The sequence below is a fragment of the Manis javanica genome, chromosome 6 (genome assembly GCF_040802235.1).
Source record: "Manis javanica isolate MJ-LG chromosome 6, MJ_LKY, whole genome shotgun sequence".
NCBI lineage: Eukaryota > Metazoa > Chordata > Mammalia > Pholidota > Manidae > Manis > Manis javanica.
Genome location: NC_133161.1, coordinates 90,237,277 through 91,347,292, shown reverse-complemented (window position 1 = coordinate 91,347,292; position 1,110,016 = coordinate 90,237,277). Strand labels below are relative to the sequence as shown.

At 38.9% G+C, this 1,110,016-nt stretch overlaps 11 protein-coding genes, 1 long non-coding RNA gene, 2 other non-coding genes and 1 pseudogene across 62 annotated transcripts; 4 read left to right on the top strand and 11 right to left on the bottom strand.

The window, feature by feature from the left end:
* The first annotated feature begins 67,058 nt into the window (after positions 1-67,058).
* SLC26A3 (solute carrier family 26 member 3) lies at positions 67,059-102,339 on the top strand. 2 transcript variants are annotated; one of them, XM_017662073.3, is made up of 21 exons: positions 67,059-67,159; positions 74,620-74,837; positions 75,333-75,472; positions 76,364-76,474; positions 76,731-76,903; positions 80,937-81,101; positions 82,544-82,696; positions 83,145-83,227; positions 86,706-86,853; positions 86,962-87,075; positions 87,184-87,261; positions 90,468-90,563; positions 91,503-91,609; positions 92,706-92,775; positions 92,868-92,960; positions 94,617-94,712; positions 95,307-95,540; positions 96,994-97,048; positions 99,889-100,028; positions 100,135-100,200; positions 101,939-102,339. In XM_017662073.3, exons 2-21 carry the CDS (start codon positions 74,707-74,709, stop codon positions 101,960-101,962), a joined length of 2,277 nt encoding a protein of 758 aa, XP_017517562.3. In that variant the 5' UTR covers positions 67,059-67,159; positions 74,620-74,706; the 3' UTR covers positions 101,963-102,339. The 2 variants fall into 2 exon arrangements, with proteins under 2 accessions (XP_017517562.3, XP_017517563.3); XM_017662074.3 differs by lacking the exon at positions 82,544-82,696.
* Positions 102,340-106,095: 3,756 nt separating this feature from the next.
* On the bottom strand, positions 106,096-122,925 carry CBLL1 (Cbl proto-oncogene like 1). Of its 3 annotated transcripts, none has more exons than XM_073239023.1 (6): positions 122,787-122,925; positions 117,324-117,491; positions 113,774-113,874; positions 113,310-113,393; positions 112,075-112,148; positions 106,096-109,605 (listed from the first exon to the last, which is right to left on the bottom strand). In XM_073239023.1, the coding sequence occupies exons 1-6, from the start codon at positions 122,833-122,835 to the stop codon at positions 108,570-108,572; spliced, it is 1,512 nt and encodes a 503-aa protein (XP_073095124.1). In that variant the 5' UTR covers positions 122,836-122,925; the 3' UTR covers positions 106,096-108,569. The 3 variants fall into 3 exon arrangements, with proteins under 3 accessions (XP_073095124.1, XP_017517560.1, XP_017517561.1); XM_017662071.3 differs by lacking the exon at positions 122,787-122,925 and adding an exon at positions 121,751-122,367; XM_017662072.3 differs by lacking the exon at positions 122,787-122,925 and adding an exon at positions 121,091-121,744.
* A 35,362-nt stretch (positions 122,926-158,287) lies between these two features.
* On the bottom strand, positions 158,288-204,870 carry SLC26A4 (solute carrier family 26 member 4). 2 transcript variants are annotated; one of them, XM_017659556.3, is made up of 21 exons: positions 204,161-204,870; positions 203,385-203,551; positions 201,842-201,981; positions 195,286-195,396; positions 193,486-193,670; positions 192,711-192,875; positions 183,962-184,114; positions 183,760-183,842; positions 178,840-178,987; positions 177,852-177,965; positions 174,159-174,236; positions 173,923-174,018; positions 172,768-172,874; positions 170,737-170,806; positions 169,264-169,356; positions 168,211-168,306; positions 167,361-167,591; positions 165,901-165,955; positions 165,376-165,521; positions 162,961-163,044; positions 158,288-160,808 (listed from the first exon to the last, which is right to left on the bottom strand). In XM_017659556.3, exons 2-21 carry the CDS (start codon positions 203,546-203,548, stop codon positions 160,785-160,787), a joined length of 2,343 nt encoding a protein of 780 aa, XP_017515045.1. In that variant the 5' UTR covers positions 203,549-203,551; positions 204,161-204,870; the 3' UTR covers positions 158,288-160,784. The 2 variants fall into 2 exon arrangements, with proteins under 2 accessions (XP_017515045.1, XP_036866814.1); XM_037010919.2 differs by lacking the exon at positions 183,962-184,114.
* On the top strand, positions 203,547-216,622 carry LOC140849944 (uncharacterized). The gene is made up of 3 exons (XR_012132400.1): positions 203,547-204,127; positions 204,870-213,102; positions 216,503-216,622. It is a non-coding gene; the product is annotated as an uncharacterized lncRNA (long non-coding RNA).
* A 7,326-nt stretch (positions 216,623-223,948) lies between these two features.
* Positions 223,949-298,120, bottom strand: BCAP29 (B cell receptor associated protein 29). 6 transcript variants are annotated; one of them, XM_073239039.1, is made up of 8 exons: positions 297,931-298,103; positions 297,376-297,483; positions 294,186-294,286; positions 280,283-280,433; positions 279,050-279,185; positions 274,518-274,626; positions 241,566-241,666; positions 223,949-224,138 (listed from the first exon to the last, which is right to left on the bottom strand). In XM_073239039.1, exons 2-8 carry the CDS (start codon positions 297,465-297,467, stop codon positions 224,091-224,093), a joined length of 738 nt encoding a protein of 245 aa, XP_073095140.1. In that variant the 5' UTR covers positions 297,468-297,483; positions 297,931-298,103; the 3' UTR covers positions 223,949-224,090. The 6 variants fall into 6 exon arrangements, with proteins under 6 accessions (XP_073095140.1, XP_073095141.1, XP_073095137.1 ...); XM_073239040.1 differs by lacking the exon at positions 223,949-224,138 and adding an exon at positions 234,042-236,169 and having other exon boundaries at positions 297,931-298,090; XM_073239036.1 differs by lacking the exon at positions 223,949-224,138 and adding an exon at positions 239,996-240,088 and having other exon boundaries at positions 297,931-298,108.
* LOC118971046 (small nucleolar RNA U109) lies at positions 270,361-270,480 on the bottom strand. Its single transcript, XR_005059298.1, has one exon. It is a non-coding gene; the product is annotated as a small nucleolar RNA U109 (small nucleolar RNA).
* A 956-nt stretch (positions 298,121-299,076) lies between the features above and the next one.
* On the bottom strand, positions 299,077-314,691 carry DUS4L (dihydrouridine synthase 4 like). Of its 5 annotated transcripts, none has more exons than XM_017659567.3 (8): positions 314,527-314,691; positions 310,716-310,870; positions 310,137-310,273; positions 306,022-306,143; positions 303,321-303,438; positions 302,162-302,284; positions 301,169-301,395; positions 299,077-300,446 (listed from the first exon to the last, which is right to left on the bottom strand). In XM_017659567.3, the coding sequence occupies exons 3-8, from the start codon at positions 310,250-310,252 to the stop codon at positions 300,199-300,201; spliced, it is 954 nt and encodes a 317-aa protein (XP_017515056.3). In that variant the 5' UTR covers positions 310,253-310,273; positions 310,716-310,870; positions 314,527-314,691; the 3' UTR covers positions 299,077-300,198. The 5 variants fall into 5 exon arrangements, with proteins under 5 accessions (XP_017515056.3, XP_073095133.1, XP_073095135.1 ...); XM_073239032.1 differs by having other exon boundaries at positions 314,489-314,690; XM_073239034.1 differs by lacking the exon at positions 314,527-314,691 and adding an exon at positions 313,849-313,866.
* Positions 314,692-314,737: 46 nt separating this feature from the next.
* COG5 (component of oligomeric golgi complex 5) lies at positions 314,738-701,195 on the top strand. The gene is made up of 22 exons (XM_037010866.2): positions 314,738-314,877; positions 326,267-326,406; positions 347,358-347,415; positions 351,866-351,920; positions 352,020-352,089; positions 368,429-368,549; positions 508,536-508,666; positions 541,050-541,215; positions 554,923-555,035; positions 555,288-555,365; positions 591,489-591,570; positions 616,199-616,403; positions 628,562-628,723; positions 630,697-630,796; positions 658,134-658,244; positions 659,751-659,813; positions 668,608-668,711; positions 673,339-673,576; positions 678,982-679,058; positions 692,919-693,045; positions 693,483-693,562; positions 700,390-701,195. The coding sequence occupies exons 1-22, from the start codon at positions 314,784-314,786 to the stop codon at positions 700,502-700,504; spliced, it is 2,490 nt and encodes an 829-aa protein (XP_036866761.2). The 5' UTR covers positions 314,738-314,783; the 3' UTR covers positions 700,505-701,195.
* On the bottom strand, positions 359,524-359,629 carry LOC118971044 (U6 spliceosomal RNA). The gene has a single exon (XR_005059296.1). It is a non-coding gene; the product is annotated as a U6 spliceosomal RNA (small nuclear RNA).
* GPR22 (G protein-coupled receptor 22) lies at positions 417,525-428,009 on the bottom strand. 3 transcript variants are annotated; one of them, XM_073239022.1, is made up of 3 exons: positions 425,334-428,009; positions 424,933-425,182; positions 417,525-424,016 (listed from the first exon to the last, which is right to left on the bottom strand). In XM_073239022.1, exon 3 carries the CDS (start codon positions 421,358-421,360, stop codon positions 420,059-420,061), a length of 1,302 nt encoding a protein of 433 aa, XP_073095123.1. In that variant the 5' UTR covers positions 421,361-424,016; positions 424,933-425,182; positions 425,334-428,009; the 3' UTR covers positions 417,525-420,058. The 3 variants fall into 3 exon arrangements, with proteins under 3 accessions (XP_073095123.1, XP_017515060.1, XP_017515062.1); XM_017659571.3 differs by lacking the exon at positions 425,334-428,009 and having other exon boundaries at positions 417,525-421,385; positions 423,005-424,016; positions 424,933-425,325; XM_017659573.3 differs by lacking the exon at positions 425,334-428,009 and having other exon boundaries at positions 417,525-421,385; positions 423,753-424,016; positions 424,933-425,325.
* On the bottom strand, positions 471,512-485,129 carry LOC140849942 (transcription initiation factor TFIID subunit 2 pseudogene; annotated as a pseudogene).
* Positions 701,196-701,437: 242 nt separating the features above from the next.
* HBP1 (HMG-box transcription factor 1) lies at positions 701,438-726,972 on the bottom strand. 2 transcript variants are annotated; one of them, XM_037010867.2, is made up of 11 exons: positions 726,883-726,972; positions 719,715-719,898; positions 717,377-717,605; positions 714,402-714,540; positions 713,925-714,036; positions 713,727-713,839; positions 711,308-711,464; positions 710,514-710,658; positions 705,842-706,159; positions 703,569-703,710; positions 701,438-702,527 (listed from the first exon to the last, which is right to left on the bottom strand). In XM_037010867.2, the coding sequence occupies exons 1-11, from the start codon at positions 726,895-726,897 to the stop codon at positions 702,510-702,512; spliced, it is 1,572 nt and encodes a 523-aa protein (XP_036866762.1). In that variant the 5' UTR covers positions 726,898-726,972; the 3' UTR covers positions 701,438-702,509. The 2 variants fall into 2 exon arrangements, with proteins under 2 accessions (XP_036866762.1, XP_036866763.1); XM_037010868.2 differs by lacking the exon at positions 726,883-726,972 and adding an exon at positions 724,978-725,185.
* On the top strand, positions 725,192-750,163 carry LOC108404103 (uncharacterized). Of its 20 annotated transcripts, none has more exons than XR_012132393.1 (6): positions 725,192-726,556; positions 727,108-727,183; positions 727,418-727,908; positions 728,043-728,185; positions 730,149-730,269; positions 731,316-733,447. XR_012132393.1 is itself a non-coding variant. In XM_037010873.2 (4 exons), the coding sequence occupies exons 1-4, from the start codon at positions 726,215-726,217 to the stop codon at positions 728,120-728,122; spliced, it is 588 nt and encodes a 195-aa protein (XP_036866768.1). In that variant the 5' UTR covers positions 725,192-726,214; the 3' UTR covers positions 728,123-728,206. The 20 variants fall into 20 exon arrangements, 3 of the variants coding, with proteins under 3 accessions (XP_036866768.1, XP_073095143.1, XP_036866767.1); XR_012132392.1 differs by lacking the exon at positions 730,149-730,269 and adding an exon at positions 729,730-729,835; XR_012132390.1 differs by lacking the exons at positions 730,149-730,269; positions 731,316-733,447 and adding an exon at positions 748,574-749,087.
* Positions 733,316-848,819, bottom strand: PRKAR2B (protein kinase cAMP-dependent type II regulatory subunit beta). 2 transcript variants are annotated; one of them, XM_037010878.2, is made up of 11 exons: positions 848,308-848,816; positions 814,806-814,841; positions 767,260-767,312; positions 760,869-760,952; positions 751,046-751,152; positions 748,311-748,464; positions 740,615-740,716; positions 739,433-739,507; positions 737,370-737,435; positions 737,099-737,237; positions 733,316-735,155 (listed from the first exon to the last, which is right to left on the bottom strand). In XM_037010878.2, exons 1-11 carry the CDS (start codon positions 848,624-848,626, stop codon positions 735,022-735,024), a joined length of 1,269 nt encoding a protein of 422 aa, XP_036866773.2. In that variant the 5' UTR covers positions 848,627-848,816; the 3' UTR covers positions 733,316-735,021. The 2 variants fall into 2 exon arrangements, with proteins under 2 accessions (XP_036866773.2, XP_073095132.1); XM_073239031.1 differs by lacking the exon at positions 737,370-737,435 and having other exon boundaries at positions 848,308-848,819.
* Positions 848,820-1,012,513: 163,694 nt separating this feature from the next.
* Positions 1,012,514-1,050,589, bottom strand: PIK3CG (phosphatidylinositol-4,5-bisphosphate 3-kinase catalytic subunit gamma). Of its 13 annotated transcripts, none has more exons than XM_073239009.1 (13): positions 1,050,453-1,050,550; positions 1,050,079-1,050,308; positions 1,046,294-1,048,300; positions 1,043,367-1,043,432; positions 1,043,029-1,043,254; positions 1,041,522-1,041,625; positions 1,038,768-1,038,914; positions 1,037,123-1,037,213; positions 1,036,197-1,036,327; positions 1,035,094-1,035,205; positions 1,033,743-1,033,900; positions 1,018,546-1,018,614; positions 1,012,514-1,015,620 (listed from the first exon to the last, which is right to left on the bottom strand). In XM_073239009.1, exons 3-13 carry the CDS (start codon positions 1,048,286-1,048,288, stop codon positions 1,015,342-1,015,344), a joined length of 3,378 nt encoding a protein of 1,125 aa, XP_073095110.1. In that variant the 5' UTR covers positions 1,048,289-1,048,300; positions 1,050,079-1,050,308; positions 1,050,453-1,050,550; the 3' UTR covers positions 1,012,514-1,015,341. The 13 variants fall into 13 exon arrangements, with proteins under 13 accessions (XP_073095110.1, XP_073095112.1, XP_073095117.1 ...); XM_073239011.1 differs by having other exon boundaries at positions 1,050,526-1,050,545; XM_073239016.1 differs by having other exon boundaries at positions 1,050,259-1,050,308; positions 1,050,526-1,050,541.
* Between the last annotated feature and the right edge of the window lie 59,427 nt (positions 1,050,590-1,110,016).

Below are 1,110,016 nucleotides of genomic sequence, written 5' to 3'. Positions count from 1 at the left end.
CACCTTAACCATTTTCATGGCTTTAACACCCACATACATACACTGATAACTCCTAGATCCTTACCTCCAGTCTCTACTTCTCTCCTGATGTTTATAGTCTGTAAGCTCTCTTGCAGTATCTTATCTCCATTTACTTCTTCACTGATCCAATAATCACCAAGGGCCCACTATGTGCTGGCATTGTGCTAAGCTGGGGCCTTCATGGAGTTTATACCCTAATGGTAACATAGTGATGCCAGGATTCTTGTTTGCGGAGTCAAAGAATGAATTTAGCAAACACTTAAGGTAGGAGAGCCAGGGAGACGCTTTTATTTAAAGATAAAGTGAGAAGATAGAGCTCCTGGCCCAGGCAAGGAGGGGACAAGAGAGCTTGGGGTGGTGAGTTGTGTAGGGAATTTATAGGCAGTTGAGGATTTTTGGGAACATGATAAAGGGCTTAGGGGTGTGGACTTGCTAAGTGGTCCCTGAATATTTAAAATTAACACAAGAAATTTACTGCTCTCTGAGATAACTGCATCGGAGTCTTGATCTGGGAGTATACCAAACAAACTGCCTGCCCAGCCCCCAAGGTGGGCTGAGCTATTGTCTGTTTGCTAAAGAGTAAGTTAAGAATACCACTTCTTAACTTCCAGGGTATTAAAATGCAATCTTATTTTTAAGATGGAATCCTTCCTGCCTTTTACTATGCTGTTTACAGCTGGGCTTGCTTGCCATTATTAATTGCCCAGTGTAAGTCCAGGGAGAGGAAATCCCAGGGCAAAATACCTCTAAAAACCAAAATCAGTCTGTAAGTCCAGGGAAAGGAAATCCTGGGGCAAAATACCTCTAAAAACCGAAATCAGTCAAAGGGAGAAACAAAGTTTAAAACCCATTTATTTCTTACAGACTGCAGTCTAAGCCATCTCTCCTGCTCCATCAGAAGCAAAAACCCGCGGTCCCCTCACTTCTCAGGTACAGATAAGTCCTCCTTGCCCAGGTAATTACCCATTGATGTGGAGATGAACTTCTCTCCACCCCTGAGAAATTATGCAAATACACTGAAGCCATACTTCTTTCCCCCTCTGAACGCCTACTGATATGCAGATATACTAAAGCCAGGCGAGATATTCTGGAAATATTACAGTTTTACCCACACCCAGATTGCAAATCACCTCATCAGGTCTGAAGGAGGAAAGACAGCACATAGGCCTGGGCCTTTTAGCATGCTAAAGTGAATCTTACACATGATTACAAATGATTAGCATAATAAAAAAAACGTGGGCTACTTTCCTGTGTCTGGGGAATATTAACTGATCTCACTGAAGAATTACTCTAGAGCTTAATGTTTAACATGAAGTTTTGGTAGGGGGTTTCCTTGCATGTTGTTACACTACTCTGACTGTAATTATCTTGCCTTGCTTTTTCAGGAAGCCCTCACCCTACTCTGACTACACCCACAGTCCCTGTCTCAGTAGCATCAAACAAATACTTTTATAGTGAAACACAAAACTGTAATTATGGTAAGAGCTATGGCAATTTAAGACAGAATTTGGACTAGCTGGGGACAGAAGGCTCCCCTCAGGAAATGAAGCTTGAGCTAACACCCAAGCAATGAGGATTGTTCTAGACAGGAAGGATTATCATCATACTCATTTTCAGATGGGAAGGAATGTTGTGAGGAGATCTGGACTGACAATTAGGAAACCTAAATTCTGGACTTGACTGCTCTCCGTTCCTGTGCAATCTAGCATAAGGCATTTCATGGGAACTTGGTTTCCCAAACTTTGAAGTAAGGAGCTAAAAGCTCCCTTCTAGCTATAAAGCTATTTCACTGAGAACCACATAATAGTCACAGTAGCTCTCTGTAGTAGATGTGTGTTATTTTGGAGGCTGTCCTCCTTTGGAACCCCCTTTCCATATTTGAAGGATGCTACAATGTCAGCAATCCACTAGGAAGCTCAGGGGGCTGCCCCACACTGTTCCGCTCTCCCTGCCCCAGGTAGAACAGGCACAGAACCTGAACCAATCAGATGCTCCCACAGGAACCTGAGTGTGGGTAAAATTGTAATATTCCAGGATCTCTTGCCTGGCTTTAGTTCATCTCCATATGAACAGGAACAGGCGTTCCTAAGGGGTGGAGAGAAGCAGTTCATCTCCATATCAATGGGCAATTACTTGTCCACGGTGGGTTTATCTGAACCTGAGAGGTTGGGGGTAGGTTTCGCTTGCTTCTGCCAGTGCAGGAAAGAACTCCCGGACTGCAGTTTGTAAGCAATAAACGGGTTTTAAACTTTATTTCTCCCTTTGGCTGATTTCGGTTTTAGAGGTATTTTGCCCCAGGATTTCATCTCACCAGAGTTACACTGAGTCAAAAGGGATGGCACAAAGGAACTGACTATTTAGAATTCACTCGCCTGGCAGCTGTAGTGACCCCAGTGTTGGTTGCCAGTGGTGGCAATGGCAGTGTCCTATTCAGACCCTTCCTGTGGAAAATCTCGCTGTGGCCATGTAGCTTCCTGCCTGATTCTCAAAACTTCATGTTGATTCTGTGGCTATTAGCCTGCCAATTAATTCCTTTTTGCAAAAGTGAACCAGAGATTACTTCCCATCTTCCAATCCAGAATTCATGACTGCAACACTACCATTTATTGAGAAGCTACTGTGTACCAGACACTTTAAATGAATTTCTTTTTTAATTTTGTAATACTGCAAGAGATATTAACTCCATTTTCTTAGGGAAGGTAACAGAAGCTCAGAGAGTTTCAGTAACAGAGCTAAGATTATGCAGTCAATAAATGGCAAACCCCAGTGTGCCCCTGCTCTTTCCACAAGTCCACGCTACATTCATTCATTCTGAACATGTCACTAATTGGTAAGGAGTAGAGTTCCTTGGCTCTTTCTTCCTACCATCTCACATTCTTGTGTGGAAAATTTCATCTCTGGCATTGGCCTGCCTTAATTGCTTAAGGCAGGTTTATTGGGGTGGGGTTGAATTCCCCATCCATCATGAGGCAAACCAGCCCGCTATACTGGGGTACTACTCAGGCAGCCCTCTCCCTTGCATATTTTGTGGTTTTTATGGAGGGAATAACTGCACTTCATTTCCTAATGCTCTCCTTTGTTTCTGGGAAATTTCATTTTCTTAGATGATATTTAAATAACAACAACAGAATTGTATCAAAATGCTAACCTAAGTATTTGTTGTTTATTGAGTAGGTAATAACAAGTTAAATATAGTTTATAGTATATAGGTAAATGGAGAATAATTTTGTCAAAAGCCACTGGTACTACCTTCCCAGGAGGGAGCAGTGTCCTCTCATTGTCATTCCCTCAGTGATAACTTCTGAAAAAGTAGGCAACTCCAAAAGGGAAATGTGTGTGTTGGGATGGAGGGATTTACCATTCATGCTTCAAAATGATTCTAAATACAAAGATATCAGGCCACTGATGTGCAGAACCAATAAATAAACAACTACCAAGTGATGTTTGTTGACCACCTACTAGGTGCTCAACCTAGTAAGCTGAGCAGGGGAGACACTGAAAAGAATGCAAAACTGTTAGAGCAAATCTGCCTGATCTCAGAAAGCTCATGAGTTCATTGAGGAGGTGTTCAGGCCTACATGCAAGGAGTAAAGAAATACTCAACAACAGGCCAACTCAGGCTGGACCTTCTGTTCACACCCCCACCCCAACCCCGACCACCATGAGCCAGCGATCCACTCCTTGCCTCTTGCTTCACTAAAAGTCATTTTTTCACTGAAATCTATCCTGACCACCCTAACATCATCTCTGCCCTTCACTCTCATGCTCACTGATCCAACTTTATTTTTTCCACACTTACCATTTTCTAATGTACTGTATAATTATTTTGTTGTATTTATAGTTTTCTGCTGCCACAAGGATCTAAACTTGTGGGCTAAGATTTCTGGCTGTTTTGTACACTGATAGATTCCCCAAAGCCTAGAACAGTGCCTTGTACACAAGAGATCATGAAAAAAAAAAATGTTGAATGCATGAAAGTAAGTAGGAAAGATGATAAAGGTGCAGGAATTGGGAGATGAAGAGATCATAATGGGCTGGGGAAGTCTTCCTGCAAGATACAATTATATAAATTGGTCTTTGAAAGGGGAGTAAGATTTTGATGGAAAGGAGAGGAAAAATCAAGGAGAATAAGATTTCAGGGTGTGGAGACATCTGGGCAAAGAGGAATAAAATGCAAACACATGTAATGATTTACAGCATGATAAAGGCATTAGAAAACCATTAAGCTGGGAGGAACTGGACCTTGTTTTTCACACAATGTGGTAAGAAAAGGGACATGGGGCAAGTTTATGAATGAATTCAATGTAATGGGATTAGAAGAAGACTATATTCGAGGGCATAGGCTTCGGGGTCATGAATCTTTCTGCAATTCATTTGCTCACACCCTTGGACAAATTTGCTAATCTCTCTAAATTGTTTCCTTGTCTGTAAAATGGAAAGAATAATACTTACACTGGAGATTGTTACAAGGATTGTTAATACTTTAAATAATGCACCTGGCATATACTAGGGCTTTAGAAAGAGAAATTACTATTATACTGCTGTAACAAATGGGGCACTCAGCAAGTACTTGAGTTGAATTCACCTTCATTTTGAGTCACTTGACTTGAATCTCTTTAGGAGGCGAACTTTCCATAAAATGCATCAAGGTGGTAGTCATGAAGTGAATCTTTAAGGACCTTAAAAAATGAGTATGTGACTGGCATTTTACAGTTTATAAGATTCTGTCACACACACACCAGCACTAGTCTGCATAGTGACCCTGACATTGATAGTGCTAATATCATTTCTGATGACTAAAAAGAAATTCCCTCTTTAGTGTGATGAAATCACTTGTCTACTATGCTCACAAAACTATTTAGTGGTAAAGGCAGGACTCATAGCCAGGATTGCTGATTCCAAGTCCATTGCTCTTTTCGTTTGATGATTCTCTACTTTTAACCATTTTTATGAATTTGAGCCACACAATTATATCATTGATCTGTTCAATTAATTGAAAAATTCCTGATGCTTCTCAAATCCATAGTTGCCTAGACTGTCTGTCTGTCTCTCACTGGGACTTAGATAAGAGCAGCTGGTGAACTGGAGTGTATCTCTCAAGGCCTGTCTCTGCCAGTTTATGAAAGATTTCCTCCCCATAGCTTTTGTCCACAGAATTTAAACCCCTTCAGGTGGAGATGGTACTGGAGGAGCAGTGAGCTGGAAATACCCTTAACTTTGACTTATTCGACAAATTTCATTCTATGTTTCCGGTTGAGAAAGAATTCATCTTAGGCACTAAGAAATTGAAAGAAAAAAATCAAAATGACCAAAATACTTCTGATATGTGAATACATACATATCGAGAGGAGGGGGCTCTTGCTTTCTCCAAGGATTAATAGGGCACAATTTAGTCTTTGACCAGATTATTCTCTCTTGTCTCCTAAATAATGTAGAAGACAAGTGGTACAGTATTAGAAAACCATTAAGCTGTGAGGAACTGGACCTTGTTCTTAACACAATGGGGTGAGAAAAGGGATTACGAATGGGGCAGGTTTATGAATGAACTTAACGTAAGGGGATTAGATGAAGAAAATATTCGAGAGACCTAACTGTTGCAGGGATCTAGCCATCCCTATGATTAAGTGGGTCCTCTAATATGCTAACTATACTTAATCTGCACAAATCAGGTGTTTTTGATTCCTGTCCACAGGCCACACAGGTGTTCTATTTGTTTATTTACTGGAATCAGAAAGAAAGATGCTCAAAGAGTTCATCTCTACAACTTGTTCTTTCTGCATTTCTTAAAGAACTACAACTTGTTTCTTAAAGAACCAAAAATGCCTAAATTCTATCCTGTGGTTAGCAATGAATCAATCATGGTAGTACCTGCAGTATGTCTAGTACCATATACAGTGCTGCGAGAAATAAAAAAATTTGTCATTCTTTTCTTATTTAATTTTTATTGAAAATTTCCATCACACACAAAATAGACAAAATAGTATAATGAATCCCATATAGCCGTCACCCAGCTTCAACAATTATCAACCCATGGCCAATATGGTTTCATCAGTATCACCACCTATTTCCCTCCTCCTGTTTTATTTTAAAGCAAAACCTCAGTAGTCATATCATTTCATCCATACATATTTCATTATGTCTCTCTGAAATAAAAGGATTTTTCAAAGATAAGGATTTTAAAAGTAGAACATAAAAATTAAGTCTTTAATATCATCAAATATGCAGTGATCAAATTTCCATTAAAGATTTGTCACTGTGAAAATAATACCTAGAGTTGATCATATATGTCAGTCACTGTGCCAACCATTCCACAGATAGTATACAATTTAATTTCACAATGACTGTGAAGAAGCTAACATTATTATGCTATATTTCACAGCAGAAGGAGCTAAGCATTCGGGATGTTAAGAAACTTGCTCTGGCCACTGCCTTCAGAGAGCTACAAGAATAGGGAAAGAAACAAACAGCAGAAACAGAAAAGCAGGAACAATGGATTACTGACGTGTATGGATAATAATGGCTTAAAGCAGGGAGAAATCTGTGTGTGCTGTAGCAGACAGAAAAAAAACCCAGTTATCCTGGTAAATGTAGGTCTGAGAATCCATAATGCAAACTACTGAGATTTTCTGTGCTCTGGTATGAATGGGAATTCCAAAGGAAAGTCATCTCAAGTTAAGAGGAGGCTTCTTATCAGAAACATCAACAGCTCACAAATGACCAAAACCTTTTTGGCTGTTTATGTGGCTGCAATATGTGTTATGACCAACAGGAGGCAGCAACATGTAAGCAATACTAAATGTCACTAATTCCCTGAACTAATCAGTAAGAACCCTGCCTTCAATTCTCAATTGCTCAAGTGTATTTCAGCAGATCTTTTGGTTCTCCCATCACTATAAATGTGATCTGGGCAGCAGAAGTAATAAAAGAGCCTGTGGGACAGTGTCTCTCACACTGTTTCACAGGCCCTCCCCCCTTAAATTATCATCATTTGGAAGCCGTGTTAAAATGCCTATTTTGAAGACTTACTACAAGAAAGGTTTGAAAATATCTCATTCACAGTATTTTATACTGGTTAATGTTGAAATAATAATAGTTTGGATATATTGGGTTAAATAAAATATATCATTAGTTTCTTCTGTTTTTTTCTTTTTTTTAAATATGGCTACTAGACCATTTAAAATTACACATGGGGCTAATCCTATAGCTGACTTTCATGACTCCCATTGTATTTTTATTGGACATCTCTGCCCCAAAGGCTAGAAATAGAACATGTGACTCAAGCCTGGCCTGAGTGACACATTTCCATGGCCACAGTAATTGGTTCAGGGACTTAGGACACAATTAGAAAGTGAAACACACTCTTGTTCCCTCCAAATGTCCATCTAAGTGGATACAGGAACTGGAAGCATTGGAACTGTCTTGCTCCCATCCATGGCCCTAAGATGCAGCAAATACAAAGGACTTAGAGCCAATAAAATGAGAGAAATGACATCTTGGTGATATTTTTTGAGTCCCGGGTGTACTCAGTTCTATTCCTGGACCCCTGTTATAGGAACTAATACTTGTTCTATTTTGCTTAAACCAATTTGGGTTGGAATTTCTCTCATTGGCAATAGAAAGATTCCTGATTGTTACACCTTTGTATTTGACATTGATGATCTTTGAGAGCAAATTTTAGTCAAAAAGAGGTGGAAGCCATAATTCAAAGGTTGAAAACTGAGTGGTAAAAAAAACATAGGCAGAAAATGTAAGTATGATATTTTGCGGTAGAAAGGTCAGGTTCTACTCAAAGGAGGAACAGGAGAAGGGGAGTGGGTTTTCCACTCATCTGAGTACATTTTATTTGTTTTGGCTTACAAGAACCAGAATATCCTCACTGCCTGTTTCCCTGCGTTTGGGGTCAACAAGAACAGGGGGGCCTCTCTCTCACTCTCTCAGGAGTGTAGCCTTACAGTCTGGGCTTTCCTCACCCTAGAAGAGAGACCCTTTAAAGTAACCTGAGCAGCAGGTATTGAATGTTTGAGGTGGAGAGAAGAAAAGAGAGCAAGGAGATAGTAAAGACGCACAGCTACTGGGGTAGTGCTTGGTGAGAGGTAAGGGATAAAAGACAGAAAGATGCCGGTGACACTAGGTTTCCTAATTTGGAACACTTGGTGGTTTGTGGTGACGTCCCCCATCTACGAGGAAGCACAGGAGAGGGAGCAGATGTGAGGGGGGTGTTAGTAGGTTTTTAGATGTGCCAGCTCATTTCTGTGCTCTTTAAAAACCACCGACAGCACAGTAAGGATGCCCCCCAAGCAACGTCTGCTTCCAGTTGCATGACACTTCAATCCCTTCTTGCCCCGCCCAAAGGACTACTCCACAAAGGCCTCTGCCTCTAGAGATCTCTCTGGACAAGAATGAGACACAAGTCACCATGATCAGAAACTTCTCCCCCACAGAGGACATTCATCAAGCTCTGCTAAGAACTCTCAGCTGACTCTCCACCCACAGCAGCACCAGAGTGGACTGCACGTGTGGCTACCCCACCAGTGTCCAGCCAGCGATCAGGAAGCCAGTCTTCCCTTCTCCTGGGAACTCAAGTCTCTGTGAGCGATTCTCTGTCACACCTACAGCACACTGATTGGGAGTTAGATAGGGAAGAACCTTCCCCACAGGCAGAAGGGTAAACCACCACCACGAGGCCAAGAACTCTTGATCCCTGCTCCCCTACAAATGCTCCTCCCTCCCCAGTTCTCTCCTGTTTACAAGGGAGTCATATGGGGGTTTATTCAGTGGCAATATGACTGTTTAGGCTCCTCTGATCACACTTACATAAAAGCATACACGCATATATCTGTAAGAATATATTGACACATTGAAAGATACCAGAAAAGTTATTTATCAAAATGCTAACAGGGATAATACCCTTACATCACTGTTTTTAAAAAATTCCATTGGAACAAAGATTTAGATATAATAATGTAAAACAGAAGACATATTGACACAGGACATGAAAGTATTCTTATGCCTTGTATGATTAAAAAACTAAAATCACATAGAATAGCCTGAATATATAAACCTTTGAAATGCCCATATTGGATTAATGCCGGAAACACCATTGAAAGGCAAATGGAAAGCTGGGAAAAATACTTGCAATGCATGTGGCCAAAGTTTTAATATCATGATATTCAAAGAGTACTCAGAAAATGATTAAAAAACAAAACATTCCAACAGAAAAACTGGTGAATAACAATAAAAAAGACAATTCACAAAGGACAGCATACAATGCCTAGAAAAGACATGAAGTTCCTCCCGAACTACAAATCTCATGAAACACACCATCTCTTCAAAATGATTGATTGGAACTTTTTTTTAGTACATTCTTAAGTTGGCTCATTTTTAAATTAACTCATTTAATCCTCAGTAAAAGCCTATTGTTTTATGTTGTTACTTATTACTTTATTGCTATTTATATTTATTATATCATGATTATTTGTATTGTTTTAAATAATTAATAAGTGTGTTATTTTCCCCATTTTATAGACAAGGAAGAAGAGGGAGGCATAGAGAGGCTGACTAACTTGCCAGAGGTCACAAAGGTAGTAAGTGATGGAGCAGAGATTTTTGACTCTAGATAATCTGGTTCCAAAGTTCATCTCTTAACATCACTTTATATTTAAGTACAATCCACAAAGGAATATCTAATTATCACTCTCCATGCTCATCTCATTTCACTACTTCCCAGGTCCATCTCCTCCAGCCACACTGGCCTCCTTTCTGATCCACAAACATGCTAAGACCTTTCCTACTATGAGATCTTTTCACGGTTGGTCCTTCCATCTGAGATACTCTTTCTACAGCTCCATCTAGGTTGCTTGCTTCATCCATCCATTCATTCATTCTTTTTTTTTTTTTTTGGTATCATTAATCTACAATTACATGAAGGACATTATGTTTACTAGGCTCCTCCCTTCACCAAGTCATTCATTCATTCTTGTCTTCACTTATTATACATTCAAACTTTGTACCAGGCACTATTGAATGGACTGGAGATTCAACAGGAAACAAATCAGAAGAAAATCTTGGTTGTTTCCTGTCCAAATGTCATCTTTTAGAGAAGCGTCCCTTGGTCACCACTGTAACTGGATGCTATGGATGAAGTCATGTGGGTGGGGCCCTCGTAATGGGATTTGCGACCTTCTAAAAGGAGACAGCAGAGCGCCCCATACACATGCCTCTTCAGGGCTCCCTCTCCCTCCCCACCATGTGAGGACACAGAGAGAAGGTGGCCGCCTGCAAGTCAGGAGGAGAGCTCTCCCAGAACCCAAACGTGCTGAAACCTTAATCTTGGACTTTTAACTCTAGACCTATGAGAAAACAAATTTCTGTTGTTTAAGCCATCCAGGCTATGATATTTTATTATTGCAGCCTGAGCCTACTAAAACAGATTTTGGTATGAAGAGTTGGGTGCTATGGTAACAAACCAAAATATGTAGAAGCAGCTTTGAAATTGGGCCATGGGTAGAGGCTGGAAGAGTTTTGAGGGTCATGCTAGATATATGGACATTAAGGGCAAGTCTAGTGAGATCTCAGAAGTGAGGAACATTTTATTGGAAATTGGAGTAAAGGTGACCCTTGTTTAAAGTGGCAAAGGACTTTGATCAGTCCACACTAAGAGGACCAAGGTGTGGGTCAGCTTCATGGGGGTCTCATCTAAGGGGCTCACCAAGGGAAGGTCCTGGGCAGAGGTGGGAGAATGTTTGCCACAAGGTCACTGGGGGAGTCATATCAGGAACTCACACTGAGCTGTGACTACAGGCTATTATCTAGGGCACGGCTCAAGGGAGGGGCTGGTGTCAGTTCAAGGCCCCTGCAAGTGGGTAGGCCATGCAAAATAGGCCAAGGCAACAATATTGTGGGGTAGTTTAGCTAAACTCTGAACAATGCACCTGTTACGCAAGAAGGAACTAGAGTTTGAAGACTTGGAAAATTCTCAGCCTGTCCATATTGCAAAAAAGGAGAAAGCTTATTCTGAAGAGAACCCTAAGGGTGTGGCTGAACAACCACTTGATAAGATTAGCCTGAATGTGAACCCCAGATCTAATCACCCATCGCAGAAGAAGCTAGGAACAGATGTGGGATTAGACCTGCGGAGACTCTGCCAGCTGGGACTAAAGGAAACAGAGCCATAAAGTTGAGGAGAGCTGCAAACCTGTGTTATCCTTCAGGACAAGGGAAGAAGGGAACTGAAGGTGATTCAGAAATCATCCAAGCTACCACTTCCACCACGGGCTGAGGGGGCCAGGCTGCTTCCTCCTCTCAGAGAATGAGGTCCTGGAAGACAGGGGAGGGACCTGCTGGGCTGAGGGGACAGGGCAGCTGTACAGGCTGTTGGGGTGAGGACACCACCCTAGGGAGGCTAAGGGGAAGAGCATCCAACCAAGAGGATTGGTCCCCAGCCTCAGGGGCTGATGGAATTTGCTGGGCTTTGCACTTGCCTGGGACCAGTCACCCCTTCCTTCTCTCCTGTTTCTCCCTTTTGAATGTGAATGTCAATTCCGAGGCCTGCCCCACCATTGTGTTTCTGAAGCTCGTACCCTGCTTGGATTCGCAGGTTCACAGCTGGAGAGGAATTTTGCCTCAGTATGAATCCTACCTAGAGTCTCACCCATACCTGATTTAGCTAATCTTAAGATGAGACTTTGGCCTTTAGACTTCAGGGTTGACGATGGAACAAGGTAATTGTTGGGATGGAATGAATGTATTTTGCATGTGATAAGGACATGAATTTGGGGGGCCAGCAGTGGGATACTATGTATTGATTTGTGTCCCCCCAAAGTCATGCGTTGAAGCTTAAACCCCAATGTGATGGTGTTTGGAGATGGGCCCTTTGGGGGTGAGTAGGTATAGATGAGGTCATGCAGGTGGGGCCCTCATAATGGGGTGAATGCCCTTATAAAAAGAGACTCCAGATATCTTGCTCTCTCTCTCTCTCTTTCCCCACCATGTGAGGGCACAATGAGTAGGACGTTGTCTCCAGGCCAGAAAGGGGCACCCAGCCCTCCTGGCATCCTGATCTCAGACTTCCAGCTTCCAGAACTGAGAAGCAAATTTGTGCTGTGGAAGCCTCCCAGTTTATGGCATTTCACTGTGGCAGCCAGAGCCGACTACGACAAAAGGCCTCCTCTCTCTTTGTCACATCAACCCTGTCTTCCAAGTCACTTGGCACTGCCTGTTGATCATCTTGCTTATTTGTTTTTAGTTTTTCATTACCCAACTCCACTAGGATGGAACCTCTAAGAGGGCGGGGACCTGGTCTGCTCCCTCCCCAGAGCCTAGAACAGTACCTGCCATATAACAGACACCAAGTAAATATTTATTGAGTAAGTAAACCATGAGTAATATCTCTTGTATCTTTCATTTCTCAAAAATAATCCTTTCAGCTTTTCTTAAGTTGTAGACCACCTCGCCACCCCTGGCAAACCCTTCCACTCACTTCCCTTCTTCCCCCGCTTCCTTCTTCAAATGCTTTCAAGAAAATTATTTAAATCAGGTTAATTCATAGTGGTTCCAATGGGGAAGCAGAAAGAAGCAGAAGTGACATCCAGGATCATGTGTAACCCCTTACATCTATGTTTGACTTAACTTAATTAGAAAAAATGTTTCCAGTTCTGCAGAAAGAGAACAAAAGTCAAGAGGCAGGAAAGGTAAAAAATTGTTAAGTTACATAGGTACAGCAAAATGTAGTTTATGTTTACTACCAAGTTTAGGGTTTCTTAAAATAGGATCAATAAACATTCATCCAAAAGTGTAATTCTTCTGTGATTCTCCTGTTAGACACCTAAATATGCACGGGCTTGTAGAAAATACGGTGCTGCTTGTAAAGGAAGCAGGAGTCCTGGGCTTTTTTTTCTTCTGGTTATTCTTGGCTGAAGGGTACAAGAAAGTTCTGTACTTTTTCTACTGAAAGCTCAAGTGTGGGCTTAGAATACAACTGAGTAAACTGGCAGCCCTTGGGTTAGGCAAAAAGGAACCAGCACTTGGAGATCTGGAAAATTCTCAGCCTGTCCATATTGCAAAAAAGGAGAAAGCTTTTCCAGTCCATACAGTTGTTTTTCTAAAACTCTTAATTTTGAGATGCTTTTCCATCTGCATTTCCAAAGGTAACAGTCAGCTGGAACTAAGTAGATATCATCCCCTGTGGAGGATTGTTTTGTTTTGTTTTTTGGTATCATTAATGTACAATTACATGGGCAACATTATGGTTACTAGACTCCCCCCATTATCAAGTCCCCACCACATACCCCATTACAGTCACTGTCTGTCAGTGTAATAATATGCTATAGAATCACTACTTGTCATCTCTGTGTTGTACAGCCCTCCCTATGCCCCCTACATTATGTCTGCTAATAGTAATGCCCCCCTTTTCTTTTCCCCCTTATCCCTCCCTTCCCACCCATTCTCCCCAGTCCCTTTCCCTTTGGTAACTGTTAGTCCATTCTTGGGTCTGTGAGTCTGCTGCTGTTTTGTTTCTTCAGTTTTTTCTTTGTTCTTATATTCCACAGATGAGTGAAATCATCTGATACTTGTCTTTTTCTGTCTGGTTTATTTCACTGAGCATAATACCCTCTAGCTCCATCCATGTTGTTGCAAATGTTAGGATTTGTTTTCTTCTTATGGCTGAATAATATTCCATTGTGTATATGTACCACATCTTCTTTATCCATTCATCTACTGATGGACACTTAGGTTGCTTCCATTTCTTGGCTATTGTAAATAGTGCTGCAATAAACATAGGGGTGCATCTGTCTTTTTCAAACTGGGTTGCTGCATTCTTAGGGTAAATGCCTAGGAGTGGAATTCCTGCGTCAAATACTATTTCTATTTTGAGTTTTTTGAGGAACCTCCATACTGCTTTCCACAATGGTTGAACTAATTTACATTCCCACCAGCAGTGTAGGAGGGTTCCCCTTTCTGTACATCCTCACCAGCATTTGTTGTTGTTTGTCTTTTGGATGGTGGCCATCCTAACTGGTGTGAAGTGATATCTCATTGTGGTTTTAATTTGCATTTCTCTGATGATTAGCAATGTGGAGCATCTTTTCATGTGCCTGTTGGCCATCAGAATTTCTTCTTTGGAGAAGTGTCTGTTCAGATCCTCTGCGCATTTTTTAATTGGATTATTTGCTTTTTGTTTGTTGAGGTGCATGAACTCTCTGTATATTTTGGATGTCAACCCCTTATTGGATATGTCATTTATGAATATATTCTCCCATACCATAGGATGTCTTTTTGCTCTACTGATGGTGTCCTTTGCTGTACAGAAGCTTTTTAGTTTGATATAGTCCCACTTGTTCATTTTTGCTTTAGTTTCTCTTGCCCAGGGAGATATGTTCATGAAGAAGTTATTCATGTATATGTCCAAGAGATTTTTGCCTATGTTTTCTTATAAGAATTTTATGGTTTCATGCCTTACATTCATATCTTTGATCCATTTTGAGTTTACTTTTGTGTATGGAGTTAGACAATAATCCAGTTTCATTCTCTGACATGTAGCTTGTCCAGTTTTGCCAACATTAGCTGTTGAAGAGGCTGTCATTTACCCATTGTATATCCATGATTCCTTTATCATATATTAATTGACCATATATGCTTGGGTTAATATCTGGACTCTCTAGTCTGTTCCACTGGTCTATGGCTCTGTTCTCATGCCAGTACCAAATTGTCTTGATTACTGTGGCTTTGTAGTAGAGCTTGAAGTTGGGAAGTGAGATCCGCCCTCCTTTATTCTTCCTTCTCAGGATTGCTTTGGCTATTTGGGGTCTTTTGTGGTTCCTTATGATTTTTAGAACTATTTATTCCTGTTCATTGGAGAATGCTGTTGGTATTTTGATAGGGATTGGATCAAACCTGTAGATTGTTTTAGACAGGATGGCCATTTTAACAATATTTATTCTTTCTACCCAAGAGCATGGGATGAATTTCCATTTCTTAGTGTCCTCTTTAATTTCTCTTAAGAGTGTCTTGTAGTTTTCAAGGTATAGGTCTTCCACATCCTTGGTTAGGTTTATTCCTAGGTATTTTATTCTGTTCAATGTAATTGTGAATGGAATTGTTTTCCTGATTTCTCTTTCTGCTAGTTCATTGTTAGTCTGTAAGAATGCACAGGTTTCTGTGTATTAATTTTGTATCCCACAACTTTGCTGAATTCAGATATTAGATCTAGTAGTTTTGGAGTGGATTCTTTAGGGTTTGTTATGTACAATATCATGTCATCTGCAAACAGTGACAATTGGCTTCTTCCTTACCAATCTGAATGCCTTGTATTTCTTTGTGTTGTCTGATTGCTGTGGCTAGAACCTCCAGTACTATGTTGAATAAAAGTGGAAAGAGTGGGCATCCTTGTCTTTTTACCAATCTAAGGGGAAAAGCTTTCAGCTTCTTGCTCTTAAGTATGATGTTAGCTGTGGGTTTGTAGTATATGGCCTTTATTATGTTGAGGTACTTGCCCTCTATTCCCATTTTGTTGAGAGTTTTTATCATGAATGGATGTTGAATTTTGTTGAATGCTTTTTCAGCATCTATGGAGATGATCATGTGGTTTTTGTCCTTCTTTTTGTTGATGTGGTGGATGATGTTGATGGATTTTCAAATGTTGTACCATCCTTGCATCCCTGAGATGAATCCTACTTTATCATGGTGTATGATCCTCATAATATATTTTTGAATTCAGTTTGCTACTATTTTGTTGAGTATTTTTGCATCTCTGTTCATCAGGGACATTGGTCTGTAGTTTTCTTTTTTTGTGGGGTCTTTGCCTGTTTTTGGTTTTAGAGTGATGCTGGCTTCATAGAATGAGTTTGGAAGTATTCCCTCCTCTTCTGTTTTTGAAAACTTTAAGGAGAATGGGTATTATGTCTCCTCTAAATGTTTGATAAAATTCAGTGGTGAATTCATCTGGCCTGGGAGTTTTGTTCTTGGGTAGTTTTTTGACTACCAATTCAATTTCGTTGCTGGTAATTTGTCTGTTGAGACTTTTTGTTTCTTTCTGGGTCACTCTTCGAAGGTTGTATTTTTCTAGAAAGTTGTCCATTTCTTCTAGGTTATCCAGTTTGTTAGCATATTGATTTTTCATAGTATTCTCTAATAATTCTTTGTATTTCTGTGGGGTCTGTCATTATTTTTCCTTTCTCATTTCTGATTCTGTTTATGTGGGTCGATTCTCTTTTTCTCTAATAAGTCTGGCTAGGGGTTTATCTATTTTGTTTATTTTCTCAAAGAACCAGCTCTTGGTTTCATTGATTTTTTTCTATTGTTTCATTCTCAATTTTATTTACTTCTTCTCTGATGTTTACTATGTCCCTCCTTCTGTGGACTTTCAGCCTCATTTGTTCTTCCTTTTACAGTTTCAATAATTGTGAATTTAGACTATTAATTTGGAATTGTTCTTCCTTCTTTAAGTAGGTCTGGATTGCTATATACTTTCCTATTAGAATTGCCTTCTCTGTGTCCCACAGAAGTTGGGGTGTTGTGCTATTGTTTCCATTTGTCTCCATATATTGCTTAATCTCTGTTTTAATTTGGTCATTGACCCATCGATTATTTATGAGCATGTTGTTTAGCCTCCATGTGTTTGTGAGCCTTATTCTTTTCTTTGTACAATTTATTTCTAGCTTTATACCTCTGTGGTCTGAGAAGTTGGTTGGTAGAATCAATCTTTTTGAATTTACTGAGGCTCTTTTTGTGGCCTAGTATGTGGTCTACTCTGGAAAACGTTCCATGTGCACTTGAGAAGAATGTGTATCCTGCTGCTTTGGGGTGTAGAGTTCTGTAGATGTCTGTTATACCCATCTGTTCTAGTGTGTTGTTCAGCGCCTCTATGTCCTTACTTATTTTCTTTCTGGTTGATCTGTCCTTTGGAGTAAGTGGTATGTTGAAGTCTCCTAAACTGAATGCATTGCATTTTATTTCCTCCTTTAATTCTGTTAGTATTTGTTTCACATATGTAGGTGCTCCTGTGTTGGGTGCATAGATATTTATAATGGTTATATCCTCTTGTTGGACTGACCCCTTTATCATTATGTAATGTCCTTCTTTGTCTCTTGTTACTTTCTTTGTTTTGAAGTCTATTTTGTCTGGTACAAGTACTGCAACACCTACTTTTTTCTCCCTATTGTATTCATGAAGTATCTTTTTCCATCTCTTCACTTTTAGTCTGTGTGTGTCTTTGGGTTTGAGGTGAGTTTGTTGAAGGCAGCATATAGATGGGTCCTGCTTTTTTATCCATTCTATTATTCTGTGTCTTTTCATTGGTGCATTCAGGTCATTTACATTTAGGGTGATTATCGATAGATATGTACTTATTGCCATTACAGGATTTGGATTCGTGGTTACCAAAGGTTCAAGGGTAGCTTCTTTACTATCTAACTGTCTAACTTTAACTCACTTATTACACTATTATAAGCACAGTCTGATGATTCTTTATTTCTCTCCCTTCTTTTTCTTCCTCCTCCACTCTTTATATGTTAGGTGTTTTATTCTGTACTCTTTTGTGTTTCCCTTGACTGATTTTGTGGATAGCTGATTTTATTTTGCATCTATTTAGTATTTGGTTGGTCTACTTTTTTTGCTGTGTTTTTATTTTCTCTGGTGACATCTATTTAGCCTTAGGAGCACTTCCATCTAGAGAAGTCCCTTTAAAATACACTGCAGAGATGGTTTGTGGGAGGAAAATTCCCTCAACTTTTGCTTATCTGGGAATTGTTTAACTCCTCTTTCAAATTTAAATGATAATCTTACTGGATACAGTATTCTTGTTCAAAGCCCTTCTGTTTTATTGCATTGAATATATCATGACATTCTCTTTTGGCCTGTAAAGTTTCTGCTGAGAAGTCTGATGATAGCGTGATGCGTTTTCCTTTGTAGGTGATCTTTTTTCTCTCTCTGGCTGCTTTTAATACTCTGTCTTTGCCATTTTAATTATTATGTGTCTTGGTGTTGTCCTCCTTGGGTCCCTTGTGTTGGGAGATCTGTGGACTTCCATGGTCTGAGAGACTATTTCCTTCACCAACTTGGGGGAAGTTTACAGAAATTATTTCTTCAAAGACAGTTTTTATTCCTTTTTCTGTCTCTTCTTCTTCTGGTACCCCTATAATGTGAATATTGTTCCATTTGGATTGGGCACACAGTTCTCTTAAATTCTTTCAGTCCTAGAGATCCTTTTATCTCTCTCTGCCTCAGCTTCTCTGTATTCCTGTTCTCTGATTTCTATTCCTTTAACAGTCTCTTGTAGCCCATCCAGTCTGCTCTTAAATCCTTCCACTATTTGTTTCATTTCTGTTATCTCCCTCTGAGTATTCATCCCTTAGCTCTTGCACATTTCTCTGTAGCTCCATCAGCATGCTTATGACTTTTATTTTGAATTCTTTTTCAGGAAGATTGGTAATTTTGGTCTCACCAGGCCCTCTCTCTGGTGTTTGAGTGATTTTGGACTGAATAAGTTTCTTCTGCCTTTTCATGACGGTGGCAGTGAGTGACATGTGTGTCAGCTGGAAGAACAAAGTCCCTTCCTGCTTGCTCGTCCCCTTGCCTGTCTCTGCTGTCTGTGCACACAGGGAGCAGCCTCTGGGTTAATCTTGGAGGTGCCATGGGTGGGGCAGCCCTCAGGATGGCCTAGGGCACTGGCAGGGGTTGCAGGCGAACAGGGTGTGTTCACCATGGGAACAGAGCCCCTATGTACTTCCAGGACCCCGCACCGGTTTCCTCTGCCTGTGCCAGTCAAACAGGTGCAGGGGGTAGCCTCTGGATTGGTTCCCTGAGCTGCCATGGGCAGGGCAGCAATTGGGATGGATAGCCTAGGGCATTGGTGGTGGTTGCAGGCGAGTAGTGCATCTTCACGGTGAGAACAAAGCCCCTATATGCTTCCTGGATTCCACGCCAGTTTTCTCTGCCTATGCCAGTCAAGCAAGTGCAGGGGTCAGCCTCTGGGTTAATCCCCTGTGCTGCCATGGGCAGGTCGGCCCTCAGGATAGCCTAGGGCACTGCTGGGGGTCACAGGCGCATGGTGTGTGTTCTCCTGAGAGAACGACACCCCTTCGTGCCTTCTGAACTTTGCCCCGGCTTCCTCTGCCTGTGCCAGGCAGCTGCACACTGGCAGCATCCTCTGGGTCTGCCCAGTTAGCTGCATACTGGGAGGAGACTCTGTGCGGTTGCTATGGGTGGGGCTGCTCCCTGGCTGGTTGGCAGCAATGGTGAGTCAGCCGGTTTGCTTGCAGTGCCAGTGGGCAGCAGGGGAGAGCAAACAGCAGGCTGCATATCTCCATGAGGGGCTTTGGAGCTGTGTTGCCACCCAGGGGGTTAGAGCACCTGAAGTTCCTTAAAGTTCCCAGCCTGCTGGGTTGAGTGTACCAGGACAATTTTGTTTACCTGTTAAACTCTTGTCCCTTTCAGACTTTTAAAGTGCCTGCTTTTCTTTTGTCCCAGGGCAGCTGGTTATGGGAACCTGTTCACAGTCTTAGTCTTGGATTTTGCTTTTCTATTCCTCTAATATCCAGCACACCATGCAATGTGTGTCCGTGCTCCCCATGAAGATTACTATGGCTGGTTATTTAGCAGTTCTGTGCTTCCACTCCCTCCCCACTCTGATTCTTTTCCTCTCGCCGGTGAGCTGGGGTTGGGAAGTGCTCGGGTCAGGCTGGGTCATGGCTTTGTATCTTACCCTTTTCATGAGATGCTGAGTTCTCGCAGATGTAGATGTAGCCTGGCTGGTGTATTGTATCTTCTGGACACTCTTTTAGGAATAGTTGTATTTGCTATATTTTCAAAGTATATATGGTTTTGGGAGGAGATTTCTGCCACCTTACTCAGACCACCATCTTGAGAATCTCCTCCTGGAGAATTGTTGACCATTAAAAGTTCACTTATTTATATTTTTCTTTCAGCCTCAGCCCCCTCCCCATATTAAATCATTGACTTGCTTCTTATAATTTTTCAAGTTTGAAACCCCCATCTTAAACTAGAAATCAAAATGTGGAGTTTAAAAATATACTAAAGTCAAGGCAGTATTCAGCTAGGACAGAGTGGTGTGGTGGCCAATAACATGGATATCCAATGATCATTCTGCTTGGTTAGGGCCCATGTTGTGCCATTGTTAAATATTTTAAATATAATCGTTATCTAAAATTCTTCTGGGAAAAAAGTCTTAAGTTGGAAATATATTGTTTTTAAGTTGACAGGTGTTTGAGTTGGTATTATGGATATTCCAGTAAACCAAGAACTTTATTATATAGTGGAGGCAGAGACATTAAACTTATAGGCAAGGAGTTTAAGCCCTGTTAGACTTTGCCTTAAAAAAATCAAATTGTGGATGAGGAAAAAAATTCATTAAATGGAAGAAATCCAATAACACATAATTCCCTGGGTTAATCCTGTTCATGCTTATGAAAGTAAACATTGCAGGTTAGGGCACAACTGATAACTCCATATTGAAATTGGATGTCATAATCACAAGATACATAAATAGTGATACACAATAGTTTTGCCTGCTTGGCTGGGTCTCATTATTGTGACAAAACTCTTGATAATCAATAAATTTGTGCATATGGCAATTTTATAATGCAGAATATACTGTGTTTCAGAAAAGCTCTGTATTTTCTTTTAGATATTATTTCACTCTCCTACTAAGAAACTTGAAGGCATTTTTTATTACAGGAGTCTCATTAACACTGTGCTCAGCTTTAACAGAGTCAGGAGTTCTGGAGGAGATTTCAAAGAAATGTAAATATATGCACAGTATGATATGTGTGATATGAAGAGGAGAAAAGGGGACTGGTGGGTGGCTGACTCCAGAGGGGCAGCTGACAAAAGAAAGCCCTCTTTCCCCTCTGTTGAATTCTTCGTGTGTCTGACTTTCTCTGTTAGAGTTCATGCTCTGGCCTCTCTCCCAAGCTCCAGACTCAGCTCCTTTATCACTTTCTGGACATTTCTATCTTGCAAAATCACTTTAAAACACCAAAATGATCAGCAGTTCTCAAACCATATATATCATTCAAAGCATTTTCTACTACCTATTTAACAACTCCAGTTAGATGTCCCCAAAACACGTCATTCCAAATTTACATATAATAATGTTAGCATAGTACTTTTCAGTTTCCAAAGTATTTTTACATATATTATCTCATAAAGCCTTACTGAAGAATACATTAGCAGTGAGAGTATTAACTACATTTCATAAATAAAGAAAACATAATCAAAGGTAAACAATAAGTTGTGAGTTCAGAGCTCGAGCGAAATCTTTGAGCATCAAATGCTATATCTTTCCTCTAAACCTAACTTCTCTTCTGTTCACCAAATCATTGCAAATGGACAACTTTCTACCTCAACTTCAAATTATAACATAATTATTAAGGTGTTGGCTATCTCTTTAAAACACTATTATTAATACATGTTGTGTTTCTTGTTATCTATTAAATGGCCTGAATATGAATTACTGCATTGTTGATTGATATTTTATGAGGGAAAATATACAAGCAGATTAAGACTTTTCCCCATCTATTATGTATTGATCTATTATCAACATTTTATTTCATAGGCAGGGCTATGGTGTATGAACATGACATGGATCCCAGAAAACTTACACCCTGTGAGTTATAACCCTGCTGAGACAAAGTAGGAAGAATGAACACTTGACAGAATTCCAACCCTAATGATAAATTTTAGAAAGATAATTCTGGAAGCTCCAAAGAGGTAGATTTATTTACTTAATAAACACATACTGTACACCACTCACCATGGTCTGAGTGCTTACATAGACTAACTCATTTAATTCCTATAACAACTCTTGGAGGTAGGAACTATTATCATCCCCAATTTACACATGAGGAAACAGGCACACAGAGATTACACAACTTGATTGAGGTCTTACGGCTATTAAGGAACAAAGCCAAGATGGTCTGGCTCTAGAGCCCAAGCACAGAGCCCATATCACTGAGATACCCTGCCTTGGGGACAGGGACAGAGAGAGGAGGGGAGGCCAGCGGACCGGTTGTGAGGCTGGTGTAATAATAATCCAGGGGAAATGGATCACCTGTATTTAGGAAGTGAAAACAGGAAAAATAGACTGAAGCTACTCCCTCATTTCCAGCTTGGGGAACTAGGTAAATTATTAAGCTTTAGCTGAGTTTCGGAATGCTAGTACAAGTTTCAGAAATACAGGCCAAAAGGAAAAGGACAAAGGAATTAACATTCATAAAACAACATATATGTTCTAGGCACTCTAAATATTCATTAGATTAGCTGTTATGTGTAATTCTTATAATTCTAAGAGATAGGTATTAACTATGAGGAAACTGAGGTTCAGAGAGGTTAAGTAAGGTCACAAAATATAATGGACATTTGCTGTTTGGGGCTGTCTGGAATCCTATGAGCACCCTGGTCTTCTCTAGGGAAAACATGTCCCTCCCATCACATGTAGTCTTGGTGGAAGCATAAGTCCAGGTATCTGTTTCCCAGCAAGAGTCGAGGAGCTGACGTTCCTCTTCCTGGCTGTTGTCATTGTCATGGGTAGACAGACTGACCAGAGATAGTTTTGGTTGCTTGCAACTAAGAAATCCTAACTGAAATACACAGTAATTGTAGTGTTGTTTAGGCTAAGTCAAACTTCAAACCCTGGTCCATCTAATGTCCATCTAATACTTTCCCACTGCGCTATGCTGCTGCCCTCAAGGTTTCCACAAGCAGGAGATATATAGATAGATATAGATATAGAGGTAGAGATAGTGATTGTTCACTAAAGATTCAATATGAGAGACATTCTACAAATGATTAGATGTTTATCCCATGTAAAGTGGTACAGTCACTATGGAAAACAGTATGGAGGCTCCCCAAAAAATTACAAATTAAACTACCATATGATCCAGAAATTCCATTTCAGGGTATTTATACAAAGAAAATGAAAACAAAAATGTATGTTCTATAACTTGTAATGTTACATGCACCCACGTGTTCACTGCAGCATTATTTATAATAACCAAGATACAGAAACAACTTGTGTCCATCACTGGATGAATGGATAAAGAAGATTGGTACGTATATACAATGTATTTTGTAAACATGATTTTCATCCCCTTCACCTATTTCACTTGTGGCAGCATAGATGGATCTTAAGGGCATTATGCTAAGTGAAATAAGCCAGAGAAAGACAAACTTCATATGACCTCATTTATATGCAAAATCTAAAAACAACAACAAAGCAAACTCATAGACACAGAATGATTGGCAGTTGTTGCCAGAGGTTGGGAGTGGGCAAAATGGGTGAAGGGGGTCAGAAGGTACAAACTTCCAGTTATAAAAAGATAAGCTATGGGGATGTAAGGTACAGCATGGAGACTACAATTAACAATACTGACTGCATGTTTTAAAGTTGTTAATAGAACAAACCTTAAAAGATCTCTTCAAAAGAATAAAAATTTTTGTGACTATGTGTGGTGATGGATTTTATCTAGACTTACTGTGATGATCATTTTGCAATATATACAATTATTGAATAATTCTGTTGTGTTGTCCACCTGAAACCAATGTAATGTTATATGTCAATTATACCTACATAAAACTAATCATAATAAATAAGTAATTGAAAAATAAAAAGATGCTTATTCAGGCTGAGTAAATAGTTTTGTCAGGCAATTAAATAAAACCAGATGTATTGAAGTATAAAGTATTCATCCTGTTTGACTCAGAGACTCCAAGAATGAACTAGTGGTTTCCAAAGGGGAGGGGTGTGGGAGGGCAGGTGGGGAGGGAGGGAGAAGGGGATTGAGGGGCATTATGTATAGTACACATGGTGTGGGGAGTCACGGGGAGAACAGTGTAGCACAGAGAAGGCACATAGTGGATCTGTGGCATCTTACTACACTGACGGACAGTGACTGCATTGGGGTATGGGTGGGGACTTGATAATATGGGTAAATGTAGTAACTGCATTGTTTTCTCATGTGAAACCTTCATAAGAGTATGTATCAATAACACCTTAATAAAAAATTTAAAAAAATTCATCCTGTTTAAGTGACTAGGTCTATGATGCTAATAACATGTACAGTTGTGTAACCACCATCAAAATCAAGACACAGAGCTCCTTATGCCCCTTGAGAGTTAACCCCTACTGCCCTAACACCAATGTGTGCTCACTATCAAATTTTTTTTTAATCCCTATGGTTTTCCTTTTTCCAGAATGTCATGTAAGTGGCATTTTGCAGTACACAGCCTTTTGAGTCTACTTTCTTTCATTTGGCATAAAGCATTTGAGAGCCATCCATGTTGTTCCATGATCATTAGTTTATTCACCAGATACATTTTACTGAAGGCTAAATTTATTAAGTTGTCAGACAGTGAATAAATATTTGTTGGGTTGGGCACTGCTCCAGGTATTGGGAGGATAGCAGTGGATGAAAATCTGAGTCTTGGCCTTGAAGCAGCTGCCATAGTGTTGGGTAGGGAGGCAGACAAGCAATAAGTGCATAAGCAGATCTTTTAAAAACAACTTGATTTCAAGTACTTGTAAGTGCTACAATAGGATAAGGGGTAAAGTGGCAGAGGTGGGCAGGGGCTGCCATTTATCTGAGGTGGTTTTTTAAGGTGGCTCTGAGAGATGTGCACTGAGACCCACATTATGAGGGTGGGGCACATGCAAAGACCTGGGCAAAGAGCAAGTAGCAGAAAGAACAGCAAGTGCAAAGGCCCAGGAGGATCCCAGCTTGGTGTGTCCAGGGGATAGAAAGGAGGCTGACAGAACCGGAGTGTGGAGGACCAGGGGGTGAGCTGTGGGTTTGCTGGCAGGGCCAGGCAGGAACCCAGTCAGGCGGGTTTGTTGGGCCAAGGCTGGAGTATGGGTTTTGTTCGAGTTGTAAAGGGAAGCCTTGGAAGAGTTTTAAACCAGAGAGGGATGTGATTTGATTTACCCCTTATAAACGTGTCCCTCACTGCTGTTTGGTGGCTTGACCACGCTGGCAGGGCACAGGGGAGGGACAGAGGCAGTGAGAGCCTCAAGTTCGAGGGACAGCTGGCTGTGACTCACACCAGGCCTGGAGCAGCACAGATGGCGAGTGACTAGCGTTTTTGGCTTTGGTGGCATGGTAGGAAAAAAGAAATAAAAATACTCCGCAAGGCTGTTACACTTTAATATTTATTTTAAAAGCTTTGACCTTCAGTTTGTTAGTGCACATCTGGAAAAACACACACAAGTTTACAATACTCTATATAACATAAAACATGTTGGTGACTAATCTGTTCGGAGCAGGTGAACCAGTCTTGATCCTCAAGGTTGATATACCATACCCACTGGGGATGCCCTTGGTGGACTGTGTGCACCACACCAAGACACACCAAGACACACCAAGACAGGAAACATTATGAAGTTGCATCAGAGACATGGTGAGCCTCTTACCACGGTAAACGATGAAAAATATTCATGTTTCCCTATGGTCTTCAGTGTTCGACCTCTGCAATCTCCATTCTGTCAGGACATGAAGACACATGCAAAAGACACTTGGTGCTCTGTTCTGAGAGATTCATTTGTGGTTATCGTTTTAATCTACATCTAACCACCATTTTTCCAGCCAAGACCAGCCTCCCTGGTAAATAAAGATCTCAGTTTAGAGGAAATGAAGGAATGCATCTTAATGAGTGTTCTGTTCCTTTAGCTGTTCAAAGGATCTGAGAACATTGTTTGTTTCAAAACAAGTAACCAGCCTCCTCCAACCACATACTCCTCAGCTCACAGGGCAGCCTGGTGGGAAGCCCGACCTGAACTGTGGCTGACCAGGGTGATCCTCTGTTAGCCTTCCCATCCTTTCCTGTTTTCTGTTTGCTTGTTGCCTTTTGCTTTTAATGTGGGTTTAGACCTGACCTGGGGACCCTCTGTTCACCCTCAGACTTTCGGTTACGTTGAAATACACTGCACATGTTGAACAGAGAGGTGATCTAGAATACGGTTGGCAGCCTTTCAGGGATGGTGTGTCCATTCTCCATTCACTCAGCCAGGAGGTGGGGAAGTGAGGGATGGGAAGAGAAGCATTAACAGGATTGTCACAGGTTCCTCTCCTGTCCATGAGCCTGCTCCAGGGGAGATGGCTTGGCCCGGGCCCTGGAAAAACCTCTCTGGGGCTTAGGAAGACCCCAACAGAGAACTTCCCTAAAAAGAGATCAAATGGAAGGAAGTATTGACCTAAACAAAGAGGTAAACTGAGGCAAACACAGACCAGTTTATTCAGTAATAGCAGAGGAATTGCAATTCAGACACAGAGACTGCAGCAAGCTACAGACAAGTCTGCTGAGCATCTGGGGTCGGCTGTGTTCATGGGCAGGGACTGTAAAGAAGTGAGAGCTGTTAGAGTCTGTTAAAGTCAAAACAGAAGGAGACCACCTTTGGAAATCCCCCAGGCAGCGGAAACCAGTCCAGTCATACAAACAAAGTTCAATTCAGCTCATTTTATGAGACCAGCACAACCTGGGTCATTTTTTGTTCATACCTCTGGAAACCATAAGCCAAACCTTTCCAAATTTGATTCTAGGCAACCTCTGATTAAGTCCCTATCATTTAAGAAAATCCCGAAGTCAGTTTCCTAGAAAAGGATTCACGGGAAATCAGTCTCTCAGTCCTTCAGTTCTGTCTTCCTGAGGGAGTGTGCATGAGACTTCCCATTTCATCCTCCAGTTCCATTGCAGGCTGCAGCTCTTTCCCGGGAGGTGGGGCAGCTTGCCTGCTCCTTCACATGGCGGCATGGCTACGCTCGTCGTCGCCCCAGCTCCAGCACCCACACCATGAAAGCCAGTGGGGTCTACTATGAGCCACTCCACTATAAAGGCTGCATTCCTTCTGAAACCTGCTCACGCTGAGCTTCTCTTGAGAGGCAAAGGCACTTGGAACCAACATCAGCAACCACTACTGATTGTCTTCCCAGATATTAAACAGCAGCTAGTTGAGGACAAGAGCTACATGGGAGGAAGAAAGGAGGGAGGGAAGGGATACAGCTGGTGGCGTGGACAGTACCAACATCTCACTATGCAAAAATACCTTGCAAGCAACCCTTGGTGTATGTTCATTTATTCATTAAATGAACGTCCCTTTTTGTACCTGTCAAGATAACATAACCCTTGGCGCACAGTAGGTGCTCAGTACATGTTGGTTATCAGTGTTATTATTACTATTACTGCAGCTGCCACTGTTGCATGAATGTTAGGATTCTGAGGACAGAGAAGAGTAAACCTAGTCTCTGCAGGCAGGTGAGTGAGAGGCAGGTCATGAAACAGTGTCACTGAGCTGGGGCACCAGCCTTCTAAGGGAGTACAGAGGAGAAGCATGGGGTAAGGATGGGACAGGGATGAATGCTGCTTCTAGAGAAAGTTGTCACCTGGAGGGGTCTTGATGGACAGATTGAAGCTGGTCAGGCTCAGCGGTCAGGTAACAAAAACAGACTGTGGCCAGAATCTTTGGAGAAGACATCCACTGGCCCATTTCTGGGAAGACTACAGGGCAATTTGGAAAAGTGGGGCCAATGTGATGTGGATGCTCTTGGTGGCATGGCTCCGCAGGCATCCCTGGAAACTGGGACTTAGCCAGGAGGGAGTCTCCCTTGCCTGCTTCTTGGTAGCATTACATCTAGCTGCCACATTCCAGATAGATGCAGCTGATGGGCAAAGACAAGGCTACCTGTCCACCTCCCAGGCAGCAGAGAAACTGGCAAATTGAGTATCAGGCCTTTGCAACTTCTGTAAAGGAAGACAGGCGCTGTTTCTCAGCAAGAGTAGTAAGGTGAGGCATGTCCTTCTCGCACATGGGAACAGGGTTCAGAGGCTGTGAGCCAAAAAGTTCTCTGACGGATGAAGCAAAAAGGAAAAGATGTTGGCAGAGAGAGCCAGCGTCTGCAAAGTACTGACTGGGGCTGCGAGACAGCACGGTGCATTTGGACGAGGAAGATACTTCAGTTTGACTGGGGCAGGGAGTAGGGAGGGAGATATATAAAGAAGGAGTTGGAAAGGTAGATAGAGTCTAAGTCAAGGGAAAGCCTGTTATGCTCTGTGCCTGCTAGAGAGTTTGGTCTTTACTTTGTGAATGAAGGTATGACAAGGTTTTAAGTTTGGGGGTGGGGACAGGGTAACAGAGGTGGGACAGGGACTGGCAGTGATCAAATTTTTGATGTTTGAGCAGTGTACACAAGAGTTTTACTGGAGAATATCTTCCTTACGGTGTTAGATCAGAGATTTCTTTTTAGCTTTGGTGATCATTTTGCCAAACGCAGCTTTCCATTGTGCCTTTCTGTGTCATTAAGTTAGATCCACCTGTCCCAGATTGCCACTATCACAGAGGTCATTCTGGGCTGTAAATGTTTACATACGAAGGAAATGTAGCAAAGGCAGGGAGAAACTGGCCAGGATTGTCAGAATTGTATTTGTTGAGATCCAGTACACACTCTCAACTACACCTAATCTTCCCAAGGTTATAAACACTGTGCCTGAGAGACAAATCACTAAAAACAGACATCCTTTTAGCCTGTAAACACATAGGAGATGTTGTCTGCAGATTTTGCAGAGTAAATTGGAGGTCTGGTGACAGTGGTTACTGTGGGGCTGACATTCTGATGGAATTGTAGGCTAGGGTAGGCCTTCAGGAGTAGGAAAGGCATTCTCTGGCCAGGAGAAGCCATGAGAATGAATAATGTCCAGGGAAGGGCACGCTCCGGGTGAGGCGCCAGGAGTTGCCGAAGCCCCAGATACTGATGTCTGCGGCACTAGTGGCAAAAGACAAAGGGAAAATCCCACTTCCGCCCTTATGCGGAAAAAAAAGGAACAGTAACACAGACTTGGTTCAACTTGCCTTCGGTTCACCACCTCTCCCCTACATTCCCCTCCACGCCTGCCCATAGAGCAAACGGGGGCAGCAAGTCTGCCAGTCCCCTCCAGCCCCAGCTCAGGAGGAAGTGCTCTTCTAGGTACACGGTTGATGAGCACTGAGCTAAGAACCCAACCCACCAACACCTTTTCAGCCAGCCCCCAGCCTCCAACCGGCAGATCCTTCCCCACTGAGGGTGGTCACATTTGTTACTGTCCGGAATTCCTTGGATAGTAGATGACAAGGTTGCAATAAGCAAGGGGGCTTCTCACACAGTCCTTGGCAGCAAAGGATGCCAGGTGAGTGTGATTTTGAAACTAGAAAACCTTGTGATTTGTTTGTGAGGTCTCACAAAAGCTTACAGTGAGAGCACTTTGCATAGCTCCATAGCTATCTAAATAGCTATCTTTCTGTGTGATTTAAGGTTTATGAATTCAAAAGAAATCTTTTAAAAGTAAACCAGGATTTTCAAGCAGTGGGGAGAGTCTTCCCTGGGAGAATGTATTTAGGTCTGGCTGAATTATCTGGTTAACCTTTGAATCTAGCTAAGATTTCAAAATGTATTTTGTGGGGAGGTAGGGAGTAAGTCACTTGTTAGATGTCAGGTGGGCACTTAAATTTACGTGTTGAGGAGCACCTCAGACAACCACCATACACTGCTCCTCAGAGTCATGGTGGAGTGGGCTTGTGGGAATTTCAGTCCAACTGTCAGAACACATTACAGTGACCTTGAGGGAAACATGTCTGATGGCATATTTACTTGGAAAGTTTTGTAGACACAGGTACAGCCACACGAACAGAGCTGTTCCTTTTTTGTTGTTATTCCATCGGAGTATGAGACATCATTCTGGAATATGCCTCCTCCAGAAAATTCTGGCTGAGCTTTGGGGCAATTCAAAGACCAAATCATCTCTGGGTGTTTTTTTACATTATGCATAAAAATTTTTTTTTAGTTAAATACTTTACATTAAGCACTTCAAGAAAGAAAATAATTACAATGATTTCAAAATGCAGTCTCTGGACTCATAAGATATCTTTTACAATTACACCCAAATATTATCTAGAAATGAATTTTTATTCATTAATTGATGCTAAGTCAATTAATGAATAAAAGTAAGTAATATACCTATGCAAACTATAAACATACACTATAAGTAAAACTAATTTGCCACCATTTTTAGTTTTTTAACATGATTCACATGTGTTTCAATCACATATTCAGCCACTGCAAGAGTTAAATCTGACCACTGATGCCAACAACTTAAAACTGAGTCTCAACACCTACTTCATTGCAGCATTATTCACAATAGCCAAAAGGTGGAAACAACCCAAATGTCCAGCAGTAGGTGAATGGATGGAGATGGGGTACAGATAGCTAGTGGGATATTATTCAGCCTTCAAAAAGAAATTCTGACACATGTTATGACATGGATGAACCTTAAAAACATGGTAAGTGGAAAAACCCAGACTCAAAAGGAAAAACTAGTATGATTCCACTTATATGAGGTGCTTAGAGAAGTCAAATCCGCAGAGACAGAAAGTAAAAGGGCGAGTGCCAGGGGCTGGAGGGAGGGGAAAGGGAGTTATTGTTTAAGGGCTAGTTTCTGTTTGGGAAGATGAAAACGTTCTGGGGATGGATAGTAGAGATGGCTGCATAACGATGTGAATGTACTTAATGCCATTGAATTTTACACTCCAAAATCATTAAAATGGTAAATCTTGTTAGGTATATTTTACCACAGTTAAAAAAGAAAACGGAGTGTCCAGAGAAAGGTTCCCTGCCCAGTGACCCTTTTTCTGCTGCTAAAGAGCACCTGGCTCTTTCCTAGTCCAGGGTCTTTGCACTTGCTCTTCTCTCCTCCTGGAGTACTCTTCACCAACACTTCCATAATGGGTTCCTTCCTGACATTCAGATGTCACCCCAAATTTCTCCTTCTCCAGTCTGTATCATACTATCCTGTTATTTATTTATTTATGATCTGTCTGTGTCCCCCCTCGAATGTAAGCTTCCAAGAAATTCCATCTGTTTTGTTCCCTAGTACTTAGAATAGAGTCTGGTGCTCAATAAATATTTGTTGAATGACTGAATGACTGAACCAGTAACTCTGGCACTTAAAACATCAGCGTCATTTTCTATAAACATACCTTATTGAATCAAGCTCGCAGGCTGAAGGGCTGTGCCCTTATTTCCTGAAGTCTGCAGCTTTATACTCTCTCTTCTTTCCCATCCTCTCCCACCCCAATTTTCCAAACCCTAATCCCAGTTTAATATCATTTAAGTGAGTAATACTGAGCCTCTGGACACGGACCTCACCCATGTTAAAGTCCATGTGGTCCACACCCGCCGAGCTGCCCTGCCCATACTGGAGAGGTGGGGGCTTTGGAGGGGGAAGTGACTTAAAAGTTGGCAAAGTCAAACACCCCAGTACACGTGGCTCACAAGGCCCATAAGGCATGATTCTGGAATGAAATGAAGACACAAGTGTTCCTCCCAAGGCCACATTTTATTACAATTATCAGCTGGAGAAAAGCTCACTTCTAGCTATGATAGGCAAAGGAAGCTGCCAGGTAGGAAAAAATCAAGAGCCGTCTGAACTGGTCTCTGTCCTAGTTCTGTCCTCACATAATGCCTCCGACACTGCCAGGATGGCATCTCCAGAGCAGTGCATTACCAGGCATGGGGCACTACTGCAGGCAGGTTCACCTCAAAGCTGGGGGCTGGTTGTGGAAGATGTAGGGCTCAAAGAACTCTGTGTTACTGGGAAATGTTCTTGTTTAGTGAGTCCATGTTTAACCCTTCAAGTTTTGCTGGCAGAAGATTGTATTTATCTGCAGTGGCTATTAATCCAAATGATCACAGTCCCCAAGTATGAAGTTTAAAGATATAAATATGATCTGCCATTGGTGGTATGTAGTAGGCAAGGTGAGTGAAACATAGCATTTCTTTCTTACAGGATATCTTTTTCTAACATAGGGATTTTACTAGACCTAATTCTCTTTGCTTAGTTCTTTAACCACAGAGTATAAATCATCACTAGCCAGCCATGAAGCAAATACAGGCTCTTTGTTTCATGAAGTATTAGGGAGAATGTGAATTTCAATGTCTCACTCTTAGAACAATTATTCAAGGTACAGACTGGGAGAAGGAATTGACAGTAATGTCTCTATATCTTTATTAGACTAGTAAGAGAATGGTACATGAGGAAAATTACACGTTTCTGAATAATGTGGGATGATTTTGCTCTAAAATGCAGAGTACTGATGAGTTTACTCATATATTCCCTTCCCATGGCCACCTCACCTTCCTGCTTCTTCTGTTTTTCCCATGAATCCTGTAGCTGCAACTGTTCAAAGAAGTAGGAACTTGAAATTTTGCTAAAGCAGTTGAAGAGAGAAAAACAATCTAATATACTGAAAATAAGAGCAAGCATTGCTCACGCTCCCTCAACTACTCCAGCTGAGTCGGCTCTACTTCTGTCAGGTGGGAGATTACATTCCCCATCCGCAGCTACTGATCCCCAGCCCAGGTGCAATACCAGTGGGAACAGCACGCTGCTCCTTTCTCAGTTTTACAAAGTAGCCCAAGCCTGTGTGGAAGGATGTGTGTGTGTGTGAAGAAATTATACAAGTGAGTAGTTATGTCTACACATGTATCATGATGGGATATTCCACAACGAATGTTTCCACCTTCCTCTGGGGGGGCATACAGGAAACAAGACAACGTATCTTTAAGTTCAGCATAGTTTGACTTGAATGGTTGGTGAGTTTGCCTTTCAAGTATTATTTCAAGTGGATATACTTTAGTATTTCAGTGGTTGAGTTATTTAGATGTAAAAAAAATTTTTTTTCCTGTAATTGTTATTTTTTATTACCAAATGGACATCACAGTGGTTCAACAGTTCTGCTCCCCATTCCCCCACCCGCTCTCCTCCCCCTTGGTAAACACTAGTCACTTCTCAGTGTCTACCAGTCTAATGTTGTTTTGTTCCTTCTGTTTTACTTTGTTTTTATGTTCCACAAATAAGTGAAATCATATGATTTTTGTCTTTCTCCTCCTAGCTTATTTCACTGAGCATATACCCTCTAGGTACATCCACATTATTGCAAACGGCAGGGTTTCTTCTCTTTTTATGGCTGAGTAAAAAATTATTCTTATTTGAAATTTCTGTAATAAGAGTTGTTGAGTTAAATATATCAGTTAATTATGGATACTTGGTTACTATTCTGACTGTTGGACTAAGACACAGGCTGTAGATATGTGTGTGTGTGTGTGTGTGTGTAACACATGTATTATTATATCTTCTCACATTTAGTTTCATCTGAATGCTGTATTTTGAGTTTGCTGGTGTGGTAGGCAGAATAATGCCCCCAACTAAAGATGTCCACAGCTTAATCCCCAGAACCTTATATGACACAAGAACTTTGCAGGTGTGATCAAGGTTAAGGATCTTGAGAGGAGATGATCCTGGATTATCCAGTGGGGCCCAGTTTAATTGCATGAGGCTTTAAAAGTGGAAGAGGCAGAAAAGTAGGTCAGAGAGATGTGATATGAGGACTCAAGCCACCACTATTGGCTTTGATGATGGAGGAAGGGGCTGTAAGCCAAGGGATGTGGACAGCCTCTAGAAGCTAGAAAAGGCAAGAAAACAGATTCTCCTTTAGAGCCTCCAGAAAGGAACCCAACCCTATCAGTACTGTGATTTTTGTCCAGTGAGACCTATATGGGACTTTCGACCTACAGAACTGTAAGATAATAGATTTGTGTTGCTTTAAGCCCCTAAGTTTGTGGTCATTTGCACAACAGAAACAGAAAACTAATATAGCTGGCAGGTTCCAGACATCTTCAGCTGTCAAACTGTGGAACAAGTAGAAAATATAGACATTTTAATGGTATAAAAGAATTTCTCTGCCTCTTTGGCTTCTAAATCAGCCAGTCTTAAATTTCATGCTCCCTTCTCCTATATCTATAGAAGAGGGAAAATGATCATAATAATCACTGACTGAGCTCTTGCTATGTCATGCACTGTTCTCAGACTACAAATACCATCTCACTGAATGCTCATATTAACTCCCGTGTAGAAAACAAAACTTTAAAACTTGAGGAAGAATGTGCCCCATATCACACTATTAGAGAAAGGCAGAACCAGGTTTAGGATCCAAGTTCCTCTGACTTGAAAGCCTGTAAACACATGACTGTAACTCTGGAGTTTTGTCTATTTCCTCTGGCTCCATCATTGGTATGAAGGCAGCTGGACAAGTGACTCTAATGCTGGTCTGTAGGGCGAGCATTTGTTTTGGATTTTCCAGGACCATCTTGCTAATCTTAAATATTCTGTCTCCTTATCCTCAAAGATCACCAAGATATCCCAGAAATTCTATTGTTTCTACAAGAAGTAAGTAAATATTATAATAAAATACATGGGAGTCCCCCCAAAGCATTTATTGAATCATATTTCCTTATTTGTATTCAGAAAACATGATCCAGGTACCACTGCGTCACTTAGTCCCTCAGGCAAGTTATGGCAATTTGATGTCTATTGTACCCGTTAAATTCCACCCTGACCAAATAAGCTGGTTTATGAAGCACTAAGGGTAGGTTGGGCCACAATCCTGGTTATTTGATCAGCAGGGCACCTCAAACTGGATGGCACTGCAAATACATGATTTAGGAGCTAGGGAAGGACACTCCAAAGCATGGGCATCCCGGGTGTGTGTCTAGAGCCATAAGATTGTATTTTAGAGACTCTCAAACAGCACAGCTAGTTCTGAAGCTGTCAGGACCTGCTCCCTAGTCTCAGGTACTTATACAGAGTCTGTACTGTCAGATTCCCATCCCCTGGGGCTGTGCCACCCTCTGCATTGATCTGACCCTGGACCTGCAGTTGAAGCAGCCCAAGGCATCACCCGCCAGGCTGGTGCCCAGATCTACTGACAAACCAGGCCAGGACTTGAGGATGATCCAAAACAGAAGGGAGACCATGAACTCTTACCATCTGCTCTCATCTTGTGGTCCAGTTATAATTTTTTCTATGGTTATTCACTAAACATGGGCCTGGCATTCGCTACCTATACCCAAACAACATAGAATCCAATGGAGAAATGAATGTTGCAAATTTAATAAGAGAGATAAAAAGAAAGGAATCTTAAAGACCTTTAAAACAAAAGAAACAGGGAGATTTGGGCTGACTGGATTTGTTCCTGTGCTAACTGTAACGTCCATACATTGATGGGAGGCATGCAAAGTGATACAGCCACTTTAGAAAACAGTTTGGCACTTTCTTATAAAGTCAAATACTATCATATGGTCCAGCAATACCACTCCTAAGTATTTAGCCTAGAGAAATAAAAATGTGTTCACACACACCAGAGAACTGGATGGAAATATTGATAGAACTTTACTCATCATCCCCCCAAACCAGAAACAACCCAACAACCTTTGACTGAGGAACAGTACAAACTGTGGTACATCCACACTAAGGGATATTAGTTACTCAGCACCAAAAAGGAGCAATCCACTAATACCTGTGACATGGATAATGTCAGCTCTGTTACGCTAAGTAAAGAAGCCAGACTCAAAAGTATTATGTGATGCAGGATTTCATTTAGGCAAAAACTGTAGCAACAGGAAGCAAATCCTGGGGGCTGGGAGTGAAGGGAGGGATAACTGCAGAAGGGATTTTTCTGGATGATGGAACCATCCTGTATCTTGATTGTGGTAGTGGCTCTACAACAGTATGTGTTTGTCCAAACTCAAAAACATACACTAAGTAACATGAATTGTATTGTGTGTAAGTTACCTCCCAATCAACCTGACTTAAAAAATGAGTGATATCCCCTCTTGATAAAATAAAGGCAAACCCCATTCTTAGCTCCTGCAGGGTGGTTTTGGATCCATGTGATGCTGGCACCCAGGACTGCGGCTGTGGTGTGCTCATGAAACAGCTGACGGAGGCCAGCCAGGTCATTAACACTTAATCACCGCACTCCACTCACACTGGCCTGGTGCAATCCAGACACCACCCACTGCTGCCTTCCCCACACTGCCCCTCTGCTGGGGGTGCTCTCCCCATCCTACTCCTCTGAGTGGCTTCTTCTGACACTGTGAGTCTCTGCTTTCATGTCACCTCCTCAGAGAGACCTTCCTGGGTTTTTCAAGCTGGACAGGGTTCCCCCTGTTATTCTCTGTCACCGTGCCCCATTGGGTGGTGTCACTAGTCAGGATCTTTCACTTTTTATCATTTGCTAATTGATAAAGTTGTTTTTTGTCCACATTTCTTGTTTTTCACCCACATGCCCCTGGAGATGGAAGCCCTGTGAGAGCATGCTTCATTTCTGCCTTGTTCACTGTTGTATCCCTAATACCTCACAGGGTTCCTAACACAAAACAGGTGCTATAGACAGAATGTTTGTCCCCCTAAAGTCCATGTGTTGAGACCTAATCCCCATAGGGGGTGGGCCTTTGGGACGTGATTAAGTCATGAGGGTGGAGTGCTCATGGAGGAGTTGGTGTCTTCATAGAAGAAGCTCCCTCAGAGAGCTCCCTCACCCCTTCAGCCTTGTGAGGACAGAGGCACAAGAAGGCCGTCAATGAACCAGGAAGTGGGTCCTCAGAACCAGCTGTGCAGACGTCTTGATCTTGAACTTCCCTGCCTTCAGAACTGTCAGAAATTTCTGCCGTTTATAAGCCACCCCTTCTATGGCTTTAACCGCTAGAATGGACTGAGACGTTCAACATTGATGTTCAATAAATGTTTGTTGAACCCAGGACCCCAAAGGCCTTGCCTGGAGTGAGCAGGCCGAATCATCAGTCACAGGATTTGACCCGGTATCGTGATTTTCTTTAAAGCCCACAGCTGGAGCTTCTCCTCGTCTCAGTGGCATGGTGGTGTCTGTCCCGTGTTGAACTGCTGTGAACACCAAGCTGTGTAAGACAGAGCACCCACAGTACATTTCTTCTCCATGTTGAAAGACTTTGAAAGACTTCTGGGGTGGGTTCCATGGAGTTTGGGAGGAACCAAAAGTGCCTGTGGAGCATGGAACACAATGGTGATCTGCCCGTGCTTGCAACACTGTTGCCCTTTGCAGTACAGCAGACTAAACTCAAACACCTCCACATTATGAAAGAATTAGGTTTGATTGGTACATTATGCAAGAACTTCGCATAGTCAGTCAATTATTAATTAATAAGTTAAGGCTTTTCCTAATGAAGAGACAAGTTAAAATGTAATTTCTTACTTCAACCATAGTCCAAGATTCAAATATTAATTTCTTCTCTGTAAGTATAGACCAAATGTTTAAATTGTAGGCTTATATATTAACTAAGTGTTCATCCTCCTTAATCAAAAACTAGGTCTGCAGGAACCACCAAAAAGCATTTTTACCCAGGGGTTTCTTAACCATAGGTCATACATTTTTTGAGTGGCATCTTGGAACCCACTATTCCCTCTGCCTAGAATGCTTTTCTCCCATATCCTCGTGCTTTCCTCCTTTACCTTCCAAGAGACTTGACTCCAAACTCACCATGACAACAGGTTCACCCTGGACCACCCAGTTTAGCAATGCACCCACCATTCCCCCAGCTGTACTCTGCATTCCCCTTCCTCTGTAGCACTCACCTCCATCTGACATGCTGTAAATGTGACTTGTTTTTTTACAAGTCTCTCCTCCCTAGAAGCCCACTGAGAGCAGAAATATTCTTTTTTTTTACTCTTTCATTTACTATTATATCCCTAGGGCCTAAAACCATGCTTGGCACATAATAGGTGATCAATAAATACATATTCGCTATTAGATAGATTGATGTAATGTATAACATCAACCACTTCCCATTTCCCTTCTAGAAAGAAATTGTCTGTTTTCTCAAGTGGTGGTTACTGGCACGTGAGAGGTCATAGCTCAAGAGCTGCAGAGTACATGGGGCGACAACATTTCTTAGGTACTTGTGGCTCCTGAGGTATGCGCGCCCACAGGGTATGTCTCTGAAATTCTCTGCGCAAACTAAGTGAGGTTCAGCTGGCGGCAACAGGATAGAAAGACAGCTGTCCTGGGCCTTGGGACTCAGCGGTGTCAGGCAAGTTGCTTCTCTGAACCTCAACTGCCTCAACTGTAAACCAGAGACAGCGCTTGCCCTTGCCTGCCTCCTTCATCAAGCTGGAGTGTGGGTGGCATAAAAACTGCCCTCTTCCTCATGCCTTCCTGCTTATGGTACCCTCTGGGCCCTATTCCAGTGCAGAAATCTGATAAATGAATTGGAACTAGTGGGTGTTAATAGGTGTAAAAATTTTTTCTAAAGAGAGACTTTAGGAAGCCCTTGGCCTTAATTTGGAAGAACAGTATCAGAAAACAAAGAAAGGAGAAATTTTAGCTACGTGTGAGAGGGGTGCTTAATTGTTTTAGGACCAATGTTTCTTTTGGCATGGCCAAAATTAGACTTCAGCATAATCCAGGGAGCAATAGCTGCAGGCTCTGGATAATTATTTGTTGGATTCTGCAATCCAGCAGAATGTTCTGGGCACCTACTATGTACCTGGTGCTGTATGAACAAGAAGCTTTGCCCAAATAAGATACATACCTTAGCTACATACATGTGCTTTCTAATGGGCCACATCCCAAGGTTTATAATCCAGTATTGTCTGCTGCAAAGTAGCAAATCACAGGATAGCTAGGGAGAGGAACTCCTTCCCTGCCGTCAGTAACTCCTCAGTGTTGTCTCCAGATTGACAGGTGTTCTGTCTCCAGCTCAAAGGAATATCACTGCTGTCCTCATACATGGAAGATACAGTAGTTACTATTTACTTACAAGCTTCTACATTCCTGTCCTTTGTGTCATGTCAACATACCCCTTTCCTTCTGAGTGGTTTCCTTCTGCTCCTGTGTTTGACCTAGGTTGGGAGTTGAACCTAGGTTGATCTATGCTGGGAGGAGTGAAGTGGTGAGGGTGGTGGAGAGGGCACTTCAAATCTTCATACACTGCCTCACAGTGTGTCTATTAAAATCTCACAGAATCTTTGCATGGTGTTATGTTCAGGGTTGGGCTTATTGTGTTCTTGGCCAGCTCAGTCTGTGCTTCATGAGGAATGTACATGATGTAGGTCTGCGATATGCATCTTTTCCCTTTCTTAAGCCTTCACAGAATAGTTAGGGCCAAATCTCCTAAGACGTTCCCTGAGAGAAAGTCTTACAGGGAAAAAATGCATTACCTCCTCTCTGACCTCTAACACTTTGCTTATGGGAGAAAAAAAATTTTTCTTTTTTTTTTTTTGGCTGTAAACCTTACTCTCTCCAAACTTTCTGGCTGACACACACACACAAAATGTAACCTTAATGCACAGAGCCTCAAAACCCAAGTTCTTTCATTCATTCAACAACAATTAAGAGAGGTTGTTAATCTTCAATTAATTAAAGTCAGTTATTTAACCAGAAAAAAAAAATGTGTTAATCTGGGAATGGCAGAGAATTGCAATTCAGGAAACAGCAAGCTGTGGCAAAACCATAGGCAAGTCCAATAAACAAAGGAGAGGAACATTATTTTGTGGAAAAGAATGAGCAAGGTGGGAGGGGTTGTTTCAGGGTGATGACAGTTTCTCACTGGCTGAGTTGCAGGGGTAGACACTTTCTTGTAGGAGATGCAATGTACATCTATCTAGTTGGGGCCTGTAACTGATGATTTCTTTCCTGTTGAGGTTTCCTCCCTTGCAATTTATAATAACGATTTGTCCTGCAATTTACCTGGGGTGGAAGGCTCCCCTTTCTAGCCTCTCAACTCACTTGAATGAGGCTTCCTTTTATTAATGTTCACAAAGCCTTCCTGTGCACTGGCAGAGCAGAGTGGGTAAGACAGAATGGAGGCCAGGCAGCTGGGACAGGGTGGGGAGACTGGTAGCTGCCTAGGGCACAGCAGGGTCAGGCAAGCCCTCCCAAGTACTCACCCCCCTCACAAGCTACAATCACACCCAAATTCTTCCCAGGGCCTTTACTTGATAGCGAGTGCAGTGGGACACAAAAGTGCCCCTAACCCAACTTCTTTTTTAAGAGCAACAATTTTTTTTTTGGTATCATTAATCTACAGTTACATGAGGAACATTATGTTTACTAGACTCCCCCCTTCGCCAAGTCCCTTCACATACCCCATTAGTCACTGTCCATCAGCGTAGTAAGATGCTGTAGAATCACTACTTGTCTTCTCTGTGTTGTACAGCCCGCCCCATACACCCCCCCACATTATACATGCTAATCGTAAGGCCTCCTTTCTTCTTCCCCCTCCTTCTCCTTCCCTTCCCACCCATTCTCCCCAGTCCCTTTCCCTTTGGTAACTGTTAGTCCTTTCTCGGGTTCTGTGATCCTGCTGCTGTTTTGTTCCTTCAGTTTTTCCTTTGTTCTTATACTCCACAGAAGAGTGAGATCATTTGGTACTTGTCTTTCTCTGCCTGACTTCTTTCACTGAGCATAATACCCTCTAGCTCCATCCATGTTGTTGCAAATGGTAGGATTTGTTTTCTTCTTATGGCTGAATAATATTCCATTGTGTATATGTGCCACATCTTCTTTATCCATTCATCTACTGATGGACATTTAGGTTGCTTCCATTTCTTGGCTATTGTGAATAGTGCTGCGGTAAACATAGGGGTGCATCTGTCTCTTTTAAATTGGGCTGCTGCATTCTTAAGGTAAATGCCTAGAAGTGGGATTCTTGGGTCAAATGGTATTTCTATTTTGAGCTTTTTGAGGAACCTCCATACTGCTTTCCACAATGGTTGAACTAATTTACATTCCCACCAGCAGTGTAGGAGGGTTCCCCTTTCTCCACAATCTTGCCAACATTAGTTGTTGTTTGTCTTTTGGATGGTGGCCATCCTTACTGGTGTGAGGTGATATTTCATTGTGGTTTTAACTTGCATTTCTCTGATAACTAGCAATGTGGAACATCTTCTCATGTGTCTGTTGGCCATCTGAATTTCTTCTTTGGAGAACTGTCTGTTCAGCAGCTCTGCCCATTTTTTAATTGGATTATTTTCTTTTTGTTTGTTGAGGTGCATGAGCTCTTTATATATATTTTGGATGTCAACCCTTTATCGGATCTGTCATTTATGAATATATTCTCCCATACTGTAGGATGCCTTTTTGTTCTATTGATGGTGTCCCTTTGCTGTACAGAAGCTTTTCATCTTGATATAGTCCCACTTGTTCATTTTTGCTTTTGTTTCCCTTGCCCAGGGAGATATGTTCATGAAGAAGTCGCTCATGTTTATGTCCAAGAGATTTTTGCCTATGTTTTTTTCTAAGAGTTTTATGGTTTCATGATTTAAATTCAGGTCTTTGATCCATTTCTAATTTACTTTTGTGTATGGGGTTAGACAGTGATCCAGTTTCATTCTCTTACATGTAGCTGTCCAGTTTTGCCAACACCAGCTGTTAAAGAGGCTGTCATCTCCCCATTGTATGTCAATGGCTCCTTTATCATATATTGATTGACCATGTATGTTTGGGTTAATGTTTAGAACCTCTATTCTGTTCCACTGGTCTGTGGGTCTGTTCTTGTGACAGTACCAAATTGTCTAGATTACTGTGGCTTTGTAGTGGAACTTGAAGTTGGGGAGCGAGATCCCCCCCACTTTATTCTTCCTTCTCAGGATTGCTTTGGCTATTCGAGGTCTTTGGTGGTTCCATATGAATTTTAGAACTAAGAGCAACAATTTTTAAGAGCAATTTTTAAGGTCTTATTAACCTTAAAAATAAAAGGTATTTTACCAGCAAAAACAGGTTTATTCGTAAACGGCAGAGACTTGCAAGCTAGAACATGCAAGCTACAGCAGAACTCGGGGTAATTCCAAAGAACAAAGGAAAGGAACACTCCATTACAGAGGAAGGGGGAGTTAGAAGGGCTGTTTCTAAGCAAAAAGTCCATTGGAGTAAACTGGGAGTCCCACATATTGTAGCTTCTCATTGGTTGAGTTGTGACAGTCTCTCATTGAGTGGGCTGTAGCTGAGGCAGAAGATGAAAACCTTCTTCCTCCTGCTGGGTGGCAAAGTAGCTACAACAGTATGATGCCCATGTCTTCTGATAGGCTCTGAGATTTATGAGCAGTGGTAGGCATGAGAGCTTCTCCAGCAGGCTTCCCAAACCCATGTCAGTGAGGTTTCCCCTTATTTACTTTTCATAATCTCTTCCCTACAAATAAACATCCCACGCTGACTCTTTAATTTGGTGAGGCAGAGGAGGAGGACAAGGCACGGGGACCTGGCAGATGTGAAGAACCATTTTTGATGTATAAAGCTGCATCAACAGTTCAATTGCAATTTAACCCCACGTTTAAACCAAAAGCACAGACTAGCTCCAGGGAAGTGGTGATCTGTACCTGGTGCCACTGCAGATCACCTGAATATCTCCCTTTCTGCTTCCCCGGGCCCTTTCTCCACTTCCAACAAGTGTCTTTTTCTTTTACCTCCCCTATGAACATATCTTATCTCTGAATGTGGTGTCAGGAGTACATGTAGAGGTCAGTGTGTCTTTGCTGAGGTCAGAGCCCTAAAGATATGACAATCCTTACCCCCTTCTCCTCCACTCCCAAGTGACCTTGGGATCTCATCAGGAGGAAAGCTGAAGCCAACGTTTAGAGAGAGGAGATGCTCCCCTGGCTGAGACACCACTAGAGCAGCTGGGTGACAGAAACATGACTGACCTCTTAACACCCCACCGCCACCCCCCCATTTTCCACACCCTAGTTTGGACTTGGCAAATGCTAGCAATTCTCCACCCTCGAGTTTATCTCCAGAAAATGTTCATCAGGATTTCTCTGGGCAGCTCAGGTTTCCACATATAAGGTGGAAGAAGTAGATATTTAGTAATAACATTTAATCAGTAGTCCCGAGCCAATTGACGTGTGAGCTTGAAGGATAACCTAGCACAGAGTAAACACTGTAAAAAGCCATATCCTGATAAAGCCAATGTGATTAACACATTGTTGCATTTATGACAAACTCGATTTCTTCTGTACTTTGGGAAAAGTGTTCATCCATTCCACAATGGGCATAAGATTTTCTCGGTTTTTGGGCTAATATTTGACCTTAACCTTGAGCTATTGAAAACAAAAGCAACTACGTATGACTGCTAAACCTGAGCCAGAGCCCGGGCTGACCAGTTCATCTCATTTAATCATCTCGTTTGATTCCCACAGTGACCCTGTATGGTAGGTTCTGCCACCATTTGATTTCAGAGATGAGAAAAATGAGCAAGGAGAAGGCATAAAACGTGAGGTTTACACCCCCAGTAAGCCTGAGTGTGGGGATCGGACTCAGGCAGTTTGATGCTGGTTCCATTTGCTCATCCCCCCTTAAACTATTTATGCGGTGGCACCTCTATTTGCTGGCACCTGAGGGGATCTGTCACGGTCTCTTAAAGTTCCCTGAGCAGAGCAGTAGAAGGTAAGTGAGAAATCACAGGAGATCAGAGGTCATCTGGACGCTGGAGAACATGGAGGGGGATCTTTTGTGCTCCCTTCATTGCAGGAATGAAATCATCACACAGAGCTCTCCACATTCATTCATAGATGTTTCTCTGGTCAGGATTTATGCCCAATTCTCAATGTTTGGGTTGCAAGAAATATATTAAATATGGAAGGAGTGGCTTTTTTGTTTTTTAATTAAAAGGCTTGGTTTCATGCAGCTGATGAAACATGTGAAAGTGTGTGTGTGTGTGTGTGTGTGTGTGTGTGTGTGTGTGTGTGGTACATACCTCTATTCATTAGGAAAGGGACAAAAATACTTGCCTCACCTTTTACTCCATGTTCTCAAATCATACCCAAAGGGATGACCACTGCAGTGACTTTCCAGTTATTGAGCTTTACCAGCGGTGACTTTAATTTCTGTCTTCTTAATTCTCTTCTGGGTTATTGTTTTAATCAACCTACCATGCATACTGCCACATCCACGTTCCAAAAAGTCTTGAGCTTTCAGTGAAATAAGTCAGGCAGAGAAAGACAAATACCAAATGATTTCACTCATTTGTAGGGTATAAAAAAAACAAAGCAAAACTGAAGGAACAAAACAGCAGCAGACTCACAGACTCCAAGAAGGGACTAGTGGTTACCAAAGGGAAAGGGTTGGGGAGGGAGGGAGAAGGGGATTAAGGGGCACTATAATTAGCACACACAATATAGGTAGATCATGGGGAAGGCAGTACAGCACCGGGAAGACAATGACTCTATAGCATCTTACTACTCTGATGGACAGTGACTGCAGTTGGTGGGGCTTGATAATATGGAGGAATGTTGAAACTACAATGTTGCTCATGGGAGACCTTCATAAGATTGTATATCAATACTGCTTTTATTTAAGAAAAGAAGTCTTGAGTTTTGGAAGCTGTTGCAAAGTTAACTATGAATTTATTAGACCATTTGTAACTACTGGTAAGATCGCTTTGGAAAAAAGCAACCTATTAAAACCCTCCCAAGGTGTTCCAACTGTTTGGTCCAGAGAAAGTGACACCAGCCTATGGAGGGGGTTCCAAGGAGCCTGTTCCATGTGGGCTTGAATGTGCCCTGATGGAGAAAGAGGAATTAAGGAATGGTCACTTTTTTTACCATTGGCTCCTGAGGGGCATCTGAGGAGTTGGTTCAAGGGAAGGTGATTTGGTTTGAGGGCCTCCATAAACCAGGCACTGGGCTAGGTGTAAAAATTTTGCAATTATTTTACTACCTGTTACAATATTATAGGTAATGGCTAACCTTATCAAGCACATTCTTCCAAGTGCTTTACAAGTATTAACTCATTTAAGAGTCACACAACTACATCAAGCAGTTTCTATTACTATTCCTACTTTAAAACATCAGGAAACTGAGTCATTAAGAGATTAGGTGACTTGCCCAAAGTCATACAGCTGGTATATGTCAGAAGGATTTTAAACCCAGCTCCAGAAATACAGCTCTTTGCCTCTGCACCATACCATCTGCACTGAGGGAAATGAAGTTCAGAGAGGTTACCTAGCTCAAAGTCACACAACTAGAATGGCAGAGCCTGGGCTCAGAGCCCAGGTTTTTCTGGCATCGAATGCATGCTTGCTAGGACACCTCATGCTGCCTTGATCCTGTGATCGCTGGAAACATTTCATACTACCTGTTAGGAACAAACTGAGGTGAGCCTCTGTTCTGTTTCCCTCTTCTCCACTCGCCATTCTTTCTCTTGGCCTCCCTCTTCCTCTGCTGCTTCTTTCTTCTCCTTGTTTTCCCTCCTCTTTGACCCTCCCTCGCTTATGCCTCGGATTCACTAGTAATGCTCAGAAGTAATGCTCACCAGTAATGCCTCCTCCCTGTGGGTCTCCCCTTCTCATAGTGTCTAAGCTACTAAAGGGCACGAACTCTTATCTGTTCACCTTCCAATATAGTTACCAGCAGAACTGAGCTGGTCTTGCCTCCCTTTAGACATCATTCATATTGCTGCAGAACTTCAGTTTCTACAAATCAGTCATCTCTATATTTCTATTCGTTACCTGTCACATACAGAATAAAGGTTAAACACTCTAACCTGGCATGCAGGCCCTCTGAAAGTCTGGTCGCAGACTAATTCTCTACCTCTTGAATTCCCACCTTTCTTCTCCATCTACCTGACACTCTAGCTGAACGCTGATGCTCCAGTTCCCTGCATGCCACCTCTGTGTGTCCCCACACCTCCACACACGCTGCTGCTGCCACCAAGAGGGAGCCTCCCATGCACCAGCACTGGCACTGCCTGCGACCCGGCTGCTTATCTTTTAACTCCTACCTCCATGTGTCCTCCTCTGGGACACCTTTGCAGACACCTCCGAGGTGATGCTTTCCCCTGCAAACATACACCACACTGATTCTTGTCTCCATATATGACATTGTTTTTCAATGATTTATTTAATTGAATCAGTGTCTGACTTCATTTCCTGTGACTACCGCAACAAATTACCGCAGACTAGATGGCTGAAAACAGAAGAAAGTATTCTCACAGTCCTGGGGCCAGAGGTCCAAAGTCAGTAACACTGGGCTAAAATCAAGGTGTTGCCAGGGCCACACTCCCTCCAGGGGCTCCATGAAGAATCCCTTCTTTGCCTTTCCAGTTTCTGGTGGCTGCTGACATTTCTTAGCCTGTGGCTACACCATTGCAATCTCTGCCTATCTCTTCACATCGCTGTCTCCTCTGTGTGTATTGTAAAATTCCCCTTTGTCTGCCTCTTATAAGGATGCATGTAATGGCATTTAGGACCCACTGGAATGACCTAGGATAATATCCCCACCTCAAGGTCCATAATCATACCTGCAAAGACCCTTTTTCCCAATGGGGTAACATTTACAGATTCCAGGGATTTGGATCTGACAATTTTGAGGACAATATTCATCCCACTGCACTGTGCCAGTAGACTGGGACCTCTAAAAGGGAGAGCGACATGGTTTAGTCATTTTTTTATTCCCAGCCCTTAGCACTAACAGGCATTCAACAAACGTTTAATGGATGTTGGGGGAATAAATTAAGTTAAACTCTCTCATCCCACAGATTTGGCTGTTTATTCATTCAGTAAGTATTTATTAATGATTACTATGCACCAGACACTGCCCTAGGGACAAAGTAGTCACCACACGAAACAAATGCAGCTCTATCCTCATGAAGCCTACATTCTAACGGAGCAACAGGTGTCAAAAAGGGGAACCAGTAAATAAATATACAATTACATGGTGTGATAAGGGTTAGAAAAGAGAAAAACAAAGATCAATGAGAAAGGATAAAGGAGTGGAGATCAGTACAGGCCTTTTGGTGCAAATAACATTGTAAGCTGAGATCTGAAGGGTAAATAACCCAGAGGTGAAGTCTGGGAGACAGTTATTCCAAACAGAAGGAGCAATGTATGCACAGGGCTTAAGACAGTAAGGAGCTTGGTAAGTTCAAGAAACAGAAGGAAGTCCAGGAAACCAGAGCATGACATGGGGTTGGAGGAAAAAGAAGAGCCCTGTTTTCCATTTAGTAAAAGGACCTGTGTGAAATGTTTTGTTTGGGGGTGCCAAATTTCTACTTGTCCTGAGAAATAATGACATCATAAAACAATGACATCATGTGAATGATCTGAGAAGAGAATGAAAAGATTGAATATAGAGGCTGGTACATATAAATATTTATCTTTTTTGTTTTTTGTTTTTGTTTTTTTAATTGAATTTAATATAGTTTATATAGAATATTATATTGGTTTCAAGGATACAACAGAGTGATTTAACAGTTACACACATTATTAAATCCTCACCCCAAGTGGTGCAGTTATTATCTGCCAACATAGGAAGATGTTACAGAATCAATGACTATATTCTCCAAGCTGCACTTCCATCCCGTGACCAAGTTATATTATGATTGAGAATTTTTGTGCCCCTTTATTCCCCTCACCACCCACACATCCAAACCCCTCCCCCATGGTAACCACCAGTCACTTCTCAGTATCTGTGAGTCTACTGCTGTTTTGTTCATTTTGTTTTGTTTTTAGATTCCACAGATAAATAAAATCACATGGTATTTTATCTTTCTCCACCTGACTTATCTAACTTAGCATAACACCCTCTAGGTCCATCCATGTCATCACAAATGGAAGATTTCTTTCTTTTTTATGGCTGAGTAATATCCCATTGTGTATACATACCACCTCTTCTTTATCCATTCTTCTATTGATGGACACTTTGGTTGCTACCATATCTTGGCTATTGTAAATAATGTGGCAAAAACAGGGGTACATACATCTTTTTGAATCAGGGATTCTGTTTTCTTTGGGCAAAGTCCTAGAAGTGGATACAAATATTTGTTGACTGGACAAAGAAATGAGAGCACAATGTTCCAAACTGGCAGGAGTGGGGTGGCAGGAGAAGAAATGTCTGCTTCTGTTTCCAAATACCCTGAAGTTTTGTTGCTTAAGGGGGCTAAGGGGGCCACAGGAAAGGGGGGGGCTAGCTAAAGAGGGGGTTGGGCATTGAAGATGATGCTTGCTAGTTTTGAATTCTACAATTTTCTCAACTGCTCAAAATCAGAGCTACTTCTGCAAAATTTAATAAATAAAACTTAGAACAAATGCTCAGTTTGGTATTTACCAAAGGTATAAAGGAAGGCAGCAGAGCATAAGCAAGACGTGGAACCAATCTAAGCTATGAATTCCACCAATCCCTTAGTTTGTTATTTCTGGTTCAGTTCTGACAAATGAAGTCAATTACACTTTCAGGTATTTATCCTTAATGATGAAAATTATATAAATAACATTAACATAGATATAATAACAATAATAAAGCTTACGGGGCACTTACTATACACCCAGGCACTACACTAAACATTCTACATATGCTACCTGTTTAACCCTCTCAAATATCCTATTAGACGGATTTTTAAAAATTAAGATATCATTGATATACAGGCTTATGAAGGTTTCACATGTACAGCATTACGGTTTCAACATTCACCCATACTATCAAGTTCCCCTCCCAACCCCATTGTAGTCACTGTCCATTCATGTAGTAAGATACTATAGAGGCACTACTTGTCTTCTCTGTGTTGTACTGCCTTCCCCGTGACCTACCTATATTGTGAGTGTTAATTATAGTGCCCCTTCATCCCCTTCTCCCTCCCCACCCACCCTCCTCAAACCCTTGCCTTTGGTAACTGAAGAATCTTGTGATTTTGGACCAGGAAAAGGAATGCATGGAAGATTTCAAGCCAACAATAGCAGTAAGATCAGGAACTCAGTAGAAGCTGTTGCTGGATAAAGCTGTGAAAATGAAGCGGGAGCTGACCTCTAAGCGTCTCTGACCATTTCAGGAGCCAGGAGAAAAGGTGAGATGGCAGATCAAGGTTCAGGTGGCCACAGGGAATTTATTATAGTTATCCTGACACTTTTATTGTCATATGGCATTTTCTTACCTTTCCTTTGGAATGGTAAGTGATAAGTTTTGTAACTGGTTCATAATTTTATCTTAAGGCCCTTGCAGATAAGTGTGGGGACAATGTTAGCTTTCCATTATCTGATATAATAATAAAAGTTATAATAAATAGAGAAAGATAACAATACTCTTAGCCTGAATAATTTTTTATATCTAGATGAGGCCTTAGAGATCATCCAGTTCCATGCTCAGATTTTGAAGATTACAATAGGTGGCTTTACCCAAAGTCACAAAACAAGTAAGAGACAGAAAAGTAAAACCCAGGCCTTCAACTTCTTGCCCAGTACTTTTTCATCACACGCTGCTACCTGTCAGTTCAAAGTTTAGTTCAGTGCTGCCCCAAAGAAATACAATGCAAGTCACATGTGTAATTTTTAATTTTCTAATCACTGTACTTTAAAAAGTAACAAGTGAAATTAAGTTCAATAATGTTTTCTTTCACCAGTGCATCTACAGTATTATCATTTCAACATAAAATCCATGTTTTAAAATGATTAGTGAGGCATTTTATATTTTTTGGTATTAAGTCTTTAAATTCCAGTGTGTATTTTGTACCTAACAGCATTTTTCGAGATGAGCCACATTTCAAGTACTCCTAGCTTCCTGTGGCTAGCAGCTCCCAGGAAGAGAGGGCAACTCTATTTAAATAACTCATGGGTAAGTGCATCAGAGAACTGGGTCTGAGTACAAAGTCCTTCATTTGACCAACCGAGAAAGATAACCCTTACATTAAAACACAATGTCCAGGTGGTGAAAGTCAACTGGGAAGTTAGCACTGGCAATCATTGCCCAATATGTCTTTAGACTGGCTTCCTCAAAGCCCTGGTAGAAATTCATACTTACATTCCAGATTTTCTATCCAAACAATTCCTGTTAGTAACATTGCCCTTGGAGCTTCCATACTTGACCAATTCCTTTTCTAAAGTCTATCCAAGCAGCCATGATGCAGGCCAAATTTTGAACAAGAATTTGTCTTTCATGCCATCAGAAGTTTCCCACTAATCCAGCTTTTCCTCTTATCTACACTAATGTAACATCTCCTCCCTCCTAAGAGGACATAGATCCTCTTACTTTCTCCCTGTCAATATCTACTAAGAATTAGAAATTTAGTAAAATGCATCTGTAAAGGCTGGTGACAACTGAAGTATTACCTTCCCAGGAGAAATTTGTATCTTCTTTAAAAAGAAAAAAGCAACCCTAAGCTGATGGAATCAAACACCCACTGTGGAGTTACAGGTTTTTGAAAGAAGCAAGTAGAAAGATCCCTTAGTGTTTCTGAAATTACACTGTATAGATCAGGGGTCAGCAAACTATAGCCACAGGGGCTCCATATGGCCCACTACCATTTTGTTCAGCCCAAATTTCCAAATAGTTGGGAAAAAGATCAGAAAAAAATAATATTTTAAAACAAGTGAAAACTATATGAAATCCAAATGTTGGATTCATATGTAATTTTATTGGAACACAGCCATGCTCATTCATTTACATATGACCTGTGGCTACTTTCAGTTACAACAGCAGAGTTGAGCATTTGCAATAGAGCCCACAAACCCTAAAACATTTACTGTCTGTCCCTTTACAGAAAGTGTGCCAAACCCTGGCACAGGAAAATGTTCGTATCATCTCCTTATAGGTGTACAGTAGGGTATCTGAAGCACTTTGCTTAGAGCTACAAAACAGGTCTATATTAGTGCAGAATCATAATTTCATGCTGTTTTGCAGAGCCTGGGATATCTGTTAATTGAACAAATTGTATAGAGACCCAAATTGTCCATTCAAGACTCCCACAATTACCAAACTGCCTTCACATTGTGTAGAGAAGGATGTTTCTGTATAAGAATTACAGCAGCCTTCATATTTGTCAGCCAAACTAGTATCAATGCCTGTAATAGCTGGTGCTGCCAGGGCCTCCCTGCCCACCTCCCTCCTCCCCCTCTCTCCTCCCTCACTCCCTTCCTTCCTTCCTTCTTCTCTTCCTTCCTTTCCAGTCTAGCTTCTCCACAGCTGAAAGAGGGGAATGACCACCTCCACCTGATAAAGCTGTGACTGAAGATGCAGAGATCTTATTTTGCACAGTGTGTAAGAATTAGAAGGAGCTGTTAGGAAGCAAAATGCTGATAAAGTGGTTTAAGTAGCACTTTCTCACAGTACCAGTTTAGCTCAACTGAATCCTGAGCATAGACTAAATGGCTAATCCAAGAATAATATGTACAGACCTGTCAGCATGTCTGTGTCCAGGGCAAGTGTTTTATACCAGGTGACTGTGTGAATGGGATTGGCAGGCATGTAATAAACACACATATGTTAATAATATAAAAATTAACATTTATGGAACACCCCTACCAGGTGGCAGGAACTCTGCTAAGTGCTTTGTGTACTTTACCTCATTTTTCCCTCACAACACATCTATAAGGTGGATACAGTATTGTTTTCTCTGTGTAACACATGAGGAAGCCCAAACTTAGAGATGGTAATCTGCCCAGGGGCACACAATACATAACAGAGCTGGGATTCTGAGCTAGGCTTGTGCATGCCATGGGGGAACCTTATTAAGTATAAGATGTAATATGTCTTTTTCTTCTCCCACATATGTATTATCATGTTGTGTACTTTTCTCTTAGATGTATACAACCTTCCCCCTAGAACACCTAAGGCATTCCAGGGACATGAATGAGTAGGTAGCTGATGAGAGTGTTAGTTTGGGATTGTTTTAACAAGAATGCAAAAGAGAGAGAAAGTTAATATTTAGCTTCTAACATCCAAAATCAGATTTTCAATTCCTTAGAAAGACAGTAGGCTTGAAAGTCAGGTTTTGTCAATAGAAAAAAGGATTTTTTTCTAAATTCTCTTGTCTCCTCCCTTACTATATCAATAACCATGCCTGGAAGACTTGACCACAGACTTGCACGGAGGAGAGGTCTATTCACTGAGAGAAGGGCTGATTTAGTTAGAGATGCAGGGAGATGCGTGTGTCCTGTCTTCACACCAGTGCTATTGAGAGAAGAGCACTAGTGGGTAAGGGGAGGGGGAGCTACACTCGAGGGGTTTCTGCTCTGCTTTCTGTCCAGGCCTCTGGAAGGCACACCTGGGGCTGCCTGGCCCTGGAGGGAGGTAGCCGCATGCAGGTTAAAGTGCAGTGTGGCTCACAGGGGGAGGGGGTTGATCACCTCAGTTCCCCTAAGGACATCAGTTCCCACATGGGACATTTGGGGTTGGGCTCAAGGACGTGTGACATGGGCATAAATTTAGAAGCTGGCTGAGGAATTTGCCAAAAGCATTCATGTCCAAAGTGTCCTTGGGTCTAGTGAAGACTGAGGCATGCTCCAGGGGTTAGGGACCAGAAGGGGTGCCCTAACCAAGCCAAGAAAGAGGACTACCCCCACTGGAGCTTCAGATCCTGCAGTGCCCAGGGACTGCCTTGGCCCTCTCAGGTCTGGGATGGGCCCAGAGGATCCCCCGATCCTCCAGCACAGACTCTCACAATATACTCCTTTGCACCCAGTCCCCCAAAACACCACACCATCTGGAATAAGGGGAAGCCAGACATCTGTCAGACTAAGCATTGTCTCCAAAGAAACAGATTATCTAAGTCTAAAGAAAGAGACTATTTAAGATGTTGGCTTGAATTGCACTACTTAATTAGACTAACATATAATTTTCTTTCACCAGCAAATACCAGTGGGGTTTTAAAAGGATATCATACGTTACAGGAAAAAAAAATTAATTTTTCCCAGTCCAAATCTGAGCATACTGTGAGGAAATCTGTCCCTCCCGGAGCCTTTACTCTAAACCATTACATTCTACTGATAGAGGCTGTGTGTGTGTGTTTGGTGGAGGGGGGTCGGGGGGTGAGGGGGTGGGTTTACAGTTACTGTATTAGAAATTAAAGCAGAATTTTAAAAAGAACCTATTAATTTATTTGAAATAACATTAAAAAAGTAATCTCCCCATCTCAAGATTCTTAACTTAGTCACCTTTGCAAAGTCCCTTTTGGCATATAAAGTAACATATTCACTGTTTCCAAGAATGAGAATGTAGACATCTTTGGGGACCATTATTTAGCTTACCACAGAACATTATAAAAACAGACACCCTCAGGGATCCACCAAAAAGGCCCAGGGACTCACGAGGTCCTAGTTGGCTGCTCTAACAGAGATCCAAAGTAATAGTGGTTTAAACGAAATACAAGTATTTCTTTCCCATACTACAATTCAGGCAGAAATTCAAGGCTGTCATGGCAGTTCCACAGTGCCAGGGACTTAGAATCATCTCCTCTTGTTCTGCCTTAATCTGTAGGACTCAAGGTGACTTCGTCTTCAAAAGTGTTGTGTCCATCTGAACGATTCCAGCTGACTCATTTCCATATCTAAAATCTGCCCAATGGGAAGGAGAAAAGGGTGGAAAGAAGACACTCCCCATCTCTCATACATTCCTTCTGCTCATATCCCTTTGGCCAGATCCGGTCATATGGTCACACCCAGTTGCAAGGGTGCTTGGAAAGGCAGTTTTAACTGGACCATCACGGATCCAGCTATAAATTCAACTGGAATTGAGCAGTCTCTACTTCAGTCCTGATAAGGAGAATCTAATCTGATGCTGGAGATGACCAGAATCTGAAATCATCATCATTATTATTGTCTATGGTAACTATTACGGATATTGTCAGCTGGCTCTCCAGCATCCATATGTCCCTTTCTCCCACTGGGCAGCAGGCATACAGTATAAGTGGGACCCCAGAGCCAAGAAATTCTCAAGAAATGGAACAAGATTCAATCTTACCTGAAGCCTGCCTCTGAACTTTCAACTGCATGACTCATTAATTTTATTTAAGTTAAAACCTATTTGATTTGGGGTTTCAGTTACTTGCTGCCAAAAGCTATTTCACTAACTACATAGTATTTTCCCAACCAAAAAGTGGAATACAGGATTTTACCAGTTCATATGCATTAAAAGGACAATGAGACAGATCGTGTAAAATTGGAGCAATGACAAAAATGTTGAGGGGAAAATAGTCACTAGGTTTAGTACTAATTCTAGCTTTCACATAGATTCCTGAAAATCCAACTATAAATTTTTTTTTTTGAGAAGCCTTGAGCACAGTGGATTAATGAGTCTAACTTTTTATCTGTACAATCTTCAGGACCATAATGGAAGATGGTGTCATTCAACCATCCCATCTTCCTGGGACTGACACGGGACCTTCGTGGCATCAGGAGCCTTGGCCCCTCCCTTCTTGCTCTACTTCCCTGAGTGGTTGCCTGTCTCCACGTGATCCAAAGCAACTCACCACCACATCTGAGCTCTTCTCAGCAGGAAAAATGAAGAGAAGGTCATTCCCTGTCCCTCTAAGATGCATGAATTTTTACTGAGGAAAATCATCTATCACTATTCCTTTACGTTTCACTAAAAAAATAAGAATGATGGTAAGGGTAATTGTTTACATCATTTATTTTAAATTTTAAAACCATATTTTATTCCAAAAACTATAAAATAAAACATTGGATTGCCAGTGGGAGTTGGGAAAATGTTGAGGTGAAGGCACATTTTAGGCAGTCCGTTAATACTGGATGGATGAATGATAAGAAACGAATCACAGCAAAGTTGTTAGAAAGGTGCATCAGAAGAGGGAGATGCTGATTTCTGTTACATGGACCAGGGATCTTACAATTGGTGCCTCTGAAAATCACAATAGCTGCGGGAATGCCCAATATACACTTTTGAATGTCAAACGTTTCTCTTTATAGACTAAGAAAAAAAATGTCTAAGAACTCAAATATGAGAAAATGAGTTTTCTCAAGTTAACAGGAAAGAAAAGATAAGGATAAAAATCAACATTGCAGGCAGGAAAGGGTTAACAAAGGGTGAGCCTTCATTGCTGGTCTCACTTACTAGCTTAATCGCATGGTCTGGAAGAGGGAATGTGCAGCCAACCCCTTACTTGTGACAACATTGTCTGGGGGAGGGAAGGTAAGCCAAGGGGACCAAGCACAACTTGGGAATTTTCAAGGCTCTATAAATATTCAAAGCAGATGATTACATTTGGGGTTGGTAACTAATTTAAATGAAATGTAATGTAACGAATTTTTGAGCTGGTGTTTCTAAGGTCTGTAGAATTCACAATATCCTTGCTAGATCAAGACCAAGTCTTCTGATCTTGGTTGCCTTTCCTTGCTCAGAGGGCATGGGTCAGAAAGGTGTCCGGGGTAAAACATGTTTTGATATTACTGAAACAAAAGAGAAGCTTATGGGAATCCTGTTTCCTATTTGTTAAAATAAAGCAATGCAGCACTAAGGGAAAATACCTGAAAGTCCATTATTAATTTCATCAAGAAATCACCTTCCTTTTCAATAAAATAAGTCATTTTCCTTCCTTTTCTATTCAACAGTGCATGATTTATGGGTTCTTTCCCTGCGTCTAAAATTTGTATTATGTGGTAAGGCATATGTTATAGTTGGCAGAACTTGACCTATTTTCTTTTTACTTGACCTATTCAAGCTCTTCAAATGAATTCAACAAACACCCAATGATTACAGATTATTAAGAGTAATCCAATTATTAAGAGTAGTAGTATTAGAACAAGCAGTTCTTAAACTTCCAATGGGTTACATTACTCAAAAAGGTATAAATCAAAAGCCTGTGGCTCAGATCTTGCATCTCAGGTGATATTTCTCATAGGAACAATGCTGTAATAGCAGGGTTCTGATTGTAACCAAATGTGTGATGTTATATATATTTTTTTAGAAATGACCACAACATTACATCTAATCAGTTCTCAATGACATGCCTCTATACTATACAATAATATACATTTTAGTGTGTACATAAGTCAATGGCCAGTGCAGTCCAATATGCAGAATACAGGAACTCTACTGACTTAAGGGAGCTTATGGAGAAGTTTGGCAAGATGAGCAGTGAGGCTCTGAGGGCACAACTAAGCACCCTGAAAATGGCTGTGCCTGGGGCTCAGGAGACAGAGTGTTTCCTGAGCAATGGTCTGTGTCAGATGAGGTAAGGGAAGCCTGCCCTTTAACCTCACACACTAGAGTGGGGAGGGCCTGCAGGTGGGCCGTGAGAAAAGAAGAGAGAACGTGGTGGCTTAAAGACCTGGCTATTCCAGATGGCATCCCCTTCTACCCAAGCTTTCATTGGTTCTGGGAACCTCCCTACAAGGGTCATCTGCTTTGCTCATTTTAGGTACTACAGCTGACCTTTGAACAATTTGGACGCTGGGAGTGATGCCCCCTGTGTGGTTGAAAATCCAAGTGAAACTCTTGACTCCCAAAAACCTCACCGGTGATAGCCGCCTATTGACTGGAAGCCTTACCAACAACAAAAATGGTCAATTAGCTCGTATTTTGTGTATTATACATATTAGAGACTATGTTCTTATAATAAAGTGAGTTTGAGAAAAGAAAAGGTTTTTTCAACTTGTCCCGAATCTCCAAAAAAGTTTCCAACATATTTATTGAAAAAAAAATGTGGACCCACGCAATTCAAAGCTGTGTTGTTCAAGCAAAACAGAATGATCAAAACAACAGCAGACTCATAGACACTGAGAGGTGACTGATGGGAAAGGGGTTGGAGTATGTGACATTGCAGTAAGAATAGCAATGCCTGCCTATCCTGTGAAAACATCCAAAAGAAAATGAAATTTTTGCTTCACACCCACCAAGCCCTTTAAAAATCTTCAAAGGCAGTACTATTTAAACAGATGCAAAAGGTAAAAAGTTATTATAGTTTCTCTTCTTATCTAAATCTATTGACAAAACCAAAATTTCTATCTTAACCATCTCTTAATTAGCTTTGCTTGTTAACAAACTTTGGGTGGCAGAAAGGGACTTACACTTTTATTCTGTATATCTCCATAAAACGTGATACTTTTTTTTTTTACCATAAGCTTATGTAACTTTGGTACAAAGGAAGTAAAAACAGCAAATGAACATGGGGAGCACAGTATAGAAATGGATTGGCTTGAGTCAAATTAAGGGAAAGTAGAAAAGAATATGAAATAGTGATGATAGAGCAAGATCTTCATATGAGACAGTGAGTATTGAGGAGAGAATTTGGGGCTTCATCAACTTACCCATTAGTTTCTACTCAAATTAGACAATTTGCAGAAAGGTCTCAAGAGTGGGAAGGAAAGGGGTTTGACTGTGGGAAAACTTTGCTCCAGGTATAGCCCCCAATTCTGCTAGTAAAGCCCCATGGTGAGAGTAATAGCACCCCTTCTTCCTTCCAGAGGAAACTCCCCAAGAGCATCCTCAGTTTCCTAGCTGCAATGATGCTGACTACTTGTTCAAGCTGTGATTCTAGGTAAGGTCATAGCACAAAGGAAAGTTAACAAAGGGACTCAACAATGAACATGGTACTTTCAGAAAATTAATTTGGTGGCCGCATATAATATGAATTAGAAGATACAGCAGTAGTAAGTAAACATCTCTAGAGAGAAGGTGGAAAATAGCATTTGTTGAGCACATACTTTGTGCAGGAACTTAAATTTCCTACCTAATTTAATCCTAAAATGTCCCCTCCCCTCCAGTATCAGGGTTATTATTCCCACTTTATATATGAGAAAATTAAAGCTTGACTAAGTGGCTTGCCCAGATTCCCACAGGGAATAGGTGGCAGAATCAGGACCAGGGCAGAATCTTACTGGAGAGGGAAGGATGAAGCCAAAAGACCCTGAAGAGGAGGAGGGGGATTTGGAGAAGCTACAAGTTAAAAATCAAAGAGGCTGATAGGACAGTGGTGTGGACAAAGTTGGGGAAACCAGAGGTTGAATTGTGAAAAAGAAAGAAGCCAGGCTTTTAAAAAATGATATCAATTAACTGTAAATATTTTTAAAAATCAACCAATACAATATGGTTTACACTGAAAAGTGAAGCTCTGTTCCTCCTCTTCCCATTCCCACTCTCAAAACATAGTGACTGTTAACTGCTTCTTGAATATTCTTTCTTGAAATTTCCTTTTACACAAATATTATAGTCTACCAATTCTTACTAACATTGCCTTTAATAGTACATTTCCAAGATAGAGCTTTCCAGATGTGCCTTATTCTTTTTAAAATCTATTTAGTATTTCATTGTGTGGATGTACTATTATTTATTTTTATTGATGTATGGTTGGTATACAATCTTATGTTGGTTTCAAATAGACAACACAGTGGTTCAACAGCTGTCCATAATATTAAATCCTCACCACCTATAGTGTGGTTACCACCTATCAGCGTAGAAAGATGTTGCAGAATCATTGACTATATTCTCAATGCTGTACTACCATCCCCATGACCAACTTACATTGTGAATGTGAATTATTGTGCCTCTTTATCTCCCACCCCCTCCCCCTAACCTGCTCCAACCCCACCCCCTTGGTAACCACAAGTCCCTTGTCTATGCCTATGAGTCTACTGCTGTTTTGTTCCTTCAGCTTTGCTTTTTAATATTCCACAAGTAAGTGAAATCATATAGTATTTGTCTTTTTCTGCCTGGCATATTTCACTGAGTATAATACCTTCTAGATCCGTCCATGTTGTTGCAGATGGCAGGATTTCTTTTCTTTTTATGGCCAAATAGTATTCCATTGTGTATATGTACCACATCTTCTTCATCCATTCATTCTAATGACAGACACTTAGGTTACTATGGATATACTATATTTAACTAGTCTGTCCTGATTAGCATTTTGGCTGCATTTAATGGGACTGTTTTTATAGTGTTGTTCCTGCCATTAATGTCTGCAAATGCTTGCATGCAATTTTCAAAAACATACTTATGCATATGTATATCTAAAACAAATTACTAGGAGTGGAAGAGTTAGATCAAATAAAATGTGTTTTTAAATTTTCATAAATGTCTTTTATGTGTTGATAAATAACACCAAGTAAATAGTGTGTACTCACAGAACACAAGGGACCCTGATTCTCCACACCTCATTAGAGTGAATATTTTCAAACTTTTCTTTCTTTCTTGCCAGACCAACATATGAATAATGTTGCCATATTACAATTTAAGTCACTGCTTGAAATTCTAGGTATTCTGAGTTTGTGGGGCTTCAGGGTCACTTAGAGGGTTCATTCTTGTAGCAACTAGAAGTCTAGGATCTGCGTTTGAAAAAGGGGAAGAATAAAGATGCTGAGTCTGGAATCATGACTATAAAGAGAATAAATTTCTCTAACAGACTGAATCTAGAGTTAGAAAAGCAGAGGAATAAACTAAGTTCTGGGGCCCAGAGAGGCGAAGGCACAAAGACAATCCGGTTGTAAGGAGACTAGTAAGAGAGAGGAGAATTAAGAGAGTTTAAGACCACAGACAGCAAAGGAGAGGTCTGGAAAGACGGTGAAAAGTGTAACATGATTCATCGAGAACTAGGAAAATGGCACAAAAGGAGCCCTTTGATTTGTCAGAGAAATGAAAATATATTAATTCAGCCTTATTGTTATCCAGATTGTGACACTCTTGTGGATAACATCTATGTTACAAATCTTTACTGTTTACTAGAAAATTCTACCATGATGAGGCTGATCTAAAACTCAGCCAGATCTTTAAACTCTCCAAAGATGAAGTTGGCTCACTTCCAAAAATGTTAAATACTATTTGGCAATAAAGTGGAAGATAGCTTCAGAATGACTCGTCTGGCAATCCCATCCCATCCCAGTGTACTCTGTACACCCTTTATTTCACAGGGAGTCCCACCTCTAAAATGAAGACTAGCAGTGGGAAGGAGGCCTGGAATGATGAGGCTAACAGGTGATAATGTTCTATTTAAACATATAAAATTTAGTCCTTCACTTCAATACTGCTACAAGAAGTCTTATCATACCAGTATGCATAATAAAACAAATTGAAATAATAAGCAATAAAAGAAATGAGACTTCTACTTGGAATGAGAGTCATAAGCTCCAGGTGATTGTTTTCACATTTGAACGACATGTACTTCCTGCAACTGTTTCAGCATCAGCTCCACTCCCTTCCTCAACCCCCCACTCCCTATAAACACCTGAGGATGACTTTGACTCCAGTAGGTCACTCTAATTCCAACTCATCAAAAGGAAGGGCTCTATTGCATCGTATTCTGCAGGACTGCTGCTGCTTCTCCTTTTGTACTCTCTTCTAAATTAAGTCTCGACTTTGACCAAAACAAAAGACACCGGGAAGGTTAACTGCTTCTGACTGGCGATTCCTGATTTGTTTTACACTTTTCCCTCCATTCTGAAATTTGAGTCTCCATCTGAGGTCTGGTCTTATCTCGACACTGAAGAGAGATTCACAGAGCTTCATATTAAAGTGGGAATTATTTAATGGATTGGATCTTTTGGGGGTCAGTCTTTATAAAGTACAAAAGAATAACTGTCTGATTTCCTAATTCCCCAAGGAAAGAGAAAAAGATGCTCTGTGTGGCAAACTGGACCTTTGGAAAGGCAGCCTGCAGTCTATTAGAAAAATAAGTTATTCAAAGTTAAGACACAACAATAAATCTAGGGGGGGTGTGGTTTTCTTGTTCTCTCTCAGACCAAGAAATTTGCCTCCTGGTGTAATTTCTGCTCATTACACCTGCATTGTGCTAGGAAATGTGTTGTGATCTATTCAGCCAAGCATGTGAACAGTCAAATCAGAAAAAGAAAAATCAAGTTAATTATTTAAATGAGTTCACTAATTATTTACACTCAAATTCATATAACTGACAAGTCAATGTAGCCACGTGTTAAATCTGTTAACTCTGTTCTATAACTTTTCATATTTTTCGGCTTTTTGAGAATCTGATGAAAACTTTGGAAAAATTCGCACTTACACACTGGTTTTGCAGAGTCAAAAGAGAGTTCCTGAATTCTAACCACAGATTTGCTGGCAGTACCCAGGTAGATTCTTCTATTACATTTAAATCAAGTTTGATTCATAGAAACTTTATCCAGAGGCTCTTATTTTTCATAGAATTTGGTATAGTTGGGAAGCCACACCTGTAGTGTTGTAGAAGAGGGTGATACCAGGCTACTAAATATAAAAACACCCATCTCAAAAGTGTTATGAGTCAAATTATATCACATCTGAAACGACCTTGAGGATGGAAGATTTGATGGTCTGGGAGAACCTAAACATCAAAAATCCCTGGTTTTTGTTTTTTGTTCTTAAATTAAGCAGATTTTTTCCACCATAAATGAAGAACAGAATAAAAAGGGATTTTTATCTCAACCCCAAATTGTGACTGGTGTAAAATTAAGAGTTCAGCACAAATTTGAGACTATGTTTTTCTATTAAATGACAGGTAATTCTAATCTTTCATATTTATGCTTTCAACCAATATGCTTATTTATTTGTTCATTACTCAACAGCCTTTTAAAATACTGGCTATATTCCCAGCACTGTGTTAGGTAGCAGGGATAGAGACAAATAAGTAAAATATTACCCATCTCAAGGAAGTGGGAGAATGTTGAAATACCAAGAGAAGTATTAAATTCAATGTATCATGTCAACTGTGAGGATAAAATCTATAGGAAAGAAAAATATTTGTTTCCTAGGATATATGTGTAGATGAAGACATTTGTTATATTCAGGCTCAACCGTCATTAATTTTTTTAAGGGTGCTTCTAAGTTATAATCATAAAATGGCATGAAGGATAGCTTGCTAACAAACACCAACAAAGCTTTAATCCATGAGATGTGGGCTAACCTTTTGAAAAAATCCCTTATTTTGTTGTTAAAGGAGGAAAAAAAGTTGTTTTTTTTTTAAAGGAATAAAGCACCCACTTAAAGCTGAGAAGATCAATGATACAAAATGTTGGCAAAGATGAGGAATGACTAGAATTCTCATACAGTAATGATGGGAATAAATTGGTAAAACCTCCTTTGGAAAACAGTTTGGTGACTTCATATAATGTTAAACATATTTCTATCCCATGATCCATCAATTCTAAGTTTTTATCCTGTAGAAATGAAAACGTGTCCAGAAGAGCTTTGGACAAGAAATTTAACAATTACCCCAGACTGGAAACAATCCAAGTGCTCATCACCAGGAGTGTGTATGAACACATCTGGTATATTCATACAATGGAATACTATTTGACAATAAAAAAGAATAGGCAACAGATACACAAAACAACATAGGTGAATCTCAAAAATGTTATGCAGGGAGACAGAAGCTAGGCACAAAAGAGAACATACTGTGTGTCCCTTTTATATGAAGTTCCAGAACAGGCCAAACTAATTGAAGATGATAGAAATCAGAACAGTGTGTGCCTCTGGGGGTTGGCTGGGACTGACTGAGAAGAGGCTTGTAGGAATTTTCTGGGGGGCTGGAAATGATCTATATTTTGATGGGGTGAGTGCTACTTGGTGATATGCAGAAGACGGCCCCCAAAGGCATCCATATCCCAATGATCTAAACCTGTGATTATGTTATCTTACACGGTGAGGACTTTGGAGATGAATATGAGGTTAAAGGCCTTGAGCTGGGGAGATTATCTTGGTGAGCCTAGTACAACAAAATGAGCCCGTAAGAGCAGAGAGGCTTTCCCAGCTGCGGTCAGAAGAAAGCACAGAGGGATGTAACATTGCTGGCTTTGAAGATGGAGGAGAGGGTTATGAGCCAAGGAATGAGGCTGGTCTCCAGGAACTGGGAAAGGCAAGGAACAGATTCTCCTCTCCTTGATTTCAGTCCATGCCAGACTGCTGACCTACAGAAGTGAAAGATAATACATTTGTATTGTTTTAAGCTGCAGAATGTGTGGTAATTTGTTACAGCACCGACAGAAAACTAATACAAGTGGCTACGGCATTTGTCAAAACTAATTACAATCATACATTTAATATCTGCATATTTCACTGCGTGTAAATTACACCTTGATGTGGATTGAATTGTGTCCAGCCTCTGCCCCAAAGGGGAGTTAAAGTCCTAACTCCCATTACTTCCGAATGATCTTATGTGGTAATAGGATCACTGTAACTAGTGAAGATGAGGTCATACTGAAGGAGAATGGGCACTTAATCCAAAATGAGTCCTACTAGTGTCCTTATAAAAAGAGAGGAAGACAGAGACGCACAGAGAGAGCCCCATGTGACAACCAAGGCAGAGGCTGGAGTGATGCAGCTCCAAGACAAGGAGGCCATGGATTGCTGGCCCCACCAGAAGCCAGGAAGAGGAGAGAAAGGATCTGATCAGTGTCTCAAAGGGAACGTAGCCCTGTGACACCTTGATTTCGGAATGGTAGGCTCCAAAACAGTGGGAGAATAAATTTTAGTTGTTTAAAGCTACCCAATTTGTGATACTTTGTTATGGCAGCCCGAGGAAGCTAATACATACCTCAAATTTTAAAAAGAAAGAAATCTACAGTAAGAAAAAGAAATAAAGTATCACATATACAATGAAGCCTCATCATATCCTCCCCAGAAAATTTCTTTCCTCTCTCTACAGAGGTAACCACAATCCCTAATCTTATTTATCATTTCATTTGTAGTACATTGATGAATCATAAGCATTTTGTTGTGTTTTTAAACTTTGCCTAAACAGAATCATATTGTCTTTATTCCTTCATAATTTTTTCATTCCATTTGTACTTGTCAGGTGAGTTCACATTGTTACACACAGCTCTAATCCATTAACTTCTGTCATTGTATGGAATTCCATTTTGTGAACAATGAATAATTTCTTTATCCATTTCCTTGCAAATGGACATTTAAGATGTTCCCTTTTCTCCCCATCACAAACACTGTTGTTATGAACATTTTTGAACAGTATCGTTTCGTAAGGATGTATACTTAATAGTAGAATTATGGAGGCTTAGATGTACCTTCAGCTGGGCAAGACAGTGCCAAGCTGCTCTCTGCAATGATTGCAACTTAACACTCAGGACAGCAGTGTAAGAGTTCCTTTTGCTCCTGGTCTTTTGTGGCCCTTGGTATTTTCAGGCATTTCAGGAGAAAGAGCTTTACCATAAAGCAAATGAAGCTTAAGTTTCAGACCCTTCCTTTGTTTGGTCTCCTTCAAAAGCCCATAGCTAATTTTATATTTGTTATTTTGTGTTCTTTTTTCTTAAAATGAGCATCAGGAATTACATAAGCTTCAGTCTCTGCCAAATGTAGTTCTGTCCTTCCTGATGATAGGTGTCAAATGCATCTCACTGTGGTTTTAATTTACTTTTCTCTGATTACTCATGAAATTGATCTTCTCATGTATTAATTAGCACTTCAGGTTTTCTGTAAATTCACAGCTCATATTGAGTTTTTGCCTGTCCCATTGATTTGTAGGGGTTCTTTATATATTCTGGACATTAATCCTTTTTAAGACTTAATTGGGGCCAACAGCTTGTCCTTTTTGGAGCTTCTCTTCAATTTTGTGGTAGTCTTTTGTGTTTAAATTTAAATGCAGTAGGATTTACCAATTTTTTTCCATTATGATATACACATTTTTGTGACTTGTTTAAGAAGTGTTATCTCAAGTACATAATGGTGTTCTTTTCTCCTACAAGTTTAAAAACTTTGCTTTTTACATTTAGATCTTTAGTCAACTTGAAAAATTTTGTGTGTGTACGGTATGATACTGGGGTCCTAATTTCCTTAGTTCTGTGTGGCTAGCCAGCTGTCTCAGCACCAGTGACTGAAAAGTCTACCCATTCTCTGCTATAATGCAGCCTCAATCATATACTAAGTTTCAATATGTTTCTGGACTTGTGTTCTATTCCACCGGTATATTTTTCTCCTGTAACACAAACAGAGCACTGTGGTAATTACTAAGGTTTTGCCTTATATCTGGCAAAGAAAGTCTCCCTACTTGTCCTTCTTCAAAATTGTCATGACTTTCTTGGTCCTTTGCACTTCCATACAAATTTTAGGACAAGTTTTTCCAGGTCTGAAGTAAAAAACTTGTAGACTTTTACTGCAATAGCATTTAATGTCATAGACTAATTTGGGGAAAACATCTTTCTGATGCTGAGCCCTCACATCCACGAAGATGTATGGTTGTATATTTCTCTGAGGTTTTCTTTTCTCTCATTAATGATGTTTTGCAGTTTTCTCTATAAAGTTCTCATATGTCTTTAGATGAGATTTATTCTTACTTATTTTTGTAGCTTTTGTCACTATTACCAATGGTATATTTCTTTCTATTATGCTTTCCATTTGGTTATTGTTACTCTATAGGAATGCTTTTAATTTCTCTCTCTGTTCGAATGGTATCATTATCAGCCTTGCCAAACTTTCTTATTTGTTCTGAAATAAACATTTTTAATCTAATCAACAGGTCTGAGATTCTATAAGCATTATTTTCCAGTTCTTTCAGCAACCAAACCTAAAAACACAGTTTGGTCAATGTACAGTAGTTCTGAATAAATGTTGTTTATTGTTAAAACAATAGAAAGCAGCGGTACAGGCTTTGAAAGATGCCACAGCTAATTCATTTGCACAGTTAGTACACATTTGAGCTAAATTTAAAAATACAGGGAGGATTAATTTAGAACAAACACTAGCGACTTGTCCAAGTTCTTTTGCAGTTACGTTGTATCAAAGATAATTCATCCATTTAACTGTCATTCAACCAGTTCTGTGATAAATTCATGGTAGGTACTGGGAGTACAGAAGTGAATAAGGCAGTCAAGGTCTCTCCCTATACCGAGCTTTCCCTCTAGTGAGGGAGCCAACCATTTAACCAGTAGTCATAGAAACAACTGTTTTTTTTAAATTAGAATGCTATGTTAAAAACACACAGGAAGTTGTGAGAGGTACTAGTTTAAACCGGGGAACCCAAGGGGTTCTCTCTGAGGATGTGACATGGACGCTAAGTAACAGGCAAACAGAGAGGCAGGGAGAAGAGAATTTCAGCACAGGAGCAATGCCCGAAGGGAGCTGGCAAATTCAAGGGCCTAAAAGATGCCACTGCGGCTGCAGCGCAGACAGCAAACGGGAGAGCGGGGCCAGATGAGTTGGCAAGCTGGACAAGGAAAACCATGCAGGACTTTGGAGGCTGTTTATCCCAAGGATGATCACTGGCTCCATGAAGAGGACTAGTGTGAAAAGATCACCCTGACCGTTGAGGGTTAAGTGAGGAAGCACGAAGTACAGCAAGAAGCCCCATGAGAGATGGCAGTGGCTTAGGCTACGGAGGCGAGAGTGGAGGTGAAAACCCACAGCTTTGTGATATATTTTTGGAGGCAGATTCAACAGGACTTGGTGGCGATGGATTGGCTGGAGTGGGGAAAGAGCATGAGGCAGTGTCAGGGGGGACTCGAGGTTTTGGACATCAGTACAGGGGGTGTTCTTTGTTGGAATGGGCAAGACTAGAGATGAAGCAGATGTGGGAAGAAAGATAGAGAATTCTGACCTGTGTGTGTCAGCTTTGAGATGCCTGTGGGGCCTTCGAGCAGAGATACTGGGCAGGCAATTACTGCGGACCTAGAGGCTGGAGCTGGAAATCTGAAAGCCACTGGGAGTCATGGGACTCTTCCTGAGGGTTGAGAGGCAGAGAGAGAAAAGAGAAGGGAGTCTGGGGCAGAACCTTGGAGAATGCCAAAGAAGGAGTTGGACAGAGGAGGCGTTGGCAAGGAAGCATGAGGTAAAACATGAAACATGAAGCAAAACAACAAAAACATTTTTTTAAACACATCTTAAAAGGAGGGAATTTCCAGGACAAGTAGTCAGCAAGGTCAAATGCTAAGAGGTTCAGCAAAATGAGGAGTCAAAGTATTCATTGGCTTTGGCAACACTGGGTTTCCTACTCTTAGCAGGAGCAGAGGTGGGGGCAGAAATTAAGAGTGCAAAGCAGGTCTATTGCCTGGAATTGGGAAAGCTTCCTAACAAAGGCTTTTATCACACTGTGAGTTAACCTGTACACTACTGTGTTGAAGCTCAGGAGAGCTCCTTGGAGCAGCAGCCAAGAAACAACACCTCTGAGCTCCCATCTAAATTGTGGGTAAAATGTCAGGGAGATAATTAGTGCTGAGATTTTCTTTTACTTCCATGAGCACACAGTTGCTGTGCAAATCTCTACAAACCAATGACATACACACACACACACACACACACACACACACACACACACACACACACACACACAAGTGCAGTGAGTGGTATAATCTCACAGGGAACTTGAGGAAGCTGTTGTCATCATCCCTTCTGCTGATCAGAGTCTCAAAGGTCAAGACCACACTGGAGTCTCTCCATTGTTGTAAAAGTTAATGAAAGTTAATTATTAAAGCTGACAGAAAGGTAATTTCCTCACTGCCTTACATACCCTATATAAAGACATCCCTATACATATGGATGCATTCAGAGCCTATAGACCTAAGTGGATGGACACTGTCTATTAGAACTGGGCTATTTTATCTCAGAAATTTTCCACTGTTGCTGAAGTGCCTCACTGAGTATATATCAGGTAGGAACCAAATTTATAATCATTTTACTCAAACTGGTTTTCTGTTTCTTGCAAATGGTATATTGTCTGATCAAAACTTGTGTAGAAGTTAAGGTTACATTCTTGAATTCATTCCATAAGCATGAAAGTTTTGAATGATTCCACTAACAATAAGCTAAAAATGTATGTCAGGAGCCCAAGCAATGTGACGTAAATATTTGAGTAGACTTTGATTTGACCAAGTAAATAGTTATATGCATGGTTAAGGCTTAAACAGCCTTTTCAAAGATAGCAGAGATTTTTGCCTTAATTGTTCACATGATTCCTTTAATTCTGCACTCAGATCTGATTTTATAGGTAGACCATCTGTTCTGAAGTTTGGCAAATAAAGCACTCTTAGAAAACCTTTTTCCAGGAGATAGAATCATCAGTTACAATGTACTGATAAAGGTCTTTGGTCCATAAATGAGGGATTTATCTGCCAAAGACCCCAGAGCATCCAAGAAGGGAAAGGGGGAGAGGAGAAAAGGGAATAGAAGCAAGTAGGATAGAGAGTAAAAAAGGAGAGAGAGAAAAAAATGTAACTGGATAAGAGCAGACTGCCATATGCTGCAAGTTATATTATGGTGTAGGGGTGCTTATCCTACCAAATATCAGTCCTAAGAAGATAAAATTAATTTCATCCTTTAAAATGTCAGGAAAAGAGCACACAGCATTCTTTAAATATGCAAGTAAGAAACAACTTATTAATTGCTGGACTAAATAATTCTTCTTTCCAAAGTAAATTTGTCATTCAGGAAAAGCCTGTAGTAAAAGTTTGACCACATAATTGATTCCGACTGAGAAATTAGGAAACTACTTGATTTTAGAAACAAGGAATTTTCCTGTGGGTTAACATATACCTTGCCTCTGCCATCTGGATAAATGAAGAAGTATATAAATAAATGAACAAATGTATCAATATTTGCTAAATAGCTCATATTCAACTGAGCAACAAAACAGTTTGCAAAATGAGAATCAATATTTTTTAATTCCTAGATTAAATAAATAATAATAGTCCATCTTCTCTCCATAATGAAGGGATCAGGTTCTGCAAATAAGGAGAAGAAATGTTCATTTAGCCTCTGTTTTCACTTTGCTGGGGTGCAAAGGGGAGAGTAAACCAGCTCACCCCAGGGATGTTGTACTGTAGGCTCACATTCTGTGAAGTGCTGTGGGGGGAAAGAGTGTGGGATGAAGGACGCTCGTGCTCAAGGACAAGTGCACTGAGGGTGCCTCACTTGGAGCCTTGTTCCCAGTCTTTGTCTCTCCTGGGGATCAGAGCTAATGGGCACCCCACCCCAACAAGGCAGAAAGAGTGTGCACTGGGGACTATCACTCACCAGTCCTGGCTTCTCGTCCTGCTTTGTCACTTGCTAGCAGTGAGACCTGAAAAGTCATGGGTCTACTGATCTCAATTTCTTCATCTTAATTTGGGAGTAATAAGGCCTACCTTCTCTGCCTGCTTCACCGGATAACTTTTGAAGGAGAAAAGTGAACACGCTTAGAAAACCGTGAAGTCTTCTACAAAGTTGAGGGACTCTCTTTATTCTTTTGTAAGTAAGGCTGCTGGGTCTGAAACCACATTTGCTATTGGCACATCTTAATATTTCTCTAAAGATTTAGGTTTTTGGCCAACAGAGTCTTCTGTTCCAGTTTTTACATCACTACCCTTTGACCAGGCTTTGCCCATTCCCTGCTGCTTTCTCATCATCTCTCCCAACCTTACCTGTTTCTTCAATGCCTAACTCAAGACCCACAGTGCCTTAACGGAGCCTTTCTCAACTCCAGCCCACGTTCAGGTCCCTTCTCCCTACAATTTGTTGTCTGTACCAATCATCTGGAGCCTCCCCCATATATGTCCATAAGCTTTGGAGTTTGGGACTACATCATTTATCACTTATGTACCTTTTGTTCATAGTTCAGTTTATCTCAACAAACCTTTCTGAGCAACTACTATGCTGTAGGCACTATGTGAAAGGGGAAAATGGTTAATATTTAGATCTTGCCCTTGGGAAACTGAGTCTTATTGAGGAGAGAAACTTGTGATAAGTAACAGTACAGTATGCCATGGGGTAGAAATATATATAAGGTATGTACAACACAGAAAGGATTGACTCCTTAGGGGGATTCCATGAAGGCTTTGCAGCACCTTCTTATCTGCACAGCTATGTAGGGCGAGAGTTGCTGACAAACAATAGGCTGATAAATGCTTGTTGAAGGAACGAGGGAACACATCAATGGTCAGGGCCAGCTGAGTATTTTTAAGGATGAATTGGAATTTAGGAGGTGTTGAAGGACAAGAACACAGATAAAACAAACAATGTGTGCAGAGGCATGGCGATGTCAAACATTGTGGTGTGTCAGAAAGCTGTTCTAATGGGGAAGGGCAGGAGGGACGAAGAAGTTCATGAAACAGGCCAGAGCCAAATTAGGAAGGGCCACATGGGCCGTGCTAAGAAGCCTAGGTAGGTAGATGCTTTAAAATTCTGTTAAAATAAACTGGTGAGGACGGAAAACTGCTTATTCTAGACCAGCTCAGGGTAAACATAAAGTCATAGAAATGTTGGCAGCACTGACATTTCCAGACCTGTTTCAGTTGACTTTTGTCACATAGCCACAGTTGTAAATTGGGTCTCCACAGGCAATATTAAACTTAATATGACTTAAAGAATATTAAAGTCCTGAGGCCATTGCCTATGACATTAAAGCTAGGAAGTCTCCCTGACACACCTTACTTTCAGTCTTGACAGCAGCCCCACGAGGAGGTAATGCTGCCCCTTTCACCCCTGGAGGAGCTCGGGATTGAAGCACTTGCCCCCAGCAACACATTAAGCAATGGCAAAGCGAGGGCGGAAAGCAACGTCTGCTTAGCTGCCGGTTTCTCCAGCTCCGCTGCACATCCTGACTCAATTAGGTTTGACTTCATTTTTCAGCAGTATGACCAATAAGCAATTGCCTATAAAAGAATTGTCAATAACAATAATAAGTTTAGTGCTTGATCTAAGATTAAGCTGCAACTGAGCTAAGATCCTAGAAGATGTTGTAAGACCACTATAAATTAAATAAGTCACATAAACAGACTTCTTAAATGAGCCACGCCAGACTCGTTCTGTTCTTACCCACTACGGACCCTGAACTAGAGTTGTGTGAATTATCATTATTTTGGCAAAAAATAAAAGAAAACAAGAAAACCAAAACTGTGACCTTTGCCGGCTTGCCTTGGGGCTCTGTGAAGGAGCTGCCCCTCCACTCTCAGGATCCTCGGCTGAGCCCCGTCACCTCCAACTGCATTCTAGGTCAGCCCACTCCCTCTCTCCAGGGAAAGCCTCTGGCTTCAGAAATAGTCTGGATGGGTTTGTGAGATGACAGCTCTAAAAGGATCACCACTAAGGGATAGGGGAAAACAGGAGTGTTTTTCAAGTTCTGAATGATAATGGACCCATTTATTTCTCCCAAAGAAATAGCTACTAGGTCCAGATTCACATATATAAAACATAGCTTAATTAATTAATTACCTCCACTGTGTCTCAGAAAGGACTAAAGCACACAGGAATCCCAGCATTTAACTAGAAATTATTGCCTGCCCAGCCTCTGACCCCTTCTGACCTTTCTTCATTGACATCAGTATTGATCACTTCCGCCCCACCCCCCCTGCCATGCCCTGTTATTCCCAATCACCACTGAGCCCTCTCCCATTCTGATGCCCTCATCTCCCTGCTTCCATCCAGTTTGACACCAACCTGAATGCAGGGCTTCTGTGCCCTTGATTTCTGATTCCTCTTCAGCTGCTGATTGGGGTCCCTCTTAAGAGGTTCACTGGAGTAATTACCCTGCTCGTTCCCCACCTCTGCCTCCTCCCCTAAGTATAGCTACCAAGACACTGCTATATTTCCAACTGTCCATGGGCCAGTTCGCACAAAGGCTGGCTTACCTCTGGTTTTCTACTGAGTGGCACAGGGCCACTCTGAGATCCTACTGAGGGGTGGCATCACTGAGCACCCACTTTATGCAACAGTGGTGGAGATATCTACTAGGCATGGGAAGGGACTGGGAAACGCTTGGCACACATGCTGGCCTCCTGGTTTCCATAAACCACGAATTAATGAAAAATACTAGCATTGCTTATGAGCATCTTGTTTTAATTTAGTTTATTTCCTAGCAGAAAGGACAGAGCCCTGAAAGACTGAAACACTGAAGAGATAAATGTTGGGGATCAGAAAAGTTAGGGCCCCAAGGCACTTGTCAGTGGGGTGGAGTGGAGGTGCTGAGGCAACTGGAAGCAGGGTGGTGACACTCAGTGCTTGGCCGCAGGCTGGCGAAGGGTGGAACTAGGGTAGGGGTGGGTATGCACCTGACCATCCCTCATTAGTAGAAATATCACAAAGTTATTCATAAACCAGAATAGAATTTTTAAAAACTGAACTTCAGAATAATCTCAGGATTAAATTTCTGCTCAGAAGGAAAAAAAACAGAGAAGAACCAATGTGTATGACCAAGTCTCAGGACTAAGGAACGTAAGTATATGAATGCATGTGTGTGGGGGGGTGTATGTGTATATGAATATAATACCTGTATCATAAAGTCTAAAAATTTTAAAAGAACACATCATAGGAAAGGAAATAAAAGCAGAAAAGTATACAAACAAGGCTTTGAGTTTTTAAATTATTAGAAGGAAAGCTCCCCAAGAATGAATTTTAATCCCCTCAAAACCACTGATACCCTAAGGAACCCAAAGAGAAAACTGAAGCATGAAGATAATACAGAGCATGAAAAGGAATATGATAATATGGGTGTCAGTATTTGAAACTGGAATTATGATTCTAGGAACCAAGAAAAATTTTTCCAAGAATTTCTGGGGAAAGGTAAAAAAATAAGTGAAAAAAATTGCTTTTGAATTCCTAACTAAAGTAGGTCATACTAAAGTATACCAGAAATGATGAAATGGAGAATGACATTAATTTATGAGTATCTGGAACTTCTCTTGGCAAAAATTAACCATCGCGGTGGTTGATTCGGTGGCTCACATTGCTTGTTGCATATGGAATATGAGGCAGCAACTTGGGGGGCACAAATGGCAGCAAGGGAAGAAACCCCAAGACTGGGGTTTTGAGACACCTCAGGGTCTCTCTCTCTAAATTCTGGACAGATTTCTTAAGCTTCCCTGATTCCTGCCATTGAGCACTCCCCCTGTCATCAGCCCTTGGCGGCGAGGAGGAGGCATGTGCCGTTCTGCGGCAGGGTACCAGAAGCTCAAGCCCTTGATCCTGCTGAGCAGCTGGTGTGATGGAGCCCACCCCAGGGACAGCCATGCGCCCTCATGCAAGAAAGCAGACAGAAGTGAAGTTCGCTCGGCCATCATTGCGACTTGGCAAAAAATTAGACCGTGACTTAGGAGAGAGAAAAAGAAAAGAGCAAACAGAAGAAAAGTACTTTCAGGCTTTTTCTTAAGGAAGAGAGCTAATGTTTCCATGAACAGCTTGGTGAAAATATGAGTAAAGCAACAAAATGGTGGAATCATACTTTTTTCTGTCCACAGCAGCACCTGTCAGAGATATGATACACCCAGTACATGAGCTTTCTTCATCCTACACTTGGCTAGGCTGGATACCTCACAGGACTAAAGCTGTTCTTGAAAGACACCCCGGATAGCCTTTGCAAGAGATCTGAGGTGTCAAGAGTCACTCACATGGATTAGATGTTAACTGTTCGTGCCGCAGACATATTGTTAGTAATTGGCAATTAAGGACGAAAATCCAAGCTATGCACACCAATGAGTAAACTGACTTGCTCCATGTACAAATTCTGACAATTGAAAGTACTATGTTGTTAGTGATATCTGAGCCCCGGGACTTGGAGTGAAGGAATGGGAAAGGGGACAGAGGAAGAGAGAGCAAGGGGACAAGTAGTTTGGGTGGATGGAGGTTCAAAAAGAACAGCAGAGGGGGCCCAACAGAGGGGCCTCCAACAAATTCTGGAGGTCAAACCAGAAGATAAGGTAGAAACATTACACTGTAGTCAGAGGGAGTCGGGGGAGAGGATTTTAGAGGAGGCTAGGGAATGGGATGGGTAGAGAAATGGTTGGTCAAAGAGAGGTCAGGTGGGGCCAGAAGTTGCAGACAGCATCTGACTCCTGGTTATAACTTGAGCTTTGCAAACATGCTAAAAAATCCCTTGAGCTATGAGTGAGCACCATGTCACAAGGTACAATCTAGTTTGAGATCATTCACTGCTAGCTGTGACTGCGGGTGGGAAGAAACTCTGGGTATTACGGGTACTTACACAGAACCAAGATTAGAGGGAAAAAATGCCAACAGTTGGAATATTCTTCACTTATGTTCACATTGGACAATAGAGAAGCTGTGTGATATAGAAGAAGTAGCAAAGTCTGAAAAGAGAAGTCCCATTTTGACACTCTACTAGCCATATGACCTGAGGAAAAGTACTTAGGTTTATTGTGGAGAGAAGTGTGTTATTATTTTCTAATTTGTAAGAAGACAATAATAATAATAATAGACAATAATAGTAAGTGCCTCAAAGAATAGTGAGGGTTCAGTAAGTAATGTGCCTAAAAAGCTTTTGCAAAATTGATCTCATAAGAATAACAGAAACAGAATTGAGATAGGAACAAAAAATTTAAATGTCTTGTGCAGAAAATGCAGATAGAATAATAACTAGCATTTAGTGAATGCCTATAGTGTGCTAGGTGCAATGCTAGATGTTTGGAAAACATCGTCATTTAATCTTTCCAATCATCTTGAAACTTGAGTATTTTTATCCCAATTATGTAGAAGCAGCTCAGAGAAGTTAACTGCCCAAGATCTTTGCCCAAAAAGATCTCATCACTAGTGAACTAAGTAACCAAGTAATATTTACTTTGTGCTACAGCGTCCTCAACTATAAATTGTAAAACTCTATTTAACTCCCAGAAAGAGCAGGAAAAATAACTTAGGTGGGCGATAGCTTTGAATCTCACAAATTAAAAGCACTCTATAAGGTATTACAAAAATCCTGATGGGTAAAATGGAAGAGCCTTGACTGGATGTAGCAATGAATAGGCTTTAGTCTAATCTGTCCCAGTCTCTAATGCCATAACTTTGGAAACGATTCTAGGAAAGAAAACTTAAATTCCTTTGCTTGATGAGACCTCACTTTACAAGTAAAAACTGCACCCACAAATCAGTAAACTGAGGCAATTTCTATTCCTTTTTGGCGATCTTTTAAAAATAAACAAACGAAAGCCCTTGTTTACTTACCCAAAGGAGCCCTGTCCAGCTCATTGGACTAAAAAGTGATATCACTGTCACAAAACAATCTGGGTCCCTTAATCCTGCCTCTTTTGATCTCAAAAGGTGGTAACATTCAGTTCGGAGCTCACTCATCTGTAAATTGCATCACATTATCTCTGAGTTATTTAAGAAGCAAGCTCTGTTTGGTTTCAGGCATTTTAACCTGCTAAAGGCAAGAAGAAGCATTTACCACATAGTTCCAAAGGTCTTCCACTTTCCGCAGCCGTCAGAGAAGGCAAAATGATCGAACCCATTGGGAATCAGTACATTGTGGCCAGGCCAGTGTATTCTGCAAACGCTTTTGTGGAAGACCATAAGAAGAAACTGAGATATCATAAGACATTTCTGGATAACCTCAAAGTGTGTTGTAGGTAAGATATTTTTACTGGCGTTAGGAACAAATGAAGAAGCCCTTTTCTTCAGCTTTCAAACTTTCAAACTCTCCTTTCTGGCTCTAGCCCATAGCCTTCAGAATAGTTTTATCTTGAGTTCCCAAACCTCCTCCTGCCTGCCGGAGCTGGAAAGGTAGTCTCTAAAATGAACACCGTCTTAGCCCTCAACACAGTCTTCCCATTGCAGAAGATGAGACAGAGGAAAATTTTCTAGTGGAATGTTGTTCAGTCCAAGCTGAGAATGACAAATCAGCCCCATTACGGCTCAGAAGAAACAGCATTTTTCTTTAAAAAATTCCTTTTATGGTGGCCAGGGAGCCATTGATTTGGGAAAGGAGATGTGTTAAGAGGAAGTTAGTGAACTAGTTTTATTCCTTCACATATTATCATCTTTACTAATTTTCCACCCACCATTAGGTACTAACCTGAAATTTTGATATTAATTAACTGACCTGTGACTTTCAATGTTTTCAGCTGTTCCACACAAAAGGCCAAGAGAATTGCCCTCTCTTTGTTCCCCATAGCATCTTGGTTACCAGCTTACCGGATCAAGGAATGGCTGCTCAGTGACATTGTTTCTGGAATCAGCACAGGGCTGGTGGCTGTACTGCAAGGTAACATTTTTTTTAGATGTAATTTGTATATTATAAAATACATTCTTTTGAAACATTCAACTCAGTATTTTTTTATATATTCACAAGGTTGGACAACCATCACCACTATCTAATTCCAGAACATTTTCTCCATCACCACCACTCCAAAATCTCTTGCCCATTAGCAATCACTTTCCCTTCTCTCCTCCATCCCATGGCAACAACTTTCTCTCCCTACGGATTTGCTTATTCTGAGCATTTCATATAAATAGAATCAGAGAATATGTAGCCTTTCATGTATGGTTTCTTTCACTTAGCAAAATATTTTCAAGTTTCATCCATGTTGTAGCATGTATGGGTACTTCATTCCTTTTTGTGGATGCATAATATTCCATGTGTGACTATGCTACAGTTTGCTTACACATGCATCAGTTGATGAGCATCTGAGTATTGTTATGAATGCCTGTATACAAGTTTTCCTGCAAACGTGTTTTGATTCTCTTGGGTCTCTACCTAGGAGTGTAATTGCTGTGTCATATGATGATCCACTAGCAATGTATGAGGGTGTAAATTTCCCCACATCCTCATGAACAGTTGGTATTGTCAGCTTTTTAAAAATGTTAGAGTGGCAGTATCCTTTGAAGCACCCATTTTTAAATTTTAATAGAATTTATTTGTTTTTCATTTGGTTATTTATGCTGTAGATGTCATTTCTAAGAAACCATTGCCTAAGCCAAGACCACAAAGATTTATACCTATGTTTTCTTCTAAGAGTTTTAGCTCTTGTATCTTTGATACAGGAATAAACTAACTTATTTGTAAGTTATAATCTTAAATATTTGAAGAATTTAATGAGAACATCTATGATTCCCCTTGCTCAAAATAAGGACCCTGGTGCTTGTGTATTTACAGGTTTAGCATTTGCTCTGCTGGTCTCCATCCCCCCAAGCTATGGGTTGTATGCAGCTTTTTTCCCAGTCATAACCTACTTTTTCTTGGGCACTTCTAAACATATATCTGTGGGTAAGTGAATTATTGAACTAATTAATGCTTACATTGCTTTTTCTGTGTTCATTCTGTTAGCCACTCATTGTATCAGTTCCAAATCATGCATAATCCAGGTGAGAAGCCATAGCTTCTTGCAGGAATTAGCACTGGAGTTTGGGGAAGAAGGCCAGAGCTATGATGGCAGTCTTTATATGTATGCTACATTATGGTTGAAAGACAACTGCGCTTTAGGGAGGCATATATTGACTATAATTCATCCTCTCTTAACTAGGTCCATTTCCTGTTCTGAGCATGATGGTGGGAGCAGTAGTTTTGCGATTAGTTCCAACCACCAGTACAATGTCTCTGGACATCTTTAATAGCTCAATGAGCAATGACTCATCAACGGATGAGTATAAGGTGATGGTGGCTGCAACGGTCACAGTCCTTTCTGGAATCATTCAGGTGGGCACTTTCTCATGTAATCTATTCTCCCAACCTGCTTGCCCTGACTGATACACATCTTTCTGTCTTTTCTCTACTTGCCACCTCTCCTCCTCTTCCCTTTGGGTTGTACCCCTCCTTCAGTGGCCCACAGGAAATCATTTAAGGGTCACACATCACAACCAGAGGTGGAAAGGCAGATCCTTATGGCAAAGATGAGTGAATGTGGGTCTAGAGAGTAGAAAAAATGGGAACAGGGGGCACAAGTGGCAAGGAGTGAAACCTTGACTCCACAAAGTACCTGAATTGATATAATCACTACACATGCAAGGAATAGGGACACTGGCAACCTTGGAACTTCCTACTTTCTAATTCCCCAGTGGCTGTAATCCAGTTGGAAGGGATTTGGGTTTTTTGGGTTTAGCACTTTAAACTGTCCATACTAAAGATCTGAGGAAAGCTGGCTCTTCATGGTAGGGCCTAAAACCTCCATCCCAAGCCACACCTCTGACACCATTTCTAATGAATAGTACAAATGCCATGGGCTCCTCAATATTTTGTCTAAGTTCATGGTTAGTGATATTGTTGGCTCAGATCATTACAAAGCGAAAGTCAATTTACACAATTTATATTGCATTTAAAAAGTTAACTTCTATTGACAAACAGCATGGTCAGTTCTTTCAAATACATCTCTGATTCAAAGCCTTTGCATGGCTACCACTCTGGCCTCATTCTGGAGACGTACACATGCATGGAAAGGCAGCCCAGGTATACAAGGGAAGGAGAATCCATCCATACACTTCATTGCAAAATACTGGTGCTGTGGGGAATTAACCACTTATGCCCCCAGTTAAAACTGAGCACTTCTGATGTCCAATACATGGTTATGCACTTCTTACAGAGGCTGAACAACTTGTCTGAGGGACTATGAATGATGCTCATCCATGCATGCCACAGCAACTAGAAAGTGTAACTTAAAACTACATGGGAAAATTTGTGAGGGACAATGCTAGATAAACTTCTGCTGGGAAAGGTTTATGGATGAGCTTCTAAAAATATCACACCTAAAAAAGGAGTGGATAAGCCTGTTACTTCTTGGGTTGTACTAGACTTATATACTACGTGAATTCCATGTAGCACTGTACCACGACGAGTAGGATGGGGAGGACAGAGAGGGAGGGACCCTAAACAGGGCTGTGCCAGGAGACAGGGGCACCTGCTTCTTTAAGACCTTTACATTTTTTTTCTATTTACTTATTTATTTTATTGAAATACAGTTGATAGTCTTCTAGTTGTTTTTTTTTTTGAGAGGGCATCTCTCATATTTATTGATCATATGATTGTTAACAACAATAAAATTCTGTATAGGGGACTCAATGCACAATCATAAATCAACTCCAAGCCTAATTCTCAACAGTCTCCAATCTTATGAAGCATAACGAACAAGTTTTTACATGGTGAACAAGTTCTTACATAGTGAATAAGTTATTACATGGTGAACAGTGCAAAGGCAGTCATGACAGAAACTTTCGGTTTTGATCACGCATCATGAACTATAAACAATCAGGTCAATTATGATTATTCATTTGATTTTTATACTTGATTTATATGTGAATCCCACATTTCTCCCTTATTATTATTATTATTATTTTTTTTTTTTAATAAAGTGCTGAAGTGGTAGGTAGATGCAAGATAAAGGTAGAAAACATAGTTTAGTGCTGTAAGAGAGCAAATTTAGATGATCAGGTGTGTGCCTGTAGACTAAGTGTTAATCCAAGCTAGACAAGGACAATAAAACAACCACGGATGCAGAAGATTTCTCTCAAAACAGGAGGGGTAAGGTTCTAAGCCTCACCTCTGTTGATCCCCAATTTCTCACCTGATGGCCCCCCTGCAACTGTGCCTGTCTTAGGTTGTTCCTCCCTTGAGGAATCTTACCCATCTCTGGCTAACCAGTCATCTTCCGGGCCATATAGGGAAATGTAAAGTTGGTAAGTGAGAGAGAAGCAATATTGTTTGGAAAGGTTAGCTTTTTACTTCTTTGCAGATTTATGCCCTGTGGCTTCTATGCCCAGCATTTGTCTTGAGGTATCTATACCACTTGGAGGAATTATGATACTCAGTAATTTCGATATGAGGCACAAATTCTACTTAAGGGTTGTAATTAGGAAGGAAGAAGAAAAGCTATAGAAGTAGCAGATGGAAGAAAACATGGGAAGATTGATTATTTCTTTGACATATCTTCTTGTAGAGTAACATAAGCATGTATAGGTTTTAAACTACTAATTAAATTGCATGCACGCATTAACATAATAGGAATACAGCTACATAACCAAAGCAGACCTACAATTACCAACCATATCCAGTGAAACCAAAAAAACCAGTTAGACACCCTGGGCATTTGTGAAAACTTATCAATGATATGATGGATATTGTCTAACTGAATTTGAATAGTTTGAGAAAAATCAGACAAATTAAAACAACACATTCCTGGGAAGTGTTCATATCCCATATGTTCTTTTAACAGTAGATAGTCTATAGAATCAAGATTTTGGAGTGCTGCAACTTGCACTTCTCCTAATTCTTGGTTGAGTTCCAACAGTATAGATCCAGTCAAATTTGTTGCTTTACTGTATGCACAGGCCAGCTTAGATATTAGATATCTCCTTCTTCATTCCAATGGCAAGTCCAGGGACCAGTGGGATGAATGCAGCTACAACTGCAACAGCGCCAGGATCTTTGTTGCAGTGTTTTGATGATCATCTTCTGGAATGACTCTTCCAGAGAATGTTGATGTTGGAAGTTCTTCTTCATATTGTATCTTAATTTGTTTTCTGGGTAGCCAAATTAGGCTTTGATCCTCTGTATAAACACAAACAAACCCTTTGCCCACACTTTGTTATGCCCTTTATACCATTGTGAAGAACTTACTGGAGATCACCACACAGGAACTGCTTTTTCTTAAGAGAAAGGAATATTATCAGAAAAATGTACTTCCATAGCTGATCATCTGACACCCTTTAAATGAGCAAAATTAAGGATATTTAAAGCATGCATTAATTGGTGATTTGCAGTTAGTTTTATCCTATCAGGGAGTAATCCCCCTTTTCTTTTTTTTTTTTTGTTATCATTAATCTACAATTAGATGAGGAACATTATGTTTACTAGGCTCTCCCCTATACCAGGTCCCCCCCCACAAACTCCCTTACAGTCATTGTCCATCAGCTTAGCAAAATGTTGTAGAATCACTACTTGTCTTCTCTGTGTTGCACAGCCCTCCCCTTTCTCCCCCCCGCCATTATGCATGCTAATCATAATACCCCTTCTTCTTCTCCCCTCTTATCCCTCCCTACCCACCCATCCTCCCCAGTCCCTTTCCCTTTGGTACCTGTTAGTCCATTCTTGGATTCTGTGATTCTGCTGCTGTTTTGTTCCTTCAGTTTTTCCTTTGTTCTTATACTCCACAGATGAGTGAAATCATTTGGTATTTCTCTTTCTCCGCTTGGCTTATTTCACTGAGCATAATACCCTCTAGCTCCATCCATGTTGTTGCAAATGGTAGGATTTGTTTTCTTCTTATGGCTGAATAATATTCCATTGTGTATATGTACCACATCTTCTTGATCCATTCATCTACTGATGGACACTTAGGTTGCTTCCATATCTTGGCTATTGTAAATAGTGCTGCAATAAACATAGGGGTGCATCTGTCTTTTTCAAACTTGAGTGCTGCATTCTTAGGGTAAATTCCTAGGAGTGGTATTCCTGGGTCAAATGGTAAGTCTATTTTGAGCATTTTGAGGAACCTCCATACTGCTTTCCACAATGGTTGAACTAATTTACATTCCCACCAGCAGTGTAGTAGGGTTCCCCTGTCTCCACAACCTCACCAACATTTGTTGTTGTTTGTCTTTCGGATGGTAGCCATCCTTACTGGTGTAAGGTGATACCTCATTGTAAGACCTTTACATTTTGAATGACCATGATTGCTGATCCTGTGCTGAGAGGTACTCCTAGTCTTCACTAATAAAGCCTTTCTCCGTTGTCTTTACAGTTGGTCATGGGGGTTCTGCAGTTCGGGTTTGTGGTGATTTACCTGTCTGAATCCCTAATCAGTGGTTTCACCACAGCTGCTGCTATTCATGTTTTGGTTTCCCAGCTCAAATTTATTCTTCAGCTCAAAGTCCCAGCACACACTGATCCATTTTCAATTTTCAAAGTAAGTATTCCTTTTGCTTAGAAAATACTGAAATACATGAAATTCACTATCATGTTTCTGGGAGAACTTTCCTTTAATGCCTTTGCTATCAGCTTACCTACAACTTCCAAGAAATCAGTGGGTTGTGAAATGTATTCACATGAAGAAAAAGTAAGTGGCAAAAAGAACACCAACAAAATTGAACCACACACAGCTAAGGTAAACCACAGTGATTAAGTACCACTTCTCTTCATTTGGACTCTTAGGTATTATTAAAAAGGAAATAAAAGCTTTCATATTTTGTCCCAAGTTTGTAAAACATTCTCAAAAACTTATTTTGAAAGGCATGTGCTAGTTGAGTGATAATACTTCCCTGTTTCTAAGAAGCAGGTCTTGGTCTTTTGGAATTGAAGTCTTTCTGACTCTTTTATGCGTTCCTGTTTACAAAGCAAAAGCAAATCGGCTGATACGTCAATAGGGCAGTGATCGTCCCCACTGCCAGAGGATGTTCCGTAGAACAGTGTTCTTAGTGCTTCTGATTCTGAGTCCTCTTTTTTGACTAGTGAGTCTAGCTAAAGCTTTGTCTCCTTGGTTTATCTTTTCTAAAACCCTGCTCTTTGTTTCATTGATCTTTTCTATTAGCTTTTTACTTCATTTCATTTTTTTTTATTTCAGTATTTCATTCTCTATTTCATTTATTTCTACTCTGGTCTTTGTTATTTCCTACTTTTTATGAACTTTGGGCTGATTAGTGGCTCTGGCAAGATAGTCTTCAGGAGTCTGAGACAGAACTGGCTCCAAAGTGGGATCAACATTCTCTCACTCCCCTCCAGAGCTAGTCCAGAAGTGGAGTGTTCTAGAGGCAATCTAGGACCTAGTTGGGGCCTGCTGGAGCTGTCTAGATGCCATGGATATGGAATCCAACTGGCTTCAAAAATAAAGATCCTGCACAGCGCACAGTCAGCCAGGATACTAATTTCCAAAAGTGACACAGAGTCTAAACTAAGAAATGTGACAGGTCTTAACTTACAAAAGGCTGGGAACTAAAGGTCTACATGCTAAGAAAAACTCTCAGGGATCAGAAGGTACTTCCTGGACACAGCCACAGTGATGATCGTGAAATAAAAAATAATGGCCAAAGAGACATAAGATCAAGAAAGACTAGTTGTAGAAATGTGAAATGTACCCAAGACAATTTAACACTAGTGAGAGATTCCCAGCAAAACTTGCCAGAAGCACCCTTAAAACAGTGGGGTGCCCATCTGGCCTAACTTACCTTTCTCATAGCTCCATGCTAGTCGCTACAATTCTTCATTCGCAGTTCATGTGAGCAGAACAGAGAATCACTAACAATCTATGTCAGTCCATTTGCTTCAATATTTACTTTTATCCACTCAGAAATAATTAAGTATTGTATCCAAATTATACATTAATAACACTTGGGTGTTTTCTTATAATTTTAGGTACTAAATTCTATATTCTCACAAATTGAGAAAACTAACATTGCAGACCTTGTGACATCCTTGATTATCCTATTGATTGTATTTGTGGTTAAAGAAATAAATCAGCGCTACAAAGCCAAACTTCCAGTGCCCATCCCGATTGAGCTCATCATGGTAACTGATCATCTTAAGACTTTCTGTCCTAATTCATTAGTCTCATGTGTTTATGTCAAATGCCCCTCACTATCAGTAGATCAGGAGGTTTTAGTGGGGCTGATACCATCTCGGCAATCTGCAGGTATAATACTTGGTATGTCTTTCTATTTATTCAGAATTTAGTAACTTCCTTCTGTGATTTGGGGTTTATTCTTTCCAAGCAAGACAGGATGGGGCAGAGAGCAAGACCTCTGAAAAGCCGATAGACACATTCGAATTAGAGCAGCAGTTCTCACCTCTAGTGGCATGTTAGCACTGGCTCTGGCCTTTTTAAAAAATAGCTAAACCTGGGTTTGAGACTCTTATCTAATAGGTTAAGGGGCGGTTTTCAACAATGGTATTGTTTTCAAAGCAAGCCTCGTAGTTCTCTCACATTTCTAACTGCAAGCACTTTGCAACTTTGCAGACTGTGATCGCCACAGGTGTATCCTATGGTTTTGACTTCAAAAACAGGTTTAACGTGGCTGTGGTTGGGAAGATGCAAAATGGGTAAGTGTGTCTTTTATGATGCCATCTCCAAGCACTCACTAGAGAGTAAGCAGTAGTTTTGGAAGACTGGTATCCTATGGTTTTGACTTCAAAAAGAGGTTTAATGTGGCTGTGGTTGGGAAGATGCAAAATGGGTAAGTGTGTCTTTTATGATGCCACCTCCAAGCACTCACTAGAGAGTAAGCAGTAGTTTTGGAAGACTGCAAGCTGAAATGCATGCATCCATCCATCTGGCATCCATGAGAAAGGCTTGCTCCTCTCCTTCTAAGAGGATCCACAGAGGACAAAAGGGTTTGTAGTTCTTGACAGCAGAGCCTTTCTCCTTGTGGAAGGACTCACAAACCAGTTGCACAAGGACTCACATGCCAGCAGAAGCAAAGCAATAGAAGTAGAGAGGGAGGCACTTTAAACCTGCTTCTCTGAAAAGAAAGAACCAAATGAAACCAGATTTCCTTGTCCATAAATTACTATAAACAATACGTAGTGTTTTGTTTGAGGTTACTAGAGCCAAGTTCTGACAGTTCAAAACAGACCCTGGAGGAATCCCTACAGCATGCTGCTTGAGCAATCCGGATAGGCACACTCTGTCCTTTCTCAGGAGCAAATTCAAAACACGGCCAGAGTAACTCCTAACCATGGCAGAAGGATGGGAGGTCCAGTTTGCACAAGAACTTTGAAAATGTATGCCATTGCATTTACTGGATAGAGTAGAGAGATCAGTTTGGTGCTCTCTCTCCTCTCCCTGCCCTCTGACCAGAGCATCAGTTTCTTCTAAGGAAAGGGAATGTTGTTGTTGGGAAAAAAAAAAAGACCTCCCTCCCTCCCCATGCTTATGGAGTACTTGAGAATTCGAAGAATCAGCATTTATATGCACTGCTGACTTTAAAATAGCCAAATTCTCTTAAAAATAAATATATTTTTTAAAGCAACAACAGAAATTTAACACCGGTTATTCATGTGTGGCAGTGAATCTCAAACATAACATTTAATTTAAGGTTTTTAAGTAGGAATTAGGCTGCAAGACTCTTTCTAGGATTTCTCTCCATTCTGCAAATTTCAAGTGATTACATTTTATGGAATTCTGGGAGACATAAACCAGATAGATAGACAGACAGATAGACAAACAGACAAAAAAATTAAAGGGACCTTGTCAGACAGGTTTTGGAAATAAAAGATAAACTTCAGATCACTAAGTTACAATCTTAGAGACTTAGTAAATATATTTTAAATGCCAACAGACCTCTCTCTGCAGTGTGTGGCAGGGTAGAGGGAGGGAGTAACTCACATTTATTAATCACTACAGTCTATACAGAAAGACAGTGTAGCATCATATGGTAGGTAAGCTTATGTTTTCTAGAAGCAGTGTGCCTGGGATTTACTTGTGACTCATTTCTTGACCCTAGGTAAATAACTAAACTCTGTGCCTCAATGTTCTTGGCTGTAAAAATGGGGTTAAAAATAGTAATTATCACATAGGATTCTTGTAAGGGTTAAGTGAGTTAATACATGTGACATGCTTAAGTACCTGGCCTACAATAGTAGTTCATACTGCATTTCTACTATTATTAATTTAGCACCTAAATTAGGTACTAGGCTCTTTACACGCTTTTAGACTCTAATTTTTTTTCTGGGTAATGTCTGAGTGGACATTTTAAATTTCCAATGATTGCAAAGAAAATATAACTGGAAGATAATGATTATTAATTACTGTTAATCTGCTGTTGATGAGTACGATATCTTGGAAGTGATTTTGTGAAATCACGTATAGTGAATGCAAATAACATCACTAAAGGGAAGTGATTATTGAAACAGTAAAGGAAATTGGATATAATCAGATTCCAGAAGGATACTATAATAATGGCTGAGAGGCACTTTGTACTTTACGATATGTAAATAGTATTTATGCTCATTATTTTATTTGACCCTTCCACAAAAATTATGAAGAAAAAAGAGTAAGTGTTACTATATTCACTTTACAAATGAGGAAACTGGCCCAGGGAGGGTAAATAGCAGACGCAAGAAATGAATGCAAGTTTTCAGACTGTAAATCTGCAACACACCACTCTATGGTGTTTAGAGGCCAAGACAAAAGAACAGGAGCAGGCTTCTGGTTGTTTTTCTATAAAATGCAAAGTTTCATTGTACCACTGACTTCAGATGTATTTTTTAAAAAACAATATCCTAAGCTAACTTTGACTCATGGTAGCTGGAGAATATGAGATAAGAGTACTTCTGCAAAATTAGAGCTGAACTGTATTAACACAGACATTCACAAAACACGAACAGCAACTACGAAAGAGTTAGGCAGATCCAATTAACCCATTTCCAGTAAGTTTCAGGTCAGAAATAGATGTTGATAGGAGCTGAGCATTTTTGTAAATTGAAGTTGAGTTTGAGATATTTGTACTTTCTTTGATACACTTAGTAAATATCATTTAACTGCTCTAGCTCATGAGGCATGAATTCAGAAGAATGCCCTGTGAGTTGACTATCTCCCTGACACTACACCATTTTAAATGGAAGCCCACTCCATCAGGGTCACAGTTGGCTCTAGCAGTTCTGTGGAGCTCAGGGCAGAGTCCAAGGCCCTGCTATTTGCTAAGGGTTTTCCATGAAAGGTTATTGTTATCAATGGAGGGAAGACTTTCTTGCTTTCCTTGTCTCAGCATGGTGTTTGTTCAGAGTCTGCATCCATGGATAACTCTTGGAGGCATTGTGGGTGATGCTTGTTGATGCTTGACTGCTCAATGTAACAATACAAGTGGGATCTAAGATATTTTGCACAAAGCTTATGGGGATAGAAGAGTACATTATGATGTGGTTATACTAGCAAAATTGTATCAGATGTACCATTATCATTGGACTGGATTTACGATCTTGTACCAAATTCAGACAGCATTACTTTTCAACAATAAGATAACAGATTCAAAAGTTTTCACTAGTGCTCAGTTCTTGCTAGCCATAGTCCAAAGTGAGGCACAACTCAGTGTTGATCGCACTCACTCACTGATCTGCCCAACAGTTATTGACTACCAGGCACATGCTGTGAAGAGCGCTCGTCCTGGCCACAGAGCAGCGAACATCATGGCCCCTGCTCTGAGACTGAGCTCCTTGGGGGGAGGCTGGGGAATGGACGAGGCAGGAGCTGGGGAGCACAGAGTATCTCCTAACTGAGATGTTGCTGCTGAGGGAAGACTTCTTGGAAAGAAGGATGAGAATGAGGGGAATGGTTCAAGCAGAGGGAGTAGCAAATTAGAAGCTTCCAAGCTGAGAGAACAGGTGCTGCCTTTGAGAAGCCCAAACGATCTTGCTATGGCTGAAGTGTGAATTCTGGGAAATGATGGTGATTAAGCAGAAGGGGGTGGGTGTAGATCAAGGCCTTGCTAAGGAATTTGGACCTTTCCTGGGGGCAAACGGATGCCATGACAGATTTCTAAGCAGGTTGGTGACATTCAGACTTGTTTCATTTCAATTTCAGATTTCAGCCTCCTATCACGCCAGACATACAGATTTTCCAGGATACTATCGGAGACAGCTTTGGCATTGCCATCGTTGGCTTTGCAGTGGCCTTTTCCGTCGCCAGTGTCTATTCCCTGAAATATGATTACCCAATTGATGGCAACCAGGTGAGGTTACGACCTATGCTGGGTTGCATTAGGCAACTGTAAACAGGATTTTGCATAGATAATATCAGTGGTGCCACTTACAAAGACTTCTCCTTGCTCTCCCGTCAGGAGTTAATAGCCTTAGGAGTGAGTAACATATTCGGAGGATCCTTCAGAGGGTTTGCAGCAAGTACCTCCCTCTCCAGATCAGGAGTTCAGGAGAGCACCGGAGGCAAAACACAGGTAGGTATCTCAGGCTCTCGGCTGGGAGGGCCGCCCTAGCGCTAGGGATGGGGAGTCCAAGGCCGGGGGAAAGCTGAGTTGGTGGTGAGAGTGCCTTCCTCTCCACAGATTGCTGGGCTTCTCTCTGCCATCATCGTGCTGATTGTCATTGTAGCCATTGGATTTCTTCTGGAGCCACTGCAAAAGGTAGCAGCCTCTTTGTATACGTTCTCTCTCTCCTTTAGGTGATGAATCAAAGATCCAGGTTCTTAACCTCTGAAAGCACAAACTAAACTAAGGAAAATGAGGTAACTACAAATTCTCAAGCACTCTTCTTTGCTAATACTCTGTGGGCCAAAAATATTTATTTTTCCTCTGGCAGCATTTTTATGAACGTTAGGAATGCAGATGCCCAAACCACCTTATCTTCTCTACTCTTCGCATGTTCGTAGCTCTGAATATAATTAATACTTTGTCAGAAAGACATACTGGCACAGTAGCTTCAATATGGATTGACTGAAGTGCTGATTTCCTTAAAGGCTGAGGCAATCAGGGCCTCTATCTAATTCAGAGAATGGTGCTACCAGCCACACAATCTGTTCTGAGGTGTACACCCTGCAGCTCCCCAGTTTTGGTTTGACTCCAAGACCAATGCTGTCAGATTGCAGGAGGGGAGAACAGCCAGATGCAGACCTTGTGCCCTCACCCTCAGCTCCTCTGACCATCTCTCCTGCGCTGTGATTTTTGAGGATTTAGCTTAATGCTTGATAAACTGCTGCAGCCCCCAGATTAAAAAATAATGGCACACCCTGGAAAATGCAGACTCTCTAGGAAACCAGGCTATGGCAAATCCATTATTGTTTGTAGTGGTAATATGATTTTGAGGTGGTACACGGAGCACTGGCTCTCGAATCCTGTACAACTACTTCTAATCCTGTTTTTTTAATCTATACACTTTGGGGCAAATTACTTAACTTCTCCGAACCTCAAGTTCCCCAATTATAAAATAAGGAGAGAAATAGTACCCATTCCCCAGCATTGCTGCACAGAGTAAGTGAAATGATGCACACTAAGTACTTAGCCCAGGTCCTGGCACATGACAAGCACTTATTAAATGATGGCTAGTATTGTCAATATTCTGGCTATTGTTATTATTCTACAGCATGATATTACACCTCTGTTGACAAGAGACACAGAGATATCACAAAGCCCACCAGTGTTTATAGGTTGACATCTAGATCTTTCTCCTTGTTGGTTGGTAGCTGGAATGTGAATTTGGTTGCAGGTGTCCGGACTACCAGTGTGGTCATCCATCAGAGCTGCACTGGCAGAGTGTGTCTTCCAGCAGTGCAGAATACTGTTTGCCAAAAATATATGCTCTCCATAAGCTAACCTACTGATGTCCAAATGAGAGGCATGAAAGAAATCAAGAAGTCATGACCAAGAGACAGAAGAATGTAGATCTCAATAAAAACAAATGCAAGCCCAGTGCCCCTACACAGAGGGTTCCGCCCTATTGTGCTTCCTCCTGGGGGCACACTTGAGCTGTCCCCTTCACTCACATCAACTTAGAGAAACGGAAGAAATGACTACCATTCAAATCCTACCTCTCTCATGAATAAACCGCACCCCAGGACATTATCCAGGATGTTAACCAAAGCCCTTTCTCTAAAGGGGCCCTGTGACAAGTTCTTAGACCATTGTATATTAATGTCTGTTTGATTGGAATGGCCAGTTTGCCTCTTTTTGTCATATGACAGCAAAATAACCCATAATCATAGCTGAAAGTGAATGTTTCTGGAGTGCTTACTCAGCATCCGCTGAGTTCTAAGCATGTCATATGTATTTAATCCATTCTTTCTGCTGCACCATAGCTAACTGGTTCTTGGTAAAATTCCCCTTTTCCTTTCTGTGGCTTCTCAATGCTCTGTGTTCTTTATTTTTTAAAGGGCTCTATTGTGTATGCATTTCAATGTAAATTTTTTAAAATTGTTTTTCCATGGAATATCAACCAGGTAAGAAGAAATGCTCAGTGAAAAGAAAAATGCTGTGCTCTCTGCAGGTGGCATTTGATGTGTTTTATACTGAAGGCCCCCAAAGCAGGAGGCTCATTGTACAGAAGCCTATATAAAACCCTCGCCCAGCTATTACGGTGATGACATCTTTTATGACTACAGTACATTATCGAAACCAGTACATATCGGTACCCTACTGTTAACTAGATTACAGACTTTATTCAGTTTTTACCACATTTTAACTGGTGTTTATTTGTGTGCATTTCCTTTTTAAAGTCATTTAAGACCATATTTAGTCCTCTAAACAATGACCTCTATTCTCACAGTGAGTAAAATCAACTGGTTAGATATTAAATTATGTTACCTGTGAAAATCAAAACTGCCCAGATCAGGTAAACTATTGTTGAGATATGAAGACAAAAACTGTGTTTGGTTTTTCTTGGTACACTGGGCTTTTGTGGTAAGAAAATAGTGTGCACATCTCACAGTCCATTCAGAATGGACCAGCTTGAATTGGACTCAGGGGGATAGAGGGGCCATGTTCCTACCATAGTGTTAAAATCCAAGTAAGGAAGAGAGCACACTTGGCTGCTCCATGTTTTTCACCGTTAACTATCACCACTCCTGCAAGACAAATGGCCTCACTTGGCATGTGAAGAAACAGGAGCCCAGAGCGTTGCTGTGGCTGAGCTTACCATAAACCCAGACCAATCTTTGTGAATCTACTGTTCAGGGGTGTCAACATTCAAGGCCTCTTAAGAGAGGCTGTGTTACTAGGTAGTTAGGCCTGGCTCAGGAAATATTAATTAATTAGATCATCCCACTTGTTCACTGACTAGTATTAAGCCTGTCCCCTGTGCATATCCCATGGTAGGTTCTAAGGACAGCAGAGCAAAATGACTTTTTTGCTCGCCTCTGCATAATCTTCAGCTTCCTCTCACAAAATGGCAGGAGTGCTGGTCATCATGCAAGGTCTGAATTCTGATTCCAGAACCCTGAGCAAGCAACCAAGGCTCTTTTTTTTTTTTAAACAAAGAGCGACCCGCTCTCCACACCTCCAATAATTAAACATATGTTAGACTATCTCAGATTGGGAAGAATTTATTTCAGTCATAAGTCTTAAGATCCACCTTTCTTTGTCTCAAGATACAGGCTAGGAAGTGCCTCCAGATCAACTATAGCATGTCAGTGTCCCGCTGGTGGGGACAAAGTCATGCATGGGGACAGGTCAGAGTCCTAGGGCTGAAGTGTCTTGCATGGCACTGCACACCCGAGAAGGCTGGTCCTCTGATATTCTTTGAGGCCCTTAAAGGACTCACTTATCTACAACCTTCACCTTTGCTTCTATATGGTTTATTTGATTATCTTAAAGTACATCTGCTGTTTATGTTCTCACAGTCTGTCCTGGCAGCTTTAGCTCTTGGAAACTTAAAGGGAATGCTGATGCAGTTCACGGAGATAGGAAGATTGTGGCGAAAGGATAAGTATGATTGTGTAAGTAGACGTATTTAAAGGAGACAGAATTCAGGATGGCATTTTAATGTTGCTGTAAAATGCATACTTACATTGTAAACTAAGCAAAATTTTGTTTCTATACATCTGTTCAAATAACCTTAGTTTGCTTTTTCTGCTATCTTTAAACTGCATATTCTAAAGTTCCTTCTCTGGGATCTTCATTTAAAAGGATGAGCTACTTGCAAGTAGGAACTGCTCCACAATTCATTAGCAGAGAACTTCCTTAGATCTGTTGCAAAAATTCCCAAATGCCACGGAAACTCTGAATGTTAGGGAATGAGGTGCTTCTGTTCTTCATTACATCATATGGTAATTTCCAGCGAATCTGAACATTCTTTTTGGAAACACTCTATAAAGGCTCCCCTTGCTCTCAACATGCCATGCTATGAGAAGCAAAGCCCGTAATTTTATCAGGGTCAAAGTCCATGGTGTAAAAATACCTGTTAACATATGCTATGGTCCTTAACAAGAATAAAGTAATACACATACATTGCACCTGGTTTACTTTTACTCCTGAGAGATCATTGTTGGGGATTTTAATATCTTTCGGCATGCTAAAATTCTTGTAGAGAGAGTAGCCATTAACTAAATCAGCAGACCAAAAGTAAGAGATTAGTACAGTTGATTTGCTGACTTTAACCAACAGCAGCTGGTTCTGGAATTTTAGCTGTGACAGTCTCAATCATTTCCTTAAATGGTTCAGGGATGGGAATAGACATGGATACAGTCTCTCTAGATTTTTCTTTAATTTTTTGTTTGTGTTTCTGTAGCTCAGAACCAGGCTAGTTTCCTCTGTACACTTCCAACCTCTGCTTTTGGCCCTAGAAGGGCATGTGTGCTTTCTGACAGCTCTCGACCTAAGACATCCGTACTTAAATGAGAGTAAATTGTGCACCATGTGTTGCCTTCTTTCTGCAGCTGATCTGGATCATGACCTTCATCTTTGCCATCGTCCTGGGACTTGGTCTAGGCCTGGCAGCTAGTGTGGCATTTCAGCTCCTGACCATCGTGTTCAGGACCCAATTGTGAGTGTTCATTGTGCTCTACAGCCTGGTAGACGTTGACCTGCCTGTGTCTGTAGGGAAAACACCTTGTCACCGGTGAAGGCAAAGTAGCTTGGCTGACAAGCATGCATACCTATCAAGGCTGGCGGGTCTGTTCTTCCTCAGATTGCTCACTTCAAGATCTGAAGGGCAAAGGAGTGGCCTAACCTCGGAGCATCACCCGGGTCCTACTGCCCCCGGCTTTGACACCAATTCGAAGAAATATAAATCTCTTAGTCTGTTTGCCCAGTTGTAAAGAGGGACTAATTGTATTTCAAGCAAGCCTAATGTCTTTGCCGTGGATGTGTTAAACACAGGAATGTGTTACTGAGACGATTGTGAGATTCTCCGCTTCTGGTGGAGGCAATTCCTCTTTATAGGTTGTTAGATTGTACTCCCACCTGAATCAATGGAGCTGGGTTCAAGAATGTCTCAAAGGCCCCCTTATCCTAAAATTCCACAAAGCCAGTGAGAATTCTTGATGCTTAACAGCCATCTAGTCCAAACATTATTTTGATTCTGAAACCTCTGCCAGATGACGCCACCACGTGGTCACTCAGCCTGTACTGGCTTACATGGTGTCATGGAGGAATAAAGCTTTTCGGAAGCTTAGGAGTTCTCCAACCAAAGGTGTTCTCATAGTCAAAGTTAACCCTTCACTGACAGAACACATTTATATTGAGACGTTCCTTCATTCTTTTATTTTTTATATTTCCATTCACTTCTTGGGGACCCATCAAACACAGAGACAAACTGAGAGATCACAGGCAAATGATTGTCCTCCTCATGTCCTCATCTATACACGCAGGAATCATAGCTGCCTTATTTCACGGAATCACTTCAGAATCAAAGCTTTGTAAACTAGAATGTGGTAGATGGGAGGCTCTGTTCCAGGAGCTGGGGAGGATAAACTAAACAAAGGGTTTGCCCTTTGGGGTCTCTGATGGCATGAGGATTCCCCAACCTTGTAAATTTTGAAAAGTGAGCCTGCTTTGGTATGCTAGGAAAAAATCAGGGTTAGCCTTATAGGCCTAATAAATATGCACGAAGGATTCACTTGGTGTTGATTTTCCTGCAGTCCAAAATGCAGCATTCTGGCTAATGTTGGAAGGAGCAACATCTATAAGAATAAAAAAGACTACTCTGATGTAAGGAAGATTCATTTTTTTACTTTGACTTGCTAGATGATATTACTATCTATCTAATGGGCACCATCTAATATTACTTCTCTGCCTTACAGATGTATGAACCGGAAGGAGTGAAAATTTTCAGATGTCCATCTCCTATCTACTTTGCAAACATTCAGTTCTTTAAGCAGAAACTTACCGATGCTGTAAGGTTTGGGGTTATTAAAACTGTTTTTTTAATTCCACCGGATATCTATCTAGGGATGAACTTTTTTCTAAACAAGAATGGCATTGATTTCACATATGTTGATGCTGGATTGTGTTAGTTCTTGTATCCTATGCCCTAGAGCGGGTGAAACTATCTTATAAAGGGTCCATTAACCTATTGGGAAATAAGTCTCTTTGGATGAGGTCCTTTCATGAAATTCTTCTGTAGAGCACAAAGGCTTGCCACAGGATGTTGGGCGGCTGGTTTTTAGATGACAGTGTATTACAGATCTTCTTTGGGAATCAACTTCAGAAACAAGACAGTATTTAATATTTGATTACATCATGGAAGAGATTCAGGACAGCAAATACCTATTTATAATATAAATGATTATGAATAGACCTATTATAAATGAATATTTAACACTAAATAACAACTGAGTGTCCTTGGTGGACTGGAAAGAATGTAACAAAGCAGCAGTCTTTAAGAAACAAAAGCTCAGCACTTACTCTTGGACATTCCTTTGGGTTCACCTGTACACCTTGCATGGAACTTCTACCTTAAGCCCTATTATTATTAGTTTGGCATGCATCAATTTTTTTACCCATTTTTATTTTTACAAAAATGGAATCATTGTATATGTGGCTATACACACAGTCCTTTTCATTTAATCCAGTATCTTTACATCAAACCACATTTTTTGCCAAGGATTTTGTTACTACATAATTTGATTCTCCTTATTGAATACTCTAGAGCTAAATATTGCAACAACAAGAATACATGTGTTTAAGCAGCAGATTCAGACTCCAAGAAGGCACTAGCGGTTACTAAAGGGAAGGGTGGAGAGGATGGGTGGGGAGGGAGGGAGAAGGGATTAAGGGGCACTATAATTAGCACTCACAATTTTGGTAGGTCACGGGAAAGGCAGTATAGCACAGAGAAGACAAATAATGACTATATAGCAACTTACTACACTGATGGGTGATTGCAGTGGAGGGGGGGCACTTGATAATATGGGTGAATATTGAAACTACAATGTTGCTAATGTGAAACCTTCATAAGACTGTATATTAACGATACCTTAATTAAAAAAACAAAAAAGCAAAAAAAACCCCACAAAAACAAAATATTAGCATCATAAATTCAAAATCAAACTGAAAAAAGAACACGTTTTAAAAATGAGAAAAGAAAGGGTACCTTCAGATCTAATACTGAAAGTATACAATAAAGTCATATAATAGGTAATATAAAATATAATCACAAAGTTTAATAGAATAACAATTATATAGAAGCAGAACACTGATTAAATGCTAACATCTTCAACAAATAGAAAACAAATCAAATCCTCTAGGAGTTGTGTAGGCCAAAAACACCAACAGATTTAAATAGAGTTTAGTCTTATTCATGGATAATGTATAGATAAATCCTGGATGGTATGGCAGCTTTGGACATTGATAACTGCACACAGATTAAGCAGACCAGAAGTCTGACGCAATGTTGTCATTGATGTGGTTTGACCCAATTTAACTTTTATTACTAATATCTTTATTATGTGCCCCAATTCCTTAATCCATCCCACTTAAAGTTATTAGAAGTATGCTATGTAAGTAGCAGAACATGCGGTACTCTTATAACAAAGCAATGGGTTTTTCAGGTTGGCTTTAATCCACTACGAATTTTACGCAAGCGCAACAAAGCTCTGAAGAAAATCCGAAAACTGCAGAAGAAAGGCCTCCTACAAGTGACACCGGTAACTTTCTTATTTTTAATGGGAAATTGCGTATTCTAAATAGATTTCACACATCTGTTTAGCAAAAGATGTGTTGTAATTTCAACTATGCACTGATTCCTAGAACCAACAAAGCCGTAACCCAATGGTGACTGGGTATATATTAGACAATTTGACCAAATTACAGCATTTTAGCAAAAATCTTCTAGGCCTCCTTAGTTTTCCTAAAGGCCTCTTGAGCCCTGTGAGACTCAGGTCATTTCCTTTGGAATGAAACCAGTGTTTCTTAACCACATTTCTGTGTATTATAGCTAAAAGTGTAGTAAAACATAGTTCAAGGTATTGGTTCCATTCCTTTAACTGCAATGCCAGAAAAACAAAGTATTTCATGGGTCAGCTGATAGCATATTGTTACAACATTAATGGCAACTTTGAGTGTCTCCTTAAAATTTTTATTTTCCTGGGAAATTTTCCATTCTCTGAAAAGAAGAGTTTACAGTCCCATTACTTGACCCAACTTTGAATATGTGCTTCAGAAACTCATTGGTTATCTTTAATGTACACAATGTTTTTCCTGGCCAGAATTAACATGCAAATAATTATCCTGTTTTGCAGAAAGGATTTATATGTACCATTGATGGCTTTAAAGATTCTGAGGATGAGCTGGACAGCCATCAGATTGAAGAACTGGATCAGCCAATCAATCTTGCAGACCTGCCCTTCCAGATCGACTGGAATGCTGATCTTCCCGTCAACATTGTGGTCCCAAAAATCAGCCTGCACAGCCTCATTCTTGATTTTTCAGCAGTGTCATTTCTTGACATTTCTTCTATGAGGGGTCTCAAAAAGGTAATTTCCTTTCTTAATGGAAACTATCAATCAGTGAGAGAAGGTAAAATAATTGTATTTGTGGAAGGGTGCTTCCTTAGATGATACACACTTACGTAGAATTATAATCTTAGATCGTTCCACAGAGAGAGTGGGAATGGAGTGGGCATGTTCAGGGACCTCTTTGAAGGGGCATTTCCCATGCAACTGACATATATGCTGAAGACAACTAAGCCTACATTTCTAATATTTGTGGTGGACAACTGTGCTCACATGCCATGTTCCAACTCGGCAGTGCCTTCAAATTCAGTGGGCACTGGATCTAAACTCTCCTGAAATAGAGATTTACAAAGGTCTTGGGGAAAAGTGGAAGAGCGGATCCAGTATAAGCTGATGACATTTTGCTTGGCTAACTAACAATCTGGTTTTTCTTCAAAACTAAGTGCATTTAAGAAGAAGTAACTAACGTGTGATGTTGAAGCAGGACTGAAACAGTCAGGTGGCAGTCTGTTTTCTTTCCAGTTTTGTCAGCATTTCTAAAACAGATTAATCTCTAACAGCAGTAAAGAAACAGATGTAAAGAAAATTTAAGGAATTCTACGTTTTCCCCTCTTCTGCTTGGTTTTCCACAGAAACCTGCCTACCTGAGCTAAGATCTATTAAGAATGGACGAAGATACAAAATTAGAAAGTTGGATCAATTTAGTTTCCTTCAAGCTTATCTTTAGAAAAATTTTTTTCACATTACATAACTCTCAAGACTGCTTGCTTTTTTCTTTTGTCTTTGTGTTTGTTTTAGTGCTGGTGGGAAAACTATACACACACATAAAGTTTATCAACCTAGGAGTACAGCACAAAGGACAAGGCCTGTGCCTTGTTGCTTTAAAGCCCTAATTCTTAGTGCAGAGCATAGTGGAGGTTCAGTGTTTATTGATGATGAGAGTGGTATTAATGATCATTGAAATTCACCAACAATATAAGCTGTCTTTCTTACCTTATATGACCTTACTCATACCACTACTGGTATTTGTTCTTAGCCTAAAGATCAGGAAAATGGATAAAGATTCATTGGTGTCAGATACATCTCATCACTGTGGATAGGAATAATGAACAGTTTATGGATCATAGGTTTTTTCACATAGATAGAAAGCTCTAGTGAAGATCATCCCATAGGAGAAACTTTTAAAATTAAATTGGAGTTCATCTTCTGAGTTGAAGCAGAATATTTTCCCATCCTATTTTCCACAGGAATAATTATTTTTAACTTGCTCCTAAAGAGGAGAGTTCTTTCCTTTGGATTCCTTTCTGTCACAGAGCCTTGTTTTCTGCTTTAGTGTGTTTATGATATCATCCCTTTTCAGGATGTAAAAGGTTCTGAAAGCAGTGTATCACCCATCAGGCATAATTATGATTTTTATTTACGTTTCTGACAAGTGAAACTGTTCCCTAAGGAAGATCTACTTTCTTTTTACCAGATTTTGCAAGAATTTATGAGGATCAAAGTAGATGTGTATATTGTTGGAACTGATGGTAAGTTGTTTTACTTTTATGTTCTGACAATCACTTCAGGTTCATTGCCAATTCTCAATCTACATAGCCTCTCCAAAGAACAGGTGTTTTTACAATCACCAAGGAAATCTCATTTGTGGATGAACCAGTATGGAAATAGCATCTTTATATTTCAGTTGTGTCGATACATAATTGAATAAACTTTACAATTTGAGCCCTAGTTTAATAAACAGCAAAAGAGTGACTATGTAACCATCTTTTAACTCTCAGCTTCCTTATAAAGTAGGCTTGTTTTCTCTTCCTTGCGTCCTTTGATTCCTCAGCCCGTGATAGCTGGTTTCTGCTTCACCTCGCTGATGAGGCTGCCCTCACTGTGGTCCTCAGTGATTTCCAGCTTATCAAGATCAACTGCCTGCCTCGCAGGCTCATTGTCATGGAGGTTACTGTAGCACTGGATCCTTCCTTCAGCATCCGTCTTTGAAACGCTCTCTCCCTGACTTCTGCAAGCCTGTTCTTCTGACCCACCTCCCCCCACTCCATATCTCCTCCGTGTCTGACGTTGGCTCCTCCCCCATTCCTTGACATTCGGTCTCCCAAGTTCAACCCTAAACCCTATAGTTCTGATTCTAGTCTGTCTCCTACATGCTCATGACTGCTTGTATATATGCTCATGAGTCCCCAAAGTACATTCCAGCCCAGACCTTCCTTTGGAGCTGCAGACCCATGTATTCAACTGTCTGGATGTCCCCCAGGCACCTCAGATGCACATGTTCAAAACTAAATATATTTCCCTCCCACCCAAAACTACTACTTCTACGTTCCTCTGTCACTGCATCACCACTCAGCTAGTTGTCCAAAGTAGGAACCTGGGAGCCATCTTTCATTTCTCCTTCTCCTCTTCCCTCTACACTCAGTAAGCCACCTGTAACTCTTTCCTCTGGCATCAGTCTCTTCCTTTCCATTTCCACAGTCTTAATCCAGAAGACCCATATAATTTATCATCTAGATCTTCTGAAAAAACTAACTAGTGTCCTTATCTGTCCCTAGAATGCTCTCCCATCCTATTTTCTGACTAGAAACCTCCTTTAAAAATTTATCCTTCATAACTGTGAGAACGTCCTTGCTTCCCCGGACAGAACACTGAGGTCTTGAGCCTGGGGAACACTCCTTTCACACTACTCTGCCGTTCTGTGCTTGTGTCCCCACCAGGTGACACTTTCTTCTAGGGCAGGTATTGGTCTTATTTACCTTACTTCCTCTCTTCCCTAATTCTCAGGGCATGACATTGAGAAAAGACCTCCCGAGCACCTACTATTTGAAAGGCTCTGATCTGTGTGCTGGCGATATAGTCCTAAGACAAGCCCATGACCTCAGGAAGCTTACATTCTAGTGGGAGAGCCAGATAATTAGCAAACAAAAAACATATTTCAGGTAATGGTAAGTGCTGTGAAGAAAATCAGAATTAAGAGATGTGGAGTGACAGGGGTGGTGCTATTTTATACAGGTGATCAAGGATGTTCAATAATGTGCCATTTGAGTGGACACTGGAGTGAAGTGAGGGAGGCGATCTTGACAGTCCACTGGGGAAAGCACTCTAGGGAGAGGGGCATGAAATTCGCATCTTTAATGTTCCCTCTCTATCCCTAAAATCTCCAGAAATATTCTAATTTCAAGCCTTCCTTATAATTTAAATTACTCTCTTGATCTCAGTTGCCTTTTAATCTATTAAACAATTTTACTCCTTCTCCATCATCCCAGATATTTTTTGAAAGTGTCTTTTCCTGCTGCCTGGCATCCCTTTCAGTCCTTAACTAAGATCGCTGTCTTCCTTACCATTGTGTACCCCCACACCTACATCTCAGGTTCTGGGGACCACAGTGCCCTCCTCCTTCCCTCTCTCTGAGTCACTGCTAGGTCTTGTCAGCGTTGAAAGCTTGCCTGTGAACAAACTTTCCCACCTCCGTGCTTCCACACCTTCTCTTCCTCCATCTTTCTCCCAATCCTAGGCATTCTTCTCAATGGTATCTACTTAGTCGAGTTTCCCCAAGCACCCACCAAAAGGAAACCTTTACCCTGCTTTTTGTGAACTTCCGAGCATATGATCTGTACCTTTCTTACTCATTCAACAAAAATGTGATGACTTATTATGTGTTGGGTATTATTTTAAGAACTAAGAAAACATTAAAGAAAAAAAATCAGATTGTTTCCTGCCTTTATCATTCTATACTTTTCCCTTCATTACTATAGGTGAATAAATATAAATGTTCTATCTTCCTTGTGGGCAAGATTCATGTCAAACTTAGTTTTTGGTCCTTCATATTACCCAGCCAGGGCTTTGCACATAGTAGACATGAAGTAATATTTGGTTGAGTGACCTGTTGCAAATGAGTGCTGGCTAGTCCTTTAAGAATGGGATTCCTCAAAGATGACTTGGAGAGGTAATGTGGGGTGCCAAGGAAGATGTTTTCTCATGGAAGCCAGCAGCTTTGGGAAAGTGGACTGCAGTAACTAACTGGTAAATAATAGGTCTGGTGATTCAGAACCACACCAAATCACTGGTTTATGAGCATGTGTTCTGTTTTGGTAGGATCCCTATTTTTAATAATAAGCCTTGCTTGATGCACCAATCATTAACTAGGGAGATTAATTTACCAGGCTCATGCCTAAAGGAAAGTGGACTGATTTTCTTCCAGAAAACACTGTACTAATGGTACACTGGTATTGTACCATTGCAGTCCCCAAACACTTAACCAAACATCCAGAAATGTGCATTTGCAAATGGAAGTTCAAATCCTTGGTCTCAAGGAGAAACCTGTGGCCAATTACTTCTTGTTAACTGATATTTTCTTTTCTCTCTTCAGACGATTTCATTGATAAGCTTGTGCAGTGTGAATTTTTTGATGATGAAGTCAAGGACTCAATATTTTTCTTAACAATCCATGATGCCATTCTGCAAATTTTGATGAAGGATGATAGTACCTCCAAGTTTAATTCCAGTCAGGTACTGGCTCTTTGGTGACTTTCCTCCGTGCTTCTTAAATTTCCCTTTATTTTTCAGCCCTAAAAATAATTGTTCCTAACCCAAAAATCCATTCTGGTTTTCTCAGGGAAAAGATGCAAAATTTGATTTTACCATAAATACAAATGGAGGATTACGTAATCGGGAATGTCAGGTAAGATTCTCCCACAGGTTTATCATTATCTAGACAATGCAACAAAAATCTAAAGGTAGTAAGGCCTCTCCCAGCAGGATGCACAGGGCCCAGGACTTGATGGAGCCTCTATGCCTTGTCCCTGGAAAGCTGAAGGAAGCAGTGACAATCTCAGGGGGACTAGGGAAAACAAACTCAAGACCATTACAAAAAAGGATGGAAAATCACAATGCTAGGTCTCTATTACTGCAACATTGAGCATATAGAGAGAACTTGTTATGGTTTCCAAATACTTACAACCAAGATCTTATTCTGGTTTTACAATAATCCACGAGGCAGGAAATGTGCTTCTGTTTTCATTTGCAGATGAATTAGTGAAGAAGTGGAGAAGCTAATAAACACTTGACTCCCAGGTACAAGGGAAGTCAAGTCCCTAGCACAGTGCCTCACCCAGCAGTGAAAGTTAAAGTTCCTTTCCTTCCTTCGTAGGAAGAGTTGCCAAATCATCATTGAACTGGATAGTTCCATTTCATTGTAAGACATTCACTTCTAGAATATTCAGTCCTTAAAGGGAATGTCCTTAGTTTGGGAAAAACAAACTCACTAATAAGACAGGTATCTGCTGTAGGCCATGTGCATGGTAGATGCATTACATTCATAATTTCAGTCCTTACAACAATATGCAAAGAAGGTATCTTCATTTCACAAATAAAAAAATGAGGAAGGGCTCAGACAGCTTACAGATTTGCTTAAGCTCACACACCAACATAATGGCATCAAGATCTGAACCAAGATCTGTCTGATGCCAAGACGTGCTCTGTTCACCATACCATACCAGCTCTATCCTTTGGTGAGAGACTACTAGAATTGAGGGTCCTGAGATAGAGTCTAATGATTATCTTCAAGTATGGGAAGAGGCTGGTGGCATTTCTCTTATTTGAAGGAGGTTCTAAGAATAACTGAAAGGAATTTAGCTTAGATACAAAGAAGAAATGTATAACATAAGATAACCCTGGGCCATTACTAGGAATAGGAAATATATATTTCAAACAGGAAAAGGTTAGATGAAAAAGCCATTCCAGAAAGTTACACAGGCCTGAGGGGCAAAAGGGCAGCCTTGGAGAGCACATGATTGTTTCCCACTCACATATGGCAGCTTGCCTGTGCCCCACCTCCCCATAAGGAGACACTAACCAGAAATCCTCCCCTTAGTAGTTGGATTCAAAACTATCATCAAGTTTTAGAGGATAAAGTATAGAAACAAAATTTAAACCTGATGTCTGATTAAAACTTTAGAACCAACTGTCCAACAGAATATAGTCAGCAACATCCTCTACCTGTTTCATTAAAAAAGGAATATTTAACACCAGCATCTTGTATTAGAGGAAGATAAATCAGCACTCAAATAAAAGCTGAAAGTGGCTGACCAGTGCACACAGCCTTGGAGACTGTGAGGCCCCTGAAACAAATATGAAGAAATATATTGCTACAGTACATTGTATTGTTATTTTGATTAAAATAAATTAGACCTTTGAAGGATACTTATATTACATCATACTATCACATGGGGCTATGTTAACAAAGTAGCAATCGAAAGTATTTGATCATTAAGATTCAAGAAAAAACAATTGCTGATAACTCTGATAAATCCTAGCTCCTTAAACAGATTGAGCACAGACTCTTTTTAAATACAAGATATGACTGTTGATTCAGGATACAACTTAACAAGTCCTTTAAATCAATAACTTTCTTTTTCTAGGTACCAGTTGAAACGAAATTCTAATCAAAATATAATCCAGAAGGATTTTCATCTGACAGTCACATAAAAAAAACTTCGTACTCAGAAAGTTATTGATAAGTTCATACATTGTATGAAGAATATTTTTGACAGAATTATGTTTCAAACTTTGGAACAAGATTGTTCTGGTATTGTATATTTTTCACATATCTAGCATAAAATTATGTAAATACTCTTAATTTTATACCTTGTAGATTTACCAAAGGAAGAAAATTATTTTGTTTATATGTATTTTTATAGCACTAACAGATTTCCAACCAACTCACTATCTTTGTGCATGTTTTGCCGTGTCTTTATACCAATGCTTTGAATCTCATAACTTATACAGTTCATATTAATATATCCCCACTTAAAAAAATTCACTTGTGGTGTGTATGTGTCTTGTTATATTTCTTGTTAGCTTTCTGAAACGTGCTTGCTGTGTGTCCCCTTTAGAGTGCTCTGGCAGGAATCATTTAAACCCCCTCCAGTGACACTTCTTTGCCCAAATTTTATGATTATCACTATAGCTGTTGAAAGCATCCAGTCTAGATTTAGATACACTCCTCTTAATGCCCTGTCTATAACTATAACTAGCTTTTGAGGTAAATCCTTTTTATCCCCACGTCTTAGTATGAAAATTGTGTAAACTAATAGAAAACATAAAATGAAAAAGGCAAGAAGGTGAAAAATAAAGAGCCAACATGATGGGTAGCTGATTCTTCCTGGTATTCCTGGAAGGTGAGAAACGACAGGAGAAAGTATGACTCTTTCTTCACTGCTGGTCATTATTTGTAACTCACTGGGGCAGAATAACAGCTCTCAAGCTCAATTTAGCTGGAGAATGGCACTCAGCACACATGCTGTCTTTTTGGCTGGCACTGGTCTTGACACAAATTTTTACTTATTTTACATAATAGTTTGAAATTAATGGCGCCAACAGGAAAAGATTCAGTGCTCTCTGTTAAATATCAAACCACTTTGTCATGGGAAAAATTGTGCCAACTGATTTCTATCTCACCTCTAAATGTCTATTGTCGGTTGCCTTCACCCTTTATTAGTGTCTTTACTGAGAGGGCTAGTCTGTTGGACTTAAAACCCAATTACAGAAAGGTAAAACAAAAAATTTATTTACATAGCTACTCTTAATTAAAAACTAGAATATCAGCACTCTTTGAAGCAACATTTCTTAAACTTTTAGAGCCATGGACACTTTATTGAGCCTCATGCACCCTGTGGACTTTATGTGTTAGGAAAACACACACACACACACACACATTTCCACCTAACTCACTACCTTTGTGCATATGTTTTGCAGTCTATCTTATCTCAAGTCTCTTAATTTATACAGTTCACACTAGTATCTATCTATATACTAATACATCATATATATACTTATATATGATGCCCTATGAATATCAGGTTAAAAGCTTTTCCTTTGTTAAGGGCAGGGAGTAGAAACTGAAAACACAAGCCCATTCAATTCATCATTTGGCTTGGGAGTGAGGCAAAAGCCTTATATAGGATTGTCAGTGAAGACTTCATCTTCCCAAGTATAGGAGCCTTCTGTACTCTTCTCGCCAACCAAAATAAAGTAGCATAGGAACCAGCACGCCAATCACTGCCCGATCACCATCTACTCAACCTTAACATCTTAGGTCACCAACCCTCACCCTTAAATGTTTTTTTCTCCTAGGTCTCTAGATGGATATACTTTGGGTAATGGTAACATTTGGGGCTGGGCCTCTATTCACCTGCCTCAGGGCAAATATTGGAAGTTGTTTAAGAATCCGATCCCTGATTTAGGAAGAGGCCAGAATAGTGTTTTCCATCTCAGTTAATGCCAACTCCATCCTTCTAGCTATGCAGGCTGGAAATCCTGTTAGACTTTAAATATATCTATCTTTAATATATATCTAGAAGCAAATCCACTGAATTCTCAAAATAGCTCCCAAAAGGTGGGTACTACGCTTATCCCTATTTGTTAGAAAAGCAATATAAATCAAGGCTCAAAGGGGATACATAATTAGTCTAAATTATGCAGTTGCAGGTAGTAAAGCCAGAATTCAGTCTCAACAGTTCAACTCCAGAGCACAGGTTCTCCATCATTAGGAAATATTACCTCACAAAAGAAATTAAAACCTGTCTAAAAACTGATCTGGCACAAGGCAAGACTAAACTCAAGAACAATATCCAAATTATTCCACTCCTCTGCTCAGAACCCCACAATGCTTCCCATGCCAGTTGAGTCAGTCTTTACCATGGCCTGGGCAGCCCGTGATGCCCCATTCTGTTACCTCTGTCCTCCTCTGCCATCCTCTTCCTGTTTGTCTCTCATTCTACTCCAGCCTCCTTGCTCTTCTTCAAATGTCAGGTGAAACCCCCCTGTGAGGCCTTCACAAACCATGTTCGCTGCTTGGAAAGTTCTGCCTCATGTAGTCTACATGGTTATCTCCCACCTATTTCAAATCTTTGCTCAAATATCATCTCTTCAGTGAGTTCTACCCTGACCACTCTGTTTAAGATTGTAAACCTACCATCACTCATTTATCCTTACTTCTCCTTTATTCCATAGGGTTTTATCATACTTAAACATGTTATACAATTTAGTGTAATGTACTGGTCACCTGAGGACTTGTGCATCCCAAGTGTTTAGAATGTTGTCTGGCACATACGTATGAATGAATAAATCAATGTTTACATCCTACATGGTAGGTGCTCAGTTTATTTGAGTATTGGCTGTGAAAGACTGCCTTTACCATGGTTAACCAGAGTATGGAGCCTATTTAGTCATCAGCTCTGTACCTAAAATTATTAGATATACACACCAAAGCTCTAATGGCACTTCTCTAGTGTTCATGGTGGTAGTGGTCAAGGCAATCTTTAGCTTTATTTGCAGCATTTTATTTTTCCCCCGAGTTGTATCACTGTGTAATTCACATAAGTATGTTTTAAAAAAAGTAAATGTTTTAAAGTAAACCATAGGAAAAAAAGGGAGCAAGATGTTTCAATCTGAAGGCAAAGGGAGAACAATTAAAGGCAAATAGGAGATGGGCTTAAATGCAATATGAAAGCTGCTCACAACTACTTAGAATAGAAATTGGATATTCTGAGGTCACAGAATAAGTTAACATTTTATAATGCTAGCTTTTCAAAAAGACACAGTCCTGCCTAAGTGTCAGAGCTATAGCCATGCATGACCTGTCATTGTTCATTTCAATCTTGGGACTCTGTAATGCCTCAAAATTCACACTTCGTGAAGGAAGTGGGAAAAATTTAACTTTAAGGTGTTTGAGAATTTTCCCTTAACACATTTCCCCTCTATGAAAAACTGAAGGAGCACAAAAGAAAATAAAAAATGTTTAAAAATCCCAATGTTTTTACTAGTATCATTATCAAGTAGTTTAATTGGCTTACTTCTATTTCCCCTTTAAGGTTAGTGTAACCAGTATTGCTTTAAGTATGCATATATTGTAGTAAGTAAATCCTGCATGGTTTCTAGGCCACAACTGAACAGATTACAGTTATAAACCAGTGAAGAAAAATAAATCCACTTTTGATTATTTTATATTTCAGTAGGATATGTCAAATTTCAATTAACATCAGTATAACAATTGAGGGCTAATGTATTAATTAGAATAGATACATTTTTGTTTTAGGTACTTGTCAATTTTTTCCATGTACTTATTATAATATAGGACTTCTTCAAAAATTCTGAGATAGGACTACAGGGCTTTTCCAAAAAGATGTATGAAAGATACTCTTCCAGTATGTTAGTCAGAACAAAGCCTAAAGCAGCTCTGCATACTTCATAAAGTTACTTGGGAGTTTAAAAGTGTGTTCAAATAGCTTTTCATTTTATATTTCAGAAGTATCTAGTTAGTATTTATACAGTAATTTTGAGCAAATAGTTATTGCAGGACAAAATGTATAGTTTCACATGGTCTTTGGAACTGTATTTCCCCCAAATACTCTGCACAAGCATGCCAGTGAAGGAATGTTAACATTCAACTTTCTGGTTTTAATCTCCAAGAAAAAAGAAATCTAATTTTACTGTAAAAATCATACCAACGTAAACACAGAAAATTCTGCATCATCCCAAATGTATCAGCATCAGGTAAAAATTCATCTAGGCAAAATAGTATTTATGCTTCCATTTTATTGTTTTTAAGAATTAAACTGCCACCTCAGTAGTCTTAAGAGCAATATAATGAAACATACATACATTTAATTTAGACTTATGTCCATCATAGCTTCAAAGGCTTCCCTGAAATAAGGCTGGGGTTCACATCTTTTTCCTTAAGGAAAGAAAACACTAACAGTAATTTTGTTATCCTTCTACCCACCCACCCTCATTCAAACAACAACTGGATGAATTCAAATCTAACACCATTTAAAAATTTTGTCTGCTACAACACATTCATCTGATCTGCCTCTCCCTGTGTAACATATTTTTTAAACCTAACAGAAATCATTTTTTTAAAAAGCCTATGAGAATTCTCTTAAACATTTGGTATTTTATCATACTAATTTTTTGCCCAATGGGTAGACTAAGTGGTTTCATACCGCATTCAACTCTAGTGAATTTCAATAAAAACAGAAGAGCTCCTCATAAATAGCTGAGAAGCTCTGAAGTGAATTTGGCTATTTTCTTATTATATGAAACAAATAGTAGTATTGGATTTTGAGTAAAAATATTTTAAGAGCTCCTAAATAGGAGCATGAAGGGAAACAAGTTTACACCCGTCCAAGTACCTACAGTAATATGACAGAAGCAGTCACCACGACCATTTCACACTTTTTCACTCCCATGCTTCCAATAACAAGAATTTCTCACTATTCTCACTAGAAATATTACATGAACACTAGACTCTCAAATTGCTAGGTGTGGAAAAATCACTTCAGAAAAAGTGTATTAGTTATTTTCGACTGGTCAAGGTTGAAATGGTCATTTTTATCATTTCTAACTTCACCTGTAAGTTCATAGATGACTCTGCATCTGATTATCCAAGATGAGAAACTGTTTTGCCTATCTATACCTGACAGAATTAAATGGCAAATATGTAATCAGTTCACCCTCTGTCAAAAAGAAATATTCTAAGTTTATACACTACAAACTACTTAATAAATGATATCTGCATACTACACATTTCATGTTTATATTATGCACCATTTTAGTTAGGGGGGAGGAAATACTTCACAGGGGTTTTTTTCAAAGGATATATAGTAATATCCTAAGAATGTTGATTTATACATATGAGTTCTGTATAAACTGCAAGTGGTCATCTTAGCTGGACTGTAACAAGCCCCTATAATGCAAAAGCTGACTCTAAAGGCACCTTATAAAGCACTGAAATTCACAACTTAATCATTACTTTTCTCTTCTCCAATACAAAATCATCTGGTCTTCTTCACTGTTGACTCCATGTTAAAATGTTCCAAGTTTTAGACTACTCAATCAATAAAAGGAATAGAAAATAAAGGTTTCTAAATTTCAAGTTAAAGAAAAATACTGATTACACAGTAATGAAACCTGAACAATGCCAAGTTTGTGATTACAAGAATGTCCTTCATTAGTACAGTATTCAAATTCCTCCATGGCATTCAAATCGGAGTTTAAAACCCAATAAACAAGAACCTCCTTAAGCACAGGATCAAACTCTACCATGAAATGAGGAATTCTATAAAGCCTATTCAGCCCTAAATATTTAAAGACAGTGAGCAGAGTAGCACACACTTCATCTAAATAACACCATTTAAACTGTTCTATAAAATAATGTTACTTAAGATAATAAGTACGGTGCATCATGTGATTCTAACAATTCAGTAAAAAGCATTCATGAATAATAGCATCCCCCAACAGCTTGGATCAATTACTGTAGAATCAATTACTCTGACCATATCTTTCCAAATAATTAATAATGCTTTCCCATACTGCAAACATAAATGTATCTTAGTATTGGAATTCCAATGTATTTTGGTGCTCCTGAGGCTGCCTAGAAATGTAAAGCCATCCAAGTGCATTGCATACTTAACATACCTCAAAATTTCAGTGCCTAAAATGTGAAATAATTTTCTATCATTTAACAGTCTGCCTTACAGTAAATTCTAGATTTTATTGTAACTTTGGGAAATTAGTGGTAAAATATAGGAGTTTAAAAAACAGTATGTGGCTGCACTTAAATTCACATAAAAATAGCATTGTTACAACAATTAATGAAATTTAATCCTTCTACACAGGTTAACAAAATGTATCACAAGAAAAACTAAACATTGGGTTTAACAAAAGCAATTCTTAAAGTGGAACAATGAAAAATCTTTTCCAAATTTTTTACAAATGGTTGCCTCTGGGTCAATTCACCACACTAAGGGAACAAAACTGTTAAAATATAGCTGTGCTCAACAGAGCCACTTATCTGCACTACAGTATAGTACTTGAAATCAATCCTAAGGTCAAGATTTAAAACCATTTCAAGAAACAAGACCCTAAGTGTTTTACAGCCACCCCAATAAGGGGTGACTTTCTTTCCCCAAACAGTCAAAGCTTAATTAAAAGACTGACTATACATAAGTTTTTTTTTCCTCATCGTATCTTCAGTTCAAAATACTATCCTCATTGGTAATACGGTCTGTATCTTGTCTGATCTGGATGATGTGGTCCGGGAAGTGGGGTCTGAGAAGGTGGACCCTGCATTCGTGGAGGTGGCGGCGGCCCTCTTGGTGCAGACCATATGCCAGGGCTCATTCCCCCTGGTTGTGTAAAAGGAGGGCTCAGAGTTCCTTGATCTTCAGTGAACTGGGGTAAAGAGTTAGGATTGTAATGGTGAGGAGGGGGTGCAGTTACAGGCGGACCACCATGCTGAGGTGGGGGAGGTCCTGGAGGAGGATGATTCATGTAAGGTGGCAACTGGGCAATAATATGTCCAGGGGGCGGGGTTATTGGTGGTGGAGCAGAGGTCATTGGTGGAGGTGGAGCTTGGCTATACACCAAGTGAGGAGTACCTGCGGCCTGGGGAGGATGTGGCATTGGATGGCTTATGGGTGGAGGAGGAGGTGGGGGAGGTGCATAATGTTGCTGTGGAGGCATAATATGATGAGGGTGCGACACCACGGGTTGGCCCTGATATTCGGGATGATGGTGAGCAGGTGCTGGGGCAGGAGGTGGTGGTTCTCTAGCACCTGAATTTGAGTCATCCTGAATAGGGACGGTTATTAAATTGCTGTGTTTTCTTGTTGAAATACGAAAGGTTTCCTGACTGACCGAACGAGGTGGAGGTGGAGCCATAGACAATTCTGCTGGAGGAGCCCGAATTTCCTCATGTGGCTGATTATAGTGCTCATGTGGCACATGCTGCAAAGGAGGTGGTGGCATCATGATGTGCTGCTTTGGTGGAATATGGCTCATATGGTGCTTGTCTGGCGGCATTATAAAACGATCAGGGATTTCAGCTGGTGGTGGGGCAATAGGAGGATGTACATTCTCAAGTGAAGCACGGGTAACAGGTTTTCCAGCTCTCATATGGCGGTGGTTGATATGAGCCTGTAAGTCTCTCTGAGACAAATACGTTCTCTTGCACCCTTGAACAATGCTACACATGAAGAGAGAACCACGTGTACACTGTTCAATTCGCTGCACAGGATCACTACAGCTAAATTAGAAGGGCAAAAAGAATTTTGATTTACTAAAAACAGACTATTAAAAAAACAGAATTGTTTGAAAGACACATCTATTTTTAAAATTTGTTATGGAAAATATTGCAAAAACTCACAATTAAGTTATAGTAGTTACTATAAGTGAACCTCTAACCTTTTCCTCTTTGTTGTGTTAGCTACTAAGCATCAGCTTTTCTTTCACCCTCAAAACCCTTAATATAAGAAAAAATTTAAAGTGTCCATCAAATAGAGTATGTTTTCATTTTTATTCCATTTCTACCTTAGTGTTCTCAAGACCTACAATTGATCTGATTTTCTCGAACAAGTCAATGCTTTGTAAAAAAAATCCAGGAAGAACAAACCGAAAGATCTGTCACAATCATAGATCCTCCTAATCATCAGGGTTCTTAACTTTAAACAAACAATTTATAAACTCAAACCCTATCAGGAGTCCTGAAAGGAAGAGATCTTTCTGTTACTACTAAAAAGTACTACACACTCCAACCTTTCTAAAATCTAAGCACTAAATTTAACTCTGTATTTTCTTACTGAATTAGAGTCCAGATTCTAATTCTTCTTCATTCACCAATATTTAATCCACTCTTGCCTTTAGAGTTTTCTTGATACAGTGGAAGGAAGACTGAGCTAGGAATCAAAACTGGAATCTAGTTTGGCTCCATAATCTTGGAGAAGTCAATGAATCTTTTTGTTTTTTCACCTGTAAAATAGAGCTAAAATATCTACTCCACCTAACTCATAACTCGTACTGTTTTTACATTTACTTTGCCCTACTGAAGAATACCTTTAACATATGCCAATGAAAGTGACAGTATTTAATTACTATCATAATCAACTATAACTACTCATAGTTAAACAGTGTATACATATAGACAGAAGTTATTATCATTAAATATGTATGTCAGGTCATCTGAGATTGTATTAAATGGCTCTGTGTTCTTGATTATGAGTCATGTCTACACTTTCATCTTTGCTGTTAAGACTGGCACTCCTTGATACCAACAGGCTTTCCTTTAGTAGCCACCTGGCACACTTCTCATTTTTTGCTTCAAATTTTCTTTAAGCTCAGAAGTATCTCCAGTGTTAACAGAATATGAGGCACTTTCTTTTGGGTGATGCTTAAAGCAGTAGCAGAACATATACATTAACTTAGGCTGCTTTTTTTCACTTCCTGATCTCAGTTTGCTAATCCTAATAGGCTTATGTTCTAAAACAATGAGGTGCTTGGTGGAGTTACATTTAATACCTTGAAACTAAATTCCCTTTTAAATATTAACATACACAAAAAAGGAAACCTTTTAATATCCTCCTCATAATATTTCATAACATCTAAAATCCTTTATCCCAATGAAGTAATCAAATTTACTATAAAAAGTTAATGTACACCATGTTGGAAAATTAGACATTAGCAAAAATTAAGCAAACAAGTACTTTTAATTTCATAACTCCTCTGAATTATAATTCTAGGGAGGAAATATTCTTTAAAGCCTCACTACAGATTTTATAATCTGTTACTGTAAAGGACTAATAAAAATATGCCAAGAGAATTAGTTATTGGTTTGTTAATGAATCTTCCCTTCTCTCCAGTGATGCCAATCTTCCTAGACCATAAAAGGAAATCATCCCTTACGACTGTCCATAGCTTTGTTACCAGCCAATACTACAAAACTTGGGAAAGACAGCTTTGCCATAGGTTATAAGGAATCTAGGAAGCCTACAGTTGTTCTAAGGAAGTTTCTCTCAAAGCCTTCTCAAACTTTCTATCAGGGGTTCCAAACTGATATAAAAATTCCTAGTTTATTCTGGATTCTTCAAGACCATCCCAAAATGGATCAGTATCAACCATTACCTCTAGATCTTCATACCTGCTTTAAGTCTATGCATGATGGTGTTCTAAGATATACTCAAGACATAATAGATCTGGAGGTAATAAATAAGAGCTTATATTTACACAATACTACTATGCTAGGTACTATATATATATTAACTCATTCTAAAAATAACTCATGGAGGTAGATACTATTATTAGCTCCATTTTAGAGGTGAAGAAACAGCCTATACCATACAGCTTATATATAAATGGCAAAACAGGAATTTGAGCCCAGGAATTCTAATTCTGGAGTCTTTGCTTTCAGTCACTATGTGATACTATCTCTCCAATGTCCCATCAAAAAGAGAAAAAAATCTATTTTTGGTTTATAACATTAATTTTATGATGGTAAATATATTCTGTCATTTTGGCCAATTTGAACTGACTGATAACAGTTACTTAGTGCTATCTTAAGGAGAAGGAGGCTAAGGCCAACTCTGAGCTCACAGAGGAACATTAGCCATGTCTATACATCTGATATCCTTCCACTGGTTTCCATCACACCCTGACCTTTAACCTAGGTTATAAATCATTACATCACAAACTTCATTAGTTAAAAATGTAATAATAATCTTACCCTGGACACATCTTATCTCCCTTTTTTTCATGTAGAATAGCACAGTCATAGCAAAAAACATGCTTGCATGGAATCTGTAAACAGAGACATACTACAGTTAAGCACACCAGAACAACTTAAAATATTTCCATAAAAAAAAAGTAACCAAATGTAATAACCACAATGTTGCTCATGTGAAACCTTTATTAGATTGTTTATCAGTGATACCTTAATAAAAAATAAAATAAATGACAGTAACCACAGTAACCTGAAAGAGAAGGCATTTAAGAATTGTTTGTTAAAATGGACATTTATTAAGTACTAAATATAGAAAAGCAATAGTTAACCCTTGTTCAGTCACAAAGCCCTCTGAGAACGGAGTAAAAACTTTGGCCCTTTCTCCCATAATGCACATTTGCTTATATTTTTTGGAGGTATAAACCTTATGAATTTCATGATGGTTGTTACAGATTAAAAGCTCCTGCAGAAGAATACTATAGCCATGTTTTATATTACTCTGCTCCTCCTGAAACTATTATAAAGCAGTAAAATAACAAATACCTCCAACATTTAATGTAAATAGCATTTTTTCCTGTTAATGAATTTCAACAAATCTAAAAATAAATCAGAAGGATAGAGTAAAATGGTGCCAGACCATTTAAAAGCTCACAGCCCTGTTACTTAGCTATGTTATACAGCAAAGCAACAGTGTATAGTCCATGCTCTCTAGCATCACAGATATATTATTGAATTCAGGTTTTTTTCAAATGCAAATGTAAAACTACCTTTTTTTTCAAGGGAGGATATGTCAAAATTACTATAAAATTAGGGGTAGGATTGTAAATGTTTTTAATGATTAGGACTCAACTGTCAGAAATTACAAATACTATTAATTCAATTTTATATTAAAAATTATAGCCTTCAGAAATGAGTAATTTGTTTATTCTGTTAAACAAAAAAACTTTTTCCTTAATAAACCACTAATGTAAACTAAAAGGGATCAAACAATCCAAAAAAATTATTTAGTTTTCAGAGGTTAGTTTCCTTAATTAATAAATATTTTACAAGCAATTCAAGAATTTGTCAAGATAATTAAATGCATTATTATCTCAAAATTTCCCTTAGCTATTTCATACTTAAAATGTCACAAACTTGGTCATTAAACAATGATAAACCTATCTACTTCAATTTCAGGATCCTACCTCTATGCAAATATTCATACTTACAAAACGAGAAGTTACTTTACTTATACTTACCATTCGCCCATAGATTTTAATAGGCAGTCCACATTTGTCACAGAAGTGAACTGGTGTGTCATCCTTCTCACCTAAGATGTTTATCTGTTGAAATAACATAATCACAATTTTCTTTTCAAGCATTTTCTAGAATCATATCTATAATTTACACAAATTTAGAACTGGTAAGCAGTATTTTTTAAAGTTGTTAGACCTAGAAATAAAAGTTTCTTGGTATAATCACCATGTGTTCCACACTATTATTAGTTATGCCATTTTTTTTCTTAAATAGTGTTTATGGTTATTGGTTTTACTTGACTTTACCGAAAATAACTTAAAATTATTTTTGGAAACAGTGGAAATTGATTTGTGTATACTGAAAGGCATAGCTATAATGAGTTCGTACCATTCTTCATGTTTTCTGAATTATTCTAAAAAATATTATTTTATTGTTCTAATTGAGTTTTTAAAATTTTTAGTTATACCTGAAAGTCCCAAAAAAGATGTCCAGGGAATCTTCGCTGATTTCCAAACAGTTCACCCCCTTTACAGTCATACCGTTCTTCTTCATTATAATCAAATCCCTCTGAGAAAACAAAGTGTTAATTTATTAACCTTTTAATCTTCAATTGTACTTTGGAAGTACATATACATGGCAAAATAGACCCATTCACAGAAAAGCCCATCTGATGCTTTTCACAGCTCTTCTAAGAACAAAATCATCAAGGGTAGTTTAAAACATCCCTTTTAGAAATTATCTTGGTGATCATCTAGTCCAACTCTCTTGCTTATTTTACCTTATAATTGAAGACTACTGCAGTTTGGAGACCCACGAAGTAATACACAGATGATTGGTGGCAGAGCCAGGAAAAGACCTCACATACCTTCACTCCCATCCAAGTGCTCTTTTTAATTCACCAGACCATCTCTAGTATAAAACTTTATTACCATCATTACACTTACACAAACTTTTAAGATACTAGTCACCATTTATTCTATCTACAAAAATGGTATCATGATGCAAGAGGCTGCCAAAAGAATATAATGAAAACAAAGAATTCTGCAGATTTCTTTATGACTTAGTAAATTAGGTATCCCCTTTTTCAGCCTTAAACTGGGCCTGATTTTAAGAACAACTTATTTGCACTCTGTCCTTTCAATTAAAACCTCTCCCTGATTGCAAGGCACTACAGCACAGAAAAGACAAGTAATGACTATACCATCTTACTACGCTGATAGACAGTGACTGCAACGCAGGGTGAGGACTTGATAATATGGGTGAATGTTAAAACCACAATATTTTTCATGTGAAACCTTCATAAGATTGTATATCAATGATACTTTAATAAAAATAAATAAACCATTCCCCACTGAATTTTTAAAAAAAACCTCTCCCTGATTAATCAACCAAACAGCTGAAGTCACAAGCTGTTCTACAAGTATCCTCCCTTACACTGAATGTATCAATACCAACAAACCTAAGAAAATATGAAGATCAAATGGGCTCAATTTCTCTGACTCAATTAAAAAGTTGATGGTAATCCTTCCATCTCATACAAAAGAACAGAAAACCAATGAACAGTCTGATGGGGATTCTAGGTAGAATCCAATTACATAAAGTAAAGCTGAAAAGACATATCTGTCCTTCCAAGATGCCAGACTTCTCACAACTCCTTTGACCCTAGAACTGGTAAGCAGAGTAGCCAAAGCACACAAGTTTTAACTTTAGCCCCACGCTAAACTACAGTGACTGTATATGGATGGATGGATGGACATGCGCATGAGTGCACCTAAACGTATACACACACAGTAATGCAAAAACGTTTTGAAGCTGATACAGACACTCCAGTGTGCTATCTAGTTACTCCAAAATAAGTGTTCAAAGAATGTTCTTATCTTCTAAGTTACAAATGAGTGACCACAGGTTCTTCTATGGCCCATTTATACCTTATAAAGGCTGATGTCATCTAAAACATCAAAGAAAATCAATTTTTCTTATTTATCTACAACTCAGAAAATTAATGAGAACAACCAAAGAAATGAGGAGCACATCATCATTTTTCAAAGTTCAACCCATATTCCCACCATTAAACTATATATGTTTGTACCATATATAGTACCATAACAGCACCCAAACTCCTTATTTTGACCAATCCTTGGGAGGAAGAAAATCAATTATTATTTTTTACCCTAAATGGGTGAATTTAAAGTATTAAAAAATTATCTTCAGCCTCAGCTTGTTCTCTTAAGAGAGAGATTGGTATCGGCAGTTTCCTCTAGAAGAGGGTGTGGGCTTGGGAGAAGGGGAGAACTGAGAGGAAAAGGGTTGAAGGAAGACTTTACCTTTTCTGCATGGTTTGGATTATTATGAGAATTTACTTGTACATTACTGTGTAATTTTAAAAAATTATTTGAAAATGAAGAGGCCAAAGGGGAGGACCCTAGTTTATATAGTAGAGCAACAGCCCTAAGTTGCTACTACCATGATTAATAACATTTGATTTCAAATATACTTTACTAGAGGAGAGATACCCTACCATAAAAGGAACTATAAGGTATAATTAAAAGTTTGATTCTAAAAAAAGAAATGAATTGCTAAAAAAGAGTATCTAGAAATAGACACACATACTTTTAGAATTTTAATATATGATAATGGTGGGGTTCCTATAGCAAAGATTATTCAATGGTTGGGACAGCTAGCTATTTCAGAATGGTAAAAATAAAGCCAGCCAGACCCCACTTTTGTAAAACAAAATAACTAAGTACATATCCATAAATATTCCAAAGCAGGGTCAGCAAACTTTTTCTGTAAAAGGCCAGATAAGTAAACATTTTAGGCTGAGTAGACCATAGTCTCTTGCAATCACTCAACCATGCCATTATAGTGTGAAAGAGGACATAAATAATACTTAAGTGAATGGGTATGGCTGAGTTCCAATGAAACTTTACTTAGAAAAACAGGGCCAGACTTGGCGCATGGGCCATAGTTTGCTGAACCTGTACTAAGGGGTAAGATGGAAAATATTTTATACTTATGGACTAGAGGAAAGGCATTTCTAAGAATGTCATAAACAGAAAAGACGGTGTATCTGACTACATAGAATCTTCAAGCTTCACAACAAAATCTCATTAATAAAATTCAAAAGATAAATGGGGACTATACAAAACATATAACAAAGGGCCAATTTTACTACTTTACAAAGAACTCTCAAAAATCAAAAGACAGCCAAACAGGAAAAAAAATGGGAAAAGGGTCTGAATGGGTAGATCCTACGGGAAAAAAATGACTGATACTATGAAAAGATACATGACCTCCCTCCTAATTAAAGAAATGCCTATCACAACAAAAATTTTAAATGGTTAATAATCCCAATATCGGTGTGTGGGAGTATAAACTGATGTATATTTTTTGAAGAGACATTTGACAATATCTGCTAAATTCTGAAATGCACAGTATCCATCAAGTTCTAAAGTGACCAAATTTATACAAAGTATAAAGTCTACAGAGTATACATATTAGCTGTATGTATAAGGATACTTACTGCAACATTCATTTTAACAGCAGAAAAATTAGTGAAATTGACAAAAAAATGAGGTACAACCAAAAATGAAATACCGATTTTCTTAAATGAGGTACATCTGTGCATACTGATAAGGCAAAATGCCAAATGCATCTAACATGAAAAAAGGCCAATTACACATAAAAAATTAACAATAAAAAAGTAACAAATTATTTTGGAGTGGAAGGATTGTGGGGGTAGAGGGACAAATTTTCCTTTTAATATTAAGCTTTCTGCAATTGTTTAGTTATTTTTTAAACAATAGGTAGTGTTACTTTCAACAACAAAACTAAACCAAAAATATTAATAAAGGGAGAAAAACTTATAACATGCCAAAATAAGAAGCCAAATAAAAAAACTGAAAAATGTAGAGTATGTAAGATAAAGAGGTTGCTCTAAGTAAGATCACATGGATTATTTGGTGGAATCAGATAAAACAAAAAGACTTTGGACCCTGTTATTTAAAACAAATTACCTTCATCACCAGGTGCAGCCTTTGCAGGCATCCTGTTTATAGTCCTTGGAGTTCGAGGTGCAGTTTTGGCTTTGTTCCCTTGTTTGGAGATGAGCTTTATAGGAATTCGTCTTCGAACATCAAGACCACCCAATGATCCAGAACTATTAGTGCCTTGTAACTCATTGTCTATGTTAGGAAAAAAAGTTGTAATTTCTTTTAATTTCCTTTCTTTTAACTATTCTGTTACAAATATTAAAGCAACATAACACTGTCAAGGTTGACTATCTGGGTTCTGATTTTAAATATTTTATTATGTAAGTTTAAGTACTAATTTTCTCTATTTTGGTTAACCCTTAATGCTTTTTGAGACATAGAACCCTTTAAAAAGTTGACAAATTACCTCTCCCTAGTGGACAATAAAATTTTCTATGATTCCAGAGGGGCTCACAGAAACATAAAGCCCTTCATGAACCCAAGGCAAGAACCTCTGTCTTTAAGTAACTATTAAAGATTCTTTAAAGATAGAAAAGAACAGTAAGAGGGAGAATAAAGAGAAAAAAAACAAAATCATCCTATTTCCATAAAGCATTCAAAGTAGGCACTCATTAATTTAATAAACTTAATCTATATAAGGACAATCAATAAAAGTGGAAGCACAAAGCTAAGAATGACATCAGCAAAATTACATAAATAATACATTTGAAAATGAAGTAAGTTTTAAGGAAGGTGATTATTCCTTCAAGTGTAAAATAGTTTTTCTAAAAAGCATTCAGGAACATAGTAAAATTATCACACCATTTAGTAGTACAAACACGCAATAACATATTTGTGCCATCACGTTTCTAGATATACATGTGACTGCTATTCTTAGCATTATAACTGGAAAAGTACAGTTTAGGAGGATACAAAGTTTCTGTACTTCCAACTGGGTCTAAACAGACACTTTCTAAGTTCCTGCTTGTTATTATCTATGAAATAGATTAACCCATATCCCATGACTAATAGGAGCATTATTTGAACTAACATCCATTTGAAGTTTAAAAGTCTCCTTTTTTCAAGTTTATGACAAGATATTACAATACAGAAAATATTCACCTTTACCTACGAAAGACAGAGAAATGCCCTAAAATAGGAAATGAAAATAATTTTTTAAAATAGCGTTTTAAACATGACAGGTTACTGAACAAGGCTGTGCCACTGCCCTGCAGGAGATAGTACAAATAGAAATTGGTAGCTGAACTGCCTTCATTAAACTCTGTAAAGCCAAATTTACTAGTACTAGTTAGTAGTACTCTAGTACAAGTGACCCACAAGTTTACTGATTATAGACACATGTTAAGTTCACATCGATTTGTACCCTTTCTGAACAGTATGTAAAACAAATTTCAAAATGGATCCTTACTAATTAAATATCTTTCAGTCTACTTTCTACTGTTACTTTTTTAACAGCTAACCCTCAAAAAAAAATTCATGGGAAAGTTATTATATGAATAACTAAAATCTTGATTTAGGATAAATCCAACTTGATCAACTTTCAACACTTCACTCAATGTATTAACAAGCTGAACAATGTTATTTCATCTACTTTCACTGTAGCTGCATGCGTAAAAGTACCTACAAGCAATGTAATGGCCAAAACACAGATATGACGGAATGGATTATTTTTTTGCTCAGCGAGTATTCCTCATTTTCCAATAAACCAAAAAAGCAATTTGTTGTAGACAATTAACAGTTTAAGGCTGTCCTTCAGATATTAAAAGGACTCTTAACGGTTTTACCTTGGTGAACGATCAAAATACCAACACATCATGACAAGTCCTGTTCACACCCTGAACACGAGATCAGGGCCACTGCTTGCTTAGTCTACCACCACCTTCAAGGGCCTGCTGCCCCTTAATACCTCATCACCTGACTCACAGATTCCAAGTTCATAAACAACATAACGGCATTTAATATCATTATGGATTTGCTTGTTTTCTTTTTTAATTAAAATCAGAGCATACAAGACAATTTCCTTTTACATATGCCAACTAAACACACAAAGCCCATAACAATGTAAGTCCTTGGATATTACAAAGGAAGTGAGAACTAACAATGTAACTGGCCATTTAAGGTGAATCCACTTTTAAAAGGAGTAACATTTTTACATTACAGTATTTAAAAAGATTTAGAATTATATCTTGAATTAAGGGAAACAAGAAATATCTTCCAAAACCTAGGTTTACAGTTACAACTAAGTGCTAATTCTTACAATGCCCAAAGAATTAATCAGGTGTTACCTGGGAGCTTCTTGTAACTTTTTGGCAAAATTCTATCAGACCACCACAGGACAGCCTTCATTTTGTTTGACTTTTTCAGCATGACCATAATATTGGTCATTTTTGCATAATATTTTAGAATTTCATCAGTTTTCCCCAAGCTCAAATGAGAAAGAGTTTGCTGACATTTAATGTTTGCTGCTCTAACATTAAGATCCCAGAGTTTCAGATCTATATAACTCCCAGAGTTCTGGTTCTAAGCCTTCTGTTTTTCTGTATTCCCTTTCCTTAAGTGATCTCATCTACCCTCATTCCTAAGTATCAGCTATGTAGTACTAATTCCCAATACATATTTTTCAGCCCAGATCTTTCCTCTGATCTCCACCTGTATGTCTCAATACACATCTTATACTTAGCAATCCAAAATCTTACGCTCAGATTCCCAAGTCTCACCTCTGCCCCTTAAACAAATGTTTTTCTCCCCCAAGTTTTCCCCAACTCAGTAATGCACACTACGTAGCCGCTCAAACCAGAAACCTAGACATCTCTCCTTTCTCTCTCATACCTGCGAATCAATCCATCACCACGTATTTGAATGCTATCATCATATTTATTCAATCTGCCCACTCCCCTTTTCACTAACCCAACTCACCTTTACTATGCCAAAGCCTCTTTTCTGGTCTACCACAATCACCTCCTAAATTGTCTATTTCCTATTTTTCTTGACGCCTCTCTTACACCATTTGCCACAGGACAACCTATAATATTTTAAAAAGAGATTATATTCCTTCTCTAGTTCTGTTTAATGGTTTTATACTGCACCTAAAATAAAATCCAAATCTTTATGATGGTCTTCAAAGTCTTGCGTGACCTGACTTTGTCTTCCTTTCCAATCTCATCTTAGAGCTCTCTCCCTGTTAACTGAGCTGCAGCCGACTGGTCTTCTCTAAGTTTCTTATCTCAGGGTCTTTGTACTTGCTGCAAATGCCTTCCTTCTGATTCAGTCCATGGCTGGATTCTTCTCATCCATCAGATCTCAGCTTGTAAATGTTACCTTTCCAGAAAGACCTTCCCTGACCACTCACTCTCTCTGAGACTGCCTCCTCCTATTAGTCTTTCCCACAGCACCCGCTTATTTTCTTCAAAGCACTCACCATAATCTGTAAACATTTAGGCTTATTAAAAAACTTGCTTATTTTGTCTTCCCCAATAAAATGTAATCTCCGTGAGGACCCAGGGACTCTGTCTTGTTTACCATGCCATCACTCCATCTCCAAGCCTACAGATATTTGGCATATATTATATATAATATGTTGACTAGCAGTCACTACATATATATAAACATATAATTAAGCAGACATTTGATGATTGAGGACATCTTAACCAGTACTTCATACAAAACCTTTTTTCCCTACTTGTGACATGGTTGATCTGAGCACTAACTCTAGGTGCATCCATCCAATATCCAAAACCACAAGGGAGCAAAAACCAAAACAACACCATAACAAAAAGTGAGGCCATTCTTACTTGGTGAAAGGGATGAGAATACTTGACTTTAAACTCTTCTTTGTAAATGTCCCCAAATGATGAGTAAGGACCACAGCCGAAGCACGCGGCATGCTTTGGGCTCAGGTGTAATCCTGTTCAGGGTATGACTCCGAAAACCATATCCAACTTCTTTCACCCACCTCTAGTCCATGAAGGACCAGAGAGACAATAGCGAGAAGCAGTGACCACCGCAGCACCCGCCCAAAGCCGACTGAGACAGCACTAAGTCTCCAACCCTCTGTCCCGCAGCGACTCCCAGTGTAATGAAGCTTCCCCGACTCCGAGATTGGAATCTACCCGCCAGTCCCCACAACGTAGGGCAGAGCACCCGGGAGGAAGAAACAAACAGCCGGCGCGCTCTCCTCCCCACGCGGCTCGCGCCGCCCGGCTCGGAGCTTAGCAAAGTCAGAGAGGCAGCGGCTGTTGCCGGCATCCAGGCTGTAGGTACCTCACCGGATGGTAGGCCGGGAGGCAGCAGGCCCTTGCCGGGCACGGGGAGGAGGTCTGTGAGATTTCTTTCTCACCGCCACATCCCAGTGCTGTGGGGTGAGCGTAACCCCTCTATGCCCGCTGGGCAGCCAGTCCCAGGCCGACCAAGGGGGCATGGGACCGAGACCCCCACTGCCTCCGCCTCCTTACCAGTGTGATCCATGATTCGGCTCGCAGGGCACAGTGGGAGCGGAAGTCAACCGCGCCGGAGTCGCAGGGAGCGCGTGCGCGCTACCTTCCGGGGCCCGGGAGGCGGATGTGCGAGCAGGTCGCCCCTGTTTTGGCCTCCGAAGGCTTTCTTCAGTCGCGTCCACTGGCCAACTCCGGTGAGGGAGTCAGGCATAGTTTGCGCAGAGGGAGAAAGAGCGAATACGTGAAGAGCTTCCTTGTCGAGGCTGCTAAGGCTTTTCCTCACTTGCTTCAAGAGGAAGTAGCCTTTAACTGTGGAAGGGAGACCGACTGGAACGGGGTAGGGGTAGAGCGGTAGTAACCGGCGGAATAAGCTCACGGCAGGTGAGGCGGCTTCCCGCCCCCGCGCGGGGGTTGCCTTCTGGAACTTGTAGTGCGCCTGCGCCCTGGAGCCAGCTAGGCCCACTGCGCAGGCTCGGCGGTTGAGCTGGCCCCCCCCCCCAACCCCGGCGGGCGGAGTAACGGTTTGGAATCCTCCAGAGTGCGTGAGCCGCTGTCTCCTCCCCCCGGTCCCGGCAGGGTAAACAACGCGCGCTACGGAAGGCGGCCTCCGCTGGGAGGTTGCCCGGGGGATGGTGGAGCTGTGTGGAGCTCCCAGCTAGAGAGTAAGGCCCTCTGCTTACTGTCTAAATTTCGCCTTGTCGTGACGAGCTACATAGACCCACGCAGAGCCGAGTTGTTGCATGCGCCCGGTCCCAGCTCTGAAGTTTCTAACAGTTGAAACACATCTATAATGCTTGACTAGCACTTACTTTCTAAAGAAAACGCTGATGGCTCTAGGAACCCCCCGAACCCCTAAGGACAGGCCGCCGCGCCAGGTGGAGGGCGCGTGCAGCACGGCCGCCTCTCACTCGGACCGGCGCCAGTGAGGTGCAGGGCGGAGCTGAAGGAAGGGGCTAGACGCGGAGAGGGGGGAGAGCGTTAGGGCTGGCCGGAAGCGAGAGGTGAAGAAGGAAGGCCTCAAATGAGGAAGAGAGAGTGACCACAAAGGGCGTACCTAGTTCCAGTTCCTGCTCCAAGGGCTTTGTGGCTGCTGCGGCTTTCATCTTCTCCAGCCAAAACAAAAGGAGAGCGCCGGAGCGTGATGCCGGAGGATCTCGGCGCAGTCTCCACCTGGCTGACTTGGATCATTTGTGTCCGCTCTCTTCTCCAACCCTTTGCACTGGGTGCTCTCCGATGAGTAGAGAGGAGCACAATTTGTGGAAAACACAAGCTTTGGGCCCAAGGGATTTGGGTTCTATTCTGGTCGTCCCTCGGTGACGACATCGTTACCTTGGGTTATTCACGCTTTCAGTGCCAGAGTTTCTACATCAGTAACAGTTTTATTAGCCTCTTAAAGAAATGTTTTCATGGGTTCTGAATTCCAGCAATGTGATGTATCCGCGGAGTGACAGTAACAGCTTTGAATATGTTGCTCGATACTGTATGCGTTCTGTTATTTGACTGTAGCTGCAGCTTTATAAACAAGTTTTTTGTTACATTCACAGCTAAGGGCAGTTGTGAATCAAAGTTATCCCAGCTTCTGTTAAAATGTAAATTTCTGTGTCACTGAGTGGTTTTCAAAATTCTTTTTTCATTTGCTGGGCTTGTTTTTGTTTTGGAGGCTGGGGAAGCTTACTTTCTTCCATACCTCCCAATTTCACTAAATATGGTGCTGATAGGATTAGGCATTTTCCACCAATTTGGGGTATAGAAAAGGTCGTTTTCACCAAGGAAGTTGTTCTTTTTATTTTTTGTCATATTTAGCCTGTCCTACTGAGACAGGGACCATGGGTGTGGTCAGAGTAGGGTGAGGGCCTCCAGAAAACGCAAGGCAGGATGTAACTACATACAAGGAGAAACCCCCTACCAAAACTGTGTGTTAAACATTAAGCTCGAGTCATTCTTTAGTGAGATCAGTTAATATTCCCCAGATAAAAGTAGCATGTTTTTATTATGCTACTTTTGTAATCACATGTAAGATTCACTTTAAAATGCTAAAAGGCCCAGGCCTATATGCTGTCTTTCCTCCTTCAGACCTGATGAGGTGATTTGCAATCTGGGCAATTAATAATGACAGCCTTAAACAACATAGTAAAAGAATTCCATCTTAAAAATAAGATTGCATTTTAACACCCAGGAAGTTAAGAAGTAGCATTCTTAACTTACTCTTTAGCAAACAGACAATAGCTCAGCCCACCTTGGGGGCTGGGCAGGCAGTCTTGTTTGATATGCTCCCAGACCAAGATGCCGATGATGGTATCTCAGAGAGAAATCAGAGCAGTAAATTTCTTCTGTTAAATTAATTTTAAATATTCAGGAACCACTTAACAAGTCCACACCCCTAAGCCCTTATCATGTTCCCAAAAATCCTCAACTGCCTATTAATCCCTTAGACAACACACCACCCTAGGCTCTCTTGGAGCTCTGTCCTCTTACTTTATTTTTAAGTAAAAACTTCTCCCTGGCTCTCCTACCTTGAGTGTTTGCTAAGTTCATTCTTTGACTCCTCAAACAAGAACCCCGGAATCATACTTTGTATTATGCAAATCCAGATTAAGAATAATGATACTGCAAACAATATATCTGATAAGGGGCTGAGCTCCAAAATACATAAAGACCTCATACAACTCAACACCAAAAAAGCAAATAATCTGATTAAAACATGGCAGTGGACCTGGTAGACATTTTTCCAAAGGAAACATACAGATGGCCAACAAGACACATGAAAAGATGCTCAACATCACTAATCAGCAGGGAAATGCAAATCAAAACTGCAATGAGATATCACCATGCCAAACAGAATGGCTAGTATAAACAAGAAATAAGTGTTGGTGAGGATATGGGAAAGAGGGAAGCCTCATACACTGTTGGTGGGATTGCAAATTGGTGCAGCCACTATGGAAAGCAATATAGAGGTTTCTCAGTAAACCAAAAATAGGAATACCATAGGACCCAGCAATTCCACTCCTGGGAATCTACCTGAAGAAAATGAAACATTAATTGAAAGTTACATGCACCCCTATGTTTATTGCCTCATTATTTACAATAGTCAAAATAGGGAAGCAACCTGAGTGTCCATCAATAGGTGAATGGATAAAGAAGATGTGGTACATACATTTAATGGAATGTTATACAGCCATAGAAAAGAAATCTTGGCTATTTGCAACAACATGGATGGATCTAGAGGGTATTATGCTACATGAAATAAGTCAGAAAGAGGAATACCAAATGGCTTCACCTGTATGTGGAACCTGAAAAACAAAGTCAAACACAAAGAACAGATGGTTACTATGGCAGGGGACAGTGAAATAGGTGAAGGGGATAAAGAGGTAAAATCTTCAAATTATAAAGTAATCTAGTCAGAGGGATGGAAGTACAGTACTCATGGTATTGTAAAATATTTGGTGACAAATGGTAACTAGACTTGGAACCACAGCATTTAATGATGTATATAACTGATGGATCACTAAGTTGTTTCTCTGAAACAAATACTGTATATAAACTATTTGAATTTAAGATGTTTTAAAATAATACTGTTAGTGTCTGCTGATGCTAATATTTAAAGAATTAGAATTTAAAAGAGGCTTCAAACTATTTTATATAACTTAATCTGTAAGTCAAGTTTTGTCAGAATTTTATGGTGCATCATGTTCAAATTTGCCAAGGGAAAACACACATATTTTAGGTTTTCTATTGAAAAAATGTTAGATAAACACTTGCTGAATTATTTGACTTTGATATCTGTTGCTTCCATGCATTGCTTTACCAGCTGTGCTCTATTCATTTCTCCCTTAACTTTAGTTGCCTCACTTCAGAAGTGTGACAAAATAATCTCTTTATATACATGGATAAGTGAAACTGCACATAGACATATTTTACTACTGCCCCTGTTTTCATTTTTGGTGACCTATGTGCTGTAATCAGTCACAATTTCTTTATTGAAAGCTGACATTCATATTTATTTGATAGCATGATACTGTCCTAGGTTTATAAAAAACATCATCATAATGGATAATCTGAAACACTGAGGTGTGTATTTTCGTCTCACTGACACACCATCTACTAGCCTGTGAATTACAAGCTAATGGTCTGCAAGATGTTTTGAAAGCCTGCCATTTAAATATCACTGGTAATGCTACAAGGAAAACAGAATGGGTATCAGGGTGCTTGTTCCTCCCAAGAGCTTGAGACTCCTTAGTACCAGGTCCGGACAATATAACCTTCATCTCCTTAATGTTCTTTCAATTGTATCACACTGCTTAGCCTGAGACTGCAGAAGGCAAGAACTGTATAAATAATAGTCCCTACCTCAAGGACCATGCAGGATAGCATTTATAGAAATAATTAAACACATATATTTAAATTCTTAAGTGTTTTGAGGGATTGCAGTGCTACCTACATTCAGATAAAATGAGCAGTAGAATTGAGGGTAGTAAGGTAGACTTCATGGAGGCGTTTAAGTTGATTCTTGATGAACACACAGGATTTGGAGAGGAAGAGAGCAATGAAAGAGGCATATCAAACAGGAAAGAGCACAGCTGTGCGCATGTAAGAATTGTTAGAGCTTCTGTGGAGGACAGTAATCAGCTTGACTTGTACTGTTGATCCATGTTTGGGAGTACTAAGAAATAAAAGATACTGTAGAGAACCTTGGAGAGTAAGATTTCAGAGTAACATTTAAGAAAGCATCACATAAACAAAACAGCGTAACATTCTATATAAACAACACAGTTCAGCAAGATACATTAAAAAAACAATGAGCAAAACTTAAACAGAGGGGGAAAAAAGTGAATCATTGTTAAGCATAAGAACAATTCACCAAGAAGCTAGAGACCCCTATGATGTCCAAAATGCCAGTAAGTATGAATGAACTGTTAATAAGAAAAGAATTGGTGAGGTTAGTGTCCACCATACATTAACAAGTTTGATAAATAGAAATGGAAAGGAAAGGCAATGGACTATAGTGATTAGATATATGGACTTGGGAGTTGAAGGCTATGGGTTCCAAGCCCAGCACTACCATTTACCAGCTGTGAGATAGTACGTATTTTTAGGATTGTTGTGACTTAGGTGTCTGTCTAAAGTACTTAACACCCTCTGGCGCACAGTAAACCCTCACTAATGGTAGCTGTTACTACCAGGATCATTCTATACATTGCTTCTTGAGGTGACAGGATTAAATGAGAACCATACAGCAGCTGTGCATTATTAAATGAGTATTAAATGTTAGCTACAATTTCATTAGGACCTATAAAAATGGATTGGAAATAGGTTTTGAAGATAGGGTCAGTAGGGCCGCTTTGGACCTACTTGCGTACTGATGTGCACCCAAAGCAAGCCTGATATTTAGTCAAGACTCTGACTTCTGTATATTAGAGTTAGTTGAGGGGTCTGCCATCAACCTGGGGTAGCAGGAGTAACTCCAGCCCCAAACAGTCCCAGCTTTCTCTTGTCTACCAGCTCTTGAAATTGAGCCCTAACATACTAACCACAGCCAAGCCTTCCCAAGTATGGCAGCCAGCTTTCCAAACCATCAAAACTGGGTAAGAGACATTCAAGGAATAAGAAAAATCAAGACTACAAGGACGAGCATTGCTGATTGAAGGCATTTCCCCATTCTCATCCTTTGCGACCTAACAATATGCATGCATACTGCTGAGATGGGAGTGCTTTGATCCATAGAGGTTCTGTAGCCTTCCTTCTGAGAAGGAAAATTTTGAGTATCCTTTGAGCTGGATAGGCCAGCTCCTCCCTACAACTCCTCTTCAAAGAGATAATTGCCTTGTTTTTTCTCTATACATTTCTGTTCAGTGAGTTCACTCCTGAAAGAATGCTTAAGGTATTAAACTGCTTTCTAGTTTATGCTATGTTTGTAAGCAAGCACTCTGTGATACTGTTTCCTAAACTTGAGAAAGCTTTTGTCCAGGGGCTCCCCAAGCCTAACCCAAGTTGCCTGTCCATACCAGTTGGAAGGGGCTTTCAGACTTCCTTTGGTATACTTGGTTTGTAAATAGGCCCTGTTAATATTCAAATAAGTGTCTGTCACTATCAGAAATATATTTTACATCATAACCGAGTACATAAACAAACACACACATACACATACATATAAGTGCCATGAAACTATACTTACCCTATTTGCAATGCTCTCTGCTGTTTGTATTCAGTTCTGTCCCTGCAAAAAAAAAAAAAAATGCTGGTTATGACTCAACAAATGCCAAAGTGCACTAATGGCTTGGAATTTAAGTCTGAAACTACTGCTTTTTATCTCCTATGGTGTTTTGAAGAGTGTGTACTATTCTAAAAATGTCTGAGAAGAAGGATAAATCATTGTGTGGCCATGCAAAGGGGTGATGGGGAAAAAGCTATTCAAGACCAAAGAATGCCTGGAAATGCAAGAACAAGGCTACTTGGAGTTTCTTTCCTGTGACTGGTAATAGCTGTCTCCTTCAAACTGGGTCTCCAAATGAACAAAACAGTTTCTTGGCAGATTTAACACTCACCCAAGCCCTCAGTTGTGGAAAATACTTGGATTTGCACGGATGGATTCGCAGTTCTTACTCCTACCCATAAAATCTACCTACACATCAAGGCACCTGCTCATGTGCCACTTTCTCCATCAAGCCTACTCAGACTCATTCTTGCAACAGGAAAGACTTGTTAGTAGAGAAAGGATATGAGCTTTGAAGTCAGGGTTCAAATGTCAACTCTTCCTGTGTGATATTGGGCAATTAAATGCAATGTCTGTACCAGTAAAATGGGGATAATGATAACTTCCCTTGCACAGTTGTCCTGAAGATCAAAGGTGATAACTTCTGTCAAGGTTTTTTATTGCTTGCCAAATAACCAGCCTTCAATAAAAGTAATCTCAGTAATTACTGGCCTTTCAGAACACACAGGTATTGCATTTCTCTTAAAATATTACTCTACTTCATATTGTAGCAACATGCTTATTTTCTCTACCCTTTCAGACAAGCTCCTTGAGGACAGGCTCCATTGTCATCCATATTTATATAGTACGTAGAATTTAGCAGAGAGTTCTCACAAAATACTTGTTGACTTACTGAAGAATATCATCAAAGGTAGTATGTCCCTGTCAAAAAAAAAATCTTTTTAGCTTTTGTATATGGATATGCCAACAACTGGATAAAAGCTTATAATAAAAAATAATGATGATAGGAGTGCACTGACTACTAGGATTGTACAGAATCTGTGAGTTTATTTCACCGATATTCACAGTGCATTTGAATACAGTGGCCCATGTCTTCAGACGTGATGGGACTCAAGCAGCCCTGTGTGGCTGAACTTTTCTTGATGGAAAACAAAGCTCTATGTGTGTGTGTTCATTTATACATATACAACAATGGGAGCCAGTCAGTTAGGAAAGGAATTAAAATATAAAACTAAGAAACTGAGTAACAGTGGTAAATAACTTATTCCACAAGTATTTATTAGCACAAGACACTCTTCTCACTTTGAATATACCAGTGAGCAAAGCAAATATCCCACCTGTTATTTCCTGTGTGGAACTTACATTCAGTGAAATATAGCTGGTTTAAATAGGTTACCTTACTAATACCAAGCAGCTGTGGAAATTATGGTTTGTGGGTGAAATTGTAACATTTCCAGAATATCTCGCCTGCCTTTAGAATATCTGCATATCAAAAGGTGTATAGAGGTGGAAAGAAATGTGCATTTGCATACTTTGGTGCATTTGCATCCTTCCTCAGGGGTGGAGAGAAGTTCATCTCCATATCAGTGGGTAATTACCTGGGCAAGGAGGGCTTATCTGTACCTCAGAGGAGAGAGGAGGGTTGGGTTTTGCTTTTGCTGGAGCAGGAAAGAGAGAAAGGGCCCCAGACTGCACTTTGTAAGTAATAAACAGATTTTAAACTTAATTTCTCCCTTTGACTGATTTCAGTTTTTAGAGGTATTTTGCCCTGGGATTTCCTCTCTCCAGACTTAAAGTTACAGAATGTAAATATTATAAACCTGAACAAAATAAATGTAACTGAAAAATTGTGCAGAGGTGAAAGAAAGCCTGGGAATACTAATTTTTCATGTATCGTCTACCTTTGATGCCAGGGTTCTTGTTTGTGGAGTCAACGAATGAACTTAGCAAACAGTCAAGGCGAGAGAGCCAGGGAGACTTTTGAGAGATACAGTGAGAGGACAGAGCTCCTTGCTCACACCAGGAGGGGACGAGAGAGCCCATAGTGGTCCTTTGTCTAGAGGTTTTATAGGCAGTTGAGGATATTTGGGAACATGAAAAAATGCTTAGGGGTGTGGACTTGTTAAGTCACCCCTGAATGTTTAGAATTAACTTAACATAAGGAATTTCCTGCCTTGATTTTTCTCTGGGATACCAGCGTCTTGGTCTGGCAGCATATCAAAAGACCGCCTGCCCAGCTCGCAAGGTGGGCTGAGTTATTGTCTGTTTGCTAAAGAGTAAGTTAAGAATCTTACTTCTTAAACTTCCTGGGTGTTAAAATGCAATCTTATCTTTAAGGTGGAATCCTTCCTGCCTTTTACTGTGTTATTTATGGCTGGGCCTGCATGCTAAATTAGTTGCCCAGTTTGCAAAATCACTTCATCAGATCTGAAGGAGGAAAGACAGCACATAGGCCTGGGCCTTTAGCATGCTAAGGTGAATCTTACACATGATTACAAATGATCAGCATAATAAAAACATGCTACTCTTCTTTATCTGGGGAATATTAACTGATCTCACTGAAGAATGACTCTAGAGCTTAATGTTCAACACAGAGTTTTGGTAGGGGGTTTCCTTGCATGTAGTTACATTGCTCTGACTGTAAATATCCTGCCCTGCTTTTTCCAGAGGCCCCCACCCTATTCTGTCTAAGCCCATGGTCCCTGTTGCACCTTTACTGTCTAAAACGGAAAACTAGTTAAAAATACTAAGCATAACAACTCCAGCTTCTGAGGTTTTCACAGTTTCTTAACCTGAAAAGAACTTTTAGAAAGCAGTACTTCTCACACTAAAATTTTTTCTACTTCATGTTCTTTTGATGTATCAAATTCAAGTAAAATTAATAAAATTAGAATATTTCAATTAAAGATAACATCTATCATAGAGCAGTCAGGGTCTAACCAGAAACTACCTTGAGTATTTTCAGTGAGGGAATTTAATGCAGGGAATTGGTTATACAGGTAATGGAAGAGCTAAGAAACTAAATGTGACAATGAGATGACCCAGTGATTAGTATGACTCAGAAGCCACTTAACACTTAGGCTAAAGGGACAAACAGAAAATAGTGTTAATTTGAAACACACTGGATCAGAAAAAACACAACTGTGAAGAATGTATTCTTGGCCTCCCTTTCTCATACCTCCAATCTCCCATTAATCGACCCCAGCCAGATGTTTGCTGAATTGGGAGCCAGGGGAATGCAGCCAACTGGGATCAAACCCCTGCAGTGCTGATAGAGCAGAGGAAGGACAAGGAATGGGCACAGAGGCCATCTGTGGGTAAAACTGCAATATTTCCAGAATCTCTCCTGGTCTTAGTGCACCTCCATATCAATAGATGTTTCCAAGGGGTGGACAAAGGTAGTTATCTCCTCATCAACAGGTAATTACAAGGGGTAGTGAGGGCATATCTAGACAGGAGAGGTTGGGTAGGATCTCTTTTTGCAGCCAGATTGCAAGAGACACGGGCAAGCAGAAGTGGATGACTGTTTATAAGCAATAAGTGGGTTTCTCCCACTTTATTTCTCCCTTTGACAGATTTCAGTTTCAAAAATAATTTGCCCGGGCTGAGAACATATTTTCCACCAAGAGTTACACCATGCATTGAATGTAGAGCACCATATTATTTTTATAAAAGCATTGCTACCTGTCTACCCATATAAATATATATAGGGAGATAGCTGGACATGCTGTTCACCTGGTGTTATTTCTGGATAGACTGATTTTGAGTGCTTCTTGCAATTTTATCCTTGTATTTTTCTACATTGAGTGTTTTTTTTTTAAGTTGGATTTAAAATTTTTTTCATCCACATATTTTGATAAATTGAACCACTGAGGAGCATACATTTATAACTGGTAGATTTAGACAGAGTTCTATTATGAACATACACTGTTTTACAGTATTATCACCACAATGTTAATTTATGCAATTGATAAGCTTTGTGATTCCACTCAGACAAGAAGTTTAAATTAAATCTGAGGACAATTAATTAATTATGCATTATATTTTTGTAACAGCATTTCCCACATTTCATTGGTAAGTATTTTTGTATAAATTTCTAGGAGACAACCTCTAAATAGCTGTCACACCAGAGAAAATAAAACCACAGTAAAGGAAGTACACCAATTAATTACTAAGCAAATACAAAATTACATAAACTATTCACAAAGTTAGTCAAAGGATACACAAACAATACAGAATATGATACCTAATATATAAAGAGTAGAGGAGGAAGAAGGAAAAAAAGAACCTTTAGAGTGCGTCTGAAATAGCATAATAACTGTGTTAAGAGAGACTGTTAGATAGCAAGGAAGCTTCCCTTGAACCTTTGGTAACCACTAATCTAAAGCCTACCAAGGCAATAAGTACATATCTATTGATAATCACCCTAAATGTAAAGAGACTGAATTCATCAATTCAAAGACATAGAGTTACACAATGGATAAAAAACAAGACCCATCTATATGTTGACAACAAGAAACTCACTTCAAATCCAAAGACATACACAGACTAAAAGTGAAGGGATGGAAAAAGATATCTTGTGCAACTAATAGGGAGAAAAAAGCAGGAGTTGCAATACTTGTATCAGACAAAACAGACCTCAAAACAAAGAAAGTAACAAGAGACAAAGAAGAGCATTACATAATGATAAAGGGGTTAGTCCAACAAGAGGATATAGCCATTATAAATATCTATGCACCCAACATAGGAGCACCTACATATGTGAAACAAATACTAACACAATTAAAGGGAGAAAGAGAATGCAATGCATTCATTTTAGGAGACTTCAACACACCACTCATTCCAAGGACAGATCAACCAGACAGAAAATAAGTAAGGAGACAGAGGCACTGAACAACCCATTACAGCAGATGGACCTAATAGACATCTATAGAACTCTACACCCAAAAGCAGCAGGATACACATTCTTCTCAAGGGCACATGAAACATTTTCCACAATAGATTACATACTAGGACATGAAAAGAGCCTCAGTAAATTCAGAAGGATTGAAATTGTACCAACCAGCTTCTCAGACCACAGAGGAATGAAACTGGAAATAAATTATGCAAAGGAAACAAAAAAGCCCACAAACACATGGAGACTTAACAGCATGCTTCTAAATAATCAATGGATCAATGACCAAATAAAAACAGAGATCAAGCAATATATGGAGAAAAATTAAACAACAACTCAACACCCCAAAACCTGTGGGATGCAGCGAAAGTATATAGGAAAGTATATAGCAATACAGGCTTACCTCAAAAAAGAACAATTTAAATGAATAGTCTAAATTCACAATGGAACTAGAAAAAGAAGAACAAATGAGGTCCAACATCAGTAGAAAGAAGGACATAATAATGATCAGAGCAGAAATAAATAAAATTGAGAACAATAAAACAATAGAAAGAATCAATGAAACCAGGAGCTGGTTCTTCAAGAAAACAAACAAAATAGATAAACCCCTAGCCAGATTTATCAAGAAAAAAAAGTACACACATAAACAGATTCAGAAATGAGAAAGGAAAAACACTAGACACCACAGAAATACAAAGAATTATTTGAGAATACTGTGAAAAATTACATGCTAACAAATTGGATAAACTAGATGAAATGGATAACTTTCTAGAAAAATACAATTTCCAAGAATGACCCAGGAAGAAACAGAAAATCTGAACAGTTCAATTACCGGCAATAAAATTGAATTGGTAATCAAAAAACTAAGAACAAAATCTCCTGGATGTGATGGCTTCACTGCTGAATTTTATCAGACCTTTAGTGAAGACCTAATACCCATCCTCCTTAAAGTATTCCAAAAAGGAGAAGAGGAGGGAATATTCTTCCAAACTCATTTATAAGGCCAGCATCACTCTAATACCAAAACCAGACAAAGACACCACAAAAAAAGAAAATTACAGACCAATATCCCTGATGAGCATATATGCAAAAATACTCAGTAAAATATTAGCGAATTGAATTCAAAAATACATCAAAAATATCATGCATCATGATCAAGGGGGATTTATTCCAGGGATGCAAGGATGGAGCAATATTAGAAAACCCATCAACATCATATACTGGACAAAAATCACATGATTATCTCCACAGATTATGAAAAAGCATTTGACAAAATTCAACATGCATTCGTGATAAAAACTCTCAACATAATGAATATAGAGGGCAAGTACCTCAACATAATAAAGGCCATATATGTCAAACCCACAGCTGACATCATACTTAACAGCAAAAAGCTAAAAGCTTTTCCTCTACCATCGGGAACAAGACAAGGATGCCCACTCTCACCACTTTTATTCAACATAGTACTGGAGGTCCTACGATGGCAATCAGAAAATAAACAAAAAGCATCCAGATTGGTAAAGAAGTTAGGCTGTCACTGTTTGCCAATGACATGATGTTGTACATAAAAAACCCTAAAGAATCCACCCCAAAACTACTAGAACTAATAACTGAATTGAACAAAATTGCAGTATACAAAATTAATACACAGAAATCTGTTGCATTCCTATATACTAATGATGAACTAACAGAAAGAGAAATCAGGAAAACAACTCCATTTACAATTACATCAAAAAGAATAAAATACCTAGGAATAAACCTAATCAAGGAGGTGAAAGACCTATACCCTGAAAACTACAAAACACTCATGAGAGAATTTAAAGAAGACAAAAATAAATGGAATTCTATCCCACACTCATGGCTAGGAAGAATTAATATTGTCAAAATGGCCATCCTGTCTAAAATAATCTACAGATTCAATGCAATCCCTCTAAAAATACCAACAGCATTCTTCAATAAACTAGAACAAATAGTTATAAAATTCATATGGAACCATAAAAGACCCCAAATAGCCAAAGCTATCCTGAGAAGGAAGAACAAAGCTGGGAGGATTATGCTCCCTAACTTCAAGCTCTACTGCAAAGCCACAATAATCAAAACAAAACTATTTGGTACTGGCACAAGAACAAACCCATGAGTCAATGGAACAGAATAGAGAGTCCAGATATAAACCCACATATATATAGCCAATTAATATATGATAAAGGAGCCATGGATATACAATGGGGAAAAGACAGACTCTTCAACAAATGGTGTTGGCAGAACTGGACAGCTACATGTAAGAGAATGAAACTGGATTATTGTCTAACTATATACACAAAAGTAAACTCGGGTCAAAAACATGAATGTAAGTCATGAAACCATAAAATTCATGGAAGAAAACAAAGGCAAAGATCTCTTGAATATAAACATGAGCAACTTTTTCCTGAACACATTTCCTGAATACATTTCCTGAAACAAAAGCAAAAATAAGCAAATGGGCGTACATCAAACTAAAAAGCATCTGTACAACAAAGGACACCATCAGTAGAACAAAAAGGCATCCTACAGTATGGGAGAATATATTTGTAAATGACATATCTGATAAGGGATTAACATCCAAAATATATAAAGAACTCACACACCTCAACACCCAAAAAACAAGTAACCCAATAAAAAAATAGGAAGAGGATCTGAACAGACACTTCTCCAAAGAAGAAATTCAAATGGCTAAGAGGCACATGAAAAGATGCCACACATCACTAATCATCAGGGAAATGCAATTTAAAACCACAATGAGATATCACCTCACACCAGTTAGGATGGCCAACATCCAAAGACAAGAAACAACAAACACTGGCAAGGATGCAGGGAAGGGAACCCTCCTACACTGCTGGTGGGAATGTAAATTAGTTCAACTATTGTGGAAAGCAGTATGGAGGTTCCTCAAAAAATAGAAATACCATTTGACCCAGGAATTCCACTTCTAGGAATTCACCTGAAGAAAACAAGATTCCAAATTCAAAAAGACATATTCACCCCTATGTTTATCACAGCACTATTTACAATAGCTAAGATATGGAAGCAACCTAAGTGTCCATCAGTAGATGGATGGATAAAAAAAGAGGTGGTACCTATATACAATGGAATATTAGTCAACCATTAAAGGTGAAGAAATCCTACCATTTGCAACAACATGGATGGAGCTAGAGGGTATGATGCTCAGTGGAATAAGCCAGGTGGAGATAGACAAGTACCAAATAATTTCACTCATTTGTGGAGTATAACAACAAAGCAAAACTGAAGGAACAAAACAGCAGCAGACTCACAGACTCCAAGAAGGGATTAGTGGTTACCAAAGGGAAGGGGTGGGGAGGGAGGGAGAAGGGAATTAAGAGGCATTATGTTTGGCACACATGGTGTGGGGATGGTCCCAGGGAGGACAGTACAACATGGAGAACATAAGTAATGACTCTATAGTGTCTTACCACACTGATGGACAGTGACTGCAATGCAGGGGGGTGGGGGGCAAGGGGATTTGATAATATGGGTGAGTGTTGAAACCATAATGTTGTTCACATGAAACTTCATAAGATTGTATATCAATCATACCTTAATTAAAATAAAAAGAATAAAGCTAGATGCACTTGTACTGACAATCCAACAAAAAAGTTATTTTTTTAATAGAATGGCAATATTTACTAAATTTTCCTTTTTAAACTTTAATTTTTAGAAGGTCAAAAACTTATTCACACTCACACACACACAAAAATTCCTAGGATCTAAGATGGTCACAATGCCATTATCATACCTTAATGTCTTCAAAAGGTTAATGTCGTGAAGGAATGGCACTCCATATAACCACGGGGCAAAGAACTTGGCTGAACTGTGTTTTGGTGTTTTGTGGAAGGCAGAACTTGCAAGTGATGAAACTGGCTATTTAGCTTAGGAGATTTCTAAGCAAACTGTTGAAGAAGCAGCTTGGTTCCTTGGGACTGCTTATAATGAAATGAGAAAAGAAATAAATTGGAGAAGGAATTGTTAAGCAAAAAAACAGCCAGAACTGAAAGATTTGGAACATTCTCAGCCTATCTGTATTGCAAAAAATGAGAAAGCTAGTTCTGCAGAGAACACTAAGGATGTGGCTGAAGAATCATTTGATAAAAAGATTATGGGTATGATTCATGGATTTAAATAACCATCTCAACAGAAACCAGGTTTAGAAATGGGATTATACCAACAGAGATACTGCCAGTTTGAACTACAGGGGATAGAGAAGGTGCCATGGAATGAAGGAAGTCTGTCTGACTTCTTGGATTTTACAGGATGGGACCCTTGAACTAGTTGGCTGTGAATGTCTGTGCTATCCTTAAAGGAAAGGGAAGAACAACCCCAGGGGGGGATGTCAGCAATCATTAAGACTGTACCCCTGCACAGGCCCACAGTATGCAGGCAAGGCTGCCTCTACCTAGGTTTCAAAGGGCAGGACTTATGCTCAGCAGAACAGCAGGGACAGGGCCTTCACAGAGAGCCCATGGGCAGTGCTGCCCCACTGAGCTGTGGGGGTGACACTACCACCCCAGGGAGCCTGGGGGATGGAGCATCCAACCAAGAGGATTTGTCCCTAGCCTCAGGGGCTAATGGAATTTGCTAGGCTTTGCACTTGCCTGGACCATTCACCCCTTCCTTCTCTCCTGTTTCTCCCTTTTGAATGCAAATGTCAATCTGATGCCTGTCCCACCATTGTGTTTTGGAAGCATGTAACCTGCTTGGTTTCACAAGTTCACAGATGGAGAGGAATTTTGCCTCAGGATGAATCTTACCTAGAGTGTCACCCATACCTGATTTAGATGATCTTAAGATGAGACTTTGGCATTTAGACTTCAGGGTTGATGATGGAACAAGGTAATTGTTGGGATGGAATGAAAGTATTTTGCATGTGATAAGGACATGAATTTTGGTGGACCAGGGGCAGAATGCTATGTACTGAATATCTGCATCCTCCCAGAATTCATATACTGAAGTCCTCATCTCCATTGTGATGGCATTTGGAGGTAACTAGGATTAAATGAGGTCATGAGTGTAGGGTCCTCACCAAAAGATTAGTACCCTTATAAAAAGAAACATCAGAAACTTCCCCTCTCTGTCTTCTTGCACATGTACCCAAGAAGAGCCAAGTGAGACAGAGATAGAGCCCACCCCAGAGCCCAAGCACCCAGGCACCCAGATCTCGGGCTTCCAGCTTCTGGAGCTGTGAGGGAATAAATTTCTTAGTCTAAGCTCCTCAGGTTTTGGTTTTTTGTTATGGCAGCCAGAGCTAGTTGATACATGGGGGAACTTCTCACTGAGAGGCTAGGGAATGATATACTCCCTTCCTTTGTCAGGAATAAAGACTTCAGATTGTGAGGATAGAGTTTGAACTTTCTAATACAATGTAGGAGTCAGGAGTGAGGTGGGGTGGGGAATGTCAGTCTTCACCCTACTTCAGCTGCAGTCCAATTTATTGTGAATATTTGCTTATTTGTTGCAATAAAAAACTAATAATAATAATAATGGCCTGAGCCACCTGCATCCTTGTGTACGGCACCAGGGGAGTTGGGAATGAATCTTGCCTGCCCAGTGTAGGGCCTTTCTTTGGCCCCTTAAAGCTCCAAGGGACAACCAAGCTCTTGGTGGAACCTGTTAGTACTTAAATCTTTAGCCATTTCCCAGGTGCTAAATCACACCATCAACGTGCACTCACCGCCTGAAACAAACTCACTGAAGTGAATTCCGTTATTAATAGAGTTGACTCAGTGTTTTTAGCATAGTAGTTAAGGGCTTGGCCTCTGGAATTTGAGTCTGTCATTTATATCCTAAGGCAATTCATTTAAGCTTTCCTTGCCTCAGTTTCCATAGTTTGCAAAATAGGGATAGTTGTTCCCACCCTGTAGTTTTGTTTTGGAGATTAAGTTAGCCACTGAATTTAAATAGATTAGCATCGCATCTAACACAATGCCTAACAAATAACAAGCATTTAATGAATGTCAGACATCTTCATCTTCATCACCACCTTTGCCTGGTTAGACACAAATCCTAGACTCAAACATGTTTCAGGAGATCATTTCCACTAGGTGGCACCAGCCACTGGTCAGTAAAACCTTCCACATATATTGTATCTCACCAGAAATGTGGAGTCCTGTGAAGGGACAGAAATAAAACCGCCATGGTAGTAAGGCAATGTGCATATATAGATATAAATACATTGTGGCCGCCAAACTAAGCATTTTATCCATAATAATCACCTACAGCAATTATCTAAAACAATTCTAAGTTAACTATGTTCTGGTTTGATTCCCAGGCCCCCAGAGATTCTGACTCAGTGAACAAGCGAGAAAACTTTGAGAAACCCTCCTTTTTTGTGTCTGGATATGGTGGTGTGATGCTTGGTCAGGTTCAGCTGACAACTGGGGCTTTTGTTTTGCAGAAATCTGTCCCTCCCTGCTTTTGTTTTGCTGAGCAGGGTGCAATTTGGAGAAGGACCCAGCTGAAGGCTGGTGACTTTTGTGTGCTGTGGGAGGAAACTTCTGTGGGAACAGAGGAGGGAACAGACAGCGGACATGCGGACAGAAACATGGTTGGCTGTGCACAAGAGTTCAAACAGGGCTTTCAGCAAGTTTTTCTGTGTGAGAAGGAATACCAGCAGTGATTTCCTGATATCTGAGAAAATGATCTCAAGGTAGAGTGAGAACAAAATGAACTGGATGTTTTTATTACACACCTTTTTACTTTTCTTTCTTGTCAACCCTATTATCCCCAAGCCTTCAAATGAGAGCTTGTTAAAAATATCTCACGTATATTTTAGGGAATTAAGGGGGAGGTTTGTGTCCATCTTTGGGCTGAATTATTACACCAATTGGAATTGAGTTACAGACATAAGATGATAAAGTTTGTGAAATGTGAAAGGATGGGAATCCTCGTGAATATTTAGAAAATCTAGATAAAAAGCCTGGAATTCCTACAGTTTCACAGATGGAAGGTTTGTCATTTTGGTATCAAAGAGCAGGGTGAACCCAGAAGATGGGCCAATAATACACTAAACCAGCTTAAGATATAGGGGCTACAGGTAGGTCCAGAAGAGGGAAGAGTTAACAGACAAAGCTTAACAGGGCAAAAGTGCAGAGTGTAACTCCAGGGGGGAATCCTGGGGCAGCATACCTTTGAAACTGAAATCAGTCTAAGGGTGAAGTAAAGTGGGAGAAACCCGTTTATTGCTTACAAGCTGTCCTCCACTTCTGCTCTCCCATGTCTCTCGCAACCCAGGTGCAGAAGAAGGGAACCCACCTACCCTCTCCTGTCCAGATATGCCCTGCTCACCCTTATAATTACTTGTTGATATGGAGATGGCTACTTCTCTCCACCTCTTAGAAACACCTATTGATTTGGAGATGCACTAAAGCCAGGCAAGAGATTCTGGAAATATTGCGTTTTACCTACAAGGAGACACAAGCAAAGGTAGAACAGAATTAAACTGGTTAAGAGGAGAAATTGAAAAAGTGGTTTGGGAAGTCAAGTTTCTGAGCTTTATGTTTAGAAAGAAAATAGAGGCCAGTGGCAGGTGCATTCCTTTAGCTTTCTGACCCTAACCTCAACCCATACTTACCTATTTTCTATCCCAGGGGAAAGGAATTCTTTGTCCTTTATATGCTAAATCTCCTCTTGTCCACACATCATCATCTATCATTCCCATTCATACATCCTCAGTTCTTCATTACTGGCTCTATTCTCTAGACATATTAAAAAATGTGGAAACCTCTACCTTTTAAAACAAAACTCTCTTCATGTTCTGTCTTGTACTTACTAGCCTGTTCTTCCTTCCCTTTACAGCCATGCTTCTAGGAAGAGCAGTCTCCCAGTTCCTCTCTTCTCTATTTCCCCCCTGCAGTCTGGCCATTTTTCCAATACCAAATTGCAAAGGCCCCACTGAGGTTACCAGTGAATTCCATGTGAAAATCATTGGGTGGCTTTCAGCCCCAGTCTAAGCTGTCTGCGACATTTGCAACTGTTAACATTTATTCAATAATTATTGAGTACCTACAATGTATTTGACACTGCTCTAGTCACTATGATGTAGTGATGGATGGATGCTGTCCTCCCTCAAGGGGGAGATATCTGGCCTGGAACCAGGGCAGGGGGCATGGTGAGCCCCACAGCGTTAGTTGCTAGGACAGCAAGCACTTACAAGGGTGCGCGCCTTTGAGTTCTCTGCTGGCGCTGCAATCTGAGTTTGACTGTGTGCTCAAATGTAGTTTTCATCATGTTATTAATAACTCTTTTATCAACAAACTAAGCTTTCCTTGTATCCTCTTGTAGTTTGCTTTCTAGTGGGGAGAAACTCACACTGTATGTAAACAAACCACAGTTTCAGAGAACTGTAAATGCCATGAAGGAAGCAGCAGGACAATGTGACACAAGGTTCTGCCATGGTCTGAATTCACTTGTTGAAATCCTAATGCACCCAAGGTAAGAGGCGGTGGGGCCTTTGGAAGGTGACTGGGTGTTAAGGTGGCACCCTTATGAAAGGATTAGTGCCCCTATGAAACAATCCCACACTGCTCCATTGCTCCCTTCCACCTTGTGCAGACTGAAAAGGCGCCAGCCATGAACCGGGAAGTGGGCCTCAGCAGACTCCAAATACACCAGAGCCAGCATCTTTGACTTCCCCACCTCCAGAACTATGAGAAGTAAATGTTGGTTGTCCATAAGCCATGGTGTTTGGGATATTTTGTTGTAGCAGCCCAGTGGACTAACAGAAGCACCTGTGGCTGTGGGGGAGGGGAGGGGAACTGCTGTACATGGTGTAACTCCAGGGGAAATCCTGGGGCAAAATACCTTTGAAACCAAAATCAGTCAAAGGAAGAAATAAAGTGAGTGGGAGAAATTCGTTTATTGCTGACAAGCAGTTGTCCACTTCTGCTTGCCCGTGTCTCTCACGACCTGGCTGCAGGAAAGGGGTCCCCACCCAACCTCTCCAGTCCAGATACGCCCTCCCTTGCTCACCCTTTTAATTACCTACTGATATGTAGGTGACCGCTTCTCTCCACCCCTTAGAAACACCTACTGATATGGAGATACACTAAGGCCAGGCGAGAGATTCTGGAAATAATTGCAATTTTACCCACACATACTATGGTCAAAGGAGGCCTCTTGGGGAAGATGATATTTAAGCTGAGACCTAAAACTTAAAAAAGAGTTAAACTTTAGAAAGAGGTGGGGAAAAGCCTGCCAGACAGAGGAAAGAGTAAGTGCAGGGCACTGAAGGGCTGGGAATGTTGTGACGGGACAGCGGTTAGGCGGAGGAGAGGAGAGAGGGGCCTGGTTTCCTAAGATGGGAGTGTTGCTAGAGCACGTTCAAGTGCTGATAGATCTGATTCAGGAGAGAGGAACAGAGATGCCGAAGAGCGGATCCAGTAGACAGGGGCTTTGCTTTGGCAGGACTGGAACACACCCCTCGGAAAGTGCTTCGCCCTTAGTTTTGGCTCCTGCTCCTCCCTTTCCTCTCTTACTGTTCCTTCTCAGTCTCCTTTCCAGAGCCCCTCTAATTTTTGGTGGCCAGCAGGGCTCTGTCCACAGCTGTCTTCTAATTATCCTTTCTACATGTTCCTTAGGCGATCTTATCCCAACCACACAAGCCTAGCCCCCTCCCTCGGACAGCACCCTCTCATAGCCAGCTGTAGGTATATATATACTTCTAATCTCCATATCTCCAGCCCAGACCTGTCCTCCGACTGATTTTGCTGCTTGTTTGACACCTCCATTTGGATGGAGGCATCTTGAATTTAATGTCCCCAAAACTGGGATTCTTGAGCCCCTCCCAGCCAAAAACAACACTAAATGGGACTGAGTGATGCTCACAGATGCCACCAGTTTCAACCCTCTTCATAACCTCTACCCTAATCTTTTTTTTTTTTTTTGAGACGGCATCTCTCATATTTATTGATCAAATGGTTGTTAACAATAAAATTCTGTAAGGGGGGTCAATGCTCAATACACAATCATTAATCCATCTCAAGCCTAGTTCTCGTCAATCTCCAATCTTCTGAAGCATAACGAACAAGTTCTTACATGGTGAAGGAATTCTTACATAGTGAATAAGTTCTTACATGGTGAACAGTACAAGGGCAGTCATCACAGAAACTTTCGGTTTTGATCACACATTATGAACTAAAAACAATCAGGTCAAGTATGAATATTCGTTTGATTTTTATACTTGATTTATATGTGGATCCCACATTTCTCCCTTTATTATTATTATTTTTTTTATTTTTAATAAACTGCTGAAGTGGTAGGTAGATGCAAGATAAAGGTAGAAAACATAGTTTAGTGTTGTAAGAGAGCAATTGTAGATGATCAGGTGTGTGCCTGTAGACTATGTGCTAATCCGAGCTAGACAAGGGCAACAAAACATCCATGGATGCACAAGCTTTCTCTCAAAACAGGGGGGGTGAGGTTCTAAGCTTCACCACTGTTGTTCCCCAATTTCTCACCTGATGGCCCCCCTGCGACTTGCCTGTCTTAGGCTGTTCCTCCCTTGAGGAATCTTACCCGTCTCTGGCTAACCAGTCATCTTCCGGGGCCATACAGGGAAATGTAAAGTTGGTAAGTGAGAGAGAAGCCATATTGTTTGAAAAGGTTAGCTTTTTACTTCTTTGCAGATTTATGCCCTGTGGCTTCTATGCCCAGCACTTGTCTCGAGGTATCTTTACCACCTAGAGGAATTATGATACTCGTTAAATTCGATATGAGGCACGAATTCTATTTAAGAGTTGTAATTAGGAAGGAAGAAGAAAAGCTATAGAGGTAGCATATGGAAGAAAACATGGGAGGATTGATTATTTCTTTGACATATCTTCTTGTAAAGTACCTTAAGTATGTATAGGTTTTAAACTACTAACTAACTTGCGCACATATATTAACATAATAGGAATACGGTGACATAAACAAAGCAAATCTATAATTACCAGCCATCTCCAGTGAAGCCAAGAAAACCATTTAGGCACCCTAGGCATTTGTGAAAATTAGTCTATGATATGATGGATATTGTCGAACTGTACTTGAACAGTCTGAGAGAAATCAGACAAATTAAAGCAACCCATTTCTGGGATCTGTTCACATCCCATATGTTCTTTTAACTATAGATAGTCTATAGTCATAAGATTTTGGAGCGCTACAACTTGCACCCCTCCCAACTCCTGATTGAGTTCCAACAGTACAGATCCGGTCAAATTCGTTGTCTCACTGTATGCACATGCCAGCCTAGACATCTCCCTCCTCATTCCAATGGCAAGTCCAGGAAACGGTGGGGTGGACACAGCCACAACCGCAGCATCGCCCGGATCCCTGTGGAGGCTTTTTGATGATCATCCCCTGGCACGAGTCCTCCAGAGAGTGCTGATGCCGGAAGCTCCTCCTCATATCGTATCTTAGTTCATTTTCTGGGTAGCCAAGCTAGGCCTTGATCTTCTGCATAGAAACAAACAGAGCCTTTGCCCAGACTTTGACATGCCCTCTATACCACTGTGTAGAACTAACTAATTGGAGGTCAGCACACAGGAATTGCCTTTTTTTTATTTTTATTTTTATTTTTATTAAGAGAAAGGAATATTATCAGAAAAGAGTACCTCCATAGCTGATCATCTGACACCCTTTAAGTGATCAACATTAAGGATATTTAAAGCATGCGTTCATCTTTGATTTACCAATTGTTTTATCCTATCAAGAAGTAATCCCCCTTTTCTTTCTTTCTTTCTTTCTTGTTTTTTTTTAATCTTTAATCTACACTTACATGAAGAATACTATGTTTACTATGCTCTCCCCTATATCAGGTCCCCCCTAAAAACCACATTACGGTCACTGTCCAGCAGCATAGCAAAATGTAGAATCACTACTTGTCCTCTCTGTGTTGTACAGCCCTCCCTGCCCTTTCTCCCTCCCCCGCCCATGCATGCTAATCTTAATACCCCCTTCTTCTTCCCTACCCTTAACCCCCCCTACCCACCCATCCTCCCCAGTCCCTTTCCCTTTGGTACCTCTTAGTCCATTCTTGGATTCTGTAGTTCTGCTGCTGTTTTGTTCCTTCAGTTTTTCCTTTGTTCTTATACTCCACAGATGAGTGAAATCATTTGGTATTTCTCTTTCTCCGCTTGGCTTATTTCACTGAGCATAATACCCTCCAGCTCCATTCATGATGCTGCAAATGGTAGGATTTGCCTTCTTCTTATGGCTGAGTAGTATTCCATTGTGTATATGTAGCACATCTTCTTTATCCATTCGATGGACATTTAGGTTGCTTGCAATTCCTGGCTATTGTAAATAGTGCTGCGATAAACATAGGGGTGCATCTGTCTTTCTCAAACTTGATTGCTGCATTCTTAGGGTAAATTCCTAGGAGTGGAATTCCTGGGTCAAATGGTAACTCTGTTTTGAGCATTTTGATGAACCTCCATACTGCTTTCCACAATGGTTGAACTAATTTACATTCCCACCAGCAGTGTAGGAGGGTTCCCCTTTCTCCACAGCCTCGCCAATATTTGTTGTTGTTTGTCTTTTGGATGGCAGCTATCCTTACTGGTGTGAGGTGATACCTCATTGTAGTTTTAATTTGCATTTCTCTGATAATTAGCGATGTGGAGCATCTTTTCATGTGTCTGTTGGCCATCTGTATTTCTTTTTTAGAGAACTGTCTGTTCAGTTCCTCTGCCTATTTTTTAATTGGATTATTTGATTTTTGTTTGTTGAGGCGTGTGAGCTCTTTATATATTCTGGACGTCAAGCCTTTATCGGATCTGTCATTTTCAAATATATTCTCCCATACTGTAGGGTTCCTTTTTGTTCTATTGATGGTGTCTTTTGCTGTACAGAAGCTTTTCAGCTTAATGTAGTCCCACTTGCTCATTTTTGCTGTTGTTTTCCTTGCCCGGGGAGATATGTTCAAGAAGAGGTCACTCATGTTTATGTCTAAGAGGTTTTTGCCTATGTTTTTTTCCAAGAGTTTAATGGTTTCATGACTTACATTCAGGTCTTTGATCCATTTTGAGTTTACCTTTGTATATGGGATTAGACAAAGGTCCAGTTTCATTCTCCTACATGTAGCTGTCCAGTTTTGCCAGCACCATCTGTTGAAGAGACTGTCATTTTGCCATTGTATGTCCATGGCTCCTTTATCAAATATTAATTGACCATATATGTTTCAGTTAATTTCTGGAGTCTCTAATCTGTTCCACTGGTCTGTGGCTCTGTTCTTGTGCCAGTACCAAATTGTCTTGATTACTATGGCTTTGTAGTAGAGCTTGAAGTTGGGAGTGAGATCCCCTTACTTTATTCTTCTTTTTCAGGATTGCTTTGGCCATTCAGGGTCTTTGGTGTTTCCATATGAATTTTTGAATTATTTGTTCCAATTCATTGAAGAATGTTGCTGGTAATTTGATAGGGATTGCATCAAATCTGTATATTGCTTTGGGCAGGATGGCCATTTTGACGATATTAATTCTTCCTAGCCATGAGCATGGGATGAGTTTCCATTTGTTAGTGTCCCCTTTAATTTCTCTTAAGAGTGACTTGTAGTTTTCAGAGTATAAGTCTTTCACTTCTTTGGTTAGGTCTATTCCTAGGTATTTTATTCTTTTTGATGCAATTGTGAATGGAATTGTTTTCCTGATTTCTCTTTCTATTGGTTCATTGTTAGTGTATAGGAAAGCTACAGATTTCTGTGTGTTAATTTTGTATCCTGCAACTTTGCTGTATTCTGATATCAGTTCTAGTAGTTTTGGAGTGGAGTCTTTAGGGTTTTTTATGTACAGTATCATATCATCTGCAAATAGTGACAGTTTAACTTCTTCTTTACCAATATGGATTCCTTGTATTTCTTTGTTTTGTCTGATTGCCGTGGCTAGGACCTCCAGTACTATGTTAAATAACAGTGGGGAGAGTGGGCATCCCTGTCTGGTTCCCGATCTCAGAGGAAATGCTTTCATCTTCTCGCTGTTCAGTATAATGTTGGCTGTGGGTTTATCATATATGGCCTTTATTATGTTGAGGTACTTGCCCTCTATGCCCATTTTGTTGAGAGTTTTTATCATGAATGGATGTTGAATTTTGTCAAATGCTTTTTCAGCATCTATGGAGATGATTATGTGGTTTTTGTCTTTCCTTTTGTTGATGTGGTGGATGATGTTGATGGATTTTCGAATGTTGTACCATCCTTGCATCCCTGGGATGAATCCCACTTGGTCATGGTGTATGATCCTTTTGATATACTGTTGAATTCTGTTTGCTAATATTTTATTGAGTATTTTTGCATCTACATTCATCAGGGATATTGGTCTGTAATTTTCTTTTTTGGTGGGGTCTTTGCCTGGTTTTGGTATTAAGGTGATGTTGGCTTCATAGAATGAGTTTGGGAGTATTCCCTCTTCTTCTATTTTGTGGAACACTTTAAGGAGAATGGGTATTATGTCTTCTCTGTGTGTCTCATAAAATTCCGAGGTAAATCCATCCGGCCCCGGGGTTTTGTTCTTGGGTAGTTTTTTGATTACCGTTTCAATTTCTTTGCTCGTAATTGGTTTGTTTAACTTTTGTGTTTCTTCCTTGGTCAGTCTTGGGAGGTTGTATTTTTCTAGGAAGTTGTCCATTTCTTCTAGGTTTTCCAGCTTGTTGGCATATAGGTTTTCATAGTAGTCTTTAATAATTCTTTGTATTTCTGTGGGGTCTGTCGTGATTTTTCCATTCTCATTTCTGATTCTGTTGATTTGTGTTGATTCTCTTTTTCTCTTAATAAGTTTGGCTAGAGGCTTATCTATTTTGTTTATTTTCTCAAGGAACCAGCTCTTGGTTTCGTTGATTATTGTTATTGTTTTATTCTTCTCAATTTTGTTTATTTCTCCTCTGATCTTTATTATATCCCTCCTTCTGCTGACTTTAGGCCTCATTTGTTCTTCTTTTTCCAGTTTTGATAGTTGTGATGTTAAACTATTCATTTGGGATTGTTCTTCCTTCTTCAGGTGTGCCTGGATCGCTATATACTTTCCTCTTAAGACTGCTTTCGCTGCATCCCACAGAAGTTGGGACTTTGTGTTGTTGTTGTCATTTGTTTCTATATATTCCTTGATCTCTATTTTGATTTGTTCATTGATCCATTGATTATTTAGAAGCATGTTGTTAAGCCTCCATGTGTTTGTGAGCCTTTTGTTTTCTTTGTAGAATTTATTTCTAGTTTTATACCTTTGTGGTCTGAAAAATTGGTTGGTAGAATTTCAATATTTTGGATTTTGCTGAGGCTCTTTTTGTGAGGTAGTATGTGGTCTATTCTGGAGAATGTTCCATGTGCACTTGAGAAGAATGCATATCCTGTTGCTTTTGGATGTAGAGTTCTATAGATGTCTGTTAGGTCCATCTGTTCTAGTGTGTTGTTCAATGCCTGTGTGTCCTTACTTATTTTCTGCCAGGTGTATCTATCCTTTGGGGTGAGTGGTGTGTTGAAGTCTCCTAAGATGAATGCATTGCAGTGTATTTCCCTCTTTAGTTCTGTTAGTATTTGTTTCACAAATGCTGGTGCTCCTGTATTGGGTGCATATATATTTAGAATGGTTATATCCTCTTGTTGGACTGAGCCCTTTATCATTATGTAGTGTCCTTCTTTATCTCTTGTTCCTTTCTTTGGTTTGAAGTCTATTTTGTCTGATATTAGTACTGCAACCCCTGCTTTCTTCTCACTGTTGTTTGCCTGAAATATGTTTTTCCATCCTTTGACTTTTAGTCTGTGCTTGTCTTTGAGTTTGAGGTGAGTTTCTTGTAAGCAGCATATAGATGGGTCTTGCTTTTTTATCCATTCTATTACTCTGTGTCTTTTGATTGGTGCATTAAGTCCATTTACATTTAGGGTGACTATTGAGAGATTATGTACTTATTGTCATTGCAGGCTTTAGATTCGTGGTTACCAAAGGTTCAAGGTTAGCTTCTTTAGTATCTTACTGCCTACCTTAGCTCACTTATTGAGCTGTTATATACACTGTCTGGAGATTCTTTTCTTCTCTCCCTTCTTATTACTCCTCCTCCATTCTTCATATGTTGTATGTTTTGTTCTGTGCTCTTTTTAGGAGTGCTCCCATCTTGAGCAGTCCCTGTAAGATGCCCTGTAGAGGTGGTTTGTGGGAAGCAAATTCCCTCAGCTTTTGCTTCTCTGGAAATTGTTTAATCCCGCCATCATATTTAAATGATAGTCATGCTGGATACAGTATCCTTGGTTCAAGGCCCTTCTGTTTCATTGCATTAAATATATCATGCCATTCTCTTCTGGCCTGTAGGGTTTCTGTCGAGAAGTCTGATGTTAGCCTGATGGGTTTTCCTTTATAGGTGAACTTTTTCTCTCTAGCTGCCTTTAAAACTCTTTCCTTGTCCTTGATCCTTGCCATTTTAATTATTATGTGTCTTGGTGTTTTCCTCCTTGGATCCTTTCTGTTGGGAGTTCTGTGTATTTCCGTGGTCTGTTTGATTATTTCCCCCCCCAGTTTAGGAAGTTTTCAGCAATTATTTCTTCAAAGAGACTTTCTATCCCTTTTCCTCTTTCTTCTTCTTCTGGTACCCCTATAATAAGAATATTATTCCTTTTGGATTGGTCACATAGTTCTCTTAGTGTTGTTTCGTTCCTGGAGATCCTTTTATCTCTCTCTATGTCAGCTTCTATATGTTCCTGTTCTCTGGTTTCTATTCCTTCAATGGCCTCTTGCATCTTCTCCATTCTGCTTATAAATCCTTCCAGGGATTGTTTCACTTCTCTGATCTCCTTCCTGACATCTGTGATCTCCCTCCGGACTTCATCCCATTGCTCTTGCATTTTTCTCTGCATCTCATCCCATTGCTCTTGCATTTTTCTCTGCATCTCTGTCAGCATGTTCATGATTTTTATTTTGAATTCTTTTTCAGGAGGACTGGTTAGGTCTGTCTCCTTCTCAGGTGTTGTCTCTGTGATCTTTGTCTGCCTGTAGTTTTGCCTTTTCATGGTGATAGAGATAGTTTGCAGAGGTGGTACGAGTGACAGCTGGAAGAGCTTTCCTTCTTGTTGGTTTGTGGCCTTCCTCTCTTGGGAGAATAGCGACCTCTAGTGGCTTATGCTTGGCAGCTGTGCGCAGACAGGGCTTCTGCTACCTGCCCGGTTGCTATGGAGTTTATCTCCACTGTTGCTGTGGGCGTGGCCTGGCTGGGGCTGCTCCTCCAAAATGGTGGAGCCTTGTTGGAGGGGGAGCGGCCGGGAGGCTATTTATCTCCATAATGGGCCTCTGTGCTCCCTGTTGCCCAGGGGGTTAGAGTGCCCAGAGATCCCCAGATTCCCTGCCTCTGGGCTAAGTGTCCTGTCCTGCCCCTTTAAGACTTCCAAAAACCACTCTCCAAATCAAAACAGCAACAGCAACAACGAAAGAGGAAAAAAAAAAAAAGGAAAAAATGCGTGATATTGTTTGTCCTCAGGCGCTGGTCTCAGGCACCCGCTCACCGGTCTTGCTGCCTTGTTTCCCTGGTATTGGCGTCCCTGTCCCTTTAAGGCTTCCACAAAGCACTCGCCAAAAAAAAAAAGGGAAAAACATGCGATATTATTTGTCCTCAGGCGCTGGTCTCAGGTACTCGCTCACTGGTCTTGCTGCTCTGTTTCCCTAGTATTGGGGTCCCTGTCCCTTTAAGGCTTCCAAAAAGCACTCGCCAAAAATAAAAGGGAAAAATGCGTGATATTGTTTGTCCTCAGGCGCCAGTCTCAGGCACCCGCTCACCGGTCTTTCTGCCCTGTTTCCCTAGTATTGGGGTCCCTGTCCCTTTAAGGCTTCCAAAAAGCTTTCACCAAAAAAAAGGGAAAAACGCGTGATTTTCTTTGTCCTCAGGAGCCGGTCTCAGGCACCCGCTCTCCGGTGTTACTGCCCTGTTTCCCTGGTATTGGGGTCCCTGTCCCTTTAAAGCTTCCAAAAAGCACTCGCCAAAAAAAAGGGAAAAACACGTGATTTTCTTTGTCCTCAGGCGCCGGTCTCAGGCACCCACTCACCGGTCTTACTGCCCTGTTTCCCTGGTATTGGGGGTCCCTGTCCCTTTAAGGCTTCCAAAAAGCACTCGCCAAAAAAAAAAAGAGCTCCGGTTTCTTTCCACCCACCAGGAGCCGGGGGGAGGGGCGCTCGGGTCCTGTCAGGCCGGGGCTTGTATCTTACCCCCTTTGCGAGGCACTGGGTTCTCGCAGGTGTGGATGTGGTCTGGATGTTGTCCTGTGTCCTCTGGTCTCTATTTTAGGAAGAGTTGTCTTTGTTATATTTTCATAATTCTATGTGGCTTTGGGAGGAGAGTTCCGCTGCTCTACTCACTCTGCCATCCTGGCTCCGCACCCCCACCCTAAATCTTTGATACAGACTTTTGAAGCTTTTTCACTCTTACATAAAGTACCGTACTGAATATTACTAGAGCTCACTGATACTTCTAGCTCCCCTAGTTTTCCTAGACATTTGGGGTATTCTATTTATCCACCTCCTTGAAGTTAGGCTTGGCTGAGGCACTTACTTCGGCCATTGAAATGTGAGTGAAATTACACATACTGCTTCTGGGTGGAAATATGGGACAGCAGGTGCACAATTGTCCTTCCTGACTTTTTTCCCCCCATTTTCCTTGTTCCAAGTTTATCATTTGTTGAGCGGTAGATGTCTAAGATCAAAGCAGCCTGGAATGCTGAGCTGTCACATACAGAAAAATTGCCCATCACTTGGATCTGCAGCAAACTTTGAGTGAGAAGAAAAAAAGAAAAGCCTTGGTTGTCTAAGTCACCAAGGTTTTTGTTTTGGGGGGTTTTTGTAGTTCTGAGAGGTGTGTGTTTTAGGTTACTGCACTAAAATCGAACCTAACCTGACTGATACAAATGCCAAGCAAGTGCTTATTTAAGGCAAATTTCTTCCACCCCCTACTTCCAGCTAGCTGGCCACCCTCAAGCCTCCCCTAAATAGAAATGGTAGAGCTGCCACTACCTAAACTGTCCCTCTCCAGCTCTCCCCAATTTCAGTTATCATTGTCATCTGCTTAGTTGCTCAACCCTTAATCTGCAAATGAGGAGCATCTTAATTCCCCCCTCTTCTTACTCTCAGTCTGATCACCAAGATTTCCTAAGTATGTGTCAAATACTCCAAAGTGTCCTGTACATATGCAGTAGGCTTCTTCCTGTTCCCACTTGCAGTCTTGGAATACATGTAACAACTTCAAAGTTAGAAATTAACAAAGGGTCTGCAGTAAAACTTGTGCCTCCTGCTCCTGTCCTCTCTCCACCCAGTTCTTCCTTCTGTAGGCAACCAGAATGACTAGATCCTGTGCATCCCTTGAGAGATACTTTCTGCGCGCGCACACACACACACAGCTATAATGTCTTCTGAAAACAAAAAAAAAGTCTGAGTTTTTCCAGTTGAAAGCCTTTCAGTGCCTTCTCATTACAAACTGTTGAACCCTGTGTTGGCAGCCCCACCAGTCCTCCTGACCTTTCTGCTCCAGACAACCCCCTTCTCAATTGAAATCTTTCCTGCCACAGGGCTTTTGCCTATGCTGTTTCTTCTGCTTGGGTAATGTCCCCTCAGATCTGTACATTCTAATTCCTTCTTTAAATGTTACGCCCTCAGAGAGTGTAACACAGCTGTCCTACCCCTGTTACTCTGTAATGGAAGGCCCATCACGTAGTCATCGTATTTACTGGGCTGTTGACTCATTCGTTGACCATGTCCCACATTACACTCCAAGTCCCATGAGAATAGAGAGTGTGTCTGTTTTGTTTACCATTCACTGGACACCCAGATTCTAGTTCTGTGCCTGTCACAAACTAGATGCACAGTAAATACCTGATGACTGCAGGAATAAGGAACTCATGGGATAAAACTAGTCCTCTGAAAAGCAAAAGCAGATGAAACTGGAAAAAGAAACTAGCTTCCACTATTTAAACAGGCTAATTGGTCTCCCTATTGTTCTTCTCCCTGAGTATAGATTTTTATCCTGGGCTTCCTCACACTGAGTGGCTGGCTGTGTCTCTGGTTAGGCCAACCACCCAACGTAGAGAAGAGAAGGTGAGGAAAGAAAACAGAGCATCGCTCCCCAAGGCTCAAGGCTTTGCATGCTTTGGGAGGAGGCAGGGAGCACAGAGGCTTTGCTTGCTAGACCTTGTATTTTGTCACAGACATTTAATAACTGGTTTAAACAAAAATATTAAGCAACTACTTCTTCCATTGTTTTAGAGACCGAAAGTTCTTTTTATTTTTTACAGGCAAATAAAACCGGAAAAAACAGTGACTCCTACATAGAAACTGCAACATGTTTTTAAGGAAATATTAACTCCACAATCTCAAATCAGTATCTCCTTGTGCCTTAAGTGTTTTAATATAACATGTATTTTCCTAATCCTCATATCATTATAAATAACAGAACACTAAAGTTGTCTTAAAAGGATAAACTAGGGAAATAAAAACCCCATCTGTGGAACAAGTTTTTCTTTCTAAATCACAAAAGCTAATGTCTGCTTCCCTTTGTTACTCTCTCCTTGGAAACTAAGTAACAAAAGCTTCATTCATCTCTACTATTTCACCTTCTGAATTTCTGTCTGGGTATCCAGGTCAGCTGATTGGATTAGCTAGGTAATGTAACCCAGCCATTTTGCCTTTATCTCTTACCAGAGGAGAGGATAAAATCAAGCTCCTTACTGTATACAAGGCCCCTCATGATCTGGCCAGTCCACCCCCCAGCCTCATTTCTCACCACTTCCTTCCCTTATCCACTTAATTGGAAGCTTATCAGAGAAAGGTCCTGGGCTCACAAGTGGGTCCTAATGGTCCAGACCTCTCCTATTCACCTGAATACCTGTGCCAGGGTATAGAAGGACACCGTATGTACTCCTTTGTACACAGTATGGGCTTGGGGAATGGGTTAAAGGAGCCTGCTCTGCTAGACTCAACCACTGATGAACTAGGAAATGCACTCACCTGGGAGAGGTTGAATTGACTGCCTTGATCCACAGGCAGTGATCAGAACCTATCCTCCAGTGGGTGTCAGTGCCACTAGGGCCTGTGCACCTGGAAGAGAGCTGCCATGACCTGAATGTATCCCCACACATTTGTATGTTGAACCCATAATTCCATAGTGCTGGTACCCTTAGGAGGAAATTAAGTCAGGAGAGTGGAGCCCTCACGATGGGACTAGTGCCCTTACAAGATGAGGCCAGAGAGCTAGCAAGTCCCACCTCTACAGCAGGAAGACCACCCTCTGTCACCCCAGAAGAGGGCACTCACAGGAGCCCTACCAGCTAGCATGCTGGTCTCAGACTTCCAGCCTCCAGAACTGAGAAGTAAATGTTGCTCTGGTAGCATGTTACGGCAGCGTGAGCAGGCTGAGACAAGAGCCATACTGGGCTCCCTCCTGAAGAGTCTCTGCCGGCTCACAGCACTGGTTGCTCAAGGACTCATGCCCTTCTTTTATATGGAAAGATGCTCCTCCTGTGTGGCCTGGAGCTCTACTATGACAGAGACAGTCATGAGTAAAAATGGAAAAAATTGCTAACAAATGCTAAGATCGAATATTATGGTCTACTCATCCTGGTCGTAGGAGGTGTAATATCAGAGGTGCTCCTCTGAGCAAGGACGCAAAAAGTCCTAGTTGAGCCGTAGGTCTGGGGGTGGTGTAAGGTGTAAGCACTGGGAGTGCTTCCCAAAAAGGGCCCTCAGAAGGCCTGTAACTATGCTGATGGTACAGTTAAATATCTTGACTGTGGTGGTATGAACTGAGGATGGAATTGCATAGAGCAACGCGCACACACACACACACACACACACACACGAGCATATGTATAACTGGCACAATGTGAGCCAGCTCCGTGATTTGCGCCAGCGCCAAAGCAGAGGTTTTTATATTGTACTCTAGTTATGCAAGACAGTAACACTGGGGGAGGCCAGGGTGGAGTGCCTGTGAACCTGGCCGTATGTTTCTTTGAAAATTCCTGTGAATCTACAATTATTTCAAAATAAAAAGGTTTTTTTTTTTTTAAGGGGTTGAGGGGTCTCAGAACACTGGAGCCCTTGATCTAAAACAGTGCGTCAGGGATGGCGTTTAGACTGGGTCTTATGCAAAAGCAGTTTCTCCGTGTCCAGGCTGAAAGACGGTCCTGAAGAAAAGGATGAGGCAGGCTGTCCTAGCCAGCAGAGGCAACACGAGCACAGAGCCTCAGAGGGCCTTCTGCTGCCTAAAGCTCTGTGAGCAGCCAGGGGAGGCCCCCACGCCTTCCCTGGAGACCTGGCAGGTGAGGGTGGGAAATGGGTGACTAGGCCTCAAGCCCAGGGATCTCTGGACGTAACCACCGCGGCCCCTTTCCGTCCTCCGACTGTCCTCATTCCACGCCTATCACGCGCCTGGCCCTCTGCGCTCTCCCAGTGCTTGGGGTGGGGTGGGGGCACCGGGAGTCGGAGCAAGAACCCCGCCAAGCGATGCGTTCTGTCCCTGGGGAGGAGGCGGGGAGGGAGGCCAAACTGATGAGGGAATTGCGGAGCACACCGGAAGGTGACCGGCGATCATGGAGGGAAAGAGAACCAGGTAGGGAGGCCCAAGAACGGAAGAGACAGTGGTGGGTGGGAGGGGACGGTCGCTAAATTCTCCAGGTCCTCAAATGGTGTGATTCGATGACGACATTAACCCTCTATTTGAATTTCTTCTCCTGCTCCCAAAGCTGCTCCCTCATTCTTCCTTTCTCCTCCTCCCCACCGTTCATTCTGCCTCCGGTTCCCCTCCCTGCTGCCGCTCTCCTCGGAGGTGCGTCTTCCAGCTTTCTCTTTCTCCTTGCCCCCCCTTGGGCCCTCCCTTCCTTCCCCCATTTTTATTTTACTCTCTCTTCCATCTTTTTAAGCTATTTGTTATTATGGGGCATTTTTATGGAAACAAAGCTCACATGATTAAAGTTCATGTGGTTTTTGTTAGGTTGTTAATATTATTTGTGTGACACATGTTTTTCCGTTCTAAATGGAACCAAACTTTCTTCAGGAGCCCAGCCTGATGCCACTGGCGAGCATGCCTGATTTGTTGTCTCTCACCTCATCTCTGTGCATAGATTAAGCCCCAGATAGAGGACCCCTCAAACATGTCTGGAAGTGCCGAGAGCGCCTCCCATGTACTGATGAACAAGTCCACTCCGCCAAGGACCGCCTCCTCCTCGCACCCTTGGAGGGCACCATCGCAAAGACCCAAGGCGTCGCCAGAACTGCTCATGTGCCTGGAGCCCGGGGCAGAATCCTCTACCTTCGGAGTCATATTGTTACAGTGATTACTGGGAGTGTTGCAGGTAGAAGAAAAGATCCCCATTATTTTCTAGGGATCTCAGGAAAGCCTCTCTTTTGGATATTTATTCAGCTTCTTTTCTTCCTAGGACCCAAACAAGAATTCATGAATCTGGCTCCAGAACATACTCCAGAGTGACAAGCACTGTATTATCTCCAGTCTCCACTGTTCACCACCAACTACATCTTATTCCTGGGTCAGCTCTGGAAGCCTGCTCCTTCTTGCTTTAGGATGAATTGTGTCTCTTCCAGGAGGCTCTAGTTTGTTTAGCCTGGGCCAGCAGGGGCAGAGCCTGGGCAGCACCTCACAGTTCCAAGTAGACACAACTCCACTTCAACCCAGGAGTCCCACTGTGTAAGTTTATGAAGCCAATGAGTTCAAATTTGTATCTGTAACTTAAAACACGCACAAAACTCAAGTTGCTTTTGTATTTTGAATCATCTAATAAAACATAAGCATAATTTATTTTTGTGGGTTTCAACATGTCCTTTAATATAAAGTATTAATTTTTTGAGACTTGTTGGCCTTCATGAAAATTGTTGCTAAATCTACAAAATATATTAAGAATAATAGTTAGAAATTGATAGGTTATCCTAAAATATATATATATGGAAATGCAGAGGACTAGCATAAGTAAATTAGGAAAAGACCAAACTGGAAGAATTAGACTTCCAAATATCTAGAGCTGTTAAAGACCTAAGAAAAGTATTGGTACAAGGACAGAAAAATAGACTAATGGAACAGAGTGTCCAGAAACAGACACAAACATATACAGTCAGCTGATTCATGTTAAAGGTGACACTGCATTGAAGAAGAGAAAAGGATGGTATTTTCAGTGAAGGGTGTCAATATAATATTCATTTGGAAACAAAAGAAAATGTATCTTCACTCTTTGTGTCACACAGTACACAAAACTCAACTCCAGAAACATTGTATATCTAAATGTGATTAGTAAAACAAAGTTTTTAGAAGAAAACCTAGGGAGACAAAGATTTCTTATACTAGATATGCACCCCAACCCCCCCAAAAAATAAAAGGCTAACCATTAAGGAAAAAAATGATAACTTGAACTACATTAAAATGAACAATTTATGTTGCTCAAAAGGCAGGATTAAGAGGGACAAAGCAATCCACAGACTGAATACGATATTTACAGTATATATATCCAACAACGGGTTTTTATGCCTACTCTACAAACTTTCACAAGGCAATTAGAACAAGGCCATGACTAAACAGAAGAGTAGATGACCGGGGCAGATGATTACAAAAGAGGGCCTTTAAATGATAATAAACATCTGAGAAGTCACTCCACTTCTTGAGCATCAGTGTGATACTACTACAAACCCCTCAAATGAAAAGATACACAAGCCAGTGTTCGCAAATTGTGGAGCAACTGGAACTCTAACTCACAGCTGAGAAAGGGACAAATTGGTGATTGGCACAATGCTTTGGAAAAGTCTGCTGGTGATAGTAGATACCTACCGGAGTTTCCACTGAAGCATAACCTATGTATATGACCCAGCAACTCCACTCTAAGGTACATACTTCACAGAAAGGTGTGCATCCTTTCACCAAAAAAAAAAAAAAAATCGGATCAAGAATGTTCAGAGCAGCACTATTCATGAAAGCCGCAAACCAGAAACACTACCCATGTCCACAAACAGTAGGCTGGATGAGTAAGACAATGGAATACTTTCCAGCCGTGAAAATTAATGAATGATTGCTATATGCAATAACACGATGGATCTCATGATTGTCATGTTGAATGAAGACAGACACAAAAGTGAAGGGAAATAAGAATTAATCTGTTTTCTTCCATTTATGTGAAGTTCAAAAAAACAAGTGTTAGATGTCAAAATAGTAATTAGCCCTTGAGGCATTTACAGGGAAGCAGCATGAGAGGGCTTCTGGGTACTGGTCATGTTCTGCTTATTGATCTGGGTGCTGGCCACACTAGTGGGCTTGTTTTGTGAAAATTCCTCAAGCAAGACACTATGCTTTGTATCCTTTTGATATGTGTGTGGTACCAGCCTGACAACTTTGCTTAAAATAATGAAAATCATTGCATAAAATGACCTGGAAATGTTTGGGGAAGAAGATAAGATTTTACTGAGATACCTCTGAATAACATTGTTTATTGCACTGGTAAGTCTTTACAAAAAGAAAGTGCACACCAACAAATGAAAGTGGAGCTATAAAGAGTACATCAAAATGATGACTTGTAAGAGTAATAGCAAAGATAAAATGTAAACATTTTTATTATATTCAATAGTTATGTTCAGAAAGAACATATCAGAGTAGTTTAACAGGCAACTTTACATTTAATAAAAATTATGTGCAAATATTTCCAAATGTACATGGTTTGATTTAGTCACTTGTTGCTGACATTCATATACAACACTAGAATCTGATTCTATAGGTTAAAAACATAACAAGACAACTTTGATTTCAAGTAAAAGTTCCACTGACAATACAGAATTAAAAGTATGCTTACTACTCACAAAATGCATAGAAAAGACAGTATTTTAGAGCATGCTTGGGGAAATGAGTCAAATGGAGTGTGGTCCTACATAATCACAAATGGATCCAATCTTTTACAAAACTCTAGCCTTACTGTAAAATGTAACTTTGGTATTTCCTTCAACTAAAAAAAAAAAATCGGGTAGTGCAGATTTCCTCTATTGAACAGAGGTATTCATCCATTTTCTGAAAGACTATTATATTCACTATTTAGAGATATGATCTGTTGCCATTATAAGCAGGTATTACTGCAAAAATGAGATAACATTGTAATCCTGGTTAGGCTGTACCCAACATGGGGAGTAATCTGTTCTAGGTCAGTTAAAGACAGGATAACCCATGAGCATGAAAGAGTATCATAATATCCCAATCCATCACAACTCCCTCAGATTCTAACAAGTAGGATGCAGGGGGTGGGAAATGATGACGCCTTCAGTTCATCAGTTTAATATGATCACTGATGATATTCCTTCAGAAGTAGATACCTTGTTTCTGATTGTATTTAAGAAGAAAAATAGAGATAGGGCATGCTGTCTTTGGCTAGCCAAACACATTTGGAAATTTCACACATCTGTGCTAGATGTACAATATAGTTCTCAACCAAGCAAGACGTTGTCTCAGCTGGGGACCTGAGTACTTTCTCTAGAAATGAAGCACAACTTCATTAATTTCAGCATGAAATAATGGTAACAGTCCACAGGATCAAAGCCTATATATTATATATAATACCTAGAAAATTGTTGGCACTCAAAAAAGATCATGTAAAAATAAAAGACATAAAGTAATATTTTCTGGCCTAAAATATGTATTTTTAAAGACATATATATTCTCAATGTGTATATTCCAAACCAAAATTTTTATGGCTATTGAGTTCATCCAAAATATTTTGTCTTAAAAATTCCTTTTCAACAGATTTATATACAGGCTGTTGATTTTTAGATTTTTTTGAAAGATGGTCAGATTTCAATTAAAGATCACTTACTTTACATACTGCTAAAATTTTAGAGAAAAATATAAACTCATTTTAATCACCATAGTCTTATAAACATATCAAAATTATTTTTCAAAATAACAATTTTCATGTCAGATTTTAAATAGATTACTTATTTTCTGTCTGGTTGATCTGTCCTTGGAGTGAGTGGTGTGTTGAAGTCTCCTAAAATGAATGCATTGATTTCTATTTCCTCCTTTAATTCTGTTAGTATTTGTTTTACATATGTAGATGCTCCTATGTTGAGTACATAGATATACCCATAGAAATAATCATTTCTATTAACTAAGTAAATCAAAACTTCATTTTTAAGCTAGAGATAGTATGTCATATTTCTATTTGCTCTTAATTATCCATGATTATCATATCAAAAAATTATTTCTATAAACCACAATAAACTTACTGCTTCATTTCTCTGAATCAGTTTCTAAAATCTATCAGCCCAGTTCTGTAGCTTTTAAGTGAACCATTTCCTTGATTCTGAATTCTGATTACACATCTGGTGACATACAGTAACATTCATTAGTAAGTACTAACCAAAGTTGCATTCAAAAAATTTTTTTTATATATTTAATAAAAGTGATTTTTGAAAGCTGTTAAGGATAATGCATTAGTAATTATATTTCAGTATTCACTCAGTGTGACCTTACACAGTGATCATTGCAGCTCATGGGTGTCAAAGTCAGTCTGAAATGGATTTTTCTTTATGATATCATTTCTGATTTACCTGCCCACAGAAGCTGTTGGGTCTTAGACTGAGCAAGGGTACGTCACAGTCACAAGAACACTGTTACATCTGTCGCAGGGGCGGGAGCAGCTTAACATCTGCAGACGTTGCTAGATCCCCTGGACAGTCCTTCTCACCATTTTGCACATTTTAGAGGTCAGCTATTTATTTTATAAATAAAGCCCAGACACAATCTTAGTGCTTCAGTTTCAATGACTAAGAAGTTTAAAAAAAAATTAAAGATTTAAAAAAATCTAATGGAAAAAGAATGACTGTTTCAAGTGCAAAGAAAGTCAATGCAGAAAATATTTGCATAGAATTACATTGGGTGGCGGTAGGTTTTGCCTTGAAGACCTTGCTTATAGCGACCCCCTGAATCCACTTTCAGGAAGCAAGTGTGCGCATAGCCTGTGGAAGCAAGGGGGAAACAAAGTGTTGGTACAACTGAATTCTCCCTAAGTCAACATTATCTTTTTTTAATAAATATGTTTTGATAGTGTTGGTTGCTTACATTTACTCATCTTAGGTGGGTATCATCACATTCAAAGTAGAGTAAAAACTTAATTTTTTACCTTATCATTTTTTAATTGGACTTATTTAAAAGCAATAATTACTATTTATTGGGAACTTATTATGTACAAGACACGATTCTAATTATTTTACATGCATCCTTTAATTGTCACAATTCCGTGAACTATTATTTCTATTTTGATGATGAAACTAGAATAAAGACAGGATAAGTAACATGCCGTGGGCTACACACAGCTAGTAAGTAGTAGAATCAGGACTAGCACTCAAGTCTGTTTTGTTCTAAAGCCCATACCCTTAAAACCACTCTGCTGTATTCCTTCCCTATCTATAGAACACTACCTGGATGATCCTTTATCCATTTTCTGAATAATTATATCATTATTTTATGTGACATTCCAAAAATACTTCTGTAGTGTGGAAACTTCTTATGTTGCAATTTTGATATATGAGTTTTTACTTAACTAAGCCCCATAACTGTGGTCATATACTACTAAAGCTGGGAGGATGTCATAGCTCAATAATGGCATTCCTGGGCTCACTAAGCTGGTGGGCTAAGAAGCAGGGCCTCTGATTTTCACTCTAGCAGTGTACTTTCTCCACAAAAGAATCTCTGCCTGTCATCCTCACTCACTGCCTGATTTTACCATATGGGTGCAGAAGTTATTCTTTTCAACATGTTTATGAGGACCTGGAATATGGCAGAGAAGTAATGCTTATCAGATTTGCACATAACCCCAGTGGTGCTAGGTAATTAATGCATTGACTGATAGACTCAGAATTCAGAACTATGTCAAAAAAATGGAACCAACCATATGTAATCTAGCAGAAATATGTGCAGCCCTCATTAGGGCCAAAGCCCAATTACATAAATACAAATAGGGAGCTTAGCTGGACCATAGTTTGTGTGAAAATGCCCAAGTCTTTAGATGACCCCTGCTTGATAGAAGCCAAGATTTTGACAAATACATTTTTAAGTTATAATAACAGAAATCTGTTGATGAGATCAAGGTAGGTCATGATTCCATCATCTCTATGCTGGCCTGACTCCAGCTGGGGCTTTGTATCCCCTCTTGGTCAGAGCAGCGTCGACAAATTTTGTGACCATGAGGAACGGTGAAGGGAGCTGGAGAAGAGTCTGGTGGAGACCTGGGGGCTATTCCCAAATATTTAAGGGCTCTTCAGTGGGAGGGTTTGTGTTATTACCAAAAGCAGATCTCAGTTCACGGGGTGATTATTAGAGGCTGAGTCTAGTTTTGTAAGCACAATCAACACTTGGAGACTTCCAACTGTGTAACAGACTCCCTTGAACAACTCCCGGTTGCCAGTGTCTGGAAACGTTCACATAGAGGCTGAATGAACATCCATAGGGATGGTTTAGGAGAAATTTCTGCATGGGCTAGGATGTGGGACCACTTGATTTCTAAGACATCTTTCAACTTTAAAATCCTATGTTCTTCCTTTGTATGTCCGATTTTAGCCAGTGGTGGATCCACTAAGTTCATTCAGAAACTACAACTTTCAGGCAAGTTTCCTAGGAATAGTCTGGTACGCCCAAAGCATGAGAAAGACAGAGAGTGAGTCTCAAACGGAGGCAGTATCTTTTTTAAGCCTTTATCAGTCAGATGATAAAGGTCATGAGGTTCTTATTCCTCACGTACTATGCCTGAAGCTTGTGAAACTCCTGGGTTAGGAATTCCCTCTGTTCACCTTTCCCCTATTGCACTGGTCCTAGGTCTCTGGAAGAGAAAAGTATGCAGAAGCTTAGTATAAAATTAGGACCAATGGGCTGGCTGCTTCCAGTCACCGATCACATCTACATGCTTGGGGCGACAGGTCCCCAAGGACTCAATGCCTTCAAGGGAGAATCCTTGCTTTCCACCTTTCCCTTTCTATGAAGCCATCCTCTTGATATTTTTTAAAAATTATTTTCCCTGAATAGTTTTAATCAAACATAGTCATTATTTCTATTACTCTGTTTATTCAAGAGTTAATCCAAATCATTTTCTTTGAAAGAAAATAATGATCATACCTCATCCTGGACATCAAGTTCTTCTTCAACCAGCTCTACTTCCATTAAGTCAAGAGGGTCTTTACAGTCTTGGATTAGGGTGATCTTGACAGAGAGAACACAGAGAATATTTATTGGAAACCTAATAGCATCCACCCCCTCCAACCCTCCATTCTCCACTGAAAATTATTTGAAGCTTTGCTGGTGCTTCTCATCTATAATCTGCATACTTCAAAACCCTTTTCAGCTTTCTTGTTCTTTTATATTTCCCACCTTAGAATTTTTCTGTGTACTATTTTTTCACATTCAAGTGTGGACTGGCATAGTCTTCTATTGTCTAATCTCCTTTTCAGCTCTCTTCCCCAATCTCTGAAGTGTGATGCCTCTTAACAAGTCAGCCCATTTGCCTAAATAACTCAGCAGCCAGTTGTGTTTTTCTTTCAACAGCTAAACTAAGAGCAGTTAGAACAGCATTGAGGAGGCAGTGAATGCCCAGTGAAGAACTCCTGACTGAGGACAACAAACAGCCCCAGGTTGAATTGGATGGAAATTAATTTTATTGGAGATGGAAATCAACATCTGTGGACCAAGAGCAAAGTTCTGCTCTTCAGCAGTAGTATGTTATTTAATCATTCACACAGAGGAAACCAGGAACAATTTTGGTTTTGTCTTATGCATGAAGAAGGATATTTTTAGAGCAACTCCAAATGTATCTCAAGGCAAGAGTGATGTTTCAAAGTGCTTTTTAGCTACTTTTCATCTCAGAAATAAATAACCCAGTTGTCTGCTTTGTGGGACTTAAGTCCCTGTGCAGATGGCCATGAAATAATGGGCAAGTTAGAGGATAGGTATAACTACAAGTTGAGCTGTCCTGGGTCCTTTGTCATACTCAAATAAAGGGACCGGCAGAGGGTCATATCAAACATCCATTGTTACCATTCCTGAAGAAAAGGAAAGTACCACAGGTCATTTTCTATACCGCTACCATGGATAGGGCTTTGTGCTGGACATTGAGGGTACATAGAAGTATAAATTTCCTAAGCTGACAGGCCACCCATAGTGCTCAACCCACTGTCCAGTGAACTGGTAGGTATATAATACAAACACTAAGTTATACTCAGCCTAACATTCGTTCAGGGTCAAAAAAGTCCATCCCAGCCACACACAGTGCCTCCCTGGTAGCAAACAAGATTATGTCTAACCCTGGTAGGGGCTCTCTTTGTTAGTGGTTTCTGTGATAGTCATGGCCTGAGATCTTGGATCAGAATCTGGTGTAGACAAATAACAAAACAACTATTTTCATGTTGACATAGAACTTGACACCTCAGTTATTTTACTTTTAACGCAAGATCTTCTTTGGACACTTTATATGATCTTGCTTCTCTGTTGTTACCTGTGGTTATAGAATGTTAAGTTACATAGTAAGTGTATGAATTTTCCAAGATGAGTATCTTGCATGTAGCTTTTTTTTTTTTAAGACTTGTGGTTTTACTAATTTTCTTTTTTTCCTTTTTTGTATTTAAGATCCATACCTTGGTATTAAGTGCTAGTGTTTACCACAGCAATATTAAACTATCTTTCCACTAATAATAGCTGAAAAGAATAATGTACCATTGCTTTCTAAATTAGTTTTACTTCAAACATTAATATCCAATCTATAGTAAGGAACTACTCATTCTAACTTTAGGAAAAAAGGGAAGTGATTTAAAATATAGTAGATGTGCCACTGGAATAATAATTTTTGTTGTTAGTTTATAAGTATTTGTCTTATTCACCATAAGAGTGTCCATGAAAGATGAGGTTTTTGTACCAGAGCTACCAGTTGGCCAAATCCAGTAATCCAGCCTAAAAATGCTCAGCTCTCCTGGGAATTTGTCAGAAGAATCAACAAAATAAGGGGGCCTGTAGAAAATCAGGGTCTATTCTTTTTGGTGGGAAATAATTAACTCTGGGCTGACTCATGACTTTTAACATTTTGTTTACTTTTTCCAAAGATCACTTATGAACTAATGAACCCTACTTAAAGATATTTATAATCAAGAGTTTCCAGATTGCTGAGAATTTAAATTATGTATGTATGCATAAATCACCGAAGATCCAAGATTTAGTACCTATATTCTGAAAACAGCCAGATTAGGCATTATAGCTAGTGCCTACTTTTATTAGTAAACCCACACACTTTAGAATTAATATGGACTAGGTACTATCAAGTGCTTTCCTATAAACCATCATATTTAATCATCATATCTACCCAGCAAAGTAAATGTTTTTACTTCCATTTTACTGAAGAGAAAACTGAAAATCTGAGAAGTTGAGCAGATGGTCTAAAATCTCACAAACCTGGGACGCTAGAGTTGTGGAATTTTTGCCGTTTACAGAAATTGTGATAGTGTGATAGTTAGGTATGCTACATATGTAGAAAGGTTGAATGTTTACCGTATCTAAAATGGAATCTTGAACCTCTCGAGATTTAACCTGGTTCTGTAGGTGGAGGACAGCATCATGGACAGTCAAAAAGAATATGTCCTTCCTAATGTGATCGTTAAAGAAACCACATTTCTCCAGCTTCTCTATCACATGATCTTCAAAAGAAAGAGATAATGTTTAGTTAGTCTATTTGTGTAATATAACCAATACTAAATTTTTATGGCTCCTCCTTTCAATTTCTTTTCCAGCAGCACAGGGAATGGTTACACCACGAGTGTGGTTGTTGTAGAGGGCCTTGGTTCCTGAGCTTGTCCCTTTTGCTGGTGTACCATCCTCCTGCTGCTGTGAGCCTAGCTGCTGATGGTGAACGTGCTTGATGCCACTGACTTAATTGTACACTTTAACACGACTAAAATGGCAAATTTTATATTGTACGTATTTTACCATAATTTAAAAAAAGACCTTTGAACATCATGTACCTGCATTCCAAGGTAGGAGAAAGCCTTATATAGATAAGGTTGTATATGCATTTACCTTGAAGCGATGCAAAGTACACATTTACATCAATTCTTTGGAATTCTTTGACAATCTAAAAATTTAAAAAGGAGAATTTGTAATAGTGAATAATTTTATCTGCCCACATTTCAGTTGCATTCAATTATTTGCTCATGAGAAACTTCAACACTTTCAGGGTTAATAGGGACTTTGAGGAAAGCTCATTATTGGCAGAAAGTTCATTGTTGGCAAACCATAGAGGTTACCAACCTACAGTGATGGTACAACTAGGGATGAAAAGACCACCAGCAACAGTGCACACCAGTACAGCTCTCAAAAGCACAGAGGGGCTCAATAAAGTAAAGAAGGAAGTACAGGAGGCTTCATAATATAGCTCCAGAGAGACTAGAGACATGAGTATAAGTTTGTATCTTATATATATATATTACTATCATATGTACATCCTAGTGGCTCAACAGTCCCTCTCCCCCTTCCCCGTCCCCACCCACTCCCCTCCCCGTTGGTAACCACTGGTCCCTTCTCAGTGTCTATGACTTTGCTGCTGTTCTGTTCCTTCAGTTTTGTTTTCTTTTTATATTCCACAAATAAATGAAATCATATGGTATTTGTCTTTCTCCGCCTGGCTGATTTCACTGAGCATACTACCCTCTAGATCCATTCATGTTGTTGCAAATGGCAGGATTTATTTTCTTCTTATGGCTGAATAATATTCCATTGTGTATATGTACCACATCTTCATCCACTCATCTATTGATGGACACTTAGGTTGCTTCCATATCTTGGCTACTGCAAACAGTGCAGTGATAAACACAGCAGTGCATATATTTTTTTGAATCATGGATTCGGTTTTCTTCAGGTAAATTCCTAGGAGTGGAGTTACTGGGTCATGAATTTATATCTTTGAGTGGAATATATATGGGTATGGATATATGGCAACCAGATTCCAAATTTAAAAACTGACCTAAAAACCAAAGCCTACATAGTTTGACTGTGTAAGTGTCAATATACTGATTGTTATTTTGTACTGTAGTTACCACTGGGAGAAACTGGGTGAGGGGTACATAGGATCTCTCTGTACAATTTCTTAGACCTTCAGGTGAATCTACAATTATCTCAAACTATAAAGTTTAATTTTAAAAATCAAGATACAAAGCCTGTGGGCAATAATAATTAGAACTTGACATTTCTGGGGGGAAAATATCAAGATCTCTGCAAATATGAAGTTTGGAGAAATTGAGGCACTGATAGATTAAGCAACTTGTCCGTGGTCACACTGCCAGTAAGTGGCAGAGTCAGGATTCAACCCCCAATGGTTTGGCTCCACAGCCTATGCCTTATAAAGCTATACATTCTACTGCAAAAACGTTCCCCTAGGAAAACTGCAGAGCTTGTATAACCCTTTTGTGAGGCTGGGCAACCCTTATCATCTTCCTATAGCCAAAACTGCAAATCTGTAATTCAAGGTAGTCGAACCTTACCATTAGCAATGACCTCACTCCAACAACATCCAGGAAAGACACAGCTCCACAATCAAGCACGAGGCTGTGGATTGGCACTTTGGGAACATTCACTTTTACTGGAAGCTCTGAGTTCCAGTCCACTCGAATCTCTATTTCCTTGGTTGGGATATCAGGTTCTTCCAGATCTTCAATATCTTCATCAGGCTCAAAAGCATCATTTGATGAACCAGCACCACTTATAATGCCATTCTAAACGAAGAAAACACTGCCAACTTAATTGCCAGTGATTCAGGACGTCTTTCAACAGTTCATTTCCAATGAAGTACAAATCCTACACACTGTTACTTGGCAAGCACAATATTAAGGGGATGGATTCTTAAGGAATGAGGTTTACCTCAGTCCAAACTTTGACTTTCTCTAGGAAGGAAAATGGAAGAGCAGAGGAACTAGGAAACTTTGGATTTCTGGAAGATTGTGGAAGCTGGCCAAGGGATACATGGGCAGGAGAGTCTGAATAAAAGGTAGTAGCTCTAAAGTTTATGGCCTTACTGCCTTCTCTTGTGGATAATTTCCTGGTATCAAATTAGCATTTATTTTGTTCCTTTCAGCAAAAATTAGCTTTATTTCATAAGAGAAAAAAAATCACACCCTGTGTTTCCAGGGAGTTCTGCTGATGTTTTTTTCCCTCTCCCATCCCCACATGCATACAAGAACAACTCAGCTGTTATTTGACATTGGTTTGCCTGTCATCTGCTTGTACACATTTGGGTACCAAAGAGGGTAAATTTTATTTTAGACTATCTAATGGCTTTCATTTTCTTATGGAAAAAGAAATAGTTTAACAGGGAAAAGAAAGATGTTGACTCACCTTTGTTGCTCTTAAATGCCCTTTTTTGATGAGTTTCTGTATTTTCCGCAGTGCTTTCAGCCTCTTATTATACACTCTAATGGCATCAAATCCAACCTTGGAAAATAAATGTCAAGTTATTTAAAACGTCTGGTTCCTAATGCTCATTAATGGCAATTGTTATCTGGAAAGGTTATTTCTCAAGTGGCATTATTCCTTGAGACATGCTGCCAAAAAGGAAATTCTGAGGTCTGAAGCAGGTCTCCACTACCAGGCCCCACACTCCACCCACCCAGAGACTCAGGCAAGACAGGAACATATTAGAGACTCAAGACAGTAAAAAACAATACAGCAAAAAGTAAACCCTTTACCTATAAATCTGTGTTAACAAATTTCCTTGACATCACAGAGCCCTTTTGTTAATGCAAAATCTATGAGCATTCATCCGAACCAGTTTGCCTGGGAACTCATTTAGGAAACCACTGATCTACAGGAAAACCTCATCTTTGAAGCATTTCATGGCATTCAAGACCAGAATATCCTGCTTACACATTCCACTTGTACTTTCTACCCTTTATTTCAACTGGGTACCTTCCCTGAACCCCACCCTACACACATATTCCCACCTTTTACTCTCAGCTCATATACTTCCCAGACACGTGACATATCTCCTTCCTCTTGCCCAGCGACCACACAAAGTTTGATCAGTCCAACCTTTCTCTGATCTCTTAACGTTTACTATCTGAACTACTTATTTGGAACTCAAATTCTGTCTCAAGACATCTCAAGTGTTTTTGTCCAGCATAGTATTGTTACCTGGATTTTAATATATGTGGTGTTTTCCTCCTCTCCCCAAATATAAGTTACTTAAGAGCAAGGATGTTATAATTCTCAGTGCCCTACCCAAAGAGAATACAGCAAACATATATCACACAAATACAAAGGGAATATAGCCTTAGTTCAGCTTGTGCCAATAATTTTTTACTGAAGACTTAATGTAGAATTAATGTAACTATAGAATGAATGAAGTCTCAAAGGAGGTTAGAAATTGAGTTTCTGGGGATATGTACTTACAGCAGCCTTGATACATTTTTTAAAACCATCGACGTTGCCATAAAAGATAGGACTAGAAAACCTAAGAATTTTTACTCCTTCAGGTTCTTCAGTCTAGAGTTGAAAAGAAAATTTTCTCGGGTTAAATAATTTCAGACCTCATATATACCACCTCTGACCCTTCAGCTAGGAGCCAAGTTACGACTGCTCAAAGAAACTGGGTGGCTGCACTCAACTTCCCCTGAAAGGGGCCTCTCCCAGTTGGGAGGCAACAGTTGCCCAACCTCCTGGACCTCCACAGTCCCATAGAATGTCAGGTAGAAAGGGCCTTGGAAAGCTACTACTCAATCCTCTGATTTCCAAATGAAGAATCTGAGGCTCAGAGCAATGACATGATTTTTTGCCTCAAGTTCATCCCAGTGCCTACTCCCACCTTTTGGCAAAAATTCTTTAAAAATAGCAACAACAAAAAAGTGGCAAAATTGAGGGGATTTGCAGGAACTGAGGCCCCTGATGTCACTTGCTTTTTCTTACCCTGACAGTAACCAGAACCCACAGAATCATAGGCTTTTCTAGTTCTTAGGAATCACAGAAATCATAGTCTAGCCCCTTCCAGTGAGAAAGCTGAGGTCCTGAGAGGCTGAGTGACTCGGGCAAGGTGTCCCCCAGCGGGGCCTACAGCTCAGAACTTCCCGGCTCAGCTGAGGGTTCCCTGAGCCTAAAGAGTCTCTAGAATTGTTTCCAGCTCTGGATGGCACTTGGCTCCACATAACTGAGAAAGAGTGTGGAAATAAATGAAGTAGGAGCTTCTGGGATTACAGGTTCAGTGTCCAACATTTTTTTTAAATGTTAAAATTAGACTGTAACTTTTTAGGGTTTGCATTAATTTTTTTTGCTTTTAAACACTATTTTATGCTAAATTGTTTTTTTCTTAATTTTCTTTCCCTGCTTTTTCATCTTCATTTTCCCCTGGTGGTCACTGAGACATTTTATTTGTTGGGAACACAAGCCCAGCAGTGGGATGTCTTTTTTTGTGTGTTTATTTCCCTTATTAGATATTATTTCCTCCAATTTCAAGGACAGAACAAAAGGTCAAATTAAGGTACTTGGTGACAGGGAACTTGAAAGTCTCCTGTTAGAACTGAATGAAGAAAATCTTACAGGGATTTCAGACAAGTTCGTAGAATATAAGGATTACTTAGCAGAGAAAAAGAATTTTGATGCAATTTCTGGAGCTAATCAAATTGCTTATTTAAAAGAAGTCCTCTTACAATACTTTTAAATTAAAATGGCATTCAACTAGCATGGACAAAATTCATAGAAACCATGGATATCAGAGGGCACACTGGGTCAAAAGTTGTCATGACTTTCCCAGAGGATGCCTCCCCCTTCAGCTCGCTGCCTCGTACCTAATATGGGAAGAGAGAAACCTGTCATCCTGAGAATCCAGACTAGCAGAGCCACATCCTGCAAACATCTCACAGAGGCACTTACATTTTTGTAATTCTTGGTACTTTTGTAGATATCTGTGCTAGGGATGATTCCAAGGCCATTGCATGAGGGACTGAAAGAAGAAAAAATTAAGTTCAGGATTATTTGGATTAGGCATATTTTGGAATAAAAAAGAAGAAATAAGAGATACAAAAGAGCCCATGTTTCTGGTGTTTTTGGATTCTGTCTTTATTGCAGGCGACATTCTCCTTAGCTAGCTCTGAGATGACCAGCTGCTGTTTGTGTGGAATTGGGGCAGGAGGAGGAGAAACCGTGAACTCTTTTCTGATGCCTGAGAAGAAGCGAGCCCCATGCTTTCAGGTGTCTAACACTTTATAGGGCAAGCAAAGCACTTTCACGCACGTGAAATCTTACTGAAGCCTCACATAAGCCTGAAAGGTCAGCTGCGTTGTCCTATTGTCATTGCTGTGGTTCAGAGAAATTCAAAAAGGCCCCAGAGTTAAGGGGCAACTCCGCCTCTATCTTTGATCCACGGGTCTTCAGTGCCTGGCACAGAGCCTGAAACTAACTTACTGGGGAGTCGCCTCAGCTCTCCGGTGAAGCGTGGCCAGTCGGTGGTGATTAAGTTAGCCTCACTGTATAGAAATGGGAGCTGGAGGACCAGAAGAAAGTCCTTCCTAAGAAACAGACTGTTGATTTCCTGTACGTGATGGCAATTAAATCAATTACGTGAAATCTTCAAGTGTGACTAGGGACATATGCTAAACGTCATTCCTGAAGAAAGTTATCTGTTTGGGGTAATCTCGGCAATGCGCTCTCTGGATCAGCCTTGTAATTACTAGAAATTAAATACTCTGGTAGACACTGCTGTCTGTGGCTAAAAGCCTCGTTACCAAATAGGCAGCTAAAAATACCTGCCACCAGTTTCTCCTGGGCTTCCTGTGCTGTGCTGAATTTTAACTTAAAGCTCATGAGCTCTGTAGTCTAACTCTAGCAAATCCTTCTCTCCCAACCAGAGCCCACAAGAAAAAGGAGCCTGAGGCATACGGAGCTCAAGCAGGAGCATCTTCCAAGGACAGTTTCTGAGTCATTTCCCAACAGCAAATGCAGGGCACTTTGGGGGCCTGCGACCTCTTGGGGGCCCTGCGGCAACCAGCGCAGGACACTGAGGCAGCGAACGCCAACTTCCAGGGCAGGGAAAAGGGAGAGAAGGAGAAGTGGCTGGTGAAACAGGAAAGGTGGGCTTAGGCTAAGCTGAAGACGTCTGTGTTGATGTTTTTCCAGGTTTCTTACTGCTTTGTGGCCCCGGCACAGGCGGAGAAGGGGCCAGAAGTCTGCAACAATAACAGGGGTTCTGAGGAAGGAGACAGGCTCTCTGTCCAGACAATTCCACATAGCAAAGCCTCTCAGGAGTCACAACAAACAAACAACTGTACACCTGTGGGCTCCCACCCCGACTGTTTTCTGTTACTGCTCCCACTCTGCGTATGAGCCAGTTACATCTACTTCACACAACCACGTGGCTTATTCGGTTGACTCCTTATCTGGCGGGTGCGATTGAATTTTGATTACAGTCAACTGTTTTAAAGTCTCCTGTTTTGGGTAACAAACTATTGGGTTTCTAACTTCAAAAGAAAATGAAGTATATTTAGCAGCTGTCTTGTCCTAAGCCTTGGGTCCATGGCCTCACATATTTCATTTGCAGGAATAACTACAAAGCAGCCTCCGTCCTTTGCTGAATCATGTATCTTTTAGTCTTACCACAACTGAAAGGAAAGGGCAGCAGTACAGCTGACTAAGTGCAGATTTGGGGGTGAGAGACAGCTGGATTCAAATCCTGGCTCTGCCACTTACCAGCTGTGTGATCTTGGGGAAGGTTCAACTTTTCTGAGTTTTATTATTCTCATAATAGAACCTATTCACAAGATTTTTTTTTGAAGATTAAGTATGATAACATGGGTAAAGCACTGTGGGCTCAATTCACAGAAGCACTCAATGTATAGTAGCTATTATGAAAGGAGTAGTGTCACTATGTGTATCAAAGTGACACAATCGGAGTCTAATAATACTCACAACTGAACTCTCAGAACCACAGTCAGTAATCCAAACATAAGGCCAGCTAGTAAACCAAGGTCCAGCCCCAGAATGATGGACGCAATACATGTAAACACCCAGATAGCCTAGGAAAAAAATGGGAATGGAAAAGAATCACAGTAATTCATCAGGTACCATCAGGTGAGAGTCTGCCTGTAGAAATAATAAGATCAATTTTCCAAGAACAAATTATAGTTTTTAATATTCTGACTTTATTTCATATTTAAGTGGGAGTGGAAATTGATCTTCCCAGTAAAGACCAGCTGTCCCATTTAAATGTTTTTCTATTTAATTTTTGAATAGGTAATATATTAACAGGGGTCAAAATGGAATTAATATGTAAAGGTTGTACAATGGAAAATCTTCTTTCCAACCCCCTCCCTTCCCCACCCATTCCCAACTTCCCTCCCTAATTGTATCCTTTTATTTCTGTGTGTGTGTGTGTGTGTGTGTGTGTGTGCATGCACATGTGGACACTTCACCAGCATTTCTTTTTGCAAATACAGGCAAATATAAACACACAGCATATCTTATTTTCCTATCTTTTAGTGTATCATCCACACTATTCTATTCTGCACTGATCTCTTTTTTTTCTTAAAAGTTTGTCTGGAAGATATTTCAATATCAATATATAGGAAGTTTTCTCATTCTTTTTATCTGTCCTGGTTTAAATTAGAGCAGCACACAAAAGGACTTAACTTCTGGTTTTTACAGTTCCTCAGAATGGTTGTGAAGGTTAGTTTGATCAGAATTATAATCAAGGGTTTTGGACTTTTTGTTTTCTTTTTGCTCAGTGCTGTGTTTTGTTTCATTTGTGCTTGTAAACTAGAGTTCACAACTGAAATATGTAAACTAGAATGTGTTTAGCTGGTTTGTGGCCAAGGGTATATGAATGAGCTCATATGGGATTCTTCCTGGATGGCAATGGATCTCCCCAGGGACACAGTCTCTTCACAAAACTTGTCCACCTGGCAGACCTCACAGCTTTGGCTTACCCACACAATTTTAATTTCTGCTCTGGGGTTCCCAAAATGCGAGTATGACTTGAAAGATAAGGGGACACGATGATGTGGCAAGAAGCATTTAAGAACCAACTTTTATTTCAGAGAAAAAAATGGGTGGTAAGTGACTTACAGCATCAATCTTATTCTGCCTCCACAGACGAGGAATGTCACACACCTGCATAAACATCCCTTTCAGGTTGGCAATTACAACAGCTGCCAAGACTGACTGCCAAGAGAGACAGGGAAGGCTGCGTTATTTAGGGGAATGGTTTTCCATGGGATGCTTCAAAACCCTCCTGTTATTTCTCTGGTGGCAGAGCAATGAAGGGAAATTATACAATCAATGTGCCAAGGAGCAGGTTATACCTTCTGCAAGGGTTCCAGCAGCTTCCCCAGGGCAACAATGGCGACCATCACAATCCCAGCGGAGATAATGCCAGCAACCTGAAAGACATGCACCTCCTATGAACAGGGCCCGCCCTGCTCCCTGGGGTCTCCAGGCTCCCTGGGTGTACACAGGAGCCTGCCTGCCTGTGGGTGCCCCTGATGCTTCCCTACTGCCCATTCTGCTCAGGACTGTTAAGACAGATGAGAATTATTTACTAAAACTCTACACAATTGAGGAAAAATGGAAAACATATACACAGGAACTGTGACAGAGAGACTAAAGAAAATTCGGAGACTGAGCATGCTGAAATAAAGCCAGTTTGACCTGAATTTCATTTGGATGTATTACACACCTATAGCTTGAGTGTCAACTCAGAAGGCCAAACTTCTGATAATTTGCCCCACCAGGAAACATGCAGCTCCCCCCTTCCCTGGAATAGGCTGTTGTAGTGTTCTTGGGAAAGAAATCCTCAGGGCACATATCTGATTCGTTTGCATTATTGAAGCAGCAGCCATAATAGGAACACCCAGCACTTCGTTCTCGGAGCACATGGTTCCCATGGTAGTGTCAGAGAAAAAAATGTACCAGTCCTACTGCAAATTCAAAATGCTACATGAGCCTATGGAGAGGTGGGCCCGTGCCTCCCTTTCTCTCATGGTTCCCCAGGTGCGGCTCAGAGTTTGGCCCACAGCAGCCCAGCGGGTGACAGGCAATGGCAGGGGTGAAAGACCTTCAGAAACTTTACCTTCGCAGGCAAAAAAGCTCTCCTAAGATCCATAAATAGTTAGGAGAGAGCTGAGGGAGTGGGACTATTCTCTGATTAGATGACCACTGAATTATCTGCTGAGACAGCTGAGGCATGGCCAAGGTGGACTAGAAGCTCTGAAACAAAGGAGAGAAGGAGACAGGGAGCCAGAAGCAAAGTGATCAGAGAGGAAGCAGCAGGCAAGACTGGCGTGGGCCCGAATGCTGCCTAGTGCAGGATGCTGGAGCAGCAGGAGACAGACAGAGCCGATATGAACAGGCAAGCCACAGGCTTCAGGACATTTCACAGTCACTCTTTCACCCCACCTGGCAAAGTGGTGGCTCACGTTCAGGCTGTGGTCAGTCAGCCTGAGGCTATAGCATATAATGTTCTAAAAACTTGGCTTTGGGCATCCAGATTCCTTTTTCTAGGCTCCTTGTTACCAGCTGGGCCCACATGTCCAGGTTCCCAATACCTTGGTGGCTTTCTCCCCAGCTATGTAAGCAGAGAAGCCACCACCCTCCCTGTCTCCCTCCCTCCCTCGCTTCCTTTCTTCCATACCATTACTTGGTCAATATTTACTGTCTCACTGAGGGTGTAGGGCTCTGTGAATTGGTGAGAGTGATGGAGATTTGGGGGCAGGGACCACAGGCAGCTGCCCAACTCATGGTAGCCACCTACTTGCCAGATAATATGTAATATGTAATAATATGCCTCCAGTCACCAGGGCCAAGATGAGTTAGGGTCACTACATTCAGATCTGTGAGGGTCCATTACTTGTACTTACTTTACAAGGCTGGTTTGTGGGACATGCTAAAGATTTTATATCTGTGAGCAGATTCAGTTACTAGAAAATGGATTATTCTGTTGAGAGGGTAATCAGAGCCAGAAAACAGTTTGTAATCAGAAATAGTTTTTCACGAGTCTGCAGGAGTCAGGTGGGGCTGAGAGAAGGAACAGATTGCAATGTTGAACTCCACAATCTGCAGACATGCTGAAAACAGTTAATGATCACTAACGCTCACTCTGCCATTCACTCACTTGGCAAATATTTGCTGGGTGCGTCTTACATGTCAGGCACAATACGTGTATCATAGGTACTATGACGCTGGTCCTATCTTGAGGAGTTAATGACTGAAACAATGAGGATTTACAAACATGTGGCAAGACTTCACCAACATTTTCTTATTTAATCCTCACAACAGCCCTATGAGGCGGATATCATTATTCTTCCCATTATATAGAGACTGAAACTGAGGCTCCAGCCTAAGAGAAAACATGGGAAGCCACACAGCAAGGGAAGACCTGCCAGTTTATTTGGTCACGAGTCCCTGGATTTCAGTCCAGGTACTTAGACCTCTAACCCCAAAACTTAGTATACATTTCAGTAATTAAGTAGCACGCCATTTCTGTGCTTGTTTCATTCTTCAATACTGAAATCCTGGCATCTTTCATTCCTAACTATAATACACTCCAGTGTGGGGCAGGGGGTATTAGCTTACCGGAACACCATTATCCCCAAGCCCTCTGCCAAGGAGTCACCTTACACAGGCATTCTTACTGGGGTGGCTGGGCCTGTGCCTCACTTGAGCCTGGAGGTAACGGCGAGAGAGTGGACATGAGCAGCCGGGGATGGGCCTGCCCCCACCGTAGCCTTGTGTCCTGAGGGTGTCAAGGTCCTGTCTCACACAGAGGCAGCAGAAGCTCCTGCAGCTGACAGCTGCCACCGGACACCAGTATGCTTTTGGAAATCACCTCTGACCTCTCCCGCTTCATCGCAGATCTCTGGGTGGGCCTCCTGGAATGGACTGTATTATCTAACCACACAGGGAGAAATGTTTGCCCCCCACAGGGGAAACTCAATTTTAAAAAGAAAAATTCTGAAAATTAAAATTAAAAATTGTGTTCAATAGGACCCAAGATATTGGAAGAGGATCATTCCTCCAACCCCGTCACAAAGATCCATGATAAATCATGCACACCTAGGTGACAATTAAAGCCCTCCCTGGGCAATCCATGTTGGAGTCATTAGCAGTCTCAGTCTCTTTTATACTTATTTGCAAGTGTCTTCCTTATCGGAAGACAGTGTGTGTGTGTGTTACACTATTTATTTTGGGTTTGTTCTCATTTACAGTCTCAATGAACTTTTTACTCAAATAACAGCTCTTTCTGTGTTGAGAGGAAAACCCTCCATGCAAAACATAAACACAATTCCCAAGGCCAGCCCTGTTCCCATCTACTTGATTGGCATATCTGATTCCATGTACTCCTGTAAAGGATGGCCTTTGAGAAAAAATCCAGAGCTTTCCAGCCAATAAAAGGAGGGTTTATCCAGAGATTAACTGAGGTACTGGTTTTGGGGTTACCTTGAGAATTTTAGGGAAAAAAAAAACCTTACTCAAAAAGAAATGTCAAAATGTTATAATAAAAATATTCTTGGCTGGCAAACTGTTGCTCTGGGGACCAGAGGCCTCTGGAGGGAGACCTGATCCTTATAACATCTCTGATCCTTGTAAAGGAAATGTAAATAGATGCTTTTTCTTGTCCTGAGAATATCCTCACTCACTAAGCCTTCTCTTTCCCCAGATAACAAGTGGATACAAATCAGCATATTCTTCATCACAGATTCCCTCTCAGTCATTACTATCCCTGGAAAAGCAGGATAGCATAGCTCTCTGCCAGCTGGGCACTGCCCTTCCAATTCAAAGAGATTTGTTTGCTAATTGCTGCATAAATGTTGGTGGGGCGGGAGATCAAGGAGACAGATAGGCCCTGGTGGGACCAGATGAGGAAGTACGAGTCTCTCCCTTCCCAAAGGCTAAATGTCCTGCTCGGTTCTGGTGCAAGCCTCTCTGAGCCACCATTCCCCTTCCCCCGATCGTTCATTGAGGAAGAAGGTATTACCACGCCAGCCGCCGTCCTGTACCTGTGTCTTTCCCCCAGTGCTCTCCTGGACAGCAGTGCGGGACAGGGCAGTGGTGGCCACAAAACAAGAGAAGAATCCCGAGAAGATGTTGCTGATCCCAAAGGCAATGAATTCCTAAGGGAGAGACTGGATGACAGCAATGCCACAAACATAGGCTTTGCAAGCCCCTCACCAACTGTTTAAGAACATTAAGAATGCAAACTCCCAAACCCTAGCCCCGATTTGGTTTTTCCCATTCAAGGTGCTGGGCAGCCTTGAAAGACACTAGGAGTTTGTGCTCCACAGAGTCCTCTCTGCTGTCAGTCGTTTTGAAGGTTGTCAAGGTATGGTAACTGATCTCTGCAAAATGCTTATTTCACTTCCTGGTGCATGGCACATAGGTAGCGCTCATAGAAAGCATTTTTTTCTGCGGCTGTGTATTGGCCATGAAGTATATTATGACTAGGAGGGCTATTATTCTGCTTGATGATGAATCATTTAACTGCTGTAATTGCAATGCTGTGCTCTCGGAAACAAACTGTACTTGCATTTTTGTGAACAGAGCAGTGTAAAATCAGCTCACCTGGCAATGTATCATACGCCTACAGACACTGTCCTGCATTCCTGAATTGCACAATGAACCACCTCAATTTCAAGTGGTCACAACTATTATCAATGGTGTTCATTGCCCTATTTTGTCATCACAGCTGCCATTAAAGAAAATTTAACCAGGAGATACTTACTCTGGACTAAAATATTAACTTCTAATGTTATTTATGCACTGACAGAATTAACCTTTAAAATTAGGATTGCTTCAACTTATTTCTTAAAAAGGAAAGTATTGCAGCATGCATATTTCAAAATAAATGCCAAATAAGCATGTACATGAGGGAAACCAACTCACTAAGTTCTGGTGGAAGAAACCAAACCCTTCTCTAGCAGACAACACAATCTTTCCCATTTTATGTTTTTTTATTTTCAGCCCGATTTGGGAAAAGGGTGACCATACCTGGTTCCCATCGATGGTGTAATCATGCTTGATGGCATATACTTTTCCTACAGACACAGCAATAGCATAAGCCACCACAGCGATGGAAAATGATGCAGCCAGCATCTCAGAAAACAAGCTCACAGGTGGAAGTGCGGGAGGCAGAAACCTAGTGAGTTTTTTAATGACAAAATGCAGTGAAGACTTGACCACAATTCTCTTTTTCTACCTCATCAAATGCTGTATCAAACCAGCAACAAGTCAGACAGAAAACTACTTGATCCAGGAAGGCAAAAAGCACCTATGGGACATAAGCAGCTGTATCTGCTTTTATAACTTTTCATCAGAAGTTGGTGTTATCTCACTGGTGGTTTCCTTTGTCCTCCTACTTGAAAGCCTACAAGTGCCACCTTTCACCTTATCTGTACCTCTGAAATCAATAAATCTGTCACTACAGATTCTTTAATATCACACAATCCCATGCCCTGATGTTTCACACATTAGTGTTTCTCCTTACACTGTTTCATCTTGAAGGTTGTTAAATGTAAAAGATACCCTAGCCCATAAAATGCAATTTACCCTGTATGGAGAGATGTCAGGTCTGTGGGACTAGAAAATAGCATTATCCTAAGAGACAGAATATAAGATGCTAAAAGAGCTAAGTGGAAAATCCATCCATATCTTAAGAGCCATGATGTTTAAAATTTTCTTGAATCCAAAAATGATTAAATTTAGGTAAGTATCAGAATGCTCCATGGTCACAATAACTAAGACATCCCAATGAGTGTGGAGTCTAATGACTCTACAAACCAGATAAAGAAATAACATGCACACCTGAAACCAATATAGTATTTTATACCAACTACAGTAAAAAAACATTTTTAAAAAGAAATAAATCTACAAGTTAATAATCATGTGGTTGTCCCTAAAAATAAATATTTGGGGATGACTTTCATGTACCTATATCTTGATGACTATTCATATGGTCTAAATCTAGAGGTCTCTAGTCAAAACAAAAATCAAAAAACCAAACCAGTCTCTCCCACTTACCTTACTTACACCTGATGTTCCTTTAATAGGAAATTATATTTTGTTCCCTATAATTAAGGGAAAGTGGTAAAGTAGAAATAAGATTCTTACAACAAAACTGTAGACATTTAGAGTTAGATAATATCTTAGTATTATCCAAATTAATATCCTAACCTAATATCCTAGAAATTGTTGAATACACCTCTCTCATTTTGTTGAGAAGGGTACTGAAGCCCAGAAAAGTGAAGTGTCTTGTTTGGGGTCATTTAGTAGATCCAGATATGAATGGTAAATGTTCGGTGATTTCCTAGGTCCAGCTCTGCTGGTTCTCTGCCCTTTCAGCCTTTTTCTCCTCAAATGTGAGGTCAATTTTCAGACTCCAATTCTCCCACATCACATCCTAACCCACATGTAAGCTCAGGAATGGATCTTACCTGCAGGCAGGGGGACAGTGGGAACCCTAACCCAGAACTTGAGTGACTCAGCATCACAGCTCCACTAGTCTGGATGTGACCTTGGACCTCACTTCTCAACACCAGGCTTCTGACTTGTTCCTGAGACCCAATCAACCCCACTGCAGGTAATGGGGTCGGTCAGGATAATGGCTATTTTCCAGTCCCACAAAGAGGTTAGTTTTGATAGCAATCTAATGACTACTGCCTGGCTGGCTGCCTACTTCTCCAAATCCAGATCCTTCCAACAAATCCTTGATCTCCCAGCATTAAAAGTGGAAAATACGAACACTTGAAGTCAAAGGACCTGAAGACTGGCTCCATCACTCTGTAAGTAACTTTCTGACTTGGGCATATTATTTATTCCTTCCAAGTTCCAGTTTTTTCAGCTGTCAGATAGGGACTCTATACTCTTCTCAAGGGTTATTGGAAGGTTTAAATGAAGTATTAGATGTGTAAGCAACTAGTACCTACACACAGTAGGCACTCAGTAAATGATGGCCAAGAGCCTGCCATCCATCTGTATTGTGTTGCTGAATCTTAATGGTGCCAATTTTTTGCCCTGAGTCACTCAACTTGGGGCCCTGGCTCGACATCACCCTATGGCATCCGAGCAAGCCTTTCCCCTGGCTCCTGCCCTCCCTCAGTGGACATAACTCTTGGCAAATTGTGTGCTCCTCAGTGGCCCCATTTGGCTGCAGCCAGCCCTTCCCCATCTGGCCTGGCCATGAAAGAACGCACAAAGGGGAGCCAGAGTGTGACGCACACTTTCTGAAAAGATGAGGATGGGGAGTGGGGATCCCTGAAGGGCCAAGGGACCCACAGGGGGAGTCAGCCGATGAACATGACACCAACTGCACCCTTTTACTTCAGGCTGGCCCTAACATTCGGCACACACGCTGCCACTCCAGCTACAGTGGTTAAAGTGGCCCTCAGAAGGCAGCCTGGAGAATCCCCCTGTGCTGCACTTTCAAGTTCAAGTGCAAAGCGCATCACTTTGAAACAGTGGTGACAAACATGATGATGATGAGGACCACTGGTGAGGAGGGGGCCTGTCACTGTATGCGCAGAGATGAGGCAGAGAAGAAAGAGTAGGGACTAAAGTGTAGAGGAAAAGAAGTCTATCCTGTTGGTATGGGTTTAAAAAAAAAAGAAAAAATAGGACAGAAGAGGTCAAAGAGAAGCCTAGGTTCTAATGAGTAAGGAGCTGGACACATTAAGAGCTGCAGTATAAAGACCAGTTACATGAGAAGATGGGCATGTTGTGACCAGCCCTCTTAGCAGCAGCTGGTTAAGGAAAAGTCTTAGTGAATTTGAATGAGGCTGTTGCTTTGGGTGAATCCTAGTGGGATGCTCAGATACTGACTGGACATGGAACAGTTGTATGTTTGTCCAGGGAGAGAGAAGCAGAGTCTAGGTTTTGGCTCTCCAATGGGATAGTGCTGTTGGGACTGAGCTATCCTAACACATGGCATTGACCCTGAATGGGAGAAAAGGAAGCTGCCACCAGCAGCCTTGGTTTTATTGCCTTATTGGAGGATTGGAGCAGGAGGGGAGCCCAAGACGGTCTAGCACAGTCTTTCTCTTTATTCCTCTTCTTTTCATCATACGCATTCTATTTTCCTTTTCTTCAGTCTCTCCACTCCACCCTTCCTTTTCCAGGTTTGTTTAATGTCATTAGACTTGCTTCTGTGCTACCATGTGAGGTCAGACAATAAAGGCCAATCTTGTGGCTTGTTTACAATGGCATATGCTTGGGTATTTTACCCCTTCAACAACTGTTGCCTACTATGAGCTAGGTACTGTGCTGCGAAGATGGGGCCGAACAAGACAAATGGGCTCACAGCCCCCGATGAGGAGCATGTAGTCCTCCGGGCAGGCAGCTTAGGTTAGCCGCCCACTCACACCACGTGGTCTGTCAGAGGATTCAACTCACCTAAACCCAAGAACAAGTGGCTAGAGATCCATTCTCAGAGGAGAGCAAGGAAAGCTCTGGAGAGGGCCAGAAAGGAGAATGGAAGGCAGCAGAAATGAGTTCCCCAAATCTATTAATGGAACATAGATTGATGGACAGGACCACCTCCAAGGGGCCCATCTAAGGAAGCTTGACAGAATAGACCTATGAAATATATATTTTACGGGATAGTTGTTTGTTTGTCACTACTCAAACAATCCACTTGCTAGAGTGAAAATGCCAGAACAAGCAGCCACACACTGCATCTTTTATCAACAATTCCCTCCAGCATCAGAAATCACTATCAAAACGTTGATCCTGTAATGTAGAATTTCCTAACTTAATCTAATCATAAGAATCACTTGAAGTGCTTTTGAAAAATATACATTGGCAGGCCCCTTGTCTGAAAAGCCTGATTCAGTAGGTTTGGGGTGGGAACCAGGAATCTGTGTTAACAAGGATTTCATGTGACTCTAGATACACTAGAGTGGATAATATATAAGTTAATCCCCATGGAGCTGCTTGTAATTTTTCAGATGAACAGATATTAGAAGTAATCAGAAATCTTACGGTTGATCAAATGGAAAGGCAGCAGCTCCCTGCAGAACAGCGCTAGGATTTAGCTAGCCTGAGAAGTTTCTAGTAAGAGCGTGGAAATTAAAGACTAGTACAAGGTCCCTCAGCTAATATAAAGAGGAGAGACTAGTACTTACTGGTTATCTAACAGCAAGTCTAGTTGTAAATGCTACGAGTTAATATCACACGTCTAATAAACATCTGGACCACTTTTTTAATGCCATATGATAAAACTATAGTATAGGGCCCTTGGTCCACTCTGCATTTTATGAGAGATCTCAATGGCATCTCACAACAAACCTGAGTTGAGATCTCCACAGCTGTCATTACCCTAGTTTTATAGGAGCACCCCACCTCTACCCCTGGGGACACAGATCTAGACATGGACAGAGATGGACAAATGGCCTTAGTTCCTTGCTCTTCTAATTCACCAATTCACCAACATATGTAAAACCTCCCTTGAAGACAATGTATTTTACTTATAGGAACAAATGATACAATTATCACCAAAGACTGATTAAACCAAATGGTGACGAAATTAGGCCAGGGGTCCCTTATTCCTTAAACAGATTGTTCTAGGTACGATAAATGTTACTGACCATCATTTTATTTATATTATATTATAATTACATATATGACTTTAAATCAGGAGTCTGGTGTTAACTTTACACATTCTGCCACATTTTATGAAAATCAAGAAAGGAGAGAAAGCATATATGGGGGCTGCTTTTAAACAAATGGCTTGAACTTTATCTATACACACATTACTTATCTGATAGTTTGTACGAATGGGTGTTTCTTCAAGATCACACACAAATAAGACTATTGAAGGAACACCAACAAAATGAAGCTTTTAGTAATAAAAGGTTTCATTTTAATAGGAAGTACTGACAGTACATTAGTATTGCCTAAGAGGAATGCCACACTCACCCCCTTGGGATGGACTTGACAATGCCGGCATTGTAGTTTTTTTCCAGGTTGGTCCCATATGAAATGGCAGTAGCAATTATTGTCTAAAATAAAACAAAAGAGATTTAAGAAGAAAAGAGAAAAAATCTCTCCATTTGTTTTAACAATTCCTTTCTTGTCAAATAAATTAATGTTGAATTTTCTATTTACACATTCTACTTACCACAATTACTTCTATAGGAATAGGAACTGGGATTTTGTGTTTAAATCGGTCATTTAATTCCTTAACTGCCATACAGATGATAATGGTCAGTAATCCAGCAGTTAAATCAGCAAGATTGGTGTTACCAGCATTTTGAAAAATCTCAATCAGAGTCTGTAAAAAGAAAATGATTTTGTACACGTCCCATGTGAAAAATCATTTTCATTATCAAAGGGCTAATATAATGTGAAGAAGTCATCTGACTTTCATATGAAGTCATAAAAATGTATTGAATGTATTGACTAATACAGAGACCATTAAAGACATACAGTTTTGCAATATATATGCCAAGTTATTAATGGTGGTTCACTTGGAGTGGTAAAACTATGGGTGAAGTCTACTTTCTTAATTTTGCTTAACTGTGTTTTTTACAATAACAACGAGATCTCTTAAAAGAAATCATTATATACTATCTTTTACTTGCAGAAAAGCTTTGAAAGTTTACTTTCATCTTAAAGTGGTTTTACAATGACCTCATTTTCACCATATTGATATTTTATTATTGAGACTAATAAGCTAATAAACCAACAGGTCCCAGTTAGCCAGTATTTTAGATAAAGCTCTTCCCTAAACCTGAATGACAGGTTATAATAAAAATACCTAAAATACCTTATATGTAGATACATGTGGCCTGATCCATTCTTTTTGGCAAAGAAAAGCTACCAAATTGAGATATGGGTCAAGCACAAATTTCTGGAAATTAATTTGGTACTTAGTACAAACCTGAACTAAGAAGACTTAGTAAAAAGTAACTTAAATAATAATAATAAAAAGTGACTCATATAAAAGTAACTCCTTTCAGGTGTGTAGACAAGCCAGATCAAGAAAAATCCACTTTTGTTTTGTAAATAGGTTTCTGGGAATCAAGGGAGATTAGCAAGGGAGAATCCCAGGGAAGAACACTAATATCTTTGTTATAGCAACATCAGTCCGGCAGAAAGCATGACTTAAGGTATTCCTCAATTCTTTGAGACAACTGATTCCCCAGAGAAGGTTATTTTTCTTTGAATGAGTCCTTTATAGATATATTTTTACAGGCATACCTCAGAGATACTGCAATTTCAGACTACCGCAATAGATCGAATATTGCAATAAAGCAAGTCCAGTGAACTTTTTGGTGTTCCAGTTCATATGGAAGTTATGTTTACACTATACATAGTCTATTAAGTGTACAATAGCATTATGTCCAAGAAAAACAATTATATACCTTCATTTTTAAAATACTTCATTGCTAGAAAATGCTAATCACATGTATACACAGGTCAAAACAAATCCAGATTTTGTGCATTTTATTGTATGTACCTCAATAAAAATAAATTTCCTTTCATGCAAAAAAAAAAAAAGAATTGCAAAGCAGTAACCTATAAGGATACAGATTCTGATGGTCGTGAAACTCTTTAATCTCCTGTATGTGAGAGAAACAAATTCCTATCTTGATCTTTAAAAAAGAAGAAAAGGCTAACCGTCATGTGAACTTTCAGTGAGGCATAATCTTTTTGCTGGCGGATGGTCTTGCCTACATGTAAATAAATGGCTGACTGATCAGGAGGGAGGTTGCTAAAGACTGGGCAATTTCTTAAGATAAGACAATAAAAAAATGAAGTTTGCCACATAGATTGACTCTTCCTTTCATGAGTGACCTCTGCAGCATGCAGTGCTATTTGACAGCGTTTTCCCCACAGCAAAACTTAGTTCAAAATTGGAGTCAGTCCTCTCAAAGCCTTTTGCTGCTTTATCAACTGAGTTTATGGCATATTCTAAACCTTTGCTGTCATCTCAACAATCTACACAGCATCCTCACCAGGAGTAGATTCCACCTGAAGAAATCACTTGCTTTGCTCATCTTTTCATCTGTTTTATCATGAGATGCAGCAATTCAGCCACTTCTTAAGGTTCCACTTCTAACGCTAGTTCTCTTTGCTGTTCCCATCACATCTGCAGTTACTTCTTCCACTGAACTCTTGAACCCCTCAAAATCAATCACGTAGGGTGGAATTAACTTCTTCCAAACTCCTGTTCATGTTGATATTTTGACCTCTTTCCATGAATCACAAATGTTCTTCATGGCATCTAGAATGGTGAATCCTTTCCAGAAGGTTTTCAATTTCCTTTGCCCAGACCTATCAAAGGAACCACTGTCTATGGCAGCTATAGCCATACAAAATCTATTTCTTAAATAATTTCTAACCTTATTAAATTAATTTCTTGAAAGTTGAAATGGTACCTTGATCTGTCGGGCTGCAGCAGAATGGATACTGTGTTAGCAGACAAGGAAACACATTCATGTCATTGTACCTCTCCATCAGAGCTCTTGGGGGGCCAGGTGCATTTCTGATGAGAAGTCATATTTGAAAGGAATCTTTTTTTCTGAGCAGTAGATCTCACAGTGGGCTGAATATATTCAGTACACGATATTGTAAACAGATGTGCTGTCATTCAGGCTTTGTTGTTCCATTTATAGAGCACAGGCAGAGGAGATTAGCATGTCCCAGGATTTTTGGAATGCTAAATGAGCGTTGGCTTCAACTAAGTCACCAGCTACATTAGCCCCTAAATAAGAGAGTCAGCTTGTCCTTTGAAGTTTCGAAGCCAGTCATTAACTTCTCCTCTCTAACTATGAAAGTCCTAAATGGAATCTTCTTCCACTAGAAGGCTGTTCTGTCTACACGGAAAATCTGCTGTCTAGCATAGCCACCTTCATCAGTGAGCCAGATCTTCTGGATAACTTGCTGCAGCTTCCGCATCAGCACTTGCTGCTCTGCCTGCCCTTTTCGGTTAATGGAGACGCTTCATTCCTGAAACCTCACAAACCAACTGCTAGCTTCAAACTTTTCCTTCTGCAGCTTCCTCACCTTTCTCAGCCTTCCTAGAGTTGAAGGTATTGATGGCCTTGTTCTGAATTGGGCTTTGGCTTCAGGGAATGTTGTGGCTGGTTTGATCTTCTATCCAGACCACTCAAACTTCCTCCCTATCATCAATAAGGCTCTCTCACTTTCTTATCCTTTGTGGGTTCACTGGAGTAACACTTTAATTTCCTTCAAGAAATTTTTCCTTTGCATTCATGACATGGCTAACTGCCACAAGAAGCCTAGCTTTTGACCTATCTCAGCTTTCTACATGCCTTCCTTACTAAGCTTAATAATTTCTTAGCCATTTCTTTTGATTTAAAGTGAGAGACATGAGACACTTAGAGGTCATTGTAGGGTTATTAATTGGCCTAACTTCAATATTGTTGTGTCTCAGAGAATAGGGAAGCCAAGGAGAAGGAGAGAAATGGGGGAACAGACAGGTAGTGGAGCACACCAATATCTACCAATTAAGTTTACTGTCTTATGTGGGCGTGGTTCCTGATGCCCCCAAAACAATGATCATAATTACATAAAGGTCACTGACCACAGATTACCATAATATAATAATAATAATGAAAACATTTGAAGTATCACAAGAATTACCAAAATGTGACACAGAGACATAAAATGAGCAAAAAATGGTGATAGCAGATTTGCTCAACACATGGTTGCCACAAATCTTCAATTTGTAAAAGACACAGTATCCATAAACTGTAATACTGCAAAGTATGATAAAATGAGGTGTGCCTGTTTATGAAGATACAGATGGAACATCTTTTAGCTTATAACACATATCTTACTTATTTTTCTAAATGAAGTATAGCTAAAGTAATTATAATGAAAGTCTGGTAACAATTATGTACATTAAGTAATCTAGGAGTTATTTTGTCAGCAATCTCAACTCTCTGGAAAATATTCAAGAGTAAGGGAATTATTGTGCAAGCAAAATACATTCCTTTAAGTGCTTCAACTATGGCTCAAACATTTGACTTGTAGGAAGCATCTTGGTCTTACCTTCAGAGGGTATTTTTGTTCTGGCTTTAAACCCAACAAATGTACTTTGCCTGCTTTCCAGAGTCAATGAAAATTTCTTGAGGCAGATACAGTGATAGCAAAAGATGAAGCAGTGATAGCAGGGTGAAAAGGAGAAAATGGAGAAACTGCCGCAATAACACAAGCACAGTAACTCAATGGCTTAGCTCATTGACCATTGGAGCGAAGAGCCCTATATACCTCAAGGTCTTCAAAGTATTGCTGTCTGGCCCTTTACATCATCAATTTTCTGATGATGACTCTCATTAATTCATGAGCTAGATATAGTATTTCAATTAACTGTCTGTGCAATAAAGCCTTACTTTCAACTCAAGATGGAAAAATTCAAGCTTCAAAATAAACGAAGTAACTATCCCAATCTCAAAAACATTTTCACCTTACAAAAGAGATCACTATAGGATTTCCACTTAATTATGAGACTCACATAGACGTTTAAATAAAAAAACACATCTGGTGTTTTTAAAATGTAAAATGTGTTGCAAAAAACAGAATTAATTGATATTACACAACTGCATGAAATAAGGCACATGAATATACTAGTTGCCTATATATTAAGCAATCATTCAAGATGTTAAGAAAAGTTTTACAATAGGTTCATATGTTTTATGTGGAAATAAAACTCACTTATACAAACTGAAGTAGACAGATTGTCCTCAAAGATACAGAAATGCTAAGTACTGAAAAGTAATTCAAATTTAGCTTAGTGTTAAAATCCCTACTAAAATATGTTTAAAATATGGACACATAGCCTCATATCGAAGTTACCGAGTATCATAATTCCTCCAGGTGGTAAAGATACCTCGAGACAAGTGCTGGGCATAGAAGCCACAGGGCATAAATCTGCAAAGAAGTAAAAAGCTAACCTTTTCAAACAATATGGCTTCTCTCTCACTTACCAACTTTACATTTCCCTGTATGGCCCCGGAAGATGACTGGTTAGCCAGAGACGGGTAAGATTCCTCAAGGGAGGAACAACCTAAGACAGGCACAGTCGCAGGGGGGCCATCAGGTGAGAAATTGGGGATCAACAGAGGTGAGGCTCAGAACCTCATCCCCCCTGCTTTGAGAGAAATCTTCTGCATCTGTGGATGGTTTATTGCCCTTGTCTAGCTTGGATTAACACATAGTCTACAGGCACACACCTGATCATCTACAATTGCTCTCCTACAACACTAAACCATGTTTTCTACCTTTATCTTGCATCTACCTACCACTTCAGCATTTTATTAAAAATAAAAATAATAATAATAATAAAGGGAGAAATGTGGGATCCACATATAAATCAAGTATAAAAATCAAATGAATATTCATTTTTGACCTGATTGTTTTAGTTCATAATGCGTGATCAAAACTGAAAGTTTCTGTGATGAATGCCCTTGTACTGTTCACCATGTAAGAATTTATTCACTGTGTAAGAATTCGTTCACCATGTAAGAACTTGTTCGTTATGCTTCAGAAGATTGGAGACTGACGAGAGTTAGGCTTGAGATGGATTAATGATTGTACATTGAGCATTGACCCCCCTATACTGAATTATATTGTTGTTAACAACCATTTGATCAATAAATATGAGAGATGCCCTCTCAAAAAAAAAAAAAAATATGGACACATACATGACTCCATATTTCAGCCTACTATTCTGAATCATTCAAATTATGATACTGAGCCTTACAGTAATGGATACCATATTTCCTACCATGCTAGGAGAATATTAGGACCACTTCATTGACATAATTTCTTCTTGCCTAGTATTAGTCAGGAGTATGAAGCCATAAGGAAAAATTGTACCTCGTACTGTGTATGAGGAAATTTATCGGTTAACTTCTGTTGCCAAATTTCTTTTAATTCATCTTACCTCTAAGAATATAACTCTTCATAATTACCCCTTGCTATCAGGCATGTCCTCCTACCTGAAGTTATGCACATATAGATCAACACTTTAAGTGTTACTTAGATTGTTAATGGCTTAATTTTTACGTTCTGAAATTGATTCAAAGTAATGAATCTGATCATTACTTTGAAGCTTTGTGATGGCTTTCAAAACTCACCATCTGGGTAGAACTTTTCAGTGTAGTCTTCCTCCTCATTAGGGGAGGAAATGAGGAGGTCCCATCAATTTAGTGAACAAGTAGAAAGGCCTCCTTTGAGAAAAACTATTCCAAGTGAGTGGTAGGAAAACACAATCACTCTTAAATAGACTGTGTGATTTACTTACATAATTGAGTAGCTACATGGTAGCACGAAGAACATTACCAATTCTGAATTCTGCCAACACCCTGTCGTTTTCCCATCTGCATCCTATACCCAGCATCTCTGGCATTTGTAAAGTTTTTCTTCTCCTTTCTTTCCCAATATTTCCTCCTCCAATTCTTTGTATTCATTATTTCTTTCTTTGGGTGGGAAGGAGGGCAATCCAAAGCACAGCTTTCTAACAAAAGGGATTTTAAGTTAACTACATTCCAGAGAAAGCATCTTACAACAATCTTTCAGTCTTTCCTGGAGGAATCCATCGCTGCTCTGCATTTGTTGAAGGATTCTTTCATGAATGGCCGCGCTGGGAATGCTATGAACAAAATTCTCTGTTCAGATACTGAGTGGCTCATTCAATCCCTATGCAATCATTTCCACACCTGCTGATTCTTTCCTTTCAGAAAAGCAAGCTTACATTCACCATCGCACAGGGATGACTGAAGTATCTCCATCCAACTGGGGTGGCCTGAGGGCAACTTTTTGCAAATTCTAGGACACATTCTAACCTGGGTCCTCAAGACTAATGTTGAACATGACATGAGTCACGTAATCATTGTGCTGGCTTAACAACTATTTTTTACTTCGTTCTGGTGTTTCCTGGTTACTTTTGTCCCTGTTGAAAGTGGGATCATTTGCAGCAAGCTCCGTCTTAAACATAGTCCTAGGAGACCAGAAGAAATACTTCGGTCCTCTGTCTGCAGAGGTCCACCAGTGTCCAGGGACCCAGGTTAACTGCTCGCCTAGGCCTCCTGTAATCTGTGTGGATGCAGGCCCAGCAATGTTCACACACAGAGGTGAGTCCCCTCAGGAAGGCACATCTTGGTGGAGTCACGGGTTGGTGGGTTTGTATAGGGAGTAAAAAGTGCCTGGCATATGGTAGATCATTAACTAAAACTTACTGAAGAGATGGATTCAATGAACGACACTGTAAGAACACATGACTGAGCAGTTAACAGGGAAAGTATGAAAGCAAGAAAAAGCAAGATGTGTCCGGGACTGTGACAGCGAGCGAGCCTGTCACAAAGGACAGTGAGAGGGTTTCAAAGCACACCAAGGACTTGGCAGGAAGAAAAGAGCAACATTGACAAAAACAAGGCTAAATCAAACAACAGCCTGTGCTCATGTCTTCTAATGCGCTGGGTCTTTGGGAAGTGAATAGTCAGCCCCGTGAAGTCTATTTATCATGATAATGAAAATAATAATAAACTGAGTTCTTACAATGAGCCAGATATTGTGCTTAGTGCTTCACACAATTTTCTTTTTAATCCAGGCAATTCTAAGAGGCAGCTGCTATTGTTACCCCCATTTTATGATGGAGGACACTGAGGCTTAGAGAAGTTAAGTATAACATGCCCCAGATCACATGGATGGAAGGTGGTAGAACCAAGATTCCAACTCAAGTCTACTTTAGTGCAAAGTCCATGATCTTAATCACAGTGTTACAGTGCCTCCTCCACCTACTCCCACGGCTTAGCCTAGTCCCTGGACTGTAACAGGCACTCAGTAATATTTATTGAATGGATAGAGTAATGTAGGATTATGTGAAGGTGAGCAAATTCCTGACCACCTCACTGATTTTTAGACATGTATGCATGACCTTACACTGTTTTAGAATCTAATACATGGGTGATTAAAAGACCCCAACTCAATTCTTAATAGTGGCACATTATTTTTGCATAGTATCACTCCCCAAGATAGGGTGACATCATATTACCATTATCACCATTTTTCAAGCATCAAAACATGCTTTATATAGAACATACATTTAGATCCAAGAACTTCTTCCAATCTAATTAGTGTGATCTACATCTTTCTTTTGCATCTCTTTTGCATGGTGAATCATCTCTGAATCTAATCTTCCTTTTCATCTATAATTGCTGAGACATTTACATTATGCATTTTATGGACTCTCAGAGTTAGAAAGCCTTTAGAGATATATCTCTGATTATTTCATTTTACAAATAAAAAAGAAAGGAAGCTTGAGATGTGAGATCATGATTTGAAAATAACTTTTTCTGAGCACTTGTTATGTGCTCACCTCTGGGCCAAGTGATTTTCACATAGCTTCATTCAACTTCATTGGTGGATGTTATTGCCAATTCCATTTTGCAGAGCAGAGAACTAAGGCTTGGTGATTTGCTCATATGATTAATAAATAGGAGAGTCAGGATATGAACCCAGGTCACCCAGCTCCAAGCTTGGGCTTCCAGCCACCACCCTGCATGATGTGTGTCAGTCATTCAGCCTGTCAGAGGCCAAGTGGAGGCAAGAACTCAAGTCTGTGGCATTCCACAGCAGGCTTCACTAGACCACTTTGTTTTCATTAATATTTTTAAGCCCAGTGACTCTGCTGAAACCATTTTGACCGCTTGAGACAACGATTTGCAAACTCTGCTCTCTTCAGTGTTACTCCTGATTCTACTGCTTCTCTCAAAGATTGTTTTCAGTGGCTCCCGAAGTGTGGCACAGAGGCACATGTGCTCTCCAGACTCGGGCTGAGGAGGAAAAGAATTCAGTTTTCTCAGTGAGCCATCCCTGGAGTAAGAAGCAGTACTTACATAGATAATGGAGAGAACGCCGTTATAGTTTTTGGTTGAAACGTTGAGGATGATCTTTAGCTGCGAGACCAACACTTGGAAGGCAGCAGCTGTCGTGAATCCGCCAACCAGAGGATCTGCCAAGTACCTCACTATGAATCCAGCCTGCAAGGCTCCAAATGCCAACTAGAAGAAGGAGAAGGACGGGAAAATCAAATGTTTGCCTGGGAGAAGCACCAACTCTCCTGAACTATTAACAAATTTAACTTAACACCAATTAAAACTCTGGTAGCCTGCCAATGACACAAAAATACTTGGAGGAAAGAAATCTGAATTTCTTAATGTCTTCTCTCTCCCCTCCACCACTCTAAAATTCAAAAACCAGGCATAATATGAACCTTGAAGTATTTCTAGATACATAATAAGAAAAGCAAAAACCATGTAGCTTATTTCTGTGACTTGCAGGTCCCACAGCTCCGCTCACCGGAACACTTTTCTCTCCTCTGTGAGCTCTGTGCACTTCCCTTCCCTCATCCTCATTTGAATCACACCAGTTCTTCTGCTTTTTTTTTTTTTTTTTTGTCTCTGATATGGAGACTAAGCGAGCCTTAATAAGTAGGGTCTTGCTGACGAGTTTAGCATCTGACCTAAATGGATGTAATTTGGAAAATACTTTGGGGTGTCCAGTAAACGGCTTTGTTTCGCTTTTCAATGAATCTTTAAGTCCATATGGTTTGCAGTTAGTTATTTCAAATAAAAATCATGCCAATCTGTATTTTACCTAAAATCCCATTACCTGTATGATTCCAACCAAAAAAGTGAGGGTGCTCGCAATCAATACTCTTGCTGCATCTCTGGCAGTGAAGTCGATCATGGTAGCATTTAATGCAGTTCCATTACTGCTGGATATGAGAAAGTGTTCATCAGGGGCCAGGCTCAGAACAACAGATCCCACCATTAAACTGACCACTGGGAAAGGTCCTGGGGAAAAAAGACTTCATCAATTGATAATTATTAATAGCAAATGTTTAGGCTCAACATGTCTACATAGGCTTAGAAAGAAATGTGAAATAATTAGCCACGATTGGGAAAACACTGTTTGTTCATGAAAGAAGCTAAAAAGCAGGTATTTCAAGGGATTCTTGACCCAGAAGTGAGGGAGAGAGACATGTAGGTAGGTCATTATAATGAGGCATTCAGGATGCTTTGTAAGTACACAGGAAGGGTGTCTAGCCTGCGTTTGTGTGGATGGGATGCGGTGGGGGGCAGGCAGTGGTGGGTAGTTGCTAGGAAAGGTTTCCTGGTGGAGGAGGCAGGAGGTGGCATACCGGTTGCGTTCTTACTTGTTTTGTCTTATTCCATATAAGCTCATTTCCTAGAGAATTCAATGTCTTGATCTCCATAAGAGCTAAGTATCTTGATCAATAAATATCACATGGTCTAAATTAAGGGAAAGAAACAGCAAAGGGAGTGTTGAATTTCTCTTTTTCTCTTTCCAAAACAAAGGATTTTTTTCATATCAAATGCCACTCTATAAGAATCTATGTTTTCTAGCCACTACCCTATTCACTACTTATATTTATCTCCATGAAAATGATGATCCTATCCTTTGACCATAAAAGGCTTTGACAGTTTGGAGGACTCAGGACCAAAATCCAGTGACCTGGACTGTCTAAATGTGCAGACTATCAAAGAGGAAAATCAGCTTCTATGTTCCTCACCTTGTCAAACAAGTGATGCTAATTGATTCTCCAGGTGAGGGAGTTCTTTCAGTCAAGAACCTTTTCCTGATCTATTTTCACAGACAAGGCAATATGCCACATACTAGAAGAAATACAACTAAGGAAAGGATACAAGTGGACGATATAGTAAATGGTTATCTTTCTTTGAAGAGAATTGTCCAGGTAGACTGTCTAGCCAGCAAATGGAAGTAGGTGCAAAATTATCTCATGCATCAATGTCAAAGTCACGAAATAGGATTAGACATTCATTTACTAGACCATCCCAGCAAAAGAGAATTTAAATTTCAGGAACAACAGGAAATAAACCTATTTTGAGCCATACCAAGATGGAACACCAAGCTTAGTTTCTAAATTGTTTGGCATGATTTTGCCAGTGTTCCAATATTAGTCACTTAAGATAAGTATACTTTTTATGGAAATAATGAATATGTACTTGATGAACATAATTTAGTAAATGCTAAATTAATCTAGGAAAACAGCAGGTTTAAAGACCTATTTAAGATTTTTTTTCCCCTCTTTTCTTGCAGAAGAGAAGACTTTCTAGATATGGAGTCAAATGTATTACATTTTTTAAAAAGCAAAGCATGTTAGAATTTGAAGGTAGACTACAATTTTAACAATCTTCCCATTTTCTCCTCTTCATAAAAAGAAAGTTAAGTATAAGGCTAGCTAAAGGCATAATATTTCTTCTTGAAAGCTAAGAAGAACTACTGCATCACTGAATAGGAAAAGCAAAGCCCTGAAGTCCTATTTCCCTGGAAAACAATAACAAAGGCACATAACAAATACACAAAACACAGCCAAAACACATTGAACGTGAATAAATACAATTGGCAGTATATACTTATAATTACCAACTGAGATGTGTCTTGATGTTCCAAAGATAAAGTATGTCATAATAGGGAAAAAAGCAGAGTAGAGACCATATCCAACAGGAACCGCAGCTAGCAGAGCATACGCCATACCTGGAAGTACATCAGAATGATTAAATTCACAAATGAACTTATGGTATATTTCTACTGTACAAAGAAAGGCTTTTTCATAGATATCCCCAATTTGCCACTTGTCCAGAGGGGTCTCTTTAATCTGCATACAAACTGTGGCTGTGCTAGGATGCAGAACACGATCCAAATCAGCTGGGATAAAGCTTGCTTGACCTGCATCTCCTGTCAAATGGATCGACTCAACTTTCAGTAATTAAATCACCCACTGATCTGATGAAGGGAAAAAAGAAGCCAAGTCAGTTGTTGATAAAAAACTTTATCGGTTCAGTCCAAAGGCTCCATGCAGGTTTGCACATGGATGGTTTCTTCTGAATTTCATGTCTCTGTGCTCTGAGGGACCCAGGCATTGCCACCTGCCCTTGGCCCTTGCTTGTGGAGGAACGTAAGTTTCATCCAAACAAAGTAAAAAACATGACAACTGTACATAGCAGCAGCAAGACAACTCCACTAGGCTCTCTGCTGGGGGATGGACTCCTTTTATCAGCTATCCCAGGAAGCTTCTAGGCCCATGCATGGCACCCTGTCAGGAGAAGTCTCACCTTTCTGGGAGCACAGGGGTTGGGAGATAATGATGATGCATTTTCTTCTTTGGTTAAATACTTCTTAGGGAGCTAGCACATCTTACTCTACATTACCTCCCCACATTTCACTCATCATAATGAGAGAAAAATCAAGCCCTTTGATCCTTGGGACATTTGTAAAATTACATTGTAAAAGTTAAAAAAAAAAAAAGGCAATGACCTAAATATCCTGGCTCACAGGTGCCCTAAATTATTTACTGAATGAATGTCACCAAACAGGGAAGTGGTTCACTAAATGATACTTGAATTAGAATATAGAAATACATTTACTAACATGGAAATCTATGAAGTACAATGAAAAAGTGAGGAAAACAGGATTAAAAATTGCGATAAGTATGCATGCTCCCACATTTGTGAAAGTAAACATGTGTCTTGCATGCCTTAAAAAAATCCAGATTTTCAACATAATACAAAGTAATTCCATATATGCTATAATTTAATAAACACCCATGTAGCCACTGTCCAGCAAGAATTACATTATTGCCTGTATGGTTGAAACTCCATGTACTCTCCTTCAATGACATCCTCTTTCCTCCCTCCCCTCCTCAGAAGGCAAACACTATCCCAAACTTAGTGCTTATCATCCTCAGACATTTCTTTATACTTTTCTGTAGATATGCATTTATGTATCTAGTAGGATATTTACTTGGATATTCATGGGTATCTAGGTGGTAGAGTCAAAGGAGACTTTTAGTTTGTAGACGAGGATATATTTTCTAGTTCATTCCAATGAGCATTCATTCTTCCATGATTGATTGTGTACCTACCATGTACCAGGTTCCATTCTAGGTTTTGGAAAATATGGTGGACAGAATAAAATCTCTGCCCTTGCAGAGTTTGCATTCTAGAGAAATCTGCATTACCGATGCTATTGTTTTAATATATAAATTAAAAGAATCAGTTGTTCTAAGAACATGGCATAGAAAGATGACTCCACAGAAGGAAGACAAGAAAAGGAGGAAGAGAAAGAAAATAGCATAAGATTTCACTTATTTGTGAAATCTAAAACAAACAAAGAAACCAAAAAATAGACTTATAAAAACTGACAACAGACTGTTGGTTACCATGGGGTGGTGGTGAAGTAGGTGAATGGGATAAAGAGATACAAACTTCTAATTACAAAATAAATTAGTCATAAGAAATGGAAGTACAACATAGAGAGTAAAACCAATAATATTGTAATATCTTGGTATGGTACTTACACTTACCTGTGGCAAGCATCTACTAATGTATATAATTACTGAGTCACTATGCTGTATATCTGAAACCAATGTAATATTGTATGTCAACTATATTCCAATTAAAAGCAACAAAAAAGGAGGAGCAGGGAATGAAAACAATCTCATGTAGTTTTTTCATATCTTTCTCAAACTTCCACTTCCCTAACAGGGCTCTGCAGTTCCCTGGAAAATAGGAACTTTTCAATACTCAAAAAGTGTCCCACTTAGGGACAACTGCTACTCAAACATACTGTCATGATCCTTGTTATAAAGGAACTGGGCTCAACAATTCTGCAAGCATACAACTGGTAAAGAATCTAAGCCTTTCGTTTAAGCTAGGGAGTCTCTGGATTGGTACCCTTCATGTGTAGGATAGTGGCATATATTGATCGAGAGGGTGCTGGCAAACATTTGGAAGCATGTAGAAGACAAAAGTTGAAAGTGGAGAGCAAACTCCCCCTTAGCTAGGAATAAAGATGACACTAAAAAAGATGCATTGGTCATTTGCTGTCTGGGGGAGAATTTTTTTTTTTAAACAGAAGTCAAAAAGATTCCCTTATCCTTAGTAAAAACTGCCTTCTCTGTAATTTGAGCCTGACCTCTCTGATGAATCCTCATCCCCAGCCTTCAGCCGCCCAGCCAGTGGTTACGTCCCAGACCTTGTCATCACTAGAGACTGTCACCAACACATCTGAGATCTCAATCCGAGCCTTCCTCTCTCCAACAACAGCCTCCTAGCCTTTCAGATCACCTCCTCCTGAATCCTTACTGCGACATTTATCCTCATGAAGTTCCTGATCCATTAATTGGTCCGGTTTCTCCCTCGCCGTGGAGTGCCCCCTGTCACCATCTTCACTTGCCTCCTTGTCCATGGAATTCTGCAAATACTCCAAATTCCCTTGCATCACCCTCTTCCCCCTCTCTCAGGCAAAACCCCAATCTGGCAGAACCCAAACATCCACCTTTTCTACAACGAGCATTCGAGCCGCTAGATAAGTCGGACTAGAGACATCTGCACTGGGACAACAGTTTCATGCCAAATTCATGATCACATGCCCCACATGAACCCCAGGACCACCTGGCCATCAGCTACATTTCCTCAGGAAATGTGCTTTTTCCGTACAGCTACTCAAACCCCCCCTACTTTCTTTCAACTGCCCACCCTTCTCACACAGACCCCTTCAGAGATGCATCTGAGACTTCATTCAAAATATAGGATCCACAAGAGTTGCCCCAATTTGCCTTCCACCAAAATTTCAAATCTCTCTGCACGTGGACCAATCTGTCTGGCCTTCTCCCTTTGACAACAGAGGAGATTTCCCTCCTTTAAGGAGCGACCGTTCCCCACGCGTCCTTAAGTCCATCCACACTTGCCCCTTCTCGCACTCTAAGTTGTTTCTCCTCTACCTCTGGGGCTGCAGGTCTTTCCGCTTGGTCATTCTCACCAGCTCCCAGATATGTCCTAGTATTTCCTGTTTTAAGGAAAAATAAATCCCCCCTCCCTTCCCTTCATCCCTCCTACTCCTCCAAGTACAGCCGGGTCTCTCCTCTACTTCACAGCACACCTTCTGAAGAACATTATCTGTGTCTCCCACATCCTCCAATTGTTTTTTTTCTCTAAGCCCCTGCACCTATCCTCCTGGCCTCCCCTCCCAGAGCACCCACCCAGTCTTCCTGACTCTAAGTCCCCCAGCCTCTCCTCCCATCTGCCCTTTCTCCCTGGGTAGGCTCAGGCATTCCCACTCTTTTAAATACCGCCTCTAGAGAGATGTTTTCCTGACTTTTAGGTCTAGCCCAGGCCTCTTGGGAGCCCTTTATCTGCCTGAGTCCATATTTGGCATCTCTGCTGAGAGGTCTCACATGCATCTCCATCTTAGCATGTCCCAAAGGAAACTCTTAATTTCCCATACCAAACCTGCTCCTCAGCCAGTTTTTGCCATTTTAATAAAGGACATAATCATCTCTCCAGTTGACCAAATCAATAATCTTGGAGCCATCCAAGATTTTCATCTATACCCTTAATACATCAAGCAGAAAGATAGTAGATGACAGTGAGTCTTGCTCTAAAGCATATTTCAGATCTGTGCAGTTCTCTCCATCTCTTACTTCACTGGTTCAAGCTGACACATCTGCCCTCAGGGCTGGAACAAGGGTGAGGAAAGTGAGGTGCACAGGGCACAGTATTATTCGAGGAGGCCCCTGGGAGTGAGTGCCTCACTTGCCTCACCCTAATCCCAGCCCTGCGTACCCTTATCTCATTCTGCTCACCCACCCTCCCCTCTCTGCACTCCACCCCCACCAGAATTCCTCCTCTTCTGCCTTCGAAGATACTGAACTCTTTTTGGCCTCAGGGCCTTTGCACCTTTGGTATACTTTCCTTTCTGTTCATTACATGAGGTCTCCTCCTCATCCTCTGGTGTCTGCTTAGATTTCTCTTCTTCAGTAAATTTCACCTTTCTTGACCATTCTATCTAAAATAAATACTCCCTACTCAAATTAATCCATATTATAGCATATTTATCTACCACAATGAATAGCACAATCTGTAACTATTTTTCTATTTATCTATTTCTTTAATTCCTCTGTCAACCACTTGAAATGAGCTCCATGAGGTCACTACCTGTGCCTGTCAATAAACCACTGAATTTCTGTGGCTTAACAGCTGGCATACAGAGCTGTCTAGAAATATTAAGAGAATGAATGATAATGAATGATGAATGAATGCATGAATGAACCAGGTTTACCTCCCTGAGACTCATCTTACAAAGATAATTTACAGAGAATATTTCTGGAACACATATTGCTCATGAAGTAGGAACTGCACTGTGTATAAATTAAGATCTTAGAATTAGACTCTCAGGTAAAACCTCAGCTCTACCACCTACCAGCTCCATGACCTTGGGTAAGGTTTAGTGATTTCTCACCTAGAAAAAAGGAGTTAATAATAGTGTCATGAGGATGAAATAAGATACCTGGCCAACACTCCCAGCATAGTGTCTGATAGTCAATAAACAAATCTAAAATTAAAATTAATTTTTATAAGCTACTTATCTCTGAAAACTTGGGACACACAGAGCTTGAAATACCCTTTTTCACATATGAAGATGATTCATTATCAGGAATGCAATTCAGTCCTCTTCACTAAGTGCTGATGGGACCAGCTAGTTTGTTTTGGTCTCTGTTCTAGGCACTAGCTAAACAAACATGAATTTGTCCCCTAGGAGTCACACACTTTGCTACATCACAGCTATTAGAGTCCACTGTGCACCCGGGCATTTGGCATTATTTAACTTATGAATTGCACAGTCCCATCTGACTCTCACATCCACCTCTGTGATTGAAAACATGGTTGATCAGGCTGAGATTCTGCACTGGGGCCACAGAACATCTTCCTCTGTGGGCAGCTACCTGGCCAGATCTGAGTAATTTTGAGAGCTCTACAGGCAAATTTTGGCTCATGATATTGCTCAACAATTATTACTAACTTCTGAAATAGTCCATTTTCAAGCTATCTTTCTACATATATTCCTGCCCCACCCTGCTTCCCATAACTTGGCAAACTCAGACTTAACCTTCAGGGAAATTAGCTCTGACAACTCGCCCTCCAGGAAGCCATTCCCAACCCGCTAAGGCTGGGTTGAATGCCCCTGTGTGCACTCCCTTCCCAGGCAATGTTACCCCTGCCTCAGCCCTTACACTGAATTGTTAATTTCCCTCCCACTGGGCTAGGAGCTCCTTGAAAGCAGGTAGTGCATCTTATTTATGTCAGCATACCCAGTACCTGACACATACTAGATACTCCATAAAATTACAATAAATAAATGAATCTCTGTTTTCAAGCTCCAGGGGCTTTGTAGAGTTGGGAGGGTGGCAGAAGCAAGATGGTTGGGGCAACAGACAGAGGAGATTACCCATACTGCCATTTACAAACTATGCAACATTTCTAGGTGCTGTTTGAAATATGGAATAAAGCCAGTTAAGAAAAAATTAATGAGCACCTTTGTTGGGACATTTTACCAAAGATTAAAATAAGTAGATGGATAAAAAGGTGGGAGAGGGGAACAGAAAAAACACTAATATGTAGTCCAGGTCAAAATATTCCCATCCTTTTCCCTTAAAAGCCACTTTCAAAATGCAGGTCCAGACTCATGAATGAGATGTAAAATAATTTAACTGGCTGTAATCCTCCTTTTTAAAAATATAAACAGTCTAGAATAGGACAGAATAGAAAACAGCAGAGTGCATCCCTTGTCATGGGGGAAATACTATTTCACAAAACCCAAGCTAGGTGTGTACAAAACATGATGTAACAAATAGTTCTTTTTGTGAGTTGTGGACAACAAAAGTTGGAAAGCACCCTGCTTAGGTGCTAGGACTCCAGTTGGAGCCATACAGCTATAGAAGCAGCAGGGGTTCCCAGGAAGAGCCCTCTGAGGAAGGATTAAAGAGGCCAATCTCTCCAGTAAGGGGTTCCAGGGGAAGGTGAAGGTCTTGAAGGGTGAGCAAGCATTTGGCATAGACCCAGGGGAGCCAGGGGGCCGTTGTGAACCACTGCTGGAGACTGTGACTGTCAATCACTTGGGAGCCCACCCACCACCATCTTACCTTGCAGCGTACCCACCAGCCCGGTACTAACTCCCGAAATGATGTCACTAAGCAGCCACTCCTTGACTCGGTATTTGGGGAGCCAGTCAAAGATGGGCAGGAGAGTCTTCAGCACACCAAAGACTTTCTTTCTTGAACAACTGTCAAAAGGCAAGAAAAGGGGTTTTCTGTTCCAATCTGCCACAACCGACAGTAAATCACCAAGTTTTGAACTGAAGGCTGCTGATGCTTGCAATCATTTAGAGACAGAATGAGAATTTCATGGAAATACTAACACTGATGTGCTTACAACACTTTTGCTATGAACTCTATCTAGCCTTTTAAATGCACTGTATTAGAAAACACAGGATTAAGTGTTCCCTCCCCTCTCCCACCTTTTTAATCCTCTGAGAAAATATCCCTACACAAGGACCCATTTTCTGGTCCAGCCACAGATTGATCAATGTGGAGTCTCTAAATGGAGATTAATTTTCAAACTTCTAACCCAGGCGCCTTCTTCTACTTCTTCACTTTTTCTTTAAAGAAAAATAAACACATTCTGTATATTTTGGCAATATAAGCTTGGAGTCACTTTGTACAAATATTATTTGACTCGAGTCAAAATTTCTAAATTACATTTATGAGACAACTGGAAATTTTAACATTGACTCAATGTTTGATATTAAGGAATTATAATTTTTTTAAGTGTGAGTTTTGGCTACATTTTTAAAAAGAGCCCCTAGAGATATATACTGAGCTATATTCTGACAAAAAGAAACATTATATAGGATTTACTTCAAGAAAACAGTGGTGGGCGGGGACAAGTGGGTGGTGTGAAATGGAAGATCAACTTTGAGTTGATCATGTTGAAGCTGGATGATGGTAACAACAGGGAGAGGGAGTTCATTTATACCTTTACCATGTCTACTTCTGTACATATTTGAAATGTTCTATGACAAAAGGTGTTTTAAAAGAAAGAAAACCTGGCAGCAGCTGGCGGTTCTCCAGTTCCTTTTGTTGTGATGTCTAATTACAGGCTCCAGTTCGGGTTTGGAGACAGAGGAGGTCTCTACCTGCGCGGCCTGTGAAGACCTCGGAGCCCTGCGCTCTCCCCTATTCTGGCTTCCATTCTGTGTGGCTGCGTGGCATCCTGCCTGGACCGGCTCGGGCATTCAGCAACCCCGGGTCAGGTGATGGACCCATCATCTCCTTTCAATCGAGCCCCTTCCTTCCCCACTTTCCTCACTTGACCTGCACAAAAAGGCCGTAGGAACCCACAGTCCCCCACGGCGCGCTCCAGGTGTCCCCAAGAGGGGCAGAAGAGAGACGGGGCTCCCGGAGCACGCTCTTCCCGGGTTGCGCTTCGAACTAGCGTCAGTTCAGGCCCAGACGACCGGGCCACCCTCTGCCCGGGCGGGACAGCGCTGAGGACAGAGAGCCAGGGCGCCTCATTTGAGAACAGCCGCGGCAACCCGCGCGGCAAAGCAGCGCGGCTTTCTCGGCTTGGCCTCGGGGCGCCCGCCCGCCCGGTTCCCCGCGTCCGGCCCGCCTGCCACGCAGCTACCTGCAGCCCCCGGCCAGGCTCTCCCGCAGCGTCTTGCGCTCTTGCAGGCAACGCTCATACCGCTGCTGGAAGGCCAGCTCACTGTACACCGGCCGCGACACCACGTAGCTGCAGCTGTACTCGGGGAGCGGCGGCGGCTCCAACCTGCTGCCCGGCGCTGCCATGACCTGCGAGGCGGAGGACGACCAGGAGGGAGGCTATGCAGCGAGGGGGACAGGGAGATGAAGACGAAGCCACAGGAGGAGGCGACCGTCCGGGAGGAGCCTCGCGGCACCACCTGTTGCCGCAGATCCCGCAGAGGCTGCTGTCCGCGGCGCGCACCGCCAGCTTGCAGAGGGGCAGCTGAGGACGGGCGGTCCGGGCGCCTGCACCTACTGCCCGGCGCTCGGGACCTGAAGGGAGGAAGCCCCAGTTGGGGGCTTCCGGAGCTCCACCCAGTGCCTCCGGCTTGCAGCCAGGGCGCGGACAGCCCAAACCCGGGCGTGGGACCCTCAGGCCACGCTCCGCCGGCGCCCAGGCTGCGTGCACTGCAGGCACATTCCAGCAGCCTGTCGCAGCCCTCCTGGGGCCAGAAGTTTAAGCAAGTGGAGCAGATCTTGTGCCTGGGCCTGTTTACCTAAATTTCCTTCTCGCTCTCAGATTCTCAGAAAGAAGGCTGCACTGCCCCCTGCCCGCCCGCTCCACGCCCCACACTGGTCCCATCCCCAGCCAGCGAGGCCGCCCCGGGGGGTAAGGCGCACCAGGTGCGTACGCGGCCTCCTCCGCGGCCATCTCACCTGTCTCCGCTCAAGCCCCTCCTGGAAAGCCCTCGGGACAGCAGTTCCGCGGCCTTTATAACGCTCGCAGAAGGCTGTGAGACGTTTTATTTATAGAGCAACAGAGACACCTTAGTAGACGAGAAGGAAACACTGGCAGCGGTTTTTCCCCACCTATCCTGCCGGGAAAGAATCCCTCCCGCATCGTTCCCTTTCCCTAACCGGGAAGGACTAGAATCTTACCGGTTGTCACGCAGGGGCCACCCAGCCCAATTACTAACTAGGGCTGCGAGTTCAGGGGCGGGACAAGGACCCTGGGGAACTTGATACAGGAGAGCAGTCAGGCTGGAGGAAGAGGTCAGCGGATTGCCGGGAGAGCTGACCTTGACTCCCAAACTGTGTGTATCTGGAAGCTCCACAGTCTGGCATACAACTCTCAAGCTAGGTGCGGAGGGGGAAAGGAGCAGTGGCCAGTTTTGTATTTAATAAGGCAATGGATTTCTAGAAAGTGTTAATTTAGAAGTAACTGAGTGGCATGATGGTTACAGAGTTCATAATATATGCATGAATTTTAGATATGTATTCTCTGCACCCATCCCGTGTGTATGTGTGTGTGTGTACGTGTGTGTGTGTGTGTGTTATATTTCACAATCTAAATCAAGTGTCCAGGTGGTCTCATTTCTTACCTGACTGACTCTGGGTCTTTCTATCTCTCTTGCCATCCGCCCAGACAATCAAGGAGATCATAAACTGGACTAGACAAGAATCGTGATGAGAAGAGAGTGAGGGGAAGCCGGATCTCTCCTTCCTCATCAGGATTTTATCTTCTGCTGGGATGAATCTTGCTAAAACTGACTAATGCTGGTGAAGATAAGGGCAGGGAGAGTTTGGTAAATGGGAAGATTTTAGCCTAATCATCATTGTTCTGAGGTAAATTCAGAAGAATCTCCAAAATATGGACCTTCTTTCTGTACACCAGCCTCCAGTTGCCCACCCAGCTGGAAAATACAGACCATGACCATTCTGTAAGTCCTGGAAACAGAACTGCTCTCAGGAGTAAGTGTTTAAAAAAAAAAAGTGTAAACCCTAGTATAAATTTTCTGCGATTATATTCAACACAGTGTGAGCATGTGCATTTTTCTGAGGAATGAATGAGTCAACAGCTTTCAACAGGGCCTCAGAAACTTACTTGACCTGAATAAGGTTAAGAACCATTGAATAAGAAACTGAAAAAGGAAGAAAAAAAAATCAAGATCATGTACTTTAGAATTCTTATCTACCTGCAGAGGAGATTTTGTTTATATATGCCAGTGGTTCTTAACTAAGACTATTTTGCTTTCCAGGGGACATCTGACAATGTCTAGAGACATTTTTGGTTGTCACACCTTTTAGGGATGCTATTGAGACCTAGTAGCTAGAAGCCAGGGATGCTACAAACACCTACAATGGAGTGTACAGTCCCCTAAGGTTCTGTGTTTTTCACATGTACACTTATTAATAGATTGCTATGTGTACTAAACATATGCAGCTTTTGAATATATATATTGTGTATATCCCTTTTGTATAAGTGGCATATTTTGTTGGATGTGTAACTCACTACACTGAAACAGAGACAAGTATTTGTTTGAAAGCAGATTCTGAATGTACCCATTTGATATACCATCAAGCATGGCTTCAAGGTCCAGTTAAAACACTATCTGTTGCAGAAACATTCCTTGATGCTGTCAGTCCCTTTCTGGATTCTCTTGGCACCTTATCTGATCCTTTCTAAAGATGCTTCTCACTATCTACTCTAGTATCATAATTTTATTCACATACAGGTATTATCTCCCTCACTAAACAAAAACATCTCAAAGGCAAATGTTAAGCCTCCCTCCAACTGTAGTCCTCTTCTATGCTGCATTTTCTAAACAGATATATCTATAGCTCACATGTTTAGTTGCATGAAATATCTTTTTCCATCCCTTCACTTTTAGTCTATGTATGTCTTTGGGTTTGAAGTGAGTCTCTTGTAGGCAGCATATAGTTGGGTCTTTTTTTTATCCATTCAGTGACTCTATGTCTTTTGATTGTTGCATTCAGACCATTTACATTTAGGGTCATTATCGATAGGTATGTACTTATTGCCATGCAGTCTTTAGATTCATGGTTACCAAAGGTTCAAGGGTAACTTCTTTACTATCTAAGAGTCTAACTTAACTCACTTAGTATGCTATTACAAACACAATCTAAAGGTTCTCTTTTTTCTCCCTCCTTTTCTTCCTCCTCCATTTTTTATATATTAGGTATCATATTCTATACTGTTTGTCTATCCCTTTTTATTACCTCTGGTGACAGCTATTTAACCTTAGGCACACGTCCATCTATAGCAATCCCTCCAAAATACACTGTAAAGATGGCTTGTGGGAGCTAAATTTTCTCAGCTTTTGCTTATCTGGAAATTGTTTAATCCCTCCTTCAAATTTAAATTAAAATCTTGCCGGATAAAGTATTCTTGGTTTGAGGCCATTCTGTTTCATTGCATTAAGTATATCATGTCATTCTCTTCTGGCCTGTAAGGTTTCTGCTGAGAGGTCTGATGATAGCCTGATGGGTTTTCCTTTGTATGTGATCTTATTTCTCTCTCTGGCTGCTTTTAATACCCTGTCCTTACCCTTGATCTTTGCCATTTTAATTATTATATGTCTTGTTGTTGTCCTCCTTGGGTCCCTTGTGTTGGGAGATCTATGCAGCTCCCTGGCCTGAGAGACTATTTCCTTTCAGCAATTACTTCCTGAAAGACACTTTCTATCTCTTTTTCTCTCTCTTCTTGCGAATATTGTTCGGTTTAGATTGGTCACACAGTTCTCTCAATATTCTCTCTGTGCCTCAGCTTCTTTGTATTCCTCTTCCCTAATTTCTATTTCATTTATCATCTCTTCCACCATATCTAATCTGCTTTTAATACCCTCCATTGTGTTCTTCAATAATTGGATCTCCATCCTAAATTCATTCCTGAGTTCTTGAATGTTTTTCTGTACCTCCATGAGCTGTTAATGATTTTTATTTTGAAATCTCTTTCAGGAAGATTCATGAGGTCGATTTCATTTGAATCTTTCTCAGGTGTATTCATAATTTTGCTTTGAACCAGGTTCCTTTGACCTTTCACAACTTGTCTGTGGTGCTGTCTAGTGCCCAGAAGCTCTACTCTCCAGAGCTGCTCAGCCCCTGGAGCAATGTTGGGGTTGCAGGGGAGCAGTGTTGGTGCTTGGGGGGAGGAAAGAGCTGTTTTCTGCTTCCTGGCTGCTATGCCTGTCTCCACTGCCAGAACCAGTGGGCCAAACACACAGGTGTAAGCCTCTATGCTTTGTGTTTGTAGCTGCTGTAGACAGGGCTTCCCGCTGGCTGGCCTGATGCCAGGGCAGGGGTTGCCAGTTTGTGAGCCTGAGCCAGGTGCAGGCTAGCTGGGAGGAAGACACAGCAGGCTGCATATCATGGTGGGGCGCCTTGGAGCTGCATAGCCAGCCAGGGAGATGAAGCTCCTGAAGATCATTTAAGCTCCCAACCTGCTGGGTAGAGTACACCTGGACAATTTTGTCTACCTGTCCTTTCTCCTGAGCAGTAAGCTGTGCAATTCTCACCCCTTTAGCAGTCCTCTTGCTTTCAGGAAGTCTCTCAGACTGCCTGCCCAGATCAGCCAGACATGAATCCCTGTTCTCCACAAGCAGCTGGAATCTCTATCTCTCCATGTATTCCACCTGTCTTAACTTTCCAACACGAGAGCACCATGCAATGTAGGTTCGTGCTCCCAGAGCAGATCTCCAGGGCTAGGTGTTCAGCAGTCCCAGGCCTCCACTCCCTCCCCGCTCTGTTTCTCTTCCTCCCTTCAGTGAGCTGAGGTGGGAGAAGGGCTTGGGCCCCGCTGGGTCACAGCTTTGGTACGTTACCCTGTTCCATGAGGTCTGCTCTTTTCTCCAGGTGTATGCAGTCTTGTGCAGCCTTCTTTCCTGTTGCTCTTTCAGGATTAGTTGTATTAATTATATTTTCGTATTATATGTGGTTTTAGGAGGAGGTCTCTGTCTCACCTCTCATGCCGCCATCTTTAATCCAATCTGTCCCTAGCCCACATTTTTAAAGACAACTAAAAATTAGGTTATATATTGGTCTACAACATTTAAAAAAAATTATGGCTATATCATGGGTATCTTTCAGATGAATACATATGGATTTTGTCAATGGCTGCCTAGCATTCTGTAGCACCATACACTCATACACTTAACTCTGCAATAACTAACATAGATGACTGACAATTCTTTATCAAGTTAATTTGGAGGTAGTCTGTACAAATACACATAATCCCACATTCTATTCTGATAGGGATTTCTGCTCCCTGTTACTTCCTATTTTAAATACTTTTAGTCTGTCTGGTTCCATAAGCTCTGTGGAATGCTTTGTATCAGAAGTTGGCTCTGTTTGGTGGTGGGGTAGTGATTCAACAGAACAAGGATTTAGGGTAGAGGTGTTTGGAAGAACAGAGGAGAAAACAGACTATCAAGTAACACCTGGGGGCAAAGGTATAACTTCCCTTGAGGAATAGACAGAATTCTTTGAACTGCATTTCTTTCTATATAAGAATTTAGTTTAATAATCATCACAAAATAATAAGCCCCACATTTACCTAGATGAAGAAATTGCTTTCTTCTGTTAAATGCCTTTTCTACAGAAGAAATAAATGGTGCATGGACAGAATGGCATCTCCTTTGCAGATTTCTGCAAAGGAGTATACAGCTGCTTTTCTTATAGGTCTGAATTTGGCTGTCTTTTAAAAATAGAGAAGAGTAGGATGTGATAACAGCTTGCTCTCTTCACCCAATTTACTTGTTATTTTAAACACTTCACATTACTCACTTAGGTTTTACAAATCAGGCTCCACCTGTTTCACATAAAGGTGAGTGGTTCTTATTCATCAGATTTAATCATTTCCAGGACTTCTTTCTAAAGAGATAGCTGTGTCACTCCAAAATAAATATCAGACAATATTATTGTTACCTTCCAGCACTTACATAGCAGTTAATGTTGACGTAAAATGCATTTTCCTATTTATCATTTAGGTATTAGAAGTGCAAGGCCAACTCCACTGTTACATCTACACACTTCATTCATTCAATCAAGTATTTCTTAAAAAGGTATTAGTGCTGGCCATGGATACAGTGATGAACAAAAGAAGCAGGGAGACACACATCAAGTGTTCACAAAATGTACACTCTATTTCAGTGATTCTAAAATGCACATTTTCCACATTTCATCAGGACTCATGATTGATGTGTGCTATATAGTTCAACTGGCAGCATTTATTTTCTTAGTGGTTCATAAAATAATTGTGAGTTTTACAATTAATGGTATACTTGAATTGATGAAATATGTATATATATGTATGTGTGTATATATATATGTGTATACACACACACACACACACCATAAGTGTATCTATGCTTTTCAGTGACTATGTGTTACCAGAATGATTTGAATACCGTGTTGATATAAACTGAGAGCAGTCAGTCTTGCTACCTTTTTCTGTCTAGAGATGAATATTGTGGTGTAAATTTTTACTTTTTTTTAAATTAAAAATGCTGTCTAATCAGAAGAATTGCAAACAAGTGGAAAAATGCAAATAATGCCAAAACTTTTGTTTTCAAAAGCAACCTGGATTCTGGCTTTTTATCATTTTTTACCTTTGAATTATAACATCTGTAGCTTATTTGTTATTTTTTTAAATGTAGAATTGAATCAAACCACTTCTGTTGGAGGCAGCACTTGGAATCTGCTGTTAACCACATTTCAAACAGAAACATTGTTCACATTTCAGGTAGGCATTGGTCATAAACAGAAAGTCTGAAAAATCAGTTGCCAGGGAAAGTGGTCATTTTCCCTGGGAAACTCAACTCTAATCCTGAGCCTGTATTTTCATTATGCTTGTTAATTTTCTCAGGATAACAGATGTTAACTTTCTGTCATATTTATACGCAAACAGAACTTTAACTGTCTTACCTTTTCTGATCTGTCCTCTGAACAACTGATTGGACTTATAACCATATAGTTTTGTATTCAATGGTTCTCTTTTTGCTTTCAGTGTGTTACTTTGTTTTTCCCTCTAGATATAAAATATACTCTTTATAAACAGAAGTAATATATGTTTTTTATGGTATTAAGAAATAAGACATACCTATAGTGGACAAGTTAAAAAAATATGTTAAAATAGAAAATAGCAGTCACTTCTTATCTCATCACCCGGGTAATCATTGTTGTCTGCTTATTTCCTGCTTGTCTTTTCTTACCACTATGTATACATTTTATGTAAGACCATAATGCTAGTTTTCTTGTGGTATGTCTGTACAGTACCTTGGCAAATTATGACAATGTAATAGTACTGGAGAAGTACTTGTTGAATTATTGATTGTTCGATTGTTTAATAGAAGATCTTGAAAAATTATTGGGTAGAAATGAAACCAGTTTAAAAAGATGTGAATCCATCCTAAAAAAAAAAGGTAAGAAAAAAAAAGAATTCTCCCCAAACTTATGTGACAGTCCATTCCAATTTAAAGCAACTTTTGAACAAAATAACAGTAGACTCATAGATGCTGAGAAGTGACTGGTGAATTGTAGTGGGTGGATGGGAGGGAGGGAGACAAAAGGGCACAAAAATTCTCAGTCATAATAGAAGTTAGTCCCTGGGATGGCAGGACAGCATGGAGAATACAGCCAATGATTCTGTAACATCTTTCTGTGTTGACAGATAGTAACTGCTCTAGTGGGGGTGAGGAGTTAATCATACAGGTAACTGCTGAAACACTGTGTTGCATACCTGAAACCAATGTAAGATTGGATATCAACAATACTTTAATACAAAAAATTTTCACTGTCAATAAATTCATTTTTATATAATTTAATAAATATTTCAGTAAACACCACATTGTTTAATACAAATTTAAATTTGGTATGTAGTTTGGTAAATTTGTCTCTCACTAGCATGAAATACTAGCATAGTTTCCTAAGCAAAGAGTAATTTGAGGGTCAGCCCAAGTTTCTTATTTTTTAGATGAATTTAACTTTAAGGTTATCCTTGTGTACCTTACTCCCAGGAACTCTATGGTTTGTCAGCAGAGGGAAAAAAGGGAATCTTTAGGGATGTTGCAAGTAAATACTGATGTGCTATGTTGTCATGAGTGGTATGTTTAAATATCCATTCATTCGTTCAGCCATTCATCCATACATCTATTTATTCATTCAGTGCATATTTACAGAGCTCCCTACTCGTGTTGGATACCAGCAGTGAACAAGTTTTACAAAATTCCTTTCCTCAAAGGACTTACAGGCTCAATGGGCACAATGATTTTAAGCAAATGAAATAAACCAGACAATCTTCTGTTGTGATGAAATCTATGAGGGGAATGAACAGAATGACATCATGGAGAATTTCTGCTGGGGGTGCTCACAGCACAGGGTGGGAGGACGGCTTTCAATCAGGTGGCCAGGGCCGGCCTGTCTCCTTCAAGGAGGTGACCTTTGAAGAAGAGAGCTGAAGCCTGAGAAGGAGAGAGCCTTCTGGGAAAAGGAAACCACAAATGCAAAAATCCTGAGTAGGGGAAAGAGTTTGATGTGCTTGAGAAACAAAAAGGAAGGCAGGGTAGTTGCAATCCAGATAAGTCATATTTAGAGATAGCAAACTGGGAGTCCTCAGCATGTGTGTAGTAATTAAAACCAGGTATTTAGGGAGACAGAGTAGGCAGATAAAAAAGGCCAGCACCAAGCCCTGGAGAGGTCGTAGGAGGAGGATGAAGGGCCTCTTTTTTGTAAAATGCAGATAATCTTTGAACTCAGGTGGAGAGGGAAAAAAAATCTAAACTGCTTTAAATTCTTTGATGGACTAGTCTCTGAATAAACAAGTTTTGGGTGGCTATGATGTTTAATGATGTATGTAAAGTAAAGGAAGATATCTTTGTGTTTAGAATGTATTAAATTATTTCTAATTATTCCATGTGTGATTAATACCTTTACCTTTTTTGTACAGGTTGTGCCTTACACTCACTAAGTCCTTCTCAGCAGTCAAGGTAACTCATGTAGATCTGAGCAGAAGCTGATCTGCTGTAACAGGCATGAACACTAACTGTCTAATTTTGGTGAAAAACAAAACAGCGTGTCATCTGGGTTTATCATTCTCTTTTTGGCTGGCTGGCTGACAGCGGCTTTGCTTTCCAAAGAATTCTTTTTAGATTCATTCATAGCTCCTCTATTGAACTACAAAAGTAACAACACAATTAATCCTAGAATCTCCTGCCTAATTCTTCCTTTAAGAACAAATTTAAATATCAACAGAGAGAGCCTATCATGCATAAAGCCATGGATAAGTGTGATGAGCAGAGAAAAGGGAAGGAAAAAGCTGAGGAGGCTGAAAAGAAAGAACCCAAGACTGGGAACGGCAGAGAGACCAGGAGGGAAGCTCATGGCATTATTTCTGCTGGGTGTGCCCTACTGCCCAGTGTGGTCTGACTGGAAAGCTGATGTGAAAGCTAAACTGCTTTTGAGCATGTTTTACCCCTGAGATGGATATTGTTATTCCCACTTAAGAGATGAGGAAATACAGAAAAGGTAAGTAACTTGCCCAAGGACATACAGTTTGGCGAGCTGGAATATGTACCCAGGCATTTGGACTCCAAAGCCGGCTCTCTTGACTTCTGCAAACTACCTAGGGCATCAGCAACATCAGACCCCTCCCTTGCGTGCTATAGAATTTCTCATCCTATCTTATTACCTCACCCCAGACTTATGGTCCCTCCGCCAAGGTCTCAGCTTTTAATTCCCCTGGTTTGATATCATATTTTACAGTGTGATGTACACAGACAATGGCACACCATGGGATACTAACAAAATGGATCAACATGTGACACATGGGAAGAAGCCCTAAGTGTATTATAGATGAAAGAAAGGTAAGGTGCCAGGAGTGTGTGTAGTGTGTTCATATTGGTGTAAATGAACGGGCTGTACATTTGTATATGATATTGATCAGAGTTCCAGCAAGAAAGAGATGGCACACTGAGATAGAGTTGATTGAAGGGACTGTTTACAAAACTGTGTGCACAGGGTCAAGGAAAACCAATAAAACATGGAGAAGCACCTCAGGGATAACTGCAGGGAGCTGTTAGCTGTCTGCTGTCAGAGGAGAGCTGTCAGCGGTCCTAGCCTGAGGGAGAGGAGGAGAGCCCTTCCACCAGAACCCACAGGGCTGCCCAACAGCAACTGTTAATTCCAGGCACAGGGAGGAAGGACTTGGGGGGGAGATAGATACCCCAACTTCTCCCCTCTCTACCTCTGATCTGCTGATAGGAACTTCCCCACTTCTCTGTTCCTCTACTGCCCAACTTCTCCTGGAAGAAGCTAGAGTGCTGAGGATAACTTGGTAACATTGTCCACAACGTTGGTCTTCAGGGCTCAGAGCAGAGAAAGGTGGAAAGAGGATAGTGAGGGGTGAATTGAGAATGTATCTACAGGTAAACAGCATTTCTGGAAAGATTTGCAAGAAACTACACTCCAATGGATGCAAGAGATGTTTAAAAAAAAAACCACACTTTGTTTCTAGGACAGTTTTAGAGTTATAGAGAGATTGAGAATATAGTACAGAAGGTTCCCATACACCCCATACCCAGCTTCCCCTACAAATATCATCTTAAACGTGTATGGTGTATGTGGCCCAATTAAAAAAAAACAATATGGATACATTATATTTAACTAAACTCCATGGTTCAGAGTTCCTTAGTTTTCACCTAATGCCATTTTTCTGTTGCAGGAGGCCACATTACATTTCGCCACCATGTCTCCTCAGGCTCCACTTGTCTGTGACAGTTTCTCAGACTTCCCTTATTTTTGAGGACCTTGACAGTTTTGGAAACTACTGTCCAGGTGTTTTGTAGGATGCTCCTTATTGGAATTTACCTGTTTTTTCTCATACTTAGATTGGTGTTATAGTTTTGGGGGAGGAAACCACACAGGTGAAAAGCCATTTGCATCATGTCGAATCAAGGATGCATGGTATCAACATCATCGTCACTGTGGATGCAATGTTGACCTTGATCCCCCAGCTGAGGTGTTGTTTGTTAAGTTTCTCCACTGTAAAGTGACTCTTCCCCACCCCACCCACTTTTTATCCTGTACTGTTTGGAAGGAAGTCACTATATGCAGCCCACAAGGGAGTTTATCTCCCTACCTCCCACCATTTATTCATTTGTTCAATCATTTATTTGTGTCAGTATGGAATCATGAATATTTACTTTATATTTTGCATTGTACCCCAGTACTACTTCATTTTGTTGATCAGACTGTTCCAGTGTTGGCCATTAGGAGCTCTTTCAGGTGGCTCCTATATCTTTTTGACATGTCCCATCAATGTAGGGTTGTTTCGTTTTTGTTTTTGGGGCACTTCCTTACTTTTTGTCACTGCAAGATATCCAGGTGTATCTTGTCTATTTCCTCCTGTGCCAGTCCTTGAATCAGCCATTTCTTTAAGAAATCCTGGTACTTTTATTGAGCAATGATATTAGAAACCAAGACTTGGGCAATAGCTGTGCTCATTCCTACTGGGATGCCATTGCTTCTAGGTCTTCTGAGCTGATAGGACAAATAAATAATATGTGTATATTATGGAATAATATTATATAATACATTAGATATATAAACATATCTGTAGTATTTCTACATGAAACCATCTGTATGAAACTGAACATAAGTTCATACAAATAAAGAGTCTTATTTTTATTGTACACTATTTTGTACTTTTTATTTATTTTTGTTAGGTCTATATGCTAGTTTGTCAATCATTTAAAAAGAAATAATATGATGTGTGAAATGCCCTAGTGATAAGATACACTGTGTATATGTAGATTTGATTACATATGTACTTGCGGGTTACTAGATGCAAAAAAAAAGGCTCTATTGAAAAGGTGTCAATATATCAAAATCTTGTGACTCAAGCTTTTTAAAATATGTTAGGAGAACTAGGTGATTAAAATAACTCATGTGGGTAATTTTAATAAAGAATGACACCCCCTATCTTTCCCACCCAACACCATATTTGAATGTTGTGTGGGTACCTCAACATGGCCAAAATGGAGTTAATTACCTTCTTTCAACCCCTGTCTTGAACCTGCTCCTCTTTCTAGATTCCCCAACTTGGGGAATGGCTTTGCATCCATCCAGCTGCCCGAGGTAGAAACTTAGAAGTCATCCTTAATTCTGTTTTCTTTGTTGCTTTTGATGCCGTTCCACTGTCAAGCCTACTTTTTGAATAGCTCCCTGGCTCCTCTGCTTCTCTCCATCTCTACTGCTACTGCCTGGGTTTAGGACAGGACTATGCCTAAGGTGATAGCCTCCTAACAGGGCCCCCTGCTTCTCTTCTTGCTCTACTCACAAGTCATTATTCAAAGCAGCCAAAAAGAAAACACAAAAAACAAAAACTAGCTTTAGCAATGCAAATCTGGTCTGGTCCATCCTTAGCTTAGGATCTTTCAGGATGGCTCCCCCTTGCTGTTGGACCTCTCCTGTGCATCTCCGGGCTTGGAGATCTGCTTCCTCCTCTGCTTGGAACTCTTTCCCTTTTTGCCATTCCTAGCTTGTTTTGGTTTAGCTGTCCCTTTTATGGAGCCTTCCCTGAGAGCCACAGGCCAGGTCAAATGTTCTTCCTACAGAGTCTCATCTGTTTATACTTAGCACACTATCAGGCTATGAACCCACTATTAGGCTACAAACTCCTTGAAGGTAAAAACTTTATCAGGATTGAAGTGAGTCTGACTAGATTTTAGTGCTTGCTTGGTCATTTTCTATCTGTGTGACCTTGGGCAGTTACTGCGTTTCCCCTTGGTTTGATTTCATCATCTTTAAAATATGATTATATGAAAATAATACCTACTCATAATGTTGATGTGAGAATTAGATGCAATGCCTGGCACAGAGTGAGCCTTTGATGAATGTTAACTATTATAATTGAGTTTTGGAGGCCTAGGGAGCAGTTTGAGTTAGATCTTGGTATATTTTGAGCTTCATTTCAAAAAAAGGTACATGAGTGTATGTATATATGTTATTCGATGTTGCCAGGAATAGCTTGTTTTATCTGTCAAAAATTGCTTCCTCGCATGCTCTTTGAGTCACGGATTTGGCTTTTAAGTAAGCTAAAGGTTGTTAATTGGGAGAAGGGCCAAGAAAACTTATCCACGGCTTTTGAATCACATGTTGAACAAATCTGGCACCACCACATCAAGCTGCCTTCTGTTTCTAATCATTTTTCTTTCTAATTTAGTTTCTCCCACCAAAAGGGATTATAATTGATTTTCATTGCAGAGTCCATGGAAGATGTCACAAGATGTAAAGGCCATTACTTTCAAGTGGCTGGAACCTGCTTGCTGAACGCTGCCACTGGCTCCATCCCAGGTACTACATGGAAGCACCACTTATCTGGACTGAGACAATGTGTCACCGATCTGAAGGAAGTGGCACAAGTCTTGGCTGAGAGACTTTTCTTCTTTCTTTTCACCTACACCTCTGACATTCTTTAAAAAAACAAAAGGCAAGTGGCTTTACCTCCTTCGTGGAAACCTGTCCAAGAGCACAGCCGTCAGTGGGCTGGGCCACGAAAGCTGTGAATCCAAGTCCTATGTCCAAATAGTCTTCCTTCCGGGAATTCCTCTCTTTCCTAAACCCTACCTTTTCCTTCCTTGGAGACCTTACCATACTTTTATTTCTACCACACATTTGACAACATTTTGTAGTTGGGCCAGTTTCTTCTGCGTTTGTGTTGAACCCCAGCAGAAATGCTTCTTGGGGCAGAAGTTTATCCCCAGGACTCAGGGCAACTGCTCTCACAAGTGTAAGGAAGTGGTAATCATTTGTCCCATTGTTGTGATAACTAAATGCAATGACCGGACCTTCTGGACCCAGTAAAGTGCCCAGTAGTTGACTTCTTTCTCTTTCTTTGTGGGTTTTATAGTCTCCCTGGTTCTCCTCACTCTCTGGTGGGAGGTGATACGTCTTCTGATTCATAGTGTGGGCTTAGGGCTTGAGCCCCTGCCCAGCCATTCCCTAAGGAATTTAGGAAACATACTTCATCTTTTCATGCCTCATTTTCCTTGTCCGCAAACTGGGGATAATAATAGTATTACTTAATAAGGTTCCTGCCCTAATTAAATGATAAGGAGTAGGTAAAGCAATTAGAACGTAGCACATAAGTACTCAATCAATGTTGGCTATTATTATTATCATAATGCTCAGTGTAGAGTAGGTGTCTAAAAAATACTTAACTTGGAAAAAAATTCGTAGATCGGTTCTTTTAATAACGATCAGCTGAGGTAACCTTGGGACTGTGTCCTACCCAATACAGAGGAGGGTGGGGGCATCTTCTTTTCTATTTAGTTTGGCAATTTATCTTATACTTGGACCTTGTAAACCATTTGCTGGACCAGTTCAAACTGCAGTCAAGTCATAAAAATCAAAAATTGTTTGGAAGACAAAAGCCAGAAGGAATTATTAAGTGGAATTATAATCAAATAGGAAAGGTGTTTAACGAGGGTGAATGAAAGATTCCCACTGGTATACATCTTAGTTAACATCTTAATTAGAGTTCTGGAAAAGGCAAAGTCAAATGCGAATATAATGTTAATATAATTCTTTAGGGATGGATGGAAATGCTAATACGGCTGAGGAACAATATAAAGAAATCTAAATAAGGCTTTTTTTCTTTCCAAGCATTCTTTCTGTAATAAAAACATCTCGGTAAACTGAACAGCATTTCCAGAAAAGTAGGATAAGGTTCTTAATTCAGCAATATTACTTTCTTTTTAAATTTTATCAGTGTTACGATTTAAGGAATCAACTAGTTGTACGAGGGTGAATATACAAATGTAGCCCTAAGCCTCCCTCACCCCTACCCCGTTTCCCTTTCCCAGAAGCAACCACTTTCAAACCTTTGAGCTGATTTATATGGATGCCCGTATCTCTAAATAATATCCACCCATCTCCCCCCAGCTTTCTCACTGTGTGAGCTGAGGACTGAGCTCTCTTTCCCATGTTTCTACCATTGCCAAACCTCTGTGCACTCCCCATTTCTTCTTCTCCTACTACAGGCGCATACATTTAGTTGGATTAATATTGAGTATCCGTTTTGTTTTCTATTCAGAGTGGAGCTGTGTGGGAAGCCGCTCTTACTATTTGCTGCACCTTTTTATTGGCGTTCCCTTGAGTCTTAGTTTGTCTTGTTTGTTTCCTTACCTTGTGTTATTTGCCTTGTTTTCTATGACCACTAATACTCATCATTGGCTCAACCCTCCCCCAGCATAATTAGTCTCCTTTCAACAAGTTCATCACGGTCAAAACACTCATTCACATCAGGTATTTGATTAGCTTCATTTTCTTGAGAAAGCCTCTCCGCGTTGTCTGAGCTGTAGCTAACATCTCCCATTGCCCTCCGCCTGCAGACACCTGCTCTGTCCTGTGCCATCTCCCTTCTCGTGGTTCCTGCCTTCCCCTTTCTCGGTTTGCTCATCCTTTAGGTGGAGCACATCCTCTTGGCACTGGCTTTCCCAGAGGAGGGGCGTGTGGGAGGTAAAACTTCTGAGAACTTGCACACCTGAAAAGTCTTTATTCTTCATTCGTGCCAGATTTATAATTTGGTTGAGTTTAGAATAGTGGGTTGGAAATCATTTCCCCTCAGAATTTTGGAAGCATTGCTCCCTCATCTTCTCCTTGGAGTTTGAGGAGTATGCTTCACTGGCTCCCTTAGCCTTTGTGTGTTGTTTTCTCACTGGAAACTTGGAGAATGTTCTTTTTGAACCTGGTCAGTGATGTGGGTCTATTTTCAGGCACTGTGCTGGGGGCTTGGTGGGCCCACCTTCTGTGTTTCCCTAAGGGCTCTGCATTACGTTCTGGAAAGAAAGAGCAAGCTTCCAGTTCTGATGTCAAGGGTATACTGAAATGGAATCCATGACTTCTCTGAAGACATGAAGAGATTAGTTGTTAATTTTTAATGTAGTTTTCTTCTTGCACACATTTTTATTTTCACCTCTTCTTTCTGTTTCTTGATCTCTATTTTTTCACATTAGAGGCCCTTCCCTACTCTCTTTCTTGATTGACTGCCTCATATTTAAACATGGGGGCTTCAAGAGCTGCCTGGGAGCTCTGAGTAAGTGGCTGAGATATCCTGTAGGGTGAGCTGGCCTGGCTGTTTGTTGGGAACCCTTGCTGTCAACATCATGTCAGTGTGTTTGGGCTTTTCCTCTTGGGTGTGAGAGACTCTCATCTAGAAAAAGACTTGTTTGGTCTTCTGCCTGGAAGTACGGGACTGGCTGCTGTCATTCTGGGTTGGGTCAGTTCTGGCATTAGTATGTACACATTATTTACTTAACTCCTCTGATCTCTATTAAAAAGACCGTTTGCTTTCTCCTTTTCAAAAAGGAACACTGTTCTCTGATGGGCTAAGGGAGGGAACCACTCTGCAGTCTGCAGGAAGAGAGAGCATCGTCTAAGGATCTGCTTCTCAAACGGCTTTCAGCCAGCCCTCCTTATTTCAACACACACCTGCCCCCTTTCCCCAGAAGTAGCTGGTGCCATCAGTTTCCAAGTCTTGGTTATTTGGTGGTTTAAATTGGCTTTGTCCTTGACTTTCCCCACTGAGGAAATAGAATTTATTCTTCATCTGTCCCAGTAAGTCAGTACCACTTGTTTACCTGCTTTGCAGCTGCTAAAAAGTTAGTGCTGCTTGTTCTCAGGAAGAAGAAATGCACTTTATCCTTGTAGGTTTATGCCTTTAAAAACTCTCTTTACTATAGTTTCAATGCAGTTTAGCAGAGAGCCAAGTGTATTCAATCAGCTATCTTTTTGCAGTTCTGTTTTCTTTGGGTAAAAATCTTATTTTCACCTGTTTTCTTTAGGTGATATTTTCTAGTGCTGGGAGAGTTGTGCAGCTGCCTACACCAGAGGCGGTAGCCTCTGGGTATGCTGAGCTTGGAGGAGCAGCTCTCCTTCAGTTCTGGAATGTACAACTGTGCATTGGCTCTCCTCAGATACTCTAATTAAAAATAAAAATTCCCCAAATTGAGAACCAATAAAAAATGATGGGAATGTGATTGCAAGAAGCATTATGGCATTCAAATTATTTCCTCACTGTGGTAGACAGAATAATGGGTTCCCAAAGATGACCACAATCTAATACCTGGAAACTGTAGGTATGTTAAATTACATGGCAAAGAGGAATTTAGGTACCAAATCAACTGACTTTAAAATAAAGGGCTTATCCAGGATTGTCTCAGTGGCTGTGATGTAACCACAGGGTCTTTAAGTATGAAAGGGGGAAGCAGATTGGTGTCAGCACGATGTGATGCAGAGAAGACTCCCCTGACCGAGGCTGGCTCTGAAGATGGGATGGGCTCCAGGAGTGTTTTAGGTAGAATGAGGAAGCCAGGGAGCAACAAGGATATATTTTTGATAAATTGTCCAAATAGCTCTTAGAAGAAAGGGATCTGGAGTTTTCTGTTCTTATTCTGAATAAATTCTCATGTTCAAACTCATTTGCTTTGGTAATTGTGCATTCTTTTCCTCACAGAGCTCCCCAAATTGTACCTGCTCTAAGCTGCTGAAACTCGGGATCCACCCCTGCCCTTGCCTTTTCCTTTTTTAAAAAGTTAAGATCACACACACAGGCACACACACTTTAATCATTGGGAAAGGAAAAAAAGAGTTGTGGTTAAGGTTCAGATGGTTAATAAGACATCCCAGACCTGTGCTCCTCCACACATCAGACCTGCCAAAGGGATTTGAAGGGAAATACATTAGTGCCCAGGAGTAAGGACTTATTAATATTTTAAGGAAGTTGGTCAAATTGTAGTGGGCTCTGTTATACTCTTGGACAACAGGACACATTCTAAATGGAAAAAGTCACCTCAACAGAAGCTGATGTATTAGAATTGAACTGAACTCAACACAAATAAGTAAACATATTGCATTTCTGTTTTTGCCTTCACATACTAACCCTGGTTGTCTGGGTTAGTAATTTGCAATGGTGGTAGTGGTGGCCCAGTCATCTGAGTGTTACTATATGTAGTTTGAAAAAACCCTGACTCCCTCAGGTGATGTTTGTATGACCTATTGAAGGTCCTTTTGGAGAAGAATATTTACTGATGTGAGGGAAATTAAAGAAGGTCACAAAATAGAATATATGATATGATCTAATTTTTGTGACTATTTGTATGCATGTGTGTATGAGTATTAACCACATTCCCTTCTGTAATGTTTATATTTTGTACATTTGCCACATGTCAACTTTGTTTCAAGAGAAAAAAAAATTCACTAAACAAACTTAAAAAAAAAAAAAAACTTCAGGAAGTAAGTCCCCATAGAGGTTATTTCAGGAAGTCCTTAGCTGAGAAGTGGCGGTCTAGGAGCCATTTGTGCTCCAGGAAATTGGCAGTCCTTGGAAGAATGAGAAGGAAATTCTTTACCACGGGTGGTACTTCAGGGAGAACAGATTTCTGAAGGAGAAATACACTTTCTGGAGAAACCTGGGGAAGACATCTGGTTTAGCAGCGCCAAACCAAGACTTCAAACATGTTCTTTTGCTCAAGAGAAGAGGTGATCGCCAAGAACAAAACTTAAGTTTCCTAGTTTTGCCACGATTGCACCTCAAGCTCTTATGCCCTACGTTATATACATGATGTACCTGCAGGCTCCTGTGTTCGCTCTCCTTGTGGAGAGTCACAGTACAAATGGGAAGGAGAAGGGACCAGAGGCCTACTCTCCTTGTAAACTTACGTGTGCAACATGCAGACTGTGGGGGGCAGGGGGCATTGCATACTGCTGTTGGGCTAATTATATTTAAACGTTCAATATAAAAAATGGAATGTGCACAGAAAGTAGAGGGTATAGTTAAACTCATAATTCTAACATAATGGCAGGGTTGATGAGACCCACAAATAGGCAAGAAGGAGAAAAAAGGCTGATGGTTCTGTGGATAGGACATATTAAAAAATTTTAGGCTCTGTTAAGAGAGGGAATGCACTGAAAATATCCAATGGCATTCCTTTATTCATCTATTTATTGAGCAGCAATTTGGGAGAAGTTCTATGCTGTCAGGGACACAACACCCTTCTATTTTGCTGCTTTAGCGTGTGTCACCTCAATCTCATGATCTATGATGGCAGCATCTGTTTCAGGCAGCAGGACGGAGGAGGAAAAAAATTGCTACCATGTGACATTCTTTCTTATTTGTATCTAAAAGTAGACTGGAAAATACTGTCTTCGTGCTTGGCAGCTGTGTGTAGAAATACCAGGTATCTTTTACCACAGATGAACGGAAGAATAGATATTGGGCAACAACTAGTACCCCCTGCTAAGCATCTATTGCAGGGTGTCTCAACCTTGGGAATACTGACATTTTGGGTCAGATAATTTGTTTTTGTTGGGGGTGTAGGGGCAGGCTGCCCCAAGGCGTGCCACTGTGACATGCATATTATTTCAGAGTTGAAAATAATCAAGGTCCAAAGACTCTGAAAGGAACTTGGACCTCTACCCCACCCCCAACTGCCTGAAAATAATTTAGAGGACATGCTTCAGGAAGAGAGCCATCACCTTATATTATAATGTAAACTAGGGGTGGTAGACAGGGAGGGATGTGGCAAAGTCTGTTAAAATTCCTCTTTGTGCCCCCTCATTGTTTGTATGGCCCAGTGAATATTTGATTATCAAACATTTACTCTACATATTCCTGTGAGTTGCTTCCCTTTTCCTTTGAAGTTCCCTATGCCCTTCTCCTTGGTTCAGGATGACCATATATACCTAAATCTCCTTGACTGTTTTTGGAACCCATGCCTATGGCTTTCCCGTATGTGTAATAATTTTTTTTTTTCTCCTGTGAATCTGTCTCTTGTCAGTTTGGTTCTTAGATCAGCTAGAAGAACCTTGAAGGAAATCTCTTACTCCCGAACAGTGGCAATCCTGTGCCACCTGGAGTGGGTTGGGCAGCATCGCTGGCCTCTACTCACCAGTAGCATTCCCCTATTTGTGACAACCAAAAAATCTCTAGATGTTGCTAAATGTCCCTTGGTAACATTTGCCCCACTCCCTGTTGAGAAATATGTTTCTGCTGTGGGCAGGAACTATGTTAGTCACTGGGCAGAAAATAAAACCAGACCATAAATGAGACAATTAGAGACAGTGATAAGTGCTATGATGGAAATAAAATGAAGACAGCTTGGGACGCAGGATGTAACTGCGTATGCAAAGCCCTGAGGGGGTGAAGAACTTGGCTTGTTGGGAGAAGAGTCAGAATGGGGGTGGCTGGGACAATAGACTGAGATGAGGCTGGGGAGTAGCTGGGAGGCTGGTGAGGTCTTGAGAGTGTGATCTTAAGAGCAATGAGAAGTAACTGGAAGGCTTTAAGTGGGATATGGCATGATGCAAGAGTGTGTGCATAGGAAAGGAATGCGAGAGCATGCAGGGAGACCAGCAGGAAATTGTCAGTCGGCCAGGAAAGGATGATAGCTTCATTTGGCAATGGCAGTGGGAATAGAGAAATAAAACTGAAGGAGAGAAAGAACTAGACAGGAGATGGCTAATGCTATCTTTGATTTACCCAAACGGCTAATGCGAAGACCAAGTGATATGTATTAAGGGGCACCTCTTTCCCCCACATTGTGAAATGCAGTCCAGTCCATTACAAATTCATCCTGTATGTTCCCGCATTGACTTCTTGTGGCTGCTGCAACTACCACAAACTTGGTGGCTGATAACAATAAACTGTTCTCATAGTTCTGGAGGCCACAAGTGTAGAATCAGTTTCACTGGTATCTTCAGGGCCGTGCAACCTCAGGAGGCTCCAGGAGAGACGTAGTTCCTTGCCTCTTCCGCTCTGGCAGCTGCTGCACTCCAATCTCTGCCTCCCTGGTCACACTGCCTTCTCCTCTTCTGTGTGGCCAAGTCTTCCTCTGCCTTCCTATAAGGATACTTGTGATTGCATTTAGGATACACTCAGGATAATCTCTCCATCTCAAGGTCCTTACCTTAGTCACATCATTTGCCATATAAGGTAATACTCTTTTGCCATAGAAGAGAATATACCCAGATACCAGGGACTAGGACATGGTGATCTTTCTTTCAGTTCTGTAGTGCTGTAAATCACTTTTGGTTATAGGAAGACAAATAAAGGTCATATGTTTGTTTAGAGATAAAGGTAGAAAGCAACACTGTGAAATAATAAAATACCTTTTAGTAAATTGATTAGCAAAAGAAATGCCAAAGCAAGAAAATTCAGTGGAGTTTCAAGAATCCTAGTTAAAGTGGGCTGAGGATAAAAAACAATTCAGAAGAGCTTCACGGACTTTAGACCAATCGATCTAGGTATTAAAGTCAATGCTTACAAGGATCTGCTGTATGTACACAGTGTAGAGTGGGCAAATGCAAGGCGTATCCTATTTCAGTAGGGCTGGGCATGGGTCGTTCAGCTGTGGTGGACACAGATGGGAGAGACAGTGAGAAGGCTGTAGGCAACTGAGTGGGTGTGCAGAACCAGAACCACCACAGAGGTAGAGCAAGACTACAGGAACAGGTGCATCCAAGAAGTTGGGAGGTCCAAGGAGAAAGCAGGAGAGTCACTACAGGCAAGCAGAGACCTGCACCAAAGCTTCACGAATAGGTAGATATCCAGGCAGGCTGGAGGCATCAGGACAGCATCACAGAAAGTAGTTAAACTGTGTAGTCTAGACTGGTGTTCATGGTAATCTAGTCACAAGTACTGGGGTTCAAGATAGCGCCAGACAAGCAATGAGAATGACCAGCTAAACCTTCTTAAGTGTTAGCTACTTTCTGGAGTCCAGAACCTCAAGGTAGATTTGCAAGTAGGGACAATCTGACAAAAGTCCACTTAATTGGATGGATCTATAATATAGCTGAAGACATAAAGAAGTCATTACTGAAAACAGGAACAAAAACTGTGATGACTTATAAGAAATATATAATCATTCAGATGGCCAAAATGTATTTTCAGTATACTTGGTTTTCATCTAGTTTTCAAAAACACTTTAGAGCAATAAAGGTGAAATAAGTTTGTCACGAATAATTTTTGGACCCCAACCAAGGGCAAGTGCTGGTGGCCAGGTACACCAACCATGTGATTAAAAGGTTGAACTTTTCAGAGTCTTGGGGCAGAGCCAAGATGGCGGCGTGAGTAGAGCAGTGGAAATCTCCTCCCAAAACCACATATATCTATGAAAATATAACAAAGACAACTCTTCCTAAAATAGAGACCAGAGGACACAGGACAACATCCAGACCACATCAACACCTGCAAGAACCCAGCACCTTGCAAAGGGGGTAAGATATAAATCCCTGCCCGGTGGGTCCTGAGCACCCCTGCCCCTAGCTCCCAGCGGGAGGAGAGGTCTGAGCCGGAGGGAGGAGCCCAGGACAGCTGAACAGCCAGCACCCGCCATCCGGACCAGAACGCAGACACAGTGTATGCGGGGGCCCTGGATACTAGGGAAACAGGGCAGCAAGAATGGTGAGCGGGTACTGGAGGCCAGCGCTGGAAGACAAAAGAAAAGCGAGCAGCCATCTTTTTTTTTTTTTTCCTGTTGTTTTGTTGTGGCGAGTGCTTTTTGGAAGTCTTAAAGGGACAGGGACCCCAATACTAGGGAAACAGGGCAGCAACACCAGTGAGTGGGTGCCCGAGGCTGGCACCGGAGAATAAAGAAAAATGAGCGGTCATTTTTTTTTTTTTGTGCTCGTTGTTTTGTTTTGGCGGCTGCTTTTTGGAAGTCTTAAACGGGCAGAGAGGGACACTTAATCCAGAGGTAGGGAATCCGGGGATCTCTGGGCACTCTAATCTCTTGGGCTGCAGGGAACACAGAGGCCCCCTACGGAGATAAATAGCCTCCCGGCTGCTCCCCCTCCAATGCAACTCCACCACTTTGGAGCAGCTGCTGAGCAAGGTCAGGCCCACAGCTACAGCGGAGATAAACTCCATAGCAGCCGGGCAGGAAGCAGAAGCCCTGTCTGCGCGCAGCTACCCAGCACAAGCCACTAGAGGTCGCTATTCTCCCAGGAATGGAAGGCCACAAACCAACAAGAAGGGAAGTTCTTCCAGCCATCAGTAGTCCCAGCTCTGCAAACTATTCCTATCACCATGAAAAGACAAATTACAGGCAAACCAAGATCACAGAGACAGCAGAGAAGGAGACAGACCTAACCAGTCTTCCTGACAAAGAATTCAAAATAAAAATCATAAACATGCTGACAGAGATGCAGAAAAATACGCAAGAGAAATGGGATGAAGTCCGGAGGGAGATCACAGATGCCAGAAAGGAGATCACAGAAATGAAACAAACTCTGGAAGGATTTATAAGCAGAATGGATAAGACGCAAGAGGCCACTGATGGAATTGAAACCAGAGAACAGGAAGGCATAGAAGCTGACATAGAGAGAGATAAAATGATCTCCAGGAATGAAACAATATTAAGAGAACTGTGTCACCAATCCAAAAGGAACAATATGGGTATTATAGGGGCACCAGAAGAAGAAGAGAGGAAAAGGGAAAGAAAGTATCTTGGAAGAAATAATTGCTGAAAACTTACCCAAACTGGGGGACGAAATTGGGGGACGAAATAATCAAACAGACCATGGAAATACACAGAACTCCCAACAGAAAGGATCCAAGGAGGACACCAAGACACATAATAATTAAAATGGCAAAGATCAAGGACAAGGAAAGAGTTTTAAAGGCAGCTAGAGAGAAAAAGATCACCTATAAAGGAAAACCCATCAGGCTAACATCAGACTTCTCGACAGAAACCCTACAGGCCAGAAGAGAATGGCATGATATATTTAATGCAATGAAACAGAAGGGCCTTGAACCAAGGATACTGTATCCAGCATGACTATCATTTAAATATGATGGTGGGATTAAACAATTCCCAGAGAAGCAAAAGCTGAGGGAATTTGCTTCCCACAAACCACCTCTACAGGGCATCTTACAGGGACTGCTCTAGATGGGAGATTCCTAGAAAGAGCACAGAACAAAACACCCAACATATGAAGAATGGAGGAGGAGGAATAAGAAGGGAGAGGAGAAAAGAATCTCCAGACGGTGTATATAACAGCTAAATAAGTGAGCTAAGTTAGGCGGTAAGATACAAAGAGGCTAACCTTGAACCTTTGGTAACCACGAATTTAAAGCCTGCAATGGCAATAAGTATATATCTTTCAATAGTCACCCTAAATGTAAATGGACTGAATGCACCAATCAAAAGACACAGAGTAACAGAATGGATAAAAAAGTTGAGACCCATCCATATGCTGCTTACAAGAAACTCACCTCAAACCCAAAGACATGCACAGAATAAAAGTCAAGGGACGGAAAAACATATTTCAGGCAAACAACAGCGAGAAGAAAGCAGGGGTTGCAATACTAATATCAGACAAAATAGACTTCAAAACAAAGAAAGGAACAAGAGATAAAGAAGGACACTACATAATGATAAAGGGCTCAGTCCAACAAGAGGATATAACCATTCTAAATATATATGCACCCAACACAGGAGCACCAGCATATGTGAAACAAATACTAACAGAACTAAAGGGGGAAAAAGACTGCAATGCATTCATTTTAGGAGACTTCAACACACCACTCGCCCCAAAGGATAGATCCACTGGGCAGAAAATAAGTAAGGACACGGAAGCACTGAACAACACAGTAGAGCAGATGGATGTAATAGACATCTATAGAACTCTACATTCAAAAGCAACAGGATTTACATTCTTCTCAAGTGCACATGGGACATTCTCCAGAATAGACCACATACTAGCCCACAAAAAGAGCCTCAGCAAAATCCAAAATATTGAAATTCTACCAACCAATTTTTCAGACCACAAAGGTATAAAACTAGAAATAAATTCTACAAAGAAAACAAAAAGGCTCACAAACACACGGAGGCTTAACAACATGGTTCTAAATAATCAATGGATCAACGAACAAATTAAAATAGAGATCAAGGAATATATAGAAACAAATGACAACAACAACACAAAGTCCCAACTTCTGTGGGAAGCAGTGAAAGCAGTCCTAAGAGGAAAGTATATAGTGATCCAGGCACACTTGAAGAAGGAAGAACAATCCCAAATGAATAGTCTAACATCATAATTATCGAAATTGGAAAAAGAAGAACAAATGAGGCCTAAAGTCAGCAGAAGGAGGGACATAATAAAGATCAGAGAAGAAATAAACAAAATTGAGAAGAATAAAACAATAGCAAAAATCAACAAAACCAAGAGCTGGTTCTTTGAGGAAATAAACAAAATAGATAAGCCTCTAGCCAAACTTATTAAGAGAAAAAGAGAAACAACACAAATCAACAGAATCGGAAATGAGAATGGAAAAATCACAACAGACCCCACAGAAATACAAAGAATTATTAAAGACTACTATGAAAACCTATATGCCAACAAGCTGGAAAACCTAGAAGAAATGGACAACTTCCTAGAAAAATATAACCTTCCAAGACTGACAAGGAAGAAACACAAAAGTTAAACAAACCAATTACGAGCAAAGAAATTGAAACAGTAATCAAAAACTACCCAAGAACAAAGCACCTGGGTCGGACGGATTTACCTCAGAATTTTCTCAGACACATAGAGAAGACATAATACCCATTCTCCTTAAAGTTTTCCAAAAAATAGAAGAGGAGGGAATACTCCTAAACTCATTCTATGAAGCCAACATCACCCTAATACCAAAACCAGGCAAAGACCCCAACAAAAAAGAAAATTACAGACCAATATCCCTGATGAATGTAGATGAAAAAATACTTAATAAAATATTAGCAAACAGAATTCAAAAGTATATCAAAAGGATCATATACCACGACCAAGTGAGATTCATCCCAGGGATGCAAGGATGGTACATCATTCGAAAATCCATCAACATCATCCACCACATCAACAAAAAGAAAGACAAAAACCACATGATCATCTCCATAGATGCTGAAAAAGCATTTGACAAAATTCAACATCCATTCATGATAAAAACTCTCAGCAAAATGGGCATAGAGGGCAAGTACCTCAACATAATAAAGCCCATATATCATAAACCCACAGCCAACATTATACTGAACAGTGAGAAGCTGAAAGCTTTTCCTCTGAGATCGGGAACTAGACAGGGATGCCCACTCTCCCCACTGCTATTTAACATAGTACTGGAGGTGCTAGCCACGGCAATCAGACAAAACAAAGAAATTCAAGGAATCCAGATTGGTAAAGAAGAAGTTAAACTGTCACTATTTGCAGATGACATGATACTGTACATAAAAAACCCTAAAGACTCCACCCCAAAACTACTAGAACTGATATCGGAATACAGCAAAGTTGCAGGATACAAAATTAACACACAGAAATCTGTAGCTTTCCTATACACTAACATGAACCAATAGAAAGAGAAATCAGGAAAACAATTCCATTCACAATTGCATCAAAAAGAATAAAATACCTAGGAATAAATCTAACCAAAGAAGTGAATGACCTACACTCTGAAAACTACAAGTCACTTTTAAGAAAAATTAAAGGGGACACTAACAAATGGAAACTCATCTCATGCTTGTGGCTAGGAAGAATCAATATAATTAAAATGGCCATCCTGTCCAAAGCAATATACAGATTTGATGCAATCCCTATCAAATTACCAGCAACATTCTTCAATGAACTGGAACAAATAATTCAAAAATTCATATGGAAACACCAAAGACCCCAAATAGCCAAAGCAATCCTGAGAAAGGAGAATAAAGTACGGGGGATCTCACTCCCCAACTTCAAGCTCTACTACAAAGCCATAGTAATCAAGACAATTTGGTACTGGCACAAGAACAGAGCCACAGACCAGTGGAACAGATTAGAGACTGCAGACATTACCCCAAACATACATGGTCAATTAATATTTGATAAAGGAGCCATGGACATACAGTGGCAAAATGACAGTCTCTTCAACAGATGGTGCTGGCAAAACTGGACAGCTACATGTAGGAGAATGAAACTGGACCATTGTCTAACCCCATATACAAAAGAAAATTCAAAATGGATCAAAGACCTGAATCTAAGTCATGAAACCATTAAACTCGTGGAAAAAAACATAGGCAAAAACCTTTTAGACATAAACATGAGTGACCTCTTCTTGAACATATCTCCTCGGGCAAGGAAAACAACAGCAAAAATGAACAAGTGGGGCTATATTAAGCTGAAAAGCTTCTGTACAGCAAAAGACACCATCAATAGAACAAAAAGGAACCCTACAGTATGGGAGAATATATTTCTAAATGACAGATCTGATAAAGGCTTGACGTCCAAAATATATAAAGAGCTCACACGCCTCAACAAACAAAAATCAAATAATCCAATTAAAAAATGGGCAGAGGAACTGAACAGTTCTCCAAAAAAGAAATACAGATGGCCAACAGACACATGAAAAGATGCTCCACATCACTAATTATCAGAGACATGCAAATTAAAACTACAATGAGGTATCACCTCACACCAGTAAGGATGGCTGCCATCCAAAAGACAAACAACAACAAATGTTGGCAATGCTGGAGAAAGGGGAAGCCTCCTACACTGCTGGTGGGAATGTAAATTAGTTCAACCATTGTGGAAAGCAGTATGGAGGTTCATCAAAATGCTCAAAACAGACCTACCATTTGACCCAGGAATTCCACTCCTAGGAATTTACCCTAAGAATGCAGCAATCAAGTTTGAGAAAGACAGATGCACCCCTATGTTTATCGCAGCACTATTTACAATAGCCAAGAATTGGAAGCAACCTAAATGTCCATCGAATGGATAAAGAAGATGTGGTACATATACACAATGGAATACTACTCAGCCATAAGAAGAGGGCAAATCCTACCATTTGCAGCATCATGGATGGAGCTGGAGGGTATTATGCTCAGTGAAATAAGCCAAGCGGAGAAAGAGAAATACCAAATGATTTCACTCATCTGTGGAGTATAAGAACAAAGGAAAAACTGAAGGAACAAAACAGAAGCAGAATTATAGAATCCAAGAATGGACTAAGAGGTACCAAAGGAAAAGGGACTGGGGAGGATGGGTGGGTAGGGAGGGATAAGAGGGGAGAGAAGAAGTGGGGTATTAAGATTAGCATGCATAGGGGCAGTGGGAGAAAGGAGAGGGTTGTACAAGACACAGAAGACAAGTAGTGATTCTACGGCATTTTGCTGTGCTGATGGACAGTGACTGTAGGGGGGTTTATGGGGGGGACCTGGTATAGGGAAGAGCCTAGTAAACATAATATTCTTCATGTAAATATAGATTAAATATAACAAAAAAAAAAAGAATGAAAGAGAAGGGGGATTACTTCCTGATAGGATAAAACTAACTGTAAATCAACGATTAATGCATGCTTTAAATATCCTTAATTTTGATCACTTAAAGGGGGTGTCAGATGATTGGCTATGGAGGTAGACTTTTCTGATAATATTCCTTTCTCTTAAAAAAAAAAAAAGCAGTTCCTGTGTGGTGACCTCCAATGAGTTCTATACAGTGGTATAAAGGGCATATCAACGCATGGGCAAAGGGTCTGTTTGTGTTTCTACAGAGGATCAAAGCCTAATTTGGCTACCCAGAAAATGAACTAAGATATGATATGAAGAAGAACTTCCAACATCAGCACTCTCTGGAAGAGTCATACCAGAAGATGATCATCAAAAAACCTCAACAAAGATCCAGGCGATGCTGCAGTTGTAGCTGCATTCATCCTACCGGTTCCTGGACTTGCCATTGGAATGAAGAAGGAGATATCTAAGCTGGCCTGTGCATACAGTAAAACAACCAATTTGACTGGATCTATACTGTTGGAACTCAACCAAGAATTAGGAAAAGTGCAAGTTGTAGCGCTCCAAAATCTTACGACTACAGACTATCTACTGTTAAAAGAACATATGGGATGTGAACAGTCCCCAGGAATGGGTTGTTTTAATTTGTCTGATTTCTCTCAGACTGTTCAAGTACAGTTGGACAATATCCATCATATTATAGACAAATTTTCACAAATGCCTAGGGTGCCTAACTGGTTTTCTTGGCTTTACTGGAGATGGCTGGTAATTATAGATCTGCTTTGGTTATGTAACTGTATTCCTATTATGTTAATGTGTGTGTGCAATTTAATTAGTAGTTTAAAACCTACACATGCTTAAGTTACTCTACAAGAAGATATGTCAAAGAAATAATCAATCTTTCCATGTTTTCTTCCGTCTGCTACCTCTATAGCTTTTCTCTTCCTTCCTAATTACAACTCTTAAATAGAATTTGTGTCTCATATCGAATTCACCGAGTATCATAATTCCTCCAAGTGGTAAAGATACCTCAAGACAAATGCTGGGCATAGAAGCCACAGGGCATAAATCTGCAAAGAAGTAAAAAGCTAACCTTTTCAAACAATATGGCTTCTCTCTCACTTACCAACTTTGCATTTCCCTGTATGGCCCTGGAAGATGACTGGTTAGCCAGAGACGAGTAAGATTCCTCAAGGGAGGAACAACCTAAGACAGGCACAGTCGCAGGGGGGCCATCAGGTGAGAAATTGAGGATCAACAGAGGTGAGGCTTAGAACCTCACCCCCCCTATTTTGAGAGAAATCTTCTGCATCCGTGGATGTTTTATTGCCCTTGTCTAGCTCGGATTAACACTTAGTCTACAGGCACACACCTGATCATCTCCATCTGCTCTCTTACAACACTAAACTATGTTTTCTATCTTTATCTTGCATCTACCTACCACTTCAGCATTTTATTAAAAAAAAAATAATAATAAAGGGAGAAATGTGGGATTCACATATAAATCAAGTATAAAAATCAAATGAATATTCATATTTGACCCTATTGTTTATAGTTTATAATGCGTGATCAAACCCAAAGTTTCTGTGATGACTGCCCTTGTACTGTTCACCATGTAAGAACTTATTCACTATGTAAGAATTTGTTCACCATGTAAGAACTTGTTCGTTATGCTTCAGAATATTGGAGAGTGATGAGAATTAGGCTGGGGGTGGATTAATGATTGTACATTGAGCACTGACTCCCCTATACAGAATTTTATTGTTGTTAACAACCATTTGATCAAGAAATATGAGAGATGTGCTCTCAAAAAAAAAAAAAAGGTTGAACTTTTCATCTGTCCCCACTCTCACTTCTACTACTGACCTCCCTTAAGGAAAGAGGACCTAGAGGTTGAATCAATTGCCAATGGCCAATGACTTAGTTAATCATGACTATGTAATGAAGTCTTCATAAACACCCCGAGGAGAGATTTTTGTTCCTCTTCCCTTTTTGGAGGGCTTCCACTCTTGGGGAACCATAACGGATGTACAAGCCACCAAGCCAGGTCCGAAGCTCCACGAGGACAAAAGCTCCTTTGTTCAGGACCTTGATGTACATATCTCTTCATGTGCTTGTTGCCTTGTATCCTTTATCATATCCTTTGATAAACTGGTAAATATTAAGTGCTCCCTTGAGTTCCGTGAACTGCAGGAGCAAATCAATTGAAATTAAGGGGGAAGTTATTGGAACATCCAATCTGTAGCCAGTTGGTGAGAAGCACAGATAACAACAGGCAGGGGTTTGTGACGACTGGTGTCTGACGTAGGGGATGGAAGGGCAATCTTATGGGACTGAGCCCTCACCTGGGAAATAAAATGCTATCTCCAGCTGAGTAGCTTCAGAATTGATTGAATTCTTGCACACCAGTAGATGTTGTGTGTATGGGGCACCCCCAGCCCCTGCCACACACACGCTGGAATTAGGTCTTGGAGCCCTAAGTGAATAACTTGATATGCAGCAGAACTAAATCCACGGATACATGTTTATTTATAATAGGATTTGCTGAACACCATCATGGCAAGGGCAGTAGTAAGAACTAACAGACATAAGCTTGAGAGGCAGTTATAAGGTAGTAAAGAACACAGACTGGAGCCCAACTCTTTGGTTTAAACTCTGGCTAATACATCAATATTTTGTTTAGCAAATTATAGCTAATTTGACTATAAAGACTAGAGTAACATCTGGGGAACAAGGCTATCTGAATTCAAGACTCAGATGCTGTCCCTGAACCTAACCACATGTCACCTTGGCAAACTGCTCAAATTTCTAAGGCATCAGGTTGCAGATCTGTAAAATTGAGAGGGTTGAAGTCTGATTACCGTGCTTAAATGTATAAAGTACTTTCTGAGAATCTTTCAAATCCTCATGCTCTTCAAAGAGCAATCAGACTTTCCCCTTTCTGTATAGTCTGAACAAGGTTTGAGAATCTCAGTGTATAAAGTCATCCTGAACAAAATGTTATTATTTCCATTTTGGAGATGAGAAGATAGAAGTCTAGCAAGTTTGAGTAATTTGTTTAGAATCACATGGCTAAATGAGTGGTGAAGCTGGTCTGCCAATTCTAAAGCTATTTTCTACTTTCTGTAAGTTCTGTCATTAGACTTGATTTCTGTACAGCAGGCCCAGATCATAAACACTCTGCATCTATGTATGTACCCATGCAGCTCTCACTGATATTTCTAAGTTGATACTCCGAGCTGTCATTTGTTTAGCTCTTTCCCATTTCAGCACTCCATTTCCTCATTATTGATGGTGTTGTCAGCCCATATGGTCTCACTCCCATTTCTCACTCCTGTTAAATGTCTCCTACATGTCTGTTTTCTAGCAGTAACTCCTGACTTTTATCTAAAATAAAACTGTTATTGTACTTGCTCATTTCATCTACTTTACAATGAAAAATAAATAAATACATGTAAAGTTGGTACTAAAATGATAATAAACAACAAAGGATAAAACAAATTATCAGGAAAGTAAAAACTTGTCATTATTTTCCATTTTCTCTTAGGTCTTTATGAGACAAAAGATGACTTTCATGTCTAACCACTGCAACAACCTAAATCATGTTAACATCACATTATCATCTTCTAAAGGAATTCTACATGAGTATTTGAGTGGAAAAATAGTATTTAATAGTTTCAGAATACAGAAACAGCTCAAGAGAAACTGACACCAGTGTATGTATATTTGAGGTAATATTCATATAACTAGCAATTTTCAGTGATGGGAAACACTGCTTTTTTTGGATATGTTATACATTAACTTTCTAAGTCAACAATTCTACACTGTTGTAAAGTAATTTCAGTTCAGAGCTATAGCAGTTATGTAAATAGATGTAAACTTCATTCCTAGGTAAAATTTATAAAAAGGTAGAACTCTTACTAATTATGTATTATTAACACAAATGTCAACAAAAACAGTCCAACCGGTGCAGAAGCACAGTAACAAAAACATAATTATCAATATAGTTGCTCTCCGAGAGTAAATTATAGTACTATCAGGCCTAAAAAACCAACTTAGGTCATTGTTTTTGTTTTTTGCCTTTCTGATTCTTCCCTGTAAATACAGTGGTTAATTCTGACCATTTATCTTTATTTCATCACCTCATGAACAAATTTGCTGATACTGAATACTACTTTCAAATGCATTATCAGCACCATCTGATTAAATATATTACTATTATTATTATTGGAAACTCATCAAAGCTTTTGTCTTTAAATGGTTTCATGCAATTAAAGTCTAATTTTTGAACTAACTGGCTAATGAATTCTTCCTTTTATTGGTAAAGAGCCATCATACACCAGTGTGACTATCAATATCTAAGTAAGATATTTAACATGCTTATTATTTTACTACAGAGCTGAAATACAGACTTTACAATATGCATAAAGCATCAGATTTGTGATAATGTATTATGATAACAGCCTGTGTGTGGCATTAAGAAACTGTTGGCCAGTCATAGACAGTACATTTTCCTGAACTGAATTTCAAATTTTCTGGAGGCTAACATGGTAACAAATATACCATCCTGACACAGAGTATCACAGTCTTCTTTCATAGAGTTCACAGGGCTTTCTTAGAGCCTTTCCCTGAGTGATCCTGCAAGAAAAAAATATGACTTGGGTAATTCTAGCAAAGAGTGAGAAACAGAGTCATAGATGAGACAAGGAATTTTACAAAACATTCTCTTTTCTGTGTATAGTTACTAGTTATGAGAATAATCAAATGTTAAAATACAGGTTGAGAAGGTCTCAAATTTTAAAAACTACAAAATTTGTGGGTTTTACTTAAGAAAATTTCTGGAGGGAAACTATAACACTCTTAAGATGTTCATTTTTAAAAAAAATTAAGGTATCACTGATGTACAATCTTATGACGGTTTCACATGAGCAACATTGTAGTTACTGCATTCATTCATATTATCATGTCCCCCCCACCCATTGCAGCCACTGCCCATCAGCACAGTAAGATGCTACAGAGTCACTGCTTGTCTTCTCCGTGCTGGACTGCCTTCCCCGTGACCTACCTATATCGTGAGTGCTAATTATAGTGCTTCTTAAGAGGTTCAATTTTTTTCCTGCCTTAATCTGTTTTGCTTTTGTTTTACAGGTTATACCAGAGAAACAAAATTTCTAAAACTCCCCTCTTGCAAACCCAATTAAAATTTTTGGCAAAGAAAGAATGAAGGGAACCAAAAAGCCCAGATGGGGTGGTCTTTTTGTTGTTATTGTTCAGATACCTGCTAACAGAACTGGCTTCCTTCTCAAGTCATTCTTTGCTGATCACAACATGACTATATCATTTAAAACTGGAGGAAAATGAAGACATGCACAGTCGCAGGGGGGCCATCAGGTGAGAAATTGGGGATCAACAGAGGTGAGACTTAGAACCTCACCCCCCCTGTTTTGAGAGAAATCTTCTGCATCCGTGGGTGTTTTATTGCTCTTGTCTAGCTTGGATTAACACTTAGTCTACAGGCACACACCTCATCATCTACATTTGCTCTCTTACAACACTAAACTATGTTTTCTACCTTTATCTTGCATCTACCTACCACTTCAGCATTTTATTAAAAATAATAATAATAATAATAATAATACGGGAGAAATTTGGGATTCACATATAAATCAAGTATAAAAATCAAACGAATATTCATATTTGACCTGATTGTTTATAGTTCATAATGCGTGATCAAAACCGAAAGTTTCTGTGATGACTGCCCTTGTACTGTTCACCATGTAAGAACTTATTCACTATGTAAGAATTTGTTCTCCATGTAAGAACTTGTTCGTTACGCTTCAGAAGATTGGAGAGTGATGAGAATTAGGCTGGGGGTGGATTAATGATTGTGCATTGAGCATTGAGTCCCCTATACAGAATTTTATTGTTGTTAACAACCATTTGATCAATAAATATGAGAGTGCCCTCTCAAAAAAAAAAACTGGAGGAAAATGGGATAGAAATGGAACCTTTAGGGACCATCTGCACTAAAAAGTTAAAAGTCTACACTAAGGAAAAAAAGGCCCCTGAAGCAGCACCGTACAGGCTTGTTTGTATAGGGGCAGGTCATTAAGCTCTTGTTCAGGCTGAGCATTAATACTTTCAGAGAAACCTTAATAACATTCACTCTAAGCAACCAAATCCAGAAGTCAGGATTAAAGCAGGTATTTTTAATGATAAGGAACCACTTTCATGCATTTATATGTATCTTATCCTTCTAGATAAAAATCACAGCCTTAATGGAGGTGTTACTCTGGACAAGTCGTTTAAGTGAAGGGTGATTTTCCAAAATGAAATTTAAAATGTGGCAGCTACTCATGGGTATGTGCTGCCAATTACCCTTACTATAGTTCTGTTTTTTCTTTTCTAAGAGAGAGACAGCCAGGGCAAACAAGGAAAGGCAAAGACCACATTTTTCAAAGGGATTGTTTTCTAGTATTTATTTAGTGCCTATAACAGGGAGGGGACCAGATGGGGAAATCCAACAGATTTAAAAGATGCAAAGTGGGACTTTTTACAGTAAAGAAATCAGCTTTATCCTCTTCTACCTTTGTTTCCTTAATATTTTAACAGCATTTTGTAATTATTTTTATTTAAGTCAACTACTTAAAATTGAGAAAGCTAAGTTTCCCAAAGGACTTTTAGGATATAATTAAATTATTAAGGTTGGTTTGTCAATAGCAGTAAAATTCACGAAGGACAATTTTATCTAGCTTTTATTATAGATGATCTACCGCAATCTTTTGCATCTCAGGTAGAGTTCAGAAGATGAATACCCAAGTGTAAGAGTCACTTTTAAAGCAAATTTAAGAAAATGGCTCTCATTTAGTAACAACAAACTCTCAGAATCTTACACAGGTTCTCATATTGAACACTAGGGGGTGAGTAGGTGGATAGGAAAAAATGTCTGAGAAATAACTATAAGCATCTTCTGGTGGTATAGAGCTTCTCTGAGCTTTTCTTGTTTAACAACATTTAAAGTACTTTCTTGAACAGGATCTGGTTTAATGCTCCAGGCATTATAATCCTTATTTAAGTCATGAGGAAGACAAGGTGCACGGCTGTCAAATGATTCATCTGAAGTTTACAGAACTAGTAAACAATGGAGCTGAGAGTTTTGATTTCTTTAAACAGGTATTTATCAGCAGAATTGCCTTTATAGGTGATGAGAGAGTAGACACACCAAACAGTGTGGTAATGCACTTCAGGGATTAGCAAGAGCAAAAACCACCACCACTGGAGGGACAAGGGAAGAGATAGTGTTATGGGTCCCACGAGTGAGGGGCACTGGGTGGAAGCTGCCCAGGGGGCAGGGGGACCATGGAAAGAGACACAGCTGCTGTGTAGTTATCATCTAAAACCTGAAGCAGACAGAGTGAGAGGAATCTGTCTTTCCCCTCCTCCCCGCAGTCTGATGCTAGTGCCTCCCACTGGCTGAACCTGCCCAGAACTCAGAGAGCAAGGGATCCTGAGAAATGTAGCTCCTTGAGCTAGAACAGCAAAGTGGGAAGAGAACGGATCTGAGAACACAGTCAAATGACCAGCACAGGACAAAGAGCACAGTGGTTAATGATGGAGGTTCTGCAGAAAGATTTCCTGATTTGGATTCTAACTTTGCTGTCATTTTCTAGTTCAGTGATTTTGGGTACATTATATTATAACTCAGGGGCTTGTTTTCCTCATCCACATATTTGGGTATTAAAATATTTTCATTTAGTGGACTGTGATGGAAAATAAACAGGATGCATACATGAAGTCATTAGCTAAGTACTTGTCCAGAGCTACCTTCAATAAATGTCCATTAAATATTTCAAACACCTGGACACAAGCAAAAATTAGATCAAGGCCTAAATACACTATTGAACAAGATCCAACTCTAAGTATGGCACTTGTCACACCTGAGAAGGAGTCATTTTTAAAAGAAAGAGCTATAAAACAACTGCTTCTGTGGGAAGGCATCACTCATAAGTTTCTTTTTATCATCTTTTACCAAGAATTCTTGAGCTGCAAGCAGAAGTTTTTTTTGGAAAGGAAATGGGTGGAGGGATCTTACTGTCACATGTGTTCTTCAAGGACTAAGGACTAAGAGAATCGTTAGCTGTTACCATAATGGGGATATCAGCAATGGCTATGGACCAAAAAAAAAATGAGGAATGTTCCTGCTTCTCTTCTCCATGTTTACGACTCTAAATGTCTCTGACACCAAGGCACTGTCCACCGGTGTGAGTACTCATCCTTGTTGAGTATACACTGACCTCACAAATGGGAGGGAAAAGAAGTTTTATCTAGGTGAGAGGTTTCTAAAGTGTTTCTTCACTTCCCATGGTGGATCTTGAAGGAGGCCATGGAGTAAATCTCATCATGGTATGGTGAAGCTAGCAATTTCAGGACCTCTGTTTTAGAGATGGGGAAAGGATAGTCTCTCTGAAAATCTACCTACCTACTCCAGACCATGTGCACTGACCTCTTGGGGGTCTGGGTTTGGAGCACAAAGGGTACTTCTCTTCTCTCGGTTGCCCTATTGTTAAAGTAGGTTAGTTAAATCAAAATACAACTCAACTGGGAACCATATTATGCATGCACTTTGGACTTCCTGACTGGCTCTAATTCAAGGCTGGTTGAGAATAACTCATTCTTTCAGAAACACTTCTACAGATGAATACTGATGATGATAATTATGATAATAGTTATCATTTCTTGAGTGCTTACTATCAGCCAGGCATGAGGCTAAGTACCCTACACATTCTATTTAATACTTTCAACATGCCAGTGAGTCAGGAGTTATTCTGACTTTACAGATAAAGAGGGTAACATAACTGCTTGGGATCACAAAGCTACCAGGAGAGCTATAGCTATTCCAGGCCTGTCTGACTCTAAACCCTGTGAATATAGTGCTTGCTTGTCTTGTGCCAGGCACAGTGCTAGAACCTGGAGATACACTGCCCATGAAGATGCAGGGAAATAAATCCTGGGACTTGAGCTTCTAGTATAGGGAAAGAACTAGAGAGCTATAATTGCTAAAAAGCCCTGATTGAAAGCCACAAAGGCTGCCAAATTCTGAGGATAAGTCCAACCTGAAAGCAGAAGAGCATAGCCCCTTCATTAACTGGGAGGGCCAGGGCTTCCTCTGGAATGGTTTCTCCACTGAATTCTATCCACACTTGGTCGGAGTATGGTTATTCCCAGCTCAGATTAGGGGCTGGAAGTCCAAGAGGGAAGGGAAAGATAAGCCCATCATAGATGAATGTAGGGAACTGACTCTTGCAGGACTGGAGGGGAAGAGAAAGAATATCTATGGCCCTTGTCTTGATGACATTAACAATGAAAAGTCCATTTTTCCACCTCCACTGTTCAAACCAACTTTGGAGGTAAATTATGTATTTGAATGCCATTGGCTTTGTCATAAGATGTCTATAACAGTGGGACAGAAGCAGTGTGATACAGAGCTTCAATTTTTGGCCTTATTTTGGCATGATTAGGGGAGACATTGTAAATAGCAAAACCAGAAATGTCCAAAACCAGTCTGTTTTTAAATGTCACCATTTTTATGGCTAAATTCTTTTGCTTAAAATTTAACCCAAACTAGAATGCATGCCAGTAATTCTCTGTTATGATTGTGTTGTATTTTCATACAATATCCTAATACTTATTCTCTAGGTAAAAATCTGGCTCCCTTAATCATTTAACAAAGCCAAGATTAAGTATATCCTCTTGATTTGAGAAGGGCATATAACCCAAACAGTTGACTTAGGTAATTATATTTCTCTTTTTTTTTTGTCTTTCTCTACCTGCTTTATTTCACTTCACATCATGCCCTCTAGGTTTACCCATGTTGCTGCAAATGACAGGATTTCTTTAAGACCAAATAATATTCCACTGTGTGTGTGTGTGCATATACACATCTTCCTTCTCCTTTTATCTGTCCAGTCACTGAGGCTGTTTCCAAGGTAATTATATTTCAAGAACTTTAGGCCCACAAAGTGGACGTCACCCACCTGAAGTTCTGAGTGTTCTTTTAGGAGTCGGTCGTATTCTTTTGAAAGTCTCTCTGATTGCATCTTCATTATCATCACATCATTCTGTGCCTTAGAAAGGGCTAGAAAACAGTGAATAGAATTTTTTTAATGTTCATTTTGAAATAATTTCAAACTTACAGAAAAGCTGCAAGACTCTCTTGGAGCCGTTCCTCAAATTCACCAGCTGATGCAGTACACCTGTTATTGCATTCTCTCTCTCCACACACATACAACTATTTTCTTGAACCATTTGAGCCTGAGTTATAGAATCATGCCCCTTTACTCTTCAGTACTTCATTGTGTATTTCCTAAGAACAAAGGTATTTTAGTATATAACAATAGCAGAGCTACCAAATTTAGGAAATTTGACATCAATACGTTCATCTAATCTACCAGCCAAATTCCAGTCTTGGCAATTGTCCTAATTATGTTCTTTTTACAATTTTTTTTTTCACTTTGAGTCCAGGATCTAGTCCTAGATCAAAGATTAGTATTAGTTGTCATGTCTTTTTAGTTTCCTTCAATCTGAAACAGCTCCTCAGCCTTCTCCCTGCCCTCTATTCCTATTTCTTTTTTCAATGACATTCTGAATACAGGCTACGCTTCCCACTTACATATGACATAAATGGTGTTGAATGTTTCTCAAGGCATCACATCCAGAGGCCCATCTGCCTCTTACCAGTTTCTCCATTTCAGAGTTATTTTCCTCCTTATAATTAAGAAGCAGTATGTGGGAAGACAATTATGTCTATGTAAACATCCTGTTCCTTGTCAAAACTTCTCCCTTATATTTAGCATCCACTAATAATTCTTGCCCAAAGCAGTCTTTATTATGATGGTTGTAAAATGGTGATTCCAATTCACCATTCCATCCATTTTCAATCAGCATTCTAATATAAAAGCCTTCCTTTCTCCATGCATTCATCCATCCGTCTACCTGCCTATCAATCCATCAACATTATGAATTCATACCTTCTTATTTTTTCAGTGATTTGTAACTCATTACTGTACTTAATTTCCCCCAGATTTAGCAAGTGGTAATCCCCTTCAGGATGGCTCTTAGTCCTCTATGATCTTATCAGTTTTTGAGTACTTTATTTTCTGGCACAAGATGTTCCAGGCTAACTGTAACTCTTCCTTGGCTTAGCTTGGACTCAGCCAATATAGAACAGAATTTATTGGAAGGGTCTGCTTTTGAAAAAAACTGAATGAAGAAAAACATTTTACCAATCTTACTGAGAGATGGGAGGCCACATTTCCTTAAGAACAAAGACAATCACTTTCGTACACAAAGTTGACAAATATAGGGCCGTATTAAGTGGCACTTTAAGGCTTTACCTCAAGACGATACATAAAAATGGGTATATATTAGCCTTTGTTTCCCAAGGAGCTACAGTCTAAGTCAACAGATTAGATACAGGTTTAAAATAAGATATATGTCATAAACGTTTAAGTCAACATATTGTGGAGAAGCTAATGAGCAAATGTGCAGAAGAGAAGAGCACCACAAAATGGATTGGAGAAATTATGGGACTCCTGAACTAGCTTTACATATAATTCTGCACATTTAGCCTTTAGAAGTTTTGTGTTTGTAAATCTTTTAGGGTAGGAGTTTTAGGATTTCTAAATTTAGAAGTCACTTTTTTGGCACAATGAAATGAATTATAGCTTCGATTTATAGACAATCTGGTTGTCTTTGTTCTTATTCTTTATAAAAAAGCCATCACAGGGGCATTTATATATTAAAAAAAATAAATCACTATCAACTAAAGTGCCTTTTATATTAATACTTTCTAGACAATTTTGTCAAATTAAACTTTGCATAGTTCTACATCTATATTATCCAATAATACTCTACATCTGTGTTGTTCAACATGGTGGCCACATTAGTGCAACTGAAGAACTGAATTTTCAATTTTACTCAATTTTATTTAATTTTATACTAGCCATGTGTAGCTAGCTAGCAGCTAGCCATATTGGACAGCAAAGCTTTATACTTTCTTCCTTACTTCTTTAGACCCATAAATCTAAATTACGTATTAAAGGTTGAATTTGACAGACTTATTGTCACTTGGTCAAAGTAAGGGTTAGGTATGGAAGTGATTTTTGGTAGTGGTTAGATTTCACTGGGACCACAGCCACAGAGTAAAGACTTATATATTAGTTTTCAATTTAGGTTCTACAAGGCATTTCCTAGAGGCTACTTGAAAATATGAAACACGTTGTTATCTTCAGACCTTACTAAAGATCTTTAGAAGCCTGGATTTCTGGCATATAGAAAGCAAGGAAGATCCCACAGTCTAGTAATGTCTGACTAGCCTATAATGGTGATTTTAAGAATGTTAGTCAGGAGCAAGAGGGTCTAAGGTCGCAGCACAAGATTCTGAGCTCACTTCCTCCCACAGACACAACAAATGGAGTAATTTGTTATTCTTATGGAATAATTCCATACTATATATGGAATAGTTCCCCCTGAAGGAAACCTACAAGTAGGAAATCCCCACTGAAGGGGATGAACACAGGCTTCACAAGAAGGGATGGCACAGAGATGGGTAGAAAAGAGAGATACAGTATCAATAAAGGGGGAAAAACAAACATACCCAGGTGTACTGTTCCAGTCAGGAGGGATCTCAAAGGTACAGAACATTTCCCTGAGGAGCAGGAGATTCGAGCTCCACATTAGCACCCAACCCTTAGATCCTGCACAGGAAAGATGAGCCCCCAAAATACCTGTATTTGAAAACTAACAAGAATACATCTAGGAAACTTACTGAACTGTAGGGGAAGCAAAACCTACTCTTAAAAGGCTCATGCACAGACTAGCTTGACCTAGAAAAAGAAACAAACACATCAGATGGAAAAGTGCATAAACAGGGGAAGGATATCCACTGACTAATCTTGGAATGCCTGCTGGAGAGGCAGGAGGCAACTGGGCCTTTTCCTGGGGACTGAGATACTGGTGGCAGCCACTGTCACTAAAGCATTCTGCCACGCTGATCCTGATGCTGGCAGCTGCCATTTTGGAATTTTCCTTCTAGACTATTAACACCAGGGGTGTGCCCTGCTGAGAGCCCCACATAAAGCTGTGCCTTGACAGGCCCCATCTGCCAGCATGCCCATAGCAGTGTAGCCAGCCATGTTGCAACTGGGCCTCACATTCATTGTTGGGCTGGGAGCTAGACCTGACAGTGTGCTGCAGTAGTTCCAGTGTTCCCACAACAGGAGACATAGACAGCCCACATAGGGAATACCCCTGGAGAATCTGGCTCTGGTGGCCAGGGAGGGATTGCACTTCCAGGTGCCACAGGACATCTATATAGGCTGCTCCTTCCAGACTGGGAGATGTAGCTCAACTACCTAATACATAGGAACAACACAGACAGTTAGGTAAAATGGGGAGATAGAGTAATACATTTCAAATGAAAGAATGAGACAAAATCTCATAAAAAAACAAAGCAGATGAGTAATCTGATAAAAATTTCAAAGTAATGGTCAAAAGATGCTTATTGAACTTCGTAGGATGGATGAATACAATGAGAACTCAACAAAGTGAGAAAATAGTAGCATGCACAAATCAGAGCTGAAGAATATATTAACAGAAATGAAAAATACACTAGAGGGAATAAACAACAGATTAGATTATACAGAACAGATCAGTGACCTGGAAAACAGGGTAATGGAAATCACCTAAACTGAATGGCTAAAAGATAAAAGAATCTGAAAAAAAAAAAAAAAGTTTAAGGGACTACTGAAACAACATCAAATCTACTAACATTCACATTACAGGGGTCTCAGAAGGAGAAGAGAAAGACAGAGAGGGGCAGAAAACTTATTTAAAGAAATAATAGCTAAAAATTTCCCTGACCTAGGGAAAGAAAGAGACATCCAGGTTTAGGAAGCACAGAGAGCCCCAAACAAATGTACCCAAGGTGGTCTACACCAAGACTCATAATAATTACAAAACAACAATTAAAGATACAGAGAGAATCTTAAAAGTAGCAGGAAAAAAGCAATAAGTTAAGTAAAAGAGAACTCCCATACAACTATCAATTGATTTTGCAGCAGAAACTTTATAGGCCAGAAGGGAATGGCATGACATTTTTGAAGTGGTGAGAGGAAAAAGCTCAAGCTAGGAATGCTATATGAGCATGGTTATCATTCACAGTTGAAGGGGAGATAAAACAGTTTCCTAGACAAGTAAAAGGTAAAGGAGTTAATTATCACTAAACTGGCTTTATAAGAAGTAGTAGAGGTACTTCTTTAAGTGAAAAGAAAAGGCCATACTAGAAATAAATTGTAGGAAAGAAAAAACATCTCATTGGTGAAGGCAAACATATAGTAAAGGTAATGCAACCGGGTATAAAGCTAGTATGAAGGTTAAAAGACAAAAGCAGTAAAATCAAGTCATTGTATAACTCAATTGTATATCTATAATATTTACTAAATTTAATAAATTAAATATTGTATATCTACCATAATTAGTTAAGAGATACAAACACAAAAAGAGATATAAAATATGATGTCTGAAACATAAGGTGTTGGGGAAAGGAGTAATATGTAGTGTTGTTAGAATATGTTCAAATTTAAGTGACCACAAACTTAAACTGTTATATACATAGGGTGCTATATATGTACCTCATGATATCCAAAAACCAAAAACCTCTGAAGGATACACAAACATAAAGAGAAAAGAATCCAAACATAACACTAAAGTCCTCGAATAACAAGAAAGCAGAATACAAGATACCTTTGAAACCAAAATCAGTCAAAGGGAGAAATAAAGTTTAAAAGCCTGTTTATTTCTTATAAACAGTTGTCCCATCTCCTGACCAGGCTGTAGCAGAAGAGAGGGCTCCACCCAACCTCTCTGGTCCAGATAAACCCTCCCTTGCCCATGTAATTAACAATTGATATGGAGATTAACTTACTCTCTCCACCCCTTGGAAACACCTATTGATATGCAGATGCACTAAAGCCAGGTGGGAGATTTTGGAAATATTGCAATTTTACCCACACAACTCATGTGTAAATATTGAGTATTCATCTCTAGAAGTTGAAGCCTCATTTTTAACAAAGCCACAAAACCACTACATATCTAAAATAATGATTCCTAGTATCATCACTCAGTGTTCAAATTTCTAATTGTTCCATAAGCAGACATTATTTTTAATATCTGCAAGAGTTCTGTGGTCTTGAGAAAGGAAATATATGTAAGAATAAAGAAGTCAACTGAATTACCTCTTTAGAATCAAATCAATTCTCTTTTTATAGGTCATTTAGAATGTTTATACTTTCTACTATCATAAAGCTACAAGGAATATCTTTATATTTATATTTTTGCTTGTCTAATTATTTCCTTAAGAGTAACTTTACGAGTGAAGAAGACAAGAGGGCATGGGTAAGAGGCTGTTGTCAAATACTGTCAAATAGTCCTCCCAGCCACATTGTATGAAAGTGACCATGTTCCAATTTTCCATGCATATACAACCCAAATGGATTCATATCCATTTGCAAATGAGGAAATGGAGTTGGGGATCAGAAGCCCTTCTGAGATGAGTAGGGCTAGGATCTAAATGAAGGTTGAGGCTGCCCAACTTAAAGAACATGGTATATGGTGGGGCAGGGGCTGAGGCTGAGTCTGGCTGCACAAGCGTCTGCCATTTGCTGGATGTACAGCCTTCCCCAATGGCCATATGTAATTGTAGTGCATCAACACTCAATAAAAACAAAAATAAAAAACAAGAAAGCAGAATAAAGAAGGAACAAAGAACTACAGAGATAACCAGAACACAATCAACAAAATGGCAATAAATACATACCTATCGATAATTACTTTAAATGTAAATGAACTAGGTGTGCCAATCAAAAGACACAGTGTGAATGAATGGATAAAAAAACAAGACCCTCATGAACATATCTCCTTGGGCAAGGGAAACAAAAGGAAAAATGAACAAGTGGGACAGTGCCTGCATTGGGTTATGGGTGGGGACTTGATAATGTGGGTAAAATGTAGTAACCACATTGTTTTTTCATGTGAAACCTTCGTAAGAGTGTATATCAATAATACTTAAAAAAAATTAAACAGCAAGGGACACCATCAGTAGAACAAAAAGGCATCCCACAGTACAGGAAAATATATTCATAAATGACATATCTGATAAGGGGTTGACATCCAAAATAAATAAAGAGCTCACATGCCTTAACAACCAAAAAGCAAGTAACACGATTAAAAAATGGGCAGAGGATTTGAACACACACTTCTCCAAAGAATAAATTCAGATGGCCAATAGGCACATGAAAAGATGCTCCACATCACTAGTCATCAGGGAAATGCAAATTAAAACCACAGTCAGATATCACCTCACACCAGTAAGGATGGCTGCCATCCAAAAGACAAACAACAACAAATGTTGGCGAGGTTGTGGAGAAAGGGGAACCCTCCTACACTGCTGGTGGGAATGTAAATTAGTTCAACCATTGTGGAAAGCAGTATGGAGGTTCCTCAAAATGCTCAAAATAGACTTACCATTTGACCCAGGAATACCACTCCTAGGAATTTACCCTATGAACGCAGCACTCAAGTTTGAAAAAGACAGATGCACCCCTATGTTTATCGCAGCACTATTTACAATAGCCAAGAATTGGAAGCAACCTAAGTGTCCATCAGTTGATGAATGGATAAAGAAGATGTGGTACATATACACGATGGAATATTACTCAGCCATAAGAAGAAAACAAATCCTACCATTTGCAACAACATGGATGGAGCTAGAGGGTATTATGCTCGGTGAAATAAGCCAAGCGGAGAAAGACAAGTACCAAATGATTTCACTCATCTGTGGAGTATAAGAACAAAGGAAAAACTGAAGGAACAAAACAGCAGCAGACTCACAGAGCCCAAGAATGGACTAACAGTTACCAAAGAGAAAGGGACTGGGTGGGAAGGGAGGGATAAGAGGATTAAAGGGCATTGTGATTAGCACACATAATATAGGGGTGCACAGGGAAGGAAGTATAGCACAGAGAAGCTTACTATGCTGATGGACAGTGACTGATGGGATATATGGTGGGGACTTGAAAATAGGAGGAATGCAATAACCACAGTGTTGCTCATGTGAAATCTGAGCATAGGATTGTATATCAATAATACCTTAATAAAAAAGAAAAAAAAAAACAAGACCCACCTATATGCTATATACAAGAGACTCACTTCAGATCTGAACACACACACAGAAAGTAAAGGTATGGAAAAAGATATTCCATGCAAATGGAAATGAAAAGAAAGCTAGGGTAGAAATACTTGCACCAGACAAACTAGACTTTAAAACAAAGGCTGTAACAAGAGACAAAGAAGGTCACATTAAAATAAAATAAAAAAGGGATCAGTTTAACAAGGAGCTATAACACCTATAAAAATTTATGTACCCAACAGAGGCACACCTAAATATATAAAACAAATATTACCAAATGCAAAGGGGGAAATTCACAGTAACATAATAATACTAGGTACTTTAACACCCCACTTAGATCAAAGAATAGAACAACCAGATAGAAAATAAGAAAACATTGGCCTTAAATGACATATTAGATCAGATACAGACTTGGTAGGCCATAAAAAAGTCTCAATATATTAAAATGTCTGAAATCATATGAAGTATCTTTTCTGACCATAATTACATGAAACTAGAAATCAGTTATAAGAAAAAAACTGGAAAAAACACAAATGTGTGGAAGCTAAACAACATGCTACTAAACAACCAATGGATCAATGAAGAAATCAAAGAAGAAATTAAAAAATATCTTGCAAGACATGAAGATGTAAACACAACTTTCCAAAATCTATGGGAGACAGCAAAAGCAATTCTAAGAGGGAAGTTTATAGTGATACAAGGCCTACGAAGAAACAAGAAAAATCTCCAAAAAACTATATCACATTACACTTAATGGTTCTAGAGAAAGAAGAACAAACAAAGCCCAAAGTTAGCAGAAGAAAGGAAATAATAAAGATCAGAGTGGAAATAAATGAAAGAGAAACTAAAAGTACAATAGCAAAGACCAATGGAATCAAGAGCTGGTTCTTTGAAAAGACAAACAAAATTTATAAACCTTTAGCCAGGCACATCAAGTAAAAAAGAGAGAGGACTCAAATAAATAGAATCAGAAATGAAAGAGAATTACAACTGACACCACAGAAATACAAAGGGTTAAAGAGACTACTATAAACAATTACATGCCAACAAATTGGATAACATAGAAGAAATGGATAAATTCCTAGAAACATACAATCTTCAAAGATTGAAACAGGAAGAAACTGAAAATCTGAACAGACTGATTTCTAGTAATGAAACTGAATCAGTAATCAAAAAACTTCCAAAAAACAAAATGACAGAACCAGATGGCTTTACAGGTGAATTCTACCAAACTCTTAAAGAGCCAATACCTATCCTTTTCATGCTATTCAAAAAATAGGAGAGAAAGGAATCCTTCCAAATTCACTTTGCAGGGCCAGAATTAACAATACCAAAGTCAGAGACACTACAAAAAATGAGAATTACAGGATAATATCCCTGATGAATACAGATGCAAAAATTCTCAACAAAATATTACCAGATGGAATTCAACAATACATTTAAAGGATTACACACCATGATCAAGTGGAATTTATTCCCAGATGCAAGGATGGTTCAATATCCACACATCAATCATGTATGCAATGTGATATGCCACATTAGCAAAATGAAAAATAAAAATCACATGATCATCTCAATAGATACAGAATAAGCACTTGACAAAATACAATATCCATTTGTGATTAAAAACTGAACAAAGTGGGTATAGAGGAAAGATACCTCAACCAAATATTATTAATAAAGGCCATATATTATAAACCTAAAGCTAACATACTTGAAAACTTCTCCTCTAAGATCAGGAACAAGAGAAGGATGCTCACTCTTGCCACATGTACTGAACATATTATTGGAAGTCTTAGCCAGAGCAATTAGGCAAGCAAAAGAAATAAAAGGCATGCAAATTGGTAAGGAAGAAGTAAGCCTGTCACTCATTGCAGATGACATGATACTACATATAAAAAACTCTAAAGACTCATCAAAAAGCTAATAAATGAATTTAGTAAAGTCATAGGATACAATATCAATATACAGAGTCTGTTGCATTTCTATACACAACTAATGAACTAGGAGAAAGAAAAATTTTAGAAACAATCCCAATTACAGTTGCAACAGAAAGAATAAAAATACTTAGGAATGATTAACTAAAGAGATAAAAGACCTGTACTCTAAAAACTGTATGACACTGATGAAGGAAACTGAAGATGACATAAATAAATGGAAAGCTCTTCTATGCTAATGATTAGAATTAACATTGTTAAAACAATGACACTACCAAAAGCATCTACAGATTCAACCCCTATCAAAATCCCAATGGCAGTTTTCACAGAACTAGAGAAAAATAATCCTAAAATCTGTATGGAACTACAGAAGACCCTGAATAGCCAAAGAAACTTGAGAAAGAGGAACAAAGTTGGAGTACCATACCCTCAGACTTCAAACTATATTACAAAGCTATAGTAATCAAAAAAGTATGGTAGTGACTGGCACAAAAGACATATAGATCAATGGAACAGACTAGAGAGCCCAGAAATAAATCCATGCTTATATGGTCAATTAACATGACAATGTAAGCATGAATATGTAATGGATAGAAGAAAGACCCTTTAATAAACTGTGCCAGGAAAACTGGACAGCTATATGCAAAAGAATGAAACTGGACCTCTTTCTTACACTACAAACAAAAATCAACTCATAATGAATTACAGACTTAAATGCAAGACCTGAAAACAAAACTCCTAGAAGAAAATACAGGAGTAAGTGCTCTGACATCAGTCTTAATATTATTTTGAGCCTGTCTATTAGGCAAGGAGAACAGGAGTAAAAATAAACAAATGTGACTAAAGCAAACTAAAAAGCTTTTGCCCTGTGTAGGAAACTCCACAAAACAAAGAGCCAACCTACTGAATGAGAGAAGATATTCTTCACAGATAACATATCCTATAAGGGGTTAACTTTCAGTTGTATACAAATAATTCATACAATTCAATATCAAAAAGCAAACCATTTGATTTAAAAATGGGCAGAGTACTTGAACAGATGTCTTTGCAAAGAAGACATATAGATTGATTCAACAGACATAGGTAATGATGCTCAATGTCACTAACCAAAATCACAGTATCACCTCACACCTGTCAGTATTAAAAGGACAGGAAATAATAAGCATTGGTGAGGATATGGATAAAAGGCAATTTTCATGCATTGTTTGGGGAATGTAAATTTATGCCATTATCTATGAAAAACAGTATGGAGGTTCCTCAAAAATTAAAAGTAGACCTATTTATGACCCAGAAATTCCATTTCTAGGTATTTATCCAAAGAAAACAAGAATGTTAATAAAAAAGATATATGTACCCTATGTTCATCACAGCATTATTTACAATAGCCGAGATTTGGAAGCAACTTAAATGCCCACTGATAGATGAATGGATAAAGAAGATGAGGTACACACACACACAAAATGTATACAATGGAATATTATGCAGCCATAAAAAGAATGAAATCTTGCCATTTGTGACAGCACAGGTGCATGCTAAGTGGAGTAAGTTAGAGGAGGACACTGAATGATTTCATGTATAGGTGGAATCTAAAAAACAAATGTACAAACAAAACTAAACAAAAACATACTCATGGACACAGAGAACAAACTAATGGTTGCTAGAGGGGAAGCAGGTGTGGGGATGGATGACATGGGTAAAGGAGATTAAGGGTTACAATCTTCCAGTTGTAAAATAAATAAGACACAGGGATGTAATATACAGCATAGGGAATATAGTCAATAATATTTCAACAACTTTGTATAGTGACAGATGGTAACTAGACTTGTGAACATTTCATAATGTATATAAACATCAATTCACTGTTGTACACCTGAAACTAACAAAATATTGTACATCAATCATTCTTCAATAAAAAAGTATGTTGGTCAGGAGTTTGTATTGAACAGGAATTCGTCTTAATGTTAAAAATGATTTATACTTAAATTTCTGACATGAATAAATTACTTAGGAAATTCAGTAAATCTTGGATTATGACTTACTGGTTCCTCATTAAGAACTTATCCTCATTTTTCTCATGAATTGTTAAGAGAGGGAATGAGTAAGGTGGTCCAACAAATCTGTAAAAGAAGGCAGAAAACCACTTGTATAGCTTAACCAGAAATTTCTTCTGAAAACTACTGGTATGAAGTTATAAAAAAATAACTGCAGACAAATCCTGCTTTTCTGGCACTTTTCAAGTCCATGTATGAACTGTGTGTATTTTGTATTTCAATGGATACTCATAAAACTAATGATTATTATCTTATTGAATTCAGTCCAATTAAGAGAGGCTGTTATTGTCTAGGAACCTTTTGGGCCATTTCCCAGTTCTTTCTCTATCTCTTACTTTATAAAAATAACGATATTCTGTTTTGGATACCTTCTACCTCCTTCTGGAACTGCCTTTGTGACTAAGGGATTATATAAACTTATCATCTGACATTTGAATATGCTTGTTTAATTTTGAACCATATTATTTTGGAAACAACATATATAGGAAAGACATTATTAGACAAAGAGGCTTGAGGTGATACATCTAAGTCACTATTTCAATTTTCTCACCTGCAAAAATGAGTTTCTCTCACTTGCCCATGGCTTTATGGAAATGCTGAGATATTTCATGAGAATGTTGGCCAGATTCTATCAGAAATTAGATTATGTCCTAGTCACCAGGAACTTTCTGAGACACATGCATCATTTATTAATATAGAGAACACCACCCAACTAACGTTACAGTGACATGTAATAAGACAAAACGTTTGTGTAAAATGTTTGCGTAAATGGCATGTAAGCAGTCCAAAAATATTTGTGGTTTTCCAAGTGCCAAACTCACATTAATTGAGCTATTTGCACAGTAGGGGGAACTGGTGAGACTAATGCACTGTGGAAATGTAGTGTATCACTATGATTTCTACCAGAGATAACAGACACTACCAGCTAAGCTCTGCCAGGAAGTGCAAGAGAAAATTTTAGAGGCACTGACATGACATGAAAGTTGGCTGTCGTACAACAGCTATAAGGATTCCACTAGAGGAAAACAATTTTAATTTGAAAAATTTCCATATACCTAATGTGGGTTTCTTTTCAGTATATTTGGTTCTATTTTTGAGAACTGCAAAGTATGATACACTGGAGCTGTTCAGTACACAATCCTTATTTGTACTATTCCTTTACCTGTGATCAATTATTGGACTGTTAATCTACAATAATACCTCTATGATATTTGGAAAGTAGACACACAAACTTCTGTTCATAAGGAATATAAATTGTGGTTTTAATTGTATTATGGTTATTTTTGTACATGCCTATATTGTCAGATCTGGTCTGTTTTATTAATCACCTTCCCATCATTACCCATTGTCTTATAGCCTCCTATCCATATGTTGATAAGGTTTGTTGACTGTACTTCCTTTGTATCTCACCAATCCATCTGCTCCACTCCATCTGTTACCACTGTTATCATCGCTAATTTAGATTACTAAAATGGGTTCCTCACGTAGTTTCCTGGTTACTCTAACTCATTGTTCACAGTACTGTTAAAGTGATTCTTCTTCGTCCTAAAAGCCCTTCCAATGGTGCTCCCAAAATGTCAATGTATAAACAGGGCATGTGAGTCCCTGCAAGATGGATCCTAGGCCTCTGCTCAACTCTCATCACTGCCATCTTATTTTGTGTTCCAATTATATGGAGCTCCCTTGTTATACTTCAAAAATGCCACGCTCTGTTTCAGTTACATGCTGCTCATTTTGTTAAATATCCTCCTTTAATCTCCCTGTCTCACTCATTCTCTCCTATTTCATCTGGCTAATTGACATTCACCCTCCAAAATGTCAAGAAATTGTGCTTGATCTCCACTGCTGGCTCCTACTTCTTCTTGAGCTGACCTCTGTTTCAGCACTTACCATGCTGAAGGCTAACTATGTCCCCACGAGGCTGTGGGCTGCTCAAGAAAATGAGCTTTGCCTTGTTTCTGTTCTGAGCACCCAGCACAGTGCCTACCACATGGAAGGTGCTTAAATACATTCCTTGCAGGAAGGAAAGAACAGATAAATATAAAGTCTAAGCTTTAAGCATCTGAAAAATTCACTTGTGTGGAACCAATTCATTTCTTAAAAATATGATAAATGTTGGGTAAACATGAGGTACTACTTTAGCCACTTGATGGGAAGCCTGGTTGCAACTAAAAACAATTATATCTTTAATCAAAAAACAAAATATTCAGGATAGCTAGAGAGCCACAAAGCAAACAGACTATTCTTTAAATATCTTGATAAAAATATAGTCATGTTACAAATACCACATGCTAATCCAAAATTAAAAACAAAATCAAACAAACAGCATCACAGAAACCAGTTAACAAAAAAAACCTAAAACACTGATTCTAGGAATGGGGAAGGGTATACACAAGATAAGCACAGAACATCTTGCAGTATCAAAAAATAAGGAAGTACTCAAAAAATTAAGACAAAAAAATCCACAATGATGGGATGTGTCAAAGGGAGACAGCAGCTAGCTGAAAGACACCCAGTGGCCCACAGTGGAAAACCTGGGAAAGAAAAATAAAAGTGTTAAATTACAACCAAAGAATGTAAGCTAGTTCAACCATTGTGGAAAGCAATATGGAGGTTCCTCAAAAAATTAAAAATAGAAATACCATTTGACCCGGAAATCCCACTCCTTGGAATTTACCCAAAGAATACTTTTCAGATTCAAAAAGACATATGCAGCCCTATGTTTATCACAGCACTTTTTACAATAACCAAGATATGGAAGCAACCTAAGTGTCCATCAGTAGATGAATGGATAAAGAAGACGTGGTACATATACACAATGGAATATTATTCATCCATAAGAAAGAAACAAATCCCACCCTTTACAACAACATGGATGGAGCTGGAGGATATTATGCTCAGTGAAATAAGCCAGGTGGAGAAAGACAAGTGTCAAATGATTTCCCTCACTTGTGGAGTATAACAATGAAGCAAAACTGAAGGAACAAAACAGCAGCAGACTCAGAGACTCCAAGAAGGGACTAGTGGTTACAAAAGGGGAGGGGTATGGGAGGAGGGGTGGGGAGGGAGGGAGAAGGGGATTGAGGGGTATTATGCTTAGTATACATGGTGTGGAGGATCACAAGGAGAAGAGTGTAGCACAGAGAAGGCACATAGTGGATCTGTGGCATCTTACTACACTGACGGACAGTGACTGCATTGGGGTATGGGTGGGGACTTGATAATATGAGTAAATGTAGTGACCACATTGTTTTTTCATGTGAAACCTCCATAAGAGTGTATATCAATAATATCTTAATAACAAAAATTATAACCCAAAGAATAAATGAATGCCCATGAGCCGCAGTGATAAAAATAAATAAGTAAATAGGGGAGAACAGACAGTATGTAAGCGTTTCAATTAATTTACATAGATACTCCACCATAAAGGACATAGAGCATAATCCTATGGGTGGGCTGTGAATGGTGACTTCTTTCCAAAGAGTGCAGTATTGATAGAAGGAAAGAAACGGCATCTATCTTTACAGCTGAAAAATCTGACAAACACTGCCTCAGCCAGGTGATTATGGTCAACACCCACAGTGGTAGATCATGTTGGTATGTTGTATGTACTTGTTACATTCTGAAGAAAATGGCACTTCACCCATGGCTCTCAAATCTTATAACCCTTGTTTAGTTATGAGAAAAACATCAGATAAATTCCAGTAGGGAAACATTCTACAAAATATCTGACAAGTACTTCTCTGAATTGTCAAGATCATGAAAAATAAAGGTAAGTTCTAGAAATTACTATAGTTAAGAGGAGCCTCGGGAGGCATAACTACTAAGTGGAATGTGGTATCCTGAATGAGATCCTGGAAAAGAAAAATGGTATTAGGTGAAAACTAAGGTGATAGGAATTATGTATGGGCTTTAGTCAATAATAATGTATCAATACTGGTTAATTAATTGTATAAATGTACCCCATTAATGGAAGACCTTAATAATAAGGGAAACAGTGTGGGGTTGTGTGGGAATTCTATGGACTATCTTGCTAATTTTTCTCTAAATCTAAAATGTTCTAACATAAAATGTTTATTTAAAAAATAGACAATTGGTCAACAAACAAAAAACAAATAATCCAATTAAAAAATGGGCAGAGGAACTGAACAGACAGTTCTCCAAAAAAGAAATACAGATGGCCAACAGACACATGAAAAGATGCTCCACATTGCTAATTATCAGAGAAATGCAAATTAAAACCACAATGAGGTATCACCTCACACCAGTAAGGATGGCTGCCATCCAAAAGACAAACAACAACAAATGTTGGCGAGGTTGTGGAGAAAGGGGAACCCTCCTACACTGCTGGTGGGAATGTAAATTAGTTTAACCATTGTGGAAAGCAGTATGGAGGTTCCTCAAAATGCTCAAAATAGACTTACCATTTGACCCAGGAATACCACTCCTAGGAATTTACCCTAAGAACGCAGCACTCAAGTTTGAAAAAGACAGATGCACCCCTATGTTTATCGCAGCACTATTTACAATAGCCAAGAATTGGAAGCAACCTAAGTGTCCATCAGTTGATGAATGGATAAAGAAGATGTGGTACATATACACGATGGAATATTACTCAGCCATAAGAAGAAAACAAATCCTACCATTTGCAACAACATGGATGGAGCTAGAGGGTATTATGCTCGGTGAAATAAGCCAAGCAGAGAAAGACAAATACCAAATGATTTCACTCATCTGTGGAGTATAAGAACAAAGGAAAAACAGCAGCAGAATCACAGAACCCAAGAATGGACTAACAGTTACCAAAGGGAAAGGGACTGGGGAGGATGGGTGAGTAGGGAGGGATAAGGGGGGGGAAGAAGAAAGGGGGTATTATGATTAGCATGCATAATGGGGAGGGTGGGAGAAAGGGGAGGGCTGTACAACACAGAGAAGACAAGTAGTGATTCTACAACATTTTGCTATGCTGATGGACAGTGACTGTAAAGGGGTTTGTGGGGGTGACCTGGTATAGGGGAGAGCCTAGTAAACATAATATTCTTCATGTAAGTGTAGATTAATGATAACAAAAAAAAAAAGAAAAGGGGGATTACTTCCTGATAGGATAAAACTAACTGTAAATCAATGATTAATGCATGCTTTAAATATCCTTAATTTTGATCATTTAAAGGGTGACAGATGATCAACTATGGAAATACATTTTTCTCATAATATTCCTTTCTCTTAAAAAAAAAGCAGCTCCTGTGTGGTGATCTCCAATAAGTTCTTCACAATGGTATAAAGGGCATATCAAAGTGTGGGCAAAGGGTTTGTTTGTGTTTATACAGAGGATCAAAGCCTAATTTGGCTACCCAGAAAAAGAACTAAGATACGATATGAAGAAGAACTGCCAACATCAACATACTCTGGAAGAGTCATTCCAGAATATGATCATCAAAAAACTTCAACAACAATCCTGGCACTGTTGCAGTTGTAGCTGCATTCATCCCACCGGTTCCTGGACTTGCCATTGGAATGAAGAAGGAGATATCTAAGCTGGCCTGTGCATACAGTAAAACAACCAATTTGACTGGAGGTATACTGTCAGAACTCAGCCAAGAATTAGGAGAAGTGCAAGTTGCAGCGCACCAAAATCTTGAGACTATAGACTATCTACTGTTAAAAGAACATATGGGATGTGAACAGTTCCCAGGATGGGTTGTTTTAATTTGTCTGATTTCTCTCAGACTGTTCAAGTACAGTTGGACAATATCCATTATATCATAGACAAATTTTCACAAATGCCTAGAGTGCCTAACTGGTTTTCTTGGCTTTACTGGAGATGGCTGGTAATTATAGATCTGCTTTGGTTATGTAACTGTATTCCTATTATGTTAATGTGTGTGTGCAATTTAATTAGTAGTTTAAAACCTATACACGCTTAAGTTACTCTACAAGAAGATACGTCAAAGAAATAATCAATCTTCCCACGTTTTCTTCCGTCTGCTACCTCTATAGCTTTTCTCTTCCTTCCTAATTACAACTCTTAAATAGAATTTGTGTCTCATATCGAATTCACCGAGTATCATAATTCCTCCAAGTGGTAAAGATACCTCAAGACAAATGCTGGGCATAGAAGCCACAGGGCATAAATCTGCAAAGAAGTAAAAAGCTAACCTTTTCAAACAATATGGCTTCTCTCTCACTTACCAACTTTACATTTCCCTGTATGGCCCCAGAAGATGACTGGTTAGCCAGAGACGGGTATGATTCCTCAAGGGAGGAAGAACCTAAGACAGGCACAGTCGCAGGGGGGCCATCAGGTGAGAAATTGAGGATCAACAGAGGTGAGGCTTAGAACCTCACCCCCCCTATTTTGAGAGAAATCTGCATCCGTGGATGTTTTGTTGCCCTTGTCTAGCTTGGATTAATACTTACTCTAGAGGCACACACCCGATCATCTACATTTGCCCTCACACAGCACTAAACTATGTTTTCTACCTTTATCTTGCATCTACTTACCACTTCAGCATTTTATTAAAAATAAAAATAATAATAATAATAAAGGGAGAAATGTGGGATTCACATATAAATCAAGTATAAAAATCAAATGAATATTCATATTTGACCTGATTGTTTATAGTTCATAATGCATGATCAAAACCGAAAGTTTCTGTGATGACTGCCCTTGCACTGTTCACCATCTAAGAATTTATTCAATATGGAAGAATTTTTTCACCATGTAAGAACTTGTTCGTTATGTTTCAGAAAATTGGAGACTGTTGCGAACTAGGCTTGGGGTTGATTAATGATTGTGCATTGAGTCCCCTATACAGAATTTTACTGTTGTTAACAACCATTTGATCAATAAATATGAGAGATACCCTCTCTCAAAAAAAAAGAATGGACTAACAGTTACCAAAGGGAAAGGGACTGGGCAGGAGGAGTGTGAGGGGAGGGATAAAGGCAGGGAAAAGGAAGGGGGCCTTACGATTAGCATGTATAATGTGGGGGGGGTGCATAGAGAGGGATGTGCAACCCAGAGAAGACAAGGAGTGAGTCTACAACATATTACTATGCTGACAGACACTGACTGTAATGGGGTTTGGGCGGGGGGGGACTTGGTGGAGGGGGAAGTCTAGTAACCATAATGTTCTTCATGTAATTGTAGATTAATGATAATAAAATGAATTTTAAAAAAATAGACAATAGGAAAAAAACAAAACAAAATAAAGCACCATGTATATAGAACCAGACATGGTAATATTCACTAGGCTATGAGTACTATCTAAGCAAAAGCCTAAAATATGATACCCAAATTCCTTTGTTTTAAATAAATATTAAAATTTTCATCTTTATAAAATATTTTGATGCTTTAAAACTATATATTATAGTATGTATGAAAAAATAAACAAGAACCAAGTTGGTAATATTTAAAAAAGTCAGTGAGTAGGCTGTGAGAAAGTGGATAAAGGAAAAGCAAGCATTCTAGTAAAGGAGCATGAACTTCATAAAGCATTTAAAATTAGGGTTACTAATAATAGTGTTTTGAAATCATAATTAGGATCAATATGTGCAACAAATACAGAAAGAGCTGTGAGAAATAAGCTCTTTAACAGTAATGGCAAACTTTACTGTTTTCATCAAGGATATGAGGAAGGAAATTTTTCTGGTAGTCTCCAATGCTGAGAATCTGTGAAATGTTTTAAGAGTCCCTCCAAAGATTCCTGCTGCTCATGACTATGAAAGATGAAGCTGTTACACAGATGAAACATCCTAAGACAAGGAAGTTACCCACTCAGCCATCCATTCAGCAACTGATGGAATGCCTACTAGGCATTAGGCACTCTTCTCAGTGCTCAGGGTATGGTGAAAAGTCAGTGAGGGTCTTTGCTCTCCTAACACTGATTGTCAAGTGGGGAGGAAGACACACAATAAAGAGACCTACCAACAGTAAGTGGTAAGTTTCATGCACAAAGTTAAAATGGGGTGAAGGGACAGAGAATGACTGTATGGCTATAACAGACTGAGTGGTCAGAAGAGGTTTTTCTAAAGAGGTGACATTTAAGCTACTATCAGTTCTGTCTGCTTGGAAGGCCTAGAAACAATGACACTCCAGAAGCAATGTGCTGAACTAGGACCCAGATTTTATTTTCCAAATGCCATTCCCCACCTATAGGAACCAAGGTTTGTTGAAATGGTCGATTCAAGGGCTGGAGGAGGAAAAGTACAAGATGAGCTTAGAATACCTTGTTATACCAGAAAGTAAGTGCTCACAAAACGGGGGCATGGCAGAATGATTCAGGACCCAGACTGAAAAGATTCCCACTGGCCAAATCTGAGACAATCTGAATAATAAAATATAATGGACATAATGGATTATAAATTGAGCAAGTTAAACAAATACAAACACATAAATAACTGGGGCATAAAGGAAAGTTCATCCTTATAATAGAATGGCATCTAACAAATGTAGAAGGAATAAGAGAATTAGAAAATCATCATTTGGACAATATCAAAATAAGAAGTGAAAGAGTAGTACTAAGAGAGTGGGAGAAAAGGATAAAGTGAATGTAAAATGTTATCATTTGGGTTAACTAAGTGAAGGGTGCAGAGGAATTTTTAAAATATTATTTTTACATCTTTCCTGGGAGTGTGAAATTATGTCTGAATAAAAAGTTAAAAGGAAAAAAAGAAATTTTTCTCTGAAATAGAGACAGAGAAGTTAGGTAGTAACTGGAAAAATATGAGACAAAGGGACGTTTTTGCTTTTCTGTATAGGAGATCCCAGAAGACGTCTTAAGATGACAGGAAATGTGGGGGTTATTGTAGAAACAAAATTCCTGAGAAGAATAGTGGTGTTGGAATCCACAGCCCTAGAAAAGGGATTATTTAATCCACTGTAACCCAAGGACAGGCAGAGAGTTTGACCTATGCTGTGTGGAGGATGGTAGTTTTGCTGGTGAGAAGATGAAGTTTTTGCCTGATTAATTCTTTGTGACCAACTAAGTAGGGTAGACTTAGAATTCAGAAGTGACATAAAAAGATCCAACAGAATTTGGAGAGCAGAAAAGTGAAGATTTTAGAGATTTGCAAAAGGACTGTCACATAGTGTTGAGGGCCCATTTGAATTCAGTGACCATTTATTTAAAGCAAAAAGTCGGTCCCTTCAGGACTGTCACATAGTGTTGAGGGCCCATTTGAATTCAGTGACCATTTATTTAAAGGAAAAAGTCGGTCCCTTCAGAAATGCTGAGATGTTTTTGGGTGCAGATACCAAGTAATTGGACATTTGGCTGTTACCAGGGGTAGGTCCTTGAGTGCCATGGGAATGGAGGAGGAAGAGGGGAGGGAGAAGGGATAGGGCAGGGAGATGAAGGAGACATGTAGTTTGTAAGAACGTTAATCATGATGAACCATGCATGAACTGGGTGAGGAGGGAGATAGGGCACCAGAGTCAGTGTCAAGGTGTGGGACTTTTTCTTATCTATTATATACCAGGCTGGAACACCAGGTGCATGCTGGAGACACAGAGGTGATTTAGATGTGCCCCTTGCCTTCATAGCACTTACAATCTAGTAAGAAAGGTAAACAAAGATAACATTTCTACAGAGTACACTATGAAATAAGTGGCCATGCAGGAATAAGGAGGCCTGGAAGGTGGCCACTTAACCCCAACAGAAGGGAGAGCATTTTCAGGAAGTCTAGAGGTGACAACGTTGGAAGAGAAACTACTGAGAAAAGTGAAGGCAGAAGGGTGTTACAGGCAGATGGACCAGCAGGCCTGGGCAAAGGGGAGAAGTATGAAATACCACTGTAAGGAGAACTACAGACTGTGTATTTCATAAAGCTGCGCATAAAATTTGGATTGGACAAGGGTGGGTGACAAAGCTGGAGATGATGCTGGGGACAAGATCACAGAAGACTGTGTGTGCCATCCTGAAGACCATAAAGGTGACAGTAATGAGGTTTAAATAGTGCAGAGGTATGATCAGATCTGTGATGTTGACAAACTGCTCTGGTGGCGTTGTGTAGAAACGCCCCTAATGCTCTGCAAGAGGAAGATTACAATGTGTCTGCAATAGAAGCAAAGCTGCATTAAGTAATTATACTATAGAGTAAATGGTAATGAATAAAACCAAGTATAGTTTACTCTTCTCATGCAAAGAACATATGGGAAATGAATGATTTTTCTTCAGGTCTCAATTTCTCTACCTGCCACTAGGTATATTAATGCCTGCCCATCTCTTCCGGGGAACTGGGAATACGAATGAGGTTCATGGCTCAAGTATTTTGAGTTTTAGAGAAGAAATGGACTTAAGACATGATAATACTCTAAAGATTACTGGCCAGGGAGGGAATAGATAAACAGGGTTTCTGATTTAATAAATAAAATCAGCCCCATTGTATGTGCAGTTGGTGAAAGAAGTATCAATAATACATAAAGACTTCCTTTATTAATCTTAGGTTGCTAAGCAATATATTTAAGAAAACAATTTTGGCTCTTTTACTCAGCAAACAGTAATTACAAACTATAACTTAAAAATCAGGATCTACATTTCAGGCAAAGAACTAAGTACAGATTATATAAATTGCTTTGAAAAGGGTATGCTTTATAAAGCAATTTCATGTGTAAGCATAAGCAGCACATGGAATCTAGAAGAATTCCCAACCCATCATATACGAGAATTGAAGATGTAAATTTTTTTTGACTATAAACAAAGAACTAGTTTTACTATACAGTATTCAGTGATCAGTATTCAATAAGCACTTAGGTGCATAGCAAATTTTACAGCAGCATTAACAGCAGAACCAAATTATTTTCAGCATCATTTACTCTATAAAGGGTACTCTTTATTTGAAGATCCTAAATAATAAATACTTAAGTCTAGATAGCAAATATTTTTAGCTCTCTGTACCACTCAGACTCTGTCCAGTCTACTCAACTCTGGAGTCAACAGAAAATATGTAAACAAGTGCACCTCTGTTCTAATAAAATTTAATTTATAAAAGCAAGACAGGGAATATGGTCAATGATTCTGTAACACCTTTCTACATTGATAGACAGTAACCACTCTATAGGGGGTGAGGATTTAATAATATGGGTAACTGTTAAACCACTGTGTTGCACATTTGAAAAAACATAAGATTGTGTATTAATGACACTTCAATTTTAAAAAAAAAGTAGGCTGGATTTGGCCCATGGGCCATAGTTTGCTGGCCCTGTTCTAATATAACACTTTCAAGTTTCATCTGTTCCTTTTTTTTTTTTTTTTGAGAAGGCATCTCTCATATTTATTGATCAAATGGTTGTTAACAACAATAAAATTCAGTATAGGGGGGTCAATGCTCAATGTACAATCATTAATCCATCTCAAGCCTAATTCTCGTCAGTCTCCAATCTTCTGAAGCATAACGAACAAGTTCGTACATGGTGAACGAATTCTTACATACTGAATAAATTCTTACATGGTGAACAGTACAAGGGCATTTACCACAGAAACTTTCGGTTTTGATCACGCATTATGACCTATAAACAATCAGGTCAAATATGAATATTCTTTCATCTGTTTCTTTTAAGTTAGAAATTTACTAAGAACTATAAAATAAAGTACCAGAATCTAAGAGGAAGGTCCAAATTATACTGAAAGTTTTAAAAAGTTTCCCATTTTATCTCTACCAATTTTTCTTATAGAGGAAACAAAGGGATAGTGCAATGAAATTTAATTTTAGAAAGAACAGGTTTTTTTCTTTAATTTTCCAGCTCATTTTCTTAGCTGACTACTTTCGATTCATTTCAAAAGTGACTGAGTCAAGAAACAAAAGAGGTGATAATTTGGAGGAGACAAGTTTGATTTTGGAAAGCTGATTTGAGACTCTGGTTGAATTTTCACATGGAAATGCCCCCATCAGGCACCTCTAAAGCAAAAACTCATGCTTCAGCTTCTAAAGCAAATATGAATTCATCTCACTGGTGTGCTGAACTTTTAAACACCAGCCAAGTGAAACACCCTGGGCCCAACTAACGTCTTTCTAAGACACTCACAGAAAAGAACAGCGCTTGCTTACATTCATTCATATATATATATATATATATATATATATATATATATATTCCCATTGCTTATTGCCAATTCTACTTTTTGAGGGGTTTTATTTTAATTAATTAATTAATTAGCCTAATTTTTAAAGTATCATTGATATACAATGTCATGATGGTTTCACATAAACAACACAGTGGTTTCAACATTCACCCATTATTATCAAGTCCTCACCCCTTCTATTGTACTCACTGTCTATCAGCGCAGTAAGATGTTATAGAGTCATTGTCTTCTCCACGCTGTACTGTCTTCTCCGTGACCTACCTGTATTGTGATTGCAAATTATAGTGCCCCATAATCCCCTTCTCCCTCCACACCTATCTTCCCCAACCTCTTCCCTTTGGTAACCACTAGTCCCTTCTTGGTGTCTGTGAGTCTGCTGCTGTTCTGTTCCTTTTGTTATGAGAACAGCACTTTTATTATATTTTGCTTTTATAAACCAACCCCACATTTAATGAGCAAATGAACAATTCAAACATCCAACGCTGAATGTTTTACAACTGATCAGGCTGTGCTAAAGTCTTTATCTTTTTCAATTTAAAACCTTGTAAAGGATTTTACCTTAAATTTGATTATCTGTTCATTATGCTATATGAAAAAGGCAGTACTACATGCATTTGGAAAGTCAGTGTCAGAAAAATTATCCCTAAACTTAAGAAAGATGTTTTAAATTAGTTTTGACAATTTTTTTTAGCTTGAAAATTAAAGTCTAAACTTTATTTTGCTTCAGTCATTCCCTATTTAACATGGAAAGTTTTCTGATAGAAATAATAATAATAATTGTAATAATAATGTCTCACAATTTTTGAAGTTTTAACATAGCCCAGTCTCTGGGCCATGTGCTTTACATAGGCAACAACTTCATGAAGAAGTACAGCTTCTACTAAGTATCTTCCCCAGGGGCACACAGGGGCTAGTGAGTGAAAGCTTGTCTCAAACCAAGTTTGAGTAATTTTAAACTCCACATTCCCAAATACTAGATGTTTTCAACATCTTAAACAAAGAAATTGTGCAAAAGACTTCCTTAATAAAGAGATCTACGCATTTGAGTTATTTCATTCTTTTCTCTAAATTTCTGTCCACAAATTGGTAAAAGAGTGCTTCTTGCTCTCCATTTTCTTGCTAACAATTTGCTGCCACCTCTGCATTTATTTCAGAATACCTTCTGGATTTCTAAGCATGGTACCCATGGCCCCCAGATCTTGTCTCAGCTTTCTTGCCAGCCTCACTCCCACTCTACCCTGCTACAAACCACAAGCTTAGGCACAGTGGCTTTTTATCTGTGGTTTCTGTGCCTGAAGCTGGGGGAGGACACTCACTGTCCATCTCTGCTTCTGAAATCCCTTTCATCCCTGAGATGCAGCTCAAATGATACCTCCTCCATGAATTTTACCCCAACTCTGCCAGTAAGAATCAATCTCTCGAGACTCTGTGCTATCATAGCTATTTGTATTACACCTTTATTTTGGCTTTTATCATCTCTTGCCCTTACACTTTTGCCTCAGTAAATTTATCTATCTTTCTCATTAGGTATCTTTGAAGACTGGGATGGCAATGTGTTCATCTTGGTACCCCTCACAGCTTCCAGCACAATACTGTGTAGATAGCAGGTACAAGTAAAAGTTCATAAATCAAACTGAGCAGACTCCATGTTGCTAAAACCCTTCTAATATGTAACCCTGCAGGAAAATGCGGCCATTTGCAGAATCCCAAATCTTAGGAACTGAGCCTCCAAAAACTGTTTAGGAATACTTGGTCCATGAAGGTTGCAGGAACATTCTATATGGCAGAAGAATATGCTATTGATCCAGCATAAAGGACAAAGTGGGTTTTAGGAAAATCACTCTGTGTGAAAACTTATTGAAATGACATGCAAACCTTCAGAAGTGTTGGGTAAACAAAATTTACCTTTGACAACCTCTTGCCAAGAATTAAGAAGGTGAAACAAGAAGAGGGAGGAAGTGAAGGAAAATACTGTCTTCTGAAGAAAAGATGAAGCTGCAGACATTGGTGCAGTAGCCCTGGGAGAGGAGGGGCCTGGCTGAACTAGCATTTGCTCCCAAGTGTCACCTTCCTCATCCATCCTAACATCTTCTAACTACAGCAGCCTTAGGCTACTCATACCTTCTGCTCCTTTTTGCAACTTCGAAGTATCTTTCAAAGAGTAGAATTTCATAAGACAAGTTTATAATTATACATAGCACTTTTTTTAAAATTAAGGTATCGATATACAATTTTATGAAGGTTTCACTGAGCAACATTGTGATTTCAACATTCACCCATATTATCAAGTCTCCCTCAAACCCCACTGCAGTCATTGTCCATCAGCGTAATTACACATAGCATTTTATACTGTAACTATCTTCTAGATCATCAGTAGGCTTAATATTATTAATATATATTGAAAAGTAGCAGTACCTCCCTGTAATCCAGGGAGGTTTTACTAATTAAATGACTGAGAATTAAATGACTAGAGGTGAGTAGTTATCAGGTAAAACCTCTGCAGATTTTTCTCAGCCTCATCCACAAATAGTGGTATGCGCCAGAGTCCTATGTTGAGACCTCTTCTTTCCCACTCACTGGTCTTCGTTGATGTTCTCATCAACTCCTTGACTTAACTCTCAGTTACCTGTGTGCGTGGCAGTTGAGACTCCATCTTGAGACTACCTTTCTTCCAATATTCAAGCTCATATGTCCAACTATTCTTTCAGCATTTTCACTAGTATATCCTGAGGGTCCCTCAAACTCAGCATATTTATAACCAAACTTTTTATTTCTGCTTCCCCTCTCCCCAGAGAAAGCACCCCACTCCTCCTTTGGTCCTGATCTTGGTTAAAAGCATTATATACCTAGTCAACTAAATTAGAAATCTGGAGTCATCTTAAACTTCTACTTCTCCTCATTCCCGAAATCTTGTTGATTCTGCCTGCCTTCTAAAATCCCTCTGAAGATGAAATTTAATAACCCTGTGGACAAAGAAAGATTCCACAAGTTTCCAGAAGGCAAAATAAAACAGGCCATATACAAAAAGGATCAGGGGTGGAACTCTGGCCATGTCAACAGAAACAATAGAAGCTGGAAGATAATGGAGCCCTGCCTTCAAATTTCTGAGGTTGAACATTTATTTGTCAACCAAGGGTGAAGCTAAGATAATAACCATTTTCAGGAAAAAATCAGACATACATGCCTTCACAGCATTTCCCTTTCACATAATCTTTGTCAGGAAGCTACTGGGTAATATGTTGTACCAAAAGGACAGAGTAAATAGAAAGCATAAAACATGGGATCCAGGAAGAGGGCATCAACACAGGTAAGAGGCAAAGAGGTCCCCATAATGATGATGTGTTGAATATATAGTTATAATAATGTGATGTAATACAAATTATGATTATGTCCATATTGGAAGGATGGGGGATGGGAAGAGTGTGTGAGAAGTTGGGTTAGATGAGAGCACTAAGTCCTTCTCTTCCATATAAGAAAGTCAAAAATCATATTCCACATTCTTAAAGATAAAAAATAACTGTCTACACATAGCATTTAGAAATTTTGAGGTAAGTATCAGACAAGATATCTGAGTGAGTTGAATGTAGTTGCTTCTGGGGATGGGTCTCAGGGGACTGCTGTTTCATTATAAGCCTTGTAATATGATTTGAATTTTAAGTTTATGTATATAAGAAACTGATAAAAATAAAGAAATAAAAAACTAGATACTCTATTTAAGGATTACAGCAACTTTGTGTTAAAACCCCATAAGCAAAGACTCTCAGAGATGGAAAGAGCTCTAGAAACTTACTCTCATTTCTTATTTCCATAGCATAATATTTTTAATGAAAAGATGTTGATTTCTTTACTCAAATCATTTCTCCTTTCATGCAAAGTTGTATCATTCCGTATCAATAGCTGCAATAGATGTTCCACACAAAGCACCACACAGTGTAACACTAATGAGAAGTGGTTATGTTTGCTGGCATATATCCCTCTCCTCTTCTTCCCTGTGTCCCACCGAAGGGAGTTAAATGTTTAAGATTTGAGACTCCATTCCATATAACACACTTGGGTTATGAGCTAACAGATGGGTAAAACATGCCAGGTCCTGCCCTAATGATCCTAAGCCTGCATGAAACATTTTCCTACTGTGAGGAATATGGTTTAATTAACCACCTGCTGAACTTCAGTTGGGGAAAGAGGTAAGTTAATGTGAAGTTTTCTCTCATGAAAAATAAAATACAGTTTTTACAGGTCAGAAAGCCAGCAATGAAAGTAGTTCTTGATGGTCACTTTTGCTTCATTATATTATTCGGATATATATACAGACATTAAAGGTTACTCGCCTACTCCCTCATTTTACAGAAGAGAAAACTGTTACCTAAAATGGTCAGTGCCTGGACCAAGACTACCCAGTGTATTTTCAGACCCTGCAATGTAATTCATGTAACTCAGTAGAAGGTTAAACAACTTCTTATCTTTGGTAGAAAAAACTGAGAAAAGAATGACTTAGTTAGATAACTCTAGCCAAAAATCAAATGCCTTAGATTATCTGGGTATTTGGAAGACAGTGTTTTTGTTTCTTAACCCTTTTGTTTTTTTATTTCATTATACAGGTAAAAGATTCATTACAGAAAATAATTTAAACTCTAGAAAATAAAATCTTCATTGTACATGGCAAAAGTAACCATTGTTAATAGTTTGGTGTATTTCTTTTGCTGAAATAATTTGCAGAATCCCAAATCTTAGGAACTGAGCCTCCAAAAACTGTTTAGGAATACTTGGTCCATGAAGGTTGCAGGAACATTCTATATGGCAGAAGAATATGCTATTGATCCAGCATAAAGGACAAAGTGGGTTTTAGGAAAATCACATATTACCTAATTACCTATTAATTACATATTGCCTATTACCACATCAATCAAATAAATGATACTATTCTTTCTTAATAGGGATGTTTCTTCAGTTAATAAAAGAAGGGAGGGAGATAGCAATGAAGAATCTTCTAAATGTGTACATGTTTTTTCTTATTCAAATCATAAAAGTTCATTAAACAGTAATGAAGTAAAAAATGTATTATGACCAAACCAACAATTTTTTAAAGCATTAATAATTAAAAAAAAGATGGTGGCTTTGACATAACTATAAATTTAAAGACAGTTGAGTTTAGGAGAACTTACAACTGGAAAACATGCTCAGGTTGGACTTTGAGAATTTAAGACAGATGGCTCAACAATTCATTTGTAAGGAATTGGAAACATCTCAATTTTAAATTTGTAATGAAAAGTTTGTCTATTTTAATTATGTTCCCTGTTAAATGATGTTGCAATAAATAAATAATTTGAAAGTTCTTTAAAAAACTGCTAAGGGAATGAGAGAGAGAGACAGGGAGGGAAGGAGGGAGGGAAAGAAGGCAGGCAGGCAGGCTGGACACACAGGAAGGAAGGGATGAAGGACAGAAGGAAGAAAAAATAAGCCAGGGTCAAGGAATTTGCCTCAATGTTTTTTTTTTTGTATATTTTCTTTTCTCTTTCTGTAAGAGAAATATACTACTATTAAACTTCTAGTGTAAGACTGGCAGCTCTGAGAACTCCTTTAAAGATGTAACATGTTACAGATATATTCTTTTTTTTGTGTGTGTGTATATTCAATTTTTTCTAAAAGACAGTTTTTAATACAGTAATTACTATGATTAAAATGTATAAAAAATAATGAGGGAGTTATTTATTCAAAATTCAGAAGGGGGGAGATGATTGGGAAGGGACATTAGGCAAGACTTCCTAAGTACTACTAATAAACCTAGTAAGTGAATAAGGAGGTATTGGTACCACTGTTAACATTTTTAGTTATATGTGTGCTTTTCATGCAGTCTTTCATATGTCTGACATATTTTACAATAAAAAGTGAAAAGAAAGCTTATTGTTAGGACATAAAGGAATCTCACAGAACCCAGTTACAGGAAGCACAGTTGGACACTTTGGGAATTGGAAAGTGGCCAGATAGCCTCTGTCTCTTTTCCTCCTGAACCCCCCCATCCCATGTTTCTTCTCTTGCTCAAGTGTATTATTTTTCTGTCTCTGTCAGTTGTCTTTTCTGCTTAATTATCTGCATTTACCTGGCTTGTGACATCTCCACAATGGCAGGACTGATCAGTCCTTGACCTGACTGAGGCTCTTCCAGCTGTCTTGGTCTATGGTACCAGATTTTTGGCAAGAGAACTGGACTGACTTTTGGGCAGACCTTCACCCTGGACTGATGAGCTATAGCTAACATAGCGCACCTTGCTCACAGGGACTGCCCCTTTAAGCCTGTGGGCAGGGGAAGTTCTTAAAAGGTGGTAGACATCTGTAATAATAACATTATCTATAACAGTAAAAGGTTTGAAACAATCTCTAACAGTAGAGATGGGTATTGGTTAAAGAAATTGTGGTTTCTTTTTTTTTTCATTGAAAACCTGTTTCCTCTTTTTTTGTGTGTGTGTGTGTGTCCTTTCTTTTTCATTATTTTTTATTTTTCTATTTTGTTGTCATTAATCTATAATTACATGAAGAACATTATGTTTTACAGATATATTCTTGTTCCTAAAGGAATGAGGAGAAGACATTTCTACATGAAACACTCATTTAAGAAATCATATTGACTTTTACCATTGCCTGGATGAATGTAACGATTTATAAAAATAAATAACCAGTAGCTATCCTGGAAGAGTCCTGTGAAGTCAATCTCCTTGGACATCAGAAGGTTTTCCACTACATATAAGGTCTATTTTTACTATGAGAACTTGTGAATATTTTTATTATGAGAGCTTTGTAGATTTTTCAAGCTTAAGTTCTCATTTTTTTTTCATGTCATTGACTTTTCCCAATTACTCCACATACTGGGATATTAGACTTATTGTTAAACAGATCATTAAAAATGACAGATCAGACCCTTACACCTGACTAAGTTAGCCCTGACTATAAATTAGGTGCTTTGGGATATGCACACTCTCTTTTGGATCACTAGTGTCATATTACTGCACTGAAGCACAGGTAGTTTACTAACTCTGGTCAAAATCTGAGCTGGTGGTTAAAAATTGAAGGAGTTTGGCATCACTGTTAGTGTTCTTAATACCTGCCTTCAGAATGCCACTTTTCCAAATGGGGCTAACAAGCTTAAATAAACATTTGTACTCAGGCTTTATTTCCACTAATGTACTTTGGAGAAAATGTTTCACTTATATCTAAAGAAACACAAGGGTAAAAACTTTATATGCTGGGTAGTCTATTTGCCTCTATTAAAAAATAAACCACATTGTTTTTCTACTCAATGTTCAAATATAAAAGAACTTTCTGAAACATTTCTTGAGCACTGTCAGCTTTAATACCCTCAATTTTTAGAAATCAATGAATATATTTGAATAGTATTATGTACAAAGGACTGTGCTGCTGAATTCATCCAAATCTTGTACTTTCTGTAATTTATTAGTTCTTGCCTTAATTAATTTAATGTTATAAGAACATAGCCAAGGATATACCTCCTTTAGAAACAGAACTTTGATCTTCTCAAGGTCATTAATAATGTTATCTGAAATGATAACTTTGGGTAAATAAAATGTGTTCATAAAATATTACACACCTTGCAGGAACCAAACAGGACATACTCAGACAGTTAAAATCTGTTTTTACCTCAACACTGATTCTCTTTGAAAGTAGCTTTGCAGTCTACACTTCAAACATAGAAGCTGGTATCTCTTATTATTAGATTATAAACACAGCTTATATTATCAAAGAGTTCATCTACTCTGATGAAGTAAGCAATTCAGATGCTGAGTCTCAAGCCTCTGAATTGTGTGTTAAAGAAATACTGAATTTCTTTATATTTCTCTAACAATATCGAGTTAGTGTTATATCTCAAACTTATGAAGTCAAAATGTAGAATATCTCAGAGTTGGGATTTTTGGAAGGTAAAGGAAGAAGAAACTGAACTGGCCAGGGTTAAGAGAAGTATAGCATGGTACATAATGGATTGTCTGTCTTTAATTTTATACCACCCTACTTACAACATTTCTAGAAAAGGAATCCTTGACAGATATGAAAAAAAAAGCATGATTTTAAAACAATTTTTCTTTTTCTTACTAATTAAAGGTATTTTGGAAATAGTCCCTTGCATTATTCAAAAGGATTAGTAGCAATATTTTATGTTGGGTAAAAAAAGAAAACTGTGTCTCTTCTAAAGTGTCTAATGTACAGGGTAGATAAATTACTAATTTATCTTCATATAAATGTTAAAACTTCTTAATCATGTTCAAAATCTTTTGTAATTATAGAACAGACAATAGTACCAACTATGACAAGATTTTGAATTTTGGTGTATACTATACCAACTACATAGTATACCACCTTATCTAGAAGATTTACTTATTTTTTTAACTTACTGCCTCTAAACAATCTTCTTTCACTCTAAATAAGAAGTAGAAAAGTGACTACAGAATTTTGTATCACATGAAATATCATATGAATTTGTTTTTATTACAAGTAAATTATTATAATTTATAAATAAAATTAAATTTATAAATAAGGTTTTTATTATAAATTGAGGTTATTATGAATTAGCTTTTATCTTTGGGCTTTCCATCTCAAATTCAAGTATATTCTGATTAAGTAAACTCTATCCAAACTATTTAAATCGATAACCAATAATAGCAGGCTTTATTGCAGAGAACTTTCATTATACTGAGACCAATTTAAAAAAATCTAAACTTACAAATGGCATAAAACAGGTCCTTGAATCAGTCACTTTAACATTCTCCAATTTACCTCCAATATAAAGTAGTGGAAGAGATATGAAACTGGGAAAGTCTATGCACTGATGATACCTTAACTATGGCTGGTTGAAAGGTTCCCCAGTGTCTGGACAACATCAAGGAATATGTTATATTTAGGAATTTTTTATTTGCAGAAATGCTGCCTAGGGGTCAAGTCACAAACTTTACTCAGTGTTCCCTGGGATGACATTGGACTTGAGATACCTACTTTTTTGTGCTATGCACCTGCAGGCAATAAAAATTTGTTCTTTGACTAAGAATAAAAAATATTATCAGAACTATTTTTCAAAAAACAAAAAAAATGTAGGAGAAGCAGCTTCTTTCAGAGAAATGGAGTTAGGATATTCTATCCCAAGTCCTGACTGCAATGTATTTTTGAATGAGACTTTCAAATTCTCACCCCAGATTCTTGCTTACTCTGTGCTTATCCATCTCTTTCAAGGAATGCTTTCTTTATATCAGGCAGGTATAAGTATTAGGGCTTGAAATAAGCAATATATTTTCTTATAACCAAAACTGTCCCCCTGCTATTACTTTCTTTAAAGAAGCAATATGCCGTGATGGAAAAATGTGCTTCATTTTCCAAAAATGTGTTTACAAGTAATTTTCAGGAACATAGCTCTTTTGCTAAGGCAGGAACATCTCTATTTACAACACAGATCTGAAACACCTACCTGTTTTCTTATATAACAGAGCATGTTTCTTTTGGCTGAAACAATGTTTTATCTTCATATTTGGGCAGGAATTTATAAATAGGTCACCCCTGGCATTTTAGCCAGGAGAACATTTAGCCATTAGTTTTGTTTTAGGGAAAACAATGAAGTGTAACAGCATAAAATATCATGCTACTCTCTCTACTTTGGCACATGCACACAAAATTACCATCTGAAGTCTTCTTTAATTCAGTTTTCAATTTCTCCTGGTCTTCTATTAGTTTTTTATTTTCTGCTTCCAAAATGTGTTCCTCTTCCTTGCCATAGCTTTTCAGGAGCTATCAAAAAAGAAGAGTTATAGAAAGAAGTAAGATTGCAATAAGCCAGACATCCTTCCAGGAAAGTGGCTGAATAATGTATTTAAACTTATTGGTCTTTATTTTATTCTTTGTCCTTTTTAGTATTTTATACTTTTCCACACTGTCCTTTTGCTAACAGAAGCTTGCTACTTTGCAAACACACAAGAGATTTCTTCTTACTATGACTGAAATCTCTGAGATGAAAATAAGAGTTTTGTTGGGTTACAATTAAAATAATATTTTCAAAAGTATTTAGGTATATAACATGAATGTCTTTTCCTCAGTTAAGTGTGTGATGTAAATCTAAGGAAAACAAAACAATTTTGAGGATATTAATTGGAAAGCCGTTATGTTCCCACTGCAGAGATATCTACTCAGATATTTCTATATAGACTATTTAAATATAGATGAATTCATAAGAGAAGAATATAATGTTGTCAGGATGGAGATAGGTGAGTGGAAAATGACAGGGCCATCTTTATGCTTGGAAAATTCTACCTAATTTTCTCTGAATAGTCTCCAAACTACTTTTATTAATCCTTTATACAGATCTTTATATTTTAAAATCTACTTTGGCTTTGAAAACGGTCATTTTATATTTGCAGCGTATCTTGTCTAGGCAAGAAAAATTAAGATTTGAATAGTAAAATATTTGACTAAAATAAAAACAACATGGAGTAAAAATTTCATAGTCTGTATGTCTTGATGGAAACCATCATTGTTAACAGAATTAAGAAGCTGACTCATCCTAATGAAGTTATAAGGAATTTAAGTTACCAAGATGGGCAAATTAATGTTTGGAAAATAAAATACGTATATACCTGGGCACGGGTTTTCTGACTAAAAGGGTAAGAACTTGATAGTGGCAGCTTCCTGAGTCAGGTAAGAAAGCAACTCTGGACAATTTTAAACAGACTGACAGAGAAAAGACTTTCTACTGCAAGGTGGTTCCTCTTCTAATGTAAGCTGGTATATTCAACAAACGAAACTCACAAAGTTCTACAGAGCCTTGGCCATATGCAAATATGCTACAATGCTAGGTGTTATAAGGGATACAAATGTAAGAGAACATGGGCTCTGCTCTCAGGTAACTTCAGTCTAGTGGAAGGGATGAGACAAGAGCATAAAACTGTAGCACAAGATATAGTACTAGACAGTGCTCTTGGGTTATAACAAGACTAGACAGCTCAAGGAGGAATTAAAACACTAATGAATATATTATATAAACCCAGTGAGTTTTCTTTTCTTTTTTTAAGAGTAGAGGACTGAAGTACATAACTTAAATGGATGGAGCCTGATATCTTCAAAAAAGGTTTTAAGAGCAGAAAGAAAAAAATTCTTCAAATCCCTATAAACTTGTTGTGCATTTCAATTTCAAAACAATCCTAGTTGCTACTTCACTGAATTCAGTTTGCACAGTCTCCAGTGATTACCCAAATTGGAAGAGAAGCACTGAGTTGCAGGAATGTTTACACTGACTGCTTGAATTATTATGCCAATGACTTGGAAAAGTTGGATTTGTGTTGGCCTTGTAAGCTAGCTTTCATTACTGCACCTGTAAACTTGTCCAAATTTATTATGTGTAACTCCATGCTGGAGAAAGACCAAGATCCCTGGAATCTGAAATTCACTAGCTACCAGCTACAATAATGCGCATATTCACCATCCAACCACCCTATCTTACCTTGGTAAGTGGCTAGAAAAAAAACTAGTAAGAAGTAAAGCTCCATCACTGTTGTTATTTTAAAGCAGTTAAATTCAAAGTTAATTGGTCTTTCATTATTATTTCACTTCAGTGAAATCAGATAGAAAGGGGTCTCCGGTACCATCTACAAGTCATTTTATAGGACAGCATATGAGGCAAGGGCACAAAACAACATGGTTAAAAGTGTGTGGATCCAAGGGTCAGTCTGCTTGGATTAAAATCTTACTTCTGTCAGTTACTAGCTGAATAATTTTGTGCAAGCCACTTAACCTTTTTGTGTCTCCATTTCCTCATCTGTAAAATGCAGATAATAACAGTACTGACCTCATGGGGTTGTTGCAAAAATTAAGAGTTAATTTAATGCCTTACTTCAAATGAAGCATTTGAAGCAATACTGACATAGTGTTAGCTATGATTTATAATTTTGAAACCCAGGACAGATGAGGTGACTTGCCCCAGGTCTCAATGCTTATTATTGACAGAGTTGGGACTAACACTCAGGTCTTTTGTATTTCAGGGTAGTGTGCTTTAGATTAGATAATGTGCTTTCAATAGCAGATAAAGAGGTGTTTTAGCAATTTCATTTTTCCTTCATTAGTATTTCAAAACTTACATGAAGTATCTTGAAATAGAAGTCATTCCTGACATTCTAATGGCTTTTATTGGTCAATTACACTTTGGTACTGATGGTATTTATGTCCAGCTAATAGATTCTCTCCACTGTGTACTAGCTTTTGCCCAGCATATCTGTGTACCTCTGATGATCTAGGGCCACAGACTTGGTCACAGATAAGTAGAAAGCAGGGGACCAGAATAGCATGGAACCAAAGCAGAAGGAAACAAAAAAGGGATACATTTTGGGGATCAAAGAATCAGTACGCATGAAATAAATTTCCTTGCAAGGGTAACTAGTTTTGAAAATAATTCTAAAAGAAAAATTTAAAAAATGTTTTGAGAAAGACGTTTTTGAAGGATAAGACTAATGTAAGTATATTAATTATCATGTATACGAGAAAAATAATAGTACCAAGACTTTACAGAAACACTTTCCATTGCTTTTCGAGCTTAAGAGTAAGAGGAAAACAACCAAAGAATAAGAAGAAGAAAGCAGTGTTTTATTAGTAGTTACAATTCATTACTCTAACATGATATGGGCATGATTTTAAATCAAGATAGGTACACGCTAAGTCTACAAATGCAAGGCTATGTGCTTTTGAGTTCAGCCATAATATATTAATCAAAGCTTTGAAGGTTTCATTTTTACCATTGTGAAATGAGATCAAAGAAAGGACAGAAAATGAAGCCGATGATATTAAGGTACAAAATAAGGCTGCCTATTCTACTGAAACATTCCAAAAAAGGCATAATGACTTACTGCTTTCTTCTGAATACAGAAATACCAACAACTTGATTTCCCAGAACTGCAATTACTACACAGTTAATCTACCTGACATGTATGGATCAATGCCTTTTCAAAACACACCAAAAGAAAGTAAAAAATAAACTGATGCTTATTCTCCAAAAGTCTGTTTCAAAGATGGTGGTTATAGTCCATTTCCTCAAAGTTTTTGAATTCTGTTTCTATGAAAAAAGTTCTTTACTTTTTTGTTGTAGAAATAAGGCAGACATCATAAGTAGTAAAACATGGCTTTGAAAAGGTCACCATGACACTGTAGCATCAAACACAATTTTTTGCAGTTTTGCCTTATTTAATAGGTTTTAGAAAGTTTTATATTGTACTCTGTGATAGCTAGCTCATGTAGAACTGATGAAAGGTGGTGCTTACGGTTCTTTCTAAAGAGGCTGGCCTTTAGGACTCGAATAAGAATTTAATTCTCTACTATTGGATGCAGTACTTTTTACATAAATATAACTTGGTGTAATATACAACTGACTGCATTTCACTAACTTATAATAGGTAAATAATCCTTGTGCATTATTTTAGGAATGCTTTTGTCAAGAAAGTCTTTTACTCATGGTTCCGTTGATTCTTTTTTGTCATTAGCAAAACTTAGGCTTAATATGAACTGAAAACACTCAAGCTATGAGATCTGATTCCTAAATTTTAAACAGGGGAAAAAAAATACCCAAAATACTCTTGTATCTTTCATTTTTCCATTTGTTTTTAAATTTAAGAGGGAAAACAACATACCTGATTCATTCTTCCTGAATGGCAGGGAAGGACAGCACAAAGTTCTCAAAGAAGTATCAGGAGCATTGCCAAATTAAAGATTTTAAATATTACATGCAGTCAGCAATCTAGCATCAACTACTTTTTTCTCCTTCTTACATAACCATCATTTAAAAGAACATAAACAAACATGTTTAAAAAAGATAATTTAACTGACAAGGAAACAGAGCCACGGAGACTTACAAAGACTTGCTCTAAGTTATAAAATAAAATCAATGGTAGTGAACAAATTAAAATTCATAATCCCAGGACAGTTTTTTTCCTTGAATCATAGGTAGTAGGTCCAACAGGGTATTAATATTCTACGGCAGGAAACTGTGAGCACAAGCAAATCTCAAGTTTAATAAAATGCTTTCGAAACAATCATTCCATAGAACAATATTACAATTTATGGTCATTTTTTGCTTACTAATGTGAAAATATTCTTTTGGATGCTGAAAAATAATGTACTGTTCCTAGGAGATAACCAACAACATTTACACAAATTTTTAAGAAAATTTAAATACCTGTTTCAGTTTTTCATTCTCTTCCATGAATTTTTTGGCAGCCTCATTAGTACTTTCTGCTTCTGTTTTAAACACTCCTTTGATTGACAGTTCCTTTGCCAGCTGAGTAATAAGGCTAAGCAGACGTCTCAACACTCTAAACAAAAAAAATCAGAGTAAAGTGTAACTAGACTAGTCATTAGGCAGTGAGTTTCAGATAAAGATAACTTTGTTATCACTTTATCTTTGTTAGAATACTGGCTTTTGGAATACAGGTTCAATGGTACTTATTATTTTCTTTGTGGAGGCCTTTCACCAGGAGGAACAGAAACAGAATTTCAGACACTGTGGGAAAGCCAGTGAGGTGTTTTGTTTTTGTTTTTTTTTTTGGCCAGCTCAAGATTTGCTATCTAAAGAGCATTGTGTGAAGCTGGCCAAGCCTAAAAACTGCTCATTCACACCTGTTTATGAGTAACTTCCATTGTTAGACATAGTGATTAATATCTTCAAATATTGATTCAACAGTTAGTTACTCTGCTAAGCATTAGAAATTGTTAAATATTAAGCACTGTGGTAGGCACTGAGGACACAACAAGAAATGAGACAAAATCTCTGCTCTCAAGGAGTTTAAGTTCTAGTTGTTCAAGAAGGCAAGATTTAAACAGTATTTAATTACAACCATGAATAATACTAAGAAGGAAAGCATATATACATTCTATGGGAGCATATTATACACCTACCTACTTTTGGGGGTGATGGTCACAGATGGCTTCTCAGAAAGGGGCTGAGGAACAAGCATAAGTTAGCCAGATAAAGAGGGAAGAGAAAAATGTTCCGGTAGAAGGAAAAGCAGGCAAGAAGACCCGGACCCTGAAGCAGGAAGGAGCTAGGTATACAATAAGAACTCAATAAATACCTGTTGCAAGAATGAATGAATGAATGAATGAATGAGCAGTAAAGGTCAGTGTAGGTGGAATGTGGTGCACACATCAGAAAACGGTATGAGAAAAGACTCCAGAGAGACACATGAACCACATCATGCATGGCCTTACCAGATCATTCATGGCCTTACAGACCTATCAAACCTACAAGCCAAAACTAATGTTTTGTTATTTGAATACATCACCTGTGTTCTTTTATGAAGATGTTAGTATACTAAACAATATAGGAAAAAACCCTATAGTATAGGTTTTTTTGAGAAAAAATGAGAAAGGAAACCTCATGTTTTTAAACTGTGTTTTTTTTTTTACTTACAGCCAAAAAAATAATGAAAATCCAGAAATGTAAAGATTTCTTTGAGACCTAAAAAGTTTCATCTGTACATGTTCATAGGCACCAGGTCTGTTGGTTGAGCTTCTTTCAATGGCAGGAGTAGAGGAATATTTCCTTACTTCTCTCACAGCATCTATTCAAGAACAAAAGAAAACATTACTTTCGGCTTTTAAAATATACAATTATTAAAATGGGAAGCCGTTTTAGAATAACTGACCTAACTTTTAATTAATGAACTTCAGGTAGGGACTTTTTTTCTGTCTACAACACCTGGAAGGGTATCAGATGCTCTGTTAAGATACTGGTAGAAAACTTTTAATATAACAGCATTTTTGTTTTTTTACTATTCATCTGTTTTTTAAGTACCATCACTATTCTGTTTCTTATCTCTACTAGCCTTTACTCTTTCTATCCCTAATAGGTTGACAAAAAAAATCAACCTACTGACAGTAACATATAGGTGATATCCCATTACAATCAATTCCAAGAGATTGTCTTACTTCTCTTACTGCACTAGCAATTTATTATACCTATTATTACTTTTACTACTCCTACCTTCTAGAAACCACCATCTACTTTCTGTCTCTATAGAATTGCCGATTCTGGACATTTTATATAAATGGAGTCATATACTAAATGGTCTTTTGTGTCTGGCATCCTTCAATTCGTATAATGTTTTCAAGGTTCATCCATGTTATGACATGTATCAGTACTTCATTCCTTTTTGTGGCTGAATAATACTCCATTGTACAAATATACCAAATTTGGCTTATCCATTCATCAGTTGATGGACATCTGAATTGTTTCTACTTTTTGGCTATTGTGAATAATACTGCTATAAACATTCATATGTACAAGTTTTTGTATTGATGTATGTTTTCATCTCTCTTGGGTATGTATATACCTATGAGTGGAATTGCTGCGTCATCTAGTAACTATTATGTTTAACTTTCTGAGGAACTGCCAAGCTGTTTTTCAAAGCAGCCATCTTACATTTCCACAGTGCATGACGGTTCCCATTTCTTCTCATCCTCATGAACACTTGTTCTTATCTGTTGATTGGAGCCATCCTAGTGGGTGTGCATGGTATTTCATTGTGGTTGTGTTTTGCATTTCCCTATGGGTAATGATGGTGGATATCTTTTTCATGTGCCTATTGACCATTTGTATATCATCTTTGGAGAAACATCTATTTGGATCCATTACCATGTGTAAATTGGGTTCTCTTTTTATTTGTTCCCCAAATGTCCTTTACAGATTTTCTTTTAAAACTGGGAACTACTTAATGGACATTCACTGCATGTATTTATGTCTCTTTAGTCTTTTATATAGAATACTTTTTTTTTAAAGACATTAACTAAAGTGCCAGGCCAACTATTTTATAGAAAGTTCACACATTCTGGATTTATCTGATTGTGGTGTATGCTAATATGTTCTTCTAACTTCCATATTTACAAAAAACTGGAAGTCACGTATAAAGATTTGATTGGATCAAGGTTAACACTACACTTTTGGTAAGAATCCTACATAGCTGATGCCATGTAATGCTAGCTTATCCCACACTTTTTTTTTATTTTTAATTAAGGTATGATTGATATACACTCTTATGAAGGTTTCACATGAAAAAACAATGTGGTTACTACATTTACCCATATTACCAAGTCCCTGCCCATACCCCAATGCAGTCACTGTCCATCAGTGTAGTAAGATGCCACAGATCCACTATGTCCCTTCTCTGTGATACAATGTTCTCCCTGTGATCCCCCACACCATTGTGTATTAAACATAATACCCCTCAGTCCCCTTCTCCCTCCCTCCCCACCCGCCCTCCCACATTCCTCCCCTTTGGTAACCACTAGTTCATTCTTGGAGTCTCTAACTCTGCTGCCATTTTGTTTGTTCAGTTTTGTCTCATTGTTATACTCCACAAATGACAGAAATTATTTGCCATTTGTCTTTCTCCGCCTGGCTTATTTCACTGAGCATAATGTCCTCCAGTTCCATCCATGTTGTTGCAAATGGGAGGATTTGTTACTTTCTTATGGCTGAATAGTATTCCATTGTATATATGTACCACTTCTTCTTTATCCATTCATCTACAGATGGACACGTAGGTTGCTTCCATATCTTGGCTATTGTAAAAAGTGCTGCGATGAACATAGGGATGCATGTCTTTTTGAATCTGAGAAGTTGTATTCTTTGGGTATATTCCAAGGAGTGGGATTCCGGGGTCAAATGGTATTTTTATTTTTAGTTTTTTGAGGAACCTCCATATTGCTTTCCACAATGGCTGAACTAGCTTACATTTCCACCAGCAGTGTAGGAGGGTTCCCCTTTCTCCACATCCTCGCAAACATTTGTTGTTCTTAGTCTTTTTGATGCTGGCCATCCTTACTGGTGTGAGGTGATATCTCATTGTGGTTTTAAATTGCATTTCCCTGATGATTAGTGATGTGGAGCATCTTTTCATGTGTCTGTTGGCCATCTGAATTTCCTGTTTGGAGAACCATCTCTTCACATCCTCTGCCCATTTGTTAATTGGGTTATTTGCTTTTTGGGTGCCGAGGTGCATATATAAGTTCTTTATATATTTTGGATGTCAACCCCTTGTCAGATATGTCATTTGAAAATATATTCTCCCATACAATAAGATGCCTTTTTGCTTTGTTGATGGATGTCCTTTGCTGTACAAAAACTTTTTAGTTTGATGTAGTCCCATGAGTTCATTTTTGCTTTTGCTTCCCTTTCTCGAGGAGATGGGTTCAGGAAGAAGTTGCTCATGCTTATATTCAGGAGACATTTGCCTATGTTGTCTTCTAAGAGTTTTATGGTTTCATGACTTACATTTAAGTCTTTGATCCATTTCAAGTTTACTTTTGTGTATGGGTTAAACAATAATCCAGTTTCATTCTCTTGCATGTAGCTGTCCAGTTTTGCTAAGCCCAGTTGTTGAAGAGCCTGTCATTTCCCCTTTGTATGTCCATGGCTCCTTTATCATATATTAATTGACCATATATGGTTGGGTTTATATCAGGGCTCTCTAGTCTGTTCCATTGGTCTATGGGTCTGTTCTGGTGCCAGTACCAAATTGTCTTGATTTCTGTGGCTTTGTAGTAGAGCTTGAAGTTGGGGAGTGTAATTCCCCCTGCTTTATTCTTCCTTCTCAGGATTGCTTTGGCTATTCGAGGTCTTTTGTGGTTCCATATGAATTTTAGGACAATTTTCTCTATTTCTTTGAAGAATGCTGTTGGCATTTTGATAGGGATTGCATTGAATCTATAGATTGCTTTAGCCAGGATGGCCATTTTGACAATATTAATTCTTCCTATCCATGAGCATGGGATGTGTTTCCATTTATTGGTATCTTCTTTAATTTCTCTCATGAGTGTCTTGTAGTTTTCAGAGTATAGGTCTTTCACTTCCTTGGTTAGGTTTATTCCTAGGTATTTTATTCTTTTTGATGCAATTGTGAATGGAATTGTTTTCCTGATTTCTCTCTCTGCTAGTTCATTGTTAGTGTATAGGAATGCCACAGATTTCTGTGTATTAATTTTGTATGCTGCAACTTTGCTGAATTCAGATATTAGATCTAGTAGTTTCGGAGTGGATTCTTTAGGGTTTGTATGTACAATATCATGTCATCTGCAAACAGGGACAGTTTAACTTCTTCCTTGCCAATCTGGATGCCTTTTATTTCTTTGTGTTGTCTGATTGCCGTGACTTGGATCTCCAGTACTATGTTGAATAGAAGTGGGGAGAGTGGGCATCCTTGTCTTGTTCCTGATCTTAAAGGAAAAGCTTTCAGCTTCTCGCTGTTAAGTATAATGTTGGCTGTGGGTTTGTCAGATATGGCCTTTATTATGTTGAGGTACTTGTCCTCTTTACCCATTTTGTTGAGAGTTTTTATCATTAATGGATGTTGAATTTTTTCAAATGCTTTTTCAGCATCTATGGAGATGATGATGTGGTTTTTGTCCTTCTTTTTGTTTATGTGGTGGATGATGTTGATGGATTTTTCCAATGTTGTACCATCCTTGCATCCCTGGCATAAATCCAACTTGATCATGATGGATGATCTTTTTGATGTATTTTTGAATTCGGTTTGCTAATATTTTGTTGAGTAGTTTTGCATCTATATTCATGAGGGATATTGGTCTGTATTTTTCTTTTTTTGTGGTGTCTTTGCCTGGTTTTGATATTAGAGTGATGCTGGCCTTACAGAATGAGTTTGGAAGTATTCCCTTCTCTTCTATTTTTTGGAAAACTTTAAGGAGAATGGGTATTAGGTCTTCACTAAATGTTTGATAAAATTCAGGAGTGAAGCCATCTGGTACAGGAGTTTTGTTCTTAGGTAGGTTTTTGATTACCAGTTCAATTTCATTGCTGGTAATTGGTCTGTTTAGATTTTCTGTTTCTTCCTTGGTCAGTTTTGGAAGGTTGTATTTTTCTAGAAAGTTGTCCATTTCTTCTAGGTTTTCCAGTTTGTTAGCATATAATTTTTCATAGTATTCTCTAATAATTCTTTGTATTTCTGTGGTGTCCGTAGTGATTTTTCCTTTCTCATTTCTGATTCTGTTTATGTGTGTAGACTCTCTTTTATTCTTCATAAGTCTGTCTAGGGGTTTATCTATTTTGTTTATTTTCTTGAAGAACCAGCTCTTGCTTTCATTGATTCTTTCTATTGTTTTATTCTTCTCAATTTTATTTATTTCTGCTCTAATCTTTATTATGTCCCGCCTTCTACTGACTTTGGGCCTCATTTGTTATTCTTTTATAGTTTCAATAATTGTGAGTTTAGACTGCTCATATGGGATTGTTCTTCTTTCTTGAGGTAGGCCTGTATTGCAATATACTTTTTTCTTAGCACAGCCTTGGCTGCATCCCACAGATTTTGCAGTGTTGAATTACTGTTGTCATTTGTCTCCATATATTGCTTGATCTCTGTTTTTATTTTGTCATTGATCCATTGGTTATTTAGGAGCATGTTGTGAAGCCTCCATGTGTTTGTGGGATTTTTCATTTTCTTTGCGTAATTTATTTCTAGTTTCATAGCTTTGTGATCTGAGAAACTGGTTGGTACAATTTCAATATTTTTTAATTTACTGAGGCTTTTTGTGGCCTAGTATTTTTGAAAATGTTCCATGCGCACTTGAGAAGAATGTGTATTCTGTTGCTTTTGGGTGTAGAGTTCTGTAGATGTTTGTTAGGTCCATCTGTTCTATTGTGTTGTTCAGTGCCTTTGTCTCCTTACTTGTCTTCTGTCTGGTTGATCTGTCCTTCAGAGTGAGTGGAGTGTTGAAGTCTCCTAGAATGAATGCATTGCATTCTATTTCCCCATTTAATTCTGTTAGTATTTGTTTCAAATATGTGGGTGCTCCTGTGTTGGGAGTATAGATATTTGTAATGGTTATATCTTCTTGTTGGATTGACCCCTTTATCATTATACAATGTCCTTCTTTGTCTCTTGTTACTTTCTGTGTTTTGAAGTCTATTTTGTCTGATACAAGTACTGCAACTCCTGCTTTTTTCTCTGTTAGTTGCATGAAGTATCTTTTTCCATCCCTTCACTTTTAGTCTGTGTATATGTCTTTGGGTTTAAAGTGAGTCTCTTGCAGGCAGCATATAGATGGGTTTTGTTTTTTTATCCATTCAGTGACTCTATGTCTTTTGATTGGTGCATTCAGTCCATTTACATTTAGGGTGATTATCGATAGTTATGTACTTATTGCCATTGCAGGCTTTAGATCCGTGGTTACCAAAGGTTCAAGGTTAGTTTCCTAACTAAGAGTCTAACTTAACTCACTTAAGATGCTGTTACAAATACAATCTAAAGGTTCTTTCCTTTTTCTCCTCCTTTTTCTTCCTCCTCCATTCTTTATATATTAGGTATCATATTCTGTATTCTTTGTCTATCCCTTGATTGACTTTGGGGGTAGTTAATTTAATTATGTATTTGCTTAGTGATTAGCTGTTCTACTTTCTTTACTGTGGTTTTATTTTCTCTAGTGACAGTTATTAAACCTTACTCTTCCATCTATAGCAGTCCCTCCAAATAGACTGTAGAAATGGTTGTGGGAGGTAAATTCTCTCAGCTTTTGCTTATCTGGAAATTGTTTAATCCCTCCTTCAAATTTAAATGATTATCTTACCGGATAAAGTAATCTTGGTTCCAGGCCCTTCTGCTGCATTAAACAACACATCATGCCACTCCCTTCTGGCCTGTAAGGTTTCTGCTGAGAAGTCTGATGTTAGCTTGATGGGCTTTCCTTTGTATGTGATCTTATTTCTCTCTCTCTAGCTGCTTTTAACAGTCTGTCCTTATCCTTGATCTTTTCCAATTTTATTACTGTATGTCTTGGTGTTGTCTTTCTTGGGTCCCTTGGGTTGGGAGATCTGTGGATCTCCATGCCTGAGAGACTATCTCCCTTCCCAGACTGGGGAAGTTTTCAGCAACTACCTCTTCAAAGACACTTTCTGTCACTTTCTCTTCCTCTTCCTCTTCTGGTATCCCTATAATGTGAATATTGTTCTGTTTGGATTGGTCACACAGTTCTCTCATTATTCTTTCATTCTTAGAGATAGTTTTTTCTCTCTGTGCCTCAGCTTCTTTGTATTCCTCTTCTCTAGTTTCTACTTCATTTATTGTCTCTCCACTGTTTCCAACCTGCTTTTAATACCCTCCATCATGCTCTTCAGTGATTGGATCTCTGATCTGAATTCATTCGAGTTCTTGGATATCTTTCCTTACCTCCATTAGCATGTTGATGATTTTTATTTTGAACTCCCTTTGAGGAAGAGTCGTAAGCTCCATATCATTTAAATATTTCTCTGGAGTTATATTAATTTTACACTGGACCAGGTTCCTTTGGTGTTTCATATTTGTATATGGCGCCCTCTAGTGTCCAGAAGCTGTAGTCACTGGAGCTGCTCAGCCCCTGAAGCAATGTCGGGGGTCACAGGGGAGTGGTACTGGTGCTTGGGGGGAGCAAAGAGCTGTTCCCTGCTTCCCAGCTGCTGTGCCTGTCTCCACTGCCTGAGCCAGTGGGCTGAGCACACAGGTATAAGCTTTTGTCCTAGAGCAGCCAGATATGGATCCCTGCTTTCCACAAGCAGCTGGAATCTCAGTCTCTCCAGGAATTCTGCCTGTACTAGTTTTCCAACCCGGTAATCATGCGAGTATCATGAAAGCACCATGGAATGTAGGGTTGTGTTCCCACAGCAGATCTCCGGAGCTAGGTATTCTGCAGTCCCAGGCCTCCACTCCCTCCCTGCTCCATTTCTCTTCCTCCCACAGGTGAGCTGGGATGGGGGAAGGGTTTGGGTCCTGCCTGGCCACAGCTTTAGTACGTTACCCTGTTCCAGGAGGTCTGCTCTTTTCTCCAGGTGTGTGCAGTCTGGTATAGTCCTCTTTCCTGTTGCTCTCTCAGGATTAGTTGCGCTAATTATGTTTTCTAATTGTATACAGTTTTAGGAGGAAACCTCTGTTTCTCCTCTCATGCCGCCATCTTTAATCCAATTCCTATCCCACACTTTTTCATGCCAAAGTTTATTACTTGGTTAGGATGGTATATTAAGAGTACTCCAGAGAAAGAGAACCATACTCCAGAGAATGTATAAATACACACACACAAACACACACACACACATGTGTGTGTATATATATATTTATATACATATGAATATAAATATATATACAAAGTAAATCTATGTATATAAATAGATATGTACATACAAGCATACACATGTTTCTATGTATGTTTGTGTGCATGTGTGTATATATATACAGAGAAAGACAGGGAGAGAAAGGGAGAAAGAGTTATTATTTATTTTAAGGAACTAGGTCACATGCTTGAGATATTAATTCACATATTATCAAAGGCTTGGTAAGTCTAAAGCCCACAGAGTAGTTTGGAAGGCTAGAGATGGCAGGGAAGAGTTACAGTTGGAGTCCAAAGGCCATCTGCTGGCAGAACTTCTTCTTGCTCAGAAGAGGTCAGTTTTTATTATATTAAGACCAACTGATCTGATGAGACCTATCCACATTATGGAGAGTAATCTGTTTTACTTGAAGTCTACTTATTCAAATATTCATCTTACCAACAAAACAAAACAAAACACCTTCACAAAAACTGAATAACAATGATGTTTGATCAAGTATCTGGGCAATCATGACCCAGTTGAATTGACACATAATATTAACTACCAAAGAGTTTAATCAGTGGATTCTGGGTTTTTCCACCATAAAGGTTCTGTATTTCCCTTTGCAACTAGACAGCAATTTTTTTCCTTTTAGTCTAGAAATATGATAGTGTGAGTCCCTCAATTTTGTTCTTTTTTAAGATTGTCATGGCTGTCATGAATTCTCATCTTTCCACATAAATTTTAGAAGGAAGTTTGAAAATACTGGTTGGGATTTTTACTGAGAGTGTGTTGAATTCAGATTGTTTGAGGGAGAATAAAACATTGTAATAATTTTGAGTTTCCCAACTGATGAAAATACCTTAATTTATTTTTAACATACTCAATTTCTTCCAGCACTGTTTTTGTAGTTTCAGGAAGTTTCATATTTTATGCATTTTTTATAATGTTCACTTCTAAGGTTTTTATACTTCTTACTGAACTTATAAAAAGAATTTTAAAAATTTCATTTTTAGTTGCTCACTGCTTATAGCATAGAAATACAATCAATTTTTATATATTGACCTTGTATTTTGTGATGTCACTATATTCACTTCCTTGACATAGTAGCTTTCTTTTAGGTACTCTAGGATTTTCTACATAAACAATTATGTCATCTACAAATAAAGACTGTTTTACTTCATTACTTGTAATTTTTATGCTTTATTTTATCCTGGTTTGGAAATCTATTACTTAACTGAATAAAAATGTGAAAGTAAACATTTTTGCTTTGCTCCCAGTCTTATGGGAGAAACTTTCAATATTTAATCATATGACACTAGCTCTAATTTTTTTATTGATGCTTTTCATCAGAATGAGGAAGTTTCCTTTTATTCCTAATATGCTAACTTTAAAAAAAATCATGAATATTCTTAACATCATTGATTTTAACCTCTTTTCTTTTTCTTATAAAGTCAAACTAAATTGTCCTCTAAGTAATGATATACTGATATCCCAATTATCAATACATTTTTCACTGTATTTTTGATTTATTGTGTTTTCATTATTTTTCTATAAAAAAAAATTTCTAATTTCCCTTTGAGTTCCTTGACCCATGGGTTATTGACTTGGTTATGTGTCTTGTCTAATTTCTAACATGGCGTTTTTCCAGATATGTCCTAAATTTCTCATTTACATACTCTGCATGAGTTCAGTCCTTTGTAATTTAATGAGACTTGCTTTATGGCCCAGAATATATCTTGGTGACCACAGTATAGTGTATTCATGTGCCCAGAATCATGGCAAAGATTATGTATATTCTACAGCTGTTGGGGAAGACTTGATTTTTACAGTTTTTTTTTAGTGTGGGACTTCTTTTATTTTCAGTTACAGTAAATTCCTAACTACTGGGACACAGTTTCTATTCCCAAGGACTAGCCTTCGGTGATTTTAGTGGAAAGGCCAAGGACTTTCCCAAATTCCTTTAACATGATGGGACTTAAACTCCAAACCTTGTTTCTCCCTGGTGGGAACCAGCTAAAATTTCTGCTCAGCTCTTTCAGCATTCTAGCTGCTGCTTTACAGTGAGCCTCTTGAATCTTCCCTTAACACCTGACGTTCAAGACTCAACCAAGGATTTGAGAGGAATTTATATGCATATTTTGGAGTTCACTTTTTGGGGCTTTCTACTTTCTTGGCTATCGCCCCTTAATTTCCAGTATCTCTGACCTCTGACACCTAAAGGTAGTAAGACTGTGGCCTTCTGAGTTCTATCTGTCCATGTCACATGGTCTGAGAAGTGCCCTTAGAGGAACAGCTATGTGATCACACTCAGTGTGATTCTTTTCTTTCAAGGTTGACATCCTTCTAGTTTCTGTCTATTTTTGGTTGTTTTCCCAGGCCTTCAAATACTCTTCATATTTTGTCCAGAGTTCATAACTGTTACCACAGACAAGTCGGTCTAATGCAAGCTATATTGCCATTACCAAAACCAGAATACCTGTATCTTTTTAAAAATTATTACTTGTTAAAATTTATTGACATGAAATTTATATTTAAAAAAATTAACCATTGTAAAGCAAACAGTGGCATTTAGTATATTCATAATGTTGTGCAACGACCATCTCTATCTAGTCCCAAGAGATTTCCACTACTTCAAATTAAAAAAACAAATCATTCTAATAAAAAAATTCCTAATATTTTGACTTTGTTTTGTATCTTAGTTTCTAATATTAACGTATGTACTCATTTGCTTTATGATGCAATATACATAAAATAGTTTAAAAATTACTAATAATGAAACTAAGTGAAGTTTCAGATTTCCTGCAATCCCTTTTGTTCTTAGAATATATCCCAGCAAGGAGGTAGTTTGAGCACCAAATTCAAGTTACCTTAAACAATTCTTTTCTCTGTGTCATATATTACCAATTTTACATAATACTTGATTTACTTGTTCTGGTTTATTTTCAACTCCAGGGTTTGTTTTTTTCTAGCTTCACAAAATATGTTTCAAGTTTTCTTTCTTTAAATTCTGGAATAAGTCTAGCAGCGTTGGTCATATCTATTTTTTGAGAATGGTAGAATTTCTTTGAAAACTATCTGGTTTTATGCTTTTCTAAAGTGCAGGTAACCTTTTGATAACTTTCCATAATTCTATGGAAATGGTTTGCTTAAGTTCTACATCTTTATTAGGGTTCACTTGATAAGCTGTATTTCTCTATAAAATTATCCATTTCATCTACATTTCCAAATTTGTCTGCATAGAGGGTATACAGTCTCTTAAGTTATCTTTTTGAAATTTCCCTGATGTTAATGGCAATTTCCCCTTTGTCATTTCTCAGGTTGCCTCAATGACATAGCGAGCATGGCAACTACTACAAAGCAACTAAAAAACAAACAAAATGATATTTACGAGTAATCTGGAGCAGGCCAAAATAACCACACAGTACGATGAAGGATCACTATGCTTGTTATTCAGCTTCCTTGGCAATTAAATGGGACTAATATTCCTGGGCCCATTATGCAGAAATGCTAAAGATTAGCAAGTTATATCCAAGAAGTAAAGGTGACTATGAAAAATGGAATGGGGCAACAAAACGGCAGGGTATGACACGTGGTCAATTTCCTATAAACAATGTGGAGATAGATCCTCTTTTTATGGTTCACTTGTAGAAATTTTTAAATTCCTGAGATACATTTCTGTGGATTTTAAACATTTTCTTAGGTTTCTGCTTCCTTTCTGCCTAGTCCCACTCCTAAGACACAGATGCACATATACACTTCAGTTAGTATTGGCTCTAGGAGGAAACCTTGTAATGATTACATTATTAGAGAGACAACCAAGAAGAAAAATGAAATAAATCCTGAAGTAAAATACAAATCGAATTTAAGTAATCTACTGGTTTTGCATTATTTACATTGTCATTCTAGTGCATGAGAACCCTGGACTACGTACATTACATAAATTACTGCACTTAAACCTTCAGACATGTCAGTTAAGTAGGTGCTATTACCTTATTCTGAGATGGAAACACTGAGGCTTAAAAGGGTAAGTTCCCATCTGCCTGCCTTTATCAACCATGGTTAAAACGCCTACATTAACCATTCATGATATTCCTATTCTCTGGGAATTAACTGCCCATTCTGCCCAAAGATGTAGGCTCCAGCCAGTAGTCAATGGTTTTGTTTTGCGACTCTTGACTCCCAGCCATAGCTTACTAGGCAAGGGATGGATACCTGGTGTGAGGTGGTCTAATTTTTTCTCTTAGAATTGGAATTGAGATTGGGACTCAGAAATGGTTATCTTTGCTTCTGGCTGGGATGATAACTTGGCAGATGCCCATTTTCTGCTGTGGGAATAGAGTATCAGAGTCTGTAGAGATAAGCAATAATGAAGTAGCCCCTGGAAGAAATGCAGGGACTTGAAAAGGGCAGTTCCTAGGACTAGTTCCTTCCCTGGACTGCTCTAAAACAACCCATATTTTATTATAAATTCCCTGTTCTTGTTCAAGTTAGCTCAAGTTGGTTTCTGGTATACATAAGCAAATGAACCTTGACTATAATTCCCCTTATATGGATATGTAGTAGTTTTCAGTGGGAATTTTAGAGTTAGGGGGTCATAATACTCTTATAGAGCTAGTAGGATCTGCAGAGATTACTTCTACCTCTATTTTACAAATGGATAGACCAAACTCACAGAGATGAAATGCCATTGTAAAGGTCATTTAGTTGTAGCTGGTGGCAGAGTTGGGACCTGTTGTCCTTATTGTTCTTTACTTACTGTTATTTCTTATATGGCTGGAGATTCAATCAGTAACATTAACAATAATGTACCATGAGACAAATGATGACATTTTAAAATGAGGCATGAACCCATTCACAACCTGATACAATTACTTATATACCCCCTCACCCTAGTTGTTACCAGTTTTATAAAAAAGATTCCATTTCAGAGGTAGGTGGTATGGAAAATGGGATACATTTTCTCACAAAACAGTGGCATACAAGGTGATTATGGTCCCAGGTTGGCTTCTGTAAAATTACTCAACCCACAACACAACAACCCTGAGGGAATACAATGCATTATGTATCAAAATCTGAAGTGCCAAGGAACAGCTGGGTGATCTCAGACAAGTTACTTAGTCTCTCTGAGGTCAAACTCCTTTTCTAAAACACATGATAATTATTAAGACTCCCGGAATTTCTGACTTGATGAGAATGTTAAAGGTCTACTTCTAATTTCTAAGATACTTGCTGTAATGAAAATTTCAAACATGCTAAAAAACTAGTACAATAAATACCTGTATTTCCACCACCTAGATTCAAGAATTATTTAACATTTTTGCCATATTAGCTTCATCTTTCTCTTTTAGACATTTGAAAGTAAGTTTAAAGTATGACATTTTATCATGCAGCTCCTAAGAATAAGGACATATTCCTATGTAACAGGAAACCTATTCTGTAAAGAGGTAGGGAGCTTATGTTTTAGATTATACTGTGGGTTGCAATTACTCAACTCTGCAGTTGTCCAGGGAAACATGCATAGACAATACATTAAAAATGGGCATGGTTCCAATAAAACTTTGTGTACAAAAATAGGCATTTTGTCCACAGGCTATAGGCTGATGACTTCTGCTATACAGCATCACTTATCACGATTAAAGTTAACAAGAATTCTTAGTTATCACAACTGAAGTTGGCAAGAATTCTCTAATATCTAACAACTAGTCCATATTCAAATGTTTGTAATAGTCCCCAAACGTTTGTGTTGTAGTTCCTTTCTTAAGCAGAATTCAGTCAAGATTCAGACCCTGTATCTAAGACTACTTCTGAGGACTAATGATTCTATTCCTCTGTTTGCCTCCCTAACATCTAAGCCTATGCGTGCCTAGGACATCAAGGTTACAAAGGATTATATAACTGGTAACTCTGAAAAGTGGGCCATGCACTGCTGCATGTAAATCTTAAAACAACTTAAAAGAAATTAAGAACATCTACACTCTGAAATTTATGCTTCTACAGTAATATCTATCAATTGTTTATAAGATACTGTTTTTCAGATAGCCATTTGAAAGCAAGTTTGAAATACGACATTTAGCACAGTAATATCAGTAATTCTATCAACAGTAATATCATAAACTGTTTATCAATATTCTATTGAAAGCCAATTGTACGTCAACCAGAACATCAACTTAATTAAAAACCAATGAATTAATTAAAAAAAAAAAACTAGAGTTAAGCTTATTCAAAGGAGAAATCTACTACTTACCTAGAAACAGAACAATCAATAGGACTATAATGGTAAGAAAAGCCTTGTTCCAGAAGGTTGCAATTTTACCCCAGACGGTAAATGAAAAAATCTTCTGCCATCTGTAACGTAATACAATTATATTAGGTTAAACAAATAAAAAGAGTGTCTTGAAATAATTTCTCAATATTGAACGGAGATTTTGGTAGTTATATTGTGAGTAACGATTACAGAAATGATTTTTATGTCATATCAAAGAGTTATCAATTCTCTGATATGACATGTCTCATGAACTAAGAACAACTCTTTCAAATTTAGTAATAACCTGACATTTGATTGTTTTCTTTCTGGTGGCTTGAATATTCTAAAATGGAAATAAATCTTAAAGTAAAGATACATGATCAAAACTTTAAAGAAGTATTCTTATAGTAAAATGTTACATTGCTCATAGAAACTATCACTTTATATCTTTTCCTTAACCAGGGTAATAACTTAGAAATAACGGAGACCTGCTGGTCTAACAATTAGCCCTATTTCAGGAGTGGGGAGGGGACGGGTTCAAGTCTCTGCACTAGTTATTTTTATGTCGTACACTTTCAACAGCTACTATAAGTAAGAATTTCTCTACTTTTACCACAAGATAATTAAAATATAATATGCATATATATGGTAAAGTGCAAAAATCTTAAATATATAGGTTGATGAATTTCTAAATATGCATATAGCCATGTAATTACCACCCAGATCAATATTTGAACATAGAGTAAATGAAAGGGGGAAATGGTCAAGATGGTTGAACAGTATAAGCAAAGACAGAGAGGTAAGAAAGTATGGATTATAAACGGCAAAGAGTGACAAAGTAATCCCCTGCATACCTGGAAAGATAATAGACTTTTACATGGGTATTTTAAATGAATAACACATTAACTGAGTCCAAAGATGACATAAAGGTAATAAGCACTTAAACTTCAAATACAACTTTTAAAGAAAGTTTTAAGATTATGACAAATTAGTAATTTACAGGTATTGAAAACAACTCCAGTAAATTGAAGTTGGTGGGGAGAGGAAGACTGATATAGATGAAGCAACTACATGTCTCTATGCTTCCAGTTCTAAGGATGCTATTTAAATTTTACATTACAATTTTGTACTTTTAGAAAGAGTACATAAGTGGCAATATTTTGATCTAGGTCCAAGTGTAAATTCACATTTCAAGGGCCAGTATAAATGGGAACAAAGAAGAGGCCCTCTATAGGGCCTAATTAGCAGTTTATAATAAGATTCAATTCAAGGAGGAATTAGTAATAGCTATTATATATTGAGTTCCTACTATACTATGGTTTTAAGCACTTTTACATATTTCAGCTCATTCCATCAACCCAACCACACTATGTGAGGTGGGTATCAGTATTACCATTTTACAGATAGGGAAATTGGCCAGAGATGGTAGGTAACTTGCTCAGGGTCACACCCTAATGCCCACAGTTGAGATATAAACACAGTATTTCTAAACATGTGCCTTTAGCGGGTGGGAAGAAATCAAGGGCGCCAAATTAAATGAAGGCTGAAGACTTTTCTTTGAAGATTACACACACATAAAAGATGAAAAGATGGGTATAAGCACATATTGTAAGTGATTTTTGTGCATATATACCTTTCTAATGTATATGAGAGTTTATTTATATAATGTATGTACATATCCAAACTTTTATCAAATAGCCACTTGATCAGGACAGGAAAAAATTATATTTAGCAGGGAGAAAGGGATCCATAATTTATAGATAATTCTGATTGAGAAAAGATCAACTGACAAATGTTTTTTTTTGTAAATTCTTAAGCCTTATTTACATATCAAGATAGTTTATAAATAACATGTTGTTTTCTCTTGAATATAGAACTTTATTATTGCAAGTACTACCAAAAAAGCTAAAGAAGGTGTTGTTGAGGACTTATAAACAAAACCAACAGCATGACAGGTAGTGTTATTGTCTGAAATGAGGCCATGGATCAGCTAGATGACCTAAGGCCACGTTCCCTATTGAAACACTCATTTGTGTAAAATTATTTTGAATACTCCTTCTTATAGTATGATCCATTTTTTCCTTTAGTAAGGAAGAAAAAACTGATGGTATCTGATAGATGGGGAAAGGAGTAGAAACCAGGTAGGTAAGAGGCAAGTTAAGAGTTGTGAAAGACTATGTAGCCCCTGAGCCAAGGAAAAAATTTCCCACATTTCTTACTAAACTTCAGTGGGTCATCTGAAGGATCTCATTTATGAGACAAAAGGATGAATGATGTCTTGCTGCATTTTTATTGCAAGGTTATTTCACCATAGTACCAAGTTTCTGGATGTAAAATTGAACTCCTAATGAGTGGATTATTATAGGAGTAAAGTGAGCCAATGCTTTTAATTTTAATTTTATTAACTTAATCAATTTAACAGAATTTAGTATTAATTCTGTGTGAGGAAAACAGTAAAATTGCTATTAAACATTAATGAAACTACTTCTTGATCGCACAAGGCCATAACTAAGAATCATTTATTGTCTAAGTAACTAAATTGTAATTCCACTGCCCCAATGAAATATTTGTCTTCTCCATGCCATGGTGTAAACACCATTTATGTACATATATCTATTTACCTTTATTTAGTTCACTCTTCCAATTGAGGGCAATAAAACAAATGTAAACGTGAACACAGGATAGGTGTTAGAAATATAACCAGTGCTTTATTACATCTGTAATTAACAATCAAAAGGACTAAGCCCTAAAGGGAGGAAAATTTAATTCATTTGTACATATAATAAAAAGTTTTAAATAAAGTTATAATATTATTAGTATATATTACCCAACTTGTTAGTGAGTTTATTTTGAAAGAGCACCTTTTATATAATCAGGATTCAAAACTTTTTTTATTGTAGTTGGCAGACAATCTTATATTGGTTTCGAATATACAACACAGTGGTTCAAGAGTTACCCACATTATTAAATCCTGACCCCACTAGTGCAGTTACTGTCTGTCTACATAGGAAGATGTTATAGAATCATTGGCTATATTCTCCAGGCTGTACTATCATCCCCTTAATCAATTTATGATTGAGTTCAGCACTCAAAACTTTTTGATCTCAAGAAAACTTTTCCCATATCAGACTAAACAGTTTAAAGGAGCTAATCACATTTTCACTATTGTAACGGTTTGGAGGTTTCCTACCTCTGAGGAGGAATAAAAGGCAGGCAGAAGAGTAAAATGAGTCCTATTTCAGCATAAAGAAAGGCTGCAACTGCCGCCCACTGGAGTGTCATTTTTTTCTCTTCACACCTAAATAGAGAAACACTTACTTTACTTTGCTGCCTTTCAAAGAAAACTGGGTTAAAGGCCCGCGGGGCACAGTTTTGCCCAGGGGTGAGTGGAGTGCGGCCTTCCCCTCACCCAAGGCGTAGGCGTTAACCCCGGGCGGGAAGGGAAGCAAAGGGTCAAGGGTGCGCCTGGAGGCCCGCGTCCCCGCGTCCCCGGCGAGGCGAGCGGAACCTGCTGGGGGCCTGCGCGGCACCCGGTCCTGCTCTTGGGCCGCGGCGGCCTGACACCGCCCTCGGGCAACGCCCGCGCCCCCGGCTTTCCCACTCCGCGAACGCGCCGCGGCCCCCTGACCGACGCGCAGGGGCAGGGCCACTCCAGCGGGCCAGCCGCAGAGACAGCGGGCGGCCCGAGGCCCCGCGTTCGCGCCGCCTGGAGGACCTCGGCCCCTCGGCTCCCACCCGGCCTTACCCCGCCTGCGGCCGGCCCGGCTCCCTCCGCTACTCCGCAGCCGCCGACGCGCGGGACGTCAGACGCCGGGGCGGGGAGGGGGAGGGCCTCGTTGCACCCCAGCCGGCCGCCTCCCTCCGCCCGGGCTCCCAGTCCCGAAGGAGGTACGGCGGCGGGAACTCGACGATTAGTGCCAATTGTTTGCTAATTGCGGTGTAATTAGAGAGTGACTCGGACTTTCCCACCCGAAGCTTGGGGATCATAAGTGCAACTTCTTCAGTAGCGCCGCCTTAAAATTTCCAATAAGGTGTGGTTTGGGAGGGTGCGGTAGGCGACGCTTCCCGAACGAGCTCGCCGGGGTCCCGGGAGAAGGAGGGTTAGAGCGGTGCAAATTCAAACTGTTTGAAACTCACGCACTCCTTTCCTGTTCCGTCTGTCTAGTAGAGGTGGTTTCATTGTCGAGAACTGAGCTGTAGTTAAGAAAAGGGGTAGTGTGGTTTTGCAGGATTTTGTTTCGAGAATAGGGAAGACATGTGGCCTAAAAACTTTTTAACTTCTGCCCTAAGTGACTGGGAAGAGGCAGTAAACTTTAGGGAGATGTTTGCAGGCTGATAGGAGGGGAAAATAAGTAGGTATGGCATATTCTTTCAATTCATTATTCTCTAGGTTTTCAAATTGCATGAATACTCAAATTAACTTTTTCCAATATTGCCAATATATCAGGAATGCAAATGAGAGTATTCTCCTGGGGACAATTATTTGGAAATATTAAATGAAAATAAGTTATAAGATACGTTTTTCTTAGAAATATAGAACATAAAATATTTTCTTGTGCTTTTTCTTATCACAAATATTTTTGATCATATATATAAAAGAAAGAAGACTGAACAGAAATTAACCATAAACAAAGTAAAAAAAAAAATCAAATGCGTGTGGAACTCCTTGCCCTTCCATACTGGTTCCTTTGAAAGGCTGTGTGCCTTACTCCACGTTGCTGTGCTTACATTAGTGCATTTCACTTGTTAATTTTCCAACGTAAAGTGATTCCTTTGACAGTAATACCCTCCTATTTGCTTATATACTACTCACATCAAATGAAAAAAACCACTTATTTTAAAAAGTTAAAAATTTAAATCACAGATGTGCCTAAGAAAGATGGCAACACAGTGATTGTTAAAATTGATCCATTTAATATTCCCAAACTCTGGTATTAAGCAGTTTCAGATAGTTGTCTCAACAGTTTTCATGTTGGTAATACAGACCAATATCTTAATTATGGAATTACTTTATTTTAACCTGAGATACTTAATTCTTGCAGTGGTACATTCACCAATAACAAAATTCTATTAGTAACATTCCCAAACTATTAAAATTATTATCACCTGCTGGGAGGCATAAAAATAACATCACTAAAAACAGGGTATGAAAGTTCAGTTTGTAAGTCAAAAATAAAACCTGGTTACTATTCTCCAGGAAATAATATTTCAAATGTATAATCATCTCTAGATTAGCTACCAAATTTTTCATGCTTAAGATGTAGGAGACTGAAATTAACTTTTATCATTTTAGATACAGCTCTATTTGCCAAGCTATCACTCTTCTAAAGACCTAGAGCTTGAAATGTAATAAATTTAATGTAATTTAAAGAGTTTCATGGAATCTTGTTTTAAATTATAGAAAACATCACATCTAATTAAATTGTTACATAAAATAAAAAAACACCTTGTGGTATTTAATTCATACCAAAGTACCAGTTTGATTTCACAATTTGAATTTTTAATATAAGCCCTGAATGCAATTCTATACAGAATTTTTTGTTCCTTTTCATTTTATATAGGTATTGGCATTTGGTCTTTTCTCTGCACTTATTAAAAACATATTTCCTGTTAATTTACAGATATTACATGTCATACTGTTAGTATTAAAGAGTTTTATTTATTTAAAAATGTTAAACATTATTCCTTTTGGAGAAAAATCCTCACTTAAAAAAAAATCCATTAATAGGATTCAGCACAATGTTTGTCAATGTTTGGACCTAGGATGACCAGGATGTTTGGGTCACCGGGGTCTTCCTTAAAAGTGTAAATTTTGGTTCCACTCTAGAGAACTACTCAATCAGAATCTCTGAGGATGGCGTCTAGGACTGATTTTTAAAATGCTCTCAGGATATTGTTTTTAATACTAACATTTGAAAGCCACTAATTTAAAGTAAAAACCAACATATGACCTTGGGTGGTTTCACTGTAGACCGAAAATGCAGTATACATTAAACTTATTTAGGAAGTCCAGTCAAATCCCATAATGGTCTGTAAGGTAATCTAAGACTGCTGATGTGCTTGACAGAGCGTTAAATACTCTTTTTTCCTGTCTTGAGGTGATCTTTTCCATCATGTACATTAAATGTTGATGGAAACAAATGTAAGGCGTTCCAAGTTCAACAGCAATGTCAACCCAGTCCCAGATGCATTTTAATGGGGTTTCCTCATATCCAGCAAACATGGCCGGGTTTGCTAGTAGTCCTCTTGCAACCATCACTCCTACAAATTAAAGCACAGGACATTTGTCCACATATTAAGAATTTATGGTTATGAGGTCAAACACAATGAAACAAACAATATTAAAAAATAAAGTAGTATTCCAAGATTTTATAATGCCCTTATATTAGTCTTTTATCCAATTATAAAAATTTATTTTGATACTTCTTATAAACCAAGAAAATTTAATTACTTATAGGAATTCTTTTTTATTTCTTAAAAACTTCTACATTAAGCAACTAGGGTTTTTTTTTTTTAGAGTAAATCCAGATTGTTAAAAGTTGGGTTTACTGAAAGTTAAGTTTATCTGTATTCTCCCATTCAGCAATTGGTATCACAGGGGTTGGTATGCCAATAATTGAAGGGGATAATGAGACTGCATAGCTGTCTAGGATTCCTTTGGTTCCTGTGAACACTATTTTGTTCACTAACTCTCATTTCTATTCTAGGTGTTCTATTTCACTAACAAGTTATCTGAAAGATTTATAATTGTTCACTCACTGGTTATGATGGTGGCAAAAAAGTAACAATTAATTTACCCCCATTAAAATAATCTGTTGTTTCTAAGTAGAAGAGTTAACATCATTTTATTAAACTGCTTAGTTTAAATCAGTACAACAGATTAATATGATTCTGTTTAAAAAAAAAAATGAAAATCACATCAACATTCTCATACCTTTTTTTTTGCTAATTAAACGACAAAAACTCAAGTACTGATTTCTTACCATCTGTCCCAGTAATATGCCACACATTTTCTGCTTCTTGTAAGCTTCTGATGTCTCCATTAGCAATTACAGGTATAGACATACTTTCCTTAATTATTTTCATGGCGTCATAGTGAACTGGTTGATGTCTTTCTTCAACAGTTCTTCCATGGACTGTAATCCAGGAAACTCCTGTTGCTTCAGCCTTTCGACAAAGATCTACAGTCCTTGTAAGGTCATCATGGATCCTATAATTTCAAAGATATATCTGTCTTTTCACAGCACACAAATCTTAATGATTAAATAAATAAATAAATATTTCATCTAAGACCTTATAGTTAGCTTTGCTATAACCTATTATCACTACATGTTACTATCAGGTTTTGTTCAGGGATCAGTTCCCATTTAAGACTTCAAATTTAGCCATTTCATTATTCACTGGCAACTCAATAGAATAGCCAGTAAGTTTTATCTTACTCTGTGCTCCTCCTTTTTGGCTTTGGCAACTGAAAAAGCTATCAGTTCTGTCACAGATGAATTGAAAGATGCTATCCTAATATTTTCTGTGCATGCCCCAGTCTGCAAGTGGGAGAATATAATACCTTATCTTGAAATAAGGTAACAGGTTACCAAAAAACTGATTCCTGGTTTCTTTTCTTTTTCATTGTGAAATTTTGGTGCAAATATCATTCATATTTTCTAGTCTTGGTACAAGGAATGTTTCTCTAGTATTAATTAAATAGTACATGGAAAAAGTTGAGGGTTTCTTTTGGAGGAAAGTTTTTAATAATAGAGAGATGTTTTAATTTCTGTTAAAAAATGCAAAGAGGAAATCGTTCTAGATTACAAATAAAAAATATGGTATATACTGATTTACTAAATATTATGTTTCAACATTTCCATACACCAGCTACCAATTTATTAAGGATAGGCACCCCCACACCTCTGGACAAAAGGAATATCCTTTACTAAGTAATGGACAATCTTGTCAATAGATTAAAATATGGCCTTTACCTTATTTTAATAGATACTGAAAATCTGGGATTTTCCACTTGGTTTCTTACTTGTTTCACCATATCTTGAACAAGCTCTGGCTTGTTTATTAAGCAAGCTCCATAACCTTCTGCCATTGCCCACCTTTATAAAGCAAACACAACAACAGATAAATTGTAAATAGCTGGAAGAGAAGATACAATTCTAAAAGCACTGTAAGTGCATCTATTTCTCTATTGAGCAATCTGGAATGCAATCAGATTTTTACAATTCATAGATTCAACATTTCTAAGTGGATCAATATGAGATTAGGAAAGTATGTTCCCAGATTAAAAAGTACTTAGCGGAGATAGTTTTGTGAAAAAATTAAATTAAAATTCATTCGACCAAAAGATTTAAGTATGTGTAATTAATGGCAATTACTTAAGATTTTTTTAAATTCCACATTTGATGTTTATTGTACATAATAAGAGCTTTTATTAGTCCTAATACTAAGATATTTTTGGTTTACAGCATTCCAGTACCACTAAACAGCTTATTTAACTCTTCTAATGAGTACACAAATATGTCTAATCTGATTCGGATTATGCTGTACTTAAAACCTTGATTTTATCCTTTGGACACATTTTGAATTACTGACAGATAATCCAGTGTGGCACCAGGAAGGTAGGGATATTATTGTCAAATTAAGTAATCCTATCAGTACCCAGTTACTTAGAGTCAACCAAGTTACTGTGGTATAGAAATAAAACATAATTATAAGAAGGTGTTCTTATAAAGGAAATTAGGAGAAAACAAATTATTATCACCCAAATCAGAGAATCATAGATTCTAGAGTAAGTATGTCTGACCTGGCAGTTAAAACACCTTTTAGGTATTGCTATAAACATTAGAGTCTCATAATTACTTATGGATGAGGTTCAAGGCAGATCCCCACACATCAAAAAAAATCCTGTTGGTGAGGTAAGACAAAACTCACCTCAAAAGTCTATACATTGTTTTAGCCACCAGAACATACCTTTGCACGTATGTTCCTAAATAATCTTTCCTTATTTAGTGCAAGTACTTTAACTGTATTTTCCTTACTTTCTAATTCTTGGAAAACTAGAAAGATATTTTACCATGTTCACATAGTTTTTTCTAATCTTTTTGAAAAGTCTTCCAGCTTCTTGAGTTTTACCTCTGAGGGCAACCACAGTTAATGTCTATTCCATTCGCATAAGGACAGACTATACGAGCAGCATCAGATAAAAGTCTTGCATCATTAGCAGCAAATTGAACAATCAAGGGGCAATCACCTGATAAAATGAACAGCTCAACATTAAAATCCACAGAAACACACATACACACACACACACACACACACACACACACACACACACACACACACACACACACACACACACACACACACACAAGATACCAAACTCTTAATATTTGTATAGGATGTAACAGCAATAACTATTTTTAGCCTAAGAGGCACCTGTTCAAATAAGATAGCACTGAAATAATTCTAAATATTTTAAATTAAACACAAATGACATTTAGTGAAAATTAAAACAATATAAATTTTGATAAAATTTAAAGTATAGTACTCTTGACAACAGACCCCTTTCTTTTTAAAAAATTTTTTTAAAAGGAATTATTGATATATACTCTTATGAAGGTCTCACATGAAAAAACAATGTGGTTTTTTCACCCATATTATCGAGTCCCCCCCACAGGCCATTGCAGTCACTGCCCATCAGTGTATTAAGATGCCACAGAGTCACTATTTGTCTTCTCTGTGCTACACCATCTTCCCATGATCTCCCCCACACCATGTCAATCATAATACTCCTCAATCTCCTTCTCTCTCCCTCCCCACCCGCCCTCCCATACCTCTCCCCTTTGGTAACCGCTAGTCCCTTCTTGGAGTACAGACCCCTTTCTTAAAGGTGAGAATTAGCTTATTGTTTTCTAGAATAAGTTATGTATACCTGTTATTAAATTTAAACAAATGTGAAAATTTTATATACATTGCTATGCTACTTCTTTCTTCCCCTGGTGTACCTGGGAGCTCTGCTCAGACCAAAATTTTCTTTTTAGTGGTATATTCCACTGTATGATGGACCACACTTGTACTTCTAGACTGTTTTTCATTTTGGCTGTGGCTTACATGAATGCTTTTGTGAGTATATTCACAGGGTAAATGCCCAGGAATGTAACTGCTGGTTAAATATCCAACGTTTTGATACAAAATTTTCTGTCAAAAGAGCCTGCCAGTGTAAATACACACCAGTATGGATGGAAGTTCTTGTTTCCTCACAAGTTATCCTATAATCTATCTACATCAAATCATGTATAATTCTATTTATGGGCTTTCTCTCCATATTCTTTGAACATTTTGGTATGTACAATTTTTTAGTTGTTCCTTTTCTCATTATTTAAATTTCTAAAATAAAGTTACTAGCTCTGCTATCATAAATATCAAAAACATATTTTTTTCAGGTTTTGGTTTGTCTTTGAGGGTATTTCTTCTCTTTTCTTACAGACAAAAGTTACAAATTTGAATATAGTCAAATGTATCAGAGCTTTCCTAGGTTTTAAAGGACATATTTTTCTCACCTTTGGGTTAGTTTTATAAATCCTGGGTAGATGTATTGTAATTTTTCTAAGTTTTTTTGAGGATTACCTGTATGAGATTCACTGGGTGTTTGCCAAAATGCAGATTTCTGGGTATCACCCTAGTTCCACTGACTCATAATTTCTATGGCAATCCACTGATTTATAGAGTTATCATGGGATAGGAGAATTTGCTTGTTCCTGCAGATGTAGGATGCTTCCCCCTTTGTAACTCAAAGAGTCATAGAATTTCAACTTAACAACCACTTGTTGGTCTGAAATATTTTCAATACTGTGCTAGGAGCTGAGTATACAAATCAGTAAGAAATAGCTTCAGCCTCATGGAGCCCACACATAGTCTAGCGGGAGAGGCATTTAAAAAGCCTATGCTTAAGAGATAAGACACGAACAGAGGGTGATCAGGAAAGTTCCTTAGCCACAAACTTTTGAGAGCTGGATTAAGCATGAACTGCTGTCTGCCAGAGAGAGAGGGAGCTGGGGGACAGGCATGGCTGAGAAGGAAAATCTAGGTAGAAAAGTATGAGAGACTAGGCCATGTTCAGGGATTCAAAATGACTTAGTATTTTTGAAGAATAAAGTCAGTGGGCTGTGGAGAGAAACTAATAGAAGATAAATTGCAGATGTGTTCAGAGGCTAGATCATGAAGAATGATATTCTTATCCACAAGCACTGGAATTCTACTTTCTAGGCTAGTGGTTTTCCTCAGTAGTTTGCAAGCTCTGAATCACCTGGAGGGCTTTTTAAAACACAGATTGCTGGACCACTTCCCCAGAGTTTCTGATTCAGTAGGCCTCGGATGGAGCCTGGGGACCCATTTTTAACCTAACCAGTTTCCAGATGATGCCAATGCTACTCATCTGGGGAATCACACTTTGAGAACCATTTCTTTAGGCAATGAGAGGTCTAAGAAGAATTTTAAAGAGGAAGGCGATGTGATCAAATTTACATTTTAGAAAGGTCCCTTTGGGCTGTTTGGAGGGTAGTTTGGAATAATGGGACAAGATTGAATGCAATAAAATAGGAATATAAAAGTCCAGGTAAGAGGATGGGGGCCTTAAGGAAGGCTGAGCTTACACTTTGACATGTCATTCATAGTTTGAGGCACTAAATAAAACCATTAAAAAAGTTATTAAAAACATATAAAGAAATACATGATTTTAAAAATAAAACCTCTGAATTGTGTTGTTTCTGGTAGACAAGATAGTTGAATTTATTTTTAAGTTTTACAAAGTCACCAAATTCTGGGTTTCACATACCTTGGTTTGTGGTAAATTCACTGTCTCTGGCTTTTATAGATCTGACAAAATCAGCAGCAACTATCATTGGTGTGTAGCACAGATCACAACTGTATTTTCTTACTAGTGTTCTAAAAGCCAACCTGTGAGCATATAAAACCTTAATTAGGTACTTTGGAAACATCATAATCATATTTAGTTCTAAGTTTAATTTAGTCAATTTTTTAATAATTTAATTATTAAATATATATTAGCAGAAAGTCCTGTTTATGGGAAGATAGAGTAGGTATACTTTTTCCTATTCCTTCTGGCTAGTATAACTAAAAACCCTGGCATCATATATAAAATAAATATAAGAACTCTGAAAGGTGCAGAGAAGAGAGCAGACTAGACACTGACCTCCTTTAAGACCTGGGTATTGACAATGGTAAGTTCCTGGGTTTTTTTTTTTTTTTTTTTTTTTGCCTCAGATATCCCAGACTTGATGCTGAAGAAATAGCAACCTAGAAATACCAATGGGTGCAGACAAAAACAGCCCCAACAAGTCTACTCTCTATAACCAAAGGACCAGGAAAGAGGCAGCAGAACAAGACACAAAACTTTTAATTAACACTGGCTCTACTCCAGCCAAACACCAGAGGAAAAACTGTGGCCCTTCTTCAAAGACAAAGTTTGAGTGGGGAGCCAGAACTTCTATCTTCCTAAGTTTGTACTGAGGTTCCCCCACCTCTCTCCACAGGGTGTCAGAGAAGGCTAAGAAAGGAATGGGACTGTAATCCCTGCTGGCCAGTAATAAGGTCCCTCTCAGTGGTATCAGTGGAGACCACATGGGGAGCCTGGACTTCCACACCTACTCTGCATTAGCAAGGCTCCCTGTCCATGTCCACTGTGAGGAGTGTCACAGGATATTTAGTGAGGAGCCAGGACTTTCATCACTGCCCAGCAGTTACAAGGCCACCCCCTGCTTGGGGAGCTGAGACTCAAACCCTGCTCAGCAGTGATGTGGAGCCTCCTGCCACTAAAGCATCAAAGGAGACTAAGTGGGGAACCTGGACTTCTACCTCCACCTGAGAATAATGAGGTAGTGCCTGCTCATCCTTTCCCTGCTGTAGTGATATCAGAAAACACAGTTAAAGCAGAAGGCTCAATTTTCAGAATCAATCAACATAATTCACTGTAAAGAAGAAAAATCATATGGTTATGTCAATCAGTGTAGAAAAAGTATTTGACAAAACAATACTCATTCATTGAGAAAAACAGAATAGAGGGGAACTTTACTAACATAATAAAGAACATCCGTAAAGAAAAATCCTACAGCTAACATTATTCTTAAAGGTGAAAGACAGAACATTGCCTCCCAGATCAAGAACAAAGCAAGGATGTCTGCTTTCATCATTCTTACTCAACACAGTGCTAGAACTTCTATTCAGCGTCATAAGGCATGAAAAAGAAAGAAAAGGCAGATGATGGAAAGGAAGAAATAAAACTGTCCCTGTTTGCAGATGACATGATTATCTACATAGATGAACCCAAAGAATTTACCAAAAAAAGTCCTATATTCTGTAATTTCAGCAAGTTCACAGGACACAAGATGAACATAAAAAAAATCAAATTTACTTCTATAGAACCAGCAATGGACATTGAAATTAAAAGAATAATACTATTTACAATCACTAAAAAGAGAAGAGAAATAATTGGGTGTGTTACAAAAGATGTACAGTACTGGTATGCTGAAAACTATACAACAATGATGACAGAATATCAAAGAGGATCTAAATAAATGTAGAGACATACTGTGTTCATAACTTGGGAGATTCAGCACAGTAAGGTATGTGGGTCTCCCCAAATTGATATACATATTTGATATAATTCTGAGGGAAATTCCATCAAGATACTTTCTAGCTACAGACAAGGTCTAAAATTTATTTGGAAAGGCAAATGAACTGGGATAGCTGAAACAATTTTGAAAAAGAAAGAGTGACAAGTTACCCAAGCTATAGTAATCAAGACTGTGGTATTAATGGAGGGACAGATACATAGATCAGCAGAACGGAATAGAAAATCCAGACAGAGAGCCATACAATCTTGCCTAACTGATTTTTGAGAAAGATGCACAAGTAATTCAATCGTGGAAACACACCCATTTCAAGAAATGGTGCTGGAATAATCAGACATCCAAAAGCAAAAAAAAAAGGAACCTCAGCCTAAGCCTTACACTTATACAAAAAAATTAATTTGCTCATGTACTTAACCATAAGACATAGAACCAACAATAAGACTTTTAGAAAAGAAATAGGAAAAAATCTTTAGGATTAAGAGTTACACAGATTTCTTACACTTGACACAAGCACAATTTACAAAAGGAAAAACTGATAAATTAGATTTCATCACTAAATAAGAAACTCTTGCTCCACAAAAGACCTTGTCAAGAGGATGAAAAGACAAGCTACATATGGAAGGAAATATTTGCAAATCACATACCTGACAAAAGACCAGTGTCTAGAGTATACAGAGAACTCTCAAAAGCTACAGTGAACAAAAATTCAACAACCAAAATACAAACAACCTGATTCAAAAATGGGCAAAGGACTTGAATAGACACTTATCCAGAGAAGATACACAAATGGCCAATAAGCACATGAAAAGATGTTCAATATCACTAGGTAAACACAAAACTACTAGGGAAAACATAAAGACTAGGGAAATCAAAACTACAATGAGATACCTTTCACACACATTAGGCTGGCTATAATAAGAATAATGGAACAAACAAAATAACAAGTGTTGGTGAAAATGTTGAGAAACCAGAACTCTTGTGTCCTGCTAGTGGTAATATAAAAATGGTGTAGCTACTGTGGAAAACAACAGGGTGGTTCCTCCAGGAACTAAAAATAGAATTGCCATATGATCCAGTAATTCTACTTCCGGGCATATATCCAAAACATTGAAAGCAGGATCTCAAAGAGATATTTATACATCCACGTTCATATTCATAGCTGCATTGTTTACAATAGCTAAAAGGTGGAAACCATGCAAGCATGAATCACTGGGTGAATGGATAAGCAAAATGTGGTATACAGACACAACAGATTATCATTCAGCCTTAAAAGGGAAGGAAATTCTGATACAGCCTACAACATAGATGAACCGTAAGTGAAATAAGCCAGTCTCAAAAGGACAAAATTGTATATGGTTCCATTTACACGAGGTACCTAGACTAGTCAAATTAAAAGAGTGAGAAAGTAGAATGGTAGCTGCCATTATCTGGGTGGTAGGAGGGCATAGGATGCTATTGTTTTATGTGTATAGGGTTTCAGTTCTGTAAGATGAAAAGATTTTTAGCAATTAGATGTATAACAAGGTGAATGTACTTAAATGTAAATGTACTACTGAACCATACACTAAAAAATGTTTAAAATGGTAAATTTTAAGTTGTGTGTATTTTACCAATTGAAAAAAATTAAAAGCCAATTCAACAGTTAAAAAGAAGAAAACAATCCAATTAGAATGTTGACAAAAAACATAAAGACACATTTCCTCAACAATATACAGATGGCAAATAAACTCATGAAAAGATGTTCAACATCATTTGCTATAAAGGAAATGGAAATTAAAACTATAAGGAAATACCACTGCACACCTATCACAAAAAAAATGTCTTAAATTACAAACGGATATTATAAAAAGTTGGTGAGGATGAGAAGCAACTAAATCCCTTATACATTATGGGTGGGGGTGTGAAACAGTTACAGCCACTCTGGAAAAGTTTGATAGTTTCTTAAAAAACCATACAACTACTGTATGACCCTGTTACCTCAGTCCTGGCAATCTGTTTCAGACAAATGAAGACTCATGTTCACACAAAAACCATGCATAAATGCTTATATTTAATATCCATTGTATCTTTATAGATGGGAGTTATAAGTGCTATCATTTTTATAGAAAGGAAGTGGAGCTTGGAGAGATGTATTGTTTACTCAGGGCCACACACATACCAAGCAAGTGGTAACACCAGGACTCAAGCCTGGACCGTGATGCCAAAGCTAGGTGTGTGAAGATACTATGTCTTAATTTTAAGAAGTGGAGTATAAAAAGGAAATCACATCTTAGCTCATTAGCTATTTAACAATACTTACTTTGAATATCGAACCATTGGTGCACAGACTTTCACCAGCTGCCCAGAATGAAACATTTCTATTGGATCTTTTTTTCTTTCTTGGCATATTGTGGTTTGAATGCAGTCACTCTTCATGAATACAGACTTGTTTCAAATCTGAAAAAGACAATCAGTTTGCATAGAGAAAAGTTACTTTCATTAGATGAATTCCCATCATTCTAAGAATTTCAATGTTAAAAACATGTTCTCCATCAGGCTTGTGGGCTCAGGATCTTTTTTTCACAATATCAACTAGGATGCAACAGAACTCTGCCTTCATTTATAAGTCACATAGTTTTTAGCACATTAAAATCATGACATTTATATTCTTTACGAATTATGGTTGTGTCAAACACCAATAGTTTCAAATTCTACATTTAATGGCATGTAGTAACACTTTCTGCTCAAATTAACAAATGCTCAAGATGTGGGAAAGTAAAAGATTTTTTCCTGGTATATCATGTTATGATTTTTCATGTTACTTTTTAATTTTTCAATGTTACTTTGGCATTGATAAACCAGGAAATTTGATTTGAATCATTTCATACATAATACTTACTATATATGTCTGGTACTTTGAAACGCACTGTTTTATCCAGGAAAGTTAAATGGCATTATCTGAACAACAGTGTTGTTAGCTTTAAGTAGTTAGCATTCCAAAAAGTATATTGGTATGTGTAATGTTTGTTCTTGTTCTCAAGTCTTATTCTGTATCTGAATCAGAAGACAAACAAACCTTATATTATTTTAGAAAATGTAGATGTGGCATTATCTAGTGAAAATTTCACTTATAATCACATAATTGCATCATAAATAATTTTTATATCAAAGGTACAAGTGATTAAATTAGGTATTTTACAAGTGCTTTATAGTTGCTATACTTAAAATTCTATCATTTTATACTGCTGGCTTCTTTCCATATTCCAGTTTTTGGCCTTAGTAATTTAGAAGTAGATATGGGCCAATTTTACAAAGATCTAATTGCTCAACATGCAATTTTTTCATTTGGTTAATCTAAAAAGTGCTGATATAACCTAAATATAAATCAATAATTTCAATTTCCTTAGGAAGAAGGTACAGTTGGAATAAGATAAACTAGTTTTATTGATTGCTGTTCAGTCTGAGTTCATAAAAATTTAGACAGTTACTAGCTTATCTTTTTAAAAAAATAAGAATCCATGATTAGAACAATGTAAACCATATACATGAAGTATAACCAACAGAAAGCAAATGATAAATCCTTTTCATGAGTCAAATCTGTTTCTTCTCTTCTGCATTTCATATCCTGGTTGTGCCATCACCATACACACTGATGCATTAAAGTCTGAAACCTGGAGTTTGTTCTCCACTGCTTCATCTCCAAGTGTGTCAGCCAAGCTCAACCTTTAATTAAATCTTTAGTACATCTTCATTGCCCCAGTCTCTGTACTCATAACCCCCATCTTGATGTGTCAAGACAGTCTTCTCTGAATCCCAGATAGAGCTCATTTCCCCACTATACTCATAACACTCCTGTTTTGTGCATTTGCAATTAAGTATAGAGTATAATAATAACACGTGTGTCTTTTCTTCAGTGTTTGAGTGCACATTTATTCATTCAACAAACATTAAGTTCCTGCCACATCTTAGAAATAATGATTAAAATACATTTCCTGTGTCCTTAAAAATGTATTAGAGTTAAGACATACACAAAACAATAGCTTGAACACACATAATTCAACCATTGTGGAAGTACTTGTCTAGAGAAGGGGGGAAAGTCATAAACAACAGAGGAGGGAATGCTTGAGATGACATTACATGGCAGACAGGGGAAGGTCCAGTTACTGAGAACAACATATGTAAAGCCATGAAGATTTGAAAATACTTTTTCAATAAAACAGTAGTAGTTCAGTGTTGCTTGAGTTGTAACTAGAGTAGAGGTACTATCTAACTATAGTTATAACTAAATAGTAATAGGCCTTACATACCAGGTTAAAATTTTTTAGACTTTATACTGCAGGTCCTTAGTTCTTAACCATTTTTCCTCCTTTCCATGGGTGATTTTTACATATGCACTCAACATGCTAACATACATGTGGCATACTTCCATAAGCATACCAGGTATTTTTGTAGAGGCTGTGTATCTCTTTGCATGCGAGTTGTTAACTGAAAAATTTTAGCAGGGAAATGACATGATCAGATTTCTGATTCTGAAAGACTTCACTGGAGTGGGTAGGGCTGTTGGCAAAATATGAGTATGGAGGCCGTTGCGTAGACCAGGTTATGCATGAGTGTGTGACCTGGGACTCCAGGGTTAGAAGAGAAAAGAGAACACATTCAGGAGGTTTTTAGAAATAAAAATTAACTGGCAAGATAGGAGGTGGCACTCAATTCATGACAGTGTACAATCTGTATTAAGAATTGTAGGACAACCTATACACTTCTGGCTTAGAGGCTAGGTGGATGGCAACTCCAGTCAATGAGATAGAGAACCAGAAGGAGGAATATGTTTTTGCCAGGGAAATAATGAGTTCACATTTGGGTGTAATAAACTTGAGGTGTTCATGGGATTTCAAGACTGCAATGCCTCATAGTTGATTATATAGATGTGGTGCTCAGGAAAAAACTAGAGGAAGAGATTGAGAGTATTTAACGTTTAGGTATTAAACTGAAATGAAAAACTTAGACAAAGTACTTAAGGATGCCATATCTTGAAAGAAATCCTTAGAAGCACCAACACTGAAGTAAGAGACGAGGAAAAAAAATACAAATAAGACAGGGAGATTAACTCTGAAGCTGGGAAATAAACTTCAAAATTCAAAAACCAAGAGAGGGGAGAGTATTACTAAGGAGGGAGGGGATAAGTTTCTTAAACACCACAGAAAAGTTAAGTAAGGTAAAGACTTAAAAAGTCTAAGTCATTAGTGACTTTAGCAAGAAAAATGTCATTCTTATTCATTCTTGTATTCCAATATATGGCACTAAGGCTTCCCTCAATACTTATTTGCTGAATGAATATATCACTAGTTCGCAACCTTGGTTTACATTAGAATGATCTGCATAACTTTTAAGAATAAGGATGCTCAAACTATACCCCAGACCAATTAAATGTGAATCTCTGGGCTTAGGATGCAGGCATCAGTGTTTTCTAAAGCTCTCCAGGTGATTTCATTGTGCACCCAAGCTTGGGAATAAATCAATACATACACTCCAAAGCACCTGGTACAACTGTTTAACTATATTCCTACCTTACCTTATTAGCTCCTTTGGGATAAGATTAGGATTGAGTCTTATGTTTGCAAAATCATGCTGGTATAGGGCTCAAAAGTCTTCACTGAATGAAATATTAAATCTTTCCTAAATATTGCAATGTAAACACCAAGGAAGGAGAACCCATCATTCAAATATAGTGCCTATTCGTCAACATTCAAGAATTATTAAATATTTTGTGTATTATGGATAATGAATCCTAATTGAGTCTGTGCACAATGCCCTTGGCAATTTGTGTGACTTCCAGTCAGAACCATGGATTCTATTCACAACACGCTTGAGATCAAATAAATTAGACTAAGGAAAAGCCTCGGTGACAGTCAAGAGAAAGCATAATGCAGTAAGTATATCAGGAGACTTGCTCACCTGATTTGTTGCATTAAATGCGTTTAGATTTATTATTTAGAAAAACCTTTGACACAGGGTATGTTCTAATATACTACCTTCTCAAAATACTGTTAGCAGAATCAAGAGAACTACGTAGCTCTATAATTGGGAAAAATTGGTAACCTGTGAACATAAAGGAAAAGTTAGTTTTTATGAAGCAATGTTTAATCTTGCATACGTGGGGGTGGGCTGTTAATTTATCAGTGTTTATTTGGGCCGAAAGCTAGGTGAATAATACAGATGTATCAGCGGAGAAGATAAGAACTAACTCGATTTTATAGCTTAAATACTGTTAGATGAGGTACGGAAACTCCATCTATTTGTAATAGGAAGAAGTCTGGGATCACTCATTGCACATGGCTAAAACTCAGAGGAAGAGAGAAAAAGCGTAACGTCACGGTCTCCGGCGAGGGAGGGAAGAGACGGCCTCCACTTGTGTTTTCCTGGTTCAGTCTTCCTTCTTCACCGACTCTCGGCTCTCTAATTCTCCTCACCATTCATCCAGGGCAATTTTCCTTCCCAAACTTTTACTGCCTGCCTGTACCCCAGGACTGCGAGTCAAAGACGTGTAACAGATGAAGCCGGGTATTAACTTCCGCCAGCTGTGCCTGTGGAGTGCACACGAAGCTCCCAGAAACCTCCGCTCTCCCATCCTGCCTCCACCGAGAGACCCAAGTTCTTAGGTTCAATACTTGCTTTAGAGATAAGCACTGCAGCCACGTTGCGGCGCCCACCTTCTCTTCAGCTCGGGTACTACACCAAGGGCTTGGCGGAGCACTGCGGAAAGCGCCGGTCTGCGGCCTCGGCTTCCTGGGTGCGCTGCTCGGGGCCCCACGCTGCTCCCAGGAAGCCTTGGTCCAGCAGCAGCCTCTCGGGTCCGTTCCCCAGGCCGGCCGGGCCCTGGGAGGGCGGAATGAGCGGCCCCAACATTTTGCGTCACCGCCTGGGCGGAGCGGGTCCGACGTGACGTCATCATCCGGCCCCTGCCAACATGGAAGGTGGAGACAGCGGCGTCGCTGTTGCTGGCCCTGGAGCTCTGGTCTCTGGGGCGGCTGCAGCGACAGTCCGGGAGCTTCTGCAGGACGGTAAGGAGTCGGGGTCTGGCAGGCTGGTGGGGCTGGGGTTGCCCTGCTCCGCACCTGGGCCCGAGTGATGGACTGAACCCGACGCTCTGCAGAAAGTTTTCCGGTCTCGACGTGACCACTCCCCTCCGCCCGGCCCCCTGGCGTTTGGGTGCTGGTCTGCCTGTTTGCCCAAGAACTTGCTGTCACCTTCCCTTCCGGGTGTCCTGGGGACACCTGATTTCTGGTCGCTTCATTTCAACTCCACACTTCACACTTCTGGGGCTTCTCAGAAACCTGGGATCCCGCACCCTGTGACCCACGTTGGCAGCCGCTCGCTGCTGCCGCACTCGACGAAGGGGTTCAATCCCGTGGAAAGTACTAAGACCCAGAACAGATGACAGACTCTTAATGAAAGAGGTGCTCATTTTTAAGAAGAGTTGGAAACATACTCTCTGTTAAATTCTTGTACTACACAGGTGGCCCCGCTTCCACACTTTTTTTTTTAAACAAGGCGTTTATTCACAACCATCTATGGGGAGGATTCAGAGCATTTGTTCAGGCTAGGATTAATCTTACGTGTTGAATATAGCGGTAGGGTTTATTGGTAGTTTTGAACAGTAATTGCTAAAAATAAAAAGATAAGTTAAACATAGCAATTTGAGAAGCACATTAAATTGTATTACCCCAGTTAACACCCAAATCTCTTAACCTTAAGAAAAAAGTTCGTATTTTTAAGACGTTAATCATGTTTTTAATTTTCTTTCCTAATCGCCATCATGTTCTACTTTGTATTAAAATAATTTGTTTACTTAATCTTTTCTTACTGCGTTGTAAAACCACTTCTTATATGAGGTAGTGTTAATAGAACCGTGCTTACAGCGGCTGCAAAAATAAGCTTTTTTTAAATTGAGCATCACAGTAAGAAGCATATGCACACATTTGTAGACCAAAGTAGGTTATAAACGATTGAAATGCAATTCAAATTTTTCTCTGACTGTTGTACATTTTATTATTGCCCAAATTTCTTGCCTTCTGATAATTTACATACTTTTTATTGAAACTTACTAATGTTGTTTTCTGAACTAGACTGTGTTAGATTCCTAGGTTAGGATCTCTGATGCATCTTTGCATTCTGATTTAAATTCAGTTTATGCGAATTTTGAGTTCCTGATATGTGGGCAGTTCCCACCCTTAAGTAGCTTACCATTTTAGCAGAAGAAATAGTCTTAAAAAGCTATAATGGTATGCAGTGTCATATAGTGTTGTAAACGTAGTAGTAGAATTGTTTACAAAGTAAAACAATACAGAGGTGGATAACTGGAGTAGTTAGGGGAGTGTCAGAAAGGGCTTTCTAGATGGAATTGGTTTTGAAGTCTAAATAGAACATTCCCAGGTGAAGAAGTGGAAGAAATAACACATGGCGGACATGGTGTATGTTTTAGTAGGATGCATTCCAGGAATTGTAATCGGTTTTTGGAGTGTACATAGTCGTCAGGTAAGCATTGTATGTAAACTTCCTCCATTTCTTGCATCAAACCTATAAACTAACCTGAGTGTGCAACTCTCCTTTCTTCCTTTTCTCCCTTATATTTTCAATTTCACCAGAAGTGTAGTCTCTGCTCTTTCATAAGAACAGCCCCTCCTCTGGTGCCCTGTACTTTCTTCTTGTTTTCTCAAGGACCTAGCTACCTCATTATGCCATTGAAATTGCTTTACCAAGGTCTTCAATGACTTCCATGTGTGGTAAATCAAATGGATACTTTTTTGTTCCTTATTTTGCTTGAATTGATAGATGGGTTTGACAGGCAGGGATACTCACCACTGTACTAATGAAGAGGAACCCTAAAAGGGTTTGATTCCTTTCTGGAAATACTTTCCTCATGTGGCTTTTGAGTTCCATCCTTTTTTAAAAATTTAATTCCTAATTCTCTAAGTGCTTTTTTCTAGTTTCTTTTGGATGTTTGTCTTCAGTTTGCCCCTGATTCAGTGGTTCACTGCACCCATACCCTGAAATATTCCTGAGGAGTTGAACATTTCCATCAGGAACAGTAATTAACTATGTCCGGGATCTGCCAGTGATAGAGGATAGGATTGGTGAGCAGATGGTTAATTTGGAAAAATTTTTTTTTAATTTGGAAAATTTTTAGGGGTTTCTGAGTTGCCTTCTATAGAAATGAGAAGATTATTAAAGAGAAACATTATAGGACTTTTCTCTTTAAGGAGACAGTCAGTCCTCAAGTGCCAAATGCAGTGACTGGTACTCAGCCTTCATTGTGTTTGATTTTTGTTAAGATCTTTGGCACCACTGACCACGTATTTGCTTTAAACTGTCATCTTTTGATTTTTACCATTTCTCTTTCTTTCTCTCTGAACTCTCCTTAGTCTGATTGCTTTCATTTCTCTTGTCTAATCCCCAATTTTTGTTTTTTTCCTGGCTTTTGAACTCTGTCTTACCCATTTCCAACATTTAGTGCATTTTAAAATTTCTTCCTAAATCATCTGTTCTCTTTTTCATGGTTACAAAATTAATATCTATGCACACAAACACAGATATACATGGCCATTACCTTTCTTGTGAGCTATAGAACTGTTTACTGGACATTTCTATCTTGATAGTGAACAAGCTCTACTAGTTCTACATAGGAACAGAAAGTCCAGGTTCTACCTATGAAAAAATGAAATAAATTCCTTTCTTTGTTTTTTTTGAGGTGAATATGTTATTGTGATACAGTGGATATACACGAAAAATTTATTATGCTTCCTACAATCTCCCCCATCTGAACACAATACTATTCTTTTCTTTTTTTATTTTAGTATCATTAATATACAATTAATTACCTGAACAAAATTATGGTTATTAGACTCCTCCCATTATCAAGTCCCCACTACATACCCTATTACAGTCACCATCCATCTGCATAGTAAGATGCTATAGAATCACTACTTGTCTTCTGTGTTATACTGCGTTCCTCATGCCCACACCCCGCTACATTATATGTGCTAATAGTAATGCCCCCTTTTCCCCTTATCCCTCCCTTCCCACCCATCATCCCCAGTCCCTTTCCCTTTGGTAACTGTTAGTCCATTCTTGGGTTCTGCTATTTTTTTTCTTTGTTCTTATACTCCACAGATGAGTGAAATCATTTGATATTTGTCTTTCTCCACTTGGCTCATTTCACTGTGCATAATACCCTCTAGCTCCATCCATGTTGTTGCAAATGATAGGATTTGTTTTCTTCTTAAGGCTGAATAATATCCCATTGTGTATATGTACCACATCTTTATCCATTCATCTACTGATGGGCACTTAGGTTGCTTCCATTTCTTCACTATTGTAAATAGTGCTGTGATAAACATAGGGGTGCATATGTCAACTTTAAACTGGGCTCCTGCATTCTTAGGGTAAATTCCTAGGAGTAGAATTCCTGGGTCAAATGATATTTCTATTTTGAGTTTTTTGAGGAACCTCCATACTGCTTTTCACAATGGTTAAACTAATTTACATTCCCACCAGCAGTGTAGGAGGGTTCCCCTTTCTCCACATCCTAGCCAACATTTGTTGTTGTTTGTCTTTTGGATGTTGGCAATCCTCACTGGTGTGAGGTGATATCTCATTGTGGTTTTTATTTGCATTTCTCTGATGATTAGCGATCTTTTCATGTGCCTGTTGGCCATCTGAATTTCTTCTTTGGAGAAGTGTCTGTTCAGATCCTCTGCCCATTTTTTAATTGGATTATTTGCTTTTTGTTTGTTGAGGTGTGTGAGCTCTTTATGTATTTTGGATGTCAACCCCTTATTGGATATGTCATTTATGAATATGTTCTCCCATACTGTAGGATGCCTTTTTGTTCTACTGATAGTGTCCTTTGCTGTACAGAACCTTTTTAGTTTGATATAGTCCCACTTGTTCAGTTTTGCTTTTGTTTCCCTTGCCCAGGGAGATATGTTCATGAAGAAGTTGCTCATGTTTATATATCCAAGAGAGTTTTGCCTGTGTTTTCTTCTGTTAGTTTTATGGTTTCATGACTTACATTCAGGTCTTTGATCCATTTCGAGTTTATCTTTGTGTATGGAGTTAGGCAGTAATCAGTTTCATTCTCTTACATGTAGCTGTCCTGTTTTGCCAACGCCAGCTGTTAAAGAGGCTGTCATTTCTCCATTATAAATCCATGGCTTCTTTATTGTATATTAATTGACCATATATGCTTGGGTTAATATCCGGACTCTCTATTCTGTTCCACTGGTCTATGGGTCTGTTCTTGCGCCAGTACCAAATTGTCTTGATTACTGTGACTTTGTAGTAGAGCTTGAAGTTGGGAAGCGAGATCCCCCCTGCCTTATTCTTCCTTCTCATGATTGCTTTGGCTATTCGGGGTATTTTGTGGTTCCATATGAATTTTAAAACTATTTGTTCCAGTTTCAGTGAAGAATGCTGTTGATATTTTGATAGGGATTGCATTGAATCTGTAGATTGCTTTAGGCAGGATGGCCATTTTGACAAAATTAATTCTGCCTATTCAAGAGCATGGGATAAATTTCCATTTATTAGTGTCCTCTTTAATTTCTCTTAAGAGTGTCTTCTAGTTTTCAGGGTATAAGTCTTTCACTTCCTTGGTTAGGTTTATTCCTAGGTATTTTATTCTTTTTGATGCAATTGTGAATGGAATTGTTTTCCTGATTTCTCTTTCTGCTAGTTCATTGTTAGTGTATAGAATGCGACAGATTTCTGCCTATTAATTTTGTATCCTGCAACTTTGCTGAATTCAGATATTAGTTCTAGTAGTTTTGGAGTGGGTTCTTAAGGGTTTTTTAATGTACAATATTATGTCATCTGCACACAGTGACAGTTTAACTTCTGCCTTGCCAATCTGGATGCCTTTTGTTTCTTTGTGTTGCCTGATTGCCGTGCTAGGACCTCCAGTACTATGTTGAAGAAAAGTGGGGAGAGTGGGCATCCTTGTCTTGTTCCCAATCTTAGGGGAAAAGCTTTCAGCTTCTCGCTGCTAAGTATGATGTTGGCTGTGGGTTTGTCAGATATGGCGTTTATTATGTTGAGGTACTTGCCCTCTCTACCCATTTTGTTGAGAGTTTTTATCATGAATGGATGTTGAATTTTGTCAAATGCTTTTTCAGCATCTGTGGAGATGATCATGTGGTTTTTGGCCTTTTTATTGATATGGATGATGTTGATGGATTTTCAAATGTTGTACCATCCTTGCATCCCTGTAATGAATCCCACTTGTTCATGATGGATGATCCTCTTGATGTATTTTTGAATTCAGTTTGGTAATATTTTGTTGAGTATTTTTGCATCTATGTTCATCAGGGATATTTGTAGTTTTCTTTTTTTTGTGGTGTCTTTGCCTCATTTTGGTACTAGAGTGATGCTGGCTTCATAGAATGAGTTTGGGAGTATTCCCTCCTCTTCTATTTTTTGGAAACTTAAAGGAAAATGAGTATTATGTCTTCTCTAAATGTCTGATAAAATTCAGCAGTGAATCCATCTCTTCTGGGAGTTTTGTTCTTAGGTAGTTTTTTGATTACCAGTTCAATTTCTTTGCTGGTAATTGGTCTGTGTAGATTTTCTGTTTCTTCCTTGGTCAGTTTTGGAAGGTTGTATTTTTCTAGAAAGTTGTCCATTTCTTCTAGGTTGTCCAGTTTGTTAGCGTATAGATTTTCATAGTATTCTCTAATAAGTCTTTGTATTTCTGTGTTGTCCATAGTGATTTTTCCTTTCTCATTTCTGATTCTTTTGATGTGTGTAGATTCTCTTTTTCTCTTTTTAATAAGTCTGGCTAGGGGTTCATCTATTTTGTTAATTTTCTCAAAGAACAGGTTTTGGTTTCATTGATTTTTTTTCTTTGTTTTATTCTTCTCAATTTTATTTATTTCTTCTCTGATCTTTATTATGTCCCTCCTGCTGACTTTGGGCCTCATTTGTTCTTTTTTCAGTTTCAGTAATTGTGAATTTATGCTATTAATTTGGGATTGTTCCTCCTTTAAATAGGCCTGAATCGCTATGTACTTTCCTCTTAGAAGTGCCTTTGCTCCGTCCCACAGAAGTTGGGGCATTGTGCTGTTGTTTTCATTTGACTCCATATATTGCTTGATCTCTGTTTTAATTTGGTCATTAATCCATCGATTATTTAGGTGCATGTTGTTAAGCCTCCATGTGTTTGTGAGCCTTTTTGCTCTCTTTGTACAGTTATTTCTAGTTTTATACCTTTGTGGTCTGAGAAGTTTTTTGGTAGAATTTCAATTGTTTTGAATTTACTGAGGCTCTTTTTGTGACCTAGTATGTGGTCTATTCTGGAAAATGGTCCATGTGCACTTGAGAAGAATGTGTATCCTGCTGCTTTTGGGTGTAGAGTTCTGTAGATGTCTGTTAGGTCCATCTGTTCTAGTGTGTAATTCAGTGCCTCTGTGTCCTTACTTATTTTCTGTCTGGTGGATCTGTCCTTTGGAGTGAGTGATGTGTTGAAGTCTCCTAGAATGAATGCATTGCATTGTATTTCCTCCTTTAATTCTGTTAGTATTTGTTTTGCATATGTAGGTGCTCCTGTGTTCAGTGCCATAGATATTTATAATGGTCATATCCTTTTGTTGGACTGACCCCTTTATCATTATGTAATGCCCTCTTTGTCTCTTGTTACTTTCTTTGTTTTGAAGTCTATTTTTTCTGATACAAGTACTGCAACACCTGCTTTTTTCTCCCTATTGTTTGCATGAAATCTTTTCCATACCTTCACTTTTTCTCTGTGTATATCTTTGTGTTTGAGGTGAATCCCTTGTAGGCACTGCATAGATGGGTGTTGCTTTTTTATCCATTCTATTACTCCATGCCTTTTGATTGGTGCATTCAGTCCATTTACATTTAGGGTGATTATCGATAGATATGTACTTATTGCCATCGCAGGCTTTGGATTCATGTTTACCAAAGGTTCAAGGGTACCTTCTTTACTCTCTAACCATCTAACTTAACTCATTTATTATGCTATTATAAACACAGTCTGATGATTCTTTCTCTCTCTTCTTTTTCTTCCTCCTCCACTCCTTCTGTGTTAGGTGTTTTATGCTGTACTCTTTTGTGTTTCCCTTGAGTGAATTTGTGGATAGTTGATTTTATTTTGCATCTAGTTAGTATTTGGTTGGTCTACTTTTTTTGCTGTGTTTTTATTTTCTCTGGTGACATCTATTTAGCCTTAGGAGCACTTCCGTCTAGAGCAGTCCCTTTAGAATACATTGTAGAGATGGTTTGTGGGAGGAAAATTCCCTCAACTTTTGCTTATATGGGAATTGTTTAATTCCTCCTGCAAATTTAAATGATAATCTTGCTGGATACAGTGTTGTTGGTTCGAAGCCCTTCTGTTTCATCTCTTTGAATATATCATATCATTCTCTTCTGGCCTGTAAGGTTTCTGCTGAAAAGTCTACTGATAGCCTGATGGGTTTTCCTTTGTAGATGATCTTTTTTGTCTCTTTGGCTGCTTTTAATACCCTGTCCTTATCTTTGATCTTTGCCATTTTAATTGTTGCATGTCTTGGTGTTGTCTTCCTTGGGTCCCTTGTGTTGTGTTCTCCCAGATTGGGGAAGTTCAAAGACAGTTTCTATCCTTTTTTCTCTCTTCTTCTTGTGGTACCCCCATAAAGCGAATATTGTTCGGTTGGATTGATCACACAGTTTTCTTAAAAGTCGTTCATTCCTAGACGTCCTTTTATCTCTCTCTGCCTCAGCTTCTCTGTATTCCTGTTCTCTGAATTCTATTCCATTAACAGTGTCTTATGCATCATCCAGTCTGCTATTAAATCCTTCTCTTGTTTGTTTCATTTGTTATCTTCCCCTGGAATTCATCCCTTGACTCTTGCATATTTCTCTGTAGCTCCTTCAGCATTCTTATGACTTTTATTTTGAATTCTTTTTCAGGAAGATTGATGATTTCGGTCTCACCAGGCCCTCACTCTGGTGTTTCAGGTTATTTTGGACTGAAGAAGGTTCTTCTGCCTTTTCATGGTGATGGAAGGGCGTCTGTTTCAGCTGGGAGAACAAAGACCCTTTCTGCTTGCTTGTCACCTTGCCCATCTCTGCTGCCTGTGCTGGTCAGCCACACACCAGGAGCAGCCTCTGGGTTGATACCCTGAGCTTCCATAGGCAGGGCAGACTTCGGGATGGCCAGGGCAGTGGTGGGTTTGCAGGCAAGCGATGTGTGTTCTGCTGTGAGAACAGCACCCCTTCATGCTTCTTGAACTCTGTGCTGGTGTCTGCTGCCTGTGCTGGGCAACTGCACACAGGGATCAGCCTCTGGGTTAATCCCCTGAGCTGCCGTGGGTAGGGTGGCCCTCGGGTTGGCCTTGGGCACTGGCAGTGGTTGCAGGTGAGCAGTTCGCTGCGAGAGCAGAGCCCCTATGTGCTTCCCTGACTCTGCGCTGGTTTCCTTTGCCAGTGCTGGTCAACTGGGTGCATGGGGAAGCCCCTGGGTTAATCCCCTGAGTTGCCGTGGGCTGTGTGGCCCTTGGGATTGCCTAGGGCACTGGCGGTGGTTGCATTCTAGCAGCATGTGTTCGCTGAGAGAACAAAGCCCCTTTATCCCTTCTGGACCCTGTGCTGATCTCTGCTGTCTGTGCTGGTCAGCTGTGGGCAGGGGCAGCCTCTGGGTCTGGCCTGGTTAGCTGTGTGCTGGGAGAAGCCTCTGTGTGGTTGCTGTGGGCGTGGCTGCTCCCCAGCTGTTCTGCAGCAATGGCAAGTCAGTCGGTTTGCTTCCAGTGCCGATGGGGGGAAATGAACGGCAGCCTCTTTGTTGCCATGAGGGGCTTCAGATCTGCATTTGCCACCCAGGGGGTTATGGCGCCTGAAGTTCCTTAAAGTTCCCAGCGTGCTGGGCTGAGTGTGCCAGGATGATTTTGTCTACCTGTTAAACCCTTGTCCCTTTAAGACTTTTAATTCACCTGCTTTTCTTTTGTCCCAGGGAAGCTGGCTGTGAGAACCTGTTCTCAGTTTTAGTCTCGGATTTTGCATTTCTGTTCCTCTAATATCCAGTACACCATGCAATGTGTGTCTGTGCTCCTGGTGCAGAATACTAGGGCTGGTTATTTAGCAGTTCTGTGCTTCCACTCTCTCCCCACTCTGATTGTTTTCCTCCCACTGGTGAGCTGGGGTTGGGGGAGTGCTTGGGTCCCTCCGGGTCATGGCTTTGTATCTTACCCTTTACCGTGAGATGTTGAGTTCTCGCAGATGTAGATGTAGCCTGGCTGTTGTACTGTAACTTCTAGTCACTCTTTTAGGAATAGTTGTATTTACTGGATTTTCAAAATATCTATGGTTTTGGGAGGAGATTTCTGCCACCCTTCTCATGCCACCATCTTGAGAATCTCTCACCCTTTCTTTGTTTTTTTGATCTCTCTCCCCTAACCTTTTCTTCTGTAGTCTGTTACCATTAATTGTATGGATTATGAGTTTCTTGGAGGCAGGGGTAATTTCATATTCATCATTATACGAAGCCTGGTAGTCTAGCCTAATGTGAAGCTGAATTCCCCATGTTAGTTTATGAAGAATCATCCTTTTTGCTCTGCCTGATCACTCATTTTCAGCTTGTCTCTATGTCCTATAGATTATAGATCAGGTTAGTCTCTTCCTTAACATTCTTAGTTCCACTACTGTAGACTTTCATCTTGTTACTTGGGCTGTTAACATAGCACCTTTCTGGTCTCTGCAGTGCTCTTCCTTGGGTGGGCCGAAAAACCAGCCTTCTGGGGAAATAGGAAAATCCCTGATTTTGTAGTATATGCCAATTTCCATAATGTAAATACTCTCACAATTGTCAATATTAAGATACTTACCTGTGATGTCCTGAAAAATCTTACAACTGGCTCTCAGGTGCTAATACAAGCCAGCTCTGGAACACTGTGGTATGAGTAATCCCTTTTCAATCATCTTCCATACTGCTTCCAGAAACTGTCTAAAACACAAAGCTGACAGTGCTCTTTTTGGCCTTAAAATGATGAGATATAGTACTCTGAACATTGTGGGTGTCTTCCAGGCTCTTTTCAAAACTGCTCCCCTGACAACATGTCAGTCTTTACTCTTTCTGCCCCACATATGTACTCTGTGATTAGACACACTGAAGTCAGTATTCCCCTTATTTCTCAAAATATGCCATGATATTTGCTGCCCTAAGCCTTCCCACTTCTAGAATGGCATTCTCCACTTGTCTACTTGGTAGGATCCTTAATCCTGAGAACTACTTGGCAAACTGGAAGGAAATGTGGTTCTCATACTTAAGGTCCATGTAGCGGTTTTCATTTTTCATTCCCCTCCACTTTGCTAGTAGTCTAGAATGAATCTTGCTTTTAGCGGAATACTTCCAGCTGATACATAGATTAATTCATTCAACCAATATTGAGCACCTGCCATGTGTCAGACATTGTTAAGGCCTAGGGAGGTGGTAGTAAACAAAGACCATGCCTTCCTGGAGCCATTATGGTGCATATGAACAATTAAAGCTTTCTTATAAGTACTCTGTACTCTGTTTTGCTTGTTAGTTTCATAATCTCTGTCAAGGCAACGATATGTCTACCAGACGGGTAGCAGATAATGATTAATAGCTGCACTGAGCTTACTTCTACATATCTATTTTTAATTCATAATTCTGTCCATATTTCTTTGACCTGCAGATTGGTGGATTTCTATACAAAAAGATACCTTCTTAACATCTAGTATCACTTCTTTTTCCTGCCTATTAAGGGTGTATTTTGAACAGTTTCTGTTTCCATTTACTTATCATACTCACAGATCCTAAATGTCAGTAATACCTATACATTTTTTGGCCTATTTCTATTAAAATTCCACTTACTTTATTATAACATTTTGTGCATTGATCTAGAAATATCAGAGACCATAAATACCACATATAGTCAACTTTCCTGTTATCATTGTCAGTGATCTTGTTTTCTTGCATTAAAGGCTATGATTAGTAGTTAATTCTTAATCTTTCACTCAATATTTTCCTTCTGATTCACTGATAAAATTTAGCTTTTCACAGTATAGTATAGTGTTTCAGAGTATGAGTTCTGCAGGTAGACTGCCTGAATTGACAGTGAGGTTGGACAGGTTGCATGCCCTGTCAGTGCCTGTCTCTTCATCTGTTGAGTGGGGAAAATGACAGGTTGAACAGGTTATGTGGGGACTGAATGAATCAATATGAGTAAAGTGCTTAGATAGTGTCTGGTACAAAGTAAGTGCTCAGTGATGAACAGTATTACTTTGTTATGATACTACTTCCCCCTACTTCCCCCTCTTCTCATTCACAACAGTTCCTGCTTTGTAGAAAGACCTCAAAATATGTTATGATTGTTTAATATCTGTTTCTTTAGTGCAGTGTAATTAGTAACTGGTGATTTTTCCTTTTTTCCCCAGACTGTTACAGTGATTTTTTAAATGAAGACTTTGATGTGAAGAGTTACACTTCCCAATCTATTCATCAAGCTGTAATTGCTGAACAACTAGCAAAACTTGCCCAAGGAATTAGTCAGTTGGATAAAGAACTACACCTGCAGGTAATTCTAATCTTCTGAATTTTTGCAGGTTATTTCACCTAAAATGATAATTTATCATTTTTATAATCTTTTTATTATTTAGTCCAAATGCATATTTACATGAGCAAATGTACAACTAACTTACTAGGGTGGCTAATTTTTCAAAGTATACATATATATATATATTTTTTGAGAGGGCATCTCTCATATTTATTGATCAAATGGTTGTTAACAAAAATAAAATTCTGTATAGGGGACTCAATGCACAGTCATTAATCAACCCCAAGCCTATTTCTCAACAGTCTCCAATCTTCTGAAGCATAACGAACAAGTTCTTACATGGTGAACAAGTTCTTACATAGTGAATAAGTTTTACATGGTGAACAATGCGAGGGCAGTCATATGACAGAAACTTTGGGTTTTGATCACGCATCATGAACTATAAACAATCAAGTCAGATATGATTATTTGTTTGATTTTTATACTTGATTTATATGTGAATCCCACATTTCTCCCTTATTATTATTATTATAATTTTTTTTAAATAAAATGCTGAAGTGGTAGGTAGATGCAAGATAAAGGTAGAAAACATAATTTAGTGCTGTAAGAGGGCAAATGTGGATGATCAGGTCTGTGCCTATAGACTAAATATTAATCCAAGCTAGACAAGGGCAGCAAAACATCCACAGATGCAGAAGATTTCTCTCAAAACAAGGGGGATGAGGTTCTAAGCCTCCCCTCTGTTGATCCCCAATTTCTCTCCTGATGGCCCCCCTGCAACTGTGCCTGTCTTAGGTTGTTCCTCCCTTGAGGAATCTTACCTGTCTCTGGCTAACCAGTCATCTTCCGGGGCCATACAGGGAAATGTAAAGTTGGTAAGTGAGAGAGAAGCAATATTGTTTGAAAAGGTTAGTTTTTTTACTTCTTTGCAGATTTATGCCCTGTGGCTTCTATGCCCAGCATTTGTCTGGAGCTATCTTTACCACTTAGAAGAATTATGATACTCGGTAATTTTCGATATGAGGCACGAATTCTACTAAAGGGTTGTAATTAGGAAGGAAGAAGAAAAGCTATAGAAGTAGCAAACGGAAGAAAACATAGGAAGATTGATTATTTTTTTGACATATCTTCTTGTAGAGTAACATAAGCATGTATAGGTTTTAAACCAGTAATTAAATTACGCACACACATTAACATAAAGGAATACAGCTACATAACAAAACCAGACCTACAATTACCAGCCATATCCAGTGAAACCAAGAAAACCAGTTAGGTACCATAGGCATTTGTGAAAACTTATCAGTTATATGATGGATATTGTCTAACTGAATTTGAATAGTTTCAAAGTGTATTTTTGAAGTTTTCTCTTAAAAGACTTTCTGTTGAAAAACTAATATACCTCTTTTTCCCAAACCTTTTATTGATACTTTGTTTTCAACACCTTAACTGATATGCAGTGAATAATATAGGTGGGCAAAAAATAGAATGCCTTTGATAAAGATAATAGAAAATGGAATTTTGGAAGTAGAACAATGTGAATGAGAAAAATTGAGATGTTCACTTTGGCATAAGGTATATTAACATTTGCTGAAATTATAGAAAGTTGATGAGTTTTTGTTGGATTGAGCAAATATGGGGAGTTAGGAGATGGATTCTAATCTTAGCTGTGCTGTTATCATTCATATCATTTAATGTCTTTGAATCTTTAAAAAAAGTCTATCAAAATGGGTTGGAGTGAATAAGGGAGAAGAGGGGATTGTAGTAGAAAATCTTGAAGTGTCTTCCTCTTCTATAATTCTACAATTTATAAGGTGGTTTTATGGTATACTTACTGGTGTTGCCTTTTGTTTCTGAGTAAGCACTTAATAAATATTTAAATGATGAACAGATACAAGATTAGAGTTCAATATTTGTCAGTGAACATTTGTAAAACACTTTTAAACATTAAGCTGTAGGGATAGAAAAATAAACACATTTCTTGGCTCTCCAAGGATTCACAGACCAGTGCAGGTATAGAAATAATCAACGGAAAATGATGCCTAACTAAAACAGTACAAAGCGTTTATGGGAACAAGGGAGAATGTACTTGTCTCTGCCTAGGGTTCTCAAGGGACAGCTTTTAAAAAAATTTTTTTATTAAGGTATGATTGATATACACTCTTATGAAGGTTTCACATGAAAAAACAATGTGGTTACTACATTTACCCATATTATCAAGTCCCCACCCATACCCCAATGCAGTCACATCCATCAGTGCAGCAAGATGCCACAGATCCACTATGTGGCTTTTCTGTGCTACACTATTCTCCCTGTGATCCCCCACACCATGTGTACTAAACATAATACCCCTCAATCCCCTTCTCCCTCCCTCCCCACCTCTCTTCCCATTCCCATCCTCTTTGGTAACCACTAGTTCCTTCTTAGAGTCTCTGAGTCTGCTTCTATTTTTTTCCTTCAATTTTGCTTCATTGTTATTCTCCATAAATGAGGGAAATCAAATGGCATTGTCTTTCCCTGCCTGGCTTATTTTGCTGAGTATAATGTCCTCCAGTTCTATCCATGTTGTTGCAAATGGTAGGATTTGTATCTTTCTTATGGCCAAATAGTATTCTATTGTGTATATGTACCACATCTTCTTTGTTTTTTTTTTTTTGAGAGGGCATCTCTCATATTTATTGATCAAATGGTTGTTAACAACAATAAAATTCTGTATAGGGGAGTCAATGCTCAATGCACAGTCATTAATCCATCTCAAGCCTAATTCTCATCAGTCTCTATAATCTTCTGAAGCATAACGAACAAGTTCTTACATGGTGAACAAATTCTTACATAGTGAATAAGTTCTTACATGGTGAACAGTACAAGGGCAGTCATCACAGAAACTTTCGGTTTTGATCACGCATTATGAACTATAAACAATCAGGTCAAATATGAATATTCGTTTGATTTTTATACTTGATTTATATGTGGATCCCACATTTCTCCCTTTATTATTATTATTTTTTTTATTTTTCATAAAATGCTGAAGTGGTAGGTAGATGCAAGATAAAGGTAGAAAACATCGTTTAGTGTTGTAAGAGAGCAAATGTAGATGATCAGGTGTGTGCCTGTAGACTATGTGTTAATCCAAGCTAGACAGGGGCATTAAAACATCCACAGATGCAGAAGATTTCTCTCAAAACAGGGGGGGTGAGGTTCTAAGCCTCACCACTGTTGATCCCCAATTTCTCACCTGATGGCCCCCCTGGGACTGTGCCTGTCTTAGGTTGTTCCTCCCTTGAGGAATCTTACCTGTCTCTGGCTAACCAATCATCTTCTGGGGCCATACAGGGAAATGTAAAGTTGGTAAGTGAGAGAGAAGCCATATTGTTTGAAAAGGTTAGCTTTTTACTTCTTTGCAGATTTATGCCCTGTGGCTTCTATGCCCAGCATTTGTCTTGAGGTATCTTTATCACTTGGAGGAATTATGATACTTGGTGAATTCGATATGAGACACAAATTCTATTTAAGAGTTGTAATTAGGAAGGAAGAAGAAAAGCTATCGAGGTAGCAGACAGAAGAATACATGGGAGGATTGATTATTTCTTTGACATATCTTCTTGTAGATTAACTTAAGCATGTATAAGTTTTAAACTACTAATTAAATTGCGCCCACACATTAACATAATAGGAATACAGTTACATAACCAAAGCAGATCTATAATTACCAGCCATCTCCAGTGAAGCCAAGAAAACCAGTTAGGCACCCTAGGCATTTGTGAAAATTTGTCTATGATATGATGGATATTGTCCAACTGTACTTGAACAGTCTGAGAGAAATCAGACAAATTAAAACGACCCATTCCTGGGAACTGTTCACATCCCATATGTTCTTTTAACAGTAGATAGTCTGTAGTCGTAAGATTTTGGAGTGCTACAACTTGCACTTCTCCTAATTCTTGGTTGAGTTCAACAGTACAGATCCAGTCAAATTTGTTGTTTTACTGAAAGCACAGGCCAGCTTAGATATCTCCTTCTTCATTCCAATGGCAAGTCGAGGGAACCGGAGGTATGGATGCAGCTACAACTGCAGCATCGCCTGGATCTTTGTTGAGGTTTTTTGATGATCATCTTCTGGTATGAGTCTTCCAGAGAGTGCTGATGTTGGAAGTTCTTCTTCATATCGTATCTTAGTTCATTTTCTGGGTAGCCAAATTAGGCTTTGATCCTCTGTATAAACACAAACAGACCCTTTGCCCACACTTTGATTTGCCCTTTATTCCATTGTGTAGAACTCATTGGAGGTCACCACACAGGAACTGCTTTTTTTTTTTTAAGAGAAAGGAATATTATCAGAAAAGTGTACCTCCATAGCTGATCATCTGACACCCTTTAAGTGATCAAAATTAAGGATATTTAAAGCATGCATTAATTGTTGATTTACAGTTAGTTTTATCCTATCAAAGAGTAATCCCCCCCCTTTTTTTTTTATAATCTACACTTACATGAAGAATATTATGTTTACTAGGCTCTCCCTTATACCAGGTACCCCCTATAAACTACTTTACAGTTACTGTCCATCAGCATGACAAAATGTTGTAGAATCACTACTTGTCTTCTCTGTGTTGTACAGCCCTCCCCTTTCTCCCTCTGCCCCCCCACGCATGCTAATCTTAATACCCTCTTTCTTCTTCCCTCCCCTCTTATCCCTCCCTACCCACCCATCCTCCCCAGTCCCTTTCCCTTTGGTACCTGTCAGTCCATTTTTGGGTTCTGTAATTCTGCTGCTGTTTTGTTCCTTCAGTTTTTCCTTTGTTCTTATACTCCACAGATGAGTGAAATCATTTTGTATTTCTCTTTCTCCACTTGGCTTATTTCACCGAGCATAATACCCTCTAGCTCCATCCATGTTTTTGCAAATGGTAGGATTTGTTTTCTTCTTATGGCTGAGTAATATTCCATCATGTATATATACCACATCTTCTTTATCCATTCATCTACCGATGGACATTTAGGTTGCTTCCAATTCTTGGCTATTGTAAATAGTGCTGTGATAAACATAGGGGTGCATCTGTCTTTCTCAAACTTGATTGCTGCGTTCTTAGGGTAAATTCCTAGGAGTGGAATTCCTGTGTACCACATCTTCTTTATCCATTCATCTACTGATGGACACTTGGGTTGCTTCCATATCTTGGCTATTATAAATAGTGCTGCGATAAACATAGGGGTGCATATGTCTTTTTGAATCTGAGGACTTGTATTCTTTGGGTAAATTCCAAGGAGTGGGATTCCCGGGTCAAATGGTATTTCTATTTTTAGTGTTTTGAGGGACCTCCATATTGCTTTCCACAATGGTTGAACTAGCCAACATTCCCACCAGCAGTGTAGGAGGGTTCCCATTTCTCTGCATCCTCGCCAGTATTTGTTGTTCTTAGTCTTTTTGATGCTGGCCATCCTAACTGGTGGGAGGTGATATCTCATTGTGGTTTTAATTTGCATTTCCCTGATGATTAGTGATGTGGAGCATCTTTTCATGTGTCTGTTGGCCATCTGAATTTCTTTGGAGAACTGTCTGTTCATCTCCTCTGCCCATTTGTTAATGGAGTTATTTGCTTTTTGGGTGTTGAGGCATGCAAGTTCTTTATATATTTTGGATGAAAACCCTTTGTTGGATATATCATTTACAAATATATTCTCCCATACTGTAGGATGCCTTATTGTTCTGTTGATGGTGTCCTTTGGCGTACAGAAACTTTTTAGTTTGATGTAGTCCCAAGAGTTCATTTTATTGCTTTTGTTTCCCTTTCTCGAGGAAATGCGTTCAGGAAGAAGTTGCCCATTCTTATATTCAGGAGAGTTTTGCCTATGTTGTCTTCTAAGAGTTTTATGGTTTCATGACTTACATTCAAGTCTTTAATCCATTTCAAGTTTAGTTTGGTGTATAGGGTTCAGCAATATTCCAGTTTGATTCTCTTGCATGTAGCTGTTCAGTTTTGCCAACACCAGCTGTTGAAGAGGCTGTTATTTCCCCATTGTGTTTCAATGGCTCTTTTATTGTATATTAATTGACCATATATGACTGGGTTTATATCAGGGCTCTCTAGTCTGTTCCAGTGGTCTGTGGGTCTGTTCTTGTGCCAGTACCAAATTGTCTTGATTACTGTGGCTTTGTAGTACAGCTTGAAGTTGGGGGCATAACGCCCCCAGCTTTATTCTTCCTTCTCAGGATTGCTTTGACTATTCGGGGTCTTTTGTGGTTCCATGTGAATTTTAGAACGATTTTCTCTAGTTCATTGAAGAATGCTTTTGGTATTTTGATAGGGATTGCATTGAATCTGTAGATTGCTTTAGGCAGGATGGCCGTTTTGACAATATTAAGTCTTCCTAACCATGAGCACGGGATGTGTTTCCATTTATTGTTACCTTCTTTAATTTCTCTTAAGAGTGTCTTGTAGTTTTCAGGGTATAGGTCTTTCACTTCCTTGGTTAGGTTTATTCCTAGGTATTTTATTCTTTTTGATGGAATTGTGAATGGAAATGTTTTCCTGATTTCTCTCTCTGCTAGATCATTGTTAGTGTATAGGAATGTGACAGATTTCTGCCTATTAATTTTGTATCCTGCAACTTTGCTGAATTCAGATATTAGATCTAGTAGTTTTGGAATGGATTCTTTAGGGTTTTTATGTACAATATCATGTCATCTGCAAACAGTGACAGTTTAAATTCTGCCTTGCCAGTCTGGATGCCTTTTATTTCTTTGTGTTGTCTGATTGCCATGGCTAGGACCTCCAGTACTATGTTGAATAGAAGTGGGGAGAGTGGGCATCCTTGTCTTGTTCCCTATCTTAAAGGGAAAGCTTTCAGACTTCTCGCTGTTAAGTATGATATTGACTGTGGGTTTGTCATATATGACCTTTATTATATTGAGGTACTTACCCTCTATACCCATTTTGTTGAGAGTTTTTATTATGAATGGATGAATTCATGAAAGCCACAAACTTTGTAAAATGCTTTTTCAGCATCTATGGCGATGATCATGTGGTTTTTGTCCTTCTTTTTGTTTATGTGGTGGATGATGTTGATGGATTTTTCAATGTTTTACCAGGAATAAATCCTATTTGGTTATGATGGATGATCTTTTTGATGCATTTTTGAATTCAGTTTGGTAATATTTTGTTGAGTATTTTTGCATCTGTGTTCATCAGGGATATTGCTATGTATTTTTCTTTTTTTGTGGTGTCTTTGCTTAGTTTTGGTATTCGAGTGATGCTGGCCTCATAGAATGAGTTTGGAAGTATTCCCTCTTTTTCTACTCTTTGGAAAACTTTAAAGAGGATGGGTATTATGTCTTCTCTATATGTTTGTTAAAATTCAGCAGTGAAGCCATCTGGTCCAAGAGTTTTGTTCTTAGGTAGTTTTTTTGATTACCAGTTTGATTTTGTTTCTGGTAATTGGTCTGTTCAGATTTTCTGTTTCTGCCTTGGTCAGTCTTGGAAGGTTGTATTTTTGTAGAATGTTGTCCATTTCTTCTAGGTTATCCAGTTTGTTAGCATATAATTTTCCTAGTATTCCTAGTATTCTCTAATAATTCTTTGTGTTTCTGTGTTGTCCGTAGTGATTTTTCCTTTCTCATTTCTGATTCTGTTTATGTGTGTAGACTGTCTTTTTTTCTTGATAAGTCTGGCTAGGGATTTAGCTGTTTTGTTTGTTTTGTCAAAGAACCAGCTCTTGCTTTCATTGATTCTTTCAATTGTTTTATTCTTCTCAAATTCATTTATTTCTTCTCTAATCTTTGTTATGTCCCTCCTTCTATTGACTTTGGGCCTCATTTGTTCTTCTTTTTCTAGTTTCATTAATTGTGTGTTTAGACTGCTTCTACGGGATTGTTGTTCTTTCCTGAGGTACACTTGTATTGCAATATACTTTTCTCTTAGTACAGATTTTGGCTGCCTCCTACAGATTTTGTGGTGTTGAATTGTTGTCATTTGTCTCTATACATTGCTTGACTTCTTTTTTTATTTGGTCATTGATCCATTGGTTATTTAGGAGCATGATGTGAAGCCTCCATGTGTTTGTGGGATTTTTCATATTCTTTGTGTAATTTATTTCTACTTTCATACCTTGTATTCTGAGAAACTGGTTGGTACAATTTCAGTCTTTTTGAGTTTTCTGAGGCTCTTTTTTGTGGCCTAGTATATGATCTATTCTTGAAAATGTTCCATGTGCACTTGAGAAGAATGTGTATTCTGCTGCTTTTGGGTGTAGAGTTCTGTAGATGTCTGTTATGTCCATCTGTTCTAATGTGTTGTTCAGTGCCTCTGTGTCTTATTTTCTGTCTGGTTGATCTGTCCTTCAGAGTGAGTGGAGTGTTGAAGTCTCCTAGAATGAATGCATTGCGTTCTATTTCTCCTTTTAACTCAGTCCGTATTGTTTCACATATGTAGGTGCTCCTGTGTTGGGTGCATAGATATTTATAATGATTACATCTTCTTGTTGGATTGACCCCTTTATCATTATGTAATGTCCTTCTGTGTCTCTTGTGACTTTCTTTGTTTTGAAGTCTATTTTGTCCGATACAAGTACTGCAACTCCTGCTCTTTTCTCTCTATTAGTTGCATGAAATATCTTTTTCCATCCCTTCACTTTTTGTCTGTGTATGTCTTTGGGTTTAAAGTGAGTCTCATGTAGGCACCATATACATGGGTCTTGTTTTTTCATCCATTCAGTGACTCTATATCTTTTGATTGGTGCATTCAGTCCATTTACATTTAGGGTAATTACCCGTAGGTATGTACTTATTGCCATTGCAGTCTTTAGATTTGTGGTTACCAAAGGTTCAAGGTCAACTTCCTTACTATCTAAGAGTCTAACTTAACTTACTTAATATGTTATTACAAACACAATTTAAAGGTTCTTTCCTTTTTCTCCTTCTTTTTTTTCCTCCTCCATTCTTTTTTTTTTTTTTTTTTTTTTTTTTTGAGAGGGCATCTCTCATATTTATTGATCAAATGGTTGTTAACAACAATAAAATTCAGTATAGGGGGGTCAATGCTCAATGTACAATCATTAATCCATCTCAAGCCTAATTCTCGTCAGTCTCCAATCTTCTGAAGCATAACGAACAAGTTCTTACATGGTGAACGAATTCTTACAGAGTGAATAAATTCTTACATGGTGAACAGTACAAGGGCAGTCATCACAGAAACTTTCGGTTTTGATCATGCAATATGACCTATAAACCATCAGGTCAAATATGAATATTCATTTGATTTTTGTACTTGATTTATATGTTGATCCCACATTTCTCCTATTATTATTATTATTTTTATTTTTAATAAAATGCTGAAGTGGTAGGTAGATGCAAGATAAAGGTAGAAAACATAGTTTAGTGCTGTAAGAAGGCAAATGTAGATGATCAGATGATCAGGTGTGTGCCTATGGACTAAGTATTAATCCAGGCTAGACAAGGGCAGCAAGACATCCACGGATGCAGAAGATTTCTCTCAAAGCAGGGGGGGTGAGGTTCTGAGCCTCACCTCTGTTGATCCCCAAATTCTCACCTGATGGCCCCCCTGCGACTGTGCCTGTCTTAGGTTGTTCCTCCCTTGAGGAATCTTACCCGTCTCTGGCTAACCAGTCATCTTCCGGGGCCATACAGGGAAATGTAAAGTTGGTAAGTGAGAGAGAAGCCATATTGTTTGCAAAGGTTAGCTTTTTACTTCTTTGCAGATTTATGCCCTGTGGCTTCTATGCCCAGCACTTGTCTCGAGGTATCTTTACCACCTGGAGGAATTATGATACTCGGTAAATTCGATATGAGGCACGAATTCTATTTAAAGTTTGTAATTAGGAAGGAAGAAGAAAAGCTATAGATGTAGCATATGAAGGAAACTTGGGAGGATTGATTATTTCTTTGACATATCTTCTTGTATAGTACCTTAAGTATGTATAGGTTTTAAACTACTAACTAATTTGCACACACATATTGACATAATAGGAATACGGTGACATAAACAAAGCAAATCTATAATTACCAGCCATCTCCAGTGAAGCCAAGAAAACCATTTAGGCACCCTAGGCATTTGTGAAAATTTATCTATGATATGATGGATATTTTCCAACTGTACTTGAACCATCAGACAAATTAAAGCAGCCCATTTCTGGGATCTGTTCACATCCCATATGTTCTTTTAACCATAGATAGTCTATAGTCATGAGATTTTGGAGTGCTACAACTTGCACCCCTCCCAACTCCTGGTTGAGTTCCAACAGTACAGATCCAGTCAAATTCGTTGTCTCACTGTATGCACATGCCAGCCTAGACATCTCCCTCCTCCTTCTTATGGCAAGTCCAGGAGATGGTGGGCTGGATGCAGCCACAACCGCAGCATCGTCCGGATCCCTGTGGAGGCTTTTTGATGATCATCCCCCGGCACGAGTCCTCCAGAGAGTGCTGATGCCGGAAGCTCCTCCTCATATCGTATCTTAGTTCATTTTCTGGGTATCCAAGCTAGGCCTTGATCTTCTGCGTAGAAACAAACAGACCCTTTGCCCACACTTTGACATGCCCTCTATACCACTGTGCAGAACTCATTGGAGGTCAGCACACAGTAACTGCTTTTTTTTTTTTTTTTTAATTAAGTGAAAGGAATATTATCAGAAAAGAGTACCTCCATAGCTGATCATCTGACACCCTTTAAGTGATCAACATTAAGGATATTTAAAGCATGCGTTGATCTTTGATTTACCAATAGTTTTATCCTGTTAAGGAGTAATCCCCCTTTTCTTTCTTTCTTTCTTTTTTTTTTTTTTTTAATTTTTAATCTACACTTACCTGAAGAATACTATGTTTACTATGCTCTCCCCTATATCAGGTCCCCCCTAACAACCACATTACGGTTACTGTCCATCAGCTTAGCAAAATGTTGTAGAGTCACTACTTGTCCTCTCTGTGTTGTGCAGCCCACCCTCCCCTTTCTCCCTCCCCCCCATGCATGCTAATCTTAATACCCCCCTTCTTCTTCCCCCCCCTTATCCCTCCCTGCCCACCCATCCTCCCCAGTTCCTTTCCCTTTGGTACCTGTTAGTCCATTTTTGGGTTCTGTAATTCTGCTGCTGTTTTGTTCCTTCAGTTTTTCCTTTGTTCCTATACTCCTCAGATGAGTGAAATCATTTGGTATTTCTCTTTCTCCGCTTGGCTTATTTCACTGAGCATAATACTCTCCAGCTCCATCCATGTTGCTGCAAATGGTTGGATTTTTCCACTTCTTATGGCTGAGTAGTATTCCATTGTGTATATGTACCACATCTTCTTTATCCATTCATCTACAGATGGACATTTAGGTTGCTTCCAATTCTTGGCTATTGTAAATAGTGCTGCGATAAACATAGGAGTGCATCTGTCTTTCTCAAACTTGATTGCTGCGTTCTTAGGGTAAATTCCTAGGAGTGGAATTCCTGGGTCAAATGGTAGGTCTGTTTTGAGCATTTTGATGCACCTCCATACTGCTTTCCACAATGGTTGAACTAATTTACATTCCCACCAGCAGTGTAGGAGGGTTCCCCTTTCTCCACAGCCTCGCCAACATTTGTTGTTCTTTGTCTTTTGGATGGCAGCTATCCTTACTGGTGTGAGGTGATACCTCATTGTAGTTTTAATTTGCATTTCTCTGATAATTAGCGATGTGGAGCATCTTTTCATGTGTCTCTTGGCCATCTGTATTTCTTTTTTGGAGAACTGTCTGTTCAGTTCCTCTGCCCATTTTTTAATTGGGTTATTTGTTTTTTGTTTGTTGAGGCGTGTGAGCTCTTTATATATTCTGGACGTCAAGCCTTTATCAGATCTGTCATTTTCAAATATATTCTCCCATACTGTAGGGTTCCTTTTTGTTCTATTGATGGTGTCTTTCGCTGTACAGAAGCTTTTCAGCTTAATGTAGTCCCACTTGCTCATTTTTGCTGTTGTTTTCCTTGCCCGGGGAGATATGTTCAAGAAGAGATCACTCATGTTTATGTCTAAGAGGTTTTTGCCTATGTTTTTTTCCAAGAGTTTAATGGTTTCATGACTTACATTCAGGTCTTTGATCCATTTTGAGTTTACCTTTGTATATGGGGTTAGACAATGGTCCAGTTTCATTCTCCTACATGTAGCTGTCCAGTTTTGCCAGCACCATCTGTTGAAGAGACTGTCATTTTGCCATTGTATGTCCATGGCTCCTTTATCAAATATTAATTGACCATATATGTTTGGGTTAATTTCTGGGGTCTCTAATCTGTTCCACTGGTCTGTGGCTCTGTTCTTGTGCCAGTACCAAATTGTCTTGATTACTATGGCTTTGTAGTAGAGCTTGAAGTTGGGGAGTGAGATCCCCCCTACTTTATTCTTCTTTTTCAGGATTGCTTTGGCTATTCGGGGTCTTTGGTGTTTCCATATGAATTTTTGAATTATTTGTTCCAATTCATTGAAGAATGTTGCTGGTAATTTGAGAGGGATTGCATCAAATTTGTATATTGCTTTCGGCAGGATGGCCATTTTGACGATATTAATTCTTCCTAGCCATGAGCATGGGATGAGTTTCCATTTATTAGTGTCCCCTTTAATTTCTCTTAAGAGTGACTTGTAGTTTTCAGAGTATAAGTCTTTCACTTCCTTGGTTAGGTTTATTCCTAGGTATTTTATTCTTTTTGATGCAATGGTGAATGGAATTGTTTTCCTGATTTCTCTTTCTATTGATTCGTTGTTAGTGTATAGGAAAGCTACAGATTTCTGTGTGTTGATTTTGTATCCTGCAACTTTGCTGTATTCCGATATCAGTTCTAGTAGTTTTGGAGTGGAGTCTTTAGGGTTTTTTATGTACAGTATCATATCATCTGCAAATAGTGACAGTTTAACTTCTTCTTTACCAATCTGGATTCCTTGTATTTCTTTGTTTTGTCTGATTGCCGTGGCTAGGACCTCCAGTACTATGTTAAATAACAGTGGGGAGAGTGGGCATCCCTGTCTGGTTCCCGATCTCAGTGGAAATGCTTTCAGCTTCTCGCTGTTCAGTATAATGCTGGCTGTGGGTTTATCATATATGGCCTTTATTATGTTGAGGTACTTGCCCTCTATTCCCATTTTGCTGAGAGTTTTTATCATGAATGGATGTTGAATTTTGTCAAATGCTTTTTCAGCATCTATGGAGATGATCATGTGGTTTTTGTCTTTCTTTTTGTTGATTTGGTGGATGATGTTGATGGATTTTCGAATGTTGTACCATCCTTGCATCCCTGGGATGAACCCCACTTGGTCATGGTGTATGATCCTTTTGATATACTGTTGAATTCTGTTTGCTAATATTTTATTGAGTATTTTTGCATCTACGTTCATCAGGGATATTGGTCTGTAATTTTCTTTTTTGGTGGGGTCTTTGCCTGGTTTTGGTATTAGGGTGATGTTGGCTTCATAGAATGAGTTTGGGAGTATTCCCTCTTCTTCTATTTTGTGGAACACTTTAAGGAGAATGGGTATTATGTCTTCTCTGTGTGTCTGATAAAATTCCGAGGTAAATCCGTCCGGCCCCGGGGTTTTGTTCTTGGGTAGTTTTTTGATTACTGTTTCAATTTCTTTGCTTGTAATTGGTTTGTTTAACTTTTGTGTTTCTTCCTTGGTCAGTCTTGGGAGGTTGTATTTTTCTAGGAAGTTGTCCATTTCTTCTAGGTTTTCCAGCTTGTTGGCATATAGGTTTTCATAGTAGTCTTTAATAATTCTTTGTATTTCTGTGGAGTCTGTCGTGATTTTTCCATTCTCATTTCTGATTATGTTGATTTGTGTTGACTCTCTTTTTCTCTTAATAAGTTGGGCTAGAGGCTTATCTATTTTGTTTATTTTCTCAAAGAACCAGCTCTTGGTTTCGTTGATTTTTGCTATTGTTTTATTCTTCTCAATTTTGTTTATTTCTTCTCTGATCTTTATTATGTCCCTCCTTCTGCTGACTTTAGGCCTCATTTGTTCTTCTTTTTCCAGTTTTAATAATTGTGATGTTAGACTATTCATTTGGGATTGTTCTTCCTTCTTCAAGTGTGCCTGGATTGCTATATACTTTCCTCTTAAGACTGCTTTCGCTGCATCCCACAGAAGTTGGGGCTTAGTGTTGTTGTTGTCATTTGTTTCTATATATTCCTTGATCTCTATTTTGATTTGTTCATTGATCCATTGATTATTTAGTAGCATGTTGTTAAGCCTCCATGTGTTTGTGAGCCTTTTTGTTTTCTTTGTAGAATTTATTTCTACTTTCATACCTTTGTGGTCTGAAAAATTGGTTGGTAGAATTTCAATATTGTGGAATTTACTGAGGCTCTTTTTGTGAGCTGGTATGTGGTCTATTCTGGAGAATGTTCCATGTGCACTTGAGAAGAATGTATATCCTGTTGCTTTTGGATGTAAAGTTCTATAGATGTCTATTAGGTCCATCTGTTCTAGTGTGTTGTTCAGTGCCTGTGTGTCTTTACTTATTTTCTGCCCGGTGGATCTATCCTTTGGGGTGAGTGGTGTGTTGAAGTCTCCTACAATGAATGCATTGCAGTCTATTTCCCTCTTTAGTTCTGTTAGTATTTGCTTCACATATGCTGGTGCTCCTGTATTGGGTGCATATATATTTAGAATGGTTATATCCTCTTGTTGGACTAAGCCCTTTATCATTATGTAGTGGCCTTCTTTATCTCTTGTTACTTTCTTTGTTTTGAAGTCTATTTTGTCTGATATTAGTACTGCAACCCCTGCTTTCTTCTCACTGTTGTTTGCCTGAAATATGTTTTTCCATCCCTTGACTTTTAGTCTATGCTTATCTTTGGGTTTAAGGTGAGTTTCTTGTAAGCAGCATATAGATGGGTCTTGCTTTTTTATCCATTCTATTACTCTATGTCTTTTGATTGGTGCATTAAGTCCATTTACATTTAGGGTGACTATTGAAAGATATGTACTTATTGCCATTGCAGGCTTTAGATTCGTGGTTACCAAAGGTTCAAGGTTAGCTTCTTTAGTATCTTACTGCCTAACTTAGCTCGCTTATTGAGCTGTTATATACACTGTCTGGAGAGTCTTTTCTTCTCTCCCTTCTTATTCCTCCTCCTCCCTTCTTCATATGTTGTGTGTTTTGTTCTGTGCTCTTTTTAGGGGTGCTCCCATCTAGAGCAGTCCCTGTAGGATGCCCTGTAGAGGTGGTTTGTGGGAAGCAAATTCCCTCAGCTTTTGCTTGTCTGGGAATTGTTTGATCCCACCATCATATTTAAATGATAGTCGTGCTGGATACAGTATCCTTGGTTCAAGGCCCTTCTGTTTCATTGCATTAAGTATATCATGCCATTCTCTTCTGGCCTGTAGGGTTTCTGTTGAGAAGTCTGATGTTAGCCTGATTGGTTTTCCTTTATAGGTGACCTTTTTCTCTCTAGCTGCCTTTAAAACTCTTTCCTTGTCCTTGATCCTTGCCATTTTAATTATTATGTGTCTTGGTGTTGTCCTCCTTGGATCCTTTCTGTTGGGGGTTCTGTATAATTCCATGGTCTGTTCGATTATTTCCTCCCCCAGTTTGGGGAAGTTTTCAGCAATTATTTCTTCAAAGACACTTTCTATCCCTTTTCCTCTTTCTTCCTCTTCTGGTATCCCTATAATACGAATGTTTTTCCTTTTGTATTGGTCACATATTTCTCTTAGTGTTGTTTCATTCCTGGAGATCCTTTTATCTCTCTCTATGTCAGCTTCTATACGTTCCTGTTCTCTGGCTTCTATTCCTTCAATGGCCTCTTGCATCTTATCCATTCTGCTTATAAATCCTTCCAGGGATTGTTTCACTTCTGTGATCTCTTTCCTGACATCTGTGATCTCCTTCCGGACTTCATCCCACTGCTCTTGCATTTTTCTCTGCATCTCATCCCACTGCTCTTGCATTTTTCTCTGCATCTCATCCCATTGCTCTTGCATTTTTTTCTGCATCTCTGTCAGCATGTTCATGATTTTTATTTTGAATTCTTTTTCAGGAGGACTAGTTAGGTCTGTCTCCTTCTCAGGTGTTGTCTCTGTGATCTTTGTCTGCCTGTAGTTTTGCCTTTTCATGGTGATAGAGATAGTCTGCAGAGCTGGTACAAGTGACCGCTGGAAGAGCTTCCCTTCTTGTTGGTTTGTAGCCTTTTCCTGGGAGAATAGCGACCTCTAGTGGCTTGTGCTGGGCAGCTGTGCGCAGACAGGGCTTCTGCTTCCTGCCCAGTTGCTTTGGGGTTTATCTCCACTGTTGCTGTGGGCTTGGCCTGGCTGGGGCTGTTCCTCCAAAATGGTGGAGCCCCGTTAGAGGGGGAGCAGCCAGGAGACTATTTATCTCCGTAAGGGGCCTCTGTGCTCCCTGGTGCCCAGGGGGTTAGAGTGCCCAGAGATCCCCAGATTCCCTGCTTCTGGTCTAAGTGACCTGTCCTGCCCCTTTAAGATTTCCAAAAAGCACTCTCCAAACCAAAACAACAACAGCAACAATGAGAGAGGGAACAGAAAGGAAAAAAAAAAGAAAAAACACGCGATTTTTTTTTTTTTTCCTCAGGTGCCGGTCCCAGGCACCCGCGCACTGGTCCTGCTGCCCTGTCTCCCTAGCACCAGGGTCCCTGTCCTTTCAAGGCTTCCAAAAAGCACCCACCCACCGGTCCCGCAGGGAAGGAACGCTCAATATTCTTGGTCCTCAGGCACTGGTCCCACGCACCCGCTCACCAGTCCCGCCGCCCTGCCTCCCTAGCACCGGGGTCCCTGTCCCTTCAAGGCTTCCAAAAAGCACTTGGCAAAAAGAGAGAAAAAAAAGGGGAAAAACGCGCGATTTCTTCCGTCCTCAGGTGCTGGTCTCAGGCACCCACCCACCGGTCCCACAGGGAAAAATGCGGGATATTCTTTGTCCTCAGGTGCCGGTCCCAGGCACCCGCTCACCAGTCCCGCCGCCCTGCCTCCCTAGCACCGGGGTCCCTGTCCCTTTTAGGCTTCCAAAAAGCACTCGCAGAAAAGAGAAAAAAAAAAGGGGAAAAACGCGCGATTTCCTCTGTCCTCAAGTGCCGGTCTCAGGCACCCGCCCACCGGTCCCGCAGGGAAAAACGGGGGATATTCTTTGTCCTCAGGCGCCGGTCCCAGCCACCCGCTCACCAGTCCCGCCACCGTGCCTCCCTAGCACTGGGGTCCCCGTCCCTTCAAGGCTTCCAAAAAGCGCTTGCCAAAAAGAGAAAAAAAAAAAAAAGGGGAAAAACGCGCGACCTCCTCCGTCCTCAGGCACCGGTCTCAGGCACCCGCCCCCAGGTCTCGCAGGGAGAAACGCGGGATATTCTTTGTCCTCCGGCGCCGTTCCCAGGCACCTCCTCACCGGTCCCGCCACCCTGCCTCCCCAGCAACGGGGGCCCGTCCCTCTAAGGCTTCCAAAAAGCGCTCGCCAAAAAAAAAAACTGCTCCGGTTTCTCTCCACCCGCCGGGAGCCGGGGGGAGGGGCGCTCGGGTCCCGCCGGGCTGGGGCTTGTATCTTACCCCCTTCACAAGGCGCTGGGTTCTTGCAGGTGTGGATGTGGTCTGGATGTTGTCCTGTGTCCTGTGGTCTCTATTTTAGGAAGATTTTTCTTTGTTATATTTTCATAGCTCTATGTGTTTTTGGGAGGAGATTTCCACTGCTCTACTCACGCCGCCATCTTGGCTCCCGCCTCTCTCCTCCATTCTTTATATATTAGGTATCATTCTATATTCTTTGACTATCCATTGATTGACTTTGGGGATAGTTAATTTAATTTTGCATTTGCTTAGTAATTAGCTCTTCTGCTTTCTTTATGGTGGTTTTCTTACCTTTGGTGACAGCTATCCAACCCTAGGAACACTTCCATCTATAGCAGTCCCTCCAAAATACACTGTAGAGATGGTTTTTGGGAGGTAAATTCTCTCAGCTTTTGCTTATCTGGAAATTGTTTAATCCCTCCTTCAAATTTAAATTATAATCTTGCTGGATAAAGTAATCTTGGTTCCAGGCCCTTCTTCTTCATTGCATTAAATACGTCATGCCACTCCCTTCTGGCCTGTAAGGTTTCTGCTGAGAAGTCTTATGTTCACTTGATGGGCTTTCCTTTGTTTGTGATCTTATTTTTCTCTCTTGCTGCTTTTAATAGTATGTCCTTATCCTTGATCTTTGCCATTTTAATTACTGTATGTCTTGGTGTTGTCTTCCTTGTTTCCCTTGTGTTGGGAGATCTACGCACCTCCATGACTTGAGAGACTATCTACTTCCTCAGATTGGGGAAGTTTTCAACAATTACCTCCTCAAAGACACTTTCTATCCCTTTCGCTTTCTCTTTTTCTTCTGGTACCCCTGTAATGCGACTATTGTTCCCTTTGGATTGGTCACACAGTTCTCTCAATATTCTTTCATTCTTAAAGATCCTTTTTTCTCTCTGTGACTCATCTTCTTTGTATTCCTCTTCTCTAGTTTCTATTTCATTTATCATCTTTGCCACTGTATCCAGTCTGCTTTGTAATACAGTCTGATTGGATCTCCAACTGGAATTCATTCCTGAGTTCTTGAATATCTTTCTGTACCGCCATTAGCATGTTAATGATTTTTATTTTGAACTCCCTTTCAGGAAGAGTCATGAGGTCCATGTCATCTTTCTCAGCGGTTATATTAATTTTACTCTGTACCAGATTCCTTTGTGGTTTCATGTTTGTGTATGGCGCCCTCTAGTGTCCAGAAGCTCTACTCTCTGGATCTGCTCAGCGTCTGAGGCAATGTTGGGGGTCGCAGGGGAGCGGTATTGGTGCTGCTGGGGAGGAAATAGCTATTTCCTGCTTCCCGGCTGCTATCCCTGTCTCCCCACTGCCTGAACCAGTGGGCTCAGTACACATGTGTAAGCTTTTGTCCCAGAGCAGCTGGATATGTAGCCCTGCTTTCCACAACAGCTGGGATCTGAGTCTCTCCAGGAATTCTGCCTGTCTTAGCTTTCCAACCCCGTAATCACGAGAGTATCATGAGAGCACCATGAAATGTAGGTTTGTGGTCCTAGTGCAGATATTTGGAGTTAGGTATTCAGCAGTCCCAGGCCTCCACACACTCCCCGCTCCGTTTCTGCTCCTCCTGGCCTGTGAGCTGCGGTGCGGGAAGGGGTTGGTCCCGCCTGACCACAGCCTTGGTATAGTACCCCTTTCCGTGAGGTCTGCTCTTTTCTTCAGGTGTATGCAGTCTGGCGCAGTCCTCTCTCCTGTTGGTCTCTCAGGATTAGTTGTATTAGTTATATTTTTGTATTATTATATGTGGTTTTAGGAGGAAGCCTCTGTCTCACCTCTCACGCCATCATCTTTATCCTCCTCAGCAGGCGGCTTCTTACAAAAGCCATCTGAAATTCTTTCTGCCCTCTTACGGTTGATATTTTCCTTATTCTTTGAATGTAGTACGTTCTTTGCAGGAATCAATAGAAACAAAATTTCTAAGTTATATACTAGTAGTTTTGGATGTGAGATAGAGGAAGTCTCTTGAGTTGCAGTACGAGATCTGAACCTGCTATAATTGTTTTTCCGCTTAAGAAAAATTGGAATAAATGCTAACCAAACCCGTAAATTAAATAAAAGTAATTAAAAAATATGATTGTGATGATTAAAATTACGAAAGATGTACTGAGACATGTATTAGCTGAGGCTGAACTGGAAGCAGAAACAACTATAGGTGTTTAAAGCAAGAAAGATATTTAATACAGAATATTGGATATTCATGAAATTGTTGAGTGGGCAGCCAGTGGACTGAGTTGAAGGATCTACCATAGATACAACACACAGGCCTGGATACTACTGCTGTTACCTCCCATGCCACTGCTAGGTACTCTGCTGGTAGATACGTGGTAACTAAACTCTGGAATGATCCATATGGCTTTCTCAACTTTCTCTAAATCCTTGCTTACTAGTTGAAACAGTAGCAGGAAGATAACTTTCCTTTTTTCTTCTGTCTTCCAAATCTCTTAGAAATTCATGTAAGTGGCTGTGGGGAGCTGTAAAAGTGTAGTTTTTGGCTTACCAAAGTATCACAAAGAACAAAGAAGATTAGAGAATTAAAAGGAAATAAGGTTTGTTAGGACAGACACATTGATGATCATGTCAATGGACCAGGAAAAATTAAGACATCTTCTGGCAATTTTAAGTCTAAGAGACATAGGAGACCAAAAATATAGGACTTAATTTAGGTGGTATGAAAGAGACTTGACAGAATGACAGTGATATCTGATACAGGACAAAGTGGAGGATGTAGGGGTTCCATTGAATGAATCTTTGCTGATTAGAAGCTTCAGTTTATAGACAAGGCATGAAACTTTCATTCATTGGAATAAAGGATATACAGTGATATGGATTCTTGCAGTATTCTTAAGATTTGCATGATTTCTTGATGTTTCTAGGAATTTCTTGCATGTAGCCTTTAAATCTTAATCTTTTTGGTGTTTTAATATGACCATTTACATTTTATAACAATACCAGTCTTCTGCAGAGGAGAGGATTTGCTCTGATACTACAAAATGGAAGCAGAGAGATGTTCAGGGATAGGCAGGCACTGCCTCTGCTTTATTTTCTAGATTTGAAGGTGGTCATGATTTAAATTGAAAGGTGGTTCTTAAGTTCAATTCAGGAGCTAAGAGAACCTGATGTTTGAAAAATTTCTTTTTTAAAGGAAAACCATATAATAGCATGGCAAGAATTTTTTTTTTTTTTTTAATTTTGGCACAAATCCACCTGCACATCTCATTAGCAAAGCAAGGGGCTATTGAGAAGGCTGCATCTTCTTTGGCTCTGTATTGAACTGTTTGTTTGTGTCCCTGCTAGTATCATCTCAAACACACCTTTGTAACTTTATTTTTTTCTTTTGTGTTAGTATTTGCTCCCTTGCTATATGAATAGAGACCTTTAATTCTGCTTTGTGATTACAAAGAAAAATACCTAATACTTTGAGAGCAAATGCTGATTATTTATTCTTGATTTTCAGGTTGTTGCAAGACATGAAGATTTACTGGCACAGGCAACTGGTATTGAGTCTTTGGAAGGTATATTGCAGTTAACTATTAGACATTATATAGAGCAAGACCAGGGATTGGCATACTTTCTCTCTTAAGGGTTAAATAGTACATATTTTAGACTTTACAGGCCATATTCTACTATTGCAGAGTAAAAGGAGCCAGGTAATATGTAAATTAACATGTTTGGCTATGTTCCAACAAAAATTTAATACAACTTTGTTGACTCCTTAGTTAAACAATCTGGCTTCATATTCTTGCTTTGCCACTTACTAGACGTGTGACTTTGGATGAGTTACTTAACCTTTCTGTGCCTCAGTTTTATCTGTAAGGGAGAAATATAAATATGTACTAACATGGTGTTACTCTGAGGATTAAATGAGCAAAATGTGTGGAACAATTCTTGGCACGTATATAGTGCCTCTATAAGTGTTAGTTGAAAACAAAAACATCAACAATGTCAGAGTAGGTAATAGTAGAAGTAGGCTTGAATCTTTCCTTGGTTTTGGCTTTCTTTGAAATTCTTTCCACTGAAAGTATAGTAGAATAATACTTTGGATTTTTATTTTTATGAATCCTCTGATTTTTGATTGGCTAAATCTTTTTATGAATTTTTCATACTGTCTTGATTAAATTAAAGCACAGCTCATAAATATGAAGTCTTATATTGGTTTATATTATCACTTGTGGTTACTATTACTAATCATTGCACATTAAAAGAGAGCTAAGTGGTTTTTCTACATGTTGAGGAAGGGTGTTGCTTTGTGTGATGCAAAACTTTTTAATCCTTCCACCAGTATTCCTTATGCACTCAAAGGTATTAACATGTTCTCAGCATGTACACTGTAAGACTTCCTGATGAAGAACTTAGTATTTTCATTAATAATAGTTTGACTGTTATTTGAATATTCAGGATAGATATAAGCTGTATTCTTGTGAAAATTAAATAAGTATTGACTTACTATTGGAAATCACTAATGTTTTTTTATCTTGTAATGTTTTTATGTGTTTCTGGAGGCAAGTAAATAATATTCTGTTTTAATGGTAATTTTTTTAAGTAAGTGATAAATGATTTTTTGATTTATAAAGGCCCATAAGGATGGCATGGTTGTATGTTGATTCTGAGTGATATAGGTGTAGATGAATCATCGCAACAGAAATACATCTCATTGTGTTTTCTTTTTTATGCGCTTAGTTCTATAATGTGCTTGTTTTTCCCAGAATCCTTTCCAATTATTACAATATTTAAAATATATTGTTAGACTGAGTTAGAATGACTGTCCACTGGATGAGTGTATAGAGTACAAAGGCTGGCTTCACTGAATTCCTCTGATAATCTAAAAATCTTCTCCAGATTATTTGAACATAAGTAGTCAAGGTATGAATTGGTTAGTAGTCATTTTAGCATGATGTGTATTTCAAAGCCCTTACTAGAATGTTACTTTGAGATGCTGAAAAGGAAGTGTGGTATGTATTTAAAAACAAATATCCCAACTTCTACTATATCTGTTTTTTTCCTGATGAATTTAAAATTTTGAGTTTAAAATTTTAAAGTTTTGAGATATATTTATTAAGCCAGTTTTATTAAAAGTTGCCCCCTATTCATTTTTTGTTCATTTATTCTTTTAAATATTAATTGAGAATTCGCTAGGTTCCAGGCAACTATAACAATAGGCTGAGCTCCTACCCTTGTGGAATTTGGAGGTATATTTAATTAAGCCTATTTTATTGAAAACAGATATCCTCATTCATTCATACATTTGTTCAGTCAATCAAGTAGTAGTTGAAAATTTGTTAGGTATCAGGCACCTGTGAACAATAGACAACTCAGTGTTCTTATGGAACTAAAAGTTCTAGGTGGGGAAATAGACAAAAAAAAAAAGTACAAATAGGAAACTTTAGGTATTTGTAAGTCCTAAGAAAAATAAAATGCATAATGGGGTGGAGAAAGGGGAATGCCTTATTAGCTACGATGGTCGGGGGGATGACTTTTTGAGAAGATGACATTGAGCTGAGATCTGAATGATTAGAAAGAGCCACATGTGAAGATCTGGGGAGAACAGTGTCAGCTGAGAGACCAATAAATAGGAAGGCCGGAATTAGCTTGCCATGTGTAAAGTGCATAGAGAAGGCCACTATGACTGGACTTTAGTGAATGAGGGAGAGAATTATAGATGAGATTCTTGGAAAAGAATTTTGATTTTCATTCTAAGTGCAATGGTAAACCATTGGGGAGCTTTAACTAGGGGTATTTTCTGACAAGGTTAATTGTCTAAAAAGTTTTCTTTGGTGAACGGCTCTATAGGAAAGCAAGGGTGGAATCAGGGATATCATTTAAAAGCTATTAGAGTTGAAGAAGTTGATGGTGCTTTGGATTAGAGTGATGGATGTTAAGAAAGAGAGAGAAATGGATGGAATAAAACAGGGCAGAGCTGATAGGATTTGTTGATGGGAGATGAAAGGGCTGGGGAAAAAGTCACCAAGAGTGATTCCTAAGATTTTAGTCTGAAAAATTGGATAGATGATGGTATTAGTAACTGAGATGGATTAGACTGGAGAGTACTATGATTTTGATATGACAAGGATAGGGCAGAAATTATCTTGGGTATCTTAAATTTGACATAAGATAGTTCGGGGCTAGTGATTTGTATGTGTATGTGTGTGTGTATGTACATAGATAGGCAGATGTAAAGCAGATCAATGTACACCTATGTACATATGTATGTATAAGTAAATGTATATGTGTGTACAAGTCAGTATTTTATTGAACAGGTACTATTTAAAACATTGGGAGTGAATGAAATCCCTAAGTGAGATTGTAGATGGAGAAGAGAATATGACTGAGGATAAAATCTTGGAGTTCTTGGAGCATGCAGAGATTTAACAGAGAAGTAGGAAAAACTGAGATAGGAGAAATGCATGGAGTGTGATCACTTCAAAGCCTAGAGAAAATAATGTTTTGGGTAAGGATTATTGTAATTATGTCATGAATTTCTGAGAGAATGAATGAGGTAAACACAGAACTGAAAATAGAATTTGGCACCTTAGAGATTTCTGGTTACCTTAAGATCTGTTGAGGTGTTAGGTATAAAAATTTATGAGAGTGGATCATGGAGAGAATTAGATGTAAGGAAGTGATGATAACGAGTAAGGGCAGTTCAGTCTTGGAGGTTTAAAGACAATGAACCATAAAACCGGCAGAAAAATGGGAATCCTCAGACCCAGAGAGGTTTCCACTGGACTGAGCCATATTAAGGCAGATTTGTATGGTGATAGGAATATTTATTCTAAAATTACTTAATCTAATGTATGACAACATTCTATACTTAAATTTATTTAGAATACTGTTTCAAAAGTACAACTATGCCAGTTGAATATAGGAATTGTGGATTTTAAAGAATGGCTTTCAAAGTAAACAAATCTGTAATAATGGAAAGCCTATTTTTATGCATATAGAATAGTGTAATTTAAGATCTGTTGTCCTGAAAATATATTTACAATTTTGTAAAAAGTTCTTTATCATGTTGTGTATGTAGAGAGTAAAGGCAATAATATACTTGTTCATGTTTATTGTTTATTTAGCACATAATAAATTAATTCAACAAGTTTTTGTAGACTACTTGTCATGGGAAGTAGTCTGAATTAGGCCGTGGTCATACTGTATGAAAGGAAAATGTACTTACCCTACCTCCAGTAATTTATAGTCTAGTGAGAGAGTACAATGTTAAAACAGATACACAAGTACATATGTAACTACCTAATGTAATTAGTGCCATGTAGAAAATGTATGCTGTAAAAAAAACAACTAGAGAATCTAAGTTAGTTGAGGGATCTCTTAGTAATTGTTTATGTTAAGCAAGGCTTGAAATGAATAGTAGGGATTTGTCCCGTAGGAGCCTGGGGTGAGGGTGGGGACCGGGGAGAGTGTGGTAGGCAGAGTACACCATTTCCAGGTCAGGCAGGGCCTTGTAGACCAAGATGTGGACTTGAGTTTTAAAATAGGAGTGAAGAAGATACTGTGGAACGGTTTTTAGCAGAGGAATGTGGTGATAGAATTTTCACTTTTAAAGATCTCTCAGGCTTCCTTTTTTGTAATTGTAGTATAACACACATCAACATTAAATTTACCATTTTAAAGTATATAATTCAGGGGCATTAATTACATTTACAATGTTATGCAATAACAATATTGCATAACTATCTAGTTCCAGAACTTTTTTTTTATCATCCAGAAAGGAAACCCTATACCCATTAAGCAGTCACACATCTTTAGTGGATGAAGGATTAGAAGGGGAAACTAGTAGTTAGAGGCTTTTACAATAATAAAGTAAAAGGTATTGGTTGCTTAGATTACTATGGTGGCAGAAAATTTTCAAACTTTTCTATATATATGTTGTGTATGTATTAACATTTTTTTTTTTTTACCCAATTTGAGCCCTTGTAAATTTGTCAAGTAATGTAAGCTGTTGTTTTTTCCTAGGTGTTCTTCAGATGATGCAGACAAGAATTGGGGCTTTACAGGGAGCTGTTGATAGGTATTGTTGTCATTTTGTAAATAAGTGGAATGGAAAGATTTTTATCTATTGATATTTTGAAGATGATTTTATCGTCACTCCTCTTTATTTTTCCTTTAGGATGAAAGCAAAAATTGTTGAGCCATATAATAAAATAGTATCCCGTACCGCACAACTAGCAAGACTTCAGGTAGGTTCTCACTTCTCATTTCCTTATACTTTATTATTTATTTTGTTTATCACTTTTGTAAGTGGACAAATTTCAAGAGAATTTTGAGGAAAAAGGGGAATAGAGAGAAAAGGAAAAAAAATACTAATAAGCTTTAAAATAAGATACCTAGTTAGAAAATACAAATCTAAACTGCTATTCAAATGTATATTTTCACTGTTATCATTGCAATGTATGATCATTTACAAACTTTTTGAAACTCAGAATTATTTCTTTTATAGAGGAACAGGAAGAAACCTAACATTTATCAAATTCTTAACAGTTTGCTATGATCAAATGTAAGGAACCCAAACTTTTAACTTGTGCTATTAACAGTGCTTATGCATTAGGAAATTTAGTTTTTGCTACAGTTTAGTGATTCTGAAGCTCTATGAAATACACAAAATATTTTATTTTCCATATAATTTTCATGATTATTCAAAAACGATTTGCCCCTAGCTGGATGCCCCTAGATGTAGATTGTTTCAGACTGTCATAATTGTAGGTACCACTGCTGTGAATAATTTTATACCTATAGCTTTTCCCCACTTTGGATTATTTTCCAAGAAAATCTGGTAATTTTATAACTCCATTTTACAAAGGCAAAGTAAAATCCTCTTTTATTTTTTTATTTGTTAATTTTATTTTTTATTAAGGTATTATTGATACTCTTATGAAGATTTCACATGAAAAAACAATGTGGTTTTTAAGATCTCTCAGGCTTCCTATTTTGTAATTGTAGTATAACACACATTAACATTAAATTTACCATTTTAAAGTATATAATTCAGGGGCATTAATTACATTTACCCATATTATCAAGGCCCCACCCATACCCCAATGCAGGCACTGTCCATCAGTGTAGTAAGATGACACAGATCCACTATTTGCCTTCTCTGTGCTATACTGTTTTCCTCGTGATCCCCCACACCATGTGTACTAAACATAATACCCCTCAATCCCCTTCTCCCTCCCTCCCCACCCGCCCTCCCACACCCCTCCCCTTTGGAAACCGCTAGGTCCTTCTTGGAGTCTCTGAGTCTGCTACTATTTTTTTCCTTCAGTTTTGCTTCGTTGTTACACTCCACAGATGAGGGAAATTATTTGGCACTTGTCTTTCTCCACTTAGCTTATTTCACTGAGTATAATGTCCTCCAGTTCTATCCATGTTGTTGCAAATGGTAGGATTTGTATCTTTCTTATGGCCAAATAGTATTCTATTGTGTATATGTACCACATCTTCCTTATCCATTCATCTACTCATGGACACTTAGGTTGCTTCCAAATCTTGGCTATTGTAAATAGTGCTGCCATAAACATAAGTGTGCATATGTCTTTTTGAATCTGAGAAGTTGTAATCTTTAGGTAAATTCCAAGGAGTGGGATTCCCGGGTCAAATGGTATTTCTATTTTTAGTTTTTTGAGGAACCTCCATATTGCTTTCCACAATGGTTGAACTAGCCAACATTCTCACCAGCAGTGTAGGAGGGTTCCCATTTCTCCGCATCCTCACCAGCATTTGTTGTTCTTAGTCTTTTTGATGCTGGCCATCCTAACTGGTGGGAGGTGATATCTCATTGTGGTTTTAATTTGCATTTCCCTGATGACTAGTGATGTGGAGCATCTTTTCATGTGTCTATTGGCCATCTGAATTTCTTCTTTGGAGAACTGTCTGTTCATTTCCTCTGCCCATTTGTTAATGGGGTTATTTGCTTTTTGGATGCTGAGGCATGTAAGTTCTTTATGTATTTTGGATGATAACCCTTTGTTGGATATGTCATTTACAAATATATTCTCCCATATTGTAGGATGCCTTATTGTTCTGTTGATGGTGTCCTTTGGCGTACAGGAACTTTTTACTTTGATGTAGTCCCAAGAGTTCATTTTATTGCTTTTGTTTCCCTTTCTCGAGGAAATGCGTTCAGGAAGAAGTTGCCCATTCTTATTTTCAGGAGAGTTTTGCCTATGTTGTCTTCTAAGAGTTTTATGGTTTCATGACTTACATTCATGTCTTTGATCCATTTCGAGTTTTCTTTTGTGTATGGAGTTAGACAGTAATCCAGTTTCATTCTCTTGCATGTAGCTGTCCAGTTTTGCTAAGCCCAGTTGTTGAAGAGCCTGTCCCCTTTGTATGTCCATGGCTCCTTTATCGTATATTAATTGACCATATATGTTTGGGTTTATATCTGGGCTTTCTAGTCTGTTCCACTGGTCTATGGGTCTGTTCTTGTGCCAGTACCAAATTGTCTTGATTACTGTGGCTCTGTAGTAGAGCTTGAAGTGGCAGAGCATATCCCCCCAGCTTTATTTTTCCTTCTCAGGATTTCTTTGGCAATTCAGGGTCTTTTGTTGTTCTATATGTGTTTTAGAACTATTTGCTCTAATTTGTTGAGGAATGCTGTTGGTATTTTGATAGGGATTGTTTTGAATCTGTAGATTGCTGTAGGCAGGATTGCCACTTTGACAATTAATTCTTCTTATCCATGAGCATGGGCTGTATTTCCATTTATTGGTTTCTTTAATTTCTGTCATGAATATCTTGTAGTTTTAAGGGTATAGGTCTTACACTTCCTTGGTTAGGTTTTTTCCTAGGTATTTTATTCTTTTTGATGCAGTTGTGAATGGAATTGTTTTCCTGATTTCTCTTTCTACTAGTTCATTATTAGTGTATAGGAATGCAACAGATTTCTGTGTATTAATTTTGTATCCTGCAACTTTGCTGAATTCAGATGTTAGATGTAGTAGTATGTACAATATTGTATCATCTGCAAGCAGTGACAGTTTAACTTCTTTACCAGTCTGGATGTCTTGTGTTCCTTTGTGTTGTCTGATTGCTGTGGCTAGGACCTCCAGAACTATGTTGAACAAAAGTGGGGAGAGTGGGCATCCCTGTCTTGTTCCCTATCTTAGAGGAAAAGCTTTCAGCTTCTCGCTGTTAAGTATGATGTTGGCTGTGGGTTTGTCAAATATGGCCTTTATTATGTTGAGGTACTTGCCCTCTAAATCCATTATGTTGAGAGTTTTTATCATGAATGGATGTTGAATTTTATCGAATGCTTTTTCAGCATCTATGGAGATGATCATGTAGTTTTTGTCCTTCTTTTTTTTGATGTGGTAAATGGTGTTAATAGATTTCCTAATATTGTATCATCCTTGCATCCCTGGAATAAATCCTACTTGATCATGATGGATGATCTTTTTGTTGTATTTTTGAATTTGGTTTGCTAATATTTTTTCAGTATTTTTGCATCTATGTTCATCAGGGATATTGGTCTGTAATTTTCTTTTTTTGTGGTGTCTTTGCCTGGTTTTGGTATTAGTGTGATACTGGCCTTGTAGTGTGAGTTTGGAAGTATTCCCTCTTCTACTTTTTGGAAATGCCTGGTTTTGGTATTAGTGTGATACTGGCCTTGTAGTGTGAGTTTGGAAGTATTCCCTCTTCTACTTTTTGGAAAACTTTAATGAGGATGAGTATTAGGTCTTCACTAAATGTTTGATAAAATTCAGCAGTGAAGCTGTCCGGTCCAGGAGTTTTGTCTTAGGTAGTTTTTTGATTACCAGTTCAATTTCCTTGTTGGTAACTGGCCTGTCTGTTTCTTCATGGGTCAGCCTTGTTAATTTGTGTTTTTCTAAAAAATCCATTTCTTCTAGGTTATCCAATTTGTTAGCATATAATTTTTCTTAGTATTCTCTCATAATTCTTTGTATTTCTGTGGTGTCCATAGTGATTTTTCCTTTCTCATTTCTGATTCTGTTTATGTGTTTAGACTTTCTTTTTTTCTTGATAAGTCTGGCTAGGGGTTTGTCTATTTTGTCTATTTTCTCGAAAAACAAGCTCCTGCTTTCATTGATTCTTTCTATTTTATTTTTCTCGATTTCATTTATTTCTGCTGTGATTTTTATTATATCCCTTCTTCTACTGACTTTTTGAGTCTCATTTGTTCTTCTTTTTCTAGTTTCATTAATTGTGAGTTTAGACTATTCTTATGGGATTATTCTTCTTTACTGAGGTAGGTAGTCCTGTATTGCAATATGCTTCCCTCTTATCATCACCTTTGCTGCATCTCACAGATTTTGCGGTGTTGAGTTATTGTTGTGATTTGTTTCCATATATTGCTTTATCTCTATTTTTATTTGGTCATTGATTCATTGATTATTTTGGAGCATGTTGTTAATCCTCCATGTGTTTGTAGGCTTTTTTGTTCTCTTTGTGTAATTTTTTTCTAGTTTCATCTTTTTTTGGTGTGAGAAGCTGGTTGGTACAAATTCAATCTTTTTGAATTCACTCAGGCTCTTTTTGTGCCCTAGTATATGATCTATTCTGGAAAATGTTCCACGTGCACTTGAGAAGAATGTGTATCTGACTGGTTTTGGGTGTAGAGTTCTGTAGATGTCTGTTAGGTCCATCTGTTCTAATGTGTTGTTCAGTTCCTCTGTCTTTTATTTTCTGTCTTGTTGATCTGTCCTTTTAGTGAGTGTTGTGTTGAAGTCTACTAAAATGAATGCATTGCATTCTATTACCCCCTTTAATTCTGTTAGTATTTGTTTCACATCTTGGGTGCTCCTGTGTTGGGTGCATATATATTTATAATGGTTATATCCTTTATATCCTCTTTTTGAATTGATCCCTTTATCATTATATAATGTCCTTCTTTGTCTCTTGTGATTTTCTTTGTTTTAAAGTGTATTTTGTCGGATACAAGTACTGCATCATCTGCTTTTTTTCTACCTATTAGTTGCATGGAATATCTTTTTCCATCCCTTCACATTTAGTCTGTGTATGTCTTTGGGTTTGAAGTGAGTCTATTTTAGGCAGCACTTAGACAGGTCTTTTTTTTTTACGCATTCAGTGACTATGTCTTTTGACTGGTGCATTCAGACCATTTACATTTAGGGTAATTATAGATAGGTATGTGCTTATTGCCATTGCAGGCTTTAGATTTGTGGTTACCAAAGGTTCAACGGTACCTTCCTTACTATCTTTCAGTCTAATTTAACTCAGTATGGTGTTACAAACCCAATCTAAAGGTTACTTTTTTTTCCCCTCCTATTTCTTCCTCCTCCATTCTTTATATATTTGGTATCATATTCTGTACTCTTTATCTATCCTTGGACTGACTTTTTGGGTAGTTGATTTAATTTTGCACTGCCTTAGTAATTAATTGTTTTACTTTCTTTACTGTGGTTTTATTTCTTCTGTTTATAGGTATTTAGCATTAGGAACACTTCCATCTACAGTAGTCCCTCCAAAATTCACTGTAGAGATGGGCTGTGGGCTGTATATTCCCTCAGCTTTTGCTTATCTGGAAGTTTTTTAATTGCTCTTTCAAATCTGAATGGTAATCTTGCCAGATAGAGTATTCTTGGTTCAAGGTCCTTCTGCTTCATTGAATTAAATATATTATGCCATTCCCTTCTGGCCTTTAAGGTTTCTGTTGAGAGGTCTGATGATAGCCTGATGGGTTTTCCTTTGTATGTGATCTTTTCTCTCTCTCTGGCTGCTTTTAAAATTCTACCCTATCGTTGATCCTTGTCATTTTAATTTTTATATGTCTTGGTGTTGTTTTCCTTGGGTCATTTGTGTTGGGAGATCTGTGCACCTTCATGGCTTGAGAGACTATCTCCTTCCCCAGATTGGGGAAGTTCTCAACCACTACCTCCTCAAAGACACTTTCTGTACCTTTTTCTCCTTTTTCTTCTTCTGGTACCGCTATAATGCAAATATTGTTCCTTTTGGATTTGTCCCACAATTCTCTCAACACTCTTTTGTTCCTAGAGATACTTTTTTCTCTCTGTGCCTTAGCTTCTTTGTATTCCTCTTCTCTAATTTCTATTCTATTTAACGTCTGTTCTCCTACATCTAATCTGCTTTTAAATCCCTTCATTGTATTTTTCATTTCAGATATTGAATTCCTTAATGATTGAATCACAGTCCTGAATTCATCCCTGAGTTCTTGAATATTTTTTCTGTACCTCCATGAGCATGTTCATGATTTTTATTTTGAAATCTCTTTTAGGAAGATTGATGAGTTCAGTTTTACTTTGTCATTTTTCCAGTGTTTGTGGGATTTTGGTTTGAACCTGTTTCATTTGACGCTTTATATTTGTATGTGCTGCTGTTTTGTGCCAAGAAGCTCTGCTATCTGGAGCTGCTGTGTCTCTGGAGGGGTGTTCGTGGTTGCGGGGGAACTGCGCTGTTGCCTTAGGGGCGGAAAGAGCTTTTTCCTGCTTCCCTGCTGTGTTGCCTGTCTCCACTGCCAGAACCAGTGGGCCCAGTGAGTGCACAGGTATAAGCCTCTTTCCTTTGCATTTGTAGCAGCTGTAGGTGCAGCTTCCTTCTGCCTGGCCTCACACCCGGACAGGGCCTGCCAGTTTGTGCACCATTGCCGGTGGTAGGAAGGTTTAGCAGGCTGTATATCATGGTGGTGGGCGTTGGAGCTGAGTAGCCAGCCAGGGGGATGGAGTGCCTGAAGCTCCTGAAAGCTCCCAAGCTTGTTGGCTGTGTGCGCCTGGACAGTTTTGTCCACCTGTCCTTTCTCCTGAGCAGCATGCTATGTGCAATCCTTGCCCCTCTAGCAGCCCTCTTGTTAGGAATCTCTCAAAGTGCCCACCTTTCTTTTGTCCCAGAGCAGCCTGATGTGGATCCCTGTTTTCACAAGCAGCTTGAATCTCAGTCTCTCTAAGTATTTTGTCTGTCTTAGCTTACTCAACCCACTAATCTCCAGAGCACCATTCAATATAGGTTTGTGCTCCCAGAATGGATCTCGAGAGCTGGGTGTTCACTAGTCTTAGGCCTCCATCCCCTCTCTGCTCTGTTTCTCTTCTCCTCCTGCTGGTGACCTGGGTTGGGGGAAGGGCCTGGGTCCTGCTGAATCATGGTTTTGGCACATTACCCTGTTCTGTGAGGTCTATTCTTTTCTTCAGGTGTATGCAGTCTTGTGCAGCCTTCTTTCCTGTTGTTCTTTCAGAATTAGTTGTATTAACTATATTTTTGTATTATATGTTCATTTTGGGAGGAGGCCTCTCTCACCTCTCACACTGCTGTTTTTAATCTGTTGGATCCTTTGTTTTTCAGTGTGCCTCTGCCATTTTTGAAGGTATATTTGTTTTCCTGCTGCGATGGAATGTTCTAGTCAAATGGTGATGCTTCCTGCTGGAAGAAATGGCATTAACTGTCCTCTAAGGCATCTTGCTTCCTTTTAGTGAATAATAATGTTATAAAGCAAAATTGGGCCACAAAATCGATCATGTGCAGAAGTGATTTTGTTGTTAGCAACTTTTTGTGGCATAACTAGGAGAAGTTATTTTTTTTAATACTCACTAATTCGCATTAGTGTTTGTTATTATGGTGAAAAAAACTTAATACTAAGCTTATCATCTTAAAAATAAAAATATATGAAAATATATAAAAATGAAGATAATTATGAATGCTTTATGAATTTGCATGTCATCCTGTGCAGGGGCATTGTTAATATTTTCTCTATCATTTTAATTTTAGTGTATGTGCTGCCAAAGTGAGCACATTGTTGTCATTTTTAAGTATAGTGTTAATTCTTTGCACACTGTTGTACATCTGCTCTCTAGAACTTTTTCATCTTGTAAAACTGAAACTCTGTATCTCCCTAACACTTAATTTCCCTTCCTCCTCCTTTTTCCCTCTTGATAACCAGCATTCTACTTTCAGTTCCTATGATTTTGAGTAGATATTTCATATGAGTGGAATCATACAGTATTTGTCCTTTTGTGCTGGCTGATTTCATGTAGCATAATGTCCTTGAGGTTCACCCATGTTTTAGCATGTGATAGGCTTTCCTCCTTTAAAACTGTATAATATTTAACTGTATGTATATACCACATTTTCCTTATCCATTCATCTATTGATGGACATTAGGATTGCTTCCACTTCTTGGCTATTGTGCATAATGCTGGAATGAATGTGGATGTACAATATCTTTTGAGGTCCATCCTGCTTTAAATCCTTTCAGATATATACCCTGTTCATATGGTAACGATTTTTAATTCTTTTGTGGAACCTCCATACTATTTTCAATAGTGGCTGTACCCTTTTACATTCCCACCAATAGTGCATAGGAGTTCCAACTTCTTTGCATCTTCGTCAACATTTGTTATTTTCTGTTTTTCTGATTCTGACTATCTTAATAGGTGTGACATAATATCTTAGTGGTTTTGATTGCACTTCCCTTATAATGTTAAGCATCTTTTCATATGCTTGTTGACCATTTGTATAATTTTATTTGAAGAATTTTTACTCAAGTCTTTCACACATTTTTTTTTCCAGTCTGGGAAATACATTTTTTTAAATTAAGTATCATTGATAAACAATCTTATGAAGGTTTCACATGAGTAACATTGATTTCAACATTCACCCGTATTATCATGTCTCCTTCCACCACATTGCGGTCATTGTCTGTCAGTGTAGTAAGATGCTGTAGAGTCATTACTTGTCTTCTTCATGCTCTACTACCTTCCCCTGTCCTTTACACATTTCTAAATTGAATTATTCATTTTTTCTTGTGATTGAGTGTAAGAGATCTTCATATATTCTGGACATCAGTCCCTTATCAGATATGTGGCATGGAAGTATTTTCTCCCATTCTCTACTTTTCCTCCCATTCTGTACTTTGCCTTTCCACACTGTTGTTTCCTTTGTCACAAATAAGTATTGATATTTCATGTAGTCCCACTTGCCTATTTTTGCCTTTGTTGCCAGGGATTTGATGTCGTGTACATGAAATCAGTGCCATATCCAATATCATAAAGCTTTTCCTCTGTTTTCCTTAAGGAGTTTCATAATTTTAGGTTTTACATTTAGGGCTTTAATTAATTTTGAACTAATTTTTGTTTATGGTGTAAGATAAGGGTCCAGTTTCTTTACTGGAATTCTTTTTCTTACAGAAGAATAGAGTAACATGTAAGGATGGTATGGTTAACTAAGAATATGGAATTTAACTTTTAGCAAACTTTAAAAGATTTTATATGTGAAGACACAGGAGTGTTTTTATTATCAGAACTATCTAGGACCATTAGTCTTCATGTGCATCATGCAACGTTGTTTTGACTATAAATTATTATTTGTCTTTTGGCAATGAATTAAAATATAATTTATTAAATTAAAATTTTAATTTCAGTTCACTTTGCTTTCAACTCCAGATCTTAAACATGTCAGAAGCACGCATTTCTTTTCTTCCCCTTTGTTCAGTGCAATCTTTTAACAGTACATTTCAAGAATTTTATTTATTTTTGCCACCTAACTAGCTAGCTATTAATGATTGAAAAAACATCATGTTTATGCAGGACTTTATAATGGATGAGAAATTTCTAGTAGTCTGTGTCATTCACTTTTTATAATAATTATGTTTAGAAGTTACACATTTGATCATTTTATGGGTGAGAAAACCAAGGTTCTGAAAGTTACCTGCTGAAAGCATACTGCCAGTGTACAATGGTGTTAAGACTAGATTTCTTTTTCCAAATGTAATATTCTTTGCTTTTGAGTCTGTGGAATATGTCAAAAAGAAAATATAGTTCCCATTTTTCAGGAGCTTGTATAGGTTAAAAATATCAAATCTAGGTTTATGAAGTACAGATGAAGATGTATTAATGCATGTATATATTGTGAGCTGATTACTACAATAACGTTGGTTAACACATCCTTCACGTCACATAATTACCATTTTTATTGTGGTGGTGATGGTGGTGGTGTAGTGTGTTTTTACAATGAAAGTTTGGACTTGACCTGTGAATTCTTTTCCACCTCCAAAATATGTAATTGTATGAAGCTGTGATAGTGTTTTTTACAAATGTTTTTATATTTTATGGTTATGCAAGCATGAGAGGTCAGGATTGTTTGTGTTAGGATAAAGAGTTTTTACTTTTATTATTGTTAATAAATATTAGCCCTAATTTCCTACACTCTTACTGTGAGAACTATTACACTTTAGGGACAATTAACTTGAGTAACTTTGGTCAAATTATTATAAAGGAAGAAAGAGAGGAAAAGAGAGAAAAGAAAATGAAATATGCCGAAGTATATTTTGGTATCTTTAGCTCCAGTATTTCATTTTTCCTGGGTCAGCTCATACACAGTTTTATTTTAGGAAGGAAATTCATCTTAGAAATTTGTTGCTTTTAAACTGTTGTGAAGTCTAAGGACTCTTTGTAAGTTTATTTATGTTTTAATTATTTTTATTTTGTTCACTTTGTTTAGCCATTTCCATTTTGAGAATTGGGGAAATCTTAATGCTCCCATTTAATCTTTTTATTCTTTGAGCTTCTAATTCATTTAAATGCCTGTGGTACAAGAAAGCAAGAAAACAACTATGAAGCTGTTTTTACATAGACTATAAAATCCCTATGATTATACCATCAATTAGAAGAAACTGCTTTTTTTATACTTAGTTCTTTTTGCTTTTTATCATCATTCTACTCTTTTTGGAAAGCCTTTTCTTGAAGTAGAAGCTTCTGATTTCATCTATATACATGAATACATGAGTTGAATTTAATTATCACCCCAAGAATCATCTTTATGTTAGCTCATTTTAGTAACATTGTGTGCTTATGATGGACTGCCTCTGAGGTTTTCAGAAAGATATTTTGAAGAGCTTATTATCTCTTCCATAGTGTATTTAAATTTTTTAACTTTAAAATTATGTAAGAAAAACTAAAAAATATGAAGTGTTTAACTTTCCAGTCTTACAAGTTTTAACAGTTTGAATCATATTAATTAAAAAATCCATAACAGCTGCCTTGAGATATAATTCACATCTATCATAAAAGTTTTTAAAATTCTTTTTAAGTTATTTTTAAAAGTTTTATCATTTTACTTTTCAAAGTCATACACATGTATGTTTTTCAATTAAAATTTTAAATTTAAGTTGGAAATTAAGTAAGAAAGTTTGAGAGAATGTTGGAATTAGAGAAAATCATCCATAAAGTCTTTTCTTCTTTAATACATTCATGTTTTATAATGCACATGGTTTTCATCATATACTTTTGTGCAGTCATTTCTGTTTCCAGTTGCTAAGATGTCAAATAGTTCTGTCTACATTACTGTATTGAATGATGACTTATATTACTGGCTTTATGATTATCCATCAAGATAGTGCATGTAGCATGAAAGAAGGAAGAGGGAAGATAACAGAAGCATATGATGCCCATATCCTCAGACACTAGAAACACATATTCAGCAACTGGTTTGTCAAAACCAAAGTGATGCTGTGCTAGTTTTGGGCGTGCCTTCAAGGGGCACAGTGGCTTTTGTTTCTGCTCTGGGGAAAGCCACTGTCCATGCAAGAAGTCCAATTACCTTGAGACTACCATGCTATGAGGAAACCCAAGCTAACTGAGTGGAGATGACAGGTTGAAGCACTGAGGCAGCAGATGTATAAGTGAAGGCTTCTTGTACTGTTAGCCAAGTGCTGCAGAGTGAATAACACCAGGTGGTCACACATGGAGCAGTTGAACTTTGCCTAAATTCCTGACCCACAGAGTTGTGAGAAATAACATCATTTTGTTGGTTTCATATACAGAATATTGTTTTCTGTGTAGTGTACAGCAAAGTGAATTAATAATTTTATTCTAATTCTGTTATGTCTTTGAGAGCTAGGAGTCTCTGTGTAGAAGAAATAAATACAGATTAAGTTAGAAGATGAAGTAAACATGCTGTGCTCCTGATTTTTAATAGGAAGTATCAGTATGAACTCATGAAATATTTAATTTTATCTTAAAATGGTATATACATTATATATGTATATATTTTTGTACATATGTAAAATGTTAGTCTGAGAATGTTTTATGTGTATTGTGGAAAAAAGAAAATTAATTTCTGAGTGATGTTTTAATTTTGACATTTCCTGGCTGTATCTGCTGAAAACTCCCAGAAATGAGCAAACCTAGTTTCCAGAATGTGGTCTTGAAATGCTGTTGACTTCTAGAAGAAACCAGGCTTCTTTAATAGATCTTTGATCCTAGGTCTGGGGCATGAAATGTGTACAGTGATCTGGGGATATTTTTATACCATATACCAGGGAAGCTATCAACCACCACTAACTAGAGTATGACAAAAGAACTTAGGAGCTAACTTGAAGAGGCTCTGGGGTGACTGACTGTCCTAATTTTAGCACTGGAAGTCCTGTGTCCTGGGAAACCTCTTAGTCTCAGGCCAGCTAGTATATCTGATCACCCTCAGAGGCTCCCATTGGCCAAAAATGAGATGATGTGAGTATCTATAAGGATAAAAACTTCAATGGATTGGCATTCTTTATTATATTTAAATCTATGAGTTAATTATAACCAGAATAAAAAACCTACTACATCTTTGGTGGATACTAGGAAAGCAGTCTTTTGAAAACTGATCAACCAAGGAAAGAATCAAGTATTTATTCTAACTTTTCTGTATTAACAGTACCACTCCATAAGCAAATAGTACATGAGGTAAAGTTTTTTATAGAAAAATTTTATATGCTAGCAAATAAAGTCAAAGTGATAGAATTGGCTCTCACCATTTTGCAATCATTATATTTTAATGGATTTGGACATCATCAGTGGCTGGTAACAGCACAAAAAGAGAAGATCATATGTGTGTTTTAAATAACACCACCACCTAGTGAATAATCTTGCCAAAAATATTAAACCTGAATCTGATGAAGCTGCCTACATCAATTGCTAGAGTACAGGAAATACAGAAGACAGAGAAACATGTTAAACTGCACTACAGGAATGGAGTCAGTGAAACCCAGTCTGTGGGAACCATAAGACAGATGATTCTATATTCAATAGGCTGCAAAGAAAGAAAAAGAGATGGCAAAGGAATTGGTAATATTTAAAGGCAGCAAATTTAAACAATAGAATTTAGGTATATACACTTCAGTAATAAAACCATAAATAAAAGTAAGGAAGTGATTCCCACAAAAGCCAAAATAGTGGCTTCTTTTTGTTGGGTTGGGGGAAATGCGATAGTTAGATGGGGTCACGATTGGGAGAGCAAATGTGGAGGGCTTCTGTATTGGCTGACATGGTTCTGTTTCTTGATCTCTATGGTGGTTCTGAGTTAATTTGGCTATAATTTCTGTATGTGCTTTTAAAAAAAAACTCTATATTTTTAAAACTTAGCTTTTTAGAACAGTTTTAGGTCCGTAGCAAAATTAGGGGAAGCTACAGGGTTTTCCTGTATCCCCTTTGCCCCCACACATGTATGTCCTTCCCTTTAATCAATATCCCCCACCAGATGGTACGCTTGTTACCAATGATGGACCTCACTGACACATCATTCACTCAAAGTCCCATAAGGTTCACTCTTGGTGTATGTTTTATGGGTTTAGACAAATGTGCAGTGACATATACCCATCATTGTAACTTCATACAGAGTGTTTTCAGTGCCCCAAAAGTCCTCTGCTCTGCCTATTCATATCCCTAACCCCTGGCAACCACTGACCTTTTTACTGTCTACATAGTTTTCCTTTTCACAGAATGTCATATTGTTGGAATCACACAGTATGTACTCTTTTCAGATTGGCTTCTTTCACCTACTAATATGCATTTAAGTTATGTTTTGTATGACTTGATAGCTTATTTTTTTTTAGTGCTGAATAATATGTATTATATTTGATAATAAAGGTCTAAGTAAAGGAAGGAAAGGACATTGATTGGAGTGGAGGCAGCTGAATTAGGAAATGGTGAGAGTTGATACCTTATAGATTATCTAAGACTTGTTGACTGAGGATTTTGTTAAGTGCTATTCTGAGGAGACAACATAATGTTAGTAGAGAGCCACTGAAGTTTATTAAAGAGGGGGCTGGACTCACACCAGTTAGGATGGCCAACATCCAAAAGACAAGGAACAACAAATGCTGGTAAGGATGCAGAGGAAGGGGAACCTTTCTACACTGTTGGTGGGAATGTAAATTAATTCAACCATTGTGGAAAGCAATATGGAGGTTCCTCAAAAAACTAAAAATAGAAACACCATTTGACCCAGGAATTCCACTCCTAGGAATTTACCCAAAGGAAACAAGATCCCAGATTTAAAGAGACATATGCACCCCTATGTTTATTGTGGCACTATTTACAATAGCCAAAATATGGAAGCAACCTAAGTGTCCATCAGTAGGTGAATGGATAAAGAAGAGGTGGTACATATACACAATGGAATATTATTCAGCTATAAGAAATAAACAAATCCTACCATTTGCAACAACATGGATAGAGCTAGAGGGTATTATGTTCAGTGAAATAAGCCAGGCCGAGAAAGACAAGTACCAAATTATTTCACTCATTTGTGGAGTATAACAGCAAAGCAAAACTGAAGGAACAAAACAGCAGTAGTTTCACAGACTCCAAGAAGAGACTAGCAGTTACCAAAGGGAAGGGGTTGGGGAGGGAGGGAGGAGGGGATTAAAGGGCAGGTAGAAGGGGTCACCGGGAAGGCTATATAGCACAGAGAAGACAAGTAGTGACTCTATAGCATCTTACTATGCTGATGGACAGTGACTACAATGAGATATGGGGAAGACTTGATAATATGGGTGAATGTAGTAACCACAATGTTGCTCATGTGAAACCTTCATAAGATTGTATAGCAATGATACCATAATAGAAAAAGAAGATTGGGTGACAGATGTAGTATGGTTAAAAATAGAAGCATTAGAAATAAACTCAAAGATTTCAAGTTGAGGGCATTATCCTTTATTGGGTAGGTACTAGGAAATTTTAGGAGACCAATTCTTGGTGATTACACTAATGTAAGGTATGGTATTTCTTCTCATGATGTATTTATAATCCCAGATGAATGGTTTCTAGGGAGTCTGCATTCCAAATGCTTCGTCTCAAAATGCTATTCTGACAAGCAAGAAACTGGTAACTGGTGGTTTTTGGAAAGCACAGAGTTGAGATGTGGAGAGATGAGGGTGACTTTTTATCTTTTTTAATTTTTTGATTTTTGAATCATGTGCTTATATTGACTAGTCAAAAAAGAAAGAAAATTTAATTGAAAGATAAAAATGTCCAAACCTTCCAATTTCCAGGGGGAAGTTCTTGTTTGGCATTCTTTATTTTAAGTACCCCATACTATAGTTACTCAGGAAAGCAGTCAGGTAAGTATGTTTAATACAGTAGTTGGCTGCCTTTGACTTACATATGTTTGTAAACTTTGTACATTTGATTATATGTTTATGTTTGTGTGTATGTGTGTATGCATGTTGTGACTTGTGGGTGCATGAGTGTGGGTGGGAGTGGCTCTCATGTATATGTTCATGTTTCACTCAGAAAAAAATGTTTATAGCTGAAACCTCAGGAGCCATGTCTTTCCAGTGCTTTCTAGTGTTTTCCAGTGCTTTCTGGCTTTATTGCCACTAGTTAGGATTTACTCCTCAGAAGGGAGATGTTCTTGCTTCTCAGCCAGGTTCAGGCCATTCAATGGTGGTGGTGATGCAGTAGCATAAACTCTTCTCTTTTTTCTTCATTATCATTACTGAAGCTGAAGGTCACTGTATATCTTTATTCCATCTGTTACCTTTCTCCTCACTTTCCCTCAGGCAATTGTTCTGGATCCAGCTTTTGTAATAAAGTATCCTGAAATACATGTGTCTTTCTGTATTAAAGACCCAGTATGATCAGGTAACAAAAAGGGAACAGGAGCTAATATATATGTAACATTTTTCTTGTTATAATAACTTTTTCTTTTATAATTTGTAGTGAGTGATAAAAAAAACATTAGGAAAATTCAAATAGAGCATGCTTATTCTTTAAGGCATGGTGAAATTGGGAGAAGTTTTAAGTCTCTTCCACTAGAGACTTGGAAAAGAGAAACCGGTTTGGGAGCAGTAGGAGGCAGTGGTAGGTATCTAGGCAGCCCTAGCCCAGTGTTGTCAGCCTTGGTTGCACATTGGCATAACCTGAGGATATTAAAAAAAAAAACAAAACTGATGCTTTGTTCCCACCCCTTGAGATTCCGATTTAATTGGCTAGGGCTATGGTCTGGGTGCTGGAACTTTTTAAACCTGCCATTTGGATTTAATATGAAGTCAAGACTGAGAACTACTGGCCTAGAGAAGAAAACTGGTCTAAAACTGAGGAGAAGAGTACCTGGGTTTCACAGCACCTCAAAACCAAATTCTTTCCATTTGCAGTAAATTGGGGTCTGTGGTAAAATGATGCCTTTTAAAATATGTGATTATTTAGGTTCCTGATTGGGAGAAAACAAGATATGAATAATCTTTAGCATCTGAAAGGAATGGACAGATTCACATAATAATAATAAAACTTCATGGATTGACTGTACTTTTTTAATGTGATGTTTGCACAGGTTGCCTGTGATTTGCTTCGGAGAATAATTCGCATCTTGCATCTCAGTAAGAGACTCCAGGGACAACTACAGGGGGGAAGCAGAGAGATAACAAAAGCCGCTCAGAGTCTCAATGAACTTGGTAAGTCCTTTTTTGGTTAAAAAGTTAGTGGAGTTAAAAATTTTCAGTCACTTGTTGACTTTTGTCATAATTCAAATAAGTTAATTTATGCAATAATTGGCTGTATAGAACACTTTCACTTTTCAAAATGGTTGAATAAAATTAGCTGGTATTTTAGAAATGCTGTTTATTTTTAAATTATTGTTTTGTGAAATTGGCCTTTTTTTGGTATGCAGGCCTGTGAATTTTAGCACATGTATAGATTCCTGAACTGCCATGACACAGAATAGTTCCCTCATCCCCCAAAATCCCCCATGCTATCACTTAATAATGACATCTAACCCCCCTACCTCTAATCTTGCCAACCACTGATTAGTTCTCCATCACTGTAATTTTACATTTGGAGAATGTCATAAATGGAATCATAAAGTATATAACCTTTTGAGGCTCTCAGCATAATACCACTGAGATTTATCCAAATTTTGGTACATATCATAGATTGTTACTTTGTGTTTGCTGGTATACCTTGCATGGTTGTACCACAGTTTGTTCATTGATTCACTGGTTAAGGGAAATTTGTATTGTTTCCAGTTTTTTGTGATTATTAATAGAGCTAATACAAATATTTGTGTACAGGTTTTTATATGAACTAGTTTTCATTTCTCTAGGTGAAATATCCAGGAGAAATGCTGTGTTTTAGGTGACAAATACAATGTTGACATTATGCCTTGAAGATTTATTGGATGCATTTCTTAGTTTGTTCATGCTTTCTGAAACATTTAGAGCCAGCTCTGACATTCAAGGGTTGAAACATTGATGGTTGACAGTTAACAAGGTACAGGGTCCATGATAAAGCAGGTTGACAATTTTTTAGGCAAATTTTTGAACAGCTACTGAGTGCACATAAAACTACTTAATAACTGTATTTTCATGAGGCTCTGTGGTTTTATTCTTTTATTAGGTAACCAGTAATTTTCCTGAAGTAAATGTATTTGGTGGTATTTGTACTTTTTTAGGTTCAGAAGGTCTTTGATTGTATCCATCTCAAATATCAAGAGTCTGCTTAATCTTGGTGATGTGCTTTGGAAGTAGTTATGCCAAAAATAATATCAGCAAATGTGCATTACATGTACTTTTTGAATTTTCCTATCTTTGATATTTCAATTACATAGTCATGCTATAATGCATATTCCATATTTTTTACTAAGAAAATGTAATATCCTTAAGTCATGCTTCAACATTTCAATTGATAATGCTCAAGTACATTGCTTAGGCACATCATTGAGAATATATCTAAGTTGTGATTTAGTATGCTTGGAATATATTGTATAGAAAGTTAATTATATTTAAGCAGTGAGTAATGCTTGAGTGTATTTTTCACAGTATGTGCTAAGTATAGGAGTGTGAAAATCCTAGTATCAGCTGTTAATTTTGTTTCATCACATTTAATTTCTATACTCTGCAAGTAATCTGTAGGATAATAGAATCATTAAAAACAGAAATTATTCCAAAATTTATTATGTGTATTTTTCCCCATTGACACTCTTCCATAATCAAAAATTGCTAGATTTTGATTATCATCTCTTATAGAAACAACAGATGCAGTGATGATGTCCTCTTTTTTAAAACACAGATAAATATATCAGTCAAAATGTTCTGAGTTAGAACACTGCAGAGTATAAACCTGTTATCCTTCCAGTGAAGGTTTGCTTTACCTTATAATGAATTTTAAATGATGCAAGATGTTGATAAAGTGTAGTTCATGATGGAATTATCTCAAAATGGATTTTATTAATTTAAAATATTAAAGCTTTGGAGTTTATGTGCTATTCAAAACTTGCAAAGCATCATCTATTCCTCATTCACTGTGGTTCATTCTTGGCTAGTCCAGACATTGATAATGAGGAGTAATCAGGAGGAAGATAAAGTTTCTACATCTGTAATTAATATTTAATGAAGTAGTAATTCAGTAATAACTATTTTTTTGCATTTTATTTTTTTTATTAAGGTATCATTGATATACACTCTTATGAAGGTTTCACAAGAAAAACAGTGTGGTTATTACACTTACCCTTATTATCGAGTACCCCCCACCTCATACCCCACTGTAGTCACTGTCCCATCAGTGTAGTAAGATGCCACAGTGTCACTATTTGTCTTCTCTGACCTACACTGCCTTCCCTGTGACCCCACACACACCATGTGCACCAATCATGATACCCCACAATCCCCTTCTCCCTCCCTCCCCACCCGTCCTCCCACAGTCCACCCCTTTGGTAACCACTAGTTCATTCTTGGAGTCTCTGAGTCTGCTACTATTTTGTTCCCTCAGTTTTGCTTCATTGTTATACTCCACAAATGAGGGAAATCATTTGGCTTTTGGCTTTCTCCACCTGGCTAATTTCACTGAGCATAATGTCCTCCAGAACCATTCATGTTGTTGCAAATGGTAAGATTTGTGTCTTTCTTATGGCCGAATAGTATTCCATTGTGTATATGTACCACATCTTCTTTATACGTTTATCTACTGATGAACAGTTAGGTTTCTTCCATATCTTGGCTATTGTAAAAAGTGCTGTGATAAACATAGGGGTGCATGTGTCTTTTTTTTTTAATTTTTCTGAAATTAAAAAAAGAATTTTTAACTTTTAGTGTCATTAATCTACAATTACATGAGGAACATCACGTTTACTAGACTCCCGCCTTCACCAAGATACCCCCACATACCCCATTGCAGTCACTGTCCATCAGCATAGTAAGATGCTGTAGAATCACTACCTGTCCTCTCAGTGCTGTACAACCCTCCCGTGCCCCCCCCACATTATGCATGCTAATTGTTATGCCCCCTTTCTCCCCCCACCCCTTATCCCTCCCTTCCCCCCCATCCTCCCTGGTACCTTTCCCTTTGGTAACTGTTAGTCCATTCTTGGGTTCTGTGAGTCTGCTGCTGTTTCGCTCCTTCAGTTTATTCTGTTTTCTTATACTCCACAGATGAGTGAAATCATTTGATACTTGGCTTTCTCTGCCTGGCTTATTTCACTGAGCATAATACCCTGTAGCTCCATCCATGTTGTTGCAAATGGTAGGATTTGTTTTCTTATGGCTGAATAATATTCCATTGTGTATATGTACCACATCTTCTTTATCCATTCAACTACTGATGGACACTTAGGTTGCTTCCATTTCTTGGCTATTGTAAATAGTGCTACTATAAACTTAGGAGTGTCTATGTCTTTTTGGAACTGGGATCCTGCATTCTTAGGGTAAATTCCTAGGAGGGGAATTCTTGGGTCAAATGGTCTTTCTGTTTTGAGCTTTGTGTGGAACCTCCATACTGCTTTCCACAATGGTTGAAGTAATTTACATTCCCATCCGCAGTGTAGGAGGGTTCCCCTTTCACCACATCATCGCCAACATTTGTTGTTTGTCTTTTGGATGGTGGTGATCCTTACTGGTGTGAGGTGATATCTCATTGTGGTTTTAATTTGCATTTCTCTGATGACTAGCGATGTGGAGCATCTTTTCACGTGTCTGTTGGCCATCTGAATTTCTTCTTTGGAGAACTGTCTGTTCAGCTCCTCTGCCCAGGTTTTAATTGGATTGTTTGCTTTTTATTTTTTGAGGTGCATGAGCTCTCTATATATTTTGGGTGTCAACCCTTTATCGGATCTGTCATTTATGAATATATTCTCCTATACTGGAGGATGCCTTTTTGTTTTATTGGTTGTGTCCTTTGCTGTACAGAAGCTTTTCAGTTTGAAGTAGTCCCACTTGTTCATTTTTCCTTTTATTTCCCTTGCCCAGGGAGATATATTCATGAAGAAGTTGTTTATGTTTATGTCCAAGAGATTTTTGCCTTGTTTTTTTTTTCTAGGAGTTTTATGGTTTCATGACTTACATTCAGGTCTTTGATTCATTTCGAATTTACTTTTGTTTATGAGGTTAGACAATGATCCAGTTTCATTCTCTCACATGTAGCTGTCCAATTTTGCCAACACCAGTTGTTGAAGAGGCTGTCATTTCCCTACTGTATATCCATGGCTCCTTTATCATATATTAATTGACCATATATGTTTGGGTTAATGTCTGGACTCTCTATTCTGTTCCACTGGTCTGTAGGTCTGTTCTTTTGTCAGTACCAAATTGTCTTGATTACTGTGGCTTTGTAGTAGAGCTAGAAGTTGGGAAGTGAGATCACCCCTCATTTATTCTTCCTTCTCAGATTTGCTTTGGCCGTTCAGGGTCTTTTATGGTTCCATATGAATTCTTAAACTATTTGTTCCAGTTTGTTGAAGAATTCTTTTCGTATTTTGACAGGAATTGCATTGAATCTCTAGATTGCTTTAGGCCGGATGGCCATTTTGACAATATTAATTCTTCCTAGCCAAGAGCATGGGATGAGTTTCTATTTGTTGGTGTCCTCTTTAATGTCTCTTAAGAGTGTCTTGTAGTTTTCAGGGTATAGGTCTTTCACTTTCTTGTTTAGTTGTATTCCTAGGTATTTTATTGTTTTGATGCAATTGGAAATGGAATTGGTTTCCTGATTTCTCTTTCTGCTAGTTCATTGTTAGTGTATAGGAATGTGACAGATTTCTGCATAGTAATTTTGTATCCTGCAACTTTGCTGAATTCAGATATTTTAGTACTTTTGGAATGGAATCTTTATGGTTTTTTATGTAATATCATATCATCTGCAAATAGTGACAGTTTGACTTCTTTACCAATCTGGATGCCATGTATTTCTTTGTTTTGTCTGATTGCCGTGGCTACGACCTCCAGTACTATGTTGAGTAACAGTGGGAAGAGTGGGCATCCTTGTCATGTTCCTGATCTTAGAAGAAAGTTTTCAGCTTCTCGCTGTTAAGTATGATGCTGGCTGTGGGTTTGTGGCCTTTATTATGTTGAAGTACTTGCACTGTATACCCATTTTATTGAGAATTTTTATCATGAATGGATGTTGAATTTTGTCTTATGCTTTTTCAGCATCTATGGAAATGATCATGTGGTTTCTGTCCTTTCTGTTGATGTGGTGGATGATGATGTTGGATTTTTGAATGTTGTACCATCCTTGCATCCCTGAGATGAATCCCACTTGATCATGGTGTATGATCCTCTTGATGTATATATTTGAATTTGGTAGCTAATGTTTTATTGAGCATTTTTGCATGTATGTTCATCAGGGATATTGGTCTGTAAGTTTCTTATTTGGTGGATTCTTTGCCTGATTTTGTTATTAGAGTGTTACTGGTCTCTTAGAATGAGTTTGGAAGTATTCCCTCTTCTTCTATTTTTTTGGAAAACTTTAAGGAGAATGGGTATTATGTCTTCTCTATATGTCTGATAAAATTCAGCGGTGAATCCCTCTCATCCAGGGGTTTTGTTCTTGGGTAGTTTTTTGATTAATGATTAAATATCTTTGCTGGTAATTGGTCTGTGTAGATTTTCTATTTCTTCCGTGGTCAGTCTTGGAAGGTTGTATTTTTCTAGGAATTTGTCCATTTCTTCTATGTTTTCCAGCTTGTTTGCATAAAGATTTTCATAGTATTCTGTAATAATTTTATTTTTTCATAATGCATCTTCCTCAAACTGATTATTTAGATTGTCTTTTTTTTAGTAATGAATGAATGAATGAATGAATTTATTTTTTGAGAGGGCATCTCTCATATTTATTGATCAGATGGTTGTTAAGAACAATAAAATTCTGTGTAGGGGAGTCAATGCTCAATGCACAATCATTAATCCCCCCCAGCCTAATTCTCGTCAGTCTCCAATATTCTGAAGCATAACGAACAAATTCTTACATGATGAACAAATTCTTACATAGTGAATAAGTTCTTACATGGTGAACACTACAAGGACAGTCATCACAAAAACTATCGGTTTTGATCACTCATTATGAACTATAAACAATCAGGTCAAATATGAATATTCGTTTGATTTTTATACTTGATTTATGTGAATCCCACATTTCTCCCTTTATTATTATTATTATTATTATTTTTTTTTTAATAAAATGCTGAAGTGGTAGGTAGATGCAAGATAAAGGTAGAAAACATAGTTTAGTGTTGTAAGAGAGCAAATGGAGATGATCAGGTGTGTGCCTGTAGACTATGTGTTAATCCAAGCTAGACAAGGGCAATAATACATCCACGGATGCAGAAGATTTCTCTCAAAAGAAGGGGGGTGAGGTTCTAAGCCTCACCTCTGTTGATCCCCAATTTCTCACCTGATGGCCCCCCTGTGACTGTGCCTGTCTTAGGTTGTTCCTCCCTTGAGGAATCTTACCCGTCTCTGGCTAACCAGTCATCTTCTGGGGCCATACAGGGAAATGTAAAGTTGGTAAGTGAGAGAGAAGCCATATTGTTTGAAGAGCTTAGCTTTTTACTTCTTTGCAGATTTATGCCCTGTGGCTTCTATGCCCAGCATTTGTTTTGAGATATCTTTACCACTTGGAGGAGTTATGATACTCGGTGAATTCGATACGAGGCACGAATTCTATTTAAGGGTTGTAATTAGGAAGGAAGAAGAAAAGCTATAGAGGTAGCAGATGGAAGAAAACATAGTAAGATTGATTATTTCTTTGACGTATCTTCTTGTAGAGTAACTTAAGCATGTATAGGTTTTAAACTACTAATTAAATTGCGCACAAACATTAACATAATAGGAATACAGTTAACATAACCAAAGCAGATCTATAATTACCACCTATCTCCAGTGAAGCCAAGAAAACCAATTAGGCACCCCAGGCATTTGTGAAAATTTGTCTATGATATAATGGATATTCTCCAACTGTACTTGAACAGTCTGAGAGAAATCAGATAAATTAAAACAACCCATTCCTGGAAACTGTTCACATCCCATATGTTCTTTTAACAGTAGATAGTCTGTAGTTGTAAGATTTTGGAGCGCTACAACTTGCAATTCTCCTAATTCTTGGTTGAGTTCCAACAGTATAGATCCAGTCAAATTTGTTGTTTTACTGTATGCACAGGCCAGCTTAGATATCTCCTTCATTCCAGTGGCAAGTCGAGGGAACCAGTGGGATGGATGCAACTACAACTGCAGCATTGCCTGGATCTTTGTTGAGGTTTTTTGATGATCATCTTCTGGTATATCTCTTCCAGAGAGTGCTGATGTTGGAAGTTCTTCTTCATATCGTACCTAAGTTCATTTTCTTGGTAGCCAAATCAGGCTTTGATCCTGTGTGTAAACACAAACAGCCTTTTGCCCACACTTTGATATGCCCTTTATACCATTGTGTAGAGAAAGGAATATTATCAGAAAAGTGTACATCCAAAGCCGATCATCTGACACCCTTTAAGTGATCAAAATTAAGGATATTTAAATTATACATTAATTGTTGATTTACAGTTAGTTTTATCCTATCAGGGAGTAATCTCCCTTCTCTTTCTTTCCTTTTTTTTTTTGTTATCCTTAATCTACACTTACATGAAGAATATTATGTTTACTGGGCTCTCCCCTATACCCGGTCTCCCCTATTAATCCCTATACAGTCACTGTCCATCAGCATAGCAAAATGTTGTAGAATCACTACTTGTCTTCTCTGTTTTGTACAGCCCTCCCCTTTCTCCTACCCCGCCATGCATGCTAATCTTAATATCCCTCTTCTTCTTCTCCCCCTTATCCCTCCCAACCCACCCATCCTCCCCAGTCCCTTTCCCTTTGGTACCTGTTAGTCCATTCTTGGGTTCTGTGATTCCGCTGCTGTTTTGTTCCTTCAGTTTTTCCTTTGTTCTTATACTCCACAGATGAGTGAAATCATTTGGTACTTGTCTTTCTCTGCCTGGCTTATTTCACTGAGCATAATACCCTCCAGGTCCATCCATGTTGCTGCAAATGGTAGGATTTGCCCTCTTCTTATGGCTGAGTAGTATTCCATTGTGTATATGTACCACATCTTCTTAATCCATTCATCTACCGATGGACATTTAGGTTGTTTCCAATTCTTGGCTATTGTAAATAGTGCTGCGATAAACATAGGGGTGTATCTGTCTTTCTCAAACTTGATTGCTGCGTTCTTAGGCTAAATTCCTAGGAGTGGAATTCCCGGGTCAAATGGTAAGTCTGTTTTGAGCATTTTGATGAACCTCCATACTGCTTTCACAATGGTTGAACTAATTTGCATTCCCACCAGCAGTGTAGGAGGGTTCCCCTTTCTCCACAGCCTCACCAACATTTGTTGTTGCTTGTCTTTTGGATGGTAGCCATCCTTACTGGTGTGAGGTACCTCATTGTAGTTTTAATTTGTATTTCTCTGATAATTAGCCTTGTGGAACATCTTTTCATGTGTCTGTTGGCCATCTGTATTTCTTTTTTGGAGAACTGTCTGTTCAGTTTCTCAGCCCATTTTTTAATTGGGTTATTTGTCTTTTGTTTGTTGAGGCGTGTGTGCTCTTTATGTATTCTGGACGTCAAGCCTTTATCGGATCTGTCATTTTCAAATATATTCTCCCATACTGTAGGGTCCCTTTTTGTTCTGTTGATGGTGTCTTTTGCTGTACAGAAGCTTTTCAGCTTAATATAGTTCCACTTGTTCATTTTTGCTGTTGTTTTCCTTGCCCGGGGAGATATGTTCAAGAAGAGGTCACTCATGTTTATGTCTAAGAGATTTTTGCCTATGTTTTTTTCCACGAGTTTAATGGTTTCATGACTTAGATTCAGGTCTTTGATCCATTTTGAATTTACTTTTGTATATGGGGTTAGACAATGGTGCAGTTTCATTCTCCTACATGTAGCTGTCCAGTTTTGCCAGCACCATCTGTTGAAGAGACTGTCATTTTGCCATTGTATGTCCATGGCTCCTTTATCAAATATTAATTGACCATGTATGTTTGGGTTAATGTCTGGAGTCTCTAGTCTGTTCGACTGATCTGTGGCTCTGTTCTTGTGCCAGTATCAAATTGTCTTGATTACTATGGCTTTATAGTAGAGCTTGAAGTTGGGGAGTGAGATCCCCACCACTTTATTTTTCTTTCTCAGGATTGCTTTCGCTCTTTGGGGTCTTTGGTGTTTCCATACGACATTTTGAACTATTTTTTCCAGTTCGTTGAAGATTCTTGCTGGTAATTTGATAGGGATTGCATCAAATCTGTATATTGCTTTGGGCAGGATGGCCATTTTGACAATATTGATTCTTCCTAGCCACAAGCATGGGATGAGTTTCCATCTGTTAGTGTCCCCTTTAATTTCTCTTGAGAGTGACTTGTAGTTTTCAGGGTATACGTCATTCACTTCTTTGGTTAGATTTATTCCTAGGTATTTTATTCTTTTTGGTGGAATTGTGAATGGAATTGTTTTCCTGATTTCTCTTTCTAGTGGTTCATTGGTAGTGTATAGGAAAGCCACATATTTCTGTGTGTTAATTTTGTATCCTGCAACTTTGCTGTATTCCAATATCAGTTCTAGTAGTTTTGGAGTGGAGTCTTTAGGGTTTTTATGTACAATATCATGTCATCTGCAAATAGTGACAGTTTAACTTCTTCTTTACCAATCTGGATTCCTTGTATTTCTTTGTTTTGTCTAATTGCCGTGGCTAGGACCTCCAGTACTATGTTAAATAGCAGTGGGGAGAGTGGGCATCCCTGTCTAGTTCCTGATCTCAGAGGAAAACCTTTCAGCTTCTCGCTGTTCAGTATAATGTTGACTGTGGGTTTAAGATATGTGGGCTTTATTATGTTGAGGTACTTGCCCTCTATTCCCATTTTGCTGAGAGGTTTTATCATGAATGGATGTTGAATTTTGTCAAATGCTTTTTCAGCATCTATGGAGATGATCATGTGGTTTTTGTCTGTCTTTTTGTTGATGTGGTGGATGATGTTGAAGGATTTTTGAATGTTGTACCATCCTTGCATCCCTGGGATGAATCACACTCGGTCATGGTATATGATCCTTTTGATATACTTTTGAATTCTGTTTGCTAATATTCTATTAAGTATTTTTTCATCTACATTCATGAGGGATATTGGTCTGTAATTTTCTTTTTAGGTGGGGTCTTTGCCTGGTTTTGGTATTAGGGTGATGTTGACTTCATAGAATGAGTTTGGGAGTATTCCCTCCTCTTCTATTTTTTGGAAAACTTTAAGGAGAATGGGTATTATGTCTTCTCTGTGTGTCTGATAAAATTCCGAGGTAAATCCGTCCGGCCAGGGTGCTTTGTTCTTGGGTAGTTTTTTGAGTACTGTTTCAATTTCTTTGCTCGTAATTGGTTTGTTTAACTTTTGTGTTTCTTCCTTGGTCAGTCTTGGAAGATTGTATTTTTCTAGGAAGTTGTCCATTTCTTCTATGTTTTCCAGCTTGTTGACATATAGGTTTTCATAATAGTCTTTAATAATTCTTTGTATTTCTGTGGAGTCTGTCGTGATTTTTCCATTCTCATTTCTGATTCTGTTGATTTGTGTTGATTCTCTTTTTCTCTTAATAAGTTTGGCTAGAGGCTTATCTATTTTGTTTATTTTCTCAAAGAACCAGCTCTTGGTTTCATTGATTTTTGCTTTTGTTTTATTCTTCTCAATTTTGTTTATTTCTTCTCTTATCTTTATTATGTCCCTCCTTCTGCTGACTTTAGTCCTCATTTGTTCTTCTTTTTCCAATTTCAATAATTGTGATGTTAGACTATTCATTTCGAATTGTTCTTCCTTCTTCAAGTGTGCCTCTTAGGACTGTTTTCGCTGCGTCCCACAGAAGTTGCGGCTTTGTTTTGTTGTTGTCATTTGTTTCTATATATTCCTTGATCTCTATTTTAATTTGTTCCTTGATCCATTGATTATTTAGGAGCACGTTGTTAAGCCTCCATGTGTTTCTGAGCCTTTTTGTTTTCTTTGTAGAATTTATTTCTAGTTTTATACCTTTGTGGTCTGAAAAATTGGTTGGTAGAATTTCTGTATTTTGGATTTTGCTGAGTCTGTGTTTGTGGGGTTGTATGTGGTCTATTCTGGAGAATGTTCCATGTGCACTTGCGAAGAATGTGTATCATGTTGCTTTTGGATGTAGAGTTCTATAAATGTCTATTAGTTCCATCTGTTCTAGTTTGTTTTTCAGTGCTTCCGTGTCCTCACTTATTTTCTTCCCGGTGGATCTATCTTTTGGGGTGAGTGGTGTGTTGAAGTCTCCTAAAATGAATGCATTGCAGTCTATTTCCCCCTTTAGTTCTGTTAGTATTTGTCTCACATATGCTGGTGCTCCTGTGTTGGGTGCATATATATTTAGAATGGTTATATCCTCTTGTTGGACTGAGCTTTTATCATTATGTAGTGTCCTTCTTTATCTCTGGTTACTTTCTTTGTTTTGAAGTCTATTTTGTCTGATATTAGTATTGCAACACCTGCTTCTTCTTGCTGTTGTTTGCCTGAAATATGTTTTTCCATCCCTTGACTTTTATTCTGTGCATGTCTTTGGGTTTGAGGTGAGTTTCTTGTAAGCAGCATATGGATGGGTCTCACTTTTTTTATCCATTCTATTACTCTGTGTCTTTTTATTGGTGCATTCAGTCCATTTACATTTAGGGTGACTATTGAAAGATATGTACTTATTGCCATTGCAGGCTGTAAATTCGTGGTTACCAAAGATTCAAGGTTAGCCTCTTTAGTATCTTACCGCCTAACTTAGCTCACTTATTGAGCTTTTATATACACTGTCTGGAGATTCTTTTCTCCTCTCCCTTCTTATTCCTCCTCCTCCCTTCTTCATATGTTGGGTGTTTTGTTCTGTGCTCTTTCTAGGAGTGCTCCCATTTAGAGCATTCCCTGTAAGATGCCCTGTAGAGGTGGTTTGTGGGAAGCAAATTCCCTCAGCTTTTGCTTGTCTTGGAATTGTTTTTTTCCACCATCGTATTTAAATGATAGTCGTGCTGGCTACAGTATCCTTGGTTCAAGGCCCTTCTGTTTCATTGCATTAAATATATCATGCCATTCTCTTCTGGCCTGTAGGGTTTCCGTCAAGAAGTCTGATGTTAGCCTGATGGGTTTTCCTTTATAGGTGAACTTTATCTCTCTAGCTGCCTTTAAAACTCTTTCCTTGTCCTTTATCTTTGCCATTTTAATTATTATGTGTCTTGGTGTTGTCCTCCTTGTATCCTTTCTGTTGGGTGTTCTGTGTATTTCTGTGGTCTGTTTGATTATTTCCTCCCCCAGTTTGGGGAAGTTTTCAGCAATTATTTCTTCCAAGATGCTTTCCGTCTCTATTCTTCTCTCTTCTTCTTCTGGTACCCCTATAATACCCATATTGTTCCTTTTGGATTGGTGATACAGTTCTCTTAATGTTGTTTCATTCCTGAAGATCCTTTTATCTCTCTCTATGTCAGTTTCTATGTGTTCCTGTTCTCTGGTTTCAATTCCATCCATGGCCTCTTGCATCTTATCCATTCTGCTTATAAATCTTTCCAGAGTTTGTTTCATTTCTGTGATCTCCTTTCTGGCATCTGTGATCTCCCTCCGGACTTCATCCCATTTCTCTTGCATATTTCTCTCCATCTCTGTCAGCATGTTTATGATTTTTATTCTGAATTCTTTGTCAGGAAGACTGGTTAGGTCTATCTCCTTCTCTGGTGTCTCTGTGATCTTGGTTTGCCTGTAATTTTGTCTTATTATGGTGGTAGGATTAGTTTGCAGAGCTGGGACTAGTGACGGCTGGACGAACTTCCCTTCTTGTTGGTTTGTGGCCTTCCTCTCCTGGGAGAATAGCGACCTCTAGTGGCTTGTGCTGGGTAGCTGCGTGCAGACAGGGCCTCTGCTTCCTGCCCAGCTGCTATGGAGTTTATCTCCAGTGTTGCTGTAGCCATGGTCTGGCTTGGCTGCGGCTACAAAGTGGTGGAGTTGCGTTGGAGGGGGAGCAGCCGGGAGGCTATTTATTTCCGTATGTGGCCTCCGTGTTCCCTGCAGCCCAGGGAATTAGAGTGCCCAGAGATCCCTGGATTCCCTACCTCTGGACCAAGTGTCCTTCCCTAGCCCTTTAAGACTTCCAAAAAGCACCCGTCAAAACAAAATAACGACCCCCAAAAAAAAAAAAAATGACCGCTTGTTTTTCTTTTTTCTCTGGCGCCATCCTCGGGCACCCGCTCACTGGTCTTGCTGCCGTGTTTCCCTAGTATTGGGGTCTCTATCCCTTTAAGACTTCCAAAACGCACTCACAAAAACAAAACAACAAAAAAAAAAAAAGGAAAAAAAATGGCTGCTCGCGTTTCTTTTTTTCTCTGACGCCCATGTCCGATACCCACTCGCCGGTCTTGCTGCCCTGTTTCCCTAGTATTGGCGTCCCTGTCCCTTTAAGACTTCCAAAAAGCACTCACCGAAGAAAACAACAACAACAACAACAACAACAACAACAAGAAATATGATGGCTGCTTGCTTTTCTTCCTCTAGCGCTGGCCCCCGGTACCTGCTCACCGTTCTTGCTGCCCTCTTTCCCTAGTATCCAGGGCCCCGTGCATGCACTGTGTCTGTGCTCTGGTCCGGATGGCTGGGGCTGGGTGTTCAGCAGTCCTGGGCTCCTTCTCCCTTCTGCTCAGACCTCTCTCCTACCGCTGGGAGCTTGGGGGAGGGTTGCTCGGGACCCACCGGACCGGGGCTTGTATCTTACCCCCTTTATTAGGCGCTGGGGTCTTGCAGGTGTGGATGTGGTCTGGATGTTGTCCTGTGTCCTCTGGTCCCTATTTTAGGAAGAGTTGTCTTTGTTATATTTTCATAGATATATGTGGTTTTGGGAGGAGATTTCCGCAGCTCTACTCACGCTGCCATCCTGGCTCTGAGTATTTAGATTCTGTAGTAATTTTTTGTATTTCTTTGGGGGTCTGTACTGATTTTTCCTTTCTCATTTCTGATTCTGTTGATGTGTGTAGATTCTCTTTTTCTCTTAATAAGTGTGACTAGGGGCTTATGTATTTTGGTTATTGTTTCAAAGAACCATATTTTGGTTTCATTGATTTTTTTCTATTGTTTTATTATTCTCAATTTTTTAAATTTCTTCTCTGATCTTTATTATGTCCCTCCGTCTGCTGACTTTGGGCCTCATTTGTTCTTCTTTGTCCAGTTTCAATAATTGTGACTTTAGACTTCTTTAGAGATTGTTCTTTCTTGTTTAAATAGGCCTGGATTGCTATATACTTTCCCTCTTAGAACTGCCTTCTCTGCATCCCACAGAAGTTGGGCTTTATGCTATTGTTGTCATTTTTCTCCAAATATTTCTTGATTTCTGTTTTAATTTGGTCATTGATCCATTGCTTATTTAGGACTATGATTTTAAGCCTCCATGTGTTTGTTTGCGTTCTTGTTTACTTTGTCCAATTTATTTCTGTTTTCATGCCTTTGTGGTCTGAGAAGTTGGTTGGTATAATTTCAGTCTTTTTGAATATACCGAGGCTGTTTTTGTGGTGTAGTATGTGGTTTATTCTGGAAAATGTTCCATGTGCAGTTGAGAAGAATGTGTATCCTGCTGCTTTTGGGTGTAGAGTTCTGTAGATGTCTATTAGGACCATCTGTTCTAGTGTGTTGTTCACTGCCTCTGTGTCCTTGTTTTCTTTTGGTTGCCTCTGTCCTTTGTAGTGAGTGGTGTGTTGAAGTCTCCTAGAATGAATGTATTGCATTCTGTTTCCTCCTTTAATTCTGTTAGTATTTGTTTCACATATGTTGGTGCTCCTGTATTGGTTGCATATATATTTATAATGGTTATATCCTCTTGTTGGACTGAGCCCTTTACCATTATGTAATGTCCTTCTTTATCTCTTGTGACTTTCTTTGTTTTGAAGTCCATTTTGTCTGATACTAGTACTGCAACACCTGCGTTTTTCTCCCTGTTGTTTACATGAAATATCTTTTTCCATCCCTTGACTTTTAGTCTGGTATGTATTTGGGTTTGAGGTGAGTCTCTTGTAAGCAGCATATAGATGGGTCTTACTTTTTTACCCATTCTGTTACTCTTTGTGTTTTGATTGGTGCATTCAGTCCATTTACATTTAGGGTGATTATTGAAAGATATGTACTTATTGCCATTGCAGGCTTTAGATTTGTGGTTATCAAAGGTTCAATGGTAGCTTCTTTACTATCTAACAGTCTAAATTAAGTCTCTTATTAAGCTATTATACACACTGTCTGACGATTCTTTATTTCTCTCCTTTCTTATTCCTCCTGCTCCATTCTTTATGTGTTAGGTGTTTTATTCTGTAGTCTTTTTGGCTTCCTTTGACTGCTTTTGTGAGTAGTTGATTTTATTTTTCCCTTTAGGTAGTATTTGGTTGTTCTGCTTTTTTTGTTGTGATATTATTTTCTCTGTTGACATTTATTTTGCCTTAAGAGTGCTTCCATCTAGAGCAATCTCTTTAAAATATCCTGTAGAGGTGGTTTGTGGGAGACAAATTCCCTCAACTTTTGCTTGTCTGTGAATTGTTTAATCCCTACTTCATATTTAAATGATAATTGTGCTGGATACAGTATTCTTGGTTCAAGGCCGTTCTGTTTCATTGCTTTAAATATATCATGCCATTCTCTCTGGCCTGGAAGGTTTCTGTTGAGAAGTGTGATGATAGCCTGATGGGTTTTCCTTTGTAGGTGACCTTTTTTTCTCTCTGGCTGCCTTTAATACTCTGTCCTTGTCTTTGGTCTTTGCTATTTTAATTATTGTATGTCTTCGTATTGACCTCCTTGGATCCCTTGTGTTGGAAGTTCTGTGGGCTTCCATGGTCTGAGAGACTATTTCCTCACCCTGTTTGGGGAAGTTTACAGGAATTGTTTCTTCAAGGACACTTTCTCTCCCTTTTTCTGTCTCTTATTCTCCTGGTACTCCTATAATGAAATATTATTCTGTTTGGATTTGTCACACAGTTCTCTTAATATTGTTTCATTCCTGAAGATCCTTTTATCTCTCTCTGCCTCAGCTTCTCTATATTCCTGTTCTCTGATTTCTATTCCATTAATGGCCTCTTTCCTCTCATCCAGTCTACTGTTACGTCCTTCCTGAGATTGTTGTATTTTTGTATTCTCTGTCCATACTTGCTCCTTTAGCTCTTGCATATTTCTCTGCAGGTCCATCAGCATAGCTATGATCTTTATTTTGAATTCTTTTTCAGGAAGATTGGTTAAATATATCTCCCCAGGCCCCCAGGGGGTTGTCTGAGTAATTCTGGACTGGACCAAATTCTCCTGCCTTTTCATGGCGATAGAGGTAGCTGTAGGCAGGTAGTGCATGTGTCAGCTGGGAGAACAAATACCTTTCCTGTTTGCTGGTCACCTTGCCCTTCTTCGCTTCCTGTGTCAGTTACCTGCACTCCTTTAGCAGCCTCTGGATTAATCCCCTACGCTGCTGTGGGCAGGGTCACTGTCAGGGTAGCCCAGAGCCCTGTGGTGAGTGACAGGTGCACTGGGTGTGCTCTCCTGCGAGAGTGGCACCCATTCCTGCCTTACTCCTGTTTCTTCTGCCTGTGCTGGGCAGCAATGCGCCTGCAGCAGCCTCTGTGTCAGGCCAGGGCGACGGCCTTTCGGGAGGATATTCTAGGCAGCTGCTCGGGTCACCTCCACTCCTGGGGTGCTCCGCCACCGCTATGGGCGCTCTTGTGCGCTCCCCACCTGCTCTGCTGCCTCTGCATGCGTGCACGGCCACTCCCGTGCTGCTCCGCGGCCGCTCTCCAGTTATTGGGCCGCTGTGTTGGGGGCCGCACCGACTGGGGGAATGACCAGAGGCTGCTTATTACCGTGAAGGGCTTCAGGGCTCTGTTGCCACCTAGGTGACTGGGGTGCCTTATGTACCTCCTTATTCCCAGCCTAGTGTGCTGAGTGTGCCAGTCCATGTCCATTCAGCTGTTAGGCCCCTGTTCCTTTAAGACTTTCAAAATGCACTTGTTTTTCTTTTGTCCTGGGGGACCTGCTTGCGGGGACCCACGGGCACATTTTCCTTTTCCGTTTCTCTAATATCTAGCACATCATGCCTGTGTTTCTGCGCTCCTGGTGTGAATTGCTAGAATTGGTTGTTTAACAGTCCTGGGCATTCACTCCGTCCCCACTGCAACTCTGCTTCTCCCGCCAGGTAGCATGGGGTGAGGGGAGCGCTCGTGTCCTGCCGGGCCGCGGCTTATATCTTACTCTGTTCGTGAGGTGCTGAGTTCTCTCAGATGTAGATGTAGCCTCGCTGTTGTACTGTATCTGCTGGTCTCTCTTTTAGGAATAGTTGTAATTGTTGTATTTTCAAAAATATGTATGGTTTTGGGAGGATATTTCCACTGCCCTACACATGCCGCTATCTTTGCCCCTCCCTAAGTGCCATTTTTCTATGTATGTCTTTTTGAATCTGAGAAGTTGTATTCTTTTGGTAAATACTAAGGAGTGGGATTCCCGGGTTAAATGGTATTTCTATTTTGAGTTTTTTGAGGAACCTCCATAGTGCTTTCCACAATGGTTGAACTAGCTTACATTCCCACCAGCAGTGTAAGAGGGTTCCCATTTCTCCACATCCTTGCCAGCATTTGTTGTTCTTAGTCTTTTTGATGCTGGCCATCCTTACTGGTGTGAGCTGATATCTCATTGTGATTTTAATTTGTATTTCCCTGATGATTAGTGATGTGAAGCATCTTTTCATGTGTCTGTTGGCCATTTGAATTTCTTCTTTGGAGAACTGTGTGTTCATATCCTCTGCCCATTTTTAATCTGGTTATTTGCTTTTGGATGTGGAAGCTTGTGAGTTCTTTATATATTTTGGATGTTAACCCCTTGTTGGATATGTAACTTACAAATATATTCTCCCATATTATAAGATGCCTTTTTGTTCTGTTGATAGTGTCCTTTGTTGTACAGAAACTTTAGTTTCATGTATTCCTGTGAGTTCATTTTTGCTTTTGTTTCCCTTGCTCAAGAAGATGCATTCAGGAAGAGGTTGCTCGTGCTTATATTCAGGAGATGTTTGCCTGTGTTGTCTTCTAAGAGTTTTATGGCTTCATGACGTACATTCAACTCTTTGGTCCATTTCAAGTTTACTTTTGTCTATGGGATTAAACAATAATCCAGTTTCTTTCTCTTGCATGTTGCTGTCCAGTTTTGCCAACAGCAGCTGTTGAAGAGGCTGTCATTTCCCCATTGTATATCCTTGGCTCCTTTATTGTATATTATTTGACTATATATGGTTGGGTTTATATCAGGGCTCGATATTCTGTTCCATTGGTCTATTAGTCTGTTCTTGTGCCAGTATCAAATTGGCTTGACCTCTGTTTTTATTTGTTTATTGATCCTTTGATCATTTAGGAACATGTTATTAAGGCTCTGTGGGTTTGTGGGCTTTTTCATTTTAGTTGTGTAATTTATTTCTAGTTTCATACCTTTGTGATCTGAGAAGCTTGTTACACTTCCACTCTTTTTTAATATACTGAAGCTCTTTTTGTGGCCTGGTATATGATCTATTCTTGAAATCGTTTCATGTGTACTTGAGAAGAATGTGTGTCTTCTTCCGTTTGGATGCAGTGTTCTGTAGATGTCCATTAGGTCCATCTGTTCTAATACATTGCTTCGTGCCTCTGACTCCTTACTTATTTGCTGTCTGTTTGATCTGCGCTTTGGAGGGAGTGGTGTGTTGAAGTCTAAAATGAATGTATTGCATGCTGTTTTCCTCTTTAATTCTGTTCGTGTTTGTTTTATATATATAGGTGAACCTGTGTTGCATAGGTATTCATGATTCTTATATCCTCTTGTTGGAGTGACCTCTTTTTCATTATGTAATGTCCTTTGTCTCTTGTTACTTTCTTTGTTCTGTGTTCTATTTTGTCTTATACAAGTACTGCACTTCCTGCTTTTTTCTCCCTATTAGTTGCATGAAATATCTTTTTCCATCCATTTGTTTTCAGCCTGTGTATGTCTTTGGGTTTGAAGTGAGTCTCTTGTAGGCAACATATAGACGGGTATTGTTTTTTTATCCATTCAGTGGCTCCATGTCTTCTGATTGGTGCATTCAGACGATTTACATTTAAGGTGGTTATTGATAGTTGTGTGCTTTTTGCCCTTGCAGGCTTTAGATTCGTGGTTACCAAAGGTTCAAGGCTAATTCCCTTAGTATCTAACATTCTATGCTATTACAAACACAACCTAGCTAAAAAACACAACCTTGCTAAAAAAGAACACAAACAAAAGGTTCTTTTTTTTCCCTCCTTTTTCTTCCTCCTCCATTCTTTATATATTAGGTATCATATTCTGTACTCTGTCTATTTGTTAATTGACTTTCGGGGTAGTTGATTTGGTTTTACATCTGCTTAGTAATTAACTTCTGCTTTCTTTGCTGTGGTTTTATTTACCATCGTGACAGCTATTTAGTCTTAGGAATACTTCCCTCTATAGCAGTCCCTCCAAAATATCGTGTAGAGACAGTTTGTGGTAGGCAGATTTTCTCTGCTTTTGCTTATCTGAAAATTGTTTATTCCGTCCTCCAAATTTAAATGATAATGTTGCCGGTTAGAGTATTCTTGGTTTGAGGCCCTTCTGCTTCTTTGCATTAAATATATCATGTCATTCCCTCTGGCCTGTAATGTTTCTGTTGAGAAGTCTAATGATAGCCTGATGTGTTTTCCTTTGTACGTGATTTTTTTTCTCTTTCTAGCTGCTTTTAAAAGTCTGTCCTTATCCTTGATCTTTGCAATCTTAATTATTATATAACTTGATGTTGTCTTCCTTGGGTCAGTTGTGTTGTCAGATTTGTGCACCTCCATGGTTTGAGAGACTATCTCCTCTCCAGATTGGGGACATTCTCAGCAATTACCTCATCAAAGACCCTTTCTAACCCTATTTCTCTCTCTCACTTCTTCTGGTACCCCTATAATGCGAATATTGTTCCATTTGGGTAGGTCACACAGTTCCCTCAGTTGTCCTTTGTTCCTGGAGATCCTTTTTTCTCTCTGTGCCTCAGCTTCTTTGTATTTCTCTTTTCTAATTTCTTTTCCATTTACTGTTTCCTGTACTGCATCTAATGTGTTCTAAGTCCCTCCATTGTATTTTTAATTTCTGATATTGAATTCCTTAACAGTTGAATCTCAGTCTTGAATTCATCTCTGAGTTATTGAATATTTTTTCTGTATCTTCATGAGCATGTGTATGATTTTTATTTTGAGCTCTCAGGAATATTGGAAGTTCAGTTTCATTTGGCATTTTTTCTGGTGTTTGTGAGGTTTTTGTTTAAACCAGTTTCCTTAATGTTTCATATTTGTATGTGGCGCCCTCTAGCACCCAGAGCTCTAGTCTGTGAAGCTACTCAGCCACTGGAGTGATGTTGGGGGGCGCAGGTTAGTGGCGCTGGTGCCTAGGGGGAGGAAAGTGCTGTTTCCTGCTTCCCAGCTGCAGTGCCTGTTTCCGCTTTCAGAATCAGTGGGCTGAGCACTCAGCTGTAAGCCTCTGTGCTTTGTATCTGTAGCTGCCATAGTGGGTCCTCCCTCTGGCTGGCCTCATGCCATGGAAGGGACTGCCGGTTTGTGAGCTGGTGCCGGCTGGCCAGGAGGAAGGCTCAGCTGGCTGTGTATCACGGTGGTGGGCCTCAGAGCTGAGTAGCCAGCCAGAGGGAGGGAGCACCTGAAGCTCCTGAAATTTCCCAATCTACTGGGCAGAGTGCACCCAGACAATTTTGTCCACCTGTCCTTTCTTCTGAGGAGCAAGCTCTGTGCAATCCTTGCCCCTTTAGCAGGTCTCTTGCTGTTAGGTAGCCTGTCAGACTGCCCGCCTTTCTTTTTTCCTTAGCAGCCGGATGTGGATCCCTGTTTTCCATGGACGGCTGGAATTTCAGTCTCTCCATGTATTCTGCCTGTCTTAGCTTTCCAACCCCACTAATCTCCAGAACACCATGCAATGTAGGTTTGTGCTTCCAAAGCAGATCTCCAAGTCTGGGTGTTCAGCAGTTCTAGGCTTCTACCCACTCCCCACTCCATTTCTCTTCCTCCATCCTGTGAGCTGGGGTGAGGGAAGGGATTGGGTTCCCTGGATCAAGGCTTTGGTATGTTACCATGTTTTCTGAGGTCTGCTCTGTTCTCCAGGGGTATGCTGTCTGGTGCAGCCTTCTTTCCTGTTGCTCTTTTAGGATTAGTTGTATTAACTATATTTTAGTATTATATGTGGTTTTAGGAGGAGGTCTCAGTCTTACCTCTCATGCCGCCATCTTGAATCCTCAGTAATCACTATTATAATTACACATGTATACTGTATGATATTTCTATGATTGGAACATCTCTGAAATTGTCAGTGTCTATATCAGCATGGTTCTGGTTCTCAGTAGAAAGAGTAAAATGATGAAGAGCAGCAGTGTTTGCTCCACAGGCCCTTGAAATGAACTTAAAGCCAGTCTCTTAAATTTGAAAGGTCTTGAGGCTTGAATTGCATTAATCAGATGAAATACATTGTGTAGAAAGTAAAAACATTCGAGGGACTGGGTGGCGGGGAACGTGGAGTGATTCCAAATGGGTGCAGATTTCTCATTGGGGTGATGAAAATGTTCTGGAATCTATTAGTGGTACTGTTGCCCATTCTTGTCAATATACAAAAAGCCACTGAATTGTACATTTTAGAAGGTTGAATTTTATGGTATGTAAATTATATGTCTGTTATAAAAGTAGGTCTAGTATCTAATAACAGTTATCTCATACTGGTACTTTTTTAAAAATTGAGTTCTAAATGCCATATAGTAAGCTACGTATATTGAAAATGCACAGTTTGGTAACCTTTGACATGAAACCATTGCCAATCCAATATTAGATAGTGAACATAACTGTCACCCTCAAAAGTTTCCTCATGCCCCTTGGTAATCCCTCATCATTTACTGAAGTGCTTTGTGTCACTGTAGATTACTTGTCACTTTAAAGAATTTTATATAAATGGAATCATATAATTTGTATGTGTTTTTGTTTAGCTTCTTTTAGTCAGCTAAATTATTTTGAGATTCATCCATATTGTATGTATCAATAGCTTATTCCCTTATTTTTCATTTTTGCTATGTACTGTTCTATTGTATGTATATCGCACTGTATTTTTATCCATTCACCGGTTGATGGATGTTTGAGTTCCTAGTTTTTGGCCATTATAAAGCACACTGCTATAAACATTCATGACAAGTCTTTGTATGGACATTTACTTTCATTTCTCTTTGATAAACAGGTAGGCTTGGAAATGGGTTGATCATGTGGTAGATCTATGTTTACCTTTTTAAGAAATTGCCATGGTGTTTTTCAAAGTAGTTGTAGCAATTTACATTCCTACCAGTAGTGTATGAAAACTACACTTGCTCTACTTCTTGTCAACACTTGTTATAGTCAGTCTTCTTAATTTTAGCCATTTTAATAGGTGTTAGTATGTTGTTCTGAGTTTACAAAAAAAAGTTACTAAAACTAATAAAGGAGTTAGCAAGATTTCAGGATATAAGATCAATATACAAAAATTAGTTGAATTTCCATATTCTCTGCTATTAACAGGCAGTTGGAAATTGAAATTAAAAAATACCACTTATAATAGCATCAAAAATATGAAATACTTAAGGTTGAATTTAATAGAAGATAATACAGGGTGTGTATGCTGAAAGCTATAGGACATCATTGAGTACAATTAAAGATCTAAATTGATAAATAAATCTTGGTCTGTGAGAAGAAAGATGTAGTATTGTTTATAAGATGTTCATTCTTCCTAAGTTGATGTATGTGAATGTACATATTCAACACAGTTATAGTCTGAATTACACACAAATTGGTAAATTAGACTTCATCAAAATTGAAAAGTTCTGTTCTTTAAGTGGTATTGTTAAAAGAATGAAAAGACAAGCCATAGACAGAAAATATTTGATAAGTATGTATTTGATGAAGGGCTTTTGTCTAGAATGTGTAAGAAACTCCTTGACCTTGGTAAGAACACAACCTGACTGATAAATAGGCAAAAGAATTGGGCAGACACTTATCCAAAGAACATAATGTGGATGGCAAATATGCATATAAGTTGCTCAGTATCATTATGCATTAAGGAAATAAAAATTAAAATCAAGGGGAACCCTCCTACACTGCTGGTGGAAATGTAAACTAGTTCAATCATTGTGGAAAGCAATATGGAGGTTCCTCAAAAAACTAAAAATAGAAATGCCATTTGACCCACGAATTCCACTCCTAGGAATTTATCCAAAGAAAACAATTCTCAGATTCACAAAGACATATGCACCCCTATGTTTATCACAGCACTATTTACAATAGCCAAGATATGGAGGCAACCTAAGTGTCCATCAGTAGATGAATGGATGAAGAAGGTCTGGTACATAAACACAATGGAATAGTATTCAGCCATAAGAAATAAACAAATCCTACCATTTGCAACAACATGATGGAGCTAGAGGGTATTATACTCAGTGAAATAACTCAGGTAGAGAAAGACAAATACCAAATGATTTCCCTCATTTGTGGAGTATAACAACAAAGTAAAACTGAAGGAACAAAACAGCAGACTCACCAACTCCAAGAAGGGACCAGTGGTTACCAAAGGGGAGGGGTGGGGCAGGGTGGGTGGGGAGGGAGGGAGAAGGGGATTGAAGGGTATTACGATTAGTACACATGGTGTGGGAGAGGTCACAGGGAAGACAGTGTAGCACAGAGGAGACAAGCAGTGACTGTGGCATCTTACTACACTGATGGACAGTGACCGCAGTTGGGTATGGGGGGGGACTCGATAATATGGGTGAATGTAGTAACCACATTGTTTTTCTTGTGAAACATTCATAAGAGTGTTTATCAATGAAACCTTAATAAAAAATAATTAAAATCATACTGTGTCTTACCAATAGAGAATAAGCAGAATTATTTTAGTGCAGACTTTCTCATTGTAATTTTCCATGTGGATTATTATATAACGATTAAAATATGTAATGATTAAAGTATTATGTAGTGATTAAAACTACCTAATGTAGATTTCTGTATTAAATTATCTCACATTGATTTATGGCTTCTTTTTCAAGAAGAGTCTGGAGACTGGGTGAAAATTTAAGTGGACCTTAACTATAAACTGGTAATATTTTATAAATGTTAGTAAGATAATGTATGTAAAAATGTATTTTTTTGATGGTGTTACCACCTTCCTTTTAAAATTATTGTTAGCCCTCTCTATGTAGGATCCCTACATAAATCATATATTTGATATTTTTCAAAATGCTTTAAACAGCTCATTAAGCTGTCATTGTGAACCATAGGGAGCAGCTCTTTTTAAATTGAATTAGTGTCTGAAAGCTAGAAACAGGATTAGAAATATCGAAAATGTTCTCTTAATGTCAGTATTTCTGTATCAGGTTGAATCATGCTTGCTTATTCCATGGAATGCATTTGTGCTTTTTCCCTCTTAAAGTGAAACTTCAATGGTGAAACCAGAAAGTGCTGTGTTTCCATTATCACATTAGCCCTAGTTTCTCATATGGAACATATTCAGGTATTCTACCCTTAAGATAGGTCCCTTGACCCCCCCTTATCACACAGTCATTGGTGAGGAATTTAGTGTACTCTTTGCTTCAGTGTTATCAAATGATAAAATTATGCTGAATATTATTGGATTAGAATACTCAAGTGGAGAGAGAACATGGAAGATGTAAATCTGTACTACTTAGAATTTAGTTAGATCGTTCTGCTATACTAGTTTCCTTGGGCTTGTGGGGAAACTGAACCTAGTTCCTCTCTTCCTGTGATTTTATTTTAATTCCTTCCATTTTATTTCTCCTTATTTACATTAGAAGTGACTTTTACTTTTGAAAGAAGCTTTTTTTCTTGAAACATGGCTCTCATTATTATCTTAAAATTTATCAGACATTTTTGAAAGTCGTGATTGCAAAGGAGCAATATTTACTTTGGTGAATTTATCACAATTCAGGGTCTATTTCTCACTTTTTCTGACTTAGAAACTTCTGCTAACAGTGAGAATAGAATTAATAATTGTTTATGGATATTTGTATTGCCTGATTTTTCTAGAGAAGGCATTAATTTGACTTACAAGAATATATACTAAGAACTAAAACAAATCAGACTAGCAACAGAAGTAAAAAAGAGATGATCTGTAGGTGATTTCTTGAGTAGTACAGCTTTTTGTTAAAAAGTCTTCAGTTGATGCAGTGAGGATTCATGATTACTGATCTTCCTACTTACAGGCATTGTTTTCACTTCTTTTGGGATAAAGTTAAATATGCAATTCATACATGAGTAGGGGTGATTGAATCTCTCACAAATTTTAATGACAACTCAGTCTTCTGAAATTTCTCTATTCTGCAGATCTACATTAATGGCTCATTTTTTTTCATATTAAACAAGTTCACAAGATACTGGTTTATATAATCCAGAACACTAATCCATTAATTTGCAATGAGGTATATGCTGTTCTTTGGACTGAGAGCATATAATTTTCTCTTTGGTCGTTAATATGATTAAATGGAAAAAGAAATTTGTAAACAGGAACTTCTATGGTAAAATTTGAGTTAGATGAAGGAAAGCTTATTATATGATTCAGATGTTTGGCACAAACTGATTAGCCAGATGCTTATTACATCTTCTCATTAATAAGATGCGTACTTTACCTGGAGTGCTGAATAATGGTCTTGGATCATAGGGAGCCCTCTGGTTACTGCCAATCCCTTGACTCTTAAGTTTTTATTTCATCCTTTTATGCTTCATGTTAACAAAGTTCTCTCCAATTAAGATGCAATAAAATCGATTAGGTTTCTGCTTCCAATAAAAGTTATATCAATGCTGACTATATTTATATTCCAGATGTGAATTGGAATTTTGAATGTTCTCTAAATTTCAGTCATGTATTTAGTTTCTTGAATTTTAGAAGGATTTTCTACTAATTCCACTTGCTAAAGCAAACTTGTTTGTTTGTTAGTGGTAATTAATATCATTTATCATGAAAAAATATTCTTAGCACCAAATTTATGATAGAAACATTTTATGAGATATTTATTGTAGAAGGAAAGGGTAGAATAAATTTCTTTCATCCACTAATGTTCTTTCTGTAACTGGTATTTTCTCAATCTGATGAAACAATACTACTTCAGGCAAACATTTCTGATCTATGTGTGAGAGAAAGCAAGACTTATATAACATTAACCACATAATAGGTGACTGATAATTACTGAGCATTAGTATTACTGAATACTTTTTGAGATGTCTGCAAGATGATGTTGGTGCAAATTTTAGAAGTGTTTATTATTTCAAGCTTATTCAAACTGTAAATATGCCTTATAACATTTTCCAGTATTTAATTAGGTCTGAGGTGATTTCTTAAATGTATTTAATACATACATAGGTTTTTTGTGACAAATTTAACATAGGGAATTCAATATGAATTTTTAATCATCATATGATGAAAAACATTTTCAGTAAGTAGTTTTGATTTAGATGACCTTTAAATTGCTTAGCATATGTGAGTGGATTCAGCTACCACCAGGTGGGGGTGATGCTGTGTTCATATTCAAATGTTCAGAATAATGGGTTTATGCTTAGGTATGGATTTGCCTGATGCAGAGGTAAATATATTAAAATCACACACACACATAAACCCTTTTTCTTTTTAACTAATTGACTTTAATGTTACTACTAAAATATATATTTAACAGGTGATACCCACATAGTATTTATGATTCTGTTTTATTGGTTTTATCTTTCATCACATGTCAAAAAACCAGGATAACATCAAAACAAAATCAAGCAGCTTAGCTTTTGTAAATTTTATATTGCTTTCATACATTTCAAAGTTACAGTAGCATTTCTAGGTATGATTTATCCCAAAGGGTCAGTTAATGCTTATGGGACTCTGTATTTTACCTTACTATTTGTCACTTCTTGTTGGAACATTTATCAGTGTTTGAGAACAAATTAGTGGAAGGTTTTTCAAAACTAGTAATGTATCATATTTTTCCATTTCTTGGTTCCAAAAGATTTGCTTTCCATTTGGACTCTTAAGCCAAAAGTTCTCAAGTATACCTAACCATTGATGTTAAATTTTAAAAACTGAAGTGTATCGTAATGAATATAAGCTGTGCCTCAGATATACAAACTTAATTTACTGACTGTTCCTTAAAAATGGTGTCAGCCTCTTCTTAGAGCACTGCAGCTTTGCATCTCCAAGTCAGATATTTTATGGAAGGAGGAGGTGGGCTGTTCTACTTTAATTGCATTACTCTATGTATAAAAAGGCTAGAACTGTATGAAACAATTTCTATCTGTCTTGGTTTTGTAAATTGAAATTAGCTATAGGCTAAGTTAAAAGGGTTCAATGTGAATTTATGGTTATAGGTATACTCAGAAAATTCTGCATTTTAATACCATGTAAACAGCAGTCCAGGTAGGTAGGCATGATCTTCTGAGAGATGTGTTATAAAACAATTTAATTTCTGTGGTAGGGACTTGAAATCCATTTCAGAGAGTCAGAAATTTTTTTTTTTACCATATCCAAATGAAGGTAATGCTGATGATATTGTTCCAGTTATTATCACAACAGGGAATATAGTCAGTGGTGAGTGGTGGTGATCTATATTATTTCCATATTATTATATTAAAAATGAAATAGTTCTGAAGTCATATACCTGGGAAACCATTCTCTCAAATCCAATCAGCTTATACCATATAATTAAAAATGGCCATTAATTATGCAGGGGTATATCTTATGGCTAGCTTATTCCAGAGGGTACATTAAGAAGGCATAATGCTCAGAATGAGATGGTACATAGAGATTTGTGAAGATCTTTTATAGTAGTTAGAGGGATTGGTAACATCTGCTTTGCAAAAATCTCTGTATCTATTATACGGACTACATCTCCAGAGATTCAGTTATTCACTTCTCCAGTTTGTGCAGGGCTGCTTCTTGAGGAAAATGCTGAATTTGTCAACAACTGTTCCTGAAGACCTCCTTCATATATTCCAGTAAAGAACAATTGGATAGGATCTTTGTTTTTCGAAACAGATTTTCAACTCTTACATTTTAATTTGATTTCCAGAGCATATGAATCTCCTCAATCAGTATAACATACATTATTGATTGACTTCCCAATTCCTTTCTCCCCCATTCTTCCTTTCTGGCAGAGTACAAGATTTATTGAGTTTTTATCTTCTTACCAACTCTGGGCTCAGGGAAGGGGCCACTCATCTCCTCCAGGGCTTAAATCATGATTGGTCTTGCTAGTTTCATTCTTTTCTGTAATTGTTTAGATGTGGACATGACCTCATTTGGACTTAAGGAGACTTGTGGAAATTATGTAGTTATTTCCAAAGTTTTGGAAAGGTTTTCTTTGCAAATAAATGCAGGTGGAAAGGAGAAACTAGAGGTGGCGAGTAGATATAGATATTCCTCCTATTTCTAAACTTTTTAAAAAAATTGAGGTGCACACAATAAAACTCACAAATCTTAGTGTACAATTAGATGAATTTTGACATGTTTTTGTACTCATATAATCATCACCCAGATCAAGATATCAAACATTCTCTCAATTTTTTTTCCCTCTTTCACCTATTTCACCCATTCATCCACTCCCTATTTCTAAACTTTGAAGTTGCAGTACAAACCAGATCTCTTTACCATTTCCTTTGGTGTTCTCATTTTCTTGATTTCATGTACTTAAAAAAAGAACTTTTCTGGATGTTAAAATTTGGTATGGTCTTTATAATTTATGAAAGTATTTTCTCACAATTTTGTCAGATATCTCCTTTCTTTCATTTCTCTTTTCTTCTCTTATAATCTCTCTTTTCATATCCCCTAGCCCCTTCTACTTTCCACCTTTCCTTGTCTTTATCTTCTTTCCAGTCTCCCCCATCCATTCCTTTTTCTTCCTTCCTTTCTTCCTTTTTTTTTTTTAAAGTACATTTCTATTGTACTGGGACATAGTCCCTTACTTCCCAAATGAGGCTTGACTAATGATGGATTTGAAAGAACTTGGGCACCAGACTTAGTTTGAGAGTGGGGTGGGCTTCCTTATTTGTGAACTTTTAAGAAACAGATTGACTTAAAGTCGTTTATAAAAAATTAACTTTATTCACATATAATTTATATACAATAAAATGCATCCATCTAAAGTATATATACTATGATGAGATTTGACATATGTGGATACACTGGTGTAATCACCACCACAGTCAAGATAATAGAACATGTCTATCACTCCTAAAAAGTTGTCTTATGCATCTTTGAGTCATTCTCTCCACCTCCAACACTCACTTTTAGTTACTAGAGATTTCATTTTGCCCTTTCTTGAATTTCATATATTTGTAGTCATACAATAATATATACTGCTTTATGAGTAGTATTCCATTTATGCATATGCCACCATATGTTTATCTATTCAGCTTTTGATGCATATTTGGACAGTTTTTGTCTTTTAACTATCCTGAATAAAGCTGCTGTGAATATTTATTTTCAGTGGTCTTGAGTAAATATTTAGGAGTGGAATTCCTGGGTCATCTGTAAGTGTTCTGATTAAGTTCTTAAGATTTTCTGCACCACTTTCCAAATGGTTGTACCATTCTTACTTTCCCACTAGCAATGCATGGGAGTCCCATTTACTTTACATCCTTCAGTGCTTTGTTGGCATTGTGAGTTGTTTTAATTTTAGCCAGTGTAATAGACGTGTAATGAAATATCTTTGTGATTGTAATTTGCCTTTATTTGATTACTAATAATGTTGAACTTGTTTTTGTGTGTTTATTTCCTTTTGGTTTATCTTATTTTATGAAGTGTCTATCTAGATCTTTTGCTCTTGTTTTAAACAAGGTGTCTTCTTACTGAGCTATAGGAGGTCTTTATATATTCTGATACAAGTCTTTCATCAAATAAATATATTGTGAATTTTTTTTTCCAATATACTGTTTGCTTTTAATATTCTTAGTTGTGTTACTTGAGCAGAAATCTTAATTTTGATGAAGCCCTGTGTATCTTGTTTTGTTTTGTAGTTTGTGCTTCTGGAGCCCTATGTAAAGCAATCTTATCCTGTGGTTGCAAAGTTTCTTCTTCATTTTCATCTAGAAATTTTATAGTTTTAGTTTTTACATTAAGGTCTATGATCCATGTCAAGGGAAGTGTTGACATAATGTACCATTTGTTTAAAAGACCTTCCTGTCTCTATCAGATTACCTTGGGGCTTTTGCAGAAAATCAATTGACCATATATGTATAGGTGTATTTTTGGATCTATTCTCTTGTGTGTATTCTGTTCCATTCATCTCTGTGTGTATCCTTATGTCACATATCTTTATATTTTGATTACTCTATTTTTGAATTTTTATTTGAAGTGTATTTCTTGTAGACAGAAATATTTTGGGGTTTTGCTTTTTTATTCCTTTTCAACACTACTTATTTCCAGAACTTTTTCACTATCCCAAGCAGAAACTCTATACTCATTAAGCAGTCACGCTCCACTTTCCCCTCACCCCATTCCTTGGTAACGTCTGTTCTACTTTTTGTCTCTATGAATTTGCCTATTCTAGATACTTCATATAAGTGGAATCATACAGTATTTTTCCCTTTATGTCTCACTCATTTCATGGAACATAATGTTTTTAGGGTTCATCTGTGTATGTTTCAGAACTTCATTGCATTTTTATGGTTGAGTAATATTGCATTGTATATATATACCATATTTTGTTTATTTGTTAATGGATGCTTGGGTTTTTTCCACCTTTTGGCTGTTGTAAATAATGCTGCTATGAATATTGGTTTACAAGTATCTATTTGAGTCCCTGGTTTATAGTTCTTTTGGATATATACCTAGGTGTGGAACTGCTGTGTCATATGGTAATTCTGTATTTAGCATTTTGAGAATTTGCCAAACTTTTTGCCATAACAGCTGTCCACTTTACATCCCCACCAACAATGCACTAGGGTTCCAAGTTCTCCACATCCTCATCAACATATGTCATTTCCTGTTTTTTTTTGATAATTGTCACCCTAGTGGGTGTAAAGTGTGTTTCCTCACATAGTATCTCTGTTGATTTGCATTTCCCTAATGACTGATGATTTTGAGCATATTTTCACATGCTTATTGGACATTTGTATATCTTATTTAGAGAAATGTCTTTTTAAGTCCTTTGCCTGTTTTTTAAATTGGGTGGTTTGTTTTCTGTGGTTAAGTTCTAAATATACTAGTTCCTTATCAGATATATGATTAACAAATATTTTCTCCTATTCTGTGTGTTGTCTTTCCACTCTCTGGATGGTATACTTGATGCAGAGGTTTTTATTTTGATGAAGTCCAACTTAACTATTTTTTTCTTTTGTACCCACTGCTTTTGTAGAAACCATTGCCAAATCCAGGACATGATTTCCCCCTGTGTTTGCTTAAGAGTTTTATAGTTCTAGCTCTTCAGTTTAGATCTTGGATCCATTTTGAGTTAATTTTACTATGTGGTATAAGGTGGGATGTAGCTTCATGCTTTTACGTGTGTATATCTAGTTTCATGCATTATCTTTTCCCGATTGAATGGACTTGATACCCTTAATTGACCATTTGTGTGAAGGTTTATTTCTGTGCTCTTTGTTTTATTCTGTTAGTGTTTGGGTCTATATTTTGCCAGAATCATACTGTTTGATATCTGTAGCTTTGTAGTAACTTTTGAAATTGGGAAGATGAGTCCTCTTTGTTCTTTGTCAAAATTGTTTTGGCTATTCAAGATCCCTTGAAATTCCATATAAATTTTAGCATGGGTTTTCTATTCTATAAAAAGTGTCATTGATATTTTGACAGAGATTGCACTGAATCTGTTGATTGCTGTGAGTAGTATGGCCCTTTTAACAATATAAATTTTTCCTGTACATGAGTATGGAATATCTTTCCAATTACTTGTGTCATCTTCAGTTTCCTTCATCAGTGCTTTATAGTTTTCATAGTACAGGTTTCACTTCCTTGGTTAGATTTATTCCTTGGTATTTTTTTTTTATGCAATTGTAAATGGGATTGTTTTCTTGATTTCTCTTTTTACTAGTACTTTATTAGTATATAGAAACAGCAGATTCTATATATTGATTTTGCATCCTGTTACTTTACTGAATTCATTAAATAGTTCTAACAGTTTTTTGGTGGAATCTTTGGGGTTTTCTATGTATAGCATTATGTCATCTGCAGATAGTGAGTTTTACTCCTTCCTTACCAATTTAGATGCCTTTTATTTCTCTTTCTTGTCTGATTGCTGTGGCCTGGACTTCCAGTACTTTGTTGAGTAAAAGTGGTGAGAGTGGTCATCCTTGTCTTATTCTTGATCATACAGGAAAAGACTTAAGCTTTTTGCTATGGAGTACGCTTTTAGCTGTGGCTTTGTTGTATATAATGTTCATTATGTTGAGATATGTCCCCTTTATACCCACATTGTTGTTGAGAGTTTTTACTATGAATGGATGTTGAATTTTGTTAAATGCTTTTTCAGCATCTCTTGAGATGATTATATGGTTTTATGCTTCCTTTTTTTTAATGTGGTATATTGTATTTGTTGATTTGTGGATATTAAACTACCATTGCATCCCTGGAATAAATACCACTTGGTCATGGTGAATGCTCCTTTTAATGTGTTGTTGAATTCAATTTACTAATATTTTTTTGAGGATATTTGCATCTATGTTCATCAAGGATATTGGTCTGTAATCTCTATCTTTATTTTTGATAGTCTCTTTGTTTGGTTTTGGCATCAGGTTGATGCTGGCCTCATAGAATGAATTTGGAAGCATTTCTTTTCAATATTTCAGAATTATTTGATAAGGATAGATACTAATTCTTCTTTAAATGTTTGGAAGAAGTCACCTGTGAAGCCATCTGGTGCTGGACTGTTTGTTGTAAGTTTTTTGATTACTGATTCAATTTTGTTACTCGTGATCATTCTGCTCAGATTATCCTATTTCTTCCTGGTTTAGTTTTGGAAGATTACATGTTTCTAGGAATTCATTTATTTTAGTATGTCCAGTTCACTGGCATATAATTTTTCATAGCAGTCTCTTCTAGTCCTTTGTATTTCTTTGTGATGTCAGTTGTAACCTCTCCTTTTTCATTTCTGATATTACTTGAGTCTCTCTTTTGTTTTGATGAGTCTAGCTAAAGATTTATTAATTTTATTTTTTTAAAAAAGCAGCTCTCAATTTCATTGTTATTTTGTTTTTGTTTTTTTCCAGTTTCTGTTTAATTTATTTCTGCTCTGTACTTTAATTATACTTTTTTCCCCCCTGTTGCTCTTAAACAAATAGTGGCCTCAGACCACATTAAAGATTCTTTTCTTTTTCTCCTCATGATTCTTTATATATATATATGTATCATATTCTGTATTCTTTGTCTATCCCTTGATTGACTTTGGAGATAGTTAATTTAATTTTGCATTTGCTTAGTAATTAGCTGTTCTACTTTCTTTACTGTGGTTTTATTACCTCTGGTGACAGATATTAAACCTTAGAAACACTTCCATCTCTAGCAGTCCCTCCAAAATAGACTGTAGAGATGGTTTGTGGGAGGTAAATTCTCTCAGTTTTTGCTTATCTGAAAATTGTTTAATCCCTCCTTCAAATTTAAATGATAATCTTGCTGGATAAAGTAATCTTGGTTCCAGGCCCTTCTGCTTCATTACATTAAATACATCATGCCACTCCCTTCTGGCCTGTAAGGTTTCTGCTGAGAAGTCTGATGTTAGCCTGATGGGCTTTCCTTTGTATGTGATCTTATTTCTCTCTCTGGCTGCTTTTAATAGTCTGTCTTTATCCTTGATCTTTTCCAGTTTTATTACTATATGTCTTGGTGTTATCTTCCTTGGGTCCCTTGTGTTGGGAGATCTGTGGATCTTCATGGCCTGAGAGACTATCTCTTTCCCCTGATCAGGGAAGTTTTCAGCAGTTACCTCCTCAAAGACACTTTCTATCCCTTTCTGTCTCTCTTTTTCTTCTGGTATCCCTATAGTGAGAATATTGTTCCATTTGGATTGGTCACACAGTTCTCTTAATATTCTTTCATTCTTAGAGATCCTTTTTTCTCTCTGTGCCTCAGCTTCTTTGTATTCCTCTTCTCTAGTTTCTATTTCATTTATCATCTCCTCTGCTGTATCCAACCTGCTTTTAATACCCTCCATCGTGCTCTTCAACGATTGGATCTCCATCCAGAATTCATTCCTGAGTTCTTGGATGTCTTTCCATAGCTCCATTAGCATGTTGATGATTTTTATTTTGAACTCCCTTTCAGAAAGAGTCATGAGGTCCATGTCATTTAAATCTTTGTCTGGAGTTATATTAATTTTACTCTGTACTGGGTTCCTTTGGCATTTCATATTTGTATATGGCGCCCTCTAGTGTCCAGAAGCTCTGCTTTCTGGAGCTGCTCAGCTCCTGAAGCAATGTCGGGGGTCACAGGAGAGCGGTATTGGTGCTGTGTTCCGTGAGGTCTGCTCTTTTCTCCCGGTGTGTGCAGTCTGGCGCAGCCCTCTTTCCTGTTGCTCTCTCAGGATTAGTTGCACCAACTATATTTTCTAATTGTATATGATTTTAGGAGGAAGCCTCTCTCTCCTCTCATGCTGCCATCTTTCATCCCTCCACTTTAAAGATTCTTAGAGGTAAATAATTTAGGAGTTAAAAATACTTTTTAGTCTAACCAGATTTACATATTCAATTCTATGTTGATAGATTTGTTTTCAAACCTTACTGTGTGCAATCTCTAAGACTGTTTTAGAGTTAGGTAGATTCATAAAGTCCATTCTTGGTCTTCAGGACACTTGTAGTATGTTTTCCCAGATCTGGTTACAGGCATGTAGTGGAGTCTGGTTATGAGATATAGGTACTTAATTTATAACAGAAATAATAATATTCAGTCAGTTTCTCAATACAGTAAGCGGAAAATTTCTTATACAGTTTCCTATTAAAGTTAGTAGTTGAAAATATTTGTGTCAAACTTCTGAGGAGTCCTAGTTATTTGGATAAAGAGAATCCTAGTTATTTGGATAAAGGGAATTCTGTTTTACTTAACTCTGGTCTCTCATTTATGTCATTGAGAATTATCTGCTTTTATCTCATTATGGAATTTGGATTTGGTGAAATATTTGTAAAGAAAATGTTATATTACTACAGGAAGTTTGAAAATAGAAGTCATATTATTTCCTGATATTGTAGTAGATCATTAAGTTAGCTGCGGAATCCAAGCCTTCACATGGGAAAAGACTTGAGGAAGAATTACATCTTGCAACATATAAATGGCTACAATATGTGTCAACAGTTTAGGAGCAAAAGTGTTAATGGGATAAAATGGTGTTTTACTGGATTATGCTATTTGGTGACCTGCATCCTCCAGTTTGAACCAATCAATCTTAAGGAATGGAAGTCTACCTAGGATGGTATTTTCCTCTTTGGAAGATAAAGGAGAGAAGGAACCTCTGCTTGGTTTTCTCCATAAGTACTGAACTGTGGTAATTGCTTGACAAGAGTGTAAATGTTAGAGAAAAGGTATTTTGTTTCTTGTTTTTTGGTAAGGTTTGGTGATACTTAAGAATAACTACCTAATACTTTCCATCTAAAATTAAGTAAAGAAATTTATATGTTAACTGTAGTAACGAAACTGAAAACTGAAAAGGAGTAGTTGGAACGACTTCTATTGAGGGTAGATGACTTATGAATAAATATTGTTGAATGAGTACACAGAGGCTAGTTATTTTAATGTGATAAAGTGAACAATACAGTGTTCATAAACTTTCCTTTCATCAAAGTAATATTCACTTTACTAACACTTTAGAGATTTCAAAGCATCATAAAATTCTGCCATAAAATATCATAATTGTTCCTGATATGTAATTTTTAATTAAGAGACAGGAGAACTTAGGCTTTGAAACCATCCAGACCTTGGTTTTAAATCCCCATTTCCATCCCTCTTGGTAACTGTGTAAATTTCAGCATGTTAACTTCTTAGGTTCAAAGGACTGTTAGGTAGATTTAATGAGGTAAAGTTTGTACATTGCCTTTGTCCTTTGTCTAGCATGTAATAGATTCCTCAAATATTGCTTTGCTCTTATCCTTCTGTCTTTAGAAGAACAAATTTATATGGTGTTTTGAAGTTCACACTGAATATATATAACAATCTGGTTGTAGGTTCTACTCTTATGTTTGTAAAAATGCCATCTATTTTTTTTAATCACATCATATACTGTACATTTCTCATGCATTTTTTCTGGTGACAAGATATTGAAGTATACTATAAAGAGTTTCAAGTTAAAGCCCACAAACATGGCCTGTGAGCAGTGTGGAGCATCTGGGCAGCAGTTTGCAGACTGCTTGCTACCTTGGTACCTGTTGGGGACCTGGGGCTGAGGGAGGGCACCATCTGGATGCTGTGCACAGGCCTTACTCTGCTCTCCCTGCATAAATTCACAGACAAAACATGAATGGATAACAACACAAATGGTACTGGAACAGTGAGAATCAGCAATTTTGCACAGGAAGCTTTGGGAGATGTTTACTGTAGTCTGCCTGAAGTTGGGACAAAATTGAACTAACAAGATGAGTTTGGAGCTTTGGAAAATGTGAAGGCTGCTAGTGAATTCTATTCTCTGTCAGGAAAATAACCGAAATTAATGAAACTCTAGGCAGGAAATGCAGGACTTGTCAACACATCTTGTTATGAAGATGGTTGGCTGATAGAGATGACACTGAGTAATCCTTCAAAACTAGGTGAACTGATGAGTGAAGAGGCATATGAGAAATGCATAAAATCTACTGAGTGAAAGTGAAACCCTTAAATAAACCATTATGAAACCACTTAATTAGCATAGTTGCCTTAAATTAGTGGTGGATAGAAAAATTTAAATAGCTTTTAGCAGTACCAATGGAAAAGGAAACTACTTGCAACAATGCTCCTGGAAGAAAATACCCCTTAACTTTCTAATGATTGCAGATGAACACAATATGCATCTTTTTCACAACACCCTATGACTTTTATGCTAGGCTACAGTTAGAGTATTCAGAGTTGCTAAAAGTCTCTGTGTAAAAACTAGGTATAAAATGTATGTAGTTCAAGGATAACATTGTTATCTTAAGGCTTAAGTAATGTAACTTGCTTATATCCATCCCTGAATTTGTGTCAAAATACTTAGTGATCTTTCCACTGGTAATACCTTGCAGTGAAGAAAAATTTTTGTTGTATATTGTCAGATGAAGAACAATACTACCTTAATTTTGCAATATACTGTGTTTGCTGGTGCTATTTGTAGATAGAGAGGCAACAGCTTTGCAGGAAAATAACAGTTTAATAAAAAACTCAACATCTTCAAAAAACAAAAGTCAAGTTAAAGAAGGGTACTGGAGGAGAATAAAAAACATTTAAGAAAAGTGCATATCAAGTCTCAGATTCTATGGAAAACAAGAAAGAGTTGTACTTCTTTGAAGAACTAGAGTAATCAGTTTATGGTGATCCCCTTTTTATAACTACATCACATAATTGAACTGAAAATAGATTTGCTAATTAAAAAAAAATTTCATGTAAATTAAAACCACAGTGAGATATCACCTCACACCAGTAAGGATGGCCACCATCCAAAAGACAAACAACAAATGTTGGCCAGGATGTGGAGAAAGGGGAACCCTCCTACACCGCTGGTGGGAATGTAAATTAGTTAACCATTGTGGAAAGCAGTATGGAGTTTCCTCAAAAAACTCAAAATAGAAATACCATTTGACCCAGGAATTCCACTTATAGGAATTTACCCTAAGAATGCAGCAGCCCAGTTTGAAAAAGATATACGCACCCCTATGTTTATTGCAGCACTATTTACAATAGCCAAGAAATGGAAGCAACCTAAGTGTCCATTAGTAGGTAAATGGATAAAGAAGATGTGGTACATATACACAATGGAATATTATTCAGCCATAAGAAGAAAACAAATCCTACCATTTGCAACAACATGGATGGAGCTAGAGGGTATTATACTCAGTGGAATAAGCCAGACAGAAAAAGACAAGTATCAAATGATTTCACTCATATGTGGAGTATAAGAACAAAGAAAAAACTGAAGAAACAAAACAGCAGCAGACTCACAGAACCAGAGAATGGACTAATAGTTACCAAAGGGAAAGGGATTTGGGAGGATGAGTGGGAAGGGAGGGATAAGGGTGAAAAAAAAGGGGGGAAGCATTACTATTAGCAGCCATAATGGAGGGGGGAACACAGGGAGGGCTGTACAGTACAACACAGAGAAGACAAGTAGTGATTCTATAGCATCTTACTATGCTGATGGGCAGTGACTGTAATGGGGTATGTGGGGGGAAGTCTAGTAAACATAATGTTGCTCATGTAATTGTAGATTTATGATACCAAAATAAAATTAAAAAATGAAAAAATAAAAATAAAATATAAAATTTCAGAGAAGTGATAAAAGCTGTCATTGACTGCTATTGACAAGCTCTGTGCTAAACATTCTTTTTGTTTTATCTGTTGAATCTTCACAACAGCTCTCTGAGGTAGATGCTATCATTGTACAGATGGTGAACAGAGTCTGGATGAGATTAAGTAACATTCCCAGGATCATACAGCTAGTAAGAAAAGGATTTCTACTTCTATTGGTTATTTCCCACCATTTGTACTCTGGTGGAAGTGCTAATAACAAAAGTTCTGTGAGATAAAAGTATTTTGTGAATTTGGGACTTTTGCAAATTTTCAGTAGGGGCAAGACAGTATTACTTGTCAGTAGAAGTTGAATGGCCTATACAACTTAAAATACTTTGTCTGTAAATTTAATTTAATGGTGCCTCGTCTTCTCCATTTATGCTGCCCATATTTTTCTTTTGAATCAACAGTTATCCCAGCTGAGATATGAGATTGGTTTGGGATTTAAATGTGTTCCTTATGAGTATTACAAGAAAATTAAAATTCAGCTTAGTCAAGGGTTTGTATTTTGCTGCTCGTTACTTAAATGTGTTCTAGAGAACATTTAAGGACATGAAACAGGCATTATTTAAATAGCCCCTGCAGTTTTATTTTTAACCTTTTTTGAAGTATAAAGAATGTGCACATACTGCCAGGGTACAGCTTAAAATTTTCACCCCTGCAATTTTGATGGTTTGGCTTAATTAAAAATACAAAATAACAAAGGAAAACTTTTATTGAAGGAGCATTCTAAAGATTAGATAAATCACAATGAATGTTTTTATGGTATTGGTCAGGGATTTTAAAATGAAAAATAGTAAATTTCATATATATTTGACATTTTAACTTTGGGGAGATACATAGTTTTGAATGCAGAAGGGAGAAATGAGAAAATGCTATTATTCTTTTGGTTTGAAACAAATTAGATAACTATGATGTGTTTTTATATTTTTTTAATCTCTGCAAAATATGTAAGATGAATGAGTATTATATACAGTATGATCATAAGTAAAAGATAATATAAAACTAAAGAGAAATGAGACTTGGATATTGACAGATTAGTTTCTACCTGGACAATACCTTTGTGAGGAAAATGTCTGTTTTAAATATATCAAAGTGACCAGTTAATTTGACTTTAAGAGGGTCAAATTTACTTGTATAAGTTTCTTTTAATAACATGGTTTTACATTTATGTTTGCAGACTATTATTAAGATCCTAAATGCAGCTGAGGAAGTAATTATAAAGCCTTCCACCTGCTGTATTTTTTTAATTTTTAATAAATAGGTTCAGTTAACCAATTAGCTCAATTCTGTTATTTTAAAAATTAAATACTACTATCAGACTACTATCAATGGTTTTTTAAATAATTTCTTTAATTTGTAAAATTATACTAATATATGTTCATTGTGAAAACTAGAAAATTCAGGAATATGTTAATTGCTGAAAACTTGAAAATGTAAATATATACAACATAGAGATTTATTTTGGGAAACTAACTTTCTGTTTTGCCTGTACATTACTATATTTTTGTACCTATTTTATATTTAATACTTCATTATGGACATCCTTCCATTTTAATAAACATAAATCTTTATTATTTTAATGGATGGATAATATTCAGTCGGAAACTTTCCAATAATTTATGTAAATAATCCACTATTATTAACTATTTTGTCATTTATATTTTTTCACTTGTATCTTTTGATGGACATGCTTGAATATACATTTTTGCACAATTGTTCAATTGTTTCCTTAGGATAAATTTTAGAAGTTGAATTTCTTGGTCACAGGTTATGTTTAAGATTTTGCTTAATATTTCAAAATGAAATTTACTTCCAGTATGAATGTGAAAGAGCATACCTACAACTTTGTCGTAATTATTAGACATTAGCATTTAAAAATTATTTGCCAGTCACATATGTGAAAAATGGTATGTTAATTTCTTATATAAATTAATTTGCATTTCTTTTTGCTGCCTGTGGTTAAACAGTTTGTGTTTGACATTTATTTTTCATTGTTGAGTTACATATTTGTATTTTTGTCCTACTCTCTTGCTGTGTTTGTTTTAAAGTATTCTTTACACAGTAGATGTACATTTGCTTTACTATATATATAGACTGTAAGTATATTTCCCAGCTGTTTTATTCTTTGATTTTTTGATGCATAGTTTTTTAAAGTTTTTACAGTTTTACAGTTCACTTGTTAATCTTTTCCTTAATGGATTACTTAAGTTCCTCAGTACATTATAAAAATAGTTACCTCCATACTTTTCAAATATATTTATATTTTAATCTTCATCCATTTGCCTTTTATTTTAGAATAACTTAGACACATAACCACCATATCTTACAATTCCAGGCAGCATCATTTACTATCACATGAATATGTGAACTGTACCTCCTGAAATTTGCAACTCACTGACCGTGGGAATAAGTCAGCATTTAACTTCATTTTTCCAGTATTTAGTTATTTCCCCCAAACCATTTAATGAACAGCCCATCATTTCATCACCCATGTGAAATAGTCCATTAGTCCATGCAGTCTTTTATTTGCTTGCGTCTCTTATGGTCTTTCTATTATATTTCATTTGTCTATTTTTATTTTTCTTTTTTAAATCTTGAGAGTTAAGTTTTTTTGTTGTTGTTACATTTAATTCACTTTTACTTACTGCTGTTTACAGATAAGTTTTTCCAGTGGGTCTTATTTTTAATAGTTCTTAAATAGAAGTGGACATAAGCATTTTTTTTGTATCATTAATTTACAGTTACACGAGGAACATTATGTTTACTAGGCTCCCCCCTTAACCAAGTCCCCCCCACAAACCCCATTACAGTCACTGTCTGTCAGCATATTAGGATACTGTAGAGTCACTACTTGTCTTCTCTGTAATGCACAGCCCTCCCCGTGCCTCCCCCCAAGATTATGCATGCTAATTGTAATGCCTCCTTTTTTTCCCCCCTTTATCCGTCCCTTCCCACCCATCCTCTCCAGTCTCTTTCCCTTTGGTAACTGTTAGTCCATTCTTGGGTTCTGTGAGTCTGCTGCTGTTTTGTTCCTTCAGTTTTTCTTTGTTCTTATACTCCACATATGAGTGAAATCATTTGGTACTTGTCTTTCTCCACCTGGCTTATTTCACTGAGCATAATACCCTCTAGCTCCATCCATGTTGTTGCAAATGGTAGGATTTGTTTTCTTCTTATGGCTGAATAATATTCCATTCTGTATATGCACCACATCTTCTTTATCCATTCATCTGTTGATGGACACTTAGGTTGCTTCCAATTCTTGGCTATTGTAAATAGTGCTGCGATAAACATAGGGGTGCATCTGTCTTATTCAAACTGGGCTGCTGTATTCTTAGGGTAAATTCCTGGGAGTGGAATTCCTGGGTCAAATGGTATTTCTATTTTGAGCTTTTTGAGGAATCTCTGTATTGCTTTCCACAATGGTTGAACTAATTTACATTCCCACCAGCAGTGTAGGAGGGTTCCCCTTTCTCCACAACCTCGCCAACATTTGTTGTTTGTCTTTTGGATGGTGGCGATCCTTACTGGTATGAGGTGATGTCTCATCGTGGTTTTAATTTGCATTTCTCTGATGACTAGCGATGTGGAGCATCTTTTCATGTGTCTGCTGGGCATCTGAATTTCTTCTTTGGAGAACTGTCTGTTCATCTCCACTGCCCATTTTTTATTGGATTATTTACTTTTTGTTTGTTGAGGTGCGTGAGCTCTTTATATATTTTGGATGTCAACCCTTTATCGTATCTGTCATTTATGAATATATTTTCCCATACTGTAGGGTACCTTTTTGTTCTATTAATGGTGTTCTTTGCTGTACAGAGGCTTTTCAGCTTGATATAGTCCCACTTGTTCATTTTTGCTTTTGTTTCCCTTGCCTGGGGAGATATGTTCATGAAGAAGTCACTCATGTTTATGGCCATAAGCATTTTTCACAGACATTTTTTCAAGGCTCTTTGTGGAATATCTCTAATCCTACATTTGAAAAATACTTAGATGTTACCACAATATTTGTATTTTAATTATTTTCTGCTAGATATTTTGTTATATTTTAAGTCTGAGTGAAGAGTATCTGATGGCAGATCTGTGATCAGGGGATGGAAATAAGCAGAATTTATACTTGGAAAATGGAAATCATAAGATATTAAAGTGTAGGCCAGGTTAGAGGCTAACACAGTGGCCTAAGTATTAAGGGCCTAAACTATAATGATAGAAATAGAAACTGTGTAACTATATGTATTTTAGATGTCCTACACACTGTCTTATCTAGAAAGACTTTCACTGGACTTTGAGTTTAAAAGAAATTTTCTTTCCACCTGACACAACATGATTATAGCCCATTTTCTAATTTTATCTCTCCATGCTTACATATTCAAAGTCTATGCACTAGCCAAATTGAATTGTTCCCTGGTCTGGCTTCTTCATTGTCTTGCTTTTGTGGACTTGCTCCTGCTTGTGTCTTTGTGTGATAGGCCATTGTTGCCCAGATGCCATCAGCCTGTCTTTGAATTGCCATTTCCTTTCTGCAGCTTTTTAAAGGTATAGTAGTCCCCCCTTATCTGGGATGGATACATTCCAAGACCCCCTCTCCCTGCTGCTCTGGATGCCTGAAACTGCAGATAGTATTGAACCTATATATAGATGATTTTTTTTGCTATAGATACGTAGATGATAAAGTTTGACTTATAAATTAGGCACAGTAAGAGATTAACAACAGTAACTAATGTTAAAATAGAATTATTATAACAATATGCAATAAAAGTTATATGAATGTATTCTCTCTAAAATACCTTAATTGTACTGTACTCACCCTTCTGTTTGATGCTGTGAAATGATAAAATGCCTACATGATGAGATGAAGGGGGATGAATGACAGTACATCAGAAGTAGAGTTACCTGCTTCTGGACACTGCAGGTAATTGAAACGGTGGAAGGCAAAACCATGGATAAAGGGGGACCAGTGTGCATTTGTCTCTTTTTCTTTGATTCCCATTGCTCTTTGTGCTCTTATTGTAGTTATATTTTGTCTTGTGATATTGATGTCTTGTGACATATTTATCTCATTGCTGTTACTTTTGTATGTGCATACAAACCAGACCTTTTATGAAGTGTTCAAATTTGGGCAAGTGAGGGCTAGTGCCATTAAGTACAATGGGCTTTGAATTTTTTTTTTTTTAATGCTTATAAGATAACAGACTTGTTTATCTTAGTAACTAGGATTTTATGGTTGTTGCTCCTTGATAATTTCATTTGGGTGTTTTGTGAATCTGCCTACAAGATCCTATTATTATGTTACTTGTTAACTTTTTAGAAACATTTAAGTAGTTTCAGAAGTTGTGGTCTAGAACCAGTAAGCAAATTTGTCAATATATATAGTACTAATAGAATAATATACTACATTTAAAAGTAAAAGCTTCTCATACCTTATTTCTTGGGTTTAATAATGGTGATAGAATATTTATATGGTTTCTTTAATCATGTAGTTGAAAGCACAGTTCTTTTAGCTCTTATTATATCTTCTTACTGTATCTTTGATTTGTAGGAGGAAGATGTTTTAATAAGGATCAGAAATTTCAGGCAAAACTGATTTATCTTAAGATTGGTTGATAGAAATTCAGTACTTTAACTTACAATTTTAGAATTTACTTTTAGCCTCTTCTGGTCAAGGATGAGATGTCATTCTCTGGATGTTAGTCTTTCCCTCAGCTCAGGTGGCTATTCAAGTTTATGGTTTTGCCCTTCACCATTTCTCTGCCAATTATTTTTTCCAGAATTTTGTTGAGAGTTAATATTTAAGGAAGATTTTTCTGAAAGTTAACTATTAGTCCATCCATTTTTCTTAATTAATGAATCTCTGAAGTTTGAGGAGTTGGGGGAGGAGAGGAGTAAGTACATCAGAAATAACCTGGGCAGGCTTTTTTTGTGTGTTTTAAGATCTGTCATTTTTTCAGTTGTAAGTGCCACATCTCTCTTCAAAACAGTCACATTGATTCATTAGATGTATAGAATATGGTGAAATCACTGCTTTAATACTCTAGAATCCATTCTTGATGAAATCTGAATTATAGAGGGTTTTGTACCTGGACAACATTATGTTATTCATTCCCACATAATTCTTTTTGCTGAATTTCCCTTTAGTTTGATGCCATCCTTGTACATTGAGGAAAATTATAGTCATCAGCTTTGTGAGACTTCTGTTGCCTTTCTGTAAACTTGTGATCATTTTTGTACATTGAGGGACATTAGAAACAACCATGTAAGACTTTGTCTTTAAAGTTGTTGTAGAAACATTGTTTACATATTACGTATTTCAGAGAAGGTCTTTGACAGGTGGATGCTGTCTGTCTCAGTTTTAAGAAAACGTTGTTCTTCTGTTGGATAGCTAGAGGATTTTTATTTTACCAGTGTTAAGGATCATGTAATCAACCGCTTTTCTCTTTTCCTATGACCTGATAGAAAGCACAGAGATAATTTTTTGACTCACTTCTTGCAAAAATGATAAGGCCTTAATGATAAATATTTTCTGTTTTCATTTTATACTAGGGTTAATTTTAACTTTTTTTTTTCATTTTTTTCATCCTTGCTCTGGTTTTATTACTAATTTTCTCATTTAATTGTATCTAAAATTGTACGTTTTTTAAAGTTGTCTTATAGTCTCCTTAGAATAAGGTAGATATAAATAAATTATTTACAGTTGGCCCTTGAACAGTAAAGGAATTAGGGCCTCTGACAACCCCCACCCCCCACCACCAGTCAGATATCCACATACAACCTTCGATTCCCCCCAAACTTAACTACTAATAACTTACTGTAGATTGGAAGCCTTACTGATAATATAATCAGTCGATTAACACATACTTTGTGTGTCATACTTGTTATATACTATATTCTTACAATAAACTAAGCTAGAGAAAGAAAATTTTTTTCAAATTGTCAAAAATCTCCAGAAAAATTTCCAGTAATATTTATTGAAAAAAACACACATATAAGTGGACCTGCGCTGTTCAAAACTATATTGTTCAAGGGTCAACTGCATAGTATTATCAGTTTTGCTTTCCTACTTTCTTCCTAACATTAACCATAGATTTGTATTAGTTTTGTATACACACTCTTTTTAGGATCTTACTGAATTCGTAGTTATTTGCTCCAGAGAAAAAGCACACATACATGTACCCATCAGATTTTACACACAGTTTCAAAGGACTCACGTGAGTTGGAAACTCCATACCAAAGTCATTGTTTACCTGGAACATATTATTTAGCAGATGTTTTCTTGTAAGGTGATTATATCCAATCACCTGAACTCTTGTCTTTATGTATTTAAATTATATTCACTAGCAGCACCCCCCCCCTTTCTTTCTGCTCCCACTGTCACCTCTCACAGCTCATTTTCAAAAATAGTAACTTGTTACGGGTTTGTTCTATGATTTAATCTATGAAAATGCTAAAGAGCAGAAGTTATAACATAAGATAATATCAATGTTGTTGGAAGAAATTCTCTATGAAAAGGTTGATAAGAAATGTTCCCAGGGTATTTCTGCAATAACATTTTAAGTATGAAATACCATTCGAAGTATTTATGGAGTATTAGTGTTACTTAAACTATTATAAAATAAAATAGGAAATTAAAGTTGTTATAAATTATCAAAGAGTGGCTAAATATTCCTATTCCCTATATTGTGTTGATGGCACAAATTATGATAGCAAAGGAAAACTGACTGACACCATCTACCTAACTTGAGTGACACTTAATCAAAAGGTACACAGTACAGTTTTTTAGTATTTTCACTGCAAATTTGTTTCAGAAGTAAGTCTTACCCTTCTTGGATGGATGTGCTTTGGTAGTCTGCCTTGATTAATGTCTCTCAGAAATATATGACATACTGCTTTCGTGGAAGCAGGGTGAGGAAAATGACCTCAATCCCATATAGGCTCAGCTTTCTTCCTTTATCTTACTTGATGCTTCAGGGTTTGATTGTGGTAGGAGTTGATACTGGTGGCAGTGACAGGCATGACAGCACTTTTTGCCACTTGCTGGTGGAAATACAGTTGTCATGCTTGAAAGCCATTGAATCAGCTTATAGAGGTCTGTTAAAAATGTGTGAATAGAAGGGTAGAGATGCTTAGGATTATTTCCACATGTTATTTTATCATGAGCAAGGAAAGAAATACTGTTTTTTAAGTTTCTCAGCTCTTCTGTAAAAATGAATATTCTTTAAAAGGTGGTAGCTTTCATATTAGTGATGAGCCTGATTTTCCATTTGCTTCCACACCTCAACACCATTCTGTTCTAAGTGTTTGTGAATTATTGTAATATCTAATGTTTATTTTGCTTGGTATGATGCAGTATATATTGTTACATTAGTAATATGTCCAGTCAATTGGTATTTCTTTTTTTTTTAAAGTTCCTGTCACTGTCTTGAATGCTTGTAGAAAAAGTCTTCAAATTATTATCTCTATATTCTCTTTGTACTGCTGTAAGAGCTGAGCATCTGAGTATTTTCCTGCCTTATCTAAGTTTAATTATCTCTGTTTTTCTCTTTTATAATATAATGTGAGCTCCTTTGTACCCTAGCATTTATTATTAGCCATCTCATGTTTAGCTTTGTTCGTGTTCACTGCAGTTCCGTTGGGAGCTTACATTCAGAAGGAGTATGTACAAATCCGTCTCTGAGATGTAAAGAAAATAGGCTCCAAAGGTTCCTTCAGTTTTTTTTTTATTTCTCATCTTATTTAAGTGAAGAAAATAAATATATTATTTTATGGTTCTTCCCTTGCTTACCCCTCTACTTAGAATAACCTGCTTTCCAGTTTGCCAGATAACCTTTTTTTAGCTTTTTCAAGATGATCTTGAAATGTAGCTTGAAGCTATTTAATTATAATAGAAAAAGGCTAAAGTATTTGATATATTATCAATGTTTTTTAGAAATATTACTGTTTTTTAATTTTTTAAAATTATTTTTACGCATCATTAGCAAAGAATGAAGGAAATAAATATAATGGGTTGGATGGGTAGTCACAATAAATTTTTAGGGAAAAAAGCAAAGGATGATATTTACATTTTTTACTTTATATACCTTGGTAATTTTCCATTAACTGTTTACAATTTTTTGTAATTAAAAAGTTACTGAAGAAGAAAATATGTGTTTAATGGAAAAGCTGAATAAACCAATATGCAAAATATAAAGTAGATAATTTAAAGCATCAACTTGGAATTTTCATTTTGAATAGTTTCTTGAATGTTATTTAGTTAACCTGATTGAATTTTCTACTCTGCCATAAATCCTTTTTGTTTTTGTCCTTGGTATTCGTTTACTTTCACATAAGCATAATTTAAAAGTTGTAGATTGTTGAGGATAATAGTTTCTTATCGTCCTTTTTATGGCCATCATTTTAATTCTTAAATCTCTTATACCAGTTGTCTATCTTATCCACTTGCATGCCTGTTGATTCTGCCTTTGCATTGCCTGTCACATCTCTACGCTCCTTTGCAGAGCTACTGCTGGCACTTCTTGCCAGGCTTTTTATTACCTACCAAGGTGATAGCAGCAGCTTCCCATCTTCTGTGTCTTACCCAACTGACAGTTTGGTTTCTCACTTTGCCATTCCTGTGTCTTACCCGATCGACTCTTTTTACATATTGCAGTTTTATTATCATTATTTTTTGTAGCTTGTTTCTCATTATATGATTCCCTTGCTCAGATTTCTCAGCTGGCATTTAAGACCTCTCTTTTGGCCCCAATTTAACTTACCAGATCAACTTCTTGCTACTATAGTACTTTTCTTCTAGAGAGAGCAATGTACTGTTTCCAGAATATGCTTCAATACCTTTCCTCAACAGTGCTTTTGTTTATACTGTTCTGAAATCCAATTTAATTCCCTTTTTAGTCTATTAATAGGAACTTTGCTCTTTTTTAAAAATAGTATTTACCACATTCTGCCTTTTTTAATAGGTATTACCTTACTTTTTACTATCTTGATTCTAGATTTTAAGCTGCAAAGGTAATGACACTATTCAAATGAATATGAATATCTGCAACAATGCCTTCTACATTGTAATAATTCAAATATTAGTTGAATTACAAAGTTTACTTAAATGTACAGTCATAAAATATAATAAAACCAAAAGTTCTATTGACTTTGGTAAGTAGTCTTAAATCACTATGTTGAATAAAGGCCTACTGAGCCCCTGTCTCTTATACTTTTGTTTTTTACTTTTAGTCTAATCTCATTTAAATGAGGAATTTAATTTTTAATGCCCAGAGAATTGAGATTTTGCTATAATTTTATTTGGGTGATTAAAAAATAGGCCACATACCTAAAAATTCACTTACCTTGACTGAGAAGTACAGAGTTATTATGAGTGTCATTAAAAAAAAACAATACATAATTGTAAATCATTTTCATAATAGGTTTGAACATCTGTTGAGTTACTACTTGATAAAATAATAATCTTCTTATATTAGCAAGTAAAACAAAAAGTTCCAAATTTTGTTGAGTTCATTTTTGGTTAGTTTTTAAAATAAGAGTTCTTATTTCTATTGTTTTGAAGAACTAACCTGTTTGACTATATAGAAATTATATCTGTGTGTATAATTTATGGCATGGTTAGAAAAATAAGATTTTAAGAAGGATCCTATATTGAGTTACTGTTACCTCTGTTGTTTTTGCATTTAAAATTTTCATTCTAACATGAAAAATTGGCATTAATGCTTATTCTGGTATAATTATTTGAAATGAAGTGGAAAGTTTATGTGTTGTAGTGAAAGTTGTCAAGAGGAGAATAAAAATATTTCACCTTTTCATAGAACAAACATTTAATAAAAATGATTGTCTAAACTTCTCATTCTCTCATTTAAACTGAAGTCAGTAATTGCAAACATATTTGTGACTTGTCTTTAAAAGCTGAGCTTTTTAACGTAAATATCGGTTTATATATTATGTAGCATTTAACATTTAAAAAGCTATTAGAAATTGTCTGGTAAATATGAATTTTCTTTGTTGTAAATCAGTGTGGGTTGTTGTATACCTGAAAGATCATTACAGGTGTGCAAAAATGCTTTGTAATTGTTCCAGTGTCAAGTGTAGAAATAATAACAGTTTAGAGGGCAGTGTTATAATATTTGCCATTTATTTCTTATTTTTTTAGATTTTTTATTACAGAGAATGAGGGCATGAAAGCAGTTTAGGCAAATATATTAGAAAACTTTTTTTACTGAGTTCTTTGGCAAGTTTATAGACTTGAAGATTAAAAATATTTAAAATACAAAGGGTTTTCTCTCAATATGAAAACTCTAAAAATAGTCTAATTTCTATTAAGCTTATAAAATTAAATATGATAATTTAAGTTTATGCTCAGAAGTCTAAGCATAAAATTAGTTTAAAAAATTTTAATGAATATATTAGATATACTGTGTCAAACATTTATCAAATGAAAAAATGTTAATATTTTTATGAAGTCTTAATTTCTTTTTATGGTTTCAAAATATAAGTCTTACTTGCATATGCCACATTTTGTCAAATTGAACCATTTCTTTAATTCCATAAAAGAGTAGGAAAAAAAGGCAGAAAGAAGCTGCCTTTGTCAAGATTTGACATTATTTTAACAAATAAATCACTGTTAAATTTGCCATATAACTTCAGTGAATTCAAGCTATTGCACGGTGCTCATTTCCCCAAGGATTGAGGTATTCACTAACTATATTGGATAAATCTCATTTATTTACAAAAAAGTGATTTATTATTGTTAGACAAAATTTTTTTACTTAAAAATGAGTTGCTACTTGATTTAGTGAATACACTGTTAAAAAACAATATTGACCCATTAACCAATTACAAGGTGGCAAGTATTTGCCTACTTTAAGTAGCTTTTTGCTGTTTTTTAATACAATGATAATTAGCACTCATCAATAGATTATTAGATTATAGCAACTGGAAAATATTTGTTGGCTTTGAGATTCCCAAACCTCATATCTGTAGTTAGGATTCACAATCTCATAGCAAAGAAGTATTCCAACATGAATTGAAGATGGGAGATAAAATGCTGAAAGTTAAATTAAGTCATGTAGAATAAAACAAAACGACAAGATTTATTTTTGCTTTAGTGATTTTCCGAGTGGAAATAGAACTACTGTATTTTGAAACATGGTTATGTGGGAACATTGTGTAAATTGTGTTAGGCTGAAGTTCCTGTATATCTAAAATTAGAAATAGTTACTTTTGTTAAACTTTTCTACAATGTTATATAAAGTTTTTTTCTTCCTTGTATTCAGATTTTATTAGTTAACTTCTATTATACAAAAAGCCTGACTTGAGTAAAGTAAGGAAGTCAGCTTATTTTAATGCACTGGTTTTTACCAATGTACTGTATGAATCCAGAGCATTTGGCTTAGACTCAAGCAAAGTGAGAAAGGAAGAAAGAGGCTAGTGCTTTAATTTTCTTCCTTCTCTTTATTATCAGTTCATTTGTATATTTTAGGCATAGTGCCCTTGATCTTAGAAATTCAATGTGTTTTTCATAATAAACTTGAATTTCAAAGTTTCTGTAGCTTGGTGTGCATACAGAGGACTGTTTTTTGGTTCTTGAATTTTAAAATCCTGATAAATCCTACAATTTCTACATTTAAAAAAGAGGATAAAGTTTTATGCATAGCTCATAATTTTTGATGCATTTAGTATTACAGCAAGTAGACAACACCAGAAAACAGTACAGGATACAGAAAATCCTGGATTGTTTTGATTGTTTGGAGCCCGTAATTTTTATTCTTATGTTAAAATGCTGTATCAGTTGTCATCATATAAATATATATATAGTTTGTGGCTTAGAAACAATATACTTTATATTAAAAAAAAGCAAGGATATCTGTGTCAGTTATGTTTTAAAGTTGTACACTGTTTTAAGGCTATGTATTTATTCTTTAAAAAATATGACTTACATGAGTATCTTCTGATGGACAGACATAATATTGACAAAATATACACAATATTATTTTAACAAACTGCCATGCAACAAATACATTAAGTAATGAAGAAATTGAATATATATGACCTAATCTAATCTTGACATTTACATTGAAAATTTACAACCCATAACTAATACTTAAAGTGTTTTTCCTCATATTTGGCAGTAATTCCATTTTTTACATTTTAATTGAGAACTTCTGAATGTGGGTTTGGTGAACCTTAGTCTTTTCCTTAGTCTGTGACGACCTGAGGTACTAAGCATTTTTCTCTTATTTCACTATCTTCAAAGCAAAGTTTTTTGTTTCTTTTAGGATCTATCCAAGAGTTGTGTATTACAGCATTATTAGGCATGGGGTCGGCTTCCACTATGGAAACAACTCGCTTTTTCATTTTACTTTTCAAGACCTTTTGAAATTTTTGTCTAGTGAATGCATATAGTAGAGGGTGAAATATAGTAGTTCCATAAGCCATGACTAGAAAACACAACCTTAATTTTACTAAAAGGTCACTTGGGCCTAAACATAAAATGGTCGTATTTAAAACAGAAATTGGTGTCCAGCAGAGAAGAAATGTAGAAATAATCAATAAAGACATTCTGAAGACTCTTTTTTGCCTTTCTCTTCGTTCACGGTGTCGTTTCACGGCTCGCCGGAGTGCAATTATTACAGAGACTGAAGTTCTTACACCAAAGACTACATTTCTCCCACCACTGCTTTGTGACATGTCTGTAGTCTCATGTTGTGTGGTTAGAGAAATTGTCTTTTTCTTTCTTGCTTTCTTCTTCTGCCCTGTTGAAAATCTTGTGCCTATTCGAATATTAAGAGCCTGAAGTATTTTGGTGTATGTGATTAACATTACTATGACAGTGAAAAAGAATATTGGGATCTGTACTAGCAAGTGGTAATACATTCCCAGTTCAGTGTAGTATTCATTTATACTGACACACAAAAGTGTCTTGTTTTCCCATGTATTTCCACTTTGAAGACTGAAAAAATTTACCTCCATAAAGGGAATCATGAAAGAGAAAAATGAAAAAATCCAAATGGATATCATGAGCATTACAGCTCTGCCCATTGTCAGAATTCGGTTTGCAGGTTTTACAGAGATGTCGTATCTGTCCAGAGTGATAGCAAAAATGTTGATTGCTGTTGAGACACTTGCAAAAGATACACAGGCCTCATGGAAACAGCAAATGAGAGCAGTGTTACTCTCCAGTGAAAGCAGAAGGATAACTATAGTCAGAGGAATACATCCCACACAAATTATTACATCAAGTACATGAAGATTCATTGTAATAATGTTACTGACAGAGTTGATTAAGTTGGATTTCATGCAGTAAAGTATCAGTACGGTGAGGTTACTGCCAAGTCCCAGCACAATTTCTAACATAAGAAATCCGGTGAGAGACACTTGAAAGCTTAATGGATATGATAGTGGTTGGTACATATTGGTGTTGATGTCATCAATGTCATCTCGCACTGTAATGTTAGATTCAGACTGCATGTTGATTTCCAGAATGGGAGAAAAACACATTCTTTTGGAGCAGTTGGTGTTTTCCCTAGAAAGTGAAATAGAATAAACTATTTGATATTTGGCAATTTAAATGACGTATAAAACATGTGTTCTTTGTAAAAACTCGTGTGTTCTTAAAGTTTGTAAACTATTAATGAGAAATAGAATTAAGGAAGCATCATGGTTGTATTATTTTGATATAAGAGGAAATAGGGTCCTCCCTTTGAAGAAATAACTATATGGGAATATTCAATATATAGTTCAGAATTATTTAGTATACTAAAAAAGATTTTCCTCATTTGGATTTTTCAAGGATATTATTTGAGATAAAGTATATTTTTATACAATGAAACTATCCAGTATGCAAAAGTAATTTTAGCTCAGTGTTTTAAGGTTTCATTTTAAAATGTTGTGAGAAGGTGGGAAATAAATGCTATTTTAATATGTTCTAGCATAATTAGTGTAGGTGTAATTATTCCCTTAAGATTTCAAATAAACAGGACAAGTGTTCATTTAAAATGTAAGTGGCACAGAGCACTAGTTTTAAACTGTTTTAAACCATTTTGTCCATGTTCTTGACTGAAATCCATATTCAGTAATCAACAGTGTGTTTGGGGATATTTGTAGTTATTTCTCAAAGACATAAGCTAATGATAAACATCTTATTTCGCAGTGAAAATGTTCACACTGAACTTTATAATGGGTGCACTTACGATATAAACATTGGGGGAAAAGGACATTATGTTAAGGTACAATGTCACAAAGATTTATAAAAGAGCACTAAATCACTCCTATGAATGATTTATTTTGTGACCACACCCTCTCGTACCTTGTAGAAGGAGAAAATTGAAATTTAATATATTAAGAAATAACCATTTTTGAAGTGGTTTAAAATAATGTATCAGTTGATTTTATTTGTTTAAACATTTTAAAATAAAAATGAAATTTTAGGGAAAAGAATATCTGAAGCCCATTTCCTGAGGAATCTCTTTAAAGTTACACATTCCCTGTGAAACCTTTTATATAAATCACCCACTGTACATATATTTGAGGAAAATAAAAAAAAAAACTCTTTTGCTAATTCATGCAAATCTATATTTTAATATATAGAGGTTTAGAGTAATCTATAAAAATATCTGGTTTTCTGGGCTAAAATGTCAGTAATCAGTATATTCAGTTAAAATATAAAATACAACCAACTATATTTTACATTTTAAGTACAGCATTTGACTGTAAAATCATAAACAAATACTAAAAACTAAAAATTTTCAGATCTCATGTTAACTTCTTTCACTTGATGTAACTGTGACAAGTTTTAGAGTACAGTTTTATTTATGCATATTATCTTAGGGAATATTTCAGAAACAAATGATAATTATTAATTTCTTTTATGCTTGGCATAAAATATTAGAGGCATATATTCGAGTAAGTGAAGGTCTTAGCCCACATTCAAATCGTATAAAAATGGAAAATTTTAAGTGTACCAAATTTTCTGGACTGACAGATTAAACATCATGTCTTTTGTCACATCGGTTAGATTTATAACTAAATAAAGCAGAAATGTCAAGTTAGATAATTAAGAAAAATGCATCTTTTCTAGAGTAAGGTTCTTTTCTTCTGTAAATGTTAAATAGTGTGGTGGGGTACATGCATCCTCTGACCTACCTGTTTGCTGTTGCCTATGGGCCTTTTGGCTCACTATAGCAGTTTTTCACAAATTGATACATGGTGTCATTGGCAGATTTTGACATGAATTTTTACCCGACAACAGTGAAGTAGCTGTGTTTTATTTCATGTCTTGTAGGAATTCTTTTTTTTCTCTCCAGTACTTCAACTGTATGAATTATGAGAGTTAGTTGGCTGGTGGATTTCTAAAGACCAGTACAAAATATTTGTGTTTGTTTTGTCTTAAAAAGTCAACCAAGAGAAACTTCCTCAAATGATAGGAGTTACATTTCCCTTTGAGGGAATATATGAAAGTGTCTGTTTCCCAGAACATTTGAAAACAAAAATGGAAACATAAGGTTTCTAGCTTCTAGAATGTATTTAGACATCCTTTTGTTAACAAATGTAAGTCTGTTTCTATAGCAGTCCTTAATTTCTTGATCACATAACTTGCTTTATATTATAAATCCAGTCCGTGTTTGATGAAAACCATCAGCTATTTAATTTGGTTTGTTTTCATTAGAAGAAGATACATACTTGCTGATAAAACTTAGATGGAAAAATCTTTTAGTAATATTAATTGATATGAATATCTGAATATTTAGTGCAGAAAACACTTGCTAAAGCTTCATTTAGCTTGCTGGTAGTATATGATATTCTTCTTCTGGCAATCCAGGTTTCATTGTTTCTTCAAGAATCCACAATTCTGATATGTTAAAGTATAAGCTCCCCCATTAAAAATGCTCACCATTTTGTTGTCAGGCTTTTACAGTTATATTATTTTTCTTTTTGTGGCTATTTTATATAGCATCTTCTTAAAATGATTATTGTTGATGTATTACATCCCAGCAGTAATGTAGACCTGTGTTCTCTGCTTTTAACTCCTTAATGCCTTAAAATCATGTGTTACAAGAATATCCTGCAGTTCGTGGTTCAGACAGCTAAGGAGATGCTCGGTCAGATGGGTTCTTCATATTGTCAGTTGTAAATATTGAATTAGCTGTCGTGGGCCCTTGTGAAAAAAAAAATGGTTAAGAAATAAGGTTCCTAATAATTTCCAGTTAATTGAAAGTTACTTTTGTTTAACACCATATATGGTATTTGTTATCAGAATAAGCAAATTGTAGTATTACAGCCACAGCTTATGCATAAATTGGATTTCTTTAAATAAGAGATTCTCTTTTCCTAACAAAGGTCATAAATATTATTTGATAACAGAGGTAACAGTACAAATGTAACCATGAAAGAAAAGCTGCATTTTTAAAACTAATTTCTGCTCTCATTTTACAGCTAACCTGTTTTTCAGAGATCATGAGCAATTAGCATACACTAAACATACTGTCATCCCTTTTTGTCTTTAAAATAAATTCAGCAGTATTTCCTGCTGTAAAATACTGTAGCTTGCTTATTAGCACATGGTTTGAATTTTAACTAATAAAACAGATTCCATGATAAGATACTATAAATCTCCATTGATGAATTGTTCATGTGGTTAAAATGTAAAAGGTAAAGCAAAATGTTAACTGCAAATTAAATTTTCAATGAAAAAGCCCAATAATAAAGTTAACCTAAAACTGAGTGATAAATAAGAACTAAATAGTAAATCTAATTCTTTTAAGAAACACAAGCATTTTTTTTAAGACTTGAGAAGAACTGTTCCCTGATGACATTAAGAATATTTAGTCTGTCTGAAGTGACTTAAAAACTGATGTCTTCATTAGTGAGTCAACAAAGAATATTCTTGGTATTTAACAATGCATCTTTAAAAATTACATTTAAAATATATCAGGTCTTAAAAGATAAAGAGCTTACAAATACATGTTAGCAGTAAGTAAAATTAAACTCTTAAAATTTAGGCTGAAATTTTCAAAGTAATTTTACCCCACCATGCCGGTTCAAAAGCAGCTGTAATAAGGAACGTGTCTTACCTCCGCTAAAGATTTGATAAAATCTTGATGTAGTTGAAGCGTTTCCAGTTTTGATTGATTCATTTTGTTCACTTGTTAGTAGAGGACTGGGGGATGAGGGTCATAAACATCTCTTCGGAAAAGACCTTAATGAAAATATGTGTCTGTACTGTGCCATTGTTTCAGCAGTACTGCTAGTGTGTGGAACATGTAGTGCTGCTTAGAGGCTGCTGCAGTCTTTCACTCTTCCTACTGTGGAATCAATAAGCATCTGAAAAAACATAATGAAAGTAATTTAACATTCTGAAGGCTTCTTGTCTCCAGAGACGACATTTAGATTCAGTCTTTCTAAAAAGGAACCGGCACCACTGCTTTTCAGAGGAAAGCCTGGTCTGGGCAGCTTTTGCAGAATGACAGCCTACCTTGTCGCTTCTCTCCACTGCAGAGAGATGCAGTGCATTCACTAATCTTGATTGGTCAGTTGTATTGGGCTTAAACTGCTTGATATGTATAGCAGGGATTCCCCCCCTCCCCACTGTTTTATATAAGGATACTTTTTTAAAAGGCTGTATTTATAAGTGGTTGTATGTTGCTTTTAAATAGAATATGAGTAAATCAGTCTTTTAACAATGTGTCTATTCTGGTTTGTTGCTCATGTATGCCAAATATTAAAAAATGCAGGGATATGGAGGGTCTTGCAAGAATTACATAGTAAAAAGTACATATTCTCTTTAAAGCCTGGATAATAAATAGCACTTGAGAATATTTTAGTCATATATATGTTTTTAGTTGAGATTCTTTGTTCTACAAATAGAAAGCGACTGCATCTTCACTGTGAACCACATTGAATTTCAACTAGTTTGTTTGTATTCAAGTCATCTTCTTTGTGTATTTCAAATTGTTGTGAACATCTCAAGGTGTTAAACATTGTTATGACTGCAGTATTCATTCATTCAGGAAGTCATTCATTCATTCATTCATTCAAAACATTAATCAGATTGATCTAAGGTGATTATACCCTAAAATATTTTTTTGAAACTCTATTGCTGTTGGCATAGTCTCAGTTTGTAAAGATTTAATCACATGCATTACTTTTAAGATTATTACTTAGTCTTTACCTTAGGTAAACCTTTCATTCAGTGTGTATATACTGATCATTTGTCGTAATATATTATGTCAGCTGGCTATTTCTGTTTTTAACCTGGGCACTTCTAATGGATTGCTATGCCTGAAATGTTGTATGTGGCTATAAGCTAATGTTATTGGGCAAATATATTGGTAAAGGACAAAGGAAGTTAGTTACATGGTTTCCTAAGATATAAAGTTAAATTATTTTAAGATAGATCTGTCAAAAGAATAAAAACAATGGTATCAGTAATTAACTTAAAATATTGCTTTAAATTTTTATTAACTTTGCTTACCTGTAAGTAATTTTCTATTCTCAATATTGAGGAATTTTTTTTTAGACAGTGGCTAGATTATATATCTGTTGACAAAGTAGAAGACATGTTGCAGATGACTGAATTATTAGAAATATAATCATCACCTATTTCCATTATTCTGGGAATATTAGTGACCTTCATTTAAAAAAATGTGTACCAAATTTTTAATTTGTAGTTGGAATTAATCTTTTATAATTGTGAAAAGCAGTATGCATTTTTATCATCTTCCACTGGTAGTGTTTAAGCTTCACAGGGGCTAGCTGAGTAGACTGTAAGTTTTGATTGTACTTCTATAGAAGGTGGGAGTAGTGTAGTAGAAAATATAGTTGGGAGTTTCAAAAATTTTCTGTATAGCTGTGGTGGTGAGGTTTTGGTAATGTTAAAAATTAAAGTATTGTGTAACTTCTCATGCATTTTGAAAGTTGGAGAAAAGGATCTTGTTAGAATGCTAGCCATGTTTGTGGGTAGTATGTGCTTGTGCGCGCACACACACACACACACGCACACGCACACAATGCTATTTTAAGCTTAAAATTAAACCAGAGAAAATAACATGAGTTGAAACTTGTGGGGATGAGAAATTATCACCCTAGTGAAATACATATGGTGCTTCTCTGCCAAGAGTTCAAGTTTTTTTTTGTCTATATTTGTTGTCAGAATATCCCTATGAAGTAGAGGAAACTAAGGCACAGAGTTGTTTAATGAGTTGAAAACAACTTAGGTAAGTTAGTAGAGCTATTGTTAGAACTCTGCAAACTACCCTTTTCCTATAGTTGGCCCCCTGTCTTTGGAAACATATGAAGGTATTTGGGACTTAGAATTGGGTGACCTGAGTTCAGTTACTACTTAATAGTTATATGACTTTTTGCAGCTCAAGTTTTCTCTGGGTCCAGAATAGAGTTTTGATTTTATTGTTGTTGTTGAAGTATACATTTCTGTACTTTAACTCTCTATGAGACAGTATTTCTAAGTTATATTCAGACTATATTGAAGAAACAAATTCTGGGATCTTTGTAAAAAATCATGCCAGGAATGGTTCAGGTCTGGACATTGCTTTTGATTCCCTGTGCAAGTGACTTGTAGTTCAGAATACACAAGATACCACCAACTACAGTATTTTTTATTGCGTACAATGCTTAGTATAGTTTTCTTTTTAAAAACTACAAATTGTGACAGTGACTGTACTGGGGTTTGTGGGGGGGATTTGGTGAAGGGGGGAGCCTAGTAAACATAATGTTCCTCATGTAATTGTAGATTGATACAAAAAAAAATTGAAATGATAATCTTTTGGCATGTATAACAAATCTTAATTTTTTAAACATACATACTGAAATATTTATGGATGGAATTATATCTAGGATTTACTTAAAAAATCTGGGGGAAGGGAGAAGTTGGTATGAATACAGATACAATAAGATTGGCCATGAAACGATAATTGCTGAGTACATGGGGTTCATTATATTATTCTCTTTACTTTGGTGTATGTTTAAAATTTTCCCTAATATAAAATTTTAAAAGTTAAAAAAAACAAAAAAACTACAAATTGGTTTGGTGATTACAAGGCTTTCTGATATCTTTGTTGGATAAGCCTAACTTACTTAGTTTTTAACAAAGATGAAAAAAATATCTCAGCCACTGGATTGAAAATCAAATTATTTTCATGAAAAATATTAGTATCAAATTATGTCAGAATTTATAGATTCTTATTTCCATAATAACAGATTCCCACACTTGTGCACCTAATACATTTTGTATTCATATAATACACTAAATTTGAAAAATGCTACAATTGATTATTTAAAACCAAATTTTTTGTTATAAGTAACTTTATAGATTAATTTTTAGTTAATTATTAACCTGGAAAGCTTTTCTAGCGATAACTAAGCAACAGATAGGAATCTAAACCCCAAATATCTCTATTAATATCATTTTTCACAAGTTGTATTTTTCTTTCTTGTTGCATTTTGATTGCATAAGAATTTTAATTCTTAAAATTTCTGATATGGGAGTCCTTTTAAATTTTATTCATTTGTCCCCTTCCCTTTGGACAACTGTGAATAATATGAGAAAGTAATTTATCGCTGGCATTTACACTGTACTAATTATATCAGGTCTTTGTATCAGATCTGGCTTGTGTCTAGTTCTGTTTCTACATTTTTGATGATTCTCTGAGTTTGTAAGTAAAAAAACTCAACTTTGTGAAATGTTGGAATTGACCACAACTGAAAGTGCTTTGAACCTTTTTGCAAAGTACATATACTAAAGCAGTTTCTTGTCGCTGAAAAATCACTTTTTATTGCTTCAAGGGTATTCTTTCAATTAATACTTAATATTGTAACTAACTCTCAATTCTCTCTGCTACTGGAGCCCAAGGAAGAAAGGTTTATTTCAGTTTAAAGTCAAATCAAAAATTTCATTTGACTTCTCGACTTCAAATTTCTTTAAACAAATGTTTTACCAGAAAATTAGAAATGGACCATCTGCTGAAACCTCCATCAAGTAGGGAGTAGCCAAGGTACTAGAGAGTCAACAACATTGGCAATTCATTATCTGTAAGAGAATACTTGAAAATGATTATAATTGTATAAAGTACATGCACTGGAACTGTATACTCTTCACAGAAAACTCCACAAAGCATTTTTCTCCATTCTTCTCTACCTCACCTAAGTTGAGCTTTAAATGTTTTCATTTGTATTTTTCATACTATGTATTTGTAAATCATTTGCCATCATCATATATATTATAAAAAAAAATGATACTGCTTTCCATTTTCTCATCCAAACCTAGATTTTTGGACTGTTACTACTTTTTAATCTCTGTATGTTATCCTACTGTTGGCCTGTTGTCTTTGGGACCTTATCCAAATTATTATATCCCTTGCCCCCAGTTTTTTGGCTTCTCTTTTGAGTGATTTATATCCCTTTTTGCCACCTTAAATATATTGGATTTGATGATGTTTTTCTTATATTTCTATCAAAGAATTATACAAGCAGTCATGTTTGTGCCTTTTTCCCACATTGGTTTCTTTTTTGTTGCTTCATTCTCTCCACACAATTCTCTTATTGTAGGTTAGTATGCAGAATCGAATTAAATCTGTGTCCTGAAAACAAGTCAGTTTGATGAACCAGATTATGTATTTAAGAAAGGTATGGCACATCCCCTCCACTGTGCTGTTACAAGTCCTGTGCTCTAGTGGGAGATGGAGCTCAAAAGCGGTTTATGAACCGGTGGTCTGTTAATGAAACTGTTAGACACATAGAATGCTGCCATCTTTGTGTTCAGAACTGAAGAATGGTAGAGTTCCCTTGTAGACTCAGTAATTTTCATAGTATAATTGGGGAATCCATTTGGAAAAATGGATGCATTTTAAGAGTTTACTGATAATAGCTAAAGACTGTGCTCACTGGTTGACTTGCTGGTAGGAAAAAAGAGCAAAATATCTTCAGTTACTGTCACTTTCTAGTTCTCATTTAGGGATATACTATCTACAGAAAGTCTTGCAGTGATTTCTGTTGGTACTGAGAGGATTTAGACATCAATTTGGGAATAATTAACAATTGAGTCTTCCAGTTTATGAGCATGGTATCTTTGTTATCTTTAGGTCTTCTTTGATTTTTTTTATCAGTGCTTTATAGTACTTAGCTTATTGATCCTGCATCTATTTTGTTAGATATGTACGTAATTATGTCATTTCTATGGTGGTGTTGAAATAGTGCCTAATTTTTTTTTACTGAAGTATAGTTGATATATATTCTTATATGGTTTCAAGTATATAGCACAGTGGTTCACCTGTTACCCACATAATTAAATTCTCAGCCTCACTAGTACAGTTACTATTTGTCAACATAGGAATATCTTACAGAATCCTTGGCTAAATTCTCCCTGCTGTACTGCCATCCCTGTGACCAGCTTATGTTATGATTGAGAATTTTTGTATTTTTTAAAACAAATTAAAATTATCAATTTTTGGTACACAGGAGTACAATGTTTTTTGTGTATTGACCTCATATCCTGCAACTTTACCAAAATCACAGATTAGTCTTAGGAACTTTTTAAATGAATTCCGTGGTATTTTCTATATACAGTGTCATTTGCAAATAGAGACAGTTTACTTCTTCTTGAACCATATGTGACTTTTATGTCTTCCCTTACCTTATTGCACTGCCTAGTGCGTTTTGTATCAGATTTGATAAAGAGTGTGTTGGCAGAAGCAGGCCGCCATGGGCCCTGAACATCTCTGAATGTCCTAGGTCACGCTGGGTCCTGCTGGGTATGCCAGGAATGAAGACCTGATTACTCTTTATCGGGTCGATTTCTCAGGGTTGTATTTGAAGCTGCCATTCTTGAGGGACGCAGTTATCACTCCTCAGACAAAGAGCAGACTTGCTTCTGATTTTTATAAAAGTGGTAAATTTCCCAAGCTTAGTGTTCCTCAGCTGTGAGGCAAACTGACTGTATGTAGAGTATCCACTTAGGTGCTTCTGCCAAGGGGACTTGGAGGGGAAGGTGAAGTGTCAGTGATGTGATCCTCATACCACTTGCTGTGTCAAGGGTAATAAAGTCCTTTGCCTCTGACCCTGGCATCTTATGTCTTCTGCCAGCATCCATGACAGAAACAGGCTATTTTCATAGCTTGTAAATAGGTTAACATCCTAGACCCTTTACAATTTTTGACAGTTTTGGCAACATGGATGTGATACTGACAGAAATGTGGCTTCCTGCAAGAGAAAAGACAAGGGCCCTTAGAGACCAGTTTAGGGGATTTGAGATCCAGTAGCAAATACTCTTGTTTAAGCAGTGGGTTAGTAAATGCCCTGCTAACTTTTCTGTTAGTTAATATTTAGAGGCTGATCAGTGAGAGGTCAGAAGTAAATGAAGCTGCCTGAATGGCGCTTTGGTTGTTGCTTACGCTCTAGGCTGGAGGAGGAAAGAAGGTTATTACATCAGCGAGGCAGCAAGCCTCTGGGCCCAAGACAAAAGGCAGTATGGCTGTAGCTGCTCAATCAAGGGCTCCCCAGAGCTAAAGCAAAAGGTGTCAGCAGTGAGGATGCAGAGCTTCAGGAGCTTGAATACATTATAACTTCATTTAGGTGAGTCCAAGTAGGCAGTTTGAATGTAAATGTGCAGTCTTGCTTATTGGAGCGGAGCGCCTCTTTCTGTGTCCTCTCATTCCTCTCTTCCCATCTACTCTAACCTCAGTGGCTTAAGGTAAAAACCAAGTGTGGTAGGGAACCTCCAAGAGTGGGAGGAATTCAAACTTGGGTAGCTCTGTTGGATATAGGTGCCCAAGCACCGTCCTACTGGGTCCTGTGGGGAGAAAGCATGGCAGATGTCAAGGAAGGCTGAAGGCCCTGAGGACTGCAGGATGGGGCCAGACATTGTGCACAGGGAAAATTAAGGGCATCTAGGCCCGGGCGCTTGCAGGAGCTCACGGGTATGATGACGGAAGTGGTTCCAACCCTGGGGTGAGGAGCCAAGCAGAAGAAAAGCCTCCCACCACCCCAGCCCTCCTTTGCAGGATAGCCTCCCGGACTACCTCCACTCTCCCTGCCTGGTCAGAAAATAACACCTTTTCCTGGCGGTAGTGGCTATAGCTCCTTTCTGTGTGTTCCTGCAGGGGGATCACACTCACATTCAAGAAAAGCTGAAGTGTGGGTGGAGCCTTGGGACATTTTCAGTGTGCTGTTGTTCTGGCTTCCTCTGACAACGGTATATTTGGTATTGGTGGTTTTTACCTGTTTACACTGTGAATGCTTGTAAGTTCACAGGAGTTTCTCCCATTCTTTGTTTGCTGCATGTCCCTTCCCCAGGTGATCCAGCACAAACAATGTATCATCCCAGGAAGAAAGAAAAGGAAATCAACGCTTCAGTTAAAAGACTTTGTGGCTACTCAAGTACTGGGACCATTTCTTAGTACAGCAGTGCCCCCTCCCTGACCCAGTACCAAGTGCACTTCTTTTGAAAAGGCCTGCTGCTAAGGTCTTGTTAAATGATACACCTGACCTCTACACGCTTGTGACTTTCTGGCCTGATGTTGCCATTTTGGGATAGGTTAACTCAGATTTGATGACTAACAAAGAAAGGGCCCAGTAGACTTCATTGATCAGATGAAAATGGTTTGCTCAGGGGTACAGCTCACCTGGCCTTAGAGTTGTCTTGGTTTTGCATGAAGGGGTGGAAACAACCCCTTTTGGGAAAAACCTTGGCCTCATGCATCACTGAAGCAAAGCCATTGGCTCAGGGGGGCCCTTGATTCACAAGCATTCCTGTAGATACCTGGGCCTGGTTCACTGATGCCTCAGCCAGGGTAAAAGCTGATGGCATCCACTGTGCTGCTGTAGCTGTTCAGCCTCAGAGCCAGCTGCAGAGCACTGATGGTGGATGTGATCACCTGCTTAATCCTCAGAGCTCTCACCAGTACTCCCCGTGATTAACATTGTATCTTTACCTACTCTTAGCCTAGTCTTTAGGTGTGCCACTTGGAAGATCAAAGATTAAAAACATTTCTGGGGCTGCAGACTATGGAAACAAATTGCAGGTGCCAGTCAGACTGGGTCACTCAAGTCTGTCCTACTTAGATTGCAGCCATGTCTACCTGGATCCATTATTGTATCAGATATAGCAACATACTCACTGAAATAGACTGGGCAATCACTGTGTTCTGATTTTCAGGAAACGGGACTCCTCAATGGCTCTCTGCATGTCCACTTGTCAAATTCCTTTTCTTCTGAAGGAAGGAAGCTCTTTCCTTCTCCCAGCTCTAATAGCCTGAGAGTGGTAGAGTTTACTGCACTTCCTCCATGGTTTCAGGCCTTTTCCCCTCTTGTGTTAGAGATGGTAGAAAGGATACAGACTGGACTTCATGCCTTTCTCTCAGTGGCTACTGCACTCATCCTGCACCATGAGGGATGCTTTCTCAGGCCTCTCACTCTGCCCCTAGTCTTTTTTTTTTTTCTTTCTGTGTACCTGGTGAAGTCTAAGAAGAACCTGTGAATGCCTGTGCCTTTCCATTGTGCTGGTGGCCTCCATAGGTTCTGTGCTTTCTTGCTAGCACACACTTAGCCCTTAGCAATTCATATCTGCTTCGTCTGATATGAGTGTAGCTATTCTAGGTTTGTTTTAATACGGGTTATGTCATGTATATTTCCTCATCTTATTTTCAACTTGTCTGTGTCTTATATTTAAGGTATGTTTTTTGTAGATAGTAATTGTTTTCTCTTCTTTCTATTCTGATGTGTCTTTTAATGGGAGTACAAAGCATTTACAGTTAGTATAATTTTCTATATGGTTAGATTTAAGTCTTCCACTTGGCATTTGTTTTGTTTGTTCCATGGGTTCTTTGTTCATTGTTTCTCCTTTTCTACCTTCTTTTGAATTGAGTTATTTATTCATTTATTTTTGAAATTAAAGTATCATTGGTATACAATAATATGAAGATTTCACATGAATAACACTGTGGTTTCAACATTTACCCATGTCAAGTCCTCACCCCTACCATTGCAACCACTGTCCATCAGTGTAGTAAGATGCTATAGAGTCATTACTTGTTTTCTCTGTGCTGTACTGCCTTCTCCGAGATGTACCTGTATTGTGATTGTGAATTATAGTGCCCCTTAATCCCCTTCTCCCTCCATCAACACCCAACTGCCCCAGCCCCTGCCCTTTGGTAACCTCAAGTACTTTCTTAGAGTCTGTGAGTCTGCTGCTGTTTTGTTCCTTCAGGTTTGCTTTGTTTTTATACTCCACAAATGAGTGAAGTCATTTGATACTTGTCTTTCTTCACCTGGCTTATTTCACTGAGCATAATAACCTCTAGCTCCATCTGTGTTGTTAAAAATGATAGGATTTGTTTTCTTTTTATGGCTGAATAGTACTCCATTGTGTACATGTACTGCCTCTTCTTTATCCATTCATCTATTGATGGATACTTAAGTTGCTTCCATATCTTGGGTATTGTAAATAGTGCGTTGATAAACATAGGGGTGCATATGTCTTTCTGAATCAGGGATCTTGTTTTCTTTGGGTAAATTCCTAGGAGTGGAATTACTGGGTCAAATGGTATTTTTATTTTTAGTTTTTTGAGGAACCTCCATATTGCTTTCCACAATGGCTGAACTAATTTACATTCCCACCAGCAGTGTAGGAGGGTTCCCCTTTCTCCACATCCTCGCCAGCATTTGTTGTTTCTTGTCTTTTGTATGTTGGCCATCCTAACTGGTGTGAGGTGGTACCTCATTGTGGATTCAGTTTGCATTTTCCTGATGATTAGCAATGTGTAGCATGTTTTCATGTGCCTGTTGGCCATCTGAATTTCTTCTTTGGAGAACTGTCTATTTATATCCTCTACCCATTTTTTAAATTGGGCTATTTGTTTTTCAGGTGTTACAGTGTGTGAGTTCTTTATGTATTTTTGGATTGAGTAATTTTTCATATTTAATTTTTTTAATTCTAAACAAAATAGAATAGTAAATATTACTGTTTTTAGTAATGAATAAAATGGAATAGTAAGTAGTCTATTTACTTATTAGCTATATTATTTAGTTTTTTTATTTTAGTGGTTGTTTTAGGTCTTAAAGATATTATACATGTTTAACTTATCACAGTCTGTTTTTAAGAATAGATCACATCATATATAATGTTAGAGCCTTACTATAATATCATTGCCACTGGCCCTGTTCCATCTTCTGTGCTTTTTTTTAGAAAAATATGCTTCTACTTATAAACTTAATAATAGATCATTGCTATTTTTCTTTTAAACAATTATCCTTTAAATAAATTTTAAAAATAAAAATTTATGTTTTTGTACCTATTTATAGGTTCTGACATTTAATTTCTTTGTACATCAGAGATTCTGCTGTTATTTTCCTTCAATCTGAAGAACTTTGGCTTTTTATGTGCAGGATTTATGGCAACAAATTCTTTCTGCTTTTGTCACAAATGTGTTCCTCTGTCTTCAGTTTTTACTTATTTGCCCATGATCTAGAGACCTACAATGACTTTTTCCTTCATTACTCAGAAATTTCTTTGCTGTTTTGTGTATGCATAGTTTCTGGTGAGAAATCTCTTTCCTTTGTTTCTTATCTTTGTTCCTTGCTGTGTAATATATTTTTTCTTTCCTCTGGCCCTTTCTAAGATTTTTCTTTTTATTTCACTGTTTCCATAATTTCATTGTGATGTGCTTGGTGTGTTTTCTTTGTACTTATCTTTTCTGCTTGCTTGGAGTTCACTTACATTCTTGAATTTGTGCTGCTGGGGCGATTTGTTGTTTTTCTTTTTTTGTTTTCATCAAATTTGTAACAAGTTCATTCTTTCTTAAAACACCTTTTCTTTTTCACATCCTTCCTCTTCTTTTGGGACTCTGATGATATGTATATTAGACTATTATCTATGGTTGCAAATATCACTGAGGCTCTGTACATTGATTTTTTTGTAGCTCTGTTTGTTTTGTTCACTCTGGTTTCAGGTTGATTTTTTGTTGTTGTATTGGGTCTGTGATGAGATTCTTCAAGTGAATTTTTCAGTTTAAATATTGTTTTTTCACTCTAAAAGTTATTTTGATCAATCATTAAGTTTCCATTTCTCTTTTCACTGTGTTCATGTTTTTCTTGTTATCTATGGACTTAGTTATAATAAATATTTTAAGATCTTTGTCTCTTAATTACACCATGTTTTTGCATCTTGGTATTTCTGATAATTTTTTATTGGATTCTGGCTATTGTGTTTGAACATTGTAAGTGTATTTTGTTGTTTTCCTCTATTGAATGTTGTACTTTGTTCTGTCAGGCAGTCAAGTCACTTGTGGATCAACTTGATCCTTTTGAGGTTTTTTTTTTTTTGGTATCATTTATCTACAGTTACATGAGGAACATTATGTTTACTAGGCTCCCCCATTAATCAAGTCCCCTCCACTAACCCCATTACAGTCACTGTCCATCAGCGTAGTAAGATACTGTAGAGTCACTACTTGTCTTCTCTGTATTGCACAACCCTCCTCATGCCTTCCCCCCATTATACATGCTAATCGTAATGTCCCCTTTCTTTTTCGCCCCCCTTATCCCTCCCTTCCCACCCATCCTCCCCAGTCCCTTTCCCTTTGGTAACTGTTAGACCATTCTTGGGTTCTGTGATTCTGCTGCTGTTTTGTTAGACCATTCTTGGATTCTGTGATTCTGCTGCTGTTTTGTTCCTTCAGTTTTTTCTTTGTTCTTATACTCCACATATGAGTGAAATCATTTGGTACTTGTCTTTCTCTGCCTGGTTTATTTCACTGAGCATAATAACCTCTAGCTGCATCCATGTTGTTGCAATGGTAGGATTTGTTTTCTTCTTATGGCTAAATAATGTTCCATTGTGTATATGTGCCACATCTTCTTTATCCATTCATCTACTGATGGACACTTAGGTTGCTTCCATTTCTTGGCTATTGTAAATAGTGCTGCGATAAACATAGGGGTGCATATGTCTTTTTCAAACTGGGCTGCTGTATTCTTAGGGTAAATTCCTACAAGTGGAATTCCTGGGTCAAATGGCATTTCTATTTTGAGCTTTTTGAGGAACCTCCATATTTCTTTCCACAATGATTGAACCAATTTACATTCCCACCAGCAATGTAGGAGGGTTTTGAGGTTTGTTTTTAAGCTATATTGGGACATATTTAGAGGAATCTTCACTCTAATATTAGTTTAGCCCTACCATTAAGGCATAACCCTTATAGATCTGTAATGAATGTCTTTTTGTTTGATGGTGTTTTTTCATTTTGGCTTTAAACTGGAATATTTTGCTATGCTCTTTCTGTGAGCTCTGAGACTTGATCAGTTTCAGGCTTTCTGGTAATTGTTTGCCTGGCTTCTTTGAGTCTCATTATGTACATTCATAACTTAAAATTCCTTTGAAGACTCAAAAAAGCCCTATGTAGAAATTTCTAGAACTGTTTCATCTGCTTAGCTTACTTTATTCTTTTGACCTGCCTCAGTGTCCAGCTGTCTCATCATTCCTGAGCACAAATTTGGCCCTTCAACTCATCTAGACCTAATATTATGCTCTGCTAGGGTTTTTCTTAACTGTGGGGGAAAGTGTATTTGGGCAGAAAACCTGGATAATCATGTTGCTCACTTCATTTGCTTTCCAGAAACCTCAGTCTTGCATTTTCTGTTGTCCAGTATCCGAAAATAGTAGTTTCATAAAGTTTGTCCAGTTTTCTAGTTAGAATAAGTCCTACACCAATTACTCTGTTAGACTAGAAACAGAGGTTCCATATTTGTTTTAGAAACTACTTATCATATTTCTTTTAGCAACTAATAATGAACTATCTTCGGGTAGTCCTTTTCCTGCTTAGTTATTAAAACCTTTGTTTTAGTTTTTATGACTTTTTTTTAAAGAGATGTCAATTTATTTATTTAGATTGAATTATCATTGATACATAATGTTATATTAGTTTCAAGTATACAATACAATGGTTCAACAGTTACCCATAATATGATTTACTTCTTAACATTATGGTGTAATAATAGGCTGGTAATATTTTATATCATATAATTAAGATTTTTTGTATTTAAAATATCTGCCCAGGACAATGTTCTTTCATAAGTGCCTCTATTTTTCTTTTCCCTGTTGGAGAAAAAGATAACTGCTAGAAAAACACTTATACAGCTGTACTGACTGATGCCTTTGCAAACTTATGCCTTTTAATCTCTAGTTGTTTCCCCATCCCTCATAGGTGTTATAGTATAGACCAGGTACTGGCAAACTTTTTCTGTAAAGGATGAGACAGTAAATATTTTACGTTTTGGGGCCACATACAGCCTGTAGTATATTCTTCCTTGCTTTCTTTTCTGACTCTAAAAAACATTCTTAGCTTGAATGTTTGGCTAACAGACCTTAGTTTGATCATCTCTGACAAAGACCAGCACATTTGTTTAAGCAACATTTACCTCAGTCATATTTACTAAGACCCTATTTCATACTTCATTGAGGGTAAACAGAGGCTTTATCTTTATCAGTTTCTTTCTTCCTATGTATCCCTTCTAAAAGCCTATCTAGATCTTCAGTTGTTTGCCCACCTTTCACTCTGTGTCAAGATGTGTACATATCCTTTCATTTAAGCTTAAGCCTTCTCTGTGGATTCCTGTTTTTTGCCTTCTTCCAACTTCATTTACACCTTGTTCCATTTTGTTGTCGTACGTATTCTCTTCCCTCTTTCTTCTACTGTACTCTATCAACATGTGAATGTTTGCTATCTCTCGCTGATACATTTGTATTTATGACATCTCAAAAATGTTGATTTTTAAGGAAAAAAATAGAAACTACCCACCAGTTTAAGTATTTTTAGTATCCATTTGATTGCAAATGGACAAAAAGTTGCTTTTAAGCTGCAATAAAGTACATAGGTATAAGGTGTTTTTATGATACATATGCAAGTCTGAGTTATTTTGGCCATGTTTTTCTTCATAAATTAACAACTTTCCCCCTCCCTCCTGTCCCATAGTGACAACATAATAAGATTAATGAATTAGAACATCTCAAGCAAAAGTGTTGTGTGGTGGGGAGGGATATCATTTTCTAAAAGGCAAAACATCAAGTACAGAATTTAAAAAAATTTTAGGAATCAGACTAGATCTAGGCACATTGTGTTGCAGGCATCACCTCACAAATCTGCCAACGCATGTCCTTTCTGAGCTTCAACACAGCTGCTGCCTTAACCAGTCTCTCTTCTCTCCACTCCGTGATAGTGTTTACATTGGTATTTTGCTTTGTAATGGGAAGGAAAAAATACAAAAGAATCCCATCTTATGGTACCATGGGTTTTGAAAAAACAGTAATGTAAGTCAAGTAGCTGTGACTTTTTCTGGATCTTTCTCATACTAAGAAACACGAAGGACAGTAGGTGTTTTAAATATAGATGAGTCTGTTTATATAAAAAATAAACTTTAAAGAATAAAGTTATTTTAAAGAATAACGACACATTAAAAAACTACATGTTCTTACAACAATTTGTTCTAGTCTTTTTTTTTTTTTTGTAACACAGTTATTCCTCCCCCGCTCGCCACACAACAGATTTGTAATTTAAGAATAGAATCATGGTGCAGCCTGCAACTCCCAGAGGTAAAACACACAGTACTAGACTTCCATCTGTAGATTTTACTTTTCAGATTGCATGTCATTTCCTGAGTTAAATTCATATTTGACATCATTTTAAACTTTCAAGGACAGTATTTATTTTACGTTATTCTCTTAAGTGGCTACATCATAGAGTAGCTATTTATACTCTATCTTAAGACTGTATTTTGTTAGGTACAGTTACCTGATTATTCTTAGTAATCATATATATTACAGCTTGGCACTGCTTGTGTCTTGACTTTTAACTGCTTGCTTTTGTCTTATTTTATTAGTATTGTAATGGCCATATACTCTTAAATTTTCCTGTCCCTCCCTCTTTTTGATGCATGTACAATGGCATCATTAATAAGTGTTATCTATTTGATTGTATTTCTGAAATTAGTTTTGAATTGGATGTTTTAAATTTGTAACTCAATCTTATTGAAAATTGAAAGAAGGTGATCTGAGTGACCTGTGAGGATTCATAATACAGTAATTTAATGGTTTTAAATGCATGTTTGACATTACACTTAAATTTGAGAGTGTTTGAGCCTAGGATAAAGAAACTTCATTGGTATTGTAATAGCTGTGTTTACATATTTAAATCCGTTGAATCACAGGTGAACTCTTATACTAGTACAATTAAAATTTGTGCCATGCTATTATGTTCTTTTTTTGAACTTGTGATATAATCAAGATGTTACAGATAAGTTAGAAATACAGTTGTTTTCACTAGCTTTAGAAAGGAAACCAGTAAAAGCATTATCACAATGACTTATGTTACCTGGGGAAATTGCTCTGTCAAAACATGAGATGATTTAACATTTTAGGTTTCAACTATTTTTCATTTGTTTTGGAAGATTCCTTGAGTTAGTGTAATTTGTTTATTTGTTGAGGCAATATGAAATACATGTTGGTGTTGCTGATGTTCAAGGAGTTATTTGACTAATATGTGAGCCTAGCCCTGTCCACTTTCTCAGACTCATCCTGGTTGGTTCTCTATATTTCTCAGACTTTCATTAATGATACAAGATGCAGTAGCTCTTATATAAGAGTCATATTTAAAACCTGGGAAATTCTTGAAGTTCCTATCATTTACGTCTTTTGTGTGTACCTTATTAATGTGTGAGATTTGACTCATACTTTTAGCTATAATTCTCTTAGGCGGTGAAGACATGACTGTTATTGAGGAGGTTATTTTAAATAACATAAAAATAAACATAGGAAAGTCTGATCACTCAGTCATTTAACAAATATTTATTCAGTACAGTCTCTGTGTCAGAATTATATAAATTGCTAGGGAAACTGATAAATAGTGAGTATGTAGTTTAACAAGACAGACAGGTAAATATACCTTGATGGTATAGAGTAAGTGCAGTACTAAGGGTTAAGTGTGAGGTGCTATGAAATCATAAGAAGGGCAGTGATTTTAGGAAAGTAATCAGGGAAAGCTTTTCATTAGGAGTAGATAAGCTGAGATACCAATGATATTCAGGCATCAGCCAGATCAAGGGGATGGGTGATAGTCCAGAATGGTAAAAGGGTATCAGACAAAAAAGACAGCCTTTATTAGAAGTTTGAGGTAAGGAAAACAAGGGAAGAGTACAAGGGAGTGTTGAGTGATAGAGCCAGATAATAAATGGTTGTGCAAACCGTCTTAGAGAACTTGAACTTTTATAGGAGGGCAGTGATAACACCAGTAAAGGCCTTTAAGTTAGAGAGTAATGTGATCGGAAAGGTTACTCTGATGTCAATGTCAGATGGATTGGAAAGCTGGGAGCATAATTAAAAACACGGAAATCTAGTATGTCAGACAAGAGTTGATGGTAAGAATTATTGAAGTATTAAGGATGGAATAAAGTAGTAGGGTCCATTTTAAGGAGATACAGCAGCAGTGAGATTTGGTGAGAGGGGTAGGGCATTCTTGACAAGATAAGGGGTGTTGCTCCTCAGCAACAAGAAGCCGGGGCGGGGTGGGGTGGGGTGGGGTGGGTGGAGCGGGGGACACAAGCAGGACCAGCCTGTTATCCCCAGGAGCTGAGCGAGAGGGCAAGTGTTGACGACTCGGTCACCCTCCCCAGAGGTCCGGGGAAAACAAAACCACACCAAGCCGGGAGATGTGTCAGCCTTGGAGGCGCAGCAAAACTCAACTTTATTGCATCAGAGGCTTAGTTATGTAGGGGAGGATAAGGAAGTAACAGAAACCAATGGGAATTGATTATCTCATCTGTCACTAGGGTCTTAGGCAGGTTTCAGGTTAGGTGGGGAGGCAGAGTTAGGGCCAAGAGCGCACGGGAAGCTAGTTAGGCTACGAATGCGGAAGTAATGAGGGAGGGTGGAAATCTCCAGCCTGCGTCTCCTGATCACAAGCCCAAAAGAGGCAAAAGGTCCCAACAAAGGGGATAGTAGGACTACTCACTGAGTTATGTCTCTTAGGTGGAATGGTTTTTTGAGAGATGATTATAAATGTATGTTGGGACATGATGAATTTGAGGTGTTTATTGAATGATACCCAAGTGTAGATATCTTATAGGAAATAGTATATGTGCATTTTAAGTCCAGGAGAAAGAAAAGGAAAAGAAAAGGAGCAGAAGATACAGATCTGAAAGTTGTCATGTACATGTGGTGCTTGAATATAGAGAGGCCTGGAGTTGGCTCCCCCAAAGGGAATGGACATAACACTGACTCCTGAGAAACTATAGTATTGAAGAGATGGACCCATGAAGAGAAGAACAAAGAGACAATAACTAGAGAGGTGGGAGAATATGCTATGATGGAAGCTAAGAAAAGATAGTGTTTTAAGGCTGAAGTAGTCAACATTGTTAGATGTTGCTGAGACATCAAATAAGATAAGATTGAAAAGTGGCCTTAGGAACTTTTCCGTGTAACTATTAGCAAGCACAAGCACTGAGAAAGTGAGCTCTGGTGTGAGCACATTTTCCATGTGATTCTTTCAATGAAGAAGTAATTTCAGTTGTCAAGTACAGTTTTAAAGCATTTCATGTTTTTATGTGTAGGGGTATCATAAGAATCAAATACATTGTGGAAAAGTATTTTTGTACTTTAGAATGAAATCTGATTTTAAAATTCTGTAACTTGAAACCTGAGATTATAAGGGAGAAAGAGAAATAGATGTCATAAATATAGTTTGAATTTGAAATAATTTGGATTTAAAAGTCTAAACTATACAATTAGTAGGAGTTTCATTTCATAGGTAACAATATATGGTTAATAAGAGAATTTAATGAGATAATATATGAAAAAGTGTTAATAATGTTGGCAGATAGTAACTGCATTAGTAGGGGTGAGGATTTAATAATATGGGTAACTGTTGAGCCACTATATTGAATTCTTGAAATCAGTGTAAGATTTTCCTATGTGGAAATGGCTAATTTCCACATAGTACAGGAGAGGTATATGCTCTCTGGTATTTGAATATTTGGGGTAAGTGAATCTAAGAGAAGTATAAAAAATAACTTCAATAAAAAAATGTTAATAATGCTTGAGACGTATGTGTGTATATGTATAAATATGTGTTATATTGAACACCTTATATGTAACTATATATGCTGGTTAATAATTTCAGGGCACTTTTTCTCTTGGTACCTGTATTGGTTATCTGTTGTGGCATGAATTATACCCAAAAGTCAAAAATTATAACAATGAACATTTATTAAATCATACAGTTTCTGAGGGTGTGATTGGTAAAATAATAGCCCCCTAAAGATATTCATATCCTATTTTCCCAAAACTGTGAATGTGTTACATTAAATAGCAAAAGAGGCTTTGCAAGTATGATTAAGGCTGTGGACCTTTAGATGGGGAGATTATCTGGATGGTCTCAGTCTAATACATAAGCCCTTAAAAGTGGAGAACCTTTCCCAGCTGAAGTCAGAAGAGGTGAGTCAGAGAGATGAGGCCGAAAGGGGGTTCAGAGAGATTGAATGAATGAGATGGAGGTAGGAATGTGGTGGCCTCTAGAAGCTGGTAGTCGGCAAGGCAACAGGAACCTTAGTCCTACAACTGCATGGAACTGAATTCTGCCAAAAACCTGAATGACTCTGGAGGCAGATTCCTCCCTAGAGCCCCTCGTAATGCAGGTAGCCGACACCTTGATTTCAGATTTGTGACACCCAGAACAGAGAACAACAGTTGAACCCACTGGATTTCTGACCTACAGAACTGTGAGATAGTAAATTGTGTTGTTTAAAGCCACTAATTTCGTAGTTTTATAGCTACAATAGCAAATTAATGCAAAGAGTCAGAAATCTAGAAGCAGCTTCTAAGTCTGGGGAAAGGAAATCCGGGGCAAAATACCTCTAAAGACCAAAATCAGGAAAAGGGAGAAATAAAGTTTAAAACCCACTTATTGACCACAAACTCCAGTCCCAGGCCATCTTTATTCTCTTCCTCAAGCAGCCACAACACCCGCCTTCCCCCTGACCTCTCAGGTACAGATAAGCCCTCTGTTGCCCTGGTAATCACCAATTGATAAGGAGATGAACTTCTCCACCCCTGAGGGAAGATGCAAATGCACCAAAGCCATACTTCTTTCCACCTCTGAATGCCTGTTGATAAGCAGATATACTAAAGCCCGGTGAGATATTCTGGAACTGTTTCAATTTTACCCACACAGTTTAACTGGAGTTATTCTGGTGCAGGGTCTCTCACAAGATTTCAGAGAAGCTGCCCAGAAGGTGTAGGCATCTGGAGACTAGACTGGGGCTGGAGGATAATTTTTCAGGCTCACTCATGTGTTTGTTGTACGCTTCCGTTCCTACCATAGAGCTAGTCACAACATGGCTGCTGACTTCTTTCAGAGGGAAGAGTGAGAAGGTGGTTGGGCACAAATATGAGAGCATTTGAATATACAATACAGAATCCACAGGGTCTTGTAAAATCCAATCTTAGATGTGACATAGCATATCTGCTGTATTCTATTCACACAGAACAACCCTGATATACTAATAAATTACAGAGTGTAATTATCAGGAGGCAGAGATCATTAGGGGGTCATGTTGGAGGCAGGTAACCACGGTATGTATGTGCCTAAGAAGGTGAACTGACAGTTCTAGATTACTTCATTAGGCATATATAATCTCAGGGCTGCTGTGTAACTATGCAAGTTATATAGCCTCTCTAAAACTGAGTTTATTCATTTAAAATTGAAAGTAGTTGAAATTACCTTTATATGTCACTACGAGAAATCGATTTAAGCTAGTTTAAACAAGATATTTCTTAAAGGTTGTGATACTGTTTGTGTATGTGCTGTTTCAAGATTAAGGATACTGAGGTATTTTTTGAGAAATTCAATAAATGGTTGAATATAGAAGACTGCAGCTTGTTTATTGTGGTTTTAGATGACAGTTCTTGAACCAACCGAGGTTAGTCACATCATAGAATCATGACTTCTCCTGCTGCAGTACATAAATTGTGAGAAGAGGTCCTGAAAGGGTTGCTGAGTGCTGCCACAAGAGGTTATATTTCAGCTTCTTGTTTAGTTTATGTGCAGTGGACAGTCTATGTAGTGCAGTGGCTGTTTATGTTCCCTTGACAAGTTTAGGGCTTGTTTCCACAGGTATGTCTCTTTTGTTAATAGGTGTGTCTTATAGCATGGTGCCTAACACATAATTACTTGGTAAATATTTGTTGAATGAATGAGTCAGTGGTTGATGTGGCAGTATAAGCACTATTCAAATATTTATTATTTTCAACTATATGTGATTGTGTTTTAGTCTTCATAGGTAGTATTGTTGATCTGCATCTTCCATTATGATACCAAGAAGTTTCTATTTGTACTAAAAAATGAACTAGAACAATTTGTAAAGTAATGGAATAAGTGAAGGTATAATTACTGGCCCATCTCTGATTTATTGAGGCAGTTTTTCAATTCATCTTTGAACAGCTAAGTCCAGCATGGAATTAACAGTGAATCCATTTGCCAACAGCAGTTGCTAGGCACTGGAGAGTTGCATTCAGTTTGCGTAAGCTCTCTGTAAGTGTAAAAAGTCTAATAGTCTTAAGTATTTTATGGTTACTGTGTAAAACTGTATCTTGAGGAATCATGCTATTATCTCAGTTGAATTTTTGGAAATAACCTATGTATGACTTTGAACACAAAATTTAGCAGTTATAGACCTCCCAGGTGTTTTTTAAAAATCCACAAGTGTTTGTTAGCTGTATTTCTACTTACTAGTGTAAGACTTCTAAGTCATTATTAGGACACGAATGTCACAAGCCCCATAAAAGTACTCTTGGTGATTATTACTTTCCTAAGTTTATTTTCAGTTGTTCAGAAGAGTCATTTTATTCAATTCAATTGTTTTCCTAAGTAATTCCTAAATGACTAATTTCCACATAGTACATAGTATAGTCTTTGGTCTATGGTCTTTGAATATTTGGGGTGAGTGAATCTAAGAGAAGTTTAAAAATAACTTTAATACGGTGAGTGTTCTAAAAGAGGTATTGATAATGTGCTATGGAAGTTCAAAAGAGACCATCTGGTTTGAAGAATCTGAATAAGTTTCATGAAATAGGGTGGAGGTGTGAACAGGTATAATTTTGAAAAGTAGAGTTGGAGTGAGTGGAGAAAACAGTGTGGGAAAAATGCAGATACCTGATTTAATTGTTTGTGCTTATAGCTTTAAAATCCTGAACTGTTTGGCCCATGCTACTTCACAAGGCTGACTTTTTACTTCGAATTATTGTTCCTGAGAGTGGTAATGAGTGGACTTGAATAATTGAAACTCTATTAAAAATAAATCTGAATAATTTAGACTCTATTTTAAATATACATTTTATGATTAATTTACTGCTATAGCATGAAGCCAATCAGTTTTCTGAGAATAGGAAGATTGTGATAGCTAAGTTAAGATTGTGGTAGACTAAGGATGGTATAGAATTTGCAGACTTACAGAACTGGAAGGGACAATAGAGATAAACTAATTCATCATCCTTATTTTTAAGATGAAGAGCCAGGACCAGGGAGATAAATGAGTTGTACATTTTTCTACAAATATTTACAGCGATGGAGTTGGTCCTGTGGAGGTCCATGTATTATAAGAACTAGTCTGTTAGGACTATTTGAAGTAGACCTCTGATTAATTTTTGTTAAGGTAACTGATTCTGAAATATTTCTGTAGACTCCTATAGATCAGTCCAGTATTCCCCCTCCTTCCTGACCTCCTTAAGCAGGATCTCTTCTATATTTTATATCCAGAAGATGGTAAAGGATATATGAAATATATGACATTAGTTTGTAGCAGAGATGGTAGATGGTGAATGGGATGGATAGGAACATAATTATGCTGATTGGTATAAGTTTTTCAAGGCCCATAAACATGAGGGGAAATTTTAAACCACCCTGAAAGTGGGAGAAGTTGAATCTACTATAAAATTAAACTGGGATTTTTGACAAAAAAAATTTTTTTTGGAACTCCAAGCGAAGTCCATCACATAATTCCGTTTTTATTAGCAAGATGCATTTTAGGTCTCTCCTTTATGGTAGCACTTCATTAGGGATATCATTTTGTCCAGAAGTAATGTTTTGACAGTTTTGTTCAGATATAATTAACATACCATGTAATATGCCCATTTCATGTGTACAATTCAGTGATTTTCAGTGTATTCAGAAAATTCTGCAGTTGTAGCCACAGTCTAATTTACTACATTTTCATTACCCCCAAAAGAAACTGCCCCACTCCCCGTTGCCCTCCTTGCCTAAATTATGCAGTCCTAGGCAACCACTATTCTACTTTCTGTTTTCGTGTAAGTAGAATAATTCAGTGTGTGGTCTCTTTCACTTTGTGTGTTTTCAAGGTTCATCAGTGTTGTAGCATGTATTGATCATTCTTTTTTTTTTGCCAAATAATATTCCATTTATGAATATACCAAACTTTATTCATCATCTTATGGGACACAAGTTATTTCTACAAATATTTTCTCTTACCCTGTGAGTCATCTCTTCTAAGATTTTTGGTTTATTTTTAATGTAAAGGCAGCACAAGTCAAGAAATACAACTTCTCCCCTTTTCATGGACCTACAGCAAAGGTAAGAAAACCTTGATACTTTTTTTTTTCAGGTATGAATTATTTTATTTAGTGAGTATGAACATAAAAATGTTTCTATGGACCTTATACTTTAGAAGCAGTAACAAGTGAGTACAGTATGTGGTTCATCTTCTACTGATAACTGCTGTGAAGAACCACAAAACTGGAAGAAGGATGTTGCAAATTTTTGCCATTACTTTTTTACTATTACTTTTCAAATGAGAAAGTAAAGGCAGGTTGATATTTGTAGGATCACACAGTAATTTTCAGAGCCATAATTGTGCATCTTTTAAAAATATTATATACTCCTCTCAACTTGGGAAGAGATTAGAAAGTATGAATTAAGGAACTGGAAAGATATACTGAAAGGTCAACTATTTTATTGTATTCTCCAAACCCTGTGTTTGGATCTTTTTCTCTCTTTCTGGTGTTCCTTTCTCCAGCTTTCAAAATCTTACTAACTTGTATTCCCTGAAACACCTCTGTCATAGTATATTACTAGGTCTACCATCTACTCTACAGGCCTGTAACTCTAAATATTCTCTCTCTTGGTGACAAATTACATGCTATAACTTACTCTTATTGCCATTTTTTGGTTTAAACAGTGGGTGAGACCATACTTCTATAAAGTAACCTGCATCCTGAGGCATATATGTAGGGAGAGAACATTGTTGACATACTTTTGGCCTGATATTTACCATGAGTGCATGTATGTTAAGTATTTGAAGTTTTGGTTTTTTAAACACCTGTAGATTATTCATAGCACTTCCATCCATATCCTGCCTGTTCCTTTTTCAGAGGCCAGCTGACTAGGCCTTAAAATTGTGCAAGATTTCCTTTCCTCATCTACCAGATAGCACCTGTACTCAGTTCATGGGTCATAGTTTGTAGAGTAGGGAAGAGTCTTATTAAACTAACACATAATATTGGTTTATCATTTTGAGGAGGAGTTTATATTTTAAAAGTTCATTTATTTTGTTAAATGACACCCTGATTGATGGAATTTAAAGTGTTTTAGTGAAGTGAATAACTTTGGGCAGAAGGGGATATTTCTGAGCATTAGTCATTAAAATTAGCACATATGGTCTAAGTAAATGCCAGAAGAAATACAAGTAATATGCTGTGAAAATAGAGAAGATAGCTAAGTTATTTGCAGAGTAGAAAAGATGTTATGTGTACTTAGCACTAAAGATAAGATTTTACTGGAATGTTTAGAAATTGGGAAGGTGTAAACATTTAGGGTTAGAGGTGAATAATTAGTAGTCTAGTTTGACCAAAGTGTAAGCTCAGGATTACTGGTTACATTACAGTGGATTGAATGCACACTTTTATTTCTGCTTCCTCCTTAAACTCCACTAAAATATAGTAAAGGATTTAAAGGTATAAATCCACAAGGACAAAGAATGCAAAAGAAGATAGAACAGATGAGAGAAATTATCAGAATTTGGGAATATAGAAAGCAGATAGACGAGGGTGTAATTGATTCTAGAAAAAGGAAACATAAATACCTATAAAGAGGAAAGCCAAGAAGAAGCATGTCACCCCTGGAATTATGGAGAGGCTTAGAATGAGAAACATCATAGGTTCTTGAAGATGGGCTAAGGGATTGAATTTCCTATAAGCCATCACTTAAAACTTTGAGGAAAGCAGTTTGGTGGTGGGGTGGTGGGCTGGGGAGGAAGTGCACTGACTGGTAATAGTCTCTTAATTAGCAACTAAACACTCCCTAACACTCATTCAGTTGGTCATTTGAAGGTTAATAGGACAGAACAGGAACTGTGAAATAGATGGTTGCTCAAAATCTAGGGAAGGTAGAAGAAAATGAGGTAGCATTTTAGCACTCAGTTACCTGTGGGTAAATCCTTTCTCCTCCTCAGTGGCAAAGCATTCTCAGTTTTAGTTCTGGGTTTTCTGTGCTGCTGCTGATCAGAATCTGCTTTGAATGAAGTATTTGCATGGTGAGTCTCCTCTCTAATTGTGTGGTGTCAGACTGTATAATCATGTTAGAGTAGTTCCTAGCTCATCTGTCATGATAATGGCCCCAAATTTATTTTGTTCACTTGTGTATGCATGTGATTATGTGTGTGTCTAATTAATAGGAAACTGCTGTTTTCTTCCTACTTTCTACCCTGCTTTCCTTTGTGCTCCACATTGAGCATATGCATATATATATATATATAATATATACTCCTCTTGGCTTCCTTTCTCTGGAGGAAGAACTAAAACTATAGCCTATCTTGTAGCCATTAAGTTTAATTCTTTTACTTCTACAGAAGTGTTCAGAATTAAGACTTAGTAGAATTAGTCCTCTGGTGATTAATTCATTCAAATAAGTATTTACTGAAGGTCTCCCATGTCCTAGACAATGCTCTAGGCACTAGGGATACAAGAGCCAAATTTTTGCCCTCCAGGAGATTACAAGAATGTTTTAAGGGACAGCTCAACAAGTAAATACATAAGTGGTATTATTTACTGATGTGAAGAATCCTGAGGGAAGATAATGTTTATGGTGGAAATAACAGTTCATTTTGGACATACTAAATTTAAGATGCCTTTTAGCTACCCAAAAGCAGATGATGTATGAATCAGGGAAATCATGGCAGAGATTGGGCTCAGAATGTAAATTTGGGGTAAACAGTGTGTGGTTAGTAATGACCCTAGAAACGAGTTCGTTCCTGCAAAAGCATAGGCTTCTTCCCTTTGCATTGTACCTTTTCCAGTGTACTCCTGCCCTCTTTCTCCCCTCTTCCTCTTGCCCCTTTTCTCCCTCCTCTTCTTCCCCTCTCCTCCTTTTCTCCAACTTATCTCATTTTAAGAAATTTTTAGCACAGAACTTCCTCTTTTGCCCATTTTTTCAGATCCTGGTAAAATACAACCCATTTTCACTATACCCTCATCCAAGCCCCCATTCCTCATAATTATGTGGACAGATAGTAACTGCTCTAGTTGGGGTGAAAATTTGATGTGTGTAACTGTTGAACCACTATGTTATATATTTGAAACCAATATAAGATTGTGTATGAACTATACTATAAGTAAAAAAGGACACATCAAGAGAATGTTGAGTTTATTTGAGGAATGCAAATTTAATTCAACATTAGAATAGTTAGTTAATTACATTGATGGTTCAGATAACAAAATCATTATCTCAATAGATGGAGAAAAGTTATTCAATACATTAACCTCTTTTTAAAATCGAAACTATAACAAAGTAGTAGGGACTTTCTTAATTTGGTTTTGAATATCTATAAAATAAATAGTAGGAGAGTCAATTTTCAGTTGGAATAAGAAGGTACAAATTTGTTTTCTTCATACAGTGTGTTTGTGAGTCTCTAAATTATATTGCTGTTTATGATCTTTTAAGCACATGAATCATAGTTTGTAATTACTTGTTTATAAGTAACCATGTATCAATACTTTATTTGGCTGTGAATAACATAAACCCTGCCATACCAGGCATTTAAAGTAACAGATGCATCTTTCCTACACAGTAGTGCAGGGCTGATGTCAGGACTAAGGACGAGGTCAAGGAACTTAAGTTTCTTAATCTTTTCTTCTGTACTAGTCTAATTTTGATCCTTAGGGCCTCAATAAGATGGCTGCATCTCCAAGCATCACATCCAGGTTCCAGGTAGGAAAAAGACAGAAGTCCATGAAGGAAGAAGTATTGTTATCTATCTGAGAAAATAAAACTTGTCCAGAAGTCCTGAACAGAGTGGCTTATGTATCTAATTGTCCACCTCTAGCGTGTGTACTATGTCTTATAATCACATTTAGCTGAAAAAGGAGATTTATTAACTGGGTAACTTGCTGCCTTGAAGAAAACTGAAGTTTGGTTAGTAATGAAGAAGGGGAAAGTTTGGTTTGACAATTTGCAGTAACTGTGATGAGCAAGTACTTCATAGACTACTCTTATGGGAAAGCAAGAATTGCAGTTCCTTTGAGGAATGTCTGATTCTGTTATTGTTTAACATATTGTGAAGCATAAAAAAATGTGGCTTTTAATATAATAAATAACAGTAAAATAAATGTGCATATAAAAATCATATTAAAATATTAACCATATTTAGGTGTATATAGTACTTTGGTGTTAATTACATTCATGTCTGAGCAGCAGGAACTTAAACTGTGTATCTAGAAGAGCACCTGTCACCAGATGGCTGTTCAATAGTAATTGTCCAGTGAAAGCAAAGACATAATCAGTTCTATTCCAGGCACCAAAATTTTAGACCTCTAAGCAGAAGATATCACATAAGCAAGAATAAAAGTTACAATAGTCTTTAATTTATGGTGTCTAAATCTTAGGTTTTAGCTAATTGTTTTAAGTAAGTGATACCAGGGCTGTGTGCCCAAATCCCAGTACAGTAGATTAATATCTGGCAGAATGCATTGCATTTGGATATTCACCATTTTGGAGCAGAATGGGTGGAGTAAGAGGGACTTGATGAAATAATGTAGGAAAGAAAGCATCATGTGGTAATAGATTCTTTTGCTTCCTAGATTTTTCTTACAGAATTTCTTTTGTGTGTGTATGTGACCAATGCTCATGGAATTTTTCTACTATTATTAAAGTATAGTTGATAAGTAACAAAATTTGTTGCACTACATTGCGTTTATATAAAGCATTCACATTTTCTGTTTCCACAAATACTTCATTTGAAACTTATAGAGAGGTGATCTCATTTAATAAATGAGCAAACTGAGACTGAAAAGGCTTCTTGTCTATAGATTCATGGCTTGTATATGGTGAAATTAAGGCAGATATTGATTCCTGACTTGTGGTCTACTTTTTTGGTGATGGTAATACATGTTTAACCATAAATTTTGTTGCTGGAATGTCTTTTCTTAATTCAGGCATCACTGTAAATGGACACTCATTCTTTTGAAAAGATAATTCTAGGTAGTTGCATTATAAATGTATGTTTTATTCTTTTATTAAATAGTAGAGTTTTTATTACCTTAACCAGGGTATACTGAGTCTTGATGATATTTGCTGAGAACCCATAATTTGGCTCTGCTTTAACTCTCTATTGCTTTGAGTCTTTCATTATGTGAGCCAATGAATTCCTTTTTTCCCTTTTATGCAAGTCATATTTAGTTTTCTTTCTGTCAGTTTCAGGCAAAAATAAATAATATTTAAAAAATTTGACCAATACAAGTTTAATACTAGTATTATATTTAAAACAAAGTTTTTTTTTCTTGTGGTGAGGTATGTGTTACAGAGTTTGTCATTTTAACCATATTTAGGTGTATATAGTACTTTGGTGTTAATTACATTCATGTAGTTATACAGCCATCACCACTATCTCTCTCCAGAACTTTTTCATCTCCCAACCTAAAACTCTCCACCCATTAAGCATAACTGCCCATTTTTCCTGCCTCCAGTCACTCTAACCTCCATTCTAGTTCTGTCTCTGAATTTTTACTACTTTCAGCTATCACATATGTGTGGGAGTATACAATAATTGCCCTCTATTACTGGCTTATTTCTTTTAGCATGTCTTCAAAATTAATCCACATTGTAGCATATGTCACAATTTCCTTTTTAATGCTGAATAATATTTCATTTTATGTGTATACTACATTTTCATTATCCATTCATCTCTTGATGGGCACTTGGGTTGCTTACACCATTTAAATATTGTGAATAATGCTGCTGTGAACATGAGTGTCTAAATATCTGTTCAAGTTCCTGCTTTCAAATCTTTTGAGTATATTTTAGAAGTAGAATTGGTGAATCATATGGTAATTTTATATTTAATCTTTTGAGGAATTTTCATAGTGTTTTCCACAGAGGTTGCCCAGTCTATATTCCCACCAGCAATCCATAAGAGTTTCAGTTTCTCCATATCTTCTCCAACACTTGTTATTTTCTGTTTTTATTTTTGTTTTAAGTTGTGGTAAAAACGTAACATAGAAGTTACCATCTTAACCATCTTTAAATTTACTGTTTAGTAGTCTTAACTATGTATTGTGCAAAATTTAATTCAATACCCATTGAGTAACAACTGATTTCAGCCACCGTCCTCCTTCCTGTTTCTATGGGTTTGACTACTTTCGATACCTCATGTAAATGGAATCATACAGTACTTGTATTTTTGTGTCTGCCTTATTTCATGTAACGTAATATCTTCAGTCTACATCTATGCTATAGCATGTGACAGGATGTCCTTCTTTTATTAAACTGAATGATATTGTATTCAATATACATACCACGTTTTCTTTATCCATTCATCCATCAGTGGACATTTGGGTTGCTTCCACCTCTTGGCCATTGTAAATAATGTGGCTCTGAATATGGATATACAAATATCTCCTTGAGACCTTGTTTTCAGTTTTTTGGGATATACATCAGAAATGAGATTGCTAGATCATATGGTGATTTATTTTTATTTTTTTGTGGAACTTCCATACTGTTTTCAATAGAGGCGGCACCATTTTACATTCCCACCAACAGTGGACAAGGGGTTACATTATCTCCATATCCTCACCAACACTTTGTAGTTTTTGCTTTTCCGAGTACACGTCTTTCGTGTGCATGGTTAATTCCCAAGTGTTTTCTTTTTGATGCTATATATTTATTCTAACATTTGTGTTTGTGTGTGTGTGTGTGTGTGTGTGAAATCCTTAGGGTATTTTACATAGTTGTCTGTGAGAAGAGATAATTGTACTAATTCTTTTCCAATTTAGATACCTTCTATTCTTTTTCCTTGCCTAATTGTTGCAACAAAGACTTTCAGTGCTTTGTTGTACAGAAAAAATAGTTCTTTCAGTAAAATTTTTACTGCAAAAAATGATGTAGCCTTAGATCTTTTTATAAGCATATGGTAGAGTATACATAATGTAAATATGATATGACTTTAGAAATCCCTATTTTTCTAGTTTGAATTGTTTGAATTATTATTTAAGGAGAAAAGACTTTTATATTCATCAAAAACAGACTTTTTTACGAGGCTAATTTGATACTTTCTTGAAGGTAAACATTGGTTAACTGAGATACTTACATGGAAACTATTGCCTTTTTAGTATATGTATTATATAGTACTTGCCGTCTGAGCTGTACTCATGTTATATTCTTATTTAAGTACCCTAATATTATTCCCCAGTAAAGTAGATGGTTGCATTCTGTCATTTCTACTTGTGTGTGTGTATGTATGTAGTTGCTTTTTGGGTTGCCAAAATGTTTTCCAGCCTGGTATGTTTTATCAATTTGATTTTATCTTATCCTAGCAGTGCCGTTTCTGATTTTCAACTTTAGTTAACTAAAAGGCAGCTACTTTTTTGTAAGTTTTTTTTTATTAAGGTATCATTGATATACAATCTTACGAATGTTTCACATGAGGAACATTGTGGTTACTACATTCACCCTTATTATCGATGCCCCTCCCCACACCCCATTGCACTTTCCATCAGTGCAGTAAGATTCTATAAAGTCACTACTTATCTTCTCTGTGCTATACTGCCTTCCCTGTGACCCCCCCTACATTGTGTGTGCTAATTATAATGTACCTTAATCCCCTTCTTGCTCCCTCCCTACCCACTGTTCCCTACACTTACCCTTTGGTAACCACTAGTGCCTTCTTGGAGTCTGTGAGTCTGCTGCTGTTTTGTTCCTTCAGTTTTGCTTTGTTGTTATACTCCACAAATGAGTGAAATCATTTGGTACTTGTCTTTCTTTGCCTGGCTTATTTTACTGAACATAATGCCCTCTAGCTCCATCTATGTTGTTGCAAATGGTAGGATTTTTTTTTCTTATGACTGAAAAATATTCCATTGTACCACCTCTTCTTTATTCATTCATCTATTGATGGGTTGCTTCCACATCTTGGCTATTGTAAATAGTGCTGTGATAAACATGGGGGTGTGTATGTCTTTTTGAATCTGGGATCTTGTTTTTTTTTGGATAAATTCCCAGGAGTGGAATTCCTAGGTCAAATGGTGTTTCTATTTTTTGTTTTTTGAGGAACCTCCATACTGCTTTCCACAATGGTTGAACTAATTTACATTCCCACCAACAGTGTAGGAGGGTTCCCCTTTCCACATACTCACCAGCATTTGTTGTTCCTTGTATTTTGGATGTTAGTCATCCTAACTGGTGTGAGGTGATATCTCATTGTGGTTTTAATTTGCATTTCTCTGATGATGAGGGATGTGAAGCATCTTTTCATGTGCCTGTTGGCCATCTGAATTTCTTTTTTGGAGAAGTGTCTGTTCATACACTGTGCCCATTTTTTAATCGGGTTATTTGCTTTTTAGGTGTTGAGGTGTGTGAGTTCTTTATATATTTTGGATTGTTAACCGCTTGTCGGATATGTCATTTATGAATATATTCTCCCATGCTGTAGGAAGCCTTTTTGTTCTACTGATGTTGTCCATTGCTGTAGAGCAGCTTTTTAATTTGATGTAGTCCCATTTGTTCATTTCTGCCTTTGTTTCCTTACCCGAGGAGATGAATTCAGGAAAAAGTTGCTCATGTTTGTATTCAAGAGATTTTTGCCTATGTTTCTTTCTAAGAGTTTTATGGTTTCATGACTTACATTCAGGTCTTTTATCCATTTCAAGCTTACTTTTGTCTATGGGGTTAGACAGACAGTAATCCAGTTTCATTCTCTTATATGTAGCTGTCCAGTTTTGCCAGTACCAGTTTTTGAAGAGGCTGTCATTTCCCTATTGTATATCCATGGCTCCTTTATTGTATATTAATTGGCCATGTTTATGTAGGTTTATCTCTGGATTCTCTATCCTATTCCATTGATCTGTGGGTGTGTTCTTGAGCCAGTACCAATTGTCTTGATTACTGTGGCTTTGTAGTAGAGCTTGAAGTTGGGGAGCATAATCCCCCCAGCTTTCTTTTTCCTTCTCAGATTTGCTTTGGCTTTTTGGGGTCTTTTGTGGTTCCATATGAATTTTAGAACTATTTTCTCTAGTTTGTTGAAGAATGCTGTTGGTATTTTGATAGGGATTGCATTGAATCTGTAGATTGCTTTAGGCAGGATGGCCATTTTGACAGTATAATTCTTCCTATCCATGAGCACGGGATGTATCTCCATTTATTGGTATCTTCTTTAATTTCTCTCATGAGTGTCTTGTAGTTTTAAGGGTATAGGTCTTTCACCTCCTTGGTTAGGTTTATTCCTAGGTATTTTTTTTTTGATGCAATAGTGAATGAAATTGTTTTCCTGATTTCTCTTTCTCCTAGTTCATCATTAGTGTATAAGAATGCACCAGATATCTATTAATTTTGTATCCTGCAACTTTGCTGAATTCAGTTATTCTAGTAGTTGTGTGTGGATTTTTTAGGGTTTTTTACATACAGTATATCATATCATCTCCAAACAGTGACAGTTTAATTTCTTCCTTTGCCAATCTGAATGCCTTTTTTGTTGAATATTTTTGCATCTGTGTTCATCAGGGATATTGGTCTGTAATTTTCCTTTTTTTGTGGTGTCTTTGCCTGGTTTTGGTATTAGCATATTGCTGGCCTCATAGAATGAGCTTGGAAGTATTCCCTCTTCTACTTTTTGGAAAACTTTAAGGATGATTGATATTAGGTCTTCACTAAATGTTTGATAAAATTTAGCAGTGAAGACAGAGTTTTTATCTTAGGGTTTTTTTTGATTAACAGATCGTTTTTCTTGCTGGTAACTGTTTTTTCCTGGGTCAGTCTTGGAAGTTTTTATTTTTCTAGAAAGTTTTCCATTTCTTCTAGGTTATTCTATTTGTTAGCATATAATTTTTCATAGTATTCTCTATCAATTCTTTGTATTTCTGTGGTGTCCATAGTGATTTTTACTCTCTCCTTCGGATTCTGTTTATATGTATAGACTGTCTTTTTTTCTTGATAAGTCTGGCTAGGGGTTTATCTATTTTGTTTATTTAGATTTTGTGGTGTGAGTTATTGTTTTCATTTGTCTCCATACATTTCTTGATTTCCTTTTTTTTATTTGGTCATTGATCCATTGATTATTTAGGAGCGTGTTGTTAAACCTCCATGTGTTTGTGGGCTTTTTCGTTTTCTCAGCATTGTTTATTTCTAGTTTCATACCTTTGTCATCCAAGAAGCTGGTTGGCACAATTTCAGTCCTTCTGAATTTACTGAGTCTCTTTTTCTGGCCTAGTATGTGATCTATTCTTAAAAATATTCCATGTGCACTTCAGAAGAAGGTGTTTCCTGTTGCTTTTGGAGCGTTCTGTAGATGTCCGTTAGGTCCATCTGTTTGTTCAGTGCCTCTGTCTCCTTACTTATTGGCTGTCTGGTGGATCTGTCCTTTAGAGTGAGTGGTGTGTTGAAGTCTCCTAAAAGGAATGCATTGCATTCTGTTTCCCCTTTTAATTCTGTTAGTATTTGTTTCACATATTGGGTGCATTGATATTTATAATGGTTATATCCCCTTGTTGGACTGACCCCTTTATCATTATGTAATGTTTTTCTTTGTCTCTTGTGACCTTGTTTGTTTTGAAGTCTGGTCTGATAGAAGTACTACACTTCTGCTTTTTTCTCCCTATTATTTGCATGAAATATCTTTTTCCATCCCTTCACTTTTTATGTATGTCTTTGAGTTTGAAGTGAGTCTCTTGTAGGCAGCATATAGATGGGTCTTGTTTTTTTATTCATTCCAAAACTGTGTGTCTTTTGATTGGTGCACTCAGTCCATTTTCATTTAGGGTGATTATTGATAGATATGTACTTATTGCCATTGCAGGCTTTAGATTTGTATTTACCAACGATTCAAGGGTAGCTTCTTTACTATCTAACAGTCTAATTTAACTTGCTTTTTAGGCTATTTCAAACACAGTCTAAAGATTCTTTTTTTTGCTCCCTTTTTTTTCTTCCTCTTCTACTCTTTATTAGGTGTCATATTCTGTACTTCTTTGTTTATCCCTTGACTGACTTTGTGGGTATTTGATTTAATTTTGTGTTTGCTTAGTAATTAATTGATTTACTTCCTTTACTGTGGTTTTATTTTCTCTGATAACAGCTATTTAGCCTTAGGAGCACTTCCATCTGTATCAGTCTCTCTAAAACATACTGAAGCCATAGTTTGTGGGAGATAAATTCCCTCAGCTTTTGCTTATCTGGAAATTTTTTAATCCCTGCTTCAAATTTAAATGATAATCTTGCTGGTGGGAGTATTCTTAGTTCGAACCACTTCTATTTCATTGCATTAGATATATCATGCCACTCCTTTCTGGCCTTCAAGGTTTCTTCCGAGGAGTCTGATGATAGCCTGATGTGTTTTCCTTTGTATGTGGTCTTTTTTTCTCTCTCTGGCTGCTTTTAATACTTTGTCATTGTCCTTGGTCTTTGCCATTTTAATTATTACATGTTTTGATGTTGTCTTCCTTCATTCTCTTTTGCTAGGAGATCTGTGCACTTCCATGGTCTGAGAGACTATTTCCTTCCCCAGAGTGGGGAAGTTTTCAGCTATTTTTTCCTCAAAGGTACTTTCTATCTCTTTTTCTCTCTCTCCTTTTTCCAATACCTCTATAATATGAATATTTTTCCTTTTGGATTGGTCTTATAGTTCTCTTATTAAAATTTCATTCCTAGAGATCCCCTTTTCTGTCTGTCCCTCAGCTTCTTTGTCTTGCTGTTCTCTAATTGGTGTTTCATTTACCATCTCCTGTACCTCATCTAATCTGCTTTTAAATCCCTCCATTGTATGTTTCATTTCAGATACTGCATTTTTCAGGGTTTCTGTCTCTTTCTTGAAGTCCTCCTTGAGATCTTGCATTGTTTTCCATAGCTCTGTGAGCATGTTTATGGTTTTTATTTTGAAATCTTTATTAAGAAGATTGGCGATTTCTATTTCATTTAGCCCTCTTTTTGGGATTTGAGGGCTTTTGGCTTCTACCCCATTCTTTTACCAAAGTTTCACATTTCTAATGATTCCTATGGAATAATAACTTTGTGTAGGTGGTACCTTCTAGTGCCCAGAAGTTCTGCTCTCTGGAGTTGCCCAGCACTTGGGGCAATGGCAGGGGTACAGGCAAGTGACGTTGGTGTCTGCCAGTAGGACAGAGCTCTTTCCTGCTTCCCGGCTGTTCTGCTTGCCTCCAGTGTCACAGCCAGTGGGCTAGGTGCACAGGGAGGAACCTTTGTTTTACCCCCCTGTAGCTGCTGTAGGTGGGGCTGGCCTCTGGATGGCAACATGCTACGTATTGCACTGAGGGGCCTAGGCTCGCATCATCAGCTGGGGAGATTGATTGCTTGAAGCCTCTTAAAGTTCCCAACCTGCTGGACTGAGTGTGCTGGGACTATTTCGTCTACCTGTCCCTTCTCCTGAGTAGCAAGCTCTGTGTAATCCTTGCCCTATTAGCAGCCCTCTCACTGATGGGAAGTCTTTCAAAGTACTCGCCTTTCTTCTGTTCCACAGTGTCCGGTTTTGGGCACCTTTTCTCCATAAGCATCTGGAATCTTAGTCTGTCTGAATATCCTGCCTTTTTTTGCTTTCCAACCCCGTTAATCTCCAGAGCATCATGTAATGTTGGTTTGTATCCCTGGAGTAGATCTCCAGGGGTGGGTATTCAGCAGTCTTGGGCTTCTACTACCTTCCACTCTGTTTCTCTTCCTCCGGCTGATGGGCTGGGATGGGAGGAGGGCCTGGTCCTGCTGGATTATGGTTTTGCTTCTTCACCCTTTTCTCTGAGGCTTCTCCTTTCCCCAGATGTAGGCATTCTGTTGTAGTCTTCTTTCTGATTGCTCTATCAGGATTAGTAGTATTTGCTATATTTTTGTAATATATGTGGTTTTGGGAGGAGGTTTCTAAGTTCTCACACTGCTGTCTTTAAACCTCTCACAAAAGCAGCTATTTTTGTAGCATAGTTTTTGTTTTCACTTGGCATATTCTCCTTGATGATTCTCTTTGTACTTTAGGTTTAATGCTTATGCTGATGTATATATTGGGGATATAACTTGATTTCTAAGACTTGCTTCAAAATGCTCCAAGAAAACCATTGAAGTTGGGGTATAGACAAAATAATATTGGTAAAATGATGAGAGTTGTTGAAACTCAGTAACAAGGTTCAGGGGGATCATTATACCACTCTGTTCTATGAAATTTTTATAATAAAATGTTAAAGAAAACCCAGAAAATTACTAACAGTTCTATAGGCTCTATGTTTGGCAAGCAAACTTCATTTAAAAATCAGTTTGGTAAATAGTAGGAATTTTTTAGTAAATAATAATACCATGATGGTAAAATCATCAAGTATGATGATGCTCAAAATAAAAGTAGTCTATCGTTCTTATGTTTTATTCTCCATACTTTAGTGAACTTTTTCCACCTTTTTATTTTGATATCAAACCAGTGAAAAATGTAATGGATAGTAAAGGGGGATACCCTTATAATCACAACCCAGATTTTCCAATTATAAAAATTAGGCTATGTTTTTGTTAGCTATTCCTCTGTAGATATCCTTAGTGATTTTCTTTCTGTCTGGTCTTTCAATTATTGAGAAAAGGATATAGAAATATCCAATTGTATAGATTTTTGTTTCTTTCATTTTTTATTAGCTTTTCCTACATGTATATTGAGCTCTGATATGTGCAAAAAAACACTTAGGATATATGAGGTGTATGTGTTTACTGTGGCTGCTATAACAACATACCACAAATTGAGTGGCTTAAAATAACACAAATTTATTCTCTTACAATTCTGGAGGTTATAAGTTTTAAATAAATGTTAGTGGAATAAAATCAAAGTGTTATTAGGCTTGGTTCCTTCTGTAGACTAAAGGGGAGAATCCATTTCCTTTCATTTTCTGGTTCATGGAGGGTCTGTCTCCTTTATTCCTTGTCTCTTGGCCATGTATTCCTATCACCTTTTCTTCCCTTTGCTTCCATTCTCAAATCTCCCTCTGCCTCCCTTTTCCTAGGGCATTGAGCCTACTGAGATAATTCAGGATAATCTCATCTCAAGATCCTTAGTTTATCTCATTTGCACAGACCCTTCTACCATGTTAGGTAGCATATTTATAAATTATGAATTTTAGGATGTAGATAACCTTGGGGCATCATTGATGGTAATGTCCCTTCCCCCACCTAAATGAATCTATACAATCAGTGAATTCCCTATCAAAATCCTAACTGGTGTTTTTTTCAGAAATTGACAAGGTGAACCCTAAAATTTATACTGAAATGCATGTGACCCAGGATAGCCAAAAGAAGTTTGAAAAAGACTTAAACTTGAATTAGAACAAAGGTGGGGGACCACTTCCTGATTTCAAAGCTTACCAGGCTACAGTAATTAAGAGAGTAGCCTAGTATTGGCATAAGGATAGAGAAATAGATCAGTGGAATAGAATTGAGAGCCCAATAATAGACTCTCACATTTACAATCAATTGAATTTTAAGAAGGTGTGAAGACAGTTCAGTGGGCAATTTTTCAACAAATGATGCTGGGACAAGTGGATATCGACATACAAATGAATGCATTTACACTCTGAACCATGCAGAAAAAGAACTTAAAATGTATCATAGACCTAAATATAAGAGATAAAATAAAAAAAAAACTCCTTGAAGAAACCATAAGAGTAAATTTTGTGACCTTGATTTCTTAGGTAACACACCGAATGACAAAAAAAAAAAATAGGTAAATTGTACTTCATCAAAATTAAAAACTGTTGTCCATCAAAGGATGCCATCAACAAAGTGAAAAGGTTGTCCATAGGGTGGGAGATAATATTTGTACATCATGTGTTTGAAAAGGTTATTTGTATGTAGAATATAGAAAGAACTTTTACAATTCAAAAATAGAAAGGCAACCTGACTAAAAAATGGACAAAGAACTTGAATAGGTGTTTCTCCAGAGGAGTTATTCAAATAGCTAATGAGCACATGAGAAGATGCTCAACATTGTTCTTTGTTAGGGAGATGCAAATTAAAACCATAACAAAATTCCATTTCACAAATATAAAAACAAAATAAAACAATGAACAAAATAGCAGTGGACTCATAGACACTGAGAATTGACTAGTGGTTACACCATGGGGGATGGGCTAGGGTTGGGTGGGTGGTGAGGGTGAAGAGAATAAAAGAACACAAAATTTCTCAATCAGAATGTAAGTTGGTCACAGGGATGGTAGTAAAGAAGGGAGAATATAGCCAATGATTCTGTAATATCTTCATATTTTGACAGATAGTAACTGCACTAGTTGAGGTGAAGATTTAATAATGTGGATAACTGTTGAACCACTGTGGTGTGTATTTGGAACTAATAAGATATTGTATATTAATGATACTTCAATTTAAAAAAATCACTTCACACCCACTAGAATGGCTCAAATAAAAAAGGCAGGCAATAATAAGTGTTGGTATGGATATGGAAAAATTGGAACTCTCACATCCTGCTGATGGAAATGTAAAATAATGCAGCCTTTTTGGAAGACAGTTTGCCAAGGAAACAAATCTGTGAGAAACTGGCAGGATAAAGAAAACTTAGTTTGGGAGCTTCAGTGAGTAAGGAAATCTAAACAGAATCTGGGCTGGTAGTTAATTAGTAAAAGTAACAAAATTTGTTTATATTGGCTCCTGCTGACTGAATTCCCATTTCTGACTTTAAGGATGTTTCTTTATCTCTTGGTGCAGAGAGGGTACCTTTCACAGGGGAGATCTCTCTAATGCTGTCCCAGTGACAAAGGAGAGTTAGATGTCCTTCTTTGTACTGGCTATTTTTTAAGTAACTTTGATTTAAAATTATCAATATGCCAAAATGGCATATTTTGGGATGCCTGCTCTGAACCTCACCAACAGCATTATTCATAAGAACCCCAAATTGGAAAAAACCTAAGTGTCCATCAACTGTTGAATGTATAAAGAAATGTGATACATACACATGGAATATAATTTAGCAATAAAAAAATGAAGTACTGATACATTCCATATCATGGATGAACCTTGAAAACATTATGCTAAGTGAAAGAAGCCAATTACAAAAGACCAAATTGTATCATTCTATTTATATAAAGTATATGGAATGGGTAAATCCATAGAAACAAAATATAATGTTAATGGTTACCTGGGGCTAGGGCACAGTGGGTTGGGGGAAAGCAGAAATAGGAAATGACTGTTAATAGGCATGGGGTTTCTTCTTGAGGTGATAACTGTGTTCTGAAATTAGATTGTGGTGATGGTTGTACAGCTCTATGACTGCATATATATATATATATATATATATATATATATATATATAGTACATATATATTATATATGTATTTTTTACATGGGTGGATTTGATGGTGTAAGAATATATCTCAGTAAACTGTAAAAAAAAACTACCAAAATTATTTTATAAAATTATTTGAAAAGCACACCATAATTTTACTCATTCTAAATAAGCATCAGCATATTTTGGTTTTTCAGTTTTCTTTTTTATTTGTAATGAGTAACACCATGTGCACACAGTATTTTTGCTATGACCAAGGTTTAATGTATCATCTAGCCACTTAGAATTTCAAGAAACTATTAGAGGGCTAATGCAGGACATTTACAATTAGAAACATTCCATTCATTTGAAGCTATCACATTTATACTACACTTACCAGAGCCCTGTGAAGCTCATAGTTTATTTAATCCCTTTGAAAGTTTGACTGAATTATAGTTGTTCCATAAGGATTCCATATAGTAAAGTCTATATATTTTTCTCTCTATATATATGACTAATATATTTTTGGTGAAATTTTGAATAGTATCCTTACTACCTAGAACTTTCATTGTACAATTGCTTTGTCATGCATAATTCTGGAACTTTTTCTTTCAGTGTAAAGCAGACAGCAAGAAATGATACTGGTGGAACTGACATCATAATCTCCATTTTATTTAGCAAAATATCTGATTCCTGTACTCAAACCAGTTTTTTGTTCCACTTTCCAAATTCCTCTTTAGAAGCATAATTCATTCATTGTGGAAATTGTATTCAGTAGCCCAAGAGCTCTTAAGCTAAGAGAATACAGGCACTTGCTGGTAATAGGCCAGCGAATGTTGTATAGAAGATTAAATGGCTAATCGAGCAGCTGCTCTGCATGTGGAACCTTCGTTGCCTTCAGTTCTCAATGAACTCATTTGGTCTTTAGCTTCAGGCCTAAACCTAGGGTTGACTGAAGATGGAAGAAAATGAATATATCGGAGAGAAGATGTATTAGTTTCCTAGGGTTACTCTAAGAAATTACCACAAACTGAGTGGTTTAAAACAAATTTATTCTGTCGCAATTCTGAAGGCTAAAAGTTTGAAATCAAGGTATTGGTAGAGCCATGCTACCTCTGAAGGCTGTAGGGGAAGAATCCTTCTTTGCCTCTTCTAGCTTTTGGTGGTTGCTGGAAATCCTTGGTGTTCCTTGGTTATAGAGAAGTCATTCCAATCTCTGCTTCTGTCTTCTTCCCTGTGGGTCTCTATGTCTTTATTTGGCATTTTCCTTTCTATGTGTCTGTGCAAATTTCCCTTGTTTTATAAGGACCCCAAGTCATTGGATTAGGGCCCACTCCAATTCTCTGCAACCTCATTTTAACTTTATTACATCTGCAAAGAACCTATTTCCAAATAAAATTTATATTTACAGGTCCTGTGGGTTAAAACATTAACAGATATTTTTTTTTGAGAGGGCATCTCTCATATTTATTGATCAAATGGTTGTTAATAACAATAAAATTCTGTATAAGGAACTCAATGCACAATCATTAATCAACCCCAAGCCTAATTCTCAAGTCTCCAATCTTCTGAAGCATAATGAACAAGTTCTTACATAGTGAATAAGTTCTTACATGGTGAACAATGCAAGGGCAGTCATATCACAGAAACTTTCGGTTTCGATCACGCACCATGAATGATAAACAATCAAGTCAGATATGATTATTCATTTGATTTTTATACTTTATTTATATGTGAATCCCATATTTCTCCCTTATTTTTTTTAATAAAATGCTGAAGTGGTAGGTAGATGCAAGATAAAGGTAGAAAACATAATTTAGTGCTGTAAAAGGGCAAATGTAGATGATCAGGTCTATGCCTATAGACTAAGTATTAATCCAAGCTAGACAAGGGAAACAAAACATCCACAGATGCAGAAGATTTCTCTCAAAACAGGGGGGGTGAGGTTCTAAGCCTCACCTCTGTTGATCCCCAATTTCTCACCTGATGGCCCCCCTGCAACTATGCCTGTCTTAGGTTGTTCCTCCTTTGAGGAATCTTACCTGTCTCTGGCTAACCAGCCGTCTTCCGGGGCCATACAGGGGAATGTAAAGTTAGTAAGTGAGAGAGAAGCCATATTGTTTGAAAAGGTTAGCTTTTTACTTCTTTGCAGATTTATGCCCTGTGGCTTCTATGCCCAGCATTTGTTTTGAGGGATCTTTACCACTTGGAGGAATTATGATACTTGGTAAATTCAATAAGAGGCACGAATTCTATTTAAGGGTTGTAATTAGGAAGGAAGAGAAAAGCTATAGAGGTAGCATGGAAGAAAACATGGGAAAATTGATTATTTCTTTGACATAACTTCTTGTAGAGTAACATAAGCATGTATAGGTTTTAACAAACTACTAATTAAATTGCGTACCCACATTAACAGAATAGGAATACAGCTACATAACAAAAGCAGACCTACAATTACCAACCATATCCAGTGAAACCAGGAAAACCAGTTAGGTACCCCAGGCATATGTAAAAACTTGTCAATAATATGATGGATATTGTCTAACTGAATTTGAATAGTTTGAGAAAAATCAGACAAATTAAAACAACACATTCCTGGGAACTGTTCACATCCCATATGTTCTTTTAACAGTAGATAGTCTATAGTCTCAAGATTTTGGTGCGCTGCAACTTGCACTTCTCCTAATTCTTGGCTGAGTTCTGACAGTATACCTCCAGTCAAATTGGTTGTTTTACTGTATGCACAGGCCAGCTTAGATATCTCCTTCTTCATTCCAATGGCAAGTCCAGGAACCGGTGGGATGAATGCAGCTACAACTGCAACAGTGCCAGGATTGTTGTTGAAGTTTTTTGATGATCATATTCTGGAATGACTCTTCCAGAGTATGTTGATGTTGGCAGTTCTTCTTCATATCGTATCTTAGTTCGTTTTCTGGGTAGCCAAATTAGGCTTTGATCCTCTGTATAAACACAAACAAACCCTTTGCCCACACTTTGATATGCCCTTTATACCATTGTGAAGAACTTATTGGAGATCACCACACAGGAGCTGCTTTTTTTTTAAGAGAAAGGAATATTATGAGAAAAATGTATTTCCATAGTTGATCATCTGTCACCCTTTAAATGATCAAAATTAAGGATATTTAAAGCATGCATTAATCATTGATTTACAGTTAGTTTTATCCTATCAGGAAGTAATCCCCCTTTTCTTTTTTTTTTGTTATCATTAATCTACGCTTACATGAAGAATATTATGTTTACTAGGCTCTCCCCTATACCAGGTCACCCCCACAAACCCCTTTACAGTCACTGTCCATCAGCATAGCAAAATGTTGTAGAATCACTACTTGTCTTCTCTGTGTTGTACAGCCCTCCCCTTTCTCCCACCCTCCCCATTATGCATGCTAATCATAATACCCCCTTTCTTCTTCCCCCCCCTTATCCCTCCCTACCCACCCATCCTCCCCAGTCCCTTTCCCTTTGGTAACTGTTAGTCCATTCTTGGGTTCTGTGATTCTGCTGCTGTTTTGTTCCTTCAGTTTTTCCTTTGTTCTTATACTCCACAGATGAGTGAAATCATTTGGTATTTGTCTTTCTCTGCTTGGCTTATTTCACCGAGCATAATACCCTCTAGCTCCATCCATGTTGTTGCAAATGGTAGGATTTGTTTTCTTCTTATGGCTGAGTAATATTCCATCGTGTATATGTACCACATCTTCTTTATCCATTCATCAACAGTAGATAGGCTATAGTTGCACGATTTTGGAGCACTGCAACTCCACTTCTCCTAATTCTTGGCTGAGTTCTGACAGTATACCTCCAGTCAAATTTGTTGTTTTACTGTATGCACTGGCCAGCTTAGATATCTCCTTCATTCCAATGGCAAGTCCAGGAACCGGTGGGATGAATGCAGCTACAACTGCAACAGCGCCAGGATCTTTGTTGAAGTTTTTTGATGATCATCTTCTGGTATGTCTCTTCCAGAGAGTGCTGAAGTTGGAAGTTCTTCTTCATATCTTATCTTAATTCATTTTCTGGGTAGCCAAATTAGGCTTTGATCCTCTGTATAAACACAAGCAAACCCTTTGCCCACACTTTCATATCACCGTTATACCGTTGTGAAGAATCTATTGGAGGTTACCACACAGGAACTGCTTTTTTTTTTTAAGAGAAAGAAATATTATCAGAAAAATGTACTTCCATAGCTGATCATCCGATACCCTTTAAAAGATCAAAATTAAGGATATGTAAAGCATGCATTAATCGTTGATTTGCAGTTAATTTTATCCTATCAGGGAGTAATCCCCCCCTTTTTTGTTATCATTAATCTACACTTACATGAAGAATATTATGTTTACTAGGCTCTCTCTTACACCAAGTCCCCCCCCCAAAAACCCCATTACAGTCACTGTCCATCAGCATAGCAAAATGTTGTTTTCTATTTCTACAAAGTGTTCATTTCTACAAAATGAATGTCTTCTCTGTGTTGCACAGCCCTCCCGTTTCCCCCACCCCCCACATTATACATGCTAATCATAATACCCCCTTTCTTCTTCCTCGCCCTTATCCCTACCTACCCTCCCATTCTCCCCAGTCTTTTTCCCTTTGGTAATTGTTAGTCCCTTCTTGAGTTCTGTGATTCTGCTGCTGTTTTGTTCCTTCAGTTTTTCCTTTGTTCGTATACTCTACAGATGAGTGAAATCATTTGGTATTTCTCTTTCTCTGCTTGGCTTATTTCACTGAGCAGAATACCCTCTAGCTCCATCCATGTTGTTGCAAATTGTAGGATTTGTTTTCTCCTTATGGCTGAATAATATTCCATTGTGTATATGTACCACATCTTCTTTATCCATTCATCTATGGATGGACACTTAGGTTGCTTCCATTTCGTGGCTATTGTAAATAGTGCTGCGATAAACATAGGGGTGCATCTGTCTTTTTCAAACTGGGCTGCTGCATTCTTAGGGTAAATTCCTAGGAGTGGAATTCCTGGGTCAAATGGTATTCCTATTTTGAGCTTTTTGAGGAACCTCCATACTGTTTTCCGCAATGGTTGAACTAATTTACATTCCCACCAGCAGTGTAGGAGGGTTCCCCTTTCTCCACAACCTTGCCAACATTTGTTGTTGTTTGTCTTTTGCATGGTAGCCATCCTTACTGGTGTGAGGTGATATCTCATTGTGGTTTTAATTTGCATTTATCTGATAACTAGTGATGTAGAGCATCTTTTCATGTGTCTGTTGGCCATCTGAATTTCTTTTTTGGAGAACTGTCTGTTCATCTCCTCTGCCCATTTTTCAGTTGAATTATTTGTTTTTTGTTTGTTGAGCTGCATGAGCTCTTTATATATTTTGGATGTCAAGCCTTTATTGGATCTGTCATTTACAAATATATTCTCCCATACTATAGGGTACCTTTTTGTTCTATTGATGGTGTCTTTTGCTGTACAGAAGCTTTTCAGCTTGATATAGTCCCACTTGTTCATTTTTGATTTTGTTTTCCTTACCCAAGGAGATATGTTCAAGAAGAGGTCACTCATGTTTATGTCTAAGAGATTTTTGCCTATGTTTTTTTCTAAGACTTTTATGGTTTCATGACTTACATTCAGGTCTTTGATCCATTTTGAGTTTACTTTTGTGTATGGGGTTAGAAAATAATCTAGTTTCACTCTCTTCCATGTAGCTGTCCAGTTTTTGCCAGCACCATCTGTTAAAGAGACTGTCATTTCCCCATTGTATGTCCATGGCTCCTTTATTGAATATTAATTTACCATATATGTTTGGGTTAATGTCTGGAGTCTCTAGTCTGTTCCACTGGTCTGTGGCACTGTTCTTGTGCCAGTACCAAATTGTCTTGATTACTATGGCTTTGTAGTAGAGCTTGATGTTGGGGAGTGAGATCCCCACCACTTTATTTTTCTTTCTCAGGATTGCTTTTGCTCTTTGGGGTCTTTGGTGTTTCCATATGAATTTTTGAACTATTTGTTCCAGTTCGTTGAAGAATGTTGCTGGTAATTTGATAGGGATTGCATCAAATCTGTATATTGCTTTGGGCAGGATGGCCATTTTAACTATATTAATTCTTCCAAGCCAAGAGCATGGGATGAGTTTCCATTTTTTGGTATCCTCTTTAATTTCTCTTAAGAGTGTCTTGTAGTTTTCAGGGTATAGGTCTTTGACTTTCTTGGTTAGGTTTATTCCTAGGTATTTTATTTTTTTTGATGCAATTGTGAATGGAATTGTTTTCCTGATTTCTCTTTCTAGTGGTTCATTGGTAGTGTATAGGAAAGCCACATATTTCTGTGTGTTAATTTTGTATCCTGCAAATTTGCTGTATTCCAATATCAGTTCTAGTAGTTTTGGAGTGGAGTCTTTAGGGTTTTTTATGTACAATATCATGTCATCTGCAAATAGTGACAGTTTAACTTCTTCTTTACCAATCTGGATTCCTTGTATTTCTTTGTTTTGTCTAATTGCCGTGGCTAGGACCTGCAGTACTATGTTAAATAATAGTGGGGAGAGTGGGCATCCCTGTCTTGTTCCCAATCTCAGAGGAAAAGCTTTCAGCTTCTCGCTGTTCAGTATGATGTTGGCTGTGGGTTTGTCATATATGGCCTTTATTATGTTGAGGTACTTGCCCTCTATACCCATTTTATTGAGAGTTTTTATTATGAATGGGTGTTGAATTTTGTCGAATGCTTTATCAGCGTCTGTGGAGATGATCATGTGGTTTTTGTCTTTCTTTTTGTTGATGTGGTGGATGATGTTGATGGATTTTTGAATTTTGTACCATCCTTGCATCCCTGGGATGAATCCCACTTGGTCATGGTGTGTGATCCTTTTGATATATTTTTGAATTCGGTTTGCTAATATTTTATTGAGTATTTTTGCATGTACATTCATCAGGGATATTGGTCTGTAATTTTCTTTTTTGGTGGGTCTTTGCCTGGTTTTGGTATTAGGGTGATGTTGGCTTCATAGAATGAGTTTGGGAGTATTCCCTCCTCTTATATTTTTTGGAAAACTTTAAGGAGAATGGATATTATGTCTTCTCTGTGTGTGTGATAAAATTGCGACATAAATCCATCTGGCCTGGGGGTTTGTTCTTGGGTAGTTTTTTTATTACTTCTTCAATTTCTTTGCTCCTAATTGGTTTGTTTAACTTTTGTGTTTCTTCCTTGTTCAGTCTTGGAAGGTTGTATTTTTCTAGGAAGTTGTCCATTTCTTCCAGGTTTTCCAGCTTGTTAGCATATAGGTTTTCATAGTAGTCTTTTATAATTCTTTGTATTTCTGTGGAGTCTGTCATGATATTTCCATTATTGTTTCTGATTCTGTTGATGTGTGTTGATTCTCTTTTTCTCTTAATAAGTTTGGCTAGAGGCTTATCTATTTTGTTTATTTTCTCAAAGAACCAGCTTTTGGTTTCATTGATTTTTTTTCTATTGTTATTCTTCTCAATTTTGTTTACTTCTTCTCTGATCTTTATTATGTCCCTCCTTCTGCTGACTCTAGCCCTCATTTGTTCTTCTTTTTCCAATTTCGATAATTGTGATGTTAGACTATTCATTTGAGATTGTTCTTCCTTCTTTAAGTGTGCCTGGATCGCTGTATACTTTCCTCTTAAGACTGCTTTCGCTGCGTCCCACAGAAGTTGGGGCTTTGTGTTGTTGTCATTTGTTTCCATATTTTCCTCGATCTCTATTTTAATTTGTTCATTGATCCATTGATTATTTAGGAGCATGTTGTTAAGCCTCCATGTGTTTGTGAGCCTTTTTGTTTTCTTTGTAGAATTTATTTCTACTTTTATACCTTTGTGGTCTGAAAAGATGGTTTGTAGGATTTCAATCTTTTGGAATTTACTGAGGCTCCTTTTGTGAGCTAGTATGTGGTCTATTCTGGAGAATGTTCCATGTGCACTTGAGAAGAATGTATGTCCTGTTGCTTTTGGATGTAGAGTTCTATAGATGTCTATTAGGTCCATCTCTTCTAGTGTGTTGTTCAATGCCTGTGTGTCCTTACTTATTTTCTGTCCAGTGGATCTATCCTTTGGGGTAAGTGGCGTGTTGAAGTCTCCTAAAGTGAATGCATTGCATTCTATTTCCTCCTTTAATTCTGTTAGTATTTGTTTCACATATGCTGGTGCTCCTGTTTTGGGTGCATATATATTTGTAATGGTTATACCCGATTGTTGTACAGAATCCTTTATCATTATGTAATGTCCTTCTTTATCTCTTGTTACTTTCTTTGTTTTGAAGTCTATTTTCTCTGATAGTAGTACTGCAACCCCTGCTTTCTTCCCTCTGTTTGCATGAAATATGTTTTTCCATTCCTTGACTTTTAGTCTGTGTATGTCTTTGGGTTTGAGGTGAGCTTCTTGTAAGCAGCATATGGATGGGTTTTGCTTTTTTATCCATTCTATTACTCTGTATGTTTTGATTGGTGCATTCAGTCCTTTTACATTTAGGGTGACTATTGAAAGATATGTACTTATTGCCATTGCAAGCTTTAGATTCATGGTTACCAAAGATTCGAGGTTAGCTTCTTTAGTATCTTACTGCGTAATTTAGCTCACTTATTAAGATGTTATATTCACTGTCTGGAGATTCTTTTCTTGTCTCCCTTCTTATTCCTCCTCCTCCAATCTTTACATGTTGGGTGTTTTTTTCTGTGCTCTTTCATGTTTCCGTTAACTGCCTTTAGTGGATAGTTGATTTTATTTTTTGCCTTTAGTTAGTATTTGGTTGGTCTGCTTTCTTTGCTGTGATTTTGTTTTCTCTGGTGACATCTGTTTAGACTTAGGAGTGCTCCCGTCTTGGATAGTCCCTCTAGAATACCCTGTAGAGGTGGTTTGTGGGAGGCAAATTCCCTCAACTTTTGCTTGTCTCGGAATTGTTTAATCCCTCCTTCATAGTTAAATGATAATAGTGCTGGATACAGTATTCTTGGTTCAAGGCCCTTCTGTTTCATTGCTTTCAATATATCATGCCATTCTCTTCTTACCTGTAAGGTTTCTGTTGAGAAGTCTCATGATAGTCTCATGGGTTTTCCTTTATAGGTGACCTTTTTCTTCTTTCCTGCTGCCTTTAAAGCTCTGTCCTTGTCCTTGACCTTTGCCATTTTAATTATTATGTGTCTTGGTGTTGTCCTTCTTGGGTCCTTTCTGTTGGGAGTTCTGTACACTTCCATGGTCTGATCAAGTATTTCCTCCTCCAGTTTGGGCAAGTTTTCAGCAATTATTTCTTCAAAGACACTTTCTATCCCTTTTTTTTTCTCTCTTCTTCTTCTGGTACCCCTATAATGTGGATATTGTTCCTTTTGGATTGGTCACACAGTTCTCTTAATATTGTTTCATTCTTGGAGATCTTTTTATCTCTCTCTGCATCAGCTTCTATGCGTTCCTGTTCCCTGGTTTCTATTCCATCAGTGGACTCTTGCATCTCATCCATTCTGCTTATAAATCCTTCCAGAGTTTGTTTCACTTCTGTAATCTCCCTCCGGACGTCTGTAATCTTCCTCCAGACTTCATCCCTTTGCTCTTGTATATTTCTCTGCATCTCCATCAGCATGTTTATGATTTTTATTTTGAATTCTTTTTCAGGAAGACTGGTTAGGTCTGTCTCCTTCTCAGGTGTTTTCTCTGTGATCTTTGTCTGCCTCAAATTCTGCCTTTTCATGGCAATAGGGATAGTTTGCAGAGCTGACACGAGTGACAGCTGGGGTAACGTCCCTTCTTGTTGGTTTGTGGCCTTTCTCTCCCCGTTTGTGAGGCGCTGGGTTCTTGCAGGTGTGGATGTAGTCTGGCTGTTGTCCTGTGTCTTTTGGTCTCTCTTTTAGGAAGAGTTGTCTTTGTTGTATTTTCAAAAATATATGTGATTTTGGGAGGAGATTTCTGCTACTCTACTCACGCCGCCATCTTTTTCAATTTAAAAAGTTATTTATTAAACAACTTAAACACAACTAAAAGTAGTATATTTAAAAGTCCAACATAATTAGATCCCTCTGAAATATCTATTCTGGGAAGAAGTATTTTGTTAAATTTTCTAATGATAAGGGAAATGATAAAAATGAGTGAGTGAGAAAAACATTTTTAAACAAACAATAAAGCACAGTTTAAATTCAGAAACAAAAATAAAAGGACAAACATACAAACTACTGAAGGATGAAACCAAGGTGTTTCATTCTTTTGAAATGCCTTTGCTTTACTCATATGAGGGCTAAACTGTCTATGTACAACTTAATAAACAGTATATAACCACCTTTTTAAGGTACCAACTTTGTTTTAGACAGTAATAATTTTTAGATTGTGCTGAGTATATAAATTTTCCATATTTAGCAAACATGTTCTGAATATGAACATATTCACTCATACCTAGTGAGAAAAAGAACTGGTAATTTAAACATCCTGAATTGAGAACAGTTATGGATTTGAGAGTTCTGTTAAGTTCCAGCACCCTAATTGCTGAATGCACTATCAAAAAGTTACTCAATTTTTTTAAGAGCTCCTTCTTTAAAGTTCAGTACTTCAGAGTAAATGAATATAATGTATTCTTCATAAATTCTGATTTTTAGCCTCTATGGTTAACACCCAAGAAAACCCATGTAATAGTGAACATTCCTATAGAAAAGCCTTTTTCAGTAGTTCCAAATGGTGTTATACAGTATTTCACTGGAAATAGTGGTTTCACCACAGATTTGGCAATAGCTTCTTTTTAAAACATAACTTTGCCCCATGCCATCCAAAGACTTTAAAGCCTAATTGGCTTTGGCAGTACACATGGAGACCATGATGTGAATGGGGACTGCCAGTGGGTATGAGGACGTTTATAGAAAGATATTTGGGCGTGTGTTTGTGTTTAAGGAGAAAACAGGATGGACTGGTTTATTCAGAACTATAAAACACATTTTCCTAATTAGATCTCAATTGTATAAATACTGTGAATCAAATGTTTAGAACTTATATGGATTCTGAAATTTATGAGATGGCTACTATGTTTTTGTTTCCTTTTGTTCTTTACAGAAGACAAAGCTTAGTTCTCTCTATATATTTATGTATTTTCTGGACACTGAGGGAAAGGTCTCTGCCCCTTCTCAGTCTGAAAGGGAAGGAGAACAAACAGATCTGCCACTGGCAGGGCTGGAGAAAGTGAAATGTTCCTTGTCCTTTTCCTTACTGTCATGCTTATGCTTGTGCTTATGCTTATGTTTGTGCTTCTTCTTCTTCTTCTTGTGCTCCTGGTGATGGTGGTGATGGTGATCACTGTGTTTGGAGGACGTAGAGTCCTTAGTAAACACTGAGAGTGGAACTGTTGCAACTGGATGCATACTCATCTCCAAAGATGATAGTTCTTTACCTGTTCCCTTCTGTGCAAGTTCCTTACTCCACTGGGGTTTTGTGGTAGGTGCCCCATCACAGCCTGGTATGTGCTGGGGTATTAAAGCAGATTGGGAGCTTAATGGCTGATATTTAGAGAGCCCTGGAGTTGATGGCCTTTCAAGCATGTTTAGATGATGGGAAATGAACGCCTGGCTATCATGAACAGTATCCATATCAATCTCCTCCTTGTCTTAGAATTTGAAAATCTGATTTTGAGTTTGACTTTACTGCTATCCTCATTCTTCTCCAGTATTTCACCAGGTTCTAGTGGGAACCCCAGAGGTGTATCAGCCTTCCTCTTCACTCCCTGCTGATGAGCTGATATATTACATGATGCTTCTTTGGCAAAGTGATCATCTTCAGGATTCTGAAATCCAACTAGCTGTGTGTGACCACTTGGATTAATCACAGCTTCTTGGTTGCCTGCTATGGCCTCTGGATTTATGGTCAGATTCAAGACAGCTTTTTTCTCCTTCAGATGAAGAACCAACCCAATCTCTGGCAAGGGTAAGCAGGAAGGTCTACTGAGGCCAAAAATCATGAAGTACAAGTCCACAGCACCACACCGTAACCTCCAGTCGTGTGAAGTACCAGAATTCATAAGTTTCCAAAGTTGATCCACCAAGGCTTCATTGCATAAGGGAGAGTCCATGTTCTTAGTAAATGGTGGGTTCTTAGTCAACATGTTTAGAATCTTATGTCTTACATAAGGTACAGGATCATTCTGAATCATATTAAGTAGCCATTGCAGTTCTTCATAACTCCTTTTCACTTTAGTGTAATCAACAACTGCTTCCAAAGCTGCTATCCGAATGTCCACGAAGTGGCCATATTCTGCATAAGATTTAAAAAGAGCTGGATCACTTGGCACATGTCCATTCTTCTGAAGCACTCGTATGGCTCTCAGACAACTGACAGTGATGGTGTGTCTGTAACTTGGAAGAAGTTTTTCCATATTCAGAAACCTAGTGATTTCTTCCAGAATGAGTTGTACATCTGGATTTAAGTTATCCAAAGTTCGAACTTTATTATTCACACTGACAGCAGGTGTAACAGAGTTGGCAAGGGCATCAATCATTTCTGCACGATAATAGTTATCTGAAAACTTATTCTTTCTGTTGTCATTGTACTTGATTAAGTCAAATATAAATGCTAAGACTTCTTTGGGACAAAAGTTGTGAACATCTCTCAAAACGCCATTGCAACTGGCATAGTCTTCTTTAGAAAATAACTTTGAAAGCTCATAAAATTGTTTGTTTTCACAATGTTTGGACAAGTTTTGCAACAAAACATTCTAGTAAAGAGTGACTTCATGGCTGGTGGTCCTGTCCATGTGCTCACCATTGAATTTGCAATCTTTGCAAGGCAGAAGCAAGCTGACATTCTCACTCGGTAGAAACACTGCTCTTGTTCTAGTATGTCAGTGAGTGCAAGGCGAGATGCTGGAGGAGGGAACTTTTCCAAGGCCAAAATGGACTCCTGTTGGGCAACAACATCCCTCTCATAGCGGAGCTGGTAGTGCCACATAAAATCTGCTCGTTCAAATTCGACTTTTCTCAGTACCGACATATCTGGGTCTATCCTTATCCACAGCAAAGGCGAATCAGCATCCATTGCAGAAAGGTCCATATCAACTTCTTCTCCATTCATCAGTGGAATTTTTTTCTTCTTATTCCTTCTGCTTTTGGAATGGCAGGGTATATCATGTTTAAGGCTGTTTTCTTCAATTTACAATGTATGATTAAAGGATCCATCTAACTCTTGCACTGTCACTTTAAGTGGTCCCACATATTTATGAGTTCCAGGAGATGTATAATCTTGTTTTATTTCCAATTCCAAGACATTTCGTTTTCTATTAAATGCAGAACTTCCATAAAATTTTACCACTCCACTCTGGTCTACCCACTGTTTTATTAAAGGCTGGATGTCTTTGCCAGAAACATTTGAGATGGATTTCAAAAACCCAGATGTGGAAACCAACATCTGACTCCACATATGTGACTGGAACTTCTGAGATGAAGCAGTACTAGCCAAACTTAACAGTTTATTGAAAACTTGTAGCATAAATTCCATACTGATCCTATTTTCAGTCAATCTCATTACAAAGTGAGCTTTACATTGAAACATAGTGTAGTATTCCCAGGAAAGTGTATGTGGATGCTTTATAGAAACGTGTAGATTGGATGCTGGATTATCCTTCTCTTTTCCTCCACCAAATATGGGGTGTAGTAAAACTCCACCAGTTTTTAGTTCATATGCCACTATCTTGTCTAGTTCTTCTTTGATCCAGTGGCGATATTCATTAACACCAAAAGTTTTTCTCATCCGAAGTCCATAAATATAGCCCGAAATTCCCTTCAGTACCTATTCATCAGACCAAGACATTCTGGATATGAAACATCCAAAAAACTGCTGGGCCAAGGACTGGGCTAAACACCTTCTAGTCAAAGGTGTCTCATCTATAATCATTGCACTGTGCAACAGATTTGTGCTAAAAATGCTCATAGAAGCATAAGCAGCTACTTCAACATAAGCCTCATCAATGAATACAGTCTTAAAACAGGAGTATGGGTATCGACATGTAAGAATTTCTTCATAAAATTCATAAACTTTATGAATATATGATGTGGTATGCTTAAGCAATGGAAGAAGTTGAGGTAAACAAAAATGAGTAACCTCATGCATATACGGATCTACAAGTATTTCAAAAGGTCCAATGGCCAAGGAGATATTTGAGGCAGCTGTTGGGATGGTAAGCATGTAATGGAAGGTCTTCTTCCTCATATCATGAGTATACACTTCTCCACCAAATCTCCATTGGAAACAGCCACCATTGCAGAATCTACTGTAAATTCCAATTTCCATGTACATAATTCAGAATATGAATCAACACATGGGAACCAAAATTTTGTGGAATTTTGATACCCACAAGAGAAAACATGAGCACCTCTCTCTGCCATACTTCCCTCTACACTGGGTACCACAAAATGAAGAACTCCTTTTGGCTGATCCAAAGAAAAATTGATGTGTATCTTTAGGACCTTTAATTCATCAACGTGTTTCCATAACTCTGATGGAACCTTAATGCAAAGTTCTCCATTTCCTGCATCAGGATCTACAGCACTAACTGCAGCTGCATAAGCATTGGAAAAATAATTGAGATTTCTCTGTTTTGATTCATTGTGACAAACCTCCAAGGTTGGGTCATTATAAATAAAAGCAGCTTCTAAATCGTTGATCCTTACTCGATATATCCTACATTGTTTGCTGTTCAACTTGATTCTATTCAAGTTTGCAACTGTGGGAAATATAGTCAGTTCCACAAATCCCACAACAGATTTTTGGAAGTTTATGTTATTGATGCAGACGACCTGATGGGTTAATTTATATGGCCTTGGGCTTTCAAAACCCTTGTCTCCTTTCTTCCTGTTCATTCTGGCGGGCTCTAGACCAGTCGGCGGCATGGAGTGACCCTGCAGCGCTGGGCCACCCGGCTTCCCCGGGGGCAGCAGGGCATTACCAGTCTCCGGCTCTCACACTCCCCGCTCCCACAGTCACGGCCCGCGGCCACGGCTCCTCAGCGCCCACACCCGGCTGTGCCAGATCCGCCACCTCCTACAACTCGCTCCTGCAATTTTGTCACGGAGGAGCTTGTCACTGAGATGCTCGTCTCAACAACAGCTCACAGCGACCAGTAGCCGACATCTTGCCTGTCACCTCTAACCGGCAACGTCAGCGGAAGTGCGAGGATGGCGAGGACAAGCCGGAAGTCTGTGCCTGTAGGCCGGGCGAGCCGGACCCCCACCCCATTAACAGATATTTTTATGGGACACAATTCAATCCATATCTGAAGCAAATGTTTTGCTTTAAAATATATTTATCAAGTTGTGAAACAGTTTCTGAAAGCAGTGTTTTCTCAGGGAGTTAACATAAAGTGAATTAAGAGTGATGAAAGATAAAGAAAAGCAGTTATCAAGCTTGGGCCATTGTCAGCTTTGATGTGTAGGAAAAGCCAAGTCTCAAATACTAATCTATAGTCTCTTTTATTTGGAATCCTCCATTATTCTCCTTAACTACCCTCCACCCCTCAGTTGGACTACAGTATAGTTTCTAGAGCTTTGCTTTTGGAGAGAGGTCTTAAAGTCTTTATGGTCAGACTAGTTGAAGCTACTTTAAGATCAGAGTATTTAATTTTTGTGGCTAGGCTTGTCAGATAGGCCCTTCACTAGCTCTGTGTAAACTCAAAACCCATATAATAAGTAGTTAGAGATCACTTGGATATTTTTTCTGGGTCCAGTGTCAGGTTCTGTTCATACTTCAGCTTGCCCCAGCACTCCATTTCCTAACTGGAGGTCTTATCAGTCATGGTTATTAGTTGAGGGCTTCTAAATCTAGTCCAGCTAAGTTTAAGCTGTAGGGGGATATGGAAGTTCCTATGGTCAGGATCCTCCCCTGACCCTAATCTACTTGCCCACAGCACATGTACAGTTATGTAATTGGTCTACTGGGCAGGTGCATGCTTCCACACCTGTCGGCAGTGAACCTCTATTGTCTGTGTTGCTGTACAAAGAGCTCCAGGTGAGTCTGAAGTGAATTGCAGACTTGCCAGATGCAGATGTGATTCCAGCACTGGACCTGCCACCATGAGAATAAAGCTTGGTACAAACCCTTTTACGCCCAACACTCCATTGTCATTATTTGGTCTCACCAAATCCAGAGTGATCTTGCCCAGAGCTGAGATCCTCCAGTGAGACAAAGCAGAAAGGAGTAACTAGAACATTTTAGAAAGTGCATTAAGAGAAAGCTTTAGAGGGTCAGAGAATCAAACTTTGATGTTGAGTGGCCAGACAATTGAAATAATTCATCCATGCTATGGGACTGCTCTGTCAATACCATTTGTGTCATTTCCTAAATCCTGCCTCTGCCACTTAATAATTGTGAACTTGGGAAAAATAATTACCTTCTATGTGCCTCAGTTTTCTTGGCTATAAAGTGGAATAGGTGAAAGTAACTAAATGGAGGTGGTATTAAATGAGTAATATGCAGGTTCCTATAATAGTGTCTGGACACATAGTGTATTAGTTTGCTAAGGCTGCATTAACAAAGTGCCACAGACTGGGTGGCTTAAAAAAACTGAAATTTATTGTCTCACAGTTCTAGAAGTTTAAGTCCAGCATCAAGATACTGGAAAGGTTGGTTGGTTCTGAGTTCCCTGAGGAAAGAATCTGCTTTCTGCCTCTCCCCTCCTCTGGTGGTTTGCTGGTGATCTTTGGAGTTCCCTGGCTTGTAAGAACATCACCCCAGTCTCTCCCTTCATCCTTACATAGCAATCTCCCTGTGTGGGCAACTGTGTCCAAATTTCCCCTTTTTGTAAGGATACCTGTCCTATTGGATTATGGGACCTCATTTTAACTAATTATATCTGAAAGTACCCTATTTCTAAATACGGTCACATTCTGAGGTACTGGGCAGTAGGGCCTCCACATAGGAAGTTTAGGGGGATACAATTCAACACAATACATAGTAAACACTGTATGAGTGTTAATTGTTGTTATTCTGCTAGCTAGTTGCATTATGACTATGTAATTCTTCTGATCTTTTTCTATCAGTGCTGTATCTATAAACCATGGGTTAGAGAGTAAATACTCTTAGAGTTAATATTAATTCTGGAAGCCATATAAGTACCATTAATAACCTTCCTGTTTCTTCATAGTAAGAGCTCTTCATAGTGTGAATATGATTTTCATAGAGCCATATGATATTTCTTGTGTTTTTTTTAAGTAAAATTCAGGTACAGGATAAAAACTAATATTAATTATTAAATATAATTAATATTAATATGGCTAGTATATACCATATATATATATAGAGAGAGAGAGGGAGTGAATGATTCTATGCTCATAGATATTTAATAGATCCTGTTCATACAAGAGTAAGATTCTATGAATCTGTATCTCATCTTTTATATTCTTATATATATACTTCTTAGTGTTTTATACCGTGAAAATAAGATCCTTTATTGACCAGATTTTTAAAAGGGTAAGCAAAAGGCTTCTATGTGTGGAATTATGTGGATTTTGTTTCAGGATTGCATCTAAATTAGTATGGTATAGTTACTGTTTTCCTGTGTGCGCCATGAGTGCAAGTCCTACTAGATTTTATGCAATTTGAAGGAAACAAAAGAAGTGAGATAAATAGATTTGGGAAATATTATATATTACATGTCTCTTATGGATGTTTCCAGTGCATGTTAATGGTTGAGGAGTACTACACTAAAGAAATCTGCTTTATTTTGTTGATAATCTAGCATTTTCTAAATTTGTTTTATGATAACACCTCTTAATATAGCACAGAGTTGGCATCCACTAAACATTTAATCTTTTGAAGTGCCAGGACCTGAGAGTAGCGGTCCCTTTAGTATCCATAATTAGCAATAATAGCATTGTTTTTAACTCATTGGTAGCAAAACCTTTTAATGTATTGTTCATTGTTTAATGTACGTTCATTGTTAAACTTTCCAGTTGGTAGACTGCCTAGATTATAGTTATGTTTTCTGATTTGTCAACAAAGCTATAATGTAAATATTTTGAAGGTAGGATTGCTATCTCTTGTCTACGTATAGACAGTACCTAGAACATAGGAGGCATTTAATTAGCTGTTTTAAAGAGAAACTGAGTTCTGTAGATCCTTCTTAAGGTCTTTCCTAAGTAGTATGAAGAGGGAAAATGATTTTTTTGTTGTTGAATAAGTCCTGCAGGTCTGTTTGATGTATTTCTGTTGTAGTTTTTCTTCATTTAAAAGCAAAAACAATTTCATTGAGGTATAGTTGATATGCAAGAACCTGCAGATATTTACATTGTGCAATTTGATAAATTTTGATATATTTATTTGCTGAGAAACTGTCAGCACAATCAAAATAGCAAACATATTAATCAATTCCAAAAGTCTCCACATAAGGCTTCCTTTCCACTCTTCCAGAATCCCTCACACCTCCAGGGAACCTCTGACCTCCACTCTAGTTTGCATTTTCTGAAATTTATTAAATAGTTTCATATGTATGTACTCTTTTTTTGTCTGGTTTCTTTCACATGCATGCTTATTTGAGAGCTTATCTGTGTTGTTTACAATGTAAAGTTATTAATAATGTTACTTTTTTACCTTTTAAACGTTTCATCTCTCTCAGTTCTGATATTGATAGTATGTGTGTGTTCCGTTCTTTCTTTTCTTAATCATTTTGGCTAGAGGTTTTCAATCTTATTTACTTTCTAAAAGAACCAGCTTTTGTTTTCACCGATAGTTTCTGAAGTTTTAGATTTCCACTTTGTTCTTTATTATTTTCTTTATTCTGCTTGTTCTGGGTTTTGAGTCATTTTAGTTGATAATCTTGTTCAAGTTGATAATCTTGAACAATCTTTTAGTTCTTTATTGGTTATCTATTTTGTCCTGTCAACTCTTGAGAGATAAGTGTTAATCTCTCACTGCATTTTCCAATTTAACTATTTCTGTTGACTCAATTGATATTTATAGAACATCTCACACATCAGAACACAATTCTTTTCAAGTATATGAAGATTATTTACCAAATAACACAACAATCTGGACCTAAGTCAAGTCTCATAAAATTTAAAGGGATTTAGTTCATACAAAGTATGTTTTTTGAACAGAACAGTATATTAGAAATCAATAACATAAAGATACTTAGAAAATAATAAATATTCAAAACAAAATAATTCCTTAAAAAATTCCTATCAAAGAGGAAATGCAAAAAGAAGTGAGAAAGCATTTTAAATTAAATGTAAATGAAAACACAACATAGCAAAGTTTTGAGGGTACAGCCAAAGCAATACTTGGATGGAAATTTATAGCACTAATGACCTATATTAGAAAAGAAGAAAGTTTTCAAATAGATAAACTCTGTTTCCACCTAAAAAATTAGAAAAGAAATAAACCCCAAAATAAGCAGAATAAAGGAAATAACAAAATGGAAATCCAGAACTTTAAAGAATATCAGTGAAAACAAAAGCTTCTATTATTTTAGAAAATAAATAAAATTGAAAACCTCTAGCCAATTATAGCTTCCTTGTATTCTAAGAAACTGTCCTTGATCATGTATAATTAGATTCTAATTTATATTTTTTTGAGTGTTTTTGTGTGTATGCTTTTGAGGGAGGTAGTTCTTTAGTTTGTTTGTTTTAAATGTCTTTGTTTTTTTTTTATCAGGGTAATCAGATTTGCTAATATTTTGAGGATTTTTTTATCTGCTTTTGAGGGATGTTTGTAGTGTTCTTTTTTTTTTTTTGTCTAGTTTTGGGAAGTGTTCCTTCTTCCCTTGTAAATAATTGGATTATTTCTTTTTTCAAAGACAGTGAAACCATCTGGGTTTATAGATTTCTAATTCAGAATGCTTTGAACTACAAATTCAATTTGTTTAATAATTACAGATCACCTTGTACAAGTCCTGATAGTTTTTTTCTAAATTGTAAGTTATTCATAGTATTCCATGATCCTTTTAATCTGTGAGATCTATAGTGGTATATTCTTTTTCACTCCTGATATTGGTAATTTCTCTTCTCTCCTTTGTTATCTTACTAGGGGTTTATTAATCTTGTTGATGGTTGCAAAGAGTCAGTTTTTGGTTTGATTTATTTTTCTGCTATTTTTGTTCTCAGTTTCATATCCCTCAAGGTTTCCTTTGCTGTTCTAAGAAATGAATCGACACAAGACAGATTAACAGTAAAAACATACAAATAGGTGGACATGGTGGCCCAATAATATGAGACTCAAAGAAATGACAGAGGCATTCAGCTTTCATACATTTTTAGATATAAAAATTTAAATCTATGGTGAATTGATAGGACATGGAAAATATGTTGGAGGAGCTTCAAGTAGTAAGGAATTCTAAACTGGATTTAGGCTGGGGTTGTAAATTAGTAAAAGTACAAGCTTTGTTTATACAGCTTTTTGGACTCTGAATAAAGATGTCTCTTTACCTCTCTTTAAGGTACAAGGAGAGTACCTTTCACTTGGGAGATTTATTTCCTGCTTTCTGGAGACAAGTGGGAGTGGTCGGAGGAGGGCTGTTTCTTAAGTGACTTTAATTTGAAGTAATCAATATGCCATTGAGGTACATTTCAGGGTGGCCTGCCCTGGGCCCCTACACCTATTTTCTTCATTAGTTCCTTCCTGCTGCTTATTTTGAATTTATTTCACTTTTTTCTTAGTTTCTTAAGACAGTAGCTTGCATTATTGATTTGAGACCTTTCTTTTTTCTAATTATTAATTTTTTCTAACAGCACATTTAGTATTATTAAATTACCTCTACCTGCCTTAGTTGAATTCCCATAGACTTCCATGTATTTTCATTTTCATTCCATCCTGTGTAACTGAACAAGAGTCCACTGCCTGGTATGCACCATAAGGCACATGAAGATGCCTGCCTTTGCAAAAAGGAAAGAGCTTTTTTGGGAGACCAACCAGCAAGGAACAGGAGGCAAGGCTCAAATTTGTCTCCCCCATCCAAGGACTAACACAGACTTTAATGAGGAGAGTAAGGATTATCAGTTGCCTACTGGGCAAAGTAAAGGAGGAAGATATCTGAGATGTCTGTGCATGGGAGAGGCTAGTTTATGCTCAGTCCTGTGATACATGTTCCTTTTCTTGGGGGAGTTTTAGCCTGTCCACAGTGGTGGGTTTTCAGCTGGTGACATTGGGGCAGGCAGGTCCCTCCTATGTAGCTCAAATTGGTGGAGTCAGTTTCAGCTTGCTGGGCTTGCCTCACCTGGTACTGTCAGGAGCCAGTGGTGGGCCATGAAACTTCCTGCTGTTCCCTGAAAGAAACTCAACCAACCTGTCATGGCAGTTGAAAGGAAAGGAGTGACACACAGCAGCAATTCACCGGAGAATTCCGCTTTATTAGGGAAAGGTGCTGGGTTATGGGGTGCTGGGTTAAGGGGCATCGGGTGATTGTCGTGTTACTTCTACGGGGCTGGTGGCTGTTGGCTACATGCTGGGATTGGGAGGGGGGCGAGAGGTGATTGGGCTTCAGGTGGCACCGGCGGGAACCGAGCACCCCGAAGAGAAGCCGGAAGTTTGCCATCTTACTGGTGGGGGCCCTTCATTCCCCCCTTTCTCCTCTATGGGGTTGTGGACGTTGCTTTCTCTCTGACTGCTTCCTGCTGAACAGGGGCGGAGAAGGGAGTGAGGGTTTGAGGATTGGGAGGAAAGGGTTGATAGGACTCCCCACAGTAAGGACCAGTAGATGTGGACTTCTTCAGGTTGGAAATCAATGAAGTTTCCCTGTAACAATAGGTTGAGGACCTGTTGATTCTAATGGTGCCAAGAGGATATGGGTGTCAGGAGCCAGGTATCTGCCGCCATTGTTTCCAGGAACAGTTTCCAGCGGGGAGAGGGGTCCATCTCAGCTTGTGGTGAGGAGGTCACGTGAGGGTGAGGGATCTTCTGTGGCCAGAAGCTGGTAGTTCTTGAGTAAAAGCTGGTTGAAAGCTTGATGAGAGATTTTTCCGACTTGGGATTTGATGAACTTTATTATACAGGGTAAGAAGAGACAGGTGAGAAGAATGATTATTATGGGGCCTGCAATGGGCCAGACCCAGGTAAGGAGGGGGTTTGTTAGTATTGAAGAGAATGGGTTGGAATTGGAAGCAGAGTGGAGACTGGAGGCAAGGTCGTTGAGTTTGGTGATGTCAGTTTCTCCAATGCCGGATTCGTTGATGTAATAGCAGCACTCTTCCTTGAGGAAGACGCAGGTGCCGCCCTTCTCGGCTGTAAGCAGATCTAGGGCCCGCTGGTTTTGAAGGGTGACTTTAGCTAGCGAAGTGACCTGTCTTTGGAGAGAGGCTAGGGAATCGGCAGTGGATGTCAGGGCTCCCTCAAGTTTGGCGTTGAGATCTCTAACTGCCCATAGAGAGTGACTCAAGGCTCCTCCCGAAAACCCTGCCCCAATGGCTGAGGTGCTCAAAGAGATACTGACCATGATGGGAAGGAAAGCAGCCCTTTTTGTGCACGAGGGCAATGGAGGTTGGAGCTCAAGGAATTCTGCCATGCTGTAAAGTGTAAGCTGTGAGATTAGGGTGACGAGAATGCAGGGTGTGCTGGAGTTGGGAGACAGTGAACTGTGCTGGAGGGGGGTGCAGTTGGGCCAACACAGTGGTGGATGGTGAGATTATCTGCGTATTCTGGTTCCCATAGGGGTATGTCTGCCAGGGGGCAGAGGGGTTGTCTTTCTGCATGGAAGGAGTAGTTGGAAATATGAAGGGGCATGGCGGCCAGCAGTGGGCGCTGTAGTGATGCACACAAGAAACAATTGGCGGTGTTAAGGGTGTGGTTGAGAAAGATGGTGGTGTCCTGAATGAACTGTAACGAAGAGTAGGAGAAATGGGAAGAGGGAAGGGGATAAGAAGATTAAGAGGCGCCGTCAAGAGTTTGGATAATGACTTTTTTGGAATGTCTGCTATCTGATGCAACTTGAGAGATCTGGGAATGAGAGGGAACATACTTTCGAGAGCTATGAAGGGTACCGTGAGGAGTCGAGGACCCCCCCATAGTAAACTGAGGCTGTGACTCTGGCAGCTCATCGAGAGTCCCAGGGATCTGGGATTGATAAGGAGAATGAGCCGTTGGGATATTTCATGAAACAGTTGGAGGAGTAATACTGTGGGTACTGGAAGTTACCCATGTAGTGAATGGCACAAGACCAGTAGGTACATCTCCTATAGGTGTCTGGCCATAACCTGCAATAGGCTTGTTTTTGGTCATAGAGGAAGCAGAGGTAGGGAAAATAAGGGTAGCTGCTAGTGAACACTTTGGTGGAGGGAGGAAAGTGGAGGTATAAAGGCTCAGAGCAGCTTTTCAGAGGGCAGTCTGGTGTGTCAATGAGGGCAGTAACTTTTGTTTGATGCTGTGTGTAAGTCTGTCTGACTTTGAATCGCCATACAAAGGAGGCTAGGGTGGTGGGAAGACAATAGGAATGAGGAAAAAAAGCGAGAGAGCAGTAAAGGAGGAAAAAGTCATGATTTGGGTATGGATGGCAAAGGGGGTGAACGGGATTTTGGAGGAAAGAGGACAGTAAGGTCAGGAGTCTGGAGGGAGGGAGAGTCTGTAAACTTTTGTAGGTTAAGAGATCTTTTAGGTGATGTGGGGACAGAATGGTAAGGGGCGCCCTGAATGTCAGTTTATGAGCTTCTTTCTGCAAGAGCTGTGTAGCGGCTAATGCTCGTAGGCAGGGGGCCCATCCCCGAACTGTGGGGTCTAATTGCTTGGAGAGATAAGCTTCTGGGGCAAAGGATGGGCCATAATATTGGCCTAGGACTCCTAGAGCTTGACTGGACCTCTCATGAATGTATAATGAGAAGGGCTTCGACAAATCAGGAAGTTGGAGAGCTGGGGCTTCCACAAGGGCTTGACGGAGCTTAATGAAGGAGTGTCGGGGTGAGGAGGATAATGGTTCTTCAGGGGGGCCCTTGCTGAGGTCATATAGGGGTCTTGCCAACAAGGGGAAGTTAGGGATCCACGCTCTAAAATACCCAGCCAGGCCTAGAAAGGAAAGGATTTCTGTCTTGGTTTTGGGAATGGGCAGGTCAGAGAGGAGTCGTTTTCTGTCTAAGGTAATGGACTTTCTTTGTTGAGATAGAAGGAATCTGAAGTAAGTGACAGGAGGGGAAGGATTTGAGCTTTGACGGGGGATAGTCGGTAACTTCTGGAAGCTAGAAGGTTAAGTAGGGAGGCAGTGTCAAGTTGAGACTGTTCCCACGAGAGACTGCAGAGTAGAAGATTGTCCATTTATTATAATAAGGTGGACTTGGAGTGATCATGATGAAACTGTTTGAGGTCCTGAGCTAGGACCTGTCTAAAAATATGGGGACTTTCTCGGAAGCTTTGTGGCAAAACTGTCCAAGTGAGTTGTTCAGAATGTCTTGTGTATGGTTCCGTCCATGTGAAGATGAAAAATTCTTGTGAGCAGGTGTCTAGAGGGATAGAAAAATGGGTCCTTGAGATCTAGGACTGAGAAGTGGGATGCCGAGGCAGGGATCTGCGCTAAAAGGCTGTATGGATTTGGAACTAAGGGATGGATAGGGACAACGGCTATGTTGATGAGGCGAAGGTCTTGGACAAGGCGGAAAGATCCGTTGGTTTTTTTTTTTTTTATTTTATTTTATTTTATTTTATTTTATTTTTTTTTGAGAGGGCATCTCTCATATTTATTGATCAAATGGTTGTTAACAACAATAAAATTCAGTATAGGGGGGTCAATGCTCAATGTACAATCATTAATCCATCTCAAGCCTAATTCTCGTCAGTCTCCAATCTTCTGAAGCATAACGAACAAGTTCTTACATGGTGAACGAATTCTTACAGAGTGAATAAATTCTTACATGGTGAACAGTACAAGGGCAGTCATCACAGAAACTTTCGGTTTTGATCATGCAATATGACCTATAAACCATCAGGTCAAATATGAATATTCATTTGATTTTTGTACTTGATTTATATGTTGATCCCACATTTCTCCTATTATTATTATTATTTTTATTTTTAATAAAATGCTGAAGTGGTAGGTAGATGCAAGATAAAGGTAGAAAACATAGTTTAGTGCTGTAAGAAGGCAAATGTAGATGATCAGATGATCAGGTGTGTGCCTATGGACTAAGTATTAATCCAGGCTAGACAAGGGCAGCAAGACATCCACGGATGCAGAAGATTTCTCTCAAAGCAGGGGGGGTGAGGTTCTGAGCCTCACCTCTGTTGATCCCCAAATTCTCACCTGATGGCCCCCCTGCGACTGTGCCTGTCTTAGGTTGTTCCTCCCTTGAGGAATCTTACCCGTCTCTGGCTAACCAGTCATCTTCCGGGGCCATACAGGGAAATGTAAAGTTGGTAAGTGAGAGAGAAGCCATATTGTTTGCAAAGGTTAGCTTTTTACTTCTTTGCAGATTTATGCCCTGTGGCTTCTATGCCCAGCACTTGTCTCGAGGTATCTTTACCACCTGGAGGAATTATGATACTCGGTAAATTCGATATGAGGCACGAATTCTATTTAAAGTTTGTAATTAGGAAGGAAGAAGAAAAGCTATAGATGTAGCATATGAAGGAAACTTGGGAGGATTGATTATTTCTTTGACATATCTTCTTGTATAGTACCTTAAGTATGTATAGGTTTTAAACTACTAACTAATTTGCACACACATATTAACATAATAGGAATACGGTGACATAAACAAAGCAAATCTATAATTACCAGCCATCTCCAGTGAAGCCAAGAAAACCATTTAGGCACCCTAGGCATTTGTGAAAATTTATCTATGATATGATGGATATTTTCCAACTGTACTTGAACCATCAGACAAATTAAAGCAGCCCATTTCTGGGATCTGTTCACATCCCATATGTTCTTTTAACCATAGATAGTCTATAGTCATGAGATTTTGGGGTGCTACAACTTGCACCCCTCCCAACTCCTGGTTGAGTTCCAACAGTACAGATCCAGTCAAATTCGTTGTCTCACTGTATGCACATGCCAGCCTAGACATCTCCCTCCTCCTTCTCATGGCAAGTCCAGGAGATGGTGGGCTGGATGCAGCCACAACCGCAGCATCGTCCGGATCCCTGTGGAGGCTTTTTGATGATCATCCCCCGGCACGAGTCCTCCAGAGAGTGCTGATGCCGGAAGCTCCTCCTCATATCGTATCTTAGTTCATTTTCTGGGTATCCAAGCTAGGCCTTGATCTTCTGCGTAGAAACAAACAGACCCTTTGCCCACACTTTGACATGCCCTCTATACCACTGTGCAGAACTCATTGGAGGTCAGCACACAGTAACTGCTTTTTTTTTTTTTTTTTAATTAAGAGAAAGGAATATTATCAGAAAAGAGTACCTCCATAGCTGATCATCTGACACCCTTTAAGTGATCAACATTAAGGATATTTAAAGCATGCGTTGATCTTTGATTTACCAATAGTTTTATCCTGTTAAGGAGTAATCCCCCTTTTCTTTCTTTCTTTCTTTTTTTTTTTTAAATTTTTAATCTACACTTACCTGAAGAATACTATGTTTACTATGCTCTCCCCTATATCAGGTCCCCCCTAACAACCACATTACGGTTACTGTCCATCAGCTTAGCAAAATGTTGTAGAGTCATTACTTGTCCTCTCTGTGTTGTGCAGCCCACCCTCCCCTATCTCCCTCCCCCCCATGCATGCTAATCTTAATACCCCCCTTCTTCTTCCTCCCCCTTATCCCTCCCTGCCCACCCATCCTCCCCAGTTCCTTTCCCTTTGGTACCTGTTAGTCCATTTTTGGGTTCTGTAATTCTGCTGCTGTTTTGTTCCTTCAGTTTTTCCTTTGTTCCTATACTCCTCAGATGAGTGAAATCATTTGGTATTTCTCTTTCTCCGCTTGGCTTATTTCACTGAGCATAATACTCTCCAGCTCCATCCATGTTGCTACAAATGGTTGGATTTTTCCACTTCTTATGGCTGAGTAGTATTCCATTGTGTATATGTACCACATCTTCTTTATCCATTCATCTACAGATGGACATTTAGGTTGCTTCCAATTCTTGGCTATTGTAAATAGTGCTGCGATAAACATAGGAGTGCATCTGTCTTTCTCAAACTTGATTGCTGCGTTCTTAGGGTAAATTCCTAGGAGTGGAATTCCTGGGTCAAATGGTAGGTCTGTTTTGAGCATTTTGATGCACCTCCATACTGCTTTCCACAATGGTTGAACTAATTTACATTCCCACCAGCAGTGTAGGAGGGTTCCCCTTTCTCCACAGCCTCGCCAACATTTGTTGTTGTTTGTCTTTTGGATGGCAGCTATCCTTACTGGTGTGAGGTGATACCTCATTGTAGTTTTAATTTGCATTTCTCTGATAATTAGCGATGTGGAGCATCTTTTCATGTGTCTCTTGGCCATCTGTATTTCTTTTTTGGAGAACTGTCTGTTCAGTTCCTCTGCCCATTTTTTAATTGGGTTATTTGTTTTTTGTTTGTTGAGGCGTGTGAGCTCTTTATATATTCTGGACGTCAAGCCTTTATCAGATCTGTCATTTTCAAATATATTCTCCCATACTGTAGGGTTCCTTTTTGTTCTATTGATGGTGTCTTTCGCTGTACAGAAGCTTTTCAGCTTAATGTAGTCCCACTTGCTCATTTTTGCTGTTGTTTTCCTTGCCCGGGGAGATATGTTCAAGAAGAGATCACTCATGTTTATGTCTAAGAGGTTTTTGCCTATGTTTTTTTCCAAGAGTTTAATGGTTTCGTGACTTGCATTCAGGTCTTTGATCCATTTTGAGTTTACCTTTGTATATGGGGTTAGACAATGGTCCAGTTTCATTCTCCTACATGTAGCTGTCCAGTTTTGCCAGCACCATCTGTTGAAGAGACTGTCATTTTGCCATTGTATGTCCATGGCTCCTTTATCAAATATTAATTGACCATATATGTTTGGGTTAATTTCTGGGGTCTCTAATCTGTTCCACTGGTCTGTGGCTCTGTTCTTGTGCCAGTACCAAATTGTCTTGATTACTATGGCTTTGTAGTAGAGCTTGAAGTTGGGGAGTGAGATCCCCCCTACTTTATTCTTCTTTTTCAGGATTGCTTTGGCTATTCGGGGTCTTTGGTGTTTCCATATGAATTTTTGAATTATTTGTTCCAATTCATTGAAGAATGTTGCTGGTAATTTGAGAGGGATTGCATCAAATTTGTATATTGCTTTCGGCAGGATGGCCATTTTGACGATATTAATTCTTCCTAGCCATGAGCATGGGATGAGTTTCCATTTATTAGTGTCCCCTTTAATTTCTCTTAAGAGTGACTTGTAGTTTTCAGAGTATAAGTCTTTCACTTCCTTGGTTAGGTTTATTCCTAGGTATTTTATTCTTTTTGATGCAATGGTGAATGGAATTGTTTTCCTGATTTCTCTTTCTATTGATTCGTTGTTAGTGTATAGGAAAGCTACAGATTTCTGTGTGTTGATTTTGTATCCTGCAACTTTGCTGTATTCCGATATCAGTTCTAGTAGTTTTGGAGTGGAGTCTTTAGGGTTTTTTATGTACAGTATCATATCATCTGCAAATAGTGACAGTTTAACTTCTTCTTTACCAATCTGGATTCCTTGTATTTCTTTGTTTTGTCTGATTGCCGTGGCTAGGACCTCCAGTACTATGTTAAATAACAGTGGGGAGAGTGGGCATCCCTGTCTGGTTCCCGATCTCAGTGGAAATGCTTTCAGCTTCTCGCTGTTCAGTATAATGCTGGCTGTGGGTTTATCATATATGGCCTTTATTATGTTGAGGTACTTGCCCTCTATTCCCATTTTGCTGAGAGTTTTTATCATGAATGGATGTTGAATTTTGTCAAATGCTTTTTCAGCATCTATGGAGATGATCATGTGGTTTTTGTCTTTCTTTTTGTTGATGTGGTGGATGATGTTGATGGATTTTCGAATGTTGTACCATCCTTGCATCCCTGGGATGAACCCCACTTGGTCATGGTGTATGATCCTTTTGATATACTGTTGAATTCTGTTTGCTAATATTTTATTGAGTATTTTTGCATCTACGTTCATCAGGGATATTGGTCTGTAATTTTCTTTTTTGGTGGGGTCTTTGCCTGGTTTTGGTATTAGGGTGATGTTGGCTTCATAGAATGAGTTTGGGAGTATTCCCTCTTCTTCTATTTTGTGGAACACTTTAAGGAGAATGGGTATTATGTCTTCTCTGTGTGTCTGATAAAATTCCGAGGTAAATCCGTCCGGCCCCGGGGTTTTGTTCTTGGGTAGTTTTTTGATTACTGTTTCAATTTCTTTGCTTGTAATTGGTTTGTTTAACTTTTGTGTTTCTTCCTTGGTCAGTCTTGGGAGGTTGTATTTTTCTAGGAAGTTGTCCATTTCTTCTAGGTTTTCCAGCTTGTTGGCATATAGGTTTTCATAGTAGTCTTTAATAATTCTTTGTATTTCTGTGGAGTCTGTCGTGATTTTTCCATTCTCATTTCTGATTATGTTGATTTGTGTTGACTCTCTTTTTCTCTTAATAAGTTGGGCTAGAGGCTTATCTATTTTGTTTATTTTCTCAAAGAACCAGCTCTTGGTTTCGTTGATTTTTGCTATTGTTTTATTCTTCTCAATTTTGTTTATTTCTTCTCTGATCTTTATTATGTCCCTCCTTCTGCTGACTTTAGGCCTCATTTGTTCTTCTTTTTCCAGTTTTAATAATTGTGATGTTAGACTATTCATTTGGGATTGTTCTTCCTTCTTCAAGTGTGCCTGGATTGCTATATACTTTCCTCTTAAGACTGCTTTCGCTGCATCCCACAGAAGTTGGGGCTTAGTGTTGTTGTTGTCATTTGTTTCTATATATTCCTTGATCTCTATTTTGATTTGTTCATTGATCCATTGATTATTTAGTAGCATGTTGTTAAGCCTCCATGTGTTTGTGAGCCTTTTTGTTTTCTTTGTAGAATTTATTTCTACTTTCATACCTTTGTGGTCTGAAAAATTGGTTGGTAGAATTTCAATATTGTGGAATTTACTAAGGCTCTTTTTGTGAGCTAGTATGTGGTCTATTCTGGAGAATGTTCCATGTGCACTTGAGAAGAATGTATATCCTGTTGCTTTTGGATGTAAAGTTCTATAGATGTCTATTAGGTCCATCTGTTCTAGTGTGTTGTTCAGTGCCTGTGTGTCTTTACTTATTTTCTGCCCGGTGGATCTATCCTTTGGGGTGAGTGGTGTGTTGAAGTCTCCTACAATGAATGCATTGCAGTCTATTTCCCTCTTTAGTTCTGTTAGTATTTGCTTCACATATGCTGGTGCTCCTGTATTGGGTGCATATATATTTAGAATGGTTATATCCTCTTGTTGGACTAAGCCCTTTATCATTATGTAGTGGCCTTCTTTATCTCTTGTTACTTTCTTTGTTTTGAAGTCTATTTTGTCTGATATTAGTACTGCAACCCCTGCTTTCTTCTCACTGTTGTTTGCCTGAAATATGTTTTTCCATCCCTTGACTTTTAGTCTATGCTTATCTTTGGGTTTAAGGTGAGTTTCTTGTAAGCAGCATATAGATGGGTCTTGCTTTTTTATCCATTCTATTACTCTATGTCTTTTGATTGGTGCATTAAGTCCATTTACATTTAGGGTGACTATTGAAAGATATGTACTTATTGCCATTGCAGGCTTTAGATTCGTGGTTACCAAAGGTTCAAGGTTAGCTTCTTTAGTATCTTACTGCCTAACTTAGCTCGCTTATTGAGCTGTTATATACACTGTCTGGAGAGTCTTTTCTTCTCTCCCTTCTTATTCCTCCTCCTCCCTTCTTCATATGTTGTGTGTTTTGTTCTGTGCTCCTTTTAGGGGTGCTCCCATCTAGAGCAGTCCCTGTAGGATGCCCTGTAGAGGTGGTTTGTGGGAAGCAAATTCCCTCAGCTTTTGCTTGTCTGGGAATTGTTTGATCCCACCATCATATTTAAATGATAGTCGTGCTGGATACAGTATCCTTGGTTCAAGGCCCTTCTGTTTCATTGCATTAAGTATATCATGCCATTCTCTTCTGGCCTGTAGGGTTTCTGTTGAGAAGTCTGATGTTAGCCTGATTGGTTTTCCTTTATAGGTGACCTTTTTCTCTCTAGCTGCCTTTAAAACTCTTTCCTTGTCCTTGATCCTTGCCATTTTAATTATTATGTGTCTTGGTGTTGTCCTCCTTGGATCCTTTCTGTTGGGGGTTCTGTATAATTCCATGGTCTGTTCGATTATTTCCTCCCCCAGTTTGGGGAAGTTTTCAGCAATTATTTCTTCAAAGACACTTTCTATCCCTTTTCCTCTTTCTTCCTCTTCTGGTATCCCTATAATACGAATGTTTTTCCTTTTGTATTGGTCACATATTTCTCTTAGTGTTGTTTCATTCCTGGAGATCCTTTTATCTCTCTCTATGTCAGCTTCTATACGTTCCTGTTCTCTGGCTTCTATTCCTTCAATGGCCTCTTGCATCTTATCCATTCTGCTTATAAATCCTTCCAGGGATTGTTTCACTTCTGTGATCTCTTTCCTGACATCTGTGATCTCCTTCCGGACTTCATCCCACTGCTCTTGCATTTTTCTCTGCATCTCATCCCACTGCTCTTGCATTTTTCTCTGCATCTCATCCCATTGCTCTTGCATTTTTTTCTGCATCTCTGTCAGCATGTTCATGATTTTTATTTTGAATTCTTTTTCAGGAGGACTAGTTAGGTCTGTCTCCTTCTCAGGTGTTGTCTCTGTGATCTTTGTCTGCCTGTAGTTTTGCCTTTTCATGGTGATAGAGATAGTCTGCAGAGCTGGTACAAGTGACCGCTGGAAGAGCTTCCCTTCTTGTTGGTTTGTAGCCTTTTCCTGGGAGAATAGCGACCTCTAGTGGCTTGTGCTGGGCAGCTGTGCGCAGACAGGGCTTCTGCTTCCTGCCCAGTTGCTTTGGGGTTTATCTCCACTGTTGCTGTGGGCTTGGCCTGGCTGGGGCTGTTCCTCCAAAATGGTGGAGCCCCGTTGGAGGGGGAGCAGCCAGGAGACTATTTATCTCCGTAAGGGGCCTCTGTGCTCCCTGCTGCCCAGGGGGTTAGAGTGCCCAGAGATCCCCAGATTCCCTGCTTCTGGTCTAAGTGACCTGTCCTGCCCCTTTAAGATTTCCAAAAAGCACTCTCCAAACCAAAACAACAACAGCAACAATGAGAGAGGGAACAGAAAGGAAAAAAAAAAGAAAAAACACGCGATTTTTTTTTTTTTTTCCTCAGGTGCCGGTCCCAGGCACCCGCGCACTGGTCCTGCTGCCCTGTCTCCCTAGCACCAGGGTCCCTGTCCTTTCAAGGCTTCCAAAAAGCACCCACCCACCGGTCCCGCAGGGAAGGAACGCTCAATATTCTTGGTCCTCAGGCACTGGTCCCACGCACCCGCTCACCAGTCCCGCCGCCCTGCCTCCCTAGCACCGGGGTCCCTGTCCCTTCAAGGCTTCCAAAAAGCACTTGGCAAAAAGAGAGAAAAAAAAGGGGAAAAATGCGCGATTTCTTCCGTCCTCAGGTGCTGGTCTCAGGCACCCACCCACCGGTCCCACAGGGAAAAATGCGGGATATTCTTTGTCCTCAGGTGCCGGTCCCAGGCACCCGCTCACCAGTCCCGCCGCCCTGCCTCCCTAGCACCGGGGTCCCTGTCCCTTTTAGGCTTCCAAAAAGCACTCGCAGAAAAGAGAAAAAAAAAGGGGAAAAACGCGCGATTTCCTCTGTCCTCAAGTGCCGGTCTCAGGCACCCGCCCACCGGTCCCGCAGGGAAAAACGGGGGATATTCTTTGTCCTCAGGCGCCGGTCCCAGCCACCCGCTCACCAGTCCCGCCACCGTGCCTCCCTAGCACTGGGGTCCCCGTCCCTTCAAGGCTTCCAAAAAGCGCTTGCCAAAAAGAGAAAAAAAAAAAAGGGGAAAAACGCGCGACCTCTTCCGTCCTCAGGCACCGGTCTCAGGCACCCGCCCCCAGGTCTCGCAGGGAGAAACGCGGGATATTCTTTGTCCTCCGGCGCCGTTCCCAGGCACCTCCTCACCGGTCCCGCCACCCTGCCTCCCCAGCAACGGGGGCCCGTCCCTCTAAGGCTTCCAAAAAGCGCTCGCCAGAAAAAAAAAACTGCTCCGGTTTCTCTCCACCCGCCGGGAGCCGGGGGGAGGGGCGCTCGGGTCCCGCCGGGCTGGGGCTTGTATCTTACCCCCTTCACAAGGCGCTGGGTTCTTGCAGGTGTGGATGTGGTCTGGATGTTGTCCTGTGTCCTGTGGTCTCTATTTTAGGAAGATTTTTCTTTGTTATATTTTCATAGCTCTATGTGTTTTTGGGAGGAGATTTCCACTGCTCTACTCACGCCGCCATCTTGGCTCCGCCCCCCGTTGGTTTTTTTAACAGCTAATATGGGGGTATTAAATGGGGAGTGAGTGGGTCTGAGGTAATTTTTGTTTAAGAGATCTTGAATGATGGGTTTGAGGCCTATGAGGGCTAAAGTGGTTAGGGGGTATTGGGCCTGACAAATATACTGAGAGTGGTCATGTAATTTGATAGAGGCAGGGGGACGTAGGGGCACGGAGGGGCTTGTAATGTCCCAAACTTGGGGATTTACAGGGTGTATGAGGGCGGAATCAGAGCTTTCATTGGGTAGAGGGGGGTCGTCGGCTGTGAGGGCCATCAGAAAGGGAGTACTGGGGGCTGTGGGAGTGGATATAGTTATGGAAACCTGGAGGAGGGAAAGGACTTCCCGTCTTCGTAAAGGAATGGGACACTGGGGCATAACCAGGAAGGAGTGGGAGAAAGGTAAGGGATTGTCTTGGATTGTGCATAAAAGGGGGAGGGGTTTAATGGGAAAATCTGTTTACCTCTTACCCTGACTATAGGTGTAATGGCAGGCGTGGTAGGACCCTGGTATTCTTGCAAGACTGAGAAGGTGGCTCCTGTGTCTAGAAGGAAGGAGATTGGGTGACCGTCTACTGTTAAAGTAACCCTGGGCTCCTGTTTGGTGATGGAAATGGTCGGGCGAGAAGCCCCCAGGCCCTGTCAATCTTCTTCTGCCAGCCCCACTATGGCGGGCTTAGGATAGGGGTTGTTCGTCCAGCCTCCCCTTCGGGTGGTTGGGCAATCAGACCCCCAGTGGCCCTTTTTGTGGCATCTGTGGTGGTAGGAGCTCTGTGGGAGGGGCACGCCCTTGACCAATGTCCCTCTTTTCCGCACTTTAAACAAGCTCCTGGGGGGGGCTTGTTTGTAGAGGGGCACCCAGGTTGTGGTTTTATCAGCTGGGCCAACATTTGGAAATTGACCTGATCAGCCTTTTGTTTACGGCGGTCTTTCTCCTCTTCTCGGTTATGGAAGACTTTAAAGGCCACTGTTAGGATCTCAGTCTGTGGGGTAGCGGGGCCCTGTTCTAACTTTTTGAGTTTAGCTGTAATTTCGGGTAGCTTTGAGCCAGGAAGTATGTCATAAGGACATGTCTTCCTTCAGGTGTTTCTGGGTGTAGGCTTTTATACTGTAACAGGGCTTGAGTGAGTCTGTCTGAGATCTCGGAGGGGGTTTCGTCTCTCTTTTCAATTATGTCTTGGAGCTTTTGAAAATTTACTACTGTACGAGCTGCCTTTTTCAGACCTGCTATTAAGCAGGAAGCAAAAATATCTCAAGAGCGGAGACTCATGGTGGTGTTATAATCTCAGTGTGGGTCTTGTATGGGGACTACAGTGGGGCCAGTGGGATAGGTGGGCTCAGTCCTGTGTGTTTCGGTAGCGTGCGTTTGGGCGAAGTCCCAAACTCATCTACGCTCTTCAGGGAGGAGAGTATTGGCCAGGAGCATGAAAATGTCGTGATGTGTGAGGCTGTAAGACTGGAGGGTCCATTGAAACTCCCTGATGTATGTCGTGGGTTCAGTGGAAACAGAACTTAGGCGTTTCTCTAGTTGGGCTAAATCTCCTAAGGAGAAAGGGATGTGAACATGCACGATGTCTTCGGATCCTGCTACCTCCCGGAGGGGGGTGATAATTTTGGGAGGCTCTCAGGACTGAGCCTGAGGGGGACTGAAGGGTTCTGGCTCAGTCTGTGGGGGAGTGACGCTGTCTAGCTGCGCCTAGTCAAGCAGGTCCTGAAGTGCGGAAGGGGTGCAAAGAAAATAAAGATAGAATCGGACCCCCGTGTCGCCAGCTAGCAGCCCACTGCTTGCCTCTGCCACTCTAATTGGGCTTGAACTCATGACTCTGAGGTTAAGAGTCCCATGCGCTACTAACTGAGCTACAGCAGGGCTCCAGTTAATTGCTTATGGAATGCGTAAGCAGAATGTTCTTTGTTCTCTTTTCCTGCCACATCGGCAAGTGGGGGAAGGGCATATCTAGAAGCAAGGGCGGTGTTTCTACACATCTTCAGAGTCTCCCTATTTTCAGAGTGTGGAGTCTTGGCAAGATATGTTTTTGTGGACACATAACTTCTAAGGACTGCACTGGTTGTTCTCTAGCTTGTGCTTTCCCATGCTGCTTTCAGACATGGGCGAAGGTGCTTTCCTATTCTCCCTACAAACATGTGAGAAGACAAAGGCAGTCCCTAACAGGGGAGAAATAGGTGATGAGGGCAAAGATGGAGGAGGCCCCTGGTACTTAGTTAAAGGGGGGGCTAAAAGGCTCAGGCTTAATCTGCGGGGGACGAAGGTGGAGGAGGTGAGATGGGGGAGGAGATGGTGGGTGAGGAAGGGAGAAGGGCTGTTGTAGGAGAAGAAGGGAAAGGGAGGCTTCTGCGGGGGTAGCGGCTTGCAGTCTAGGAGAACTTGGGAGGGGGCGGGGTGAGGAGGAGGAGGCGGAAAGCTTTGATATAGGGAATCTACTTCCATTTTTTCAGGCACTGGCAGTAGTTAAAGAGATTGCGAGTGATGTTAGGATCAAGAGTTCCCCCTGCGGGCCATTGGTTGTTATTGTCTAGGGGGTGTGTCAGCCTATCTTGGGAGCAATATTTACGGAGAAGTTTTGGTTTTATATCAGGCGTCAGGGAGAGGGTAGCCAGATGCTTAAGCAGGCATTCAAGAGGTGAACTTTCAGGGAGGGATGAGGAGGCTCCCATGGCTAAAGGACAGAGAAGGAGACAAACAGGGGAAGATGAACGGAGATCCTTGGACTGGAAGCAGACCGCAAGGAGACAAAGGGCGTCCCCGATGAATCTTGGTGGTCTGCGGAAACTCGTACACGATTCGAAATTTCTTAGGAAGTGTGGGTCGTCACCCAGACTTCCCTAAGAAGGCAGTTTGCCGGAGTTCCCTCCTCATCCCTGAGCGTCCGGGCCTTGCCGGACGATCACGGTCAATGGCAGTGCGATAGCTCGGGGAAGAGTGGCCCACTCTGGGGGGAAAACTTACCTAAAGGCCAGAGAGGAGTGGTGAGTGTGATGAGCTAGCGCCGGAAAAAGAGGACGAGGGCAAGCTGCTGCTGGTGTTGGGGGGAAGACGGGGCCCAGTTGGGGTGTCCCGTCTCCCGGGTTTCGGCACCAATGAAAGGAACGGAGTGACACACAGCAGCAATTCACGGGAGAGTTCCGCTTTATTAGGGAACGGTGTTGGGTTATATAGGAAGGGACATGAAGTGATTGAAGTGTCACTTCTACTGGGCTGGTGGCTGTTGCCTAGGTGCTGGGATTGGGAGGTGGGTGAGAGGTGATTGGGCTTCAGGTGGCGCCGGCGGAAACCGAGGACCCCGAAGAGACGCCGGAAGTTTGTCATCTTACTGGTGGTGGCCCTTCACCTGTCATTGTTTATTTTTACCCGTCTGTAGTAGTATTTTGAATGCATTTATTACATTTTATTCATCTGTTCTCCAGTTGATGGTCATTTCTGTTTTCAGTTTTGTTTTGTTCTTATCAGTGCTACTGTGAACATTCTTGTACATATCTTTTGATGCACACGTAGAAAAACTTCTCTGGATTATGTACCTAGGAATGGCATATTTTGGTCATAAGGATATTCATACGGAATCTTATCCCAAATTGATTACCATAGTGGTTTTTAGTATCTTGCAATATATCTATTTATACACACACATCTCTGTCTCTCTCTCTCTCTCTCTCTCTCTCTCTCTCTCTCTCTCACACACACACACACACACACATCTACATGCATGTGTGTACCTCTTTGTATCTCTTATTGCAGTTAACATTGTGGCAAACATCTTCCTACCCAAATGTATTCACTTTTTTCTTCTTTTTAAAGATTAGTTATTCCTAGAAACAGAATCATTGATTTAGAGGTTATAAATTTTTTTTTCTATTAGACTAGTCTCCTTATTTTAATTTTTATATAATTTTTCTTAACTTCCTGTTTACTCTTTAGTTTTATTTATTATGAAATTTATGCATGCATAACATACTCAAATAGTTCTACAAGGTTTGTCATTAAGAATAGCAATCAGCTGCCTTCTTCTCTGCCCCATTTACTTTTCCCTGAGGCAAGTATTCCTACATTTTTGCCAGTTTTTTTGGTATTTACTTCCATGTCTCTAAATAACCTGCCTACATTTCCATTTTTTAATTCCTAACTTTTTGGCTTTCCAAAGCTTGAATTACTATGAAGAATGACATTTACGCTTCCTTCATTTCGTCACTTCCATCACCATCCCAATTTTATACATGCACTGTGTAACTCCAGGGAAAAATCCCAGGGCAAAATACCTTTGAAACCAAAATCAGTCAAAGGGAGAAATAAAGTGGGAAAAACCCATTTATTTCTTACAAGCAGTCATCCACATCTGCTGGTCCATGGCTCTCAGTAGCCGGCTTGTGGTTGGGGAGAGGTAAGGGGAGAGAATTTAAGGCACTTATCTGAATTGTGCTCTTTGCAAAGTTGGTGTGTGGGAGAATTATATCCAAACATCTCTGGTCCAGGAATGCCCTGTTCCCCCTTGTAATTACGTATTGATATGGAAATGGACTACTTCTCTCCCTACCTTGGAAACACCTATTGATAAGGAGATACCAGGCGAGAGATTCTAGAAATGTAATTTTAACCACAACTGGTCCCTTATCCTTTTTTCCCCAAGTAAATAATTTAATGCTAATGTATTATAAAAAGTAAATGCATGGTGAAGGGGGGAGTCTAGTAAACATAATGTTCCTCATGTATTTGTAGATTAATGATACCAAAAAAAAAGTAAATGCATAGCCAAATCACTTAGCAAACTATAATTACTCTTTTTTTTGTAAAGGAAGAGTCACTGAGAATTTTAGATTAATAAGGAGAATTTGTATTGCAAAAAAACAGAAGGAGAAAATGTTAGTCAACAAGAAGCCATAGATTCCGTGAATGGGAAAGGAACACAATGAGAATGTTTATATGCTGGTGGCCCTGTGTAGTATTGATTAGAAAATTGAAAGCCTTTTGAAATAGCCATCATGTCTTTTTGTAGTAAGTAATTTTTATGCCATCTCAGTTTTTGGTTTTCTTTGAAGATGAAAGAAATAAAAAGAAATTTGAAATCCCAGGAAATAATACATGGACCAGTCACTGAGAGCGGTGGGAGCAAAGTGTATGAAATTCATTCTAAAGTTTTAATAACTTGAGACCAGGACAGTGCTAACAGGGGAAATCAGAACTCATCTTTTAATATTTTAAATTCTGAAGAGGTGAATACATTTGACAAAAAAAAAATTTTGTTCTTATTACCTGTCTTCTTGCTGTATCAGGTCTTTTGGAAGAATTCCTTTTGGTCTAATCTGTTAAATTTTTCTCAGCTTAAGTAAACGAGATGAGCAATATCATTTCTTTTCCACTAAAATTACTAGTCTAATCACTTTCTCACATCTAATGAGATGATGAATATGTTGAATCTAAAATAGATCATTTTAGTTTCCTCATACATATTTTTTGTATATGTAAGAATTCAACAGGTATTAGTATTTAGTGCCAGAAGATAATTCTGGCTATGTACTCCACATTACATATTAAGGTGTAATTATTAAGGTGTGAGTGATGTGGCATGTTTTAATACTTGGCATTTCACATGTTTTTTAACTTATACACATTATTTAAAAAAACTAAACCCAGAGTACTACATAACTTCATGCTGTCATTGTTCTGTCCTGGCTAAATCTAAGTCATTGAACAGTTAAGTCTGATGTGACTTTTATATCTTTTACTTTCATTGAGCAAATTGGAAGACTATAGGAGGCATATTCTCTGTCCTTTGGATATAAGGCTTTGTTCTGTTTGATATCTATGGGAGTGTCCTGGGATGATGTAGTGAAAAGACTGAAATCAGGCAGACCTGAATTTAAATTCTGCTTTGCTGATTAGTAGGCAGGTGAAATTTTTCATGATTTCTTAGCAGTATTTCTAGCAAGGTTGTTTAGAAATCACAAATAATGGATGCATATATTAAAATAATAAGTACATTTTATGTGTAATGTCTTTCACATGCCTGGTCATCAAAGATCATAATTATTGATATTGGTATCATCATCATCTTTTTGTCTTTGGTTCCAGTCCCTAGATGTGCTTCACAAAAAGCAGGTGTTAAAAGGATTGAAATACTCATAGTAAATAAGCAGGCGGGGAGAATTTAGTATAATCCCTTCATTCTCCTGGGTTGGTTGGGGGGGGTGGGGAATGTTAACTTCATTTCTTTTTGGAGAGGTGGTTAGATACTGGGTAAGGGCCATTGTTTACCATAAGAAAATATTGGAGTTAATCTCTTTTATCTCCTACTAGATTGCAGAAACTGTGAGGACATAAACTATATTTATTTTTTCTTTTTGTTCCTGAATGACCTGGCATAATACATTTTATCTGTATTTTTCAATGGTTATAACTTTGTGCTTTTTCTTCCTTGGGGTCAGAATTTGTGTCTGATTCATTTCTGTGTGTTTGTGACTAAGAGGTGATTGATAGTAAATGGGATGAATGAATGAATTGTCTTGAGTTACAGATCAGCATTCATAATAATAAAGTAACTGTTCATTTTGTTTATCTCTAGAAATGTATAGCTGGAAGAAAACTTAGGCTTGATGTAGTGTAGCTCTTCATTTTTCTAATAAAGTAACCGGCACCAAAAGTTTACAAGACTTACATTCAGAAACATGTATGGCAGAGTTAGAGTTAGAACCCAGCTAGATCTCTTACTGATAGTGTCTTCCTTTTTTTATTTAATTGTGATTTTTTTCCTTAGATACAGAAAGAGGGAAAGTTGAAAACCACCTTGAAAAGAAAGTAATATTCATTTTCTAGTGTCTGTATGTCTGAGTTTCACTATATTATCTAGTTAGAGTTTTCAATTTCACTGATCATTACCATAACTTAAGTCAAATACGATTTTCTCAGATTTTTCTAAAATACAAAATTTTAAATAAAAAGATCAGATGTAAAAAATTTCCTGTGTATTATAATCCATGCAAATTTACATGATAGATTGGTGTATAAAATACTTCAGCATTCCGTAGCTTCTTATGATTTTCATGATAGTCTTAAGAGTTATGTGGGGCAAGAATTGTAAATTGGCATTTTACAGATAAAAATTGGGGGCTCAGTAAGTCAGAGTCACTTGAATATGATTACCTAGTATGTAAATTATGTGTGTCTGAGACTAAAACATTTGAAGACATTTTCAGTATTTCTTCCACTCTGTTAAGCCAAGTCTTTTTAGATATACACATTTAAAAAAAAAAGCTCATGTAGAAAGAATCAATGAAGGCAGAAGCTGGTTCTTTGAGAAAATAAACATAATAGATAAATCCCTAGCCAGACTTATCAAGAAAAAAAGAGTCTGCACACATAAACAGAATCAGAAATGAGAAAGGAAAAATCACTACAGACACCACAGAAATACAAAGAATTATTAGAGAATACTATGAAAAATTGTATGCTAACAAACTGGATAACCTAGAAGAAATGAACAACTTTCTAGAAAAATACAACCTTCCAAGGCTGACCCAAAAAGAAATAGAAAATCTGAACAGACCATTTACGAGCAATAAAATTGAATTGGAAATCAAAAAACTACCTAAAAACAAACCTCCTGGACCAGATGGCTTCACTGCTGAATTTTATCAAACATTTAGTGAAGACCTAATACCCATCCTTCTTAAAGTTTTCCAAAAAGTAGAAGAGGAGGGAATACTTCCAGATTCATTCTATGAGGCCAGCAACACCCTAATACCAAAACCAGGCAAAGACATCACACAAAAAAGAAAATTATAGACCAATATCCCTGATGAACATGCAAAAATACTCAACAAATATATTAGCAAACCGAATTCAAAAATACATCAAAAAGATCATCCATCATGATCAAGTAGGATTGATTCCCTGGATGCAAGGATGGAACAATATTCGAAAATCCATCAACATCATCTACCACATCAACAAAAAGGACAAAAACCACATGATCATCTCCATAGATGCTGAAAAAGCATTTGACAAAATTCAACATCCATTCAAGATAAAAATTCTCAACAAAATGGGTATAGAGGATAAGTACCTCAACATAATAAACACCACATATGACAAACCCACAGCCAACATCATACTTAACAGCAAAAAGCTGAAAAGCCTTTCCTTAAAGATCGGCAACAAGACAAGGATGCCCACTCTCTCCACTTTTATTCAACATAGTTCTGGAGGTCCTCGCCACAGCAATTAAACAACACAGAGGAATAAAGGGGATCCATATTCGTAAGGAAGAAGTTAAACTATCCCTGTTTGCAGATGACATGATATTGTACATAAAAAATCCTAAAGAATCCACTCCAGAACTACTACAACAAATGCCTGAATTCAGCAGAGTTGCAGGATACAAAATTAATACACGGAAATCTGTTGCATTCTTATACACCAATGATGAACTAGCAGAAAGAGAAATCAGGAAAACAATTCCATTCACAATTGCATCGATAAAATACCTAGGAATAAACCTAACCAAGAAAGTGAAAGACCTATACCCTGAAAACTACAAGACATTCTTAAGAAAAATAAAAGAAGATAGCAATAAATGGCAACACATCCCGTGCTCATGGATAGGAAGACTTAATATTGTCAAAATGGCCATCCTGCATAAAGCAATCTACAGATTCAATGCAATCCCTATCGAAATACCAACAGCATTCTTCAACAAACTAGAGAAAATAGTTCTAAAATTCATATGGAACCACAAAAGACCCTGAATAGCCAAAGCAATCCTGAGAAGGAAGAATAAAGGTGGGGGTATTATGCTCCCCAACTTCAAGCTCTACTACAAAGCCACAGTAATCAAGACAATTTGGTACTGGCACAAGAACAGACTCATAGACCAATGGGACAGACTAGAGAGTCCAGATATAAACCCAAACATATATGGTCAATTAATATACCATAAAGTAGCTGTGGATATACAATAGGGAAATGAAAGCCTCTTCAACAGCTGGTGTTGGCAAGACTGGACAGCTACATGCAAGAGAATGAAACTGGATTATTGTCTATCTCCATACATAAAAGTAAACTCAAAATGGATCAAAGACCTTAATGTAATTCATGAAGCCATAAAACTGTTAGAAGACAACATAGGCAAAAATCTCCTGAATATTAACATGAGCAACTTTTTCCTGAATGCATCTCCTCGAGCAAGGGAAAGCAAATCAAAAGTGAACAAATGGGAGTACATCAAACTTAAAAGCTTCTGTACAGCAAAGGACACCATCAACAGAACAAAAAGGCATCCTACAGTATGGGAGAATATATTTGTAAACGACATATCCGACACGGGATTAACAACCCAAAATATATAAAGAACTCACACACCTCAACACTCAAAAAGCAAATAACCTGATTAAAAAATGGGCGGAGGATATGAACAGACAATTCTCCAAAGAAGAAATTCAGATGGCCAACAGGCACATGAAAAGATGCTCCACATCACTAATTATCAGGGAAATGCAAATAAAAACCACAATGAGATATCACCTCACACCAGTTAGAATGGCCAGTGTTGAAAAGACTAAGAACAACAAATACTGGTGAGGATGTGGAGGAAGAACCCTCTTACATTCTGGTGGGAGTGTAAGCTAGTTCAACCATTGTGGAAAGCAATGTGGTCATTCCTGAAACACTAAAAATAGAAATACCATTTGACCCATGAATTCCATTCCTAGGAATTTACCCAAAGAATATAATTTCACAGATTCAGAGAGACATATGCACCCCTGTGTTTATCACAGCACTATTCACAGTAGCCAAGATATGGAAGCAACCTAAGTGTCCATCAGTAGATGAATGAATAAAGAAGATGTGGTACATACACACAAATGAATACTATTCAACCATAAGAAAGAAACAAATCCTACCATTTGCAACAACATGGATGGAGCTGGAGGATATTATGCTCAGTGAAATAAGCCAGGCGGAGAAAGACAAGTACCAAATGATTTTCCTCATTTGTGGAGTGTAACAATGAAGCAAACCTGAAGGAACAAAACAGCAGCAGACTAACAGACTCCAATAAGGGCCTAATGGTTACCAAAGGGGAGGGATGAGGCAGGGTGGGTGGGGAGAGAGGGAAAAGGGGATTGAAGGGTATTATGATTGGCACACATGGTGTGGGGAAGATCATGGGGAAAACAGTGTAGGACAGATAAAGCAAATAGTGACTCTGTGGCATCTTAGTACACTGATGGGCAGTGACTGCAAATGGGGTATGAGGGGGACACGATAATATGGGTGAATGTGGTAACCACATTGTTTTTTCATATGAAACTTTCATAAGATTGTATATCAATAATACCTTAATAAAAAAAAAGAGAAAAATGAATGTTCTGGAAAAAAAATGTTCATGATTGAAGTACAGTTACCAGTAACCACTATTTTATCTGCCCTTTGCATCTTTTCCTCTTTTGTCTTGCATAAAACTATCAAAGAATATAGTTTTCAATCAGCAGATATTTGAATGTTACTAAGTGCTTAGTTAGGGTCTTACTGTATGCTTTAATATAGTTTCTGCTAGGTTGTTCATTGTGATCCAGCTTAAGTTAAAATAAGGTAATATATATGTACCAGGGATATATTTTTAAGACAAAGTTAAGTTCTAACTAAGAGAATAAAGTGAAAAACACAATTGCCGTTCTAGTAACTGGATAACAAAGTTATCTTCTGTCTAAATCAGTTTTGTTTAGAAATCATTTACCTTCTTAAAATAGAAAGTAAGTTTTAGAACTGTGTCTAAGCTGCTTAATGAAACCTTGACCTTTAGTTGCATTTTAGTTACCTTAGATATGTCTAAGATTAAGCCAAAAATATTAAGAAATAAAAATGAATCTCAATTTCTTAAAGTCTAATTATCTAGAGACAACTCTTGTGAACATCTTGGTAGACGCCTTTGTGCTGTGAATTTATAATTCTATAAATAGAATATATAGTTCTATAAATTGTTCAGTAAATAAATGTAATTTAATATTTTTTATAATAAATATTTAATAATTTAATAAGTGAATAGTTAATTTCTTTTTGTGATTTTTCTTCATTTAGTAATATCATGAAAAATCCTTCAATGTAAGTAATTATTAGGTCTGCTTGATCCTTTAAACTGTCAATATGTTTAGGTTTTTTCATAACTTATTAATCATTCACCAAATGGTGGAGAATGGTTTTGTTTGTTGCAAATGTTTTTTTATTACAGGATAACTTTTGAAACTGCTTTGCAACCTGAGAAATAAGATAATCAGGATATTTATTTACATTTAAAAAATTGACACTACTTTTTATATAATCGGTTCATATTACTCTGAATTTACTATGATCATACTTTCTATTTTTTGTTTACCAACTCTGTGTCATTTGGAATGTTTTGCTCCAGAATAAAGCTATTTATTAAGTAGAAAATGTTTGGCTAACTGGATTTTTCAAATACAGGTTATGAAAGGTAATAGTGTTCAACAGCAAATCTAAAGTATTTCAAAGAAGTTAGAACTAATGCTTTGATATTTTGATATTTATTTGATATTGAAATATTTAAATGTATGTGTTTTTTTTTGTAATAGATTATCTTTCTCAAGGAATAGATCTTTCTGGAATAAAAGTAATAGAAAATGAGCTACTTTTTATTGCAAGAGCTCGACTTGAAGTAGAAAATCAAGCTAAGCGCCTCCTGGAGCAGGGTGTGGAAACTCAGGTAATAAAAATAATGTTGTCTTTTTAGTAAAAAAAATATGTCATAATACAGATGAACATTTGATTTTGAGTTTAAAAAGTAACGTATGTCCTCATTTTTTCACTGAGTAAGTTTGTCTACATTTTGAATTGGAGAACAGGGCAGAAAGTAAGTAAAGGTGAAATATACTTAATATATATTTATTTAATTCTACTAAAAACAGATTCAGAGATTTGTAATATATAATGTATATGATCTGAATACATTTTTATATAATGTGTATATATATATATATATATAGATAGATAGTTAATATCTGTTGAATATACTTGCTTTATCTAAGGCACTGTTAACTCATTTAAGACTTTCAACAACCCAGTAAATTTGTTATTATTATTTCCTTACCAGTGAGGAAATTGGGAGCTTAAATAATTTGTCAAAGACCACAAAGCCAGTAAATGGTGTAGTTTGGATCCATTCATTAACCACTCTAACCCCAGAATCTTGTGCCCTTAACAATCACTGTGCTGTAATGAGAAAAAAACAAAAATTCAACTTGAGAGTCTTCTAAAGTATCAATTTCCTGATGTTTACATTTTCTGAATTAGAAAAAACCCAAAGGTATTAATGTAATAGAATCAACAAACTAGATGTAAATATGAGGTCTTTGACATTTGTACTGAACTTAAATGTTTTCTCCATTTGTATTGGACCCAAATACAGTTATTAATATATACTTTGTTTATTCATATCCTTTAAACCAAGGCTTTCATTTTGTGCATCTGTATTGGACAAAAATAATTTTAGAAATACTCAGTTCTTTAGTCTATAAAATCAGGAAGGGACTTATATTCAACTTTTGATTCTTAATTGTAATTTAAAAAATGTAACTAAATGTCAGTTACTATTTTAAATAAACTTAAAAATTGATCATTCTATACATAATTGAAAGTGAGTAAATCAAAGACATACATATAGAATGAAATATAAAATATAAAAGAATATATAAAATATAAAAAATACAAAGAAAAAAGGATATAAAAATATTGTGTATCTACAAGGGTAGGTGGAAGGATCTGTATGGATCTTAGAAAAAGAGCAGCCAACGAGCTATACTTTTATTGTATGTCTCAGCATAGTTCAGAGAAAGGTAGATTCTGCTCAGTGGATGAGAATGTTGTCTCTTTGTAAGGTTATATGGATATTATCATTCTGTGTTGATATTAGCCATATTATCCAATTCATTTGTCTTGTTCAGATTTTGTATGTATAAAGTAACCTTCTGAGGATAATTTGGCTTCTTATATAATTTTCCTAAGGGGAGAAAATGTACTTTTCTGCCAATATTAACATTCTGGTTCATTTAACATTTTTTACAGTATTTCTTACACATAAATTGATATTTGTGCACTATTTCTTTCTTTATTGTTATTTTTATTTTATTTATTATCATTTGTGCATCATTTATTTCTGAATTTAATCATGCATGTCTGCCTTTGTCAGGCCTGGATCCTTGGATTATTTTCACCAATTCAGGTTTCTGACTTTGCAGAGCAGAGAAGGTTAAACTCTTATCAATAATGGTATTATTGAAATAATGCTTCTTGGGAAGCAGGTGCCTTAGTGGAAACAGTCAGTGTTTTGGAGCCTTTTTTCTCTTCCTTTTAGAAAGCAACAAGACGAGGTGTCATCTGTGTCAGCAGGCAGTTTAGGAATTAAGAGTGAACGTAACCCTTTATTGAATGCATATTCTTTGCCAGGATTTGTGTTAGTCACAATCCTGTGAGGAAGATATAATTTTCTGTTTTTTATAGGTAAAGAAAGAAAGGCCTGGAAAAGTTAGGAAATCAGTAAAAATTATGCAGCTAGCAAGTGGTAGTCATGGCCTGGAGTGTCTGCTCTCCCCCTTTCCTTAATAAGACCAAGCAGTTTATCCTAATTTTGTTAAGAATTATGGTTTAAGTTCTTGATAATTTTTGAAGCAATTTATATTGAAAAAGGAATTTGTATAGCATAAAAATTTCTGTGGGAGGTCTCTATGTGATGACTTTTCTAAATTGGTTCCTCAATATTCCTCAGAATTTTTATGTTTCTCTGGCCAACTTTTTTTCCCTGTTCCCTGAAATTAGTGTTTTAGGCTTTCTCTATTTTGCATCAACCTTCCCTTCTTGCCCCACACCTCATTTTACTCTGAGCAGAAGTTTTAATTTTGTCTTCACAGAGGCAACTCTTGAACCACCTATACTCTGGGTCCCATTTTCTTAGGAACTTTGTCTTGTTGCATTTCCATCTCTTATTTATGTCTTCATCCTCTCTCTCTCACTTTTTTATTTTCAATAGCATTTAAGCTTGCATAATTTATGCTGCTCTCCCCTGTATTCTCTGCATTTTTAAACTTTTAGTGTTGCACATGCCCATTCTCCTTTCTCCTTTAGGGCTTTCATGTTCCTTTTATGCCTGGAATACTCATTCCACTTATTAATATAGACAAAAGAATTACAGCATTTTAATTTTAAAGTAGTGTTGTGTTCATGAAATATTGCATACTTAAGTAGTTTATAGGCTCATGCATGATTAGAAATGTTAAGTAAACAAGGAACTTTTGAAAAATTACATGTCATCACTTAAAATTAATAATCAATTTGTGACACTGATTTGGTTTGCCAGGAATGTTAGCAATCGTCTTTTGTTGATTGATAGCCATCATTTTCAGTATCAGTTAATTGTAAAACTTAACCTTATTAGAAGAAAGTTAATATAACTTAATTTTTTAACATTCTTTTTCCAAAACCTTAGTAAATGCAGATAACTACTCTTTGATCATTACAATTTTTTTGCAGTCAATTGCTTAAATGTGCTGTAGGTTTTAAAACTTGTAGGTTTTAAATAGCTGTGTAGTATTAGAAAGTCTCTACTACAGTATTTCAAAATTTGTTTTTGGAGACACAAACTAAATGACTACTTTACTGAAGAACTGTTGTTTTTTCCTGAATGAAAAATATATAAGTAAACTTCTACCTCACAAAAGCCATATTATTTCTATATTTTAAAGATTCATAGTGATACCACTACCACTTCTTTACAAAAAGTTCCAAAGCATTGATAACTTAGAGTGTGCACCATATCAGCATGTTAGAAACATTCTTCAGTTCAGTTGGCAGTCTTCGTCACAAATGTGGGACTAGATATGGCAACTATCTACAGCTGTTCCTTGACTCCTGTTTCTTTCTCTCTCTTTTCTACTGATCCTCAGAATCTTTCACTGACAGAAGCCAGACAAAGAAAGATAAAACCTTATGGTGTTTTCAGGATTGCAACAGGCTCATTACCTCAAGCTGTAACTAGCTTTCAAAAATAGGTGATAGATATTTTGATCTGGACAAGTTCCTGCATCACCATAGATACCAGGCCCCCACAGTGAAATGATGACATTTTAATTAGAATGATGGCTTTAACTTGTGAATTATATGCTTTTCCAGTAAACATGAACAGGACTTGCTGGAGGTTCCAGGATGGAGGAAATTTATGTACATGCCTGTCTTTAAAAGTCATCAGGAAAAAGGTCTATGCACTCAGTTCTTTCAGAGCTCAGAACCTGGCTATAATCTCTTCTGTGGTAATTGTTGCCATTGCTACTCAGTAAACATCCATGAACCTGCTTTTTTCCCTAAGTCAGAAAACCTTCTTAGTCAAGTCCAGGTTCCTGGTGCCTAATAGTTATCAGCCAAAAGTACCATTTCAGCATGATGTAGACAGTCTGTCAAAGAAGACAATGTGGAATTCAAGATCAAAGGGTAAAGGTCTGTGTAGCATACAGTAAGTAATTATAATATTGCAAACCCTTCTTACTTACATAGTTAAAAATTCTTAATTGCTTCTAGCATAGAGAGGGCACCAATTCAGATCTATTGTGTTGAAGGTCTGTGGAAGTTAATCATTTTCTTCAGCTCCAAAAAGAACTTCCCAGCAAAGTTGGAGACGTTGATTCCTTTGGAGTTAATTATAGTAGCTCAGCAGGCAGCAGTTCTTTTGTGATCTCGCTCTTCTCTATGCACCCAACAAACACCAATAGCTGAACAACTGTCCGGTGGTCAGTATCAGTGTCAGTTGTTTGTCAGTCTGCTTTGTCAGGTTGATTTGTCAGTTATCTGCTTTAAGAGGTCTCGCTGTCCTACCTTTTGCTGCTGGAAATTTTCCTGGCTAGTCTCATGAATTCTAGAATTGATCTCATCACTTGAATCTCCTTTTGAATATTTGGTCCCAGTGTTTTTGCCATTTACTAAATATAAAGTTTCAATAGTTTTGAACTCTTGTATGATGCATTTTTCTTTTTCTTTCTTTACTTATTTTTTGTTGAAGTATAATTGGCATATAAGATCCTATCCGTTTTAGGTATACATCATAGTGATTTGATGTTCTTATGTATTACCAAATGATTCTCACAATAAGTGCAGTTACCATCTGTTACCATACAAACCTATAATATTTTTGGCTATATTCCTTTTGCTGTACATTACATCCCCATGACTTATTTAATTTACAGCTGGAAGTTTGTACCTCCTTATCTCCTTCACCTTTCACCTGTCCCCCAAATCCTCCTGCCTTTGATAAGCAACAGTTTGTTTCTTGTCTCTGAGTCTGTGTTTTGTTTTTTTCATTCATATTTTAGGTTCCACTTATAAGTGAAACCTAAAATATGGTATTTGTCTTTCTCTGTCTCACTTATTCAATTAGCATAATACCCTGTTAACCTTAAAAATAAAAGTCAGAGAAGGAATACAAATGGCCAACAGGCACATGAAAAAATGTTCTACATCACTAATCATCAGGGAAATGCAAATTGAAACCACAACGGGTTATCACCTCACACCAGTTAGGATGGCCACTATCCAAAAGACAAGAAATAACAAATGCTGAAAAGGTTGCAGAGAAATGGCAACCCTCCTACATTGTTGGTGGGAATGTAAATTGGTACAACCATTGTGGAAAGCAATATGGAGATTTCCTCCAAAAACTAAAAATCCCACTCCTAGGAATTTACCCAAAGAAAACAAAATCCCTGATTTGAAAAGACATATTTACCCCTGTCTTTACTGCTGCACTATTTGCAATAGCCAAGATATGGAAGCAACCTAAGTGTCCATTCATAGATGAGTGGATAAAGAAGAGGTGGTACATGTACACAATGGCATATTATTTAGCCATAAAAAGAAAAGAAATCCTGAATGGATCTAGAGGTTATTATGCTCAGTGAAATAAGCCAGGTGAAGAAAGATAAATATCATATGATTTCATTTATTTGTGGAGTATAAAAACAAAGCAAAATAGAAGGAACACAATAGCAGTAGACTCACAGACATCAAGAGGTAACTAGTGGTTATCACAGGGGAGGCATTAGGGTGGGTGGTTGGGGAGGGTGAAGGAGATGAAGGGGCACAATAATTTTCAGTCACAGTATAAGTTGGTCATGGGCATGGTAGGACAGCATGGAGAATACAGTTAATGCTTCTGTAGCATCTTACTATGTTGATAAGATAGTAACTGCACTAGAGGGGGTGAGGATTTAATAATATGAGTAACTGCTAAACTACTGTGTTGTATGTTTGAAACCAACATAAGATTGTGTATCAGTGATACTTTAGTTGAAAAAAAAGTATACTAAAAAAATAAGTTATTTTACCAGAAAAATGGGTTTATTCAGGAATAGCAAAGAATTGCAATTCAGGAGAACAAAAGAGAGGAACACTTTTTGGAAAGAAAGGGGCTGAGTTTTTGGGGTTGTTAAGTGAAAAAAGTGCTTTGGTATAATCCAGGAGTTCCATGTATCATGACTCCTTGTTGACTGAGTTGTGACAGACTCTCATGGACTGGGCTGTTACTGGGGGATGGTGGAAACTTTCCTTCTGCTGCTGGGTAGTAAAGTAGGCTTCTTCCCTTTAAGTCTACAATTGATGAGGAGTGGTAGGATGCCACAGCTTCCCTGCTGGCCTCCCAAGGATGTGTCAGTGAGGCTTCCCTTAGTTTTCACAGCCTTCAAGGTCTATCCATGCCTAAATAATTGTATTTTCTTCATGGTGGGTGCTTTTATATTTCCTTCTTTCCTGTCCATCTCTCAGTCTGTCCATCCGTAATCTTTCCAGCTAGCACCCTTTCCCCTTTTGTAGTAGTTCAGTTATCACATGGTATTTCTCTGTATTTGTTTTAAGCCAAGTGTAAAGTAGAACTGTATTCTAATTTTTATATTATACAGTCATTTATTTTCTTTTTCTTTGATATATTCTCTTGTTATGAGCAACCCACAGTGACATTGGTTGCTTTGCTATTTTATTTTATCTTACTGCTATCTTGCAATGTAGAGTCACATCTAATTAACTGTCTGCTTTCCTCTTTAGGGTCTTTTGCCATTGTTGCTTTTCATAGTTTTCTAGTTAACTGAATGGCGTATCATTTTCATTCTGGCCTGTGAATAATTTTTTTCAATAGCTGACTAAATTTTTATTGTATTTCATATAGAATTCTGTCACTGCTCTTCAGTTAAAATTTGGATTGTAACTCTTCAATCTATGTGTTAATTGTTTTCTGTTTCTCAAAAATTCAGAACTTTTGAATTTGGATAACTCTTCTTTATATGATTTTGCTTAATTTAAACAATCTTGTTCTGGCTTTGTCTTGTAGTAGTAAGTACTAAAATTTTTATTTTGTATATCAGAAGAAAATGAAGACCCCAAGGCAACCACTTTAGGTCACTATAGATTAATCTGCTTTTTCCAAATTTGGAAATATTGGAGTCATACAGTGTGCCTTCTTTTATCTGGCTCTTATTAATTCAACATAATTATTTTGAGATTGATTCACACTATGTGCATTGGTAGTTTGGTCCTTTATTGCTAAAAAAACATCAGTATTCCATTTTTTTGAAGTATGTTTAGCTGTTTGCTTATTGACACATTTGGGCTATTTCCTTTTTAGGCTATTGAAATAAAGCTGCCATGAACAAATATAAATCTTTGTGTCAGCATGTTCTCATTTTTCTTGGGTAAATATCTAAACGTAAAGAATAGTTGGATTTTGCAAAGAATGATATGTTTACTTTTTAAAGAACTACCAGTTCTCCAAAAAAAGTTCCATTATTTTACATTCCCAAATCAGTAAATTAGCATTTTGGCTCCTCCAGATCCTCACCAAAATTTGATGTTGACAGTCCTTAATTTTAGCCATTTTGACAGGGTGCAGTAGATTCTCACTGTAGTTTTAATTTGCTTTTTCTTAATTGCTAATTTGCTGTTTCTTAATTGCTGATGTGATCAAGTTTTTCAAATACCTAATAGTGAAGTCTTTGCCCAACATTTAAATGAGTATATTTGTTGTCTTCTTATTGACTTGTAAGAATTCTTAATGTACTCTGGTTACGTCTTTTGCCATATATGTGTATTGTAAATATTTTGTCCAATTTTCTAACTTGTCTTTTTTTCTTTTAACACTTACTAAGGTGTAATTTACATACCATAACATTCATGTATTTAGTGAGTTTCAGTAAATTTTCACAGTTGTGCAACCATCTCACAACCCGTTTTTTTAAGAAAAGTAATCACAACAAAACAGTTCCCTCATGCCTATTTGAAATTAGTCCCTTCTCCCATCCCCCAAACCAGGCAGTCACTAATCTGCCTATTGTCTCTATAGATAGGTTTTCTATAAAAATTTCATATAAATGGAACCATGCAATAGGTAATCTTATATATCTAGCTTCTTTTGCTTGGCACAATGTTTATTTAGGGTCATCTATGTTGTTGCAGGTGTATGTAGTCCTTTTTATTGCTGAGCAATATTCCATTCTGTGGCTAGACTCACTTTATGTATTGGAAGGTTGATGGACGTTAGATTGATTACAGTTTTTAGTTATTAAGGATAATGCTGGCTACCCACCTACCCCACCCTTGACATTGTCTTTTTGAAGAGGAAAATTTTTTTTTAGTTTTGATGAAGGCCAGTTTATCCATGTTTTCATTTGCATGTTATATAAGACATTTTTTGTACCCTACCCTAAAGTTGTAGAGCTTTCATCCTGTCTTTTCTTTTAGAAGTTCATAGTTTTAGCTTTTAGTTGAACTTTTATGTACAGTGTAAGGTTCATTTTTTCAGAGATATTCAGTTGTTTGAGCACCTTTTGTTGAAAAAGATTATTTTTTCCTCCATGGACTTTCTTTATTGTGAATTGCAAATTGTTTGGCACCTTGAGAATATTTAATTCCCTGTCAGTCTTTCTGCTAATGGTTTTAACATCTATTCATGATTTTTGCCTAAATCTTTTAATTTTTTTCATCAGATTGTGATTGTGAAAGAGTGACTTTTCTATTTTTGTTATTCCTCTGTATTTATTAGCTGTGAATCTTTTGTAAAGAACTTTCACTCATTGACTAAGATACTTGGTTACCCTGAACTGCAGTTCCTTTTTAAAAATGATGGTTAAATATTTAAATTTAAAAATTTAGCACTTTCATTGCCAATTTGCACAGTAATGAGTTGATGTTAACAGTTATCTCTAGTGGTAGCAGATGAGGCATGAATTTGTTCTCTTTAGTTTTTCCTTCATTTTTTTAAGTATTGTTATGGACATGTGTTTTTGCGTAGTGTGTCCCAGTTTGGTGCTGGATGAGACTGTTCGAGCTGAAACAAGCTAGATAAACAGCACTAAACAAAAAGGGGACTTGTCTGCATGTGTGTGGTGCTCATAGTGCTTCAGCTATTCAAGGATTTGAGCCTTTCCTTTCATTCTGTCATCCTTAGTGTCCTCTTTCTGGCATGTCATGGTCATAACTGTCACACTTCTAGGCATTATGGCTATGTTCAAGGTGTGGAGATAGGGCAGTGCCAAATCCGTCAAAGGGCAGTATTATAAAATTCTTTTCCCAAATTACGCTACTAGACCTGTCCTTATGTTTCATTGGCCAGATCTTGGTTGCATCGTCACTCCACCTATGAAAGCAGGTATCAGGCAAGGAGGAATGGAATTGTCAACTTTGGCTTAAGCTCCTCATGAACCATTGCTTGGGGCTGTGCACATTGCCACCCCTGGAAAAAATTAGGTTTTTACTAATAGGAAAGGGGTGAAATAGATTTGGGGGAATAGCAAGTAATTGCCTGCCATATATATCTTTGGTAAATCATGAAAATCTAGAATTATTATATTTCATTGTTTTATTTTAAAAAATAAGCTGCATTTATACATTTAACTTAAAAGTTTATATTAAAATAATAAGGTTTGGAGACTTGCCACATTAATGTCTCATGATTACTTTCATTGTTCTGTAAAATCCATTTAATTATTGAACATAGTTTACTGTTTTTGAAATATTATCTACTATTATCTAATACAATGAGAGTGCTAGTCTAAGTATTGAGACATCATTTGAAAATTTTTACTTAATGCCAAGCTGTGAAATCATATAAACTATGCTCTTTAGATTTATTTTATAAAGAAATCTAGAAGTTAAAATAACCTTTTTTCTCTATATTGATCATCCACTTATTCTCTTTTCCATTTCTTAGGCTCTCCATTTGTCATCACTTCGTTTTCTGCAGAAAGTTTCTCTTCCAATCCGCGTTTTTCTTTATTCTCATATTTTCCTTGCCAAAATTTCTATAACTCTTTCTGCTTCTCTTCAAAAACAGCTAGCGTGGAGTTCATTTCTGGTCGTTCAGATCATATTGTGCTATTAAATGTTCTTCTTAGTTTCTTAATTTCATTTGGGTTATGTACTGTTGACTGTTGATTGTTAACAGATTCTGAAATAATCATATTAGGTTAGTTGAGAAGTACATATCAAGCATTAATGGGCTGCATCTTACTGAATCAGGGAAGCCACTGGTAAGCTCTGAATCACAACCAAGAAAGCTAATATAATTCTTGCTTTTAAATTAGGTTATTTAATGTGATTCTCTCTTCCTTTAGTACATGTAATCTCCCATGGAGCTCCATTAAGTTCTCAATGTTTTAGGCATGTTATAGATCCTGAAAAAGTGTTGTGTGTTTATCATGTCAGGGCATATGTACACAGATATTATAAATTGCCTTAAATATATTTGGCCTAATATATGCCTGATATGTATAAGGTATTATGAGTTTATTCATACTACTCTTGAAAATAAAATATTTGGATTTTATAGTTCCTCGATTATTGTGCAGGATTAAGGTGACTGTGCTTTTGATTGTCTTAAAGTACTTGAAGTCATTAGCCTAATCTTATTAACTACATATTCTGCTGAGGCAGTGCTTTAAAGAATTGTGGTAAAGGTTCTTAGATCTGTCCTTTCTGTGGCTTAAAAAACCCAAAAAAGCTTCCCCCCCCCCAGCAAAGACACCCGTCCTCTGAATTTTGCCAGAACTGACTTTGCATCTTTCTCACTATAACCTCTTTGTCTTTGGGGAAGCCAACTTGGGAACGTGTTGAACATTTTTCCCTTTTGCTCCTCAGTTCCCCCCTTTATATGTAATTTGGGGGTTCCTTTTTGTTGTTTTAACTGAGTATGAAATATATTGCTAATCAAACTGAGGAAATATTGTAGTCCTGAAACTTCCTCACTAATAAATTGTTTTAGAAGTAAAATTTCTTACTCTCTGTCTTACTAGTTAAAATCAGAATCAACTAAGACTTTATCATAGGGCATAAAGCTTTGTGAACTGAGTCACTTTGTGGAATGGTGCATGGACTACAATAACAGAATAGCATCAGCAGAATTTATATTCTGTATTTGTCTTTTTCTTTCCCTCAGCCCATTGCTTTCTCTTATATATGAAGCCTAAAGAAAGATAACTGAGCTGCTAAAGAATGATTTCATTAGGAGAAAAAGTAAAATGTGATTATTAGTCTTTGTGATAAAAGGAGTATTAGATCCTTCCAGACTTGTAATCCACAGTGGAATTGTGGTTTTATACATTTATATCATTTTTCCATTTTGTGTCCTATTAAATAAAATTTTGTCACTCTTTCCATTGCTTATTTCAATTATGAAGTTTTAAAAACCCTTTCAAACTTTGATATAATGCTCTATATACACACACAAGTCATACTAGCCTATAGCTCACTAGATGCTAGAATATTGCTTGCTATTTTATGGAACAATCTTTATAGCAGTCTTGCTATATCTCTGTTCCATTAGCTCAGTGCCAGCTGTTACTTTGGTTACAGCGTTCCTGTTTTGGCAAGATTTTTAGGGATCTTAAACAACTCTGCTTCTTTTCTGACAGTATTCTTGTGGAATTTTATTTTCCTCCCATATAATGCTACTGAGATGTTGAAAAAGAAAGAAAAAATAATACCATGTTTATTTGTTTACAAAGCAAAAGAGATAATTTAGTTTAATAAAGAAAACGGTTGTGCCATCATCTGAAGTTCTTTTGAAGAGAGGAAAGTCTATTTTGATCCACTTAAGAAATTATCCTTTCTACTCCATTCACATGGCCTTTCATATCACTTACAGTTTATCAAGTTGGGATATTTCATATAAGGTTAAGTGATTTGTTGAAAGTCATAGTGACAATCTGTAGAAAAGTTATTCCTAGAATATTGACTATCTGATTTAAAGGGAAAACATTGTCTAGAAGACATTGTAACCTTTTGAGTAAAAGTTTATTTCTTTACAGCATAGTATTTTTCAAATGTGTTTAGCCTGTATATTTTGAAACCTTTTATAATTGCTAGAGAGTATTTCTCACCTGCAAAATTGGTATATCTGGAGATCTTCTAAAGTCAAGTGGGGACAGGATGACCTGTTGCAGAATAGAGAACAGACAGTGAAGGGCTCCAAGACCTAAAGCTGGCCTGCCACTAAGCAGCTGTGGGCTTGCTGTCTGGGTACTTCAGTATCCTTAACTGTGTTGTGATGACAGAGCGGATGTGAAGGCCCCTTAAACGTTGCTCTCTGGGAAAGAAAGCTTCTCCACATTGTATACTGTTTCCACAGATCAAGGTGGGACATTGTACTGAATACAGACCACCCAAGGGCAGAAAGTAGCAAGAATGGTTCTGGTTTTGTAAAGAGAGGGGATTAGGTGGGTGGTCTAAGGAAACAAAGGTAGTCCTGGAGCATTGAGAAAATAGGCACACAAAGCAGGCAGTTCCAGATAAGCAGTGAATGGTATTCATGTTGATCATGTCTGTCAGGATTACCTGTGTGGTGGGGAAGAGGATTCTATTAAGGACAATTTATGATGATTTAAACTTCACTGTGGTTGTGATTTGCAACAGAGAGTGGGAAGTGGTGTGAGTGAAGGAGAAGTCAATTAACTGTTTGCTGCTGAATTAAAACCATCAAGCTTCCCAGAGAACCAGAGTCCTAGGAATGAAAGAGTTTCTTCATGGGCAGTTTGATGGGTGATTTAAACTTGAGGATAATGTGTGCAAGTGCACTTGGCAGGAGTAGCTAACCTGTTTGTGCAGAAAGATAATGTAAGCACTGGTTTCCCAGTACTGAACTGTAGTTTGGAAGCAGTCACAGTTCTCAGTAAAATTAAAAATAAGAACAGAGTAGTGACTTTTTCATGAGCATTTCCCCCCCTATTTTTCTTAGTACTTAAATAGCCCCTCTTTTCTGAAATAATGATAGTAGATAGTAAGTTTTGTAAATCTCCTTACTTAGCAAACTAAAAAGATACATTCACTGGTCATTTTCCTTCAGTTCTTTTAAACTTTATTTACTGTATAAAGAAAACCAGACTGTTCTTTAATTAGTATTAATGGTTATTTGCAAATAACCATTGTTATTTGGAAAAAGCATGTTTTTTGGATTTTAAAGTTTGACCCCCTGCTCTGTCATTTATTCCATGTTTCTTGGATCTTCTGTTAACTTTTATATTCTCAGTTCCCCTGTCTTTCATTTGGGAACAATAACAGCTACCTTGGACATTTTGTTCAGCAGGATTAGACATCATGTATGTAAAACCCCTAAGATAATGCCTGGTTCAAAATAGGGGCTGACTAGATGACTGTAGTAGAGAAATTACTATCTTTACCTTAGTAAAAAATGCAGATTTTTTGGCTTCATTCCTAAACCTATGTTAAGTTAGGATATCTGAAAATAAAATCCAAGCATGTATATATTTTTTAATTGTGCTGAAATACACATAAAATTTACTGTCATAGCCATTTTTAAGCATACAGTTCAGTAGTAAGTACATTCACATAATTGTGCATCCAGTCTCCACAACTGTTTTTAACTTACAGAACTGAACCTCTGTATCTATTAAACAACTCCCATTCCTCTCTCCCTGCAGCCCCTGGCAACCACCATTCTACTTTCTGTTTCCACAAATTTGACTACTCTAGGTACTGTCTTCATATGATTATAATTGTCTTTGTATAAATAGAATCATACAGTGTTTGTTTGGTAACTGGCTTATTTCATTCAGCATAATGTCCTTGAAGTTACATCTGTATTGTAATATGTGACAAGATTTCCTTCCATTTTAAGGCTAATATTCCATGGATGTGTACCACATTTCCTACATCCATTCAGTAGACAGATGGGTTGCAAGCATACAGTTTTCCCCCCTTGCCCTTATCCTCTGTACTAATTTCCTAAAACTGCTATAACAAATTACTGCAATCTAGGTGGCTTAAAACAACAGAAATTGTGGTTAGAAATTAAATCATGGTGTTGGCAGGGCCGTACTCCCTCTAAAGGCTCTAGAGGAGAATCTTTGCATGCCTCTTTCTAGCTTTTAGTGGTTCCATCAATCCTTGAAGTTCATGGCTTAAAACTCTTATCATTCTAATCTCTGCCTCTGTTGTCACACAGACATTTTCACTGTGTGCTTGTGTGCATTCTTCTCTTTCAAGGGCATCAGTCACTGGATTTAGAGCCCACCATAGCCAGTATGAAGTATGATCTCATCTCAAATTAACGAATGACATCTGCAAAGATCCTATTTCCAAATAAGGTCACATTCTGAGGTTTTGGGTAGGCATGAATTTTGGGGAGACACTCTTCAAACCCTCTACACATTCTAAAATTTAAACCATTTGTAAAGCATATATGTATAAATATTTGGCAGTTTGGCCTCCCACAACAAGATACCATAGGCTGGAGAGCTAAAATTACATAAATTTATTTTCTCATAGTTCAGGAGGCTGGACAGTCCAAGATCAAGGTTGGGCAGGGTTCAGTTTCTGGTGAGGTTTGCCTTCTTGCTGTGCCCTCACAGGGCAGAGAGAACAAGTGCGTGCAACCTTACTAGCATCTCACAAGTCTTCCATCTATTCCCTTTTCAATTAAAAAGTTCCATCCAGATAATTCTCTTAAATACACCAAAAGTTTGAGAGACAATTTTATAAGCATTTGGATTTGTAGCACATATTTATGTAGATGTCTTATATAGTGGGTGTTGTATTATGGGACTTAAGTTTTCCCAAATGTGCTCTCATACCCAGGCCTTTGTATATGCTTTTCCTCTGCTTGGAGTTTTTCTTTTTCTTTTCCACTTCCCCTATAAGTCTTCCACGCCTCTTCATCTCCACTCCTGACACCTTCCCATGACAGCTTCATTTCAGGTCTTAGCTGGGACTCTTTTAGGAGCATTTCCCAACTCTCCATCCCTGTTTCCCTCCCCATGTCTGAGTTTATCATTCTTTATTGTTTTCATTAAACTCTCTCTGTTTCCTCTCATTTATTATGTGCATTCTAATTGCTGCTTCACTTGTCTTTATCTCCATTCAGGCCATAAATATGGAAAGGTCAGACAGTGCAGCATTTGCTTCAATTTTTTATCCCTAGTGTCTTGCCACAGTATCAGTACATAGTGAATGGCATACATTGAATAATGGTAAAATCATACTATGTTTTAGTATTGGAAACTGCCTTCATTTTACAGATGAAGGAACTGAGCCTGAAATTTAATATTAATAAGGCAAGCTAGAGGTCAAAATTTATAGTATTTGTGATGAGAGAGAATGGTGGGGAAATGACACTAATGTTCAGTATTTTTAGGAGATGTTCTTCACTAGAATCATAGTTAGACAAAATTACTTCGTTTTCAGTTTTTCTAATGTTCCACTTTCAGCTATGACTAGATAGAATGTTCTGTCAGCCCATTTCTAGTCTCTCACTGACTGTGTTCTTTATTTATTACCCCCTTTGTGAGTTTTAGTTTCCAACACTCCCATTTTCATTATTTATTACTTCAATTTAGCTTATGACTGAGACGAGGTTCATTTTTTTTGTTGTTGTTATCATTAATCTACAATTACATGAAGAACATTATGTTTACTAGGCTCTCCCATTTACCAAGTCCCCTCCACAAACCCCATTACAGTCACTGTCCATCAGTGTAGTAAGATGCTGTAGAATCATTACTTGTCTTCTCTGTGTTGTACAGCCCTCCCCATGCCCCCCCCACATTATACATGCTAATCGTAATGCCCCCTTTCTTTTCCCCCACTTAATCCCTCCCTTCCCACCCATCCTCCTCAGTCCCTTTCCCTTTGGTAACTATTAGTCCATTCTTGGGTTCTGTGATTCTGCTGCTGTTTTGTTCCTTCAGGTTTTCTTTGTTCTTATATTCCACATATGAGTCAAATCATTTGGTACTTGTCTTTCTCTGCCTGGCTTATTTCACTGAGCATAATACCCTCCAGCTCCATCCATGTTGTTGCAAATGGTAGGATTTGTTTTCTTCTTATGGCTGAATAATATTCCATTGTGTATACGTACCACATCTTCTTATCCATTCATCTGTTGATGGACACTTAGGTTGCTTCCATTTCTTGGCTATTGTAAATAGTGCTGTGACAAATGCATAGGGGTGCATTTGTCTTTTTCAAACTGGGCTGCTGCATTCTTAGGGTAAATTCCCAGGAGTGGAATTCCTGGGTCAAATGGTATTTCTATTTTGAGCTTTTTGAGGAACCTCCATACTACTTTCCACAAGCTCATGCACCTCAACAAACAAAAAGCAAATAATCCAATTAAAAAATGGGCCGAGGAGCTGAACAGACAGTTCTCCAAAGAAGAAATTCAGATGACCAACAGACACATGAAAAGATGCTCCACATCGCTAGTCATCAGAGAAATGCAAATTAAAACCACAATGAGATATCACCTCACACCAGTAAGGATCGCCACCATCCAAAAGACAAACAACAACAAATGTTGGTGAGGTTGTGGAGAAAGGGGAGCCCTCCTACACTGCTGGTGGGAATGTAAATTAGTTGAGACTAGGTTCATTTTCAAAGTGTTCTCATTCTCAACCAAGAATGCACTTTGACACCTTAGACTCAGCAAGACTAACAGCTAAGTACTTCATTAGCCACAGCTTTTCATCTTCCTATCCCTAACTTTCTCCCACCCATTCACCCAAGTGATCTTTTGATTTTCCTTTTTTCCCCCCATCTTCTCAGTCTGCCAAACTTGAAACTTCAACAGTTTCTTGTCCTCTGTAGTCAGTCAGCATTCAGTTTCCTTCGGGTGTTTCAAAATCTCTTGTATCTCTCCTGTTTTTTATCTTCTTATTGCAGCTCCCTAGGTCAGGCTATTTTTTCAGCTGTTGCCGAAGTTGATCTAATTATTTTACTACCTCAGTTTAGATGATATTTAGTAAAACATCAATGATTTTTCTGTTACCAACCAAATAAAATAAAAATAATTTCACAGAATGCCAACAGGGTTGTCAGTGACCAGACCTTTATTTGCCTGCTCAGCATTATCTTTCATTAATTTTTTTCACATATGCAACATTCTAGGCAATAGAGTCTGTACACCACTCCTTAAGTATACTCTTTAGTTTTCCTCTGTCATTTCTTTGTGTATTCTATTCTTTTTACTAAAAGTGCTGTCTTCACATGAGTAAATAATTCTCATTCTTCAAAATCTGGCATCATCTAGTCCAGTGATTCCCAAGTGCTGGTTCCCATGTCGCTGCCAGGCTAACTATATCAGAACCAGTTGAGGAGTTTTGAAAAATGCAGTAAACAGGCCTCAGTCTGGTCCAACTGAATCAGAATTTTTGGAACTGAGATGTTGTTGGCTACAGTTTTATAAAAATGATCTTCAGCCGGCTTTGGTAATTCCTCCTTTAATCTCTCCTTATTTTAAAATTTATGAAATTGAGATACAGAATAGAGAGCTAGGCTCCTCATGGTTATTCAAATAGTGTCTATTGTGTTACTTATTTCAATGATAAGTAGAGATGGTGTGATAAGCATTTCTTAGGAACTGAAACAAAGCTATTCCTAGCATTCTTTTAAATTATGAAATATTAATAAATATCTGGGAACCAATATATTTTCTATTACTCATATACTAAGTACCATGTATTTTAAATGTTTTTTCAATGCATTACTGTTATCTTTCAACAGTCATGCAAAGAATGTATTAGCACACCAAATCATAAAAAAATTACTTAATTCATTCACTTACTCAACTGATTATTCTTAATCACTTATGTATGTAGTACCTGTGCTAGTTGGTATGAATATAGCAGTGGACAAAGTAAACTTGGGACCTTTCTTCAGAGGCCTTAAAATCTGATAAGGAAGCAAACATTAATTATATAAATAAAATTTGACGAGTGATAACTTGCCCAAAGTTGCACAGCTTTGGCAGAGCTGGGTTTTCTTCCAAAGACAATATAATTTTATAAGTCCACATTCCTTCCACATTAACCATGATGCCAAGAGACCAAACTTAAGGCAACTACTCTTTACTGAGCTCTTCTCTTCCTCTTAGTGCTGGATCGGTTATAAGGATTATTCCATTTACCGGTGAGGTTGGTGCTAATATTTTTGCCATTGTGCAGATGAGGAAACTAAGTCTCAGAGAGGTTAAGTTTTTGCTAAGGTTTTGGCTATTAAATGCTTGGATTCTTATCTAAGTCTGACTCCAAAGTCTATGAAATAGGAATAACAAAAGCTTATAATAGATTAACAGAGCCAAAAGTTGATTCTTTGACAAGATCAATACTTTAAATTGATGAACACTGAAAAAGACTGATGAGGGTAGAAAAAAATCATCTGAAAGAGGCACATATTACCAGTATTAAGAATTAAAATGGTGATCCACTCATAGGTTAGACAGAAACTAAAAAGTTACTTTTATGTGTAACATTTTTCTGTGTTCGTAGATTGTAACTGCACTATTTGGGATGAGGATTTAATAATGTGTGTAACTGTTGAATCACTGTGTTGTATACTTGAAACCAATATAATGTTGTATATCAACTATACTCAATAAGAAAATACACTAAAAAATGAAATTGTATACAAAAAGTAAGAGAATATCTACTTGTCTAGCTATATGCAAATAGATTTGAAAATTTAGATGAAATTTAAACATTTAATAAGTAAACCAATTTTATATAAGCTCTATTCAAGAATTGAGAAGGAGGGAACACACTTCATTATTTTATGAGGCCAGTATAAACTTGCTGTCAGGATAAGGGTTTTATAAAGAAGGATATTTTCCATCTGGAAAATTGATGCAAAAATACTAAAGAATGTGTTAGCAAATGTAAGTCAGGGATATCTAAAAAGGATAATTCATCATGACCAAGATGGCTTTAGTCCAGAAGTATAATGTAATTTCTTCAATAGAGGGAAAAATTGATTATCTCACTAGCAGAAAAAACATTAAGAAAATCCAACATCAGAGGAGCCAAGATGGCGGCATGAGAAGGGCAGCAGAAATCTCCTCCCAAAACCATATATATATACATGTATATATATATATTTTTTTCATTTATTGCATAATTTTTTTAATTTTTTAAATTTATTTTGGTATCATTAATCTACAATTACATGAAAAACATTATGTTTACTAGGCTCCCCCCTTCACCAAGTCCCGCCCACATACCCCTTCACAGTCACTGTGCATCAGCGTAGTAAGATTCTGTAAAATCACTACTTGTCTTCTCTGTGTTATAGAGGCCGCCCCGTACCCCCCACACCCACATTATACATGCTAATTGTAATGCCCCCTTTTTTTTTCTCACCCTTATCCCTACCTTCCCACCCATCCTCCCCAATCCCTTTCCCTTTGGTAACTGTTAGACCATTCTTGGGTTCTGTGATTCTGCTGCTGTTTTGTTCCTTCAGTTTTTCTTTATTCTTATACTCCACATATAAGTGAAATCAATTGGTACTTGTCTTTCTCTGCCTGGCTTATTTTACTGAGCACAATACGCTCTAGCTCCATCCATGTTATTGCAAATGGTAGGATTTGTTTTCTTCTTATGGCTGAATAATATTCCATTTTGTATATGTACCACATCTTTATCCATTCATCTACTGATGGACAGTTAGGTTGCTTCCATTTCTTGGCTATTGTAAATAGTGCTGTGATAAACGTAGGGGTGCATCTGTCTTTTTCAAACTGGGCTGCTACATTCTTAGGGGTAAATTCCTAGAAGTGGAATTCCTGGATCAAATGTCATTTCTATTTTGAGCATTTTGAGGAACCTCCATACTGCTTTCCACATGGTTGAATTAATTTACATTCCCACCAGCAGTGTAGGAGGGTTCCCCTTTCTCCACAACCTCACCAACATTTGTTGTTGTTTGTCTTTTCGATAGTGGTGATCCTTACTGGTGTGAGATGTTATCTCATTGTGGTTTTAATTTTCATTTCTCTGATGACAAGCGACGTGGAGCATCTTTTCATGTGTCTGTTGGCCATCTGAATTTCTACTTTGGAGAACTGTTCAGCTCCTATGCCCATTTTTTAATTGGATTATTTGCTTTTTGTTTGTTGAGGTGTGTGAACTCTTTATATATTTTGGATGTCAACCCTTTATTGGATCTGTCATTTATGAATATATTCTCCCATACTGTAGGATACCTTTTTGTTCTATTGATGGTGTCCTTTGCTGTACAGAAGCTTTTCAGTTTGATAAAGTCCCACCTGTTCATTTTTGCTTTTGTTTCCCTTGCCCAGGGAGATATTATCATGAAGAAGTTACTCATGTTTATGTCTAAGAAATTTGAGCCTATGTTTTTTTCTAAGAGTTTTATGGTTTCGTGACTTACGTTCAGGTCTTTGATCCATTTTGAATTTACTTTTGTGTATGGGATTAGACAATGGTCCAGTTTCATTCTCTTACATGTAGCCGTCCAGTTTTGCCAGTCTAATCTGTTGAAGAGACTGTCACTTCCCCATTGTATGCCCATGGCTCTTTATCATATATTAATTGACCATATATGTTTGGGTTACTGTTTGGAGTCTCTATTCTGTTCACTGGTCTGTGGCTCTGTTCTTGTGCCAGTACCAAATTGTCTTGATTACTGTAGCTTTGTAGTAGAGCTTGAAGTTGGGAAGCGAGATCCCTCCCCCAATTTATTCTTCCTTCTCAGGATTGCTTTGGCTATTCGGGGTCTTTGGTGCTTCCATATGAATTTTTGAACTATTTGTTCCAGTTCATTGTAGAATCCTGTTGGTAATTTGATAGAGATTGCATTGAATCTGTATATTGCTTTGGGCAGGAAGATCATTTTGATGATATTAATTCTTCTGAGCCAGGATCATGGGATGAGTTTCCATTTGTTAGTGTCCTCTTCAGTTTCTCTTAAGAGTGTCTTGTAGTTTTCAGAGTATAAGTCTTTCACTGCATTGGTTAGGTTTATTCCTAGGTATTTTATTCTTTTGGATGCTGTTGTGTATGGAATTGTTTTCCTGATTTCTCTTTCAATTAGTTCATTGTTAGTGTATAGGAAAGCCACAGATTTCTGTGTGTTAATTTTGTATCCTGCAACTTTGCTGAATTCCAATATCAGTTCTAGTGGTTTTGGAGTGGAGTCTTTAGGGATTTTTATGTACAATATCATGTCGTCTGCAAATAGTGAGAATTTAACTTCTTCTTTACCAATCTGGATTCCTTATATTTCTTTGTTTTGTCTAATTGCCGTGGCTAGGACCTCCAGTAGTATGTTGAATAACAGTGGGGAGAGTGGGCATCCCTGTCTTGTTCCCAATCTCAGAGGAAAAGCTTTCAGCCTCTCGCTGTTCAGTATGATGTTAGCTGTGGGTTTATCATATCCAGCCTTTATTATGTTGAGGTACTTGCCCTCTATGCCCATTTTGTTGAGAGTTTTTATCATGAATGGATATTGAATTTTGTCAAGTGCTTTTTCAGCATCTATGGAGATGATCATGTGGTTTTTGTCCTTTTTGTTGATGTGGTGGATGATGTTGATGGATTTTCGAATGTTGTACCATCCTTGCATCCCTGGGATGAATCCCACTTGGTCATGGTGTATGATCCTTTTGATGTATTTTTGAATTCGTTTTGCTTATATTTTGTTGAGTATTTTTGCATCTACGTTCATCAGGGATATTGGTCTGTAGTTTTCTTTTTTGGTGGGGTCTTTGCCTGGTTTTGTTATTAGGGTGATGTTGGCTTCATAGAATGAGTTTGGGAGTATTCCCTCCTCTTCTATTTTTTGAAAAACTTTAAGGAGAATGGGTATTATGTCTTCTCTGCATGTCTGATAAAATTCCGAGATAAATTCATCTGGCCCAGGGGTTTTATTCCTGGGTAATAGACATCTGCAGAACACCACACCCCAAAACAGCAAGGTACACATTCTTTTCAAGTGCACATGAACATTTTCCAGAATAGACCACATCCTAGGCCACAAAAGGAGCCTCAGTAAACTCAAAAAGATTGAAATTCTACCAACCAACCAACTTCTCAGACCGCAAAGGTATAAGACTAGAAATAAATTGTACAAAGAAAACAAAAAGTCTCACAAACACATGTAGGCTTAACAACATGCTCCTAAATAAACAGTGGATCAATGACCAAATTAAAATAGAGATCAAGCAATATATGGAGACAAAGGACAACAACAGTACAAAGCCCCAACTTTTGTGGGACACAGCAAAGGCAGTTCTAAGAGGAAAATATGTAGCAATTCAGGCCTATTTAAAGAAGGAGGAACAATCCCCAATGAATCGTCTAAAGTCACAATTATTGAAATTGGAAAAAGCAGAACAAATGAGGCCCAAAGCCTGCAGGAGGGACATAATAACATTCAGAGAAGAAATAAATAAAATTGAGAAGAATAAAACAATAGAAAAAAATCAATGAGACCAAGAGCTGGTTCTTTGAGAAAATAAACAAAATAGATAAGTCCCTAGTCAGATTTATTAAAAGCAAAAGAGAATCTACACACATCAACAAAATCAGAAACAAGAAAGGAAAAATCACGATGGACCCCACAGAAATACAAAGCGTCATTAGAGAATACTATGAGAATCTCTGTGCTAAGAAGCTGCAAAACCTAGAAGAAATGGACTACTCCTAGAAAAATACAACCTTCCAAGGCTGACCAAGGAAGAAACAGAAAATCTAAACACACCAATTACCAGCAATGAAATTGAACTGGTAATCAAAAAAATACTGAAGAGCAAAACCCCTGGGCCAGATGGATTTACCTCGGAATTTTATCAGCCATACAGAGAAGACATAATACCCATTCTCCAAAGTTTTCCAAAAAAATAGAAGAGGAGGGAATACTTCCTAACCCATTCTATGAAGCCAGCATCACTCTAATACCAAAACCAGGCAAAGACCCCACCAAACAAGAAAATTACAGACCAGTATCCCTGATGAACATAAATGTAAAAATACTCCACAAAATATGACCAAACACCATGACCAAGTGAGATTCATTTCAGGTATGAAAGGGTGGTACAACATTCAAAAATCCATCAACATCATCCACCACATCAACAAAAAGAAGGACAAAAACCACATGATCATCTCCATAGACACTGAAAAAGCATTTGACAAAATTCAACATCCATTCATGATAAAAACTCTCAACAAAGAGGGCAAGTACCTCAACATAATAAAGGCCATATATGATAAATCCACAACCAGCATCATACTTAACAGCGAGAAGTTGAAAGCTTTTCCTCTGAGATTGGGAACAAGACAGGGATGCCCACTCTCCCTTCTATTATTAAACTTAGTACTGGAGCTCCTAGCCACAGCAATCAGACAAAGCAAAGAAATACAAGAAATCCAGATTGCAGATGACCTGATATTGTACATAAAAAACCCTGAAGACTCCACTCCAAAACTTCTAGAACTAATATCTGAATTCAGCAAAGTTGCAGCATTCAAAATTAATACACAGAAATCTGTTGCTTTCCTATACACTAAGAATGGAGTAGCAGAAAGAGAAGTCAGGAAAACAATTCCATTCACAATTGCATCAAAAAGAGTAAAATACCTAGGAAGAAACCTAACCAAGGAAGTGAAAGACCTATACCTGATAACTATAAGACATTACAGTTAAAGAGAAATTAAAGAGGACACTAACAAATGGAAACTCATCCAATGCTCTGGGCTAGGAAGAATTAATAGTGTCAAAATGACCATCGTCCCTAAAGCAATCCACAGATTCAATGGAATCCCTATCAAAATACCAACAGCATTCTTCAGCGAACTAGAGAAAATCATTCTAAAATTAGTATGGAACCACCAAAGACCCTGAATAGCCAAAGCAATCCTGTGAAGGAAAAATAAAGCAGGGGGGATCTCGGTTCCCAACTTCAAGTTCTACTACAAAGCCCCAGTAATCAAGACAATTTGGTACTTGCACAAGAACAGAGCCACAGACCAGTGGAACAGAATAGAGACTCCAAACAGTAAGCCTAATGTATATGGTCAATTAATATATGATAAAGGAGCCATGGACATACAATGGGGAAATGACAGCCTCTTCAACAGATGGTGCTGGCAAAACCGGACAGCTACATGTAGGAGAATGAAACTGGATCATTGTCTAACCCCATACACAAACGTAAATTCGAAATGAATCAAAGACCTGAGTGTAAGTCATGAAACCATAAAACTCCTGGAAAAAAACATTGGGAAAAATCCCTTGGACATAATCATGAGTGACTTCTTCAAGAACATATCTCCCCTTGCAAGGGAAACAAAAGCAAAAATGAATAAGTCGGACTATACCAAGCTTAAAACTTCTGTACAACAAAGGACACCACCAATAGAACAAAAAGGCAGCTTATAGTATGGGAGAATATAGTAATAAATGACGGATCCGATAAAGGGTTGACATCCAAAATATATAAGGAGCTCACGCACCACAACAAAGAAAAAGCAAATAATCTAATTAATATATGGGCAGAGGAGTTAAACAGACAGTTCTCCAAAGAAGAAATTCAGAGGGCGAGCAGACACATGAAAAGATGTTCCACATCACTAGTCGTCAGGGAAATGCAAATTAAAACCACAGTGAGATATCCCCTCACACCAGTAAGGATTGCCACCATCCAAAAGACAAACAACAACAAATGTTCATGAGGTTGTGGAAAGGGGAACCCTCCTACACTGCTGGTGGGAATATAAATTAGTTCAACCATTGTGGAAAGCAGTATGGAGGTTCCTCAAAAAGCTCAAAATAGAAATACCTTTTGACCCAGGAATTCCACTTCTAGGAATTTACCCCAAGAATGCAGCAGCCCAGTTTGAAAAAGACGGATGCACCCCTATGTTTATCACAGCACTATTTACTATAGCCAAGAAATGGAAGCAACCTAAGTGTCCAACAGTAGATGAATGGATAAAGATGTGGTACATATACAGAATGGAATATTATTCAGCCATAAGAAGAAAACAAATCCTACCATTTGCAACAACATGGATGTAGCTAGAGGGTATTGTGCTCAGTCATATAAGCCAGGCGGGGAAAGAGAAGTACCAAATGATTTCACTCATATGTGGAGTATAAGAAGAAAGAAGAAACTGAAGGAACAAAACATTAGCAGACTCATAGAACCCAAGAATGGATTAACAGTTACCGAAGGGAAAGGGACTGGGTAAGATGGGTGGGAAGAGTGGAATAATGGTGGGGATAAAAGAAAGGGGGCATTATGATTATCATGTATAATGGGGTGGGCATGGGGAGGGCTGTGCAACACAGATAAGACATAGTGATTCTACAGCATCTTACGGTGATGGACAGTGAGTGTAATGGTGTATGTGGGGGGAATTTGGTGAAGTGGGGTGCGTAGTAAACATAATTTTCCTCATGTAATTGTAGGTTATTGATACCAAAATAAAAATAAATAAATAAATAATTCAACATCAATCTGTGATTAAAAATACTCTTGGAAGATCAAGAATAGAACTTTCTTAATCTGATAAGGGTATCCACATAAATCTCAGTAATGAAATATCTAAGGCTTTCTACCTGAGGTTAGGAATGACAGAAGGATACTATTCTTATCACCTTTACTCAGCAACATATTGAAGATCCTTGCCAGGCTAAAAAGAAAAAGCAGTGAAGTGTAGAAGGGTTGGAGAAAAAGAAAAAAAAGTCAGTTAGAGATAACATGATTAAAAATATCAAAAATTCCAAAGAATTTCCTGATATCCTATTATATTGGTAACTGAATTTTGGAAGTTCATTAAAATTCAATACATAAAAATCAATTGTATTTTCAATATACCAGCAGAAGATAGACAAAACAGTTTTTAAAGTACTATTTACATCAAAAAAGTATCAAATGCGTAGGATTAATTCAAACTGAAGATACATAACACCTCTTCCCAGAAACTATACCATCATTCAGAGAAATTAAGGAAGACTTGACTCAAAAAAAAAAAAAAAACCACCATATGCAGGGATTGGAGAGTTCAGCATTATAAAGATTTCTATTCTTTGTAATTTTATATGTCAATTTAATGCAATCTCAATTCCAAAAGCTTTTTTTTTAGTGAAGATTCTTGAGTCCATTATAAAATTTACATTGAAGTACCATTTACCAAGAAGAGCCTGTACCAAATTGAAGAAGAACAGAGATGGAGGATTATCAAAAGTTGTTCTAGATTTATCCAATAATGGGTTAACATCTAAAATGTATAAAGAGCTCATACAGCTCAACAGCAAAAAAACAAATAATATGATTTTAAAAATTGGCAGAGGACAAGGGACAAAATGTTGGTGAGGATGCAGACATAGGGGAACTCTCCTACACTGCTGGTTGAAATGTAAATTAGTTCAAAACCACAATGTTGCTCATGTGAACCTTCATAGGATTGCATATCAATGATAACCTTAATAAAAAAAGAATTGGACAGAGGACCTGAACAGACATTTCTGCAAAGAAGAGATACAGATTGTGAACAGGCACATGAAGGGATACTGCCTAACACCAGTCAGAATGGCCACTGTCCAAAAGACAAGAAATAACAAGTGTTGGCAAGGATGTGGAGAAATGGGGACCCTCCTACAGCATTGGTGGGAATGTAAATTGGTATAGTCACTGTGGAAAGCAGTACGGAGTTCCTCAAAAAAAACTAAAAATAGAAAACCATTCAACACAATAATTCCACTCCTAGGAATTTACCCAAAGGAAAGAAAATCGCTGATCCGAAACGATATATGAACCCCTATGTTCATTGCTGCATTGTTTAAAATAGCCAAAATACCAAAGCAGCCTAAGTGTCCATGAATAGATGAATGGATAAAGAAGATGTACGTATACACAATGGAATATTATTTAGCCATAGAACAAAAAAAATCCTGCCATTTGCAACAATATGGATGGATCCAGAAGGTATTGTGCTCAATGAAACAAGCCAGGTAGCGAAAGACAAATACCATATTACTTCAGTTATTTGTGGAATATAAATACAAAGCAAAACGGAATGGACAAACAGCAGTAGACTCATAGATAGTAAGAAGGGACTGGTGGTTACCATGGGGACGGGTTGGAGTAGATGGGTGGGAAGGGTGAGGGGGATAAAGGGGCCCTACAATTCTCAATCATAATGTAGAATGGTCATGGGGTTAATAGTACAGTGTGGAGAATATAGCCAATGATTCTGTAAAATCTTCCTGTGTTGACTGATAGTAACTGTAGTAGTGGGGGTGAGAATTTAATAATACACGTTACTGTTGAAACACTGTTGTATACTTGAAACTAATATAAGATGGTACATCAATAAAAAGCAAAAAAAGGTGATTTTTGTTAAAAAATAGTTATTCTAAAGCTATAGTAATTTTCACAGGTGAATTCTTATAAGCATAGACAAATGGTACAGAATTGAGGTTCTAGGAACAAATACACATAAATAGAAACTTGATTTATTGAAAAGATAGCCCTTGAGAGCAATGGGGGAAAGACTTTTATTTGCTTGTTTGTTTCTTCAAATACATTGTGCTGGTCAATTGCATATTTATACACAAAAACACTGAATCTTGGTTCCTATCTCAAATTATACAGATTGTGTATCTAAATGTGAGAGGTAAACCAGTAGAGTTTTTGGAGGATGAATTCATGAATGAAAGACATTTTCTTAAAATGTGGGATGCGAAAATTTTTTAAACAGTACTAAAATTGCTAATAATCATGACAATAAAGTTGATGAAATGAATGCATTCAAATTAGGGATACTTAAAATACTGAAGAGTGGGAGAACATACTTGGAATACATATAATCATAAAGTGATTATATCCAAAATATAAATAAGCAACTTTTACAAATATGTAAAATATAAAAACAACCAGTGAGAAAAATAGGCAGAAGAGGTGAATATGTACTTCACAAAAGAAACTCTAAATGGATAATTAACATGCAAGAAGGGATAAGTACTTAGTCATCAGGGAATTGTAAATTAAAACCACACTGCTCACTCAAAAGAAGAGCTCAAATTAAAGATACTCATCATTCTAGATTTTGGCAAGATTGTGGAGCACCCACAACTCTCACCTATTACTAGTGGGTGTGTAAAGTGGTACAATGACTTTGGAAAATTGGTGTATCTACAACACTAATCATACAAATGCCTTATGATCCAGCATTTCTACTCCTACCTAGCAGGAATGGAAATGCATGTATGTTCACTTAAAGCTGTACATTGGATGTTTGTGGCAGTATTATTTAAAATACCTAAAAAGTGGAAATAACTCAAATGTACATTGACAGTAGGATGGATAGATAAACTTCTACACTGGTAAATTGCTACGCTGGGTTACTCCAACATCAGTGAAATGAATCAAATACTGCTACAACAATGTGGATGAATTTTGTAAATAAGACTGAGAGGAGCCAGACACAAAAAATACTTACTTTATGGTTTCATTTAAGTAAAATTCAGAAACAGACAAAACTAATCAATTGTTTTAGAAGTTACCACAGTAATATGTTTGGAAGATGCACATGGGGAAGCCACTCAAGATTCAGAGATACTGATAACATTTGGTTTTATTGTCTAAGTGGTAGTTGGCAAGGATGTGGAGAAATGGGGACCCTCCTACAGCATTGGTGGGAATGTAAATTGGTACAGTCACTGTGGAAAGCAGTACGGTTGTGGAAAGGAGGTGTCTTCACATTGCAATAATTCATAAACCATGTTTACATTACTTGTACGCTCCTCTGTATGTATATTAAAGAATTTTATCCCAAATAACCATTATTTTGTGATTTCCCAACTAACAAATTATACATTAAGCTATGAATGTGAATAACTGGCATTAAATGAAAAAGTGGTCATGTTAATTGACAAGCTTAAATTACATCTAGAATTATTGTAAGTATTATTAATTATTAGTACAAATATTGCTCTATTAGATGCTTTGTTAATAATGAGCTCTATGTCTCTCCTTGGAAAAGTTTTTGGAGATTTGTTGGAGTAGGAAATCATAAAGACTGGCCCATTTTATCTAGATCTTTCAAGTGAAATATGACTTGAAATGCTTTCAATTAACATGCACATGTATCTTAAAATGTATATTGAATTGGTAACAGTGAAAACCTCCTGTGTATTGAGAAACCATGCTTTTTAGATCCTTTGAGGATAGTAAAAGCAATAAATATAATTTTACAGTCTCTATATTCTAGTTTTTTAAGGTGAAAATATATTTTGTGGTTGCTCAGGTAATACTTTCTTGTCTTGTATACCCATGTGAATAAAGATGGGGGAAATTTCTTTGCAGCTATCTAATTTTGATTCTTTATCTCTACTAAAAAGTAAAAAGATACCATCAATTTGGAGGGAAAGAAAGAAAGTAAAACTACCAAAGCCAAGGGCTACACACCCATGTTTTCAATTAATAACTTTATGTAAAACAGCTTATTTTCCCCTACTTTCTTTGTTGCTACATTGAAAGAGAATTGGCAGTATGTACTAGAATCAAGTTGTGTTATAACCACATTAAATTAAACTTTTTCCCCCTTTAAAAAGTATTTTAAGAATTAATATTGTTAAACTGGCCATCTGGTCTAAAGCAATCTACAGATTCAGTGCAATCCCTATCAAACTACTGACAGCATTCTTCAACGAACTAGAGAAAATTGTTCTAAAATTCATATGAAACTACAAAAGACCCCGTATAGCCAAAGCAATTCTGAGAAGGAAGAATAAAGCTGGGGGGGATCTTGCTTCCCAACTTCAAGCTCTTCCACAAAGCCATAGTAATCAAGACAACTAGGTACTGGCACAAAAACAGACCCATAGACCAGTGAAACAGAATAGAGAGTCCAGATATTAACCTAAGCATATATGGTCAATTAATATATGATAAAGGAGCCATGGATATACAATGGGGAAATGACAGCCTCTTCAACAGCTGGTGTAGCAAAACTGGACAACTACATTTAAGAGAATGAAACTGAGTTACTGTCTACCTCCATATACAAAAGTAAACTCAAAATGGACCAAACACCTGAATGTTAAGTCATGAAACCATAAAACTCTTAGAAGAAAATATAGGCAAAACTCTCTTGAATACAAACATGAGCAATTTCTTCATGAACATATCTCCCCAGGCAAGGGAAACAAAAGCAAAATTGAACAAGTGGGACTATATCAAACTTAAAAGCTTCTGTACAGCAAAGGACACCATCAGTAGAACAAAAAGGCATCCTACAGTATGGGAGAATATATTCATAAATGACATATCCGTTAAGGGGTTGACACCCAAAATATATAAAGAGCTCACATACCTCAACAAACAAAAAGCAAATAACCCAATTAAAAAATGGGCAGAGGATCTGAACAGACACTTCTCCAAAGAAAAAATTCAGATGGCCAACAGGCACCTGAAAAGATGCTCCACATCCCTAATCATCAAATAAATGCAAATTAAAACCACAATGAGATATCACCTCATACCAGTTACGATGGCCAACATCCAAAAGACAAACAACAACAAATGTTGTCAAGGATGTGGGGAAAGGGGAACCCTCCTACACTGCTGGTCGGAATGTAAATTAGTTCAACCTTTGTGGAAAGCAGTATGGAAGTTCCTCAAAAAACTAAAAACAGAAATACCATTTGACCCACGAGTTCCACTTCTATTAATTTACCGTAAGAATGCAGGTTTGCAAAAGACATATGCACTCCTATGTTTATCACAGCACTATTTACAATAGCCAAGAAATGGAAGCAACCTAAGTGTCCATCAGTAGATGAATGGATTAAGAAGATGTGGTACATATACACAATGGAATATTACTCAGCCATAAGAAGAAAACAAATACTCCCATTTGCAACAACTTGGATGGAGCTAGAGGGTATTATGCTCAGTGAAATAAGCCAGGCAGAAAAAGACAGGTATCAAATGATTTCACTCATCTATGGAGGATAAGAACAAAGAAAAAAACTGAAGGAACAAAACAGCAGTAGACTCACAGAACCTAAGAATGGACTAACAGTTACCAAAGGGAAAGGGACTGGGGAGGATGGGTAGAAAGGGAGGGATAAGGGGAAAAAAGGGCATTATAATTAGCATACATAATGTAGTGGGGTGGGGGGTAGGGGGAAGACAGTATAGCACAGAGAAGACAAGTAGTGATTCTATAGCATCTTAGTATGCTGATGGACAGTGACTGTAATGGTGTATGTGGTGGGGACTTGATAATTGGGGGAATCTAGTAACCACAGTATTGTTCATGTAAGTGTGTATTAATGATACCAATAAATAAATAACAACAACAATAACAAATAAGTGAGTGGATAACAATAAAATAAATAATAAACAACAAATAAATGATAATAAAACAAAAAACAAAAAAAAGGTATTTTAATTTCAAACAATGTCCATTTGTTTCTTTAATTAAAAAAATATGAAATAGTTATTGTTATTCTCCAACCTTGTTTCTTGGTCTTTCCTTTTAGCTGATTTTACTTTGTGTCTATGTGCACTTATGTATCTGCAGAATGTATTGTTACTAACACCAGTAGATTTCAGAAGTAACCCTTTGTCTTATTTATGAACTTAACAGTTAAAAAAATAAGTTAATGAAGTAATTTAACTTTTTAACTATGTGCTCCTAATAATAGACACTGACCCTTAAATGAAAGAGGAATTGCAGCTATTTGGGCCTGGAGATTGCTGTTGATGTAACTAGATTCTGGCTTGATAATTCAGTCATTCACTTAGTGACAAATCCAGCAATAATGTATCAGTGTGGACTAAATCTACTCGCAGGTAGTGTTTGTGCTGCCTGCCTGGTGGTGTTCCTCTCTCTGCTTCAAACACTTGTCCCCAGCCACCATCATGGTGTTCTTTGTGTTTCAGTTGATAACAAGCATGTTTCTGCCCCAGCACGTTTATTGATAGCCCTGCTCAGATCTGTTTCCCCATATCATCCTTAGATTCCTGCCCTCATTACATGCAGGTCTCTGTTTAAAAACCACCTCTGCGATGCATTCTCTGACTCCTCTCTATAATCATCCCCATCATCCTCTATTCTTATTTCTTGCTTCATTTTTTAATAGCATTTATCACTATCTGATATTGCATTATATATATTTAATACATTTCTATGTAACTATAAGCTCTACGAGGGCAGGACTGTAATTGATTTAGTTTTCAACTATATTTGCAGCACCTAGAATAAAGAGAGATGCATAGTAAGCATTGAGTAAATATTTGTAGTAAGGATGCATGAATGAGAGGAAGGAATGTGAGAGGAAGGAAGGGAGGGAGGAAGGAAGGAAGAAACGTAATGAATAACTGTCATTCTGCTGGTTCAGCGCTCTGTGAACTGTGGAATCATTCATGTATTATTTATTTATTCTGTAAGCAAGTGTAGTATTGTTGTTAGTTCCAGCATAGCTGTCTTTATAGGGGTTGGTGGTAAATTTTAAATAAGCTCTAATAATACAAGAGACTCGATCTTGTTATTACCCTTTAAAGGAGCAAAAGAAGGGGAAGGGGGAGATAATATACATGTATTTAACTTTGTCTTTAATGAAATAAATAATGACTAAAAATAATGTTTGTTCCCCATGCATTGTCTTTGTTCTTGTCTGTGATAACTTAAAAATATGGTAACTGCTTAAGTACACTTAAAAGTTATAGATTTATACTGGTTTTATTTTTTTTCTATTTTTATATCTGTTCCCACCCTGCTCCTCATCCTGTCTTTTTAAAGAATCCAACCCAAGTCGGAACAGCTCTTCAGGTTTTCCATAATCTTGGAACTTTGAAGGATACTATTACCAATGTCGTGGATGGATATTGTGCTACTGTAGAAGAAAATATCAGCAGTGCATTAGATATCAAAGTTTTGACTCAGCCCTCCCAGTCAGCTGTCAGAGGTATGGATATGGTTTATATTTAGCTTCTTTATTTATTTATAACCAAGAAGTCCTTTGAATAGTATGTGAAACACTCGTTTCAAAGCAGTCTAATGACTCATTTTTTAGTAGACAAAAAATGAGAGAAGAAATTATGTTTCAAAGTTTATTTATAACTTTTTTGTCTAATCAGTGAGTTGAACTGGCCAATTGGTATATTCAAGAACTTCTAGATAAAAATCTATAAAGTGTGGCTTCATTTAGTTCAGAGGAAACAGATGCCAGAAAAAAAAAAAGGAACATATTTTTCTTCCTAAAATTCTTATCCTCACATGTACTTCTTATTGAGACAGAGATTTTTTTTTTTAAAGAAGTACAATCTCTATGTTAGTTTTCTGGGCTTTTCTTCCGGATAATTCTAGTATTCAGAAGCTATAGTAGTTTATTGTGGAGATAGAAACTGTTAACACCTTTGAGAACATTACAATTATAGGAGAATCTAAAGTAAACCAAATAAAGGTGTAACAGAGGTGTAACCCTGCATTAGCAGTCTGCAACCCTTTGCTTTCCAAAACCTACCTGAAGATGATATTTGTATAAAAAACACACATCATAGATGGGAAAGACTACATGGTATGTGGACCTCTCACTTATCTAAGCAGCCCCATTTCTTCATTTCTCTCCTTATATTCATTCTCCTCCCCTGTTAAAATGGATGAACTGTACTTGCCCCTAGCAAACACTAAGTACAATACTTTTGTGTTAGATGCCATCACTCAAGGGCATTGTATGAACAGATCTCTCTCTGCTGCATAGTCAGTTTTTCTTCTTTAAGTCTCTTTCCCATCACAATTGTGCTTTTGTATCTTCATCTACTTAAAGAAAAATTTATCTTCACTTTATTTCTTTCTTTAACTCCTCTACCCCATTTTATTTCAACTACAGAAAAGTCCTCAAGATGTTGTCCATATTATGCCCAGTTTTTCTCTTCCCATTTTTCTGTTGAAGAAGGTACTCTAATCATAGTTGTTCTAAAGAATAATAAATAATACATGTAGAATTAATAACAGAGTTCCTGATACAATGGCTAACACTTGAAAAATATTTGCTGCCATTGATTACTTTTATATTTGCTATATAAACATAACCTTAACAGAATATATGTCACTCATACATAAGTTGCACTAGATAAAAAGAGATAAAAGAATCTTAGATCTTAAAGGGATTTTTAAAGGTTAGCTCTAGACTCTGCATAGATCTGTATTGAGAATGTCCCAGAGGAGAGCTTTGAAAAGAAATTGCCCAAGGAGATTTCACTGTCAGTTTTTCCCATCAATTATTCTGAGAGTTTGCTGAAATGTTAAATTTCTAGGAATAGTTTAATCTCATTCCCTCTTGTGTTGTCAAGAATGGGTAAAAAATGCAAGCAGTTATTCACATGCTGTCAGTCCTAATGTACACCTGTTTTGTTGAAAGAATAAAGAGTTTTAAAGCCTTTTTATCATCTGTTAAGGAGTGGATACTGTGATTCAATGTAGAAACCTTAAGCATCAGTTCTTTATTATGTTTTATAAGAATAATAACTATTTTTATTTTTTTAAATTTTATATTGGCAGTATTAATATTAATTTCCTGATCTTGTTTATATTGAGATTATATAATAGAACATCCTTAATTATCAGAAATATACATTAAAGCATTCAAGAGTGATGAGGTATCATATCAGCAACTTATTCACAAATGGTTCAAGAAAAATTTTGACTATCAAATTTTCTATAAGTTTAAAATTGTTAAAAAATTTTAAAATATATATCATTAACAGAATTTTAAGGGGAAAACACCTATGATCTATTTAAAAAGTTATACAATAAGAAAAGATAACTTGAAAAAATAGATAAGAAATATGAATAAGCAGTTAACAGAAATACATCTAATAAACATGTGAAAAGGTATTCACGTATTTTTTAGATGCTGAACTAGTTATTAGCTAGGTAAATACAGATTAAACAAGATACTATTTCTCTATCATGAAGGTTGCAAAATCTAAAACAGCTGTGTTGGATGAGAGCAGAAACTTTGTATACTCATTTCAGGAGATTTAAAATTGTTCATCAGCTTTACTCAATTTTATCAAATGAACTCTAAGGTTAAAAATGTGCACACTTTATCTTATAATGTCTCTTACAAACATATACCCTAGAGAAATTCTTTATTGTACTATTGTATATAGTAGTGAAAAAGTGAAAACAACTTTTCTTTCAATGGAAAAATGAATAAACTTTTTTATTAAGTAGACTACTATGCAATATTTAAATTAATAAATTTACCAAGATAGATAATTCTCAAAGCCATTACATGGAAAAGCAAGTTACAGAAAAATACATACAATATGGTACTATATTTAAAGCCTGAGAACATGACAAATTATATGTTGTTTTTTGTGTATATGTATGTAATGAAAGTATAAATATATGCATTGTAATAATGGTCATCAAATTCAAAATAGCATTAGCTCTGAGAAGAGAACAAGAAAATGGAACCAGAAGAGAAGAGTATACAGGGAACTTTTTTTGTTTATTCCTTTTTTTAAGTCCATATTTATTCTTATTTTATTCCTAACTTTTAGCATAGTTTTAGGATTACAGCAAAATTCAGAGGATGGTGAGATTTCGCACATATTCCCTGCCTCTACACATGAACAGCCTCCCTGTTATCAACATATCCTACCAGAGTGGGGCATTTGTTATGAAGGATGAAATAATCATCCAAAGTTCATAGTTTACCTTAGGGTCATTCTTGGTTGTTCTGTGGGTTTGGATAAATGTATAATGACATATATCTATCATAATGACATACAGAATATTTTCACTGCCTTAAAAATCCTCTGTGCACCATCTATCAATCTCCCCACCTCCTCCCACTGGCAACTACTGATCTTTTTATTGTCGCCATAGTTTTAACTTTTCCAGAATGTCATGGGATCATACTATATGTGTAGCCTTCTCAGGTTGGCTTCTTCCACTTAGTAATATGCATTTAAGTTTCCTCCATGACCTTTTATGGTTTGATAGCTCTTTTTTTTTAAATGGTATAATATTATAATATTGTAATAATATTCCATTGTATGGGTGGAACACAGTTTATTTATCCATCCACCTACTGAAGGACATCTTGGTTGCTTCCAGTTTTTGGCAATGATGACCAAGGCTATTATAAATACACATTTGCAGGTTTTTGTGTTTTGTGACATAAGTTTTCAGCTTCTTTGGGTAGATATGAAGGAGCATAATGGAGGGATTTTCTTGGTAAGAGTATGTTTAGTTTTGTAAGAAATCACCAAACTGTTTCTAAAGTGAGTGTACTATTTTGCAATCCCACCAACAATGTATGAGAGTTCCTGTTGTTCCACATCCTCACCAGCATTTGGTGTTGCCAAATTTCCGCGTTTGACCATTCTAATAAGTGTGTAGTGGTTGTTTTAATTTGCATTTCTCTGATGATCTATAGAGCATCTTTTCATGCACTTATTTGCTGTCTGCATATCTCCATCAGTGAGGTGGCTGTCTTGTAAGGTCTTTGGCTCTTTTTTTAATCGGGTTGTTTGTTTTATTAGTGTTGAGTTTTCAGATTTGTATATTTTAGATAGCTGTTTTTACAGAGTGTCTTCTGCAAATATTTTCTCCCAGTCTGTGACTTGCCTTCTATTTCTCTTGATGTTGCCCTTTCCAGAGCAGATGTTTTTAATTTTAATTAATTTTAGCTCATCAGTTGCTACTTTCATAGACCATCTCTAGTGTATCTAAAAAGTCATTGCCATACCCAGGGTCACCTAGGTGTTCTCCTGTTATCTTCTTGGAGTTTTATAGGGTTTTTTGTTCTTTGTTTTTTGTTTGTTTGTTTTAGATTTTACACTTAGATCCATGATCCATTTTGAGTTGGTTTTTGGTGAAGGGTATAAGCTCTTTGTCTAGATTCATTTTTTTTTGCATGTGGATGTCCAGTTCTTAGCACCATTTGTTGAGGAGACTCCCTTTGCTGTATCTTACTGCCTTTGCTCTTTTGTCAAAGATCATTTGACTGTATTTATGTGGGTGTATTTCTGAGCTCTCTATTTGTTTAGTTGATCTGTTTATCTCTTGTTTTGCCAATACTACACTGTCTTAATTACCACAGCTTTATAGTATGTCTTGAAGTCGTACTTTGTTACTCTTCCAGCTTTGTTATTCTTCAATGTTGTGTTGGCTGTTCTGGGTCTTTTACCTCTCCATAGAAACTTTAGAATCATGTTATAGATAGCCACAAAATAATTTGCTGTGATTTTGATTCACATTGCATTCAATCTCTAGATCAAGTTGGGAAGAACTGACATATTGACAATATTGAGTTTAACCATCCATGAACATGGACTGTCTTTCCATTTCTTTGATTCTTTGATTTTGTTCAATAGTGTTGTATTTTCCTCTTGCAGATCTTGTACATATTTTATTAGATTTATTTATACCTATTTTATTTTTTTGAGTAACTTAAATGGTATTTTGTTTTCAAATCAAATTCCACTTGTTCATTGTTGGTACGTAGGACAGCAGTTGACATTTGTATGTTAACGTTATATCCTGCAACCTTGCTATAATCACTTATTAATTCTAGTAGTTTTTGTGGATTCTTTCTGATTTTCTACATAGATGACTATGTCATCTGCAAACAAAGACACTTTTATGTCTTCCTTCCCATTGTATACCATTTTCTTTCCCTTTTTTTGCCCTATTGCTTTAACAAGAACTTCCAGTGAAATGTTGAAATTGAGTGGTGAGATGGTTCATCCTTGCCTTGTATCTGATCTTAGTGGGAAAGCTTCTCACCATTAAGTATGACGTTAGCTGCAGGGTTTTTGTAGATAGGGTTTTTCAAGTCGAGAGTTCCATTTATTTCTAGTTTAGTGACAGTTTTTTTAATTGTGAATGAGTGTTGGATTTTGTCAAAATGCTTTGTCCGCAATTTAATATGGTCATGTGATTTTTCTTTTTTAGCTTATTGATGGAATGGATTATATTAACTGATTTTTAAATGTTAAATCAGCCTTGCATTCCTAGGATAAATCCACTTAGTCATGGTGTAAAATTCGTCTTATACACATAGACTTGATTTGCTAATATTTTGTTGAGATTTTTATGTGTATGTCCATGAGAGATTTTGGTTTATAATTTTCTTTTCTTAGAATGTTTTTGCCTGGTTTTGATGTTGGAGTAATGCAGGCCTCATAGAATGAGTTAGGAAGTATTCCCTCTTCTTCTATACTCTGTAAGTGATAGTATAGAATAGATATAATTTTTTCCTTAATTGTTTAATAGAATTCACCAGTGGACCCATTTGGTCCTGGTACTATTGTTTTGGAAGGTAATTATGTACTAATTTATCTCCTTTATTAGATACAAGCTTATTCACATCATCTGTTTCTTCTTGTGTAATTTTATCAAATTACATCTTGTAAGAAATTGGTCCATTCCATCTGTGTTACAAGTTTTTGGGCACAGAATTGTTCATAACATTCCTTTTTTATCCTTTTAATTTTCAGAATATCTATAGTGATGTCCTGTATTTCATTTCTGATATTGGTAATTTCTTTCCTTGCTCTTTCTTTATCAGTTAGTCTGGCTTCAGGGTTATTGATCTTATTGATCTTTTCAAAAAGCCAGCTTTTGGTTTCATTGGTTTTTCTCTACAGATTTCCAGTTTGCAATTTCACTGATTTCTGCTCTTTTATTTCTTTTGTTTACTTTGTCTTCAGTTTGTTCTTCTGTTTCTGGTTTCTTTGGGTAGAAACTTAGAGAACTGATTTTAGATCTTTCTTATTTTTCTGATGTATGCATTCAATACTCAAAATTTTCCTTTCAGCATCACTTTTACCACATCTCACAAATTTGGTTACTTTTACATTTTCATTTAATTAGAAATATTCTAAAATTTCTCTTGAGATTTCTTCTTTGACCCATGTGTTATTATTTAAAAGTGCTTTGTTTAATCTCCACATATTTTAGGATTTTCCAGTTATCTTTCAGATATTGATTCCTAGTTTAGGTCTTCTGTGGTCTGAGAGCAGACATTGTATAATTTCTATTCTCTTAATTTGTTGGGGTGTGTTTTATGTCCCAGAATGTGGACTATGTTAGTGAATGTTCCATGTGAACTTGAGAAGAATGTGTATTGTTGGATGAAGTAATCTATAGATGTCAATTATGTTAAGTTGATTGATTATGTTATTAAGTTCAACTATGTCCTTACTGGTTTTCTTCTTGCTGTATGTGTCCATTTCTAAAGGAGGGATATTGAAGTCTTCAAGAATGATTCACCTATTTCTTGCAGTTCTATCAGTTTTTGCCTCAGTAGTTTGATCTTCTTTTGTTACACACATACATGTTAAGAATTGTTAGATCTTCTTGAAGAATTGGCCCCATTTATCATTATGTAATGCCCCTCTTTATCCCTGTTAACTTTCCTTCCTTTGATATGTGCTCCATCTGAAATTAATATAGCTATTCTTGCTTTCTTTTTTATTAGCATTACATGGTACATTTTTCTTCATTCATTTACTTTTAATCTATATGTGTCAATATAGTGGGTTTCTTGTAGACATCATATAGTTGAATTGTGGTTTTTGATCCACTCTACCTCTGTCTTTTAATTGGTGCATTTAGACTACTGACATTTAGAGTGATTTATTGACATGGTTGGATTAATAACCACTGTGTTCATTATTGTTTTCTGGTTTTGCCCTTGTTCTTTGTTTCTGTTTTTGTCTTCCACCATTTTCCTGCCTTTTTTGGTTTTGATTGAACATTTCATTTATTTTTTCTCCTTTATTTATGTATCAGTTATACTTATTTTTTTAACATTTTTAGTGGTTTTTCTAGAGTTTGTCCTACATGTTTACAGGTAATCAAAGTTCACTTTCAGATGATACAGTAACACTTCATAGATAGTGCGATATAATAACAGTAATTCTGATTTCTTCCTCCTGTCCTTCCTCTTGTTGCTGTCATTTATTTCACTTAAAATGTACATAAATGTATATATCCATGCACAATTATTAAACAGAAGCATACAAACCAAATACATTGTTGCTGTTATTATTCTGAGCAAACTGTTATCTGTTAAATCTATTAAGAATAAGAAAAATAAAAGTTTTTATTTTACCTTCACTTATTCCTTCTTTGGTGTTCTTCCTTCCTTAACTTAGATCTGAGTTTCTGACCTATATTTTCCTTCTTGCTATCTTGCTGAAGAACTTCTTTTATCATTTTTTGAAATGCAGGTTTGTTGGCAACAAATTCCTTCTATTTTTGTTTGTCTGAAAGCATCTTTATTTCTCTTTCACTTTTGAAGAATGATTTTGCAGGGTACAGAATTCTAGACTGGTATGTTCTCCTCCCCCCCACCCCACATTTAAATGTTTCACTCCATTTTTCTTGCTTAGTTTATGGAAAATTGGATATATCCTTATCTTTGTACCTCTGTAGCTAAGACATTCCCTTCTACCCTTTGGCTGATTTCAGGATTTTTTTCTATATCTTTGATTTTCTATAATTTGCGAAAGATATGACCTAGGTGTGTTTTTTTGGGCATTTATCCAGCTTGGTGTTCTCTAAGCTTTATTGGTCTGTGGTTTGTTGTCTGACAATTTGGGGAAAATTCTCAGTCAGTATTGTTTCAAATACGTCTTTTCCTTCTTGTATTCCCATTACCTTTTATAGTTGTCCTACCGTCTCTGGATATTGTCTTTTTTCCAGTGTATTCTTTTATTTTTTTTTTAACATTTTTTTAAATTAGAAAAAATTTTTTATTAAGGTGTTATATACACTCTTATGAAGGTTTCGCATGAAAAACAAAGTGGTGTTACTACATTCACTCATATTATCGAGTCCCCCCTATACCCCATTGCAGTCACTGCCCATCAGTGAAGTAAGATGCCGCAGAGTCACTATTTGCCTTCTGTGTGCTCGGTGTATTCTTTACCTTACAGTTTTTGAAGATTGTATTGTCATATCCTGTAGTTCAGATATTCTTTCCTCAGCTGTGTTCAGTCTACTATGAAGCCCATAAAAGGCATTCTTCTTTTCTGTTCCAGTGTTTTTTTTTCTCTAGCATTTATTTCTTTCTGGATTTCCATCTCTGCTTCCATTACCTGTCTGTTCTTGCATGTGTCTACTTTATCCATTAGAGCCCTTAGTATATTCATCTTAGTTGTTTTAAATTCCTCGTCTCATAGTTCCACCATTCCTGCCATGTCTAGCTCTGATGCTTGCTCCGTCTCCTCAAATTGTATTTTTGGCCTTTTGAGACACCTTGTAATTTTTTATTGGTAAAAGGAACAGCTATAAATATGCCTTTAATAATGTGGTGGTGAAATGTGAGATGTGGGAGGAGTATTCTATAGTGTTCTTGGGTCTCAGTTCTTTTAGTGAGCCTATGCTTTTTTTTATTGTGAACTTCACAAGGTATTAAGTTCCACCCCCCATGCTCCCTGCCCTTATGTGGGAGAGACTGAGTTGAATGGGCTGGAATTGGGTATCTTCCTTCCTCAGATCATATAGGCTCTGATAACACCCCAGCAGGTTCTGACCAACTAGTTTCTCCTGAGGGCAGCCCTTGTTAGGAATAGAGTGCTCTGGTGTGTGTCAAAGTGGTTCCTTTTTCTCTACTCCTGCTGGAAGCATGAGGGAATTTTTCTGTAATATTAATGTGGAAACCTAGTTAGGCTCCTGGAGGTGGAAGCACTTCTCATGGTATCATGGCCCCCCCTCCCACCCCTCATGACTGGGTCTTCTGGAGGTTTTTTTTTAAGGTATCATTGATATACACTCTTATGAAGGTTTCACAAGAAAAACAATGTGATTATTACATTCACCCTTATTGAGTCCCCCCGACCCCATTGCAGTCACTGTCCATCAGTGTAGTAAGATGCCACAGAGTCCCTATTTGTCCCCTGAAGTTTTTAAGTCTCAGAGTTGTCCACACTGAGCCTCTAGCAATTTGTCAGTTACAATTCAGGTTTTCCTTTCTCAGCACTGGCTCCCAAAGCGCTTGCTGCTATTGAGGCTCTGCTCATGTCAATGATTACTCCCTGAGTCATTCACCTTTTGGTCCCTTTATTCATGGGGGCAGTGTCTTCCTCTCTCCTATGGGTCCAAGAAGAGTTGATGAGTTTTCAGTTGGTTCATCTTTTTGTTTGTTGTTAGGACAGAGTGGTGACTTCACAACTCCTACATGTGGAACCAGAAATGGAGTGGTTAATCAGACTTTTATGCTCCACATAACTCACTTATTTTTTTTCCTTTGATATTGTTAAAAACAGGACAGCTGGCCCAAAATGTAGTCACTTACGCTAATCCCCATATCACCAAACCGAGATGAGACTTACAGTTTTAGCTCTCCCAGAAATGGAATCCTAAACCACTCAATCCATCATGAATCGCCCAAGCAGTACTAGTGAGGCAATCTGCTGATAAGAGACCCCAACATCCTCTAAAGAAAAGTGACCTTACCATAACTAACTCTCTTTTTTGTCTTGTGTAACTTGTTTTTGTTCCCTTCTGCCTATAAAAGTCTTTCATTATGAACAGCTCTTTGGAGCTCCTTTCTGTTAGATTGGATTCTGTCTGATTCATGAATCATTGGATAAAGCCAGTCAGATCTTTCAAATTTACTCAGTTAAATTTTTTTTTTAACAATGTCCAAGTGGCTCTTTATCTTTGAAGTTTAGTAATTTCACTAGGATATTTTATGTCTTTGTACTTTACTTCAGTTTGTATGATTTCCTCTTGCCTATTTCCCATGTCCGATTATTTTAACCCTTGATCATTATAATGTTTTGTTGTTTCTAATGTGGTCCTAATCTCTTGTTATATATATATATTTACACTGAGAATGTTTCCTATAATTACTTTGAGACAGTAGAAAATTGAGTAAACACTACCTGTTGTTTCCTTTGGGAATTACTTTGGAACCCATGTTTATCATTGCTTTTTGCTTATGTTCCTTTCTTCCCCCTAACCCCCATGTCTGTGTTAGGTCCCATGTTGCTTTCTTTCTGATGATTACTTATCTTTGAAGGATACTGGTTGTTCATTGAAGAATAGCATAGCAATGGTTGTAGGAGACCTGGATAGTCTGTAAACTTGGATTTAAGTTTGTTGCTAGAATGAACACCAATTTGTTATTTATTTCTTCCTTGGGAACAATCTTGCTTCAAATTTTAGATTATCCCAGAGCTTAGTGTAAGTCTTAGTAAAAGCCAGGAAAGCAATTTCTATACAAAAACCTTGCATTGTCTGCTTTTCTTTACTCTTTCACCTCATTTTACCTCAAACAGTCTTCCCAAGCTAGAGCACTAATTCTTATACAATGTCAGTATCATTTTATTATGGTTTCATTTTTAGCTGATGCCTTGTTTCTTTTAAGTTGATGTTTTTCTCTATTTTTGTTCTTATTTTCATTGCCTTTCAAGGGAAAAGAGCAGGAAAATGATTTCACTCCACCATCATTAACTAGAAACCACTTTTAAGTATTATTTCTGTGAGAAACTCTTAGTTTCCTCTATCATTTAGTTTATTACACTATTTTGTTTCTTGAGTCTCCTAAAGCTAACTGATAATGCATCAGTTTTTCTGTTTTAATTATTCTTCCTCCCCTTCCTTTATATAGCTGGTCTATGTTCAGTTAATTCCTATCATGTATGTATCTTCAAGATAATGTTTAGCTCGTGAGGATGAAAATCTTAAAGTACTAAGCTATAAGGAAGAAAAATGGAACCTCTGGAACTAGTTGAACCAATGACTGTAATCTCATTTCCTGTGCCTCAGTTTCTCTGAAGTAAATTCAAGCGCAAAGTAGTACCTTCTGGTATTTCTGGTTGTATTTACTTTTAAGAGAGTAATGGGCTGATGCATCCCATAATTCTTTCATAATAAAACCAAGCCATACATATTCCAGGAATTTAATTAATATTTTCTGATTTTCTGATTTTCCCAAAGGCACTATTATACCCTTTCCTCACTGTTGAGTTCATTCTTTGCATAACATATGAGACAATTGCAGAGTGCTACAGTATCTTCGTATTCCCTGTGTGCTTTTCCTTATTAGTCTGCACAACACTACAAATAATTTTGAAAATTAATTAGACCTAAAATTCAAACAGCAATTATTAATATTTTTAAAGCCAATATCTCTCTTCTAGATGTTTCTGTTTTTATTGCTTTCCACTATTATCAAGTTAAAACATAATAGTATCTTTTTGCTAAGGGAACATATAATTCTTTTCTAAATTTAGAATTGTTGAAAACAAGAGTGAAGCAGCTTATAGACACATTCTCTGGTTTGCTTGACTCTTGCCCTCTTTAAAAGCAGGATAAACTATCCAGTCACTGATGAGCTCTGGTACTGCCTAATTTTTAAGCTTAGTTTGGACTGAAATTTATATTTTTCAATTTGAGATTAAAATTCCTTATTATGTTGAAACATTTCAAACCTATACAAATAGCTATATGTGTATATTACAGAAAAGAACATTCTTGGACATCACTCTCAAGAAATTCAACATTGACACATTAATATTGTTTAATATGTAATCCATATTCAACGTTTTTTCAGTTGTTCCCCCAAAATATTCTTTATAAAAGCTGTTTTTTCCCTCCCAAGTTGCTCCAATCAGGGACTATGCTTTTTTGTTGGTTATCTTGTCTCTTTACTCTCCATTAATTAAAAACACCCCCACTACCTTTTTTACCCTTTATCTTTTATGGCATTAACATATTTGGAGATCCCCACAATCTGAATTTGTCTACCATACAGAGTAAACAAACTGCTAAGGTGATACAGCATTGTGTCGGATCAGGAAGCACCAGAAGTCTCTCAGTTTGCCTCGTTGACGCCAAGTGAAATCACTTTATTACTTTAGTGTATGCCAGATTGCTCCTTGTAAAAGTACTCTCTTTTCTTTGTAATTAATTGTGAGTATTCATGGTGCATACTTTGAGACCACATGAATGTCCTGTTCCCTGTAATGTTTTACCTATACCCAGTGCCTTAGTATTCAGTGATCATCTTTCCCTCATAAGTATTTTACTGGTAGTTGCAAAATTGTGATTTTTAAAAATATTCTTATTCCTTCTACATTTATTAACTGACCGTCTTCTATGATAGCAATTCTCATCCTTTTTAAAACTTTGAGTTTTCACTATGAACTCATGAATTAAAAAAAAATTTATTGAAGCATCATTGATATACAATCTTATGTGAAGTATTTTTTTAATCAGTGTTTATACTCCATTTTTATCAGTATTATTTGTAGAAGCCCCCTCTGCTCAAGTTCTTGTGTCCTTTGACAAATTTCCTTTTGTCTTTGAACATGACTTTCTTTATTCTCTGGCACAGTTTGTAACAGGTTCATCTTCTGTTTTCACTGCTTCAGATATGGAATCACCCTTTTCTCCAAAGAGCCCAGTTTCATTTTATTGGCAATTGTGGATACTGTGCCCTTTGACAAATTTCCGTTTGTCTTTGAACACTTCTCTGTCACAGTTTGTACTAAGTTCATCTCCTGTTTTCATTGCTCCATATAAGGAATTAGCCTGTTCTCCAAAGAGCTCTGGTTTCTTTTATTAGGGAATGGTGGTTACAAATCAAATTCTGGGTACTGGGTACCTTCATTTCTATTTAGGAGTCATTGTCTCTTTGCCCTTTCAGAGGGCAGAGTTGGGAAATACCTCTAATCCCCATTACATGTTTGTATTTTTATATTGTTTACTGTGAAAATCTTAATTGCTTTATCAGAAAATATTTCAGTATTATTACATCGATGCCACATCCAATAACAAATCTACTAAGTAAAGTACAATAGTTCCTTATTATTTTTTTATCCTTAAAATATATCTCCCTAAAGCTAGGATTCTGTAATTAAAATTATTTGAACTGTTTTCATCTGTGTGGTTGTAGTACCAGTTTTATGTACAGTTAGTTTCATTTGTTTCTGTATTTGTTTGTATTTAGAGTTTCCTTTTTTCCTTTTTTTTTTTCAATTTAAATTCATTTTGAAATGTGTAAAAAACATTTGTATGGCTCATACAGACTCACTACTTCTACAGGTTCCTTTCACAACTCCCATCCCCCACTTTAAGGAAACCATTATCATTAATTTCTGTTTTCTTTTTTATCCCTCCTGTGTGGGATGTGCATGTGTGTGATCTTATTTCCCTTTTTTCTTAAAAAGTGTCATTTTTTTATATCGCTCATTAAATTTTTTTTATTAAGGTATCATTGATATATACTCTTATGAAGGTTTCACAAGAAAAACAATGCGGTTTCTACATTCACCCTTATTAAGTCCGCCCCCATTGCCCATTGTAGTCACTGTCCATTAGTGTAATAAGATGTCACAGAGTCACTACTTGTCTTCTCTGTGCTACACTGTCTTCCCCATGACCCCCCCGCACAAAAATGTTTCAACATAATTATGATGTGTACTAATCATAATACCCCTGAGTCCCCTTCTCCCTTCCTCCCCACCTGCCCTCCTCCATGGTAATTGCTAGTCCCTTCTTGGAGTCTGTGAGTCTGCTGCTACGTAAATTATTTCTTGAGGAACTTCTCATTTTTTTTTATATTGGATACTCAAAATAACAGACATTTTGTCATATTTTAGAAATTTTATTTTTCATATTTGCCACTAATAAACAGGGGGACCTGGACGATCTACCATGCCAACCCCAGGAAATACTGCAGCTTTTCGTGCTTCCCTCTGGACCAATATGGAGAAACTTGTGGATCATATTTTTACTGTTTGTGGACAGGTAAATATTTTAGAGAGTGGAAGGAGCATTAATTATGAATCAACTTCTGCTTGTTCCAAGTTGTGTGACCATGGGCAGGTTTTTAAAAATCTCTGAGCATTCAAAATACCTACATTAGTTGGTTATAATATGTATAGAGGCTCTAGCAAAATGCCATTTTCTTTCCCTTGATGCTTCTAGTGCCCAAACTTTACATTTATTTTGTTCGAATGTATTGAATTACATATATTCTCCCCTCTTCCCTCTTTTTAGGTACAACATCTACAAAAAATATTAGCCAAGAAGAGAGATCCTGTTTCTCATATTTGTTTCATTGAAGAAATAGTTAAGGTATGTTTGAATGAAAATATTTTTATTTCTTTGTTGAAGAATACCAGAAGATACAAGCCAACATTATTTGTGTTCTTTCCTTTATAGAGTGGCTATGTGTCAAATAGTTATAGGGAAATGTATTTTTTACAATCATAAATTATCTTTGCAGTACATGTATAAACACATTTGTTTGAGTAGTTGCTAGCAGTAATGCTATTTACAGATTTCTGAAAGGCATAAACTAATTTACCATTTTCTGTCATATAAATGATTTATTTTAAATATTTTTAAAACTTCCACTAGAGAATAACATGAAAACTTTTGGTAAGTTAAGAGATTTAATTAGTGGTCATAATAATATCTTTAAATATATGTCTATAACAATGTCTTTATGAAGTCCTAAAATGGTAGGATCCATTCAGTTGTTATGAATGGATTGTTATGAACATTTCTATATTAATTTTTCATATTCTGAAATCTCCCTTTTGTCATCTACCAATCTGCTGATTTCATGGGCCATAAGAATTTCTTCCATGCATAGGAATCCCTCACTCTACATTTATTCTTTCATTTTTTATATGTTTGTGATAAGGATTAATAGCATAATTAATTATCCTATTTACTGTTAAATCCTAACACCTAGTGCTCCAAAGAAAAAAATTCTCCTAAGTTTCCAATATTATGGTATAGATAGTTTCCTTTGTAAGTTCAAAGTTTTAAATATTTCTTATGCTGTTTTGGGGCTGTTCAAGATCACCCCCAAGTTTGGTGATATTCTGTGAGGATTCACAGCATTCAGCATAAAGTCATACTTGTGGCTATGGTTTATTACAGAAAAAGGATGTGAAACAAAATCCGCTTTAAAGAAGGAAAGTCCACAGTAGGAAAAGTGCATAGTGTGAAGTCCAGAGGCAACCAGGTGCAAGCTTCCAAGAGTCCTCTCCCACTAGACAGGACACCCTTGATTCTTCTGGCAACAAGCTGTGAATAGCATGTGTGAAATGTTGTCCAGGGAAGCTGGTCTGAGCCTAGAGTCCACGATTTTCATCAGGGGTCAGTTATTGCCTAGCATATACCAAAATTCTAGACTACCAGGAGAAAAGGAACTGTTCAACATAAAATACATTATTTGTTCACACAGTTTAGGTACAGTGAGCCCTCTTATCATTTAGAGAATCATAGGGACTCTGTCAAAATACAAGTCTCAGATGCCAGCCAAGGACCAGCCTTGCAAGCAGGCATTTCTAACTATAGCAATCTCAGATCTGCTATGTTAACACTTCTTTGCCCATGTACGAACTAGTGCATACCTACTTACAATACCCTGAATATTGGCTTTTAATTGTGTGAAAGAAACAATAAGATCATTTTGTCAATTTTGGCAGTCATTATTTTTTTACATTTTCTAGTGGATGGGATAAATAGTATCAGGCCCTTATTTTTACAGGCAGCAACTGCACATGCAGTGTTATCAATTCATTTCTTCTGATTTTGGCCATCTTTCTACCAAAATTAATTAATTGAGTCTTTAAGTGGAGTGGCTTGGTTTCAAGCTTTTATTATCTAATCCTTTGTTTTAATTAATATTTAATTTAATATTCTACTAACAACTAAACAGTTATAATGAAAGCATTATATTTAAGAGAATCTAAAGAAAAGATTAAAAATAAAAATAGTATTATCAAAAATTCTCAATCATAATATAAGCTGGTCACAGGGATGGTAGTACAGCAGGGAGAATATAGCCAGTGATTTTGTAACATCTTCCTATGTTGACAGACAGTAACTGCACTAGTGGGGGTGAGAATTTAATAATATGGGTAACAGTTGAACCACTGTGTTGTATACTTGAAACCAATATAAGATTGTAAATCAACTATACTTCAATAATAAAAAAAAGAATAATACCATTTAAGATGTTTATGTTTGTGATATCACATTGGACAACATTTCTACATAAAAATTCATATAACATTTCTTGTTAAAATTATTGTAGTGAATGAACACTTGTAAATTATGTGGGCCAGATTTTAAATGCATGTGAATTACTACCAATTCAAAAGGATTGTTAGTGATAGGGATATATGCTTTCATTTATTCTCCCTTTTATTACAAAATTTCTTACTGAAGTAAAATAAAACCAATAGAGTGCTTTTCCAAATACTGTCCTTAGGCTATTTAAAATATAGTTATACACAATACACACATATTACATTTGTATATAAATTTCAATGTAAGTTCCTAGTTTAGCTGATATTTGTTCTTTTAGCTGATATTTGTTATTTATGGAAAAAATTAGTCTCTCTTGGAATTCAGTGTACTCACAAAAGATTAAGTCCATAATAAATTTTTTTCTACATACTTGAGAATTTCAGGGCAAGAGAAAAGTAAAAATTCTGAAAATATGTGCCAAATATTGCAAACATAGCACATAAATTTTACTATATACTGTAATTTCTTTAATCTTTTCCTTTATTGTAAGGCTGTGAATAAATTTTTTTGCTAATTACCTAACTACCATGTAAGAACATTATTATTCTAGTTAAAATAACTATTGATAACAATAAGACCTTTGTAAAAAGTATAGGAATTTAAAATGAATTGGACCCTATATAATGATTCTTAGAAACTTCAGAAAAGTTTTAAACTTGAGAAGATGAATATATATATATATATATATATATATATATATATATATATATATATATATGCAGTGAAGAGCAATATCTGGACCAAAATTTGTTTGAGGAAAAGGTTATGAAAATGATGTTTTTCTTAACAGTACTACTTCTTGCAGTTTCAGGGTTTTCCTGGTATTGGAAAATTCTTTCTAATTTAGTGGTTTAGCCTTTTAACCTCTGAATATTTATTTTAAAAAATCAAATAATATGTAAATAACACAAGGTGAAACAATATTAGAATTATACCATACACTTTCTACAATATCTGTTTAGAAGTTAATGCTTTTATTTCCTAGAGAGATCATTTCTAGCAAATACTGTTTTAAATTGGAAGTTTAAAAAAAATCTATCTATTAAAATTTTTATAAGCAGAAGTCTATATCTTGATATTCACTGAAAGCTAAATTAACAGTTTCTTTTTGGTGTATAATATGGAATATAAATGAAGTCACTGGTAACTTCATGCCAAGTAGGAAAATTAAGAATCCATTTTCTAGGTTTCTTTGTTTTAAAATCATTTGATTGCAGCGCTTCTATAAATTCACTATAAATTGATGGAATTTCCATTTTGATTTCTTATTACCAACTTGTTTCATTTGTACAAAAAAGTTATTTTTGTAATTATTATCCTTCTGTTGTAGCTTAATACCTATAGGTTTTTTAAAAAGTTAATTGTGTTTAATTTTTAGAGCAGCTTTATGTTTATCAAAAAATTGAGCAGAAAGTATATCTGCTATTATGTTTTCCAAACATGTATTCTGCATTATGCAAAACCCTCAGAATTATACAACACAATTAGCTAACACTAATATAAACTATGGAGTTAAGTTAATAATGTATCAGTAGTGGTTTATCAATTATAACAAATGTACCACACTAAGGCAAGATGCATAGTACATTATGCAAGTACATAATGTCACGTATCCATCATTATAGGATCATACAAAATAGTTTCAGTAGTTTCACTTTGTAAAATTCCCTTATGCTCTACCTATTCATATTTGTTTCTTTTCCTTAGGAATATATCTTTAAGGTTTCTTGGTGTCTTTTCATGGCTCATTTCTTTTTATCATTGAATAATAGTCCATTGTTCCATGGATATACCTCCTTGTTTATCCATTTACCTTTTGAAGGACATCTTGTTGCTTCCAGTTTTTGGAAATTATAAGTAAAACTGCTGTAGGCATTCATGTCCATAGTCATGTGTGGACATAAATTTTCAACTCCTTTCAGTAAATAATGAGTATGCTTGGTGAATTGTGTGGTTAGACTATGTTAAGCTTTGTAAGAAACTGCAAACTGTCTTCCAATGTGGCTATATCATTTTGCATTCTCACTAGCAAAGAAACAGTTCCTGCTGTTCCACATGTTTGTCAGCATTTGATACTGCCAGTGTTCTGGATTTTAGCTAATCTAATGGGTGTGTAGTGGTATCTGATTGTCTTAGTTTGTATTTGCCTGTAGGTTCTTTCAAAACTGTATTTATGAATAAAACCTTCAAAACAAAGTCCCTGATTCAAAAATATATATGTACCCCTATGTTTTTTTTTCTTTTTTTCTTTTTTTTGACATTCAAGGTTTTTTTTGAATAAATTTGCTATTACAACCAATGTCGCAGTGAATAATCCTCCTACAGTGTTTCAGTATTTTGGTAACTAGCCATGACCTTTTTTTATTTTTTTATTTTTTTTATTTTGGTATCATTAATCTACAATTACATGAAAAACATTATGTTTACTAGGCTCCCCCCTTCACCGACTCCCCCCAACATACCCCTTCACAGTCACTGTCCATCAGTGTAGTAAGATGCTATCAAATCACTACTTGTCTTCTCTGTGTTGTAGAGCCTGCCCCAAACCCCCCCCACATTATACATGCTAATTGTAATGCCCCCTTTCTTTTTCCCCACCCTTATCCCTCCCTTCCTACCCATCCTCCCCAGTCCCTTTCCCTTTGGTAACTGTTAGTCCATTCTTGGGTTCTGTGATTCTGCTGCTGTTTTGTTCCTTTAGTTTTTCTTTGTTCTTATGCTCCACATATGAGTGAAATCATTTGGTACTTGTCTTTCTCTGCCTGGCTTATTTCATTGAGCATAATACCCTCTAGCTCCATCTGTGTTGCTGCAAATAGTAGGATTTGTTTTCTTCTTATGGCTGAATAATATTCCATTGTGTATATGTACCACATCTTCTTTATTCATTCATCTACTGATGGACATTTAGGTTGCTTCCATTTCTTGGCTATTGTGAATAGTGCTGTGATAAACATAGCACCCCTATGGTTTTTTTTTGTTTTTTTGTTTTTTTTAACTTTGTTATCATTAATCTACAATTACATGAAGAACATTATGTTTACTAGGGTCCCCCCTTCACCAAGTCCCCCCGACAAACCCCATTATAGTCACTGTCCATTAGCGTAGTAACATGTTGTAGAATCACTGCTTGTCTTCTCTGTGTTGTACAGCCCTCCCCATTCCCCCCCCCCCCACATTATACAAGCTAATCATAATACCCCCTTTCTTCTTCCCCGCCCTTATCCCTCCCTACCCTCCCATTCTCCTCAGTCCCTTTCCCTTTGGTAACTGTTAGTCCATTCTTGGGTTCTGTGATTCTGCTGCTATTTTGTTCCTTCAGTTTTTCTTTGTTCTTATACTCCACATATGAGTGAAATCATTTGGTACTTGTCTTTCTCTGCCTGGCTTATTTCACTGTGCATAATACCCTCTAGCTCCATCCATGTTGTTGCAAATGGTAGGATTTGTTTTCTTCTTATGGCTGAGTAATATTCCATTGTGTATATGTACCACATCTTCTTTGTAACTGTGCTAGTGGGGGTAAAGATTTAATAGAACTGTTAAACCACTGTGTTGTATACTTAAAACCAATAGAACATTGATACTTCAATAAAAAAATATCAATATTATGTCAATAAAAATAAAAAATCTTCATTAGTTAAGTTTTAAGACTTCATTGTAGGGAAATAAACTGCCCTGTCACACTCATTATTTAATATTTATCTGTTAATCAATTTAGGTGCTTAAAATTGAACATATTGTGAAATAATTTAAGTACAGTTTTTTAGCATTTGGAACGCCCAATCTTAAAGGTTTCCTTTTTGAACACCTATTCAAATGTGGAAAGCAGGATAGTACAGTGATCAAGAACTGGGGCCTTGGGCCTTGGTATCAGACAGAGCTACTAAGCTTTGACCCATTGATTGTGCAGCATTAGGTAGGTCCTGTAATCTTTCAGCATGTCAAATGGGTATGGTGATAATACTATAGAACTGAATTATTCTGAAGAAAAATGAGATAATGTAGACTTAATTCCGAGATTCGCTCAATAATTTCTTATAATTAATGATTTCAGTCTTTTTTTTTAATCATTGAAACTGTTATTTAGGGGCCATAAACTGACCATGTGCTAGGTATTAAAGAACCCTGCCATGTGAAAAAGTCAGTTTTGTTCAATGGTTTTAATAACATGATAGCACATGCACATTAATTCATTCAGAGTCATCAGAAATTTAATTTAAGAAGTTATTGTTCCTTAAATAAGACAAAGTCAAGAATTTTCTGTTAATGTTTCATGACTGTTATATCTCACTCTACTGAAGAATCATGGGTTTATGATCTCACATTTGGTTATTTTGTAGCTATAATAACAGTGAGAATGATTTTCTTTAGTTCTGTGAAGTATTCTGAGAAGTATTAAATCTTTTATACTTTTTTATTAGGCCAAAAAAATGGGTTTACTTAAAAAACGTTTAGTTTTGAAGTTAATACTGCCAAGTCTGCTGTGGTCTTTGCTGAGATATTTGATTCTAGATGATAGGGAATACTGTACATACTGGTATTCAGAGTCTAATTTTAAGAACACACAGGATGGGGGGGAAAAACCCACATTATGATTGTTTCTGTATTAATTTATTAGTTCAGAAGGTTTTGCAGTAGATGTCCATCATGTTATAAAAATACATCAAACTGAAAAGAGGGCATAAATAGATTGCATATAAAATAAAACAGGACAAATTATATCAAAATTATATATAAAATCTTAGGAATATAGTTTAAATGAGCCTTTTTGAAAGCTTTTAATTACTAATTCTACTGAATTTAATAAATGTCTTAGCTAACTTGTAAATTAGCCTGTTATTTTTAGTTAACACTATATTTAAAAAGACATTCATATCTAGCAGTCATTCAATTGTGGTATATTTTAAAACCAGTTAAAATTTCTAGTATCACTATATAACCATCAATACTATGTATAATACTTTATTTGAAAGTGAGTGCAGCAAATTATTGACAAATTATTCAGGATCCATACAATGGAAAAGAGGTTGTAGATTCTCATCTTCAGAATTAAGCCGGTTTAGCTGTATGTGGGAGGGTAGATATGAGTCTTTAATTTTCTAAGCCAGCAATTTTTATCATTGAACAGAATCTTGTAATCATGTGTAGGATGTATTAGGCTAAATCTGGAATATGTTCAGCATTTTGAACAGCTGTAGTACTAATGAGAATTTTAGCTATGAAAAAGAATGTGTTTTCCTTTGCTCTTTTAGACATATCAAATGATTTGATAATAGCTAAAGGACTCAGAAAAATTTTAGGACACCTAATGTGAAATCTTTCTAATATTGTGAGAAAAATGCTTAATTCATTTAGGTGTGGCATCTCAATTTGATTTAAAAAACCAAGTAGCAGTAAGCCAGTTACTAAATCAGATTATTATCAGTAAATATTCTTATTTACTCTACAGTACAAACAAATTCTAGGTAAATTAGGAAAGCATAATATCTAATGCACTGTTGGGCCTGCAAAAAAGTAAGAAATCTCCAAGAGGTATATATACATATACAGATATACATATACATATGCATAAGCAGGTAAAATAATTGAAACTGTAGTGGGGACTTGTGACTTAAAAAGTCATTGCAAAAGCTGGAGTCTCCCTGGCCTCAAATGTCTATGTCCACTAGACTCTTGGGCTCTAGAATGAAGCTGATAGACTTAGATTCAGCTAAGGCCTGTGATGATGGTCCTCGGTGGGTAACAGTACCTCATTCCCACAAGGAACAAACCCAGGTTCTCTGCAGGAAAGCACTTCTAGTTTTAGCCATCAAAATTAGCCACCAATTAAGGTGAGCACAAATAAGAGCTCACAGTGAAGAAAATCACTAACCCTGTAAATAACTAGAAGCTGCAATTGAGAGTCAGCAGGAAAAATAAAAGCAATACAAAACAGATTTTAGACTTGTAAAGAACTTCTAAAGGAGACTATGAACTTCAGGTGTTAGAATTATCTGGAAAAGGATCTAAGATATCTGCGTTTAATATGTTTAAAAAATAAAGAATTGAACAAAAAAATGAGAAACAAATGACTATTGAAAAATGCCCAGGTAGGATATAAGAAAGAACCAAATAGACAATTTAGATAATAAAAAATTCAGATAGGCTAAGTAGATACTACATAAAGCCATAGAATGAATTAGAGGCCTGGAAGATAAAATTGATGAAATTATCCAGAATGCAACATAAAGACAAAGGTATGAAAAATACAGGAGGTTTAAAACAATGGAGGATTAAATGAGGTTTTAACATGAAACTAATTAGAAAATGAATGCCTGCAAATTCAAAAAGAAAAACAATATTATCATTGCAGTACATGCAGGAAAAGCATTTGACAGATTCAAAAACCCATTCCAGGTAAGAACTCTCTGCAAACCAGGAATGAAGGGAGCTTTCTATTAACCTGATTAAAAAGCAAGCAACAGGTAAAAATCATACGTAATCTTGAATGCTGAATGCTTATCCTCTAAATTCAAGGAGAAGTCAAGGATTTCTTTCTGCTGTCTCCAGTTCTATTCAGCATTATCTAGCTAATGGAATGAGCAAGAAAAAGAAACAAAGACTTCCAGTTTGGAAAGGAAAAAGTAAAATAGTCTTTATTCACCCATGAAATGATCATCTACATAGGAAACTTGATGGAATCTACAGAAAAGCTACTAGAACTAATGAGTGATTTTTTTTGCAAGATTACAGAATATAAGGTCAATATACAAAAATCCGCATTTTTATAAGTAATGTACAATTGAAAATTGAAATTTATTTATATTGTAATATAGTTGCTATATAATATTATATTGGTTTTAGATGTACAGCTTAATAATTTGACAACTCTATACATTCCTAATGCTTACCACTATAAATGTAGTTACCAACTGTCGTCATACAAAGATATGGTGTTAATTGCTATGGAAATTAAAATTTAATAATTTTGTATACAGTAGCATCAAAGAACATGAAATACTTGGGAATAAATCTTCCAAAAGATGAACATTATCTGTACACTGAAAACTATAAAATGTTGCTGAGAGAAATTAAAGAAGGCCTAAATAAATGGAAAAAGATACTTTATGGGTTGATAGATTCACTATTGTTAAGATATCTTTTCTTCCCAAATTTATCTATAATCCCAACAAGTATTATGGAGGAATGATAAGCCAATTCTAAAAATCAGAAATACAAAAGACCTGGGATACTCAACACAGTTTTGAAAAAGAAAAGCAAAATTGGGAGACTAACATTACCTAATTTCCAGACTTATAAAACTACTTATAAAACTTCAGGCTCCTCTCTCTGAGGTTGCCCACACTTTCTAAGTGTGTAACCATTTAATCTTAAAATTTCTCTCTCCAACCTTTCAAGGCACCTGTCTTTGCTGAGGTTGCCTGCTGCTGCACTTCTCTCTTTAAGTAACTTTAAATGAAACTTTTACTCTGCTTCAAAAAAAAAAAAAATTCAAGAAACCATGGAGTTGGTGTAAAGTTAGGGCAGAAAAGCTAAATATTATTCATTAAGGAAATGTGAATCAACACTACTGAGAGAGTCCACTGCATAACCAGTGGAATGGCCATAATCAAAGTCACTATCAGTAATAAGTGTTAGTAAAGATATGGAGAATCTGAAACACTCATATATTGCTGGTGGAAATATAAAATAGTACTGCCTCTCTGGAAAGCGTTTTGGCAGTTTCTTACTGTACACTCCCCATATGATCCAGCAATTCCATTCCTTGATACTTACCAAAGAGAAAGATTTTTGGATTATGCTTTCAACTTTTCTATAAGTTTAAAATTTTTCTCTAAGTTCAAAATTAAAGTTTAAAAAGAAAAAAAGTACTACAAAAACTTTATGCCAACTAATTTTAAAATGCAGGTGAAATGGACACATTTCTAGAAAATTACAACTTTCCAAAACTATTCAAATAGAACTAGAAGCTATGCATAGTCCTCTGACTCTCAAAGAAATTGAATTACTAATGTAAAGTCATCTACCAAGGAACCAGTAGTCTCAAATGGTTTTTCAAGCAACTCGTACCAAAATTTCAAGGAAGAGATTATTCCAGTTTTCTGGAGAAAGGAAACTCCCCCACTCATTTTACGAGACTAATATGACCTTTTTACCAAACCAGTTAAGGATTGCAAGAGAGAAAGATTACAATCCAATCATGCTCAGAAACATATATTGAAAAGTCTTAAAATATTAGCTTAAAATAAACTGTGCCAAGCACAGTAATATCTAAAAATGATATATTATCTAAACACATACAGAAGGAGTATTTGACAAAATTTATGGTGGTAAAAATCCCTAGCAAACTAAGAAAAAGGATCTTTCTTAATTTGATAAAGGGTATCTAACAAAGACCTTTAATAGTCATCATTCATAACGGTAAATGTAAAAAGCATTTCCTTTATAATTAGGAAAAAGGCCCAATGCCCATTATCCCTGCTTCTTCTCAACATTGTACTGGAGGGCTGACCCAACATGGTAAGAGAGGAAAAAGAAATAAAATAATAGAGTTCAAATATTCCAGAGGAATTTATTCCTATTATTTATCTGCACATTTGAACAAATTCTAGACCTATCAGAATCTACAGAAAGCTACATCTATCTTTGGAAAATCGAACTAGTCTGTGACTGATACAATTTAAAATTGGTATCTTCTAATTCTGGTTATTCTATGCAGTTATCTCTCTCTTACTCTCATTCTCTCATACTTAGTGTTTGTGTGTGTGTATGTGTGTACTGATTATTCCCCTATAAACTTTTTTGTGCTGTGTATCAAATTCTTGGCCTTAAAAAGTCCAGGACAAGAACACAACTCTAGACGTTCGTCATAAATCAGCTTTTTACTGATTAGGATCACCTGTAATACCTCTTGTCAGCCACATAGAACAGTGTCTGAGGTGGGTGGGTGAAAGTTCTTTCTAAGGTCTTTTCGTAATTTGAGTGAATAAGCTTATTTATATTTTCATTCTCTCTAATGCAATCATCGTTTGTATAAAAATGTATGTTAAAATATCCAAAATATTAAAGTTCTTTTTGATATACCTATCCATTTTTGTCCATTGTAATGCTAAACACTTTCTCTGTTAAAGAATTAGAACCTATCTGAATATTTAAATTGTTTTACCTTTTCATACACATGGGTTAGTAAGTATTCTCTTGTTCATGCAGTTGTAGAAAAGCTATAGTGAGTAGATATATGTGGGTAGAAGTTAGGCGTAAGTGTGAACATTTAAGTGTGTCTCAAATCGCTTATTTTCTTTTGATCTTATTATTTTCTGGAGAATACTTCAATAAAATTTCTCATCAGTGTTTGACCTATGAAAAGAAGTGTAGTGTCTGACTGAAATGAACATATGTACAAAATGTGACTGAATGCTTTGCTGGACACTGGGATATAAAGTTGAATAAAGTGACAGTCCTTGCCTTCAGAAACCTGCTTCCACTGGTTTCCTTTCCAGTTACAGCTATTGTCTTCAAGGAAGCCTTTGTAGGGACTTAATTTCTTAGGATATCCTGTGGAATTCTTAACAGTAAATATCTTGTGATGGTTTTTAGTGGTAAAATATTAAAGTATCTGAAGAAGGAAAGCTCATTATAGGAAGACCTAAAAAAGACTTCCACAGTAAGTTCATTCTTTGTGTACAAAAAAAAAGTTGTGTGTGGATTCTGTAGAAGAACTAAGCTTTCTGTTGGAGTTATAGGCTTCTCTAGCCAGCAGCCAATTGGGTTTTTTCTTTTACTTCCTTAAAATGTATACAGCATCAATTAGTATATATTAGGGACTTGCAGATACTAAAACTGCCAAGGTACAACTGAAAGACATTAATAGTTCTTTTAAATAACTATCTAGTACTACTTCACTTACACATAATGTATACTCCTAAATTCTGTTATGAAAAGAAAAGTAATCCTATATTAGACCACTTGCTGAAACAGTGTTACAATGCTGAAATAAAATGTAGCTGTTTTCTTTTTAGGAATCCAGTTAGTTAAGATTTGATGTATAGGAATTCTACGTTCAATTTTTTAGGGAACTTCTATGCTGTTTTCCATAGCAGCTATAACAGTGAAGATCATATGACCATATATGTATGTTAGGATTTATTTCTGGGCTTGCTCTCTTTTTTTTTTATTGAAGTATTGTTGATAATACAGTCTTATATTGGTTTCAAGTATACAGCACAATGGTTCAGTTGTTACCTATATTATTAAATCCTCACTTCCACTAGTGCATTTATTACCTGTCAACATAGGAAGATGTTACAGAATCACTGACTGTATTCTACATGCTGTACTACTATCCCTGTGGCCAAGTTATATTATGTTGAGATTTTTATGCCCCATTATCCCCTTCACCCTCTCTCCCACCCTAACCCCTCCACCATGGTAACCACCAGTCACTTCTCAGTGTCTATGAGTCTACTGCTATTTTGTTCATTTTATTTTATTTTGTGTTTATATTCCACAAATAAGTGAAATCATATGGTATTTGTCTTTCTCTGCCTGGCTTATTTCATCTAGCACAATACCCTCTAGGTCCATCCACGTTGTTGCAAATGGCAGGATTTCTTTCTTTTTTATGTCTGAATAATATTCCATTGCATATATGTATCACATCTTCTTTATCCATTCACCTATTGATGGATACTTTGGTTGCTTCCATAACTTGGCTAATGTAAATAATTCAGCAGTAGACATAGGGGTGCATATGTCTTTTTGAGTCAGGGATTTTGTTTTCTTTGGGTAAATTCCTTGAAGTGGAATTACTGGGGAGTATGGTATTTCTATTTTTAGTTTTTTGAGGAACCTCCATACTGCATTCCACAGTGGCTGTACCAATTATAATTCCCACCAACAGTGCAGGATGGTTCCTTTTTCTCCACATCCTTGCCAACACTTGTTATTTCTTATCTTTTGGATAGTGGTCTGGGCTCTCTTTTCTGTTCCATTGCTTTATAGGTCTGTCTTAATGCCACTACCACATTGTGTTTGATGATTCTAGCTTTGTAATGTTTTTAAGTTAGAAAGTCTGAGACTTCCAGCTTTGTTTTTCTTAAGATTGTTTTGGCTATATGGAGTCCATTGAGATTTCATATTAATTTTAAGTGTTTTTTTTTCTATTTCTGTAGAATATCCCATTGAGATTTTGATAATTAATTGCATTGAATCTGTGTCTTACTTTGGATAGTATAGACATTTTAACAATATTAAGTTTTCCACTCTAGAAAGACTACATAGCTTTGTTTGTTTGTGTTTTCTTTAATTTCTTTCAGCAGTGTTTTGTAGTTTAAGTGTACAAGTTCTTCACCCCCTTGATTTAGTTTATTCCCATGTATTTTATTCTTTTTGATGCTATTGTTATGTTTATTTTGTTTTCTGCAACCTTGATGAATTCATCTGTTTTTAATAATTTTTCAAATGGAATCTTCAGTGCATCGTACATACAAGATCATGTACATTCTACTCTTCTCTTTCCCTCCCAAGGGAAAAGCTGCAAGTTGGACTTTTCTTCCAATTCTGAGCAGTGCTAACTTTGGGGAGGGGCTGATTTGGTTGATGTGAAATGACTTCTTACTTGTTTCAATGTCTCTGTTCTTGGCTTTGAGCTTGTGTGGGGTAGTGTGACTTCTGTCTAAGTGGTTTCTGGAGTTCTGAAGGATTTCTGGACCACATATTGTTGTTAAGTCAGTGTTTCTGTGGGTGAACAAAGGATGGGTCTTCCTATTCTACCATCTATCTAGTTGTTGAATCTCTCTTTTTTTTTTAAATAACATACTATCATGAATTCTTCAATTAGTGCTTTTCTGCTTTCTGAAAAAGGAAACAGTGGCAAATATTTACCTGTTTGGTTGATAATAAAGATAGGAAAGAAACAAAATAATACTTAGATACTTCAAAAAAAAAATCTCACATACTACATTACTTATCATGTCAGTTCTATTGACTAGAGGATATTTTACCATGGGATGTTAATTTTTTTGATATATTAAGGCAAACTTTATATTATTTCATTTTAATTTATATCTCTCTCTGTAACACAGAAACTAAAGATCTTTAAGAATCTAAATTTCAACATGAATCAGTTTTTAAGCATATGTCAAGATATATTGCTTTTGTGCATGTACATGTCTGTGAGAGAAAAATGAGTAATGAATGAATTTTGGAAAATCTTATGTTGGCACTAATTTAAGTCATCGTAAAATAATTCAGGCATTTCTATTTTGGGGGATGGGAGGCTAAATAAATAATACTATAACTAAAGTCCATAATAAAATATATGTTTTCTTACAATGTAAAGTATGTCTAAGACATAATAGACCTCAAACTTAAAACTGTAATAAAACTTTTAAAGACACATGATTTGTAAAATCTAGTGAAATTGATTTTGGTAGAGCTGAAATAAGCTAGGGCATATTTTATATATGAAAAGTTTTCATGTGTTACTATATTTATTGTGGGTTATAGTTCCATAAAACTACTTTTTGCATTGAGAGAGTCCTTTAAATGTCATTACTTTGCCTTTTATTGAACCTCATTATTTCCTCAAAGTAAAAAAGAAATGAAATGGAAATTAAAATTGTAGTAGCTCTTAAAACAGTTCTACTTACATAGCATGAATTTTAAAATATTTCAGAATATTAGGAAAATATTAGGAGTATGTCTAAATTCTTGTGGGCAAAATTATAACATTCCAGAATATCTTGCCTGGCTTTAGTACATCTGCATATCAATAGGTGTTCAGAGATGGAAAGAAGTATGGCTTTAGTACATTTGCATATCCTCGGGTGGAGAGAAGTTCTTCTCCTTATCAGTGGGTAATTACCTTGGCAACAGAGGGCTTATCTGTGCCTGAGAGGTGCGGGGGAGGGCTGGTTTTGCTTCTTCTGGAGCAGGAAAGAGAGACGCCCTGGACTGCAGTTTATAAGCAATAAACAGAATTTTTTTTTTTAATAAATGGATTTTAAACTTTATTTCTCCTTTTGACTGATTTCAGGTTTTAGAGGTATTTTGCCCTGGGATTTCCTTTCCCTGGACTTACAATTATTTATTAAATGTATAAATTTTTATTGAACATATACATTTCATCAAGTACTGTTTTACTATCAGAAGGTATCTGAAATCTGACTACTTTCACTACCTCCCCCTGCCACCTTAGTCTAAGCCCCAATTTTTTAAAAATAGAAAGATTGTACCAAAAATAATGGATTTTTTCTGTTTGCACAGTATATATATAAAAGCTAACATTTTGATTTTAACTGGAATTTTTTTTGTTGTACAGGCTATCTCATTTCCTCTGTAGTCATGTTGGCACTAATTTAAGTGATTGTAATATAATTCAGGCATTTGTTTGTATTTTGGGGGATGAGAGGGTTCACTTGGAAGTCCCTACAGAATTTCTGTACCTTCTTTTGTAATCAGATGCTGCAAACTGTTTCTCCCTGGAGCTGTTTTCCAGTAAAGAGAATTTTTCTTTCCTCTGCCTTGCATTTGCCTTGCCAGGGTCCCTCTGCTTTGAATCCAAAGGATGATTAAGAGCTAATTTGAAATTCATATATTTGGTTTCTTTGATCAAGTCCGAAGGCTTCCTTATTCACAACATACTCTCCACAGAGATCTCTGGCAGGGGCTTTTTGCTCAATCTTTACTTCCTCTTCTCTTTTCATCTCAACTCCCTCTGCTTTCCTCTGACCCTATAAGCACAGTGACTTACAAGCTCTGTATGGACTGACCCTCACTTACCCCTGTTGTCTCAAAAATAGAGGTATATTATATCTTCTCTTTTCTCAGACTTTCCCCTTTGCTTGTGCTTTCCATTCTACATCTTACCCTTCCTACACTTTCTGCTTTCTCCAGTATCAACCTCTCCAGGCTACTTCCTCTCAAGGGTCTACCACCTAAAACCAAAATCTGATCAAAACCCTTTGGTCCTGTATCTCCAAGTATTTCTTCCAGTTACTGCCCAGGTTTCATTAAGCTACTTTCTGTGTCTATTCCTTGTTTGTGTTTTGCTCCGAACAACTGAAATCAAGCTTCCAGCCACTGAAACAGGCCTTGCTAAAGGCATTATAATAACCCAACTACCAAGTACTTCTGCTCATTTCTTAGAGCCTCTTTTATGTCACTCCTTGAGGTAATAGCTACTTCTGCTTAATGGTTTCTTTTTTCACAGTACTGCATCTTATCAGAATCCTTCACTGATTCCTCCTCCTCCACCATCTCCTCTTTTTAAAATATTTAATGAAATCCCAGACATACAGCAAAGTATTGAACTAAAGTATAGGATGGTGAATACCACCCACCATCCAGCTTTAGCAATTACTAACTTGTGACCAATCTTTTTTTTTTTTCAATAACCATTCCTAACAACTCCTCTCTCTCTATTCCAAATTATTCATCCACCAATCTTTAATGTTTCTACCCTGGTCCATCCTCAACATTCCATCTTCTCATGTAATCTATGGAAAAGTTCACATATGCTAACAGTTTCTACAACCCCGACCTAAATCTATTTCTTTAGCTTACCTCTTGTTCTTCAGGAAGATATTTATCTTCACTGGCTTAGATCATCTTCACTTGGATGCCCCACAGATTCTAGAAATATAAGTCAGACCTTGGATTTAAGTCAAGGTTATCTTACTTGAAAGGTCATGCCCTTTGATCACACCTAATGAAAGTATGTTAGCTTGAAGTTTTGGACCTTATGCTCTGCACAAAAAGCTATCACATATATTTGAGCACAAAAATCCCAGGTCCGTTCTGTGTTATAAAAACAGTAATATCTGCTTTGAAACTATGTTAGTATTATCATTCTAAGTTTCTCTGAGTGTATCTAATTATGTAAATCATGACAAAAACAGTCAAAGATCAAGCTGTAATTCTAAGTAACAGATTCTTCCAAATATGTTTAAGTATTCCTGTATATTTTCTATTTGTATCTATAAAATATATCTGATTTTGGTTTTATTTTCTACTTACTGGTCTCAGCCAAATGTCCAAATATCATCTTTTTAAAAATTAGAATTATAGTGTATTTTTCTGTTTATAACTAAGATGTTGTTTTAAATTACAGACCTTTTCTAGAATTGATCTGGTAACATAGGTACATTGAATTTAATGAAAATGCTATGGTCTTAATGTTTGTGCCCTTAAAATTCAATATTGAAATCCTAACCCCTAAGGTGACAGTATTAGGGGGTTGTACCTTTTCTTAGGTAATTAGATCATAAGGGTGGAACCTTCATAATTGGAGTGAGTGGAGTGTTGAAATCTCCTAAAGTGAATGCATTGCATTCTATTTCCCCTTTTAGTTCTGTTAGTATTTGTTTCACATATGTAGGTGCTGCTGTGTTGGGTGCATAGATATTTATAATGGTTATATCTTCTTGTTAGATTGATCCCTGTATCATTATGTAATGTCCTTCTTTGTCTCTTGTGACTTTCTTTGTTTTGAAGTCTGTTTTGTCTGATACAAGTACTGCAAATGCCTGCTTTTTTTCTCCCTATTAGTTACATCAAATATCTTTTTCCATCCCATCATTTTTAGTCTGTGTATGTCTTTGGGTTTAAAGTGAGTCTCTTGTAGGCAGCATATAGATAGGTCTTGTTTTTTTATACATTCAGTGACTATGTCTTTTGATTGGTGCATTCGGACCATTTACATTTAGGGTGATTATTGATAGTTATGTACTTATTGCCATTGCAGACTTTAGATTTGTGGTTACCAAAGGTTCAAGTTTAACTTCCTTACTATCTAAGAGTCTAACTTAACTCACTTAATATACTATTACAAACATAATCTAAAGGTTCTTTTTTTCTCCTCCTTTTTCTTCCTCCTCCATTCTTTATATATTAGGTATCATATTCTGTATTCTTTGTCTTTCCCTTGATTGACTTTGGGGATAGTTGATTTAATTTTACATTTGCTTAGTAATTAACTGTTCTACTTTGTTTACTGTGGTTTTATTACCTCTAGTGACAGCTATTAAACCTTAGGAATACTTCCGTCTATAGCAGTTTCTCCAAAATACACTATAGAGATGGTTTGTGGGAGGTAAGTTCTCTCAGCTTTTGCTTATCTTTAAATTGTTAAATCCCTCCTTCAAATTTAAATGATAATCTTGCCAGATAAATTATGTTCTTGGTTTGAGGCCCTTGTGCTTCATTGCATTAAATGTATCATGCCACTCCCTTCTGGCCTGTAAGGTTTCTGCTGAGAAGTCTGATGTTAGCCTGATGGGCTTTCCTTTGTATGTGATTTTATTTCTCTCTCTGGCTGCTTTTAGTAGTCTGTCCTTATCCTTGTTCTTTGCCATTTTAATTACTGTATGTCTTGGTGTTGTCTTCCTTGAGTCACTTGTGTTGGGAGATCTGTGTGTCTCCATGGCTTGAGAAACTATATTCTTCCCCCAGATTGGAGAAGTTTTCTCCAGTTACCTCCTCAAAGACACGTTCTATCCCTTTTTCTCTCTCTTCTTCTGGTACCCCTATAATACAAATGTTTTTCCATTTGGATTGGTCACACAGTTCTCTCAATATTTTTTCATTCTTAGAAATCCTTTTTTCTCTGTGTGCCTCAGCTTCTTTGTATGCCTCTTCTCCAATTTCTATTTCACTCATTGTCTCTTCCACTGTATCTAATCTGCTTTTAAAAGTTTCCATTATATGTTTCATTTCCGATACTGTGTTCTGTAATGATTGGATCTCTGACCAGAATTCATTCCTGAGTTCTTGAATATTTTTCTGTATCTCCATGAGCATGTTAATGATTTTTATTTTGAAATCCCTTTCAGAAAGATCCTTGAGGTCGATGTCATTTGAATCTTTCTCAGGAGTTGTATTCATATTTTTACTTTGAGCCATGTTCCTTTGGCGTTTCATATTTCTATATGGCGCCCTCTAGTGCTCAGAAGCTCTACTCTTTGGTGCTGCTCAGCCCCTGAAGCAATGTCGGGGGTCACAGGGGAGTGGTATTGGTGCCTGGAGGGAGGAAAGAGCTGTTTCCTGCTTCCCAGCTGCAATGCCTGTCTCCACTGCCAGAACCAGTGGGCTGAGCACACAGGTATAATAAGCCTCTAGGCTTTGCGTTTGTAGTTGCTGTAGACAGGTCTTCCCTCTTGCTGTCCTAACGCCAGGGTATGGTTTGCCAGTTTGTGAGCCAGGTGGGGCTGGCCGGGAGAAAGGTGTAGTAGGCTGCATATCACAGACCGGGGCCTTGGAGCTGCCTAGTTAGCTAGGGAGCTGGAGCACCTGAAGCTCATAAAAGTTTCCTACCTGCTGGGCAGAGTGCACCCGGACAATTTTGTCTACCTGTCCTTTCTCATGAGCAGTAGTAAGCACTGTGCAGTCCTTGCCCCGTTAGTAGCCCTCTTGTCGCTAAGACTCCCCGCCTTTCTTTTGTCCCAGAGCAACCGGATATGGATCCCTGCTTTCCACAAGCGACTGGAATCTCAGTCTCTCCAGGAATTCTGCCTGTCTTAGCTTTCCAATCCCCTAATCACGAGAGTACCGTGCAAGCTCCATGCAATGTAGGTTTTTGCTCCCAGAGCAGATCTCTGGAGTTAAGTATTCAGTAGTCCCAGGCCTACACTCATTTCTCTGTTTCTCTTCCTCCTGCCAATGAGCAGGGGTGGGGAAACAGCTTGTGTCTTACCAGGCTATGGCTTTGGTATGTTACCCTGTTCCGTGACATTTATTCTTTTCTCCAGGTATATGCAGTTTGGCGCAGTCTTCTTTCCTGTTGCTTTTTCAGGATTAGTTGTTTTAATTATATTTTCAAATTATATGCAGTTTTAGAAAGAACTCTCTGTCTCACCTCTCACACCACCTTCTGAGTGACATGATTTTTTATGTATCTTTTTATTTTCCTATTTTATGCAGGAAATTATATTTATGTAATGGCTTTGATAATACAATTTTTGATAATTCTTTTGTTGTTAGAATTAATATTTTATCTGTATATTTTGGCAGAATATGTATAATAAATGTATATGTATGTATGTATGTATATATATGTATACATATATATACATACATACATACATATGTATAATATTTGTTTTATTATATCATTCTATTCCCACAGTAGAGTCTGGATTTGATCCTTAATATTCTGCCTCCAGAGTTCCTCTTCTTAACCACTACTCTGTTCCTTTATTTAAAGAGGTTAATATTATGATAGGAAATATGGGATGCTGTAAAATTATATAACAGTGCACTGAACCTAAGGGACCCAAGAGAAGAGACACCTAACCTGATCTCTGAAGAAGATGTGGTTTTTAAAGCTGATAACTGAGAGAGACTTCAAAAGAACCTTCCAGAACCAGAAAAAATTTGAGTGTGGTTGGATCTTTAACCTCAGTGCTGTGTAACAAGAAAACTAGGCTGAGACAGTCAGGCCATAAAGAACTTTATAAGTCATGTTAAGGGGGAATACTTCTTTCATAAATCAGATATCCAAGTTCTGATATTTTGTGCAGTTCTAAGGAAGTTCCTTATCTCTTCTTGAATTTTTGTTTTCTCTTTAGAAAAGGACTATGAATGCCTTCTTGTAGTATTGTTCCTTTCATTCTTTGAATAAATATTTGTTGAGTGGCTTTAGTGTTCTGGTCACATTCTCAGTGCTGAAATTACAGTGGTAAAAAGACAGGCTGAGGCCTATGCTGTCCTATACTTACATTCTAATGGCTGTTGTAAGTTTTAACACTAGAGCCTGTTACATAATGGACATTCAGAAAAAGTTATTACTTGTAAGTCTGGGGAAAGGAAATCCCAGGGCAAAATACCCCTAAAAACCAAAATCATTCAAAGGGAGAAATAAAAATTTAAACCCGTTTTTTGCTCACAAACTGCAGTTCCAGGCCGTCTTTATTCTCTGTTCCAGCAGCAACCACACCGGCCCTCCCCCTCACCTGTCAGGTGCAGATAAGCCCTCTGTTGCCAGGTAATCACCCATTGATATGGAGATGAACTTCTCCACCCCTGAGGAAATATGCAAATGTCTAAAACCATACTTCTTTCCACCTCTTAACACCTATTGATATGCAGATATACTAAAGCCAGGCGAGATATTCTGGAAATGCTACAATTTTACCCACATTACTTAGTCATGGTTCACATACATTTAGAGAGTATAGACATTTTGGGTTCTTCCCTGATTTAATTAAAACCATATACTTCATGGCTTTCAAATTTTGAGCAACTCTTCACTAAAAGGGGAGAAGTAGCCAGATTATCCGGGACCCCAGGTTTTCCTTCAGAAGGCTGTGTCTAGGAGTTACAATTTTCTTGTTTACTTTGTCAATTCTAAAAAAACCTTGAAGAATTCTTTTTTTTTCTAGAAATACATTTCAGAAATTCTGTGGAGTTGCAAAGATGATTTGCCTTAAAGGGGGCTATGGTTAATTGTAGGAATAGATAATGACACATCCAAAAGACATACACGAAAAAGCCTGAAAGGAAGATAAAAGCAAACAAAAATAACCCGTAGAACAAACGCTGGAAACAAAGGAAACACAAAGAAAGTACAAATGAGATGATAAAAGTAAGAACAATCTATTAAGTAACATATTTAGTTTGTAATTTCTTATTAAAAGACAAAAATTGTTTTTAAAAATAAAATTAAATACATGTTATTTATGAATCACATCAAAAAGATGACTAGGAAGAATAAAAATAAATGGATTTATAAACATTTCTCAAGCAAAAGCAATAATAGTATTTCAGGTAAAATAAGACATGGATGTAACTTGAGGACATTTAACTAAATTAAGTAAGCTGATCACAAAAAGACAAATACTGTATGATTCCACTACCTAAGTAGTCATTCTTAGAAACAGAAAGTAGATACATGGTTGTTAGGGGCTGGAGGTAGGATGAAAAAAGTTTTTTAAGAGGTATGGAGTTTCAGTTCTGCAAGATGAGAAAGTTGTAAGGATCTATTGCACAGAAAGTTACATACAGTTAACACTACAGTACACTTAAAAAAGGTTAAGATATTAAGTTTTATGGGTTTTTTTTTACCATAATTTTGAAAAAAGAATCATGCATTGTCTTCTATGACTTAAAAAAATGAGGACTGGGTAGTGAAGGGCCCCCACCAGTAAGATGGCAAACTTCTGGCTTCTCTTCGGGGTCCTCGGTTCCCGCCGGCGCGACCTGAAGCCCAATCACCTCTCGCTCCCCTCCCAATCCCAGCACCTAGCCAACAGCCACCAGCCCCGTAGAAGTGACACCTCAATCAATTCATGCCCCTTCCTATATAACCCAGCGCCTTTCCCTAATAAAGCGGAACTCTCCGGTGAATTGCTGCTGTGTGTCGCTCCTTTCCTTTCATTGGTGCCGAAACCCAGAAGACGGGACACCCCAACTGGGCCCCGTCTTCCCCCTGACACCAGCAGCAGCTTACCCACGTCCTCTTTTTCCAGCGCTGGCTCCTCACACTCACCACTCCTCTCTGGCCTTTAGGTAAGTTTTCCCCCCGGGGTGGGCCACTCTTCCCCGAGCTATCGCAGTGCCATTGACCGTGATCGTCCGGCAAGGCCCTGATGCTCGGGGATGAGGAGGGAACTCTCCCCGCCTCAGGCCTTCATGGCTGTGGCGGACCCTCAGGCCCCTCCTCCGACAGTCATAAACGCATTCACCGTCCCTTCAATCAGTGCTGAAACTTTTTAAGCAAATTTTCCCCGGGGTGGGCCACTCTTCCTCGAGCTATCGCAGTGCCATTGACCGTGATCGTCCGGCAAGGCCGTGACGCTCGGAGATGAGGAGGAACTCTCCCCGCCTCAGGCCTTCACAGCTGCGGTGGACCCTCAGGCCCCTCCTCTGAAAGCCATCAGTCCCCGCCTCAGGCCTTCACGGCTGCGGCGGACACTCAGGCCCCTCCTCCAACAGCCATAAATCCCCACCTCAGGCCTTCACGGCTGCGGAGACTCTAAGGCCCAACCCTCCAACAGCCATAAACGAGGTGACTCCTTTGCGGATGAGAACGCTCCCTTCCCCCCCCCTTCTCTGTCCGCCAAAAACTCCTAGCGCTAGGTACCTTGAGACTCCGGCACTCTGCCTTCTTAGGGAAGTCTGGGTAACGACCCACACTTCCCAAGAGTTTCCGCAGACCACCAAGGATCATCGGGGACGCCCTTTGTCTCCTTACGGTCTGCCTCCACTCTGAGGATCTCCGTACGTCTTCTCCTGTTTGTCTCCTTCTCTGTCCTTCAGCCATGGGAGCCTCCTCATCCCTCCCTGAAAGTTCACCTCTTGAATGCCTGCTTAAGCATCTGGCTACCCTCTCCCTGACGCCTGATATAAAACCAAAACCTCTCCGTAAATATTGCTCCCAAGATTGGCAGACATACCCCCTAGAAAATAACAACCAATGGCCCGCAGGGGGAACTCTTGATCCTAACATCACTCGCGATCTTTTTAACTACTGCCAGCGCCTGAAAAAATGGAAGGAGATTCCCTATATCGAAGCTTTCCACCTCCTCCTCTCCCTGCCCCCTCCCAAGTTCTCCTAGCCTGCAAGCCCCCGCCCCCGCAGAAGCCTCCCGTTCACTCCCTTCCCCTTCTTCTCCTACAACAGCCCTTCTCCCTTCCTCCCCCACCATCTCCTCCCCCATCTCACCTCCTCTGCCTTCGTCCCTCGCAGATTAAGCCTGAGCCTTTCATCCCCCCCTTTAACTAGGCCCCTGGGCCTCCTCCATCTTTGCCCTCATCACCTGTTTCTCCCCTGTTAGGGACCGCCTTTGTCTTCTCACATGTTTGTAGGGAGAATGGGAAAGCACCTTCCCCCATGTCTGAATGCAGCATGGGAAAGCACAAGCCAGAGAACAACCGGTGCAGTCCTTAGAAGTTATCTGTCCACAAAAACATATCTTGCCAAGACTCCTCACTCTGAAAATAGGGAGACCTTGAAGATGTGTAGAAACACCGCCCCTGCTTCTAGCTATGCCCTTCCCCCACTTGCCGATGTAGCAAGAATAGAGAACAACACATTCCATAAGCAATTAACCGGAGCCCTGCTGTAGCTCAGTTAGTAGAGCAAGAGACTCTTAACATCACAGTCATGAGTTCAAGCCCAACTAAAGCAGCAGAGGCAAGCAGCTGGGCTGCAGGCTGGTAACACGTGGGTCTGATTCTATCTTTCTGTATTTTCTTTGCCCCCCATTCGCACTTCAGGACCTGCTTGAATAAGCGCAGCTAGACTGCGTCACTCCCCCACAGACTGAGCCAGAACCCTTCAGTCCCCCTCAGACTCAGTCCCGAGAGCCTCCCAAAATTATCGCCCCCCTCCGGGAGGTAGCAGGATCCGAAGGCATCGTGCGCATTCACGTCCCTTTTTCCTTAAGAGATTTAGCCCAACTAGAGAAACGCCTAAGTTCCTTTTCCACTGATCCCATGACATACATCAGGGAGTTGCAATAGACCCTCCAGTCTTACAGCCTCACACATCATGACATTTTCATGCTCCTGGCCAATACTCTCCTCCCTGAAGAGCGTAGACGAGTTTGAGACTTCGCCCAAATGCAGGCTACCGAAACCCACAGGACTGACCCCACCTATCCACCTGGCCCCACTGCTGTCTCCGAACAAGACCCACACTGGGATTATAACACCGCCGTAGGTCTCCGCTCTCAAGATATTTTTGCCTCCTGCTTAATAGCAGGTCTGAAAAAGGCAGCTTGTAAAGTAGTCAGTTTGCAAAAGCTCCAAGATGCAATTCAAAAGAGAGATGAAACGCCCTCCGAAGTCTTTGACAGACTCACTCAAGCCCTATTACAGTATACCAGCCTAGACCCAGAAACACCTGAAGGAAAACATGTCCTTATGACATACTTCCTAGCTCAAAGCTACCCCGACATTAAAGCTAAACTCAAAAAGTTGGAACCAGGGCCCTGCTACCCCACAGACTGAGATCCTAACAGTGGCTTTTAAAGTCTTCCATAACCGGGAGGAGGAGAAAGAACGCTGTAAACAAAAGACTGATCAGGCCAATTTCCAGATGTTGGCCCAGCTGATAAAACCACAACCTGGGCGCCCCTCTACAAACAAGCCCCACCCCAGGAGCTTGATTCAAGTGTGGAAAAGAGTGACATTGGTCAAGGGTGTGCCCCTCCCCCAGATCTCCTACCACCCCATGCCCCAGATGCCACAAAAAGGGCCACTGGGAGTCTGATTGTCCAACCACCCGAAGGGGAGGCTGGTCGAACATCCCCATCCTAAGCCCGCCGTAGTGGGGCTGGCAGAAGAAGATTGACGGGGCCCGGGAGCTTCTCGCCCGACCATTTCCATCACCAAACAGGAGCCCAGGGTTACTTTAACAGTAGACGGTCGCCCCATCTCCTTCCTCCTAGATACAAGAGCCATGTTCTCAGTCTTGCGAGAATACCGGGGCCCTACCACGCCAGCCATTACTCCTATAGTCGGGGTAGGAGGTAAACAGATTTTCCCATTAAAACCCCCCCCTTTTATGCACAATCCCAGACAATCCCATACCTTTCTCCCACTCCTTCCTAATTATGCCCCAGTGTCCCATCCCTTTCCTAGGACAGGACATCCTTTCTCTCCTCCACGTTTCCATAACTATATCCACTCCCACAGCCCCCAGTACTCCCTTTCTGATGGCCCTCATAGCCGACAAACCCCCTCTACCCAATGAAAGCTCTAGTTCCGCCCTCATACACCCTGTAAATCCCAAAGTTTGGGAAATTACAAGCCCCTCCGTAGCCCTATGTCCCCCTGCCTCTATCAAACTACGTGACCCCTCTCAGTATATCTGTCAGGCCCAATACCCCGTAACCACTTCAGCCCTCATAGGCCTCCAACCCACCATTCAAGATCTCTTAAACAAAAACTACCTCAGACCCACTCACTCCCCATTTAATACCCCCATATTAGCTGTTAAAAAAACCAACGGATCTTTCCGCCTTGTCCAAGACCTTCGCCTTATCAACATGGCCGTTGTCCCTATCCATCCCTTATTTCCAAATCCATACACCCTTTTATCGCAGATCCCTGCCTCAGCTTCCCACTTCTCAGTCCTAGATCTCAAGGACACATTTTTTTCTATCCCTCTAGACCCCTCCTCCCAAGATTTTTTTGCCTTCACCTGGACGGACCCATACACCAGACATTCTGTACAACTTACTTGGACAGTTTTGCCACAAGGCTTCTGAGATAGTCCCCATATTTTTAGACAAGTCCTAGCTCAAGACCTCAAACAGTTTCACCATGATCACCCCGAGTCCACTTTATTACAATATGTAGATGATCTTCTACTCTGCAGTCCCTCGTGGGAACAGTCTCCACTTGACACTGTGTCTCTACTTAACCTTCTAGCTTCCAGAGGTTACCGGGTATCCCCCGTCAAAGCTCAAATCTCTTCCCCTCCTGTCACTTACTTCAGATTCCTTCTATCTCAACAAAGAAAGTCCATTACCTTAGACAGAAAACGGCTCCTCTCTAACCTGCCCATTCCCAAAACCAAGACAGAAATCCTTTCCTTTCTAGGCCTGGCTGGGTATTTTAGAGCGTGGATCCCTAACTTCTCCCTGTTGGCAATACCCCTATACGACCTCAGCAAGAGCCCCCCTGAAGAACCATTACCCTCCTCACCCCGACACTCCTTCATTAAGCTCCGTCAAGCCCTTGTGGAAGCCCCAGCTCTCCATCTTCCTGATCTGTCGAAGCCCTTCTCATTATACATTCATGAGAGGTCCAGTCAAGCTCTAGGAGTCCTAGGCCAATATTATGGCCCATCCTTTGCCCCAGTAGCTTATCTTTCCAAGCAATTAGACCCCACAGTTCAGAGATGGGCCCTTGCCTACGAGCATTAGCTGCTAGACAGGTCTTTCAGAAGGCAGTTCATAAACTGACATTCAGGGCGCCCCTTACCATTCTGTCCCCACATCACCTAAAAGATCTCTTAACTTACAAAAGTTTATACACTCTCCCTCCCTCCAGACTCCTGACCTTACTGTCCTCTTTCCTCCAAAATTCCGTTCACCCCCTTGCCATCCATACCTGAATCATGACTTTTTCCTCCTTTACTGCACTCTTGCTTTTTTCCCCTTCATTCCTATTGTCTTCCCCACCACTCCAGCCTCCTTTGTATGGCGATTCAAAGTCAGATAGACTTACACACGGCATCAAACAAAAGTTACTGCCCTCATTGCCACACCAGACTGCCCTCTGAAAAGCTGCTCTGAGCCTTTATACCTCCACTTTCCTCCCTCCACTGAAGTGTTCACTAGCAGCTACCCTTATTCTCCCTACCTCTGCTTCCTCTATGACCAAAAACAAGCCTATTGCAGGCGGCCAGACACCTACGGGGGATGTCCCTACTGGTCTTGCGCCATTCACTACATGAGTAACTTCCAGTACCCACAGTATTACTCCTCCAACTGTTTCATGAAATATCCCAACGGCTCATTCTCCTTATCAATCCCAGATCCCTGGGACTCTCCATGGGCTGCCAGAGTCACAGCCTCAGTTTACTACGGGGGGGTCCTCGACCCCCCACGGTACCCATCATATCTCTCGAAAGTATGTTCCCTCTCATTCCCAGATCTCTCAAGTTGCATCAGATAGCAGACATTCCGAAAAAGTCATTATCCAAACTCTTGACAGCGCCTCTTCATCTTCTTATCCCCACCCCTCTTCCCATTTCTCCTACTCTTCATTACAGCTCATTCAGGACACCACCATCTTTCTCAACCACACCCTTAATACAGCCAATTGTTTCTTGTGTGCATCACTACAGCGCCCACTGCTGGCCGCCATGCCCCTTAATATTTCCAACTACTCCTTCCATGCAGAAAGACAACCCCTCTGCCCCCTGGCAGACATACCCCTATGGGAACCAGAATACGCAGATAATCTCACCATCCACCACTGCGTAGGCCCAACCCCTCCCCCCTCCAGCGCACTTCTCTGCCTCTCTATCTACACCCCTATCTCCGGCTCTAAGACTTTTACGCAACAGGGACACTTCTTTTGGTGTAATGGCAGTCTTTTCAACTCAGTGCCTCTCAACTCCGATACACCCTGCATTCTCGTCACCCTAATCCCATAGCTTACACTTTACAGCATGGCAGAATTTCTTGAGCTCCAACCTCCCTTTCCCTTGCGCACAAAAAGGGCTGCTTTCCTTCCCATCACGGTCGGTATCTCTTTAACCACCTCAGCCATTGGGGCAGGGTTTTCGGGAGAAGCCTTGAGTCACTCTCTATGGGCAGTTAGAGATCTCAACGCCAAACTTGAGGGAGCCCTGACATCCACTCCCGATTCCCTAGCCTCTCTCCAAAGACAGGTCACTTCGCTAACTAAAGTCACCCTTCAAAACCGGCGGGCCCTAGATCTGCTTACAGCCGAGAAAGGCGGCACCTGCGTCTTCCTCTGGGAAGAGTGCTGCTATTACATCAACGAATCCGGCATTGTAGAAACTGACATTACCAAACTCACTGACCTTGCCTCCAGCCTCCACTCTGCTTCCAATTCCAACCCATTCTCTTCAATACTAACAAACCCCCTCCTCACCTGGCTCTGGCCCATTGCAGACCCCATAATAATCGTTCTTCTCACCTGTCTCTTCTTACCCTGTATAATAAAGTTCATCAAATCCCAAGTCAGAAAAATCTCTAATCAATCTTTCAACCAGCTTTTACTCAAGAACTACCAGCTTCTGGGCACAGAAGATCCCTTACCCTCACGTGACCTCCTCACCACATGCTGAGATGGACCCCCCTCCCACTGGAAACTGTTCCTGGAAACAATAACCGCAGACGCCTGGCTCCTGACACCCATATCCTCTTGGCCAACCTATGGTTACAGGGAACCTTCATTGATTTCCAAACCTGAAGAAGTCCACATCTACTCATCCTTACTGTGGGGAGTCCTATCAACCCTTTCCTCCCAATCCTCAAGCCCTCACTCCCTTCTCCGCCCCTGTTCAGCAGGAAGCAGCCAGAGAGAAAGCAACGTCCACAACCCCATAGAGGAGAAAGGGGGGAATGAAGGGCCCCCACCAGTAAGATGGCAAACTTCCGCCTTCTCTTCGGGGTCCTTGGTTCCTGCCAGTGCCACCTGAAACCCAATCACCTCTCACTCCCCTCCCAATCCCAGCACCTAGCCAACAGCCACCAGCCCCGTACAAGTGACACCTCAATCAATTCATGCCCCTTCCTATATAACCCAGCACCTTTCCCTAATAAAGCGGAACTCTCCGGTGAATTGCTGCTATGTGTTGCTCCTTTCCTTTCAGGTAGTGTGTTACTAATTAAATGAAAGGGTATTGATTACCATTTATTCACTTGACTAAGTGACTTTAGATTTCCTTCTTGGAGACACTAGGTAAATATCAATAGATGCCTTAATATTAAATGATACATTGCTGACATAAACCCTAAGCTTACACAGGTAGATAATTCAAATAACTGTTTTAATATACTGTTGAAATTAATTTGCTTTCATATCTGAGAATTTTTTATTTGTATTCTTAGGCAGTTTGCTTCAAGTGTGTATGTCTGTAGACTATATTTTCATCAGCTTTTCCTCATCTTGAGGGAAAGCTTTCAGTTTTCACCATTATGATGTTAACTATTGGCTTTTCCTATTTGGTCTTTATTATATTGAGGTAATTCCCTTCTATTCCTAGCTTATTGAGTGGTGTTTTCCTGAAATGGTGTTGAGTTTTTTCAAGTGCATTTGTGTGTATATTTGACATGATCATGTGGTGTTTGTCCTTCATTCTGTTAATTTGGTGTATTATAGTAGTTCTTCACTAATGATGAAAAATATTTTTAAGTTGCATATCTGCAGCATCTGAGTCTATTTTCTGATCACTGCATAATAAATTAAAAATTATTTGATTTGCCTTTTTTATGATATACAATAACCATTTAAATTCAGAGCAAAAGACTTTCTGAACAAAAAGACAACAATGAAAATAAAAGTGCGCCTAGGTTATAAAAGTGAGAAATCAGTGTTTTCATTGGTCATTTTCTTGATTTACAACCTTGGAAATTAGAATTTCATTTGTTCTAAGTGCAAAAGTAAGAATTAACAACTTCCTAATTCATTTTTTTATGACAATGGTCATAATTGAATATTAGACCTATTTATGTTACTAGGGTGAACCATATGAAATTGGCATTTTTCATTTCAAAAATAGAATACCAGCAATTTTTTATTGTATAGCACATATGTAGAAATAACTTAAAATTACATGGTGCTGTTTCTAGAAGTGTGATTCTGTTTTAGCAGTATTAATGTACAGTTGGCTCTTAGAGCAATCTGGTGGTTGGGGGCACCAACCCCCACTCGACTGAAAGTCTGCACATAACCTTTTGGTGACAGGCAGCTGCGTTTGAGGAGGTCTCTCCTTGTGTACTAGGAGCAAGGAATGGCAGCTGCCATGCAGGCAGCAGAGAACAGATAAATGCAGAGAAAAAGAGGGAAAGTTCTCGGTTTAAGGGAGATTCCCTTGCCAACTCCTGAAACCAGGGTCACCTGGCATCCTGTGTTCATTTGGATTTGCACGACATGGGGGCTGGCCCCTACCACCCCAGGATTTGGGGGAACCACAGAGCCCAGTATGCAGTGAGGTTATGTTCTGAGAACTTCCCAAAGAAAGGATATTTTCAGGCAGGCTACTAAGAAGAGCTCTCACAGCAGCAGTTCCGTCCAGGTCAAAATCACCCAGGTAACAGAAACATGCAGGTCCAAATCTGAGCTCTTAGAACCCCTTCCTTCTTATTAGAAGTAAAGCGGAGACAGAGTGAAGACTTGAAAATAAAATAAAATAGTAAAGAGACAAACCACAAAAATCTGAGCAGTGAGAAAGCTTTATTTGAAGGTACACACTTAAAAGATAGTACGAGCATCCTTAGGAGGCGCACTGAAAGTTTGGGGTTTTTGTCCTTTAAGGCTTTCAAGAATGGGGCAAAGGGCAGAGGGGGTGGTTGTTGGGCATAGGCTTGACTTGTGGTCTTAAGGTGCTTATTTCTGGTGAGACACACCATGTCTCCTTTCCTTTATTATCAGTCCTGCAGCTAATTCTGCTCAATAAACCCAACATAAGGAATTTATTTATCCTGTTTTTTTCCAAGATGGTCGTTACCCTCAAGTAGTGGGGACTTACCAGTAAAGGCTGCCTGCCCTGCCTTCAGATAGGCTGTTGTTATTGTCTGATTACCAGAGAATATGTTAGGAATCTTACTTCTTGAAGGGTCCCCACCAGTAAGATCGCAAACTTCTGGCTTCTCTTCGGGGTCCTTGGTTCCCGCTGGCACCACCTGAAGCCCAATCACCTCTCGCCCCCCTCCCAATCCCAGCACCTAGCCAACAGCCACTAGCCCCGTAGAAGTGACACCTCAATCAATTGCCCCTTCCTATATAACCCAGCACCTTTCCCTAATAAAGCGGAACTCTCCGGTGAATTGCTGCTGTGTGTTGCTCCTTTCCTTTCATTGGTGCCGAAACCCAGGAGACAGGACACCCCAACTGGGCCCCGTCTTCCCCCCGACACCAGCAGCAGCTTGCCCTCGTCCTCTTTTTCCGGCGCTGGCTCATCACACTCACCACTCCTCTCTGGCCTTTAGGTAAGTTTTCCCCCCGGAGTGGGCCACTCTTCCCCGAGCTATCGCAGTGCCATTGACCGTGATCATCCGGCAAGGCCCTCCTCGGGGACGAGGAGGGAACTCTCTCCGCCTCAGGCCTTAACGGCTGCGGCGGACCCTTAGGCCCCTCCTCCAACAGCCATAAATCCCCGCTTCAAGCCTTTACGGCTGCGGTGGACCCTCAAGCCCCTCCTCCGACAGTCATAAACGCACTCACTGTCTCTTCCATCAGTGCTGAAACTTTTTAAGCAAAATTTCCCCGGGGTGGGCCACTCTTCTCCGAGCTATCGCAGTGCCATTGACTGTGATCTTCCGGCAAGGCCCTGACGCTCAGGGACGAGGAGGGAACTCTTCCCCCCTCAGGCCTTCATGGCTGCGGTGGACCCTCAGGCCCCTCCTCCGACAGTCAAATCCCCGCCTGAGGCCTTCACAGCTGCGGCAGACCCTCAGCCCTCCCTCCAACAGCCATAAACGAGGTGACTCCTTTGCAGATGAGAACGCTCCCTTTCCCCCCCCCCCTCCTTCTGTTCTGTCCGCCGAAATCTTTTCTGTCTGCCAAAAATTCCTAGCGCTAGGTACCTCGTGACTCCGGCAAACTGCCTTCTTAGGGAAGTCTGGGTGACGACCCACACTTCCTAAGAAATTCCGACTCGTATACAAGTTTCCACAGACCACCCAGGATCATTGGGGACGCCCTTTGCTCCTTGCCGTCTGCTTCCAGTCCGAGGATCTCCGTTCATCTTCCCCTGTTTGTCTCCTTCTCTGTCCTTTAGCCATGGGAGCTTCCTCATCCCTCCCTGAAAGTTCACCTCTTGAATGCCTGCTTAAGCATCTGGCTACCCTCTCCCTGATCCTGATATAAAACCAAAACTTCTCCGTAAATATTGCTCCCAAGATTGGCCGACATACCCCCTAGACAATAACAGCCAATGGCCCGCAGGGGGAACTCTTGATCCTAACATCACTCGCGATCTTTTTAACTACTGCCAGCGCCTGAAAAAATGGAAGGAGATTCCCTATATCGAAGCTTTTTGCCTCCTAACGCAAAATCCCAGCCTCCGCACCACCTGCTCCCCGCCCCATGTTCTCCTAGCCTGCAAGCCGTCTCCCTCCCCTCCCCACACTCCCAGTACTCCCTTTCTGATGGCCCTCATAGCCGACGACCCCCCTCTACCCAATGAAAGCTCCGGTTCTGCCCTCATACACCCTGTAAATCCCCAAGTTTGGGACATTACAAGCCCCTCCGTGGCCCTATGTCCCCCTGCCTCTATCAAACTACGTGACCCCTCTCAGTATATCTGTCAGGCCCAATACCCCGTAACCACTTCAGCCCTCATAGGCCTCCAACCCACCATTCAAGATCTCTTGGGCAAAAACTACCTCAGACCCACTCACTCCCCATTTAATACCCCCATATTAGCTGTTAAAAAAACCAACGGATCTTTCCGCCTTGTCCAAGACCTTCGCCTTATCAACATGGCCGTTGTCCCTATCCATGCCTTAGTTCCAAATCCATACACCCTTTTATCGCAGATCCCTGCCTCGGCCTCCCACTTCTCAGTCCTAGATCTCAAGGACACATTTTTTTCTATCCCTCTGGACCCCTCCTCCCAAGATTTTTTCGCCTTCACCTGGACGAACCCATACACAAGACATTCTGAACAACTCACTTGGACAGTTTTGCAACAAGGCTTCCGAGATAGTCTCCATATTTTTGTACAGGTCCTAGCTCAGGACCTCAAACAGTTTCATCATGATCACTCCGAGTCCACCTTATTACAATACATGGACAATCTTCTACTCGGCAGTCCCTCATGGGAACAGTCTGAACTTGACACTGCCTCCCTACTTAACCTTCTAGCTTCCAGAAGTTACCGAGTATCCCCCGTCAAAGCTCAAATCTCTTCCCCTCCTGTCACTTACTTCAGATTCCTTCTATCTCAACAAAGAAAGTCCATTACCTTAGACAGAAAACGGCTCCTCTCTGACCTGCCCTTTCCCAAAACCAAGACAGAAATCCTTTCCTTTCTAGGCCTGGCTGGGTATTTTAGAGCGTGGATCCCTAACTTCTCCCTGTTGGGAAGACCCCTATATGACCTGAGCAAGGGCCCCCCTGAAGAACCATTATCCTCCTCACCCCGACACTCCTTCATTAAGCTCCGTCAAGCCCTTGTGGAAGCTCCAGCTCTCCATCTTCCTGATTTGTCGAAGCCCTTCTCATTATTCATTCATGAGAGGTCCAGTCAAACTGTAGGAGTCCTAGGCCAATATTATGGCCCATCCTTTGCCCCAGTAGCTTATCTCTCCAAGGAATTAGACCCCACAGTTCGGGGATGGGCCCCCTGCCTATGGGCATTAGCCGCTGGACAGCTCTTGCAGAAAGAAGCTCATAAACTAACATTCCGGGTGCCCCTTACCATTCTGTCCCCACATCACCTGAAAGATCTCTTAACGTACAAAAGTTTACAGACTCTCCCTCCCTCCAGACTCCTGACCTTACTATCCTCTTTCCTCCACAATCCAGACATTTCTTTCCTCCCCTGCCAGCCCCTGAATCCGGCCACTCTTCTTCCTCTACCCTACTCTCCTCATACTCCCTCGCATGATTGCCTGGAAGCCCTTCACAACTTCCTTCCGTGCCACTCTATGATCTCCGAAGGAGCCCTCTCACACTCCAACCTCATCTGGTTTACTGATGGGTCCTCCTTTAAACATGAGGGCACCCACTACACAGGATATACAGTAGTCTCCCTCGAAGGTGTCATTGAGGCATGAGCCCTACCCATTCTCTTCAATACTAACAAACCCCCTCCTTTCCCGGGTCTGGCCCATTGCAGGACCCATAATAGTCATTCTTCTCGCCTGTCTCTTCTTACCCTGTATAATAAAGTTCATGAAATCCCAAGTCAGAAAAATCTCTAATCAAGCTTTCAACCAGCTTTTACTCAGGAACTACCAGCTTCTGGCCACAGAAGATCCCTCACCCTCACGTGACCTCCTCACCACACGCTGAGATGGACCCCTCTCTCCACTGGAAACTGTTCCTGGAAACAATGGCCGGAGACGCGTGGCTCCTGACACCCATATCCTCTTGGCACCATTGGAATCAACAGGTCCTCGACTTATAGTTACAGGGAACCTTCATTGATTTCCAACCTGAAGAAGTCTACATCTACTCATCCTTACTGTCGGGAGTCCTATCAACCCTTTCCTCCCAATCCTCAAGCCCTCACTCCCTTCTCCGCCCCTGTTCAGCAGGAAGCAGTCAGAGAGAAAGCAACGTCCACAACCCCATAGAGGAGAAAGTGGGGAATGAAGGGTCCCCACCAGTAAGATGGCAAACTTCCGGCTTCTCTTTGGGGTCCTCGGTTCCCGCCAGTGCCACCTGAAGCCCAATCACCTCTCGCCCCCCTCCCAATCCCAGCACCTAACCAACAGCCACCAGCCCCATAGAAGTAACACCACAATCACCCTATGCCCCTTCCTATATAACCCAGCACCTTTTCCTAATAAAGTGGAACTCTCCAGTGAATTGCTCCTGTGTGTTGCTCCTTTCCTTTCACTTCTCAACTCTCTGCTTTTTAAAATGGAATTTTAGCCTTAAGATGGGATCCCTCCAGTTCCTACTATACTGATTATATCTCAGCACTTTTCATCATAAGCATGAAAAGTTCATCATGATGCTTGTCCCATGTCCCTGCCTTACCTCACTTTGACTCACCAAAGGTTAAATAATAGCTTACTGTGGACTGGAAGCCTTACCAATAATATAAATTAACACATATTTTGTATGTTATGTGTATGAAATACTGTATTCTTATAATAAAGTTAGCTAGAGAAAAGAAAAATGTTTTTTGAAATAGTCACAAATCTCCAATAAATTTTCCAATGTATTTAGTATTGAAAAAAATTAATGTATAATTGAACTGGCTCAGTTCAAACCTGTATTGTTCAAGGGTCAAGTGTACTTTGTATAACAAATAACACTTGAACTAATATTTACCTTTTTACTAATTACTTCCTTAAACGTATATTCAGAGTAGGATGAAGTATCATGCTAAGCTATCAAAGGATGAGGATGATTATAATTGTAATCTAACAACTAACATTCACTGAGGATTTATTATATGTTAGGAACTGTCCCAAGACTTGACTTTTATAAACTTTTTAATCCTTATTATAATCCTGCAAGGTAGGTACTGTTATCATCTCCATTTCACAGATGGGAAGGAGGCACAGAGTGATTAAGCACTTGCCCAAGCTTACACAGCTAGTAATAGCAGAGAAGGATGTTGACTGGTTATTTGAACATGAGACATGATTTGAGTCGTCTATGTATTTCTACTTAGTTACTTAATTCCATTGTTTGATAGATATGTCTTAGAAATTTTCATTTTTAATACATAAAACACATTTTTAATAAATACAGTTGTATCTTATTTTTTATAATTTTTAAAAACTAATGAATACACCCCCTTTTTTTGTGTCACAGGATGGACAATCTGAAATTTTATACAGATTTTGGAATTCAGTTACTCAAGCACTTTCTTCTCAGTTTTGTATGGCAACAAATTGTAAGTCCGTCATTTATTTTGCAAATCATTTCAAAGTTTAAGTTACTGTAAAACAGTGTCAAAATATTTTGCTCTACTGTTTATAAAACATATCTCTTTAAAACTCCTGTTTAATTGTTAGTTTGTATATTAGCCATATGCATTCAGTTTGATGAGCTGTAAGTTAATTTTTTACATATATCTTTTTGTAGTTAATATGTGGGATAAAATTCTGCAGAATAAGTGAATTTTCCATAATTCACATATGGAGGAACTCTACCTGAATTTTCCTGTATAAAGGGTATAAAGAAGTTGATGTTGAAGAATTTAGTTAATGCCAGCAGAATTATTTTTAAATCCTAACTAAAAGATATTAAAATGCAGGGACTTTATCATTTTTTCTTTATTGTTAAAAATGAAGATGAAATAACCTGCATCATGAATTGAAAGTTGTTTATACATATATGATCCACAGGACTTTTTCCTTAATTTAGTTTTGTCATGAAATAATGGCACAGGGTAGTTGCAAACAATGAAATATACACACATCTCCTAGTTAATATCTTCTGAGTGTAATTGTTTAATCACTGAATATAAAAGCTTTGAATGTACCTAGGCTTTTTAAAAGGATTTTTAGAGTGTATAGTTCAATTTTTACTCACAAACACTGATTTCAAGTACCTAGTATACATAAACATTATTTCGTCACTGGCAACTCAGGGCTTAATAAACCACACTACCTGCTTCCCTTGTTCTGTTTCTAAAAAAGTATGCAACAGGGCAGTGACCACAGAGGTGGTCTTCATGCACGTGTGGCCAAACAGAGCTTAAGCAGGTTTATTTAGGACTGATTGATTACATTTACTTCTACAGATCACACTACTCAGAGAATACAGTTCATTTCCCTACATTAGGTATCTGTTTTGGTCAGCATTTCTGAGATGTAATGTATATACAGTAAAATTCACCAATTTTAAGCAGAAGATTCCATGGACTTTGATATTTATATCCTTTAATCTCCCTCACAATTAAGATATAGAACATGTCCACCCTCCTTCCTTCAAATTTCTGTCATGTACTTTTGTAGTCAACTCCTACTCCCACCTTTTGGCTCCTGGCAACTAATGTTCAGCTTTTTGTGAGTTTAAGTTAAGGTTTTCCTATATTTTCATGAAACTGGAATCATGCAGTATTTATTCTTTTACGTCAGCCTAATTGTTTTAAGATTCATCCATGTTGTTACATTTACTAGTTGTCCATTCCCTTCTTACTGCTGATAAATTAGTATTCCATTGTATAGATATATATTTATCTTCCAAATGATAAAAGTTAATTTTGATAAATGCTAGAGTCCAGCTCCAGCCGAGGGGTGGGATGCCCAAAGGTGCAGGATGGAGTCAGCGCACGGAGAGACAGGACGTGGAGTCAGTTGGAGGAGTCTCTCAACAAAGTGCCAATGACATCTTTATTTATACCATTTTGCACAAGGATATGATTATTTTTTATTTATTCTTTTGATTAACAAGCATAGGCAAGCTTTTTCTTTCTATTTCCTTCTGATTTATACATAGTTAGCCAAGTGTCAGACAGGTGACCTTTTCCTGTTCCTTGACCTAAACTTTTCTTAGTAACATGTACTCTATTGTATCTCTCGTTTCTATGCAAAGCAGTTTCTAAGTAATGCATGTGACCACAGAAGCGTGCAGCATGTAGCAGTGACTATGGAGTATATCAGTTCAGGGTGAAATACAGGTCACCCACTGCCACAGTTAGCTAGGCAGGTATTATCATCTATATTTCTAGAGGCTTTAATAAATTTATAATCAATCTAAAACCATAAATTCATATCTTCATCATACACCCTTTCATAGGGCACAGTAGGCAGCAAAATAAATTTCCCTATCCTATCCATATTTCTCTTTCCTCTAGGCGGATACCAAAATTTCCCTGATATATAATATGCAGGTACCCATGGCTCCATCACTGTAGGGACTAAACCGGGAGTTTTTCTTTTCATGGCGTTGCTGACTAACAGGGTTATTCCATTCAGTATTCCCCCATAACTCTTATTTCTCTAATTTTCCTATAAAACTCTTCATTACTAATTTCACTAGCATTGCAAACAAGGGGGGCATTCCCACTTAGGTGGAGATGGGGTAGTCAATGTCTGACTAACTGACTGCAGGGTTGGGTATTCCATGCCAAGATCGCCATCTGGCCTCTGCGTGCTCCATCCTTCAGGAGCACTGTGAAAAGCTCCTGGGAAGTTTATGTTCTCCTCCTTTCCATGCTGCTTATCAAAGGTTAACTTAGCCCTTGGCAAAAATGCAAGCAAAAGCAAAGCCAATAGTATAATGGAGAATAACAAAATCAAGGTGGGTAAGAGGGGGAGCCAGCTGCGAAGGCCCCTGCTTTGCGGGGGTCTTCCTCCAGCCTGAGCTTTGCTACACAGCTTTAGTAGCATGGCTCCCACCAGATAAAGTCCACTTTATTAATTTTGGTTTTATAATTTATGATTTTTTCCCTAATAAATCTTTGTCAAAAAAGGCCAGAAGTATTTCCTCCTGTATTTTATTCTAGATGTACTAGGTTCATTGGCTTTAATTTTTTAATATGTTGTGAGGTAAGAGTCAAGGTTCATTTCTTTGCATATGCCCGAAAAGATTATATTGACTGCCCTGGTGGTCCTGTTGCAAATCAAGTGATTATATACGTGTAAGACTACTTCTTCTGTTCTGTTTTTTTGTGGGTTTTTTTTTTGCACATCTGTGTTTCTTTAAATACTGTATGATTTTAATCACTGAAGTATAAAGCTTATTTTAATCCTACTTTATCTTCTTTATCAAAACAATTTTGGTTATTCTAGGCCCTTTGCATGTCCATGTATATCTCAGAATCAGGTTGTTGTTCCTATAAAATATATTCTGGGATTTTGATTAGGGTTGCATTGAATCTACAGATCAATTTTGTGATGAGCTCACATCTTAACAAAATATTGAGTCTTCTGATCCACAAGTGTGATATATCCTCCCACGAATTTAGTTCCTTTACATTTTCTCTTATCAATGCTGTATAGTTTTTAGAGTGTTGGTCTAAAAAAATCTCTTAAATGTATTATTGTTTCACGTACTTTGATAGTTTTTAAAATTTTACTTTACAGTATTGCTCACTGTTAGAATATAGAAAAACAATTGATTTTTATGTGCTGACCTTGTATTGTTGACTTCACTAACCTTATATATTAGTTCTAGTAGTTTTGAAAGATTTCTTAGATTTTTCTATATTGTGGTCATAATTTACAAATAAAGACAGTTTTACTTGTTTTCTAATCTGGTTTCCTTTCTTTCTCTTTCTTTTTCTTTTTGCCTTACTATATTGGCTAGCATCTCCAGTACAGTATAGAATTGAAGTAGTTTTACCCTTGTTTACAATCTTAGAAAGCTTTCAGTCAACCTTAATATGTTCTTAAATGCAGGCTTTTCAATGATAATCAAGTTGAGGAAGTTCATATCTATTTCTGTTAGAGTTTTTACTTTGAGTTGTTGTTGATTTTTTCCAGTGCTTTTCTGCATCCGTTTAGGTGATCAAATTGCTCTAGTTATTTTAGTCTGTTAATATGATAAATTGCATTGATTGATTTTTCCAGTGTTGAACCTAACCTTGCATTCTTGGATAAACACCACACAGTTATGATGTATTTTCCTCCTCATATATTGTTGGATTTAAATTGCTAAAATAGTTTAGGGTTTTTTTAATTCTATGTTTATGTGAGGTATTGAACTTCAGTTTTATTTTCTTGTAATGTCTTTTTCTAGTTTTGATATCAGATTAATGCTAACCTCAGAGAATAAGCTGGAAAGTATTCTTTCCTCTTCAGTTTTCTCAAGCAGTTTGTTTGGGATTGGTATTCTTTCTACCTTTAAACGTTTGGTAGAATTCACCAAGGAGTCATCTGGCCCCAAAATTTTCTTTGTGAGAAGGTTTTAACTTCAAATTCAACTTCTTAGATAAAGGATTACTCCATTTATTCCTTCTTGAGTAAGCCTTGGTAGTTTATGTCTTTCAAAGACTTTTTCTAGTTCATTGAAGTTTTATAATTTACTGGCATAAAAGTGTTTTAAATGCTTCCTAATTACCCTTTGAATATATATGGAATTTGATGTGATGTTCAATATCTCATTCCTGATAACATTAATTTGTTCTCTTTTTCCTAGTAATTATGGCTGGAGTTTTATTAATTTTATTCATGTTCTCAGAAATCAACATTTGGTTTCCTTGATTTTTTCTCTATTTTCAGTTTCATTTCTTACACTTTTTGTTTTTCTCTCTGCTTTCGATTTAGTTTGCTCAAGTTAAAAGAATAGTGAAATAAACATCTGTATACCTATGCCTTTGATTCAGCAATTATTAATAGCTTTCCAACTAAATGAGCATTTTTAGAGCCTGACATTTTGTTTGAAATTTTAAAATATATTAAGTATTTTAGGATGTAGGTTATAAAATATCCAAATATAGCATTATATAAATACAGCCTTTTAATAGTTTCTTATTCCATGTATGAAAGTAATAGATTTTCATGAGAACAATTATAATTATGAAATTTTCTTTATCATTTGATTTCTTACATTGTAAGCCAGTTATGGTTAATGGAAACATTTACTAACATACGAGTAAGAAAATACAAAGATGTAAATTTATCTATAAAATATATAAGCATAATTATAATATTAATCAAAACCTAGGATTTTAGAATAAAAAAAGACAAATGTGAAAGCTTATTTATGGCTTTTGCAAGGTATCTGTTTTTAAGCTTTCATTAAAAATATACCTTATCACTTTAAAAACTTTTAAAATCTTGGAGTTATATTCAGTATTTTCTTTTCTTTAATATGTAAACAATTTGTATTTGGGCTATTCTCTCGACAGGAATGTACAAGAATTTTACTTTGGTACTGGTTGTTTGTCTTCCTTTAATATTCTTGTTCTGTGATACTGTCAAGTTACTTAGAACCAATTTAGTCCTTTTGAGTCTTGCTCTCAAGATTTATGAGCACAATCTGAACAGTGTTTAGTCTAGGGCCAATTATTCTCACCACTGAGGCAAGACATTTAGTACTGTACCAAATATTCTGTGAATTACTAGGTCTTCCGGCCTGGCTTTCAGGAGCAGATAACTCTTCTCAGTCTTGTGTGAGTAATAGGTATATTCTGTCTAATCCTTTTGCATGGCTTCCCCCCAAGACTTTGGGAGTTTCCTTACACATACATGCTGGTTAGTGTTTTGCTGAATACTCAAGGTGGACCATTTGCAGGTCTCTGCGGTTCTTCTTTTTGTGCAGCTCTCTCTCTCTCTGGTATTCTGTCCTGTAAACTCCAGTTGCTTCTGTCTATCTTCCCAGTCTCTGCAGCAGTAGGGGTAGCAGGGTCTCTTTTCCTTTCATATGCCATGTCCTGGAAATTCCTGCTCAGAAATACACTGGGACAATTGTTTCCAACCCTGTTTCCAGGGTTATCTCATTTGTTTCCTGTCTCTTAAAAATCATTCTCTTTTATTGTATTGTTTTGTTGTTTGGTTTTTTGGTTGTTTCACATAGGGTAATTCTGGTCCCTGTTACTCCATTTCAACCAGAAGCAAAGTCCCTCATCTAGTTTTAAGAACAATGATTAAAAGCACATTTCAAAATATTATATGGTATGTATGTGTTTAGTGGTACTGTCCTTTACTTCTCTTTGGTCGTCTGCTTTATTATTTTCTTTAACCATTGCAAACCCTTAGCACACTCTGCATGCCCTCCCTTTTCCCATTCCGTTCACTCTAAGTAACCCCTTATCTACTGAGTCATCAGGACAGTTAATGTCATCAGGAAAATCCATCTATCCTCTACCTTCCCTCCAAAGAAAAGCCTTATTTCCTCCCCATGGGACTCGGAGTAAGGTAACTCTCTTCTTCAAAGCTACCCATTCATTAATGACAGCCTGTCTGCTTTTTTTTACCACTTCCTATCAGCGACATCATTTGTACCTCTCTTTTTTATCTTGCTTTTCTCTTTTCCTTTTGGTTTCTTATCCTCAGACACATGCCTGTTCAAGTTGCTCTAGTTTAACAAAAACTAAAAAACTAGAGAGTTCCTCTTTATTTACTACTTAATCTCCCTTTCTTTTTTTTTTTATCTAAACTTCTCTAAAAAGTAGTTTGCATTTTTTGTCTTTATTTCATACTGTTGATTTCTCAGCTAGGTTGTACTCTGGCTGTCTTTCATCATTCTATTGAAATTGTTCTCACTAAAGTAAGCAATCAACTACCTCTTAGTTACCAACTCCAGTAGCTGTTTTTCAGTTCTTATCTTGTGGGAACTATCTGGCTTGTGTAGTCAAAGAAGATGCTGAAAGGAAACACAATATTTTTAGGGAGAAAAATCCCATTAATATTTCACATTAACAGTAGATTGTTACTTCTGGTAGCATTATTACTTTAATAACTTCCTTTGGGAGAATTCCAAGGTGAGTTGTTTGTAAAATACCTTCCATCTATATAGCACATAGAATCCCTGAAGTGTTCTGTAGTACTTCTTTAAATTATAGACAGGCAATCTTAAGGAAATGCAACCATCTGCAGAGTTGCAGATTATACACAATGTAACAGATTGTCTAAGTAAGTAATATTTTGGCAGAAGATATCTAAAGGGAAATTTTCCTAGTTAGGAACATGTTCTTTCTCATTATAAATGTTCATGCTTAGTAAAAAGAAATTCTACCAGATATAATAAGATACAATCCAAGGGCTTGACAATGAATTTACTTTATTCAAAAGGAAAGGTGCCTGAATTTGTCATGGTAAGAGATTCAATATAGCTTCTATAGGAAATCTGCAACCTGTGGAATAGTTATTTCTAAGATAGTTTCTAGGTTTATGTCTATTATTTTTCTGTTGTAGCTTCCAGATAATAGTATTTGTTTAACAACCTATAGGTGAACAAATATTATGATGCATATATTTTTTTAATAATAACAGTAAAATATTATGATGCATTTAATTTTTTTAATAGTAACAGTTTGTGAAATAAACATTACATTTTGAGCTCTTTGAAGTGAAAAGATAATTCTTTGTTATCTGGTGATTTTCCCAGAATATCTCATCCCTACTACTTTGCTTTATTTTTCTCCATAGCTCTTATTACTTTCTAATATACCCAATAATTTATTTATTTATCATGTCTGGCCTCCCCTGAGCCCTCATCCCACCCCACATTCTAGAATGTAACCCCTGTAAGACAAAGAATCCTTTTTTTTATCATGGCAGTATTTTCAATGGCTTTAAAATAGTACCTGTGAGGGTAAATGTAAGTTTTCACCCAGAATTTCCTGCCTGGCCTTAGTCTATTTACATATCAATGGATGTTCACCCTGGCATAGCCTCCAGTGTATGTGGGGCAAGGGGTGGAGAGAAAAGGGCTATTCTCTCCTCCCCTCCATTCCCAGTAAGGTGCCTGCCAGTCAGCAGGGACACGCCCATGGAGTTCCTGAGAGAAGGGGCGGTGAGGGGAAGTGAGTACATGCACTGCTGAAGGGACTGGGAGCAAGGCTGCGGAGTGAACCTAAGCGAGCTGTGAGCAGGAAAACCCTTTCTCCTCCCAACCTACCCTTCCCCTTGTGCACCTTCAGTTTCTTTCTTTCTTTCTTTTTTTTTTTTTTTAGGAGAGCAAGGCAGAGGCTTTTATTTAGAGATAAAGGAGAGGACAGAGCTTCTGACTGAAGCCAGGAGGAGACAAGAGAGCCCTGGGGTGGTGCATCTCTAGGGGTTTTATAAGCGGTCCTCCTTCAGTTTCATTGGATTTATAGGGAACTTGCACTAGGTGGGGAAGCCCGTTACTCCCAGAGCTACGTTTACTGAGAATACAGATAACAGACTGAAGGAACCAGTCTGTTTTGGCCAAATTCCACCCCTGACTTCTCATCTACTATTTCTGGAGTTGAAGGCATTACCCCTTCCTTTACCTTCCCCACAGCCTCTTGCAGCCCACATTTTTCTGCTGCCCCTTCCTGCACCACTAGCATGTCTCTCAGCAGTGTGATCTTGGTTTCCAATAGCTTGCATTCCTTTTTCAGAGCATCCACAACTTGTTTTCCTGTTCAGCCACTTGCTGCCTAGGTGCATCTCTCTCCGTGATAACTCCAATGCTGCCAGAAACATGCAACCCACAGTTTTTGCCACCTCTTGGCCACTCAGTTCCCCTAAGGAGTCCCCTATTTTGGGGAGGGCCAATTCCACTGCCTCCAGCATCCTTACACTTCCCCATTTCTGGGAAGGGGTTGACACCTCTAGGAGGCCCTTTACCCCAGACCAGTCTCCGCTGGTGGATCTCCAGGTGAATCCCCACCATACATGGGGGTGGGGAGGGCCCAAGTGTCTCCCCACCACCCACTGGGGGTTTAAGGGTATTTCCCCCATCATCTATAGGGACAACCCACTGAAACATTGCACCCATGAGGACAGATTTAGGGTTCACTGGACCCTGCTGACACTTGCCAAAATATAGCTCCTGGGGGAAGGGTGTTCCCATGCTGGGTCAAGTTTCCTCTGAATCCGATAAAACCTAAGGAGGAGGAAGGCAGGTTGGGTTAAAGGGGTGTATTTCTCACAGTTTGCTTGGGTTTGCTAGCCAGGCCCCACACTGTCCCCTCTAAGCCCGGTGGGCTTGCTCCCCCTGCTCACTTCTTCTGGCAGGAACTCTGTGGGCGTGTCCCTGGTGACTGGTGGTCACCAGCCCAATTAGGCACCAGGAATGGAGGAGAGGAGAGATTGGCCTTTTTCTCTCCTCTGCTTACCCCACATCAGTCAGAGGCTCTGCCGTGGTGAACATCCATTGATATGTAAACAGACTAAGGCCAGGCAGGAAATTCTGGGTGAAAACTTCCATTTACCACACAGTCGTGCTTTAATAAATGCTTGTTTACTGGAACTAAGGAAAAAAAGAAGGAATGAAGGAAGAAAGATGCCAGTGCCCTTTTATAAAAGCTTAAGAAGTTAATAAAACCATTTTTTGAAATATGCTTAAAATATTTTAGCAGAAGAATCTTTAAAAATGTATTTAAAAGCTTTTCTGCAATATTAGCCTCTCAAAAGTCTTAAGTAAGTACTTCATAAAATTAATAGAGATCAATGGTATGTATCTGTAGTGCTTTGAAATATCAAGTGTGCATAAAAAAACACTGAGGATATGCATGTTTTAAGATTTAGAAAGCTTTGAGGCTTGAAGTAAATGCTAAAACTCATTTTCTGTACCTTTTCAAAAATATAGTGATAAATTAGGAGCCAGTCTTCCTGAGAAATAGAGGTAAAACAAAGCTATACAATTTTGATTACTTTCCTTAATGTAGGTTTTAAAAAATATTATATTAGAATAGTGTGCATGTTAAATGAGATCTTGCTGTGATACATTACTTAAAAGTTAATGTACTTTAAATATGGACTTAGGAGATTAATCTCACACCCTCATTTACAGTACCTTTTAGAATTTTGATTCTTGCAATTGAAACATTCTTTCACTAGTCTTAATGAGCTTATACGGGACTACCCTGAACACCCTGTAGCCTATAAAGAAGAAAACTTTCAGCATGTTCAAAAAGAGGAATAATTGTTGTTGAAAACTTGAAAGGTGTCTTTTAAGAAAGTACTAATTGTTTATATAATCTGGAGTAAAGTAAGTCTAGCCAACAAGTAAATTTTTGGAGACTTAAATTTGGAAAGACAAATGTGATTGTGTAATTCTCTGATAATCTTTCATTGATAAACATACATCAACATCAAATGTACAGTTTGCACAAATACAATGTCATAAGTCAATTACATCTCAATAAAACTGGAAAAAAGTAAAAATGATTTTAAAAAATCTTTCATTAATTTCCCATTACTCTTTTTAAAAAAATATTTTTGAAGTATAATACTCATAAAGGAAAAGTATAAGTAGCATGATTATACACCTAAATGAATGTTTGAAATCTCAATACAGCTATGTAACCAAGATCAAGAATAGCATCAAGATTAAGAAACAGAGTATTAATTACCTGACCCTAGAAGCTCTGCTCATGTCCCCTTCTAGTTCCTGCCTTTCCTTCTCCTAATAAGAGTAATCACTAGTTTATAATGGAATAGATTGTTTTTTTAAGCTGTTATTATTTTGTTCAGATAAAATCATCCAATTTCTACTCTTGTGTTTGCTGTCTGACATGTCTTGCTCAATATGTTTCTAAGAGTCCTTTTATATTGTTTCTTATACTTATGAGTCATTTTTTTTGTATCCTTAATCTACAATTACATGAGGAACATTATGTTTACTAGGTTCCCCCCTTCACCAAGTCCCCCCCACAACCCCCAGTACAGTCACTGTCCATCAGCATGGTAACATGCTGTAGAATCACTACTTGTCTTCTCTGTGTTGCACAGCCCTCCCCGTGCCTTCCCCCACATTATACATGCTAATCATAATGCCCCCTTTCTTTTCCCCCACTCATATCCCTCCCTTCCCACCCATCCTTCCCAGTCCCTTTCCCGTTGGTAACTGTTAGTCCATTCTTGGATTCTGTGATTCTGCTGCTGTTTTGTGCCTTCAGTTTTTTCTTTGTTCTTATACTCCACAGATGAGTGAAATCATTTGGTACTTGTCTTTCTCTGCCTGGCTTATTTCACTGAGCATAATACCCTCTAGCTCCATCCATGTTGTTGCAAATGGTAGGATTTGTTTTCTTCTTCTGGCTGAATAATATTCCATTATGTATATGTACCACATCTTCTTTATCCATTGGGTCATTTTTAATGTTGTAAAATATTCCATTCTGTGAATATACCATAATATACTTATCTAGTGTATTACTAATGGGCATTTGGGTATTTTCCCATTTTGAGCTGTTGTAAGTTACACTCTATGACAATTCTATCTTTTTTTTTTTTCATTGGGAATAAACCTGAAAATGGAAAATTGGTAGGTATGATAGAATAATAGCCTTCCTGGAAATCTGCATGTGTTGCCTTACATGACAAAAGGGATTTTGCAGTTGTGATTTAAGGTTCTTAAGATGGATAAATTATTCTGCACGACCCAGGTGGGCCCAGTGTAGTCACAAAGATCCTTAGAGGGGTAAGAGGGAGGCAGGAGAGTCAGAGGAGGAGATGTGATCATGGAAAGAGGTCAAAGTGATGCAATTGCTGGAAGGGGACCACAAGCCAAGGAATGTAGGCACATGGAAAAGTCAAGGAACAATTCCCCTAGAACCTTCAGAAGGAATATTGCTCTGCTGACACCTTGATTTTGTCTTAGTAAGACCAAATTTGTACTTCTGACCCCTAGAACTATAATAATTTTTGTTGTTTTAAGCTACCAAGTTTGTGGTGATTTGTTATAGCAGCTATAGAAAACTAATAAGTAGGTGATGAAGTATGCATTTGCTCAGCTTTACTAGATACTGCTGAAGAGTTTTCTAATATTGTGCCAGTTAAGCTCCCATTGACAGTATATGAGAGTTGCCAGTTTTTTCATCTCCTTGTCAACTCTTTATATATTCTATGCTTTAGTTCTTGAGTGAATCACCCTCTTTCTTCTCAGTATTTACAAATACCTAAAACATGTTTACTCCTCCCGTTTATCTGGATAACTTCATCTTTCTAATCTCAGTTATGAAATGAAGTATTCCTTGACACCTCCCTCCGTACACACACAATATGGATTCACATAATCTATCTGCTGCTATAATTTTCTTACTTATCTCACTGCATTATAGTGGCTCACCTCCCTGCTTGATTGTGTTTCCCACTAGGCTCTAGAAAAAAACTTCTCTGTGTATCTCTGTTCCATATTATATTCCTATCATTTAACAGAGTCCTCAATACATAATAGACATACTGTTGAAATGGATCCCTAATGTGTTGGATTAGTATTTAAAGGCTTTAAGAATTAGGAAATCTGAGGATAGGAACTATAAAAATTAAAAGTCTTCATTAAAAAAATAAGAAGTACTTATAAGCTAAACAAGACCCTATTATGAAGTACTTGTAGAAAACAAACAGCAGTACATATATATATATATATATATATATATATATATATATATATATATATATATATGTATGTATGTATGTGTGTGTGTATGTATGTATGTATGTATGATAAACAGAGACACAAATGATGATGCAAAAATGTCAGGATGATTATCATAGGATAAGAGGGTATCAAATAACTTATATTTTTTCCTTCTGCCTTTATATATTTAATTCTTTGCAATGAGCATTTATATCATCAGTTATAAAATATGAAGCAGTTTTCATTGAGATAAAAGAAGAGAGCAAAAACGAGATTTAGATATTCAAGTAACTTTTCTATGAAGTTGTATTGAATGGATAAATGTGATCTAGTAGTTATAGAAATGGATGAAATGCTAAGAATTGGAGAGTAGAGAAAAAGAATTCAGAGTAAAAAAATCCAGTTCACCTCACATATCAGAGTAAATTTTAAGTGGACCAAACAATTAAATGTAAAATATGAAAACATTCAAGTGCTAGAAGAAAACACAAGTTAGTAAACTAGTAATAAGGAAACCATGTCTTATATAATATCCAGCAACAATGCTGAAAAAAATTGATAGTTGATTAAAAATTTTCCATGGCAAAGAAAAAAACAAATACAGCAAATTTTTAAAAATTGTTTTAAAAATTATTAAGCAAAATAAAAAGACAAATGACAAACTAGAAATACATTTGTAACTTACATCAAAGAGGAGTTAGTATGCCTAATACATAAAAAGCTTCTAAAAAGAAAAAATGGCGAACAACTCTATAGAAAAAAATGTCACTATCTCTTAAGTATTTGGAAGATGCTCAATGTCATCCATAAACAGATAAATGCAAACCAAAGTATACAAAGACACCATTTCTCATCTATCAAATTAAGAAAAAATAAAAAATTCTTAATAACACTCTGTTGGCAAGCCTATGGGTAAACAGTCACTCTCACACATTGTAAAGTAGCAAACAAACCTTATGGAGGTGAGTTTGTGAATATCTAACAAAATTATAAAAGTATTTGCTTTTTTACTCAGCAATTCTACTTCTAAGGATCTTTTCCATAGTTGCACTAGCAAAAATGTGGAAGTACATATTCACAAGGTTCTTCATTGCATCATTATTTGAAATAGAACAAATAGGAAACAGCCCAAGTGTTCATCACTAGGTGATTAAACAAACTATAGTTGACCCTTGAACAATATAGGAATTAAGGGCGCTGACCCACTGCGCAGTCGAAAGTCCATGTATAACTTTTGGCTCCCCCAAAACTTAACTACTAATAGCCTACTGTTGATTGGAGGCCTTACTGATAATGTAAGCAGTCAATTAACACATATTTTGTATATTATGTGAATCATATATTATATTCTTATAGTAAAGTAAGCTAGAGAAAAGAAAATGTTTTTTCAAATTGTCACAAATCTCAAAAAAAATTCCATATTTTAAAATATATTGAAAAACATCTGTGTATAAGTGGACCTGCACGGTTCCAATTCCTGCTGCTCAAGGGTCAGCTGTTCAGGCCGACTTCAGAGAGATTGTGGGGTCAGGTCCACACCACCACAACAAAGAGAGTCACAGTAATATGAGTCAAGTAAATTTTTTGGTTTCCCAGTGCCTATGAAAGTTATGTTTACACTATACTATAGTCTACTACATGTGCAATAGCATTATTCTAAAAAAAGTATATACTATACACACACACACATACACACCTTAAATAAAAAATGCTTTATTGCTAAAAATGGCTGATCATCTGAGCTTTCAGCAAGTCATAATCACTGACCACAGATCACTATAAAAATATAATGAAAAAGTTTGAAATATTTCAAGATTTACCAAAATGTGACACAGACAGAAAATGGACAAATGCTATTGGAAAATGGTGCTACTAGATTTGCTCAACAAAGAGTTGCCACAAACCTTCAATTATAAATAATACCTATCTGTGAAGTGCAATAAAGTGAAATGCAGTAAAATGAGGTATGCCTGTAAAAATACACATGCATTTTTGTTTCTATTTTTAAGAATAAAACCCAGAAAAGTAGTTAACAATAGTGGAGGAAGGGGCATATGAAGAATACATGGCTGGAGAGACCGGAGGTCAAAACTAGACTTCTTTGAATGTACTTTATTGTGCAGATCATATAAATATTTTATATAGTTGTAAAACAAAATTAAAATGAAAGAAATTACTCAGTCCAAAGCAAAATGGAAAATCTTAAAGTAAATGTGTCCAGTTAGTGGTATAACCACATGGAGATGCATTCTTCCATTTGACTGTTTCCTCACTCATTTGACGACTTTACTTTTAAACACAGTAATTAGTTTCTATAGCCCCACTGAGATATACTTAAAGGACAACCAGAACTGCCCCCAAAACCCATGAACTCTTTTCAGTGGTCATGTTATTGGTGGTAGTATTACTGTTAGTCCCAAACTGTTGTGTGTGTGGTGTGGGAGGATGTCTTGCCAATGGGTTTCAGCCCCAGACAAGTTCACTATGGATTCAGCGTGACCAAAGAAATGACAATAGAACGTTCTTGGGGTGAAAGAGTTATACCCAACTGTATTTCCACTGTGGCAAGTCAATCACTAGAATCCCATCCTCTCAGAGTGAGTCTGCATGCAGAAAGCCGGTCTCTGCCTCTGGGCCTCTCTGCCCCCGCAAATGTTTCAGTCACTGTCCTTGGTGCTGCCACCACTCCAGTCTCATCTCTCCTCTCCTGCAGCCTTGCAGTTATGCCACCGTGTCGCCTACAGCACTGGGCGGAGCTCCTTATATAGATTCAGTAATGACGTATTGCTCACACGTGTGTAGTGAGCTAGCTAACCAGGGCCAGGTGAGAATCCTGGCTGCAGGAACCTTCACTTTATCCACAGAAAAAGTTCGTGAATAATTAGATTGGTATCATACTGAATCAGGATTTTCAGCATGAAAGAAAGAAGATGTAAAATGGATGAGATCAACTGATGAGGTATTTTTTCTTTAAAAATATGTAATTTGATTTATATACATTTCATAGCTCTGTTCATTGAAAAGGCCTAGAAACAGTGATGTTTCAGTAGTACTGAAGCTAAAACCCATGTTGTGGTTTTAAATATATTTCCTATTAAAAGAAACCAGGATTCTTGGAGGAAATGGCTGTAACCACGTGTACAGTAGTGCCCTCATTTCCACGCAGGATATATTCCAAGACTCCCAGTGGATGCCTGAAACCATGGAGAGTACTGAAACCTAAATAATGTTTTTCCTATACATACATACTTAAGATAAAGTTTAATTTCTAAATTAGGCACAGTAAAAGATTAACAACAATAATAAAACAGAACAATTGTACTGTAATAAATGTTATGTGAATGTGCTCTCTCCCAAAATACCTTACTGTACTTATCCTTCTATTTATGATGATGTGAGTTAATGAGATGTCTGTGTGATGAGATGAAGTGAGGGTGCATTGTGTTGTAGTATTAGGCTATTATTGACCTGCTCATGATTGTCAAGGGGATCACCTGCTTTTGAACCACAGGGTGAAAAACTGCAGAAAGCAAAATTGTGGATAAGCAAAGAGGATATCAAAGACTAGTAGCATTGTATTAAAAGGATTCAGGAAGCAATTTGAACAGACAGCTACCAAAAATGGAATAAATTAAGCATCAATAAGGATAGCAATCACAAGGGATTGAAACCCACCCAATACCGTGTCTAAATCTATGAATTCACAATGATAAAGAAATACTTATTGGTTATCTTTGATGATACTATGGAACCTACTCCTTACTTTGTACACTGGTAAAGAAAAAACATTTTTCTTGCCTTTATTATATAAAAGATACCTCAAGAAACCAAATAATTGATGGCAGAAGTTTCTATTTAAAAAATATCAATCACCTTAATAAATGCACAAAAAATGTTAAATCATCTTCATTTTGAAATCTCATAATGGATATAGGCAGTGATTATTATTAACTGTGAACAGATGACAAATTCAGACACTAATCATGCAGTAGTCTTGTCAGAAATTATAAAACCTGGAATGTGATCAAACCCCTTATCTATCACAGTGGTTTTCAGCTGGGTTACACACTGGAATTACCTGGAGAGCGTTTAAAGATCCCAGCGCCTAGGCTGCAATTACACTGAAGTATCTGAGGATAAGATAAGACCCAAACAGCATGATTTTATAAAACTCCCCAAGTTTTTCAATATGCAGCCAGAGTTGGAATGCACTGTTTTAGAATCCAAGTGTTAATTTATAGGAAATACAGAGATTGGAGGATGCAACCAGCAAAATCTACACTTTTGGAAACTACAGGATATATGACCCGGTTTCTTAAACAAAGAATTAAAAGGAATAAAAAGAGAGGAACTATAGGTGAGACTTGGTAATGTATCAACTGATTTTAATATATGGACTATTTATGGGTCCTAAATAAAAAAAATCATTAAAAAAATCACAATCAGGCAACTGTGATCACTGATCGTTAATTTTGCAAAGTGTAATAAGAGCACTGTGATTAGACTTTTTTTTAAAAAAGTAGTCTTTACTATTAGAGATTCTTGCTGAAATATTTATGGGTCAAATGATATGATGGTAATGATTGCTCCAGGATATCTGTAGTATTGGAGGAGGTTTGGCTAGGGATGTAGAAAAACAAGAATGAGTTCTTAAGTGTTAAACCTGGGTGATAGATATGTAGAGGTGAATTATACTTTCTCTTCATGTTATGTATTTGAAATCTTTAATAAGGGTTTTTTTTTTCAAAATCTCAATGAAAATATTTAACACAGAGGAAAGACGTGTGCAAAAAGGAATAAGAAAAACATCAGAAAGTAGAAACACCCAGGACAGCGTGGCTTCATGGAGAGTTTCTCTAAGGAAAGAGTGATCAACAGAGATCAAGGAAAGATCAGAAAAGTGCCCACTGCTTTTGGCAGTCAGGATGATAGCATATCATCACTGAACAAGTTTCAGTAGCATTGTGGCATTGCAGTTGGAAGTCTAGTTGCAACTAGAAGAAGCAAGCAAACATGTGTAGACAACTATTACAAAGAATGACAGGGCAGTGGCTACAAGTGAGCCGTATGTATTGTCAGGGGGAAATGCGTTGCCATGTCACTTGTATTTTTGTTTTTTGTACTGTGAGAGCATGTTTGAGCATTTATTTTTATTGATAGGAAGCTAAAAATACCAAAGAGAATATAGTCATAGTGGAGATGAGATGGGGTGGGATCAAGTACAGAAACTGAAGGATTGGTCTTCTCCTGTGCAGAAAGCTAAAAACTAGAAACATTCATAGGGGAAGAGAGGGTAAGAAGTTGAAGGTATTTTTCTCTGGTACCTTTACTTTTTCTGTGAGATAAAGGGTGGTCATCTTCGTATTGTAAGTGGGTTCAAGGTTAGTTAGGATGTTAGAGGGGAATGTGTATGCTTTATATTCCTGCTAAAAGAGAAGGTTGTAGTTTGTATGTATACCCAGTTGGTACTGGATTCTTTAATCCAGTCTTGCTACTATTGTGGAAAATAACAACAAAAAACTAAGAAACCACCTAGGGGCCATTGCCAGATATTTCCAGACATATATTTCACCCTAATTATTCCCTTAGATTTTTTCCCTTAGATTCTCCATTTAAAACTTAATATGTAAGGCTTTGATGGGATTTTCCAAAATTTGGATTTTAATATATGTTCATCTTAAAGAGGGTTTCTCTGAATTTCAAACTGATCTGTTTCCTATTCTTATTTTATCTTTATTAAGTTAAAATTAAATCAAAAGACTCATCCTCAGTAAAATGTATTTATAGTTTTAGTTCATATAAACATTTATTTACTTTTAATATATGTCTTGGACCATAGGTGTTTGGAACTTAGAAGGAAAATTACTGCTGTGAGTAGTGGAGAAAAACTCATGAACTTGGTGCAAATTGACTTACCTTTATTTTATTCTGGTACTTTGTTTTACTTCTGAACTCTTTCTATAGTTTATTTGGGCTATTTTTTTTTCCCAACAATGCTTTATAAACAATTATGTATTTTATATATAACTGATTTTGTTTTCTATTAAGGAGTGATATAATCCATTATATGCCAGTATTTCAAGAGAAGGTATTCAGAAGACTGCTGTATGGCCCTTAACATTTGACTTTTACATAGTTCTTGTTGATGTGAATAATGTATGGTTCATTTTATTGTGGCAGGTAGAGTCCAAGATGCCACTAATGATATTTAAAGGCTTGTGTAGTCTCTTCTCCTTGAGTACAGGCAGAACTTGGTTTTAACCTGTAGAACATACAAAGGGAATGTTCCTTATGTGGTTAGGTTACATAAAGACATAACTTCCATCTTGTTGGCGGGCTCTCTCTTATTGCCTACTCTGCCTACAAGCTTTGATGAAATAAGCAGCCATGTTGGAGAAGTCCATTTGGCAAGGAACTGAGATTGACCTCCAGCCAACAACAAGCTAGAAACTGAGGTCCTCAGTCCAATAACCTGCAAAGAACTAAATCCTGGCGGCAATCATATGAGCCTGGAATCAGATGCTCCCTCAGCTGAACCTTCACATGAGACTTCAGCCATGGCTGACAGCTGGATTGTAGCCTTGTGTGAGACACTAAAGCAGAGGACTCAGCTATGCCTGATGCACAGAAACTGAGATAATAAATGTGTGTTTTTAAATTAGCTGCTACATTTGTGGCAATTTGTTATGTAGCAATAGATACCTAATATAATTGTGAAACAAAATATTTCCGAATTTTCCAAAACATACCAAACCAGTAGATTATTGGCCTCCTGTACTTTCATAGTGCTAGATGATTTGGGCGCAAGGTTGACGGTGTATGACAGTATATTGGAACAAAACAAATTAGGAGAGGAATGAAATAGAAATGGGTAACAGTGTACTTACAAAGGACATACCCAACTTAGCTCTAGAGGCTGACTCCCTCAGGCTAGTATGTCTAAAGAACATGGCAAGTTGTTAAAATAAGAGCAGTATTCTCCAATGGAATAATCTACCTCAGGTCCTTTGCATTTGCTGTTTCTTCTCCCATTTAAATTACTCTTTCCCCAGATATCTAGATGGGTCATATCCTTGCTTCATCCAGAGAGGCCTTCCTTGTCCAAAATACATAAAATAAAACTCCCTGTGACCATCTATTCTCCAACTTTGCTTAATTTTTCTTCAGAGTACTCAATACTGCTTGGTGTTATGTTACATACTGATTTGTTTATTGTCTTCCACTAGAGTATAAGCTTCTTATGGGTAAGAACTTTGCCTGTTATTTTTTCACTACTGTATATGCAGCATTTACAGTAGTACTTGACATATAGTAAATGATCAGCAAATATTTGTTGGATGAATGAATGATTGAATCTTTCCAGGTAGATTGCACAGTGCTCAGTATTTGGCCAGCTGAAGGTTGGTTGGAGTTTTAAGGGGTGTTGCCTGCCCGTGACCATGACCCGAGTCAGTGGCCTAGAGATGAAGCATTCCATCTTTCCACAGGGAGGTGCTGTAGCAGAAGCAGACATACAGGCCACGATTTGGCACAGCTACTCGAGACTAAGGCAAGAGCAGTGAGTCCTGCAGCTCTGGGACAGAGCAAACATTACGGTTGTCCTCTGAAGCCTTAAACCAAGTGCTCTGGGAGTAGGAGGCAGTTAAGGCTAGGCTATTGGTATCTGGGGAAATTATTTAATTCCAAACCTAGACACTTCTTCATTCTCTTTTTGCTTCATTTGTTCCTTAAATAATAGAATGCCTAGTGTTATTCCAGATAAAGAAAATACAGAGATATGTCAAATAATATCCCTGCTCTGATTAAACTTGCTTCATAAAGGAGGAAGAATAGTCAACATAGACTAATAATTTCTTACAGTGTTCATTGCTATGAAGAAGGAAAATAGGGTGCTGAAATAGAGAAGATAGGAAGAGAGAAAAGGAGCACATACACTATTTCTATCCTTTCATTTCTAGGTGAATTACCTCTAGGTTTAAGATGGGTCTAAACCTTCACTTTTTTTCACTATTATTAAATTTTAAATTCAAGAATAATTGACATACAATATTGTATTAGTGTACAACATACTGATTTGCTATTACATACAAATTACCACAATAACCATTTAAACATACAACACTTATTTGTAAGCTTTAAATGTATTTGATTTAAGTAACTTAGAGTTAGATAATCAATCACATTTACTGAGATACATAGTCAAAGTTGGGCTATCTGAAACCTTCAGCAGTGGTTTGAAGATAAGATTTCTTGACATTGAGCATACTTTCCACTAAAAACAAATCTTAATTCATTCTATGATTCAAGAAATATTTATTTAATTCTATTATTCCAGGCACTGTACTGGGTACCAAATATGCATTGAAGAAAACAAGCATTGTCCTTGTCCTCATCGAGTTTACAGTCAAATGGAGAAAACATACTTTAAACAGATATAATTGGAAATTGTGGTAAATCCAAAGAAGGCAAAGAACAGATTGTTATGAGAGAATAACCAGAAGAATATGATTTAGATTAGAGGTGTTAAAGAGTGTGCAGGATCTGAGATTTTTTCTCTACTTAAGAGGGCTGGTCTGTCAACGTTTTCTGAATATTGTCAGAAGACACAGGACTCCTGGTTCAGAGCCAAAGCACTTTATTACTCACAGCACAGCAGGCAGCACGAGTGTCTGCATATTTGTTGGTTACTCATGCCTCCAAGTCTCATGGAGAGACACAATATGGGCCCATGTGGATAAGCATATATGCTGTGAGTTTGCATTGCACATGAGAACTTCAGGCTTGTAGTAGACATTAAGCATGTCTGCTCTTCATGAGCAGGGAGTAATTTCATCTCTCAGCATTGCTTGCTACAAATACAAACCTGATAAATGGCCTGGATAAAGGGTACCCACGGCTTTGCGTTAATGGCATACCCTGCAAAAACATGTAGGGGCATTCAGGGCCATGGTAGCTTGCTTCTTCACAAGGGGAGGAGGGATTTCAAAGATGTCTCCTCTGAGATAATTTTTTTAAAAAGCTTTACTGTGGTATAATTGACATACAATAAGATGAACATTAATTTAAAGTATATAATGTGTTACCTTGACATATGTGTACATCCAGGGAGCCATCACAGGAATTAATATCAATGAACATATTTATTACCTACAGAAGTTTCCTTGTACCCCTTTGTAATTCCTTTCCATGCCATCTCCTTTCTCCTTCCCCAGGCAAATGCTGATTTCCTGGAACATTGTACAAATTGAACGATATAGCATGTATTATGTATTCTTATTTGTCTTTAATGCAGCATGATTATATTTAGACTTACCCATATTGTAGTGTGTTCTTAATGCTGAATGGTATTCGATTGTATGGACAAACCAGTTTGTTTATGTATTAGATATTTGGGTTTTTCCCATTTTTTGCTGTTGTAAATAACAGTGCTTTCAGTATTGATTTACAAGTCTTCATATGGGCATATACATTTATTTCTATTAGATAAATATCTAGAAGAAGAATGAGTCCACCATATGGTAGGTATATGTTTAACATTTTAAGGAAGTAACAATCTCTTTTGCAAAATGAATATGTAATATTTCCTTTCCACAAACAGCATACTAGAGTTCTAATTCCTCTGTCCTCACCAATATTTGATTTTTTAAAAAAATTTTTTATTAAGGTATGATTGATATACACTCTTATGAAGGTTTCACATGAAAAAACAATGTGGTTATAACATTTACCCATATTATCAAGTCCCCACCCATACCCCAATGCAGTCACTGTCCATCAGTGCAGCAAGTTGCCAGTGATCCACCATGTCCCTTCTCTGTGATACACTGTTCTCCCCGTGATCCCACACACCATGTGTGTACTAAACTTAATACCCCTCAGTCCCCTTCTCCCTCCCTCCCCAGCCACCCTCCCACACCCCTCCGCTTTGGTAACCACTAGTTCATTCTTGGAGTCTCTGGGTCTGCTGCCATTTTGTTCCTTCAGTTTCGCTTCATTGTTATACTCCACAAATGAGGGAAATCATTTGGCATTTGTCTTCCTCTGCCTGGCTTATTTCACTGAGCATAATGTCCTCCAGCTCCATCCATGTTGTTGCAAATGGTAGAATTTGTTTCTTTGTTATGGCTAAATAGTATTCCATTGTATATATGTACCACATTTTCTTTATCCATTCATCTGCAGATGGGCACTTAGGTTGCTTCCATATCCTGGCTATTGTAAAAATTGCTGCAATGAACATAGGGGTGAATATGTTTTTTTGAATCTGAGAAGTTGTATTCTTTGGGTAAATTCCAAGAAGTGGGATTCCGGGATGAAATGGAATTTCTATTTTTAGTTTTTTAGGGAACCTCCATGTTGCTTTCCACAATGGCTGAACTAGCTTACATTCCCACCAGAGTGTAGGAGGGTACCCCTTTCTCCACATCTTCGCAAACATTTGTTGTTCTTAGTCTTTTTGATGCTGGCCATCCTTACTGGTGTGAGGTGACATCTCATTGTGGTTTTAATTTTCATTTCCCTGATGATTAGTGATGTGGAGCATCTTTTCATGTGTCTGTTGGCCATCTGAATTTCTTCTTTGGAGAACTGTCTCTTCAGATCCTCTGCCCATTTGTTAATCGGGTTATTTGCTTTTTGGGTGTTGAGGTGTGTAAGTTCTTTATTTATTTTGGATGTTAACCCCTTGTCGGATATGTCATTTACAAATATATTCTCCCATACTGTAGGATGCCTTTTTGCTCTGCTGATGGTGTCCTTTGCCATACAGAAACTTTTTAGTTTGATCTAGTCCCATGATTTCACTTTTGCCTTTGTTTCCCTTTCTCGAGGAGATGGGTTCAGGAAGAAGTTGCTCATGCTTATATTCAGGAGATTTTTGCCTATATTGTCTTCTAAGAGTTTTATGGTTTCATGACTTACATTCAAGTCTTTAATCCATTTCGAGTTTAGTTTGGTGTATGGGGTTAAACAATAATCCAGTTTCATTCTCTTGCATGTAGGCTGTCCAGTTTTGCCAACACCAGCTGTTGAAGAGGCTGTCATTTCTCCATTGTATGTCCATGGCTCCTTTATCATATATTAATTGACTATATATGGTTGGGTTTCTATCATGGCTCTCTAGTCTGTTCCATTGGTCTATGGGTCTTTTCCTGTGCCAGTACCAAATTGTCTTGATTACTGTGGCTTTGTAGTAGAGCTTGAAGTTGGGGAGCATAATTCCCCCTGCTTTATTCTTCCTTCTCAGAATTGCTTTGGCTATTCAAGGTCTTTTGTGGTTCCATATGAATTTTAGGATGATTTTCTCTAGTGCGTTGAAGAATGCTGTTAGTATTTTGTTAGGAATTGCATTGAATCTATAGATTGCTTTAGGCAGGATGGCCATTTTGACAATATTAATTCTTCCTATCCCTGAGCATGGGATGTATTTCCATTTATTGGTATCTTCTTTAATTTATAACATTTTGTTTTTTAAGCATAGCAATTCCAACATGTATAAAATCATATCTCATTGTGGCTTTTTTGGATATAACTCCAAAAGCAAAGGTACCAAAAACAAAAATAAACTAAGTGGCACAAACTGAAAAGCTGCACAGCAAAGGAAATCATCCACAAAATAAAAGGGCAACCTGCTGAATGGGAGAAAGTATTTGCAAGTCATATACCTGACAAGGGATTAATAACCTAAATATGTAAATAACACATACAGCTCAATAACCATAAAAAAAACCAAACAATCTGATTAAAAAATGGCAGAGGATCTGAATAAATGTTTTCCCAAAGAAGACATACAGTTGGCCAATGGGCACATGAAAAAATACACATCACTGGTAATCATCAGGGAAGTGTAAATCAAAACTGCACTGAGGTATCACCTCACACCTGTTATCATGACTAATATCAAAAAGAAATAACAAGTGTTGGCAATGTTGTGGAGAAAAGAGAACCCTTATACACTGCTGTTGGGAATATAAAATGGTGAAGCCACAATTAAAACATTACGGAGATTACTTAAAAAATTAAAAATAAAACAGCAATGACAATTTTATGTATTTATACAGAATATTTAAAGATGACTTTCTGTTTTCTGAGTTTTAATCTAAAACTATTTTGGTTAAAGAACGTTCTTTGTATGACTCTAAACCTTTTGTATTTATGGCATCAAATATTGTCACTTGGTAAATGTTCCATGTGCACTTCAAAATAACATGTACTTTGTTGTTTTGGATGAAGTATTGTCTAAATGTCAATTAAGTAAACTTTGGGTATTATTTGAGTTTTCTATATGTTTGCTGATTTACTATGTACTTGTTTTATTGAGAGAAGGAATTGAAATCTTCAGCTGTCATTATTGATTTGTCTATTATAGGTTAATTTCAAAATACATGGTTCATATATCAAATGCAGTAAATAGTCTGGGAGGAAAGTTACTAACATTTTAAAAAGCTTCATTAGAACACATCTTTGGTTAGTCCTATAGTGTAGGCTATTTGTAGCATCATTTAAATATATAAAGTAAACTATTAACTACTACATTTTATCAGTTTTCTAATCTGTGTTATTGTTTTGCTTGGCAGCGTCTATGTTTTTGAAACAGGCATTTGAAGGAGAATACCCTAAATTATTGCGCCTTTATAATGACTTATGGAAGCGTCTTCATCAGTACAACCAAAATATTCAAGGAACATTTAATGCAAGCGGAACTGTAGACCTGTATGTTGACCTACAACACATGGAAGATGATACGCAAGACATATTCATACCAAGAAAGCCAGATTATGAGTATGTTCATTTAATGAAAACTCTTTGTTGCCATGTTAAGGATTTTGTCGTTTATTTTTATTATAAATTATAAATTGAGAATATGCTAATCTTCTAAATATTTGTAATAATTGTTATCTATTTGTATACCTTAAAAAACTTTGCAACATTTTTAACTGAACACTCAGACTTCCTCAATTGAATAACCTGTTTCCTGACTAGAATCCATTTTAAAGTATAACACCACATAGGGTGAGTAGAAGCTGTGAGATGAATGTATGTGATCATTATCTTTTAATTGATAATATACCTGCATTTATATCAGATAGCATCATTACTGATGAACTCGCATAAACATGGTATAGAAGTAACTGGTGTGTTTAGGAACTATGGGGGATATAAATCTTATGCTGGGATAGCTTCTCAGTCTCGTAGGAAAAAACTGAGTATAGTCAAAATTAAACCTGAATATCCTCAGATCACTTATAAAGTACAGTTTATGTAGCCATACCTAGGAACCACACTGGGAAACATTATACCATCTCAGTAAGTTTAAACCAGATAGCTTTTCCTCCCAAATTGAAAAGTATTATTCTCAAATTTCTATTTGAATACCAGATCTGTTGATTGTGTTATACACTGTCTTTTAACACTGGACTTTTTTTTTGGTATTTTTTATTTTATTTTTTATTTTGGTATCATTAATATACAATCACAGGAGCAACACTGTAGTTACTAGGTTCCCCCCAATTATGAAATCCCCACCACATACCCCATTACAGTCACTGTTCATCAGCATAGTAAGATGCTATAGAGTCATTACTTGTTTTCTCTGTGCTTATAGTGCCTTCCCTGTATCCTCTCCTCCCCCCATGTTATGTGTGCTAATCGTAAAGTCCCTTATTCTCCTCCTTCCCTTCCCACCCACTCTTCCCAGTCCCTTTCCCTTTGGTAACTTAGTCCATTCTTGGGTTCTGTGATTCTGCTGCTGTTTTGTTCCTTCAGTTTTTTGCTTTGTTCTTATGCTCCACAGATGAGTGAAATCATCTGGTACTTGTCTTTCTCTGCCTGGCTTATTTCACTGAGCATAATACCCTCCAGCTCCATCCATGTTGTTGCAAATGATAGGATTTGTTTTTTCTTATGGCTGAGTAATACTCCATTGTGTATATGTACCACATCTTCTTTATCCATTCATCTACTGATGGACACTTAAGTTGCTTCCATTTCTTGGCTATTGTAAATAGTGCTGTGATGAACATAGGGGTGTATATGTCTTTTTGAAACTGGGATCCTGCATTCTTAGGGTAAATTCCTAGGAGTAGAATTCCTGGGTCAAATAGTATTTCTATTTTGAGTTTTTTGAGGAACCTCCATACTGCTTTCCACAATGGCTGAAATAGTTTACATTCCCACCAGCAGTGTAGGAGGGTTCCCCTTCCTCCGCATCCTTGCCAGCATTTGTTGTTCCTAGTCTTTTCTATGTTGGCCATCCTAACTGGTGTGGGGTGATATCTCATTGTGGTTTTAATTTGCATTTCTTTGATGATTAGGGATGTGGAGCATCTTTTCAGGTGCCTGTTGGGCATTTGAATTTTTTCTTTGGAGAAGTGTCTGTTCAGATCCTCTGCCCATTTTTTATAAGGGTTATTTGCTTTTTGGGTGTCGAGGTGTGTAAGTTCTTTATGTATTTTGAATGTTAATGCCTTGTCGAATATATCATTTACAAATATAGTCTCCCATACTGTAGGATGCCTTATTGTTCTGCTGATGGTGTCCTTTGCTGTACAGAAACTTTTTAGCATGATGTAGTCAAATTTGTTCATTTTTGCCTTTGTTCCCCTTACCCAGGGAGATATGTTCATGAAGAACTTGCTCATTTTTATGTCCAACAGATTTTTGCCTATGTTGTCTTCTAAGAGTTTTATGGTTTCATGACTTATATTCAGGCCTTTGATCCATTTTGAGTTTACTTTTGTAACACTGGAATTTTAATTATTGTGATGAGACTGATGCACAGAACAACAGATTATCACCTACCTTGTAAGAACAATCTTGAATAGATTCATGAGTGCTATTTGTTTCTTTTAAAATTAAAAAATACTTGTATTTGAATAGTATCCACTCTAGTAAGGAGTTGTGAGTGGTAAAATATAGAATGTAGAAGTTTTGACTGGCATAGTAAGTGGCATGAGAGTAAGCTGGAATTATAGAATTAGACCACATCTTTCCCCTTCAGTTACTCTTTCACGTTAAACATGAAGATTAGATTAGGACTAATGGAAGAGGAGACAAGAAGACTGAACCCATATCTGTTGATCTACAAAGATCTAAAATATTAAGTTTTCTTAAAATACATATAAAATAGCTTATTAGTATCACTGTATTTATGGCTTAGTTTTATTTTTAAATCCACATTTTGGTACCTAAAAGCTCTGGAAATATATACTTAGCAAGTGGAAGTAGTGGTTTTTCTCCAAGAAGTAGAATTTTTATTTTGTATTTTCTGCTTTTATGTTAAATGAGTATATGTTCCTTCTGTGTGTCTTCTCTATGAGAAAGTGACATTTGATCTGAGATCTAAATAACGTGAAGAAGTCAACCGTGGAAAATCTGGAGTAGGATAATTGTAGGCAGAAAGAACAACAAATCTAGAGTTCTTGAGAAAACTAAAATGGGGAGGTTGAGGAATAGAAGGCTGGAACACAGTGATGAAGAAGGGAGGGGTATAAAATTGGGTCAGAGAGGAAGGGAAATGTAAGATCATGTAGGACTTTATAAGCCATGATATAGGGTTGAGAGTTTATTCAAATATAGTGGAAACCATTGCTTTTAAATAGAGGAATGATATGAATTGGTAACATTTCAGAATTAGCAATCTTTTCTTAAGGGGGAGGGCCACCACAGGGAAGAGGAAATGGGAAATGGAAGCCATTTGGTTTATCCAGACAAGAGATGATGATGGCTATAACTAGGATGAGCAGATGAGATGGTAAGAATTAGATTTTATTGATTCACAAGATATTTTAGAAGTCAAGCAAATAGAGTTTGCTGTGATAGATTGTATTTGAGAGGCAAAGAAGAATCAAAGATATCCTTGGACAAGTAGTCCACATTGTTAAAGTTGTTAGAGTTGTTAAAAGAGTTGTTGAATGTGGATCATTTTTGGGAGTCTTCATAATATACTTGTTTTAAATCATGGGAGTGGAGGAGATTCTATAGGGAAGATACATATAAAGAGACAAGATAAGTACTCTTGTCTTGATTTATAGATTGGGCAGAGGAGTAGCAGCCTGCAAAGGAGACTGAGACAGAAAAAAGTGGTGTGAGGTAGGAGGAAAACTCAGGGACTGAGGAACCCAAAGAATGAGTTCATTTAAGTTGGAGGTGGAATAGTTAACTGTGCCACATGATACTGAAAAACAGAAGCTTAGGACTGAGAATTGACTCCTCAACATAATAAAATAAGATTATAAAAGGCCTAGATGTGAAGTGATAGATACAAAAGCATTATTAAAATTGATTAAAGACAGAATGGGAGAAGATTGACTTCTGGGGCAACAGCACTCCCCCACTTCGTTGAACACTCCCCAAGTGAAACTGTTAAACTGTTAAAAAAAAAAAAAATTCAGAGCCTCTGGAAATGGTCCTAGAAGAAAACAGCAAATGATAAATTGTCTACTCAAGAAAATCTATGAAAACTCAGTAAGATAGAATTCCATAAGACTTCTAATTTTGAACGAAGACTGTTCCCCCTTCCCTTCTCTCAGCTTAGCAAGGCATAGACTTTACTCCCAACGATAGCAATGAAAGACTCTCTCTGCCCCCAATTGGAGGGCTTTGTAACTGGGAGGAGAAAAGCCTCAGCATTTCTTCTTCTTCTTCTTTCAACTGCCTGTAGCTGAGGTGAAGTCTCAGGCAAATGAGATTAAGAGTTGGGTGCTTCCTTATTGTGCACAATGCTCACTTAAGAAGTGGAATCTCTATCTTGTTGGGCTTCCTAAAAGTGCTGGGGCCCAAATACACCTGACCCTTACTTTTGAAATAGTGGTTCTAGGCAGCAAAGGCGAGCTGAGAGCACCTCAGGCTGCTGCTCCCCTCCACTGAATTCCTAGAGTGAGTTTACTCAGAGAGAAGCTTACCATTTCTTCTATTCCCAATTTAAGAGCTCTGGCATAAAGATTTTGCATGGGGGAGAAGCAGGCAGTAAAACAGTTAACTTCTAATTGCCTTCTAAAGTATCTCACTTCATTTGCAATAGAGCCTGGAGAAATTTAAACTTGAGGGCACTCTCAAACACTGTGGAGGTTGTAGTGAAAGGCTATGGGGGAGGATATTCATGCATCTAATGAAGATGCAGACTATAGACCAGCTAGCTTTTTGGAGAGATTCAGGGACTCAGACTATTGGAAGGAGCCCTTGAGGGTCTGAACAAATACCAAACATGACCTCAGAAATGATTCTATCAAAGGAGCTGTAATTAGATTGGATTCATTTGTAAAGGAATTTATTTTCCAAGGCATGGTTGAAAAATCTGCTGGCAATTAGTCCAGTTTAGCAGCTGAGTATGGTCAGAGAAAGAGGAAAGAGAACTTTGCTAGTACCCCTGTCATCCCCCTGTCATCCCAAGGTGACTCTGGGCATACCCAAAGCTGTGCCTCTCTGAGGTGCAACATCAGAGGTTTACACTGCTGGGGAGAGATAGATGTCATTAAAATAATTGAGCCAGTCACTAAAGAAGCAAACAACAAGCCCTAGAGGAGGGGAGGACCAGTACCTGAAGCTGTTATAATGTATTAATCTTAAATGTCCAGTTTCCAAAAAAATGATGAGGCACACAAAGAAACATGACTGTATGACCCATACACTGGGGGAAGAAAAGCAAGCAACAGACACTGCCTGTGAAAGTGATCAAATATTGGATCAAAGAGAATAAGACTTCGAAGTAGCCATTATAAATATGTTTACAGAGCTAAAGGAAAACAGGATTAAGTAAGGAATATATGATGACAATGTTGCATCAGATAGAGAATTTCAATTAAAAAGAGAAATTATAAAAAAGAATCAAATAGAAATGCTGGAGTGGAACAGTTCAATTACTGAAAATTTAAAACTGGTGGGAGTACAAGAAGAGAGAGAAAGGGTAAGAAAAAATATTCAAAGAAATAATTGCTGAAAACATCCCAAATTTATTGAAAACAGCGGTCTACACATTCAAAATGCTTGACAAACTCCAAGTAGATTAACTCATGAAGAGAACATAGTGAAAAAAGGCTGAAAGTCAAAGACAAGGACAAAGTTTTGAAAACAGCAAGAGAAAAATTGTTAATCACTTATAAGGGCACCCCCTTAAGATTTACAGCTGACTTCTCAGCAGAAACAAAGGAGGCCAGAAGGTAGTGGGCTCAGAGTTTTCAAAGAAACTGAACAACAAACCTGTATCTAGTAAAGCTGTCATTCATAATGAAGAGAAATACTTTTATAGATAAACAAAAACTTAGAGAATTTGTTGCTAGCAGACCTAACTTACAAGAAATACGAAAGGAAGTTCTTCAGGCTGAAAGCCAGTTACCCTGGCTGGTAATTCAAATCCTTACAAAGAATACCACCAAAGATAACTGAAATCATAAAAGATACTATAAATACATATTTTCTTCTTTCTTCTCTTACCTGATTTAAAACGCAGTTACATAAAATATGTATAAAATGTATTGTTGGACTTACATAGAAATGCAATGTTTGTGTATACATTTGCTGGTAATAGCATAAAGAAGGTAAAGGAGAGCAAAGCTGTGATGTTCTAAGGAAATGATGACAGATGGTAGAAAAATAGACGTAACAACTTTTTGTCCATTTTGTAATATTTATAGACATAATATGTATAGCAATAATACCACAACAATAAAATAATTAGGAAGAAATTTAACATAAGTAAGTATAAAAACTCTGAAAAGTACAAAATATTTTTGAAAGAAATGAAAGATCTAAATAAGTAAAACAATATCCCATATTTATGGATCACATCACTTAACATTGTTCAGAAGCAATACATCCCAAACTGACCTGCAGATTCAACTCAGTTGCTGTCAGAATCTCAGCTGACTTCTTTGTAGACAGTAACATGCTGCTTCTGAAATTCATATGGGATTGCAAGGTACCTGGACTAACTGACTCATTCCTGAAAATGAAGTATAAAGTAAGAGTCACACTTCCCAGTTTCAAAGCCTACTAGAAAGCAATGGCAATCAAAATGATATGGTACTGGTGCAAGGATAGGTATATTGATCAGTGGAATAGAATTAAGAGTCCAGAAAAAAAACCCATATATTTATGGTCAGCTGGTTTTCAAAAAGTTTGTCAAGATTGTTCAATGGGGAAAATTTTATTTAAAGTAACTTTTTGGTAAGTTGTGCTGGATAGCTACATATAAAAGGATGGAAGTTGGACACTTACCTCATACCTTATACAAAAATTAATCCAAAATGGATCAAAAACCAGATGTAAGGTCAAAAATATGAAACTGTTAGAAGAAAATATAGGGGCGAATTCTCATGACTTAGGATTTGGCAAAGAACTCTTAGCTGTGACACCGAAAGCATGAGCAACAAAATACAAATTGATAGATGCATATAAAATATATATGAGGCTATCTCAAAATTAAAAACTTTTGTGCTTCTGTTTGGGGAGCGTTGTTTATTTTCCTTGGTCCTTGTCCCCACCACAACAAAGAATTGAAGGGCAGAGACACAGTAGTGAAGCAGAGTAAAAGTTTTGTTTAAAGTGACTTAGAGAAGAAGTGCAGCAGGCAACCTCACCAAGGAGAGGTGCCTGAAAGGTTTGGAGAGAGAAAGTTTAAGATTAAAAGGTTACACACTTAGAAAGTGTGGGTGACCTCAGAGAGTGGAGCGCACCCTGAAAGTTTGAAAAAAGAGAGTTTAAAGTTAAAAGGTTACGCACTTAGAAAGTGTAAGATAAATTCTAGCCAAAATAAGCAGGCGACGAGAGGCAACAAAGGGTCAGGCAGTTTACTTGAGTGCAACTCCCGGGTGATGTTCTGCAGTCTGGGTATTACAGGCCGGGAAAGTCACACCTGGTCAGGGAGGTGGGGGCTTATAAGGGGTTAGGAGGGGGAAGAGTGGGCAAGCTATCCTAGGGGGCGTGGAGAGGTATGATTGGCTAAAGGTGACATGATAGACAACTAGAAGCTTTTTTTCCTTCCAAGAGGGAGGAGGCTGACATCCGGGTCTTAGTTGGCACATCAGAAGGATGGAATTCAGGAAGAGCTGTCCCCTTTCCATATAAGGCATGGACCTTGGGGTCTAGTCTGTTCTCCTTTTATGGTATCTCTCTGTTCTGTTTGCATGTCCTTGTTTTTCCTTCCTCCAACCTAACAAAGTGCAGGTGACCTCAGTGAGAGGAGCACCACAAAAGGTTGGGGGTTCCCCCTTTTAAGGATTCTTTAGAAATATGACCAATGGCGGGGGTGGGGGGTGCAGACTTGTTAAGGGGTCTTTGAATACTTAGAATGAACTTAACACAAGGAAGTTCCTGCTCTGATTTCTCCCTGGGATACCTGCGTCTTGGTCTGGGAGCAAATCAAACAGGCTGCCTGCCCAACCCCCAAGGTGGGTTGAGTTATTGTCGGTTTGCTAAAGAGTAAGTTAAGAATCTTACATTTTTAACTTCTGGGTATTAAAATACGATCTTTAAGGTGTAATCTTTCCAGCCTTCTACTGTGTTATGGCTAGGCCTGCATGCTAAATTAGTTGCCTAGGTTACAAATCACTTAATTTGGGCAGGAAGGAGAAAAAAGCAGCATATAGGTAAAGGTAAAGAAAGTATGCTGGGCCTGCATAATTAACACAGTAAAGACGTGTGCTGTGCTGAGGTACCTTCCTTTATCTAGGAAATATTCAAACATTCCAGGCCAAGTTGCTACTGGCCTTTTGAACTTTAATTGATGAATTTTGGGTCTTTTTTAGTGGACTTTCTGGCTTTTTTCTCGTTCTACCCTGCTCATATCTATTTTCCTGCCTCACACTTCAAAGAACTACATCAAGAATAGGAGAAAATATTTGCAACTCGTCTCTGGCAATAGACTTACATGTAGAATATATTTAAAAACCCTTACAATTCAACAATGAAAGACAAATTACCGAATTTTACAATGGGCAAAGTATCTGAATAGCTATCTCCAAAGAACATAAACAGATGGCCCACAAGCAAATCAAAATAGGCTTAACATCATGGAAATGCAAATCAAAACCACAAATGAGTTCCCATTTCCCACCTACTAAAATGACTGTAACCAAAAAGATAGATAATAAGTGTTGACAAGGATATAGAGAAATTAGAACCTTCATACATTTGGTGGTAGAAATAAAAAATTCACAGGGCTTTGGAAAACAGTTTGTCTGTTCTCAAATAATTAAACACAGTTATCATATGACCCAGCAGTTCTCCTTCTAGGTATTTAGTTATGACAAATAAAAACATTTGGTGTTGCTGCAGAGAGAATGAGGAATTATTGTTTAATGGGTATATTTTCAGTATGGGATGATGTAAAGGTCCTGAAGATGAATGGATGGTGGTGATGGTTGCACAACCATGTGTGAATGTACTTAATGCCACTGAACTGTACACTTAAAAATGGTTAAAATGCTAAACTTTCTTTTTTACCAGAATAAAAACAAAACATACTACACAGATTTTTAGAAATATATTCACAAAGCAATTTGTACACAAATGTTTAATAATGCCAAAAGATAGAAACAACTCAAATGTCCCTCAACAGACAAATGGGTAAACAAAAAGTGATATATTCATATAGTGGAATGCTATCCAGCCATAAAAAGGGATGAGATATTGATTGATGGTACAACATGACTGAACCCTGAAAAGATTATACTGAGAGAAGCTAGGGACAAAAACCACATACTATGTGGTCCTATTCATTTGAAAATCTGGAATAGCCGAATCTATGGAGATATAAAGTAGATTAGTGGGCTTAATATTATGCATGGGGTGAGGAGGTAAAGGGGTGACAGTTAAAGGGTTTGGGGTTGATAAAAACCATTCTGAAGTTGAGTGTGGCGATGGTTGCATGGTTGCACCCATCTGGGTAGATACTAAAACCCATTGAATTTATATACTTTAAATGGTTGAATTGAATGTGAATTACATATGTGAATTAATATCTAAATAGTTTTTGAAAAAGAAATGGGAAAAGAGGCAGTGAATTTCCTTTTTTTAAGTTTTGGTATGAAAAAATAAATAAGTCTCCTTTTTCTTTGAGGTAATAGGAAAATCACAGAGAATAGATGAAGTTACAAATGAAAAAAAAAAACCTAGAGAGGTCCAAGTTGATAAAGGTCATTGCTAGTGGTTTTGGTCTTAGTGTAGAAGCAAATGGTTGCTTACAGGGAGTGGAGAGCTGTAAAAGTAAAATTTCAGGTTGTGGGTAAAATCGTAACATTTCCAGAATATCTCACGTGGCTTTAGTGTATCTGCATGTCAATATTTGTTCAGTGGTGGAAAGAAGTATGGCTTTAGTGCGTTTGCCGCATTCCTCAGGGGTGGAGAGAAGTTCATTTCCATATTAATGGGTGATTACCTGGGCTATGGAGGGCTTAGGGTTATGTGTACCTAAGAGGTTTAAGGGGCGGGAGCTGCCTTGCTGGCTGGCTGACTTCTTCCAGAGCAGGAGAGAGAGATCGGCCACACTGCAGTTTGTGAACAAGAAACGGATTTTAACTTTCTCCTTTTGACTGATTTTGGTTTTTAGTGGTATTTTGCCCTGAGATTTCCTCTTCCCGGACTTACACAGGTTAATACTTTGAGCTTCAGGTCTCTTGAAATGAGGTATTTGTATAAATGTTTAATAGATACAATTTACTTGTTCTCTGCAATACTTAGGCAGCTTAGCAGTAGATAAAGAGACATCTAAATAAGTTTTTATTAGTAAGAGGTTTGAAAGAAAGGTGAATTAGAAGAATTAGGATGCTAATGAGAGCACCTTGAAATGGTCGGCTATGATAGATACGGACAAATGACCAGGTAGGCCGATGGAGGATGAGCAGGAAGGGTTCCATACTGATGGCCCCACTAAGGTCAAAGAGCAAGTTTGTCAGTAAAATCTATTTGTTGATTTACGGGCTTGGCATGATTTGTTCCATCTGTTTTTTTCTGTAACTTCATCTTGTACTGTTCTGTCACCTAAGTTCTCTGCTCCTTGCAAACACAGCCAACCATGGTCCCTTCTGGGGCCCTTTGCACTCCTGGTCTCACCTCGTAGAAACTCTCACCCTGGAAATCTGTCTGACTTGCTCCTTCTCTTCCCTCACATCTTCTCAGTAAGCCCTCCTTCATCCTATCTAAAATGAGATGGAAAAAAAGAGAAAAACACCTAAATATATTCTCTAGCCTCTTTCATTTTTCTCTTAGAACTTACCACTCTTTATTGTATTCCATATTGAACTCTTCAAAAAAATTTTATTTTTTGTGTTTCTCATCAGTATGTAAGCTTTAAGAGGATAGGGAAGTTTTGTTTTGTTTTTTTAATTGACTTCACTGCTTTGATACCTGCACCTAGGAAATACCTGGAAAATTGTGGAGACTTAATAGTATTTGTGGGAAGGAAGAAGATAAGAGGAAGAGAGGGTGTGTAAAGTTGTCTTCAAGCTTAGAGATCTTAGAAATGGAGCAGTTCAAGATGGTGACTCATATGTGGAAACTCCATAATAAAGCTAAAATAAAGGTGGACTAATAACACAGGCTAGATTTTAGAAAAGTTTTCAGTTTTGGCATTGTAGTCATCAAGGATCCTTACAAGCAGATTTGGAGAACAGGAAGAGCGTTTAGTACTTAGAATTCATTGTTGAAATTTCTGTGGAAAAAAGGCATATTAAGGTCAGTAAATGACAGGAGCAAAAATAGAGAAGACATTTAAATATAGATGATATGCACTTCAAAAGAGGACTGCTGCAGACAGATTTAGACATTTGTTTTTCCCTGTTGCCTTTGTGGTCTTTTTGTCTTCACTTGCTAGAGAAGTTATTACAGTTAGCCCTTTACCTGCACAGTGCTTCTCTAGACTGTAAAGCACTTTTAATCTGTAGCTTCCCAGCACTTACCTAGGACCTGGTACATAGTATTCTCAGTAAATATGTGTCAAGTGAAATACTTACTGAGTGAGAAAACGTGTTAAGAGATAACTTTGGAATTATGATGTAGGAGCCAAGAGCATTCTGACTGCCCTTGTCAGCTGACCAGAAAGGGTTGGAAAGGGAAAAAGCCAAGCTTCATATATTATATGAAGGAGCAGGTCAGATGTTTTCAATGTCAGCATTTAGGATGAAGGGGGATTTGTTAAAAAAAAACAAAAAAGATGATGGGCTGGTAAAAGGATCATAAACAGGAGTGATATGAGATGATAGGGGAAAACAATGGTTATAGACATTTGATGGTATTTGTCAAAGGAAAAACATAGGACCCAATGATGGGGCTGCTAATGATAACCAGCACAAATGATTGAAGACGGGAAGACAAAGGAGGGAAGAAGTGTTTAGTAGGCCAAATTTTACTTTATGAAGAATACTGTAAAACTAATCAGCTTAGAACTCCAATTAGGAGTACTTACGTGATTGTAGGACTTTCACAAATACTTTTTATTTTGTGCTCATTCTTAGTAACAGTTTTGGCATGGGAAAAGGCTGATAAAAACCTAGACATATACCCTCCTCTCAGACAGTGAGCCTGTTTGGGAAATGGCGACTGAGGGTGAGCCGGTTTAGGGGAGTGGAGCAGGTCTCTGCAGACTTTCCTCTTAGTGTATGCTTGGATAGTCTTTAACAACAGGATTTGCTAAGTAAAGGCATGGTCCTGTTAGAATTGATACGATTTTACAGTGTTACTCTTTCAGTTTCAAGTGACAGACTTCCTACAGTAGGTATTGGTGCATATTATATTACATTTGTACCTAGGAATGCTTAGTCCTTAATAAACATTTACTTATGTATTTGTAAGTATATTTGTACATTCTTAAACAAAATTTTTTCTTTTTCTTCATATAGTTACATTTTATACAAGAGTTATTTAGGTTTTAAGAAAGGTATTTACAGCGTGATATAGTAGCATTTAGTTTTGTATAAGTTCATTTTTAATAAATTTTGTTCCCACAGTCCAGAAAAGGCCTTGAAAGACTCACTGCAACCCTATGAAGCTGCATATCTATCAAAATCCTTATCTCGACTCTTTGATCCTATAAATTTGGTTTTCCCCCCTGGTGGTCGTAATCCTCCTTCTACAGATGAACTTGAAGGCATCATTAAAACTATAGCAAGGTATGTATTTTTTATATGTAATGGCATGTCATAAAATGCCTGCCACATTTGTTAGTGGTTTATGATAGCAGTACATTTTTAATTTGTCTCAAATTATTCAAGTAATTAGTCCCGCAATTAAATCAAGCTTTGCAGTGAATGAGTGCACAGAGTGAGTACTTGAGATTCTAATTAACAAAAACCATTTCATTACAGTCTAAAAATAGTCTAAGTATTCCATATCTTGTCAAGGATGCAAAGTAAACCTAATTTTTCATTCTATTGTAAATTTCTAATATTACACAGGAAAGGAACTATAAAAATAATTTTATAAATTGAGAAGCTAAAATAGAGAAATCGTCTTTATCTTAAATCCAGAACATATTTTATGGCACACACAGGATCATGATCTTGATTAGCTTACTTGTGTTTGCTATTTTAAGCTTTGTAAGTCAATGTGACCAGCTTTTAAAAACTCTCAGAAGGGAAGGTATCCTCAGAGAGGTGCCACCTGAATGCTTGCAGACAATGTAATTGTACAGTTGCCTTTAGACATGTACAGTTACCCAGATTAATTTGCAGTTGAGATTATCTCTGTTTTTGTCATATCTAATAAATTGTCATAACAGTAGGTCTGTATATTTGTAGATGAATATTTTGAGTTAGTATAGGTGTTAGTATATAGTATTTGAGTTAGTATAGTATAAAAATAGTAGTTAGGCAATATAGAACCAAGGCATAGAACTATCTAAATTCCTTTAGTTTACAAATTTGAAGATGGTGATTCTGGGGCATGTTAGAGTAAGACTAAAATTCATGAGTGTGATCTACATAAGCATATTTCCTGATGCAGACATACCTGTACAACAGTATCTAAATTGCCCAGCAACTTGATTCTAAATCTTTCCACAATTACCCTGGCTTTCCAAAGTCCTGACTCTAGATTTTTAACCCTCTTGTTTCCATTATCTGTTCAGTGTGGCAGTGATAACAGTCCTGGATTGTTTTATCTCTTAACATATTTGTGACCATGTTAAAGAGGCACCTCTCCCATTCCTCTACACAGCCTGGCAATGCCATAATCAGAATGTAGAGCTTGAAGAAGCATACTTACACCAGTGTTTAATAAAACCTAAAAGTGGGCATTATTAAAATTATACCTCAATTATAGAAAGGACATTTTTATTGCATATAGTATGCACTAGTACTGTTTCAAAGACCTTCACTTTCTTCATAAAGAGAATCTGGTAAGTACCAAGATTTATTCTGCTAGTTCAGAGATAGTAATTGTTTTTCCTGCTTTCTTGTATATAGCTTTTTTCATGCAGTTTTTAACTGCTGATATTCTTTTCATGATCTTCATAAATATTTTTATTTTTTAGCCATCAGCACAAATCTCATAATGAATCCAGTGTTAAAGTTGAAAATAAACATGACATAGATACATTTTAAGAATCCAAATGTTTAAAGTTTCAAATTTAAATCCTTGTCATGCTTTTGATATATTTAAAAAGCTGCTCTATACAAAATAGCATGAATTGGCATAATTTCTCCAGAAACTGAGTATCTTTATGTACCATGTGTAATTTATATTTTTAGCCTATGTCCTTCCAAGGTCATCATTTCCACTCAAGAGCTGTCATTTCCTTGCAGATGTCTGTGATGTGCTGTGTCTCTAATTGCACTTATCAGTATTAACAAGAGTGCTACTTAAAAAAATCTGTCACAGTTTACTCTCTTAATCACAGCCTGAACCCACACATGATGTGCTTTTATTAATGAGAAACTGGTTATTAACCAAGCCATCTCAAAGCACTTTTTCCTAATGCTGAATTTAGGAGGGAAAATGATACAATGTAACCAATTCCTTGAAGCAATCAATGAAATCTATAAAAAGATCCCCACATTGCTTATTGGGTTTAGGTTTATGTTCCTTTTTACATTGTTGATGAACTATGTTGCTTATAATTAAAGCCTGTTTTTGTTTTCTCCAGTGAACTGAATGTAGCTGCTGTTGATACAAACCTCACATTAGCTGTGTCAAAAAACGTGGCAAAGACCATCCAGTTATATGGTGTAAAATCAGAGCAGCTTGTAAGTAATATCCTTTCTGTAAACTTTCATGATTTTATTTAAAATTATTAGTTATGCAATACTTGACTGATGACAAATATTGAACTGTCTGAATATTAACTTCTGGCATTTATACTTCAGTGAAAATATGAAGCTTTCTGATGAATTTAAACCAGAAAAGTATTAACATCTATTTAAAAATGGCCCTTGTACCATTGTTATACTTTCAGAATGCACTGTATATAAGGATTTTCAAAGTGCATGTGCCACTTTGTGGGCTAGCTGTATATTTTAAAAACTATAATTACTTCAGATTGATCAGATTTCCCCTCTCATGTGACCACTCACTCTAGATAGCATTCATGCACTGTTACCTAGTGTGAAATTGACTTCAACTGTTAGCAAATGATTGGAGGAAGTTTCAAACTGTAATAGAAAAAAGGTTGATGTATACTTCAAAGGTACTAACCCTTGAGCATGGAAGTTTCACCCTCAAATTGTTCTTTTTGAAAGTTTTTTTCATGTATTTAAAATAATAGCTATATAACTGAATCATACTTTTAATTCTATGTACATTAATGCTTAATGTTAAGCACATGTATCTAACTAGTATGTATATGTTAACAAATTCAAGAATAAGGCTCTGGTATATTTTGAACTGTGATTGATGGACTAAGTTTGGAGAATATACCAAAATCTGATATTTCTACTACCTTTAAAGGAGTGGCCAACCATGTTTTCAGTTTAGCCTCTCTGATAACTCCTAATCATAACATCAAAAAATGAAGCAATCTGGTTTTACCTATGTCCTAGTAGTTCTAGTTGGTTCTGGAATAATTTTTAGGGTAGACTAGTAGTAAACTAAACTGAAGAAATTTGCATAAAATGATCCTTGATGTTAACAGTCATATCATGAAGGCTCCTTACTTTCAGTTGCAATGGATGGCCAGGTATTGTTTGCATATTAATATGGTGCTAGTTGCCATTCGGTTGTTCTTACAGCCTTGACAGATAGTTTAAAGCATCTTTCTTTAAAATTTGTTTATTGAAGACTGGCCCTATAGAGACCATGAAGCTCTGGGTAGGTAATTAGATAACTAATTTTTCTCTCAAACTTTTTTAATAGAAGCTTTATCGTGATGTTCATTGCTTTAAAAAACATGGTTTTCTGCTGTAAATGAAATTCAATATTGTGCAATAGAGTTTAGTGTAGTTACTGAAGATGTAGGGAAAAAAAGTCCTTAGAAGATGGTCCTACTTGAGGATAGCATTTTAGGGAAGAGCCACTGTATGTATAGAAAGTAGTTAGCTTTTCTGAGGCAGGAGTGGGCAGTAGTAATGGCAACATACAACTTCAGCTAAGGCAGTAATGTCAGAAGGCTTTGACAAATTAAAATACGTCAGAACATTTAATTGAATTGATACTGTTGGTCAAGTAGTCTGTGACCCTTAATTATTCAGGCCTACTAACCCTATAATGCTAAAGGTTGATAGAAAGTCATTTTCAACTTTCATTTTAGTTTGTAAAGAAACCTAAGCATTAAATAAAAGTACAAAGAGCATCATATGCTATATTTTTAAAATATATTATTGATTAAGGACTTAAGTAACATTTTGGTGTTCATCTCCTAATTTTTGGCCTTTAATAGAACTATTTCTGCCACTCCTCTAGTTTTTAGATTTGGTATGCTTTGTTCTTTGATATTGCCATATTCCTATTCTTTTAGAATTATTTCACTGAAAACATTCAGTGAAAAATAACTAAATATTAAGTCTTTAAGTGGGAGAACGACTTGAAAAAGATTTTTTAGTAGAATATTTACTCTGTCTGTAAATGGAAACATTGACCTGAAATTTGATATAACTACATCATAAATGGAGGATTCCTTTTATAGATGAAAAATTTAAGTCCACAAGGTTGGAAAGAGACATAAATCAGATCGTTAATGGAATGTTCAAGCAGTGAGATAAAGGAAAGCTAGGATTAAGATAAGCCTGTTTCCAAAAAGAGTGACTTGAAGATACTGAGCTTGAAATGTAGAATGTAGTTTTCCAGAACCCGAAATTCATTTCCCTAAAGGTTAGTTGTGGAAATTTCTTGGCTATCAGAACATTTTAGAATACTTACCTGTAGCTTTAATTCACATCAGGATAAAGGCTTGTAAAAGTATTTTTCAAGTTGATTCTGTGGAACATCCTTATGATCATCTAAACTTAACACGTGTATGTGGATATGTATTCTCTATGCCTGTGAAAACTGTGTTACTCCTTTTCAACCTCATCATTTAAATGTTCTAGGGCATAGAAGCATATAACATATAAATTATATATCGCATATATATATGTATGCTTATAATAATCTGAAAGTATTCTATCATTGCACATGTATTCTTTTTTTCTAAGTCTCTTCTCTTGTTAATCATCAAAATTATGTGTCATACAAGCCTAAATCTTCATAGGGCAAATCCTTGAATCTTTTTTTCTGACTCTAAATGGTACCAGAGAATTCATTTCTTTTTTTTTGAGAGGACATCTCTCATATTTATTGATCAAATGGTTGTTAACAACAATAAAATTCTGTATAGAGGACCCAATGCACAATCATTAATCAACCCCAAGCCTAATTCTCAACAGTCTCCAATCTTCTGAAGCATAATGAACAAGTTCTTACATGGTGAACAAAGAGAATTCATTTCTTAAGGTTAGGTAGGGTATGCCATTAAGAGTAACTACCATTACTAAGCATTTATAGTGGTTTGAATTATGCCATGTCAGTTACATGTATTATATCATTTATTTCACAGCAGTCCGAGGGAATGGAGGCATCAATATCCACCACTACAGTATATAGAAATTGAGGCTGAGAAAGGCTAGTAGCACGTCCAAAGTAGTCTGCTAAAAGTAGAATGCAAGCTAGCGGGTGTTGAAACTAGTATTCACACTCAAATTTGACTCTAGACCAAACTTTAAAAAACTCTGTTATATAGAGACACAAATAAGTTTTCTTCTTTAAGAAAAGTGGGATTATGCTATACATATCGTTTGTGATTTACTTACTTTACAATATGCATGGAGGTCCATGTCTACTATTTTAATACATGCATAATATATTTTGTTTATCATAGTTTATTTAACTTCTGTGTTCTTAATGGATAGTGTCTTAGTCCATTCAGGCTGCTATTAAAAAATGCCATAAACTGAATGGCTTATAAACAACAGCAGTTTATTTCTCACAATTCTGGAGGCTGGGAATTCCAAAGATCAAGGCACCATCAGATTTGGTGTCTGGTGAAAGCCTCTTTCCTGATTCATAGATGGCTGTCTTTTCCCTGTAACCTCACATGATGGAAGGGGCAAGGGAGCTTTCTCAAGCCTCTTCTATAAGGGCACTAATCCCATTCATGAGGGCTCCACCATCATGACCTAATCACCTTTGGAAGGCTCCACTGCCTAAAGATATCACCTTGGGTATTAGGTTTCAATATACAAATGGGGTGGTGGGGGCAGCAGGGGAGATACAAATATTAGGTGCATAGTAGGTATTTAAACATTTTAGTTTAATTTAGAAATAATAGGGATTCTCATGAATTCTCACTTGAGTTATAAACAATAGGGTTTACTTCCTCTAATATGTGTTTAATTTAGTACATATCACGTGATATCAGCTTCCAAGGTGCTCTTTTGTGAAAATGAGATCAGTGATTTTTAGATTGTTTATTTAAAAATTATTAGTTATTTGTCTTGACAGTAATTATGAAGTTATAATGAATATACTGAAAGTAAAACTTACATGTTCAAAATACACAATATACCTATAGATGTATATATCATAATATTTTATGATTGAGCTGAGTAGATAATTTAATAGTGATGTATTGGTGATTGTATAGTTCTGAAATGTGACCTTTAGAATAAAATGTCACTAGCCCTTGCTGTAACAAGTTTGAGTCAATGTTTTCCTTGTCCTATGTTAAAAGAAAATTAAAATATTAGTATAGGAGGGAATTATTATGGTATCTTTATAATTTATAGGCTTATAAACTTGTGATATCAAAATTATAGGCAAATATACTAGTAAGTAGTCTTTTTAAAAGGTAAATTCTAAAGAGCATTTTTCAACAGTAAGTATTATGTGATGGTTTCAGGGAATGGCATCTAGGGTCATGATATAAATGTCAAGTATTATAAACTGAGAAAGTAGATTGGCATTCAATTAGGTTCAGACCATTTGAAACAATAATAGGAATGACATTTAAGGAAGGTTTCAACTTCAATGCAGGTCAGTGGTGGCTGTGTATGAGGTCAGTAGTTATAAATAGTAGTAGGGTTTTTAAAAGCTTTGTAAATTCTTTATATTATTCTTTGTACAGTACAATTTCATAAGTAATTTGGAGATTCGAGATTCCTATAATGGAAGAGAACCACATGTGTGATATTTAAATGATGATATAGAAACATATGCATTCAACTTTTTATTTTTACAAAGATTATTTTAATGCAGATTTAAATGTCATCTACCTGGCTACTGCTCCATGTAATATCATATGGTAATAACCTTATTTATTATAATAAATAAAAGATTTTTTAAAAATATGAAATAACTTGGAAGAGTTTTTATATAATGTGCAAGTAGATGAAACAGGTCAGTAGATTCTCTTGGACCAAATGCACTTAAAGCTGTAGTACAAATACACTGAAACCTTTGGGTTCCCTACCCTCTTGATTCTTTAGAAAGCCTTCCACCCTTTCGTACCTCAGTTTTTACGTTGGACTATTTTAGGATCACTCCTTCTTTCCTTTAAGCTAGCTTTCTGACCTGCTTCCCTGACTTATAGAGCTTGCTTTTCTGGAGGCTGAGCCAGGTTAGCAGTAGCTGGTCATGCTTGTCTGAGATTCAGTCAGCCATTGTGAAGACAGAAGTGTCAAATAATGGTTATTATCATTAGGAAATATTTTCAGGAGAAAGTAAAAAATTCGAAGTTGTCAGTTAAAATCTGTCAAAATCTGTATTACCTGTTGCCACAAGAGTTGCATGACAGACAACGACAGTACCTGAGTGGCTGACAATAAGCATTCATTGCTCATATTTCTCAGGACAGATAGGGTAGCCATATGACTTTGCTGGTCTTAGCTAGGTGTGCTCGCAGCTGTCTGGCTGCTGATCTAGGCTGGCTTTAGCCTTAGCACTCTGCTTTCTCCTGCATGTGTCTATTCCTGCAGTAAGCTGTCCTGGACTTGATCTCATGCTGAAGGCAGAAGCACAAGAAAGAAAGTATTCCCGTAAGTTTGGATCACCAAAACAATCCATCCACAGTGTAGTATTAAACAGTAGAGGTGGATGCAAAGAGGGATGAAGGATTAGGACCAACTAGTTATGCCACCTGTCAAACAACCAAATTGGGAACATGGCAATAACCAAAAATGTAGGTTCATGAATTTCCCTTTTTATTCCCAAAGGCCTTATCTTCCTACTTGAATCCCATTAGTGTGTATTAAAATTTTTAAATATTTATTTATGTGTGTATGTATTTTATTGAGATAAAATTGGAATATAACATATTAGTTTCAGGTGCACAGCATAAACTTTTTTATTTTATTTTATTTTATTTATTTTATTTTTATTTTTATTTTTATTTTTTATTTTTGCTATCATTAATCTACAATTACATGAAGAACACTATGTTTACCAGGCTACCCCCTCACCAAGTCCCCCCACACACCCCACTACAGTCACTGTCCATCAATGTAACAAGATGCTGTATAATCACCACCTGTCTTCTCTGTGTTGTACAGCCCTCCCCGTAGCCCCCCACAACACTATACATGCTAATCATAATGCCCCCTTTCTTTTTACCTGCCCTTATCCCTCCCTTCCCACCCATCATCCCCAGTCCCTTTCCCTTTGGTAACTGTTAGTCCATTCTTGGGTTCTGTGATTCTGCTGCTGTTCTGTTCCTTCAGTTTTTCATTTTCTTATACCTCCACATATGAGTGAAATCATTTGGTACTTGTCTTTCTCTGCCTGGCGTATTTCACTGAGCATAATACCCTCTAGCTCCATCCATGTTGTTGCAAATGGTAGGATTTGTTTTCTCCTTATGGCTGAATAATATTCCATTCTGTATATGTGCCACATCTTCTTTATCCATTCATCTACTGATGGACACTTAGGTTCCTTCCATTTCTTGGCTATTGTAAATAGTGCTGTGATAAACATAGAGGTGCATCTGTCTTTTTCAAAGTGGAGTGCTGCATTCTTAGGGTAAATTCCTAGAAGTGGAATCCCTGGGTCAAAAGGTAAGTCTATTTTGAACATTTTGAGGAACCTCCATACTGCTTTCCACAATGGTTGAACTAATTTACATTCCCACCAGCAGTGTAGGAGGGTTCTCCTTTCTCCACAACCTCGCCAACATTGTTGTTTGTCTTTTGGATGGTGGCAGTCCTTACTGGTGTGAGGTGATAAATCATTGTGGTTTTAATTTGCATTTCTCTGATGACAAGCGATGTGGAGCATCTTTTCATGTGTCTGTTGGCCATCTGAATTTCTTCTTTAAAGAACTGTCTATTCAGCTCCTCTGCCCATTTTTTAATTGGTTTATTTGCTTTTTGTTTGTTGAGGTGTGTGAGCTCTTTATATATTTTGGATATCAACCCTTTATTGGATCTGTCATTTATGAATATATTCTCCCATACTGTACGATACCTTTTTATTCTATTGATGGTGTCCTTTGCTGTACAGAACCTTTTCAGCTTGATATAGTCCCACTTGTTCATTTTTGCTCTTGTTTCCCTTGCCCGGGGAGATATGTTTAAGAGGAGGTCACTCATGTTTATGTCTAAGAGATTTTTGCCTATGTTTTTTCCTAAGACTTTTATGCTTTCATGACTTACGTTCAAGTCTTTGATCCATTTCGAATTTACTTTTGTGTATGGAGTTAGATAGTGATCCTGTTTCATTCTCTTACATGTAGTTGTCTAGTTTTGCCAGCACCATCTGTTGAGGAAACTGTCATTTCCCCATTGTATGTCCATGGTTCCTTTATCGAATATTAATTGACCTTGTATGTTTGGGTTAATGTTTGGAGTCTCTATTCTGTTCCATTGGTCTGTGGCTCTGTTCTTGTGCCAGTACCAAATTGTCTTGATTACTGTGGCTTTGCAGTAGAGCTTGAAGTTGGGGAGCAAGATCCCCCCTACTTTGTTCTTCTCAGGATTGCTTTAGCTATTCGGGGCCTTTGGTGTTTCCATATGAATTTTTGAACTATTTGTTCTAGTTCATTGAAGAATGCTGTTGGTAATTTGATAGGGATTGCATCGAGTCTGCATATTGTTTTGGGCAGGATGGCCATTTTGACAATATTAATTCTTCCTATCTGGGAGCATGCGATGAGTTTCCATTTGTTAGTGACCTCTTTAATTTCTCTTAAGAGTGTCTTATAGTTTTCAGGGTATAGGTCTTTCACTTCCTTGGTTAGGTTTATTCCTAGGTATTTTATTCTTTTTGATGCTGTTGTGAATGGAATTGTTTTCCTAATTTCTCTTTCTATTAGTTCTTTGTTAGTGTATAGGAAAGCCACAGATTTCTGTGTGTTAATTTTGTATCCTACAACTTTGCTGAATTCCGATATTAGTTCTAGTAGTTTTGGAGTGGAGTCTTTAGGGTGTTTTATGTACAATATCATGTCATCTGCAAATAGTCACAGTTTAACTTCTTCTTTACCAATCTGGATTCCTTGTATTTCTTTGTTTTGTCTGATTGCCGTGGCTAGGACCTCCAGTATTATGTTGAATAACAGTGGGGAGAGTGGGCATCCCTGACTTGTTCAGCTTCTTGCTGTTAAGTATGATGTTGGCTGTGGCTTTATCATATATGGCCCTTATTATGTTGAGGTACTTGCCCTCTATACCCATTTTGTTGAGAGTTTTTATTATGAATGGGTGTTGAATTTTGTCGAATGCTTTTGCAGCATCTATGGAGATGATCATGTGGTTTTTGTCCTTCTTTTTGTTGATGTGGTGGATGATGTTGATGGATTTTTGAATGTTGTACCATCCTTGCATCCCTGGGATGAATCCCACTTGGTCATGGTGTATGATCCTTTTGATGTATTTTTGAATTCAGTTCACTAATATTTTGTTGAGTATTTTTGCATCTATATTCATCAGGGATATGGTCTGTAGTTTTCTTTTTTGGTGGAGTCTTTGCCTGGTTTTGGTGTTAGGGTGATGTTGGCTTCATAGAATGAGTTTGGGAGTATTCCATCCTCTTCTGTTTTTTGGAAAACTTTAAGGAGAATGGGTATTATGTCTTCTCTATACAGAGATAAAATTCTGTCTGTAAAAGTCTGATAAAATTCTGAGGTAAATCCATCTGGCCCTGGGGGTTTTGTTCTTGGGTAGTTTTTTGATTACCACTTAAATTTCATTGCTGGTAATTGGTCTGTTTAGATTTTCTGTTTCTTTCTGGGTCAGTCTTGGAAGGTTGTATTTTTCTAGGAAGTTGTCCATTTCTCCTATGTTTTCCAGCTTGTTAGCATATAGGTTTTCATAGTATTCTCTAATAATTCTTTGTATTTCTGTGGAGTCCGTTGTGATTTTTCCTTTCTCGTTTCTGATTCTGTTGATGTGTGTTGATTCTCTTTTTCTCTTAATAAGTCTGGCTAGAGGCTTATCTATTTTGTTTGTTTTATTGAAGAACCAGCTCTTGCTTTCATTGATTCTTTCTGTTGTTTTATTCTTCTCAATTTCATTTATTTCTGCTCTAATCTTTATTATGTCCCTCCTTCTATTGACTTTTGGGCTCATTTGTTCTTCCTTTTCTAATTTTGTTAATTGTTGAGTTTAGACTGTTCATATGGGATTGCTCTTCATTCCTGAGGTAGGCCTGTATTGCAATACACTTCCCTCTTAGCACGGCCTTCACTGCATCCCACAGATTTTGCAGTGTTGTATTATTGTTGTCATTTCTCCATATATTGCTTAATCTCTGTATTTATTTGGTCATTGATCCATTGGTTATTTAGGAGCATGTTGTGAAGCCTCCATGTGTTTGGAATTTTTCATTTTCCTTGTGTAATTTATTTCTAGTTTCATACATTTGTGGTCTGAGAAGGTGGGTGATACAATTTCAGTCATTCTGAATTTACCGAGGCTCTTTTTGTGGCCTAGTATATGATCTGTTTTTGAAAATGTTCCATGTGGCCTTGAGAAGAATGTGTATTCTGCTGCTTTTGGGCGTAGATCTCTAGCTCTGTAGATGTCTGTTAGGTCCATCTGTTGTAATGTGTTGTTCAGTGCCTCTGTGTCCTTAGTTATTTTCTGTCTGGTTGATCTGTCCTTTGGAGTGAGTGGTGTGTTGAAGTCACCTAGAATGAATACATTGCATTCTATTTCCCCTTTTAATTCTGTTAGTATTTGTTTCACATATGTAGTTGCTCCTGTGTTGGGAGCCTAGATATTTATAATGGTTGTATCTTCTTGTTGGATTGACTCCTTTATCATTATGTAATGTCCTTCTTTGTCTCTTGTGACTTTCTTTGTTTTGAAGTCTATTTTGATACAAGTGCTGCAACTCCTACTTTTTCTTCCCATTATTTGCCTGAAATATCTTTTTTTATCCCTTCATTTTTAGTCTGTGTATGTCTTTGGGTTTAAAGTGAGTCTCTTGTAGGCAGCATATAGATGGGTCTTGTTTTTTTATCCATTCAGTGACTCTATGTCTTTTGATTGGTGCATTCGGATCATTTACTTTTAGGCTGATTATTGATAGGTAAGTACTTAACTGCCATTGCAGGCTTTTGATGCATGGTTACCAAAGGTTAACTTCCTTACTATCTAAGAGTCTAACTTAACTTACTTAGTATGATATTACAAACACAATCTAAAGGTTCTTTTTTTCTCCTCCTTTCTCTTCCTTCTCCATTCTTTATATATTAGGTATAATATTCTATACTCTTTGTCTATCCCTTGACTCACTTTGGGGGTAGTTGATTTAATTTTGCATTTGCTTAGTAATTAACTTTTCTACTTTCTTTACTTTGGTTTTATTACCTCTGGTGAGAGCTATTAAACCTTAGGAACAGTTCCATCTATAGCAGTCCCTCCAAAATACACTGTAGAGATGGTTTGTGGAAGGTAAATTCTCTCAGCTTTTGCTTATCTGGAAATTGTTAAATCCCTCCTTCAAATTTAAATGATAATCTTGCTGGATAAAGTATTCTTGGCTTGAGGCCCTTCTGCTTCATTGCATTAAATACATCATGCCACTCCCTTCTTGCCTGTAAGGTTTCTGCTGAGAATTCTGATGATAGCCTGATGGCTTTCCTTTGTATGTGATCTTATTTCTCTCTCTGGCTGCTTTCAGTACTCTGTCCTTATCCTTGTTCTTTGCCATTTTAATTATTATATGTCTTGGTGTTATCTTCCTTGGGCCCCTTGAGTTGGGAGATCTGTGTACCTCCATGGCCTGAGAGACTATCTCTTTCCCCAGATTGGGGAAGTTTTCAGCAATTACATCATCAAAGACACTTTCTTTCCCTTTTTCTCTCTCTTCTTCTTCTGGTACCCCTATAATATAAATATTTTTCCATTTGCATTGGTCACACAGTTCTCTCAATATTCTTTCATTCTTAGAGATCCTTTTTTCCCTCTGTGCCTCAGCTTCTTTGTATTCCTCTTCTCTAATTTCTATTTCATTCATCATCTCCTCCACTGTATCTAATCTGCTTTTAAAACCTTCCATTGTATGTTTCATTTCTGATACTGTGTTCCATAATGATTGGATCTCTGACCAGCATTCATTCCTGAATTCTTCAATATTTTTATGTATCTCCATGAACTTGTTTATGATTTTTATTTTGAATTCTCTTTCAGGAAGATTCATGAGATTGGTTTCATTTGACTCTTTTTCTGGTGTACGTGGAATTTTGCTTTGAACCTGGTACATTTGATGTTTCGTATTTGTATGTGGTGCCCTCTAGTGCCCAGAAGCTCTACTCTCTGGAGTTGCTTAGCCCCTGGAGCAATGTCGGGGGTCACAGGAGAGTGGTATTGGTACCTGGTGGGAAGAAAGAGCTGCTTCCTGCTTCACTGTTGCTATGCCTGTCTCCACTGTCAGAACCACTGGGCCGAGCACACAGGTAGAAGCCTCTATGCTCTGCGTTTGTAGCTGCTGTAGGCTGGGCTTCCCTCTGGCTAACCTGATGCCAGGGCAGGCTTTGCTGCTTTGTGGACCCACCTGCAGGCTGGCCGGGAAGAAGGTGCAGTAGGCTGCATATCATGTAGGGGTGCCTTGGAGCTGCTGCAAATCGCGCCAGGGGTATGGAGCGCCTGAAGGTGCTCAAAGTTCCCAACCTGCTGGGCAGAGTGCATCTGGATAATTTTGTCACCCTGTCCTTTCTCCTGAGCAGTAAGCTCTGGGTAATCCTTGCTCCTTTAGCAGCCCTCTCACTGTTAGGAAGTCTTTCAGACTGCCCACCTTTATTTTGTCCCAGAGCAGCCAGATATGGATCCCTGTTTTCCACAAGCAGGTGTAATCTCATCAGGTGTTTTGCCTGTCTTAGCTTTCCAAATCCCCCAATCACCAGACCACCATGCAGTGTAGGTTTGTGCTCCAAGAGCAGATCTACGGAGCCAGGCATTCAGCAGTCCCAGGCCTCCACTCCCTTCCTGCTCCATTTCTGTTCGTCCTGCCAGTGAGCTGGGGTAGGGGAAGGTCTTGGGTCCCACTGGGTCACAGGTTTGGTACGTTACCCTGTACTGTGAAGTCTGTTCTTTTCTCCAGTGGCGCGGCCTTCTTTCCTGTTGCTCTTTCAGGATTAGTCGTATTAATTATATTTTCTATTATATGTAGTTTTAGGAGGAGACCTCTGTGTCACCTCTCATGCCACCATCTTTAGTTTCCCAGAGTCAGCATAAACTTTTTTTCTTGTGAATTTTTAAGATTTACTATTTTCGTAACTTTCAAATATACAGTGCAGTATTGTTAACTGTAGTCCCCCTATTGTACATTATATACCCAGAATTCAATCTTATACCTGGAAATTTGTACGTTTTGACCATCTTACTCATTTTATTCACTCTCCTGCCCTTGCCTCTGGCAGCTACCATCTGTTTTCTGTGTTTATGAGTTCATTTTTTTGTTTTTTATTTTAGGTTCTACACATAAGTGACATCATACAGTATTTGTCTTTCTCTGTCTGACTTACTTTACTTAGCATAAAATGCCCTGAAATTCCATCCGTATTGTCATAAATCGCAGTATTTCCTTCTTTTTTTTTGGCTGAGTAGACATTCTGTTGTGTGTATGTATACACATATGTACATATGCACCCCCCACATACATATTTGTATCACATTTTCTTTATCCATTCATTCATCCTTCTATATACTACTGTTGTTTCAGTGCCTTGGCTAGTGTAAATAATGCTGCAATGAACAAAAGGGCCCAAATATCTTTTCAAGATAGTGATTTCATTTTCTTAAGATAAATACCTGGAAGTGGAATTGCTGGTAGTTCTACCGGTTTATTTTTCGAGGACACTCCATACTGTTTTTCATAGTAGCTACACCAATTTATATTCCCACCAACAGTGCATGAGGGTTCCCTTTTCTCTACATCATCACCAACACTTGCTATTTCTTGGCTTTTTTTTTTATAATAGCCATTCTCTGGCAGGTGTGAAGTGTATCTTATTGAGGTATTGATTTGCATTTCTTGCATGATAAGTGATGTTGAGCACCTTTTCATGACCTATTGGCCTTGTGTATATCTTATTTGAAAAATACCCATAAAGATCTTTTGCCTTTTTTTAATTGCATTGGTAGTTTTTTGCTACGGAATGGTATGAGTTCTTTATATATTTTGGATATTAGAATCCCTCTATGATATACATGTTTGCAAATATTTTCTCTCAAGCATGTATTAAATTTTCATGGCATTTGACTTCAACTTAATAGTCAAAGAGAAAATTCATTAGTATGGTAATTCATTTAATGACTTTAATATTAATATTACTTTAAAAAACTCATGAGTTTTTGTCTTTGTTGACATGTTTTGATACCTTATTATATTCTCTAATCTTAATTGTTCCAAACTTGTTTTCATTACTATAAGCATATAGTCAAATAAATTCTCTATTTTTTCTTTATTTCTTTCATTACAAAATATGCTTTTTTTCCCCCCTTTATTTCACTAAGTAGAATTTCTTCATTATCTGAATAAATAGAATTTTCCATACCAATTTCAGGAAATAAAAGTGGTATTTAGAGGCTTGAACTGGTTTCACTGCTTTGTTAGCACTTTGATACTATAAAGATTTTTAAAATATTCAGCTTTTTTAGGTTTTCTCATTGAAAGTATTAACCTGAATTACGTGTTCCATTTTTGCTGAAATTGGAAGTCTTTAACACTGCAGAGCTTTTACATCTTTTCAAGCATGTCAACAGTCAAGAAAAACTTTTAATCTTGTCCCTGTTACAGGGTATGGGATTATAATTTAATTCCCTATGCATGTTTCAAAATTATACTATTTGAGTATGTTTCCAAGAGAGAAAGTTGTTAGCAGTAGTCAAGGTTAGGCTGTGGTTCACCCAGAGCATCCTCTTCCCTGGCACACACAGACATACAAATACACGTACAAATAAATATATAACCATGTTCCTAAATACAATATAAAGAAAACCTACATTTACTTTCTAGGGCTGCTATAGGCATCAGCTTAGTGTGGCATGGGGCAAGATTGCCTTGCAAGTGGAACCGGGGCCAAAACTCACCTGGGAATTGGATCCACAGTATATCTCCATGTGATGGGATCTCTAAGATGAAAGAATTAGATACTGTTCTGAATTGGAAAGCTGTGGTGGTGGTGGTGGTGGGAAGTGTGGCATCATTGTAAGGGCTACTGTAAAACCACCAGCCACCAGGAGCAAACTGAGGAGAAGAAGGAAAGCTACACAAATACTTCCTTTTATAATTAGGATGCAAACTAAAATTCACTGCATTTGAATATAAAGAGTCCTTTTTCATCTTAGAAGCTATTGATTGCTTTAATTGTCCTTTACTGTATTAGGAACAGAGAGCACTTTTGGGATAGCCAACTTTTAATCAACTCACTAATGTGATGTCCCAATTCAGAATGTTTTCTGAGACATTCCTAAAAAATGGTGCATATGCAAAGTGTTCTGTGATGAGAATCAAGAAAATCTTTCTTGTTCTTGGATAATCTTTTTAAAATCATTTTTCAATACCATAGGGTAGAAACCGTTAATTTAAGATGTCTGTTAAGGGATTTTGGAGATTACCAACTCGTGGTTGAAAGTTATTGTTACCAGGTCGTGGCTTGGTTGCAAACCCAAGTTCAGCTGCTTATTGGTCAAAAGGCCAGAACGCGAGAGACAGGTGTTGATGAAAAGGAAAGTTGCTTTATTCAGGCGGCCAACAGCCTGGGAAAATGGTGGGCCAGTGTCCTAACAACATCCCTGAAGTGCCATTTTAAAGGGAGAGTGCTATAAAAGGGAACTTTGTGGAGAATAGGGCACTGGGTTGGGGGAACTATGTGCAGAATCACATTAATTGATGCCTCCAGGCAAACTTGCTGGTGTCAAGGAGGTTGTGTGCTTCAAAGCTGCCTGGAGAAGGGAATATCCTCATCTGCAGTCCCCAGGGGGCTCCTGGTGAAATTTTGAAAACTCAGACAGCTCTGATCAGAGGGTAACATGTAGGGAGTGATAGAGTCTGAACCTGAGTACCACCTTTCCAATAAACCCACCCACTACCTCAGACCTAGGTGTCATCTTACCTAGGCTACAAGCATCCTCCAGAGGACATGTCAGCAAGCTACAAAGCCCACCTTTCCCCTGATCTCTCCCCTCAAAAAGCCCACTGAAAACCCTGGCCATAAAAATCCTTTTGACCTATTAGAGGCCCCCTTCCTTTGTTCTGCTGGTCAGGACACAGGAGTCCCTCTCAGGTCAGCAATAAACCTGGTTGGACTGTTGAGTTTGCATCTCCTCTTTTTCTTTCAATTTCTGTTTAATAGCTACAATCAGAAAATAGAATTTATTTTTAAGAAACACTCATGGCATTAGAAAATATCAAATTCCTATGAATAATGTGATAAAATATGGACAAGACTACACTGAAAACAAAGTTTTATTGAGAGAAAGAGATAAATGATGGCACATGCTTTATGCATAGATTGAGCAACTCAGAATAATAAATGTGTTAATTCTTCCAAAATTGATTCGTAGGTTCAGTGTAACACTGTACTTTTTAACATTGGGAAGATTTGCTCTACTAAATATCAAGACCCATTAGAAGCCTTTAATAATTAAGATAGTTAAGTATTAGTACAAAGATAGAGAAATAGAACATTGAAAGAGAAATAGCCCCGTATGTTTATGGTGACCTGTTGTGTGCCAAAGATGGCACTGGAGAGCTGTGTGTAAGGGTGGTCTTTTCAGTAAGTAATGATGAGTCAGTTAGATAGCCTTGTGGAAAAAAATGAAAGTCGACCCCCAATAGGGACAAAAAGTCAATTTCAGGTAGAATGTGGGTCCAAATGTGAAAGGAAAACCTACTAGGAATGCCTGTGTGTGTACACCAAGAGCATTACTTGTAATAGCCCCAGACTAAAAACAACCCAAATGCCCTTCAGCAGTAGAATGGATACTAAATTCTGAGCTATTTATCGATGGAATACTATACAGTATTAAAAAGTGAACAAATGATAGCTTATATACATTCCTCATGTATGAATCTCATAAACATGTTGAGAAAAATACAAACACATAGTAATAATGTTATTATAAGTGAAATGATATAATATGTCCTAAATGATTCCATTTATATAAAGAAGTCACCTTGTAGGAGTAAGGAGATAGTGATTGAGTTGGGACCACAAGGGAGGGTTATTGGAGTGCCAGTAGTATTTAAATTTTTCTGTCTGTTTGTGGTTACAAAACTTTTTGATTTATGATAATTCATTTATCTATATATTGATTTTTTTTGTACATTTTTCTCTCAATCTTACATTTCAATTAAAAATACTTTAAAAAACTGCATAGGGATATGTATAGGTGGAACATGGGTATCTCCTAGCTTTATAGGAAAATGATCATCCAGTCTAGAACTTGGAAGGTTATGGAGGGCTTTATAAATTATGGAAGTTATAATATTTAATAAACTAATCCTAGGAAAAAAGGGAAAAAGGATACAGATTGGGAAAAGTGGAAGTGTCTTTTTTTCTTCGTTTGTTCACCAACCACCCACCTCTCCCAATTTAAACATCTAAGAACTTCCTAAAAAAAACTAAAACTAAAGATAGCATGATGTACATTTGGAAATTTGGAGAAAATAAAGGGATATTTGAATGTGTGTAAGGCATCTTTTCTTGGGTGGAAATTTATTTTCACCTTTATTAATTCAAAATATACTTGAGCACTATCTTTTCTGAGAACCATATTTAGTTGAGAAATGGAATTTCTTAATGTAATCATTCTAATACCTTCAGGGATTGACAGTAATGACAAGGAATATTGAGCTCTGGGGAATTCAGATCCCCTTCCTTTCTCTCTCAAGCATCCATAGAAAGTAACTTCAAAAAAATATTGATAATTTGGGAGCTTGGTTACATATTACTGAGGGAAATGCTCTGTAGTCTTGTAAAGATTTTTATGTGTTGATTTGGAAAAGTCTCTAAGATACATTATTAAGCTAGAGAAAAAGAAGGTTAAAACAGTAAATTTAGTAGTCCCTGAAAGTAAAACAGGTACATAACTGATGTTTTGTGCTTTTTCTTTTTTCTTTTACTTTTTTTTTGGAACATCACAGCAAGATACTGTTAGTGTGTGTGACTGAGGGGAATGGGACTAAGGATGTGGAAAGAGAACATTTGTTTTTCAATTTATACCTTTGAGTTAGTTCTGTTTCTATTTCTACCATATGCAAGTTTTTAAAATTAAAGTATCATTGATATATACTCTTATGAAATTTTCACATGAACAAAATTGTGGTTTCAACATTCATTCATATTATCTATCAAGTCCTCACCCCCGCTCCACTGCAGTTACCATCACTGTAGTAAGATACTATAGAGTCATTACTTGTTTTTTCTGTGATGTACTGTCTTCCCGTGACCTAATTATATGTGAGTGCTAATTATATGCTCTTAATCCCCTTCTCCCTCCCCCCCCACCTCCCCAACCCCTTCCCTTTGATAACCTCTAGTCCCTTCTTGGCATCTGTGAGTCTGCTGTGTTTTGTTCCTTCTGTTTACCATATGCAAGTTTTTAACAGAAAAAATAATTCACTTGGCACCCAGAGGGACTGATCACACTGAGTGGGGCTAAGGAAGTAGGTGTAAGTAAGTGGCTTAAAAGCCAACAGAAGTCTGGTAGCTGTTAAAGCAATTTGTGTTCTGGCCTTTACTTATACCATCATGAAGTGGCACCTTCAACCCCAGAGCCTCTGGTTCCAAGGACTCTACTTCTTCCATCTTGCTTATACACTTGGATTCCTTAATGCTGAGAGGCTAGCAACTGACTACTGCTCTTGCTTTCCTAGAATTCCTGTGACCCAATTTAATGTCCTTGAAATTCTGTAACCTTAAGTCCAGATCATGCCAGCACTTATAAGATGTAGTAAAGGGCTTTGACCTCTGCTCTAAGTGAGAGGGAAGCCATTTCTTTTTTTATATATATACAATTTTTTTATTAAGGTACTCTTGATATACACTCTTATGAAGGTTTCATGTGAAAAACAATGTGGTTACTGCATCCACCCATATTATCAAGTCTCTACCCATACCCCAGTGCAGTCACTGTCCATCAGTGTAGTAAGATGCCATGGAATCACTACTTGTCTTCTCTGTGCTATACTTTCTTCCCCATGATCCCCCCCACACCATGTGTGCTGATCATAATACCCCTCAATCCCCTTCTGCCTCCCTCCCCACCCACCCTCCTCCAACCCCACCCCTTTGGTAACCGCTAGTCCCTTCGTGCAGTTTGTGAGTCTGCTGCTGTTTTGTTCGAGAGGGAAGCCATTTTAAGATTGAACACAGAAGGAGGAAATCTAACTCAAAAAGAAGGATTGAAATGCAAGAAGTACTAGTAGGCGCAAAACAATTGGTAAACATGTAGGTAAACCAAAGCCTTCATTGCAAAGAAGTAGTAGTGACTAATTTGGGGCATAGAAAGAAGATAGAACTAAAAATACAAGCACACATTAAAGTTTAGAAAAGGATAGTGAGTTTTTAAAATTCTGAAGTGCTGATATTGTTCAGAAGGACTGTAAAGCCACAGATACATTTACTTGAATATGAATTGTAACAATTAATTATGACCACTAAAATAATAGAAATAGGATATTTAAATTCTAAATGAATTGATGGAAAAATGGATAAAAGAGAAATGTACCGGGCCAATAAAAGGATGAAAAATAAACAGAATGAAAAGGAAAAAAAACATATAAAAAGTTCCTAGAGTCATGGATATACAATGAGGAAATCACAGCCTCTTCAACAACTGGTGTTGGCAAAACTGGACAGCTTCATGTAAGAGAATAAATTGGATTATTATCTAACCCCAAACACAAAAGTAAACTCGAAATGGATCGAAGACCTGAATGTAAGTCATGAAACCATAAAATTCTTAAAAGAAAACATAGGCAAAAATCTCTTGAATACCAACATGAACAACTTTTTCCTGAACACATCTCCTTGGACAAGGGAAACAAAAGCAAAAATGAACTCATGGGACTACATCAAACTAAAAAGCTTCTGTAAAGCAAAGGACACCATCAGCAGAACAAAAAGGCATCCTACAGTATGGGAGAATATATCTGTAAATGACATATTTGATAAGGGGTCAACACCCAAAATATATAAAGAACTCACATGCCTAAACACCCAAAAAGCAAATAACTCTATTAAAAAATGGGCGGAGGATATGAAGAGACAATTCTCAAAAGAAGAAATTCAAATGGCCAAGAGGCACATGAAAAGATGCTCCACATCGGTAATCATGAAGAAAATGCAAATTAAAACCATAATGAAATATACCACCTCACACCAGTTAAGACAGCCAAAATAAAAGACAAGGAACAACAAATGCTGGTGAGGATGTGGAGAAAGGGGAAACCCCTACACTGCTGGTGGGAATGTAAATTAGTTCAGCCATTGTGGAAAGCAATATGGAGGTTCCTCAAAAAACTAAAAATAGAAATACCATTTGACCTGGGAATTCCACTCCTAGCAATTTACCCAAAGAAAGGAAGTTCACAAATTCAAAAAGACATATGTACCCCTATGTTTATTGCAGCACTATTTACAGTAGCCAAGATAGGGAAGCAACCTATGTGTCCATCAGTAGATGAATGGATATGGTACATATACACAGTGGAATATTATTCAGCCATAAGAAGAAAACAAATCCTACCATTTTTTGTAACAGTATGGATGGAGCTAGAGGGTATTATGCTCAGTGAAATAAGCCAGGAGGAGAAAGACAAGTACCAAATGATTTCATTCATCTGTAGAGTATAACAGCAAAGAAAAACTGAAGGAACAAAACAGCAGCAGACACACACACAGATGCCTAGAAGGGACTAGTGGTTACCAAAGGGGATGGGTGTGAGAGGGTAGGTGGGTGGGAAGGGAGAAGAAGATTAAGGGGTATTATGATTAGCACACATAATGTAAGGGGGTCATGGGGAAAGACAGTATAGCACAGAGAAGACAAGTACTGACTCTGGTATCTTACTATGTGGATGGACAGTGGCTGCAGTGGGGTGTGTGTGGGGACTCGATAATATGAGTGAATGTAGTAACCACAATGTTGCTCAAGTGAAACCTTCATTAAGATTATATATCAATGTTACCTTAATAAAAGAAAAATAAAAATGAAAAGTTCTAAGTAAGATGGATTCCAAATTTATTACTGATCACAATAAATAAATAGACTAAATTGGCCACTGACATTTCTCAGTTTGGATAGAAACAGTAACTAAATTTAGCCTGGTGTGATATATCTACATATAATGACATATAAAGGATCAAAGTAAAGAAATGGAAAAAAATATTTCAGGCAAATACTAATTAGATGAAAGCTGGTGTAACAACTGTATTAACATCAGAAAAAATAAGCATTATTAGGAATTAGAGGAGAGGTGTCAGAAAAGGAGGAAAGTAACAATTTACTAGGAAGGTGTAAGAATTATGACACACATTACAACACAGTGTCAGAGACTAATGGATAGAATTTCAGAGAGAATTAACAAATCTATCCAAATGGGAGGTTGTACAGGTTAAGGGGGTAGAATGATGATCTTCAGAACTACCTCTTTTAGACCCCTTCTCAGACAATTATTGTTACTCATGGCAGATACAAACATGGAATGACATTGCCAGATTTTGCAAAAATAAATTCTAGTTTTTTAGATAATCATTACTCTCAGGTAATCAACTCTTTTTTTCCTGATTTGATATTATATACAGTTATTAATATTGATATTCAGAGAGAGCCTTATCAGTTTGTAGTTCAATTATAGAAAAGTTTTTATTACTAAGACTTTAATTGTAATTGATCTTTTAACAATATATATAGAACTTCTTTGCTATGAAAATTAGTAATTCACACAAAATTATAAGGTTAGTTACATTAGAATTTATATCTCTCAAAAACTATAAAAGTACTATTCTCTATATAAAATATAACCTAATTTTTTTTTCAATTGACTAACTTAGCTCTTAGTAGTAGGTTGCTAGGATTTCAGTCATTTTACATCCCTGAAAGTAGTAAGCTTTCATTTCTTTTGGAAATGCTAGTGTTTGAAATTTGGATTATATGAAACCCAATTTACCCTAAATCAAAGAGGCCTTATTTTTTATACTTTATGTATATGTGAAGAGTTTTTCTGTTGATTAAGAAATTAGTCATAGTATTCATTATTGGAAAATGGGAAAAGCTCAGGATACCTGTCAGTGAACAGTTCTCTCTTCTTCAAAGAATTAAAAATATGCAGACATATGTCTCTAAATTTAATTAACAAGGCCAGTGTTTAGGAGCTAGTGATCGGTTGTAGGTAGGTGGAAATTTCATCTGTTGTTCAAAAGCATAAGGTCCTTTGAAGAAAAATAAAGTGAGCTCTAAATGATCCATTCTTAGCAAATTGTGGTTGCTGTCCCCACCAACTGTGGTTACCAAATTCCATATGCCTGGTTGGAGATTTTGCCCTAAAGGACAGGAGCATGAGAGAAGATCTAGAGGAAGCTAATGAGAAAGGTAGGTTGATAAAAGGCTTTGTACCAGGAACACAGGATGTCTGAGCAATAGAGATTCCAATTATAAAATTGTATTTTATTCCTGTGTGTTGGTCTTGCTCATGTCTCATGTAGAAACAAGATTAGATTTTATTTCTGGCTTTCCAATGATATGTTAAGTGTTCAAAAGGGAACCCATCTCAAACTATCATCTCTGATAAGAGATTTGTGTGATTGTTCTGTGGTTGAATGTACCTGTCCTTATTTGTAGATAGATATATAGTAACAACCTCCCATCTTTTTATCAAGTGATCAAATATTTGACAAATTTCAACAGTCTGAAATAGAAGTAAAATGAGGAAGGGTGTAAAAACATCCTCTGAACCGCTAGAATTGATGTCACCGTGTCCACGAACTAAAGTATATACTTCAGTTCAATGGTAAGTCTCCCAGCTTTTATGTGGTTAGTTATCTAGTTTCCCTCTCTAAAGCAAGTTAGACCAAGGTAAAAGGATAAGATCAAAAAGATAAAACTGATACCTTAGGAATAAGAGGAAAAAAGGACTAATAAAATCACCTAAATTTAAAGAAAAAGAGAAAGGAAACACAAAATACAGTAACCAAAGGCTGTTTAAAGAGTAAAGGGGCAAGCAGCCATGTCTCCCACTGACTCTGATGAGAGTCACTTTAGAACAAAGATGTATAATAACCCAAAACACCACCTATTATTACATTAATGAGCATATACAGTGGGTAACTTAAGGAGAACTTGCCTTATTCAGGTATACCTTCTGTGTACCTTATTTATGAAACCAGGAAAGGGCAAAATCCACTGTAGAAATATTTTCTGGAAAGTATCTTCTGGTAGTTTTAGCACCTGAGAAAATCAGTTTCATTTGTCAGGCAAGTTTAGTTAGGTTGACTTGCCAGGGAAATGAAATTGCTATGTAAACCTACAGATATGTCCTTTGCTGAACATTTGTAAAAACATGCCCTGCATCTGGACTCCAAATACAATACAATTTCTAATGTATTACAGACTTTATTTACTATTAGAGATGTTTGATAATTTGCATGTGTGTGTGTATAATTTTACATATTTATAGGAAAATTGGCATATTATAATCAGCTAAATGATATTTAATTGTAATCCTTGTATATTTTACCCTGAGCCAGTTAATTTGTAATGAAAGCATTTAATAAATAAATATAAATAAAAATCAGTACTTTTTATCTGTGTCACAGATTGGTTGTTTAAACGAGATGATCTTGCCCCCAAACCATCTTTTGGACAAGCAAACAGTAACCAAAGCAGTTTATTTTCTTGTATTAATCTTTCAGCGATGAACACTGTACACTTTTCATTTTTATAATGGGTGAAATTATCTTGTGTAACAATTTCTAAATGTATTCTACAAGTGAACCTTTTAAATACTGTATGGACTTCCACAGTGCCCTTTACTAGAACTTTGGAAACTTTCCTCATTGTGTGATGCTTCATACTAATTCTTTATATTTTTGCTTTCTTTCCAGTCTTTTTGTGAGAACAAACTGCTGCATGGACAAGTCTGCTTTTTTTTTTTTAGAAGTAACATAGCATAAACATCACCCATTGTTATTTGTCCCATCATGTAAATTGCCTAACAGACCAAACTGTGCTATATTCCTAGACAATTATGGCTTTCCAATTTCTGTTTTATAAATAACATTATCCTTGTGTATTTAACTTCAGTATTTTTTTTCTTAGGATACACTTCTAATAGTGGAATATGTAAGGACACAGAAATTTTGAGGCTCTTGGAATATGTTGCTCATGAGCATCTCTTGACCTAGATAAAGATAACATTTAGATGAACCATGGAATATACTTAGAATCATTAAACCGTATGTCCAGAAAAACTGATAGATTTCATCCCCTGTGTCAGGTCTAAGAGTTTTGCAGTCACTGCCTGGAGCACTGTGTTGAGAGACCATCTCAGGGCCACAGTTCATTGCTGATGTCTTCTACATGCCTCGGAGGGAGAGTGACAATCTGAGAGCCAGATATTTGCCCTGTTTACTTTCATTAAAATAATAACAGTAACAATAATATTTTGCCTTTCGATGTATTCTTTTTTTTTTCTGTGACCCCCCCAAATTGGAAAGCATAAATCAGAAGATTTTATCTTAATATAAATTTCACATTAAAAATTGGTAATTATAATGCAAACATGCTCAACACCTTTAGAAAAATAAATATAGATATAACTAAAGGTTCATCAGAACTTCAAAGTTTTTGTTAAAAATTCCTGATTTAAGTATAAAAATGTTTTGTGTTGTTTTCATTCAGGAAAGCATTATAGGTGAATATATTTTACATTATTCTGCTCTAAACCTATGAAATTCTAATTGCATGTTTTTCTCATTTGTATTATGTATGCTTGCAAAGAATATTCAGAAGAATTCTGAACAAATTCACAAAAAGTAGTTATCCTGCAGTCTTGACCATACCTTAGCTGTATTGAAAATTATAGATAAATAAGAGCACTAGTAGTAGTTCCATAATATCTGGAAGGCAACCTTCTTTAATTCATAACTAGTCCATAGTGTATTTCTGTGTTCTTCTTAGACATTCTTCTGAGTTACCAGCTTTGTAATTCCTTATAGATTTTCTACATAAAAATATAAACCTTCATGCAGCTTACTTCTTGAATTGTCAGTTTTGTTTATTCTAGCCCTCAACTGTGATGTTAGGGAGACCTTGGTCATTTCATCTGCAAAGTAACAATTACATAAAAACATTCTTCATATTAACTATATAGCCTCTCATTGTTCCAGGGATTCAGTCTCAGTTGTTTCTCATGCATTGAATTCATGCAATGTTCCAAGTGAGCAGATATACAGAATTAAAATGTGTGAAAAATATTTTTTTCAGATAGTTAAAATTAAAAAGGAATAATATGTCTTGTCATTTGCACATAGGAACCATTTTAATTATATTTAAGGATGCATTTAGGTTTTGGATTCCCTTTACTTCTGAGAGAGAGAGAGAGAGAGAGAGAGAGAGAGAGAGAGAGAGAGAGAGAGAGAGAGAGAGAGTGTCTGTGTGTGATTTTTAAAACTCAAATGGAGCTTTTTTGGTTCCCGACATCTTTCCAGACTGTATTGCATAGTGTAACATGATTCACCAGTATGTCATTTCTCACAGTGTTGAATCTCCTATTGCTCCTACCTTTGTAGTCCCCTTGTTCCTAATACTTTACAGACAAAGCTGTGTTTTTGTACCTCTGTACAATTTTATTCATCTCAGATATGGCGGACTTTGAAAGTACAACAAGAAACCATTATTCTACCCTTCAGTCATTCAACAGCTATCTAATGAGTATCTGCTACTTAAAGATACCTTGCTGAACATGAATATGAATTAATAAAAGTCAGTTTTAAAGAATTTAAATGAAGGAAATAGCTTGAAACAATAAAAGTTAAAAATGGCTCAAGATGGGTGGAAGATTGTGAAATGCTTATTCTGTATAAAATGCTTTGTTACCACAACCCTGAAAGAGCCAAATTTCACTCTGTAACTCTAGGCAGCTTCATTGGCTTTTGGTTCTGATTCCTCAGTCCTAGTCTGTGCCTTTGGTTTCTGGCCAGTGCTGAGATAGGCTCGAGCTGGGGACTGGGGTATACAGAGAAAGACCAAACAAAGAATAAGTGAAAAGAAACAAATAACAAGACATAGCACTGTCTGGAGATAAAAATAATACCTTACACTGCTAAGGCATTTGACAGTTTACAAAGCATATTTTGGTATTAACTATAATATTCCATGTTACAGATGAAGAAATTGAAGCCACAGGTTACTCTAAGTGGTAGAAAGAAGTCTGTTTTGTGATCATTCATTTTGTGGTCTTTTGTGACTGGCTTCTTTTACTTAGAATGTTTTCAAGGTTCATCCATGTTGTAACATGTATCAGAACTCCATTCCTTTTCTTGCTAAGTAATGATCCATTGTCTGGACATACTACATCATATTTATCCATTCAGTTGATTGACAGTTGGTTGACATCTCCATTTGGGGGCTGTTATGCTATGGAATAATGCTGCTGTGAACACTTATATTCATACTTCTGTGTGAATGTGTTTTTATTTCTTTTGTATGTATAACTAGGAGTCAAATAGCTGTGTATATGGTCACTTTGTATATACTTTGAGAGACCACCAGACTGTTTTCCAAGTGGCCACTCCATTTTACATTCCTACCAATAATGTGTGAGAGTTCCAGTTTCTCCACATCTTGATTAAACATTTGTTACTATCTGTCTTTTTTATTATAGCATTATAATGTGTGTGAAAGGGGCCTTTCTCTACTTTTAAGCCCTAAACATATGATCAGTCCCCAGTAATAAAATAATCACCCTTTTCTAGCAGTGACATTGTCTCTTTGCTGAATATAAAATACACAAAGTAAATGGAAATAAAATAACATAAAAAATTATTCTCCTTTCCCATTTCTTTGTTAGTACTTCAAAATTATTTGGAGTGAATCTCAAGAGAAGTAAGAGAGATTGGATTATATTATATAGCTAGAACTTACAACTTTTGGATGACCATTATAGATAGGTGCATGTATAGCATCTGACTGCCTGTGTCTGCAGTTACTACTCATGCCACTTACCATTGCCACTTTAATCTTCAAAGTGGCTTATTTAGGAGCCTTTCCCCACCCTCATCATAACACAGAGCCCATCCTCTGCTATCTCATGGGAGCTCAGAGTCTATCAGTTCACCACATTGCAGGTTAAATTGGATTCGGTAGGCTCTTCTGAGAGTCTAGCTGTTAATTAACATAGTTTCTATTAACAAAATATGACTTTTTTCAGACCACCAGTTAATGAATGACCATTTTAAAACACAACCTGATTGCAAGTTGATGACTATGTCTATAAGGAAAGGCAAAATAAATTGGGAATTATTAAACCTGATATCAAAAATCCTTATGTCAACTTAATAGCCATTGTCATGGGTTGTAACTTTAACAAAGAATTATTCCCTTTTTTTAATTGCAGTTGTTAATGTTTTTTAATTGTACTTAATTAGCACAAGTAGGAGTTGATAAAGTAGAAATTAAGTTTAATTTTGAAAATGTGTGTGTGTCTATTAAAGTAGAACAAAGAGTGTTTTGTATTTTGTTTGGCTCACTGTAACAAAGGGAAGATGCTCTTAGTTTCTACTGAAAAGCTGATTTTCCATATTTTTGAAATCAGCATTCACATTCATAGTGTTAATTTGAATCATGTTTTATTTGTCCTGACCAAGTTCAATTTGCATTTAAATAATAATTGTTAATAGAGGATAAGATTAAAATCCGATCAGTATGAGAATGGTTTATATGTGGATTTTTTTTTCTAAAATCAAACTGTAATAGTTTTAGACTAACTCAGGAAAGCATTCCATGTCCTCTTCTCTTAGCTTACATATTTAGAAGTAAATTAAAGACCAGGAGTAGAAAGTTATTCATACTATCTCAACTGATCATCCATGTACAGTATAATCTTTGATAACTCCCTTTTTTATCTATTTTTTTAATTTATGAAAATAAGAGTAATACCCTTTTTCACAACTTAATTCAGTGGGGTATTATGATGGCTGTCAAATGTACATAGGATCTAGGGTTTTTTTATTCCTTTTTTCTTTCCTTTTTCCCTCTTTTCCATTCTTCCCTCCCTTTTTTCCTTTATTTATTTTTTCTTTTTGATTGCTTAATTCTGAGCTTTTGAATAGAAAGCAAACTTACTGGCAGTTGCCAGAAGGTATTGCCTAGGAGTACTAGGCTGATATATTAAAATGACAGCACACACTGAGCTTATGGGTCACACCTGCCTCAGGGGCCCATGAGCCATGAGGTACTGATGAAGAGTGTTCTTCTTTTGCGGACCGCTTGGACTTCCATATCCATGGTGTTATCTACAGAGGTTCCTGACTGTGCCTAAAGCCCAAAGCGTGACCTGAATATTTCTAGTTGATATTTTCTTTATTGGGGGGCATGAGTTCCTCCCACCCCCATTTAAATATGAGCTATGATTTTGGTAATTTCTTTTTGTGTTGAATTCTTACAGCTCTCCACGCAAGGAGATGCGAGTCAGGTGATTGGGCCTCTCACCGAAGGGCAGAGAAGAAATGTGGCAGTAGTGAATTCACTGTATAAGTTGCACCAGTCAGTAACAAAGGTAACTGTTATCTTTATTTCAGTTAAGTTCTTTTCAAGTTCTTTATTTTTGCCTCAAATGTAAACAGCTTACAAATTTTTACTGATATTTTACAAAGGAATACAATGTTAACATAATGATTGTAAAATAAGCTGAGGAATGAATTCTTTAAAAGCAGTCTCGATCCTGCCCTTTATTATTTGTATGACTTTTTCTCTTTACATTTGGTTTAAAACATGTGAACTGTAGATCCTTAAGTTTGGTTGGTACAGTCAAGTTTATTAAAGAAGTGATTTAAGGCTGTAAATCATATGTGTTTCTTATCTATTAAAAAGCATAATTTGATATCATGTGGGTGGTAGTAAATTATAGCAAAGCTAATGATAGACTGAGAACTCTTAAACCCTCCGGCATGTGAAAAAGGTTCAATCTTTGCACACAGAGGAGGGGAGGGGGAAAAGCTGTATTGAAAACAGTAGAATTTTATGATATAATCACTGATGATTACTTGCAAGTAGAACATATGTATTCTTTTTGCCATTGTTCTACTACTAATGCATTTTTAAAAAATGACTGAGCTTTAACTTGTTTGCCTTCATATATTACATCTAAGATGAACTGTATTCATAATTCCTAGGTAAGCAACACTTTCAACCCAATCTTTGACTTTTGCATAGCTTGTGTTTACTCTCTATAAATCATTTTCAAAATATTAAGTAAACAGAGTGATAAATGTTTAGTAAGAAGGAAGCTAGATGACATTCTTGAAAACTTGACCTCTAATGTGAGCTTTAATATCTAGATTTTATTTTAGAATAATTATACATGACTATTACTCAATTACTTAAAATTTTTAACAAGTCTTTTTATCAATTAGGGGTTTCCAAAAGTGCATATTTCACACACTAACCAAAATATATTTTAAAGGGTTTTTAATAGGTAAATCTCAGAAAAATGAATAACAAACAAAAATCAATAAAAAGAATAAATGATGTGTTTTCCATTTCCTTTAATTATTACTCTAAGCACCACAATCAATGAAAGGTTATATTCATTTAGCCTGGCTTAAATATCTTTATTGATACTTCCAAAATTTTCATAATGTTTGTATTGATTTGTAAAAAGGGAAATGTTTGACATTTGTATTTTAAAGACTTGCTGAAAATTATAGACAGCCTAGAGAAAAGTGAATTTTTTTAAAGAAATAAGTAAATATGGCTTTAGACTGACCTTTTCAAGTTAAAATTTTCTAATTAAAACCTATCTAAAGTGAATAAAGGAAAGCTAGCTCTTAGAATGCTTAATGCTTCATTTATTTGAAGTATGTATTTGCTTTATGTAGCAGAGTGTTTTTCAACTGATCTTAAATACTAATGAGTTTTTAAAAAGTGTATGAGCTGTTACTCTAAAGTAATGATACTATTTTATATGTGGCTTATGGAAACAGCTTTATCATGTTACCAAAATCAATATTTATAAGGGTAAATGACTTAAGCAAAACTGTAACTGGGTCAAACTTTGTTCTAGGTGGTTTCCAGTCAGAGTTCATTCCCACCAGCAGCTGAGCAAACTATAATTTCAGCCCTAAAGGTAAAAGAATTTAATTTAAGCTTTGACTTTACAGATCAAAATGATTTTAGAATTATTTGTTGGATGCGTGGGAGATGTCACATTTTAAAAATAATTCAGGAACCTCTACATATACTAAAAGTAGCATGTTGATAATTATCCTAAAGGGAAAGGATACATGTTTGTTTATATTTTCTAGAATTTAAAAATAGACCCTATTGGTGTCTACAGATTGTGTTCTACTTACAATGATTGTATCCTAGGCAAAAGAAGCAAAAGTCTTACAAGCGTTTGCTGTATCTTTGGGCATTACAGCCCAGTATTGCCCCAGTAAGGCAATGGTGCTCCACCAACATGACTTTATCCCTTAGGGAACATTTGACAGTATCTGGAGACATTTTTTATTGTCGTCTGACTGGGAGTGGGGTGCTAATGGCATCTAATGCCAGAGGTGCTTTTAAACACCCTGCAGTGCATAAGACAACCCCCCAACAAAGAATTATTAGGCCTAAAATCCAGTAATGCTGCAGTTGAGAAATTCTACTTGAATGTGTATCTGTAAGATGTCAAACCAGGGTAAATTTTCTCTCTTTTTTTTTTAACCAGCATAAATATATCCCCTTTCTAACACTCAGAACTTTTTTTTTTTTTTTGAGAGGGCATCTCTCATATTTATTGATCAAATGGTTGTTAACAACAATAAAATTCTGTATAGGGAGGTCAGTGCTCAATGCACAGTCATTAATCCATCTCAAGCCTAGTTCTTTTCAGTCTCCAATCTTCTGAAGCATAACGAACAAGTTCTTCATGGTGAATGAATTCTTACATAGTAACACTCAGAACTTTAAATAAAAAAATAATGTTGGTATGAGATTCAGAGCCACATATAGTTGACAGCAGGTAATTCTTTTAAAACATGAGCAAATCATTCATTCTTTCAATAGTAATACATACCCTTTATTTAGCTACTTGCCAGTCACATGCAATATATTGAAATATTACAGCAACTGTTCAAGTAATGTATTGTTATCTCCATTTTATACAAGTTAGAAATAGTAACTTGCTCAAAGTCATGTACTTGTAAAGCCAGATCTCACTAACTCAAAAGAGTTGTGTTTATTGTACTATCATTCATTCATTCATTCATTCATTCACTCACTAAATTCGTATTTAGTACTTGCTAAGTAAATAAGTAATTAAAGCCATAGAGCAAAGACTCTGGAGCCAAACTACCTGTGTATTAATCTCATCACAGTTGCTTGATTAGCTAAATGACATCAGACAAGTCAGTAAGTTTTCTCTTGTCTTAGGTTTGGCATCTGTAAAATGCCAAAACCTACCCAAAGGCAACAAATGTCAACTGTTTGATTGGTTTAGGTCACTTGGGTACTATTGAGAGAGAGAGAGAGAAGGAGATGGTGTGCCATAAACTCCAAAGAGAAACACTTGTATTTAGAAAAGTAAAGAAGTTGCAAAGGAAGAATGATCAGAGAGTGAGGAAGAAAATTGGGAGAGGACGGTGTCACAAACATAAGGGGAGAAGGGAACTTCTGAGGTCAAAGGCTGTCCATAGGTGACATGGTTGGGAATTCAACAGTCCCTAAACTTAAGGACACTATATTCGTATATGGGAGTGGGAGGAGACAGTCTGTTTCCCCCAGCATAGTAAAAGTGCACTTGGATGTTTTCTTTGTGTCCTTTACCTCAACATGAGCTCTCATTATGATGAAATATTATTAAATCTGCCATAATAAATTAATTTTTAGTAAGAGTTGTCCAGTTTAGTAATTATCATCAAAATACCATAAAATCTACCCAAGAAATATACTATACCTCTGACCCCATATACAATACAGGATTTATAAATATATACACAAATACGTACTTGCATATATAATACACACCTATACACATTTCTATAATTGAAACAGGTTTCACAGAACAATACTTTCCCATATTTTGTGTAATGCACTCTGATATTTTGTATAATCATCTATCACTTTTTAGAATATTCTGATAGTGATCCATGAAATTGATTTTTGACTCCTAATGATCACAATTCATTGTTTGAGCAAATCCATTCTGTAGGTTTAAGACAGACTGCCTGTACTTTGCCTGATGATATAAAAGTGTTTGAGACAAGTTAAAAATAGAAATTCCTCAGAGACTATAATTCAGTATAGGGTGGACTCTCTGACTCTGTACTTTCAATTTAAAATAAAGGTTATTCCCAATATTAGTCACTTTGGGCTGATAGTTTGAGGCCAGTGCAGGAAAAATTGCCCTGATCGTGGGGGACAGCCCTCACTCTGAGGATCGCTCACCAGAACCAGTGTTTCATGTGCTGCATACTGCAGTTTACTTGGGCATCACCAATTGTGTGCTTGAGAACTGTGTAAGAGAAGACTAGCAATCAATTCAGGGCCCTCTTGCAGTGGCCCTGCCAATCAGAGATGTAATTGCTTCTGTTAACAGAAGTCAATGACAGAGTTTTGTCCTTGCTTTTTAGTTAAATCTTATAAAAACTATTATGAAATATTAAGTGAGAAATGAAAGCCTCTGACTTAAACAAAAAAAGAGAACCTTGAATTTCATAAAATTGTAGGAAATTTATTATATCACTTTTAATTAGGGATAGAATATCATGAGATGTATAAATAATTGCAGTCCAAGAACCAAAAATCTGTATGCTTATTATTTGATAAAGAAGATATTAAGCATAACTTTTTACTTACTAAAAAATATAGCTAAAGGTTAAGTCTTTTCTTCTCTACCTTGTTGAGATTTTAGCCAAAATTAAACGTTATTTTAGGCTTGAGGTTCAGCATCTGATAAGCATTTTCTTGTATGTCATGTGTGGCATAATTAATGAGTATACATTTAGAGTCATTTCATTATAACCACCTCAGCTGTAAGTGGCACTGAAATAACTTGGCCCCATAATACTGATCCACTTACTGAGATTGTCTTGTGTAGAGAGTGATTGAATAGCAAAGTGCATATGTGGCAGTTCTTCGTTTCTGCCTTATTGTGTGGGTTGGATGTTCTATATAAGGGAATATTCCAGATTGCTGAGCCTTTAATAGTTTTATATTCTTAGCTGTTTTAGATAAATCTTTTAAAAGTGTATGGTACATTTCCTTATGTTGTAAAGAGCTTATGAAATACAGAGTCCTTTCTCAGTTTCCTCTGGTAATTGTTAATCCTCTACCCATCCTTTAAATGCAGGCATTCCTCAAGATGCTCTTCCTGTTCCATATTTTCCACAAGTGGAAAAACAAAAACTCACCCTGCTATAAAGTTTTCCATGTAAACCATCAGATCATATGCAAATAGAGACAGCTTTATTTCTTCCTTTCTGATCTTTATGCCTGTTCTTCCATGCCTAACCTGAGGAAAGCACTCAGTATTTTACTAATTTAAGTATGATGTTAGCTATAGGTTTTTCTTAGATGGCCTTAATCAGATTAAACAAGTTCCCTTATATTCCGAGTTTACTGAGATTTAAAAAAATTACAAATAGTGTTGCTTTATCACATAGTCTTCTGTATTGTTGAAATGATGATTTATTCCTTTGTTCTGTTAATAAAATACGGGAATTTATTTTCACATATCAAACCAACCTTGGTCATAATGTACCCTCTTTATGTGTTCCTGAATTGGGTTTACCTAATTTTTTTTAAAGATGTTTGCATCTGTTCTTATAAGGGATATTGGTATATAATTTTCTTTGCTTGTAATTGTCTGGTTTTAGTTAGTACTGGCCTCACTAATTAGGTTTGCAAGTGTTTTCTCCTCTTCTATTTTCTGAAGAATTTGTGTAGAATTTGTATTATTTTCTCCTTAAGTGCTTAGTAGAATTCACCAGTGAAGCCATCTGGACCTGTAGTTTTTTTTGTAGAAAGTTTAATAGCTATAAATTTAATGTGTTTTAATGATAAAGAGCTCTTCAGGCTATCAAGTCCTTCTTGAGTCAGCTTTGATAGTTTGTGACTTCTAAGTTTTTGTCTGTTCATCTAAGTTACCTAATTTGTCAGAATAATATTGTACATAATCATCTCCTCCTTTTAATATATTTAGGACCTATAATGATAACCTCTTTTTCATTTTTTATATTGATGATTTGTGTTCTCATTTTTTTCCCCTTGATTATAGTCTAGTTAGGGGTTTATTTAGTTCATTGGTCTTTTCAAAGAACCACTTTTTGGCTTCATTCATTTTCTTTATTATTTGCCTTTCTATTTTCATTGATTCCTGCTTTTGTCTTTTTCATTTGCTTCTACTTACTTTGGATTTTCTTTGCTTTTTAAAGAAATTTTTTGAGACCTTATACAATTAATTTTTAGTTTTTCCTACCCAAAATAAACTTAAAAAGTCATAAATTTCCCTCTGAGCCCTTCAATTTCTATGTTGTGTTTTTATCTTTATTCAGTTTGAAGTATCTTCTAATTTCCTTGTGATTTCCTCTTTGATTCATGGGTTATTTATAACCTTAAAAAATATTTCCAATTATTGTGGCTTTCCTAGATATCTTACTGCATGGTTTCTGCTTTAATTATATCATCAGAAAACATACTGTGTATGATTCCCATTCTTTTAAATTTATTGAATCTTATTTTATGGCCTAGCATGTGGTTTGTCTTGGTAAGTGAACCATGTGTGCTTGACAGAAATGTGTGCTCTGCAGTTGTTAAGTATAGTGTTCTATAAATACCAGTTGAACAGGGTAGTGATAATGTGTTCTGATCTTCTGTATCTACTGATGTTTTATGTACTTGTTCCATCGGTTGCTGAAAGATAAGAGTTAGCACTTTTCTTCTAGGATTGTGGACCTGTTTATTTCTCCCTTTAATTCTGTCAACTCATGGCTCCTTAGTTTTAAAGCAGTGTTACTAGTTTTGTTGACCCTTTGTTACTTCATGTTTTTATTTGTAATAAATATAAATACTATATGTATTTATCATTGTTATGCCTTCTTGATGAACTGGCCCTTTTATCATATAAAATATCCCTCTTTAACCTTGTTTATACTCATTGCCATTCATTCTGTATTATAGGGTACATGGTATATCTTCTGTCCATTTACTTTAAACTCATCTGTTTCTTTGCTTTGAAGTGCATCTCCTGAAGACAGGATATAATTGGGTCTTGCCTTCTTGTCTGTTGTTCTGTTGTGATAACCTCTGCCTTTAAATTGTAATGTTTAGTCCATTAATGTAATACAGTTATCATTAAGATTTTATTTAGGTGGATATTTTTATTGTTTTTGTTCCATCTTTTTTTTCTTTCCTCTTTTCCCCCTTTTCTACCTTCTTTTGGATCATTCAGACATGTTTTTGGATTCCATTTTAATTTATTAGATTTTCGTCTATACCTCTTTGTATGATTTTTTTCAGTGGTACCTTGCCAGATTACCACATACATTGTGTAATATTTTTTTAGTTTAAAATTTCCGTTTGGTTCTTTCTCACCCTTTGAAACCACTCTGCTGAGATTACCTATTATTTTATTTATTATGAGCATTTTTTCTTTATTTCATTGATGTTCTTCCCTGATAATTGTAGTCTGGGTCGTTTCAGGGTTAGCAGCTGTTATCTTTTCCCTAGAGAATTGATAACATTTCCTAGCTTTTGTGTATGTAGTAATTTTTAATATATCCTGGACATCATAAATGTTGTGTAGACTCAGTATTTTTTTTTTTTTTTGAGCAGCAAGAAGTCTTTATTTAAGGTAAAAGTATACACTTGAAGAAAGGGGAGTGTGGGCAACCTCAGAGAGGAGGCATGTTTAAGGGTTTAGAATTCGGTCTTTTAAGGCTCTCAAGAATTGGGCAAAAGGCCATGGGGATGGGAGCGTCTGCTTGACTTGCGGTCTCATGGCGTCTGTCTCCAGCGAGAGAGACACAATATCATAATCCACATAGACTCAGTATATTGATCCTAGGAGTGTTGATGAAGTTTCTTTGGCAATAAATTAGCTTGATTAGACTTAAATCATACACTGTCATATCTATAGTTGGCCACATGTCAAATCTCAGTTCAGTTCTTTAAGCCTTGGTTGCAAGCCACCTCTGGTTTGCTGTGCACACGCGTGACTGAGTCAACTGAAGACTAGTGCTGAATTTAAATGTAAAATTAGGCATTCTTCTTCTTTGCCTCTCTCCTTTCTGAGGTTCCCCTCTCACTCTTCAGCAGCCCTTGCTGAACCCCAGGGCTCCTTCTCCTTGTTCCTTTGGCCTGAAAAACTGAAGATTTGTTTTGTTTTGTTTTGTTTTTTTCACTCATATTTTTAGCCACCCAGCTCTGCTGCTATCATGAACATACTCTTAGAGCAAAGTCACAAAAAGTAGAAAATTCACTCTCTTCTGGTTGCTTGCTCCAGATTTCCATACCCCTCTTAAACTACCTGCTTTTTTTTCCCATTTCCAGAGCCCTCCAGTAGGTTTTAAAAATTTGTTTGTTTTGTTTTTCCATAGTCATTTGAGGGGGACCTGTAGTTAGATACTCACTCCTTTATACCGTTGAAGAAAACCTGCCCTTCCTTCTTGAAATCTTGTCTATTTCCACTGTACTTTACTGACTCTTCCTACTTCCCTGCCCTATGACAAAGTATAACCAAAAGCTCACTTTGCTCACTTATGGCTTTGAATAATCTCTTTTACTTGATTTCAGTTTCCCCATCTATAAGTTAGCAGTTTTAACAATTCTTAGAGGAGGGAATAATTGACTCATAAGTGGAATCATTATATGTGAAGCACATAGCACAGAGCCCAGCACATAACATATATAAGTAAATGCTCTTCCCACTCTTAGGCCTACCAAAGCTCCTGTGTATCACCTTACTGTAATGGCACTTAGCCTTACTCAACAAACCATCTTCTGCTATCTCATTGACTCTTTGGCTTCATTTCCCTTCTTAAAAGCCAAAAACCACCAAATCTTGCCAGAATGTGTCAGGAGCTACGAATGTAAAGATCTCAGTACCTACTGTCTGGATAACCCATGTGCTTTTCTCAATGGCCTTTCAAACTCTTGTCCGAAACTGAACTTATATTTTCCCCCCCATCCCCACATAACCCTGCATTCTTTTGCGTTTATACATTAATTAATAATACCACCAAATGATTAAAGAAAAAAAAATGAAGCATATTCTTAAATCTTTCAACTCTGTATTTATTGGATCTAACTACGATGTCCTACTGCCTCTGGCTTAGCTCAAGTGCTTATCATTTTGCATCTACAATACTACTGTGTCCTCCTGCCTTTAGTCTAATTTATCCAGTCTGCTATCCAACATGATGTTTTCCCCCAAATTAAAATCTTTAACCTCACCTTTTCATTGTTTTAAACCTACCCTTGGTTTACCAACGCCCCCAGAATAAACTCCCACCTCTTTGGCAGCCCACATAGAACACATCTGCTGCCTCTCTCTCTGCCACACAGGCAGACGTCTCACACTCTCTCTATATTGAATGTTTTGCAGCTCCCCAAGTGCAGCAGCTTTCCCAGCCCCTGTGCCTTTAACACATGCCCTCCCTTCCCACACTGCTTCTTCCCCAGTTGTCCATTGAAATTCAGTTCAAGCAACACCTTTTGTTTCTCAGGTACTCTCAGTGTGAGCTGGAGGTCTCCCCCATGGCCCCCTGGCACTCTGGGGAGCACTGATGTGACTGTGCTTGGTATCTGTTGTCACTGGATCGGGAGCTCTCTGGGGGCAGACTGTATGTACACACACATACTCTCAATCCTGTATACAGTGTGTTTATTTTTACCAGAGATTCAGGGCTAGAGATGGCATTTAGGCATTTAACAAGTAATGGTCCTATTTAACCTTTTCACATCGATTTTAATCATTTGCATGAGCCAAAGACATCCATCTTCATGATAATGAATCATCATTGAAGCATATGTTATGTATTTAAATTTTAGGTTTTCAGTGTTTACTAATGCCCAGTCAGTATTCTCACACTGGAAACCCATAACAAAGGCTTGGAGTCTTGCATAACCTAGCCGATGATGACACCTTGCTGTAGAAGTTTCTCAAGCAGCACTACTGACGTCTTCAGCCAGGTTTCCTTTGTTGTGGGCAATTGTCCACCGTACTGTAGCATGTTCAGCAGCATCCTTTCCTCTATCCACCAGAAGCTGGCAGCGAACCCCGTGCCCACCCCAGCTGTGATGATCAGAGATGTCTCCAAACATTGTCAGACGTCTTCTAGGAGCAGAATTGCTCCCACTTGAGAACCCCTGCTGTAGAACACTGAATAGAAGCCTAATTCATGCAATTCCTAAATGTTCTGCCTTGTAAGAATCACCAGTATATTTATTATATTCACTGTGGCTAAAAGCATATGATGTCAATGCTTGAAACCATTGTAATATTGTATATCAACTGTTTCAATTTTTAAAAGCTTATGATGTCATTATAGTTTTGAGGAATTACTTTTGGTTTTGCCTTACTCTTTTCAGAACCTTAAAAAATGTGTTTATGTGGTCTTCACTTAAAGTGGCATTCCTTTTCTTTCCTCCTTTCTCTAGGGGCTCCAGATTAATTTGATCCTTAAACTGCTTGAAAATATGAGAAGCATGGGGGAGTTGAAAGTTTGCAGTGCCATGTTCCATATATTTTAAGCTTTAAAAATCATTTCTGACAGCAGTTAGGAAGAGGAGCAGACTTCTGTTGAGTTATTATAGTTAAACTGAATATAGTCTGAATTTGATGTGGTATGAAAACTTTTACTCAAAATGCTTCTTGCCTCTCAGATTTCTTTGTGTGGATCTCCTTTAACTGTGCCTCTCATTCCTTCTCTTTTCAGACGATCCACATTCTAATGGAAAATGCTGTGCAGCCCTTACTGACTTCGGTGGGAGATGCTATAGAAGCCATAATCATCACCATGCATCAAGAAGATTTTTCTGGGTAAGAACTTGGAACCAGATTCCTTACGAACCTTTACTGCATTTGTTTTCCATTCTCACCTTCACCCCTGCCTCCTAAGTCTCCCACCATCTAGGACCTGTTCCCCTTGCGGGGGGTTGACCTTCAGCTTTACCCTACTGTACTATTGTGGGTGCCATTAGCAGATTAAAATTTTTCAGTTTCTCTCCTGGCATTGAAACACAGAATCATTAACATCTACAGGATGCAGCTTGGCACTTCAGGACTTTGAGTAGTTTGTACCATCTTACCTTCCCAATCCTTTTTTTTTTTTTAATTGAAATACAGTTGAAATACAATATTGTATTGGTTTCAGATGTGTAACATAATGATTCAACAATTAGGTACATTATTAAATGCTCCACATAGCAAGTATAGTTGCCGTCTGTCAACGAGGATACTAAATATTATTGACTTTATTCCCTATGGTATACTTCCATGCCTGTGACTTAAATATTTTACAATTGCAAGTTTGTACCTCTTTACCCCTCCACCTATTTCACCTATTTGCCCATCCCCCCATCATTTCCTCTGCGGCATCCATCAGTCTGCTCTTTGTGTTTATGAGTCTGTTTACTGTTTGTTTTGTTTTGTTTTTTAGATTCCACATGTAAGTGAAATCATGTGGTATTTGTCTTTCTCTGTCTGACTTATTTCACTTAGCTTAATACCCTCTAGATTCATCCATGTTGTTGCAAATGGCCAAATTTCATTCTTTGTTATGGCTGGGTAAAACTCCATTGCTTATGTGTACCACGTCTTCTTTATCTGTTCATCAGTAGACATTTAGGTTGCTTTGATATCTTGGCTATTTTAAATAATGCTGTAATAAACATAGGAGTGCATATATATTTTCAAATTAGTGATTTTGTTTTCTTCAGGTAAATTCCCAGAAGTGGAATTACTAGGTTATATCATATTTCTATTTTTAGTTTCTTGAGAAACTTCCATACTGTATTTTACATAGCATCTGTATTAGTTTACTTTCCCATCAACAGTGTGTAAGAGAGTTCCCTTTTCTCTGCATCCTCCCCACACTTGTTATTTCTTTTTTTTTTATGTTAACCAATCTGCCCAGTGTAGGTGATAAATCTTGTGGTTTTGATCTGCATTTCCCTGACGATTAGTGATGTTGAGCATCTTCTCTTTCCAATCTTAACTTTTACTTACTTCTGACAAATACCCATACTTGAGCCTCTGGAATTGGCATGGTATTCCTTGCAGAAGAGGTCCTGCCTCTGCCACTGTCCAGTCCAGATCCTACTCTGCTTTGTGGGCAGGCTCCTGCCCAGCCCCCTCCAAGAATGATATTCCTTTCTCAGAATTTTGTGACACTCTAGGGAGTCATATCAAACCCAGCCCTAGCCACATTCTTATCATTCCACAGCTGTTTTGTACATGTACTGCTTATCCACATATATGTATCCTGAGAATAAGAATCACAGTTCCTAATCTGGTGTTCACTTAAGTCTTCTTAAGTAGAGTAAAATGGTTTTGGCTCACTGTATTAAAAACTATCTGTGGAGAATTTGGAATAGTTATTTGCACATGCTGAGAGTGATTTTTTTAAAAAACCACACTGTAGACCTAAACATCCAAATATTAATATATATGTGTTTTATATTTCTAGGTCATAGTTGCCATTTTTGAACTGTTCTGTTTCACTTTATATATATTCACATTGTTTAAAAGAATAGCTACTTTATTAAATTTCCAGCCACTAGTCTGTTTATAGAAAAATTATGTGATTATCACATCATTTAATTTTTCAAAACATTTATCATTTCATCAGAAAGTATCTTTTGAAGGGTGAAAATGTCAGGGTATTTTTAATAATGGCGTGAATGAAGCACAGAAGGGTAAAGTGGATTATGCACAGACATGCTTTTATAGTTAGAGACAGGAATATTAAACTGCTGATTCCAGTATTTGAAAGGCAATGAATTTTGTTCACAGGTGATCTGAAATGTCCCAGTTGAACCAGTCATCAGTACCTCTGAGAAGGAAGCAAATACATAGTAATTTTTGAAGGCTTATTCTGTAAGAGTGGTCAGATACTCAGTAATTGTATTGGTGAGCCATGACTCACACTTACAGATAACACATCAGACATTAAAAGCTGGTTTCTCAAATAGGTATGTTTTTACTAGCTTGCTTAAATACTAGTGAGCCAGGCTGGTTCTTTAACTGATAAGTGGCCACAAATATGAAGTGTTATTTTAAGGTATATAACATTGTCCTTAATCTCTTCCCCCAAGTGGTTTTGATGGATCCATTTAGCTCTCTCTAGATAATACAGAAGGAATTAGAGATACCACTGAAAGTCATTTTTTATACATGGCAGTATAAGAGTGTGGAGCACTGTTGCTTTATCATGTATTTAAAGTTATTGCTCACAAAGCAGTAATTTTCCCACTTTCTAGAACCTTATTATAGTAATTCTGTCATGTCATTTCATATATGTATGTCTTGTATGAAATACAAGCTGAAGTGGGATTAAACTCTTTGAGAAGTAAGAATCAATTTTATGGTATGGCCAGGCCCCAGTAATCAGGCCTGAAAAATAATAGTGCATGCCTGCCCATCCAAGCCCTCCACACCTATTCTAGGTAAGAGGAATAAATCAGGTTTACCTTCTAGGCCAACTGTACATGGACTGTGGTTGCAGAATGCCCTGCCACTTAAAAAGTAGTCCTTAACATGGTTTCCCAGCATTTGAAACATTTTTGATCAGGTGGATGTGTTGCATTCCAAATGAGATAAAGCTTAAAATGTAAATGTCTCATTGACATAGTACATTTAAAATGACTTCTGTCTGGTTGTAGCTTGGAATGGGAAGGGAAAGCAGTCAAAGTGGGAGGACCCTAGATCCTTGAAGTGATGGATGAGCACCTCTGAGGAGGGGACTGTACACACACACACACACCGAAAAGACAGGTGACATGAAGGTGGGCATCTGCACTGCTCAGGGCTGTGTTTGTTGAGTCCTGTCTTCAACTTTTATACACTGGCTCACATTATAAAGGCCCTTACATTTCTGCACAACTTACTACTGCACTTTATCAAATGAGAATCTCTTACTAAAAGCTTTGGTATAATTGGGAAAACTGAGCTTTAGCAATTGCCAAGCAAGTTTTGTAGTAGTAAATGCAAATCAAGTTTCTAAGCCACACTGATAATTGGAAATACATATTGCAAAATTTTGTCTAATCATTTTATTTTACTTAAATGAATACGTGCCTATGGAACTTATTTTAGTATATTATTGTCTAATCCTCAAGGAAATCATTTCAACTGACCAGATAAAAAGTTCCTGAAACCATCCTCTGGAGTAGTCCCGGAAAACAAACAGTGCTGCTGATAAAGCACTGCCCCCTACCACCCTTTTTGTTTTTGCAACCTAGCTTCTGGACTGATGAAACTTCAGTAAAGATGATCCATGCAGTGGTCTGAATCTGGCAAACTCAGTCTCAGGAGGCCGGCCATCCCTTCTGAAGGCTGCCCTGTGGCTCCATACAAGTGTGCTCCTCCCAGTGGCACTGCCAGCAGTGGTGTTCCGCCACATCATGCTCAACGGCCTTGCTGCAGTGGGGACATTCTTTCTTATACCTGACCCCAGTCCTGTCTTCCTGGAACATAAGCATACTTTCTCTATTTCTGTTTGATGCTGGACGTTGGAGACCTTTGGCTGGTGTTACTTAGAATAACCATTGCTGTATTTGAACATAATTAAGTTGATCTCATTCTCTTGCTCCAGGCATTTGAGTCATATCTGTTGTTCTTCTCTACATCGTTCTCAGATGGGGAAATGCTTATTTTTTGCAAAAGATTCAGCATTGTGTAGCCAGTGATCTCTTTGGCTAGCTATTAATATCAAGTGATTTCTAATTTTGGTATAGCTCTTCTCTTGCCTATAAATATTTCACATTTTCTTAATATATTCTTTAAAGAGCAATTATAAACATTTATAAATTATAAATAGGGTTTCTTGGAGCCTCAGCTGGCATCATCTGTTGATCCAAATTAAAGCCTTTCCAAACCTCTTCATCTGGGAGGCAAAAATTGCATACCATGTGTATTACATAACCAATTCCAGAGTCAGAATTCTGCTATTGGAACTGATCAGATTAAGTAGCACAAGAGCAGAGATATCTTTGCCAAGAATTTGTTTGTGGAAGGCAGCATTTTCTGCCATTACAAAATGTAGGTTGCTATTTCAGGATCCATTATTGATTTATTCACTGACTAGGCAAAACATATGAGTGGATGGAGAATTGCGAAGCTGGGAGAGACCTTGAGAGGTCAGAAATGCAGAAGGCACTTGTATGAATCATCCCAGACAGATGGTTGTCTGTTTCATTCTTAACAATCTTTAGGTAAATGGATTCTAAGATTTCTTCAGTAATCTTCTTAACATCTTAAAACAGTCTTTAGAATAGAATTCAAACATTTTTGTGTGTGCTTTAACTCAGCAAGAATAAACAATGCCTTTTCTACCATTAAGGGGAAAAAACTGCTTAGGATCAAAATAGCAGGCAGTTGGGGCGGGGGGGCAGAAATCAAATAGTGCCTTTCAGGGCATTGGCTGTTTTTTTTTCTTCTTTTGCAGTTCATTATCCCCTTCAGGAAAGCCTGATGTTCCTTGTTCCCTGTACATGAAGGAGCTTCAAGGTTTCATTGCCAGAGTTATGAGTGACTACTTTAAACACTTTGAATGCTTGGATTTTGTGTTTGATAACACTGAAGCTATTGCTCAAAGAGCAATTGAACTTTTTATTCGCAATGCCAGTCTCATAAGACCTCTTGGTGAAGGAGGGAAAGTACGACTTGCTGCTGATTTTGCACAGGTAAGTTGATGTATAGTTACAAAAGGGAAAATGTTCCAGCCTCAGTATTACCTATTAAATAAAAGAATTTAGTCTTTCAGTTGAAGCACGAAGGAAAATAAATCCAGTTAAACCTAATTGGTAAAAAAGGGAAATGCTTACGGACGCTTTCATACCAGGTATCTTTTTCTTTGTATTTAACAAAATAATCATCTTTCTTTTGATATTTGATATATCAAGGTTACGGTGAAGTAACTCATTCATTCCACGGTAAAGCAACATTTCCTACTTTTACATACTATGGGGCTTTCTCACTATTTCACTATCCCACCAGGTCAGTACTGATAAGAGTAATTGAATAACCTTGCAGGAAAATAGTGTAGGCAATGAAATTTATCCTTCAAACACTGTAAAGGGACTGTCTCTTGTCATTTAAAAAGAGCTCCAAGATATCTGTATCCCCTAGGGGCCAGGTCAACATTCCAAGACAGTGTTCTGAGTCATAAACATGCAAAGTGGGCCAGCTGGATAGAGTCTGATTATTTGGTCTCCTTCTATTAAGTAGAGTACCTTTCCTGTGTATGGCCAGCCTTGAAATCATTCCAAGCTATCTGATGTGGTTGAATGAAGTAGAATGACATTAAAATAGCGGAACCATAATTAGCTCTTATAGGAAGTTTTTTTTTCTTGTCCCTTAAACAAATTTTTTTAAGCCTTTTAATAGTATCAGAGACACAGAATAAACACCTCAAACATACACTTTCATTAAAATATTCAGAGACAGATAATCTGTATTTCCATAAATGTGAAAGGTGAACTCATTTTTTAAGCCTTTCAAAACTGTTAGCTTTACTCATCTAAGTAATTATTCAGATGGATTACTCACAGTGGTTTATCAGATCCTCCCTGCTTATCAAGATAGATTTGAATGTCTCTCTTCCTGTGTGTGTCTGGGAGTAAGCCTTGGTTCACTTGTCTCACACTGAAGAAAGGATGGGGCAGACTGCTTGTACCAGGCTGGTGCTTGTCGTATGCTCCCTTATACCTGACAGAGTTACAAAAAAAAAACCAGGTTCATAACCTGATTTTTCAGGGGCCAGGTCCTTTGCACATTAATTGCTCTAAAATGAGTCATTTTCACCCACAAATGCTATACCTGAGCTCACTGACCATAGGAAAGAGCCTTCCTTTGGGAAATAAGCCTTTACTAGCCTCTGCATGAAAATCAGAAATAAGTGTCACCATTAATGTGACTCCATTTACCTTTCCCATTTTCAACAACTCCATTCTCAGGTACCTGTACATTTTGCTTTGCTGCAACAGGTAAACTTAAGGAAAATTATGTTTAAGTAGTGCCTTTCGTGTCCCTTACTGGGTTTAAAAGCTGTTTATTGAGTAAACACACAGCGATGTATACAAAGACACGCTCTTACAACACTGGGAGCTATACTCAGAGGGGTGTCTGTTCTTTTTCCCTTTCCTCCCTTGTTCGGTTTTTCTTTTACTAGGCTCTTCTTCCCCCATGGGCGCCCTCCCTCACCAGTTTATTTGCATTCTGCTCCAGCTGGTTCTTGAGTCACTTTCCTGCAGGCAGCACTTCAAGTCCAATTAGAGTGGTGGCTGAGCAGGAGATGGCCAAAATGAGAGTGCTGCAGGAAAAAGGCTTTGGGGTTTGGGTTTTTATTTTAATGATATGTTTTCTTATGAGTCTTGAAAGATGGAAAGCATTGTCCTTTCAGCCTTGCTACTGCAGCCAGCACCTGCTCAGTGTCCAGTGGCTGGGTTGCGCGCCCACTGTCCTGAGCCTTACTATTCAGCATTTGATTTGGCCTTCCTCCTTTCTTCACCCATGTTGCTCAGCAAATCGACCTTTTTCCCAGGTCCCTTCCCTTGAGGTAAATGAAACTCATCAGTCATGACTAACTTATGCTGTGAGGCATCCTCTGTTTTCCATTTGTGAAATCCAGAAGCTGCACTCACACACCTGCATTTCTGTGGGGGCGAGAGCATGGTTTCCAGCCCTGCAGTGACATTGGTGCTGCGGTCTGCCATGCCAGTTCCTCTGTTCACTCCGGACACTGTTCACTCCGGACAGCGTGTCCCAGTTTCGGAACAGCCTGCCCCTCACCTTGATGCTGGCTTCCTGGTCCTGTGGGTCATGGGCACAGGAAGGACAGGTGGAAGCACTTCCATAGGTCATCATTATTTGTGACCTGTAGCTTTGGCAACTATTATCCAGCTGTTAGATCATTCCCAGCCCCCACATTTTAAAAAACTGAAGTGAGTTGAGGGTTTTGTGTCATTTGATGTGGTTTCTTGCTACAATTGCAGTTCTGTGATGATGCACCTCAGCTTGCAGGCCTGTACTTGGTTGGAAGTATTTTTCTGGGGTGAGTCAAAACACTTAGGTAACATTACACCAGTATTTATATTCATGACAGGCATCACCTGGGGGTAGAAAGCCTTTGGACTGCCTCATTGTTGAGAGCTCTGTCAATTTGTATTCAAAATTAAACAAAGCCAGTGAGGCCACTGGACTCACCCCACAAATCCTCTGATTTTAAAAAGAGTTCTGGTGATAAAAGTGCCTGCTTCGCTGGCATCAATGACAGAAAGAGTGAGCTCAAGAAGAGACCAATTGAATAGATTTGGCAATGCTGATTATTTGGCATCAAGTCCTGTTGCAAAGACAGATACTGGTGTGTTTTAAAGATTTCTTTAGGAATCCTGACCACTCTGCACCGGCACATTTGCTCAGATCGAGCAAGTTGTTGCCAGGTGCCATCTGGAGGTTCGTGGTGAGGGAAGAACCCAACATACAGCCCCCTTGGGAATCAGGTCATGGGCATGAGGTGGTTTCCTACAGGTAATTAATTCCCTGCTGTGACCACATGCTCTTTGTGTCCACACTGGTCACACAGCAGTTCTAAAGCACTAAGCTTGTCCAAGGCCACCGGCCTTCTGCTGAGTCCAAAATCTCTCTGGGGACTTGTCCATACTGCCCTCTACAGCACGTGGCCCCCTCCTCCACTCAATTTGGTTTTTTCCCTGAGGGAAAGGATGGCTACTGAAGTTGGCATTAAATTATTATTTAAATTATTCCTACCAGTTTCTATTTATAGGTCTTCTAGTGCCCTTTAAATATACATTTATGTCAATTTCACTTTTTGCCCAAAAATACAAACTTAGAAAACAAAATAATCAAGATTCTAATTCCTCTTGCCTTTTCTCTGGAACATTGCCAGGACAGGAGGCCCTAGGAATATGCAGGATGCCCTGTGGCTAACCAGATGTCTGTGGTGGGGAAGGAGCAGCTATGTAATTAGCTCGCCAGAGCCTGCAGCTGACGCCTCATCCCCTCCAAATGGGAGCTGGCGAGAGGCAGTGGCACACGCCACCCTTGTATCCACGGCTAATTTCAGAGTCACCTCTGAAAGGGCTACTCCTGTCCTTTAGAAATACAGCCTTTGTTCTTCAATGGAATTCTGGCGGAAGAAAATTCCATACCTTAGAGGTCCTTCATGATGAAAATTTTATTTTAAATATTTAACATTTTGAAACTCTCCTATGGCATAGAGATCAGCCATTCCAGGTCTTATTCTCTCATATCATAATTTTTTCCTTATCCACTTCTTTAACATTCAGTTGTGTGTTCCAGTCCTAAGGCAAAGGTGGTTTGGTTTAATCTTTGAAGGTGATGAAGCCTTTTAGGACAGAAAAAAGAATTGACAAAAACATTTCATGAAAAATACTTCACAAAGTTTTGGGATGTAAAAAAACCCACCGCACACACAGGTATATGATTGGAATTACTAAATCAGATACGTGATAGTCACGTTTTTGTCTTGTGCTCAGTGTAAAATAAGTGCCACATTCTGAAGGACACTAGAAACTCCCATGGAGTGAATAAACTACGGGCCCCAAGGACTCACTGTCTTAAGAATAGTGGTTTGAGGCTGCTCTGTTTTGCTTTGTTGGCAGAGAATCCTGACTTTATGTCCTTACATTTTTCTCTTTTTATTTACTTATCTGCATTTTAAAGAGTTTCCCAAATATGTAAGGTTTCCTTTTAGGACATACAGGGTATGAGTCTTCTTGTTAAGAGAGACTCACCTGGTCACTCGTCACCCTCAAGACCAGCTTAAGGAAGCTGCCCTCCAGGTCTCCCCTACACTACTCAGTTTATTCATGTGACATCCCACTTGCTGTTTTACTTTTAATAATGATCATTATGTGTGTGTATACATTGTGTATATGGTATTCTTTAAGATTTTGTTCAATAATTATCTAAACAAATCTGCATCCCCTTCACTAAATTTGAGAAAGCTCCTTGAAGATAAGACAGTCTAATTCATCTTCTCATCTTGGTGCTTCACAATTACTAGGGAATCAAGAATGTTTCTCAGGTGAGTGAGGGGTTAGGTTTCTATTGACTCCCCATGGCAAAGAGATTGAAGCAGTTTTTCAGAAAGATAGTCAGCAGGACAGAAACGCTGCTTTCATTTTGTATGTTTTTCTTGAAGAAAGATTCTGTATGATCAGAGAGCAGCCTTTTCTTAGACCTTTTCTAAACTGCTGTTTATCAGGGTCCTGCTCATAGCAAGAGTGGAGAAACAGCTTATCATCTGAGTGCCACATATGCAGAAACATTGCATGTACACTTGGTAGATGAAGAACAGGTAGTCAGTCTTAGACTTCAATTAATGACAAATAAAATTTCCAGTTGAAAGAGGAAACTGAAAAGTGAAACCAATAGTTGCTAAATTCTTGAGTCAGGAAGCAGATTGATTTACTACTAATTTAAAAGGGGAAGATATTTTAAAATACATCAGTTTTGTAAATAATTAACATTTAACAAGTACTTACTATATGCCGTGCACATAGTGCTTTGTGGAATTATCTATTTTATTTGCATAACTCTGTGAAGTAGATGTTGTCATCTCCATCTGACCTGGAAGGAGCCTGGCCCAGCGAGTCACTGTATCTTGGTTTTCTGACACAGATACGCTTCCTCCAAAGTCAGTATCATTAATCACCTGATGAACCTGGAAAAAACTGTAATCATTTATATTTAATGTAAAAAGGCTTGTGATGCCTGCTTAAAGTGTACACTCAGTCTTGAAAAGCTTCCATTTTCTGATTTTTCAGTGGAGAAAAAAATTCTAAAATTCCTCCTCTTACATTAAAAAAAAGTGATTTTCTGTTTTCTTGAAGGAATTGTCTCATCCTATGCCCCTTCAGTAAATAAATGCAAATATTATCTAAGTTCTTCCCTTTTAATAAATGTAATTGACTTCAAAACTTGTCTCACAGTCCAGATAAAATTAAGTGTACTGAAAGCTACAACTTTCTGTGAGCCAGGTGTGTTCCCAGTTCACCTTAGGATTCTGACATAAAAAGTTATGGAGTCTCTTTTAACATTTCAGATGGAGTTGGCAGTGGGTCCATTCTGCAGAAGAGTGTCTGATTTAGGAAAGTCCTATCGAATGCTGAGATCATTCAGGTAAGAAATACTTCTATTATTGCTGTTAAACATCATATCCTTTTAGCAGATAAATCCTTCTGTTCACTTTGAACTGCATGAAATTGCCAATATTCAACCATTTTGTGATCTACAGTAATGGCAATTTCATATGGTTATTACTCTAACTAGAAACCCATATAAAATTATGTACAGTAACTATTAAGAGTATGTGTGTATGTATGTGTTGTATATTTTTTGAGTTACAATTCACAAGACTCAGCTGGTAAATTTTATGCTCCTTTAGAGGGAATTTACTTTTTAATCTCTTTTCTTACAGAAATATATTGAGTAATAATGCCAGGCAGTTCATAATTATACAGACATCTTTTTCTGAAATTTTCATTTGTCATTTTCAATCCAATCTACTTCTAAAATTGTCATAACAAAAATAGGGTTATATTCTATAACAAAACTTCTTTTTTAATAAAAAGTACACACATTTACTGTATCCTATCTTGATGAGTCTGGATGTATGTATTGATGTTATTTTGAATATTAAGCCAATCTTGTATTTCTGGCTACTGGTCATGATCTTTTTAAAATATATTGCTGCATTTGATTTTTTATAATTGGTGTGTACTTGATATACAATATAACATTCGTTTCAAGTATACAACATAGTGATTTGACAGTTATCTACATAATTAAGTGCTTACTCCAGTTAGTGTGGTTGCTATCTGTTAACAGAAAGATGTTACAGAATTACTGACTATATTCCCTATGGCTATACTTTCATCCCCATGACTAATTTCTATTATGACTGAAATTTTGTGCCCCTTTATCCCCTTCATCTATTTCACCCACCCACCCTAACTCCTCCGCCATGATAACCACCAGCCTCTTCTCAGTATCTCTGATTCTGTTTTTCTTTGTTCATTTTGTTTTTTATATTCCACATGCAAGTGGAGCCATAGGTATTTGTCTTTCTCTGCCTGGTTTGTTTTACTTACCATAATACCCTCTAGGTCTATTCCTATTGTTGCAAGGCAAGGTTTCTTTCTTTTTATGGCTAAATAATATTTCATTGTATATATGCTCCACATCTTTATCCCTTCATTTATTGATGAACACTTTGGTTGCTTCCATATCTTGGCTATTGTAAATAATATGGCACTAAATATAGGGGTGCGTGTATCTTTCTGAATCAGTGATTTTTTTTTCCATCAGGTAAATTCTCAGAAGTGGAATGACAATTTCTCTTTAGTTTTTGAGGAACCTCCATACTGCTTTCCACAGTGGCTGAACCAGTTTACATTTCCACCAACAGTGTAGGATGGTTCTCTTTTCTCCACATCCTTGCCAATGCTTCTCATTTCTTGTCTTTTAGATAGTGGCCACTCTGCTGTGAGGTGATACCTCATTGTGGTTTTAGCTTGCATTTCCCTGATTATCAATGATGTGGAGCATTTTTTTTATGTGTTTGTTGGCTATCTATATGTCTTTTTTGGAAAAATGTTTATTCAGGTCCTCTGCCCATTTTTAAATTGGGTTATTTGTTCTTTCGGTGCTGAGGCATATGAGTTCCTCATATATTTTAGATATTAGCCCCTTATCGGATATATCATTTGTAAATAAATTTTCCCATACAGTAGGTCGCCTTTTGGTTTTGTTGCTGGTTTTCCTTTGCTATACAGAAGCTTTTTAATTTGATGTAGTCCCACTCGTTTATTTTTGCTTTTGTTTCCCTTCCCCTAGGGAGACTTATGCTAAAAACAAAAATTTGTGCTGATATTCAAGAGATCCTTCCTATGTTTTCTTCTAAGAGTTTTATGGTTTCATGTCTTATATTTAGATTTTTAATCCATTTAGTTTACTTTTCTGTATGGTGTTAGACAGTGATCTAGTTTCATTCTCTTGCATGCAGCTAACTGTCCAGTTTTCCCAACACCAGTTATTATAGACACTGGCTTTTTCCCATTGTATATTCATGGGCCCTTTGTTATATATTAATTGACCATATATGCATGGATTTATTTCTAGGCTCTCTGATCTGTTCCATTGATGTATGTGTCTGTTCTTGTGGCAGTACCATACTGTTTTAATCACTGTAGCTTTATAGTATAGCTTGAATCAGGGAGTGTGTTACCTCAGGCTTTGTTCTTCTCTGCCAAGACTGCTTTGCCTATTTGGGGTCTTTTGTGGTTCTGTATAAATTTTTTGCTCTTATCATTGAAAAATGCCGTTGGTATTTTCATGGAGATTTTATTAAATCTATAAAATATTGTGGGCAGGATGGCCATTTTGACAATGTTAATTGTTCATGTCCACTAGCATGGGATAGCTTTCTATTTATTTGTCTTCTTCAGTTTTTCTCATCAGTGTCTTACAGTTTTCAGAGTACATGTCCTCTCCTTCTTGGTTAAGTTTTACTCCTAGGTATTTTATTCTTTTTGATGCAATTGTAAATGGAACTGTTTTCTTGAGTTCTCTTTCTGCCAGTTAGTTGCTAGCTCTGCAACAAATTTCTGTATATTGATTTGTATCCTACAGCTTTACTGAATCCATTTATTAGTTCTAAAAGTTTTTTGATGGCATCTTTAGGGTTTTCTACATATAATATCATGTGATCTGCAAATACTGACTAGTGACAGTTTTACTTCTTCCTTACCAGTTCAGATGCTTTTTTTATTTACTTTTTCCTGTCTGATTGGCTAGGACCACGAGTACTGTGTTGAGAGTGGGCATCCTTGTCTTATTGCTGATCTTACAGGAAAAGCTTTCAGCTTTTCTCCACTGAGTGTGATGTTAGCTGTGGGTTTGTCATATATGGCCCTTATTATGTTGAGGCATGTTCCCTCTGTACCCACTTTTTAACAAAACTTTTGAATATAGTATTAAAAGAACTGAAATGTAGGGGATGACTATAAATGTTAAATAATTTAGACTAAAGATGGCTAATGCAGTTGAGTAAAAAATTTAGGATTGAGCTTCCTAGAAAGCAGTTTGAAAAGAAAAACTAACCAATTTGACCTCATGATCTAAGAATATACCAGTTTAACAGAAAATCCTTTTCAGTGCTGAATGGTTAGGCCTTTTACCAACTCAGATTTTAAGGCACATAGTTTAATAACTAGTGTCTTCAATAGCAGATTTAGAAGATAAGATGTTGGTATGTCTATTTATTCAGTAAGTCAGAGAACATCCCACACTTTTTCACATCATGGTACACATTGAAATGTATACATTCAAAAATATGACCAATGCTGAGGGTTGATGAGACCAATATAATACTTACAACCATTTTGTGACCACAGCCTACAAGATGGGAAGCCTTGATATAAACTATCCATAATGTCCAAGAACATAATGGTCCTTGAGTGTTTCTTTATAAAGATAAGGTAAGGAGTCCAAGTATGCAGCTTTCTGTAAACTGACTCAATACTAAAAACTAGAATAATCAATAAGCATTATATCCTTTAATTGATCACTTAGCTCTCTGTCATCCAAGCTTTTGGTAGTAGAAAATTCAGGTATAATGTCACTTGAAAGTTAAAAATCCAAGGTTATTGATTGAAAGGGGGACCCTGGGCTTTACCTTGTTTATTTGTAATTGGCAGAGATTTTTTTTTTAGTATTAACACAAGAGCCTGTATTATTTTCTCAAATGCCCATGTGTACAGAGTCAGATTTCAAAAAGAAAGTGGGATCACAAATGTTTTCCAATACCTTCTTTGGATCAACTCAAACCTTTTAAAAGCATTTAAATATTTTGTTGAAGCCTTAGGGTTTGGTACTACCAAACATGGACAAGTTGAAAGATGAAGAGGGCCTGAGGTTAGTGGTCTACCAGCCTATTACCTCAATTAGGCTCCAGTAAAGTCACTCACAAAGAGTAAGATGGTACCCAGTAGTCCTCACTGAATGGAAAATGCAGCCCTGAGCAACAGAATCAGCATACTGGAGGATGCTCACCAACTAGTTACTGGAAAAAGCATGGGAAAAGCTGTGGTTTGGGATGTGCTATATTAAAATTAGGCTATTATTTTTGATAGTCCTGTCTCCCATTTAATGGTTTATTGCTGCATATATATTAAAATAGTGCTTGGTTTGCTGTTCACTGAGCAGGATGGCCTTTATTCCAAGTGCTTTTAAAGTTGTGTCACAGTGTGGAGATACAAGTCCAGAGGGTTTCACGTAAGCCCTATTCTGTTTTAAGTAATTTAAGATAGGAATTTTCTGTTGACTCTCTCACTTCTCACACGAGGAAAAGAATCTAAAGGAGAACTTTGAGTGGCGATACCTTCTAGTACCAATTTATGGAGTAACAAATGGTTGATGTACTACGAAAAAATGCCATTTTTTTATATTTACCTTCTCTTGTGCAGCAGTGGTCAGTCTAGATGGGCTTCAGACTTTTAACCATGATAAGAGATTTAAATTATTACAGTCTAGCATACACTTGCGTGCAAACACACTCAAAGCCATGCGTGCCCACTTGTGTGTCATGGAACAGTAACCAGTCCCTCTTACTTACTTCATGTGATGTTCTCTGATATTTATTTTTTGTTTGATTATCTTAAACCACTCACTTGGCCTAGTGGATGCAAACCCACTAATGGTTTGCATCCAGCAGTTTCTCACCTTCCTCACAAGTTAACTTTTGAACTTTAGTTGCCCTAGTAATGGGCAGTTGGTTCCTTTCTGCATCCATTAAGATTTATCCCCTTTTCTCCTGGGGTTCTGGAACTTCCTCTTGCAGATGATTCCTTAGTTTCTGAGGCCTCAACTCATATATGATAAGAATATTGCATCTTGCCTTACAGAGTCCTCTCTGTAACTTGAATTCGGTGAAAAGTTGTAACAAATTTATATATATCATATATTCCTACAGTTATATTGAGTCAACAGAAATCTACTGTATTGATTCTAGCACTTTCTCATTTGTTTGATAGGACTTGGAAAAATCATTTGATTAAGATTTGGGGATTAACTGGATCAGGGAATAAAATGAAACTAACTGCGTTCAAATCGAGCCTTAATCTGCAAAGATTGTTTTAGGTCCTGTCTTTTGAGCAGAGAAATGTCAGTACATGCTACTACCTATGCCTATAAATGTTGTTGGGAGGGCGCTCAGCCCTGCCATCTTCTCCACGGTTGTCATGTGAAGAGAAGTGACTTAGGGAAGCCTACCTGTGTAGAGGGCTCTACAGAATCCCTTCCTGGAAAGGATAAATCAGTAAAGAATAATCTTTATTCCAGCAATTCAATTCTAGGTCCTCTGTTTGCCTACATGCAAAAATTTATTAGAGATCTGTCACTTCTCCAAATTAGCCCTGAGCAGTTGCAATGCAAAGGCCCCCTCTTGTTAATCTTGCCTGTGCTGTGGACCGTAACAGGGAGCAGGCATCACCCAGTGGCCATGTACTTGACCCACCTTGGCTCTTGTTCATGGGTCTCCTCCCCAGAGGTTCTGAATCACACTAGAACCAGCTCGGCAGCAGTCAGTAGGAGATGGGTAAATTAAATGGGCCACATTCAGAGGACCGAATCTACGCACCAGTAACAATGTATGTTGTTAGTTAATACCAAATAATGTAAACATACTAAAGCATCGGCAAATGAGAAACAGGCTACCAAGGCTATATATGATATATCCCCTCTAATAGTATATGTGTAAATGGAGGGAAAAGTCTAAAGAAGGATAAACATCAAATGTTATTTTTAGGTAGTGGGGTTGTTATTAGTGACATTTCCTTTAGAGGTTTTTATTTTTTCAAATTTTCTGCCTTGGTTGTTTTATATTTGTAATTAGAAAAGTCATTAAATATACTTTTTTTTTTTGGTATCATTAATCTACAGTTACATGAGGAACATTATATTTACTAGACTCCCCCCTTCACCAAGTCCCCCCCACATACACCATTAGTCACTGTCCATCAGTGTAGTAAGATGCTGTAAAATCACTACTTGTCTTCTCTGTGTTGCACAGCCCCCCACATGCTAATCGTAAGGCCCCCTTTCTTCCCCTGCCCCCCTTATCCCTCCCTTCCCACCCATCCTCCCCAGTCCCTTTCCCTTTCGTAACTGTTAGTCCATTCTTGGGTCTGTGATTCTGCTGCTGTTTTGTTCCTTCAGTTTTTCCTTTGTTCTTATATTCCACATATGAGTGAAATCATTTGGTACTTGTCTTTCTCCGCCTGGCTTATTTCACTGAGCATAACCTCTAGCTCCATCCATGTTGTTGCAAATGGTAGGATTTGTTTTCTTCTTATGGCTGAATAATATTCCACTGTATATATGTACCACTTCTTTATCCATTTATCTACTGATGGACACTTAGGTTGCTTCCATTTCTTGGCTATTGTAAATAGTGCTGCGATAAACATAGGGGTGCATCTGTCTTTTTCAAACTGGGCTGCTGCATTCTTAGGGTAGATTCCTGGGAGTGGAATTCCTGGGTCAAATGGTATTCCTATTTTGAGCTTTTTGAGGAACCTCCATACTGCTTTCCACAATGGTTGAACTAATTTACGTTCCCACCAGCAGTGTAGGAGGGTTCCCCTTTTCTCCACAATCTCGCCAACATTTGTTGTTGTTTGTCTTTTGGATGGTGGCGATCCTTACTGGTGTGAGGTGATATCTCATTGTGGTTTTAATTTGCATTTCTCTGATGGCTAGCAATGTGGAGCATCTTTTCGTGTGTCTGTTGGCCATCTGAATGGCCTATTCAGCTCCTCTGCCCATTTTTTAATTGGATTATTTGCTTTTTGTTTGTTGAGGTGTGTGAACTCTTTATATATTTTGGATGTCAATCCTTTATTGGATCTGTCATTTACAAATATATTCTCCCATACTGTAGGGTACCTTTTTGTTCTATTGATGGTGTCCTTTGCTGTACAGAAGCTTTCCAGCTTTATGTAGTTCCACTTGTTCATTTTTGCTTTTGTTTCCCTTGCCCAGGGAGATATGTTCATGAAGAAGTTGCTCATGTTTATGTCCAAGAGATTTTTGCCTGTATTTTTTTCTAAGAGTTTTGTGGTTTCATGACTTACATTCAGGTCTTTGATCCATTTCGAATTTACTTTTGTGTATGGGGTTAGACAATGATCCAGTTTCATTCTCTTGCATGTAGCTGTCCAGTTTTGCCAACACCAGCTATTGAAGAGGCTGTCATTTCCGCATTGTATGTCCATGGCTCCTTTATCATATATTAATTGACCATATATGTTTGGGTTCTTGTCTGGAGACTCTATTCTGTTCCACTGGTCTGTGACTCTGTTCTTGTGCCAGTTCCAAATTGTCTTGATTACTGTGGCTTTGTAGTAGAGCTTGAAGTTGGGGAGCGAGATCCCTCCCACTTTATTCTTCCTTCTCAGGATTGCTTTGGCTATTCAGGGTCTTTGGTGGTTCCATATGAATTTTTTAACTATTTGTTCCAGTTGGTTGAAGAATGCTGTTGGTAGTTTGATAGGGATTGCATTAAATCTGTATATTGCTTTGGGCAGGATGGCCATTTTGACAATATTAATTCTTCCTAGCCAAGAGCATGGGATGAATTTCCATTTGTTAGTGTCCTCTTTAATTTCTCTTACGAATGTCTTGTAGTTTTTGGGGTATAGGTCTTTCATTTCCTTGGTTAGGTTTATTCCTAGGTATTTTTTTTTTGATGCAATTGTGAATGGAATTGTTTTCCTGGTTTCTCTTTCTGTTAGTTCATTGTTTGTATATAGGAAAGCCTCAGATTTCTGTGTATTAATTTTGTATCCTGCAACTTTGTTGTATTCCGATATCAGTTTTGGAGTGGAGTCTTTAGGGTTTTTTATGTACAATATCATGTCATCTGCAAATAGTGATGGTTTGACTTCTTCTTTACTGATCTGGATTCCTTGTATTTATTTGTTTTGTCTGATTGCTGTGGCTAGGACCTCCAGTACTATGGTGAATAACAGTGAGGAGAGTGGGCATCCCTGTCTTTTTCCCGATCTAAGACGAAATGCTTTCAGCTTCTCGCTGTTCAGTATGATGTTGGCTGTGGGTTTGTCATATATGGCCTTTATTATGTTGAGGTACTTGCCCTCTATACCCATTTTCCTGAGAGTTTTTATCATGAATGAATGTTGAATTTTGTATAATGCTTATTCAGCATCTATGGAGATGATCATGTGATTTTTGTCCTTCTTTTTATTGATGTGGTGGATGATGTTGATGGATTTTTGAATGTTGTACCATCCTTGCATCCCTGGGATGAATCCCACTTGGTCATGGTGTATGATCCTCTTGATGTACTTTTGAACTCAGTTTGCTAATATTTTGTTGAGTATTTTTGCATCTATGTTCATCAGAGATATTGGTCTGTAATTTTCTTTTTTGGTGGGGTCTTTGCCTTGTTTTGGTATTAGGGTGATGCTGGCTTCATAGAATGAGTCTGGAAGTATTCCCTCTTCTTCTGTTTGTTGGAAAACTTTAAGGAGAATGGGTATTATGTCTTCTCTGTATGTCTGATAAAACTCTGCAGTGAATCCATCTGTTCTGGGAGTTTTGTTCTTAGGTAGTTTTTTGATTACCACTTCAATTTCTTTGCTGGTAATTGGTCTGTTTAGATTTTCTGTTTCTTCCTTGGTCAGTCTTGGAAGGCTGTATTTTTCTAGGAAGTTGTCCATTTCTTCTAGGTTTTCCAGCTTGTTAGCATATAGTTTTTTGTAGTATTCTCTAATATTTCTTTGTATTTTTGTGGGGTAAATATACTTTTAAATACCTCTTGTGGTGTTTTTCCCATTTAAAAATAACAAAGGAGCTAAAAAATAATATAAGAGATACTAAAACATTATTCAGTAAGGGTGGGGGCCGTCAACCAACTGAAACCTAGCGGGTTTGTCCTCCGGCTGAAGTAGAGGCAGTGGCTGCAGGAGGGCAGCAGGTCCAGTCAAGGGGCCCTTCACAGGAAAGAGGGACACTGCCAGCCAGATAACCTGCAGTCCAGACCCCAGGTGCAGCAGCCCCCTCGCACCCCCCACAGCCCCCTGGAACCTCTCCCCTGACCCACAGACACAAGGACCTTAAGCAGGCTCTCCCCCACCCCCACCCCCCACACCAACTCAGCCATCTGCCGCAGGGCCCTTTCTTCTTGACAGTAATAGTAGTGGACTGGTGAATTAAGATGGCAAGCTGCTTGCATATATTTATATTTTACTGTCTACATTAGAGTTTCTCAGGCAGCACAAATGGTTTCTTACCTAGGACAGAATGCTGCCTCAGACAGTGGCTGACATTAGAGATTTGCCCCTGGCTGATATGTGTTTCTGCACAAGACACATGGGTCAGAGCTGCGAGGCCCTGTCCTTGTCCCTCCTGCTGCAGCATGGCATATCCCCTGAGTGTTAGTAAGGGCCGTCACCTTCGCTCCACCTGACAAAGGCCTGAGAACTCTGACCCCTGACATTCTCAATGCAGATCTTTGTAAGGCAACAGACAGAGAAGGGACCGCATGCCTTTCACTAGCTCAGGGACATAGACCCTGCCTTCAGGCAGGCCCCAGCACCTTAGCTCTGGAGGGGACAGCTTTGTCCCTGAATTAGGTCTGCAGCCTGCTCTGCTGGAAGCTTCTTAGGTTTAAGGAAAGAGCAATGAAAGCTGTCAGGTCATGGGCTGTTACGGTGGGTCTGTTAGGAGAAGGAAACCCCCCATGACTCGAGTGTAGTGTTCATGTCAACTCTTTTTAATCATGGTGAGGGTTTTCCACGTCCTCAGTATTGCTGATCATCTGCTGCTTGAATTCCAGCCCTACCTGCCTGCGAGTTTGGAGACCTGAAAGGCAGCCATCTCTGCAGTTTCTCTTTTCAGCACTTTAAGAACTAGGACCCCCAAAGATGTTATCTTTTCTTCTTACGTGTGAATCTCGGGCTTGAAGAACTATTTCCCCCAAGGTTTCTGGATTCTCACCCCCCGCCGTTTCGGATTTCAGCACTGTAGCCCGAAGGCAGCCATCTCTCAGGCTTGTTCTGATGTGTTTGCCAAGAGCATGGTGGTGCTGGTTGCTCCCAGGAAACACGGAGGAGGGGCTGGCCGGTCGGCTTAAGAGTCTTTCTCCTAGCAACCATCACTGACCATTACCTAGCAGCATATGGGGCCATTCGCTGTGTGCTCAGCCCATGCCAAGTGTTTCACTGCTACTTTCCCATTTTACCCTCGCAGCGACACTTGCCAGTCAGACATGGTCCCCATGGCAGCTGTGGGTGCTGAGAGGCGTCATTTACCATGTGTGCCCTGCAGACATAGGGCTGTGCAATCCCAAAGCGTGGGCTTGCAGCCTCTCAACCCTCCCTCATATTCTAGATGTTCCCATTTGTTTTCACTCTGATCGGTTCTAGAGCAGTGATTGAATGCCTCTATGAATCATCCAGGAAAATGTGAGGAAATTTTAGAGAGATCTAAACACCTCACCTGGGCAGCAGCCTCCTACTGTGAAAAGCCCCATCTCAGCGTTCTGCTGTGCACAAGCTTCCAGATGCACCTTCCATTCCTAGAGAATGTCTGCCTGACCCCTGCCTCCTTTCTGACTTGGTCTGCTGGGATCGACCATCTAGACTCTTAAGGAAGGCACGTGGGAGCCTCTCACTTCTTTAAGACTCTGCTCAACCCCAGCCATCAGCCTCCTGCTTCGTTTTCCCCTGAGATCCACATAGGCCCTTCCTGCCCTAACATTCAGGCCCTCGAACAGAATCTCCCTCTCTGCTGGCCCTCCTCCTGCAGGACCCCGGCCATCTCTCCCCTTCTCTCAGAAGGCCCTTTTTGTCCTGTGAGGGGTAACCGGATTTCCTTCCCCCACCCTCTCTCCTCTCATGCTGGCCCATCACCTAAGCGAGGTTTGGGGTGGGGTGGTGGCAGGTGACATGGGTGCGGGGACTGGGGCAGCAGGACTTCGTCTTCCTTCACTTGGCCGTTGGCCCCCACAGCAGGCTGACAGCCGTGCACCTGTGCATCACTCAGTGCGGGGATCCCCAGCTAGAAATACAGCTAAGTTCAGCTTTCTCTCTTAGGCCTGATCAAATACGAGGTCCCATCTGCTGGCTGTAAAGCTTAGCCTTGCAAAGTGCTGCTCTGTTCAGAGTGTTTTTCTTCAAGGATGATGCTGTGGCATTGGGGGGTCTGGGTTTCATGACACCTTCATCAACTTCCTTTTGTTCCTCATATCACCTCAAATGGGGATTTATTTCTTTAACTTGCCAGTATTTCAAATTTCCATCTGAAATCAGGGAGAAAGGAGGTTCTCTTGCTGTGTTCCTTCAGGCTCTTAAAACAAGCACCAGAAATGTCTGCATTTGATGTCTGCAGGTAATCACGTCAGTGGGGCATGACACAGAATCAAAGCCGGCTTCGCCCTCCTTGCTCTCTTGGCCGCCCTGTTAGTGGCTGGAGTGGAAGATTTGGTCTTGGCAGAAAAATAACTGCTGTGACTCAGAGCTCCAAAGGGACAGGAGACTGACCTAAAGATCCCATTTTAAAATGAGCTGGTTTTGAGCAGGCCTGGCTTATGCAGGCATCTCTGCAGCCTCGCTATGTGTCCGGCTGCTGGGCAGGGCACGTGGCAGACCAGAGCCCGCTCTCCCCGACTCCCGTTTCCTTCCCAGCCGCCGTCCCTTTCTGCCCTTGCATCATTTTCAATTTGCATCAAGAGCATACTGAGGAAACACAAAGGAAAACACAAATGTTCAAACCATAAAATGAATTTAATTGCTACAGATAAGTTTCAAATTTGACTTTAAACTTCCTCAAGCCAAAGATAAAAGAAAAACCGATCAACTGTAATTCTCATTTTCAGTAGGAAGGAAATAAATTAGAGAGAAAGCTCTTCAGTGGTTCTTAGTATGGCTGACTTTGGGGCAGCACAGGAGTTAGGGGTGCAGACCCCCCACCATATCCACTGCACACCTGCAAATCCACATATAGCTACCGCCTCTTCAAAAACAGAACTGCTTATAGCCTACTGTTGGTTTTATGTTAGGAAATGGTAAGATAGACTAGTATCTACATAAATTTTATGCACTCATGACATACTTTTTTCTTAATTTTTTTGATATCTCCCCCAAATTTTCTGATAACATTTATTGCCAAAAGTCTACAGATAAGTGGACCCACACAGTTCAAACCTGTGTTGTCCAAGGGTCAACTGTACTTAATTCTAAAGCACTCTTATGTGGGACTTCACGTGGGGAGCTTTGGGAGAGATGGGCACCACAGTTCTTGACCGTCTCCTGCAGGAGGGGCAGAAAGGGTTGTATACAGCTGCTCTCCAATAAGTTGAAGACCAAAAGGCTGGCCCCCCATGTCATGAACTATGTGTGTTCAGGATGAATCCCACCACACCACATGGCACAGGTGGAGTGGGCTCGACTGGGAAGGGGAAGGCCTCCCAAGACCAGGGATGGCCCAGAGAGAAGTGAGGACGTGCTGGGCCTGTAGCATGAGCCAGTGACACGGTGGAGGGGCCCCTCCCCACTGCTGGGTCCCATCACAGCTCAAATGGAAGCAGCCTTATGGATGGCGCAAGAAGCAGACTGCATGGCCACAGGCCAGACTGGGAGTTCCAGGGAGCTGTCTGGCAATGCCACCACACAGCAGCCAGGGATTCGGGCTTCCCCTGCTGGGAGAAGAGGCCTCCAGTCTATGGGCAGTGGAGCTGGGGCACAGCCTCATGCCAATGCCAATGTACAGCCAGCTTCCAGAGGCTTCTATGACACCACTCATCGCCCTGCAGGAACTTAAGGTCATCCCTGGTGAAAATAATGCCAAGAGATTATGACAATATAGTTCACATATGTAGCTGAAGGGGGACCACTTGGACCCAAAGACTTGAGGGGCCTAAAGAGATGGTCATTGCATGGCCTTCAAATGAGGTTTTGGAAACATTAATTTCCTCAGATACATTTTTCTGTAGTTGTTGTTGACAGTTTGAAGTTGTGCTTTTTCCAGGGGTCTTTGTTTCTCACTGAGAATAAGTCTTATCTGTTCTAAAAACAGGAGTACTTGCTAGAGTCGATATCCTAAAAGAGGCTACATGGCAAAATTAAAAGCCAGGCTGCCTGGGTTCGAATTGTTACTCTGACCTTTCCTAGCTTGTACTTGATCTGTAAAATGAGGTTGTAACAGTACCTCCCTCCCAGGGTTGAGGAGTAAAGGAGTCACATATGTAAGGCTGCTAAAACCGTGCCTGACGCATGGTGGGTCCTCTGTGTGGTGCTCTCGCTGCTGCTGTCAAAACGGGGAGCCTCCACTGGATGGAGACGTGTCACCACACACAGGAGGACTCAGGCCTCCAGACAAAACCAAACTCCCCTCAGCAGCATGCTCATGCCAAGGGTGGGTGCTTGAGTCCTTGCCTGAATGTCCACAACGTGCAGCACTGTGATGGGATTTGGGTCTTAAAAATTTCTAAAGCAAGTGGACCATCTTCTCAGTGTGGCTGCAGGGAGACCTTCATCACACTGCCACGGAGTGCCTGGTTGGGAGCCTTACAGATTTCTGGTGATTGGCAACAAAAGTGAACTGAAATGGCCCCACAGTAATAAAGAAAATCAATTACAGGATAGTGTTATTTGATAAAAGTTATCTTGAAGTATCGTCATACCCACAGGCCAAGAAGTGGGGGGTCAAGGAAGGAGCTGAAGCTCACGTGAGCCTGCCAGAGGGTATGGATTTGCATGTGTGTGTCTCCGGTTGAGTGGGGAGTCAAGAAGTGGTTAAGAGTAGCCGATCTAGGAAGGATGCTGTTCCTTGTCTTCGCTTTTAGGCTGTTACACTACTGTGCTGGTACTTTGTGCTGGTATTGCTGTGACAGCTCCCCGCCCAGGTCACCTCCATCCGCAGTGAACAGCGTGAAGTGACTGCTGCCGCTTCTTTCAGACCTCTGCTCTTCCAGACAAGCGAACACGTGGCCAGCAGCCCCACCCTGGGAGACGTGATTCCGTTCAGCCTGGTTATTCAGTTTCTGTTCACCAGAGCACCCGCTGAGCTGAAATCCCCCTTCCAGGTAATAAAGGAAGCCAGAAGCTCTCGGTCTGTGACCAGCACTGACCGGCTTTCGGGCCTCTTCTGCCTCGTTTAGTCTTGGGTTTCTATCGTGGCAGCAAACGATTAAGGAAGGGAAATTCTGCTTCCTTCTCAGCATTGTAGACATGACCTGATGAATCCAGAATTAGCCCGTTAAATAATAATGACATAAGCAGTTTATACCCATAAGCTTTTTTTTGATGGAGGCTCTGTTCCCTTGTGTTAGCCTTCATTTGACAAATCTAAACGCTCTTTGGAGTCAGGAAGGTGCACAAGGGCTGTGCCACCTTCCACCAGGCAGGTGTGCAGAGTCATTTCGCCTTGGGAACCCCAGAGTACCTTTTGAACAGTGCTTGCTGCCATTTCCTGAAGAACATGTACACACTCTTCTTCTCTAATTGTGTTTTAACCCTGCAGAGGGCAGAATGGTCCCACGCACGCTTCTCCCAGTGGTTGGATGACCATCCATCCGAAAAGGACAGGCTCCTCCTCCTCAGGTAAAGCCATGTGGTTCAGAGGCCCTGTCTGTGTTAGGAGGCCAGGCAGGCGTGCGTATGACGGCGCCCCCTGGTGGCAGGCAGGCTCCCTGCGTCGGTGCGCGGCCGGGCGCTGGGCCGCTGGAACCACCAGGCCCGATTTTTGCTTTCCGTGCCCTTGGCTTCCAAATCTTTACATTGCCTTTGTGCTGTCCCACACCTGATGCAGCCCTGAGAACTCCGCACTCCGCTCTGAAGACTCCTTGTCTTAGCGCCACATCTTCTGCTTTATTTTTGTGTGTGGCAGTTACTGAATTGGTGGAGCACAGATGTGAGTAAACTTAAAAATACCGTAACGTGATACAGGTTTAATAGAAAACAAGGACATGCCAGAGCTGCTTAGCTGACTCGTGCCACACAGTGTATCTGTGCATATATACGTGTGTGCACAGGGGGTGCCTGGGGGCACTGGGACTGTCACCGGTAACGCAGGCGGCTTCTCCCTTCTGTCAGCTTTCCCTTGTGAAATTGCACTCACTCACCAGAAGGCCCAGGGGCCTCTTCGCCACCAAATCGAAACGTTGGCATCAGTGCTCTGCAGCTTTAGAGTTCCCTGCCACTCCCACCCTGCGTCCTCGGGGATTCACTGAGTCGGCCCGTTTTCCTTGATGCTCACTCTGTGCTGGGCCCTGAGGACACAATGCAAACTGAGACATGGAACTTCCATGACATCACTGTCCTCTGAGGGTTTGTTCAGTCTTATTTATGGGATTGTTCTCTTCTGACCATCCCTTAAATGCCATCATTTCCCAGTTTGTTTCTGGCTCTTTCTCATTCCCTTCCCGTCTGCACCTTGGTCCCCAGTGAGGTCACCCAGGGCCACGACTCTGGAGACCTCTCCTGCCCTAGTGGCTCCCAGGTCAGTGACATACTTTGATTGCCCAGAGCCTTAGGTCAGCAGACCTGCAACCATATGTCACTGAAGTCCCACAGAAAAATAAATTGTCTTCCCTCTCCACCTGATGGTTCGGGACTCCCTGTCTTGGTTGGGGCATCACTGTCCCCTGTCCAGCTGGCTGGAAACCCTCTACATCATTTCCCTTCTCATCAGCCTCACTCTCCACATCCAGTCAGCAGAACGTCTTGAGTGACTCTTGAAGCCGCTCACGGCTCCCTGGGTGCCCTGATGCTGCGGGCCTGGGGATGGCAGCACCAAGCCGGTGGGCAGGTGGGATCGGGGCCCCGCAGCCAGAGTGGAGCTGATGTGGCAACAGGTTCTTAGCCATTCTTAATTCATGCGCTAGAATCATTTGCAGAGCTCTGAAAAACCATGGTGTCCAGGCCACACTCTCGACTGCCTCAATCTCTGGGACCAGGGACCTGGCATCAGGATTTCTTAACGTTGCCCAGACATGCATTGCCACAGCTCAGCCACGGCTGAGACCCGCTGTTGTAATGAAAGACTACAAAGGAAGGGAGCTGGGAGAGGTCACTGAGAAGCATCAGCCCTTCTGGGACCGGCACTGAGCCCTCAAGTTCAGTGCAGAGCCACTGGGAGCCACTGGCCTCCAGGTGCCTTTGTGGATAGAGTGGTTGAGTCCGGGCCCTGCCCATCTTCCTTGCTCCTCTGTAACTCTTCTTAGCTGTGAGCATCTGACCCAGACTTGGGAAAGGATGCCGTCAGGTCATGTGACCAGTTAAATCTCTGCTGGGAGGAGGAGCAGGTATGAGGTGCTCTGGGCCTGTGACTAACTCTGGGATTGGCAACATCCCCGTGGATTGTTTTCCTGAGTCCCAGAGCCTCGATCAGCTGCAGTACACTTGGCACTAGATGAGGATTTGGGACTGAGTGAATTGAACAGGGTTCATTTTTGTCTTCCTAACAAGTTGGAATGAGTTCATCCACAACAGTTGTCGTGCTGTGGGCACATCTCAAATCTGTTTTCTTTTGCTTCTCTTTAAAAATGTCTCCTGAGTGATTTCATCCTTGGTGCTGTTGCTAAGCCTTTATTTAGCAATTGAAAACCATGCTCAGAAGTACTGTCAGGCTTTTTAATAAGGCCTGCCCCATCACTCCACATGTCTGCTCTAAGAAGCCTACGTCCTGAGCGGGACGCTATGCCCTCCTGGTTTCCACAAAGTGCCCTGTACTGCTGCAGCTCGGGCTGCTGGCCCAGGGGCTGCCGTTTCCTAGAGAAGGCTGGCTCCTGCCCACTTCTGCAAACCTGAGCTTGCCCCTGCATTCTGAAGCACCACTGGATGAATTTATTTCCCTGGGAAACCCAGGGTGAGCACGGCTCTTTAAATGTCAGGAAATTGGTTGTAGCTTGGGGGTCAAACCCTGCGGTGCACTCGGTCTCCCCCCAGCACAGCCCCAGTGGGTTGTCAGGAAGTAGGCCACATCCAGGAGAGCCTAGCGGCACAGCTGAGTAAGTGGCAAATGACGAACCCTTTTCTGCCTGCCTTTCTGTTTCCTTTTGACACCAGGTGTTTCTTTAGAGCTTGAGCAGATACTAGTCAAGTCGGTTTTAAAATGAAAGTCATCACTGACTCATGGGGCTGTGGCATAAGGTTTGTTCTCAGCCACCAGCAGGCAGGCACTGCAGACAGTGGGCCTCCACTGCCGAGGCCCCTGTGGGTCTGTAAGTGGAGTGTGTGTTCAGTGAAAGTAAAGACTGACTCTGTGAAGCAAAGGTTTCTCAGAAGTCCTTAGGGTCTCCCACAAATTCATTTACTCTTGACATTTGCAAGGGAGCAGCCATTCTTCTTATTGCGCCTTCCTCTCCTTGGCCTGTTCGTAGTCTGAGCAGGAGTGCCCTTTATGGTATTAAAAATGTTTACAGGTTTTATTGTTTTGGCACTCTGGTTGCGCAGTACCAGACGGCTCTCCGTACCAGATGCATCTTTGGACCCCTTGCCCTCCTGCCGTGGGCCAGGGCTGGCAGGCTGGGAACCAGTCCCTCAACCCTCTGACCTTCTGCAAAACCACAGGATCCCTGCTGATGAGGGCGACATTTGGTCTCTCCTCCCGCTGTCCCTGTGGCCCTAGATACCTGCCAGTTCTGGGCCCCGGTGCCTGAGCTGGGACCAAGAGGGAGGACAGAGCCACGGGACAGCCAGGGCTTTACTTGTCTGTGAAAGAATGTGGTAGATCATTTGGTCATTTACGTATTTCAGAACTAAACGCACTGATATTTAATGCCTGGCAAAAATCAATTTTGTGCCCCAAAAAACTTTCACTTGGCTAGTTTATATCACAATGAGCAGTGCTGCCACATCACCGCAAGCCATTCCTCTATTAATTGTTCACACAATTCCTGTACTAATTTTTTTTCAATAAGGGTAACTTTAATTATCTGCTTGTTTTGATTACAAACCAGAGTTAGGACTAACTCTTACATAATGCCTGGCCTGACTTCCAAGAAAGCTGATGTTTTGCTCAAGCAAATGAAGTAATTTAATAATTGCTTGAAAATCTTGCTTGGTATTTTATGTGGGAGGGCAGTTTTAATCTGTTTTTCTCTCTGTAGTTCTGATGATATTTTTCATGAATACCAAAAAACTATCCAAATGTATTTCTGAACTTTCTCCTACATATTTTGTAGTTTATATAATGTCTCATCCTTTTGAATGCAAATGAAACTAAGTTGATTTTTGTTCATTTATTAGATAAAATGACTCTAACCCATTCACTCCAGAACAATTGTAGTTCCTGTGCATTTCACCATACCAATTTCTTAGACTGGTGTTTATACATCATTGTCTCAGAGACAGTTGGACCCTTGGGGAGTTCTCCACCATGCATGAATCTGCAGGGACTACATTTTGGGAGCCCAGGATGCCATAGCAACTTGCAGAGTATTACTAAAAGAAGCTGTTTTTTTCACAGAGAAATAACTTCCTTAAGGCTCAGCTCTGACATGAGCTCTGGCATTTCACAAAGCATTGTTCTCTAAGAGCATTAAATCCCCTTCTGCACACCTATGCTGCTTTGGAGGACCCCTGCAAGTGGTTCTCCTTTATTTACTTTCTTCTGCACTTTTGTTTTTACTTTTCATTACAGTTCTATCTCCTTATATTTTTATTCCCTTTTTAAAAAAATTATTCATTCATCATGCATTTGTCAAGCACTAGGTCCTGGGGCTACTTAAATGAACACAATGGGCCCAACCCTCAAAGTTCAGTTACATCTTAAGAAGGAAACTTACCAAGGAACAGATATTTACTTACACCATATGTGGTGGTGCCCCAGTGAAAGAATAAACTCCTGCTCATTGCGTGGAGACTCTTGAGGCCCCCTGAAAGCGGGCTGGGGAGAACTGTGTGAGTGCTTTGTGGGTACACATACGTACCTGGGTGAGAGCCAGGTGCTTCGTGGTCATGGTACAAGGTCCGAATCCTCCTAACTGCATCATATACGATTCTCAGATGAGCACAGACGTTCAAAATCCCATGATTTTGGTTTAGCCAGATGACACAGCTAGGAAGAGGGGCAGAGCCTGATTTAACAGCTATGCTGCTTAAGTAAGGGCCTGCCAAGCCCACCACACAGCTGAATCAAAGTCATCAGGCACTGAACAGAACAAGGAGCCAGGTTTCAGGGCTTCCTAAATGCTGGGGTCCTGCAAGGCCACAGCTATTGGTGCCCAAGTGATAGACTTTCCCACAAATCCATGAAACTCCAAGGTGGTTTCAGTTCGTTTGTGCTGCCTGCAATTCGGAAAGGCTTTATCAGAAAGAGGGCATTTGAGCTGGGTCCTAAGGAAGGAGCTCTGCAAGGAAGGCCATTCCACGGACGAAGGTAGTGAGAAAGGCCTAAGAGAAACTGTCTGGCTGCCAACGAGATACTCGGTGTGGTGGAGGAGAGATGGGCCCTTCTGCAGTCCTGCCTCGGTGGGCAGGACCATCTTTGTCTCAGAGTAATGCCACACGAACACCTCTGATCTCTCCTGGGTGGGCCTTGGGGTTGGCCTCAGAGTTGCAAATGGAGCAAAGCTGCTCTGTATAGGTGTTGGTCACCCAAACAACGGAGACTGATGACTGGAGGGTCTTTTCAGACCACAGCGAAGTTTCTGGGGCCCAGCAGCTGCACGGATGGGGCTGAAGGCAGTGGATGATGCGGCTGGTATTCAGGGGCCTCTCGGGAGCGGGCCTGGCAGGGTGCACTGCAGGCAGAGCCTCTCGCTTGCATGGGGGAGCCGCTGGCCAGGGCCTCGGGCTCCTGGGCGACCAGCATCTGTGAGGCCGGCGATCTGCGGACATGGAACAGCAGGATTCAACCTGAAGCAGAGGGGAGGGGAGGAACAGGGCTTGATGACGGCTCAGGTGTAGGACTGAGTTCTTAGAGGCCTTTGGGCAGGCTTTTTTTGAAACAGGAGAAACTGAGCAGAGCACTGCCCTCTGGGTGCTTTCCTCCTCCTGGGTTTTTGTGTTTTTTTTTGATAGACTTTATTTTTTAGAGCAGGTTTAGGGTCACAGAAAATTTGAGAAGGTACAGGGATTTCCCACGTGCTCCCTGCCCCCATCATGTGCATTGTCCCCCACTAGCAACACCCCCCATCCCCAAGTGGCCCAGTTGTTACGGTCAGTGAACCCAAACTGACAGATCACTGTCCCCCAAGGCCCGCAGTTTACATCAGGGCCCCCTCGCGGTGGCGTCCGGACTGCCTGACTCCCTGAAGGGTCAGGTGGGTGGATACCTGGAAGAAGCCAGGCAGCGATGTCGGGGCTCACGTGGAAACAGAAGTCAGGAGGGAGGTGGGGCAGAGGGGGAAGTGATGGCGCTTCAGGCTTGTATAGGAGCTGAAACCATGGGAGCGGGTGGCGGGTGGAGGGGCTCTGCCAGGAGCAGTGAGCTGGCCGGGCTTCGGGCAGGCGCAGCCCCCGAGGCTGAATGAGAACAGTGAACACACCTTACCAAGAACTAATATTTTCAGTGTTATGGGAACAAAAAAAAACGGTTAAGAATTACATGTTAGATGGAACCTGATACTATTTGAGCTGAATGATGGTAGTAATTTACATCTATGGAAATGCTCTAATCTCAGAGTGTGAAACTAGAAAAACAGTATGTTTATGACAAAAGTTTGCTAAACTGGGGACTTTAATGACCAATAATGAAAATTTATCTTCTAACCAGTCATTCCTTTCAGCTCCAATTAAACATGATCTAACACTTAGATCTTTTGGTTCAGCGATTGGAAAATTTACCATACAGGGCCAGATTGTAAATATTTTAGGCTTTGCAAGCCGTAACTATTCAATTCTGCCACTGTGGTGTGAAAGCCGCCACGGACATAGGTACCCGAGTTGAGCACAAGGCTGGATTTGGCCTGGGGGGTCGTTTGATGACTCCCTGATCCAATTCATGAGATCATAAATAACCAGCTGGTACCACATACCCTTGATTAAATTCAGACTGCCTCCTAGTCATATTATGTGCCAAAAATTAAGAGCCCAACAGCAGTTATACTTGTGGGTTCAAAGTCCATCACGTAACAGGTATGTAACGCACCTACTGGTGTTAAGTGCATCCCGGGCTCCCCCTTGTGGGCTCTGTGAACATCATAAGCTGCACGTCAGAGTTCCCTTCTACAGGGAAGTGGAGGAAAGAGAAACGAGGCCAGAAAGCCTGATTTCTATTATTAGACCACTAAGAACAGTGCAGACTGAAAAACGTTTAGTTTTGCACACTAACCATAGTAAGACTATCAAATGTTTAAAGGCTGTTGGTCATATAGCTTGTTGAACTTGGCATAGCAGTTCCAGAAATGGGCTTATGTATTTGCACTAGGCTGTTTGATTTTGTTTATATAGTTTTTTGATATTGTTTTCATTTTGGTTTTCAGGGGAGCCCTGGAAGCTTATGTTCAATCAGTAAGAAGTAGAGAAGGTAAAGAATTTGCACCGGTTTATCCCATAATGATTCAGCTGCTTCAGAAAGCAATGTCTGCTCTTCAGTAGTAAAGTGAAGAATTTCTTAATCTCCATTCTGGCCAACCCATTCACAGTTGGCAGTAAGATGAGTAACATTCTCAAGCACAGCTACCAACTATCCACTATTCTAGTAATGTGACGGTCTTCTCTGTCAATTTCCTGTTGATCTTCCTGTTTACCTTTTTAGCTTTTCTACCTTCAGTCGTATGTAATACCAAGTAGACTACCATTATCACCACCTTCAAACTCCATGGCCTGATTTCTCCAGAAAAGACATACCATTCTTTTCTCTTTCAGGCTTTTCTACAAGGTTGAAATTTCTTTCTCATCACATGAGTCCCCTGTAGGTACAGACACATATTAAGTACCACTGCTTTTTAAGGGATATGATCAAGCTATATAATAAACACCCCATTTCCCCCAACCAACCTCCTTCCTTGCCTAGAGTATGTAGTCCACTGGTTTCTAAACTTAGTTGCACATTATTAGAATCACTGGTGGAAGCTTTAAAATTCGTGATGCCCAGTTTGCATCCCACATTAACACTTGGGAGGTGGGGGTGGGAAGCAGGTATCAGGATTTTTTTTAACACATCCCCAGCATTTCCAGTAGGCAGCAAAGTTTAGCAACCACTGGCATATCCCAAAGCTAAGATGTACGGTTAAATGTTTTAGTATGTCATACTGACTAATAAAGGTAGAGCAAGGCTGTCTTTAAACTTGGCGTGTCATTTTATTAAGACTTTTGGGACTGTCTTTGTAACAGATGCCAGTAAAAATTTTTACTCTATAAAGATTCTTCTAATAATAGTGATCTAGGTTCTTGTTTTACTATTGCTTTTGCCCTATTAACATTGTTTAAAAACCCCACCAGCAAATTAATGTATTTTCCATTCCCTGAACCTGTTATTCTGACAATTCATACATACATACATGAACTTCAGCCAAGATCAGCACAAAGCAGAGATAATATTTTCTTTTTATTTGAAATAATATACAAGAATATAGTGTGCAAAATTTAGGGGCAACATCATGAAGAAGTATAATGAACTGAAATCAATTTTACAGCTGTGATTCCTAACCAGAAAAACCACTTGGTAAGTAACAGGAGAAGCCATGATTGTAGCTCAGAGCAAAAGCAGCTGTATTGCCAATGTATTTGCTCTAATCTTAGACAGTTGGAGGAGAAGTAAAGTGCAAGGGTTGCACTGCAGGAAGTGCAAGATCTGCCCCCACCATAAAAATATGACGACAAAATAAGATACATAAGCTATGTGACTGAGGAGATACAGGACACAAAGTTTACAATGGTGTCAACTGTTCATAGCACCATTACAGTGACTATATCCCAATACTATTAACTAGCCTGGCCACGGCCTCAGTGAGGGCTCCATGGGCAACAATGGACGGCTGCTGCCACCTGCTGCACAGACTAACTGCTTGGGGGACCACAGCAGGTGGCTCTTCGGCTGGGACAGGCACACCATCCACATGTTCTGGTGGCCTCTTGGCACAGGCCAGACTAGGAGCTCCTGTGTTTGGCACAGATGTTGAGCCATGTGGTGGCTGCTCAAGGAACAGCCAACTCCCAGCTTCTGGTTCATTCCATTATGTGTACAATATAGATTAATAAGCAATAAGGAGCCAATGTATAAACAGCAGTTATATACTTTTAAATTCGCATTTTGTACAATTTAAAATAAAACATGTATACACTTCTCCTCTCTTTCTACTGTACTTTAGCACCACAGGATATCAATTTTCAAGCCTATATTACCTGATAGACATATATGAAGTTTGGAAGAAAAATAAGGCAATTTGGTTTACAATGTTGATAGTTTTAGCTTACTTAATGCTCTAATGGAAAAAGCAAATCCTCACTCATATTATTAAATCATTTCAAGACTCAATGCTATCAGTATCTTATGGTCACACGAATTTAGGACAAATGGTGAGACCTTGATCTTCTTAAGTCTTTCCACCAACAGTCAATTTTTATGCAAGTACAGACTTAAGGACATAAACATCCGGGTTTAATGTTGTTGTGAGCCCTGTAGAGATAAAATTAGAACTCAGTGAATGTTTACAAATCAATACAGTAATTCTACAAATGAAAGCTAGGATGGATGACAATGTTTACAATCTTACTATTTTACAAAAATCACTTTCTCAAAGGTGGTGATTTTATGGAAGTTCACTAATATCTGATGGTTTGAACATCCAAAAAACTTACAAAAGTAAAGAGACAGATGGACTAGGATAAGCAGAAATTCCTATCACGGAATTGTAAGGCCAGAACTTAAATACCCAGTTAGCTACCCTCCTGTTGGAATCTAGTAACTGCCTCTTTAAAAGAAATGCTTCCAAAATTTAAATAGATGTGAGCTGCATGATACTATTAAAAACAAACAGGCATGATACACAGAATCCAGGGCCAGCCATCCTGCTACAAAGTATTGATGTCTTTCCTTCATTTTAAAATATTTCAAACTGAGCTCATTCTATCATGAAATTTTCTTGTAACTAAATTTAAAGTGCTCAGCAGATGCTAGTTTCCAACAGAAAAGTTCTAAGAACCAAGTCTCTGTCTTGCATTATGGTGCAAACTTTGCATCAGTCTTCTTGGGTCTTTATTCTTCCTGAGGTTTTTAATCTAGAAGTCTGCTAGATGTCACAAGTCACCACAAAAGTTGGTTAATACACCCCCATGCCTGCATCCTCCTCAGCCCCTCACCAATTAAGAAAGGCTGTTGAGACATACCACCCAAAAATCAGAAATATTTTGTGACATTAGTGAGTTAGCAACACCCATCTTTTAACCCAACTAGAAATACTACATTCCAAAATTTTCCAGCTCAACATTTCTGAATAAATATTCTTAAGCACACGAGACGGCTAACTTTCCATGCTAAAAGAGTAAATGGCACTTGATGGAAAAAAAAAATGGCAGCCTGCCTTATTACCTAGTAAGGATAAAAAGGCTGAGGAACAGCATCAATACAACCTTTTAAGTTTTAGAACTGCTCCAACATGGCAGTACAAATTTGGGGATAAAGCAAGATAATTTTAAGCAACTACTCATTGACACATACTGAATTGGTTCTTTTCCTTTTCCAACAGTCAGGATTTAAACGTTTCTGTTCTTCAGCCAAAGCCTTTGCTTCTAATGTATACATCCTTCTCTCTTCATTCTTCATTTTCTTCCACCTGTCACCAAGGATCACACTTATGGCTCTGTAAAATAAATATTTACACAATGCTGAAGGCAAAAATTTATCATAAAACTCATGTCAAGTTGCTATTCAGGAAGAAATATAAAGTTACAAGAAAAAAGAGACAAAAATTTGTCCAACATAGAGAAGGGAAAAGGTCAAGGCTACCGCAGTCAGTGCCAGTAAAATACTAAGTCATATGGTCCATTTATCATAATCTTGGCAGTAAAGCCTCCTGGAATAGCGCCAGTATTTCCAAGTGTCAAAGGGCATCTAAAATGGCTAAAAATTGGATGTTTTAGAAAGCTTAAAAAAAAAAAGTTAAGTATTTCCAAGAAATGGTTTAAACTACCATTTGGAACTATCCTGGTATATTGGCTTTTCTATTTATGATATTAAGGCAATATTCAGTATCAAAAGCAAGAAGTATTCACCTTGCATTAAAAGCTGCCTATAATCCATCAGAGTTAAGATTTAACTTTTTTTTTTACTCATGCAACCATAGTGAAAATGTGGTGATATTAACTATATACATACACTTTACTGTTTTCTCTCCTAAGACAACATCAAATAACCCTCAGGCAATATCTGTACTTAACACTTGACAAAACTAGATAAAACCGAAGTCAAACTGGTAAGAAGCATCATGATAGAAACTGGAAGCCATTTCCTATTTATATTTGTTAATCTGTTCCCTAACCTACTAAAATCATCTCATCCATGCAGACATAAACCATTTTCCTTCTACGGAGAGCTTTTATTAATTTCCTTACACTCATATACAACAGAAGGTCCCATTATGATAGTCATTTTACAATGACTGATACAGAAGCTAGAAATGAGCATCTGAGGTTTAGAAGAATAGTAACTAGGAGCTCTTCTACTGAAAAAGAAATGAAATATGTGGTAAATAAATTTTTTTTTACCCAGTAAGTCAATGTAATTAAACATTTTACTGCATCTTCCTTTATTAAAATGAAAACCAGTTTTTATACTTTCTGGGTTAAAGGTACCATATAATAATTAAGGTTAGCACATTTACCAGTTAAACAAATCAGTAAGAAATATTCACGTATGGATCAATTCCCAAATCAGAGATGCATTTGGTACAGGAAAGCTTTTTTTGAAATGTAAATACTTAATTAAATTTGTGAGAACAGACTGGTGGTTACCAGAGACAGGGGGTGGAGGTGTATAAAACAGGAGGAGGGGATCAAGGTACAAACCTTCAGTTACAAAATTAATGTGTCATAGCATGTAATGTACAGCAGGGGGGCTATGGTAAATGCTGCATAGATTAGAAGGTTGCTATGAACATAGACCTTAAATGTTTTCATCAAAAGAAAAAAAATTAACTGTGGTGATGGATGTTAACTAGGCTTATTGTGATCTGTACAAATACTAAATCATGTTGAACACCTGCACCTAATAATGTTATGTCAATTACACCCCTCCCACCCCCATATATATATATACAAAAAGATGAAGCCTTTGAGACAGACTAGAGTTCACAACAATTACTTTACATGGAAAATGATCTGACTTTCCTCATGACACCAAGGGTAACAGACATGGTGGTTCTGGCTGGTGACTAACTGGAAGCGGGGAAGGAGGACCTGGGGGGAGGGAGGGGGCCGTGGAAGGCGGTCAGGGTACAGCAGGCAGAGCAGGAAGGACGGGCGTCCATTCTTCATTCCTGGGCTCTACTAAGGACACCTCTACGTTTAGTTTTGAACGAATCTGGCAGTGATCATGAACTGCCAATGCCTGCACATTCCACAGAATGACAGCTTTAAAGTAAGTAGAGCCCCGACATCTGACACACACTGAGTACTAGCAGTTCTTTTCTGTGTAAAACTTTTTTCTGAAGATGAACCAGTCAGTCACTTGTTGGAACCGAGTCCTCTCACAGGCAAATGGCATTTGCTATTATTTTAGAAGGTAGATCCTTACCTCTTGGGTAACCTAGTTATCTCTAGGTGCTATAATTATACATAACCCTAAAATATCCCACTTAAACTTTTAAAAGTCAACCAGAAAAAACATAGAATTAATTAATAAAAGCTATTGAAGAATGGGTTAACTATCCCAGTTCCTGTGAACTGCACTGAAGTGTTTCTCAATTATTATAATAAGAGCCATCACGATTTTACCTGTTATCTTTCCCTGGATACATCTGAGTATATTCAACTCTGTATTTTTTGGCAAAAAGCATGAAGGCATTCATTGGTCTTTTGCACTTGTTTGGGGAAGTGGCACTCACAGTCCCTGAGCCATGGTTTTTGACAGCTTTTGCATACAAAGAACTGGACGAGAGCTGTGAGGATCCAGGAGAGCCACAGTTTTTACTGAGTCCAGATCTTGCACAGTCTTGACCACCAGATCCTCCACAAGACAAAGATGCACGACGCTGACGAGCCATACTACTCAACACGTAGACTGCAGAGGAGTCCATGGGTGTGAAGTCATAGCTAAAAAATACAATTATTAACATGGCTTTAATGCAAGTTAAATATCTGACCTGTAAAAACAGGAGTTTTTAGAAACCCTTAACATCTGACTCTAAATTTCAATGTATTTTCCCTTATATGATGTTACCAACACTTTCAACAGCTCCACCACTGACAGCTGCTTATAAGATGAAAGCTTATGTATACCCTGACAAAATTTTTTTAATCTGTAGAGAGTACAAAAGTAAAAAAGTGACAAGCCCCCCCAAAGGAACCTGTTATAATCAATGTACTTTACTCTTAGAAAATACCTCTTCCAGCTTCCATGTAACAGTTACTCGCACACTTGAGATCATCCTATTTGTCAAAAAGTGAATCTAGTATCTTGGCCAACAGACGTCTAAAACTAGAAAATTAAACTGGACTGGTGGCATTCGCCAGGCCTAAGGACTAACCACCACAGAAGACAAAATGTTGAGTAGGGCAGTCAAAAGCAGTTAAACGCAGCTGAAGGAACTCACAGTGTTTGCTTAGGTACAAAAAGTCCTGTATACATCATCTTCCCTGAGTGCCACTCTTATGACACAGGCTAGTAACTTAAAAGTAAAAACCCAGAATCATCAGGAAGGCCATATTTTGTTTGGTATATTCAGTTCACACAGGCATGCAAATCAGCTACCCATATTAACTCTTACTTCCTCAACAGGCTTGCTTGAGACTATCACTGTCCTCTCCTGAGATGAAAATCCAGGCTCAGAAAGACAAAATATTACTCCCCCCACAGCCACATAGCTACTGGATGCAAACTCAGACCTGCCCATCCACCTGCAAGGCCCCCAGCTTCCTCACCGTCATGGTACTCCATGCGGCCCCTGGCACACCTCAAGGTGGACAAATAATTAAGAGCTAATGCAGACCACAGCCCAAACATAACCTGCCAAAAGAATTATCTTTTGTTTCAACTGTGTCAACTCCTACTGCTGATACTTTTCATCTTACCAGAGAACCTTTTATTCTAAATCCAGCTCCTACTTCTCTCCCTGACACAGAAATTCTGGTAAATACATCAAAACAGGTTCATAATAACTGTATGAATATTATCTGTTTAAAGGTAAAGCAAGATGAGATTATGAATTATTTTAAAGATAGATGGAGAGAGCTCCATGATGAAGCCATCAGTACTGCCACAATACAGATGACTTCTGTCAAGTAACCACACGATGGCTGGTTTTTTAAAAGATTTTACACGAAACAACTATTTAGATTCCAAAATCATCTAATGAATGCTTAGCAATCAGAGAAACAATTTTTGCTATCTTAAGCCACTCCTCTATACAATTTAGAAAAACAGCACACGTAGGCATTATAAATGAACCTAGCATACATTTATTAATCTCTACCTAAGAAAAATATTTAATTACAACTTGAAATACCAGAGGATTTTAAACTGGGGTAAACTATACTGAAATTCGAAAACCCCACCATCTAGTGGTACAAATACGACTATATCTATTTCTTTATGGATACAATTTAAAGTACAGCTGACCCTTGAACACCACATGTTTGCACTGTGCGGGTCCACTTAAACACAGACTCGTTTGCTTCACGGTAAGATTATGGCATATATGTATTGGAAAAAATATGTGTTAATCAATTATTGGCAGGGATTCCAGTCAACAGTAACAGTAGGCTAGTACTAGTTTTCTCTGGAGTCAAAAGTTGTCTGAAGATTTTCAGTTGCTCAGGAGGTCAGTGGCCCAACCTGTGTTGCTCAAAGGCCAACTGTTGTTTCAAGTATTCAACCACAGAATTCAGCATTTTCAGGAGTTTGATATGACCACAGCATATCTAAAAATTTAAAGCTTAATCTTTTGCTATACTCAGCACTCCTCCACTGTCTGGAGGCCTGAAATGTGCCTTGTTTGTTTCATGTCTACTTTTTCTTCCTCCTGTTTCCTAAGCTGAGAACGTCCTTTCCCACCTTTACTATTACTCTTTAACAGAAAACTCCACATTAGTGTACTGTTTACTAGCCACATTACAAAAATCTACTCATTTAATCCTCCCTTCCATTTATGCTCATTTTACGTATTTCTTTTTAAGGAGTCATAGAAAGGTTAATTACCTTGCTGGGGCTTCCACAGCAAATCCATTGTTGCAGAGCCAGGATTTGAATCCAGGCAGCCAGTCTGGGAGCCCATATTCCTACCAGGCTCCCTTGCCTTTCAGTCAGCACATACCATGCCATACACATTTACTGACCCATTTCCTTCCCTAGACTAGAACAAAGAAGCAGGCCTGTGTTTTAACTCATTTTAAATCCCCAACGCCCAGCACATACTCGGCTCTGAAATGTTTGATGGCTGAGAGGGTAAAATAAAGAATTCTGGAACGCTATGCTCAAATCCCACTTCTGCCACTTATTAGTTATTAACGACCTTAGACAGGTTATGCAGGGCAGCAGAGCTCAAGGAACTGCTACAAGAACAGACTACCTGAGACTCCACAGGCAGCCGCTGCCACACAGCAGGCACTCCACTGGGTAACTATTACTGTGCAAGTAGCTGAGACTGCAAATAGGATTGCACTTGGAATTTTTATAACCAACAGCTATGTTTTGGGCCTGTTCCCTAACTCACTCGGCTTTGGTTTTCCCTCTCTTTAAAATGAGGATATAATCGAATAGGGTAGTGAAGATTTACAAAGTTAATATATGTACAGTGCCTGGCACATAACAGGCACTCAGTAAATTTGTTAAATTATATTCCTTGAACAGAAATGTCAACTTCATAAAGTCAGAAGTAACCATCTTAAACCTGCCTGATGCCTAGAAGACTAGCTTCCTTTCTACCACAGAGCCAAACACTGTGTCGTTCATCTACTGCGGGCTTCTTCTGACCTTTACCAAGCTGAACTCTACTCAAATGTCCTTTCCTGGCATTAGTTTTTGCTTAACATTATTTCTAAGACTGATCCATGTTTTAAAATCTATGGCAAAGGTTCATTTTGTCACTGATGAAAGGAACTCTACTGTATAATTATATTTCAATTTATGTATTCACTTTCCCATTATGAGTACTGATACTGTTTCCAGGTTTTTGCTATCATGAGCAACACAGCCAGGAACTTCTTTACACACCTCCTAGTGCATGGCCACAAGAATTTATTCTCTGGAGTATATATATATATACAAAGGAATGGAATTGGTGATATTCAGCATTACAAGATAAAGCCAAATTATCTTCCCAAAATTTTATATCAGTTTACACTCTCACCAGCACATAAAAGACATCACTGATCTATATTTTAAGACTTTACACTATCAGACGTTAAAATTACATTGTTTTTCTACAGTTTTTTCAGGGAAGAGTGTATAAGAGGGATATACCAAACAGCACTAGTTTCCAAGCTTACAGATATTTATTGAGCATAAGCCTGTACCAAGACCTACGCTGGCTGGCTTTTTTAATAATAGTCTCATTCTTTTGAACGGTCTCATTCTTTTTTAATGATAGTCTTATCCTTTTGAAATAAAAATATATCAGCCTAATATTTTATTATATTAAACTGAAATAAAATGTACAGGCCAGCAGGTACTCTTGAGAATTCTCTACTTAATGCCTATGTATCTGATAATTATCTTAAATAAAGAATGAGTCTTAAAAATCCCAGATATCTACATGCACTTTCTCTGGGAACCTGCTGGAAGTAGGATGAACCAACTGTGCCTGTTTGCCGAGCAGGGGTGTGGGACTCCCGAATGCTAAAACTAGAAAGTTCCATATAAACTGAGGCAGTTGGTCAACCCTCCTGAGTTCAGGACACACGGGTTCTTGTCCTATTCTACCATTTATTAGAAAGGTGATCTCAGGAAAATTCTTTTCAAGTCTTTCCAAATGTCAAGTTTTTGCTATTTTTACTGTTTATTAATCTATGCAACTAATGCCCTTGGTCAAAATGAATATTAAACAAAGATACAGTTAACTGAAGAAAAAGATATAGCTAATTACAGAAAACACTATTAAGAGATTTAGGGACTGGTTAAAAACAACTGGCCAAATACAGCAATTTTTAAATTACATAACTCTCAAAAGCTCATCTATTTCATTCTTGGTCATATAACTAAGATATTTCCTAATCTAATCCTAAGTGTTTTATGAACTCACTTTTCCTACATGACTACCATATATAAAATTCCCCTTGAACTATTATTTTAATTACCAAATATTTTTTCATTTAACCATGTACACACTTCCTCTAATTAATCCTCTTAGAATGCTCAAATTTTAAAGGTTTAACCTCCTAAATATCTGACTTTGCAATCATTAGGGAGGTTAGGGGTAAACTTAAGCAGAAAAAAAAAATCCAATATTACCTTTTAAATGTATCAAAAACACCTGAATCATCAAAATTAATGGCATCGGGGTGTCCAGGAGGTAGACATACATCACCAATATGAACTTCACAACACGGAATGCCATGCTGTACCACAGTCAAGCTTGGATAGAATGATGACCAACCTAGAGTTAAATCAAACAATAGTTACATAAAGGATAGGGACTGACAGAATGCACCCTACCTGTTTATTACATGATAGACAGACCAGAAAGTTTTTACTTAAAATAAGTACCAAGACTTTAAACACAAGTTATGCATCTTTGACAAAGAACAAGTCCAAGTATTTTCTTTAAGCAATGCCAAAAGGCTTCCAAAATAAGTTTAATCCAGCATTTTATTACCACCGAGTCTATCAATCCATGTTCATCAATCTACAAGACAGTGATAAATGATCATGACTGAGACCATGAAGTAGTCTCTGGAAAGTGATCCACGTATATAGTGTATTTGGCAACCCTAAATGAAGGCAACTAACCAGAATAATCCACTGCCCCCCAAAACTAGCAAGGTAACACAGAGATTACAGTATGCTAAGGAACTGAAAAGTTCATTCCCACCAGAAGTTGAGCTCCGCCTGACTCCTGCTAAGATACTTCAGCATCAGTTGGTATTATTATAAGGCATTTCCTATGGTAATCTTATTTAGGTTTAAAGAATTTTTCCCTTCAAATGTATTTTTCTTACTCATCAAAGAATTATGCCAAAAGACATAATTACAGATTTAAGAAGCTTTCTTTAAAAAGTTACCACAAATTCAAATTGAAGCCCTACCTTTATTTTTAACATAGAAAGGGTGGTCCAGCTTACACTCTACAGTAAGTAAACCATCTTCTACTGTACCAGGATCAAAAGTCAACTTCAGTACAGACTCGCCAAATGATACACTTTCTTCATGTGATAACAACTTTAGACCATCAGAACCATAGCCCTGAAAATACATGCACAGAGTGAATAATTGGCAATGTTCAATTCAACATAGCGAAGTTCCTGGTATGTGAAGACTTTGTGGAAAAGGTAAAAATAAACAAGATAGGACCCCTGTTTTTAAGGAGCTTCTGACCCAGTCGTAAAGGAAGACACATATATAAGCCACTATAACATAAAGCACACTGGAATAAGCATTTTAACTCAAGTATATATAAATAATGCTAATGGCATTTAATAAAGGGAGATACTAACTCCAAAAGAGAGAGAGTGTAGGGGGACTTCTAGTTCCCATTTGAACTGGGATGTAAGAATGGAATTAAAAAAGGTAGAATATACCTTACACTGGGAAGAGCTAAAATTAACAACTTCTCCACAGAGTGCTTTGTTTTTGCTAAACATACAAGGTTGAGTTCAGAGCTGGGCAGTAAGACTGAGAAGGAGGGGCCAGTTGGTGTAAAGGGATCTTCAAGACAGGCAAAGGGCTTGAAAGGAGGGGTAGAACCACATTTTACATTCACCATCATAGGCAGACCTTACCCCTAACCTCCCTAATGGGCCTTGGGATATCAATGAAAAGTACTGTTATAAATATGACTGTCAGTTTTAAGATGATGGTAAAGACAACAGAATAAACAGCACCTCTAGTATTCAATTTATTTGAAGATATAAGAGAAACCTATTACAGTCTTGAATTGACAGGTATGGCAAGGGCAGAATGAGCTAAAAATAAATGTACCTGATATTTATTGAGCATTTAGTACATCCTAGATGGTAGGCTCTGAAAACATGCCTTAAGGACCCATCATCTCTTAAACTCACAGAAAAATAGGAGAAGCTACAGTATCCCATCATTATTACACTAGTACATGAAGAAAGTAATGAGACAGAAGGATGACTGTAAAAGGTTTTTTAAGAAAACAGAATTGATTAACTGATGTGGGGGGCAAAAGAATCTGGCCAACTAGAAGGATAGTAATACTTTTAAAAGAAAGGGGAAAAGTAGACAAGGGAAGGGAATAAAAAAGGTCCAGTTTTGGTTATACTAATACACTGAGTTTGAAGAGCTGATTGACACTCATGTACAGGTCTAACACGCAGTTGGAAACATGCAGGGGGGAGGCTACAGACCTAAATATGTTAATAACTGAATTATACAATCTTCTTGTTCTTAGAGCTACAAGAGCTTGAAACAAATACAAACCCATTTTACAAATCAGGAAGCAAGTGCTTAGTGCCATTAACTGTCTGCGCAAAGTTGGTCACACAAATAATTGCTGGAAGGGCTAGAAAAAGCCATTTCCCGACTCCAAGACCAGAGTGCTTGCCAAAGGCCCCCCAAGAGCTTATTCTATCAGAGAGAGGAATTGGTCAGTAGTGAGGAGGAGCAGAACCACATTTTTTACATTCACTATCATAGGCAGACAAGCCACCAGTCAAGAAGATGAAGATATTTAAGAGAGAATCAGGGTGCTGCCATGCTACAGAAATCAAGACAAGACAATCCACTGTGCCAAATTTTGCAGAGATGTCCAGCAGAACAAGAAGTCTCTCTAGAAACCAGAATAAAACTAGTAACCTGTGAGATAATTGCAGTGGAGTGGTAGAGGCTGAGTCAGACTATGGCACACTTAAAAATAAAGAAAAGTAGCAGCAAGAGGGAGAAATTAAGGTAGCCAGTCAGGACTATTTTTCTCAAGAGTTTCAATAGTCACGGGCAACAGGGTCAAAACAGGAATTTGAAAGCATACTCAACATGCCCGGTTTCTCTGATTTCAGGGAAGGTGGACAAATTAAGGATTTCACAGACAGATGCCAGCCCATGTTTATCCTACTGCTGCACACACTGCTTCTGCTTATTGACTGAGAGAATGCCAGTGTCAAGGGGCCCCTTAAAATGTAGCTTAATACTTAATAATCAATTTTAATTATCCAAAGGGGAATCACCACTTTGCACATTACCTAACGCTTTATTTTGTATGCTTATTCATTTTCTTTTTAATGCCAGTTTATTTTTCCCCAGTATAAAATGTATTGAAAATGTTAAGAAGTATATTCTTTCACCCATCTATAATAGCATAATTATAAAGGTAAAGTCACAGCTCTCCATCAGGCTAAGTGACAATGAGCGGTCACAAAACCTCAACCTAAAATATCAGATGTCACTTAAATATGTAAGTAAATGAGGGATACTTCCCATAGATTAGTAATAACCCTTTTGTTTCCCTTTGAAAGATTCTGAAGTGTTTAAGAATTTTAAATCAACCTTGTAAGTGCCCATTTGGAGATCTTCATCATTATGGCAGCCTTCGGTCCTAGCAAAATCTTCAACATCCTGCCATTCTTTATTGCTTCCCTTATGAAAGCACAATCGGGTGCCTAAAGTTTAAGTGAAGAACCAATATTAGATATGTGACTAGTTGGCTACACAAGTAAGCCGTAAAAAAATCAGGTTTTTTTTTACCTTTCAAAAAACAGTGCCAAGCAGTTGAAGGCCAGGAATTGCACCACCCCAAATCGTCATCATCTGAGAGGGAGGACATGCAGAAAATGCCAGATTCTGACTCACTGTTTGCCTACAGAGAAAAGTTATTATAAACTTCATTTTTACTTTTTAACACATTTTGTTAATCTCTATCTTAATCTCAAAGGCTTAGGCTCTCTTATTAATAGATAATCATTCTAAACTTAGGAAAAAATACACTTTTGAAAGTGGACATTTTTGGAATTTTTAGTTAAATGTGTGTTCCCATGTGTAACAAACTTTCCTAATAGTGAATAGGAGCTGTACATAAAATCCAATCCAGCTCACTAGCAGACAATGAGACTTACTATTTCCTATCTGTACGCACTGCCAAAGAATTTCTTAGGGAGGGAAAGTTAATACTGTTAACTGTTGTGCAAACTTCTAAGTTTAATTTCACAAATTAATTCAACTCACCCTTTCATGTCTGACTGGTGTTTCCCCCTTCCAATGGTGATGAGGGAAGGCTGGCTCGCCCTTCGAAGAGGACACTGGTGGAGGGCGTGCATAGGAATGTAAACTTTTGCTAGTAGCTATGATGTGTACAGGAGATGATCTAAAATAAAGCAGCAGTTTTAACCATGAAGTATAGGTCCTTAAAGTGAGATCTTTCCTTCTGAACAAAAGACCTTCCTATTCAGAATGCCGGGGTTGTTACACAGAAGACACCCATGGAAAACACTAGTAGAAACCTCAAGATTCCACTTACGGTATTGCTGTTCCTTAACTTGACTGTTTACCCAAGTTCTTGTCACACATTTTACACAACATTTTTTTTCAGATTTGGCAATGTATTTTAAATTCCAAATTACTGCTTCATTTATTCATTCATGTTTATGTAAGTACATACAGATGTCCACTGTTTTCATTCATGAGGGATAAGCTGAGGAGCACTACCTATACATTTTTCTCCTACTCTGATGTGACTAAGTCTCCTTATGAGGAGGGCATCGGAGCTCAATGAGGCCAACACTGAGCTCCCCGCCTACCAACCACTGAGCACTGTGCATATACAATGACTATCTTAAGCTAAAATGCCTTAAACTTACTGTAGCACAAAGCAGCCTATTTGCAACTTCTCATAACGGACACTTCACTTTCTTGCTGAAAAGCATCTACACCTAAGGCTATTTCCCCCCCAGGTTCATGCCCCTTTCCCCTTTCCCTGGTCAAAAGTCACTTTACCAGGTAGTGCTCCCTTTAGATTACACAGGGCTCCAAGAACACACTAAGATCCGTCCCCCACAAACAGATCAGCCAGTAAGAGGAGCAGCAGGCCCACAGAGATGCCCAGTGGTGCACAGACTCAGGCGTCTGCAGAGCAACAGAGAGCAAGACTGCAGAGCTGATGGGTAAATGTGTGTAACGGTCCCAAATCACAACAGTCCTCTGAGATGCCAAATAGGGACTTGGTCCGTAATAGAAAAGTTATGCCTATCTATGCAGATCCTCTTTTAAAGAGGCAGGAGTATCTGGCTTTCCAATTCTTCCCTTATCCCCTGAGAAATTTTATTAGCCCCTCAGCTTTTATTTTATCCTCCTTCAACATTTTTCATTATACCATTGCAGAAATTACTTTTAAATGAGGATCTATGAACCTATACTTTGCTTTCATGCTCATATCACTTCTTAAATAAAAACCCCTGATTTCCATGCATTTCAGCATATTCTCCAATCAGTTTTGGATTTCAAATTACAAATACTGAGTATTTCATCTTTGCCCAATACATTTAGGTCTTTAGCAGTTTGGTCCTTCTTTAGTACTACATAAATTCCTTAAGTCCATCCCTGTCTTCATGGCTAATAAAAGAAAATGAGTTTATCAGTTCTTCTGTTTAACCACTTAAAAGTAACAATGCAATGTTCTAAAGTATACGAGGCCTGAATGTTCTGTAAAAATTAACATGCTAAACATGTCTAAAACACTAATACCACTGGAACCTTCATCCCTCTATCTATGCAGGGATGACATAGATGTTACCTATCCTCAGCCCCTTGGTACTATAGTTACGACTTGAGACACCCACAGCTTGATACCTAGCATAGTGTAACACTCTACAAGAAGCTGTGTGAACAGTCCTTGACAGTGTTAGCAGCAGGCAAGACAGCATAGTGTGACTCTTGGCTTTGATCCCTAGGAAGAAGGGAAGCACAGACAATGCTGCAGAGAATAAATTCACATCTTTTGGGAGATACTCATTTACTTATGTTTTTATTTATATTGATTTTTCTCTGAGGTGCTTATGCTTACTCAACTTTCCATGAACTATCTTCTAAATCCTGAGTTTGCTATGAAAAAAGAAATTATCTCTAAACTAGAAATGAGATGAAAAAGTCCAATAGTAAATCAGGGTTTGTTTTTTTTTATTGTCGAAGAATTTTTAGTTTTTTGACTGTTAAGATAATAAGGAAAGCTGGGACTATAAAGAAGTAGTACTCAGAAAGGCAAGTTTTCTTTCCTGGAAATTTTCATGGGATTATAATTGAAGTTAATGAAATTGGATTTGTTCTAATCAAGGCCAATATCCTACTAGAAAGAAGAAGAGCTGCATAACTTAAGGGGAAAAACCAGTACTTCCCACCTAAACATATAGCAAAGAATTACTTCAACTTAGGAGCACTACAAAATTCACTTATTCCTATATACGGTATGAACTATGGTTTATCCTCCCACATGGACATAAATCTGGGCATTTCTCTCCCCTCCAAACTATCATATTTACCTGTGTCTTTTTACACAGATAATTGTATAACTTTAGGGATAAGTAAGGAAACATTATCCACTCAAGTTTCTCTACGAATTCTTAGTCAGAAGCTTCCATAATTTCACAACACAACTTGTTTTCTTAAATGCTGGTCTGGATATATGAAACACTGGTTTTTACCAAAGAGAGTCCACTTTCATAAGTTCCCAAATTGTAGGTTTTGCACGCTGATAAAATAAATAACCTCAGGCCACATACACTGTGGAAGAAAATAAACCTAGACCAAAAGGAACCAGACTCAAGGTTGATAAAGGTTTTGTATTAAAATATAATGTTTATTATTATGATAATTATGGTTCTTTAAATATATTTTTCATGTCTATAACTAGAAATATATAATTTTTCCTTATCTAATTCACTTTTTGATTACTTTAAAACATTTACTAATAGTTTTGACTGTGCTGTTCTCACATCATTTTTACCGAATTTTCCAAGTATGAACTCAAGATACTAGGGAACACCGGTCTTTGCTCATTATCAGACACATAGCTTAATAGCTTACTTCTAATATTTTACTCAAATTCTAATTTAAACAAACCATTCATTAGATGGTTAATAGATTATCATTAAAACAAGAACAAAGTAATTAACAGCTTTTTGTAATGATGTTACAGCCAAAGTTCTGACCTGTTGTAAAATGAGCACTGCATAAGAGGACTTTGGGGACTAGTGGCGATATTTGCTAATTCCGTTAACCAATCCACCTCATTTTCACCAAAAGTATTTTCTGATATGTCTGAGGTATTTTGGTTCCAAGATGGTCTTGGATATTCTTGATGTGAAACATCTGAATTTAGCTGGTATATGGCAGATTGGGAAGGATCACTTTGAACAGCCTGAAGTTCAGGAAGGTCATCTGTAAATAAGCACACGCAAAATTGTAAGAAGGAAATTACTAATACAGGGAACAATATTATAATGGAAGAAGTTCTCAAATTTAACCAATTAATTTTCTGAGAGGAAAATTATACATTTGAGATTTTTTTTTGAATGAAGCAGTTTCAATAAAAAAAATGACACTTTATACACTTAAGGGTCAACAGAACCTGATGGAAAAGTAAACCTAATGAATGTAAATGTCTTCATGACTTCACCACCCAAACCATCTAATTATCACAACTGTTTTTAGACTTGGAAAAACAAGGTTTATGTTTTCTAATTTTTCCCCCATTTTATAGCTCACCTGGGAATAATTCACATACCACTGAGCAATTTTTCTGTTAACATGTTAATGAGAGAAAAGGCATTTTATGTGTACATACATGTACTTATTATTCACATGCTTTATTAACCTGCTATACAAGATTAGTGCAATTATGAAAACAATTTCCGATGAGACTATAGATAACATCAATTTTTAGGTACTATTTACTCAACTTTATCTGTGCTAAATTATTTCTTTGTACTGAAAAATTCTGAACTCAGGTAATATTTGTTACTTTTTCCTAAGTGTGTTCCTGGAAGGTAGTTCATGACAGACTTTCAGCTCCCCAAGAAAGAAAACTCAGGTACCAAGTACCAAGTGCCCCTCAGGTACACACGAAGTCTATGAACACAGTCCAGACAACTGAATTGGAAAAAATGGAATTAAAAAAAAAAAAGAGAGAGAAGGGGAGAAAAATCATCCTTGTAGGCCTTGAAGAAAATTCTCTATGAAACACACACTTATAAACTCTGCAGGTCCACTGGGTCTCTTCAATATGTCAGTCAAGAAACTCTTTCAGTCTTGGGAGTTCTAACAGAGTAGACACACATAATTGTGTGTCACTCACAGAGTAGACACACATAATTTCTATTCAGGCAAATATCCCAGAACAGCGTACTAACACTACAACATGAGTAACCTACTAAAACCGAAATGTCTTACATCCAACTACTGATTAAGGATTCCTAAAAACTGACTAGAAGATATGCCCCTTTCACAAAGCAGTGAAAATCTCATACCTACTTAATTCCACACATTATTCTCATGCTGGTATAGCTATTTCCCTCCTCTCATTGCCAACATCCTTTGTTGACCATCACTTCTTTACTGTAAAGGTTTCATTTCTGTCTGTCAGATTCTGAAAATGAGCTGCTTTTAAACTGAAGTCATGAGGGGTGATGCAAGTTTCTGATACCTCTGAGCCCTAAGTTTCTGGTCTCCTCCTAAAACCTAAAATGTGATGGTGGAGAATCAACTACCTGATCAAAATGGTGCTTCCTGCTCAACATTCACCACTACTCAGTAAGTGTTAGGGCCCGGCAACCCACTGGCATTCAGAGGTTGTCTCTCAAGACCTTCAGAATCTCCAAATTCTCAAAGAGCACCCCGGCATGCCATCTCCTTTACTTCATCATTAGTGAAATGAGGATAATCATATCGTGTCAGGGTTTTGTGCATGTTAAGGAAAACTGCACATGAAATGGAGAGAAAGACAGGGAAGAGCTGGGCAGCAAGCCAAGGTCACTCACGGCTGTTTACTCTTCAACACTGGCCTCCAAGCTATGCAATGCAAAATCACACCACCACAAACCTAAGTACTTTTACAAGTTGCTTACCTCTGGAGTAGCTCAGCAGTACTGATAACTACAAATGTCAGATCCTCAAGTTTCAAAAATCCACTCGAATTTCCCCATTATACAAACCATGAAGAGGGACCAGGCATAATTTACCAAGCTCACTCTCATGTTTCCAAAGTAACCTTCTGAAAAGCCACGCAGCAGGGTTTTCCTCAAGTGTTTAATAATCTTTACCCCCAAAGGTGGATTAGTTAAATAATCTGTAAGTGAGTCTCTATGATAACTATAAATAGCCCAAAGTTACATTACTTTTAAATAATATTTTACAAGCAATAGCAAGAGAACAATGAAAACTCTTAATGTACAGATACTTTTTAGCTGTTCAAGATGGATGAAACTGGCTAAACAGGAAAATTAATCTGAGTCTCAGTAAGATTCCTAAAAACCTTTTAGTTTTGTTTACCAAGCTCCATGTGCTCATCACAGGAGTTGTATCCAGGTGAGGACGGCAGATTTTCATTACACTGCAGCAATTCCAATGAGTCATTCATTCCTGAAGCTCTCTTGTCCATTACCAGCAAGAGTTTCTGTACAGCATTAGGCATCTGATTTGTCTTCACTTCCCACACCATGTTATGGTGCTCTGACTTAAAATAAAAAAGAATATAAGGAAAAAAGTCAAGTCATGTGATTTGGAGATCATGTAAGTATAAAAATCCATCGACAACATCACGGTGTTGTATCTTTAACTTAATCATATATTGCTATTTGTTTCCCCCTCAAATTGTTCAGACCAGGATGACTCCTGATATCCTGGGCTACAACCATATAGTCGGCACTAAATTATACCCAAATTTCAGAGGATTAATACTTTGAATTTATAAACATCTTTTATTTTAAAAAGTAACAGCACCATCACATATACTTTTACTTTTTTAATCTAGTAACTCTCCTTTCAGACCCAAATATTGAGACCAAGGAAATCTCTTTAACTTGTATCTTCAAATTTAAAATTCACAAACTTACCTCAAATTAAAGAAGTGAAGGAATATTCCTTTTTTTCTCTTATTTTAAGATTCTATTTTCTCTATTTACCAAATGTGTTCACTCGTTTGTTTTCTCATCCTTGATGAGAGGTGAACAAGTTTAAAGAACACTTAAGAATTTTTTAAATTGCCATATACTTCTCATGAAATTAAAATGCTGTTTTCTTAATGAGACTTTGGGAATTGAGACTTTGAGGCCATAATAATAATAAAAACCACGTATCCTTCTGAACAGACTATTATTTCTAGAAAGATGAATAACAATCATGGGAAATTTAGCTAAACAAACAGTACGTCTACCATCGTCTCAAGCGTACACAGTTACCACAAGGAAGAAAATAATTTAGGTTAATACACCTAAACAATTTCTCAGCCAAGTCTACCAACTAAGTTTTGTTATGAAAATAAACTGTGGGTATACCTTTCACATCCCTGGTCTCTGGACAATGATCAAATTGGTTATTTAACACAGGTGACAGCAGCAGGGAGATATCCTGATTTCTCAGGCTCTATTCCAAATCTCTTATTTTTTAAAAAGTTCTAATGAGTTAGTAAGAAATACACAGAACATTCTAACATGACACATAGCTTTTCCTCAAAATAAAACAATGAAATATATTGCTGTTAGAAGTCAAGTATGCCAGCCCAAGCTGATAAAAAAATGCAGTGAAAGATGTTAACTGCTTAATATTTATACTAGAGCTTTCTAAGGCAAGACATAATCATCAACAAACACTGGCAACATGGACAAACTTTTTTCTATAAAGGATTTTTTAGGATTTTTTATTATGAAATATATTTTTCCTGACTATAAGATAAACAATCACTGTTGAAAAAAATGAAAGAACTTAAAAAAAAAAAAAAGGAATACAATTACTTCTAATCCCACCAACCAGTTTTAGATACTGTTAACATTCTGGTGTATTATTTTGTACTCCAATCTCTTTTTCATGCAGATAACTACAATCATATGTTTTTCTTCAACTTCATAATATAATTAATACCTTTTCCCTTAAGTTCATAAACATCTTCCTATTTCATTATTTTTTTCAGATATCATAAGGATGTGCCAAAATCTACTTATCTTTACTGCTGAAAATGTTCCTAGTTTTCTCACTCTTCTAAATAACACTGTATTTACATTCTTAATTTTTTTTTTAAGTTTTCCGTCACATCTGATTATGTCTTTAGATTCCTAGAGATTAGTAGGTGGATGGCAACTGAACTTCTTATAAAGCCAAACTGCCGAGTGGCTTACTTTATTTCTACTTCAGATGCTGTCTGCTGGCACCCTTCAAAAATGACCCATACCCTGGGCATGACACAGAGCCTTACTCAATACCGACTCTAAGCTGTACATACTACCGAGTAGCGAAAAGGGCACTGGGTTAGGGGTAAAGAAACACAGGTTTGATTCCAGCTTGATTCATTACTAAATATATGATGTAAGTGGCTGAGTTCCTTCTAACTCAGTGTCTGCATCTGTTAAACAGGGCTAATGATACCTGCTCTAGTTTCCTCCTGGAGTAGCTGTGAGGACGAACTGAAGCAAATGAGTGAAAACAAATGTAAAATGACTTCTTTAAAACTTTTTTCATCTCTAGATTGATATAGGGCAATATTATATGTACTTTGGTCACTGAATGTCCTAAGTAGATAGTAAATGGAAAATAGGTAACAACAGAAGACCAGACAGCTAGCTATTTAGCTTCACCAATTTCCTCCCAGGAAAGTACTATGACAAGTTACCCAACACATCTCAATACAAGTCATGCATCATGCCACTGCTTTAGGCAAGTAACAGCTGACCTATCTCAAAGATGTTTGAGGCAATTACTAGAAATTAACACTTTTCCAGTTTAGTTCAATCCCCATAATGCACTGATTATATAAACTCATTATATAAACCCCAGCAATTCTGCTGGGGTATAACAAATAACTTTCTACAAAATCGGTGGCTTACAAGAGATGTAACACAGATCAGGTTCTCAAGCATAACTGGCCAAATCATGATTCTGAGCCTCCACCTTCTCACTGCAAAAATCAAGCAAACTTAGCTTGATCAGGGAATCTCAACCCTCAACACATATAATCCTGTGTGCTTCAAACAAAATAATGGCCAGGCCTCAGCTCGAGAGAATATGATTCATTTCGTTTGGGGTACAGCCATGTGCACTGGTTTTTCTTTTATTTCAGAAGGACCCCAGATGCACTGTGAGAACCAGTGGGCTAAAAATGATTGCAAAGTCCTTTTAAATACATTTATTCATGTATTTAATAGATATTATATACAAGGCACCAGACTAGATGCAATGTGAGACTTCAGTGATGAAGGGTTTGTCACGAACCTCAAGGAATCTACACTTTAGTGGAAAATTGTAAGCAAATGACCACAGCTCTACAGAGAGGACTTGGCTATGAATGGGTAAAAAGGAATGAAGAGTGGTCATTGTACTGGATGAAATCCGCCCAACAGAAAATCCAGCATCACAGAAGGGAGGATGGTCTTGTGTCTTGTGGTTATGGATACTAAAGCTGGAAAGGTAGACTGGGATCAGAATCTTCAATTCTAGTTTAGGAAAATTGGTTTGCTTTTTGTAGATTTATAGTAAGGACTCTGAAATGAGGCTGCATCAGATTTGCTAATTACTAGCTATGGGTCCTAGACAACTTAAAATTTGTATGCCTTGTTTGTAAAATGAAGATAATCAAAACACCCGTATAGGTTGTAAAAACTCAGTAAGCTATCAGAGGTGAAAGGCTTCCAAAAGTGCCTAACAGAGTAAACCCTCAATGTAGAGTGGCTTATATGAATATTAGCAATCATCAGATGATGGGAAACCACTGAGTACTTTTGAACAGAGGTCTGACATGGTAAGAACTATAACATTTTCTTTCAGTCTATTTAAAATACTATACTGAAACACAGTATGAGTATGCAGGGACATCTATGAACTATTTCAGGGAGAACATATTAAAAACACTGTATGCACATTCCCAATTTCTATGTTAAGCGACCTGCCTGCAGCTTCCTTTGCAAAAGTTCTCATAAAAGAAAAGGTAATTTGTATTATCTGTGCAGATTCCTTATTAAGTTTTGCCTAAGACACAATAAGAACTAGTCATTCTATGGGAGTTCTTTGAACAGCTAATATTAACAGGTTAGACAGATTTTAACTCTTTCCAATATTTTAAGTACATAAAACATTTTAACCTATCTTAATGACTCAAACTCTTTATGAACATCTACTGTACTATGTTTCTCACACAAAACAGTACAAAACATCCTCTCATGTTCCCCTCCCTCTGCGGAGCTCTGGTTTTCTCTTCCTGCCTAGACATTCCCCCCACAGCTCGTCCTGCGGTGCCAACCGCTCACCACTCTCAGTGCACTAACATCTTGCAACTTACATCACTTCTGTAGCACTATGTCTTACTTATCTACCACCATCCATCCCATCACATCCTTAAATGAGGCTGGAAAAAATCATTTCAGAGATACCTACAAATAACAGAAGAGACCAAATAAATATCCTGAATTTGGTTCTGTGTGTCTGCACCTCTCGTTGCTCAAGGCTATCAAAAGTCTGGTCTTGAGATCACTGAGGGTGGTTTCACTTCTGTAAAGCTACCGACAGTACAGGAAAGCCCAGGCTAAGGAACAATGCTTGCTCACTATGTAACCTGGGGAGGTCCTTACCCTCAGCCTCACAGCACCTCTAACTCAACTCACAGGACTACTGTGAGCATTAAATAAAACATGAAAACAAAATTCAAACCCATATACAAATGTAATGTTTTTGAGTCTCTTATTTTGCTCTGTCAAACTATTTGGCCTAAGGCAGGCCTCTGAGATAGTAAAGGAATATCCTTAGAGTCCATACTCAAAAATACTCTCCCACATACATTACACCAGACAGATGTTCATTCTGATAAACAAGCTCCTCTTTCAAATATCTCCCTGTGGAGCTAAACCTCTTGTTCATTCATGCTTTTGTATATGGCTTTGGTATTAAAGGATTTGGGTGTGGCTCACTTGTACTTTAGTTAAGAGTTAACTAAATGTCACATGTCAACTCTTCACCAGATCAGTGATTCTCAAAAGGGAAGAGTAAAATTGACAAGCATTTTTTACTTTGAAAAGCCATGTTCAGTATCACAAATTTGAGTGGTACTGACTTTTTCAACTTTCAGAAGTAAATAGCCACAGAATCTTAAAAAGGATGGAGAAGTCCAGAAATAGCTGTCTCAGTGGATAAAAAAGGAAATTAGGTTTTACTAAATGCCAACCTACTACGTGCAGAACATTTCCACATCGTCCAATTTTATTGGATGCAAGTATTATTTTAAATATTGTGAACAAAGTATTATTATGGATGAGGAAAACAGGACTCTGACAACTGATTGGGAACATCTTTTTGAGAAAAAAGACAAAAGGTGTAGATCAACACAGGATAGACGCTTATTTTCGAGTGCCTCTCCTTCCGAGCCCTGACCTTCCCAACCTCATATGGATTATCACAGACAGGGTCTTCTAAGACATGCCCTCCCCTCATCACGAAGGACTTTCTACACCCGCTCAAACTGTCTGTGGGAGGGGATGAAGAGAATTTACAACTCCCTTCTCCCTCACAGGAGGAAACGCAGTTTGTAAAATGGATCACAGTAGTCCTCCCTTACCCGCGGTTAGCCTGCTGCGGTTTCAGTTACCCGCAATCAACCTCAGTCCGGAAGCAGATGATTCTCCTCCTGACAAAGTGTCGTAAGATCAATAGCAGTCTAACCTACTTCTCGATACCTAGGTCACTCACGCCACTTCATCTCACCACCCAGGCATTTCACCATCTGGCATCATCACAAGGGGGTGAGTACAGTACAGTAAGGTATTCTGAGAAAGAGACAACATCCACGTAACTTTTATTATAGTACATTTTTATGAACATCCTGTTTTACTATTGTTGTCTTGTCTAATTTACAAATTCAACTTTATCATAGGTATATATGTATACGAAAAAAACAGCATATACAGCGCTCAGACTATGCCGGTTTCAGGCATTCACGGGAGCAGGATCTTGGAACATATCCTCCCCCCCACCCCGCCCCTCTCATGGAGGGACTACTATAGTTTGATCAAGGAAACTTTACAGGTGACCCCAACACTCTGGTTAGCGTAAGGCAAAAAAACAGCAAGAAAACAAACAAAAAAACAAAGACTAAACGTCTTAGGAATACATTACAAATGTAGATAATTGTCTATAAACCATAAAAACGACTTACAAATGTTAAAATTATTTTTTCCAAAGGTAACTTTAATTTCAAAACCACTGTTAGGTGGAGTCATCTGTTACTGCTAGTTAGAGGAAGATAAATCTAAAGCACTTGGCCAAAATAGTTGGTAGGACTCCAACACTTCCCAGTATACACAACTCCCTTTTACCCTCCTCCCGTCTTAGCATCTGCGGCGCCCCGAGCTAAAGACAATTTTGAGTACTGCCCAGCTGCCAGTGCTCCTTTTAAATACGATTTTTGCTGAAAACTGAAGAATGAACTCTACACAGTACTGAAAGCAGGGCGGTGAGTGAAATCCCCTAGACAGCATGCAGCGTTTCAAAGAAGCCACAAAAACCCGGGCCAGCAATCGATTTCGCCTGGGTTCTTTTTGTTTTGTTTCAATACGCCTGGGGCAGCAGCATAGAGGTTCGAAGGCGGAGACTGGAATTGCCTGCCAAGCCCCGGCGCTCGGTCACAGGGAGGCAGCGTCTCCAGGTTCACACCAGGTCCATCCCCCATCCTCTTTCGCCATTTATCGTTTTCCCCTCCCCTCCCCCCATCATGTGACCGCAGCCTGGACTCCAGGCTTGTTTTTCCCCTCGGCTCAGCTCCACCGCGCAGGCGCCTCGGAGTCCATTCATTCGAAATGCGTAACAATGAGCCCCGGGGCCGAGCGACTCCGCGAGCTTCCCAGCTCGGCCGGAGCCGCTCGCGGCCCCGAAGGAGGCGGTGCCTCACTGGGGTCGCGGACTCGCGGCCGGCGCCCAGCCCGGGCCGATCTCCCACCCTCCGCCCACTCGCGGGGAGGCGAAGTAAAACTTTCCAGGGCAGCCCCTGCGCCGCGTCTGCCCCTTCCCCGCCCTGGCCCTCCCCGTGTCCGCACTCGGCTCGGCCACCCACTGCGCAGAACGGCCCCAAGCGCCCCGCACGCCGGCTCCTCCCAACCTCCGCCCCCGAGACCCCTGGGGCCGCGCCGCCGCGCAGCCAGGTGAGCTCGCGGGGGGCGCGGGTTCGCGGGGGGGCGGTTATCGGACGGTCGGGGCGGCCCTCCGAGGAGGAGGGGCGCGGACGAGCTCGCCCGGCCGCCCGGTCCCCTCGAGATCCTGCCCCTCCCTTCCCCACCCCCATCCCTTCCCGGACTGAGAGGACAACAATCCCGCCGCCGAGTGCGGGCAGCACCGGCGCAGGCCTCCCTGGCCGCGACAACGCCACCTGCAGCTCCCGTACCCCCTCTCCAACGGACGCCGGCCTCTCCGGCGCGCGTTACTGCTCCCCTCGCCGGTCTCACTCGTCAACCGAAACTTTCCTACTTACCAAACCCGTCGCCATTACCAAGTCTTTCAAGCTTCTTCTTCCCCCTCCCCTCAACCCCAGGAGGGTTGAGCCACCTACCAGCTCTCTCGCCCTCTTATTGGTTTATGGAGCTGCCACTCGATCCTTCCCCCTTCCCATTGGGTGATACCTTGGCCCATTTTGGGGGCGGGCTTGTGTTGACTTTTGTGTTCCGTTTACTGGATGAGATGGCGTGTCAATCACTAGAGTGAACTCTTCGGATTGGATTACTGCCGAGACTCCGGGGACTCAAGCCTAACTTTGCCTCCGAAATGGATTGTGGGTTCGTAGTCTCAGCTTTGCTGGTTCCTCTGGGAAACTGCAGGCGGGAGGAACAGGTTGGACTACAGGTCCCATAAGTCTGTGCACAGCGCAGTCTTGATAGTAAACAAGAGTCATAGGGACACGTGTATCAGCTCGTTTGTTTTGGTTTCTGGGACAAAAGGGAGGGGGCGGAGGAAGGGAGTGTTTTAAAGCTTTGGCTTCCTCTCTTTCTCTGGGCCTCTGCTGGCCCTAGGAGCAGCATCCCCAGCCCCTCTCGCAGCACCCATTCCGGGCCATGAACAGCCAAAGTCGCTCGTTGCTCCCGGTTTGGCTGGCGGCCAAGGTATTGTTGTAGTGCGAGGGGAAGGAGATGACTGCTCCAGCGGAAGCAGTGCAGCCTAGCTCGGGACCCCCGTCCCCCACAGATCACGGCCCCAGGCGTGACGGAGATGTTGAAAGGTGGTGGTGGGCTCCACGGGGAAAGCTCGAATTCATTTATCCGAAGCCTTGCCTCGTCACCCCCAGAACAGCAACTTGAGGTTTCTTTTCCAACTCTGTGCATTCAGTTCATACCAAATGCCGGCCATGTGCTAGGCACTGAGAGGCCTTGGGAGATGAATTGTGAGAGAGACGCTCCGGGTCTAGAGAATTTACAAAGCTGTAAGGGAGCAGAGGGGATAAATACTGACTTTGAAACTGAGGCGAGTCGAAGCGGTATACTGACCAGCCTGCACCTTGGTTAAGGTAATACACAGGGATATAATGTGTGATTTGAAGTGATTTAACTTGTGAATCATTAAGTTTTCTGCTGAGCTTTTGTTAACCATTTTCCCCCTCCAGACAACCTCCCATGATAAAAGAATGTTTGTTTCCCCTAGAAATTCTGCCTGAAGTTGCTAATGCTTTGACTCATCAGAAGAGGATGGCTTCTCTGGCTTTACACTTCCCTTCACTTTAAACATGGCTGTCCGTCACAGTCGTCTAGTCTGTAATTGATGCTTTTACCATTCACATTACAAAGGTATTATTATTTTCCTTTCAACCTTTGGTGTTTAATCATTTAAGCTATGCTTTAGATTTTATACCATTGGATCTTATATATAGGTTTATGTATGTATGCTTTAAGAGGAGGAAAACCTACATTAAGAAATCTACAGTAAAAATTTTTGAAAAAAAGCCTTAAATCATAACTAATTATTCCTTTAAACCACTTATATTTCTTTTTAAATCTACCTGAAAGCCACGTAACAAATCGAAACAATCCAAAGTAACTCTTGTATGTTGAAACAAGTTTTCATATTATTTTAGGGGTTCTGATTGAGTCCTTAAAGTGAAATTATTTATGAAATAGTTGTCCCTACCATAAGATGAAAGATTCACTTTTTGTTACAAATAGTAATCAAACAAGTTTTTTCTTTCTTAATTCAGAAGGCCAACAAAGTGTGTATTTTTCACTGAGGAAAAAGGACAGGGTTTTATCTTTTTTTAAAGTAGTGGAGGGTCTTTGTGCCCCAGAATTGAAAATGGAAACAAGTATTTAATTTCTTGAGAAAAAGAAAAGTCCCAAGAATTTATCTAATCATTTAAAACGAAAATGTGAGAAATTTACAGTAAACACCCTCCAGGAAATTAAACTTTCCCTTCCAAACACATGAGCTCTCAAGACCTTGAATCACTTCTTTCCCCTTTTCATTGCATTATGCTTTTGGCTGAACTTTACCTTACTTTAAAAGGTGTTCTGTTTGAAAGTTTCTACTAAAATCTTCATGGACATATTTTTATTGGTGGACACTCTTATGGGGAAGAGATTTCATGGGAAGAGATTCAACTTCAGATCAAGATATTGTACATTACTGTAAATATCTTCTAATAGTATTGTAAAGTTTTTTCCATTCATCCATTCAAAAAATATTTAGTTCCTACTATTTGTTGACCACTGTGCTGATAAGGATATACAAAGATATGAAATATTTCCACATACTTTCATTTTTATCCAAGTCATTGAATAAAAGAAAAATTCTAGTCTCAACTGAATATCAGTATTAGAATCTCTACACCTTTAAGTGGATAATAAATCCTGTCTTCTGACTTTCCTGGGAGACTAAATGACCACATTAGTACCTTAGTTGTTAGTATATTTAACAAGAACATCATCATTAATTCTTGCGTGACTTACAAACCTGCCAACTCCTAAGACAGAGCAAAGATCAAAGTACGATACTAATAAGATCTCCTTGAAAATCTTTACATATGTAAATTCAACTCTTGCACAAAAACAGGTAACCAAAGAGTTTTTATCTGTTCTTCAGGTTTTCTATGATAAAATTGACATTATAAAATCAGTACCTACTCTTGGTTAGTGCAGATACAAAATACACAGATATTACACAAACCATACCACAATGTCAGGAAGTTGTCATCTAAAATCAAAATGCTTTTTCAGCAGTTTGTAAAACAATTATGTTTTAATAAAGAAACATCAAGTTCTAATTTGTTAAAGATGGTATTAAAAAAAAGGTTGAATCCTATTTAGGGGTGAAATTACAACATAAATATCTCCCTCAGTTCCACATTGGGCACACCAATGGCTCCTTTCCCAGACTAAGAAAGATAAAAGTTCAAGCACACTGCATTGCTTAAATACTGAGAATATGGTTCACATTGCTAAAAGGTAAGCAAATGAAATTACTCAGATCAAGTACCTATCCTTTTCAGCTTATGATGGGGTTATGTCCAGATAAGCCCATCCTAAATTGAAAGTACTGTTAGTTGAAAATACATTTAATACACCCACCAGTCATCATAGCTTGGTCTCTCCTACCTCCCATTAGCCTACATTTGGACAGAATCATGGAACACAAAGCCTAGTTTATGATAAAGTGCTAATCGTGTAATTTATTGAATACTGTTCTGAAAGTGAAAAGCAAAATGGTTGTGGGTACAGAATGGCTGTTAACCCTCATAATGGCTTGCTGCCCTGCCAGCATCATGAGAGAGGATCATCCTGCCAGACAACAGCCCCGGAAAATATCCAAATTGACAATTCCAACTATGGTTTTCTACTGAATGCACATCACTTTTGCACCCTCATAAAGTAGAAAAACCGTAAGTCAAACTACCCTGAACTGAGGACCCCTCTGTGTAAAACTAGGAAATGGAGCACATGTGGTCTAAAATAGTGCCCAAACTTTTCAGAAAGTGTATTTCATGGTAGATTATTTAACCTCTTAGAAATATCCTCCTATATACCTTCTATACTTTAAAATGAGGTAGTTTGGTAATTCTGATTACTCAGGGAAAGTCAGCTTGTAAGGAAATGCCTGGGGGCTAATGATGAGTGCCATTTTAGAATGGGGTCTGGATGCAACTTAAGTTTAGATTTTACTCAGATGACCATAAAGCAAGGCCTGTCTTCAGTGGTTATGTGGTGTCTTACTGCTCACCATTTGGAGGAAGAGTCGAGGGAAAAAGGAATCAAGAATTTCTGTGTTGGGTAGGATTTCTGGCTTGGGTATTTGTGGTATGTTGACGCTGTTGTCCGAACTAGGAAACACTGGAGATAACAGATTTGGGGACGGCGAGATGGGGAAAGGATGGGTTCAACATTGGAAAATGAGCTTGCTGTGCAGGCGCGACTTTGTGTGCAGGGCTCATCTAAGCAGTTGAATGTATTTGGAGTTGAGAATCATGTCTAGAAAAATATACTTGGGTGTCCTCAGGTGGGAGGGGACTACCCTTAGTGGTCTCAGTTGCCCTCAAAGAGTTTTTGTTAAGTTGTCCAATTTGGAATTAAGAAAAACGTGATATTTAGAGAGCACAGCAAATAGTTCTACTTAATCCTACTTCCTGTACATTTCAACCCTTTAAGTGACATAGCATAGTCATGCGTTACAGTAACAAAAATGTTAAGGTATTGAAGTTCAGCTCTAAGGAGCAATTATGAGAAAAAAGATTTGACAAAGGTATCTTTGGAGTGTGCACCTGTCCTAAAGGAATTAAAATATTGTTTGGTTTTTTAAAATGTCATTTGCATACATTACAAGAATGTAGTTATTATGTAAAGGGAGGTACATCTGTATGAAATGTCAGCCTCTGGCCTAAAAGAGGCAGTGGAGTTATAGGGATTGATTTCTTCTCTTATTCCTCTGCAGGATCTAGGTAGGTTTCCAATTAGGACAAAGATGGAAAGTCAGCAATTTGAAGCAACTTTATCCAAGATTTTGACTGGTCATATTTATGACTCATAAACTTATCCAAGAGTTCTGCTTTGTAAACTTTTTTTTCAGGTTAAAGAGAAAACATTGAGGGTTTCACTTCTGGGTTGTTGCAGTCAAGGGTTAAGGCTGCTTTTGTCATTCCAGAGTCCATTTCCAGCTCACACCTACTTTCCCTTCCACCTAGAAAAATGACTCATTCTCTGTTCTTCTAATTGACAGTAAACAATGCATTTACTTACTATAACGACTCGGTTATAATTGGTACTAATGAAACGTTTGGTGTATATACATTTTGCAGAGCATTTTTTGTTTTCTTTTCTTTGGTTTTTGAGGGAGGAAATGGCAAGACTCAGGCAGGCTGTGGTTAAATCAGAATCGGGGAAACCCACGTACGTAAGTTGCATTTCATTTTTGTGGTGCAAGTATTTCCCTATCAAACATCATCACGCCTTCCCACATATAAATGTCACCTGCCTCCTCAGGATTTCCTAGGCAATTTTAGATTACACACTTCAAGCATAAAAGGGACGGAAAGCCTACATCTGTTGGTCAAATAGTTTTCCTCTCAAAATAGTCTATCTGCATTGGGAAGTTTCTACAAATTTCACTGTATACTAGGCTCAATACAGAAAAATCTGTGAGACCAAGAATTGCATAAGGAACAAAAAGCTCTCAACTGCCTGGGAGTTCTGCCCTGGACTCAGATCAATGATTTGGTGAAGTCAATTGATTATTCTCAGTTACAGAAACTGAACTGACTTAAGCACACAGTTATTATTGGCATGTAAGTCTGCAAATACCTGGTATGTTTTATTGCTTCTATTTCCATAATACATTACACTATGAAGGGTTTTTTAAGTACTTGTGAGGTCTAACAGCTATATAGACTTGCTCAACCAGTTTTGCTGCCCAGAACAGGTAAGGTCATATCTTACTCTAGTTGCTTTTTGTCAAGATTCTTTCAGACATTCAACATCAGGCTGTACCCCACACTTTCAGTGTTAGAAGCCAGCGTTCCAACTCCCTTTCTCCCTTCTGCTTTAATAATTCTGTTTCTCCCTTAGGTATTGACATTTGATCTAGATAGAGTCCCTTCAGTTACTTAACAAAGCCTTGGCTTATCCAGATGTGTTACTTACCTTTATGCCTACACATTATTTTAAGAATGCCAAAGGTCATCTAATCTTCGTTATAACATTTGAGAAAATTAGGAAAAATTACATCCATATTTTAAAGATGATTTGGAAAGGAAAAGCACTCAGCACTTAATCTTACCTATGTCAAAGTCCAAAGTCCCTGGCTTTACACCCTAAGTTTCACTTGCAGCATTTTAAAGCATTTTAAATAGCCAGTTTGTGACAGTAAACCGGATACATTCAGCCAAGTGTGTCACAGGTAAGATAATATACACAAGCCCTAGTTCATATTGATGCACAGGAACCACCACCACCACCACCACCAGAGAGAAATAAGGGGAAGCACCTTTGTGTTAAAAGGATTCCCAAAAGAATTCTTAGCCACATTTAGTGCACCCTTGAATGAAATTGGAGAATTTTCAAATAGTAAGTACTCTAGCTAGTGACTAAATATTGGCGTCTAGATACTTTAACACATAAACTCCCTGATTAGCCACACGTAATGTGGTTATTCTAAGTGGCCAGATGAGTCCGCAACATACCACAGTTATATCACACATGCCTGAAGGTTAAACTTGTTAACAGTGTCTGCCAGCAGCCCCACGTTTCCTTGCTGTAGTGTGCTCGGGGGGCTTAGCTCTCCCATGCATGCTTTTCACATAGTGTAAGAGACACTATGGAAGTCATTTTGAAGAAGAAGAAAACATTAAAAGCAATGGACATTTTATTATAAAAGTGTGTTTTATTATAAGGAAAATTTAAATATAACCAATGATACTGAAAATAATGTAACTGGCATTTACAGCCTTGGTCAGAGTTCTTTTATTAAACAGGCGTTTGCTGTTCCATGAATATTTAACAATCAGCTTATGCAACAAGATAGGTAACTTGGAAAAGTGAATAAAGTTATGAATACAGAATGATGAAGTAGGACTTTGGGGTTGTGTTTTTTCTTGTTCAACAGATGTGGCTTTTAAAATAAAATCTGAAATAGAAAACAAGTCACCTTCATATAGTAAGCTCCCTTCCTACAGGAAAGTTTGCAGAATTTTTGAACAGTGTTCTAAAACGTGGCTGAAGTCACACTTCACGTACTTCTCATATATACGTAATTGGAGATATATTTTAACCACATTTTCATTATACAAGTAAGACCATAAACATTCTCTAACTAAGACCACACTAGGCACAGAATATTTTTACCCATGTGTATATTTCTTTGAAACATGTTTCCCAAAACAAAACTACTCATTTAAAAGTGAACAACTGGGGTTAGAATTAATCTGTCTAGACACTGGGGTCCTGTGCACCTAGACAAAGAATATATTGCTTTGGTCGGATATAAATGCATCTTCCAGAGAATACTAAGCATGTCAATTATCAAAATACTGAATTCATTCCACACTTTTGAGTCTACATTAAAGCAAATGGCAAGGCCTGATGTTTTATTTGGAATGGGCAGAAATTCTTTTTATCTTTATATATGGTTTTGCTTATAAAAACCTATACCTGCCTCCTTGGAGGAAACGGGAATAGATGTCTGAAAAATCGTATTATGTACACACCTACTGAAGAACAAAGAAATACCCTGTGGGCATGTTGGTAAGGACCCCAAAATATTTTTGGTATAGGAGAGGTTTTTTTTAGTTATATATAAGATCTTAGGCTTTAGCAGACAAGTTTAAATAGTATTTTAAAACAACTATTTGTGACAATGAAATGTCGCTCAAATTTTTAAAGATAGTACAGAGAACTGAAAAATGAAAGGTAGCAGGGATATATGCTTTATGAGGAAATGTATTAATGATCTGTCACGTAAAAAGGCTCTTCCCTATTATAATGACTAAATTACCTGTCCTTTAAAACCACTGGAATATATGTTACTGACATTATGTCAAAGAAGTCAGTGTACTTTATTGCAAAAATATAAAAGGTTTTAAAATTGCATATGATGTTTTATACCATTTCACCAATAGGCTAAAGGCCAGCACATAACTTATCAAGCCAGAAAAACTTTAAAACAAAAATGACTAAAATTGTACTTACTATCTATAATGTATCATAAAAAGAACATGATGCATACTGGAGAGAATGGTTCCCTGCCAGTCCTCTCTTAAAATGGGCATAGTCACTGACACACATCAATCCGAGAAAGTCAGAATGAGCACATCGCCTATGGTGACATCCTTTAATTATCTTCTTCAACACATACTTTCAATATATTACAATCATTTGAATAAACCTTTCAGTCAAATCACAATTTTGTGGAGTATAAAGTCATTTCATCAGTATGTTGATATTTCTTTGATCTATTCTTTAGAAAGTGATGTTAAAGCCTATTGACTATAAAATCACTACTGTTTACTGGTACACTGTAAATGTAAAAAAAGGAAAAAACCTGAAATCACAGAAAATGCTTGGCATCTACACAAACACACTCTCAGTGGACTAACCACTACTGTGTAATTTTGTCACTACAGGTCTTCTTGCTCCATACATTTGCTTCATGCACTGGATTCAACAATATCCATGTTTGTTCCAAACAGGGCAACTAACTGTTCTTCATAGGTGGCGATGTTCCTTTTCATAATTTCCATGCAAGGTCCCAAAAGCCTTTCAAATGCTTGCACATCCATGGCTAAGAAAAGGAGAATAAAAGCAAAATAACATTCTTTGAAAATCTGAAGAATTTCTAAGTAATTTATAATATCTGCATAGTGTCAATAATGCAATGGCATTGTCAGATAAACATCCAATATAAGAAAAAAACATAAGGGTAAAAATGTTCCGTTTCAAAAAGGAAACAGTGTAGATTCCCCTGGCAATACGATGTGCAATGTTAGGTTGGTGGGAGGATCGTGATGCAGTTTTAGAAAGAAATGAGGGACTGTTACAGCAAGGCCTTGCAATTATAAAAAATAAATTAGTTTTGATGCTCCCTCCTTGGCATTATGAATTCGAAGGAGGTAAGAGAGTGTTTTCTGTCCTGTTTTCCCTTCTCAGGGTTTACTATGTTATGTTGTGAAGACCAAATGTAGTTTTTACTCTTTTATACTATTGTCTAGCCAATTCAAAATAGCAGTTAAAATAATGCTTTAGTCCCCTTCTATATGTTACATGTTCCCCTGCTTGCCTGTCTCATGCATGTTTAAAAACTTCATAATATAGACATGTTTACAAGAACAGTAAATGGACTTTCTTACACTGCAAGTAGCATGTAAATTAGTGTAAAGAAAGTTTCTGGTGATATGTATCAGAGGCCATAGAAGAAAACCCACTTCTGAAAATAATTTCCAAGGAAAAAAATCCTATATTTGGAGAAATAGTCTGTGCACATGCACAAAACCTCCCCCTCCAAAAAAAATGGAGCCCAAACCCTCAAAATATTTATAGGGGTTGGGGAGGGGGGATATTCACCAGTGGGGAGTGATTAAATAATTCATAATGTGTATGTTTACATGAAAGAATGTTACAATTTGATGTGCTAAGATGAGAAAATTCCTAAGCTATAATGAATGGAAAAGGCAGTGTACAAAACTGTTTAAAAACAGGCAACCCATGCAAATACAAACAAGAAGGAATTATAAACAGGATGTGGAAATCACTGGTGGGGGAGGGTGATATGGCTGACTCTTATTTTTTCCTACCTTTTTTGTGTTTCTCAATTTTTCTTTAATGTAAATGTAATTTTAAAAAAATCATGCGCTTCACTGACATCACCTTTACTCTTACTCATTTCTCAGGGAAACTGTCAGTTCCTAATTGTCTTCACTTTTAACCAAGCATGCTTGATTAACATCATACTTATTTAAAGCCTTTAAAAAAGTGATTTCTCTAAGAAGTGAATTCTCAGGGTACTTGCAAACCTTAAGAAAACTGAAGCTTAGTTTATTCAACTGAACTGGGGTAAGAGCATAGAGTAATTACAGTTGAAACAGTTTTCATAAAATGTCATCTATTTTGAAATCTGAATTGTATTTCTCATCATTAAAGTAAGTTATTTTTTATACATAAAATCTCAGATATATATAGATGTTGTCCAGATGAAGAGGGCATTTCTGTCAAGCTACTCTGTGGTATAAGAAAGCAGTAAACAGCTGACTGACAGAGAAAGCCACTGTGCTCTGACAAGCCTGCACCTCTGTTTCCTAGACTAGGCTGAGTGAGTATTCGCACAGACATTCCAACTTCCCACAGGCCTGGGGGCACTTTATAAAAACACTGCCTTCACCTTCTCTTTTGAGAACATGGTACATGTTGTTTATTTGAAAGATTACACATAGAACTTGGTACTTGGAATTTTTAACTTCTAAAATGAAGTGTTATTTCAGCCTATACAGAAAACCAGAAAAAAAGAAACCCACAAACACACACATATATATATATATATAAATTTTTTAAAGAAAAAAAAAGAAAGTCTTCCACACACTGATTTCATAATACAATGGACCCCTGACCTTATTATGTTTTGTGGGGACCATAAAACTTACAACCCCAGTGAGACAATTTATACAACATGAATATATAAATGCACACAGAACGATTCCATCCAGGAGAAGCATGCCCCCTTGTGATTCCCACCTAAGCATTTGACCATCCCAATGGCGTGTGCAGAAGCTGCTCGAGGCTTGTTAGTCACCAGAGCCAGTTCTCCAAAGTACTGTCCCCGAGAACACCGAGCGATCTCCACCGCGCCGTTCTCTTCCACTTCTGATTTACCCTGACAAAGCAGTTAAAAGTATTAACATGCACTCAGTGTATGGAAAATGAAAGTTAATCTTAACTCAAAACAACAAAAAAATCGATTCTGTTCCTTGCTAGTATTATGTGGCATTTTGGGACTTACGCTTACCTTCCTTTTCATAGTAATTTTCACTTCTCCAGATTCTACAATGAAAAAAGAATCAGCCAAATCTCCCTATCAGAATAAAACGAAAACAGAGGGTAAAAATGCACAGTCCATTGACAGCAACACCTACCATAGCCTGGAAAGTGAAACCCCATAGGGACAGGTTATCTATCTCATCATCTCAGTTGAGAGGCAGGCAATTATGTAGTAATGATTCCATCTGTAAAGTTATTTGAAATAATATACTCCCTACCATTTAGCATTTCTGCTAATTAGCTAAGAAAATATGACAAATAACAGTGAAGTTAAGGCTTTTTTCCCTCACACAGAGTAAGAGATGGTAGCACCATGTTCCCGGAGTAGCTCTTCTGTCAGCAGGAATCGGTCAGCTGGTCCTGTGCTCCCCAGGAAGTGCTCTGTGCACACTCTGGGTCGTCCTAACATAACAAGCAATAGCACCACTGACTCTCAAAGAGGAGGAAGCCCCAGGCCTATTAGGAAGCAGCCCAGGCACACCAAAGTTTCTACAGCAGTGAGCTAGGCACCACTCTCAGTTCCCGACCATCTACCTCAAGGCCTCAAAAACTTCCGAAAGAAAAATGCTGCCATATTTTCATTTTTGTTTTTTTAACGAAATCTGCCTTGATTTCCAACTACGTCTTCTGAATTAAATAGTAGTATACGGAAGATAAGATACTTTTCTGAGAGTCTCAAAGTGATTTTGAAGGAACTTAGGTATTTCAAAACTCTTTAGTACAATTCAAGAAATACAGTATCAGAACACATCACAGGAATAAATGTGGAGTTTACATTTATATGTAGTGTGAACATGCACGTTTATAAATGTTTAAGGACAACTAGTATCTAAAAATATAAACCCTAAGTACAGGAAACACCACCTCTCCCTTCCTTTATTTCTACACACCAGGGTTTCATAAGAACTTCATGGTAAATTTTCAAGTGGTTTAAATCATAATAGGTCCATTGACTGCCATGTAATTCTGTTTTCAAAACATGCTCTAAATGCACTCAAAACTGGTGAGTTTCCTAGCTTTGATAACCTTCCATAATGAGGCAAGATGTACTGAGAGAAACTGCGTGAGGACCACCTGGAACCTCTCTCTATTACTTTTGCAACTTCCTGTGAGTCTAATTTCAAAATAAAAAGCTAAAAAAGCATTTTGAAAGTGCTCAATACTTATTTTTCACTTTATAGAGCCTTGTTCTCCAATTTTACTCCACTCTTCCCATTCCCAGGCTGCTCTTATCTTTGTGTCTGTGAGGAGAGTGATTTACTTGTTTGCCTTCTAAAACAATTACTGTTTCCTTAGTCTCACAGACTTTGAATCTTCTTTCATATAAATCAAAAGAAATGGCAATAACTTCCATAAAGACTAGAATACAATATAATGTGGTACAAAAATTACAGAATCTTATCAAAAATCTATCTAAATCAGTCACTCGATGCTTCAAAACTGTAACTAGGAATAAGATATTTCATCTGTGTGCTTTATCTGGGAACCATCCCCATAAATCCCACTTATTGGTAGCTCTATTCTAACCAAGGTGTGTATTACTACTAGTTCCACAGCTTGTTGCCGCCCATCTAGTGCCTGGAAGCCAGCACAGTACATGGTACAGTGTGTTCCCTTCTGGGATAATTTCCTCAGGGAGGTTTCACCATGAATTGATCATGCAAAACTCTACATCTTCCAGTGCACCTTCTGGATCCTAATGTGATGGGGATGCTCACTTGCTTTTGTCCTTCTATAAATGATATCTTATTCTTCATATTCCTGTGAATTTCACATCACGTACAAATAGAAAATGCAGAAATCCATTTTATGATTTAATACATGCTCATTAGGAGTTAATTATATAAATAAAAATATTCAAAGAGCTTAATGGCTGTAAATTAAAACATTTTAACAGGTCATTTGGTAGAAGTCATATTCATTTAATCCATCACTATGTACTAATTATAGACACATGAAAAACTTACTAAGATTTATAATGTATAAGAACCTTTTGGAGTATGACCCTAAACTGAATTACATAAAGTATACCTGAGCAATGATTTGTTCTCCGTCGTTGTATACTTTGGTGCCTATCACATCTACCACTTTCAGGCGTTCAGAAACCTAACAAAGAAAAAAAATAACATTCAACAAGCTAATTGGGTAACATCTGTTCCAGGGGTTAAAAATTGGTAGCCTATAGGCCAAATCAAGCAGTGTGCATTTTTATGTGTACATTTGTTATATTAATTATAACACTTAAATTCCTCATAAAAGTGTGAGTTTCCTGCTGCTCTTGAAAAATCAGGAGACTCAGCAACACTCGGCCCATATATCCAAACAGTGACAATAAACTGTGGTGGACGAGCTGCTGCTGCTTTAGTACAGCGCGTGTTCTCCAGTTTACCCAAGCCTCACCCTGGCTTGGTTTCCTTGTTATTAGCCTAGCTCTGAAGGCATCTGTATTTCCAACCCATGACCTATTTTTATTGAAAAAGATAGGCTGCCAGAGCTGATCAGTTGCCTAATATGCATTTTGTAATATGGCCAAAACTTCTACCATGCACAAACTGACAACCCAACCAGAGATGTTTCAGTAGGCAGACGAGTCAGTACCAATTCCGAGGTTTCTGGCCGAGAAGCTAGGAGGATGGCCGTCCACCGAGGTGGAGAGGGGATGGGGGAGTACATGGAGGAAAGGCGAAATATGCAGTTGGATTAATGAGTATGGCATTCAAGGGAGAGGCCTTGCCCAATGATGTTAATTTTAGGAGGCATCAACATATAAACAGTATTTAAAGCCAAGGGACTTGACAAGTTCACCAAGTGCAAAAGTGTAGCCTGAAAGAAGGGGAGACCCTGAAGTGCCAGTTTTAAAAGGAAAGGAGAAGAGGAATAAACAGAAAAGATGACTGAGAAGGACAGGCCAGTGAGGACACTCTAGTTTCAGATAACCTCTCTCTGTGAAGCCATAACTGGTAGCTATTTCCTACATTTGTACCATTATGTTGTCTGCTTATAGGTAAAGAGCACATATAAGTCTGTTATGGCTGCTCATAGGCATCTTTTACTTGTAAACAAGTGCAAATCTAGTTAATAAAAGAAATACTGAGTTATATAAACACTGTAATCTTTTCAAATGAAAATATAGATTTTTATTCAAAAAACATTTCTATAGAATTAAATATTCTTAACAAAACAGAAGCTTTTAAAGCATAAACATATACTTACTTCCAAAGATTTAAGGAATGGTAGAGATTCAATAAAGCTTTCATACATTTTTCTCTTTTTGGCATTATTTTTTACAATTATTCTCCTGAAGGTTACCCTGTCCTAAAGGCAGAATGTCAAATACAAAGACAGTTAAAAAGCGGATTTAATTGCAACGAAATTTGAGGAGATAAACAATAATTGAAGATTTTGACATAAAAGATAATTAAGTTATATATTTAATACAGTTCATTTTATATCTTCATAAAATACAGAACCCTGTAAAATACTATTTTCATTTCTAAAAGAGAATCATCAATTTTTCATTTAATCTCATCAACATGTGATTGGGCGTCAGCCACCAAGTGGCGCTGTTGCACCATTTAAAAACAGATCCTACCATCCTGTCCCCCACCCCCAGCTTTACTGAGATTTAATTGACCCATAATATTGTGTAAATTTTAGGTGTACAACCTGTTGATTTGATACTTATATGTTGCAAAATAATTACTACCACAGTAGGGTTAGTTAACACTTCTATCACCACATAATTACCATTTCTTTTGTATGGTGAGAACATTTAAGATTTACTCTCTTAACTTTCAAATACATACAATATTGTTAACTATAATCACCACGCTGTACACTCAATCCTCAGAACTTACTTGTCTTAAAGACAGAAGTTTGTTCTCTTTGAACAACTTCTCCCCATTTCCTCTACCCCCCAGCTCCTGGCTGTCACCATTTTACTGGTTGATGAGTTCAGACTGGCCTTGAGTTCTTTTACTGTGGATGACAGCCTGAGAATATTACAAAATCAATGCAATGGGACATGAATGGCATTTTTTTTAATTGAAGCATAACTGACATATTACTTGCAGGTGTACAACATGATGATATTTGCATATATTGAGAAATGGTAACCATCACCACAATAAATCTCATTAACATCACCATACAGTTATAAACTGTTTTTCTTGAAATGAGAACTTTTAAAAGACTACTCTCTCAGCGACTTTCAAATATATTATTTGAATTATTAATTAGAGTCACCACGCTGTACCTTACATCCTTACGACTTATTTTATAACTGGAAGTCTGTGCTTTTTGACACCACCTACATCCTGCTGCCCAGCTTTCCCCATGACTAGCATTTTTATTTAAAAAAAAAGACTAAAAAATCTCTATGCACCACTTTTGGTAAGGTATTTTTTATTATATATTTATTTGTTATACACAAAGACATACACATGCACTGATTGTGATGTTTCCTACCGTTTCTTAATGTGAATTACAGTAAAAATACATGAAAAACACTATTAGAAATTTTTTAATCATCAAGCAATTATAAGAGATTTTGAAAAATTATTCATTGTAGGGTTTGTTTGGTCACATCCACATTACGTCAGTTTTCTTTAAAATGTGTATACAGAGAAACTACGACCTTGAGCTGAATCTAGTTCCAGTGTTTATCATGCTTATCATTCTAAGATGCTCCTATTTTTACACTAGTTAAACTCGAAAATACAGAACTCAATTAAGGAACTGGGGAAAATTGTAAAGATAACAGATCAGAAAATAGTTTTCCTACAGATTTAATTTCAATAAATTTCCTGCAAAACATTATTTTAGTACTCAGTTAAAGGCCCTCCGAATTATGTTAGCATGTTAGTTTGGCATACATTGATAACAATAATACCATTTCAATATAAAATTAAATACTATAAAAATGTTATTTAATTAATAAATTACTGTGCCAACATGTTAAGGCTGAATTTAAGTGAACTGATGGGGTGGAGAGAAATGACTGTGTGGGTGTAGGTCTCTAGTAAATTAAACATCCTGTTCTCTAATGTCATTTATTATAGCTTTTTAAGGACTGTAATTTGGACTCTTTATACAAATAATACTACTCTTAATTTTGTAAAAAAACATTTCACAAGATTATTAGTAAAAATATTGAAATAACATCTAAACCTGGCTCTGTATCAGAATCATCTATAATGTTAAAAAAAAGATTTCTGAGACCCCAGACTTTAGTAACTCAAAGTCTCTGTGCATAGGGCTCCATATAATCTGTAGTTGATTAAAGTTTCTAAGTGATTCTTATAAATAATCAGGTTTGGGAACCAGAGGCAACATTGTTTTTGTTTTATTAAAGTATCATTGATAGACAATCTTATATTGGTTTCAAATACACAACACAGTGGTTCAACATTTACCCATATTATCAAGTCCTCACCCCCTCCAGTGTGGTCACTGTCCATCAACACAGCAAGATGTTACAGAACCATTAACTGTGTTCTCCATGCTGCACTACTGTCCCCATGAACAGGCGTATATTGTGTTTGCAATTATTGTGCCCCTTGATCCCCTTCCCCTTCCCCCTGCCTAAAACCCCTCCCCACTGGTAACCTTTAGTCCCTTCTCAGTGTCTATGACTCTACTCTTTTTTGTTCCTTCTGTTTTGCTTTTTTTATACTCCACAAATAAGTGAAATCATTTGGTATTTGTCTTTCTTTGCCTGGCTTATTTCACTGATATCCTCTAGGTGCATCCATGTTGTTGCAAATGGCAGGATTTCTTCTCTTTTTATGGCTAAATAATATTCCATTGTGTATATGTACCACATCTTCTTTATCCATTCATCTATTGATGGACACTTAGGTGCAACACCAGTTATGGGCAGAGTTTATTGCAAAACAAAGACTAAAAATAGCTTAGAAATTTAGAAATTAACCACAATGGGCTCTACGTCTCAGGAAAAATTTTCTTTGAGTGGCCCACCTCTTCACACCCACAGTGACATATATATAAAATCCTGAGAGTCCCACTTCAACTGTTTTCATTCTAGTTGTAGTTCAATGATCGAGGCCTCTTTGAGTTCCATGTAGATCGTTATCCCCTGTGGTTAACAGTGACTGAGTATTTTTACAAAGTTAAACTATTCTATAAAGGATTTTTCTCCTGGGGTTTGCTTATCTTTACACCAGCATTTACATGGCAGAGCTCCAATCTATTGGCCTTAAAGAAAAACTTCTTTTCTCCTTGACTTTTCCTGAAAAGGGGCTAGTTAGGGCAAGTTGCTCTTAAAAAGTACGTTTGAAGTATTATGTTCATTATTTTTTTTGTTTAAAAAAGCTATTGTACTTTTGCACATACCCCAAGGTGATCATCACAAACTGACCGACTTTTATAAAGTTTAATAACATACATAGATTAGTAAAAAAATCCTTGAAAATGCTTAATCTGTCTTGACAGCTTAAGTATCACACACACTGGGAAGTGTGGGGCCTTTATATGTAGTTTAAGGTTTCTAAGAGGGCTGAAAACGATCAGTACTCAAAGGCCCAATTGGCTAAGTATGTGATCTGTACAAGGACATACAAGATGGAGGCTTCCTTACCCTGTGACAATCTGATCCTGGCTCGCTACCTCATTGGGATGATTAAAATTTTCAGTGATACCTTTCTTAATGAAATAGGTCACAGCAGGCACTGGAGTTAGCCCATTGCCCTACCAAGCTGCTCCAGTTTGGAGTTTTTACTTTGCTGGCTTTGGGTATTCAAATCTTTGATAGACTTTAAAACATTTTAGTGAGTTTCCACTTAAAGTAATTCAAAATTTTCATCTCCAAATTAAAAAGTTGATTCATTGCATACTTTTTAAATCAAGGTATCATTGATACACAATCTTATGAAGGTTTCACATGAGCAACACTATGGTTACTACACTGACCCACTATTAGCGAGTCCCCCTACACCATGCCCCATTTCAGTCACTGTCCATTGTGTAGTAAGAAGCTATAGAGTCACTACTTGTCTTCTTTGTGCTATACTGCCTTCCCCATGACCCCCCTACATTGTGTGCTAATCATAATACCCATTAATCCCCTTCTCCCTCCCTCCCTCCCCACCCCCACCCACTTTGGTAACTTTAGGTTAGTTCCTTCTTGGAGTCTGTGGGTCTGCTTGCTGTTTTGTTCCTTCAGCTTTGCTTTGTTCTTATACTCCACAAATGAGTGAAATCATTTGATACTTGTCTTTTTCCGCCTGGCTTATTTCACTGAGCATAATACCCTCTAGCTCCACCCATGTTGTTGCAAGTGGTAGGATTTGTTTTCTTCTTATGACTGAATGATACTCCGTTGTGTATATGTACCACATCTTCCTTATCCATTCATCTACTGATGGACACTTAGGTTGCTTCCATATCTTGGCTAATGTAAACAGTGCTGCAATAAACATAGGGGTGCATATGTCTTTTTGAACCAGGGATCTTGTTGTCTTTGGGTAAATTCCTAGGAGTGGAATTCCTGGGTCAAATGGTATTTCTATTTTGAGTTTTTTGAGGAACCTCAATATTGCTTTCCACAATGGTCAAATTAATTTATATTCCCATCAGCAGTGTAGGAGGGTTCCCCTTTCTCCGCATCCTTGTCAGCATTTGTGGTTCCTTCTCTTTTGGATGTTGGCCATCCTAACTGGTGTGAGGCACTCTCTCATTGCGGTTTTAATTTCCATTTCCCTGATAATTAGCAATGTGGAGCATCTTTTCATGTGCCTGTTGAATTTTCAAGTGTCACCTGAATTTCTTCTTTGGAGAAGTGTCTGTTCATATCCTCTGCCCATTTTTTAATTTGGTTATTTGCTTTTTGGGTGTTGAGGCATGTGAGTTCTTTAAATATTTTGGATGTTAACCCCTTATTGGATATGTCATTTACGAATATATTCTCCTATACTGTTCTTTGGGAAATGTTGGATACCTTTTTGTTCTACTGATGGTGTCCTTTGCTGTACAGAAGCTTTTTAGTTTGATGTAGTCCCATTTGTTCATTTTTGCTTTTGTTTCCCTTGCCCGAGGAGATGCATTCAGGAAGAAGTTGCTCATGTTTATCAAGATCTTTACCTATGTTTTCTTCTAAGAGTTTTATGGTTTCATGACTTACATTCAGGTCTTTGATCCATTTTGGGTTTACTTTTGTGTATGGAGTTAGACAATAATCCAGTTTCATTCTCTTGGATGTAGCTGTCCAGTTTTGCCAACACCAGTTGTTGAAGAGGCTGTCATTTCCCCATAGTATATCCATGGCTCCTTTAACATATATTAATTGACCATATATGCTTGGGTTTATATTGGGGCTCTCTATCCTGTTCCACTGGTCTATGGGTCTGTTCTTGGGCCACTGCAAAATTGTCTTGATTACTGTGGCTTTGTAGTAGAGCTTGAAATTGGGGAGCGAGATTCCCCCCCTCCACAGCTTTATTCTTCCTTCTCAGAATTGCTTTGGCTATTTGGGGTCTTTTTTGGTTCCATATGAATTTTAGGACTATTTGTTCTAGTTCATCAAAGAATGCTGTTGGTATTTTGATAGGGATTGCACTGAATCTGTAGATTGCTTTAGGAGGGATGGCCATTTTGAAAATATTAATTCTATCCATGAGCATAGGATATATTTTCACTTATTGGTGTCTTCTTTAATTTCTCTCATGTATGTCTTGTAGTTTTCAGGGTGTAGGTCTTTCACCTCCTTGGTTAGGTTTATTCCTAGGTATTTTATTCTTTTTGTTGCAACTGTGAATGGACTTGTTTCCCTGATTTCTCTTTCTTGTAGTTCATTGTTAATATATAGGAATGCAACAGATTTCTGTGTATTAATTTTGTTTCCTGAAACTTTGTTAAATTCAGTTATTGGTTTTAGTAGTTTTGGGGTGGATTCTTTAGGGTTTTCTATGTACAAAATCATGTCATCTGCAAACAGTGACAGTTTAACTTCTTCCTTACCAAGCTGGATGCCTTTTATTTCTTTGTGTTGTCTGATTACATGGCTAGGATCTCCAGTACTATGTTGAATAGAAGTGGGGAGAGTGGGCATCCTTGTCTTGTTCCCGATCTTAGAGGAAAAGCTTTTAGCTTTTTGCTGTTAAGTATGATGCTGGCTGTGGATTTGTCATATATGGCCTTTATTATGTTGAGGTACCTGCCCTCTGTACCCATTTTGTTGAGAGTTTTTATCATGAATGAATGTTAAATTTGTAGAATGCTTTTTCAGCATTTATGGAGATGATCATGTGGTTTTTCTCCTTTTTGTTGATGTGGTATATGATACTGATGGATTTTCTAATATTGTACCATTCTTGCATCCCTGGAATAAATCCTACTTGATCATGGATGATCTTTCTGATGTATTTTTTCAATTCAGTTTGCTAATATTTTGTTGAGGATTTTTGCATCTATGTTCATCAGGGATATTGGTTTGTAATTTTCTTTTTTGTTGTATCTTTGACTGGTTTTGGTATTAGAGTGATGCTGGTCTTATAGAATGAGTGTAAAAGTATTTCCTCCTCTTCTACTTTTCGGAAAGCTTTAAGACTCATCACATTTTTAAAAGGTAGTCAGTAACTGCCTGCCTAATAAGAAATACATGGTATGTATGTCTTGTTTCTCTGAGTGAGATAATTTCATCAGCTGAATCCATTTGAGAGTCAAATGCTGAGTAGTGACTTAAGTGTATAATTTCTGGAAAGCTAACACCCTTGGAAATGACATTAACAAACTTCCTATTATCTCAACTCCTTCCACAAAAGAATTTGGGAGACAGAACTGAATAAATAAATCCATGTTAAAGCTCTAGGGTGGGCTGTTTGCAACAATTTAAAAAGAAAATACAAGTACTGTAAACATTCCCTTAAATCAGTGCTGCTTAAAGTGTGTTCTGGGCAATGGTGTCTACTGGAAAATGTAGACTCACAGGCCACATTCCAGACCCACTGAGTCAGAACCTACATTTTAACTAGATTCCCAGGTTTTCCATAAGCACATTAGAGTTTGAATAGCACTAGCAGACACAGCCTTCCACAATCAACCTTACAGTCCTGCTACTCTGCATCCTGAAATTGTCAGTGAAAGGAAATCTCCCTCCCTACCTCATCCAGATGTCTTTAAACCAACTTTTAAGTCTTGTAGAAATACCACCATGAAGGAATTTATTTTAAAAGCCCAGGTCACACCCCCAGAGAGTCTGATTATATTTGTCTGTGGTGGGGCCTACGCAAGAGGATTTTTTTTTAAACATCAAGTAATTCTGATGTGCACCCACATAAGAAGCACTGGCATCATGTATGTCTCTACACAGCTAATTTTTAATTCAAAGTCACCACTGATCAGTTACACCATGCCACACAGATCAGGGTATAGTGGTGCAGTGCACACATATGGCTGGTGGGCTCACGTACAGATTGCTGGGCCCCCTCTCTAGAGTTTCTGATTCAGTGAGGCCGAACCAGTAACTAGGACCTCGGAATTTGCCTATCTAGCAAATTCCCAAGTGATACAGATGCTATTGGTCGGGGGACCACACTTTGGGAAACATGGATTATCATATTTACCACAGAAAACTATCTGAGCAAACAGCACTGAATTATTATTGTTTATGTGGCTGGCTGGTTTTTAAGAGTGGCTAAAAGACACATTTTGCATCTGGGTGTCTCTCTCAGAGACAGTAGGTTAAGCTCCTGACCTGACCTGGGAAAGAACATGAAGATTAAACTCAGTGCAGTCTTAAGGCCCATCCAGTAGTTACTTAATAAACTCCCCTCCCTGTCTGAAGATGATCCCAAATAAATCCACCTAGTAGAACGAAAATACTGCACCTACCTGGCTTCTGTCATAACGCTTTTTAGCAATACCATTCAGGTCAAAGAAATATTTCACTCACCAACCCCCACAGAGCGCCAGGAGAGGTCGCCGTGATGGTAGCTGCTCTGGGTGTATTGTACATTAAGGCCAGCTCACCGAAACTGCCACGGTTATCATAGTTACCAACACATCTTCCAACACCATCACACTTTACATAAATATCAAATGTTCCTCTGTTGGACATATGAAAAAGCAGCAGCAAAAATAATTCAAGTAAAATCTCATGATAATAAAACATGTCTTCAGAGAAGAGCCCCTGCTCAATAAAAATCTCATTTCCAGCCCCGCTTTCCCCTCTGATGACAAGGTGTAATAGAAGGGCATCAATGCGTGCCAGAGATACCATCTGTTCCAGACAAGCATGAAGACGCCATCAGCTAGACTGGGGTAAGGACCATGCATGCGCCTGCTGTGGATAATGAGACTAAGCAATAAATCTAAGATAATAAATCATCAAAGTATAAGACTGCAACCAGACTATATGCACTGACAACCACTTGAAGGATGTGTGTGAAATGCTGACCACAGTTCTCTGAGCTAAGAATGGTGAAGGACTCCAGGGATGTTCACCACCTAACTAAAGAGATTTTTTTTCTCAAATGAACATGTGTTACTTTTGAGAGCAGAAGAGCAGAAAAAAATTATTTTTTAAAAAAGAATATAGTTCTAACGATTTGGTCAGCAACTACTGTACAGTACTTCTAAGGGAACTTTATGGTCTAAAGGAGGGGCTGGCAAACTGTGGCCCACAGACTGACTGCCTGCATTTGTAAATAAAGTTTTATTGGAACACAAACACACTGGCTCTTTTATGCATTATCTATGGCTGATCTGTGCTGCAACCACAGAGTCGAGTAGTTGCAACATGTGAGACCATCAGCCTACAAAGCCTAAAATACTTACTTTCTGGCTCTTTACATCACCTGGTCCTTTATTTCAGACTGACACCCAATTGAAAGCATGAAGTGGTAGAAATTCAGACTGAACATATGTTCCTGGTCTTTTTATTCTGTGCTTATCTTTTTCTAGACAAGGTATGCATGTTACACTACACAGGATACACACACAGATCTTATACTCATACACACCACACTCTCCCTGTGGAGGACTGTCTTCCCATGTGCTGTCTTCCCAAACTGTATCAAGAGACATAGTTTCAAAGAGTTGCTGAAACTCCTGTGAGGACAGGAGAAATCCTTCTCTTTAATCCATTGGTTAAGCCCTAACAAGAAGGAAGTGCTTTAAGATTAGGAAGGATTATGAATAGTAAAGATACAATAAAAGCTGTAACTTAACATGCTGGACAAAAGATATTGATGAATAAGAAAAAAACTGGTTTTTAATATAATTCATGGATAGAATGGCTGTTTCAAGGACACTTTCTAGAATTTGTTTCATGAGTAATTTTGTTTCAAGTATAGATTGATTCTTTTATTTACACTAAAATTGTTTCCTACATTTCCTACTTTGAATAGGATAAAATATACAATAAATGTGCTGATGAGAAGTAAAATGAGCTGCCAATCCAGTTCCAATCACACCAGTCTAAGATCTGCTAAAAAACCGTGTGCTGCTTTTTCACAGATTTCTTCCCTGATAAGGGAAGACCTCAGGCAGCGCAGAGCCATGGGAAGAGCAAATGGTGGCCAGGAGACCTGGATGCTGCCTGGGCTCTCCACTGATCATGTGGGTGAACTTCATGGACTTTCGTCGTATCTGCGTACCTGAGAGTTTTTATCTGTCAAATGAATGATTAGGAGCTAACTGAAAAGGTCATTATATACAAATGTAAAGGAGTTTTTATAGTCAAAATACCTACTAAAGGAGATTAATCTTGTATTGTATTTGGGGTTCTCATATACCCTACTATTAAACAGCTGAATGAATTTATGAGATGTTCGTTGATGAAAGCTATTAATGATACGAAAACCATGACTTTAATTTACATATGGGATAACTAGTTCTGTTTTATTCTAAAACCACAGAATATACCCCAGCCATGGATAGTGCCTTGGCAAATGGCTCTACAGGTCACCAGGGTGTTGGGGAGGAGGGAATGGAGGAATCAGCGAGAACCCCCAATTCAGAGAGCATGCACACTGTCCTTTAATGAAGGGAAGCATGTCTTAAGTCTTCTGAAATTAGGCTTTCAATACAAATGTATGCCTTCTCATTTAAATAAAATAGCTTCACTGTAGTTTTTAAAAGACAAGCATAATAATGCATAAACAATTTCTGGAAGGAACACAAGCTCCACACTCTACCGACTAGAAGACATTAAAGCAACAGGAAGAGACTTTCCATCCTGTGCCCCTCCGAAATACTTGAGTTTTTTGAGAGCATGTTTTACTTTATAGTTAATACAAAAGGACCTTTTGAAAAACATGACATCGGTTGAATTGTACTGATTCGATATCCCAGATGCTGCACTATATACTTCCATTCTCACTGTCACAGGCCCTATCACACACTAATTGCCACTCAAGTAGGAGCTGAATAATGAGGATGCTCACAGTAACTGACTGAGATTTATAGTTTAAAGCAAAAATCATCAGTTCTTCTATAAACTGGCTGCTTTCATGATCTATGGTTTCACTGCCTGTATTCAGGGCAGGTTCAGCGCCTATTATGTAGCAATGGGAACAGAGGCCACAGCAACTATCATACATTAATTTGTCAGTCATTATAACAACCCACTGAGATTTTACACAAAAGATACATTGCATTTCAGTAGTGAAGTCATGCAAAACTTACCTATCGATCACATAAAAGTTATCACCATCATCACCTTGATCAATTACATGTTCCCCTTCTTTGACCAGTTTTTCAAACATGGCATCTAATACTTGAGACATCTGCTCCTATTTTCAAAAAGAAAAGATGTCATTTTTATGTTTATCTAGAACATGTTTTCTTAAATAACCATAATTAGCTTTATGTATCTGTGAACAAACTCAAAGTAATGGAAATAACATCATCACTGCCATTAAGTCTTATTAAAAAAAACAAACCTTAGTCTTCCTTACCTAATATAAAAAAGATGATTACATGTTTACTTTCATATTCAGTATCTGAATGAAATTAATTATAATTAGTCTATTTCAGAATATTTCCAATGAACTATCACCACTTTAATATGAAAAATTAACCACCAAACCACCATATGCCTTGTGAAATATAATCTTAGCAACTAAAATAACCTGCTTTTACTTAGCAGATTAGTAAGAACTATCACAAATATATTTTAAAGATAAGTATTTGTAAAACTTCCCCAAGTCAGTCATCACTAGTATTTATATAGAGGTTTAGGGACGTCAATCCTGACTTCAATGCTTTTTGGTTTAGCACCAAAACCAAAACAGAACAGAAACATAACAAAAGCTAAACCAAAAACTATTGTGGCAAATATTCTATCACTATTCTTTATTATGAATGTTCTTTTCAAGAAGCAACCACTTAGCTCCCTAGGACAGATTTATTAAAACTGAAGCCAGAAACATCAAACCTATTATTCAACAACTACTTAAACTACATAAAATTTTCATCCTGCTTAAGTTTGGTTGACAAGGCTTAAGGATGAACAGCAGCTGGTGAAAATAAAATAGGAGGTAAAAGAAATTTTTCCTTAGAACAAATAGAGGAACAATTCCGAGACCTCTAAATATACAGAACAAATGGAGATGGAGAAAGAGCATGATGCACGGTAACACAGAAGCCAGAAGATGTCCGTGGATTATATGTTTGCCACTTACTAGCTCTGAACACGTGATCAGGTCATCATGGGTATAAAAATGGTAAAACAATAACTGCCAGGCCAGAAGCTGAAGATAGATTTGGCAGTACGGGGTGTGGGGGAAGATACAAATGCAAAATACAGGTGAAAGAAATAAGATGTTGTGGATAAAAAGTATGAACCGACCACATGTAATTCTCTTTTTTGAGACTCCACTGACATTTCACAGGGAATGTGAAGGTATGAATCTACAATGTGATATAGTATGAGGGGGAAATTGAGGGAGAGATTTCTAGAGCAAAGGCAAGTTAAATGGGGGGTATCAGAGAGAGGGCACAGTCCAGAGCAGGAAAGGTGAGCCTGCAGCACCTGCCGGAGCACCACGTGACCCCAGACGGGAAGGCACCAGTTTGGCCAGCATGGGACCAAGGCACAGGTGGAAACAAGTGGACTGATTCCGAGTCCTGCACCGTGAGTAGAGACCTTCTTTCCAAATGCCTCCACCCCAACGCAGAATGCCTAGCCGCCAAGCATTAACCCCAACTCTTCCCAGTCAAAAGGTCAGAGTCAGGTTCTTGGGGGGAACTAACCATATCAGAGAGAAGTGTAACAGCTATGTTGGATGCTGGGGCCCCAGAGTAAGGAATTCCCTTGCTTGGATTTAGGAATCCTCCCTGTAAGAGCCGGCTCCCTAGCCGCTCAGCCAAAGTGGAACACTGGTGACACGCCTGCCCTACTTATTCAGAGCTCTAAGTCAGCTCTGTGTTGTCCCTTTTGGAGCCTAAAGACTGAGACAGCACAGTAACACCAGGTGGACAGAGAATTTGGGAACAGCAGAGCTTTTAGAAAGTTCTACTTTGTATATCCAGAGATATTCAAGAGGATATCATATCCATGAGATGAAAATACGACATTTAGAAAAAGAACAAATCAGAGAGAAGTTGGAAATTAAAATGTGATTGCCAAAATTTTTCTTCCTTTTAGGCTGTACAGCACAGAGAAGACAAATAATGACTCTATATAGCATCTTACTATGGTGATAGAAGTGACCGTAATAGAAGGGGTGAGGACTTGATAATATGGGTGAATGATTAAACCAGTGTTGTTTTCATGAAACCATTATGAGATTGTATATTAATGATACTTTAATAAAAATAAATAAATAAATATCTAAATTTTTTAGGGCAGTTACAGGTTCACAGCAAAATTGAGCAACAAGCATATAGATTTCTTACATACCTCCTACCCCCCTTACCTCCCCTGTGCCCAGCCCCTCCCACACTATCAACCACCCCACCAGAGGGTCCATTTGTCCCCACTGAGGACCCTCGGCATTTGTCCCCACAGTATCACAGTTCACCTCAGGGTCACACCTGGCACTGTGTACCCCATGGGTTCAGACACATGTATAATGACACAGACCCACCATTATGAAATTTCTTCCAAGTAAAGGACCAAAGAGATTAAGGCCAAAAACCTCAAAGGAAGTTGACAAAGAAATGAGAAGATATAAGTTCTAGACTAAATGATGATTAGAGAAGAGAAAGGGAAGAAAATAATGACAGAAATATGGGATTAATTTTCCAGAACCAAAGGACGGAAGCTTCCAGACTGGAAGGGCCCAGCACAAAACCTCCACACTAACATGACAGTGTAGTTTTAGAACTCACAAAAAAACAGATATGCCAAGCTTCCAGGAAAAAGGGGGAAGGAACACTTAAAAATACAAAAAGATGTTTAAAACTTCTTTCAAAATAAAGAGAAATGCAAATTAAAACTGAAATATCATTTGTCACCTGTCAGATTCAAAAACATCAAAATGCTAGAATAAGCCACTGTGTCAGATAGACATGGTGTAGGAAAGAGGCATTCCCACACAAACTGCTTACAGGGAGGCAAAATGGAACAAACTACAGAGGGCAAGTTGTCTGTGTTTAATAAAATTCAGATACTCATACCCTTCACCTCACAATTGCTCTTCTAGGAGGTTATTCCATAGATATTTGTGCAATGACCTCTTCACAGGTATTTTTCATAGCAGCATCATAATAGCAAAAAACTGGGAACAAACTGATGTTTATCTACAGGCCACTGGGTAAGTAGGTTTGCCATATTCACACATCAGAAAGCTCTGCAGCTATAAAAAAGAATATGAGTATTTTAAGACATCTGCCTCTCACTGGTGTCCCTGCCAAGCAGGAGGCAGTCAGTGAAGGGTAATCAGGAAACCAGTGACACGCTGGAGGAGCAACAGTTCAGGGAACTGGGCACTTTGTTGAGACTGGAGATGACCTGCACGTGAACACATCAGCTCTCTTCTGCAGCACTGACCACAGCTGGGCTTCTCGAGGCCAGAGCTAGGGCTGCTGGGTAGAATGCCCTGGAGATTTTGGCACAACGTCCAAACTTAGTCCTGCCTAAGAATGAGAGCTGGCGAGCAGTGACAAGGGCCACCTTGCAGAGAGATCAGCCCCTTGTCACTCAAGGGAAGTGCTCAAAGCAGGGTTTCCACATTCCTCAGCTGTTAAAAAGGCTCAGTGTTCTTCACCACTGTGTTTTATGCACCCTGGGATTTTGTGAAGGTGCTTCGGTGACTGAGTCTGTAACAGCTGATTGAATTGCATCCTGAAAGTGTATTTTAGTCATTAAATATTAAAACTAATGGAAATCAAAATGCTCAGATGGATTATATATACCAATATTTTTATGAGGTGAAATTTCACAAACATAAAATTAACCATTTTAGTGTGAACAATTCAGTGGCTTTGCACAAAGCTGTGGAATTACATACCACCACCTCTACCTAGTTCCAAAACATTTCCACCCCCTAAAGGGAAACCCTGTGCCCATTAAGCAGCCACTTGCCACTCCCCCTTCCCACCAGCCCCTGGCACCCACCCATCTGTTTTCTGTTCCTGTGGATTTACCTATTCTTGGTATTCCACACTGGAGAAGCAGGTAACTGTGTGATCTTTTGTATCTGGCTTATTTCACTCTGCATAAGGTTTTCAAGGTTTATCCCTATCACTGCATATATACTTTGTTCCTTTTTATAGATGAATAATATTGCATTACACACACACACACCACAATTTGCTTATCCACTCATCCCTCAATGCATACCTGGGTTGTTTTTTCACTTTTGGCTACTGTGCACAGTGCGGCTACAAACATTTGTATATGCGTATTTGTTTGAATACCTGTTTCAATTCTTTTGGGTCAAAACCTAGAGGTGGAATTGCTAGTCCTATGGTGATTCTATGTTTACTTTTTTAGAAACTGCCAAGCTGTTTTCCACAGTGCTTGAACCATTTTGCTTTCCTAACAGCAACATCCTAGGGTTCCAATTTTTTCCCATCCTTATCAACACTTATTTTCCTTTGTAAATTATAGCCATCCTCAGTGCGGTGATGTGGTATCTCACTCTGGCTGTGATGGCATTTCCCTGATGACTAACCATGTTGAAAATCTTTTCCTGTGCTTATTGGTCATGTATACCTTCTATGGAGAAATGGTCCTTTCCCCATTTTTAAATTGGGTTGTTTGTCTTGTTGAGTTGTAAGAGTTCTTATATATTCTGGATACTATTTACCATAAATACGACTTGCAAATGTTTTCTACCATTCAGTAGGTTATCTCTTCACTTTTTTTGGTAATTCCTTTGATGTGCAAAATTTTTTATTTTTTATGAGGTCCAACTAATCCTTTTTCTGTTCTTACTCCTGTTTTTGGTGTCTAAGAATCCACTGCTAAATTCAAGGGCATGAAGACTTATGGCTGTGTTTTTTACTAAGAGTTTTTATAGTTTTAGAGCTGACATTTAGGTCTCTGATCCAGTTTGAGTTAAGTTTTGTATAGAGTGTGAAGTAGGAGTCCAGCTTTGTTCTTTTGTGTTTGGGATGCTCAAATGTCCCAGCAACATTTGTTGAAGAGACTATGAAGTGGTCTTGAGACCCTCGTCAAAATCAAATGGCCATAAATGTGCAATACAGATTTGTTTCTAGACTCTCAAATCTATTCCATTGTTCTATATGGCTGTCTCTATCCCAGTAATAGTGTTTTCATTACTGTGGCTTTGTAGTAGAAGTTTGGAATTGGCAAGTGTGAGTCCTCCAACTTTGTTCTTTATCAATATTATTTTGACTATTTGCACCCCCAGCCCAGTTATGTGCAATTTTAATACATCGAACAACAGCAAAACATCAATGTGTTTTTATGGTTTAGCTTTATAACACATAAATGTTACCAATTTAAACTCTCATAAATAAATACTCACAAAATAAGTCTTTAAGATATGGAATCTATAAATGTATATTGTTAAGTAAAAAAGGAAAGAACTGGGCAAGAACACTGTGTAGAGTTTACTGCCACCAAAACTTTGAAAAGAATATACTTGTGTGTGTGTGTTTACATATATATATCTATATATATAATATATATATTACATAGAGCATGCTCTAGAAAAATACAGATGATTGTGCTAAAAGAACTTAGCTTCTGAGAAACTGGGTTATTGGGAGACAAGGGTAGATTTTGTTTCACTAACTGCTCTTTTGTTCTTTCTGAATTTTGTAAACTGCTTATTTAAAATTGATTTTTAAAATCATTTGCATTAAACATTTTAATTAATTAAAAAAACAGACACTTTAAAACAGAGATGATGATAGATAAATCTGGATGCGGGCTAAGAAAAACCTCTAGAAGAATGAAAGTGATGTGTCTGCAGGAAGTGGTTTGTGCCCTCCCTGGGTCCCTGTGTGAGCTTTGGCACCTATTTGTGAAACAGCGGCCAGGGCTGAAGAGGAAGCCAAGGTGCCAGTAAAACAGTGCTTTCTTGATGTGGTGCTAATTGGCCCCGCAGGGACCATTTTACCCAAATGAGCTCATCAACTCAGGCAACATATGGTCACCTATCAAAATCATGAAGCCTGATTAAATGGTTTCCTAGTATTTTGTTTGCTTACAGTTTTTATTTCAACTTGTTCAGGGCAGACAGAGGGAGAATTATCAGCTTTATTCATTAACTCTTTTTCAACATGTAAGGTAGAGAAAAAGATGAAATACATTGCTATAGTACATTTTTTGTTATCTTAGAATTAGCTGCCTTTAAAAAAATCATAACTTAACTCATGCGTGGTTGTATGAAAATGTAATTCCTGATAAAATACAGAACAATTATTTCTTCTAGAACTTTGCTTTGTGACAGATGTCTGTTCTAGTCAATCAAAATGTCATTTCCCCACAGTCATGCACAGAGTGAAGAGAACTTCAGAAATATTTAATATGCAGAGGCTTATCATGATGACTGACAACTACTGTAGGAAATCCACATCTTAAGTCTCCTACGGAATGCAAATTCGAGACTCAGCTCAGTAAGAGGGTTCGGACTCACTTAGGAAATAACAGTTTACTACCCATTAATGAAAGAGAGGATCTTAGAGCAAAGGAAAACTATTTCAGTTTGCCTCAAATTAGAAATATGTCAGAAGAAAAATGGCCTACTGAGTTGAGCATTAAAATATTCATGAAAAGAATATCTTCAAAGAGATTGATAATTATAAATGCTGTGCTTGATGTATGTGTATACGGCACTCTAAGGAGAAACGTTCTGAGGCCTAGGAGATGCGAGATTTTCAAGTTAAACAATGAGTTCAGGGAATCCAAGTGAGACAGGAGATGCAAAGCCAAGATCATTCTTCTTGCTAGCTAGCTAACTACTGCTTCCCTTTCCTCCTCCCAAGTTTTCCCATTTTAGGAAAAGATATCATCTTTACAATCATTCTAGCTAGACTCTGGGAGTCACCCAAGATTCTTTCTGTCAGCTCTCAATTCATTCAATGACCACATACCAATTTGTGCTACTCCTGAATGTTTAATGAAACCATCCCTTTTCTCCCAACCTTTGTTAGGCCCATTTCTTTTTTCTGGATCAGGGCATGGTTTCCTCACTGAGCTCCATTCTTTGGTTCTTGCCCTGTCACTCTCTGGCCTTTAACTCTACCCTCTATGCTGCCACCACAGTGACCTTAGACACATCTGACTGCTATATGCTCTGCTTAAAGTGTTTGCATCATGCCTGTCCACTACCTACAGCATGTGTCCGACACTGCTGCACGGCATTTAAGAATAGTCCCTCCGGACACATCACATACATCGTAGCTCCCGCCACTGGCTGTCTTCCCCGTGAGGCTCTAGTGATGACACTGTACTTTTCATCAGCTGACACTTTCCTTCTCACTTTCAGAGGCTTGGCTCATGCCAACTCTCCAGCATCCTGAATCCTTAGATGAGGGTCTGACCATATTACAATGACCATGTTTTACCAAATCACTTTGTATGTGTATTTGAATCCCTCATCTAATTATAAATCCCAAGAGGACATATAAAAACCTAGAAAGCTATGTGAAATATAAACTTAACCTGAAATATTTTATCTGCTGTGTTTGGAGAAAAACTTCTAATTCCAGGTGGTAATCTGTTAAGAACAATAAATTTTTATTTATTTATATTCTGCATCATTCCTAGAAGATTTGAGACAATAGAAAAATAAGCCAAGGTGGTTTGAGCTCAAATCTAACAAAAGGTCTTTGGGAAACAACTATGAAAATGATGTTTGCTTCTCCCCTGTGAAACATTCAATATGATAAACCATGAATTTGATCATTTCTGAACTGGCCTTTTCCTTTTTTCACCTATGAAGTGGCCTTTAAAATATACATATATGTTGAAGACCTTCAATAGAGCAGTGAGCAGTGAAAGAAGTATAAAAAATACCTATGTTTATCAAAATAATCACTTTAACTAAGCAAAGATGCTCCTTGTCAGAATATATGAGCCGAAGTTTTTAAAAAATCATTTCAAAAGCAGCCAAAATTTTCACAATGCTTTAAAAGAGTTACAGTTGAAATGGCAAGAAAAATCAGGATAATTCAGAGGACGGCAGAGAACAGGCAGCATCTCAGAGAAGCATAACTGGCAGCTATTCCTCATGCCTGTTTATCGCTTATGGCAGAGACACCAGAATGCCACTGTTGAGTCACGGTTGCAGCATTAAAACCCTGAATGCTGCAACTGGATAGGAAAGTATGCAAACAAAATAACACATGGCAATACCAAAATAATGAGCTAGAGCCTTTTCACATAAGGCTCTAGACCTTGCTGCACTGAGCATGGTTGTGAGCCAGGAGCATCAACATCTGGAAGCTTGTCAGAAATGCAGCCTCTCAAGTTCCACTACTGACCTACTGAACCAGACTCTGCATTTTTAACAAGATCCTCTGATGATCTACAGGCATGTTAGAGCTTGAGAAGCTCTGCTTCTGGTGACCTCTGCGATTCTCCCAGTGAAGTTCTAGTTGAAAAATATAGAGAATCTCCGTGCTTGAAGCCTATCCATAGGCTAAAACTAGGGATTAATTTTACAGTTGTCTTCTGTGTGTATCTGTAGCAGGAGAGTTAAATACTGAATCAGTTTAATTCCAGTACTAAAATTATCATCTTATACACACACACACACACACAGTTTGTATTTTTCCACTATAATTATTTGAACTCATACTGGCAGGAGATTATCAGAGATCATGCAGTTTAGTATCCTTTGTTTCACAGAATTGTTACCACTCTAGATCAATGAAGTCTGGATTTATTTGGAATCCCATCAAATTCTCATCAATTCCCTTTAGTTACTTACTCCACTACTTAAATTAATACTGTAAGAAAACTCATAAACTAAATTCCTAAAGTCCATTTCTTATTCTTCTATCATCAGAACAATCAGCAACCCCTTTTGTCAAGTTCCAAGTTTTGCAAGCTCTGTGGTGACTCTGGAGCACCTGGATCAAAGTGGCCAAAACGTGTAACATGATGTGGTCATGAAACATCTCCAAAGGCACAAAATACAATCTCTGTTCCTGGAGGACATAATATAAATGTAAATGGTATTAGAAATAAAGGAGGTCTAAAAATACGTCAGGGTGTAATGTGACGAACCCCATGTAGAAGATGTGGCATAATGCAGTATGTTTCTCTTTATAAAAATGGCTTTTTTAAGAAGACCTCATCTTATTGAAAGGGGATCTTTTAATGCTTTCTTCTCTAGGGCATCAATTTGAAAAACTCTAAGATGTTGAGTTTGACCAAAAAAGTTGAGGTAAGTTACAAAAGTTGACTCGGTTTTCACATTTGGGAACTAGTAACAGGGGTTCTTCCCAAATGACCGTGTAGCAACGAATAAACTTAATCCGTGATAAAGAAATCACAACATTAGATCAGAGGGCAGGGCAAAATCTGAACAGCATGCTCACTCATACTGAGAGGGCATTCTAGAAATACACAAAACCACAGACCAGAGATGTCAAAATCCTTATAAGTAACAAAAAAATCCCCCACTTCTAAAGCCAGTGAAATGTTACTTTTAACATATGTATACTACACAAGTTATACATTAAAACAGAATTATTATTATTATCGACTAGTGAAAGCAGGCAGTCCACCACGGGCCCCAGGCACCCACACAGGGTCCCTCTGGGTGCACAAAGAATGCAAGGCCCTAACCTCCTTCACCGGGCCGGTTCCCAGGGCTCTGTTTGTGACAAGTAACCCTGCAGGATGAGGTAATGTCTTCCCCCAGCCAAGAGCAGGCTGCCGACTCCTTGCTCTAGCAGCAGTGCACCCCCCAAGCTCCCAAGACCTCCCTGTAACACAACTGCTGAACATGCAGGCATCTGTCACGGGCCTGACATCGCCCAGGTGATGTCAGCCTGAGGGTGGGTAAAACCCAGATCCTGCACAGTTCTTCACAGTGACACTGAAAAAAACCATGGCTACTACTGTGATTTATCTTACCGGATCAAGGTTCTTAAACAGCAAGATGTCTTTGCAAGCCTCTTGTAATCGATTTCTTTGATCATCAGTTTTTGGATGTATAATCTAAAATGAAAACAAACTAACAGTTAGTTTACTCACCTTATTCATAAGGGATAAAATCTCCTTGGAAGGTGTTAGAAGGAAGAATTGTTAGTGCTGAAGTTCACTTTAGGTGACTAAACATTAACTACCAGCTCATAAAGTGGGGAAAGTAATGCAACTTGTCTCAGGGAGGTGGTGCACATTTATCAATACAGTCCTGGAACATTTTTCAAGGGAGTATTTTCCCCCAGATTAGTAAATTCATTCTGTCAAGGTCTGTGACTGGCTGGCTAATCACTAAGGTCTCCAAAGTTCCCAGCTAGTGGGAACACAGAAAGGACAATAGGTTACAAAAGCTAGGTTGCAAATCAAGAGACACCTTTATTCTGTTCAATATTATTCTTTCATACTGCTTCATACTCTTTACCACTGAGTTTAATTCTCTTTCAGGATGTAGCTCTTTCCTTTGAAATTTGATAAAGTCTTCAGAAGTGAGTTAATTCATAGATGCATATTGCATTAGATGTTAAATTCACTTCTAGGTACAATATATGTAATGGCTCCCACAGGGAGTGGTTTTTCCAAAGGGAGCAAGCAGTCATGCTCCGTCCCACCAAGAGAGTGTGAATATGAGTAAAAACGAATCCGGCAGTCCTGCCCCACTCACTTTAGAATGAGCTCAAAGCAAACCAGTGTGCTCTACTCCTTGTAAACTTTCATTCCAGGGGGGTGAGGCCAACAGAATACCATCTGTAAGTATGGCCTGCCACCTCTCCAGAGTCCCTTTTAACTAGCAGAAGGCTTAACTGACTTGGACTACAAGGCTTATACTTTTGTGAACACTGGTAGTTTGTAACCATAAAATTGAGTTAGAGAGGTGAGACACAGTCCTAGAAGCAGCAGGCACTGAGTCGGTCTCCTGGAGCCCTAATCACCACCCTCTCCTATTCCACTGTTCACTCACAGAGTGACAAGCAGCTGCCTCACCTCTTCAACCAGCTGGCCCCACTGTCAGGGCAACAAGAACTGGGAGTGCTCTGTGCCCACAAATATATCAAAACTCACAATAGGAAATTAAAAAACCAGCATTTCAAACCCATCTTGGATGGCTGAAAGTTAATGAAAACCACAGGCCCAAGAAGAATTGAAGGGATGTACAGTGCATATGTATGATTTTTGTGTGTACTATTTACTTATCATGCAAAAGCCTAATAGCCCATGAAAGAGGACATCATTCTATTTTTTCCTATAAGGGTAAGGTATATGCGAGCTTTTGTTTACCATCTATTCAATATTCATCTCAAACTAGATTCTAAGGACACATGGACACAGAAAAAACAGATCCTGGTGCCCACTAACTCCCTGCTATGCAAGAAACTTTAAAAATTGGGGTATTAGCTAAATCATGCCAACCCAAATCCACTTCTCTCTATTTTGAGTAAGGAAGGCTAGCATAACACAACCCAACACAACAGCAAAAGGTTATTTCTCACTTCACATAATCCATCTAGAACCTCACACTAAAACAATCATAAATGCCTGCCTGCTGTAAACCCAGAGAGAAAAGGCTGGGGATACCATGTCACCATTGCTGAAGTGACTCTTTCTTGGCCCAAGGTAGAGCCACTCCTGCCCAGGGAACCACATCAGCAAAATGAGACTTAAGTAACTTCTGTGTTCCTGTCAATGCTGCGCCTGAGCAGAAACGCAGTGCATCCAGCCAGCCAGTCCCCAACACCACACCAGCTCCACGCTCTATGCTTACTTCCTTCTCCTTATCATTTTCCATGGTCTCTTCCTTGTTCCTTATTCTTTCTCCCATCAACGCTGCCTGCCTTCTGCCCCATTCTGAAGTTCTCTGGACCTCTGGGAACGAGACTGCCTGCTTCATAAAGCATTGAAGTTTGCCCGGGTCACCTAAACTGTCTTCTTTAACCATTTTTAACACTGACTTGCATGTTCTTTACTCTTGTCATCAGTTTAAGTCTTTCTCCCCAACCCATTCACTGTGTCTGAATCCCTCACACAAAAGCCCAGCTTTTCCTCTTCTCTCTCCTGCTACTTTTCTTCTTATGAGCTAACTCTTCTAAACTGTTTCACAATCCTGCCACCACTGCTAGTGTCCACTGAGCTCCTCTTTGCCTGCCTTTTCCTCTCTGTTCCCTCTCCCCACCATCACTCCTCAGTACCTAGAGTCCTTTATGTACTGTAGATACCCCCTCCCACCCACCCCACACCCCCTCATTTAAATCCTGCTCTGAGTCCTGTAAAGCAAACAGTCAGAAATCAGGTGAGTCTTTGAACTGTTGGGTCTTTGCCCTGCAACCAAATGCTCAGAGGATACTCTCCCACTTCTGAAGTCTTATTTTCTTCTGTTCGGTTTGTTTTGATCCTACATAGGAGATCTGCATCTGGATAACTGAGGTTCGGGTATACACTCATATGTGATTTTTATTATACTACAGCCCCTCTGTTTTTTATTAGAATTGATTTGTGTTTTTAGGATAAAAATCTTATTTGTTAAACAAATATTTATGTAGCATTTACTATGTGCTAGGCACTGTTTCAAGGGCTTTAAAAATATTAACTCATTTTATCCTAGTAATGGACTCATGAAGCAGGTAACTCTTTATGCTAAGTAAAGTAAGTCAGAGAGAGACAAATACATATGATCTCACTTATATGTTAAGACAATGAACTAGCCCATTAACTTCTGCAATGCCACAAGAAACTTCTATCATATCACACTTCAGAAGCTGAAGAGCTGGGATTCATCCCTGGCAGGCTGGCTACAGAGTTAATACTCTATACCAGGGGAAGCAAACTATGGCCTACAGGCCAACTTTCTTTTTGCAAGGGCCCTGGACTAAGAACTTTTTCTTTTTAATGATTGGTGGGCAGGAGGGGGGGCATCAAAATAATAATAATTCTTTACACTTGAAAATGATATGAAATTCAAGTGTCCATAAAGTTTTAACTTGCATAAGAACAAAGCCATAGATCAATGGAATAGAATAGAAAGCCCAGATATAACCCATATATATATGGCCAATTAATATATGATAAAGGGACATACAATGGAGAAATGACAGCCTCTTCAACAACGGGTGTTGGCAGAACTGGACAGTTATATGTAAGAGAATGAAACTGGATTACTGTCTGACTCCATACAAAAAAGTAAACTCGAAATGGATTAAAGACCTGAATATACAGGTGTCTGACTACATATGCACATTGCACTGCCATGTGGGAATCTGCTTACTTTCTTGGACCAGTCTGGGTGACTAATGTATTATCCAAAAACATACATGCACAGCATAATGGGAAATCCTCAATATAGGGTTCACTTTAAAAAATAAGGCTGTGTCCCTCACAACTGTGTAGTTACCAAACAAAACATGGAGCATAGCTTCAAGTGCAATTTCAGGTTACCTGGGAGGGATGGGGAGAGTACATTTCAGAACGAACAGGAGGCAGCTCAGATTACCTGGAGGCTTTGGTTTGAGGGCCCACCAGGCACAGAGCCGGGTAGTGTGGTGGGGTTAATAGTGAGCTCTGCCTACAGTGTGAGTACAGTGCAATGTGAGCACAGAAGTGGGGTTTCCTACATTAACTCTGTGTAAGTGGGAGACCCATCACGCTGACTGAGAATTAAATCCCTACCCAGTCCTCCTCCACTCTCACCTTAACCTCTCAGCCCCAACGACACCTGCCTTCACTCGGTACCTCCCAAATCTTGCCCTCTGACGCAGTCAAGTCAAGTCAAACGGACACCAGACTTGGGCAAAACTCTCCCCCTGTCCATCCTTCCAGCCTCACCTCAAGGAGGCCTTCTCCATCTCCTCCATTTGTTTCTCTGTCGTTTTAGCACTTCCTGTCTTGGGACTGTTGTAAATTTACCTGCTTGTTGTCTACTTCCACCATTAGACTCAGCTCCAAGGAGTCAGGGACTTACCCTGTGTGCTCACTACTGTCTACCCAGCACCAGCCAGGTATGCAGAAGGCACTCCAAAAAAACCTTCATGGAGTAACAAAGAAATGCTCCACTTTTAAATTCAGTAGTTCTTGTCTTCTGGTTTTTCCATGCTAGATGTACATAACCGTTATATTTTCATTGCTAAACGTATTCCAACTAAAATCTGATTTGTTGTTTTCCAAAATCAATCTTAAGTATTTAATTTTCTTTGAACTCAAAGAATAAATGCTTATTTATACTAGTCTGAGATTTAAGGATTTGATTATTAATTTAGTCTCTGAAATAATAAAAAATATATCCAAATGAAATGTGGCTTTATCAAAACACACTGTGCTTTCCTTACTGACATTTTCCAATATCTGCATAGAGCCAATTAATTTTGAAATCTGTGACAATCATTTCCAAGGGCTATGGAGCAATTTGACTTACACGTTAGACAAAAAACTGTACAGTTTTTAAGTAACATGTTCAGAGGAGAGAGAGCAGTCAACCAAATGGAGAACCTGAAGCACTTTACCATAATTAAAGGATCCTTAGTAAATCAATTATCCAAAACTATTCAAAGTAATATAGGAAGATATGACAGGCAACAACTCTTGAGGTGAATGCCCAACCCACAAAGATTCCTCCTCTAGAAACTGCCCTCATTCATAAGTGGCGCCCAGTAACGAAGCCTGCACTTCTTGGCCCTGGCCACCTAGCCAAAGTTGAGTGTCTCTGAGAAACCCTTCCCACAGAAACTGGGATTTTAAACTGAGAGAAACAGGCATAAGAGCAATGGGTAGCTGGGTCCCTTTCAGAGACAATGCTCTGAAGTCCTGTACTGTTGCTGTGGAAGGACACTGCAGGTGGGCTGGTTCCTATCTGCTAACTCCAGCTTGGGTTTGTTTTGTTCTGTTTTACTCTTTCTGGACTTCTGTTATGATTTCCAAGTGTAAGTTGAATAATCTTCCTATTTTCTCTTTTTCTGTTTCTTTCAAAGTAATTGGGTTCTTTTACACAGCCAATGAATTAACTGGTACAGCCTCCCAAAAAAACTTGGAAATCAGTTGGAGTGATCCAGCCAAATCACTTTACTTATCACATAGAACAATGGGAGCTAACAGTTTCAAGTCTATGAGATACTGAATATTGTTTTCAAACTGTATTTTTAAATGTTCTTTAATTTAGATGTTTACTAAATAAATTAAGCCAGCTCATCAAACACCCCAATTACTAAGTTTTATCATATACTTTTATACACAAGTAGAAAGAATGCATGCAATCCTCAAAGTCACCCATTATTGTTTCTGTTAGATACATAAATAAAATATACAATAGGGGAGGTCTGGTTTTTCACACTATCTGGACTGGTAACAGCATATTATACATTAGTAAAAACATCTTGATCCTAAGGCAACATAATTTTCAGGCTGGAATTTGTGGATTTTATTAAAATAATTTAAGGTCTGGGGGCACGAAATGAATTCCCACAACCCTGCTCCTGGGAATCCCCACAGGTAAGAGAGTGAAATGGGATTTCCTTCAGGATCTTCTGTGTTATATGATCTTTCTACCATTGTATTTACATATATTTCAGGGAGCTTAAAGATGTAATGAACTTAGGGATGCAGATTTCATATTAAAACTCATTCTTAAAAAAAAAAAAAGACCATTTTTATTCAAGTATTTGTCAGAGCTACAGAAATGGGGTTTTTTATGTTGTTAAGGCCAAATAAAAAAGAGGAACTTCTATAAAGTATATACTCAAAAAAAAGTAAATTATTACTTTTCCATTTCCAGACACAGTAATTTATTATTTAGTTTACTTTTTACTAAGCAATAGAGCTAAAGGACACAGCTTAAAAACTGCTTCAAGCCAAACTAGACAAATTCTTATAAAAACATTAGGACCTCCAAGAAATCAGTTTCTGAGCAAACTATCAGATTCATAGATTTTAAAAAATAATAACTGCTGTACTGACTTAAGATGTAAATTTACTGTGATTTTTTTTGTTTCAGCTTCTGTCATAAATTGGTAGGAGCAGAAGACTTTTCTCAGTACTTTTCTTCACTAGAAATTCTAAGAAAAACAATATCATCATTAAAGAAAGATAGCTAAAACACTTTTCAACAACAGGCTGTACTTCTTGCAAAAGAAATAAAACCATATTTATTTTCATCTTTCCTTTTATCCTTGGATAAAAGGAATTGTACAGAGCTTGAAGTAGAAGTAAGCTAGGAGATAAGACTAGGAAGGAAAACAGTCAAAACAATTCCACTACATCTCCTGTTAACATCTTTTCTATTATTATTTTCCTTATTCAATACAAGAGTATAACTTAAAATTAATTTATTCAGTAAATTACATACCCTGGACTCTGCATCATCTTCTTCTTCATCAGGATTATAAGCTTCTGCACATACTATTAAAAAAAAAACAGGAGTTTTAAAGATTCTTTCATCAAGAAATCTCTATAATAAATGTATCTTGAAAAAATTAATGAACAGAAAGAGGACCATGATGTAAATAAGCATTAACTCACCTCATCCACAGCAAACCGTCTACCTCCCTAAACCACTGCAATTTATAAGGAATTTATCAAGATATAAAGCTGTACTTTAAGATATTGACAATTGCTTGTTGTATTCTCTTACTCAGAGAAACATAGCTTAACCTCTTCACCTTCATTTCCAAGCTATAGAAATTAAGATCTAAAAAATTACCTAAAAAAAGACACTCCCAAAAAGTTGAAGTCTGCTTTAAAATGATGAATTTAATCATATGGTTATGAGTAACTTTCATAAATTACTCTTGACCCAATGCTCCAGGAGCAAATACTGTTAACATTTTCCACATTCCTTTCCCAAACTTTAATCTGAATTAAGTTCATATTGCATAGGCAATTTCAAACCTGCTTTTTTTCATTTAATACTGTAGGAGTTTCACTAGAAACAATCTGTACATGTTGTTTCATTCCCCTAATGCCAGATACTTAGCTGGCTTCTAATAAAACAACCTTGCAATGAATATCTTCATGCATAAATATTTGTCTACATTTCAGATTACACTGTAGGAATTATTCCCAAATGTTATTTTGGAGAGCTAAAAGGTACAACAATTTTTAAGGCACAAGCTTCTTTCCAAAAGGATTGTACCCATCCACTATCCTACAAAGAATGTGTAATTAGACTCCTCTAAACTGTACAATAGAACTGGATGTTTATGCTTAAAATCTTTGCCAATTCAGATGAAAAAAGGATTAAAGGTTTTAAAAATTCAGTAATTGAATTTGAACAATTTTCAAATGTTAATAAGCTGACTATATTTCCTCCTTTGTCCTCATATGTGAAAAATTTATGTGTGCATTCGATTTTTTTGATTACACCACTTTCTTAGTGCGACTTAGTCGTATTGCTTACAACATTTTATCCGTTTTTCTTTTTAACTATAATTACAAAGCTTTTACATATTATGCCTGTTTGTTTATTTTTTATGTAGTGACATCAAGGATGAAAATTCCCCCATATGCCAAAGCAATCCTGAGAAGGAAGAATAAAGCTGGGGGATTACGCTCCCCGATTTCAAGCTCTACTACAAAACCACAGTAATCAAGACAATTTGGTACTTGCACAAGAACAGACCCATAGACCAATGGAACAGAACTGAGAGTCCAGATATTAACCCAAGCCTATATGGTCAATTCATATACAATAAAGGAGCCATAAACATACAATGGGGAAATGACAGCCTCTTCAACAGTTGGTGTTGGCAAAACTGGACAGCTACATCCAAGAGAATGAAACCGGATTATTGTCTAATCCCATACACAAAAGTAAACAAACTGAATCAAAGACCTGAATGTAAGTCATGAAACCATAAAACTCTTAGAAGAAAACATAGGCAAAAATCTCTTGAATATAAACATGAGCAACTTTTCCCTGAACGCATCTCCTTGGGCAAGGAAAACAAAATCAAAAAAGAACAAATGGGACTACATCATGCTAAAAAGCTTCTGTACAGCAAAGGACACCATCAGCAGAGCAAAAAGGCATCCAACAGTATGGAAGAATATATTTGTAAATGACATATCCGACAAGGGGTTAACATCTAAAATATATAAAGAACTCATACAGCTCAACACCCAAAAAGCAAATAACCCTATTAAAAAATGGGTGGAGGATATGAACAGCCACTTCCCCAAAGAAGAAATTCAGATGGCCAACAGGCACATGAAAAGATGCTCCACATTGCTAATCATCAGAGAATCGCAAATTAAAACTCACACCAGTTAGGATGGCCAATATAGAAAAGACTAGGAACTACAAATGCTGGCGAGGATGCAGAGAAAGGAGAACCCTCCTACACTGCTGGTGGGAATGTAAATTAGTTCAACCATTGTGGAAAGCAGTATGGAGGTTCCTCAAAAAACTCAAAATAGAAATACCATTTGACCCAGGAATTCCACTCCTAGGAATTTACCCTAAGAATGCAGCAGCCCAGTTTGAAAAAGACATATGCACCCCTATGTTTATCGCAGCACTATCTACAATAGCCAAGAAATGGAAGCAACCTAAGTGTCCATCAGTAGATGAATGGATAAAGAGGATGTGGTACATATACACAATGGAGTATCATTCAGCCATAAGAAGAAAACAAATCTTACCATTTGCAACAACATGGATGGAGCTAGAGGGTATTATGCTCAGTGAAATAAGCCAAGCAGAGAAAGAGAAATACCAAATGATTTCACTCATCTGAGGAGTATAAGAACAGAGGAAAAACTGAAGGAACAAAACAGCAGCGGAATTACAGAACCCAAAAATGGACTAACAGGTATCAAAGGGAAAGGAACTGGGGAGGATGGGTGGGCAGGGGGGAATAAGGGAGGGGACGAAGGGGGGTATTAAGATTAGCATGCATAGTGGGGGGAGGGAGAAAGGGGAGGGAGGGCTGTACAACACAGAGAGGACAAGTAGTGATTCAACATTTTGCTATGCTGATGGACAGTGACCAAAATGTGGTTTTTACGGGGGACCTGATATAGCGGAGAGCATAGTAAACAGTATTCTTCATGTAAGTATAGATTAAAGATTAAAAAAAAAGAAAGAAAGAAAAGGGGGATTACTCCTTGATAGGATAAAACAATTGGTAAATCAAAGATTAACGCATGCTTTAAATATCCTTAATGTTGATCACTTAAAGGGTGTCAGATGATCAGCTATGGAGGTACTCTTTTCTGATAATATTCCTCTCTTAATAAAAAAAAAAATCAGTTCCTGTGTGCTGACCTCCAATGAGTTCTGCACAGTGGTATAGAGGGCATGTCAAAGTGTGGGCAAAGGGTCTGTTTGTTTCTATGCGGAAGATCAAGGCCTAGCTTGGCTACCCAGAAAATGAACTAAGATACGATATGAGGAGGAGCTTCCGGCATCAGCACTCTCTGGGGGACTCGTGCCAGGGGATGATCATCAAAAAGCCTCCACAGGGATCTGGGCAATCTTGCGGTTGTGGCTGCGTCCACCCCACCATTTCCTGGACTTGCCATTGGAATGAGGAGGGAGATGTCTAGGCTGGCATGTGCATACAGTGAGACAACGAATTTAACCAGATCTGTACTGTTGGAACTCAATCAGGAGTTGGGAGGGGTGCAAGTTGTAGCGCTCCAAAATCTTACGACTATAGACTATCTACGGTTAAAAGAACATATGGGATGTGAACAGATCCCAGAAATGGGTTGCTTTAATTTGTCTGACTTCTCTCAGGCTGTTCAAGTACAGTTGGACAATATCTATCATATCATAGACAAATTTTCACAAATGCCTAGGGTGCCTAACTGGTTTTCTTGGCTTCACTGGAGATAGCGGGTAATTATAGATTTGCTTTGTTTATGTCACCGTATTCCTATTATGTTAATATGGGTGCGCAATTTAGTTAGTAGTTTAAAACCTATATATGCTTAAGTTACTCTGCAAGAAGATATGTCAAAGAAATAATCAATCCTCCCATGTTTCCTTCCATTTGCTACCTCTACAGCTTTTCTTCTTCCTTCCTAATTACAACCCTTAAATAGAATTCGTGCCTCATATCAAATTTACCAAGTATCATAATTCCTCCAGGTGGTAAAGATACCTTGAGACAAGTGCTGGGCATAGAAGCCACAGGGCATAAATCTGCAAAGAAGTAAAAAGCTAACCTTTTCAAACAATATGGCTTCTCTCTCACTTACCAACTTTACATTTCCCTGTATGGCCCCGGAAGATGACTGGTTAGCCAGAGACGGGTAAGATTCCTCAAGGGAGGAACAACCTAAGACAGGCACAGTCGTAGGGGGGCCATCAGGTGAGAAATTGGGGAACAACAGTGGTGAAGCTTAGAACCTCACACCCCCCCCCTGTGTTGAGAGAAAGCTTCTGCATCTATGGATGTTTTATTGCCCTTGTCTAGCTCAGATTAGCACATAGTCTACAGGCACACACCTGATCATCTACAATTGCTCTCTTACAACACTGAACTATGTTTTCTACCTTTATCTTGCATATAACTACCACTTCAGCATTTTATTAAAAATAATAATAATAAAGAGAGAAATGTGGTATCCACATATAAATCAAGTATAAAAATCAAACAAATATTCATATTTGGACTGATTGTTTATAGTTCATAATGCGTGATCAAAGTTGAAAGTTTCTGTGATGAATGCCCTTGTACTGTTCACCATGTAAGAACTTACTCACTATGTAAGAATTTGTTCACCATGTAAGAACTTGTTTGTTATGCTTCAGAAGATTGGAGACTGAAGAGAACTAGGCTTGAGATGGATTAATGACTGTGCATTGAGCATTGACCCCCCTATACAGAATTTTATTGTTGTTAACAACCATTTGATCAATAAATATGAGATGCCCTCTCAAAAAAAAAAAACAAAAAAACTCAAAATAGAAATACCATTTGACCCAGGAATTCTACTCCTAGGAATTTACCCTAAGAATGCAGCAGCCCAGTTTGAAAAAGACATATGCACTCCTATGTTTATCGCAGCACTATCTATCTACAATAGCCAAGAAATGGAAGCAACCTAAGTGTCCATCAGTAGATGAATGGATAAAGAGGATGTGGTACATATACACAATGGAGGATCATTCAGCCATAAGAAGAAAATAAATCTTACCATTTGCAACAACATGGATGGAGCTAGAGGGTATTATGCTCAGTGAAATAAGCCAGGTGGAGAAAGACAAGTACCAAATAATTTCACTCATCTGTGGAGCATAAGAACAAAGCAAAAAACTGAAGGAACAAAACAGCAGCAAACTCACAGAACCCAAAAATGGATTAACAGTTACCAAAGGCAAACGGACTGGGGAGGGTGGGTGGGAATGGAGAGAGAAGGGGAACAAGGGGCATTACATTTAGCACACATAATGTATTGGGGGGCACAGGGAAGGCAGTAGAGCATAGAGAAGACAAGTAGTGACTCTATAGCATCTTACTATGCTGATGGACAAGTGACTGTAATGGGGTATGTGGTGGGGACTTGATAATGGGGGGCATCTAGTAACTAAAATGTTGCCTATGTGATTTTATATTAATGATACCAAAATTAAAAAAAGAAAACAGAAAAGAAAATTCCCCCATATGATTTAAGCTCAACATTAAACACCACAAAAGTTGCACTGGTTCTGAGCTCGGAAACCCCTTCTTTATTTGTAAATCTAAAGATTTGTTACTTCTCTTTCTTTCAGTTTTTTAAAAGTAGATCTTTTTACATTCACCCTTTAATCCATATGGATTTTATCCTGTAGATGTAGAAATTTAAAGAACAGAGGATGGGTGAAAGGCTGACAAATGTCTTTCCAGGGGTCTCAGGATGGCAGGAAGGGTATTATCATAACCAGTTCTACAAGTCCATTACTCTACAAACACTGACATTAGCTTTCTTTTCTCCAAGCACTGCTCTGTACACCTAGGCCAGTGAGTGATTCTTAGCCAGGGCCAAATCTGGCCCCCAGAGGACATTTGGCAATGTCTGCAGATATTCTGCCTGTCACACTGCAGGGGCTTAGGGGTAAGCTGCTGGCTACTGGGGGAGGCCAAAGCTGCTAAACATGCCACGATACACAGGACAGTCCCCCTGCCCCAAACCCCCAACAAAGAATCATTGGGTCCACAGTACCAGTAGTGCTGAGGTTGAGAAACCCCAACCTAGTGTATCCTTCCCATTCAGTCTCATAACCCAAAGATAGGTGTTGTATCACCACTTGACAGATCAAAGACTAGGGGCACAGCAAGGTTATAAACCTTGGCCAATGTCACACATTTTAGTAAGACAGGACCAATATGAGATCCCAGAATTTCCTGGCTAACTACAAAGCCTTTGTTCTTAGCCACTGTTCTATGGTTGACTGCTTTGGTGAAGTCACCAGCACCATGCCTGCACTTTAGCCCTCTGTCGCAGAAATCTGACAGAAGGGGACCCATCTCTCAGGGGCAGGTTCCCATTAAAGACCCTCATATCACCAGAATGCCAGTTTAGGAACTAACTTCCTGAATCGCGTATGGAGTCAGCCTGGCCAGCTAGCTCCCTCCCTGCAGGAAGACCACAGCAGAACCCAAATCGCAATGAAAAAGGTTGCATAGGGAGAAGGAAATGGGAGGGAAAGAGTTTGTCAAATAAAATGCATGTTTAATGGCATCAGTCTGGGACAGCTTGAGGCACCACATGCACACTACAGATGGTCCTGGTGATGTGGCCGAGGCACTTTCAGCATGTTGGCTGCAGCTCTCCAAAAAGCATGAGGACATCCACTTCTAATGCTCGGCCCTCTAATTTTCTGTTTCCGTGAAGACCAGCCTCACAGGCAGGAGTGCTTCACCAACAGCAGGGCCCAGTGCAAAATGCAAACACAGACCCTGTTCTCAAAAATCGAGAATTTCAAGAGGGCAGAACATTAAACCAAACTTGGTGCCCTTCTGAGTATGGGGCCACTGAAGTTAGCCTGCTAATGGGATCAACACAGCAGGTAAGATATTTGGTTCTTCAAGGTAACTTCCTTCTAATATGTGATACCTCCACCTCAGCACATTTTCTTGGCATCCATTTCTGAGCTGTTCATTGTCACTACACAAGGACTTAGTTGTTGCCATTTATGCACATTTGTTTCACTGTATTAAAATTCACCAAGACCTGAATGTAAGTCATGAAACCATAAAACTCTTAGAAAAAAACATAGGCAAAAATCTCTTGGACATAAACATGAGCAACTTCTTCATGAACATATCTCCCTGGGCAAAGGAAACAAAAGCAAAAATGAACAAGTGGGACTATATCAAGCTGAAAAGCTTCTGTACAGCAAAGGACACCATCAATAGAACAAAAAGGCATCCTCCAGTATGGGAGAATATATTCATAAATGACGGATCCGATAAAGGGTTGACATCCAAAATATATAAAGAGCTCACACACCTCAACAAACAAAAAGCAAATAATCCAATTAAAAAATGGGCAGAGGATCTGAACAGACACTTCTCCAAAGAAGAAATTCAGATGGCCAACTGACACATGAAAAGATGCTCCATATAGCTAATCATCAGAGAAATGCAAATTAAAACCACAATGAGATATCACTTCATACCAGTAAGGATCGCCACCATCCAAAAGACAAACAACAAATGTTGGCGAGGATGTGGGGAAAGGGGAACCCTCCTACACTGCTGGTGGAAATGTAAATTAGTTCAACCATTGTGGAAAGCAGTATGGAGGTTCCTCAAAAAACTCAAAATAGAAATACCATTTGACCCAGGAATTCCACTCGTAGGAATTTACCCTAAGACTGCAGCAGCCCAGTTTGAAAAAGACAGATGCACCCCTATGTTTATCGCAGCACTATTCACAACAGCCAAGAAATGGAAGCAACCTAAGTGTCTGTCAGTAGATGAATGGATGAAGAAGATGTGGTACATATACACAATGGAGTATCATTCAGCCATAAGAAGAAAACAAATCCTACCATTTGCAACAACATGGATGGAGCTAGAGGGTATTACGCTCAGTGAAATAAGCCAGGCCGAAAAAGACAAGTATCAAATTATTTCACTCATATGTGAATATAAGAACAAAGAAAAAAACTGAAAGAACAAAACAGCAGCAGAATCACAGAACCCAAGAATGGACTGACAGTTACCAAAGGGAAAGGGACCAGGAAGGATGGGTGGGAAGGGAGGAATAAGCGGGGTGGTGGGGGGGCATTACTATTAGCACACATGTAGGGGGCACGGGGAGGGCTATACAACACAGAGAAGCCAAGTAGTGATTTTACAGCATCTTACTAAGCTGGCTGATGGACAGTGACTCTAATGGGGTAGGTGGGGGGAAACTTGGTGATGGGGGGAGTCTAATAAACATAATGTTCCTCATGTAATTGTAGATTAATGATACTTTAAAAAAAAATTCACCTACCACCACCTCTGATGGATCAGTTGATTGCTCAAAGTACAGCACTTGCAGTTTGCACACTGCCATGTGCTGTGCATGTCCTTATGGTCACCTGCACTGTTCCCTCTGACTTGGGCTCCCTCCACGTGCCCCTTCCCAAGCCACCCTTTTCTCCAGCCCCAACTAAAAAAGCCAGAGCAAAAGTCACATGCAGATCTCCCACTTACACAGAGTTAATGTAGGAAACCCCACTTCTGTGCTCACATTGCACTGTACTCACACTGTAGGCAGAGCTCACTATTAACCCCACCACACTACCCGGCTCTGTGCCTGGTGGGCCCTCAAACCAAAGCCTCCAGGTAATCTGAGCTGCCTCCTGTTCGTTCTGAAATGTACTCTCCCCATCCCTCCCAGGTAACCTGAAATTGCACTTGAAGCTATGCTCCATGTTTTGTTTGGTAACTACACAGTTGTGAGGGACACAGCCTTATTTTTTAAAGTGAACCCTATATTGAGGATTTCCCATTATGCTGTGCATGTATGTTTTTGGATAATACATTAGTCACCCAGACTGGTCTAAGAAAGTAAGCAGATTCCCACATGGCAGTGCAATGTGCATATGTAGTCAGACACCTGTCACAGTCTGCAGGACAGACCAGCAAAGTGAAAACTCTACTGACTTTGCCTCTTTCTGGGGCTTGGCCCTCAATCTTTTCACGCACTATATATATGTGTGTGTGTGTGTGTGTGTATATATATATATATATATATATATATATATATATATAATGTAATAGACACAGGGTGAGGAGGGTCTTCTTCCTCGTGACACCAAATACATGTCTTTTCCAACTCTCTGTCCAACAATTTCAATTAGATTCTGACACTAGCACCAGAAATGACTGTCAGATCCCACAAATTATAGGTCTCAGTCCCACAAGCCTGCCCCTGCTCTAGACACCAGTTGCAATTCCCAGGCCACCCATACTTCTGACCAACCAGCTATAAATTGGGGGTTCCCACTGGAAGTGGGTCAACATAGGGAAGAGCAAGAAGGACTCCGTTTTAAGCTAAATTTCCATCCTGGGGCTTGAAGATTAAAGGCAAAAGCTCCCAAAATGTCTTTTATGAAGAATTCATGATAAGCTATAAGTCAGCCAGATAGTCAACAATCAACCAACCAGAATCTTAAGCCGGAACCACCGCCTCCAAGGATCAATGGCCAGTCCCTGTTTTCACAAGAGGAATCATTGCCTTGGGGGAGAAAGAAATTACCAAGGTTCTTTTGTGTCAGCTTGTCTTATAGAAACTTCAAAAAGGGAGGTCCCTGACCCAATAGTCAACATCTGCTAACCATGATGTGGCCCACCAGAAGCTAAATGACAGAGATAACATCATGAATGAATCCCCATAACATCATGAATGAATCCCCGGTGCCATTCCTCCCAAACCCCTCATCCATTGAAACCGCCTTTATAAGCTTTTTGCACAACCCTGGAGGAGCTGAGCCTTCCATTTTCCTGTTGGCTCCCTCCTGTACCAGCTGTCTCTAATGAACTTTGCCTGCTTGCTTTCTTTTGAGTTCAGTGTTCTTTTCTGTAACATTGAAACTCAAGAACCTGGTCTCTGGGGGGTCCACTAACACCACCACCCCTCCTCAGGTCCCATAATTCACCAGAATGGCTCAGAACTCAGGAAGCACTCACTCCTATAGGTTTATTATTAAGAACACAATTCAAGAACAGCCAAATAAAGAGCGGCATGGGAGAATATATTATGGGGAGGGGCACAGAGCTTCCATGCCCTCCCACTCCTCAATGTGTTTACACCCATCTGGAAGCTCTCTAAACCCTGTCATTTAGGGATTTTTTTTTTTAGAGGCTTCATTACACAGGCACCATGGATGAAATCATTTGCCGTGGGTAATCAGCTCAATCTCCAGCCCTCTCCCCTTCCCCAGGGTTGAAGGCTGGAGCCTAAAGTTCCAAGCTTCTAATCGAGGTTTGGTCTTTCTGGAGACAAGCCCCCATCCTGAAGCTAACTATGGGCCCCTCAGCCAAGTTTCTTTGTTGTGCTAAGGTGATTTCCAAGGATTTTAGCTCTGTTCCTGTGACCCAGGACAAAGACCTTAGCATCTTTCTTATTATACCACACAAGTGGTCCTACCAGCTCCTGCAGTTTTTCACCAAATGCCCGCTTTACTTTGTTGGTAATGTGTAGAAATGGTACAGTCAAAACAACTCTGCACTGGACAACTTTACAAAACCCATCCTAGCTTTCCTAACAAAGCATAAGGGGGCCAGACTGAACTCCAGGAGAAACGGGGCCTGGCACCTGGCACCAAGCCTTACACACAGTATACCTTCAATAAATATTCGTTGAAGGAATAAAAGCAAATGTGGCCTGTACAGAAAGACTGAGAGGTTTAGAGGTCCTTTAACCTGGAAAAAAATTTAATTCCATAAAATAATCAAAAGTCATTTTCCCAATGTTCTCAACACATGAAGATTTTAGCATACTTATTTAAATGATAATCAGCTTAAAAGAAAGCTATTATAAAAGCACAGGTGTATCAGACAACAGAGTTCTGATTCAACATGGTTAAACTTAGCTTATTGAAGTGGAAATACCCTCCTGCAAAGGGAAAAAATTTACTTTTTACAAATACTAGTTTAAGGCATGCATTCTCAAACAAGATTAGTTCGGGGATGGGAAAAAAAAACAAAAAAAACTTACTCTTTTTTTTTTTTGTATAAAGCACAGATTTACATACAATATATTACAGTACATCTGTAGCATCAAAATCCCATGGTGGGGCAAGTAGGCAGAAAAAGTCTAAAAAAATACTTGGGGGAGAGGCAATAATAAAAATAAGACTGGGACACTGGCTTAAGGACACCCTGTAACTAGTTAGAGGCAGGTGAGTCAACAGGCTCTCCCTGCGGCCATTCATTCACTTCGCTGCCCAGGTAGTTTGGTAGAGATGTGCTCTGACACACAGTGATAATTTTACATTGTAAGTTACAGAGCAAAGGCATCTGGATGAAGTTCACATTCTGATTCTAAATCACGTTCAAGCAAAGGGACCCACAGGAAGTCTTATTTATTCATTTAAAAAAGTTTTTGAAATGTGGGAGATAAAACAAAGAGTAAATGAATGATGCAATGCATATACATTATTTTTTCACTATGTATTATAATGTATAACTTACATATTTTATATTACTTTAAATAGTATACATAACACTGTACTGTATATAAACCACTTGTTTTCTAGAAAGCACCAACAGAACCAGAATAATCATGGTAAAATTAGTGTGAAGATGAAGGTGTGTACACAGTGCTGTGGGAGCAGAGAAAGGAGTGACCAGTCACTTAGAGAGCAGAGACTCACAGAAGAAGAGACTCTTAAATAGTTCATGAAGAACGGGAGGAAGTTTACTGAGAGAAGAGGACACTGTTTTGTTCACTGCTATATTTCTAGCACTCAGAACAATGACCAGCACATAGTGAATGTTAATAAGAATGGTTAAGAAATGAATAGTTATTTTAGTTGGCGAGTTGATCCTGAGACCTACGAACCTGCCTCTGTCAGTGCCGGCTGGCTTGTACTACAGTAACAGGCATCCTCAGGTCTTAGTGGCCTAAACAGCAGCAGTTTACTTCCTGTGCACACTATATGCCCATCGGAGGACAGTGGGTATCTGCAAGATGTGTTCTTTATGAAGGACTGCAGGCTGACAGAGCCACCCCATTAGGAATGTCACCAGTCCCCAAGGCAGTGGCAAATTGTTGACTGGCTTCTGATGGGGTTTGGGACGAGGCACCCCAAAACATGACACCTTAGCAGAGGGACTTTCTTAAGCTGAAGGAGTTTGAGAAAATGGCAGAACTAAAATCTGATTCATTATAAAACCATTACTTTTTGACCTTTAACAAGAGAGATATTTAGAATAAGAACTATGTAATTTACAAATCCCTTTCTATGTTTTTATATTTCTAAAATCAATTTTCCTCCACCTGTCCACAACTCCTTTTTAAGTGATTGTATAATCAAGGACCATTCACATCTCACAAATAAACCACTATGTTCAGGACACTATCAGATCAGTGTCACTGAGATACATAACTGAGCAGCAATAGAGAGCTTTAAACCAATGACAATTTGCTCATCATTCGCTACTTTCCTATTATTAATGCTAAGCAAAATATTTTTTAATCTGTTTCAAAAGATGTATGCATTTTTCTTCAAAAGTGCATCCAAAGGAAAAATAAAGTCCTAATTATCTCAGAACCCACAGACATATGGGAAGTGACGTTTTACTCTAGATTTGGGTTCCAAACTTTTTTAAAACTTCAGTTACAAAGAACATGGGTTTGGTCATTGAATTGATCCTCAAGCCATTTTCTTTCTACCTCATGCTCAGGCATTCAGTCTATAAAGCCATCACCTCTTTTATTAGTTAACTTGTTTATAAGGAGTAGGGCACAATTAAAAGGACAAAACATTCAATCGATTTATAAAAAGAATCATGTCAGCATGGAGTGTTTCTGCGAGGATGAATCCAGAATAGCACAGGCTCTAGCACTCTACACAATACCACTGTTGATACACTGTGAGTAGCTGTGGGATTCCTCTCACAAGGAACAGTGGTCCCCCTGTAACTACTAATATTCCTTTGGTTAGTAAGTATATTTTGATAACCATTAATATTTTAAAGCCCATGTATGTGCTTGCTACTTATCACTTTAATCCCTCAACGATATTCTCCAGGACATAGTAAGTAGCAATACATGAACTCATTTGTACTAGAGGACAACACCGTAATAGAAATTATATTTGTGCTTTCCTGAAAATGATCTAATAAGGATTTCTGAAATTACATTTGACGAATACCAAGGGTTTTCAGAAATTAATAGCCAAGGATAAATCAAAAAAGAATTCTGATCCTTTTATTAAAATGCCAACAGCTTCCCAAGAGTTTGTGCAAATGCTCAACTCTTGACATTTTATTTTGGTCTAAGACCTTGATCACATTAAAGTAATATGAACACTAGCTGATAATGAATGATATACCCACATTTATCAAAACACAACTTGCCCTTCAGATGCAGCAGAGCTAGAACTACTTAAAGCTTCTGAATATTTTGTTTACTGTTTTTAGACTAACACTGCCTAACGTGTACCTCTGAGAGAATTATAGGAACAGTGTAAGAATATAGTAATTTTTCCTCCATTTGCCCCATGGTCCCAAGCACATACGCTGGTGAGAATTATGCCTGGGCTTGCCAGGGGCTTGACTGGGTTTACCCCGCCTTATCTCTAAACATCCCGACCTTCCCCCAAGGCAACAGGCCAAGCGGATCAGCCACAATAAAAGGCACCACGCTGCTGCCCTCTCTCTCTCTCTCTCTCTGTCTCTCTGTTGCTCTCTCTCTCTCTCTCTCTCTCTCTCTCTGCTGCCCTCTCTTTGTCTCTGTCTCTCTGTCCCCCTGCTCTCCCTGCTCTCTCTCTCTCTCTCTCTGCTTTTCCTTCTCTCTCCCCACCCCCATCTGGGGCAGCCACTCTCTCTTTCAGATAATAAAATCTCTTGCATGGGCTGGTGTCTCCTGAGTCATTCTGGGTAAGGAGGGTCGCGGCGAGATACCCTATCAAACAGAAATACTAAAGGGATTCTTCTGATTTATTAATACATTTTCAGAACCAGTATCATTTAACCAGATGGTTTCAGGATATAAAATTTGGGCTTAAATATAGCCAGAGTTATAGGAAAATAGTTAAGTCAATTTCCAGATTTAGTAATACAATTAATTACCAAACATGAGCCACAGGGAATCATCTTTCAACTAAGTTGTATGATACTATCAGAAGTCTAATAAGAAATTTGAGGCTATTAGAAAACTTTGACCAAATTGTGACAGAAACATGCATATCAACATTCAAAGACTCAAAATATATATGTTTACAAGTAAATGCAATTCTAGCTTATTCATTATTTAAAGTCTAAAGAAATAAATCCTTCTAAAAAGCCTAATAGGATTTCCTACTTGGAGAAAACTTCCATTTCTATTTTTTAAAGAGTCAAGATTTGTGAGGTGTTAAGTAACAATGAACTTAAATGAATTCTTAATTAAAAAGATATGATATAAAGATAATAAGAAGAGATATGGAAACCAGGTAAAGCAGCAATTGAACATTTTAAATCCAGTAAATTAGCAAACTTTGTTTCTTAATAAAATCCAGTTTTAGAGAGGGTACGTAACTTAGAGTGAACTTTTCCATTCACTACTGGAGAAATGCTATGCTGGGGGTGAGGATAGGGATGGAGGAGTCAGTCTGAAATATTTATTAAAAGCCTTGAAAATGTTTGTGTCTAACTCAGCAAGTGCTCTTCAAGTAATCTAATGTCAATCAGAGATGACAACTGAAAATAGAAGAAATCTGAAATTCCCAATGATAAATAATTTTGCTAGGTACCAATCAATACATACTATGCAGCCATTTAAAATTATGTTCTATAGGGATTTCTAATGACATGTGAAACAGTTCACCAAGTCTTAATAGGTTTTTGTTTTTACCTATAATCCCTTTTCAAAATTCTTTTACAACTTAATACTTCTTAAAAACATATAGCTTCTACAACTGGCAGAATCAAGGTACTACATAGTCTTAGAAAGTAGTTATGAAAAAAAATCTTAACAATACTACAATAAACCGAAAACTTTTTAATAACACTTTTCACATAAAATCAGAATACTGATTGGCTTCCTCTATACCTTAAATACTTAAAAACTACCAGCAGAGATGCAGTACAAGGGAGTGAGGAGTGTGGCAAATCCCCACCCCAAAAGCAAGGATAAAACATAACAAAATGTTCACAAAATTAATTACAGGCACACAACAAATTGAGAAGCATTTATTATTCATGAAAAAACCCTGAATCTCAAGTTAGAACAGTGGGAGCAACACCAGAAAACCAGAGGAGTTTCTCATTTAACTCACATTACCACCAACTCACAGCACTGCTGACACCAGGTATGTGGAGTTTTTCCCACACTGACCAATTCTGCAATACCAGCTGAGTGTCCTACAACTCAACATAGTTCTGACACTACTACCTGGCGGTAGTGTGAGATCCCACACTGTAAGGGTTCAGTCCCACAGGACTGCCCCCAACTCCAGATGCCAACAGCAGGTACCAGGTCCCCAGGCTACCCACAGCTTCTGGCCAGACTAGCTATATATTGGGGGTTCCTACAACCCTCTCTTGTATTTGATCATTTGCTAGAACAGTTCACAGAACTCAGGGAAATATGTTTATTATATAACAAAGGATACATGTTTATTATATCCTTAATATATTTATTACCAGTTTATTTATATAAGAAAGGATATGATAAAGGATAAAGATGAAGACATACATAGGGTAATGGCTGGAAGGGCCCCACAGGAGCTTCTGTCCTCGTGGAGCTGGAGCGCATCACCCTCCCAGCATGTCGATGTGTTCACCAAACCCTGTACTTGGGGGATTTTAATGGAAGCTTCATCACACAGGCACAACTGATCATCAGCTCAGTCCTCAGCGCCTCTCCCCTTCCCACAGGATGGCAGGTGGTGCTAGAAGTCCCAAGCTTCTCGTCATGGCTTGGTCTTTCTAGTGACCAGCCCCCATCCTAAAGCTATCTCTGAGCCCACCAAAAGTCTCCTCATTAGAACAAAAGGCATTCCCATCACCTAGGGTGTTCCAAAGGATTTGGGAGCTCTGTGTCAAACACTAGGTTTCAAGACCAAATATTAGAACAAATGATTATCCTAGGGCCCTTACACTTGGAAAACTACGAGCGTTTTAGGAGGTCTGTACCAGAAACTGGGGACAGAGACTGCTGTCTATATTTTCCATTATTTCACAGGACGTCTAAGGAATTCCTGCCTGGAACTTCTATCCCAGACCCCCCACAACGGCAATTCAGTCAAGAGGGTAGTTCTACCAGCATAGCTGCCGGAGAAGGCTCACTTGATTAAGAGTAGAGTGCAAAAAAATTCCATGCCCATCAACACAGTTGGTAATGGTGGTCATGGTGGCAGACAAACAAGAAGGCTAGTAGCTTACCTAGCATGAGGTTGTGGTTCTAGCTATGGCAAATGTTAGACCGACAGGCTAACCAGAAATTAAACAAAAAAATGAGACAGCCACAGAAAGGCTTCATAAAGCTCTCCAAATATCCCAGAAGGCTGTGTGGGCTTGCAGGAGAAACTGGGCGGGGCCCAAGCCATCCACATATCCCTGATTTCCATGAGGCTATAGCACATGCAGAGAAGACAAAGATGGCAGTTAAAAATTGCTACACACTTTAAAACTACCTGAAATAACTCAAGAGAAAAAAATTATGCAATCTGATTTAAAAAACCGACAGATGGCCAAACAGGTACAGGGAAAGGTGCTCAAGATCACTAATTACTAGGGAAATGCAAATCAAAACCACAATGAGGTATCACCTTGCACCAGTCAGGATGGCTATTATCAACAAGGCAAGAAATAACAGTGTTGGTAAGGATGTGGAGAAAAGGGTGTACTTTTCATAAATTGGTGCATGCACTGTAGAAAACAATAGGAGGTTCCCCAAAAAATTAAAAATAGAACTACCATATGATTTAGCAACATCATTTCTGGGTATTTACCTGAAGAAAGCAAAATCACTGTATCTAAAAAGATATGCACCTCATGTTCACTGCAACGTTATTTACAACAGCCAAGACATGGAAGTCACCTAAATACCCACTGATGGATAAATGGATAAAAGAATATGTGGCATTTTTATACAATGGAACATTATTCAACCATAAAAAGAAGAAAACTGAAATTCTGCCATTTGCAACAACACAGATAGACATGAAGGTCATTATAGCAAGTGAAATAAATTAGACAAAGACAAATACCATATGATCTCACTTACATGTGGAATCTTAACAAAAAACCAAAACACAAACTCAGATATGAAGAACACATTGGTGATTGACAGAAGGAAAAAAAAAGTTATCGCAAATGTGAACATGCTCCCCAATTCATAAACAGATCCATCAGCTCCAGGCATTGGAATAAAACATCTAGCCAATCAGTGACTGACCACTAAGCCATGCAAGACACAGGGACTAATCCTGGAATGCCAGGGTTAGATTTTTTGAATTAAAAAATAAAAAAGCAGAGACATTAGCAGCCACACACAATGGTGGAAGTAGAGTCTACAGATTTAGCCCAGGAAAGTCACTAAATGAAAAACAGCAACAACTATCCTGAGATGAAGGAAATCAGAATTCAGAATTGCTACAAAATGTAACCTAAAGTACCAAGTCTCAGCAAACGTGTAAGGCGTGCAAAGAAGCAAGAAAGTGTGATCCGTACTCAGGAAAAACAGCAGTTATAAGATATTGTTTCTGAGTGGCCCTGGCTGCTGACTTAGCAGACTGACACTTCAAAAAAACCATGATGCTTTTGAACTAAAGGAAACCATGTTTAAAGGATTAAAGTATGATGACAATGAATCAACAGAAAATCTCAATAAAGAGGTAGGAATTATGAAAAAGAACCAAATAGAGTAGAAAAGCACAATAATTGAGATAAAAAAATTTCATGAGATGGGCTCACCACATGTGAACTGGCAGAAGAAAGAATCAAGGAACTTCAAGATAGAAAAATAGAAAATACTCATTCAAAAGAACAGATAGAAAAATGAATGAATAGGGGGCTCTCTTGTCCCCTCCTGGCATGAGCCAGAAGCTCTGTCCTTTCACTTTATCTCTAAATAAAATCCTCTGCCTTGCTCTCCTAAAAAAAAAAAGAAGACAGGCTGTTGGAGCCAAGATGGCGGTGTGAGTAGAGCAGCAGAAATCTCCTCCCAAAACCACATTTATATATGAAAATATAACAAAGACAACTCTTCCTAAAATAGAGAACAGAGGACACAGGACAACATCCAGACCACATCCACACATGCGAGAACCCAGCACCTCGCGAAGGGGGTAAGATACAAGCCCCGGCCCGGCGGGACCCAAGCGCCCCTCCCCCCACCTCCGGGCAGCTGGAGAAGAATCAGCAGGGAGGGAGAGAGAGCCCAGGACCGCCGAACACACAGCCCCAGCCATCCAGACCAGAGCGCAGACACAGTGCATGTGTGGGGTCCTGGATACTAGGGAAACAGGGCAGCAGGACCGGTGAGCGGGTGCCTGAGGCCAACGCTGGAGAACAAAGAAACAGGAGTGGCCTTTTTTTTTTTTGCCAGTGCGTTTTCGGAAGTCTTAAAGGGACAGGGACCCTAATACTAGGGAAACAGGGAAGCAAGACCAGTGAGCAGGTGCCTGAGACCAGCGCCTGAGGACAAAGAAAATCGTGCGTGTTTCTTTTTGTTGTTGTTGTTGTTGCTGTTGTTGTTTCCATTTGGAGAGTGCTTTTTGCAAGTCTTAAAGGGGCAGGGCAGGACACGTAGTCCAGAGGCAGGGAATCTGGGGATCTCTGGGCACTCTAAACCCCTGGGCAGCTGGGAGCACAGAGGCCCCTTACGGAGATAAATAGCTTCCCGGCGGCTCCCCTTCCAACGGGGCTCCACCATTTTGTAGCAGGAGCCCGAGCCAGGCAACGCCCACAGGAACAGCGGAGATAAACTACATGGTAGCCGGGCAGGAAGCAGAAGCCCTGTCTGCGCACAGCTGCCCAGCACAAGCTACTAGAGGTCACTATTCTCCCAGGAGAGGAAGGCCACAAACCAACAAGAAGGAAAGCTCTTCCAGCTGTCACTCATACCAGCTCTGCAAACTATCTCTATCACCATGAAAAGGCAAAACTACAGGCAGACAAAGATCACAGGGACAACACCTGAAGAGACAGACCTAACCAGTCTTCCTGAAAAAGAATTCAAAAGAAAAATCATGAATATGCTGACAGAGATGCAGAGAAAAATGCAAGAGCAATGGGATGAGATGCAGAGAAAAATGCAAGAGCAATGGGATCAAGTCCGGAGGGAGATCACAGATGTCAGAAAGGAGATCACAGAACTGAAACAAACCCTGGAAGGATTTATAAGCAGAATGGATAAGATGCAAGAGGCCACTGAAGGAATAGAAAACAGAGAACAGGAACGTATAGAAGCTGACATAGAGAGAGATAAAAGGATCTCCAGAAACGAAACAATACAATACTAAGAGAACTATGTAACCAATCCAAAAAGAACCATATCCGTATTATAGGGGTACCAGAAGAAGAAGAGAGAGGAAAGGGGATAGAAAGTCTCTTTGAAGAAATAATTGCTGAAAACTTCCCCAAACTGGGGGAGGAAATAATCGAACAGACCACGGAAATACACAGAATCCCCCCAACAGAAAGGATCCAAGGAGGACAACACCAAGACACATAATAATTAAAATGGCAAGGATCAAGGACAAGGAAAGAGTTTTAAAGGCAGCTAGAGAGAAAAAGGTCACCTATAAAGGAAAACCCATCAGGCTAACATCAGACTTCTCGACAGAAACCCTACAGGCCAGAAGAGAATGGCATGATATATTTAATGCAATGAAACAGAAGGGCCTTGAACCAAGGATACTGTATCCAGCACGACTATCATTTAAATATGATGGCGGGATTAAACAATTCCCAGATAAGCAAAGCTGAGGGAATTTGCTTCCCACAAACCACCTCTACAGGACATCTTACAGCGACTGCTCTAGATGGGAGCACTCCTAAAAAGAGCACACAAGAAAACACACAACATATGAAGAATGGAGGAGGAGGAATAAGAAGGGAGAGAAGAAAAGAATCTACAGACAGTGTATATAACAGCTCAATAAGCAAGCTAAGTTAGGCAGTAAGATACTAAAGAGGCCAACCTTGAACCTTTGGTAACCACGAATTTAAAGCCTGAAATGGCAATAAGTACATATCTCTCAATAGTCACCCTAAATGTAAATGGACTTAATGCACCAATCAAAAGACACAGAGTAATAGAATGGATAAAAAAGCAAGACCCATCTATATGCTGCTTACAAGAAACTCACCTCAAACCCAAAGACAGGAACAGACTAAAAGTCAAGGGATGGAAAAATATATTTCAGGCAAACAACAGTGAGAAGAAAGCAGGGGTTGCTGTACTAGTATCAGACAAAATAGACTTCAAAACAAAGTAAGTAAAAGAGATAAAGAAGGACACTACATAATGATACAGGGCTCAGTCCAACAAGAGGATATAACCATTCTAAATATATATGCACCCAATACAGGAGCACCAGCATATGTGAAACAAATACTAACAGAACTAAAGAGGGAAATAGACAGCAATGCATTCATTTTAGGAGACTTCAACACACCACTCACCCCAAAGGATAGATCCACCGGGCAGAAAATAAGTAAGGACACAGAGGCATTGAACAACACACTAGAAGAGATGGACCTAATAGACATCTATAGAACTCTACATCCAAAAGCAACAGGATATACATTCTTCTCAAGTGCACATGGAACATTCTCCAGAATAGACCACATACTAGCTCACAAAAAGAGCCTCAGTAAATTCCAAACTATTGAAATTCTACCAACCAATTTTTCAGACCACAAAGGTATAAAAGTAGAAATAAATTCTACAAAGAAAACAAAAAGGCTCACAAACACATGGAGGCTTAACAACATGCTTCTAAATAATCAATGGATCAATGAACAAATCAAAATAGAGATCAAGGAATATATAGAAACAAATGACAACAACAACACAAAGCCCCAACTTCTGTGGGAAGCAGCAAAAGCAGTCTTAAGAGGAAAGTATATAGCAATCCAGGCACACTTGAAGAAGGAAGAACAATCCCAAATGAATAGTCTAACATCACAAATATTAAAACTGGAAAAAGAAGAACAAATGAGGCCTAAAGTCAGCAGAAGGAGGGACATAATAGAGATCAGAGAAGAAATAAAATTGAGAAGAATAAAACAATAGCAAAAATCAACAAAACCAAGGGCTGGTTCTTTGAGAAAATAAACAAAATAGATAAGCCTCTAGCCAAACTTATTAAGAGAAAAAGAGAATCAACACAAATCAACATAATCAGAAATGAGAATGGAAAAATCACAACAGACTCCACAGAAATACGAAGAACTATTAAAGACTACTATGAAAACCTATATGCCAACAAGCTGGAAAACCTAGAAGAAATGGACAACTTCCTAGAAAAATACAACCTCCCAAGACTGACCAAGGAAGAAACACAAAAGTTAAACAAACCAATTATGAGCAAAGAAATTGAAACGGTAATCAAAAACTACCCAAGAACAAAACCCCAGGGCCAGATGGATTTACCTCGGAATTTTATCAGACACACAGAGAAGACATAATACCCATTCTCCTTAAAGTGTTCCAGAAAATAGAAGAGGAGGGAATACTCCCAAACTCATTCTATGAAGCCAACATCACCCTATTACCAAAACCAGGTAATAGGGTGATAGCAAAGACCCCACCAAAAAAGAAAATTACAGACCAATATCCCTGATGAATGTAGATGCAAAAATACTCAACAAAATATTAGCAAACAGAATTCAACAGTATATCAAAAGGATCATACACCATGACCAAGTGGGGTTCATCCCAGGGATGCAAGGATGATACAACATTCGAAAATCCATCAACATCATCCACCACATCAACAAAAAGAAAGACAAAAACCACATGATCATCTCCATAGATGCTGAAAAAGCATTTGACAAAATTCAACATCCATTCATGTTAAAAACTCTCAGCAAAATGGGAATAGAGGGCAAGTACCTCAACATAATAAAGGCCATATATGATAAACCCACAGCCAACATTATACTGAACAGCGAGAAGCTGAAAGCATTTCCTCTGAGATTGGGAACTAGACAGGGATGCCCACTCTCCCCACTGTTATTTAACATAGTACTAGAGGTCCTAGCCACGGCAATCAGACAAAACAAAGAAATACAAGGAATCCAGATTGGTAAAGAAGAAGTTAAACTGTCACTATTTGCAGATGATATGATATTGTACATAAAAAACCCTAAAGACTCCACTCCAAAACTACTAGAACTGATATCGGAATACAGCAAAGTTGCAGGATACAAAATTAACACACAGAAATCTGTAGCTTTCCTATACACTAACAATGAACCAATAGAAAGAGAAATCAGGGACACAATTCCATTCACAATTGCATCAAAAGAATAAAATACCTAGGAATAAACCTAACCAAAGAAGTGAAAGACCTATACCCTGAAAACTACAAGTCACTCTTAAGAGAAATTAAAGGGGACATTAACAAATGGAAACTCATCCCATGCTCATGGCTAGGAAGAATTAATATCGTCAAAATGGCCATCGTGCCCAAAGCAATATACAGATTTGATGCAATCCCTCTCAAATTACCAGCAACATTCTTCAATGAACTGGAGCAAATTATTCAAAAATTCATATGGGAACACCAAAGACCCCGAACAGCCAAAGCAATCCTGAAAAAGAAGAATAAAGTAGGGGGGATCTCACTCACCAACTTCAAGCTCTACTACAAAGCCATAGTAATCAAGACAATTTGGTACTGGCACAAGAACAGAGCCACAGACCAGTGGAACAGATTAGAGACTCCAGAAATTAACCCAAACATATATGGTCAATTAATATTTGATAAAGGAGCCATGGACATACAATGGCAAAATGATAGTCTCTTCAACAGATGGTGCTGGCAAAACTGGACAACTACATGTAGGAGAATGAAACTGGACCATTGTCTAACCCCATACACAAAAGTAAATTCAAACTGGATCAAAGACCTGAATGTAAGTCATGAAACCATAAAACTCTTGGAAAAAAACATAGGCAAAAACGTCTTAGACATAAACATGAGTGACCTCTTCTTGAACATATCTCTCCGGGCAAGGAAAACAATAGCAAAAATGAACAAGTGGGGCTATATTAAGCTGAGAAGCTTCTGTACAGCAAAAGACACCATCAACAGAACAAAAAGGAACCCTACAGTATGGGAGAATATATTTGAAAATGACAGATCCGATAAAGGCTTGACGTCCAAAATATATAAAGAGCTCACACACCTCAACAAACAAAGAACAAATAACTCAATTAAAAAATGGGCAGAGGAACTGAACAGACAGTTCTCTAAAAAAGAAATACAGATGGCCAACAGACACATGAAAAGATGCTCCACATCGCTAATTATCAGAGAAATGCAAATTAAAACTACAATGAGGTATCACCTGACACCAGTAAGGATGGCTGCCATCCAAAAGACAAACAACAACAAATGTTGGCGAGGCTGTGGAGAAAGGGGAACCCTCCTACACTGCTGGTGGGAATGTAAATTATTTCAACCATTGTGGAAAGCAGTATGGAGGTACATCAAAATGCTCAAAACAGACTTACCATTTGACCCAGGAATTCCACTTCTAGGAATTTACCCTAAGAACGCAGCAATCAAGTTTGAGAAAGACAGATGCACCCCTATGTTTATCACAGCACTATTTACAATAGCCAAGAATTGGAAGCAACCTAAATGTCCATCGATAGATGAATGGATAAAGAAGATGTGGTACATATACACAATGGAATACTACTCAGCCATAAGAAAAGGGCAAATCCTACCATTTGCAGCAACATGGATGGAGCTGGAGGGTATTATGCTCAGTGAAATAAGCCAAGCAGAGAAAGAGAAATACCAAATGATTTCACTCATCTGTGGAGTATAAGAACAAAGGAAAAACTGAAGGAACAAAACAGCAGCAGAATCACAGAACTCAAGAATGGACTAACAGGTACCAAAGGGAAAGGGGGGAAGGAGAAGGGGGGTATTAAGATTAGCATGCATGGGGGATGGGAGAAAGGGGAGGGCTGTACAACACAGAGAAGACAAGTAGTGATTCTACAACACTTTGCTATGCTGATGGACAGTGACTGTAAAGGGGTTTATAGGGGGGATCTGGTATAGGGGAGAGCCTAGTAAACATAATATTCATCATGTAAGTGTGGATTAATGGTAACAAAAAAAAAAAAAAAGCAGTTCCTGTGTAGTGACCTCCAGTGAGTTCTACACAATGGTATAAAGGGCATATAAAAGTGTAGGCAAAGGATTTGTTTGTGTTTATACAGAGGATCAAAGCCTAATTGGCTACCCTGAAAATGAAGTAAGATACGATATGAAAAAGAACTTCCAACATCAGCACTCTCTGGAAGACTCATGCCAGAAGATGATCATCAAAAAACCCCAACAAAGATACACACGCTGCTACAGGTGTAGATACACTCATCCCACCGGTTCCTGGACTTACCATGGGAATGAAGAAGGAAGTATGTAAGCTGGCCTGTGCATACAGTAAAACTACAAATTTGACTGGATCTATACTGTTGGAACTCAACCAAGAATTAGGAGAAGTGCAAATTGTAGCGCTCCAAAATCTTACAACTACAGACTATTTACTGTTAAAAGAACATATGGGATGTGAACAGTCCCCAGGAATGGACTGTCTTAATTTGTCTGATTTCTCTCAGACTGTTCAAGTTCAGTTGGACAATATCCACCGTATCATAGATAAGTTTTCACAAATGCCTAAGGTGCCTAACTGGTTTTCTTGGTTTCACTGGAGATGGCTGGTAATTATAGGTATGCTTTGGTTATGTAACTGTACTCCTATTATGTTAATGTGTGTGCAATTTAATTAGTAGTTTAAAACCTATACATGCTGAAATTACTCTACAAGAAGATATGTCAAAGAAATAATCAATCTTCCCATGTTTTCTTCCGCCTGCTACTTCTATAGCTTTTCTTCTTCCTTCCTAATTACAACCCCTAAATAGAATTCATGCCTCATATCGAATTTACCGTGTATCACAATTCTTCCAAGTGGTAAAGATACCTCAAGACAAATGCTGGGCATAGAAGCCACAGGGCATAAATATCCAAAGAAGTGAAAAACTAACCTTTTCAAACAATAAGGCTTCTCTCTCATTTACCAACTTTACATTTCCCTGTATGGCCCCGGAAGATGACTGGTTAGCCAGAGACGGGTAAGATTCCTCAAGGGAGGAACAACCTAAGATAGTCACAGTCGCAGGGGGACCATCAGGTAAAAAATTGGGGATCAACAGAGGTGAGGCTTAGAACCTCTCCCCCCCTGTTCTGAGAGAAATCTGCTGCATCCGTGGATGTTTTATTGCCCTTGTCTAGCTGACGGGTAAGATTCCTCAAGGGAGGAACAACCTAAGATAGTCACAGTCGCAGGGGGACCATCAGGTAAAAAATTGGGGATCAACAGAGGTGAGGCTTAGAACCTCTCCCCGCCTGTTCTGAGAGAAATCTGCTGCATCCGTGGATGTTTTATTGCCCTTGTCTAGCTTGGATTAACACAGTCTATAGGCACACACCTGATCATCTACATTTGCTCTCTTACAACACTAAACTATGTTTTCTACCTTTGTCTCGCATCTACCTACCACTTCAGCATTTTATTAAAAATAATAATAATAAAGAGAGAAATGTGGTATCCACATATAAATCAAGTATAAAAATCAAACGAATATTCATATTTGAACTGACTGTTTATAGTTCATAATGCACGATCAAAACCGAAAGTTTTTGTGATGACTGCCCTTGTACTGTTCAGCATGTAAGAACTTATTCACTATGTAAGAATTTGTTCTCCATGTAAGAACTTGTTCGTTATGCTTCAGAAGATTGGAGACTGATGAAAATTAGGCTTGTGGTGGATTAATGATTGTGCATTGAGCATTGACTCCCTTATACAGAATTTTATTGTTGTTAACAACCATTTGATCAATAAATAGGAGAAATGCCCCCACAAAAAAAACAGTACACACTTCCAATTGTAAAATAAATAAGTAACCGGGATGTAATGTATAGCATAAAGAATATAGTCAAAATATTGTAACAACTTGGTATGGTGATAGCTGGTACCTAGAATTATCATGTATATAAATGTTGAATCACTGTGTTGTACACCTGAAGCTAATGTAATATTGTGTGTCAACTACCCTTCAATAAAAAATAATTATCTAAAAAGAAAAAAAAAAAGAAGACAGCCCTAGGGACCTGTGAGACATCAAGTATACACATCATGGCAGTTCACAAAAAGAAGAGAGAAAGTAGCAGGAAAAGAAAATGGGAAAAAATAATGACCAAAAGATTCTGAAATTTTATGAAAAACATTTAGAGACCTAACAAGCTCAGCAAATCGTAGTCTAGAATAAACAGAAAGCTATACATTACAAGGCACATTTTAATAAACTGTTCGAGTCAAAAATGAAAGTCTTGAAAACAGAAAAAAAAAAAGATTTACCACACACAAGGGAACAATAAAACATTTAATGATTAACTTCTCATCAGAAACAATGGAGATCAGAAGGCACTGATAGCATATTCAAATTACCAAAAGAAAAACTTTGTCTCACAAGAATTCTATATTAAGCAAAACTATCCTTTAAAGCGAAAGTGAACTGAAATCATTCTCAAATGAAAAAAGACTGAGCAAAATGTGTTGCTAGCAGAGGTGCCCTATGAGAAATACTAAAAGAAGTCCTTCAGGCTGAAAGGAAATGGCACCAGATGCTAACTCAAACCAGCAAGAAAAAAGGAAGAGCACCATTAAAGGTAAATATGTGAGAAATATAAAAGACTGTATAAACACACACTTTTGCTCTTATCTTTAAAAGGCAAAACTGTGTAAAGCATTAACTGTAACAGCAAACTGTTGGGTTTACAACATATGTAATACATATGTCAGTAAGAGCACAATGGGCTGGTAGTAGCTCCCTACCCACCCACCCACCCCCAGTTCCTCCTAGTTCACACACCTTAGTAATAAGGCAGTCTGATCACTATATGTCGATACTCCCACAAAGAGATCACCTCTTCTGTTTTTTCCTGGGTAATAATCAAGACGGAAGAAGTGGGGAAGATAACATGGACCTATTTTGAAAACATTCCTGGGCATAATACATCCCTGACTAAAAATGTTTAAAGCTCCCGGCAACATATAAAATAAAGTCCAAACTCTTACCAAGACTTTCAAGGGTCCTCCATGATCTGATTCAAACCTATTTTTTGAGTCTTTTCTCCTATAGTAATAACTATAAATTTCTAACCTTATTAGACAATTCAGTATTACCTCAGCACAAGCACAATATTATTCATGATTTACTCAACTGGAAATTTATCCCTTTCACCCACTGCCATTTTCCTGTCAAAATCTTACTCACTCTTCCCTCAAAACTCTGCACAAATGCCACATTCTCCCTGACACTTTACCCAAGCACACGTTAGGATTAAAAACTATATGTAGGAACACAGTACGAACCTTATTTTTGTCCTTTATTTTAGTGAAATCACATGTTATGTGGGGCTTAAATTCTAAATCAATATATGAGGCAAAAATTTCCAATGATCAATGTTATTCTTGAAAATCCAATAGGAAGTGTCACTGAAGACAGTCATATGGTCCCACAGTAGGTCCACACCAATGGGTTTTCTCTCCAGCATTAAAATGGACTACTTTTTCTTCTGTTGGTCACTAGAAGTTGCTGCTGGCTTACATTTAGAAGCAAGTTGTATGAAAAATAGATACCTCCAAACCCTAGAAATGTTCATACTCTGAGAGGCATGCAAAAACTGAGCAAGTCAGCAGTAAGGGTAGATTCGCATCTCCCTTTCATCACTGAGGGCACAAACTCACTGCATGGAACGTCTATCCAATCCTTCACGCTCATGCTCTCTGTAGAATGTGTACATTGGCATCACCGTGGGTGGCATTCAACATGACCCAACTCTGCTATGCTGTCCAACAACTGTCTGGTAAGAGAGTCATGGGTACACGGTCGTCAGCTCTGCCAGGGCTTAGGCACAAGCAAAATCTTACTCGTCTTCAGCAATCTCTCGATATACATAGAACAGTGTCTTGCAAATAGTGAGTTAATTATAAATGCTGTTTAATTTAACTGAAGTGACCAGCCAGATATATAGCCATCTCTTCCATCATTATCAGAGTATAAACATTCCCAAAGTACACATTTTTGCACAAAAAAGCTGTCCTCTCCCAAATTAAAAATCCTTGCAAGTCTAGGGAAAAAATCCAATTTGCTTTAAAAATGTAAAAATTTTGCATAATATGAGAGAACCAGGTGGTTGGGGTTGCTCTTAATGTTCTAAAGAAAATAACATCCAAAAACAATAAGAAAAAAGTTACAGTGACCTTTACCTCCCACTTTATCTCTTTGATGTATTCTTTCTTCTTTGGGGCTTTTTCCTATAGTAGCTAGATGAATTGTATGCATGATAATAGTTTCATTTTTCCTAAGAGAAGCAACATTTGTCTGGTATTGTTATTTATTGTCATTCTATGTGTAAAGTATTATTAGCATAAAATGATGTTTCTCACATCCAAATGGGTCACCTGCGGACACACACGCAGGTGGTGAAACAAGTGACTTAGTTTCCCTCAAACACAGAGCTCAGGGCTTGTCTGCAAGCCCTCTAACTTGCAAATGGCCTAGTACCCTGCTGATGTCCCTTAGGCTGGAAAGAAGCTCAGTGGGCCAGCCAAGACACAGCCTACGACCAGGAAAGACAGAGGTTTCTTCGGGGCAGCCAGTCAGACCTAATAATCAGCTGGCAGACATGTTTCTAATAATCCAGAGCGGGCCAACTAAAATTAGTACCTGATGACATCGGGGTTTCTGAGTCCTGTGTCATAGCAGCCCCAGATGGGCAAATGAGATAACCTGCAGGTCAATCCAGGATGGCTGGGCTAATTAATTAAACACTTTCCTGAGATTTTTGGGGGCTTGAATTAGAGGAAAGCTCAAGTCAGTCTCCTTCTGGTGGCTGTTGCTATAAAGTGTGGAGCTATGTGGTCATATCCACACCATATGGAGAAAGCAGCCTTATAGCAAGAAAGAGAATCAGAGGCAAGAGATGGAGAGATCACCAACAGTGTTCAAAGTACAGGTTCTAGTCGCTCCTGAGGCCCAGCTGCATCCCTGCCACTAAAGCTTGAGGATTTTGTGAGAACCCCACCCTACCACTATTTCAATAAACTCTCCATTTCACTTGATTGAATTCAATGTGCTTTTTGGTCAATCACAACCAAGGAGGTGTCAGAAAGTAAAGGGAACATTGACTCAAAAAGATCAGGCCAACAAGGAAAAAAAGATAATAAAGGCCCAACCAATTACCAAAGATAAGAGTAAAACCAATACCATTTGACCCAGAAATTCCACTCCTAGGAATTTACCCAAAGAAAACAAGATGACAGATTCAAAAAGACATATACATGCACTGCTGTGTTTATCACAGCACTATTTATAATAGCCAAGACATGGAAGCAACTTGAGTGTCTATCAGTAGATGAATGGATAAAGATATGGGATATTACTCAGCCATAAGAAGAAAACAAATCCTACCATTTGCAACAGCATGGATGGAGCTGGAGGGTACTATGCTCAGGGAAATAAGCTAGGCAGAGAAAGACAAGTACCAAATGATTTCACTCATTTGTGGAGTATAACAACAAAGCAAAACTGAAGGAGCCAAACAGCAGCAGACTCACAGACTCGAAGAAGGGACTAGTGGTTACCAAAAGGAAGCGGGTGGGTGGGGAGGGAGAGAGAAGGGGATTAAGGGGTATTATGATCAGCACATATAATGTAGGGGGGCACAGGGAAGGGACCACAACACAAAGAAGAGAAATACTGACTCTATAGCATCTTACTACACTGATGGACAGTGACTGTAATGTGGTATGTGGGGGGGACTTGATAATATATGTGAATGTAGTAACCACAATGTTGCTCATGTGAAATCTTCATAAGATTGTGTATCAATGACACCCTAATAAAAAAAAAAGAGTAAAACCACAGAACAGTCATTGACAAAGAAGTGGTATTTGCAAAATAAATTAAAACTCTAGGCACTATTCAATGGAACCCTTACAACGGAAGTGGGTGGCGCATAACTCAGGGACATTGTACGGTTCTGACAGGGGTACCTGTGATTATTTATCTATGACATTAGTCAGGAATGTAAATGATAAAAAGTCAGCAAAATTGAATTAATCTTGTCTTGCAGAACAAATAAGGTTGGCCTATGTCTTCAATTTAGTTTTTATGTTTCATGGATTTCAGAACCACTGGCTGGTATCTTTTAAAACAGCATTTTTTTAAATGAAAATGATACTTTCACCCTGCAACTCATTTTTTAACTATTAAAATTTTGTTTTCTGACATACAAAATGCCTCTAATTTTAGTGAAGCTAAACATGGAAAAAACCCTTGTTTACTGACTCTTTATTTGTAAAGCTGTGCTTAATGTTTACAATGATCCAAGTACTACATAGGGTTCCTGCACTCTACTAACTTAGAACTTGGTTGGGGAGATTTGTTCATTTGTGGAGGCAGGAGTATAAATTATTATTTATGGTTATGTAGTGCATGACTGGTTTATAATGTGGGGAAAGAGCACATGACTCAGACTGGGGCATATCCCAGCTCTGCCATGCGTTTTCCTGCCACTTATTAAGTGTGCGACCCTTGTACATTACTAAGCATTACGAACCTCAGTTTTTCTCATCTGTAAAATGTAGCTATTAACTAGCAATTCATAGAGTTGCTGTGGTTAGATAAATGCCGACTATACAGGAATCACATGAGGAGTGAACCTTAAAAACAGACTGAAATATTTGGCTTAACCATGAAAACACATAAGGATGAAGTAGAATAGATAAACATACCTGCCTATGAATGAGAGCAAGCTCCCGACCTTTGCACGTACAAGTCCCTTGGAATGCTCCCCACCAAACCTATGTCTTGGCTGAAATGCAACCTCCTGGGAGGGGCATTCTCCCCCACGTAAATAGGTGTCACATGTCACTCACTGAAGAACTGAGTCATCCCACTGAATCTCATTTCAGATGACACCTGAGCAGAGCGTTAGTCACCCCAACCCCCCGCTAAGAAAGTCTGTGCTGAAGAGTGCACATCCAAAGGGAAACTTGCAGGGTTCAAACTCCAACTGCACTCCAGACAAGCGGAGAGACTTTGAACCAGTTATTTATCTTCTCTGCGTCTCAGTTTCCTTGTCTATAAAATGGGCATAATAAATACAGCCTTATTCAAAAAGGTGATGAGAGGATCACATGACACATTTTAAATCAAAGAATGTTTAGAATATGATAGGCAGTCACACAGCATGGACGGATGAGAAAGTTTGTGTTAGGGGTACTAGAAAACAGGATCACAGAGTGATTGAGTCTAGGTTCTTGAAGGCCTTGAGATAAATGTCAATTTAAAATGTAAAGACTCTATCAAGTGTGAAATACAGGACATTATGATAAAGGAATGCCAGATGAATTAGAAAAAAAGCAGAAGACTAAAGGAAGAGAGATCATTTAGCTTTCCTCCAGAAGTGACATATGTGATAACTTGTAAGGTGACAACAGAAATAGAAAGTAGTAGAAAGCCACCGTAAAAGTAAGCATTAATCCAGTAACGGACTAGGTACAAGGGCCCCAAGGTTATTAAGTATAGCATTAATAATTTAATTAACAGGTACAGTTTATACCAGCCTACTGAAGTACAAAAAAATCTGGTTATCCCATTACACGTTAGTGAATATCAGAAACAAATGTTTCTAATCAAACAAATGTGGGTATTAATAAGCATTAGAAAGTAAGCAGTATCATTTATATGATAAAAAATATATAAATATTACAAATATAATGTTATTCTTATGGTACAAAACAGAAGCAAATTCTAGCATGGTAATGTAATATACCAGTTACACAAGGAAATCTTGAAAACACAGTATGTTATGATATATTTTTTGTAATTATTTCAAGAAGGTATATATATTTTTTCATATGCTTTCAGTTCCCTTGGGTATATATGAAGGAGTAAAATTTCTGAGTCATGCAGTAACTTTATACTTAACATTTTGAGAAACTCTCAAACTGTTTTCTAAAATGGCTGAACCATTTTACAATCCCACTAGCAATGTATGAGGGCTTGAGTCTCTCCACATTCATGTCAACATTTATTGCCTATCTTTTTTAGTTTAGCTATCCTAGGGAATGTGAAGTGGTACCTCATGTGTTTTGTTTTATTTTGTTTTTATTAAGGCATCATTGATATACAATCTTATGCTCAGGTTTCACATGAGGAACATTGTGGTTACTACATTCCTCCCTCTTATCAAGTCTCCACCACATATCACTGTCCATCAGCATAGTAAGATGCTATAGAGTCACTACTTGTCTTCTCTGTGTTACACTGCTCTCCCGTGCCCCCCACTACATTATGGGCACTAATCATAATACCCCTTAATCCCCTTATCCCTCCCCAACCCCTTTCCCTTTGGTAACTGCTAGTCCATTCTTAGGTTCTGTGAGTTTGCTGCTGTTTTGTTCCTTCAGTTTTTGCTTTGTTCTTATACTCCACATATGAGTGAAATCATTTGGTACTTGTCTTTCTCTGCCTGGCTTATTTCACTGAGCATAATACCCTCTAGCTCCATCCATGTTGTTGCAAAAACTGGTAGGATTTGTTTTCTTCTTATGGCTGAATAATATTCCATTGTGTATATGCACCACATCTTTCAAGAAGATATTTTTATGAATAATAAAATGTGCAAGCATTAACTTTCTCCAACATTTGCCTAAATGATGCCTTCAAACAAAAACAATTTTTGAGTTGGAACAAATAGAGCATTCTAGTGAGAAAAAAGTTAAACATCATTTACTGGGAAATCAATTTAGTTCTACCTGCATCTGTATCTTTCACTGAAAACCAATAATATGGTAAATGTACAGAAGGAAGGAAACTAATAGCTAATCGGCTGCTTTTACATCAAGCTCTGTGCTAGGGTCCTTGGCTCACGTAATCCTAACCACCATCTTGGGAAGTAGGGTGTCCAGCATCGGTTTATAAAAGGCACTAAAGCTCAGAGTTCCTAGCACAGGATGGAACACTGGGATTCTCAGCCAGGTCTTCAGATGCCCAAGCACAGGAATTTCCCCCCACACTGCCCTGTCTCCTGGATCTCCATAAAAAGCTGACATATTGCAGACAGCCAAGAGAGGTAGAAAAGGTGAACGACACTCCTCATTACTACAAAATACCTTGCAAAGCACAACCTGCTATACCTATGAAGAATTCTCATAAAACATGATGTTCAATGTCTTTATTTTGCTTCCAAAAGAATGTACATCTCATGACAGCAGGAGCGTGTGTGTCTCACTTAACCACTATTCTGTCCCAGATCTACTCCAACTAAGAATTTCCAGCACACTACAGACTCTCAACAATATTTGTTGAATGATAGTTCCATCTTTGTCAGTAGAGTGGAGTATTTCAAGCACAGGTTTGCAGACAGAATGCCTGAATTTGAATCCTTTCTCTGCTATTTTGATGCTGACCTTGGGCAAAGGCTTAACTTCTATGTATCACTTTCCTTACCTGTAATGTTAGAACAAACATAGTGCCTGCTCTATAGAGTCACTTCAAGGATAAAATAAATTAATACACATAAAGTACTCAGACCATTGCCCGACTTACAGTAAGCCTTCAAAAAATTATAGCTATTATGATTATTCGAAGTATTTCTCATTGGAATTCCAGGTTCTAATTACATACAAGTTCGTATAAAGAAAGGATTCAGCATAAAATCCAAATTCTTACTTTTGCAACATAAAATATCTTTACCCATGCATATCACATTTCTAATGTCCTTAGTCCTTCTGAAGTTAAAAAGGGAGAATTAAGAAAGAAGTCAGTATTTAAAGGATGAAATGGTTTTAGGAAGGAAAACAATGAAAAGTGGTTTGCATAAATATTCCTTATGTATTTATTTCATTTCTCTGCTAGACTCCCAATCTAAAATTAATCTTAATAGGATTTATGTCACTGAAGCAATGTAACATATTATTTCAGAGCTGCATACATCCATCCTTAAAAGGCACAAATTAGAACATATAACACTTCTTTGTATGAAAAAGCATAATTGCAGTTTTATAAAACTGCGGTGATTATTTTAAAAGCCGTGAAGTATATATAATCTCAGTAGACATGAAAACATGAGGCAGAAACAAAATGTCACTTCCCTGTGCTGTTCTTGCTCCACCGTTTGGATGGAACAATGGCTGCTTGTTATATATACTGACTATTATGTCTGAATCATGATAAATGCCTCATTAGGATCAGTGGGTGCTTCAACTAACAGTTCTTAAATAGATCATTCCTAGCTCTGATCCCTAATCATTCACCTAAAATGGGAAAGCACATTCAACAATGTTCTCTAAAGTATACCTGAAATTCAGAGCTTAATTCTGTTAAAAAATGTGTTTTGATTTGTACTAAGGTAATTCATATGTGGTTAGCTGTATTTAATGAACACAATTAATAATTAATGCTATGACTAAGCACAGTTCATTCTAGGAATATAACAATAGTTGAAGAGTAGAAAGTCTACAAATAAACACCACAGCGGCATTATGTTACAACAGAAACACCAAATGATTGCATGGACGCCATGAAGGAATTTCACAAATTCTACTCTTAATTTTTAAAAAATTTCAGTAGTATTAGTAATGCTACTAACAAACATATATTATACTCTTACTGTAACTTAGGAAGTAAGTGTTTTATATTCACTATCACAATCAATTAACAATACTCCAAGAGTTAGGTACTCTTATCACCACATTTTACAGATAATGAAGTTCAAAGTGGCCTCTCAAGGTCAAACACCCAGTGCTCAGCAAAACCCAAATTTGAACCCAAAGCGATCTGACTTCAGAACTCAAACACTTAACAAATCAGTAAAAAAAGAGCTGAACAGGCTGTTCACAGAAAAATAAATGCAAATGGTCAATAATAAAAATATGCTAAACTCAATGATAAAAATGTCAACTAAAGCATAAATGATTTATTAAATTGATAAACATTTAAGAATTCTGTAGTATTGAGTGTTTTGCACTATGTTAAATGTAATTATAAATTAGTACACCATTTTAGAAGGCAATTTAACAATACCTGTACAAATTTCACATACTTATACCTTTAACTAAGAATTCCACTTATAGAAATATACCCTATAGATGTACTTACACAATTAGATGCATTTACCTAAAATTTAAACACACTTGTTATATAAACTGTAATACATCTGTACAATGGAATACCATTTGGGCATTAAAATAAGAATCAGGTACCTGTAAATTTAAGTACATGAAAAAAGTAGTACACGATACATTAAGTGAAAATGTCAACGTGCACAGCTGTATAGGATTTTAATTTCAACTTAATGTGTACATGCATAAAAATGTCCAGGAAACTGCTTAAGAAACCACTAACTGAAGTTATCTCCAGGACTAGGATTGGGAACAAGGGGAGAAACCAGCACCTCTAGTTTTCATTTTACACCCTTTTGTACAATTTGACTTTTTCTTTTACCATGAGCATGTATTGGTTTTATAATAAAAAATATTTAAATGATATGAAGGGTGTATGTACATACTGATTACTATGAAAAACACTATATTATGCACAGATATTAACTGTACATTACACATAGAAAAATTTTAATAGCTGAACCAACAACATAGTGGGAAAAATGACCTCATCATTAAAAAGGCCAAAAGAAGAAGAAGAAAAAAGCCAGACCTGACTAATTGTTGCTGAAGATATGGGAGAACTAGAAATGATTTCAAATTAATAAGGAGAAAATTAGCACACTGTCACCTCTCACCCCTCCCCTCTATCCATGGCCCCCTCTCCTGGCCCTCTTCATCCCACCCCACCCCCCTTCCAAATCACTTACAGCACCTCACATACTGCTTTTGGACTGCTGGAAGGGCTGATATCACTGGTTGCTACTTTATACAGACATATATAGCTAGATCTTTTTATTGTTTATAGGATTCATAATCACTAAGGTGTATGGTATTTAATAATACAATTCCATAAACCAAGCAAACATGACTTACTCAGTTCTTAGCATCTTCCTCAGATATACCTGTATCATTAATCTTGTTTCATTTACAAACATCTGAAAAGTATATGGATAGTAGTCATTACAATATAAACTAAACTGATTTTTCCAAATATTAAGAGGGTTTTTTTCCCCTCTCCAGGGAGAAACAAAGAGAAATAATAAACATGACTAAGCTGCAAGCTAATCATTCTAGAAATGTAGTTAATTCCATGTATAAACAAATAGTATTGTGGTTTACAACATTTCTAGATACTCATCCATTCATGTGGGTGGCAATATATAGTACTTTTCGGATTTCTAGCTTAAAAGTATAGGGGAATAATGCTTAAATTTAGATCAAAATCAATCTGAATTGGGATGTTAAGGGGCAGTGGCACAGCATGAGTCACACCAGAAACTGCTTTTTATGCACTTTGGAAAAAAGCATTATTTCTGCCAGGAGGTTTTAATGAATGGTAGTACCATATCACAGGCGATACCAGTTCAGGGTGACACTCTTCTGATAAACCTTTACTGATGCTTAAAAAAAAAAAAGAAGGGGAGTGGGAGGAAGGGGGTCCTGAATCACTCAACCGGCTTCTAAGGGCATTATAAAGTAAATTACATTGTACTTTTGGGCACAGGAAATTTGAATGATGAATTGGTTAAAATATAAAGAATACTTTGGGTATTATTAAATAATGATTTAAATGCTTCATTTGTAAGAATATGTGTAGGAATACAAAGGTGGCATTAGAAATTAAACAACTGCTCTTTCCTTTGCTGGAATTTAGTATATAAAATATTTAATATAATGTTAAAATCTAACATGAAAATTTTTAATAGGTAAAATTAGCTAGAAGACATCTAATTTAGTTTCCTGCAGAATCTCCACATACAACTGCATGATTTGACTAGGCTATCAAGTTTCCGAGATTTTTACAGTACTACTAACCCACAACTCCCATTTAATAAAACAGTTTAGTTTTTAACCTGTAAAATGGAGATAATAAGAAAAATACATCCAAAGTCGGTAGTAATTTTCAAGGGTTATCACAGAGAAAAAAAGCAAAATTGAAAAATGATGCCTGGCACACAGCCAACCCTGCATGCATTTTAAATCATAATCATCTACTTTCACAAAACAGCCTACTAAGGCTCATAGCCAAAATAACTGATCCTCATTCAAACTTCTGAGCTATTCTCAAACAAAATCGAAGGGAAAAGCTTTAGGAATTAAAAATTTATAAAAACCATTGGGGACTGTTAAAAACATGACAAAAGGCCCAAAAACGGAATCACCAAACCGAGAATTACAGTTGTTTTCCCCCAAAATGGAATGTTAAACCAGTCAATCAGAAATCACCCAGTTAGCAGTAGTTAGGTAATCTGCCAGGTAGACCCCCCACCCCTTGCAATGACCAACCTGCTTTCCTGCCTAGTGCAAACTCCTTGTTCACACCCCCTTCTGCCTATAAAAGGATTTCATTTTGTACAGCTCCTCACAGCTCCTTTCTGTCTGCTAGAATGAATGCTGCACTATTTGAATTGATTTTTCCTCAAATGAGCATTTTTTCATATGCCTCAGTTTATCTTGTAACAGGACTCTCAGGCTGCCTTCAAAACATGTAACAATATCTGTCTCACGATCTCTGTCCAGGATGAGATCCACAGGATGACTCTTACACCTACAACCACCATCCAACAGGCTTCAGTCCCACCAACCACATAGTTTGAAATCAAGTATCCCTTCTAAAAGGATGATTAAACTAAAGAAAAATTTTAATTTCACTTAACTTTTAATTTAATTGCCTATGTGATAGATGTTTATTTTTAACCAATAAAAATATAATTCTGGATTATAAGCCTTTTCATGATTCTAATTCCAAGAGCAGCTCTTAAATCTAAGAAATGTCCTCAAAATAGACTAAACCATTCTCTTCATACTCATGTGCTTAAGAAAAGTAAAGTAACACTCTAATAGGGCTACAAAATCTGAATGAAGTGAAAATACCAAATAAAAAGGTAAACTGAGAGCAGCAGTTTATTTTTGGAAAGCCCCAAGAGTGGATAACAGTAAATTTAAGTTTTCAGTTTCTACTGCAGATTCAGCAGCCTGTTGAAATTCAGCTCTGAAAGTGACCTAACAGCAGAGTATAAAAGCGAAGCAAAACTGAAGGAACAAAACAGCAGCAGACTCAGACTCTGAGAAGTGACTAATGGTTACCAAAGGGCAGGGGTTGGGGAGGGTGGGTGGGGAGGGAGGAGGGGATTAAGGGGCACTGTAATTTGCAATCACAACATAGGTAGGTCACAGGGAAGGTGGTACAGCATGGAGAAGACAAATAATGACTCAATAGCATCTTACTACTCTGATGGACTGTGACTGCAATGAGATGGGGGTTGGGGGGACTTGATAATATGGGTGAATGTTGAAACCACAATGCTGTTTATGTGAAACCTTCAAAAGATTGTGTATCAATGACACTTTAATAAAAAAATGACCTCACAGCATAAAAACAATGTACATTTTCAGGAACACTTTGCATTTGGTACTCTATTACTTTATGTTATACAATGAGCGTGTTAAATTATTGTTATAAATTGTTATAAATGGGGGCTATAACTTGGAATTCTGTTTTAAAGTATCTTCAGAGAGCAGTTTCACTTTTATAGATTGTGGTCAGTAAAAATAACACTCATAATTCCTCAAAATAGGTCTAATAATTATTTAAGATGTTTAGTCTTTCAAGTGAAAGGCTCCTCTTTTCTACCATTCTGAAAACAATATGCCATTAATCTGTATTTTAAGTTTTTAGCATTTTGATTATATTGTCTTAAGTAAAACACCCTTTAAAAGGCAGATCAACTTTATTAATAAAATAACAGTCTACAAATACAGCTTATAATTTAGGGGAGACTGGAGTTGCGTTTTTCTTTTCATCTGAAAAGCTAAAGGATGTTACATTTGAAAGAAATCTCTTCCATCTTCCACAAGTATTACAATGTTAAGTCAATTTCAATTTGGGGTAAGGGAATTAGCTGTAAGAGATACAGAATTCTGTACTTTAACCAATTCAAAATAAATGAGACACGTTACTAGAGAAAAAACAGAGATTAATAGTATGGCATTTTAATTAGATTGAAATATGACAAAATGAGCCTAATATTCAGCACTATGTATCAGGCTCTGTGCTTTAAAAAAAAAAAAAGCTGTCTGCATTCTCTTCATGAAGTACAACCCAGAATTACAGAAGATGGTTTAAGTAAGTTGCCCAAGGTCACATGGCTATTAAATGATGCAACAATGATCCAAACTGTTTGTCAAGCACACTGTAGGTCCTCACTGAATATCTGATTAATAAATGAAAGAACGGCCTCCCATCCAAGCTCCTGGCTTCCAGGCCATGCTGCCTTGTGCACTTAAATAGCAGAGGTAAGAGTGCTCTTGTTGAGAATCTGACAGAGTTGGCCGTAGAGAAAGTTTAGTCAAATGAGCATTTATAGTGAGTAAATTATAACCTAATGACTCTCAATCCAGTTACGCCCTCTTTGCTCAGTTATCCTGCTCATCTAGGAGATTCAGGATCCCCCACAGAGCATCTTTTCCCCAGGGTCACCTCCCACTCCTTTGACCTTCCCGCTTAGACTGTGAGCACCTCGCAGGCAGGCAGGGGTGCTGGTTGACGCTGTGCTGTGCCCACCACAGTGCCTGGAGTCAGAAGCTACTCTGTCAATATCTGCTCAGTGGACGTACTGACCGTGGAATCCTCCCATCCACTACCCTCCTTTCCAACACTTTCCCCATATCCTCGAGTGCTTTTCTCAAGGATCTCCAACATTACTACACCTTAGCTGACACCCTGTTCTTCTCTGACAGGACCCCAGTCCCTGCCCACAGGGACTCTCAGCTCCCATCCCACCCCTGGATGCCAGACCCCACCCAGTCCCCACATGAAAAGGCTGGCGCCCCTCAGACATCTGTGGCATTTGGGCACCCCTCCTAATGAGCACATGGCTCAGTGTTCTTTCCACTCCAATTCTGCCACCATCACAGAAGATCTCAGTGTCCACACCATCCTCAAATTTCTTTTGCTTCCTTGAGTCCCATAATCTTCACCACTTTGGTGGTCTCACCCCTAACTATACACATGCAGGTCCTATCTCAGGAATTCTAAATGCCATTGCCTGGCCAAATCTTCCCACCCAGCTACTACTGACACTGCCTTATTTCGCATTCTTCTCTTTCTTTGACTTCCTCCAGAAATGCCCCTTTCTCTCATTCATCATGACGCTCGAAGTTTAGGAGAGGGAGAGAGACAGGTGACCAACCAACCAGTGTCAAATACTGTGTAACAGTAACTGCAACGTGAGTCCACACTCTACACACACACGGGCTCCAGAAAGAGGGAAATAATGCTAAGGGGCAGGGAACCAGGTTGGGGGCGAGTTGCAGCACGGCTGGCCAAGGGAAGCCTGTGAAGTGTCAGCACAAGCAGCCATCATGCACCATGGACCTGGGGCAGGGCTGCTGCAGACCTGCACTCCACAGCTCCAAGGGCACCATTCACACTGCCGTCCATTTGCACAAAATGAGATTTTTTGGTTTTGTTTTGATAATTAGCTCTTTTAGATAAATACGTAGCTTTGCTTTGTAAAAGCTGTTCATGAGAATTTTCCCATCTCATACAGACCACACCAAGGTCATGTCACCTAGACCACAGCAGTCCACACTGAGATAAGTACAGAGCAGGAGTGTTTAGGAACTATTACAGCAATCTGATACTGCCATGGCAATTCTATCATATTTTCAAAAGTACTGGTCTGCAGTGGAAGGGGTTGTGAGGGAAGGAGGCACTGGACCTTCACACAGAGATTTTCAGCAGTAGTGACCTCCACTCTAATCATAATTACAGAAGGGTTGTGATAAGTTCAAATGCCCATTCTATCTACTTGTGTCTGTTTTATTGGTGGTGTGCGGTAACCAGGACACACGAGGGGCTCAGTGGGCTACAGAGGCCTCCGTGCCATCTTCTAAGTCCCTCTGCATCTGCTGGTGTGCAAGTCTGAGGACAACATGGGAGCCGGAAGAGACACCTTGCCCCACCCTGCCCTGCCTGAACTGCTGATCATGTCACTTCTGCTTCCTCTCTCCCTTCCCTGGAGGACTCAAAGAGAACTTTAGAGAAAATGTAATTAAGTCAAGAGATAATCACATTACTCACTGGCTTTGAGATAGTTTTTCAGCTTTCCTGGGCCTAACAGAAAAGCACTAGAGACTCAACACTTCCCGTAGATTCCTTGGGGCTCCATTTCCCACCTCACACTAAGGCATGCTCAGGAAGCACCAGTGGATGAGTAAGAAGGACAGGGAAGAGGCTGAGGGTGGGATGGGAGCAGCACTTGTTCTGTTCACCTGGTGTTATTTGCAACAAATCACAGGGGAGAAATCCGTTTTAACATTGGCCTGGGCATGCTTCTGCCCCTCCAAGGAAGAAGCCTGGACAAAGAGCTCTAGGGCTTGACATCTCAGAGAACTTTCCTGTATCCTCCCTCCCCCTCACTTCCCACCTCCCTTATCCAGGGCTGAACATCTCGCTTCATCCTATTGCCTTGGTGGTACTGTCTGACTCTTGCTATCAGTCTCACCCTGGGTCCTCTTTCTAATGAATGCTCCACGGCAAGCTTTGCAGCCATAAGCTCCTTCTGACTCCAGTTCAGGCTTTTGGAAGCCCCGGCTTATCCAGGAGACACATTTGGACATAGGCTGATACTGTGAAACCACACTACAGAGATTATTGTGTTAAGTGTTTTTCACAAATTATCAACTGTTTATTCACTACAATAATTTTATGAGATAGGTAAGTATCAGCCCACTTATACCTGGAGAAACTGAGCCTTAGAAAAATGACTAAGGACACACATATACACACACACACACTTGAGTAAGTGGTATGCATGTGGCAGAGCTGGTACTCCAACCCAAGTCTGTCTGAATCCAGAGCCCATACTGCCTCCCCTGGGAAGACAGACACTAACATTCTGAAATAAGAGTAAGTTAAAGGCAGAAAGAACTCCTGGCCTTAAGCCCTGCTGCCCATGGCCACAGACTACTGATTACCCTGTGCCACAGTGCTTGACGGCAGAGGCAAAGTGCAGAGCAGCATCCTATGAGAAAGGACTTTATAATAAAGGTAGCTAGCTAGTAGTGACAAAGCACAAATACTCCCCTGGTTTTCCGGAAACCCATGTTATAAGCCTTAAAGACCTGCTCAAATGGCATTCTTTCTGGGAGCCACACCCTGGAGGAACTACATTTTCTCCTTTTCCCGCTGTGGATATTACAGTATTTGCCGCACTGAGTCACAGCCAGCCTTACTGCTAGACTGTGAACTTCCTAAGGGCTGCATCTTACTCTTTTTGCATCCCTAGCTCTAAGTCTGGTGCACAGCAGGGACTCAGTAAATGTTCATTGAATGAATTAGTGAAATCAATAGGTTAAAGAAGTATTTTCCTGGTATGCATTATCTAGTGTTGGTGATTACCAAGCTTGAGATGAGCTTCCAAAATGAGGCTCATTGGAAAAACAAAATATAAATGTAAATATATTCATACCAGCAAATTAGTTTGCTGAGAATGACCCCTGAAAAAAAGTGATTTGAGGATTAAAAGTTTTCATCAAATACTTTAAAGTACAAACAATGAACACCAAGGCTACAAAATATTTCAAAACAAAACAAAAGGATACATATGTTCCCTGAATCAAGGAAGCATATGTTCCCTGAATCAGATTCAAGATAAGAGCTAAACTACTGCTATATTGCTACTCTCTTAGGGAATCATCACTTTCTGTTTGGGGTTATTTCACAAGTTTTTAGCATGTCATTTCACACAGTGGGTATATGAGATTTAAAGACTCAATTTGACCTCTGAATTCCTCCGAATGCTAGTGTAGGGAAATTATAAAAGTTTACCTCTGTTAAAAATATACTATAAAATTCAGCGTTCATGTTATGGCTACAAATTGAAGAGTGGTTAATTATCTACCATGAGAAAAGAAAATTAGCAAATTCCTAACTTGGAGTTCCATTTTCACTTCTATTGTAAGAAATAATTATGAGCAAGGCATGCTTATCAGTAGTCCCATGAAAGCAACACTAAATGTCATTGCAAAAACTTCATGGACATCAGTGGGGCACAGTGACCAGACAGTGGACATCCCATACCATCTAAGAATTCATAACAGACAATACAGGGAACTGTTTCACTGTTGGGATAAACTTCCAAACTAAAAAAGCAATCTCAAAAATTTCAGGGACTGAATTTATGAAAGACAGGAAAAACAGTCCTGACAACTAAATGCAATATAAAATCCTGGAATGAGCTTAAATTTAAGAAAAAGAGGGAGAAAGCACATATCAAGAAGACTGAGGAAACCAGGCTCTAGACTGTGTATTATAAAACAGCATTGTGTCAAGGTTAAATTCCTGAGTTGTATATTATGAAGAAGAATGTCCTTGTTCTTAGGAGATGCACATGAAGTATTTAGGATTCCTAAAAAACTCGGTGAAAAAATAAAATGTGCGTGTGTAAGAAAGGAAGAAAAAGAGTGCACAAATGTGGCAAGACTTTAACAACTGGGAAATTTAAATAAAGTGTTGGTTACTGAACTATTCTTCGAACTTTTCTACAGATTTGACTTTTTTCGATATAAAATCCTGGGGTTAAAAAAAAATCAGAGAGGTCTCACCTCATGCTGCAAGGCATTGTCTCAAGATCAACGGACACTTCATTTTTTTTTTTTCAACTCGGAGACAAAACCACAGAGGAAAACCATTATAATCTTTTAAAAACTGTAATGTACAAACAATAAAAAGAGATGCCCATACTAAAGGATGAATATAAAATAGTATTATGACTCTCTAAGGCTTTTTTATGACAGGATAAGGCACAGAGCTGAGGGTTTTCTTATTTTGTTTTGTTTTAAACTATGCTCAGTAGAGGGCTGACCACGAACATTTTTGAGAGCCTAGCCACTCTACTTTATAAAAACCATGTAATTTTCCATCACAACAAGCGTGATTATAGCTATTATCTCTAAATGAAAGAAAATGAAAATAAGTAAAACTCAGTAAGGAGAGTAATTTACATGCAAATTCACATAGTAAATGGGCAGTTTGAACTCAAGTCTGGGGTCTTCCTCATATAAAATATCAGGTGAACAATGAAGCACTAGGATTGTTGCTAGCTTCAAAGTTTACTCTTCAAAGATTCATTAAACTACTATGTCAACTGTTATCATTAATTTTTAATAATAATTACAACAATAAATGGTTTATTTCCATCTTTCCACCAAAAAGAATAATCTTCCAAAACAGAAAGCCTATAAGCTTTAAGAAAAATTAAAGCCCAAATTGCCAATGTTAGTCCATCAAAACTCTAAAATAGATTATGTGTAAGACTTTCATGAACTTAAAAAGATGTACTGCTAAGAAGTGATTGCTAAGAGTAAAAATGGGTTAAAAAAGAACAAAATGACTGTTTCTCGTTTAAAAGTAAGATTACCGTGTGCCTTTAAAAATAACGCTATGGGGTAATCATATCAATGTATCAAATCAATAATGTTGTACACCTTAAACATACACAATGTTATTGTTAATTGTGCCTCCATAAAAAATAAAAATAAACAAATGATAAGATTAAGGGGTGCTTTCAGGAAGATACCAAAGACACCTGGATTTCAGAATATACCTTACAGTTTCAATCACATTTTGTAGAACTCATCAAATCTAACCTATAAGGCAAGACCTTATTCTTGCAACACCCATCTACGTTTGTTTCGATTAATTATACTCTACTGTACACCTTTGATTCCTGTACCAGGTAGAAAACTAGCTTATGAAACTCTGAAAGATTAAAATTCTAGGACTTTTGTTTGAAAATACTGAGCAAAACTGATTCCTTTTACTTAAAGAAATAAAAACTGACAGGTTTATGGGTAGGCACTGAAAACACATGAGAAGAGTTGAGCAGAAAGGGTGTCAGTGAAAGTGTAAAAATGATCCTAAATAATATACTCATTAAACACTTTCTAAATTTAAACATTCCTCTCATCCTCATGAAGTATAACAAAAGGAAAAAAAGCATAAAAGGAAGAAATGTTTTATGTGAATTACTCGGATTGAAATATTTATTTTTGAAAGATGCAGTACAACTAGCAAAAGCCCAAACCTCAAAGGTTTAGGAAACCTAGTCAGAAGATAAGAAATATAACATATTATTTTTTGAATTCTCATTCAATCAACAGAGATGGAATACCTTGCACTACACAGAGTATATTTATCATAATATATACATACAGTATTTATTGTTATTACTTAAAAGCAGATGAATAAGAAACAAACTCTTATACAAACTTCTAATTGATTTCACCTTATTTTCTTCCCTTAAATTATAGGTCTTATATTAAAGCTTTATGGTTTACTGATGAAAAAGAAAAAGTATTTCTGAAATAGAACTCCATCAGAAAATACATCCTAAGAAATTTTGGTAATAAATTACAGACATGTAGATGATTACATGGTCCCATTCCTTTTTTTTAATCTTGTATCACCAGTCTTTTTATCTAAGGTAGTAAATATAACTTTATCTCCCTTGCTTGACTGAAAATGTATGTACACTGCTTAGCATACACTCCATAAATTCTTTTCCTTCCAGTAATCAATGTCAAGATTCATTCTCATAATGATTTCCTGCCTGTTATATTATTAGGGTAACAGTTTTTACTCCTCTTAAGGCATATTGCTATGTATAACATGACTACTGAACTTGGTATCATCTTTTTTATTTTCTTTAAATCAAGTTGTTTCCTTTTGATTTCACTGACATTTCTGAATGCCTATCATTCTAGGAAGAAATGCAACATTTTACTTTAATGTGTATTTTTTTGCATTCCATCTTCTCTGCATTTCTAGCCACGTCTAGCTGAGATATACTGGACACATATTTAGTGGTGTCAGGGGAATTAAATAATGGCATTTCAAAACCAACCTACATACTGTAGTCCCTGACTCATCAATTGATGGTAAGTATATTATGCAACAAATACTAATGGGACTTGCACAGAAATAAATGTCCTGTGTCAACAGTTAGAGGCAAAAAAGATGTAATTTATTTTAAGACTCTTCACTATGTTTCTGTGAAAAGAATTTTATATCATGAAGACAAGATAGCACACTGTTGATTTTCTCTTGTTGTTCCTCATTTGTTTCTATCAGACTATATACTACACTAGAATATGATCATGCTGATAGCTCTACTTTGGGATGAAGTTTGATGCTTTACTGACATAAACATAACCTCTCATTCCACAAAAGGCATTATAATCTACTCTTTGTCTTTAATATTTAAAATAAATATTACTTGAGATTTCAAGAAGCTCAGAGGGGTGAAGTAAATACCACTGCAGTGTAGCACAAATTCCTGATTCCTATTTTTTCCCTACAGACCTAGTTACTACATAAGAGTAAATTGTACCAGTAACTGGAGACAAATGAAAAATATAACTTAACCTTAAAACACCTTTAAAAACACAGCACAGATAGAAATAAGGTCATTTTTTAAATTACTCATTTGTATTATATAAGAGTCAAAGATTATCTGCTGGAATGTGTTTCAGCAAAACAATTCTAGTTAAATTTAAAAGAAAGAGTAGTTTTCTCAAACCAAACACAGTAACATTTTATTTATCCTCTATCCAGAGAAGAAGGTATTCTTTCCACAGAGGTGAATTTTCCAAGTAATAGTTTATCCATTTTGATGCCCAAAGTATTTTATTGAAACCATTTTTGAGAGAAATGCTCTCAACCCTACTTCCTACAGGAAGTGGATAACACAGTATAGCAATCCTAATTTAAGTACTTGTCAGTGGCTAAGATCTGTCACTGTGAATGTGCTTTAGGTTACTGTGGTGTGTTTAAAACAGCAATAGCCTCAGAGATAGTAACAAAAGTAAAGCAGTTTGTTCTTATTTTAAATGGCCCCACGATAACAAGTTCTTATACCTGCAGTTTTCCTGTCCCGTAGTAAAAACTCTCATCCTCACTGTTTCTAGGGGGTCCTTTACCCACCTTCTATATCACTTCTAAACTGTGCTTAATAAAGCAGATAACCACGCAGATAATAATTTATCAAGAGCACAAAAAAACAAATTGGTGTCAGTCTCCATTTAAACAAGTACCTCAATGTACAGTGTGATTTTAAGTTTAGCCACTCAGAGAAGATTTCCAACTACTTTCCAGTTCTTGATTATAGAAGATGGTTGTGCTTTCTGGGAAATGACTGACAAATAAATTACTACTCTATAGCAATTATTTTCTTCATAGCTTCTTGTTCAGTACTATCACCCAAAAAATGTCACCGTTAGAAAGCAAAAGCCATAATACAGTCAGGCTTACCTGATGCACGCCTTGTGAATCGGTTTATTACTGGAGCTAAAAGAAAAAAGCAAAAAAATATGATTAGATAAAAATCTAACCCATCCAAAACCCTGAAAAGGGCCTAAATTGTTAAGTGATCCCATAAGTTAGATAGGGGAAAAATATGAATGACTAAATAATGCAAGAAGTACCACAAATTTATAGTTTTAATATTTATAAATTCACTAGAAGCAAAGAAATGTAAACTAAAATCAACACTTCACCTTTTAAGTTAGTCCCCCCAACTGGCAGTTGAAATTACTTAACTGTGGGCAGCGTGAATCTATGTTTGGTAACAATTTGGCAATTACATCAAGTGTCATAAAAGGTTTGTGTCCTTTAACAGAGTGATTATACTTTCAGAGATCTTTCCTAAAGAATTAACACTAAACAAGGAAAAAGCAATATATGTATACAAATACCAGCAGCATAATTTTTATGAAAAAGTTAGGAAACAGAACTAAAAATGCTCATGTATACTGAAATCATTATTAGTTGAAGGACAGTATATCCTTAATATTCTGAGAGTTCATATTTGAGGAATTGATAATTTGTGTGCAACCCAAAGGTCCATGACATGCAAATCTGTATACTACAGGCTGTAACTTCAGGCTGGTGTGTTGGGAATACATCACTTAGCTGGTAAGCCAACCATGGGTCCACTACCCAGACTCAATTCAGCTCTGTTGTTTCTTCTGGGTTTTGCTTACAGTTTCTCAAGTGGTGAGATTTTTTAAAACTTTATTTATTGAGAGAAGCAGGTAAGTTTATGGTTCATGTTATATATGGTAAGGACATCACATACTATTTTAATGGTATATTTTAATGGTAGAATATCATGAGTCTACGATAGTACATTTTAATACTTCAATACTTTTCAAACAATAATTGTAAAAATTGTTTACAAGGTGGAATTAGGTTAAGTAAAAAAAGACAAACTTTTTATCAGCACTATGGTTATACTGCATGAAAAATATGAATGCATACGAACACTAGCAAAAAATTGAATCAGATGTTTTACATTAATCCTTGCAATCATTTTATTAAATGTCGCCATCACCTCATTACTGATGAGGACATTTTACTCAGAGATGTTGGTTAGATCACAAAGCCACCCCATGGCAGAGCTGGAAAAGTTGACCGTAGGTGCATCTAACATTAAAATGCTGCCTCATAGAGAACAGAAATCACACAGTTACAGGTATTTCCTTCCAGATTGATTTCCACTGTTACTAAAGATTAATTCTTTGAAATACTTCACAAACCCAATTATTAAAACACTATAGTTTATAGCCAAATTATACCCTCCACATTGAGCAAGAGAGATAAAACTTTCTTTATTATATACCAAAATAACTTGGCCATATATTTTCAGGTCACAAATTACAAATTAGTTACATATAAACCTTTCATTGGGCAAACTTTATATTACGTATATTTGCCACATAAAAAAGAAAAACAACTTCCATCAGTCTTCTTGGACACTTTCAACCCCCTTTTACAAAACGGCTTCAGAACCTAGTCTAAAGAAAGCCTCGCCAGCAAGCTGCAAGGACAGAGAGTGAAGAGGGTGCAAACAACTTAAGCCACAGGAATGCAGAACACAGAGTGCAGACTGACAAAGGCAAGAAGGTGGAATGTGCATCTTAGCCTTGGGAATGAAAATTCTCCTCCTGCTCCCAAGCCTCTGTAGACAATGAAATCACTGGGCTATAAGCTTTTGGTTGAAATGCTATGAAGTCTTGGTTCTCTTGGGGTCCCCCTTAGGTCTCTGTCTTTCTGAAGAGGTTAATGCAGAGATTTTCAACACAAGGAGCATTGTCATCCAGAAGGTGTATTCTGATTTTGTGGGGCAATTTTTTTGAACCATCACAATTCAGAGGAAAACAGCTGTTCCAAATCTCCCAACTTTGTCCCGCACTACTTTCAAACATCTCACTGGACATTCATGTTGGCAACAGTCAGTTTATAACTATCACAGGCTAGAACCTAACACTGTTTATACATAAATATACAATTATTTGATGAATTCTCAATATACACCTAATTTTCTATAACACAATACTATATAAGTCAAAGGCATTTTGTGGAGTTTTTTGTATTTTGCTTTCTCTGGAATTCTACTAGTAGATGTTAATTTCAAAAAATTCATGTCCCTGCCGCAAATCCCCTTGGCATATCTGAGTTGCCAGCTCAATACATGTGATCAGACTACATTTACAGCTTCACATTCCTCACGGTTCCACACATTAGTGGGAGACTACATTATGTCTTCTCACATACATACTGAAGCACACATCTATGAAGACATTTTCAGAACTCCAAGTTCCTTTTTACATCCCCTTCATATTTTTGCTAGAAACTATATGAATTTTTCACCAGTGGGTGGATAGGTTATGACTATGATTTCCATTCCCCAAAAGTAACTGGGGCCTGGGGCTGGGCAGTTAGGCAGACGGGCACCTGGCAAGTGGTTTGCGGTAGTCCAGATAAACACTGGGCTTTGACAACAGCGACTAAAAATCCAATCCCTCTTATCCACATCCCTCCAGATGCACTTTCATGCATGAAACACAAATTTCTGGCAAGCTTGCAGTAATCTTCATAATTTCTCTGGATTTTTTTTTTTTTTTAGTCCAGTTACCAAAATGCAGAAGAATATTGCAATTCAGGGTAGAAGCTTTGCTGGAAGAATATTGCAATTCAGGGTAGAAGCTTTGCTGGACATAAAGCAATGTACATCTGGGGAGGGTACACCTGGGGTTTTCTCTCCCAGAAACCTAAGAACAGGGAAGGTGATCAGGAGGAAGGGGAGGAAGAACACCGCCAACAGTCCATAGCGTTGGAATGAGGGCCAGGCTGGGGCAGGGCAGCCGCTGGAGTCAGGAGGCCTGTGGTTTACCACTGGCCTCACTGCCGTCTGTGAAAACCGGAGGGATCGGGTAATTTGACTTAAATTCTCAACTTACAAAACATGAAACGTAAGACCACCCTCCTTCTTTCAGTATGAGTTTTTGAAGAAAAAAATAAATGTCTTTGAAAGTGCCTGTACACTATAAATTCAATTCAATGTGAGAGAATGATCTTTATTTATTGTGTGCTAACACTTTAATATTACCATTTCTTAAATATACAAGGTACACAGAAGTACAAATTCACAAAAAAAGTTAAAAGATAGTGTTCTCAGCCTCCTGGTTTCCACCTTTAGATTTTCCTATTCTACAGATACTCTGTGGGTACATTTATATGTGCATGCACATGCACAACCAATAATAGGGACTAGGAGAACCGAGAAGGAAAAAAATAGGGAACTTTTTATTTGCCTGGAGAGACAAATATGATTTAAGAATATATTCAATTCCTAACATTTTTAAGAAATACAACCAAGATCTTAGTGAATCCTGAAAGAAAAATACAAAATATTTATATAGGTTTGAGTTTCTCCCAAATGCTGTTCCACTGGAATACTGAGAGTCCTGTGTTCCCATGAATATCTTCACACTTGTGCAACCGCCTCAGTTCCCTCTCAGTTCCCAAACATATCCCACTGGATTGGTCTTAATTCTTCTACCCTGCTCCCAGGAGACCCAGAAGTGTAACTAATTCAAGTCGTCTTTAATCCTGGAGTATCCTTACAGGAAAATCCCTCCATTTCTAGAGGTAAACTGAGCCTCTCTATTCCTCGCAAGGCCAACAGCCTCCCACACCTGCAACTCCAGTTGCCCTCTGGTGCCCGTAGGACCAGCATATCTTCTCCTCTCTTTATGCCCAAGGCCTAAACAGTGCCCGCAGATAAGAGGCGCTAAGGAAATATCAGCAGCACAAAGCAATGAGCTCTGTTAGGTAAACAGAGCAAGTTCCCTAGTCCCACTTATTTTCCTGCTTCATTGAATGTGGATGTCGGCATTGGAAACAGAACAAAGAGCCCCTGCCCCCAGAGGGCTTGGTCAAGTCCAAAACGTATTTCAAATACACCATGACTGCAACGGTTTACAGCACACAAGCAGCTACCTAACCGAAAAAATAAGGTAAAGTGAAATTCCGTAAAAAACTAAAGAAGTTAAGAAATTCTATGAAAACAAAAGCAGTTAGTTGAAGGCATGAGCTGATGAGATTGGTGTTAAAAAAAGTAAAGCTAGGTTGATAGCTGTGTATGCAGTTTGCATTTTTAAGCATAACTCTGCGAGAGAAGTTCCAAGTTAAACAAATAAAAGTTGTGATCTATGGTCATTAAACACAAACGCACACTCCACCTATCCACCACACTGGAGCCACATTAAACAGACCTTTTGCAGAAAGGTCTTTTACCTGAAGTGTTCATTTACCTGAAGTGAGATGTACACAATACTTTGTCAGCAGAATAATTACATCACTATCCTCCTGTTAGTAGCCTTTTCTAGCAATAAACACTCTCTGAATCTGTTAACTGTCTAAAGAAAAGATTCTTGAAATTATGTAAACTGAAACCATGTTAGCTAATTATTTTTGACAGAGTAAATATTCAGCTGAGGATAAATTACTTTCCCTTATGCCTGTGCTTCGAAAATTAAAAGTGAAATAAGGCTCTACTCTTGAACCAAAGAGGAATGAACTTTTTAAAAAGGTCAACAGCAAAAAAGCAAATAAACAAAACCTGAAATATTTTGCTAATTAATCTGACACAATTTTCACAAGGTTTTATACATGCTTATTAATTCCTGACATTGAAAAGGCCCACTTATTTTCCACATTTTTGTTAAAGGACAATGAGCCTTGATCACTTTCATAAGTACTCAGATATACTCCAGTTGCTGCTGTCCCACAAGCCTCTGAGTGTTTCAGATAAATGGCGCCCAAGATTCTGCTGGGATCCAGCCTCTGGAAGGGCTCCTGGGGTATGAGGACAGAACTACAGATGGCCAGCACTCTCCAAAGACTTCCCAGTCTTGGTTCTAAGGAGACACAGACTACGAGCCACATACCCTCAAAGTATTTCTGATCAGACATGATGGACACTGAGAGGCAGGCATTTAGGGGACCAATTTTCTTCTTCTTTTTTGATTATACAGCATGAGATCAGGTGTCTAATCCACCCAGACACATGGAGCATGGCTGGAGGTAGGGCCCAGTCAGATGAAATACAGACACTTCAGCTTTTAGAAAGTGCCAGCTCTAAGGACCTCTAAAAAGATGCACATTTTTTCCCTACTAAATCAAACTCAAAATATAACTAATATTTTTAAATACAAGGTAATAAATTATAACTACTACACTAGGAGAAAGAACATTTCTACCTACTTCTGCTAATGAATGAACTTGATTCTCCACTTTTTAATTCATGAGAACATTACCAAAAATTCCCTTAAGAACAGAAAGAAAAATACAGCTTCCGCTAGAAGAGTCCTAAGACAGGTAGGCTTATGGAACCACACACAGAGTTGATGCAGTAACAATGCTGAGAGAGAAGTTCCCAAACACTTTTAAGGATTTTAAAATGTTTAAAAGAGAAGTAGGATCTAGGAAAGGCCATTTTCAAAAGTACATAAATTCAATCTCTGCTTCTGCATATGCTAAAACTGTCTCTTCTAAACCTATGTGGTCAAATATGTGCAAAGGCAGATTTATGGAGACTAATGTTCCATTTGTAAGAGTGAACAATCCAAATGAGACTACCAAAAATATCAGGAAAGCCAAAAGCTCCATGAGTTCAAGTCACAGTACGACAGACTCACAAAAGGGTATTTCAGTAAAAAAAAGACTTTAAAATGATGACCAACTAAGAAAATAATCAGCAGATGTGATTAAGGTTAGCCTACTCCTAAGAGTACAGTTGCAGAAAATACCTATATTCAAATCCTTCCCCACATATTCATAGAATGAAGACGTTCCTGCTATTCTAGTCTCAGCTCAAATGTCTCCCCTTCAGGAAGCCTGCCTCTGAACCCCTAGTTCAGATTAGCCCCCTGCAGTTCATCTCAATCACATCATCTTGTTTCATTTTCTTCAGTGATTTGGTTCTGTCTAAAAGTATGTACTATACAATGTTTAATGTGTGTTTCCTCTCTCCATAGTCTGTAAACTCCTTGAGGGCAGGATCCTTCCTTGTCTGCCTGCTTCACCATTATAACCCCACTGCCTAGAACACTGCACAGTACAATATATACTAAGTTCGACAAATGTTTAATGAACAGTGCAAATGGAAAATTAACATAATATTGATGCTCCCAGACATCTGAAGATTATCTGGACAAATGTGATACTTATACAAATACTACATTTGTAAAACCATAAGATATCACATTGACTGAAAACATAAAACAGACTCAGAAACAGTACAGCTTGACTAGCTTTTGGCTTTTTGTACAAGCAGCAAAAAGCAATCCCATTTATGCTCCATAATTATGAAAATGCAACCGAGAAGCTAGTGTGCAAAAAAGTAATGAAAAATTTCACAAGATAATCAGTGTAGAAAGCAATGGAATTTTTCAGTTAAAATCCAGAAAGAGGATTTCAAGAATATCTGTGTTTCCAATTTTTTTTTAAAATCAGGGTAAAACTGACATACAATGAAACGTACAGTTCAATGAATTTTGACAAATGCATACACCCAGGTAATCAACACTCCAATCAAAAAGTAAAATATTCCCAACACCCTGGAAAAGTTCAATAAGTTTCCTTGCAGTCAATTCCGACTATCTCTTACGGAACTACTATTAGGATTTGTACCACCAGTTTACTTTTGCCTGTCTTTGTATTGTTTATTTTTTTTATTTTGGTACCATTACTGTACAATTACATGAGGAACATTACATTTACTAGACTCTGCCCATGACCAAGTTCCTGCCACATTTCCCATTGCAGTCATTGTCCATCAGCGTAGTAAGATGTTGTAGAATCACTACTTGTCTTCTCTGTGTTGTACAGCCCAGCCCTCCCCGTGCCCCTCCTCCACATAATAAATGCTAATCATAATGCCCTCTTTCTTTTTCCCCCCTTTATCCCTCCCTTCCCACCCATCCTCCCCAGTCCTTTTCCCTTTGGCAACTGTTTGTCCATTCGTCGTCCGGTGTGTTGCTCCTTCAGTTTTTCCTTTGCTCTTATACTCCACATGAGTGAAATAATTTGATACTTGTCTTTCTCCGCTTGGCTTATTACACTGAGCATAATACCCTTTAGCTCCATCCATGTTGTTGCAAATGATAGGATTTCTTTTCTTCTTATGGTTGAATAATATTGTATTGTGTATATGTACCACATCTTCTTTATCCATTCATCTACTGATGGACACTTAGGTTGCTTCTATTTCTTGGCTATTGTGAAAAGTGCTGCAATAAATATAGGGATACATTTGTCATTTTCAAACTGGGCTACTGTATTCTTAGAGTAAATTCCTAAGAGTAAAATTCCTGGGTCAAATGGTATTTCTATTTTGAGTCTTTTGAGGAACCTCCATACTGCTTTCCACAATGGTTGAACTAATTTACATTCCCACCAGCAGTGTAGGAGGGTTCCCCTTTCTCCACAACCTTGCTAACATTTGCTGTTGTTTCTCTTTTGGATAGTGGCGGTCCTTACTGGTGTGAGGTGATACCCCATTGTGGTTTTAATTTGCATTTCTCTGATGACTAGTGATGTGTAGCATCTTTTCATGTGTCTGTTGGCCGTCTGAATTTCTTCTTTGGAGAACTGTCTGTTCAGCTCCTCTGACCATTTCTTAATTGTATTATTTGCTTTCTGTTTGTTGAGGTGCATGAGCTCTTTAAATATTTTGGATGTCAACCCTTTATCAGATGTCATTTATGAATATATTATCCCATACTGTAGGATGCCTTTTTTGTTCTATTGGTTGTATCCTTTGCTGTACAGAAGCTTTTCAGTTTGATGTAGTCCCACTTGTTCATTTTTGCTTTTGTTTCCCTTGCCCAGGGAGATATGTTCATGTAGAAGTCACTCATGTTTATGTCCAAGAAATTTCGGCCTATGTTTATTTTCTAAGAGATTTATGGTTTCATGACTTACATTCAGGTAATTGATCCATTTTGAATTTACTTTTGTGTATGGGGTTTGACAATGATCCAGTTTCATTCTCTTACACATAGCTGTCCAGTTTTGCCAACACTAGCTATTGAAGAGGCTGTCATTTCCCCACTGAATGTCCATGGCTCCTTTATCATATATTAATTCACCATGTTTCAGTTAATATCTGGACTCTCTATTCTGTTCCACTAGTCTGTGGGTCTGTTCTTCTGCCAGTACCAAATTGTCTTGATTACTGTGGCTTTCTAGTAGAGCTTAAAGTTGGGAAGCGAGATCCCCCCTGCTTTATTCTTCCTTCTCAGGGTTGCTTTGGCTATTCAGGGTCTTTTGTGGTTCCATATGAATTTTAAAACTATTTGTTCCAGTTCATTGAAGAATGCTGTTGGTATTTTCATAGGGATTGCACTGAATCTATAGATTGCTTTAGGCAGGATGGCCATTTTGACAATATTAATTCTTCCTAGCCAAGAGCATGGGATGAGTTTCCATTTGTTAGTGCCCTCTTTAATTTCTCTTAAGAGTGTCTTGTAAAAAAAAAAAAAGTCTTGTAGTTTTCAGGGTATAGGTCTTTCACTTCCTTGGTTAGGTTTATTCCTAGGTATTTTATTCTTTTTGATGCTATTGTGAATGGAATTGTTTTCCTAATTTTTCTTTCTATTAGTTCATTGTAAGTGTATAGGAAAGTCACAGATTTCTGTGTGTTAATTTTGTATCCTGCAACTGTGCTTAATTCAAATATTAGTTCTAGTATTTTGGGAGTGGGTTCCTTAGGGTTCTTTATGTGCAATATCATGTCACCTGAAAAAAGTGACAGTTTGACTTCTTCTTTACCAATCTGGATTCCTTGTATTTCTTTGTTTTGTCTGACTGCCATGGCTAGAGCCTCCAGTACTATGTTTAATAGCAATGGGGAGAGTGGGCATCCCTGTCTTTTTCCTGATCTTAGAGGAAAAGCTTTCAGCTTTTCACTGTTAAGTATGATGTTGGCTGTGGGTTTGTCATATATGGCCTTTATTATGTTGAGGTACTTCCCCTCTATACCCATTTTGTTGAGAGTTTTTATCATGCATGGATGTTGAATTTTGTCAAATGCTTTCTCAGCATCTATGGAGATGATCATGTGGTTTTTGTCCTTTTTGTTTATGTGGTGGATGATGTTGATGGATTTTCAAATGTTGTACCATCCTAGCATTCCTGACATGAATCCCACTTGATCATGGTGTATGATCTTCTTGATATATTTTTGAATTCGGTTTGCTAATATTTTGTTGAGTATTTTTGCATCTATATTCATCAGGGATATTGGTCTGTAATTTTCTTTTTTTGTAGGGTCTTTGTCTGGTTTTGGTGTTAGAGTGATGCTGACTTTATAGAATGAGTTTTGAGGTATTCCCTCCTCTTCTATTTTTTGGAAAACTTTAAGGAGAGTGGGTATTATGTCTTCTCTTTATATCTGTTAAAATTCAGCAGTGAATCCATCTGGCCCAGGGTTTTTTTCTGTGGTAGTTTTTGACTACTGATTCAATTTCTTTGCTGGTAATTGCTCTGTTTAGATTTTCTGTTTCTTCCTTGGTCAGTCTTGGAAGGCTGTATTTTTCTAGGAAGTTTTCCATTTTTTCTTGGTTTTCCAGCTTGTTAGCATATAGATTTTCATAGTATTCTCTAATAATTTTTTGTATTTCTTTGGGGTCCATCGTGATTTTTCCTTTCTCATTTCTGATTCTGTTGATGTATGTAGATTCTTTTTTTCTCTTAATAAGTCTGGCTAGGGGCTTATCTATGTTGTTTTTTTTTTCTCAAAGAACCAGCCCTTAGTTTCATTGATTTTTTTCTATTGTTTTATTCTTCTCAATTTTATTTATTTCTTCTATGATCTTTATTATGTTCCTCCTCCTGCTGTCTTTGGGCCTCATTTGTTCTTCTTTTTCCAGTTTCAATAATTGTGACTTTAGACTATTCATTTGGGATTGTTCTTCCTTCTTTAAATAGGCCTGGATTGCTATATACTTTCCGCTTAGAAATGCGTTTGCTGCATCCCACAGAAGTTGGGGCTTTGTGCTGTTGCTGTCATTTGTCTCCATATATTGCTTGATCTCTGTTTTAATTTGGTCATTCATCCACTGATTATTTAGGAGCATGTTGTTAAGCCTCCATGTGTTTGTGAGCCTTTTTGTTTTGTTTGTACAATTCATTTCTAGTTTTATGCCTTTGTGGTCTGAGAAGTTGGTTGGTAGAATTCCAATGTTTTTGAATTTACTGAAGCTCTTTTTGTGGCCTAGTATGTGGTCTATTCTGGAAAATGTTCCATGTGCACTTGAGAAGAATGTGTATCCTGATGCTTTTGGGTGTAGAGTTCTGTAGATGTCTGTTAAGTCCATCTGTTCTAGTGTGTTGTTCAGTGCCTCTGTGTAGTTACTTATTTTCTGTCTGGTGAATCTGTCCTTTGGAGTGAGAGGTGTGCTGAAGTCTCCTAAAGTAAATGCATTGCATTCTATTTCCTCCTTTAATTCTGTTAGTATTTGTTTCACATATGTTGGTGCTCCTGTATTGGGTGAATATATATTTATAATGGTTATATTCTCTTGTTGGACTGCCCCCTTTATCATTATGTAATGTCCTTCTTTATCTCTTGTGACTTTCTTTGTTTTGAAGTTGATTTTGTCTGATACAAGCAGTGCAAAACCTGCTTTCTTCTCTCTTTGTTTGCATGAAATATCTTTTTCCATCCCTTGACTTTTAATCTGTGTATATCTTTGGTTTTGAGGTGAGTCTCTTGTAAGCAGCATATAGATGGGTCTTGCTTTTTTATCCATTCTATTACTCTGTGTCTTTTGATTGGTGCATTCTGTCTATGTACATTAAGGGTGATTATTGAAAGATATGTATGTATTGCCATTGCAGACTTTAGATTCGTGGTTATCAAACGTTCAAGGGTAGCTTCTTTACTATCTAACTATCTAACTTAACTCTCTTATTAAGCTATTATAAACACAGTCTGATGATTCTTTATTTCTCTCCCTTCTTATTCCTCCTCCTCCACTCTTTATATGTTAGGTGTTTTATTCTGTACTCTTTTGTGTTTCCTCTGACTGCTTTTGTGAATAGCTGATTTTATTTTTTGCCTTTTGTTAGTATTTGGTTGGTCTGCTTTCTTTGTTGTGATTTTATTTTCTCTGTTGACAACTATTTTTAGCCTTAGGAGTGCTTCCATCTAGAGCAGTCCCTTTAAAATATCCTGTTGAGGTGCTTTGTGGGAGGCAAAAATCACTCAACTTTTGCTCGTCTGGGAATTGTTTAATCCCTCCTTCATATTCAAATGATAGTCATGCTGGATACAGTATTCTTGGTTCAAGGCCCTTCTGTTTCATTGCATTAAATATACCATATCATTCTCTTCTGGCCTGTAAGGTTTCTGTTGGGAAGTCTGATGATAGCCTGATGGGTTTACCTTTGTAGGTGACCTTTTTTCTCTCTCTGGCTGCCTTTAATGCTCTGTCTTTGTCTTTGATCTTTGCCATTTTAATTATTATATGTCTTGGTGTTGTCCTCCTTGGGTCCCTTCTGTTGGGAGTTCTGACGGCTTCCATGGTCTGACAGACTATTTCCTCCCCCAGTTTGGGGAAGTTTTCAGCAATTATTTCTTCAAAGACAGTTTCTATCCCTTTTTCTCTCTCTTCTTCTGGTACTCCTATAATGTGAATATTGTTCCATTTGGACTGGTCACACAGTTCTCTTAATGTTCTTTCATTCCTGGAGATCCTTTTATCTCTCTCTGCCTCAGCTTCTCTGTGTTCCTGATCTCTTGATTTCTATTCCATTAATGGCCTCTTGCACTTCATCCAGTCTGCTCTTAAGTCCTTCCAGAGATTGTTTTATTTCTGTATTCTCCCTCCCAACTTGATCGTTTAGCTCTTGCATATTTCTCTGAAGGTCCATCAGCATGACTATGACCTTTATTTTGAATTCTTTTTCAGGAAGATTGGTTAAATATATCTCCCCAGGTCCTCTCTTGGGGGTTGTCTGGGTAATTCTGGACTGGACCAAATTCTTCTGCCTTTTTATTGCAATAGAGGTAGTTGTAGGCAGGTAGCGTGTGTGTCAGCTGGAAGAACAAAGTCCTTTCCTGCTTGCTGGTTGCCTTGCCCTTCTCCGCTGCCTGTGTTGGTTACCTGCATACCCTGTCTTCGTATTTTATATAAATGTCAGATTAATTCTTGCTATTGAGAGGATCAGTAGTTTGTTTTTTTTTTTTACTGCTGAGTAGTATTCCATTATATTACCACACCACAATTTGTTTACCCTTTCTCCAGTTGATGAGCATTTGGATTGTTTCCAATTTGGGCTATTTTGAACAAAGCTTCTATGACTATTTGTATCCAAGCCTTTTTGTAAATGTATGCATTTATTTTTCTTGAGTAAATGCCTAGAGTAGGATTGCTGGGTCATAGGTAGGTGAATGTTTAACCTTACAAAAGCGCACAGTCTTCCTAAGTGTTTGTACCATTTTATACCCTCTTAGACAATATATAAGAGCTCTAGTTGCTCCACATCTTTGCCAATATAAGGTATGTCTTCTTATTCTAGCCATTTTTTGTGTGTGTTTAATGGTATTTCATAAAAAACGGCATGGTTTTAATTTTCACTTCCTTTGTAATTAACAATAGTGAACATCATCCCATGTGCTTACTGGCAATTCTTATGTCTTCTTTATCAAACTGTTCAAGTCTTTTGCTCAATTTGATTAGAGGCTCTTTATTGAGTTTTACCAGTTCTTTTTATATATTCTCAGTAAAGACAAATTAGGATACATAATAGAAAAAAATCCCAGTTATAATAACAAAACTTACAAGTTACATAGAAATAAAACTAAGAAAAGATGAGAAAATTCTTTATAGAGAAAATTACAAAACATTACTGAAGAATATAAATAACAAAGACTGAATAAATGGGAGATATACCAAGTTCATGGCTAGGAAGATTCATTATCACTAAAATATCTATTCTCTCCATATTTGTTTATGAACCCAGTAAATTCCAATAAAACCCCCAATAAACTTTTTCACAAAACTGAAGAAGCTTACCTTAAATAATAAAAAGCCTATGGAATAATAAAAGCCTGTGAATGAACAATTCTGAAGAAAAATAGGTAGGAAAAAATCAATAAGTGATGCTTAGTTTTAAAAAATGAAATGAGATTCCCATCTCATACCATACACAAAAATAAAGTATCTATGGATTAAAACCTTCGGTATGAAACTTAAAATTTTTTCATTTTTAGAATAAAAAGAGATTATCTTTTTAATTTGGGATATAGATGGAGTCCTCAAACAAGGCACAAAAAGCATAATTATAAAAGAACAAATTAATGTTAGGCTATGTTAAAATTAAGAAATTCTAGTCAATCAAAGTTACCATAAACAAAATGAAAAGACAAACCCAAGACTAGGAGAGATCTTTTCAATATGTGTTATCAACAAAAGATTAATAACCAGGAAAGAAAGGAAGGTAGGAAAGGAGGGAAGGAAGGAGGAAGGGAAAAGAAAAGAAAAAAAGAGGAAAATAAAGAGAAGCCCCTCAACAAATCAGTAAAAACAACACAATCAGCAAGATAGGAAAAATGGCAAAGAGTAAGAAAAGTTTTTTTTACAGAAGATAAACTACAAATACGGTCAATGAACAAGAAAAGATGCTCTAAATCACTAGTTCTCAGGGAAAAGCAGATTCCATCTAATCCATCCTATTGGCAAAGCTTGTTACAAATCTGCCACCAACAAATGTTAGCTTGAATGTGGAGAACCAGAACTCTTAAGCTGCTCCTGAGAATGTAAAGCGGTGTGACAACGTTGCCAAGCAAACGTGGCAGCATGAGGTGCAGTTAAAAGCTATGCATCCCTACGACCAGCCTTGCCACGCATAGGTATATACCCCAAAGCTGCAATCCTCAAACCCTTTGGTCTCAAAACTCTTTATATTCTTAAAAACATAATCATGTGACTTATATCCATCAATATTTATTGTATTAGAAATTGAATTGATACACTTTTTAAATAGTTCATCTAAAATTGCCAACAACAAAATAATTACATATTATCTTACATAATAGATTTTGGAAAACATATTTTCCAAAACAAACAAAATGTAGTAAAAAGAATGACTGTGCACATTTCTGCAAATCTGGTTTAATAGAAGGCAGCTGGGTTCTCATACCTGCTTCTACATTCAGATCTGTTGTCGTATCATACATCGTGTACCCTCTGGAAAACCATACTATATACTTAGGAGAGAAGGAGAGGGAAAAAAGGCAAAGAACTTATTGTTTTTCTTATTATAATTATTACAGTTTTCACACCATAGGCCCCCTGTAAAGGTCTGGGAGTGGAAGGGGAATGGTTCTCCAGGGGTTCTCATACCACACTTTGAAAAATACCTTACAAACTCTACTACAGCTGCATAATATGCACACACACAGTGTTCACTACAGCACTGTAATAACAACAAATTGGAAACCAAAATATTTAGCAAAGAATGAATAAAGTATTTAGAAGGGCATACTACATAGCAGTTTAAAATAAATGAACTAGAGCTACATGAATCAGTGTAACATCATCTTAAACACTATTCCCAAAAACAAGCTGAAAGATAATTTACATAAATGAAACTTACATGTGGCACAATTTATATAAAAAATATTCAAAATAGCACTATTTCTAATCTGTGGATAAGTGCCTTCATAATAGTAATACAAGAACATGCACAGGAGATACAAACAACAAATTCACCATAGTGCTGGTTATCTATGGAGAGGGAAGGTAACAGAACAGGATGACAGGATATATAAGGGACTCCTACTGCACAGCTAGTATTTTCTTAAAGGAAAAAAAGATTAAAATTTATTAGAGCTAAAGGATGGTGTATGTGAGCACCCCTTACTTAGTTCCTTTCTGTACACTAGAAATACCTCACACTAAAAAAGAAAAAAAAAGTTCCTCTCTACTTGGTTTTATCTACAGATAAAAATCTCTCAGTATGCTCTGACACAATCACCCCAACCAGAATAATTCACACTTTAACTTTATTATCCTTGGCATATAAAAATGGTATATATTTAAATACAACTTGATGTTTTGATGTATGTATACACTGAAATCACCACAATCAATAACATGTCCATCAACTCTACATAGCTACCATTATGTGTGCACAAATGCATGCCAAGATTTTAATTTAAGCTCTATCTACATAGCAAACTTCAAGTGTACAATGCAGACAGGTAACTAGGGTCACCATGCTGTACATTATATCTCTAGAACTTGTATTCGCCTTGCATTAACTGAAACTTTCTACCCTTTTAATGCTAAATGTCCTCCATAAATATTTTTAACAAGATACTCTTTTTACAGATGAGTTTTTATTAAAATTCAAACACATCTTTTGGATTTTTTTTTTAATTTTGGTATCATTAATCTATAATTATATGAGCAACATTATGGTTACTAGACTTCCCCCATCATCAAGTCCCCATCACATACCCCATTACAGTCACTGTCCATCAGCGTAGTAAGATGCTGTAGAATCACTACTTGTCTTGTCCTTTTGGATTCTTTTTAAGGAATTATTATTAATCAAAAGTACTAAATTGCTTAGTTGTTATATAATTCCTGTTAATGACTGTCAAATAAGAAATCAAAGGCTATAAACAATTCCATATAAAAACAAAGGTACAGATCGATTCAAGATGGCGGCATGAGAGGTGAGATAGAGAACTCCTCTCAAAACCACAAATAGTACAAAAATATAGTTAGCACAACTAATCCTAAAACAGCAAAAGGAAAGAAGGCTGCACCAGACTGCATAAACCTGGAGAAGAGAGCAGACCTCACAAAACAGGATAACGTACCAAAGCCTTGATCCAGAGGGACCCAAGCCCTTCCCCCACACCAGCTCACCAGCAGGAGGAAGAGAAACGGAGTGTGGAGGGGGAGGTAGCCTAGAACTGCTGAACACACAGCCCTAGAACTGCTGAACACACAAACCTACACTGTGTGGTGCTCTGGAGGTTCGTGGGGTTGGGGAGCTGCGATAGGCGGAGTGCTTGAGAGACTGATATTCTGGCCATTTGTGGAGAACAGGGATCCACATCCGGAGACTTTGGGACAAAGGAAAGGCAGGTGGTCTGAGAGGCTTCCTAGCAACGAGAAGAATGCTGAAGGAGCAGGGTTGGCACGGAGCTTGCTGCATGGGAGAAGGGATACTAACTGAGTTAAATTAGACAAGGTGGTCTGGACACACTCTGCCCAGCAGGTTGGGAATTTTGAGGAGCTTCAGGCACTCCATCACCATGGCTGGCTACTCAGATCCAAGGCCCCCTCCTGTCCTGCTGGCACCAGCTCGCAAAACAGCCGTCAATGCGCTGGCATTAGGCCAGCCAGAGGGAGGCCCCACCTAAAACAGCTAGAGATGAAAAGTACAGAGACAAACACTAGAGACGAAAAGCAGAGAGGCTTACACCTGTGTTCTCAGCCCACTGGCTCTGGCACTGGAGACAGGCATTGCAGCCGGGAATCAGGAAATAGCTCTTTCCTACCCCCTAGGCACCAGTGCCACTCCCCTGCGATGCCCAACCTCACTCCAGGGGTTGAGGAGATACAGAGACTAGAGCTTTTGGGCACTAGAGGGCGCTACATAGAAATATGAAGCGTCAAAGGAACCTGGTTCAGACCAAATTCTCACAAACCCCAGAAAAAGGGACAAATGAAACTGAACTTACCAATCTTCCTGAAAGAGAGTTCAAAACAAAACTCATAAACATGCTCATGGAGGTACAGAAAAATATTCACGAACTAAGGAACGAATTTAAGACAGAGATTCAATCATTAAGAAATTTCAGATCTGAAATGAAACATACAATGGAGGGATTTAAAACCAGATTAGATGTAGTAGAAAAAGAGATGGTAAATGGAATAGAAATTAGAGAAGAGGAATACAAAACTGAGACACAGAGAGAAAAAAGGATCTCTAAGAATGAAAGAATATTGAGAGAACTGTGTGACCAATCCAAACCGAATAATACTCACATTATAGAGGTACCAGAAGAAGAAGAAAGAGAAAAAGGGATAGAAAGCGTCTTTGACAATGTAATTGCTGAAAACTTCTCCAGTCTGGGGAAGGAGATAGTCTCTCAGGCCATGGAGGTGCACAGATCTCCTAACACAAGGGACCCCAAAAAGACAACATCAAGACATATAATAATTAAAATGGCAAAGATCAAGGATAAGGATAGACTTTTAAAAGTAGCTAGAGAGAGAAAAAACATCACATACAAAGGTAAACCCAACAGGCTATCATCAGACTTCTCAACAGAAATCTTACAGGCCATAAGTGAGTGGCATTGATGTATTTAACGCAATGAAAAAGAAGGGCCTCGAACCAAGAATATTCTATCTGGCAAGGCAATCATTTAAATTTGAAGGAGGCATTAAACAATTTTCAGATCAGCTAAAGCTGAGAGAATTTACCTCCCACAAATTACCTCTATAGTGCATTTTGGAGGGACAGCTATAGATGGAAGTATTCCTAAGGCTAAATAGCTGTCACCAGGGGAAATAAAACCACAGTAAAGTAGAACCATTAATTACTAAGCAGATACAAAATCAAATCAACTACCCCAAAGTCAATCAAGGGATAAAGAGTACAAAATATGATACCTAACATATAAAGAATGGAGGAGGAAGAAAAAGGAGGGAAAACAAAAAAGAACCTTTAGGTTGTGTTTGTAATAACATACTAAGTGAGTTAAATTAGACTGTTAGATAGTAAGGGAATTACCCTTGAACATTTGGTAACCACAAATCTAAAGCCTGCAAAGGCAATAAGTATATACCTATTGATAATCACCCCAAAATGTAAATGGTCTGAATGCACCAATCAAAAGACAGAGAGTCACTGAATGTATAAAAAAACAAGACCCGTCTATATGCTGCCTACAAGAAACTCACTTCAAAGCCAAAGACATATACAGACTGAAAGTAAAGGGATGGAAAAAGACATTTCATGCAATTAATAGGCAGAAAAAAGCAGGAGTTGCAGTACTTGATCAGACAAAATAGAATTCAAAACAAAGAAAGTCACAAGAGAAAAAGAAGGATATTACATAATGATAAAAGGTTCAGTACAACAAGAGGATATAACTATTATAAATATCTATGCACCCAACACTGGATCACCTACATATGTGAAACAAATACTAACAGAATTAAAGCAGGAAACAGAATGTAATGCATTCATTTTAGGAGACTTCAACACACCACTCACTCCAAAGGACAGATCAACCAGACAGAAAATAAATAAAGAGACAGAGGCACTGAATAACGTATTAGAACAGATGGACCTAATGGACATCTACAGAACACTCCATCCAAAAGCAACAGGATACACATTCTTCTCAAGTGCACATGGAACATTGTCAAGAATAAACCATACACTAGGCCACAAAAAGAGCCTCGGTAAATTCAAAAAAATTGAAATTGTACCACCCAGCTTCTCAGATCACAAAGGTATGAAACTAGAAATAAATTATGCAAAGAAAATGAAAAATGCCACAAACACATGGGGGCTTAATAACATGCTCCTAAATAATCAGTGGATCAATGACCAAATAAAAACAGAGATCAAGCAATATATGGAGACAAATGACAACAATAATTCAAAACCGCAAAATCTGTGGGACACAGTAAAGGCCGTGCTAAAAAGGAAGTATATTGCAATACAGGCCTACCTCAGGAAAGAACAATCCCAAATGAACAGTCTAAACTCACAATTAACAAAACTAGAAAAGGAAGAACAAATGAGGCCCCAAGTCAGTAGAAGGAGGGACATAATAAAGATTAGAGCACAAATAAATAAAATTGAGAAGAATAAAATAGAAAGAATCAATGAAAAGAGGAGCTGGTTCTTCGAGAAAATAAACAAAACAGATAAACCCTTAGCCAGACTTCTCAAGAAAAAAAGAGATTCTACACACATAAACAGAAACAGAAATAAGAAAAGAAAAATCATTATGGACACCACAAAAATACAAAGAATTATGAAAGAAAATTATGAAAAATTATATGCTAACAAACTGGATAATCTAGAAGAAATGGACAACTTTCTAGAAAAATACAACCTTCCACGGCTGACCCAGGAAGAAACAAAAATTCTGAATGGACCAATTACCAGCAAGGAAATTGAATTGGCAATCAAAAATCTACCTAAGAACAAAACACCTGAAGCAGATGGTTTCACTGCTGAATTTTATCAAACATTTAGTGAAGACCTAATACCCATCCTCCTTAAAGTTTTCCAAAAAGTAGAAGCAGATGGAATACTCCCAAACTCCTTCTACGAAGCCAACACCACTTTAATACCAAAACCAGGCAAAGACACCACAAAAAAAGAAAATTATGGACCAATATCCCTGATGATCACAGATGCAAAAATACTCAATAAAATATTAGCAAACCGAATTCAAAAATACATCAAAAAGATCATCCATCACGATCAAGTGGGATGCATTCCAGGGATGCAAGGATGGTACACCATTCGAAAATCCATCAACATCATCCACCACATCAACAAAAAGAAGGACAAAAACCACATGATCATCTCCATAGATGCTGAAAAAGCATTTGACAAAATTCAACATCCATTCATAATAAAATCTCTCAACAAAATGGGTATAGAGGGCAAGTACTCAACATAATAAAGGCCATATACGACAAACCCACAGCCAACATCATACTTAACAGTGAGAAGCTGAAAGCTTTTCCTTTAAGATTGGGAACAAGACAAGGATGCCCACTCTCCCCACTTTTATTCAACATAAGTCTGGAGGTCCTAGCCAAATGGAATCAGACAACACAAAGAAATAAAAGGCATCAAGATTGGCAAGGAAGAAGTCAAACTGTTATTATTTGCAGATGACATGATATTGTACATAAAAAAAACTAAGGAACTCATCCCAAAACTACTAGATCTAATATCTGAGTTCAGCAATATTGCTGGATACAAAATTAACACACAGAAATCTGTTGCATTCCTATACACTAAAGATGAACTAGTAGAAAGAGAAATCGGGAAAACAATTCCATTCACAATTGCATCATAAAGAATAAAATACCTAGGAATAAACATAACCAAGGAAGTGAAAGACCTATACTCTGAAAACTACAAGACACTCATGAGAGAAATTAAAGAAGGTACACATCCTGTGCTCATGGATAGGAAGAATTAATATTGTCAAAATGGCCATCCTGCCTAAAGCACTTTTTTTACAGATTCAATGCAATCCCTATCAAAACATCAATGAACTAGAGCAAATAGTTCTAAAATTCATATGGAACCACAAAAGACCCCGAATAGCCAAAGCAATCTTGAGAAGGAAGAATAAAGCTGGGGGAATTATGCTCCCTGACTTCAAGCTCTACTAAAAAACCACAGTAATCAAGACAAGTTGGTACTGGCATAAGAACAGACCCACAGACCACTGGAACAGACTAGAAAGCCCAGATATAAACCCTGACATATATGGTCAATTAATATATGATAAAGGAGCCATGAATATACAATGGGAAAATGACAGCCTCTTCAACAGCTCGTGTTGGCAAAACTGGACAGCTACATGTAAGAGAATGAAACTGGATTACTGTCTAACCCCATACACAAAAGTAAACTCAAAATGGATCAAAGACCTGAATGTAACTCATGAAACCATAATACTCTCAGAAGAAAACATAGGCAAAAATCTCTCGAATATAAACATGAGCAACTTTTTTCTGAACGCATCTCCTCGGGCATGAGAAACAAAAGCAAAAATGAACAAATGGGACTACATCATGCTAAAAAGCTTCTGTACAGCAAAGGACATTATCAGCGGGAAGAAAAAGCCATTCCTACAGTATGGGAGAATATATTTGTAAATGACATATCCAACAAGGGGTTAATATCCAAAATATATAAAGAACTCACATGCCTCAAAAAGATATATGTTCCCCTATGTTTATTGCTGCACTATTTACAATAGCCAAGAAATGGAAGCAACCTAAGTGTCCATCAGTAGAAGAATGGATAAAGATGTGGTACATAAACACAATGGAATATTATTCAGCCATAAGAAGAAAACAAATCCTACCATTTGCAACAACATGGACGGAGCTAGAGGGTAGTATGCTCGGTGAAATAAGCCAGGCAGAGAAAGACAGGTACCAAATGATTTAACTCATCTGTGGAGCATAAGGACAAAGCAAACCTGAAGGAACAAAACAGCAGCAGACTCACGGAACCCAAAAATGGAATAACAGTTGCCAAAGGGAAAGGGACTGCGGGGATGGCGGTGGGAAGGAGGGATAAGGGGAAAAAGGGGCATTATGATTAGCACACATAATGTAGGTGGGGGTTACGGGGAAGCCAGTATAGCACAGAGAAGACAAGTAGTGATTCTATAGCATCTTACTATGCTGATGGACAGTGACTGTAATAGGGTATGTGGTGGGGACTTGATAATGGGGGAATCCAGTAACCACAATGTTGCTCATGTAATTGTATATTAATGATACCAAAAAACAAAACAAAACAAAACAAGGTATACACAAATGTTTATCTTTTGTCCTTCTAAAAATATATTAAGATAGCAATTTATAGTGGAGCAAGTACATAATTACGGGCTTTTGGAATAAAACCACATTCTAACATAAAACTTAGGGAAGTATAAATTTGTCCCATCTTGAGCTTTCACAAATATTATGACATGAGGAAAAAAACTGGCAAAAAGCTGTCAATTTAATACAACTAATTTTTTCCAATTAATTTATATTTCAAGTACATACTGATGTTTTTACTATAAGCATCTGCCTCATTTAAATAAATAAGTGACTATTTGCAATACTCCTACCTACTCTTTCTTAAGTTGTTTTAAAATGGCTTGCTAGAACTTAAAACCATAAAAATGGAGATTTTGCACACATGAATTTATTTACTCTGGCAGGTTAACACTGATTCTTAAGGGACGGATGGTATGAAAATACAGTACATCTTTATTCTAATGCTTTTTTCATTTTTTTAAGTCAGACTATTTACCTTGCATTTCAAATGGAATTAAAGGAGTTAATATTTAAAGGAGCATGGGATTTTTTAAGTTTGAAACACTTGGCTAAAAACTTTACTTTTATATTTTTCATTAGTTACTTTTCTAAAAAAAGCATGATTAATCCTCTGCCTTGAAAGCAGTCTCTAGTTTCTTATATTTCCAATAAACTTCATTTTTAAAAACTGCCATGTTCTGACTTCTAAAACTTGCCTCTCCCATTCTCCTTCCTTGCCTCCCTTTCTTAATAAACCAATACACAGTGCTTAACATACAACAGACACTGTTACATCATTTAATTCCTACAACAACCCTCAGAGATAGGTACTATCATTATTCCCATTTCACAGATGAGGAAACTGAGGCACAGATGGTAAATGTTAACTTGCTCAAGGTGCCAGAAGTGATAAATGGCAGAGCCAGAATTCAAACCCAGAGTCAATGACAAAGTGAAGTCTTTTTTTTTTTAAAGTTTCCAATGTTTCTGATTTTTCATGTCTGTATTTTTACATTTTCAGCAACTAAAAGCAATCTGTTTTCCATAACTACCAGGTTTAAGAAACATGAGGCGGAGGAAAGGGGGCTCTACTGACCATGTTTATCAAATTAGTGGAGGGAAAAAACAGAATGCCATGAGAATACAGAGAGAACAGCCATAACTGAAGAAAACACATTCAGTTTAGGACAAAATTATTTGGAAGTGCCTGAGGAACAAGCAAGCAAAAGTGGCTGCTGGTAAGCAAGAAAACGTGTTGCTCTCAGTCTTTAGAGGGGAGGTCTGTGCTGGAGCTGGAGGGAAAACTGGAGAGCTCCAATGGGCAAGTAAGCCTTGAGTGGAGTGCAGGATTCATGCAAGAAAGGGAGGAAGGCAGCCTGCATTCTAGGTGGTAGAAATGATGAGGAAAGGCAGAGAGATTAAAAAAAAAAAAAGGTCAGACAAGTTTTGGATTTAGCACAGGGCTCTTTCAGTGAAGCAAGGACATGGGATATTTAGGTGGGTTTGAATGTCTCCCCAGTTAGAATGTGAAATCCTTACTGGCCAGACAAGCCTGTGTGTCCGTGTTCTTTGCATTTTGTAGAGTCATCAAGTATCAGATCAAAATATAATAAAGCCTCGTTTTTAATATAATGAAGTCTAAACACTCTGAAACTGAAGATAGGCTAAAGCTTTTTTCTTTTATGAAAATGTTTTGAAATGCATTAATGTGAAGGATCATTAGGCGATTTTAAATGTCTTCATGCCAAAGAGGGTTTCAATTGTTTTAGATACATTTATAGACATTTACCATTATTACACATTTAGTATTCAATTAAGGTTAATTTAAAGTATATTTGAGCACCTACTGTGGGCAAAGGGCAGCACACACAGGAAAGCCCTAGAGGGAGAGAGCATATTCCTGCACATTCCTGCCTGCCTGTGGCAAGGATACCTGGTACCTGCAAAGCCTACTCGGATGCAGAACACGTTCATCCTGCCACACTGATACCACCCATGTCAGAGAGACTGCAAAGGCTTTTGGTGGGGTGAAATGTCAGCTGACCTCTGGAGAGTGGGATCTGGCAGAAAGTTCAGGAAAGAGGACTGTACGCTGAGGACCAAGGGAATAATTTACGTAAGAATATTTGGCTGGATCAGTTCAGAAGCACATTCTGTCTTATTTACTACTGAATGGACACTTACATGTAAAGTAAATTGCCTTCCTTTCATGTCTTTTTACAATTAAAATGTATTGGATAGTAATACAAGCATGCAGTACATACTGTTTCAAATTACAGATAGGAGAGAGTGAAAATGTCTCCCTTCTAACCAACTGTTGTCTCCAAAGGATGTCCCTCTATGAAACTTAATTTCCTTTAAACTCTTATACTTAAATTTTCCTCTAATTCTGATTGGCATTTCCATGATTTAGTGATTCTTAAGCAACACCTTTAATATGAATGATTCTCTTTGTCACATCCCCAAAATCTGAACCAAGAACAATGCTACTCTACAATCTAGATTGGGGTTCAAGGTGTGGTCAGGAATGCAAGTTTAAAAGAAAAAAGCCTGAATCTTACCTTTCAGGAAATATGATTTTATTTCCGTTCTTATGATAGAAATTTCCTCTTTATTCTGCCAAACTTCTGTTGACTCAAACGATGAACTTACCAATGAATGTCTTAAAACCCATATACACATGCATGCTAGGATCCTGCCAACCTGCAGGCCCTTTATAATCTAGGAGTTTAAATCAGGAAACCAAAGTTGATTATATGTACCTTACATATTAATAGAGTATCAAGTTCAGTTGTATTGTTTGGAGTTGTGATCTTCAAAATGGGTTCATACACCCCAAGGCAGAGTATAAGGCAAACCTTTTGTGTGAAGGAAAAACAATTTAACTTGTGAATTAAAGTCAAAATACTTTTGACTTCTTCCTTTCAGAATTCATGTGGGATGCTTTACCATGTACATAAATACACTGGTATATGCATGAGATTTATAAATACATATATTAGGAGTACATACACATATACATTTTGCTAATGAGGGTACATAATCAAAAAGTTTTGAGCATTAAACTGCTCAGCATATCAGGTGTTCATTTTTAAAAATAAACATTTTATTCAGTTTCTACAGTGTATGAAGTGCTAAAGATAGGAAAACAAAGTGTAAAAGGGCCAGATCAATGCTGAGCTAGACTGCACATTTTCAGAGGGAAAAACAGATAGCTTATTTTTGATAGGTGGTTCTTTTCAATCCAGTTACTGCTACAAGCATAACTGAAAATGCAGGATATGTACCATGGCTAAGGAAATGGCTCTGAACTTAGACTGTCACAGGTTCAAACCCTGACTCCATCACTTGACTCTGAAGAGGGCTAAATGACATGTATAAATGTCCTTGTTCAGTGTCTGATACTTAAGCAGCCAAAAATGTTAATAATTATTATTAAACAAAAAGAATATCATTTAACAAACATTAACTTTCTATAGAAACTGAAATGAAACAGCTGAGTCATGTTTTAATTCAGCATAACCTTTTGGAAAGATGCTTTTTTGGGTCTAAATGAAATGTATTTAAACAAGTGGAAGCTTTTCCCCTTCTTTTCTATCCAAAAATAAAATCCTCTTAATATCACTCCCAGGAACTATTTTGCCTTGGAACAGCTAATGTAAATTAAACAATGTCAGTCTCTAGCCAAACTACGGAATAACTGTATACAGCATATCTTCTTGGCTTCACTTTTATGTGGAACACGTGTTTATATTTTGACCTTTTGTCTTTTTTTAAAATACAGGAACATTTTTAAACAGCAGCAACTGGAATGATTTTTTTTTTTTAGTTTCCAAACATATTAAGTTACACATGGCAGAGCCTATTGCTGAAACATTTATAAATGTTACACCAACTGTGTTTATATTTCTGATTTTTTTAGATTGTTGTGTTTGCATGTAAGCCATGACCTGAAAATTTTAGCTCAAATTCTTTCCAAAAAATAATTACATAATGGAACAGCCTGAGTCATTTTGAACTTCCGAAGCACAAAACTCACTCCCATAAAATGAAGACAATAATCAGCATCATAGTAATGTTTTTATATGGGATTTTTGACTATCCCAACCACAACTAAATGGTATGGACAACTGGAAGGGCAATAAGAACAAGACCAGGAGCACAGTAATAATTCATTCACCTTAGAAAAAAATGCTGCACCCTTTTTTCTTTTCCATTTATGAAACTGGATTCTTAAGCAACTGATAAAATGAAGTCTAATATGAGGTTTCACTGCAATTTAAAAAAGCAAGAATAAACAAATGATAAGTCTGAGAGAAAAAGTACAAAAGCCCTTCTCTTGGCCTGGCCTTTCAAACCTTATCTATCACCTGAATGGAAGATAGACAGAATTCGTAAGATGTCAGTTAATATAAATAGCACACAGAATGTTAAGTGATAGTTCTATGAACAAGAAGACCAAAACCGACTAAATTTGGGTAAGAAACTTCTCCAGCTCTCAGCTGCCCCATCTGTTCAATGAAATAGATAATGTACACTATGAGTCCAGAGATAATAAATTAATGAGAATAATCATTTTTTTATCTCAGCAAAAGGAGTTGGCTCTTAATTAACATTTTTTTTAATGAAAAAAGAAAAAAGAATTTATTGGTTTATGTAACCGAAAAGCCTAAGGTTGTCGGCTTCAGGCACAGCTGGATCCAGGGTCTCAAACAAAGAACTCTCCCTCTTTCAACTAAGTTTTCCTCTGGTGCGCTTCACTCGCAGGTAGTCATTTCCCATGGGGATGAAATGGCCTCAGCAATCCCTGGTTTATATATATATATATATATATATATATATATATATATATATATATATATATAAATTTTTTTTAATTTTGGTATCATTAATCTACAATTACATGAAGAACATTATGTTTACTAGACTCCCCCCTTCACCAAGTCCCCCCCCACATACCCCTTCAGTACCTGTCCATTAGCATAGTAAGATGCTGTAAAATCACTACTTGTCTTCTCTGTGTTGTAGAGCCCGCCCCGTACCCCCCTCCACATTATACATGCTAATTGTAATGCCCTCTTTATTTTTCCCACCCTTATCCCTCCCTTCCCACCCATCCTCCCCAGTCCCTTGCCCTTCGGTAACTGTTAGTCCATTCATGGGTTCTGTGATTCTGCTGCTGTTTTGTTCCTTCAGTTTTCCTTTGTTCTTATACTCCACATATGAGTGAAATCATTTGATACTTGTCTTTCTCCGCCTGGCTTATTTCACTGAGCATAATACCCTCTAGCTCCATCCATGTTGTTGCACATGGTAGGATTTGTTTTCATCTTATGGCTGAATAATATTCCATTGTGTATATGTACCACATCTTCTTTATCCATTCATCTACTGATGGACATTTAGGTTCAATTAACATATTTTTTTTCCCATGCAAGAGACTTTATTATCTAAAAGAGAGAGTGGCTGCCCCAGAGGGAGGGGGAGAGAAAGAGAGAGAGAGAGAGAGAGAGAGAGAGAGAGAGAGCAGGGAGAGCAGGGGGACAGAGAGACAGAGAGCAGCAGTGTGGTGCAGAGTGTTGTCAATTAACATTTTTGCAGAGAGTAAATGAATACAGCACCCAACCTTCCCACTTTCATACATTTATTCTCCTAACAGGCCACCCCAGGGCTCAGCCCTTCCTAGTACTGTGACTTTATAGACACTATGGTGGATCCTGCCATCACTCCATCTCTCTCACTGAAACCCTCTCTCTAACACCCTCCACCACAGGCCTTCTCCTTGCTACTGGTCTCATTAAATGACTTTCTTAATGGGTCCCAAAAAATTCCTCACTGATGAATTCAAAGGCCTGTTAGTATTTACAGGTTGAAAAGAAACACATTTGTTTTTGACACAACTGTGACCAAAAATCTTGACAGGTGGAAATTTATTGGCATCCATGGAATGAGATTTGCAAAAATAAATAACCATTAAATATTTACTCACCCCACCCATACACAGCACATCACTTTATGTGCAACCTCAAATGGAAGGCTTATAACTGTCTCACAGTAAACAATGGCCAAACAGTTTTTAAGATAGCATCCCATGCTTCCATTTTTGTTTAGGTGTTTTGATTCTATGCACACTCTGCAGACAAAGGATAAGTTACTCAAAGAACCCTTCACAAGTCCCAAGTGATCTCACGCCTCTCTTCCCATCCCTACCTCCCCCCTCCTTGCCTTTTTCCCTTCCCCTCTCTCCCTCCCTTTTCCCAAAGCCTAAAGTACCACATGGATAAGAGTTTGAGAAAGGACATCTATTCAAGTCCTTTGATTTCCAATTTCAGTCCCTAAAGCAACCCACCTAATACTACTATTAAAATGAATAATATTCATAACAGCTCCACTTTGAAAATAACAATTATCATCTGTAATTCCGTATTTTAAAAATCTTCTCCAACAGTATTGTTTTATGCTCATGACTAAAATAAATGGCGTCAATATTTTACAGCTGTCATGAATGATGTACTCCATTTCAGGAGGAATTAAGACTATCATGTAAACTTAAAATTTACCATGTAAATTTCTAACAGCCAAAGACCATAAAGCCTCATGAACTATAAAATCTTGGAGCTGTTAGCTAAAAACTGTGAGTTGAAAGGATGTGGGTTTTATTACTGTGCAACATAATTTCACATTAAATCCTAGGTGGAACTACCACATAAACCCATTTCCTATTTCATCTCTCTAAAAAATGCAAACACTAGGTTCACTTCCCACAAAATACAATGAAATTGCTATTCTGCAAGAAAAGTTTGCACTTCTATCAGACCTTATGTTATTTAGATCATTTATTTAACAGGTAATCAATGCCTGCTGTGTGCACTGTCCTAAGGTCCTTATAAACATTAAATACCATTAGTATGATAACTGGTCAACATGCCTAGTGGTGTTTCATATATTTAAAAAAAAATCTGAATTAAAGTTAATCCAAAAAAGCTGACTTTCATGAACATTTTTCAAACCAATTAAATGCATTTAAGAGGTTGATAAGATGTTAAAAGATAGTTTAACTTTCGGTTAGTTGCATAAGAGAACTACAACCACTAAAATAATTTTATTAATATGTTGACAGCTAAGTGCAGTAGGAGTCAAGAGCTAACAATCAGCTGCTCTGCATCACAAACTCTAGTAGCCACAGAGAGAGCAAGTTCTTAGAGACACACAGAAGTGAGTCTAGTCACTAAACCAGTACAACAATTCTTTAAAGCTATGATTTCCCACTGTCAGTTAGGCAAAGAACTCAATAGGTCACTGATTTTTTTACTCCCAGTATGGGCATGGTTAAGAACATTTTCACAGCAGATTCTTGGGAAGCCAGTCTGTCTCCTGGCCTTATTGCTTCTGCCATCTCGTTTTAGGGAGACCACATAAACCACTGCAGATAAATGAATTTCTGAGTTTTATTCAAGTTCTAATGAAGCTTAGTTCTTCTAATTCTGTATCTAACAAGATAAAGACTATTTGCTCATAATCATCTAAGAAACCTTCTTAGATACATTAATATTCTTCTCAACTCTCCTTCATCCATTTCTTCTCGTGATAAATAACTTTTGTTCCCTTAATCTCCCACCACAAGCTCCAAATTTTCAGTATTTTACATTTTAAGGTTCTCTTGTAAAGTCTCTGTAATCCCTCTAAATTGTAAAAAATCAAAAATAGATAAGGATCTCCAACAAAGATTTGACATAGGTCAGAGTTAGGATTAAGTCATAGTTGTTACATAGTAATTTTACATGTATACATACATACATACATATATATATATATTGTGTATATATAAATTTATACATATTTATGTATCTTTGACATGCTTTATAAGGCATGGTTCTATATTTCTGGCTTGTATATCCACTTTGAACTAGAGATCTTTTTCTTCCACAATAGGGAAAATTATCTCTTCTGTATTAGTTTATTTTTCTCCCAGCTTGGTTGCTTTTCATGTATCCACATGTAATTGATTTTGTTTCTGGTCACTTGTCAATTTAACATGATAATTTGGAATTTAATTCTTTCATTTTATAATTTCAGCAATTTCAATTTAGAAATTATTGAGCAACATAGGAACTCACAATGATGACTATATAAAACCATTAATTACTATAGATTTCACTCCAGACTAATACTGATCCAACTCTTTGGCCTACTGTTAAACCTTGCTAATAACTTCCAAGCTTGGGGACATTACCCTTTCCTAAGTGACATATCAAGCTTTATTTGCTTTCTGTAGGATGGGAAAGAGGGAGGCAGCCTCCATTAGAGCTTCTTTCAGGATTTCAATAGTTCCCCACCAATGACAGATCACCATTAGCTATTATCATTCTAGCACCTAAAGGTTGCCCTTTAACCAGAATTGGTAGAAAACTGAAAGTAAAAATTAAAAGTGATAATATTAAAAGAGAATAGGAGAGGAATGGGAAAGCTATCAGCAGGGGAAGGGATCTTTGGAAAGGTAAGAAGAAAAGAACACCTTCCTCCATCTGGATGTTTGGCCTAGTGCCATCAATGGCCATGCTACCAGACCCTGGCTCACTTATTTGATTCAGCTGCCACCAACTATGTGGTCAAGGTCACATGCTTGATTCCTACGTGAGTCATGGGTATGTTGCACCATCAAAAACTGATCTTTTTGCCCGACCTCTCATCACTTGTCCTAAAGGGATTCATGAAAGTAGGTATGAACCAATCAATGCAAATTCATCACCATTACTGGAAAAATAACCAGGAAAACCTGACCAATGAGTCAGCCCATACTACAAATTTCATTTAGGAAGAACTCCCTACTGGTCTTGGGTCAGAGAGATGTGAGCAAGAAATCAGGCTCTACTACTCACTGGTCCTATATGTGACCCTGGACAAGTTTATTTTTCAGAACCTTAAAGATAAAACACGTTCAGGGTCTCAAGTAGAGCTTGAGATAAAAGGAATACTCAAGAGATGCCAGCCCCACTCTCTTCCAGAGATAAAACCTGGGAGATCACAGGCATGGAGCCAGGACCTCCTGTGTTCCAATCCCCGTTCTGCAGCATACTAGCTGTGTGACCCTGGACAAGTGATGGCCTCATCTTTCTCACAGAGCCGGGATAACAATTAAAGCATTTAGATAAGGCCTAGCATACAGCAAATGGCAACAAATGACAGCTATCTTTTTTAACTATTAAGAAGAGGTATTATTACCATTTCTCTTGATTAATGTATATCAAAGTGAGGTCAGGAAACTATGGATAACAGAATGATCTGGGATGTCTATCAGCAAAAAAAAATCCCTTGTCCCAGTCCAACCTATTCAAAAAAGCTCTCCAAGAATGGTAACAGTTAATACTCATTTCTCAATTCAACTTCCTTGAGATTGCACACTCAAATTTAAGAATTAGTGATCCAGCTGGTCTTGTGCTGGGTCACATTAAATTAAGACTTGCCATGTAGTACTTTTTACTATGCCAGAAGAATTACCCAGTGTCTGATGTTTTCACACTTTGTCACATTTTTAGACCTAGATGTTAAACTGATAGACTCACTCCTATTATATTTTTCCCCCAATGGCACCATTTTGACTCCCCCACACTCCCTCACCAAGGATCAGCAAACTATGAAGTATAGCCCCAACCTCCAAAGGGAATACCTGTTTAAAAAAAGAAAAAGAAAAATATGCAATACGAACCATATCTTGCTCACAAAGCCTACTGTCTGTTCCTTTACAAAAAAGTTTGCAACCCCTTGGTAGCCTATAATTATTTTTATATTGTGTATCTCAATAAAATTTGCTTAAAAAATAATATGAGGAAATTGATTAGAAAAGAAAATGTTCTAGAAGATATTTTCTACTGGACCTGGTAGAGGGGATACCATTGCCCAAGTTTCTGTTATACATGCATACATATATGTGTATTGGATAATGATCAAGTTGTACTGGTTGCAGTCAAAAAGTTTTGAAGTCCTTGGGGCCAGGGCTGGTTAATAAATAGTGAAATTAACAAGTATTTATTAAAACTCACTGAGCAATTTTTACTATAAAGGTGCCTTGGGGAATCCATATAAAATGATCCCTGGTGTTTAGAAATTAATAGCTTATTTCTTCGCTGCAAAATGGAAATAAAATCTGGTCTATGTACATTGTAAGGAGAAAATGGAATCGTCAATGCAAAGTACTTCAAAAGCATTATACAAACAAAATATTTTAGTCATACTAACAATATATCATATTCAACATATATAGATTTGCCAAGTCCCTTAGTTCCTAGTTTCCTCCAATCCAGAAACTAGTCCTTTTTTTTCTGTGTCGTGTGCATTGGATGTGTATGTATGCATGTGTACATGCATGTGTCAAGAGCATAAAAGAAGTATTAGATGCTTCTGCCCTTTCTGTGTCGTCCGTTATTGGCTTCTCCTTTCCATCTATTTAAAATGTTTTCTTCTATCCTTTTTTTTGTTTCTAGCAAGAAACGCATCTGATTAAATTCTTGTGCAAAAAAAAAAAACAAAACAATTAAGAATGTGATTATCCTACCCCTACAAACACTAAAAAGTTCGAAACTAAAAATTTTAAAGTAACAACCTTCCCTTTCCAAGGTTTTTGTGGTTGCTTCAGACACGCTAAAAATACATTAATTTTACTACACATTTCAACAATTTTGCAAAGAAAAGAAACATCTTCCTAGGAACATACACAAGGCAATGACACTTTAAAACGTTTCATTATATGAAATGCACTCCGGACACACTAACTACAAGCAGTGTAAATAAAAGCTGGTGCAATGCTGAATACATATTTGCCTTACACCACAAAGAGAAAATACTTGCACATTTGCAAACCATTGTGTTTTAGCTTAGGATGCCATAAAGATGGGATTTAGGCATGTTTTGTAAAATACAGGACACTGTAAATATGTGTGTCTGTTACTGAAAGAGGGTTGTAAGCAGAAGGGGTGGGGCTTGCTAGGAGCAGCTATTTGAGAAAATTCCTTTTCTTACCCATTCATTCTTTTTAGCTTCAGTGTCTGGCACAGTCCTTACAATTACTCACTGGCTTTTCATTCTAAAGACAACCAACAAGCTTTCAGAACTTCCTACAGTGTTTTTCACACACTTCTTTAAAAAGGCACCAAGTCATTCAATATTTGTTTTTAAATAAAAAGCGAACAAATTAGCCCGTTTCCTCATTCCAAAGACCCCATGGGTTGAGGGTTAAACAGGATCCTTTGTTGTATGTCCAGAATTAACACAATGCGGCATTGGTAAACTGTTAAATTATAGATTACTGTTTCTAAGAACGTCAAAGCTCTTATCACAAATTTTATGTGAGTCCAATTTCATGCACCTTTGAGTGAATCTGCCGTCCTAACGGCAGTAAAGCCAATTCAATTGAATACCCCTCGCCTTTTCTCTTCGAACACTCCATTAATAAATGTAAGGGCTGAAAGAGGACTCCAAGCGAGCCAGTTTTCTTTGTACACAATGGTCTCCGTCAAGCGAAACAGCTCCAACCACAGTGAGAGTCGTCTTTCAGATGCCCACCCCAAAGCGGCCATCCTCCGCCCCCGAGCGCAGGACGAGGGGGCAAATGGCAGAGAGCCGCAACCTTTCAGCTCCCCCCTCCAGAGGGGACGAGGGGGGAGGGCATGACAAGGGAGCAGAGTAGGAAGGTGGGCGGGTGAGAGACAGAAATGGATGCTGAGGGGGTGGGCGCGATGGCGAGGCAGGGAAGGTGGAGCACGCGGGGAGGTGGGTGCGCCAAGCCGCGGAATTAAGAGCAAAGCGGGGCAGGGCGGTGGGAAGCGGGGCCGCGCAGGGCGCGGGGTCCTCACCATTGAACGCCCCCGCGTCCGCGACCGCCGCCTCCTCCTCCTCCTCCTCCTCCTCCCCGTTTTCGGAGTCCGTGTGCACGGGCTCCTCGGCGAAGTTGACCCCCTTGCTGGGGGTGCCGCCACCGGCGACGGCGCCCGCGTCCCCCCACGTCCTGCCCTCATGACCGAAGCGCGCGGTGCCTTTGCGCTCGTTCTCCTCCTGAAGGCGCGTGAAGTGCTGCAGCGCGAACTCCAGCAGGTCCGCCGGCTGGTGCCTCAGCACCTCCACCGTGAAGCCCTGCAGCAGCTCCGTAAGTCCCGCCGGGATCTCGATGCTCATCCTGCCTCCGGGGCGGCGGGCGCCTGGGCGCCGCCCTCGCCCCCTCCGCGGAACGGCCTCGGGCCCCGCGGCAGTCCAGCGAGCGCGGACGGCGCTACCGGTTGCGAGCGCGGAGCACTTGGCCCCAGCCGCCCGGCTGGCCCGGCCCGCGGCTCCCTGCTCCCGGCTGCTCCGTGCGGCGGCGGCGGCTGAGCGAGCGCGGCCCCAGGAGGACTGGCAGCATCTCCGGCTCCTCCCGCTCCCGCCGTGGCCGCCCCTCTTCCCCGCCCGGGCCGCCCCGCCCCGCCCCCGCCGCGCCGCCGCGCGCCCACGTGACCCCTGGAAACCATGGCAACCTCCGCTGGCGGGCGCCGCGCACCGCACTCCTGCCGCCGCCGCTGGGCCGAAGAGGCTGCTGGGTGCCGGCGGTCTCGCGGGGAGCGCGGCAGGAGCGCCCCGGGAGTCGGGACCGGGGGCCCTGGGCCCCACTCTCCACCACCGGGCGTCAGCCCCCACGCGCCTCGCCGTCCACCTGGCCGCGCAACGTGGGAAGCCACGTACAGCTGGTGCCGTGCGATTTGCCCTGAAACTTCAGTCTCCATCTCGGTAGCATCATTTTATTTTCCTCCGCGATAAGTGTTGGTAATGTCTTCTGTTTAAAGTCATATCGTGGTGCGCGTTCTCTTTATGGACAAAGAAAGAATACCCCATCTTCGTGACACCATTCTTTTCCTTCGCAACACTCTATCCTTTCTCTGTATTTACTGTGCTTTGCTTTACTGATATTCCATTGTCCACGCGAGGCATTTTCAACTATTTATTAAAAACAAATGCACCATTTATTGTGAGGAACTTAACCAAAGTTAGTTGATGCCCTTCAAACAGGAGAGCGCAGTGATATGAATAAAATGTCATGGGACAGATGGTTCTCAAGCAAAGAAAAGCTTTGCCTGATTACGCTCTTATTATATTAAAACTTTCCCTTATGCTTTGAGTGATTTGAATTGTATCTCCAAAAATAGGAATGCTTCAAAATAAAGAAAAATAAAATTAGAGATGTGTAGTTTTGAAGTAGTTCTTGACTTTGAAATGAGGCTTATTCTGCAAATGTTTACAATTTTGAATTAGCAGTCCTCTTTTGCCAGTTACATGCTATTTTGAAACAGCTGCTTCATTTTCTACAATGACCACCGTACCATTGTAAATAAAATATGTCAAGAGCAAGCGCACTTCGTTATTTTGATTTATCGTTCTAACCACAAAAAAGCACATGGCTCAGGAAATTCAGACTAGAAATGTAGAAGTAGTCCCTTTATAAAAATTCATCTTGATATTAACTCTGTTTACAATCCAACTTACAGTCATTCCATTAATGAATTTCTCTATTACCATTTCTTATCAACCTCATAATATGTTGTTTTCAGATATTGTAAAGTACTTCTAAATGTGTCAGGCATTCCTAAGAAGCTTTCATAAAATACCATAATCCTTACTGCATGGAGTACAGTAAATTCTAACCATGTAAGCATTATATAAACTGTCTAAGCATTATTATATTTATAGATCCAGTAAGTTAAGGTGCATTTGCAATCATCTGTCTTCATTTGTGATGTTTTTGTTAAGATTAGCATTGTTCACGTGATAGAAAATGCAAAATACAGTAGCTTAAACAAGATAGAAGCTTATTTTTCATAACATGAATTAAGCAGCTCTGGGATGATACAGTGGTTCCAAGATCATCAGGCACCCAGGCTCCTTCCAGCTCATTGCTCTGTAATCCTCAGTTAGGGGTCCAAAACTGCTTCTCCACCTCCAGTCATCTCATCCATGTTTCAACCAAGAGGAAAGTGGAAAAAAGAAGGGAAGCTCCCCCCGCACGCAACTTCTAAGGATACTTCCAGGAAGTTAAACACACGAATTCCTCTTATATCCTCTTGGTCAGGACTTAGTCAAGATGGCCATGGCCACATGTATGGTGTGGCAGATTGCGTTTTCCAAAGGTTAATGCAAAAATATCTGTCCCATGTGCTCTTCTACACTGTGACGTTGCCAATCCCCCACCAAAAGTCTTAGTTTTACTCTTGAATCTGGATGGGCTTATGACTACTTTAATAGAAGTTATGCTAGCATGCTGGAAGTAGCCTATCCTGTGACGCGCTATCTGAAATCCTGACCCACAGAATTTGGTGGTAATTGGTTGTAAATGATACACATGGCTATAAGAAAGCTTGGAAATGTAAGCTTTATTTTGAGCAGTTATGTGCCAAGAAAACATTTGGAGACTGAGGGAAACCAATCTTGGGGACAATAATCAGTGTCTGCGATAATACTTAATACCCATTCCTCAAGGAGTGACAGAAACAAAAAGCCCAACTTTTCCAAACATTTTATAAGAGCCATATTTCAAAGTAGCTTCCTACATTTTGTGTTTCAAAATGAATTTATCCCTTTTGTGGGTTTACTATATGAGGTATAATAGATGACCGTCATCAGCCACCATGCCAGGGTCATGTGGCTGTCATTTCTTTAGGGACATAGAAGTGAGTCAAGCATGAAATGCATAATTGGATCAGATGACCAATATGGTCTCTCCATTCCTAGGATATTCCACAGTAGCATAGTCTTAAAAGAAGATGTGTTAGATTTAACACATCTTTGCAAACAGCTCTCTGATAACAATTTTTTGTGCATCAATTCTTAATAAAATAGCTTGAAAAAGGCTTGATCCTGATGTTCCTATTATGTTAATGTTGTTCTCAGAACAAACATTCACTTCTCAAATCACATTCTGGTTTTTATTCACTACCACATAACCGTTTGGGTAATACTGTGTGATTTCCTTTGCTTTCATTTTCAGACTATTTCCTTTTGAACCTTGCAGTGCAGTGACAGTGGCTTATGGGGATTATTTATCTTTGAGTTTTTTAAAAGAACATCACTGATATTGATTCTTTGGTTGATTTTCAAAGCAATTTGCACTCGTTTCTCTGAGACTCAGAAGCAATTGCAAAAGAACTCCAAGAGTTCAGCGCTGGAATGAAAAGAGTGCTACCAAATTTGTTTTCACACTTGAGAAATTAAACAGATTTTGGACAGAGACATCGATTTGTTTATATACTGCTGCCAAAAAAGGACAACAGCATGGAGAAGCCAATAGTTTGGGCAAGTTTACAAGGGATAATAATAACTATAACCAAGGAATCACACAGCATTTTTTTATCAATAACATGTATGCCGATCAAGTCTCTTTCATGCAGGAAATATATACCCTCTCAAGGGGAAAAAAAGTAAGCAAATTAAAAGGACACAGGAACTGTGCTTGCCCAGGGCCCACTGTGGCCATCACTCAGTTTTATGTAACTTCAGCAGTTGAGCACTAACTATTGTTTTGGTGTCTCTAGTTCATATTCTCAAGAGAGAGAATCCAGTTAGTTCGTTGACCATCTAGTAGATTGGCTGGGCTTCAATGAGAGGTTGTCTCTTGGTTTAGTCAGTGTGGCCAGTGAGTGCAAAAGTCCCAAACCTAGTCGTATAGTCACTTCACAACATATCTGCTAAAAGATGGTCAATGCATAGCCTGAAAATCTTGTAAACATTTGGACTAAGACTAACTAAACTGCTTAATCTCTAGATGCAGCTTTGCAAAGGATTGTCTCCAGGCCAGTGATTCTCAAACTTCAGCAAGCATAGAAGCATTTTCAGAGCTTGTTAAAACACAGTTGCTGGTCTCACCCCCAAATTTTCAGATTTAGTAGGTCTAAGGTAGGGCCTGAGAATTTGCATTTCTGTCACACTCCCACATGATTCTTAATACTGTGGGACTGGGGACCACACTTGGAGATCCCCTACACCAGATTCCCCAAGGAAAAGTTTATACTCTATACTGAAAATTCAGTTGCTTGAAGTAATGTTTTGCTTAACATCAAAACATGAGCTTTTCTTTGGCTAAATGAGGAATAAATGCAACTTCCCAGTTCTGTTCTCCTTTGAGCAGTCTTGCAAAGCTAAACTGATTCTGAAAAGCAACTGAGTATCTCCTTAAATGCTACATTTCATAAGTAGAATATGGGTTTGCTATTAAGGACCAGGTTGGACTTAGTTTATCTCTGCTCCCTAAAACTCCATTAAAATAATCCTAAAGGGATGGGGTAAATAAAATAAAACTCTATACACATTAGGATAAAAGAACAAGAATTTTAAGTAATAAAAAAAATTATTTAGCCTTAAAAAGGAAGGAAATTCTGACAAAGGCTACAACATGGATAAATGTAGAGAATATTATGCTAAGTGAAATAAGCCAGTCACAAAAAGACCATTACTGTATAATTCCACTTACCTGAAGTATGCAGAGTAGTCAAATTCATTGAAACAGAAAGTAGAATGGTGGTTGGTTGCCAGGGGCTGGGGGAAAAAAGAAATGGGGAGTGTTTAATGAGTGAAGAGTTTGGGTTTCGCAAGATGAAAAAATTCGGAGGCTGGTTGCACAACAGTGTGAATATACTTAACAGTACTGAACTACAGTCTAAAAAAAGGTAGGATGATAAACTTGGTTATATGTGTTTCATCACAATTAAAATTAAAAAAATTTTTTTTATTAGAAAGAGAAGAAACGAGATCAGAGCTGTCTACTAGGATTTTGAAACTAACTTAGCAAACTAACTCAGACAAGGTTTAGAGATGTTTGTATAGGGAGCTGATAACACTGCCCACCCCCTGGTCCCTCCTCTGTCCTTCACAGATGTCCGTGAGCAACTGCTCTCCTCCTTTCCCAGCAGGAGATGTACCAAAAATGAGGGAATTGATTCTGATTTGGTGAGCTGCTGATCAGTGGCATCCTTCCCCTACTGGACTCACCAAATTCTGAGAACCAGATTTGTACCCTCCCAGGCAGAAAATCAGAGCAATTCTCTTTAGGGCACTGACCAGCCTAACTGACGGGATCTATATGTACTAACATTTGAGTGTCCCCCAGTAAAAATCCCAGTTCTCTCTCTTTTTACTCCATTTTAGAGTTCACCATTCACTAACAACCACTACCTCCACATACCTTATAAACATGAATGCAAGTAGAAATCATTAGATTTCCAAGGAAAGTTCTTAGTATGAAAGACTGGGAACAAAGCACATGAACCAAAAAAATAATAAAATCAGAAAACTAAAGACTACAGTGAACAGAAGAAGAATTCAAAAAGCACTTTAATACCCTCAGATATACTGATAACATGTATTTGTCAGATACTGTTTTATATCTATTCAATGTTCATTCAATGTTCATTCAGTGAACTCATTCAATGTTCACAGGTACCCTACAAGACCTATATATTATTACACTACAGATGAATAAATCAAGGCACAGAGAGGTTAAGTAATTTGTCCAAGATCACAGAGCTGGAAAACAGTTCTAGGATGGGACCCCAGGCAGTTTGGCTCTACAGCCACTATATTTGAAAAGAATAAGAAAGAACAAATTAGATATTAAAACTGTGATAGTAAAAAATGTATTCTAGAGAAAGAGAGGATTAAAGATGGTGGCATGAGAGGTGAGACAGAGAACTCCTTCCAAAACCACATACAATACAAAAATATAGATAATACAAAAATCCTAAAAGAGCAACAGGGAAGAAAGCTGCACCAGACTACCTATACCTGGAGAAAAGATCAGACCTCACAAAACAGGGTAACATACCAAAGCCTTGATCTGGCAGGAACCAAGTCCTTCCCCGACCCCAGCTTACCAGTGGGAGGAAGAGAAACGGAGCAGAGAATGGCTGTAAGCCTAGTACTGCTGAACTCTCCCAGACCTGGAGGTCTGCTTTGGTAGCACGAACATACATTGCATGGTGCTCTGGAGATTAGTGGGGTGGGAAAGGTGAAATACTTGGAGAGACTGAGATTTCATCTTATTGTGGAAAAAAGGGATCCACTTCCAACTGCTCGGGGAAAAAAAGGCAGGCAGTCTGAGAAACTACCTAACAGTGAGAGAGCTGCTAAAGGGGAAAGGATTGCACATAGCTTGCTGCTCAGGAGAAGGACAGGTGGACAAAATTGTTCCCCAGCAGGTTGGGAACTTTCAGACGCTTCGGGCGCTCCATTCCCCTGGCTGCCTACACAGCTCCAAGGCCCCCAACGTGATACACAGCCTGCTGCGCCTTCCTCCTGGCCTGCCAGCACTGGATCACAAACTGGCAGTCCTGCCCTGGCGTCAGGCCAGCCAGAAGGAGGCCCTGCCTACAGCAGCTACAAATGCAAAGCACAGAGACTTACATCTGTGTGCTCGGCCCACTGGTTCTGACAGTGGAGACAGGCACATCATCCAGGAAGCAGGAAACAGCTCTCTCCTCCCACCAGGCACCAGTGCCACTTCCCTGTGACCCCCAACATCATTCCAGGGGCTGAGCAGTTTCAGAGAGTAGAGCTTATGGGCACTAGAGGACGCCACATACAAATATGAAACAGCCAACTAATGTGGTTCAACCCAAAATCCCACAAACACCAGAAAAACGGACAAGTGAAACTGAACTTGTCAATATTCTTGAAAGAGAATTCAAAATAAAAACCATAAACATGCTCATGGAGGTACAGAAAAATATTCAAGAACTCAAAAATGAATTTCAGATGGAGATTCAATTAAGAAATTCCATATCTGAAATGAAACATACAATGGAGGGATTTAAAACCAGATTAGATGTAGTAGAAGAGACAGTAAATGGAATTGAAGTTAGAGAATAGGAATACAAAGAAGCAGAGGCACAGAGAGAAAAAAGGATCTCTAAGAATGAAAAAATATTGAGAGAACTGTGTGACCAATTCAAACAGAACAATATTCGCATTATAGGGGTACCAGAAGAAGAACAGAGAGAAAAAGGGATAGAAAGAGTCTTTGGCAATGTAATTGCTGAAAACTTCCCCAATCTGGGGAAGGAGATAGTCTCTCAGGCCCTGGAGGTGCATAGATCTCCCAACACAGGAGACCCAAGGAAGAAAACATGAAGACATATAATAATTAAAATGGCAAAGATTAAGGATAAGGACAGACTTTTAAAAGCAGCCAGAGAGAGAAATAAGATCACATACAATGGAAAGCCCAACAGGCTATCATCAGACTTCTCAACAGAAACTTTCAGGCCAGAAGGGAGAGGCATCATATATTTAATGCAATGAAACATAAGGGCCTCGAACCAAGAATACTCTACCCAGCAAGAATATCATTTAAATTTGAAGGAGGGATTAAACAATTTCCAGATAAGCAAAAGCTGAGAGAATTTACCTCCCACAAACCATCTCTACAGTGTATTATGGAGAGACTGCTATAGATGGAAGTGTTCCTAAGGCTAAATAGCTGTCACCAGAGGAAATAAAACCACAGTAAAGAAAGTAGAACAATTAATTACTAAGTTGATACAAAAGCAAATCAGCTACTCCCAAAGTCAGTCAAGGGATAGACAAAGAGTACAGAATATGATACCTAATATATAAAGAATGGAGGAGGAAGAAAAAGGAGGGGGAAAAAAAAGAACCTTTAGGTTGTGTTACTAACCAGAGCAAATAGTTCTAAAATTCATGTAGAACCACAAAAGACCCCAAATAACCAAAGGAATCCTGATAAGGAAGAATAAAGCTGGGGGAATTATGCTCCCTCACTTCAAGCTCTACTACAAAGCCACAGTAGTCAAAACAATTTGGTACTGGCCCAAGAACAGACCCATAGACCAATAGAACAGGCTAGAGAGCCAGATATAAACCCAACCACATATGCTCAATTAATTTTATATACGATAAAGCAGCCATGGATATACAATGGAAATATGACAGCCTCTTCAACACCTGGTGTTGGCAAAGCTGGACAGCTACATGGAAGAGAGTGAAACTAGATTATTGTCTAACCCCATACACAAAAGTAAACTCAAAATGGATCAAAGACCTGAATGTAAGTCATGAAACCATAAAACTCTTAGAAGAAAACATAGTGAAAAAACTCTTGAATATAAACATGAGCAACTTTTTCCTGAATGCATCTCCTCAGGCAAGGGAAACAAAAGCAAAAATGAACAAATGGGACTACATGAAACTAAAAAGCTTCTGAACAGCAAAAGACATTATCAGCAGAACAAAAAGGCATCCTATAGTATGGTAGAATATATTTGTAAATGACATTTCCAACAAGAGGTTAACATCCAAAATATATAAAGAACTCATGTACCTCAACACCCAAAAGGCAAATAGCCCTATTAAAAAATGGGTGGAGGATATGAACAGACACTTCTCTAAAGAAGAAATTCAGATGGCCAACAGGCACACATGAAATGACGCTCTACATCGCTAATTATCAGGGAAATGCAAATTAAAACCACAGTGAGATATCACCTCACACCAATTAGGATGGCCAATATTGAAAAGGCAAGGAACAACAAGCTGGTGAGGTTGCGAAGAAAGGGGAACCCTCCAACATTGCTGGTGGGAATGTATACTAGTTCAACCATTGTGGAAAGCAGTATGGAGCTTCCTCAAAAAACTAGAAAAAGAAATACTATTCAATCCAGGAATTCCACTCCTAGGAATTTCCCAAATAAATCAATTTCTCAGATTCAAAAAGGCATATGCACCCCTATGTTTATTGCAGCACTATTTACAATAGCCAAGATATGGAAGCAACCTAAGTGTCCATCAGTAGATGAATGGATAAAGAAGAGGTGGTACATATACACAATGGAATACTATTCAGCCATAAGAAGGAAACATATCCTACCATTTACAACAACATGGCTGGAGCTAGACGGTATTGTGCTCAGTGAAATAAGTCAGGCAGAGAAAGACAAATACCAAATGATTTCCCTCACTTGTGGAGTATAACAACAAAAAGCTGAAGGAACAAAATTGCAGCAGACTCAAAGACTCAAAGAAGGGGCTAGTGATTACCAAAGGGGAGAGTTAGGGGAGAGCAGGTGGGGAGGAAGGGAGAAGGGGATTTGGGGATATCATGATTAGTGCACATGGTATGTGTGGGGTCACGGGGAAGACAGTGTACCACAGAGAAGACAAGTAGGAACTCTGTGGCATCTTACTACACTGATGGACAGTGACTGCAATGGGGAAAGGGGGGTCTCAATAATAAGCATGAATGTATTAACCACATAGTTTTTCTTATGAAACTTCATAAGAGTGTATATCAATAATACCTTAATAAAAATAAAATAAAATAAAATGAATAAGAGAATATAAAAAATGTAATCTATAAAAGGGTTCAAGATAAAGGTAAGGAAATTTATCAGACAATGGGTCAAATGAAAAAATATCTAGAAAATTGCAGAGGAAAATAAGGAAATTAGAGAACTGATGAAGGAAGTTCAGCATCCAGTAACAAAAGTTCAAGAGAAATGAGAAATGGAGAACATTTTTTAAGAAATCTTACAGGAATTTTTACAGAATTAAAGGACCTAAATTTCTAGATTGGAGAGGTCCATGGACAGGCCCATTGTATAGTAAATTAAAACAACTTCACCAAGCCTTTAATACTGAAATTTCAGGACACTAACATAAACAGAAGAGTGTAAAAGCTCAGATTATCATCAGACTTCCCAGCAGCAGCACTGGAAGCTAGAAGGCAAAGGAATATCTTCAAAATGCTGAGGGAAAATGATTTCCAACCCAGAATTCTGTATCCAGCAAAATAAAGGTAGAACAAAGATACTTTCAGACATGTCAAGTTTTTAAGTAATACAAACTCCCATTATCTTTTCTCAAGAATCCAAAGAAGTTATATCAAAACAAGGAAATACACTGAGAAATCAGACTATATAGGACATAGCAGAAGGGACCTGCCATGCTCCCACTGCCATGTCATCCGCCTACCAGCACCTGAACCGCACACTCCATGCTTGCCCTCTTCATTCAGTTGTCCGTCCTCCATCCTGTTGCCTCTGGCCTATTCAAGGAGATTGCTTCTGCCATTGCCACCTCTCTCCTGTGTCATCAGTGTTTCAGTGTTTCAGTGTTTCAGTGGAACCACTCAGTGGTTCTAAGGGACCCCTCACAGTTGCCCTGTTCAAGCCCCATAGAAGCCTCTCCCCTTAGTGTGAGTGGTACCTATTACTTCCTTCTAGCCAATAAAATATGGCAAAAGTGAATGAGTTAAGATCCCAAAGCAGTTGATTTTCAGTTCATCAAAAAGCAATTTATCTAGGATTTGACTTAATAAGTTGAAAGCCCTTTAAAGACAAACTGGGCCTCCTTGAGGGGCGGGAGTCTCCTTGCTGGCTTGATGAAGTAAGCAGCCATGTTGAGGAAGCTCATGAGAAAGACTTTCTTCACTTAGTTTTTAGGACACCCCGTTTTCTTGGTTCTCCTCCTACCTCCCTGGCAGGTCTTCTCAGTCTTCTCTACTGGATCTGTCTCATACTCCTGACCTCTAAATGTTGAAGCACCCGTATCTTCTTTCTCCACACTCACTCCCCAAGTGAACTCAAGTCCAGTGGCTTTAAATGCCATTTATACATGCATGATTCTCAGATTTACACCTCCAGCCCTAACTCTCTCTGAACACAGTACTTCCATATCCAACTGCCTTGAGATGTCTCATAACCACCTCAAGCTCACCATGTCCAGCACTGGGCTCTTTACTGCTAGTTCTGCTCTGTCCACAGCACTAGAACAATGCCTAGAACACAGAGGGCACTCAATAGTTCTTGAGTAAAAAGAAGGAAGCGGGGAGAAGAGAAGTTGTAGTAGGGAGGGAAGTGCATACAGGAGAGGTCGAGGGAATTCTTAGGTTAATGGTGAAGAAGGGCCAGGGATAGCGGCTGTGCAGCAGGTCTAGTATCATCTGGGTCCTACTGATGGGAGAACTCAAAGATATGCAGAAAGAAGTCCCTGTGGGAAAAAAAAGGCCCTGAAAAATTATCTGATACGTGTGTCTCTCCTGAGGGTTTCAGCCCCAGACAAGTATATTCTGGATTCAGTCATGGAAATTCAATTTTCCCTACATGTGCTTGGTTATGCTGAGAAAAACTACTGGCAGAGAGTTTAGGAAATGAATACCTGATAGTTTCAGAGAAAACTAGACAATTGAAGAAAACAATACAATTCACTCTAGGGAAAACAGAAGGTTGAACAAGAAAGGAAATAAGATCAAAGCTATGTGGCTTAGGCATGAGCAACATTTCTGTAGTCACAACAATGAAAATGAATACTGATCCAATAAAAAAGTGTAGTAGTTATTTGGGTAGAGAAAGAAACAGAAGACTATGTGTGTGTCAAGTAAATCCTGATAGTCCATAACAGGAAATCAATATAAATGTCTAAATTGGAGACTCAGTAACTAGTTTTATATATATATAAACAAAAGTTCAAGAGAAATTTTATATATATATATATATATATAAAATTTAGAAATATTTCATTAAATAACAAAAGAAATAGCTTAAATAATTGAAAGTGGTTGCTTCTGGGAAATGGGAATGATATACACGAATTACTTTGTTATACTGAAGAATATGAAAGTCTATAGCAGTCATTAAGTTACAGTGATCCCTGCATTTTGTAAAGTCTCTCCCTAATTTTTGGGTTTAGGGAACCATATAATTAAGACTTTCCAGTCCCTTCATCTTCAAATTCTGTGAATGTTAGAAATCAGCTGCTCTTAAGCCAGGTAGCCACTTTTTACAGAGAAGGAGCTTCAAGGTATTCATTCTCTACATATCCTGTTTATTGTCCTACTTAGGTGAATGTTTTGAAATTTTCCTGTTTTATACTGTCTTGTTCTCCTTCAGTTATTTTCTTGTTTTGCTCCTCATTTTCTCTCTCCATTTAGTTACTCCATTGTCACTTGTGAAATTCAAGGACCAAGACTCCCAGGTGTAGAATTCTCTTGCTAATCAGCATCCCTATGGGATAGAATGTTCCATTTTTGCCCTCAGTCCCCTTAGAGCTTATGCATGCTTCATTTGAAGAACAGTTTGCCCCACCCTGCTTCAGGGTCAAAGTTATCTTTTGTTTGTTTAACTATATAGTCAAGTAAGTTCTGTTTGTTCTACATTTTCTTGCCAACAGAAACAAATTACATTTATATCAAAGCAGAAGGGGATCCTGGGGCATTTCAACTACATTTTATTTACTGTTTTAAAGGTAATGTTCTGCCTTTTCCAATTCTCTTACAGCACAAGTTCTAGAATTTGTAAAACACAAGCCAAGCCTACATAGCAAACAGAGAGAGAGGTATCATTTGTGGTAGATTGGAGGTCATTTGGATCTGTACATGCATGAACGTTTTTTTGTCCATTAGCAGTCCTTGGTGTTATCCCTCTGCTGGTGACTCAAGATGAATTAGATTTTTAGTTCAGTCGTCTCTCTTTACCACCAAACCCACAATTCCATTTACCTGCTGGAAGACTGAGTAGCTAGGTTGCCAACACACAAAATTCAATCACCAAACTTATCAGAAACAAAAATTAAGCTCTGTCCCCTCAGAATTGTTCTTCCCCACTCTGGTCTCTATATCTGCAGATGGCATCATAACACCTTCTGGTCACTGACTGTAGACTCAGAGCCACTGTAGACCTTTGCCTCTCACATTCCAAAGCAGATTAGTTGTCAAATCCTGTTGATTCTATTTCCATGGTGTCTTGCTGACATTTGTCCTCTCTCTGCCATTCCTAATGTCACTGTCTGTCTTAGTATGCACAGGCTGCCATAACAAAGTACCATGGACTGGGTGGCCTAAACAGCAGACGTTTGTTTTCTCACAGTTCTGGAGGCCAGGAGGCTGGTATCAGGGTGCCACCGTGGTCAGGAGGAACTCTCTTCCTGGCTTGCAGACAGACAGACATGGTCCTTCCTCGGTCTGTGTTTGGAGGAGAGCTCCCTCCCTCCCACCATCTTCTAATCAGAATATCAATCCAACTGGATTAGGATGCCACCCTTAGGACCTCATTGAACCTTACTAAACTTCTAAAAACCCTGTCTCCAAATACAGTCAACTGAGGGCTAGGGCTTCAACATGCGCATCTGGCGGGGGCGGGGGGACACATTTCAGTTGACAGCCACCAGGCTGGGTCTTCATCACTTCTTGCTAGACTAATTAATTTTCCTGCCTGCAGTCTTTCCCACTTCTAGTTACACGTTATTTTGAGATATCTTTTCTAGGTACATTTCTGTTTATGTTATTTTCTGCCAAAACCCTGTAGTGGCTTTCTGTTTCTTGGGGAATAAAGGCAAACCTCATTATCATGAAATTCAAGAGCTTTGATAATCTGATTCCAACCTAATTGCCCAGCTCTAGCTCAAAGTCCCCATCATACCATTTATACCACAACCAAACTGGAACACGCGCTTTTCTCTTAAGTCTTAGAATTTCCTCCCTCCATACCTTCCCCAGTCAAAAATTCTACTTCTTAGTTAAATGCCACCCTCCCATGAAGACTTCTTTGATTCCCTGGCTGGAAGTAATCTCCCCTATTTTGTGCATTCCTTTGTACTTGTATTATAACCTTTTATTTTATTTGTGGAATTGTATGGTCTTCCTCTGAAAAATAATCTGCTAGAACAGGTCCTAGCCTGGTTTGCATAGACTATAGCAGAATCCTTGCAAGGCCTGATATCTGCAGGCATTCAGTGAATATTTGTTAATATATATTTGTTAATATCATGAATCTCTGAATGGGAATTATAATATTTAATAATCAAATCGACTTAAGGTAATATTTAAATTAGTGATTTTCAAGCTATGTTAACTGAAGCCATATTCACGTCCAAACTTCAGTGAAGAGACATTTTGTTGCCAAACATTTCAAACTATTGATCATATTCAACTTCCTCACTTTGTAAATGAGAAAAATGAGGCCAGATGGAGATTAAAAATGACATTCCCAAGGTTTCCTCCTATTTACTAGCAGTAACAGAATCAGCAAGATATTTGTAAACTAACTGTATCAGGTGGAAAGATATATCTGTAGAGCAGCCGAGCAACCTCATCCTTTTCTAGACATCACCCTGCTGCTAACATCTAAAATGAATTTTGATATGTTGGTGAGGGCACCTAAGGTTAAATCTTGTTAAATCATTTCTTCCAGGCACTGTTCGGTACTTCAAGATGATGAGAGATATCATTTTCTCAGGAAATGTGATATTCAGCATGAATCCTTACAGAATAAGCCTGTTGTCTCAAAATCCTGGACAGAAGTTAAAAATCACATAAACTCTACAAAATGTGAGTCTTGAACAAAGATTTGAGTATATTGTATTCCCCAGGATTTTTCAGGGACTTTATTTTATACTTTATACTTATTTTATAAAGTAAGATCATGCGAGACTCAGAGACTCCAAGAAGGAACTAGTGGTCACCAGGGGGGAGGGATGTGGGAGGGCGGGTGGGGAGGGAGGAGGGGATTGAGGGGTATTATATTTGGTGCACATGGTGTCAGGGATCACAGGGAAGACAGTGTGGCACAGAGAGGGCAAGTAGTGAATCTGTGGCATCTTGCTGCACTGATGGACAGTGACTGCATTGGGATATGGGTGGGGACTTGATGGTATAGGTGAGTGTAGTAACCACATTGTTTTTCATATAGAACCTTCATAAGAGTGTATATCAATAATACCTTAATAAAAAATTTTTTTAAAGTAAGATCATGCAATAATTAGGCTATCAACTATGTTTACTGCTTGTGTATCCTTGCATATAAGGTAATATTAATGGTATAGTTGCATTTCTAGCTGTTGCTTAGCTCTTGATGTTTTTCTTTGAAATTTCTTTTAAACCAGGCCCTAAGTTCATAAGATCTCCAAAAAATGAGGAAGGATCAAAGGAACATGGAAAACTACCAAAAGTATTGTTTTTATTGCAATGTTACTTTACATGGAAGTTCACTCTTAATAGCAGCACAGCCTGGCAATGCTTTTATCTAGGTATTTAAATAGAACCTGCCACTTTGAACTAAAAGCTCTGTGAAGCATACCTTTTTTGGCATGAAATAATCCAGGGAGGATGGGAATCTATTGGGAAGAGAGTTTATCATCAATAAGAATGGTAATATGTCCAGGATGCTACTTCCTGAGCCAATTTATGGATTTAGATTTGACTTCCTATTTTTGCAGCACATCCCAATGAATCAAAAATAGTAATGCTGAGAGTTGCACTAAGCAAATGAATAAGAATAGGCCTTGAAAGATATTTGAAAGGCAACCATTTTCCAGGATTAAAAAATATGGAAAGTTGCCCTTTTGCCATAGATTAAGGAACATTTCCTTTACCAGCTGTATTGGAGGTGAGCTCTCCAAGAGACAGTTCATCCATGAAGTCAACATTACTTATAGCATCTGCTCTGTGTAAGGCTCTGTGTTAGGACTTAACAGTTACATAAAGGGACAATTAGGATAGTGGTAAAATGTTCCTGTCCTTATAATCTGGTTGAGAAGACTGGCATTAAACAAATAAACAGAAAACAAATTATTTAAGTGTGAAGAAATGTAAGATGGTCTGAGAGTATCAGCTGGGAGACCTAATTAATTTGGAGGTGAGTGGAAATGCATCCTCTGTGTTGACTGCTGGCATTGGGTATAGACCCTCCATCGTGTGCTATTTAATGAACTAGAGAACGTAAGCAGCAGAGCTGTCAGAGCAGCGTCAGCTGGTACCATTACTGCAGATCCTTGGCTCAGAACCAAAGCCCAGAGAGAGCAGTTGGCAAAATGTAGCCATTTTCCATAGGACTCTTCCCTTAAAACATACCTTCCCATAGGGTGCCAGAACCCCAGCTGGTCCTCCCCAGCTGGCTTGATTGTATAATTGTGAAAGCCTCTGATTCTGGTCAGGAGGGGAACAGACAGGTCAGCATTAATCATGAAAAACACACTGGACAATCTTTTTTTCTTTAACTTTTAAGCTGCCAATGCTTTATATAAAACTTCATAAATATTTTTAATTTAAAACAATTTTTCTGGGTGATATAAAAGAAAGGACACTTGAAACATTCACAATTGTATTATTTATCAAAAGCCAATCTTTTCTCCTTTCATTATATATTGATGAATGTCTTCAACTAAATTCCATTAATTCTTATTGTTCAGATTTATTCACTGTTAATATAACGGAAACCTAAATTTAAATATCCCAACCCACAACCCACTCTTTATGCTTTTTTTGCTGTTCTGCATTTTTATCCTATTTATTGGAAAGGGTTTTCTTCCTAAGGCTTGGGTGCCCTATTTTATGTCAAATAATTCCTTACAAATGCAGTGAAAAACTTCGGTGCTTTTGTGTTTAGAGTTCTCTGTCACATCTCCACATTCATCTACTCTCTTTCTGACTTTTTATTTAAGTAATAGTTCCCTGAATAGAAGAACTCTGTTGTCCATGTATGACTTCCTGAAAACTTTGCTAATTGGCTTTCCATAAGAAATTATTTCTGATTGTCCATCTTTATACAAATTTAGATGCCAAGCACCTAAAATTTCATTGCTTTCATAACCATCAGTTTTCTATAGAGAGGTATCACATTCTATCCATTCCCTCCCTTGATTCAAGATCAGTCTCAATTGGTTAATCTCTTATACTTTCTTAGCTGTGTTTGAGTTCATGACACACCTTGTGCCTACACCACCCTTCACCCCCGTTCTCTCCATTCAATCTAGAATAATTTACCTCTTTCTTTTAGTTCCCTCTTAGTTATCTAGTCTTTTTCAGTTTTAGAAAAGTGGAATGCATCCCTTTAAAATATGTGTTTATCATGTCCTGGCCCAGTCCTAATGAATGTTCCTTCTCTTCATTGTACGAGGATGAACATGATGCTTACATTCAGTATAAATGACAGTAAAACCAGAAAAACAGAGCCCTGAGTGCCTAAGTTCTGAGTTCAAATCCCAGACTCCCTCTAACTAGGTTTGAGTCACTTTGCTTTTCTGGGTCTCAGTTTTTTTCTATAAAATGAAGGAATTGGATAATAGATAACCACCAAGATTCTTTTTAGGTCTAGAGTTCTATGATTCTATGTATGTCTCAATAAAATACTGCACATCCTATATACAACATAGATACATGTTATAATTTTAAACTCTATAAGAAATCAACTCTGCTTAATATTGTTTTTATTTAATATTCCTCCCAATTTTTGTTTTGCATTCTTTCACCTCTTAAAAACTCACACTCTTAAGATTCTAATGAAAATTTGTTTTTCTTTACTCATCCTTTTTATATTTTCCCTCTTCTCTTCCTCAATCACTATAGTTGTTTACATGGAATCTAGACCTATGTATTTGTCACCAAAATGAAAACAGAATCCATCTGTTCCTGTCATCCTTATAATAATATTATTTTTGTAGGCTACAACTTACATATGCTCTTTCCCTTATTAATACAGTGTATTGGCCTTAAATCTGCAGCACAATTTCTAAAAATAACATTTTGAATGATGATATATGAGGTTATTTGAAAAGCAAGAAAATATAATGAAAAAAATCAGAATTTCCCATATCCCAATATCCAGAGACAACAGCTGTTATTCTTTAAAAAAAAATCTGGGATCTTACTTTATATATTATTTGCTCCTGATTCTTTGATACACAAAACAGACTATCCCTATCATTTCTAATTCTGTTCTATTTATATAGCCTCACTTTTTCCTAAACAATAGATCCTCAATCTTTAATAAACCTCACTTTCACTGATTGTGCACAGAAATTTTTGCTTATTAATGTTTCATTAGCATTTTACCATGCAGTATATTTTCAGAGGTTCTATTGTTATGCATATTACAGAGGGTTGCATGAATATTCTTGCCTCATTTCCAGCTTTATCCATAATGTATCAGAATTCTAATCACATTTTTCTAGCATTTTTATATATTTCACACAGTTAGACGGCAACCCATATGCTGGCTCTATTTTTAAAATTTATGCCTCATTGTACTGATGACTGTCTCCTGAAACAAACACACTATTCAAGCTCTTTTTGGTCATTCTGTCACTGATTTTGAAACACTGGAAAGACTAGTCTGTCATCTTCTTGTTGGAGCAACATTTTAGGCCTTATTTAGGTATTATTCTCTTGCGTGCTTCCACTAGCCTTTGCAGTGAAATTATGAAACATTTTAATCTGAGTCCGGAAATGGTGAGCGCCTCCCGTTACTGCTATTCTGTTAGCTTCCTTGAGTGAGACAGTCAGAAGCACTGGTGTCCCTGGTTTTATTATTTCCCTTTTCTCCAGAACCAGGCTGCATGTATCTGCCAAAGGCTTATTTTAACAGCAGGGGAGTTACTTGCAAATGCAGTGGTAAGCCAATCTGTTCCCGGAAACTATTTTTCCTCCTGAACTTTATTATGCTTTCTAACTCTCTCAGCCCTTTGCCTCTGCCACTTAAAATCCAGTCTCCCATTAGCAAAATAAATGATACAATCCCAGGGCATTAGAAGGAGTTCTACTTCATCCTCTAATACTTGCATAATCAAATAAGCTCTTTTTCAGAGCTGGACTGTATGGACATCAATCACTCTTTAGGGGTCTTGCTGCCACTCACAAGGTTTTCTAGACTTCTCTTTCCCTGGGGGAGAAAAACCAACATGAGGCAAATTGTCCTACTGTTTTCATCTTTCCTTTTTTACTGATATTTATTTATTTATGTATTTGTGTTCTTACATAGCTAGCTAGCTATATAGCTCTTTTATTGAATCAAAGACTATTTCCTCCTTATCTGACTCACATATGTTGGTATTTCTCTAACTGAAATTCCTCGAATCAGTACCCTCTTTCACCCTTTCATTAATTTGCTTGCTCATCTCTTCTTTAATTTTGGTGATTTCTTCTTCTCTTTGGTTGATTTCCACTCTTTTGGTTGCCTCCTTGGGGTCACACCCAGGTTCCCTGCCCAGCCAGCCCACCTTCTTGCCATCTCTGTCTCATGATCTGACATTGCTCACCAATTTCATATATGCTAGGTTAAGCATTTCACTTGATGACACTTGTGATTCCAAGCACGAAATGCAGCTACTGTCTTGTCACACATCCTTGCTTGTTTGAGAGCAAATTATCTTTTGTACTACACCATTCAAAATAATTCAACTTTACTTTTTATGATATTCATACTTCTGTTTTTGGGGGGGCTATCAGTAACCTACAATTACATGAGCAACATTATGGTTACTAGACTCCCCCCATCATCAAGTCCCCACCACATACCCCATTACAGTCACTGTCCGTCAGCATAGTAAGATGCTATAGAATCACTACTTGTCTTCTCTGTGTTGTACAGCCCTCCCCTTGCCCCCCTAAATTATGTCTGCTAATTGTAATGCCCCTTTTCCCCCCTTGTCCCTCCCTTCCCACCCATCGTCCCCAGTCCCTTTCCCTTTGGTAGCTGTTAGTCCATTCTTGGGTTCTGTGAGTCTGCTGCTGTTTTGTTCCTTCAGTTTTCCTTTGTTCTTATACTCCACATATGAGTGAAATCATTTGAAACTTGTCTTTTTCTGCCTGGCTTATTTCACTGAGCATACTACCCTCTAGCTCCATCCATGTTGTTGCACATGGTAGGATTTGTTTTCTTCTTATGGCTGAATAATATTCCATTGTGCATATGTACCACATCTTCTTTATCCATTCATCTACTGATGGACACTTAGGTTGTTTCCGTTTCTTGGCTATTGTAAATAGTGCTGCGATAAACATAGGGGTGCATCTGTCTTTTTCAAACTGGGCTGCTGCATTCTTAGGGTAAATTCCTAGGAGTGGAATTCCTGGGTCAAATGGTAAGTCTATTTTGAGCATTCTGAGGAACCTCCATACTGCTTTCCACAATGGTTGAACTAATTTACATTCCCACCAGCAGTGTAGGAGGGTTCCCTTTTCTCCACAACCTTGCCAACATTTGTTGTTGTTTGCCTTTTGGATGGTGGCCATCCTTACTGGTGTGAGGTGGTATCTCATTGTGGTTTTAATTTGCATTTCTCTGATGATTAGCGATGTGGAGCATCTTTTCATGTGCCTGTTGGCCATCTGAATTTCTTCTTTGGAGAAATGTCTGTTCAGATCCTCTGCCCATTTTTTAATTGGATTATTTGTTTTTTGTTTGTTGAGGTTCCTTGAGCTCTTTATATATTTTGGATGTCAACCATTTACCGGATATGTCATTAATGAATATATTCTCCCATACTGTAAGATGTCTTTTTGTTCTGCTGATGGTGTCCTTTGCTGTACAGGAGCTTTTCAGCTTGATATAGTCCCACTTGTTCATTTTTGCTTTTGTTTCCATTGCCCAGGGAGATATGTTCATGAAGAAGTTGCTCATGTTTATGACCAAGAGATTTTTGCCTATGTTGTCTTCTGAGAGTTTTATGGTTTCATGACTTACATTCAGGTCTTTGATCCATTTTGAATTTACTTTTGTCTATGGGGTTAGACAATGATGCAGTTTCATTCTCTTACATGTAGCTGTCCAGTTTTGGATATTCTTACTTCTTTAGTATTGCTTTCCTCCTTTAATATTTTTGTCCATTGTTGAATCTGAGGAGATTAAAGCTGAATGGAAAAGGAATCAAAGATTATAAAAGAAACAATCCACATTTAGGATGAATGACATCCATCAAATACCAGAATCAGCAATTAAGGACTTTCAGTAGAAAATTCAGAGGGTCCCCATGTCCTGTATTAAATATAACATAAAGCCACAGAAGAGGGGTTCATAGGAAGGCATTTATACTTATCAAGAAGGAGTTGTGTCTTGCATGAAGGCCCAAATCATATAATTAATTGACAAGATAATAACTGATCTTCGCTGAGATTCCATCTTTTGTTGAGATGGATAATGTCAGTTACTTTGGTTATCTTGTGGGCCTTACTCATCTCTGAAAACCATCCCCTCCCCAAATATTAACACTGAACTAGCAAAGCTTCCATTGGCCTCTAGGCTTCCAGATCTTCCTGCAAAAGCAGTCACAAGAAATTTAGATGGAAGCGTAAACTCTTGGAACTTGGAAGCAGTTTTGGAAGCAGGGGAAAGGATGATAATTCAACATATTATTTTTATTAAAGTATCATTGATATACAGTCTTGTGAAGGTTTCACATGAACAACATTGTGGTTATTTATGTTATAAAGTCCTCACTCCCCCATTGCAGTCACTGTCCATCAGTGTAGTAAGATATTATAGTCATTATTTGTCTTCTCTGTGCTGTACTCCCTTCCCTGTGACCTACCTATATTGTGAGTGCTAATTATAGTGCCTCTTAACCCCCTTCTCCCTCCCTCTCCACCCACCCTACCCAGCCCCTTCCTTTGGTAACCACTGGTCCCTTCTCAGAGTCTGTGGATAGCTCAGTATTTTTTTTAATACTCTATTTATGTTGTAACACTGGGGAGAAATTATTTTCCCAGCCTGGAGCAAAATACCTTTGAAACCAAAATCAGTCAAAAGGAGAAATAAAGTGAGAGAAATCTGTTTATTGCTTACAAGCAGTCGTCCACTTCTGCTCACCTGTGTCTCTCATGACCTGGCTGCAGAAAAATGGGCCCCAGCCAACCTCTCCAGTCCAGATATGCCCTCTTTCCCCCTTGTAATTACCTATTGATATGGACGTGGACTACTTCTCTCCACCCCTTGGGAACATCTATTGATAGGGAGATGCACTAAGGCCAGGCGAGAGATTATGGAAATACTGCAGTTTTACCCACAATGTACATATATTTGAGTGAAATTAGGTGGACATATTCTCTTGATTTCAGAGATCAGTGCATAAAGAGCAATTATATTTTCCCACAAAATCTTGTCCTGTCATCATAAATAGACTATTGGGCTTATACAGACTATGAATTGACCAGAGTGGCACTTTGCAAGTTTTAAAATTGTATAACATTTCTTTCTTGTACTTTTTCAGAAATTATGACATTCTGTGCTCCAAATATGTTGATTTGGCACCTCCCCAACTCATCAGCCTTCTGTGTTAGTTAATCTCTGAACAAGTTTTGGCTGTGGTATGCAAGAATGTTTTACAAGCAGCATTTTTTTCTGACTACTCTTTTTCCCCTTTTCTCTTCCTTCTTCCTCCCTACTGTATTAATTATTAATATGTAATAAGTTAACCTCAACTTAGCAGTTTAAAACAACAAGCATTTATTATCTTACAGTTTCTGTGGGTTAGGAATTCAGGAGAAGCTTAGCAGGGTGGTTCTGGCCCTGGATTGAAGTCAAGCTGTCATCTGGGTCTGCAATCATCTGAAGGCTGGGCTGGGGCTGGAGGGCCTATTTCCAAGATGGTGCCCTCAAAGGGTTATTGCCAGTTGGTCTTAGTTCCTCTTGATCAGGTTGCTTGAGTGTCCACACAACATGGCCGCTGGCTTCTCCCAGAGCAGATATCCAAGAGAAAGAAAGCAAGGAGGAAATCACATTGCCTTTTATCACCCAATCTTGGAAGTGACACACCATCTTGTCCACCATATTCTGTTTGTTAGAAACAAGTCAACAAATCCAGCCCACACTGAAGAGGAGAGTAGTAATCTAGCTCCACCTCTTGAAGGGAGAATTATCCAGGAACCCATGGACATATTTTAAAATCACCACACCTACCTCCTTCACCCTCCCTTTTATGAAATTCTAGTTTGATGAAAGAAAACTGTAAGATATGCATGTTGCTTTCTTCTAGGAACCAAAATAATATCCTCAGGGACACAGGGTAGCACCAGGAACCAGAATGCCCAATTTACTCTCAGTTCCATAGTTAAGGAACTTAGTGATGTTGGGTGAGACACTTAGCTTTACTTGACTCAATTTCACATATTCTTAAGAAAATGATACTCTTTAAGGTTCCTTTTTAAATTCAAAATTCTACTCTACTTCACTTACTTGTTTTTCAGGAAAATAACACCTGACAATTCTTTCACAGCCCCAAAGATTAAATTCCAAACTCCTTGGGTCTCTTTCACTAGTCAGCTAGTTGGCTGTGTATTTGTGCTCCAGCCTTATTTACCTTCACTTTCTGTTGGTAATAAATGGGTTTATGTCAACACCAACCTATATAAGGTCCCAATGGGAAAAAGATGGTATGTCCAAAGTAGATATTTGAGGAGCATTTAACAAAGAGACTGTTACAATGGTGTGGTTGGGATTTAGGGAAATCAATAAAGGGCCGTGCACTATCTCAGGACTAACGACATCAGGGAACTGTCACCACCCTGAGGCTGGAAGGGGAAAGGAGGAGAGCTGTTACCAAAACCCAGAAACCTAGAGGACCCGCCCAATATGAGCTGTGATCCTTGGTCTGGAGGTGGAGCCCACTTGACAGGGATCCATAGAGAGAGCTCAGGGATTAGATATCCCAACCTTATTTTTTTTTTTTTTCATTCCCTCTGATCTCTGATGTCCCATTCATTGGCCAAACCCAACCATAGCTGGCTAGAGAGTAGATCTAATAAATGGAAAATGGGCCATGCACCCCCAAAATGAGGTTGAAAAATTATACTTGGAATGTGAAAATGGGAATAATTCAAACATTATAGATAAAAATCAGACCCATATAAAAAGGATCCAACAGCCTAAGTACCTGGATACAATCTGGGTAATATGCTTATCACCTTAGAGAAGCAAGACTGAATTGTAATTATATCTAAGAAAAATTATATTTAGTTAATTGTATTGTAGTGCAAGTGGAGAATGAGTGTGTAAATAGAAGTAAGGGAGTCTATAAAAGGGGTATTGAGGAGGTAGAACATGGTAGCTCACCTAGCAGTGGCCAGAGGGATGGTGTGAACCATAAACACCAGTATCTTCTGTGAGGCATCGAGTGACTAGAGTGCAGCCGAATGCACTGGGCTGTCACTGCTTGGTGACACTGGGCATTAAGACTATCCAGCTCACCCACCCTTGCTGTGTTCCATTCTCTGAGCAATCCTTTGATACTAATCTGACTCCCATTTATATTTGTCTACCATGAAAGAATGTCCTCATCCAGAATATGAATATCCAAATCTTTTGTAATATTTTTCTTACTATAAATCAATAAATTGTCCTTCTTCTGTCTTTGTGAGCTTGGCTAAGGTGTCTCCATCCCTGAGAGATAGAACAGATCAGGTTTCTGCACCTACAAAGCCCAAGGGCCAAGCCTGGATGAGGGGAACACCCTGCATGAAAAGTCTTGGCACCTATCACAGTTTATTAAAATCACTTATTTAGTTGTTTGTCTTTATTGCTAGGCTCTAAGTTCTGTGGTCAACATGCTGACCTTGTTTTCTGGTTTATTGCTAGAGAATGAAATTAATAGCTATTTGTTGGAACGAATGAATGGATGAACAAAAAACTTGTCCAGGTGTATATATGGATCTTCCCCAAACTTAACCCAACCTCACTTGGAAAATTGTCTTTACACTGCAGCACCTTAAAGCAATGCCCTGCTATGTAGCCTGTTTGGAGCCCGTTTTCTCACACTGGGTCTGGTTTCCTCATGGGGCAGTCCCCTGTTTTATCTTCCACTATCCCTTCTTTGGAGCGGATTCTTCATCCCTTGGCATCTCTGACAAGGGTTTTTGCTTGAGCCTTCACCTCTCTCATTCAGCTTCACCGTAATGCTTTCATCTGGGTCTGCTTTGATCATATTTTCTTTTTTTTTTCTTGCCTTCCTTTCTTTTTCTTTGTTTTGTAACAAAATTCAAAGATTCAGAATTCTGGTTTTTATTAGTTTTCCCTTTTCAGAACAATTTGTCTTTCCATTTCGATCCCTTTTCCCTTTGCTCTCTCTGCCCTATGTTCTTTCTCAGGCCCCTGCCCTTTACTTTCTTCTGTTTACTCCTCCACCCCTACCAAGTGAGGCACAATTTTCCTCTTTCGTCAGAGTCTTTCAGTCCCTAGTTATTCTTCACCTCACTGTTCTTTTGGGCCTTGTGAAATTAGATCTCATACACCATTAAAAAATTTTTTATAATGCAAATTTTCAAAGATACTTAAACATAGGGAGAATAATAGAAAGACTCCCTATCACCCCATTTCCATAGTTATTAACACTTGCCAGTTTGGTTTCTAGATGTGACCTTCTAAGCTTATGTATTACTGAAGTCCTATTCTCTATTCCTCTAACCTGCAAGGACAAAGCAGGTGGCATTCGAATGCACTCTGGATCCGTGCAATGTCCAGGCAGAGCTGGCTGCTCAGCACCCTGCTGCCAGCACAGACTCTGAACAAACTGCTCTGTAGTTCTCATCACGCTGCGCTGATACCATTCACGTTCTTCTCTCTCTCCTTTCCCAGAATATGAGATCTTTAAGGCAGGGGGTTTTATCTTCCTTATATCCCTAGCACCCTATCCACAGCTCTTAACACTTAATGGCTCTTACAACATTCTTGCATGAGTAAATGAGGAATGAATAAATTAATGAAAAAATATATTGCAATGTCATTTCTATTTCAAGTAAAAAAACTCAGGCATTCTGGTCACTTCCTTGCAATGGACTATACTCCCTTACCTCTATCTCCATCTTTTTTCTCAGAGGCAATGCAGTTTCTCACTCAGTTGATTTAGGATGTTTTGATGTCATCATTTATACAGTATCTACATTGTTCCTATCAACATTTTGTTTCTAAATAATATAAACACCAACACTTATGTACACTTACTAGATGATGGGCACTGTGCAAAGTCCTTTGCTGATGTCATCCCCATTTTCCAAATGAGAAAACTATGGTCCAGGGAGAATAGGTAATTTTTCAATGTTACATCACCAAAGAGGAGAAGAGTCAGTATTTACACCTAAATCTACAAGATTCTAGAACTTGAGCATCTAACCACTATGTTATACTACTACGGAAATGGTCTTTATCGTTGGTTGGCTTAATGCTATTTGTGTCCAGCTAACAGCTTCTAAATCTTTCTCTCTAGATACTGTGGCCAAAATAAATAAGAAATTGCTCTACTCTTAAGGCTTAAGTCTTGCTCTTGCTGCTCCCTTCACCCTTGGCAACTGAATCACTTCAAAAATGTCCCTTGAAGTCTTCCCCAGTGACTTTATAATCTGAGTTCCCACACAGAAATGTCATGCAGGCTCTTGCTGACTACTTTTCATCTTACTTGGATGACAAATAGTCCCTCGGATGTCTTGACAGTCTGTTTGCCTTTCCTTCAGTAACAGAGTGAGTCTTTTTCTCCTCCTTGTGGAAGCACAAGACCACGCTACTAGGGGACACAGCTTTGATCTTTTCTCTTCCATTTTTTGTTCCTGAATTCTACTTCTACCTTTTTCTTACATCATCACTTCAGTCAGCCTGCTCTTCAAATCTCCCGGTCTTGGGCTCACTTACCATCATGATCATGACTCTGGTCACTAGCATACACATATGTTTTCTGTGTTTAGTATCATTTGGGTGCATGGCCCTTCATGCTGATTCTTCTCAAGCTATGTGTTCTGGTGGAACCGGCCTCCCCTGGCTCTAGGGGTGGGCACTGGATCAGGCTCACCAATCATAATTCTGAATTACACCAACTGTAATGATTGGATCAGGATGAGCACATGACTGAAGATGAGTCAATTCCTTTAAGGGGACTTGTACTGTTAAGCAAGACTCACTGTTTCCCGAGATTGTAGGTTCTAAGGATGTAAGTCTAAAACTGCTGGTGGCCATCTCTGCCACAAGTGGAAAGAGCCTGCTTGAGAATGGAGTCTTCACAGAGACTGCACATCAAAGAGGGGGAGATGCATATTCCTGATCCCATAACTTAAAGCCTGAGTCAAACTATGCCTAGAGTCACCTCAACTCTGAACATGATAACCATCAACAGGAAACCACTCCACAGGGTAGGTCTCTATACTCTTATTAGGAGAAAGAGACAGTCTACCCTTCATTAACTGTAAATAAATAAATACTATGATGGGTGTCAAGGGAGGAGGCAGATAAAAAGAGCAAGAAGTTTCAAATCATGCCCTGAGCTGGCATGGGGGGTTCCATGAAAGTTCCTTAAGGTACACCATGGAAACCAGAAAGGGGGCTAAGAATAGCTCTGCATTTGATTTCTATACTGGGCTTCAAAATAAGGTTTCTGAAGAAAGGCTCTGCTGCTAACAAAAGCAAAAACAAAAATCCTTTGAAAATCAAAGCTTATGTTAGTTCTCCTAGAAACCCGACTTCTTGTGCTCTCTAAATCCTGCTTTGCACCCTACTTTGCTGAATTTACACCCCCAACTGCACAATCATTTCATTGCATTCCACTTTTTTTTTTCTTTCTTCCTCTTGGAGGTACTAAATCAGGAATTTCCTCCACATACTATTTTTCTCCTTCGTCATGGGTCTCAGCCAATTCAGATGTTCAGCAAAATTCAAATCCAGCAAATACTGAGTGCAAGGTAGTGCTCTGTGCTGTATTTTGTAACATTCATGAATTCTTTAAACCTCCCTGAGAGGTGGGTAGCTATTTATACTTGTGTTTAACAAGTGAAGTAATCATCTCAAAGGCCACAAAGCAAATTGTCAATAGAGCTAGAAACACAACCTCTACCACAGTCAGATATAATGTAAAGAGCCTGCCGTGTGGGAACATACAGGTTTGGATTTGAACCTGGTTTGTTAGCTTATTAATTTCCAGAACTTGAACAAGTTATTCAACCTCCCTGAGCCTCAGTTTTCTACCCATAAAACGTAATATTCTCTACCTTGTAATGACATATGTGGATAGTAAATAAAGTGTTAAACACATGAGCATAATGTTGGCTCAGGAACTGTTCCCTTTCACTCCACCAGGAAGTGCCTGTGTTCCTCTCTCCGGGGTGATTTGCACTTGAAAGCGGTCTCCGTTACATGTTAACCCCCTTTCAGTACTGTTTTCCATTTAGATGCTCATACACGTAGACACATTAGAGCGTTAGACATAATATTTAGCCAATTCATTATTGATAAGACTCTTTTTTGGCCAGGAGAAAGCAAAGGCCTGTTACCATAGATTCTCAACATTCAGATTCACAGCAGAAAAAAGTTAACACCAAATTATTTTTCAAGTTTATCCAGGAAGGATTAAGAGGGAAGGACCTGCAGACTTTCAGTTATAACTTCTTTCCAGTCATCACTTACCAATTCTAAGTGTATTTACCTAGACCTCATGTTGCAGGGCCTGGAGATACAATGTGAACAAGAGGAACCACATCTGTGGAGAGCACACAGGCGAGCATGGATGACCCGTCCATTCTGCCCCCCGCCTGTTACGGCCCTTAGGCTTGCTACAGTAGTTTAGAGCAGGGGCAACAAATTATGTTCTTGTACAGCTGAGCTAAGAATAGCTTTTATATTTTTAAAGAGATCCTGCATAGCCTGCAACACCTGAAATATTTACCATATTTATAGAAAATACCTGCTGATCCCAGGTTTAGAGTGACCTAGAATTCTTACAGACCAGAGTAAACAGTTTCATGGCATAAATACTAGAATATTTTTTCTTAATAACATTTTATTTATGTGAAGCATTTTTATTTACTATGAATACTAATGGTATTAAAGGATAAAAAGTGGTGGATGGTGGGAAGATAGACTTTTTATATCAATTTTATAAGAGAATTCTCTTTTGTAAGTCGTTTGACCATGACTTTGTTTTTCTAGACTACAACCTCCACATAAAATGTGGACCTTCTCTTATCTAGCTTTTTTGGGATTTTTCTTTTTTTTCTGCCTGTACCAAACATGGAAGATTAGATGATGACCAGGGGCGGGGTCATCACTGCCCTATGACAATGGGGAAGGCGGAAGAGAAACTACTCTGCTGTCACTCCTGTCCTTTGACAACTACTGAAAAACCTGGTAGTTTTCCATCTAAAGGAGCTCTGCCCTGCTTCCCTGTGCCACATTCATTTAAGGTGAAACAGCCCTCCTTTCATCTGTGTGAATGTTTCTTGCGTTCTCTCTTCCATGCACATATGTACTTCCTTCCCTTCCTGCTAGCCTGGGCTTCTCTTGGGCAAAGTAAGGGTCATTGGCTGGTACGCACCTATTCAGTGCCTGGTCTGTTGATTTTCACCCCTGAGTGCAATTCAGAGCCTTGGAGTGGTGCCTTCCTGTACACTGCTTCTAGGTAACAAGACTAACCAGTACCCATCCTGAGCTTGTGATAGACTGTCCTGTCTTCACCCTAGTGCAGAAAGAAGAGTCTGTGCAAACAAAGCTCTCGCTGTGCACATGACTTGAAGAGGCTTCTAGGTCTGGCCCCAAGGGTCCTGGCTTGGGTGTCAGCCGGCTAGTTCAGCTCTTCAGCTCTTCTGCCTCTGATTTGTTGTTGGATCTGGGCCAGCTACTTACTTTGCCGTACCTGTATTCTCACATCTGTAACATTAAGAATGCCAACTTTCATTTCAGCTTCTGGGAATAGAATTAAACTGTATATGGACATTGATGTTCCCATAGTAACAGTCATGTAAGTTATCTAATGTGCCACCAGAAGCAATAAATTATTTATGATAAGTACTTGTTAAAACTCCTGACTGCCACTGTAATAAAAGAGTCTTACAGGAAATCCTGGGGATATACTTTCACATTAATTTGCATTCATTATATCAGGGGGAGTTCTTCACTCTGCTCCAAACTACCTACTTCTAAATTCGCAGAATAAAATCAATTAGCACACACTGGAGCTGCTGAATTCAAAAGCAGTACTGGGTGCTCCCGTGGCCTTTGTAAGCAGAAGGAAGAGACTGACTTCCTGAGGCTATTTATTTAAAACTGAGGAGGAGTTGGTGACTGTAGCTTGTCTGGGTTAAGATGGCTTCAATTTAGGACCTGACTTCTTTATTCCTTTAGCTCCCATATTGATCTTTTTATTTTAATTTAAAATCCATCATTATTCTCTTTTGATAATGTTATTTGACTTTTTCTCTTAATGGGGGTTTTATTCTCTCACCCAGAAAATCTCAAACTTTCTAGTATCAAAATTCCTTTAAAAATGCATTGAAGACCCGAAGGGCTTTTGTTTGTTTGAGTTTATCTATTGCTATGGACCATATTAGAAATTAAAACTGAGAAATTAAAAAAAATATTTAGTATTTTGTTTTACAGTGACTATAAGAAACCTATTGCATATGAACATAAATAGCATTTATGACATCCATATTTTGCAAAGCAGAAACAGATTCAGCAAGAAGAATGGCATTGTTTTACATTTTGCAAATTTCTTCAGTGTCTGGCCTTACAAGAGGCAATGGGCTCTCCACTTGGCTTCTGCATGGACACTGTTGCCATATGTTGTTTTGTTTGAAGTATGTGAAGGATCCTACCTCACACGGGTCTGTGGCTGGGAAAGGAAGGACCTGGCCAACCTCTGAAAGGTCTCAGGAACTCCCAGGCATCCTCTGCTGTACTTTGAGAACTGCCACCCTAAAATGAGTCTAATTGCCAGAGAGTCTTCTCATCCTTCAGTTTCCTTCTTGTAAAAATATGTGGTAATAAGGGTATTTCAGAGTGCTCTGAAATTATAATATGTAAAGTGCTGCAGTGACAGGCAGGCCTCTACACCTGTACATAAAAGAGGAAAACATGACCTATGGGTACTTAGGAGACATGATGCTCTCCAAAGGTTACTTAAGCAAGTGTTCTTTCCAACAGATACTTAAACTTCATGCTTTACCATTGCAACTAAAAACTAGGTATTTTCTAAAGAAACTTTAGAAGTTTCTTATATGGTTTTGGTTAAAAACTATTTTTTTTTAAGGAGGCTAAGGTGTGAATTTTGGCTCAATTTCAAAATTGTGATATATTTTTCTGAAGCCCCCTGCCTAGTAGTCTTGGTATCCTTTGATCTACAAGATGGGCTCATGCTTTGTTTCTTGGAAAATATTGAATGTATTTTATTTTGACTTAAGTTAGATTAGGGGTAGAACTACTCTCAATTGGACGTTGTAAAGTCAGATATAAAGTTTCTCATGTAGACCTCACAATGGGTTCTATGTACTGCAAATGACCCAATATGAGCCACAATGATTGTTATATATGTATTCACAATGGGCTTGTTTGCATGCACTCTGTGCATGCGCAGAATGTTGGGATACCGCACAGGGACTATTTCACAACAGTGCACATTTCACTTAATCTGACACAGTGACTAAGGCTATAAAGGAGGGATTTGCAGGCAGGATGGCTCAGAAGCCTGTCCCTAATCCCCACCAAGAGGTTCAATAGATTGTCCACCTCTGTAAGACCTTCACACTGGTGACTCTTGTGTCTGGCAGTAGCTCTGCTCTCAACCTTGGAGGGCCAGTTGTGGGGTAGGGCACAGATGTTTTTCTCTGATTTGCCCCACATTTTAGATTGTATCTTAATGTTGCATCTCATGGAGTTGAAAAGTGGTTGCAGTCTGGATTTCAGAGAGACTGAGTTGTGTCTCCGTTTGCTAAATGGAGATAATGGGCTGGCTGAGGACACAATGAAAGGATATGACAGTGTTTTGAGAACACGTTAAGTCCCATATAAGTTTAAGAATTGTCATTATTGTTTTTAAGTGCCTAACCATCTTTTGAGTGAGGAAGTGTGAATAGAGACACACAGGGCCTGAGAAGATTCTTTCATTTGCTTCCATCATGTCAGGGAAAGGAAGGTCCTGAATCCTTTCCAGATATCTTTGTTATGCTAATTTTCTTTGTGAAGTTTCTGAAATTAAGTTGATATTGGCTACAAAACCAGTTGCTGGCCCCTCCCCCTCTATTACATCACAAATGAAAGGTACCTTTTAGTTCCAAGCATTTTTATCTCCCTGGTGATAAATCTGGTGACTTGCTCTGCCATGCAAAACTGATTACAGCATTCATTATCAATGGCATTATTTTTCAGGTCTTTTATCTAAAAGTAGCTAATAAAAATCACTGAATATATGTGAGAGTATTTTAGATACTTCAAGTGTGCACATCCAACATTAAAAAAACCTATTGTATTTCACTTACAAGCAAGCAGAACCTTAGCACTGAAATAATTTTTTATTTTTAGAAGTTGGTTCTTGAGTGAAACCTTAACTTCTTTGTGTTTAATTAGACTTCAATTGCTTCACATAAAAAGGTCACCTAAATTTGGAAAAAGACAACTGATTCTAATTGTGACAATCTCATGCTTGCTGAATTTTATCAGAGAGGCAAAAGTACTCTTTTACATTTACTAAGCAGTATTCATCCATGCTTTTATGATGATGGCACACCAAAAAATCTTGAGTACTAAAGAAATGAGGCAATCATATTTCAACAGATAAGCCTTTGATTCCTTGTCTCAGAAGCTTTATCAGCTTTCTATGTGCAAATGTTTTAGAATATATTGTGGGTAAAATTGTAATATTTTTCAGAATATCTCTCCTGGCTTTAGTGCATCTGCATATCAACAGGCCTTTCTCAGGGGTGGAGAGAATTCATATCTGTATCAATGGGTGATTATCTGGGCAACCAAGGGCTTATCTGAACCTGAGAGATTAGGGAGAGGTCCTTGCTTGCTTCTGCCTGAGCAGAAAAAAGAAACAGCCCCAGACTGCAGTTTGTAAGCAATAAATAGGTTTTAAACTTTATTTCTCCCTTTGACTGATTTTGGTTTTAGAGGTATTTTGCCCCTGGATTTCCTCTCCCCAGAGTTACATATGTGCACCTCAATTTCTTTGCTGAAGTAATGGAACTATATTTTCTGTGGGTTTATTAGAGGTATTGCAGATTGAACAAGAAAATGTGTATAAAAGCACTTACAGTTTCTAGAGATAGCTGGGTCATAAGTTAAAGTGACTTTATTTCTAGAGAGCCAAGGCAGAATCAAGGGGGTGGCTGAGGGAGGGCTCAACAGGCATCAAGGTGGTGGGGAGGAGGATAGAAGGAGCCTGGAGTTGCATCAGCCTCCTCAGAAACATAGGCTTCCTCAGTTTCCCTTGGCAATGAGAGGCTCTTAGGCTACACCATATTCATGATGCTCTGTGGTTCCATGGAGAGTGGAGGTCAGTTCGAGGCTCCTGGCTGAGCATATACAAAACGCTCCCTCTGTCTTGAGAACCATGTCGACTTAGTTCATATACAAGTATTGAGCAACATGAGAAAAATATTTTAGCAAATTATATCCCAGGACATCTCACACAGACCACTTTTCAAGCTTAAACTGGATTGTTATTATGTTTTCTACTCCTGACAATACATAAATAGCCAGAGATTATTTCTCAACTTTATTCAGATATAATTTATATATGTTTAAGGTGTACTATATGATGATTTGATATATGTATGTATTGTGAGAAGATTATTGCAATAAGCTTAGTTAACATATTCAGTACCTCAGTTACCTTTTTTCCTCCTTTTTTATTGAGATATAACTGACATACAGCACTGCATAAGTTTAAAGTGTACAACATAATGATTTAACATATGTATTTTTTGAAATGATTACCACAGTAAGTTTAGTTACATCCATCTCCTCATAGCTACAAAAAATTTGTGTTCGTTGTGATGAGACGTTTAGGATCTACTCTCTTAGCAACTGTGAAATATACCTGGCAGCAGTGTTAACTATAGTCATCACATTATACATTACATACTAGGATTTAGTTATCTTATAACTGGAAGTTTGTACCTTTTAACCACCTTCTTCCAATTGCCCCAGCCCCTGACCTTTTCTTGTGTGTGTGTGTGATGAGAACATTTAAGATCTACTCTTTAGTAACTTTCAAGTACACAATACAGTATGATTAACTGTGATCACCACAGAGGGAATTTTTTTTAAAAGCAGGTATCTCTTTCACTTTTGTTACCTTTCTTCTCATATATCTGATTGGTAATTTCAAATAGTATGGAATTACTGCAATGCTTATGTTGTAGTTTTACATTACAGCAAAATAACATCTTGTACTAGCTGTCATGTTCCTGCAGATGTCTCTGAAAGGAAAGAGGTGGCCGCATCCAAGTTTAGAATTAGGGAAAGAGGAACAGAGATAAGGAGGCCCATCAAAGCTACCCCCATTGTAGCCACTGCTGCAGTTGTCCTGATAATGACAGGAGGAAGTAAGTCAGCCCAAGGTCTTCAGCCTTGAAGCCCTTGATCTGCCAGTGAGAGAGAAAAATAGCAGCGCTTAAGAATTCATCAGCAGTTTCTTCAGAACAGTTGAGCAGAGTTAAGAATGATGAGCTGGTTTCTGTTCTCCAGTGTTTCTAGAAAAAAAAGGCTTGCACTCCTGTTTTAGATATAATGACCATACTAAGAAATTAGAATATCTCATAGGGGTATCTTTCCCAAGACTGTAGGGTATGAGTCATTACATCAGAATCTTGAGCAAAAGACAACTTAGTCATGGAGGACTTGCTGGAAATGACATTTCATTGCCAAGTCTAACTAACACACCAGTTCCTTTAAAGGACTCATTCTCTGGTTCTTTGCCGTCCTGTTAAAGGACAGAGGGACCTAGCTATTCTGTGTGATCCAGGAGAAGATGGCTGGTGGTTTCCCTCCTCTGTTTTCTCCTTGCCCAATAGCCCTTGTCCTCATCACACTGCTCTCAAGAAAGGATTTGACCAACTCCTTTCTCCCAAGAGGCAGAAAGGAAAATAATGAACAAAAGTTTGATGTGTTTTCTATTTCAGACTATTCTTTTTAGGAAACTGTGGAATGAAACTCTACCGGTAGAATTACAAGCAGCAGCTGGCCTTGGGGCAGCAAGGAGATTGTTGTCTATTCTACCCAGCTGTCTCTTGGTCTTCAGCAAAGTAGACCCCCGTGGGTTCCCACGAACGTGATGGGTAGCCCCTGTACAGCCCTTCAGAAACCATATTGTCTATGTCGCGTGTCAGGGAAAATAGCTGAGTGGAGGAGGCATTTCCTCATGTCCTGTCTGGCATGGGACTTAGGGTTGGGTTTACTGTGACTTTATATTAAACAACTCTATATAATTTACACAACTTCCCAAGCTGAACTCCATCTTGGTGGGGGTAGAGACATCATACCTGTAAGAGGGGCCAGTTGTAGAGCAGGATTGCTGTCTTTCCTTAGAATGATTTCTGTAAAAGAAAGTAAAGGGAAATTTTTATTACACAGTGATAAAATGGTACACAGAAGCAGATTATAGTATGAAATATCAAAGCAACATTGAGTATGTAACTGCCTTCCTTCCCTTTATCCAAAAATTCAAGATGCTCTGAAAAGTAATGTTTCCTCCTTGTATGTCATGGCCTTATTAGTCTTTACTTTGCATCCTTGTTGAACTTGTGGGTTTAAGTCAGAGGGAGCCCTCCAAAACCATGGAACTATCAACACAATTCTTTCTGTATTTCCCCAAAAATCTACCAGTCAAGGACACCTGATTAACATACTCAGTAAAGGACATTTTGGGTACTTCAATTTGAAAATTAATCATTTGCATTGGTTTTGAGGGAATATGGTCTACAGTAACTGACATTAGAGGTATATGAACAAAACGCTTTTGGAATAGAAAGAAGGAAATAATTCCAACTGGGGAAGAAAGTTATGTTAATAGTAACAATAATAGTAGCAGCCATTTATTCAACTCTCCAGTTAGGCCCCTAATGCACACCAGTGCTTAATCTCTGTGCATAATTAGACATAAATGCTCTATTTCAAAGGGGGAGAATTATAGGACATGATGGTTCTGGGAAATGTCACCATTGATTAAATAACAGACTTTCAGTAAGGTGTTTACTCATCCTATTTATCTCACCTTCTTCACCTGTATACGAGGCTGATGATACCTGTGCATCACATATTTCATAGGAAAACTTCAAGTGAGATCAAATGCATAGACATGCTAAGCTATTTCCAGATAAACACTAGTAAGCAGCAGTAAGGTGTTGCTATGCGTTGTGACATTGCCATTATGTCTTAGCCTTGACTGCATGTCTTGAAATAAATTTTGTAAGCATTCTTGGAGGTGAGTTTAGGTTTTTTGAAATAGTGGCATAATTTTAGTAATTTTACATGGGAAGGTTCAAATAAGCTTTATTAGGCTCTAATATATATCAGCCCCGTTCAGCATGCAGAAAACACATGGTATTGTGAGTGCCAAGCTAGAAGGAGGGATACAAAGATGAAGTTGAGCAGACCTCTGCCCTTAAGGCTCTTCCAACCTATTCAGGGAGACAGTTGTCTAACCACTATTTTAGCACCATAAGAGATTTAAGAACAAAAGCATTGGATTGTCAGGGAGGGTATACAAATTCTAAATGTAACAATTTGAGACAGAAATTATACCAACTGTAACAATAATAGCCACAATTGTTAAAGACTTTTTGTATTCAAGACACATTAAAAATGTTATCACATTTACTCCCCTCCAAAAACCCATGAAATAATTACTATCCTTATTTCATTGATGCAAAAACTGAGGCTTAGATAAAATGACTTGTGCAGGATGACATGGCTGGAAAAAGGTGGAGCCAAGCTATAGAGAATTTGGGTCTGTCTGACATAAAAACTCGTGTCCTTCCAACTCTGCCACCATGCATCTCAGTAACAATGCCATTCTAAAAGCACATTCTAGTGATATCCAAACAATTTGGGGTCTTTCAGAGAAACAGTTTTCCAGATGCCAGCCATGACCCTGTGACTCCTTCATGGCCATTAGAAGACCACTAATGAGGTGGGAAGATGGGAGCCCAGTGCACCAGCAGGTGTGCTTTCCAACTTCTGGGGCTTGTATGGACCTGCTCGCCACCTAGGCATTGCAGCCACCAGGGAGTTATGTTTTCTTGGGAAATGGTTCAGGAATGCTGACTAACCCCACCCAGCCACGTGAGGCAAACCAGCCTAACGCTTATACATACACACAAATGGTTTGCATTTCATGCTTACTATAGCCTTTTCCTTCTAACGTCACTTAGAAGACTTCCCAGAGAACAAATAAGTACATTGGAATCTTTACTAAGTTTTAAGTGACTATTTTCTAAGGCATGTATTCTGACTAAAGGATTTTTTTTCATATTGCAGAATTTATTATATGAAAATCCTTATAAAGATATACAGATTACATAATCATTCAGCTATGGTTGTAAATCAACTGCTTTTGTTGAATATAATAAAAATTACATGCCAGTGGCAGGGGTTTGGGACTATGATATATTTATAGTATGCAAAGTAGACTGATAATCTGACATAATTTTCATCTTTCTGTGGAAAAAACTTAAAGAACAATGTAGTCGGATCATGTTATTCTTATTTTAGAATCTGGTATTGAGAAACACCTCTGCTTAATGGAATGACATTTTAGAAATATTAGCACAATTAAACAGGAGGCTGTGGCTAAGGTATGATTCTTCTGTAATCATCACAAAACCTGACATCTATAGTGTCTGGATGGCCCAGTGCTGGTTTGTTGAAATCCCAAAATACAGAAGAAGCAACCTTTGTTTTTCCCAGTGTGGTCAGCAGCCTGAAATCTTATCCACAGCCATAGTTACCAGGATAGTTACAAATGCATGCCATAGTTACAGAGAATAAAAAAAGACTCTATTGTGTTACCACTTTTTAAAGCTCTACATTAGTTTTTGTAATGGAATTCAAATTGTGCCAGCCATCTTTTATTTGTCAGTCCCATGGGATTTTTATTGTTAATTTGAACAAGATCTATTTTTGTTTAATTCTATGGGAACCACACATAGTTTGTACATTTGCCAGAAATTTATTTTCCAATGAGTATTCCTCAATTCTAAATAAGTACATTCTGCATTTCTTATACTAGGACATGGTAGGAGTGAGACAGGGACGGTGGGTGTAGTCAGAGTAGGGTGAAGGCCTCCTGGGAAAAGCAAGGTAGAATATTTACAGTCAGAGCAATGTAACAATGGGCAAAGAAATCCCCTTTGAAACTCTGTTAAGCCTTATGCAAAGTCAAGGTCACACTAATTCTCTAGGGGAAGATAGCTAAGAATATAGACATCTTCAGTGAGATCAGTTAAAGGTCAAAAGGCCAGGAGCAACTTGGCCTGGAATGTTTGAGTGTTCTGCAAGGGTATCAGCATTAACCTGTGACTCTGCTGTCAGCCCTGGCAATCAGACTATGACCCAGCCCACCTTGAGGACAGGGCAGGTGATGCAAGTCCACACCCCTATGTTTTTTCATGTTCTCGAAAAATCCTCAACTGCCTATAAAACCCCCTAGACAACGCACCACTCCGGGCTCTCTTGTCCCCTCCTGGCGTGAGCCGGGGGCTCTGTCCTTTTACTTTATCTCTAAATAAAAGCCTGTACCTTGCTCTCCTACCTTGACTGTTTGTGAAGCTCATTCTTCAGCTCTGCACACAAGAACCCTGGCATCAGGAGTGAGTGTGATTAGAAACACCACTTAAAATTATATAGTGTAACCTGGACTTTTTTGTAACTCTAATATCTTGGTAACTAAATGTGAGTTTGGGTTTTGTTTATTGTCTTTCAAAGTGATCCATTTTAAATAAAATGTCTTCTTTTTTTAAAAAATGTCACTAAGAACTGGTCTGTTACAACGGTTGTGGCTTATTAGTTGACTTTTATCACAGCTTTGATTCGTGGAACTGCTCAACATGTACAGAGATACATTATGTTAATATAATATCCAGAAAATTAATATCACAAGTCTTTTCCCAACAGAAAAAGGGAAACATCTTCTTGTCTAACTTTTGGTACACGATATATATGGAAATCTTGAGCTTGTTGCCAGGGGTGGGAGGACCCCTTGTTCTACTACACTGAGTGTCAGAGTATGAATGGTACAACTGTGTCTCTTTGTCCTGAGAAAAGCAAAATATTTTCACTTACAACAAAGCTTACCTCCCAGGACTGGGAAAAGAAAATGAAGCAATTTTATAAGAACAGGATCTTCAAGTGTCTCAGACGCTGAGGAATCCATACATTTTATAGTCTAGTCAATGGAACAACAGAAGCTTAGAGTGAAATTTTCTAAGCAAAATCTATAGAAAATGTTGAATCCTGCACTAAAGCCTTAAAAAATAAAATTACAAAGCTTCTACAAAGACTGTTTCAGAGCACCAAGGAGACAACTAAGGGCATTTTTTTAAATGTCATTTAATCTTTTGTCAAAAAGAAAATAAAGAGGGGTTTTTGGTTTGTTTGGTTGATCATGAACCATGGAAGACTATATGACTTAAACTAATCATGAAAGTAATTATTTGCCTAAATATCTAAGGCATGAAATAAAATCTCATTATGTTTTATTTTGCCTTTCAAATGGATAGATTGTTTTTATTTTTATTTATTTATCTTCTAAGTAAAGAATAGTTAATAAAGCAAAGTATGCACTCAAGGAGGGAGTGTGGGCATGCTGCAGAGGTGAGCAGCATGGTGGGGCTTGGGTTGAGTGGTCTTAGAGCTGGAGTTGCAGCAGGCATGGAATCTTCATTGGGCTAGGTGGGGTTTTCTTGGAATAGGGAGGGGATTTCTGGGAAGCAGGGTGACGCCCCCTTTTTGTCCTTAGATGGTCTTCCTCAGAACTGTCATGATGCCAAGGGGTTTGATTTTTAGTATGCTAATTAACCTGTAATACTTCGAGGAGAAGTGAAGGTCTATTTCTCCTCCATGTTGGAACAAATCAGTTTTGGCATGTCTGGTATCTATGTCCTCCCTCCCCACATCCCAAGAAAACAGTTTACATGGAACATAAACCCTGGCCCAAGTCCCCAACACTCTCCCCGCTAATGTCCGGCTATCTACTTACTGTAGCATCAAAAGGAATGTGGACCCTTGAAATCTTTCAAGGGAAAATGAATGTCTGTCATTCTTCTGTAGGTGCTTCCTGCTGAGGAGGCGTGACACTACCTGGGGGCCCAGAAGTTCCTTGTTGTCTGTCAGGGAGAGGAGGGGTCACGGAGCTGTCTCAGCAGTGGCCAAGATGCACAAGGGCACGTAAAAGGAGGATGCAGTGAGGTTGTGGGGTTGCTGATGTATGTCTTCATTAGTGTTAAGGGTAGATTGAAGTCCTTGTCTGAGCAACATCTGGAGTTGGATTTTCTGTAATCTGGAGGAAACAAACTTGACAAGGAGATGAGGAATGCATGGCCGAATACGAGGACGAGTGATTGTAAAACCCTGACTGAAATGATGGGTGAAAATTGGAAATATTTGGGACTCATAGCTAGATATTTCAAGGAAATCAAAATTCAGGATCCAGTACATTTTACAATGACCAGTTGTAGAATTTAATATCATAAGGTGTACTATTGAAACATAATTCTTTTCTCTCTAAAATCACCCTCATTTTTATTAGGGGTAATTGTACTAAGACTACTTTGTTTGTAAGATAAGTTTGGCTTCAAAACACTTAGCCTGATTATTTATATAAGTGCAGGAAGAACAGCAACTGATCACATAGGCTCTTTTAAATGTGCTTTGCTGAAATTTTTCATAAGGAATTTCAGATTGAACTGTCAAAGGCCTCTTGAGGTCAGGGAAGCCAAGCCAGGAGCTTGCCATCAGGTTTCACCTGCAGTACTTGTAAATTAGGGTGAATTCCTCTCTTCTCGAGGCCTCCAAAGATACTCTGAGATTCTTGCCCCTGCCAGGAAGTGACCTTCCTTACTTACCGGGTAAGGCTGCTGGGAACCCTGTAAGCAAGGTTCCAGGCCAGTTCTTCCAAGAGGCTTTGCTGACTCCATAAAGTCAACCTTAGTTCCTCAAAGCTGTCTGATCATATCTGAGTCTATGCATGTCTCTCTCAAATATGACATTCCAGCCAAAGCCTTAGTAATATAAACAATGTTTCAATTGTGTCCTATTACAAGGAGAGCAGATTCTTATTGAACTTATGCAAATAAATATACTGCCGTAAAATATAAAAAACTCAAGAGTTTCCAAATTTTGGAGGGATCAGGTACAGAGAGAGAGATAATATTTCAGTTCTGTGTATAAAGGTACAATTTACTAAATTGTGTAAGTTAGCTTAAGAGAGTTTAAAAACACATTTTTTAAAAAGATTGGAAACATTTGAAACAAATCCATAAAAATTAAAATCATCCTCCTCAGGTTACTCAGTCTTATGTAACTAATTCTTGTTCTGCTTGAATCCAATTTTTCTACTACTTTCAGGGTAAAACTATCTACAAATGACAAAAGACTTAAAATGTCAATGGTTAAATACCTGATGAGAGTTCATCATAAGGCAATTGACAAGGGAATTTGGTTATTTGTGTAATATATAACAGTTTAGCAAAGTTTAGCTCTTTAAATATTGAGATTGTTTTTAAGTACCCTAAGACCTGATTTAGACAATATGAAGCACAAGAAATTATTCTGATAAAACAATTAGTAAAACCCTCCAATATCTCTTAATATTAAGAGCAGACCAATTGTTCAAGAAAAGTTCGTCCTTTAACAAACAGAAAACAAAATTCTAATCTTGCCGTGTACTTGATATCAAAACACATTTATTTTGATCTCACATAGCATGACCACATTTAATTCTCCTTCCACAAACCTACAACTTTCTTTTCACCTTTGGAGTTTTCTCTCTTCAAATAACCAGCTGTACTTTAGGACAAAATTACCTTCTTTCCCCTCAAAAAAAATGCATTTCCATTTCTTATACCTTCTCTTACTAGAACACCCATCTTTTCTTGCATGCAGAGGTGTTTCCCGTATAATTTCAAGAAGTCTGTAGGGAAAGTGGAAGTTCCATGGCCAGGATCCTCACCTGATATCCATCGTGTTCCTGTGCTGAGGTAATACTTAGCCTACTGTGCCGGTACATGTTTGCATACCTGTTGGCAATAAGCCATTACTGCTGTACTGCTATAAAGGAGTTACCCCTGTGTTAAAAGCAGAGCCTAGTGAAGAGAGCAGAGACTGGGCAGCAAGAAACCAGAGGCTCTGGAGTAGAGACAGCTCCTGGGGCAGAAGCTGCAGCCAGCACAGAAGCTGGAGCTGAGACAGAGACTGAGATGGGCATGCTGCATGCGGAGGTAGACGTGATTCAGTGCTTGACTTACCACCATGAGAATAAAGCTTGGTATGAGTCCCTTTTTACACCCAACTTTCGTTGTCATTTTTTGTTCTTGCTGAATCCATAGTGAATTTGCCTGGGGCTGAAACCCTCAGGTGAAACAAGTCTTAGTTAGAACTTAAAACCCTTTGAAGCCTTAGTTTTCAGTGAAAGCTAAGAAGTAAGCAATTGTAAACCCTTACACTAGCATTCTTTAGGTTGGCAAATTTATGAATATGTTTCATAATTTTTAGAAACGTGCTTCTTCATAGTACGATCTTTCAGTAAATACAAAATATGTTTACTAATAGCCTAAATTTGTTTTAGTTTTTCTGTAATAAGGACTGATGGACTTGCTGGGGATTGAGAGTCCTTCTTATGCTCTGTGGAGGAGAATTAGGGCTGGGTGGTCTGGCAGTATTCAGGGGCTGGGGAGGGAGGTAGATCCACCACAGCCAAGAGAACAGAATCTACTTTACAATTTTTGCATAGGCAAAGAAGAACTGGACATAGGGATTTCGCTCCATTTTGCTTTGATGTTTGCAAAATAAGTCTAATTACAGGACCATGTTATAGGGGGCCTTCCATTAAGGGGTCATTCTTCTTGGTTTCCTCATTTGTACTGGGGCCAAGTGATATTGCAAAAGAAAACTAAATTCCTTTTCTTAAATGTAGCAGGGTCAAAGACAGACCAGTTTTTGAAGATGCAGCCCAATGGGGAATGGGAGGGTGGTGGTGGAGACCTACTTACCCATCTGTAAGAGAAATACAGAGATTAGGAATTTGTGGTGTACTGAAATCCTAACCTGGACTTTAGAAGAAGAGGGCATCCCCTGATCCTCCCAGCCAATGAGGCACTGGTTCAGCAAGTCTGTCTGTGTGCCTCAGGGACCACTAATGCCAGTGCCTTAGGGAATTCTCCTAGAAGACCCATCAGGTCTCTTTAAGGATTTGATGTGGAGCCACTGGGGCTGGGATGGTCTGCCGGAATACTCTCTTAAGGATAATGATTGTAGGTCCAATACCTCAGGATGGTAGTTGGGAGGGCAATCGTCATATGTGGTCCAGGGGCAGCATCCCAAAAGGATTTGTGGCTGAGGGTTTAGGAGAAGCCTAAGGATTGTATCTCCAACAAATGCCTTCAGAGGAGGACCAGTCTTTTCTTGAAGACACCTTATTAAAATTACCACTTGAAATTTCTTATACACCTGGAAGCAATGGGAGCTATGATTTCAACTGACCAGAAATTTTTCTCCTGGCTTAAAAGAACTCTTTCTGATGGTCTCCCTTGGCACTGCCTATCTAATGTCATAACAGAAAGTGAGAGAAAAGGATTGAGGGGATTAAGGTAGATGAGGGTGCAGTCTGGTTCCCTTGTCTAGGTAATTGGTGGAAAAACAGTGTCAGACCAGTCAGGGGCACAGTTAGGGTCAGTAGAGAAATGGAAATAGTTAATCTTACCTATGTATGGCCTGGAGAAGAGAAATAGGAAGAAATCTCGAGATGCACAGTTTGATTGCAGAAGTGGGTAAAAGATAAAGAAAGAACTTAAAAAGAGTAACAGCTTCTTTCCAAATGGTTAGGGTAGTTTCTACCAGGGAAGAAGAAGAAACCCAACAACAGAGTCTACCAAGAAGAAATCACTGGGAAAGTCCAGTGTTGGCAATGGACATGCTGGAAAAAGATAAGAGGATGAGATTTGTCTGAGAGTTCAGTATTGGGGACCATTGCAACAATAATACAAGACCATGGGTAAGGGTCTGGAAAGGGTGAGGACCTTGGGAGGATGGGTGAACCATGGGTAAAATAGCAATATTCCCAGAGTCTCTCACCTGGCCTTAGTGCATCTCTGTATCAATAGGTGTTTACAAGGGGTGGAGAGAAGTAGTCCATCTCCATATCAATAGAGAATTACAAGGGTGTGCAAGGGCATATCTGGACCAGAGAGGTTGGGTAAGGCAGTGGGGTGGCAAGAGACACAGGCAAGTAGAAGTGGATGACTGCTCATAAACAATAAACAGGTTCTCCCACTTTATTTCTCGCTTTAACTAATTTTGGTTAAAAAGTATTTTGCCCTAGGCTGGGAAAATATATTCCCCCCAGAGTTACATTCACCTCTGATAAATGAACAAAAGAAGCAATGGTATGACGAGGCCCTGCAATAGACCCAGAGGTGCAGAGTGCATGGTAGCAAGGAAAGAAAACAAAAGCAATGCGGGGACACCCATCCACAAAGGCAAGAACACAGCATAAGGTGTTTGACTGGTTGCTCCACCTGGACAGCAGAGCGTGACATACTCACATCTGAAGGTAGAGGGTTATGGAGTTCCTCAGTTCTTGTATCCTTGAAGGAAAGAATTCAGCCAAGAGACTCAACTGTTAATAGGAAATAGGGGAGAATAACCCAGTTGGCATGTGTGGATTCACCCAGGGTGAGCTGCTGCTGCCTACTGCATGCACGTTGGAAGTTGGAGACGGTAAGGAAAAACTCATGGAAAGTATCCTAATCGTGGCACCAAAAAGATGTTCCAGGGAAGGGTCTTTCTCACCCCTCTTTCTTGACTCTGATCAAGAAAGGATTCATTGCAGGTCAACCAGGTAAAAGCAAAGAATAGGTTAACAAAGCAAAGAACACACCCAGGGAGGGAGTGTGGGCATGCTGCAGAGGTGAGCAGCCCAGAGATTATTTTTAATATACTTGTTGTTCTAGAGAAAATGCTTAAAATTCAAATAGCCCATAAAGCCTCTGACTATATAACTCAGTTGACATTTTTAAAAGTTTAAAAGTAATACAAGCATGTGGTTTTAAAATTCAAATAGCGCTGAGAGGTATAAATGAAAAATAAATGTTTCTTCCCTTTTCCACCCCTCCATAACCACCAGCCTATATCTCCAAAGAAGCCATTGTTAACATTTGTCCTCCCAGAAAAGGGAATATATCCCCAGACACCAACATGTATACATGTGTGTGTGTATGATCCTGAATTTTTTCACAAAAGGTTTATGTCATTCTGTTAGGCAGAAAAATAGACATGAACTGGTGGAAAGAGAATAAAGCCAGTAAAGCCCACTAAAAAAGACTCAAAGTTAACCAGATAAAACTAGAGAGCCAGAAATGACTCAGAGTTAATGAGTTAATCAGCTGAAGTTCCAAAGGCAAGGAGCAATCTGGAATGTCCAGCTATTTCCCAGGTAAAGGAAAACATCCTAGTGCAGCCCATGTCTTCATTGTACCAATTAGATCCTGCCATTGTAAAATGTACTTGGCCTGCAAAAAAGGCCTGTTTTATTCTTTAACTTAACCTATATACTGTTTTTTTTTTTCCTTTTCTTCCTGCCCCTCAATCAAATAACTTTGTAACCAGGGTGGGAAACAGACCTCAGAAGTATAAACAAGCCTATATGGGCAAAGAATGTTGAGATCCAGGCCAACACAGTCACCTAAAACACCCTATTTGTAAGACAAAACTTCAAAGAAATTATGAATCACCTGTATGTATCATGCCTTATGCAAACCCTTACTCAGAAAGTCCCAGAACCTACACCCTTACGTGTGCCTCCTCTCTGAGGTTGCCCACACTTGCCTTTCCTCTAGTGTGTCACTCTCTCTGTTCTATTTCAGATAAGTAGGGAGGGGCTTCTGACAGCTCTGATTTGGGCTTCACAAGACTGCAGCTATATGATCATGCTCTGTAGTAGCCTGCCTGAAAATTTCCTTTCCTTGGGAAACTCTCAGAACATAATCTTTCTCCATCGAGCGCTCTGCAGCTCCCCCAAATCCTGGAGTGGTTAGGGACTCAGTCCCCACACCATGCAGGTTCAAGCAGACACTGAATGCCAGGTGACACTGGCTTTATGAGTTGGCAGGGGAGGTGCCCTATGTGAAGCAGGAGTTCATTGAGCTTCCCTTTCCTCCCTCTGTTTTTCCTTCCTCTCTGCTATATTCAAGTAAACTTGCCTTTGTCTACCTTTGAGTCTGACCTCCTCCTCCCTTGGAGTGTATTCAAATAAAACTTTCATTCTGCTTCACTACTGTGTCTCTACCCTTCAATTCTTTTTTGTGGTGGGGACAAGAACTGAGGAGAACAAACTAAACCCCAACAATTCCATTATACCTTGAATTTTTCATTTAATAATATATTAGTCTATCTTCCTATGTCAGCACACATGGACCTATCACATTATTTTTAAGAGTTGTATAATAGTTCGTTACATAGTGTACTATAAGTATTTAACCAGTTCCTTATTGATTAACATTTAAGTTGTTTTTAATTTTTGTGAATGTATCTGTTAAGGCTTGGCAATCGAATAGCTGGTGAAAAGATGTCTACATTCTATCTTGATAGATATTGTCTAACATATTGAATCCATTTTCTCTCCCACCAACATTCGAGAGTTTCTTAGCTCAGGAATATCAAACTTTTAAATTTTCACTCAAGAGAAATTCAGCTTATAGTATCCCACTTTTATTCTATTTTGAATGGACATTTTATCTAAAGAAAAACAAGAATGTACTTGCTTTTGTAGTATATAGTTTCTTGGCTCAGTGATACATAGATCCATGAAGAAGAAAGAACATATTTTGATTTAATAAGCCTGCATTAGCAAGTGTGGTTAACACCAAGTAAAACTTTGTAGGCCAGTGAATTTTAGGGAACTATATAAAGAGTAGATTAAACTGATCACTCTCATGTTCAAAGGGTAATGTGCAGCTAAGGGTAGGGGAGAATGGGAAGTTGTTTAATGGTTAGAGCTTCAGTTTTGGAAGATGAAGAGTTCTGGAGATTGGTTGCACAATGTAAATGTACAAAACTGTTGAACTGTACCCTTAAAATGGTTAAGATGGTATATTTTATGTGTATTTTACCACAATTAAAAAAAAGACAATGTGTGAATTTTTGCATCTATAGAGAAAGAAAATAATTACCTAAACTATCATTTCATGAGTGTAAGGAAAGAACCTCTAGCAGAAATTCAGTCAAATACCTTCAGGGTCCAATTAAGGTCACTGCACACTCAGATAAGGGCCAGAAAGCAAAGATCCGTGGCAATGGACTCAAATTTCATCTAAGGCACAAATGGCTAACATCAGATGCAGCCACTGGCCCTATTCTGCTATAGAACAATTGCCTACTCTACCTGCTGACTTTCACAGCATTTCCCCTCTGGAAAAGCACTGTTTCTGGGTCCTAATCAAATATATCTGCAAATAAACTTGCATTCATCACGTGCAATTCCAGTGATCAGATTTAGTACCTGAAGTTGAAGATGATGCAGGACCACAGAGGAGAGGAAGACCACAGTTGAGGGCCAAGGGACTCAGGTCATTCTCTGACACAGACAATTGTTTAAACTGTAATATTTTCATTTGCCATCCCTCAGAGCCACCTTGTGAGAAAAACTACAATAAAGGGCTAGTGAAGTCTCCAGAACACAGAGCAAAGAATAACTTTTGTTCACAATGACTCTGAGTCTCAGGTCTTTGCCCCCAGAGCAGAAAAGTTACTTTTTTTTTCATTTTTTAAATAGTTATTTACTTTTATTATGGTATCATTAATATACAATCACATGAGCAACCATTGTGGTTACTAGATTCCCTCCCCTTATCAAGTCCCCACCACATACCCCATTACAGTCACTGTCCATTAGCGTAGTAAGATGCTATAGAGTCACTACTTGTCTTCTCTTTGCTGTACTGCCTTCTGTGTGCCCCCCACCCACTACATTAAGTGTGTGCTAATCATAACACCCCTTATTCCCCTTATCCCTCCTTTTACACCCACCCTCCCCAGTCCCTTTCCCTTTGGTAAATGTTAGTCCATTCTTGGTTTCTGTGAGTCTGTTGTTGATTTGTTCCTTCACTTTTTGCTTTGTTGTTACACTCCACAGATGAGTGAAATCATTTGGTACTTGTCTTTCTCTGCCTGGCTTATTTCACTGAGCATACTACCCTCTAGCTCCATCCATGTTGTTGCAAATGATAGGATTTCTTTTCTTCTTCTGGCTGAATAATATTCCATTGTGTGTATGTACCACATCTTCTTTATCCATTCATCTACTGATGCACACTTAGGTTGCTTCCATTTCTTGGCTATTGTAAATAGTGCTGCGATAAACATAGGGGTGCATCTGTCTTTTTCAAACTGGGCTCCTGCATTCTTAGGGTAAATTCCTAGGAGTGGAATTCCTGGGTCAAATGGTATTTCTATTTTTAGTTTTTTGAAGGACCTCCATACTGCTTTCCACAATGGTTGAACTAATTTACGTTCCCACCAGCAGTGTAGGAGGGTTCCCCTTTCTCCACAATTTCACCAGCATTTGTAGTTCCTAGTCTTTTCTACGTTGGCCATCCTAACTGGTGTGAGGTGATATCTCATTGTGGTTTTAATTTGCATTTCTCTGATGATTAGCAATGTGGAACACCGTTTCATGTGTCTGTTGGCCATCTGAATTTCTTCTTTGGAGAACTGTCTGTTCAGGTCTTCTGCCCATTTCTTACTTGGATTATTTGCTTTTTGTTTGTTAAGGCCCATGAGCTCTTTATGTAGTTTGGATGTCAACCCTTTATTGGATATGTCATTTATGAATATATTCTCCCATACTGTAGGATGCCTTTTTGTTTTACTTATGGCATCCTTTGCTGTACAGAAGCTTTTTGGTTTGATATAGTCCCACTTGTTCATTTTTGCTTTTGTTTCCCTTGCCCAGGGAGATATGTTCATGAAGAAGTTGCACATGTTGGTATGAAGAGATTTTTGCCTATGTTTTCATCTAAGAGTTTTATGGTTTCATGACTTATATTCAGGTCTTTGATCCATTTCAAGTTTACTTTTGTGTATGGGGTTAGACAGTAAGCCAGTTTCATTCTCTTACTTGTAGCTGTCCAGTTTTGCCAACACCAGCCATTGAAGAGGCTGTCATGTCCCCATTGTATATCCATGGCTCCTTTATCATGTATTAATTGACCACATATGCTTGGGTTTATATCTAGACTCTCTATTCTGTTCCACTGGTCGATGGGTCTGTTCTTGTGCCAGTACCAAATTGTCTTGATTACTGTGGCATTGTAGTAGAGATTGAAATTGGGAAGTGAGATCCCCCTGTTTTATTCTTCCTCCTCAGGATTGCTTTGACTATTCAGGGTCTTTTGTGGTTCCATATGAATTTTAGAACTATTTGTTCAAGTTTGTTGAAGAATGCTGTTGTTATTTTGATAGGGATTGCATTGAATCTGCAGATTGCTTTAGGCAGGATAGCCATTTTGACAATATTAATTCTTCCTAACCAAGAGCATGGGATGCGTTTCCATTTGTAAGTGTCCTCTTTAATTTCTCTTAAGCGTGTCTTGCAGTTTTCAGGGTATAGGTCTTTCACTTCCTTGGTTAGGTTTATTCCTAAGTATTTTATTCTTTTTGATGCAATTGTGAATGGAATTGTTTTCCTGATTTCTCTTTCTGCTAGTGCATCATCAGTGTATAGGAATGCAATAGATTTCTGTGTATTAATTTTGTATCCTGCAACTTTGCTGAATTCAGATATTAGATCTAGTAGTTTGGGAGTGGGTTCTTTATGGTTTTTTATGTACAATATCATGTCATCTGAAAATAGTGACAGTTTAACTTCTTCCTTGCCAGCCTTTTATTTCTTTGTGTTGTCTGATTGCCGTGACCAGGACCTCCAGTACTATGTTGAATAACAGTGGGGAGAGTGAGCATCCTTATCTTGTTACCAATCTTTAAGGAAGAGCTTTCTGGCAGGAGCCATGCTACTCAAGCTGTGTAGCAAAGCTCAGGCTGGAGGAAGACCCCCACAAAGCAGGGGCCTTCACAGCTGGCTCCCCCTATTACCCACCTTGATTTTGTTATTCTCCATTATACTATTGGCTTTGCTTTTGCTTGCATTTTTGCCAAAGACTAAGCTAACCTTTGATAAGCAGCATGGAAAGGAGGAGAACATAAACTTCCCAAAAGCTTTTCAGGACAGTGCTCCTGAAGAATAGAACACGCAGGGGCCAGATGGCGATCTTGGCATAAAATACCAAAACCTGCAGTCAGTAAAACATTGACTACCCCATCTCCACCTAAGTAGGAATGCCCCCCTTATTTTTAATGCTAGTGAAATTAGTGATGAAGAGTTTTATAGGAAAATTAGAGAAATAGAGCTATATGGGAATACTGAATGGAATAACCCTGTCTGACACTTAATCTTCTCATGTTTTCTTCCCTCTGCTACTTCTATAGCTTTTCATCTTCCTTCCTAATTACAGCCCTTTACTAGAATTCGTGCCTCATACAGGAAATTACCAAGTACCATAATTCTTCCAAGTGGTAAAGATACCTCTAGACAAGTGCTGGGCATAGAAGCCACGGAGCATAAATCTGCAAAGAAGTGAAAAACTAACCTTTTCAAAGAATATTACTTCTCTCTCACTTACCAGCTTTACATCTCCCTGTATGGCCCCGGAAGATGGCTGGTTAGCCAGAGATGGGTAAGATTCCTCAAGGGAGGAACAACCTAAGACAGGCACAGTCGCAGGGGGGCCATCAGGTGAGAAAATGGGGGCCAACAGAGGTGAGGCTTTGAACCTAACCCCCCCCAGTTTTGAGAGAAATTGTCTACACCTGTGGATGTTTTGTTGCCCTTGTCTGGCTTGGATTAATACCTAGTCTATAGGCACAGACCTGATCATCTACACTTGCCTTCTTACAGCACTAAATCATGCTTTCTATCTTTATCTTGCATCTACCTACGATAGAATAAATATTATGAGGAAATAAAATGTACCAATTGCATTAGAAATATAGATGATAATACCTGCCTAGCTAACTGTGGTAGTGAGTGACTTGTATTTCACCCTGAGCTGATAGACTCCATAGTCACTGCTACATGCTGCATGTTTCTGTGGTCACATGCATTATTTAGAAACCGCTTTGCATAGAAACAAGAAACATAATAGAGTATATGTTGCTAGGAAAAGTTTCGGTCAAGGAACAGAAAAAGATCACCTGTCTAACACTTGACCAACCATGAATAGATTAGAAAGAAAAAGAAAGAAAAAAGCTTGCCTATACCTATTAATCAACGGCCTATACCAATTAATCAACAGAACAATAAAAAATAATCATATCCTTGTGCAAAATGGTATAAATAAAGCTGTCATCGGCACTTTGTCGAAAGACCACCTCCATCTGACTCTGTGTCCTATCTCTCCATGCACCAACTCCATCTCATCCTTTTGGGCTTCACATCCCCCCACTGGAGCTGGACTCCGGCAGCTTTCAGCTTCTCACTGTTAAGTATGATGTTGGCTGTGGGTGTGTCATATATGGCCTTTACTTTGTTGAGCTACTTGCCCTCTATACCCATTTTCTTGAGAGTTTTTATCATGAATGGATGTTGAATTTTGTCAAATGCTTTTTCAGCATCTATGGAGATGATCATGTGGTTTTTGTCCTTTTTGTTGATCTGGTGGATGATGTTGATGGATTTTCAAATGTGGTGCCATCCTTGCATCCCTGGGATGAATCCCACTTGATCATGGTGTATGATCTTCTTGATGTATTTTTGAATTCAGTTTGCTAATATTTTGTTGAGTATTTTTGCATCTATATTCATCAGGGATATTGGTCTGTAATTTTCTTTTTTTTTGTGGGGCCTTTGCCTGGTTTTGGTATTAGAGTGATGCTGATTTCATAAAATGAGTTTGGAAGTATTCCTTCTTCTTCTATATTTTGGAAAACTTTAAGGAGAATGGGTATTATGTCTTCTCTAAATGTCTGATGAAATTCAGCAATGAATCCATATGGACTGGAGGTTTTGTTCTTGGGTAGTTTTTTGATTGACAATTCAATTTCATTGCTGTTAATTGGTCTGTTTAGATTTTCTGTTTCTTGGTCAGTCTTGGAAGTTTGTGTTTTTCTAGAAAGTTGTCCATTTCTTCTAGGTTGTACAATTTGTTAGCATATGATTTTTCATAGTACTCTCTAAAAATTCTTTGTATTTCTGTGGTGTCCATAGTGATTTTTCTTTTCTCATTTCTGATTCTTTCTATGTGTGTAGATTCTTTTTTTGTCTTAATAAATCTTGCTAGGGGTTTATCTATTTTGTTTATTTTCACAAAGAACCAGCTCCTCATTTCATTGATTTTTTCTATTGTTTTATTCTTCTCAATTTTATTTATTTCTTCTCTGATCTTTGTTATGATCCTCCTTCTACTGACTTTGGGCCTCATTTGTTCTTCTTTTTCCAGTTTCAATAATTGTGAATTCAAACTATTCATTTGGTATCGTTCTTCCTTCTTTAAATAGGCGTGGATTGCTATATACTTTCCTCTTAGAACAGCCTTTGCTGCATCCCACAAGAAGTGGGACATTGTGCTGTTGTTTTCATTTGTCTCCATATATTGCCTGATCTCTGTTTTAATTTGGTCATTCATCCATTGATTATTTAGGAGCATGTTGTTAAGCCTCCATGTGTTTGTGAGCCTTTTTGTTTTCTTCGTGCAATTTATTTCTAGTTTTATACCTTTGTGTTCTGAGAAGTTGGTTGGTAGAATTTCAATCTTTGAATTTACTGAGGCTCTTTTTGTGGCATAATATGTGGTCTATTCTGGAAAATGTTCAATGTGCACTTGAGGAGAATGTATATCCTGCTGTTTTTGGGTGTAGAGTTCTGTAGATATCTGTTAGGTACATCTGTTCTAGTGTGGTTTAGTGCCTCTGTGTCCTTAGTTATTTTCTGTCTGGTGGATCTGTCCTTTGGAGTGAGTGGTGTGTTGAAGTCTCCTAAAATGAATGCATTGCATTCTATTTCCTCCTTTAATTCTGTTAGTATTTGTTTCACATATGACGGTGCTCCTTTATTGGTTGCATATATATTTATAGTGGTTATATCCTCTTGTTGGACTAAGCCCTTTATCATTATGTAGTGTCCTTCTTTATCTCTTGTTATTTTCTCTGTTTTGAAGTACTGCAACACCTGATTTTTTCTCCCTATTGTTTGCATGAAATATCTTTTTCCATCCCTTGGCTTTTAGTCTGTGTATGTCTTCGGGTTTAAGGTGTGTCTCTTGTTAGCAGCATATAGATGGGTCTTGCTCTTTTATCCATTCTGTTACTCTGTGTCTTTTGTTAGGTGCATTCAGTCCATTTACATTTAGGGTGATTATCGATAGGTATGTACTTATTGCCATTGCAGGCTTTGAATTCGTGGTTACCAAAGGTTCAAGGGTAGCTTCTTTACTATCTAACCATCTAACTTTAACTCTCTTATTATGCTATTATAAACACAGTCTGGTGATTCTTTATTTCTTTCCCTTCTTTTTCTTCCTTCTCCACCCTTTATATGTTAGGTTTTTTATTTTGTACTCTTTGTGTTTCCCTTGACTGACTTGGTGGATAGCTGATTTTACTGTGCATTTAGTTAGTATTTAGGTAGTCTACTTCCTTTGCTGTGGTTTTATTTTCTCTAGAGCAGTCCCTTTAACTTATAGTATAGAGATGGTTTGTGGGAGGTAAATTCCCTCAACTTTTGTTTATCTTGGATTGTTTAATTCCTTCTTCAAATTTAAATGTAATTTTGCTGGATTACAGTATTCTTGCTTTGAGACCCTTCTGTTTCATTGCATGGAATATATCATGCCACTCATTTCTGGCCTGTAAGGTTTCTGCTGAGAAGTCTGATGATAGCCTGATGGGTTTTCCTTTGTAGGTGATCTTTTTTCTCTCTTTGGCTGCTTTTAATACTCTGTCCTTGTCTTTGATCTTTGCCATTTTATTTATTATATGTCTTGGTGTTGTCCTCATTGGTTCCCTTGTGTTGGGGGATCTGTGGACTTCCATGGCCTGAGAGACTATTTCCTTCCCTAACCTGGGGAAGTTTTCAGCAATTATTTCCTCAAAGACACTTTGTATCCCTTTTTTTCTCTCTTCTTCTTCTGGTACCCCTCTAATGCGGATGTTGTTCCATTTGGATTGGTCACACAGTTCTCTTAATATTCTTTCATTCCTAGAGATCTTTCTTTCTCTGTCTCTGCTTCTCTGTATTCCTGTTCTCTGATTTCTCTTCCATTAACAGTCTCTTCTACTTCATCCAGTCTGCTCTTAAATTCTTCCATTGTTTGTTTCATTTCTGTTATCTCCCTCTTGAATTCATCCCTTAGCTCTTGAATATTTCTCTGTAGCTCCATCAGCATGCTTATGACTTTTAGTTTGAATTCTTTTTCAGGAAGATTGGTGATTTCAGTCCCACTGAACCCTCTTCTGGTGTTTTAGGGATTTGGGATTGAGCAAGGTTCTTCTGCCTTTTCATGGTCCTGGAGCAATGGGACTGGTCGCTCTCGAGTGGTGCGTCTGTCAGCTGGGAGGACAAAGTACCTTCCTGCTTGCCTGTCACTGTGCCTGTCTCCACTGTCTGTGCTGGTTATCCACACACAGGGAGCAGCTTCTGGGTTAATCCCCTAAGCTGCTGTGGGCAGGGAGGCCCTCAGTATGGCCTAGGATGCTGTCACAGGTCACAGGTGAGCGGTGTGTGTTCTGCTGCAGGAAGAAAGCCTCTTTGTGGCTCCCCGTCTCTGTGCCCATCTCCTCTGTCTGTGCTGGTCAACTGCACACAGGGAGCCACCTCTCGGTCTTGGTTGGTTAGCTGCATGCATGGAGAAGCCTCTGCGTTAAGCTGTCTAGTTACTTTAGGCAGGGTTGCCCTCCAGCTGGTCTGCAGGAATGGTGTGGACAGCTGGTTTGCACGCATGTGCCAGCACTGAGGAAGGGAGGGCAGGCTGCTTATTGCAGTGAGGGTCCTCAGGGCTGCATTGACAAGCAGGGGGATAGGGCGCCTGAAGCTCCTGAAAGTTCCCCGTGTGCTGTGCTGAGTGTGCTAGGACGATTTTGTCCACCTGTTAAAGTGTTGCCCCTTTAAGACTTTTAAAGCACCTGCTTTTCTTTTGTCCCAGGGCAGCCGGTTGTGGGAACCTGTTTGCAGTCTTAGTCTCAGACTTTTCTTTTCAGCTCCTCTTATCTCCATAGCACCATGCAATGTGCATCTGTGCTCCTGGTGCACATTTCTAGGACTGGTTATTTAGCAGTCCTGTGCTTCTACTCTCTCCCCACTCTGATTCTTTTCCTCCTGCCAGTTAGCTGAGGTGGGGGGAGTGCTGGGGTCCTGCCCGGTCGTGGCTTTGTACTTTACCCTTTTCCGTGAGATGCTGACTTTTCCAGATATAGACTGGCTGGTGTACTCTTTCTTCTGGTCACCCTTTTAGGAATCATTGTATTTGCTGTATTTTCAAAATATATGTGGTTTCGGGAGGAGATTTCCACCACACTTCTCACGCTGCCATCTTTTCCTCCTCCTCCAAATCACTGTTATCAAAATAAAGTACATTTATCCTGGAAGGGTGACTCACAATGAATGTTAAGGAATTATTCTAATTAAAGTGTTTCACAAACTTAATAAGCCCATTTCTGCTGTATTGCTTGTTAACATTTGTACATTAATATTTTACCACAGAGCAGAGGTTCTTGTCCTTGGTCCCCCATTAGAATCACCTGGGAAGCCTTTAAAAGTATGATGCCCTGGGGTGGAATAGCTAGGGTGGGTGTCCAGGTGATTCTATCATCCGCTAAAGCTGAGAACCACTGGCACAAAGATTCTCAACTTCAGTGTGTATAGTGCTTGGAGGGGCTTCCCCTCTCCCAACCGAAATTCTACTATAGGATTTAAAAAATAGGTATTTCAGTCTCTAGTCACTGATCTCTTTTGCTGCTCCATAAACCTGGTCCCGCAGGGCTTTGTTAATGAGACTCTTTACCCCAAGTAATCATTGTCATTGCTTTGCCTCTGGAATATGCCCAAGATGTTCTCTATCACTTACCATGAGTGGCTCCACAATCCAAAGACGATCTGACCCAGGATGAGCAGAGTGGAAAGGTTACTTCATGGCTTCTCCACTGCGTGATTTTGGTAATAGCTCCTGGAATCAAACTTTACAGAACAACTGCACAATAGTCTGTACTATTATCAAGATCAAAATGTATCATGAGGGTTGTTCTGCTCTGTCACTATGAACCTCAGAGTATTCTTTTTTAGATGTGCCAAAATTTATTCACCCAGTTCTTGACTTTTTTATATTTAAGCATATAATGTTTACTATTTTTTGAATTAAGATGTCATTGATACAGTTGCACACAAGCAACATTATGGTTTCAACATTCACCCATATTATCAAGTTCCCTCACCCACACCCCATTGTAGTCACTATCCATCAGTGTAGTAAGATACTATGGGTTCATTACTTGTCTTCTCTGTGCTGTACTGCCTTCCCCATGACCTACCTATATTGTAAGTGCTAATTATGGTGCCCCTTAATCCCCTTCTCCCTCCTTCCCCACCCACCTCCCCCATCCCTCCCCTTTGGTAACCTCTAATCCCTTCTTGGAGTCTGTGAGCCTGCTGCTGTTTTGTTCCTTCAGTTTTGCTTTGTTGTTATATTCCACAAATGAGTGAAATAATTTGGTACTTGTCTTTCTGTGCCTGGCTTATTTCATTGAGTGTAATACCGTCTAGCTCCATCCATGTTGTTGCAAATGGTGAACCTCAGAATATTTTTAAGTAAGCTTATGCAGAATTAACTTTCTAAAGTGCGTGTTTGTATTTTTCCTTTTGAAGTTTTGCCCTTATTAAATTTTACCATGATTAGTTTGAACTACTGTTCAACTAATCACTTTAATTTCATTGGCAAATGATGGGCACATGTCTGTTCTGATTCAAGTCATCAAGAGAGAAATATTCTGAAGCCTATGACAGATCTGTACATTCACACTTTCTATTTTCCCCAGGCTCACCTAAAATTCCATTTGCCTATTTGAATAATGATAGCCCAGAATGGGGTGGTTTGAGACAATGTTGTAGGGTGAAAAGGGAATGAGCTTTAAGATGAAATGAACCTAGTTCACTCGGCTAACCTTCCTACGAGCTGTGGGACCTTAGACTGTAACTTTAATCTTACAGAGCATCATTCTTTTCTTCTGAAAATGTGCAGCTACAATAGCTCCATCAAAGGAGTCTTTTGGCAGTGATTAAATGAAATGCAAAAGTGTTTAACACATTGGTTGACATATAGTAAGGTGTTTAGTAGTTTTTTTCTTTCATGTAATATATGATAGAAAACAAAAACAGCTGAGAATATAAATATGATATTCTAAATTAATTTGCTCCAAGAAATTAGCAGAAAGGAAAAATAATTCATATGTGTTGGACTCCCTCAGAATTTCACTCAGCCATGGGTAACTGGGTTAACTCTGGCATCATGTGATGTTGGGGAGGGTGCATTTTGGGTGCTGGGTGGGACCCAGGCCAGGAGACCTAAGGCCAAGGCAGAGAATGAGGCACAGGGTGAAGCTAAGGAGACCAACCTGAGCCAAGGAGAGGCAGAGGCCAGTACTCAAAGGCAGCAGGGGGCCAACACTGAGGAATGGCCAGTCCTTAGAGAACCTGGAAGCAGCCTAGAGGAGGCAGAGGTCAGCCTCAAACAGGAGATTAGGAGCCCAAGAGTCCACCTTGGGAAGATGGTGGCACTTGGGCAAGGAAGGACTCCAGAGCAGCAAGGCCCCAGGTGGAGGTTCCCATGAAACAAATTACAGGTTTCAAAGTCCCTCTTATCTTTTTATATTAGCCTGGCTCAAGTTTTCCATCCTTATCATAGTCTCCTTCTGGTAGGCTTTCTTTGATGGCTGTAAATGTGTTCTTCTATAATTAGACACTGTAGTAAGAAGAGTAGGCAAAATAATGTAACTCTAAAATCTCAATGGCTTAATACAATACAAATTTATGTTAAGCTCCTATCACAGTCCACTATGAGTCTGTGGGGGTGGATAGGGAGGAGACTGTGCTTTATGCAGTTACTCAAGAAACCAGGTCCCTTTCTTATGGTGGCTCTGCCATCCCCAAACAGGGATTCCTAACTTATTTCCTTTTTTCTTACTCCTTTTTTTGGTCATGAATTCCTTTGGAAGTGAATGAAGTTTAATGGACTTTGGCTCAACATGGGTATTTTGATTGTGTAAAATAAAGTACAGGATATTACAGAGGAAACTAAATAGGAACAGTAGGATTAAAACAATAAATATATAAAGCTGTGATAGAGGAATGTATGTGCTCCTTTGTGAATGTGCAGTGTTTTTCACATGGGGCATGAGCATGCTGAAGGGCTTCCAAAGAGTCACTCAGTGCTTATTGCTAATCCGGAATCCAGGTCAGCACCACAGTCACCCAATTACCATGTACTTATGTGCATTGTTCTGCTTATCTGTAGTAACAAACTACCTCCACACTTGTTGGCTTAAGACAGCCTTTATTTTGCTCTTGATTTTGTGGGTCAGGAATTTGAGAAAGTTGTTGCTGGGTGATTTTCTAGGATCCAAATGGGATCCCCTGGGGCAGCTGGGGCTAGAAGACCCACTTCCAAGATGGCATCTTCATTCCCAGGTTCAGAGTTTTAGTGTTGGTTGGCCCTGGTCTCCCCACGGCCTGGGCTTCTCACAGCATTGTGGTCTCAGGGCAGTTGTACTTAGATGGCAGCTGGCCTCCAAGAACAAGTGTTCCAAGAGATAGAAGTAGGAGCTGGGAGTATAAATGTGGTTATTTTTCTAATAATATACCATATGAAATTATTAGGAAGGAAGAATAATTCAAGTTAGTGCTGTACTACTCCTCAGAAGGTCACTCAACCTAGGGTGATTAGGTTAACTCCAGCACTGGGCAATATTGATTGGAGGCCACAGCATCACTTCTGCCATAATCTACTGGCCAAAGTAGACACAGAGCTCACCCAGATTCAAAGAGGAAGGGATATGGACTTTACCTCTTAATATGAGGGATACCAAAGAAATTTGGTCATCTCTAATCTGGCATATGTATAAAATCTCATTTCACTATGAAGTAGATGTCACAGTCTCCATTTACTGATGAAAAGACAGAACCTCAAAAGGGTTAAGTATTTTGTCCAAAGTCACAAACCTAATGAGTATGAAGCTAAACCAGTCTGATGCCAATGTCCAAACTCTTTATTTATATTCCACTTGACTTGACTCTACTACTGGAAAGCAACATAGACTTTATCAGAAAAACAGAACATTAGTGAGTTGCAGAAGAGCTATTGGTTGCCTGCTCAATAGTCATTCTCTCTCTTCCCAAGTTTATTTGGAGTAGCAATGCACACCTCTAATGGGCCATATTCTGTAGTTCTACTTTGTCCTTATTTAACCATGTTTTGTCCAGTGTGGTGTAAGGAGTGTTATGTAACTTTCAGACAGTGTCCTTGTCTTGCCAATGGGTTTCAGCCCCAGGCAAGTTCACTATGGATTCAATGTGACCAAAGAAATTGACAGCAAAACATTCTTTGGGGTGAAAGCATTTATTACCTGGCTTGTTCTTCTGGTGGTAGGTTGAGCACTAGCATCTCTGCCTCTGCCCAGAGCACTGGGCTGAGCTCTCTATATAGTGCAATAATAGCTTATTTCCTAAAGGTGTGGAAGTGGTAGCCTAGCAACAGGCCAGTTACATCATCAGGTGGTTTAAGTTCAGTGAGGATCCTGGCCATAAGCACCCCAACTTCCCCACACTCCACCCCTCCAGGATTCTTGCCTTACAATCTACATGCTTTCTATTTTCTGCAATGGTTCCTGTGCAAGAAAGCTGGAGCACTGTAACCAGATTCCACAACTGCAACAGAGGATAACAACTTAGAAATAACAAAAATTAAGATACAACAAGATTTTGATACAGGTAACAAAAATTATAATAATCCTCAAGCCAGAGGAGGTTCCTAATAATAACAAAAACTATAATAATCCTCAAGCCAGAGGAAGTTCCCAATCCACAAAGACCTTAGGGGCAATAAGACACATGTTTTAATGCCACCAACATAGGCAAATCTTGTCCATCAGGTAGGATGCATGCAAGAGAGTGGTCCTGTGATAGGACTGTAGCAGGAAGGGGTCTCTTCCAGGTCTAGTATACCATATTTTTGCTCCTTTCCCAGTGGGGGTTACTGCAGGGACTATATATAGTGCTACTGGAGGTGCACGCACTGGACATAATGATAAAACTCCCTGGTAAGATGCTCCTACCTCTGGCTGTTCAGGATATACTACTGTGACCTTTGGGGGTTACTCTGATATACACAGTATACTTTTTTGGGGGTAGACACCCTATTCCCGAAGGGATTTGGGCTTGTGTCACTCTGATAGCCTTACCCGCATATTCATCTATGATAGTGGGGGTCTCGGGGAACTGCTCAGGGTTACCATGAATCAGTGAACATTCAACCCCTGTGTCCACCAGAGCCAGGATATGTTGTATGTTCACTGGGGACCAATGGCTAGCTATTTCAACATGTGGCCTCCGGTCCCCCCCTGGTCCCTCAGGGCAGATACCTCGACCCTCCCCTCAGTCAAACCATGTTCCCCACTAATCTTCCTGTGTGGGCTCAAGTGAGGTTGGCTTGCTCTCCAGCAGGAAGTCTTGCAAACACACAGATTGGATTTGTGGCTCTGTCTCTGACCTCTGCCTCTTTGGTCTTAATGGCTGGAACTGCTGCTCTGGTTTCAATTGATGCCATAGCTCTAGTTAAGATCCTATTTGACTTCCCATCTAATTTCCTTCCATCTGCTCCTGCCTGTATTAAATCAACCCACATCTGGGTCCTCCTCACCTTCATGGGGTCCTTTAAATTCTTCTTGTGAGTAGCAGACCTTATTTCTTTCTGGGTTCTCATTGCTTCAGCCTCTCCTTGGTCTGCTACTGTACATGTCACCTCACTTATGGGATGCCCTAAGTGAGGGGAAAGAATGGCCACTAGAGACCCAAAGAGAGATGTGGGAGCTATTTGAAGTAAAATATTTCTCATCTCAGTAGTGAAAATCTCTTCATCTGGGCCATAATTCTCTGGACTATAAATGGCATTTCTTACACCTAGCTCTCGTAGCACCTGTTGGAGCTCAGCATATGTCTGCCATCTAACAGGAGAGGATGGTAGATCACTGTGATTGGGCCACACAGCACAGAGTGCAGCCATAAGCCAATCAAGGAGGGAGTGATTCCCTGGGGTCTGATGTGCATTTTGTAATCGCTGCCTCAAGGCGGGCTGCACTGTCAGGGAAGCCAGCTTTCCCATTTCTGATCCCGACAGAACAATTCCATCCACCCGTAAGTCGCAAGACACAGGAGACAAGCTGATTTTGACTCCGAGGGCTTCTGCCTAAACCGGGAGCCCAAATCCACCAGTTCAGCCTGTGTATAGGGGCTGAGCATAGAGCGCTCCATGACCTGGGGAGGAGGCTGCTCCTCTCTTTGGGGACTCCGGCACCACCCCTTCATTCTTCCCCAGCTCCTCCATTTCCACGGCTGATGGCACCTTTCTCTCCCCTCCCCTGAGTGCCTCCTCTGCTACAACCTTTACTTCTCTACTGTGCTTTGCAGCAATGCTAGCTCAGTCTTCAGCAGCTCTCTTACCTTCACCTCAATGCTTCGCAGCTGGCCTTCTCGTGCCACCTCCGCCTGTGCTTCCCTCAGGAGTTTGTCTTTTCCCTTGACGGCCTTTTCCTCCTTCAGAGCACCTGGCAGTGCTTCTGTCTTGTTCTGTAAGGAATCTTTTACCTCTTCAATGGCACCTTGCTGCTGGCATTCTCATGCTGCCTCCTCTCACATCAGTGCCATTTCCTTCTTCAGGGAATCCACAGAAGTTTGCAGCTCATGCTCTCATGCTGCCATTTCTTGGCTCTTTTTCAGGAGCATGTCCTCTTCTGTAGACTTTTTTAATACTGTGAGAAGCAGCCAACCCACAGTCCCCCACTGCCTCACGGGCACTCTGTCTCTCAAAAGACCTACTTACTATACCAAGGGCTAATCCTACTGCCTCAGGTGTCACCTCCACTTGCCTCCAGTCCTGGGGTGGGGCCCAGCCCTCTAGGAGGCAAGCCACCTCAGACCACATACCCATTGGGGGACAATCCATTGTCTCCCCATTGACAGGGCCAGCCCGCTGAAGCACCCCTCCCATAAGGGCAGCCTGTCTTTTTCCTTGGTCAACAATGAACCCTGACGACTTTGCCAATTGTCTTGATGGTGGGTTTCAGCCCTGGGAAAGTTTGCTATGGATTCAATGTGACCAAAGAAATTGACAGCAAAACGTTCTTTGGGGTGAAAGGGTTTATTACCTGGCTTGTTCTCCTGGTGGTAGGTCAAACACTAGCGTCTCTACCTCTACCCAGAGCATTAGCGTGCTCTCTATATAGTGCAATAATAGCTTATTGCCTAAAGGTGTGGAAGCAGTAGCCTAGCAACAGGCCAGTTACATCATCAGGTGGTTTAAGTTCAGTGAGGATCCTGGTCCAACTTCCCCACAGTCCTTAAAAAGAGAGTTTTTCTCTCCTCTGGATGTCACACAGATGTGATCATTTTCACTCAACAGTCATTTTGAAACATGAGGGAACATGCTAAAGGGCAGAGTAGTGGCATAGAAGAAGCCTGAGTCTTAATGATTATGCAGGATTATGCCCATCCTGGCCTTAGGCAGCTGCCTCTGGACTCCTTTAATTGAGAAAGAACAAATTTATATCTTGCCTTAAACTCTGTAATTTAGAGGTTCTTTTTGTTTTTTACAGCTGAACCTAATCCAGAATAATATAGAAGAGATACATGTATTTGAGGGTATGAATATCAATCTAGCCATGACAGCTTAATCTCAATGATATTAAAGTTTAAGGAAGCAGAAAATTACCAACAAACTGAAATGGCATTCTTGAGAAGAGGTACACAGAGCAACTCAAGAAAGACTGGAAAACTCACTGTATTTGTCCACTTTGAAAGATTAGAAGGTGACAAGCATATTTGCCAGTGAACGGGATTCTAATGATTGACTGGCTGGAGATAGTTCAGGGCAAACTCAAAAGCCATGGTTGGTCTTTAAACATGTAACCAGGGCTGCTCTGAGGGAAACTTATAAACTGACCCCCTCATTCTGATCATTTCAGCTTCTTTGCTTCACTCTTTCCAGATTTAAAGGGTTGGGCAGGACATCTGATCAGCTAAGATTGGGTTACACATGTGGGCCCAAACCTTCAGGGATGGTGAAATCAAGAATCAGGCTCTCCTGCTAAGAGCTCTACAATGGGGGATCACTGAGCATAGGAGATGATGGGGATCACTGAGCAGAGGATACCATGAGGGGAATCACCCAGCAGTAGGAAAGGGTGCCTCCTAAGTTCTCTACACATTTCCAGTACATTTAGCATGCAGTGCCTCCCTGCAGTGATTTTTATGTAGGTGAAATCCTGTTCACAGGCAATATCTGGGGGAATAGAAGCAGTAAGAGCTAAAGAAACCATATGGGCATGTGTATGCAAGCAGAGGGGGCAGTCTCCATTCCTGTTCCTTTAGTGACATTGGGAGTGTGGGGGACAGGCTGTAAGGAATGTTGGTTCATATGGTAGTTTTCTTACATTTTTAGTATCAGCTTGTTAAGGAAGTCCGAGCTACCTCCTCATTCCCTGCCAGCTGCCTCCTTAAGTTTGTGATCCCATCCTTCCCATCAACATGCTCATTAACAAATTTGGAAAAAAACATGGTTTTGATGGAGTAAGTTGATAAAGTTGCCAAACTGGGCTGAATAGCTTACACAAGTGGTGATGCCTTGAGATTAGTTGGGGCCCAGTATTCTATTTCCTTTGGTGGTTTGTGTAACAGAATAAAGTAGCTCATTGTGTTTCTAAAATACATGTTCGGCACCATCAGCATGAGAGGAGATAGGTTCCTAATTTGGAATGGTTTTGATTGAGTTGGAGAAGTGATCAGAGGCCATCCACAGAAATGAGATTCATCCACTGAAATGAGAGAGAACCTCTGTGAGTCTGTTTCCCTCAGTAAAGGAAGTAGTCCCCAGGTGTGGATAAAGTTAAGGTTCCTATGGCCAGGATTCTCACCTGGCCTTGGTCGGCTAGCTCACCACACAGGTATGTGCAATACGTTGCTACTGACTCTATATAAAGAGCTCCCCCCAGTGCTCTGGGCTGCATGGCTGTAGGGCTGCAACGCTGCAGGAGAGCAGAGGCTGGAGTGGTGGCAGCGCTGAGGACAGAGACTGAGACAGCTTCAGGGGCAGAGAGGCCCAGAGGCAGAGACCAGCTTGCTGCACTCAGACTTGCTCTGAGTGAACGGGATTCTAATGATTGACCTGCCACCGTGGGAATAAAGGTGGATATAAACCCTTTCACCCCAAGAACATTCCATTGTCATTTTTCAGTCTCATTGAATCCATAGTGAACTTCCCTGGGGCTGAAACCCATTGGCAAGACACCAGGGCTCCTAGTTTTAGTCTTTAAGTAGCATTAAGATGAAGAAAAACCATGTGAATATGATAGCCAAAGCTAAAAATATCCAGTAGTTGTTACTGGTGTGTATGGGAATATGTTGTTAAAGTGAAACAGTTGTAAAAGAAAAAAACATATACAGTTAAGTGTAGTGGTTGCTTTTTAGTGGTGTGTGCATTAAGACTGTTAATTGTAAGCAAGAGAAATTCTGACTGATTTAAGCAAAAAGCAATTTACTGAAAGGGCCTTAGGGCAAGTAACAACATCTCCAGGAAGGCCAAGTCTAAAACCCAGCTGAGAGTCAGAGCCCAGATCATGCCAAAGGACACATAATAGGGATATATCTGCTGTGCTCACTAAATGCTGGGTCTCCTGTGGGCTCCATCGGTCACAGATGAATTTTTTTATTTTTTTAAATTAAGATATCATTGATACACAATCTTATGAAGGTTTCACATGAGCAGCATTGTGGTTACACATTCACACATATTACCTAGTACCCCCCTGCCCCACCCCATTGCAGTCATTGTCCATCAGCATAGTAAGATGCTATAAAGTCACTACTTATCTTCTCCGTGCTGTGCTGCCTTCCCTGTGCCACCCCTATATTATGTGTGCTAATTATAGTGTCCCTTAATCCCCTCTTCTCCCTCCCCACCCACTGTCCACAACCCCTTCCCTTTGATAACTGTTAGTTCATTATGGGTTCTGTGAGTCTGCTGCTGTTTTGTTCTTTCAGTCTTGTTTTATTGTTATACTTCACAAATGAGTGAAATCATTTGGTACTTGTCTTTCTCTGCCTGACTTATTTCACTGAGCATAATACCCTCCAGTGCCATCCATGTTGTTGCAAATGATAGGATTTGTTTTCTTTTTATGGCTGAATAATATTTCATTGCGCATATGTACCACATCTTCTTTATCCGTTCATCTACAGATGGACACTTAGGTTGCTTCCATTTCTTGGCTATTGTAAATAGTGCTGCAGTAAACATAGGGGTGCATATGTCTTTTTGAATCTTGTTTTCTTTGGGTAAATTCCTAGGAGTGGAATTACTCGGTCAAATGGTAGTCCTAGTTTTGGTTTTTGGAGGCACGTCCATATTGCTTTCCACAATGGTTGAACTAGTTTACATTCCCACCAGCAGTGTAGGAGGGTTCCCCTTTCTCCACATCCTCACCAGCATTTGTGGTTCCTTGTCTTTTGGATGGTGGCCATCTTAGTTTGTGTGAGATGATACCTCATTGTGGTTTTAATTTGCATTTCCCTGATGATTAGTGATGTGTAGCATCTTTTCATGTGCTTTTTAGCCATCTGAGTTTCTTCTTTGGAGAAATGTCTGTTCAGATTCTCCACCCATTTTTTAATCGGGTTATTTGCTTTTTGGGTGTTGAGGCATGTGAGCTATTCATATATTTTGGATATTAACCCCTTATTGGATATGTCATTTATGAATATATTCTCCTATACTGTAGGATACCTTTTTGTTCTGCTGATGGTGTCCTTTGCTGTACAGAAGCTTTTTAGTTTGCTGTAGTCCCATTTGTTCATTTTTGCTTTTGTTTCACTTGCCTGGGGAGATATGTTCATGAAAAAGTTGTTCATGTTTTCATTCAAGAGATCCTTGCCTGTGTTTCTTCTAAGAGTTTTATGGTTTCATGACTTACATTCAGGTCTTTGATCCATTTCAAGTTTACTTTTATATATGGAATTAGGCGATAATCCAGTTTCATTCTCTTACATGTAGCTGTCCAGTTTTGCCAATACCAGCTGTTGAAGGGGCTGTCATTTCCCCATTGTATATCTATGGCTCCTTTATCATATATTAGTTGACCATATATGTGTGGGTTTGTATCTGCACTCTCTATTCTATTCCATTGATCTATGGGTCTCTTCTTGTGCCAGTACCAAATTGCCTTGATTACTGTGGCTTTGTAGTAGAGCTTGAAGTTGGGGAGTGTAATCCCCCCCACTTTATTCTTCCTTCTCAGGATTGCTTTGGCTATTTGGGGTCTTTTGTGGTTCCATATGAATTTTAGAACTATTTGTTCTAGTTCTTTGAAGAATGCTGTTGGTATTTTGATAGGGATTGCATTGAATCTGTAGATTGTTTTAGGCAGGATGGCCATTATGACAATGTTATTTCCTTCTATCCATGAGCACAGGATGTATCTCCATTTATTGGTGTCTTCTTTAATTACTTTCATGAGTGTCTTCTAGTTTTCAGGGTATATGTCTTTTACCTCCTTGGTTAGGTTTATTCCTAGATATTTCATTCTTTTTGATGCAATTGTAAATGGAATTGTTTTCCTGATTTCTCTTTCTGCTATTTCATAGTTAGTATATAGGAACGCAACAGATTTCTGTGTATTTTGTATCCTGCTACTTTGCTGAATTCAGTTATTAATTCTAGTAGTTTTGGGGTGGATTCTTTAGGGTTTTTTATGTACAATATTAAGTCATCTGAAAACAGGGTCACAGATGAACTTTTAATCAATTCAGCTTCTTTACTTCATTCGTTCTAGATTTAAAGTCTGGGATAGGAGCATCTGACTGGCCAAGACTATATTACACACCTGAACCCAAACCTCTAGGGACTGTGAAATTAGGATCAGTCTCCTCCATTAAGGCCTAGGTGATGTGGGAATTCCTCCAAACACAGGCAGACTCCTAGAAATTTCCTCCACATCTGGCATACTAAAGATCATCTCTACCAGTTCTGGGGTAGGAAAAGAAAGTGTAATTTTTTCTAGTGCTCCTTATATTCCTACAGGTGAGGAGGTAGATATCTCTGTTTAGAATTGCCTCCTAAAAAGATGCAGAGCTGGAAAACAGAAGCTTCTTGATGCATTCCAGTTTAACAGTCTCATAGGTTTAGGGAAACTAGATTAAATTCCTCCAGGAAAGATATAGTGCCTATTGTATTAGTTTGGGTAGCCCAGCTTCTGAACTTCCTTCCTATGTTGGGAAAATTCTTCATTTTATGCTTTACTGTGATGTAGAGTCTGCTAACACTTAACCAGGTGAACACTTGAGATACTTTTGTTTTCATTTTCCCTTGCTACTATGTCTTGGGCATGTGATGTGGGCACCACAACCAGTGGTGACTGCCCAGACCTTGAATTGGGAGCTGGAGACACAGAGGAGGGGATGGTGAGGAAGCATCAGGCAGTGGGGCAGTAGAGGTGGTGATACTGGTGACAGCTCCAGGTGAGGGCCAGTGGTGTCAGCACTACAGATGTTCAGTGTTTGGTGCTACACAAGAGGTGGCCTCTCCAGAGCAGGTGATTTGGGGTGGTTTTCCTAGCTGTATAACCATGATCCTGGTTGTCCAGGTATCCGGGTGATTTTGTGATAACCAATGTTTTTTTTTTCTTAACTAGTCTTTTCCTCTTAAATGAAGCACAGTAGTTTTCTTTTGCTGTCAGCTAAGAAGTCTGATACATATTAGCACCTTAGTGTCCTCTCACAATGTCCTATCCAGTGCCTGATACACAGTAGAAGCATCATACTATTGGTTGCAGGGAAACAAAGGAGGAAGGAAAGGGAAAGGTGGGAGGACACGAAGTAGAGAGAAGAGGGAGGAATAAAGGGTAGAGTATGTAGTTTAGAAGCTAATCTTTTATCATAATTTATGTATGGGGATACTCAAAATGAAGAATAGAGGGTGCCTGGAGAAAGTGTACAGAAAAAATAGAGATTTATCTTGAGAGAATCAAAAGAATATGATTTGGCCTTAAGAAAAGATTCAGGGACAGAGACCAATTTATTGCTATATAGGTTCTGCTTCATGTATCAGAGACCCAAAGTAACTGTGAGTTAAACAATGTAGGAATTTCTCTCTCCTGTTACAGACAAGAGATAGATGGTTCCAGGGATGATGTGGAGGTTTTTGCTCCATGAGGTCATTCAGGGATCCAAGTTTCTTCCATCATATTTTTCTATGATACTTAGGATATTGCCCTTACCCATGTGGTCCAGTGTGGCACAGCCCCACATCCACAACCACATAGCGAACAGGGTACAAAATGGAGGAATGATGAGCATGCCCCTTCCATTAGCACTTTCCAGATCTGGACATATCATTTCCCATCACGTGCAATTGGCCAGATCTTAGTAATATGGCCACATTAACTGTAAGGGAATCTGAACGATGCAATCTTTACACTGAATATCCATGTAAACACCTACCAATCAAGGGATTTCTCACTAGAAAAGAAGGGATGAAAATATATTGGAGGACAGCCCATGTTGAGGCAATATCTACTTCCACCAACAGCAGGTTGAAACTTTGGTGTATGGGATTAGGTGAGAATATAATAGGATTTTCTGTGAGGGTTGCTGAACAGTCACTTTCGAATGTGAGAAATGCCTCCAGATGTCTTAAAATGGGACAATTCTTCATTTGTAATGGAACAGATTGAGAAAAGGAACACCTCATGCTCAGTCTCAGCCTTAATGTCTATGGTTCAGAAATGACAAAGAGTAACAGATGGGACCAAATGAAAGTTTAAAGGTCTTTCTCAGGGCAGATTGCCAGAGTTATATGTTTGGCAGAATGTAGCGTGCCTATCCAAACACTCTTTTGGGTCTTTGTAGAAAATGCAGTGGCCCCTAAGGAGGTCAGAGAGGCCTCTGGCCTGGAGGAGATAGAGAAAACAGCAAGAGAAACTTGCAGATGACAAATGCTAGGGCAAACTGGGTGCAAGCTCAAGGCTGTGGAAACAGCATGGAGGGGTAGAGGACACGTGTATGTCTGAGTTATCTTGCAACATGCTCCTCAGGGCAAAGAGTAATGGGGCTCTAAGCCACTGGGGGCAAGGTTAGAGGGCAGCATCCAGAGAATGACAGCTGGGTCAGAACCTTCCAGGGCCAGGGCTGCCCAGCCGACTGGCTCCTGGGCTGATTCTCTGAACTGCAATTTCTGAAAATGTCTTCAAGCAACTGATTTCCTAGCAGCAGTCCTGCTTGGCTATCTTCACTATTGTAATTGCCTCAAAAGTTTTTTTTATCACCATTCTCTTTTCTCAAGCTTTCAGGTTCACTGTAAAGATATTCATGTCTACATAATGTGTCACAGGAAAGTTTGGTTTAGTATTAATAATGTGTTTCCTTCTACTCTTTTTTTAACATTATATTAATTTATTGAAAAACTCAAATAAAAAATATACCTTCCTGGACTGATACTAACAATGAAAGAAAGTTTCTAATAATAATTGTTATTAATAGTAAGCAATATTTGTTTATTGACTTAGTGTTTATATGTACTTCTACTTTTTAATTGACATATAATTAACATAACAGTTTCAGGTGTACAATATAGTGATTTGATACTTTTTTTTTTTTTTTTTTTTTGAGAGGGCATCTCTCATATTTATTGATCAAATGGTTGTTAACAACAATAAAATTCAGTATAGGGGGGTCAATGCTCAATGTACAATCATTAATCCATCTCAAGCCTAATTCTCGTCAGTCTCCAATCTTCTGAAGCATAACGAACAAGTTCTTACATGGTGAACGAATTCTTACAGAGTGAATAAATTCTTACATGGTGAACAGTACAAGGGCATTCATCACAGAAACTTTCGGTTTTGATCATGCAATATGACCTATAAACCATCAGGTCAAATATGAATATTCATTTGATTTTTGTACTTGATTTATATGTTGATCCCACATTTCTCCTATTATTATTATTATTTTTATTTTTAATAAAATGCTGAAGTGGTAGGTAGATGCAAGATAAAGGTAGAAAACATAGTTTAGTGCTGTAAGAAGGCAAATGTAGATGATCAGATGATCAGGTGTGTGCCTATGGACTAAGTATTAATCCAAGCTAGACAAGGGCAGCAAGACATCCACGGATGCAGAAGATTTCTCTCAAAGCAGGGGGGGGGGGTGAGGTTCTGAGCCTCACCTCTGTTGATCCCCAAATTCTCACCTGATGGCCCCCCTGCGACTGTGCCTGTCTTAGGTTGTTCCTCCCTTGAGGAATCTTACCCGTCTCTGGCTAACCAGTCATCTTCCGGGGCCATACAGGGAAATGTAAAGTTGGTAAGTGAGAGAGAAGCCATATTGTTTGCAAAGGTTAGCTTTTTACTTCTTTGCAGATTTATGCCCTGTGGTTCTATGCCCAGCACTTGTCTCGAGGTATCTTTACCACCTGGAGGAATTATGATACTCGGTAAATTCGATATGAGGCACGAATTCTATTTAAGGTTTGTAATTAGGAAGGAAGAAGAAAAGCTATAGATGTAGCATATGAAGGAAACTTGGGAGGATTGATTATTTCTTTGACATATCTTCTTGTATAGTACCTTAAGTATGTATAGGTTTTAAACTACTAACTAATTTGCACACACATATTAACATAATAGGAATACGGTGACATAAACAAAGCAAATCTATAATTACCAGCCATCTCCAGTGAAGCCAAGAAAACCATTTAGGCACCCTAGGCATTTGTGAAAATTTATCTATGATATGATGGATATTTTCCAACTGTACTTGAACCATCAGACAAATTAAAGCAGCCCATTTCTGGGATCTGTTCACATCCCATATGTTCTTTTAACCATAGATAGTCTATAGTCATGAGATTTTGGGGTGCTACAACTTGCACCCCTCCCAACTCCTGGTTGAGTTCCAACAGTACAGATCCAGTCAAATTCGTTGTCTCACTGTATGCGCATGCCAGCCTAGACATCTCCCTCCTCCTTCTTATGGCAAGTCCAGGAGACGGTGGGCTGGATGCAGCCACAACCGCAGCATCGTCCGGATCCCTGTGGAGGCTTTTTGATGATCATCCCCTGGCACGAGTCCTCCAGAGAGTGCTGATGCCGGAAGCTCCTCCTCATATCGTATCTTAGTTCATTTTCTGGGTATCCAAGCTAGGCCTTGATCTTCTGCGTAGAAACAAACAGACCCTTTGCCCACACTTTGACATGCCCTCTATACCACTGTGCAGAACTCATTGGAGGTCAGCACACAGTAACTGCTTTTTTTTTTTTTTTTTTTAATTAAGAGAAAGGAATATTATCAGAAAAGAGTACCTCCATAGCTGATCATCTGACACCCTTTAAGTGATCAACATTAAGGATATTTAAAGCATGTGTTGATCTTTGATTTACCTGATTTGATACTTTTATATTTTTGTGAAATGAACAACACCATCTAGTTAACATCTTTCACCATGCATAAAGAATTTTCTTGTGATAAGAATATTTAAGATTTGCTCTCTTAGCACCTTTCAAATATGCAATAATACAGTATTATTAACTATAGTCTCCATGCTGTACATTACATCCCCAGGACTTACTTATTTTATAACTGCAAGTTTGTACCTTTGTCCCCTTCACCCCATTTTACCCCCCATTCCTCCTTTCTCCCTTGCCTCTGGCAACCACCAATCATTCTCTGTATTTGTGAGCTTGGTTTTTTTGTTTGTTTTAGATCCTGCATATAAGTGAAATCATATGGAATTTTCCTTTCTCTATCTGACATATTTCACTTAGCATAATGCCCTCAAGGTCCATCCATGTGGTTGTAAATGGCAAGATTTCATTCCTTGTTTATTGCTCAATAATATTCCATTGTATAGATACATCACCTTTTCTTCATCCACTTATCTGTCAATGGACACTTAGGTTGTTTCCATCTCTTGGCTGTTGTAAATGGTGGTGCAGTGAACATGGAGGGTTCCTTCTATTCTTGGTTTACTGCAATTAATTTAAGCTGAGGCAAGTCCAAGGACTGAATTGGCTAAACGTCTGTTTATTGCTGTTCCTAATACAATAACATGTTCTAAATTCCTCCCTGTTCTACCCTGAATGATAACAAATCAACAGCCTTGTCCACTGAGGGATGAAGTGATACCAAAAATGTGGCATATGCAGACAATGAAGTATTACCCAGCCTTAAAAAAGGAAAAAAAATCTGACATATGGTACAACATGGATCAACCTGGAGGATGTTATACTAAGGAAAATAAACCACTCATCAAAAGGTGGACACTATATATTTCCACTTATCTGAGGTACCTAGAGGAGTCCAGTTCACAGAGACAGAAATAGAATGGTGCTTGCCATGGGCTGGGGAGAGAAGGGGAATGGGAAGTGAATGTTTAATGTGTGAAGAGTTTCAGTTTTGCAAGATAAAATTCTGGAGATGGATCATGTGACGGTTAGACAACATGTAAATATACTTAATACCAGTGCACTTAAAAATGTTTAAGATGGTAAATTTTGTGTTATGTGTATTTTACCATAACAACAACAAAAAAAGGAAAAAATTCAGTAGCCTCATCTGATATCCCCATGGATACAATGGACCGGTCTTTTCAGAGCTTCTTTCTAGTACTTTAGACTTCTCCAAGTGGTGTTGTCATAGCCTTCTGAGTTCTAGGTGCCCATGCTTGCTATGAGATCACGGGCTGTGATGGGTTTATGCTCTTTGTGGGGATTTAACAATCCTACTCTATGGCTTCATTCAAACTCTATCATTTTTTCTATTTGACTTTGTTGTTATTTTTCACATCTAAACTCACTCAGATCCTGTGTCAGTCCATGGTTAAGAGCACAGGATCTCCATTCACACTGCCTGTATCTAATCCTTGTTCACCTGCTTATTTTCTGTGGGTCCTTGGATGAGTGACTCACTACCTGTGTCTGTTTCCTCCTTTCTATAACGGGATAATAACAATATCTAGGCATGTTGTGAGCTTTAGATGATTTAAAACAAGAAAGGGCTTAGGAAAGTGCCTGTCACATAGTAAGCACTCAAGGAATGTTAGCTATTATTATCATAAAATTGACTATTATTATTTCCAGAAGTTCTTTGTGGGGACATTCAATAGGAAGTATCTCTTGATGTTCCTAGCAAACCCGCCCTCCTTTGTTCTGGTTACGATGCATCTCTTTGCTCTGGGGAACTGCTATTCTAAGTGATTTTGTTAGTCCTGGTCCCATCCAGATTCCAGAGCACTGGGTAGGCATTTAACCTGGGCCTGGCCACTCATATATCACTTCATCTTTTTGGCAGCAGTGACTGGTTCTAAGTGTGGGCCTGGGATCCAAGGGGAGCCAATCAGAGTTCTTCTTGGTAGTGACAGGCAGATGCTGGTATGAAATAGTCCATCTTTCTGCTGGGGCTACTATGTGGAGACAATGAAAGCTTTGAGATACAGGCAGCTGTCTTCCCTGTGTACACAGAGGAAGCCCATCTATGGTGGGAAGACCAACACCAAATAAAGAACTGAAAGATGGTGGGCTAGGGTTAGAAGAAGTAAAGGCCCCTAAGGCTGAGTTTTGGATGCTGGCAACCTTTTGCCAGCTCTCACAGTGACCTTCCCAGTCATGGAAGTCAAGAGTCTCTAGTTTTGCTTAATATAGTTTGAGCTGAGCTGTTGTCATCATAACAAAAGGCTCATGGCTAAGATGCCCTTTGCACTGACTTTGTCCGTCTTCCAATCCTTCCCTCCCTCAGACCCCTTTCTTTCCAGACTCCTGAGGGACAAGGCCCTGGGTCTGAATTGGGACTGCCCGACTGCTACCCTTTAGGACCTGCCTCTCTCCATTTCTTGGCTCAGGAGTTTTCACCCCTAGCCCATTTTCCTAGTTTCCTTTGCTGTGTTCTCCAACTCTGACCTAAAATCCTTAATCCTTATTTCCTCATTTCTTCCCGTTTCTCCTCACTGCCTCCTACCCCAACACTTTTTTTTTAATCACATGAAACAATGTCTCTGTTTTCTTTTGAACAGATACATCAAGCTCAGTTTTTCCTCTGTTGCTCTTAGTTTGTGTTTTTGCAGCTGGTACCTTCTTTTAATCTTGGGCTGTTCGCATAAGTGTGTGCCCTTTGCCACAGACATCACATACCAGCCTTCCTGCACCTATCAACCTAGTTCACTGGTTGGTTTTTACTATAGAAGACACTGGTCTGTTTTGTCTCACACCTGAAATACTTCCAGATGACACATTTCACTCTGGTGGTTTATTGATTCCTCATCTCCAGCTGCTCCATATATCAAGGGACACGATCCATCTCTAAATGAAAACCAGTGGCAGGTATTTAATTTCATTCTTCTCATGCCAGAAATTCTATTTCTGACCTATTCCTGTGGTTTTAGCCCCAAACCAGCCCCTTTATTAATTTTCATAGTTATTTAAAGACATGTCACACAGCTCTAATTTAGATTATGATTCCAGTTGATAAATGTAGAAGGAATGATGAGCATAGAAAAGCAACATTAGGCAAACACCATGGTCATATGTGTTGCATGTGAGAACCATTGACAGATGCTAGAATTAGTAGGCAAAGCATAAGGAGAAAGAGGATACTTGCATAGTCTCAAAGAATCTCCTCACATAATATGTATTGATTACAAAGAGGGAAATTATAAATGAAATATAGAGAAAACCTAGAAGACATCACCTTAATCAAGTGATTGAGATTAACATCACCACTACTAAGACATATCAATGCCATATAACCATGACATGATCCTCTGAGAAGTGTACCATATTCCTTCTGAGATGTTCTTGCCAAAAATGGACACCCTCAACCTAATCACAAGCAATTATCAAACTCAAATTGAGGAAATACTATCTAAAATAACAGTACACTTCAAAAAAAGAGTCAAGGTCATGATAAGGACAGACTAAGGAACTGGTACAGACTGCAGGAGACTAAGGAGACAGGACACCTAAATGCACTTGACCCTAGATTGGATCCTGGGTCCCATTCAAAAAAAGAACAATAGAGGACAATTGGTGAAATTTGGGTAATGTCTGCAAATTAGGTAGTTATTGATGTTAGTTTCCTTTTTTTAATTGTGATTTTTAAAAATTGATATATAGTGTTATATTAGTTTCAGGTATACAGCATAATGATTTGATATTTGTGTATATTGCAAAATGATCACTATAATGTCTATCCATCACTACACAGTTATCACTTTTTTTTCTTGTGATGAGAACTTTTAAGATCTACTCTCATAGCAACTTTTAAATATACAATACAATATTATTAACTACAGTCACATTAGTTTTCTAATTTAGACAATTAAATTGCATTACAGCCTAGGCTCCAGGATTTTAAAAAGCTGCTCTGGTGCTTCTAATGTACAAATTTTGAGAACCATTGATCTAATTATATAGTAAAGGAGGGAAGTCTTAACTATTACTAATGGCCTGGGGACTAGCTGTAGCTCTTCCCACTAGCCCTTGAGTATTAAGTTTTTGCAAAGATTACAACTAGCCTCTGCCTGGATCAGGACTCTCTGATGGACTGGACTTCCTAGAGGTGGAGCATAAGCAGATCAGAGAGGAGCTGGGTATGGACTATACCCCATGTCCAATCTTCCAGCCCCAGCTCCTACTCCAGCCACTGCTGCACAAATAGTTTCCTGCAGGCTTTGATGGGCCTGGGAAGATGCACTTGAGCCTATGCAGTGAACCTCTCACTTCTGGCCCTGGGGCTTTGCTGATGCTGAGGCAGATGACACCTATAGGAAGCCACCCTGTCTTACCCATGCACAGGCCCACAGAAGGGGAAGTTAGCCACAGCTCCCCCTCAGGAGATAGTTTGGAGGTGCTTTTCATCAGCCGGTCAGAAGATCCTGGAAGATGGAGCACTAGCTGCCCTTAGCAATGGCCGCTCCATTCCACATTCTTGTATTGTTTCTCCCTCTTTGCCTATTTCCCTCCCCATCCCACCCTATTGCTCCCAGAATCACATTCCCAAATAAACAATTTACTCACAAGTTCCAAAAGCTCTATTTTTCAGAGAACTTAGGCTAAGCTACCTTTGGTGAAAGCAATAAAATGACAAAAATTTGAGACTATCATGGACAATCCTGGATGCCTGATGTGGGATAAGACTCTCTTCCATTCTTTGTGCTCTCTGACCCTCTTTCCAACTTTTTAAAAAATGGCAGGCAGAATGGCTGGTCCAGCATCAGCTGACTCTGTTTTCTGACCAGTCTTTCCTAAGGCTAGACTCCCCTCTGCTCTCCCACAGTCGTGCCATTTGCATCCCTTAGCTCATTCTCACTAGCCCCTTGGTGAAACCAGAAGAAAACTGGGCTGCTTAACCAATTTTTCTGCTCTGCTTAAATGACCCTGGTCAGCTGCTGATCTTTTGCAGCCACCCTCCTGTCCTCCCCCAGTGTGTGTACATCTACGCTCAGTGAGCTCGGCTATCTTTCACTCTCTGACCAGTTCACCTACCACCTCAGTTCCCCACCCTCACCTCCAGGCCTTGCAGCGTCCCTCTGCACATCATCACCACATGCCATTAGCTTCTCTTCACACCCACCTGTTAGGACTTGAGGGCTCTACTTCCTCTGAGCTTTTGACTGGAGCAGCATCCTGTGAGGCTAGTTGGGAAAGAATCAGTGAAGAAATAGTCCCCAAGGGCTGTTTGATTTCTTCAAGACTAAAATAATTTGCTTATTATTTGGTAAATGTTGATTGAGTGCCTGATATGTGTCATGCACTGCTGGAGGGGTTGGCTCTTTAGCAGCAGATAAGACAGACAAAAGAAGCCCCACCTCGTTCACAACTGCCATTCCAGTGAACTACAAATCAGCGATAGGACTGGGACCATAGTGCTACATCTCTCTTTCCTGCTAGAATAGGTCTTTACTTAATGTATACTTCTTTTCACAATACTTGGTCCTTAATTAAGGGCAGGCACATCACTCATTCTATACCTCATGGCTAAACTTTCTTACTAGTCTTTCAAAACTTATCTTTGATCCACTACCCCCACCACCCTCGGTTCTTCTCCTCTGTTGAGGAACACTTGGATACCTAAACTATTAAAGGATGTTCAACCTATTTTTTCCTGTCTCAGCTGGGATCACACAACCTGAAGGGCAGGAAGTGGCACATGGAGCAGGACACAGGTCCAATTCTCAGCCAGGATTTCACTCGGAGCTACAGCTATTTGCATTGATGTCCATTCTCTTTGTGGTTTTGAAAATACTGCCACATTCTTAGATCTGTACCTTAATAATTTTTATATCAAAAAAGCCTCTTCCTTATGTAATAGCCTCCTTTAAAGCCATCATCATTATTAGCAGAGGCACAATTAGTTAATGAGACCATTAACATCCAGGATATCTGTGTAGGAGCAGTTCAGCTTAAAAGATGAGCAAGCTGAGTCAGAAAGAGGCCGAGTGAGATACAGTCTTTCTTATTTCCCTGCAAAGCTAATGGAAAATGACTGTTTTTTCAGTTCAGGGTGCACTTTTGGAAAGTTGCCATTGTTGTTTTTGAAGATAAAGGAATTTGTACCATAGGCTCCAGGTAGAATGCTTTCCAACTTTTCTGATTTCAAATGTAAATTTGGGAAAGGACACCCCCCTGTTTTGAGAGAAATCTTCTGCATCCGTGGATGTTTTATTGCTCTTGTCTAGCTTGGATTAACACTTAGTCTACAGGCACACACCTGATCATCTAAATTTGCTCTCTTACAGCACTAAACTATGTTTTCTACCTTTATCTTGCATCTACCTACCACTTCAGCATTTTATTTAAAAAATAATAATAATAATAAGGGAGAAATGTGGGATTCACATATAAATCAAGTATAAAAATCAAACGAATATTCATATTTGACCTGATTGTTTATAGTTCATAATATGTGATTAAAACTGAAAGTTTCTGTGATGACTGCCCTTGTACTATTCACCATGTAAGAATTTGTTCGTTATGCTTCAGAAGATTGGAGACTGACGAGAATTAGGCTTGGGGTGGATTAATGATTGTACATTGAGCATTGAGTCCCCTATACAGAATTGTATTGTTGTTAACAACCATTTGATCAATAAATATGAGGGATGCCCTCTCAAGAAAAAAAAAAAATTTGGGAAAGGACATCTCCATTTCCTGATGGATCTGGAAGATGGGGAACTGTTTACTCACTGACCGAGCTGGTCTCCTACGAGCCTCCCCTCCACCCTCTCCATGGCTCACGTTCTGACTGCCCGCAGTGGTCTGAAGGGCGTGAGAGCTCCTCCATTCAGATGTGTTCCTTGAAAATTTACCTTAAGAGATCAGTTATTTTGGATTAAGTATTACCTTTCTTAACGTCTACAGTATAAATACTTTCTGCAAGGAGGTATGGGGGGGAAATAATTTTACCTCTACTTGTCTAGGTTCTTAGGTGAGGACCTTCTCCTGTCCCCCAACCTCCTTAATAAATGACTAACAGGAGTAAAGCAAACTTAATTAAATACATTTGTGTGGAGCCCCACAAATATATAAGACTCAAAGAGATGACCAAAGCAGGAGGGTTTTTATACATTTTAAACAAAGAAATGATAAGTTTGTAAAGAATCAAGACGACAAAGGAGTTCAGGCTAGGGGTAGTAAAATGGTAAAGAAGTAACAAGGGTAGTTTATACAGCCTTCTTGGCCCGAAATTCTCTATCTGTGGTGAAAAGGATATCTTCTACCCTCCTGGCATGGGGAGGGTACCTTTCCCATGAGAGATTTATCTCCTCCTTTCTAGGGAACAAAAGGTCAGAGAGTATCCTTCCTGCACCAGTTGTTTCTCAAGTACCTTTAATTCAAAATGATCAGTATACCAAAGTGGCATATTTTGGGGTAACATCTTCTGAACCTTTGTGGAGGTAACATACTACTTTCTTTAAATATTAGTGAGTTTAATCACATCAGTCTCCTCCACTGGAAAGAACTGGGCAGAATGAGCCTTGAATATTTATCTTCTGGGAGGGAGGCAAAGAGCCTTGAAGGATATGAAAGACAGGCATTGGGAGGGGACACAAGGGCCCAGGGGCCAGCAAAGGGCTGGGTAGCCCTTGGTGATTACCAGGGATGTCATCAAGGATGAGGCTGGGAGGGAAGGTAGAGGCCCAGAGATTTCTCTCCTGTTGGGACTTTGAGAGCTCTACTTCCTCTGTGGATTAGTAACAGTGCAACTTCTGGGAATGAGGCCCTTTGATCTCTGCTCCCCAGGTTAAGTAATGTCTTTTAAGCTTTTTCCTCCACACTCATCTGGGTTTGCATATAAGTAACAATGACAATGTGGCCTAGATATGACCACTTTTACTTTGATTTTTCTCTAAAAGCAATAAAAGAGAGCAACACAAAGGATATACGCAAGATAAGTTTGCTGGAGTGTGGAAAGGCCTTTCTTTATCTTACAGCGACCTTTCTAGAGTTCAGTGATCTTGCCAGCCTACAAAGATGCCTTTTTACTCCATATCAGAAAACACTTATACTAGCATACAAGGCAATGATTTGACTGTCAAGGAAGCTACATCTCTCAGATCTTCTGTCTGGGTTTACAGCCTTGAAACTTGTTGGGAGCCGAGGCTATGTCCCTTCCCCCACGTCTGAACGCAGCATGGGAAAGCACAAGCTTGAGAGCAACTGGTGCAGTCCTTGGAAGTTATCTGCTCACAAAAACATATCTTGTCCTTGAAGATGGGCCAAGACTCCTCACTCTGAAAATAGGGAGACCTTGAGGATGTGTGAAAACACCTCCCCTGCCCCCAAAATGGCGAACTCCCCGCTTCTCTTCCGGGTCCTCCGTTCCCGTCAGCGCCAACCCAGACCCAATCACCCTTCTACACCTCCCCGCTGGCGCCACCTAAGGTCCAATTATCTCCTGACCCACCCCTTACTTGCTACTTGTATAAATTGAGCCTGTAAACAATAAACTGTGCCAGCTTGATCAGACATCCTGTCTTGCTGGTCATTCTTTGTGTCTCTTGCTTGTCTCATTTCTGCAGGCGTCTCCGGCACACTCCACGTTTGTCCCACGGGTCGGGACAGAAATTCCTACTGCGTCAACCCTGGGACAAATCTCTTCTCTGTGCTTATGCTTCTGGGCTGTTTTCCATTTATGTCCCCTAGGGATCATGGCCACTACGCATGCCCAGTCTACCAGCCGAAGGTGCCACACACCTCTGTGAAAAACAGCAGCTCATGCTAGCGGGTATTCAACTGGCCAGAGCGGGGAAGAGTTATTTATCTATAGGCCTTCCTGGAGTGGGGAAGCTTCTAACACACCTCAAAAGAGAGGGAGGGCCCCAGGCAGTGTTTCTGTTAAAATATATTTTCTAATGTTAATGTAAAATTGACAAAAACTTGCAACATAGGGTGCTTTATAAAGCTTAAACTGTTTACAACTGCTGTGACATGTATTGAAGGAGATAGTAATGGTGTCTATAACATATTCTCTTCAATTTAACATATCCTAATTTAAAATGCTTGAATTTGCAATGCTTGAGGAATATAGATGGACTTCAAAATTGTGATTCTTTTAGCTGTTTTGTTTTCTTGTAGAAAAAATTTTAAAAAATACCTTTAGCAGTCTAAGAAATTACCTTCTGTAGTTGGAGGGTAAAGAAACAATGACAATTTTTCTTCTTTATAACTCCCTCTATCTTTTTGGAACAGGGTGTGATTGTGGGCGGATTATTCTGATACCATTGCTTTGGCTGTGCAGTATTTTGCAGTTTAGCAGTGAAAGTTTTCTCTATTATCACTGAGCATGCATCCCTGCTAAACATACAATGGCAGTTCTCTAGATATAAATGAGTCCTTTAGATTCTGTTATTTCAGTTCAGGGGCTCTTGGATTTTAGCATGTATTAGCATCAGCTGGGAAGATTTCTAAAATGCATATATTTACATGTTACTTACAGAGCATCTGATGAGTAGTCTGGGTTGGAACCCAAGGATCTGCATTTTAAGCTTCAATGTGAGAACTGCATTGTGAGAGTAAATCATTGCCTTTGAGCAGGCTTCTCAGCCTCAGCAGTATTGCCATTTGGATCAGATGAGTATTTGTTGTGGGGCTATTCTCTGCATTGGACAAGGGTTTGTAGCATCCCACCAGATACCAGATGCACTCCCACTCTCCTCTCAGTTATGATAACCAAAAATGTCTCCAGACATTGCCACATGGCCCCTGGAGTGGTGGATTTACAAACCACTGCCTTCACATCTTTGTTCTTCCTAATTCAAACATCCTGCCACCCAGGCATTCTTGTGAGTGATGGATTTGTATATGAGACTCTAGTCCCAAACTTAGTTTCCTTAGGATTTGGTATGATAAAATGAATCTTTTGTCATAGAGAGCTCAAACTAGGGGCCCATGACCATGATCAGCTCCCAGATAATTCTTATTTGACCAGAACATTAAAAAAAATTATTAAAATTAGTCATTAACATTTACAATTTGTGATATACTTATTTCTGGCTGTGTTTGAAAATTCAGAAGATCTGACCACATTAGCCCACATGAGGTAGGAATCAGCTGGACAAGGGCACAGCTACCACAGAGGCCCAGCCGTGCTCTCCTGCTGCCCGAGTCCACACTTGGCAGATCTCACTCACCCAAGACCCTGTTTGGCTCCCAGAGGCATGGGAGTTGCAATTCTTGGTTTAAAGCTCCACAACCACTAGCTGCAAATGGAGTGCTCCAGATGGAAGAATTCTGCTAGGGCTAGCAACTTTGATGCTAACTCTTCACTGTATTAGAATATATTAAATAGATTGTATGGTAATGGACCAAATGTTTTAATCTCCTGTGATTAATATATATCTCCTCATTTTGTAATATATTTTTGTGGAGTTTTACATATTTCCTCTTTCTGCAGTAAAATCTGAATCATAGACTCTCAGCCCTTTGCTAATTGATCACATTCCACAAATGCTTTTTGTTGTTGACTAATGCTACTCTGCCTTTTGAGAATCCTCCCTTTCTCAAGTGCTGGTTCTTAATAGGTAAATGCACCATTTTCAGGAAACAGAAACGCAAAGGAGAAATGGGTATGTGATCCCTAAGCACTCTCACCCCACCTGAACCTAAACCCTTGTGGTAGTAACACGTTCAGATGAGATGGCTGGAAACTGGGACTTGTGCCTGGTCTCAAAAGAAAGGTAGAGGAAAATGTCAGGATTCCTGGGTCTGTGACTGTAGATTCACACAAGGTGCTGTGCATGGCGGGACCCTGCCCTGCACTCAGGGCTCCGCTGTTGCCATCTTGAGATAACTTTTAAAAAAAAATTCATTGTAACTCTATTGTAACAACACAAGGCTGGAAACAGGGCGAATGTCCATCAGCAGGGACTGGTTGAATAAGCCACACCATGCAGAACCTCGAAGCTGCAGAAGGAACGAGGAAGATCTAGACATATTACTGCAGGGAGATTGCTGGTGTCGGTTGTTCTGTGATTAAACCAAGGTAGGTGTCCAGCATAGGCAAATGTTTACTAGTTTACTATAAAAGGATTTAACTGAGGAACATCCAGATGGAGGAGATGCACATGTGGGAAGGATCCAGAGCTTCCCTGCTCTCTGCGTGCGCCACTCTCCCCTAACCCCCACATGTTTACCAACCCGGAAGTGCTATTATTTTTAATAACTTTTGAACCAGAGGCCCTGCAATTTTATTTGCACTGATCTCTGTAACTTGTGTAGATGGGTTCCCTGGAGGAGGGGTTTTTACATTTATTTCATTATTGTGGGAGGTGGGAGTATTCAAGAACATCAACTTCAGGAGTTTCATTATTGTAAAAAGAAACAGGGTCCTTTTCTTGTGCTGAGAACATTTATTAAGGAACTAACAGCCTCTCAAAACAAGCTATGTGTGGGGAACTATTAGGAGGCAAGGAGACACAGATGACCAGGAAAGCAGTACGGTCGTGTGGAGCCATGTATAAATGGATTCTGGTGAGTTTAGACAAATCATATAATTTCTCCAAGCCTTGGTGTCTTTATCTGTAAAATGAGGATGATAGTTCTGGCTTGAGAGGTTGTAAGGATTAAATGAGATAGCGTGTGAGTGCCTCATACAGCGACTGGCACATTGTAAGCCCTCAGTATAGCAGTTACATCGGGTCTTTGCTCTCAAGAAGTCTAGAATCTAGAAAGGGAAATAGATATATCTAATCGTGCAGGAGAACCTGGTACTTAGTCAGCTCTGACTGTCATAACAAAATACCATAGACTGGGGGGTTTACACGACAGGAACTGGTTTTCTCACAGTTGTGGAGGCTGGGAGTTGAGATCAGGGTGCAAGCATTAGTGTTGAGAGCTCTCCTGCTGGCTTCCAGACAGCTGTCTTTTCACTGTCTCCTCCCAAGTCAGAGAGAGCGCTGGTGTCTCTCCTCCTCTTCCTATAAGGATACCAATTCCACTGGGTCATGGCTCTACCCTTAAGACATCATTTCATCTTAACCACCTCCTTAAGGACCCTCTCTCCAGATACAGTCACAAGGGGAGTTAGGGCCATCCATATGCATTTGGGGGGATGCAATTCAGTCCATAACATCTGGTGTAAGTACACTTGGTATAGTCAGGCCCCAAATGAATGTATCCAACTCGACTGGTGGGGATGGGGAGGGAGAGCCAGAAAAGGTTTCACAGAGGTGGTGATTGATTGCTGAAATATATTTAAAATTTTTCAAAGAAGTATATGTTCAAAATAATGAATTAAAGCACATAAAGAAGTTCATAATAAAGAATAGTAGTTTCCCTACCTCTCTCCAGCCTGTGGCCCACTTTATCATAGTCAATGCTGTGAAATGGATGCTGTGTCCCCCCAAATTCATATGTTGAAACCCTAAACCCCAATGGGATGGTATTAGGAGGTGGGGTCTTTGTGGGGATAATTAGGTCACACCAGTGGAGCCTACCTGATGGGTCTGGTGCTCTTGTAAGGAGAGACACAAGATCTCTCTCTGCATCCCTCCCCATGAGGATATAACTGGAAGAGGCCCTCACACACCTGGAAGAGTACCCTCACCAGATACTGGGCCACTTGGTGCCTTCGTCTTGGATCTCCCATTCTCTGGAACTGTGAGAAATATATTTCTGTTGTTTAAGCCACCCAATGGATGATATTCTGTTACAGCAGCTCTAACTGATTGAATTTTTGACTACAGTCAACACTGAAGAAATATTTCTGTTTTAGTTCTCATATTTGATATTATCCTCCACTCCTTCCAGGACTGGATGTGTGTCTGGTATCTTTTTCCAATTCTTCCATTGGTTGTCTTTGTGACTGTAGGTAATATACTTGCTTTTTGTTTCTTGTGTCATCGATTTTTAGCATTATCTGATGACCACCAGCTTTCTAGAAAGATATTGGTGCCTCATTCTTTTCTCTAACTTTCCTCTTCCTGCCACCGCCCTCCTTCTATATTATTAAGATGAGCAACTTGTATTCTGTTCTGCTACCAGTCAAGTCTTCCTTGCAAGCCAAAAAGCAATTTTTATGTTATTAGGCCTATGCGGATGCTGGCCCGAGTTATGCACTTGAAATACCTTCACTTCTTTTTTGGGCCAGATGGTATAAATTTAGGATTAGTAGGAGGATCTCCTTTCCTCAAAGCCAAATGTATTCTCTTTTCTTACAATTTAGAAATTTCTTAAAACCATTATGCATTTGAGTTTGCTACATATTTAGATTTCTTTTTCTTGTGGATATCTTTGTAAGTGCCTCTCTCTGTTTTTTCTTAAAACACTGGCTTCAACAAATCCTTTCCTTTATACCATCTACTCCATCATACCATCTGTCTTCTGCTCTAACAGCATAGACTGGGTGGCTTAAACAATAGATACTTATTTCTCTCTGTTCTGGAAGCTGGAAGTCCAAGATCGGGGTGCCAGTTTGGTTAGTTCTGGTGATAAGCCCCTTCCAGGTTATAGACTGCAACTTTTTGTTGTATCCTCTCAAATGGCGGAGAGCAGAAAGGAAGCAAGCTCTCCTGCCTCTTATAAATGCACGAATCTCATTCACAAGGGCTCCACCCTTGCAGCCTTATCTAATTCTAAGTACCTCCCAAAGGCCCCAACTCCTAACCCCATCACATTGGGCATAGGGTTTCAACATAGGAATTTTGGAGGGATACAAACATTCAGTCCATATACTATCTTTTCTGTCTAGATCATCTTTTTAACAGAGACCACCCTCCCAAACCTCTCTCCCTTTCAGAGTCCTCCAACCTCCTGCTCCTATAGGAATTGCTTATATTCTAGGCCTGCACTAGCTATCATTCTGGAAATACCAGGACTTTCCCTCGTGATCCTTCTGTTGCATCTGCTGTTTCCTGAATTCTGTGTCTTCCTCTTTCTTGGTTTCCTCCCTCATTTTGCTAAAATAGGTCAATATACTTCCTAAAAATGACTTACAGCTAAGATACGAATGTATCAAAATATCTCAGTTTTGTCAACACATTTGGTAGTTTGACTGGGTGTAGTTTTTCTCCTGGAAGAGGGCAATTTCAACTGGTTTTGCACAACCCTGTCTTGATTAGAGAAAAATGCTTTCTATTCATGTCACTAACATCCCACAAAATGTCTAAGGTATACACCATCAACTAGTGGATAATGCACTCATACTGAGTATCCCATCAAACTGGACAGTAAAGGGATGACGACCAGCCGTCAGACCAGAAGGTTGGAGCTCTTCACCAGAGACTGCAAGCCATGTGGATGGCTCAGCACCAACTCGGTTTCCAGGAAACCAACCAGTATCTGGGATGAGGGGCTTTCCCCATCCCACCAATTCCTTTCTTTAAGTTTCTTTATTCCTTTCTGAAGTGGTACCTTTGCCTTTTTTTTTCTCTTCTTCAGTCCATAGTTTATCTAGCCTTTGGAGTAGAAAAACAAGCTCTGCAGGCGTACAGATATATCTTCCTGTCTGGTCCTTTGTCTAGAGGCTTTTGCCTTTTAATTTCAAAATCTTTATTGTAGTTTCCAAAGAGGATGACTCATGCCTATCTGAGTGGAACTGAGTGGAAGAAAAAAGACCCTAGGGGTTCAAGTGAGTAAGTAAAGAGGGAAGGAAACACACAGGAAACATAAAGATTAATACTTCAAGATATGATCCTAGCCAAACAGGTCAAAAAGTGTTTTCCCTTAGATCTTTGAAAGCAGAGCTGAATTGCCTTTCAGTACCCACTGTTACTAATGAGGAATCAGATGGTAGTCTGGTTTATTCTCTTATGGCTGACTTGATTTTACTTTCTGGAAGATTGTGGAAGATTCTCTTTATGCTTGGTATTCTGAAATTTCATAGTAATATGTTTAGAATTATGTATTTAAAAATTCTTGAACTTGGCATTTAATAGATCTTTCTGACCCAGAGATTTGTGACCTCTTGGCTTGAAAATATTTTCATTATTTCTTTGCTAATTTCCTCCTTATGGCCTCTATGCTCTCATGAAATTTGATTAGTTGAATTCTAGACTTGATGAGTTAGTCTTGTCTCAACTTTTCTTTTTTATTATGGTGAAATAAAACATAAAATTGTCTTTTAACTTTTATTTCATTTTCTCCTCTCTTTGTCTTTTCTAAGGGCTGGAAAGTTTTTTTGACTTTTCTATTCTCCTGCTGCACTTTTTTTTACAGCAGTAACTAATAATTTCAAATGGTTCTGTCTGTTTTCTGACTGCTCCTTATTTATAGCACCTTAACCTTGGTTTCTTGATAGCTAATCTCTCTCAGTATTTTAATTACAATTGCTTTGTTCCCTGAATTGTTTCCATTTTTCTGATTATCTCGGTTTCTCTTCTTGTTGCTGGTTTGCTTCTGATGCCTTGCAATCCTAACTTGTGTATTCTTCTGTAAAAGAGACTGAGTAGCAAGTGTGGCTTTCTTCTGCTGACATGTAAGAAGGACTCTTAAGGCTGACACTTGGCAAGGCAAGGCTGTGGGCTAGTTGTCTTTGCTCCCACATGAGCAGGGTAGGGGCTGGCTGTCAGGCTGTAGATCCTCCCAAGTAACTGAATGAAAAGGGCTTTACTCACAGACACCATCATCCACACTAGAAACCTTAGCTTTTGCCAAGTAGTTCATTTGGAGCTGGGCAGCTCAAATAGTTCAAGTTTGAAAATATAGCCTCTACTTCTGGATTTTTCCCAGTGTTGATGCTTTGTTTTAAATTAGTGAGCTTGAAACTATTTTTGTTCCCTTAATGGAACAGAAGACAGTTTCTAAATTTTCTATATGACATTTGTTTGCAATAGGAAATATGCAGAACTAGTGTATAGATGTAGGAACGGATTTGCTTCATAGTTGATTTCTTTAAAGAGGGTTCACCTGCATTCTGGGCTTCCATGGCTGTTCAGATAAGACATTTTACAAGCAATTTAATTCAAATTCTGGGGTTCTCACCTTCTTTCACTTTTATTTGGATGTTGTTTGTGGTATATGCTTAGTGTTTCTACATCTCCAAATTAAAACATTTTATTTATATATATATGTATATATAATGTGTATATATATTAGCCAATGTAGTGTTGGATAGTTGCAATGATTCTGCTCAAAAAAGGAGTTAGACTATAGTACATTCAAATGATAAAACATTTCCCAGGACCTCCACTTTTCCTTATTTTCTCCTTCCTTCCTACATAGAAGTGTAATAATAGTTCAGAAAATATCTATTTAATTCAATTCTTTAACATCCATTATAGGACTTCTGAAGCCTAACATCATCTTGTTTCTAGATTGCCAAGTTTAAGACTCCAGGATCTTTAAATTTTGTGGCCGAAAATTGGTAAATTGTCCTTTTGCTTATCTCAGTTGCCTCTACTTAATTTCTAGGCTTTAGCTTTGGGTAGATGCTGAGACATATCACATCTTTTCCTCTGGGTTACTCAGGAATCTGCAGAGCAGTCCTGACTAGCTCCATGGAGGTCCCTGGACTTGTCTCCTTTCTGATCAGCCTGGATTACCAGCACAGTTGTCAGTACAGTGAGTCGCGTTCAGCAACCCCAGACTTTTTCAGGTTCCTTTATTTTCCTATTCAGGTTGGATCCCCAGCTTTCTGGACTTGGCAGAAGCTCAGGCTGGAATTCTGCATGCCTTTAGTTTGCTGCAGGGTCCCACAGATCTCCACAGAGAGTGCAAAGACCACTCTAGGGGTCTGCTGTCCCTGCAGGGCAAATGCTGGACACTGTGCTCACACTTTCCTTACAGAGACCCTAATGAAACCCCTGCAGCCAAGAACATGCTTTAAGTAAAGGAAATGGTCAAAGGGCAGAGGAAGTTAAATCCTGGATTCCTCAAATGCCCGACACCACACAGCTTTTGGAATCAATAGACTGAGCAGCCTGGTATGTCTGGGGGTTTTTGAAGTTCTGTTTTGCTGCCCTGGCCTAATCCTTAATATCTGAGTGATAGCTTCATTCCAGGCTAAAGCTTTCAGAAGAACCTGCCTGAGTCCCTAGGTTCTTTGCCCTAGTAAGATAAAATGGCCCTAGGGGCTATAGAAAGTGTTTGTTTTCCCTTTTCTTCTACTTATGAGAAGTAACCTGAAAATGAGTAACTTATGTGCAAAATTGAATACATTCATGCAATAGATATTCAGTCCAACAAACCGAAGAAATTAATAGAACAAATTGAAGTTAAACAATTCTCTAACTGGCCACTTCATTGTGCCTACGCAGACTGGCCCTGGGGCACCTATGTGCCCATCTGCACTCCCTGCTCGACCTCTGCTTTCCCCCACCCCACCCCATCTGCCCCCAGCCCTCTCAGTTTAAGATGCAAGCATTCCCCTAGTGGGTAACTGGCCATGGGAAAACAGTAACCAGGAGGTGAACAAGGACAATAAGGAGGGCAGCATCTCTAAAGCAACCCAGGATGCCCCTGCGATGGCATTTGAAGGTGGCTCAGCCCAGCTCACAGTCTGAACCAAATACATACTAAGGATTGAGACAGAGACCATGGGATTAGGCAGAGTAGGGTGAGCGCCTCTGGAGAAAAAGCAGAGCAAGATAATTACAGTCAGAACAATGTAGCAATATGCAAAGAAGTCCCTATTGAAACTCTGTGATAAGCATTACCCAAAGTCAGAGTCACAGTAATTCTCTAGGGTAAAGATACCAGACTAGGAATATAGGCATCTTCAGTGACATCAGTTAAAACTCAAAAGGCCAGCAGCAACTTAGCCTGGAATGTTTGAGTGTTCTGCAGATAAAGAAAAGTGTCTTAGCATAAACCGTGACTTCACTGTAAATTTACCTTAGCCTGCTAAAAGGCCCAGCTTATGTTAGCCATACCTATGTGCTATATTTCCTTCTTTGATCCTAACCAAGTAATCTGCAACCTAGGAAAAAGACTAATTTAGTAAGTAAGCCCAACTATAAACAGCCCAAGAAGTTAAGAAGTAAGATTCTTAACTTATTTCAGCAAACAGGCAACAACCCAGCCCACCTTGGGGGCAGGGTAGGTGGTCTTAATTGACATGATCCCAGAGGGAAAGTGCTATCTTGAGAAAGAATCAGAGCAGAAAATTTCTTCTGTTACTCATCAAGAATAAGCATTCTGGGACCGCTCAACAAGTCTGCACCCCTAACCCTTTACCCTCATTCCTGAAAATCCTCAACCGCTCATAAAATCCCTAGACAATGAGCCAATCACGGACTCTCTTGTTACCCTCCTGGTGTGAGCTGGGAGCTCTGTCCTATCACTTCATCTCTAAATAAAAACCTGTAACTTGCTCACCTACCTTGAGTGTTTGTGAAGCTCATTCTTCGGCTTCATGAACAAGAACCCCGGCATCAGGATGACATGGATTGTGAATTTATTACTGTCTTCTCAAACGTGTGCTGCAGTTATTTAGCAAATACTCAGATATGTTGCCCCTATGAGGCGCTTCAGAGAGATTGCCTTCAAGAAATTGAAATAAAGTAGATGGCACAGAGTTAAACTATGAAATCAACACAATATGGTGCAGAATACAGAACATGGAATATGCGAGGCCATTTACAAGACAGTGCCCCCCATCACCCTCCAAGCCTGCAAGACAGTAATCCTACTGATGTAAAACTAAAGAAATAATGTGAAAATCAAGAGCACAGTGATAAACTTGGAAGCATTGAAAACTGAGTCACCAGGACCTGCAGCAATGGCTCTTCCAAGCATTGTCCAGAGAAAAGGAAATGATCTCCTCCCATTGGTTGGACCAATCCTATCTGTAGGTGGAAGCCTCAGGCTCTCCCAGCCTGATGCCATTAAGCATTGGATTTATCTGAAGAGCTCCCTTTGTTCTCATTTCCTGCTCTCCAGGCAATCTCCCATTATTATCTGACTTCCTCTGTATTCCTGCCCACAGAAATGGGTCTGCTATGAGGGCTTAAGAGTATTTAATTCCTTATTATTATTTTGTTTCCTAATTGTAAATGAACAAAGTGGCATTTTGACCAGTATGTTATTTAGCTTACCCCATAGGCCAACCAACTATGGGGGAAAGGGCTGGGTATACATGTGTTTCTGTTTCTATGAGACATCTCATTGTAAACGAACAATCTGATATTGAGTTTTGGGGGCTTAGTGGATGGGTGTGTGTCTCCCCTGAGGAGATCAACATACTCAGGGAACTCGAGTTTCCCGCCTGGGAGGGGGAAGACCTGACTCTGGAATGTGGAAAATTCTTCTTAGTAAGGACACAGCTCACTGAGCCTTGTTCCTATGTGATAAACACATATGCTTCTAGCTGCTGTTATTTTACCATTTTTAGGCAAAGATAAAATGCTCAATCCATAACGTAAGATAGAGTGCTTACTTATCATGCATCGCATGCTCAACATTAACATCTAGGTTTATAGAGCAAAAGCATGATGCTGTTTCTCTCACATTTATCCTTTTGAAAGTTCCCCTAAATGCAGTATGGAATAAACAATGTTTTAAAACTTCAGCTTAATTAACATCCTGGTGCAGATGCATTTATTATTAGGCCTACTAATTAAGAAGAGAAAGGAAGAAGGCAAATGAATGATTTCAACCCCAAACACAACCCCTCCTACTCCCTACAAGCGAGAGGCGATATGAGATTTGTGCCAAGAGATGAGAAGAATTGTCATCCTGTTTGGATTATGCTGAAATGCTTTTGAAAGATGTAAGAGGAGAAAACAGAGTGGTGGAAAGCACAATTCCTTATTTACTTCTTTTTTGGATACACATTTATTGACCCTCAGAACAGTGCCCCAAGAAGGCAGGGTTTCCAATGTGAAGCAAACAGAAGAAGCCAGGGCTTTTGAAATGGCCTGGCAGGATTGCCTGGCAGGGGCTCCAGCTAGTGATGATGGCTGCCGTTTCCATGGCAATTGCAAGTGCAACTGGGGTTCACCTGTACAGCAGCTCTCGGCTCCTTTTGTTCAGAGCTAACTGCCATTAAGCAGTGAACAGCACCATTAGTGAGGCAGAGACATTTAACTGAAAAGGATGCCACCATTCTGTGTACAGATCCTTTGTTCTGAAATGAATCCCCAACTTCCCAAGTGCCTCATTGTTACCATAAGAACAGGGGGAGCTTGAAAAAAAATCCTGGCCTAAAAGTGTTTGTGATCTCACCTGGGCCACATTTTTCTGAGAAAGAGTTTAAATCTTGAATTACCACTTCAAGTGATGCCCAAACCCTAGTATGTCTCAGGATCCCTTATATCTGCCAAATGCAAGTCCCACCCCCAGAGAATCTGATTTAGTAGGTCTGAGATTGCACCCAGGACTCTGAATTTTTAATAGGTACCCTAGCTGGTTCAGATGCAGATAGATGGTCCTAAGACCACACTGATAACCATTTTGGATATTCAAGAACATTGTCCCTTCAGTGGAAGATGATGATTTAAAAGAGAAGAGTTGAATCAAAAAGAATTTCCCCCTCAATGAACTGATTTTGAATACATTCAGGCCATATGGCTCTTTCCAGGTGACAGTGGTTGTAGGATAGCCCTGAGCTCTTGACAGTTTAGTCTGGGGACTTGGTTCCTATAATGTGACTGCAGGGTTCCCCCAGAGGGTATCCAGCACATCTAGAGAGCAGACAAGGAACCACTCTGGCAGGACTGGGTGGACCTCAGAGAACAGTCAGGGGAGCTGTTACTTCCAAGTTCAAGGCAAAGAGATCAGGTGCCAATTACATTCTGCCTCTGGTAAGGGTGAGTGTGGGCTTCAGTTTTGGGGAGGCTAAGGCTCCCAAGCTTCAAGAAGAGAGAAGGTGTGTCCCTTTGATTCTCTCCCTGTTCTTGGAGATGTGAGGCCCCCACACCTTGAAGTCTCATAGCAACCTCCCCACATCCTTCAGTTTTCCCAGCCTCCAGGCTTTAGATGTCTCTAGACTAAGATAGTCTCTCCCCACCCCTTTCTTTCAGTTTCTAGGTTACCCCAGATGCTTCTTTTAATCATATTCTGTTTGTTAAATATATACAGAATTCCCATGAGCACCTGCCTCTAGAGATGGTACTGGGAAAGTATTTAGGAAAATGTGCTACTAATGTGGCATTTAAGGGAGACAGAAGTCACCCACAGTGGCTCAAGTTGGAATTCAGAACACTCTAAGTACAACTTTGCAGGAGGACGCTCACCCCACACCCTGACTCCACAGCCCTGTTTCAGAAATAATTTCAGTGTGCATGAACCAGAGCGTGGCAGGTGGCACCTATGCTTTTATTCAAATATAGTTTCTCTTTGAAGGAGAACAAAGTAGATCTGAATAAAAGTCCTATTTTTGGAAAGGAGAAGTAAGTGCTGCACTGATAGGTACATGCAATGTGAAAACTCTTTCCAAGGCCTCACCCTCAGTGGCTTCACTTTCCTTACAGCTGGTGGCTCAGGGGAAGCCCTCATCACAGAGAGGGCCTGGTGACCACTGTGTTGCTGACACTTTGTGGCTTTTCCCATTTCCGCAAAATGGGAACAAAAGGACTGTTTTCCAACATGATGAAAAATCAGAATAAAATAGCCCATAGGCAGTTGTTGACAGCAGCTTTTTTTTTTTTAAATCTCTACTAACTCTTGTGAACTAGAACGTTCCTTGCACCAACAACTGCAGGGTCAGCTTCTTAAACAAGTCACAGTTTAGGTCTGAGCCCAGAAGTGCTGGGGTGTTATCCTTGTAGTCAAATGAACTACATAGAGCCCTTTTACTAAGAAGGTAGCAGAAATAAAATGTAGCGGCTAAGCCTGCAAGCCTGACCAGGCTAAGTACCAGCCCATGCTTCCTGCATACTCAACAGGCTCCCTTCTGTAAGGCAGGAGTAATGAGAGCTGTACCATGTGGTTATGGTGAGAATTAGACACAGTGATGCACATTAAGCCTTTAGTGGATGGTTTGCTAATCTAAATGGGAAAGGCTGTTGGATTTGATATTACTCCATGGGTGTGCTTGGATTTATTTGGAATATCAAGGAGACAAAGCTGTCACCACTTAGACTGGAAGAATGGCCTTCTGGTTGCTGTCTTGCTTCTGGTTGTGTCCATAAGATGGATGCTGGAGTTAGCCACCAAGAACCCCTTAATCAAGCCAGTGGGAGAGGGCAAGCCAATAGGCTTGTGTTTGGTTCCAGCCAGTCCTGTTTCTGCTGACCAGGATCCTGTCCCTCCTCCCCTAGGATCCAGTATCAGATCCTCTGCGGCAGATCTTGTACCTTACCCTTTTTTAAATATCCAGAGCTCCCATTTCTTCTCAAGCTCTGCTCACCGTCTAATAGAATGAGAGGACTGTTCCTCAAAGGAATCATTTCCTCCTGTGGAGCTGAATAAAGCAGAAGAGTTTGGAATAAACAAGGATAAATCCAGCTCTCCTTGGTGCTTCCCGCCGCCTCCCTCTTCATCTCTTCCCCCTTTCCTCAGACATTCACTGCGAGCCTGTCCTGTGTGCTAAGTGCTCCTGATACGGTAGTGAGGAAGACAGGCGCGCACCATCCTTGTGGAGCTTCTGTTCAGGAGGGAGAAAGACCTTAAGTCGGCAGAGGACAAAATAATGATTTCGTGTTGTAACAAGCACTTCAAAGAAAAGAAAGAAGGAACTGAAAGAACAGTGGGACAGGGTGAGATAGGGAAGGAGCCACTGTGCATGGTGCATTTAAAATGAGAAAAGATCACCTCTTTGAAGAGCACTGTAGGTACATGAGGCAGCATTCTCAGTGCAGAGCCCAGCTTAGGCTGAGGTGGGGAGGTAAAAAGACTTTGAAGGCTGATTGTAGTACTGGTTCTGAGCTCAGAGGAGGCATCCCAGCGGGCTCAGGGAAGTGTGTGTGTGGTGGGTCCCTGGGTGTTTGGTAGATTAGGGACATACAGGACAAAATGCAAATCCTTAAATTCATGCATCACTCCGTCTGTGTTTATGGAGCAGTACAACTGCTCCATAAACAGGTACTGCTGCGGGCCGCTGGGCTGCATCAGCAAACGAAATGGAGATTTCCACTTGGTGGAGCCGATGTTCCAGCTGGGGGAGACAGACAGTAAATAAGAAAGTAATACCCAAGTCAATGGTGTCCTGTTAGAAGGCGTTTAGTGCTGTGGGAAGAAGGGCAAGGTAGTGTGTGTGTGTGTGTGATATAAAATAGAGTGGTTGGCACTGGCCTCATTCAGAGGCAAGATTCAAGGAGGGGAGGGGTTTAGCTATACTGATGACCCGGGAAGAGGGGCCCCAGCAGACAGGACAGCCAGCGCAAAGGCCTGAAGGTGAGAGCACAGGTTGTTGTGAGGATAACTGAAGCAGTTTATAAAATCACTGGCCTCTCCCTCTGTGTTGTGCGTGCTTCCTACAGACGCTTCCTCAGCGTATTGCCACAGTTCTGTGGGCTGGCCAGGCACCATTTCTCTTCAGCAGTGAGTGACCCTTTGGGACAGGAGGGGTGTCTTTAGAATAGCCTTGGGCAACCTGCTGTTCTGCAGCGCTGAGTGAGCTGAGGCGGGGGACCCTTCCCCGGGCACTGACACTCCAGGCCATGCAGTGGGATTTGGTAGAATGTCAAAAACCTTGAACAACTGTGAAGGGCCCCCACCAGTAAGATGGCGAACTTCCGGCTTCTCTTCCAGGTCCTTGGTTCCCGACGGCGCCACCTGAAGACCAATTACCTCTCTCCCCACTCCCACTCCCAGCACCTAGCCAATAGCCACCAGCCCCGTAGAAGTGATGCCTCAATCAGCTCATGTCCCTTCCTATATAACCCAGCACCTTTCCCTAATAAAGCGGAACTCTCCAGTGAATTGCTGCTGTGTGTCACTCCTTTCCTTTCATTGGCGCCGAAACCTGGGAGACAGGACATCCCAACTGGGCACCGTCTTCCCCCTGACACCAGCAGCAGCTTGCCCTCATCCTCTTTTTCTGGCGCTGGCTAATCACACTCACCACTCCTCTCTGGCCTTTAGGTAACTTTTCCCCACGGACTGGGCCACTCTTCCCTGAGCTATCACAGTGCCATTGACCGTGATCGTCCAGCAAGGCTCTGACGCTCGGGGACGAGGAGGGAACTCTCCCCGCCTCAGGCCTTCACGGCTGCGGCAGACCCTCAGGCCCCTCCTCCAACAGCCATAAATTGCTGCCTCCGGCCTTCACAGCTGCTGCAGACCCTCAGGCCCCCCTCCAACAGCCATAAATTGCCGCCTCCGGCCTTCACAGCTGCTGCAGACCCTCAGGCCCCCCTCCAACAGCCATAAATTGCCACCTCAGGCCTTCACAGCTGCGACAGACCTTCAGGCCCCTCCTCCAACAGCCATACACGAGGTGACTCCTTTGTGGATGAGAACATTCCCTTTTCCCCCTTCGTCCTTCCGTTCTGTTTGCCGAAATTCATTCCGTCTGCCGAAAATTCCTAGTACTAGGTACCTCGTGACTCCGACACTCTGCCTTCTTAGGGAAGTCTGGGTGACGACCCACACTTCCTAAGAAATTCTGATTCGTATACGAGTTTCGCAGACCACCAAGGATCATCGGGGACGCCCTTTGTCTCCTTGCGGTCTGCCTCAAGTCCGAGGATCTCCGTTCGTCTTCCCCTGTTTGTCTCCTTCTCTGTCCTTTAGCCATGGGAGCCTCCTCATCCCTCCCTGAAAGTTCACCTCTTGAATGCCTGCTTAAGCATCTGGCTACCCTCTCCCTGACACATGATATAAAACCAAAACTTCTCCGTAAATACTGCTCCCAAGATTGGCCGACATACCCTCTAGACAATAACAACCAATGGCCTGCAGGGGGACCTCTTGATCCTAACATCACTCGCAATCTCTTTAACTACTGCCAGCGCCTGAAAAAATGGAAGGAGATTCCCTATATCGAAGCTTTCTGCCTCCTCCTCTCCCCGCCTCCTCCCAAGTTCTCCTAGCCTGCAAGCCGCTGCCCCCGCAGAAGCCTCCCGTTCACTCCCTTCCCCTTCTTCTCCTACAACAGCCCTTCTCCCTTCCTCCCCCACCATCTCCTCCCCCATCTCACCTGTCCGCCTTCGTCCCCCGCAGATTAAGCCTGAGCCTTTCAGCCCCCCTTTAAATAGGTCCTGGGGGCCTCCTCCGTCTTTGCCCTCATCACCTGTTTCTCCCCTGTTGGGGACCGCCTTTGTCTTCTCACATGTTTGTAGGCAGAATGGGAAAGCACCTTCCCCCATGTCTGAACGCAGCATAGGAAAGCACAAGCTTAAGAACAACCAGTGCAGTCCTTGGAAATTATCTCTCCACAAAAACATATCTTGTCCTCGAAGACGAGCCAAGACTCCTCACTCTGAAAATAGGGAGACCTTGAAGATGTGTAGAAACACCACCCCTGTTTCTAGCTATGCCCTTCCCCCACTTGCGAATGTGGCAGGAATGGAGAACAAAGAACATTCTGTTTACGCATTCCATAAGCAATTAACTGGAGCCCTGCTGTATCTCAGTTAGTAGAGCATGGGACTCTTAACCTCAGAGTCATGAGTTCAAGCCCAACTAGAGTGGCAGAGGCAAGCAGCTGGGCTGCTGGCTGGCAACACGTGGGTCTGATTCTATCTTTCTTTATTTTCTTTGCCCCCCTTCCGCACTTCAGGACCTGCTTGACTAGGTGTGGCTAGACCGCGTCACTCCCCCACAGACTGAGCCAGAACCCTTCAGTCCCCCTCAGACTCGGTCCCGAGGGCCTCCCAAAATTATCGCCCCCCCCCTAAGACGTAGCTTAGACAGACTCACTCAAGCCCTATTTACATACAGTATGCCAGCCTTGACCCAGAAATGCCTTATGGAAGACATGTCCTTATGACATACTTCCTAGCTCAAAGCTACCCCGACATTAAAGCTAAACTCAAAAAGTTAGAACAGGGCCCCGCTACCCCACAGACTGAGATCCTAACAGTGGCCTTTAAAGTCTTCCATAACCGGGAGGAGGAGAAAGAATGCCGTAAACAAAAGGCTGATCAGGCCAACTTCCAAATGTTGGCCCAGCTGATAAAACCACAACCTGGGTGCCCTTCTACAAACAAGCACCCCCCAGGAGCTCGTTTCAAGTGCGGACAGGAATGACATTCATCAAGGACGTGCCCCTCCCCCAGATCTCCTACCACCCCATGCCCCAGATGCCACAAAAAGGGCCCCTAGGGGTCTGATTGCCCAACCACCCAAAGGGGAGGCTGGACGAACAACCCCCATCCTAAGCCCGCTGTAGTGGGGCTAGCAGAAGAAGATTGACGGGGCCCGGGGGCTTCTCGCCCGACCATTTCCATCACCAAGCAGGAGCCCAGTATTATTTTAATAGTAGACGGTCGCCCCATCTCCTTCCTCCTAGATACAAGAGCCACCTTCTCAGTCTTGCAAGAATACTGGGGCCCTACCACGCCTGCCATTACTCCTGTAGTCGGGGTAGGAAGTAAACAGATTTTCCCATTAACCCCCCCCCACCTTTTTATGCACAATCCAAGACAATCCCATACCTTTCTCCCACTCCTTCCTGGTTATGCCCCAGTGTCCCATCCCTTTACTAGGACAGGACATCCTTTCTCTCCTCCACATTTCCATAACTATATCTACTCCCACAGCCCCCAGTATTCCCTTTCTGATGGCCCTCATAACCGATGACCCCCCTCTACCCAATGAAAGCTCCGGTTCCGCCCTCATGCACCCTATAAATCCCAAAGTTTGGGACATTACAAGCCCCTCCGTAGCTCTATGTCCTTCTGCCTCTATCAAATTACGTAACCCCTCTCAGTATATCTGTCAGGCCCAATACCCCCTAACCACTTCAGCCCCCATAGGCCTCCAACCCATCATTCAAGATCTCTTAAACAAAAATTACCTCAGACCCACTCACTCCCCGTTTAATACCCCCATATTAGCTGTTAAAAAAACCAACGGATATTTCTGCCTTGTCCAAGACCTTCGCCTCATCAACATGGCCGTTGTCCCTATCCATGCCTTAGTTCCAAATCCATACACCCTTTTATCGCAGATCCCTGCCTCAGCCTCCCACTTCTCAGTCCTACATCTCAAAGACGCATTTTTTTCTATCCCTCTGGACCCCTCCTCCCGAGATTTTTTCACCTTCACCTGGACAGACCCATGCACGAGACATTCTGAACAACTTACTTGGACAGTTTTGCCACAAGGCTTCCGAGATAGTCCCCATATTTTTGGACAAGTCCTAGCTCAGGACCTCAAACAGTTTCATCATGATCACTCTGAGTCCACCTTATTACAATACGTAGATGATCTTCTACTCTGCAGTCCCTCATGAGAACAGTCTCAACATGACACTGCCTCCCTACTTAACCTTCTAGCTTCCAGAGGTTACCAAGTATCCCCCATCAAAGCTCAAATCTCTTCCCCTCCTGTCACTTACCTCAGATTTCTTCTATCTCAACAAAGAAAGTCCATTACCTTAGACAGAAAACGGCTCCTCTCTGACCTGCCCATTCCCAAAACCAAGACAGAAATCCTTTCCTTTCTAGGCCTGGCTGAGTATTTTAGAGCATAGATCCCTAACTTCTCCCTGTTGGCAAGACCCCTATACGACCTCAGCAAGGGCCCCCCTGAAGAACCATTATCCTCCTCACCCTGACACTCCTTCATTAAGCTCTGTCAAGCCCTTGTAGAAGCCCCAGCTCTCCCTCTTACTGATTTGTTGAAGCCCTTCTCATTATACATTCATGAGAGGTCCAGTCAAGCTCTAGGAGACCTAGGCCAATATTATGGCCCATCCTTTGCCCCAGTAGCTTATCTCTCCAAGCAATTAGACCCCACAGTTCAGGGATGGGCCCCCTGCCTACGAGCTTTAGCCGCTAGACAGCTCTTGCAGAAGGAAGCTCATAAACTGACATTCAGGGCGCCCCTTACCATTCTGTCCCCACATCACCTAAAAGATCTCTTAACCTACAAAAGTTTACAGACTCTCCCTCCCTCCAGACTCCTGACCTTACTGTCCTCTTTCCTCCAAAATCCCGTTCACCCCCTTTGCCATCCATACCCAAATCATGACTTTTTCCTCCTTTACTGCTCTCTCGCTTTTTTTCCTCATTCCTATTGTCTTCCCCGCCACCCCAGCCTCCTTTGTATGGCGATTCAAAGTCAGACAAACTTACACACAGCAGAAAACAAAAGTTTTGCCCTCATTGCCACATCAGAGTGCCCTCTGGAAGGCTGCTCTAAGCCTTTATACCTCCACTTTCCTCCCTCCACCGAAGTGTTCACTAGCAGCTACCTTTATTCTCCCTACCTCTGCTTCCTCTATGACCAAAGACAAGCCTATTGCAGGCAATGGCAAGACACTTACGGGGGATGTCCCTACTGGTCTTGCACCATTCACTACATGGGTAACTCCCAGTACCCACAGTATTACTCCTCCAACCGCTTCATGAAATATCCCAACGGCTCATTCTCCTTATCAATCCCAGATCCCTGGGACTCTCGATGAGCTGCTGGAGTCACAGCCTCAGTTTACTACACGGGGGTCCTCGACCCCCCACGGTACCCTTCTTATCTCTCGAGAGTATGTTCCCTCTCACTCCCAGATCTCTCAAGTTGCATCAGATATCAGACATTCCGAAAAAGTCATTATCCAAACTCTTGACGGCGCCTCTTCATCTTCTTATTCTTCCTACTCTTAGTTACAGCTCATTCAAAACACCACCGTCTTTCTCAACCACACCCTGAACACCGCCAATTGTTCCTTGTGTGGATCACTACAGTGCCCACTGCTGGCCGCCGTGCCCCTTAATATTTCCAACTACTCCTTCCATGCAGAAGGACCCCTCTGCCCCCTGGCAGACATACCCCTATGAGAACCAGAATATGCAGATAATCCCACCATCCACCACTGTGTAAGCCCAACTCCACCCCCCTCCAGCGCACTTCACTGCCCCTCTATCTACACCCCTACCTCTGGCTCTAAGACTTTTATGCAACCAGGATACTTCTTTTGGTGTAATGGCAGTCTTTTCACTGCCTCCCAACTCCGATACACCCTGCATTCTCGTCACCCTAATCCCACAGTTTACACTTTACAGCATGGCAGAATTTCTTGAGCTCCAACCTCCCTTGCCCTCGCGCACAAAAGGGCTGCTTTCCTTCCCATCATGGTCGGTATCTCTTTGACCACCTCAGCCATTGGGGCAGGGTTTTCGGGAGGAGCCTTGGGTCACTCTCTATGGGCAGTTAGAGATCTCAACGTCATACTTGAGGGAGCCCTGACATCCACTGCTGATTCCCTAGCCTCTCTCCAAAGACAGGTCACTTCGCTAGCTAAGGTCACCCTTCAAAACCAGCGGGCCTTAGATCTGCTTACAGTTGAGAAGGGCGGCACCTGCGTCTTCCTCCAGGAAGAGTGCTGCTATTACATCAACGAATCTGGCATTGTAGAAACTGACATTACCAAACTCACCGACCTTGCCTCCAGTCTCCACTCTGCTTCCAATTCCAACCCATTCTCTTCAATACTAACAAACCCCCTCCTTAGCTGGCTCTGGTCCATTGCAGGCCCCATAATAATCATTCTTCTCGCCTGTCTCTTCTTACCCTGTATAATAAAGTTCATCAAATCCTACGTTGGAAAACTCTCTAATCAAGCTTTCAACCAGCTTTTACTCAGGAACTACCAGCTTCTGGCCACAGAAGATCCCTCACCCTCACGTAACCTCCTCACCACACGCTGAGATGGACCCCCCTCTCTGCTGGAAACTGTTCCTGGAAACAATGGCCGCAGACACCTGGCTTCTGGCACCCGTATCCTCCTGGCACCACCATTAGAATCAACAAGTCCTCGACCTATGGTTACAGGGAACCTTCATTGATTCCCAACCTGAAGAAGTCCACACCTACTCGTCCTTACTGTGGGGAGTCCTATCAACCCTTTCCTCCCAGTCCTCAAGCCCTCACTCCCTTCTCCACCCCCATTCAGCAGGAAGCAGTCAGAGAGAAAAGCAACGTCCACAACCCCATAGAGGAGAAAGGGGGTAATGAAGGGCCCCCACCAGTAAGATGGCGAACTTCTGGCTTCTCTTCAGGGTCCTCGGTTCCCGCCGGCGCCACCTGAAGCCCAATCACCTCTCACCCCCCTCCCAATCCCAGCACCTAGCCAATAGCCACCAGCCCCGTAGAAGTGACACCTCAATCAGCTCATGCCCCTTCCTATATAACCCAGCACCTTTCCCTAATAAAGCGGAATTCTCCGGTGAATTGCTGCTGTGTGTCGCTCCTTTCCTTTCAAACTGAGTGTTGCTCTCAAGAAATTTAGAGAGCCCCCTGGGACCCAGAATTAAAAGGGAAAGGGCAATGTTTTGTGGGGAGAATAGAGAAAAGAAGAGGGTGTCAGGACACTGGTTCCATTTCAGGGTGCCCATCCTGTGATCCATCCTACATCTTAGGCCTGTGCCTCACTCATTTTGAGCACCTGGATCAGAGATTCTAAATCATCCCTGTACAGCAGAATCAGCTGGGGAAATTAAAACACACCAGATGCCTAGGTCCCTCTCTCAGAGATTCTGGTTCAACTGCTCTGGGGTGGGATCCCGGCAATCAGCATTTCTTATAAGGTCTCTAGGTGGTTCTACTGTGCACAAAGTTGAGGAGCCCTGAGTTGAAATCACCTCACTTTGAGGAAACTTCCTGTCAGCAGCCATGGGACAGGCAGCCAAGATCAGCTTCTGTGCATGTGGAGGAAGCCATCTCCTGGAGCAGAGGGGATCTCTGCCCCAGAGGGCATTCACCAGGGGCGTCCCTGGGACCTGGTTCTCAGTCTGAAGTCTGTTACTGCTCATTGGTTTTGTGTGTGTGTCCAGCACTCCTGGACAGGCAGGGTGTGCTTCCCCAGTGGGGGCCTGAGTTCTAGTATTTGTGTAGGGTGGGGGTCAGGAGGCAGCAGAAACTAGAGACACGGGGGGTGGGGGGACAGGGAAGCAGGCAGAAGCTGGCTTGGGCTCCAGGACCATCTCTAACCAGCTCTGATGTTTGTTTGGTGGGCAAGTTATTTGGCCTCCACCCTAGTATGACAGCCTCCTGCATAGAGCTGCTGTGAGGCTCCAGTTGAATAACACAGTCATGGAAGGCATCCTAAATTGTGCCCTGCGATAAAAACATCCCAGGGTGTATTATGGAGTGGCAGCCAAGTCCTCTTTTCTCTCACATGCTTCTACATCTCATCAGTGGATTGGAACTCACCTGTCCCCAGGGTTGGGGGCTCAAGACCACAAAGTCAAGAACAGACCTGTTGGTGAGTAAACCCTTGTGAACATGGTGCTGCCAAACTAGACGGTGAGCGCAGGGTGTGTATGTAGGGGGCTGGGGGAGCAATTTTTTTTCCGCGTAAAGGGACAGACAGAAAGAGAACAAGGTGGGCCCTACATGGCTGAATTCACCAAGTCCTGGGCCCCTATTTGGGTTCTCAAGATGGGAGAGAGGAGGCCCGGGACTGAGGAGAGCCTGCCCGGGGTGGGGTCAGGTGGCGCAGTGGGGCGGAGCGGCTGCAACTTGAGAAGGGCAAGCCCGGACGCCTGCCTCTAGGCAGCCATACACAGCGACCCAGCCGCTTCCGTGGCCCCAGGGCAGGTCCGCACGGGCCCCCCAAAGTTCTTTGCGCGCGAGGTACTTCTCTGGATCTTCGTGCGACAATCCCCACTGCTCTCCCTGCGCCTTCCTGGCCTTCAAAACGCTTCCCCGCGCTGGCGGGAGGCAGGAGCCCCGCTTCCTCGCATTGGAAGGTGGAGGCGGAGGACTGGCCCCAGGCCCATTTTTCTGAGTGATGCCATTTCTGGGGAAGCAGGGAGATGGCGGATTTGAGCCGGAGGAAGTGGGTGGGAGTGCAGGAGTCCCGAGGTTTCCATTTTGCTGTTGCTGGGTTGGGTCGAGAAAAGACAGGAGGGAGAGGGAAGCGCAGCCCTGGCGGCATCCGCGCCGCCTCCTTGGCGGGAACAGCGCGCAGCCCCCCGCGGGCCCCCGAGGCAGCCCTGCCGCGCCCGTCAGTGTGCGGGACACGCCCGCGTGAGCACTGCTTGTGTGTGTGCTGTGCTTCCCCCTGTGAAGTGCGCTCTTACCAGGCTTTTTAGTTCTTCCAAAGACTCTGGAAGGTAAATGGGGCCCATTTTGTGCACCCCACGTTGTGAGGTGGATTACTGCAGGGTCTGGACTTGTCTGTGCGGGGGCCCCATGCGTGGAACACGGGCGCCCCGACGTCCTGTTTGCTCGCTTTTCACTTACTCCCCCAGCGCCTTGGGGCGGCCTCCCCAAGTCCGCCGGGCTGCGCCCCGGCCTGGCCTGGCGTCACCCCCACCACCACCCCGGGCAAACGCTCCCCGAGAGCGCTCTCCGTCTGGGCTCTTCTGGGGAGAGACGGGGGTTGGGCCGGGTGTGCGCGCTCAAGCTCCCGCTTCTGCCCTCTGAGCTGTGTGTATTTAACCAAGTCTGACAGAATCCCCTGAGGCCAGGTTCGCTTTCTTCCTCTCGCTGTGCCTCTTCTTAGGGCGAGTGATTGGTCTTCGAATCCCCAGCTCCCCACCCCCGCCGCCGCCCACTCCGGAAGGACGGAGGACGGCGCTCCCTGGAGCTCATCTCTGTTTCTCCCCCATGTCCTGGGAGGGGGTGTGGGATGTAGGACAGGCTATTGCCTTGGCACGAGGAGCCAGAGCTCCCTCAGTTTTTCGACTCTTCTTTCTTAAGCTTCACATCAGTTTTACTCTTCCTTCCCTGTCTCAGTTCTTCCAGGTTTCCCTCCTGGACTGACCTGAGACTTCCCCCGCATAGGCGGCCTGAAATTTTCCTGCCGCATCTGACGGCTTCCCCACTTAATTATTCCAACTAGGAATTATAATGGCCTTTTGTTCTGGTCAAAAAAGAAAACTAGGAGCCAGCAAACATCATGAGGAGCTCCCTTGTGGGCTGAAGAGGTAGGCCTGGCCACTTCCAGGTTTGTGGAGCGTGTTTTCACGCATCTGGACATCACAGCAATGATGTGAGGCTGGCAGAGCAGGAATTGCACACACACACACACACACACACACACACCCATTTTACAGAAATCAGAACAAAGGATCACCAAGGGTATAGGAAAATAGTAATTTATCCTCCATTTGCCCCATGGTCCCAAGCCCAGAAGCCGGTGAGAATTATGTCTGGGCTTGCCTGGACTTACCCCGCCTTATCTCTAAACATCCCGACCCTCCCCCAAGGCAACAGGCCAAGCGAATCTGCGGCAATAAAAGGCACAACGCTGTGCACCACACTGCTGCCCTCTCTCTGCTCTCCCTGCTCTCTCTCCCACCCTCCCTCCCTCTCTCTCTCCCTCTCCCCCCCACCCCCCCCCAGGGCAGCCACTCTCTCCTCCAGATAATAAAGTCTCTTTCGTGGGCCCATGTCTCCTGAGTCATTCTGGGTAAGGAGGGGCGTGGCGAGATACCCTTTCATTGGTGCCGTGACTTCGATGAGGCTCTCCCATTGACTTTGCTCTTCCTCCAGGAACCTGAGCTGCTCTGGGAACCCTCACTGCCCGATCCTCCTCCACGGGCTCACCATCCATTTCCCCGACCACTCATCTTCTCGCTCAACACCGGCCTTCGATTTGGTGAGTCTCCCGTTCATGGTCTACTTAAATGTCCCTTTGGAACCTGGGAAGTGACGTTGAGTGTCCGGCACCCCCAAGGGCTCCTCTGGGACAGGGGCACCCCCAACCACGACTTTCAGAGTCACAGTTGATCCCCATATCAACCCTTCTCTGCCTCCCCATGGTAAGAATCCTCATCCACAGAGGCCGGGTCTCACTTTATCTACGTATCAACTCTACTTGTAAACTCCTGGTACCAGGTACCGTGCCTCCCCGGCGTTTTTGCCTCGACCCCACAGTTAGAGGTGGTGACGACCCCCTAACTGTGCCTGGTCTTCTCCGTGAACTTCTCAATCGCTCAGGGACGCCTCAGCGATTTCTGAACAGTCTTGTACTCACCATGGGATCTGGCCCCACCGGTCCCGCAGATTCACCGCTAGGGTGCTTACTCAATAATCTAAAGCCCCTCGACCTCACTCCAGACCTCAAACCTGTTCACTACTGAATGAGATCTGGCCACAATATCCCTTGGACAATCAGTCTAAATGGCCCCCAAATGGCTCTTTAGATCCTAAAATTCTCCGCGACTTATACAACTTCTGTGAGCGTATGGGCAAATGGAAAGAGATCCCATATATCCAGGTTTTCTCCTACCTCCGAACCAAGCTCTCTCTCTCCCCTGCAATCCTAAACACCTACTACTTGCCTTAAAGTCCACACCCCTAAGCTTTTTTCACGTTCCCAAATATCCTCAACTGCCTATAAAACTCCTAGACAATGCACCACCACGGGCTCTCTTGTCCCCTCCTGGCTCATGCCAGGAGCTCTGTCTGTTCTCCCACTGTATCATTATGTCTCAATCTGTATGTTTGTGTCTAAGTGTGTAAATGAAAAATATTTTTCTACCTCCGGATGGTATTAATAAAAATTGATTTAAAGACAAGTGCTTGTAAAAATTGGGCATTCTAAAATTTCCAGAAAATTCTAATAGAAGATATTAAGCATTAATGCTAATTTAAATTGAACTGAATAGACATGTCCTTATGGTTATCAGCTGCCTAAGTTTACCTAAAGTCATTTAAGTTGATGGTATCTGTTAAATCTTTCAAAGAAAAATGCTTAAAATGAAGTGTAGCTTTGTCTAATGTGAGTAACTATTTAAGCAAGTGCTTTGAAACTTTTAACAGCTTCCCAAAATCAAATTCAAAAAGTGCTTTTTACCTCTAGTTCACTCTGATATTTTCCAGAGGGCCCCTGGAACATGTCAGAGGAATTTTTTTTCATTGAAGAAAGTATCTGGCTAATTTGGCTTATTTATCTGATATTTAATTACCTGGAAAGCACTGTCAAAGGGAATGATACCTAACTTTGTTACTGAATGTTTTGTGTCACAGAAATATCCGAATTTCCTTGTCATCTGTCTTACAGTAAGCTCTCGTCAGATCTTTAACCATTGTCATTTGTTCATTTGTAAGTCTTTTGTCATTTATAGCCACTGTTTCATTACTCCTAAGCTAGTAAAGAACTAGATTTCAGCAGAACCAGGTATTGGTTACATAGGATTAAGTAAACTAAGGAAGGTGATTTTGTGGCTTTTTGTTTCAAATGTTGCTGATAAAGTGTTTTAAGCTTTTTCTCTTAATCTGACAACAGTTTATTAAATGACTAATCTTTATAAGCAGAATTGAAACTTATTTTTCTCTCTACCTGATCCCTCCAGAATTTAAAAACTCTCATTGACTATTTTTATATTTCATGGCAGTATGTTTATTTGCATAAGTTCAATAAGAATATGCTTTCCTTGTAAGAGGACCAATTAAAAACACAGGTTATACTACCAAGGCTTTGACTGGAATGTCATACCTGAGAGACACATGCATAAACTCAGATATGAACAGCTTTAAGGAACTAAGGTTGACTTTATAAAACCAACAAAGCCTCTTGGAAGAACTGGCCTGGTACCTTGCTTATAATGTTCCCAGCAGCCTTACCAGGTGAGTAAGGAAGTTCACTTCCTGGCAGGTGCAGGAACCTCAGGAATGTCTTGGGAACCTCAAGAAGAGAGGAATTTGCCCAAATGTACAGGTACTGCAGGCACAACCTGATGGCAAGTCTGGCTTGGCTTTCTGGCCTCAAGAAGCCCTTAAAAGTTCAATCTGAAATTCCTTACAAAAAGTTTCAGCAAAGCACATTTAAAAGATCCCATGTAATAAATTACTCTTCTTGCTGCACTTATGCAAATAATCAAGCCAGCTGTTAATTATTTTCTTTATCTGGCTACTTCTAATAAAAATGAGGGTGATTTTCCTGATCATCTACAATTGCTCTCTTACAACACTAAACTATGTTTTCTACCTTTATCTTGCATATAACTACCACTTCAGCATTTTATTAAAAATAATAATAATAATAAAAGGAGAAATGTGGGATCCACATATAAATCAAGTATAAAAATCAAACGAATATTCATATTTGACCTGATTGTTTATAGTTCATAACGCGTGATCAAAACCGAAAGTTTCTGTGATGACTGCCCTTGTACTGTTCACCATGTAAGAACTTATTCACTATGTAAGAATTTGTTCACCATGTAAGAACTTGTTCGTTATGCTTCAGAAGATTGGAGACTGACGAGAACTAGGCTTGAGGTGGATTAATGATTGTGCATTGAGCATTGACTCCCCTATACAGAATTTTATTGTTGTTAACAACCATTTGATCACAAAATATGAGAGATGCCCTCTCAAAAAAAAAATGAGGGTGATTTTAGAGAAAAGTATTGTTTCAATAATGCAGTCTTATCTATACTAAATCCTAATACTAGTCATTGAGATGTAAACTCGATCCAGAATTCTAGTTTCCCCATAATACCTGACTATAATTCTCAATTAGACTCTTCATATTTCTAGTTCTCATATTCAGCCATGCATTCTTAATCTCGTCAAGTTTATCCTTCCAGAATGGAAAACCCAACTCCAGATGTTGCTACTTAACCTAATAACAATTTGTTCTATCTTGCCTAGAAGCCACAAAACTGCAAATAGTAATAGAAATGAAACCCAGAATAGAAGCGCCAACCTTCCAAGGCCCTTTCAACTGACCAGTGATAGAGACCTAGCTGCACCTTTTACTGCACCCCTTCTCAGCATGAAGCAGCCAGAGCGGTCATCGCCCCCTTTCCCTAGCAGCAGTTAAGGTCTCCATCTGTAGAGGGGAGAATGAGACAGGGACCATAGGCTTAGAATAAGGTGAGAGCCTCTGGAGAAAGCACGGCTGGATGTTTGCAGTCAGAGCAATGTAACTACATGCTAGGAAACCACCCCTGTACCAAAACTATGTTGAATATTAAGCTCTAGAATCATTCTAAAGTGAGATCAGTTCATGTTCCCCGGATAAAGAAGAGTAGCACATGTTTTATTATGCTAATCATTTGTAATGGTGTATAAGATTCACTTTAGCATACTAAAAGGCCCAAGCCTATGTGCTGTCTTTCCTCGTTCAGATCTGACGAGGTAATTTTGCAAACTGAGCAACTAACTGCAGACCCAGCAGTAGATGGCATAGTAAAAAGCAGGATTCTTTAGCAAATAGACAATACCTCAGCTCACCTTGGGAGCTGAGCAGGCAGCCTTTTGATATGCTCCCAGACCAAGACACCGGTATCCCAGAGAAAAATCAAGGCAGGAAATTCCTTGTTAAGTTAATTTTTAATATTCAGAGAACACTTAACAAGTCCTTCCCCAAGGCTTTAAAGATAGTCCCCACCTTTTTGGACAGGTTCTAACTCAAGACCTCAAATCCCTTACTCTAGAGCTCCACCATATTGAAGGATATGTAGATGATCTCCTCCAGTGCAGTCCCTTGCTACAAACCTGTCAACAGCATACTATTCTCCTTTTAAACTTTCTCTCAGAACACAGCTATCCAGTTTCACCCTCCAAAGTTCAGCTGTCTACTGCTCAGGTCACATATCTGGGAGTTCAGCTCTCCCCGCACTACAAGGCCATTACCATAGACAGGAAAAGAACTTCTCCAAACCATGCCCATCCCAAACACCAAGCAACACCATCCCTAACTCCCAAATGGCAAAGACCATACACAGTAATCCTTCCCATGCCAACTGCAGTTAAACTCCAGGGTCTTCCCCATTAGATACACAACTCCCACCTTAAGCCGTTTGTCTCAGCTTATTCCCCTCCCACCAAATCTCCCACAGGTTCCTTCTCCTCCACCCTGATGGGGCCTCTTACTCTCTGCATTTCGTGCTGCTCATCTCCACTTCCACTCATCACTGAAGAAGTTTCTGCCAGCACGGAGTCCTAAAACCTCCCTTACAACCGCCATGCATCATGCCTCAAGACCGTTAACCCTGGTCTCAACACTTATTCTCTCACCAGACCTCTCTTCCCAACACCAGCCCTTTCTTCTCTTTCAGACTGTCCAAAAGATTGCGCCATCAAGGATTCCCTTTGCCCTACAGGTCGCTTTTCTGCCTACACATATGTCCCCCCAAAATGCTATTAATTCAGCCACCCTATGTAAACATAGCAATCAGCCCAAATGCAAAAAATTTCTAACCAAACCTTTAACCAGCTTATATTACAGGATTACCAACCCCTCTCCAAAGACGATCATCCTTATTGAACCTGGAAAATGCCATCACCACTGCAGACAAAAGGCTCATCTGAAGACCACCCCCATCAATACAAAAATGAACTTCATCGCCCCTAATCAGCAGGAAGCAGTTACTGAAGACTGACCTTCACCCCTTCCCAAATCCTCTACCACTTATAAAACAGAAAAGGGAGGAATATAAGAAAATAGTAATTTATCCTCCATTTGCCCCAGGGTCCCAAGCACAGAAGCTGATGTGAATTATGCCTGAGCTTGCCTGGGACTTGCCTGGACTTACCCCGCCCGCCTTATCTCTAAACATCCCGACCCTCCCCCAAGGCAACAGGCCAAGCAGATCCGCCACAATAAAAGGCACCACACTGCTGCCCTCTCTCTGTCTCTCTCTGCTGCTCTCTGTCTTTCTGTCTCTCTGCTGTCCCTGCTCTCCCTGCTCTCCCTCCCTCCCTTCCTCTCTCCCTGCCTCTCCCTCTCTCTCTCTCCCCCCCCCCCTGTCCCACTGCTCTCTGTTCCCTCTCTCCCCCCGCCTCTGGGCCGCCACTCTCTCCTTCAGATAATAAAATCTCTTGGCGTGGGCCTGTGTCTCCTAAGTCATTCTGGGTGAGGGTCTTGGCGAGATACCCTTTCAAAGGGTAGTTCATCAAGGGTCATCTGACACCATGACAAAACACCACAGACTAGGCAGCTTAAACAACAAAAATCTACTCAGTTCTGGAGGCTGGGAAGTTCAAGGTCAAGGACTCCCTGGTTAAGAGCTCTCTTCCAGACTCGCAGAGTCGCCTTCTGTCTGCATCCTCACTGAAGATCTTTTCCCCCTTATAAGACCACAGTTTTATCAGATTAGAACATGCCCTTTATGAATCCCTTTTACCTTAGTCACCCTCTAAAGACCCTATCTCCAGATACAGTCACACTGGGGTTAGGATTTCAACATAAGAATTAGGTGGGTGGGGTCAAAATGCAGCCCATAGTAGGTGTACCTAGGAGGGATGAGCCTGGTTTCTAACATACCTTAAGTCTCAGTGGATTCACTTTGGCCTGAGGACCTCAGGTCCACAGGTCCTCAGACCCGAGGGCTCACAAGATCATCTTAGACTGCTCCAGACATACTCGCACACCAGTTGCTGACACATTCCAAAGTTACATATCTCTTAAGGTAAACTAATGTTTTACAGTCAAATCGTGCAGGTCTAACAGGTAGCAACATTCTCTTTCTCTAGAATCTCATCCCTTAGGTGTTGATTTATATTTACTCCCAGAGAGCCACCTTATTTCTGTTTCTTATGGGACACCTTACTGTCACCTGCATGCATCATTTATGTGGACCAAAGAGGTTTTCAGTTCATCTTGATTTTTCCTGTCCAATTATCCTACTATTTTTGAGAATTTCATCCATACCCATGGACTCTTCATTTCTCGCATCAGAGAAGACAGAGGCTATACCTCATTTTCTGCATTATGTTATTGAAGGGTACTTGTTCATGGTTACCGTGAAAAGTCAGACTCAGCAACCTGTTATTTCCGTTTTAATTTAACACTTTTTCTCCTAGTCCTGAAGACGGAGGAATTCCAACACAGTAGTAGCTTTCTTATCTCAACATTTCCCTTAACTCTGCCTGTAAACCTGTTGATTTCAGGTTCCACTTTGAAAAACGTGAAACTAGGTAGATCAATTACTTGTTTGTTAATTAAGCAAACATTTGTTGAGCACTATCTATGTGCCAGATATCATGCTATATATGTTTTGAGTAGCTGAGGAAGGAAGGTCTTTGTCATGTAGGAAAATGTAGGCTAACATGGAAGCCAGACAAGGGAATAAGCTGCAACAACAGTGTGACAAATGCTGTGATGAGCATTATGCAGAATAGCTTAGGAACACTTGGGGATACAGATGGCATTCTAACCTTCTGGCAGTAGCTGCATCTCCCAAAAGGTACACTTCCAAATAGGTAAACCGCCCCCCCCCCCCCACTTGGCTCCAGCTCTCCCTGGGCTCTGACATCACTATTTCTTCCCCTGTCTCTTAGCCCTGGGTGGTAGTAACTTCCCACCATTGCTAGTCCATGGGCACTCCATCTCCCTTTGTTGATTCACTTAACCCTTCCCACACCTCTGGAAGTGGTTCTTTCATTCAAGTCTGCTCAGGTCAATTCTATTTCTGCCAAGACTGCTGCTACTGTTACAGGCTCCAGAACATGAGGGAGTTTGGCACATGCAGGGAACTGAATGTAGCCTGGTAGGACCCAGGAATAGGTTGTGAGATAGAGTGAGGGGAAAGGAATGGTCAGGGATGGGCTGATTGAAAGAAGCCATTTCACAAATGCTGAAGATTTGGGGGTTTTATTTTGAAAACTCTGATCAGCCATTGAAGGATTTTAAGAGAGATACTTGATTGGATTTCTATTCTAAAATGAAGGTTTATTGACCAGAGTTTGGAGACTGGATTGTCAAGGTGGTATGGGAGGGGTTAAAACAGAAATCAATTAGGAGGAACACAGCGACATGGATGACTGGCACCACATTAGCTAATCATATACCTTTGAAGGCTTCCTACCTCTGTAAGCCATTGGTACCTGTCCTTCCAAAGTTTCAGTTCATCAGTTTTTCTTCCAATTTGGGAAACTACCCATATCATTGTGATATATATAAATGCATGGATATTCCTTATAACAAATTAGCCAGAGCTAGTTTTTGTTGTTTGCAACTAAAGAATCCTAACTGGTTTGAGTAAGACATGAATAGGGTTCATATGGCATGGATGGATTCCACAGACACTTAGGAATTTCCTAAGTTCAGCTGACTGAGCCTTGTGATTTAAAGAATGCATGTGGCTAAGGAAGAGAGAGAAGTCCAGAAGGACTCGGTTTTTAGATTTGAGAAACTGGGTAAATGATGCATCTTTCACTAAGATTAAAGATATAAGAGGAAGATCACATTTCTCACCCCAACTATGGGGAGGGATAATTCGCTTAGTTTTAACAAACTGAGTTTGCAAGTGCTTATCGAAATGTCCAATAGAAAGTAGCAGTTAAAGTTGTGGGAGTAGGTGAGGTCACTGAGAAGTATGTCATGTGACAACAGAAGAGAGAAGAGCTGGGAGAAGGTAGAAAGTGTGTACAGGTGCTGTACTGGAGATGGTAGGAATAGGTCAAGAGGCAAGGGACTGAAGTGATGGAGCAGGGAGTCTGGGGTGGGAAAAAAAGTGAAGGGAACACACTTTGAGTTTGACAGGTTGGAGAGTGGGTGGAATTCAGAACTGGAGCTGCCAGTCTAGTTGAATAGTAGCTGTATTGTGGTGATTGGGAAGAGTAAGATGTGGTCAGGGGGTGAGTATTTGAGTCTAAGATTTAAGAGATGGAGCAATTTTAGGGGGTAATTAAACTTAAGGTGTGGTCTTGAGAAATCAAAACACCATGAGACTGAGACTAAGGTGGCTTCTGGATAGGATGGTCTTTTGCATGGCAATGAAAGCCCCACAGAAGGAAGGTGACACAAGTGCCTGAGTTTGAAGTGAATCTGTAGTGAGAGAGGGTGACAAGGAAGGACTAAGGGAAATGTTAACAACTTGGAGGTGGAAATGGGAGAATTCTGCACATAAGCAGAGCTTGACTGTACAGAACAGCTTCTAGCCCAGACGGCTGCACAACTGCGTAGGGAGAGCCGAGTTTCCCTCTACGCAAGAGAAGTAGAGGGCAGGGTTGGGAAGTCTCTTCAAATACTCTGGGAGTAACAGGTGGATTGTTTACCATCCAGTGGGATAACAGTCATAGGAGTCTTGCAAAGGAGGAGATACTGGGAACTTGGATTTGAGGAGCAGCATAGGGAAGGGGACAGATGATCAGAGCGGCTGCAGTGCAGGTGCAGTCCATGGCAGCAGTGGGACTGCTTGAATCAGGATGACAGTGGTGCCCTGACCTGGGCGTCACTTGTGCACCATCTTTCCACCGGCAGGAGTGAAGTCAACTGGGATGCAGGAAACTCTGCGACATTTGTTTCATCCCAAGGGAGTAGTTTTCCTCTCTAAAGAAGCAACTGTCTTTCTCATGGGACTATCTGCCAAGAGGTATTGAGTGCTAATCTGAAATTTTGATTCCATAAACATTGTAAACATTGAACACATCTCAATTGTTGGTCTTGGCCACACTCTATAACTGAGGTTAGATACAAGCGTGCTTCTGTGAATATGGATTTTTCAAGAATTTTTTAATGAATTATAATAAAAAAATATATATATGAAATGTAACAGTTTTCTAAAATGATACATATAATGGTTTTATAACAATTCATAACAGAATTCCGTCAGTGTGCACATAGGGCCTATTTGGTCTAAGCTGACAAATCAGCCATTTGGAAGGCCATTCTTCCTTACCAGAGGATTAAGAAATGCTTAGTTATCAAAATCATCCATTTGGAACATTTTTGTGCGATATACAAAAGGGTCATTAGCTACTCACAGTAAGTTTGACACGTCTCTTTTTCATAGAGACCTATTCCTGTATCACCGAGTGAAGAGAAGTTAAAGATCCTTTGGGGAAAACCCCAATTCTCTCACAACAGATGAGACTCTTGAGAAATAGAGCTGAGGGTTCCTGAGCTAATAACTCCCTGAGGCCACTTCGTTTGCTAATTCTGACCTCTGGGGGTTGCTTTCTGCAAATGCATCTACATGCCAGGGCAGGACCCCCAGGATTCTACACTTGGGTTGGCACTGCTTTTAAAGAGAACCTTTGCTGAACTGGAGCAAGAATGTGGAACCCTTTATTACTAACCTGATGAGAAAATGGGTATTAAAAGGCACCTAAAAGCGAAAGTGAACTCATTAAAAAATAAAAAAAAGGACTTAAGAATTTACTGGCAGTTATAATTACCCAGAAAAAGATATATTATTCGCCAATTATGAGAATATCATTTGTCAATTTTTTCCATTAAAACAAAATGACTGGTAAATAAGTGTTTTCTTCTTTAAATATTTATTACGCATTGAATGTGTGCAAGGTATATGCAAATATATTGTTACCTGGCCATGTGACCTGGGGAAGCAGGATGGCACTGTTAGCTCTGGAGCAGCTTATATTGGTAATAGATGGAAATCTTAACTTATAATTTTACTTAAAAAGACATGTCAAGTGTGGGAATAAAAACAGATTCAGACTATGGGACTAAGGCTCCAAGGAATTCAGTGTTTTTCCCATTTCTCTTAATACCTGATAATGGAGTGTATCCCCTCAGAAGGGGTATGTCCAGGGAGAGGAAATCTTGGGGCAAAATACCTCTAAAAACCGAAATCAATCAAAGGGAGAAATGAAGTTTAAAACCTGTGAGAAACACACTCACTGGTCCAAATTCAATAAGTGGACATGGAGACAAAGAGAACAGCGGAGCGAGGCTTTAATGACGGTCTTGCAAGATCGGGTGTCTGGTGGGCAGGCATACCTGGGGAGTTTGGCGCCAATAATTTATCTCCTAGTACGCGAGTCCCTCTCCTGGTTTCTCATTGGCTGAGTACTACAGGGTTCACATTCTTTCCTGGAAGTCGCCTAAGCCAGTTATATCTTTCCTTTACATGTCTTAATTTTATTGGTAGGTTCAAAAAACTCAAACAGGTATTGCCAGGCCCTTATCAATCCCCACCCCCACCCCCAGCCTGAGCAGCTTCTACCACGTGGCCCTTTGTTAATACCTTACTGTTAAAATGTTTAAACATCCTAGTGGGAATAAATCACATTTAGGTTTTATACTCTTTCCTAACAGTTCCCCACTCTTTTTATTTAAGAATTTGATTTTATTCCCAGTAATGTATTTTAATTCATGCTTGGTCCTTTCTCAAATTTCTCTAATCTTGTTTATGGCTGCCTCTATAAGCTTTTGAGTCAAGCCTCTCACACAAGGGATGATACAGAATCTACAGCAGTTAGAACTCTCGCAACTGTAACAAGGGATGTTAAAAGAGGCAACCATACCTTTCTATTTTTTTTAAACTATCTTTCCAACCAGTCTGTAAAAGGGTCACTGATGCCAGAGTTTTCAGCTAATTCATTAGCTAAAGTGGTGAGTCCCTGCAGGGCTTTAGTAATAGTACCATCAGGGGCAGTATTATTTGGGATGAAAGTACAATATTTTCCTCCTAACTTAACACAGACTCCTTTTTCTGCTAACACATGCTATTCTGTTCTCTCAGGCCATCCTGCTGGTAGCATCTAGTTGACTAGCTACTCCTTGAAGAGCATCCCTGGTATAGTTAATGATCTAAATCTACATTTTTGTTGATGGTGGACCACCAAAATAGTACTGACTCAAATCTTGCAGCTATTTGATTTATAGCTTTAAATTCATCAGGGACTCCCCTGGGGACTCCGATTGAGTCAATGTATACATTTGACTTCTATGAACATTTTTTCATTGGGTGTGGAGAGAAATGCTAGGGTAAATGGAATGGCCAATTGGACTAAAGCACAAGTCCCAGTTCAGGTGGGTGGCAACAAGTAGCACAGGTTCCCCTTTCTACAGTACCACCAAACATCCACTGGGGGATGCGTAATTTCGAGAAGTTGCCCTCTTTAGAGACATTTAGGATATGGGTACAAGTCAGTAAGTTCCCCACAGGAGTTCTGAAACCTTCCCCTTGCCTAGAGAGGCATGAGGAGTGATTCATCTTCCCTATAGAAAAAGAGGGGATTGCCCTTGGGTCTGACTTCTTTAGTGCATGAGAGAGTAAAGACAAGCCCTTGCAAGTCTCATTTCCCCAAGCGTCCCTGTCCTGGTACAGGGCCAACATGCAGTTCATCTCAGTGGGATCTGTGTCCCAGCAGAGAGGGAACCACCTGCGCCTGTGGCCATCCAGCAGCACATGCATAACAATCGCTTTTATTCAAAGCAAGTACTGAAAATTTAACCCACTCTACCCAGGCGTTGGTGTCTCCATAACCTATCTCTATTTCAAGAGTCTGTTTTAGATCTTTTATCTCTATTACAGTAACTAGTCTAGGGTCATTTTGGGGAAGCTCTGGCTCAATATTTCCCTCAGGATTGGGGGTGGCTACTATGGGTGAAGTCTTGCCTTTGATTAAATTAAGACCAAACCTTCCCACAGGATCTACTCCAATGACATCTGCACCGAGTCTGTCTTGAGGTTTATGTATAGTTAATAAAAGCGGTTTACACTGTTTACCCTGGCAACTGTCAGGAAGAATTCCTTTAGCTAAGTGGACCTTTCTTTTTGAAGATTTTTCTACTGCATGAGGGGCTGTCCACCCTTGAAACTGGGTAGTCCACCAAACACTGCTCCGCCTTGAACATGGGACCTACTTGCCTTTTTTTATTCTATTAAGATTTGTCCATTCAGGACAGAGATACTTATTATCTCCAGAAAGCTGTCTGTGGTCATTTAGGTCACCACAAGAGAGAACCTGACAAGCATCAAACCTAATGGTTTGGGGCTTGATGTTTTAGTAATATTGATTACCAGTTTGACAGGATAACCAGGAGTTCCTTCCCATTCTAGGGCTTCCTGCTACTTGCCTGTGAAATACAGAGTTAGAAGGATAAAAGTTAATACTTTTAGGTTCTTTTTAGTTTCAGCCTTAAGGGTTGGTTAGCCACCTGGGACACCTGCCAATTCTGTTTTGTCCCCAGATCCCCCAGTCAGTTTCTCTGGTGTAATGAGTCCCACCCTTTTCAGCCATCCTCACTGCAGTCTCCGCAATCAGGAGCACTTGGTAGGGGCCTTCCCAGCTGGGCTGGAGTCGATCTTTTTTCCAGGATTTTACTAACACCAGGTCTCTAGGCTGGAAGCAGTGAGCGAAGAACTCAAGTGGGGGAGTCTGGGTGAGGAGTCCTTTCAGCTTGAGAGAAGATAAGTTAGAAGACATGGCCAGCACATATTCTCTTAAAAATTGATCTTTTGTTTCCATAGTGGGCAAGTCTGTTGCCCTTCCCAGATATGGTAGCTCATATAATAATCATTATTCCCTGTAGTACTTTTGAAGTAAAATGACTCCCATTATCTGAATCAACATTTTCTATGAACTCAAACTTAGGAATAACTTGTTCTAAAAGTACCTTTATCACTGATCCTGCCATTGCAGTTGTTAATGAGTGGGCCTCCACCCATCCAGTGAGATGGTCAACAATCACTACTAAATATTTAAGCTTTCGCACTTTGTCGGCATCTCAGTAAAGTCAATCTGAATACTTTGGAATGGTCTTATTCCTGGGAATCTCTCTCCAGATACTGGCTTTCTCATACATTTCTTAGTAATTCTTTGGCACGTTGTGCAGCTCCTACAAACCTGTTTAGCTATGGTGTAAATGCTAATACACCCATAAACCTTTAGCAAAGCATCACACATCGCCTGAGGACCCCAATGGTTCCCCCTGTGTAACATGTTCATCAGCTCTCTCATAATAGGCTGGCCAATCATTTCTCTCCCATCTGGTAAAGTCCACCACCCTTTCTCATCTTGAGATGCCCCCACCTCCTGTAGCTTCTTAATCTCCTTCTTGGAAAACTTTGGGATCAATGAGATTTTAGGGATATTTGGGGTGAGGTTCAAAAATCTAATTTCATCCTCACATGCAGCCTCTTTAGCAGCTACATCAGCAATCCTATTACCTGTTGCTTCTTCATAAGAACTTCCTTTCTGGTGACCATTCACGTTATAGAAATCTCAGCTGGAAGGACAAGATTTTCCAGAACCTCTTTAATTAATCTCCCAATGAATCAATTCTTGTCCTTTACTATTTATAAGATCTCTTTCTGTCCAAATCTTTCCAAAGGTATGGACTACTCCAAAGGCATGTCTGTATAAATGGTGCCTTCCTTATCTGAAAGTAATTTTAAGGCCTGATTAAGAGCAAACAACTCACAGGTTTGAGCTGATCCCCACCTAGAGGAGCTTTCCTTAAATCAGGCCTGACTCTAGTCTGATACTCTCTGAGGTCCATGCAACTATGGCTCAATTCTGATTGGCCTTCAGCCTCCCCTGCCCATAGGAAGCTGGTCGGATTGAGACAGGTGTCTGTGGTTAAGATCAGGTCATCTTTTTCAAGTAAACTTGCTTCATATTTTAAAATCTGAGAATGTTAGCCAGTGCCCAGCCCACTGATTAAGTAAGCATGACCCGAACCTGGTGAGGACTACTGACTGTGAGGGTTCCTCCAAGTTAATTTCCTGCTCTCTTCCACCAGTAAGGCCATGGCTGCGATTGCCTGAACGCATTCAGTCCATCCTCAAGAGACAGGGTCCAATAGTTTAGACATAATGGCCACTGGTTGTTTCTTTCCTCCCCAGGCTTGGGTCAAAACCCTACAGAGAACCTTGTTCAACAGTAAAAAACTAGTGAAACGGCTTCTCTAATGATGGGAGTGCCAGGACTGCGGTGGTGACTAAGGATTGCTTTCAATTACTCTAGAATTTGCAGTTCCCCTGGGGTCCATTGGAGAGGGTCTGGCTCTCCCTCTAACAATTTGAAATACAAGCTTCTAGCCTCTCTTCTAACAAACACTTTTGAGCTTCTCTTAGTAATTCTTCCATAGGTTTCTCATTCCATCCATCTAAATTCTGTAACTTCTTAGCAATATCTGGCCAACTTTTGGTTACAAAATTGACTTTTAAAAGACCTTGTCCTACCTGAGCTTCTGGGTCAGGTCCTGAATACTTTCTCATCTGGTCCCTGAGTCTCTATGAAAATGCAGTTGGGGTTTCTTCCTTTTCCCATTGGACTTCAACTTCAAACACCTTAGAAACATTTTGAGATCTTGGGGCCAATTCCCTAATTCCCTTTATAATTAGCCCTCAAAGATCTCACATTTTAATTCAATCCCCTAGATTATTATTATCCCATCTGGGATCTACATTTGGGAACTTTTGTTCCACTGACTGGACACCCTGGCCCAGTGGGTGTTTTTGTTCCTGAAGGGTCCCCACCAGTAAGATGGCAAACTTCTGGCTTCTCTTCGGGGTCCTCAGTTCCCGCCGGCGCCACCTGAAGCCCAATCACCTCTCGCCCCCCTCCCAATCCCAGCACCTAGCCAACAGCCACCAGCCCCGTAGAAGTGACACCTCAATCAATTCATGCCCCCTCCTATATAACCCAGCACCTTTCCCTAATAAAGCGGAACTCTCCGGTGAATTGCTGCTATGTGTCGCTCCTTTCCTTTCAGTTCCCAAATGGACACAGCAGCTCTCCTGATCACCCTCCCTCACCACCAGGGAATGGGATATTCATGATGGACATCAGTTCAACCTAAGTATATATATTAGGTCGCAGGTATTGGTCTAGCGGGTCCACCTGGCCAAAGAGATCTTCTAGCAATGCTTAAAATTTCTCACCTCAGTACCCATGAGGGGAGCATTAACAAATTTCCTCTTGTCCTAGTGGGACCTCTCTCAATGGAAACGTCTTGGGATTCCTCGTGGACTCCCCAGAAGGCAAGGGGAAACTCTAAGTCCTTCTTAGATTGTTAAGTCTGGGGAGAGGAAATCCTGGAGCAAAATACCTCTAAAAACTGAAATCAAAGGGAAAAATAAAGTTTAAAATCTATTTACGACTCACAGCTGCAGTCTGGGGCCGTTTCTCTTTCAGGCTCTAGCATCAGCCCAAAACCGGCCCTCCCCCTCACCTCTCAGGTACAGATAAGCCCTCTGTTGCCCAGGTAATTACCTATTGATATGGAGATGAATTTCTCTCCACCCCTGAGGAAAGATGCAAATGCACTAAAGCCATACTTCCCCCTCTGAACGCCTGTTGATATGAGATATGAGTAGGGTGGAAAGACAGAAAGGCCAGGAAAATCTACTAAAAAGACCTAGAGTTAATTAATTAAAGCTCAAAAAGACAGGAGCAACTTGGCCTGGAATGTTTGAATATTACTCAGATAAAGGAGAGGGTACCTCAGCATAGCCTGTCTTTATTATATTAATCATACAGGCTCAGCCTCTTCTTTTCTTTTTTTTAAAACTTTATCTATATGCTATTTTTTTTCTTTTTGACTCCAAATAGTCTGCAACCCAGGCAATCAATTCAGCACGCAGGCACAGCCGTAAATAACATAGCAAAAGGCAGGAAGGATTCCACCCCAAAGATTGCATTTTAATACCCAGGAGGTCAAGAAGCAAGACCCTCAACTTACTCATTAGCAAACAGACAATAACTCTGCCCCCCTTGGAAAAAGGGCAGCCAGTCCTGATAAGCTCCTAAACCAGGAAGCTGCCATCCTGGGAGGGGACTAAAAGCAGTAAATTTCTTGTGTTAAGCTAACTTTGCAGAATTACCCAGAGGACTGATAAGAAATACAATGTCTCATCAAAGATACCTGAGACCACCTAACAAGTCTACACCTTCAGGTGCCAGCCACACTCCTAAAGAATCCTTAAAGAGGGAACCCCCAACCCCTGGGGCGCTCCTCTCTCTGAGGCCGCCAGCACCCTCAAAGTGCACAACCTTTTACTGTAAAACTTTCTCTATCCAACCTCCCAGGGCACCCCACCTTCCTGAGGCAGCCTCACTTTCTCTCTCTAGAAGTAACTCCCAAAAAACTTTCACTCTGCCTCACCGCCGTGTCCCCACCTCTCAACTCTCTGCTGCGGGTGCGGCAGGGAAAGGGACCGAGAAAAACGCACAATGCTCCCCCAACAACACCAGGGCTTGTCCTGGGAGGTCTCTTGTAGTTTCTCCTCCCTAGCTTTCCCTTCCCTGGTGTTGAGGGGAAATAGGGGAAGCGCCCTTGTTAACCAACAGATTCCTCAGGTGAACTGGAGGCTTTATTACCATCAAAAAATGACTCAAACCTGGCAAAGCCAGTTTTCATCTGATCTAACTTTAAACCAGACAAAACAGCAAAATTTGATCATCTTCTGTTTGTCCTTAACCCGGTACAGGAGGTGTCCTGCCAGTACCGTAACCTTCACCCCAGCAAGCTATCTTGGGGGAATTCCAAAGGAGCTCATCTGGTTCCCTTTCTCTGCTTCCCTAGACCTAGAATTTGTATTTCCCATCCTTCAAGAGGTCCCTGTGTCTGAGTTCCCTGTGTACTCAATTCCCCATAATGGAAGTTTCTTGCACACACCCCGAGATTACACATCTCAGCCACACACAGTTGACCTCTGAAAAATGCCCAACCACCAAGGCAGTACTTATAGCCAATTTTCCCACCTTGGCTCATGCACAAGGTTGCCTGGTTGCCGCGGTGCCTGCGTTTTCTCCCCTGCGTCGGTCACGCTGTCTCCACACAGCAGTCTTGGGTCTCCCCTTGGCTTCCGTGCGAAGGTGAGATCTCCAGACTGAGCAGGCCGCCCAAAGCCAGGCAGGATGCGTCTTCCCATTCTGCTTGGGCCCCCACCTTGCACAGGCAAGAGGATCCTGGACGAGCCCCCAAATTGTGAGAAACACACTCACTGGTCCAAATTCAACAAGTGGACATGGAGACAAAGAGAACAGCGGAGCGAGGCTTTAATGACCATCTTGCAAGATCAGGTGAGCAGGCACACCTGAGGAGTTTGGCGCCAATAATTTATCTCCTAGTACGCGAGTCCCTCCCCTGGTTTCTCATTGGCTGAGTACTACAGGGTTCACATTCTTTCCCAGACGCAGCCTAAGCCAGTTATATATTTCCTTTACATGTCTTAATTTTATTCGTAGGTTCAAAAAACTCAAACAGGTATTGCCAGGCCCTTATCAATTCCCCCATCCCCAGCCCCACTCTCAGCCGAGCAGCTTCCACTACGTGACCCTTTGTTAATACCTTACTGTTAAAGTGTTTAAACATCCTAGTGGGAATAAATCACATTTAGGTTTTATACTCTTTCCTAACAAAACCCATTGATTGCTTACAACATTGCAGTCCAGCCCATCTCTCTCTACTGCTCCAGCAGCAGCAAAACCGGCCCTCCCCCTCATCTCTCAGGTACAGATAAGCCCTCTTGCTCAGGTAATTACCACTGATATGGAGATGAATTTTCTCTCCATCCCTGAGGAAGGATGCAAATGTACTAAAGCCATACTTCTTTCCACCACTGAATGCCTATTGATATGCAGATGTACTAAAGGCAGGTGAGATATTCTGGAAATGTTATAATTTTACCCACAGAAGGTAAGTCTTTAGCTTTGAGAAGGGAGTTGAATTGCTGCTAATACTGTGTGTCCAAAATAAAATGAAAAACATTACTTGAAATTACTGAAGGCCTTTGATAATCAATACAAAATGCAGATCATGTGAAAGAGGGTGCTTTGCCCAAGAGCATCTTTTAAGAATCTTCAGAGAATACTTTTTTCTTTATTTTCAGATAGGCAGCTATTGGTTGAAGGAATAACCCTGGCTTCAGTATAGAACTCTTGTAAGTGGTAATCAGTCAATAGGGTCTCATTTATGTGAATAGAGTGGTTGCAGGGGAATTTTCTAATCTGAACACAACTGTGGTAAGTGGAAGCCTCCCAGTATTTCTATCTAGGGAATTTTCTCTTCTGGTTTGACCCCAGGAATTACATGGTGGACCACCCAGTAGACCTTGACTAAAATTGTAAATGAAAATTTATTCTTGATTCATTCAGCAACATTCTTTCAGCCTTTTTAAAAAAGAATGAGTGCCTGTTAATGTACCAGGCATAGATGCTAGGGATACATGGCCCTAAGCCTAATGGACCTACTATTCTAATGAGAGAATCAAATAAAGGACTGCAAGTTTAATAAACAGTATGAAGGAAACAAACAAGGGGAAGAGAAAAATGGGAAACATTTAAGCTGGGATCTAAAGATGAAAAAGAGCTTGAGTTTGGAAAGGTCTTAGTGGGTCCAGGAATCTGAGAAAAGGTAGTGAGGCCAGAGCTTTGTAAGCTAGAGGGAGATTAAGTAAATTGAGGCTAGAAAGAGACAGAATCGGTATCCTTCTGCCAAGGATTCCATCCCTCTCCCTGCCTTACATGATCCAGAACAAAGTGCACTGTCATTCATTTATTACTCATTCATTAAATAGGTGCTGTTCCAGGTGTTCTGAACATGGCAGGGAACACAACAGACAAAATTTCTGCCCACATGACTCTCAGTAAACACCAGGACATTGATTTGCTGATTGTCTTTTACAATGTCTGATATGAAAGTTCACTAAGCAGATGGAGAGATGGAGGTGGGATGGGACTTGGGAAAAGAAGGGAAAGTATTGATACAGGCTGGTCAGGGAAGGCTGTCTGATGAGGTGACTACTTCTTAACCTTTCAAAATAGAAAAAAAAAAGAACACCTTAAGTGCCAATGAGGTGTCAGGTGATTGACCTAAGATACACTTGTCCCTGGAGTCTTTATTTAATATTTGACAGTAAGTGCATTGAGATAATCCATTTGCTCTCTAGATGTGGTTGAAATGCAGACTGGGGGTGATTGAGGATTAGAGGAGGATTCCTGGAGAAGGCAGGCTTTGGGCTGAGCCTTAGGGAATGAGTAAGTTTTTGACTGCAAGACACTGGAAAAAATGATATTCTAAGCTGAGGGAACTACTTGAACGAAAGCCCTGGGGGTACTGAAGTGTTCCCTGTGCTCAGCGCAGCAAGGGTGAGCAGACTGTGTCAGTTTTTTATTGCTGCTGGAAGAGGGAATAGTGTATCGTTCTTGTTGAGCCGGAAAACACACAGCACTTTAAGTATTTAAAAACAGGAGATTTAATGCAGAGAATTGGTTACATAAGTGGTGGAAGAGCTGAGAAGTCAAACAGAGGTGATGAGGCAGCTCAGAGTTCAGCAGAAGCAGGAAGCTGCTATCTTCCCTCGCACTGGAGGGACACAGAGTGATGTTACCAGATCCAGGATCTGCGACCACTTTGTGGGAGCAGGAGTCACAGTAGACTTGCCCCATGGGAGCTAGGTCCATGAAAGAGGAACCTGTCCCATGGCGGCTGGGGACACAGTCAGTGTTAGAGATGGTGATCTGAAGCAGAGCAGGAGGGAGAAATACCCTGGCTTCTTCCCAACTCCTGCCTGTCCATTTCCTGCCAGGGTTCCCACTGCAGTTCCACCCAGAAGCTGAAGGGCAAGGGAGCTTAGGAAATATCATTTCCTATGATACAGAACAAAGGAAAAAGGGCAGAGAGTGGATCTGAGAGCAGACAGGGAAATTACCACCACCGTGGGGAGGGGAGCAGAAGAGGAAGGGATTACAGGAGATGCAGCAAAAAGAAGGGGAGAGATAAGAAACAAATCATGGCAGCCTTTGGTGTGCTGAAGAGTTTGGGCTTAATTTTTTGGCCATAGGGAGCCATAGCAGGATTTAGAAAAAACATATTACTTTCTATGAGTTTTTTAAATTATAAAAGTAGCATACATTCATTATAAAAATATTCTAATAGCTTGGAAATGTGTAACATAAGAATAAAAAGTAAAGGTTCTTGCTTTCCTTCCTGAATGCCTCCCTTTCCATCCCATTCCCCAAAGGTTACCAGTTTGGGGTACACCGTGCAAATACTCTTCAAGTGTATATAAACACCATGACCACCACCACCACACATACTACTACTTATAGATATATGCATAGTATGACCATTTATCATCTAGCTATGCATATATACCCCACCAATGTATTTTAATAAATATGCACATATTATGTACATATGAATATATCAATGGGGCATAGAATGCATACTTGTACTGATACTATGATGCATAAATGGGTTCATATTCATATTAAGCACTTTCTTCTGTCATTTCCTTTTTCCACTAAAAATACATCTTGAACATTTTCCATGTCACTACATGCAATATAGCCATCTCCCCTTGGTTGTTATTAATGGGTGTATGGTGTTGTAGTGTGTAGAATTTACTTAACCAGTGCCTTATGAATGGTCATTTAAGCTGTTTCCAGTATCTTGTTCTTATGAACAGCGTTGCAGTGAACATCTTTATGCATACTCTTGTATTTTGTCCAACTCCAGAAATGGAGTTGCTGAGTAAAAGGGAATGTACATTTCTTCATTTGAAAATTTGGAAATATCAAGTTGCCATTAAAGCCACTGCACCAATCTCTGCTCCCACTAGCAATGAATCAAATTGTTTCTCCTACATCCTCAACAACACTGATAGCTGGAAATGAAGTCTTAGCTGATCTCATAGTTGTAAATTGATATTTAATTGTTTAAAATAGATACTTATTTAATGTAAAAAATTGACTGTTTTTCCTAGATTTATTAGTCATTTCTATGTCCTTTGTCCATTATTCTATTGAAAGCTTAGTTGTTATCTTACTTTTAAGAGCTCTTTGTATTTTATGGAAATTATTCCTTAGACTTTCATTTGTGTGACAGATCCTCTCTATTTGCTATTTGTCTTTGACTTCATGATTTTCCCCAAACATTTGCTTTTAACTTTCCCCCCAAACATTTGCTTTTAACTTTCCCCCCAAACATTTGCTTTTAATTATAGTCATCAATTTCTAATGCCTTCAGAATCTCTTTTCATCCTAGAAAAACATTCTCCAAATTATAAAATATTCATCCATATTTTTCTTTTATTACTTTCATGTTTTAGATTTAAATCTTTGACCCACCTAGAATTTATTTGGATGTGAGAAGTGAGTTAGAGATTTTATTTTATTTTCCAAATAAGTGCTAAACTTTCCCAAAAACAGTTATTAAAAATTTAATAATGTATCTTTTCTACAATAATTTGAAATGCCACCTTTATCATATACTGAATTCCCATATAGATTTTAGTCAATTTCAGAGGCAAATTATATCTGTCTCTTTCTGTGTAAATCCCTTATCATTTTACTTAAAGTGGCTTTGATTTTCATTTTCTTATATGGTAGGGGTAGGCATCCCTCATTGCTTTCATTTTTCAGCTTATTACACACATATTATTACATATACATTCTCATGGAAGGATTTTGAATAGAAGACAGCTATTCAAAATGATAATGATGATGATGACACATTTACTACATGCCAGACCCTGTACTAAGTGCCTTAATAAAATTTAGTAACCTCTGCTTTGTTGTAAATGCTTTTATTACCATTCCTGTTATGGACACAAGAAACTGAGAGAGTGAGGTGTTTATTCCTTATCTTCTCACTAAATTTTCAAGATAAGGACTCATTAACTTTCAAGATAAGGACTCATTAACTTTCCACACCAGGATACATCATAGATCACTAACCAAACTATTGATTGGCCAATATTCAGCTATAGTCTGGTGAGGTCACATTCTCCTGGAACAAAGCAGAGCTCCCTAGCGAAGACTATGGTGGGACAGGTACCATAGCTGATATATTTATTACATCCCTTGAATTTTATCACGTGATTATTTCTCTGTTTCTTTTAATATCTGCTCTTGGAAAAGAAACACATGTCTACTTTGGGGTTCTGAATATGAGCAAATGAACTTCAACAAAACTTCATGGGGCGGAATCAACCTTTCATAAGACAACAGGTGAATTCATATGGGATCAGGAATTTTTGCTGTATCAGTGGAATTAAAAAATATTTTAAAGGTTCACTAGATGTACTGGGCAGTCAAAGTTAACCAGTGAGCTTTATCTGGTCAGCCTGTCAAAGACTAAACTTTTAGGTTTGATAGTGGGTATGATATTGGGGTAAATAGTTAAAGCATTAGAGGAAAGTGAGAAAATATAATGGACATGACTAATACTGCAAAGAGATGAGATTTATATACACAGAGGATTAAGAGTCTTTATAACCATCTTCTAAATGAAAATGTTTCTGCCAGAGAGAAACCTCATTGTTCTGCTTTAAAAGAACCATTCAGGTAATTCTGTGGTGTAAGAAGGGAATTGGGAGTTTTGCATCTGTCTGTGAATGTTTCAGATATTTATGCATAACATTGGTGAATTTTAAGGTGTTAACATTATGTGCGTTTTTGTGAGAGCTATCTAAAGAAAGATCCAACCATTGAGGAAATCTAAAAACACCTGGATCTTTTAAGATCATAAAGAATTAAATAGTTTTCCGCTAGAGTCTCTGGCTTACTTTTGAAACCTTCTGCTTTTCTGGCCTATCATTGTCTTTTCATTTAGAGGATACAAATATCCCAGTGAAAAGCTATCTAAATGCTAGAGCATTAAAGGACTTGAATGTTGTTTTTATCAGGACAGCAACTGGAGGAAATGATACATAACAGTGAGTAGAGACCTCATATTTGGATGGTCGTTTAATATTTGCATTTTATTCAAAATCTTAAGACCAATTGGGAATTAAACACAGAAGGAAATCTTTGGGAAATCATCAGCCAATACCAATGCTGATAAGATGACTTTTGTCATGCTCTGCCTTGTATCAAAGTTATTTGTGTCCTTTATTCCTCATTAGATTCTAAGATGCTTAAGTGTTGTGTCTAAGTCATCTGCTTAACCCCACAGTGCTTCATATAGTATTCTGTAATAGTTGTGCCTAAGTGGACTTTCATTTGAGGACACAAATTTAACTATCTTAGAGAAACCGGGATCCCATTAACAAAAGAATCTAATTTGTGCTTTTTGAAAAAAGCACAAATTAGACACAGCATAATCTGGAGAAAAGATTATCTTTGTGGGATGAGTTCTTAGTGCATTAAAATAATAATGATTTCATTATCTATTACTGAACTTTTTTAGATGAGGAATGTCTCAGCCAGAACTCTCGAGGAAGCTCTAGGAGATAACTAATAAAGTATACCTGAGGGCAGGCTGCCATCTAAATATGTTGCGTAGAAGAGAGAAAAACCTAAATGCAAGTCCGCATATCGTTTTTACCTGCCACTCTTCCCTTCCTCCTTTCCATTTTCTTGAAGAGCTCTTCTCCCCCAGGAACAGTTACTTTGCAGCTCTTTTCCTCACACTTCCCAGTGTGATTTCAGGTTTTCAGAAGGCAATGGAATTTAAAAATCTGCTGATTTAAGGGCTTATGGCCTCCGGCAAAGAGAAAATAATAACCTTAAAATAAGGCACTTAAAAGCACCCCTCTTAAGGAAGAAAAGGAACTTTTGGGGGTTGGCAAAACTATAGAATAATAATATATTATCTTTAAAATGATGCTATTGGGTGATACTTTCCCTTTTGTATATGAGCTCATATATCGCACTGTAACCCATGAAACTGATAGGATCAGATAACCTCATTTTAGAAATAACAACAGGGAGAAAGGAAAGCAGGGAGAAATTACCCATTTGTACAGCATCGCTGTTGTCTTAAATTAAGATGTGAAACATCACCATTTGCAATAAAAAAACAAGCCTGAGAAGAGATCAGTAGAGCAGAGGCAAAATATATTAGCACTAGACTCTTCTAGAACAGAAAGATAAACATCCAGAAAAATAGGAAACAGTCATTAAGATATTAATCTTTTCTCTTCAAGGGAGATTAATCTTAGCCTAAAATCTAACATGAGGTTGTTCTTAGGGAAGACTGTTGATTCACAAAGTTGTCAGAACTGAAACATTTTGTTGAGGAATCTGATGAATGTTCCTTTTCTTAAAGTCTGAAAAACAGAACAGATTTTCATGTTGTGTTATTACACAGAGGTCATGACTCAAGGCAAGATAGATAAATTGACTTGATAAATTCTTGTTGACTTTCCTGATTTTAAGGTTCAATGATAGGACTATTGATGTTTCCTGTATTGTTTCTGATTTACTTTTTTGAAATATAAAAGTTTTATTGATATACAATTCAATATGTATTCATTTAAATGCTGTTCAATTCACCCATTTAAATACTATTTAGTGTATTCACAGATTGTGTGACTATCATCATGATCAATTTTATAACATTTTTATCACCTCAAAAAGAAACCCAATAACTTTTAGCAGTTACTCTCCATTTCTTTCCTTTGCCTCCCTACCCTAGACCTAGGTACCCACTGATCTGCTTTCTGTCTCTATAGATTTTCCAGATCTGGACATTTAAATAAATGAAATCATACATTAAATGGTCTTTTGTGACTGGCTTCTTTCACATAAACTTAGCCTAATGTTTTCAAGTTCATCCACGTTGCAGCATATATCAGTACTTCATTCTTTTGTGGCTGAGTAATATTCTACTTTATACTACATTTTAATCCATTCATCAACTAGTGAATCTTGGGTTGTTTATAATTTTTGCCTATTCTGAATAATGCTGCTATGAACATTTTGTACTATTTCTTATGTAGATATAGGTATTCATTTCTCTTGTTGTGTCTCTAAACGTGGACTTGATAGTAACTCAATGTTTAATCTTTTGAGGAACTGCCAGACTATTTTCCAAAGCATCTGTTCCATTTTAGAAGTGTATGAGCATTCCAGTTTCTCCACATCCTCACGTGCTCATTACTCCCTTTCTGATGGTAGCCATTCTAATGGGTAGTAAGTGGTATTTCATTGTGGGTTTGAGTTACACACTTCCTTGATGGCTAATCATGTTGAACATCTTTTCATGTGCTTATTGACTATTACATATTTTCTTTGGAGAAATGTCTATTCATATCTTTTGTCCATTTTAAAATTGGACTCTCAATTCTACTCTACTGATCTGTACATTGTCCTTATGCCAGTACCATGTGGTTTTGATTACTGTACCTTTGTATTAAGTTTTGAAATTGAGAAATGTGAATCGTTGAACTTTGTTCTTCTCTTTTAAAATTGTTTTAGTTATTCTCTGTCCCTTGCATTTCCATATTAGGATCACTTTGTCAGTCTGTACAACAAATCCAGCTTGGATTTGATGAAGATTGTATTGATTCTGTGGATCAATTTGAGGAGTATTGCCACTTCAACAATATTGACTGACCCATGAACACAGATGCTTCTCCATTTATTTAGATCTTAATTTAGTTTCTTTCAACAATGTTTTATACTTTTCAGAGTATAAATTTTGCACTAACATTCTTAAATTTATTCCTAAGTACTTTATTCTTTTGGATGTCATTGTAGATGGAATTTTAAAATTTCATTTTCACATTGTTCATTGCAAGTGTATAGAAATATAGTTGAAATTTATATATTTGATTTACTTTTCCTCTAAGGTAACACTTTCTCTGGTAACAGAAGACAGCTATAAGAAATACTGTTTGTTCTAAATATTGTGCTAATGAAATAGCACATTATAGCCTAAGCAGTGGCTTTCTTTTGTCCTGAGGACCAAAATATCTCATCAAAAAGTGGGTACATAATGCAAAAGCATTTAATCATATCACATCATATCTACTGATGGCATTTGATGCTTAAGTACCTCCATAATATGTGAATAGCATCACCTCTTTCTATATATACTTGATTTTCTCCAGCAACAGCTAATAATTAACTTTTGGTACCGTTATTTTCTCCCTTCAGGTCTGAACTCAGGTGTTAATTCCCCAGAAGGCCTTTTCTAACCCATCTATTTATGGTTGTCCTCCTGCATTTACTTGGTAACACATCACCTAATTTATTTCCTTAATCACACATTACAATCTGTAATTATCTCATTTGTTTACTGTCTATCTCCACCATACAGTGCAAGTTGGTGAGAACAAAGACTTTTCCTGTATTTGTTCACTACAGAATCCCTAATAACTAACACACACTAATCTTTGGTGCACAAATGAATAAATGGATTTTCCAACTACAAATACATAACACAAACAAATACTATACATGCAAAGCAATTAACAACTGGCATTGACATCACACTTGCATATGCTTTTGATGTGTACCCAGAGATGGATATGATGTTCAGAAAGACGCATTCATTAGCTAATTTCCTCAACTCCTCACATGAGTCTCAAAGCTTGGGTTCAAAGTTGATTTCCTACAAAAAATGATCAGTTGGTACATATCATAATTCTGAGTTGTCCTTTAATAGTTGAACTTCTGGATGTTAAATCTGCAGGTATAGAGACTATACTCTGTGGCTCTCTCAGGAAAGTTCATGAGAGTGTTTTTTAAAAACTGGAGCACATTTATAGTATGGTAATTTTAGTCACAATATCAGTCATTTGATTATTTTAGTTCAATTAATTAGACATTCTGAGATATTTCATTCAATTCTGCAGTTTCTACATCAAGATCTGTGTAACTCAAAATATTCTCAAGTCAGTCGACATATTTGGAGAGGACAAAATATTTCAAGAATTCAAAATATGCACTACATATTTCACTAAGGTAAATATAAAATTTTAAGATTGTTCCAGGAAATTTGAGGAAAAGGGAATGCAGCTTTGTTATCAGTCAAAAGAATATTTCACTTGTTATTTGCTGAAAGAGAGGATTGAATTTAGAGAACAGGGCCAGTAACAAAGTAATGAGATTTTATTGAATTTTGAAGGCAAGCTGATGGTAGTTCTTGTGTACACAAATCCTATGTTAATTTGGATTGCTAGCTCCTTTTTCTTCCTGGAAAGAACAAAGTCCAGGAAGGATAAATATCATTCAAGAGGGATCTAAGTCCAGGGGGGAAAATATGTTCCCACCTGGGGCAAATAACCTGTGAAGCTGAAATCAGTCAAAGGGAGAAATAAAGTAGGAGAAATGCATTTATTGCTTACAAGCAGTTGTTTACTTCTGCTCACCTGCATCTCTTACAACCTGGCTGCCAGGCCCCATCAAACCTCTCTGGTCCAGGTGTGCCCTTGGCCTCACCCACCTTGTAATGACCTATTGGTATGGAGATGCACTAAGGCCAGCAAGAGATTCTGGAAATATTGCAATTTTACCCACAGGATACTCCTCCAGAAATCTTGCCTCACAATCTATTCCCCATCTTCTGCAATGGCTCCTGTGCAAGAAAACTGGAGCACTGTAATCAGACTAATAATGTACAATAACAACAGCAATAAAATTATGATAATCCTCAAGCTGGAGGATTCAGCTAGGTTCAAAGTCCTATTCAGATTAAGTCCATAGCTTGCGCATTCCACAGGAGGCCAGTAGCTGAAGTGGTAGGGAGTTCAGTGCACTCATCACATGGCAGCTGCAGCCACAGGGTGGATCCAGGTCACAGGAACTGTAGAAGAAAATAACCTTAAGGGCGATAAGATACATGCTGTAATGACACCAGCATAGGCAAATCTTGTCCATCAGGTAGAATGCATGCAAGAGAGTGGTCCTGTGATAGGACAGTAGCAGGAATGGGATCACATCTTGGTCTAGATACCAGACCTTCACCCCCCCTATCTGTGGGAATTACAAATGGGTCAATATATAGGGCTACAGGAAGTACATGCACTGGCCATAAAGATAAAACAAAACTTCCCCATAAGATACTCTTACCTCCCATCCATTTTTACCTCTCACTACCATGACCTTTGGGGGCCATTCTGCTGTTACTCCAGGAATAAACAGGAGGCTAGCTAGCAGGCCTTTTTCCCAAGGTGCCATAGGGCCAGCCCAAGCTGGTCCGTGTGTTGAAATGTCCAGGGCCTCAACCACTCAACAGAGTGTCCAGGGTTTAACGCAGTTGGGGCTGGTGGCAGGATGTTGCTCTGCTGGCCATATCCTGGCTTCAATGACTCCTCTTTAGTTTGCACATACAGTTGAATAGGAGAGGCAGCAATTTGTGTTAGCATGTCCACAGGGCTCAAGGCTCTTTTTCGGGGCTTCTCATTCAAATGTTGTAGCACTGTCCATAAGTGAACTGACCAGCTCTGTAGACTATTAGTGTCCAACTCCAGGCCAGTTTTTAATGAATCATTGTACCTCTCTATCATGCCTACCCCAGTAGGGTTATATGTTACATGAAACTTCTACTTTATTCCTAATTGCTGCACCCATTCTTGTAAAGCATGTCCAGTGAAGTGGGTGCCTTGATTGCTCTCAGTCACCTGTGGCTGGCCATGGATTGCAAAGAGGCACTCTGGGCCCCTTTTGGTGGTTTGCTGATCTGCATGACATGCAGGAAAAGCAACCAATAGGCCAGTAGCTGTGTCCACAGAAGTCACAGCATACCGATATCTTTCTGTTATGGACAGAGGCCCTATACAGTCTATTTGCCACCTGACAAGGGGTATCAGCCCCTTTACTATCATCCATGTTGCTGTGGGACTCAGTGTAAGTCTTTCTTAGAGTACACAAGGCACTCCTTCTGGGCTCTGTGACTTCTTCAAAGGTCAACGGTAAGCCCCACCGATGAGCTACAGCCCACACTGTCTTTTGCCCTGCATGCAACAAATGCTGATTTAACCACTGGGCTACATCAGAGGTAGGCTTTTCATCTAGCCAGTGCACCTGGGCCAATGTGTCTGCTTCATCATTCCCCGGGGATGCCAAAGGCAAATGGCCAACCACATGCTATACCGTAACAGTCTTAGTCTGATGAGAGACTCATAGGTCTTGCCAAAACTCTTGTCCCCAAAGGGGCCAGTAACCAATCATCCAGTTGGTATGGTACCATGTGGGTAGCCACAGGGTCAAGCCCCAATAGACAGCCCAGCTATCAGTGCAGACAACTATAAGGGAGAGCTCTTTGGTGATCACGAGCCATACTGCCCACAACTCAGCCCATTGAGTGTTCTTCCTGTCTCTGTCCTCCATCTGTATTGTCTCAGTCTTAGGATGGAAAGCCACAGCCCTCCACTTCAGGGGCTGCACATGACTGGAGCCATCTGTGTACCAAAAATCTTCAGGTATAGGGGCTTTTCTCTCCTGATAAGGATTCTCAGATACTAATGGCTCAAAAGCAAGTTCTTCCTGCTTTCCACTGGTATATGTCACTGGCCCCAATAAGCATTGGAGTTCTCCACTTAAAGGGCTAGTGGAAAGGGCACTACACTGCTGTAAATATGCACCCCATTTAGACACTGTAGGCATCTGGGCCACACCACTCTGTGGCCTTTGGTTCCAGTCTCTCCCCCACCCAACAATGGGATAGGTGGTTATTACTTTGGTGATGGGCTCCCTAGCTAGCAAGGTGTGGTACACAGCAGTCAATTGCTTCTCTATCAAGGTGTACCAGACCTCTGCTCCATTCCATAGTTGGGACCAGAATCCAACAGGTTGGCATGTCCATTCAAGCCACTGCCAAATGCTCCATCCATAGGCATCTTTGGTTACATGAACATCTAGCTCACAGGGCCTTGATGAGTCCATTACACTCAAGGCCTGCATGGCCTTGACTGCTCGCTTATCAGCAGTAAAAGCAGCTGCACATGTTTCATCTCAGTCCCACTTGATGCCCTTTTGTACCAACCAGTATCAGGGCTTCAGAATTTGTGCCAAGTGTGGGAAATACTCTCCAGTAGCCCAAAAGGCCCCCAAAATCTTATAATACTCTCACAGTGGTAGGGGTGGGAAAGCTTGGACCTTGTCTATGATTGCTTCTGGAATAACTTTATTTTTACTTGACCAAACAACCTCAAGAACTTTACTGACAAACTAGGTCCCTGAACCTTGGTGCTGTTCACAACCCATCCTTTCTCCTGTGGATGTTGCAGCAGTCTAGGAACTGCCCCTTCTAAATCTGCAAGAGAATCAGATGTGAACATGATATCATCAATGCAGTGATACATCTGCACCATTTGAGGTTTCTTCCATGTGGGATACAAGTCTGTGACAGATGGTGGGACTGTGGAGGTATCTCTGTGGAAGGACAGTGAATATCCACAGCCAGCTTTCCCATGTAAAGGCAAACTGTTCCTGACTTTCCTGTGCTATGTCAATAGAGAAGAAAGCATTAGCAAGGTCCACAACATAATGATATGTCCCTAGTTCATGGCTGAGTGTGTCCATAAGGGCTGCTATAGAGGGGACAGCAGCATGCAAGGGGAATGTGACTTTGCTCAATTCCCTATAGCCCACTGTCATATGCCAGGAGCCATTTGGCTTTTTCAGTGGCCACACTGGGGAATTAAAATGACTATGAGAGGGTTTACGATGCCCAGCTTCTCCAATTCCTGTAGAGTGTCTCCAATTTCCTTGTGTCTCCCATGCGGTTTATTGATTTTTAAAAATTAATTAATTAATTTTGTTGTCATTAATCTACAATTACATGAAGAGTATTATGTTTACTAGGGTCCCCCCTTCACCAAATTCCCCCCTACAAACCCCATTACAGTACTGTCCATCAGCGTAGTAAGATGCTGTAGAATCACTACTTGTCTCCTCTGTGTTGCACAGTCCTCCCCATGCCCCCCCCACATTATACAAGCTAATTGTAATGCCCCCTTTCTTTTTCCCCATCCTTATCCCTCCCTCCCCTCCCTCCCTCCCTTTCTCCCCAGTCCCTTTCCCTTTGGTAACAGTTAGTCCATTCTTAGGTTCTATGATTCTGCTGCTGTTTTGTTCCTTCAGTCTTTCTTTGTTCCTATAGTCTTTGGGTTTGAGGTGAGTCTCTTGTAAGCAGCATATGGATGGGTCTTGCTTTTTTATCCATTCTATTATTCTGTGTCTTTTGATTGGTCCATTCAGTCCATTTACATTTAGGGTGATTACTGAAAGATATGTACTTATTGCCATTGCAGGCTTTAGATTCAAAGGTTCAAGGTTAGCTTCTTTAGTTTCTTAATGTCTAACTTAACTCATTTATTGAGCTATTTTAGACACTGTCTGGTCATTCTTTATTTTTCTCCCTTCTTATTCCTCCTCCCCTGTTCTTTTCATGTTGGTTGTTTTATTCTGTGCTCTTTTGTGCTTCATTTAACTGCTTTTGTGGGTAGTTGATTTTATTTTTTGCCTTTAGTTAGTATTTGGTTGGTCTGCTTTCTTTGCTGTGATTTTATTTTCTCTGGTGACATCTATTTAGTTTTAGAAGTGCTCCCATCTAGAGCAGTCCCTCTAAAATACCCTGTAGAGGTGGTTTGTGGGAGGCAAATTCCCTCAACTTTTGCTTGTCTGGGAATTGTTTAATCCCTCCTTCATGTTTAAATGATAATTGTGCTGGATACAGTGTCCTAGGTTCAAGGCCCTTCTGTTTCATTGCATTAAATATATCATGCCATTCTCTTCTGGCCTGTAAGGTTTCTTTTGAGAAGTCTGATGATAGCCTGATGGGTTTTCCTTTATAGGTGACCTTTTTCTCTCTAGCTGCCTTTAAAACTCTGTCCTTGTCCTTGATCTTTGCCATTTTCATTTTCATGTGTCTTGGTGTTGTCCTCCTTGGGTCCTTTCTGTTGGGAGTTCTGTACACTTCCATGGTCTGATGATTATTTCCTCCCCCAGTTTGGGGAAGTTTTCAGCAATTATTTCTTCAAATACTCTATCTATTCCTTTTTCTCTCTCTTCTTCTTCTGGTACCCCTATAATGCGGATATTGTTCCATTTGCATTGGTCACACAGTTCTCTTAATATTGTTTCATTCCTGGAGATCCTTTTATCTCTCTCTGCATCAGCCTCTATGCGTTCCTATTCTCTGGTTTCTATTCCATCAATGGCGTCTTGCATCTTATCCATTCTGTTTATAAATCCTTCCAGAGATTGTTTCATTTCTGTAATGTCCTTCCGGACTTCATCCCTTAGCTCTTGCATATTTCTCTGCAGCTCCATTAGCATGGTTATGAGCTTTATTTTTAATTCTTTTTCAGGAAGACTGGTTAGGTCTATCTCCTTCTCAGGGTTTGCCTCTGTGATCTTGGTCTGTATCAATTTCTTCTGCCTTTTCATGGCAATAGATATATTTCTGGGGAGCTGGTGTGTGTGTTGGGTAAGAGAAAGTTCCTTCTTGCCAGTTTATGGCCTTCCTCTCCTGGGAGAACAGCAGCCTCTAGCGGCCTGTGCTGGGTAGCTGTGTGCAGACGGGGCTTCTGATCTTGCCCAGCCGCTATGAAGTTTATTTAGCTCTGCAGTTGCTGTGGGCATGGCCTGCCTCAGGCTTCTGCTGCAATATGGTGGAGCTGCATCGGAGGGGGAACAGGCGGCAGGTTGTTTATCGCGGTGAGGGGCCTCCGAGCTCTGCTGTGGGGGTTCGGGCACCCAGAGCTCCCTGAGGTTTGCAGCTGCTGGGCTAAGTGTCCCAGGGCACTTCTGTCCCTCTGTGGGGTCCCTGTCCCTTTAAGACTTTCAAAAAGCACTCACTTTTCTTTGTCCCAGGTGTGCCGGCTGTGGGACCCATTCACAGGTCTTCCTGTCCTGTTTCCCTAATTTCCAGGACCCCATGCACACACTGTGTCTGTGCTCTGGCGCAGATGGCTAGGGCTGGGTGATTAGCAGTCCTGGGCTCCCTCTCCCTCCTTGCTCCGACTCCTCTCCTCCCGCCCGGAGCTGGGGTGTGGGGCGCTGGGGTCTCACCGGGCCACGGCTTGTATCTTACCACCTTTGTGAGGCGCTGGGTTCTCATCGGTGTGGATGTAATCTGGCTATTGTCCTTTGTCTTCTGGTCTCTCTTTTAGGATTAGTTGTGTCCCGACCAGCAGGACTTTCAACGGGGGTCGACGACTTGGAGGAGAGAATGAAGGGGCAAGAGACACAAAGAACAGACAGCAAGACAGGATGTCTGATCAAGCTGACCAATTTTATTTTTCTCAGGCTCAATTTATATAGGTTGTGACAAAAATATATGTAAAGAGGTGATTGGTCTTCAGTTGGTGCTGGCGGGAACGTGTAGAGAGGTGATTGGGCTTCAGGTGGTGCCGGCAGGAACTGAGGACCCGGAAGAGAAGCAGGAAGTTTGCCATCTTGTGTGTGGGGGCCCTTGGGAGGGAGGTTTAAGGGTGGGGCTTTCCCCTGGGGCAGCGGGTGTTCTTGAGAAGCAGGAGTTTGGCAGGGTTAGAAGGCCAGTGGAAAGAGCAGAGGAGGAAATATTGCTTAGCAATCTGACTGCAAGATCTATATTGATTTGGCTAGGAGAGCAACTCTGCCTTATTGCAGAAATGATTGCTGTTGTCTTAAGACTTACATAACTAGTATTGCTTAAAAGTCCATAGGCTCGCTCCCAGCAAGTTGTATTTGTTGTATTTTCAAAAATATATTTGGTTTTGGGAGGAGATTTCCGCTGTTCTACTCATGCTGCCATCTTGGTTCTCTCCCATGTGATTTATACTGCTTAGTATTTGTCACCCACTGAGGTACAGGCAGACCTACAGGCAGGTGCTTAGCATGTCCCCTCAGAACTGCCTTTATCACACGTACCCTCAGTCTGAACTCACCTGCAGTGGTCTGTAACCACAGGCCCTGCAGTATATCCACCCTCAAAATATATTCAGGGATGGGAGAAGTGTACAGAGTATACTTCTTTGGAACTAAATACCCTGTCCCCAGTGGGATTTGGTCTTTGTTCACTCTAATTGCTTTACCCTTGTAGCCATCTATCACAGCACGGTTCCCAGGAAAATGCTCAGGATTGCCATAAATCAGAGAATGTTCAGCTCCTGTGTCCACCAGTGCCAGGACACATTGTACATTCATGCGGGACCAATGAAATACTAATTTACATGTGGCCTCCAGTCCCCACCAAGTTCCCCAAGGTCGGGGCCTTGACTCCTCACTTCAGTTAGACTGCAATGCTCAAACAGGGCTGAGGTGTTGCCTGAGTACTGTCCCCCAGGAAGTCTTGCAGGGACACAGGCTCGACATCGGGCTTTGCCTCTGTCTTCCATGTCCTGGACCTCAGTGGCTGGAACTACTGCTCTGGCTTTAATTGGTGTCACAGTTCTAACAAAATCTTATTGTGCTGCCCATCAGGTTTACCTTTCACTACCCCTGCCTTTATCAAATCCATACACATCTGGGTCCTCAAGACCTTCATGGGGCTCTTTGCACCTCTCATTTCAGTCGTAGCCCATACTTCCTTCTATGCTCTTACTGTTTCAACCTCCCCAGATCTGCTAAAGTACGAGTAGCCTCACTTATGGATTGCCCTATGTGGGGAGCAAGAATAGTCACTAGGGACCCAAAGAGAGATGGTGGAGCTGTATGGAGCACCAGATTTCTCATTCCTATGGTGAACAACTCCTCATTGGGGCTCTGGGGGTCCATATTTTAGATGATATTTTTCATGCCCAACTCCCATAACACCCGCTGGAGCTCTGCATATGTTTTCCAACTAGTGGGTAAGTATGGTAAATCACCCTGATTAGGCCAAACTGCCCTTATGGCTGCTGGTGGCCAATCCAGAAGCACCTGATTCCCTGAGGAGTAATGGGCACTTTGCAACCACTTCCGGAGAGAAGGGTGAGTTGTCAGGGAAGCCAGTCTACCCATTTCAGAACCAGACATAATAATGTTTTCCACCCCCATATCCCAGAGATGCAAAATCATGTAGGCAGAGGTTTGATGGCTTCTGCTGAAACTGGATGCTCATATCCACCAGCTCATACTGGGTATGGGGTGGAGCATGGAGTGCCCCACAACCTGGGGTGGGGGCGACTCCTCCCCCTGAGGAGCCTGTGGTTGTTGTGTTTTTATTTTCTTAATTACAATTTCCTTTAATAAGGGAGGGGCTGGTGCCTCGGGTGGTGGCCTCGGCAACAGTTCTGCCTCAGCTCCACTCCCTCCCCTTCCCCCAACATCTCTACCATCCCCGGGGTTAATGGCACTGCTCCTTCTTCCCCCTCCCTCTTGGCCTCCTGCAATGGTTCTCCTGCTGCCTTCTCCCTTGCTGCTAACATATCTTCCAGGAGCATGACCCGTCTTCTCAATAACTGTCTCTCTTTCTTAAGGGCATCCCATAGGTCATTGTGGATAAAATGAGAGTTCCTATGGCCAGGATTCTCACCTGGCCCTGGTTGACTAGCTCACTGCACACCTGTGGGCAATACATGGCTGTTGACTCTATATCAAGAGCTCCACCCAGTGCTCTGGGCACGACACGGTGGCAGGGCTGCAAGGCTGCAGGAGAGCAGAGCAGAGGCTGGAGTGGTGACAGCACAGAGGACAGAGGCCCAGAGGATGGCTGTGCAGGATGGCTGTGTGGACAGAGGGGCCCAGAGGCAGAGACTGGCTTCCTGCATGCAGACTCACTCTGAGTGAATGGGATTTTAGTGACTGACCTGCCACCTGGAAATAAAGTTGGGTATAACCCTTTCACCCCAAGAACGTTTTGCTGTCATTTTCTTTGGTCACATTGAATCCATAGCAAACTTGTCTGGGGCTGAAACCCATTGGCAAGACAGTCATCACCCAGCTCCTCCAAGTGATGCCGAAGTGTCTCAATAACCCTTTTCACTATCTTGAGAAACAAACATCCCACAATCCCAGTTGCCACGTGGCCACTCGGGTCTTCTAAGCAGTCTTCTATTTCATGGAGGGCTAATTCCACAGCTTCAGTGTCCCCACCCTCCCCCAATTCTGAGGAAGGGCCCACCCATCTAGGAGGTGTTTTACCCTATACCAATTTCCCACTAGGGTCTCCCCAATTGGAAGCCCCATGAATAGGGGGTTCCCAGGTGAAGCCGCACCATCCACACTTCCAGAGGGAAGGGTGAGTCATCACTCCCCACCACAGCAGCCACCAGGGCCTCCTCACCATCCACAGGGGTTTTTCCAGGTATCTCCCCACCACCTCTAGGGGTAGCCTGCCCAAGCATCGTGCCTCTGAAGACAGATTTCGGGTTCAGAGGTCCTGCCAACTACCTCCAGGTGTAACTCCAGGGGGAAAATATGTTCCCAGCCAGGGGCAAATAACCTTTGAAGCTGAAATCAGTCAAAAGGGAAAAATAAAGTGGGAGAAACCTGTTTATTGCTTACAAGCGGTCAATCTACTTCTACTCACCTGTATCTCTTGCAACTCAGATGCAAAAGGACCCCACCAAACCTCTCCAGTCCCAGTGTGCACTCACTGTCCACCCACTTGGCAAACACCTATTGATATGGAGATGCACTAAGGCCAGGTGAGAGATTCTGGATATATTGCAATTTTATCCACAAGGGATAAGCATTTGAAGAACTTGGGCTCTTGTGTTTTGGAAAATTTAGAAAGCCAAGTTGATTCAAGAGTTTTTGCTAAATAATATTTTATCTTGATTAATTAGGGAACATGAATTTTCTCTGAAAGTGAGCCAGGAGAATATTCAGGCAAGATGTGTACTGTGTCTCTGAAAGAATTATATTATTAATTCTGAATTCCAACAATTTCACGTTTTGTGGCAAATAAATGTTTGATAATCATATTGAAAGAAAAAGGATATTATCCTGAAAACAGATTGGGTACTTTCAGCCTTGACCCCATGGCATCCTAAGTGTTTAATGATGATGTGTATAAAATGAAGGTTCCTGTGGCCAGGATTCTCACCTGGCCCTGGTCAGCTAGCTCACTACACACGTGTGGGCAATGCATCATTATTGACTCTATATAAAGAGCTCTGCCCAGTGCTCTGGGCCACTTGGTGGCTTGGCTGCAAGGCTGCAGGAGAGCAGAGCAGAGGCTGGAGTGGGATGGCTGTGTGGGCAGAGAGGCCCAGAGGATGGCTGTGCAGGCAGAAAGGCCCACCTGCTTGCTGCATGCAGACTCGCTCTGAGTGAACAGGATTTTAGTGATTGACCTGCCTCTGTGGAAATAAAGTTGGGTATAACCCTTTCACCCCAAGAATGTTGTATGTCATTTCTTTGGTCACATTGAATCCATAGTGAACCCATTGGCGAGACATGACTTCAGGTGGAAATGAAGACACTGTTGTGGAGGCCTTGCTTGGTAAGGGAATCTGGAGTAAATGCTGTTCTGGCAATATTTCTTTCTAGCCAGTGTTATAACTGTACTGTCTGTCCTGGTCTATTAAATAGAGTCATGCAGTCTCTTCCATATCTTAGAATGATTTCCCCTTTTCTTGTGATTTGCTTGATTTCATCTGCTGTTGATGTTGGACATGGACAAGGATCATGAAACCAAGATACTGAAATGAGGACTTAAAATGTCAAAGATCCCAAGGAAGAGATAATGTAGATGCCCTGAGATAATCATCTCTAAATTAGAAACAAAGGTAAAAGAGGCAAACAGATTTCTTCCTGCTAACAACCCTGCTTGTTATGGGGAGGCTGGGGTGTGGGGGGCACGGGAAGAGGGTTGTGAAATGTTGCAGTGGAGGAAGGGATTCTTACATAAACTGGTGGTTCATAATATAACCCTTTATGCCAGGTAGGAATCATTCTCAATCTAGCTCCCTTAGCACTTTGGGAATCAGGTATCAATAATTTTCTGATATTCTGTAGACCTTTTTTGGTAAACTTACCCAAGAACTCTATATGATCACAGCTATTGCAAAGGTCCTGGTACTGATACTAATATATACGGCTCTTTTCCAGGTCACTTTTATTCAAATCTGAACATGACTTCATTGAGAATTCAAATCAAATAACTTACAATAAACAGAGAGCTATCTCTTCTCATTCCCTGAGGAGTCGCCATCTGCTTTGCATTGTAGGATTTCTTCCACTTCCCTTTGATAAGCCACAATGTGCAAATGCTTCAAAAGATGCTGAAAACTACCTGGGCTTATTTTTCATATAGCACCAGCTGTAAAGAAAGCTGGTAAAGAAAGACGTGATCCTAAATAACCTTAAACAAAATAAGCCCAAGCACTGCTCCTGGAGCTACAACTGAGCTCTGGCCTTGACCCTGTAATGGATGGTTCTGTCGTACAGCAAGGGTGTCAACCTCCAGGACTGGCTTTTGAGGCTGGGTTTGTGACAGTCACGTTCTGCACACTCGGAGGGTGGTCGGGTGACCCGCATAGGAGCACTGCTCCTGTATGTGCTGTATGTGCCAGTGTCTTGCCAATGGGTTTCAGCCCCAGGCAAGTTCGCTATGGATTCAATGTGACCAAAGAAAATGACAGTAAAACGTTCTTGGGGTGAAAGTTTTACCCAACTTTATTTCCACGTGGCAGGTCAGTTACTAAAATCCCGTTCACTCGGAGTGAGTCTGCATGCAGCAAGCCAGTCTCTGCCTCTGGGCCCCTGTGTCCTTACAGCCGTCCTCTGGGCCTCTCTGCACAGTCATCCTGCATAGCTGTCCCCTGGGCCTCTGTCCTCTGCTCTGTTCTCCTGCAGCCTTGCAGCTGTGCCATTGTGTCACGCCCAGAGCAATAGAGTCAAATTGCCCACAGGTGTGCAGTGAGCTAGTCAACCAGGGCCAGGTGAGAATACTGGCCACAGGAACTCTCATTTTATCCACAGCCAGTTTCTTTAGAAAGGTTTCTAGGGAAACCAATATAAGTTCTATTCTTTTTTCTGAAATATACTAACACTAAACATGCCTGCTAGTGCTTGGAGTCCTCACTTGTAGTCAGGAGCTGCTGAAGAGTGGTTGCATGAAGTACACCCACATAGCCAGAATTCGTTCTGATATCTCCTTCACTATGTATCTGCAGCCTACTCAGCTGGGAGAATTAAAGGACCTGGGTTCATTTGAGGGGTGAGAGGCAAGATTAGCTCCAGTTGGTTGAATTGCTTTTCTTTCCTGTTATTGTGATGGTTACCAATAAATGACAGTGATGTTTGAATAAGCTGTCTACCTTGCCAGTTAGAGCCTATGTACATTAGACTGTAGAAAATGAATACCACAGAATATTTTATGCATATTTTTTATATGTAAAATATTCAGGAAGAAAATTCCAGAAAATCTGGCCAAAACGTTTCTATACCTACCTATCCCCAGTCATGGCCAAAGACTTTCCCCTGCCCATGCACCTAGTGTAGTGGGCTGGATCCTGGCAGCCATGTTTCTGCCAGGTGATCCCACCTCTCTGATCACAACTGATTGGCCTTGAGGGGAGCACCTGACCAAAGCTGAGTCAATCATAACCTCCAATGCAGTTTAATTAGAGACAAAGATGCTTGAGGTTTAAATTAGCTGTTCAAACCAGAGGAGTGCTGAGAGGCAGCCATCAACTGCTAAACCAACAGGAGGGAAGATGGTATTCAGGAGACAGAGATTCAATCACTTTCAAGAGAAGGGCAAGGCAGAGTGAGAGAGAGAAGAGAGACTGGAAAGCACTTTGATGCTTTTTAGCATCTGGGAGGCTTGGATGTACTTCCTGATCCAAGATTTTATGAGACATATTTACATACTTAAGGTAAATCCCACTGTTCTTAAAATAGAATTCTGTTACTTCCAACCAAAAGCCCCTCATAAAACACCCAGCTCTGCTGGAAGCAGCTGTTAACCACATTTCTTTCCGTGGTCTGGGTTCAGGTTGTTAGTCCTGTAGTTTCTGACCTGCGTGGGTCCATGGTAGGTGTTCTGTGGTACAGCAAGGGTGTAGACCTCCAGGACTGGCTTTCGAGGCTGGGTTTGTGACAGTAGTCACGTCCTGCACACTCGGAGGGTGGTCGGGCGACCCGCGCAGGAGCACTGCTCCAGAGTCACGTGGTGAGTTCTGGTTGAAGTCATGACGCTTTCTGTAAAAGTGACACTGAGCAGGTTGACCAGAAAACAACCTATTTTATTTCTCTATTTCCTGTAAATGGAGTTGGGGATATTCAGAATTTTCCCTGAGAGCGAGTCTCCTTGGATTAGGGGGACTTTTAGCTTGTAAGAATCATAGACTGGTAGACAACGGAAGGAACCTCACGCAGAGCCCAGCCCCACCTTCTCTTTGTCCCGAAGAGGATCATGTAGCCCAGGGAGGTTGACTGGTTTGCCCTGGGCCAGGAGCCAGGATTTCTTGCTGCTACCATGGTGTTCTTTTCCCAGCCGCTTCTGTCTCTAGCTCTGTCTTAAAAGAGGGTTTAGATTCCGATGTAGGGGAGGAAAAAAGCCCTCTCCTGTGCCCCTTTATGTTCTCCAGCTGGGCCTAGGAATTAGGCACACATAAGACAGATCAGAAGAAAAGTCTTATTAAATTTTTATATGTACATGGAGGTCTTTGCAAGAGAATGACGATCTGGAGAAGTGATCAGAACAGAAAGCATATTTTATACATTTTATACAAAGAAATGATGCACTTGTGAAGAAGTGTCAAGACAAAGGGGTTTGGGCTAGGGAAGTGAAATTGTGGGAAGTGGCACGGAGACCTGTGGGTTGCAGAAAGCTTGTGGAAGATGAGGGTTATTTGAGTGTGTTTGCACAGATCCCCTTCGTAGCAATTCCCAGCCTCTGGTAATAAGGATGTTCCCTTCCTGGTACAGGGAGGGCACCCTTCTCATGGGAACTTTTATGGCTTGTTTTTAGGTACAAGAGGGGTGGACAGAGATCCCTTCCTACATCTGCTGTTTCTTAAGTGTTTCAGCTCAAAATATTCAGTATGTCAAAGTGGCATATTCTGGGGGGCATGTCCTGAGCTCCTTCACCTGGGGTCTTCCCTTCTGCACTGTATTTGGAATATACACACTAATGTGCCTCTATCACATTTACAGCTAAGGATTTTTATGGTCCTTGTAATGAAATTAAAGACATTTATTTTACTGTTCAAGGGAATTTAAGAAACATGAGTCCACAGGTAACGTGAATGAGTAATTGGTTTTTTTCAATAGACCTGTATGTATGGTGTTTGTCCAACTTCAAACTAAGTTATTTTAGCCTGTACTTGTCCTGGTATCAAATAAATGATGAAAGCATACTAAGGGCCCACCTGCACTTATTTAACATTGGTAAAAACATGATATATAAGTTTTGGCTTTGTACCACGTGCCTCCCTAAATCACACTCATTACATAGATGATTGCCATTTTCCTTCTGAAAACTTTTCTCCACTGACCCCTAGATACTCTGTGTGAGGTCATGGACAACTGCTTTGTTCATGTCACACCCATGGTATCTGTCCTTGTTAACACCACTTTATCTCTTTCCTAGTCTGTTGGAGTTTTCTTGCCTCTTGGGAACTACACCCCTGCAATTTTCTCCAAAAGACTGCCTTTATAATTCCTTTTCTGTCTTTCAATGGACAACTTTGTTTTGTTTGTTTAGCCAGCTTTGCACACATTTCTCTTTCTTTTAAAACAGTACTTGAATTTTCCTTTGAGGACCACCCCCTCTCTTCGGTGAATGGAGTCTGGTGTTGATCACATAGCTCTTGTCTGCTAGGATGGCTCTGCATCCCCCTGGCCACACTATTTACATCTATAATGGGAGATCTAAGTTATCTGGTAAGATTCAGTCACCAGACTCCTGGGGAAGAATCACTCTCTCCTCACAGGGAGCGTAAGCCAGTGGGATGTAAGTCTTGAGCTGTTGAGGACCGTCTTTGCCACAGTGTGGAGAGAACCCCTTTAAGAAAGAAGTCAAGAAAGGGAAAGGAGAGCTGAGAGATGATGTAATTTATCCCTTGGCACCAGCTGAGCCTGAAGCCAGATGTAGCTCTTTACTTGACAGTTAAATGAGTCAATACATGCTTTTTTGCTGAAGCCAATTTGAATTGGGTGTTAGTCACTAGCAACCTAAAGTGTGCTGACTAAAATACATGGCCATATTACTACTGTCCTTAAAAGGCATGCATGCCTTTCTATTACATGCAGAATTAATCCAGCCTCCTCTGCTCAGTCTTTCATGTTCTTGCCTGTTTTAGCCTTTGCTCCCACCATTTGCATACAGCTGACACTTTTGTTGTGGTGCTCTACTTGGTAGTTTTATATCTCACTGCCTTTGTCCATGTCTGGAATGTTCTTACCCACATGTTGAGATCCTGTTCATTGCTCAAGAACACACTCAAATGATACCTTCTTTAGGAAGCCTTTGCTGGTCACTTAGCCAGAATTAACTCTTGCCACCTTTGTCTTTTCTTGCCTCTTTTTTTTTTTCATTGTCAAATTAATTTTATTTATTTATTTTTTAACACAGGGAATATATACCTTAGTATTTTTTTTTGAAGAACATTATGTTTACTAGGCTCTCCCCTACCCCAGTCCCCCCCACAAACCCCATTACAGTCATTGTCCATCAGCATAGTAAGATGTTGTAGAATCACTGCTTGTCTTCTCTGTGTTGCAAAGCCCTCCCCTTTCCCCCACCCCCCACATTATACATGCTAATCATAACACCCCCTTTATTCTTCCCCACTCTTATCCCTCCCTCCCCTCCCATTCTCCCCAGTCTCTTTCCCTTTGGTAACTGTTAGTCCATTCTTGGGTTCTGTGATTCTGCTGCTGTTTTGTTCCTTCAGTTTTTCTTTTGTTCTTATACTCTACAGATGAGTGAAATCATTTGGTATTTGTTTTTCTCCGCTTGGCTTATTTCACTGAGCATAATACCCTCTAGCTCCATCCATGTTGTTGCAAATGGTAGGATTTGTTTTCTTTTTATGGCTGAATAATATTCCATTGTGTATATGTACCACATCTTCTTTATCCATTCATCTACTGATGGACACTTAGGTTGCTTCCATTTCTTGGCTATTGTAAATAGTGCTGCAATAAACATAGGGGTGCATCTGTCTTTTTCAAACTGGGCTGCTGCATCCTTAGGGTAAAGTCCTAGAAGTGGAATTCCTGGGTCAAATGGTAAGTCTATTTTGAGCATTTTGAGGAACCTCCATATTGCTTACCACAATGGTTGAACTAATTTACATTCCCACCAGCAGTGTAGGAGGGTTCCCCTTTCTCTGCAACCTCACCAACATTTGTTGTTGTTTGTCTTTTGGATGGTGGCCATCCTTACTGGTGTGAGGTGATATCTCATTGTGGTTTTAATTTGCATTTCTCTGATAACTAGTGATATGGAGCATCTTTTCATGTGCCTGTTGGCCATCTGAATTTCTTCTTTGGAGAAGTGTCTGTTCAGCTCCTCTGCCCATTTTTTAATTGGATTATTTGCTTTTTGTTTGTTGAGGAGCGTGAGCTCTTTATATATTTTGGATGTCAAGCCTTTATCGGATCTGTCATTTATGAAAATATTCTCCCATACTGTAGGGTACCTTTTTGTTCTGTTGATGGTGTCCTTTGCTGTACAGAAGCTTTTCAGCTTGATATAGTCCCACTTGTTCATTTTTGCTTTTGTTTTCCTTGCCTGGGGAGATAAATTCATGAAGAAGTCACTAATGTTCACATCCAAGAGATTTTTGCCTATGTTTTTTTCTAAGAGTTTTATGGTTTCATGACTTACATTCAGATCCATTTCGAATTTACTTTTGTGTATGGGGTTAGACAGTGATCCAGTTTCATTCTCCTACATGTAGCTGTCCAGTTCTGCCAGCACTATCTGTTGAAGAGACTGTCATTTCCCCATTGTATATCCATGGCTTCTTTATCAAATATTAATTGACCATATATGTTTGGGTTAATGTCTGGAGTCTCTAATCTGTTCCACTGGTCTGTGGCTCTGTTCTTGTGCCAGTACCAAATTGTCTTGATTACTATGGCTTTGTAGTAGAGCTTGAAGTTGGGGAGTGAGATCCCCGCCACTTTATTCTTCTTTCTCAGGATTGCTTTGGCTATTCAGGTTCTTTGGTGTTTCCATATGATTTTTTGAACTATTTGTTCCAGTTCATTGAAGAATGTTGTTGGTAATTTGATAGGGATTGCATCAAATCTGTACATTGCTTTGGGCAGGATAGCCATTTTGATGATATTAATTCTTCCTAGCCAAGAGTATGGGATGAGTTTCCATTTGTTAGTGTCCCCTTTAATTTTTCTTAAGAGTGACTTGTAGTTTTCAGAGTATAGGTCTTTCACTTCTTTGGTTAGGTTTATTCCTAGGTATTTAATTTTTTTTGATGCAATTGTGAATGGAGTTGTTTTCCTGATTTCTCTTTCTGTTGGTTCATTGTTAGTGTATAGGAAACCCACAGATTTCTGTGTGTTGATTTTGTATCCTGCAACTTTGCTGTATTCCGATATCAGTTCTAGTAGTTTTGGGGTGGAGTTTTTAGGGTTTTTTATGTACATTATCATGTCTTCTGCAAATAGTGACAGTTTAACTTCTTCTTTACCAATCTGGATTCCTTGTATTTCTTTGTTTTGTCTAATTGCCGTGGGTAGGACCTCCAGTACTATGTTAAATAACAGTGGGGAGAGTGGGCATCCCTGTCTTGTTCCCGATCTCAGAGGAAAAGCTTTCAGCTTCTCGCTGTTCAGTATGATGTTAGCTGTGGGTTTATGATATATGGCCTTTATTATGTTGAGGTACTTGCCCTCTATACCCATTTTGCTGAGAGTTTTCATCATGAATGGATGTTGAATTTTGTCAAATGCTTTTTCAACATCTATGGAGATGATCATGTGGTTTTTGTCTTTCTTTTTGTTGATGTGGTGGATGATGTTGATGGATTTTCGAATGTTGTGCCATCCTTGCATCCCTGGGATGAATCCCACTTGGTCATGGTGTATGATCCTTTTCATATATTTTTGAATTTGGTTTGCTAATATTTTATTGAGTATTTTTGCATCTATGTTCATCAGGGATATTGGTCTGTAATTTTCTTTTTTGGTGGGGTCTTTGCCTGGTTTTGTTATTAGGGTGATGTTGGCTTCATAGAATGAGTTTGGGAGTATTCCCTCCTCTTCTATTTTTTGGAAAACTTTAAGGAGAATGGGTATTATGTCTTCTCTGTATGTCTGATAAAATTCCAAGGTAAATCCATCCATCCCGGGGGTTTTTTTCTTGGGTAGTTTTTTGATTACTACTTCAATTTCTTTGGCTTGTTTAGGTTTTGTGTTTCTTCCTTGGTCAGTCTTGGAAGGTTGTATTTTTCTAGGAAGTTGTCCATTTCTTCTAGGTTTTCCAGCTTCTTAGCATATAGGTTTTCATAGTAGTCTCTAATAATTCTTTGTATTTCTGTTGTGTCCATCGTGATATTTCCTTTCTCACTTCTGATTCTGTTGATGTATGTTGATTCTCTTTTTCTCTTAAGTCTGGCTAAAGGCTTATCTATTTTGTTTATTTTCTCAAAGAACCAGCTCTTGGTTTCATTGATTTTTTCTATTGTTTTATTCTTCTCAATTTTGCTTATTTCTTCTCTGATCTTTATTATGTCCCTCCTTCTGCTAACTTTAGGCCTCATTTGTTCTTCTTTTTCCAATTTTGATAATTGTGGCATTAGACTATTCATTTGGGATTGTTCTTCCTTCTTTAAATATGCCTGGATTGCTATATACTTTCCTCTTAAGACTGCTTTTGCTGCGTCCCACAGAAGTTGGGGCTTTGTGTTGTTGTCATTTGTTTCCATAAATTGCTGGATCTCCATTTTAATTTGGTTATTGATCCACTGATTATTTAGGAGTATGTTGTTAAGCCTACATGTGTTTGTGTGCCTTTTTGCCTTCTTTGTACAATTTATTTCTAGTTTTATACCTTTGTGGTCTGAAAAGTTGGTTGGTAGAATTTCAATCTTTTGGAATTTACTGAGGCTCTTTTTGTGGGCTAGTATGTGGTCTATTCTGGAGAATGTTCCATGTGCACTTGAGAAGAATGTGTATCCTGTTGCTTTTGGATGTAGAGTTCTTTAGATGTCTATTAGGTCCATCTGTTCTAGTGTGCTATTCAGTGCCTCTGTGTCCTTATTTATTTTCTGTCTGGTGGATCTGTCCTTTGGAGTGAGTGGTGTGTTGAAGTCTCGCAGAATGAATGCATTGCATTCTATTTCCTCCTTTAATTCTGTTAGTATTTGTTTCACATATGTTGGTGCTCCTGTATTGGGTGCATATATATTTATAATGGTTATATCCTCTCGTTGAACTGAGCCCTTTATCATTATGCAATGTCCTTCTTTATCTTTTGTTACTTTCTTTATTTTGAAGTCTATTTTGTCTGATACTAGTATTGCAACACCTGCTTTTTTCTCCCTGTTGTTTGCATGAAATATCTTTTTCCATCCCTTGACTTTCAGTCTGTGCATGTCTTTGGGTTTGAGGTGAGTCTCTTGTAAGCAGCATATGGATGGGTCTTCCTTTTTTATCCATTCTATTACTCTGTGTCTTTTGATTGGTGCTTCAGTCCATTTACATTTAGGGTGTTTATCAATAGGTATGTACTTATTGCCATTTCAGGCTTTAGATTCGTGGTTACCAAAGGTTCCAGGTTACTTTCCTTACTATCTAAGAGTCTAAGTTAGCTCACTTAGTATGCTGTTACAAACACAATCTAAAGGTTCTTTTCTATTTCTCCTCCTTTTTTCTTCCTCCTTCATTCTTTATATATTAGGTATCAGATTCTATACTTTTTCTCTATCCCTTGATTGGCTTTGGGGATAGTCAATTTAATTTTGCATTTGTCTCATAATCAGCTGCTCCACCCTCCATACCTCTGGTGACTGCTATCCAACCATAGGAACACTTCCATCTATAGCAGTCCCTCCAAAATAGACTGCAGAGATGGTTTGTGGGAGGTAAACTCTCTCAGCTTTTGCTTATCTGGAAATTGTTTAATCCCTCCTTCAAATTTAAATGATAATCTCGCTGGATAAAGTAATCTTGGTTCCAGGCCCTTCTGCTTCATGGCATTAAATACATCATGCCACTCCCTTCTGGCCTGTAAGGTGTCTGCTGAGAAGTCTGTTGTTAGTCTGGTGGGCTTTCCTTTGTATGTGATCTTATTTCTGCCTCTGCCTGCTTTTAACAGTCTGTCCTTATCCTTGATCTTTCCCATTTTAGTTACTATGTGTCTTGGTGTTGTCTTCCTTGGGTCCCTTGTGTAGGGGTATCTGTGGATCTCCATGGCCTGAAAGACTATCTCCTTCCCCAGATTGGGGAAGTTTTCAGCAACTACCTCCTCAAAGACACTTTCTATCCCTTTTTCTCTCTCTTCTTCTTCTGGTATCCCTATAATGCGAATATTGTTCCACTTGGATTGGTCACACAGTTCTCTCAATATTCTTTCATTTTTAGAGATCCTTTTTTCTCTCTGTGCCTCGGCTTCTTTGTATTCCTCTTCTCTAGTTTCTATTTCATTTATTGTCTCCTCCACCGTATCCCACCTGCTTTTAATACCCTCCATCGTGTTCTTTAATGATTGGATCTCTGACCTGAATTTATTTGAGTTCTTGGGTATCTTTCTGTACCTCCATTAGGATGTTGATATTTTTATTTTGAACTCCCTTTCAGGAAGAGTCACTAGGTCCATATCATTTAAATCTTTCTCGGGAGTTGTATTAACAGTTTTACTCTGGACAAGGTTCCTTTGGCATTTCATGTTTGTGTATGGCGCCCTCTAGTGTCCAGAAGCTCTATTCTGGAGCTGCTGAGCCCCTGAAGCAATGTCGGGGGTTGCAGGGGAGTGGTACCGGGGGTAGGAAAGACCTGTTCCCCACCTCCTGGCTGCTGTGCCTGTCTCCACTGCCTGAGCCAGTGGGCCAGGCACACAGGTATAAGTTTTTGTCCCAGAGCAGCCAGATATGGATCCCTGCTTTCCACAAGCAGCTGGAATCCCAGTCTCCCCAGAAGCTCTGCCTGTATTAACTTTCCAATCCAGTGGTCATGTGAGTCTCATGAAAGCACCATGAAATGTAGGTTTGTGCTCCTAGTGCAGATCTCCGGAGCTAGGTATTCAGCAGTCCCAAGCCTTCCACTCCCTCCCTGCTGGTGAGCTGGGGTGGGGGAAGGGCTCGGGTCCCGTGGTGCCACAGCTCTGGTATGTTACCCCATTCGGTGAGGTCTGCTCTTTTCTCCAGGTGTGTGCAGTCTGACGGGTCCTCTTTCCTGTTGCTCTCTCAGGATTAGTTGTGCCAATTAAATTCTCTAATTGTATCCAGTTTTAGGAGGAAGCCTCTCTCTTCTCACGCCTCCATTTTTAATCCTTTTCTTGCTTCTTTATTTATACTTGTATAACACATCACAAACCATCTTGTCTCTTTAGTCAAGAAGTTTCATCCTTCTATCCCAGCCCTTCCTTCCAAGCCTAGAACATAGAGGACTTCAGGAGATCTTGCTCCATCCCAGCTTGTACTCTGATAGTGTGAATGTGTGAACATGCCTGTTCCCTCCACCAGATGATGCTTTCTTTGTTTTTGTTTCCAGGGTTCACAGAGCAGGGTTGAGCACCAGGCCCACAGGAGACTCTGAATCAAGGTCTGTTGAATAGAGCGGGCATATCTCACTTTGAAATGCTTTCACACTTTTAACAGTGATTTTCATATAGACTTTGGTGGGACCGTCCCAGTTTCAGTGAAGGGCTGTGAGAGCCTTTAAGAGAATGGCAGCTCTGGGCCTTGGGATGACTGCCCTAAAGTGTTTCTTTCAGTTTCCACTTGGTTTATGATTGCCACTGAACTTGCATCTTTGAGTAACTAGGAGGTAGGCGAGAGAGAGGAGTAGAGGAAGAAGTGGGATGGCTGTATCATCAGACAGGTTCAGTGGGAGGGCCCCTTCTCCTCTTGCCATCACCGTCATCCTCTGAGTGCCCGCAGGGGTGCCTGGGTGCAGCTCTGGGATCCATGGAAAAACAAGCTTGCCTTTGAAAAGTTGGATTGTGTACACATGGACGAATAACACACATGGGCATTAGTAATTAGTCTTGGTGGTTATATGTATATGCCAAACTCTTTGGTCTTAAGGTTCCCTGACAAGGCTGAAACTACTAGACTTTATACACATAGAAAGTGACATGACATCACCTCTGCTGTATTTTTTTTTTTTTCCTGGTTGGATTCACATTTATTTATTTATTTATTTTTTTGTTTTATTTATTTATTTTTTTGAGAGGGCATCTCTCATATTTATTGATCAAATGGTTGTTAACAACAATAAAATTCTGTATAGGGGAGTCAATGCTCAATGCACAATCATTAATCCACCCCAAGCCTAATTCTCGTCAGTCACCAATCTTCTGAAGCATAACGAACAAGTGCTTACATGGTGAACAAATTCTTACATAGTGAATAAGTTCTTACATGCTGAACAGTACAAGGGCATTCATCACAGAAACTTTCGGTTTTGATCATGCATTGTAAACTATAAACAATCAGGTCAAATATGAATATTCGTTTGATTTTTATACTTGATTTATATGTGGATCCCACATTTCTCCCTTTATTATGATTATTATTTTTATTTTTACCTCTGGTGTATTTTATTTGTTATAGAAGCAAGTTGCTAGGCCCAGTTCTTACTGAAGGGGAGGGAATCACAGAAGGGCATAATACCAGGAGTCAGAAATCTCTGGGGACTGTATGAGAGGTCTACCTACCACAGAAATAGATTATATAATTCCCATGCTACAGATGGGAAAATTGAGATGCCATTTGAAAAAACAGACATGATTGATGATGTGTATATAGATATATGTATTGATGAAAATTCATGTCTCTGAGGAGTGTCTCTCAAGCACAGATTGGCACATGTTTCAATCTTCTTGTTGGTTTGACTTCCCCTACCTACTCCCAGAATCCACCTCTGTCCTGTGGAACCTTGCTGGACACAGCATGGTTTGGGGACCAACAGCACTGGCTTATTGGAAATGCAGAAATTCAGGCCCCACTTCAAACCTATGTGATCAGAATCTGCATCCGTAGTGATCTGTGTGCTTGTTAGAGTCTGAAAAGCTCTCCTTTCCAGGGTCCCCTGATGACCCTGGGACTCCTGTGCCCTTTGGTCGGCTGGCACTGCTCATTCTTTGCCCTCCAGCAATTGTGGAGAATACTATGTTCTAACCCTGAGAAAGGAAGTCTTCTTACTTGCTTCCTACCTCGTATAAACAGCAAGAAGGTAACAGTAATAGTGGGTCTCTCTCAATAATCTAAGAGCAGGAGGCATGGGCATGGATTGTCATTGCAGACAAGTGAAAAGGAAAGCTGGCATTTGACTCTAGAGTGAACTTCAGCGGAGCTGTCTGGAAAGTGAGTCTTCCTAAATTCTATTTTATTTGGGCAACATAGATGAATCTCAAAAGCATATGTACTGAGAAAGAAGCCACACCCAAAGGCCACACATTGTATGATTCTGTTTATACGATATTCTGGAAAAGGCAAAAATATAGTGACAGCATTTCAGTGGAAAGGTGGGAAGGAATTAACTACAAAGAAGCATGAGAGAAGTTTTTGAGCGATGGAACTGTTCTGTATCTTGACTCTGGTGTTAGGTACAATGTATACATTTGTCAAAACTCATCAAGTTGCACATTTAAATGGGTGAATTTTATTTTACATAAATTTTAATTTTCCATTAAACTAATGAAAAGAAGGAAGTGAGTAGCTTTGTCAGTTGATTCCAGTTCCTCTGACTTTCCTTCGTCCCTGAGTCCAGGGACTAATGTGCACAGATTAGAATAACTCATCAGAGAAGGATACTCTTTAGAAGAATTCCATGGTATCAGATGTGGTATTTCCTTGGTATTGACTTCTATGTCAACTCTTTCTCTTTTGAAGTCCTACTGGGAAGACCATACTTAGACAGCTGTTAAGATTTCCATCATTTAAAGTATTCCAAAAAGTCACACTCCAAAGATAATGCTTTTGAACTTTTTTGTCTTGATTTTTTGAGATTCTCCAGCCTTCCTTGTAAAGGAACACAGAAATGAAAGCTTTCATTTACTGAGCAGTAATTCCAGACATTTTACTTAATGCTTCACTTTCATTATTTCATTTCATCTGCAATTCTATAAATGAGGTACTAATGTCTTCTCAGTTTACAGAGGAGGGGACTGAAGCTAAGAGAGAGTAGACAAGTTTTTCAAGTAACAATCTGTACATGAATTTGGAATAATCTAATGCCATAGCCATTTAACTGCTTTCTTGAAGCCTCACCTACTCTAAGCTGCTCTTGCACTGACTCACACTCTCTAATGGACTGTCCTCAGGTTGCTGGCTTACAGTCCACCATGGATCCACAGCCCCACGTGCTTACTCTGCATTTCCACCAGGATCTTTTAAGTCTCAGACCCCTTTAAGTCTCCATAGATTAAAGGAGTTAAACCCATCTACCAGTTGAAAACCTGTACAATGTGCTTTGCCACTAGGAGCAATTATTGCCTAAGCAAGGAGTTGCTTCAAAAATGAAAAATTGTCTTCTCTCGTTTCCGGAACAATAGCCTGGGGAGAGCAGAGTGCCAGAGAGGCCAGGGACTCTGGTTTGGCAGTGGTTTGTGGCTGTGGGATTTCTGCAGGGGAAGCCCTGGTTTTTTGTAGAACAGGTGTTTGATGATGCAAATGAAAGGCATGGGGTGGGAGGTGCTGGGGACCAGTATCACTTTGGCCACCATACACATCTGGTGACAGGAGGGGCTGTCAGCAACAAACCTTCTACTTGGCTGGAAATGGCAGGGGTAATGGTGGGTGTGTCTCTCCAGATGGTAGGGACCAATTTTGACACCTGACTGAAAGAATTCTGAGTTTGATTCTCTGAGTATAAAACTTCTCAGACGAAAAAACAACAACAACAACTTCTCAGATGACCATTCCTCTGCTCTGAGGTCCAGAGAAGTGCAGCTGAGATGATGCAGTGGGTCCTTTGTCCCTTGGTACGTCTCTGTCCCGATTACATCCTCCAGGTCAGACCACCAAGTACATTACAAACCCAACTCAGAGCCCAGATCCTGGAAGGAGAAATTCTTACCTAAGCAGCAGGCAGTGAGATTTAATCCCTACTAATGAGTGAATGCATAGTAAAAAAAAGCTGGCCTTCATGAGAAGTGAAAATGAGGCACTTTGCACCTCCAAGGGGGTCCTCAAATGGGAGCTAGAGAGCTCAGCATGGCCACACTGACTGTACAAGGTTTGCACAGCTGAGAAGAGCTGCATGGGGCAAGGCATCCCTTACTGGCTGAACACACATTACCCCTGGCGGCTCTCCTCCTCTAGAAGCATTGTTGTTTTAGGAAGTAGATCTGCCAGCCTTAGTGTGTAACAGATCATGGTCAGGTCAGGTTGGTTGGCCAGGAAGCTCTGACATAGCCATTTTTTTGCCCAGAAGTTCTGACGACAGCTTTGATGCCACTGCTTGATAATTATTGAGTTTGCATGGTTTTTTTTCCTTTGAGAAACAAAATATTCTGAGCTTTTAATGAGGCCTAATGTGAGCAAAATGAGACGATTATCATGAAGACTGCATTTTTTTTTCAAAATGAAATCACACTCTTGTTAAGAAATCCAAATATTACAAAGTCAAGTTTCCAAAAACCCAAGACAAAAAGTAAATGCAAGGTAAAAATACCCCCGACTCTTGCCAGCTTAATGTGAGTGTGTCCTCCTAGCCTTTTTTTTGTGGGGTATCGGAGAGGTGGGGAAATGGTTATACCTAACTTTATTTCCACGGTGGCAGGTCAATCACTAGAATCCTGTCCACTCAGAGCGAGTCTGGATGCAGGAAGCCGGTCTCTGCCTCTGGGCCTCTCTGTCCCCGCCGCCTTCTCAGTTTCTGTCCTCAGCGCTGTCACTACTCCAGCCTCTGCTCTCCTGCAGTCTTGCAGCTGTGCCACCGTGCCGCCCAGAGCACTGAGCGGGGCTCTTTTCAAAATTTTTTTATTAAGGTATTATTGATATACACTCTTATGAATGTTTCACATGAAAAACAATGTGGTTGCTACATTCACCTATATTATCAAGTCCCCACCACATACCCCATTGCAGTCACTGTCCATCAGTGTAGTAAGATGCCACAGATTCCCTATTTGTCTTCTCTGTGCTACACTATCTTCCCCATGAACCCCCACACCATGTGTACTAAACATAATATCCTTTAATCCCCTTCTTTCTCTCTCCCCACCCACCCTCGCCCACCCCTCCCCTTTGGTAACCGCTAGTCCCTTGAAGTCTCTGAGTCTGCTGCTGTTTTGTTCCTTCCGGTTTGCTTCATTGTTATGTGCTTCATTGTTCATTTCCACAAATGAGGGAAATCATTTGGCACTTGTCTTTCTCCACCTGGTTTATTTCACTGAGCATAATATCCTCCAGCTCCATCCATGTTGTTGCAAATGGTAGGATTTGTTTTCTTATGGCTGAATGATACTCCATTGTGTATATGTACCACATCTTCTTTATCCATTCATCTCCTGATGGACACTGAGGTTGCTTCCATATCTTGGCTAGTGTAAATAGTGTTGCGATAAACATAGGGGTGCATATGTCTTTTTCAAATTAGGCTGCTGCATTCTTAGGGTAAATTCCTAGGAGTGGAATTGCTGGGTCAAATGGTATTTCTATTTTTAGTTTTTAGAGGACCTCCATATTGCTTTCCATAGTGGTCGAACTAGCTTACATTCGCACCAGCAGTGTAGGAGGGTTCCTCTTTCTCTACATCCTCAACAGCATTGGTAGTTCCTAGTCTTTTCTGTTGGCCATCCTAACTGGTGTGAGGTGATATCTCATTGTAGTTTTAATTTGTGATTCTCTGATGATTAGCGATGTGGAGCATCTTTTCTTGTGCCTGTTGGCCATCTGAATTTCTTCTTTGGAGAGGTGGCTGTTCATATCCTCCACCCATTTTTTAATAGGGTTATTTGCTTTTTGGGTGTTGAAGCATACGAGTTCTTTATATATTTTGGATGTCAACCCCTTGTCGGATATGTCATTTTCAAATATATTCTCCCTTACTGTAGGATGTGTTTTTGTTCTGCAGATGTACAGAAGCTTTTTAGTTTGATGTAGTCCCATGTGTTCATTTTTGCTTTTGTTCCCCTTTCTCGAGGAGATGTGTTCAGGAAGAAGTTGCTCATGTTTATATTCAGGAGATTTTTGCCTATGTTGTCTTCTGAGAGTTTTATGGTTTTATGACTTACATTCAGGTCTTTGATTCATTTTGAGTTTACTTTTGTGTATGGGGTTAAACAATAATCCAGTTTCATTCCCTTGCATGTAGCTGTCCAGTTTTGCCTACACCATCCTCCTAGCCTTTTAATGCTGTTACAAACCTATATTTTTTCTTGAATATTATTATACTTTAATACTGTCCTATAACCACCTTATTTTACTGTCTTAATATGTTACAGATCTATGTGGATGCCAATATATTTTTACCTACCTTATCTACTTCAAGGACTTCACTGTAGTCTGTAGTATGGATGTGATTTAATTAACCAATCCCTGGTTTGAGAGACTTTTAGGCTTTTTCCAGTTTCTGGTAATTACAAAGAAGGTAGACTCGCTGGGTCAGAGAATAGATGTCTTTTTTTAAAAATATTGAATCTGTCTTTATTTAAAATATTGATATTTTCATCACAGGTTTTTTGCACTAATTTTGATTTTGAAAATATTACTTAATTACTGTGGCTTTTGTTACTCCCTTGAATTTTACAACATAGGTGAGTGCAGCACCCTAATCCTCACTGAGCTCAGACCACCAAGTTCATTCCTATTGCATGGTCTTTGCTCACTCCCTCTTCATGGAACCCACCTTCCCCCAGTTACTCACAGGTGGCTCTTCTCTGTCCATTAGGTTTCAGCCTAAAAGACACCTCTTTAGGAAAGTGATCATTCTTTCTTAAAACAGTATGTGCACCCTGGCCCTGTTTACTCTTTATCATAGATAGCACTTTTTTCCCCTTGAAACGTTTTTTTTTCACAAAGAATAGATATCTTTTTTCATAAAATTTGACAAAATGTCATACATGAATTTATCAACTTGCATGGCTTTGAGCAGTATGATAGAGTGTTCTTTCTTCCACCACCAATTCTGGGCAGTACCAATCTTTGCTAATCTGGTGGTGAAAAGGAACTTGTTATTTTAATTTGCATTTAATCAGTAGTGGTCTGGGGTCTTTTGTTATATGCTTATTAGCCACATGTTTTTTTTTTTTGTGTGTGTGTGTGACTATAGTCGTTTCTGATGGGGTATTTATCTTTTACTAATTGAATTGTTAGAGCTATTTATAAATTAAGTTCACTAGCACCTTGTCCCATATTTTGCATGCAATTAAAACTTTTTGGTAACAGCAGAAAATGTCAAACAGTTTTACTTAATGCAGACTCTGTGATCCCCTCCATCCCCCAAATAACTCCCTGAAACTTTTGGTTATTGACACTACATTAGTTTTCTAGGGATGTCACAATAAAGTACCACAAACCTGGTGGCTTAAAACAATAGAGATTTAGTCTCTCAGTTCTAGTGGCGAGAAATAGGAAATCAAGATGTCGGCAGGGCCGCATTCCCTTGGAAATTTCTAGGGGAGGATCCTTTGCCTTTTCTAGTGCCTGGTAGCCCCAGGTGTGCCTTGGCTTGTAGACATGTCACAGTAATCTCTACCTCCAACATGTGGTGCTCTTCCTTTGCTTAAATATACAGGCCATATTGGATCAGGGCCCACCATCATGACCTCATCTTAACTTGATTACATCTGTAGAATCCATTCTAAATAAGATTACACTCACAAATACCAAGGTGTAGGACTTCAACATATCTTCAGGGAAGGCACAATTCAACCCACAAGAAACACTCATTATGAAGTATCTGCTGTTGCCAGCAAATGATAAACCCTTAAAGAACTGAACTGGATCAGTCTTGTTCCATATTCCAGTCCCCAGTACTTAGCCCATGTCTAGGATGGAGTGAGCACTCTGTAAAGATTTATTTTATTTATATATTTAAGTTATTTATTTTTATTTTGCTATCATTAATCTACAATTACATGGGTGACATTATGGTTACTAGACTCCCCCCATCATTAAGTCCCCACCACATACCCCGTTACGGTCACTGTCCATCAGCATAGTAAGATGCTGTAGAATCACTTCTGGTCTTCTCTGTGTTGTACAGCCCTCCCCATGCACCCCCCCTACATTATGTGTGCTAATTGTAATGCCCCTTTTCCTCCCTTGTCCCTCCCTTCCCACTCATCTTCCCCAGTCCCTTTCCCTTCGGTAACCGTTAGTCCATTCTTGGGTTCTGTGAGTCTGCTGCTGTTTTGTTCCTTCAGTTTTTTTCTTTGTTCTTATACTCCATGTATGAGTGAAATCATTTGGTACTTGTCTTTTTCTGCCTGGCTTATTTCACTGAGCATAATACCCTCTAGCTCCATCCATGTTGTTGCAAATGGTAGGATTTTTCTTCTTATGGCTGAATAATATTCCATTGTGTATATGTACCACCTCTTTATCCATTCATCTACAGATGGACACTTAGGTTGCTTCCATTTCTTGGCTATTGTAAATAGTGCTGCGATAAACATAGGGGTGCATGCATCTTTTTCAAACTGGGCTGCTGCATTCTTAGGGTAAATTCCTAATAGTGGAATTCCTGGATCAAATGGTATTTCTCTTTTGAGTTTTTTGAGGAACCTCCATACTGCTTTCCACAATGGTTGAACTAATTTACATTCCCACCAGCAGTGTAGGAGGGTTCCCCTTTCTTCACATCCTTGCCAACATTTGTTGTTGTTTTTCTTTTGGATGGTGGCCATCCTACCTGGTGTGAGGTGATATCTCATTGTGGTTTTAATTTGCATTTCTCTGATGACTGGTGATATTAAGCATCTTTTCATGTCCCTGTTGGCCATCTGAATTTCTTCTCTGGAGAAGTGTCTGTTCAGATCCTCTGCCCATTTTTTACTTGGATTATTTGCTTTTTGTTTGTTGAGGTGCATGAGCTCTTTATATATTTTAGATGTCACTCATTTATTGGATATGTCATTTATGAAAATATTCTCCCATACTGTGGGATGTCTTTTTGTTCTATTGATGCTATCCTTTGCTGTACAGAAGCTTTTCAGCTTGATGTAGTCTCACTTGTTCATTTTTGCTTTTGTTTCTTTGCCTGGGGAGATATGTTCATGAAGAAGTCATTCATGTTTATGTCCACGAGATTTTTGCCTATGTTTTTTTTCCTAAGAGTTTTATGGTTTCATGACTTACATTCAGGTCTTTGATCCATTTTGAATTTACTTTCGTGTATGGGGTTAGACAGTGATTCAGTTTCATTCTCTTACATGTAGCTGTCCAGTTTTGCCACACCACCTGGTGATGAGGCTGTCATTTCCCCTTTGTATGTCCATGGCTTCTTTATCATATTTTAATTGACCATATATGTTTGAGTTAAAATCTGGACTCTCTATTCTTCTACTCTTGTCTGTGGGTCTGTTCTTGTGCAAGTATCAAATTGTCTTGATTACTGTGGCTTTGTAGTAGAGCTTGAAGTTGGGAAGCAAGATCACCCCTGCTTCATTCTTCCTTCTCAGGATTGCTTTGGATATTCGGGGTCTTTTGTGGTTCCATATGAATTTTAGAACTATTTGTTCCAGTTCGCTGAAGAATGCTGTTGGTATTTTGATAGGGATTGCATTGAATCTGTAGGTGGCCTTTGGCAGGATGGCCATTTCGGCAATATTAATTCTTCCTAGTCGAGAGCATGGGATGAATTTCCATTTGTTAGTGTCCTCTTTAATTTCTCTTAGGAGTGTCTTGTAATTTTCAGGTTATAGGTCTTTCACTTCCTTAGTTAGGTTTAAGGTTTATTCCTAGGTATTTTATTCTTTTTGATGCAATTGTGAATGGAATTATTTTCCTGATTTTCTCTTTCTGCTAGCTCATTGTTAGTGTATAGGAAAGCAACAGATTTCTGTGTATTACTTTTGTATCCTGCAACTTTCCTGAATTCAGATATTAGTTCTAGTAGTTTTGGAGTGGAGTCATTAGAGTTGTTTATGTACAATATCATGTCATCTGCAAATAGTGACAGTTTGACTTCTTCCTTACCATCTGGATGCCTTTTATTTCCTTGTTTAGTCTGATTGCTGTGGCTAGGACCTCCAGTACTATGTTGAATAACATTGGGAGAGTGGGCATCCCTGTCTTGTTCCCGATCTTAGGTGAAAAGCTTTCAGCTTCTCGCTGTTAAGTATGATGTTGGCTGTGGGTTTGTCGTATATGGCCTTTATTATGTTGAGTACTTGCCCTCTATACCCATTTTGTTGAGAGTTTTTATCATGAATGGATGTTGAATTTTGTCAAATGCTTTTTCAGCGTCAAGATGATCATGTGGTTTTTGTCTTTCTTTTTGTTGATGTGATGGATGATGTTGATGGATTTTCGAATGTTGTACCATCCTTGCATCCCTTAGATGAATCCCACTTGGTCATGGTGTATGATCCTCTTGATGTATTTTTGAATTTGGTTTGCTAATATTTTGTTGAGTATATTTTCATCTATGTCTTCAGGGATATAGGTCTGAAATTTTCTTTTTTGGTAGTGTCTTTGCCTGGTTCTGGTATTAGAGTGATGCTTGCTTCATAGAATGAGTTTGGAAGTATTCCCTCCTCATCAATTTTTTGGAAAACTTTAAGGAGAATGGGTATCATGTCTTCTCTAAATGTCTAATAAAATTCAGCGGTGAATCCCTCTGGTCCAGGGGTTTTGTTCTTGGGTAGTTTTTTGATTACTGGTTCAGTTTTGTTGCTGGTAATTGGTCTGTAAAGATTTCTTAAAGAATTTGAGTTTTAGGAATATCTGGCCTGTCAGACATTAAAGGATGTGTACAGAGGACACAACATGTCAAAATCTTTATTTGAATTCACAATGGACAATTTGTAATTAAAATACAAATTCAATTGGGGATAACTAGGCTGTCCAGCAGAGGGAATGTCTCAGCTCTCTGCACAGGTACTTTCGCCAAAGTGTGTGCTTTAAGTTGCCCAGCCACTTGTCCTGAAAGTGAGTCTGAGAATATGCAAACAAGTATGCAGAGTAGAAACAAATTTACGCAGAATTATTAGGTTGGATTAAACAGAAAAGACAACAGAGCCTTAAAAATCCAAATTTATTTCATTTTTTTCCTTCATATTGTAAAACATAATTGACAATTGATTTCTCAATTGTGACAAATAGAGTCTAGCTTACCAAATAAAAGCCAGAATCTGCTCCAGAAACTAAGTTATATTTTGACTCATTTCAAAAATAATTAATTTCCATTTAAATAGGACTAAGAGCCTCCAAATTATGCTGCAGAATTCCTATATCTAACTTTTCTTTTAAAAAAGTTCATCTCCTGTGAAAGATATATTTAATGAAGTTACTTTGCTAAAAGTCAAGAATTTCCTCTAGGAATTGGTAAATTTTATCTACAATGTCTCTGCTCCTCCTACTTTCACCAAGGATGGTCAGTCACCTGAGGCTAGGTCCAAAACACCTGCTTTATTTTACTTTTATTGGTCATAGTTCCAGTCCAAAAGCAACGGGCCAGTGTTTTAAGTCCTAATGTACAACCACAGAGATGAAGTATTTCAGTCTGAACAGAAGGAACATTTTGATTTGGCACTTTATCTGAACCCACATAGACATGGTCTAGATAGAAAACTGAGCACTTAGAGGCATTATTCAGATACATACAGCTGCAGGGGCTCGTGACCTGTGCAGTGACCCACACTCAGAAGGGTCTTGTGATTGGCTTAATGCTCTGCTGATGCCATCTTGAATTTCTTAATAATTTTTGAACAACAGGCTCCACATTTTCATTTTTCACTGGGCCCCTCAAATTTCATAACCAGTCCTAGATATACATAAAAGACCTGAATCATCTGACTTGTGATCTCTTACCCTAGTTCTAGAATAATTTCAAAGATAGAAAAGTTTGGGTCATGTGATGCACTAGGAATAAGGAAGGAAGAAAGCATACAGAGGTAATTTTTGTTTATCTGCAAGCCTATAGAGCTAAAATTATACCTTCATTGGAATATGGGAGAAATCAAGCCTAATGCGATAAATATAAATCAGCCTAAAGAAAGAACTTGTTCATTTGAAGAGCAAATAGGTATGCACATGTGCCAGTAAGCTAAATATAAATACAGTCCTCTGAATTCTTCTATCATTAAGATGATTATTTCAGCAATTCAAATAAAATGCAGAATCAGTGCAAGATCTGAGTTTAGCTATTCTTTATAAGAATAATGAAAACATCCTCTTCTGAATTAGAACATGTCATTCTTCCTGTTCTTATTCAAAAGGATAGTAAGGAATAGTTGGTCTGAAAGTGCCATGTTTACCCTAAATTAATACAGAGGATTATACATTCCACTGCAGGGCATGGTCCTCTGTACAGGGGGATATAGAGTGATTTTAAAAGGAAGAGGAGTTCTTCTAGCTATCTTATGAGCCAGGGGAAGGGCTCGGTAGCCAAGGAAGCAGTGTTACCTACACCTTGGAAGGTCTTTTACATGTGTAAGAAAGAAATGTGTGTGCTACACAAGTCAAACAGGCATCTATCTATTCAGAAAAGTTTTGAATGAAGTATATATTTACATCTGATTACCCTTAAACATGGACACCATTAATAGAGTTATTTCTATATAAAGTAGTAACTATAGGTGATTTTTAAATGTTTTATAAATAATAATCTTTCTCTAAGATTAAAGAACACTCCAATGAATAGCAAAATATGTAAGCAATGAAAATAGTTTTTAAAGATATTTCAATGTTTAGGAAATTGGAAGAATGTATCAAAGTTTAAAAGTCCTCTAAACTGAGAGGTGTCCAGTAGTGTTCTTCCTAACTTGAAGTACTTTTTAGATAGCATATATCTTCTTCCATTAAGAAACAAACTGTTCAGACCAGAATCTAAAATTAAGGCATTTGAAAACTACTCCATACTTTCTAGAGTGTCTCCTTTAATAATGTACTTTTTAAAAACTCCCCTAACATCTTTACAAGTAAGTACCTAAAATTCTAGTAACCCTAGAGGAGAAATTCTTTTTCAACTGCTTTTTGAGTTCTAGGGTAAAGGTGTTCTTGTAAATTTCACGACTCTGGGTAAAGAGTTGTGGGAATGTGGCAATTGAGGTAGAAGGGAGGAAAATCCAAAGACAAAACATGAGTCCCTTTAGTTACTTTGTGTTTCTGTGCTGGAGAAGGCTGTGATAATTGTCCTTCATAGTTCCCTCTGTGGGCAAGGTTGAGACAAATGGTTTCATCTCTATTTTTCCTCTTTGTAAGCTGGGAACCAGACCAGCAGAGAAAAGCCAGGGCACAGAGGTTCAGATTTTTCATTTTGTTTTTGTGTGTCTCCGTTGTACACTATTAAAGAACCATTTACGAAAGACACTGAAAAGACTAACTGGCTCTCCTTGCTTTTAGCACATCATTGGCCTCTCTGGATAGAGAGGGGGATGTTTGGAAGCATCAGTTGGGGAATGAGACAGAGATTACAATGGTCACATCTTTTTCTGAAAACAGCTTAAGCAACACAATGATAACCAAAGTTGAGAGTAAATCCAGATGCAAATAGATGCCACCAACTATTCTAAAGAATTTCTAGAAGCACTCAATAATAGGATAGTCAAAACATCAGGCACAATGAGGAAGTCATTAGTCTGTTTAAACTTAGAATGTTCTCCAACATCACTGAGGCAAATGAGTAAAAACAAACCTGCAAATAAGCCTAAAACCAAACATTCCTTAAACAGTCAGACATGCCAATATTTGTCTCCAGTGAAGATCTGGGCTAGGGAAAGAGTTCTAGCTCTTGAAGCACCAGCTTTTAGTAATGTCCGATTACATTTTAAATCCAAGTCTGATGACTGACATGCTGCTCATTTAAAGCTTTAGGACACTGGCTTTTGGATTCTAGTGCAGAGTATTAGGCTGAATGTTTCTCTCCTTGTTTGATGCCAAGAACAAGATGTAGGAACCAGTTAAACTGCACAGTCCACCCTTTGTCTCTGCAAACTTCAATCTGATCAAGAAAATACTTTTTAGCATCCTCCTCATTTTTCCCCACTGTTAGGGCATCCCGAATGTATTCAATGTCCTCTTTGCTTGTTAACTGGGGCATGCCCGTCATCAGCATCATGGAGAACAGAATGATCAGCAGGTTTGTGTGATGACGGAGGGCTAGATAAGCCTTAACGCAGACGTCCTGGATAAAGGAGAAGAAAGTGCTGTTACTGTTGTTACGTGTTACGGTAACCAAGCAGGCAGAAGCCCGCTGGCTGTATTGGTAGATATACAGCATTATCCTGTCCGGGAGAAGAAGCCAGCACAAACAGGGCGGGTCCCCTGCCTCACATGAAAATCTTGATGAGCACATGAACTATTTTAATGATCTCTGAAGCACCGTGGTGTGGGCTCGTATGTCCAGAGTGTGCTCAAAGACAGGAGCTGGTACAGGGAGTTCCAGCATGTTTCTTACTTAACCTGTTTAGTTCAGTTTCTTTCCTGGAAAATTGAGGGTGAGGGTTTCTGTAGTGTCTGAAGAGCAATGACTGACTCAGGTTTTGAGAACTGTGCTGGAATCAGTACAGTTTCTGTAGCTTAAATAAATGTTTGCCAGGAGCTAATGGGATCCAGAGGAATGATGATGTGGTGTTTGCAAAGAAGTTTTCATCTTTATTTTACAGTTTGTCCGATTCTTAGAAAACAGGGGATTTAGCTTTTTCACTGACTCTCAAAATTGTGGAAAGGACTTTGATTTTAGTACAGATTCTGCATACTGAGAGAGAGGGCTTTAAAACGTGCGATGGTGGGGGTGATGCAAGTGATTGGAGCCCGCTTAGCGAGCAATAGGTGTACTTTTGCTGACTGAATTGTCCCAAAGTACAGGAAAAGGGGCAAGTTCCCCTTTTTGCAGCATGAGATTAACCTACCCTTAATGTCACAGTTGGCAGTGATAGTGTTTGTTAAAACTCAAGTTGGTGATTACAGATAGAAATATTTCAAACAAAATACAGAGTAAAATGTTGAAAGAACACCACACCAAAGCCAAATAGGGTTTATTCCAAAAATTGCAAGGGTAATTCATCAACAACATCTTTGTTATACTTTTTCCTTCCATGAAACTTCCTATGACCTTCATAATTGGTTCCTTTTGACTCCCCAAAGGAGTCAAATGAAGGTGGAAAGTAAAGCAAGACCAGGAACAACTTCACCTTGACGGTGGAGCAAAATTACGAGGGTAGTTCATCAACACACGAAAGCCAAATAGGGTCTATTCCAAAATTGCAACTGTATTAAAATCCACTTTTGATTTTTATAAAAGTAGCAGGTAACTTAAAATGTAACTGAAATGCAATGATGGGAAGAATTATCTGAAATTACTAATCAGGATCATTCTGAATAATGAGTAGCGGAAAAAAGAAGTGAAGTGTAAAATCAGAAAAGCCAAGGTAAAATTGTTAACATTTACAAGTAACCATTTTCTCAGAACATTGAAGGGGGAAAAAAACCCTCAAATACTATTGTAATTCATATAAAAACTCTTATATACTAGTTTATAAACTTAATAAACAGAATGCTATAAATATGAGCCACTGGTTAGAAAGTACAATGAAAAGATGGATGTTGTGAATAATGGCAACAAAACTCTGTGATTCCTGGGATAAACACAGACACAAAACATGCAGAAACCATTTTCCAAAACTATAATAATTTACCCAGGCAAGTAAAAGAAAACTTGAACACGTGGAGCAGCAGAGCAGTTCCTCAGTGATAAGACTGCTTATTATAAAGATGTAAATTCTTTTCATATGAATCTATAAATATAGTGAAATTTCAATAAAAATTTCTATTGGATATTTAAACTCAGATATGGTTTTAGGTTCATCTGGGATAATTAGGCCCTGAGAGAACATTCTGAAACAGTATAGTAATGAAAAACAGTGCTGGCTGTACTATATATGAAAACATATTTTAAACTATAATATTTAAAACCACATGAAACAGTATTCTTAAAAAAGATAAGAAATTTTGTGGAACAGAATGGAAAGTTCCAAGACATAGCTAAGTACATAATAAATATATAATAAAGATGACTTCTCAAATTAGTGGGGAAAAGATCTATTATTTGATAAATGGGGCTGGTGCAGCTCGCTCATCATTGGGGGAAAATAAAATTTCCACCATTGAGATGACAAAATCAATTCCAGATGAATTAAAGATTTCTATGTAAAAAGGGCAGATAGTTAAATAATTACAGAGTGGAAAATGACTTTATGAAGATTACTTCCAAGGTGGAATCTGTAAGGACAAGATGGAGAAATTATGGAAATTTCAAACTTTTGAGGAAAGAAAAACTATATTAAAAGAGGAAGATGATAAGGGAAAACTGAGTTGCAATATGACAGATCACTTCTTCACTTCCAGCCCCCAGACCTCTTACAAATCAAAGCCAGACAGAAAATAGTCAATTAAAAATACAGGCCAAGGATATAAATGAGAATTCATACTATGAAACATAATAAACATGAAAAAATATGCAACCTCATGAATAATCAAATAAATATAATTTCAGATGAGATGGAAACATTCACCTACCAAACTGGAAAATTTTTTTAAAATTTAAGGATAATACCCAATGTTCGTCTTTCATATGCAGATGGTAAATAGGAATAGGTATAGTTTTCCTATAGCAGACAATTTGATAACATGCATCAGAAGCTTTAAGATATTTATAAATGTTACATGACTTAATTGTGGTGGTGGTTACATGACTGATGCATTTGTCAAAACTCAACTATACACCTAAAAAGGCCAAATTCTGCTGAATATGGATTATGCCTCAATGAACTTGATTTAAAAAATGTCTATGTAATTTTACCCAGCAATTTCCATGTTAGGAATTAACCTTTTAAAAAAAATCAGAGTACATTCTGATCTTCGATTATTTGCTATCCTTCTGTATGCTGGGGGACCCCAGGCAAACCCCTTCTGTCAGCCCACTGTGTGATCAAACTCTTCAATAGAAAAACTTTGAAGAGGAAAATTAACTTGGAGACAAGTTATTATAACACCAATCCATTGATGCTCAGTAAATACTTGTTATGCGGCAACACACTGATTCACCCACCATTGTTGTAGCACACGGATCCATGTTAAAGGAAGGTAATCTTCCTGTTTCTCTTGAAGGCCATCTCACCTATGGAAGGAATTTCTACTGGTTCAAATTATTCAGTTCTGATCTTCACCTGTAAGCATTGCTTCTATGAGAAAGAAACTTCATCCTCTAATTTCACCTCATGCTCCATACGGGTCAGACACAAATTCTGACTGGCTGTGCAGACTTACAGACTCAGTGTGCATTTACTTATCTTTTGCTTAAAGGCAGTTAAAAGTGCAGATTCACACTTCACTGCCTGGATTCAAATCTTGGCTTTATTACTGACAAGCTGTTTGTCATCTGAGAAGTTATTTAACCTATCTGGACCTCAGTTTCCTCATCAGTGGAATAAGAGTAATAACAATACCCATTTCCTATGGTTGTGGTGAGATTTAAGTGCTTTGTGAGTGGTTGGTTATTCTTAATAGTGTGAGAGGTTGCTTCACGGAACACACATTTCTCAATGCTGAGGAGGTTGCCTTCCCATCTAAACCACCTACCCAAAATGTCTCCTCAGACCATTAGTAAGGACTAGGTGGTGAGGGGGATTGGGGTGGGAGGTGGGTCTCACTCCAAGCAGTGTGGCAGGGGAGGTTGTCTTTGCACTGTCCGCTGAGGTGGGAAAGAAGATAGGGCACAGGGCTCTCTTGCTCTGAGGGGCACAGCTCTGCCCTCTCAAGCCCCAGCAGTTTCATTTCTGCCCTTTGTGCTCAGCCATAGTGTCTGTGAGAGAGTCCTGACCACATTTCCTGATGCAGAGGCCTGTGGTTTGAGGGCCTAGGAGGATGTGGCTGGGGCGCTCAGGGGGGAAGCACAGAACACAGAAGTTACTGGCTGTGGCAACAGAATTTTCCCTTCAGCCATGCCTGCCTGGCATTGACCTCAAACAGGCTCATTCTGTCCTCTTTTCTGTCAGTTGTAGGCTTTGTATGACTGAGTGGAAAGAAGCATGAGGGAAGAATCTGATTTCAGGAACTTGCTTTAATGTGCTTGTTGATGTGTGTGAATGTGGGGGACACTATAACACTGTTCCTGTCGTTAGCAAGAATACCATCAGTAGTGGCTAATAAATAGATTGAGTCTACATAGTATATCTGTTCTTAATTTCATAGTTGATTCACATGCCTTAATTAAAGCACCAAGTACCAAAGGAAAAGATTGGGTTTACAAAGCTACCACTCCCAGAAACCTTGGGAAGAAATGAATTCATTACCATTTCAGGGTCAAAACTTTGACTGGATTTGATATGGTCCCATTACTGATTTCTCAACTACCAGTGCTCTGTGGCTGCTTTAGACTGTCCAAGGTCATGTGGAACAGGCCTAGTTTTTCTTAAGACTAAACTCCTCCATTCTCATCTGGAAACAAAGTGGAAGTGAAATATTACTGTACATATCTACGAAAATGAGGAAGTAATCTCAGGGCCATGAAACAGAAACTCCAGGAAAAGAACCTAGGGCTGAGTGAAGGAGAGAGTGAAGAAAATCTCACAAATCATCATCGATGAAAAGAAATGGCACCCACTTACTTTTCCTAAGTAGTAATGTTGCCTCTGTTTGCTAGAGGAAGGAGACATGAGAGAAAATAGTATTTCAAAGACAGAGGATTTTATTTTGTGTTTATAAAAATCAATATATTCACTAGGCAATGTCTTCAGAAGTTATTTTGGCAAAAGAGAAGATCATTTCACTAGGTAGCAGTAATAATAGTGCAGGAGGAAGCACTTTCTGGTTAATTTGAAATAAGAGTGCATCTGACACTTGGCTATGCATTTGAGTTTGAATTTGCAGTCTTATCTTCGAGGACTTCTTGAAAATGGTTCTCAGACAAGCTCTGTCTATCAGGGGAAGAGCTGTGCTACCATTTCCTCAAATATTTGGCCAGAAGCTCATTAGAAATCTAAAGGTTACAATTAAACTCTTGTACTTTAGTCAAACACTCAAAATAGATTGTATGTAGGTATGTGTGCCTGTGTGCGTGTGTGTATTTCCAGCCTTGTTCCAAAATGGATTGAAGGTGGATTATTTGAATACAGAAAAGTAAAAAATGACATTAATTAGAAGTAGATAGAAAAAGGGAAGGGAATAATAAAGGAAATGACCCACAGTGGGTTTAGGAAAGCAACTAATTTAAAACTATATACCACAAACCCTACATACTTGCTATGGGTAGTCTTCAAATATATCTGTAGCACAAAGGAAAGTGGAATCTGTTACTTCATCTAATTAAAAAAAAACTATTTGTTTAGGAGAAACACAGTTTTTTGAGAGACTAAGACCTTATAGAAATTTCACAAGAGGATCTTTATAAAGAGTACACTTTGTAACATGGTTTAATGTCCTCAATAATATTCTTATGGTAGACAAAACAGTTTTCTGAAAGAACTGAACATTGAGAGAATGACGCCAGTTGGAAGGTTATTCTTGATAAATGTTTAAAAGTAACAGGGGTCTAATATCTTAGGCACCAAGTAACACTGCATGCTGGGGGATTTACATGCACAGGCAATCCAAGGCCCTCTTTCCAGTCTGTATTCATATCTTTTCCAGAAAAGTGATAAAATTTGGCAAGCTTATCCAAGTCCTAGCAATTATACAACCCTGCAGGAGTCTGCATGTGGGGGAATTATCACACCAACACATTCAAAACTCCTACAATGGCTGATTCTGCACTCCTCTCTGCATGGATAGCATGGAAAGAGAGAAGTACTGAGTCTCCAGACCCACATGCAGGAGGCTGAGCTCCACCTCACAGTGGGCCAGGGAGCAAACTCCAACCGGGAATCCTTTGTCAATTCAGTAAATTAGGGGCAATTTGACAGAAAAACTCATCATCTCCCTGTCAATTGAGCTCCATATGACTGCTTTGGTTTGCTCCCCTACCACCCCATCTAGCCCATGCTACGCTTCAAATGGGACCCAAATTCTATTATGTACTCTCATGTATACCTGTGCTCCATCCATACTGACAAGTGTGCTTGTTGTACCTAAATACTGACACTAAATACTCACATCATGTCCTTGCTCATGTTATTCTTTCTGCCCGGCTGTTCCTCCCCTCTACCCCTGCATCTACTTGGCAAAATAAAATTGAACTCGGTCCTTAAGGCCTGGATAAAAACCCTTCCCTCCACAGACTTTTTCCACCTCCCTGGGCAGGATTATTAATGAATTGCTCCCTCTGCAAACTACCACTCAAATCCTTAGTACAAAGCTGTGTGTGTGACTCTGCTGCACTTCCGCTCTGTCTCCTGTTCCCACCACTGTAGATAAACTACAAATATATGACAAATGAATGGTTAATATGCAGAAGCCAGGTTCAATCTTGGGCAAGATTCATTGCTTTAGAATCAGGACAAATTAGGGAACAATCATATTTGAAAGGGGTTAAACTCTAAAGACATCTGGCCTTTCCAGGAGCTGTACTGGGGTCTTCTTTGTGCCCAGCACAGTACTGGCAGTGTGGTAGGTATTTAGGTAAGTGTGTGTTGGATCAGAGTGGTATTCTGGATATGCAAGAACAGGGCCTGGTGACTACAACAGTGTGGAGCTGGTAGCTGAGATATCCCAACATGGTAGGTGACAGGAATAGATAGTTATGGGTGCAGACAAATGCAGGGTTCCCACACAGGAAAGGGGAGTCAGAGAATAGGAATGGGGAGTGACAGTGAGGTGGCCACAGCTCAGAAATGTCAGCTGGTAAGGTCTCTGTGGTCCTGGTGGTCTGTGTGGCTGGGGCTTAGGGAGACTATTTGAGTCTCCAGTCAGGCAAATGGCATGAGGGAGCAGGGCCAATCCTAGGGCATGCGAACAGGCAGGGCCCTGGTGGAGGAACTGAGGCAGCAGTAGGTAAAATGACCTGGAATCTGAGATGAGAGCTTGATGAGAGCAGAAACAAACTCTGAATGGAGGCTCTTAAAAACCCAAGTCAGGACTCTGCATAGAGGCTGAGTACAGGGCTGAGCCGTGGGTTGAGGGGCTGGCACTGCCAGGACTGGACACCCAGCAGGGCCTGATAAAATTGGCATCCAAGAGGAAAGTAACACAGTGAAGGGGCTCAACTTGTCTCTATAAAATGCTTCTTAGACTGACATCTAGAGGCGAGTACACTCATCAGATGGCCTGTTCTACAGGGTGTGCTTGGAAAGGTGTTACTGGGCCCCCTGATTTCTTCAGTTTCATCTGACACACATTTGCTTGGTGCCTACTGTGTGCAAAGAACAACTTCAAAATGCTTGGTCATACAAGGTTGTGTTGTTCACACTCCTCAAAAACTTTCCTATGTTGAGTGTACACTCCAGGGGTCTCCTGCATGTCCTGCTCTCTTGGCATTAACTCCTGCTCTGATTGGGAGAAAATATGCAATTTTTACATCCATAAGCAAATCTCCACAAAAATGTGAATAGGCTCCATATACCACTTATATCTTTTTATTATGTCTTTTATTTCTTATTAAAACTTTGGAGATAAGCTCAAGATAGCAGTGTGAGTAGGGCAGTGGAAATATCCTCCTAAAACCATATATATTTTGAAAATACAGTAAATGCAACTATGCCTAAAAGAGAGACCAGAAGATACAGTAGAACAGCCAGGCTACATCTACATCTGTGAGAACTCAGCATCTCATGAAAAGGGTAGGATACAAAGCCGTGACCCAGCGGGACCTGAGCACTCCCCAACCCCAGCTCACCAGTGGGAGAAAAAGAGTCAGAGTGGGGAGGGAGTGGAAGCACAGGACTGCTAAATAACCAGCGCTAGTATTCTGCACCGGGAGCACAGACACACATTGCATGGTGTACTGAATATTAGAGAAACAGAAAAGTAAAATCCAAGACAGAGACTGCAAGCACGTCCCCACAGCCAGCTCCCCTGGGATGAAAGAAAAGAAAAATCTTAAAGGGACAAGGGTTTAACAGGTGGATGAAATCATCTTGGCACACTTAGCCCAGCAGGTTGGGAGTCTTAAGGAACTTCAGGTGCCCTAAACCCCTGGGTGGCAGTGCAGCTCCAAAGCCCCTCATGACAATAAGCAGCCTGCTGTTCATTCCCCCCTGCCAGCACTGGAAGCAAACTGACTGACCCACCACTGCTGCAGACCAGCCAGGGAGCAGCCCAGCCCACAGCAACCACACAGTCTTCTCCCAGCACACAGCTAACTGGGCCCAACCCAGAGGCTGCCGCCAGCACACAGCTTCCTGGCACAGGCAGAGGAAGCTGGGGCAAAGTCCAGAAGGCACGAAGTGGTGCCATTCTCTCAGGAGAACAAACGCTGCATGGATGCAAATCCCAGCAGTGCCCTAGGCCATCCCGAGGGCTGCCCCACCCAAGACAGCTTAAGGAATTAACCCAGAGACTGCTCCCTGTGTGCAGATAATGGGCACAGGCAGTGGAGCAGGGCAAGGTGACCAGCAAGCAGGAAAGGACTTTGTACTCTCAGCTGACACACGTGCCACTGTGCCAGTAATCACTTCTATCACCATGAAAAGGCAGAAGAACCTGGTTCAGTCAAAAATCACTCAAACAATGCCAGAGAGAGGGTCTGGTGAGAGAGATATAACCAATCTTCCTGAAAAAGAATTCAAAATAAAAGTCATAATCATGCTGATGGGGCTGCAGAGAAATATGCAAGAGCTAAGGGATGAAGTCAGGATGGAGATAACCAAAATGAAACAATCATTAGAAGAACTTAAGAGCAGACTGGATGAGATGCAGGAGACTGTTAATGGAATAGAAATCAGAGAACAGGAATACAGAGAAGCTGAGGCAGAGAAAGATAAAAGGATCTCCAGGAATGAAAGAATATTAAGAGAACTGGGTGACCAATCCAAATGGAACAATATTCACATAATAGGGGTACCAGAAGAAGAAGAGAGAGAAAAAGTGATAGAAAATGTCTTTGAAGAAATAATTGATGAAAAGTTCCCCAAACTGGGGGAGGAAATACTCTCTCAGATGATGAAAGCCCATAGATCTCCCAACACAAGGGACCCAATGAGGACAACACCAAGACATATAATAATTAAAATAGCAAGGATCAAAGACAAGGACAGGGTATTAAAAGCAGCCAGAGAGAGAAAAAAGATCACCTATAAAGGAAAACCCATCAGGCTATCATCAGACTTTTCAGCAGAAACCTTACAGGCCACAAGAGAATGGCATGATATATTTAATGCAATGAAACAGAAGAGCTTTGAACCAAGAATACTATATCCAGCAAGATTATCATTTAAATTTGAAGGAGGGATTAAACAATTTCCAGATAAGCAAAAGTTGAGGGAATTTACATCCTATAAACCATCTCTACAGGGTATTTTAAAGGAATTGCTCTAGATGGAAATATCCTAAGGCTAAATAGATGTCACCAGAGAAAATAAAATCACAGCAAAAAGAGCAGACCAACCAAATACTAACTAAAGGCAAAGAATAAAATCAGCTATCCAGAAAAATCAGTCAAGGGAAACACAAAAGAGTGCAGCATGAAACACCTAACATATAAAGAGTAGAGAAGGAGGAATAAGAAGGGAGAGAAATAAAGAATAATCACACTGTGTTTATAATAGCATAATAAGTTAGTTGAAGTTAGACAGTTAGATAGTAAAGAAGCTACCCTTGAACCTTTGGTAAACAAGAATTCAAAGTCTGCAATGGCAATAAGTACATATCTATTGATAATCACCCTAAATGTAAATGGACTGAATGCCCCTATTAAAAGATGCAGAGTAATAGAATGGATAAAAAAGCAAGACCCATCTATATGCTGCTTACAAGAGACTCATCTCAAACCCAAAGACATGCACAGACTGAAAGTGAAGGGATGGAAAAAGATAATTCATGCAAACAATAGGGAGAAAAAAGCAGGTGTTGCAGTGCTAGTATCAGACAAAATAGACTCAAAACAAAGAAAGTAACAAGAGATAAAGAAGGACATTACATAATGATAAAGGGCTCGGTCCAACAAGAGGATATAACCATTACAAATATCTATGCACCCAATACAGGAGCACCAACATATGTGAAACAAATACTAACAGAATTAAAGGAGGGAATAGAATGCAATGCATTCATTCTAGGAGACATCAACACACCACTCACTACAAAGGACTGATCCACCAGACAGAAAATAGTAAGGACACAGAGGCACTGAATAACACACTAGAACAGATGGACCTAATAGACATCTAGAGAACTCTACATCCAAAAGCAACAGGATACACATTCTTCTCAAGTGCACGTGGAACATTTTCCAGAATAGACCACATACTAGGCCACAAAAAGAGCCTCTGTAAATTGAAAAACACTGAAATTTTACCAACCAACTTCTCAGAACACAAAAGGTATAAAACTAGAAATAAATTGTACAAAGAAAATGAAAAGGCTCACAAATACATGGAGGCTTAAGCTCCTAAATAATCAATGGATGAATGACCAAATTAAAACAGAGATCAAGCAATATATGGAGACAAATGAAAACAACAGCACAATGTCCCACTTCTTGTGGGATGCAGCAAAGGCTGTTCTAAGAGGAAAGTATATAGCAATCAGGCCTATTTAAAGAAGGAAGAACAATCCCAAATGAATAGTCTGAAGTCACAATTATAGAACCTGGAAAATGAGGCCCAAAGATAGTAGACGGAGGGACATAATAAAGATCAGAGAAGAATTAAATAATACTGAGAATAAAACAATAGAAAAAATCAGTGAAACGAAGAGCTGATTCTTTGAGAAAATAAAATAGATAAAACCCTAGTGAGACTTATTAAGAGAAAAAGAGAATCTACACAGAAAAACAGAATCAGGAATGAGAAAGGAAAATTCACGACAGACCCCACAGAAATACAAAGAATTATTAGAGAATACTATGAAAATCTGTAGGCTAACAAACTAGATAAGCTAGAAGAAATGGACAACTTTTTGGAAAAATACAACCTTCCAAGACTGACAAGGAAGAAACAAAAAATCTAAATAGACCAATTACGAGCAATGAAATTCAATCCGTAATTAAAAAACTACCCAAGAACAAAACCGCTGGGCAAGATGGATTCACTGCTGGATTTCATAAAAAATTTAGAGAAGACATAATACCCATTCTCCTTAAAGTTTTCCAAAAAATAGAAGAGGAGGGAATACTTCCAAACTCACTCTATGAAGCCAGCATAACTCTAATACCAAAACCAGGTAAAGAACACCACAAGAAAAGAAAATTACAGACCAATATCCCTCATGAACATAGATGCAAAAATACTCAACAAAATATTAGCAAACTGAATTCAAAAATACATCATGAGGATCATACACCACGATCAAGAGGGATTCATCTCAGGGAATCAAGGATGGTACAACATTCAAAAATCCATGAACATCATCCACCACACCAACAAAAAAGGGAAGGACAAAAACCACATGATCATCTCCATAGATGCTGAAAAAGCATTTGACAAAATTCAACATCCATTCATGATTAAAACTCAACAAAATGGGTATAGAGGGCAAGTACCTCAACATAATGTAGGTCATATATGACAAACCCACAACCTACATCATACTTAACAGTGAGAAGCTGAAAGCTTTTCACCTAAGATCAGGAACAAGACAGGGATGCCCACTCTCACCACTTTTATTCAACATAGTACTGGAGGTCCTAGCCATGGCAATCAGACAACACAAAGAAATAAAAGGCATCCAGATTGGTAAGAAAGAAGTCAAATGGTCACTATTTACAGATGACATGATATTGTACATAAAAAACCCTAAAGACTCCATTCCAAAACTACTAGAACTAATATCTGAATTCAGGAAAGTTGCAGGATACAAAATTAATACACAGAAATCTGTTGGATTCCTATACACTAACAATGAACTAGCAGAAAAAGAAATCAGGAAAACAATTCCATTCACAATTGCATCAAAAAGAATAAAATACCTAGGAATAAACCTAACCAAGAAAGTGAAAGACCTATACCCTGAAAACCGCAAGACACTCTTAAGAGAAATTAAAGAGGACACTAACAAATGGAAATTCATCCCATGCTCTTGGGTAGAAACAATTAATATTCTCAAAATGGCCATCTTGCCTAAAGCAATCTACAGATTCAATGCAATCCTTATCAAAATACCAATAGCATTCTTCAATGAACTTGAACAAATAGTTCTAGAATTCATATGGAACCACAAAAGACCCCAAATATCCAAAGCAATCCTGAGAAGGAAGAATAAAGGAGGGGGGATCTTGCTTCCCAACTTCAAGCTCTATTACAAAGCCACAGTAATCAAAACAATTTGGTACTGGTACAAAGAATAGACCTATAGACCAGTGGAACAGAATAGAGTCCAGATATTAACCCAAACACATATGGTCAATTAATATATGATAAAGGAGCCATGGATATACAATGGGGAAATGACAGCCTCTTCAACAGCTGGTGTTGGCAAAACTGGACAGCTACATATAAGAGAATGAAACTGGATCATTGTCTAACCCCATACACAAAAGTAAACTCGAAATGGATCAAAGACCTGAATGTAAGTCATAAAACCATAAAACTCTTAGAAAAAAACATAGGCAAAATTCTCTTGGATATAAACATGAGCGACTTCTTCATGAACATATCTCCCCGGGCAAGAGAAACAAAAGCAAAAATGAACAAGTGGAACTATATTAAGCTGAAAAGCTTCTGTACAGCAAAGGACACCATCAGCAGAACAAAAAGGCATCCTACAGTATGGGAGAATATATTCATAAATGACATATCCAATAAAGGGCTGACATCCAAAATATATAAAAAGCTCATGGGCCTCAACAAACAAAAAGCAAATAATCCAATTAAAAAATGGGCAGAAGATCTGAACAGACACTTTTCCAAAGAAGGCCAACAGGCACATGAAAAGATGCTCCACATTGCTAATCATTAGAGAAATGCAAATTAAAACCACAGTGAGATTTCACCTCACATCAGTTAGAATGGTCACTATCCAAAAGACAAACAACAACATATGCTGGCAAGGATGTGAAGAAAGGGGAACTCTCCTACACTGCTGGTGGGAATGTAAATTAGTTCAACCATTGTGGAAAGCAGTATGGAGGTTCCTCAAAACAATCAAAATAGAAATACCGTTTGACCCAGGAATTCTACTCCTAGGAATTTACCCTAAGAATGCAGCATCCCAGTTGGAAAAAGACATATGCACCCCTATGTTTATCACAGCACTATTTACAATAGCCAAGAAATGGAAGCAATGTAGGTGTTCATCAGTAGATGAATGGATAAAGAAGAGATGGCATATATACACAATGGAATATTATTCAGCCATAAGAAGAAAACAAGTCCTACCATTTGCAACAACATGGATGGAGCTAGAGGGTAGTATGCTCAGTGAAATAAGCCAGGCAGAGAAAGACAAGTACCAAATGATTTCACTCATCTGTGGAGTATAAGAACAAAGAAAAACTTAAGGAACAAAACAGCCGCAGACTCACAGAACCCAAGAATGGAGTAACAGTTACCAAAGGGAAAGGGACTGTGGAGGGTGAGTGGGAAGGGAGGGATACGGGGAAAATATGGGCATTACAATTAGCAGACATAATGTAGGGGGGGTGCATGAGGAAGTCAGTATAGCACAGAGAAGACAAGTAGTGACTATAGCATCTTATGACGCTGATCGACAGTGACTGTAATGGGGTATGTGGTGGGGACTTGATAATGGGGGAGTCTCATAACCATAATGTTGCTCATGTAATTGTACATTAATGATACAAAAATAAAAAAAATAAAAGATTTAACAGATAACATCAACTTAAATGACTTTAAGTAAACCTAGGCAGAATAAAAGTTTTCATATTCATGCTTGATAACCATAAACAAATAAATAAATAAATAAAACATTAGACATCATAATTAGGTTTCCTTCCTCCTCGAATGTATGGATATTTAAGTTGCATCTTGAGGGCTTATTAATGTCCCTGTAATAGGTAGTTTGCCAATGTGTCCTGCTGCTGCTTCATAAACTCATAGAATACAGAGTGTCATGAAAAAAAAAGTAGTAACCACCTAGGAGGTTACCTAGCCTTGTCCAAGTCTGCCCGATGCAGGGACTGCCCTCCAGAGCTCACTCCTTCACTCAGCCAATGCGTGCTCAGTGCTCACTATGTCGCAGGGCCTATGTGCGGCATCCAGGTCAGACGTTGCCCTGGGGCACAGAGCTGACCCTAGGGAGGGAGAGACATGCTGCAGATGAGTTCCAATAATTACATGTGGTGATGTATGCAGGCAGCATGCAGGGGGCTGGGACAAAGACCACTGCGAGGGACCTAACTTATGAGGCTGCTCTGAGGAATGACACTGAAACAGAGACCTGCAGGGCAGCAAAGGGCATTCCAGGAGGCCTGAGTGGTAGCATAGCTGGAATGGGGAAAATGTGGAGGAAGGCCTCCAGGACCCAAGTAAGGAATACAGGGCATGCAACTTGGGTAAGGCTGGAGGGGGTCAGGCCTCCAAGCACTGGCCTTGCAAAGCAAGCCCAGGCATTTAGATTTTATTCAAAGAGATGAGAAGCCACTGAGCAGTTTAAGGAAGTAACACTGTATCTAATTTCTTAAGTTCAGTTTGTAACTAAATTCACACTAATTTACGAATTTCTGAGACCAGATAATTAATAGAATGAAGGGAAAACACTAAAATGTTGATAGTCATTTTTGGAAGATGGGATAAAGGGTTGTTTTCTCCTCCTGATATTTTAAATATTTTGCTAGCTTTTCTTAAAAGAAACATTTACTACTTTTAAAATTCGAAGCCCCTCCACATTCTTCTGTAAAAATAGGTGTGAAGCCAAATTTCAGTTGCCAATGATATAAATGTATTTGTATGTAATATCTATTCTAAATCTGTAAAATTTAAAGCAAAGTGGTTCTAAATTGCCAGTGGAAAAACATAATTTTTTTTTCTCTCTTCAGTAAGGGAGAAATTTTTCTGAGGAGAATTTACTTATCAACACAGTCACTGAAATACATTTCTTCAGCACCCTGTATGTAGGATGCTATCCAAAGGCTAACAGATATTCTTGAGTTCAAATAGTAGGCTTCGGTTATGTGTCTTCTGGTCTGACTCTAGCTTGTTCCTAAACTCTCCCCTATTCTAGAAATAACTTATGAATATAGTCCAAGGCTAAACTATCTACCATGGGAAGTAGCACCTTCTTCTTGCAGTCCTCCTGACTTGCATCCTCTGACCACTAGCTAGGTATATTTTTAAGTCTTTGTGAAGAAGGCTTACCTCACCCATAACAAAAAAGTGGGTCAATTTTTCTCCACCCTTCCTAACAGGTTATTCACCTGTGTTGCATGCATTAATCTTACAAGTGCAAAATAAGCAATTTTCTGGAAATAAGGACACCTTTGATTCAAAATGCAAATATATACAACATTTCCCAGCTCATCTAAAAATGGCAACTTTATTATACAAGATCCTGAGGGGCTATTTAGAGAGTTATGTGCTCCCTACACTTGAAGGATTTCAACTTAAAATGGGAACACAAAACTGAAACAGAAAATCTTCTGGAAGGCTTAATAGAGGGTAGGAAACAAAATAGTTGTAAGGTCTGAGTCAAATGATGAAAAACCTGCTCATCTTGGTCAAACTGGAAACTTTAGAAATTCTCCATGTGTATAATAGTGTGGATAGATGTACATGCGCTCAGCTTTTTTCCTGTCCTGAGTGAGGAGAGTGGGGAGAAGCACCCCAGGGTGCAGATGGGGCAGGCTGGGAGACTGAGCCAGCAGAGGCCACTTGTCCTTTGACCAGAACACTGCCACATTTTCATGTTTTATCCATTGCAGTTCTGCTCCAGATATCATTTCAAAAAAGTCTTCTCAGCTTATAAATTTTCAAAGTTTAAAGACCCTTTGTGATGTACATAATGATGGAGTCTACTGTTCATAGTTACCACGGTGGTCTAGACACAGGGCTAAGCATACTACACATTTCATGGAAACAATCCTGAAAACAACCACATGAGGTAGGTCTTTAGTACTGCCACCTCACAGATGGGGAAACGGGTCCTGAAAGGATAGGGAATTTGTATCACAAACACAGCGGTTGAGTAGCAGGGCCAGGGCTCAAACTCAAGTTTGTCTGCTCCCAAGCCCATCCTTTCTACCATCGTGCCAAATTGCAGTGACATTTACTGCTCAAAGTGCAGATATTCACAGGCACTGAAATAGTATGCCATGACTCCAAAACACATACATGTGTGTGTGTGTATATATATATAAAATAAGTACAATATATATACTGTATATATAATATATATAATTCATAATAAGTATGTGTGTGTATATATATATACACACACAATAAGTACAATACATTCACAAAGGTGTGTTTTTAGTGGTGCACACTGCCTAGATGTTGCCTTAATGAAAGGTTTTAATAGCTTAAGAAACAAGTTTTGGTTGCAAAGGATGGAGAAATGCTTCCAGACCAAGAGAATTAGACTGACAAAGCCTTCCTGCAAAGATCTGTGGCTTTGAGTAGAAGCTGTGTGGAGGAGGAGGTGACCTCTTCTTGGCCTTCCCACACCCAAAATCTTTTCATTAAAGAATATTTTGAAACTTGTAATAACAACAAAGTACTGGGAAGTACTGCTGCGATTTGGAGCCTGACACAGCCTTATAGGGTCTGCAGGAATGTTGTCAGCAATGAGACAGACAGGTGGTCCTTCTGGATAAACTGCTGGCAAGGAGGAAAAAAAAAACCCAGCAACAAGGAGCGCGGTCAGGGAGGTCACCCCTGTGTCGGCCTGATTCTTTAAACAGCATTGCTGTGGCCATGTTTGTTCGAGGCTGCTCAGATGAACCTTACCTCCAGGTGAGGGGAATGGAGTATTTTCCCCTGCTTTAAATGGTAAAATTCAAATTCTTCAAGGTTTTTTTTGTTTTCTTTTTTCTAGCAGAGCCATTTTTCTCTTCTGGGAAGTTGTCAAAATATGTGTTTTTAACTTTAAAGAAAAACAGAACTGAAATGGGTCAAATCTCTGGAAATAGTCTGAAACCCAGTTGAGTTTATACAGAAAAGCACACACTAAAAACCCTGAGACCATCTGGCCACAGAGATCTCAGTTTCTCTGACAACCCTCCTTGGAACTGTGGGAGGGTTAGTCCTGTAATCACTGAATCGAAAATCAGCCAGGAGAACAAACAAGAAGGCAGATCCTAAAACAAAACATCCTAGTTTCTGCTCCAATCAACTGGAGGGCCAGGCCATCTCCCGAGGATGTCAGGGACTCAAGATGGTGCTCAGGTAAAAGACTTGTTCCTAAAATGCTGAGTGTAAATCAAGCCCTGTTTACAAGGCACTAAGGGAGGGGGCAGTTTAAAGACAACCCGAGGCAAATGTAGACAGGACCCCTCTTTGCCTCTGTTGATCTGTTTTGTGTTTGTAAATAGATGTATTACAGTAGCGATTACTACTTTCCTGAGGTATGTTCATTCACAGTTACTAAATTTGCAAATGTGAAAATTTTGCTCCTTGGGTATTTGAAATATATGATAGTCAAAAGTAGGTGTGGACCAGGAAGGAATGAAAGAGAAAGTCGAATGTGAACTCTCCCACGGAGATGGGTGGACCCATGGATGGGCTTGTTCACAGGAAAGCAGGACAAGCCAGAGCTCCCTGGAGAAGCTGTAGTCAAGCTGATAAGATTTCAAATGAGAAAGGGGCCTTATCCTTTACAAAAAGGAGACAAACACTCAGCGGCGCAACAAGAACTCCCTGAGTTGGTCATTTGATAAGTCAAGAGAAGCTCACAATCATTTGGGAGCCCTGAAAAATACACGTAAAATTGGGATCTTGAATAGATCAACCTGCCTGCCAGGTGCTCTTCCTTAAAGCTCTCTCCTCAGTACCAGTATCATGCTGGGGTTCTGTGTTTACCAGGCCCTGACAAGGGAATATGTTTACTTGCTGTTTGGTTTTAGGTGCGAGGATTACTGAGAAGCAGCATTTTGCACTTAGGATGGGAATGGGGGAGATGAGGGGAAGGACGGGTGGTCAGGCCAGAAGCAGGTGGGCAGAGGCAGAGGGGCCCCAGGGTGGAGCCAGTGGGGCAGGCAGCCATGTACTGCAGGCACCATCCAGTTGGCATGTGCAGTAGGCAATCAAGTGTAAGGCCAATTACCTGAAATTTCTGGAAGTGCAGGCTTGTCTTCTTTCCAGAAGTTCCCATCACAAACAGGAAGTCTGGGGTTAGCACAAATGGCACTCTCTCTTTATTAATGCCCAGGAAACTTTTGTAATTGCCAAGAATGTGCCCGAAGTCAATATGAAATAGATTTCCTTAAGAGAAGAAAATGCCTGACATCATCCCACTGGCATAAGCTCTTGTAACAACACTCTGGTTTGTTTGTTTCTTGAAATACTTTACGTTGCCTGAAAATGAGCTATCTTGGGTAACAGAGCTATTTTTACCCTGTTTTATCAGCTTGTCATTTTTTTCATCTTAGCAGGTGTGTGTAGTAAGCACAAAGCACTCTTTGAACCAAGTGTGTTTTTGACATCCTCTGGTGTTCTTTCAATGCCAGCCAAATGCCATTAAAAAATTCTCATCTCAGAATTATTCTTAGAAATACAAATCAAAAACTTTCTGGCTAGTAAGTCGTCATTATGCCCAAGACTCTCTTGTGCCTTTAACATAACTCAGGATAGACTGATAGTTCCCCCTGTGTGGGGGAGGGGCATTCACCTTTTAATTTGTAAAAGCACCACAGAATTGAGTCATTCTGAATCTCCTTTGGGTCAACTTCTACCACTGTCACAATCGCCACCACAGTGACTCCTCCCATCTCTTCTGATTTGTATAGCCCTGTATCGTGTGCTCCGTACATTCATTCTTGCTTTTGATGCTCACAGGGAGAAAGCGATTTATCCCAATATGGTGTTCTTTCCAGACTCTACTCTTAAATTGGCCCAGATTTCTTAGGGAAAAATTTCACTCATCAGGGTCAGTACCGACCACTGTCAGAGCGGACAGTGAACCAGTGGGAATGCGGAGGTTAGGAAGGCACAGCTTTCAGATCTTAGGACCTCACTGAGTTCTTTTTGTTGCTTCTCTGCAACATCTGACACCCATCTGGTCATGCCCATCTTTACTAGCTTGCGGGATAGGACCAGTCCTGGCTTTTTAGCTAGTCTTGGGCTTTTCCTTCTTCGGTCTCACTTCTGGCATCTTCTTCCATGACTCACTCCTGGGGCCTCTTTAGGGTGCTCACAAGTGCTCTATACAGTAACAACTCCTAGATATGTGCTCTAACCTTAACCTCCATTTAAAAACTACTCTGCTGGGGGTAAGGCACAGAGCTTCAGTGGGGGATGATGAAAAAGTTCTGGAGATGGGCAGTGGTGATGGTTGTAAATCAACGTGAATGCACTCAATGCCACGAACTGTACACTTAAGGCTGGTTAAATGGTAAATTTTATGTTATGTATGTTTTACCACAATGAAAAAGTTACTCTGCAATAAACATACTCACCTGTCTCTGTGATCATAATATTGTCATTGTGCCTGTCGCCTATTCCAAGAACAAAGGTTGCCACACAGTAGCCAGCACAGGAATAAACAAATCTCTCCACGGCTGCCTGAAACTAATTAAAATGCATTTCAGTATTAGTTGGGTTCTAACTACAAAGGGCAGCATGAATCAATTATAAATGACTTCCACAAAGACACTGTTCTGCAAACCATTTTCAGAGAGCAAGTGAGTTGTGCCTGATTTCATTAATGTAATAGCTGTTAAGTGCCAACTTGATGGTTGCTCTACTGATGTTTTAGGTGAAAATTTAATGAGTCACAATAGCACAAGAAGGAAACCTGAGTCAAAGGGCAATGGTAATTTAATCAGAGGGCACTTCCTTAGCGTGTTTCACTTGCCAACAGCTACACAGACCCCATCAAAATTTCTTCCTTGGTGACTATATGTTTTGCCTATGACTACTTAAAGTATGCACAGGTTCACAGATCCATGCTTATAACAGACTAATAAATGTTACTAATTATATTTCCTCCCCAAAAGGCTGCTAACCATGCAAATGAGAAGTGCTAATCCTGTGCAGCAGAACTTTACATGACAGCCAAACAGCCTGACCACACAGCTTGTGAAGGATTCAGCATATGGACTTCAGAGGGATGGTGGAACTGACGTTTTCAGCATCCATAATTTACTGTTTAGATTAGAGGGCAGTGGTAAATTATAAATTACTTTATAGGGTGTGTGAGGTTGCCCAGGTAGGAAAGAATTTACACATGGTAGCTAAATTTTTTGCTGACCAACAGAAGTCAGTCATCACAAAAAGTGCTAACAAATTATTTCACACAACTGAATTTTATGCGAAGCATGCCTGATAAGCAAAGGGGAAGCACATGCTCATGGAGTTCTGAACTGAGTGCCTCTGTTTCACACGTATGTGCTCTGTCACCACGGGGAGCACCTTAAGCTCCCAAGACCTCAGGAGTAAAGGGCTTTCCCAACGTCAGGAGGCATGACATTCGTTGGTCCTTCGACAACATGAAACCAGGACTGCCGTATAAATGACAACTGGTAAGGAACCTTCCAAGTGGGGAAAAGCAGGAGCTCACCTTTTCTTCAATGGAACATTTTTCTTTGAGCCAGTGGTTCAGGACTTCATCTTTAAAGGCACCTGTGTTGCCCACGGTGCTTTGCTGAATTTTGGCAATTGTGGTGGCATCTTTCACGATCTCGATCATTCCTACAGGAGGACGCACAGAGTCTGATGTGAATTGGGGCCTAGTGCCTGACCCAGCGGAGGAACGGCTATGTCTCTGTTGAATGGAGGGCAGAGGGCTTTTTCAAACAGAGGGCTATGTTCCAGGTGCTATGGTTTTCTTAAGGGGAAGAGAGCAAACAGAAGGAAATGGAAGTTGTGTGGGACATGCTTCCAATATCCCTGAATGACAAGAGAGGTTGGTTTTGAAAGGCAGTGAGTAAAAGCATTTATTTGCTGAGCATATCCTTCCACACTTGGCAACCTGTGCCTTTTCATTTCTTAAATTATGGGGTCAAATGGAAATGGTTCTATACAGTTCTTAAATGGGAAACTGAATAAAAATGCCTGATTGAGATGAAAATGTTAAGTGTCTGTAAAAGCAGCTACGAGTGGAGTATGTAATAGCTTTGATTATGTGAATTCTGGGATATTAAATTAAGTGACAGATCTTGTCATCTATTTTTAAATGTAATTTGTGAGAGGGAAGTTTGAGACGTAATGGAATGAGTTAAAGTCTAGAGGTGGAGCAGTAAAGGGGAGGAACAAGTTCTTATAAAATCATTCCCATGTAGAGTCACAAGGGTTTACATCACACATTTATATGTATTTTCCACATGTCCATATTAAGTCGAGACTCACATTTAGCAGCTTTCGAACAGTTTCTTTTTGTATGGATTATGATTGTAATTTTTCAGTTATTAAAGGCCTGCACTGAAGCAGTTAGGATCCTTTAAAACTAGCTGAGTGGTATATTCATCTCCCAATGTAACCAAATACCTATTTTGTCACCAGTTGAAATGCAACCATATGGAAGGAGGCAGAGGTCCAAAGATTCAGTCTCCCAGATAGACTCCATGATTCGTAGAATCTAGGCATCAAACACAAAGACCTTTCTGTTATAAATACATATTTATTTGATATATTTTTCTTATCCCTTAAAAAAACCTAATAATCTTACCTGGTAACACAAAATGTGTGAGTAAACATAAAATATATAAGCAACAACTATACTTTTATTTATCAACCTTGCAGTCTTTTAAGTTTCCCTTCCTTGGGAGCCTGTTGATTTTAGTGCCTGAGTCCCTCGAGGAGAGGATAAATGGATTTATTTGAGGGTAGGTTTTAGCCACATTTCATCTACTCAAATGTACCACTCTAGTTGTGTATATTTTACCACCAAAAACAAAAAAAAGCTTTACTCCAACATCCTTACAAATTCTTATCCATCACGTACTCCTGGGCACTAATACCAATGATATGATAGCTAATATTCACTAAGTGCTGATCTAAGGCGATCATTTGTATTTACTCTGTCATGTGGATGTGATTATTATTCCCACTCTGAAGGTGGAGAGATTAAGGCCTTGAAAGCCAAAATGACTTGCACTTATCTGCCAAGCAGTGTGCCTCAACAACAACACAAAGCACATAAAAGACAAATACAGACTTTCCCTCAAAATAAGAGGAATAACCGAGTGATGGTTTTTGTTTTTGAAGCACCCATCTTTAAATAATTCCGAAGATTCTACAGATTTATTGGAAGTTAATAAACTTTAGGACATTTTGAAGGCATTTTTCTTTTTTTAAATACATACTACCAGTACAACACACATGCCATTCTTGAAAAGAGAGCAAAGAGTATTATTGTTTCCATATTAGAAATAAGTAAAAACAAAAACAAGGAGAAATGAAAACATGGCTAGTTTGTAAATAGGCTACATTTAAATCAATGTGGCTTGCCTATTTTTAATAAAGTATATTAAATATTAGAAATTATGTTACCTCTACAATATTCAACAGCTAGAATACGGAGAATATTACTTCATGGATTTGTGAAGGTGAAGGTTATCCAGACATGTTAGAGAGAGTGGAAAATGATTAACACGGATATTGTCACCATTCGCCTTTGGCTCCAGTGATCTGTCCACTCTTGCTAATTGACTGCGTGGTCTCCAGTCGCCTACTTGTTCATTTTCTTTCTTCTCCCTTCCTACCAAATCATTCACCTGAACTTGTGCAAGTGAATGTGTATTAAAGGTGATGTATCTAAGGAGGGCTCTTGTGAGTGCACAGATATGTCTATGAATATCAAACAGTGCATGCCAGGGGGTGACTATATCTGTATGCACTGTTACCATGCCAGGAATGGGGTGTATTAAAAAAGAGATTGGGTAGAGAAGTGCATCTGGCTATTTGGGAATATTGGATAGGCACGTTCTCAGAAATGGACAGAACTGATACTCACTAGATTACACGTCTCAGGTTCACAGCCATATTCCCCCAGTGAAAGCTCTCCATCTTTAATCAGTATTCATCACACAAAATAGGAGAAAATGGGGAAAGAGTCTTTAGAAGGCATATTTTAGATCTACTGTGGAGTTCTTTTTAAATCATTGAGAAAAGTTTCTGAACAGCAGCATACCTGTAAAATAAGCATGTCTTGGCGCAGATCATCACCGTGTTTAAAGATAATTCCAATTGTTTCATTTGATAGAGCTGTAGGGTCGGCACATTTAAACTCAAGCCATAGGGGCTTCTTCTTGGAGGCCATCACTTTACATTTTTCGATCTGTAAAGAAACAGTCACATGTTTCCTACACCAATATGGACACAAATCCTTTGCAAAGCATCTCTATAAATGACCAGAACAAAGTCCTAGTGGAGAATGATTTTCAATGATTTGGATATAAATACAGAAGGTGTTGTCACCAAATCTGGAAATACTATTTATAACACTTAAGCCAGTGGTTCTCAAGCTGTGTTCCAAAGAACCCTAAGTAAGAATCCTTAGAAGTACCTAAGAGGCATGGCAGATTCCATCCTCCACATGCCACATTCCTACAGGATTCTGGTACCCACCCCATGTTCCCTTTCATACAGAGCAACTTTGCTGTGATCTGTTTATATACTTGTCTTCCCCCAAGGTTTAATTTGAAAAAGGAGTTCTACTACTGCAATGTCTAGAAACTATTGTCACAGTATCAGATGCAACAGGCCTCATGTAACAGGATGAAATTTAACAGCAATAAGTAGAAATCTAGCACTCTGGTACCATGTCTCCCCACCCCAAAGAAAATGCCAAATGCTTAAATAAATTCAAGGTGGGGGACAAAGAGCTTAGCAGCCACTCACTCTAAATACAAAGCATTAGGTGTTTTAGCCAAAACTCCTGAATTCACCATGATCAAAGTGTCAGATGGTCTTTAAATAAGGCAAACACAATTTGAAGCTGTAATAATATATCATTATTCCTACCAATCTCCAAGTGAAGGACCGTGGATAGAGTAGGGCCAATTTACTGCTCACTGCATATAAAGTTACACACGTAGGGAGGAGCTTCCCTTCCTATCCACAAGACTTAACTGCTGCAGGAGTTGGTGGCCTGTTATAAACAACTAGCGCACTAAGCAAATATATGAAACAACCTTTTTCAGACATTAGACAACAGGCAGTGTAGAACTGTCACTCTGAGAGGATGGAAAGAAATGAGGTGAGCCCTACACTTGCCCCAGTTTACTGCTGGGAGTGGTTTCCAGATACAACACAGAGAAGGGGGATGCAGGCAAAGTTGATAAAAATTATCAACCCACAAACCCAAGCTCAATGACCTCAAGTAGACTAAGCAAAAAGAAAACCATACCAAGACATGAACATCATAATCAAATTGCTGAAAACTAGTGATAAAATAAAATCTTAAAAGCAACATTGGGGGAAGAAAATGACATTTTAGGTACAGAAGTCAAAGATAAGAATGACAGGAGACACATCATCAGAAATATGTAAGCCAGAAGAAAATGCTGCTAAAAGGAAAAAAAAAAGTCAACTTAGAATTCTGTATTTAGAGAAAATATTCTTCAAAAATGAAGGTAGAATAGTTGCAGACAAACAAAAACTGGAAGACTTTCTTGCCAGAAGACCTCACTATAAAAGAATACTAAAGGCTGAAGGAAAAATGATGCTGGGTGGAAGCAAAAAACTGATACAAAAAATGAAAGGTAGCAAAAATGGAAAATGTGTGAGTAAATACAAAAAAGTTTAATATATTGAATCCTTTAACTCTTTAAAGCAAAAATAACAGTGTATTGGGTTTATAACATGTAGACATTAAAAGCATGACAAAAATTGTATAAAGGATGGCATAAGGTTAATGGAAGTATATCTCTTAAGATTCTTACACATACATGAAGTTTCCTATTTGAACATAAGAGCATGTGGTTTTGATGTAAGGATATTTTCTAGATCTGTGGAATGGAATAGGGTATCTAGTTACAGTCTTACATATATGCAATTGATATTTGACAAAAGTGCCAAGGTAGTTGGTATTTCTCAGAAGAAGATGGAAAATAAGCCCATGAGAGGATTCACAACCTCATTAGGGAAATGCAGATAAAAACACAGTGGGCTACCACTTCCCACCCATTTGAATGGTTACAATTAAAAAGACTGATGATCACAAGTGCTGGCTAAGATGTGGAACAATTGGAACTTGCACACATTGCTGGTGCAAAGATAAAATGGTACACTGTTTGGTAAAACAGTTTGGGAGTATCTTTTAAAATGAAACACACCCAACTGTCTCACTGCTAAATATATACTCAAAAGGTGAATGGACAAGAAATGGTGGTTTATCTATACAAGGGAATATTACTCAGTCATAAAAAGGAACAGACTGCTGATATACACACGACATGGATGAATTGTAAAAGCATTATGCTGATACACACTGTATGATTCCTCTTCATGAAATTCTAGAAAAGACAAAACTACATGATGGAAAGCAGGCCTGTTGTCTAGGAGGAAGGATGGAAAGAGGAAAGGACTAACCATAAAGGGAATGAAATGTTTTCCTGGAACATTCTATGGAAATGTATATCTTGACTGTGGTGATGGTTCTTTGATTGTATGCATTTGTCAAAACTCATTGAACTGTATTTTATTGTATGGGAATGATTTCTTAAGAAAGCTGATTTAAAACAAAAATGGATGAAAGATTGCCCATTGCCCAGTGTTGAGGCTTTTAGTAGTGAGTGATTAGAGAAGGGCTTGAAGCCCATCCAGGGACTTTCCAGCTTCACTGGCTCTGGAGAAATGTTAGCTTTTAACTTCTGGGCCCTGTAAGCACAAACAGACATTTTCAAGACACAAAGACACATACAGACCTCAGGCGGATACCTACCACCAGTGTTCCTGCTTTCAGTTCAGGGTCATATGGAACTCTAAAACTCTTTGGGAGATTAAAGTTCTGCAGGTTTTCAAGCTTTTGCTTAAGTTGTGAAATGACTGTAATTGTCAAAAGCAAACAATAGTTATATGAGTTCGAGAAATTACCAATATTATCTATAACAGTTCCCGAGGCCACATCAAATCACAACATGCTGTTTGGTCTGGTGTGGAGCAGGAGAAAGGGAGGTTTCTGTATTTGAGGAAATAACCATTTGAGGTGGCAAGATAAGTCAGGGTTACTGAAAGCAATACAACCATGGATACATACTACTACAGGAGACAGAAATATGGAAGATATATATGGGATACCAAGACAAGGTAGAGAAGGATGTTTTGAGGGGACTGCTAAGGAATCAACACAGTAGTCCTCTTTCCAACATAAAAAACTTAAAACTGCTCTCTGATTTGGGGAACAGATATTTGGAGACAATAGTAAAGCAACTCAGTTAGGGTTCTGTAAATTCTCTTCAAAAGAGGAAGTTAGGTTATATGGGGATGATGTGACAGCCTCAAAACTCTAAAAGCAAAATACATAATTAAAAATTACTCCCTGGTTAACAGATAGACTAGCAGCCAGTCCAAATGTCTCCCTTTTTTACTTAAAAGTAAAATTAGTATCATCATTATTATTTTTAGAAGACAGCATTATTGGTTGGTGTATTGGAAAAGAATCAAAGGGAAAAAGTGGAAATTTGAACTATTCAGAAGTTAAAAATACTGGCTGATTATATTAGTTAAGTGTCCATTATGAGCCATAGTGCTGGGTGTAGGTAAACAAAAATGAGTAGGAGCTCTCTCCTCATTTCAAGACTCATACTGTTTACCAGACCAGAAAGATGTATTAATGACTATAATTTAATGCATTATCAACCAAAACCTGTGGGAATACAGAGAAAGAATGATTAACTTCCTGAGGGCAGGGACAGAATTTCTTAGGGAGAACAAGATATTAGAAATAGCTTCAGAGAAGAGGTGATAATATATATATTTTTCTATGAAGTACTATATATAATTATATCTACATATGAAGATATATAAATATACAACAAATTTAAAATAGCTTCCCAATAATTCATTACTTTAAAAGACTGAAAATTTGAAAATTATTCAAAAGGTAGGGATGAAAAAGGTAAATATTTGAAATAACTCTGGGCACACTGTGCTTAAAAATACAAAAAATACATTCTACATCTGCTTAACACTTTTTAACTTTTTCAAATAATTTAATGTCTATTGTAAATTCATCATTAGAATATATAAATATCAGCTTTAAAAAATGTTAACTTCTATAGGAAGAATTTGCAATTTGCAAACTCTGTACACATAGAAGATTAAACGAGTTCTTGGCTGCCTTTAGGAAGGAGCAACTTGCCTTCCAAGAGGAAGAAAAGTCACAGGGATGATGGCATTTAGAGATGAAGGCATTTGGGAAGAGAACCAAGAAAACACAGCCACTTTACCTTGGGAACTGACATCATACTTTTCAGCAGAGAGCGATTTAATATCAATGGTGATTTTTTGCAACATCTCGATTACTTGGACTTGCTGGGTAAAGTCGTGCAGCATGGCTGTGCCACAGCCCCTCAGATAGGCTTCCAGGATCACGGCAAACCTCTGCTGATAGTGCCTGGACTGGGCTATCTCACTTCTCAGGAACCAAAACAAGAAGTGACCAATTCTCTTGTTCTGACAGTGGCAACAAGAAGAGTGAAATTACTGTGACTCATGCTTTAGGTTTGTCAGTCAACTCTTGCTAACTTTTAAAATGTCGCGCTATTATCAAAATGGAAGTACTTACTCTTAAACCACGTTTAAGCAGAAATCTGGCAAGGGCACTGTCATGGTATGGTTCAAATTTCACGGCCTGTAGGATGAACACATGGGCATTTGTAGGATTGCATGTTATGTTGGTTAATCAGGAAAAAGGAAATGGAGAAAAACTGGTGTTCTGTCTTAGTGGGTCTGCATGGCTAGGGTGACAAGGATTTTACCAGTCACTTAAGTCAACCCTTTCTTTTCGAGAACACTTTGGGCCAAGAAGAACCACTTGCTTAAGGACTGGGATTAGAAGCCAGAGCTCTTGATTCAGTCATCTGCTTTTTGGTAACTTCAAATGGGAAGAGGTGAGGGCTTTTCTTCCATTAAGGGCTTACTTGATTGAAAGGATAGAAGGGAAAGATGGAGAGGGCTGTGTAAGTGGAAGGTTAGAGGAGTTGCTGGAAAGAAATGGCCAGTGGAGACACAGTACATGTAACAAGAAATGTATTTGTTAGGTGTGTAGATCCTAATAATGCTACCGCTTTGCTTTGGTTCAAGAGGCCACCCCCTGAGCTGCCTCAGAGGTCTTAACTACAAATGAATAGCAGGCCTGGATCAATCCATATGGAGTGATCACTATGCTTGCCATGCTGTAGTGTATACAGAGCTTTTTGTCTGAAAATTCTTTGGTTTTATGTTCTTTAATAGTGTTTAGAAGTTTTCATGACTAATATAGAGATATATTGACTTAGGTGCCAGCTCAAGAAAAAGAACCAATAAAATGTAAATGATAATTTAATCTTGGTGGGTTTATGGGTATTTGTTATATCATTCTCTGTATTTTCTATACCTCTACAATTGTTTGTCATTGTAAAGGCAGCAAGACTAACAGATATTGTTCAGGTTATTACAGATGCATACACAGGGTTATAAAGTGGGTGGTATGTATAAACAAAGAGGCTTAAAATTAAATATCTTACAGTAGTTCCTTTATAAATAGAAAGGGTCTATCCTTTTTTCCCAAGGAATGGGAGAAATTCCCATTTCACTTTGTTTTATGACCTGCAGGCTTCTTTGGCATGATTTCCAGTTCTTCCTCTGGTTTTTCAGTTTGGAAACGATCAATTGACAATACTAGTATTTCACTTATTCTCATGTTTTCAAAGTTGCTTTTCATGGGTGTGGTCCAATAAGTGCTATCATAGCTTCAGCTAAGGTGTTAATTCTGAAAGTGTAATTATTTAGCCGCCAGTACGCAATTCAGAAATGTTTGAGGTTCTAACCCAAACGTGAATCTCTTCGGCCTTCTTTGTGTTTCACTTCTGTAAAGACAATGCAGATCTCAACTGGGAGACCATTTTAAGCAAGAATGAGTCATTTAGCCATATCTGAGAATGTCTCAGATAGTTTTACAAATGACTAGTCTCCAAATTTGTGACCACAAATTCATGTTAATATTACTTATTGACCTCTTTCATTTAAAATGTTTCAAAGAAGAATACTATCCATTTTCTAATTCTGCAAAGTTTACATGTGAACATGACAATGAAAATAATTCTTTAGTGAATTAAATTTCATTAATTTTCATTAGTGTTATGCCAGTCTGAACTGGTGAGAAGAGAAAAATACTGGACGTATTGCATAGATGATAGCAAAGGCCAAATGTAATGTCCTGAGTATCTGCTTAATGGGAAGGTGAAGATTCAGGGTTAAGGTTGAGAATATCCAAAATGCTCATCAGAAAACTCCAGGGCCTTCCTATAAATATAATGATTACAAGGTTAGTATCTAACACTAACCTGGCTAATCCTAAAGATCAACCTATACATCAACCAAACATCACCTATACACAACTTTCCCTGTCTTCATCAGCCTAAATTAAGTGTCCCCAGGACCCCTGTTTTCTCATAATACTCTCTATTTTCCTCCAAAGCATCGGTCACAATTTGTTAAGTATCTGTTTTTCGGTATATTCGTTTAGAGTCACTCTTCCTCACGACACTGCAGGCAGAGATGGCTCTGTTTTGATCATTGCTCATACCCAGCACCCAGAACAGGGAGGGAAATCACTCAGGACACGTTGTGGAATTAATGAATGAACACATCTGCACTCTAAAATAGCGTTTCTATTCCAATTACTTCCTTCTTCCTTGTCAAGCAGCACCATACAATTTGAGAACCCCTATAGTGAGCAGAACTGTGCTTCCTTCTTTCTTCAGCTTCCTAGATGGGCCTAGGCAAATCACTCAGCCTCCTGGAGCCATGAAGAGGCAGAGAGCAGGAGCAGAGACACGGTACTAGACCTGTCTACAGGGAGGGGCTTTCAAGGTCCCGTCAGATATAAGATGTTATCCTATGACTTGCAGCAAACTTGATCACAGAGGAGGATCTTTTCACTCTAGGCCACACTATTCTGACCCCAGATTGATTCAGGATATTGGGATCCAATAAAAAGAGCAGGGCCTGGAGTCAGACCTCCTGGGTGGGAATTGTGGTCTGCTTCATTCAAAGTATGTGACCTTGATCACATTACTTAGACTCTTTGTACTCCATTTTTCTTATATATAAAATGCAAATGGTGATTTCACCTCCCTCATAGTTGTGGGGAGAGTTAAATGTGGTAATAAACGAAAAGCATGTAAATCTCTTGTGACTTGGCTTAAGGAAGCATTCAACAAGTCAAATCTATCACTAATAGCGCAAATGAGAAAAAAGTATTCTCACAGGTCCAGTTCTCCTAAAAAGCAAAATACTTATGTCTTCCAAAGGCTTGTGGCAACCAGCAAAGAGAGCAACAAAGTAACTGGAACGGTTTACTACTTTTTCAGGTGGCTTCATCAGATCTACTTTGACTGATCGTGATGCTCTACATAAAGGGCATTCGATGACAACTGAATGGGGTGCCTGTGCACATGCAAACAAACTCCCTGGTGAGACTGCTCCGTGAGTAATGCCAACGGCCCCTACCTGGACCAGCTGCAGCAGGTAGTGCAGGACGTCGTCATCCTCCAAACTCTCCAGTTTCTGGACCGCAATGGCTCTCACATTCTCATCTGAAAAGTTGCAGTCCAGGAGCTGCATTGTTAACCCCACATCCAAAGCACTTTGCTCCCACACCTCTCTTCTGGCTAGCAATTGGTATGTTTTAGCTACAATTTCTTGCTGTCCCCATTTCACGGAGCTAAACAGCTTAGGATATGCCTTTGGATGCTTAAGGCTTTCATATCTAAAATGCCAGAGTAATTCTTTGTCCTCTGCTGTGAGAGGGTTAAGTGGATCAGTGGCTATGATTGCCTCCAGTTGCTTCCGAAGCTGGTTGGGCATTTCAGCTCGAACCCGGTCCCCTTCAGGGTCGGGGGTGGGCCGATGCTTGGGCAGCGCTATGGGGTGGCAGTAATTGTCCAGAAGAATGGAGATGGACATCGAGTTCTCCTTGTCTGGGTTGGTTGCAGACGTGAGCTTGTCAGCATTGAAGCTCCCTTGGTCTTCTGCCTTCCCGGATATCTGCCACATGTGGAGCACATACTCCCCATGGCGCAGGAGGAACCGGTGGTCGATCAGCAGCAGGTTCACATAATAGAGAAGCTGAGCTTTGCCTTTGGCCTCAGAACTGGGAGACTCTGCAGAAGCCTTGCCAGACAGTGCTGGCGCTTTGCTGCAGTAGATCTGGAAGTTCAGCAGAGCCCCCTTGGGTAAGTCTTTGATTTTGATACTGAACTCAAGCCACACATTCCAGAGCACCTCCTCTGTGAAGGGTTTAGGGCTGGTTCTCCTCTGGCAAAGGACTTGCTGCCCATGTTGGATGTTTGCCTCCACAAAAACCGTGAGGTCAGCATTCCGGGGCAGGACAGGAATATCAATGCCTCTGATTTTGACCCTGAACTTCCGGTCACAGTCCCACAGGGACACAGTGAACACACTCTCGTGGTCCTTCCCGTGGATGGTCAGCTGCTCATGGTAGCCAGTGACCCCCGTGCAGTCATCCACCAGTGGCCACTCTTCTTTCCTCACCTCGTCCAGGGCTGGGTCTGGAGGCGTGTCCAGCACCAGGTGAATCTCTTCCCCATTCTTGAGGCAGTGCCTCACCCACTGGAAGTTTTTGATGGGCGTCTCACCCATCAGGTACTCATCCCGGCCGCAGACGCGCAGCACAAAATCCTGTTCGTTCTGGCTTTCGGGGATGTCCATCAGAGACTTCTTCTTGGCCATCTTGGTGAAGAAGCTCTGGAGGATGGTGCCTGGGGTGTCGTCGGCCGAGACCTTTATGGTCTGGCTGGTGGTGCTGCGGTGAATGACGATGAAGATGCAGTTGTTGGTAATCTTCTTCAACAGGTACTCGGGGAGGGGCTTGGACGTCACCCAGGGGTGCATGGCGTAGAGTTTGGGGTCACGGCTGGCCACCTCAGCCATGCGGGGGCTGACCAGCCTGCGGCGCGTGAACTCCAGCTCATTGTCGTGCACGTTGCTGACATCGGTGACGTCGTAGCCGATCAGGGCTGTGAGCTGCTGCTGGAAGGCCAGCGTCTCCTCCGAGGGTGTGCGCCGCTGCACCACGTGGATCTGGCCGGGGCTCCAGCGCAGCACCTTCCAGTAGCTCAGGCAGTCCAGGGTCTGCACCACCTGGTACTTGTCATAGATCTCGTACCACTGCCCCTTCTTCTGGTAGAGCAAGAGGAAGTGGTCGGGGCCGAGCCGGTGGTAGAAGTCTGCCGCCACGCTGGTCTCCAGCGCGCGCAGCCACACCTGGGCTTTCATCTGCTCCACGTTGCCGTGGCCGGCCACGTGCAGCAGCACCATCTCGGGGGTCTTGCTGTTGCGCTGGCTGGTGGGCAGCACGAACTCGATGGGGATGAGCTCCATGGAGGATAGGTTGGCCGCCGTGCTGCGTGGCTTCATCCTCCGGCGCCTGCGGCCGTTGTCCTCTCTCAGAACCACCGGCTGCTCATAGTTCTCTAGCTCCATGCCCTAGGCGACCTGGCAGCAGGGAGACAGAGGGCTTTGTCATGGGGAAGACGCTTTCTGCTAGCGTTTTTCAGCGAGACGGCAAAAGAAGGAGGTGTAGAGAATTGACAGTGACGTGCCCACGGGGATATGTGGGCTTTGGAGTTGGGGTCCACGAATCCTGGCCCAGATACTCAGTATATGGGTGACAAGGTAGTTAAATAATCTCTGAGCCCCATTCCCCATCTCTTAGATGGGGTTAGCAATACCTCAGAGGGTGTGGGTGAGGAGTGAATAAGGTAATATACTTGTTGAGAACGGGTAATGAGTGTATGGGGATTTGTTTCTCATTCTCTCTACTTTCATTACGTTTGAAATTTTAGTTTTAAAAAGATAGTTTTATAGTTTATTGTAGATAAAAGTTTTTAAAAAGGTACAAGTAAAGCACTTAAATAGCATAGAGTCTGACATATTGTAATGGCCCAAAGTGGTAATTGTTGTTAAGCCTACCAAAACGCATAGATCAGTAAAACACTCCAGTTAAAGAATTAAGTCCTAGTTTACAAGGTGCAATGTGAGATGCTGAAGTACTTCACTTTGAAAACAGGCCTTTGACTTATTTCCACTTCAGTCAGTCTCTCACTTCTTGGCACCCAGACATCTTACCTAACCTTCCTTCACATTCTCTATTTTCAAACTGTGATCAAGTATCTACTAGCTAGTCAGCTTCCTGTCTTTCTTTTCTCATTTTTTTCTTTCTAGTTGGGAAAGGTAGTCATTTCATTGGTAAAACTCAAGAACATCAGAATTGGTGAAGAACATTTGGAGATATTTAAAATTTTGGATCAGGAAATGTGTAAACATTCTGGCTGTCATAGCCATGTTACGACAGTGTCTTCCCCTGGGTCTCCCAAAGCTGTACTCTACCAATATGAACATTCAAGTAATTTTAACTATATCAACATTCCATCTTCCTATGCTTAGATAGTGGAGAAGCTGCAGGAAGAAGGCAGTTCTGGACTCCAGTGACCCACTGTTTAGACGTCCATCGATTATTTAACTTATTTAACTTCTTTTTTGCTCTAATATTTTCATCTCTCTAATGGGAACTCACAAATTTATTCTCATCAACTTATCCACTCTTTCCACAAATCTTTGGTAAGTACCTACCCTGCACAAAGCATTTAAGTATAAATGATATACTGCAGTAAGACACTCTTCAAATAATTATTGAAATGCTAAAAATACTAAAATCAAAATATGAAGAAGGTATTTTGACTTTAAGCTTTAGCACCACTGTATTGTAAGATATTCTAAGTAAGAATCAGCTATTGAAATAAAAATTAGTGTTTCAGAAAATGTTATTTACTCTCTTAAATGACCGTTAAAGACTCTAACTACTTACTTCCTTAAGAAATAATGGAGCATATTATATATACCAAAGAGGAGAGTTTGATTAAAAGATAAGAAAGACAAGTGTCACTAGCTCTGAACTTCTGTTCATATCTTGGCTTAACCTTACTAAAAGGAAGTCAATATTCCCTCTCTTAAAATATTATGAAGTTATACTTAGTAAATATATGAAGCTGGCTGTCCCACTTATAACATTCACTGTTTGGTCTGTTGCCATATTATGGAATAACTAGCAAAGAAGAGAATGATAAGATATATTAATACTGATACTAACATGAAATGAAATAGGACCAAATTTAGGCATCAGACAAATTCACAGCAGTAACTTCTGCCTCAGCGATAGCAAAAATCTTAAAAGATACCAGATGCAGAAGAAAACAGGCTGAGTAAATACTCACTGCTTTCCTTCATGGCTGAGGCTATGAAGCTTTCTCCTTTCACGAGAAGACGTTAGAAACAGTGTTCAGTACAGTAGTGATCACTAAGCACGCCCTTGTGAGAGCGTGAAGCCTGGCCGGCGCAGGCGCCCCGGCCCTCCCGCTTCCTCCCAAACAAAACCAAAAGAAGGGCTGATGCACCTGCAGAGCTCCTGCCGGAACCTCGTGGAGATCCACACACACAGGTTGGACTAGACAATGAAACAGAGACAGTCAGTGGTAGTGTCATCTCAAGAACCGACAACAGTTCCAGATACAAATATTCTAGCCGAGAAGGAAGTGTCACTATTCCAAGGCAGACCCAACAAAGGGCAAAAAATAGAAGGAAGTAATACCTGATAAAGCAGCGGAGGTGATGCTGAAGGAGCATTTGTTTAATTTTTGGAAACAAAACAAATGCAAACCTACCCCGGGTGCCTCTAAACCCTTCCGCTTTTCTGTGTCTCCCTTCATATCCAGATGCAGAGGAAGTGCTGCAGTTACCAGGAAGGAAGTTTTAACCAAGTTGATTATATGTGTGATCACTCATTTCAAAAGTGTCAGAAATGCATTTCCTGTTATAGCAGAGAGAGAAGCACCAGAGTGAGCAATGTTTACCATATATACTTTTTTACTCTTTGACCTAATTTTTAAAAAATTGCAAGATCCTGAAATGATTTAAGATTAAGAGGAGCCAAACAAAAAAATACACATTCCTGAGACATAACAGCGTCTCAGGACTTGTAGAACTATTTTTCTAGCTAGTTCTAAATATAAGAAAAGGCCTGATAACCACGGTATTAGAGAAACAGCCTGGTAGGAAAATTTTTAAGAGCCAGATTACACCCCTTAGACCTGAAAAGCTCATTCGATTATATTTCACCCATGGGAATTCAAAAGGACCCTGTTCTTATGCGGTATTTGAGGGATAGGGAAGAGAAACCTAGTGATCTAGGGGACATTTTCAAAGACAAGGTCTGGTAGCCCACTTCCTTATCTTACTGTGACATTTTTCTATATTTTCAGAGCATTCAAAAAAGGTTCAAAATTTCACTGGCTCAAACTGAAAGTACAGTGTGTGTGTGTGTGTGTGTGTGTGTGTGAGTGTTGGGTGGAGATTTAACTGTGAGCAATGACTGACTACAGACAAAAATACAAAGTTTCCTGGTATCATGGGAAAATCGGGGAGCTGAGCACTGTCACACCATCAGGTAAATAGTCACTGGGAGATGGCTTCTGATTCCCAAGGGAGTAGAGAATCCACAAAAAAGCCACCCTAAATCATTTTTAGAGCTGTTCTGTATCTTCCAGTTGATCTCAAGTCCTTGTAGAACCCCCAAGCACACTCAGACCCTGAATCACAACCCCCTCTCCTCTCTCCCAGGGTCTCTCTTATCAGAGTTCATCCTCCAGTGTGGGTTCTCATGGACTCCAGCTGAGACCCAGGGACCGCAAGTGGGGTGGCACTGGCCTCACAGGTTTCTTGGCGATATGTAATTAGGAGTTCTGTGAATTACTTTGACACCAAGGTAAAGGATTGTTTGCTCTCCTTTCACATAGGCTCGTTGGGGCTCAGCTTTAATAGTTGACATCAGCAGGTGAACCATTTAATTCAAAGACTGCCTCCCAAATTTTTAGAAGGGGTTTCTCAGCTTCCTAAGGTACATTCCTATATAGGAATGCTCCGTTAGGAGGCTAGCGACTTTAGGAGCCTCAGATCTGGCCCTCTTGGTTGGTTCTGAATGAGGGACTTGGGGGCAATATGGTAGGAGCTTGCCAAGCTGTGCTTGTCCAGGGTGTGTGGGAGGACTCATGGGGACAGGTGGGCTGGTAGGGACCTGGAGCTTGGCCTGCTCTGTTCCCCAGGCCATTCAACAGAGTCCTTTGCATCCGTGGCTCAGTCACACCAAGGGCCCAAGTCCCAACCTGACACCACACACACACACACACACACACACACACACACACACACACACACACGTTATTCCAGAAATGCTAGATTCTGGCTCCTGGGGCTCCTTGCCTCTGAAGGGACTACTCAGCTAGGTCTAATTATGCAAAAATTATCTGTTCTATGACTAAACTTGCAAGTACTTCAGCTTTATTGATGGTTTGAGATTACAAGTACCCTGCTCTTCCCCAAGTCCTTATATAGCCACTAAAATCTGTGTGTAGTGAACATTCTAAGGGGAACATAGTGGCCAATGTGTCCTTCCTCTGTGTGGATACTCCCTCCATGCACAGGAATTATTTCCTAGTTGGGGACTCTTTTACCTTCAGATTTCCAAGGTTAGAAAACCCCTGGATCTCATGATCATCCTGTTTCATTACTATGTTTGTTTCTTTTTTCCCTTTCTGTGAATGTCCATGGATCTGTTCCTATGTTTTACATACAGTAGACATATACTATGTTTCGGCTGAAAACAAATAGAATCAAAGAGTCTGACCTCTTGTATTACATCCAGCCATCAGAGGAGCAACAAGATAGTACAGATTAGAGCATAAGGACACCATAAGATGTGTCAATGGTCAATAAACAGATTAAGAATGAGTTATTTGCTATGAGAAAGGCTCTTTGTGATGGCCATCAGAGAGATTATTTATGGTCTAGTTGGAGAGACAGGACATGCGGGTGAAAAGCTAAGATGTACAATACAATAGGCGAAGGGGGTGGGTGTATTATATAGTGCTCATGATATAATACAATAGTTTCCTAGAGGAGGTCGCTTTGGTGGGGGTTTAAAAAAAATTCAAACATGTAGAGGGAGTGCCAGGATTTAAGGCAAGAAGAAGCATACTTTGAGCCAAAAGTATTTGGGGAACAGTGAATGGATCAGTTTACCAAGTGGGGGGTTTAAGAAAGACATAGGAAGACAGGCATGTGATTCCCAAACTTATTCATGTCTTGGCACAAGTGAGCTGTAACAACATTTGTATGGCACATGAGGTGCAATGGACTGAATGTTTCTGTTCCCCCCAAAATCACATATTGAAATCCTAAGCCCCAGCATAGTGGTACAGGAGTGGTACCTTTGGGAGAGAGTCAGCCCATGAGTGTGGACCTCTCACGAGTGAGACTCATGCCTTTATTAATGGGACCCCAGAGAGTTCTCTCAACTGTCTTTCTGCCATGTGAGGACACAGTGGGAATATGGCAACGTGGAACTGGGCCCTCAGTAGAACCTGCCTGCACTGACATCCTGATCTTGGACTTCCAGCCTCCTAAACTGTGAGAAATAAGTTTATTTTGTTTATAAGCCACCCAGTCTGTGGTACTTAATTATAGCAGCCCAAATGGACTGACACTGGTGTAAAGTGAGGGAGCTCCTCAAAGCGTGAGGCAATGCTTCTGTCCCCAAAGGCTCCCAGCCTTCTAGGGCACATGGTTCAAAATCCCGTTACTAGTTATTGTTCCTGGGGTGGGGGTAGTAGCTATCTGATTCAGACATGAGGTTATTACTCAGCATGAAGAAGCATCCTTTTCATATTTCTAGAACCCATCTTTTCATATTTCTTAGATAAGCGTCAGATGGCTTCTATGATGTAAATAAAAATGCAAGAAGGTGTTTCAACCTAATCTAACAATCTGCTTCACCTTCCTACCTTGCTTTGTTGTCTGGCCCAAATGCCTGTCTTTATGAAGCTTTTTGGTCTGTCTCTGGTGGGATGCAAGAGAAGCCTCCTGGTACTGTGGAAGTGCCAACAGTCCTAAGACCTGGGTTTATTCCTGCTCATTCTCTGGGCCTAACATGCTAATCCATCTTTCTCAGCTTCCTGGTCTACCAAAGGGTACCAGCCACCCTCCTAACTTATAGCAATTTGCTATAAATCTTCAATTTTCAAAGGAACATAGACTACCTAACTGTGCTAGGCAAGGCATTGCGTGGGTCCCTCTAGAGGACATGCCACGGCAGGCATCACAAACAACACGACAGGGAGGAAGGAGAGGCGTGTCAGCTGTGTGACTTTCACAGAGAGAGGAGGCCTTCCTCAGGAGCCGCTGGGTTCCCCGCCTCTCAGGTCAGAATGGTGGTGCTCAGCCAATCACCGGGAGGCGGAAGAGCATGATGTGGGTGTTTAAGCTCATCAGGATTTTCCCCACGGAGTTCCTGGCTGGCGGGCAAGGGTGAGCACTAGAGCAAAATGTCCGGGCCCTGACAGTGAGGCAGAGGGGTGCTGCGGAGGACTGCAGGGGGGTTTGTCACAGCCTCAGGGCCATCAGGGAGGTAGGCAATTATCACGCCCCGTGGGGAGAGGGAGCACTTTGGCTTCAGAGAGAGTGAGCTGCAGGAAATGAGTCCCAGTCAACACAGTCCCATCCAGGGGTCTGCAGGGCTTCTCATGCTTTCTCCATCCTTATCAGATATTGGCCACTAAGCGCACTTTTCTCAATTGCCTTGTTTTGCTAAGCTTTACTTATACAGCTTGGTGAGCATGAATTTCTAGAAAAGATTTCTCTCTAAATTGATTTTTTAAATTCCAAACCCCTTAGCATGATACATCAGAGCCTTTCTGATCTGTCCCTCAGGGTCTCTCCTTAACTCTCTGACTCACCTTCCGGATCACCTCCACATTTGCATGAACCTGCATTCTGCTCCCCCACCTCTGTGCCTCCCCAGGCTGTTTCCTCTGTCCCACCCCCTCCCTGTCCCCCTCTCATTCCCTCATCCCCTCAGCCATTGACAGACTCCTTCAACATTCAGTCTGTCACCTCCTCAGGGCTGGGGGGTGGGGGTCGGGACAGTGCTTTCTGGTTTAGGAAAGTTTAGCATTCAGTCTGTTACCTCCTGGGTGGGTGGGGGGTACTTTTTGGTTTAGGAAAGCACTGGGTTAGGGAAGTTTCCCTCTGTCAGTAACCAGACTGCCACCACTGCCAAGAACAAACCCTTCCCAGCACTTTCTTTTGTCTACATTGTTCCAAGCACTTTCATACATTAATTCATTTAGTCCTCATGCTAGCCAAGGAGAGAGGGGCACTACTATTATTCCCATTTACGGATGACGAAAGTGAGGCCCAGAGATGTTAAGTGGCAGTTGTTATAGCATTTTTCCCAGGGTAGGATAGCTGTTTAAGTGGCTGTCCCCTCCACCAGACTGTGGAAGCCTGGCCACTCCCCTGAAACCCCCATCTCTCCGTCCTTCCTTTTCTTTTGAAATAGTATTTACTGGCTTGAGCAGGGAGTGGCTTCTGGGTTGCTGATCATATTCTGTTTCTTGATGAGGCGCTGGCGGCATGGTGTGACTGGTTTGGGAACACCCATCAGGCTGTCCATGTGATGGTCACTTTTCTGTATGTGTGTTATACATCCATACAAGCTCAAAAAATAGTATTTACCTCAAGTTATGTTTACTTGAAAATGGCTAAAATTTAAGCTGCTTCACATACTTTCTTAATTAGGCAGGTTTTTTTTTTTTCTCTACATTCTTGGCAGATTTCTTCTTTCCATGTGAATCTTGATGTTTCAGGTGGAGGACAGTGTTAGACCATCGTGTCTGCCTTTGCCCGGATGCTCCACTGTTATGTAGCTGAAGGGCCAGCAGGCTGGGCAGAATGACATAAAGGAAACATGATCACATTTGGACTCATTTGGGGGGAAAGGGGACTCTGATCCCAGCTGCTGGAATCCAATGAACTCTTCACTGACTTTTGCATTCATTACCATTTGCTTGTGCATTCATATGACATGTATTGTTGACTATCACCCATGTGCTGACACATGGAGTCTCTGTGTGCAAGGAGCTTGCACCTTAGCAGGGAAGAGATATCCACCTATCATCATGCAGTGGGGAATGTAGGATGAACCCACAGAACTGTATAGAGAAGGGAGTTCAGAGCAGGATGCTGTCTTTTCCAGCTGTGCCTTCCCAAAGGAGGGCCTCAGCAGCAGTGGTAGGGTGAGCAGGTAGAACTGGGCAGGAAGAGGGGAGGGGAAGGAGCTTTCTAGCAAAGGGAATAGTATACAGCAGTCAAAGGTCAGAAGAGTGAAGTTTCCTTAAGTAGTCCAGAAGGGGAAAGAAGCCCAGCATGGGTTATGGCAGAGTTGTAGCATTCCTGCTAAGACCATGGCAAGAAGCATTCTGCAAGTGTTGTTAAACAATTAGGAGAAGCCAACTAGAATAGGGTGGGAGTGGGAGTTGAGGGTGGGAGTTTAGGGTCCCCTGGACTTTGTTTTTTAAATTAACAGCTTTTTTGAGTTGTACTTCACATACCATCCCATTCAGTTTTAACCTTTCACAGAGTTCTCTGAGGCAAATGTGACTGTCCTAGTGTGTCCACTAGGGTATGCTAACATGCTCACTGCTGTAGCAAAGCCTCAGTGGTTTCTTTCTTGGTCACGTCATGGTCCTAAACTGTCTGGGTGGGTTGGCCCTGTTCTAAGCATTCATCAGGACCCAGCTCCTTCCGACTCGTAGTTCTGCTCTCCCCGTGGGCCTTGAGTCTTACTTTGGGTCAGGACGTCTCACATCTCTTGTGCCCACATCCCATTGGCCAGAACTATGTCACATGACCCACTGAATGCCAAGGATGAACTGGGATGTACAGTCCATCTGTGTGCCCCAGGGGAAAGAAAATAGGCTGGGCAAAGCCATGATGTATGTTTACCACGATATATTGGACATGACAGGGCTTTGATGGTCATGATACAATTTTAGTACTATCGTATCTAAGTTCATGCGCTCAGAATTATTTCTATCGTGAAACACTTAGAATATGTTCCGGCAGTATTAGGCAGTCATTCTTGTGATTATATTATATGTTGTCTCAGGTTGAGTGGTTTGTAGTAAGTAAAGGCTTTTACAGCACCAGAAGCTGGCAGTTTTCCCTGTTGCTGACTCCAAACTCCTGTACAGTAATGCAGTTCTTCCCTCACTTGCCAGGAATTTCTCTTCTCATCAGGCAGTGCAATAATCCAGAAAATACACATCAGAGACTGGAGAGAGATTAGTAGATTGCTAAGAAATTATGTTAGTTGGCCTTATCATTGCCAAGGCTAATGAAAGCATTTCTTACAGAGTGTGTTTTGTGAATTTACTCTATGACTTCATCACTATTAAAGTTTATTTATCATAATAAAAGTTTATTTCTATAATCTTTGAAAATAAAACTATTTATTATAAAAAGCTTATGTGTATCATCAGCAGGGTAGGGGATTGGTAGGAGGTCTGTGTCGTGTGGTCATTTGGAGACCAGGATGAAAGAAGCCCTGGCCATCTTCAGTATGAGGCTTTCTAAGTTGCCGCAGGCATCGACATCCAGCCAGAAGATGAGAGAGGCAGACAGTGCAGGAGATTTTTACGGGCTGGACCTGAAAGTGGTAAATGGCACTTCCATCTACATTTTTTTGGGCCAGAACTCAGTTGTGTAACTGTACGTATTGCAAGGGTCTGAGAAATATAGCCCCCATGCAGCTTATCAACAACTCTACCCTATGGTGGGGGTGGGGTGGGTCATCTTTCTCTGGTGAAGTTTGTCATCTCTGCCACTGTGGGGCTACCAACTTCTTTTTCCTTCAAATTTGAACACAGAACCCCGGCTCTGCCAAAATGAGATGCACTAGTGATGTTGATTTTCAGGGGGGAAAAAAGGAGGTCTTGCTTTAGTATGATGGTTCTAAAAGAATGATATTGTTACTGTTGGGTTGAAAATATGAGCCCAAAACAGAGGGGTAGATGGAGCGGAATGTTATATGGTGCCAAGGTCCAAAAAAGATAAAAAGCAATACAGATGTGATAGGGCTGGTAACAAATTCTGCAAGTCTCCTTCAAGGAGGCACGTGGGAGGGTGATATTCCCCTCCCCTTTGAAGTTAGAAGTGATCATTGATTCGCTCTGTCCAATAAAATGTGAGCAGAACTGTGCCAGGAGTTGCCATGTTTCCTTCTCCCAGCTGCGGAGAACTTGGAAGCGCATGTTGAGCTGTGTCTTTGTCAGCCTGGCCCCTGAAAGACTGGGACCAGCAAAACACCCTACTCACTCATGCTGACCATGTATGTGGGCAACAAATGCACTTTTGCTGGGTCAAGCTGCTGAAACCTCGGTGCTTGCAACCACAGTCTAATCCAGTATGTTCTGACTGCTACATCAGGTAAAAGTCCTCCTTGAAAAAAATAGGCTGACATAATATTTTGGAACAGATTTGAAAAGGTTGAATTTTACTCTATGGGATTTGAAATGTAAATTGCTTTGGGTGGAAGATTTTGTTGATACCGACTTGAAGTGCTATAAACCAATCCTCATTAATAATTAAAATGCAATGTTGAATTAAAAATTCTTCAAAAGTGCTGCTATAAACTTCTTTAGTGTATAAAATACCAGAGAAACAGCAAACATTTTATCTAATATTTTCAGGTACATAATTATAGAAAAATAATAGTAAATTTCTTTTTCAAGAGTTTTAAAGTGAGATACAACTTCCAGAGTTTTAGATGCAGATTTTAATAAAGGTAAACTATCTATAATTTTCTTTGTCTTTTTTCATAGAATGTTCCTCTTTCCTCTCAGGGATTTTGTGTGTCTTTTCTTAGAATTTACTCCTGCTTAACAGTATTGAAATAACAGGAATTACTACCAGGGGATATTTTCCTCGTTTTGTTTTCTCAATTCTGCTTTTTGAATAATAGTGTCAGTATATCTGCCATCACTGCCAAGATTCATGTGGGCGCCTCATTTCCTGGGCCCCAACACACCGCACGATGAATAAAGATGGCAATACCAAGCCATACTGAATCACACACCTCACTGTAAGGGAGGCAGCAGGCCGAGTCTCTCCTACTTTACAGCACAGCAGGAACGTCAAAGCTCCGTAGGAAACAGGATGGGCGATGATAGTGTTCCCCAAATGCCAGGGTTGGCCTGGCTGCATCAGAACCCTCTGGGAGATCTTTAAAAACATAGGTTCCTCGTTTTACTCCATTCTCCCTGAGTCAAAACATTCAGAGAAAGGACCTGAGACTCTGCATTTTTTAACAGCCTCTCCAGTTCGTTCTGGTGGACAGCAGTCACCATCTTAGCCAAGATCAGAGGACAGCACACAGGGCAGTGAGCCCCCCCGCCGTCCCCAACCATGAGGATGTGTGCACTTACCTCTGTGCCCATACCTTGGGCTGTGAGAGATGGTGGGCACCTCTGAGAGAGGAGAAACTCTTGATAAAGAGTTGGAACTTTGAGTTAATAAATACTTACCCAAAACAAGCTTTTTAAAATTAAAAAGACTGAAGAATGTCTGATCGGCAAATTTAGTTTTTCCCTGTTAGTGAGAATAGATCCTCAAGAGAAAGAGAAGTCAGTTCTAGCAAATAGATACCTGCTTGTCTTTCTCAGCAGATTCATGAGATGCATGATATATGCATATATTCCCTATCTTTTAAGCAACTCAGCATTTCCAAATTTATTTGACATTAAAATGGTTTTCCAAGCAGAATTCATTAAAATTTATTAAAAATGATTCCCTGGAATATATTTTGGGAAATGTTGCCCCAGATTGTTTTGCTGCTTCTGTGTGTGTGTGTGTGTGTTCCTGTGTGCTTGCATAATCTTACAAAGCACTGTTGTAGGACCTAAACATTCAGTGAAGACAGCAGGTTAGCCTGAGCACAGCCATCTTAAGAAACCCAGAGGCCATTTTCTGAATATGTTCAGAAAGCCCTTGAAAAACAAGGTGAAAAACAAGTTAATCATGAACACCAGGTGGTGGGCAGCTGCGGCCTTCAGACAGCTAACCTTGGTCAGTTAGTCATACATACCAAGCTTATCTTGCTGAAACACTGTATGGCTGAGGGTGTTCTTATCTCGTGAAACCCCCGGATGTGGCGCCAACCGAAGATTTATGCGTTCTTGGAAAAAAAACCCTGTTACGTGCTTGTAGAACAATACTGTCTTTTTAGAAAATGCTATAAAAACCTCCGGCTTTGACTGCTCGGGGTCCTTGTTGAGACCCGCTGCGTCGGGCTGACACTTGGACCCCAGCTAACTGGTTCCTGAATAAATTCCTCTTGCTTGTTGCATCAAGAGACGCCTTTCGTGAGTGATTTGGGGCGGCGTCCTCCTCTGGGAGAATCCAACACTGTCATGCACAAAATTGGTAGTTTCCCAGTTGGTGCCGAAAGAACACTAAGTTGACGTGTTTACTGCACATATAAGAGAATGAAAGTTTATCTCAGATAATGGAAAATGATTTTTTTAAAAGGCCTTTGCACACTCTTAAATTTGGGTAGTCATGGAATCATGTGAAAGATTCACCTGGTGAGAAATAACTGAGGTAGTGGGGGATTAGGAGCAGAGGACCATGAGGAGCCATTTCCCATGTTGACGTTTCATGGCCTAGACAAGAAAGTGACTCTGAGAATAAAGAAGAATAAGTAATAACTGTAGACAAGATGGAGATAAGAAAGGAGTGGGCAGAGGAAAAGATTTTCTAAGGTTTCATGCTTGTGGACCAGGAAAATAATGATAGACTTTTGGCAGAAATGGGAAAGCTAGAAAAGGAACCCTTTTGAAGCTGTGTCTGCTTTTCCCCAGGTGTAGGCAGTTTGCTGCAGCCTTATTTCCTGTTGCTCTTTCAGGATTAGACGTATTTGCTGTATCTTCATGTTATATGTGGTTTGGGGAGGAGATTTCTGTCTCACTTCTTATACTGCCATCTTTAAACCTCTCCCTTGCTCTGTTTTGATTATAATATATCCTAAATCAGAATATCATCTTTGACCCCAGTATAAAAGGATTATCTAAATTGACCGCTGACTTAAATGGGCAGCATCCTTACACATATTGTATATAGTTTGTCTATAACTACATATGCCAATTTTCTATATCACAACTATGTTCAAAGAATATACAAACTCTAAGGCCAGTTAGAAAACTATAGAGAAGTGGAAGAGACAAGGGTGAGGGTAGAAGAACCAAAGAGTGAAGACTGAATTTCAGGAGGCAGCTACGGTTAGTGATAGGAGAAGGACAATCCAGCCTCTCAAAGAAATAAAGGGAAATAAGAGAGGAGCCCCGGGGGAGCTGGTATCAGAAACCAAAGGAGAAGAGCTTTCTGAGAGAGGGTGAAGGTGGCCGGCGACCAACCAGGTGAGACACAGCCCGTGAAAAGGCTCCCCAGTCACTGAATTCAGTCAAGACGGCTCTGGCCCTGGTGGGGAGAGAGCACTTTTGGGGGTGGGGGACAGATGTCACATCGAGATGAGAGTAGATATGAGAGAACAAAGGAGAGAAACTAGAAACCTAAGCTGAGATTCAGGCAAAATTTAACCACTTTTAGCCAAGAGTTCATTGCTGGCTCTTTTGAAATGCCTTTTTACTTCAATTAATGACTGAAGCAAATCTATGAGTGTTTGTAACTCATACTCAAAACAATAACTCCATATTGTTTTTATTAATAACCCAAGACAGGAGTTCATTGGCCAGCGAGTGCACACCCTATGATCAGCCCATTGTAGTTATGGTGGTATTAAAATGACTTGGATTAATATCCCCTCTACCATGCATGTATCTGGTCACAGGGATGGCAGAGGCTGTCAACTCCAGAAACAGAATTTTGGTTTCTAGACCCATGAATGTTATTTCTCTAAGGCTGGTGGAAAATTTTAAAGAGAAAACAAGTCATAGACGTTACAGCAGATTCTCTAGGTTATGAAGAATGCTAAACAGTGAGTCACTATGAAACTTCTTGGGCCTCCCCTCACCACTCCTTCTATCACAAGCCTTTTGCCACATCTGAATTTGTTGGCCATCCTCTCTTGAAAACACTCTCTCGGTCACCTGTCACCAATTCCTCTTTGGTTCTCTTCTCCGTCTCCTAAGGCCCCCTGATTGCTTTTTCTCTGCCAGCCCCTGAAAGGGTGCTTTCTCTTCCCAGATACAGTCACCAGTTCTCTTTTTACTCTATGCCTTTTCTTGGAAAATCTCATATCTTTCCATGGTATCTCCTGTTACCTACTGAACTCAATCTATCTAAAACCAGGCTTGCAGTCTCCCCACCCAGGGCCTCATTGCCCACCGATCTTGTTCTACATTCCTTGGTTGATGGGATCAGTGTCTACTCAGTCAACTGACCTAGAAACCTTGGAGTGAACCTCAGTGCTTTCCCCTTCCATCTCCCACACCCCATTTTTCTCTGAATTGTGGTGACTCTTTGACATTTTTCTATTCATCCTTCACTCATTCATTCATTCATTCATTCACTCAACAATGAGTCTGTGGTGTATCAATATGGCACTGGGGTAATGGTAATGAACAAAACAGATTAAGTCCATGCTCTCGGGACTTATACCTAATAGGGGGAAATAGGCAGTGGACAAATATATAATGGTAGCTGGTATTAAGTGTTAAGAAGAAAAATTAAGTAGGATAAGGGAACAAAGAGAAATGGAAGGAAGCTGCCATTTTAGATGCATTGATTAGAGAAGACATCTCTGATGAGGTCACAAACGAAGAGACACCTAAGTAAAAGAGAAAATGGCCCCCATGAATGTCTGGACACAGCACAGCTTCAGTGTTCTTACTGGCCTTGCCTGGGGCAAGTGACCCCGCTGTCTCCAGTTTTGAGACTGTATGCTTCAAACTTCAGATTTCTATTCTCATATGATCAAACACTCCTTTCTGGCCCTAGACCTTCCACCACGTGGTCCTATACACTGAAGTCTTTATAGTTCTGAACATCCTGCCATTTCAATTTTCTTAGACATGTTTTAGGTATGTTGTTCCTTTTGCTTGGCATATCTCTTCCCAACACCACTGCTTGGTGAACCATTAGGTTATCTTTGTAAACTACCTTCAATCTTTTCTCAAACAAGGCAAGTAGGAATAAATTGTTGAATACAATTCAGTCTAAATTTTACCTTTTTTTGAGACATCTCCTTTGAAGTCTCCACAAACATTTAATTCTCCCCCCTCAGTACTGGCAAAGCATGTTTTACTAGAATCTCTTGCAAGGGTTAGCAAACTTTTTCTCTAACAGACCAGAAAGTAAATATTTCTGGCTTTACAGCCATATGGTATCTGTCACAACTGCTAAGCTCTGCCATGGTAGCGTGAAAGCAGCATAGACAATAAGTAAATGAATAAGCGTGGTTATGTTCCAATAAAAGTTTATTTTAAAAAGTAGGAGGCAAGTCACAGTTCGCTGACCCCTGAGCTATTGCCATTTTGTATTGTACTATAATTATTAGTTTATTTTTCTACTTCCACAACTAATTTATAAATTCTTCGAGGATAAGGACCCAGTGTCCCTGCCTGTGGTGGACTGTCTTTATAACAGTGGCCACACCAGCATCTCCCATCCCCCTGCTCTTCTGCAGCGGGATCTCCCTCTGCCTTCTAGAGGTCGGGTCCAGTTCCCCACCCCTTGATTCTGGGGTGACTTGTGACTCTCTTGTCACCATAGAACACTGTAGAAGTGAGGCTGTGTGATTTCCGAGGCTGGGTCTGAAAAGGCCATGGCCTTCTGGTCTCTTGTCACAGTCACTCTGGGGATGCTCCCTTTGGGGACCCAGCCACCACTGTGTCAGAAGCCCACAGTGCAAAGAGTGGCCACGTAGGGATGCGGAGATGACGGTTCTCGCTGAGTCATCCTGGTCCAGGCAGGGGGCTAATGAGTCAAGAACCTTCCCATGATTCCAGCCCTCATGCGCTCTCCTGTTGTTCCAAGTTCCTCAGCTGAGGCCCCAGATATTGGGGAACAGAGAGGAGCTGCTACCCCCACCTAGCCATGACCAAACTATAGATTTGTGAACAAAATAAATGGTGATTAATACTGTTTTACTACATTAAGTTTTTTTAACTGAGATGTAATTAACATGTAACATTGTATAAGATTAAGGTGTACAATGTGTATTTGTTACACTTAGATATTGCAAAATGAGTAGTACCACCATAGCTGTTAGCTAACACCTCTATCACGTCACATAATTACTGTTTCTTTTTTGTGGTGAGAACATTTAAGGTGTACTCCCTTAGCAACTTTCAGGTATGTTGTATACAGTATTATGAACTGTCATCACCATGACGGATATTAGACTCCTTAAGTTTTGAGATAGTTTGTTACACAGTAAATGATAATTGGAACATAGCCCAGGCTACAAGGTTTTGACTTTATTTTTTACATCAAACAACAAAACAACAACAAAAATAAGAACTCAAATATATTATCTATGTGTGACTTTTACTGTAAAACATTTCAGTTTGTGTTATACATGGGTGTAAGTTAACATTAATCTAAATCCTAAGGGCCTTAAACTAGCATTCTGATATGCTTTAACCAAGAATACACCTTCCAGGTAGGGTTGGTTAACTAGCAGTTAAAGCCCTCTCACTGGGAATCCACATTCCTAGGAGGTAGCACTAATGTTATAAATATAGGCATCTAAGTCTGCTCCGTAGGGCTTGTTAATTGGCCTAAGGGATGATAAGAATAGCATTTCATTGGTAAAATTAATAGTTTTAAAAATATGTGGTAAATTAGGAAGATATGATGGACCCTGCCTCCCTTGAACAGATAAACCATAGGTAAGCCCAGTGGCACTGCCTACTTGGAGTTGGGACGCAAGGTCTAGAACTCCAGGTGGTCATGCATTCCCCGCTAGTGAAGGACAGTACCATCTGGTAAAACTGGAAGGCTTGCTGATTCTGCTCTCGGAGTATTGTTGCAGCCACCTCAGAGGGAACGCTCCTTGCAAGGTGCTTGTTGGGACATATTGCAGAGAGTTGCCATTTTAGATACACTGATTATGGAAGATATCTGATGAGGTGACCAAGGAGGAGACACCCGAGTGAGGGAAGCCACCACCACCAAGGACGGAGAGCAGGGGTTCCTCAGAGTGGTCAGGGTTTGTTCCTAATACTATACATTATTACTATATGTCCACATTCTGTATGTAATCAGATTACTATACATCACTATATATACACATTCCTAGTATCATAAAAACAGTGCTATTTGGCCCGAGCTTTCTATTGTAACATCCACCAAGTAGGTGACAGCCTTACTTACTTCTAATCTGACAATTTGTTGATTGATCAAATTAGCTTAGACTGGTTTGCAACACTGAATTATTGATTCCCTTGCCCTATAAAGGGGATCAAAATATATTTGAGCTCATATTGGGTTTCAATTTCAGGAAAAAAGGAGATTCTTTTTGACAGTCAATGTGTCAAAGTGGGGGCAATTGCTGTTGATGGTGCTAGACAATATACTGCAAGAGTTTATTAATCAGCATCATTCTGAATTTTTTCTGTGATTACCCTGGAAGGTGGCATGAGCACTGCCTCACTCCAGGGTGTAGGATTGTGGACTGTGGGAGGCAGTTTGGTTAACCAACTGTGACAAGGAGGCACCTTGTGAAATGCATGAATAGAACGGTTTAGCATGGAATTATCACCTATGCACCTTTGGATGCCATTTTCTTTCGCTCTACATGTTACTCAAAGACAAGTTTTGATTTGCAGGTGCTAATGGATACTGGATTGGCATCTAACTTTATAGATGTGCTATTCATTTGAGAGCAATGTAAGAGTGCTGCAGAGTGCCTCCTTGGTCTACAGCCTCTCTAATGGGGATGTATGCCTCCACTCTAATGGACATAATTACCAATCAGCCAGCCTGCCTTTAAGAGACCTCCCCTGCTTCAGAGAACAAAGGACTGCAGTTTGTCACTCCTGATGCAGCTGGCTGCTTCCTCTTCTGATTCGCAGCTGTGTCCTGGAAATCTGCTGAGATGTCCTGCAGGCATCTCAAAACCAATGGCCCAAAACTGAACACATCATTCACCCACTCAAACCCCTTCTTCCTGTGCTCCCTGTTTCAGTAAATGACACCACCATCTGCCCAGATCCACAAGCCAGAAGCCCGGGGGGGTTCTCTTTCACCCTTCCTGCTTCTCACAAGCTCAGATTCTGTTGATTCTAACTCCAGAATAATGCTCAGAAAACATCCACTTCATTCTACTCCACAGCTACAACCACAGTCCAGGGTGCCACCATGTCATACCTGGGTGACCTAATCCTCCTGATCCTCTGCATCCTCTTGCAGCAGGATATTATTTGAAATAAAATGTATTTATTTCATTCCTGTATTTTTCCCTTTCCCTCATTTAAGTCCAGTAATATGTACAGTAAATATTTACCATAAAGAATGGAAAGAGCAGGATCTAAACAAATCCAGTAACAAATTGTGGGGTTGAGTTATTTCATGAGTGGTGAAATGCCTGGGGTGGGTGTGTGTAGCTAGGTGGCCAGGAGTTCCATGGGTCTGCCGGGACCACCCTGATGGCAGTGATTCACTATAGCTTACATGTCAGCGGTGACCATTCTGAGTTCTGTGCCTCATTAGGACTTCCAGGACTATAATGGTGACTACAGATATCTCCAGGTGTGTTGGCAGAAATCTAAGCTGTCATCTTCCCATTCTTCCTCTTACTTGCATGTCATTCTCCCACTCCTCCTAGGAAGCTCTACTGACTAGCCTGTGCTTGTTTGTGAATGAGGCTGGATGGAGGACTGGAGTTCATGGTAGTCATTGTGTTATCATGAAATTTGTTTTGTGCTCTTGCTTTCAGGAAGGAATTTAGAAGATAAGAGAACAAAAGTTCTTGATTTTGTTCCAGTAACTTTATCAATAGATTGTGAGGTGGATTATGGCAAAGACAACTTGTCTAGGTCAGACTTAATGGAAGAAAAGACTTTACCCTAGACTAACATACAATTCCTCCTATTCCTCCCTAAGCCTAATGCTCGGTGGAAAGAGAGAAGAGAGAGAGGTGTGTGAATAGAGCACAAGGGCCAACCTCAGCCTCCTGGAAGTGCCAGGAGGCAGCAGGACCCTGAGTGATCCACTCAGGATATATCCAGGCAGAGGGAGCAAGAACCCCTTCTCAGAGAGCCTCAGGCCCCACGTGATCTTTGGGAAGAGGCCAGTAACCTCAGTTCCACTGGTTATAAATGATGGAAGATCTCAAATGTTTTATCTCTCTCAGGGAGATTTTTATTTTAATGTTAAGCAAATCAGTCCTGGAATTTTAGGCCTGAAGATGAGGCAGGGAAAGAGAGGGGAAAGAAGGCTTTTGCTGGCTCTCCAGTGTCCACTCCACCAATTTACAAGCTCAGTGGGCAGGTAAGATTTGGTACCATCCCACAGAACTGGGCTGTTTCTTTTCTCTGAGGTACATTAGAGAAAAAAGTTAGGAACTGCTACTATTAGGTCTTTAGAGAATTGAGGAATGTCTGATTTTTAAAGTAACTTAAAAATGTTAATGGCACTTAATATTTGCACTACCATTTCATAAAAGACATGGTTCTTTATATTCTTTAACAGAGCTAAGGTAAATTTGGTTGTGATATGAACTGAATATTTTCAGTTAGTATGTGTCATATCAGGGGAATAGTACATAAAAACAAATCTCAGAATCATTGTTTGATTTGTGACCTGAGTAGCCAATGTCCTGACCTCCCCCAAGTCTTAAATCTATGTATCTTGTTTATATACTTACCAAACTGTGAAAATCTTAAGAGTAATGTTGCACGTAAGATTGCTCACAGGTGTGAAATAAATTACTGATTCTTGCTTACTGATTGATAACTTATATGTTAGTATTTATACTAATCCTTTTTAGATATATTGGACTTCTGCATTAATGAGAAAACTGAGTTTGTAGATAAAATTGTAAACTTAAATATGCATGTGTTATTGGAAACATTTCCTTAGAGAACCACTTTCTTGCATTCCTGAGTCCCAGAAACCATGGCACGGCTAATCTGGCTTGTTTAAATTCTTGCTGTAACAAACTCCGGTGGCTGCATCACGAGTGAGTGCCAGTTTCCCACCAGGTTGGCTGGACGGTAGGGAAGGCCTGGAGGCTCAGTGAAATTGTGCAGTCTGTCTCTGGGTTAAATGTCACAACACAACCATCAGATAGGATGTGGCTCCTTCCAGAAGAAGTGCAGTTCCACTAAGATGAAAAAAAAAAGCCAAGTAAAGATCTTCAGATAATTTCAAATTAATATGAATTATATATGAGTGTGTAGAGCCATGAATATCAGGAAAAACATTTCTAAATTGAAAGCCCATACTTACCTCTCATATTATAAGCATGATTGTTCCCCAGATGTGCTCTCTTGCTAAAGGAAGTGGAAATAGAACTTTTTAATGAGGATCACATTTTAAATGTGCTAGAAAAACTAGTAATATAAGGGGTCATGCAGTGAATCCTTTTCCAAAATGCATATGTAATTGCATATGTAGGGCTGTATATCTTTGGTGTAATTATTCATAGGTTTTCTGCTCATAGGTTTCATTTTTCAATGGATCTGAGAATCCATAGATTGTAAGATGCACCATTATTTTATGCTCCACTAAGAAAGAAAATACTGTGACAAATGAACTTTGAAGTAATGCTTTATTACTTAGAATTTTTATTTTATATATATTGAAAGAGCTCCTAGATTGATGGAGACATATATTTTTACTTTATATCAATCTAGGGCAGCAATTTTCATTTAAAAAATCTCAGCGTTGCTTTATGCTCTTAAAAAGCTTTTGTTTATGTGGACTTTATTCATTGATAAGTACAGTGATTCATTTAAAAAATAGTGATTACTTTAAAAATAATGATAATAAATTCATTATTTTTAAATAACATTTTATACATATATTTTCAAAAAATACTAGTGCAAAGACTAGCATTGTTTTACATTTTCCAAAATCTCTTTAATATCAGGCTTAATAGAATTTAGCTGGATCCTCATATGTATTTATGCATTCAATCATTTGTTATCTGTTGCTTTGGTGGAAGCATATGAAGAAAAGAAACTCTAGTCTTGATTTGGAAAGATATATATATAATACAGGTTATAAAACATCTGGATTTTATAGCCTTTAATAGGCTTTTCAGTAATTGTGGATATTCTTTCATAGCACACCAATGCTTGACAAGTGGTAGTTTCTTAAACATTAGTTGTAAGGTCAAATCTGAAACCATATCAGTGAAATTTCATACTCTTCCATGAAATCTATTGGTCTATCTTACACTTTGAAAGGATGTTTTACTATGTAATGGCCACTTGGAAAATACTGGTCCCCTGCCCATATTCCAAATGTTGACACATTTCATTATACAATATCAAAAAAACCCCTCACATTTGTTAATATTGAACCTAGTCAGAAGAGTCTCAAAGTATTGGGAAGTCATCAAGTAGATGCAAATTGTTAGAAAATTAGTTCTTTGCTTGGAAACAAAATATTCATTGTGTGAGTGCTGTTCCTTAAGATGACTGTGATACTTTGTTATGTAGCATAAGAACTTTGTATTTGCATTCACATTGGTTGAGACCGGATGCTCTGTTGTGGACCAAACACGCGATGCCCTGTAGGTCCAGTTGGGGTCCCAACTGGAGGGAGAGCTGGGGTGAAGCCATGGGTGGGCCTAGGGCTTTTGTAGAAGAGTAGGAATCACACCTATTGTCTTGGGTGTTAGAACCAAAAGTGGTCCTGGTGAACATGGGTCCATGCTAAGTCCATGTAAGCAAAATCATTAATCAAACAAAGTCTCTTGAGACATCATCTCTACAATCAGTTCATCAGAACTGACAACAGAGACAGCAGTCCTGTGAAGATGCAGCACCATCATTACAGCCAAGAACTGTACAGGCCTTGAGGAGAAATACCTACACAATTGAATGAGACACTGGATTTTTGACAAGGGTAACTCTTTTATTTATTTATTTATTATTATTTTTATTTTTTTATTTTTTTTATTTTTTGAGAGGGCATCTCTCATATTTATTGATCAAATGGTTGTTAACAACAATAAAATTCTGTATAGAGGAGTCAATGCTCAATGCACAATCATTAATCCACCCCAAGCCTAATTCTCGTCAGTCTCCAAACTTCTGAAGCATAAAGAACAAGTTCTTACATGGTTAACAGTACAAGGGCAGTCATCACAGAAACTTTCACTTTTGATCACGCATTATGAACTATAAACAATTAGGTCAAATATGAATATTCATTTGATTTTTATACTTGATTTATATGTGGATCCCACATTTCTCCCTTTATTATTATTATTATTTTTATTTTTAATAAAATGCTGAAGTGGTGGGTATATGCAAGATAAAGGTAGAAAACATAGTTTAGTGTTGTAAGAGAGCAAATATAGATGATCAGGTGTGTGCCTGTAGACTATGTGTTAATCCAAGCTAGACAAGGGCATTAAAACATCCACGGATGCAGAAGATTTCTCTCAAAACAGGGGGGGTGAAGTTCTAAGCCTCACCACTGTTGATCCCCAATTTCTCACCTGATGGCCCCCCTGTGACTGTGCCTGTCTTAGGTTGTTCCTCCCTTGAGGAATCTTACCCGTCTCTGGCTAACCAGTCATCTTCCAGGGCCATACAGGGAGATGTAAAGTTGGTAAGTGAGAGAGAAGCCATATTGTTTGAGAAGGTTAGCTTTTTACTTCTTTGCAGATTTATGCCCTGTGGCTTTTATGCCCAGCAACAAGGGTAACTCTTGATCAGTATTCTTTTGCTGTCGAGAGCAACACAGAGAAAGCTTTGCTAAAGAAAGATGACTACAGCTGCACATGTGCGAACAGAAAGTGCAAAAATGGATGCATGTGTATTTTCTTCCTATAGTTAATTCCAGCTATTATAAAAACTATCATCCTTTATTTCTTTAAATGTTAGTTAGTTATGATCTAAAAGCATTACTGGACAGTACCTGCTACCTGAATAGCTACAAGATCCTTAGAGCAGGAAAGTGGAAAATAGTGGTTGTCTTTTATTAGAATTTATGTCAGAAAAGTATATTTGTCTGTACTAAAAAATTATGCCATTATCTATTTCTGCATCTGCCAGTTATAGTTGGGATTTGACCTTTGACTCAGTGTCCTTTTTCACTGAGCAGAGGAAAATGAATTATGGGAATCAATGTCAGCTAAGTAAAGGACATTTGAAGAAGCAATCCTGGCATTTGGATATTTAGATGAAGCACAATTTAATCAGAATTAGTCATGCAGATAAGCTATTGTTTTCGCTAATGATATTCTGAAGAATGCTAAGTGAACTTATTTTACTGCATTTTGACTGAGAAATGAAGATATTAGCAGGGAGTCATGAGAAGCAGGCAGCATTAAAAGCATTTATGTCTTTGTTTAGGTCTGTTGTTTTTAAAGGGGAATGCTCTTCAAATTACAGCATTAATTCAAAGTGTAATTCTTCATGGTTAATGGGGACTGACTCAGGCATTTCTTTTTTCTAGGGGTTTATAGTTATTGTTCCTGAAATTACTTTTGAAGCAGAGCCTTTCTCAAATTCCCCAGGTAATTAATTTTATCACAGATTCAGGTGTCATAAATATCAATCCATTACTGTTTTGAGTAGAATCAAGAGAAATGTGGTTGACGTTTTTGTTATTGTGAAATTTCCAAAGAATGATTTAAATTTGTGTAAATCTTAGTGCTCAAATTCAGTCACTTGTCTTAGAAGCAGATGTTGAGCTGAGGACTCAGGAGCAAGTGAGCTGGGCTCTCAGACCCCTGCATCAGTCAGCCCTTGGCTGTGGGCTGCTCAGTAGAGGTACATGCCCAGGCACTCAGGTCCTCTGCGTGAGGTAGCCCCAGAGCAGTGCTCTGAAGATGAATTGGAGGGATGGGGCTGTTGGAATCAAAAGCACATAAAAGGACATATGGAAATGATACAAAAGTGAAAAGGATGTGATCAGGAAGGAGAGCTGACACTGCCCACTGCACTCAACAAATATTTATTGAGCACCTAGTGTGTGCTAGAAACTGTGTAAAGCTCTGAGGATTAAGTGGAACTTAAGACTGTGGGGCTTTTATACTGGTGGGGGAGACAATATGGTAAGTAAGATAATGCATAGATAACATAATAGTGACACAGTGATACATGTTATGAAGAATGTAAAGCAGGGGAAAGGCATAGACAACGATTAAGGGTGCTGGGTTAGATCGGGTAGTCAGGTGAAGTTACCTAAACAAATTATATAAAAGATGTATTTGAGTTTCCATGGGGCTATCCTTTGGGAAGTACTGCATTGTCTATTGTTTCTTCCTAATCCTGGGAACTTCTTTCACATGGAACTCATAGAAGGGAAATGAGCCTCCTATTTGAATAAAACCATCACAATAGGTATTCTTGACATAGGAACAACAAACATAAAATAGAAAGCCTTTCAATCTTTTTCCCCCTGCATTTATTTTTAAATGTTCTGAAGTCAAATATTTGGGCAAGCAAAGGAAAAAGAAAATTGGTTCTGTTATGTTAAGAATTCTGAAGATGTACATTGATTGGTAAGCATCTCAATGCTGATTAAGAATTTGAAAAGAATCTGTTATTTGGGGGAGAATGAATAGATAAGGAGGAAAAAGTCATCTGATTTGGAACATAAAACTATCTTTGATGTTGTAAACTGAAGATCCTGGAGAATCTAAATGACACAGTAGACTCTTGAAAGAAAGGTATATGGTGAGGTCATACATAGTGTTGCAAAGGTGAGATTCAAGGTCAAATACAGGATCTTCTGTTTCGGAGGTGACTGGACTCTTGTCATTGATTTAAGCTAAAACTCACAAGTGACTCCTAATCTATTAATGTCTAGGGTTGAGTTTGTGGGAGATCTTACTGGGGATTGCCAGTTTAGAAATAGTTTCTCCTGATTCAGTTCATCTGAAGCAACTTCTGGTAAGCTCCTTTAACTACAGTCTTACCACCCTTGATTTTCTGTTGGCCCTTCGGACCCAAGGAATGGATGGGCAGGAGGTGATGGTGGAAGGGGCCAAATAGGAATCTGCTCACAGGAACAGAATCATTTCCTTTCTTATTTATTTTCCATGATAAATGTTTCAGGGCTTTTCTAGTCAGGAAGAGAGAAGACAGGACATAGATTATAATGGTCACACTATGCAATTTTTAGTAGGTAAAGCTTCCCAGCTTTGTTTTATTAGAAAAAAAAATATTCTGTTAAGAAATGAAATGGATTATGGATTTTGAAACTTCACCAATGAGGATTAAAATCATTATCAAAATGCCAACATTCATTATAAGTTAAAAATTAAATAGTACTAGAATAATTTTATGTAATAATATTGAATTGTATAGCAATGCCCTTCAGGTACCTATTTGAAGGTAAAAGATGGACTGTTAAGTAATGGACAATGAACTCAATAGCAACAAAGGGGCTCAGATATTCCCTTCCTTTGGTCAAACTCACTCTAAAGAGCAAAACTGCCTGAGGACTATGGGATTGGAATAAACCAAGAGCTATTTATCATTCAACAAATATTTACTGATCACCTACTGATCTGGTTGCTGGAGCCACAATGGTGAAGACCCTAGACAAACCCTGCCCTCACGGAGCTTATGTTCTAGAGGCAGGATGTAGACACACACACACACACATTATGACAGTGAGCAATAGGACAGAGCAAGAGTTAGCAAATCTTCTCTGAAAGGTCAGATCGTAAATATTTCAAGCTTGCGGGTTATCCAATCTTCATCTCAACCACTCAGCTCTGTGGTTGAAGTGGGAAAGCAACAGTAGACAATATGAATGGATGGGCATAGCTGTGTTCTAATAAAACTTTATTTACAAAAACAAAACACAACAATAAGGGGGTGGATCAGCTTTGGCCTGAGAGATGTAGTTTAAGGATTCCTGGAGGAGGGTGGCACTTGGAGGGGGAATGGAGACTTTAGACTGGGTTGGTTCAGGAAGACTCATCTGAGAAGTGAACATGCGGGATGAACAGAGAATGCTGAGGAGCCGGCCATGTGAAGCTTGGGGGAAGGGCATTCCAAGCAGAGGGAAGAGCTAGGTTAGAGGTCCTGTGGCAGGAATAGGCTTGTTCCCTTTGATGTGGGTGGCTGTCTCATTTTTGCTGTGTAACTTTGGGCAGGCCCCTAAATTCTCTTTGTTTATGGATAGAAATGAAGATATTAATATTCTGCTTATAGGCTTTTTGTGAAATTTGGAAGCATTTTCTGGGAAATATTAGTTGTTGTGAATAAACTTTAATAGAATCAGGATTCTGGAATCATAGTATGGTGCTTTGTAGTATTTTTTTGGTATTTTTTCCTGCTGGGTGTGTTATTTGGGCCTATAACTTCCTATACTCTGAACTCATGCTTGGTCACCAATTTACTCCTTGCCAACTGCTCCTCAATTTTATTTGCCAGTCTTATCAATACTCACGGAAAATTGTCATTGTTATTTTCTACATAAGCTGAACAATAGTTGTCAAATTAATTTTTTTGTGACTCAGAAGCAAAAAATTATTGTGGGATCTATAGACCTCAAAGTTTTATTTCTGTGAAAGCCTCCTGGGCAGCTAATGAGCAGCCATCTGACAAAGCGAGGCCTCGGAATTCCTTCCTGATATTGTCAAAGGGTGAGGAGCAGCATGGCCCTTAAGTCCATTCATGACCTGTCTCTGACTCTGAGTGCCATTAAAGCTGGCCTCCTCGTGTGCCTGTCCCCCCACCATGTGCTTTACCCCAGGTTTACAGCCCCATCTCAGTTCTGCAGCCAAAGTTCATACCTCCTCTGTGTTGCTATGCTGTGAACCCTTCTCTTCCCGGTCCCACTCGTCTAAGTGTGGGAGGAGATCAGGGAGAGGAGGAGTACCTGGGGAATATTTTCACCCGACACTCAGATATCATCAGTATGCAACCCAGTCAAGCAGACCGCTGCTGCACTTTATGCAAGAGGAAAGCTGAGCAGAATAAGAGCAAACCCCAAAAAGATGTTTGCCTTAAAGCTTTTCTTTCAAACAAGGAAGTGGCCCTCAAGAATGTGGGAGCAAGGAAGAATCTGGATTTCCTTCTGTGTAATTATGTGACTTTCTGACTCTATGGAAGGAAAAATTACAATGATTTTAGTAAATATTTTCTTCCTCATTATAGGTCTAGACTGTCAGTGAGCTATGTTAATGTTTGTACCTGAAAAAATGTGTGGGTGAACTTGGTGTAAGAGGTCTGCCTTTGGATCATTAGGTGTTAAATAAACAGGTGAGTCCCCTCCTCTCCCCTCGGTGGGGTTCCCTCAAAGGAAGACGGAGTTCAGGGCCCTGCTCATCCTGCACAGCCCCTCCCCTCCCAATCCTCGGTTGTCTAGAGGTACATGCGGGCATCAGTAGCCATTCTTGGTTCTCTTACTGAAACCCCTGCTGTAAGGCTCAGATGTGGGCAGTGCTCTCAAAAGGGGCTGGAAATGGATTCTGGGGTGAGAATGAATCCCTCTGGGTGAGGGGCATGGTTTTCCAGAAGGTGGTAGAGATTTTCCTTCTGAAAACTGGAGGCAATTGTCCTTTTGAGGGAGATGGTTTGATCTGAGGGCTTTAAATTCAGGATGCAAATAAGTTGGTTCAGAGCCCAGGCAGGCACCCTGTTGTGAAGTTAACAGTTTAGGTGCCAGCTGCCTTTGGATTCTGAAGAGAGTCAAATCTAGCATTCAGCTTAGTTTTCCTTGCTTACATTCCCTTTAAAATTACCTCGACCCTTCATAAAGAAGTTGGCTCAAACAGGTGGGTGTAGGTGAATTGGGGGACCAGCATTGCAGGTTCAAGACAGCAAATGGCAGGGTGTGTGCTGTGTCTGCAGACTCTGCACAGCAGCAGCAGGGCTGTGAGTGGGGGCCTCAGTAGGGAGACTGTTGGCCCTAAGACAAAACTCTTCACCTTAGGAGTTTCTAAACCTTTTCCCATTCTGGGACTGCAGAGTTAGGAGGGGAAAATTTCAAATGTAACTATAATTTATTGATAACAAGATCACTTGAATTTTAATTAATGATTAAAGCCTTCAGCTAGAAGTTTATCATTCTGGTAACATTCAAACATTAGGCAAGAAAGGTTGTATTCAGGGGTAAGAAATTCGGTGGCACTTCTGGAAGCATGTCCCCTTAGCCGTCATCCACCTCACCACCAGCCCTGGTGGATGACAATGGTAGAATTGACCACTTGAAACCCAGGGAGACAAAGATGGCTGTGTCACTGGTGTGCAGGGTGACAGGCCAGAAAATATGGTGTGAGTAATGTCTTTCCACCTGTCTTCCCAAAGGAGGGCCTTTCCCTCGGAACACAGTATCTTCAAAGAGCACATGAATACATTTAACAGAACAAGATGCAGTCAGAGATGATGAAAAGTGTCGGTGATGCTGATTACAAGAAAGATCAGCAAGAAAGTGTTTTCTCTAAAATACACAGGTGTCTCTGCCTTGATAGCTAATGGTATCTCTCTCAGTCAGCTAATGGATTTGATATATAGTCCACACCTATAAAACCCTTTGTTGAAAGCTACAAACACTGTGGTCACTCATTACAGACACTCCCCTGGGTACCTCTCCCGTTCCCATTACCTGCTTGGCAGAACCACAGCCTGGACCAACCCAGCTCTGCCCTGCACCTGTGCAGCTCACTGTGGCAGGTGAATGCCACCACTACCACCTCGATGTCAATTGAATTAATGACCATGAACCTCAAGTGAGTCTTTAATGCCACACTTCCCTCCTCCATTCACTCTTCCACTCTCTTGGGTGATTCCTTTTTTCTTTTCCTCGGCCTTCTCTTTCTGCTCCTTTTTTTCCTTCTTGTTAAATTGAGGTGTGATTTATATTCTGTGAAATGTACAGATCATAAGTTTGATGATTTTGACAAGGTGCATCCTCATGTAACCTACACCCCCATCAGGATACAGACTACCAGCACCACCCAGGAAGTTCCCTGAGGACCTGCCCACTGGATCCTGCGCCACCATCCCCAGAGGCAGCCACCGTTCTGGTTTCTGTCTTGAGAAATGATCTCACACCTTCTGTCTCCAGCTCCTCTTCCCTATCATCACAGCTGATGATCTTGTTTCCTACTTCAGGGAGCAAATGGCAGCAGCAAGAAGAGAAGGCTCACAGGCTGCCCCGTTACTTCTCCCTGCTGCTAGCCTTGTGCCTGCACACTTCCTGTCTGGACCTCCATGTGCTATCCAAGCTCATGTCTAAAGCGAAGCCCTCCCTTCACCTCTCACACAGTCAAGAGCACCCAGCAATGCTTTCCCTTTCTCTTATGTAATTTTCCACACATGACTGGAACCGTTGTCATCAGCATTTACTTTTGTGCTATTACATATCCCATCCGAAAAGGAAAGGAAAACTCCCTCTGGCCCCACCCACAACACCTTAAAGACCCCATTGCTTTGCTACACATTGTAGCAAAAATCAAAGTGCAATTTATATTCTCTGAATTTAATTATTTCTTATTCTCCGTCAGATCCTTTCTATTTTGGGTTTACTCTTGACAGGCCATGGAGTTAGCCTTCTCAAGGTCACCAAATGACCTCCACATTGTGAAGTCCAACAGTAAATTCTCAGTCTTTGATAGGATTCAGTGCAGTCGGCCTCTCTTTCCTCCTTTGATAAATGTCTTCACTTGACCTTCACGACACTCTCTTGGGTTTCCTCACTGCTCAGTTCTTCTCAGTCTCAGTTTCCCCGCTGGTTCCTCATCTTCTTCCTTAATTCTTCATACTGGCATGCCTCAGGCTCAGTCCCTGGTCCCTGACCTTTCTCTGTGTACATACGTCCAGTGACTGAACTCAGCTCATGGCTTTAAATACCAACCTTATGACAATGGTTTCCAAATTTATGTTTGCAGTCCAAGTGTTTGACCTGACATCCATACTTACATTATCCAACTTCCCACTTGACATCTCTACTTGGATGTCTGATAGACAGCTTGACCTGAACATGCCCCAAACTGAACTCCTGATCTTCTACTAGAAACAACTTCCCTTGTAGCTTTGCCCTTTGGGTTGATGGCACTCCATCCATGTGGTTGCTCGGGACAAAACCTTCAAGTCATTCTGTGACTCATCCCCCACATCCCATCTATCGGGAAAGTCTGCTGTTGTGTATGGCCAATAGTATTACTTTCCACCAGATAATCCAGTTTCCTTTCCTACTGTAACCCTCCCTGCAGGATTAAATATCCCTACTTTGTTGAGTTAGGGAGAGGCCATATGACTTGTTTTAACTAAATAAATGTGCGCAGAATTGATGGGCATCATTTCCAGTGGGTGCTCTAAGAGCCAGCATATATGATACACATAAGACATGTCATAGATAATACATATGTGTGATTTTACTCCACACACACCCCCACCACATCTTTCTCCCTCTGCCGTGGTGGCCCATGATGTTCCAGACAGAAGTCATTCTGCCAGCCTGGACCCAGCACCATGTCCCAAAGAACCGAGCCATAGCTGACTTGCTGGGCATGAAGCATTGTAAGCTGCTGTTTGGGGGTCTCTTGTCACTGCAGCATCACTGCCTCTTCTGACCACTACACTCTCCCTTCAGAAAGTATCCCGACTCCAGTCACCTCTGCTACTTCCCCGGCTCAGCCATTGCCACTTCACGCGCCGATCACTGCAGTAGCCTCTTAAGTGGCCTCCCCACTTCTTCCCTCAGCCCATGGGTGATTCTCAGGAAAGCAGCCAGGGAGATCCTGTTCAAACCTATTTCACTTCCCTGTTAAAAACTCTGTGATGGCTCCATGTCTCAGAGTAAGAGCCAATCCTTGTGAGGCTGGGCTCACTGCCTGTCCTTCTGCCTCCCACTGTTCTCCCCACGCTCTGTGGCTCCAATCCCACCTGCCTCCTTGCCGGTCCTCAACTCAGCAGGCAGCACCCCACCTTCGGGTTTGTGCATGAGCTCTTCTTTCTGCCTGGAATGCTCTTCTCCAGACATCCCCATACCCAATTCCCTTGCCTCCCTCAAGGTTTTGCTCAAGTACCACCCTCTCCATGAGCCCATCCTGCCCCTCTATTGATAGATGCCCCATTCTGCTCCCACCTGGGCACCTCTGATCCCCATTACCCTGTTCTACCTGTTTTCCTCATAGCACCTCATCTCTGTTTAACATATTACATCATCTACTGTTCACATTGTATTAGTGTTTCTTGTTTATTGCCTGTCTCCTGCCCTTGAATGTAAGCTCCACGAGGGCAGAGATTTTTGTCTGTTTTGTTTGCTGATTGCTACTACATGGTTATTTCAGTGAAAGCACATGGAAGTGTTTAATACTTAAGAGTTCAAAAAATTAGAGGAAATTTTTGTTCACTGTGGAAGGCAGTGAAGCAGGAAGGAGTAGATGGCTATGCTACTGAACAGGTGGGACCAGGGCCATTCTCACACAGCCCAGCGCCAGCAGGCAGGGGCACTGCTGGGTGGTTAGCTGTGGCAGAGCTTATTCCCATGGCTCTGTTCTCTGGGAACAAGACTAAAACTGCTTGCGTTGCCCAAACGTCTGTCCCCTACACAGCATACTTGGTCAACGTTGTCCTATTAGTTTTGTACTTGTTTAATTTTTGATAGGTGGGGTAACTCATAGAGCAAATTTTGTTCTTTTTAAATAGCTTTTAGATTCTCTTTCCTTCAGATCCCCTTTGTAATCTGTATTAATATCTCAGTTTTCTCAGAAAGGAAAGAGATGTGCAAAGGAAAAAGGAAGGCTGTGGACATAGCCCCACAAAAGAAGGATCTTTTCAGGATGTGTAAAAATGTACATTAACGAGGACGTGGGGATTACAGGTATGTTTTCTTCTCAGTTCTTTCATTTTCTAAAATGTTCATGATGAACATGTATCCTTAAAAGTTCAAATAAATATGCTCTTTTATCAAATTGAGAATAAAAAAGTCATGCTAATATCTAACTAAACAAACTAAAAGAACTACTAAATGAGGGTCACAGAAGAGTGGATCAAGAGGGGGGAAGGGAGCAGCTCAGCGGCTTATATAGATCTTGGTACAGAAGGAGCAGGGGAGGGAAATACTTGAGAAATGGGAGCACAAAGTGGGCTTCCATACAAACCTCAAGTCATTTGGAAGAGTAACAAGGACATCAGGAGACAAAAAGACTATTAGCTGACCAATAAACAGTGTTTGAGCACCTACTGTGTGCAAATTACTATAGTAGATATGGTAGGAGACGCAGCAATGCATGGATCTCTAACCTTCAATGGCATCGAGACATGCACTTTGCAGGAGGAAATGGGCTCTACAGCAAGTATGTCAGCCCCTTTCTTTTGGAGAGAAGAAGTCTCTCAAATCAATGCCTCTGCTTCCCAAAATACCCTTTGCCAAACAAGCCCATCAGGAATATCAGGGCTGATTGAGAAAATGCAGATTCTCAGACCTCTCCTGATAAACGAGTGTCTGGAGCTCCCAGCAAAGGGATCCAGCTTTTAATCAAGCACTTCGGATGACTCTTATGCACAATTAGAAATGTCAGAACTCACGCAGCTTTGTGGTAGTCACCAAATGAAAGGGAGATTACTTTGAACAGGGAGATGCAGATGTATTGTTTCCTGGAGGAGAATTTGAACCAAGGCTTTGCCTGGGTTCTGCTAACTGTGGCAAAGGGGAGGGGGTGTTCCATAAGTGAGGAGTGGCTGGTCCAAGGCAGCGAGTACTTGGGGGGCCCGAGACTGTAGTGCAGGGAGGAGATGAGGGCACTGAGGATTCTGACGGACACGTGCTACAGACCAACCAGCAAACTGTTTTCCCTTCCACATGGCTTTTCTCCATTCTCTCCAGCCTCTCTTCCATGTGTTGCAGATTGACTGTGTTTTCCTCGGTTCTTGTCCCCACCAAACAAAGAATTGAAAGGCAGAGACACAATAGTGAAGCAGAGTGAGAGTTTTTATTTGAATACACTTCAAGGGAGGAGTGGGCCAGAGTCAGGACAGACAAAAGGCTTCCATCGTTAGGCAGGAGGCCTTTTTATTACATTCTGGCTAGGAGGCAGCTCACTGATTGACAAGGTGGGACATTTGATTGACAGGTCCATTTATATAGCCATCCCTCTCAGAGCGCATGTCCTTTCCCAGAATACACACAGAAAAACCCATGAGGGAGCATATGTAAATTTTATTTTAATGAGATTATGATGAGGTGTGCTTTGGGCCGTCCTTAGTTTTGTTCCATTGCACCTGCTTTGGGATCTGATTGGGACCAGTCTGGTCTGGAACCAACAGGTGAGGAAGTGACCTCCATGCAGTCTTGTCTTCAGGTGGGACCCCTAACTGGGTGCTGTTTGGGTGTTTTCCCCTTGAACCTCATCTTCCCCTTCCCCAGCTGCTCATGTCTATCTTTCTACCTAACACATGCACATCGAGGGCGACACTGGAGAAGAATTTCACTGAGGAGAGGGGTTTTTTCTTTGTGCTCATCTGTCAACTGAGTGAGCTAAACCCACCGGCTGTTTTCTGCCAAGTCAGCTGTTCTTTGAATTCAAGCAGAAGTATGAGAATTTGTTGCCACTCAGGCTGAAATTTTGTCTTCTCTCCACTTGAGAAACCACATGCTGACGGTATCTGTGAGTGGAAGACAGCTCACTCAGTACCACCCTCATGGAGGCCAGGCTGACCGACAGCTGGGCCAGCATGCAGCATGCCAGGTGGCTCTGCCCGTGGCCTCTGGGCTGAGTGAGCGGCCTGTAGCAGATCAGATGTTACTAGATGGCATAAGTGTCTGCACCAACTGTTGGGTCTGTGAGAGGGTTGGTACCTCCCTTACTGTGCCACCTGGAAGCTGTCGATCAACCAAACAAGTGTGTAATGACTGACCCTCCTGTTGACTCAGCACATCAGCCTCCACCCTGTTCTCCATTTCTAGCTGATGCTATTTGGCGTGTAAGGGGTGAGAGCCTGGTGCTCATTTCCCCATGAAGCCTGCGGCCTGGGCTCACACTCTCCAATCCCACAGCTACAACTCTACCAGAGACTGGCCTACACCATTGTGGAGTGGGACAAAAACATGCTGCACTGACTTACGATAGAGACACAGTGCCATGGACATGGAGATGTGCCCAGGTGTCCCTCCAGGAGAGATTGCAGTTCCAGTTCTGGGAGTGCTGTCGGCAGACACTTGTCAGCTGTCGGCCTTCAGGGGTCTGCCTCAGCCATGGAGAGCCACCTTCCTGGGGCCATGTCCGCACCCAGGGCCAGACTGAGGCAGGTGAACACAGCCCAGCGTGTTGGCCACGTACCGGGCCGCTCAGATGGGCCTCCCAGGCCTTCCTCTGCTCCTTTCCTTCCACAGGTGCTAATCCTCAGGCCTTCCCCTAATGAACACCCCCCTAGTCTGCTTCCCAGAGAACCCCACTGGCAACACAGGAGTTTGAATTCCACATGAACTGAGTAGGAACCCTGTGCCCTGGGGAAGCCATGACTTATTTTCTGTAAGACTGACTTTCCTTATCAGCAAAATGGGAATAATAGTAGCTTCTTCACAGGATTATTATGAGTGCACTTAGCTTAATAGCTGGTGCAGAGTAATCGTTCACAAATATTAGATATCATGGTCTTGGGCAAGTTATATAACTTCTGTGAGTCTCAGGTCCTTTATCTAAAAACAGGAATAATACCACTTGACATTCAGAATATTAGCAAGGAATGTATGTGTGTATTAGTTACTCAGTAGATGTTTTCTCCCCTTATTTTCTCTTTAAAGTATCAACAGTTTATTTATATAGGGAATTTAAAAAATAATTCATGTTTATTTTCTTCCTTTTTTCTTATCTTTTATCAGAGAAGAGGGCATTTGTATTTAGAGGAGGAAACTGAATGTAAAGAAGACAGGTGGGGCTAGGGTGGAGCCCTGGTTTTGTGCCTGTACTTTTCCATCAGAGTTCAAAGGCCAGTTCCTCCAGGAAGCTCACCTTGAATGACTCAACACGTTCCACAAACCACTCATACAACCTTTGATTCCTCTCTCTTTTTCCTAGATTCACTTTTGTAATCCTTATAATGATACATTTCTGTGGATTACAAAATTTCTATTTCTATTTTAAGTCTCTGAGAAGCAGGGATAAGACCTGCTCTTTCCAAGAGGGTACACCTGGCTGAACATTGCCATGTTCCCTGGGAGTATGCACTGGTTCCTGGGCTAGTTAACAGCCGCTAATTCTTTTAACAATGCTGAGCCCTGCTGGAGCCCCGTGACTTGCTCCAAGAATTCCTGGTGAACTGACAAGAAATGTAAAGCCAGACCTCATCTTCTGAGGTCCGCCTTGTCACTCTGTTGTCTCACCCACAAGGAAACAGTGCTTAGGTGAGCTCTCTCTTTAATGACATTGAAAGGCTCCTGGGGAATTTTGGGAGACCCACCTTTATTACATCGTCTGTATTTAATAATTTGATATTCTGCTTGTCTCTGATTTAAAGCTGTTCTAGGAACATTGTCTTACACTGACACCTACTGGGCAGGTGGGAAAACAGCTGATACCTGTAACACTGGTGTTTTTTTATATACTAGAAGCAGAGAAATGATGTGTTCCATATCGTGTTCATCTTTAGGAAGCGTCTTTCCATATGTGAAACAAATACTAACAGAATTAAAGGAGGAAATAGAATGCAATGCATTCATTTTACAAGACCTCAACACACCACTCACTCCAAGGACAGATCAACCAGACAGAAAATAAGTAAGGACACAGAGGCACTGAACAACACACTAGAACAGATGGACCTAACAGACATCTACAGAACTCTACACCCAAAAGCAGCAGGATACACATTCTTCTTAAGTGCACATGGAACATTTTCCAGAATAGACCACATACTAGGACACAAAAAGAGCCTCAGTAAATTAAAAAAGATTGAAATTCTACAGATTTTATGTTTCTTCCTGGGTCAGTCTTGGAAGGTTGTATTTTTCTAGAAAGTTGTCCATTTCTTGTAGGTTATCCAGTTTGTTAGCATATAAATTTTCATAGTATTCTCCAATAATTCTTTGTATTTCTGTGGGGTCCGTCGTGCTGTTTCCTTTCTCGTTTCTGATTCTGTTGATGTGTGTCAAAATGTCCATCCTGCCTAAAGCCATCTACAGATTCAATGCAATTCCTATCAAAATACCAACAGCATTCTTCAATGAACTGGAACAAATAGTTCTAAAATTCATTTGGAACCACAAAAGACCCTGAATAGCCAAAGCAATCCTGAGAAGGAAAAATGAAGCAGGGGGGGATCTCATTCCCCAACTTCAAGCTCTACCAGAAAGCCACAGTAATCAAGACAATTTGGTACTGGCACAAGAACAGACCCACAGACCAGTGGAACAGAATAGAGAGTCCAGATATTAACCCAAACATATATGGTCAGTTAATATACGATAAAGGAGTCATGGAAATACAATGGGGAAATGACAGCCTCATCACCAGGTGGTGTTGGCAAAACTGGACAGCTACATGTAAGAGAATGAAACTGGATCATTGTCTAACCCCAAACACAAAACTAAACTCGAAATGGATCAAAGACCTGAATGTAACTCATGAAACTATAAAACTTTTAAGAAAAAACATAGGCAAATATCTCTTGGACATAAACGTGAGCAACTTCTTCATGAACATATCTCCCCAGGAAAGGGAAACAAAAGCAAAAATGATTAAGTGGGACTATATCAAGCTGAAAAGCTTCTGTACAGCAAAGGACACCATCAATAGAAGAAAAGCTATGCTGATGAGAATGTAAATTAGTTCAACCATTGTGGAAAGCTGTATGGAGGTTCCTCAAAAAACTAAAAGTAGAAATACATTTGACCCAGCAATTCCACTCCTGGGAATTTACCCTAAGAATGCAGGAGCCCAGTTTGAAAAAGACATATGCACCCCTATGTTTATTGCAGCACTATTTACAATAGCCAAGAAATGGAAGCAACCTAAGTGTCCATCAGTAGATGAATGGATAAAGAAGATGTGGTACATATACACAATGGAATATTATTCAGCCATAAGAAGAAAACAAATCCTACCATGTGCAACAACATGGATGGAGCTAGAGGGTATTATGCTCAGTGAAATAAGCCAGGTGGAGAAAGACAAGTATCAAATGATTTCACTCATCTGTGGAGTATGAGAACAAAGCAAAAACTGAAGGAACAAAACAGCAGCAGACTCACAGAACCCAAGAATGGACCAACAGTTACTGGGGAGGATATGTGGGAAGGGAGGGATAAGGGGGAAAAAGGCCATTACAATTAGCGCACATAATGAAGGGAGTGGGGGCACGGGGAAGACAGTACAACACAGAGAGGACAAGTAGTGATTCTATAACATCTTACTATGCTGATGGACAGTGATGGTAATGGGGTATGTGGTGGGGACTTGATAATGGGGGAGTCTAGTAACCATAGTGTTGCTCATGTAATTGAACATTAATGATAGCAAAAAAAAAAGAAGCATCTTTCCTACCACCTCCCACTTTTGAGCTTTCATTTCCCTCTTCTCCTACTAAACTTAAAGCTCCATTTCAGATTTTAGATGTCCTGGGTGTGACGATTCCATGTGTTGTGATTGAAAGGCTAAAAGCCCATAGTACCTTTAAACAATGTCATTCCAGAGACATACTTAATGTTTAATGATGAACAATGATCATATTCATTACATGAGACTTTATCCTGCAAACACCACAGCTCTGAACAGCTGACATGTCAAGTGCACCCTGTGAAAAGCATGGGGCCATTCCCAGTCCTAGATTCAGCCATTGGTGGGACAGTGAAAGGCCCTCTGATCTGGATCAGGAACCTGCACCATGGCAGTAAGACCCATCCATGAGTGACAGAAATTCTTTCTCTGAAGGTTGTTCCAGAGACCACAACCCCAGTAAAAACTCAATCAAGTATTTTATTATCGTAGTGGGACTTTGTTACAAAACTGTCTCTCTCCTGCTTCTATCTAAAAGCTTCTTTTGTTCTCCTAAGGTCTGGAAATGGTCAATCAAATCCTACTTATAAAAACTTTACCAGTAGGTTATAAAACTTTATACCAGTAGTTTACATTTCATTCATCACCTTACTAACACCTTTCCACTGTATTTTTTCTTGAGTCAATAATGTAATCATTAAAAGTTCTTTGTAATGGGTTCTCTACTTTTTTTTCATGTGGTATATAGAACACTATTTAGACATAAAAAAGAAGAAATCATGCCATTTATGATAACAGCATGGAGAAACTTGGAAGTTGTAACTGTTAGGTGAGATAAGCCAGACAGAGGAAGGCACATACCGCATGGTGTCGCTTATGTGTGGGATCTTTAACAAAAACTTAAATTCATAGAAGCAGAGACTAGAGGGCTGTTGCTAGGAGCTGGAGGTGGTCGTGGTGGAGGGGGCATGGGGAGATACTGGTGAGAGGGCACACAGTTTTAGTTAGAAGATGAGTAAGTTCTGAAGATCTAATGTGCAGCATGGTGACTATAGTTAATAATGCTATACTCTACACTTGCATTTTGCTTAGAGGGAAGATCTCAAGTGTTCTCATCATGCACACAAAACATGTAGCTACGTGAGGTGATAGTGTTAGTCAGCTTGATTGTGGCAAACATTTTGCAGTGCATGCATGTATCAAGTCATTGTGCTGTACACCTTAAATAGATATATTTATTTCTCAACTATACCTCTCTAAAGCTGGGAAAGAGAAGAGACAGAGAGAGGAAGACAGCACCCAGGCTGTAAGCCTGATGGCACTCATTAATAATAGCACATGCTTGGGAGCTAACAGGTCCTGGTGGATATCTGTGGGGAGCAGGAGCCTCTGTGGGACCGAGACCAAGCACGCTTGGAAGGCGCCTTGGTGCAGGGAGAGGAGAGGGCAGGTGGACTCAGGCAGAGGAGAGGGCACGGGTTTTGGACCATGGGACTTAGGTTTGAAACTCACTCCACACTTACTAATTGTGAATCTCAGGCAGTCACTGAGCTCCTCTTTGCCTCAGTTTCTTCCTCTGTATGTAGGGATAACAAAACCACTTTGTCTAGTTCATGTGACAAATTAATGGTGCAATGCCTGGCACATAATAGGTGCTAAGTTATTTCTATTCCCTGTTTCAAAAGGCATATTATTTGCTTATGTCTGGTCCTGTATGCAGTCTGAATATCTCCCTGTTAACAGTTTTTTCATGTGACAGATGCCATCTCTGGAAATGCGTACAGCTCAAGCCTTCCTTTCTTCAGGTTTCTTGGTTGCCACAAATGATCTCTGTTTTTCTCTCAAACTTTTCAGACATCCTTTGGTCCTTGCCCTGTCTGTTTTCAGGCTTCAAGAAATCACCCTATAGATTTATTTATTTACTGGATATTGTTTGAGCTCTTACAAGATGCCAGCAGAGCAGTGAATAAAACACACAAATTCCTGTCTTTATAGAGCTTTTATTCCAAGGGAGGAAGACAGAAAAATGAGTAAAGTATATGCTGTCAGATGATCATAAATGCTGAGTAAAAAAAATAGAGCAGGAAGGGTGTTAGGGATTGTGTGTGTGTGTGTGTGTGTGTATTTGGGGGGAGGGTTGCTCACTGCTCGTAGAGCCTCATGGTAGGCAAGGAGCCCTGGGTTTCTTGCAGTGACATAAACACAGCTGAAAGCACACTGAGGCCAGTCCTGGTGGCCTCAAGGAAGGCAGTGGTGTGGAGCCTGAGGGTTGCGGTGCTGGTGGGGTGTGCTTTGCCAGAAGCAAGAATGATCCCCTTTTCATCACTACCAAAGTGACATGGAAGAGAAAGTGGAAGGGGCCCAGTGACCTTATCTGGAGCACAGAGAGTTGGTGGGCTCCCCTTTGATCCCCTTTCTCAGGCAGTGGCGACTTTTTAGATGTTGGTTTCCTGGGACTCAGATTTTGTCAGGTATTCAAAAAGAGAGGCCAAGAAGGGAACGCAGATGCTGTTACCTTCAAGGAGCCCATCCTGTTCCTTTGGGACACAAGAGGTCTGTGGATGACCTGATACCATCTGTCAGGACATGAGGCCTTTTCCTAGAGCAGCTGTCTTAAGATGTGACACCACAAAATATTGGTCTGGAAAGGTTTAGGAAATATGGCAGAGTGGAGGGGCACAGGCCGGGAGCTGGGAGTCTGTGCTGTCCTCCAGGCTGCCCACATCGCGGCACGTGGCACGCGGCACTGCCCTCGGTGCCCGCTTCCTCTTCTCTGTGATGAGGAGGCTGGCCTCTCACATCCATTTCTGATACAAAATTTCAATGTCTCAAATTCAATGAGTGTAAGAAGTTGGAATTTTATCTCTGTCATTGGAGTTTTGAACAGAAGATAGAGGACTTTAGAGCACAGATAAGAGTTTTCATTTATTTTTCTCTTTTCAGCTGATATTGGAGGAAAAGAAGGTATAAAAAGGGAGAGTTGGCTTTTATTGCTGACTTAGAGAAGTAGATTAGATTTCTTGGATAATAGCCAGATATACCACAGTGGATATTTCAATGACTGGGAAGAATTTGTTTGGCAGAAGAATTACTGACTTGATCAAGAGGGATTTTCCACTCAATTTTCTGGAAGAGGGAGAAAGAAAATCCCCATTTATACAAACTTACATGCCCCCATTGTGAAGATGTGTGGTCCCCCTAGGCTGAATTAGCTGCCCCCTCCTCTGTTTCCACAGAAAGGTAAAGAGCAATCTGGAGCCAAGGGATAGGGGAAGGACAAATGGCCCCACACAGGAACAGCAGTACTTAAAAGATGAACATTTAATAAGTGTGTGATGAATGAATGAAGGAAGGAATAAAAGAATGAAAGGAAATTAGACCAACCAATGGATAAGGGGACATGGGGAAATCAGAAAACCTGACTGTAGCTTTTCGTTAGTCCCAGATCATATTCAAGAATTACTAAATGTGGTTTATGAGCATTTAGAAAAGGAATCATCACCAGCACCCAATATGGTCTGATCAAGGACTGGTCTCGCCAGGAATCTCACTGGTAGAATCTGTAGACTTGTAGGTTGAGGAAGGCTGGGGACATAATCTAAGTTTCAGAAAAGCAATTAAATCACCTTTGATCTTTTCCTGGTTAAGATGGTGAAATCATACTGTTAGATTAATTTATAGCTGGTGGAAATAACTCTAAAAATAGTGGTGATTATGGTGTTTTTCTACCCAGAAGGAGGTGTCTAGTGGAGGGTCACAGGATTAAGGTCTTGGGCCTGATTGTTCAACTTAAAAAAAAATTATTTACTCTGAAATAATTATAGGAAATTGTAAAAAACAATAGTAAGTTGTAAAAAAGAATGTATAGGGAGGTTGCATATATTTTTTCACTCATTTTCCTCGATAATAATATCTTGTATAACTATAGTATGATATAAAAACCAGAAAATTGGTTTTGCTACAATCTACAGAGCTTATTCATTTTTCACCAGTGTTATGTGTATTCAAATGTGTTTATGTGTGTCTTTGTGTTTGTTTTTGTGTGTATGTATAGCTCTGTGCAACATTATTACATGTGTAGATTCATGTAACTACCACCACAATCAAGATACAGAACTGTTCCATTACCACAAGTACCTGTCTTGCTATTCCCTTTAAAGCCATACCCACACTGACCCCATCCCTAACCTTTGACAAACACTAGTCGGTTCTCCATCTCTATAATTTTGTTACTTTAAAAATGTTGCATAAATGAAATCATACAATATGTAATCTTTTGAGATTGGCTTCCTCTATTCATCATAATTCCCTTGAGATCCATCCAAGTTGTTGTGTGTATCAATAGTTAGTTGCTTTTTATTGCTAAGTAGCATTTCATTGCATGGATGTACCACCTTTGTTTAACCATTCACCTGTTGAAGAATATTTGGGTTCCCAGTTTGGAGCTATTATGAATAAAGTGGGTATGAACATTTTTTTTTGTAGATAATTATTTTTTATTGAAGGGTAGTTGACACACAGTATTACATTAGTTTCAGGTGTACAACACAGTGATTCAACATTTATATACATGATAATTCTAGCTACCAGCTATCACCATACCAAGCTGTCACAATATTTTCACTATATTTCTTATGCTATACATTACATCCCGGTTACTTATTTATTTTACAATTGGAAGTGTGTACTTTTTTTTTTTTGTGAGGGCATCTCTCCTATTTATTGATCAAATGGTTGTTAACAGCAATAAAATTCTGTATAGGGGAGTCAATGCTCAATGCACAATCATTAATCCACCCCAAGCCTAATTTTCATCAGTCTGCAATCTTCTGAAGCATAACGAACAAGTTCTTACATGGAGAACAAATTCTTACATATTGAATAAGTTACATGGTGAACAGTACAAGGGCAGTCATCACAGAAACTTTTGGTTTTGATCATGCATTATGAACTGTAAACAATCAGTCCAAATATGAATATTTGTTTGACTTTTATACTTGATTTATATGTGGATACCACATTTCTCTCTTTATTATTATTATTTTTAATAAAATGCTGAAGTGGTAGGTAGATGCGAGATAAAGGTAGAAAACATAGCTTAGTGTTGTAAGAGAGCAAATGTAGATGATCAGGTGTGTGCCTGTAGACTATGTGTTAATCCAAGCTAGATAAGGGCAATAAAACATCCACGGATGCAGCAGATTTCTCTCAGAACTGAGGGGGAGAGGTTCTAGGCCTCACCTCTGTTGATCCTCAATTTCTCACCTGATGGCGGCCCTGCAACTGTGCCTGTCTTAGGTTGTTCCTCCCTTGAGGAATCTTACCCGTCTCTGGCTAACCAGTCATCTTCCGGGGCCATACAGGGAAATGTAAAGTTGGTAAGTGAGAGAGAAGCCTTATTGTTTGAAAAGGTCAGTTTTTTACTTCTTTGCATATTTATGCCCTGTGGCTTCTATGCCCAGCATTTGTCTTGAGATATCTTTACCACTTGGAAGAATTATGATACACGATAAATTCGATATGAGGCATGAACTCTATTTAAGGGTTGTAATTAGGAAGGAAGAAGAAAAGCTATAGAAGTAGCAGGCGGAAGAAAACATGGGAAGATTGATTATTTCTTTGACATATCTTCTTGTAGAGTAACTTAAACATGTATAGGTTTTAAACTACTAATTAAATTGCGCACACACATTAACATAGTAGGAGTACAGTTACATAACCAAAGCAGACCTACAATTACCAGCCATCTCCAGTGAAACCAAGAAAACCAGTTAGGCACCTTAGGCATTTGTGAAAACTTATCTATGATATGGTGGATATTGTTCAACTTGAACAGTCTGAGAGAAATCACACAAATTAAAACAATCCATTCCTGGGGACAGTTCACATCCCATATGCTCTTTTAACAGTAAATAGTCTGTAGTTGTAAGATTTTGGAGCGCTACAATTTGCACTTCTCCTAATTCTTGGTTGAGTTCCAACAGTATAGATCCAGTCAAATTTGTTGTTTTACTGTATGCACAGGCCAGCTTAGATATCTCCTTCTTCATTCCAATGGCAAGTCCAGGAACTGGTGGGATGGATGCAGCTACACGTATAGCAGCGTGTGGATCTTTGTTGGGACTTTTTGATGATCATCTTCTGGCATGAGTCTTCCAGAGAGTGCTGATGTTGGAAGTTCTTTTTCATATCGTATCTTAGTTCATTTTCGGGGTAGCCAACTTAGGCATTCATCCTCTGTATAACCAGGTCCCCCCTATAAACCCCTGTACAGTCACTGTCCATCAGCATAGCAAAATGTTGTAGAGTCACTACTTGTCTTCTCTGTGTTGTACAGCCCTTCCCTTTCTCCCAATCCCCCCATGCATGCTAATCTTAATACCCCCTTCTTCTGCCCCCACCTTATCCCTCCCTACCCACCCATCCTCCCCAGTCCCTTTCCCTTTGGTACCTGTTAGTCCATTCTTGAGTTCTGTGATTCTGCTGCTGTTTTGTTCCTTCAGTTTTTCCTTTGTTCTTATACTCCACAGATGAGTGAAATCATTTGGTATTTCTCTTTCTCCACTTGGCTGATATTGCTGAGCATAATACCCTCCAGCTCCATCCATATTGCTGCAAATGGTAGGATTTGCCCTTTTCTTATGACTGAGTAGTATTCCATTGTGTATATGTACCACATCTGCTTTATCCATTCATCTACCGATGGACATTTAGGTTGCTTCCAATTCTTGGCTATTGTAAATAGTGCTGCGATAAACATAGGGGTGCATCTGTCTTCCTCAAACTTGATTGCTGCGTTCTTAGGGTAAATTCCTAGAAGTGGAATTCCTGGGTCAAATGGTAAGTCTGTTTTGAGCATTTTGATGAACCTCTATACTGCTTTCCACAATGGTTGAAATAATTTACATTCCCACCAGCAGTGTAGGAGGGTTTCCCTTTCTCCACAGCCTCGCCAACATTTGTTGTTGTTTGTCTTTTGGATGGCAGCCATCCTTACTGGTGTGAGGTGATACCTCATTGCAGTTTTAATTTGCACTTCTCTGATAATTAGCGATGTGGAGCATCTTTTCATGTGTCTGTTGGCCATCTGTATTTACTTTTTGGAGAACTGTCTGTTCAGTTCCTCTGCCCATTTTTAATTGGGTCATTTATTTTTTGTTTGTTGAGTCATGTGAGCTCTTTATATATTCTGGATGTCAAGCCTTTATCAGATCTGTCATTTTCAAATATATTCTCCCATACTGTAGGGTTCCTTTTTGTTCTATTGATGGTGTCTTTTGCTGTACAGAAGCTTTTCAGCTTAATATAGCCCCACTTGTTCATTTTTGCTGTTCTTTTCCTTGCCCGGGGAGATATGTTCAAGAAGAGGTCACTCATGTTTATGTCTAAGAGGTTTCTGCCTATGTTTTTTTCCAAGAGTTTAATGGTTTCATGACTTACATTCAGTTCTTTGATCCATTTTGAGTTTACTTTTGTTTTTGGGGTTAGACAATGGTCCAGTTTCATTCTCCTACATGTAGCTGTCCAGTTTTGCCAGCACCATCTGTTGAAGAGACTGTCATTTTGCCATTGTATGTCCATGGCTCCTTTATCAAATATTAATTGACCATATATGTCTGGGTTAATGTCTGGATTCTCTAGGCTGTTCCATTGGTCTGTGGCTCTGTTCTTGTGCCAGTACCAAATTGTCTTGATTACTATGGCTTTGTAGTAGAGCTTGAAGTTGGGGAGTGAGATCCCCCCTACTTTATTCTTCTTTCTCAGGATTGCTTTGGCTATTCGGGGTCTTTTGGTGTTTCCATATGAATTTTTGAATTATTTGTTCGAGTTCATTGAAGAATGTTGCTGGTAGTTTCATAGGGATTGCATCAAATCTGTATATTGCTTTGGGCAGGATGGCCATTTTGACGATATTAATTTTTCCTAGCCAAGAGCATGGGATGAGTTTCCATTTGTTAGTGTCCCCTTTAATTTTTCTTAAGAGTGACTTGTAGTTTTCAGAGTATAAGTCTTTCACTTCTTTGGTTAGGTTTATTCCTAGGTATTTAATTTTTTTTGATGCAATTGTGAATGGAGTTGTTTTCCAGATTTCTCTTTCTGTTGGTTCATTGTTAGTGTATAGGAAAGCCACAGATTTCTGTGTGTTGATTTTGTATCCTGCAACTTTGCTGTATTCCAATATCAGTTCAAGTAGTTTTGGGGTGGAGTCTTTAGGGTTTTTTATGTACAGTATCATGTCATCTGCAAATAGTGACAGTTTAACTTCTTCTTTACCAATCTGGATTCCTTGTATTTTTTTGTTTTGTCTGAGTGCCGTGGCTAGGACCTCCAGTACTATATTAAATAACAGTGGGGAGAGTGGGCATCCCTGTCTAGTTCCCGATCTCAGAGGAAAAGCTTTCAGCTTCTCGCTGTTCAATATAATGTTGGCTGTGGGTTTATCATAAATGGCCTTTATTATGTTGAGGTAATTGCCCTCTATTCCCATTTTGCTGAGTGTTTTTATCATGAATGGATGTTGAACTTTGTCAAATGCTTTTTCACCATCTATGGAGATGATCATGTGCTTTTTGTCTCTCTTTTTGTTGATGTGGCTTTCGAATGTTGTACCATCCTTGCATCCCTGGGATGAATCCTACTTGGTCATGGTGTACGATCCTTTTGATGTATTTTTGAATTCGGTTTGCTAATATTTTGTTGAGTATTTTTGCATCTACGTTCATCAGGGATATTCGTCTGTAGTTTTCTTTTTTGGTGGGGTCTTTGCATGGTTTTGGTAATAGGGTGATGTTAGCTTCATAGAATGAGTTTGGGAGTATCCCCTCCTCTTCTATTTTTTGGAAAACTTTAAGGGGAATGGGTATTATGTCTTCCCTGTATGTCTGATAAAATTCCGAGGTGAATCCATCTGGCCCGGGGATTTTATTCTTTGGTAGTTTTTTGATTACTGCTTCAATTTCGTTGCTGGTAATAGGTCTGTTTAGATTTTCTGTTTCTTTCTGGGTCAGTCTTGGAAGGTTGTATTTTTCTAGGATGTTGTCCATTTCTCCTAGGTTTCCCAGCTTGTTAGCATGTAGGTTTTCATTGTACTCTCTAATAATTCTTTGTATTTCTGTGAGGTCCGTCGTGATTTTTCCTTTCTCGTTTCTGATAGTGTTGATTTGTGTTGACTCTTCTTTCCTCTGGCTAGAGGCTTATCTATTTTGTTTATTTTCTCAAAGAACCAGCTCTTGGTTTCATTGATTTTTGCTATTGTTTTATTCTTCTCAATTTTATTTATTTCTTCTCTGATCTTTATTATGTCCGTCCTTCTGCTGACCTTAGGCCTCATTTGTTCTTCTTTTTCCAATTTCAATAATTGTGACATTAGACCATTCATTTGGGATTGTTCTTCCTTCTTTAAATATGCCTGGATTGCTATATACTTTCCTCTTAAGACTGCTTTTGCTGTGTCCCACAGTAGTTGGGGCTTAGTGTTGTTGTGGTTTGTTTCCATATATTGCTGAATCTCCATTTTGATTTGGTCATTGATCCATTGATTATTTAGGAGCGTGTTGTTAGGCCTCCATGTGTTTGTGAGCCTTTTTGCTTTCTTTGTACAGTTTATTTCTAGTTTTATGCCTTTGTAGTCTGAAAAGTTGGTTGGTAGGATTTCAATCTTTTGGAATTTACTGAGGCTCTTTTTGTTGCCTAGTATCTGGTCTATTCTGGAGAATGTTCCATGTGCACTTGAGAAGAATGTATATCCTGTTGCTTTTGGATGTGGAGTTCTGTAGATGTCTATTAGGTCCATCTGTTCTAGTGTGTTGTTCAGCGCCTCTGTGTCCTTACTTATTTTCTGTCTGGTGGATCTGTCCTTTGGAGTGAGTGGTGTGTTGAAGTCTCCTAGAATGAATGCATTGCATTCTATTTCCTCCTTTAGTTCTGTTAGTATTTGTTTCAGGTATGTTGGTGCTCCTGTATTGGGTGCATATATATTTATAATGGTTATATCCTCTTGTTGTACTGAACCCTTTATCATTATGCAATGTCCTTCTTTGTCTTTTGTTACTTTATTTTGAAGTCTGTTTTGTCTGATACCAGAATTGCAACACCTGCTTTTTTCTCCCTGTTGTTTGCATGAAATATCTTTTTCCATCCCTTGACTTTAAGTCTGTGCATGTCTTTGGGTTTGAGGTGAGTCTCTTGTAAGCAGCATATGGATGGATCTTGCTTTTTTATCCATTCTATTACTCTGTGTCTTTTGATTGGTGCATTGAGTCCATTTACATTTAGGGTGATTATTGAGAGGTATGAACTTATTGCCTTTGCAGGATTTAAGTTTGTGGTTACCAAAGGTTCAGGGTTAGCTTCTTTACTATCTTACTGTCTAACTTAACTCGCTTGTTGAGCTATTATAAACACGGTCTGATGATTCTTTATTTCTCTCCCTTCTTATTCCACCTCCTCCCTTCTTCATATGTTGGGTGTTTTGTTCTGTGCTCTTTTTAGGAGTGCTCCCATCTAGAGCAGTCCCTGTAGGATGCCCTGTAGAGGTGGTTTGTGGGAGGCAAATTCCCTCAACTTTTACTTGTCTGGGAATTGTTTAATCCCTCTTTCATATTTAAATGATAATCATGCTGGATACAGTAGTCTTGGTTCGAGGCCCTTCTGTTTCATTGCATTAAGTATATCATGCCATTCTCTTCTGGCCTGTAGGGTTTCTGTTGAGAAGTCTGATGGTAGCCTGATGGGTTTTCCTTTGTAGGTAACCTTTTTTTTTCTCTCTGGCTGCCTTTAATACTTTGTCCTTGTCTTTGATCTTTGCCATTTTAATTATTACGTGTCTTGGTGTTGCCCTTCTTGGATCCCTTGTCATGGGATTTCTGTGTACCTCTGTGGTCTGGGAGGCCATTTCTTCCCCTAGTTTGGGGAAGTTTTCAGCAATTATTTCTTCAAAGACACTTTCTATCCCTTTTTCTCTCTCTTCTTCTTCTGGTACCCCTATAGTGCATATATTGTTCCATTTTGATTGGTCACTCAGCTCTCTTAGAATCCTTCCATTCCTGGAGATCCTTTTATCTCTCTCCGCATCAGCTTCTCTGCATTCCTGTTCTCTGTTTTCTAGTCCATTAAGTGTCTCTTACATCTTGTCCATTCTGTTTTGAAGTCCTTCCAGAGCCTGTTTTATTTCTGTATTCTCCTTCCTTAGTTCTTGCATATTTCTCTGCAAGTCCATCAGCATGGTTATGACTTTTGTTTTGAATTCTTTTTCAGGAAGACTGGTTAAATCTATCTCCCCAGGTTCCTTCTCAGGGGAAGATGTGGCAGATGCCGAAGCTGTCTGGGTTAGTCTTATCTGGATCATATTTTTTTGCCTTTTCATGTTGACAGGTGCTATGGACTGTCAGCTGGGAAGGCCAAACTTTTCTCTTGCTACTGGCCTTTCTTTACTGGGACAACTGTGACCCCTAGTCGCTTGTGTTGGGTAATTGCGTGTAGACTGGGTCTTTGTGTCTTGTCTGGCCGATATGGAGGTATTTCCCTTTCTGTGGGTGGGGTCTGCCTTAGACTGTTTCTCTGCTTTTGCAGCGCCCAGATGGGTAAGGGACCCAGGGGGCTGCTTGGCTGTTTACCTCCGTGAGGGGTCTCAGAGCTGTTCCCCAGGGGTTTAGTGCACCCGGTTTTCCCTGTAATTTCCAGCCACTGGGTTGTGACCTGTGTTGTATCTGTCCAGCTGTTATGTCCCTGTCCCTTTAAGACTTTCAAAAAGCACTCGCTTTTCTTTGTCACAGGGGCATCAGCTTCGGAACCCGCTCAGAGGTCTTGCTGCCCTGTTTCCCTAGTTTCCAGCCCTCCACGCATGCACTGTGTCTGTGCTCTGGTGCGGGTGGTTGGGGCTGTGTGTTTAGCAGTTCTGGCCTCCCTCTCCCTCCATGCGCTCCAATACCTCTCCTCATACCAGGAGGTGGTGGGAGGTGTGCTTGGGTCCCGCCGGGCCATGGGTTGTATCTTACCCCTTTCAACAGGTGTAGGGCTCTTGCATGTGTGGATGTAGTCTGGCTGTTGTCCTGTGTCTTCTGGTCTCTCTTTTAGGATTAGTTGTATTTGTTGTATTTTTCAAAAATATATATGTTTTTGGGAGGAGATTCCCACTGTCCTACTCATGCTGCCATGTTCGTCCGCCTCGGTATGAACATTTTTATTTATTTTATTTTTTTAATTTTTTTTTATTTTTGGAAGTTTTTTTTTTTGAGGGCATCTCTCATATTTATTGATCAAATGGTTGTTAACAACAATAAAATTCAGTATAGGGGGGTCAATGCTCAATGTACAATCATTAATCCATCTCAAGCCTAATTCTCATCAGTCTCCAATCTTCTGAAGCATAACGAACAAGTTCTTACATGGTGAACGAATTCTTACATAGTGAATAAATTCTTACATGGTGAACAATACAAGGGCATTCATCACAGAAACTTTTGGTTTTGATCACGCATTATGAACTATAAACAATCAGGTCAAATATGAATATTCGTTTGATTTTTATACTTGATTTATATGTTGATACCACATTTCTCCCTTTATTATTATTATTATTATTATTATTATTATTATTATTTTTGAGAGGGCATCTCTCATATTTATTGATCAAATGGTTGTTAACAACAATAAAATTCAGTATAGGGGGGTCAACGCTCAATGTACAATCATTAATCCATCTCAAGCCTAATTCTCGTCAGTCTCCAATCTTCTGAAGCATAACGAACAAGTGCTTACATGGTGAAAGAATTCTTACATAGTGAATAAATTCTTACATGGTGAACAGTACAAGGGCATTCATCACAGAAACTTTTGGTTTTGATCATGCATTATGACCTATAAACAATCAGGTCAAATATGAATATTCGTTTGATTTTTGTACTTGATTTATATGTTGATCCCACATTTCTCCTATTATTATTATTATTTTTATTTTTAATAAAATGCTGAAGTGGTAGGTAGATGTAAGATAAAGGTAGAAAACATAGTTTAGTGCTGTAAGAGGTCAAATGTAGATGATCAGATGATCAGGTGTGTGCCTATGGACTAAGTATTAATCCAGGCTAGACAAGGGCAGCAAGACATCCATGGATGCAGAAGATTTCTCTCAAAGCAGGGGGGGTGAGGTTCTGAGCCTCACCTCTGTTGATCCCCAAATTCTCACCTGATGGCCCCCCTGCGACTGTGCCTGTCTTAGGTTGTTCCTCCCTTGAGGAATCTTACCCGTCTCTGGCTAACCAGTCATCTTCCGGGGCCATACAGGGAAATGTAAAGTTGGTAAGTGAGAGAGAAGCCATATTGTTTGCAAAGGTTAGCTTTTTACTTCTTTGCAGATTTATGCCCTGTGGCTTCTATGCCCAGCACTTGTCTCGAGGTATCTTTACCACCTGGAGGAATTATGATACTCGGTAAATTCGATATGAGGCACGAATTCTATTTAAGGTTTGTAATTAGGAAGGAAGAAGAAAAGCTATAGATGTAGCATATGAAGGAAACATGGGAGGATTGATTATTTCTTTGACATATCTTCTTGTATAGTACCTTAAGTATGTATAGGTTTTAAACTACTAACTAATTTGCACACACATATTAACATAATAGGAATACGGTGACATAAACAAAGCAAATCTATAATTACCATCCATCTCCAATGAAGCCAAGAAAACCATTTAGGCACCCTAGGCTTTTGTGAAAATTTATCTATGATATGATGGATATTGTCCAACTGTACTTGAACCATCAGACAAATTAAAGCAGCCCATTTCTGGTATCTGTTCACATCCCATATGTTCTTTTAACCATAGATAGTCTATAGTCATGAGATTTTGGAGTGCTACAACTTGCACCCCTCCCAACTCCTGGTTGAGTTCCAACAGTACAGATCCGGTCAAATTCGTTGTCTCACTGTATGCACATGCCAGCCTAGACATCTCCCTCCTCATTCCTATGGCAAGTCCAGGAGATGGTGGGCTGGATGCAGCCCCAACCGCAACATCGTCCGGATCCCTGTGGAGGCTTTTTGATGATCATCCCCTGGCACAAGTCCTCCAGAGAGTGCTGATGCCGGAAGCTCCTCCTCATATCATATCTTAGTTCATTTTCTGGGTATCCAAGCTAGGCCTTGATCTTCTGCATAGAAACAAACAGACCCTTTGCCCACACTTTGACATGCCCTCTATACCACTGTGCAGAACTCATTGGAGGTCAGCACACAGTAACTGCTTTTTTTTTTTTTAATTAAGAGAAAGGAATATTATCAGAAAAGAGTACCTCCATAGCTGATCATCTGACACCCTTTAAGTGATCAACATTAAGGATATTTAAAGCATGCGTTGATCTTTGATTTACCAATAGTTTTATCCTGTCAAGGAGTAATCCCCCTTTTCTTTTTTTCTTTCTTTCTTTTTTTTTTTTTTTAATTTTTAATCTACACTTACATGAAGAATACTATGTTTACCATGCTCTCCCCTATATCAGGTCCCCCCTAACAACCGCATTACGGTTACTGTCCATCAGCTTAGCAAAATGTTGTAGAGTCACTACTTGTCCTCTCTGTGTTGTGCAGCCCACCCTCCCCTTTCTCCCTCCCCCCCATGCATGCTAATCTTAATACCCCCCTTCTTCTTCCCCCCCCATCCCTCCCTGCCCACCCATCCTCCCCAGTTCCTTTCCCTTTGGTACCTGTTAGTCCATTTTTGGGTTCTGTAATTCCGCTGCTGTTTTGTTCCTTCAGTTTTTCCTTTGTTCGGTATGAACATTTTTATACACGTTTTTGTTGGAATGTAAATTTTCATTTCTTTGGGATAAATGCTCAGAAATGCAATTGCTCGGTTGTATGGTAATTATATGTTTAGTTTTATAACAGTTTTGCAAATTATTATCCAAAGTAGCTGTACCATTTTACATTCTCATCAGCAATGCATGAGTCATCCAATTTCTCTGTATTCTTGGCAGCATTTAGTGTTATCACTATTTTTAACTTAAGCTATTTTGGTAGGTATACAGTAATACCTCACTGAGGTTTTATTTGCATTTCCCTAACAGCTAAGATGTTGAACATCTTTTCACATGCATATTTGCTCTCTGTATATCCTCTTCAGTTAAATGTTTGTTGATGTATTTTGGGCATTTTATTATTGGATTGAATTGGATTATTTATTTCTTATAGTTGAGTTTTGAGAATTCTTTATATATATTTGAGATACAAGTCCTTTACTGAATATATGATTTGCAAATATTTTCTCCCAGTCTAATATTTATCTTTGTATCATCTGAACAGAGGTTTTGCAGAGCAGAATTTTATATTTTGATCAGGTCCAATTTATCAAACTTTCCTTTAATGGATCATGATTTTGGTGTCAAATCTCAAAATTCTTCACCTAATCCTGAAGATGTTCTCCTGTTTATTTTCTAGAAATCTTAATATCATGTTTTGTATTTAAGTCCATAATTCTTTGTGAGTTAATTTGTTCAACTTTCAAAGACAAAGAAGTTGAAGATATGGTAGGCATGTAGATGACACAGCAGCTGGAATATAGTGATGAAACTAATTAGATAAAATTTACAAGGTTGCAACATCAGAGACAGTTTAGTGTGGTTTAAATGGTTGAGAATGTGGGCTCTAGAGCCAGATTATTTGGATTCAAATGCCTGTGCTGCCTGGGAGGCCTTGGGGAAGTCCTATCTATAACCTCTCTGCTTTGTGGCTGTCCAATTTTCTGCATCTGCAAAATGGGATTGATGAGAGCACTTGCCTTATAGAGTTGTTGTGAGAGCTTAACAAGAGAATACATAGAGCACTTAGAATGGTACTCAAAGAAATGCCACCTATTATTATTACTGAAACTTGACACTGGTTTAAAAATTGGACAGTTACAGGGAGACCAGGCAGAGGGTTCATGTGAAAAAAATCCTTGTATGTACAAAGAAATAGAGAGGTTAACTTAACTTATTTGAAAATTTTAATTTAAATGTCTAGTCAAAGTTTGTCTTTATATACTTATATTTATATACTTATAAATATGTGTCTTCATCCATAAATGGCAAGACTTAATAGGATCAAAATAACAAGGCATTTAAATCCATTCAGTGAGAACCAGAGTCCATTGTTTAGGACTGTATAGATACTCAAATGCATTTTTCATATTCTGGTTAAGATTTTACAAAACGAAATCATTGATTTAGATTATCGGCTACTAGAAAATGGTCACTATTCCTGTGCAAGTTTAATAATCCAGTGGTAGAAAAAAAGGGCAGTGACAGAGTTCATAGTCACAGCCTGATGTGTGGGAGGGATGTCATGTAAATTCTCTGTCTCTTACAGTGGGGACTTCTGGCTCCAGCCCTTGGTACCACTAAGGGAATGGTGGGGCATGGATCTTTCTTATGGTCTCTATCTTTGGTGAAAATGAGGAAATGAGGGAGATAGAGGAGGGTTGAGATGGCAAAGAAGGGGGATCCCCAGAAGTGACAGGAAGAAGCTATTACAAGGACTAAACAAGAGAGAGGCACTGAGGAGGCAGAGAGTGCCTCTGGTTACTGGCAGGAGGTGAGGGTGCCTTGGACGGGAGTCTGCTCACTGCTCTGCCAGGAAGCAGCTGAGAGACAGTGGATGATTCACCCAGACACTCTGTGCCTGGGCTTCCTGTTGTGCCTCATAATGAAAATACTGTCTGTCCCACAAACTCCATGGGCTGTTATGAAGAATAAACCTACATGAAAGTTTAAGCAAAACATTAATATATGACATTGTTATAATTTCACTGTGGAATCAAATACACTTTTATTTTGATTCATTCTTTTAATGGAATATACCCTGAAGAATTAGCACAAACTCTCCTATTCCTTTGCCTTACTAAATTCCTTAGATTTTTTGATTCCCCTCTCCACCTTAATTAGCAGTGTCTCAGCAGTGCAAGTGGCTGGCTTAATCAAAGGTGCTCTTTTGTCTTAGTAGCTGCTATACATATGTTTCCAGTCTAGATCATTAAGCTGACTCTCCTCTTCTAAATTTGTAATGTAGGAAACAGACCTGGCCTATTCACCCAATGCCTTGCCACTTCTCAGATGTCTTTATGCCTGAGAAAACATGGACCCTCACTCTATCCAAGGAAACAAGCTTCAGTTTGTCTTAAAGTATAACTAGGTGAGAGGGGGCAGAGCCAACATGGCAGCGTGAGTAGGACAGTGGGAATCTCCTCCCAAAAACATATATATTTTTGAAAATACAACAAGTACAACTAATCCTAAAAGAGAGACCAGAAGACACAGTACAACAGCCAGACTACATCAACATGTGCAAGAGCCCAGTGCCTGGTGAAAGGGGTAAGATACAACCCCCGGCCTGGCGGGACACAAGCATGCCTCCCACCAGCTCCCAGTGGGAGGAGAGGTATTGGAGTGTAGGGAGGGAGAGGGAGCCCAGAACTGCTAAACACCCAGTCCCAACCACCTGCACCAGAGCACAGACAGTGCATGCGTGGAGGGCTGGAAACTAGGGAAACAGGGCAGCAAGACCTCTGAGCAGGTTCTGAAGCTGATGCCCCTGTAACAAAGAAAAGCGAGTGCTTTTTGAAAGTCTTAAAGGGACAGGGACATAACAGCTGGATGGAAACAACATAGGTCACAGCCCAGTTGCTGGAAATTAGAGGGAAATCCGGGCACACTAACCCCCTGGACAACAGCTCTGAGACCCCTCACAGAGGTAAACAGCCAAACAGCCCCCCCGTCCTTTACCATTCCAGGGCGCTTCCTCCATACTGGCCAGGCAAGACACAAACACCCAATCTACATGCAATTACCCAACACAAGCCACTAGGGGTCGCAGTTGTCCCAGTAAAGAAAGGCCAGTAGCAAGAGAAAAGTTTGGCCTTCCCAGCTGACAGTCCATAGCACCTGTCAACATGAAAAGGCAAAAAAATATGACCCAGATAAGACTAACCCAGACAGCTTCGGCATCTGCCACATCTTCCCCTGAGAAGGAACCTGGGGAGATAGATTTAACCAGTCTTCCTGAAAAAGAATTCAAAACAAAAGTCATAACCATGCTGATGGACTTGCAGAGAAATATGCAAGAACTAAGGAAGGAGAATACAGAAATAAAACAGGCTCTGGAAGGACTTCAAAACAGAATGGACGAGATGTAAGAGACACTTAATGGACTAGAAAACAGAGAACAGGAATGCAGAGAAGCTGATGCGGAGAGAGATAAAAGGATCTCCAGGAATGGAAGGATTCTAAGAGAGCTGAGTGACCAATCAAAATGGAACAATATATGCATTATAGGGGTACCAGAAGAAGAAGAGAGAGAAAAAGGGATAGAAAGTGTCTTTGAAGAAATAATTGCTGAAAACTTCCCCAAACTAGGGGAAGAAATGGCCTCCCAGACCACAGAGGTACACAGAAATCCCATGACAAGGGATCCAAGAAGGGCAACACCAAGACACGTAATAATTAAAATGGCAAAGATCAAAGACAAGGACAAAGTATTAAAGGCAGCCAGAGAGAAAAAAAAAGGTTACCTACAAAGGAAAACCCATCAGGCTACCATCAGACTTCTCAACAGAAACCCTACAGGCCAGAAGAGAATGGCATGATATACTTAATGCAATGAAACAGAAGGGCCTCGAACCAAGACTACTGTCTCCAGCATGATTATCATTTAAATATGAAAGAGGGATTAAACAATTCCCAGACAAGTAAAAGTTGAGGGAATTTGCCTCCCACAAACCACCTCTACAGGGCATCCTACAGGGACTGCTCTAGATGGGAGCACTCCTAAAAAGAGCACAGAACAAAACACCCAACATATGAAGAAGGGAGGAGGTGGAATAAGAAGGGAGAGAAATAAAGAATCATCAGACCGTGTTTATAATAGCTCAACAAGCGAGTTAAGTTAGACAGTAAGATAGAAAAGAAGCTAACCCTGAACCTTTGGTAACCACAAACTTAAATCCTGCAAAGGCAATAAGTTCATACCTCTCAATAATCACCCTAAATGTAAATGGACTCAATGCACCAATCAAAAGACACAGAGTAATAGAATGGATAAAAAAGCAAGATCCATCCATATGCTGCTTACAAGAGACTCACCTCAAACCCAAAGACATGCACAGACTTAAAGTCAAGGGATGGAAAAAGATATTTCATGCAAACAACAGGGAGAAAAAAGCAGGTGTTGCAATTCTGGTATCAGACAAAACAGACTTCAAAATAAAGTAACAAAAGACAAAGAAGGACATTGCATAATGATAAAGGGTTCAGTACAACAAGAGGATATAACCATTATAAATATATATGCACCCAATACAGGAGCACCAACATACCTGAAACAAATACTAACAGAACTAAAGGAGGAAATAGAATGCAATGCATTCATTCTAGGAGACTTCAACACACCACTCACTCCAAAGGACAGATCCACCAGACAGAAAATAAGTAAGGACACAGAGGCGCTGAACAACACACTAGAACAGATGGACCTAATAGACATCTACAGAACTCCACATCCAAAAGCAACAGGATATACATTCTTCTCAAGTGCACATGGAACATTCTCCAGAATAGACCAGATACTAGGCAACAAAAAGAGCCTCAGTAAATTCCAAAAGATTGAAATCCTACCAACCAACTTTTCAGACTACAAAGGCATAAAACTAGAAATAAACTGTACAAAGAAAGCAAAAAGGCTCACAAACACATGGAGGCCTAACAACACGCTCCTAAATAATCAATGGATCAATGACCAAATCAAAATGGAGATTCAGCAATATATGGAAACAAACCACAACAACAACACTAAGCCCCAACTACTGTGGGACACAGCAAAAGCAGTCTTAAGAGGAAAGTATATAGCAATCCAGGCATATTTAAAGAAGGAAGAACAATCCCAAATGAATGGTCTAATGTCACAATTATTGAAATTGGAAAAAGAAGAACAAATGAGGCCTAAGGTCAGCAGAAGGACGGACATAATAAAGATCAGAGAAGAAATAAATAAAATTGAGAAGAATAAAACAATAGCAAAAATCAATGAAACCAAGAGCTGGTTCTTTGAGAAAATAAACAAAATAGATAAGCCTCTAGCCAGAGGAAAGAAGAGTCAACACAAATCAACACTATCAGAAACGAGAAAGGAAAAATCACGACGGACCTCACAGAAATACAAAGAATTATTAGAGAGTACAATGAAAACCTACATGCTAACAAGCTGGGAAACCTAGGAGAAATGGACAACATCCTAGAAAAATACAACCTTCCAAGACTGACCCAGAAAGAAACAGAAAATCTAAACAGACCTATTACCAGCAACGAAATTGAAGCAGTAATCAAAAAACTACCAAAGAATAAAATCCCCGGGCCAGATGGATTCACCTCGGAATTTTATCAGACATACAGGGAAGACATAATACCCATTCCCCTTAAAGTTTTCCAAAAAATAGAAGAGGAGGGGATACTCCCAAACTCATTCTATGAAGCTAACATCACCCTATTACCAAAACCATGCAAAGACCCCACCAAAAAAGAAAACTACAGACGAATATCCCTGATGAACGTAGATGCAAAAATACTCAACAAAATATTAGCAAACCGAATTCAAAAATACATCAAAAGGATCGTACACCATGACCAAGTAGGATTCATCCCAGGGATGCAAGGATGGTACAACATTCGAAAGCCACATCAACAAAAAGAGAGACAAAAAGCACATGATCATCTCCATAGATGGTGAAAAAGCATTTGACAAAGTTCAACATCCATTCATGATAAAAACACTCAGCAAAATGGGAATAGAGGGCAATTACCTCAACATAATAAAGGCCATTTATGATAAACCCACAGCCAACATTATATTGAACAGCGAGAAGCTGAAAGCTTTTCCTCTGAGATCAGGAACTAGACAGGGATGCCCACTCTCCCCACTGTTATTTAATATAGTACTGGAGGTCCTAGCCACGGCACTCAGACAAAACAAAAAAATACAAGGAATCCAGATTGGTAAAGAAGAAGTTAAACTGTCACTATTTGCAGATGACATGATACTGTACATAAAAAACCCTAAAGACTCCACCCCAAAACTACTTGAACTGATATTGGAATACAGCAAAGTTGCAGGATACAAAATCAACACACAGAAATCTGTGGCTTTCCTATACACTAACAATGAACCAACAGAAAGAGAAATCTGGAAAACAACTCCATTCACAATTGCATCAAAAAAAATTAAATACCTAGGAATAAACCTAACCAAAGAAGTGAAAGACTTATACTCTGAAAACTACAAGTCACTCTTAAGAAAAATTAAAGGGGACACTAACAAATGGAAACTCATCCCATGCTCTTGGCTAGGAAAAATTAATATCGTCAAAATGGCCATCCTGCCCAAAGCAATATACAGATTTGATGCAATCCCTATGAAACTACCAGCAACATTCTTCAATGAACTCGAACAAATAATTCAAAAATTCATATGGAAACACCAAAAGACCCCGAATAGCCAAAGCAATCCTGAGAAAGAAGAATAAAGTAGGGGGGATCTCACTCCCCAACTTCAAGCTCTACTACAAAGCCATAGTAATCAAGACAATTTGGTACTGGCACAAGAACAGAGCCACAGACCAATGGAACAGCCTAGAGAATCCAGACATTAACCCAGACATATATGGTCAATTAATATTTGATAAAGGAGCCATGGACATACAATGGCAAAATGACAGTCTCTTCAACAGATGGTGCTGGCAAAACTGGACAGCTACATGTAGGAGAATGAAACTGGACCATTGTCTAACCCCAAAAACAAAAGTAAACTCAAAATGGATCAAAGAACTGAATGTAAGTCATGAAACCATTAAACTCTTGGAAAAAAACATAGGCAGAAACCTCTTAGACATAAACATGAGTGACCTCTTCTTGAACATATCTCCCCGGGCAAGGAAAAGAACAGCAAAAATGAACAAGTGGGGCTATATTAAGCTGAAAAGCTTCTGTACAGCAAAAGACACCATCAATAGAACAAAAAGGAACCCTACAGTATGGGAGAATATATTTGAAAATGACAGATCTGATAAAGGCTTGACATCCAGAATATATAAAGAGCTCACATGACTCAACAAACAAAAAATAAATGACCCAATTAAAAATGGGCAGAGGAACTGAACAGACAGTTCTCCAAAAAGTAAATACAGATGGCCAACAGACACATGAAAAGATGCTCCACATCGCTAATTATCAGAGAAGTGCAAATTAAAACTGCAATGAGGTATCACCTCACACCAGTAAGGATGGCTGCCATCCAAAAGACAAACAACAACAAATGTTGGCGAGGCTGTGGAGAAAGGGAAACCCTCCTACACTGCTGGTGGGAATGTAAATTATTTCAACCATTGTGGAAAGCAGTATAGAGGTTCATCAAAATGCTCAAAACAGACTTACCATTTGACCCAGGAATTCCACTTCTAGGAATTTACCCTAAGAACGCAGCAATCAAGTTTGAGGAAGACAGATGCACCCCTATGTTTATCGCAGCACTATTTACAATAGCCAAGAATTGGAAGCAACCTAAATGTCCATCGGTAGATGAATGGATAAAGCAGATGTGGTACATATACACAATGGAATACTACTCAGTCATAAGAAAAGGGCAAATCCTACCATTTGCAGCAATATGGATGGAGCTGGAGGGTATTATGCTCAGCAATATCAGCCAAGTGGAGAAAGAGAAATACCAAATGATTTCACTCATCTGTGGAGTATAAGAACAAAGGAAAAACTGAAGGAACAAAACAGCAGCAGAATCACAGAACTCAAGAATGGACTAACAGGTACCAAAGGGAAAGGGACTGGGGAGGATGGGTGGGTAGGGAGGGATAAGGGGGGAGAGAAGAAGGGGGGTATTAAGATTCGCATGCATGGGGGGATTGGGAGAAAGGGAAGGGCTGTACAACACAGAGAAGACAAGTAGTGACTCTACAACATTTTACTATGCTGATGGACAGTGACTGTACAGGGGTTTATAGGGGGGACCTGGTATAGGGGAGCACTTAGTATACATAATATTCGTCATGTAAGTATAGATTAATGACAACAACTAAAAAAGAAAGAAAAGCGGGATTACTCCCTGATAGGATAAAACTAACTGTAAATCAACGATTAATGCATGCTTTAAATATCCTTAATTTTGACCACCTTAAAGGGTGTCAGAAGATCGGCTATGGAGGTCCATTTTTCTGATAATATTCCTTTCTCTTCAAAAAAAAGCAGTTCCTGTGTGGTGACCTCCAATGAGTTCTACACAATGGTATAAAGGGCATATAAAAGTGTAGGCAAATGGTCTGTTTGTGTTTATACAGAGAATGAAAGCCTAATTTGGCTACCCAGAAAATGAACTAAGATACGATATGAAGAAGAACTTCCAACATCAGCACTCTCTGGAAGACTTATACCAGAAGATGATCATCAAAAAACCTCAACAGAGATCCAGGCACTGCTACAGCTGTAAGTGCTGTAAGTGCACTCATCCCACCAGTTCCTGGACTTGCCATGGGAATGAAGAAGGAGATATCTAAGCTGGCCTGTGCATACAGTAAAACAACAAATTTGACTGGATCTATACTCTTGGAACTCAACCAAGAATTAGGAGAAGTGCAAATTGTAGCGCTCCAAAATCTTACAACTACAGACTATCTACTGTTAAAAGGACATATGGGATGTGAACAGTCCCCAAGAATGGGTTGTTTTAATTTGATTTCTCTCAGACTGTTCAAGTTCAGTTGGACAATATCCACCATATCATAGATAAGTTTTCACAAGTGCCTAAGGTGCCCAACTGGTTTTCTTGGTTTCACTGGAGAAGGCTGGTAATTGTAGGTCTGCTTTGGTTATGTAACTGTACTCCTATTATGTTAATGTGTGTGCGCAATTTAATTAGTAGTTTAAAACCTATACATGTTTAAGTTACTCTACAAGAAGATATGTCAAAGAAATAATCAATCTTCCCATGTTTTCTTCCGCCTGCTACTTCTATAGCTTTTCTTCTTCCTTCCTAATTACAACCCTTAAATAGAATTCGTGCCTCATATCGAATTTACCGAGTATCATAATTGCTCCAAGTGGTAAAGATACCTCAAGACAAATGCTGGGCATAGAAGCCACAGGGCATAAATATGCAAAGAAGTAAAAAGCTAATCTTTTCAAACAATAAGGCTTCTCTCTCACTTACCAACTTTACATTTCCCTGTATGGCCCCGGAAGATGACTGGTTAGCCAGAGACGGGTAAGATTCCTCAAGGGAGGAACAACCTAAGACAGGCACAGTCACAAGGGGGCCATCTGGTGAGAAATTGGGAATCAACAGAGGTGAGGCTTAGAACCTCACCCCCCCATTTCTGGGAGAAATCTGCTGCATCCATGGAGGTTTTATTGCCCCTGTCTAGCTTGGATTAACACATAGTCTACAGGCACACACCTGATCATCTACATTTGCTCTCTTACAACACTAAACTCTGTTTTCTACCTTTATCTCGCATCTACCTACCACTTCAGCATTTTATTAAAAATAATAATAATAAAGAGAGAAATGTGGTATCCACATATAAATCAAGTATAAAAATCAAACGAATATTCATATTTGAACTGATTGTTTATAGTTCATAATGCATGATCAAAACCGAAAGTTTCTGTGATGACTGCCCTTGTACTGT

What these genes read in the sequence shown, in the direction of transcription:
- SLC26A3 (XM_017662073.3), top strand. Translation starts at nt 74,707, where the DNA reads ATGATCGAACCCATTGGGAATCAGTACATTGTGGCCAGGCCAGTGTAT. An exon ending in ATAAAAAAGACTACTCTGAT is followed by an intron (nt 92,776 to 92,867) that starts GTAAGGAAGATT and finishes TCTGCCTTACAG; the next exon opens with ATGTATGAACCGGAAGGAGT. An exon ending in CCAAGTTTAATTCCAGTCAG is followed by an intron (nt 100,029 to 100,134) that starts GTACTGGCTCTT and finishes TGGTTTTCTCAG; the next exon opens with GGAAAAGATGCAAAATTTGA.
- CBLL1 (XM_073239023.1), bottom strand. Translation starts at nt 122,835, where the DNA reads ATGAAAGCCGCAGCAGCCACAAAGCCCTTGGAGCAGGAACTGGAACTA. An exon ending in ATCTTTTTTGGGACTTTCAG is followed by an intron (nt 113,394 to 113,773) that starts GTATAACTAAAA and finishes TTATTTCAACAG; the next exon opens with ATAAACATCTTAGGTGAGAA. An exon ending in GGAGATAAGATGTGTCCAGG is followed by an intron (nt 109,606 to 112,074) that starts GTAAGATTATTA and finishes CTTCTAATTTAG; the next exon opens with CTGTAGTGATCCTGTGCAGC.
- SLC26A4 (XM_017659556.3), bottom strand. Translation starts at nt 203,548, where the DNA reads ATGGCAGCGCCGGGCAGCAGGTTGGAGCCGCCGCCGCTCCCCGAGTAC. An exon ending in GGCATTTAAGAGCAACAAAG is followed by an intron (nt 167,592 to 168,210) that starts GTGAGTCAACAT and finishes TTCTTCGTTTAG; the next exon opens with AATGGCATTATAAGTGGTGC. An exon ending in AAGATTCCATTTTAGATACG is followed by an intron (nt 163,045 to 165,375) that starts GTAAACATTCAA and finishes CTCTCTGTCAAG; the next exon opens with ATCACCCTAATCCAAGACTG.
- BCAP29 (XM_073239036.1), bottom strand. Translation starts at nt 297,467, where the DNA reads ATGACACTCCAGTGGGCGGCAGTTGCAGCCTTTCTTTATGCTGAAATA. An exon ending in ATTGATTGTTCTGTTTCTAG is followed by an intron (nt 280,434 to 294,185) that starts GTAAGTAGTAGA and finishes GTTCTTGAATAG; the next exon opens with ATGCTGTGAGAGAAGTAAGG. An exon ending in AGAATGAAAAACTGAAACAG is followed by an intron (nt 274,627 to 279,049) that starts GTATTTAAATTT and finishes CTTTTTTGATAG; the next exon opens with CTCCTGAAAAGCTATGGCAA.
- DUS4L (XM_017659567.3), bottom strand. Translation starts at nt 310,252, where the DNA reads ATGAAGAGTGACTGCATTCAAACCACAATATGCCAAGAAAGAAAAAAA. An exon ending in TGAATTTACCACAAACCAAG is followed by an intron (nt 303,439 to 306,021) that starts GTATGTGAAACC and finishes TCATTTTATCAG; the next exon opens with GTGATTGCCCCTTGATTGTT. An exon ending in TCAGTATCTATTAAAATAAG is followed by an intron (nt 301,396 to 302,161) that starts GTAAAGGCCATA and finishes TTGAAATTATAG; the next exon opens with GATCCATGATGACCTTACAA.
- COG5 (XM_037010866.2), top strand. Translation starts at nt 314,784, where the DNA reads ATGGAAGGTGGAGACAGCGGCGTCGCTGTTGCTGGCCCTGGAGCTCTG. An exon ending in CATCAAGAAGATTTTTCTGG is followed by an intron (nt 668,712 to 673,338) that starts GTAAGAACTTGG and finishes CTTCTTTTGCAG; the next exon opens with TTCATTATCCCCTTCAGGAA. An exon ending in GACAGGCTCCTCCTCCTCAG is followed by an intron (nt 693,563 to 700,389) that starts GTAAAGCCATGT and finishes TTTGGTTTTCAG; the next exon opens with GGGAGCCCTGGAAGCTTATG.
- GPR22 (XM_073239022.1), bottom strand. Translation starts at nt 421,360, where the DNA reads ATGTGTTTTTCTCCCATTCTGGAAATCAACATGCAGTCTGAATCTAAC.
- LOC108404103 (XM_037010872.2), top strand. Translation starts at nt 725,895, where the DNA reads ATGCAGCGTTTCAAAGAAGCCACAAAAACCCGGGCCAGCAATCGATTT.
- HBP1 (XM_037010867.2), bottom strand. An exon ending in CAGTGCTCATTTTACAACAG is followed by an intron (nt 714,541 to 717,376) that starts GTCAGAACTTTG and finishes GCTTTATTTTAG; the next exon opens with ATCATCTCCTGTACACATCA. An exon ending in CACCAGTCAGACATGAAAGG is followed by an intron (nt 714,037 to 714,401) that starts GTGAGTTGAATT and finishes TTTTCTCTGTAG; the next exon opens with GCAAACAGTGAGTCAGAATC.
- PRKAR2B (XM_037010878.2), bottom strand. Translation starts at nt 848,626, where the DNA reads ATGAGCATCGAGATCCCGGCGGGACTTACGGAGCTGCTGCAGGGCTTC. An exon ending in CTGGCGCTCTGTGGGGGTTG is followed by an intron (nt 740,717 to 748,310) that starts GTGAGTGAAATA and finishes TTCTGCCTTTAG; the next exon opens with GACAGGGTAACCTTCAGGAG. An exon ending in TGGGATGGTCAAATGCTTAG is followed by an intron (nt 735,156 to 737,098) that starts GTGGGAATCACA and finishes TCCTTTTCTTAG; the next exon opens with CCATGGATGTGCAAGCATTT.
- PIK3CG (XM_073239017.1), bottom strand. Translation starts at nt 1,048,288, where the DNA reads ATGGAGCTAGAGAACTATGAGCAGCCGGTGGTTCTGAGAGAGGACAAC. An exon ending in ACCTGCTGCAGCTGGTCCAG is followed by an intron (nt 1,043,433 to 1,046,293) that starts GTAGGGGCCGTT and finishes TTCATCCTACAG; the next exon opens with GCCGTGAAATTTGAACCATA. An exon ending in AAGACATGCTTATTTTACAG is followed by an intron (nt 1,037,214 to 1,038,767) that starts GTATGCTGCTGT and finishes TTTGATGCCTAG; the next exon opens with ATTCTACGAATCATGGAGTC.